At 35.5% G+C, this 1,153,433-nt stretch overlaps 1 protein-coding gene and 1 long non-coding RNA gene across 2 annotated transcripts; one reads left to right on the forward strand and one right to left on the reverse strand.

Moving 5' to 3' along the window:
* Positions 1-56,275: 56,275 nt before the first annotated feature.
* On the reverse strand, positions 56,276-868,621 carry NEGR1 (neuronal growth regulator 1). Its single transcript, XM_045802019.2, has 7 exons — positions 867,905-868,621; positions 530,476-530,708; positions 393,366-393,491; positions 326,615-326,746; positions 241,411-241,531; positions 225,798-225,949; positions 56,276-60,017 (listed from the first exon to the last, which is right to left on the reverse strand). The coding sequence occupies exons 1-7, from the start codon at positions 868,078-868,080 to the stop codon at positions 59,893-59,895; spliced, it is 1,065 nt and encodes a 354-aa protein (XP_045657975.1). The 5' UTR covers positions 868,081-868,621; the 3' UTR covers positions 56,276-59,892.
* A 365-nt stretch (positions 868,622-868,986) lies between these two features.
* Positions 868,987-936,521, forward strand: LOC148109160 (uncharacterized). The gene is made up of 3 exons (XR_015726199.1): positions 868,987-869,129; positions 882,033-882,207; positions 936,060-936,521. It is a non-coding gene; the product is annotated as an uncharacterized LOC148109160 (long non-coding RNA).
* Positions 936,522-1,153,433: the final 216,912 nt, after the last annotated feature.

The raw sequence follows: 1,153,433 nt of genomic DNA on the forward strand, positions 1-1,153,433 counted from the left end.
CTCCAGTGTACAAATTTTAGAATCACTTTGGGATTTTGACTGTAATTGTTTTAAGTTTATATATTATTTCTATATCTTCATGGTATTGAGCCATTTGATATATAAACATGATGTACTTTACAAATATTTAGTCTTTCTTTAATGCTTTCAATAAAGTTTTGTAATTTTCTCCTTTAAATTCATGTCATATTTATTCCTAAATATTTTTTAAATGCCGTTTCTGTTGAGATAATATCTTTCAAAACAGTATTTTAAAAAGTTTTTCATGATCTATAGAAATGCAATTGATTTTTTGTGTATCGATCTCATATCTAGAAACTTTTCTGAGCTTTTTATTAATTATTATAATTTATCTATAGACTTCCTTGGTTTTTTTTGTTGTTGGTTTTTGTTGTTGTTGTTGTTGTTTTTAGAGGGGGGGGTAGACGGACAGAGGGAGAGGGAGAGGGAGAGAATCTTAAGCAGGCTCCATGCCCAGCACAGAGCCCAACACAGGGCTCCATCTCACAACCCTGAGATCACGACCTGAGCAGAAATCAAGAGTTGGATGCTCAACCTACTGAGCCAGCCAGGACCCCTCTTTGGTTTCCTATATAAAGCTAACACATCTGAAATAAAGGCTGTCTTGCTTCTTCTGTAAATTATTATTTTTATAATAAAAATAAATTATAATAAATATATTTATATTCTAAAATATATATTACACATCATACATAAATGTAAATAAAAATAAATATTATTCTTCTCTCTTTACATACCCCAGCCTTCGGTATAATGTTAAATAGAAGTTTTGATGTTTACATCAATGTTTGACAAGAACTGGCTTTGTATTTACAACAATTCGCTTGTGGTCATGATTAAAAAATCCTACCTGTAATCTATTTTGCACAGTTGCCTGATGTTTTTAAAGGGTAATATTTTAAACCAATACAGCTACAATATTTTTTGTGTGAAAGACACAAATTTTTATACATTGGATAGTTGTCATTTTTTGCAGCTATGAAGATTTACATTTACAAAATATATTTTCTCTCTTGATAAATATAATTTTTTCTTTGATGTATTTTATCTCATATATGATAAGAAACATTTTTCAAACAATTTAGGACAGAGTCCATCCCTACTGCACCTACTGAAAGTATCACACTGATGTGAAAATCAGTAATATTTTGCGAGTTTGCAAATGTTACATTATTTGCAACCAAAAATACCACATGTTTTATATAAAACTATATGATGCTTGAAGCTTAGGCTTGTTAAATTGTTCATGGTTCACACAGTACTTCCTTTTAAGTTTTAAGCATCGCTTTGAAAATATGGCATGCTGACCCTCTTTGTATCTAGAGATGCAATTAAAAATAATGGCCTAAATATTCAAGTAGTAGAGAATGTTGGCAATATGACACTCAGGCTATTCATTTGACCTTCTTTTGTGGCTTGGAGGCATGCAGTTTGTTTTTAAATGGATGGCATGTTAAAGATCTGTAGTCATGTCATTTTTTTCCCTGACAATTAGTAAGATATAGAAGGAGAAAACTTTTATGAAGAGAGATTCCAACTAGGCTACTACCCACAGATCAATAACATCAAGCGTTTCCATAATATAAATATGCTCCCAGCCTATCTCTGGGGATTGGAGAGACATCAGCTTTGTATAAACAGGTTTTTTATTTGATGAGTAGACAATAGATGAAGAAAAAAAAATGTGCTGTGGTTCTTCATGGAGCGTCTCTGGGATTTGGAAATGATTCACAGATACAACCAATTAAAAGACAAGCTAGTTAAGCATCCCATAATCTGTGCCTGGAAAATTCTGTATTGCAACTCAATTTGAAAATGAAATTACGTACCCTAATTTTTACTCTCATAATATTTTTCTTTTCTAGAGTTTATCATAGTTTTAATTGAAATGAAATATGATTTTTTGGTTTAATTTTTGATCATCTGGATCATTATTAGCTCTATGAGGGCAGAAACATATCTATCCTTTTAACTAATGTGGTCTCAGGGACTAGCACAGTGGTTATTTAATAAATATAATGACAATGAATAAGTGGTGAAAAACCAGCTACTGTTATTTCTTGAGAAAGAAATATTATCTAACTGCTTTCAATTGCAACAACACAGGTTTTTGGACTAACATAGGTACAAAAAGAAAATCTTGAACGGATACTGGGCAGCTTACAGAATCAGAAGAAATAGTGAGCAACAATCGGAGCAGTTCAGGATTCTGGGATGTGGACTCGGACAGTCTCCAAAAGGTGATGCTGTCAAAATGAATCAAACGTTTTTAGTTTTCATGTCATTTTGAAGAGGATTAAAATTCTAGGGAAAAAATAGAAAAAATTTTCTTTCTTTGAGAAACTAAGAGAATCAAAGAGAAATTCACTCTCTGTCTCTGTTTCTCCTCTCTCTCTCCTCTCTGCTGTGTGTGTGTGTGTGTGTGTGTGTCTGACTCCCTTCTTCTCCTTTCTTTATTTTATATGTACTCACATACTTAAGATTTTCCCTGCTTTTTGATTCCTTCTTTTTGATTTATCATCTGTTGAAATTTCCTTTCAGCCTGAAGGACTTTCGTTAGTTTAGGTTTGTTTTGTATTGCTTTGCTATGGTTTAGATCAGATTTGCCAGTAACAAATTCTCTCAGTTTTGTTTATAAGGGAATGGTCATTGTTTTAGTTTCATTTGTAATGACAATTTCGCCAGATCTAGAATTCTCAGTACTTGTTTTATCCCCCAGTACTTTAAATTATACCACTGTCTTCCAGTCTCCATTGTTTCCGAGGAAGACTGAGCTTCTAATTATGTTGCTGCTTCCCTGTATATGAGATTTCTCTTTTTGCGCTTAAACTATTTTCTTTGTCTTTGTTTTTCAACAGTTCGGCTATAATCTGTGTAGGTGTATATCTCTTTGTGTTTATTAAACTTGGGATTCAGAGTACTCCTAAAATTAATAAAAAATGATAGCAAGATTGAAGGATACAGAGGTAATATACAGAAGTCAATTGCTTTCCAATCTACTAACGACAAACAAATGGAATTTGAAATTAAAAATACAGTACCGTTTACATTAGTACCACCAAAAATGAAATACGTATAAATCTAACAAAATCTGTACAAAATCTATATACAGAAAACTATAAAACACAATAAATGAAATCAAAGAGCTTAAGTAAGTGAAATGTTCAATGTTCATGGACAAGAAGACTCAATATTATCAAGGTGTCAGTTCTTTCTGACTTGATCTGGAGAATCAACACAAACTCAATCAAAATTACAGCAGGTGACTTTGTGGACGTTTACAAATTGATTTTAAACTTTGTATGGTGGGGCGCCTGGGTGGTGCAGTCGTTAAGTGTCTGCCTTCAGGACGTGATCACAGCGTTCTGGGATCGAGCGCCACATCAGGCTCCTCCGCTGGGAGCCTGCTTCTTCCTCTCCCACTCCCCCTGCTTGTGTTCCTTCTCTTGCTGGCTGTCTCTGTCAAATAAATAAATAAAATCTTTAAAAATAAATAAATAAATAAATAAATAAATAAATAAATAAATAAATAAATAAATAAACTTTGTATGGAGAGGCAAAAGACCTAAAATAGCCAATAAAATATTGAAGGGGAAGAACAAAATTGGAGAACTGATACTACCCAGCTCTAAGACTGGAAAGAAAACTCTGTTTCTCCCTCCTCATGACTCATCACCACCAACCGATTCTCCAATTCCTTATAGACATGAACCGGATGTCCTACAATTCAATTCAATTCAATTCAATTCAATTCAATTCAATTCTAACACTATCTACCTGAAAGAAGCACCATATCCCACAGTTTAAGAGCTCAGTCTCACAAGACGGGCCCCTCCCTCAACTTCAGATGTCCATCACGAGTCCAGGTGTGATCACCTGCGCTTCTATTAACCACCTAGAAACAGGTTCCCATGACCCCCTCCTCAGGGCTGATATTATGCTGGAATGGCTCATAGAACTCAGGAAACAGCTTACTTACCAATTACTGGTTTATTATAAAACGATACAACTCAGGAACAGTCGATGGAAAAGATGGATGCACAGGGCAGGTATGTGTGTGGGGGGTGGGGGGTGAAGCTTCCATGCCCTCTTCAGGCACGCTATCCTTTCAGTGACTCCACATGTTCACAAACCTGGAAGCTCTCTGAACCTTGTACTTCAGGGATTTTTATAGAGGCTTTATTCCGTAGGCATGATTGATTACAAGCATACCTCAGTGATATTGAGGGTCTGGTTACAGACCACCACAACCACCACAATAAAGCGAATACTGTCATAAAGTAAGTCAAATGATTTTTTTGTGGTTTCCCAGTACCTATAAAAGTTATGTTTACACTATACTGTAGTCCATCAAGTGTGCAACATTATGTCCTAAAAATGTACATAATTTAAAAATACTTTATTGCTAACAAATGTTAACCATCATCTGAACTTGCAGTAAGCCATAATCACTGACTGTAAATCACCGTAAGAAATATAATGATAATAGGACGTCTGGATGGCTCAGCTGTTCAAGCGTCCAAATGACTTTTGGTTTCAGCTCAGCTCATGATCTCAGGGTTGTGAGATTGAGCCCCACATTGGGCTCCATGTTCAGTGCGGAGTCTGCTTGGGATTCTTTCCCTCTTCTTCTCCCTGGCCCTCTGCCCAAACCTCCACCCCTCTACCCTTCCCACCTCCTTGCTCACGCATGCATTTGTGCGTGCACAAGCTGTCTCTCTCTCAAATAAATAAATAAAATCTTTAAAAAAAGGAAATATAATGATAATGAAAAAACTGGTATATTATGAGAATTACCAAAATATGACACAGAGACATGAAGTGAGCAAATGCTGTTGGAAAGAGGATGCTGATAGACTTGTTCAAAGCAGGGTTGCCACAAACCTTTAATTTGTAAATTGCAGTGTCTGTAAAGTGCAATAAAGCTAAGCCCAATAAAATGAGATATGCCTGTAAATCATTGGGCCCCGGGAATTAATTCAGTCTCCAGCCTCTTCTCCCCAACCTCCTCAGATGGGGAGTTGGGGCTGGAAATCCCAACTTTTGAATCACAGATATTGTTCCCCTAGATATCAGCTCCTTATCCTTAGGGGCTTTCCAAAAGTCATCTCTTTAACATAAACTCAGGTATGGTTGAAAGGGACTTGGTATGAATAACAAAAGACATTCCTCTCACCTTATTGCTCTTATCACTTGGGAAATTCCGAGGATTTTAGAAACTCTGGGAGAGGAACAGGGATGAAGACAACATATGTTTATTATAAATCACACACACACACACAATTAAAAAAAAAATCACACTATCACAGAGATTTACTACAAAACTATAGTAATTAATATAGTATGGTATTTGTGAAGACAACATATGTTTATTATAAATCACACACACACACAATTAAAAAAGAATCACACTATCACAAAGATTTACTACAAAACTATAGTAATTAATATAGTATGGTATTTGTGAAAGAACAGACAAGGAATCAATGGGACAGAATAGAGAGCAAAGAAAGCGACCCACATAAATACAGTCAACTGACTTTTGACAAAGAAACAAGACAACACATTGGAGAAAAGATATTCTCTTCAACAAATGGTACAACATCACATACAGAAAATGAATTTAGACACCTTTCACAAAAATTAACTCAAAGTTGATCATAGACCTGAATGTGAAATATAAAACTACAAAACTACAAAAGATAGTAGTAAAGAAAATCTGGATCACCTTGAGCTTGGCGATGACAGCTTGGTGATGACCAGAGTCAGGCAAAGATATACTGTTTACCCAGAGGAGTCGAAAACGTCTGTTCACACAGGAACGTATACACAGATATTTAAAGCAGCTTTCTTCATAATTGCCCAAACAGTAACACCTTCTGCTTATTCTTTACATTTTCTTTCCTGAGGGCACTCAGCATGTGATCCTTGTTCATAAGGCATTTTTTACATTTTAGTAGTTGGCCATCTGAAGACACTGTAAAATTTAGCTCCAACTATTAAGTCTTGGATTTTTTTTTTAAACAACACTTATCTCCTTCATCTCACATTTTACTATAAGAACCTTAAGGCAACCTGGTAGCACTTTCAACCACCCATCTTGAATTATTTTTTAACTAGATCATTTAGCAAATTAAACATATCTTTTACTTAATGTTACATTAGCACAGGCAACAGCATCGCTGACTTTTCTACCACTATGGACAAGGAACCCCCATCCCGTGGCTCCCCCTACAGAGCTTTCTCACTAGCCTCTGAGCTCTCGCCACGACCACAAAGCTATCTCACCTCCACAAACTATTTCTTCGAGGCACTTTACATCTTAACTAAAATTCTCCTCCACGTCCCCCAGCTTCCACTCTGCACAAGTACCAAAATCAGAATTTGTTGTCTAGTCCTGCATAACAAGTTGCTCCATAATTTAGCTGCTTAAAAACAACAGAAAATATACTGATGTTGTTGCATTTTTCAGCCAACATGTGCGTAGAGATGCACACTGGATCCCTGAGCTGGTGTTGTCCTATAGCTGAAAGATAATATTTAAACAGCATCTGAAGCAGCTGGATAAACGTTAGTCACAGAAATATATGTACAATGTATTATTTCTAGATCCATTTTGTCCAACTGTATTCATAGGAAGCAAGTCAGAGAAATGGACGAAGTATAATGTGTGCGGTTTTTTTTTTTCACAGAAGCTATAGAGAAATGGATTATTCATCACTGCAATTCATAATTGCAAATGGACTTTTTTTTTAAACTGGTGAATTATGTATTCTGTTAACATGGATATTAAGTGATCTGTTAATTGAGTCCTATTTATATTTGCTGGACAGCTGAAAGGAAAGCGAGACTATTTTATTAAAAATATTCTGTTGTTTACTGAAAGGAATAACAGGAATTCAACATAGCTTTTGTAATTTTGAATTTGGGTGTGATGGATGAGGGCAAGAATGGGACAGGAGGAGGAGGGAATCTCAGAAATTGCTTGAGATTTTTAGTAATATAAATGATGTGCAACTAATCTAATTAAATTTAGAATCATAACAGACCCCTTTGAAGAGCGAGTGAAATGCTTTTCTTTTGTATATCTCCTTACTGTTAAAATGCAGTACATTAAAATGAATAAGAACAATAGACAGTTTCAACCAGTCTCATCTGCAGCTCCATCTGATCGAATGAGAAGATTTTAATTAGAGCTGGACTTCGTTCAAAAAGAGGAATTATTGTAACAAACCCTAATTAAGTTGATTTTTTCCATAGTGCGTAGGTCATGCATTCATCTTCTTAAAATTGCATTTGGTTCTCTAATGCCTTTAATATTTTTATTTGTATATTCACAACAAATTATGAATTTTCAATTTTTCTATGCAGGTATTATTCACTCACCTCAGTGATGGTCTGTCCAGTTATGTTTCATTTTTAGAAACTTTTGGAGGCCTTTCCTCCCCTAACGATTCTTGTTTTTAGTCATACCAATAAATAGGAAACCATTTGTTGTAAAAATCATATTTTATAATTTCACACATCGATGTAAAACAAATAGTGCATTTTGTTTCTGTTTTATCAAAAATAAAAATAATTAACTGTGAAAAAAACTTATTAGCCTAACTTACTGAGAACGTACAGTCCACACACACATACATGTACACAAAATATAATATATGCTGCAATGGGAGCTATTTGAAGCTCTGAAGTATAAATACAGAGGAAGATATCTGATATATATTCATGCATTGCATGCATTTATGCCTGACATGTCCTAGCAAGTTCTTATAAAATAACAATGAATTTGCTCAAATGATGACTGCTAATTGAAACCGTTTTGTCCAAACACACAAATATATGACATAATAATAGCTCCTAGTGATTGAAATGACAGTGCTCTCCACCGTTACTTCGTTATGTCGTGGGTCAGTACTCCACGGTCTCACAAAGGACATTGCTAGTTGTTTACTCTTTTCTTTCTTCTATTCTTATGTTCTTTTTAAAAGCCTCAAGTCAAAAACCATTTTGTGACAACAGTTTTTTTTTTTTTATAAATGATTTTTTATTATATTATGTTAGTCACCATACAGTACATCCCCGGTTTCCGATGTAAGGCTCGATGACTCATTAGTTGTGTATAACACCCAGTGCACCATGCAATACGTGCCCTCCTTACTACCCATCACCAGCCTATCCCATTCCCCCACCCCCCTCCCCTCTGAAGCCCTCAGTTTGTTTCTCATAGTCCATAGTCTCTCATGTTTCATTCCCCCTTCTGATTACCCCCCTTTCTTTATCCCTTTCTTCCCCTACCGATCATCCTAGTTCTTATGTTCCATAGATGAGAGAAATCATATGATAGTTGTCTTTCTCTGCTTGACTTATTTCACTTAGCATTATCTCCTCCAGTGCTGTGACAACAGTTTTTATTTCAAGAACTCTGAGGTTCGTTTATTTATTTATTTATTATTTATTTATTTATTTATTTATTTATTTATTTATTTATTTATTTTCAAGTAATCTCTACACCCAGCATGGGGCTTGAACTCACAGCCCTGAGATCAAGAATCCCATGTTCTGACTGAGCCAGCCAGGTGCCCCTATTTTAAGAATGCTGAGTTTTGGGGTGCCTGGGTGGCATACTCAGTTAAGCATCTGACTCTTGGTTTTGGCTCAGGTCTAATCTCAGGGTCCTGAGATCACACCCTGCTCTGCACTCAGCAGGGTCTGCTCGAATTTCTCTCTCCCTCTCCTTCTGCCCCTCCCCCATGCTCACTCTCTCTCAAATAAATAACTAAATCTTAAAAAAAAGAACTCTGAGTTTGTAATTATTTAAATTGAATTTTGAGTCTATAAAGTAATATTCATAAAATATATGTATAAAAGACAACACATAATGTACCCATCAAATAGTTTTCAGAACAAAATATTGCCATTTACTTGACAGGCTCCTGTGTGTTCTCTCAAATCCTACTCTTTTTCCTTCACCACTGTCCTCAATTTTACATTTGTAATACTCTTTCTTTCTTTTAGTTTTATTGTATACTTGTATCCCTATATAATACACAATGTTCACTTTGGCACGACTTCTATATTATAACTTAGTTGTACTTTGTATATTTTTTTACAATTGGCTTTTTTTCTGCTCCACCTTATGTTTCAAAAATGTATCTATGTTTTCCCATGTAGCAATAATTTATGATTTTTTACTTCTTATTTTCATTGTTGCATAATCTTCTAGCATATGAATACACTAACATTTATTTGTTTATTTTACTTCAATGGATATTTTGTTTGTTTACAATTTTCTGCTACTACAATGTTGCTATTACAGTCTTGCACAGTTGCCTGGGGCATATGTGCGTAAGTTTGTTTAGGATAGAAAATGAAGTGAAACTGCTGTATCATAGCCTAGGAAAATCGTCTTTATAAAATGCTGCTTAATTATTTTCCAAAGTGGCTGTACTTTATAACTTTTGCCAATTTTCCATTATGAAATGTTAATTCACTGGAGATTTAATTTCTATTTCCCTAATTATTAATAAGGTTGAGTATGTTTTAAGCTTATTGACTGTTCAGGTTTCTTCCGCTTTGTGCCTCAAGTCCTTTTTCTTCATGCTCATCTTTTTCTATTCTCAGTGATTTAAAAATGATAGATCTTGCATACAATTTTTTTGTCAGTTATATGTTTTTAATTAGCAGCTCCTATTTATGGTTTTAATTTCCATTCTGTTTATAGTAACTTTCTTAAATAGAAGTTTTTATTTTAATTTAGTTAAATTTATCAATGCCTTGTCTTTCAAATTGAGCTTCGTGTCTTAAGAGGTACATCTCCACCCAAAAGTCAAAGGATTTTATATCTTGTTTTCCCAAAATTTTATTTTTACTTTTAATATTTAGGACTTTAATTATATAAAATTGATTTTTGCTTTGGTGTAGGCCAGGAAAGCAACCTGATTCTTTTTTCATTGATGCAGATTTGCCACAGCACTGAACAAATGAATGAACAAAAAGAATGAACAAACTATTCTTTCCCACTGATCCTCAGGGACAACTCTGTCATACTCAAGTCTATATAATTATGACTTGATTTCTTGGTTCTTTATTTTGTTCTATTGGTAATTTTCTATTCCTGAACAGTACTACAATGTTTTAATTACTATAAATACATTTATAAGTCTTATGGACTATAAACACATCAGTCTTAACATATGGAAAGACAAACATCCCTATTATCTTTACTTTTGAAGAATCTGGACTATTCTTGGCTATTTGTCCTTCATATACAAAATAATTAGCTAAATCCCATAAAATGAGCATATCACAATTCTGATTGGAATAGCATTGATTTCTTGGGTCAGTATGCAGAGAATTAACATCTGAATCTCCTCATTTATGAACAAGGCATATTTCCCTTTAACGGTCTTATTTTACATTTTTCAATATAGGTGTAACAGTCCTAAATGCTTATGCATATAACAGAACTTCAAAATACATGAAGCAGAAATTGATAGAACTGAATGAAGAAATAGGCAAGTCCACAGCAGTAGTTGGAGATATCAATACCCCTTTTTCAATTATTAATAGAGCAAGTCAACAGAAAATCAGTAAGGACAGAGAAGATTTGAACAAAGCTATCAACTAACCTGACCTAATTTTTATCCTTAGGCTATTATATTCAACACGAGCAGACTATAGACTCTTTTCAACTGTACAAAAAACATTTATTAAATTACACCACACTCTGGACCATAAAACAAGAGTTAATAAAATTTTTAAACATTCAAGTCATTCAAAATATGTTTTCTAACTACAATCAAATTAAATTTAAAATAAATAATAGAAAGATTTCTGGAAAATTCTCAAGTATTTGAAATTGAACAACACACATCTAAATAAGCAATGAAGACATAAAAAGAGAAATTAGGAATTATTTTTATCTGAATAAAAATAAAAACATGTATCTTACTTGGTGAGATGTCACTAAACAGTACTTAAGGGCAAGGTTATAACATTAAACCTAAATTTGTAAAACTTCTAGAAGAAAACATAGCAGAAAACATTTGTGTCTTTGACTTTGGCAAAGATTCTTGGATGACAACAAAAATGTGAATCACAATCTATAAAAGAACAAATTAATAAATTAGGTTTTATCCAAATTAAAATCTGAAAATTTGAAAGACTGCTAAAAATGAAAAGCCATACACTGGGGAAAATATTTACAAATCAGGTATTTCATAAAGGACTGCATCTAGAATTTATGATAATCTCTCAAAACTCCTATTAAGGAAAAAGCTCCCAAAATATGGGCAAAAGATGTGAACAGGCGCTTCACCAGAGGACATCCAGGCACACCTTGTTTTATCATGCTTCACTTTATTGCGCTTTGCAGATATTGCATTAGTGTCATTTGAAGGTTTATGGCAACCCCACACCAAGTAAGTGTATCGGCTCCACTTTTCCATTAACATTTGTTCACTTTGTGTCTCTGTGTTACAGTTGATAATTCTCGCCATATTTCAAACTTTTTCATTATTATTATATTTGTTATCATGATCTGTGATCAGTAATTACAGCTCTTGAAATGAAAGGGAGTTGTTAGCGATAAAACGTTTTTACTTTTTATTTTATTTTGTTTTGAGGGGAGCAATAAAGCACTTTTAAATTAAGGGATGTCCTTTTTTTTTTTTTTTTAGGAATGGTGCTATTTCACACTTAGTAGATGAGCGTATAGTGTAAACATAACTGGTCGATGCACTGGGAAACCAAAACATTTATTAATTTATTGCTTTATTTTGATATTCACTTTATTATGGTGGTTTGGAACTGAACCTGCAATATCTCTGAGGTGTGCCTGTATATAAATGAGAAATATAAGGAAATACCACAATGAGATGTTATATCACTATGTATATTTTAGAGTATTAAAATTTAAAAAGACTGACCATCTCAATTCTTGTCAAAATTCTAGAGCACCTGGGACATTCATCTTTTGCTGCTTGAAAAATCAATTACTGAAAAGATATCTTCCATTTTAACTGAGGATTTTTTCTTTCTTTTTTTTTCTTTATATTTATTAGGTTATATTATTGGGAGCATACACACTTAAATTTTGTTACCATGTAATGCTCCCCTTTTCTTTACTAATTTTTGTCTTAGGGTCTCCTTTACCTGATATTAATTGTTGTATCAGCTTTTAAATTTGGCATTTCTTTGTATTTTATTTTATCCTTTTACTTTGAGTGTGCATGTATTCCTATATTTGGGGTGTACTTGTAGACATCACAGAGCAGATTTTAAAAATAGATCTTGAAAATTCGTGTCTTTTTAAGGAAACATTTAGGCAATTTGCATTTTTTTCTAATTAATCATAATGTAATTTCTAACATAGTATTGTGTGCTTTTCTTTGTTCCTTTTCTAAATTTTTTTCTCCATTCTTGCCTTATAGCAAATGGATTTTTTTCTCATATCAATTTCTTTTGTATACTGGATGTTAAGTTATGTATTCCTATTCTTTAATGGTTAGTTTAGAAATTTTTAACATACAGAATTAACTTACCCAAATTGGAGAATAAATATTTTCCTTCTATCTCAAATAGTACCAGTTCCATCAAACACTTAAATTCTTAATAAATTTAACTTACTTTAAAATTAATTTTTATTTAATTTTTAAAAATTAGATGATATTTGAAATCACTTATTAGAGATGGGACAGATGCTCCCACCCATAATTTGATTTAAATGTCAAGATGGGTGACACTGCACGTAAATCAAGAGGGGAAAAAAAGTTTTTTGTTCATTTAATGAGGTTTTGTGAAGAGAGTAGGTCAAGGCTCCCAAGCTAGTTCCCAAATGTTTTGAGAGTACAGGGAAGGGAAACTGAATTGGAGTTTTGAACTGGGGTAAGGGTTTTTGTGTGCTGGCTGGGTTTCATGGGATTTGAATTTCCTGCCAGTTCCAAGGAGGAAACAAATGTGCTTCCTTAGCAGCCTGCCTGATAGAGGCAGAAGAAAGGAGAAAAGAGAAAAGAGAAAGGTGCTTGAAAGTGTGAGCAACGAAGCATCAAAAATGGACTCAGACTCTTTGTTACAATTTATCCCTGTTATTTGACTGATGACTAAAATGTGCCATGTTTCATTTAATTGAATTTGATCTCATTTAAGTAAGACATTATGGTGCTTTATGAGGCCTGTAGCCTGAAAGTTCTTGTAAGGCCTGTAGCCTGAAAGTTCTATCACATTCCTTGTAAGAGCCCAGCACTGTATATTTTGAGAAGAGAATTAAGTGCCTTCATCAGTATCAATAATGTCTGGAACTCCAAAGGGGTAAAGAGTGGAGCCTTATCTTAGCAATACTTGCACTGTGGCTTTCACATGTGCAGAGATATGTATAATCTTAATTTATATTTTGGCTGTGAGACGAGAGATACCCAGATTTCTTTATTCCAAAGGGAAACTCTCAACTAAAGAATTGTTGCTTCCATTAGACTGGGCTGGACTCTGGAGTCAGGAAAAATGTACAGACGAGGCTCACTGTTGGCCAAGGCATCCCATGTTCAGATGGCTAACTAGGGGCACCTGGGTGGCTTAGTTGGTTAAGCATCCGACTCTTGATCTCAACTCAGATCTTGATCTCAGGGTCGTGAGTTCAAGTCCTGCCCTGGACTCCATGCTGGGTGCGGCGCCAATTTAGGGGGAAAAGAAAGAAAGAAAGAAAGAAAGAAAGAAAAGTTGGCTGACTAAAGTTCAGCCAGTTTGCTGATTCTTTTGTTCCATTCTTGGAACTGTGGCTTTCACATGGAGAAGGATGTCATCAGTGTGACGGCATACCTGTGCTCCTAGAGAAATTAGATGCCACTAAGGTCATGCCTACAAAGATTTTGCATGATCACAGGGCTGCTGAAGTGGCCTGGGGGTAGCCAGGAAAGCATGTATTACTGTGTGTCTTAGAAGATAAAGACAAACATACCTGAAAAGCTATTGAAATAGACAAATCTATGACTACAAAGTATTTACCACTTGCTGGTTGGATGGAGTCAGTAATTTTAATAATATTGGGTATGGGGAGGCTGTTGAATTGGTGAAACTGTGCCATTAACATTATGTAATCCAGTATGAGGTGCCATTCATTCTTTCTAGGTTTAAAAAGGAGGCCAATTGGGCTGTTAATTAGAGAAGCAGTGGAGATAATCACCCCTTCTCTAATAGGTCTTATATAATGGGTTTCAATCTAGAAGACCCCATTTTAATTTATATTGAGCCATATGAACTATTTTATCTGAGAGAAAGATCCATAGGGTCTTATTTTATCAAGCCAATTGTGAGTGCCAAAGACTTAATTTAATTCTAATTTATTGCTCATTGGGTCAGAGCAACCATGACCACTATGGGATATTTTAGAAGATTGGGCACTATGACTACAGGGAATTTAAGCAAGGCAATGGTTCCTATGGCTAAGATAAGGCATACCTATTTATCGCCTATTTTATATTTAGGAAGTCTCCTGACATTACAGAGGTGCCTTGTTTAAATTTAGTGGGATCTCCAGGAGTAAGTATAATTGCAGCCCCTATAATGATTAAGGCCATGAAGTTTTGCTAATTGGTAATTTCAGCAGATGTTAAAGTTAATTCAGAAACTATGTTGTAGAAGAGAAATGCTAAGCAGCGCCCTTTTATCTTTTGTTGTAGAAATCTTTTTAGTGAATTTTGGGTTTTCAATTGGGTCACATTTGGGACCTCTTTTTCCATTTATTTTTTGTTTCCTCCCCCTATATTCAGGTTTTTTTGGGGGGGGGCTTGGGGGTCCTTTTTGGTTGGTTACTAGACATATTTTGATAGGGGAGGATGAACTCTGCTCTGCTCATATTTATGTTTTTCTTTCCAGAGAGCCTCAAATCAGTATTTGTTAGGGTTAAGGCCTTCCCCAAATGTTAAGTCAGTGGCTGTTCCAGGGTTGGCATGGGTGTGTTACAAGGGTCAGGATCTTTGTCGTGACATAAGCATTGCTAGCACCAGCAATGCAAAGCAGCCCAGAAATCCAGAAATCCAGGCCTGCTGTTGCCATTTTTTGAAAAAAAAAAAAGATTTATTTATTTATTTGATGAGCGAGAGAGCACATAAGTAGGGGGAGCAACAGAGGGAGAGGGAGAAGCTGAGCAGGGAGTCCCAGGGAATCCCAGGAATTCAGGGATCCCAGGAACCTGGGATTGTGTCCTGAGCTGAAGGTAGACACTTAACTGACTGAGTCACACAGGCGCCCCTGCTGTTGCCATTTTTGACCTGGACAGCCACAGCGCTGTTCAAGGCGTTTTTCTTTAAATTAAGAACATTAGTTTTTTTAGAGCAGCTTTAGCTTCACAGCAAAATTGAGCAGAATATACAGGGTCTTAGTGAGCCATTTGCTTTCAGTAGTATGACCTCAGCATGCCACACTGTAACTTCTCTCTCTCCACATGAGCCATCACCCAATGGGCCCATACTGTACAGAGTATCAGTCCTTCCTCTTCACACTCCATAGAATAGGACCAATGCCTGGTGGAGACACACGTTCAGGGGTCACAGGGAAGCATTTGTTCTCCTGATCCTAGTGTTAGTCATGGCTTATGCTGGAGTTAAGACACATACTTCATCCCGAAACACAAGGTCCAGGCCATTTAGGGACAGATGCCCTCTATCCCATAACCTTGTCCCTAAACACCAGTTATCAAATACTTCCAAATTATGTTGGTGTTATGGTATGAACTGAAAGTCTGTAGCTTCTGAAAATTCAGATGCTGTACGGGGGAGGGGGTTTCTGTCAGGCTAGAGCTTACATGGTTCTAGTTTCTTGCTGATGCCAAGGGAGAGAGCACCTGGGCTTTCTTCTCAGTTTACACAGATGTGGGACTTGAAAGTTGTCAGCAGGTGAACATCAAACATGGAGTCAGATTCTCTATGACAGATGCTTTAACCATCTACTTACCTTTCCATTAGGATCAATTTTTTCTTTAGCTTTGTTTTTCACTCCAGGTTTGACTTTGTTTTTATTTCTCTTGCTTGGGGTTCATAAAGCCTCTCGAATGTGTATAGGGGGTAGTTCACCCGCTCAGGAGCATTTCGGTCATTAGCTCTCAAAACTTGCTGCTGCCTCATTTTCTCTTTCCTCTCATTCTGAAACTCAAATTTGTCATGTATTAGACCCTTTGAGTCTTCTACCTTCTCTTTCATGTTTTTCATTGTATTACTCAGGCCTTGCCCGCACCGTCTAATAACCACTCAGTCAGTCATCCATTTTCCCATAAGCACACTGATCGTGTTTTAAAAATTCTAGCAAATACACTTTCCATTTGTAGACATTTTAATTACTACTTTTCATCCAATTAGTCATATTTTAAAGTTTCACTATCAATCTTTGCTTTTCAATTCTTTTTACTTATTCAGAATTTGATAATTATAGTATCAAAAGTCTTTCTGGGTCCTGTGCTATGTGACTTTACCATCTGCCTCTTACTCATAGGACTGTGTTTCCCTTTCCCATTTGACTGTGAAGTGATATATTTTTAGTTTATCTGTGAAAATCCTTTGAGTTCTAGGAGGAAGGTGGGGTCCTTTAGAGTGTCTTAGGTTTGCTTCTTCCAGGAACCTGGGGCACCAGTCTAGGTTACTAAGTTAGTCTAGTTACCAAATTAATTTCTTCACATGAAGTTTTTTGGATTACCCACATAGTATGCATTTTTATTCCAAAGCCGCTTTGAGGAAATGTTTTGGGGTTAGAAATTCTTGAGGAAGACATTTTTCCCTTTCCATTCAGTGTGAAACTTTGAGACAGGAACTTTCTTTGTAGTATTCTTGGTTTATTTTTAATTCGCTCCTATAATGAGGTTGTAGACCCATGGGCCTTGTATGCTGTGCTTAATACCCCTTGTGGCCTTAAAAAGCAAAGCTGAAGTTCACCTCAATCATCAGATGATCTCCAGAAAAGCCAAATAGAGTGCTTGGCAACTTATCTTGAATCCTGACTTCACCTACTTTTTGGTCTCATTATACTTAAAGCTCCTTTAATTTTATTAATGCATTTAAACGCATTTATGGTTGATGCAAAGGTTTGGTAGTTTTCACTGGGTTCATCAGTCACTATGCTCAGTTTACTTTTTATTTTTATATGTATTACTATTATTTGCAGTTCTCATAGCCAACAATAAGAAGCCTTTTTTTTTTAAAGATTTTATTTATTTATGTGACAGAGAGACAGCCAGCGAGAGAGGGAACACAAGCAGGGGGAGTGGGAGAGGAAGAAGCAGGCGCCCAGAGGAGGAGCTTGATGTGGGGCTCGATCCCACAACGCCGAGACCACGCCCTGAGCCGAAGGCAGACGCTTAACGACTGAGCCACCCAAGCGCCCCCAATAAGAAGCCTTTTTGAGTGAATGAGGATTTTCAAACTCTGGCTATGTGAATTTGGGTCTTTCTTTTGTTTAAGAACTATTTCTTAGAAAAGACAGAATTCTAAGTGTCTGGAAAAATGATTCTACATAATGCACACATAGCAGTTGGTTTGGTAATTTTTGAAAATCCACTTTACCAGGTGAATTTAGACATATTCTTCTGAATTTATTAAAAAGTGACAATTGGGCATCTGTGTGGCTCATTCAGTGTTGCATCTGCCTTCCGCTCAGGTCACGATCCCAGGGTGCTGGGATCAGGTCCTGCATCGGGCTCCGCGCTCAGTGGGGAGCCTACTTCTCCCTCTGACCCTTCCCCCTACTCGAAAGTGCGTGTGCACATGTGCTCTCTCTCACAGAAATAAATAAAATCTTTTTTATATTTCTTAAAAAATGAAGTACTCTTCACCTGAAATATTTCTTATTTATGGAATTGCTTTTGTTTGAGATATAAGTGGATAACAGAATTTTTTTCTTCTTATCACAGAGTGATAAGAAATTTGCTCTCATAGATTTCATGCACACATAAGAAGACATCTCATGGGTTATTATATATTTTATGTACTTATGTGTTTGTGTAATATTTATGTATTTATTTAATATATATTATATGTATCACACTGAGACAGGGCAATGAATTTGCTCTCCTGCCCCTTGCTTATGTCTTTTATACTGCCTTCACACAACAACAATATCACAGGTTTGGTCAATGAGACATAATCGAAAGTGATGCAAGCAGAAACTTGACATGCACCTCCATACTGAGGCTTACCCTCTCAGCATTGTTTATCTGGGAGTGCAGGAGCCACCCTGTAAGTTGGTCCTAGCTTTCCAGATGGGGGGAGGTCGGGGCAAGGAGCCCCAGAGGGTGCAACCTCACAAGGAAGTAGCAACAATGAAGCTATCAGGTCTCCAGGCAGCAGTCAACTCCAAGGCCCAGGTATGCGAGAGCTCAGCCCATGTAGATAAAAACAGCCTTAGCGTGACCGTAGCGGACAAGATGCGGAGCAGAGAAAGAGCTCAGTCAACTCCAGAAACATGAAAAATAATACATGCCTGTTGTTTTAAGCCACTCAGTTTTGGAATGGTTTATTATGCAGGAATAAATAAGAATCATGTAAGATGTTAAATCAGTCCCAGGTACTGGGAAGTTTTGCTTTCTCACGTTAAAAAGTGTTACACTAAAAACTAAAATAAATATGCATTCCCTTCATTCTCTAGTATGCTCTTCATTTCCAAAGCACTTTGAAATCTTTATTAAAGTACGAATTTGAGACCTTTTCCACACCATCCCTCTTTCACCAAGATATCTTATTTGTTTGAAATCACTTAGCAAAACTCAAATAATTCTTTCTATTATTATTTTGTAAGTGAAATGTTATGCAAATGCTTGCTGTAACTGCTAAGAGTGTCACTAAAGGATTTATATTCTATACTGACTAATAATGCCAGGCTGTGTTTCATGCCCCTTAATGAAATTTTGACCTTATTTTGCTCAAAAAAAAAAAAAAATCCCTGCTCTCAAAAGCTATAATTCTGTTAAATGGTTTCTGAAATGCTCGAGGAGTCGCACTGTGTAATATTGGCTACACTTCACAGTGTGCAACATTGTATTGCATGTGTGTTTTACTATTGAGTAATTTTATTTTGTAGTCTTGCTAGTACCATCATATAATTAATTTGTAAACTCATGTGGTGTAAAGGTCAGACCCTTCAAATGTATGAAAGCAAATGCTCTGTGTATTTAGGGTTCTACTCTTTGCACAGTGAAATCAGCAAAAGGAATGAAAAGATCACGTATGTGACAATTGACATTTCTTTTTTTTTTTAAAGATTTTATTTATTTATTTGACAGAGATAGAGACAGCCAGCGAGAGAGGGAACACAAGCAGGGGGAGTGGGAGAGGAAGAAGCAGGCTCCCAGCGGAGGAGCCTGACACGGGGCTCGATCCCAGGACCCTGGGGTCATGCCCTGAGCCGAAGGCAGACACTTAACCACTGTGCCACCCAGGCGCCCCAACAATTGACATTTCTTGTCTTTGGAACAAGGTTTTATAGCATCCTGTTATTGTAAACAAAATCTCACACATATTCTTCAAAAGTATACCTCCATTTTCTTGGAATACTCATGGAGGAAACACATTTTTGTTAGATATTTTTCAACTTCCTCACGAATAAGACAATCACTGTCGTTGGTGCCTGCTTTTTTCTTCTTAACTGTTTCTTCTGTAAATACACCTTGAGTTTTTGCTTTGTCGTAGTTTTCACAGTAGAAATATATTATGCCTTTCTTTCTGATGACCAGACTTTGTAATTCAATTTTTTTGAATGGATGCAATAACTTCAGACTATTTTTAAAAGTGTTTTTTTAAAGTTCAAAGGAACATGTTTGTATATACTAACCATATTTATTCCATCTTACCCTTGTACATGGAGATTCCAGAGAAATCAAGGCTTACTCAATCTTGGGCAGTATTGTTATTAGATAGATCACCAGGATATTAATATAAATGGTTCTTAGTAAAAAAATACTCCAGTTATTCTTTGAGAACATTCTGGATTAAATTTAAATGGGCTGGGTGCTAATAAGATAATTGTATCATTCCTACCACATGCATGACCTTTCAACAATATAGAAGAGCATTTAGATGTTATTTATCCACTTATTTAGAATGTGAGAATTATCTTAGAGCAGGCATAGATCTTAAAGCTTCATTTCTTCACCTGATAAATGAAATCTTCTACCATAGGTCTTCCAAACTAATGGGTCAATGAAGAGGCTTCTTGGTTTTAAATTCTATGAATATAACCATATGTATATTCATCTGGAAAGATTGTCCAAAGCTTTCATCAGGTTCTCAGAGATTTTATAACTGCAAAATGTCATGAACTTGATTGTCCATCTCCGGCTTTCTAACCTTAATGTTTTTAATGTCTATAGGGTGTGTAGTGATGTGCTTATCTGTTTTTGTTCCTAACGCTGGTTACTTATGACTGCTCTTTCACTTCATCATTCTCGTCAAGGTTTAATCAATTTTTTTTAAGGTTTAATCAATTTTATTAGATTTTTCTACAAATAAAAGTTTGTCTTTATTGATTTTTTCTATTATATATTAATTTTTTTCTACTGATTTCTGTTATCTTTATTATTTGTTTTTCTATTTTCTCTGTGTTTCATTTGCTCTTATTTTTCAACTTTTCAAGCAGGAGACTTAGATCATTGATTTTCAGCTCTTTTAAAAATACATTTTAAGGCTACAGATTGTTCTTTAGGAACGGTTATAGCCACATATTACAAACTTTGATGTCATTTTTATTATTATCAATTGTCATACTGTATGCTTCAGTATATATGCTGTTCAAAAACTGGCATGAGTAATGTATGCTATAGAAGTCAGGATGCTTGCCTACTTTTGGGAAGGGGAGTGGTTTGTGGGATGCTACTGGGGTTCTGGTAATGTTCTATTTCTTGACCTGACTTGTGATTCTATGGGTATATATACTTCGTAGCTGTGTTTGTGACTTACTTACTTTAAAAAAAAATCCATAGCAGTTGAATAAAATTCTTTTAATGTTAAAAATAAAATAATTTCCATAAATTAAAATTTGATGTTGATAAGAGTTTAAAATACATTTTTAAAATACTAGCTTTCATTGCGGAAGGAATTGCTATGGAAATATACAATCTTTAAAGAATTAAATTCGACATAAATAAAAGTTTATCTCTCCAATTTCAATAAATATCCAATTTGAAATATCAAAATAAATACAAGTTTTACTTTTCTTTAATGCTTACGCATGTACTTTAGTCTTTCCCACTCAAAGGATATATCAGTTTTTCCATTTAGAATGGTTTTATTTGGTTAACTTCCAGATTAAGGAATACTAAAAAGCCAGGTAATTAAGTTTAAACTATTTAAGTCAAGCAAAGTTCAAAGTTAAGTATCCTAGAAATTGTCATAATTGTAAGTATTCTGGCATTATTCAGAATATTAGCAAAGTAGAGATTGTTGTTTGCAGAAACGTACCACATAATCATTGATCCACTGCATTATCCCTCTCTTACTGGAGTTCGGGCCTAGAAACACATGGCTGAACTTGATCTTCCTAGTTGTCACGTTCCATTGAAAATATGATTTAATGGACTATTTTATGCCCCAAATCTAATAGAAAAAGTTTTGTTTGTTTTACAAATGACAAAAGATCATTTTAACTTTAGCTTTGTTTTCTGACATAGATTTTATTTGCATTCTTTACTCCTTCCCTCAGCCAAGTTCTACTTACCCCCTTGACTTTTCCTTGAAGTCTCACTTCTTCAGGTAACCCCCAGCTCTACTACAGGTCACGTGAATCCGTGTGCACACGTTCCTAGCAACCTTCCCCTGCCGTTGTGTTTCTCACTCCTACATGTTTGCTCAGCGGGAACTCTCTTCTTAGACTAAACTTCCCAGAGACCGAGCCCGCGGCTATGCTGTGTGCCAGGGCATCTTTTAGCCCCTGGGGGACTGTGTGGCTTATAGTGAATTCAATAATGTATTTCTGGAATGGGTGGATTAAATGTGGGTGTTCTAAGTAATATAGGATTGTCTTAGATACTTGGTTTTCTGATTCTTGAAGGCCTGTCAAATTTTGGTTCTTCCGGAGACTCTGAGAGAATTTGGACTTTTAATTAATTTTTAATAAACTCTAATTAATTACAGTTTAAAAATTAATTATTATTTTATTTTATTTTATTTTTTGATCTTGAGAAGGCTTGCTGCAGCTGCCATAAGTCAACTGTAAGTCAACTATTTTGGGAGAATGACAATACGCAATGGTTCTTACCACATTTCTAATTCCTCTAAGATATTCAATGCTGGAAAATAAACTACTTTCTACAATCTTGATTCATAGAGGGCTTGGTGTGGGAAAGCAAAAAGGAAAAGAAAACCAACAGCAGAGATTTTTGCTCACGTGCATGGAAACTGTTCAGGAGGAGAATCTCAGTCCCTTCCATGAAGCCCAACGTCTCTCTCCTATAAGACTAAGGTCATCATTTGGTTGGAGATATTTGAAACCCTACTCAGCACATTTATTCCCTCTACACAATTTACTTTGTTACAATTGTAAACTTAGATTGCTTAATAGATAAAGCAAGGAGGATGCAGACAGATGCTAAACATTATTCAAAAAATTCAGGTTTATGTTATTTTAACTGTATTAAAACATGAAATGAATATTTGAATAGCATATACAGTAATTATTCATGTCATTCTAAAAAATGTGAAACTAGAATTACTCTTGTTTTTTTTTTTCCTTCTGAATTATCCCTGTTTTGATGTATCTTCTTGGACATAAGAAGTCCCCTCCCCCACCCAATTAGAATTAGCAAAGGGAATGTATTTGTGAGTTGTGAAGCAGATGGCCTAGAACTAAGGTTTTTTTTCTTTTCAGTGTAGCATTGTTTGTGTCAAAATCCAACCACATTAGTTTTAACACTTACTGACAAAGAATATTCTACAAAATACTTTATCTAAATGCTTATTTAAGGTATTTCATTTATATGATTATTCATAGGTGATAATTAATACAGGAAGGCATTTTAGTGTTAACCCATTAATAATTTGAGATTAACAAGATCTTGATTTATATGGAATAATATATGGGAATTTTGGCAGAGCTGTTACAAGAGAGAATTATACAAATTATAACATTTGTTTTTAGAATAGACATAATTCATTTAAATACTGGTATCTAGTTATGATCTTTCCAAAAAAAGTAAATACTCTAGACTGTTTCTTAGGAAATATCTGAGTAATCACCAGTGAATGAACAAAACTTACAGATAATTAAATTTTAAAAAATTTACCTGGAGATGTTGGAAGCATAGAAACATAAGCTGCAAAGACTTGATTTATATGTTCTGACATTGTATATCTTTCTCATTAGATGCCTTTGCTTTTCTTATTGATTTTTTTTCTTTTTATAGGTAGATATTTTAAAATGTGTCTTGTATCTCAGCTGGGTGTACAAAGAACACAAGGGTGTCTTTTCCACTGTAGGTCATTGTTCTAACTACATGTCAGAACAGGAAGGAAAAGATGAAGATATCAGCTGAAGAGGGTATGGGGAGTGGAGAGTTGACAGGAAATCTTGTCTTATAAGAGCTATATTTCCTGTAAAGTTGAAATCAAAACCTGTACATAGATACAATTCTTTCAAAATTCTTTGTACAGCATTTTAAAATTCGGGACATGATTAGAAGAAAGCTGTATTCAGTTCCTACACTATTGAAATATAGTAAGTATTTCTGTGGGACTGACAAAATCTTTCCTATTGTATTGTATGTTTGTTTAAAGATTTATTTATTTTAGAGAGAGAGAGAGAGCAAGCAAGAGGGGGAGAGAGAGAGAGAGCATGGGAGGAGGGGCAGAGGGAGAGGGAGAGAGAGAATCTCAAGTAGATTCTTGCCGAGCTCAAGCCTGGCAGGGGCTCCACCCCAGGACCCTGAGATCATGACCTCAGCTGAAACCAAGAGTTGGTTGCTTAACCCACTCTGCCACCCAGGTGCCCCAGTGTATTAAATTTTTATGGAATTTTGGAACAGATGTTTTCATTCTGTACCTGGCTAAGTATGAAGAGCTTTTTATATTATGAACACTAATTTTTTCAGAAGGAAAAAATTACTTAAATAATTTGCCATGATAATGCAGCAAACTTGGATATGTCCAATTTGACTTTAGAAAGGGCATATTTAGAGCGGCATACAAATGGTGAGTATGATAAAGTCTACCTTCTAATAACAATCTTGATTCCAACAATCTAACATCAACAGAATGCTACCGTAGACCTGGGATATTTCCTATATGAGAAAAAGGTATCATTCACAATTACAGAAGTGAGGCTTCTTCATTTTCAAAATGCATGCCTTTAAGCTTAAGACTTTCAAGATCTTCTTTACTCTTCCTGTGAATCTGGAAGATAGTCAGAATTTGCTTGGAGATTATCTTTCAATAAATTTCTAAATAATACCAGAAAATATGTTACTTTATTTGCCAATTTTGCACTTAGTCTCCTTTAATCTAGAACATTTTCCAAGGATTTTATTTGTCGATTGGTTTGTTTTGGTTTGCTTTGGTTTGGGTTTTTCATGATATTGAAGTTTTCAGATAGTCCAGACTTGCCAATATTTGACTCTAAATGTCTATTTACATACCAAAACTTGTGTCCAAAACTTCTTTAGAAGCTATAGTTTAAAATGAAACAAAGGTGAAATATTATTTTGACAAGCCATTCAGAAATCTAACTTTTAAATAGAATAACCACCTCTTCCCCATACTCATCATCCAGCTTCAACAATTTTGCCAAATTTGTTTTATTTACTCCACACTTTTTTGTTTTTTTTTAAAGATTTTATTTATTTACTTGACAGAGAGAGAGACAGCCAGCGAGAGAGGGAACACAAGCAGGGGGAGTGGGAGAGGAAAAAGCAGACTCATAGCGGGGAGCCTGATGTGGGGCTCGATCCCATAACGCCGGGATCACACCCTGAGCCGAAGGCAGACGCTTAACCGCTGTGCCACCCAGGCGCCCCCTCACTTTTGTTTTTAAACTGAAATACTTTAAGGAAAATCTCAAAAGACATTATGTTATCCTACTTATAAACAGTTCAGTCAGTATGCTTCTTAAACGATAAGGACTTCTAAGGGCAACTGGGTGGCACTGTTGGTTGAGTGTCCTGCTCTTGGTTTCAGCTCAGGTCATGATCTCAGGGTCGTGAGATCGAGTCCCGAGTCAGGCAGGGTCTGCGCTCAGTGTGGAGTCTGCTTGAGTTTCTCTCCCTCCCTCTCCCTCTGCCCGTCCCACTTGTGTTTTCTCTCGCTCTCAAAAAAATGAATCTTTAAAAACATTGATAAGGCTTTTAATTTTAACATAATTGCCATTCAATTTTCATACTTTACATAAATAAAAATAATTTTCTCAATGTTTAGATGTTGGAAAATACCAAATCTTTTGAAAAGTCGTAAGAATAGTGCAACGAACACATTTATTTACATTCAGCAATTGTTAAAATTGGCCATATTTGCTTTCTCTTTTTCTCTCTTGCTCAAAAGTGTTCTCTTTTTCTCTCTCCCCCTCTCTCTCTCACACACACATGCACACACATTTTATCTTTTGAAAAGCATTTAGGCATTAGTTACAGGCATCACAATACTTTGTCCCTGCATACATCAACCTGTATCCCCTAAGAACCAGGCATTCTCCTATATAACCTCAATACATTGACCTCAGAGAGCAAATTTAACATTAATATGATAAAATTGACTAATATACAATCCATATTTAGTATATCTCAATTGTCTGAAGACTGCCCTTTATAGCTCTTTATTTCATTCTCACTCGAGGAGCCAAGTAGCCAATCAAGGATCATACTTTGCACTTAGTCTCCTTTAATCTAGAACATTTTCCAAGGATTTTATTTGTCGATTGGTTTGTTTTGGTTTGCTTTGGTTTGGGTTTTTCATGATATTGAAGTTTGCATATAGTCCAGGACAGAAAAGGGAACTCTCCTGCACCATCGGCGGGGGTGTAAATTGGTGCAGCCATAGTGGAAAACAGTATGGAGGTTTCTCAAAAAATTGAAAATAGAAATACAATCCAGTAACTCCACTTCTGGGTATTTTTCCAAAGAAAATGAAAACACTAATTCAAAAAGAAATATGCACCCTTATGTTCATTGCAGCATTATTTACAATAGCCAAGGTATATAATGGAATATTACTCAGTCCTAAAAGATAATGAAGTCTTGAATCTTGCCATTTGCAGCAACATGGATGGACCTAAGTGAAATGAGTCAGACAGAGAAAGATAAGTACCATATGATTTCACTAGTATGTGGAATCTAAAAACCAAAACAAACAACCTAAACAAAACAGAAGTGACTTGGATACAAAGAACAATCTGGTGGTTGCCAGGGTGGGGAGAGAGGGGAGGTTGGGAGAAACAGGGGAAGGGGATCAAATATACAAACTTCCAGTTATAAAATAAATACGACAGGGGATGCAATGTACAGCGTAGAGAATATAGTTAATAATATTGTCATAACTGTGTGGTGACAGATGGTAGCTAGACTTATCATGGTGATCACTTTGTAATGTATGTAAATGTTGAATCACTAAGTTATACACCTGAAACTGGTATAATACTGTATGTCAACTACATTTCAATAAATAAAATGTGTTGCCTCATGATTTCAGTTAACACCTTATTTTTTCAGCATGCATATCATATGGATGCAACACCTCATAAGATACTTGTTGGCACTGGGAGTGAGTGTAGCATAATGTATAGACTTGTTGAATCGCTGTGTTACACACCTGAAACTAATACAGCACTATGTGCTAACTATACTTCAATTAAAAAAAATACATGATGTAAATTTGTCCCATTATTGGTGGTATTACTTTTTCTCATTTGATTAAGATTGTGTTCCCCAGAATTTCTCCATTGTAAGTTTTTCCCGTTGTAATTATAGGTAATATGTGGAATGTAACTTCAAGAATATGTCCACATCCTGCTCCCCAGCAAAGTTTCACTCAATTGTAACTGTATTTATTATATTACCTTATACCCAATCTGTGTTCCAAATTTCCCATTTGCTCATAATTATCTTGAGTTGTTTTGTTTGAGTCATGATCCAGGCAAGGTTTAGACATTCTGTTTCTTTTTAGTGTGTCTAAATTTTCTTTTATTCTTTAATAGTCCACCTTTCCACTCTCCACCCTCCATCTCCCGTCATGCTTTCCATCGCTTTGTTAGAGAGATTGGGTCAGTTGCCTTGTAGAGCGGTCATTCCCTTGTGTTGTAGTCGACTTGGTCTTCTGTTTCCCGTATCAGCCGGTAAGCTGTAAACTGGTTTTGAGATCCAGATGCTTGACTAAATTCCATTTTGGATTTTTAAAGGCACTTGCTTTAAAAGTGGTGCTGAAAACTTTTCTCTATGTCTCTTAAAGGAAGAATCTTAACTGATTTTATTCTACAATGGTCTGACCAAAACCAATATGATTCTACCTAATAACTGTGAATTCACTGCTTGTGCGGAAAACACCGTAACTTTCAGGCTGAAACCACTGTCTAAGTAAAAAGACAAGTTTTTACATCAACATTTCCTTGCCCATCCGCATTTTACCATAGCTTATGACCAAACATGGAGAGGAGACTAACAGAAAATATACCTATGTATGCAAGTTTCAAGTTAAAAATGAGAAATCCCGAGCAACAACTACCTTTGTCCTGTAAAAGTCCTATTTCCCCTTGTCTACATGCACGTGAAAGATGGAGAGGACTTTTGAGAGCAAGGCGGAGGAATGTTCTGGTTGAGCAGCTATGTAACTGTACTACTTTCATTTACATTGGTATAACACAATGGGTTTTTTAAAAATATATAGAATCATTAATTTTCAGGATGAAGGGGACAATGCTATTGGCCACTCAGCTTTTGCCTGAATATCTCCAATGTAAGTGTGCACACTCCTTTCTGAAAAACACATCTCTATTGTTAGTTTATCTCAACGGATACAATTTTTTCTTCTGGTCTCTTAGAACCTGTCTCCCTATATAGTCCACATTTAGATCCTACTTCGGCTTTCTGTGAAAACTCAGAGTGAGTTCATTTTCTCATCTCTGCGACAATCTGTAAATAATTGAAAAGTACAGCCCTAGCTCCTCCTGTCTTTTTTTTTTTTTTAAAGATTTTATTTATTTATTTTGACAGAGAGAGACAGCCAGCGAGAGAGGGAAAACAAGCAGGGGGAGTGGGAGAGGAAGAAGCAGGCTCCTAGTGGAGAAGCCTGATGTGGGGCTCTATCCTAGAACGCCGGGATCACGCCCTGAGCCACAGGCAGACGCTTAACGACTGTGCCACCCAGGCGCCCCCCTCCTGTCTTTTTAGAACACGTGCAACCAAAGCTTCACCCAGAGATCTGTCGTATCACAAACTCAAATACCTATCGAGGCCAGGTTCTAGCAGGAATGTGTGAAGTCGGCCGGGCGAAGATGAAGAATTCATACTGTATCAAAAGAGGGTAGGCAGCAGCTCCCAGCTTTAGTCGATTGTCACCAAGGTGAAAATGTGGGACTTAATGCTGCCAGAGCTTTTAATTTCCAAGAAAAACTAGAAATGTGGTTTGTATGAGAAATCTCTTGACTTCTAAGCATTAGCATACGTTCTAAACTTCAAAGCACTGTGTAGTTCAGCACTGAGCAAACCAAATAAAATACATTTGTGTGGTCAGATTCTGTTTGTCAACTGTCAGTTGTGATTTCTGTTTTAATCATTCTAAATGTGACAGATACCCAGTCTTCTGGGCTTCTTCTTTCGGAGTTACGGTAATTCACCCATCACCTTCTTAAAGTATGGTTCACGGAGCTGGAACTATGTTCCGGTGCCAAGCATAAGACTGTCACTTCCATTAACTCAGTCTGGATTTTGTTCTCTTTTTGCCCTTCGTTTTATCACTATCTCATTTCAGTGTGGTCTACTGGAGTATCCAGATCCTTCTCACATCATCTACCCCTAAGCCATCTAGCTCCTCTGCAAATAGTCTTCTTCCCAAGCCCGACACTCTATCTCTTCTTAAAATTCATCAGTCTGTTATTTTTAAACTTTCGCATGGCAGTTGCATGTTTTTCTTTAAGTAAATATGTTTACCTGTGAAGAAATAAGAGCTCATAATGAGTTAAATCTATACTATTTTTCTATGTGTAACTTAAGGAAAAAAGGTTGGGTGGATCACAACATGACAAAGATATTTGTTACATAAACATATCATTGGATAAGCAACGCTTTTCTCTTTCGGCTATTTAAAGAAGTGGAATAAACACTTTTGTAAGATAGAAACATGTTGTTGAATTTTGTATTTGGCAGAATAGACTGACTCTCAGTCTGATTATCTGATATAAGCTATTGCAATATCCATTAAAAAGTCATTCTGGTAATGGCAACAAATGTGCAAATGTTGCTTCTTTTACAAACGATGAAATACTACTATAATAGTTGTTATTATCTCATTAGCTAAGATACCAAGCGGTTTTTGTTTTGTGTTTAAAAAAAAAAAACTGTTTCTAATTTAAGATCACTCTCCTCTGGATGCCAGTAGAAATTCTGATAAAATAAGTGGTTTTCTTTTCTGTATAGTTACGATTTATCACTTTGTTTAGTATCTTCAATACGAATTTGATTTTTAAGATGGAATTAATGAAAAATAACATCATACTTCATTTATTTATTTAAAAGTTTATTTATTTAAGTAATCTCTGCACCCAACATGGGCTCGAACTTATGACCCTGAGATCAAGAGTTGTGTGCTCTTTTGACTGAGCCAGGCACCCCAACATCATACGTTTAAATATCAAAATATGATTGACACCAACACCAATTTCTAGAGTTTTCAGTAGTGATTATTCTTTACTAACAACTACATTCAAAGAAAAAAAAAAGAAGAAGCTAGAGTCCTATATTTTTTTTTAAAGTAGGCTACAGGCCTGGCACAGAGCCCAGTGTGAGGCTTGAACTCACAACCCTGAGGTGAAGACCTGAACTGAGGTCAAGAGTCGGATGTTTAACTGACTGAGCCACCCAGGCGTTCCTAGAGTCCTACATTTTTATTTCATGTTGCAATGTTCAGTTTTATTTCTAATTTTTGTTATTACATATTTGGTCCTGTATCTTATTGCAAACTAAAATCGCAACATTATTTCACATTTTTTCTCTTCCCCTGTCTTCTCTTAAAACCCATTGGTGTTTGATATTGGGATTTTAATGGACGAAAATCTGATCATCTGGAATAACGAAATGTGATAATGAAACTAGGCAACTGAAATTCTATTTAAGTTCTGAAATTTAAATTTAACGTCCATTTGTTGATATAGTCTTTGACTTATCTAGAAACACGACCAAAGAGAAAGCACGTTATTCTGAAAGAGGCACAATCATCAGCTCTATCAACGTTCACTCATGGAGGAAAAAGCCACATAGAAAGTGACTGCTATTGTACTTTCGTCCTTCTAAGTGTTCTACATTTTTAATAAAAACGATACTACGATTATGAAGATATTTTAATGTAAATCTAAATTTTATGTCAATTAGCAGTCAGGCTCATCAAAGAAGAGTGTGTGCCTTAAAATAATGTATATAATGTTATAATTGATGTGGGAGTTATTCATATCACCTAGTTCATTATGTTGTGAGTGTGTGTGTGTTTTAACGCTAATAGGAAACTGCTTGCAAGAATGGACTTTGCTAGCATATGGCCAGAACGGGGTCTGCGTGTGTGCGCTGACGGGAAGCATATATTACCTTCCTACATAGCATTTACTGTTGGTATTTTCGCCCAAATATGTGAAAGTACTTTGTTGATGATTAGAAGTGCGAACTGTTAAAGGCATAATGAGGCCAGATGCCAACTTCAAGGTAACAAGACTATAGGACGCGTTGAAAAATCTTGATTTTTAGAGGTGAATTTTAAGTCAAAGAATCATTCAATGGTTTCACTTAAAAGTAAAAACATAGGGAGTAGATTGTCCACTGCTCAAATCGGTACGGGAGAAGTTTCCTCAGAAACCGTTTAATGACTTTTTAGGGGAAGGGGGCTCACAAAGCCGAGCATGTGGCTCATTGTAACATGTTGGGCGGGGTTATTGTGAAACGACTAAAAAAAGGCAGAATGTCTCCATTTACTTTCAATCAGCAGCATTCGGGTAACTTGGTAAACTTCCCTGTTTCCAAGCATCATGCCCCAGCGCTGGGGAAGCCCTGAAATTTGCGCACCGGCTGAGTGCGCTTCCAGACAGAGGAGAAACACGACAGAGGCTCCGCCGCGCTCAGTGCCACTCACGCGGCGCTCTCCGGGCCAGTGCGCAACGAGGACTGCAGGCGAGAGCGGACATCGAAAAACTTCACAGCACTTCAACGTTGCCGCTGTTTCTCAGCGTGGGATCAGTGGACTGATGTGTGAAATCTATTCATAAAGTGATTGAGCTTGTTTTCCGTATAGCTCTCTTGCTTCATATTTTTACTTCGTTTTTGTCACTTATTTTTACTGCATTTCACAAAGTAGTGGTGTGCAACAGATTGGAAATTAAAACAACGAAAAAGATTCTTCACCACAGTGTGAGAAGCACGGAGCTAAATGCTAGCCACCTGGAGCCAGCACCCACCATTTTAGGGACAGAGATGGAAAGTGCCAAGTGGAATCTGGAACGAAATTGATCTAGGTTGGGTCTCGTCTCTATGACTCATAGCTGAGTCTCAGCTTTTTTATCTCTGTGATGTCAGTAGTCTCTCTCGCAGGGTTGTTGTGAGGATCAAGGGAGGTAGGTCACTCAGAGTACCTGGCACATGGTGGGTGCTCAACAAGGGGAGAAAGGTTGGCCTTTTACCTTCCTTTCCCCCCTGAACACGACATATAGAGCTCAAGGTTTTTTAAATGAGTGGCTGAACTGGCTCAAATAATCCTATCAATCGTTTTTTACAAAGAAGCATCTTTTGTGGGGGGAGTCTTATATTTTCTTGCTTTCATAAAACTTTTTAAAAAAGATTTTATTTATATATTTGTCAGAGAGAGACAGAGGGAGAGAGCGCACAAGAAAGGGGAGCGGCAGACAGAGGGAGAAGCAGGCTCCCCGCTGAGCAAGGAACCCAACACAGGACTTGCTCCCAGGACCCTGGGGTCATGAAGTGAGCTGAAGGTAGATGCTTAACTGACTGAGCCACCCAGGCGTCCCTATAAAACTTTTTGAGTGCAGATTGCTATGAATATATAACCAAAGGAAAGATATAAATCTGCTAGATTTTTTTCTCTACCTGCTGAGCCCTATAGGACAGCTGTGACAAGGGACAAGGGATCATATCATAAGCCATTATTATTACCGCTATCAATGAAATGATTTATAATGATCATGGAGGAAGCTGTGTGCTAATAATGAAGTCATTCTGTACAATTTGTAAAAGCCACATATGGTGATATACCACTTCCCACTGTTTTACATCTATTTATAACTCAATTATCTTGCGCTGTTGTTAAGGGAGTTGTTTTGAGATTGAACAGTAACTGAGCCAAGCTATGGCGAAGAAGAAGAAGAAGGAGAAGGAGAAGAAGAAGAAAGGAAATTTGTAAAAATGCTTTTAGTCTATTCTGTCACTCTCGGCAACGCAGTGCCCAAATCTCTTTGATTTAACAAGTAGTTTGTGTTTAGCTTCTAGATTAAATACGGTATTTACTTTCATTTTCTACTCACATGTAGAAACGTGTTTGTATCTGGCGCCATTAGAAGCATGATTGCATTGTTAGATCCAGCCGAGGAATAAATTAGGCTCACTTGAGAAGAACGTTTCTTGTCTGCTGCTAGGATACTGTTTCAGAAGTTATCATTATGGTGGGTAATGACCACAAAGGTGTTAATGCCCTTAGCAGTGTACCCCACTTACTTCCCCAATGACTCATTGGACATCTAGGTAGCCATATGCTCGATTTCTTTTTCTTGCACTTGTTTTTTAGTTTAAACACTACAATAAATACTACTTTTCCCTTAGTCTAGTGTGTGTGTGTGCGTGCATGTGTGTTGTGCAATTAAGTTGCGTCCTTTTTAATAGCAGTTTAATGACAGTTACTTTGACAGTTTGAGAATTGATTTTGTTTTTTCTAATTTGCCTTTGTTTATAGTTATTTGATAGCCTATCGAAGTATTTGGCTTTGAAGCAAAACAATTAACAATACAGTGTTTGAATGAAGTGGGAGCGCACTGGATTAATATTTATTTGGAAAACATTGTAGCAGACTGAAAAGGAATCGAGCTAATCATTGGTGTCCTGCATTCAGAATGCTGTTAGGGAATTGTGCCTCACAGTAATACATTGTGTTGTCCTGGCTTCCATACAAGTTGACTTGAGGGAATGTAACCAACTTTGTTATAAAAGGACAAATCACTGAAGATAGTATCCTCTAAGCAGAAAAGAAAAATGTCTTAGTGGAACCTTATGGCATTAACAATACTAGTTAAATAATGACAAAATTACCATTCTTTAAATTAGAAAACATCTACTAACTTTGTACTGTGGGAATGTTAAACATATTAAGTAAATCGTCTCCGATACCCTCAAAATTTGCATAGGATCCCCCAAGAAGCAAGGATGTTTAATAAGGGACAGTGTCAGTGATCTGCACCCATTATTAAAATAATTAGTTTAACTTTGTAAGGCATTTCAATACATCATATATGTGTGTGTGTGTGTGTGTGTGTGTGTGTGTGTGTGTGTGGTTTATTTAAGCTATTTCCTACCACAAACAAAGGGATAGTCATCATTCGATACAAATAAAGGACACTGGAAGTCCCATATATTTTTCTGACCCATGTGCAAAGTAACGGTCCAAACCAGGACTGTGGCCTGTGTTACCTTGGTCATAGCTCAGGTTGTCTTTAGTCATCTTCAAAGCCAGTTGGAAGCCTATTCACACAAGGGTTCTGAAATAGAGTATGGTTACCATCTTCCCAGGGAAAGGGCTTGGGCTTGATATGGAGATAGGAGTAATGAACTTGGGTCTCTCCTGCTCTTCTTCGTTGAAACTTCAGGAAGGTGTTCCGCACGCTCACTCCCACTAGGGGGAGCTTGATCGAGGGGGAGAGAACCTCCCACCTGCAAGCTGAGCCCCTCTCCCCATGGGTCCCAGTCAACAGGTCTCCCAGCTGTGGCTGGGACCAGGCAAAGCAGCCCGGAAGTCCAGATATCCAGGCCTGCTGTTGCCATTTTTTGGAAAAAAAAACCACAAAGGTTTTACTTATTTATTTGATGAGTGAGAGAGCACATAAGTAGGGGGAGCATCAGAGGGAGAGGGAGAAGCTGAGCAGGGAGTCCCAGGGAATCCCAGGAATTCAGGGATCCCAGGAACCTGGGATTGTGTCCTGAGCTGAAGGTAGACGCTTAACTGACTGAGTCACACAGGCGCCCCTGCTGTTGCCATTTTTGACCTGGACAGCCACAGCGCTGTTCAAGGCGTTTTTCTTTCAATTAAGAACATTAGTTTTTTTAGAGCAGCTTTAGCTTCACAGCAAAATTGAGCAGAATATACAGGGAGTTCCTATAAATCCCATCTCCCCCGATCACCCCCCATCTCTTTCTTTATCAATATCCTACACCACCGTGGTACATTTATTACATTTATGAACCTACCCCGGCACGTTATTATTACCCTAAGTCCATAGTTTTCGTTAAGGTTCACTCTTGGTGTATATTCTACGGATTTGAACAAATGGGTAATGACATATATCCTCCGCCATAGTATCATATAGAATAGTTTCACTGCCTCACAGATCCTCTGGGTTCTGCCTCTCCATCCTTATCTATATCCTAACCCCTGGCTGCCACTGATCCTTTTACCGTCTCTATAGTTTTGCCCTTTCCAGAATGTCATATAGTTGGAATCATACAGTATGTCACCTTTTCAGATTGGCTTCTTTCACTTAGCAATATGCATTTAAGATCCTTCCATGTCTTTTCATGGGTTGATAACTTATTTCTTTTTAGTGCTGAATAATATTCTATTGTCTGAATGGGCTCATGGTTGTTTATCCATTCATCTACTGAAGGACACCTTGGTTGCTTCCAAGTTTTGGCAACAATGAATAAAAGTCCATGTGTAGGTTTTTGTGTGGATATGTTTTCAATTTCTTTGAAAATACCAAGGAGCACAATTGCTGGATCATATGTTAAAAGTATGTTCGATTTTATATGAAACTACCAGATTGTCTTCCAAAGTGGATGTACCATTTTGCATTCCCATCAGCAATGAATGAGAGTTCCTATTGCTCCATACACTTGCTAGCCTTTGGTGTTGGATTTTGGCTGTTCTAATAGGCATATATCAGTATCCCATTGTTTCAGTGCTTTAGGCATTTTTAAAGGTTAATAATCTCAAAAGTTAACACTCCCGTAATAGAATGAACACCCGTCAAAAGATTTCCATGTCTAGAAAAGACAGCCTTTTATTACAGTAAAACTTAATTATTTTACAGGAAATTGCTCTAAATATAGAATGGTTGGAAAAGTTAGTAGAAGAAAAGGGGACTAAAAATTGTAGGCACTTATTATTATCAACCTAACTTCTTTTTAATGCTTCGTCCTGGAAAAAAAAAGGTGCTTTTGGCTTTCATTTATCTGATTGTGACCATTGTTAACTGATGTAAATTGAAATTTAGTACTGGAATAAAAAAAGTAATATAGCTTCTTAATCAGGCAACACATAATTATTAACCAGCTAGTCCTTTGGCTAGAAGCAAAACAAGTAGCATACTGAACTTATTTTTTTTCACATGAGAAAAGAGTTCAAATTGGGTTAACAAAATGCAATTACATTTTATAGCTGTAAAATTATTTCAACAGGACCATTAATTGCCCTCATGATATAACAGGTAAAGTTTACTGCTAGCAACAGCTTATTTTGTAATTATCACATGGGAGCATTTTTCCTAAATTCTAATTTCAATAGATATTGGTTTAATTTATCAGAATTTTCCATTATTGTATTTTTAGGTAATGCATTAAGTCATTACTCAAACACAATGGTGTCTGAGTTCTTATGTATTACAAACTGAGTGAGCAGACAGAAACAAAATTATATCTCATTCTAGTGAAAATGACAGCAACGTTTTTTTCTCTAATAGCATCCTAAAGGAGGCCCGAACTGATTTGCACTCTGCTCTCTATTTCTATAGTTAATTAATCCAAAAGAAGCATTTATTAACTTGAATTTTTAAAGTCTGCTTGACTTTACTTTTTCAAGTCCTCTTTAAGATTGCATATTATTTGACAGACGAAAGTGAAAGCAGTTGCTGTAAGGGACGTAAAATATACTTAGTAAGGATAGGTGTTAACATATGCCCCCCTATGAAAACTTATCGCTTCTCTTATTCTCTCTTTCCCCTCTTCTCTTTCTCTTTATATATAGATATATAAGGGTGAGAACAATAGAAAGGGAATGAAATTGGATGTTGTATTAGTATCCTATTAAGGCCGTATCAAATTACCACAAGTATAATAACACAGTTTTTAAAAAATATTTTATTTATTTATTTGTCAGAGAGACAGAACACAAGCAGGGGGAGCAGCAGGCAAAGGGAGAGGGAGAAGTAGGCTCCCTGCTGAGCAAGGAGCCCGACGCAGGACTGGATCCCAGGACCCTGGGATCATGACCTGAGTGAATGGCAGACGCTTAACAGACTGAGTCACTTAGGCGTCCCATACAAATTTATTTTCTTACAGTTCTGGAGGTCAGAAGTCCAAAATGGGTCTTACTGGGCTAACATCACAGTATTGGCAGGACTGCCATCCTTTCTGGAGGCTCTAGGGAAAAAGCTACCTTCTTCACTTTTTAAATAACATTAAAATGAAACTACGAAAAGAAATTAACTATTTGGATGATATTTTAATTCAACATCTTGCCTTAAAATTATACTTTTACCAAAGGTCATGATTAGACAAGATTAATGAGATTCAGGGGCTGGGCATTGGTACTCTGGTTTTAAATTTAGAATCATTTTAGATTTGATCCCTTAATAAAGCTTAAAATAGACATTCTCCCATCTCACGTTATTGATATTAGAGTAGAAACTCAGTGACCCTACTGAACCATATTCTTTCTGCAACCTGAAATCTTTTAAGTGGAAGTTCCTTGTTTGTATTCTCTGTAGATGTTGACCTGAAAAGTCACACATAACGAGAGCATTGCTGAAGTAGGAACCCTGTCATTTTTATAAAATTTCAGCCAATAGTTTCCTGATATCAGCAATAGATTCAAAAGATAGAGAAGAACAAGAGACTCTCCCGAAATCCTATGACCTCAATAGAGTGTGAAAGTAATGAATGCGTTCCTCAAAAGGGATGGCGTCGTAGAAGTGCAGATAGTTGCAATTTGTCTGACGGCTCTCGATACTAGGAAGTTACAATGATTCCATACCTATGTGAAATTAATTGACGTCTGTTTGTCAAATAGAGTAAATGTAATGAATTTCATATAAGTGACAATTCATACACAGATTTGACACAGACAGTTCATGCTCTCGTATATTTTAGCAAATCATATCAGTCACTGTAATGTCCTAGATTTTTAAGATTTGCAAACAGGTCGTTTTAAAAATACAGTGCAGGAAGGTAGTAAACAGTAATGGTTGAAAGCACTGACCCTGAAATCCGGCTACCTTGGTTTAAACTGAGTTCCACCCATCACTCATGGATAGGTTATTTCATTTGTCTGTGCCTTGAATTCCCCATTTGCAAAATGAGCAAAATAATAGTCCTCATATCATTGGGTTACTGTGAAAAATATATGAGAATTAAGTGTGAACTAGGTAGCAAATAGCCTACATTTAATAAACGTGCCAAAATATTAACTATTACTCTGTAGCAGTTGAACTTATTGTAGATGTTTTAATCTAGATTATATGATACTCAAATTCATGCTCAAGGAAAAAATCCATAAATTTGTCTTAGAATTAAGGAAGTCCAAGAAGAAGAAGTAGATTTTGTTATATGCTTATGTTAAGCCAACATCAACTTTTAGCCTTCAAACTATAAGAAAAAAGTATGATTTTGTTAATTGGAAATCTCACGTAAAAATACTCAAAGAAGTCAGCAAAAAGACATAAGATATTCTAAAATTTTAATAACCGTGTGTGTGTGACAGACTTTGAGAAGTTCATTTTATTAAACTGTGACTCTTATGCTAAATTTAACTGTCATTTAAAAACACGTTTGCTTATATAAATTGACTTTAAGTAGTACCATCAGTACATTCCTTCTAATGCCAGGAATAAATATTTTTAACACTTAAAACTGGATCAGAATAGGAAGTAAGAGTCACTGAGACCAGCTTCTAGAATGAATGGTTTTCCAAGTACATGTCCCCTGCCCTTCATCACATCAGGAAGTCAGTTAAAGGAGACATCTGCTGGTAGGAATTAGACACCAGTATCTGGGCACTTCAGCAGAAGGTACTGGAAGATTTGAAGTGGAGGAAATGGTCGCTTTAGTGTGAATTATTCCCAGCCATGGAATGAATTGCCCAGATGCTATCTTTGTGTCCTACTCGTCCCTTTCCAAGTCTTTTGATTGGGCTGTAAATTTTATTCCCTCATCTATCATGGGGATAGATTCTCTTTTATTGACTTATCAGTTTATGTTTTTATTTTATTTTTTTTAAAGATTTTATTTATTTACTTGAGAGAGAAAGAGAGACAGTGAGAGAGAGCATGAGTGGGGGTGGGGACAGAGGGAGAGGAGAACCAGGCTCCGTACTGAGCAGGGAGTCTGAAGTGGGGCTCAATCCCAGGACCCTGGGATCATGACCTGAACTGAAGGCAGACACTTAACTGACGGAGCCACCTGGGTGCTCCCCTAGTTTATGTTTTTAAATGTCTTTTGTTCATAATATACTTCTATGAAGGGACATATGATTAATTCCATTGCTGTTAAAGTGTGGTTTCCTTAAAACATAGGGTAAATTTACAGTCAGGAAAGAATGAAGTCATAGAACAAGTAGAATGCAGTTTATACAGGGAGCTCTGATTTTTAGCCTTTTTGGTCCATGATGACCTTGAATTAGGCTGGGCTTCTCAGACTCTTCTCCCTGTACGATAGGCAGCAATGGAGTCTGATACTTAGATGAAGAGAAAAATCAATAAAAGAATGTGGGAGAGAAGTTATGACAGAAATCCTTTTTCCTTATTATTAGCGAACCACTTTACAGAGTTGGGCTGGCCTAAACGCCAGAGAGAAAGGGTATGTTACAGAGTTATCATGATACCGCATGGGGTTGTCGATGAGTTTTTACCACAGGTTACAAGACCACATAGCATGCTTTTCCTTAAACATGGCTATTATTTCCTGTCGTCATGGGGTACAAAAGGTTGCTTTTATCTGCTGTGGCACGTCTTCACCTATGAGCTGGAAGAAGAAAATATGTTCTTTGAATTGTGCATCCTCCCGATGAAATTGTGGCTGTCAACCTAAAGTTTGTGTTGTCATTACTGGTCATTTTTAGTGACAAATGAAACCTTCCTTGGGAAAATTTAATAGTGCCTTGGGTCTAACCGGCAAATGCGATTGCGGAATGCTGGCACTGGAAGAAGTGTCTTGTACGTTAGGTTGATATTGTAAAATCAGAGTTGAATTAATTATGCAGTCTTGGGATGAAAATACTCTTGATGTGTGAGACTTCCAAAAAGACTTGGTTTCTGTTATTTATCTGTTATGTGTCTAGTACTCCAGTTTTTCGCTCACTGAACTCATGAAAAACAATTTCAGGCCTATTTGTGACAACATGGACGGACCTAGTGGGTACGATGCTAAGTGAAATAAGTCGGACAAAGAAAGACAAATACCATATGCTTTCACTTCTATGTGGAATCTAAACAAAACAAAACAAAAACCCAAAACCAAATAGACTCTTAAATACAGAGAACAAATTGATGCTTACCAGAAGGGAGTGGGTAGGGGATGGGCAAAAAAGATAAAGGGGATTAAGAAGTACAAACTTCTAGTTATAAAATAAGTCATGGAGATGAAAAACAGAGCATAGGCAATAGTGCCTATAATATTATATAATGTTGTATGGTGACACATGGTGACCACAGTCATTACAGTGAGCCATGAATAATGTATGGAATTGTTGAATCAATATGTTGTACACCTGAGACTAATAAAACATTGTATTTCAACTATACTTCAATAATAATAATAGTAATAATAATAATAATAATAAAACTTTAGGCTCTTAAACAGGACTGCTTGACCTAAGTCAGAACATAGCATTTCATGAATAATATTCTATCAACATAAAAATAGGGGGCTCGCTCAATTTAAGTCTCATTTCTCCTTCTTCTTCTGAATACCCATTCAGCTCATCTCAGACAAACCTCATTATTATCTGTTGCATGCAGTTTTCTCAACCAGTGCGTCCTTTCTTGAGCTGCTGAATTCTTTCTTTCATTTACTCAATTATGCTTTCAAATGTACACAGTGTAAGTCAGGTAACAATACATTTGATAACGCTAATTGATTGACATTTATAAGGTAAATGTTTTTTATAATGTACTTTCTCTGTAAAGCTAGGTATGTCACATGCTTTGTCAGTTTTTTTGTTTCAGTACATTTTCACCATGTATTGTATGTGGTGACCATGTAATTTCACCACGTAGGGTGACCATATAATTTATTGTCCATAACAGAATACTTTGAGTTTGAAAGAGGAAGTTATTGATAATTATGCCAGGTCAATGGACACAAACTAGGCCTGTCTTGGGAAAATATGTCCCATGGAGCAAATCCTGGCCACCACCTCTTTTTGAATAGTCCAGAGACTAAGAGTGATTTTTTCATTTCCTGATGGTTGGAAACAATCAAGAGAAGAATAACATTTCATGACATGTGAAAGTTATACAAAATAATTTGTGTCCATAAAGTTTTATTGGAACACAGTCACATCAAATCATTTCTGTATTGTGTATGGCTGTTATCATGCTGCAATGGCAGAAACACAACATATTGCCCAGAATATTTACTGTTTTAATCTTTAGAGAAAAAGTGTACTGACCCATGAGGCAGAGGAATCCTAACCATAGCCCAATTTAGACCACTCATTTCAATCGGACCAGATCTTTCTTTTCTAATAGTGCTGGTTAAATGGCATGTTTACAAATTTGGATGTATTATGATAATATGTATTATAATGCTGATGAAGACGGTGATGTGTGTGGGAATATATTTACCTGCCTTGTAATTTCCTATTGACTAGAGAATCTTCAAGGTCACATTTTTGGCTCCATCGTGTGTCTGCTAGTCTTTTAGTCCTTCGACGATACACTTTTGCATGTAATTTTTCAAGCTGTTAATTTGGTTTATGGGTTAAAATTAGGTTTTTCTTCAAGAACCAGACTGCTTTCATTTTTTTCTGACAAAAATTATCAGGCAACCTTGAAAACAACTTTGAGTTTTTGTCTGAGTGCTTTTAAAAGTGTGGGGTAGGGCAATATTTTAAAGTAACCTCATTCTGTCTCTTTGGTATCGAATTAAAGGAGTTACAGGAAGTCTAGCTCCTTGTCCAATAGGCCAGATAAATTTCTTCTTTAAAGGGAGTCAATTATTTGTTGGCTAATTAACAAGTCACGTGCTCTCATAAAAGTTGACACCGTCGGCTCATTTGCAGCATTGTTGTCGATGAAGTTCACCTGAACTGTGTGTTTCCTGAGACTATTTACCACCTTCCAGATCACGCTGGATTTGTCAGTAAGCACACATACAATATTTTTAGGAACTACACAAAATATAAAAATCATGTATATCTAGAAATTAAATTAATTGGAATTTAAATTACCGGTAGAATAACAGCAGATATATTGTTCTCGTACCTTCTGTTTACTGATTGGACGTCTACATGAGGACTCTTGTGAAACAACGGTGTGGCTAGCAGACGGCAGGCAGTGTGAGCTAGAAGCCTGTTGGGCGTGAGGTCTGAATTAGTATTCTCCTGGCACCAAAAATGTGCCATTCATATCTTCTCATTTATAACACTAATTACATATAATAATTCTAGGTTTTAGTTTTAAAAAGAACCCTTCATGTATAGGGTACTGTGGAACTATTCAGTTCATATGTCAACTCTAATTAAAACCTATCTCAGAATTCATTAAAATCTGGCTCAACTGTTTAACATCTCTTACGGCAGCGCACCTTTAGATGAAAAACCCTGCACCCTCCACTTCTCCTTTTCAGTCTTTGTTGTGTAATTAATAGAAACCATTAATTTGGAGGGATGGATTAAAAATGGAATAAATAGTATAGGCTTTGTGTAATTCTCTAAAGGTTTTCTACGCCATAATCAAGGTGAAGAAAAGAATGCTTATTGCAAATGTCCCGAGCTGACAGAACTATATATTTAGAATCATTAAGTCTGGGGTAACTAGTGAAAATAAAATGTATAATGAGGATAAAATTAAATGGATGATAGAGTCCAAGCTTTTATGACTTGAAGAAAAACAAAAAAATCCTAACTTCAGTTCCTAAGTCCATGCAAGTCAAAGGGAAATAAAACTCTTCCCTTTTTTCTGTTCTTTTTCTTTTACATTTTAGCACAGCGAATTACTGTTGATCATCTCAGTTGAGGATGTAAGATTTTATTCAATCTGTAGTGTGGCGATGGAAATTTGTTGAAGAAGTGGTTCTAGTAGGCATAAATATATATGATAAAGAATATTGAGTCTTTTGGGGCACCTGGGTGGCGCAGTCGTTAAGCGTCTGCCTTCGGCTCAGGGCCTGATCACAGGGTCCTGGGATCGAGTCCCACATCAGGCTCCATGCTCTTCTGGGAGCCTGCTTCTTCCTCTCCCACTCCCTCTGCTTGTGTTCTCTCTCTCGCTGGCTGTCTCTCTCTCTCTGTCAAATAAATAAATAAAATCTTTAAAAAAAAAAGAAGAATACTTAGTCTTTTGTTATTCAGAAAAAATCAAAAGAAAATATGATTGGCTGAGTAACTGAGAGAAAAAAAAAAACGCTTTCCGTGAGGGCAGAAGTGTGAGAAGTTCTGTGTCTTCACATCAATACCAAAGTGGTTTTTCTTGCATTCCAAAAGAAAACTTTGAGAAAATGTCCACAGACAAAATCCTGACTCCTGCGGATATCTCTTATTCCATTTAGGCAAATTATCTTAAACTGGTGGCCTAAACAAAGAACCCTTATTTCCCACATCTCTGGAGCTCGGAAGTCTACCATCGAGGTGCTGACAGATTCAGTGTCTGGTCAGAGTGGCTTCCTGTTTCATAGACTGTAGTCCTCTCGCTATGTGCTCACATGTTGAAAGGGCCGAGGGAGCTCTGTGGGGTCTTTTTTAGGGTATTAATCTCACTCATGAAGGCTCCACTCTCATAACCTAATCACCTCCCAAAGGCCTCACTTTTTGATAACACTATGGATATTAATATTTCAACATATGAATTTAGAGGGGAAGGGACACAATCTCTCGGTCCATAACGGGGTGATAATAACCCTAAGGTGGTTCACAATGAAGCTATTGTCTTAGGTCACCTTTTAGAAATTAAAACTAATAGATGAAGAGGTTACAATAATAATTACAGGTTAAAACAAGGTAATTACCTAAGTTACTCCTTTAAAAATATATGAACCAATCTTACTACTTGTTTATTTGTTCTGGGAAAACTCCATCAAGGAATTCTAGAGATAGACTTACAATATTTTAGTTCCTGCTCTTGGCTCTATATTTAGCCATCAGGAAAAGTCTATTTGTATGTGGAGCCTCCCAGTAAGCTCATATTTTTATCTTTGTCCCAAATCATCCTTCCAGCTATGATACTACTAGGAGCTGTAATCTGTGGTGTGTAGATGGGAAAACCTATCTTGGAACTCGATACAATGGATACCAACACCCTGAAAGCCTCTGTCTTCATCCTAAGCACATCCTGGGATTTCTGCTTTAAAAAATTCTAGGTACTAATAATTGATACATAATTAAAAAAAAATAATTTAACTCAACTATTTTGAATTTTCACCAAAGAAAAACTCAATAGTCATAAGAAACATGTTTCTTCTAATGCTTAAACATCTCATTAAGGACACATAGTTGATCTCAGTGATGTTATGAATTATTAGTTAATTTCTTAAAAATTCATAAAAATGTATTTATATCCTCTTCTATTTCCCTAGTCTGGACATTTACCAAGATTGGTGTGGGTTTATAACAGTGAGAATTCCCGCTCATGAGCTAAGACTGTAGTGGGGAAGACAGACAAGAAGCACGCTTTAAGTGCAGGACTCTAAACCTCTGCCCCAAAAAACCAGGGCAGGGTGAATTTTTAATTCTTCAAAATTATACCATTTGCTATTTCTCACTTTTAGAAATCTTGCTATTAATATAAGAGCAAGAGTTCTCAGAAAATAGAATTCTCATAAAAATTGTATATTTCACAGAAGTTCTGAGACTTTCTTGTCATTATTATCATCTCTGTCATGAAATCTTACAACAAAACAAAATGAAACTCAATTTCCAAATCAGAACAATCCTTCAAACTTAATAGTTTGATATTGGTTAGCTGCTAACCCAACTTGTTTTCCTTTCTGCATTGAGTCCACAGTGAGGCTTCATTTCTAAGCTTGTCCGGAAGTTGGGTGGGGCCACCTGACTGATGTCTGGTTCACCGGCCCACAGATTGTGAGTGGAAGTGATGTTTCCTACTTTGAGGCCTGGCTCGAGAAATCAAAGACAATGAAGAAAGTCCAGAGATTTGGGAGTTGAAAGGGATGAAAAAAGTGGTGGCTGCCACTACATTTCTGAAAATAAGAAATAAAATTTAAGTAGGTTGGGAGGGTCCAATGGTCCATGACAAAAATCAGATTAAGGGAGTGGCCTTCCTACTGAAGTGGGAATCATACTTCCAAGGCTTCTACAGCCCCAAAGGAAATCCTGATCTCTCACACCAACTTCAGGTATGGTGATAGTGATCAAGAAGTTTCCATAGGGTGGAGGAAGGGGCCAGGGAAAAAACTGGATAAGGGAGATGTTCAAAGAAATTAAACTCAGAGTCTAATCAAGAAATGTCCCCCTTCTTATGTGTAGGGGCCCTTCAGAATATCTTCTCTGCAGGATTTAATAATTCTTGCCACAGTTGCTTTTTTCCCCCTAAATGGAAGATTTTATTGTGGTTATCTTATTTTTCACTACCTTTGAAATGGGATATATGTTTGCATTGGAAGTAGGGAATGGAAATATGTTGCTTTATATTCACAGAGTTATGAATTTATAAGAGCCACATTTGGACTTAATAGAGAGGTTTTGCATCACCAGAAGGTACTGGACTTCATGCTGGATGCAATGACTGGGCAAAACTTTAGGGGAGTAGAAGAACGAGTTCTGTACGCGGGAGCAAAAGGAAAACAAACATTTAGCGGCTAAAAGAGAAGACTGAAGCAGAGACTAGCTGAATTGAGCAAAATCCATTTCCCTTTTCTCCTTGGCACACATTTTCCAGCCTTTCTTGACTTAGGTTAAAGCTGGAAGTCTGAGTGCTAGCTGATGGAGTGTAAATATGGTATATGCCATGTCTAAGCTTAGCCTGTAACAACTTCTTGCATGTTCCTCTACTCTTTCTCTTCCTTTCCCTTGTTGTTGGATACATAATGACTGAATTGACTGTAGAAGCCATGTTTAAGGATGGCAGAGGCTTCATCGCCTGGGTCCTGAATCCCTGCAAGGAGAATCCCCCCCACTCAATCATGCTGCTATTTGGTTAGGGCATAAATGAAAAATAATTGAGATAAGCCACCGAGATTTCAGCATTTATCTGCTATATGAAAGTTAATGTACCTAAAAATATATAGTAATAAAAATAGACAGCTTTTAAAAGTCCCACTGAAAATAGTATTTTTAAAAAAGATTTATTTATTTATTTGAGAGAGAGAGAGAGAGAGAGAAAGGGAGAGAAGGAGAGAGAGTGAGGAACGGAGTTAGGGGCAGAGGGAGACGATCTCCAGTAGACTCTGCCCAGTGGAGAGACCCATGAGATCATTATGCGAGGCAAAACCAAGAATTGGGCATTTGACCAACTGAGCCATACCCAAGCGCCCCTGAAAACAGTATTTTTAAAATTAAGAAAACCAGCATAGTTTATTGCTGATTTCAATTGAGATTGTGTTTGAAATTGTAAAAGTTTGGATTTTGTTACCATCTCAACAACTAAATATCTATTCTGTTTTCAATAACATTGCTGTGTTTGGCATGGGAAGCTAAGAGAGTTAATTTTGTTAACATTCCAATGGAAACATTTTGTATAAATTTCAGGAAAGAAATGGAACATTTGGTTGCAAAAATCACAATATTACACACAAGGTCAACTATTTGTTGTTAACAAATTCTTCAGTTGAATGAATAGTTTCAATTAGAAACATCAGGACAAATAAAATGAGTCTTTGACCAGGGTTAAAAATGGGTAAGTTTTTAGGGACAATAGATGGGAAATTGCAAGCATGCTGACATTCATTGAGGGTCAGTGGCAGAAGTGCCATCACCTTTAACTTTCCAGCTGGAGTTCTGGCCTGGGAAGAAATCAATGGAGACTTTGGGACAGGGATCCATCCCTTGATGTTTTGCTCCCCTTTTCCTCCTAGTCAAAAGGGCCTCTGATATGGCAAGAAATATGTATATTCACATCTTTTTAATAATGTCCTCAGAAAATAGGTGAGTAAATAGTACTGGTACTGATTTTAGAATCTGGAATCCTTGTGTTGTGTATTATTTATTTATTTAATAGATATTTACTGAGCATCTATGATGTGTCAGGCACCGCTTCCAAATATTAGAGAAACAGTTGTGATCAAAACTTACAAAAGTCTCCACCATCGTGGAGCACGCTCTGAGGGGGAATGACAGAAAATTAAAAAGATAAATGGGTAAATTACATAGTGTTAGGTACAAGTGCTAAAGAGAAAAAGAGAATGAAGTAGAAGGAGACAAATAAAATGGGATGGAAATTACAATTTTAGAAAGAGTAAAATTTCTAGTGAAGAGTCAAATTTCACTGCAAAGGTAAAATTTGAGGAAAGACCAAAAGGAGGTATGATCTGACCCATTCTGATACAGAGGGAAGTTCATTCCAAGCAGAAGGAAGAGCAAACATGAATACCGGAAGTGGGAGCGTGCCTGGCACGTGTGAGGAACCGGAAGGAGGCAGGTGAGACTGGAGTCAAATGAATACAAGGTGAGAGTTATAGGGGACGATGAGATATTGGATGACATAAAACTTTGTGATTCATAGCAAAAGGTTTGGTTGCACTCAGAGTGACATAGAGAAATACGAAAGGGTTTTTGTTTGTTTGTTTTTGTTTTTGTTTTTTTTTAGCAGATCTAACAGAACTACGGCTCCAGTGTTGAAAATAGAATAAAGACTAGATTAGAATCGGGGTGACCAGTCAGAAGGTTATTACACAAATTTAGACAGGGTTGATGTGGCTCAGACCTCGGCAATGAAAAGCGATGAGAAGTCCCCACAGTCTAGGTGTATCTTGCAGCTAGAGTTGACAGGATTTAATGATGGACTGGATGTGGAGTCTGAGAGAAACCTTCTCTTTCTAAGCAAAGATGACTCCAAGCTTTTGGCCCTAAACACCTGAAAGAACGGAATTACTATGTCATGAGATGGGGGTGAGAGCAGGAGGAGCTCATTTAGCAGATTTAACATATTTAAGTTTGGGATGTTTTCTAGATATTTCAGGTGGAGCTACGGAGCGTGTGTTTGGGTATTTAAGTCTTGAGTTCTGTGCGGACTTCTGGGCTGTGTGATGCCGGTAATGGAGCCGCATATCGACACTTCTTAGCGCTCAGACATTGAATGCTGTCACTTAAGGATTAAATGTAGCAGGAAAAAAGAAACAGTTTGAGGACTGTACTCTCACATTTAGGTATTTAGAAGAAAAGGAGGAAGCATCAAAAGAATCTGAAAAGGAGTAGCTAGAAAGATAGGAGAAAAACGAAGCAAACTTGGTCTTACAGAAGCCAAGTACTGAAAATCCTTCAAGGCGAAGCGAGTTATCGATAAACCAAGTCAAGTAAAACGAGGACTGAGAAATTACATTTGAACGTAAAGGTGTGGAGATCATTGATGACACAGTTTTACCAAAGTGTGGGGACAGAAACCTGATTGGAGTGGATTTGACAAGGGAATGAAATAGTTGCAGGCAGTATCAACTTTGCATTTGAAGGATACAAGTGATAAAGTTTTGGCCATAAATTGTTTCAGTATTTTGACGTACATTGCTCCAAATGAGGATTCAAGCCCCTATTTATCAAATATTTATTGCAATTTACAATTAGCTGTGAAACTTGTCATATTGCAAGATCAAGCTTTTTCTGTGGTCTTTTCTGTCTCCTTCTTACAGTTAACTGCTGTGTTTTTTGTGCTCCTGAACACTTCATAAATATATCTGCAATATTTGTGTTGTGCTGTTGTGTTGCAACGTTTGCAAAATTTGTGTTTAATCATTTATTTCTGTGTCTGTCCATCACCTTACATTAGGAGTCCCTCATCTTTATATAACAACACAGTGTTTTGGTAGAAGTATGCACTCAAGAAATGTGTTGACTGAATATTATTTTAAGTCAATCTAAATGATGTAGGGCAATGGAAACAAGAGATTTATTGGGTGTTAAGGACTATAAGCAAGTATAAGGGCTCACTCACTTTTCTCAAGATCTAAAGCGTAGTAGTTTAGGGGAAATAATGGCACCTATTTCTTGGAATATAGATACGCACTGTTCCATTTACTATGAAATAAAGGTCTTACAAAATAAGTAGTCATGAATGTGCCATTTAACTAATTATTGTGCTTTTATGTTTTTTGTTTTTTTCTCAGATTACCAAATTTTAAGTGTCTTTTTCTCATTAAAACATTATTCAAATTATTAATTTAATACCATTATAAATATCAGAATCTAGGTGAAGTTTTTTCCCCTGGGACAGAAAACTGGAATTTAGTCCACAGACTTCTTGAAAATTTCCTTGCCATCAGAGCTTATCAGTGCTCAAACTAACAATACTATAATTTCAATTTAAAAGAGAGACAGTTGATCTGATTTGGAATACTGGGCTGTTCTGTAAAGCTGCTTTCCCAAGAATGATTAGTTTTGATATTAATTTTTAATTGGGCTCTTTTATAGCTTGGTCACACACATGATCCTGCTTGAGGCATTGAATATAAAATTCTGATGAATTGCTCACTCTATTCACTTTTTTAAAAGATTTTATTTATTTATTTATTTTTAGAGCGAGTGCGTGAGAGCCTGCATGTGCATGAGTAGGGGGAGGGGCAGAGGGGGAGGGAGAGGGACAAGCAGACTCTGAGCTTTGCCTGGAACCCTACTCAGGGGCTCATCTCACTACTCTGAGACCATAGCCTGAGCTTAAGCCCAGAGTGAGATGCTCAAACCCAGCTGCCCCTCATTAGATTATTTAAATGAGCAGCTGAAGGGTTTTGATATAGAAGATCCTGTACCAAATATTCAGGCATAATTCAATTGTCTTCTGAGGTTATAGTTAAAATAGAGACTGTTTACTAAACCAGCATGACAGCAAATGTATAATGGCTTCCCACGCATGATTTTTTACGAACTCACCTGCTTACAGACATGTCTCATGGACACTTTTCATAGTTTGGTTAAACAGTATCTGAATGCTCTACCTCTTTGAAACTATCTCCCGAGAAGGGATCTTAGTGGAAGAAAGGGCTCCAACTCCTGTTTCTAAAACTCAGCAGGGCAGATTTTCCTGCATCTGGCAGCTTAGTTCCTAAGCGTATAAACTTAGGTTTGACCAACTGCTCAGGACTTTGGATCTTGAGCAAGTGAAGCACGTGTGGGAAGTTAGATATTACCCAGAACAGCAGTAGTAGAGCTGAGATCCAGTAGAGGTGACAGATGTCCATAGAGGTGGTGGCCTTACCTGTGGCACAACCGTACAGGTGTGGTTGGCTGTCTGTTGGCTGCATTGTCAGTTATGTTTCCTGTCTTGGTGTCATTATGTTTTCCAGGTTTTCCACCATTCTGAGAGCTACCCACAATTCTTCCAATGAGTTCCTTTTCTCCTCAAGTTAGCCAGTCTCTTTCTGTTGTTTGCAACCGAGACTGATAGAATATGACAAATGAATATACTGATAATACAGATTTATGAAAACTGAGACTGCTTAAAATACATTTTTATTTGCTTTTGAAAAACATTTTGCAATGTTTCTGGTAGCCTGAAATCAAAAGAGTTAAATTCTTAAGGATTTGGGGATTTGTGTGTGTGTGTGTGTGTGTGTGTGTGCAAACATCACAAAAAGCTTATACCTGGCGATCACAGATGGTCTGACTCTTTATTTTATTGTGCATATTTATAAAATGATGACCTATTCAAATTCAGATTTTACTTTCTTTTAAGCAATTTCAGCAATTGCCTGGGAGAATTCATTGTTAACTATCAAAGTCACATAACAATGGAAGTTTTATCTCTTTCATTATGTTATATGATGAAATGCAATATGGTCTTTTTTTTTGAAAGGAGGTATGATATACTAAGTTCAGAATCTATTTGCAGATGAACAAAAATTAAACTTTTAAAGAAACGAGAGAAATGACAACTTGGAAAATATAGAATAGCAACCTTTATTCACATCACTGAATTTACTAATTATAAATGGGGAAACTGAAGTCACATTGCAGAGATTTTTCTATCTATTTCATGGCAGATCCAGGCAGCAGGAAATACACACACACACACACACACACGCACACACACACACGCACACACACACGAAGGAAGCCTTCCGCAACATTTTCCTACTATTTTTCCTGGGGAAAACATAAGTACATTGTTAATTAATCCCTCTTTCTCTCTCACTGCCTTCTCCCTCCCTCTCTTCTCCCTTTTCTTTACCCTGTCCCTCTTTTTCAGATTTAAAGCCAGGTTGGCTTCTTAGAGAAAGGATTAGAGAAATAGATGCCTTTTTCTCCAGTTTGGTGATAGTCTTTAAGCATCCAGATTAATTCTACAAGACAATTCCTTTTAGATGGCTCTTTAAAAGTTGCCTAATCACACTTTCCCGTGGATGGATGGATGGGTGGATGGATGGATGTCATATGAACATTTCAAACTATCTGACAAAGGTAACTGTCTTGTCAGTCTAAACTAAATTTGATTTGTAAAATATCCCAAATCAACAGATGCCATATTCTTCTTGAAATGAGACTTCCCTGAGAATGTACCTCAACATAAAAGTGAAGATCACTATATAAATTCTATAAAAGATAAACTTGATCTTCCCTCTAATTTAGATCGAGGACTTGCTCCAGGAAGAGAGTTACTGCCATAGATAACTACACTGAAACATGAGCTAGGTGTGGCAGACGGAGAGGATCCTAGTAAGGCCTGTTTGATTAAAGTCCTCTCCATGTCCCATTGCTTCTGAAAGGCCACCAAACATTTGTTTACCAAAACATGTCTTTCCATTCTTCCTGTGAATTGCTTCCTTTCCCTTAGAAGTCCCTGACCCCCACTTCTCCTCCTTAGTCCAGGATGACATAAATACCTCATTTTGCCTGTCTTTAGAGTTTCACATCTATGTGGGTTCCCTGTACATAGGAAATTAAATTTGATTTTCTCCTGTTCATCTGTCTCATGCAATTTAATTCTTAGTTCAGTTAGAAGAACCTTGATGGTCGAGGAAATTTTTCCTCTCCTACATTTGCCATATGCTAAGCCATAGACTCTCTCTAATATATTGTTAAAATTGAATTATGAGAGAATAGGAACTTCTGAACACACTAGTTTGTCTACCTATAAACTGGAAATATACATTTCTAGGAAAAGAATGTTTTTCCAAATTAAAAAAAAACAACACTCTTTCTCTTTGTCAAAATTTAAAGTTCTTAGACAGTAAGATTTCCCAAAGCATAAATTAGTTATCTATCTATCAACAGGAAAAATGTATTTCCAGAAATAAATCTGATTCCAAATTTTAAAAAATCTGCTTTTCTCTATGTCAGCATTTAAAGCAGGTGCCATGCTCTGATTAATTAAACACAAGATGTTACTTATTTCAAAATCTTAGCAAATAAAACTTAAACAGAAACTGTTGGCTGCACTGTTGTCATTTCTTCTTCTTTTTGAATTTTCCAGGACACTACATGGCTGGCTTGCTGACATAGTTTCCAGATCACTGAGAGCAATGTGATTTTGTGTTTGTGTATGGGAGGGTGTGTATTATTTTGAAAGACACCAACTGAAGCAGTTCAAAAATCTCTGTCAACAATTTCTTAAGGAGTATGACATATATGAGCTATTGACCAGATTTCTGCCAGGTCACTTCTCAAATGGGTGGCAGGAAGATGTCAAGTTTCAGGGCAACAACACTCCGCATTTATGAAACTACTCAGAAAACTGTGTGAGAGTTCTGTGGGTCCTCTTAGGTATTTTAGCACAATCAAGAAACCGTTGTTCTTTATTATTAGCATATTAGAGTCTCCAAAGACTATTTTATAAATCCCTTTTTAAAAAATATGGTGCCCAAATTTTCTTAGGAAATTCCACGTGCTTGGAGTACTTGTTTAAGCACAATTCAAAACTGCAGGAGGTAGAAGTCTGCTGTAGTTTAGTGTAAAGTTAACTTTTTTGAATGTAAAAAAGGTCAAAATTAATGAAGAAACTAGCAAATTCAAAGTTCCACTGAGGAAAATCCCAATGCTTTCAGCAATTCACTTGAATTGAAGGAGGAAAACCACCCCCTTTAACATTTTAAAGCTTTGAAAGCCTAATGAACCATGCTACCTCCTGTAGTTTCTACCAAACCAAAATTTGTGCAAGGACTAGGCTCATTAGCAGTAAGTGGAAGCAGACCATTCGGCTCTTGCAATAGCTTCTTGCAACGTTTTCACCATTATCATTGTATTTGGTTGATAAAATATTGCTCTCTCAACCGGTACTTTGTCTTATTGTTGTTGTAAAATTCCTGTTATTCCACGAACTAAATGCCCTCTTTCCAAATGACAAAAATTTTTTTCTTTTAACAAGTGTCCAAAATATATTCATTTTCAACAAAGTAGATTCTTGAAGCAAGGTGGTTCTTGTTCTGTTTAATTGTTTACTTCACCTTCTATATGTCCCAAACTGTTAGGTAAAGATTTGCGGTATGGGAAGAAAATGAGCAATTAAGAGTATAGAGAATATAGAATATTAGATATATAGATAAAGGGCTTTTTTCTGTGTCATTACGATAGAGATTATATTATCAAACCTCAAAATTTTAGCAATTCATTTAATTCCACTGTTTCAAAGATTTTTACGTCTCATCATTTTAGGGAAAAATTTGTTGTGCGGTGAAAAACCAATGCATTGTTTAAAGCACACCTTTCGGATAGACCGGTGATGGGTAGTAAGGAGGGCACGTATTGCATGGTGCACTGGGTGTTATGCGCAACTAATGAATCATCGAACTTTATATCAGAAACCAGGGATGTACTGTATGGTGACTAACATAATATAATAAAAAAAAACATTGAAAAAAAATAAAGCACACCTTTCCAGGTTACGTGATTCTGATTCTATAGGAGTCTATCTCTCCTGCATTTGAACTATTTTACGAGTTGTAGCTAAGTGATGCTAAGGCAAACTATTCCTTGTCTGTAGACACGTAAATCAATTCTCTTGGTTAAAGATTCAATCGGATGAATTGAATTACTCTTCCTTACTCTGGAACAAGTCAGTTTTGCCTCCATTAGCATATTGATTTCAATACTCTTGATCTATCCATGTGTCTGTTCTTGGGATTGTCCTTTTATCTGGTTGTAGCATCTTACTCAGTCCCTCATTAATATTAATGTGTTTATTTTATATGTGTATGAAAGTCATGCTTCTCATTTTTTTTCTGGATTTGCATTACGTTTATATTTTGACAATAAGATACAAATGTATTCCTTAGGCTGTACATAGTTTAACATCTAAAATTAGAATCTCCCTTTTGTTCTACTGCTCCAGCACAAACAGATGTGTCTACAATTAATATTTTGATATAAATTGGCCCAAATAACATCATTCAAGATTAAAATCAGTATTCTATTGTAAATTAAAACATTTATACTCTGGTCTCCATTTTCCTATGAATTTCGGAAAATAATCTTAATGGATTATCCAAAACTTGGCAGGTCTTTTGCAAAATGCTATGTAGAAGAGATACATATGATTATGACGAGATTTTCCATTTGGTGTGATGGATCTAATATTAATCAGCCCTGTGTGTCAAAGGCAATTGTATTCTATGTTCCACGCTCCAAAAGTTTTAGATGAGATGTAAAATGCAATTTGCCTTTAAACCACCTATGCTCTGGAAGCACTGGACAATAAAAGGATGGCGTTAAAGAAAAAATGTGTAAACAAACTTACTTATTTATAAATATAAATATACATAGAGTTGTTTGTGGAGCTAGTGATATGATCACCTCCTTTCCTCTTCCGAAGAAAATCAATGGAAATAGAAACAACTTGGCAGTGTTTTGCATTGCCTATCTGATTTTTATCTGCCACTTAGTAGAAGTGTAATCTTCAGCAAGTGACTTAAGGTTTCTGAATCTTGTTTTCATCATCAACACACGACAATAGTAACACTTTAAAGTATTGTGGAAGTCAAAGTAGCAATGTCTACTAAAGTGCTTCGCCGTCGTAAAATGCATGGTAGAGATCGTTGTGACCTTTCGGGAGTAATTCTAGCTGCCACCAGTAATTCTAGCTGTCTCTGAGGTGGAGCACATTGCTTAGATTGAAGGCATTGGGTGAGTTGTGCTAACTTTAAGGTGACTGTGGGCAGAACTTTCAGGGAGAAGACTAAAAACTTTTTTCTTTTATCCTCTCCAGGAAGACTGGCAAGTACTGATGTGATTCATTTGCCAATTTTTATTCCCTCCACTACAGATGTCAATTCTTAAATCTTTTCAGTGAATTTAGAATTATTAGAAGTGCATGTGAATGGGAAGGCATATGCTTCTTGGGAAGTTCAGAAAGAGTGCATCAACTCTCTGGTGGTTGGATCAAATTCCATTATCTTGAATGAATTATTCTTAGAAATTTTTCTCTTAACATTCTTAAATGTCTGCCTAACAGGCTAAAGCAAGTGATTATTTTCCAAATACCTGGATGTCATTTTGAAGTATCTGTGTTTTGACCTATCATGTTCGGAGACAAAATAGCTCTGCTTCGTATGTTACCTTCGTAGCTTCCGGATCTGAGACTTGATGCTTCTGTTTCCACACGACTGAGTGCAGGAGAGAAGTTACACAGGGAGAAGTGATGAACCAGTGGGGAAATCAGATGTTTATTAATGCGTTTTCATTTTGGGAGAAGGGTTTAGTAGATATAGTTTTCCCAGAATAGCAATGACACCGATATTTCAAAAGAGCTTATTACACCAAGCATGGGTCTTTTTTCACGGCTTGTTGTTTTGTTTATCTACCATACCGCTCCTTTCATTCGGTTGACCATTGTAGACGGACAGATTTGGAGAAGAGGGCTTAAATCATTCACTTGGGGTGGCTTTCATTTGGATTTTATAGCAGTCACAAACTAAGAGCTCTCGTCCAACTCAGGTTTTGTTTGGGAAGCAGGGTGTTTTTAAGGAAATCATATCTGAATGCCTTGAGGTGGAAAAGGTCCTCTCTGTTTTATACCCAGCTGTTTTATGAAATTATATGCCTGACTCCTATAGGTATTTGAGTTTTTGGGTGCTTGACCTATAAAAACCAACAGGATTTTATCAGCAGTCTCTGTGGCTAACTTTGCTGCATTTCAGCAGGTGAAAGTTCTAAATAATGGATAATAAAAATCTCTCCAGAAAGTTGCTTCTTTAGGCTAGATGTAGTTCAACTTGTGAAATCTTCTGGGAATCAGCAACAGAGAGAAAGGCTACATCGTGGAGCCCTTTGAAATTGTAGCATCTCGTATTTTCACCCTGTATTGCTTTGGAGCACCTGAAAGACGTGAGTGTGGTACAGGGAATGCAGCAGGAGAGAATGAAGGGAATAGCAGAAGTATGGTTAAATTATTATTTCTTCCTTTTTCTCTTAAACTAAGAGAGTTTTTAAATGAGTCAAATACATATTTTAATTGATAAACTGACTTTATATTCACCTATTGGAAACAGTACAACATATTTTACATCAGATTATGAAATATGGATGTTTTACTAAAAGACAGGAAGGGCTTTTTCCAGTCTTTAAAGTAAATACATATTCAAAGGATCTTAAGGCATACCATTTATTCATATTCATATCTATTGAAATACTGTACATCCACATACTTCAATAAATAGTTAAAAACCTGACCTCTTTTTAAATCATTTCTGAATTTCAAAAAACAATTTTTATTGAAAAGATTAAATAGGTAACTTTTGGCTGTCACAAAGCTAAGCACAATGGATAAATTAACAATTATTCAGTAAATTTGATCAATATAGATGATTGGCTTTGATAAATTTCTCAGAGTTTTCTGAGTTCACACATTGGGGTATTTATATATGTATATGTACATACATATACATATATAAATTTCTTTTTTGTCCTGAATTACCTGGGTAATTTTCTTAGTTCTCCAGTCTACTTTCTAGATATAGCTTGAATGTTATGATGAAGCATTAATTTTTCAGTTAAGTTTTAAACACCCCCAAAAGTGGTTTTAAGTTTGACATTCTCTCTCTCGAATCTTTTAGTGTTTCCCAAAAAACACAATACTGTAATTTGGGCAGTACTTTTCATTATATAATTGCTGCATAATAGGAACTTAATGGTGTCACAGGACTTATGTTTCGAATGGGATCATTGTAAAACATAATTACACCACTTGCAGTTAAACCAAGAATGCAAATGAATTAAGTCAACTACCCTAATGTTCTGTTCTTCCCTCTCTCCCTTTCTTCCTCCCTCCCTTCCTTCCTTTTGCCCTTCCTTCCTTCCTCCTTTTTTTCCCCCTCTCTCTTTACCTCCACTCTTTTCTTTTTCTTTTCTTTCCACTCTCTTTCCTCAACTGCTCTTTATTTTTCTTCCTTTGGAAAAAAAAAAAACAAAAAACTAGGGGCAACAAAAGGAGTCCCACAAACGGAACTTGTGGAAATATAACACTGAAATGAATAGCTAGAAAAAATTGTCTTAGATCAAAAGATAAATCAATTTCATAAAATTGCTATTCTGAAATTGCAACAATCTTGTACAGTCAGGACTGATAAAATGGAGTAATCAGACATTTCATATGTCTATAAATGTAAAATCATCTACTTGAACATTATATGCATACATTCACACAAAAAAGCAAATACTGTAGCCTTATTTGAACAATATTGAACTCATAAATACTCATGGTTTCACTCTGTTCAGGGGCCTAAGGACTAGGAATGCTGCTGTGATACAGAAAAACATAGTGAATACCTCCTCTATTTAAAATGTCACTCAAGAAAGTCTCTTCTAACATAAAGGCAAATACATATAGCTACTGAGCTATGACTGTACTTCTGTCACATTCTATGGGAAAAACACCAGACTCCACAAATTCGGAATCATGACAACACTTTGAACTAATTATTTGGTTCATCCATAGTTTATATCTCGATTTACCTCACATTTACCCTACAAACCTTACAAAGAGGAGGTATTTTTAACTCTAGGAAAGCGGTCACTGTATAATATGCATTCTTGATCTGTTTCTTTCTCCCAGACAATGGTACTGATGGTTAACACTTTTGTGGTAGCACCACTATTTCTAGTAAGTAGATTATTATGGAGTGTGCCACTTTAAAGCTGCAATACAAAAAATATATATATAGTTTACTCACCAATTCCACAAAGAATATTTAAAAAAAGCAAATCAATAATAATCAAAATTAAAATGTCATGTGTGTTAAAAAAGTGTTTAATACATCAAAATAATGTAATGAATTATTATAGTGAGTAAATTTTAATAGCATTATGCCATATTATTGCCATTTTGTGGAAACACTGTATATTTATGCCTCCTCATTTAGGATTCATTTTTTCTAATTAAAAGAGATTTATGGTGTACGTCGGGGCTAAGCTTTACTTGAAAAAAATCATGATTTTCAAGCCATTTCTTTCGGGGCACAATATTAGATATCTTAAGGATGTACACCCTCCATGAAGTATCTTGTATCTAACTTTATTAGTAGTTTTTTTGGTGTTAATACGACTTGCAAAAGGGGACTATTTGCACGAATCTCTCTATGTAGTGAAACGGGTAATTTCGTCAAACTTGTAAAATGGCTTTCAAGGTTATGGTCTTCTTTAGTAAAGAGTAAAACCATCAAAATACTCTTGTAATATAATACTTTAGAATAACACCATTTTCATTCAAAAATGTGGTTTTCCTTCTTTATGACAGAAACAAGTATCCATGATAATTTCATAATTAATATATCTTAAGATATTCTAATCACTGGTGTCTTGTCTTTATTTGATCACATCTCACATATATCATGTAAGAAGAAATAAAGCATGGTAATTTTGTTGTTGTTGTTTGTTTTTTGGCCTTGCTTCTTTGAACTGACATGGCTACAGAGAAAGGTTTTATTGCAGAATTAGTTATTTCAGGCATTGATCTGCTGCATACCAGCATGGAAGATTTGATACAATATGTTTTGGAACATGTTCTTTTATACGACGTGCATTCCAAACTATCAACTGAGTGACGTCTTCAGGTGGAAGATATGCGAAGTGCCCCTGTCTGCGGGAGCACCGGATCTATCATACCAACTTACCTGCCTCAGAGACAAACGAATTTGGAGCGCTCACCAACTCGTGTAATATTAGGGGATCAGACTTTGTGTTCTTTCTGACAAACCGTCTTAAATATTTTGGCTTGGAATAGTGAAAGGAAAGGGTGCTGTATTGCTAGGCAATTTCTCAGATGGACTGTGCTGTCGTTTTAAAGGGAATTATTTCCCAAAGTGGATCCAACATTCAACTACAACTACAAGAATACATATGGTAATCAATTTACCTGCACTATATTAATTACATTGTTTTCATCACAAAACTGACTTTATGTGGGGCAAAATCCTCACACCCCACTGGTAGGAAGGGATGGGATTTTTATAGTCTAACAGCTCCTTCATTCTTTAGAGATAGGACATAGTTCAACTTTGTCTTGTGGTTTATTTTTGCTTTCAAATTGTAGGATTTGGCAAAACATTTTCATTAACTGGAGACGAAGAGAAAATTATTATTTTTCATGAAGGCACACCCATGCTGAACTTACAGGGAAGAGAAGCAGAGCTGCACAGCCAGTTATATTACAAGGCTCATTCCTGAAACCTGAATATCATGCGAGCAGAAAAATCTAGATATGTGTTAGTTCTATTTTGAAGAAATGATCTGAAGGCAATATTATTTGCTTTTTTATCAAAAAAGAAAAAAATGCATCTTTGTAAATGTGGATTGACTCCTATTGAAACAGGGAAATGAATGCTTGTATTGCAGCCTTAAAGAATCACATATTCACTGCAATATTCGTTTTTGTAAACTACAGCCTGCAACCTAGCAGACCATGACTGAATGCTTTTGAAAAGTTGTAGATTACAAACATGAAATCACAATTAATATCCTCTAAAAGTAATTTCAGAGCTTTCACGTCTTAAAAAAAGGACAATGTGTACTGCTTCACAAGGTAATGCAGCTAATCAAAAAAAGAGTAGAATTAAAGTATTTACATAATGAGCAATTCTACAGAAGGCGATCATCCCCATGTAAGCACTGCTGATTATATCCCACGCTGCTTTTAACAAACTGTACCAGATTGGATCCAGCCATCAGCACTTTCAGAGAATCCTTAAAAGCCTTTTATGGGTCTTTAAATTTATTGTAGAATGGCATTCTTCAGGTAGAATATGCTGGTGAAAGAGGACAGTGTCAACACAAGGTACCAGCAGGAGAAAAGAACGTCAGCGCTCCCGGTAATTCCATACTGGGCTGTACTTGGAGCTGGAAAGAAACGGAAAAGATTAAATCAAAATCTAATTTGTGTCTTTCAGGATCTTAACAATAATCAAAAGGCAGCTGGCTGTATTGGGGAGAGCACTGGCGTTGGAGTCAGACTTAGGTTCACATCTGGTTCTATCTGACAATGTGTAGCCTATTCAACTAACCGCTCTGAGCTTCAGTTTCTCAAGGGCAGGATAGGAATAATATAACCCACCTGGCAGGGCTGCAGTGAGAATCGGAGGTGAAGCACATACAGCACATTGCACTGGGCTGGACACGGGCTAAGGGGTCAGTAAACAGCAGCTAACAGTATTATTCCTTTCATACGCATTGTAAATATTTGGATTAGTGGATAATATGTAGCTCATGCATATATTTTTTTACATTTATTTTTATTGAGATATATAATTGACCTCCAACATCGTGTAAGTTTAAGGGGTACAGCAGCGTTGATTTGCTACATTTATGAATTGCAACACGATGACGACCACAGCATCAGCTAACGACTCTACCACATCCCGTAATGATCATTTCTCTTCCGTGATGGAAACAATTAAAATCTAGTTTTGTAGCAACTTTGGAGGTTGTAATATAGTATTGTTGTCTGCAATCATGGTGCTGTGCATTAGTTCTCCAGGAGTCATTTACCTCCTGTTTTTAAGTTTGTACACTTAAACAACAGCTCCCCGAGTCCCCTACCCCAGGCTCTGGTAACCACCATTCTGCTCTGTTTTTACAAGTTCAGCTTTTTAAAATGTCACATATAAGTGATATCATACGTAAAGACATACACGTATTTGTGGATCTTTTTTACTGGCCAAGTACTGTACTAAATGCTGGAAAAACAAGAGATTCTCTCTTCCAAAATCTTTTTTTTTTTTTTGAGGGGGATGGGGGTTAGGTGAAGAAAGATAGTCAAACAATTATAATATGATCCAAGGAATATTAGATGTAGAAACTGGAGTGATACAGAAAATTGTGCATCTAAATCTGTCTGGGCAAGGGAGGGATGAGGTAACAGAGTTTTACCAAAGGGGACGGTCATTTAGGTAGAGGAAACAATTCACTCAAAGGTACGAGGAAAAGAGAGAGCATGGCCTATATTTTAGTAGATTAGTCTTGCTGGACCATGAAGTTTGAGGCTTGGAGTCTAGGGAATTGAAACTGGAACTCTAGGCAGATAAAACATGATCTCAACTGTAAGGAAAAAGAATTTAGTTTTTTATACTGAAGGAGATTTTAAAGAATTTGGAGCTGTTGAATCATATGATTACTTTTATACATTGGAAAGATCACAGTTTCCTACATAGAAAAGCTTATGTGGTACTTGGCCAACAGTCGTGTTAAATTTTCACTGAGAGATTTCGCCTAGAGATTCACCAAAGCTTGGAACATTTTGGGAGTCTACTGAATGGATTCCACTTCATTTGACAAAAGGATCATTGCCTCTTGGAATGTGAATTATACTGTGTTCCAGAAACTGAATGTTGCAGGCATGCTCAGCTTTGCTTGAGACTGATTTTCACTTACCATCGAAAAAATAACAGTAATAATAAAAAACCCCACCAACATACTTTTAACTACCCCTTCCTAATGAAACCTGGATTTCAAGCAATGTTTCCTAATAGAAAATGAGTTGTGTAATAAAAAAAAATATATACTACTTCACCCCCAAATCCATAACTCAAATCCAGGAGCAGTTCTACTCACACAGAGTTTAAATTACCAGCAGGTAGTTTTTAATGGAACTTTCACCAATGACTATATTTCCATATTACAAGAAGAATACATGGCATTGTTTATATCTCTAAGAAATTAAAGGGGATGAAAGATGCATTAATCTATGCAGTGGGAAGTTTCCTTGACAGTACACTTGTTGATTCCAGGTGAATGAAGTTCAAGGGCTGAGACTACTACTCTTCAGTAAACACAGAGCAAAATCCACTATTTAATGCTTCTATTTGCATCACAAATGAGTCTTAAAAAAATGAGAAGAGGAGGAAGAAAAGAAGTCTATTGTTGAGCCCATAGCTTTTGAAGTTTTGATATATAAGAAGTCTAATTTAAAACCATGAAACTCCTTAAATTATTTTCTCTTGTTCAAGACCTAGAAAGGTGTTTTGTTTTTTAAAACATAAATAAATATTTAATTGGCCTGTTACCTTCTCAATGACAGCTACTTAAGAGTTATTTTGCTGTTGTTTTTTAAGAATCTTGAATGCAATAAAACCAGTACAATAGTAAAGGACTAATAATAAATAAGTGAAGCATATAAAATGATTTCATAAATAAGAAATAGATCTTAAAAGCCAAGCATACAAAGCGAAGATAAAATTTTTATTATCATGACAAATTAAATAGTGCATTAAGTGGGTAAAGTATAAAGAATCCTGAAAACTCCTTATCCATCCTTTAAAGTGCATTTTTGGGGCAATCTCTCCTGAATCCCCTCCCCTTTTCCAGCAAGCTGAGAAGATTACCCTATTGTGGCATTAGGCCACCATATATATTCCTTTTTATAGGACTGTCATGCTACATTGCAAATATTCATATACACATCTATTTTTCTCACCAGACTGTGAACTCTCCTAGGTCATGTTTTATTTATCTTTGTGTTTTCACGCACTAAGAGGGGAAAGGCTGGTGCATAGTAGATGCTCAAGAAATGTCTTTTGAATGAATGAGTTGCAGGAATTCAACTAAACAAATGAATGGGTCAGAGTTAAAAGGAGTATTTCTCTCCTACAAAATGAAATCTCTTGTCTCTATACACAAGCAAGTGACTTGTGTATAGGCAAGAGAATCTACAATTCATCATCTTTCATTCATTTAGCAAATATTTATTGAATTAGGTACCAGGCACTAAGGATATACTACCTAATAAGATAGGGATGGTCCTTTTGTTACTTAATTCCATATACCCTACGTCTCCCCCAGGGCACCTTTATCTTCTACTCAGCCTCCTATTGTCTTAGACATGACAAAGGTATGTCAATAATATATGTAAAATTAAATAATACTTTTTGATTAAGAGAGTGTATCTTTTTTTCATTGTACTCCTTAGTTTGCAGATGCAATACTCTATTAGTCCTAAAGTAAAGTAGGAGCCTCTTGTTGCATTGTTAGCCTGCAATTATTAGAGGAAATGGACTGTAGAATTGCTATTGATAATTAGTAAGCCAAAATACAAAGAGTAAAGTTAGTCAAGGGAATTTTTGGTCAGATACCCAATGCTAAGTCATGTATCATGATTCATACTCCTTAAGTATATACTGAGCATCTTTCATTTGAGACAGATGGAACACAGGCTAAGGCGAATGAAATTCAATCTTCTCTCTTAGGAAAGTTTTATTATAGTTGGAGGTATAAATAAAAAGGCATATATGGAACATTAGGATGTATATAATTAGAAGGATAATGAACAAACATGGGAGGGCTCCCCAAGGAGTCATGGCAGGTAAGTAGTCAAGAGAGCAGATACAAATAAAAGTATTTTTTACAAAATGCAATGGTATACACATGTTAGTACATATATATCTCACTTTTTAAAAGGGTGGCATAGTAGTCCTTTTACTCGGGGTATCCTATTATTGTATAACCTTAGTCTGATTGTATAACCTTGACTGATATTTATTTTTAGCGTGTGTGACTTGTTAATTCACAGCACCAGGCTAAATATACTGAAGTTGGGAGACTCAGTACTATTTGGGCAAATTTGTTTGGCATGTTAAATCTCAATCAGCTATTTAAGAAATTATAGAAAATGTTAAAAAATTAAAGAAAATAACTGCTCACTCTTAGATATTAACTTGAAGACTCAGTTTAAATATCATCTGTTTTAAAAAGAGAAAAGTTTTTATAAAGTCCCACCTGCCAAATCAGTTTGGCATATTTGATGTCATATTTACAGATCTATCACATCATGTTTATATATCGGTCTTTCCCCATTAGACCAAGAATATCTTCCAGCCAAGATTTTTTATATGTATCTTTTATCATTGTTACAGAATACAGAGTCTGGTATTTAGTAAGTGTTCAATAAATATTTGTCGAATGATGATAAGGTTCATATCCATTTCCCATACTGTTACCATAATTACATAAAGGGACACCCCACCTTGACTTCTTTTTTCATAAGAATATTGTCTTTCATCACTCCAGTTCCACTGCCTTCCTTCTCTCCCTACTTTTAGTCTTATGACCTTCTAAGACCTGTGTAGAGTCAGAAGACCTCCCTTCAGCATTTGAGCAAGAAGACATCATAAGGCTGATTACTGGGGAAGAGCATGCATCAAACTTTGTGGCACCATCCTCTTGCAGCAAACAAAAGGAGTATGGATGAACCTATGACCCCCAGATATAGTCCTGAGTTTCTTAGGAGACATGCAGTGGTGCCTCTGGGGTGGTCAGATCTGTTGTATCTTCTCTGCCATGTGTTTTGCTGCCTGTGAATATCATACTGCTACTCCTCTGAAATAAAATGAGGAGGGCTAGGGCGTACGATCTGCGGTGCAGTGGAGCTATGATGAGAATTTTTTTTGGTTCTGAGCGATATGGGAATCCATAGGAGAGTTCTGAGCAGAGGAGGCTAGCTGACATTTTTAAATGATCATTTGGCTATTCTGTGGGAAACAGCTTATGCTAGTGGAGGCAAGAGTAGAAGCCGATGTTAATCCCAGACCATCAAGCATCTCCATTGCCTATTGAGGGAAGCCAAAGTACTGTAGCTCAGCACTCAGGGACCTCTGTTATCTGGTTCTAGACAACTGATCCAGACTCATACATACGCTTAGCTCCAGTCACACAGGCCATTTTCTGAACACATAGCGTATTTTCAGTACTCTCTGTCATTTGCGTATGGCCTTCCTTCCTGTTCCCCTTCTCTACCTACCAAAGTCTTACTCATCCTTAGATATCTAAAATACCACTTACTCCATGAGGCCCCCTAATCTCTCTAAGAATTTTTAGTTACCCATTTATATCTGACTCCAGAAATAGTTTCTTTTTAACTTATAATAAATTATATATCTCTCTTCCACTGGACTATAAGCATGGTGAAGTTATGGAACATTCCTCTTTATAATGTGTGCACCTGTATCTCACAGAAAATGTGTTCAACAGACTTTAGTTGAATTAAATGAGGGAAGATATTCCTAAACATTCACTTATCTAAATCAAGACAACTTTGATAAAATACCCTATTTCAATAGTTGTTCCTATGATTTCTTGCTCTGAAGGCAAAGTATGTGAGAGGAAAACTGCTCTGTGTTTCTTTCCTACTCCCTGTTTAATTGTCTTGGGTTTTAAGGAGAAGAAAGAAGAAAGGACAAGAGGGTTGAATCGAGGAGAAAAGGACAAAGAAAAAAGAAGAAAAATGAGGAAGAAAACAAAAGACTGAAGAATTTAAAAGAGGAGAGAGAGAGAGAGAATACACAGCTTTTGAGTAATGTGTTAGATGTTTTCATGTTCACCATTTAATTCTTTGGTGTAGTTCGTAGATCAGAATTTCAGACAACAGAAAAAGTAGTTAGTTATTCTATCCACTTTCTTAGTAAAGCTAAAGGTATTCCAGTGTGTGCTACGTGCTAGGCATTCTCGGAGTCATTCTCTGAGCAAAATAGGAATCGCCCCTGTCCTCATAAAGCTTCCTCTTAAGCTTGAGATGTTTCCCATGGAACAAGAGTATTTTACCTCATTCTTAGCCTACACTTGATTAAATCAATGTTCCTCTGGTCTTACAAACTTGTCTTCCATTTTAGCTTGCAAAAATATTTATTCTCTTCATTATCTTGGCTTCTTTTGAAGGACTTTTATTTAATGCCATTTACTGCTCGGTAGTTGTCTAGTCTCCTCTGGTTTGAAGAAGGGGAGTATGACCCCTTTCTCCCCACCCCCCATGTGAGGCATGGCCTTTAGAGCGTGGTTCCATGGCTCATGTAGGGCCGAGTTTGGTTTTGCTGGGGCTCTCGGGCAGGGAGCAGAAGTGCCTGGGCTAGGTGTGGAGTCCAGGCCTTTGGGATTTCTCCCAGTTGTCAACAGGAAGATCCAATCTGGGTTTTAACACACATCTTACATCTTGTCTAATTATGATTATCACTCCCAATTACTTACAGCTGCTGCATATTATTTTCAGTCTTGGCAGTTTTCCCTTGTATTGCTCCAGTTTTTATTTTTAGGCAAAAGCAAATGTAACTGTGAAATATTTAGTTTTGGTATAATACCAATTACTTGCCTAGGCAATTTCCTTAAATTACTCAAGCTTTAAACCAGCTTTGAGTCATATTTTTAAGATTCTTGCTGAAATCTTAGGTAGAGTTACTTTAGTTACATTAACTTTGCTTCCATAAGAAAAAGCTGGCCTCAACTTATGTTTTATTGAGAAAACCTATACCTGGGAAGTGAATGATTTACACCTAAATTAGATTTCCTACAAAAGAGAGTGATTAATGTGGATTCAAAATAGATTGCACATTAGTTTACTGAGAAATTATGCATCATTGATTCTATCCAAAAAGACAGTGCAGCTCTGTTTTATTACATACTGCGGGAGGTGTTAGCTCAAAAGATATTTTAATCTTCTCGTTAGCAATACCCACCCCTTAACACCATCAGCAGGTGGAAGGGATATCCAGATTCAGAGCACGCCCAGATTTTCTGCATCATTTAATTCTGCCTAAACGCTGGGTGGAAATTAGGGGAGGAAAAGGGTACTAGAATGGGATAATGTTTTACCACTAAATGTACAACTTTGGGCTGTGGTGTCTGGAAGAAGCAGACAAGTCTCAGCACAGGTGACATCATCTCCTTATTCCTTTCGCTGCTATTTCTTGCGCAATCAAGTGGCCCAGGTCCTAAGGTGGGATGCACTGTGTTAAAGGCACAGTACAGACAAACCCTGCCTCCTCACGTACCATCTCACACCGGTGACACAGTGATTTCCAGAGGTAGGCTCTTTTGAGTGGATATTCGCTCTCCTGTACTGTAGATCCTCTAAGATCTTCTTCCCAGATGGTCTAGGGTTGAGGAACGCCTGAGTAGCAGAGGGATGATGTCGTAGGGCTCACAATGTATAGATTTTTAGACTCTTTTCACTCAATACACATTTATTGTGCCATAGACTGTTTTCCTAGACTACAGAGAGGTAAGCATACATAGCCCACTTTCCATGCCACTCTCGGTCTGATAGAGTAAGGCTTCATTCATGAGCCTCTAGCAAAGCCGGCTTCACTTGTTACTTAAGGAGAGAAAGTAGGAGTTGGGAAATGGCTTTGAATTCCTGCCTATCAGCCTTCTTTTTTTCATCTGCCCCAGAAGGAATCAGTCTAATAAGTGTGCATTGGTGCACTTTTTTTTTTCTCGAAATCAAGGCCTAAGGTTATAGAAAATCTATCTTTAGATACTTATTCTCACATTTTAGATTTTTATTTTTTCATTTGCTCAAACACTGAATGCCTATCTTCAGGAAGTTCCAACATCTTTTACAGACAAGAGCCTTCACAAACAGAAAAATGTAAAATAGTTGTTTTCACAGAAAGTATCTTTATTTTATATTATGAACAATGAGGAGAATGGCTAGAGAAATCACATGATTCCTTTCTTTTCTGACTCATGGTATTTCCCTGCCAGCTTGTTCTTAGCGACTACTAAGCTAATTCTCTGGCAGACCACCATCCTTGAATCCTTTTCTGCTTGCTGAATAGCTGTTTGGCCAAAGTTCACAGTCTACAATCCTATTTACTCGGCGTCAACTACATTAGGAATTTTAAAAATATGTTTGTCTCTGTTATTACCCATATTCAGATATCTGCAAATAGCCAGATGAAACTCTCCAAGACTATTACCTCTAATTTGAGCTAAGGAGAATAAGTAAGCAATCACCCAAATAGACACAAATTCTACGGCCTTTTTTCCATCCTTCATAGTCATTGAAAAAAGCTTCAGAGCCTGAATTGTTCATCAATATCTTCTAAATGTGTGGATTTTTTTGTTTCCTCCATTTTTAGCAGATCAGAAGTGATTTACATGACTCTATAGTAGCCCTGTTTTGAAGTATGTTGCCAAGAGAGGTAATTTTGCATAGCCCTAAATGCTTCTTTGAACTTGGGCAAAGCCTAGTTATTTATTCTTGGTTGGTTTGAAAACAGGTTTCTATATAAGTATCATTATATATTTTGGAGTATGTGTGTGTATGTGTGTGGGAGTGTGTATGTGTGTTTCCAAAGCTGGCTTTGTTGTGTGAAATGTATATACAAACATACGATACAAATTGCCTTGGCTACATAGATTTTAGTTTGGGCCTTTAAGGCATCATTTAGCGGAAGAAAAGAGGGTTTTACAGAAATAAAAATAGAAACCCAGCTGTGTTCTTAAGGTCACTAATAGTCACTGCCATCAGCTGTATCATCAATGTGACATTGCTCATGTGGTAAAAAGTGGGAGAAATTGCAAACCGGTAAAAATTTTTGCAAGTTGAATGAGTTTTTAAGATTTTTATATGTGTGGTCATGTGGGTGTAACATTATTTGAGTGTTTATATTAAGTGTTTAAACTTGGAGCTTTAGTGATTGGATTGTCTTGTTTTTTCAATTTTATTTTTTTACCTCTTTTGTGTTAGGAACATTATCCTAAAGCAGCTCCTTTTGCTATCCTACAACATGGCTCTTTCAGCATTAAGGATCAAGAATTTCATAAGGTTTGATTATCTTTTCCATTTTTTGGAATATTACATTTACCTTCCAATTTTTTCCCTTAGCTTTTCAAATGCAATAAAGGTCAGTGATTATCTGGCCCTGTAGTTCTGATTTACTAAAATTATTCCACTTGTTATGCTACAGATTGATTTTCAGTTATTCTCAATGATTCTCTAATCATTACCATTGTATTTTGGTTATTTAAAAGACTTTATTAAATCCCAATGACTTTGAATAGAATTCAAGACCCTTGGTAAACTTTCCTGAAGCTACCTTTCCAGTCCTACCCTGGCTGCTGTCTGACTTGGGCTGCGCTGGTCACACGAGGCAGGAAGTGTTCTTCATTCGCAGGCCATGTCCGCGTCTTTGCTGCCTTTGTGTATTTGCTCACACTCTGCCTTCATCTGGGATGGCTTTCTGCATCTCTGCATGTTAGGACGGTGCCCCTCTTTCAGTGCCCAGCTCAAATGCAACCCGCTCATCAAGTCAGGACCTATCAGAACTCTAAGGGATATTGGGGTATTCTTGTGCAACCCTTTAGTGGTAGAGACGAGGAGATGAGGCTGGTGGAGATGAATGATATGGTGAAGTTAGAGGTAAAAATGAGACCAAAACTGAGATAATGCTGATTCACTGTGCTTCTGTTTTCATGCAGAATCCCTGAATTACTACCTAACTGTAGTTGGAATTAATCTGTCAATTCCTTTTTCTCCAAAGGCCATTTGCTTTTACTTATACTTTATCACTTCATGTCCATCAATTTCAAAAGAGTCTAAGTCTCCTAAAAACAAGGATCATATTTAATTTCCTTTTGTGTTACAGCATTTGATCAAGTAGTTGACACTCTCAAAATATTTATTACAGAGAACTATAGATGAATTGTTCTAATTGCTGTAGTTTAAAGAGCTTTTACTATAAAGCTCAAGAAAAAGTAAGGAGCGCTATAGGGAAGATCGTATCATCGGTCAAGAATTCAGGATTTGGAAACACTGACTACCACTGCAGAGGAAGATTGGGTCTATTTTACTGAAAAGAATCGTGTATTCTTAGACCTCTCTGAAGACCTCATACCGTAAACATACAGAGTTACACACACACGCTCCAAGAGAACTGTTGAGGAATTGCTCTTGTCTGTGACTTCTAGTTAAATGTGCTAGTTTTAGATGGACACAGTATTTGCAACAATCAAGCACACCATGTATTAGCTTAGCACATCTATGCCTTGGTTTTGTCTTCCTGGTAGTGTTGTTTGGATAAAGAGATGAGCTGAGTAAAATGCTTAGCACAGTGCTCATTTAAGTGTTCGTTGAATAGTAGCCTTTAAGACGTATTAGTATTTATACAATAAGGGCCAGTGTAAGCCCTTTCCTTTGGCCCAAGAAGATATAGCCATTGCTGGAATAAGATTGTGTGTACCTCAAAATCCTATACATTTGAAACAATAACAACCACGCCAACAATATGCTCCTCCGAAAGGACAACTCAAAGAATGCAGATCAGGGGGCGCCTGGGTGGCACAGCGGTTAAGCATCTGCCTTCGGCTCAGGGTGTGATCCCAGTTACGGGATCGAGCCCCACGTCAGGCTCCTCCGCTGGAAGCCTGCTTCTTCCTCTTCCACTCCCCCTGCTTGTGTTCCCTCTCTCGCTGGCTGTCTTTCTCACTCTGTCAAATAAATAAATAAAATCTTTAAAAAAAAAAACAAAAACAAAGAATGCAGATCAGAAAATTCACTCGTTACACAAGTGACGCTTGAGTACCTACAGATACAGAGCACTTACTATACTTGATATACTGTTCTGTATGGACTACAGTCTTGGTATGTAAGTCCTCTAAGTAGATCACAGTGCTCTGAACAAAACACACTCTTGAACCCCCCTGGCTTGCGATCCATATTTCTTCTACTTGGAATCACCTTCCCCTTACTCCCAAATTTCCAGGCTCCACTTGACATACTTTTATTTCTCCTTAAGGACTTAGTTCAAAGGTTACTTCTGTGATAACATATTTGGCCCTTTTAACCAGTACTTGCTCCCTCCCTTGAGGCTCAACTGCAATTCAAACTCCTCTCTCACTGCCTTGTTCACTGACTTGCCTCCTTGCCTCAACTGTGAGTTTCTAAAGAACAGGGACCTTGATTTTTCATCTTTCTTTACTTCTCTTTTTCCCTTCCCCAGTGGCTAGCACAATGACCACACATAATAAGGGCTTAATAAATAACTGCTCTTTGTATCTCCACATGAGATAAATTTGCAAAATGTATTTGTTTCACACACCTTTTGTATCTTGCCTTCCATCCTCTCTTTGCCTTTTTACTTTGGCTGCTGCTATGACAATCAGCTGCATGCAGGGCAAACAATTCAGAGATATATTCCACATGGCTCCTCACAGGGTTCCCAGTGGGATGGAGCTTAGTGACCCATAGCAGGGACCAGCTCAATAACACATTCTTGGACTGGCTTTCCCTCTTTCTTGGTTTAACTTGTTCCAATCTCCTACCAGTGTTCCTTGAAATTCCTTTCCAAAATAATCACCTATAAGTGAGCGGCTCATTTGGGGAGGATTCACACAAAGATAACACTCTTGTATGAAGACGAGAAGAACAACAGTTTATGAATACCGTGTCTAGGGCAATTTCATACCTCCTCCCAGTGTACAGTGCTCTGCACATAGTAGGTGTATAATAAATTAGTTTTGGATAAATAAATTGATTGAAAGTAAATTATTATCCTATCTCTTTGCCTCCACTCTTCTTGGCTCTTGATAATTCCATTGCATCACTTTTATGAGGTCTGCATTAATTATATTGTTAACAGGCACATACCCTTATTAATGAAAAAAGGGTCTTAAAATCTTAATTAAATCGGATTTTTTCCTCATAGATTTTATCCCAGGAATATTACCCACTGTTTTACACTATTATCATTTTGGTTTCTGCTACACCAGCAACATTGCCTAATGAAAGTTCTGTCTCCTATTGTATTTCTTAAATATTTAAAAGCACTCATGGTTCTTATATTTTTATTATGATTTCAACTATAAAATACTCTTCTCCCTACAACCTTGAAATGCTCCTTTCTCAAAGCTCCAGCCTGCCCTACATTTTCTGCCTAAGGTGATCCAACTTGTGTGGTGAGAAAATGAGAAATACAGCTTCTATGAAAGGAACTTGGGGACATGCATGCAAAAGTCAGATGTTGGGGAATTTTAGTCCAAAGGATGGTCCCACAAAGTGAAAAGAGAAAAAGACCAATACATTTGCATAGTGAAGCTAGCACTGGACACATTATGCAATCTGGATTCATACTGATTTTTAAGGATGTTTAGTAACTTTCTTCTCCCAAAATAGAGAGAATATACTGCTCATAATTTTTCTGGACACCAGTAAAAGGAATTTTAAAAACAGCAGTGGGAATGCTTTTAACCGTTACATCGGAATGCCTTACCTCCGCCTCATTTTATGGATATTATAAATTCAGCCATTTATATTATTGTTCAAAAGAGTTTTTGACTGTAATTGAACTAAGGCTTCCTGGGACTGCATTAGTAAGTTTTTCAGTCTATCAGCTGTTAATTTTTTTTTTAAAGATTTATTGTTATTTATTTGAGAAAGACAAAGCGTGCATGCATACAGAGCGGCAGAGGGGAAGGATCTTCAAGCAGACTCCCTGCTGAGTGCAGAGCCAGCCCTGAGACTGGATCCTGTGACCCAGGAGATTATGACCTGAGCTGAAACCAAGAGGCCGATGCTTAACGGACTGAGCTACCCAGGCGCCCCGATCAGCTGATAATTTTATATTCACAGTTCTTTGATCACAAATCATGAGGAGAAGGCTTGTTATTTCATTAGACAAAACTTTAGTTTGCTAGAGATGCCTCTACTTCAGCATTATTTTCTACTATCCTTAGCCAGAATAAATACATTTAACCCTCAAGCTAGAAAATTAATCTTAGCTGAGTCAGAAAATGAATAACTTAGGAGTAACTGGTTTTTGTAACAGTAATCACATTCTTTATACAACAAATGCTTACTAGGCACCTACTATGTGTTAGACATTGTGCTTAGGGCTGAATGTATGATGAACAAGATGTAATCCTTGGCTTACAGGAACTTAATGTCAAGTAGAAACAAAACTATCTAGAAGAAAAGGGTTGATTTTCACTAACTGATATATTATTAGAATTCCAAGGTTAAAAGAAACTTTTATTCTCTTTTGTCAAAGTATAATCAAATCAGAAATCTAGTTAGAGAAAGGCATTTCAGGTTTATGCCATTTTAAAGCCAGAAGGGACTAAAGTCTGGAAAGGAAATACCTACACAGAAAATTAATTCAGTTTTCCAGACTTTGAGTTTGGTGTCCTATCCAGCGTACTGCACTGCCCACATTAATTTACTTAGTGTCTTGTTTCACATTTCTATAACTCTCTCTGCTTATTGATATTGAATGTAGCAAATACAATCTTAAAATGTTTCTAAATATAATATGATCAAAATAATTTCATAGTCTAGTAAATTATCCAACAGTTACACACCACTTTAATTAGTCATTTCAACCAATAAAATACAAAATGAGTTTTTTCTATATACTTGCTAGAAGTGATAATTATTTTTTTAAATATCAAATGTTTGAAGTAATTCCCAAGATCTATAGTCAATGTATGTTTTATGTGCATCTCATAATGTACTCACGACTTTTTTTAATGCATCAAGCACATAAAGCCCATAATATTTCTTGATTAAATATTAATGATATTTAGGGGCACCTGAGTGGCTCAGTTGGTTAAGCAGCTACCTTTGGCTCAGGTCATGATCTCAGGATCCTGGGATTGGGCCTTGCTTTGGGCTCCCTGCTCAGAGGGGAGTTTGTTTCTCCCTCTGTCCTTCCCCCTGCTCATTTTCTCTCTCTCTCAAATAACTGATCTTTATCTAAAAAAAATTAGTGATATTTGAATAATTTTCATATTAGAATCTATTATGAATGGTTAATTTTAATTTATATCAAGGAGAATGAGAATGTTGCCTAGAATCAAAACAATAGGTACCTATAGGGGCGCCTGGGTGGCACAGCGGTTAAGCGTCTGCCTTCGGCTCAGGGCGTGATCCCAGCGTTATGGGATCGAGCCCCACATCAGGCTCCTCCGCTAGGAGCCTGCTTCTTCCTCTCCCACTCCCCCTGCTTGTGTTGCCTCTCTCGCTGGCTGTCTCTATCTCTGTCAAATGAATAAATAAAATCTTAAAAAAAAAAAAAACAATAGGTACCTATAAAATTCTGCATATATCTCTAAACTGTCCTGATTCATCAGGTTCTCAAAGGTACACATGAAATCTGAAAATTAGCAAAATTAGCCTCTTTGCATAAAATGCAGTTTGTTTTTTCATGTGAAGGACCAACTTCAGTTTAATATTTATGCTTGAAGTCAGGACTTGAAAACTTAAGTGAAAAAGGAATTCAGGAAACCATACATTCTTAGAGACTGAAGCCTAGTTAAAAAACAGATGTGTCAAAAAACCCCTACAAAAATACAAATATGTCAATTTGGTTTTATTGCAGTAACATTTCTCTACCTTCCTTACAGTAATACCTAAGAGGAATTGCTAGAAATCAGAGAGCCACATTTAAATGTCTGTGTTCTAATACGCATTTTCCATTTCACACTAAACTTAATAATAATCACAATTAAAAAGGAAATTTAGCATCATTTTGACAGTCAAAAGTGAATTTCTAAAATTCCCTGTAAGTTTATGTGCAAGATTTAAGGAAAGCAACCATGAAGTCATTTTCTTTCTTATGTATTCTTAGAAAAATGTCTTACAAAAAAGTTTGGGCTATGTAACTGCACTTGGGCGTACTTCTTTTAATCTTAAAATTAGAAAAGACAGATGATTATTTTCTCCCTTCACGAAAAGAGAAAAAGATATTAAAGGTTAATATCTCATTGCTACACTTTTTCCCCCTGAAGATAAAGGGATATGAAAAGTAAGCAATAAGCACTATGCATGTTCCTACTAATCTTACCAGAGTCTCCTCCTATATTCAACTAGTTCTTGTCTATCCTATTTAAACTGTTCTTCTGATATTCTTCACATATGAACAAGATGATCCTTTGCTGAGTTTAAGCATTATGGTAGCTACCAGCTCATAAAGAGTAACAGAGCAGCTTTATCCTCATGTCTGAATTAGGAACAAGAAACTCAACAATAATACAAATAGAGTTTTTCATTAAGCAGCATTCCTGTTTATTACAGAGCAACAATAATTTTTTTTTGGATTTCAATTTAACAATGAAAACAAATCCCAATTCCCCCATCTTTTTGATGCAGCTGGTTGCACTATGCATAATGTCTGAAATACAATGGCAGTGTCTATTGTTATAGAACTGGCTTATTTGTGTATTGAAAGCTTCATTCAAATTTGTATGGTTCAGAATGTTCAATGAAATGCACAAATTGACTAGTTCAATATTCCTCAATTTGTCGTAATGGTTTTTGTGTGACTGTTTTTCTTCTTTAAGATAGCCATAATGCCATTTTTATTTCATAAGAAACAAGGTGACGATTCCTGTGAAATCTCCCAGTTCAATGCTAAGCACAGGGTCCTCAGTCAAGTTCAAAGTCACTTGTAGAACTATGAAAACCACCTCAGACTAAATCTGGCTTTAGCAGCTATAGAAAACCCACGGGAAGCCTTACTTTATTGTTTGCTGACAATGAAGTGAAATACGATGTGGACTTATTATGAAAAGAATGTTGTAAGTGAAAGGGAGTGGCTGAGAAGAAGCAAGGTGTGTTGGAAAAGATATTGAAACTAAACAATGTTGGGCGGAAAGAGTGGTCTAGGGAGACCCCATGATTAAAAATAAAAGCAAAGGGGCACCTGGGTGGCACAGCAGTTAAGCGTCTGCCTTCGGCTCAGGGCGTGATCCCGGCGTTATGGGATCGAGCCCCACATCAGGCTCCTCCGCTAGGAGCCTGCTTCTTCCTCTCCCACTCCCCCTGCTTGTGTTCCCTCTCTCACTGGCTGTCTCTGTCTCTGTCGAATAAATAAATAAAATCTTAAAAAAAAAATAAAAATAAAAGCAGAAACACAAACATACTCATTTTGGAGACTTGCAAGTGTATTTCTTCATATTGGGCATTTGGAGTCCTTTTCTATTCCAAGGTATGTTTACTGACTTATATGCGTCTAGTAATTCCAATATCCTTTGAGTATGCATCCTAAAATGCATACTCAATTAATTCATTTTCAATTCATTCATTCATGCATTCAACTTTATGCCATTGACTTGCTTCTGGGTTTAAGTTATAGAAAAGAAACCTCGAGTCAATAAACATGGTTTGATCTCCAGATCATTGAATCATGAAAAGAATAGATTGAAAAAGTTATTTTTAAATAAGGAGAAACTACAAAACCCTGGAAGGAAAATCAAATGTCACTATTTCTTAGGTGCCAACTAGAGGCATTTAATTGCATGTTGTTTGTTTGAAGATATTACCTTTTCATCATTTCACTGGTAGGTAAAGAACAGAGAGAGGTCCTTTTCCAGCTGGTTAGACAATGCTGGAAAAACTAGACTCTTCTACTTGACACAGATAACTTACTATTTTAATTCCTGAGAAGATGTATTTCCAGCGTTAAATATAGAGTAGAATAACAACTGCATTATAATTATCAAACATTTGGGCAAGGCATGTGAAGTACTGCCCAGAGTGGTTTTTTTTAATTCTTTAATTACATCATTATGACTCCTTCCCCCCCCCCCTTTTTTCAAAGTTAATTGCTTTTAGAAAATTTTTAGTACAAAGAATTAAAGACCTTCAACAAAATACTGAAGTACTGTGAGCTTTGGTTGTTTCCATCTCTAGGACAGGATTATTAATACCCATGGGTTATTGTGAGCACTAAAGGAGATAACTTTGACGACCAGGCTTTGTGATGCATAAATCAGTTTACATAAGCAATGTGGGCGCAGGGCTGATAATTGGGTCTTTAAAGAAAAACAAGGCCTCTTAAAGTTGTCATTTGTTAAACAAAGAATGAAATGTCTTCAGGTGCTCCATCAGCTCAATCATGGTTATTAGATAAAGTGTAAATGGCCCAAAATAACTTACTTTGGTGAAATAAAATTCTATTCACCTGGAAGTTCAGTTTTATCTATTCGTGATTGGCAAGGTGAGATATCGGACTTCTAAAAGTGTCTCTTTTATCATTTATTGATTCATGCATTTGTGGATTCATTTATGAAATAGTTCTGTAGTATACACTGTGGGCAGAACTGCCTGAGTGTTACGGGCACTCCCCCATCTCCCAAGATTCCCGTGCCCTAGTGGATCAGACACTAATCTAGGCATTGCTGTGAAAGAATTTTGCAGATGTAATTAAAGTCAGTTGACCTTAATATACAGATGATCTGGGTGGGCCTGACCTAGTCTCATGAGTCCCTCTGAAAGTAGGCAGTTTTCTTCACTGGTGCCAAAGAGTAAGTCAGAGATTAAGACCCAGAAGGGGACCGGCCCGCTTGAGGACAGAAGAGCCTATGTGTTGAGGAATGCAAGTGACCATTAGAAGCAGTAAGCAGCCTCTGTCCGACAGCCAGTAAGAAAATGAGGATTTCAGTCTTAAAACCACAAGGAACTGAATCCTGATAATAGCCTGAATGAACCTGAAGTGGGTTCTTCCATAGAGCTTATAGACACCTTGATTTCAGCCTCGCGAGATCATACGCAGCGAATCCCCTTAAGCCACACTGAACTTCAGACCGACAGAACTGTGAGCTAACAAGTGTTGCTCTAAACCATTTGTGGCAGTTGTTTCATAGCCATAGAAAATGACTGCAATCAGTGATTTCCTTTCATACGGGGACACATCACATAAACTGTTGGGAGCAATGCCAGGGTTAAAGAGGCACAAATGAGAGACGGAAGACCAAAGACCGGTCAAGGTGAAACGACTAAGCACCAAATGCGCAGCACGTGGAAGAGCTCTTAGTTCCAAGAGGGTGTTTCACGGCATGTTGAGTTCCTCCTGGAGCAGGGAGGCATACAGCACAGGAAGGTTTGGCAGGGCGGAATTTCTCCTATAATTTCAAATAAATCTTTTTTTGAACCTATGTGTTTGTCTTTACTTGAAGTTCTTGTTTAGATGACATTCTACAATCCTACGCTACGTCTGTTCTCCGCGTTTTATACAAACCTTTCCTCACCTTTGCAAACAATAAAAACAAAGCCTCCAATCAGAGACTCCAGGCGGTCAGCACTATTGTTCCTTTCAGTTGAAAGGAAATAATCATGAGCTACTTATAAATCCAAGATTACTCCAATTCATGCTGAGCCTTGAATGAGATAATATGTACATATGTGTAATCTCTATCCACAGTACAGAAAAAAAGCTTGACCAGAAGCCCTGCGAGCACTTCCCCCCTCCCACTGTTTAAATGTAAAATGCCTAAATCTGAACACTTATCAATGAATAACTAATCCTAGTAAGCACATAACCATGCTTATTTTCTGACTCCTTTGTGGTCAAATAATGAATACAGATGCTACAGAAAATAGGCACCGTGGCAAATTTAGACAAATAGAATTTAGAGACAGTGACGGAAAGCTTAGTCAAGCATAATGCTCACAAAACATAAAGCAAAAATCAGGATGAAAAACATCAAACATTCCCCAGAGGCTCCTGATTGCATAAGAGGGTCTGACTTCAGAGTCCTTTGGTTTAGTGTAACCTCCTCTTTCTCTAGCAATTCACACTCCTACAGCGGAAAGATGTTTGGACTAGAACACTCATCATTTCCAGTAGCTATTGAAGCTGCAAGAATACCTAAATAAATAAACAAATGAATGGATAAATAAGTGAATAAATGTGTTGAAGATAAAGAGTAAAGCCATGGGCTCATCTTATTTCCCCAGAGTTTACAATCTCATTGTTTCCAGTGGGGAAGAAGGCACACACATGCTCCCCTAAAAAAACGCTTTTTTATATACAAAAGGTAAAGGCAACATACTTTTTACCTGTGCCGTTTCTCCACTTAAGCTGCGATTTGCTACTTATCGTGTATGAATAGAAGAATGGATGGAATGAACAAAGCATGGATTTTTGTTGTTCCTGCCATGTAAAGTTACAGCAAATAAATTGCTGGGAGGAAAGAATAAATGTAGAAATAACCTAAATCTTTTTATGTAGATGAAGTGAAAAAGCAGTCTCCTTTAGAATTGCTGCTTTAGATTATAATAGCAATTTATGTTAAAAGTCACTATGACAAATCAGCCCATAATTTATTTTAAGAAGTCAAACTAGCAAGATCAAGTGTTCTGTAGGTGGTATTTCATCTTATCATATTAAAACAGTCTTCCCAAATGTAAAAGATAATCTCAACTGCTGTGTTCTGTAAGCAAGCAGAAAATTATGTAAATCTGATTTCCTTACCATGCGTTTGCTATCTCTTTAAAGCTTACTAAATCATATCCAGATTTGTAAACACAAAAGCACTGGATCCAAGATACATTTGCTTTTCAAACACTCAGAATGAAAAAAGGTATTTTGCAGGATGTAATTGAAAAATTCCTATCTGTTTTCAAAAGCTAACAAATCAACAGTTGTGTGAGATCTAAAAAAAATACAAAACATCACCTCTTAACTTATTATGGGCTTAATTGCTTCCTCATAATGGAGTGTGACAATGTGATTGCAATAAGAATAACACCTGCTTTGAAAATCACGTATCAAAGAAATGCCAGTGAGGAGCAGGAAGCAGGAGAAAGGCAGCCATGTTGAAGTTCTTCATCTAGTCCTTAGTTTGCATCAGTTCTTACCCTCTCTCCTTTAAGCCTATTTAGGTTCATTTCCTGAATAATTGGTGTATACTTTGTTTGCTCACCTAAAAACGCCTGCACCTGTATGCCCAGCTTTGAGGCTGCAAAGGCACAGAATTTGCACATGCAAGTAGGTGGGTATTTATCTGGCCGAGACTCAAAGATTGTCTTCCTCACAGACACAGAAGCCCCTGAACTGCGATGTGCTCTGCCTGTGTGTAAGAAGACAAAGCCCATGAGCCAGATGGCACAAGCATCTGAAGTCAGTGGCCAACAGAATGGACTGTCCTCATTCTTTCTTTGCTCTGAAGGAGAAAATCCTTTGATGTGAAGGTTAATGGTTAAGTTCATTCATATCGTGGATTTGCATTTAGTTGCATTCCTATCGCTTAATTTTGTGGTAAATATATGTCTAATCTTATGTAGTCTTTCATCAGTAATCTCTCACTTTGTGTCTGGAGCAAGGAAGGAAATCCTTTACTTTTTCTGTGAAGAGTTGGCCAAGGGCAATAAATCAATATGTTAAAAGATATTTAAATTGCTATGTTTTAGTCCAACTCTTGATTTTAGGTCATGAGCTCATGGTTGTGAGATTGAGCCTCATGTCAGACTCCGCGTTCAGCGTGGAGTCTGCTTGGGATTCTCTCTCCCTCTGCCCCTCCCGCTCATGCTCTCTCTCTCTCTGAAATAAATAAATAAATCTTTAAAAAAATAAATTGCTATGTCTTAGTTAATAAAAATGTACAGTATTTCCTGCACTTTTTAAAAATGAGGATAATGAAAACAAAACTCTATTTCCAGTTCTAACAGAGTTAAATGTTGAGAAAATAAGATCTATCAATAACTTCAGTAAGCAATAAAATATAAATTTTGGTTTTATATTAAGGAATTGTATTAACTATAAAATAAGTCAACACTCCATCTGAATTCGAACATTCTAGAACATTAAGTAATAAACTCAGACAATGACACGAAGAGAGTAAAGAAAGACCGAGAATGCTGCACTTGGATGTGCTAGGAGCTGTACAAACAAAATGGCCAACAAAGATGGTAGGATGAATAATGAAAGATGTGCTCAAAGGGAACCATGCAGCCATGCGTAAGAACACACAGAGAGACTGACAACACACACACACAGACACTCCTCATACATACCAACGGCTCAGAAAATCATCTAGACACTTATTGAAAGGGCAAAAGGAGACTGAGAATTTTCATTATGGGTGGGGAGGAGGGCAGCCCCACATACACGTTTGCAGGATAATGCTCCAAGGGACCCCAAGTACCCTCTTGTATTTTCAAGCTCCTGGTGCTGGCCCTTCCGCCAAGGTGACCTTGAGCAAGGTGCATGTTTAGCCAATGGGGGGCAAGTTTTCATGCTTGCTGTTGCGGCAGTCTGTGTTAGGTCCCATCCTAAAGTGCACACGTGTAGTAACAATGTTCAAACCAAAACATCCCAAAAATAAAAGACTTGTCTTAATTAAATACCTATATTGCTGCTCTAGTGTTAAGGCACTGAGTACAAGCCCTGATAATTTCAAATGCTGGGGACATCATGTCTATGTGCTACCAGCGAACGACAGAGTTAGAGGAGAAGGAATAATTTGTATGTTTGGGGACCTTGGGACTTAGAACAAAATATTAAGAAGAATAGCTGATTATTATCTAGACCTATTACTTTTAAGTATTATTCTAAAAACATTGTATATATAAATTTATTTACTCCTCATAATAGTCTATATTATTTTCCCCATTTTATATAGGGGGAAAAACTGATACATGTCAGGGTTAGAGATCTGCTTTAATCCAGTCTCTGTAGTTTAAAGATCTTTGCTCTAAACCACTTTACTATCGGGCCCTTCAGAGATAAGCAGAAATTACAAAGGTTAAAAAATTTTAGAAGATTGGCCATTAAAAACAAACAAAACATCAGGAGTTTCTCTAATAAGAAACAAAGGAAAAGCTTACTTAAAAATCTTTAGCGCCTGTAAGTGATAAAGACTTTTTTTTTTAAGATTTCCCTTTCACAAACAAGCCTGTGTGAAGTAAGGAGAAACCTTGGCACGATCAACACATAAGTTTTAGTTTTATAATTAAGGCATAACATTTGGGTAATTTTAGAATTTTTTTCATAAACCACATTGACTAGACAGCTGATACTGGCAAACATGGCCATGTTATTTTCAATGAACTTAGATTCAGTGAAAAATCTATTTCTAAAGAAGGAACAAAATACCACTCAGTATTTAAATGAATTTTTTTACAAGTCAGTAATAAACATTGTTACACACCATAGCAGTTTTTCTTATTTTTAAGGTAAAATTAAAGCCAAAAAAAGGTCCAAAAGATTAAGAAAATCCTACATTGTATTTCATTTTTAATTCAAATGCCCAGTGGATTGCACAATAAAATCCTTATTGATGAAAGACTGTCAAAGAAAAAATTCTTTTTTGTTAATAGCCTGAGCCAAATCACCCGGAGCCGGTGGCCTCTGAGGCATTCTGTCCAGAGAGCCAGCCATTGGAGATTTTTCCCATCTGTTAGGTCTACTATACAGTGCATACCATTTTGTTCTCGCTCCGGGAGCTCTCTAGTCAGTTCTAGACCCATCCATACCTCATTATTCTGCAGCCAAACAAATGGCGGCAATTATAACATCGTGGTAGGGATGACATACTATGGTATGGTTGAGAAGGCTCTTCCATTTTAAAAACCACTGTTTTGAAATACTTAAAACTTTCCCCAAATATTCTTCATATGGAAACTTTGTGTTTGCTTTCAGTCTGAAGTGATTCTGTAAGAGAAATAACTTAGAGATGTTTTTTGTTTTAAAGTGAAAATATACCTGTGGGTTACCCTTGCTTAATTTATGAAGCATTCCCTGGCGGTTGGGGGTAGGGAGAAGGATAGCTTATACTTCTTATTCTACAATGTGCGTTGAGTGCCTACTATATGTTCGAGGCTCTTTGCCAGCCTGGTCTCCTTTCCCAGGGTGCTAATTAATTACCTGGTAGGACAGGTAAAGCAAATGCGCAAGTGAATGTTCCACAAATGCCAAGTCCCCCTGTTCATGGCCTCCCACCACCGTACCTAAAGAAGACAATGTCCTTCCAAACTGCTTGGGCAACTCATCTCTAAACTGCCGTTTCTTTGGCATCTCTGGCAAACTTTGGCCATTGCAGCTTCTGATTCCAGGTTTGAAGGCATGTTTCCTCATTGCTTCTGGCTCTTTGGTCTCATTTGGACCTTAGCTCCTTTTCTGACCTGGCTCCTTCTCCTGGGTTTTGCCCTAAGATACCCTTCCTCTGTAGCTCTCTCTGTTCTTTTGTCTTAGGGATCAACTAGGTGACTGGGAAATATAATGTGCCTTCTTTTTCGTGTTTATTTAGAATTAAATTTCATGTTTTAGATTCTTAAAAATGGAATTGAATTTCTTGTAGTTAAAGCAGTCATACTGTTTTTTCACTCTAAAACGTTAGATTATCCAGATGTGCCAAAGTACTTACAGCACAGAGTTACTTATAAAACATCCAAATTGTAGCTTGGTAATACACAAAGTGTGTAATTTACACATTTTACGGAATTTTCAGAAATGGTGTGTCTTATAGTTTTTTTTATAGCTTTGACTCTCCATATAAGAATAAAAATAGGCGCGATTATTTTTTTGTGATCTGGCAATAAATACATATTCCCTGACATTGTTTAGCTGTATTCAAAACCCACAAATACTGATTTGAAAGCAAATAAAAATGCATACGAAAATATGATGCAGCCATAAATCATGAATTCAGCCTATTTAATGTTAAAATACACAAAAAGTGCAGTTTGGATTAAGTAAAAAATGGTTATAAGTTTCCAACTTTTCCAGTGAAACATGCACTGATGGAAAGAGAAGAGATGAAAGAGGGTCTATGCGGAACCTGATGGCACAACGTTGGTGATCAAGCTTCTTCATTTCTTCTAATATTTCACCTAGTGACTATAAAATGTCAGCTCTAAAACCAGGTTTATAGTTAGCTTGTCTGAATAGAAAAACTCCCTTATCTTTTGAGTCTTTCAAAGTCGTTTTTAGGTCAAAGTCAAATCAGGCATTCTTTTTACCTAACTGAATCCATCTAGGATTCTACTCATATTATACGATGTCAGAAATAATGTTAGGGCTAAAGGCTAATTTGTATCCCTAAAAACAGAGTTAATAATTTTGAATTGTACTTGGAAAAAATAAAATAGTCTATAGAAATTCCACACTTCTATTTTGGAGGTATTTTATCTGAAGGGAAGAGGATCAATATTTCTTTTCTTTCACTCATTCACCCATTCACTCAACAGACATTTATTAAATACCCACTATCATACAAGTGCTACGCAGGAACTAGGGAAACAACAGTGAACGAACAAGTTTCTTGCTCTCAGGGAACTTACATTATTAGGGCAGGGAAATGGAGGAAAAAATAAACCATCAACTGACCATCAGGTGGTCATAAGTGTCAAGAAGATAAAATAGGATAAGGGAATAGAAAGTGATGGAAGAGTAGGGTGCTCTTTTATGTACGGTTAAGGATTTGGAGACTTTTAGGGCACCTGGGTGGCTCAGCGGGTTAAATATCTGATTCTGTTTCAGCTCAGGTCGTGATCTCACGGTCCTGGGATTGAGCCCTGTGTCCAGCCCCGTGCTGAGCATGGAGCCTGCTTGGGATTCTCTCTCTCTCTCTTTCTCTCTCTGCACTCCCTGCCTGGCTTGCACTCTCTCACTCACTCTCAATCTCTCTCTCTCAAAAAAAAAAAAAAAAAAAGAGAGAAAAAAAAGAATTTGGAGACTTTTGTCTAGAGATTTGAATAAAGTAACAAAATGATCCATACAAAATTGTATTAAGCAGAGGAACCAGTTAGCACTGAGGTCCCAAGGCAGGAGCACACCTGGTATGTTGAAAAACAGCAATAAAATCAGCATGGCTGGCGTCCGGTGGGAGAGTCCCGTGAGAGAGGGACTGTAAGAGATGAGGCTATAGAACTGGGGACGATATCATACAGGCCACCGTGGGGACTTTGGATTTTATTTTTAGTGAGACAGGAAGCTATTGGATGGCTTTGAGCAGAGAAGTAACCAGTTTTAAATATATCACAGGGGCCATTTGTGGTACAGAGTAGATTACGATGAGGCAGTGTGGGAGGCTGTGGGGATAAATTAGGAGTCCATAGCAGTAGTCCAAATGGAACATATGTTTTCGCTGTTGCTTTCAAGGAATCTTCAAAGTGGACACCAATCACTGCCTAACAACTTCCCCGGGCAATAAAGAAGTATGACTCCTGGAGCCCAGTGTGCATGTGAGACAGAGAGACTGTCTTTCTCTACAAACATAATTGTTTGTTGTTACTGGTAATAAACATGGAAGTTCTCTGTATTCTAAAACAACTTCATAAGCAAAGAGAAAATATGAGAAACGTGCTTTACTAAAATAATGTGTTATTAAATAAAATCTGTTTTTTAAAAACTATAGTCATATTGAGGTTGTTGAATCTGTAATGAGCCAATAAGTAAAAAATAAGTCCTATTTCAATGGCTGGTCAAAGTGTATTTGATATATTCTTAACTATATGTTCATTTACAGAGCTTTAACCAAGCTGTAATTGTAGTACTACCAAACTGTAGGTACATGACATTGTAAATATGTGGCTCAGAAAAACAAAATAATGTTTTAGAATATGACATATATTTACCTGCATACAATTAATCAGCAAAAATAATTATAAAAACTTATGATTCCATTTATAAGAAATTTCCAGAATAGGCATATAGAGATATACAGAAAGATTAGTGGTTGCTTAGGGCTGAGAGGGATGGGAGGTTTGGGGGATGACAGGTAGAGGGTATGGGGTTTCTTTTATAGATGATAAAAATGTTCTAAAATTGATTGAGTTGATGGTTGCACAATTCCATGAATATACTCAAAACCATTAAATTTTACACTTTCAATGGGTAAACTGTATGGTATGTGAATTATATCTCAATAAAGCTGTTATCCAAAAAATGATGATAAAACTGCTGGATGAAGTCTTACCCATATAAAGCAATGGTCACATAAATCCATGTTAATAAAAAAAAGCTAACATACCAGTGAGTCAAGAAATTAAAGTGCTTTTGTGCTAAATTTCTTATGAGAATGATTACAAACTTCCTATCCACTTTGTCCATTTATGAAGTTATGGTCATCTGTGCGTTTTATGTTCTCTATTTGGGAAAATCTGGGAGAGGGACTGGTCATATTGAGCTTGAATGCTTTGGAAGAAAAAAAGTATCATTAATTAACTATAATTTATCATTAATTAACTGCTCCATGGAAATTAAGTGCCTGAACTTGTGTTTGTCTAAGACAGGTCTAGAAGATTTGTTTGAGGTATCCTTATTGCACATGGTAAATTTCGGGCAAGGGGAGAGCTCCAGGTCAGGAAGATGTATGAAAGTCGAAAGAAGGACATCTACATTGCACATGTACTTCTTAAAGCAACACTGACTTTCCGAGGCTTCTTAGAATTCTTAATATTAGTAATATTTTTTATCTGGAGAGACTTTCTCAGAGGGTCTGCACGCCCTGATGGACATGGTTCTTATATCTATTGCTATTAGCAACAGCTGCCAATCCATGGTTCAGACCAGCTACCTACCGAATTACAATGCTCACTGACAGTTACAATAGCAATTTGTTCAATCTATGTCTATGTAAACAGTTTGGGTAGATTTGAGGTTGCATAAATATTCTTTATGAGGCCTTAGTCAAAGATTGCTGAGGATGGTGTGTTCAAATGACAAAATAACAGGTGTTCTGTTATCTGAGGTTATGCTTAAATTTTGCACCAAGAATTAATGATCTTACGCAGAGGTACTTAGAACTGCTTCTTGTGAAAAATATATCTGTACTTCTATCCAAACTCCTAGAATATTTCTGCATTGTGAAGCATTTTTATCAGATTATAATGATACTTCACATGTGATGAATCCTAGCATTTGTGTATGTGTGTGGTATTGAAAAATTATTCTGCACAATAATAAGCTTTCTAAACAAACATTATTGCCTCCTCATCCCACCGAAAAGAGGAATGAAGAACTACTTTCAGGACAGTAAAGAAAAGGTTGTTGTAATTGTTTTGTTTTGTCTTTTAGGTTGAAAAAGTTCCTAGGCACAATGGTATTTTGTAGTGGCTTGGGGCACCAGACAAAAGATGGCCCTGAATTAGGGTTCTGTGATGAACTGGTCACAATCCAAGCTCATAATTTTTGTTGTCAAAGGAGTGTAGACATCTCAGACAGACTATCACAAATGAAATGGGGCCAGGCACTCTTGAGAGAGATGCTATTGTGGCCAGAACCTGAAAATGCTGATCTGGGAGATTGGCAAGTGTCCCTGGCGAGCGGTGGAGCTGTGGAAACCTGGCCTGTTCTTGGTATGCTCACAGGAATAGCAGGCTGTAAGGGCCAGGAACACATGTGGCCAGGTGCTCACTTACATGTCTGGCTACAGTATATTTCTTTTTGTCCTGCTCTGACCGGCAGGTAGCTGTTCACTATCCTTACTCTAAAATTCACAATAAAATCAAAGTTCCCCTATGGACTTTTCTAAGTGAACAAATCCCTAACTCCCATTTTCTCTGATCTTTACTCCTGATTCCATTTTCTATCACTGTTTTTATTCTTCTCCATGATCGTTTCTTTAAAATACTATTCAGGGCTATAATCAATTCTGCTTACGTCCGTGTTGTATTAGAAGATAACTCATGGGGTGTCTGGGTGGTTCAGGCAGTTAAGTGTCTGACTCTTGGTTTTGTCTCAGGTCATGATCTCAGGGTTGTGAGCTCGAGCCCTGCATGGGGCTCTGTGCTCAGTGGGGAGTCTGCTTGAGATTCTCTCTCTCTCCCTCTCTGTCCCTCCCTCTGCTCATGCTCTTTCTCTCCCTCTCTCTCTCTCTGTAAAATAGATAAATAAATCTTAAAAAAAAAGGAAGACCAACTCATTTTACAGAAGCGAAAACTGAGAAAGGTAAGTGGGAAAATTAAATGTTTAGGTGGGAGTGAAAATGTAAAGTGTGACTATAATTTATTGGTTGGGTTCTTAGGGTTCAAATGGAATTTCACCATATTTATTACCTTTTCTTTGGTAAATTTAAAAATATATCAAATACTTTCACCCAAGACTGATGCTGTATGCTTACCTTACCATCCTCCATTAGCGGTTCTAAATAGGAGTCTGGCTGAAAGATTCTTACTTTTCCCTTTATAGACATCCTTAGCACTTCTGTTCATTTCTTAAGGAAATCCATGCTTCCTGCAATGTTCTGTCATTACCTGATTATCCATATCTGTTCCCTGGTTTGTAAGCCTGTTGAGAATAGGTGTCATGTGTCATCTACTGCTGTTTCACATACAGTGCCTATCACCATGTCAGGTGCTAGCAGGTAGTTCATATTTTTGAGTAAATAAGTATCTGCATCTAAAACATATTGCACCTGATTCTACAAGTAAAGCAATGCATTTCGTTAGTTGATTAACACAACAACTGATGATTTACTATGAAGTGAGAAATAATTATCAGTAAATTCTCATGGGCATTAGTCCAATTTACTTGTCCAGGTGTAATTCTGAATTCATTGCCAACAACCAGGGCCTGTGAAAGAGCATTAAATAGTTGCTATATGATGGATATAATTTTATTTTGATTACAGATCTGTTTCTAAAATATAATTTCTATTCATTTTCAGCACACATGCAGTAGTATAGCTGGCCTCTGGCATACAAAAAAAAAAAAAAACCCAAAACCAAAAAACAAACCTTAAAATAATTTATATGTTGAGGTCACTTCTTATTGCTTTTTTAAAATGCAGTTGCTATGACTCATGGATAAGGATTTTATTCAGAAAAGGACACTACTGAATCCTTCAGACCCTTGCCATTTCAGTGTGGTTTGGGTACCAATAGCATCAACATCAGCTGGAGCTTATTAGAAATGTAGAATATCAGACCTTCCCCCAGAATACTGAATCAGAACGTGCATTTTAACAAGATCCCCGGGTGATTCAAATGCACATTAAAGTTTGAGAGGCCCTACCTTAAGTCTTTATTTCTGTCATTGGAATTAGAAATGTCTTATTTATAGAATTGAAAGAATAAAGTCTTGTTGTGTCTGTTTTTGATTGATCCCACAACCTCAATCAGCTTGGCTGATGCAGGTGAGCAGCTTAGTAAGGTTTTGAATATTAATGCTTCTATATAATCAGAATCATGGAAACATATTGGTCACACATATTTTGAAATGGGATAAAGCAGTCAGTTAAAAGGTAGCATTTATAGGATGCTCACTGCATGCAGAAATTTAGGTGAGGCTCTCTGGCTCATTAGCAATGAATGTATTTCTTGGAAGACATGTTTCAAGATACCTACAGCTGAACATAAGAGACATATGTCCAAAATTATTATCATACAAATGAGGCCAGAATATTCTTCTCCCAGGCAAAATGCATGACCACGTCTGGAAATGTGGCCAACCACATGACTGATGTCCTGTGTGACCAATAATCACTCAGAAGTAAAGTGAGGATATTAACTAGTTTGGAATCAGTGTGGCTGGGTGTAGAAAAGAGTCAAGAGGCAGAAAGACACAAAATCATAAATTTGCACATAACCTAGTGTGGTAGATTGTGCTATTAACCCCAATCCTTTAGCTCTCCCTGTGATCCACACTCTTTGCCATGTACTTTTCTGAGCCCTCCTGCTGTGGATAGTACGTACTTCCCTGCCTCATGACTTCAGTTCAGCCATAACACTCACTTTACCCAATGATATGAGATAGAAATGACACTGTGCCAGTTCTGAACCTACACATCAAAAGAACTTGGTGAACCATGATGAGCAAGAGTGCTGAAGAAATGAGCAGAAGTCAGAGCATTCAGAGTCCTGCAGACAACAGTAATAAAACCGGATTTTATTTTTAGTGATTATGTATTTTTAAAGAATTCCATTCTGCTCTGCAGTATAGCTGTCTGAATACGTGTTATTGCCTTTACTATATTTTTAGCTCCTTGAAGATGGGAATCTATATTATCTATCATTGAATACTTCCATGTAAACACAAGATGGGCATTTGGTAAGCATGTCAAGTGGTAACTGAAATGAGTACATGCAATTTGTAAGTCAATATTTAAAAAAAAATGCTAATGATGACAGTCTATAAAAGATCCTGAATCATAAAAATATATATGTTCATTTACCATGTTAGGAAACACATTTCCATGATTTATCTCAAAAAAATTACCTCCATATAAATGCATTAGCAAAGAGTAGCTCCACATGTTACATGAACATTCAAATATGAAGCATTTGAAAATACTTTTAATAGTTTAAAATTACTTTTTAGAAAACTGGATATGTGTCTTTATCTTCAATGAAAAACAGAAAGAATCCACCATTATTAAATAGATATTTTAGCTTTACGTGGCACAATCCTAGCAACCTTTTAAAATTGCAATGGCAATAAGCCAGGTATTGGGAATTAGTCACGGTTGGAAAAGCTTAAGACTGGAAGGTGGGACAGTTCTGACACAACACTAGGAATCCCTCTACTGGGCCTTCTTCTGGTAGAAGGTTATGGCTGACTTTGACCTTCTCTGAGAAAAAGTGCAATGTTACTGTGGACAATCATCTTCCAAATGTGAGAGTTTAAGTTTTCAGAGAAAATTCTATGTTCCTTTTTCTCTCCTTTCAGGACCCTACCATGTCCAGGTTAACCCATGACCCGTACACTCTAACATCCCGCCAGCAGTGGGAGATAGGGGAAGATGATGGGGCAGAATTGATGACTCCCACCACTGAGTTCTTCCCGAACGTCCTGGTGAATCTAGGAGCAGGGTCCAGAAAGTTGGCAATTTTACCTTCTTGTGTCTTTCTTTCTCTTCAGCTATGTAAATCTTAGACTTATTTATTTGTGCATCAAATATTTACTGGGTGTTTATTCACTCTTAAAACTCCTTTTTAAGTTTCTCCTCTACAAAAAGCCTTCACCACAAAAAGCCTTCACCGAACACTCTAGAACTCAATGATCCATTTCTTCCCACAAGGGTTCTAGCCTTTATTTCCTGTATTACTTATTTGGCACTTAAAAAGACTTTTCCATAGAATGCCTTTTATTTAAAATTTATATTAAAACCTTTCATTGGGTCCACTTTTATTAGTCATATGTTATTTTCCCCAATTAAAGTGTTGCTGGGGGGCAGAGACAGTTTCTCATATGTCTTTGTGTCCCCACAACACTTAGTGCAGAATAGCCATCAATGCATATTTGTTGATCAAATGCATGCATGAATGAATAAGTGGCTTTGTGATCATCATTCATGAATTCTTTCAAATTATATAGTGCCTGTTCTGATAGTTTTTAAAAGTATTTTATTTATTCATTTGTCAGAGAGAGAGAGAGAGCACAAGCAGGGGGAGCAGCAGGCAGAGGGAGTAGCAGGAGCCTGATGTGGGACTCAATCTCAGGACCCTGGAATTATGACCTGAGCCAAAGTCAGATGCTTAACCGACTGAGCCACCCAGGTGTCCCTACAGTGCCTGTCCTTAAACTCCTATTCCAACTGGAAAAGGCTCACATCCTTGTGTTTTTATCAGTTGGGTAAATGTCATCTAATGCTAACAGTTTTTTATAATTTGTGAGAAACATACATTAGCTTACTTTTTTTCTAATGGATTTAAGTAATATTCATTTGATGTTTACAATTTATAGAAGATGGTAATCTATAGTCAACTCTTGATTAATTGATGTACAGATTTTCTAGATTTTTCATTAGCACCTTCAACTGTGTTAGAGAATAAAAATGAGAAGTTGATTTCTTTTTTTTAGGCTAAGAATTCTTGTAAAGCTGATAGAGAGATGAGAAGCCTGGTCATATTGATTTTTGTGACTCTTTAACATCACCTGTGGACATCATTTATGCATTTGATTCTTTAATCAATAATTATTAGTAACTGAGAATTGTATTCTATATTTATGGATTGTCACCAACACGTGTGGAATAACATCTTATCTTTCTCTCGTATCATTACTATGTTTAAATGATAGGAAACCTGGATCCCCCATATTAAGGTTTTAATGTCTTGAAGATACGGAGATTGTTAAAATCAGAGAATGTAAGGACAAATTCCTTATCATTTCCAGCCTCTCTTTTTTAAACTGTTCTGCCGCTTAATTTAATAGTTTTAACTACTCAATGCTGCTTAGAACACCAGTGCATTTATAGACAGAATGTAAATCAATGGGCATGACTATGTTCCAATAAAACTTTATTTCTAAACACTGAAATTTTAAGTTTATATAATTTTCACGTGTCATGGTACTTTTAATATTAAAAATCATTTAAAAATTAAAAATGATTTTTAGCTCAAGGGCCTTATGAAACAGGAGGTGGCTCCCTGTCGATACGTTTCTGCGCTGTGTGCTACTATGCAGAGTTAACTTCTTATAGCACAGTTGAGTACTTGTAAGCAAGACCATAAGGCCCACAGAGCCAAAACTATGTCTGATTTGGCTCTTCAAAAAAAGTTTGACAATCCCTGGCTTAGAAAGTAATGTAATTCCATCAAAAAGCAGTATGTATTCAAATGCTGTATGAAGGACAATGAAAGACACAGTTTCTCCTAAAAGGCAACAAACATCTTAACCTATATTCATGAACTCAATTAATATGTTTTGAGCAATTATTATGTGTGGGCCCTATTCTAGGGATCAGAGATACTGCAGCCCGGGCATATCAATGGGCTAATCTCTGCCCTCATGGAGTTTATGTTTTTGGATCAGAACCATATAATAAAACATAAATAATGCATATACATGATGCATAAATATCACATACAGTCAAAATGACTCCCACAAATCCTTCTGGCCTCTGAATTAAATTGGAAATGATAGAAGTTATACCAATAATCCTCTTTTGGGGTTATTCAAAGCTTGATGCTACCAGCCTGCCCATTTAAACTCTCGTTGGGGTTAATGACATGAGGAAAAGCTTAAAATTTGTCTTCTCAGAAACTGCAATAAATCAAGGAGAAAATACAAGCTCAAGGTTAAGACAGCCTCAATGTACTTTTCAAACTAGCTTAGGCTATCAAAACTGTCTTTAAGCAAAGATTATAGTTAATGGGACAATATAATTAGAGAAATTTGGAATTCTCTATGGAGCCCTAGAGATAAAAATCTCTAAATATTGTTGCACTCGAAGTTAGTTGAGGATTTATAGCTTTAGAGGGGGAGGTTGATGGACTATAAAAACTGAATTAGAAATGATGACTGGACATAGCGTAAGTGATCTGACACGCTGACTCCTGAATGTTCTGACTCCAGCAAAGTTCTCAAAGTAAGAAACTTCGCTCTAAACTGCAGACACCTGAGAGGAATTCGATTTATGATAGTGGAAGAATAAAACCCCGGGAAATGTATATGGCTTTAACTAAAAATAGAAAGCCCCAATATGCTTATTCTGATGTTTCAGCAAGCAGTTGGCTTCCTGATGGGAACCTGCATGAGAGAGGTCTGACAGTCAGGTCCAATGTTGCAGTCACGGTTGTGTGATCTACTGGGCATCCCCAAGGGCATTTAGTAAACGCTCTATCCAGTGTGATGCTGTGGTGTGAAACTTCTGTCACTGAATTTCCTAGCTTTCTGCTATAAGATTTGAGAAGGGAAGGAAAGAAGAAAAGGGAAAGAGATCATATCGTATCTTTATTTTAAGTTCGCCATTATATTTTTACATTACTTATTAGATTATCCTTTAGTAAGGAATTGTCAAAAGAGGACTAAAATAAGCACTAATAATGTTTTCAAAATAGTCAAGACAAAGAATATAAAACTTGAATCGTATTGCTGTAAAGTTACAAGTACAGAGGACTTTATATGGTCTTTAGAGCATCTGTGACCACATTAGAAGATATTTTTCCCTTTGCTAGAAGCCAAGTTGCCTCGTTTGAGATGAACTCATTGGAAATCATTTCACGGAAAACCGTGAGGAAGAGGAAATAGGAGGCATTTCAAATCAGTTGTGTGCCAAATAGATTTCTGTTTAGTTTATTCTGAGACAACTGTCTCAGAAAACAAAGCTGGGGCAGTTTCATGTTGTTTCAGAAAGGGGGAAAAAAGCTGTATTTTCTTAAATGTCATCAAATGGTAAATTGTTTCATAAAATCAGGAGGCAAACCTTTACAATGTGCTCATTATTTTGAGAAGGTAAGATGAATTATTTTTGACAAGATTGACTTTTAAGAATCACACACAATACTATTGAGAAGGGGAAATAATTCAAAACTGACATGTTTTACATGGATTATGTCCCTTTGACCAATTTAAGTGACTACAAATTTAGGTGGCATGTTTAAATTTTAATTAAAGATGACAGTATTAGGCTGTTGTATGTTCATAATAGAATCTGGTTACTCACATTCCTTTATTCTCTCTCTTTAGTGTAAACTTTTAATTGAAATAGAACAGAACTGTGCATAAATTGTAACTGTACAGCTTGATGAATTTTCACAGAAGAAATACATCCAGGAAACTGACATTCCGATCAAGAAGCACCCCTCACGCCACTGTGGCTCCTTTTAGTTACTATCTCAGTTCTTAAAAGTAGTCACTCTGTTGACTTCTAATTGTGGCAATATTTTCACTTTAAATAAATAGAATCAAACAACATATACTTTTTTATGTTTGGCTTATTTTCATTCAATGTTATGTTTATGAAATTCCTTCACGGTGTTGTACGTAACTATAGTTCATCCATTCTCCTTGCTGTATAAGATTCTATTGTGTAGATATACCACAGCTTGCTCATCCATTCTGCTGATGGACACGTAGGTTGCTTCCAGGTGTGGGCTATTAGGAATAACTATGCTGCACAGTCTTGTTTATAACTTTTAGTGAACAGCTGCCCTCATTTCTGCGGGTATACCTAGAAGTAGAATTTGCTAGGTCATAAGGTAGGTATATATTCAGTTTAAGCTGATAATGTCTAACAATTTTTCCAATGGTTATGTCAGTTTACCCTCTCACCCAAGTGTATGGGTGATCCTAGCCAACCATTTTGTCTTTTTCATTTTAGCCATTCTGATGGGTCTAGAGAGTTTTCAAATTATGGTTTTCATTTTCATTTGCTTGATGACTAATGACATTGAATGTCTTTTCAGACATTTATTGACAATTTGTATGTACACATTTTTTTAACTTATCACCCTATTGTATGTTCTGCCTAATCTTATTTTTTATAGGATTTTTTAACGTATTCAAAATACAAGTCGGATATACGTATTACAAATATCTTCTCCAAAACTGTAGTTTACCTTTTTTGTGATGTCTTATGTCATATTATTTAATAAAGACATGGTCACTTTTTAATATTATCTTCATTATTACTTTTCTTTTACTCACCCATCGTAGTAAAGTACATTGCGTATCTGTGTCTTATGAAGCCCCAAACAGGAAGATTTATTTAATCAGCATCCTCGAGCGTAGCCCATATTCCAAAATTCCATTTAGGAATTTTGCCCCAAAGGCATAATTTGCAAAATCAGGCTAGATAACATGTGCTCTACCTTTTTAATCATCAAATTAATTTGGTCCTAGTGTTTCAGTGTGTGATTATTTAAATTCATATATTTAAAATACAACCTTTTAAAATTGTAAATATGAATAAACACACAAAAGTCTTAAAGATCATTGAAAGTAGAAATAACGACATATTCCTGGCTTTACAAGTATGCGCGCCTCATACACAGTATTTCTATGCCACAACTTCTTCATTTATCAGGTGTGACTCCTTGGAGCTTGTTATATTTTCATTATTCTCCTAACTAATACTCTTGCAGTGTCTGCTCCACTTCCATGTAATCTACCCTCTTTCTTGCTACCAGAGATATCTTTACACTGACATAAATCATTTCCTGGGTCGAAATAATCCAATGCCTTCTGATAAATTTCAAGCCCTTGGGGCAGCATATGAGGCCATCAACAAGATGGTTGCTGCTTCTCCCCCAATCACCTGGGTTTACTTGCAGTTCCTTGAACAACCAGGGAGTACAGCCCTTCTGTTCTCCTGCCCGCTAAACGCTGACTCCTCCTTTAAATCTCTGTTCATACTTTACCTTTGAAAAGCCTTCCTGACCTTCCTAACCACAGTTAATTCCACCATCTGTGCTTCCCAAATGTTTGAACATAACATGCTTATCTCCCTGTTTGTAATTTTTCTTTTCCCTAAGAGACTGTGAAGCTTCACGCAGAGACCAACATCTTACTCACTTTTGAGTTCCCAATGCCTAGAATAGACCCAAGAAGTGTCTGGGATAAGTTTATTGAGTAAATTTATGAACAGTACTTTTCTGTAAGTATTTTTTTCCTTTCCAAAATACTTTAAAAAATATCAACAAAATTTGATCACAGAAATTATGTCTCTTATAAGAAGTTATAATTTTTTAAAAAAAGAATAAGGGCATCTATTTACTATGGGGACTGAAGGAGGAAACATCAATAAACTTGCATTTTTGATACTTTTACAGTGCTGAACGATAACCCTATGGGAAAGAACAGAGTGACTCAAGAGAAGGACAGTAAAAACTTTTCCTTTTGTTGGCCTGGCCAAGAAAAGCCCTGTTTACGGGTCATTGAAAGGTTATTTAGAAATTTTAGGAGTTGGTGTCTTTGGTCAGTGTTGAAAGAGAAGGATAGAAGGGAGGCTTAACAGAGCTTAGAAGAAAGAGAGGGCTTGCAGTACCTGCTGAGAGAGATAAAAAAAAAAAAAAAGCCATTATTCCTTGTGCCCTGTTAGATAAGAGGAGTCCTTGGTAAGAACAGGCTGAGAGAGATTAGAGAAGGTGATGTAACATTCCAGAAGCAGAAAGCAGGTGGTAGGGCAAGGTCTCCCAGTAGATGGAGGGCAGGGTTACAACAAACACAGTCTGACAAAAACACAAAGAAGGTTAAGGTGATCCCCAACTTAGATGTAATTTATACAATTGGCTCCAACTGTATGGTAGTAAACATTGTAAGTTACATCACGAAAAGCTTTCTGGAATCTTTGATTACAGTGACAACTGCACAATACAAGGGCATAGGATAAAAATCTCATTACTTTTCATTTTTTTCCCCTTCCAAGAGGCTTATAATACGGTTTGATGCTATGTCTTTGTCAAATTTATATGAGTTGTCAACGACTAACGTAGGCTGTCACAGTGATAGTCTGAAAGCTTAATGTTCTCACACCTCGTCCGTGTACTATTCACACAGAAGTGTCATGCCATAATCCACATTATCCATGACATGTAGATGTTAGATACTTCATATGTTCAGTGGCTTCCCTCAATTCTGCAAACTCATTGGATCACAGCAGAATTCATATTCACTATTGCAATATTAATGCTGGGAGAGGTTTGAGAATTAATGCAAAAATTCCATCATCCATATGGAGATGTTATTGTTAGAAATTACTACCATCAGTTTATCTGACACTCTTCACATTGACTAAACCTATATTCAGTGGCTTCTACATTTAAAGTTTTACAATTTTGAACAATCACTTTTATGGGAAAAATAAAACTGCATTCAAGACTGTTATTTGGATTAATGGGATCATCCTACTGTATTCAAATCCGAGCATCAAAATCACCTGTGAATTTTTTAACTTGGAAGACAAGCCTTGTCAGTAGTATTAATTTTAAGTTAGGTTCTGTGAGCCATTATTTGATGACAGATAAAGAGAACTGTAATTCATTTTTAGGAAATAAATTCAAGAGATAACTTCAAGTTCAAAATTAGGTGCTAGTATCATCTGAGTAGCAACCTCAAGTTTATAACACAGTTCCATTTACATTATATGACTTAATTCTCCCGATAAGTTTTTAGGCAAGCTTTATTATTCCCCCCATTTTATAGGTGGTAGAACTGAGGTTCAAGGAGATTCACTGGTCATTAAGTGAACTGAGGACTTAGGCTATGACTCAGAACTCTAAATCCTGAAACACGTTGCAGAATACCATTATCTCAGCCTGGATTGTCTTTAATTTTTCTTGGTATTCCTATTGACTAATACCAGTCTGGAATGTAATTTTTTAAAAAATAAATTCATTTTTCTATTTGCTGTTTATTTTCAAAAATTTTAGGAACTTATTGAAATTTTATATATTGTATTATTTTTTTTACCAGCAAAATATCTTTCTGTTATTAATTTAGTGAAAGCAAAATCTGTGGCATATCAAGGTACGATGTGATATATCAGTTAAATTGTAAATACCGCATAGAACCAAAACAGGAGATGTTTTTTTAAGGGGAATTATTGATATATCATACTCAAAGTGAACTTAGTGTCAATACTGGTTATTTTGGGGTGTTGAAAATATGGGTGACTTTTCTTCTTGACTTTTCTAGATAATCTTTAATGACTGTGATACTCATCTTAGCACTGGAAAACACATGTTTTAAAAGAAAGTGTGTGGCTTTCTCATGGTCTTCAATGTTTTTAACTCTTTGATCTGATCTAACCTTTAGTGTATTCAGAGGAAAGTCCAATTGTTATCTCCTCTTCTCCACACAAGAAATTACCTTTCATTTCTTAATCAATTATACCAGTTGGGCACTAAAAAGATGCCCCCTCCCAGCCCCAGACTACTTCAGAGCTCCCTCAGGTAGGTCAGATCTGCCCCTTTATCATGGGAGCTTTAGTAGCAGAAGTTTTAAAACTGTTCTAGAACTGTTCTAACAAAAGTCTGAGTTTCTTTTCTTTAGCCAATTATGCAGTGAAAAAACGATCCCAGGAAAGAACAAGTGGAATCAAGAGGCACCCAGTAAGTGCTACATATTTCACAGTAAGTGGTATCACTACTCATTCTAGAACCTGACTATTGATCTTGAGGCCAATCCTACATCCATGTCTTTGTCCTTGAAGGGACTGTGTGAAAACCATGGTACTAGTTTATAAAAGCAATTATTTAAAGTCTCTTTGAAAAAGGACATTTTAAATCTGATTATGTCCATTGAAAATATTCAATAATCCCATTCTATGGTCTAGTACATAATCCTGAAAAAAATATGTTGCAAGTATGATTTTATTTTTGACCATGTTGTCTTCTCCAGATTGTGACTTCCTTTAGGGCAGGGTCCGTATCTTACCATACATTTACACCCACACCCTAATCCCCAGCATCAGTAAGCACTCAGAATTATCAGCTGAACTGGATGAATAAATTCCATTCCAACATCATGAGGCAGTCTCCCATGTTACATTGCAAACAGTTATAATTTTACTATGGGGGGGAATACTAGTTCCTGATACCGGATAGATTGTGCAACTTTATAAATCCCATATACACATGCACACACACACACATTCACACTTAAAATGAGCGTGAACCTCCTTTTCTTTTCTTCTTTTAAGTACCTATTTGGATGGCTAATTCTCATACCATTATATTTTCCAAGTGTAGAGATGGAAAGATTATTCTCAATGGTATCACTACACATAAAATGCTACAAAATGTCTTAATTTTTTAAATACTACAACAAGCTTTCTTGTTAAAGCAGCAATCTATACTGCTACAAGGTTTAAATAACGTCTGACTTTTATAACTACAGTGTTGCAGTATCTCATTGAATGTTCCAGATACAGCAGGGGCTTCCAAAGGGACAAGATAAAAGGATTGTTTGTAGGCAATGGTCAGAGTAGGAGAAAAAACTTTTTGAAGACACAATTTGTGGGGGAAATTATGGACTTGAGTGGTCATTAAATCCATGTTGTTGTCACAAAGCCAAATAGGGTCCATACTGTCTTTTTGGTCTGATTTTGAAGCCTATCTTGACTGATACCCTGCCCCGCCCCATCGCTTTTTCCTGGCCATCAGATCACAATAACACTCCCTACCATCTATCTAAATACGAAGTTTCAGAAAAATACAAGTAGTTATCAGTGAGGAAAAACTGAAGTCCATTCACTTAAAAATAAACTAAGAAAAATGCATAAAGAATAATTGCAAGGGAAATACAACGGATAATAGTGCTGGCTCCCACAATGTCACTTGTACTAACAACCTTTATAAAAACACCTATAGCAGATTTATTTCAGTAGCATAAACACTGGAAGAGTCCTTTGACTTCCAAGAAGATGAAATAATACGTAGGTCATGAATACATAAGTTTTATTTCTGTAACCGAAAGTATTTCACCACTTCAAGATGTATTTATGAGGCAAATTACTGGAATAGTACAGAATTAAATTTGGTTTTATATAGCATCTTTCATACCCCAAGTATCTCAATAGCTTTCTGAAAGTACAGAAATGCAGTGGCAATTGGAAACTGAAGAAGCTATTATGCATTTAAGGGCAGATGATATAGGCTTGGATTCAGCGACGTGCTTTATGGATTCAGGGAACAGGATATTTCCCCACTCATCCTTTACAAGTTCTGTGTCATCTTTATGCTCTATCTGCGCCACAACCAAGGACATGTAGCGGGGCCTTACTGCGAGAGCTTCTTTAGTCATCTTGTAGCCTGTCTCTAGGTTGTGGGGACCAGGTTGCAGTATTAGATAAGCTTTGGTTATAGCATTTGAAATCCTCACGTCTCTGGCCCTGTGATGAGTGAGGCATCATTCTTGGTACAGCATATTCAGTATAAAAATGCCATCCAATGCCCAGGATATGAACAAACCTGTATTTAATTTCATGGGAAGGCAACCGAGACTAGACCAAGTTTTATGCCAAGATAGTCAAAAAAATGGAAAACCTGGAGACGGATCAGTTTATCATGTGGTGGAATTACAAGTCCTACCACCACGCTGGCGAAAGATCCTGAAATAACACCAGCAGCTCTTTCAATAAGATGCGGGGAAAAAAATACAAACAAGTGGTATTGCCCTTCATGATATTTGACGTGGCAGAACTGTTTGTAGCTGGAAAGTATTGTTCATGTCAGAGAGAAGCTCCCAGGGAAATGAAAAGCTAATAAGGATCAGCATGAAATCTGGAATGGTTCTGAGCAGACTGTTCACTGACGGGGAACAGTACTAAATGGAGAAAGCCCCACACTCAGTAGTTGAAAGGTTAGAAATCAGAATTGTACACAAAAGCAGTAACCTCTGCCCTTTTCCTTTACTCTAAACTAAGCCACAATTATGCTGCAAATGTTAGTCTCACATTTACCCACAAAAACTGGTGGCTGGCTGCCCCACACTTTTCTTTTTTTTCTTCTCTTCAGCCTTCATTCATGAGCTTGCTTTCTTATTTTTGAACTTAAATCTTATTCCATAGACTTGATTTTTCCATTTCTCAAGAATGTCCAGAGTCAATTTATTTTCCACTTCCTTTAGCAGCAGCTCTCTGCCCATCAGCACTAAATGACAATTTAAATTACTCATAGTTTTCACTAACTTAAAGCATTTCCTGTGCATTTTTGCAATTAAGAAATCCTTACTAGAGTGGATTTCCCACTTTCCTTTTTCTTGAGAACTTATTCATTCTGGATCTGACCTTTTTTTCTATTTGATCAGACCTGGTTTCAGGTTTTGGCTCTGCCCCTTACCAGGTAAGCTTGGGCAAGTCACTCTGTTCTCCTGCCTTGTCCACAAAACTAAGATACTTGTCACATGGGCCCTGCCTATGCCACAGAGTGAACTGGGGACTCAAATGTGATAACAAATGCGAAGAGGCCTTATAAACGACTGTAGCGGACACTGGATGTCTTATCTTGCCCAGCATCCTTTCTTAGGTTACCACTCCTTCCCTCTCGTAACTTGAGTTCGAGTGAGGACAGCTCTACCTCCTTCAGCCCTACCTAGGGGATAGTCATGCTAGCAAAGCTTCCAATCAGTTCCCGCCTCGATTGCTTTAAGGAAAGGCACAGATGCAAGCGAGGCAATAAGACTGTCTGCAGGGGACTTAAATATAGAATGACAGTTGGCAGTGACTTACTGAACCCAATAATGCCATTCTGAAGAAGCTATCCATTATTTTCTACAGTGTAGATTCCAAGAATTGATTCTATCCTTTTACGAAGACAGGTTTTTCAATATTTCCTACAATTCCAGGAGAAAGCCAGTATTCGACTCAAAGTATCAATGGTGCCGAGGCTGAGAAACCTTGCCCTAGGGGCCAGTATAGTGCTTGGTATTCAAGATATTCATTCAGTCACGACTCACTCTCTCAGTAAGCATTGGTTGGATGACGAAATGACTGAGTAAGTGAATGTAGGTGCTCAGATGGAAGAATAATATTAATTAGCTTTTTCAGGGCACCTGGGTGGCTCAGTTAGTGGGTGAAACATACGCCTTCAGCTCAGGTCATGTTCCTGAGCTCCAGCCCTGTTCCTGCTCTCTCTCTCTCTCTTGCTCTCTCTTGCACGCTCTCTCTCTCTCAGATAAATGAAATCTTAAAATACCCTTTTAAGTTCGTCCAGTTAGCTTTCAGCGAAGGTGGGACTTGAGTTAAGGTCTCTTGACTATCAAGTTGGTGCTTTTGTTTGCACTCTGTTACGTTTTCATGTCTCCAGATTAAAGTTCTTAATTTATAATTTATCACTGCTGAATCATAAATTAATTTTATCTTTTCACCTTCTGTGACTCATAAACCCAAAGACATGAGACTTCAGGTTATGATATGTGTATGTTTTACCCTTAGATGAAGTATTGTGTGTTGCTGCCAGTTGGTTTAAAATTTCAAAAATATAGAGAAAGTTTCCTTAATTATAACAGGCATTTTTTTCAACAAAAGCATGTAACTCTGTAATTAGTGCTTAATAAATAGGAATAAAAAAAAACTAGTCATGTAAAGCAACATAGCCAAAATTCAAAACCAGAGTCAAATGAGACAACTTCTGAGATTTCGCAAAGGCTCGAAGATAGAGTTATGTATTTGCTCAAACAATACAGATAAATGTTTTAAGCCACTCGAGGCAAAGAAGCACTCTGAAAAATCTGACCCACGAAAGGGAACGACTGCTGGGCCTCAGGAAGGGTAGTAGAATGGAGGATTTGACTGCTCGGTCCCTCCCTGTTCACAGCGCAGTAGAGAGCACGCGGTCGTGCGGAATGAGGCACGTGCGCCTCTGTCCGGACTATGAAGGGCTTGACTATTTTGGAAGGTGCTAAATGTGCATTTGTCATTCCCCACAATGGCTGGCTCATGGCAAATCTTCCTCATAGATTGTGGAATAGTTCCTAGGCTGCTGATACACAAAACTGTGGGAAGTTGAGAGGCAGAGGGAATTCTGAAAACCCCGCAGACTTTGTGTAGGATGCACGAACAACGACAGGAAGCACCAACTGAACACGTCATGACAATTTTACCGTGTAGTTTTGAACTGATAAATCTCACTTCTTTCTTCTTTTCCTACATTTCTCCCTTTTCTTATGCTACTTTTCACAGTTTTTGAAATGCTTTATTTTTTGGCATGCCAAGAGTTTGAGTCCAGCTGGGTGAAATGGAATAGAGGATCAATTGTCCCAATTTGCCTGGGTTTTACTGCTTTTAGCACTAAAATCACCTGTCCTTGGAAACGCCTCTGACCCAGGCAGACCAGGACGGTTGGTCATCCCATCTTCCTTCCCTGATGGGTGTCCTCTGAGCATCTTCCCATCTGTTCCCTCAGTTACTAGGTCCTGGGACTCTTCCTTCACAAGGCCTTACATTTACCCTTTTTCCTCCTTCCATTCTCTTGGTCTAAGTCCTCCTCTCTTCTCCCTACTGCCTGGATGCCAGAATAATATTTGTAATGTGCCACCTTGCTGCATATCTCCTCTGCCTAAGGGCTCTCAATGGTACTTCACTGCATAAAAGATAAAGCTAAGATCTAAAGAACAGGATCAGTCTCCTACTTTCATGTCCAGTATTTTCTCTCGGTTCTGATGTGAACTCTGCCACACAAATAGGTCTACTTAGGACCCGGATCCACTTTTAATTTTTTCAGTCACTCATCACACATTTTTATAGTGCCTGAATGATCCAGAGATTGTGCTAGGTCCTAGGGAAAGAGGAAACAAGACAGACAGGGTGGCCACCCTTCAATAAATTGCTGTCTACAAAGCTTTCCTTATCGTAGATTCAGTGAGGAAGCTAACATTTTATGCATGCATACTTGGACTTGACTTTACATACATTATTTCCTTTAGTTCTCACAACTATGTGAAATAGAACCTCTTATTGTTTCTCCTACTTTATAAGAAAGGTAACTAAAACTCGGAGAAACTATACCACATATCACAGATCTAAAGTATTTTATCCCAGGTGTATTTGACTGCAAAGTTTGCCTCCTTTTCCTTGTACCATATTGCTACTCTGAGGAGCTCATTAATTCATTTCTAGATCATGTGAGACCCTTGGCTGGGCTGGATACAAACCCAACTGATCCATCAAGATGCAGCTTATGGCCTGCCTGCTCTAGAAATTCTTCCCTTGCTGTCACTGCCATCTCTAAACGCTTATACACTCTTATTATCTGTACTGACTGTCCTCTGCCATTAGATTAAACATTGCCTTAACTTTAGTCGGTTGCATATTTGTGCCTTGCAAACTCAGAGATTTTAGGCTCTTCGATGACTGGGATCGATGTAATGCCCACCATACTGGTACTTTACACGTATCAGGTTCTTATTAAATATTTGATTGTCAAATTGCATTGCTATGTTCTACATAATTTCATTCAGATTTTCTCTTTGCAGTTCAATTTTGATGTGGCTTTAACTGTACCAGTAAGCCAAAAGTATCTTGAAAGTTGGGACTATAGCTTTCTTAACTTTTGTGAGGCCAGTTCCTATCAGGGGATGTGGTGCACAGAACACAAAACACATATTCCTTCAATAGACGAAGAACTGAATTAGGGGCTTCCTCGTGGTAAGGAGGTCCTTTTCCAAATGTTAACCAAATACAGTAGTCCTCCCTTAATCCATGGGGATTCACATTCCAAGACCCCCAGTGGATGCCTGAAGCCACAGATAGTACTGAGCCCTATATAGACTCAATTTTTTTCTTATGCATAGCTAGGATAAATTTTAATTTGTAAATTAGGCACAGTAAGAGATGAGCAACGATAACTAATAACAAAATAGAACAATGATAACTATATACTATAACAGAAGTTATGTGAGTGTGGTCTCTCTTTGTCTCTCTCAGAAGATGTTATTGGACTGTATTCACCCTTCTTGTGATGATGTGAGGTGACAGAATGCCTACATGATGAGATGACGAGAGGTGAATGACGTAGGCGTGGTGACAAAGCGTTAGGCTAGTAGTGACTTTCTGATAGTTTGTAAGGAGGGGGACCATGGACTTCTGGACTGTGGCTGAGGGGGGTAACTGAAACCATCTAAAGCAAAACTGCGGGGTGAGGGGGTTACTGTCCATCTTTGATGTGGCGTTATTTTGGACCCAGAACTTGGCCATTTGTTTCCTAAATGAGTTTAACTTTCTCTCTAACAGCTCTCATGCCTTAGTATCTCCCAGTTTCCATCGGTCCCACGTGTCTCTGACAACGTTCTCTCTCCTCTGCCACCTTGGTCATGTCATCTCATTCCTTAAAACCCTCCCCGGGCACACAAAATGAGACCAAGTTACAGACTGCAAGCGTCAAGTTCTTTATCAGTGCTGGCGAATTTTTTGGGGTCTCATTTATCTCTTTTCGTTGCTTTAAACATCTTTTTTTTAAGTAAAAATTAAATGCTCCCTCTTCCATCTTTTAGTCCATATTTTGAAAAACACTATTGCAACTTGGGGATGACTTTTTGTCCCATTATAGATAGCCATTCTTAATTAAAAAAAAAAAACTTTAAAAGATGAGCTCTGAGATTTTTCTCTTTCATAATGTCTTCTCTGACCCTCCTCTAAGAAAAAAGAAAAAAGAGAGGAGGAAAAAAACCAAAAACAAAACCATAACATAAAGTCTCCCTATAGATAGTAAGCCTATCTCTCAAATGGTTCACTTACCTGAGATTAGAGTGATCTTATATCTTAATTTTCTTTTTTTCCTAATGTAAGTCTGCATGATGAAATTTTATAGGTCTTATTATGTCACTTTTCCACTCAATACTCTTCAAAGACTTTCTGCTGCCCATCAGATTAGGCTGGCATTTAAAGCCTCTGATGATCTAGTCCTAATTTACTCTATCCTGCACATACCATACCACATCCTGGCAAACTTTCTTTGTCCCCAGGCTAAGCTTTCTTCCCTCTGTTCCTTTGCTCTTAATACATCCTTTTGCCTAGAATGCTTCCCATTACCCCATGTCCGCATGTCCAAATCCTGCCAGTAAGTGCCGACTCTTCCATGGGGCTTCCCGGAACTAGCTCTAGCCCAAATCCCCACTGGAACACTCAGAGTGATTTCTTTGCACAATGTATCACATTCTGCATTGTATATGAATTACGTACCCCGTGTCTTTCCCTACCTGCTCCCATGCCTAGAATAACCTTATTCTCTTCCACATTAGTCATTTCTTCATCCTTTAGATATCAGCTCAATCCCCACCCTCAGACTCCTTCTAAGAATAACCTGAACAGCTCAAATATTATTAATTATATTTTATTGTCATTTGTAACACTGTGTACTTGTCCATGGCACTTGTCACAGTTGCAATTTACTTTCAGTTGTATAATTACCTCGTTAATGTCTGCCTCTCTTTCCAGGACTATTAGTGCCATAAAAGCACGTCACCAGCAAGTCTTTTGCTCCATCAATGTACATATTCTTAACGAGGTACAGTATTTGGATTGTAACAGGTACTTAATTGATATTAGTTGAATAAATGAATGAATGACACTTATCTTTTATTTCAGGCTGGGGATGATGTTTCCTAGAAGAGATAACATATTAAAGTGATTTGTTAATTGATTGATGCCAGTGATATTTCTGAGTTGGACAGTGTTCGGTGACTAGGCCAAGCACAGGTATCAGAGTTAGAAGGTGTCCGCTCTTCCAAACACTATTTGTGGGTCTATGGGCAAAAGGGCCTGGGCTAAGTTGAGGCAAGCAAGGCACCCAAACCTAGGGTATAAAATTTAAGTAGGTTTTTACTCATGGCTCAGAGAGTATATGCCACCCTAAATTTTGCATCCTAAGTACCTCAGTTTCTTCACTCCAGCATCCCAGGCTTGATGGCAATTTCCTTAACCTCTGTCAGCCCTGGTTTTCACAATTATAAAGTGAAAATTTAAAAAATTGCAACAATATATGATATGTACCTGGTGTATAGGACTACTCAACAGGTATTAGCTTTATTACCCACGGTCACTCAGCCTAGGGTAGAATCTTGAGGTGATAGACCCGGAGTAGGTTTGAATGTCCTGACAAAGCAGGGAACATTTTGAAGTTATCTGGAGAAAGAAATCAGAAAGCACTCCAGACAGTTGGAAGAAATATATACACATCAGGTATAAGGGAAAGGGGTAGAAAAGTGCCAGACTCATTTCCTTACTTCACAATTTGCCTAGGCTTGGACAATTTAATACTAACAATAAAAACAAATATTGGGGTTTTTGTTTTTGGCTTAATTCTAGTTGTATAATTTTTAAAACATTTATTGCATATCATTGCCAAATAAAATTCTTTTTGAGTCTGACTGGTATCTGAACATGAAGCAAACCTAGTTTGTCTTTCTTACGGATGATGAACTTTCCACTCAAGGCTTGTTTTCTTTATGATTAAAAAAAAAAAACAAAAAAACCCTGATGCTTTGTTTTCAATGAATGGGTGTTCATCCAACATTACCTATTTATAATACCACGTGTAAAACTCCTTAGTGTATAAAAAACATAATTGTCTATTGCTGTTTTCAAAAAAGGACAGCTGTTCCAAGTCTTTGGCTAAATTAACAAAAATATCATAAAAAATGTTTGCCAATCTATCATGTCACAAAGCTTTTTTTTCCTCCCAAATCATACATTATCCTAATGCATACTTTTTAAAATAAGACAGATCACTTCTAAATGATTGTCTTTAAGATTTGCATAATTAGCTAAACTAAATTAACATCCTGAACTTGGTCATGATTGCCAAATTTGAAGGTCTTACTTCCATTTTTGTTGAAGAAGCTTGAATTAATTTATTCTCTTATAAAGCTTGAATGCATAATCAGTTTCTAATTTGAATAAGCAAACTGGCCCAGAAAATTTTGCAAATTACTCTAATAAGTTCTCTTGGTATTTCCCACAGAAGGCTGAACAAATGTTGATAGAGGGACACACTGTTTGCTTATGTCTAATCTTCCCATCTGACTTACATAAATGTCACAGATGATCTCGGACACATGTCCAATGCCAAATATCCAGAAGATGGCCCTGGGAAGAGGCAATCTACATTTAAGACTGATTAGAGAAGACGGGTTTTTAGCTTGAAAGAAACTGATTGTTGGGATGCAGGAGATGAAGAAAGCATAAAAGTATGAGGGATGTTCTTAAAAAAGGAGTGTATTCAGAAATACTTGTAAGTGAAGATATTGTTGAGAAAATAGAGCCAATATCATTTTCTTTCTGAAGGCTATGTGCTAGTCATTGTTGTAAAGGCTCTGCATAACTTTTCTTATTTAATCTTCATAGGTCCCTTAGCCAGTGAGGAAATGGGATTCAAACCTGGTCTGTCTTCATTTCTGGGTTTATGATTTTAAGCACCAAGTCATACATGGGTTTGGCTACATTAACCTATTAATCTGCATCCTTTTAAAACCAGGTGTTCTAGAATAGTTAGCATTACTGGAGTGGTAGATGATTGCATATAAAACCTTTAAATAAAATCTACTTACAATAAAAACTATGATGTAATCTACTGTACTGGGAGGGGGGATACTCAGCAGCATTATCCTGAAACCCATAATTGTTCCTTAAATAAGAATGGCCTAAGTTTGTTACGGATGCCTTTTATCCTTCTTTCAGGATAGGACAACTCTTTTAAGATCAAGTAAAGATTTAATAGCTGGTATTTGGGAAATTCAACAGACCTTTTTTAGAAGAAGAGCCCTTTCATGATGTGTGCCAGTTAGAGGGCAATGGAGATGCAAAGAGGAAAATCAAGCACTAATATGTGCTCTCAAGGTAATTCCCTTTTGTAGTGCAAAGCAGGCCTTAGAAAGCAGGGCCGTGCCCAGCAGGATGGCCCCCTACCTGTGTGGTGACCTGAGCTGCAGGCCAATCATAGAAGAAGATACTTCAAATGATTTTACCGTGGGAGTGTAGCCAGAGGCTTTTGTATCAAAAACCAGAGATTACACTAGAAGTACAGTTAGAGGAGACGTCCAGCCACGATGAAAACAATAACCCCAATGACTCTTTTTTAAGAGAATATAAGGAGAACGTTTATTTTCATCTTTTGGGAGCAGCTTACTTAAAAAGAGTCAGTCAATGGGGCGCCTGGGTGGCACAGCGGTTAAGTGTCTGCCTTCGGCTCAGGGCGTGATCCCGGCGTTATGGGATCGAGCCCCACATCAGGCTCCTCCGCTATGAGCCTGCTTCTTCCTCTCCCACTTCCCCTGCTTTTGTTCCCTCTCTCACTGGCTGTCTCTCTCTGTCGAATAAATAAATAAATAAATCTTAAAAAAAAAAAAAGTCAGTCAATCACCTAACGGGTAAACAAGTTTTGGTACCAAATTTCATTTAGCATCGTGATTCTCAAAAGGAATGATCCGTTCATGATAACAAAATGGAGAAGACTTACAAACGTGTGTGTTTCTGTGTACGCGTGTGTGCACATATGGGTATATGCGTTTGTAGCCACATTACATAGTATGTGGGCGTATGAGGAAGTTAGAGGGGAAGCCATGGCAAGAAAATGAGATGACGCTCGGTGTATGTATGCTGTAAGGACTCGTGTAGTTAATTTATTCTTCCATTGGATCACTCATTTATTCAATTACTCATTGAGTGCCTCTTACGTACTTGACACTCCTCTAGACACAGGGTGTTTGCAGTGAACAAAAAAGATAAAAATTCCTGTCCTCATGCAAATTATAGTGCAGGGTGGATGGGGCTGTGAGGGAGGGATAAACATCATACCTCAGTAAATTGTACACATAGTATGCAAAAAGGTGACCAAAGTTATGGAAAGAAAACAGGCAGTGAAAAGGAGATTGGGGGATGCTGGGAGAGAGGCTTAACATTTTCAATAGGGCCGTGTTCAAGACGTTAAGGAGATTCACGGCAGTGTTGTTCATCTCCTTCCGGGCACCTGATAGGACTGCATTACCCCACCTTGTTGAATTTTGCCGTGGTTGTGTGACTCACTGTGTTCAGTGGAATGTGAACAGAAATCATGTGTGACACATTTGAACAGAAATCTTAAAGAAAAGTCCGTGATTCTCCAAGTTTCCTTTCCCTTCCTTGGGCAATCACGGACTAGATGGTAGAGGTTATCAAGTCCTGTGGTAAGAACACAGGAAGTAGTGCCCTCTGCTGATGCTGATGATCCTGCAACGTGATCAGGAAACAGACTTAATGGGCATTTGTTACGCACTATCACTGCCCATCCTGAGAAGTATAGAGGGTTAGAGTTAATTTTCAGTAGGTGCTAAAACCAAGCTGCCATTGTCTTTTTTTCAGGGTCTGGCAGACAATGTTAAACAATGGCATCCTTTACAGCAGCGGTCAGTAAATGAGAGGCCAAATCTCATCCACTACCTGTTTTGTATGGTCTGTGACTTAAGAATAATTTTTACATTTGTAAGTGATTACAAAAAAGCAAAAGATAAACCCTATTTTGTGACCCATGAAGATCAAATTTTAGAGCCTATAAATAAAAGTTTATTGGAACACAATCACAAGCATTCGTAATGGTATCGTTGATGGCTGCCTTCCTGCTACGACAGCAGGGCTGAGTAACTGTGATAGAGTTGAATAGTTGAGTTTAGATTGCAAACCCTAACATATAATTGGGCCCTTTACAGATAAACTTTGATGAACCCTATTTTACAGCAGTCACATGGCTCATATCATTGCCCAGAAAATGGACACTAACTCTTCCTGGGCCTGAGACCTCTAGCGTACAAATGTTTCCCAAGACCCTCTAACAGAAGAACCTGGGGGAATGTAGTGAACAAGTTCACTGGGAGATGTTCTTACCCGCATTTCTTATTGGGGCATATTGAAAGGAAATTCGTAGTTCATTAAAAGCAATTCTCCATTGGGACAATATGATGCAACTACCTATTTTGTATGTACAGGGCTCTGCGCCAGACTCTTGCCTTAACCCTCAAGGAATCTGTAATCTAAGTAGAGAGAAAAGGTCCAAAAGAATACTGAAACTAAGTAGATGGGGCTTATGCTACGTGAATGGTACAGCCAGGAATCTAAGGGAGAACTGATCTCTATCTGAGAAGTGGGGCATGTCTTCAGGAGAAAGTCAGAGTTAGACTCATCTTTCCTGGGCTGCTGCTTTTGCTTTTAAACCCTAGTTGGGTTTAAGACATCTGTAAGGGCTCCATTTGGTTAATAAAAGTGGATTAGAGTCCAGTTTTCCTCTTCTGTCGATAGTTTGCTTATTTAATCTCTTCACTAAGGAAACAAAACAAAACAGAATCTCAGGTCAAAGCTGACCCACTATTGTATCATCAGATCAAGGTTATAAAACTACCCCATACTATTACTAGGCCACATGTCTTTGATTTTGTTTAAGTATGCCTCACAGTGATTGAGGAATATGGCCGATCTGTTGGACTGACAAAGAGCGTAATGATTTTATCATCACTAGCAACGTGGTAAATTTAAAAGGGAACGCAAAATGAACTAATAAAAATAACTAAAGAGCACGAACCAAAGGAAAGGGTTAAGGAAAAGAATAGAAAAAGCAGTGAATAATATATAATCGAATTGTAGCTTCATCCACATTTGTGCCGTCCGCATTTTGATTTAACTTTGCCAAATTAACTAAACCGGTCCTTTTTTTTTTTTAAATCTGTCAGAAATGAAAAATGAAAGATTGAGTTTTTCATTACAAAGTACCATATCCTCCCAAGGATACAACTATGTTGCAGAATCAAGTCCACACAAAAACCTAGACATATATAAATTAAAGAGCTTTCTCCACAGCACAGCACAGAAAATGAAGAGCACCTGTGAGCCAGTTCATCTGGGAAAATATGCTTTCCGTAATTAAATAAAAACACGCTGCCTCAATCTTATGTATATTGTTGACTAGACAGAGCAATTCACACTGTGAACTGCAGGATCTTGGTGTTGAGGGAAGTCTACCCAATGGAGTGTAATATAATAACAAACCAAAACCTTGTCTCTAATGGTTGAAACACCAACAAAGGCAGTTCTGCAGGAGCAAATGAAGCTTGGCTATTCACTCCCTCTTATGAAAATCCAAGTCAGTTATCCTCAGAAGACAATGAGGGATTCAAGACAGAGAAAGGCACTTCAGTTCCTTCTTTCAGAGGGAAAGGACCATTTGGGAAATGTTTGGATTCCTTAGAATTTGCACCATTTATTTCATTAAAGATTTCCAAATTCCTGTGTTTCCTGCAATGTTACTGAAATTATAGTACATGTAATGGGGAAAAAAAAAAGAATGAAAAATGAGAGTTCCAATGTGAACAATAGCTTTCAAAACAATGAAGTCCTTACTGAATTTTACTCTGTGTCAGCTACCGCAATAGAGGCTGAAGACACAGCAGTGAATAGGACAGTCTCTACCCTCACGGAACTTGTAGTTCTTGAGGGGCTACTGGCAGAACCCCTAAGTTATCTACTTAATCATTTTAGGAGCAGAAAGGTATACAACCTGCTGACAACTGGTCCTTCGTCCTTTGGTCACTATGGAGGTGGTTATGATCTGGGCACTGTATTGACCCCTAGGCTTCTGTAACTCAGTTGACAGCAACCTGCAACCATGCTGACTTGGAAACAATGAGTGATAATCTTTCTGAAGACAATGATGATACTAGAGTTATTTAAAACTTGCATATTCATGAACTCATAAGTTCAGCTGTGCAGATAGATCTTTGGCACTCATTTCCATCCCAGTTTCTTCAGGGCTAGCTTTCTTACTGGGGTGGGTACTGGGGAGAAAAAGCTGCATCAGTAACAAATAAACTGAAGTCATATAATAAAAAGTATGTACTTAATGGAAACACATGGGAGGCCTCTGACAAGAATCATGGCATGATTATAGCTGTAAATTAGGTAGATTAAATTAGTAGTGTATATAAAGAATGGACTGGAGTAGAAAAAGGGGAATGTTAGTTGGGAAATTTTTATCTGAGTTCACGTGACATATAATCAGTCCTTGAATAAGAGGGTATATATAAAAGATATTCAGAAAAACTCATTATCATGACCAACGTTTATCAAATTAATACTAGGGATGAGCATTTTATGTGTTGTCTAATGATGAATAGTAAAATCTTTGGAGATTGACATGTTCTATTTCTAACTTCTACATTTCCTAGCTGTGTGACCACTTAACCTCTCTGAATCTCAGCCTTCTCGCGTGTAAGATGGTGACAATAATATGCAGGTAACAGGAGCACTGAACAGAAATACCATGATTTGTGTGAAACCGTTCATGGTGGCTGGTACACCTCATGCAGTCACTCCGTTGCTAGCCCGCGGTTAAAGAAGTCATAGCAGTAGTTGAAGTAGTAGTATTACAAAATGCTATGTCCTTATGTATCTTTAAGGTTCAGGACTTGAAGTGTATGTTTACTATTTTCAACTCATTTATTCAACAGGTATTTATTGACCACTTACTTTCTTGCCCTCATTGCTCTGGGCCCCAAGACACATTTTACTTAACAAAACACCTCTTGGAGCCCTCCTCTTGGAGCTTACATTCTATGGAAGTAGAGAGATTACAAAGTATAAACGTAACACACAGTTAAATTATAAGCAGAATGTGACATGTACTATGACAAAGTAGAGCATGGTAAGGGAGATGGAGAGTCTGGGAAGAACTGCCAGTACACAGGCCTGGTCAGGGTTGACCTCAGTGAGAGGGTAATAATTAAAGAAGGATTTGAAAGGAAAGGGAAAGAGACTCACGTGCTATCTGGGGGAAAAATCGACGAGCAGAGGGAATATGAAGACCCGAGGTGGAGCGTGTCTGGTGTGCATCAAGGACGGCAAAGAGACCAGTGTACAGCAAAGGACCGCAGTGAGCGAGAAGGGGTGGGAGGTGAGTGATGGAGAGGACAGCGCGGGTGGAACCCAAGGCGTCCACAGACCACACTTTAGCAACTGTTGCTCTAGCTCGGTAAGGCTGGGGGAGTGGAGAGTCCAAACCCAGTTCTGCGGTACGGTAGAGACTCCTACAGTCTTTCGCACAGGATTGGCCAACCTGCAGTAGAAACTGTGGGCTGCCCTTGAGCCAAGTCCGAAACAAATCTGGAAAGCTTTTTCTTGTAACGTTACTGGCTTTTCGTTTTACTTGTCATGACCAGAAGATTTAGTCCCGATCCACTGCCAACATTTAAGCAGTAATGTTAAAATCGTGTATTCATAAAATACACCTTATAAAATTAATAAATGAAAGGAAAATAAGATAAAATTGTCATGTGCCTTCTCAGACATCACGCTCTGTGGCACAAGGCTTGAGGCTGGATTATTTCATTAGGTTAATCAGTAAGTTAAATTTTGAACTGGAATTATGTGAATGAATTCTGAGGCTGTGTTGGTGTTTAAGGTGTGAGGGAAGCGTGCCTGAGGTCTGTCAGTTTGCTAAAGTCGGTGTCATGGTGTAAAAATGGAAAAGGTAATAAATGAATGCCCAGAGAATTACATAATCTGCATGGCTCTTGTTATCTGTCATTTGTGCTTGTATTTCAGAGTCAAATTTCAATAATGCTTCAGTAACGGTATGCTAAAGGACTCCTTCATTTTTCACTGCAACATTTTAGAAAGTCAGAGGTTTTAATATGAGAGGAAATTTTAACTAGTGAACTAATTATTTTGATAGAATTTTTCTCATTTGCATTTTTGACAATTATTTATGACTACTAGAGATAATTAGAGGTTATATGTTTTTCAGAATACTGTAAACAGCCTTATAAACATTAGCTGAACCATTAATTTCAATAGAGTATGAAACACTTTATACTTTTGACCTTTTATAAAATATTCTACAGTTTAAAAAAATTGTTTGTCAAAATTATAGCTATCCGTCCAACTGATATCCAGTATTGTAAACAAGCTCTTGACTTCATACAGCACATTTACATCTAAGTATTTGGTGGTAGCCATTGATAATTGTCCTCATAAATCAAAATTCATTGGCTTTGTATATTTTAAATGGAGCAATATAGCATATTGTAAATAATAAATTGTTATTACCTCCTAGTGAAAATCCCATGCTTTTCAGCATGTTTAATTATCTTTCCTCTTCACATATCTAAAGGTGAAAAACTTAGATTTCTGTGCCTCAGACAAGAAAACAAAATAGCTTCTACATATACAAATGTAACATTAACAAATAAAATTAAAATGACCCAGCAGTATCATTTGTCCTTTCCTTATGATCAAATTGAATGATTTGGGGGCCAGAAATTGTATGTATATATTCGATGATTATTTTGATGTTTCACTGACCATTTCTATCTCCTACAGTCGCTGAGACAGTGGAGCTCTCAGCTACGTCTAACACTGACTACTGATGAATTCATAGATGAGTCTTTCACATCTGATGACTCCATCAATGTTAAAAGTCCTACTACCAAAATTGAGCAAATACATTTCCTAAGACCTTATCAACCTTGGTATGGAGCAGATGAGCAAAGAGCTCAGCTGAATTGATGAAAAGTATCCTAAGTCGTTCACAACTAATGATGGAGCTTGTAAAGTACAGCATCTCTGGAGAAAGGAACTGACTTGCCTTCTATGCATATTTTTATCTGCATTTCAATACTGCTTGAATATGTACTTCATTACAGGGCACAACTAAAATAGAAGGGCACCTGCTAAGTCAGAGCCATAAAACAGATCTACAGCCTGCTGGCATGTGAAATTTCTCTAATTTATATTTTTTATGAAACTACCCTCACATTATGTGGTTGGAAGCATAAATAATAAAGCATGTTACTTAAGCAATTTTACATTTACTGTATTAGTAAGTAAATGCAATGGCCACCCTTATTCTCAAACAATAAAAACTACCCAGCCTTTTCATGAAAGATGATTGCAATTTCCATTGGCCTGTATATGCAATAAAAAACCATAACTCATCAAAATTTTAGCTATTTTCTCTTAAGATAGAAGAGCGTTTGCTTGAACATTGAACGTGATATTAAATATTCATGAAACTGAAAAGAGTTTAAGTACTAAGTAAAACTCAAATTCTTTTCAACTAGATTGAAATTCTTTTTGAACCAGGTAAAAACTGCCACTAACCTGAAGAGGTGTTCAAAAACACTGTAAAGAGATTGTACAATGTGTCCAAAGTGCTAGAGTTATTTGGAATTGATTTTTCTAAAAGGCCTGTTCCTCCTCTGAAATTGATTCATGATAACAGCCTCCATTTGGGTCAAACAGTATTTAACCGCTTGTAAATTTTAATTAAATGATTTGTCACTTTGAGCACATAGTTTGTCATCTTGCAACTAAATGATGTGTCTTTATCAGAAAATGACTCAGGGGGAAGGCATTCATCTAATTTGTCACTTGGACACCCATTAAGATAATTTGGTTGTTGCATAAGGGATAAAGTTGAAGATTTGTAAAATAGAGTACACCACTTTTAGTAAGCAGGATCACATTGTAAACTATTAAAAACACATAATTTGCCCTGTAATTAAATTCTAATAAGTACTTTATTTCTGGTCATTTTTCATTAGCAGATGTTGAACTTTCTGAGGAGAGAAAATCCTCTAGTTGAATTTAGTATCTACAGGAAAATAGGGGGCTTCAAACAAAAAGCAATAAACTGAATTAAAATGATCTGGGGGGAAAAAAACCCTTTCAGCAGAAGCACTTAACATCACTGTGGACCCAGCTGAGACCTTGTCTGCAGCCTGGTTAATATGATCAGAGATAGCCTGGGACAGAGTGAAATGGACAACGGATGAATTATTGAGGAAATAGCAGAGATTGTAAAAGCTTTCTCTCAAGAAAGGTATATCTAGAAGAAAGGATGGTATTAAATTTATTAATTTTAGTGTCCAAAAGTTATTAAAAAGTTAGTGTGTGTGTGTGTGTGTGTGTGTGTGTGTGTGTTTGCTCAAGTCAAGCATCAAACAGCATCTTACAGTGTTCTTGGTCCTTTTTCTACACTGATACAGTGGTGACATTGCCTCAGAAGAAACACATTTGTTAACCAAAACTACAACCTATGTTCAAATGTGAATTTATTTTGAAACTGAAAAGTAAAATCTTTTTAGTCCTATTACCCTCAGGTTGTCCTGAAGGGCTTAGCAATATCACAAACTTGTGTGCAATTAAAGGAATGGAATCTTACCTGCGAGGTCTTTTTCCAACTAAGAATCAAACTAACGAACTCAAACTAAGTCCCTGGAAGTCAAGGACCAAGCATGAGATGTCACCATTCCCCATCAGGGTCTATGTAATACTCACACTGCACTAAAATCATCTGGGAGGTGTTAAAAAATTCGAGGACCCTAGTCCATATATGCAGGTTCAATTGTTCTAGAGCAGGGCCCAAGCGCTGGTATTTTTACACTCCAATTTGCAGCCAAGGTTAAGACGCATTGAGCTGATGTAGGCAGTGTTTAAATAATGTGCAATAAATGGGGAAAGTCTGTTTCTGTTAGCAGAATTATCAATCCCATAGTCATTCAGATTTAAAATTTAGCACTGTCTTGAATTTTTATCCCTTCCTAACATCCTGCCCTTCAACCTTCCCTCATCCCACCACTACCAACATACCCAACTGTTTATTCTTCTTCTCTGATTTCCTTTTTCTTTCTCCTCATTTTGTTGCATATACTCAGGCATGTTTACTAATTGACATTGAAAAATGTTCCCAGCTAATGCGGTTTTCTGTCTCTCACAGGTCTTTTTATTCCATTGATAAATGCTAGAAAAATCTTGGGAAAGCACAATTCTCATCAAGTTATGCCTCCACTCAATAACTTCCAATGGCTCTGAGAACTGAAACCATCTATCCTTAACACAGTTATTAATGTGACCTTACAATTCAATTGTCTTTGTTATCAAAGTAGATTGTTGACCAATAAATAAATGAAATTAATTCTTCATTACAGAGATTTTCTGAGAGGCCCATCTACTCTTCAATAAAAAGCACCAACAGTTTATACCTTAAGACTTAAAAAATTTTTCTGAAGATTTTATTTATTTATTTGAGAGAAAGTGAGCACAAGCAGGGGGAGGGGGCAGAGGGAGAAGAAGACTCCTCGTTGAGGGGGGAAGCCCAATGCAAGGCTCAATCCTGGGACTCTGGGATCATGACCTGAGCTGAAGGCAGATGCTTAACTGACTGAGCCACCCAAGCATCCCTACCCTAAGACTTCTTCAACCTCTTACCTCAAAATCCTCAAAATCTTCTCCCTGCTGTGTCTGCCAACTCTAAGTAAGCTACTGTATTATTATCCTTACCCAATCCTAACCCTAACCAAGTTACACACTGAAAGGCTTACTTAAACCAAACATCAAGTTCTTAATAAAATCTGGCCTTGTCATCACCCTCTGAGACACGACCAAATTTCTTGAGGAAGTCTTCTTAGTTACCTACATGAACAACAAACTCGGCACTGTCTTATCAACATGTTGTGTTAGTGATCTTTGAGAAGCCAGTATTCTACATTTCTTCAATCCCAGCAGAACAGTGTCCCAGTATTCTTTCTACATCCCAGATCTTGCAGAAGCTGACCTCCAGCTATCTTTCTTACCTTATCCTTACTGTTCTATTTTATCTATCCTATGTTCCAGACCATCTGGGCAAACTTTACTCTTTGTAGACATCATAACCTTTCTTACTACATGCTGTTTCCCCATACTGAAATCCCCCTTCAGTTTGGTTTTCACTAGAACTAATATTTATGGGAAACTTATAATACAATTAAACAACTGGGATTAGATGACCTCTAAGGTCCCTTTGACTATTTTACTTAAGCTCTATCATGGAACCTCTACTAGCAGTGATATAAGGAGTGAGAGATGGAAGAAATATTGGCCGAAAGAATGGAATAGTGTTAATTAATGATACATGCACCACAAAATAACCTGACTGGCTATTATTTTTTCCTAACTTAGAGATATTTACAAACTTGGGATTTCACGTTACCTTTCTCCCACTGTTTGTTAAGTTTGCCTCAACATAGCTTTCTTGAAATCTCAGTATATGAACTTTTTGATTCTTCATCCTCTGGGATCATGATTGTGCTGTGAAAAATGAAATTCAATTGGCCTAGTGACATGTGTGCTTCATAAAGACATACTGATTCCTTCTTAGTCCTCCAAGATCTTTTAGGGACTTCAAAACTGGAAGCGACTTCATTATGTCAGATCCATTATCTTCTTAGGCAGTAGAGCCGAGCTGACTAATCTGTAGCTGACTGGTCTCTATTTGTTTAGAAAGAGTGGAACACTGGAAGCTCTTTCTTAGATTGTTTGGGAGTTGGTCATGGAAGAAAACTATTTTGTTTCATTCTTATTCATGAAAGGGAGCACATTCATATTCTCGAAGTGAGAATTCAGACCCAGGTATCATTTATACATCCATTTGGAAGAAGAAGCAAAAGGAGGACCAGGAGGAGGAGGATGAGGGAAAATTATAAAACAAAACCAAAAAAGGTTGAAAATGAAATAAAAGGTATAAATATGGAAAGAATACATTAGATGTTCTAAAAGTGAAGACTTGAAATAAAAGACTAAAGATGTGGTAAACTTTACTTTGAGACAGTGGAACAGAGAAAAAGTGAACCATGAACTAAATTCATAGCCAGAGTGATAAAGTGATTTCAAAATGTGTAGATGAATGTGTGTGTAGTTAAGGAAAATAGATGAAGGGCTCCAACAAATGTCTCAAGTGAATTCCTGCAGAAGAAAGCAGAGAATAATATGCAAAAAATATTAGATAAAAAAAAAAGATGAGACTTTTTCAGACTTAAATAAACATATGAGTACTGAGATTGAAAGTGCTCATTGAATACCAGTCAAGATAAATGAAATTCAGACAAATTATAACACTACGTTGAACCTGCAAAGAACAATAATAAGAAGAATATCTTAAACGCTAACAGAAATAGAGGATAGATTGCCTATAAAGGAACAACAATTTGACTGACCTCAAATTTCTCATTAATAACTAGTGGATGTCAGGAGATAATGAATGACAGCTTCAAAGTACTGAGGGAAGAGACAAAATCAAAAACAAAAAACCTGAAGTTAGAATTAGACATTTTATAAAACAACTGGGAGGAAAAGGGTTAATAGCAGGCCTGTGACCCACTCATTCCTGACTGGGGTCCCCGTTTGGTGGGGGGAAGAGGAGTAGTGAATGACCTTCATCTAACTTCCTTATAAACATGTCAATGACTTTGAACAGCCCTCTTTGCAGTATGATAATGGTATTTACTACAGATAGGGAGTCTTTATCTAGAAAATGTTTTTGTGTAGGAAATCCGTGGTGTAACTAGATAGCTTATTGTAAATGAGCCTGGACTTTATGGATGTACAGGGCATGGCTTGCTGGAGAGTGGGGGGTAGTCATCTAGACATTCCCTTATCTCTGTAATTATCAGAGTATAAAATGAAAGAGCTCCAAATCCCTAGTGGCTTCTTTTGTGAACAATTTAGCATATATTGCTCAACACTATTCTGTCTATCTGAAATGAAAACATCTCCTGAAGTAGGGAAAGAAACATTTTTGGAAGCTGCATATGGTGGTTTTGAGTTTCTTTAGGAAATGAATGTTTTGCCTGAGTCTAGTGCTTGTCCAGATCCTTGGACTCATTAATAAAGTTCAGTGCTGGGTAAGATCTATAATGTACAGCAATGTTCTTTGACAAGTCAACTCTTCGAGTTAACACAGCTATCATTCAAAAATCCTGAACAAATTTTCAAGCATACCAGGGTAAGAAAGTTTGCCACCAATAGACTCACACTGAATAAACTAAAAACATTTTAACAAAAATAAGAGTTAACCCACAGGGATGGACGCTACAAAAGAAATAATGGTAAACACAGAAAGTTGTATATTTTGGTAAAGTTAATGAACTGTTGAAAAAAGAAAGAAAACATAACGAAATCAGTGACTATGTGCATGTGTTTGTGTGTGATTAAACAGCAAAATAAAAACAGTAGAAGACTGTGTGTGTGTGCAGATGAGAGAAGTTTATTCAGTAAGTAAGTAAACCATATTAAGCTTCTTGTATTTTTGGGAAGAGGTTACTGAATAAATTTAAACAAGCTACAAAAATTTGTAGCTAACTCTGCGTGTTAATATGTAAGAGAACCCACTATAAGAACTGAAATATGTAATATAAACAAACATTTAACTTCCAAATCGACAGAGAAAAAAGTGTGAAAAAAGAAACAGAGGACAGGTAAGAGGGAAAAAAGAGAACATGTAAAATTTAAAAACACGATACCCCCAAACATATATTCTTTGTGGATGAATATAAACATCTTTTTTAAAAAAATTATTATTCTTAATTGAGTTAGGGAAAGAAATCCTGGCCTAAAATTTAAAATATAAAGCGTTATCACAAAGCTCAATTAACCATGTTTATCCTTCTTTCCTATCTGATAAAATTTTGATATTATCTGAGTTATTCAATTTATACTCTAATAATTTAGTGTTACATTTTATTTCCGTACTGTTTTTCTCTAGAGAGTATAATATCTTCAATTATTCTCTATTTCATTCGTGTTCACCTGTTCAAGTATTTAGCCTTTAATTTACTTCATTTAGAATCACCGCATAGTAATATCCATTTGTTGTTTATAAAACTCAATTTATCCTTTGAGAGTTCTGCCTGGAGGTTGTAGTAAGATGGTTTTTCTATTTTTTTCCAATTCTGCTTAAAGTACATTTTTCTTTAAAGAATATTAAAAACCCTTAATATCTGTCATATTTTATATACCCTCTTGTGAATTTTCCCTTATGTCAACCTGATCTATCTAGAGAAAATAGGAATTACTTGATTGGCTTATAATCGAATGACAGGAAAGAAAAAATAAAAAGGAAGACTATAGGAGCCTTTAGAGGCAATTCTTGATTCACATCTCTCTTTTCTACCATTCAATTGTCATTTTTGACAATACAGATCAAAATAAAATGAAATTAGAAAAGAATATACGTCCACTCATATTTTATCAGATGTGTAGTAAGGAATTTTAGGTTGCCCAAAGAGAGGTCTTTCCTTTGCTCCTGGCTTCTGGGAAGTAACCTCTAAGCCCTTGAAATGTCATACTTGGTAGGAAGGTCTTTGCTGGCTTGGGTGTCTTGACCCAGCCAGATAGTAACAATGTGGTATAGAAGTTTTGAGCCCCATCAATAGTGTGATTTAGGGTGGGGGCTTTGGGTCACATGGTGTCAGCTCTATCTTCTGAAGGCCTGGTAGCAGATCCATTATGTGGGCAGTCAACTGTGTATACATGATAGAGCCCCAGTAAAGGCTTTGGACACCAAGGCTCAGGTGAGCTTCCTCAGTTGGCACTACTCTGTGCGTTTTGTTACATATCAGTACCAGGAAAATGACTTGGTCTTGACCTCATGTGGAGAGGACAGTGGAAGCTCCATGTTTGGACTTTTTCCTGGACTTGGTTCTGTGTTCCTCTCTTGGCTCATTTTAATGTGTGTCCTGTGGTTGTAATAAATAGTAATCATAGGCCTAGAAGATTTCAGGGATTTTTGTGAGTCCTCCTAGCAAATTATTAAAACTGGGGGAGGTTTTGGGAATGCACTTAACTAGTACCAGGTAAAATAAAAATACTGAATGCATGCTCGTGCATGCAATTATAAATTTATTTCCTTCTCCATGACTTGTCAATAATGAGCAAGTCTTGTTGAGTATCAGCCTGATATGTACATGGAGAATTCTGTCTATGAATCAATTGTAATTCTAACCAAGGCTACTGGTGAACATTCCTTATCTTAATAAACTGCTTAATCTGTGCAGTTTTAAAGTGTTTAAAAAAACAGGCACCCTTCCTGAATGTCAACAATATGAAGGAACTCGCAGAGATTTCAAAAACTGCCTCTGTGTGTGTTTTAGCAGCAAATTTTGTTGACACTCACTGGAAACCCATCTTTAGGGCAGAAAATTTGGCAGACGCTTTTGTTCAGCAGGTTTCTTGACAACTGTGTATGAAAAGCTATTTTTTGCCTTTCACAGGGACTGGTCAAAGGCTGAGGTTTGCTTTTGGTGACATTGCGTTAATTGTCTCCCTTGAGGCTGCCAGAGCGCTGAAGGCAAGTTAGCGTTTCCTGACTCTTGCTTCCTCTTGAGTCCATGCTTCTCGCCTTCTAATAGCACTGTTTATGCCTGCAGCGTGGCTGGCTGCCACCTTCCCTGCTTTGTGGGGACTTCCTCTTTCACCTTCTACTTATGCCTGTCTTCTGAATTTATGGGAGAAAGTGTCCAGTTACTTTAGCCTAGTTAGCTGCAGTTGATACTTGATGGGCAGGGCGGTGGTTTTGAGGAGAAGCAGGGTTAGTAAAAGGTGAAGAAGCTCTTGCTCGAAACTCCGTGGCCCTCCTGCTTCAGGCCTTTTATTCCCTTAGTAGGTTATGGTGCTTCGTGATATTTCTTTTCAGTATTCATTTTTGTTTTTGAGCTCAGATGTCTCATACAGACTGAGGAGATATCCTAACAGTCAGAAAATGATATTTCACTCTGGGATTTTTTTTTTGTTTTGTTTTTGTTTTTTGATACACAAGGCTGAAGATCAGAACCTATGGGGAGCCATAAGGGAATGAGAAATGAAAAAAAAAAAAATCACGATGATCTTATACTTTTCTTGTATCATTTTATCAGTGTTTTCAAATAAACCAAAGACTGGCTCTGTTGAATTGGGTTTTTTTTTATAGGTTGCTCACAAGACAAATGTATGCCTTAACCCCTAGTTCCACTCTACTTTGTTATCTAGGGACTGCACTCATACTACTGATTTCTTTTGCTATTAAAAGACCCAATCATTGTGGCAAACTCAAGATGTGTGTGCACATGCACATGTGTCTACCATATAAAAATATTCTGAACATTCTGAAGAAGGTAAAGTCTGAATATTTCATTCCCCTGATTAAATCTCTCAAAGGTCTCAGTAGCAAGGGAAGAATCTTAAATTCCTTGGTATGGCTGTTAAAGAATTTTATGATCTGGGGGCGCCTGGGTGGCGCAGTCATTAAGCGTCTGCCTTCGGCTCAGGGTGTGATCCCAGCATTCTGGGATCGAGCCCCACATCAGGCTCCTCCGCTAAGAGCCTGCTTCTTCCTCTCCTACTCCCTCTGCTTGTGTTCCCTCTCTCGCTGGCTGTCTCTCTCTGTCAAATAAATGAATAAAATCTTAAAAAAAAAAGAATTTTATGATCTGGCCCTTGGATCCCCTATTCCAGCCTCAAGAGATACAGTTTACGGTTACAAAGATTATTTGTGAAAACACTCCACTCTAATATAAAACATTTTTAGTAGTTAATGGGTTGAGACTTTGACAAGAATTAGTTAATAAATTTGTTTATTTGGCCTTCCCAGTGTCTATCTCATTCTCCTTTGCCCACAGTAACTTGATATTTATTTGTAAACTACATTCTTCTTGTAGTCTCAGTTTGAAAAGGATTGATCCCTGGGCGCCTGGGTGGCTCAGTCGGTTGGGCTTCTGACCCCTGATTTCAGCTCAGGTTATGATCTCCAGGTTGTGGGATCAAGTCTTGAGTGGGGCTCCATCCTTAGCATGGAGTCTGCTTGTCCCTCTCCCTCTGCTTCTCCCCCCACTTGCACTCTCTCTCTCAAAATAAATGAATAAATAAAATTAAATTTAAAAAAAGGATTGATCCCCCACTTGATTTAACACACCAGTATATCCTATTCCTCTGAATGTAGTAAATAGTTAATGAAATACTTTGGGCCATGGGATAAAAGCTAGTCCTAGAATATATGTAGGAACAACGAGAAAAAATCCCTTTTTTGGCCCCCCGGATGATATTGTGTGAGAATGGGAGGTTTGTCACTTCTGTCACTTTGCTACTACAGAGAGAGAATTAAAGTTGTTGTTAGTGGAGGCCCCTGAAGGTGAAGCTGATATTATGGATGCTGGACAGATAGACAAAGGGGAAATATAATGTGTCAGTGATAGTCTCCAGCAGCTAGATCAAACCTTACCTAAAGGCTACATCTTTTCTCTTTTTCTCAGATTCACCAGGATATAACTGACATATAACATTGTATAAGTTTAAAGTGTACAACATGTTGACTTGATACACATATATGTTGCAAAATGATTGCCACCAAAGAGCAGTTTACCAGAAGCCAATCTTTTCAGTTACATGAACCAATAAATTATTTTTATTAAGCTATTTTAAGTTTTTGTCTGATACTTTCAAGCATTACAGTACTACAATACAGTCCTACAAACCACTGCTTAATCCATAAAAAATGTATAATCTAAGTATAAAGGTTTCTTTATTAATACTTCTTTTCATATGAACTAGGCAGAAATAATCCTTCTACTTTACTAATATAAAAATAATATGGAAGAACCTGACTGAGATTTATGAGTTTCCAAATCTTAACTCTATTTATCCTTGGGCTGATCAGCTGCACTGGTCAGCTGAATCTGCTCTAATGATTTTCATTGTGCTTCTTTCGTTGGCCTGGATTAGCTTCCTACCGTCTTATTCTTGCCTGCTCTTCTCTTCACCTGCCGCATCTCTCTTACTCACTTATGCACTCCAGCACTACTCTGACATGGGACGGAAAAAACAATCAGAAAACCAGCATCCCATTTTAGCTGGTTGGATGCGATCCAGATAAATTCACTATCCAGGAGAATCAATCAGTAGAAAAAAGTCATTATAAAAGTATGTCTCACTTGCTTGTTTTCTCTTCCAGACAGGCTAAATATTTAATAAGAATCCAGGTGTTATTTATTCATTTTTATTAGGTCCTTCTGACACCCAATCCTACATTGTGATGGGCAATTAAGGTAAATATACACTTACGGGAGAAAACTTTGCTTCTGGGAAACTATTTTCACACCAATCCCAGTCCAATTGAGTTATAGCTTAAATATCTCTTGCTTAAAATATTTATTTATAGGTAGTAGATATACTTTAAACAATTTGTATTCTCTCATCCATGAGGAAATTAGAGACTCTGATTGGTAGGGAATCTTTTTTCCCTGCCAATATGCAATTAATATTGTCATTGATTTTGTTATCTACAGTGGTGTTGGTGCTTATTAAAGTTTCTTAGTAGCTTTGTGATTGCTTGCATGTAAATAAATTACAACTATACACCTGTTTAGTATGCTCTGAATATTTTTACTTCTTTTACATGGTTTAACTAAATTTTCCTTGGTTATGAAATTTTTGAGGATGGCTCAGTTCACATTTTCAGGTTTTTTTGAAAGAGTGAAAATCAAATAATTAGAATGGCCTTAAAACAATGAATTTAATAGACTATATTTCAGCCAACCCATATAATTACAGTGGCCATATTTCCTTAACTCCTATTAACAACAACAGTCAATACGTACTGAGTGTTTGCTATGCGCCAGACATTTTTCTAAGTTCTTTACAGGAAACAATTCATCAAACTAATCCTATTATTTGCAATATTATTTTCCCCATTTTACAGATGAAGAAACTGAGAGGCAAACAGAAAGGTCATCTGCTTAAGGTTTTAGGATAATAAGTAACTACTGAGTAAAATTGCAAATTCCCATCTCCCTTGCTTTGTTCTTTCTACTGCCCTTGAAGGAATGAACCTTTGTTTATTTACTGCTGTATCCCAGACTGGGAACAGTGATGGAACAGTGTGTAGGCAATACAGATTTGCTAAATGAATGAATGAATGAATGAATGAATGAAGGTGTAGCACCAGTATCACTAAACAGGGAGTTTGGCATCAGAGTCCTTGCTTTAATTCCCATTACTATGCTGCCTCAGAACCAGTGGGCAGCAAGTGGAGCTGTGCCCTATGGAAAAACAAGAAAAGATGTTTAAAATAATAACTGAGGAATGCTGGCCACATCTGGAACTGTGATTAGCATTTTGCATCCCTAATCTCTAATTCTCTCAAAGAACCTTGAAGGGTAGGAATACTTATTTCTTGTTTAGAATTAATGAAACAGGGCTCAAAGAGGTCAAATGACTTACCTAAAAGTCTTATGACTATTAAGGATTGCAGCCTGAGTCTGATTTGCTCTTTTCACATCATATCCTAGGCTTCTTCTATTAAACTGTAATTCCTTCACTTTATATGATAACAGTAGCTACTGCTTAATAAAAGATATGCATCATTGCAACTGTTTTTACATACTTGTATCATGTAATAAATTTCATTTTATAACTCCGTGAGGTGGGCACTATTAAGACTTTGCCATGCAAGGAAATGGGTGTGGCACCTGCTTGAGGTCATATAGTTCATCAATAAGAAGAGAAAGACCAAACCCAGGCCTTCCCATACTATCTGAGCTCCCTTCTTCCTCAAGTCCTGCCCAGCTTGGCACAGTGGGTACTCAATCAGTGCTCACCTACTTGAAGGAATCAGAAAAGAATATGTTATAAATGTAGCCTCTATACTCAAATACTTTTCAAACTCTTATCCTTTCTTTTTACTATAATCATCCTTCTTCAAGCAATGACTTTTTGGGATCTACATCATTTTGATAACTGCAGCCCTTCTCTTGAGTTTGTCCACATATAACGAGTCTATATAGGTGAGTCATGTTGCTTCCTTTCCCAAAGAGGCAAAAATGGTAAACGTTAATTGGGTCTCTTGAATATTAAACAAAAACCTTTTGAGCTGATTGGCATTCCTTGGAGCACAGTTTTATATGAACACTATTTAGATATTTCTTTAAAAAAAGATTTATTTATTTACTTACTTGACAGAGAGAGAGGGAGAGAGAGAGAGAACACAAGCAGGGGAGTGGGAAAGGGAGAAGCAGGATCCCCACTGAGCAGGGAGTCCGATGTAGGGCTCGATCCCAGGACCCTGGGATCATGACCTGAGTCGGAGGCAGATGCTTAACAACTGAGCCACCCAGGCACCAGTTTTTAGATATTTCTACCAATAAAGATTATGGTAATTATTACAATTATTCACTGTATGTTCTTTCAAAATAAAATCACTCTGTAAATTTTATTAGTAAGAAATGATAGAGAATCTTAGGCACTGAGTGCCATGAAACTCCCTTCCCATTTTTTTTTTTTTGCCTTTTTAAAAAAAGTATTTTTTTAACTGACCATTTTTATAGTTATGAACTTTTATTTAATTGTTGCCTGATAAAGAAATGCATTTTAGTCACTTTGGAGGTAAAAGTTACATTCATGCCTCTGGTTTAATGTTTATTAATTTTCCTTTTGTTCCTCTCCTTCCTTCCACCAGCCCAGGTTTGTTTTTCTCATTCTGTCTGCCCATTTATTTTCTGGACACTAGCCTAATCCTGAAGACCAGAAGCCCAATTTCTGTAGCAAATTACAAACCATCGAGCTTTAGAACTAATGTACCATCTCATTTCCAGAACTGGGTCTTTTGATATTGATGAAACACTGAATCAGGAGCACCGGACTTGCTTAATTTTTAAAGTGCCATTAACTCTTCATACTGATAGCTCTATACACCAAATAGCCAAGAGATGGAAACAGAATCCACACCACAAATAGCCATTCATCTTCATTGGTGCCAAAGCAGAATAATATTAATATTAAGTAACTAGTTTTGGAAACAGTAGCAAAAAAGGTATTTTGGGCTGAACCACTGAGAAACATTTTGCATATACAGAATTTTTTTCAACATGGGACAAAAAAGATGCCACAGATCATCTTTCTAAACAAAATAGAATAAACTGGTGGTGTGAAACAGTGAAAAAATACATATACCTAATTCATCAAATCTCTTCTGATGAGAAACTCTTTATATTTGTTAAGAAAGCAATCACTATTTTAAACAAAATCCAGGATCAAATAACATGAGTAGGAAATTTTTATGTTCTGCCTTTCCATTTTTTATTCTCATTTCTTTAGTTTTTCATAGGAACTTGTGCCATTACAGGACTTTGAGTTTGTTTATTATGAAATAAAAATGTTTTTACTATCTATCATTCTTAAACTACACATAACAAGTCTCCAAACTGGACATGGCAAATAGAAGTTGTCTTTATCAGGATTATCTCAATACCTACTTCACATCTGCACTTCCCTGAGTCCTACGGACATTAAGTGTTATTAATTCATTGAGTCATGTAGGCATTATTCAACAAATAATGAACAGCTAACTTTGTACCATCTGCCCTAGTTGCTGGGGATAAAGTTTCAAATAAAGCATTGCCCTGATGAAATTTACATTCTAATTGAGGAGGGAAAAGACAATTAAAAAATATAAAAGTTATTTAATATAAATGAGATAAATATATGAATCACTGAAGGTTAATTGGGAATGTCGGAGTGGAGTGCAATTAGCAAAAATGTGGTCAGGGTAGGGTCCAACAAGAGGGGACATGTGAGCAAAGACTTGAAGAAGGCAACGAGAGGTCTCGTGGGTATCTGGAAGAAGTATATTCCAGGTAGAAGAACAGCCAGTGTAAAGGCCACGAGCCAGGGTCCATCTGTCAAGACATGTTCTAGAACTAGCACAGAGGTCAGTCTGATTGAAGCAGATTGGCCAAAAGAAAGAAAAATCAAGAAATGAAGTCAGAGTAAAGGAAGAGTGCCAGATCATGCAGGGTTATACAGACTAGGAGAAGATCTTGGGCTTTTACTCCAAGTGAAAGGGAAACCTATGAAGAGTTTTGTGGGGAAAAATGAGATGATAGGACTCACATTTTAAAAGTTGGCAATACGGACAACTGGTCAGCTCAGTTGGTTAAGCATCCAACCCTTGGTTTCAGTTCAGATCATGATCTCAGGGTCATGGTATCGAGCCCCACATCAGGCTCACGCTCAGGGCGGAGTCTGCTTGTCCCTTTCCCTCTGCTTCCCCCCCAAACTCATGCTCAATCTCTCTCTCTCAAGTAAATAAATAAATAAAATCTTAAAAAAATAAAAAATAAAAATAAAGGTTGGGAATAGACTGCAGTGGGGCAAGAATATAGCATAGGGAACATTTAGAAAGTTTTGCAATAATCCATAATAGAGATGATGATATCAGCATTATAGCTTAACCTCCAAGATGACAGGATTCCAACAAGTTATTTGAGTGTGAGTGTGTGTGTGTGTGTGTGTGTGTGTGTGTGTGTGTGTGAATGTATAACACCTTTAAGCTTGGCATGGCTCATAGGTTTTATCTTCAGTACCAACTCTCATCCATTGGTAGTGGCTTCCAGGTGTGTTATGATGAAAGAGAGTTCAGGGCCATGTTCCTAGAGGGAGAGTCCCAAGATTGTAAGATGTGGCAGGGCAGCAAGATATCAGGTGTGTTCCAATTCTGTTTAAAGGCAACTGTCAGTAGTGGATTTTAAACAGGTAAGACTTTCTTTTGGCTTAAAACACATAAAATAAACGAAAGAGCCTGGCATTTAACAGTAATTTCTATAATAGCAGTATCTAGAAAGGTTTGTAAAATAGCACTTTCTCTAAGAATTTCCTTCACCTAGATTTCTATTCCTTAGGACTAAAGAGCAAAAATGTGTATGTCATTTTCTATGCTCTCTGGAAAATAATTGGTTTGTTCTTGAGACATATAAACTTGAAAACCATGTGGACTTTTTTAGGTAAACTGATCAACTATTATCATATTCTCCCTAATATGACTATGGACTTGGAGCCCTGACTAAGAACTAGCTTTGTTGAAATCAGCCTTCTATCCTGTTTCAGCTTTTCAAATAGGCTTTATTTATGTACACCAGTTTTTGTGATTATTTAAGCATTTCTTCAAGTGACTCCATTCAGGCACATGGATAAAATACAAGCAAGATATTACCCTCTAGTACTATTGGGGTCCTGTTCTCCTTCACCACATAATGTTTTATTTTTCATTCCCAGGGTCAGCTAATTTTATTTATTGCTACTGCCTGTAGCCCTTAAATATATAAGAATCTCCATACACATCTGTATAAAATAAAGCCTTGAAATTATTTCTTCAGAACAGCAATCATTTGCATTTAGCAGGCAGTGCAAATTTATCTTTTTGTATAATGCTGCTACATCTTAAAATGGTAATATCATAAATGAGATTATCCCTTCAGAAAGCAATCTCAGACTAAAATAAATCAAGATATGGAAACCTTACAAATGGCCTTTAATATATTGGATAGTACCAGAAAGTATGTGCAACTTAAATGTTCTAAGACAACAATTTATTGTTGAATTCCCAATGTAGGTTTTCCTTTTAAAAATATATTACCAGCCTCTATCCAATAGTATTAATAATCTCCTATCCTTTCATAGCTGAGAAAATCGGCACAGGATTTTACAAATCTAATCTTCCAGTCCTACCCCTTCTTTATAGGGAAGGGGAAACTGAGGCCAGAGAGTGAATAATAGTGAACAACAAAGATAAGAAACTACTTCATCTAACTCACTAAGAATTTTTCTCATGGCACTACACCGATTTTATCTGTTTTCCTTATATAAAACTCTGTCTCCAAATTCCATATAATCAAATAGAACACAATAAACCTTTAATATGTGGAGGTGACAGTGCAGCTTTAATCTTTTTTGGGGGGTAATGAAAGTATTCCACAGAGTTTTTTCTAATAGCACATAAAAAATTACTATTAAAAAACTGTCCCCAAGACTGAGGTTATTCCAGCGAGATGAGCGACAGGATTCTGACCTTGGTAATTTTAGTCTTTGCTTTGTTAGGAGATAAATATGAGAGCTGATGGAGAAAGGAGAAAAGGCAAAGCAGAAGAAATGGCAAAATCATGCCACTTCTTATTCTCCTGGCCATATCAGTTATCATATAATTTTTATGGTAAAAGAAAAGAAAGCAAAATTCAACCTATTTCTTTAGGCTTGAGAAGACTAAAAAAGGATTGGGAGGTTCCTTCCTTTCTTCCTTGTTTCCTTCCTTTCTTTCTTTTTCTCTCTCTTCTTTGTTTCTTTCTTTCTTTCTAGATTTATTTGAGAGAGAGAGAGAGAGAGAGAGAGTGGGTGTGAGGCGCAGAGGCAGAGGGAGAGAGAAACTCGAGAAGACTCTGCACTCAGCGTGGAGCCCATTGACAGATTCAATCCCAGGACCCTGAGATCATGACCCGAGCCGAAACCAAGAGTCAGTCACTCAACCAACTCTGTCACCCAGGTGCCCCGGGAGGTACCTTTCTAATAAGCCAGCTGACATTTCAACTATCTTTAGCATGTTCCCAAACAAAGCGACATTCTGACTCAAACATAGCCTATGAAGCACAAAGCAGGTCTTGTCCTTTTAGCCTCTGGAACCATTCTATTGTTAGTTAGACTTCTACTGTTGGAAAGTTGGCTTTTAACGGAATATTTTTCTGACGGTGTATAAGTCCCACATAGACATTTCAGAGTCCCCTCTTTTTTCCCCCAAATGAAAACCAAGTAAGAACTAGAGATAAAATCATATAAGCCAATTTATGTAATGTGTCTAGCACAGTTCCTGGTGAAAGTAACAGGTCAGTAAATGCCATTAATAATAATATTGACAACATTTTAAATTATCATTAACAGTGTCATTGTTCCTATTTTTTATGTAAAATCGTATAGTTTCTAACTCATTTGTTTTTTTTCCCCACAATGCTCTGTACAACAGTCTTGACACATTGGTCAGGTGAAGAACTGTGTTTACTTAATTGTTCAAAACAGCAAGGTGATCTAGCAGCTGGAAATGTCTTGCCTTCTTGCACTCCACTTAGGGACAGAAAAACTAAGAGGAAGAGACAGAACACATAAAAGTTTTTGCACCTCTCAAGTTGTTTGAAAATGAAAAAAAAGGTCTATCTTAAAAACATCCAGTCTTTCCTTTATAAGACCACACTACAGTTTTAGGAAGTAATCCCTAGTTATCATTGTGAGAGCCAGCAGAACAGAATCAGGAATGTTCTTGATGAAATAATCCTACATACTAATGTTCTGTCTAATGCTGCGATAACATCTAAATATTCACAGTCCTGTCTACTGAGGGACTACTTTCTTCCCTCATTGCCTCCCTGCTGTCTCCCAGGCAGATGATTTTAGTCTAATACCTGTAAGTACTCAAGAGCTCTCTCCTGATGTGTCCTTTGTTCTCTGAACCCTTTTAAGTTGTAGCTTCTCTGATTATTTTGGTCCCAGAGCTTCATGCCTTTTACACATTGTTATCCTAAATTCCATGAGTCACTTATTGGGCTCATCATACAGGTCTTCCAAATCCCTTTGAGTTTGCACATTCTGTTCTACACTATTTGCCCCCATTTTTGTAACATTAGCCAAATTGACTAATATGAAAGCTGTCCCAGATGGTTCAAAATGAAAATAATGAGCTAGCTGAGGAGTAAACAATACTGATTTATGAATGCCAAAGTTTTGCTCACAAACTTTACTTATGGTGTAAGTAGTTTGCTATGATGACTACATACCCTCCTATACAGCAAAACAAGACGAAACCAAACAAAAAACCCCAAAATAAAAAACAATGTTAGAAATGAGTAAAAGTTTCCTTTTGTAAGCAAATATGCTTTTCCTTGAAATGTAAAAAGTCATATTTGCTCATTAACTTTCTTTAGAATGTAATAAATTTGCAGCAACCAAGTATCTATTTGAAAGACACATTTTCTAAAACATGTTAATGATGTGTTAAAAAGAACAAATTAGCTTACTTGGCATTTTTTCCAACATCTTTCTGATGTGTTTTCTTGTACTGAAGAGGCTGGAAAGCTAAAAATGACATTCTCTGACTCCTTTGGAGTTAGGTTTCCAGACGTGATTTATATTCTGAAAATCAGAGGAATAGGCTCAAGATTTAAAATTCAGAACTTTAACAGTTTAACAGGGAGACAGTGGTATGTACGTCCCTTTTGCTCATGCGAAACTTAGAGAAATGGAGCCCCTCTGGAGTTCACAGTACCGGCTACTCCTTGCTAATCTCAAGGTTCTAATTAAGGCAGGAATTTTCTAGAGATGCAATAGTGGTAATGGACTTCCTGAATTCTTCAGCTTCCGGATTTGGGTAACATAGTAGTTTCCTTGGTGGAAAGGTATGCAGTGTTGCCCTGGGAGCCCATCCTGAAGACCAGCCCATAGCCTGTTATTGGAATCTTCTCAAACAATTTTGTCAGCCTAGTCCCTCTACAAAGTCACTTTCTGTTTTTGAGTCTAGAGTGGTTTTTGCAATAGAACTCTCACTGATTCAAGTCTGAGGTCTTGAAATTAAGGTTTGAGGTACTGAATATTTTTTAATCTTCTCCAAAGTTACCATCCCACTCCATAATTTTCTGCCTACGGTGTTACTCAGTAACTCATAGAAGCAGATTCTTCATTCAACTTTTGGCTACTTTAACCAACTATCTTTGACACATTCGCTACCATGCACCATGACCTACTTGTATCCTTTCTTCCACTATGAACAGATTTTGCCTGGCTTATATACAAACCATTTAGAAAATCCATCTCAGATTCCTATCTTTGAGTGTGTGATGTCTGCAATATGGAAAGACTATATTATTCAAGATTCAATAACACAGAGGTTCTTTTTTCCCCCCACAAAGGTGACATGGCATAATAAGAATCTGGAAACAAGTGATTTAGACTTGCAAACTGGCTCTACCATTTTACTTATTATTGGTGTGACTTCGGAATAATTATTTAACTTTTTCATGTCTGTTCCTTGAAATTCAAATACCTCATACAATTCTTGTGAAGATTAAGTGAGAACTATATGCACATAAACATAGCCCATGTTTTTTCTGTTGGAGAATTACTCATTCCCCACTGTATGTAGCTTTGTATATGGAAGTCTTAAAGATAAACAAACTCTATAATATAAACCAAAGGAGTTAAGTATTTCCTTTGTCTGTCTTGGGCTACATAGGGAATAGGAAGCTCTTTCCTGAGATTTAAAATTTCCCAGGGAGATTGGAGGGTGCTCATTAAAGAGACCAAGGTAGTGCTCACTTTGGCAGCATATGTACTAAAGAGACCGAGGTAGTAGCAGTGGAGTCCTGCCCAGACAGCTTCATGCTGTATTTCCAGTTTTCTACTTCTTGGCTCTCCAGCATTCCATTGTTCCTGATCCATTCGCAGGCCTGAATCTCCAATCTCTTGCTGATATTGTTAGCTCCCAAGATATCTTTCCAGTAAGTTATTTTTTGTCTAAGTTCTTCATAGTTGGTTTCTGCTGTTTCCTATAAAGAACACTGATTGACAGAGTATAACTTTTCTACTCTGTAAAAGATGAACTAAGCCACAGAAAGGTTGTGTTACTAATCCAAGGTCACATAGCTAGTAAGTAGTAAAGCCATGATTTAAAGCAGGTCTTTCACATTGCAAAACCTCCAGTAAAAGCTGTTTTTCTGCTTAAACAGAGCTGTCTCCTAAGCCCAAATATGTCTAACTGGTCTTATGTCCCTGGAGTATACCCAGGAAGCTTTCATTCAAGCCAATCTGAGTTACTTTAAAATAGGAAGGGGAGAAAACAAAAGCCCATACAGTTGTAAAGGAGGAGGATTCGCTACATTGCTTTCAATTCATTACCTCCTGGCACCAAAATGGGATAAGACTGAAATTACTGCACTTCTGCAGAGAAAAAAACAGCCCAATCACCCCCAAATAAAGCAATAACCTTATGTTAATCCATGAACTAAATTGAATCACATTATTACTTATGTACTAATCTATATAACCCACTTAAATGTTAAATGTATGACTCAGAGTTTGAATAGATGTGTGCTATATATTGTTCTTTACATTATAAAATAATCTTGGCACTGCCAATGTGATGTCTATTGCAAACTCTTACATATTCCTTATTTTTGAATAAAGAAGTATGATTTTCTAAATTATTCTTTTGTAGGACTATGTTCTTTTTGTTTATACCAAGATTGTTTGAAATCCAAGCCAAAGGTAGCTATAACTGTCATATATTTATTTCAACTTTGAACTACAAATTTAGAACTAATATATATTGGTTACCAACCTAACTGAATAAGAAACTGCATTATTCTTACTCAAAAGTGCTATGACCACAGGATACAATGTACACGGCCAATGATATTCTTCAAAAAACATCATGGAAAACACTCAGTGTGACCTCAATGGGCATTGTTTCTCCAGCCTTCCACTGATCTGTTTTTTCTTCAAACAACACTTATACATATGTAATGTTATAGATATAACAGGTATATTTTCATTGCAACTAGTCTAGGTAATGTTGCTCCAGTCACCAATGACTGGGTTAGGAAGAAGGGACATGTGACTCAGTTTTGACAAGGATTGGGTCACATCTTAACGTCTGAAGGGAATACTGCTAAAGGATTCTGGGGAACGTTTCCTCACTGATGAAAAGAGACACAGAAGGAAAAGAACGTTCCTTTACTTCCTTTGGACATTGATGTGTCTGCATGGAAAGCCTGGAGCAGCAGCAGTCAACTTGCGCTTTTAAGAGCTATTAGCAGAACACAGAGCTGAAAAATGGGGGGGGGGGGAATGGACTCCTTGAATCACTGAATTAACTAACTCTGGAGCTGCTTTCTTGGTATGTGAAAGAATAATGTTTCTTTATTGTTTAGGCAACTTTGACTTGGGGTTTTCTGCTATGTGAAGCCCAAGGCATCATAACTGATGTACATGGCAAGTATTTCAGTAAGTGTCCCTCAGGTACAGGATAAATTTTCCTTCTAATGAGAAGTTCTCAACCATTACAACGGTATCGGTACCTCTTGAAAATGATCAATTAAACCTTTATTGAAAAAAAACATAACGGCCTTTTCTCCATTCTCATTATCAAGATCTCACAACCAAGCATTTGAGCTTGGAGCTCTCACCTTCAAGTATCCATAACAATGCACGGCCCTGATCTTTCTCCAGCTCAGACCCTGATCTTTCTCCAGCTCCCTGGCTTCTAGTACAGCAAATTTCCCCTTCCTTCTCCAAGCAGTCAGTACCCCCTATTTATTTATTTATTCTCTATATTCAGTTAGAGTTTTTATATTTATCGACTTCTCTCAGATTCCTTTTTAAAGATTTTATGTATTTATTTGGGAGAGAGAGAGGGAGATAGTGTGCGTGCGAGCTGGGGGGAGGGGCAGTGGGAGAGGGAGAAGCACAGTCCCTTGCTGAGCAGGATCCCAGGACCCTGAGATCAGGACCTGAGCCCAAGGCAGACACTTCACCGACTGAGCCACACAGGTGCCCGATTTGTCTCAGATTCTTGTCTCCAAGTAATTTAATAACAAAAATACTTACTGGAAGCTTGCAAGACACAAAACTGGTTTGGAAACATAAAAGGATGCATAAAACTTTGACCCCACTCTCAAGAATCTCAGAATCGAGTTTAGGAGACAGACACTTAAGTAGTTCTAATATAAGACACACTGTGATAAATGCCGTAACAAAGATCTTTAAGCAATGAAAATAGAAGTCACTGGCTCCCCACTGGAGTCTAGATGTCAACTGTCTCCTGCCTGCTGCTTAGTGAGCCTCTCCCTTCAGTTCAAACGCACCATGGTTAAGCAAGAATTCACCGCCTTTCCTCCAAAAATCGTTTTCCATTGTGATGACTATTTCTACTAGCCGTGTCACAGTTAGCCTGGTCACTCATGCTTGAAAGATGGGCATTCTTCGCATTTTCCTCAGACTCATGCTCCCCATCTAGCCATTCACCAAGTTCTGTTCATTTTTCTTTGGAAATGTCTCTTTTATCCTTCTGTTCTATGGTCATTACAACCTCCCTAGCCCCAAACTGGATCACTTCATACCTATATTCTGGCGATTTCCTTTTTTTTTTTTTTAAAGATTTTATTTATTTATGTGACAGAGAGACAGCCAGCGAGAGAGGGAACACAAGCAGGGGGAGTGGGAGAGGAAGAAGCAGGCTCCCAGCGGAGGAGCCCGATGGGGGACTCGATCCCCAAACGCCGGATTCACGCCCTGAGCCAAAGGCAGACACTTAACGACTGCGCTACCCAGGCGCCCTCTGGCGATTTCCCAGCAGATGTCTTTGGATCCAGCCTTCCCTCACGTAAATCATCCTGTGTACTTCAAGAAAACCCCCACCGAATTCTAAAATACGGAGAGGAATTGCCCTCCAATGCAAAAATCTGTACAAATTAATTTGGAATTTGTAGGTCAATAGCCATCTATTACCTGCATACTTATCGATGGAAACCCAGTTCCCAAAAAATTTCTTATTGAATTTATAGGTTATTTTGACTGATAGAAAAAATGTTCTTTATATTGCTAAGTCTATACATTTTTTGCTATGTTTCTCCCTTGAATTCTAGTTTTGCATATCTGAAATATGAATTCTATCAACCTATAAAGAAAGCTATTTTGTCTCTTTAAGCCCTATCTTTAAAAAAAACGGGTAAATACACACTGTTCCCATCATTGGGTCTGATATAAATTTTAGGCCTCAGCATTTTGATTGTCCTCCTGCTGGTACTTCACGATTGTCAGCACTATTTAAAATGTAGTGTCCAGAACTAAAAGGAGTACTTTGGAATTTCTCTACATTGAATTTTCATCATTCTACTCATCCCACAAATTCAAGAGTCTCAAGTACTCCCAATTTTTATTGCTCCAACACACAACTCCTGAGCTATACTTGGCAGCTCTAGCCCAACTTATTTATCTTCAGATTCTTAAAGCATCTCCTGCTTTAGCTGGACTGGGATATTCACATTAGCATTCCCTTTCATTCATTCATTCACTTACACTTCTAAGCCTTTCCTCATATTTATCCTTTTGCTTGAAATTACTTATCCCCATTCTACCTATCTGAATCTTCTCTTGCCTCTAAAATTCAGTTCCAGGCTATGTAGTAAGAAAGATGACCTCAAGACTATAAAGTAAGAAGTCTCAACTTTGTCCTTGGTACCTGGGAGGAGATCTTGAGTTGCCTAGAATATTCTGTCTGACAGGAGTGTCTGTTTGCTGAGAGCTTTGGCCATCACCAGGTGTCTAATAATGTGATGTATGACAGGGGCTTTGAGGACACACCATATCAGTTATGACCTCTGGAGGAACAGATGACTAAAGGTAGCCTGACCTTGTGAGGGGCTGGGGATGAAAAGGAAGCCACATGGGCAGTATGTGATTAAGCCCTAATAAAAACTCTGGACACCAAAGGCTCAAATGAGCTTCCCTGGTTGGCAGTACTCCGTGCGTATTATCCCACATTGTGGCCAGGAGGAGGTCACACCATCCATGACTCCACATGGAGGGGACAGCCAGAAGCTGTGCATTTGAGCTTCTGCCCGACTCTGCCCTCTGTGTCTCTTCCTTTGGCTGATTTTCTGTATTCTTTCTCTGTAATAAACCATGAGTATAACAGCTTTCAGTGTGTTCTTGAGTCCTGTGAATTATCAAACCCAAGGATGATTGTGGGGGTGTCTGAATTCGTAGCTGGCTGGTTTGAAGTGAAAGTGGTCCTGGGGACTCATGAATTTATCTTCTATCTGAAATGAGAGCAGTCTTGCAGAGACTGTTCCCTCAAACTGTACAGCTGGTTAAACTCGTTGCACAGAACCACTTCCTTCTTGAAGCATCCTCTAAGTACTATCTACCTCACTGATGTCCTCTTCTCCTAGATACCCACAGTACTTACAATGAGGATCACAGAATCTGTCACTAACATACATCATTGGAGGTAGGTTATTAGGTAGACATGATCATTACCAGCCGAGGCCTGAATTTTTGTAACCAAGAAAATTTAGTGATCTGGTAACTTCTGCTGTTAGGAAGAAGGAAAAGAACAAGAGAAAAGACTATGTATGTAATGTTGTGAAAAGGTGGAAGAAAAAGAAGATAGTGATACTGGAAAGAAGATATTAAGTAGTTTCCTAAGGAACCATTGCATTAAACAAACAGTTCAACAGTTCTGTCAACATACATTGAGCACGTGTTAGGCATTGAAAATGTGACACCAATTTTCCAGGAGGAATCCTTGATGAAGGTACCTGATAATTGTTACAACATTATGTGGGTTTTGTTTTGTCGTGTTTTGACAGAAAATTATCCCAGCCGCTTCATGCTTTGGGAGTTAATCTCTGCCTTTCCCACATCTTATAATTTCAGCTGAGTAAGACTGTCTCCATGCTCACTGCCTATGACTGGAAGTTAATCTCTTAGTGATAACTTTTCCCTATTTCTTTGCCATACAAAAGATGTGAATGGTCAGTTTGGGGCTCTTGCCCAATTTAACAGAAACGGATAATTCTACATCATGTGAGACGCTCCAGAATAGAAAAAAGGGCCACGAGAAGCACGTAAATAGAGCAATATGGAAACAGCATAAGAAACCAAAAGGGATACAGGAATTGAAGGGCCGGAAATGGGCTCACACTGGCACCTGAAACTAGTTTGGGGGAAGATATCCAGGGAAACTTAGAAAAGTCCTGAAACCAGAAATGGTGATGAACTGAATCTTGGTTTGAGTACAACAATAGGTGGTGGAAGAGGGGATGGGAAGAGTGAGGTACGCATTGGTCAGAAGTTTGATATCCTTTCTTTTTATAAGCCTTGTTGCTTTCCTGGTTTTATTTTTTACTTCTTTGAGAACTTGTGTAAGGGGACCAGAATTCACATTTCTGTGGGCTGGGATTATGACAGACTACCTTTTTTTTTATCCCAAGATAATGCTCTTCAGAGAGAAAAACATCTCAAATAGGCATCCTGGAGGGTCCTGAAGGACCTTAAATTGGGACAATTCTATACAAACAGAATGTTTGATTATCTGCTTGTTCTGTTCGAATAACACTGCAGATCCTGGCTGAGCTAGGGAGATCAATAACCAGGCAAGAATTCATTATTCACCTGCTAGAGCGCTATGATAACCTATCAACGGGGTACGTGTGTAAATCCCTACTGTATAAGCAGTCTCCGCATTCCACGAGACCCTTTCGTAGACAGCTAAACCACCTGCAACTTTGCTAACAACCACCCTCCATGCTGGAAAATTCATCAGTCGAAATAATGTACTGAATTTTCATGTGCTTAATCTGGTTTCTGTTTGAAACATTAGCATTTATGAATTAGGTAAGTAAAGAGCCACGTATCCAGTTCCCATAATTGCTGTCTGATTCCAGTATACTAGAAAGAATTGGGAGAAGAGCTTATTAATATTGAAATTTCCAAGAAGAAATGCATGTTTAATTGAAGTGGTATTAGCTAGTACTTTACATACTGGGCTGATAAGAGCTGACCAATTGGCAAATGATGTTGTTATTAAGTAAAGAGAAATGACTATTCCTGATGGAAAGAGATGCATTTATTAGCAAACAACATATATCTTTATGATTTCCTGTGTTCAAATAATTTTCTGAAATATGTGGATGTGCATTATAAATATATTTGGAACTATCAGAAGTTACCCTGTGAATTGTTTGAAATATGTATTTCTCTTTTAAACAGAAACATTTACTTTTATTCCATAGTTTTAAAAAATTCCAAATATGCTTTTCTCAAGACAATTTGAAAACCTGTTTGAAACTGAGAGTTTTCAATCTCTTTTATGAGAGCAGATGAATAAATTACTTTCAAGGTAGCTGATTCCCCAGGGTAGAATTGGTTTGTTGCTTCTCTAAATTGTGGTGGCTTAAGATCTCTTTTTTTTTTTCAATATACATTCTCTACTTCTTTAAAAAGCCATATAGAGAGGACAAAGAAAAAATATGTGATTGCAAAATGTACAGATATAAATAAATGTAGCATAGGGAAAGATGAATACGTATATCAAACATACATGCCATATGTTTGACATTTATATACCAAACAAAATATGTCAGGTAAAATAAAACCTAACACTAATGTTTCTTATGATTAGAACCTCTTTTTTCATTCGTTAATATCTATTTTATTCAGGATAGGATATTAAATTACGTAACTTCTGTGTTTCAGTCAGGAGACAATGCCAAATGAGATGAGATGTCATCTCATACCTTTTGCCATTATAGAAACAAATGTATGCTGATTAAAATTTATGAGATAATAGCCCCCATGGTCCCTAGCACAGTACTAAAAACTCAACATGAGTTCATTAATAATTATTGAATTGGATATTGTTTCTGTAAGTCTAAGCCTGGGCCTGTCTAATAAAATATACAAACAGAAAAACATGAACTGCTTTAATGACTGAGACGTAGTGTTCATCAAACATTCCCTTTCTTTGGAATGGATAAGCAGTTCTCCGTATGTATTAAGACGAAGTTTGTTGTATTCAAAATCATAACATTGTAAAATATGCCTTTATCTCTCTCAAAACACTTCCTTCTGGGTTGGGAAGTTTCCTGCAATAAGAGAGCGTGATGGACTAGTTGACTTTCCAAGGTCTATTAATCTATGAAGTGAAAATTAATATCCTTTCATCATATGAGGCTGGTATCCAATTATCGGTAGAGCAGATGTTGTGCTTTTCTGCTGGGTATAAAGAAAAGAGATGTGCATATCAAGCTTCAAGAGGTGTACCAATATAAGTAGGACATTCTCCCTGCCTTACTGCTACTCTGAAGGTAAATTGCTTGAGTGTGCGGCAACCTCCTGCAGTCCCTCCAAATACCAGAAATGAAAAGCACAGCTATGAAATGTCCAGGCTTGGCTCTCCTCAATAGTAAATTATGGGAATGTAACTCATACAGCTGCTATGGGTACCTGCTGTCTGCCAGATCCCTTGCTTCTATTTCTTCTGCCTACTGGGTATAGCCAGTCATTTCCAAAAGCTAATTTGCAGTTGATTATGCAATCTGCCAAACCCAATCAATGTGCATACTCATGACCACTCATAAGATTATTTGCCTTCATCATAGGAGACCTCTAGGTCGTTACTCTACCATAGGGAATATATTCAGTGGAGATGCTTATGGGGTTGCCCACTACGCAGCTGCCTGCCAGGTCTCTTGGCTTTTATTATTTTCATCTCTCGGATGCGGCCAGTTCTATCCAAAGACGCTTCAAAGGCAAATCCATTCCCTATCAATGAGAAACCCTCTGCTGACTACTGACTTCTGAGGCAGCAGGATAAATACAAAAACCTTGAGGATACTTCAGGATTAAGGCTTCTTTCTTTTTCTTCTTCTCTTTTTAATAGTAATGTTAGCTTTTGGCAAGAGTTTATTCTCTTCTGTGTAGCAAAATAGACTTTCTTTGGATACTAAAAAAAAAAAAAAAGGTCTTCTAAATATCAGACCTCTTGTTGGGATTTTTTGGGATTGTGATAACTCTCCATAGCTATAAATTACTGTTTGAATTTTTTTAAAGATTGTATTTATTTGTTTGAGAGAGAGAATGCAAACAGGGGGAGAGGCAGAGAGAGAAGCAGGCTCCCTGCCGAGCAAGGAGCCCGATGCAGGACTCCATCCCAGGACCCTGGGACCATGACCTGAGCCGAAGGCAGATGCTTAACCAACTTAACCTACTGTTTGAATTTTTTACATTTAAAAATTTCTTTTTAGAAGTAGATTAGATCATCATAATTCAACACATACACAGGGACTGTGTGTTGCAGAGCCTGTAGTATACAACCACTTAATGCAGAGAAGGCCAAGATGCACTATGTATGCTGCTATTGTCCTTCATATCTCTATCGATCTAGCTATATCATCTATCTATCTATCTATCTATCTATCTATCTATCTATCTATCATCTATCTATCATCTATCTATCTATCTATCTATCTATCTATCTATCATCTATCTATCTATCTATCTATCTATCTATCTATCTATCTATCTATCTATGATGTCTGTTATGTGCTGGGCACTATTATAGGCAGTCAGGATGCAGCAGAAAACAAAGAAGACAATCTTCCCACCCTCATGGTGTTTAGATTCTAGTGGGGATAGAAATATCAGTCCCCTTATCACAGAGTCATTTCTTCCTGAGCCCTGACACAGCCATGGCATTCTTCTCAACATTTGCTCCAGAGAGTCACCACCTGTCTATAAGAGTAGGCATGTAGAATAAGACCTATTGGTCATCCCTGATTTAATACAGTCTATCAGTGACAGAGAAATAGCTTAGCTACAAAAAGTGTGCACACCACATTATACTAAAACACCAGAGTCAAAATCCTTAAGCCATAATAAATGACAGATCAATGTATGGGCCATTAACTATTTAGTCTATGCTTCTCAACACTGAGTCTTATTGGACTGCCAAATAATGTGATTTTTTCCCAAGTTTTTATTTAAATTCCAGTTAGCTAACATGCAGTGTAATGTTAGTTTCAGGTTAGCATTTAGTGATTCATAACTTACATACAACATCCGGTGCTCATCACAACCAGTGCCCTCCTTAATCCCCATCATCTATTTCCCCCACAACCCCTACCTCCCTTCCAGTAACCATCAGTTTGTTCTCTATAGTTAAGAGTCTGTTTCTTGGTTTGCCTCTCTTTTTTCCCCCCTACGTTCATTTTTTTTGTTTCTTAAATTCCACAGAGGAGTGAAATCATACGGTATTTGTCTTTCTTGATTTCTTTCACTTAGCATACTACTTTCTCTGTTTAATGAATTAAACTTCAATTTTAGAAACACACCTTAAAAGTTTTATTTGTTAACAGATTATTAACAGAGGGATTTTTATGAACCGAAAAATGGAATATAATACCAAAAAAAATCAGTTGTACAATTTCTTCGTGGTTCTTCTTCTGTGTATATCAACATATTTCAAGAACATGAAATGTGATTAAATTTTGTTTAACTCACCACTTTATAAGTTAATATGGCTAAAACTGTGTTAAATATTTTATTGTCAATGACATCCTGATTTAAGCAAGTTTTAGTTCCAGCTATCAGGCTCAGGTCAGACTGAGAATGAATAAAGCCACGTATGGCCAAATTGCTGATTTATAGGATTAATCTAAATGAGAAAATGACAATAATCACTTTTTTTTTCCATCTTATCCTAGTCTGGCTCTCCACTAGGACCCTACTTTTATTTTTTTAATCAGGTTTTTAAAGTGAAAACTGAGTTTTGACCAAGGTAATGTCTTACTTTTGGAATGGGCCAATTTCTTCACAACTGTTACATAAAGAGGTCTCATCTTCTTTGCCTGTGTAAATGTTTTTGAACTTCCAAAGACCAGACGAAGTGCCACGTCATCCTCAAAGTTCTCCCTCATCTGCAATAGACTCTTCTCTAAGCTCTATCAATATTTAATGTTTACAATAATAATAATATATTTAAATATGCTGGTTTAAAAACAGTATATTGTAACTGCTATGTGGTATTTAAAAATTATTACAGATCTTGTCTTACTCCATAGTGGGATTGGCATTAGTATGCAAATGATACCAAAGAGTGAGTATCAGCTTTTCCATGTATTTGTTATTGGCCCGCATATTTATTATTACTCTATTTCCTCTCATACACACATGCCATAGTATGTACACACACATTCTTTTCTATCTGAAAACTAATAATAGATTGTGACCCAATAAAGATGTGACTTTTTAATCACTTGGTATGTATACATAATTGATTTATATCTTTAAAGCAGTGATGGTATATTTTCTTTAAAATTGTATCATTTGTGGGGCACCTGGGTGGCTTAGTCGGTTAAGTACCCAATTCTTGGTTTCGGCTCAGGACATGATCTCAGGGTCATGGGATGGAGCACGCATAGAGCTCTGTGCCTGCCACGGAGTCTGTTTAAGATTCTTTCCCCTTCTCTCTCCCTCTCCCTCCGCTCCTCCTCTGCTCACACGTGCTCTCTCTAAATAAAATCTTTAAAAAAACAATTAAAAAATAAAAATAAATAAAATTATATCATTTGTGACTCATTCTTGGTGATTCAGTGAATAAACTGAATTTTAACTTTACCACAAAGTAAATATTTTCAGCATGATTTTTAAAGTCAGTTGAGGTATAAATGATCCCACAATCTGGAATATTGCTGAAAGTCTCAACCATCAGTTTTCCACATTATGAAATAAATTTGCCCCGAGTTCAGAGAAATGTGAATTCTTTTTTTTTTTTTAAATGATTTTTTATTATATTATGTTAGTCACCATACAGTACATCCCCGGTTTCCGATGTAAGGCTCGATGATTCATTAGTTGTGTATAACACCCAGTGCACCATGCAATACGTGCCCTCCTTACTACCCATCACCGGTCTATCCCATTCCCCCACCCCCCTCCCCTCTGAAGTCCTCAGTTTGTTTCTCATAGTCCATAGTCTCTCATGTTTCATTCCCCCTTCTGATTACCCCCCCTTTCTTTATCCCTTTCTTCCCCTACCGATCATCCTAGTTCTTATGTATTCTAGGTTTTATCACCTGACTCTGCTTCTAAGAGCTGTATGACTAGAAAATTCTTTCAGTCTGACAAACCTTAGTTTATCTATCTATAAAATGAAAAGTAGGTGATCTCCATGGGCCCTTTATAAACAACCACCACCACCACCACCACCACCCAATGATTCTGTATTCATACAAAAATGTTCACTCCCTGGTAACATATCAAAGAAAGTAAAAATGTACAACATGATAGTGAAAAGACAAGGTTTATAAAAATATAAATTGGAAGAAATGGCATGAGAAGAAATATAAGGACTATATAACTCCAATAGAGTTTATTATAGTTATTGTGAGTCACACAAAAAACCTTTATTAAAATAAAACAATTACTTATTTATATATTCAAAAGGTAAACATTGATCAGCATTGTTCTATGTGTATAGAGTTCTATTGACTTCTTTGCTACACTTTCAGAAGGCAAAATACACTGAAATAATCAACAATGAATTAAAAGTGATTCTATTTAACCTTCAGGTTTATTGTAAATTTCAATATATAATTAGGTATGCCCTATGATTATTTGGCCAGAAGCCAAATCTTTTGGAAAAGAAAGATACACTCAGACCTGAAGGTTGTAACATTGAGTGTACATGTAATTCTCTCAGGCCGTGAAATGTCTCTTAAGGCATAATTTACTCAGCAAAACTCCTGTGGCCTGAAACAATGCTAAAACTCTCACCAAAAAGAAGGCTGACTTCTGAAATTGGCTTGATGACTGTGCAGATCCAGGCTACAAAGAGCTTTTGGAGTGTGACTTGAGAAGAAGGGGCAAAATGAAGACAGAGCATTTTGACTGCTTTTCAGGCACCTTCGCTGCAATTGACAGCACGCTCAGCATAATATGCTCTGCGAGGCTGAGTGTTGGTTAATAAAAAAGTATTTCATGCTTACCTAAGTTTAGGAAATCCTGAATTAAACAGTTTACCAGGTTTCTTTATTGCAGGGTTTTTCAGAATCTCTAGTGTGCTTATTGTATTAACTTGAATCTTCAAGACAATGATATGCAGAGTCATCAAATCTATTTGACCAACAGAACCATTTTGTCTCAAAATATGTCACAAGACTAGCTTTTGTGGTCAAGTATATAAATTCCCCTTTGACTCCAAAAGCCTTTGTTTCACTATCAACATATCACATTACATTTAATTGTTCATCAGAGACTCAACTAAACAAAATGGAAAGAGGTTAGCTCCCAGGAGCCTGGAGACTTCCACAAAAGTTCCACAGAGTTGAAGCATTATTTTTACTTTTTTTTTTTAAATTTTTTTAAAAGATTTTATTTATTTATTCGACAGAGATAGAGACAGCCAGCGAGAGAGGGAACACAAGCGGGGGGAGTGGGAGAGGAAGAAGCAGGCTCATAGAGGAGGAGCCTGATGTGGGGCTCGAACCCCTAACGCCAGGATCACGCCCTGAGCCGAAGGCAGACGCTTAATGCTTAACGCTTAACGACTGCGCCACCCAGGCGCCCCTATTTTTACTTATTGTTTCCATGTAGATCAATGGCAGGATGTTGTAAAATAAATCATCTGAGAGGAATTCTTTTCTGGTTGTGTTGAGATAAGCCACATCAAAGAGAGATATAGTCTTTCATTGATATTCTTAGGGTCACAAAATATCAGCATTCGTATTTGTGCTGAGATGATCGGTCAAAGATACACAGAACCAATATTAAATATAACTGATGTGAATAACCTTGTAGTGTGAACACATAACAAGGCATATCTTTCTTCCTTTATATCTAAACTTAAATTGGCCAAATTCTACATCAGGATTTTAGAAAAGGCAAAACAAAACAAAACAAAGCCTCAAGAATTCATCCAATGGAGGGTTCATATTATAATATCTACAGTATAATTATATTCTGCAAACATAGGTGGATTTGCTGGAAATGTGGTAAAATGGGGATACTGAAATTCTAGATTAAGTACATGATAAAGTATGATGCATGAGGGCCTTCATGCTAGCTTGCTTAATTGAAGTACCACTATTTTTTATTCCCAAGAAAAATCCAATATTTTCCTTTCAAAATAGAAATATTTCTTGTTTTGTAGAATCAAGTGCTATATTTTTAAATAACTGTCAATTACATTAAATGAAATCTTTTATGAGATACAATTTTTTCTGTTGGCAATATTAATCGTGAAAACACTTCTCACCACCCCCACCCCGTAGATAATATAAAGTATATAGATAGAAATGTATTTAACAGAATGCTTTACTAAGCAAAGGTGAAAGTGAAAACGCCATTTGTGATAACTGGACTGTATTTAAGGAAAAATACTCTGTACTCTTTAATGTTGAATTTTCCAAAGTTTTAAATGTTGTGGTATTTAGTTTGAGTGCAATCGATACAAGGACTAAGCACAAAATTTGTGTAACATCTGTTCACAGAAAACCTATACATGGTATCACTAAATTAAGTAGTACTTGGAAGGAAACAAATACTAAGAAAATTCTAAAAATTGTGTTAATGAAAATGCTATAAGAATAAGATGCACTGCAAACCTGGATTATCAAGAAGCTAATAGCTTTGCTATTACTATGTAATAGTTTTGCTATATAAAACATGGACAAGAAACATGATATACGTAATACACTAATAAATGTGACAGATTAAATAATTTCTCCAATAGCAGAGTTACAGATATAATTATATATACAATTTAGAAAGACTGAATTCAGATGAATCTTATAGAAACCAGTTTTATTACCTCGTAAGGAGACTTCATACAGCAATTCTAAAAAGCTAAAGTCTGGGGCATTCCTTTGTGTCAACGAGGCAGATTTAGTGTGCTAGTTTACTGAACTATTTTCCTACCTACTTTCTCTGACTCATACAGAAACCTGTCCCCACCTTCACCTCTCCCAAAAAGTAAGCTATGAGGAAAAGCACGCAGAGTGATTATTATCCTGGCCAATCTGCCAATACTTGGGTCCTGGCTCTCACGCTTGTGAGACCAGAAACTTGTTTTTCCTATGTTTTTAGTTAATAAGATTGGGAGAGGAATTCTTGCTGAATAAATTCAGAAGAAGCTAAGGAAGATATGCCAGTGTCTAAATGTATAATAAAAACTCTGGTTGATCAGCATCTTTCTCCTGAAAGCCAAAATTAAATACAATGGAGTTTATATCTATTTTTCTTTTTTTTTTTTAAAGATTTTTTATTTATTTACTCATTCGACAGAGATAGAGACAGCGAGCGAGAGAGAGAACACAAGCAGGGGGAGTGGGAGAGGAAGAAGCAGGCTCATAGCGGAAGAGCCTGATGTGGGGCTCGACCCCATAACGCCAGGATCACGCCCTGAGCTGAAGGCAGACTCTTAACCGCTGTGCCACCCAGGCGCCCCTATATATATTTTCCTAAAATATCTCAAAGTCCTAATAGGTATCTGTTTTGACCTTCATAATGAACAGAAGAAACTGAGACTCAGGGAAGTGAAGTAACCTGTTTAAGATCACACGGCTGGAAAAACACAACATCAGATTCAAACTGAGATCTTAGGCAGCTTATTTTGATACAGTGTTTTCAAACTGAGAGCTGTCTGAATTCCTTTTAAAGAGATTTTATGATCCAGTGAATTTGGGACTATGTGCATAGACCAGGGATTTTTTAAAAAAACTTGTTCACTGCATAAGGAAATGTCTTTTTAAAAAGATATATACTTGGTAAAAATGATTCTTTAAGGATTATCATAAAAAATGAAAAGATATAATTTCAAAATTCTCATAGAATTCATGGGCCTTTAAGAGGATGGGTGAGAATCTCAGTTGAGAAACTGGCTTAATTTTTAAGATCACAGGATTTGGAGTCAGTTAAAGCCTGACTGCAATCACTCACTCATTAGCTCTCTTGGCTTCAGTTTCTTCCGTAAGCTGGGATGAAAATAACCACTCTTAGGATCATCATGAAAATTAACTGAGATGATGTATTTAAAATTATTGAACACAGTGTCCACTACAGCGTAATTGCTCAATATATGGTGATGACTGTGATTTGTATTTCCATCCCAATGCTGTCCACTGAGGCACGCTGACCTTCTTCCTGGGTATCATTACTAGCTCATCAAGCCTGGAATCAGATTCAGTCCCAAGCATTCATGGCTCTCTGCTAGGCAGATCCAGTTTGCATTTGCCTGCCAGAGAAATCTCTCCTGGTCAGGGCTTAGAGGGACAACGAATAGTTTGTTTCAATGACTCCCTTGGTGGGCTACCAATTCATACCCTACATTCTTTAATTAGATAGGTTAAGATCTGTAAACCATTTATAAGGAAGTCAAAGACCTAGAACACTGTTTTGTTTGTTTATTCAAGGCAATGTTTAAGCCTTAGCTCTTTATTCTCGGAAGGCAGAACCACTTCTAAGTTCTTAAAGTAGCACTTCATTTTGGCTCCTGTGTACTACCTACTATGAAAGATAACTTGTGTGAAAAATGCGAAGTCAACTACTCCATAGCTGCTCTTTAGTGTCACAGGCTTGTATGGGACAAGGAAAGGCAACAAGGGAGAGCAGATGGAGAAAATGGGAAGGTGATTTCAAATCTGCTTAGGAAGGTACAAGGGAAGCTGCTTTTACTTGCCACCAAGAGATTTCTGTCACTCCATTCCAAAGCAGCAGGCTTTGAAGGCTGCATCCATCTATGGTTACATGAACCCACTGGAAATTTTTGCATTTGCATGAGATCCATCATTATTCGAACTTGCCAGAGTGAAGGACAAGTTAGTTGTGATTTGTCACTCTTGGGAATTTTAATTAGTAGCCTGATAATGTGAGAATTGGTAGAGTTGTTTTCTCTCATTGAGCTTAGTTCCAGGGTCTCTGACCTGGGACAGAGATTTATGTCTGAGTTGAATCTTTCTCATTCTAAATTCCTGGATTCAATGCAGATTTTTCAGAATAAACTATATTCACAAAGTGCTATGTACCCATCTGACTGGGAAACAGTCTATTTAACTAAGCTCATAAGGAACACCAAAGCAATTTCACAGCCGATTTAGACCCGTAGACCTTTTATATCCTTTTTATAGGAAAGTCATAGAATTTAAGAGTTGGAAGCAAACTTTAAGATCATCTATCCCAAGCACTCCATTTTATAGAACCTATCTTCCCAGGGTAATGAGAGAGTTCATTGAGGACAGGGGCCACATCTTAATCATCGATATTCTTTTTTTTTTTTTAAAGATTTTATTTATTTGACAGAGACAGACACAGTGAGAGAGGGAACACAAGCAGGGGGAGTGGGAGAGGCAGAAGCAGGTTTCCTGCTGAGCAGGGAACCCGACGCGGGGCTTGATTCCAGGATCGTGGGATCATGACCTGAGCTGAAGGCAGATGCTTAATGACTGAGCCACCCAGGAGCCCAATCATCAATATTCTTGAATGAGTTGAGACATGTCTAAACCCCTAAACTAGTCATTGACTTGATTTGAGGCATTTTTGGATAATTAACTGTGGCCTCCTAATCACTGTATTATATTGTTTAAATAGATTATTATCCTATATCACTCAGTCCCCAACAAATAAAATATTAAATGCAAATAGATGGTTTGGCACAGTGTGCTTCAACAACCAGGCAACAGGATTGAATTTTTCATATTTCAATGGTCAGGGGTACGAACAATTACAATATATTACTACTGAGTCTGTAGAAGCAATCTTTGCTCAAGGGCTTAAGCAAATCACATTTTGGTGAATATTACTGTAGGAAGGAAAAAGATGTAAAATTCCAACATAAATCAGTACAGATCTTTCTTGACTTACAATGGGTTTACATCCTGAATAACACAAGCTGAAAATATTGTAAGTCAAAATGCGTTTAATGCCCTCAATCTATTGAACATCATAGCTTAGCCTAGCCCATCTCAGAACTCTTACATTAGCCTACAGTTGGGCAAAATCATCTAACACAAAGCCTATTTTATACTAACGTGTTGAATATCTCACATAATTTATTGAATACCGTACTAAAGGAGAAAAGCAGAATAATTCTAAGTCTATCAGTTGTTTACCTTCATGATCCTGTGGCTGACTGGGAGCTGTGGCTCACTTCTGCTGCCCAGCACCACGAAAGAGTACTGGACTGCATATTGCTAGCCCAGGAAAAGATCAAAATTCCAAATTCAAAGTACAGTTTCTATTGAATGCATGTTGTTTTTACATCATCCTGAAGTTGAAAAATCATTAATTCGAACCATCCTAAGTCAAGGACCCTCTGTCAGTGGGAAGGACACTTAAGTCTTCAGTAGAGAAAACGGCACACAGGTGCCACCTAGTGACTGCATTCTTCTGGCTGCGAAAAGTACAGATTTGTTAGCATGGAGAATGGGATTTGTTTGTATTTCGGGTCATCTATAAATACATTATAATACAAAATGTCTGTTCACAATTTACTCTGCGCTGTCAAGTTCGAAAGATAAACTGAATAATTCCCTGCAAGCCTTTAAATAGCACAAAGGCAAAACAGTGTAAGATGTTTATCAAAGTGCTTTGCTCTTTATGGGTACACATACCATCAGTTCTAGATAAACCCAATAAGCAGAATTTCTAACATATGATGTGATCAAAGGGGTAGAACACATTCCTGCATTCATTATTATATTTTAGGGTTAACCCTATGATTTCTTTAGCACAGTGTATTGCACATAATAGATATTTGATAAAGGATGTTGGAGGAGTGCATGCATTAATGCATGGGTAACTGCAGAAATCCCTGAACTTAAGAAATTTCAAGAGAAATAATGTCATCTTGGAAAGTGGACAGGTCTGATTTCTCCTCACTACCTAGATGATCAGCAGTAAGACAACCAACTCATATCTAGGTATAAACTCATTTCGAAATTGAGAGAAATCCTGAAGTCAAAGGACTCTGGTGGCTCAAGTTGAGTAGAATGGTAAAAGAGGAGGTAAAGCCAAAAAATGGCTAAAAAACGCTATGAATGAAATATGAGGATTGGTGAGATGTACCACCATTTCTACTGGGCAGCAGAAATCACTTCTGATAGGATAGACTTATTGATGATATGAATCTAGTCAAGTTGCCATTGTTAATTATAAAACAAGTGTACAAGATGCCTCTATCCCTTTCTCTCTCTCTGTCTCTCTCTCTCCTTGTCTCTCACCACCCTCCCCACAACAATACTTTCTAAAATCAAGCCTAACTGTAAGGGCACAGGCTTACATGTTCACATGTGTGGTTGCCTAATAATTGTAATGCCCTGCTGAATTGATTGGCTCTACTTTTTTTTTTTAAGATTTTATTTATTTATTTGACAGAGACACAGGCAGCGAGAGAGGGAACACAAACGGAGGGGGGGGGGGTGGGAGAGGAAGAAGCAGGCTCCCAGTGGAGCAGGGAGCCCGATGTGGGGCTCGATCCCAGGACCCTGGGATCACGCCCCGGGCCGAAGGCAGATGCCCAACGACTGAGCCACCCAGGTGCCCCATGATTGGTTCTACTCTTATACAATAAAAAGCAATAAGTAAATGTGATGGGCGGTTCATGAATTGGGAAGATTTTGATTGCCTGGCTGCATAATTAGAAGCAGAAAGTCCATACGTGCATAAGCCAATAAATGGATTTTTAAAAACTACTAACACATCTCTTTTCAAAACCTCTAAGACACAAGATGTGATGTTAATGGAAGGCACTTTGTTTTTGTGTGTTTAGGTGAGCAAAAGAGTGTTGGTCCATTTCAGGAAGAAGACTAGTTGGCATCCTATTGGAATAAAAATGCCCAAACAGGTGTCTCCCAATATATGATGGCTCAGATTTGTGATCATTATGAAGAAGTCAATCAGCAGATGAGTTTGGGTTGTTAGACTGTTGTGAAAATGGCATGAGAATACAAATAAAACCCCTAACATAATGGAGGAAAATACAAAAAAAATATTTGCTGATTTTGTGGCTCCTTGGGTAAGTTGTTTGACAAATAATTCATAATCACAAGACTACTTTGAGAGGGAGGTGTTTGTTGAAAATACTGTAACTCACTTTGAAATAAGAGTTATAAGATTGCCATTTTCAAACAGTACAAAATAGCCTTGTCTATTCACATTTACAAAGTCTCCATTTAGTCTGCTTAAGGTAAACAGTGGAAGAAAGATGCAAAGTCGGCAAATACACCTGGCGGGGTGATCAGCAGAGGTGTAAGATTTGGATCTCTGGATTTAATGACTTATATGGCAACAGAAAGTCTCCTCTGCCCAATAATATCCACTCAATGTGCATGGTCAACTGTGAAATTTCCACTGTTAGAAAGAAATTGTTTAGGGGCGCCTGGGTGGCACAGCGGTTAAGCATCTGCCTTCGGCTCAGGGCGTGATCCCGGTGTTATGGGATCGAGCCCCACATCAGGCTCCTCCGCTATGAGCCTGCTTCTTCCTCTCCCACTCCCCCTGCTTGTGTTCCCTCTCTCGCTAGTTGTCTCTCTGTCAAATAAATAAATAAAATCTTTAAAAAAAAAAAAAAGAAAGAAAGAAATTGTTTAGGGTTAAACAGGCAGTTCCTTTCAAAACACAAATGCTCCTGGGAAGGTGCATACTTGAGGTAATTTGTCATTAAAACGATCACACGAGCATGCATTGGTTTAACAACTGATCCAGTAATAAAAACTGGCTGAAATTCATTCATTTCCGACTGTAACCATTCCAGGCACAGTGAGAATCTCTGGGCTGAGAGGAATGACTGAGGATACAGGTGTTCTACAGGAGGCAAGAAGAACTAAAATGAAAATTGTTCTCCAAAGTGGTCAAGAAAACAAACATCAGAGGGTTCACTTTCCCAGCAGTTTTACCCTATTCTCCTAAATGCAAAATCTCCATTAAAACACCTTTTCCCCTTTAGGTTTCTTTTTAGTATTTCAAAATTAAAGCCAACTTAAAATATATGCATTCCTACTTGGAATAACTACAAATAAGCATTTGCTTGTTGACTTTTACAGAATCATATGTCCAAGAACAAAGGAACTGTTTCCTACATGTATTATTGAAAGAGTAATCACTTATTACACCAAAAGTCATTAACTCCAATTGTTTCAAGATTTACTAGCATTTCTGATTCCTTCCTGTATGGATTCCTTCTCTAATTGACCATTGGGCAGTTGGGATTTATCTCTTACATTAAGATCTTTTAGTCTTTGTGTGTGTGTGTGTGTGTGTGTGTGTGTGTGTGTGTAATACCAGCTCATTTGTTTTTTTAATAAAATATTGTAATATTGTTCGTAATAATGTGGCCTAACAAATAGGACTTATTTAATGGATATTTTTACCTCTTATAGATGAAATAGGTGATTATAAACACTTAATGTAAAATTCAATGTTCAAGTAGTCAGTATTCTAAAAAATTCATGACCCGGATATTGGAAAATCCAAGGAGGTTTAGTAGGTCTTGAGGTAAAATATTAGATGTAGAGAAAAGAAATTATTTCATCATCTTATGTGATAGACAGAATAATGACCTCCCAAAGGTGTCCACTACCTAATTCCTAGGACCAATAAATTTACTACATTACATGGCAAAGGGGAATGAAGGCATCAGATAGAATTATGGTTGCTAACCAAGCAACCATAAAATAGGGAGACTATCCTAGATTATTTGGGTGGGTCCAGTGTAATTCCAGGGTTCTTAAATGTGGACGAATGAAGCAGGAGTCAGTGATGTGCTATGAGGACTTGAATGGCCATTGCTGGCTTTGAAGTTGGAAGAAGAATGTAAATGAAGGAATGTGGACAACCTCTAGAACCTGGAAAAGGCAAGAAAGCAGACTTTCCCCTAGAGCCTCAAAAAAAGAACGCAGTCCCGTGGACACCTTGATGTAAACCAGGGAGATTCATTTTAGACTTCTGACCTCCAGAACTCTAAGATAATAAATCCGTGTTGCTTTAAGCCACTATGTTTGTGGCAATTTGTTACAGCAGCAGTAAGAAACAAATATGCCAAGGAAATCATTCATTCCTCCACCCGTTCACGCATTCGATAAATGTTGCATGTCTCCTAAATGCAAGACACTGCCACATTCATCTAACCAGTGTTCAGCTAATAGAGCTGCCTTTTGTCTTCTTCCTTTCTACTGGTAAACCAGGAATGATGAGATAAGTAGTAAAGTTCCCCTTTTGTGAGGATTTTGGGAGGAAATTTTACTTCCCATCGGCTTTTGATTCTCTCCCTTTTTGAGTAGATATATGATGGTAACTCCATCCCTATGTGCATTTAAACCCTATGTTGGGCTTGGAAAGATGCATGTTTATTTCTTTTAACATATAAAGGTATGCATTTCAATTTTAATTTTTCAAGCTGCTGAAAAACTCCTCATGTCAATTCATTCATTCATTTATGCATTCATGGAATAAGATTGGATATTCCAGTCACTTTTTAAGACACTGTAGATAGATGTTTTTTTAAAGATTCAAAATAAACAGAAGGAACAAAAAACTTGCCTCCTTCTATAAAAGACCTTGCCATCTAGAGCTGTGACAGACACATACCTCCAAATATCATGAAAGGCATTAAAGTGCTTTGATGATTGTGACATAACTCCATAATTTCTTATATAGTATAATATACTAGTTTATACCTGGTAAATACTTATTAGAAACTCACATTCATAAGTCTATGTTATTTTAAGTATGTAGAGCGGTGGTAATCATTAATAATCTTAATACTTCTGCTATATATTAATCATTTGATTTAACATATTAAAAGGCTTGCTATTAGTATGTGTGGTGTTTGACTTTGAGGCATTGATCTATATTCTTAGTGGTGCTTTACTTTGAGCCGAGTAAACCAAAAGACCAAGAACCTAAAATGATATTTTGAGACAAAGCTAAAGATATGTTAAGAAAGAAAGGACTGAAAAAACAGTGAGAGTATAGAGCACCCCACTTTCTTCATCTCTATAAAAAGGGCATCATATTCTAAATTGCATCATAGATTTTCTGCTATATTTTATCTGGAAATTAATCAACTAATTATGGGTAATTATAATTAATATCTGAATTCATTATATTCAGGCATATTAATTAGAATTTGAAATATATTCTGAGCTGTCTTACACTCCTTACACTCTAACAATCAGAGAATAATGGAAGCCTGATTGTTTCGAATTAGGAAAAAAACCCCACAAACCTTAAAATAAATTTTGAAATAATACCACAAGTTCAATACTTATTTTGCTGGAATTCATCACCAGCTGCAAAGAGATTTTTGTACTCAGGTAGCCATTTTCTTTTCTTTTTTTTAAGACTTTATTCATTTACTTGCCAGAGAGAAAGAGAGAGCACAACCAGGGGAGCAGCAGAGGGAGAGGGAGAAGCAGGCTCCCCACCAAGCAGGGAGCCCAGCATAGGGCTTGATCCCAGGACCCCGGCTGGGATCATGACCTAAGCCGAAGGCAGACACTTAACCCACTGAGCCACCCAGGTGCCCCTCAGGTAGCCATTTTCTTAAAAGATGGCAACAAACTTGTAGCCAGGGATTAGGATTTCAAAGACCTCACTTGATGTCTCCTCACCTCCATTCTTACTTTTCTACTCTTACAGAATTATGTGTGCAAAATACACAGTAATATTATTCCCCTGTGTAAAATAAAACAAAACACTGAATCCTTTCCCAAACAACAGGATAAAGTCCAAACCATTTGGCAAAACATTGGTTTATTTTCCTTATCTTGGTTGGTGTCCCACCATTTGCAAAAAGAGGTGGTGGTCATCCTTGTTTGAAACCTCTCCTTGTCCTTCAAATCTAATCAGTGACCAAACCCTGATAAATCTTCCTTCTAAATAATTTTTTAACAGATCCTGTTCTCTCCTTGCTACTACCACTGTCCTGCATCAGGCTCTCATCAACTTTTCCCAGATATTATATAAGAACATTTTCTGGTGCCAGTCTTGCTCAAACCAATTATTTCTCCACCTTGAACCTCAAAATTACATAGGAAGTCTAATGATCAGCCTATGTCTACGGTTAAACAGACCAAACTTCCAAGTAATATACACAACACCCTTCATGATCTTGCTCTGTTCATCCATAGCCCCATTGAACTCTGATCAATTTACATTTCAGAGATTATTTGGAATCTCTCTCAAACACACTGTACTATTTTATGCCTCTGTTTATTTTGCCCATGCTCAGCTGTCTTAAATGGCTTTCCCCCTTTATCTCTATGCTTAAACTATTCAGAAATCACCTCCAGAAAGCCTTTTCTGACATTCCTCAGGCAGGATCAGAGTTCCCAGAGTGCATTACACATATCTGTCTTACAGTACATATTGCTTTATATTAATTTCTTCTGTTTCCATGTCTCTCTCCTCTGGTGGAATGTGAGATTCTTAAAAGACAAGCAGTGGGCCACTTTGCATCTCCAACAGATAATGCAGTGTTTGACACATTTAGTTGCTTATTAAGCTGTTCTTGGGAACTGACAGAAACTTCATAAGCTGTCTTACTTTTTCAACTTCTGCCAGTTTCCTTGTTTTTCTGACGCTGCAGTCCTATGGACCACATACGTTTGTTATCCATTCATACACCCATCCATTCACCCATTCATTTGCTTATCCATCCACCCATCCACTCATCCATCCATCCATCCATCCATCCATCCATCCATCCATCCATCCATCCATGCATCCATCCATCTATGGGTAGTGTGGTATATTTCTTTGATCCAAGCATTGAGATTTTTGAATTTTCTATTTAGTAAACAAGGGGATAAATTATCCAGTCTTTTCTTGCTATCATATAACTACTTCATTTTTTATTATTTTCATCCCTCTGTATTCATAAATAAGTTTTACTGAAGCATACTACTGTTACTTATAAGATTCTTCTTATGGTCTAACCCTGTGGACTACATATGGGTTTCTAAGCCATCCATTCATTCATTCATTGAGAAAAGATAACCCCTTGAAAAGTGGACATTTTGGGGTTTTAGTATAAAACTTGATAATGCAATTAAAAAAACTGATTTAATGCCCTTTCTCAATTGCCATAAAAATGCTAGCATAAAAAGTATTTTTAGGAACTGTTAATATCTATAAACTGATGCAAGAGAGCGAGTTTTGGTTCAAATGGTAGTAATTTGTGTTTTTTATTTTATTATCTTCCTTTTACATGAGTTTTAGAAAATGCTGGAAGTTAGATATGACCTATATAAACCAAAAGCTGGAAAGTAATTAGTTGTCAGGAAACTTCCTAACTCTTGTGTTTAATTTTTGGTTCAAATGCTTTGTTAAGTGGTTTGGTAATTTTGTTGAAACCATCTGGCAGACATAGAGGACCTGCTAAGTACCAGCACAGTAGTAGATAGTAAATATACAGAAATCAAATAAGATTTTTCTCATTTTCTGTACTTTCTACCACTTTGACTTTTTAAGCATTTCCTTTGCTTATGATGGTATCCGCATTCCTTGCCAACTATGTCTAATCTATGATCCTGTCCATACATATGAAGATTTCCTCTAGGCAGAATTGTCTGCTTTTTCTCTAGATAGAAATTATAGAATGTATTATCTTGAATAATGGTTAGTTACACATATGCCTGTCTCCTTAATAGATTATAAACCCCTTTAAAATAATAAATTTATGCTCCTAGCACTTGGTGTCTGATACAGTTGTTACTCAATAAATGTTTGCTAAATGATGAACAATATCGTTCAAACACAAAACGGGGCTTCCTAGGGTAAGCTGAATGAAAGCATTTTCCTTTGTAAGAAAACCCAGGAAACCAGAGAGGTGAAAAATTATTTGTAAGGTAGATGAATCAGGAATTATTTGATTTAAAGTGGGATTTCTTTACATAATGTGTGTCTTCTGGTGCATAGAAATGATTCAGTTTATAAACATTGTATTTTGTTTTTTCAAACATGATTTCTGTCCTTTAAGTGAGGCACATATATTTGATGATCAAGTACTGGGCATTTTAATTTTGGTTTTGCCATGTACTTGCTGAGTGACCTTGAGTGAAATACTTGTTTTGTCTTTTTACTTGGCTGTAAAATGGAGCTCTGTTTGTTTCATGGACTTAAACATGTTCTTGAAACATCAATAAATGGGGCACCTGGGTGGCTCAGTCGATTAAGCTTCTGCCTTCAGCCCAGGTCATGATCTCAAGCTCCTGGGATGGAGCCCCGTGTTGGGCTCCCTGCTCAGCTGGGGAGTCTGCTTCTCTCCCTCCCTCTGCCTGCTAGTGCTCTCTGTCTCTCTCAGTCTCTCTCAAACAAACAAATAAATAACTAACTAAATAAATAAATAAATAAATAAGACCTTTAAGAAAAATTAAAAAAACACCAATAAATACAATGTGTTTAACAATAGCCATTTTTTAAATAGTGGTTTTCGAAGTCCAACTGAAGAGTCTGCATTGACTTTGTTGTTTGTTTTCAGAAATGGAAAAATTATTTTTAAATCACATTTCCAGGGGCGCCTGGGTGGCTCAGTCAGTTAAATGTCTGCCTTCGGCTCAGGTCATGATCTCGGGGTCCTGGGATCATGCCCCTCATCTCCTTCTTCCCCTGTTCCTTCTATCTCTCACTCAAATAAATAAATAAGATACTAAAAAAAAAATAATAAACTACATTTCCAGTTGTCTAAAGATTTATAAAATGAAGCCATTTTTACTACAAATAACACTGGCATATAGTTAAAATTAAATTACTTACAAAATAAGAATTTTCAATTGATGACTGGTGAAGATTATTTCTAGGGACATAGTAAAGACAAAGGTTGGGCGGGGGCATCTGTGATACTTTAACAAATTCCAAATTTTAATCTTCTGCCTATAGACTAAACAAGGTTGGCTGAATTAATGTCCTGAAAAATTAATAAATTATTGTGAGTCTACAGGAAGCCAAATAAATGCTGGCTCGGCCAGACTTTCCACTTTTTTTGATGTCACTTTGATGCTATGTAGATAGGTATAATCCAGAAACATACAATCAGAATTAGAGCCTCATTGTGAATTTGATTCTAGACTAGGAACTTCAGCCTTCACTTGATGGGCTCAAAGTCACAGGAGAGAGTATTTGTGTATAGGGCATTCAGACGGACAGGTTGCACTAGTGAATCAATAGATAGTTGGAGGTAGATTAGTTTCTATTGAGTAGGGTAGACAGACTGCAGCCTTAGCCTCTTTCCATCCTTTAACAAAGAAAAGTCATATATTAATATTACAATATACTTCAAAAGTGATCACAAAACGTAATTTTAAAAAATGAATGTATGAAAATGTTTAAGTTGCTCTAAGAGATGGTGTTGTTATTGGCCTAATGGTAGTCATTTTTTAAGCCAGATGACCATTCTCCAGAATAGCATAGGGTCTATTGTGGCAATTACAATAACGGTAGTCCAAATTTTCTAATTCACTGCATATCTCATTCACCATGAAAAGTGTCCCTTATCTTTCAAACTTTGAGACTCTGAGACTGATCAAAGGAGAGTTTGCTTTTGTTCTTGTTACTTACTATATTTCATGGCCTTTTCTTGAATAATGATGTTAATAATTCAATTTTCATTCCCTTCAATTGAAACAGAATCTGACTTGTCAAGAATATATAAAAAATATAAGTTATGACTCCAGGACCTTCATTTCTTTAGAACTTATGGACATAAGTGATATAAATCCATTTTCTTCAATATATTCTCAATCTATCCAATATTTTCATAACTATATCCACTTTATCTCTGCTTTAACTCTCTGACAGTAATATTACAAAATATGAAATCTGTCTTGAGTTATTTTACATTCTCTTTTTCCACTTCTGTAGAAGCAGTAAATGGACTAGTTTGAAAATCTGATATTTCTTATCCCCTGAATACTTTTGTGAGAATTTTCATTTACTATTTTTTATTGAGTAAAATGTTTTTAAAGCTTTGTTTTAAATGACTGGGGCTTTTAACAGTTTGGCTTTATTCATAGGGTAAATTATTTTCTCATCTACCTTTAATGATCTTTTGCATAGAGTTATATATTGCCAAATTCTTCTCTTTCGTATCTTGCACAGCTTTTAAAAGCTTTTGTTTATCATTTATACCACTCTTTAAATCCTGCTATAACCACATGCTCTTCAAATCCTTGACTAACCAAACCATTCTCTGGAGGCCTTTAACAAATTCACAATTAATGAAGGATGAGTCTCATCGAAAGCTCTGTTTTTCTACTTTTCAATTCCATTCAATTCAACATATATTTACTAATCTTTCTACAATAATCCTTTTTCTTAAAAAAACCTCGCATTATTTTTTCCCTAAAATTGCAGTGCTAATTCAATTTTAAACTATTTTTCATGTGTTCATTGTTTTGAAACTTTGATCCTAGCAATGAATTGACCAATTTGGGGTTAATGACTATTTGACCATTTGAATGACCATCGCCTTAGGCATTTCATAGACAGTGGCAAAAAGTATAAGGTCTCAGAGTACTTGAGAGACTACACAGTCCAAATGATATGTAGTCCAATATATCTATATTTATATAAGCTATATATATATACTTTATATACCAATATGTTATATACGTGTATATTTTTCCTCACATTTTAACCTACACTTTTATCATACTTCCTCCATAGTAGGCACTTTTATAGGCATTTTACCGGTTTTTACTTACTCAATTTTCATAATAACTCTACATGGTAGTTACTATTATTATTTCACCTTCATCCCATTTATCAAATGACGACTCTGAGGCAGAGAGAGGTTAAGTAAACTTGATGAAGCTTACGCAGCTAACAGGAGCAGAGCTAGGATTCTAATCCAGGCAGTTGGCCATGTTCTTAACTCTTATGCTCTGCATTGTTTAAAGACATATGAATCTTGGTAGAGGTAAGAACAATTCATTTGTTTGTTTTCTGACTTTTGATTTTTTTTTGTAAGAGTCTCTTCTATTGAAAGAACTTTTGATACAGATAGCCTATTGAAAAAGAGTCTTTTTTTTAATTCATAATGATATTTTTATTATATTATGTTACTCACCATACAGTACATCCCTGGTTTTTGATGTAAAGTTCGATGATTCATTAGAAAAAGCGTCTTTTTATGCTTATCTTCAATAACACTTTCTCCAAAAATATAAAGTCAGCAGTACTATTACTGAATGCTACCAGACACTACTTCTTAAAATACTTTGATTTCACTCTTTATTTGAATAGATAGAGAAGGTAATCTGCCCTTCTAATTTATGAAAACTTCATCCAATAACTAGGGCATGGCCTAAGAAGAAAAGTAAGTACTTATCTAATATTTACTTCAATCCACTAGGTGACAGTGATATAGAAGTTATTTAATATCCTCTTTAAAATTGATGGAAAAAAGATTAAAAAGTTTACTAACAAGATTAATAACTCTAGGATCTCATATGAACCTGAGATTATATATCTCTGTGAAGGCCCTAGGTATTCACAGGAATCATATTTAGTGAGTCTTTTTATAAGTTAAGAGAAAAATCAGATTCAAATGATTAATAGCTCTAATGATATTGACATGGCACTCAAACTTGGGAGGCTATTAACCCTATCTGTGAAATGGAGAGATTTTTTTTAATCATAAACTTAAACCTTGTATGTATAAACTGTGAAATAACTTAAAACAGACTACTCAAGTATGCTTTGGTTTGAGAGGTTATGAAAACGTATTCTATAATTTGACCAGAAAGTGTTATAATATGAGATTCTTTAAATACATAATCATAGACTTGCTCAAACTTGTTTCATTCAGGGGGTGGGGATAATTCATAATCATCTAAAGTAATTTTAAGCATTTTTGATTGATTACAATTTGAGATAGAATTTTTTTTTTTCATTTCTAAAACACTTAGTTTCTCAGATCAGCAAATCCTGTTTTAGACTAAAATTTAGAGCCATTTCTGGAATGAGAGGAGAAACAACTATTTAACCAACTTATACCTCTTTATGGGTCGGCAGCATCAACAAATCCTTTAACTCAGCAGTTACAAGAAATCCCTATGAACTTTTCAAAGCTAAATAACTTTAGCAGCTCCACTTTCTTCTTTAAATAGCCAGCAGCCAACATTCAAAATGAACTGCTAAATTCCTATATAACAAGATAAAGGTTGTTTCTAATATCAATAGCTTTTATCTCAATTTCATGTCACCCAGAAATGCTCACAGTTAAAAACAACACTTAAAAACACACTTATAGCAATGGGCTATCTTTTCAGACTGAGTGTTTGTAGTTGAATTAGGAACAATTCGAAAATAAAACACAACTGAAATAAGTCCTTTGATTCGACAGTTCCAGGAGACCAAAATCTCCCACAATCATATTCCAAGAGTGGAAGTATAGGTTTTCCCTCAACTATTCTCTTCAGAAGCACTAAATGCTGTCCTGTTTCATAATGATTTTATAACAATGAAATACCAAACCAAAGTATATAGTTTTTTAATAGTCACTCAGAAAATCTCGTAAACTCTCTACAGCTCTGTTTGTAAAGATATTGCAGCTAATCACCTTGCAACTATTACACAACGTGACACAGAGTTAGTCCATAAGCCCTGCAGAATGAAGTCAAAGATACTGGCCTCAAATCAGGGTCAGATCACAAAATCTAAAGGGAGGACAAATCACAGATAGACGAGGACAAGTAACAGACATTAGAGTGGTACCGCAAGCATGCGGCCCATATTCAAATCGGTTTATTTCTATGACAATGCAGAGGTCTTGTTTAATGGAGAAAGTACCCAAACATACTTTGCGAATGTATGTGGATACTGACCTGGACTTGTGACAGGACTAGAGGTAGTAGGCTCAATAATTTCTACAAAAAGGGAAAAGGAAAGAAAAGAAAACATTTTGTGTATTAATCATACATAAAAGACAAACACTCATGAGACAATCAACAGTCATGCAACATTTACACAGGTGATCTTTTATTTGAAGCCTTCCCTGACCATGGAAACCACTGAACAGAATCCAATCTCTGAGGCTTACACAACACCCCATCACTGTCTTTGATATTAAGTCATCTTTCACTCTGAGCCAACGTGTCGGAGTCCTTTCCACATTCTGGTCCAGAGCATCAAGTTAGGCTGTGGGAAGGTTAAGGACCAGCCTTAGAGTCCTTGAGCAAGTTTTCAAGGCTTCCTTCTAGAAAAATACTAAAACCCACACATAAAATGCGTTCTTCTAAGAAAGCTGATTCCAGTTCCTATAAACTCATTCGTTTCTTAATATGTATTAAAAATAAAAATCATGGGTAAAATTACTATATCTCAAAATGCCTTTTTGAAGATAAATTTCCTATTTTACAAGTATACCTACAGAATATGGCCATTTAAGGACCAATTATGTCTGCTTTTATATCTCTTTGTAAAAAGTAAACACACACATACACACATACCACACATATACACAAACATGTACATGTACACATTTTGAATTACCTGCAATATATTTGCATATCTACAAGACACTGCGGGCTATAGTGTAAGCATAATTAAAGAGTAACTATATCATTGGTGTAGCAATATAATTTTCTAGCAAGTATCTAATAAATAATAATCTCTATGGCATTTTAAATAATGTATGTACTTTTAAGATTTCCTTTTAACTTATTCTTTAATAGGATTATTTCTTTTTAAGTATTAAATAGTGGTGCTCATAAAAATAATAATAATACAAAAACTAAATACCATCATTGGCAATCCTGACATATGTGAATAATTTTCAGTACGGAAGAATGCAAATATCAGGAAAACATGGCATTTTGAGAAACTCTAATAACACAGTGGTCTGAGAGACTTATTTCAGTACTAATCACACACAGGTAACCTACTCCTTTTATCCTAATAAGTATGTCCTGTAATAGTAGGAAAAAAATCCAGATTCTTATAAATAAGCACAGTGAGTGCGGCTGTGAGAGGTAAAAGCAGAGACCTTCATACAGAATAATATCTCTGAGCAAGAATTCCTACCTTGCTCAGCTATGTTCCCAAAACCTTCCAGAGATTTTATAGATCCAAAAACATTTTTTTTTGTTTTATTTTTAATGTGCTAACCTCACTGGGGATCTTGCTGTCTTTCACTGATTCTTCCACAGATAAGGCTATGGCAATTTTCAATTCCATTTAATAGTGAACTCACTAACCATCTAGCTCAGCTACTGGTTTGAAAAATAAAACCATAGTTTAACAAGAGTTATGAAATGGAACCTCCAAAAAACATTTTTGGCGGTCCATTATTTGCGGGACTAAAGACTGCGTGTGTCTTAGTCTGCAGAGCTGATTTCTTGGGCCCTTTCCAGAGTGTTCTGAGCTAATGGACCAGGCAAGTTGTTTAGGACAGCTGACGAGGATTATGGCTTAGGTTACAAAAGATTTGGGATGGGGGAATGTTACTTTTGAAAAGAGATGTTCTCAAGTGGTCAAATAATTACTCAGGTAACAAGCGACAGTTGAAAATTCAAAAGTCCAGTCATCCTTCTGGCGGTGTGATTTGGTGTTGCTGAGAAGTGGAAACTTTCTACAAGAACTGTGCATGAGATTTACTTAAAAATGTGGAAATTTTCCTGTTTCCTTCTCTAAGGAAAATTATAAATATATTCACCATTAATATTTCAATTCTTTCTATATGTTATGCAATATTCTAGGTATTGAGATTATAGCAGTTAATAAAACCATTAGAAATGCCTGGTCTCAGGAAGCCTATGGATTATATAATATAGGGCTTTAAAATATTAGAGCATGCAATCCTGTCAAAATGCCATTATTTCTAGAAAATTAAAATTTGAAATAAAAAATCATAGAGAAACACGGCTCTAATTTAAAAACTATTCTTTTGTTAGGCTGGTATAAACCCTCAAACATTTTATGCTATTGTGCTTTTAAATTACAAAAAAAAAACCCACTCCTTCAAAAATAATGAAAATTTATATTAAACTTATTTTAATTCTATATAGCAAATCTCATTAATATACATCAGGAGTGTATACCCAAATGAAAGGATTTTATAATTCAAAAGAGAAATGAAAGCATAAAATGGCTTGTGAGGTAGAAGTTTAATCAGAATGTGTATTCACAGGAAAACTAAATTCAGTAGGACAGTGAACAGAGTTTTCTATGTTCAGTAATTTGGACAACTGAACTTCAATTTCTTCAACTGTTTGGCTTCCATTGTTTTGAATTTCTAATGTGGACTTCAGAGTCATTGAAAAGGATGGCATGGCATACAACTACAACTTCATCTCAATGTAAGGACGGTAGAAACAAATAACTATCCTATTGAACCAAGCTCTTCATTGTGCTTGCTTATGTAGAGCTAAATTACTTACGTAAAGCCACATTGTGTCCTAGAAAGGGTTTTTAAAAGAATACAGGAATTTAGTGCATGACAAATTATGCTGCGTGTAGAATCTACTCCATAATTTAGTTTAGTTTCATAGTCAATACATAATTTAATTTCAGAGTCAATACAAGATATTTTCCCCACACAGGCCATGATATAGGAGAAGCCCTAGGGAGGTAATTTTATGTAAAACAAGAATCAAGACCAGAGAAGTTGACTGAGTTGGAGATTCCTGTTACAAAAAACAAGAAGTCACACATAGGGCCAGATGGGTAGGAAGCAGAAAAAGCGGAGGAAGTGAGGTCAAAGCACCAAGGTTGGGACAAGCTGGTGCTGACAGCTGAAGATAGCGAGAGTCAGCTAGCTGTCTTGATGTGAGGCTGTTTGGTAAGTTATAAAGGAGTCTGAGAAAACTGGGGTTAATCTCAAACCTGCCATTATTCAGCTGCATGATGGTGAGCATGCTAATGAATCTCTCCAACCCCCCAGTGTCCTCATTTATTGAATTTAGATAATAGCTCCTACTTTGTAGGGTTGTTGGTAGGATTAAAGATCCTTTATATAAACAACCAAGTAAGAGTGAGTAGCAGCAGTAGTTTCTGTTATTACTTATAGAAGTGAATGGAAAAATTAGTATCTGAATCACTGAAGAGAAAATTAAGTAGAGTGTTGGGATTTGAGGAGGTTTAACTTTACGAAGTAGAAGCAAAGATGGAGAATATCATGAGTAGTTGATATATGTAAGCAACAAAAGTCCACCTAGAATGTGGACACTGATTTTTTTTTTTCCCAATTCAAAAGGTTAATAGGTCATGCTTTAGGGGTAATTATTTGGGAGTCATACTGGCTCTTAGAAGATAACTATAGAATCCAAAGTATTTTTTAACAGTTCTGGTTTAAGCAAGAGTAGAAATTTATAGATCCTACAGTTTTGGTGAGGGATGAACACACTTTAATTTCAAAATGGGGCCAAATTATAAGCATATAGTATTAACATATTCAGAGGTATTTAAAAATACACTTTTCCTCCTTATATCTTTAAACAAATTAGAATGACCCCATTAACTCAATATAGCCAGGTTCTTTTTCTATAAAATAATGGTATTTTATTACTTAAAAATACAGTTTGGGTAACAGTTGAAACTTACTAGAGCCAATAAATCTGCTATAGATTTGTCTTATACGCTTCAGATACTGATTTAATCTTTCAGGAATGACTTTGTGAACAGTTGCTATAATAACAATAGTTATTATTATCATATTATCGTATCAATTACAATTGCTGACATTTATTGAACTCTTGCTATGTGCCAGGCATAGTTACATGTACTAACTTATTTTCTACTCTCCAAAACTCCGTGAGGTGCATACTATTATTAATTCCCCTTTACAGGTGAGATAATGAAGTACAGAGAAGTTAACTACTTTGTTCCTAACCACACAGCTAACAAGGAGTAGAAATGGGAAAGACTTTGTGCTAGGATGTCTTAGCATTCCATTTTCTTACCTTCCAGAAGAAATAGCCTGTTCACTTCCACTATTTCTGTAATTACTTAAATAGGACACTCCTATGTGAGGGATCTTAAACTCTTTACTACCACTAGCTATCCCAATAGTAGGGTCTTTCTATTAGAGGCAGCTAATAAGTGAACGGCTTCTGTCACCAAAAATGGAAGAGAGGCAAATTCAATGTTAATTCCTGGAGGCTTCTATAATATAGGGCTTTGCATGGGAAAAAAAACAGTTTATAACACACGATTTTCCAATCTTGTTCTCATATTTTAGACCAATACCAAATATAGTTGTTTGCTTCTGTATAAGCCTTGATGCCATAGAGGAACGGTTCTTCAAATAGCTCAGAGGACATTATCATAACTGGATTACACAATCAAATAAGAATCTTGAACTCATAAACTCCCACTCTGTTAACACAGGGTTTGACCAGATACTGCTTAACTTTAAGAACGCTGGTTGTTTTTATATGGATCGGACTTGAGCTGTTGTTCCATCGCATTAGTAATCAACTTGTAAGCAGGGAAATTTTCCTCAGGAGGTGCCAAGTGGGCTCTCCTGATGAACAACAGTAAAAGTTCTCAGTGAGACTTTCTTATGTGTCTCATTATGTGGAGAATCAGAGTGAGCGCTCCAGGGTTAATGGTAGAATATATCACTGTGGGCAATTGTATTACTGTAGGGAATAGCCTCGGCAAAGAGATGGTTTTAATTGTACATAAAACAGAGGTGAAGGGAAGTTCACCAAGACAGACATTTTCAACAGTTATGTGAAAAAATGAGGTGTCGTGTAAAACAAGATTTTACTTGGTTAGTAAATGTGACTTTGGCTAGGACAGGAAGAAATGCTATTAAAACCAGCTACTGAGCAAAAAGAGTATATTATAAGAAGGAGCCATTTGTAACAACCCTTTCTATAGACCTCATTAATTATTGTTTTATAACTCCACACACATAATATGTTGTTAGAATTGTCAAGTATCAAACCCCTTCATTTCTATGTATTTTGGAAGTTCATATTTGGTTTCTGGATTATTTTATCTGTACGTTATTACACCGCCGTGACGTGTGTGAGTTATCTTTTGGACTGTCGAGAGATAACACGATTGTGTGTTGAGACACGGCAGAAATTAATCCTTCTGGTTGCCATGGTTTCCTCTGAAAGCTCGGATTCCCAATCATTGTGGAGTGGAAGCAATGTCATTTTCACGGTAGAATGAAGAAGATGTGGCCCTGGAATGACCAAGGTTAGGGATGATGGAAGCCACAGAAGACAGACTGTGAGCTAGACTGGACACAAAAGGCAAAAAAGGTGACCCTTTCCTTTTGCCTTTATGGGGGAGGCCCATAAAGTGTGTGTCAGGCTGTGAGGGCACTGGAATAGCAGAGACTTTGTGCAGAGAAGACAACGTAGGCATCACACTTTTGCCTCCAGAGAAGAAACGCATGATCTGTGAACATTCATGGGGTTGCAGCTGACATCAGTGACCACAGGGTATTACTGTCTAATACAGACAGCACTATCTTGGCAGTCAGAAACCTTAGGTGTTACTCCATCCGCCAGCCTTACGTGTATGACTCTAACCCGAGTTCTGGGTTTCATTTTTCTAGCATATAATTAAGAAGTTATAATGATTTGCCCACATATTTCACTGGATTATTTTTATTTCCATCACTTGGTTGTTGTTAAAAAGATGGTTTAGCACAATGATCAATGACAGAGTTTCTGAGGAAACCTACCTAGGACCAAATCCTGGGTGCAATACTTAGAAGCCACTCACCCTCTCTGTTTGTGGATTTAATACACAGGAGATAGCGATGATATCTACCAGTCCACATTGTAGTGAGGGCAGAGATAAATCACTTCACACAGTAACTGCCTGGCAAATAAATAAACGTGGCTCTATAAAAGTTAACTTACTTTTTAATTGAAATTATGATAAATGACCTTTAAAACCATTACAGCACTCTCAACACTTCGTGTTATTATAAGAGACTATCGTATAATTCAACCTTAAAAGTAAAATATGTTCCTCTTAAGAAAAACCATTTCCATTAATGGAAAAGTTGCAACAGTATTTCCAAATGTTTACAAGGAGAAGCCTACACATTAACGTTAGCTGCACTCAATGACCAAAAATTCACTGTAACTTTACAAATGCACAGAATTATTCTGCATTTATTTTGGAGAAGAAGCTTTGTGCCTAGTGAAAGGAATATTCTATGTGGAGTTACTGTTTGCAAATGTTTGAGTGTGTGTATGTGAGATGTGATAGGATAAAGGAGGATTCACAGAGGCATAAGAATTAGAGGGTTGATGTATCTCTATATGTTTGTGTATCTCCAGGATCCATGTGAACACAAAGCCCATTCAAAACTAAAAAAAAAAAAAAATGGGGTGCCTGAGTGGCTCAGTCATTAAGCATCTGCCTTTGGCTCAGGTCATGATCCCAGGGTCCTAGGATCGAGCCCCGCATCAGGCTCCCTGCCTAGTGTGAAGCCCGCTTCTCCCTCTCCCACTCCCCCTGCTTGTGCTCCCTCTCTCGCTGTCTCTCTCTCTGTCAAATAAATAAAATCTTAAAAAAAAAACCCACCTAGAAAAAGATGCATGTCTGTTATCATCCTGGTAAGTAGCCCAAGGCAGTATCGATGTTGCTATATAGATCTGCTTTGACTTACGATGGGGCTATGTCCTGATAAACCCACCACAATCTGAAGAAAAGTAAAAAAAATGCATTTAATGCCCCTAAGTTACAAAACATCAAAGCTTAGCCTAGCCTACTCTACCAAAACATGCAAGAACGCCTCCGTTAGCCTACAATCGGGCAACTCATCTAACACAAAGCCTATTTTATAATCAAGCATTGACTATCTCATGTAATTTATTGAATACTGTCTGAAAGTGAAAACAGAATGGCTGCATAGGTACAGAATGGTTGTAAGTTTATCGGTGTTCACACTTGGGATCCCATGGCTGACTGTAAGCTGCGGCTCATGCCACTGCCCAGCATCACGAGAAAGCGTCCTAACCTGGGAAAAGATCAAAATTTAAAATTCGAAGTAAGGTTTCTACTGCATGCATATTGCTTTTGCACCATCAGAAAGGAAAAAAAAAATCATTAAGTTGAACCATCAAAATTAGAGATGGTCTGTACTTAACTTTGTCAAAACTAGCTCTTTGACTATCAGTCCACCCAGAGCCAGCTCTGAGTGAGGAAAATGTTTTCTGTATTTAAAAAAGGAACATTAATAACAAATAGTGCATTCATATGCTTGATAATATTAATAAAATAACTTTCTAGACTAATAGTCACAGTTCCTCCAAAATAGCTCTCTACTGGATGAGATTTTGAGAGAATAATTTTGGAAGAATTTTGGTCCATGCTATGGATTACCATGGATTGAAATGTCTGTCCCAGACTTCTTCGGCATGAACTACCAGCTTTCAGCAAATATAATATTGACTCAGAAGTCCATTGCAGAACGTTGGGTTTTAGTGAATATTTCATATGGCACTCTGATGCCAGAGACTGTGTGACTTTCATCATTATATGGATAATCTCCGGAAACGATCTGATGAGAGTGCGATGTTATTTCTGAAACATGCTTCCCAGAATCACAGAATAATAAATGTCTCAGCTTTCAGCAGACATACTTGGTTTCCTCTCATACAAATTAGAATGAAAATCAAAGTAAAGGGAATGTAGTTAAGGATACAACAAGGATCCAAAAGAGGACTATTAACCGCTGGCGTATTTATAAACCACTGATATATTTATAGAAGTCCATAGTACTGATGTCATACAATGAAATGCAGGGCCTAGGCACCTAAACCTACAAAATCTTGATGACTTCCAAGACTGAACTGCAACCTGTGAGCACTTTCCAATTCTTCCCCACATATGACTGTACAGAGGAATGGCTTCTCCTGATTGCCTCCAGATTTTTTTTGGCACAGGGATCTTCAAGTAGTTGGCAAATGACCAGATACTTTGAGATACCTATTTTGCTGCATTAGCATATTACTCATCAGTTTGAATTGTTAAATCTAAAAGGGAGTTTGATGAATTCGAATTGACACTGTTACTAAGATCTAGCCACGTGAGGTATGTCTTTCATATTGTTGAAGTCATACAGAAATGGATTCAAATGTCTGCCATATATTAACTTCAAGATCTTTTACAAGTTAACTATTATAGATAAGATGGGTTTTTCAAGCGGAAGAACCAAGATGAGATGCCTTGCATAGTGACTGGCAGATAGGAGGAAGATAACAATTTTGTATCCTTTCTCCCTGATCAAGATCTAACATTTCCATGGAAGAAATCGCTTAATCTCTAGCTATTCATAAGCCTTATTTAGTCAATATATTTGTAAACAACTGAGGAATATAAAAAATAATCCCTGAAAACTAGTTATAAAAAGGCTGCTTGAGGCTAAGTATTGGCTCCACTGAAGATATGTTAAATGAGCCCACCTGTTGGCCAGCAAGACATGGCCTACAATGACAAACTTTTATAAAGAAGGATGCTATGGGATATCCATTACAGGCACTGAAGTAAGTTACAGTCACCTGTGGCTTCTTTGAGTCAGGTGATAAGGATGAGTTTTACATGGAATAGCAGGATCAGAATAGGCTGGCAGAATATTTGTTACAATAGTCACACCGATGCTCTATTTGAAACCATGTGGTAATGATACAACTTTCTGGGGTACCAGTGCTAGCAGAAAACCAGGCCTGCCAAGGAGGAGTTCAGGTAAAATACCAAAGTCCAAGGGCAAAGCCTTGAGAGGTGACCACAGAGTCTGTCCTAGAGAAGTGCTACCCGATCGTTGCCACACTGACACATCAGATTCTTTGGGCGTTATTAATTTCCTTTCAACACACCTTTTGAAAGCATTCTGTTTTCTTGACATTATGCAAGGTGTACTGATACAGTGGCGAATAAGACGAATTCTCTTCTCTGTAAATATATTGTAAGACAGATTGGCAATAAATAAAAACAAAATAATTACATAAGTTACACTATAGTAAGAGCCACCGATAAATACAGGGTACTTTAGGAGTCTATAGCAAGGGAATCTATCATGTAACTATGACACACTGTTAGGGAAAAAGTCTCTGAGCTCCAACATACTAAACTTTAGTTTCCATATTCGAATTATGTGCCTTGTCCAAGCTGGTGACAGAAAGCAACAGAAGGGGATGTCATACGGGTTCATTGTTAGCGTGAGCCTGCCAACAACAAATTTGCTACAGCGTAGTCTACACTGAGCAATGTTCTTCGGAATACGAGATGTCAAGAGGGTATGATATGATGTGCTCTCTGAATGGCAAGGTAATAAGGTAAATGATTCTAGTTGGAAGCAGAGGGTGTTACAGGCTGAAGACATCTTAGAGGTCATTCTGATAACACTAGTTCATCTAAGAGATGAGGAAAATGAGGACCAGACAGACACATTGATGTTTGTACAGCCAGTAAATTACAGAGGTGGAATTAGAAACCCAGTCCTTCCACTCCCAACCCAGTGTCAATGAAGAAGAGAGAAATCTGCAATGCTCTACCCAACGTTAGTTAAAAGTGGCAAATCAAAGAGAGCCAAATCTTCTTAGTAATGCCCCAGGGTATGTGTTATCATAATTTCATTCCTGTCATGACAACTGGCCTTCATAACAACAACCTAAGGCAAGGAGAGCAAGTGACTGAAGATCAAGGACTCCACAGCACTTTACTTGGTGTCAAAGTCTGACCCGATGAATTCTGGAGCACATTCACCTTTGGAAAATTTTTTGACTTTGTCTTAAATCAACTTAAAGTGCAAATGTGTATATATGCATACAACAGAGTGTAAGGTGTCAGGTGAGTATGTGTGTGTATGCATATATGTACAGATATGTATTTATGGATGTGTTCCTGTGTGTTATATGATATGAACATTTGTGATATGATAAACATTTTTCCTTTTCTAGGCAGAATATAAACATCACAAAGGCTGGAGCTTTACCGTTTTGCTAACATATTCTCAGTGCCTAGAATACCACTTGGCATGCAGTACATCCTCATTAAATGCTTCCTAAATGAATGAAAGGATATGTGTACAACTGCATATGTGTGGGTACCTCTGCTCACGTGTGACATTTATACTAGGTACATGTTATGCACATGTGACAACCCCATAAAATCTGCTGGAACAGGAGGATTTGTGAAGAGTAGTGACTCACAGACTCCAACCAAACATCTTAAGGTTTCACTTTAAATATGCCCTCAAGATGAGAGGAGTTCTGGGTGCCTGGGTGGCTCAGTTGGTTGGGTGTCTTCCTTTGGCTTAGGTCATGATCCCGGGGTCCTGAGATCAAGTCCCACATCAGGCTCCCTGCTCTGTGGGGAACCTGCTTCTCCCTCTCCCCTTCCCCCCTGCTCGTGATCTCTCTCACACACTCTCTCTCTCAAATAAATAAATAAATAAAATCTTAAAAAAAAAGATGAGAGGAGTTATATTACTGAGTCCAAATGGAATTTTTAGCTTCACTTGCATTACATATTTTTGAGACTTTTAAAAAATTTGGCAGGATTGAAGTAGTTACTATTATGCAAATTGAAATAGTAAAGTCTGACCAAGATCCTTGCTGCCCTGACCATATGATAATTTTTCTATATTTTATTCTCCTGCATTTAATTACAAAATGTTTCATTATCATGAAGAAAGAAAAGACAGATAATGCAGGCAGGCATAATGAGTTGGACATAAATGTGTCCTAATTGCACAATCTACTGTATGTACATAAAAGAAATACATAGGATTTCGGTCAAGTTTGGTTTCAGAGAACAAACTGGTTTCAAGCTCAATGCACCATTCCTTGGTTCGGATCTTCTAGAAGATATTCTTAATAACCAAGACCTTTAATAGACACATAAAAAAAATTCAAGTTTAAAAATGTGAGCAGAATAGGAGTTTCGGCTGATTTTTACTCCAAGTCACATATTTCAGTGAAGCAAGTTCTTCTTCTCACCCAAGATTAAACCCTGGGAAATCCAGGGCAGAGCACCAGCTGGTTAAGTTGGGGTAGAACGTTCAGCCATCAAAACCACACGAGGTTTCAGGCGCCATATGCAGTCAGAGAAGTTGTTTAGCCCGCTTCATCTGTGTCATGTCTTGGCTTCACACAACTGTACCTGACGAAGGTAGCTCATTGGGGCCACTGTTGCTAACTGACCTCATCTATCTATCTTTCTGTTTTGTTTTGGTAAAATTCAGTAACCCCTCAGGCTTCCTCGAATGCGTAGGCTTTCCTTTCACTTCTTGCTCACTCACTGTTCCTCTCATCTGCTGAACTAGCATGTTTTAAGTGACTTATTTGCTTAGGTTCATTTATCCAAATTGCTTCCTGTTCCGTCTCACTGTGGTAACACTGGCTACATTAAATACCTTCTCTAGGCTTCAATTTACCTCGTTGTAAAATGGAGAAAATAATAACTTGCCTCATAAGGTGATTGTGAAAATTAAATAATTTATGTAAAAATTTTAGCACGGTGCCTGCTATATAACACACACTAAAAAATTAGTCATCATTATTAATTTAAATAAATTACAGACGTGTTACATATTAAGTATTACAATTATTATTACCTTCTCTCTAATGACAGCCCGGATGGAAGATTGTTAAGGAGGAGGGTGGGAGGCAGTCCAACTAGCTGTGTTTGGTGTCAATGAGTATAGTTGATAATTCCACTGAGACTCAATTTACTTTACGAACACAGCAAGATATGGTGGAAAGAATCGTAGACTAGGGAATTTTCCTGGCTCTGTGATTGTTAACTCTGCAGCCCTGGGCAAGTTATCTATACTTTCTAGGGCTGTTTCCTCAATCAAAAAGGGGAACAGAGAGCCAAGAGAAAGGAAATAGCATGTCATTTGATGCTAGTTGGGTTCAGAACTGAGATCAGAATTCAAGTCTTCTGACTTCCAGGTCAGATATCCTGTTTTTGCGACTGACTGACTGCGGGCTCCAACGGAAGCAACTTGACTCGTTAGTTCATGCGACAATGATTATTAATTATTCTATGCCAAGAGCTACGTTAGATGCCAGAGACATAACAGTGTACGAAAAGAGACAGCATCTCGGCCCTGATGAAGCCTTGTGTAGAAGGGAGAAATGATTTGGGGTGTGGGTCCTATAATGAATTTAGAGAACCTTGAATGAGCTCAAAAGCCACAGATCAGGATCTGTTTGTCTGCCTTTGACCTGTTCACGGAAGGAACAAAGAACGCTTTGTATTAATCAGGTAGGAGCACACTACACATGCTTCTCATTTTGGGGTGTTTTGCTTTGAGTTTTGCTGGTTGCCATGGCAACTGCCAAACAGGTTTCATGGAAAAGAAAATCTTTCCTGAACTGTTCTAGCTTGGAGGTGATTAGACTCCTTGAAAAGCCAAGGCCCTTCGCTGACTTCAGTGTCATATTATCACTTTTAAGTGCCCATTTTGTGGATAGTTTGTTGCCTTCTTATCTTTTTTCTTTTTCTTTTTTTCTGTCTCTTTCTTTTGCCATATTCCTGCCTTAACTTCTCCACTTTATCTTTTAATTGTATGTGGGGCGTGGCACTTGGGTAAACATGATTCATTTCATGACAAATCTCCCAGTATTTCTACCTTCTGTGAATTTGATAAACAACAGGGAGCAGGCAGCTCCAGCTGATTCCGCCACAGGAAGAGCCCAGACCTTTGAGTAGAAACTCAAGCTGTGTGTAGAGAAGTGGCCCACTGAGGCATGAAGTGAGGGTCAGTAAGGACGGGCAACTACTTTCTCTACAACTACTTTCTCATATATATTTCTACATTTTGGGTCCTGATTAGCTATGCCATGTTGACATCATTTGCTTTTTTCCTGCCTATGAAATTAGCCATCTGAATATATGATATCCATAATGCACTCCAACTTGAAAATATCATGATTCTATGGATCGAATGGTTATATATGTGAAGAGGAATTTAGTCTGATAAGCATATAAGAGTAAACCACCAAAAAGAAAAGCAATCTTTTAAAGATTTAAAAAAAAAAATTACACAACAGGTCTTCAGTCACTAGTGTTTATGCAAAGTTATTGAACCAGGGTTTGGCTAGAGTCGGTATAAAGGTAAATTGACCAGTTTTCTTTAATCCATATAAATAAAGAGTGCTCACGGCAAAAACAATTTCCAAAAATTCTCATTCATGAAATAGAGGATAAAATGAAAATCTCACAGTGAAGAATAAAATTACTTAGTTTATCTGTTAATTCATTCATCTCAAAAGTTGACTGAGTGCCTACTATGGGCCAAGTATTATACCGTGTGCTGACGGTACAAACATAAATGACAGCACTTGCTTTCAAATAGGACAAAGTAATGAAAAGAAAGTTGATATCACACATAACATAAAACATCAATTGCTACCAAATAACAAAGAAGGCATATATGTTTTTAAGGTGGTGATTTTGGTAGCATATATGTATTTGTCAGGCAGTGTTTTAAAAGCTTTAAACACATTAACCCTTTTAATCCTCCAAACAGTCCAAGATATTATTATTATCCTCATTATTAAAGAGGAGAAAACTGAGACTTTGAGTCATCTGTCCAACGTGACACAGAAAGGAAGTAGCATAGTCAGAATTTAAATTCAGTGTGTCCGGACCCTAGAGCCTATGCACTTACCACTTCAGCCTATAGTTCTGAGAATGTATTGGGTAAGGAGTGGCCTTCATTATAACTGGGTAGAAAAGACAGCCTACAGGACTGCAGGAAAGTGTAATGTGAATTAAGATCTGCATGACCTATGATCAGGTTGGTCTGTATAAAGAAATGCCCTATTGGTTGCTGCTTCTGCAAATCATTTCTAGCTACTAGTCAACCAGGCCACAGATTTAGATTGACCAGAATGAAGTGAAAAACTAGAGGGAGGTTGGCAAGTTGGTCTGACACTCTAATCACGGTTAAAGTTGCTTTTATTTTTAAAACAAATATTCTATTATGACCAACAACTGTGTCTGCCAACTTCCTTTCTTCCAGAATGTTTCGATGTTTTTGATGTTTTTATATAGCTAAAGTAAGAGGTGGAAAAATCTTTTTTGAATAGCTCTCCTATTCTTTTCATCTAAGTTTCTTTGTTTAAATCTTCATTTCACTGCCAGTTCAAAGCAACAACCCCTTCTCTTGTTGTCTGATACTGTCCATCTAAATTGTTCATTTGTCAAGAGACAGAGACAATAGGCTGGGAAATATCTGTTTGGGGATAATTAATTGGAAATGAGAGGATGTGTATTTTGCAATTTAGTAGTCACTGGAGTGGAAAGGGGGTAAGTCGTCTCTGCCACTCACGGTCTATTCTTGTTTCTCTCTTGTTTGGGAAGAAGAGGTCTTCTAAAAACTGGATTCGTAGCTCTGCAGTGTTAGTATCTCTCAGAGAGGAATCAAAATAAGGATGGTCCATCACAAAAAATGAATATAAAGTGAAAGATACTTAGATATATACAAAAAATTTAAAAAGAAACATGAAGGATTAATAAACAGAATATCATTCATATTAGTGTGGTCCCAAATAGCAGTGAGGACTGCATGCACATCTCAGGAGATCAGCCCAGCAGAAGAAAAGGGGGGGGGGGGGCGGGGAAGAAGTCTATTTTCCCACTTCGGCTACAGCTATGGCCTCTGTGGGAGGCAGCCTTCAAGATGGCCTCCGGTGATGCTGACCTTTTGGTCATCACATCACTGCACCAGAGTTGGTGTGTTTTACCAATAGCATGGGGCGGAAGTAATGGAATGTCACTTTGCCATAGATTAAAAAAGCCACTGAAGCTTTTGTCTTGAGCCCCTCATCCACTGCTCACCCACTCTGATTAGTAGCTTGGAGGAAAGACATGGAAAAGCCACACGGCAAGTCACTGAGTTATCCTGCCAACAACCACCCTGAGTGACCTTGGAGGCAAATCCTCCACATTCATCAAACCTCACATGACTCGAGCCTCCTCTGTCAGCCTTATGAGAGACTCTGAGCTAGAACCACCTAGCTAAACCACTCCTGGAATCCTAACCCACAGAAACTGAGATAATAAATGTGTTTTGTTAACCTAATAAATTTAGGGCAATTTATTATGCAGAAAAACATAACCAAAACAGTCCTCTGGTTCTGTACTCATGGTGAATCTTTCCAAAACTGATGGCTTTTCTGAGCAGGAATATTCCTGCTCCTTTGGGCACAGCACTGTCTGACGTAGCTTCACACTAAGTGAGGCCCACTCCATGCTGCCCTCAAATGCAAAGGATGGTAATAATGGATTTCATGGAGATTCATCACCCAAGGCCAAAACTGTACTGTCCAAATTTCTCAACTTTCAGAAAAGAGGAGACAAGATCCTTGCAGGCATTGGGTTCCAGTCTGGATTTGACTTTAGCTTCTTGTCACTGTTTCAAAGACATCTTACATTCTTGGATATTCTTGACGTTTGAATCATGTGTCAAGATGTTGTTGATTCTAGTGATGGCAACGTTTCATCTCATATGCATAGCAGATTGTTAAAACATGCCGAGGCTGTGGTGCTCCTTTCCATTCTGCTGTTCCCAATTTTATTGTCACTTCAGAAATAAACTACAACATATAAAGGAGCACTGAGAAGGCGGCTTTAAGAGCCCTGGGGTAGAGCTAAAAGCAGCTCCCTTGATTTTATGTTTGAGCCATCTGGTGCTTACATCAGCTACCACTTGTTTTCAAATATATATTATTTGCGACTTTGTAGAGCTGAAGAACATGAGCCCCTTTGGTACAGCAAATATTGTCAACGTACAGTGATTTAAATAAAAGAAGAAGCTAGTCATTTCATATGAGTCTGTGTGGAGAGAGGTTGATAGCTTCCCTGTACTGAGAACAGAAGAATTCCTAAACTAAGACACATGTCTAAAAACTTCATCCTCCTGGACACCAGAAAAATAAACTAAACCTCTATAGAAAAACCATCTGTATCTAGAGCAAACACCAGCATTTATTGAGTACTTACTATATCACAGGCTGGGCTAAACACCTGAAATGCTTTATCTAATCTGAACACTTCAAATGTTCTGGCTAATCCAAAATAAATTAGACAATGTTGCAGTAATATGCAACCTTAAAAATCTCAAGGAATTAGCATAACAAATACTTATTCATTGCCTTGCTACATGCATATCTGTATATTCATCAGAGATCAGGGTAATCATCTTGCTATTGTACCATTTGGAAAGAGCAAAAGTTCAATTTGGGAGGGAAAGAGACAGTGTCATTCACTGCCTCTCCTATGTGTTAGCTCCACGTAACAAGATTGCTCAAAATCTCACTGGTTGAAATAAGCTGCATGATCTTGCCTAAAATCTTCCTCTATACCTAGCAGGAAAGAAGAACCAGATCCAGGTTCTCTTACTAGAAGTCTCTAAAATACTTACTCTTAACAGACCTGTTTTGCATTCAGAAACATTGACTCAGAGCGGTAAGGTGATTTTTCAAGGGCATTTACCTGATAGGTAGTAGAACGGTGTGCATTGGCATCCAGGTCTGTTAAAACTCAAAACCCCTGCTCAGAAGCACTACATATGGAGAAGAGAATTCCTGGCCTAGAGCAGCACCGATTAGAAGGAGGCAGAGGCTCCTCTGGTACCTATTCTGTCTGCAAAGCATTCTTTCATGGATTATTTCAAATATTTATTCCAATACCCTAAGTGAATGAGAGCAGGGACCATGTCAGTTTTGACTGTCTTTGAAAGCTCAAGTTCTAGTACAGTGCCAAGCACACAGCAAATATTCCGTAAATTTTGGTTGAAATTTATTGAAAGGATGCCTAACTTGTGACACAGGTTTTGTGACACAAGATTCAGAGAGCACACTTAGCTGCTTTAGAAATCATATGGATACTTCCAATGATCTATACTTTCTTCCTCATTTATATCGTAAAATGGTAAATCAAACTATATTATATATTGTCTGCTCTTCCACGAATGTAGCAGTATTGTGGGACAATCACTTCTTCTCTCCAAGGCCAGATGGTGGAGTAGTCAGTTAGTTTTTGAATTTTTTTTTTGGCTACCCATGTGTATTGTCTGGAGCTCCCAAGCTTGGCACATGTTAATTTCTCCATCTATCATTGTTTTTATTCTCATTCTCATTGCCATGTTACCTTCCTAGTCTTTCACTGATATTTTTCGCTAGTGTTTATTTATAAATGTCATAGCACTTTAAAAGTAAAACTGTCTGGACCTTGCTATACTACGTCCTTAAAAGCTCTTTTCTCTCCTAGGACCTGAAGTTGCTATTTCCTAGAAAAACCATTGCTTTAAAAGACCTTTCCGGGCTCTATCTCACACTTGGTCCTATAAGGATCCCAAAGCTGACTCTTTGCTACTGACCCAATTTCTCTGTCTACTGCTGTGGATGGGACGTTTTTGAATCTAGCCCTTCATGTAGAAACATGGTGACCACAGATAATGGGACATCTACATTCTCATCTAAGGCTGAGGCACTTGCTCACAAAGTTTTACTCCTTTCTGTGTAATACTCTGTACCCCTGGGTCAGCCTCTGTTCTAGTTCCTTCGACCATAGCCTGGACTACCATAAGCCCCTTACCATCCACTTTTTGCTTCTTATCCAAATCACCTGGTAGGAAAAATTGGACCATACTTTTCTATGGTATAGGAAAATCTATCTGCAGTATTAAGTGCAACAATCAGCATGTGGGAAAGAATTTAGGGAATTCTATTCCCTTTCTAGGATCCTGAAATATGCCACCTAGGAAAGCCATGAAATCTGCCTTACCTATGTGCTTACTGTTTTAAGTGTACAATACATCTCATAGAATGCCTACATTATGGGCATTATGTTGTCGCAGAGCCCAGCATTATAAAAGGAATTTACTGTACCATAGTGTGGTACTCTGCATTTTATCCCCTTAAGAAGAATTTTTATAGATATTGTTTATAAGTAATTTATAAGTAATAATTAAATGATATTGCATACGCTATCAGGATTGTCAATGGGATTTTTCCTACCTCAACATAAAAGTGTAAGCATTACTCTTTTATAATTTGTAACATTATTCTTTCACAGCGATCTTGACTTCTTCAAAAATCTGAACATTGAAAGTATCTGAGAATAGATCAGATTCCATTACAATTATGAAGGGGAAAAATCATGATTTAATTTACTGAGGAAATTTCAAACATATTTTGCCTACTTCCAAATAAATAATGAAAAAGAGAAACTGAGAAATACATTGCCTGATGGGCCACTCACATGGTTGAGTGTTTTAAAGGTATCTTCAGACAGCCATACACATATGTACATACACACACAGAAGTTTACAAGCTAAGTACACAAGGAATATATTCAGGTATACTCAGTATAATATACAAAAGAAAGATTAGAAAGCCAGAGACCTGAGGTCTTGTCCTTTTCTGCACTTAGCCATGTTTAAGATCTTAGACAAATTAGTTAACTTTGTTTAGCTAGCAAGCAAGTGAGGAAAGGGACAGAGGGATAGGGAGAGAGAGAATCTCAAGCAGTTTCCACGAACACGGAGCCTGACACGGGGCTTGATCTCATGACCCTGAGATCATGACCTGAGTCAAAATGGAGTTAGTTGCTTAAATGATTGAGCCGCCCAGGCTCATAAATAAAACTTTAAATCAGGACAAAGAACATATATGTTAGTTTCCCTTTTCCCGCACATGATAGACATTGCTAATTGACCCGGATATTCATTTCTCTTAGCCAGGGTGGCGGTCTCAAAACTTTTCAGTACTAGGCTCCAGGCAACACCTCCAATTGATTTGATTTTATACCTGATATAAAGCCCACTGGTGATCCCAGGCATCTGACCACAAATATTCCTTCTGTAAGATCATTAAAAAATACATACCTTCTTTCATATTGAAAAAATTTGGAGCCTGAAAAGAACTCATTCACATTCATGTACATAAAAGCAAAATAAGAGCTGAAAGTATGAGAACTTGTATATCTTTAATCACAGATATTCTTTCTTCCTCTCCTTCTTCTTTTAGAATACATTGCATATAAATAGGCAAAAATGCATTTGATTTTGCAGCACATTCTCAGGAGAATTCAGCAATGGAAACTCCCCTGATGCCTTGACAACACAGAAAACTGGCATTGTCAGGAAAAGATGTTTCTTCGCATTTGACCTAAATATAGGGACACACACTAATTCTATTCTTATCTTTTTGCCACACAGATTTTATTTATGTTCGATATCCTTCCAGAAAAGAATTGAGTCAGCTTGTAAAAATTACATATACTTATGATGCAATTTCCTGCTTTTCTTTTCTTTCCCCTATTAGTAAAAATTCTACTGAGTATATTTACTTTCTAGAAATAAGATTACATTTAGAACTACATTCCTTCCCATAGGAAGGGTATGTTTTTTAAGAGCATATACCATAGTGTCTTATATTTTACACTTACCCTCTTTTTGAGTGACCAGTCTCATCTCTAAATTTTCCTATATCTTTAAATAATGAGGTTATTTCAAGAATTTCAAAATGAGTAATTAATTGCGTAGCCTGAAATCTGCCTGGTATCAAAGTATTAATGCCTGAATTAATTTTCAACTTATAACTGTTTTCATTTACACCTACTTCCTCCGTAGTTATTTAAGGCAATTTCATCTTCCCTGTCTGTGGCTTATATGTTAATGTATTTCATTTTAATGAACACTCTTTAAGCTGCGAAAGTAGGCCAGACGCTATCAGAATGTGTCATAAGTGAAGAAATCTGACTCAAAGATAAAACTTTCGGATGAGAAGGTTGAAAAAAAAATGGTACAATGGAGATATTTTTAAGTCATAGCTGAGACGTAAGTCATCTGAAATACATTGCTGTAACAGGTTCGATCCTTTTCTAGGAACTGAACAGAGATGAACACATCTGTTTGTGCATAGTTTTTAAAAATGTTACTTAAGACTGTGGTTGTACACACAAGCTAATCTGTCAAAAAAAGTTTGATAGCTGATGGTTTTCAAAATTACTTGTTACTTGACTGAACTCAAATTTGAGTATGTAGATATAGCCCAAGTGTCCTTATACTATTAGCATACTCTTAATAATTACATTTAATTTGGTGCCAAATTGCTTTCCTTATTTAACACATTTCCTTTTGTGAGTATTGAATATCTTCATCACAGGACATTTTAAAAGTAAGATTTAATAGTAAATTAGGCTTGAAAAGAGGACTTTTTATTGCAATAGCCAAGTCAGCATCCTAAATGAGGATTCATTGCTTTAATTAATACTTGTGAGAATTAATAAAAATAATTTCGTTGTTTAGCTTTCATCTTTATGCCTTTCAGACATATTAGATGCTAGAGTAGGCAAATAAAAATGTTTTATCATTATATAAATTACTTAAGTTTTGAGCCCTAAAAAGGCTACCTTTTTAGAATATTAATTTTTTTTCTATTCTTGAAAAACTGGGCATTAATCAAGTATAAATGAGGCAGGTGTCAATCAAGTGTTGGTTGTAGACCATATTATTTTGCTAATTAAACAATATTATGTTGCTAATTAGAGAAAACATTTTTAAAGAATGGAATACTAATATAAAATCAAACAACTGTATTATTCTCTAAGTACTTCAGTTACCAGAGGCCACTTAATTATCCACGAGGCAGTGTCCTGTTTAGCCTGGCAGGGGTTCTTTAGTTTTCAAGATAAAGAATTTGTGTGTTAAGGAAGAATGAGTCACTTAACTGTTCAAAAGGTGAAAAGTTTGCAGTCAGAAAATCATCTGTTATTCAGAGTTTCTCACCCTCCTTGCATACTATTATTGTTCTTAAGTTCCAAGAAATACAACACAGGGTGTTAAATCTCTATTCTGGGATGGGATTCCTTCACAGACACCATTATCCTCCTTGTCCTGGTAAAAGTATTTAGACAATCTAGAAGAAAAGTCTGTAGCCTCATTTATCATTTCTCTTAATTAGAGAGTGTATTTTGAGCATTGAGCTCCCGGATTTCACCAAGTTGGATGCCAGAATCAAAGATGTCCTGCATGTAGAGCCTGCTAGAAGACTGGAATGAGATCAGGTCAGGCATTTAAAGGGGACACTTCGGAGCCCCGAAGTCCCAAGAAACCAAGACTCTTAAGCTCTTTTCAGTGCCTCTGGTGAAAAACGCCAAGAAGTTACCCCAAAAGTTCTCAGCAGTTTTGTTTTACGATGGCTTCTGAAAGTGTACTCTTGCAAAGGAATCCATTTTTCTTCCAACAGATGAGGAAGAGCCACTTGGAATTCAGTTCGAGACAAAGAGTGACCAGCCTTTTGAGAAGTGGATTGAGAAGCCCTACTGGAACATCTCAGCTCTGCATCCCCTTCACCCTCAAATTACAAATGACATTTATTTTACATCATACCCCAGTTTAAACAGTAGCTACTCTCTAATATCTCTCAGCAAATATGTTATTTCTTGCATGCTAACTCGGACGATTGGTGGTGTTTGGAGGCTACGATTGGTGGTGTTTGGAGGCTACGATTGGTGGTGTTTGGAGGCTGCGATTGGTGGTGTTTGGAGGCTACGATTGGTGGTGTTTGGAGGCTGCGATTGGTTAAACAGCAAAGAGGGCCAACGTTGATTAGCAGCATCTGCCAGGGGAGAAGAGAGGAAAGGACAGGACCACGTGCTAAGTTACCCTTCCTGCCTCAGAGAGAGAGAATTTCCTTTCTGAATCTGGGTTCATGATATCACTTGCTACATAAGAATAAAGATTTTTAGAATGTCTGCTTCTTACAAAGGATATATAGGTAAAGATGACATGTATTTGTTCTCTGCCCACAAGGAAGGAGAAAAGTAACCTGTTGCTCTACACAGTGACCAGGAGTAAGAGTTTGACAGGAGTACTACTGAGTATGCACAGAGCATAGGAACAGTCAGTCTCAATGTTCGAAGTTTAATATGTTGCCAAATTCTATTCCTTTCATAGGTAACTTAAGAAAATGAAGTCAACAAAGATCCCTTAAAGGAAAGCAAAGACTATCTACTAAGACCGTATGCACTCTCTTTGAATGCATGGAAATCATTTCTGGTGCTCCTTTGTTGCTCTGACCCTATGAGTTGAGAATATCTTTAAATGTCCTTTAACCTCAATGGACTAATTCAGGAAAGACTGTCCCCGCTGCAGACACCTAAATGCTGTGAAGCCTGATACATAGGTTTGAGGAAGGTATCTTTGAGACATTCTTCCAGATTTTTGTTGGATTTCTACTTGATAATGTTCTTATGTATCAGCCAATAAACTTATTAGAAAAAGTATTTTCTACGATGTTATGTAATCCAAGAAAATGTAAATATAGATCATCTCCTACTTGATATGCTTAGATCATAAAAGATGGCACAAAGTTCTGAACTTGGCATACCTAGTTAGATAATATTATTTAATGTACTCTAAGACGTCACTTACTAGACCTTTTCCCTTTCAATGAAAATAAAATACTTTTTAGATGAACCATGAAAGCCCAGATTTATCAATCTTTAATGCAGGAGAGCAGTCTCTATATTGCATTGAAACCAGGGGTTCCCCTGCTGGATTTTAGCTTTTGAAACAAAGAGTTTATATTTCCATGTGATATGTCTGAAAATGTTCCTGCCTTATATGTCTGAGACAATCTGCTCATTGCCTACTCAAGAGAATGACCAGACAGCAAGTGGGAAGTGTTTGCGGAAGAAAGAGTCCCACATAGCTCTATTAGTTAATAGAAGAGAATTTCTCGACTCTCTGAAGAATTACTACGACGTGGCCATGATGTCAAATTGAATGTTATGGTTTACTTAGCAATTCCAGAAGCATTTACTACGATAATGTATGAATCTTGGTGCACACATTATCTTGGATATACACAAAATTCTAAGAAAAAAATCATTAATGTGCAACAATTTATCATTCTACCTTAGTGACAATGTTTTAAAATGAAGTTTTATCCATTTCCTAATTATACAGACAAGTGAATAGACACACACAAACTCACACTAACAAAACCCACACTCAGGGGAAATGAAACATAAAGAAAGAGTGGGAGAGTTGAAAACAAACATGGAGGGGAGGGATATATATCCTCTTTTGAAAGTAGACATAAATGTTCAATTAACCTATTTCTCATGTCCTTTTTTATGACTACACATGGTGACAAATCTTCCTAATACGAAGAGGTACAGAACAACAGATGTGTAAAATAGCTAAATAAAAACACCTCAGCAGATGTACGATTTTTATTTTGCATGAAATGAATAGGAATGTGGAAGTGCATTTTTCAAAGCATGAAAAGCCCTTCAATTAGGGAAGCTATGAGTTAGAATGGTTTTAGAAACATTCTACGGATTGATTTGAAGAATTCAGGAAAGACTGTCCCCGCTGCAGACTCCTAAATGCTGCGAAGCCTGATCGTAAAGAATTAGTTCTTTAAGGCAGATAGAGTCGTCTCCCAAATTGCTTTTGGAAAAACACAAATACCTTTGGGAAGGCACATGTGAGAGACAACCATTTTGACGACTGCACAAAAAACTGGAGAAATCATAGAAAGAATGGAAGGAAACAGAGTCTTAAATACTGATATGTGAGGGCTTGGAATTATGGATTCCCAAGTATGGTGAAATCAGGGAAATTTGGGCCTATTCCAGACAAATGTTACCTGGAGGTGGTATGTCAAGTTCAAAAAGTTTTGAAAGTTATGTCAAATACTTGGAAGACATCAGTCAAATGAGAAAGAAAGGAAATATTGGTAAGGTATTTCTAGTCTAATTGTTTAATTCCATTAAACAGATTAAGTTGCTCATGACTTTAATAAGGTAGTCTTTATTTTGACATACATTTTTAAACTTTTTAATTTGACGTAATTTTAGACTTAGTGAGAAGTTGGAATGATAGATCACAGAATCCACATATACCCCTTAGCCAGCTCCCACTAAGGTTAAAATCTTATGTAGCCATGAGACAACAATCAGTATCAATTACCAGTCATCACTACAATTATTAATACTAAAAAATTAACATTAATAAAATACCATTAACTAAACCATACACTTTATTCAGATGTTCCCAGTTCTTCCTTTAATGTTCTTTTTCCGTACCAAGATCTAATTCACAGGACAATGTTGCATTTAGTGCCCCCGCCCACTTTGGCTTCTCCAGCCTCTAATATTTTTTCAGTGTCTTTCATCCCTTGACACTTTGAAGAGTACTGGTTGATACTCTGCAGAAGGTCCTTCAATTTGGATTTCTCTGATGTTTTCTCATGATTAGATTAAACATCTATTTTTTGGGGGGAAAATACCACAGAGCTGATGCACCTTTCTCTTCCTAGCATTATGTCACTGGGTCTTATTATTTGTGATATTAACCTTAACAACAATAGTTTTTGTCCTACTTTCCCACTGTAAAGTTATTATTTTTCTTTTTATATGCTCTATTCATTAGCAGGGAGTCACTAAATCCAGTCCATACTGAAGGGAAGAAGAATTAAGCTCCACCTCTGGAGGGTAGAGTATGTATGTTCAGATCACCACTGTAATTAATACATATTTTGTGGTAGATAATTTGAGGCTATGAAATATCCTGTTTCTATTTAAAAGCGTTCCACTTATTTTAAGATCTATCAGATTTTGCCTGCAGCAAGAATTACTGTGGTGTTCTGATGGTGGCTCTCTCTTTCCCTCATTCCTACATTTAATAATTGGAATACTATAAGGAAGGATTGTCTTCCCCCTTGTATATCTATTAAACAATTTATTTATATCAGTATGGACTCATGGATATTTATTTATTCTTTGAATTATAGTCCAATCTATCAATATTTATTTTGCAGCTCAAACTATTCCATTTTTGGTCATTTGGAGCTCTTTTGGGTAGTTCCTGTATCCTTTTGGCATGCCCCTCGTCTTTTTTTGTTTTTTTTCTTTCTCCCACTTCCTTACATCTTGGCATCACAAGATGTTCTAGGCTTATCTTGTATTTTTCCTGCCCAGTCCTAGAATCAACCATTTCTCCAAGGATACCTGCTTTCTTTTATTGAAGAATGGTATTAAAAAAAAAAAAGATCCGGGTTTTAGAAGTGCTTGTTGCTACTGGGGTGTCAGTACATCTAGGCTTCCTAGGAGGCAGTATTAAAGAACGTGTGTATGTATATTAACCCATATACACACACACATCTAATTTTATTTCTGTATCTATCTGTATATACATTAAAATCAGCATGAGGTCATATCGATATTCTCAACTTCAATCACGCACCAATGGTTAATTCTAGCATTTTACTTTTGCTTATTTGTAATTTCTTTCTTAGACAATGGGAAAGTTGACTCTCATTATCCATAATACATCTACTTATGTGCTCAACCCTAGGATACATGCAATATTAGTTTCAGAATTGGTAACCATAATCTTATGAGAGATGAAGTTACCAACTGGAGGATAGTTCGTTTTTATCTTTAGCCTCATAGTATCAAATCAAAACACAATTTTACAAAGTTCCTTAAATCAGCTCCTTTCTTCTTCACTCGTTTCACTGTGGTTATGTGATTCACTTGTTACACAGGCAGATTCATTTCTCACAGCCTGCATTCCATGCTGGGATTCCCCGATATCCTGTTTGTTTTTTTTTTAAATTTGCATACAATAAAGTTTGTTTTTTAATGTGTACATTTTTGTAGGTTTTGATAAAGGCATTGAGTTGTGTATCTGCTACCACAGTACCACATCATCCCAAAAGTTTCGAGCAAAGTATTTTGACACAAACAAACGAACAAAACAATACTAGCAACAAAAACGGCACTTCACACTTTCAGTTGAATTCCTCAAATATGTATACGAGGTACCTGACAGGTGGAATTGTGATTGGCTCCGGACAGATCCCACTATTGTCAGAGAACCTAATACTCAAAAGAATACGACAAAATACCCACACTTTTCCACAGTGATCTCTCTCTCTTTCTTAAAAGATTTATTTATTTATTTTAGAGACAGAGAGAGAGAGGGAGAGCACGCGCGTGCACACGCATGAGTTGGGGGAGGGGCAGAGGGAGAGGGAGAGAAGCTCAAACAGACTCCTTGCTGAGCTCTAGGCAGGCCTGATCTCACAACCCTGAGATCTGGACCTGAATGGAAACCAGGGGTTGGATGCTTAGCTAACTGAGCCACCCAGGCATCCCACCACACTATCTCTTAAATCACAAAATAGTTCAGATCTTCAGGGATTCCAAACGCGGTACATATTTCTCAGTCTGCAAAAGACTCCCAAGATCTCAGCTTGGACCTTCTTTTCAATCTTTAATCCTACCATTTCTCTCTTTGCTTTTATATGCTATCCAGTATTTTCTCAAAGTATTGTCTGAAGCTGCATCACCTTTGCTTCAAGTTCAGTGTCCTTGGTTATCACCTACACATTCATTGCCCCAGTCATGAAGATGCTGTGTTGGTTGTGGTGGGTGGTGTTGATAACGATGATAATTATATTTAGAAGTTATCATTTATAAATAATTTTTACATGTACTTTTTAAAAAAAGATTTATTTATTTGAGAGAGAGCGAGAATGGGGGGAGGGGCAGACGGGGAGAGAAAATCCTGAAGCAGACACCCCGCCAATCATAGAGCCTGACATGGGGCTTGATTCCAGGACCCTGAGATCATCAGCTGAGCTGAAACCAAGAGTCAGCCACTTACCCAACTGCGCCAACCAGGCACCCCCTAAATGCAGTTTTATAAAGAACTTTCATATGTAACTTACAATGATCTTGAGAGATATTATAGTAGCTACTTAAAGATGAGGAAATTGAATCTCAGAGATTATCTCCAGGCTATAATGCTGACAAATAGCAGAGCTAGGACTTGAAACCAGATCTTCTTTTTTATATTTCTTACCCTTCCCATTATCTAGGTTGAAGCCCTTTGGTGCTATCAAGGGGGAGAAGTAACAAAATCAACGCTCATTACATATGATCTTAATTTGTGCCAGGCATTGCATAATATTCCATCTTATCCAATTTACTGCCATTCTTTCAATACTGTAAGGTAAATACTATCAAATGAAGACACTAGTACTCTAAGAACAATTTTCCCAAAGTCACCTACCAGTTTCAATCTCAAAATGCTTGAGCACAAATTCCATCTTCTTTCCACAAGATCACACTAGACTTTTGTTAGAGTGACTAGAATTACCCTTAGCCATCAAACCCAATGTCTTGTGTCTCATGAAGGTAAACATTTTGGGTCTCATGAAGGACCAGACAAGATTCAAATAGCCACTAAATGAGAAAGGATTTGATACTATATAAAAGGGTGAGCTTGATATCCATTCTCTTCTATGAAATAGGAAAGATTCTCCTGATTTTAGTCTCCTAGCTCTCTGAAGCCTGGATCTAAGCCAAGAGACTTAAGAAAGCATGTAGCTTTTACTAGCTAGCTAGAACTGGATTTGAATCAGAGCCCACTTTGCACTAGCAATATGGAGTTGAACAAGCTATTTAATGTCTCTGAGACTCAATTTTGTGTTCTGTAAAATTGGAAACTATGTCGTAATGTTGCAGGAGGGATTAAATACTATGTTGTACAAAAAGTCCTTAGCACATCCTGGCTATGATTATGAGATCAAGTTTTAGGACAGGCAACTTTCAATCTCACTAGTCCATCTCAACAGGCCCACCTTTCTGTTAGCCAATAAAGTGATCAAGCAAGTTTAAGAAGTTTATCATGAATATAATCAAAGCAAGCCTCTAACAAGGATCAATGGTCCTATTACTTTTGATTCAGCATTTACATTCCAAACGTTTCCATAACCACTGTGATTATACATCCTGGTTTGCTTGCGACAATGCTTATGTAATTTTTAATAGGGCCTTCCTTTACTCTCAGAAGGTTCCCAATTTGGATGATAAGCTAAATGATCACACTGTTTAAAAGGGTAGTTTTCTTCTGTATTCACTAGTTCCTCTATCTTTTACTCCTTAAACAGAAGAGACTTACCAAACTGGATAAAATTATGTGCCCACTTGAACTTATAAATGCAAACCTACAAGCCACATTTGAATGGATAATTCTAGACATTTTATACAATGACAATAGAGCAGCTATTTTTTTTTTAAAGATGTATTTATTTATTTGAGAGAGGAGAGAGAGAGACAGAGAGAGAGAGAGTGGGGACAGGGACAGAGGGAGAGAATCTTCAAGCAGACTCCCCGCTGAGCACGGAGCCCCAGGCAGGGCTTGATCCTGTGACCCATGAGATCACGACCTGAGCTGAAACCAAGAGCTGGAAGCTTAACTGCCTGAGCCACCCAGGCGCCCCTAGAGAAGCTATTAACACAGTCATTTTAAATGTAAATGTTTAAGATCCCACATTTTCAATATCATTGTTTCTCTGTATAGTTTCGTGTTCAAATAGCTAAGGGCAACCATGAATCCTGGAAACACAGATACTTAAGAGTCCTGTGTGACCAATCATGTTGAATTCTAGAGTTTTCAGAGTTGAACAGATGGTTTAGGTGTCATTTTAGTATCTGTTCTGCCTCTATCAAAAAGAGAAAAAAAAAAGTGACAAAGTATTCTTTTTAGATCTTTCTTTCATGAATATGCATAAATATAGCATTCATGAATCACTGAGATGTAGGAGACTGTTAAATTGCATTTTTGCTAGAGTTTAAAAAAACATATGATTAACCATACTTCTGACTCTGAGTAATTACACTTCCTTACTTAGGGGTCATTTTCTGAATCTGTTCCATTGCGGGCTTGTGGGCTGAAGTGAAATGGAAGCACAAAGATATCCTAATGATGAATTATTAAAGTTCCTTTTATTCCCTTGTGGTAAAAAATCTTTCTAGTTGCAATATAGGTGCCAAAGGTTTGATTCAGATGAGCATGAATAAATCATATAGATTATTTAGCAAAATTTAAAAAATAGTAATGAGAGCGTAAAAAGAGCAAACTTTCTCATTAGAAGTTATTCTGCATTGTTAACTTTTCTGCTATTATGTTGACATCTATTTGAAGGAACGAATTTTCCCTAGACTCTAGAAAAATCTTATTTCCTTCTTTAAAATGCTGCATATATATCCTCAGGTTTACTTTGGTATTTTTCCTGGTTCTAGGATAAGGATAGCAAATATATTGCAGCGCTTACCATTACTCCCCTCGTACACCTGCAAATATTAATAATCTGGATTTTTTTCCCCATGTACCTCACGGTCAATTTGCATTCCAGTATTCAAAGGATGCACTCCCAATTAAGCAGGACTAGAATCCAGATGGAATCCAAATACCTTCCCCAGTTACAGATTTACTCAAGCACAAGGCCTTTTGAGTTCTCCCTTACCTTTAAGAACTACTGTAGAAAATTACTTGGATATTCAGTCTACTTTTTACTGTCTAGTTGAGGGACTTCATTCCCCTCTCCTTTAAATCACTGGAATAACAGCATCTTTGCTAGGCTATCCTGTGGCAGTAGTCTTAAAATCTCAGTGACTCCAACAACATTTACTTCTTGCCCACGTATTTTGCTGACTGTAGGTCAGCCGCAATACTGCTCTTCGTCCGTGTGTCTTCTTTGTTATAAGGCAAGCTCCAAGGCCTATGTCTTACCCGGCTCAGGCCTTCGCACGGCTGAGGGACAGTCTGAGAAAGAACTATTAATGGTTCTTGGGATTTCTGTCTACCACTTCTGCTATTTCATTAGCCAGAGCAAGTCACATAGCCACAGATGTCAATAGTAGGGAGGGCTAGCACATCATTTAGAAATTGGGAGAGTTGGGTAATTGTCTTACAGGAAGGAAGTGAATATTTATGAAAAATAATAGTATCTTCCACAGGCATATACTTCTTTGTTTGCTTGTTTTTCAGAGAGCTATTGTTCCGTCCAACATACTGGGGCAGGAATAACAGGACTACCTTCTTCTTAAGTGCAGCAAAAGAAGATTTCAGGTTTCCTGCTGACTCTGGAAGATACTTAATCTTCTGGAAAGACATATCTACGGCTTTTGCCTGGGAGCTGGTAGATAAATGGACAGTTCATGAACCCAAGATATGGTTGATTTTTCCCTCAATGTTTTTATGCTGCTTTGCACCTGGACCCTATGAGCTAGATCAGAGAAAGCCCACAGAGCATTTTTGCAGAATAATGTCCTAAATGCCCATGTAATTTTAATTACAGACCAAGCTTAAATGGATAATTTAAAATATGCTCCAATCATACAGAGGGAGAGTAAATTATCTTCTATTATTTACTGAAAGAACTAGAAAGACAAGTAAATGGTTGCTAAGCCTTTTGCTATCACTTGGAGAAATAAGTATCAAAAATAGTAAAACCATGAGCCTGAAGGAACGTAGGAGTGAGATTTATTTATTTTTTGTGACATATTCATAATAGAGGGAAGTTTGAAATAAGCACAGGGATAGAATTTTACAGGGAACACTGCCTTTCTCGTGTAAAGAAGGGTGACAACTTTAATCAATAATTTTTAGCATTTGAAATCTGGCAATGGTTGCTGAAAGAAAGAAAGAATCACAGTGCTGAGTGAAAGTGTGGGGGACTTGTCCCAGCAGGTTGACTTGAGATGACTTGAAAATGATACACTGTTGGTGTCCTTTGTTCTGACTGTAGGTGATAGATGACTTTGATACAGAATGGGCATGCTGATCAGAAAAACAAAACAAAACAAAACAAGAAAAACAAAACCGACCTCCCGATCTATCACTGCAAAGTAAATATGCACTTATGTTTGTAGGGGAAAAAATGAAGGGCAAAGGCACTCCACATTTATTAAAACCTCTACTCTTGCCACTGAAAACCTTTGTCATTACCTGGAAGCTTCTTAGAAATGCAGAATCTTAGGCCCATTTCAGGCCTAGTGAATCAGAATCTGCATTTTAACAAGATTCCCAGGTGATTTGGATGGACTTGACAGTCTGAGAAATACTGCTCTAGGATGACCAGCTCCATGCGGGAGAATGTATGTGTATCATTTTACATAATCATCACCACACAGTCATGCTTTCGATTCCAAAATTTAAGAATTAGGACATTTAGTATCAGGTCTCATAAATTTGGCAAGATCTTCTACATGGTAACTCGTGAATCTACTAGCTTTTATTTCCCTCACTCTGCATATTCCCTTATTTTAATTTTTTTCTCTAAAAACTGAGAAAAATAAAAACTCTTGTTTCTTTAGCACCTCAATTTCTACAATCAAAACTCAGTGCTTCCTTTACTCTTGTTTTCTCTCATCGTCCTCTCCTCCCTTAGCGCTCACAAGTACAGAGATGGACTCCGGGCACTAAAAACTTAAAAAAAAAAGTTAAAAATTTGATCATAATTTTCTTTTGTAGTGCAAAGAATTAAGAAAAAATTTTTTATGAATAACTATGTTTTATCAGTTCTGGATACCAATAGATTTCATAAAATTGCCAAGGCAACAAATAATACGTGGGTACTATAGACCACTTATTAATCAGTCTCACAAGGATGAAACTGGAACTCACAGGTCATATAATCACTGACTCAGAGCCAGAAGAAGATTTCGAGATAACTTTCTCCCAGGCCCTGAGACCTCAGGTGACTTCCCATGCTCTCTTACTGCAGAGCTGTGGTTAAAACTCAGGTCTTCTGATTCCTAGTCCGGAGTTCACTTACTTCTACGACATATCCCACTACCTCTAAAGAGAAGCTGGGAGTACCTGCCAATCAGAAATGATTAGGAAAGCACATAGATTTTGCATGGTATTTTCAGGTGAAGAACCAGCACCGATATCCTCTCTTTATTGCCCATTTATTCAGCGGTAACCAGGTAGAATAAAATGGTAGTAAGGAAAACACTCCCTGATGCTTCCTGGGAGGAAGCCATGCTTCTGCTGCTTTGAGCCTTTCTATGAATTCTATCCAGAAACAGGGTTGGATCAGATTCCCACTGAGATCCTACTTGACTTAATCCTTGGCTTGAGGTTACTAAAGAATTACGACATATTCAAAAGAAAAGAAAAGGAAAAAATAAACAGCTGGAGTTTCTGTGCTTGTGCATGCTTCTATGTATATATATATATACACACAATAGTTTAAGCCTGACTAAGACTTTTATGATTCATGTCATTTCTTGTATACAGACTTCATCACGGTTCTTAGTGGTTTTCGGTAATAAGCTATTTGCTTAGCGGGGAAAATAAGTCTCTCCCTATGATTGCCAACATTGTACTGGTCTCTGTGCAGAGCATATTTCCTCATCAAGAACTCAGGCCCTCTAAATAGGACAGAGCAACAAGTATTGGCATGCAGACAGGAACACACAGAGAGTGCCAGCTGACTCTTGAGTTTCTTCACCAGGTACACAGAGAGACAGAAAAAGGAAATGGCAAGAAACTTGGGGGGAAAAGGAATGTGAAACAAATGTGATGGAACAAGTGAAGTCAGAGATACTGAGAGAGGCATAATACTATTGGGGGCAGTGGGGGAGCGGATTAGGCTGGAGAAGATAATGTTCTTAGGAACATTTCAGGTAGGAGTACCCTCTTGAACAGACTTCGGTAATTCTTTAAAATTTTCTAAATTTGTTTTTTAGATTCTGCTTATTTTGATAAATCTTCCTGTTGATCTATGTCCACATCTATGTCAAATCATAAAAAATATATGGCATGAGTTAATATAAAGTCTGGCACACAGAGAAGGAGGTCATTGGAGACAGAGGCAGAGATCGGGTGATGCTGCCACCGGCCAAGGGACACCAAGGACTGCTGGCAACCACCAAAAGTTAGAAATGAGGCACAGAACAGATTCTTGGAGTCTCTGGAAAGAACCAGTCATGCCAACACCATGACCTTGGACCTCCAGAACTGCGAGAGAATAAATTTCTGTTGTTTTAAGCCAACCGGTTTGTGGTAATTCATTATGACAGCTCTAGGAAACGAATATAGATATTTAAGTGAATGGATTACTAATATTACCTTTAACTTTTCTAAGTATTTGAATTTCTAATATCTTGATTTTGTCATTAGAAAAATGCATCCACAAGGTGCAACAAAATAACTTAGAGTATTTTCTGTACTTTATAGGTAAGGAAACTAAAGCACAGAGAAGGCAGCAAGTAGTAATAAAATCGTTAGCCAACTTTTTTTAAAAGCATGTGTTTAACATTATCTACATCAGGCAATTGGCTGTGATAGTCTTTGTGCATCCTTTCATTTATTCCTAGAGACAGTACTCTCTGTCGGACGGGTATTATATCCTCCAGATGAAGTAACATGCTGGTAAGTAACAGAATTGGATTTGAACCCAAATCTCTCTAGTCTAACTGAGTTCGTGCTCTTAAACAGGAGTCAGCAAACTTTGTCTCTAAAGGGCCAGAGAGCAAATACTTTTGGCTATGTAGGCCGAATGATCTCCTTAGCAACTTCTCAGCTCTGGTTGTGAGTAGCCATACACAGTACATAAGCAAATGTGCAAGGCTATATGCCAACAAAACTTTATTGACAATGAAATTTGAATTCATACGATTTTCATATGTCAATGCAATATCATTCCATTGACTTCTCCAACCATTTATAAAGATCGAAGCCATTCTTAGTTCACAGGTTATACAAACATGGGTAGTGGCTGGATTTGGTCCATGGGCAGTAGTTTGCAGACCTCTTTTTTAACAATAACAAGATAGTAGGAGCCAACCATGAAAACGTCCTGGGAAGTTAAACCAAAAATATACTCTAGTAGGATACACCAATCTTACTTATTTGAATTAAGAAACAAATATTTGGTTTCAAATTACTTTGTTGCATTTCAAAAATTCAAAGAAATTAAGGAGAGTATCTCTCTTATAGTACAGGATGCAAAGATGTCCCCTCTTCTCCACTCTCTCAGGTCAAGTTTAATTGGCCAGTAAGGTCTTCAGTGAAAGAAAAGGAACTAAACTTCTTGTGTAGAAGGATAAAACAGGTGTGGATAGAGGCCAGAATGGGGAAGGATTCGCTCATATTGAGGAGAAACAAGGGACAATATTACATTTTAGGCCTCTGTTACCGGGACCTTGATCCAGAGGGAGTTGTCAAAGAATTGACGTGAGGGATAGAGGGGAAGTGGGTTAGGAACTGTCAGGGGAGTGGACCCTGGGAGACAAAAGTAGAGGGCCGTTTTGGAGGGACCTGGAGGCAAACTTGAGCTTTCTTCTTGCCAGTGGAGAGGACTGACTTCAGAATACCTTTTCCCTAGGCAAAAGCCAGTTGATCTCCCCTTCTGCCTGGAGGAGGGCTCTCTACATTGCCTTTCCCAAGGCTTGCATTACACGACTAATGTTAGATGGAGCAAGAGATGTTTATGTCCCTCCTTGACTCCTTTCATTGCCATGTAGATACCACATCACCACACTGACAGGCCATCTGGTAAGGTCATAAGAAGCCATGTCCCCAGTCTCATCCATTTGAGGCTATGGGAGGTGGAATGAAGAAACATGACCCCCTGAGATGAGGAAATGTTTTGTATGCCCCTTGTTAATATCCTAAATTTGTGGTTTAGCCCTCTCCTCTTTCTCTCTAATCACATTTCAAATTTTAAATGTAAGGTAATCAATCTACTCTCACTTAAAATCTTGTCACTAACACAGAAATAGAGAATACAGTAATGTATTGAATCAAAGAATTAAGCATTAGGAGTCTCAACAAAACTTTCTGATTCCTTGAGGATAATTTGAGACTAAAATGGAGACAAGAAGGAGATGTCTCAATTTTATTTAGAGAAATGCGGACCCACAACATTATTTCCTTTGCTCTTTCATTGTGATTTTCCCGCTCTCATCCCCATTTCCATCATATTCCAAAACTATGTACTTGAGATAAAATTTATTAAGTATTGCAGAGTTCAGTGCAGTTTCAAAAGTGTATTTTCTATATAGAGGCTGCTATGAATGCAGTAGCTGAGTATTAGAAAAATGACTTGAGGGAAGATTGTTCTAAAAATAATATTTCCAGCAAAAAGCAGAAATGATACAGGAATTGATAAGCATTTGCTATTACCTATACTTTAGTCTAATCGTCTGTGCTTTTTCGAACAGTTACTCACATTTTCTAGTAATGTTTGTTTATATGCAGCTACTTTTCTGCTTTCTTGATACTTAGAATAAAATTCAGGTAAACTGCAATTGCTCTACTATTGCTTGATTTCCACATAATGGAGACATGTAAGAATTCAGTTTTCTGTTACTCATCCTGGATTTCGTACTGTAATTGATTTCTGTCATTGTTCAGCTCACAATGAAGTATATCAGCATATGCAATGTATAAGTTCAAAGATTCATAAAATGATAGCACTTCCATCCCACTCATCCAATCAACACTGTGTATCAAGAGAGAAGGCACCGTTCCTTATTGTCGGTTAGATTCTGGATTTCCTTGGTTGTTTTAGGGAAGTCATTTCATTCACTTGTTTATGAAGTGAGCAGGTTAGAGACCAATTCAAGCTTCCTTGATGGGGAATATGCATTCCATATCCAAGAGCCCTAAGACTTTAGAGTATGATGAGCTTCTATGATGAGCTTCTAGTGAAGAATCATTTCTGCTAAATGTTTAGTCCTTGCACCACTAATTCTAATCTTTTACCCCTGAGATACTGTCTAGAGACCCCAGGGAGAAAACCTGGGAGAACAGAAACAGGGCTGGGCTTCCAGGAGTCTCCCAAAGAACTCAGGTCGTTTGGATATTTCAGATGAGCAAACCCAGAGAACAAGTAATTTGTTCATTATTAGTCAGTTAAACATTTATTGAAGTTACTATGTGATGAGTCCAGTGCTGGGAATTGGTTTTCCAATGGTAAATAAAAGAACATATAAGTGGGGATGCGAATAAACACCCTAAAATAAGAGGGTAAGAATCTGTTTCTCTGTATACGTATCTATATATGTGTGTGTATATGTAGTATATAAAATAAAATTATAAGAATTACATACATTTCATATGTGTATATGTATACATACATATGTGTGTGTATTTGTATGTGTATGTGTATATATATTTCTTGATGGTAAGAATCCCTTGTTATCTGTTGTTAAAAGTAATGCATGGATTGTAAAATCTAAGATAAAAAAATCATTTCTCACAAGAAAGGAACTGACTGAGAAAGAAAAATTAATAACCTGGGGGTAGAAGGAGGGGTTGAGACCAAGGAAAGGAGGGGGGAAAGAATGCAAGCCAGCACAGTTTGAGCTTGGAAGAGAGACAGAAAAAACAGAACAAAACAAAACAACCCTATATTTGAACACTTAACACAAGGGTTAGTGCATTTTGAAGAGAAATAAAGAGATTGATCTTTATTGCTGTTGGAGTAATTTGGTGACTGTCCTGAATCCTTAAGAAAATTTTCAGCAGTGAGCTAAATTATTGTTTTAAGGTTTTTGAAGTCACATTTACTTATTTATTTTAAAACAAGATAACCCAGTTTTATTGGGGTTACACATGGCTCTTGCCCTCACTGAGCACAGGGTTGAGATGATAAATATCTGACGCTTAGATTTTATTTGGGTTACTTTGAGAGAAAGCTGCAGTGTGTCTCCTTGGCAAAAGGAGACAAAAAGCACCATTATATGTGAGGTCATTGAGGATTTCTCTTCCCAGCTGAGCTGTAAATTGGTGACTTGAGTCATATTTCAGGTGACCCTCGAAACAGTTCAGACGCGCATGTGGCTCCCCAGTGGGGTCCGTCCACCTTCCCCATTCTTGCTGAAACACTACTTCTTCTCTCGCGGTTCTGGTTGCAGCGTAACAGGTACTACAAAACTGTGTAAAACAAAGTAAAACTCCCACTATGTCTGTGACTTTGGGTTACTTCCTTAATCTTTTGCTGCTTCAGTGTCCTAAAAAATCAGAGAAAAACATCCAACTTCCTACGCAAAGTAATTTTGAAGACCGGATAAAGCCTTTTAAATAATTACTGTAATTTGGACAGTGCTATCTACTGATTTTCATAATCATTTGAAACACATAGGAGTTTTCCAAAGGGAGCCCATGATTTAAAGGGAGAGAATAGCTTAGTAATTTTCAAAACAAGAAGTTGTTTCTAATTTGTTGTTATAGGCTTGGATTTTTTTATACATGGTATTTTCTTTGATAAGTGGCACATAGTTACATTTGTATCCCGGTACCACAGACACTCTCACAGAACTTCCTATTTGTCCTCCCTGCCTAAGACTATATATAGCTCATTGGGGGTCTTGAATATATCTTTCTTCCCACTAGCTCTGGGACATTAACTTGAGTAATATACTGGATCTGTATGGCTTTACAAGTAATAGAATTACCTACACTTATAAATTGGAAAGTGACATATTACCACAACCCAGTAGTTAAATGTACCTTTCAGCTAAAAGATAGAATATGAAATCTTTGTATTATAAATACTTTCCTTACTTGTAAATGCATACTTCCAGTGGTCAAATTATTTTATGCTGCACAGTAAAATTTTTCCTTAATGGTACTTATAAACCTTGTTTATACTGGGTAATTATTATTATTATTATTATTACTTTTTAAGGAAAATATTCTGAAATATTACTATATGACTCTAGCCACCTCTTTCTGTTTAACACATGAAGGCATGATGATTAAATTTTATAGAACAAATCATCATAGTCCCCAGAGGAAAACGAGTTAAAATGTTTATAAGCTTTAACGAAACTGAAAGGCTGGATAGTTAATAAAGCATTTAGTTTGTAGCTGAAAGCTTAGTTTAGAGCTTTTGTAATTGTTTGATGCTGTTTTTGTTGTACTTGTGTGGCTTTTGCTTGCTTGTTTGCCTTACATTCATGGAAAAAGATAGTTTTAGTGATGTCTATCTGTGATTCTAGGTATGTCAGCTAATCGCCAAATTAAACTGATGATCGGTCAAGATGTGAAAGGAGTTTTCATTTTGAGCCTTGAATTAAACAAACAAACACATTAATGAGTGAAGAGCTCATATATATGTGAACATTCATATTAGAAATTGGGACACATTTTAGCCAAGAATAGCACTTTGTTATTACTTCCTTCTTAGTCATGAATATATTTTGGGACAGACTTATCTGAAGTTTTCTGAAAGTCAAGACAGAGGAGTCACCATGTGTTTAGTTGCCTCGCAAAGCATATTTAGGAAAGATGCCATTACATTATTTAATCAATACAATATTATTCTCATAATTCCCCAAAGCACAAATCTATCTATTGTTAATCATAGTCTGAGTCAGCATCATGAATTTACCATTTTTAAAAATAAATAGTAGTTTTCTGTATGATTGATCAAATCGATTTTGCCAAGATCCAGGTCAAACAAAATAATTGGCTGAACATACAAAACTAATAGCAACAAAAATAATAAAAAAGATTTTTAAAATCTGAAATGTGAGGTGATTGTACATCAAGCTGATATCTTCAAAGTATACTTTTTAGAGCATATATTTGTCAAAAGTCAAGGGTGTAAAACTGGCACAAACTAATATGCCTTGCCTAGAACCCCGCTAATTTTCAGATAATATCCAGTATGAGGCTGGATTGGGGCAGGGGTGACAGACAATTTTCTGTACTGTAAATTCATGCCATATTTAGACCATACGTAGGAGCTTTAATTTCTCAAAATAACTCTGGGCATCAGCCGTTGTCTCCTATATTAGAATACTGATGATTTCTGGGTTTAAAATAAGCCTTATTTAGCTCTGTTGCAAGTTGTTCATTAGAGTTTAAAACTCTAACAAACCATCGAAGCCTTTGTGACCTCCCTGATCTCCATTTCTTATTCTTAATCACAACTACTGAAAATGCCCATTAGGCTTGCGACATACAGCAAGTCTAAACAAAGGCAGAAAGCAGGATGTTGAGGTTCTGGGAAATTCTAATTGCTCCTAAGGAAAAGAACAAGTAAACAACTGAAAAGCAAGGCTCTGTTCGGACCAAGACCATTTCATTATCATTGCTGTTTCAAAGGGTTTTTTTTTTGTTTGAGGGGAGCACAAGCTCATAATCCACACTTTTTTTCAGTATTCTGAACAGGAGCTAATACACTCAATACCAGTAACCTGCACATTAACTCCTCTCTCACTATTGAGAAAAGCAAAGCATCTGTTGCTGCTAATTGACAGGCATTTTATACCACTGTTGCAAACTCTTGCTTAAACATCGATTTCCAACACAGGGTCCAGACTTATACGTCTGAGGTCTAGAGGCTTTAAATATCAAACTTACAAGTATATGTTCATTTGAATACATCTCTCTGTGTTCAACTTTATTTTTGCAAATGTCTAAGTGTATTAACCTCCTCGAGGTTGGAGTCATTGCTATGGAAACAACACTACTTAATAAATGTCTGGCTGCCCATATCATTGTGCTAGACACTAATAAATGGACAGACATGGCACCTTGGCTTCTGGTTTGTTACATCCCCAAAGGGACCGCTAAAGGAGTAATCAATGAACACTTGAAAAAGGATGGCCATTTAGATTGGTTTGCTAATATCATCTTAAAAGCAATTTTCAGTTCCTGAGATGACTGGCAAAGAAAGTGTCCCTGGAGGAGCCTAAGGCTGAAGGAAAGCTCCAGAGGCCGAGTTCTTGTAGCAGGTAAGAGTTTTGTGGAGAGTTCTCATTTGCTGGAGGCCTCCGCCTCCCACATGTGAAGTCTCACGGTGACACTGCTCCGGTTTTGGAATACTGTGGGTTTGTTGAATATGGGTATGGATTATGGTGTGTTAAGAATAGAAATCATTTGTGATTGAAATTAGCAAGTTTGTTGAACTAGACCAACATATAAGAAATAAAATATGAGTTTGCCTTTGCATGCCACCTAAGAAGACTGTAAAGAGCGTTCTATCTAGAAATAAACAACTGTCTGCATTAAAGTAAGACCCAAACAGATCATGATTACAGGAACAGAAAGAACTGCTGAAGGAAGAGAAAGAGCTCGGACACTGGGATATTCATGATCCATATCGTCCAGATAGCAATTTGAAAGGTTAAAAATCTGGTTGAGCCCTGTGCAGTTACCCGTTCATCAGCCAATGACATCCAAAGCTGTGAGATGCATTGTGGAAACTAGCAAGCTTGCCAGACCGATCTGCTTTTATCTGCCTCTGTGTCTCTGCCCTACGCCTTGCTGTCTTACTGTCTCTCCTGGGTAAAGGTGCAAGAGGTACAGAAGAGAGCAAAGTACCCACTGAGGGACCTGAACTTACTTTTTCTGTTCCCTTCTTCCTGGCCAATCTCTGGGAAAAATGGCCAGCTACAATATAAAAGATCAGAGGAACCCAGTTTCTTAGAATTTGCTAAACTAAATATATTACTCAATCCCACTCCATTTCATGAATCAGGAGAATGAATTTCACAGACATGGCGTGACTTGCTTGAAGTCACAGATCAAGGAAATGGCTAAACCAGGAAAAGCAGCAACTTCTTCTGAGTCCCAGGACAGATTTCTGATTTAGATGTGAAGAGCAGATCATGTTGGGGCATCGATCGGCCCTTAAAGCACCTATATGTTCTCGCCTTCCTTACATATGTGGTCATGTGGCACATTTCAGGCAAAGTAGTAAAGGTAGAAGTCACTGGGTGAAGTTTCTGGGAAAGTTCCTCAAAAGATAGCCAATTCAGCCATCCTGTGCCACTCCCTTCTTCTCGCTTGGAATATGGTTGTGATGTTTGAGTGCTATCTGTCCTCCTGTGCGAATGAGACAACAAGAACATGCAAGGGGGAAAAAAAGGACTGTTTGGTTCCCGTCAACACCGTGTTTCCAACCTTTGGGACAATCTAACTATTTCTAGACTTTTAGTTACACAAGGAAAACAAAACTACTAATTTGTTTAAGACTCTGTTTATCAGACATCTTTAAGTGCTATGGAGCTTAATCCCTACTGCTATACACGAAGGTGTGCTCACATTAGAATGTGCTAATTAAAGTCTGAGTCTAATGGATAATATTAGGAATTCATGTAACTTTAAATTAGAACTCTGAATACAATTGCACAAATCATGCCTAACACATTAGGCATGTGTGCTTAATTCTATCCTTGAGGCAGTGATTGCAGGGAGCATCAGGTGATGTGGGCTCCACCACTAACTCTCAGGTAAATATGTTAGGCTAGTTATTGGGCTTCAGTTTCCCCTACCAAAATACTACGGATTAGATAATATGAACTTTTTAAGACTCTTATTCCCTTTAGACCTAAGATTCAACAACTAGATCTTTTCTCTTTCCCTTATCTCAAGTAATCTGTGATTCCACTTTCAGTATATTATGGGTTAAACAGAACTTGTCAGGGAAACAGTCTCTTTTGCCTTGGGAATTGATATATACTCTTCCATTCAAAATCTTCTAACTTCTCCTTTTTTGCCTGGCTAACATTCACTCATTCTTCAAGTCTCAGACTCAGTATCAATTTCTTTAGAAAGTTATGCTTCACACTTGTATATTATATTTGTCTGATAACATGCTGATATCTACCATAGATTATACATTTCTGGAAGATTGGGGTTATGTCTGCCCTATTGCCATTGTATTCCAGCAACTGAGGTAGATCCTGGCACTGAGTCCATATTCAGTAATGAAAAGATGAATGAATGCATGAAGAAACATTGTTTCTGTAGGGAAAAGGTACTCCAGTTTTCAAAGAATCAGCTAATAAAGTAATACTTGTCAATGGAACATGATTTATTTGTGTGTGGAAGTAGTTTGGCTATAGCTTTTATGTATGTATATAAGACTGAAGCCTTTTCATGATATTAGGCATTAGATAAATTTGCTAAGTATGTATAGGCTCTGACTGTATTATTCATAGAAATTAATAGGAATACTGCACAATATTTAACGTGGTTTGAACATTGATAGGATAATTCATATATGTGGTCTTCAATGGAAACTTTCTAAAAGTATTTCAAGAAGAGGGAAAAGCTCATTTAAAAATTTTTATTTCAGAATACTTTTCTTATTTTTGCAGGGTATCAAATAATCAGTTGAAGAAATAAGCAATGAGATAATTGGCTGGAATTTGAATGAATTGCCGTTTTGGATGGGCTATGCCCCCATCTCACTTGCAGAATTGAAAATGAGGGAAATTAGCTTGCCTTCTGAGAGTTAAATTATGACAGCAACAGATCAGAACAGATATATGCAAAATTACCTTTTAAAGACAAAAGAAATTATACAGCAAACAGAACTTGACAGAAACCTGATTGAATATATTAACACATCTAAACAAAGAATATGTTACTCTAAGAGGACGGAAGTAGAGATCCAGGATTTGGTCAGCTGCAGGCACAGCAAAGTCAGGGGCAAATCAGGATGTAGGGGGTAGTTTAGAGATGGATGGATGTACCACTCAGAGAAAAGGGAGCCAGAATTACTGAACTTCATGCATATTTTTTCCCCTGCTAAAATTGCCATTTTTTGGTGAGATGAATGAAGGGATGTTGATTTCAGACTAATGCCATTTACTGTTTGATTTATTTTTCTCCCCTTGTCAGATTCCATGATCACAAAGCAATCTGCTGATTGCGATTTGGTGTCTGATGCAGGTCTGGCTACAGGGAGAGAATGGCTGATCCTATAGACTTCAAGTATTTTCTGACCTCAGACAGCGATTTCTTAGGAAGAATTAATAAAAGATTTCTGATTATGATGTGGCTTTTCATGTTGCTTCACTTTAGGAACAGAATGAGCTGATCATGCCAATATGAACGTTATAATCCAAACCAATTTCTTATTGTACATTAATCAATAATTATTTGAGGATCCACTCAGAATATGTCATGGTCTCGTATAGCTTTTAGTCAGTGTCAGTCTCTCACAGTTGCTAAGTCTTAGGCAATGGACTAGAAAGACCCTGCATCTTTGAGATAGATGTCCAGAGTCTAGTATATGGTGACCTTTAAGCCATTCTCAGACCGAACCAGACTTCCCCTAGAGCCATACTATTTAATGAAGAGTGGGCCTTGGTCTCATAGCATTAGTATCCCTGGTTACTTGAAGAAATTCAGAAGTTTAGCCTCTGGTCCAAAATCACTGAATCAGTCTGTATTTTGCCAAGGTTTTCAGTATATTTCAGTGTATAATATAATTTGAGAAGTGCCGCTTTAGGGGACACACCCACAATTTTTATCGCTCTATGTCTACAAGTTATTGGGAGACATTCCTTCACGGGCATTTCACACTGCTACATGTTTTGTTGGGAATGCCAACAATGGAAGGCCTTGGTAAAGAATAAAGAGTAAATGCTCTTTATTACCTCTCCTCTCTGGAATAATTTCTTCACGTACAAAGTAAAGGGAGCAGGGAAAGGGATGAAGTAGTTGATGAGAGTTTATAGGTGGTGAGTTCCTTGAGGGCAAGGTCCATGTCATAAGAATTCTTTGTTATTGTTCTCCCCTATAAGAATCAGCACATTTGTTGAATGTTGGTGATTTCACTAAGTGCATATTCAATTTTAGTCATAGGAACTTGATAATCTTTTAGAAAACCTTAATAAGTTATTTTCTGCACCCACTCTAATTCTACATTAAAGGATGTGCACGTGAAGATAATTAATTTTTCATTGAACTCAAAATATACAAATTGGTTTCATTATTTCTGGTTCAGTGTAATCTTGATAAATCTTGGTAAATTTCAGGTCCCCACTCACTTGGGACATTGTAGCATCTTTGGAAGAACAACTGTTTGTTCAATATATAATATTAAATTCTTCTGGCACTGAACTTCCAAATATGGTTTTCAAGGAAGAAAGAATAATAGGAGAATTCAGGGGGTTCATGTGTGTTGCCTATATTTGCCATTTTTGGAGTCCTGAATTCAATTTAGTCCTGGGTGGTCTATAGAGATGGGAAGGAATACACCTTTGCTAAAGGAGGATCTGCCTGCACCCTACTGTCTAAAGTGATGGAGAGTCTGGTAACTTATACCTTGCAGCACTGAAAAAGCCAATTGCTTCTGTCTCCAATTAAAGCACTAAAGAAGTAGCTACAAAGCATCGACCTCAACATGAAACAAGATGGTCACAGAAAGTCTGTGGGCTTTAGGGCACAGACAAACTAAGAGTATTGTCTTTACAACCAAGCCCACCATTTTTGATCTCCGTAATGTAGCTGTGTTTGACTGAGAGAGAACAAAGATGAGAGTACGTAAAAGATTGAAGCCACCAGTATTCAAAATTCTTTCTACCAAAAATATTTTCCTAAGGTTGCTAACAAATTAAATTAACTAGACTGGAAACCAACTAAGTTTTTGAGCAAATCGTTTTGTCAAAGTAAACCACACACCTGGTGTACTAACTCTTTAAGAGAGTTCTGTGTTCTCAATCTGCATCAGTACAAAGTGGGCCACCCAGGCTGTTCAGTCCCCAGTGCTTTCCTCAAATGGAGTCATGGAGCCTAGTGTCTAGACCTTTGTCTTAGAAATTTCTCAAAGGTCATATTAAATAATGAATGTTAGAATTGTATAGCTTTAAAGGTTCACCTATGAAGAAGCCTACAACACAGTGGCCAACACCAATAAGCTATCAACAATGCTGGGGGAATAACCAAGCTCCTATAAGATGACAAATATAAACAAGTACTTAAGTGACTATGTATCTGATGGTCTTCTAGAATGGATAGGTTATAAATGGTACATGTAGCGATGGTCATGAAGAACTAAAATCAATATTAAGTGATTTTTAATTTAGCCTTAAACACCAACACATTCACGCTCACACTCACATGCATAGTTAAAATAATCATTTTCAATCACTATAACAGATTCCAGATTTTTTTCTGTTTTCCATCTCTTGGCACCATTTCCAGTCTGAAATTGTCCTCTGTGTAAGCTTGTCACTTTGCTGCACTTTCTTCCATAAACAACGACAATAACAACAGCAACAGAATACAGTATTTTTCAAAACTGTTAAAAGTTAGGCCTATCTCACATTGAATTCAGCAATTGTAAATCACAAAGGATAATAATGTTGTTTTTGTATTTGAAGATAATGATTCTGAATCTCCATCAGCAGAATACTGGCTTGGAGTTATTTTTTCCAGTACCTTGCTACTCCCTGTTTCTGAACTCCCGAAGCCATAATTATCTTATCTAGATAGAGCACTGCATTACATTTTGCCTTTCCTCATTCTCTAATTGAACCTAGACACTAAGTCTGATCTCATACCAGCTGTACCAAACGGAGGCTGCAATACTTTTCTCCTTATACTTCCCTTTCCTCGCATCCTTACCTTCCAGCCATTAGTAGAGTGTGGCGCACACTGGCATTTGTATCGACTTGCTGATTAACAGAGGGGCTGGATTTGTGCTAAACCGTCTCAGCTCTCTCACCCAGTTCCTATCATTACCAATTGAAAGATAAGACTGGAGATATCGGTTATGAAAAACTAAAGCAAAACAAAACAAAATACAAAGAAAAACAAAGGCAAATCTTCTAGAGAGCTTACTCCTCCTTGTTCTGGGACTGGAGAAAGTACATACTATGCCGGCTATTGCATCGCATATCATAGACTGTAACTAAATTGGTAAAACTATCTTTATGGGCTATTTTCCAGGACATGGAAATAATTTTTAATGTTTAGCTATCAACTGTTATTGTGACCTTACCAATCAGGTGATTTTCTAATCAGGAAACAGTGTATTATAGGTCTATATAGGATAGTTCTTCATAGGTTCATCAGGGGCAAGAGTATTTAACTTTATTACAGTAGTCAGAGATGAAAGATTTTGCTCCAGAGTTTCTTTGGGGAGCGTCTTCTTCTTCTTCTTTTTTTTTTTTTTTTTAAGATTTTTATTTATTTGACAGAGCGAGAACAGCGAGAGAGGGAACACAAGCTGAGGGAGAAGGAGAAGCAGGCTTCCCGCTGAGCAGGGAGCCCGACCCCGGGGCTAGATCTCAGGACCCTGGGATCATGACCGGAGCTGAAGGCAGATGCCTAACAGCTGAGCTACCCAGGCGCTCCCCTCTTTGGGGAGCTTCTTGCAACATCCTATGTATTTCAAGGAAAAAGAGATTAGACCAAACAATTATAATATGTATTAATGAAGAGATTAACAGTGTCCTAGAAAAAAGTTAGGGAAGACTGTACTAGAAAAAGTTTAAACATCTCATCTAATAGTTCAGTACTAATTATTTTACTATCTGATCAGCATAATTGGTCAAGAGAGTGAAGTAACTGCTCTTCATTTAAATGAAAGTTGGCACAAGTATATATGATTTTCTAGAAATATATGAGGAAGTGATAAATAAGTATGTGTCTGAGGACTGCCAAACATGGCAGAGGAATTAAAGCTCAGACCAAAAGTAGTCTTTATCTTAGTAACTGGGGTTGTTTCACATGCATGGTGAGACATCTTAAGAACCAAAATATCACAATATTTCAGTAATAAGTATTTGGTTCTTCTGTCACTCACATTTTCAAAGCTATCAATAGTATATAAAAAATGTTTTTGGCTGATGACATTTGTATAACACATTAAAAGATGTGTTACGAGCTAATACCTGCCTTTCTTTCCTTCCTTGTGTCTGCTCTCTTTTCCCTTCATTGTCTTCTGTGCTCCAGCCATATGAAATTTCTTTCATTTATTCATATTTGCCATTCTGTCTCTCACCTCTAGGAATTCACCACATTTTGTGGTAACTGCTTCTGTCTCCAACCTTCCCTTCGAAAACAGTAGTCTTTAAAAGGTTAGGCATCAAGTCTTATCAGCTCCCCTTTGTATTCTCAACATATCATGGACTAGGTATTCAGATAGTCAATACATTGACTAAGCAAACAGATACTCAAGTTTTAAAATTATGACATTACTGGTTAAGTTCACGTCCCAAAGTATGCAGCCTACAAACTATAATTTTCTTGCCTTAAACAGGTAAGAAGAATAAGGAAACAAAACACTTTAAGATATTTTTTGGGGGTAAAAGGAAACAGATCCCCCCTACTTCAAAACAACTCAAAACATGTGTTCCTCTTCCCCTGACTCCGGCCAGGTACTAGGAGAGACAGCACCGAGTCTGGAATCTGTGGTGATGTTAATACGATACACTGAAAATTTTTTATGACCACGTAATGTATTTTTCTCTTTGGCTTCACAGGATTAAACCATCACAAGATAAGCATCCCCCGAGGCCTCACAATTTTGGCCTAAAATGTTGCTTAAGACCTAGTGTAAAGCGGAATGAGGCAGAGTGATAGAGTCAATTTTAAGAGGGAAATGTTTTGCACTGCCGCAAATGTAAACAAGAAACGCTGCATGCAGAGGTGGGCACTTGGGTATGCACGCGCTTATCACAGAGAAAAAATCACAACTCTGTCAGGGCTCATTATATCGATTTGGAGATACTCTATCAAATTATCCCTACCTCACAGTAAAGGAAATCAGAGATGTAACGAGGGGGATTGGAGTTATATAAGAGGTAAAGGAAAGACAACAATGGATGAATTCCTATCAGGCACCAAGGGCATATAAATATATATCTTGTTTAATATAGAAGATCCTCCCACCTCCATGTGAGCAAATATGATTAACCCATTTTACATGAATACACTGAAGATAGAGAGGTTATGTCGTTTGCTTAGAATCTTGTAGTCTGCATAGGCAGAAGCCAAGTTTTCCTTTGTATCCACTCGGGTAAATAGAGGCATGTTGAAATTGGCTTGTCTCAGGTCAGGAGAGCCAGCTGTTAAACCTGAAGGATTGTGAGCAGTTTGCTAAACATTGCTTTTGTTTAAAATTAAGTTACATAGCTTACAATTAAATAAATTATATTAAAAACACGTCATAACTTCTCAAAACTCATTATTTCAAAATTATTTTATGATATTTTTACTATTATCTATGATCTTCAGGTTTTTTACATGATATCTGTACTGTGGAACTATCATACCACGGTGTGATACTGTACATACTTTCCCAACTCTGCACTCAGTGACATCGCTTGGTAGCTTGAAATCTGCATAATGGGGATATCTGCACCATGGAAATGGGCAAACGCTCCAAATTAGGGGTTGATTTTTTGTTATTGTTGTTGATGGTTATACTTAAGAGAATGACGATGAAAATGTTAATGGAAATTAAACATAAACATAAACATAAATATTAAACATAACCATTGTATGTAGCCATTACATCCCAAGTAGAACAAAAAGTTGAGAGAATTTTCTCTCAGGATCTAAAACTGTTATTTGTTTCAGCAAAGAGGTTCTCATTATCATAAATAAAAACAGCAACAGACATTCATGTCAGAATAGCACTCATAGTTGGGATACAACTGCACTTGTCAAATCATGATTGAACTGCAGCCATAGCTGGCTACCGATACATGACTTTGGCAAAAATCAATGAAAGGATTCTATGAAAGGGAACTGACTATATGGAATTTACCGTAAAGTGTATAGCATATTTTATTATCATTTGTAAATTTTGTGACACACATTCTTTTCTACCAACGCACCACTGAATATATAATAGTAAAGCCATAAAATTTTTATGAAAAGACTGAAAAGAAATATGGGGAAGTTTTTGCAAGGTATAAAATTCAATCTATGTTATAATTATAAATATATAAAATAAATACATAAAGATAGGAAGGTTTATGTGAAAATAAAAAGAGTGTTGTGAGGAGGATAGATGATATACAATTAATTTACAGTACAAGGGGGTAAATATGAAAAATAAAAATGCATAACAATAGTCTGCTATGACCTAGAAGGGTACTTATAATTTTTTTGTGCTAATGTTATAAAATATTTTGGAAGGGAAGGGTGGGATGTGTTGTCATAGAATACAATTCTATAGATACCTGTAGAAGGTTCTTTTCTTATATCACAGTAAACATGTTTTGCTTTTTTCTTTAACTGCTGCATCTCGAACTATAAAATACAATGCGTATATGACCTTTCCCTTTAATAGTAGAATATTATACTGCCTTATTTTTCATCAATTTTCATTTTCTCTCAATTTTAGTACACATATCTTAAGATTTGAACTCATCTTTTCAGTCAGAAGAGATTCTCTGAATGAAGCAGTTTTCTCACATCAAAACAAACATAAAAAACAAACAAACAAAAGAGGCTTTGGGCAGCCAATTCCGTGACTGAGACTATTTTTAAAAAGTAAGCCTGCCTTTTCCCAGGAATGTAGGAGAAAATCTTCCTGCAAATTTCAGGCACAACCAGGTTGCTTCCCAAATTGGCCATTTGCACTCCGGGGCTAGAGCTGAAAGTGCACAGAATTGCAGAGTAATTCAATTGCGGGCAGAATCGATGCAAGTGCGAACGCTGCCCTGGTCAGAGGTTGGCCCTTAGGCTGCAACTTAAATCAATTTTGGGTAAGCTAAGTTTGATTACATTTTCGGTGATGAAGCTTTCAAAAGCAATTTTTGAGCTGCCTATTCTGAGGCTGTTTGGTTCTATCCCGAATCTCTATTCCTGGTTAGAGAAGCATCTACTTATCTGTGCTGCTGCTGATAAAGTCCTGGAGTTGAGGAAAAATGAGAGAAAGAAAAAGAAAAAGAAAAAAAAAAAAGAAAAAGAAAAAGAAAAAGAAAAAAAAAGAGGGCATGATCCAGAAAGCATGTGAATCTATAACTAATAATATGTGAATAATAATGCCTTTTATCTTTTCAAGATATGTAATAACAAGAGTAAGAAGGAGAAAGGATTGGGGAATATGCTAACAAAGGGAAAAAAAGTAAGTAACAGACAGAAGATTATGACGATGGTGATGTGTGGCAGTCTAAGAATCTTTTGGCATGTGAGACCTGTTCTTTCAGGTGCTGCTGGCAGGAGGGATGTTGGAGAGATACAGGTGTTTCTGGAGTATGAAGCAAAATGGGTGTAAGCAAGGATGTCACATATGGACTCCAACAGCAATATGCTAACTTGAGAGAAATAAACACTTCCCATTTATCTTTCTCCAGCAGAGTCAAGCCTGCAGAGTTGTACATTCATAGCTTGTGCGTCTTCCTAAAAAATGTGTTTGCCTAGTTAAATAGTTTGATTATAGATATTAGCTACATTTGGGTAAGCATATTATTATAACATAAACTACGGTGCTCCAAAGAAATTATTATTTTTTTGAGAAAATATGAATTTTCCTACAGGTATGACCACTAATTCTTAAAACATGGACTATAATCCTGCCAGTTTTAGAAAAATACTTTGCTAAATCTTGTCTTATGAAGTATTTTAGAAAACTAAAAGTGGACTGAGTGGTGACTCTAATGGTTTTTTGACAAGAATTATGATCTGCCTCACTAATTAGGCTGTTCCACATATGCACTAATTGGATTGATTTAAAAAATCAAAGAAAGGAAACTGAAGAGCATGCAAGTATCTAATACCACATTTTAGAGCTGGGTTACTCGAGTTATTTCTTTACTTTAAAATCATTGAAAGAGAAAGCTGGTTTAAAAAAAAGATAAAATTGGAAAAATTCAACTAACTAAAAATTTCCGGCCATGCCATAGGTGAAATAACATTTCCACGCAAGCAAGTCTTGCTTGATTTATTCAAATCTTACTTAAGTATATACTGGGCAGATATCTAATTTGTGTCTCTGGAGAGAAATCTCAATTGAATTATATTTAGAAGTAAGGAAATCCAGTCCATGCTGAATAGACACATTCAATGAGGACGTGCCATTTCGACTCTCTTCCCCAGCAGCTTTATGGCTACTAAACAGAATTTACAGTTCTTTAGAGAAAGTGTGGCCCATTGAAATATCATTGCTTTCACAATTAATTCTCCCTCTTTTTTCCTTTGTTTGGAACATCAAAACAGAAAAAAAATCCAGTTTCACTTTACTTTTTCTTTTGGTGATGTGCTCTATTAATTATGCTTCGCGTTGCCTGAGGAGAAATGGGAAGTTTAATAATAATGGCACTCAGCACCTCATAATAATCATTTTCTTCACTTATATCTCTGAATCTTATACGAGAGGCCACACTTAACATTTTTCAGAAAAAGAAATCACAGCACCAAAGTGGAGGTGGGGGAGTAGCTCAGACTGCTACCTTGTCATGTGCTCAAACTATCGGATCATGCTTCAAATCTGGTCACCGCTACAGGGAAAGTAATGCATGCTGGGTAAGTATTCTCTAAGAGACTTACTTAGAAATCATTGGGAGGGGAATCACTCACAGCACCTCCAATATGCTTTGTCAGGGAAAAGACTGGGAAAGGCACTACTGAAGGTAGAGGCTGGTAATACCTTTTCTTCAAGCTGGAAATGTTGGCATGTTTCATTTTTACAAAATCTTAATAGCCACAACTCCCATATATACAGGGTCACATTTTGGCCTAATTTGTTATAAGGGTTAGAGTTTTGTGAAATAGCAAGCAAGAAGATCTATTCTAGTGCCTTTTCATAGGTTATTGGCCCACAGAATTGAAACTGTGAACATAAAGGAAATTTCCCTGGAGAGTAAAATTCTTTGTAGAGATGACAAAATGATTAGGCCAGCAGTGCTATTGAGCTAAACTTTATGGAAACTCACCACAGAGCAAAACACATTAAAATACTTTTTTTTTCTGTCAATAAAAAATAATTTCGGGTTCAATGACAAAAATGTACAGAAGGGGAAAATATTGGCAGCCTTTCTACTTTGTTAAGGAGTAAGTATAACTGTTTTTGATAACAGCCAATACATAAATACTACTTCTTTTAAATGTATATAGATTTTTTTAGAATCTTAAAGCATTACAGCTGAAAGAGAATTTGATTATTTATTTTACCCTCCTCATTTTATAGATGAGGAAACTGAGGCCAGAGAGTTAAGTGCTTTACTTAAGGACTTCTCCAAGCAAAGGCAAGAACCTAAATTGCTTGTCTCTTAGGCTAGGACCCCTAATCAAATTTTATGGTTAATTTTGAAACTCCTTTTGATTTTTCAATATCTTTTTGGTAGCTAATTCCCACAAACCTGCTACATTTCAAGGCTGATCAATGACAGCAGCAAATACCAAAGCTGCATTCTCCCTTTGGCATTTACTGACCCTTTGTCAACCATGGGGATGTATGTGTAGCCTTAGTAGCTCGAGGATGCAGCTGTCAAATTGCCTCTTAACCTGAGAGAAACACATCAGTAGAGTAATTAATCTTGTACAACCCTCTCTATCAACCTGACCACTTTTTTTCATCATTACAAGTGAATGCTTATGTGCATGGCTGATTTAATTAATAATTCTAATAAAAAAGACAGTATCATAGTGATATACAGAAGTACATGAATAAATGAATTAAAGAAGCAGTGTGGTTCTCGAATATCCAGTGAGATAAAGTTACACGGTTACTGGGGTTACAGAGACTGAGCTTCACTGGTTACCCTTCAATGCTTCGACCATCCATATCGGAGAGGAAAGAAAAGGAAACTGACATTTAATGAGGCACCGTATTAACTGTTTCACACATCCCGTATCGTTTGATCTTCACCATGACTGGATAAAAAGAAGTTATCTCCCCTATTTTATAGATGAGACAACTGAAGTTTAAAGATTGGGATTGTGAGAACTGTTCAACATCCCAAACGGGGGACGACAGCTTCGACTCAGGTCTGTTTGCTTCCAAAGCTTTTGGTAGTTGGCGTGTGTAGTGGAAAGAGCACTGGAACAAGGGTAGGAAAACCTAAGCCAGTTCTAGTTTTAGATCTGCTGTGGCAATATACAAATTTGAGTTCCCTCATCTATAACATGAAAGAACTGGTCTAGACGGAAAGTTTTCAAACCTAATCTTGGGAAACCCTGTGGCTTTTTGACGGGCCTCAGGGTCACTGTGCAGTGTGATATGGAGGAAAAAGACAGGACTTTCCACATTTGCCTCCAAGTCAACCAAATGAACTCCAGTTTTATCTTTGTTATATATTAAGGGCTTGTATCAGGTTTTATCTGGGGAAAGAAAGGAATCCACTGCTTTAAAAACTTGGGGAAAGGGGCGCCTGGGTGGCACAGCGGTTAAGCGTCTGCCTTCAGCTCAGGGCGTGATCCCGGCGTTATGGGATCGAGCCCCACATCAGGCTCCTCCGCTATGAGCCTACTTCTTCCTCTCCTACTCCCCCTGCTTGTGTTCCCTCTCTCGCCGGCTGTCTCTATCTCTGTCGAATAAATAAATAAAGTCTTAAAAAAAAAATAAAAATAAAAATAAAATAAAAACTTGGGGAAAAACCAACTAGGTAACATCTGAGACTACTCTAGCTTTCACGTTCTGTCATTTGACATGGCTAACTAAAGCACCGTTAGCATTCGTATTTGGCTCTTGTGAATGGTGGTTTGGTGAACTGGGGCACCACAGCTTCCAACAGCTACTCTGACTACTTCAACCTGTTGGAGTCGTCTCTCATGTATGGCACTGAATGACTATTTTGTGTCTAGCTTCTTGAGAACACTCAAAGCTTCTAGGAATGAGGCCAGGGAGGAAAAACTCTTCTTGCTTCACTCATACTGCACTTCAGCAAATTTGTGTACATCCATTATGTGCATGACGATTATGCATGTGTGTCTTTCCGTTTAGCAGAGTGCCGTTCAGTAGGTTGATGTAGCAATATCAAAGTCTACCTACAACTGAAAACCTAATTTTTGCCAAATATTTATTACTGGAACATCCAGGAAAGGCTTTCCATTAACGTCTTCAAGCTGTGAGGATAAAGCTAGTTGGCTCACGTAGCACACTGTCTTCAATAATCACCAAGTCTAAATTTATTACTGCCTCTTTCAACCAAAATGAAATTCCTATCTCTTTTAAGCTCCAGGAGGGGAGATCAATTTCAATCTAAAATATGAATCATTCAAATTTGTGGTATCACCTTTCACATGGAATCAGGGTTCATTATAATACACAAAAGTAACAGAGAGTCCATATGGTTGCTTACTGGCATGTGGGGACATTTGAAGCAAGCAGAGAGCCGAAATATTACTTGCAAGGGCACAGCTGGCTCCATATTCAACAAATCAGTCAAAAAATAACGTTTGCCTGCCTCAGTCGGATCTAAACAAGGAAAAACTGTTATGCCAGCCACATTCTTACTTTCTCCAATAGCCTCTTCCATTTTCCTCTTGGATACCAGCTACTGACTTTTTCTTTAATCTCAAAAAGAAGGTGTCCATCAAATTAAACAGACTGGTAAGAAATATCCTCTAACATGAAAGGAGATTTTCCAGAAACTTAAATAGCACTGATTGTATAAAACATTTGAAATTGGAACTTCATTATTGTCTCCGCAGGGTTGCTAAGGCAGGGAAAAGACAAAGTTTTGGTGAGTTCTTTGAATATTTTATGTGTAATATTTCTGAGGCAAATGCTTTGTTATTGGAATAAATGTGTATGCGTGTGTATATGTGTGCACACACACACAGACACACACACACAAGAAAAGGAGGGAAGTCCTTATTGCATCAATTGGACCTATATTCCAGCAATAGATTTGACACCCCACTTTTGGAAACACATGAAAGAGGAACTTGGCACCCACACACTGCAGCAGTATTACTGCTATCTATGTAGGCCTGTACTCAAAGACTCTATTAATATTAAAACTTGACTTGTCCCAAATATTTTCATATATTAGGTCTCAGGACAAAAGTGTATTAAACCAAAGCTGTGTGAATTTTAAGCACTTTATGTGGCTAAGATATTTTCCTTCTCTTCTCTTATTTCCCTTTAGATTGTGATTCTCTGTGTCTTATAATGAATATCTTTTTTTTAAAGAAGGGGGAAACAAAGCATATACAACATATTTTACCTATAGAAATGATTTCTATTGGTTACTAAATTACAATCAACTAATGGTGTAAATTTGATGAATTGGACCCATAGATGGCAGGATGGGATCATTCAGTTCACATTCTTTAAGGGGAAGACTTAAAGGAATCATCTCTTTCAGTTGCTCATGTTTAGGAAACAAAAAACGCAACTGAAAAATATAAAATCCCAAATAATTCTGAATCCCAAATTTTGTACTCAATAAGGAATTTTTGCTATGAATAGTTGGCATGCTGTCATCTTTATTAATTTTGTTAAAGCACTTGTTCCCTGAGGCTGATCTATATTGATCTACAGATATTTTCTCTCTCTCTCTCTCTCTCTCTCTCTCTCTCACACACACACACACACACACACACACACACACACACACACTAAGAGACGTTTTCAATGCAGGCATGTTCAACGCAGGTTATATTTCAGAAATTTCTGGACAGATCTGCATAAATTTTGTTTTCCCCTAACTTGAGAAGTTATATATTCTTTACCTAAAGTAATTCTACTGATGAAGTTACTAACATCTCTGCTTAGAATTAGAGTCCTCTTACCATTACAGTCGAAAGCCTTCAGGCCATGGAAGGCAAAGGGGTTTAAGGTGACTTCATTTTAAATCAGTCCTTTCTTATTTCTCTGGGACTGAAGAATGATGTGAGAAAAGAGGCTAACAAACTGAGAATGAGGGAGGCTTGCAGAAGAGCAAGAAGCATGGGAAGGATGATTCACCAAAGAGCTACTGAATCTTTGCTGGTCGGGAAGTGGTTGACATACACATGGCCGTTGGACCTGTTAATCATAAAGCAAGCCCCGAAAATTCAGACCAGCTGCTATAGCGTCAAGGCAGATCATCAGCCTGTGTTCTTCCTTTCAGTGGTTGGTTTTCAGACTTTTCCTATCTGCTGTAGCATTGGACACTGACAACTATCCTCTTCTTGAAGGAGTCTCCTCCTGCAGCTTCTGTGACACTGATCCGCCTCTGACATCTCTGTCCACACTGAATCCACAAGCTCCTACAGGATGTTTCAACTCTTCTGCTCATTCCTCAATGCTGATTTTACTTGGATTTTGGTCCTTGCTCATCTTTTTGCTATACATGACTGACATGACCACCTCCATTCTGATAACTTCCAAATCATATCTTCATTCTGGACTTTACATGCAGCTACCTACTGGACATTGCCTCCGGCTGAGGCACTTTTCTTCTTTCAATCTCTACCTTCTCCCCAAATCTGAAAATGTTAATCCTCTTCTCATGTTCTATCCTGGTTAATCTTACCCAACTAAATGTTGGGAATTACTTAGATTCCTACAGTTCCTTTTGTATTCTCTCCACATTTGGCCATTAACTCCTCTCTCCTAATTTCTCTCCACTCTTTCACCCCTGCCCCTCTTTTTGTGCAATTATCCTCTTGTAAGTCTAATACCTGGGTTTAGCCCTCATGTTACCTAAGAATGTCTTTCAGAAAGAAAATCTGTTCATATTCTTCCTTTATTAAAAATCCTTCAGTGGCTCTCCAAAACCAGAAGGATAAAGTCCAAGCTCATTTGCAGCCCTTCCTGTCCTTATTCTACCAACTTGTCCAGCCATCTCTCAATACTCTCTTCTCCCACCTTTTACTCTAACCATATAAAGATACTATCATGTCTTCAAATGTATCAGATTGTTTCATACTGCCATGTCTTTATAGTAGTTGCTTCATATAGAGTATTCCCACTCCCAGCCCCCTGAGCATTTCACTCTCAGGCTCAATCCTATCACGTCTTTTGTTCAAGGGTTATCTCTACAGCTCACATCAGTCACTGAGACTGAGTTGATCATTCTCTCATTTGTGCCACTGTACACTGTGCTCATGATTGTTCTTGAATGAACTCTGCAAACTTCTGCCTTTCCAAATGACACAATGGTGGCTAAAATGGTATTTTTAGTTGTATCTTAGTTATAATTCTCATAGTGATATTACCTACTCTGGGCGACGGTCCTTTCAAGGCCCTCAAAACCAGATTAAGAGCCTCTTCTCTGCCCTAGTACACTACCGTTTCTGCACTGCATTACAGTTGTCTGTTTCTTATCCCTCTCCTCTCATTCATCTGAGAATCTCTGAGGATCGTTTCCAGATCTATTAATTCTTTTCTTTTCAACATTGAGCACAGTGCTTTGTACACTGTAGGCAGTCAATATAGATAGATAGATAGATAGATAGATAGATAGATAGATATAGATATAGACATTGCTATTGAATAAATCATTTGAGCCTGAAAATAGAACAGTTGTTTTAGTTTTGCCTTACTCTTTGAATCTCCTAGATGTTTGAACTTCTATGCAGTAAACATCATATTTAATCTGGAATTAGTGCCACAAAGTCTGGTTCATGCACTGACCAAGCACAAGGTTAAGTTACAAGCTAGATTTGGGACATTATTTCAGATTTGCATGCCTTCTCCCTGGCTTGCCAGGGACAGTTTACTATCTAAACCCTTGGTAAAGTGTTGGGCACTGGGTTAACAAATAAGGTCAGCCATCTATATCTTGCTTTGGAACTGAGTGCTCTTAAGGGATACACACACACACACACACACACACACTGGCTAACATTTATTGCTTACTTTGTTCCAGGCTGAGTAATAAATGCTCTACATGCATCATCCCATCTAATTTTTATCCTATAGGTGGGAGCTAGTATTGCCCTCATTTTATCAATGAATTAACGGAGGCTTTGGCATTTGCTTACTCAAAGTCACACATAACTAATATGTAATAAAACTGGGATTCAAACCAACGCCTGCTTGACTCATTTTATGTGAAACACACACACACACACACACCGAAGAATGTTGCATTCTTTTTTTTTTTTTTTTTTGATGGTCTTAGTTATAGCAAAGCTCTAAATTATTCTTGCCTTCTTGCCTTCTGTCTTCTTGGTGATCTAGGAAATGCAGGTTGTTACAAACCAGGAGTAGACTGTATCAGTCCAAGATTTACCCTAAACAGTTATGGATGGGGAGCTGATTCCTGGTGGCTAAAGCACTGTTAGAAAGCTATTATCAATCAGTTTGAGGGTTTGCTATGTATAAATACTATACTAGGCAACTCACATTTCTGATAACCCTGTCTTTGAGTGTATGAACTATCAGGGATACAAACCATGAAAACTGGAAATTTTCTTATTCAGGCATGTTCCAAATACCACCATGTACACAAGTGGCAGACTTTTTGGAGCCTATTTCTTTTCTTTTGGATAAGAAAATGGGCAAGCTAGTTTTACACACTCCCTTAAGTATAGGAAGGGCTGATATCCAGCAATAGATTTTTAACAGCTGGTCATAGGCCAATACTAGATCAGCTTAGGACTGGATTCTAGTCTCGGATCAATTTAGAGCTTGAAGACTCTCCCATGCACAGACCTTGTGAAGATCTGAAGAAGCTCTTCTCAAGTGATGTAGTGCACTTTTCAGCTAGTATCAGGTGGACTTCAAGAAAGCTGCCTTTCCCCATAACATAGTTTGTAGATTCACAATGCCTGTGTTGGATAACTGTACCATCCAGAGAGATTTAAAATGCCATAAAAATGTGTGTTTAAATGTCCCTGACTCTCACTTTTATACGTTTTCAGTCAAACATTGAGTCCATTCATCTTTCACATACTTAAATTTCATATCTGGTGTATGTTGTTTACATCTAAACACTTGTTTTAAAAAGTTTTATATGTTGAAGAATAGCACCCTAAATTATTAAAGAAAAGTTGATAAAAAAACACAAGAAGGACACATATGTTACATGTAGAGGTTTAGCTTTGGAAGAGTATGTTGCAAAAGATGCAATTTATCTTTCACTCCGTTGATGCTTTTATGTTCATAGCAAGAGACAGGGAAATGTTAAGAGTTAAAAACTTGGGCTCTAGAGCAAGACACTTAGGGATTCAGGGTTTTGTTCTGTCACTTATCAACCATTTGACTTTGGCCAAACTTTTAATCTCTCTTCATCTTAGCTTCCTCATTTGTAAGGAGGAAATTAAAGAATTTACCTCTTTGGATCACATGAGAATTAAATGAACAATTCATATAATGAGATTAGAATGGTATCTGGTCTACAGTAAGCTCACAATAAGTGTTACTTGTAATCCTCCTGCTATTGCCTTGCATATCTAGAGATCACAAATATACGTTTCATTCATTCATTTATTCATTAGCCATTTAATCACTTATTCAATGTCTAACAAATTCATTTATTCCCCAAAGATTTATTGATTACCTATTAAGTAGCAAGCACCATGCTTGGTGATATGGGAGATAACATCATGAATCAGGTATTGATCTTATATTCTTAACAAACATGATTTGGTGGAGAGAGATGAAAAGCATATAAAAATAATTATTGTACAAAGTAGAGATACTCAGTGCAGTAAGAGCTTCAGATGAGGCCATACAAGAGTTCTGAATATACAGACATTCCTTCTGACTTCTAGGGCTACGCTCATAATTACAGATAAGATTTGCATATTATGTCTTTGTTGACAAATTAATCAGACTGTGCTAGTATTTCACAGCACCTCTACATCCAGGAAGCCAGTGGCAAAGGGAGATGATTAGAGTCCATTCTAAAGACACCATGCTTAGAAGCCCTTTCAGCGGTGCATATTTCCAAATGATTGCGTTAAGGTTGCCAGAGCACTACAAACACTTAAGCAAGTGACATTTGTTTCTAATTTGTCACATTCATTAATGTTTCAGTTTCAAAAATGAGAATGTGATTTAGAAATTTAAATAGCAAAAAGTTAATGTGTTGTTCAGCCTTAAATTTTTCTTTACTTTGCCTTTTTAATTCATTTATTCTTTCAGGTTCTTGAATATTTAAATCATTTAAAATATTAATTGTATATCAAAGAAGTATCAATATTTACATTAAATTGGAATTCACACTGCTCTGTAATATTTTTAATGGTTTATATTATTCATAATTACACTAAATAAATCATCCTCATGGAAGAAATTTAAACAAGTTTATTATTCTATGGCTACTGCATGGCAAGCAGTGTTTTTCAGAGTGGGGGGTATTAAGAAATATTAAGTAATATTAAGCTGAAGGTAATAAGTGATGTGTTGTTTTTAAGGTGAGCAAATCCTTTTCAAGTGATTATTTTCTACTAACAACTACTATATTTTATTTGACATCAGAGGTACTTAAATTGTGGTAATTCCAAGTTCATAAATCATGAAACTTCTTATAGTATATTTTTTAGTAGTAGAAGTATTATATATCCCATCCTCACTTCTGCAAAATGGAAGTGATCGTGTCTGTGGTGAATTACACAATATCCTCATTTTTCAGAGACAGCATATTATCACAGGATGATAACATAAATATATGTATGTCAGCTTACTATAAAAATATTAACTATAAAAGATAAGGATAATTCAGATAACTTTGTGGAACTGAAAAGACAGTATATTCTGTCTAATCTTTTTTGAACATTTTGAGAAATACTCCACTTAAAAATTAGGACTTTTTTATGGTTATGAAAATGTGTTGTTTATTCAGCTCTTAAAAAGCTCTACAAGTAATTATAGAAGAAAACATCAGCTTAGGTTTCTCTCCCTTCAACTAATCCTCATGTTTGTTCTTCCTTTTTCACTTCCAGTCCTTAGGAACCAAGGTACATTAGAAATACAGTATTTATTTTAGCAAAACCTTAAGTTGTATTTCAAATACAGTTTTGAGTAAAAACATGATCTATATGGATAAAATACTCTGTCCAAGATCATTTACTTACTCTTTCATTTTATATATGGCATGTGAAATTCTCACTATTCCAAGATGAATGTCTAAAGAAAACCAACCAAGAGTAAATTCAACCGAAATTAACCTATGCTTAAGGATAATGTAACATATTTTAAAAACAAAGCAAAACGAAAACAAACAAAAGCCCACCAAACCATCTTCCGTCAGAAGACATTTTTCAGTGGGTCCTATTATTTACATAATTCTTCCCTTTTCTGCGCTCTAAGACATTTTTCTAAACACATGTAGACTTCAATAGGGATTCAAAAATTCTCAAACACCCATACCATTTAGGGGCCACGTTTCCTCTGTGTAGGCATGTGTCACATCAGGCTGAGTTCTAAAATCAACATACACCATTCTCAGGTTTTATCTCTGCTGATGGACAGGAGCCAAGGGGCCCTCCCCGGAGCATTTTGGCAACACTGTGTTACTTACGGTTGAGAGGCAGGCTCGCATTGGTTGTGCCTAGCTTGTTGGCAGCCACGCAAGTATAGTTGCCGAAGTGCTCCTGTGTCACATTGGTAACAGTGAGAATGGATCTTGTGCTAAAGTTTTGAATAATGATTCCTTGTTGGCCATTGAAGAGCCTAGAAGACAAAATAAACTCTAGGTAAATAGGCATCGTGAATACCATTTTTAGTTTTAGCTTCATTGTGGTTGTCATGGCAACCCATAGTCAGTTTTGTCCACATTCGTGTTAGCATAGAATGTAATAATGGTGCAATTATATTTTCCTTACATTAGTAGATATCGGGGAGGAGGAGCCGTTTGACAGCCGTAGATTGTTACTATGGGATGATTTGTGCTCTACAGCACACTGAATTTATATTTCCTCATGTCCTATTCATACATTGATTCGTATTTTAGAAAACTAAACACACCACAGCAATGGCATCTCATCTGTTAGTCGAGAAAGAGTAAAACAAATTAAATATGATTTTATTAAAAACACAAACTGATGGTTTCTAAAACCATCAGGACATTAAGATGGTTCTGAGTCTAGGGTCATACCACTTTGCTGCAGCTGTACATGACCCAGACAGGCGACTTGCTGTTAAACCTAGAAAAAAAGCAGCAGTCTAGCATTGAGAAGAGTATTTCAAATTGAGTCTCATCTTGGCCACATACTAGGAATGTGGCTGGGAAAGTCCTCTAACATTTCTGGGCCTCGATATGTTTCAAATTTTCCCCGATTCCACACTGACTACCCAAAAATCTCTCTCCAGGCTTACCAGCAGAGGTCTCACTCTCCAGTAGGCAGAGCTACTTCTGTTCTCAGGGCTTGCCATGCCCACTCCTGCTTCATTCTTTTCCTGATCTGCGTCCAATGGTCACCAGCCCCTTGTATATCTGCCAGCTGGATCCTTCCCTCCTCACTCAGGTCTGATCTGTGTCTTATCTTTCCTACTCTAATGCACCTTAAGTGACTCTTCCCTCTCTCTCTCTCTGCATGTTTCTCTCAAAATTGCTGTGGGATTTTTAAAAGTCACATTCTTGCATTGTTCTCTGTAGCAGTTTCTGGGCACACAGGTCTTTTCAACCCAAATAAATTGAATTGCTTTAAATTCCTCAAAAGGCAGGGCCATATGGACATACTTAATTTTATATTTGAGTCCTGTATACACTTAATAGTACAAAAAAATAGTTCAGGGCGCCTGGGTGGCTCAGTCAGTTATGTGTCTGCCTTCGGCTCAAGTTGTGATCTCGGAGTCCTGGGATTGAGCCCCGCGTCATGTCGGGCTTTCTGTTCAGTGGGGAGTCTGCTTCTCCCTCTCCCTCTGCCTCTCCTTTACTGTGCTCTCTCTCTTGCTCTCTCTCCCAAATAAATAAAATCTTAAAAAAAAAAAAAAAAGCAAATAGTTCATAGATCAACAGAGTTGGGGTGACATCCCCAAAACACAGGGATTGGTAAACCCCCTCAAGAAATTCTCTTTCTAAATAAGAATTCTGAAATAATGAGGATGCCAACCAGATGATAACGTCTCCCTAACTAACCCCAAAGTTTACGATGAAAAGATGTGCTGATCACAATATGGGCTACGTAAGCTCATAGCCCAAATGGCATGGTATTTTTTCCTCCTTAATATGTTCAAGTTTTAGTACTAAATATTTCTTTAATCATGAAGATGCTAATACATGGCATTCCCCTGAGAGTTTAGGTTGAACTCCTTTGCATTACGTTATGTGACTTGCATCTGAATTAAGATAAAATATCCTGCAGTTACATGCAGATTAAAATAAGCAGCCATGCTTGATTACTCTGGGAATTGCTTATATTTCATGTAATAGCTGAATTTGACTTATCCAAAACTCAAACTTTAATCAGATTAATAAAACTTTGAGTTAAATAAACATTGAAAAACTTTAACTTGAGCAATAAACCTAATGATCTGCAACTCTGACACAAGAAAATAGGGCATAAAATATCAAGGATATGGCAGTTTTTACTCTCCTGTCTCGTATTGCAAATCTATCAACATTTATGCCGAAATACCATCGTGATTATTGCATATTTTCCTACATCACATTAGTAACTTTATTTTGAACCAACTAGTATACACTATGTATAAAAATTCACAGCTTCGTTGTCCAGAGAGCTTTGGCATTATGGCTCAAATCTATCTGCCCATGTCTACACTATGGACACATTCTCCGGAGGACTCAGCAACTCCCTGGACTATGAAATCCCCATTGTGCCCCACCTACCAAAACTGAGATTCATTTTGTTGCTAAAGAACTAAGAAGAAATTAGTCAGGGTCTTCATTTGGCTAGACTCTGGGGAGAAAAATCTCAAGAGAGTAGAGTCAGTAACATGCCAGCATTGTTTACTTATGTTCTTTCAGGCTGTCTTTCTGAGTTGCCTTCTAATTTTCTGCCCTTCAATGTGCCTGAAGGCAAAGCCCCAGATGTTGCTAAATCATGCAGCATATCCACACTCGTGTGTGTAGACCTATTCTTGGCCTCTGGCCAGCGCTGCTGTGTGCATCCTTACACACAGAGGGGCACGTCAATGGCACAGCAGCGGCAGCAACTCCTGCTGCTCCCTCAGCCTGGCAAGTGGTGATGGCCAATAAAAAAGAAAAGTTATCTTCCCTGGGGGGATGTACTTCCCTCTAGAGGAAGCTAGCTTTCTGAGATTACTGGAGAAGTCCAAAACTTACTTTATTCTAGAGTGGGGAGTTTTAGAAATGCTGACTCCTCAAATACCCTGTAAGAACCTATCTTTACCCAGTAGATGGCTGAGACAGACTTTCCAAAGCTGACCTTGAGGGAGAATGACTTCTGAGATGGTATGTATCTCTGGAGGTGTACTTCTGTGATTTTCCTGCAGGAATCCTGAGGGTCCATGGGGTGAGGGGCTTTCTCAGTTATTCAAAATAATTCTGAAAATTGTCACTGCTACAAAGATGAGTCCTATGCTTAAGTGCTTAGTGACTTGGCTGGGCAACCAACACATGTTTTTGAAGATCTTTGGAGGCCCTTCAGAAGGTCAAAGCTGAAGAGAAGAATCAATCAGACAAATAGGTGTTTATAACTGAGTTTATGTTGGTCACAATGAGGACCCTGTTAAGATGAATACTTCTACCCTTAGTTACTGGATATAGAAATTTGAACCAAACTTATAAGTCTCACACTTATCATGTCCCTCCCTAATGTAATTTCAATCTTTGGCTAAAAACAAATAAAAAGAAGAGCTCTTTAATTGATGATTTTTTTTTCTTTATGAAGTTTTATTAGAAAATGGTTGGATATGGTTATATTTTCTGTAAACAGAATCATTTTTTATCAATAAAAACATATATTTGACAAATTAAATTGTTATTCTGTGTTAAAGAAAATTCTTGATAGCTTTCAAACATGCACATATCAGCTTATTAATAGAATGACCCTGGCCCCACTGAATTTTTCATATCCATCCCAGACTTGTTTGAAACCAGACTTCCTTAAATCAGTGATGTGAAATCTTGAAGTGACAACTCAAGCAATAGTTCACAATACACCTTGCAATAAAACCAGAGAACTAAATCCAGAATATTGCCTTATTTGGAGTTCTCTCCTTTCCCCTAAATACTTAAGTCTTTCAAGTCCTAAAAGAATCATTCTTGTATTGACTTAGATTACAGAATAAGAGATATTTTCTTAGAGTCCCTCCCCACAAAACAAGACAAAACAATTTTGTTGAACTAATAGTTAAATACAGTATTCCTTCCCTTGGAAGTAGATCAGCAGCATTTGGTGCTTGCTTAGGAATTCCTGAGCATTTTTATTTTTTGCATTTTTACCTTCCAGTGGACCCCACGGCTATGAGAACCTTCTATTACTATGGACCTAGAGGTCCTCTACCCTCTACCCCAAACTACCTCTAAGGTAGTTTGTTCTATCCCACTTGGATCAGAATGTTTGTGTCCTCCCCAAATTCATCTGTTGAAAACCTAAGCCCCAAAGGTGATGGTATTAGTGGGTGGGGCCTTTGGAAGGTGTTTAAAAATCATGAAGGTGAAACCATGATGAATGGAATTAGTGCTCCAGAGAGCTCCCATAGCCTCTTCTGTCACGTGAAGATGCAATACGGTTTGTGTGACCCAGAAGAGGACCCTCCCCAGACTATGCTTGCTCCCTGATCTTGGACTGTTAGCCTCCAGAATTGTGAGAGAACTTTCTGTTGTTTATAAGCCAACTAATCCATGGTAATTTGTTATAGCAGGCCTAGATGGACAAAGACACATACTGAGGACCATTGCCCTCACTCTTCTTCCTTCTGCCTTTCCTTAATGCCTCATAAATCTGTGAATGGCAGGCTATCTGCCCCACCAGCAGATGATGTAGGCAACTCATAAATAGCACAGCCTGACCAACTGACTAGTTCTGAATTAGAATAGACCCTTACATTTTCAAGTGTCAGGCAGAAAGAAGTACCACATAGAAAGCATGCTAATAACTAAGGATATTTTTATAGTGGACTCATGAAATGTTCACGAAATTTACAATCACAGCCTCTCTCAGGCAGTAACTAGGATGGACAGAAGAGTCCACTGCAACACCCAACAGTGAAACTGACCACAAAGCCACTGGCACTGATTGTTAAGATTGCAAAAATAAATAGCACAGCTATACCAGACCTCATTCATTTTATATATGAATCGTGCCTCATGGCACATTTTGTTTACTATCTGTTTGTTACTATCTGTTTACTATCTGCCTTTCCAGATCAGGAGCAACAATAAATACTCTGGAGAAACAAGCTTTCACGTGCAAATAGTCACTGAAATACTTCATTGCTAATATAGGATACATACATAAGTGTATCAGGCAACAATATTTAAAATATTAAAGTCATCTGATATAAGAGTGGGAGAGGTGTTCTCAAATGATAATCTTTTATCAGACTAGACTTACAAGGAAATGTGATAACATTATATCATGTTATATAACTGGATAAGATTATTATGGTCTTATCAATTGATCTTAGGGTGGCAGTATAGCAGAGACAGAAGACAGTAGGGGACAAAAGGGAGTTCTTGAATCATAAGAATTATAAGTACAAAGAAAAGGAATGTTACTTCCAACAATGGATCACAGGCTTTTGAGTTCCAAGGGGTGGTATGAGATAAGGATAAAACTCAAAAAAAAAGAGCTTCAGAAAGAGTCATTGTTGATAGTAAAAATGTCACAGGTACTACGATCTTAATGGAAATAAGTTTTATTTGGTCATCAAATGATGATTAAATACTTCCTATGGTGAAGGCATTGACTTAAGAACCAAAAGGGGGGAAAAAGACAAAGAGGACACTCTATCTAAGGACCTTGGCTACACTTAAATATGTGAAGATGACACTGAGATGGCATACAGGTCATTGCACAACATATCTCAATGACAGAATTCTAGCTTACATATATTTTGGCTCTGAATCACGGCTGTATTTCTCATCTTTTTAATGTAAGCCGGAATGCTTTATGTATGTGGAAAATGTTAGTTGTTCTCATCTTTATGACTGAAGTAACCTAACATTAAAGAATTTCAACATCGTACAAAAAATGTTTGGTGTGAGGTGTGTGGGAAACTGACATTCAGAAAACATTTAAGCATTTTCAAATGTATGTCAACTAATCTTCATAGCAACCCTAGGAGGTAAGCTTTACTAGTCCCATTTTACAGACGAAAAGAAAAAAGTTTAGAAAGACTAAGTTAACTTGTCCTCTATCATCGGGTAAGTGGTAGAACCAACATTCAAACCCAGATCTTCTGACTCTTGGTATTGTCCCAGAGTAGCAACTGGTATTCAAATCATTAAATGGAAACCAGTATTTGAGTTTGGAAAGACAAGGCAGAAATCATGAGTGGTATAAGAAAATTAAGTCAAGCCAGGGAATAGAAAGAGTGGAGCTAAACAACCAAGTAATAATATGGTATCTGCACCAGAAAAGACAGATCCAATCCATGGGGTGAATATAATGGGACAGAAAAATTTTAAAAATGTAGGGTTCAGTTCAGCTAGCTATTTGCAGATTCCCTGGACCAGAGGCCTCTTAACTACCTATATGGGGGCTTAGCCATGCCCATTAGTCTCTTATGGCAGCTGTCTTTTGCTCCCAATGGAGTCACCCTTTCAGGCTACTCACTGTCCCAAGATGAGAGGCACGAAATGGTCTCTTGCCCTCTTTCCTCCTCAAACTGCCTGCCTGACAACACACGCCTTCAGCATTGATTAGTGTTTGTTTTTCTTCCCCTAGGTTCATTAAATATTCAGGTTGTCGTAAATCTCTCTCTATAGTGTATATATGGAATATAGTCAAGGATGGCAGGAAAAAAAAACAATCTAGACAAGTGGCAAGAATGCAATAATTTTAAGGAAGTTCAAAATTGTCTCTAAAGTTCAAGTCCTAGCGATGCTATGAATTTACTGTGTCCTTTCTGAGTTGGTCAAATCATCATCACATCAAAAACTCCTCTCTATCACACCATTTCAGGTGCAAGTTTTCATATATTTGCATGACTTTTGACTACTGTCCATATTCCCCATCAGCGTGCAACTCCATTAGGGCAAGCTTCCTCGTTTTTCCTATTCATTGTCTTCTACGCATGGAGCATAATGTTGGGTACTTAATAGGTGTACGCTAAGTAGTTACTGTAAGCTTGACTGAATGAATGATGCTTTTACATTTTTGTATTGCTTAGTTTTTTCATCTGGGAAATGGAAAAAATGAAGCCAATCTCAAAGTGTTGACATAAGACTGGTTTTTAAATGTATACAATGTAATATCTATACACACATACGCACACATATCTACATCAAATGCAGTAGGCCCCAGAAAGAGGATAGGTGCTATTATCATACAATGATAGGGTCTGTTTCTCAGACACAACAGATACATTTCCTCTCAGATGGCAGCAAAATATTAAATATTGAAAATACAGGAAATTATTTTTAAAGGAAAGATCTACGAGAGTGACTGAAAAGATCATAGCATCATGATTTCAAGATGTGCCAAACTCAGTCTCAATTACATGTGTATTATCAGTTTCATCTAGGTTTTTCACAGATGTGCAGGGTAGATAAAAAAAATAAAAGTAAAAAGGAGGAGGAGTAAGAACTGCTAAATACCAGAGAGAAATGAAAATTGATGTGAACGTGCTGCTATAGCAACCTATTGGTTTACTGTGTCGCTTGGTACTTAAGGCTTGAATACAATATGATATCATCTATTCCTAGGAACGGACTGAAGAATATCATGCATCAATGTCTCAGCCCCAAGGGGTATCTATCTTTAGTTGCACATTTGAATAAATTAATGTATTATAATATATTAGGACATTTTAATGATTTTAGACTTTATTAGGCTATTTAAAATGTATGTCTTGTTTACTTTATCAACTTTAATGAAATTAATAATTTTAGATTAGAGATCTTTGGGCTGCCTTACTTGTGACAATTTGATTCACACAGGGAGGATATTGCCTTTGACTTTACATCAAGTAAACAAAGGCTATAGTGCAGGTGTCAATCCTCCTCTGACTGCAGTGAGCCTTGTATCCCTGACAACCTGGCCTATGACTAGATTTTTCCCCTCTGCTTGAACTGCTTTTCTAATATCAATGTGCCCATGATTAATGTCAAATTTCATCCCACAATATACCAACACAACCATTGTGCAGAGATCACATTCACAAAAAAGAAATCCTGGGAAGTCAGAACTGAGCAGCAGAAACCGGCTTCTTTTCTGCAATCACGTATTGGGTTTCCTGTGTCCTGCAATCTAAGGCGACAGATGAATTTTGTATTAATATTCTCTTCTCAATTTGAAAATGTATTAAAATGAGAATGGCTCTCCTTCATCATGATTGAAAAGCCACAACTCGTTCTTGCCACAGAGTGTATTTCAAACACCACGTTAGATGCTGGGAACACAACGGCAAACAGGGCAAAGCCCTCACTCTCAGGTAGATAGAGTATAGATTAGGAGGAGAGAGAGCAGTAAACAAGTTGAGTATCATTTAAAAAGTGCTTTGATAGAGGTAAGCACATGGGAGCACATCTGGAGAGACTCCTTTCCAAGCAGAATGGGGTCCGGGTAGTTTTCTGAGAGAAGGTGATATCTGAATTGAGGCGAAAGGACCAGTGGAAGGCAGCCAGCCAAAGGTAGCCAGGATGGGTGTGTGGGTGGAAGGGGTTTATAAGCAAAATGGCCAACATATGAAAAGGCCTTAAAGATAGAGACCATGTCACAGTTTGTGAACTAAAATATTTTAGGACAGTTACAACCTTATTGTGAGATGGTAGAATGGCAAGATAGCCAGAGAGGTAAACAGGGGCAGGAACATGAAGGCCTCCCATGCCATATTGTGATGTTAGGACTTTCATCTGGGGACATTCAAGAATCCTTGAAGGGATTTAAGTAGAAAGTGATAAGATCAGATATTTATTTTGGAAACACTGCTATGAATTTTAAGAACACAACCGAGATCTAGCTGTCTATTGGTGGACCGTGTATGCAGTATCAATACCTCGATTTCAGTATGTTCTAAACCAAGCTCAGTGCAATCTCTCCCAAATCTCTTTTCCTATGTTCCCAGTTTCAGTTAATGACTTCACCATTCACCTTATTACTGAGTTGGAAAACTTATAATTATCCTCAAATGGTCCTTTCTTTGTACGTAATCAATCACTGAAATATACAAATACTAACTTTTTCCTCTCTTGCTTTTTTAAAAAATATTTATTTGAGAGAGAGAGAGAGATTGTATGAGTGGAAGGGGCAGGGGGAGAGGGAGAGAGACTCTGAAGTAGACTGAGCACTGAGCGCTCAGAGCCTGACACACAGCTGGATCTCACGACCCTGAGATCAGGACCTGAGCTGAAATCAAGAGTCGGATGCTTAACTGACTGAACCATCCAGGTGCCCCTCCTCTCTTGCTTTTTAATTGCATAACTAATACCCTAGTTTAAACCAGATTTTGTATCTTTCCCATCCCAACTGCTCAGAAACATTTTGTGAAGACAAGGAATACATACTTTTACTACTCTTGAAACGTTCTTTGGTGGCTTTCAAAGCCTATGGAATCAAGTCTAAATGTATTATCATGGTATTTAAAATGCTCCAAGTCTTGTCCTAACATGCATTTCTAACCCTACCTCCTGTTATGCCTGATTTCACATCCTGTACCTCAAGGCATAAAAAAAAAACCCTCTCCACACAATGCTTACATTACATTGACCATGTTCTTTCCTTGCTTATGATTATTCTTGACTCCTTGCAATGTTTGGAAATACTATTCATTGGTATCAAGCAGAAAATCTACCTTTTCCCTGAAGCATTTGTTAATGCTCTGATTTGCATTGAATGGACCCCTCCTATCCACTTTCAAGGACTTGACTTAGGGCTCCCTTAGGATCTTCTTACTTGGTCCTTATTTCATTTTGATTTTTATGACAAACTATAAGCTCTAAGTCAGGCAATGCAAACTAGACTAGCCCACTTTTAATTTTGTTTGACTGGCCCAAAGTTTTAAATATAATATTTTGTATATATGTCTTACATGGACTTGGGTCTTCCATTTTCCGGTAGTTGAAATGTTCTTGCTTATTTCATATATTTATCCTTTACCTCTTCCCTGGCCTGGGATGATTAAGTCATCACAGGGGTAACAAAACCGTATGGACAAGACTTAGGTTATAAAAAAGAAAAAGTGAAATATCATCAAAATAAAATTATAGATAGATAGTGAAATAACATTAGAAACAGAAGTTTCTTCAATGCAGGAACTTAATTTGTTTTCAATCTTTTCCAATTATGTCACAGTTAAATGCCCAATGCATACTTTTCGAATGAACACATAAAATCTCAGGTCAGCAAGGAAGATTATTTTTAACATGGGATGGTAATGGGTTATTTCCAGTGTCCTTCTAAATCAAAATATGTAACTGCTTAATCTTATAAGAATGGCCTTACGAATGAGAAGATAAAAGAGAGAGAAAAAAGGGGGTAGAGAAAGAGAGAGAGAGAAAGAGAGGGAGAGAGAGAATGAATTAACTTATTTCTAGTCTCTTCTGAATAATCAAAGTTGTATAAAATCTAGAAGAGGGATATCTTGACACAAGGCTCAGGAAATTGGGGTTTGGTTTTAGTTTTGTTTTTAAAAATCACTTTGTTGAGGTATAATATATACAACTCAATGAGTCTGGGGTAACTATACACCTGTGAAACCATCACTACCAAGTCCATAAATATATCCATCACCTACCAAGGTTACCTTGAAATTAGATTTTACTTCCCATTCTGTACTTCCCTTCAATAAGTCATTTTACCTTTATGAAATATAGTGGTTTTTTTCCCCCTCAGGTATAATCTAGTTAGAATTGTATGGGGTGCCTGGGTGGCTCTGTCAGTTAGGCATCCGACTCTTGATTTCATCTCAGGTCATGATCTCAGGGTGATGAGATCGAGCCCCACGTTGGGTTCTGCCCTGAGCAGGGTACTGCTTAAGATTCTCTCTCTCTTTCTCTCCCTCTGCCACTCCACCCCCTACTCATGCATGTGTTCTCTCTTTCTCTCTCTTGCCCTACAATAAAATTAAATTTAAAAAAATCTAGTTAGAATTGTGTGAGGAATGGGTAAGATAGTATACAGTGAGTTATATGTGTTATAAAATTACAAAGTCAGCAGGTGGGTAAAATTAGCATGTCATTAGAATTGCCCTTGAAAATTCCTTAAAAGTCCTTATTTTAATCTAACGTACTTTACAAGAGTCTCCAAAATGGAGGGCAAGTACTCCGAATGGGGTACAAAGTGATCTGTTGGAGTGTGAAAAGAAAATAATAGAATGCCCATTTATGTTTTAATTGTATCTCATCTTTCAAATTTTATCTGCTACAGGTCATTTAATGTTTGGAAAATATTTGTTCAAAAGTGGATATACACAGTTTACAAATAAGTATTCATATACTGATAGTTTTTCCTAAGTTTTAAATTTTATTCATGGGGATACATATTTCAAAAATGTTGTGGACCATTGCTTTACATCACTGATCTACCTACCAAGTACGTACCATTACAAGATGGTAGTGCCATCTTCACAAAATGATACAAAACCCATGTTTTTGCAATACCTATTTAAACATTAGTTCATTAAAATTTAATTTATGTTTTTGGTCTTAATCCTAAATAAATATACTCTTCTCAAGCCATAGATTAACTTAATTTCATGTCATCAAAGATATTACTTGCTTAATAGTACTTTGTGCCCTTCACTGGATAGAGGAGTCTATTTTTTTCCATTATCAAGAAAAAAAAAAGCTTAAATTTTTGGCTTTCTATATAATTGAACTCTGAACTCTGATTTTCCCAATACTAAAATGCATATGGAGTAAAATTAAGTCTGTGAGTACTGTCCCTACCAGGTATGCTAAAAGAGTCTGTAGTGTTAAAAAAATAACCATTTTAAACCAAAGGATAATATCTTAATAATAAGTATATAACTTCAGTCATTCTCATGGTGCTTATCTAAACAGTGTAATAAACTAAAGGTCAAATGGCTAATATTTCTAATGTAAAAAAAAATAGGGTTTTTTTTTATTGTCATCCTTGTCATCCATGAGAGAGATAGTGTAGAAGCTTATCTTTGAAGATAGTATCTGATGATTCTTAACTCTTGATAATCATGTCCCAATTTTGCCCCTTCCACATTGAATAGCATCATCCTGTGTAACCAATAAGATATTACAGAAATAACAGAGCATATACTAGGTCATACATAGTTTCTACCTTGCTCTCTCTTGGATTACTAGTTCTGGGAAAGTCAACCACCATGTCAAGAAGACAGTCAAGCAGCCCTATGAAGAGGCAATTAACTGAGACCTTCTGCCTATAGCAAGAACTAACTTGCCAGGAATTGGAATGAGCGACCCTGGAAGCAGATCCTCCAGCCCTAGTCAAGCCCTTAGATGACCAGATGAGACTTGACTGCGACCTGATGAGAGACCCTGTGCCATACCTATTCAGCTAACCTGCTCATCCTGACCCACAGAAACTGTGATAGTAAATGCTTACTGGTTTCAGCGGCTAAGTTTTGGGTTCATTTGTTATTTAGCAGTAGGTAACTAAGAATGGTGGTGTATGCAAGAGAAAGAAAGTGGACTGAGAGGTTAACAATAAAATGTGTCTTGATGGCATCTTTGAAGTTGAGAGCTGTTGGACAGGTTAAGTCTCTTGTGTCTCAGTTCTGTCATCAGTAAATTGAGGACAATAAATTGTGTCTCACAGAAGTCTGAACAATAGGGGAGATAAAAGAATTTAAAGAACCTGGAAAGTGATTTGTCCTCAGTAAGCATTTGCTTCTTTCTTTTCTTTTAAATTTTGCTTTATTTTGCAGGATTTTTTTAAAAAGGTTTTTTAGATTATTCTCAGTACACAGATACGGATTTTATAGGATGTGAAAGAACTATGGGCAGATATGAGACGAAGGATGTTCAGCTACTGCTTCTTTTTTTATTTGTTTATGTTTATTTGTTCATATTTATTTGAATGAAGATCCAGCTTTGAAGATCTTAATTTAAAAGAGATGAGTTTTTATAAACATTCTCTTAAATAGAAGTGAAGACAGTAAGTTATTTCTGAATATTTTTGTAAGCTTAAAGTATAAAATATCTCTAGGAAATAAAACTTCTCCAGATCTTGTAAAAACTCTGCTACACTTTGACAGGGTCTCTGACAGCTTCATGTTTCTGTTAGTGACCTTGAGGTCAAGAAAACAGCTTGGAAACGTGCTGTATCTGTTTCTTCTCTGTGTGTCTACCTTGATTCCATTATTTCTGTCTTTGACTAAGTAAATTCAGAAAGTGTGTTTGTATGTGCAGTCTTTTATTTTGCTAATTCATAAATGACCTGCAATGCCCTTACTCTTGCCATTTAACATTGACATTTCAAATTATTTTTGATAGTCTCTGAAGTGCCATGACCTACACTAGGTGCATGGTCTCTGCATGAAGATTTGCAAGACTTCTTGAGTTCAAATCCTAGCTCTGCCACTAACTGTATGAACCTGTGAAAATTACTTAAAAACACTCTGTGCTTTGGTTTCCCCCAAGCAAAAGGTGACAATAATAATAGTATCTATCTCATAAGTTTGTGTGAAAATAAAATAAAATGGGTTAATGTCTGTCAAACAACAGGTGCTTTTTACATAGATAGGTTTTCATTTTAATGAGGTAAATATCTGAAGAGCCCAGAAGGTAGCATGGTAAATCCACTCAGTGAGTGTAACAACCACCATTCAGCAACCAGAACCCTTCTCTTTCCTACTCCTCGCACATACTTAAATTTGCTTCACTGTAATTTTGAGAGGACTTTATATACTCTTGTGGTATTTGATAGTTTAAGTATTTCCTCAAATATAACCTTAATGAATGACAGATGTGTACTTCACTCTGAAATGAAAGTATGTTTGCCTTTGACGAGTGCATTTGATTTTCACAGCTCCCAGATTTTCTCTAGGTGTGTCAGTGTGTTGGGAAAGGGCACTGATTGGGGAGAATCAATCCACCTTTTTTAGCAGTGGCTCTAAACTACTTTGAAAATGTAATAAAAGCTATAGTCCATCTCTCCAGTAGGAAAAAAGTCACTGAAGCTATGACTATGGACACCAATGGGTCCTTTGCTATTTTTGCTATAGGCCAAGAAAATTGAGTAAGGATTATTGTAGCCTTTTCTGACAATGGTTGCTGAATTTAGGAAAAGAAAAGAGAGAGAAATAGAAAAAAAAAATCAGGACATTATTTCACAAAATACTGGAAACCAAAAGCACTTTAACGAAGGAGCTCTCACTTCTACTACCAGAGATAATTCTGATAGCTTGTAAGAAGGTATGATGCAGATCAAAAGGGACTTTGAGAAAAATGTAAAATAGTTTGTCATTATTTCAACTGTGCTTTGTGGAAGAACCGGGGATTTGGGGGGCTCTTGCAAGGGAGGGTTCTGAGACCATGGAACTGAAGCTTCATTCACCCCACATCTACCAGAGAAGTCCTGCTTTCATAGGTACTACTTACTGGGCTTCCGCATAAGATTGTATTTGAAAAAAGGGTTTTGTAACTTACAGAGGATTGGAAACCACTAGGTGTTTGTCCATATAGATAATCAATCACAAGCTGAACTTCTGAATCTGGATTATCAGAATCTGAAAAAGGTTATTGGCTGATATACAATATTGTACCATAGGACAAGGGTGACCGCAGACTAGTTCATCTAATTCTAAGTGTATAAAAAATGGGGCTTCTACGAAACCCCTAAAGAGGTAGATTTAGAAGTAGTAAAATGAATTAAAAATTGAGTACTCCAAATTACAGAAGCGGTTGCATAAAAATAGCTGCAAATAATTGTCGATAAAAGCAGAGTCGGTTATTCAGATCAAATGAGATAGTTATGGGGATGGTCTTTATTGTTAAGGCTGATGATGAAGAGGGAGGAGGCCTTCTACAAATCTTCTTTGGTTACGGTTTAAGAAAAAAAGTACCTCCTTATGTCCCATCCACTGTCATCCACTATGGCAACATCCAAGCTCTTATGTCACTTCACTAGTTTTCAGTTCAGACATTTAGCTGTCATTAGTCATGAGCCATGGTATAAATAAGTAAACCTCATACATATATATGTTGAACAATATGGAATTGCCAATATTTAGCTTTTTTTGGACTAAAAATGGCAGTTTCATATGGCCCAACCTAGCATTTTGTTGAACACATTCTTCCAACTAGTTTTGAGGCAAAAAATATATATTATAGATAATATCCTCCCCTCTGCATTACATCTTCCAGTTAACCCACAGGGGTCCCACTCTTCTTTGATAGCTTGGTAAGAGCAGCTGAAGAGGTCTGAATGAGCCTACTGGTTGAAAGTAAAGAGAAAGTAGTCAAGTCCTGTCTTCTCTTGTTCAACAGCTCTTGTCAAGGCTTTTCCTGGGGCTCCTCAAGGGGACAATCATATACAGCTAAAGTTACAGTAGCCCTAAAATCCCCTTGGTTAGTCCTTTAACCATGTATTTTATCTCTTCTACAGGCCCTTTAGTGAGAGAATATCTAAAACACAGTGTTCTATAAAATGAAATGTTAAAATGCCTTGCAGGAGAGTAAGGCAGGTGAAAGGGCTGAGACTTCCCAAGGAAGCCAGGCAGAGACAGCAGCTCCGATTGCTTTTGGAGTGCACTCACGAAAGCTGTGCCCAAGTCCTTTAAAAACTGGTTTACTTCCCAAGTAAACATGGTTGCCAGCAAGAGCAATGGTGTGCTGGTTCAGAAAGGAGGGGAAGAAATGAAACGTATCAGCGACGTGGGATTTGCAGGCATTTCTGTGATCACATAAAACCAAAGTGGACATTTCTCCTAGATGCTATTAGCTACTCATCCCTCCCATGTGGGCCCCTTCCGTTTGCCTGCCTGCAAGGAGGCTGCTGAGAATCATTCAAGCCAGTTAAAGAAATGGCTTCAAGTAAGTATCTGAAACACAAACACATTAGCTCAAAGTGCTTGAAACACAGTAATAATCACAAAGTCCTTACTTCTTCTCTCCTTTGTACCATTCAAAGGCCGGAGGCGGCACACCTGCACCTTCGCATCTTATCAATCCACTGCGTCCCGGGGCCACGGTGCCAGATTTAATTTCCTGAATTGTAGGAGCGACTGAAAAAGAAACAAACAAAGAAACTGGTGGGTAAGTAAAACTAATCTTCAGCAGAAATATAACACACATATATTTTTATTCCTTCTATATTCAAAGCAATCTTATGCCTGATAGGCCCAATGCATCACATTTTCAGTGTTTTATGCTTCTAATACAAGACTAGTCATTTTCAGCTTCATTTTTCAAGTTGGACAATAGATGAATGTTCCCAAGGAGTGCAGAGTAAATGCAATACATTTTGGCCTTGCTTCCTGTTGGAAAAATGGCATTGTTGAGGGGAACACTTCATCTGTACTCCAGTCAAGCTACACTCCCATAATAGCTCTCATTTATTGAGTGATCACTGGGAGCCAGTCCCTGGGCTAGGTGCTTTATGTTCATGATTTCCTCACGGTAATACTCTAAGCTAGATGGGATTACCCCAATATCATAAATGTGAAAACTGAAGCTCAGAGAGGTTAAATAATTTATCTAAGGTCACACAGCTACTTAGCTGCAGAATTCGGGCTTAATATTGGCATATTGACTTAGGCATATTGACTCAAAGCCTGAACTTCATTATTCTGGGTTTTCTTCTGCCTGTTCCCTGTGCTTTAGCATATTAGGGGTTTGTTTGGTTGTTTCCTCTATCTGAAATGCTATTCTTTTCCATTTCTACAGATGCGGCCTCCATTAGGTGTCTCCATCCTCTTTCCTGTTGCTCTCGTTGAAAATAGCTTTCCCTTGATGAATAGTTTCTCTAAATCTCTCTCATACTGTGTACTTTCTATCTGGTATTGTAATTATTTATGGGTGTGCCGGGCTTGCTTGTTAGCTGCCTGAAGGCAGGGTGAGTATCTCGTCTATCTTTGCCTGTTCAGAGATCAAAGCAGATAACACGCTGCTTAAAAACCTTTGTAGCATAGCCACTCCTTTACTCATCAAACAGTCGTTGAGCCATCAGTATATGCCAGACACTTCTTAAGGCACAAAGCAGTCCAACTCCCTGATGTGATGAAGTTTATGTTCCAGATGGAGGGAGGAATATGGAGACAGACTATAAGCAGTCAATAAAATAAATAAGTAATTTATATAAAATATTACAAGTTGATAGGAAAGATGGTAAAAAAAATTAGAGCAAGATAAGACAAATATGAACAAGTTATAGATTGCAATTTTATGTAGGGTAATCTGAGGAAGATTCATTGAGAAGGTGAGATTTATGTAAAGACTAGGTGTAGATCAGTGAGTTTGCTCTGTGGCTATCTCGAGAAAGAGACTTCCAGGAAGAGGGAACAGCTTGCAGGAAGGCTTTGAGGCTGAGGCAAGCCTGTTTGCTTGAAAAATACCAAAGATAACCATGTGGTTGAAGCAAAGAGAAAGAAGGGAGATTATCAGGAGATAGAGTGTGAGGGTTAATTTTTTTTAAATAATTTTTTATTTTGTTATATTAGTCACCATACAGCACATCCCCAGTTTCTGATGCAATGTTCCATGATTCATTATCTGCGTATAACACCCAGTGCACCATGCAATATGTGCCTTCCTTAATACCCATCACTGGCCTATCCCAATCCCCCACCCCCCTCCCCTCGGAAGCCCTCAGTTTGTTTCCCAGAGTCCATAGTCTCTCATGGTTAATTTTGTGTCAACTTGACTGCATTGCAGTGTCCAGGTATTTGCTAAACATTTTTTCTGGGTTCGTCTGGTTTCGTATGGAAATAACATTCAAATCAGTGACTCAGTGAAGTGTATGGCCCTCTCCCATGTGGGTGCACACCATAGAGCCCATTGAAGGCCTGAATAGAACAAAATAGAACAAAAGGCAGAGCAAGCCTGACTGCGTGAGGTAAAACACTGGTCTTCTGCCCTCGGACTGAGGTTTATATCATTGGCTCCCCTGGTTCTCACTGGCCTTCAGACTTGGACAGAGCTATACAACTGACTTTCCTAGGTTTTCACTTGCATGCAGCAATTCAGGGGCCTTCTCAGCTTGCATAATCATGTGAGCTAGTCCTCATAATACAATCTCTTTGTGTGTGTGTATGTGTGTCTGTATGTAGATACGTATAAATATGTATGTGTGTATTTATCTATCTAGACATCTATAGATTTATATATAAGTGTGTATATATCCATATAGAAATATATCTATATAGAAATGTAGATATATATACACACATATATATTATTGGTTCTGTTTCTCTGGAGAACCCTGACTAATACATAGGGCCAAAGGATACAAGACCAGAAAGGACCTTGAGGGCCATTTTAAGGACTTGGCTTTACTCTGAGCGAAATGGTGAACTACCATAGAAGAGAGATATAATCCGACTTTGGTTTCAAAGGTATTTTGGCTGCTGTGCTGAGAAAAGACCATAGTGAGGCCAGGAGGGAAGCTGAGAACTTGTAGGAAGCTGGTGCAGTAAGCAAAGCAAGTAATACTGGCAGCTCAGGTTAGGGTGGCCGCACTAGAGGTAGTGAAAGTAATTGGCTTTGGAGTCTGTTGTGAAATTGAAGCCCATAGGATTTTCCTAACAGATGTGAAAAAAAAAGAGAGTCCAGGGTGACTTCATCTGGCTTAACTGGAAGGTTAGAATACCCATGGCCTGAGATGGGTAAGACAATAAATCAATGAGTTTTAGAGAGAAACATTAAGAGTTGTATGCATGTGTCATTTTCTTTTGATAGATTTTATTTTTTAGAGTAATTTCCGTTCACACAAAACAGAGTGGAAGGTATAGAAATCTCCATATACTCCTTGCCCCAACACATGCATAGCCTCTCTGTTATCAACACTCCCCACCATAGCAGTACATTTGTTACAGGGGATGAACCTCCATCGACACATCGTCATCACATAAAATCCATAGTTTACATTAGGTTTCACTCTTGGTGTTGTATAACCTATGGGTTTAGACGGAAGCATAATGACATATAACTATCATTATAATATCTTACAAGTTATTTTCACTGTCCTAAAAATATTCTGTGCTCTGCCTCTTAACCTCCACCACCCTTCCACCCCTGAAAACCACTATCTTTTGTACTGTTTCCAAAGTTTTGCATTTTCCAGACTGTTACATAGCTGTAATCATAGAGCATGTAACCTTTTCAGATTGGCTTCTTTCCCTTAGTGTTATGCATTTACGGTTCCTCCATATCCTTTCATGGCTTGATAGATCAATTCTTTTTAGCACGGAATAATATTCCATCATCTGGAAGTACCGCAGATTATTCATCCATTCACTTACTAAAAAATATCTTGGTTGCTTCCAAGCATTGGCAATTGTAAATGAAGCAGTTGTAAACATCCACATGCAAGCTTTTGTGTACGTCAGTTTTAAGTTCCTTTGGGTAAATATGAAGGCGTGCAATTGTTGGATCACATGACAAAGGCATGTTTAGTTCTGTAAGAAACTACCAAACAGTTTTCCAAAGTAGCTCTATCATTTTGCATTCCCGCCAGCAATGTATGAGATCGCTTGTTGCTCCACACCCTTGCCGGCATTTGGGGCTGCCAGTGTTCCAGATTGTGGTTGTTCTATTTGGTGTGTAGAGGTATCTCATTGTTTTTAATTTGCACTTCATTGCTGACAGATGACATGGAGCATCTTTTCATATACTTAATTGCTAACTGTATGTCTTTGGCAAAGTTTCTGTTAAGGTCTTTGGCCCATTTTTTAACTGGGTTGTTTATATTCTTATTGAGTTTTAAGAGTTCTTTGCATATTTTGGATAACCAATCTTTATCAGATGTGCCTTTTATGAATACTTTTCCCCAATGTGTGTCTTGTCTTTTCAAACTCTTAACACTGTGTTTCACAGAGCCAAAATTTCTAATTGTAATGAACCCCAGCTTATCAATAATTTCTTCCATGGATGGTGTGTTCCTTTTGGTGTTGCAACTATGTCTATCTTCTATCATATCTATCTTCTAGATATGCATATCTATTTTCATAAATATTTTCTTTTCTATCAACCTTTTTAACATACTACATATTTGAAATAACACTATGGGAAAGTGTTCAACACAACAGGAACCTTGAAAATGCAAATACTAATTCATTCAGACAAATGACCTGAGTAAGTGTGCACTCTGGATATATTTTAGGTTTCTTTAGAAAGCAATAAAAAAGTACAGAGTTTAATGATTTTTCAGTATGCAGTGAATATGAAAACTGTAAACACCCTTACAACAGAACATTGCCTTTCCTTTAAAAAAGACCCTAGGAAATTCATCATTTTCTGTTAAGGGTGATACTTCACTTTGAAATTATAGCACCTCTATTTCTCTGTGGTATTTTTATTCTTAATAGTAAAAGTTCAATTTTTAGTTCTGGAAAGAAAATTGAAAAGAAATATTATTTTTTTTAAAGTGCTTGCTAATAACTTGGTGAAAAATAATAAAAAAGTGTTACCAAAAATATTTGAAGAAGAAAATGTTACAAGATAATACACATGCACGTGTATATATGTATATACATAGTATATATGTAAATATATATTATATATGTGTGTATATATCTATGTGTGTATATGTCTATGTATTTGTGTGTGTATACCTACGTATACACACACAAATATATATATACCCACTCTTTCATACAATATAAGAAATCATTTAATAAATTTAATTATCTTTGTAAAGCAAAATTCACATCTCCCCATAAAAGGCAATAAAATATATAAAAGATATCTATAAATAAAACCCCCACTTATTTGTCAATTATTATGATACTTTTTAGCTTGTGAGAGGCATAGGTAGGACTGTATTTCCACTCTTGTTCTCAGAGGCTTTAATCTCTCTTTCTCTCCCTGTCACACTAAGAGGCCATAATCTTTTATAATATCTAACTATTATTGAAGATGAAACAACCATATGCAACAGGAGATCCATCACAAGCTTCTATTGATAACCTGGTTAGTTTAATTACTCTCTTGTTTGTCAAGGGGGCCATGACTCATTATAAACAAAACCATGAAATCCGGAACATTGCCTGAAAACCCATGCGTAATGAACCGAAATAAAATCTAATTTGTCATTAAAAGGCTTTTATGCAGTTCTTTGTGCATATGGCTCAACACTAGGTGTTTTACCACACAAGTTAAAGGGACATGATCCTGTTGTCTAGAGGTTCACAGGCTATTGTGATGGACACCAAAAATGGAAAGATACCTAAAATGTCATATGGAAGCACAGATGAAGAATGAGTCAAAATTAACATTGTACATAAGAAAAAGTCCTAAGAACACTTTGTGTGTTAGAGAATTAAAGGGCTATGGTCTACGGGTAACCAATATGGAGAGGGGAGTCTGATATAGATTTTATTTTGAGGTTAAAATTATACACTTGAACTTGAAGGCTCTACTGATTTTTCTTGGGGACATGAATGAGTCCTTCTTCATATTATTCTCCCTCTCTTAAAAATGACTGTTCAAGAAGTGGATTCATGTACTTACCTATTCTTCATTCCTTTATCAATTAAATATTTTTATTAGGGACCATGTTAATGAAAAAAAATGGTATTCCTGGCCTCGTAGGGCTAACATTTTTGAGGGGTGTGTGGGTGTGTGTGTGTGTGTGGGTGTGTGGGTGTGTGTTTTTGCATATCCATGCACGTCCAAAAGTAAGTAAGTAAATAAATAAATAAATAAATAAATAGCAAGAAAGTTGTATTAACTGAGATGGGAATTGAGCACAGTAAAAGAAAAAGGAATGCCGAGATGTGTTGTTTTCTGTGGTGCAGTCATGGAGTCCCTTATGGATAAGGCAATATTTGAGCAGAAAATTGAATGATGAGGGAAAAAGAATCATGTGGTCATCTGTAGTAAATTATTACAATAAAAGAAAACATAAAAGGGAAAGGCCTTGAGTTGAGAGCATGCTTGAGGTGGAAACATGCTTAAAAGGTTTAAGTAGCAGCAAAGTGATCATCATGGCCTGAGCAGATAAGTGAGAGGAAGAATCCAGAAGAGAAGATTGGGCAGGCAGCTGGGGCTCTGATTCTGTAAAGTCTGGTAGCCCCATGGTAAAGCCTTTGAATTTTGTTCTAAGGAGATGAGGTTTTGGAGATTTTCAGCAGAGTGACATGGCTTTATTTACTTTTTGTAAATATCCTGTGGCTGCTGAGTAGATCATGATCTGCCGAAGGGCAGGAGGGGAAACACGCAGAACTGCTAGGAGGATGCTGTAGTAATTTTTAGGATAATGAGAAAGTCATTGGCCAATCCATAAAAAACGAAAGAATTGAGAGGAAATTTAATTAAATAGATCATTGGTCACATTGGACCTGAGTCAACTCATTTTAGTTAACTGGCAGTGACAGGACATTTTTAGTGAAATTCCAAGTTTATGTCATTCTGAACTCTATTATTTTGTGTAAATAAAATAGTTATATGGCCACCAAAATGTCTGATCATACCTAGAAGGTTTCTTTTCTAGAGCACATCTCAGAGACCGTGGTGTGCATGTATGCCTAATGAATATTTTATAGAATGAAGCTTTTTCCAAACTTATGAGACCATGGAATTGTAGAAGGTTTTATATTGAAGTCCCGTGGGCCTAATTTTTCTTGGGATTTATTCTGGGTAGTATGTTGGACAGTGGGACTAGTAGATGTCTAAGGTCTAGTCCACATCCTATGTTATGTGATTCATGACTTTTCAGGTCAACAATCACCCCTGGTTCAATAGGCTTCTATGTGCTCATAAGCTATAATGCACTCATGAATTTTATGTGAGGAAAAGGCCATGGTTATTTGCATCATAAGGAATAGTTGCTTATTTGCCAGAAATATATATACCTCACAATAATTATGATTAAGTCTCAAACTGGAGCTATTAACAAGGAATTACAAGTATGTTTAGTGAAGTTGTACAAAACACTCATTTTCCACTAAAAAAAATGTTCCGTGTTTTAAGAAATCATATTGAGCCCTTCCTAGAAGAGATAACCAAGTGGTAAAATCTGAATGATCGCTCCCAGAACCTAATTCTTTTACCATCATACTCCATTGATCTGTGAATTTTGGCCCTGACCCAGTAGTGTAAGGTGCTTTTACAGGGAATGGGAGTGTAAAGATGGGCGTCTACATGTGTTTGTGTTTCTGGAACTGGTTTTTTTCCCCCCCATAAAGACAGTTTTTGTTTTGCTCAGATGTAACTTCTTCCAATTACACCAAAGAAGCAAAGACAGTGATTACTTGAGCCTCTCAAATTCATAAGTACAATGGCATCCTTTGGAATAGACTGATTCGTGTGCACTGCTGAAATTTAGGAATACTGCCCTGATATCAAATTGTATATGGCCGTGAGCTGAAGCAATTGCATACTGAAATAAATAAATTTTAGAGAAATTTTACTAGACAGATGTGGGGAACAGCAAAGAGCAGATGCTGGGAAAAGCCAGCAGTGAAAGGGTCAAGAAGGGGTATTTAACACCTGTGTGATTAGATGCTCATAAAAGAGGAGTCTTCCCTTTTCATTTACTCAGTGGGATTATTTCCATTCATTGTTTAGCCAGTCATTTCAGGATGAAGATAATTAAAGGTTCTTCATCCAAAACTCCAGGCTCTGCAGGTGCAAGAAACGGAACCTCTGCACTTGGCACCCAATAAGCCTAATCAAGATTCAAGTTTTCTTAGTTACATGACAATAGCCACAAAGACCTTCTTCCTCTCTTGTCATTCTCAGTGGGAGCTTTGATTTTGTACAAAGTCCTATTATCAAAAAGATGAGTGAATCCAAGAATTATTTCAATAGCCTTAGTGAATTTAGGTAGTTCAAATGAAACTCTGTAGCTCCAAAGGCAAACAGATTTGACACCATTCTTCTCCCTCAAAATGATGGACAATGGGGAAGGTGTCATATTAAATAGTTACAACAATAAGGAAGAGTGAGGAATAGTAAAGAGAAGCAAATCATGAGGAAATCTGTCTTACAGATGCTATGTAGGAAAACACTGTGTTGACCAGCCTCAAATAAACAGTCTTTGAAAAAAATTTAAGGTTTCCTGTACCTACCAGAAAACACATCATATAAGAAGTGATCAATACACAATTGTTACAGATGAGGATGAATGATAGCTGAAAAATTTCTTCCTTGAAGATAGGTTGCACCTTAGGGTAAGGAATAATGACAATCTTTTCAAAGGATGTCATGGATCTCACCTCACTGGATCACAAGGTCAATAAACCCTTTCCATGAAGCAAATATGTCCTTGCCTTATGGACTAATTTGATCTTAAAGAAAGCTGAAAACTCCATGATATTGCTAAGAGAAAATTTTTAAAAATAATTTACCTAGTCAGATTAAAAAAAAAAATCAAACTATTGGAATATAGTGGAAAAATAATCTTCATCACCTAAAGGACTTTCACACTGAATAACACCTCTGCTCTGTTTCCACAGGGGATGAAAAAAAAAATATTTGTAATGTACCTCCAGCTTCTCCAAGACCTTAAACATTTACACAGTCAGAAAATAGTGCAGTGAAAAGGCTTTTCTTTGCAGCCAAAAAAAAAGTGGTTGTAACATTCACTATCTGAGTTCCTTAACCCTTCTAAACCCCAGTTTTCTCAACCATAAAATAAATAATACAGCCTACTTCATAGGATTGCTGTATGGAAAACATAAAAAACTTTATGGAGGCCCAGAAATAAACCCACAATATAGGGTCAATTAATCTTCAAAAAGAAGGCAAGAATATGCACTGGGAAAAAGATAGTCTCTTCAAAGTGTTGGGAAAACTGGACAGCTACACGCAAAACAATGAAACTGGACCACTTTCTCACACCATAAACAAAAATAAACTCAAAATGGATTAAGAACCTAAATGTGAGACCTGAAAGCATAAAAATCCTAGAAGAGAACACAGGCAGTAATTTCTCTGACATTGGCCATAACAACATCTTCTACATATGTCTACCAAGGCAAGGGAAACAAAAGCAAAAATAAACTATTGGGATTTCATCAAAATAAAAAGCTTCTGAACAGCAAAGGAAATGACCAAGAAAACTAAAAGACAACATACTGAATGGGAGAAGATATTTGCAAATGACATCTGATAAAGGGTCAGTATCCAAAATATATAAAGAACTTATATAACTCAACATCCCAAACCCAAATAGTCCAATTAAAAATAGGCAGAAGACATGAACAGACATTTCTACGAAGAAGACATACAGATGGCCAACAGACACATGAAGTGACGCTCAACATTACTCATCAGGGAAATGCAAATCAAAACCACAATGACATACCACCTGTCAGAATGGTTAAAATCAAAAGCTCAAGGGACAAGTGTTGAGGATGTGGAGAAAAAGGAATCCCCCTGCACTGTTGGTAGGAATGCAAACTAGCGCAGCCTAGTAGAAGACTGCATGGAAGCTCAAAAAATTAAAAATAGAACTACCCTGTGATCCAAGTATCACGCTACTGGGTATTTACCCAAAGAACACCAATACACTAATTCAAAGGGATACAGTCACCCCAATGATTATTGCAGCATTATTTACAATAGCCAAATTATGGAAGCAGCCCAAGTGTCCACAGATAGATGAATGGATAAAGAAGATGTGGTATATATATCATGGAATATTATTCAGCCAAAACAAAGAATGAAATATTGCCATTTGCAACAACATGAATGGAGCTAGAGAGTATAATGCTAAGCGAAATAAGCCAGTTCAGGAAAGACAAAAACTATATGATTTCACTCACATGTGGAATTTAAGAAACCAAACAAATGAACAAAAGAAAAAAAAAAGAAAGAAAGACAAACCAAAAAACAGACTTTTAATTATAAAGAACAAATAGAGGGTTCCCAGAGGGGAGGTGGGTGGGAGTGGGTGAAATAGGTGACGGGGATTAAGAGTACACTTAACTTGATGAGCACTGAGTAATACATGGAATTGTAGAATCATTATATTGTACATCTGAAACTAATATAACACTATAAATTAACTACACTGGAATTAAAAACAAAAACAAACTTCATGAAAAGTGCTACCTTAGTGCTTTGCACTAATTAGCAGCCAATAAAAATATTAGCTATTATTAAACAGGTATTATTACTAGTGAATAGGACATCACAGCTATTCTACCTTTAAGAACATGAGATCATGATAAGATATGGATAGAAAAGGAACTGATTTTTAAAAAATTAATTGTCTTGGTATGGCAAGCATGTGATTAATTTAATTAAAGGCTGTACCAGTATCACTTTTTACTCTCCCAGAATTCCATCCATACCCTGCTCTTTAATTGTAGTTAACCAAAAAAAATCTTCTCTGAAAGACATTTGTGGTAGACCTTGTCTAATTTCTCAATGACCAAAAAGTAAGAGGCTTGGGTTCAATAATGTGATAGGACATCCAAAGCGTATGGAACACAAAGGAGTTCTTTCTAGAAAGATATGCAATTGCGGACATTATGTGTTAGGGCATATAAAAGATCAATGTATCGATTCAGTTAAGCTTATGATTAGATCATTTTCTCTTTCACATGAAAGACAAAGAAAAGTGGAATTTCACATTAAATTCACATGAATTTCACATGAAATTGTCTTCAGTTGTTTTATTAAAGGCTCAATATCCATCTTAGAGTACCAAGCTGTGATGTCTGATTCCCTTATGTTTGCACAGGTGCATAAAAAGCAAAATATTTTGTAAAAAAAATCCAGAGCTAAGATATATAACTGCATAGTAAGTCTGATTTTAGGGGCATTGGTGAAGGCCCTTGCACTGTCCCCCTAAACACTCAAAGAAAAATCTGTGCATTGTTTAAAACGACAACATAAGGGATTCTTTTCCTAAACTCACGGTTTAATGCTATTATAATATTTAACTCCTTCAAGGAGGTTAAATATATTGATGCTTTCACTAGTCATTTATATTGTGGTGTGAATGATCAGATATTGTCTTGATTATGAGTGTACATCTGTTAGAGTCCATTGAAGGATGGATGGTTGGGTTGTCTGTGACTCATGAAGTAGATAAAAGAACAGTAAGGAGATAAAGGGTTATATATATAATGAGGAGTTTGTTGGTGCTTAGGCAGAATTCATTCACATCATGCTTTTGGCAAGGGTCAGCAGTAGGGAAATTACAGCTTGAAGTAGCTGTCCCCTTATAGTCAGCAATGCTCACTTCAGTGATGCATCCACTGTAAAATATGTCTGAGATTTATTGGGCCACCAGCTGTATCAACAGGAATTAAATGGTTCACTGTTTTCCTAGCTGTTCACCAAACTTTCTTTCTTTAGACTTTATTCATGATTTGATCTTGTCTCTGTTGTCAGTCATGCTGAAATTATAGCTGAATGTGATTGATTTGGATACAGTGGACAAGTTTGCAAGAATTTTGAAGCTGGGACTCTCCAAAGGCATCTCTAGTCTCAGCACGTACGATCTTGCAACACAAGGTGCTCATCAGTACATACTTTCTGCGTCCCTAAATGTTTGCATGCATTGTTTTCATGTTGAAGTGATTATGAATTTCCTGATATAAAAATTATTTCTTCATGAATCCCTCCAAAATAAAGATTAGAAGAGTTCAGATGCTCTCTTTAGATTACTTATAAAACATGAAAATATTCTTGGGAAACTTTTTCTCATGGGGAAAATCTTCTAGCTATGTTAATCAGTCAAGATATGTTATTTAAGCTTCTATTATGTTTATTGTTATGTTTTAAGTCATAGTACATTTTCAAAGGTTAGAACTGATCTGTCAGAATAGAAATAAACTAGACATAGAAATTTAAGATTTTTGCCATCAATGTAAACAATGACACCAATAAAGATGTACTTGGTAATAGATGGGGAAAACATTGGTGGAAGTTTTCCTCAGGCTCATTCTCACCAGATCAAATTTCCCTCTGACATCAGGGCCAGCTTCCTCCAAGGACCTACTAGGAAACCCAAAGGTACCAGGGAGCCTTGGGCTGGTATGACTCTGCCCTCTGTGAATACTCACTGAATCAGATTTCTTAGTTGACTAAATGGTTTATTATTTTTTCTTGTTTCTGTGGCCTTCAATAATCTTAAAATAGCACATTTAAAAAGTTGATTAAAATTCAGTTATTAAAATTATTTAATTCTGAAAAATGAATAATTCATATTGCTAATATATTCCAAAGAATTACTTTCCAAACACACTGTCTTGGAGGAAGAGAAAAGAAAGGCTTTGAGTAGCTAGAAAAAAAAAAAAAAAGGGAAATTAAGAAAAAAAATTTATATTATAGAAATATAGTTGTAAACTACCTTTTCTTTTTGCCCACTGCCCTCAAACGCATAAATGTTAGAAGTCTAGCAAGACTATAGGAAATGTGCTAAGTGAACGACATTTTTCAAAACTATATGCACAGATTCCCTAGTAAGAAAATGAACATTAAATGGAACCACTTCTACCTCTCCATTTATTTTGAGGTGGCAATCAGCTGTGTGCTCATACCTGCATCCTGGAGTTTGTACTGTTATAGAATTTCTGTATGGTTCAAAGAGTAAAGAAACAGAGGTCATGACTGTGGAACAAGACATGCTTTATCCATCGACTTGTTCTGAACTTATGAACAAGGAGAAAAACAACATAGCAAGAAGTGATTCTAGTTGTAGAATTGAAAGGTAATTTTTCTTCCCATCTGAAAAACACAGTTTTAGCTACTTCTATCTATGGAGAAAGAGAGCTAGATCAGAGCAAACACAGTAAGTAGTAACTAAGAGCTAAAGAATACGAAGACATAAAGTAGGAGAGACATTTACCTACAAATAAGGTATCTTAGAGAAATAAAAAGATGTGGGAGGAGGGATGGCAGAAAAACTGTAATTTTCAGAAACAATAGTATAGGTGTATTTGAAACTAAGAATGTTTAACAAGGGAAAAAATGTCACCCTTCCTAAAATGATTAAATAAAACGTGGTATGAGAAAACTCTGCCTAACAGCAAAAGTAATTTGACAACTGAAGGGTGTGTCAGGAAAGGGAAAATCTGACAGACAAATAAGAATTTCTATGTCAGCAAGAGTAGCGCATAAATAAATTATTAGAGAAAATGTTTAGGCTCTTTCCTCTTCTGCTCAGAAATATATATATGCCTAAAATGCAGCTGATACCCTTCTTATAATCTCAATCTTATTTACTGCCTCTTACGTCAAAATCACTAGATTTCTCACTATTTATTGCTCTCATCCTGCAAAGCTTATCTGTGCATTTGATGAACAGTTACTATTGCCATTTCATCAATGTCATTACAAAACATTTCCAAGTCTTGAGAGACTGTAATCTTGTAGATTCTGCCTTTAAAATGCATTTTATCACTCCTTACCACCTCATAGCTATCATGCTGGTGCAAGCCAGCATTACCTCTGGCTTGAAATATTGGAAGTTTCCTAACTGGTACCCCTGCTTCTGCCCTTGTTCTCTAGACTGGCCATTCTCAATATAGCAGCCATAGTGTTTCTATTAAAACAAGTCAAATCCTCATTCTTGCTACTACACAACCACAGCCTGGCTTCCCCTTCCATTCAGCATACAAGTCAAATTCATTACAGTGATCCACAAAACCCTAAACGATCTGGCTCTCCTGCCTTCCCTCTGGCCACATTTCTGTTCTTTCTTCCATAATCTTCTCTGGCCACACTGAACTACCTGATATTCATGGAACATACACCAAGAATGTCCCTACTCCAGGCTCTTTATACTTGGTACTTCCTCAGTCTGAAATACTCAGCCTTCCGACATCTTCATTTCTTGCTTGCATCCACATTGCCTCTAGTTTGTGCTCCAATTCCACCACATTGAAGAGGACTTTCCTGTCCCTCTATATAAAATACTACTACTATTCCCTTATCCAACAACTCCTTTCTTAGCCATCCTCACTGTTCTCTGTACCAACAATTTCCATCTGACATAGTATGTATTTACTTTTTTATTTGCTGATTGTCTCTTTTCCTTCCCTGGAAAGTACAATCCACGAAGAAACAGTATTGTTTTGTTCAACGATGTATCCTAGACTAGTGCCTGGAACATAGTAGGCACCCAATAAAAAGTAAAAGATATATTATTACTGTTGAATGAATAAAAATTAAAACAACCATTCAACTCTCTGTTACAAAAATATGGCATATCTTGATGTAAGCCAAGGCAGATGTCATAGTGTCATTTCTCTTTGCTGAATAGAAAATTTCTGTACATTATCATTTGTATGTTTAAAATTTCTAATAGTGTGTGCCTATAAAACGAATAATGCAATGTCTGCAAATATATCACCTTAGTGTTTTTGGTAAGTTTTGCTATATAATAATACCTTATGTTTTTTCACCCCTTCATACTGAATTAGATTAATATATATCTATGTGTGTATATATGTTTTTAATATATAATAAATATGTTTTATATATTTCTATAGTATATATATAAATATGTTCTATATTATATATGTAATTAAATTTAATGTATTCCTTAGAGTACTTAGATATGACTTATAATAAATCATCTGAAATTAAATGGTTAATTTTAGTGTTTCATTTTTATATATTATACAGTATCACATGTAACACTATATAACTCAGCCTAAAATACAATATAGATGGGTGCTGAGTTGTAGAAAAAATTCAAGCAGTATTTCTATCACACCACCCAATATACTTTAGTTCAGAAAGCAATCACAGATAAACTTTAGGCTTATTTCCTGTTTTACTTAGCCATTGTCACAATAATACCATGTAAGAAATAACCACTACGACTTAGTGACAGGTATCAATATCGATTTCTCATTCATGTGTCTTAGTCTCTGTCATATCTGTAATGCCCATTAGTCAAAGCAGTCATATAGTCAAGTCTGTCATCAATGGGGCTAAGAAATATCCTATGTACATTTGGAGGGGGTGGGAGATAATTTTGCCAAGGAATTATCCAGACCATTACTTGTAGGTAGACTTTTCCAAAGTCATTCAGGCTCAAAGTCGCTTCCATACCAAAGCCAAAGAGAGCTCGGTGGGTGTGCCTTGAAAAGGAAAGTTTGTTTCATTTTCTGCTAAGGAAATGGAGTGTCTGAAATGAATTGTGAATTTTAGAGTGATGTAATGCGAGTGATTCTGACTGGAGATCTACTGCAGAGAACAGAACTGCCATGGAAACCAAAAGGACAGCAGGTGCTAGGCAGACCCAGTGCTGTGGAAAGGTAGCATGTCAGGAAGGTGTTATTAGAGCACCCAGAAAGGTTGATATGAGGACCCATCCTAGGAAGACTCCCTACTTTTTCAGCTGCCATAAATGAAATGCATTTGAAAACTGGAAGATATTTTTCCATGTTCATATGCCATCTACAGATTCAATATTTATTCTGAGTTATTGTCTCTTCTCTTATTCATTAATTTACTCAGTGCTATTGGTCAAGGATATATTAAAATGGTTCTTAGAGAAGCTCAGGGCTCTAGTGAAATTAGGAACTGGCTAATAATGTGTCCTAAACTTTTGTGTTTCTCTAAGGCCTAGCCCAGTATGAGGAAAATGGCAGACACTTCAAAAACATTCATTGAATAAATGAATGTGATGAATGAATGAACTATAAAATATTGGGATCCTATGATCTTACTAAAATTTATACTCCAGCTTTTTTCAACTTCATATGGTTAAATTCTAATGAGTTACAGTGTTAATGGGTTTATTAGGTTCATGTAATACATAAGTGATACTTAATGGCATTCATACTATATGACCAAATGTTGATATCAATGGCATTTCCTAATAATGTACATTTCTCAAATAATTTCTTTAATAAATTAATTTTTAGTGAGAAAGGATATAGAAATAGAATTTCTGGGCATAGTTCACCTAAAATTTAATCTAAAGCTAATAATTTCTCTGGAAAAGTCATACACGCTAGACATAAAGGGCTCTATTTTGATTAAAAAAATGGATATGCTTGCTAAGGAAAGGAGTATTTATTTTAACTAGAAATCTTTGTTATTAGTTGAATCTGAAACATACATATGAGTCCAAACAATTATTTACTTTGTGTGTAAGTTGCAAGATTTGAGTATAGTCCCTCCTTATTCACATTTCACAACCTCCAGTGGATGTCTGAAATCTTGGATGGTATAGAACCCCAAGTAGATTACGTTTTTCCCATACATAGATACCTACGATAATAATTTAAGAATTAAGCACAGTAAAGGATTAATGACAATACCTAATAATAAAATAGAACAATTTTAATGATATACTATAATAAAAGCTACATGGATTTGGTCTCTTTCTCTCAAAATATCTTATCATACTATACTCACCGTTATTCTTCCTGTAATGATGTAAGATGATAAAGGACCTATGTGATGACAGGAAGTGAGGTGAATGATGTAGGTAATGTGATCTAATGTTAGGGTTCTTTTTTTTTTTTTTTAAGATTTTATTTATTTATTTGACAGAGAGAGAGACAGCCAGCCAGAGAGGGAACACAAGCAGGGGGAGTGGGAGAGGAAGAAGCAGGCTCCCAGCGTAGAAGCCTGATGTGGGGCTGGATCCCAGAACGCCGGGATCATGCCTTGAGCCGAAGGCAGACACTTAACGACTGAGCCACCCAGGCGCCCCTAGCATTAGGGTTCTAAGACCTTCTGATCACACGTCAGAAGGAGGATCATGTACTTCCAGACCATAATTGGCCATGGGTAACTGAAATCCTGGAAAGGGAAACTGCAGATAAAAGGGGACTATTGTATAAGCTAGAAAGTTGATCTGTGTATACTGGGCATACTGGAAACTGTTTATGGGTTTGTTTATAAAAGACACAGGGCAGATTTTTTTCAGAACAATGTTAGAAGTGATAATATGTGCTGCTTCTTTGTCATTTTGGCTAAATGCTCAGTTTAGTATTTCTGCCTAAATTTGAGTTCACCGTTTTTTAAAATGGAAATTCACAGTTGGAGGAGAGTATGATTATAGTGTAAAAAGTATAAAGACTGGTCAAGATAATGCTCCCCATTGAGTCTATTATCTTCAAGCTCTTTCCAGTGTGTTCCACTATGTGCCCCATGAAATAATGGTCCATCATGGTTTTTATGATTTTCTTACTCAAGTAATCCTATGAGGTGGCTTTGTAATAGCATCCAATAAAACTATTTTAATGTGGTTTTGTGGTGTGTGTGGTGTGTGTGGTGTGCTTTAGCTCTGTTTCTTCTAAAATGGAAATAAGTCTGCATTTGGTAACTGAACCAAATGTTTCCAGGGCATTTTAAATGCATAATTCATAAAGACCAAAAATGGCAAAACAATGCACAGACTCTACTAGCATTCATTTCGCTATGGAAAATATGCAAAAACACTAGGTAGAGCAGGTTTTGTCTTTTAACATTTTAATGAGCTTTGGGACTTTCATGCATATTAGTTATGTTGCCCTAATTACTCATTATAATTCTAATGTGCATTTTATATTTAATTACATTGCTTATAAAGATTTGGTATGGACAGTAAATTATTATAACTAGCATGTGCATAATGATTATGAACTGAATTTATTAACTTTTATACCAGCATTTAGTGTTGGTAACTTTCATTTTCACCTTGGTGATTAACCACATTGTCTGATTAAACAAATATTTGTGTGGAATTAATTGTAAATGACAAAGAACCATGCCCAGTTTTTTGCTTTTTGCCAATTCTCATCAAACTTTATTTTTAGTTTTCTTAGCTTATTTCATTGCTAGACAAGCTCATTTCAAAATGTTAAAGTAAATATTATTATTTTTTCTTAGTTATTTAAAAGATTTTAAGCCTGTTAAGACATTTCATCAGGGAGCTCAATGTCAGATGTTTAGAAGCTTTCTGTTAGGATAGGTAAAGTTAAGTGGTTTTTCTGAGATGTTAGCTCATACACATCCTAAATGTAAAGGTATGCATTTAAAAAATAATAATTCTCACATTTTGTAAACATTGAGAATAGCTGTCTTCTATCAACAAGATTTTCTCTTCCCATTTGGCATTTCCACAGTCTTAGATGTTAATTCTTTGCCAGATTGTTCATATTAAAAAAAAAAACACACATACACGCAACAGCTTCAGATTCATTTTCCATCCTTGAAATTTAGTACAGGGCTCTGTATCAAGTGGGCAATCAATACATGTTAATTGATAATTAGGATGATAATAAGGTTTTCTGGTAAAAATTCACATTCACTTAGAGGGAAATAAAAATTACAAGAACCTGAATGTGAATGAAATTATAACTTTATCAGATGAAGTCTGTATTTTAGGACTCTAGTTAGTCTTATTCCTAACCCAGGTAATATTTACTTTCAAAAAACAAAGGAGGGTAGGAAAGACAAAGATGAGACAAGAATTAGTGAGGAGGGTTTTTTTGTTTTTGTTTTTTTTTTAAGATTTTATTTATTTATTTGACAGAGATAGAGACAGCCAGCGAGAGAGGGAACACAAGCAGGGGGAGTGGGAGAGGAAGAAGCAGGCTCCTAGTGGAGGAGCCTGATGTGGGGCTCGATCCCAGAATGCTGGGATCACACCCTGAGCCGAAGGCAGACGCTTAACCGCTGTGCCACCCAGGTGCCCCTAGTGAGGAGGTTTTTAACTGAAAAATTCCTTTATATGGTATAGCAGTTAAGACCTTTGTTTATTTTGCAGAGCAATGTACGTAGCTAACATTCATCTTCTTGAATGTCCTCCAGTATCATCTATCCACTGATAAACGTGGTATTTATGTATGTACATATATAATTATGTAGGCACAGATGCATTCGATATTCATTTATATATAGGTACATTAGTATATATGTATACATTTGCATAGATTTTTAAATTAAAAACCATTAATTTGTTATCTGTTGACCACTTAGGATATAGATATAATAATCTCATATGCCATCCCATTGTTTACTATGTACTGAAATTACTAGTTCACTCTTTGAATTACTGTTATAAAAACAATCATCTATAGATTGTATGACACTTATTTATATATATATATATTAATTGATATCATTGAATTTCTATAAGTATTATTAATAATAAAGTCATTGGATTATTTTATGCAAATTATAATATACAATTATATACAGAAGAATATACATACAGCTATGTAGTAATACAGTGTATCATTATTTAAAAAGTAATGCTATTATCTCCTTTAGTACATTGTAGTCTCTAAGGTAGAATTTATTCCTTAGTTACTTTTTTTCCCCTGCATATAGCAAATATTTACTGAGTATTTATTGCATGTCAGATACTATGCTATGGCTTTAGCAACTAGAACTATGCCTTACACATAATAAATTTTGTAATCTGAGAGAATAGATGAGTGAGTTATAGTTTGTCTACTGTATAGTCTAATGACTTATGGGAAAGCTTTTTCAAGATTATTTTTCGTTTAGTAGGCTGTTCTAAGAGGGGAACATAATGAACTGATAGGTGAAACTTCCTATCAATCCATTAAATATTTTCATTGCAAGATTCTCTGAATATTTATATAATTTCATAAATTAATTAATAAGGTATTTCGTTAAGAAATAAACATAACCACATACCTTTTTTAAAGTATTTCCAACAAGATTTAATTCTAAAATCTTAAATTACTTTGAAATTGAGCTTCTGCCAAATTGTACATTGTGTGTGGTAACATGGCCATACTAGAGTCAATACAAATGCTTCCTGTTTTTTACCGATATTTTTGTCATCCATGTGTTTCATCCAACATGCCCCTGGTCTAGAAATGAAATATTAACACTAGGAGCTCTCCAGATCACCTACCCAGTGATGCTATGGGGGAAACAAAATGAACTACACTGGAAAGACTCCAAGTGCTGCCACCAACATCCCACATATGAACTTGGAAGAAAAGTAGAGTGTGAGAGACAGTTGCAAAGAGTATCAAACTCACATTCAAGAGCCATTCAGTTCTGCCTCCAGTGATGGTACACCTATGGTCCCTGACAAGTCTATTGTTATTACCAATCTCCTATTTGGTTAAGACAATTTGTGTCTTTTTTGTTAAAAATTAACGACTGAAGTCTATGTAAAGAAAACTTTTTATTGTTTTTTTCTCATCTTATTTTTTCAGTCTTAAAAAAATATGCTGCCTTTAAAGACTCCTCAAATAGAACAACACACAACCCCCTCCCCCAAAAAGGAGGCTGGAAGTGCCTTTTTGATACCTGGAGTTCCCTGTCACTGGTGGATGTCACAGAAATTCTTTATCATCACTTCAGTAAATATATACTAAAGTCCCTTGGCAGTCACTGATCTAATATTTACACTTCTAACTTTTACTTAGTGATTTCAAAGGCCCATTACTTGTACTGTTGGCAATTTCTCTATGGTGCAAGTTGAATCTTGTGTGATTATATTGCAGGTAAGGTGGACTGGAGGAATTTGAGTCTAAAATTGTGAAAATTGGCTCAGTTCATTTAGCAGTCAAGGGTTGAACTATGGAAGTTTCAAGAGGAATGGAAGGTCCTAAGGGAAGGGATTAACTCTACTGCGAATTGGGAAGAAATGTTCATTCCCAAAGGAAGGCTCTTGATTTAATATATTTGGTTTCTTTCTACCCACATGCTCACTCCTACTCAAAGAAGAAAGAACAGGGATGCCTGGATGGCTCAGTCCATTAAGTGTATGCCTTTGGCTCAGGTCATGATCCCAGGTCCAGTTCCCTGTTGGGCTCCCTGCTAAGCAGGAGCCCGCTTCTCCCTCTGCCTGCTGCTCCCCCTGCCTGTGCTCTCTCAATCTCTCTGACAAATAAATAAATAAAATCTTAAAAAAAAAAAAGAACAACTGAAATTTGTAAGTGTAGAAGAGCAATGATTATTACACATGGACGCTTCTTTCTCTCTACCCTTGGGTAGCTGTATTCTGCTCAGTAACCCCACGAAGGAGCTGTCCAAAAGCAGGCAGCCTGTGTGGAGAGGTCTATGATTTTCCAGGTGTGTCTATAAGTGGAAGGTAAGTTCACTTCTTGGAGTGTTACAAGCCAGTGCATTGGGCCAGAAACCTTGAGAAAAAGACAAGGAGATGGATTTAAAGAGCATTCAGAGAAAGAAGGTTTTGGAGGGGCCAGGCTATTTTGGACTTGGAATTATAGGTACTCTGTGGGTAATTTTTAATAATTTTGTGGTTGTCTTTGAACTGCTCTGACCAAAAATGCAGACTTAGGTTTTAGGTGTGGGTCCTATGGGATGTTCAATTAGCTTGTGGGTCTTTGTCCTGGATCCATGTCCTGGGAAAATGACTTTTATGATACAGGTAAGCAGAAATATTATATAGAAATGAGGTCATTTCTAACAGGAGTGGCCTGAGTATGCAGGCAGACCATGCCTGAATTAAAGCAAAGAACAGGTGGGCCCAGTGGGTGGTCTCAGCAAAATGTCAGAGCAATACACCAGGCCAACTATGGCAAACACAGGCCGCGCTAGGGGGCCTTGGAAGGCACCAGCCAAGCTGGCTACGATGTGTAGGCTTAACTTTGAACTCTACTGGCACAAGTAGCCTGGTTATGTAGATGATGTGGGATCTCCCATACTTCTTTTTTTAAGATTTTATTTATTCATTTGACACCGAGAGAGAGCACATATATGCAGAGCGCAGGCAGAGGGAAAGGGAGAAGCAGGCTCCCTGCTGAGCAGAGAGCCCTAAGCGCAACTTGAATCCATGACCCTGAAATCATGACCTGAGCCTAAGGCAGACGCTTAACCAACTGAGCCACTTAGGAGCCCCGGGATCTTGCATACTTCTAATGTGATTTTCAGCCAGGTACAAGGTGAAAGGCCAGATCTTTTTCATTGCAAAGAACCTGAATTCTCAAATAGGTAGAAAGTGCCAGTTCAGCTGTCACAAATTTTGTTTCTCTTTTACGTTTTGAATTTATGGCAGGACTGAAAGAGGAGACTCCGAAGGGGCTAACCTTGGAAACACAAGGTTTGTCCACAGGTCCTTAAGAGTCATTCCCCACTATTGTCTCACATTGAGTCTGGACTTATTAATTACACAACCACAGGAAATGGCTTTTGATTGCTGAGATCCAAATTATGACTTTATTCAGGGAAGAGTCCTAGATTTTATCGATATATAAAAAGGAACTGGAACCCTTAATATAAAGAGAATATTCTATCTTCTTGGATGGAAGTAGAGAAATAATTCAATAACACTGATGCATTTTAAAAGGGGGTTTTAAAAAGGCCTGGGCAGAAATAAGGGATCAGGTTTGCTCAGGAAGTTAAGGAAAAAATGGAAGGATACAAAATACTTGCTTCAATCATAATGGAGGAGCAATGGATGAATGGAAACAGGAAAAAAAAAAGGAATCCAGACTAATTAAATGGTAGAGCCAGTCCAAATAGATCTTAAGGGGGGACATGGCATACTAAAAGCCTAAAGACAGTGATATATAGGAGAAAAGTATATCTGGTTTCAACTGCTTTCAGTCCGGGTTTCACAGAGGGGAGATTTGTTTAATTATTACTAGCTCAAAACAAAACAAGCACCTCTCCTGTTCCCCCTTCAAAAAAACAAAACAAATTATCATTTTGGCTGTGGGGTGAATCTAATATTGGAGGAGAGAGAGAGAGGATGGGAGAGAACAGTAAGAAAATATTATAGTAATCAAGGTCAAGGTACAGAAGTAGATTTCCAGTGGTAGGGATGCAAAATAAGAAAGGACTTAAGAAAATTATTTGAGAGGCAAAATTGATGGTTTTAGTTATAGATTAGATATGAGGAGAGAGGAAGATGGGGATGTTAAAAATTACTCCTGGGTTTTTGGCTAGCACAATTGGATGGATGATCATGACAGCAGAAAATAATGCAAATGGGTTGATGACAGAAGGAGGATAGGAATCCTAAGTTCAGTTTGGGAGTATACTAAGTTTAAGATGCTCTTGAAGCATAAGGATCAATATCAGATGAAGAGATGGGTAGAAAGGTCTAGGGCCCAGAGAAAGCTGGCCTGGGTATGAATGTTTGAGTCATCTGTGCACAGGTGCAAATTAATGTCATGGGAAGGCATCAAATTGCAGGATTGAGAAAGAGCTTTTAAAAAAGTGGTGTCTCGAGGCGCCTGGGTGGCACAGCGGTTAAGCGTCTGCCTTCGGCTCAGGGCGTGATCCCGGCAATCTGGGATCGAGCCCCATATCAGGCTCTTCTGCTATGAGCCTGCTTCTTCCTCTCACACTCCCCCTGCTTGTGTTCCCTCTCTCGCTGGCTGTCTCTCTGTCGAATAAATAAATAAAATATTAAAAAAAAAAAAGTGGTGTCTCCTACTTTGTTACAATGCACTTTAAGAATCCTTCATATTGTCTAGTCGTGCTACTCAAATACTATATTGATTACCAACAAATATTTTATGTTCTTGACCTGAGAAAAATAAAATTGTATAAAAGTGGAGAATGTTTAAAAAAAAGAAAAAGCAAACAAACACTTGAAGACAAACTAAATCAAAGATAGAAGCAATTGGTGGGGTGCCTGGGTGGCCCAGTTGGTTAAACACTTGACTTCTGCTCAGGTCATGAACTCGGGGTCCTGGGATTGAGCCCCATATTGGGCTCCCTGCTCAGCGGGGTGTCTGCTTGTCCCTCTCCCTCTGCCCTTTCTCCTGCTTGTGTTCTCACTGTCGTTCTCTCAAGTAAATAAATAAAATAAAAAACATAAAGTAACAGGTATCTTAAAAGTGTCTTAATCTTTCTCATGTACATATAATAATCTGTATTATACAAATATAGATGAATTATTCATGCCCTTTAAATATTTTCTGAATAGAAATTCTTAGAGTGGTAGTGTTACGGTAGACCTGGAAACAATGAAATATTTTGTTTAAAATGTATTACATTAAGTTCTGTAAATGATTATTTTTAGTTTCGTCAAAAGAGAAACTAAGTAATAGAAGAAATAAAAAATTCAAGAGACGTAAAGAAAATAATTTCTATTTCTAATTCGTTTCAGGGAAATTAATAATCTGGAAGTTCCCTATGTATATTTCATACCTTCATAGTCTTTATTAAACCATTTCCTTTTTATATCTTTTAGTTTTTATTTTTATTATCAAAATGTTGGAAATATTTTTTTTTGAAAGGCAAAGGTAAATAGACTTCCATGTGAGGAGTGAAACTCTGGGAGATTAGAATTACTGTTAAGACTAGGTTTATCCTGGAATGATGGATTGACAGGAAATAGCACTGAATCATTGTCATCAAAAGGCAAGCTTCTCTACTTTGAGAGAAGATTCCATAAGATTCTATCAGATTTCAATGTCTAAGAGACAGCATCAAAAAATACTTTCCAGACATTCACAATATATTTGTATCTGATTTTATAGAATGCCTATACTATTTTGAGTTGCTACTATATTGTTTGTCATTTAAAAAAAATTACAAAAATGGTTATGTTCTTAACTGAATGTTATGGAGACTTTGGCAACAAACATAAAATATGTGTTCTATTCAGCAACAAGCTGGGTAGTATTTATATGCTTAGAGCTCTTTAGTGATCTTTTATCATATACTCAAGGTCCTGTTTCTATAGTAGCCCGTAAACATGAATACAGGTCCTTACAAGCATTTATGTGGGGAACAGGAGCAGAGTGAATAAGAAAACATTTATCACATGATATGAGGAGTACCAACAATTTGTTCTAGGTCTCCCCTTGACAGAGAGGGGAAAAAAAAGTTTTTACAATATTTCCCAAAGTCATGGGTGCTAGTAATAGACTGATGAGTCTCAACACATCCCATTTATGTGAACTGCTTTGCTGTGGGCTCCCCCTCATAAGCATACGTCTAAACCAACAAATATGCCAGCACATTATTACATAGTGTCAAGCTCCAAGTTTTTTTAGAAACAAATATTCATTAAGTAACTTATATATCACAGAACTTTAGAGCATTTACAGATTTAATAGAACAAATTCTGCTCATTTCAGAAAGTTGGGCTTTTCCCATATTATTATTGCTTGACTACATGTTCAGCTACACATGATCATCCAAAAGTAAAATATCCCAATATAAAATTAAAGGAGTGCTTAGTTTAATAGAGATGGACTTCAGAATGAGGATAGTCTTTAGGTATATAATTTGGTTTTATGCATTCTGATTTCTATAGATAGTATCCTAGTAAAAATAGAAGAAAAATCTAAATGTTCACTGTTCATAGAAATTACATAAACAATCTATATAAAAATTTTTAATTATAATAGTAATTAAGGTAGAATAAGGAACCAGCCCCATTCATGTCAATATAGTTAATCAATATTTAATATGTATATCTTTGTCTAGGGGAAAGAGAAGAAGAGAAGAAGAAAAGGAAGAAGAGGAAGAGGATAAAGGGAAGAGAAAAAAAGAGGAATCATCTGAATAATAAGGTTGGTAGAGACATATAGACGTCACTGTCTCCAAGCCTCATAAATCCAATCTCTCCTCACTCATACAGACCCCAGACAAATACTAATAATGATAATTAATCTAAATTAAACATAAACTGTGTGTCAGAAACAACAAAGTTCCTCAAATGCTTTATCTTACTTAAGAACCACATTGTCTGGTGCTATTTTATTTTCATCTTAGAGATGAAAAAGCTGCAGTTAGAGAGGTTAAGTAACCTTCCTAAGTTCACTTAGCTGACAAATTAGATTCAAATCCAGATCTGTCCGACTCAGACATTTTCATTATATAGATAAACATAGATCATTCTACAAACAGTTTGGACATGGCTATCTCTGCTCAATTAATTTCATCATGAGAGAATATTCTTTTCATCTCAATTAAGTTACCGCTTCTTCTTTGAAGCCCAGCTAAATCCTCCCAGAAAGGCATCATGCCTCCCTCCCCTGTGTTCTCATCTTGTGGATCACTTGGGACCTGTTAGCATGGCAGCACAGTGCCGCTTTGGAATAGATTTAAATTCTTTATGAGTCTTTGAGCAAATTCCCTAACCTCCATAATCCTGTTTACTCATTGGTAAAATGGGAATAACACCTTCACTGTAGAGCTGCTGTGAAAATCAGATTATGAAAATAAAGCATTTAGCAAGTGCCTGGCTTAAGAAAGGAACTCAAAAAACAAGAATATCGGTTCGATGTTTGATTCTCTGAGTAGGATGTAAGCTACACAGTGATAAGAACAGAGTCATTCTTCATTTTCTCACATTAACTAGACGAGCGAGCATATATGAATACAGAAAATTAAAAAGTAGGATATAATATTCTAATTATATCCTACCCCAATGAAAGACAACATATATGACCAGCACTAGCATCGATTGTGCACTTATTCCATGCCAGGAACTATTCTAAGCACTTTTCATATGTCAACTCATTTAACTTTCACAAGTCTATAACTACTATCATGATTTCCGTTTCATACCTGAGACAGAGAGGTAAGGTGTCTGAGGTCACACCCTTAATGGCTACTGTCTTACGGATCCTAAACCTTTGCATTTAATAACACTTTGTGTTCTCAGAGAGAGCCATTATTAATATACTAGAGCATTTCCCATGGCGTTTTCACATGCAGCCATAATGCTGGCTGTTAGTATTTTCTGGAACCTTTAAGAATCCCTTTGTTCCCCATATTCAGAATCTTTCACTGGATAATAATACCACAGTGCTCAAAGACTGAGAGAAAAAATGACTTCTAACTTTTAACAGCTGTACTCATCCTCATTGCACCTGTTACAGGTGGAAGGAATAAGATATACTAGGAGTTAAAATAAGCTATACCCCAAATTCACACCCTCACATGAGAGCTGAAGCCTCCTGTATGCAGGTAGCAGTGTGTCAAAGGGAACGCACATTCTTCTTCTTTTTTTTTTTTGGTTGCCACATGTGCCTGTGCTCAGAGTACTGTGTGAGTAAATAGAAAAACAGACCGTCTTTGCATGGAATGCTAATGCATATTTGAAGATGAATATATGTGCATGGGGGGGGAGTGGAACAGGGAATAGAGCAGTTCTCCATGCCCAATCACAGGCTTTGTCAACTAGGTGAGTTTATGCTTTACGATTTTCATCAGCAGATAGAAAGAGTTGCAATTACTGAGGATTTTCACAATTCTTCAATGCACAGCTACAAAGGACTGGCTCAACAAAGCCCCTTTTCATCACAAAGGTTCGTACTCCTATTTCTTTTCTTGCTGCTTTTGCTGAAAACATTTTGTCAATATTTTCTCAAACTCTGTTTCAGGTAGTATGTGGGTTAGTGTGTATGGTGGTCTGTGGTACGGTAGAAGAATGGATGTGTGTGTGTGTGTAAGTGTGTGTGTGTAAGTGTGTGTGTGTAGGAAGTTGAAAGGTGAGGCATAGTCCTTGGACACTATTATTTTAAAACCCTAAAAAATAAATAAATTAAAAAACCTTTACTCAGAGCAAATACTGCACTGCTGGTGAAGTGGAAAATCAGAGTCACCAACCATTACTCACTTGTGTTTGGGCTCCAGGCATTTGTGGTCACAACTTTGTGGTCACATTTGTGGCCAACTAATACGGTGTGGGCCCAATAAGCACGTGTCACTAAGGCACCTGAGTACCAGAGGCAGCATGAATGGAGATGTGCATGTCATCTGTAGTGTCTTCGTGATATATTAGTAGAGGGATGGAGGAAGGGGACGGGAGAACATGAAACAAATCAAGACTATCCAAGGAGAGAAATGAGGTCACTTGTCTTAGCACACATTTCCTCATTGCAGTCCTAAGGATGATAGCTAAGTCTTTTTGCAAACCGACATTCATGGATCAAGGCAGAACTGCTTTGCTTCTTTTCTGGAATGGTCAATTCCAGCTTTATGTATTACCTGCCCTCACAAGTCATATTTTCCTTACCACAATTATGGGCCTACTATGTAGCCTCTATTATTACTCTCTAAGAGCAAGTCATATTTGTAATGTGAACAAACTGCTGTCCAGTCAACAGTTTATACAGTATGGGTTACCTGGTGCAGGAAGAGATTATGTGTTAAATGCAATTCAACTTGGGATTCTCTCTTGGATGATTTGTGGCCACGCTGCTATCACAATGAAAGCAGAAACCTTGGCTGTAGAGAGAGCTGTGTGGTATGCAAAATTTGGCTCTGTAGAGACTCATGGAGTCAGACCACTAATCTGTCTGGAACATTGAGCCCCCTTGAAACTGAAATGATGCTCTTGGCTTCAAAAGGTACATTGCAGAGGAGAAAATGTCTCAGAGTGTCAAAGTGAATTATTCCCCTTCACATTCTTCTGTAGTCTCCCCTAGTGATTCAAGCCAGGCGAACAACATGAATGAAATATCTTGGCTCCTATTAATGATAGTAAGTTCTTCTCTTAACAAAAGTGATAGAACATAATAAGCGGTTGGTAAATCTAAGTCTTTGGAATCAAATATCCCCACCAATCCAAATCACTCCCAAGGAGACGATAATCACTTGAAAAATAAAGTTCTTCCTTAATAATTCAGTATCACCTAGAAAACATTATTTCAAGAAGTGAATATACAAGAGCTTACATATTCGACCTTAGATTGAAAAATCAAGAAGCCACTTATTATTTACTAAAAATCAAGAACTTCTGACTAGAACACAATGTCTAACTACTCTAACCTGGAGTGACCACATATCTGTTTTATTCATAGACTGAAAAGAATCGGTGATAACAGACATTATTCTTATTTCTTTTTACATTTCTAATACTTAAGAGTGCCAGACACGGTAAAAACTCAATAGATACTTCTGGGATGCATAGTGGATGACTCCTCACCATTGGACAATTAACCAAAACTTCTGAAACAAAAAAGCTTCTCCAAAGTCTTTGTGGAAAACCAGCTGCTAATTCTTCTGGTGTTGATTTTGCAGAACCCGTACAACAAAGTATGGAAATCCACTAATTCAGACTGTGTTTCTGAGGACACTGCTCATTACGACTGTATAATAAATGAGAGTGCACAAGTCACCATTAGCACAGAACAGATTGTTTGGGTAGCAAAGACAGCAGCTGTCACAGCTTGACAGCTTTCTTGTTAGTGAATCAGCTTTACTGACAGCCTGTTTGATTGAAAACCACTGTTCACTGACAGTGTGTTACAGTTGATATACATATGTATCTCATGAAAAATGAGACAGTTGCTGAATACCCATGAAAGGTTGAGAAGCTACAGCTTTATGAACTGCATTAAAAAAGAATGAAGTTCTTTTAAAGCAGGGCTATTAGTATATAAACACATTTTGCTTACAGAACCCCCACCCCATACTAACAAAAGTGCATGTGAAAGCATGATGGGTGTTCTGTGCATTGTTTTAAATTAGTCTTCCTGTCATAGGACTTTTATTTGCAACCGAATAAGGCCAATGTGAAGGCAGAACTTTTGGGAGAAGCACATTCATTTCACTTCTTAAATCTCGGAACTGTCACAGGATGAATGTGTGTGTGGGAAATCCCTTCTCACATTTGAACTTGGGGTAGAAGTACCATGAGCAGAGTGGGGATGACATCAGTAAGCAGAACCAGTCATGCATAACCAGGCAAGTGTGATATATGCAACCCAGCATAGACTTGACATCGTACTTCAATGCTGAAAACCCCCTGTTTCAGCAGCGCAGGGCCTCTGCCTGAGTAGAAATGTGGGGATAAGAATAGTTCAGATATTCTGGGGTTACTTGAAAAGTGACAAGAATGACATTTCGCTGGAACAGGAAGTGCCAGATTCACTCATTTGGACTTTTCTGCGAGGTTCACTAATTTATGTTCCCTAAGCTCTTCCTCAGAATGATCCATATGCTTGGGGCCTGAGGAAGTACGGTGAGTTAATGCATTTACCTGATAGCTTTGTCCAAGTTCCCATTTGTCATCATCACATAATTTGGCAGAGTTTCTAGCCTCCATACAAGTGAGAGACAGGATCAGAATAACCAACGTGGCTGCAGGTCAGGGGAGCAGCGCAGTTACACTCAGACACCGATTGGGGTAGGCCGGCAGGGCTGTGCCTCTTGCTACTGGCAAACCCAACTGCTCTTGGTGCAGGTGCTGCTATAATGAGTGGCAACAGGGTTGGACAGTAAGCATTTGAACCAACGATGAAATGTTTAGATCATAGAATAAAGATAAATTATAAAGCTGATCATGGTGTTTTTGTTTTTGTTTTTTTAAAGACAGAGAGGAACGGTTAAGTATAATTTGGTGAATGTGAAGAAAGAAAGGGAGAGAGGGGAGAGAGGAAGAAACAGGGAGGGAGAAAATCACAAGGGAGAAAGAATAAGAAGGAAAGAGATCATCTGTGTGTAAATGAAATATATTTAAAATAGTAGAAAGATCACAAATCAATTAAGGCAGCATTTTTTTTTTTGTTGTTTAATTTGTTCATTTATTCACCAGAACTAATAAAATAAATTGTTCTTGCTTCATTAATTAGTATGCAGTGGGAAATCTATAAATGTTTATTATAGCTTACAGTAGACAATTTATAAAATATCTGTCCTATAAAGTTCAATGTGTTTCCCCCTCTTCTCTTTTGGTATTTCTTTTTCTGAGTGTCTGTAGCTGCAAGAGTCCCAGGCAGATAGATAGCCAGTGTTCTATCTAGGATTGGGCTTGTAAGTATCACTGGGACTTATTTTATTTATTTTATTATGATTTTTTTTTCCACCGGGACTTTTAGGCAGGGCTAAATATACTCAGGAGTGAATAAGAAAAGTTAGAAATAAAGAAAGGAAGTAAAAGAGGCCAGATAAAAGAGTAAAACCATGAACTTGGTGTGGCCAGTCTCTTCAAATGGCGACAATTCCTATTCTGTTGCAGGCAAACAGGTCAGCTTGAAGAAGTAGGCGGTCTCTGCTTTAGTGTGATCTACGGTAATGTGAAAGGACACATACCCCCAAATATTTGCCCTTCCTTGCCCTCCCCTTGACTTGACCTGAAGTCTCCTCCATTCTTCCCATGATGTTAAGCTTGTCAACAAGTGTACTGAACATAATTGCCATGGTACGTCAATGCAACCTTTTAGGCAGAAGAGACTTCATGGGTCAGGCAACATGTCTTTTGAGTGACGATGGTGTATTGTTGATAGAGTAGCTGTAGGAATACCCCCAGCTAGAGAACAGGTGGGCAGTTGGAAACTGGTGGTTAAAACTGGGAATATACCGCAAAGTCAAGCAGCAAAGGTTGCACTGGATACCTATCTTATTGACTGATCAACTGTACTGGGCTAAACTTAACCTGAAAGAAATACATCTGCCTATTATGTTACGTCTGTAAGTTTCTAAGACCCACACTGAGGAAGCAGGGTAGGTAGAAGAGAGAGTCAGTATTTTGGAAAGAGAGAGGAGGATATTCATATTCGTAAAACTGCCGCTACTCCAATCATGATCCAAACACAATGCTTATGCATGTGGGTGGTCGCTACAATTTGTAAACTCCAAGCTTCTTCAAATTCTGGCTCAGAAATATAGTAATTTTCCTAAATCGAATAGGACCTCAGAAACAATCCAGACTCATTTAGTGGTAAATAGAATGCCTTCAGGACTGGTATTTGATATGATTTGGAATTGTAAACAGTCAATAGAAATCATTAATTAGCTTTCCTCATGGATTTTGCAAAACTGAATCAAGTTTAAATGAGCAATAAACAATTGATGGCAGTTTTTATTACTGACAGAAAATATGTTATGTTTACTGTGGAAAAACCTCAAACTACCACAGTGAAGCGACCACAAAGTAATGGAGTATTCTTTCTTGCCCAGTTTAGAGCTTCCTCTGTATGGCTGAAAATGACAGAGATCCTAGCAGCCCAAGGGAGCTCCACTTTCCACTCAGAGCAAAAGCCCAAACTGCAACATTGGCCCATATCGCCCGTCATTGTGGTCCTTGTGACCCTGACTGCCTCTTCCATGCTTTCTCTGATTTCATTCCTCTCTGGCTCTATTGGTCTCGCCTCAGGCTTCAGCATGAGTTTCTCCCTGGGGCTGGAATGCTCATCCCTAGATAGCTACCTGGCCAATTTCCTCACTTCCTTCAAGTCCTTGCTTAAATGTCACCTCCTCAAAGAGGACTACCCTTAGAGCGTCATTAAAATTACAATTCCCAACCCCCACCCAATCTCTCTTTCCCTTCTCTACTTCTTTTCATTTTTTTTGCATTGTACTATCGCATTCTAATATACGCTTTACATTTTGTTATTTTATTTTTAATGCCAATTGTTTATCACCTGTCTTCTTTTGCTGAAGTGAAAGCTCCATGAAATCAGGTTCTGTTTTATTTACTCATGTATCCCAAGTCTCTAAGACAGTGTCGGCCATGTGACAAGAACTCGATACATAATTGTTAAATTAATATAATAGGTATGACATCTTGGGAAGGGACTTAAAACATGCCTCAATTTCTACATCTTTTTTTTTTTAAGACTTTATTTATTTATTTGACAGAAATAGAGACAGCCAGCGAGAGAGGGAACACAAGCAGGGGGAGTGGGAGAGGAAGAAGCAGGCTTCCAGCAGAGGAGCCTGATGTGGGGCTCCATCCCAGAACGCCAGGATCATGCCCTGAGCGGAAGGCAGACACTTAACGACTGAGCCACCCAGGCACCCCACAATTTCTACATCTTTTAAATGACAATGGTATCTACTGTGGTGAGGATTAAGCAGGGGAGGTATTAAAGTGCTCACCATCAAGCCTGGCACAACAACTATAAAAGGTAACAACGTTATTGTTTACACTAAAAGGACCTTCTACATCTTCCTGTGTTACTTCCAGTACCACAGTTTTCTTTATCCAGGGACTTATTCTGATAACTTTCTGAGACTAGTGTCTGTTCATATATTGTTAATGAAGGTTTCTGAAGTCTGTTAGAAAGAACTATTCTGTTCCCCTCACACGATTTCCCTCTTTAGTCATTTTCCTACTGGTTTTTCTTACCGGCTGTTCTCATACCATTTATACATTTATACAACTCTACATCTTATGCAATTTTGCTACCTTGATAAGCTATATTAAGACATTATGCACCTCACCCCTCAAACCCAAATTGGGAACCAACCCATGTAACAAGTCAGGTTTGCATCATGCTCTTTCAGTTTTGCTTTTTTTCAATTCTAGCAGAAATCTTAGATTACGTTCCAGTTTGGAGTTATTTTTAGAGCAACAGCACATTTTTCTGACTTTTGAAAAATGCAAGCACTTGTAGAGTGCCGTGCACATAGTATGCATTGAATGCATATTTGTTGAACACTATGTAAATAAAACTTTGTGATACATTTTGAGCGTAACGCTCAATATACTAAATATTCAGGACAGCAGTGTACCCTCAAACAGTTTAATCCTTGTATGCAGAAAAAAATCGAATACTCAGTAATAGTGCCATTTATCATATATTAAGTTTTATTTACATTACATAGTTTTAGGACTACAACATGTTCCTGACTTAAGTGGTTTTTCTCATTCCCACAGTAGCAAACAATAGCAGTCTCTCAATAATTATTTTTATAATGAAGTAACAAATGAGTGAAATAAATCATTACCTTAGGACTTTTTATGCTTTTTAAATATTCAGTAGAACCATTTTTGAAGCCCTCGGTAAGGTTTAATTTCTTTCAGAGGAAATGACTAAGCCTGAAGTTTCTGGACATTTGAAGGATATACCGGAAGTAAGAGGCTAACATTTATCTCCACGTTGTCTGCAGTTCTTTGACAGGTTAGGTAGAATAGGAAACATGGGTATTAAATTTCAATCAGGGTTAATCAGCAGACACATATTGGGCTGGTGAGAGGTTGAGTAATGATTGGGAAGTTCCATATTTAATCACTGGCTGGCTGCCTTGCCCTGTATAGGTCATGAACTCTAGGCAGGTATTTTTGGATTGTAACATTCTTAGGAAAGAAAAATTACTTCTCAGAATGCTATCCTGCTCCTCTACTGCTCCCACTAACTTACAGAAATGGAAATAGTATTGGCACTTTGCCCCCAAATGTGAAAGTTTACCATCAGAATATTTTGGTCTTTGCAGAGGATGGATTCTTTGCCATTTCCAACAGTGTGTGTGTGTCTGTGTGTCTGTGTGTGTGTTAACATACACATGTATAATTATAGGTATGAATATATATATATATATATATATATATATATATATATATATATAGTTGTAAATTAATCTTTTCAGCAGCATTTCATTTTCTTCTCTGTGATCTCCTAAGGGATACTAGTTCTAAACTGGTAGGTGGCTCTGAACTGGCTTAGTATCTCTTCTGGAAGAGGGTCATATACTAGAAATTTAACTGTAATATAATTGACCTCAACCCTCATTACTTAAGAATATCTGCCAAAAGTATCAAGAAATTAACTGATTTTTTTCCCTGAGAACTATGGAACGATGATGATTAAGAGAAGGATTGATTTTAGGTCAGACCTAACACATTGTTTCATCCTGGCTCTGTGAAGTTAGAATGTGTACCAGAGAGCAAGGCAATCTGTTCATGGGATGATAGTATAATTAACGGGCACTACTCATTTGAAAAATGGCTTATCTTTTTATGTTTAAAAATACATATATTTTTTCAAAGTGAAGCTTAATGGAGTCTGTTTGTCCTTGACCAGAGGTAATATCTGAATCTCAGAAAAAAGCTGATCTTCTGTGCAGCTGCGATACTGAGAAAAATCTTCAGGGACTTTCCAACAGAAATATTGAAAGGTTGTGAGTGAGACCAAAACAGAACAACTTATATCCTATTGAATTGATGTTTCTTTACTTTTCTTTTCTAACCCAGGTGTTCATTAACCTAGACTTTAAAAACGACTTTCAAAAATTCCAGCCAAAATTCCACAAAACCCACAGAATTTTCAAGGCTTCATCACATCCCTGATATGGAAGGGGAGCTGTACATCTTTCTCACAATCTTACTTGTATCATAATTGGTGAAGAAATAGTGATTTGTTCACCATAAACATTTGAGGTCACATATAAGTACTCTGGTTCTGTGCTAATAGATGAACTACCTATGAGCCATTTTCCTTTTTCCTTCCTCCTTCCCCCCGACAAGCTCCAATGACCATTCAATGACCCATGTGTGAGCTTTTGTTCATTTGTTAGTTTCCCTGTGGTAGAGATAGATTTATATTGAGTCTTCCACACTTTCTCCTTTATTCATCTTTACGACTAATATTACTACTTGCAGCCAGGGGTGAAAGAGAACCAAAGAACAGGAATTGAATATATGACCTCAGCCTTATTAAAACCACACACTGATCTATGGCAGTCATGTCATACCTACAAACATCAAACAACCTGGCTTGTGACAGTAGCTACACTTAGTACTCTATGCATGTGGCCATGCCACCGATATATTTCCATGAAAATCAAATTGTTATGTCATGGCTGCTTCAAATGTTATCCATAAAAGCATATGCAGGAAGGAAAGAAGGGAAAAAAAAAATATATATATATATATATATGAGGGAAAGCAGTGCAGAACTCTTTCAATTCCAATGAAAAATAATATTTAATATATCCTACTAGTTTTTTTTGAGCCAGAAAAATATGTAGTCAACTGGCACTGTCCCCATTCACAGTTGTTTATAACTTTCTTAAAATAATGCTTTGGGGGCTAAAATACCTTATAAATCATCTTGGCCAAGAAACAATTTTGTTCAGAAAATTCAATTTAAAACAAAAACCAGAAGACTTTCTGAATTACCTGACCACAGGGAAGAAGAAAGGAGTTCAGCTATCTAAAAGTGTATATGCAAGGAATCAAAGAATAAAGAATAAGATTAGCATTGCCTAGAAAACATAGAACTTGAGTGTCAAGCAGGTGGAATCCAATAATTTTGATAATAGCAAATAATGTTCAAGCTAATTGGATCCTGCCTTCTCACTTTAAAGATGAGGAAACTGAGTTTCCGAGAAGTTAAAGGATTCATTTAAGGGACAAACATAACATTACAACTCTGTTTGCTCGAAGATGGTTTAGTCCTGTGAAATTGTGCAGAGAGCATTAAACTGGGAATTAGGAGGCCTGAGTGCTATTTCTGGCTCTTTTAATAAGATTAGACCCCAGAAAAAACACATAACTACTCAGTTTCTTCATGTGGAAACTGTACAGTTGACCTAGAACATCTCCAGAGGTCCTTTTCAACTCTGAAGAGCCATGTCAATCACAGAAATGCTACATTGTTTCTCTTTCTTTTGGTTTGTTTTTCTGGAGCCTTTACTGGTGCCCTGGCCACAACCCATTCTGTCAATTACTCAGAGGACTGCATACCCAAAACTGGTACTTGTCTTTCTCTGGTTTCTTCAGTATATACCTCCACCATGTTCAATTTTCACCATTACCTTTCCTTGATGACACTACACTCTTCTTTCACTTCTTCAATTTATTTTTTCCATTCAGTTCCACACCTCAAAGGATTTTCCAATGACGCTTTCTAGACTCAAACTACATGCTTTTTCTGATCCTCTCAGCTGAAACTGATCATTCCTTTCCTTGTCCATGTTTCTTAATTTTATCATTCTCAGCAGTTATTTTTATATCTGTAGAAATATCTAAGAAGCATGTGAAAAATGTCCAATTTCACTTTTAATCAATGTAAATTAGAATTGTATGCTATATTTTACCTACCAAACCTTCAATTAGTAGGAAATGACAACATACACTGTTAGTTGTGTGCGCAGAAAAACAAAACTTTCACATTCTGAGAGTATAATTGTAAACTGGTACAGCCTTTTCAGAAGGCTAATTTGGCAACACCTATCAGAAGGCTTAAAATGCATATCTTATAACCCAAGAATTCCAATTCAAACAATTTATCCTAAGGACATAAACAAAGATGTACAGAAGAGCAATGTGCAGGGATTATCATCATAGTATTATTACGTAACCAAATTAGAAACAACCTATTGAACACTAACACTTGGTTTTAAATTGTGGTACACCTACATAAGATACCATTTGGCTATTAAAAAGCATGTTCATGAAGACTGATTAATTACCTGGGAACAGGATAAGATATACGAAGATGGGAATGGCACAAAACTATATGCACAAAATGTATGGAAATACAAAATTCAAAATGTTGACAGTGATTGTTTTTGGATGAGTTTTCTTATTCCCTTTATATTCTGATTCGTAAAACCCATGATGAACACGTATTACACAATAAGAGGAAGCCAGACTATAAATGTGGAGACATGTTATGTTTTCCCTGGGGGGGTTTCCTAGTCTAGTCAGTTTGAATACTGAGATGGATACTAGGTGGGAACTCAGAAGTCTGTGGCTTCACTCGTCTGTCCCCTGTGTGTGAAGAGAAGTCAGACACAATTTTTGACCTTCAGTCTCCACATTTCTAAAATGATGTGTTTGGGAAAAGATGATCTCTTTTATATTCTTAATATCTGTTTATTCCATAAGTCCCTTAAATACTTCATAAATGAGAAACAAGAGGGACAACACAGGGACTATTTTGCTCTTATATATGAAACAGGAAACAAAAATGAATGCCTTATGAAAGCATACAACGAGCAAAGGGTGACAATAGAGAATATTTTAATACTAAAGTCTGCCACTTCAGATTTTTAAGTACCTCCAAATTAAAATAAATGAATAGACGTGTGGCAGAAAAAGAAAACTTATTTCTCCCTTACTCATTTATTGGTGGAAAAGTTCTAAATGATTAAGTCAGCCCATATGGAAATGCCGTGATGTTAAACAGAAATTTCAGTGACCCCTGCGTAACGGGAGCTGTGATTGCCAGTTCCTTTCTGGCTTGAACTGGAAGTTTTTTAGCTTGCACTATTTATGGTGTAATGACTCCATACAGATGGGGAAATCAGATCAAGTGGAATCAGAACTTTGGTTTCTAATTAGATCCAGCTGTTCTGTGGAAGCGGAATCTTTATCTCTAGGACTTAAAACTAGTTTGCACAAGTTTCACATTTTAAAGAGCATTGTGAACCTGTGAAGAATAAATGCAGAAGTAACAAATTTTGAAATGTAAACCCGTGTCTGTCTTATCATAAGTGAAGCCTGTGTCTTTATTGCAGCTATTGAGAAAAGATCATGCAGGCTTTCTCCCTGCTGTTTGTTTAGGAGAGTACTTCTTTTCTTTCCGGACTTCAATATTCTTTTTAAAGATGTTATTTATGTATTTGAGACAGAGAGAGAGAGCACAAGGGGTGGGGACGGGCAAAGGGAGCAGGGAAAAGCAGACTCCCCACTGAGCCCTGAGCCCACATGGGGCTCAGTGTGGGGCTCCATCCCAGGACTCTGAGATCATGACCTGAGCTGAAGGCAGATGCTTAACCAACTGAGCCACCCAGGCGCCCCGAGGCCGTCAATATTTTTCCAGAAAGAAAACTTTCTACCAATAAAGTTTTATTCTTTCAGTTGTATTTTCTAAATTTTGATTAAGATAAATATAATATCATTACTAGGTTCTTTAAAAGAGTTGTAATTTTTAGTGTTAAAAAACAAATTTAAAAATAGCTAATATCAACCATATGGAGATCGCATTTTGCTTTCTAAGGACATTGAGACATCAGTTTTTTAATACCTTTATTGAGGAGAATAGAATGATAATTAGGTAACAAATGAATTTGTATTTTTCTCTGAGGGAAATATTAACAGTGTTTTGATAATAAATTCTTCCCTCAATCGGAGAAATAATTTTCAAAAAGTAAAAACAAACCAACAAACAAAACCCCATAACTATGTAACAAATCCCTTTCTCTGTTTTCTTTACTGATGTATGCCTTCCCCTAGAATAGTGCCTGGCACAGGATAGGTATTCAAAAGATATTTTTTGAAGGAAGAAGGAAGTGAAATTTAAAGATATAAATATTTATGGTTAATGAATGAAATGTGAAATACAAAAATATTTACTGCATCAAGAATAACAATTGACTACATGAATGGGAGGAAGCTGCTTGTTTTCAGAGAGTTTGTATAGCAGAGTGATAATAGCATTGACTGGGTGTGGGGGAGAAATGGTATGAGTTCAATTCTAGGATGAACATATTACTTGTGTGACCTTAAGAAAGTCATTAAATCATTTGAATCCAGATTGCTTTTCTACAAATTATATATAATAATGTCCAGCGCACGGGGTTGCTTTGAGGTCTGAATAAGAAATGTGTAGATTCTATTAACAGTACCATATTGTTACTGCTTACTGCACATGCCTATCAAATCCCTGCTTTTCTTCCTTACTCTCATCCTTTGTTTTATCTTTAGTATCTTTCAGCTCTTTTACCTGAAATACAATTCATTCTACCCAGACAGCTCAAATGAATCTTTTTCTGATTACCCCAATCAGATTGAACTTCTATATCTCTGTTACAGCATTTATCACATTCTATCCTGCACATCTTGAACCCACTTATGAATGTATATATCTTTTACATTACTGTATTTAATAGTAACGACAGCAGCAGCTAATATTAATTGAATGCTTACTAGATCCCAAGCACTGTGCTGTTTAAATGTTTTTACACATTATCTCATTTAACCCTCATGATTTCACATAATGTACTATTATTATTTTTTTCTCAACTTTCTTTATTGAAGTTCATTCCCAACCAGTAAATAATTACCTGCAAATTCCTTGAGTACATGTAGTACATTCCAGGTATAGTATTATGTGCTTTATACAAGCTCTTTTTCTTATATATAATAATTTTATGATGTAGGATTTATTCATATTTTACAAATAGGGAAACTAAGGGGCAAAAAAAGTTAAGTAAAATAACCAAAGTCATATAACCAATAAATTATAATTAATATTAAAAATCAAGTTATGTCCAATTCCAATTCTAAAACCTGAATTCTTCCATAGCATTCTTTCAACAAACAACAGTGTATTATTTCTACCAAATCCTCAAGAAATACTTCGTTACACATATAATTATTCATTATTTGCATTGTGTCATAATATGAATCTGTATCATTCTTTACATAATCTGTCAGTTTTTGGTAAAAAAAAAATAGTTTGATTAGTCATTTCAGTGTGTAATCCGAATAAAATGTATTCATGCTAATTCCACTCTTTTTCTCACTTTCTAACCCGGAAGTCAGCGAACTATGGTCAAATTCAAACATCCAATGATATTTATGAATAAAGTTTTATTGAAATATACCATAGCCATCTGTATCTGCGTGTATGTATAGTATACATGTTTTTGTGGCTACTTACACATTACAGTATCATTTCGAGTAGTTGCAATAGAGACCATAGGCCCATAGGGCCTAAAATACTTACTATTTGGTGATTTGCAGAAAGTCTGTCAGCACCTGTTCTAAATCATCACGGGTTCTATCTTATGGTCTTATCTTTGGTAAATTATCTCCTTCTCTCTAAACTCAGTATTTTAAATCATCTTGGCAGACGTGGAAATTCACTGACTCATCGACACCTATCCCCCCCTGCCCCAATCAAATTCATTGATGCCACGGGTTGGAATTCAAGGCTCTGTCTTAGGTACTTCAAAAACAAAGCATAATCAATACTAATGCTAAGAATAATTTGCTTTCTCCAGTTTTTCTGTTTTCAGGCTCATAATTTATTATAATCTTAATAAAAGGCTGAAAGAATAAAGAGGGACGATAGTGACTATATATATAATTTGTGAATCTGTAACTCTTGATTCTCCTTTTAATCCACAGTCTTTGATTTAATTAAGACATTCTTTGGAATGTTTATAAAGCCGTCTTATTTACATATACTTTGTAACTATAAGGTAACTTTAAAATATTTCAGAAGCTAATATTCATGTGTACCAACTTTTCCTTCTTGAAACTGAAAATTACACTGACAACTTAAAAAAAAAAACAAGCAACTTTCCATTTCAGAAATTCCTCTCCAACTAGGTGTAGTAAATAGAAATTCTTTTCCCATCTTATTCTCCCTTTATTTTGCTGTCCATTTCTTTGTATTAGAATGAAGCCCCTTATTTTTCATTTATTGTATTTTTTGTCAACTGACTATCCATCTTGTCTGATTGCTAATCATTATTGTACTAGTCCATCTGTATTTAGGAAACAAGTGATATTTATCAAAGTTGACATTTATCAAAGTTGGCTGGAAAGACCATGTTCCTGCATGTTGGTTGCTACTGCTTCTGTGACCACCATAGCCGCCACCTCCCTTGTTGCCAGTATCACCAGGTATTGTGCGAAGGCTGTGCATTCTACTTTCTTATCAAGGCGGTATCAAGGTAAATAATACTTTCATTTAAGAGATGTCAAAACTGCATTCTGAGATCTTTAGTAAACTGCCCAAGCTCATACCTAAAACATGGCAGAACCACTTTTAAAACCCATGGCTATAAAGCTCCAAAGTCCTATTCCTCCTACTACATGACACCGCAGATAACTCCCTTTGTTAATGGAAAACAATCCTTTTATAAATATGTCTGTGTATTATTTAGCACTTGAGAGAGGTGAGCTCTCAAGACATGAAAGGACATGAGGCAACATTATACACATATTGCTAAGTGAAAGAAGTCAGTCTGAAAAGACTACATACGGCATGAATTCAATTATAAGAGATTATTGAAAAGGCAAAACTATGGAGATAGTAGAAAAAAACAGTGGTTGCCAAGGGTTCGGAGGAAGGGATGAATAGGTGGAGCACACGGCATTTTTAGGGCAGTGAGACTATTCTGTATTACACTGTAATCGTAGAAACATGACATTATGCATTTGCCCAAGTCCATAATATGTATAATATCAAGAGTAATGATAATGTACCCCCAATGTAAACTATAGACTTTGCTAATATGAATGTATTGATATTGGTTCCTCAATTGTCAATAGTTATCTATGTATTACACTAATGCAAGATGTTGATAATAGAGGAAACTGGTAGTAGGAGGGGTAGAGGAGATATATGGGGACTTGCAATAATTTCTGCACAGGTTTTCTCTAAACCTAACACTGGCCCTAAAAAACAAAAGTCTAAGACTTCTTGTTTCCTGTTCCGCATGTAAGGAGCTTGGAAGTCACCATTCAGTCCTGAAAGTGAGTGAAACGATGAACAGACTGAAAAATGACTCATTTTGGATCCTAAAATGGGGGACGACACAGGGAAAACTGCTTTGCCCAAGACTGGTGAGACAGACAACTACAGGAGCACAGACTTGTGAGCAGAAATCACACAGAGGACCAGGGACACAGGTAGGAAAACCTAAACTGTAATTGACGAATTGTTGGAGGTTCAACGGGGACAACTCTAAGGGATAAAAACTTCAGAGGCAGACATAGTCATGGGGGGGGCGGTTCACAATATTGCGAGACTTACCTCCAGGAGCTCAACCGGATTCCCGGGGTAAGTACTTGCGAAAAATCTCTTTGGGCTTCCAGTAGAGGGAGGGAAAAAGGAACCATTTTGAAATATGCCGGAGCACTCATTCTCAATAAGGCCTGCCCTCAGGGGAAACTAGTTAATCAGAACCTAACCTGCTGGGATATTATGAGAGCCTAATTTACCTGGACAAGGGAAATATCCCATTCCAGCACACTTTAGCCATCCTGTCCCAGCAAAGGGGGGATTAAAAAACTTGTAAATTTCACAGTCCAGCAGCATAGACTCACTAAAAACTGAGACCGAATCATAAGGCTATAGGGCACTTCCCCTCTGCCCTCACCTCACCACCATATTATTGCCTTTTTACAGCAGTTCCTTTTTTTAAAAAAAGATTTTACTTATTTATTTTTATTTTATTTATTTTTGAGAGAGAGGGAGAGAGAGAGAGATAGAGAGAAAGAGCAAGTACAAGCAGTGGGGAGAGGTAGAGGGAGAAGCAGACTCCTCGCTGTGCAGGGAGCCCTGCATGGGGCTCAATCCTAGGACCCTGGGTTCATGACCTGAGGGGAAGGCAGATGCTTAACCGACTGCCCTTACAGCGTTCCTTTGTTCCATCATGCACAGCTAGCAAAACAAACAAAACGAAACAAAAACACACCAAAAGGCAGCAACATAATTAGAAGAGACAGGGCAAGCATTAGAACCAGACATTGGAAACAGGGTGGAATTATCTGATTGGGTTAAGACAACTATGATTAATATACTGAGAGCTCTAGTGGGTAAAGTAGACAGCATGGAAGAACAGATGGGCAATATAAGCAGAGAAATGGAAATCCTAAGAAAGAACCACAGAGTAGAGGAAAGAATTTTTGAGGTAGAAGATATCAACAGGGGCGCCTGGGTAGCGCAGTCGTTAAAGCGTCTGCCTTCGGCTCAGGGCATGATCCCGGCGTACCGGGATCGAGTCCCACATCGGGCTCCTCTGCTATGAGCCTGCTTCTTCCTCTCCCACTCCCCCTGCTGTGTTCCCTCTCTCGCTGGCTGTCTCTCTGTCACATAAATAAATAAAATCTTTAAAAAAAAAAAAAAAAAAAAAAAAGAAGATATCAACAGAATTCTGGAAAACAAAGAGAACAAAGACAGAAAAAAAAATGCAACAGAATATCCAAAGATGTGGGACAACTACAAAAGGTGTAATATACGCATAATGGAAGTATCAGAAGAAGAAAGAGAGAAAGGGACGAAGAAATTTTTGGAAACAATAATAACTGAGAACTCCACAAAGTAATGTCAGACACCAAATCATAGATCTAGGAAGCTTGAAAAACAATAAACATGATAAATACCAAAAAAAAAAACCCCAAACAATAAAAAACCCCTACATTTAGCCATATCATTTTCAAATTACAGAAAATCAAACATAAAGAAAAAATCCTGCAAGAAGCCAGAGGGGGGAAAATCTTACTTACAGAGAAACAAAGATAAAGACTATGTCTGACTTCTCCTAAGAAAAGCATGCACACAAGGAGAGAAGAGAATAAAATACCTGAAGTGTTAAAAACAAACAAACAAAAAACTCCAAAAAAACCCCCAATACCTAAGATTCTGTACTTTACAAAATTATTCTTCAAAACTGAAGGAGAAATAGACTTTCTCAGATAAACAAAAATTGAAGGAATCTGTTGCCAGTAGACCTGCCTTATAATAAATGTTAAAATAAGTGTTTTAGAATAAATACATGTAAATAAAATAATACAGTTTTTTGAATTTGGATCTGCATAGGGAAAGGAAGATTACCAAAGAAGAAATAAGTGAAAGTAAGATGAAAACTTAATTTTCTTATTCTTAATTGATCTAACAGATAATTTGTTTAAATTGATGTCAACAATGTATTAAATTATTTAAGCTCATGTATATTATACATGTATATGCTTATGTATGCATATATATAAATGACATGAATGACAGCAATGATACAAGGGACAAGAGGAAGCAATTAGGATTGTTACCGTATGGTACTCATACTACCTACCAAGTGCCAACTATATCAATATATACTTTGAATTTCAAAGGTCTAAATGCAGCAATTGAAAGACAAAGATTGTCATAGTAGATTACAAAACACAACTCTTTCTACAATAAGAAACCCACTTTAAGTGTAAAAGCCCATAGAGTTAAATAAGCACATGAAAAGATGTGCACATCATGGATCATCAGGGACATTCAAGTTAAAACAAGAGGGAGATACCACTATACTCCCATTAGAATGGCCAAAATCTAGACCGCTGACATCGACAGCATCAAACGCTATTGAGGATGTAGAGAAACAGCAACTCTTATATAGGTACTGGTGGGAATGCATAATCAATCACACAGCCACTTTGGAAGGCACTTTGGTGGCTTCTTTCAAAACTAAACGTACTCTTACCATGAGTTCCAGCAATCATGTTCCTTGTTACTTACCTAAAGGAATTCAAAACTTATATCCACACAAAAACCTGCATATGGATGTTTATAGCAGCTTTATTCACAATTGCTAATATTTGGAAGCAACCAAGAAGCTCTGAAATAGGTGAACAGATAAACTGCATATATCCAGAAGATGGAATATTATTCAATGCTAAAAATAAACGAGCTATCAAGCCAGGAAAAGACATGGAGGAAACTTACATACGTATTACTAAGTATAGGAAGCCTATCTAAAAGGCTACATACTTTATGATTCCAACTTTAGGTCATTTTATACAAGCAAAACTGTAGAAACAAATAAAAAGATCAGTGGTTTCTGGGGTGGGGTGGGAGGGTAGACATGAACAGAGGGCACAGAGGATTTTTAGAACAGTGAAAGTACTTTGTATGATATTATAATAATGGATATATGTCCTTAGACTTTTGTCCAAATCAATAGAACTCTACCAAGAGTGAACTCTAAGATAAACCGTAGTTTGGGTGATTATGACGTATTAATATGAATTAATGTAATGTACCTTAATTAATGTAAAGTTCATCCTTGGTAACAAATATACTATTCTGGTGAGTGATGTTGATAATGGGGGATGATATGCATGTGTTGGGGCAGAGGGTATATAAGAAATCTCTCTACCTTCCTCTCAATTATGTTGTAAACCTAAAACTTCTCTAAAAAAAAATGAAGTCTTTAAAAAAATAAGGTCTACTAAAAAATAAAATAAATCACAAATACAGTTGTGACTTTAGTCATAATTAATTCCATTCCTTTGCCCAGTATCTGTTTTGGAAAGTCCCTATTCTGTACCCTGAACATTTTCAGTGGGGTGTGGAAAGGCAGTGCCAGCTATGAGATAGGATGCAAGATTTATTGTAGGTTAATATCAAATAGGTCAAGTGATAGATAATTTCTGAACCCATTCTGACAGACATGACAAGTGATAGTTTTAACACAAGTGGATACATTCTGAGCATAAATAAAGTTTTGACATTATGGGGTGCTGGTTTTCAATGAATACATAAATTTGGGAGGGGATTTTCTAACACATCAGTTCAATGATAGAATACTAAGTATTTTCCCACTGTCAAATAAAATTCCTTAGCTGCATGGTGATGGAGAAATGAACACATTTTATATCATGAGTTTCAGTACTGGAGTTCTAGTAAGATGGCCCAACACAGCTACTCTATATTCATTTGAATCTGCATATTTGTCAGTTGAATTTTCAGTTCTGTTATGGCTGTGTCCAACTGAAACTCCTCCTATGGAGTCAAAACTACACACTTTTTTTTTTTTTTGTATTATGTGTGCTTATATTCATTTATTCAAGAAGCATTTATTGTCTTCATTTTGGCAGAGTCCAGAACTAATTGCTGAAGTGGGAGGTTTAAAAGAAATTATAGTGATGTTCTGAACGATTAAGGAGCTTACAAAAAGTTGAAGAAATATTTTAAGCAAAGGAAATTACAGTATACACAGGAAAGTTTCTTTTTAGGGTCCCGTGTATGGATGTATTTGAAACACAGTGGTGATCGGACCAAAGGTACTAAACAGGGTTGAATATGGAAATGACACCATCTATAGCCTAAAGCCTTATGCTTAACTTTAAAATGATAGATTCCTTGAATGAAAATTGCGTAAAAACATTTAAACAAATATATTTGCATCTGTATTTAGGGAAAATGTAGACTCCCATTCTTCCTAAAGTGAATGATTCTTCAGGAATGGGAGTCTCCTAGCAAATGCATACAAACATAGAATATACATTTTGCAGAGACCACAAGCAGAGTAGCTGTATCACAAAGCAGGTCTTGCAGCCCTAATGTATATGAGTACCTGGTGAGATACTGATTCTTGCTTTTTCAGGGGCTTGGGAAGGTCGCACAGAAACTCATTCAAATTCCCCGCCACTACCTGCCTTGGGAGTGGCTTTGCAGTTATGATCCAGGGCATGGACTCCCAAAGACGCTCTTCCTCCCATCCACTCTTCCTCTGCCATTTCAGAGTTTGAAAAACAGGATAATAATACCCGTAGGTATTTGTTTGCCAGGCACTGTGCTAGTTACTTGGGGAGTAGAAGGGTAAACAAGACCAAGAAATCCTTGTCCTTCTGTATGTGTAGAAGGCACTGAGGAAATTATTAACCAAATGATTAAGTACAGTTGTGAGAGATACCACAAAGGAAAAGTAAAAACTGCCATAGTGGTCATTGCAAAGCACTGTGACTTAATTCTTTCCCTATGGTCTCCTGAGCAGCTACTCTACCAAACTCGATTTAGTAACATCAAGTGCCACTAGTATTACACATATTAACATTATCATGTTTTTGCAGTGCCTACCCTACACTGAATTCTGAGCTAGGAGCACTATGCATAGTATCTCACTTAACACTACATACAACCCCAGGGATTTCCCCCAATTTAAAAGTGAAGGAAGTAAATGAAGCTTGCCTAACTTCAGAGTATTTAAGAACCACAACTGAGTTCTCACTCGGGCCTGATTGATCCCGAAGTCTATCCCCACGCCCCACCCTCCCAATTAGGTGCATTGCCTGTTTAAAGTACATCAACATAAAATGGAATTATTATCGTTAACCCTCATGGTGTAGTGAAGAGGAAGAATTTCCCATTAAAAGGCAAAGCAGTGCTCCTCACCTCTCCACCCCTTTTGGCATAGGAAAGCATCTCTTAACCTCTCTGAGTTTATCTATAAAATGAGAGGTTGGACTAAAGCTCTCTTAGGCTTTTTCTATCACAAATTATGAAAGTTTTTTTTTTTTTTAATTAGCTTCTATAGCTCTGACATAAGGGGAGTTTTCCTCATAAAGGAGAAAATTTGGTGGTTTAAATCTATTGATGATTTAAGGAAAACCTTCTGAGTCTTAATTATCTAGACATCTGGTTAGGTTCTTGAGTACGATTTTGACCTGGATTTTCCAAACAATTGCAACATGTCTCTAATTCATTTATTAACACACGAAATGGGTGTCCCCAAATTGGCCCCAAGGTCATAATATTGCTACATAGATATCTAATAATACTGTTCACTTCAAAAATAATAGCTAGGATTTGTCACACAGAATATAGAAAGATGCAAGAGTATTGAGCAAGGAACCCCATGGGCCACTGTAGTTTGATAAAGGAGATCTGAAACAGCAGTCCACAAAGAATGTCTTGAAATAGCTTTACACTCAGACAGTGAATCACAATAGTATAAAGAACTAGTGAATTCTTTAAAAGGCAAACAAAACCTCATGTTTCTTCACAGGAACCATCTCCGGGAATGGGCTCTAACAATGGTTCAAAGGGATTCTAACTCGACCTTTACAAAAACTGTAATAAGTGTTGGAAAAAGTCTGGAGATCAAGAATAAAATAAAATTCTCTGCCAACCATCTGCTCTTTGGTGAATTAAATACTCACATTAGCTCTAAACATTACACTAATAAATAACATTAATATATACACTGATTTATGTTACTTTAAAACCAAATCACAAGTCACAAAGATGCCTGGTTTTGCTACTATATTCGGAAAATAACAGTCGGTTTTGTTCTGGTGAGAAATGTCCAACATGAAGAAACTAATTTAGAAACAAGAAGATCTTTCAGGAAAGAGGATTTTAATAATGGCAGAGATAAAAAAGAAAGGCAACGTTAGGGTCTGGCAGGAGAAGGGAGCAGATGCCAACAAGTAGGAAAACAAGCTTACAAAAAGCAGGCTGGGGAGACTGGGCATGAACTTTACATATGCCAGCTTTGATGGTTTGATGTCCCTGGTGGTTTGCCTCCTTTGGTCATAGATAATGAGGAGGAAGTTTGCTACAACAAACTATTTGGAATGCTTAACAAGTGCTTTCACAAAAGAGCAAAGAAATGTTGTTTTCAAACTCTGTAGCTAGATTTAGAACTAAATTAATAACTACACCAGTATGGTCGAAAACAATATATTCTTGGACTCCTGTGTAGTAACATTAACCAGAACAGGTTCAGGGAACTGTCCAAAGTCCCATGGATAGACATTCTTTTTTCCACCAAATGTCTAATCATTTCAGTCACAATTCAAATGTCATTTCCTTCCATGGTCCCTGCACAGCCTCATCCAAAGCATAATTGCTTCCTACTCTCTGCATACATAGTATCATATACTCTGATTGTATTGTAAGTTCTTTGTATGTATTTTACTTTATATTAGAGAGTGAGCTCCTTGGGGGCAGGAATTGATCCACAGTACTCAGCATAGTGCTTGATGCACAGGGACTGATATACGTTAAGTTTTATTTTTAAGAGAAAAATGAGTATATAATTAAATTCTTAATTAAATGAACTTTGTGATGCCTACTTGCTTTACGATTTATTTGTTCATTAATCTGGCAATACTTATCATTTTATGTGGGTAGGAATAAGCTACATTTCTTTTTTCTTTTCCTTTCTTTTTTTTTTCACCGAAGAATTCAGAAACCTGCATTTTCAAAACTGTGCCAAATGCCTCTGAAAATGTGCCAGACTTCTCAACTGCTTAATATGGGCCATGTGTTAAAGAGCTGCTGAATTGTTTATTATGGCAAATGGTGGCTATTTTACCTTTGTCTCATACATGTAATCTTTTTTTCTTCTGGGCAGAACATGTTTAAGATGAGGACTCTAATTAGATGCAGATGTATTAGATCTATTTAATAACAAAATAATAAGGAATTAGAAAATATAAAATTAACCAGGGTATCTAAAAAATAAACATTTATTTGAGGAATTTCAAAAGAACTTTGAAAACTAAAATCTTTAGAGAACTATAGGCTTCTGGATATATTCTATTTTGATTAGTTTTATACTTGACAGTTAATGTGAAAATATTATTGTAGGCCACAAAATTATGACTCAAACTAGCTGTTCAACAAAACCAAAATGTGAAGTAAGAAGTCTTACTTAATAAGGAGAGATTTAAAGGTTTAGATGTGTATTTTCGTCTCACAACCGTGCGGGCTAATAAATCTTTTATTTGATGTGACAGGCTGGGCCCAATCTGATGAAGTGGGGGAAGTGACTTCCTGGAAAGCTCACTGAATTTGAATTTGGAAGGTCTTTACTGGCCTGCAACTTTCTTACTTACTAGTCATTGGACCCAATTTAAGTACTTAACTTTTCTAAGTTCAGTTTAGAAGAAGACAAAGAAGATTTTTTAATTCTCATTTTTTAAATAATATTTTCTTTATTTACAAGTTAGAATCAACCGACAAAGAAAGACAATCCAGGGGACCAAATGGGGAGATGACTGAAACCCCCAGGGGTCCCAAATTGAGAAGGAAAAGGGTAAACAGTAGAAAAAAAAAAAAGTCAACGTAAAAAAAAAGCTCCCCCTTCTTCCCTCCCCTTGGAGGTTGAGTGGACATGGCCCCCACACCACTCAGCCTTACCTAGCTTAAAATAAATTAGAACAAACAGCGCAAAACAGGGCCTTTACAAGTGTACAGGGCAGCTATGACCTCAGGTAACCCCATATCAGGGCCTGTGCCCACTCCCACCCTGTACCCTGCCCCACCCCAGTAATTTTGAATGGGGGCTCTACGCCCAAGAGGTCACTCTCAGTGGGGCTGGGACTCAACCTTATTTTGTGCATTTAAGTCCCTCCTTCAATAAATGTCCCTTCACCCCTCCCCCCTGCAGAGCCAGCTCTCCTACAGTGGGGTGGGGGGTGGGGATGAGATGAGGAAGTGTCTCAGTGTTATTTGAGCAGGGCAACCACAGTCAGTTGGATAGTTTGAGTGTTGCACGAAGGCATCCATACAAGAGAACAAGTGGGCATAAAATCCATTCTGTTCTTCAACAACCGAACTGTGAGTCCTGGAGTTCGGTTCTCTCCATTAGGAAAGAGGACACTGTTTGTATCAGAATATTCTTCTGCTTACTGAACATAATATCCTCAGGGCTGCACTTGCCCAGAGAAGGCAGTTTTTTCTAGTTCACTCAAAGTTGCCATACAGGCTAGCTGAGGCCCCGATTGTGGAAAAACAAACCAAAAACCATAGCTATAAAATCCACATATATAGAAAATATTATTAATTGTAAGCAGCTTTGACTTCTTGATGTGCTTTTTTATAATGCATGCTATAGGAGATGGATTACCAAACTATGGACCAATTAATTATGCTTTAAATTTATATCATATAATGTAAGTGATAAATATTTTATGGGTAATGCAAACTTTTTTTTCCCATTACGTAAATCACTAAATGAATTCTAGTAGAGATGTTTATCCAAAGGTTGGATAAGTGAAAATATAATAAAAATTGCTACCATTTATGGGTCATCTACCAAATGTCACATATATCACATAGTCTCTAATCCTCATGACAGTTCTGCCATATAATTATTATTATGTCCATTTCAGAAGAGAACTAAACTCAGAGAAAAGAAATAAATGTTCAAAGTCAAGACAGCTAGTAGGTGAAAAAATGAAAATCAGAACATAAATCTACTGATGTTAAGCTCTACGTCTTTTCTTTTCATCCTACCATCTTGCCTATATTAATAGAGTTAAAAAAATATTTCTCTCTCTTCTGCTTCTTATAAACTCTATGGCTTCGGGCTAATGGCTTAGAAGAAATTCAGCATGAAGATTAAGATGTTAGGTTCAGGAATCAAAGACATGGGTCTAAAATAAACTCTGCCACTAAGCAACTCTGTGACATTGTGAAAATTATTTATTCTTTCTTTGTAAAACAAGGATGATAGTAATACCTATGTCTTAGAGTTGCTGTGAAGATTAAATGAAATAATATATGTAGAGTTGTTAGCGTAATGCCTGGCACATAATAACTGGTCAGTGAACTTTTTATGGGAAGCAATACAGTCTAGTGCTTAGGTACACAGATTCTGGAGTCTGAAAGAATTTGTAGTTTGAATATAAGTTTGGCCACTGACTCTGTGCAAGACCACAAGTAAGTCATTCAACCACTTTAAGCCTCCATTTTCCTTGTCAGTAAATGGGACTACTATCAGTACCTATCTCGTAGTGATTGGGAAAGAATTAAATAATCAAATTTCATCAACACAGTGCCAGTATCATTCTAAACTATCAATAAAGCGTGCATGTTTCTGCTATTATCATTCCCAAATCCAATAGCATCTAAGGGAAACTAGAGACGATTCTGTGTGAATCATGGGATTGAAAAGCAGCTATTAAGTACAGTTCACTCCTTTTATTGGAAAGTAGCATATAATGAGAGATATTTAGCTACTACCATGTCCCAGATTTATAGACTGAATCTTCGTTATACTACTAACAAGACATTTAAGTTTTTTGAGTCTGTTTTTTCATCTGAAACATTAGATTATTAATAATGGATATATCACATAGTTACTATGTACATCAGAACTTTGCATAGGGTAAATTACAATACAAATGTGATTATCATTATAACCTCAGAAAATATTCATTGAGAATATGTAACTATTATATTAGAAAGTAGAAATGGAAAACACATTTAAGACATTTCTATGAAAAATTTTCTTCATCTGAAATTTCTCAATATCTCATAGCTTACTTTTTAAAAAGAATTAAAACTGGTTCCATTTTTAATGTAATATCTGCACATGACAAAATTTTCATCTATGAGAAATACCTCAAAAAATATCCAAGGATCGCTATCTAGTACTATCTACCTTCTCTCTGGAATTAATTACTTTTAGCGGTTTTGATTTTCAGTTTTTGTAGTGGCTGCTCTTATAACTTAAAATAGTACATTATTTTTGCTGACCATATTTAAATTATACATATTCAGTCCCGAGCATGAAAGATGAATAGATTAGAAATTAATCCTTATTTCTTCTCCTCACATTCCTACATCTTAATTCTTGTCATGTTATCATTTTATATTGTCAATGTTTGTAACATGCCTATTATTTTATTATCTCTAATTGTCTTCTTTGCCTATATGCTGAGTGTAGTAATTTCAACTCAACAAAATCAATCCTTGCAATTTTAGGAATAGATAAATATTCTTAATTACAAAAGGAAATTGTGTTTTTGCTCTCATTAAACCCTTATTCCTAGAAGAAATTCCAAAATGCCAGAGGCTACTAGGATTCCATTCAATAACTTTTGAATATTCTTTGCTTCTGCCAGTTCGCTCAGTTGTCACTTTTTAATTTATCTCATACCATCTTCTCTGTGGTAGCTTTTTACAATTTTACTGGAATACCTCATTGAGAAATTGAGCTAAACTCCGTGTATTTTTCTGTTCGAAAACATCTCTATTTTGCCTTCACACATGTAGATATTTTGGCTTGTGTGGAATTCTAGGACCCAAAGTATTGCTTTCCTATTTGTATATGCATATTACTAAAAGACTAGGTTATTTACCTGGGTAGCAATCATAGGTTTTCTCTGAAGGTGTTTAAGTCATCTCTTTCTCTATCAGACTTCTGTGTTGAAAGGGGACTACCTTTCTTGAGATAATTGTGGCATCTATACAAGTGGGTATACTGACTATATACTTACTGGCCACTTCCTTTTTAGGATACATGTTACACATGCTGAGACCCTTAATTGTCAAAATAAAAGTCCATTTTAGTTCATCAATGGAGAACTCTAGTGCATTTCCCACTTAAGTACAGGTGACCTTTTTTTTTTTTCTTGTGTTCTCTATGTCTTTGGTTAACACCTAGCATTTTCAAAAACTACTCCTCCTCTTTCTAAAATTCCTCATAAGTTCACTGGATGCAAAAAAATTCTCTTCTTAGAGTACAATAATTGGGTTTCATCCATATGCTGAATGAAAGCCAGTGGGGTGAAAGAACGGCGTCTCTCTGTCCTTGTTCTAGAAGTTCTTTCCTAATTACGTTAATGATTGTCAGAAGACTCACTTCTGAAATTGGCACATGATGGTTCTGAACTTGAAAAAGATGGCTCCTATCCTTGTATTTGCTATTTGATTCTTTTCTACTTCATTCTCAGTCTAATATTTTATCTTCTAAGATTTCCTCATAATTTCCAGTTTGCCACTGCCTCCCCTTTCTCACCAAGACTACTACGATTTTCTCAAGTTCTTTCTGATATGTATATAATTTTTTTTTTGTAATTTCAGTGGGAATTTAGAAAAGAAGGGAGGTAGATGTGTGTCAAGTCTGTTATTTTTACTAAAATAAATAATATTAAATCAATTACACTGCTTTTGAACATAATTTAAAATGAAACCTTGTGAAAACTCAACGGTCTTTTTCTCAGTATCAATCAAAACCTTGCCTTGTGTTATTTGGCCTCTTACAGAGAAAGAAAAAAGATCATATCTCCCTGGCAAGGATAGGGTATATTGTACAAAATATCTCTTTGTGTTTCTGACACTCTTTCCTCTTGATCTGTTTAAGTTGATCCTATTATTGCGACAGAATAGTAGCCTGCCATTTGGACTTACTTTATCTAGAAAAAATGTAAGTTTCTAGGATAGATAACCTTTAGTAAGAAGGTATAAACATACATTTTCTATCAAATCTTTCTTTGGAATGACTATCCAAATGTGGAAATGTCTTAAATCCAACAAGATCAGGCCAGAGTAAAATAACTGTCAAAGGTTAGGTCAGTAAAAGAAAATTTAATAACACCGTATCAAATATTTACGAAAGCTATTTGCAAAGTTAAATCATTCATGAAAATATATGAAACACTTTAAAATAAGCTAACTTTTATGTGACAAATGAGGGATACTTAGGAAGTAAAAAGTACAATATTCTGTAATAATAAAACTAATTTTTCTAAAACAATAGTTTCCTTTACACACAATTTTCATCCATCTTGGCTGTCTGGGGACAAAAATATGTATTACTGTGGTTCAGTTCTTAAGTTCAATGTACTTCCTATTGACTTCAAATTATAGGGGCTTCTGCAAACAAAACGGATGTATAGGTTAAACAGGGGGGAAATGAGCAGGACTATGATATCCCTGAGAGATTTCAATTGAGCCTGTGCTATGTTCGTTCTATAACAAAGTATTGAATTTTATCCACGTGATTAGATATGTATAGAACAAGGGATACACCATGATTCCTGCCTTGTAGGAATGCACGTTCAACGTGGCTAGAATACTTGTGGTAATGTAGCACCCACTCACTCAGTTTGTTCCAATGTCAGACAACACGAATATAAAAATATTTTCCCCCTTAAATGGAGCTCCACTGTTCTTCATTAAACCGCCATCCATAGGTTCTAATTCTTTCCTTTGCAACTACATAGATATTTATTTCCCTTTTCAGGGAATAGAACTTCATATATTCGGAGACTGATTATAGCTTCCGAATCTTTGTTTTTCTGGGCAAAATATTTCCAATTACTGCAACCGTGCCTTAGAGAACGTGCGTTCCAGACCTCTTAACACCCTAGCTGTGCTCCTCTAAGGTATCCGTTTTATTTTCTTGTATTTTATTTGAACCTCTGTGGGGTAACTTGGTGCCTACAAGATAGAGCCCAAATTCTAATAAAAGTTTCATTTATTCCTTAAAATATTAAATAAGTTCATTTTACAGATTATGACTGGGCATGTGGGGTACAACTTGGGATAAACCAGAGACAGACCCTGCCTTCAAGAAGGTAACAGTTCATCAGCCATCAGTCTCATTGCATCTTACTCTGCACTCACATTAAACACTAACACTGCTCGTCAACGTGAGCGCACAAATGAAACTAAGTGCTTCAGAGAACCTGCCTATTAAACCTCTCAGTCACTCAAGTACGTTATTTACAATCTACTTCCAAACCATGGCCTTATCTTTTATGCCATTTTCCTGTTCTGAAAATAGTTAAAATACTTCCTTAGGATTTTCCAGACCACTCCTGACGATACTCATTTGCATTAAAAGCATGGGTCTCAAACCATAAATAATTCCTTTATGGAAGCCACACGCTAAGAAAGCCTTGAGGGGGTTTTATTTGTCTACCTTTGATTGCAAAGTGTGGAAAAAAAGCCCCACCATGGAAATAGAACAGTCAGTTCTTTCAGCAGCCAAAGCTTAGGCACTCAATCGGCGTTAGAAATGAAACATACTAACATCCACTCTGGATCTGTTACTGCAGACCTTTTATTTTGATTGGGGCATGGAATAAGCAGTGTTTATCTTTGGAAATGCCATTCAAGCCTTTCACAGGCATAAGCACCGCATCCATGGTGAAATATTTCAAGCCCGAATCGCAATTATGTTGGGATTTACTACAAATCCTCCATCTAGCAATATACCTACTCAGTAGTAAAAGCTCGCTCTCCTTTTGTTCTGTAAATTTATGCCAAAGTATAGTTCTTGTTATTACTTCAAAGGTTTAACATACCAGAAAAAGTTCTGCAGACAGGGCTGAATAAGTTCTGCATTTCATCATTCTTTAAGGTGTGATTTTGAACAATTTTTTTTCTTAAGTTGCATTGTAAACCACATTCCAATCCAAGATTTATTTTGCTACTGAAGCCATTCTATTATTTCCCAACTACAAGAGCCTATAGATTAATGTCTCATGACCTCATATTTAACAAACTAATATCCAGTATTCTGAAGACATCTGTCTGCGGGCATTAACAAATATTTGGTTGGGTATTAACATTTCTAATATGATTATAGTATACCTTTCTATAGGAAAATTTTATTATGTCTGGTCATAAATTGAAGTCCATAAGGCAAAAGAAACCAGAGCTGGCATGTTCAGAGAAGGCAGCACACTTCACCAATATTAAGTGACCCTAACAGAAAAGGTGGGAACTGTAAATTGAGTAAATAGAATTTGACCAGACGCCAAAATCTAATTTATTCCTTGGTAGGTTTAAGGCTAGAATGACAAAGGTTTAGTTTTCAAATATGACTGTTGTAAGTCAGTTGAAAAGTCCATTTAGAATATTTTGAGTAATTCAATGCCAACTGCCACAGTGACAGCAAAAACTGGTTTCTAAGACACGGTAATGAATTAAGCTCTTCTGTGTGACTATGCAATAAAAGCAAAGTCTGTGAGATACACGCAACTGAGAATGTGAACAATAATTCCAGAAATATGGTGCCAGATAGAAAAATCAGTGTTACAATCTGGTGACATGGTGGCCTGGGTGGGCTCCAGGTGTCTGTCTGGCTTCTAGCTCTGGTTTTATGTTTTGGTGTGTGGTGGAGAGAGCTGTGTACATGGGAAGAAATATACTACGGAAGAATTACTGAGAAAGGCTTAAAGAACATTTTCTTTTATTTATAATTTTGTTGAGGGCAAAGAGGAAGCCAGAATAAGGTATATCAACAATGCATTGTTTAATGAAGGTTTTACTAAAACTCATCATTTACCTTTGAATTTATTACAGCAAAATGATTAAGGGCACAGCCTCCCAAACCAGACTTTCAGGGTTCAAATCTCTCCTTAAACCCACTAGCTTTGTGACTCTAGGTAAACTAGTTAACTTCTCCTGCCATTAGTTTTCATACCTGGAAAATAACTGTTACAGTAGATTGCAAAGGACTAGTAATTGTTCAGTGCTTAGAACAATGCTTCACATAGGTTAGGCACTATATGAACTTTAGGTATTATTACCATCATTATAGATACCAACCTATATGAAAAGTACCAATGGATTATACCTAATCCATCAATTTACCCTCCCCCTCTTTTGCTAAAGTACTGAATTTTTTTTTTTACTTTTTTCCTCCTTTTATTAGTTTTTAAAAAATATACTAGGCACTAATTGTTGTTTTGTTTTTTTAAAGATTTTATTTATTTATTTATTTAACAGAGAGAGAGAGAGAGAGAGAGAGAGAGAGACAGCCAGCAAGAGAGGAAACACAAGCAGGGGGAGTGGGAGAGAAAGCAGCAGGCTCCCAGAGGAAGAGCCTGACCTGGGGCTCGATCCCAGAACTCCAGGATCATGCCCTGAGCCGAAGGCAGAAGCTTAACGACTGAGCCACTCAGGCGCCCCACTAGGCACTAATTGTTAAATTCATTACTTTAGTTGGATTTAGCTAAATATTTCTTCTTGATAAGAAAATCTTTTTCGGTTGTATCATCTGGACATGTCTGAACAGCTCTCAGAGTATCACATAGAGGTTCGTTCAGCTGGTAAATTGCCCATTACCCTTGCTCCTCTTTCTCATGGGAGAAGAATGCATCCCTATCTGATCAGAGGAAACTGAAACTCTTTTTACTCTCCTTTTATCAGAGGAAGACCCCAGTAATTAAAGCCTGTGCCACTCCCAGGGTAGCAGAGGAAGCCACCATTGAGAGCTAGCGTGTCATTTTTTTGTGCCTGCTGGAGTGACAGAGGAGGAAAGAGCCCGTGGTCCTTAGCACAATGATGAGAATACGGGATGACTAAAAGTTAGAGTTGGGGCTCATTCTTGGACAGCTACTCTTTTTTCAATCAATAGACTATTTGTCTTTGAGGGATAAACATCATTAAAGATGTCATTAGTCCTGAAAAGGGCATTCATGGTTCTCACTAATGGGAAGAAAGAACTGAAATGAGAGGACCTATCCCGTAGTTCCCCTTATCCGCAGGGGATCGGCTCCCAAACCCCTCACGAATGCCTGAAAGTGCAGATAATACTGAGCCCTATACAGACTGTTTTTTCCTATAAAACATACCTACGATAAAGTAGGCAGCAATAAGAACAATAGTAAAATAGAACAATTATAACAATATACTGTACAAAAAGTCATGTGAATATGGCTTCTCAAAATATCTCACTGTGACGACGGGAGATGATAGAATGCCTGTGTGATGAGGTGAAGTAAGTGAGGTGAGTGACACACGTGTTGCGATGTAGCTTCAGGCTACTATTGACCTTCTGACGATATGTCAGAAGGAGGATCATCCGCTTCCAGACCGCCCACAACCAGGGGTAACTGAAACTGAGGGAAGTGATAAGGGGCTCTACTGTATCACTTCCGCTGGGGGCCTAGAGCCTAAAAACATCAGTCATCTGGATGACACCTGGTTTCTTGGAAACTTAACAAAGGACTAAAAGTGAGAATGCCTTGTATAGAAAAGTTACTGTTTTCTCAAGGAAGGGGGAAAGTCTCGCAGAGAAGCATCCCTGTGATTATAGGTGAGAATATGAGGATGAAAAGCCAGGCCAGGAATGGAAGGAATGTTCCTGTCAGCAGTCTATTTTGTCTGAGACAAATTTTAGGTCATGTATGTTGTCTGTGTTTTTCTCGCCTACTGTATTGTTACTTTTGGGTTTGCTTGTTCTATCAGCTGTTTATTGAGAGAGGTTCGTCAAAATCTCTCATGTAATTTGTTGATTTGCCTACATCTCTTCTTAATCATATCAATCTTTTCTTTATGTATTTTGATTTTGTGTTATGGAATGCATGCAAATTTATAATTTCTGTATATTCCTAGTAGTAAATCTCTTTATCATTGTGATATGTTCCTCTTTATCTCTAATACAGCCTCTTATCTTAAAATCTAATTTGTCTGATACCCATAAAACTATACTGACTTTCTTTGGGTTCATGTTTCACAGTATATCTCTTTCCATCTTTTTGTGTCCAATGCCATATCCTTATATTTAAAGTATGTATGAACAACCTTAGTCTTTTTTATTTTGTTTTGTTTTTTTATTTACTTAAGTAATCTCTACACCCAATGTGGGGCTTGAACTCACGACCCTGAGACTAAGAATAGGGCTTGAACTCACAAGCCCCGAGATTAAGAGTCGCATACTCTTCCAACTGAGCCAGCCAGGTGCCCCTGAACTTTAGTCTTTAATTCGGAGTATATATTCCATTTATTTTTAATGTAATTAAGAATATATTTGGGTATAGACCTACCATCTTACTAGCTGTTTTAACCTATTATTCTATGTTCCATTTTATTTTCTTTCTTCCCTTAGAATAATTATTTTATTATTTTATTTTTTCTCTATTGCTTTTTTAGTTTACAATATTTGTCTATCCTTTCAGTGTTTTTTCTAGATTTTAAAATATGCAGCTTTGAGTTACTGCTGTCTAATTTAAATGATTACTTTTACCATTTTACCTATAATCCTAAGACCTTAAAACACTATAGCTTTATTATTCCCCTCCTATATTTTGTGTTGTTGCCATCATATATTTTAATTCCAAATGCGATTTTAGCATTCTAAGACATTATTAATGTCTTGTACAGTCAGTATTCATTTAAATATACTGCATATTTACCCTTTTTGTTGCTCTACATTCCTTCCTGAAATTTTGTATTAACATTTGTAACTATTTTTCTTCTACCTGAAGAACATTTTTTTGGTTTTCTTTCAGTGCTTATTTGCCAGTGATAAATTATCTCAGCTTTAGTTTATCTGAAAGTCTTCTTATTTGCCTTCATTTTTGAATAATATTTTTTGGAGTATACTATTCTAGTTTGGAGTTATTTCCTTTCAGCATTCGGAATTACCCATCCAAGATCCTTTAGTTTTCATTATTTTTTTATTGAAAAATTAGCTGTAGTCTTGTGGATGCTTTATGAAGATATTGTCTTTATTGTCTTTTATTTTTTTTCCTGGCTGCTAATTTCTTTTTTCCTGGCTGCTTTTAAGATTCTTCTCACTGTCTTTGGTTTTTAGAAATTTGCCTATGATGTATTTAGCATAGACTTCTTTTTTATTATCCGTCTTGTGGCTCATACATTTATTGAATTATGACTTCATGTCTTTCATCAGTTTTGGAAAAATCTTAGCTGTTATTTCTTCAAATACTTCTTCTGGTCTATTATCTCTCTGTTCTCTTGGAACTCTGATTGTCTATATACAATTGGTATTGTGTCTATTGTGACTCATATTCCTTTTTCTACTTTTTGTCTTGTTTTTCTCTTTGGGTTTACTTTGAATATTTGCTATTGGCCTATCCAATTCCCTAACCCTCTCTTCTGCTGTTTGGCATGCTATTAGATCTATTGATTTCTTAATTTTAGTTATCCTGTTTTTCAGTTTTAGAATTTCCACTTGATTATTTTTTTACTGATTCTGATAAGCTGATGAGATTCTCCAACATTTCATCTATTTCTTTGAAATTATTCATTATAGTTAGCTTTTAGTCATTGTCTTTTACTCCAGTTTCTGGGTTATATGTGGGTCTGTATCTATTATCTATTTTTAATCTCTTGGGTTTTGTTATTTGTTTCTGTCTTTGGTATGCTGTTTGTGTGTGTGTGTGAGGGGGTATGCTATTTTTTAAACTGAATGACCTACGTTGTGCATTAAAAATTATAGAGGCTCTAGATCATGCCATCTTCTTGAAAAAATGTTTACCTTTCTTCTAGAAAAATAGAGTGGAGAACTGATTATTTTAATCAAATGTAACTGATCTCTTTTAGGTTTGGGTTGAGAATTTTTAAAGCCTACATATATCTCTCATTGGCCCCACTCAAGGCCATACATAGCCTTCTGTGAGTTCCAAATGAAAGCCTGGGTGCTTACCAGGGCCCTAATCCTTTGTAAGTGTGAAATACTAAATCTTTTCTCCTCAGTGTAGAAAGACTGGTAGAAACTCTACTGTGTTTTCTATTTGTTTGTTTTGTTTTTGAGGTTTTCCATTTAGCTTCCTAAATTCCTGTTGTATATATCTTAAGAACTGGCATATATGTTGAGGGAATCTGACTGTGTGTCAGGCTTAATTCTTTACCTATTTTTTTCTCAGCTGGATTTTGAGCCCTTAAATCCCCATTTTGTCTCCTCAGCTCTGTGAGATCTACAAAAATTCTTCTGGGTCCATTACACTACACTATTCCTCTGCTCAGGAAAAACTTAGGTTCTCAGTCTCCTGCCCTGAACCTTAAATCAGCAGGTGCCCGGAATAAAAAGGGCTGCAGAATGTTAACACAAATTTCCCCCCTCACAAATATTTGCCTCAGGAACTCTTTGATGCAATTCTTTAAATAATTCTTTGGTGTTTTTTAAATTTTTCTCTTGTGTTTCATCCTGAGCACAAGTCGACCTCAAAGTATTCCATCCAGTTGGAAGGAGAATTACAATAAACTGAAATTTTAATATACTAATATAAATTCTTACTCTGTTTATGTTTTGTTACTTTAACTTTGCAGTAAAATAAGTTTATATATTCATCATCATTATGTTTATTGGCCTAATTGAGGTCAATTGGTCAATATGATGGAGCAAGGTGAGGACAACTCCACATCATTTTTGGGTAGTTCCAGAGAATAATGTAGTTTATATGCTTGCTCCTGGCAATAGTAGAGTGGTCTACACATCTGGAGACACTGGGGAAGAGCTAAAAGGAAATACAGTAAAGAACAACCTTCAAATTGTCCCATTGTTAGGAAAGGTCATCTTTGGAAGGAAAAAAAAATGGAAGAATATGGCAAACCTGGCTTACAGTTACACTAATACTTTGAAAGAAGGGGAAAGTTGATAGAAAGGGATTATAAATGACAGAGTTTGAAAGACAAAAATTTAAATAAGGAAAAGGTAAAAGTAATAAAAGAAAATTATTTTATAAGGAAAAAAGATTTTAGGGTATTGTTCACAAGCAGTGAATTCTAGGATATTGTTTATAAGCCTGCCATCTTGCTAATTTCATCACAAAGGCAACTCCATCTTGGTCTTCCATCTGTTATCCTTCATTCAGTCTCAGCTCCATCATAGCGTCTCTTTACGTATGGTTTGATACTTACCATGGTCAGAGTCTTTCTCATTGTTCTCTATACTATCCAGCTCTTCTTTGCATACTTAGTTTGAAGAGCACAGCTTCCTGAGAGTACTCAGTTGACCATACATTTCAAACTCCACTTATCTAACTACTCTCACTGGATTTGTTGGTATTCTTGTTTCACATGCACATATTCTATAGTACAAAGAATATAGGAACAGAGGTTCTTGTAAAAAAAAAAATACAATACTGATAATAAGTAGTAATTTGACTTTCAGTGTGTTAATAAACTTTTATAGAAATTGGTATTCTATATGTAAAATAGGAAAAATTTTACTTGGGACCTAGAATGGTTGTGAGAGAGTTAAAATTAGATAATGCATATGAAAGTGTTTTCTAAGGACTAAATTTGGAAAAGTATCCTATTTGGAAAAAAAAGTGTTCTAAACCACTAATGACATTTTTGGGGAGCACACTGTAAATTGGGGGCCATCATTTTTCTGGAAGTTACTATTAAGAATGGTTTTCTTCCACTATACCTGAAAGGTTTTGTGGCTTTAATGACGAAAATAAGGGAGGTCAATGTCTTCTAAGTTTTATCTCTCAACTAAAGACTAATAGTAGCTAGTAAGAAAAAAAAAAATATTGGCCCCATGTCATATCTTCTCTAGCTCCGAAGATCCAATGAGATACAATAAATGCAAATACTGTGGCCTCACAATGAACTGATTGCTGTTAGACAAGGAAAAACAGTAACAATAAGCTTGGAGTGAACTTCCATGAAGTATAATATTTCTTCTCTATCAGCAGTTTCTTCAATCTTTGGGTGCCTTCCTTGGTACAAATCTCCCAGCCAGTGGTCTCCACTGCCCTGCCAACCACCATCTCTTTTCAATGTAACCCAAAGGGTGCATCACAGCATTTTTCTTATTGTTCTTTTTTTAATAATAGCTGTCTGATAAAACAGATTAAAAAGTAAGATAATTTTACTCACTATTTTCCCCTTGTAAATCATAAAGCAAAAAAAGGGAGAAGAGACTTGAAAGAATTCTGAGAGAATAAGGGCATTCCTGCAAACAACTGTTAGAATGTAAATTATAAATGTCATAACTGGCAAGCACCAAGCTCTTTAAGATTACAGGTAGCTCATTTTGTGGATTTTCACTGGAGAGTGTAAGTAGCAGTTCAAAGCTTGGGCTTTCTGATCAGAGAGGTATCACATTGTCCAATACAGTGTATGACCATGTGTGGGTTACTTAAAACCCTCAGAACTTTGTTTCCTTCTTCTGTAAAATGGAGATAATGGTATTCACTCCCATGGATTGTTGTAAAGATTAAATGAGATAATGTACGTAAAGCATTCAGCTACAGGCTGTTACATTGTTAGCTCTCTGTAATGGTGGTCATCATTCTGCCCTGCATGTTTCCGTGGCAGACCTCTGTTTCAATTTCCACCCTCCATGATTCATTGATGGTGATAGGAGCCATTTGTTCCCACAATCTGGTCCCTGAATTGGATAAGATCATAACTCACTACCACCCAGGCAGCATTATCTTTACTGCATGCTTTTTAACGATTAACAATCAATTACAATATCATCCTTTAAATCCAATCCGTAGCACTGTCAAATGATTATGTACTATAATTAAATTAATGATATTGAACTTTAATTTTAGTTGCATGGCTGCTTTTATTTGATGTCTGCAGTACTCTCATTGAGTGAACATGGGGTTCTGGGGCAAAGTGGTATTTATTTTACAGACAAAAAAGCAAATCCTTCATATAATTTTAAAAAATAACCACAAATAGAAATATTTCCACACAAGCCCATTTGGAAGCTCACATTTGCTATTCATTAATTTAGGATTTGACAATTTAACATAAATTAAAATAAAAGCCTGTTTCACGGAGCATGTGTCTCATTCTTCACTGTCTCAGCATGACCACACTGATTCTGGTACTTAGTAATGTCCTTAAACATAATTTACAAATGAGAAAGTTAGTGGGGCTGGAGTAATGTATATCTAACTTGCAGTCCAGCTTCCTATGACATTAAAATCTTGTTAATCTGAGACTCAAGTTGTGAAGGAAAAATCAAGATTATCAAGCATAAATCAGCATTTGCCTTATACAATGTAATGGAAAAATGCTAATAAGATTTACTGGTAACAGGATATTGGATTATAACTTATCTATTTTAAGTCCATTTGAAAATTGGCCTCAAAATTTGTGTCCTGATATGGACTGAGCCTCAGATTCTATTACATTTTTCCCCCCACAGCCTCATGCAGATGCTTACTGATAGCTCTGCTAAGTACAGTAATAAAAGGAAAGAACGCACACACCTCTAAAACAATTTATGTAAACAAGTGATGAAAAGTGTACACATTATTATATTTATACTATGAAGAAAGATAGGGAATTGGCTGTTTATGGCTAGTTGAAAGTAATCAAAAGGGGATAAAAGTAATTTAAACAAGATACTTTTCATATGTGTATTTGGAATGCTGAGCAGCTATGATATATGGGAAAATGAATATTCATATTAAAAGCTTTTCTTCCACCTATATTATTTTGAAGCTTAGCATCTATTTCAGTCAATTACCTGGCATGGTAAGAATGTGATTCGTTCTTTAACAAAATTGGTATAATGCAGGAACTAATGGAAGTGCTTATTCAAAAATGTATCTTCAGTGCTTAACTCTGAATGCATTCGGAGTGACTGACCATCAATTTAATAACGTCCTCTTACAAACTGCTGGTCAGGTCTACCCAGAGCAAGTCTCCTATAATGCCCGTATCAAAGAATTCAGTTCATATAACACTTATGCATGGGAATGTACTTCCACTGTGAACAGGCTGCCAAGAATGTCTTATCTGTTGAACATTTTAGTTAGTTATTGGGTTCCAGGCACAATATTAAGGACAGAGTAGAAATTGGTGCACCAGTAGGATGGCAGAGAAGAAAGCTTTCAAGATAGTGAGTTCGGACATGGTTAATTTAGGAAATTGTGAGTACCTTTGAATGGGTGACACATCACATTAAGAAGAATAAGGAATGGGGTTCTGGAAGAATACTGAGTAAGCAGGCAGAGGTCAGATCAAGAAGGAGCTAGAATGCCATGTCAAGAGACTGGCACAATCCTAAAGAAATGGTAAGCCAAGGAAGAATTTTAAGCAGGACAGTGACAATGTGAGATTTGTATTTTGTAAAAATTACTGTGGAAGCTATATAGAGAAGCTTGGAAATCAAATAGATCTGTCTGCTGCAATATTTACCCATTAGGTTGTTTCTGGACTCTCTACTCTAGTTAATGCTCTATTTTTCTTTCCTTCCATCAACACTAAACTGTCTCAATTTTATTAATTGTATACTTCTAATTTGTTTTCTTCTTTAGGACTATTTTGAGTCTTCTTGGCTTCTTGTTCCTCTATGTCAATTGTTAAAATCAGCTTATCAAGTTTGACAAATATCTGTTGGGATCTCAACTGGAATTGTATTTACTTTATAGATCTATCTGGGGACGATGAATACGTTCAATAGATTTACAATATGAAATTTTCAGGTCCAAAAATACGCTGTACCTGTCTATTCATTTTAAAGTCTCTTAGATGCCTTTCAATAAGCTTGGTAATTTTTCTTCCATGAAAGCTTTACACATCTTTCCCTAAGGTATAATTTTATATATATTTGCAATTATCAATGAATTTTTAAAAATAATTAGTTTCTGATGTTGATAGGCCATTCCTATCATTGATAAACCCTCTTATTTGAATAATTTTCACGTAGGTTCATTTGGCTTTACAATGTAGAATATGTTATCATCCACAAATAAAAGGAATTTGGTGATTTTCATTTTTTCTTTTAAGTTCATATATCTTTTATTTCTTTGTATTTTGCAATAGTAAGAACCTCTGCCGAAATGTTGAGTAGGGTTCTAACAGTCAAGCCTTTTCCTGATCTGAGACGGAAAGCATAAATTTTTCAATATTAAGATGCTTGATGTAAAAATTTTGTATTTGCCTCTCATCAGGTTAACCAAGTCCCCTTCTCTTCATAGTTAACTGATTTTATATGATAAAGATATGTTGAACTTTATTGATTTTTTCCTTGAACCCATTAAAATTATCTCATGGTTTTTCAATTATTTTTCAATAATTCTGAAAAAAATTCTAAGCTATTTTTTAAAAATATTGCCTATAACCCACTTCCCCATTTTCTGTAATATGTCCTCATGAGTTATATTTTATATCTTTTAGACATTTACATTGTACTCGTCATATCTTTTTCTTAAATTCTATCTTGGTATCTCTGAATTGTAAAATTTCTTTTATATAATTTTTTCAGAACTTTATTCCAATTCACCAATTTTCTCTTTAGCTACATGTAACCCATTTATCTTGTTGTGGTGTTTTCAATTGTAATTAGTCTAATTTTCGTATCTGGAAGTTCTGTGAGATTTTAATTCAAAATTGCTCATTCCTTACTCATACTGGAACTTTACTTTTGCTCATTTTGACTTATATTTCTGAAATTCAGTATCTGAAGCTTTTGCAAATTTATTTTCCTTATCTTTTTTTATCTTCTAGTGGTTCTCGTTTCAATTAATTTTAGGGTTCAGCATTTATTTTTGCTTTCATTCAATTACGATGATGCATTTTAAAACACACTTTTGAAATTCTATCCAGCATTCTAGCTGTTTCAGTGTAGAGGGCTGCTCTTGGCTAGCTAACCCACTTACTTCTAACAGGGAAAAATCTCCCTCAGGTTTTATTTTTTAACTTCTCATGTTGATAACTTGTTTAATTTGCTAGCATTCTTTCCTTTTTTTTTTCTTCCAAAATTAAAAGCTATTAAACTTATAAAGTTGCTTCTGAGTATAGTTTTTCTTGCATCTGGTCTGTTTTGCTATGTAATGTACTCATTCTTGCTGTTTTTTATATACGCACAAAAAAATTATTTAAGATTTTTTTTTCCAGAAGTTTGGAATCTTGTCATTGTGGCTTGAAGATTTAAACATTTGCTATTGAAGTTGGATCAGAAAATATGACGTATACAATTTGATGTGTACAATACAGTGTATAGCACTCCCTCAATTACTATTTTAAAATTGTTTTATTCCTCTTTTCATTCCTTTCAATAGCTTTAAGAAAACTTTATCCATTCTTTAATATTTTTGTTATTTTGCTTTAGATTTGCCTTATGTAAGCAATATATCATTGCTTATTATATTAGTAAATAATAAACACTAGCTTTCTTTTTTTAAGATTTATTTACTTATTTGAGAGAGAGAGAGAGAGAGAAAGCACGTGAGTGGGGGGTGAACGGGGAGAGGGAAAGGGAGCGAGAGAATCTCAAGCAGACTCCCTGCTGAGCGTGGAGCACAACACCAGGCTTAATCTCATGACCTTGGGACCATGACCTGGGCCCAAGTCAGGAGTTGGTTGCTTACCTGACTGTACCACCCAAGTGCCCTTAACATTAGTGTTTTTAAATATGAACCAAATATTATTTTCCTTTTTATAGGATAACTAATCATATTAATCACGTTAATTATTGTAACTGATGCTTTCATTTGCTCTTTTCTGTGTGTGAGTTTAAATTTTTATGCTTCAATGGTATCTTTTCTCATTTTACTATATGGAAGAGATTTTCACTCATGTTTTCTGTATGTATTTTTTATTAGGGTTTACTTTTAGTCTTAAAAATATTACTTATGTTTCTTAGATTCAATAATTAAATATCACTCTCTCTGATAAATGACAGATGGCCTTTAACATGCTTTCTTGCCTCTCTATGAATCCTCTTGCCTTCCTAACCACTCTCTCTCCATTCTTCCATTCCCCTCAACATCTCTGTCAGTTCCTGTGTTCATGGAGTATGATCACAGTTTCCATACCAGACCTTTTTCATTTAAATCCTATATTTATATTACATAGATTTGACTGCCAAACTTTTTTGAAGGAATTTATGAAATATTGTTTATAGCATAGTGTGGAATTATTACACCTGTACTTAGCTGGTTTCGAAGACAATTGTCAGAATTTTGATTCTACTGTGCTGCTAATGTTAACCTATCAATTGTGAGCTACACACACCCGTGGAGGGTATATTCACCTATGTAAACAATCACCCCTAAACCATATATTTTGTTTAGCTTATTTCTAAACTTTATATCAACAGTCTCATATTCTGTGTCTTTTTCAATTTTTTTCTTTAGTACTATATTTTTGGGATTCATTCAGACTGATTCATGTAGATATTATATATTTATTTGCATTTCTTTCTTTTTTTTTTAAGATTTTATTTATTTATTCGACAGAGATAGAGACAGCCAGCTAGAGAGGGAACACAAGCAGGGGGAGTGGGAGAGGAAGAAGCAGGCTCATAGCGGAGGAGCCTGATGTGGGGCTCAATCCCAAAGCGCCGGGATCACGCCCTGAGCCAAAGGCAGATGCTTAACCGCTGTGCCACCCAGGCGCCCCAATTTATTTGCATTTCTATAAACAAGTCTATTATAGTGTTGATGAACAGTTGAGTGTTGATGAGCATTTGGCTTGTTTTTAGTTTTTTTGCTACTGGAGAGAATGCCTCTACAAACAGTCGTGTACATAGCCTCAGATTCACATGTGTACATATGCAGGGAATGTACCTCACATAGAAACTGCCAGGTCATGGAACACGCACATGATCAACTTTAGTAGGTGATATGAAATTGTTTTCCTAAGTTATTGTTCCAATTTATGTTTTCCTCAACCATATGTGAGAGTTCTTTTTTACACTACATTCTCATAAAAACATGTTAAAAATTTAAATTTAAATTTAAAATTTATATTGTTTATATTGCTGCTAATCTGTCCACGTGAAATGATATGTGATTATGGTTTCAATTTGTATTTACATCATAACAAAAATGACATTGGACATCTTATTATATGTTTATGACCCACTAGACTTTCCTCTTCTGTGAAGAGCCTATCATGTATCTTTTCATACACTATAGGATTTCTTGATTTTTTAAATAAATGCTTCATATTTTCTACCTCTTTAATCCTTGTTGGCTTTATGTATTTCAATACCTCTCTCAGTTTGTGGCTTTTCGCTTTGTTCTCTTTCATAAAAAACTGTTAATTTTAATATGATATGAAATATGTCATTGTCTTTATAGTTTTCATTTTCTTGTTTAGGTTAATGAAAATTTCCCTACCAAGGGTCATATACATAGTCTCCTACATTGTCTTTTAGAGGTTTTTAATGATTTGCCTTTCATAATTACATCCTCAATTTATCTGGAATTGATTTTGTTTATGTTGTGAGATAGAGTTTCATTTCCTTTTGTTTTTTATTCATGAAAACTAATTGCTCCCAAGCCATTTATTTAAAGGTTTATTTTTCTCCCTACTGATCTGCAGTATCTTCTTTCGTATATCAGAATTCTATATACTCATGGATCTGTTAGGGGGCTCTCTGTTTTGCTTTAGTTGTATATTTGTCTATTGTTGCACTGTTTCATAATATCAGGTATATATAACTAAATACAGTATCATGTATATATAGTTTTACATATAATATATATAGTTATATGGTGATTATTCTGATGGTGATTATTCTATATATTGTCCACCTGATTTGATTTTTTTCTTTAGAATTTTTTTATGTTATCTATGTAAACTTTATAGTTAACTTAGAAAATTTCATGAAAAACTGAGCTTGATTTTTATTCAAATTCTAACAAATCTGTGTTTTGCTTTGAGGGTAATGACATCTTTAAAACATCTCTGAATATATTATGCCTCTCCATTTAAGTAGGTTCTCTTTAATGTATTTAAGTAATTTGTATGTATATTTTGTTAGATTTGTCCTCAATACATTTATATTTTGTTGATATTCTAAGTATTATTGTTTTTCCTAATTGGATTTACTCTTTTTGCTGGGTTACAGCAATACAATTTAATTTGGTATATTGATTTTATATCTATTAATCATGATAAACTCTTATTTATTCTATTAATTTATCTATATGTCCTTCTGGATTTGGCATATAGGTGATGACATCATCTTGGAAAAATGCCATTTTTAATTCTTCTTGTCAAATACTTTTACTGCTAATTTTTTCTTGGTCTTATTGTCTTAGTCTCGCTAGGAAAAGTAATGAAAGGGGTCATCCTTGTCTTAGCTGATTTTAAAGGAAATGTATCTACATTTCATCCATTTGTATGATACTTGTTAAGGCTTTTCATAGGTGCCCTTTGTCAGATAAATATATTTCTGGTTTGCTAAGATATTTCATTAAAAATGTTTGATCAATTTGGATAGCTTCATTTTCTTTCATAATATTTTAATTCTCTTTTCATTTCTTTAGGTATATTAACATCTTGTTACTATTCTATTTGGGATATTTCCAATATTTGTATTATCTCACATTGTAGCTTGTTTTTCTGTTAGTGGCTTGCTTTCTCTTTTGTGCACTGGATTTTTTATTGAGACTTAATGTTTCTTGAACACCACTTATAAACATTTTTGAGGCCTGTATTTAAACTGTTTTCTACAAAGAATATTGCTTTTTCTTCTGTCAGGCATCTAAGGAGCTAGTCACCCTAGATCTAAATTACACTAAATTTTCTACTTGGCATTCCTTATAGTCAAAAGGTAGTGTGAATCCAGCCCTAAATCTACATGAGAGAGCCTTATAGGCATTCTCAGAAATAATTTTCTTTCCTACAGCTGTCTGCCCTTGCTTCATTGCCCTGTGTCAAGACGGCGATAGGAATAGCAGGCTAAACTGTTTTTTTGTGTCCTGCTTCATCCCTGAGTGGGTCACCCTTCCATTGCCCCACCTTTATGACATGGGGTGTCACTAGTGTGAGTTCCCATACCAAATCGGGACCTAGCAATTGTGTCCAGACTCCTAGGATTGGCAAGTGAAAACCAGATTCTACACCTTCAGAGAGTAGCGGGTCAGGGTACCTTGCCCCACAGAATAGCAGTTTGGGGTACTTTCAGACTTCTAATTTGTGTTTCTTATATTGCTATAAGCTTAGCTATGCTGTATAGGACATATTTTCACATTCTATCTAGCTTCTAGCAATTTTAGGTGTTTAATACTAGGAGGGGTTTTTCCACACATCTGGCATGGTTGATGGTAGGAAATAACCTGTCACCAGATTTCTTTGCATCACAATTGGCCATCTTTATAATGCACCTGATTGTTTTTCCTCTTGTCTCTTTATCTCAGCCTCTTCTCTCTTTATAATTTTGTGATACCATTTTTGGGGAGGAAATCTCTTCTTGTTTCATATATATATGTTAAAAACATTTTCTAACATTTTCTCCCTTTTGCTGTAGCCAGTCATTTAAATAAAATATTCATCTTCAAGTTTTATTTTTAAATGCGCTTTTTTTTTCTTGCTCTGGTGCATATTTGAGAATTTGCTTAGCTCCCCACCCCGCCCCCCAACTGCCGATCTCTTAATGTGCAAAGTTCGGATTTGATTTGAACTGATGCTTCCTAGCAGACGGTACGTAGTTTAAATACTGCGCTCATTGTCTTCCTGATTTCTGATTGGAGGCATTTCCTAGGCCAAAGGGCAGAGCATGTCTGTAGTGGCAACTATCCTCCTTCCTGTGTCTAGCGGGATGAACCAAATATAATTTGCAAGATTTACTTTAGTCCCTCCTCTACCTCTAGTCCCTGATTCTACAGTACTTGGAGCCAGTGAAAAGCTATCCCCAATATGGCCTGGTTCTAGTACTCTTCTCATTTTTTTTCTTCCTATATATAAAGTTTTAAATTGTTAAAAACACACCCCTCGAAATGCAATAGACCTGTGGCTAAAGGAGGGTAGGGTAAAAGCAAGGGACTAATAGTCTGACTGCCTTGAAAAGTTGCAACCATACACAGAGTGGAAATTGTCCAGTTTTGCCTTTGTAGATTCTGGAAGTTTCTGAGCCAAGAAGCAGAAACTGAGGGAGAGAAAATTCTGTTTTCTTTCAGGCAGGCAGGGCTGTTTCTTCCTTGAAACTAAGCTAGGTACATCATTGTGGTTCTGTTTTGTTTGTTTGTTTGCTTGCTTGCTTTTTCCTAACTCTCTGAGCTTTTGATTTGTTGAAATTCCTTCTGAATATTGGCTTTGGGTCTGTTCTAGGCTTTGGAGGTTTTGCAGCAATTGTTTCTTTTTCTTTGTCTTCAAGTCATATTTTTTCAGGAAAGTTCGTGTCAGAGGTTGATGGCCATATGCTATTTTGAATCTAACTGTATTTTTTGAGCAAAGTGATATGAAGCCTCAAAGGCATGATATTCATAGATTATTTTTTCTCACCATGACTGACAAAATTAGCAAATATAAATTCAGTTGGCTATGCTTCACCTTGGAAGAAAGAGAGATCCATTATCTCCTTACTCTTCTCAGGGAGCTTTTAATAATTGCTTCTGGGCTAGATTTTTTTTTTTTTTTAAGAAAGATACGATTCAAAATTTCCTACTGTATACAGAGGATTTGAGCCTATAGACTTGAATGCATTAGGAGAGTCTAAAGTATAGTGACAAACAGACCGAAATTTGCAGTGAGTCAACAAAAAAGTTTAATTCTTGCTCATCTAATAGTCCATAATGTTTCAGATCGTGGAAGATTAAGAGTTAAATGAGGTAAGAGGGCAGGGTAGCCTTCTGCATACAATCCATCTGGGGCTCAAGATAATGGTGGCTTTGTACTCTTCAAAAGGAAACTTTCAAGGTCACCCTGAGGGCTACTATCCCTGTTAGCCAGAAAGTGAAACCAGCAAGAAAGCATGCCTGGGAAGTTGTTACAAACCAAGCCTGTAAGGGGCCCAGGTCACATCTGCTCATATTTCGTTTACTGGAAAGCAGTCACAGTGCCAAAACTAACCCCTTTGCAGGCTAGACACTGTAGTCCAAGCAGTGGATGCAGGAAGGATCTAAAAACACGTTTTGATAAATAGCTTGAAATTTCTATCACATGGGCCATCTAGAAAATTTTATCAGGACACTGGACTCTTGGAGTTATGTAACTTGCCTCCAAAAAAATTCATAAATCTTCAGATTCATCTATTTCCTGTTGCCCTGTGCAGAACGGCTCACGAGAGGCTTCAGCAATGACTGCATCTGCACGTGAATTGCCTTGAGCTTTGGAGAGCTTTTGACATCCACAAAGAACAATAGAAGGGTTTGCAAAACCAGTACGTTCACAAGTATGAAACAGCATTAACAAGCGAAGCATTTGTGAAATTCACCTAATTACTGATAACACCCCCTCCGCCCTATCCTGGAAATGTACACTAGTGGGTTGCACTAAATGCGGAAACATTCTCAATATCTGTTCTAGGCTACAGAATGCCGATTTGTTTAGACTAGGAAAAAAGTATGATTTATGGCAGAAAAGAATAAATATGCATTAAGCTCACATGTTTCATTATGTTACATAAAAACTTAGAGATTTTATCCGAATTCTTAACTCTTATCTCTGAAACAACTGGGAACTGGGCGTAAGATATTAATTGCCACCAAACCACTTTTAACCTTTTGCTAAACCGAATGAACTATGATCTCATGGCTATAAGAGCAGGGCAGTAAATTGTAAACATGAAACACAGAGTGTACTAAATAAAGCTTTATCATCAGTCATTTTATCTATCAAAACCAGAACTGTTTCATGTCCCCAGCATGGTGATGGGCTTCCCCTACCCACTCTTTTTTGGTTTTGTTTTTATTTGCTTGTTTTTTTGAACTGCTGTTAACCCGACTGTAACAGCAAGCAGACAGGCCACATGACACGGAGACTTCATTACATTCACTATTAAACAAAAGCTCTCATTTCAGACAATATGTGAACAAACTTATTTTGAGTGCAGCATCGTTCTTCAGGATTATTTGTTGTGATTGCTTTATCTATTCACTGAGAATCCTAATTTTCTTGGTTCTTCACTCGATCTCAGTGTCAACCATTCTGACAGCTCACACCTGTGCCTATTCCAGTTATTCAAATCTTACCCTCATTGCACACAGCGATCCTGGCTCCTTACCCTTCAGATTATACTATCTTTTGGAAAGTCTCTGGAGTTTACACAGTTTACTGAAAATAATTAAATTCCATTTTGATTTACATGGAGTCAGGAGGGTATAATGAAATAGCCTCAGAACTAAAATCAGGATTTCAGGATTCCATTCTGAGGACTTCTGTAAACTCTATGATCTAACCTCCAAAGGCATCTGAACACACATGCATAGATCCATAGGATGAGGGAATCAGGGTGATTATATAGTCATTATCAGCTACAGAATTCCACGTGTTCATTCATTCATTCATTCATTCATTCATTCATTCATTCATTCAAACAGACATTTATTCCCGGGCACTGTGCTGAGTATTGGGAGTAGTAATAATGTACACTACACCTTTTCATATATTAACTGGGGTAATCCTTATACCCCTCCACTTTTTTTTTTTTTAAGAATTTATTTATTTATTTGAAAGAAAGAGGGAGAGCAAGAGCAAGAGAGCACAAGCAGGGGGAACAGCAGAGGGAGAGGGAGAAGCAGGCTCCCCGCTGAGCACAGAGCCCTCAGGGCTGGATCCCAGGGCCCCGGGGTCATGACTGGAGCCCAAGGCAAGTGCTTAAACTGACTGAGCCACCCAGGTGCCCCTCCTCCACTTAATAATTGAAGATACTGACATACACAGAGCTTAATAATTTGACTAAGCTCATACAGCAGTGATAAGCGGCAGAGCTAGGGTTCAAAGCCAGCGTGAGCAGCTCCAGAGCCTATCCTTCTAACCACTGTGCTGTACTATCTGAGGCACAATGGTGGCCAAGAGGAGTGTCCCTCCTCAAACAGGTGACAGGCCACAGAGGCCACAGAGCAAGGTAGATATGTAGACATACAGGGTAATGTGACCATGCGAGACACAAATATTTACGGTATCGAAAGTTGTCTGTGTTGTGCTACCCACTTTATTGTTTTATGTAGAACACTTAATCCTCAGAACAAATCTTTAAGGTGGGTATAATTATCTTGTTCTTTATGTAAGCAAACTGCCCCCGAGAGGTTAACTAACTTTCCCAATACTCCAAAGTGACTGAGAGGGGATTAGAAATCATGTTTAATTCCAAATCCTATTTTCGTTAGCCTCTATCACAGTCCATTGCATAAAGAGAATCCTTTCTTTGAAATTCTCTGAAGTTTATTTCTCCATTGTTGTACTTATTCTTTCCACAAAATTAAAATTTTAAAGTAAAAGAAAAACAAGTTTGTCTGAATTTGACAATAACCTATGAGAGAACAAAATTATCATCCTTCATAACTTCTCAAAGAATTCACAAGGTAAAATAATGAGATTATCTAGAACGTTTGACACTGAAGCCAAACGGTTCCTTTTAGTCTTTACTCCCCGCCTGCTAGGAATTGAATCCATGCCGTCCCTAAAATTTGGATACTTGGATTAGAGAAATGCATTAGGATCTTGTGAGTAGGGGATGTTAAGAGATATGATTCCTTCATTTTATAGGGGGATCAACAGGTGGAAGTTTTAAATTCTCTGTCCAAAGTTGTATGATTAGTTAAGTAACTGAGTTACAAAATAGAATTCAGATCTTCTGCCTTTCTGTCTCATACTCATTACCCTGTAATCTACAAACATAAATGTAAATTAAAAAAAAGTTTTACCCACTTGCTTTTAGGTAAATATAATATAGACTGAAAAACTGAGTATGGGGAGTGGTTATTCAGGAATCTGTATATTTAAAATATTTCCGAGATGACTGAATAAGATTCATTGCTGATTCCTATTATATACGTGAGAAGTTCTTTTCAAAAACTGGTTTATTATGATTATATATACGGGCAGTAATAATGGGAAAGAGAGGGGAGGAAGCCAAAAAATAAAAATGAAGATAGTGAGCAAGAGCAGTAATGTGTGAATGACGGTGAGAAAGCAAGAAAGAAAGAATATGGAAAAGAAGAAAGGAATGAGTGGGGCATGTGGCAGAATGTGCTCCAGCGTGCAATGCAAGTTTCCCCACGATTTGCTGCCTTTTGTTCCGAATTTGTCTCCCATGACTCTACTACATACTGCCTTTTTTTTTTTTTTTAAGATTTATTTATTTATTTGAGAGAGAGAGAGAGGGCCTGCATGAGCATGGTGGAAAGGGAGAGAGAATCTCAAGCAGACTCCATGCTGAGCGCGGAGCCTGAAGACCCTGAAATCACGACCTGAGCCGAGATCAAGAGTCGAGGCTTAACCAACTGAGCCACTGAGGTGCCCCCCATAGTCCCTTTAATTATACTATTTCTACCGTAGTAATCACCCCCCTCTTACTCCCTTCACACACATAACATACATATACACAAAATATACAACTATGTTCAATAGCAGACTTAAAAATCCTTGACAATTCCTGCAAAGTTTAATCTTAATGGTAGGGAAATGACCCAAAAACCTTAATTCATTTGTTCCCATTTTACGAAAGGCTCCTGGCGTTTGGTTAAAAAGAAATGAATTACATGAGGAAATATGCTGATAATGTTGGATTTAAATAAACACAGGTCTATACACTGTAGGTTTGTGCAAGGTTTGAACTTTCACGATGAGTTTGAAGAATATATTCAGAAGAAGCCACCCTGTAGTTTTCAGAGTTTGGCCCTTTGGGGTCTTCCTAGAGCATGAATTTAGATGAGTATGCTAGAGAAGTACACATATAAGTGTGTATATATTTGTCCCCTTCCTAACTGTTACCACTTTTCATCCCTTTGTAATGGAATCATTTTCGACCTAGAGCATTTCCATCCTGTTAGAAATTGCTTTCTTGCTACTGGTTGATAATCAAACTCTATTATACCTATTATTTTATATATAAAAGTATATATTTAAACTGATAAATGCCAACTTATAAATAACTGTAAACAAAACAAAATAAACAGACTCTTGTCTAGCAAAAAGTTTTGCTCATGTATTAAAGCAAGGGCATTGCTCCATCTTTCACTTCCAGAAAAAAAAGAGGAATAATAAAAATATGCACATTTGCTTACTGCAGATGCATTTTGATTTTCCATGAACAAAACTGTAAAAGATCACTCATAGACCCTTAACACTAAAACTCTCAATACTAAGATAAAAGTATGGGAGAATACATTTAAGTTAAATTGGGAAGCACACTCATTAAGTAAAAATAGCCTCATTAAGTAAAAATAGTCTTGGCACACTAGTCATTAATTGAAGTGTATGTCTAAGATTTAAAACAAAGGACCAATTATGCCTCCTTCAATAGAAGAAATCATGTATTCCTTAACTGCATGTTTAATAACATAGTTTTACTTCAACTGAGGAATTATATAAACCACAGAATTAAACCTGAAATTTTTATGGCACGGAAGTCCCAAGGTGAAAAAAACAGGTTTAATTCTTAGATTTTTATGTTGTTCTATTGAGGAGAAATGTTTTATTTAAAAATATGTTTTCTGAAAAAAATAAAAATACATTTTCTGGGTGATCATCCATATGTTTCTCATTTTCAATGTTCCGTGCCTGTAGGGATTTTTCCTTCAAATTTTTTAGTTCCTCATATCTCTGTTGGCTAGAGTTATCATGTTAAGCCTTTGTTTTGCCCTCGCAATGACAAACCAGAAATCATCCAAGTATACTCCATATATATATATAGGAAATAAAAATATTTAAATACATTTCTTAGTATTTAAATGTATCTCTGAATAGCTCCATCATCTCATAGTTATTCTTTGATTGTGAAGCTGGATCTATATCTGCCTATGAAAATTCATGAACTCTTATCTAATGGGGCCTTGCCTTCTTCTCTCTCAGGTACCCACCCTCCTTCATATTCCCTTTTCTGGTCTCCTCCAGCTCACTGCAGCCAACAGGCCAAGCAGTGCCTTGTCCCTGACTCCAACAGGATTAAGCAAATGCTGCTGTCTCTGTGTGAGACTCCCCTTTCCTTGATTTTCTTTAAAAAAAAAAAAAAATCTGTCAAATTCAATTTTATCCTCAGATTTCATCAGGATCAGGCCTCTTAGAAGCCTTCCATGATACCCCAAGGCTGTGTCTTTCTGATAGCCTTGTGTTGTACTTAAAGAGGGGTTATCAAAGCACTTACCACACTATAATAACCATGTGTCTCTCTTATCTTTCTCCTTTCCTTCAAGACCAATATCCCCGGCCCTAAAACCTTGATAGTGTCATGGTAAGCAATAAGTAAATAGGTAAATAAATACATATATAAATACAGATTTATTGAAGTGCTTCATTATTACTCTAGAAATGGCATATTAACTAGTACTTTATTTAACAGACAACAACACGCAGTTTTTATGCTCTGCCTTGTTTCAGATAAATGTTAATTAGCTTATAATAAAACATAAAGCACAGGACAGTAGCCTAAATCATAAGCAAATGTGAAAGATGAGGTAAATGGAAAGTAAGGTAGAGGCATAAAATGGAGCCAGAAATAAAAGCTAATGTGGTAATTATGAATTCAAATAATACTCATTTTTCTTCTGGTTCCACAATAGTATTTTACCCATTCCAACTCTGAATGCTGGGATTTTCTCTTTATTTGAGGTGATATGTACTTGTCTGTCATCTGCTATTTCTTATAGTCTTAAGTCTGAGATGTCTGCCTAACTTGCAAGGTTTCGGAGAAAACTTACGAATAGAGTAAAAAAACTGGTCATTTCCCTAGAAAGCTTCCTCCTCCTCCTCCCTTTCCCCAGCGGCCCCTCATTTCAAGCTTTGATACAATTGTACTAAGTTACACTAATTGGTACATTCTTTCCCACATGTTTGGAGCTAGTTATATTGGAAGATAAAGTGCACATTTGCATAAATGAATATGTATAAGATGCAAAATAATGCACAAACATGTGCCTATGATTTATTGGATGAAAACTTAGTTCACAGTACACCCAAAAATATCTTTACTGTTTGACCATAGGAAGAATATTCAATTCTATTTTACTAGAAATTGTGTGTGAAAAACAATTTCTGACACTAAATAAAATAATCAATACAAAATCTGACTGTCATAAGTGAAAACTGAAATAATGTCTAGACCTCTTTTTGCCTTAATCTGGTTGACTCCATTTTGTTGTTGTTGTTAATTAACCTTCTTTTGTTCATCTCTGTTTTGTTCTTGAAAAAAGAGAAGTTATTAAATGTTTTAATCTCCTTGAACCTCAATTTTCTTATCTGTAAAAAAAAATGGAATTAGTGTTTCCTCTCTTTGGGTGAAAGCACTATATAAGTGTCAGGTTATCTTTATTAAATCCACCTGAAAAATTTGGTTAAAAAGTTGTATTGGAAGTAAATTACTCAACATACTATTTACTTATTGTCTTGGGAGAAAAAATGTAATCATGGAGGAAACAATATTTTTTTCTTCTGTCTGGTAGAATGGCTCACTAAGAGAACACCAATCTTTTTAATAATTCACTCAATCAACGACTATTTTTTTGGGTGCCTCCTATGGACCAGGTGCTGTTCTATGTGATAACAACACATCATTGTAAAAGGAAAGGAAAAATCCCTTACTGCATAGAGCTAACATTCTAGAGTAAATATATCCAGAGAGAGAGAGAGAGAAATTTTTTCAATTGTCTACAGTGAGCCAGACACCATATGTGCACATCATTTCATTTAATCCTTACCCAAACCTTGATGATTATGTATTATTGCCCTACATTACAGAATTCAAAATTGAGACTCAGAGGGGTAAAGTGGTTTCCCAAGGTCCGAAAACCCAGTAAATTATACAACAGGTGTTCAAATAAGTAGTATCTGACTACAGGCCACTATTTTCCAAACAGTTCCTACTAACTGAAAGAATGGATGGGACGTAGAACAAACAGCCTGTCCCAAGATCAGAGAACCCACCCCATCTACTGACACATTCATTTTGAAGGGCTAGGTCTTACAGGCTTTCCTGATTCCTAATATCTGGGATTCTGCTTCCCTACAGAGATCTACATTACTTTATTAGTCTTTGATACTTTTTTCCAGATTCTAGCTTTGGCTTCCAATGAGTCAACATTGCTGATTTTCTAAACTCTGGTCTCTCCTTTCCAAACTAGATCTTCACAGGTTTCTGTCTTTTCCAATTCAGTTGAATCTATGAGCTTTTTGGAACTCATTCCTCCTTCCATTTTTAGTTAACAATTAAAATTATGGGACTAGAATCTTCTAGGCTGCTTCTAGGAATGGAATGCAGATGCAATTGAAACAGAGAATCTGTTCAACTCTAATCCACTAGCTCCCTCTGGCTTAGCTAATCAACCAGTTTAAAATTTGTTCTTTCTTGTGTGTATGTGTTTTAATCTCTCAAGATCTGGTTATGATAAAGGTCAAAAGTCCTTTTTATTAATTTCATTTGTTTTTCAATTTGACAAGAAAATTGTACACATACTTACGTACATATGTATATAGATGCGTGTATATATATGTTTACACAAATATAAATACAAATATACATTATATGTATATATGTATATATAATATGCATATGTATATATATTACAAATATAAATTTATATGTATATATAAAAGAATAAAAGTAAATACACATAAAGACAAGGAGAATAATCACCTACAGAATCTCCCTACTCAGAAACAAGCTTTGCATAGATCTTACTATCCTATAAATTTCTTCCTATCTATGGTAAGGCTTTCTGTAAATAATTCATAATTGGCTGATTTATTTAATCAACCAACTCGCCCAATCTATATAAAATATAGTCAATTATATTAATCATTCCACTAAATTGCTGTTTAATTAAATTGAACAGAAATCCCCATCAAAGTCCTATAGGTAAAAAGTATGTGGCAAATACATTATTTATTGTATGTATGTGGTTTATGTGTGTGTGTGTTAAATACAGAAGACATTTTAGATAAATAGTAAAATATTAAACACTTCTAACTTGAAGGGAACCTAAATCTCTTTCTCAAATTAACTTACCGCATAACCGAATCTACCAGAGTTTATGAAAATTTATTACATTTCATCTTGAACCCCATTTGGGAAAAGGGACAAAGTTTCTCCTCAAATTATAACTCACAAAGCTACTGCAATTCTATATGCACATCATATTGATTAATAACAGTGAAAAGAAGCACTGCCTTCAACTTGGCACGATTCTATCATCAGGGAATTGTCAGGTTATCAGGAGATGTGCAGTTCCGTGCTGGTAACATAGACCACTGTGCTCAATTTTGGGATTTGACAAACTCAAGTTTATTCAGTAGGCTTTGGCTAATTTCCTTTGGGAAATCAACTCAGTAAAATTCATAGATAGCGCTCGATTTTTGACTTTTAAAGGGACAAATTCATAAAATTAACACTTTCCAAACCTCTTCATCACCAAGAACATATATAGGCATACACTTACACACCCACACGGCTCAGAAATCACTGATATCTGTGTGACATAACCATTCCAAACTAAGGCAAAATTTAGGTCTTGACCAGAAGTCTGGCCAGAACTCATCACTTACATAAAATATTAATTCCACAGATGTAAATCTAATTAGTCAATCAGTATTAAACACAATTCTTCATGGCACATTTAGGCAAAGGTGAGCTAGCAGAGGCATAATTTGGGAAGGAGCAGAAGACAAAACTGATTGTTCAAAATCATTCAACAGTCCTGTTGGGTTCACTTTTTAAAAAGATGTGAGCTTTGTTAATATTATGTGGTCACTGATAATTCCATTTATGACTATACTTGATCTAACTGAAATTAATTCTTAAAAAAGATAGTCTGTGGTTGTAATTTATTTTTTTTTAAAGATTTATTTATTTATTTGAGAGAGAGAGAGAGAGAGGAGGGGGAGGGACAGCAGGAAAGGAAGAGAGAGAATCCCAAGCAGATTCTCTGCCGTGCTTGGAGCCCGCCCTGAGATCATGACCTGAGCAGAAATCAAGAGTCCTACGCTCCACCGAGTAAGCCACCCAGGTGCCCCTCTAGTTATAATTTTAAAAGCACTTCCTTAATTTTTTTTTAAACTTTTCTTCCTGTTTTCTTTCTTAAATTAAAGTTGATTAACAAAGTCTTTCCTACCTCTTCACAGGTGTTTGGCACCCTACAAAAACCACCGAAGCTTCTTTTTCAGCTAGTGGAATAGCTGTAGGCTCTGCTTCAAACTTTTATTGCTCCTGTGCTGTGTTGAAAGATAATTCGCCATACGTTTCTCCTATTTCTGCACATCTTGGAAGCAGAGACACTGAACGCTTACTTTTGTTCCAGACTTTTTGAGAATGTTTGTACAGTGAACAATCTTGAAAGACAGAAGTAGTTCTCCCCATGGAGCAAACAGCAGTTCTGTTTACAGTCCAGTATAATAAAGATAAGTTCTCCCTCTGCAGCAAAGGGCAGGTTTGCTTGCTGCCATTATTAAAACAAAAAAACAAAAAATAAAAAAAAAACCCTGAGTTTCCTAAGCTTAGGGAGCTGCAGCTATGACATAAACCCACTGTGTGTATAGGTGTCACCTAGCCTTCATCATATCACCCTGTAGTAACTGGAGCTTGGGGACCTGATGTAAAAAAATAAAAAATAAAAAATAAAAAGACAATATTCTGGCTACCGCTATCACTGTGAGTCACAAACAGCCCTTTGTCTCTGTTTTCTGCCAGCATCCATGAAACTGTGGCAGATCTTTCACAGTTCTTGACATTTCGTTTCCCCAGTTTCTGTCCTTCTGCTTTATAAGTAGGTTCTCTTCTCCACCCAGATCCTTTAGATGTTGACTAATTTGGTTGGTATATTTTTCTTTTACTTCAGTTTCTCTCCACATGTCTGCCTCCTTAGTTGACCTTTCTGTCTATGGTTCCCAGTTTTCCAGGAAAAAAAAAAAAAGGATCTGATTAAATGATAAGTGACAAGGAAGTAAAGACAGAGGGATAAAAAGGATGAAAGAGAAAGTGTGAATACAAAGGAAAGTGTGGGTTATACATGGAGCATGGGCCCATGAGAACCCATACAACAGCTGGGTTTTCTATTCTATCCCCACTAGAGACTTTTATTTATTTTTATTTATTTATTTATTTATTTTTTAAAGATTTTATTTATTTATTCGACAGCGATAGAGACAGCCAGAGAGAGAGGGAACACAAACAGGGGGAGCGGGAGAGGAAGAAGCAGGCTCACAGCTGAAGAGCCTGACATGGGGCTTGATCCCAGAACGCTGGGATCACGCCCTGAGCCGAAGGCAAACGCCTAACCGCTGTGCCACCCAGGCGCCCCGCCCACTAGAGACTTTTAGAGAAGTACTGGGGCTGGGAGCTGGAGGGGATGCATTACTGGGGGAGTGCCTTGCTTATCTGACAGTTTGACTCTACTTTTTCATTTCTTAGTGTTCACTGCTAAAAATATTACTTCTTTTTACCTTTTTCCAACCCTCCAACAATAAAATCAGTAGACTCATATTCAGATAAATACAGTTAGTGATAAAATAATCAGGAATTTTTACTTGCTTATTATCTCTATTTCTGCGAGTTCCAGAGGGATGAGCAGTAGTAGCCCCCTGAAACATGAGCCCTGACAATCAGTGGAAACTTATTATAAATGTAGATTTCCAGGTCATATACCCCATGGATTCTTAGTCAGTAGAGTTGAGTTCCATTTTTGGTGAGCTTCTTGGGTGAATCTGCTAAAATTTGTCTACAGAATATGAGAAACTCTGCCCCAGAAGCTGCCTCTTGGTCTGGTATTATGCACATTTGTTTAGTCTCAAAGAGATAGTTCAACCCCAAATACATGGATTAGTCATTGACAAATGTTAGTTGATGGCAGTGATTTGCCCTGGCAGACACTCCACTGCCAGGTGTGTTTTGATAGTTATTTTTTGGCCCATGAAATTGAAAGATTCATATTAATATGAAAAAAGAAACTACTTAGTTTAAGCATTTTGGAATATATTTGGAATGATTCCTTCTTCTAATGATATGTACATTATTAGCAATGGCCATGTACAGAAAGGTATATAAGTGGAATGAAAAAAAATCGGAAGCTGTAGCTTATAAACACCTTTGGTAAAATACTGTTATCCTAATAGTATCTTATTGAATAAGTTAAACAATGTGAAAACTTTTGAAAGACTAATAAGGGGGTATTTTTGAAAAGTACAGACTATTTCAGTCATTACTATTGGGATCATAAGATAAAATAGGATGTTAGTGAAAAATACCTTATATCAGTGTTTGAGATGCATTTAGAGAGGGTGTCACATAATGGCATCAGTAGTTCTGCAGGTATCTCTAATTATTCTAACTCCCTAATAATGATGCCCGTGGGAAAATTCTTGATTCATTTTCTCAACATTTTTTAAACTAAGTAGAATTGAATAACCTAAGCCATAGAAATATCACAACAGCTCTTCTCTTTGAGTACAGACGAGCAAATTTAATTTCCATCGGGTTTGATTGGGAGTTTCACACTTAAATTTAATCAGAATATACTCCAGGTGAAACTCAAGAGAACAAAGAAAATGCCACGTGTCTACAGTACTCTAGAGATAGAGATACAATAGTTTAGAATGCCGGGGACTACGACGCTATTGGAAACGTTTCCATCTGCACATCAATCTGAATTACTGTGGGATTACTTGGGACAACTAATGTTACATTAAACAATTTGATCGATATTCTAACATGTACACACTTTCACTATCAGTAGGTGGTCTTTATCAATAAGAGCACCTCTTAAAAAACAGCAACATAAATTCAGACAGTATATTTCAGATATTCATCTTTTCACTAAAGTTATGTTGACAAAAGGTTATAGGACTTACAGTTTACGACAACTTTTACTTTTTTCACGTCTGGGAATGACACATCATTTTCCGCACTGCATTCATATTCTCCGGCCTGGTCCCTTGTAATTCCATAAATATCCAAATATTGTCCATTTTCAAATGGTTTTGCTACAAGGAAAAAGTGCAGCATGTTTAATTGTAGCCGCCTGAGGCTTCATTCAAATAAAATAACAATCTCATGTCTTCCTATTAGATACTGCTGACAAAACAATCCCAAATGAAACTGGGGCATTATTAAACCCTTTGTTCTTCTATGTTCAGAGGAAAAGTCAGAGAAAAAAGCAGAAACTGAACAAGGGATACTAGAACAACTGTTTCCCCAGAACAGGATATACATGTGTTCTTTTTAATTGATTGTGGTCTCCTAACCTCGTCGCACATCAAACAGAGCTCTGCACATTTCTGTAATTGAGTTCAACAACCTTCTAGCAGTGTAGATGAAATTCACTAATATGGCTTGGTACATACTGACTTTTATACAGTGTAAGCTAGCAAGTTGACACTTAACCTAACTAAATGTTGCTTTTCTTTTGGGAAAATTTCATACTCATTCTCAAGGTTTCAAGCCAGATGGCTTGATAAGAGTATAGAGATACATTAAACCATCGCTGCATTTCAGTTTCCAAAATTATTAAGTTTTTAAGGGAGGCACACTATAGATAATATATATAACCTATCCAATAAACTTCAGGAAAAAAATGTGATTCTCAAACTAAAAGTTAAGTGGTGGTAAAAAAAGTAAATTATCTTTATTTTTTAATATTCCAGGGAAAACATTCTTATTTGACTAAAAATAGCACTAGAGTAAAAATATAAGGACATAATCAAAGATGAAAAAAAATACTTGCAAATGAATGAAATTTGGGAAAAAAAGACTCCTTTCTGAAATAATAGAATTTTTATTTATTTGAAAACAGAAACTCAGGCAGGAGGGATCCTGTTTATCAGAGACGCGGTAGAGGAAGAATGAGCCTATGTGAATTTCTGGGGTGGGGGGAGGCTCTTCTCCCTCCTTATACAAGTCTTGAAAAATCACATCTCAATCCATGCCAAAGAGAATTGAAAAATGATATAATAATTCCATTAAATGGTCTGTTTTCAAAAGTCAACCTTATTCTTGTTTTCATTTTACTCTCTTGGCCAAAACTACTGTAATGCTGTAGAAGTTAGAACACTGGTAAGAAGATTCAATTTCATATGAATAAAGCAAAATGAAATTTGGTCATGGTGCTCCAAATCCAAAATCTATGTCAATTAACAAAAAAATGTTTTTCCTGTGGGCTCCCTTGTCTGGGCCAATATCAGTCACTACACTGTTTGCCCTCAGGTAGCTATGAGCTTGTTAATTGAAACCTGGAGTGTTTAGAGTATATATGATTACATCACTTCTCCATTTTTATCTGGCTGCTCCTAAATTGTAGATAGGGAAGAGTTACACTTCTGAGATGATAGTTGGCTGATAAGCTATTTCAGTTACACAGAGGTGAGCTTACAAAAGCAGCAATTGCCCTCAAATCCATATTCTTAAAATCTGATTTTATTTTATAACTATTTTCTTAGTTCAACCTAATGCCCTATCTGACTCCATACACTAATATAATATTGATTTTCTATCGTTTCTTTCTTTTTATCTTATTTTCATCCCCACAATGAAGATTATCTAGGCTTAAATGTGTCTATAAAAACTATTGAAACATAGGAGGACAAAATCCTTATTCACATCCAAGAATTTTTAAAGTGTAACTTGAATTATAAAGTAAGGGGATAATAAATGAAAATTAAAGTATGGGTAAAAGTGATATATTATACCATGATTAAATAACCTAGCTGGCCAGGAAAAAACGAAGCCCATCATGTGAAAAGGTAAAAACATTGCAAAACTTTATAAAAACAAATTTATTAGGGTCTAACTTATTTTCAATATTACAATGTTACATGAACATTTCTATTTCACATCTATTGAATGTTTGTCCCTGGGAGGTGTGTGTGTGTGTGTGTGTGTGTGTGTGTGTGTGTGTATAATCACTGGTATATAGATGTAGATAATCACTGGTCTAAAACAGCAATTGAAGGATAACTTTCAGCTTTGAGTTTCTGATAGGGATCACAGGCTGAGACAGGTCCTTACAGTCCGCTTTCTCCTTACATAGTTCCTCTTTCTGCTGCCTAGATACTTTATCCTTCAGTTCACCCTGATAACTCTCATCTTTCAGTCTCTGATTAAGCAATATGTCCTCAGAGAAACCTTTCCTGATTTAGTCACTACTCAGTCTAGTAGCTTCATGTTACATACTTTCAAAAATAAAATAAAAAAGCCTGCCCTAATGTTATGTGGCGTATACATGTTTGTTTGCTATTACTTATTTAACTATTAGCAACTTTTAAAATACTTATCTTTCTGTTATACTATGAATTTTGTGATATAGGGGCTCCTAGGGGTGGCTCAGTCAGTTGAGCTTTCAACTCTTGGTTTGGGCTCAGATCATGATCTCAGGGTCCTGAGATGGAGCCTAGCCTCAAGCTCCATCCTCCGTGGGGAGACTGCTTGAGATTCTCTCCCTCTCCCTTTGCCCCCCCACCCCCCGCTTGTGCGTCCACGCTCTCTCTCTCAAATAAATAAATAAATAAATAAATCTTTTAAAAAAATTCTGTGTGGCCACCTGGTTGGCTCAGTTGGTTAAGCATCTGCCTTTGGCTCAGGTCATGATGCCAGGATACTGTGATCGAGCCCCACATCACGCTCCCTGCTCAGTGTGGGGCATGATAGAAATTTCATCCAGAAAATATGACATTTCATTAAGATTAATTTTCTTATTCAATTATTACCCATGACACTATAAATAAAAATAATATTTACCTTTTATTGATTCCTTATTATGTGTAAATTTCCATGATAAATACTTTCCTTTTTTCTTTTTTGTAAAGACTTATTTATTTATTTTAGAGAGAGTATGAGTGGGGGGAGAGGCAGAGGGAGAGAGAAGTTCAAGCAGACTCCCTGCTGAGTGCAGGGTCTAATGTGGGGCTCAGTCTCACAACCCTGACATCATGACCTGAGCTGAAATTAAGAGTTAGACGCTTAAGTGGCTGAGCCACCCAGGTACTCTGATAAATGCTTTTCATTACGAATTCCTCAGTTAACCTTAGGTAAATGCATCAGATAGGTTCTGTAATATAGAATAAGATTCTATATGGCTAAAGAAGTTAAATATCTTGTTAATGGACCCAGTGACTGATATGAAAGTCAGATCCAAAACCTGCATGCCTGAACTGTATGCCACTGAAATGTTGCATTAGTTTTCTCACTTGTAAATGGTAATAATAAAAATGCTTATTCACTGCAAGAACTAAATTAGGCCATATACATGTAATCCTTGCTCTCAGAATTATAAAGCACTATATGGATATTGATTTAATCTCTGAATTATTAGTTTTCCATAGCTGCCATAACAAATGACCACAAATTTACTGGTTTAAAACAATATAAATTTATTATCTGACAGTTCTGTAGACTGGAAGTCCAGAACAGGGCCATGGTAACTGGAATAAAGGGTCCTCCAAAGATACTCATGTTCTAATTTTTGGAGTCTGGGACTCTATTAGCTTTCACGGAAAAAGGGACTTTGCAAATGTGTTAAGTACCCTGTGATTAAGAGACTATGATGGAGAGCTCAGTCCAATCATATGAGTCTGTAAGTGTAGTATGTGGAAGAGTGGGTCAGTGAGATGTGATGTGAGAAATCACCACCGCTGACTTTGAAGATGGAGGAAGTGGAACACGAGCCAAGGAAAGCTGTGTCCTCTGGAAACTGGGAATGGCCCTCAGCTGACAGCAAAAAATTGATTCTCCTCCAGAACTAAAAAAAGAACACAGCCTGTCAATATTTTCCTTTTAATCTGGCGAGACCAGTATTAGATTTCTGAACTATAGAAGTGTAAAATAGGAGTGTTTTAAGCCACTAACTTTGTAGTGATTTGTTACAGCAACAATATAGAACTCATACAGCGCCTCCTTGGGCTAAAATCAAAGTGTCAGCACTGCAGGATTCCTTTCTGGAGGCTCATTTGCTCCTTCAGGTTGTTGGGAGAATTAAGTTTCTTGCTACTATGGTACTAAGAATATCATTTCCTTGATAGAAGGTGATTCCTAGCTTCTAGAGATCCCCTCATTCCTTGCCTCATAGCCCCTTCATCTTCCAAGCCAGCAAATGGTGGGTTCAGTCCTCTCTCACTTTGAATCTTTAGGGCCTCTTCTCCAGGTGCATCTCTCTGAACGACTCTTCTGCCTTCCTCTTCTATTTTTAAGGACTCCTGTGATCCAATTGAGACCATCTGCTTAATCCAAGATAATCTTCTCATCTCTAGTTCTTAACGTTAATCACATCTACAAAGTCTCTACCATGTAAGGTAACCTAGTCACAGTTTCCAGGGATTAGGACATGGACATCTCTGTGGGCCATTATTCTGCCGACCACACTTGTTCAGTGAACTTGCAGTTATTTTGCACATACAACTTGTGATCTGCCTATAATTTTCAAAAACAGCAGGAAAAGAAAATGTGTGGTTGAACTGATAAAGTTGCTGAGTTCATTAGTACCTCTGAAAAATATGAGTGAAGTTCCGAAAAATAAATTTAATTAAGACATTCTTTTGGAAGCAAGTGCTTTTCGGGAGAATGTACTGCAAACCTAACAGGTAATGTAATTCAGGAAAGTGTTGTTAGAGCACAGAAGTAGTGGGGTTTGATGAAGCAACGAGAGAGGGTGTATAGGCAGATAAAATCATGGAAGCCACCTACTGAAATGATTGCAACAGAGATTTCAGAAGCAAACAAAAGTCACCAGTAAATAAAAAGCTCAGCATTTTGATTTGTTTTGTTACATATATATAATAGTTTATCAGACATTAATGAAGGAAAGTTCTTAAGTCAGCTCACAATCATTTCTTTCCTGCCTGCCTGGCTCCTTTCCTTCCATTCAAATGACATTATTTGTGGCAAGATCACTGACCAGTGAATAAAACTGTTTTCATTTCAAAGAGCTTATAGTTTACAGTGGAAACAAAAATATAAGCAGGAAATTTCAGTAAAGTGATAAATATATTTGGGGTAAATATAGATACTATGCTGTCATAATTGCGCTGGTATAACTTCAAGAAAAAAGATTCAAAAAATGTGTTCGGGCCAGAGCATTCATGTAGTGGAAGACCTGGTATGCCTTTGAAGGAACATGTCTGCCCTTTAACTTAAATAATAATACACAGTGCTGTAAGCAAAAGAGTACAACAGATTTGAATATTTTAAAATACTGTATTTTAAAAAGAACTCTGGAATTCTGCCCCCAGTTACTTTTAGGAATAAAGATCAGACCTACCTCCTTGCCATAAGCCACCAGAGAAATGGATAAAATATATAAAACAACTTGTTTCAGACATTGGACAATAGGCCGCACAAGACTGTGATCCCTAAAGCAAACAAGGTGAGTCCTATAATTGATCTCCATAACTTTCTATCTAGAAGCAATTTTCACCTCCCTGTGCCCAGTGATATTGTTGACTTGAGCAAAGAAAGACTGGAATTCTGGCAGGCCACGGGGGCTGGATGTAGTGGTGCAGAGTTCTAGAGAGAAGGAACACATAGTGACCAAAAAAACTATAGAAACCTACATGTGCTTTCTTGTCTTTACTGCAGACAAGGCTGTACATGCATAGGGAGAAATCCCAAAATGTTGGGAAAAGAATAACTGGAGAATTTGTAAGCTGAACAATTCTCAGAGCTTGAACAAGTTGATGAAATGTTTGATCTCTGACCAGAATGGGCAGGCTTCTGTAATTATTCAGTGGAGACTCCAGAGGGGTTATGTCTTAGTAGTGGGACTTAAAAAAAAAAAAAAAAAAAAAAAGCTGGAGCAAAGACTCTTCTAGATCTGCTCTTTAAAGCTTAAAAACAGGGTTCAATGGACCAAAATTATCTCTAAATTATACAGCTTCATGTAAGAAAAAGGAAGGACACTTTTTAAAGGAATAAAATAGACCCTATATAACCAACAGGCTAACAATACAATGTTCAGTATCCAATTAAAAAAATTACTACATATTCAAATAAGCAGGAAACTGTGAATAACTAGGAACAAAATCAGTCAATAGAAGGAGATCTAGAAGTGATAGAGATGATAGAACCATCACACGAAGATGTTAAAATAGCCCCCATTATAACTATGTTCAAGTATTTAGGGTAAAGTGTGACTATAATGAGGAGAGGAATGGAAAATAGAAAAAAAAAATAATCCAATGACAATTCTTGACATAGAAACAAACTCAGGTGAAATATTAATTGGCTAAAATTAACAGCAGATTAGACATTGAAGAATAAAATATTAAACTTGAGAGCACAGCAAGAGTATATAGTATATATCCAACCTGAAAGAGGGAGAAAAAAGCACTCATAATTAATTAAATAGAAGAATCTCAGTGACATATGGAACAATGTAAAAATTTCTTATATATGGATATTGGGGCCCCAAAAGAGGGTAGAAAAAAATCTTTGAAGAAATAAAGGCCGAATATTTTCCAAATTTGATGCACACAATAAAATGTCAAATCTGATAAGTTAAAACTCTCCAAGCAGGATAAATACAAATAAAATCATTCAAATGCACATAATCAAGTTTCTGAAAGTCAGAGAAAGAGAGAAAATCCAAACAGCAACAGCAACCAGAGACAAAATACTTATTACATATGAAGAAAGAGAAATATGTATTTTTCAGACTTCTTATCTGAAACTATGTAATCCAGTTGACAACAGTACAACATCAGAATAAAAGTCTAAAATCGGTCCTGTAAGCTTCAACCTTAAGAAGCTAGAAAAATAACAAAACCTAAAATGAATAGAGTTGTGGAAATAATAGTGAAAATCAGCAAAGTTAAAAATGGACAATCAATAGAGAGAATCAATGAAACCAAAAGCTAGTCTCTCAAAAGATCACTGAAAGGGATAAAATTTAGACAGACTGATAAAGAATAAAAAGAAAGACCACACAAATTACCAATATCAGAAATGAAAAAGAGGACATTACTATACTTACAAGAACAACTGAATGGCTACTAAGTAAATATTAAGAAGAAAAACTACCTACCATTTAACTCAAGAATTTAGATGACATGGGCAAATTCCTTGAAAGATATGAATCTTCAAACTGATTTAGAAGAAAAGGAAAATCTAAATATTCAATATACATTCAATGAAAAGAAATTGAATTTGTAAGTTAAAAAATTACCAACAAAGAAAACTTCAGGATCATGTTTATTAAGATTTTAAGAAAGAAATAATACCACATATACAAAGTTTTTATGAAAAGGAAGGAGGGGGAAATTTCCCCAATTCATTTTATGAGGGTAGCATTAACTTTAATATCAAATTCAAGATACCAAAAGAAAAAGAAAAAATTTATAAACATAGACACAAAAATATTTTGACAAATGTTTAGTAAACAAATCCAGTAATATTTAAAATGATAATACACCATGGCCAAGTGTGGTTTATCCCAGGATTGAAAGGCTGGTTTGTACAACTAAAAAAATTAAACAATGTAATTCACTATATTAAGAAGAAAAACAAAAATATACAAATATCTCTAGATGCAGATAAATCATTGAAAAAGCTCAATATTCGTTCAAGATAATAAAAAGTTTCAGGAAACTGAGAATTGAATGGGACTTTCTCAACCTGACAAAAACTTTTCTGAAAACCCTACATCTGACCTCATATTTAATGATGTAAGGGTAAACAGTTTCCCAACCAAGATGAGGGTCAAGGCAAGACTGTCCACTCTGACCCATATCTCACATCTTATACATAAAGTAACTCAGCAATCAGCATTGACCTAAAGGTGAATCACAGAACTATAAATATTCTAGAAGAAAACAAAGGAGAGAATCTTTATGACCTTGACTTGGCCTAAGAGTTCTTAGATATGATACCATGAGCACAAGCCATACAAGAAGATATTGATAAACTGGATTTCATCAAAAGTAAACAATGTTTGCTGTGCAAAAAGCACCATTAATTAATGGCAAGCCATGTAATGGGTGAAAACTTTATAAATTACATATTAGACAGAGGACTTGTATCCAAAATATATAAGAACTCTCAAAACTCAAAAAAACATACAACCTAATAAAGAAATGGGCAAAAAATTTCAACACACTTTGTTAACTAAAAATACTTAGGTAGTAAGTAGGCATGTCAAAAGATAATGAACATGATTAGTCATTAAGAATATTAGGGAAAAAATCAAAATGAGATTCTGCTGTATATGTATTAGACTGGCTAAAACAAACAAAAACTGATGGGTGCTAGCAGGAAGGAGAGCATTGGCATCTCTCCTGCATTGCTGGTAGGGATGTGAAATGATACAGTCCTTTTGGAAAATAGTTTACTAGTTTTTCATAAAATTAAACATGCATTTACTGTGTTACCTAGCAATCTGACTCCTAGAAAAATGCACACAAAAGCCTATATACAAATGTTTATATTAACATTTTAAGCTTTTTAAAATGTATTTGAGAGAGAAAGAGAGCATGCAGGAGCGAGGAGACAGAGAATCTCAAGCAGACTCTGTGCTGAGTGCAAGGCCCAACTCGGGGCTCTATCTCACAACCCATGAGATCATGACCTGAGCTGAGACCAAGAGTCTGACACTTAATTGGCTGAATCACCCAGATGCCCCTGTTCATATTGGTTTTTATATCTCACTTTAACCAGTGAATTAGTAAACAAACTGTGGTAACTCCATATAATGCAATACCATTTGCCAATAAAATTATTCACATATACATAACTTGGATGGATCTCAAATATATTTTATTAGATGAAAGACACTAGTCTCAGAAGGCTACATGTATGGTTTCATGTATAAGACATTCTGGAAACAGCAAGGTAGAGGTAAGAGATAGAGGTAAAGAATAAATCAGGTCTTGCCAGGGGTTGGGGGATGGGAGGCTGGAGGACTACAGAAGGGCAGCATGAAGGAATTTCTTAAGAGAGATGAAACTGTTCTGTATCTTGACTGTGGTGTGGATACATGAGGACTCATTTTTCAAAACCCATAGAATTTTATACTACAAGAAGTGATTATTTTCTTTGTGTAAATTTAAAGACAAAAGCGTATTGATATACTACCGTACATCCACTAAAATGGATACATTAAAAAGATTTGCAATACCAAATATTGGTAAGGAGGTGGAGCGCGTAGCCCAGCTCCTTCTGAAGAGGGCACATCAAAATCCCTGTTTTCCAGTGCTTTTAGTCCTACGGGGAAGGAGAGAATTTTAGGAGTATTCTAATTTGGTTCTTGGTTAATCACATTTTAAAAGTTCCATAGAGGTGATGTGAATTACACCTCATTTTGCTATCTGTTGCCTTAGGATTTCAGCTGAAGGTTCCCTTTTAGCATCTTATTATATTAGCTTTGTGACCTAGGGCTTTCTGTGAATAATACTCTCTCTACTCCACGGTCTGGCCAGAGAATAGAACTTTGACTTCTTTGGTGTTTAATTATTATTACAAGTTCCAATACGGAAATAGTATTCATAAAAGATTACCTGAAGGAAATTCATTCATTTCTTTAGCTATTTAAAATTTTTCTTTTCAGAGTAAGCCGGTACATTAGAAAGCTGTACACTTGCACTACTTGATTTTGATTCCTATTGAATTTCCTTTACCAAACCTTGCTTTGGTGTTATCACACCAGTCTTCACTGACAGACAATATAAGAAAGGCCATATGAAACTTCCCATTACATTTTTATCAGAAAAGTTACTGAGGTCCTGCTGTTATAATCAATGTATCAACTTTCCTGAGGATCCATGGGAGAAATTCTTTGTGCATCTTAGTACCAGGAAAAGCTCTGCTTCTCACATCCTAATTTGCTTTGATATTATGATCCACGATCTTATAAACTGTTTCTCTTTTTTCTAGGCCTCTAGGAAATTTAAGGCCAAGATAAAGGAAAATATACTTTTGATGTCTCTATGCTTAATGGTGTTTTGAGGGTCATTAGGTAATATGTGGACAGATCAGGACATCATAAATAAGAATAGCCAACGCTATTTGGAAAATAGCTATATTACATCTAATGGAACAGAACTGTGTTAAAATCAAATAGATTAGATGATTTCCTATTGGATATTACCATGGAGCTTTTGGATCTTACTTTGTGTACAAGCAGAAATACTTGCTCAGCATACAGAAAACAAGGAAACATGGTGTCTAGTAGGAAGGCTAGAATAATTGGGACACCACCTCAAGATCATCAAGCATGACTAATCATGATGACGCTTCTAAGTCATTTAGCATTTTGAGGAAGTAGACATATACCCACAATTATTGCAAATGTATTCTTATGAATGGTCTTGTTGGGAAAAGAGAAAGAAAAAAAAAAAGAGATATTTTATAACAATAATGGAGAAGGAAGTAATGAAGACTGTGGGCTTCAGAGTAGATGCACTAGGTTTGAGTGATCTGGATCTATTTTTAACTTTTCTCAGAGTCAATTTTGTCATATAAACTAAGAAAACAATATCGACTTCACAAGGCTATTATGAGCACTGAATGTAAGAATATTTATAAAACTGGGACACTGGGTGGCTCAGTTGGTTAAACGTCAGATTCTTGATTTCAGCTTAGGTCATGATTTCAGGGTTGTGAGATCTATCCCTGCATCAGGCTCTGCCCTGGGCGTGGAGCCTGCTTAAGATTCTCTATCTTCCTCTCCTCCTGCCCCTCCCCTCACTTCTCTCTCCCCTCTTTAAATAAATAAATAAATAAATAAATAAATAAATAAATAAATAAATAAAAAACAAAAGTTAAAATAAAAAAAAAAGAATATGTATAAAGCCCTGTGCAAAATTCCAATAAAATTAAAAAATCTATATATATATATATAGATTTAATATTTTATTTTATTTATTTGAGAGAGAGAAGAGAGTGAGAGGGAGCACAGCAGGGGGAGCAGCAGAGGGAGAGGGAGAAGCAGGCTCTTTACTGAGCAGGGAACCCGACGTGGGGCTGGATCCCAGGACTCTGGGATCATGACCTGAGCTGAAGGCAGACGCTTAACCAACGGGGCCACCCAGGTACCCAAAATGAATATTTTTATTGATAAAAATTATTGATAAAAATAAAACTGAAATTATGATGTATTATTCAGTGTCTATAGTATTCGTATTTAAAAGGTAAGAATTATGTTATCAGATCTCACAACATAATTTGATTCTGTTAACCAAAGCCAGAAAAGCAGTTTAATAGTTTAAAGAAAAAGACACAACCCATGTGCCTATCCCTATCAGACAGGGATCTGATTCACTCAGCACTGTACTACCAAATCCTTTCTAACTGCCATCACGCAGTTTGGATTATGTGACTATTTTTCTGGCCTCTCTATACTTGGGGCTTTGAGATGCATTTTCCCTGGAAAACAAGTGATTCCTTTTGCAATGGCAAGTTTAGTCATTATTTTTCCTTTCAAAATTTAAATTAAAAAAAAAAGAAAAGAAAAGGAAAGGAAAGGAAAGTGAGATAACATACTTTATATTGGGGAAGAACTGCCCCTCTACCTCCTTCCCAGCCCTACCCCTAACACACACGTTATTCCAGGGTGGTAAATTACAACAAGGGAGCGCTTGCAAAGGAACTGGCTGTTACCGTTTATATGGTTGTTTGCAGCTAGGTTCTGCTCTGACCAGGTTGAATCCACGTATTAGGGATTATTTACGGCTACGTATTATTTGCTATGTATTATTTACGGGTCTATGAACGGAGCCATATGTTACTGGCCTGCACCACGTGAAACTTCTATTATGTTCCATTTGAAAGTATTGTAACTTACCTGAATGAACTCGTCAACATATGCTATAGTCTAATAAAACTATCTTCTCCAAATGACAATAGCTGTAGTTACAGAAGATTCAACTGGGTGTCAGGAAATAATGCTTACACTTCCATGGTACCTGTAACTCACTGTATGGCTTTATATAGATGTTCCTCAACATATTTGTTCCTTATTTTCAGCATTGGCAAAACAGGAATTGTTTTATTCCTAGTTATCATTCTTGTTGAGTAAACTCCAGTTACGGACACTCTTCTTTTCTGTCATGTGAAACAGCCCAGTGTCTATGTAGGTCTGTAGAGCTAATCCTAATTATGTGTCAAAACTCTCCTGTGTATATATATATATATATATATATATATATTTTTTATAATTTTCCTCAAAGCCAAAGACTCAATCTACCACCATTTTTTAAAGCTGCGCTTAATAGGAAATAGTACTGTGTTCCAGAAAAAAAAATTCTTCCAATAAATGCTTTTTAGCAAACATTTTTGCTAAAAAATGGGCTGAAAAGTATAACCCCAAAAAGCCATACATGTGTTGACATCCTAACCTGCAGTGCTTCATAACGTGACCACATTTGCAGATATGTGGCCCTATTTGCAGATAGGGTCTCTAAAGCAGTGATTAAGTTAAACTGAGGGGACTTGATTCAATATGATTGGCGTCTTATAAAATGAAGAAATTGGACACAGGCATGAAGAGAAGGAAGACACTGTGAAGGCACCATGAGAAGAGAGCCATCTACCAGGCAAGGAAAGGGGCTGGAAATAGACCCCTCCCTCAGACCCCGCTAAGGAACCACCTTTGTCAACATCTTGACCTTGCAATACACATTTCTGTTGGTTAAACCACAGGGTCTGAGGTACGGTATTATGGCAGTCCTAGCAAACGAATACAGATGGCATACGAAGGCAGTAAAGGCAGATCTTGTCTCTTCAGGGACATTAACTATATTTAAAATGCTTGAAATTTGATGTATTGCCTCTTATTACTGGTTGACTTTTCATTCCATTTTTTACAAATTCTAAATGTTTGTTTCTCTTATTTATCCTCAAACAGCACATAAAGTATCACAGGATGTATAGAAGGGCCTGTCATTTTTCAAAACACTTTGTGGCATGTTAAAAAAAAAATCAAAGCAGTAATCCTTTCATTATTCCTTTTCTGTCCCTTCATATGCTTCTAATCTATTCTTAAACTCTATTCTCTTCCCAGTAAACTAGGTACCTTTCTGTATGTTTAAGAGTCTGCCTATTTGTTCCAATCCCTTGATCTCTCTTATAGGACTTCATAAAAAAAATCCATAAGATTTTCTGTTATGAGCAAAAAATTACTGCTTACCTCATATTTGGGTTCGTATTAGGAAAAGGAATAAAATAAGAATTTGTGTGACAAGGTAGCATGGAAAAGAGTTGGAGGTAAAAAAATTGTGCCACTGTCTGGGGAAAGAGTTCTAAAATCCTCCATGGTTTTGCCTCAAACACGTCAAATCTTTGCTTTCAGCAAAAGTATTGTTTGGGCCAGCCCTTCTTGAATGTGAACCAACATGATGATATATAAGGTTTAATAAGAAGGGTCTGCTCTTAACTCCCTACACTTCCTACAGCCATTAACTTAGAAAATTAGGGAACTCAAGTGTTCTTATTTATTAATATATAAAAATGTTTATTACATTTCTTAAGTTAAAGAATGAGAGATGAATGGATGAAAGAATAATAGAATGAAGCAAGCATGACTATACAACGTAATGAATTGCCTGGCCTTTCCAGAGTTTGACCATCATTGCACCTCTCCCCCAACCCTAATACCTTCTGCCCTTTTCTTGGTGGATCTGGAATTAACACTGAAAAATAGAAGCAAAGCAATTATTATCATCATTTTCAGGGGACCTCAGGCTACCAGGGAAGGAGAAATTTTATATCAACATTGCATTCCTTTATCTTTCCAACATTTCCGGAAAGACTAGATAGATCCCGCTATTTTTGAAATGTCAAGACCAAAGTGAGAAAGGCAGAAACTTCAGAGGACTTAGGATTCAAAAAATTCTAGTTTTACAAAATATAATATCATGAACCCATAAGGGAACATGTGCTCAACATGATGACTGTATCTCACGTAGTACTTATTGGCTAAGAAGAAAGCTAAGCTGAAAAGGTCATTGTGATAAAGGTATACAATGGAATACAAACATTCTTCTTTTGATTATTAGATATTACTGTATGATTATAAGAAAAAATAGGAAGAAAATGATAACTGTATTGAAGAAAAAATGAATGCAGAGATGATAGATATCTAATAGCAATTAAATATGTGTTTTTTTTTAAATAACAAAGCAAGCGTTTCTATTGTACAACATTGGGTCAGTATATGGAGGGATATATTGGTTGGTGATTGGAATATATAGGTTCAGTATAAGTGATACAATCTATTAACTCTATCAGTGCTACCTCTATGCAAAAGGAGGAAAAGAAAACTCTTCTGAAGCCATACATTCCTATGTCTATGTGGCTAACTCAGAGAGCAGCGTATAAATGACCCATGCATATGCATGGCTGATGTGCTAATGGGCATCAAAGGCTTTGCCAACTATCAAACATATCCGCTGCTGGTTCTCCTCATGCCTCAAGTTCCCATCACTATCAATTATTCTTTTAGTTGAAGATATTTTTTCCCCTAGAAACTCTTGTTTAAATTGCAAACACTTAACTAAGAAGCAAAACATATAAACCTATCAGTACCTATTTCTTTAAGGGGCGTAAAGTTAAGTCCTCACTCTACCACTCTGTAAGTCTAAACAAATTACCTGACCTCATTTCAACAGCCATGATTTTTGTCTTTGGTATAATTGTCATACCAGCTACTAGAAAGAGAAGGAGATAATGCACAAAATAAGTGGAGGGGCGCCTGGGTGGCTCAGTTGGTTAAGTGTCTGCCTTCAGCTCAGGTCATGGTCTCAGGGTCCTGGGATCAAGCCTCATGCTGGGTTCCTTGCTCAGCGGGGAGCCTGCTTTTCCCTCTCCCTCTGTCCCCCAACCCTGCTCAGGCTCTCTGTCTCTCAAATAAATAAATAAATACAATCTTAAAAAATAATAAAGTAGAATCAGGTTTGTTTTTTTGTTTCACAAAAGCTACTAGATAGATGCTTTCATGACTCCCAAACATCCAGTTTCATAATCTGCCTAAATGTGAGCACCATTAGTCACAATCCTCGCTTCATGTGAACTCGTTCCCTGCAGGAAATCAAGAGTTAAAACTATCACCTTTACTTGGAACAGTGAGGTCAATAGTCATTTCTTCAGAGAAAACAGCCGCTAGCACTGCACTAGCCTTCCAAATGTAGCAGGTGGAAGTGAGTCAGATTAGATAAAAGTGTTCATTTATTTATAGCACAACAGAGGAGAAATCACAGATGCAACAAGTTTGCACATTTAAGCACAAATCATTGACCCTGCCAGAGATGTAGGAAAGTAGATTTATTTCACAAGCTAGGAAAAGAATTTTACTAAAAAATCATGTGTGCTTGGCAACTTTCCTTCCCTGAAGATTTCTGGTATTCACGTCACTTTTCCTTTTTTAAAACTTAGGGAAAGTTGATTCCCCTGTCTTAGAGTCTCAAAACATACTCTGGGGAAGACATGTCTTCCGCTGATGATGGACGTCATTTGCAGAAATACTCCACAAGTCATATTGAATGCTTACAAAGGAAGCATTCAGTGGCATTCAGTCATTCTGAATACTTATTACTAAATACTTATTGACAACACATTCTGTGCCAGTCATTACTCTAAGAGCTGGGAATACAAAGATGAACAAGACACCTAACATTCCTGTTTTCATTGGACTTTCAGTCTATCAAGGTATAAAAAAATGAAAGCAAAAAGTAAATACAGAAGAAAATATTAGATAATTTATATATGATGACCATGGAATTAAAATAGAGCAAGATTTCTGAAATTTGACACTATTGATATTGGGCCCATATGATTCCTTGTGTGGGAGGGTGTTGTCCTGTATACTGTTAAGATGGTTCGAGCCTCCCTGGCCTCTATCCACTAGATACCCTATCTCCAATTTTTTCTCACACATTTCCAAATGTCCCTTGGGGGGCCATGTTGTCTCTAGTTGAGAACCATGCAAGTAAAGTGACATGACAGTGACTGCCTAGTCACTGGATGAATGGGATTTAATGGTCCCAAAAGGCCATTTAAGTTGAGACTTTAATGTCATAGAGGAGTCATCCATGTAAAGACTCAGGAGAGAATGATCAGACAAAGCGAATGGTTAGTGTAACAGCTCCGACACAGGAACAAGAGGGGCAGGTGTGAGCGACAGAAAGAATACCAGTAAGGGGAAGAGAAGTGTGAGATGAGAATGCAGAGGAGAAGTTAGTTCACATATGGTTTTCCTACAGGTAAGGAGCTTTTATTTGAAGTATAGTGAGGTGCCATTGGAGGGTTTTTATCAACAAAGTGATGATATTAGCTGACTGATGCTTAAAATAATCTCTCTGGCTTCTGTCTGGAAAATGAATTGAGGAGGCATAAGTTGGAAGACTTATGGAAGATGGAAGACTACTTGGGAGGTAACAAAAGCAGAAATGAAGGTGATAATGGTTTCAATGATCTGCAAACATAATTTTTTTAACATGAGACTACTTATGGAAGCATGATTCGCATTTACACAGTTTGCGTGTTTGTTCTCGTACCCTTCTCTTGCACACAGACCATCTCTTCTCTTTCCTATCTTCCGACATACAATAAATTATCCTATTTGCATAAATATTATGCAGAATTAATTTCTATTCATTTATTTATTTATAAAACACTTATTTTATTAATTATTTACTGGATAAAATAAAGTTGCATTAAGGGATTTAAGAAGTAAAATACGATCTCTGTCATTAGCGGCTAACTTTTCACTAGTATGTTTCAATGATAATACATTATGCCCATAATTTTTGTTTCCTACAATCAGAAAGACCTTTTAGAATTTGCTTATCCTGTCTGTATGACAACAAAGAATAATGGGAATAAATGGTCATTAAGGTTAGACAGATTTTTTTTTTTTTAACTAGCCTTGGGCAAATATTTCTAACAATGCCTGATTTATTTAATCAACTATAAAACACAGGAACTATGTATTTTGCATGGTATTATACCAATTATGAGAAAAAATTTGTTCACTTTAATGCAGTTTTTTAAATTTTTAACAGCTTTATTCAGATATAACTGTCATAATAAATTGCACACATTTAAATAGAATTCTATACATTTTAACATATGAATACACCCTCTAAAACCATCACCACAATCAAGATAATGAACATAGCCATAACCATCAAAAATTGCCTCTTGAACCTTTGTAATCCATCCCTCCAGCTCCCCCATCCCCTGGAGTCCCATATCCAGGCAACCACTACTTCTCAGGTCATCGTACATTAGTCTGTATTTCCTAGTATTTTGTATAAATAAAATAATACTCTTGCTTGCATAGTTTCTGACAAAAAAAATCTGTTGTCCTTGTCTTTGTTCCTCTATTTATAGTGTATCTTTTTTCCTCTGTCTGCTGTTAAGATTTTTCTCTTTTTGCTGGCTTTTAGCTATTTTTTATGATGTGCCTTGGCGTAGTTATTTATTTTCATCTTTCTTGGGTTTGGATTTCATTGAACTTTCATCTCTAGGTGTGGCATCATAGAAAGATCTTTGCCCTCAGTTTCTAGAACAGTGCTCCTAGAACTTTGAAATTTTCTGAGTGATAGTGATAGGAGCACCTTTTGTTCTAATGAACTGACTCTTGGTGGGTCCCTGGATTTCTTCAGGATGGGAGCTGGTCATCAGAAAGTCCAAAAATCGATTAGAAGTTTGGAAATTTCATTCCATCCCCTAATCTCTATCCAGGGGAGAGGGGCTAGAAATTGAATTAATCACCAATGGCCAATGATTTAATCAATCACAGCTACATAATGGAAATTCCATGAAAACCCCTAAATGAGGGTTTCAGAGAGCTTCCAGGTTAATGAATGCGTCCATACGCTGAAAGGGTGGTATACCAACTCCATGGGAACAGAAGCTCCTGTGCTCAGGATCCTTCTGGATTAGGCTCAATGTACCTCTTTATCTGGCTTTTCATTTGTATCCTCTATAACAAACCAGTAAACATTAAGTACAGTTCCTCTCCAAATTTTGCAAGTTGTTCTAGCAAATTATTGAATCCAAGGAACAGTGCATCAGAATCCTCAATTATAGCCAGTCATCCAGAAGTACTGGTGGCCTCAGACTTGTGATTGGTGTCTACAGTGGGGCAGGGGTGGGCGGGAGAGGCAGTTTTGTGAGACTGAGCCCTTAACCGGTATGAGCTGCCCCTCACTCCAGGTCAGCAGTGTCAGAATTGCATCCCGTCAGAATTGTTGAGCATCCCGTCAGAACTGGAGAAGCGGGTTGGACAAGACACCACCTATTTGGTGTCGTGGGGAAAATAAAAACCTTCTGAGTTTAAGGTTTGCACCAAATTTGGCAAATTTTCTCTAGGGTTCTCAGTCTCTTAAAAATTATCCCTCTCTCCTCTCCTTTGGGGGAATCTAGTTACATAAAGATTGGGCTGCTCAAAGTTGTCCCATTAGCTTATTGGCCCTATTTTTAAGAATTCTCTTTTCTCTGTTTCATTTTGGATAGTTTCTATGACTGTATATTAAATTTTGTAGAAACTTTCTTATGAAATTGAATCTACTTTTAATTGCACCTAGTGTTTTTTTTTTCTTTTTCTGCATGATACATTGTCGTTTTAGTCTTTAAGAAGTTTTTTTTTTTTTTTTTTTGGTTCCTTTAAGAAATATGGATAGATAGATCGCTTTCCATGTCTTTACTTAACTTTTTACACATATGGAGTACAGAATTAAAACTGTTTTAATGCCTTATTTGGTAATTCTAACATTTGTGTCAGATCAGTTTTGATGAACTGATTTATCTCCTCATTTTGGGTTATAGTTTCCTGCTTATTTGCATGCTTGGTGATTTTTCACTGAGGAGCATATCCTGTCAATTTTACTTAATGGATTAGTGGATACTTTTGTTTTTCTATAAGTATCCTTGAACCTTGTCTTAGAAGCATTTAAGTTATTTGAAAACATTTTGATTTTTTCTAGTCTTACTTTTAAGATGTTTTAGGTGGGTCCAGCACAGGGTCAGTCTAGAGTTAACTATTGCCACTATTCCAGGCACTGTTACCTTTAATTCTTTTGGATGATTCTTTCCCCAGCCTGTACTCAAAGTCTGCTGATCTTGAGTACCCCCCCCCCCCGCCCCGTTCCTTCCCTCTCTTTCTCCCTCCCTGCCCCCTCCCCCCTTCCCTTTTTGGGTTCCTGCTCTAGGGTTGTCTGTCCTGTTGAATTTCATCATCTTGCTTTACCTGGACTCTAGTCCACCTTCTCACCTCTGTGCCTCAGTCACACTCTGCTTGGGTTTCACTTCCTTACACCGTAGCCTAGTTGCCATCTCAAAGCAGTAAGCTGGGGCAACTGCAGGGCTTTCCTCATTTATTTTTTGTCTCTGAGGAATCACCATTCTTCATTGTCTAGTCTTCAGCATTTTCCAAACTGTTGTTTCATTTATTTTGCCACTTTTTGGTACATCTTTGAGAGAGGAGATCTGGTCTCTATTACTTCTTGACTAGAAATGGAGGTCAAGATGCTTTCAAAAGATCTGGTCCACAGAAGGATCTCAACAGGAAACAAAGCTGAAATTTAGTGTGTGTCAAACTTTTATACTTGGTTTTCTAGATATACAAGGACCTATACTAGGTTCTTTATGTACATGGTATTTTCTCTCCATGACCCTCTCCCTCCCACTCATTCCATCCATTTCTATTTTATGGGAAGTTTTATGGGTATTGACCTCTCTCCTCGATATTTCTTTGAGTACAGGCTTAGGATTTACATTTCATCCCTACTGATGAAGGCTGAGGACATGAGTTAGATACATTATCACCAGTCAATTCTGTGACTCTTTTTGTTTTCTCCCTTAATCCTCGATTGTGAGCATGGAGCATCACAGTGAGGGGAGTATGCTGAACTTCAAGATTAATCATTTTCTATTTTAAGTAATTGTACCTTCAAATTAAAACAGACTGTTCAAAACACAATGTTAGTTTTCTCAGAATTTCTAGAGAATTTATTTGCCAAGTCTACTCTCAGGAAATGTCTGCAGGCAGGGTTTTGTTGCTATTGCCATTATTAGGTTTGAGAACATTCTGAGGGATCTACACTTGCCATCCTTTTCTCCTTTTTTGTTGTTTTTTTTTTTTTTTTTTTTTTTTTGTTTTTTGTTATACTTCTTCATCCGTTTTGGGTCTAGCATAGTTTCTAGTATTTAAGTTGAGGCAGGATGCTTGGGTAGGAGAATATCCCAGTGTCACTGCTGCTCCTCAGTGAGAGAAGAATTGACTTTATCTGCTCAGCATCCTTCTACTTCTATATAAGTAGCATTTGCTCCTGTGTCTCTGGCTGAAAAAACATGAAGAAATATGCTTTCTTCAGCAAGTGGACTGAAGAACCGATCAAAGAGAGCTTCTTGGTACTGATTCTTGCAAAGGGTGTTGAATGGCAAACTGCTGCTGTTGTGAGTTATTGGAGTCAGTATTTAGAAAACTTCTAGAGTACTTACATGATTCTATTGAAATACAGCTGTTACTGTCAAGTATTAGCTGGGATCTTTGTTGTTGTTATTGTTTTTCTGTGAAATCCAGACTCTGAGAGTTTCTTTTATACTTTTTGCAAGTAATCATAAAGTATGGATTTTTATCCCCATTCAGTTTTGGAGTGAGGAGGAGAAAGAGGAATTATGGTTTTTCTGATTTTCTCTTCTCATCCCACAAATACAATGATGTTTGGCTCTAAGGATGCCACTGACAACTGCACTGGTCATTATTCTTTTCTTTCAAAGTGACAGAAATTCAGTTTAAACTAAACAGAAGGGGAAATTTACTGTCTTCGGTAGTTGAAGAGTCCAAAGTTAAGGGAGCAGCAGGAACTCAGACGTTTGTCATCAGCATTCACAAGATCTACATTTCTTCGTAATGTTTTCTCTTAGGTGGTTTTTACTCTCAGTCAGGTTTCTCTGTGTGATAGTAAAGACAGCCTCCATACCCCCAGGTTTATACTGTCCTTAATGCCCTTAATCTCAGAAGCATCCAGATCCTTTTTTTCCAGTACCCAGTCATTTTGTCCCCAAAAGCTCTGATAAACCCTGGTGTCGTCACATGTCCATCTCTAGAGCAGTCAGTGTAGCAAAGGGATTTAGGTAATAGGACTGTTGAAGCTTTCCTTCCATGCTCACTCTGGAGAAGACACAGTGAAGCCAGAATACTAGAACCATCTAGAACAGTTCCTCCCAACAAATATTGACTTCTATTACCAGAGGAGAAAGAAAAAATGCTGGGCATACACATGGAACAAGTATCTACTCTTCATGCGTCAGGCATGCTTCTATGACATGTCTTAGTCTATGTCACCTAAGTCCTAGTGTACAGCCAGAGTCCTCTTAGGTTCAAGGAATATGACACTTATACTGTGGTCAGTGCAGGACTGAGGGTTACAACAACAGCAAGATGCTAGGCTTTCTGCCACCTTACTTATTTCTGTCCTTATTAATCATCAATAGCTCCAACTAGGCACCATTTGTTATCTGAAGCTAGACTTAAATTTTCTGTAGCATTATGGTGAAACTGTCATTTGTTTCTCTATACTCCTATCCACTTCCTTTCAGTTTCTTATCTAGATGTTCTTTTATTTCTTGTAACTTATTTTGTTTTGCTGTTAAAATTTCAAGGTCATTTTTAAACATTTATTTATTGGAGAGAGAGAATGAGCAAAAGAGAGAGTGGGGGAGGGACAAAGGGAAAGAATCTTCAAGCAGACTTTGTGCTGAGCAGGGAGCCCAATTCAGGGCTCAATCCTAGGACCCTGAGATCATGACCTGGGCCAAAACTAAGAGTCAGTTGTTTAACTGACTGAGCCACCCAGGCATCCATATGGTCATTACTAAGTGTATATAAGTTTAATATGTTACATGTAGAGGTAAATAAATAATAACCATTTTGAATAAACATCACTGAAATGAATTCAGGCTATGCCAAAAGATCCATGAAAATGGTAAGCTGAATGGCTAATACTTTGATAAAGGACTTTGCTAATAATCACACTATAGGCATTAAGAATTTTCTAGGGTATTAATATACTGTTAGGCAACGAAGAAAAAAATTCAAGAGAAGTGGCTAACGGTCATCTAGCTCTCCAGGACACTGCAATCTGATTCAGAAGATATACCAGCATTAGAAAAGCACAATATAAGAAAGAACGGTTATTTTTTGTGTGTTGTGGGGTAAGCATCACATTTAATAGCAATTCATACAGTGGAGCATTCAGTTAGTCTTTGAGAGAGAAGCAAGACTTGAACAGTCTGAAAAAACGATTTGCATTCATGGAGGGCATTTCCAGTTAGGGGCAAAGGAAAAAAAAGGTTCAGAGGCAAGAATGATCTTACTCTACATGGGGTAAGGAGTAGTCCCAAGTCTACTTGAGCAGTATGTTAGGTTTTATGCTAAAAAACTGAGAATGCCTGAGAACTGCTGGTGGGCATGAGGCCTTATTAGTATAAAAAGTTGGGATGCAACTCCATAGCCAGGATTAGATGTTAGAAAGAGGCAACAAAGCTTGACACAGAGCAGCTAAGCAGGGAGTCATGACTCTTAACCATTCACTGTGAAGAGAAGTGTATAAAAACCGTGCTGTCAATTCAGCTTATAGGTTCCTGGTATGAATCCCAAAGAGCATAGGGAAAGTTCCTAGCCCAAGCAGGAAGACCATGACTAGCAGTTTCTGGTCAGAAAGGAGGGTACTGACTGAAGGGGGTAGGTAGCTTCGATAGGCAAGACTCCAAGGAGGCAGTGGAAGGTAGAATATTGGTTCATTTCAATTCAATTCAACAAATACACAACCAGATTCTGGAAGGAGGAAACAGATAACTGGAGACATGGAGGGACAAACAACAGATTGGGGACCCTGGAAGAATGAGATAAAAAGATGAGAACACAAGTAGACTGTTGGTTCGTTTCAATTCAATTCAACAAATACATAATCAGCTTCTGGAAGGAGGAGATTTGGGTAAATAACTGGAGACACAGAGGGATAAAACAACAGATTGAGGCTCTGGAAGAATGAGTGAAAAAGATGAGGACACAAGAAGCAGGATTGACTTTGCAATTGAGAAAACTACTGGAGAGGTTTATGTTTCTTATTTACTGTCCCTCAGGACTAGAACTGAAATGTGGATATGAGTAAGATGGAGACCACTGACCTAACACAGGAGAGCACGTCTATATTCTGATTTTCTATCTTTTCTTACGTGTTCTTAACAAATATTTTATTGATACTCTTGCAAAGAAATCTTTCACCAGAATTAATACTGCTTTTTTCTCTGCTTGATTTGAGAGTAGACTTGACTGGCTGTGTGATTTTAGGCAACTTACTTAACCTCTCTGAACTTCATTCTACTCCTTTATAAAAATGAAAACAATAATTACTGCTTCTTAGAGTTTCTGAGATTAAATGATATAAAATATATCCTAATAAACAGCACAAAGCTATACCAAGTTCATGCTCATTAATGCAAGTTTCCTTCAGTTCTTCACCACTTCTTTTCTTCTTCTTGCCTTCATATCTTTGCTCAAATGTCTCTTTTTCAGTGAGGCTACCCTGACAACCATATTGAAATTGCAATGTCTTCCTCCCTGCTCCAGCATTCCCAATCCACTTTGATAAGCTTTACTTTATTCCCGTTTAATTTGATCACCACATGATTTAATTTAATACACTACATGATTCATGATTTATGATTTTTTGTCCATCTTCCTTACTGAAATGGAAGCTCTATGGAGAAAGACGCTTTTGACTATTTTGTTCACTACTCTATCCCAAGTTCTGGCACATGATAAGCTCATAATAAAAATTTACTGAATTAATCAAGGTTGTATTTTACAAAATAAATCTGAGAGATGTACATTAGTAACTCCACAGAACTCATTAAGAGATATGGTTGAAGAGTTTTGATAAGAAAAAAATTAATTACTTTTTTCTTTGATTGGGAGATACTTATGAGAGAGAATCCAAAGCTAACTTTGAAATAAAATTGGATAAAAATCAACCAAAGTAATTTCAAAATAGGGAAATCTTTGTTAAATCTGGTAATTGGAATGGGGATCAGGAAGATGAATTTGGTGACAGATACAAACCCTAATGTCAAGGGGTATGGGAAGCCTAAAAAATGTTTTTTTTTACAATACAGACAACCCAGGGTAATTGATTAGAAAAACAACTCATGTGTGTACAGGTTTCTGTACATAAATATTATTTATCATGTAAACAAGTATTATTTGGCCTAGTAAGGGGACAGACAATCAGAGCATCAGAGGGAGCTGCTGAAGTGCTTAATTTTCACTCTGATTGAGGAGAGAACTGATAACAGCAATAGTGAAGAAAGAGGAAATGATTTGGAAAAAGAGATGAAATTCAGAAAGTCTAGAAATAGGTCTACATGTCGAACCTGCAACTCGTGCTGACATGATAGTAATGATAACCATGATAAAATAATAAACCAAACATACAACCACAACAACTCCCAAAACCCCACAGTTATTTTGATAAAATTTATAAGTCTTTTTGCTTGACTAAGGTTTGTGAAAGACAGTTCTCAAGTCCTATATGACACACATTATCATATAATTTCCTTGCACATATATAAATCTTATCTGGAAAGTTTTTTATGACTTCCCAAACTCTGAAAACGCATTTTTGAAAAGCATTTTAAATTCACTGCCACATTTTCCAAAATAGGATCAAATAGATAATTAACATCTATAATTATTTGTGAAAAGTCACAAAATGTAATTAAAAAATTCTTTCCAATATTCACAAACATCTGTTTTAATTTAGCTTTAGTAGCCAAATTGTTTGGCATTTAACTCTGAGTCTTCTTTATCCTTCCTGACTAACAGATTTCATGGGCGCATATGCTGCTGGTATACAGAAGCATTGCTCAAGCATTGCTCTCGCTGTCTTTCTCTCAAAACGTCTGTGTGTCTGTGTGTCTCTGTGTGTGTGTGTGCTTTTTACAAAGATATGACCACGGAAAAGAAAGTGAAAGGCCAACAGCAAGTAAGAAGTGGTTTCATTTAGTTATTAGGCTTTTTATTATATTTCTTCTAGTAAACATTGAGGCTCAGAAAGCAAGAGAAGAAAGTAGTGGGATTCTGTTCTACCATGGATTAGTGATTTCAGCCATTTAATGAAGACCAAGGAGATCATTTTTATGAACAAGACGATATAAGTCAGAAAAGTAAATTCTACATGATGAATTTTATGTGGTATGTATTCTACAGCTTTCTCTTCATTTTTTAAACCAACACCTGACATATTTTGTAGAATAAGATGCATAAACTCAACTCTGAGCATTGCCCTTCAAGGAACTCCCTGCATTCAGAATGGCAGTACTATCAAATGGCCATCACTGCATGATTCCACAATGGTGGGATTCAATACTCTTGATTAGCACTTAGGGTAAGGAACACTCACTCTGATATCTCAAATCATACTTGCCAAAAAACATGTGAGTTCATTTTTTTTTAAAGTAGAGATAATGTATAATGTAGATAATGTATATTATACATTACAGTTAATGGAAGTATTGCTAATTAGAAATAATTCTTTTGGTAAAAACAATAATGCAAATGGGAAAGGATAATTTTGTCAGTAAGGACTGTAGAGACATGAGTTCTCTTTTTCTTTGTACAAATTTAATTTAAAAATTACCCTGTTTCTTTAATTTAGAAAGTACAACCAGTGAAGCAGGCAAAGTTGGACTTGCTTAAAATGATGGTGACGATTATATTCCTTTGTAGGAGAAGATACAGGATTGACATAATGTTTTCATATACAGGATCTTCTGAAGACCAGTGCTTTATTAGCACATAAGCATTACATAAAACTGGTATAAAATTGTTGAAATTTAATTTTAAGGTGTTTTAAAGTTTTGAAGTAGTACTTCTATGAAAACTTGATATCCGCCCCCATTCACAAATGACCAAAGGGAAGAAAAAGGGAAGAACCAATGAGCACAATCACTCATTAGGGTTTTATTTCCACTTAAATCGTGAAGATATTAATTAATTTAAATTAAAGCCTCCAGTTTTTATGACATTGGTACTTATCAGCAATGAATGATAAAATACTCACATTTCATAAGTATATATAATTCAAAGATAATCTTAATTTTATATCAAAGATCTAGGTTCAAAGTGTCAATTTATACTCATCAGTTACTATCTTTAATTTATTAATGACACATTCAACATACATTATTGAGTGTCCTTTTTTTTTTTCCGGCTTCCGTGTTATACACTCGAAATACAAAGCATGAAAAAAGTATTTGCTTAATTAATATGCTTGTTCTTCTGCTATATTGCAGATGTTTTGTCTTTAGCCTAATACTTGGTAATTTTAGAGAGACGTGGAAGGAAAATTTAGTGTGACATTCTTTCACCAAAAAGTAAAAATTTGGGTATCAATTGTATAAGGTTGCATTTCATAGTTCTTTCTAAAGCTATTTGCATTGGCATTGGTAAAACGGTGTCTCCTGCTAGTTAGCTGCAAAGCTCTATGAGAACACAGTGCCTTTAGATGAAATCAAGTTTACTTTTCTGACACTTTTTGAAGATTTGTGAATTTTGTATTATTAAAAATATGAATTTATATGACTAATACATAAATACTCAAGAATGCTGAATTTTCTCTATTCCTATTGTACCAGAAAGCACAGGGCAAATCAGAGACTGCAGTATTATATAAAAGGTGTTCTGGGGGATTGGTAGGAGAACACAAAACACCCACCATCAATAACAATCCATTTTATAGGACATTCTCCTGGTAGGATTATGGAGAAAATGTTTTTCTATTTTCAAATAAGCCTGGGAAATATTGGATTAAATGAAAGAAACATATTTCCATATTCCTGGACTTCTTAAAGCCTTTAATATTCTACTGTGCCTTGTGAATCTCTAAGACAGGTGTGCTCAGCTTCTCTCAAGTCACTATGGTCAAAGGACGGGCTTTGTTTGTTTATTTTTTCCTACAGATCATCTACTGGAATGATTGTTCCAAAGAAAACACTCTGAGAAAGCTGTGCAGTGTGCTGATTAGCTTCAGAGATTAGACAGAGATTTAAAAGGCAAGTGTATCTACATTTTAATACTCAAACATCTGATATATCTGCTGCTTTTTGGAAGAAAAACATTGTCTTCGTAGAAAATGATAAAAATCAGTGAGGGTCTGAGGATGGGTGGCATTCAGACTATGTTTGTGGGAAGAGTTTGCAGATGTGCATTTTAGCATCCGAGTGGTCACATTCCACCAGTGAACTGGAACTATATATATTCACCAAATGAAAAGAAACACTGTCTTAGAATTTTCAGTCCACTTTTCAACTGCAGCTTACCCTGCTCCAAATATTCTCTTATTCACCACCATGCCTCCAGTTTGTTAAAACTGTAAATGTCACTTGCCCAGATTGAGTGGAAGTTAGTAAAGTAGATCTGATGCATTATTTATATTTCAACTTCATATCACACTTTTGGCTGAAGAGCCCAAGGCTCTAAGAACTTTCAATAAAGCAAAAATAATAGAAGTTAGTCGGAGACTGGAGAAGTTAGGACAAGAAGAGTGAGCATGTAAGACGTAGGAAAACTTAAGAGTAAATACTGACAAAGTATTCAGAGCCCTGTTTATAAAGTAGCAGACTATCAAGTGATAGTAATATACTAATATACCAAAATAAAATGGCACAGAATTAGATGTGTCCTCTAATTGTATGTATAGTATCGATTTCAAAAGGGCAGGACATGTCAATGAGAGTTTTCTACAAACAAGACACTGGAGGTGTCATATGCTCTCCACCCCCCCCCAACCATAGACGACTTATTATGCATTCCTCCCCACTATGCTGAAACTTCCTAAATTGAAAAGTATTTAAACTTTCAGAATTAATATCCAGATAATCACACTACTTTTCATACTTTTCTGAGTTTTTCATAAAAGAGCCTAGGTTTTCTCCTATTACTGAGAGCTACTGATTCACTTCCTGCAGTATGGGAAGAGTGGGGCTGATGTATTCCAAAACATTACCAAGGACCCTGACGATAGGAGAGAGAGTATAGAATAGAAAAGTATTTGACTTTCCTCTCAGATTAAAAGTGGTGTTATTGCACAAAAAGAGCAGGACTGGCAACTAGCCACTGAAGAAATAAGAGATACAGACTGGTTTATTGATAGAGCTGGGGCTCTGAATGCAGATGGCTCACTTCAAGTCATCTCTCTCTCCCTCTGGCTTGGCAACTTTGGATGAGTCATATAAGTTGGGCAAGTTATGCTAAACCAAGCTTCAATGTCCTTATCCGTAAAATAGGCATAATCATAGTATCTACCCCATAGACTTGTTGGAAGAAAATACTGGCTTATTTTACATAAAGTGCTTTGACTATTGCTCAGCATATAGTAATAGCTTAATAAATAATTATTGCCATTATTTTGGTTATTACAAGCAAATTTTCTCCATTAATTATTCCCTTTCTTTCTTATGTATCAAGCTCTCCTCCGCACTGACTCCTCCCTTTTAGCTTGATTTCCCCAGTGTAAAACTAAGTGTTCCACGAATCATGCTTCCAACTTAATCTACCATCACATCTTTCTCCGTCCCTTCCTGCCACGATTCATTAAAGCCTGGCCTCCCTCATTCTTCCCAAATGCAATCTGTCCTTCAACCTCTGTCATTTGTCTCTTACTGCTAGGGTACCACTGAAGTAGCTTTCACTGAACTCACCCGTGACCACCTACTCTTAAACGCAGTGAGCCCATATATTCTTGCCACCTTTGCCTTTGATAGACTTCCATTCTTCTCCTTGTCACGGAAACCTACTCCTCTTCAGTCACTTGACTAGTGCTTCCCTCTGTTTACCACTTAATTATAATCATTCCCCTAAGCTGCTACCCTCGGCATCTTTAGGCTCAATCCACATACTTTCCACTTGGGAATCTCTTTTACTCTTTAAGTCATATTTTGCTAACTTCCAAATTTTCTTCACTAGATGTCTCCTATTTTTTGATCTTCAGCTACCAATTATATTGACACTTTCACATGGATGCCCCATCAGCACCTCTAGCTCAGCATGTGTTTTCCCGTTTCTTGATTTGCTGATTCATCCATTATAATGCTGCCAGATTTAGTGTGCATCTTTCAAACCACTCTTCAAATAGCACCTCCTTTATAGAGTCTTCTAAGAGCTCTGAGTAAAATTTTACAAGTACTCTAGTCTTTGAGTCTCTTCCTTATTTATAGTTATTTTTACCCATATATCAATTTTAACCCACCACTAACTATAAGCTGTTGAGAGCTCAACATATCACTATAATTATCAAAGTACTTCAAAAATGACAGAGTGAACAAAAAATATGATATTTAATGAATAGGTTGTTGAATTGGATGACTGAATGTAAAGCAAGACATTACCTCTTGAAATGGTAAATGAGATGTAGTGATTACATGATTTGTACAAACACATATGAGCATAGTACAATTACAGATGTTGGAGTAGAAGATTCTAATGACTATGATAAGAACAGCTAAAATGAATATTTATATATACATTTTTATATATGATGTGTATACATATAATTAAATTTATAAAATGTAAAGTATATAATTAATTATATACATATGTAATTAAATACATGCAATATATAAAATATATTTTGCATGGTATTTCAGATATGCCATCACCTGTGCTCTTTTTGTGATGATTGGTACTAGAAGGCAACAACTGAGGATGATTCATCCTAGAATAATACTATGTGCTCAAGGGCATTAGAGAAAAAAATTATTTTTAAATTGTTACATATGAATGAAAGAGCTGGGAAGGACTGAGAAAGTCATCTACTTTATACCTCTGCTGCAGGGTTTAAAGGTTTTATATTCTGTTGAAATGATCAATTAATATTCAGAGAAAGAGAGTGCCCATCGAGTTCTTGAAAATGTGCTTCACAATGTCCCTCGATTTTTATTGTTTCAATTTTTTCATCATTTTCAGTGTAAAAAGCTTCAAATTATCAGGGATATTCACCAAAGCCAGATTGGCTAATTAGATAAAATATCTGTATTATTTTTAAAAGAAAATACTACCTTCTAAGATTCAAAATTAAACTGAAAAAGTTTTTATTGGCTATCTTCTATTGGTTCAATCATGTATTTTACTATTAGATCCTTTTCACTTTTTACGTATCTATTGAAAATATTGTGATGAATTTTAAGTCCAAAATAGAGTCTGGCTTTTGACATTTAAAGATCTTGTTGAATCATATAAACATATATAAGAATCTTTACAAAAACTATTTCCTTCTTTTGTATGCATGCATTAAGAGATTATGAAAATGTAAGCAGTACATTTGGTTTTAAATATCTATTTGGCAGTTCACCATTAGGTTACCATCAAAATGCACTTTTTCTAAGGGTAAGCAGCAGCATTACTGCTTAAATCATAATGCCTTGCAATAATCAGTAATTCGTAAATTACTTTGTAATTGGCACAGAGTACAGTTTTGAGAAAAGGTACATTTCCTGCCTGAGCCTCTCAGAGTTGTTCAAGTAGTAAAGTCGTCTGATGGTTGCCTCTGGGACACAGTTTGAATGGAATCAAAAAGTCCTTCCTAGACCGAACTTTCCACAGATTATATGACAACCAGGAACCTGTGCTGTACTCAGTCCTTCAGGTTAACGCCTTCGAGTTTCTGGAATAATAGGAAAACTAAGTATTTGCCGAAGAATCAAATGCATTTTTAGACATGCTGAAGGAGAAAAAATGTGGATAACTATCTGCCTCTTTCACAATTAAGAAAAGCAAAATTCTGCAATTCTATTCCAACCAAACTAAAAATGTCAAGTGGTATTTAACAACATGAAGGCACATTTTGGATGGGCTCTGTGAGAGGAGACTGGAAGGAACACTTGAGAATTCAATGCAGTGAAGTTGGGTGCTTCCTAAAATTGTTCTCTAATATCTGGATGAGAAGAAATCAAAAACCATTCATGCATGTTTTAAGAAAAAAAAAAAAAGAAAAAAAGAAAATGTGAAAAAGTCTTTCAGCTATAATAAACTCCAAGCTAAAGTAGAGATGTAACCTGAATTTTAAAATAAATCTTTTTGATTTTTCAACTTATGAAAAAGGATATGAAACAGGCTCAACCATATAATATCCCCAAATGTCTGTTAAAGTGTGACCTTTTACTCAACTAGTTTTTCAACAGTTCTAGAATTACAAATTCAGTCTTGATTTTTCTACATATTTCATATTTAAACACCTCTGGGATGGAGGTAAGAAAATAACCTTTTTTTCTTATACAAGAACACTAATGCTATCTGAAGACCTACCTAGGCCTTAGTTCTCTCTATGCCTCAGAAAGGGAGATAAAGGTATAGAAATGTTATTGTTACCATAACAACAACAAAAAGAAGTAAGTAATGAGGTGGATAGGAGACTCTCACTATGCAGATTGGTCATTTATCTTGACATTAGTTTTCAGAATTCTTCAGTATAAACATGACAAAGAAATTCAAAAGTCAAACATATTTTATACCTTTGCACTCTTTACCCTTTCAGGAAAAAGAAAATTAAAAAAAAAAAAAAGCTAGCTAACTTTCTTACAGTGCTGTTTACTATGAAGATAAAAGTTGGATTTAATAGCTTCCTCCAAAAGTAATACCCCTCCTCATTCCTGACCCATTTTGGGGATCTCTCTGACTTTCTGGTATACTTCCCACACGGCTGTCCAAGGTTACAGTCTACTTAGGTGACCGTGCCTCTGCCCACAATGCTTGCTACTTCTATCAGATGACTGTCCCATCTATCTAAATAGCTGTGAAGGGAGGAGGCCATCCTGGAGTAAAGACTTTTTATCAACCTTCTTCCCTTTCTGGGTTATTATTATCCCATTTATTTTCCTCTAAAGTAGACTTCTGAAAACTGCCTGACTTCACTTGTGCTCCATGCAAAACCTTTTATGAACCTCAGGTTTTTTTTTTTTTTTTAATTATTGACAATTCATAGAATTGCATGATTTGAGTTCCCTGTTTTCCTTATTTAATTCAAATTATTACCTCTTTGCTCATTATTAAGGACTATAGAGAACCCAAAGACAACTTAACAAAACACACACAGATCAAAAACAAAAAAATCAAAAACCAAAACCAAAAACCCTCTTAAATCATACTTACTCCTTTCAAAAAGCTGGATATTTCCCTCATAGCCTACTTTTGTGCAATTGCATCTTTGTTCCAGTGAAATCTAAGAGTATCTCAAATAAAAGTTTACTTTTTTTTGTGACCTTCACAAAATCAGGAAATTGATTCATTCATTCAATAAAAATTTTACTGAACACATATTAAGTTCTAGGTGACAGGCATAGAGTAGTGAATGAAAAGGATAAAAATCACTGCCTTTGTGGTGTCAATAGATTTTGTCTTCCTGCTTCCATATCCCTATAGATTATATCTCTGTAAGCATGAATCCACTTATGTTATTTCATTGCTCAAAAACATTTAATGGCTTCCAATTTTTACCAAATGAAAAAATCTAAGATCCCTACCATTTGTCCTAAGTATCCTCATGCTGTTCCCCAAACAAGCCTTGCATATTAGCACTCCATGACACTCCACTCCAGACACTCTCCCTTCTCCCATGATCTCTACTACGGGGCAATTATTACCAAGTTCAAGTACTTCATGATACCAGAATTAACATGTCCCATCTAGGTATGGTCTATCTCATTTGTGATCTACCTAGAATTTTATTCATTATTTCTCTTAAGTAATTTATACCATTAATTTCTATAATACAGCTACTCATATCCTTCTTTTCCTAAAGCATTACAAACTTTTGAAGGCAGTTACTATGTGTTGTTCTATCTTTCAACCTTCTTCACAATTTGGGCCTCTAATAGAGTGTAAAATGTAAATAGCTCTCAATAATTGTGAATGAATCACTCTGTTATTGCTACATAATATTTGTATTATTCTTTAGGTTTGCTACTCTATGTCATATATGGATTTTAGATACAGAAATAAATGTAAGTATGATTTAGGAGAGGGATACACAAAAGCAATGGAATTAAATATCTAGTCCACTAAAAATTATGAAGCCTAATTTCCCTCATGAAAAATCCACATCTAGGAAAAAGGTGGGACTAAAGGAAACAAAATGAGCTTATTCATGTCTCAAAGAGGCTTCCTGGAGCAACAGTGGAGGGGCTTGCCTGGTGTACACAGGAAAATAAAATAAATGCTTGAGTGACTGAGACTTAGATTTAGTGGCAATTTATAAGATATATCACTTCACATTAGCCACGACAAGTCTCAGGGAACCACATCTTTGGTTCCTTCTAGAGCCAGGAGGCAGGCACATTTTATTATTATCCTTGCATTACCTTCATAATAAAGTGATGAGAATATTTTAAGTAATAATGCTCTTGTCAAGTTAGGCCATTGGACATTTCAGAGTTGACAAGTGAAAATCTATTTTCAGGAATTATTTGGTAAGGCCACTGCTCGACTTTAGTATGACTCAGTGTCCTAAAAGAGACACCTGCAGGGGTTACCTCAAGTGCCTGATATCCCTTCAGGAAATGGGAACTAAATTACGCACACAAAGAATCTGAACTAATGATTTCTTCCATTTACTGTGTCCCAGTTAGGTGCTCAACCACTTGATTTTATTTTCTATTTCATTTCAGGATATTCATTACTGTTCTAAGGAGGAGATACCTGGAATCCTGGGTTGGTCTGTTAACTCTCCATGTGAATCCCTTTTGGACTGGAGGTTCAATAACTGCATTTGCAGAACATGGCATAAAGTTGCACAAAAATGAGGGCTCAGGAAATATCTTTCCAATGATATGCTCTGTGCAGCTATGAGCGTGCAAAAATCATAGTAACGCCAGTATCACATTTGTGTTCGCCATCTTTTGCCACTGTGAATCAGTTTGTTTTTAAGTCATACGGTAGTTGCTTCCTCATATCACTCCAGCTTTCAAAAGTAATATCACTCAGTATTTCAAAAGTAAATAATCTAGGCTATAATTCTCATGGGTTCATTTTGTTGGGAAAACTCATTCGTCTCTCCAAATATCCATTCATCCCCCCATAAGTATTTGTTGAGTACCTACCATATTCTTTGCTTTTTTTTTTTTTTAAGATTTTATTTATTCATTTGAGAGAGAGAGAGACAGAGAGAGCACAAGCAGGGGGAGAGACAGCAGGAAAGGGAGAAGCAGGCTCCTCCCTGAGCCAGAGAGCCTGACCTGGGGCTCGACCTGGGGCTTGATCCCAGGACCTGGAGATCATGACCCGAGCCTAAGGCAGACGCTTAACCATCTGAGCCACCCAGATACGCCTATTCATTGCTTCTTAAATTAGGAACTATGGAAGATCAAATATGTAGTGAGGAATTATCTTTCTCCAGGAGAGTAAGATGTAGTTGAATGTACATAACTTCTACAGAGGTTCGAATAGTACACGTAATCCTAGTAATTGCAGTTACCTTGTTTTGTCAGTGAAATTTTGATTTGGATAGTTTTAAAATACAGTGTCATGGATTTCTTCAGCATGAGAACAACTTCAACTAAATTTTTTTATAACCAGATCAGCCTCTTTGTTAACAAAGAATGTTAATCTTGACTAATGCTTGATATATTAAATATGTTGAATATCAGTGTGGTATTATTAAAAATAATCTCACGCATGTTTAAATGGAACGTTATTTATAGACTCTCTTTAAATAGTATTGCTGTCTCAGGTGCCTTACTCAGGGGCCCCAGTAACCCGCCACATCATCTTCAATGGGTCAGATCCTTCCCAGGGTCTCTGTGTGGGCGTGTCTGAAGATCTGCCTGCAGTTGAAGAGCTCTGTTGCCTTGCTGAGCGTCTTTCTGCCCTGAATCTGAGTATCATGCTTGAGTTTCTCATTTAGCTAATTGACACTTAGGTCTTATGAATTGAATTGTCCTCCCTTAGATAATTGAAGCAGCAGAGTCTCCTCTTAGAGCCTCTTTATTCAAGCATCATCTCTACACTGAAAATTACATATAAAATAATTTTATCTTTTCTGTTGAAAATTGGAGATATGATCTGTCTAGCAATTATTTAGCCCTCCCCTCTAGTTAATTCTGCTATCCATTTTCACTGGTATCTTAGATGACTGTCGCATTCATTATTAAAAAGAGTGATGCTGATGTATCTCTGTATCTGGGGAAGCAAAGTTGTCAACTAAGCTCAGGCAGATGACATTTGGACCTTATTATTACTGTTTGAAGCCTCAGGTTATATATAAAGAATATGATCATGTATTTAATAATTATAAAGCCCAGATTCCAAGTTCTAACTGTTCTTCAGCCTTAACTTCTAAAGGAAGAATAATAATGGAATGTTTATGATAATTAAATGAGACAGGGTATACAGTGCTTGGCAAATGCAGTATATAGTAAGTGCTCCATAAATTGTAGCAATGATGATAATGGTCTATGTAGATTTAAAATACATAAGTCAACATGAACATCACATATCCATGTCCATGACATGCAGCTTCCTTAGTGTCGCACCTGCTCATCTTCCAGCTCCATTTTTTTTTAAAGTTTGTATCTATTTATTTGACAGAGAGAGACAGCGAGAGGGAACACAAGCAAGGGGAGTGTGAGAGGGAGAAGCAGGTTTCCCGCTAAGCAGGGAGCCCGATGCGGGGCTCGATCCCAGAATGCTGGGATCATGACCTGAGCTGAAGGCAGACGCTTAACGACTGAGCCACCCAGGGGCCTCTCATCTCCATTTTTTAAAACAGGGGTCAGAAAACACTTTCTATTAAGAGCCAGATAGTATTTATATTAGGTTTCATGGGACATACTGTCTCTATTGCAGCCACTGAGCTATGTTGCTGTAGCATGAAGGCAGCCATAAACAATATGTAAATGATGGGTATGTTCCTATGACACGTTACAATGACATTTTATTTACAAAAAGAGTCAGTGGGCTGGATTTGGCAAGAGAGCTGTATATAGTTCCCTGACTGCTGTGGACTGAATACTTGTGCAACCCACACATTCAAATGTTGACGTCTAAACCCCATTGTAATAGCATTTGGAAGTGGGGCCTTTGGAAAGTGATTAGGTCATGAGATTGGAGCTCTCACAAACAGACTTAGTGCCCTTATAAAAGAGACCCCATATAATACCAAAAACATGATCCATTAAACAAATAACTATTAAGATGGACTTCATTAAAATTAAAAACTTCTTCTCTGTGAAAGACAAAGTCAAGAGAATGAGAAGATAACCATGAACTGGGAGAAAATACTTGCAAAAGACACATCTAATAAAGGACTATCATCCAAAATACACAAAGAACTCTTAAAACTGAACAATATAAAAAAAAGAACAATCCAATAAAAAAAAAATGGGCCAAACACCTGAACAGAAAATTTACCAATAAGATATACAGATGGCAAATAAGCATAGGAAAAAATGTCCCATCATCTTTGGTACATCATCAAGGAAATGCAAATTAAAACAACAATGAAATACCACTACACACCTACTAGAATGGCCAAAATTTGGAATGCTGACAACACCAAATGGTAGCCAGGATATGGAACAATCTCATACATTGTTGGTACAAATTCAAAATGGTACAACCACTTTGCAAGACAGTTTGGCAGCTTCTTACAAAACTAAAAATACTATTACCATATGATCTAGCAATTGTGCCCCTTGGTAATTACCCAAAGGAGTTGAAAACTTATGTCTACACAAAAACCTGCACATGGATGTTTATAGCAACTTTATTCATAATTGCCAAAACTTGGAAGCAACAAAGATGTTCTTTAGTGGGTGAATGGATAAATAAACCGTGGTACATCCAAACAAGGGACTATTATTCAGTTCTAAAAAGAAATGAGCTATTCGAGCCATGAAAAGACATGGAGGAAACTTAAATACATATTACTAAGTGAAAGAAACTAGTCTGAAAAGGCTATCTACTGTATGATTGTAACTATAAGAATGCTTGAAAAGGCAAAACTAAGGAGACAATATAAATAATGGTGATTTTGCCAGGAGTAGCGGGGAGGGTAGAGGAATGAGTTTGCAGAGAGTAGGGAATTTTGGGGCATGGTAAACACTCTATATAATATTATAATAATGGCTATATGTCATTATACATTTGTCTAAACCTAGAGAATGTAAAAACCAAAAAGTGAACTCTAAGCTGAACTATGGAGTTTGGGTGATATGATGTCAATGTCAGTTCAACCTTGGTAACAAATATACCACTCTGGTGAATGATATTGATAACAGGTTTGGTTATGCACATGTTGGGGTATGGGGTGTATAGAAATCTCTGTATTTTTCTCTTAATTTTGTTTGAAAGTAATACTGCTCAAAAAGTAAATTATTTAAATATATTTTTAAAAAGAGACCCGGGAGAGCTCTTTCACTTTCTTTCTGCCCTGTGAGGGCACAGCAAAAAGGTAACCATTTGTGAATAACTGATTCTCACTAGATAGAGAATCTGCTGGTACCTTGACCTTGAACTTCCTGTCCTCCAAAACTGTGAGAAATTAATGCTTGTTGTTTAAGCAACCCGGTGTATGGTATTTTTGTTATAGCAGCTCAAGTGGACTGACACCCACCTGGTTCTAAATCATTGACAGTTTTTCACAAAATTCTCTAGTTCACATATCTCCAAAATAATGTTCCTAAATCCAACTGGTAAAATGATAAATGCTCATCCATGATGGAGTTTTAGTAAAGAAATGAGGGCATGTAATGATTTTTTTCAAAAGACAAGTAAAGATTGAGTTAAAGAGATTTCCTTTATACTGTCTGTCCTTTCTTCTGTGTTTAAATATTTAATTGAGGAATTGATGGTGACAGATGATGCAAGTTAATTTTTAATGATATTATTTATCAAATAAAAGCTGGCTCTATCCAATAGAAATTGCATGTGGCCAATAGAGTTAGTGCAAAATTATTATTTTAATTTCTGAAAGGAAATACTTTATTATTAGAATGTATAGGGGCACCTGGTGGCTCAGTGGGTTAAGCATCTGCCTTCAGCTCAGGTCATGATCTCAGCGTCCTGGGACAGAGCCCTGCATCCAGGCATCAGGCTCCATGCTCAGTGGGGAGTCTGCTTCTCCCTTTCCCTCTGCTCCTCCCCACTGCTCCAGTGCTCTCTCTCTCTCCTCTCAAATAAATAAATAAAATCTTCACAAAAAATAATGGAGAACTATATTTATAAAGGGACTAGGAATTTTAAGGACTTTTAGTTTAACCCTTAACCTATGCATGAATTGCCATTCTAGCCTATCTTAGATTCCAAATAAGTGAGATGAACACTTCTGATCTCACTACCTCAATGAAAGCTTGTTGTATTTTTATAGCTATAATAGAAAATGTTCTTTTTTACATAAAAGTAAAAATGACTCTTTTTTCCTGTAACTTCCAGAATATAGATATTCCTTATTTACCCTCCAGGATCACACATAAACAATTAAGTCTTATCCATATAAATATCTTTTGAAATTTGAAAACAGTTCTCATTCACAAAGTAAAATAGAACAAAATCCAAAACCTCACCCACTTACCAAGATGAATTTTTCCTAGTTTCTTCAATATTTCTTTCAATCTCCAATACCTATTTCTTATCCTCACTATTAGCTGATGATTTCCTTTGAAATTTCTTTGATAAAATGTAAGGAATCATGTGAGAAATTATCACATTATCAGCGTTTGCATGTCTATAATCATTATGTTGAAATTTTTTATCATTTCATTAAAGATGATAAATTAAGATTGTTATAAAAGAAGAAATATATCATGTTCTTAGATAGATGACAATGTTGAAAACATGCTCCCTATTTAATTCATAAATCCGTAAATTCCTGTGGGCTTTTGATGTTTTTGTCAAAGAACTTTTCAAAACTTTTACATATATTTCATACAGAAGAATAAAAATCCAAAAGGAGCTAAGTCAAGTTGATCCCCCCAAAAAAAGCAGAAGGTAATTGTGTTACCACAGTTAAGGTTTGCTATAAAGCCACTTTAATAAAAAGTGTGGCAGAAGTACAGAAAGAGATAATTATACTAATGGAAGAGAATCATTCACTTAGAATAAGGTAGCACCCCACCGATCAATAAAGAAAGAATAAATTTGTTACATGACATTGGGGAATCTCGTTCACCTTATGGAGAAAATTATTGTTGGATCCCTCACCTTATGCTATATACAAAGATCTTGATGGACTAAATACCTAAATATGATACATAAAAATATGAAGCTAATAGAAAAAAGAATAGCAGAATATATTTGTGATTTAAAAGTAAAAAACAAGAAATATAAGGTAAGAATTGAATGGTTTGGCCACATCAAAATTAAGGGCTTTTGTTCAACAAAAGAAAATTTAAGCAAAATTGAGATACAATAACAGAGTGGGAGGATTATTTAAAACGTCTAAGACAAAAGATTTTCAACAAAAGATAGCTTAAGTAAAATTAACAGACAGATTGGGAGAAATTATTAAAAATGTCTAAGACCAAGAGATTAATATTGATGATATACAAAGAATATCATTAAATCATCAATTAAAAACACTGGAATTAAAAACAGAGAGTCAAATGTATTAAAGGAAACTCTTCAAAGTGGGAAATCTGAACAGTTAATACTATATATGAATGGATGCTCAAATTCACTGGTTACCAGATAAATTCAAATTAAAAACCAATGAGATACACTTCATACCCATAATATTAGCAAAAATCACAAAGTTGTATAATACTAAGTTTCAGCAGGGATGTTGGGAGTGGAAACTTTTAAGCATGGGCACTTATATAAATTCAATCCCCCCCAAATAATTCTACATGCATTATAAGAATACATTCACATTCATGAATCTATAGTAAAGACAGTAGATTGGGTGACATAAGGGAAAAGGGGACTGAGAATAAAAGATGAAAGATAAAAGTAAAATAAAAGGGGCTGTGTGGACAAATGACCATGTGCTGTGAACTGAAGAAGAGTATTTTCTTGATGTTATGTACTGGGGTTCTAAAAATTGAATGATCATAATAAAGCCAAATGGAATTGAAGTACATTTGAATTAAACTTTAAATAGTCTAAGAATATTTCATTAGGTTTTTAAAAAGAAAGCATGTGCCAACAATTTGCAGGAAAAATGTCTAAACTACTTCCGAACCAGTAAGAAACAGATTTATTTTGAATGCTAGAAAGATATCTTATAGGACCAATGTATTTTATTAAAAACAAGAGTACTTTGAGAAAGAAAACTACTTTCAATGTATTTTGGTTTTCTAATTCACTCAGTCACCTGTGAGCCCAACACGTCATGTGAAAGGAGATACTGCTGATAGAGTATACCTGCAACAGATACTGTGATACATTCAAAGCCAGATTATGGGGAAGATGTGGTCCTTGATCTCAGGAAGTGAATGATTTAAGAGACAAGGCAGAAGACAGAACAGAGAATTAGTAAAGAATCTGGGGATAGAAAAATGAGACAAGATTAGAGTTGACTACAGGGGCAAAAAATGAACGAGAAGGCAAGCTAGCTTCCAGGAATCTGGACTTGTAGTAATTAAGGGGAAACGATGCCTATGAGGAAAGGAAAAGAAAACAGTACACTAAAAATAATGTTATCTTAGCTCATAGAGGTTGGAGTTTGGACAAAGGGGAGAAGAAACACAGCAAGCAAACTGCGGCACGTGATCTACTGGCCGTCCTGGTTTAGCCTATAATTTAGCACAATAGTCGTTGACAGGCTGTGTGTACGTACTTACTTAATACATAAAGTGATTGAAATCAAGACTACACGAGTAAAGAGCAAAAGGCTATTCGGAGGAAGTAGTGGGATTTCTAAAAGAGGATAGCAAACCTGGACGGTCTGTTTAAGTTAATTTGAAATACCCTTTTGTCTAGATCATCTGATTATACCTGAAAGCTATTAAATACCTTAAAATTCATAATTCTTTTAATGCCAATTATCTTATCTGCTTATTACTTAAATTCTTAAGCGACTACCATTTAAGAAGGTGTTTTTTTGTTTGTTTGTTTCTGTTTTTGTTTTTCTGTTAACTTTTCCTGGGAGTTAACTTTCAAATTTACAGATAAATCAATTTTCCTTAATGTATGTTCTCTGTTCCACCACTTCGGTCACAAGACTCACACAGTATCTCACCTTATCCGGAAAAAAAAAAAAAAATCTATCTATCTATCTATCTATCTATCTATCTATCTATCCACACACATACACATATATATACATGTAAGTGTGTACATATGTGTGTGTATATCTATATCTATCTATATCTATTTATCTATCTATCTGTCTATCTACATATATTTACATATTTCTAAATTTTCCAAAATGAAATTCATGGATATTTTCTGCAGTTCCATTCCCCTTTTAATTTCATGGCAGATTCCCTCTCTAAAATGCCTTTCAGTCAGCCTGGGTATTAGCCATTAACAATGGAATATTGGTTGTCTCAATTATGTAAAAAGCTTATCTGATTCTAAGGGTCACTAAAGTTTCCAACCCTCTTCCGAAAATAAAGGATATAGCTAGCGTAAATGATTCCTTTGCATTACTGGCTTTCAAATGACAATTAAATTGAGTGTAGGAGGGAGGCTATCTTCCTTAAGACTATTTCCTCTAGTGAGTAGTAAAATACATCAGCTTTTTATCATATAAAGGAGCAATTGACTTAGTGACAAATAGACACACTTGAAGAGAGCTGTTCTGAAGTAAGGCATATAAATCTCATTAAGAAAGAAAAAAACAAGATGAGGTATTTCCTCTATTGATATTTACAAGAAGGGATGAGATACCTTAGATAGGCAGATCAGTCAGCCAACTTTCTTCCATTAAATCCAGCTCAACATAGCACATAGAATCAATATTAAAACATATAAAAATAAATGTCGAAATCACTTAATGTTGCTTCTGAGTGAGAAGAGCAGCCCAGGAAAAATTTCTTTCATCATCTTTATGTAATAATAGAACCATTTAACAGAAGAGGTGGGATGGATTGATTTCTCATTTTTACAATATTATCTTTAATTCTATCCTATCTACATACCTCAACCTTCACCTTGGCTTTTTACATTTAAGTTTTATTAGTGAAATCTAGATTATAAAGTTTTAGGGGGAAAAAAAAGAGAATTGGGAAAACTGAAACTACTTCCTACCATTCACAACCCTTCAAATCCAATTTTATAGGACCCAATAAGTCTGCTAATATCTTAGGACTTCTGATTTTCAAACGCTTTCATGCTGATTATTTCACCTTGTCATTAAAATAATCAAGTTGGACAAATGTAACTTTCCTTATTCTGAAAAAAATTAAAATTCATTCTGAAAAAATTAAATTCCAAAAAAGCTAAACATCTTATTTAATGACACAAGTCACAGTAGCAGAACTTTGAGAGAAAACTATTCTTTCGACTCCCAGTCCAGTGCCCTTTCCAATTTCCTTATTCACTTTCCAGAATGAGTGACAGTGTATAATTAGCTGTTTAAGGAGAGTCCTTCTTTCCAATGTCAGTTTTATAAGTTTCTTGATAATTGATTATGATGGTTTATAACACATTTCTCCTATGGATAAATGGGAAGCTCATTCCTAATGAAAAATATAAGCAGTCTTGCATTTACTTATTGAGGATATATATCTTCACTGTTCTTCTTTTAATTAAAAGTAAACTATCTTTTGTTATGTTTCAAACCAATGCTAGTCTCCAGATAAAGAGAGAAATATGATGGTATACTGAGACCTTATCAATGACTTATTTATCTGTGTCCTGAAAAAAAAAAATAGACGAAAAGTTCAAAGGCTATGCTTTTGGTTTTGTATGTTTATCTATTTGAGTGGGTTTATTAGTTTTTACTTGACTAATACCAATGAAATGCATCTTCTGCCTTTAAAAAAATTATCATCACTTTAGGGAAAAAAATTACCTAGGGACCATTTAGTTCTTACATGATGGCATAATTTAAAACAAATGAAATTAAACAAATACAATTTCATTTTGGTATGAAAAACGAACAGCTCTCTGAAGCTCTAATACACGGAGGGACTAAGTTCTATAAAGGACGATAATATGCTTCTTATGATTCACACCAGAGGAGAAAAAACAAAACAAAACAAAACATTGAGACTGATCAAAGAAAATTATCTGATGAAAATAGAATCAAAAGATTGCACAGGGAGAATGGAAGCAAACTAGAAAAAGAGTTCACGGTAAATATTACAACAAGATCATAATATTATTGTTTTTCAGGAAACTAACTAGAGTTTTGTTAAGTTAAAATAAGATGGATGCTTTCACTATGTGCTACCAAAATATACTTATATGACCCCAAAGTAACAAAACACTTATTCAAAAAAACAGCATCCAGAATGGAATCTGATGCAATATGGAGGAAGACAATTAAAGAACAGTTTTCCATCTTATCACTATTGTGGAGAGATCACATATTCACTGAATCACCATTTGGCTAATTTCATCTTGAACAGATACTGAATGTGATATTATTTCAATGTTAGTTTGTACAGGCTAACTATACAGCAATGGTATCTTTTAATTTAGTATTTTTATTTAACTTACATAAACCTGGTTTCTTTGTGAGTAAAACACACATGATAATAATGGCAGGTCTTTCCATTGTTACAAGAATACATAATATAGCATACCAAAGCACTTAGCATAGTATCTGCCATGATATAAATACTAACAAGAGGATAGCTATTCATACTTTCAAACTCTTATCTCTGACACCTTATCTTTGACTGCCACCTGGGGCCAAGTGTGCATTCGTATTTCCTGTCCTTGGACTAGGTCAGCCTCTTCACCCTAGTGTGGCTGTCTCTCTTCCTGGGAAGAAAGTTTCTGCCTCAGCTCCAGCTCCATTTCATAGAATCCAATCAGATGGTTGCAACCTCACTTTTAAATTTTCTGAAGAACAGTTCTTGTGCAAAATCGGTTGTGTTGATCATTTTCTCCTCTAGCATTTCAATGCTGTCTCTCTGCTAAATCAGAACACTGTGAAGTAACACACTGGGACCGTAACACTTTTACCTTCTCAAATAGTTACTTATTTTTAATATTAACCAAAGATTAATTTAAAAACAGTCATTAGAGTCCTGTTGAGTTTAGTGTCCTATATTTATAGACACTACAAACACATGCAGAAATTCTTATCAAAGTTCACAAAAAATCAGTTTCTCCAGATCAAATGTTTTGCTCAATTTTTTTAGACAAGCTTGACAGATGCCATCATTGATTTTGCCCTGTGTGCCGTTAGCTCAGACTTTATTTTTTTTTACTGAGCTGCTATTTGTTTCCCCAGAAAGCATGTCTATAGCTTCATTTTTGTCTTTCATATTTTGTTAAGAAGCTTTGGTTTGATTGTATCTCAAAGGTTTTGTCTTGGTTTTTTGGTTTTTTTTTTAATAGTCAGATTATGACCCTGTATATGTGTGCTCATGCATGCAAATTTCATGTATCTGTATTTTAGGACAATGTAATGAGATGGAATGTTATATGCCCCATCTATGGAACTTAGCTTATGACTAGGTTCACTGAATTAAAGAACTTTGGAACAGAAAATATCTTAGGGATTCTCTTAAACCTTCATTTTAGGGGTGACAAAATTGTGTTCTTAAGAAGTTAAGGTCCTTGCCTAAGATCCCACAGTAAGGTGGCAAAGCTTAAATTTATGACTTTTCCTCTTTTCATAGCCATGCTACCTTGGTCTAGGAAAGCTATACTATCAAATGAGAATATAGTAAAACATTTGGTGTTTATCTCTCACTTGTTTGTTTTGTTGTTTTTGTTTTCTCTTTAGCCTGCCTCTTCCAACACAAACTAATATTCATTGTGATTGAAAAATTCAGTGATTTCAGGTTTTATCTCCTCTTTAAAAAGAGATGAACTCTTAGATAAGGTCAGTAATGAGCACCCCACGATCTGTTATTTTAATCTGCCATTTCAAATTTATTTGCAGAGTTTACTTATTTCACTTCTAAAGTGCAGAGATGGTACTTATTGTAGTATAATTTGAACACATCAAGAAATGTATTTGACTCCTGGAACAGTGAATGATCATTTAACACAACAAATCCCTGTGAAGGGCATAAGAGGCTCTCCTGAGGATGTCTCTGAAGATCAATACTATTAAATCACACATTTTCCCATTGTTTGACTTCCCAAATCCCAGACAGAGGCCTTATTGATTTTACTTGACAACTTTTTCCCCCCACTGTTTGTTTCTTGTGTTTTCTCTACCCATTGGATGTTGATCAAACAGCAACTTTTATCTTCCTAGGCGGGAGATATTCAGCCTAGAGCTGCTTCTGTGGCTGTCACTCAATGAAGGCCCACGGGCCTCCTGGGCGAACGTGCCAGCTATCAGCTCCTTCTTCCAAGAAAAAAATCCTGCCTCACTCAAACGTGGCCACATAAATTGGCTCAGAGCGGCATTCTTCCTGGAGAGAAGTCGAGAGACACATTTTCTCTGTCAATAGAACAATGCAGACAAGGATATATCCCTTCCAAATTCTGTAATAAAAATTTCTTGGCATAGATATGGAGGAAATTGTGTGAAAATAACACTATAACAACATGAGAATGTGAAATTTTAAACTCTGAGAATTTGAGAAAAATTTAGTGGTCATCTGGTTCACTGGTTGACTGAAACGTGGCAGAATAAAGAAAAAAATGAATATACTTGAAGAATTAGTTGAAGACAAAATGTAGAAATAGTCCTCTATTGGAATCACATAATGTCTAAGAAGTAACCATGAAATCAAATGTTACTGACCTTGTAAAGATAAAGCAGTAGTCCATATACAGTGTAACACTGCAAAGGAAATACTTGAGATAGGATCTTTTTATTATCTACAGCAAGGGTCAGTAAACTTTGTCCATAAAGGACCACATGGTAGATGTTTTCAGATTTGCAGGCCAAAGGTTCTCTGTTGCAGCTACTCGCTCTGCTGTTGCAACACGAAAGAAGCCATAGACAATTCATAAATAAATGGGTGTGGCTGTGTTCCAATAAAACTTTACTTACAAAAACAGACAGCAGAAGGAATCTGTTCCATAGGTTGTAGTTTGTTGATCCCTGATCTACAGGAAATTATAGCTTTGGTTTTACTGACTAGAAAGATAGACAAACTGATAAAGAGGGGAATCTAATGTAAGATTATCAACTATCTATTTTTACTGAGAACGGCCTTTCATTCTGAATGTATGCTTGGTCTTCTTTATTTATTTTTTTGCATTAACACATTTTTTAATGGAATGACAGTGAGACCAAATGGCAAAATTGCGTTTTATGTGCATATATATAAAATAAAATTTTGCCATTTGGCCTCACCATTATTTCATTTAAAAATGTATGTCTAGCCAACAGACGAATGACAAGATGTTCATCATCACTTACCATCAGGGAAATGCAACTCACAACTACAATGAGCTATCACCTCACACCTGTGAGAATGACTAAAGTCAACAACACAAGAAACAACAGGTGTTGGCGAGGATGTGGAGAAAAAGGAACCCCTGTGCACTGTTGGTGGGAATGCAAACTGTGCGGCCACTGTGGAAAACAGCATGGTGGTTCCTCAAAAAGTTAAAAATAGAACTACCCTATGATATATCTATAGCACAGTTAGGTATTTACCCAAAGAACACAAAAACACTAATTCAAAGGGATACACAGACCCCAGATGTTTATAGCAGCATTATTTACAATAGCCAAGATACAGAAGCAGCCCAAGTGTCCACTCATTGATGAATGGATAAAGAAGAAGTGGTATATATATACACAATGGAATATTATTCAGCCATAAAAAGAATAAAATCTTGCCATTTGCAACAACATGAATGGAGCTAGAGACTACTAAGCTAAGCTCAGTAAGTCAGTCAGAGAAAGACAAATACCATATGATTTTACTCATATGTGGAATTTAAGAAACAAAACAAATGAGCAAAGGGGAGAGAGAAATCAAGAGACAGAGAGAACAAACTGGTGGTTATCAGAGGGGAGAGGGGTGGGGGGATAGGCGATGGGGCTTAAGGAGTGCACTTGTCATGATGAGCACTGGGTGTTGTACGGAATTGTTGAATCAGTATGTTGTACACCTGAAACTAATATAACACTGTATGTTAACTAGAATTAAAATAAAAACTTAAATAAATAAAATAAATAAAAAATAAAATGTATATATTCACACACATATTAAACAAAATTTTATAATTTTAATGAATATATGATATATATTTTTACATATACATTAAACAAAATTTTGCCATTTGGTCTCACATTTGTTTTATAAAAATATGTTAATGCAAAATAAGAAAATGACATGCATTTAGAATAAAACACAATGCTATGTAAAAGTAGCTAGTTGATTATATATCTCTCACTATTGATTCTGTTTCTCTGGAGAACCTTAATACACTGGTCTATAATAAAATACAGGGTATTAATCATTAGTGCACCCTCTCACTTTCATAAGTGTCAGAGTTCATTTAGGTAGCATTTCTGATTAGAAATTCTGCAGTCTTTATTATTATCTCAGTAATAGGGAGTTTATTATCTAATCAATTGAGTATCAAATCTATTTTATGATACCTTTCTTTGTTGGATGGTTCCCGAAAACCGTGGCCATTTTGAGATAAACATTATTCTATAGTAGTAAACACATGAACCAGAAATTCTAATTCTACTATTAGCACCTGTACATAGCCCGACTTTACATCCTAGATCCTACTTTTAGTGATGGTTAATAGCTCGCGCTTTGGGGTCATTCAAAATTGAGTATAAATTCTAACCCTAAAACATATTAGCTGTAGTCCTTGGCAAAATTACTAAATGCTGAGTTCCAATTTCTTCAGCTCAAATATGCAAATAACAAACAGCACCTACAATATAGGGACTTTTCTGAAGTTTAATTAACAAAATAAATATAAACTGCCTGGTAAATAATAAGTGCCCACAAAAATGTACTGTTGACATCATTAGCATCTCCGGTGTTAATAGAAGAAGAGATCAAATCACTTCCCAAAGTCACCAAAAATATATTTTAGGTTTTACTAATATTTTTGAAAAATATTTTTAGGCACCTATCATATTGCAAGCACAATGATCCGGATAGAGAGTGGATTTGACTCTTGTGGATCTTATTCCCTAGCAGAGATAAAAGATGGTATTATCTGTACCCACATGAATCCTCAAAAGTGGGTCGTAGTCAGTGGGTTTGCTAAATCTCAGGAGTCTTTTGCCCATGTCTGAATACTTCCAGAATGAAATATATACATCTCTATTAGCAATCATAGAACTACATCCTGCCCTTTCCTTCATTCACGATAAGGAATCAGTGATATGGACACTGTCTTCTGCCTGTGGACTGTTAACAAGATTCCTCCCCTGATTTTCTAGTCATTATAGACACACCCTTCTCTGTATTCTGAGGATAGACTGCTACTCTATATTTAGTAGGTCCATATCTCATTTCATGGGTAGATTTCAGGTTTGTGAATGTTTTGGAGATATAAATGAAAGAATAATTTCAAAATAATGAAATTGGAAGGTGGTGTATAAGAAAACTGATGCTGAACAACTATTGGCATTGCGTATCTTAGTCCAGACATGTTTGATGTTTAGTCTAGACATCATGATTAAAGATGATTATGTCAGGGCCTTAACAAGCTCAACATGTGTCCTTCTTTGCTTTAGTGGGGTTTGGAGAAATCATATTCTACTCAACCCCCTTACATCTGATTATCCCACCATCTGTAGGAAGACATCCTAGAGAGGATAAATTTGCATACTGAAGCCAAGTAAAGGTTGAGTTCTAATTCCATTACCAAACTACCTAAATCAGAATGTTAATTCCACTTTAACCCCTTTAGATTACAGTCTTGGATGACATGGATTCAATGTATCACAGAAGCCACATTTGAGAGATCTAATACAAAGTTCAGAGTCTAACAGACTCATGGAACATATCATATAAAAAGTTTCTTTTTTGGCATATAAGCTCAAATTGTGTTTACTGAGTGTTATCCTTAATCAGAGTGAGTTAGTATACCTATTACCGTATAAATCAGATTCAACAGGTGTGTAGATAGAAGCATTTTTTTCCCTATCTAGAAACTACACCAATTCACTCTCTTCCTTCTTCCTGATTTAACTCTGTGGATCCAACATATGTTCTGTAACATTTTAGAACGGCGATAGGAACAGTTGGCAATATGTGATGGCTGCAGAGCAAGAGAACACCTGGGAAGAGAAAGGCTGACTTTTTCGAAGACTGCACCTACTGTTACAGACCACAAGGAAAGGGAAAGGATTGTGATTCCTTTGAGCAATAAACTGCCAGGTGACATTTCCAGGCTGGTGCCAGGCAGGGCAGCAGACACCTGGGGTGATGAATTGGGCATAAAGCACACACAATTTCAGGGCAAAGCAATGAAACAGAACTAAGAGACAGAGCATGTTATCAAAAAAGAGGAGAACAGTGGCTTTCTTGAAAGAGCTGGAATTGAGAAACTTTGTGTCCCTCTAAGTGACGGGAAGGTGCCAACGACAGAGCTGAGGACAGGCAGCTTGTGAGCAGCACACAATACACTCTTGAGCGCCCCCCGCCCCCAGCTCCTTGTGCACTCTCTAGTGGTCAAACAGAACCCTCTACATCGTGGGTTTAAGAATAAAACATAAAATAGAAGGGGATATTATTTTTATAATTGCTACTATTTCTGTTTTGTTTTATGATCCATTGGGGTTTAAATGTTCTGCAATTACTATTGTATGGTACTACTATGGTCTCTTAACATGAACATTTTGTGAAATAAAAAAAGAAGAAATCCTCCTTTAAGTTGGGAAAGACAGCATGGACGAACAAAGTTCGCCATGTATTGATCATTGTTGAAGCCAGCTTATAGGTATACTGGATCTGTTATATTAGTTCTTTCTCTTAAAAAAAGCATTCCTCTTTTGAACCTTACACGCAGTCCAAACATCCCAGATCTCTTCTCCCTATCACCACAAAATTTCTTGAAAGAGACAAGGTTCTCCACTCAGTCACCACCCCCACCTGCACTCCCTCCTTAACCCACCCAGTCTGGCCCAGTTTCCACAGTGTCACAAAACGGCTTTTATCAAGGTCAAAATTGATCTCTTTTTGCCAAACACAAAAGACACTTTTCTGTATGTAACTTATTCTACTTCTTACTACATTTCAGCTCATTAAGCTTTTTTCCTAATTATTAAAACAATCTCCTCTCTGTGCTATGAATTTACTTTTAATTTAAATTATTTTAAAATTCACAATTTATTCTCCTCAGTCTTCACCTGTCATACTAGCAACTACTGCTTTTACTTTTGCTCTCTTTTCTCCCAAATCCTCAGACATTGGTCGTGGACCTTCTCTGTCTATCTACTTTGTCTTCTGAGGAAAGACTCACATTCATGACCCCAGGTCTCACTTCTTGTCCTGGCCTCTTCCATGAGATCACGCCTCATGTAGCCAATTATGCACTGACATTCCCATTTGGATGTCTACTATGCTTTATAACTTAGCATGGCCAAAAGAAAAATCTTGATCTTTCTTAAAAATCTGTTTCTCGCTGGGTTTGCCTCATATCAGTTAAAAACATGCCCATTCTCCAAGCTGATGAAGCTGGAAAAGTAAAAGGCATTCCCCATCTCCCATCTCAGTCTTTTGGTTTTACCTGCATAACTCAGGATTCAGCCACATCTCTCCATTCACCATCAACACCCTTGTTAAAGGCAGCAACATCCCTCATTGCGACGACTACAGTGGTCTCCTGAATGGTTCTCTGCTTCTGCTTCAGGCTCCCTGCAACTCATACTCTACCCAGTATGAAAAATATCTTTTGCACATTGAAATAAAATCATGTCACTCCCATGCTCTCGTGGCTTCCCTTTGCATTTAGAAAACAAACAAATGCAAAACAATAACAACAAAAACCCATTTTCTTACATGGCCTACAGTCTTGGGTTGATCTGACCACCCCCAGCTAACCTTCTGCAACCTCACCTGACGCTATTCTCTTCCCCTTTTTCCGGCTTGTTCCAGGCCTGCTACCTCCAGCTGTAGAAAACACACCAACTTCTCTCCTGGTGCAACGATTTGCAAATGCTGTTCTTTCTACACAGAACACACAGCACTGCCTCACGCAACAGTCTTCTTTCCTACAATTTCAAGGCTTAGTTTAAAAGATAACTTCTCAAAGATACCTTCTTGTGGTATTTGTAGTCATTATGACCTTCTCATGGTCTTCAATTAATGTGTAATTATCCCTCTTCACCTGTGTCTTCATCAAGACTGTAAACTCTTTGAAGGCAGTAGCGGTATTTTTCCCTCTTACATATGCGTACTCAACGTTTAGCCAATTGTCTGACATGTAAGTATTCAACAGATGATTTTTTTAAGAAAATAAATGTAAAATATATATTGATAATATAACCATTATATAATGACAGTTATATAAGCAATCTGTTTTTGCAAAACACATAAGCCAGACTGAACACTTGGAACATGGAATGTATTCGTACTATGACAAAATTAAGAATCTCTCTGCTTTTTAACATAGAAGAGCTATCCACAAAAATTTACCCTAGCAATAAGACTTATTGATCACTCCAGACAACCTGACCCAGTGGGAACAGCCAAGAGCTGGCTAAAAAGTCATTGGTTTTCTAGTTTCTTGCCTGTTGATCACTTTTGAGTCAGCTGCCATCTCTCTTATGTCCGAATATCTAAAAAGTGTCAACTAAGACTTTATTTTAAAGGCAAACATTCCTTTATACTTATTGCATTTTAATAAACCAATCTGTAAGTTGATTGTATACTTTAGGTTTATTATATCAAATGAATACTAATGTTTATACAACTTTCTCAAAAATCAATTAAATGCCTCACAAAAAGCCACTGGGCTTCTACTGAGTCAAACACAGAGTTGAGAAGCCATTTTATCTTTAAAGATGTGTGTTCAAAATACATAATTATTCCTTGTCATGTCACAAAAGGAAAAATGGAATATACTTCCATGAAATACCTAGTTGTAATCAACTCCACTGAGAATCTTGCTTTGAGAGTTCTCGCCTTCTCTTCAGCCGGTTCTTTTGTCCTGTAATTGAATTGAATTTGCTCCTCACCCCATTCCTTCCAGACAGCTTCTCATTTGAGGGCTCTGAAGATGTATTACACTAATATATCCTCAGAATGACAATGCTATGATGATGCATGGGTATAATACATCTTCAGAGCTGCAGCACTGTCCAGAAACAATACAGCTGCTACTGGATTAAATTCAAACCTAATGCAAAAGGAAACATTTTTAAAAATCGGCTTACAATGAAGGTGGAAAAAAAAACTAAATAAAAAAGTCATTTTAATGAATTCCATAATCCTATATATTTTATTTATTTTTTATTTTTTTAAAATCCTGTATATTTTAAAGACAAGTTTTTAAGACTTTAGTATGATTTATTATTAATTTGTAAATTTATGTAAGCATATACTTTGTAGAGTTCTGAAGATTACAATGAAACATAGCCTTGGTTCGACAAAAATACACAATAATTCTAGTTTTTTAGTCTCTCAGGCAAAGTTTACACACAAAGTGTATATGCAATAAATGTTGCATTTGGCCTCTTTTGTCAGTCTGGCAAAATTAGTCTCTCAACATTTCAGAAGACATTTTCATTATGTATTATACTAGGAGACATTTCATGAATGCTGAACCTCTTCCCTTAGAACAGAATTACTTTTGTAACATTTTCATAGAGAATGAAAGTAGTGTCTTTTGATAGAAAATATTCCATAAAATTTTTGGAAATTTTAACAGTCTGAAATTGGGTTGCACAATAAACTAGGGTTAGGGAATTTATTATTATTAGTAATAATAATAATAATAATAAACAGAAAAATAGCACACCTTAAGTCCTGGTCTCCTGGTCAGAGTATTCTTTCTATCCTTTACCTTGGCTTTGTTTAGGTTAGGAATCATGCAGAAGTCACAGAAAGACTTGCTCTTTTATGGTGAGGGGCAACTTCTTAGGAATGTATAAATATATGAAAGACTTTTGTTCTTTATTTTTATAGATTTTTTTTCCTATAGTAAAGTATAAAACTAAAGAAAACAAGTGTATTTCTCCTCCAATACAGAGTGTTTCCTGTCCTCTCCTCTCATGGCCTACCCAATACTTACGAAAATCTGAATATGTTATTCAAAACTTTTGTTTCTAGAAGTCATTGTGGTAGTTAGTCAGTAAAGCAATCCCTCTTAGGTCTTTGATATAGAAACAACTAAATACAAAATGACATCTCACAAGTTTAGAAATGCAATCATTATATTGCATTTATCTGATTTTTATCTCATAAGAACACTGTATTTATTGGTATTTATCATTGCCATCTTTTATTATCTGTCCTCAAACAACTTTTATCTGAAGATGAACTGTAAAAGAAATTTTAATAGTAGTAGATAAGAATTGGGAGTTCTTAATTTTGCCTGAGTATTCTTTTAAACTCTTTATCTGTAACATCTCCTTTAGATCACAGCCCTGTGATGATATTATTATTATTATTATTATTATTATTATTATTATTAATACTATTATCTCCATTTTGCAGAGAAGAAAATGAGGCACAGAGAGCTTAAGAAATTTGCTCAGTATAATACATGCAGTGAGTGGAAGAATAGGGATTTGAAACCAAGTCCTGTTTTAGCACTATGCTAACCAAGTACTACCAATTGAAAACAAGTACTAACCATGTCTTTTTTAGCACTATGCTATAGTGCCTTGTTTAACAGGAGTCTGATAATTATAAAAATGTTATTAACTTTTTCTATAACTTCTTTGGGGAATGATCTATGCACAAAGGTTATAAGGAAAATAGTTATTAGTCATTAATTTTAAGACATTAATCAGCAAATATAAATTTATTAATCACAAAGAATTTATAGTATGCTAAAATATTATATCCTTTTACAGATATTTATTGAGTGCCTCCTATGTAGACATATTGCCTGAATCATGGGTCATAAAGAGATAGAGAATAAAAAGTGTTTATCATAGTTTTATTGCTCTATAATCCAAGATTACTAAAATCATTTTAATTTTCCAGTAGTGATGATTATTTCTAATTATGGTCAAGTTAATCAAGAAAAAATAATTTTAGAACAAGGTGGGGTATAATTAAATTTCAATAGCAATATATTAATTTTGAGTGAAGAAAAATGAATAGAGTATTCTTTTACACTGGAAATCATAACTCCTCTAATAATTTATTTCAAGCCAACCACATGCTCATGTCTATAACCGTCAAAGATACTCAGGGTCTTGATTTAAAAAAAAATCATTATTAACATATTTTCTTTTTCTTACATATACTTTAGTAATACATTAGAAACAGCACTTACGTTCCAGTAGGGCTTGTTTGTGTACAAATATAGTCTTGATGGACGTGACCTTACAGTTATGGGAAATTAAACCAAGTTGCATCTTCACTGACAACTGGGGTTCAAATGATTAGTACAACCTGGGTTCAAATGAACACCATGCTCTTTTCCTCATGATTGTGGTACATGAAGTTATAAAACTTTGCATGTAAACTAGTTAGCACATGTTAACCTAACATATATTAGGACAGTGCCCAGGCATACCAAGTGCTCAGTAAATAATACTTAACCTAAGTGGTAGCTGGGCTTATTTTATACATTTATTTTATACTGGTAACCTTTCTGGATCCTTATAAGATCTATTTCAATATTATGGGTGAAATTTTTATCCATGGAGTCTCATCTTAGCATGAATTAGCTGGTTACAACCAAATTAAAAGCTGCATCTTCTAAGATTATAAACAAGATTATAAACAACCCCCTAACTTGTTTAAATGTAAACATTTATGTAATACCTTTCCCCAGTACATGTAATGTGACATTGAAATCACTCTGAAAAAATACTCTAGAAAAATCTAATTCCTAAAATATAAACAGCCTGACAGGATGCAATCTTGCCATTTGCCTCAACATGGATGGATCGAGAGGGCAAAATGCTAAGTGAAATAAGTCAGAGAAAGACAAATACTGTATCATTTCATTCCCATGTGGAATTTAAGAAACAAACAGAAAAACAAAGAGACAAACAAAATAACTGCCTCTTAACTATAGAGAACACACTGATGGTTATCAGAGGGGAGGTGGGTAGGGAACTCAGATGGGTGAAATAGGTGAAGGGGATTAAAAGTACACTTATCATGATGAGCACTGAGTCATGTATAGAATTGCTGAATCACTGTATTGTACATCTGAAACTAACATAACACCGTATGTTAATCATACTTAAATTTCAAAAAAATAGATTTTAAAAATATATGTAAACATAGCTATAAACCATCATTCCCAAATTCAGTCTACCAAGAGGAGACATAATCTAGATGTATATATATATATATATATATATTTTTTTTTCTAATGCCCATCTCCTTCAGAAAATCAAGTTTCATAAGAAAGAAAAGATCTTTTATAAAATGCTTTGAAAAGCTTGATGGGTTCCTGTTTTCTGTTTTATAGGGGTAAGCACTTTCCTCTGAGAATAGTGGATTATTTTTTATATTGATTCATCGTATCGTCAGACTCATTGTTTAACTTTATATATATCTTAAAATAATGAAAATTTTCTTGCTTTCTGAATTCAAATAGGAGGCATTAACAGTTCTGAATACAAGTAATTCTTCATAGCCCACTGCTAACTAAACAGAAGTAGAGAGGACTCTGGAAACAAATGAAAGTTAAAATTATAAAGAAAACTCTCAGAACAAAGAGGCGCTTTTAACTGCATATATAAATTATTGGTGTGCAATCTTATGGTAAAAGTTTAACTTGCCATCATTATGTAGATTCATTCATTATATAATTATCCATTATGTAAAGCCATTATGGAAATTCACAAAAGCTCCACATAGAGTGCAACTCTACAACGGAACTAGAACCACAGCTTGTAATCTGAAGATCTGGTATTGTTGAAATGTCATCAGCATAAATTGCTGGTTTTACTAAATTTTTCTTCCTAACATTAAAGAGTAAAGTGCAGTGTCAGGATTGCAAACCTGAAAAAAGACTCCTAAAGAATTACAATGTTTGGGTGACAGGCTGCCAGCTTGCAAGGATCACTCACACAGCCTCTTCATCGTCTCACCACTGGTGTTGGGCCAGCACTCAAGTGTTTCAAAGAAGACTTACTTTCACAAAAGGGAAATGACAACAGAATCAAGAGCACTAATAGAAAGTAATACCTTTTCGTTTGTACCTATATCGACTCAAATTATTTTCAGAATTATTTTAAACAATAGATTGAATGGTATACATGGATTTTAATTAATAATTTCCATTTTTTACAGTTTTTTATTTTTTCTGATAATTAGTAATTAATATTTCTGTCTTAAGTTTGCATTTAACTCTCTTTAAAGTTTACAGAAGTTTTAATGTGCTAAGCCTGTATGTCTTACAGCTAGGAAATAAAATTTAAAAACTAAACCTCTTTTAAAATAATCTAAGGCAGGGGTCAGCAAACTTTTTCTTAAAGGAATGGACAGTAAGTTATTTAGGCTTTGTGGGCTGTATGGTTTCTACTACTCAACTCTATATTGCAGTATGATACCAGGAATAGCCAGCAATCCCTGGACCAACCGATGAAAGATTACTCCAAACTTTGCTGTGAAAGAGAGGAGAAGGCAATGGGGTCAACACTCAGAGACGAAGACCCTTTGCTCTTCTTTGCTCCCGCTTTTATTGGTCCTTGAGGATAATCACAAATCCTTATCACTGTTCCTCAAGCACGTGATGTGTGACAAGGGGTCTTACTGAAATTAGGAGGATCTGTTTACGGGACAATACGATACGCTAATCTGCGTGGTCTAGGAGTTCGGCCAAACACAGCCTAAGGGACAATGCCCACATCTCTTAGATCACAGGGCAGAGTTTGGGCTAGGCAAGTTTCGGGAAGGCAACTCCCCATGGCATTCCCATGGCAGAGTGGTCACATAGGCCTCGGCATTCCAAAAGCCTAAGCCCTTCTCCGAAACCTTCTCTGCGTTCAGCGGCCTGTGTGTTAACATTTTAGCAAGCCAGCTATTATGGCTGATTTCATGCTCTACATTAACCCCAACAGTATGAGAAAGCAGTCATAGGGCTATATGTAAAGTTGTGAGCATGGCTATGCTCCAACAACAACAACAATTAAAACTTCATTTACAGAAATAAACAGTAAGCCAGCTAGCCCACAGGCCTTAGGTTGCTAACCCATGACCTAACGAATACTGACTTTGTTCATCCTGAAATGGCTCTCATTTGGCAATCTCAGGATCCTTAAAATCTCTTAATTTGCCAATATCTATTATACTCTTAATGCACAGTTTATGCTTTTATTTTATAGCTGGGCTCAGTCTATAGCAATACTTATGGGGAGCGTGGAAAACACTGCTTTTTAGCTTTCAAAGGCTCTACACTTTAATCCACAAGATTTCCAAATATTGCCTTATGACCATTTTAAGGCTACTTGAATGTTAAATAAATGCATGTTTTGTTAAACTCAGTATTCCACCCCAAGCAGAAACGTCCTCAAGAAAAAAGGTAAAATCAAGACATTCTCAGATGAAGACTACTGTAAAAGAATTTGTCTCCAGTGGGCCTACCACAAAAGAATGTGAACAAAGTTTTCTAAATAGACAAGAGTAGGAGTAAAAGAATAGATAAATACAAAATACTTCCCTTCTTGAGTTTTCTAATACACATTTCACAGTTGAAACAAAAACTATACCATTATCTGAGGTAGTTCTCATGTATGTAGAAAAAACCCTCAAGATTATTATACTAAAAAAGCAGGAGAACAAATGGAGGTAGAGTTTCTTTACTTCAGTGGAACTAGTAAAATGTGGATTCCTATAGAATAGGATAAGTTATGCTTATATGATGTAAATCTATGTAAAGAAACACAGTCAAAAATACTACAGATAAAACAAAGGGTAATTCAAAAAAATGCGCAAGTAACCTATAGAAAGGCAGGAAAAAGAAAACAGAGAAAACTAGAAGGAACAAATAGAAAACAACAACAAAAATAAGATGCTAGCATAAGCCCTAACAAATCAATAATTAAAATAAATGTAATGGTCTAAATACACCAAGCAAAATATAGAGATTGTCAGAGTAGATTTTTTTTAAAAGTGTCTTATCTATAAGCTGTCTACAAACAACTCACTTAAAATATAATATAACAAAATATAATAAAAGTAAAAGAATAGAAAGGAAAAAGAAAGAGAATTGTTTACAGTAGCTTTATTTGTTATAGCCAAAAATTAAAAACAATGAAAATATGCTATAATATGTTTATGGTTAAACAAATTGTGGTATATTCATATTACTAGGTATGACTCAGCAATAAAAAGGAACAAAGTATTGATAGATGCTAAAACTTGGATAAATCTCACGAGTATTATGTTGAGTAAAAAGGCCAATGTCAGACGCTCACTCATTGGATAATTCTATTTACATATATTCTTTTAATGACAGTATTATAGAGAAGAAGAGATTAGAAACAGATTGTCAGGGATTAGGGATGGTAGATGGAGAAGGAGTAGATGTGAGTTCAAAGGGTTAGCATAAGATAAATCTTTGTGCTGAGGGAACAATTCTGTACCTTGATTGTGGTGGTGGCTCCATGAATCAACTCATACGATAAAATGATATAGAACCAGAAACCTCGGTGGCTTTGTCAGTTAAGCAGCTGCCTTAGTCTCAGGTCATGATTCCAGGGTCCTGGGATTGGGTCCCGCATCGGGGTCCCTGTTCAGTGGGGACTCTGCTTCTCTCTCTTCCCCTTCCCCTCCCCCTGCTCGTTCTCTCTTTCTCTCTCTCTCGCAAAAATAAATAAACAAAATCTTTAAAAAATGATATAGAACCATATGCATATATTGCACTAATGTCCATTTGTTTTGGTGTCAGATTACAGTTACATATGATGTAACCAACCAATTAGAGAAATTGGGTGAAAGATACATGGAAGCTCTCTCTACTAACTTTGTAACTTCCTATGAGCTTATAACATTTTCAAAGTAAAAAGTAAAAAAAAAAAAAAAAATCATGTTTGTTTGGGGTAATTTATGTAAATACTCTTGAGTGCCATGTTAATTTATACAATGAGGATAATAATATCCACTTCACAGTTTAGTTTTGAGGCTTAAATGGGACATGTATGTGCAAGTACATTCCACTTTGTATATAGACAGTAATGGATAAATATTAGTGGAACCCTGCCAGCTAAAGTTACTTTCATGCAAGCTGCTCTTTATATGTTAATGTGGTTAAGGTTCAGAACCCAATTAATGTGGTGGGGGAGTTTCCCATATCAATAAGCAACTGTCCAACACCAGCTGGGTGTCCTACAATTCAACTCAGTTCTGACACTACATAGAGACAGCATCGGATTGCACTGGTTAAAAGCTCAGTTCCACAAGACTGCCCTCCTCCCTTATTTCAGATGCCAGGAGCAAGTCTAGGTTGTCACCTATGCTTGTGATCAACTGCCTATAGATTAGAGGTTCTAACAATCCCCTCCTTGGGTTCAATTAATTTGCTAGAACAGCTCAGAGAACTCAGAGAAATATTTTACTTACTAGATTACCGATTTATTTTAAAAGGCTATAACTCAGGAACAGCCGGATGGAAGAGATGGATGGGGCAAAGTATGAGGAAAGGGTGAGGGGCTTCCATGCCCTCTCAGAGTGCGCCACTCTCCCCAAATCTCTACTTGTTTACCCACACAGAAGCTCTCTGAACTCTGTCTTTTTGGGGCTTTATGGAGGCTTCATTACATACACACAATTGATTGATTCACTGGCCATTGGTGGATGATTCAACCTCTAGCCCCTCTATCTTCCCCCGTGGTCTGGGTGGGTGAGATTAAAAATTCCAACTCTGTGTTCTCATGGTTGGTTCTCCTGGCAACTCCAGTCCCATCCTTTGGTGTGTCTCCAAAGTCGCCTCTTGAACATAACAAAAGATACCTTTGCTGGTTTCATCACAGGAAATTCCAAGGGTTTTAGGAGCTCTGTGCAAGAAGTGGGACAAAGGCCAAATATATATTTCTTATGGTAAATCACAATATCATAAAGGTGCAGCCATACTAAGACTATAAGGAAAACAAAAGGCTGATTTATATTTAAGGGTATGTGTGTCTCTATATCAGGGGGAAGGCGTGGGGGGATATAAGAAAAGAAATACTTCCTTGTGTCATTACCCTGTTATCACTTTAAATTTTAATTTCTAGTTCTAACTATGTGGGAAGCAAGGACAGATGGCAGCATCCATTAAGTCTGCAATATTTATGGCCACCCTACTTTGTACCAGGCCCTATGCTAAGCCAAGGATTACAAAGATGAACAGTTTCTGGGCAGAAGGAATTCCCTGTTCCCTGAGGCCATAGACAAATATGACCAAGGACTACAATTTAGAGAATTAGGTCCACACAAATGGTGGTACAAGGGGCTATGCAACTATGGAAGAAGAAGCACCCACTTGTTCCTGGGTTGCTCAGGAACAATTTTGTAAAAAGTTGAAGGATGAGTAGGAGTTTGTCATTAGTATCAAGGGAGAAAAAATATTCCTAATAGAAGAAATAACATGCATAAAAGTAGAGAAACCAAATTTCTGCTTTGACTAACTGAATGCATAGTTTTATTGCAATGTCAAAATTCTTCACTTATTTGCTCTTTAATTCTCCACAACTGGGTTTCTGGTCCATTATGTCACTGAATTGCCACAATGGTCACCAAACTACCTAACCTAAAAGTAACTGCTTGGGTTTTATCTTACTTGACCTGATTGACATTGTTTACCACTCACCGTTCCAGAAAAACTTTTCCTCTTTTGGTCTCTTTGAAATCATGTTTTTTGGTTTTATTCCTATATCTCTGACCACTTGTTTGTGGTCTCCTTTAAAAAGGCTCAATAATTGTTGATACAAACAAAAGTGTCAAGGGATTGATGTCAGAAAAGAATAATTTGAGTTTGTGGACAGGATGGAGTCAATAGAGGGAAAGAGGTTGAAGATGCAGGGAGAGAGGGGATATTTAATGGAATAAGGAACTACAAATGGGAAGGGATGAATGGAATCCAGAACATACCAGCACAAAGGGACATAACTGAACAGTCTTTATTTTGAGTTAGGCAAGAGCCTTAACTTCTATGGATAATTAGGGTGATATATTCCATCAAACAGAACTAAGCCTATGTAAATTAGACAAAAAGGGGTTTAAGACATACAACCCAGTGTTTATGATCATATTTTAGCTCCCGATCCAAAAGAATATCTTTGCCAGCTGATAAACACCAGCAGAGTAGAGTGAGAACATGTCTGGAGATTCCAGATTATCAAGGTATAAAAATGAACTAGAAAGCAAAGATTAAGACAAGCAGCAATGAATAATAAGTGGAAATTTCATAGAGGCTTTCAAAATGCCTCCATATTTGTTATCTGTCTCTAATCTATTATTATTATATTTTGTATTTTTTTTGGTAATTTTTTTTGTAATCTATTATTTTAAAACTTATCGGTTAGATTTTCCTATTTTTTTTCCTGACTGGTTTAGATTTATTAATGCAATGATATATGATTAAGAACTTTATTTTGAATATAAAGATATTCAAAATCAGATGCCTTGTATAAATTTGTCAATGTTTTCTAGAAGTTTTAAGTTGCTTTTAGCTTTATGATACCCTCATTTGAGAGCAGCTATGAATTGCATTCAAGAGTTGCAAGTAAGCCCTTCAATTTTAGAAACAAGGTTTGAGATTCCATTTGATCAAAATTTTAAATACATATCAGTAGTAAATTAATAGCTACTATTACGGGATATTTACTGTAAGTCATGGATTCTGTTCAAAGCTCTATACTATTCCATTTAATACTCATAACAATTCTGAAATGGGGACAATTAGTATCACTATTTTATATTTAAAATTTAAAGAAGTTAACAATTTTGTCTAAGATCTTACAGTTTATAAGATGAATCTCTGGGTCTCACACCAAATTCTGACTGATATAAAGTTCATAATCTTAATCGCTGTACTACACTGGCACCATCTAATGCCTAAGAAATTACCGGTAGGTTTACATCAAAAACTAGGGATGTACTGTATGGTGACTAACATAATATAATGAAAAAAAATTATTATTAAAAAAAATAAAATAGAACAGGCCAAAAAAAAAAAAAAAAAGAACTGGTAATTGCAATAAAGGGATAAGAAGTAACAAAAGAAAAAAAAAAAAAAGAAATTACCGGTAGGAATGAAGGGAATCATGTACCTTATAGTATGAATTTTGAGATAACCTTGAAAATTTTCTAAGTATATATGAAATCAGTCATAGATTAGGTAAAAGAGTAGTATCTTTTGTAAATACAGATGTATGAACTTATCTAAATTCTCAGGATAGAAAAACTGCCTCCTTATATTTTGCTTGCTATAAATATTTTTTACTACTAATTCTAAAATCACCCTCTGTAGGTCACAGGCCCTATTTCCAGGATTGCTGTTAGATAAAACAAACAAAATAGGATTAATCCTTTGCATAAAATTATTTAAGTTCTTTTCATTAACAGGATATCATAGAAAGTAGTCTAGATGTCTGAGTTTCTGATAATTTTACTATAAAGTAGATCGACAGAGTTATATATTTTAAACCAATGTATGATTATCATAACCGCAAGTAAACAGTATCCAATCACTGAAGTAATGTAAAATGGTTGATTCCAGAGATAGGGCAGCTAAAATACAAGATGAAGCTGGCATATTTTGTCATGCCAGAAAGTACGAAAGGCTAAAACAACAACAACAACAAAAAAAACCAATGGGATCATATCACAAGGACACAGGAATCAGAATCAAGTGACTTCTACTCACCAAATAAGAACAAATTTGAGCATCAAAATAACTAAAGACAATATGAATTATAGACAGGTTTAAAAAGTTGGGAATCCATGAGCTTGTGCCACAATAAATATAGAAAGAGAAAGAAAGAAAAAGAAAGAAAGAAAGAAAGAAAGAAAGAAAGAAAGAAAGAAAGAGAGAAAGAAAAAGAAAGAAAGAGAGGTTGTTGTTTATACCAGAATGCCTCGTGCTAACTGGTAAAAGTAGGATTGCTCAAGCTAGAAAAATCATCACTTTGCAATCATCAGAGTAAAGATTAGTTCACAAAAGAATCACTGATAATGCAAAATCTGAGGGAAGGTTAACAAGTAACAGACATTTGCATTTAATGTTTTTAAAATCTCTCCCTATTGCTTATTGGTAGCATGGGAAAGGAAAAAACAAAAGGAGCTATACAATGCAGAAACCAGACACCTTGATTAGGTAATCAAAATTAACATCACAAATGGGGGACAGATGGATATCCTGTGCCTCTGGGTATCATCCCCTGAGAGGTCTACAACTTCACTTATTTAGTCCCAGATGGGCATAACCAGAAGCTAATCATGAGGAAACATGAGTCAAACCCCAAATGAGAAACATTCTATTAAGAAAAGTGGGGGTGGCATACGCATTGTTGAAAATATCAATGTTTGGAAATGACAAGAAAGACCAAGGAATTAGACCCTAGAATAAAGACGAGGAAAGTGATGTGACAACCATATAGGATACTTAGATGTTGTACGAGACGGGGGCGGGGGAAAAACTATAGAGGACGCTGTTCCATCAATTGACAAAATTGGCATATGAATAGTAATGGGGCAAAAGTATGATACCTATGTTAAATGCAAACAAGCTGAAAAAGGCACTGTGGTTATATATAAAAGAATGTCCTTATTCTTCAGAAATGCACACTGACATAATTAGGAAGAAAAGGGCACGATATATGCAGATTGTTCTCAAATGATGCAATGAAAAAATATATAAATTTCCACATACTCTACACACAGCAAATGTTGAAGCAAATGGGAAAAATGATGGACAAAACCGAGTGAAGGATGTAGGACAGAGTTTGTATTATTTCTCTACCAATTTTTACATGAATTTGAAATTAATTCCTAAATACAGAATAGAAAATACAAAAAGAAAGAAATCATCAGCATAGGTAAACTCTAAGGAAGCTAATATATCCAGAAACTTCTCAAGAAAGATGTTTTTGCAGAAGGTACGCTAAGTGGTTTGAACTAGCAAGTAGAGAGACACCTCCAGTTAGTTCAGACCATGTTTGTGGTATCCTTGAACCCACAACCTAATTTTTTTTTGTGGATTAGGGAGAAGCTCTGTGGGGCTATCATCCTGTGACCAGACATTTTTTAATTTATTTTTAAAACTGATATAGACCATGAATGAGTCAGCAAAAATTCACAAAAGTACTGGTTAAGAAAAAATCTAAACAAATCGCACATGTACAAAAACTAGCCATTATTTCTAGTACTGACAGGGAGTATATCTGGATTCGTTTCTAACACTCTCTACTGTTCATTTGGTGACCACTATTTTGAGCCACATTTTCTTTTGTGATACAGCAAAAGACGAGAGTACGGCAAAATGTGGCTATTTTTTAGGTAAAATATAGACAGATCAATGAAATTTATAATGTGGCTTTCAAATATAAACATGTAAATGGAAGAAATTTAATAGAATTATCAGACATGTTACTTAAAGCAGAAACTCCACAGGGCTCTGCATTTGAATACAGATCATTAACAAATTATAATTTGAAATTATTGGAAGCATTTATAAATATATCAGCCATGTCTAGCTATTCATTGGATAACAGTTAATATTTATGCTAATTTTACTCATTTGCTCTGTATGGCAGGATCAGAAAAATAAATCCATGCACAGTTTAACTTATAAACCCAATCTGTCTTCTTTCAGCTTCATGATGTTATCCATTATCATTATTCTAATAACTTCACTAACCAACATTCACGCTATTTAATTAAACCAAAATGTATCCAAGCACTTAAAAAAGAAGAATATGCATAATAAGCACTGCAAAGCAGGAGAGTTCAGTCCAAAATATTCATCTTAAATTATATGAAGATGGAGATTATGTGCTTCATTCTTACAAAAATTATATTGCCATATCAGATTTAAATCCCTGGAAAGATGATTAAGAATCAGCCGTACATTTGCATATCACCTTATACTTTTTAAAGCGCATTTACGCTTATTATCTTTTTTGAGTCTCACAATAGCTAGGGATTTTTATTATTCGATTTTTGGAAAGCAGACAACGAGGTGAGGGTAACTGAGGCCCTGAGATTTGCAGGATTGGCTGAACTGATGTATAAGGACCTTGAGATAAAAGCAGGGGTATCCCAAGCGAGTCCTTGTCTCCCTTAGACCTCGCGGAGAGTCCTGCCACAAATTCAGTGCTCATATCCTGGTTTTATGATCCCGTAGCTGCTCTAAGGAGGGAAGTATTGGCAGTCAAGAGCCCACTCATGCTTCAGCAATATTATAGGGGCCATAATGCATATTATATAAGTGTATACTGCTGTTATATTGATTTTTTTCTCACATTAATAGCAATACTTAGCATGTGATGGAAGTATCATTAGACCTCCTGCATAAATGAGGAAACTGAAAGACGCTTAAGGATAAGTGATATTAAAGAAACCATTAGCAGATAAAAAGGATGTGGAAATTGTACTCTTTCTACACCTACATAAAGGGTGTCTTTCTGATTTCTTTAAAAGCAATTTCATCACACTAGCCTTGTTAGAGCTGTTTCCACCAAAACTACAAAACTAAGTCAAATTTCACTTACTGGAAAGATGTGGGATCCTATTCATTAAAAGGAACACTGTTACTTCCAGGGTACAAGTCAAAGCTAGAGAGTTCAAATATTTCAACCTGACACAAAGTGGTGATTCTGTGAAGAGTGGCTGTGAAAAGTCTTGTTTTGAGGATGATTATCCCCAACTTCCTAAAGTTGACGTAATCTCTTTAGGAGCATGTGCACTGTGGCGGAACCATGAGAAGCCCTTAAAAATGGTATATCCTTTCATGTCACCTAGCTATGTGATCTTGTACAAGTAACTTAAAGTCTTGGGTTTGTAGGTCCCTCATCAGTTAAAATTTAATTCTAACTGCCAAATCCTTGATTCTGAACTGCATTTTGAAATTAGAGCTCGCAACCCCGTAATTTGTATAATTTCATTCTCTCTTGATTACCTTAGCAGTTCATGCTGGCCTATTAACATGTGAATGACGATGGAATAAAAGCCTTACACATTTAAATGAAGATATTTCTCTTGTGATATTTCCTCAAATGCTTTTTGTCTATTGATTTGTGATTATCCAGTATACTAAAATGAAAATAACCTTGACTAAGAGACATAGATTCTATTCTGGGCTCTGACAGAAACTGTTCATTTATTTAACTTTTGTGAACTACAGTGCCTTCAGTTATAAAGATTAAGTATAAAAATAAGCATCCCGCTTACCTCATGAGAAACATGTAAAAAATATAAGTAGACTCTTAGGTTCTGAACAAGTGAGGTTACAGGAAAATACTGAACAGCAGCACAAACAACACTGATATATCTCTGCTTTACCTGATGGGGAGATGTGCCGCCAAGAAATGGAAGGCTCTGGTTTCCCAGTGGCCAAGCAAGTAAGGGTGACATTGGTTCCTTCATTGATGGTCATATCACTTGAGATGTCATATATCTTCGGAGGAACTGAAATGACAAAACATGTAGTGGTCAGAAAAACACATAAAACTTCTGTTGAACTACATACGATCAACTTCATGATATTATACAATAAGGCTGTAGTGGTGAAATGTACTCACGGCTCATGGTCACCACTCAAAAGATTCTCGAGATCCTCAGGACTTTCCTAGAGTTTTCTGCTCATTGGTTGGTTTTATTTTTCTCTAATGTTTAGATACTAAGTACTTCAAGATAAATGGAATGTTTAATAACCAAAAAATCTGAATATTACTTAAATTAAAATTTTATTGTTCATGCTTATAATAAGTCAACTAGAATGTAGCCACTCTGTTCCATCTATGTATCTTCATTAAATGATGGTTTTCTTGTGGAGATGATTTAATAAAAATGGAAATCTGGAAGAAACTTAAAAGAGTAGAACAGTTATGCCTACATGCTGTTTTAAGAGCTCAGTGAGGTCAAACATGTGTAGGATTAGGAGGTATGATTTCAGGGTTACAAGAGCATTTGCAACCTCAGTTTTCTATCTGCCAGATAGTAGGGCTGGACTTTCTAACTATTTATATTTGAACGGACTCATCTCCTAAGCCCTGAAAGGTGTCTTCATTAAGAGTTTTCTTGTCAGTGATGGCTGGAAACCACTGTGAAAACAGATCTCTTCACTCTGGGATTTTTTAGAAACTCTGTCACGCTTACTGTAAATCTCCAAGAGTGAAGGGGACAAGTTTATATGGTATTTGTTTTTGTTTTTTGTTTTGTTTCTGATGTACTGGAATATGGAAGCTTTTATTCAAAAGCATTTGATAAAACTAGTGACCATGGAATGCACTTTGGGAAGGCTGGATAGCAAGATCTCTAAATGAACTTCCAATTAAAATGTCCATATTCCCTCAAATATCAAACGGTCTCACTTCATCCTCAAATGGCATGGATATGAATCCTGGATTCTCTACTAGCTGTGCTATCCAGGGCAAGGTACGTATATATCTCAGGCTCAGTGTCTTCATGTGAAAGCTGAAGACAATTACAGCACCAACCCCATATAGCTACTGTGAGGATTAAATAAGCCAGGATATTTTAAAGAACTTAGAAAAGTCCCTGGCATCAGTATTAGATATTATTATTAGATGACTTAAAATGCATACATGGTTTTTGAATTTAATTTCACTACTGCCCTTTTTCCATGCTTTCATCACTTCATCAATTTGTTAGCGTGTAAGATTGGCTTTGCCGTAAGTTTTAGTTTACTCTATACAAATTACAGTATGTTAAAGTTCCAGGTTGAAACTAATAAATGACAATTAGATATCATAATTTTTAGAAAAATATGTCTTTTACCAGAATTCTTTTAATTGTTCCATTCTTAGGCTTCCTGTATGCAAGAGATATGCATTCATAGTTATTTTTAAAAAGGTAGTTACAATTTGTTACAAGGATAAATTAAATCATCTAGACTTTGAAAATCATCTTTGATTTTTCGATGAAACCAAAACTTTGCGACAAAAAACCCTAGAATGATTTGCTTGTAAATATAAAGTATTCAGTTACATGTAACTGTTGCTAGAATTGAAACAAAAGCTTATTTCTAAGTAATATACCATTGTAACTGTTTCTAAATGACATTCTTTAATTGGCATTTAAAACATATTATCATTAAATTCTTCAGTGAGCTATTTCCAGGCAAAAATAAATAAATAAATAAATAAATAAATAAATAAATAAATAAATAAATACAAACAAACCATTCTAAATAGAAGACTCTTTTTAGCTTAACCGAAACAGAACAGAAATAAAGACATTAAGATATCCTATGAAGAAAGTAAAGAAAAGTGTGCATGACTCATTGGTGAATAGGAAAGTTAATATCAATCAACTTACATTAAACAAAACTATCATCTGGATAGGTAGATTTAGGTACAGGTTTGAAATAGTTAACTATGAAGTACATGTGTACATATGTGGATATATACATATACAAAATTACATACCAATACCACTATTTAAAAAAGTTATATAGTACTTTCCTTCATAGAGAACGCAGTACATAGAGATCAGTCTAGTTTATTTGCATATTCCAAACATATAACTAATTCAACTTTAGATAGTGGTATGTATATTTAAGAAAAATGATGGAGTGACGTAAGACCATGAATTCTATCTTCTATATTATTTTGTCAATTCCATCTGATCTCAAAATAGTTTAGTTTCATCTTTACATGTCTACTTATATTTAAAGTGGTAAACACAAGTAGTAAGCTAATATTAAGCACAATATTTGGCTTCACAGAGAAACAACCAAGTCCCTTAGCAATAAACTTAGATTTGACATTTAACTTTGGGAAAATGTTGGGGCGGGGAGGAGGAGTGTCGAATTCCAGGTGTGACATGTCATCTCAGTGATGGCAATTGCCTCCTGGGGCCTCATAATTCAGGATATACGACAGGGAAGAAACATCTGGAAAGAGGATGTTAGTAAAGGAAAATCCCTCTGGCAAGGCTCTTCTCCCCAGAATGCATCACCTGTTGGCAGCAGATGCTGTGTGTAAAGAGAACCAGTGAAATCCTTCACATGCATTGTAGCTTGTGGAGGCAAAAACAGGTGTTAGGCTGCTGACTATTCAAAGCCATTTCATATTCAGTTCAAGACTGAAAACTTCTACTGAGTATTATGGAGGGAATAATTCTGGACTCAGGAAATGCAAAATTTTCAAGGCATAATCCTTGCCCTCAAGGAACTTAAAATTAAAAGAGGGAGGCAAATAGTGAGTGAGAGCAGACAAATATTTTCCATGTCTTCCTTTTCCATTTTACATGAGTAACACATGTCTAATAGGTATGTCTTCCGGGTTCAAATCAGCAAACGTTAGTTTTATGTAAGTTTCTTTTGAAGTGAACCATGTAGGATAGTTTATGTGCAAAGTTATTCAGTGTGGTACTATTTATAATAGAGAACAACTATGAATAACCTCAATGTAGGACAACAGAAATAGAGGTATTGTTAGCTCTGCATCCAGAATAAGGTATGGTTCTGGGAAAGGGCTTGGTATGATTTGAGGGAGCAACAGACAAGGAGAAAATAGAAGAGAAAAAGGATGCTTCTACTCTGGGTGACATAAGCAGGGAAGAATGGTAGCATCTCAGGCATCTCAATCCCATCTGGTTCTAGTAGCTCTTCGTATGTTATGGTTTGTGTATAAATCATGCACGCACACAGTTCGGAGGACTCTATTGAGCTCTGTGAATGACAAAACAGCATGTCTTATGGTATTTCCAATACTCTATGCACTTGCATTGAAAGATAGCAATAAGGAGAGCTAAAATATCTTACTATGCTAGGTGTATGTTCCTTTTCCATACACCTTATATTAAACTTCCTCAAACTCTTTTCATTTAGAAATTGAGCTTAAAATTAGTTCGAAAAGGAGCAAATGTGTTTAATCACCAATTGCACAATTTTTAAATCACTAAGTAAGTACAAATTTTAGTAACATTTTGAATTGTGTGTACATATTTAAGTATTTATGACCTAGAGCAGAATAATAAAGGAATAAATTGTTCATCAAAATTAAACCTTAATTCATAGAAAGTCATTATTATAACATTATCATCACCATCATCATCATCATCATGACACCATAAGTAAAAATAATGGGGGTGGGGACTCCTGGGTGGTGCAGTTGGTTAAGCATCAGACTCTTGGTTTTGGCTCTGGTTGTGAGCTCAGGGTTGTGAGATCGAGTCCCATGTCAGGCTCCATGCTTAGCCCAAAGACTGCTTAGGACTCTCTCCCTTTGCTCCCACTCCCCTGGCCATCCTCTCTCTCTTTGTCTCTCCTCTCTCAAATTAATAAATAAATCTTTTCAAAAAACGAATGAAGGGTGGAAGTTCTAGATTTCATTACAAATCACAGAATATCTCTCTCCTAATGGGACCCCAATTGGGGATATACATGACTTTACAACTGCATTCATAATTAATTGTTCTATATCACCAGTTAGAGAGATTGAAGACAGAGAGATTGAAGACCATTGGAAACTTTCTAAACAACAGAGGTTGAAAGAGGATTTAAGGGCTGTGTTGGGGATGAATGCTTTTTAAATTCCTGTATACATTTAAAAGAATCACTCCTGGACCATCAAATTGATAATCTGTTTTGTCTTTAATTATTTGTGGGCCTCAAATTCAACTACTACGAGTACCCTGTCCTCAACGTCTTTTCGGTGGATGCCATGGTGAGGGGATGAGGCATTTTAGATGTATCTCTAGATTTCAATTCACTAAAGGTAATTTAAATTTCTTGTTCGTTTCACTTTCATTAAAAATTGTGCAGTTTAACTTGCCCCAACTGCCTTCTCTCATTTCAGCCATCTATCACAGTGTCTTCAGTCAGGGTATGGAGCAGTATCAGTAAGGAAAATCATAGAATACATATCCAAACCAAATACTAATGATTTCTTTCTTTCTTTCCTTTTTTTTTTTTTTAATTTAAGTTCTAGTTAGTTTACACTTAGGAGTAGAATTCAGTGGTTCACCAAATATGTATAACACCCAGTACTCATCATGACAAGTGCCCTCCTTAATACCCATCATCCATCTATCCCATCCCCCACCCACGTCCCTCCATCAACCCTCAGTTTGTTCTCTATAGTTAAGAGTCTCTCATGATTTGTTTCCCTCTCTCTCTCTTCTTTTCTCCCTCCTGTATATTCATCTGTTTTCTTTCTTAAATTCCATGTATAAGATAAATAAGTCAATCAGAAAAATACTAATGATTTTACACAACCAACCATTTGGGATTATTCCCCACCATTTGCATTGTGATGTGCAACTGAGTTTGTGAGTGGCTTCAATTTGGTTTTTTGTTTGTTTGTTTGTTTTGCTTTTACTGTGTAGATATTTTTTACCTACATAGATAAAATACATTTTGTGCTTGTTTGTGTAATGAGCAGCTTCCACAGATTTAACTTAAATTTCTTCTAAGAATCCATCTTGTAGTCTGGAGCACGACCAACAAATATTTGAGAAGTCAACGTAAGGGCGACTAATCTGTATATCATGGGAATCATGTGAGCACAGTGTTTTATTATACTAAATGTCTGTCCAGATGATTTCCAGAAATAATAAATACAATAGAGTTCACACCTACGTTAAGTTCCATGACACGTGTGTCACACATAACACTGAGAACCCTTAGAGGACCTATTTGATGGTTATCTTAATTTATAGGTTCAAGACATTGACTATTTGGATCTGGACAGCTGTACTGGCTCACAGAATCAAGTAAATGCCCCATGGAGTTCTTAGGTTGTAAGAGCCCAGGAAAGACCACAGTACATGCAAATCCATGTGGAAGACTTCTTTAGATTGCCCAGGTTAAAAGTGGCTCAACTATGTATCTAATCTGGCCCCAAACATTCACAGATTATTGAAAGAAACAGCAGTTCAATATTTATCATAACCATGGTATTCTGGGCATTGTGAACACCACTTGCTTCCTTAGGCAGGGTGTACAAATCACAGCAGTGTTTCATAGGCAAGTGCACTCTTTCCATCATTCTCTGAAGTTATTACTAAAATCATTTAAAAGTTTTCATGTATCTAGTTGAATTATGCACACAGTCACGAGATGTGTTCTCCAAATGTGTTCACTAGGCCAAACAGAAATAAAAATATATGTTATCCCATCTCTTTAGTGTCCTGCTGGACTCACCTTTCTCCACAGTGACTTCCTCCACTCCCAAAACTTACTACAAAGAAGAAACGCTGAAATATGGATTTCTGAGTGAATGTTAAAGGGTTAAAATTTCATCTTAAAGCACTGTGCCACTGATGGCTTTGGCCATCTTCAAGCAAGAGAGATTTTTCTGGGTATGTGCCTTTTTGAGATAACAGCTTGCACCTATAACCCTCTGTACCACCTCACTCCTCCTTTTGTAGTTTCTTTGGTAAAGCATCTTTTAAATCTGCCAGTGTCATTGATATTTACTTCTTTGTTTATTGCCTCTTCTCCTCATGGAACATAAGTAAAGATCTTGGGTAGGAAACTAGTTTACTCAATAGCCTATCACCAACATCTAGATAAGGGCCTGACACATTGAAGATATTCCACAAATATTTGTTTTATTGTTTTTGTACAGCTGAACTAATATTTCTTTGATTCATAATGAAGATTTCCCATAGAATTTCATACCCCTGCAAGAACGATATAATATAAGTTCTGAGAATATAGTGAAAATGTAATTATAGTGTCAAGGGTCCTCTGTGAATTTTTCAAGGATTTTCCAATTTTGGGGATTCAATATTCTTTTTAACTCATTTAAAAGCACAGTATTTTCCTATTTCACTGCCTACCATAGTTTTTGCCATGCAAACTCAGAGAAATAATTGGACAATAATCATATACACGTATATTCAACAGAATAGGCTGTCACATCTTATGCAGTACTGCATGTGTTGATTAGAGTTGTTTTTTTTTTTACTTAAAAAGGTATGTAAATTTGAGGCCAAAAGGATTTGACTCTAAGACTATGTACACATTATTTCTGCTTCTTTTTTTCCCTCTCCACAGACTTGGAGTCTAGGTTAGTTCGAATAAACTATATCTCTGAAGATTTTCCAAACTGCTTGAGTCAACAAGCTAGACATAACTATAAATCTTTGGAGAATTGGCTTTTTGTGCACTCCCATATCTGGTAATGGCTGGCAGCATCAAAAGAACAGTCTTCCTTTCCCTAGGCTGGCACTTCCCTTGTCAGTCTTGGCCAGCCCCCAGAAAGTGAAAGCAGATCCACGTTACATAACAAACCTCCTGGAAAAGGTGCTGTTCTCAAACTGAGAGAAGAAATTGTTTCATGAAATTTTTTTCTAAATTGGTTTGCTTGTGGGTGCCTGATGGTTTACTGGCTTGCATCTAACTAGCAACATTGTTTTCTCCAGCTCATAGACTATAACTGACTTTTTATAGTTTATGACATTTCAGAGATTTCTATGGCTTCTCCCTTCATCCCATCACTCAGATAGTGATAGGAGGAAAAAATAACCCAAGTGTGACTTGTAAATGCAAACTTGCCAGATTTGTGAATACCTACTGATGGAATATGCCAGTACTACTTTTGGGGGCAAAGAACATGTCTGAGAAAAAAAAATGTATCTTTCAGACTTTGGTTCAAACTTTGAATCATGTTGCTTAACTTAGTGTTTTTCCTTTTCTAGAAAACCTACGTATAAGTTTTTTTCAATTGACCTTGTCCTTCAGGAGGTCAGCTATATAAAATAACAGAACAGGTGGTAACCTACTTTAAGCCATCCATCCATCCACCCATCCATCCATCCATCCATCCATCCATCCAACAAACATTTATTGAGCACCGACTAGATTAGGGAGACTAATCTTAAAGTCTATGTCTAAAGAGTGAAAGAGCTAACACTATTAATTATAATATAGAGTCATAAAACCTACAAAGTGGATTTTGCAATGTAAGTTGTTTTGGAAACACAGAGCAGTAAATCTAACTCTGCCTATGGTGTCAGATTAGAGGGGCACTGATATTAGAAAAGGCTTCATGAAACAGATGGAATTTGAGTGGACTTTGAGGGTTAAAAACAGTAGTCTTTAACTGCATCCAGCTAATCATCAGGATAATCTGATGAGTGTTTTATAATCTTGGGGAGGTGGGAGGGCTGATTCAGGAGATCCAAGACCAAAAAGTGTAGCGGGTAGCTTTATAGTTTTATAGGATGACAGAAAGACCTCTCCATAAACTATTCCCTCCTAGTTATTTAAAGTCTCCAATGTGATTATAGAGGCCTTCCTTCATATCCTCAGAGCAGTTATCTGCCTTCAAGGGCTTAATATTAAAATGTAACTACCCCTAGAAGAGATGATGTCTTTATAGCTTGCATATATTTTCATACTTCTGAGAGCAGCAGGGTGGGTGTAGTGAAGGCTCCATACTGAAAATGGAAAGATGTTATGGGCAACTTTTTCCCAGTTGTAACTGTCTCTTGGGAAAACCCAGAACTGGTTCTGCATAGCAGTGAGCAAGACAATCAGCGATGGAGAGAAGAAAATAAACCTCTGTGGGGAACAAACCTCACAGGACATGGAGTTATCGAAAAAAATCAATGTGGAAATAGCTTCTCTCTCATCCCCTTCTCTCCATCTAACTTTGATTACCTAATACATGGGCTAAGCATCGGGGGATGAGAGAAAGAGGCAAGTAATCTCCAAATTTTAAGACAGATTTTCTCTTTGAAGAAAGGTGTATTTACTAAATAGATTTTCCATGGCAAAAGAGATATATATTTCTTACATGTATATAGGTTATATTAAGATGGCTTAGCATATATGAGGGTTAAACATGATAAAAGAATAAAGGGCACTGATTTAGAAAGGATAAGTTTTGGTAGCTTAACATTTATTTAATGATTTTTAAATTTTTGGTTGATGGCAACTTTCCCACCTGCTATGTAAACATTTTGAAGGCAAAAAAATACAACATTGTTATATAAGAGTTTCAATATTTTGGACCGTAAAGATTTTTATTTTTGCTTCATTTTGGCTACAGGATCAATAGCTGGCCTCTACACATGAGTGTTTATACACTAGAGTTCAAATCCCTGCTGTACCTCAGGCTAGCTTCAGCTTCACTCACTTGGATGGTGCAAAGATATAAAATATTGCTTAAACTCAGGACCATAATAGCAGCTACCCCCTCAGGCAGCAGCAGCAGGAAAGCTGGAGCACACTTACAGCAGAGTTGTATATCACAGGGAATCTACAATGCCTGCTTAATTCACCCTTTCCCTAGTAGAGAATAGTTACAGAATATACAGGAAGAACATCGCAACTGAAATTCTTTAAAGCATACAAATGTAGGTGTCCATACCTAAAGAGGCAGAATTCTTAAGGAACCAATTCCATACCTTTAAACCTGCAGTGATGGTAACATTTTATTAGGAATTAATAATGAGCTTTTTCCTGGAAACAATTTGGCAGTATACTTTAAGAACTTAAAAAAATTCCAACCCAGCTAGCTAATGATACCCCTTCCAGGAATTTTCTTAAGGAAAGTAGGTAACTTCTTTCAGTATCGTCACTATTCCCATCAACCTGGTGGCCAGCTCTACTGTTCTGTTTGAAAATGTGCCAGCAAATGCCCTCTGGAATGGCCTGGGTGAACTTTTCTTACCTCATCCTTGGCGCTGAATTATTCTCCACATAAACCAGAGGAAACAGTCCAGCTGTGCCATACTAGAACCCAGCTGCCTTCTTAGCAAATATTTCCTGTAGCTCAAAGCCTGCTTTAGTGTTTTTGAAACACAAGAAAGTCCAATGACTACCCTTGCACTCATAGAGCTATAATGTAACACCTGGCTCCTGATTTCATGAGGTGAGCCTGTTCTGGTTCAATATGAGTTTTCCTTGTTAGGCTGAGGTTTTATAAATATGTTGTAGCTGATTTTTATATGTAAAGGCTGCTATGTTGTTTTTTGTACTTGCAAAGGAGATGTGTCATTTCAGTGCAATCAGAAAAATAATGCCTTCTCTGAAGTACTCTGGTGTCTTTAGTCTTTGAATGTAATATTTCTTTTCTAATTATGAAGGTTGTACACATCTATTGGAAAGAATGTAGAAAAATATATAAGAATGGGGGGCGGGAACCCAAATCACCTATGAGGCTGAAACATCTAAAATTTTCCTTTGGTGGTTACAAACAAATGGCTGCCAGTGCTTTCATGTCACTCAGTGTAATATAATCTCACAATTTTGAGAGAATCACTACTAATAGTTTCATATGTTTCATTTAAGCCTTTTAATGCATGTATTTATGCATAGATCTCAGAGATTTCCACATGGTCCAACAAGCTCACCAAGGAACTGCGTTAACCCTTGGCAGAAAACAGTGCCCCATTCTTTAAGTCATACATCCTCTAGAAACCGAACTAGAAGGTGGTTGGAGAAGGATTAAAAAATGGACATTGCGGTTCTCTTCCCTTTCTTATTGGAAACATGTCTAACAAAAGGAAGCCTACAGCAAAGGTTAATATTTGTTGAACATTTACTATGTGTAATGTACGGAGAATTTAATGACTTTTTTGTTGTTGACAGGAGTGGGGTCTATCATGGGGCAGAGTTCTGTGCATCCATTCCTCAATTTCTTCTTCTATCCACTCACTCGCTATTTTGTTAGTTGGCTTCATGGCAGTTTTATAACATGGCCCCCAATTCTTTACCATTTCTTCCATCATGAGTGAGGTCATAATAGTGCCTTCACTATAATTTGAGTAGGTTCCTGCCCACCTCAGAAAATAGAGTTGGGGTAGAAGTAATGCTGTGTGACTTCCAAGACCGGAGCATAAAATACTATTTGTCTTTTGCCCTGTTGTCTAAGAATACTCCCTCTCAGAGGTCTGAGTTGCCTTATAATTAGACTGACCACCCGGGAGTCACCATGGTGGAGAGAACACATGGACCCCACACAGAAAAGTTTTGAGACAACAGAAACAAAAAGGGCACCTAGGAAACACGCTAACTCTTCTAGGCTCTTAACTCTTCCAGTCATTCCAGTAAGACTCCAAATATTGTGTCCAAATCACATTATTATAAGTAAAATATGTAAGTGTAGTTGTTTAAAATCACTAAGTTCAGGCATGGTTTGAAAAAAAAAAAAGAAAGTTGGAAGACTTATACTATCTGAATTCAAGACTTACTATTACAAAGCTAATGTTGTGGTGTTGCGTAGAGATACTGGAACAAAATGGAGACTTCAAAAATAGATGAGGAAACTTCCCGTGAGGATCAAACCCCTGATTACCTTTGCTAAAAACTAAGATATCTGAAACATGAGTGAGTAATGTAGCTCAAGAGAAAATGTGCACCTTTATACTGTGAGTGATAGGGCCTGGTGGGAGCACCAGTCTGAAGAGGGCAGTGATCACTGATAACTTTCATTTAGAAAATGGAAGTCCTGGCTTGCCGGATCTTTAGACTGAATTTTTCCTTTTTTTTTTTTTTTTGACCATATAAACTCATTAAAATATCTGTAAACTTCTTCTAGCATCAACCCAAATTGCACCATTATGGGAATTGGAAACATTTGACACTTACTGGAGACACTTGGTCATCACATGCTGGAAAATTGTCATGATATAGAAATCTACATGGTCTATGAAAGTAAACAGTACCATGGAGTTACATACCTAACAACATCCTGACCATACACTGCAAGCCCTGTGTGGTGTGGGTTCAGTCATGGAGTTATAATCTTGCCATTTCTGCCTTACATCCTGGCAAGCTCTGAGCCTATTCATTTGCCTGGGAGGGCCCAAGGAATCTATTTTCACATTACATCGTTTGGTTTCTCATAAAAGCTGCATATTATCACAGGAATGTGCAGTCGCTCACCTGTCATGGAATAACCATGATTAGATCTGCAGGGTGACTATAGTCTTGCCTTAGGAAAAATTCTGAGAATAGGTTTTATTTAGAAATGCAAAAAAATGAAATAATGATTCTCATTAATATTCTGCTCCCACCAAAATAATTTTCATCTACCTTTTAAAAAATTATCATGTTTCTTTAACTACTTTTCTCTATGATAATGCTTTATTTATGTTTTTAAAATGTAACAACCAAGTGTTATTATGCAACTATATACCAGGAGATCTCAGCACAGTCCTATGGTTACATGCACAGATTCTTTCTAAAATTGGGTTAAAAGGTAATTTGCCATGTTGCTGGCCTCTGGATCATTAGTCACAGTGGTCTAAGTGCATTCTCTTATAATTCAATATCAAAGAAATTGCTTTTATGGCATTAACTATATTATATTCAAAATTGTATAAATTATTGAAATACTATGCCTACTGCCAAGATATAAGATGGTTCACATGGAAAAAGTTGCATTTTAAATTATTCATTGGAAAAAAAGTCATTCTCTTGCCAGAAATTGTTTTATACTGGGGCTAGCTTCTGGGATTTACATTTAAATATGAATCACAAAAACTCTGGAAATTTCAGATACTCATAATTTTCTTGGCATTGAATAAAAGGTGTGTCTCTTTAATTCATTGATTTCCATCAAGTGTATTAAATATTACAAATTGTCTTGTACCTAGGTGTTACTCTAATGAGCATTTGTAAGGAGAGTATCCATAGGTAATTCTTTGTAAAGTCATGATAAAGTGATAGAGAGGATCCATATAAAAATACTGGAATTTGGTGACTTTCTTCCATTTACTGTTTTTGAAAACAATATAAAACCTATATAACTAACTAATGAATTATATATCTTATGTATACATATGCACATATATAAATTATACATGCATATATGCATGAATATATACATATATGTATATTGTTATATAGTTGGCATACATTATACTGGATATGTGTGTTTATATGTGTATGTATCCTGTAGCCTCATTATATGCCTTTGTTAATGCCAGAATAGGATAATAAAGAAGCAAATGTAATTGTAGGATGGCTAACCTCAACAGGTCTCTCTATACAGATTTATATATTATTCATTTGGTTAGAAGATATTTATTTATCACTTGCTATGCACCAGGGACTATGATAGGTGCTAGTGATTTAAAATTTAATAAAAGAGAATTGCTGCTTTCCAGTAGCTTATATATTATGGAAAGAAACAAATAGAGGTAAATTAAAAATATAATTATATAAAGTTATAGGAGAGACACATACATAAAATATTATGTAAATCCAAATGGAACTCACCCAACCCAGATGGAGATGGAAGGGTGGTGATGAAGATACAAAGACAATTTTTAGAATAATATGCTGTAACTATCCAGAGAAGTGCATTCCAAGTTGAATGACACATGTAGGAAGGCACAGAGCAGAGTAGACTATCATCATGGTTGCAACAGTTGATTGAACTACTTGGCTGGTCACAACTGAAACTATACCCTTTATTTGCTTTCAAACCATGAACGAATTTCTTTTATTTCTTGCGTATTTCTGGAAAAGTAATATGAATGCAGAAACTATTTTATATTGATCTCTGAGTACTGCATAGGGTCATACTTGGACACTGTCAGTGCTCAGGAAGTGCTGAATAAGAATCCTTTCATCTGGTCTAAATGTTTCTTATTTGGAGAGTTAGTCTTTGATACATTCATTAAAAAGTTATTCTCCCTCATATTAATTACTACATTCTGAGGAACAGAAATATTTTACCACTTCTCCTTTTTGAATTAAAGGACATTGTGAGTAAACTACTCCTTGGGGAATTAAGTAAAAAATAAAAAACAATAAACATTGGTTTATTTTAGCTTCTCCAAGGTACTAGGTGTGTCACATATTTTCATATCCCAGTTGAAAAGTATCATGCATTTTTATTTTGGCTTCTTAGATAATATATTATATTTTTAAGAGTTTAAAAATGCAGTTAAGACTGAAAAGTATATTCCCTTGGGCATGAGTGTTCTGAACTACCTCTCGTACCTACTGAACTTTCTTGTTTTGAACACTCCAGTCTTATCACTTGGGAAATCCTCCAAAAACAAGACAAATCCTCTCTTCTTTCTGAAACCTGGAAAACTCCAATAATCTACTTAATAAGCATTAGTTATTTCATTCTATAGTTTTGCCTATACCTATCATAACTTTTTTTTTCTTTTTCACGGATCTACTATACTGGAAGGGTAGAAAGTATACCTAAATTTTTGTTTTGAGGGTTGAGAGAAATGAAGAGCAAGCTTAGCCAGGTCAAAATAGCCAAGTTTACCACTGGATAGGTTAATTAACTGTTCATAATTCTATGAACATATTGAGTGTGTGTGCATATATTATATTCCAGGAGTCATTTGGTAATTGTTAATGATAGTTTAATAGTGATAAATAAAATGGAGAAGTGTGGACAAGGAGCTCACGTGGTCAGGAAGAATCCTATCTGGTTAAGCTCTATAACCAGTATTGATGGACAGAATCATGTCAGTATGATAAGGGGAATATTAGAGGAGTACCTATAGGAATCTGTGTTTGGCCCCTTCCTTGCCTCAATTTTAAACAATTTGGATAAAACTCTTAAAAGCATATTTATTGATAAAACTGTATCAAGGGTCATGTGTTCAGTTATGGTTTCTACAATTTAAGAGTGAAACACTGACATGTTATTTCACAATTATAGGTCTGTTAGAAAAGTAAAGTGCCCAGACATAGCACCATGTAAAGACATAACCTGAGGAGCTAAGAATGTTTACAGAAAGATAAGAAATGTAAGGAAACACAGTTTTTTTGGATTGATCTGTGAATTTATTCTAATTTTTTCTGGTAAACAGAATAATGGTAGGTTTCAGTTCCTTTCAAGAAGTATATACCAAACAAAGTGTCCTCACAATGAAAAAGATTACTTTATAAAATGTAAGCTCCCTGTCTTCATAAGAGTCTCAGAGAATGTGGAAGAACAATAGAATCAAAGAAAGGATTACTGCATGGAGTGGGTACTTGGGTCAAATATACTCGTGGGATTTTTCAACAGTTGCGTTCTTTGACTCTTTGCTGTACTGTATACAGATGAGGAAACAAATCCAAGTAAAACACCATGGACACATTAAAGGGCCTGGATAAATGGTTATTTACTATTTCCTTTCAGTGTTTAAAATGCAATAGGCCTGAGTAAATTCTTGTTCAATTCTTGTCATGGAAAGAACATTTGATTAATACCTTTGTGGGGGAAAAAAAGAGACTATTCTCTGCTATCTGAAAAGCCCATTGGCCAATTTTATATATTCCTTTGCCCCCAGATATGAATATTACATCAAGTGTTTAAACCTAAGCACACTTTTTGAGTCTGTGTGCATTACAGCACTCACAGTGTATGCATCCACATCAGTGTGTTAGTGTAAACAGATGGAAATATGTTTCTCAGTTGATGAGTAACATAAGAGCCCTTCTCATCCTGTTTCGACAAACACCTAAACCCACACACTTTCTGCCCTGGTTTCTCTTTTCTTTCAACATTTATCTTTGAATTGCTTTTAATCTCCAGAGATGGGATGACCACCTGCCTTTCAAACATATTGCAAAAACAGCAGTGACTATGGTTGGTTTTTGCCAGTCAGTATTTTATTGAAGAAAACATGTACCAAATGACAGCAGAGTTACCAGCTGATGAGAGGATTTATTAAGTATATAACATTGTGCTTTTTGGTAGGAAGTCAGCAGTAGTGTGCTAAGATTTTAACATCAAACTGTTTTTATCAGGCTGAGAGTTGTAACATTCAAATGGTACCTTAAATGACTGAGTTGTGTGCTTGCTACTGCATGATACTTTGTAGGAAGGGGAATAAAAATTTATAGGAGAAAAAAAAAACCCAACTTTTGTAGCATGGAAATATAATATGTTCCTTTGTGGGTGTGGTAAGTCCGCTAATTGATCACCAAATTGATTTCCTCTTCTTGGCACATGACTAGATTTTGTTTCCCAGTGCCCCCTGCTGTTACTCATGGCTGAATTTTAAACAATAGAATGTGAGCAGAAGTGATGTGTGATACTTCCAGACTTGGCCCACAAAAACTTCCCATTGATGGTCCTCCATGTTATTTTCCCCTACATAGCTATGCATGGGGCCTTGGGAATTGAAAATCATATATTGAAGATGACAGAAACACAAGACAGAGAACTGGTCTCTAGAGAATGTAGACTGCCTATAATGAACAACTAACTTGGATGTTCTTTAGCAAGAAATAAAAAGTACGCCCAGCTTTTTAAAAGAGATCTACCGATATTTAAGGAACTAATCTCTATGTTTTATAACTTTATGTACTTTTAAAACAAAAGCAGATTAAAGAAAGAAAATGTAAGGAAATAATTGCTATTATATAACCTATTCCTGAAAATAAAAACATCACTAATTCATTTCATTTTATTTTATTCTATTTTTTAAAGATCTGTTTATTTATTGGAGAGAGAGAGTACACGTGAATGCAAGCAGGAGGAGGGGCAGAGGGAGAGGGAAAGAATCTCAAGCAGACCCTCAGATGAGTGCAGAGCCCGATGCAGGACTCAGTCTTATGACCCTGAGGTCATGACCTGAGCCAAAATCAAGAGTCAGACACTCAACTAACTGAACCAACCAGGAGCCCCAAAACATCATCAATTAATTTTATGAAACTGATATATTGTGATATTAAACATGGACAAGAACTACACAAGAAAAGTAATCTCACTTACTAACACAGAAAAAAATATAGTGTTGAACCCATCAAGTGAAATTTATACACACACACACAAACACACACAGTGCATTACTCCTAGACTGGGGATTTTGTTCAACAATATACTAACTTTATACTTCACAGACACAGATTGAAGAAGTATATATTATGATCTTGTCAATAGATATAGACAAAACATTATATAAGAAGAAACACTATAACAAAACAGTTTCAGTACGGAAATAGAAAATTTCTTTCATACCTTGACTAAAAGGATCTACAAAGAATTCACAATGATTATTATCTGTCATTTTTAAGTGTTAGACATATTTCCTTAAAACTGGAACAGGGTAAGGAAGCCCATTTTCACTGCTTCTATTTTACATTGTACTGGAGTTCTTAACAAGTTCAATAGGATTAGGAAGTAAGTTAGAAATATTAGTATTGGAAAGAAAGGCCAGGAAGAGTCATTGATCATATATAATATAATGGTTTTCATAGAACATTCAAGAGAAATAGCATACTCCTGAAATTGATGAAATTGATGAGAATTTATCTAGACTACAAAACACATGTTAATCCTTCTCACAATAAATCGATACATTTGATTAAATTACACTAAAATTTCCATTTTTATTCACAGAATTCTACAAGATTAATTCAGTATTAATAGTGAAAGGTAAAGGACAAAGAGTAGCCAAAACAACCTTGAGTAAGAAAAATGGAGGAACTTATCCTACCATACTCTCTCCTTCTCCCTCTGCCCCTCCCCCCACTCATGTGCGTGCTCTCTATTGTTCTTTAAAAAATAAATCAATGAGTAAATCTTAAAAAAATGGAGGGATGCCTGGGTGGCTCAGTTGATTAAGTGTCTGCCTTTGGCTCAGGTCATGATCCCAGGGTCCTGGGATGGAATCCTGCACTGGGCTCTCTGCTCAGCAGGGGAGTCTGCTTCTCCAACTCCCTCTCCCTCTGCCCTTGCTCCTGTGTTCTCTCTCTCTCAAATAAATAAATAAACTCTTTAAAAAAATAATCTTAAAAATGGATAAAGGATATAAATAGGAAATTCATAAAAGAAATTCAAAAAATTCATTCAAAATAGCCACTTTGACCAGTAGAACTTCAACAATAGTTATGAAAGTTCAAATTAAAACAGCATAATTTCAAATTCATAATATTGGTAAAATTTTAAAAATTAAATACTACCAAGGTAATAAGGATATCTATAAATGCAATAGCATACAATGATGAAAACAGTATAAATCTGCAAACTATTTGAAAACAGCTAACAAAAATGAAGATGCACATATATCTTCACAATTTCATTTCTAAGTATTTACATATCCTAGAGCCTTGTTGCTTTAAAGTGTGGCTCTCCATCACCTGGAAGCTTGTTACCAATGTGGATTCTCAGGTGTGCCCAGATCTACCAAATCAAAAGTTGCAATTTAATGAGATCTTTAGGTAACTTACATGCATATTAAAGTTTGAGAAGCACTATCCTAGACAAGAGCAGTGGTTCTTAAGACTGGATGCACATTAGGAAAACCTGGGATGTTCTTTTTTTTTTTTTTAAGATTTTATTTATTTATTTATTTATTTATTTATTTATTTATTTATTTACTTAAGAGAGAGAGAGAGAGAGAGAGATAGTGAGTGAGAGCACAAGGGGTTAGGGAGGAGCTGAGGGAGAGGGAGAAGCAGGCTCCGCCCTTAGCAGGGAGCCTGATGCAGGGCTCCATCCCAGGACCCTGGGATCATGACATGAGCCAGAAGGCAGACACTTAACAGACTGAGCCACCCAGCCACCCCGGGATGTTCTTAATATATTCCAATGCCCTACTCCAGACAAACTGAATTGCCATTTACATACAGTATTCAAAAGCTTTCCAGATGATTTCACTAGGTTTACATGGTTGAGAACCTCTATGCTAGAGAAAATCTCACATATGCACAAGGAAATCTATCAAAGATAATACAGTTTGAAAAAAGCAAAAATCTGGATAAATCCTAAAAGTCCATGTATTTATAAACTGTTAGGTTATACAAGTGCTAGAGAAAAATCTCACATGTGCACAAGGAAATCTATCAAAGATAACATAGCTTGTAAAAAGCAAAAATCTGGATAAATGCTTAAAGTCCATGAGTTTATAAACCATTAAGTTTAACCATAGTATCCTGAACTATAAAATGCTTTAACTCGGCCTATATGTATTAATATAGACTACTCTAAAAAATAAAGCATTGAGTACACAAAGACAATTGGTGGCCAAAGAACAGGCAAATAGATCAGTGGAATAGAATAGAGGGCTCAGAAATAGGCCCACATAAATACAGTCAACTGATCTTTGACCAAGAAGCAAAGGCAACAAGGGAGCAAAGCCAGTCTTTTCAATGAACAACTGGACATCCACATGTTAAAAAAGTAAATAAATAAAAAGAATTTAGACACAGACCTTACACCCCGCACAAAAATTAACTCAAAATGGATCATAGACTTAAATGTAACATGCATATTTTAAAAATCCTACAATAGGACATAGGAGAAAACCTAGATGACTTTGGGTATAGTGATGGCTTTTTAGGTAAAACACGAAAAGCACAATCCATGAAAGAAATAATTGATGAGCTGGACCTCATTAAAATTAAAAACTTCTGCTGTGCAAAAGACAATGTCAAAAGAATTAGAACACAAACCACAGACTGGGAAAAATATTTGCAAAAGATACACCTGATCAAGGACTGTTACCCAAAATATACAAAGAATTCTGAAAATTCAACAATAAGTAAACAAACAACCCTATTAAAAAATGGGCCAAAGGCCTTAACAGACAACTCACCAAAGAAGATTTACATATGGCAAATAAGCATATGAAAACCTGCTTCACATTATATGTCATCAGGGAAATGTGAATTAAAACAATAATGCAATACCATTACACACCTATTAAACTGGCCAAAATCTGGAACGCTGACAATACCAAATTCTGGAGTGGATATGGAAAAATAGGAACTCTCACACATTGCTGGTAAGGATGCAAAATGGTACAGCCATTTTGAAAGGCAGTTTTTTGTTTTGTTTTGTTTTTCGGTTCATTTTGCAAATCTAAATATACTCACCATATGATACAGCAATCATACTCTTTGGTGTTTACTCAAAGGACTTGGAAACTTATGTCCATACAAATTCTTCACCCATTTATACTGGCTTTATTCATAATTGCCCAAACTTGGAAGCAACAAAGATACATTTTTTTAGTAGGTGAGTGGCTGAATAAACAGTGTACTTCCAGATGATGGAATATTATTCACTGCTAAAAAGAACTGAACTATCAAGCCATGAAAAAACATGAAGGAACCTCAAATGTATATTTCTAAGTGGAAGAAGCAAATCTTAAAATGCTACATACTGTATGATTCCACCTATATGAGATTCTACACAAGACAGAAAAAGGAGACAGTAAAAAGATAAGTGGTTACCAGGCAGCAGTTAAGAGGATGGGAAGAGGAATGAAAAGGCAGAGCACAAAGGATTTTTAGGATAGTGAAAATACTCTTATGATATTATAATGATGGCTACTTGTTATTACCCATTTTTCCAAATATAGAATATACAATACTTAGAGTAAACTTTAATGTGAACTATGGACTTCGTGTGATTATGATGTGTCAATGTAGGTTCATCAATTGTAACAAATGCCCCACTCTGGTGGGGGATGTTGATAATAGAGTAGACTGTGTACATTTGGGGGCAGGGGATGAATGAAAAATCTCTATAACTTCCCTTCAATTTTGCTGTGACTCTAAAACTGCTCTAAAAGTAAAAATACAAAAACAAAATAAGGGGAGTCCGGGTGGCATAGTGGGTTAAGCATCTGACTCTTGGTTTTGGCTCAGGTAGTGATCTGAGGGTTGTGAGATCAAGCCCTACATCAGGCTCCATGCTCAGTGCGGAGTCAGTTTGAGATTCTCTCTCCCTCTGCCCCTCCTGCTGGTGTGTTCGCTCTCTCTCTCTCTCAAAAAAATCTTTAAAAAATGCAAAATAATATAAAATAGAAAGATAAAAATATAAGATTATGTTTATTGATCTTATAAATTTTCAGCATTAACAAATGTTCAATGAAAAAAAAAACACCAACTGTGAAAGAATTATGCAATCTGAAAGTGTGACACCACTAATAAAAATACTTAGAATGTATAAAATATTCTGTAAATTATGATGGTTACATATATGTATAAACAGGTAGGGATCCCTGGGTGGCTCAGTTCATTAAGCGTCTGCCTTCGGCTTAGGTCATGATCCCAGAGTCCTGGGATCGAGTCCTATGTCGGGCTCCTTGCTCAACTGGGAGCCTGCGTCTCCCTCTGACTGCCACTCCCCCTGCTTGTGCCCTGTCCCTCTCTCACTCTCTCTGACAAATAAGTAAATAAAATCTTAAAAAAAAAAAAAAAAAACATGTATAGGTAAGATATATACTAACTTAGAGTAGATAGGAATCATGGGAGGGAAATAGAACAAATGGTGCTGTATTTATATATTATTTCCATTTTTTTAAGTCAAGTGAATCAATATTATCAAGTAGTTAAATTTGTGTGTTGGTATATTGATGTTGATATTGTTTTAAGTTATCTGTATTTTTCAAATTCAAAAAAATAATAAATTTTTAAGCAAAATCTCAATTAAAAGGGCCCCTATTTCATGAGGCTGTGGTGAATCTGTAAATGATATGTGATGCTTGAATGAAGGAACAGCTTTGTGAAGTGAATGCTGCATGGGTGTTAGCTGGCATTATTAATAAAAATTGTTTTAAAAGAAACTATGACAAAATCACAAATATTAACTTATTACTAAATGAAAATGAAATCACTATAAAATGAACCAAAAGCATTCATCATTTTCCAGCCTTATAACCAGTCTTCTCTCAAATGGTTCTTTCCCCTTTTCCCATCTTCGTGGAAATATTCAACTTTATCCTCCTTCCTATCTTCTTCCTACCTTCTTCTTCCTTTCTATTTCCTGTTTTCTTTCTCTTATAATTACTTGCTTCCTGCTTCTGCATACAATCTATTCATTTCCTGTTCCTCTCTTCTTTCTTACACTTTTCCTGTTTTTTCTCAATACATTCTAAGCATGACATGCAGCAATTATGTAAGTAAATGATCATAGAGTTTTAATAAAGAATTTCTCTATGTCAGGCATTAAATGTATTTGATCTAATGGAATGATTGATGTTATGATAAAATCGAATGCTTTAAAACCAAAACAAACACAACAAATATACAGAAAAATAGCAACATCCAATGGAAAAATATTAATTAATTATTTGTTGGCTTCATTTCTAGTTAAGTTCTATGGTGCTTGTCATCAAACATCAAATAGGACACCAAAAAGGTATACTTTCCCCAAACTATTTGGAAACTAGGACGGGAGCAGTGTTTTGTTTATTGGTACACTGTGAAAGAACAGTTATAATTTAGACCCAGACCAGCCTTTGGGGATCATTTTAAAGTCTCATTCAGTTCTAAAGAAATGGTGCATTTCTGTGTGCATGCATAGCTCTCCAATAAACCAACTTTGGTCATGAAAATCTAGCTTTTGCAGCAATACTGATGCTAACTTTGTTCTCTTGACTGCATGTTAATACAGTTCTAAGTTTTAATTGCCAAATGTTCGGCTAGCCTGAATTCCCATCCAATCTCCGGCCCCTGGCCACCACATACACCTATACACCTTTCCTTCCAAGTGTGTGGATGCCTTTTCTCTGTGTTCTCCACTGCCTCCCCCCCACTGCCCCACCACTTCTCAGGAGGTGACACAGACCCTCGGGCACATTTCAGCCAGTGCTGAGTGAGGGCTATTATTTACACATCTCCTAGGGAAGAGTGCAAGATGCTTGGGAGAAGAAGATGCTTTGCCTAAGTACAGTTTTCTCTTCAATCTTTTTCCCCCCTCTTAATTTCAGAGGTAATGATAGATAAAATTATTGCTCTTTTTTAACCCATCCCCAAACAATGCTGATTTTGTGCTTTTTCGTCATGTTTAAAGAATCTAGAAAATGAAGTGAGATTAAAAGCCAGTGATCAACTTGCTTGTTTTAATACAGTAAATAATGGCACATAACTCATTGGAAGAATTTTTCAAGATGAGTTCCAGGGTATGTTAATTTTAACCATCAGAGAGTTGGTAATTACCTGTCAGTTACAAGGCACTGTTCTCTCTCTCTCTCTTTATTTAAACTTATTTATTTATTTGAGGGAGAGCACGCGTACTTGCACATGTGGGCACACTGCTGGGGAAAGGGCAGAGGGAGAGGGAGAGAGTCTTAAGAGGACTTTTTGCTGAGTGTGGAGCCCACTTTGGGGCTGGATCTCAGGACCCTGAGATCAAGACCCGAGCCGAAACCAAAGGTGGATGCTCAACCGACCAAGCCACTCAGGCGCTCTAGCACCATTCTCTCTTAAGCAAGGCAGATGTCACATTCCCCTACAATCTCCTAATGAGCCAGGGGCCATGCAAGTACAAAGAGATATCACAAAGGGCGTAAGTAACTTGTTCAGTACAAATGATGGGATACCTATTAAATTATAAAAGAGTTGAGGAGTACTTTTGCCTGGAGTGCTAGGAAAGATTTTTTTAAAGGCCACAGGTTTTATATAGAGGCCTGATATAGATTATTAGGGGCAGAAAGGTAGGGACCATGAATTAGTAATTTTTTTACAAAAGGCACTTATATCATTGGAACTCATTATAAATATTTGTTAGATGGCAGAAGAAAGGAGTTGTATCACTAAAGGGGAGAAGAAGGAACTTTAGACCAACCTGCATTGTTTGCAAAAAGACAGATAGGGATACCAAAGAATAGAAGGAAATACTCCTCGAATACTTAAATATTCATTACCTCATTTATTTCTTATAGTCATGTCGTGAACTAGGACTTTTTAACTTAATCTTAAATTATTAAAATCTGAGAATAAATATTAATTATTAAAATCTCAAAATAAGCGGATAATAAGTGGCAATACTAGGTCTCACCTAGGGTTTGGCACACTAAAACATGCTGCCTGATATGTAAGGCCGTAAGCCAGCGAGGCGTGGAAATAAGGTTCATATACAAATGTCCCATTTGTAGTTTAAGGTCAAGGATCCTGGAGGTAGGTGCTTTGAAATTCTATCACTTACTATTTATTGGACATTGAACAAATGATTTAAATTTGATGATCCTTGGTATTTTCTTGTACAATTGGGATAATTGTAGAACCTACACAATACTGATTTTTTTTGGTTTTTGTTTTTTGGCAAGAATAGATGAGATAACATGTGTACAGAACTAGAATATTACCTGACATAAATGACATACTTGATAATGTTAGTTCTATAGAACTAGAATTAAATACTCTTGCACTGAATAACTTTAGGAGTCATATTGTAGTTATTTTCCAGGGCAATTTTATTATTTTTTTTATTTTTTTTATTTTTTTAAAGATTTTATTTATTTATTCGACAGAGATAGAGACAGCCAGCGAGAGAGGGAACACAAGCAGGGGGAGTGGGAGAGGAAGAAGGCAGGCTCCCAGCAGAGGAGCCTGATGTGGGGCTCGATCCCATAATGCCGGGATCACACCCTGAGCCGAAGGCAGACGCTTAACCGCTGTGCCACCCAGGCGCCCCTCCAGGGCAATTTTAAAAATGATTCTGAATAATATATACATCTCTCTTCATATGTCTAGTTGTCTTTGTTTCCTTTAAAAACACTTTCTGGGTACTGACTCCTCGTCTGTAATTAGGTAGCCTGCACCATAAAATTTGTCATAAATTTTCCATTTGTGCTGATCATCTATACAGAATGTCTTGAGAAAAACTAAAACAGGACTTATTTTGTTTAACCTGAATTGCTGCAGTATCTAGTTATACAACGTGCTCAAATATAAAATATCCATGCATTTTTTTCATTAGGTGTCACTCTCTGTCACTTAAAAAAAAAAAGTATATGTGTCCTTTGCATTAGCCAATCGATGGCCAATTTTTTTTGAAGATTTTATTTATTTATTTGAGAGAGAGTGAGAGCTAGAGAGAGAGGGCATACACACAGAGGCAGAGGGAGAGAGAGAAGCAGACTCTCCACTGAGCAGGGAGCCTGATGCTGGGCTCCATCCCAGGTTATGACCTGAGTCGAAGGCGGACGCTTAACTCACTGAGCCACCCAGGCACCCCACTGATGGACAATGTTAAAGGACATAAAGACCTAAACATTCACACCCTGCCAGAGCCAGGTGTTTTCTCTTCATGTAAAGCGAACAGCACAGCTGGGTGGGAGTAAGAGCTTCCCCTGAAGCTGTGACTGGCTTTTTGATAATTGCCACAGACTCTAGCCCATTTAGCAAGTAGAATCAGACTTAGTGAAGCAGAGAAGGCCCACGGTTAGCCCAAAGATAAACGGCAACAGAAAAAAAAAAAATACAGAAAGAGTTAGTCTTAAAGAGAATGTTCATGATGAGGAATCATCTTATATATGAAATAAAAGGTACAGAGAGTCAATATAAAAAAATGAACTTCTACTAAAGAGTAAGAATAAAAAAGATTATAAAGAAGAGAGATGGTGAAGAAAGCTAAGACACTGAGCGGAAAATACAAGAGAAAATGACACGCAATAAAACAACAGGCTATATATATTACACATTCCCTGTGTGCCAGGAACTCTTCTAAAGACTTCTACGTATTAAAGAACCCCACCTTCACAATATTTATGTGAGACATTATTTCCATTTTGCTGATGGGGAGACTGAGGCAACTTCATTAACTTGTTCAGATAGCTTAGCTATTAACTGGGAATCTAGGATTCAACTGAGCTGATCGTGACTGAAACCAAATTTTTGTCCCTAAGTCTATACAGGAATAAAAAAGAAAACAACAGAGATTTATTAAACAAACTGAGAAGAGAAGCATATTGCACGGAGAAAACCTAGACGCTCACAGAGCAAGGGAACATTATTGATACTCTGCCCTTATAACCCTTTTCAATCCTGGTTTTGTGAGTTTGTCCAAGAATGCATTCCTGCAAGGAACGGATGCAGTTTATGGAAGCAGCTGCATCTACTATATTAAAACATTTACCTCTCTACGTTATGAAACCTGTAGCTTCACTGGTCTGCTTTATTACACTGGGTGCCTCTTGAACATAGGGAAAAAGATCTTGTATTGATTTGTGTTCTCAATCATTGGCAGAATCTCTGATAGTTTGTAGGTGCTCAAAAATCCTAGTTCACTCCTCTCCCCATTCTTTTTCTTTATCCCCATAACACACTATTCATATCTTCATATTCCACTTTTTTTTTGTTTTTTAAGAGAGAGAGAGAGCACATGCATGCACTTGTGAGTTGTGGAGATGGGCGGAGGGATAGAGAGAGAGAATCTTAAGCAGGCTCCACGCTCAGTGGAGCCTGACATGGGGCTCAATTACATAGCCCTGAGATCATGACCTGAGCCAAAATCAAGAGCCAGACATTTAACTGATTGAGCCACCCAGGGGCCCCTTCATATTCCACTTTCAATCAAAATTATTTGTTTTCTTTCTACATGTAATCCTCTGTGCCTTATGCTCTGCTTTCTTACTTGTTACCTAAAATGTCCCTCTGTTCCTATGCAGAAACCACTGAGTATTAAACCCTATTCTTTTCAACTACTCAAGGCATTCATTACATTAATTCTCGTTTCTCTTATATCATCCAGTGTTCCACCTTTATTGGTTATCCCATAACATGTGTTGTAATTTCTGCAATCTTAAAAAGAAAAAAACACAGAAACAGAAATATAACAACAAGAAAAACCTCCTGAGACCTCTTCCCTCTCCAAATAATGCACCATTTTTACGGTAAAATTTCTGAAAATAGTGTCTATTCTCACAGTTCCAATTGTCTCAATATCCTCATTGATTTCACTCTGATTAGATTTCTGGCACCACTACTCGTGCGCACCACCTTCTCTCTCATTACTCCACAATGACCCACATGCTGCTGGTCAGTTTTCAGTCTCCATTTTACTTAATCTGCTACCCAGTATTTGACATAGCTGATCATTTTCTTCTCCTTGAAACACTTTTACTTTGCTTTCAGGATATCTTTCCTGGTTCTCTCCCTCACTGGCCTCTTTCCCCAGTTAGCTCTGCTGGTCCTTCCCTATCTCACAAACATCCTGATGTTAGAGCATCTCAGCAATGGCTCCTTGGACCTCTTCTTTTTCTACATTACTCCTATAGTGATTTCATCACATTTCATGGTTTTAAATACGAAGTCAAAAGCAGACAACTCTCCCCTGAATTATAGGCATAGATCTCTCCCATATCTTTCCACTGACTTGCAGGTACACTTACACAAATTCCTGCTCAGCATCTCCATGGTGGTGTCTAATACCTATCTCAACCTTAATGTGTCTAACAAGAACTCATTATTGCTACTCAAATGTTCTTTGTTGTCAGTCTTCCTTATTTCAATTAACGAGAACTGGTACTTCCAATTTGCTCAAACCAAAATCTTTGAAATCACACTTAGATTCTTGCTTTTTCTCACAATCCACATTCAATATAAGCAATTCTTTTTGACTTTGTCTTTAGAGCCTCTTAACTGTTTTTCCCGCTGCCATTCTTGTCCCCTGCAATCAATTCTCAACATAGCACAGTAATCCTAACAAAATAAGTCAGATTGCATTGCTATTCGGCTCAAAACATTCCAGTAGTTTTCTGTCTGTTGTGGACTGAATTGTGTTATTGGTCAAAATATGAATGTTAAAGGCAATTCTTGTGAAAGTGCAGAAAGAAAAGAGAAGAGCTATACAGAAAGCTCCTATCATATCAGAGAATATATATATCATCATGAACAGAATGCTAGTAGAAATATGAACATTAAGGGTGTTCCTGGTGAGGTCTCAGATAGAAATAAAAAACATCTGATTAGAAACTGGAGGAAAGGTGATTCTTATTATAAAGTGGGAAAGAGCACGGTTGAGTTGTGATCTATTCTTTTGTGGAAGGGAGAACTTATAAGCTATGAAATTGGATACTTAGCAGAAGAGGTTTCTAAGCAAAGTGTTGAAGGTGCAGCTAGGTTGTCTTTACTACTCATAGTAAAAAGAGAGAGGAGAGAGATGAACTAAGAAAGAAATTGTTAAGTGAGAAGGAATCAGAACTTAAATATTTGGAAAAATTCTCAACCCATCTACATTGTAAAAAATGAAAGCCTGTTCTGGAGAGAACACCAAGGATATGACTGGATAATCACTCCATAAAGAGATTACCCAGGGGTTTAATCAGCTGTCTCTTTAGGAGAAGCCAGGGATGTGACAGCAGAGTTACCCAGCTATGAATACGCTTTATCTTCCAACAAAAGGGAACCTGAAGGCTCCGGAGATCATCATGGCTGCCACTACCAGCAGAGGTCCAGAGCATACTGGTCCAGGGGGCAAGGCTATTTCCTCCAGTTTCAGAAGGTGAGGCAACTCCTGGGTTTGAGTGGGCTAGGCATCCTCTGAAAATGCCATGGTCACGGGGTCATCTCAAAGAACCTATAGATCAGTACAGAAACCTAGGGCTCTGGGGGTGTCACTGCCACCCCAGTGGGGACAGAGGGCAGAGCATACAGCCCAAGAGGATTATCCTCAAGCCTTAAGATCTAATGGAATTTGTTTTGTTAAGTTTTGGACTTGCCTGAGACCGGTTCTCTTCTATTTCTTTCCAGTGTCTTCCTTTTAGAAGGGAATTTCTTCGCCCATCTCACCACTGTATTTGGGAAACACATTATGACTGGTTTCACACGTTCACAATTGGCGAGAAATTTTGCCTCAGATGAACCATACCTGGAGTCTCAACAGCTAAATAGCTGATTTAGATGATAATTAGATGCGACTTTGGACTTGGAGTTCATGCTGAAATGGATTAAGACCTTCGGGCTTTTGGGATGGGGTGAATATATTTTGCATACAAGAATGACATAGATTTGGGGGAAGAACAGAAGACAGAAGGTTATGGGCTGAAATGTGTTCCCACAAAAGTCATATGTTGAAACCCTAAGCCCCAGTGTGACTATATTTCGAGATAGGGCCTTTAAGGAATAATTAAGGTTAAATGAGGTTATAAGGGCAGGAACTATAGGACTGCTGTCCTTGTAAGAAGAGACACCAGCGTTCTGTTTCTCTGTGCACCTATAGAGGAAAGGACATCTGACAACACCGCAAGAAGGTGGACATCTGTGAGACAGGAAGAGAGGTCTAACCAGAAACCAACGCTGATGACTTCCTCATGTTGGACTTACAGCCACCAGATCCATAAGAAGAGAAATGTCTGTTGTTTAAGTCATCTAATCTCTGGTATTTCATTATGGCAGCCCTCGAAGACCATCAGCCTCAGCGAAGAAAGTAAAGTGTTTGCAGTGGCCAACACTCACCTTCCTGTGCTCATCCTATTACTTTCCCAATATCATATTCCTTCCATTCCTTCCATTCTGCTCTAGCCCACTAGCTCCTTGCTTTCTGGTATTCTCCTGTCTCAGGGACTCCAACTTGGAGTTCCATACATCTGGACTCTTTCTTCAAATATATGCCTTATTTTCTCTCATTCTTTTTTAAGTCTTGGTCAAATTTCATGATACCATACTTTTTTTTCCTTATTCAATTTACACATTTTACCTTTTCACCTTCCCTGATAAAAATTCCTCCATAGAACTTATATCTTCTAACATACTACATAAATTACATATGCATTTTGTTTGTTTTCCCTTACTACTAAAACAAAGTTCCATGGTAACAGAGATTTTTATCATTCTTGGTCTCTGTTGAATCCTCAGTAAATAGAACAAATTCTGTCACATAGTAGCTGCCCAATAAACATTTATTAAATTAACTGAAATGTACTTAGATTTTCTTCTCTGATAGAGAATAATTACCTTCATCTTTGTATTACTAGTACCTACAGAGTAAATAAAAAATATTAAATTTTATATTAAAATATTTTCTATTTTATTAAATAGAAAATAGAATTAAAATAAAGCAATAAATCAAGCATCAGTCTTAAATGAAAGACTAAACGCTGGAGGCTATTAGGGAGAGAAATATGGAATAAAAAATCACAGCCCTACCATTTCTATCATTTCTGATAACTTATATGAACATTTCTATATAATATTTGGAAATAATTACTAAGAATATGACAGTTATTACCTACTGTGTTTGTTTATTCATGTGTTATAAACTTGATAATAAACAGCAATCACATGCCTTGTAGCCAATCTCCCTAACACTGTGAATGGTGCAAGGTGAATTAATTAGTAAGAACAGATGTAATGCAGTTCTAAGAGATCTGCTGGCTATGGTCCAGTGGCTGGCTTCACAGTACAGTGTAAATAAAGTACATATTCGTATGTAGATATCATCCAAATTAGGTTCACATGGGGAATCACAGGGATGGCTTGACACTCTTTTTGAATATCACTTTCAATGATAACACACTAGCACAATTTTAGAGATAATTGGAATGTTGTGTTTAGCTAGAGATTTCATTGCAAGCTCACTGCAGTTTGCAAACTATATTTACAATTTCTCATGTTTCTTTTTGTAAAATGCTTAACTATTTGCCTGCTGTAATGGATAACAGGGGGAGAACTGAAATCTGTGTGCACCTGGTTTATTTAAATGACAATTTTTTATGCATACACTCAGTAGTAGGCATTAGAAAGGCAAGCAGAAATTAAGTGGTTAATGAAAAAATAATAACGACAGAAAATTTGTTTTTGCAAACCTCTCAAGCTCTCATTATCAAAATTAAAATGATTGAACATAATCTCAAGGTGATACAAAAATTCATTTATGTATTTACTTTTTTTGTTTGCAGGAACCCTGTATGCAAAGTAGCTGGTACCCATTTAAAAAAAAATCGTTATTTCTGAAATTAAGGAAGATCTAATTCAAGAGTTTCAATTTGGGGATGAATGACAAGTAATCATAAGATGTGCCATGAAAAATCATATCGTAATAAACAATGGCTTTGCTATGCCCATTTGGACAGTATTATTTCCTTGGCCTAATCCTTTTAATCAGTTGTTTTTACAGTTTGGCCACGAAAATATAGTTAAGATGATATTGAGATTTTAAAGAATATACATTCTAAAACATTCACAAATCTATCTCCTGAAGCTAAGCACCATTTGAATTAAAACATCTTAAAGTTCTCTCTTTCACACTGAAGTTGGAATCCCTATGATTTGGGGCTTAAAATGGTCAGAGTAAAGCCCTAAGGTAATAAAGATTTTTAATACTGTAATATAAGAAGTATCAAATGAGTGTTATGCAATGTAAGAAATAATTGCAACTCAAAATCCTCTTGGAAATCCTACTACTTCCTCCCACCAAAAAAATAAAAAAATAAAAAATCTGGCAGGTATTTTTTCTCACCTCAGCTATAGCTTCCTCCTATCAGAGCCATAAACTGGCTCAGAAAATTGATATAATATAAATAATAGTTCATATGTAAAGATAACATTATTTTTCTAGAACTATGGTAAGCAATTGGTATGCATTATCTCATTTAACCCTCACAGTGTCCCTATAAGTGATATTTTTATTATTCCTAATTAACAGACTTTAAAAAAATGAGTAGTTAAGTAATCTGCCACAGTTATGAGACAAGTACATGGCAGAGCTGAGCTGAGAAGTCTTTTGGCACTAAAATCATTGTCCTTAATCACCACTGCATAATGCTAGTATACCACACAAATCTAAGTACTGCCCCGATATGTTCATCTAATTTTGAAATACTCTATGGAGCATTTTGAAGAGTTACCAGGAAGCAGGTAACATTGAATTTTTCATAATCTGGCACCAAAATATGACTAATAAGGACCTTAACTTAGAATGCAACATTTATGGACAGAGAGATTGAACATTTTCTGTACAGATAAGAAAATTTAAATCAATGAAACAAATAAAAAATAACAACACAATATCCTGATAGAGGACGGACTATATATAGTGGATATAAATAGAAGTAACAATGGATAAAAATAGAAATAAGGACAAAGATACTACATCACAAATCTAGATTTAATTCATTGTGAAGAGTGAAGAGAAATTTTTCATTTTTAACTACAAACAATGTCTTATATGATTCTTATTCTATGGTATAGATTTAGTCATGGTTTATGCTCCTTCTTTACATTTACAAAGTCTAAGGTAACTTACCATTTCAAAAAAAATTAAGTTTTTATTCAAATTCCAGCTAGTTAACATACAGTTTATATTACTTTCAGGTGTACGATATAGTGATTCAACACGTCCATACAAAACCTGGTGCTCATCACAACAGGTGCACAACTCAATCCCTATCACCTATTTCACCCATTCCTCCCACCCACCTCCCCTCTGGTAACCATCAGGTTGTTCTCTATAGTTAAGAGTCTGTTTCGTGGATTGCCACTCTCTCTCTCTCTTTCCCCTTTGCTCATTTGTTTTGTTTCTTAAATTCCACATATGAGTGAAATCATACGGTATTTGTCTTTCTCTGACCTATTTGGCTTAGCATAATACTTTCTAGCTCCATCCATGTCCTTGCAAGTTGCAAACCATTTCAAAATTTTTAAATCAACATTGCAACCAAGGAGACCCAACTGAGTATTGGAAATGTAATTCTGAAATTTAGAGGGGGATAATCAGGTAAGTGGTTTCGTTTAATAAGGCTTATTCTGATTCCCCACATGAATAACTTTCACACTACAGAAGCTCATCTGCAACTTAGAGAAAAACAGTGGGCACTATCAGGAATCCCTGAGAATTAAAAAAAAAAAAAAGTATTTACTTATTTGAGAGAGAGAGAGCACTAGAGAAAGAGAGCAAGCACGAGTGGGGGGCAGAGGGAGAGAGAGAAGCAGGCTCCCTGCCGAGCAGGGAGTCCAATGTGGGGCTCCATCCCAGGACCCTGGGATCATGACCTGAGCTTAACGGACTGAGCCACCCAGGCACCCCAGGAAGCCCTGAGATTTTTGAGGAGGCTCTTTTTATTTCTATTTTCATAAACAGAAAAATATAAAGAGATGGTCATATATCATAACTTGTTACGCTCTACCCAAAAATATTTTATCCTCAATTCTTACATATTATTCTTTAAAAAAATTTAAAACCTCATTTACTTACATCAAACAGAACATCTCTAAGGTAGATGACTATAAGAAAAGATCTTGGCTTGTAAAGGATAAAATTGCCAACTGCATGATACAATTTTGCACCGGGAGAAGTAAAACAACCCCTCCCCCACAAACACCATCAAACAGCAAAAAGTTAGAACACAGAAGACGGAAAACCACATGAAATAATCTAAAACAAGGACTTGAATCCAGTGAAAGGAGCAGTATATGTGTCAAAATTTTTCAAACTTTATGAAATTCAGGACTCACTTTATATTCTTCATTATCTGCTACCGAGTTTTCGAGTTTTGTTTTGAAAACTGCCCTGCCCTCCTCTCAACAGCTACATCGCGTGGAGATGAGAACGGTATTTTCTAGTGCCGACTATATGGCGCCAATTAGGTGATTTAAATGTATTATGTTATTTACTTCCAATAGTCCTTGTGCCTATTTACAGGTGAGGAAACAACTTGAGAAGAGAGGTCAGGGAGCCTGCCAGTCCCACAGCTGGCTCAGGCCTGCGGGTCTATTCCACACCACACTTCAAGTTGTACTCACGCTTTCTGCTCTAGCTGCACAATTTTCATACACACAAAACAATGTACTTCATCTCCTCTGAATCCAAGGTAGCTCTCGTTCTTAACTTCTAAAAGCATTAAAGTGAAAATGAATAGAATCTTCTGCATAATTACTTCCTCCAACTTCTTGTTACGTATTGTTATTTCAGCAAAGGAGAACAATAGGGAGAAATGAGAGATCTTTCAGAGTGGTAGTCACCCTAAAAGGATGTGTGATTTCTTCCCCTACGAGTAAATTATCTACAGCTTTTAAATCAATGCACACCAAATTAGCTCAACGCAAATAAAAATGACAACAACAATGCCCGTCTATCTGCAGCTTGTTTTCTATATATGGCAATTCATCACCGGCTAGCAAAACCTAATAAGAGTGTGTATGTGGTTTTTGCCATTTACATGATTAGATCCTTAACAGCATTGTGATTGAAGAGCATCCCTTTAAAGATCTCCACCTATTGCTTATTAAACATACATCTCCATGTGTGCAAAAGCAGCAGCAGCAGGGGGAGTGACAAGATAAGTGATGGCTATAAAGGAAAGAAAAATGACCATGCCTCCATTCGTTTTTTGTTTCCAATTTGTTGGTGTTGCAGAAGCGTGTGGGCCCTGGTGGAAAGCTGTGCTTTTTGGAGGTTTTGATTAACCTGTATCCTCACACTTCTCCCATCATCATTACACAGGCAGGTAAGGAAACAGATACAATAGTTGAGTAAAACAGATATAATAGACCGCCTTAGTCTCAGCTCTAGAACCATACTGCTGTGGAAATTCAGCTAGCTATCTCATTTACCTCACTATCCAAAGAGCGATTTATGTGCCATCCACATGGTGCAACCACAGTAACCTAAGCTGCCATAGTCACTCATTCATTCATTCATTCATTCATTCATTCATTCATTCATTCATTCACAAACCATTTCTTGTGCATCATCTATTTCATAGGCTCTGTCCTAAGCATTGGGGGTTATGATGATTAGTGAAGAAGTCCTCCAAGTCTTAGCAATGTAATGTATCTAGATGATCAAAAAATACTACTTAAACATCCCAAATCTAAAAATTGTTATCTTCATCAAAGGTGTTCATAGTAATAGTAAATAAAAATAAACAGAAATTTATTAACTATGATCCCAGTTTATATGGTAACATCCTTGTTATCTATGGCATATAATTTTCTGCCAACAGAAAGCTGATATGTCTAATTTGGTACTAAGAAGTTGTGTGTGTGTGTGTGTGTGTGTGTGTGCACAAGCGTGTATGCTCAACACTTTAAAGGGACTCCAGTGCGGCTTGGGTTACCCATACAGAAATGTAGCATATGACTTCTCAAAGGCTTTTACTCTCTTGTGATCCTAAAACACTTGTAATTTAGGAAAAATTAAATTGAGCAAGTCAAGGAAAAAATAATATATAAAATGAAGAAAAGTATGGCTGTGTACAGAAGGAAACTGAAACTGTTTCAGACAAATGGTAATTGTGTATGAAAAGATTTTCTGAAGGGTTTTACCGTCAGTGAACTGAGATAGTTGATCTAAATAAAAGTTGATTATGAGCCATGAGCTGTTTTATGTTAGAGGAAATAATATATTTTCATTTATTCAAGCTAGCAATCTATACTATTTATAGTTACTAAAACTCTGACTTGACTGGCAATGGCAGACAGAGGAGCAGCTTTTGGGGTAGGAAGAGGGTTCCTACACTGAGGCTGAGCTTTCCTTTGTGTTCTAGGACCTAATGGAAGCTCTCCTGTTCATTTTAGACTTTCAAAAATCATGTCCAATGATATTGTAATGATATATGTTAAATCACAGCTTTTGTTCCTCGTGAGACTGAAATTAACAGCATGAGCTTTCCCTCCACAATCTCTAGTATATGTTTGAGCCACTCACCTTATAGTTAATTTCACAATTTTCCAGTCAGGTAATCTAATCACTACCATGGATGTAACTAAGACAGTATTAAAACCATATCAGAAATACAGTATTGAAACACATTAAAAGCTTTTTAATGAGTTTACCGAAATAGGAATATTGTCCTAGACTTGTCCAAGTTGTTAATCCTTATTTATTAAGGTATGGACTTCTCAAACTTGCTTTTCTATAAAAGGGACATTGCTAGGCCTCAATATAAGAAAAACTTCCACTGATATTCTGGTGGTTTTTAACAACAAATACAATAGCAAAAACTTCTGCTGCAGGCTTTGTGAAACACCTTTACGGGAACTTCAGGAATGAAAGGAACGCGGGTGATCATATTCACCCTTAAATCTTTCAGAGATTTACTATCTCTGTGAGGAAATACTAGAGGCAAATCTCATTTGAATGATTACTATCTCCTAGGCTTTGTGCCATATGTTATTTATTTTTATGGTGAACTCAAAAGGAATACTATTACTATTTATTAATGAAGGAATTAAAGCTCAAAACTTGAAGTTTCTTCATTGCAGATAATAAAGCTAGCTACTTTCCCCTCTAACCAGAGTATTTCTTCTGCATGAGTGGTTCTTTCCGGCCATTCAAGTCTGAAGGCCAATTTTCACTTCCTTGGAGAGGCCTTCCTTGAAGACCTAATACAACAGTAGCTGCACAATATCCGCCCCAAGTCAGTGACTGTCTCACTGCTTCATCTGACTTTTTTTATGTAGTACTTACAATTTGAAATTACCTCATTCATTCATTCATTCATTCACTTGTGTACAGTCTTTCTACCTTCCACTAGAATGTAAGCCTATGAAAGAAAAACTTTTCAATTTGTTTATTGTTGTTTTTTAGCTTTTTGAAAAGTGTCTGGCACTTAGCAGTTGCTAAATTAATATTTGTGAATAAGTATATGCACGCACGAATAAATGAACGAATGAATGAATTGCTAACAGACACTCTAAATCTGAGGATTCCAGTGTCTCTGTTCCTTGCAGATATAAAGGAAACAATTCCCTAATCCAATGTGCTATTAGTAAAATATGTCATCAACATCCTGCTCCTGTTTTTCTATTTATCACTTTCTCTTTCCATTGAAGTCAGCCAGTGATCTTTGATAAATTGGATCATACTTACAGGCTATAAAAGACTTTACCTATTACTCTCTTATGGAATTTTGTTAGTGTTCCCTAGCAGTCAGCAAGCCTCTTATGCCCTTCATTTGCTTTTTACTCAAGTTGGATTTCAAAATGCACCAATAAGATCAATTTCTTTCACATATCCTTTTTTTTTTTTTTAAGATTTTATTTATTTATTTGACAGAGAGAGACAGCCAGCGAGAGAGGGAACACAAGCAGGGGGAGTGGGAGGGGAAGAAGCAGGCTTCCAGCGGAGGAGCCCGACGTGGGGTTCGATCCCAGAATGCCAGGATCATACCGTGAGCCAAAGGCAGACGCTTAACGACTGAGCCACACATCCTTAATCAACTCACTTCAATTCTTTTATTTTTTTTCAATTACTCTTTATTGCACTCATCTAGGAAACTCAGAAAACCCATAAAAGCAAAATATTTGCCTAGCTACTTGCTGTACAGTCTGAATTCAAATTCATGACCACAAAACTCAAATGAGACCTTAATATTTGCAATCCAAATCCCTTCTGTAGTATGCTTGTTTTCCTACATTCAACAATTTTATACCTTCTCTTTCCTTAAATCTTGTATATGATTCCCCTCCCTTTCACTCCCTTAGTGGAATATTGTTTAAATACTTAAGTAGGAAATCTCCCTTTTCCTCACCCTCGAATCTATCAATTAATCTATATCTGTATCCATACTCTCTGTTTCCTTGACTATTATTCCTGACTCTATCAAAGGAATAAATCATCCCCTGATAAAATATTTCCGACTCTATCAAAGGCCAGCTCTTCAAATAGTGCCTATATTACATCCATCACAGCTTCATAGACATTTTCCTCTTCAAATTCTCCCCTGTTTAACAACAGTATCATTTCTTATTTTCTAGAGGGTCATCTTTTGTTATTTCCTTTTTTTAAAAAAAAAAATGACAAAAGTCATCTTGATCCCCTCCATCTACACAATATCCCTTTTTTTGCCTTCATGGCAAACCAACCTGCCAAGTTTTCTATAGCTTCATTCTCTCCTTAACCCACTCCAGTTAGGTTCTTGCTTTCATCACACTAGCAGAGATTCCAGTCTGACGGTTACCAGTGGCCTCTGTACAAACATGGAGTGTGCTACCCCCACTCCTCTTCAAGAAAGGGCTTGCTGTGTAGTTGCCAGGGAGTGTGGTGAGCAGACTGTCTCTACCTGTCAGCTTCTTCATGGCTGGCATTAGCTGCAGAGATATGCCTCTTCCGAACAGCCAACATTCAGTGACTGAGCAAGGTGGGAATATAAAGTCCCAGCCATTTTGCTGACATGGGATAATTCTGATGTTCATTTTTGCTCTAGAACTTCTCCACCAGCATGGCCAAAGCTTTGTTAGACATTGTTGCAGTGTGACATCTACCTCTGCCAAGTCCTATTTCCTTCCTCCTTTTCAGAGGGGTTATTCCCTAATAAACATCTTTTACCCCAAATTCATGGATCTAAAGGATGCAAGACATGTGTTCTCATAGCATCATCATTTAATTCACTAGTCTGAAACCTAGAGAAACAAGATAAATCCTGGAAGATAACTATAAGCATAGCCCAGTAATAGTCCCTTTGCAGCTGCCATGCCAGATGTGGTATATTTGCTAGAGCAGATTAATATGGCCTCAGGAACTTGGTATGAAGCCATTTTTCTGGAACATGTATTCTTTTCTGTCTCAGTCAGAAAAGACAATTAGAAACAGTTCACATTCACATGGATTGAACAACAATATTAATTTACGGTTTTGCCCCAGGGCTAAGTTAACTCTTCTGCCCTCTGTCATAATATAGTCTGAAGAGATCTGAACCATCTGGACAACCCATAGTACTTCACATTAACCATTATATCGATGATATTATATTGATCATGCCAGATGAGCAAGAGGTAGTTGGCATTCTGGAGGCCTTCACAGAACACATGCATTCCAGCGAGAAAAAACCTAACAAGATGAAAGGTCTTGCCATGTCCAAAACAATTTGAAGGATCCTAAGTAAAGGGCAAATTATTTCATCTCGCACTTGCTAACACAAAGAAAGAAACACAATGTCCTAGTGGGTCATTTCAGGTCCTAAAATGGAATATATTCATTCCATACCTAGAAACATTTTGGCTGACACACAAGGCTGACACACATTTGAGTAAAGCCCAGTGCAGAAAAGGGCTTTGCAGCAGAGCCAGACTAAGGTGCAAATGCCCCACCACTTGGGTGATAAACCTGGTAGACCCTATGGTCTTGGAGCTATCAGTGGTGGGAAAAGATACCACATAGAAATCGTGGCAAGCCCCAGTGGGAGAATCACAACACGGGATTCTGAGGGAATGCCATGCCATCTGCATTGAAAGAACACTGTGCTCTTTGAAGAACATCTCTTGGTGCACTACTGGGTCCTGGTAGAGATAGAGCACTGAATCATGAGACACCACATGATGACTGTCAGAAATTACATTATCATGAGTTTGGTCCTTTCAGATCTACCAAGTCCTAAGGATTGTTGCTGCACCCCTCCCTGCAACCATCATAAGACGGAAGGGGTACATTTGGTATGGGACATGAGAAGGATAGAAAGACACAAGCAAGATACATGAGCTATAGTTGGAACTTCATGACTTCCAGCACTATTGTAAGAGTACCCTTATCTTTGGCCCACATCTAGTCCACATGGGGATGAGGTATGACCAACTGATAGTGGGGGAAATAGTCCCAGTTCGGTTTACAGAAGGATTCCCTTTGTATATGAGTCAAAAATATATAGTGACTGCACTATAGACTTAGGGTACTCAGGGTATCCTTAAAAGACAGTGGTGAGGGAAATTCTCTTAATAAGTGGGAGCTTCAGGCAGTGAAACTGACCATCTACTTTCTGTGGAAAGAGACATGACTCAAAAAACATTTAAGAGGTAGCCTATGCTAATGGCCTGAAAGTCAAAGTTTGGAATATTAAACGCAGGGAGTAATGAGGGAGAAGCAAGTGGATGGCCCTATGGTAGTGGGCACAAGGTGGCAAGATCTTTGTATTACATGTTAATAAACACTAGAGAAAATCCATAATGGAAGAGGCACTAAAAAAACCAAGTAGATAAAATGATCTGGCCAAGTAGATAAAATGACTCCTGTCATTGGCCACATAAGTGCTGGCACAATGGACACATAAACAAAGTAGCCATGATGGCAAATATGACACATGGGTCCAACAGCACCAGTTCCTACTTATGAAGGTTGACCTAGCTACTGTTGCTGCTTAAGGTCCAACTGCCCATAACTGGAACCAATGCTGAGCAGTGGATATGGCATCATTTCTCAAGGACAGTAGCCACTCAATGGCAAGTTGACTACATAATTTCCCTTGCATCCTGGAAAGACAAGTGTTTTGTTTTCATAGGAATAGGCATCTATTTTCCATGCAGGCTTTCTTTTCCTGCCAGTAGGGCCTCGGTCAGCCCCACTGTTCAAAGACTCACAATGCACTTGAACCACTGGCATGGAATCCCACTGACCAGAGTTCCTTTTAACAGTAAAGGAGGTACATGAATGTACCCATAACCGTGTGATCACTAGTTGTATCATCCACTTCACCTAGACTGCTGACCTTATGATATGTCACAACAGCCTGCTGAAGGCACAGCTTAAATGCCAAGTTGCAGGTACTATTCTGAAAAGAGGGGGTACCATTCTTCAGGACCCAGAATATGCACTGACTCAAAGACCTTTATGTGGTGCTATGTCCCTGACTAGAAGAACACACAGGTCCAAGAATCAAAGGCATAGAATAACTTGATCCTAACCTAACTTTATATAGACATGAAAGCTCCCCTTGACCACTGGAAGGCATGCTTCAAGTTCTGGCTCAAATATCTCAGGTTTGAAGAGTGATAGAGGTATTTCCCTCCAGAGTCCAGATTTCTGCATCATTTTTTGCCCCAGGATTAAACTCCTCTTTATAGGATGATGGACAGTGAACAAATTCATTTTCTTCTGATGAAAACCAAATCCTCACTTAATAGGGTGAAATCGTGCCCTAAAATCTAAATAAGATGATCACAAATTATTCCTAAATTGACCATAGTTTATTCCACCATCTCCACAGTAACCTTGTTTACCCTTTCTCTCATTCTGGGTAGAAGCAATTGTGACATGGGATAGAAGTTGGGAGGTAAATAAACATTAAATGTTTGAGGAATGTTTACTTTTCTCTCTAAAGAACACAACAGACTTTGCATTTCCAGGGTGATCCTTGTTGCCAAACTTATAGGAAATGAACTTGAGACCTTTGGTATATTTTATCTTCCATTTCTCTGAACACTTTTTTTCTACTTTCCAGTCTCAGACCTGAGCCTATATGTAAGGACATGGTTCCTAAATTTCAGAAAACTTATAGCATCACACTCAAGTTTCCAGTCAGTGTTTTGTTTCTTCTTCCATATTTCCAGAATTTTTATTTCCTTAGCAAAAGGCTGTACAGATAAAGTGTTGAGAAAACAGTAGCAATGATAGCAGATTTACCACCTGCCCATTTACTGCCTGCAGATTTATGGCCAACGCAGCCTATTTTGCCATCTGGGTCAAAGTCATATTTTCACTGGAAATATTTTGGTAAGTTATTGCTGGCATTTTTTACATGCAGGTGGTGATCACACAGGTTTTATGGCACTTTCATAACTGCACGTCTGACTGAAGTGCACAGAAGCTGATCTTTTGTGAATGTCTACAGAAGCGATTCCACGAAATGGAATGCACTCTATTCATTACATTTACCAGTGTAGGGGGGACTCCTTTAACATGAAATGTAATCCTGAGAAAGGCGCCAAGTCATCTTCCCTGGTCGTTTCTGGAGGTATAGGTTGTGACACTCAAGAAAAAACAACTGGTGACTTCTGGACACCGAGGCTACTGTCATCTGCAAAGACAGTTTCAGAGCTGGTGATGGGCATCTGTCCAAAAAAGCACCCAAACTAGTTAATTTTGATGCTTTAGACTTTACAATTTTCTCATCTCAACACTTTTATTATTGAAAAAAGTGTTGCTATCTGTTTGGTGTACTTTTTTTTATTAGTTATACAGATATGTTGTAAAGGAGAGATTTATGATTATACAAGAGTTATTGGCAAAAAGCATGAAGCTGAAAATAAAAAAAAGCTGGATTCTGATGTAAGTTCTATAACTTGAGAGCCTATGATCTTACCTATCTTCCCAGAGCCTCAGTGTTCTCTTCTGTCCATGGAGGAAGGGGGTAATACTAGAAAGTACATATATATTTTTTAATTGAAGTAAGCAGTAATGTATATGCACAGATATTGAGTGTTCAAAACAATGAATTTTTACATCTGTGTAACTCATCATCCAAAACAAGATATAGAATATTTCCATCACCCCAGAATATTTGATCATGCCCTTTTCCAATCTATCCCTAGCCCCCTCCACATACAAAAAAAGCACTTTCTGACCTCCATTACCATACGTTAGTTTTGCCTATTCTTGAGCTTCACAGAAACAGAATTATCTAGCTTCTTTTGCTCTCTATGTCTATTAGATTTGTCCATGATGCATACATCACTTGTTTGTTCTCTATTATTTCTGAGTAGTATTCCAGTACACGAATATGCAACACTTTGTTTATTTTCCTGATTATGGACATTTGGCTTATTTTCAATTTTTGACTTTTATGAGTTAGGTTGCTGTGGACATTCATGTACAAGTCGTTTGTACATACATTGTCATTCCTTTTGGGTCTGTGTCTAGCGGTGGAATTTCTGCATTACAGGGCAGATGTGCTTAACTGTCTAAGAAACTGCCAAGCAGTTCTCCAAAATGGTGGTACCATTTCTTTTCTGTTGTTTTTCTGTTTGATTTTTTTTGTTTGTTTTTTGGTTTTTTTGTTTGTTTGTTTGTTTTTTGGTGGTACTATTTCATGTTCCCACCAGAAGTTCTAGAGACTTCACATCTTCACCAACACTTGGTTTTATAACTTTTTAAAATTTTATTCATTTTGGAGAGTATAAAATACTATCTCATTGTTTTAAGTTTCATTTCTTAGATGACTACTAAGGATTAGCTTCTTTTCATATTAAACTGCATAGAACTTAGACATAGTTTAAATCTCCTTCAGAAAACAGTCTGATTTATAGTATCCTAGTTTTAACTTGGTATTTTATAAGTCATCTGTGTAGTTTTGAAAAATAACACATGTGAGGTGCCTGGAAATGGCTCAGTCGGTTAAGCATATGACTCTTGATTTTGGCCCAGGTCATGATCTCAGGGTCCTGGGTCAAGCCCTGCGTCAGGCTCCATGCTCAGCACAGAATCTGCTTGTCCCTCTCCCTCTGTTCCTCCCCTCAGCTCATACCTGCTCTCTTTCTCTCTCTGGCTCAAATAAATAAATAAATAAATAAATAAATAAATAAATAAATAAATAAATAAATAAATAAAATCTTTGGAAAAAACCCACACTCATGCTTTAACCCTGTTTACATACTTTTTAATTTGGAAAATCTGGCATAAGGCCTAGAAATATGATTCTAATTCACAATTGAACCACTGGATTATGCTCCAGGTATCTGACAGGTTTTGTTGTACTGCTCATCTTTGTTAGATCATAAAAAGTCAATGCAGAATAATAGTCGAGAGCATAGACTTTAAAATTAAGAAGACTAGATATTGGATCCTAGTTCCCACCTACTATCTATGTGATTTGGGGCAATTACACACTCTCTTTAAATCTCAGGTTCTTCACTTATAAATAATATTATAAATTGAGGTTAATTCTAATAGTTATCCCATAGGGCTGTGAAGAGGATCAAATACGATAATGCACGTAAAATTGTTACCATCCTGCCAAACTCACGATAAACACTCAATGCTCATTAGAAGAAAGGATCAAATGCTAAAATATTATGAAGAAGGAGCTAAGCAAATCAGTGCTTAATGCTAGTATCTTGATAGATCCCTTTTACTATTACCGTTGACTTTAATAATAAACTTGAGATACTCTTCCAAAATTTTTCTTACTTTATATCACTTTTTTTTTTTTTGACTGATAGCATTTTTGTAGATTGAAATGTTGTCTTGACATTCTCCATTTTCATCACACATAAGTGATGGGTTGGAGAAGGTTTATTTCTGTCAAGTGGTTTACTTCACCAGTGCAAAGTCTCATGGATGCCCTCTGGCTTCCTCCCGCAGTTCCCTGCTTCCATCTGACATTCCCATCTAAAACTATTGGGTCCTTGTTTCTGGATTCTCAGCTCTCTTTTCCCTTCCCTTCATACGTACACTAAAAAAATACACTATTAAGTACATTCTCTCCTTCTGTCTCAGTTCGTTTTTTCGTCTATGTACCTGTATATCTCTGCTCCATTAGCACTCCCATAATGCTACTTTTGATTATCAACATAGAGTTTACCTTTCCTACCACAGTAACCATGATTCTACCTACTAATCATTCCAGTCACTAAATCTACTCTCTCTTTTTTGATGAAAATATCGTTTTACACATTTGAGATTCTTTTTGCTTCTGTTTTTTTGTTTGTTTGCTTGGTTGTTGTTCACAGATCAGCTATAGCTCCCTGCTTAAATGGGCCTTCCTTCTTATACCCGAGTAATTTGTAATCACAAGACCTACACCTTCTAACAAGAGGGATAAGTAGATTTTCCATGTCCTTGAGATTATAGGTGAGCCTATGGAAATAATGAAAAAAGATCCTCCCATCCCCAGCCCCGCCACCTTTTCTCTGCAAAGAGTAATATGTAGTGTCTCCGTTTCAACCTCACAAGAGTCCCTGTTGTGCATCAGTATTGAAAGTACACAGCCCAGGGGTGCCTGGGGGGCTTAGTTGGTTAAGTGTCTGCCTTTGGCTCAGGTCCTGATCCCAGGGTCCTGGGATTCAGTCCCCCATCCTTGCTCAGCAGGGAGCCTGCTTCTCCCTCTGCTTTCCCCTTCCCCTGCTTGTACTCTGTCTCTCTGTTAAATAAAGAAATAAAAATCTTAAAAATAAATAGATAAATAAATAAATAAACAAATAAAAGTACACAGCCCAGAAAGGAAAATTATTTTCGAGTTGTTAAATTTTTCTGCTTATTGATAAGGACAGGGTTAGCTAGTTACCTACATAACTATATTTCTACAATGTTAAAATAAAATGATTCTCTTTACGGAATACTTTTTAATGCATCAGTGAGGCTGAGGGATAATGACAAAGGTAAAAGGAACATCCATTAAGCTAAATGGAGATTTGTCTATAAGTAACATTTTATTAATAATGACAGTAAACATTCCTTTAGTGAAGAAAGGTGAAAACAACTAACTTTTATTAATAGGGCTTTTAGCAAGCTACTGCTTTTAAGCTTACACTTTTGCTCACAGCAGTTTCCACTCTTGGCTTTTCTCCTTTGACAGTGGTTTCCGAAAACATGAGACTAATGGTGACATCCAGCTTGGTATGATTGCTCAGTAGATATCCAATAATTGTATAGAAAAGTTTTTTTAAAAGTCCTTATTTTTTATTTCCTATTTTATTTATTCAGGAAACGGAACAGAGAAAAAAAGGAAAAGTATTTTTCCTTGAGAAATACATAAAGTTTTTTACAACTGAGAGATAGAAACCATCCGAACTTTAACTTTGACGGGTAAAGTTTGATAGGCTGCTGAAAATTCTCATAAGAATGACTATCTTTCCATTTTTCAAGTAAATTGAAGGGCCTACATCTCTCCCCAACACTTATTTTTAAATGCGACCCTGTTCAATCAGTCAAGAGGATGAAAGACTGTAGATAATCATTCTTCAATTATGGATGCCGTAGAATTTCCTCTACGGTTTGTGACTCAGTGTTTTCATGGTAAATGCCAGCAGAAAGGGACCACTAGCACCAGCACTTGCTGAATCCTTTTGTCATATATATATTATATAAATATTATATATTATATACATTTATTTATATATTATATTTACTGTATATATTTATCTATATTTTTTATAGATATAGATATAGATATATTTACTGTTCTCAATTTCTCATCCAGAAAACACAGAGGTAAACAAACAAGTGATAACCCAGAACTCTTCCTAAAACATCTGTTTCCGAAGTTAACCATCTGAAGACAAAAACAAGCCACACGGAATTTGTACTTTTTTGTTTTTCCCAAACTATGCTTCCTCCTTGGATCAGAATTGTTATATAACTATACCAAGAGATAAGCATGCAAAAACAAACAAAACAGAAAGCCAGTATAACAGCTTCAAGATTTTCTCTTCATCTTAAGTGACCCAAATAAAAATACAAATCCCATGTCAACTCTAAAGATGTAAAAAAGAGAACAAAAAGTGTGGAACCAAATGCAGTCAGGTCATAAGTTCAGTAAATAAATAGTCCATTTTAACAGTTTCTATAAGAATTTAATTCCTTTCTAACACATCTGAAATCTCAGAATCAGATAGACAGCAGCAACTGCTTTTAAAGCCAGGGGAATATTCAAATTATGGAATCATACCATTAATATACTGTTAATAAGTACTCTGATAAAGATATGGACTAAATATTTTGGAGCAACTGGAATGGACTAGCTAATTGGTTGTTATTACTCTGTATTAAATTATTTATCTTTCTTACTCTCCAACTAGACTGTGAATTTCAGAGTAAGATGTGTGTTTGTGTGCATGTGAAATGTATTTAATTCACTCCTCTGCTTTTTATTAGTCCTCAATGCATGATTAAAATATTTCTGTAGCCCTGAAGTCTATTTTTTACCCCTTCATATGGAAAGCAGAGTAGGGTTGGACATAATAAAGAAAAAAGAGCAGTTGTATTTTGGGTCCTCAAGGGCACAATTCAGAAACACACCGTGTTGTTGTTACATAGACTTTTGACCTTTTCTTTTTCTCTCACTACAAAAGATAGGTTTTCTCTCCTTTCTTTCTTTCCTTTATTTTTTTTTTTTTTCAGCTGTTCACCTGTACAATCCACACAGCTCCCACAACTCCACTCGGTCTTTTCACTCTTCTAATGAGTATGTTGGTCATGTCTGTGGGATACAAGTCCACATTGCTTCCTATTTCCCAGTAACCCATGCCTATTGCCATCAGAGACCAAATTCTCGAGTTTCTAACTTTCTAGCAAGGTACACCTGCTGTCCTGGACTCCACAGGAGCTGCTGTTTGTTCTGATTCTGTGTCATTATTTATTGCCTGAGTGTGAACTGTGCTCCTTCAAGGAAAAAAGGTTTGGCTTATGTTTTCCTCCCAATCAATGCACAATGAATACTACTGACGGCTGAGCAATGAGATGAGTCCAGGGCCCATGTATAGGTTTCAGGGCGGGTTCCATTCTCTGAAAGGGAGGAGGGAAATGATCATATTTGGAAACTGTGTAACATATGTATGGGTTAGCCCTCTTTTCTCATCTCACAGTCTATTGCTATCACCTGAAGTCTGAATCCAAATTAAGTTGGAAACAAGCTTGGTGATTTTTTTTTTTAAATGATTCCTGAGTTTGGAGGATATGGGAGTTTGTCTGGATTTGGCTATTATGTAAAATCAAACGGAAATCAATTAGAATTAAATCCCCCCACTTTGTTTGTCATGGTATCAGTTCCTTTCAGTTTCTTTTCTATGAAAAATTAAACAGAAATTATTTCTTCTGAGGTTGAACAGATATTGAATCCAGCATATCTCTGGCATCACCAACCAGCAAGTTAGACTCTGTTACATTTCCAGCAATACTCCAAATCTCAATGCAATAAGCCCCTATCAACTTGATGAGGCAGACAGCTAGTCTTTTTCAGAGATACTGCACTCCAATTATTTCTGGCAGGGGATTCTGCTATATAAACCAGAGCCGCTGCCTGCAGCTCTGCAATACCTCAGCTCTGGATTCTAAGGTCCCAAACACCTCGTGATCACTTGACCTCTGTGATTTGACCCTGAATTAGGAGCTCATTTCCACCAAAATAGTAACCACTAAAGCGTTAGGGACCAAATGTTTGTGTCCTCCAAAATGCACCTGTTCAAATCATAGCCCCCAATGTGATGATTTTAGGGAGTGGGGCCATTTGGAGATAATTAGGTCATGAAAATTTAGCCCTATGAATATGATTGGTGCCCTTCCAAGAAGAAACAAGAGAGAGCTTGGTTCTTCTCTTTCTCTCTTTGCTCTTTGCCATGTGAGCATACAAGAAAGACAGCCATCTACACACCAGAAATAGAGCTCTCACCAGAATCCAACCATGCTGACACTCTGATTTGAGATGTCCAGCTTCCAGAACTGCGAGAAATAAATTTCTTCTGTTTATAAGCCACATAGCCTACGTCAGTTATAGCAGCCTGAACTGACCAAGACACAAAGATTTCCTTCCTCTCTGGCCAGCAGGGAAAAACCTCTGTTCCCTTTAACGTGTTTTTTTTTTTTTTTTCCTCAAGAAGAGGGACCTCACAGTCCAGGTTTGGGTCCAATGTGACACGTCTAGTTCGATTCTTAATATTGCAGCACAATCCTTCCCAAGTTAGTAGGGCTAGGGAAATGATATGGCCTTTCATTACCCAGAATAACCACTCTCCCCAAGTAGTTTCCCATGCAGACTACCCAACACGACCAGATGTCTTTACTAAATAGTGATTTTCTTTCGGGAACCTCATGCATCTTTCCCTCTAATCTTTCTTAAACATACCAGCCCACCAAAAAAGCCTTATACAAATCAACCCTAATTTTAAGCTAAACTCAAATTCTCCTTCCCAGGACTGTGGTCCTCCTATAGATCAGGGAATATGACTGAACATCTATTTCAGGGTCTGTAAATATTCCAAGACACGCAAAGGACCTGTGAAAGTATAGTGGGTGTTATTTGAGTTTCATTTACCACTCGTGCATTTATTATTTCATTTATTCAAATAACATTTACTGAATATCTATTGGGTGTCAGGCATTGCTCTAAGATCAAGAGTGGAAAAACTATGTCTGTAAAGGGGCTAATAGTAAATTATTTTTTTGGCTTTGAGGTCCATATAGTGCCTGTTGCAACTATTTCATTCTGCTTATTACAGCACTAAAACAGCCAAGTTACACAGTATGTAAACCAACGGGAGAGAAGACAGAAAGGAAGATGGGAAATGTTTATATGGGAAGGTATGAAATACCATTCCATTAGGATAGTTGTTTACTGTATTCCATATTGATACATACCTCTTGGGTCACTAAGTTTAGCTCTTAGTTGTTTTAATTCAGTTGTTCACTCAGCAAATATTCACTTAGTATTTACTATGTGCAGAATACCACATGTTACGGGAAAACATAATTCTATAAGCCAAATTGTCTGCCTTTAAGAAGATCGCACCATAGTTGCAAGGACAATTTGTGTACTCTTAGCATTATCTGGATCTAGGAGTTCTGAAGACATTTCAACCTGTTAAAGTAGAAAACATTTCCACATATATGTATATACATATAGACATATATACATATAAGGTATGTATATGTATAAATAGGTATATATATGTGTGTGTATATATATGTTTGATAGGTGTGTATACACACACACATATTTTTTTTTCCCTGTAAACAGAAAATCGGTATTCTGTCATTTAAAACGATTTAGCTCAGCCCTGTTGCTGTGATAGACACTGGAAGTTGTGTGTTTTGGAACCCCAAACTTTCAAATCACCAGGTTCTCAGTTATCAGCACTGTGCTAGACACTATCAAAGGATCAACAGGCTCGTAAGATGGGGTTTCCATCTAAAAAGCTTTTAGAAAAAAAACAAAGTTACAAATAAAAGATTGCTTGAGCCCATGCAAGCTCCTTTATCCTGGGGCCATGGATGTTAGTTACTACATTCTCCATCTTTAGATACCTGGCGTATTGCTAAACTTTTATTCTGGTTTGGATTAAGCATTCTGAGAAGGTAGAGATTAAACATTTTGAGAAATTTTCACTGAGAATCTACTATGAGTCGAACACTTCTGGGCACACAGGGTTACAAGGTAGAACATGAAAGGGTGCGTTCTGTCATCAGAGGGCTGATAATTGAATGTGACACATAATCCTGAGAGTGGACAGTTATGGCACATTGTAATAGGTACTGCAGCAGAGTATTAGCTAGCATTAGCTACGGAAACAGAGAATGAGAGGATGGGCTGAACTGGTTAGGGGACATGCTGGGAGAATTGTTGGTCTTTGAGGACATTATAAGACAGAGGGTGCCAAGGAAATCTGAGGTTGGGAGAAAAACATAAGAAAAACTATGCAGCAGGGATAAGCATGGTATTTCTAACTGTGGTGTCCATGGGGCGTGCTGGGACAAGTCCGAATCCTGGTTTGAAGGGAGCAAGACGTGCCCATTAGGATGTGTTTTAAAAAATGGTAAGAGAGAACAAATCTATGTTATTGAATTGGGATACCAGAGGAAGAGTAGGGCTTTAGGAACGCTGGACTGGTATAAATACCCAAGAGGGATTAGAGATAGTTGAGACTAGAATGAGAAAATCAACTGAGCACCCTTGCAGTAATGACAAGTCTAGATTAGTGTGGTGGTAATGGGAAAGGAGGGGAGGGCCGGCACTGAAAGACAGTTCAGAGGAGGAAATGGCAGGATGCAATGACAGCCTGAATACTAGGTTTGAATGAGAGGGAAGAGTAAAAGATAGTCTGGAAGAATGGTGATACCAGGGACGGAGTCAACATAGCACTGGGAACTGACAACCAGGCGATCAAAGTGACACACCACTTGTGCCATATATCTGAAAGCTCTTCATCAGAGATACAAAGCTGAAAGGAAAGTTGTCTCTGGATTTTTCTTGCTCTGGAGTATATGGGTAAATGATGAACTTTACAAAAAGAAGTCCTCTAAGGCACTAGCTGATGTGACCTCATGTGTCAAACCAAATTAAAGGCCCACAGAGTGAGGGTCAGCTCTGATGTCTATACAATTTGGAACTGCAAACAGACATCACATTCTCCTTGTGAAGTTTCATTCAGGTCACCTATAAACCATAATAAAACATCAAATAACAATACTTGGTAGGTTTTCAATAAAGATTTGTTGAACTGGACTGAGGATAAGGGGGTTAACAAGTCCGTGGGGATGAGGTCTAACTCTTCAACACTGCACACCACGCGAGCAATGCGGAGAAAAGAAGAGCTTTAATAAATTACAAAGCCAACGCCCAGTTAGGCAAAATGAGATGGCTTCTTCTAAAACTCAGGGGTTAAGTGCATTGCAATTACTACATGGAGAATTTCAATCAAGGAAGCCCATCATAGGTGGAAATTTGTTTCCTTCTGTACTTAAGTGGTCAGCTTTGACTGAGCGGTCTTGACTATAAACAATATGTTTAGAACATACAGTGTTACTAAATAAGTGAGTATATATCTCTAAAGACAAAGTGGAAAGAACCAGTTTTTCCTTGGGCTCTCAGGTCACACTGACACACAGAGATAAATCATCACGAAAAACAGATCCAGAGAAGTGATACAGAGGGAATATATTTTTATTCTTTCAACCAATAAGGAGAAATTATGTATTTTCCTCATCATCGGTTACTACATTTGAGGTAATCAGAAAACAGAATTTTTATTATTTACTATGTATTTATTCACAGTAATATAAATTTAAGTCAGATACAGTGGAACTGCTTTTTGCAACCTGAGGAAAGTAGTCCTTGCACCTGTCAGTGAAAGGTATTGGAACTTTTCTTTGTAATGGGAAAATAAAATAGATCTTGTAAAATTCTGAGTCAGACCCTATTGTTTTCTAAAGGCAAATACCATTAACTCCTCTCAATGGTTCCTTCTCAGGAGTTAGAAAGAGAAAATTATACACTGTGAGAGAAAAGAAAATTTATTTCTCCATGGTTGGTCAAGCCTAGAATTCTCCACAGAGAGAATCTTTCTGGAAGAAACCAGTGTTTTTATGAGCTGGAAGCAATGGAGAAGAAAGCAAAGCTGCATACAAAACAAATGGCAAACGCCACTTTGAGCTGGTGGCTCTAGCATGCTGGCACTTGATGTGATTCCCTAGTTTGTCTCCGGCGATATATAAAGCTAGGTCGATCTTTCAGTGTTTGACTTGGGCTTATGGCTGTGCTAGACCTGGCATTACAAAGCAGTTGCACCAAATTTATCCCGTGTTCTCTGCAGAGTGCATTGAAGAAATTTGGTCCCAAGCCCCATCCCCAACATGCTTAATTATTCTGACAAATTGTTTTAGAACTTTCTGTGCATTTCCCTTTAGATTCCTAGCACTCTCACTGCAGTGTAAGTATAGCATTTAAACCAGGACATTTCCAAATGCTCTGCATCTTTATGAATAACTTGCCTTGTTCTCCTTAAATTTTTCAGCTTAGAGTTGTTTCCGAAATCATAGATTCTTTTTAAATTAATTGCATAGTAGTTCCACGCACAGGGCCTAGCATATGGCGGGCACTTAATAAATGTTTACTGAATAAATAAACGGATTTTGCTTCATCGTGGATTTTGGCCTCTTATAATGTTAACCACAGAAACTAGCTTGTGTTGGAATGTGAAGCCACCTCCAGGGATGCTAGAATTTGCCTCATGGTTTAGAGATTCATGGTTTAGAGATTTGGATTAGAAGTGAAGAGAATTTTGTTTCTAGATTATTAAATGGGAATTACTTAATTTGTTCCCTTCTGAGCAAGACAAGACCTAGGCACAAGGTCATACAAACTTGAGAGTAAATACTGGCCCCTACCATTACTATGTTACCATAACAGAGCTTTGTTATCTCTGAAATGTTAAAAATACCTAGGAAATAGTGTTTTAAATTTTTAGAACATATATGTATCACTTATCTATTGCTGCTTAAAAAAAAACATGCGAACTTAGCAGCTTATTTTCCTTTTGCTCACAAGTTTGTGGAACAGCTGGGAAGCTCTGCTGACTTGGACCAGGCTCAGCCGGTTTCAGCAAGACTTTCTCCTGGTTTTTGCCTGATAGTTGGCTAAATGCCAGCTGGGACAATGAGGGTAACTGAGCTGTGCATTTCCACCAGCCTTTTCTTGTGGTAGGCAGAGGTTCAAGACAGAACAAAGAAATGCCCTTAGTCCACCTGAAACCAAAACTCAGAGCTGTCATAATGTTGCCCCGCCATATTCTATTGGTCAAAACAAGTCACAAGGGCTGCCAAGATTCAAAGATTGGGGAAAAGATTCTATCTCTTAATGCGAAGAACAGCAAAGTCACATTGCAAAGGGGCAAGGAGAGAGGGAACAGTAGAGACTTGTGGCCATATTTGCAATCTACCACAATGTTAAAAAAAAATGTTGCCATAGTACATGCATATATGTGTTTAATAAATAACATTTGTTGTTATTATTAACCAACAACCTATGATTCCTTGTTAGGCTTTTTCTTTCACTCTCACCTCACTCCTTTCATGTGTGAAATTCCATGGCTCTAACAAAAGAGGGTGATTGATTAAGGGAACCGCTCTGGTTATGCCCTGTCAGTCCCCCAGCCTAACCACTTCAAGAAATATGGGGCAACCAATACCCAAAAGAGACGCTCCTATAATTTTCTTTAATCCTCCGGTTCCTGAATCTTCCAATTCACTGCTGAAGCCAAGAGAGGCATAATGGTTAAACAACAGTCTCCAGTAGGCTGCTTTGTTTTCAGTCATGACTGCCGATCTATAACTATGTGGCCTTGTGCCTTTTTCTTCAGTTTTCCTATCTCTAAGATGTAGTTATTGAGTTACTGAGAAGTTTAAATGAGATTCTATCTATCATCTATCTATCTATCATCTATCTATCTCTGTGCCTGGTATATAGTGAGCCTGTATGTGTGTATTTGTGTTTGGTGTGTGCATGTGTACAGCTTACATTTAATTAATTAATTAATTAATGACCTGGGGCTCTATCCCAGGACCCTGGGATCATGACCTGAGCCAAAGGCAGACGCTTAACTGACTGAGCCACCCTGATGCCCCACTCACTTGCTATTTTTAAACAAAGAAGAAACAAAATCTGACCAGTGCCTGAGCCCTTCTCTGCCATACGTATTAGCCTACACCACACCTCTGAGAAAAGGAATATGGCAAAATCAGACCTGATGATTATATCCCCTGCAGAGGTACACAGCTATCTTTAGAAACATTTCCTCTTCTTCTTCTTCATCATCATCATCTTCTTCTTCTTCTTTTTGATTTTTTAAAAAATATTTATTTATTCAACAGAGAGAGAGAGAGAGAGAGCACAAGCAGGGGGAGAGCAGGCAGAGGGAGAGGGAGAAGCAGGCTCTTTGCTGAGCAGGGAGCCTGACCCAGGGCTTGATCCCAGGACCCCGAGATCATGACCTGAGCCAAAGGCAGCCACTTAACTGACTGAGTCCCCAGGAACCCCTTTAAAAACATTTCTAAGAAAGAAAGGAAAGAAGAAAGGAAGGAAGGGAGAGAGGAAGGAGGAGATTAGGAAGGAGAAAAAACAGAAACCAATGTTGTACCTCATTGTATTCAGCAAAACTCGAATTCTGCCAAATTTATTCGCGTATTAGTAGGTTCAATACAGAGCTGACTGATCCAGTGTCCATTATGGTCAAGCAGCCTCTTCCTCTAGTTTTCCATCCTTCCCAATACTACTACTGACCTCGTAACAAGCCACTCTACAGTCAGCATTCCACAGGGCCTCTGTGACACAGCTTTGCTGCTGCTTATGAGGAGTCTCTGATACCAACAGTAGAAATGACACCAACTATCAATTACGGAGAAACTTTCACATATGTCTGACACTATTCTAGGCATGTTACTTATATCGTCCTTATTCCTAACAAAGTAGATACTATTCCAGTTTTATATATAGGAGAGATTCAAAGTCAGCCAGCCAGTAAGAGTAGGACCTATCATTCACATACAAGTTTCTCTAATTCCAAACCATATGCCCTGCAATGTAAAAATACTTGACCACTGACATTATATTTCCCTTCAGCTTCTTGAAATACATTGTTCTTTATCTTTCCCAGAACATTCACTCATTTTTGTTGTCTTCTTGTTTAAACTCTCCACAGTCTCTCTATCTTTTAATAATGGATCCCTGATTGAACACAGCACTCTACTTACCCTATGTTAAATAAAAAGTAGATAACCTTATGTTTCCTACATGAAATGTTCTTTTAATATTCCTGAACATCCAACTGCAATTCCCCCCACCATTGGCACAGCTTTAATTAACATCCATTTAAAACAGTCAAGCAAGGTCCATGAAATAGATACTGAGTTATTGTTAATCACTCACAATTGGGCACTCATCTAATTAGAGAAATACTAAAATATATAATCCAGTTTCCTCAATTCTTTTCTGGATAAATCAATAGAAAGCACATTTTAAATGTAAAATGAGTTTGGATTCCCCTTGATGTTCTAAATATATTAATGTCAGAAAAGACTTAAATAAGACTGATAGGATTTATTTTTCCAAAAGTTCTATAATCCCTGGACATTATCCCATTTGTTCATATTTTTTGAAGTACATTTATGAAAAAAAAAATATGGTCTTATTTTTCCAGTTTCTATGGTCTCATTCTTTTTTTAAAACCAAAATAGTTTATATTTAAAATATGTACTTTGAAAAAGTTATCTGGTTAATCTATTTAAAAATTTAATCATAAGTATATACCTTTGAGAAAAATATTCACTTTGCAACAAAATTAACTTGGATAATACAAATATTCTGGAGGTTAGACACCAAAGGAAAAAATTATAATGTTTTACCACACAGCTAAAATGCATCATAAATCATTTTTAACATTGAATCATGTAAGTAAACACATGATTTTGTATACTTTGGGAGCTATGTGCCTTTTTGGGAATTAGTTATACACTATAAATGAACCTATTACATAGAAAAAATGCATTTACATATATTTATATAAAACCATTAGGGGAAAATCATTATTTTTGCAAGTGAAAAAAGCCTTAATTTTGATGAAGGTAAAATCATTGATATGTTAAGATACTGAGAATCCCTTTGGGAACTATTTAGGTCATAATAAGAGGTTGTATGTAGCTTACTGATGACCTACATGGGAAATATAAAGGCATATTATAAGTCTTTGGCAGTGAGTGAGAAGTGTTTTGTTTCATTCAGAGTAGACTTGAACTCTACTGTGTTAAACATCTTCATAAATGATCTGCAGTCGGTTGTTAATGACATTAATTAAGTTCTCAGATAAGGGAGAATATCAAGCAATGAAACATCATATAATAATATGAAAAGTCTAAAAAAAAATAGCCTGAAATTAATCAAATGAGATTTAATCTTCAATTGCAAAGGCCAGTATTTGATTAAAAAATAGATCCAATAAAAGTTGAAGTAAAATTAAAAATTGGTTTCAATAAAGAGGTATTTCCAATAGTTAATATAAAGTTGATTTGATATTCTATAATGGGCTTTGGGAAAATGCAAACTCTTTTAAAAATAGAACTGAATACGAAATCATCATCATAATGATCACCTAAAAAAGTCTAGTGGCTGACTGACTGCAACAGAAAAGTTGAAATGTTATGTATGTTTTGTCCTTAACAGAACCTTTATGAGTATCAGACATCTATCTCATGGAAGGAACTAAGGATCCCACAAAAAATCCTTGGAGAAAAAGATTGAAAAAGAAGTACAGTAGGATGAAAAGACATCAGATTTGTTGGCAATTTTCTACAAAGTTTTCAAAGGAACCAAACTTTTCTAAAGAAGTAATAAAAATCAAAATCATGGAAAACAAACTCAAGATCGATGAAAAGATACAGCTTAGAAAATACTCTGTTTCTTCATTAGCAGAACTGGGTATATCATCTGAAAATATTTCAGAGGATTTGATTTTAAGCAAGGCATTTAATAGCCTCTTCGTAAGAGAAACTTCACCCTTGTGTCTGCAAAGATTCAAGTCTGTTTTTGGAGAAAATATGTTTCACAAAAGGTTCTTCAAAGAGCTGCTTTTGCAATAGTGTTAGAGCCTTCACATTGTTATTCTTTGAAGATGTTGAATTTCGAGTTACATAATTACAGCTTTACAAAGTAAGTCCTCTATTTTGAGGTTCTTAGTGGCGATTTCTTCTTACTAGTACAGAATAATGGTAGCAGAACATAGCTGCAGGTGATGATGTAAAATAGATACCAAACAAGAATGTAATAAGGCTTTTCCATTTTTAGCAAATGTGATTATATGCATTATCTCCAGAGCGGATTTCTCTTTTTCTGTAAATATAATTCCTGGAAGAGCTTGTTTTATGGAAAGACTATAGAAGTGGGCTCAGTTTGAGTTTATCATACCTGATTTAAGTGAATTAGGAAACATTGTCCATCAACATCTGTAAGATTATGCACAGTGAGTAAAATATAGTTCAACTGCTGCAAAAATGTTTAGAGTTTTGCTACCATAATTACTCTAAAATGTTCAGAATCACCATGTCATGAGATTATGTTAAAAATCAGGTTTTTCTGTATGATTCAAAGCAATTCTTCATTTGACCTCCAGAATTTAAAAGAATAGTGGGGAGATTTCTAATAAGTAGATTCACTCTGTTATCTAATAAGTGTTATTCACTCTGTTATTCACTCTCCATTTAAGAGACTGAGTCCCTTTTCAGTGACATGAAAATGTTTCTATGTTATTTCAGTATGAAAACTGAAGCTTGAACTATTCTCTTTCTTCACTGCTATATTGAAAAGTAAGTGATCTGGTATACCTATTTTAATTTTTACTTTATTTATAATTTTTACTTCATACCTATTTTAATTTTTACTTTATAATTTTACTTTATACTTACTTTAGAGTGAATAGAGCTCACTCTAGTACATAAAGGTTATAATACTTGCAGTAATCCCAACCTGAAAAATCCCAGTGGCTGAATGACCACATTGGGACATTTGGAATGCTATAGAGAGGTTTGTGCTGCAACAAAGCCTCTGCGATGGTTCATTTTATGTGTCAGGTTGGCTGAGCCATGGTGGCCAGATATTTGGTCAAAATTATTCTAGATTTTTCTATGAGGATATTTTGGGATGAGATTAACATTTAAATTGGTGGATTTAAAGAGGTTTGTTCTCCGTAATGTGAATGGGCCCCATCCAATCAGTTGAAGGCCCAAATAGAGCAAAAGACTGACCTCCCTTAGCAAAAGGGACTTCTGCCAGCAGATGCCCTTTAGACTTGAACTACAACATAAACTTTTTCCTGGGTCTCCAGCCTGCTGGCCCACCCTTCACAGTTGGGATTTGTCAACCTCTATAATCGCATGAGCCGATTCCTTGGAAGACATCTCCAGATGTAGATAGATAGATAGATAGATAGATAGATAGATAGATAGACAGACAGACAGATAGATAGATACATAAATAGATATCCTATTAGTTCTGTTTCTCTGAAGAACCATCACTAATACACCATGCATGGCCATCAGGTACCCACTCAACAGAAGGAACAAGGACATGGGAAATCTGTGGCAAAGAGGAATATATAAAATATAAATGCTTCTTCAGTTTCTGTATACAAAATGTAAACTTCAAATGTGAATTTAAATTAAACCCTTTATTTTCAGAGGAAATGGGACGCCCTTTGGGAAAAAAGATATGAACACTTTCCATCGTTCCAGGATTCAAGAATTAGATCTTTAAATATGATCAAAAATTAGATTCCGTTTACTAGTTCAGCATACACCATGGTGTCAAATCTTAAATTTGAAAGACTGAGATAGAGAAGCACTTATCTGTGTCCCGCACCAATCATCTCCTCATTTACTCTCTTTTACAGATTGTTTGTTCATGTCTTTTCCCCTAGAGCAGTGCACTACCATGCGACTCGGTATAATAGGTTAAGAGTACCCATTCTGGGGTCACCCTGCTAGAAGGTTAGGTAATCCTCAAATCCTCAGGTCCCTCATTTATAGAACAGGGATAACAACACCTGTTTCTCGTATCCTCCAAAATACAGCACTTTTCATAGGACACTGTAGGGGTCCATTTCTTGGCTTTTAGTTTCCTTAAAGAGCATGAATGGTGTTTTATATACATTTCCACGCCCCCCCCCCCAAATCACTTGGCTAAGAGCTTTAACTTGGTCTGTCAATAACCAAAAACAATAGCAACCAATCATTGTGTATTTATGACATACCTGAATGACTCTTTTAAAAAAAAATCTCAAAAACTCTTCAAAGGAGGTACTGTTATCCCCATTTTTGGATGAGGAAGCCGAGACTCTGAGGGCAATAGCTTTGGAGATCACACACAGCTAATTTAACAGTAATCAGCATTTAACTCAGGTCTAAATCAAAAGGGCTCACTTTGCTTTGCAACTCAGTGTCGCTGCCTATTAGATGATTGGTAATAGGCATTTGTTAGTTCCAAAAATTACATGGGAAGTTGCCATTGATCACAATATTCTGTCCTTTTATTTCCTTTTTATGCTGCTTGATGGTTTGGCTCTGTCACACTTTGGGAGCTGGAAGTCTGGCTGTTATGGCTTGTTAGGCAGCAAAACAGAGTAAAAGGGAAGGTTATGAAAGGGTCTTCCCTGGTGATTCTTTTGAAGGGAAAATACACTATCTATTGAGCTTAATTTTTAGATTCATCATGCTTGGACAAGATACAAACTTCTCATGGACAGCATCTACCTTTCAATGCCTTTCCAGGAGGCTGATGATAAACTGCACATGTTCTGAAGATTCTTGAAGACCCCCTGGTCTGTGATCTTAACAAAATAAGAAACTATTAAATTTTTCTAAAACCTTTGAAAATGTTTCTCATTATAGCTAATAAAAATTACACTACTATATACACTGGAGAGATGTTTCCATGTACACTATTAAACATGTCTTTCCACTTTTCACAGGAGAATTTATTGCATGCATTTTAGTTACAGTAGTATTGCAAATTTCATTTAAAAAGAAACCGTGAAAATATTAGTCCAATTCTAAATGTTCTAAATATTATTTCCTCCATTATTAAACACCTTTAAAATTCAAGGGTAAAACATTGGACTTCTACGATGTGCCTAACAATGTTATCATTAAATTTCTGTTGTTATCCTATATCTTAACTTGGGACATTCTGTTATGGAGTCTATAGACTAATTTTTTATACCCAATAGACCTGTTATTCTCAAATACAGAATTTTGTTACCATGTTAAATAGGATATGACCCTATTATCAGTTGTGAGATAGAAGATTACGGCACTTTCTCAAATCCATGATAATATTGTTTTTCTTTAAAAACTGAACTTCTTTAGGCAATATTTCTGCCTTTTTGATTTTGTGAAATTATTTCACATTTTTAAGGGAAAGTAATCATGGCATTGCCTCAAGTGTCACATCAGGTACATCCAAATGGCAAATGAATGTCATTATAGGACCCATTAGGGAACTCACTTTGATTAAAGAGGACATCCATGCCCAAGGACAGCTGCTGTCATCAGTTTCCAGGCTGAAGCAACATCCTGTTTGTCATGTGGGCGCAAGGAAGGGCTTGAACTATTGCTCAGAAACATGGGCTCTCTAATCTTTGGAGGGAAATAGACTTAGATACGAAAATTTAGCATTAAATGAAAAAACAAACCAATAAAAACAGCCAAAAAAGCCTTGCAATCTGTTTAAAGAAATCTATAATAAGCCCTTTTCTCATTAAGCCATTAGAGAACAGAAATATGGGGGTATCGAGTACTGTGCACTGAAATGGAAGCAAACGGTGATTTTAGTAGGTGCATACGGACCAAGACAAGCCTACGAGGCCAGGGTTTGTCAAAGGCCAGTTTTGTACTTTCTATCTGCTCCTAGCATTAAAAGGGCTTTCTCTCAGAACAAAATAAATTCTGAAACTGAAGTCACATCCTATTATTAGCAGAGGCAGTCAATAACCATCAGGACTAGAGAAACAATTGTAATAATTCTAAAGGCTAAAAGAGAAGAAAGTAGTCTTATTAGTGAGACCCACAGCCAACTTGAAAGCAAAGACTTATAAATTTTAGTTCAGGGTTTGCAAAAATTTGAAATCAGCCTATTTTTACACCTCACTGTTTTTCTAATTGAAAAGACAAGTAAAGCACATGAGATGCATTATCTATTACGAACAGAATCACTCCATTAATTCAATATTCTAGTGAAACCTTCACGTGTCTAATTGACAGGAAATGTAAAGTTTAAAATTTGTGCACATGATACCCAGCACTTATGGCACTGGGGATATTTAATAGCTCTTTCCCTACCTTTGCTTCAGTTTCTCCAGAAAGCCAGGCTATCATTCTTTTAATTGAACTGGGGAGGGAGGGAAGAGAGGATGTCAGACCGCTCCCACTGATGAGTGTCACATCCAATTGCTACCCTTACCAAAGGGAATGAAACTAGGTTAAGGGGACAGGTTCTGTATTTTTAAAAATTACCTGCCATGTATTTTTTTCCCAAATGTCAGGTGGCGGCCTCTATTAGAGGTATACCATTAATCAAACTAATGAGAACTATGGACGTGGCCATCCCTTAACGAAGACATAATGCCTCAACGGGGAAAGGAGTAGAAAGGAAGAATTTTATGAAGTAGGCCTTTCCTCATAAAAACGTGGGTTCGAGTCACACCACAGTGTGCAAATCAGGTCCTCCTGATCCTTACAACACTTTAATGTTCTCTAAAGGACAGAACTGTATTAATGAATCAAAATCTGTTTTACTCATGGTTAAGCCAAAAAAAGCGAAAAAAAAAAAAAAGAAAGAAAAATCACACTTGCTTTGCAATAATATGGCATTTCCAAATCATCCTTAATTATCTAAACCCTATTGGTGATCATTCAGGCTTTGAAGAAGCTGCTAAAAAGAGACTGCTGACATGTTTTCTGGAGTATGTTTTCTGGGACAGAAAAAGTGAGCAGAGAGTAAAGCTAGCCAATGGCCACTTTCTACCTTCCTATCTGCCTCACTCACCTTTGGATGCCACTGCATCCCACAGCCCTGAGGAACAATTCTCCATGTATTACTCTCTAGCTGTCTGTCCACTCTTTTCTTCAACACCCCACACACTCAAACACCTCATTCAACATTTTCTTCTTAGTTTGTACCCTAAAAAATGAATACCTCTTCCTTCTTCTTCCCATATTTACCACTCTTCTTCACTAGTATTGCTGGGCAAAACCCCAGATCCCTTACTATGGATATTTGACCCAAGTCTGCTTCAGATCCCAAATCAGTAACACCAAGGTTAAGAACATTTACACAGTGGGAAATGAGGTCTCATTATGTCTCCTCTGGTATGTTGAGATTGACTATTTGACCTGTTACTGAGAATTTCTTAATTGTAGTACAAAATAAACTCCTACATAGCCTATTTAGGAACATTCTCTGCCATACAAATCAGAATTCCTGCTACGTGCATCTGTATATAATTAGTATCTATATGTTATTTATTCATCTTATTTATTTTGGAGCAGAATGATGGGGGATTATTTCTAGGTGCTCATGCTTTTGATTTTAGAGGGATTTTTTTTCATGTTAATATGGCAAAGAGAGCAGTGAAGTGGGAAAAATTTGGCATCATATCATACATTCAGATGCTCTAATTAAACCATAGGGCATCTAGAGAATGTAATCTAGTTTACTATCTCTGAGTACCAGAGTTATCTATAAACATCCCAACCCTGCTCCTAGGAAATTTCATTAGTGAAGTACAGTTAAAAAATAAGCCAATCCTAGAGCACTCAAGGCTGAGATTTCCCTGAGTGCTAAGGAAAGAGTTTAAGTCACTTCTGATTCAGAGTTTAGGAGAGGGTAGTCTCTTGGACTATATGACAGGCTCTGTCCTTAGCCTGACCATCCCTGGTGACTTCAAGATGAGTGTCTATTTCCTTTAGACCTTTGAAAGTGCTGAGTTGGCCTGTTTGAGTAGAAAAGGGAGTTTTCCTAACAGATAGTTTTGGCTATCTACAGGACAGCAAAGGAACATTTTGGCAGGAAACCACACAACACAGCATGACACCTTGGTTTGAACAAAATGTTTTTATGCAATGTGTTACCAGGGGAATTGGTTTGCATGTTGACATTACTGCCCACACACAAGCCCTAGTTTATTTCCTTGCTAAATGAGGTTTTTTTCCTCCTAATATTTTACAAATACATCTTATTTTCTAAGTAATCTAATAAATGGTTTTGATGACTTATCCCGAACCAAGACTTTTAGAGCATTGTCAGCAAGAGGTTCACTGAGAAATACAGATGAATTTTCTTTGAAACAGCACTTTATTTTTAATTATTATTTTTACTATATTCAGACATAGTACACTTGTATCAAGAAATGGATAAAACTCCTTAATTCACATAGTTCTAATTTCATTCAATACAATTTTATCAATCTCCAACTATGAGCAAGGGGCTGTGCGTGGTTTTAACATGTCCATCATGTTCTGTGAAAGAGGTTAAAATTTGTATGCACATTTTAACCCAAAGTAGATGAGAGAAATGCAGGTGAAGTACTATGGTAGCTCAGTGGAGAAAGAGATTACTTCTGGTGAAGAGGAACAAGGAAATCATTATAGGAAAAGTGGCATTTGAGCTGGCTTTAAAAACAAACTTTCTTCTTTGTTTATTCATTTTTCTATTAATTTAGTGTAGCATGAAGTACAATAAGAAAGGAGACTCTAGATTTAAACTGTGCAGATTCATATTCTGGCTCTTCCTAGTAGCAGTTTTGTGAATTTAGACAAGTTATGTAATTCACTTCCCTCACTTGTAAAATGAGGATAAAATTAGTTCCTTTTTCACACGTTTCTTGGGAGGACACGTGTCCTTACTGTACATGTATCTGGGAAACAGGGAAGTGTGAAGGGCATAGACTTTGGAATCAGACAATGTTATATTTGAATCAAAAACTATCAATTACTAACTATGTAGCTAATGTTAAACATTTCAACCTCTCTGTAATGTAACATTCTCATCTTTTCAATGGGCATGATAATCCCTATTTCATTAAGTTGTGTTAGGGAGCAAATGCCAGGCATAGTACCCATAAAACAGGTATACTATCAATGCTAGATAATAATTATAATAATAAAAGATGACATTTGAAAGAGACACTAGCTCTGCAGAGCTTTACAATCTGGGCAACACAAACTCATCTAACTCTATAGACTAGAGTGGACAAGCCATCAGCCTGCCTTCCATATCCAACAAGAGAGGTGTATAAAAACTACAGATACAGATATAGAATATTTTGTTTGGGCCACACAGTGTCTTAAAAATTACAAAATTTTACATGTTTTCTTCTTCCAAAAATCTTAAAAAAATAACCCCATATTCCCATACAAAAACAATCAACTAGAACTAAGTCTGTATTTGGAGCCCGTTTATGCCAGAGTCTCTACCACTCCCTATTGCCTTAATTCTACCCACTTCACTCATTTTGTTCCCTACCTGGTTTTTTAGGCACTTGATTTTGTGACTTTTATGGACAATAAGCCAATACGGATTTTATTTTAATAGAGGATGGTTTGTATAGATATTTTCAGGAGTATTATGTCTCTTCAACTTGCAGATTTGATTAGGGGAAGGACAAGATTGAAGAGGAGTAAAGAGAATGTTTTCAATAGTATAGACTAGAAGCAAATCAATGTTAAGATACAGAAATGGCCTGAAAAGAGTTGGTGTGGAGGTTATTCCAAAGGTATAATCAAAAAGACTTTGATAAGTAGTTGGGGAAAAAGGAGGGGAAAAGAAAAGATTAGTGTTACTAAAGGATGGGCGGTACATTTAATCAAAATGGAATGAATAAGAGCATGACTAGACATGACAGAGATTTCAATTTAGGGCATACTCCTGAATTTCCAATGTAAATTTAAACATAAGAAAATTTAAAGAAATTTCCAATTATCATGACTCATGGTAAAAATCTATGCTGACCCCTTAGAAATATTTGCAGATCCCAATCAATGAAAAACTGTGAACCTCCGGGCAAGGATGATTTCTATTTGTGTAATCTCAGAGTTTGGCAAAGAATATGCACTCAGTAAATATTTGTGGAATTAAATTATAGAAAATATGTATACATGTATCAATCTTTAGAATTCTGGCATATTTTCACAGACTTACTAATAGGTTTTCTACAATTAAAAGATAATACTTTGCCATTTTAAAATCTACAGCATAACAGAGTCTCAGATATAACTGTGTTCATGTTAATTGTTCCATATGAAGTAATGACACATAGGAATTCAGTGTGACTTTGCTGAGTGAGAATTATAAGAATTCAAGCTATGTTTAGAAGTCCATTAAAAGATACATGTTGGTGTGAAAGTTTTCATAGAGACAACTGTGTCATTTATAGTGGAGTACAATTCCACCAAATCGTGCCTTTTTCTTCAGAATGAGCTACATAACACACTAGGGATTTAATTTATTCAAAGTAGCTGAAAAGAGGCTGGAAGGAGGAGTTGCTATCAGAGAAGACTGAGGGCTTACTGGATGTATCTTGATCCTCTTTGGTTCATTTCTCTGTGCCTCTGAATGTACAGGCTGTCTGTTCGTAACAGCTAGATCCAAAAAAGGATCAAGAATGAGAGGAAGAAAGGCGACAGGAGAAGAAAGAAAGGAGTTTTCTGTTATCACAAACCAAAACGTCTGTGTAAAAAGTACCAAAAGTTGTCTGCGCTGTCACTGAGAGAAAATTGCATTTATGAAGTAGTACCCATTTTGGTTGTTAGCATTGCTGTATGTCTGTTTTAATGTGAATGTGTTTAATTCACAGCAAATGGAGTAGTCATGAAATTTGCAAAATGGATTACTAAACTTGAGATGAGACTTGTGGTTTTTAGCCCTCATTGCAAAGGGCAGAGTGATTCCCAGCTGATGTTGTTGATTCTGTATTCTGGTCTGTTGAGGATCTAATTTTTACTGTGAATGCTTTCTCTGAAAACTGAATCTAATAATATATCTCTTTGCCTTTATATATTTTGTTCATTCTCCTTTGCCCTATTCCTTGTCAACCTGGAAAACTCCTATTCACCCATTAAAACCCATGTCAAGCCCTACAACCTCTTTGAAACTTTCATTAAGTTCTTCCTTCAAAATTTATTTGTTACCTTTCATACACCCCTATTTCTACACTTAGCATGCTGTCTAGAAATTACTTCCCCTCTGAGCTCTAGAAATATTTGCTCTGTAAACTCTCATATTTGAAGCCCAAGTGATAGTAATCTCTATATTCCCAGAATCTAGAAGAGTTCCTAAATTACAGTAGGTTCTCAGTAAATGCATGTCGAATAAGTGAGTGAATGAATAAAAGTATATTAATATTAATAAATGAATGAAAATATATTTCTGTACCCCCAGAATCTAAAGCAGCACCTGATATTTGGAAAATATTGGATAAAAATAGATTAATCTTGGGTAGCCTGGGTGGTGCAGTCGTTAAGCGTCTGCCTTTGGCTCAGGGCGTGATCCCAGCATTCTGGGATTGAGCCCCACATCAGGCTCCTCCGCTATGAGCCTGCTTCTTCCTCTACCACTCGCCCTGCTTGTGATCCCTCTCTCGCTGGATGTCTCTCTCTGTCAAATTAATAAATAAAATCTTAAAAAAAATTGATTAATCTCAATACCATAAATCAATTGGTCAGTCAGAAAATAATAAGAATTATAATGAGAATTAAAACAAGAGTTGTAAAAGCCTCTGTCCCTTGGAATCAAGATGCAAGAATTGCGAGATTATAACAGTGCAACATCAGCCGGATTACGTCTTTGACTTTACCCTTTCCTTGACCCATGAGTTTTGATGTTTGAGTTTAAGATCTTCCACACTTTGTATTGTTAAATACTCCCCAGTGAATATCAAGTTTAGGGATGTAGAGGTTCTCTAAATCACTTTCATTGCCCAAAGTCCCTTTCGAAAAATGTAACTCAGTTGTGTATTTCCCCATATGCAGTCTGTCAGGTCAAACTGCAACCGTTTCATTTTCTTTCAATAAACTCAAATCCCTGACCTTCCAAGTTCCTTGTAAGGAAATGTGGCAATTAGAAGGCAAAACAACTTTTATTCGATCGATATGTATTTGCTGACAAATAATGTTTGTATAATCTCTCGTTTTCCCTGATGGACCTTGAAGAAACTTCATTTTTTTTTTCCACTAGTGAGGTTATTCAGAAGACCCTTAATAATATTTTTTTTCTCTCAAAATGGAATAAATGGATCTGGAGGCTCCCTCAGTCCTAGGAGGAAAGCAGTTGATTTATGAAGTGGAAATAGCCAACCCAACTCTGGAGGAAGCTGCCATAGGCATTTAACCTCTAGAAGAAAAATAAAAAGTCCTTTATAAGATATGTACATGGACATTTGGAAGATGCTAATAATTAATTGAGAAGATGCTTAAAATTGAGACCTACACTGTATTAAGAACAATAAGCTTATTATTTTGATTATGCTTAATTATCCTTATGGCAGCGTAACCACAATTTTGAATTATGCATTTTTTACAGAGTTGTAAAATTAATAATGCTGTCTTAAATTTGCATTACCCTTTTCTTTAAGGTACTCAAAACATTTTAGAAGACACAGGTAATATTTATACTATCATAAAGTCATTGTTTCAATAATTAAGGTGACAAGGTGAAATTAATTCTATTAAAAATGGATGAATTTACAGAAATACCTCCTGAGTACTTCATGCTGGAAATTTCACACCTAAAGATATGGACCATATGGACTCTGGACAATAATTCCAGTAAGCAAATATCATTGCATTCTAGTCTCCAGCTATACCACCTACACCCAAAGATGCCTTATTACAATTTTGTGTGTTGGCCTGCTGCATTTGCTCCACAGGCTATACTATACTTCGCAGTCCCATCCCTACAAGCCCTCTGGCTGAGAGTAAGGATGGGGCATTAAAAAGGCAGATACTTACAAAGTATCTATGTTCAAAATACTGAAGTCAAACTAGGAGTGGGAAATAGTGCTTATTTTCAAGGATTACTTGGTCTAAGGAGAAGACAGTTGTCTACTTAATTAAGTGCCCTATCATGCACTCATCTATCTATCTATCTATCTATCTATCTATCTATCTATCTATCTAATATAGACACAAGTTCATAAGAGCCATCCATAATGTATTGCAGGGTCACAAGGACAAAACTCTGCTTGGGGAGGTGATATCCGGGAAAATTTTATGAAAGAAGAAGTTCTGTGAGGAAGCACATGATTCCCAATAGAACTGTTGTACCCCTTAATCATTTATCCATTTGTTTCAATCATTTCATCTATTTATTGACCCATTTAACAAATATGTGTCCTCCAGGGTGTGCCACGTAGAGTAATCAGCAAAATTTCATTCCTTGTTCAAAGGAACTAACAGTCTAATAGAACTCATATTATGGAAGCACAAAGGATGTGCACAGAACGTTACTTGGCTTAGGGGAATGTAAAGAAATTCTTCAAAGGTTTCAAACATTTCAAGTAAATTTTCTTCAATAGTGAGATAAACAGAATTTCACACTTGTTACAAATATCTTCCATCTATCCATCCATTTATTCTTTTGTCCATTTTAACATTTATTATCTATCAGTATGCTAATTGTTTTATAAAAATACTCTACAAATCTCCAAGTTCTAGCTCAAATGTCAGCTATGAGAAATTCACAGTCTAAGGGAAACTTTTAATGTAATGTAGATTATTTTATTTTTATTAGTGTTGGTGTCACTAGGATCTGCAGGCATTATGGTTCACATTATCATGAGTTTTTTAAGGCAGGATACACACACACATATATGTATAAAATTATAAATATGCAATTATATATTTCATAAATTATAAATACATTATAGCTATATGTATGTAATTATATATTTTATAATTTATAAATATATTATAGTTATATGTATGTAATTATATATACATATACATAATTATATATATATATGTAATATATATATACACACACACATACATACACAATTTGTGCATGGTTTTGTGGTATAATGGGTAATAGAAGGAGCAAGAGCTCTGGAGTCAGAAGAGCCAAATTTCCATTATCATTCCTGTATTGACCTTAGGCAAGTATCTCAGACTTAGTTTCCTTATTGGGAAAATAGAAAGAGCAAATGAGATAGTACAGGAATGACTTGTAAGCAGGAAATTATAGTATAAAAGGTGGTGGCTAATTATTCTTTCCCTCCAACTTCTGGGTGATGATAAAAAGTCCAATATCACATTTGAATACAATAGAGAATTCATTGATGTCACAGAGAACATGGATATTGAAAATGTTCTATGTTAGAACTCCAAAGAACAGGGTTGGGGCGTCTGGGTGGCTCAGTCGTTAAAAGTCTGCCTTCAGCCCAGGCCATAATCCTAGAATCCTGGCATAGCATCTGCCTCTTTGCTCAGTGGGGAGCCTGCTTCCCTCTCCCTCTGCCCATCTCTCTCTCTCTTGTCAAATAAATAAATAAAATCTTAAACAAACAAACAAACAAACAAAAACAGAGTTGTAATCCTGGTTCCAAAATTCTTTGTCACTTAATTTCCCAGAGTAAGTTTTCTCCCCTGAAAAAGATTCTGACCCACAAACTTGGTTTTATGAGAGAACGTATATGAAAATGCTTCATAAGTTATAAAGATCTGTAGAAATGTGTGGTGCTATTATGTATCTCTTGACGATGATGAGTTCATTCTGCCCAGCTTGGTTTCAACAAAATACACAATTTTCTCTTATTTCAAATATTGTATAAATTCTGTGCTGCCCTATAATGTGTAAAGAATTTAATTAATGGGATAATTTCTTTTTTTTTTTTAAGAACTAAATGCTAATTTGTTTACTGCAGCTAAAGCAGTACTTGGAGAGGATTTTTTACACTTCAAGGGTCATATCAAAAAAAGTCTAAAATTTATAGACTTTATAAGAAATTAGAAATTAGAAATAAGATATAAGACGTTAATATAAGAAATTAGAAATTAGAAAAGAACAAATAAATTCAATAAAGTAAAATGGCAGAAAAGAAAAAAATAAGAACAAAGGACAGAGAATTAACAATGGCAAAAGCGTGTTTTTGTTTTTTGTTTCCTTTCTTCCTTCCTCTGTTGTTTTATTTTTTTTAAGTTTTTATTTAAATTCCAATTAGTTAACATACAGTGTAATATTAGTTTAGGTGTACAACATAGAGATTCAACACGTCCATACAACAACTGGTGCTCATCACAAGTGCCCTCCCTTAATCTCCATCACCTACTTCACCTGTGCCCCATCCCCTACCCCCTTCTGGTAACCATCAGATGATCTCTATAGTAGAAGTTTGTTTCTTGGTTTGCCTCTCTCTCTCTTTTTCTCTCTTTTTTTTCCTTTTGCTCATTTATTTTGTTTCTTAAATTCCACATATGAATGAAATCATATGGTATTTGTCTTTCTCTGTCTTATTTTGCTTAGTATAATACTTTCTAGCTCCATCCACATCATTGAAAATGGCAAGATTTCATTCTTTTTTATTGTTGAGTAATATTCCATCACACAGACACACACAGACACACAGACACACAGACACACACACACACACACACATCTCCACTTCTTTATTCGTTTGTCAGTTGATGGACACAGGCTGTTTCCATAATTTGGCTATTGTAGATAATGCTGCCATAAACATTGGGGTGCAGGATCCCTTTGAATTAGTATTTTCGTATTCTTTAGTAAATACCTAGTAGTACAATTGCTGGATAATAGGGTAGTTCTATTTTTAACTTTTTGAGGAACCTCCATACTGTCTTCCAGAGTGGCTGTACCAGTTTGCATTCCCACCAACAGTGCAAGAAGGTTCCTCTTTCTCCAAGGAAGCAATCAACAAAACTAAAAGGCAATCTGTGGAATGGGAGAAGATACTTAAAAATGACATCGGATAAAGGGTTAGTATCCAAAATATATAAAGAACTTATAAAACTCAACACCCTAAAAACAGATAATCCGATTAAAAACGGGCAGAGACATGAATAGACATTTTTCCAAGGAAGATATACAGATGGCCAACAGACACATGAGAAGGTGCTTAACATCACTGATCATTAGGGAAATAGAAAAGAAAACTACGATGAGAGACCACCTCACACCTGCCAGAATGACCAAAATTGACAACACAAGAAACAACAGGTGTTGCCAAGGATGTGGAGAAAGGAGAAAGACGGGATGCTTTTTTTCAAAAAGCCATGCTGTAGAAACTCGTTCTTTCCTTCCATGAGAAGCTAAACAATCTTGCAGGACTTCCTTTCTCTCAGAATATTCTCTAGGATATTGACTTTGGCAGACTTAGTTTTTCCCCTCCACTTTCAAAAGGCAAGTGCTGTAATTTGGCTTTCACTTTCTTTTATGCTAATTTCCATTCTTCTAACTGTTAGAAGTTTTCTGCGGAAGTGGTGACCATCAATGACCACTCTGCGGCAGCACAACCCATTTTTGACTAGTTGATCCTTTAAGTCAACAGCCTAGAAAACTACTATTGAGATGTCTTTCTCACACAACTATCCAATGCTCACAGTGGAATACGCTCTTCTTATTTTCCTCCTTCTTTCTTAATATTCCTTTCTAAAACTCAGGACTCTATTGCTCAGACTGCGGCTTCCAGCTATTCTTGCAGGTAAGTTTTAAAAGCCATGATAGCTTTTACATTAGATTAAACAGACTGCCTGCAGAGCAAAGCATTTGTGTAGCCATCTCTGAACTCATCAGGTAAACCTGAACTTCATGGATTTTAATGGGAAATTATTACAGTGGAACCTCGCTAATTCATCTTAGTGATGGAGAGCCCTATTTTAAATTGCTGAATTTCTCAGTGATAATTGAAGAAAAGTAAAAGGAAGAGAATGCAAAGGAACTTAGCTGATATTTCACCCCCTTTTCAGACTGCCTGCATGTTCACAAGGGGACATTCAAGTCACAGCTTTCTTACGGAAAACAAAGGAACAGACAAAAACACCTTTAAATCCTAATTAGTAAACATCTTATGACTAGCCCTGCATTTGTATATAAAGCAAAAGCTATACAACACAAATACATTTGCATGAAAGTAAGAGAAAATATTTTATTCTATTTCAAAATGACATCACTTTATTGCCCTAAACTAAATAAAAGTAGCATTTAATTGGAAATCAGGTCTCGATAATCATCATTGCGATTTTTTAAACTCACCTCCACTCCTATTTTCCAAGCTCCCATCTTCTCATGCATGGTTCCTTACTACATTCGTTAAAAATTCTCTGTGCTGTAGCCTTGTTCCCCATAAGTATGCTCTCCATTCAGTGACGTGAGGAAATCTTGTTAAAATGGAAGTCAAATAGTCACTTGGTCAAAATCCTCCAAAGGTTTGCAACTCATTTTGACTATGATTGCCTCAAAGGCCCTACAGGACTACTTGACACCTTCTGCCCCATTACTTGATCTCCCACCTCCCTCTCCCTTACTCTGCTCTAGCAACACTGGCCTCTTTGCTGTTTATAGAATATTCCAAGCTCTTCTATCTCAGAGCTTGTGAACTTGTTGTTCTCTCTGCCCAGCATGCTCATTCTTTAAAAGCTCTACAACATGCTCTTTCACCTCCTCAGAGCTTAACAGAAACATGACCTTCTCAGTGACTTGTCCTCTGGTCACTCTATCTAAAAGAACACCTTGTTCTTCTTCCCCTACCTGCATTAATTTCTATCCATACCACTTACTAGTATCTAATCCAGATGCCAGAGACATTTTCTGTAAAAGGACATATGCAGGCCAGATAGTCTTTGTTGCAACTTCTCAACACTGACATTGTAGCACAAAAGCAGCCACAGACACCAGGTAAATGGAGGGGCGTGCCTGTGTACTTTTTTTTTTTTTTTTTAAGATTCAGTTATTTACGAGAAAGAGAGAGAGTGAACAAGCAGGAGGGCAGATGAAGACCCAGAGAACCCCAAGCAGATCCCCCACTGAGCATGGAATCCTACGTAGGGCTTGATCCCACAACCCTGAGATCACTACCTGAGCCGAAATCAAAGAGTTGGATATTCAACCAACTGAGCCACTGAGGCGCCCCAGCATGCCTGTGTTCTAATAAAACTGTATTTCCTAAACAAGAGGTAGAGCACATTTGGTTCACAGGCCCTAATTTATTGACAGTGAATACAAATAATGTATCACGTGTTTCATTTATTTTACCTATCATCTGCTTCTTGCCACAATTTGGATATAAACTCCATGAGGGTAAGGGTTTAATTCACTGCTCTATTGCCACCACCTACATTAGTATCTGGGACATAAGCGACATTCAATAAATTAATTGTTCAATACAAGCTTTTGATTTACCCATCTAAATATCAAGGTAATAGCTTGCTTTCTTGAATGAGGACAGTAGAAGAGGAAGACTTCTCTCTACATACTACTGCTCCCACTTCTCTTGGATAAGAACATAAGAACCATCTGCCATATTTACAATGATTAATAAAGGAGGAAGAGCTGCCAACAGTCTGTTTCCAGATCCCCACTGCTCTGCAAATTCCTGCAATATGCCTAAACATTCCCTTCCAAATTCTGCCAATCCAGGTCATGCAAGACCCTGTTATCCTTAAGGGTGCACCAGGAAGCCCATAGCCCTGTGGTATATGTTCTCATGGGTGGCTGGGGTAGGGTGACAGAAATTCTACTCATGAACTATCTAGGAAGGGGAAGCTTGTGAAGGGCAATATACTCTCTTTCTTCCCTTCTAGCACTTCTGAGAACATGACTTCACAAGTCTCTTAAGAAGTGGAAGGGATCACTGCACAGGTGCAGCCATTCTTTCTATTAAAATTTCTTTACAATGCCTTACTCAGCAGCCTGCCCCATAGATCTTGTATGCCACCCGATATTGTCCAGGCATTTTCAGTTTCATTTTAGAACATTTAATGTTTCAGAGCATTATGACTTAAATTTTCTGTGTGTTGTATTAGAGTAACTCTTTAACCTCAGTGTCTAATTAAAATAGTTTTAAAAAGGTCACTATATTAGTATTTAGATCATTACAAAATATAATGAGAGACTTACTTAAAATTTAGTACATACAAAACAAAGAACTTAATTTGCTGGGATGGATAAATATCAAAAGCAAAATAATATGAGACTTCAATTACACTCTTATGAAACAACAGGACAATATCTAGAGTTGAAAAGTCTTTAGAGATTTAACTAATCCCTCTTTCTTTTATGTACAGATGGACACACTGAGCCCCAGGAAGGATACATAATCTCCCAAGTTATAAAGCATTTCTGTGCTTGGGAATGGAGAACATATGGGCATGAAAAAAATGGAGATTATTTTTATAAAATAGCAGGTCTTTATAATCAAATTAAAATAGCATAATTGGGCATCCAATGAAACCAAAAGTGAAAAGAGGCCATAGAGGGGACAAGGTAAGAAGTTACTCTATTTACCATGGTTGATTTTCATCTAAAATAGGGAAACATGATTGTCTGTAAAGTATAGAATGCTCTGTGGGTCCTATATCTTGAGAAGCCACACAGTGTAGTGTTTTGGATGACAGATTCTGGAGCCAGCAGACTGGCTTTGAATTACAGCTTTAGCATCTAATAGCTGCATGATCTTGGGCAAGTTTCTTAATCCCTTTGTGACTCAGTTTCTCCACCTATAAAATGAGGATAATAACAGCACCTACTTCCTAGAGTCACTGTAAGTATTAAGTGTAAAACACTTTGAAGAGTGCCTGGCATACAAAATGCCCTGTACACTATTACTTCAGTCTAAGGAGGTGGATTGCATAGCTCCTTGGGAGAGTCTGGAGTGCCTATGGACGATCCCCAGGGACGGTTTTGGTCCCCTCTATTGGAGATGCTAGGAGACACTAAAGTGTTTATATATATTGCAAATGGCTGAAACCAGAATCAGATTTCTAGGCCCCAAATCAAGCTGACTGCAGACCCATTCTGTTCCTTCCACGCCAAGAGCAGGAGAAATAGATCTGTCTGCATCTGCAGACTTGCTTTCATTCACACAATCCAGCAAGTAATGAGAAAGGAATAACTTTGCTAAGAAAGATGGCTAACCTTTATAAATAAACTGATTATTTGCAAGCATAAAATGGAATTAATTTTGGATTATTACAGGGGAGACATGAGTAAACTGCAGTTATTAAGGCATAATGCAGTCACATTAATTCAAGTTAGTGAGTAATTATCACGGTTTCCTTTTTTTCTTTTTAACCATTTCACAGAGTTGAACTGAATGAACCAGATTTCACTCCAAAAAAAAAAAAAAGAGAAACCATGTGTTTAGATAATGTATACTCTGCGAGGATACCATCTGAAAATCATACTAGCTCTTCAAGGACATGGTGTAGATTTTAACACAAACTGAGGTGCGAGTCCAAAGAAATAATTTAGTTATTTAAGGTAGAAGACAGAACATATCTTAACATTTTAGATATTTTTTGCACTTTTGTATGTTTTTTCCCCTGAATTATATATAGTTCATAACATTAGATTAATTTTTTCAATATGAATAACAATTAGCTTTTTTGAATACTTGTTATATGCAAGTCCTCTGCTAATCATTTAAAAAAAATCACTTCCTTTAATCCTCACAATGCCCCTGACAAATTTATTAAATACAAAAAAACCTGAAAAGAAAGAGATTAAGAATACAGCTAGAAAAGAGCAAAAGAGAGTTATCTCGATGTGCTGACTTTATAACTCACACTCCTAACTGTATTACAAATCTATGCTCAAGTTCCCATTGCATTCTCATTTCTAATATGCCATTATTCACCATTTAACATTAATCAGCATGAGGTAACTTCTCCTTCCCTCACTCTCTTCCTGGATGTTTCCTACCCAAAACTGTCCTGGCTTAGTGAATTTAAAAAAAAAAAAAATTATCGTGCTTCCTGAGGTAAATCTTAGCCTTGTATGTAGGTTCCTCTGCTCTGTACTTCTACTAAAGGGTTGGTGACTCTCACCTCTATTTTGTATACCTTGCCTTTTATTTTAGGTTACGTTGCACTGAAATCCATCTATTCACATATGTGTGTGCTTCTCAAAAGAGGAGCATACCTTTATTCATCTTTAGAGACTCAGTAGCTAGCACAATGCTGAGCACATCATACACCTTCAAAAATTTGAATAGGAAGGTGATTCAATGAAGAGAACACCAGTTACTTTTTTTTCCAATTAGAGTTCCTCCACGTGGTTGTGAAGATCCCAAAGCAGATGGACGCTCCTCAGTCAGAAAGTGCAAGTCTTCCAGAGTTCCCTCAGGGAGTATAACTTTGACTAGTCTGGCACCCACCCAAAGCGGTGATTATAGCTAATGAACAGGAAGACTGTCCATTATTAATAGGATATTAAAATACCAGTTCTTAACATTTACTATGTGCTAATCACTTTTTATATGTCATCTTATTCAATCCTCCTACAGCATTTTAAGATGATTTTTTTCTGTGTTTTTGTAGATGAGAAAACTGAAAGTCTGCAAAATAAGTAAAATGCCTTAAATCACACAGTAGAGCTCAGATACTACCTCAAATCTCTCTGACAAAAAGTTTGTTCTTACGACACTAAATTATATTCCCTCCCTGGTTTCTCCCTCAGTTATGGTGGGCTGCATGAACTGATGGATTGACCACAGGTTTGCCAGGAAGCTATCATAGCAAAAGGCCACCTGGTCCACAGGTTTAATGATATCACCTCTTGGCATTTGCTTATGCTTGGCGATTTGCAGTTGAAACTGTGCAGCTTATCCCCATTGGAGAATATCGGCAAGCAGTTCTTGGTCACAGATACACCCTGAAAGGGAGGTTTTGTCCCATTCCCCACTTTATCTCTAGGGCTGTTGTGCCTTGGCCTGAATGTTCTAGTAGTGGCTAGGGTTTAAACTTAACCATAACATGTGTGTAATTTACTGGCTTTCACTACAATTTGATTACACCTAAAAATTAGAAGGTCATCAGAGAAAAACAAGAAAATAAATTTCTTTCTGAGGAAATTGTGACTAAAGTAATTTTTCCTGATACATTGATAAATGTTGTACAGTCGGTGAAAAAGTGGCAGATGACATTTTTTATATCCTTAATTTATTGACACAAGTGCCCTCCAGCCTCCAAAGCACCTTCATCTGACAGAAATTAAACAAAATTTCAAAGAAAAGGGCAACACAAGACAGGAGCTATTTCCAGTGCTGAAATAGAACAGGAACCACACAATAAACAGAAAAATCCCTCCAACAAAGCACACAATAAATAAAACATCAAAAGCACAAACAGAAGAACTCAATTAAAGTAGAAAAGTTTCCAGTCTTCCCCTGAAGGACATAAATATTATTATTTATTATTTATACAGTGCTCTAGGTGCACATGGCTTTATATACCAGGTTGAATATCATACAAGAAACAAAAACAGTATCCTGGAGGCCTTCTGATTTAGGGATACATTGAGAACAGGAGGACTGTATAGACTATTTCATATGAAGAAATCAATATACTGAAAACAGTTCAATGGGTCACTTTTTGGAGAGGACAATTTCTAGTAGTTTTTTTAATGAGAAGAAGTTCAAGGTCAGATCCAATTTGGATGTTTATTACCCCAGCAAGTAATAACATGGTGGATAAAAAAATGGAAAGCAATAGGAGGGTAAAATGGTTATAACTTCTCAGTGGTAGCTTCCAAATTCTCCATCTTCCTTTTTTCAGCTTTAGTTCCCTAGAAGAACAGATCTGAAATATGTTTCTAGCCATTCCTGGAGGGTCCATATACAGCATCTCCAACAATTGTATAATAACTAGTCCCATGTACAAAAATCCCTTTGGGTTTTCAATATCTAGAGTAGTTTGTTTTTCCTGTACTGAAGAAAGACATACACATCTTCAATGTGTCTTCTGAATAACTACTATTATATCCTATTGTTCTTCTTTTGTGTTGAAAGTGCTATTTTTAAAATGCCAACATTTAAAATATTCCACAATTTTCCTAACCCAGGTTGAAATATCTTAATTTTCTATCATATAAGTATACACAAAAAAGGTTGCAAACAGCCTTACGTAAGTTCCTCATTTAAGGAATAGAAGATGTAGAGAAAAAAGGAGGCAAGTTAAATGCCAATGGTATTCTCTCTTGGGTTAAAAAAAATCTATTTGAATAATTAAAAAATCTCTATTAGAATAATATAAAAAAAAAAAAAACCACAGGAAGAATAGTAAAATATCTCCTAACCAGACCATTAAGTATTATTAGAAAAAGGAATTTTGGCTTCAGAAGCAATGTTGGAATTGTTTTTGACATGATGTTCCACAACATATCATATTCATCCATTATAATGTCAGTAAGAATAGGCTAATCAAATAATAATGAAGAGCAGACACTTTCCCAACCATTTAATTCTTTTAATATTTCAATATTCAAAAAATGATAAAAGGCCATAGATATTGTGAATAATGTAAGCTGTACTTTAAATAATGACACAAATATCTGACCCTACCAAGTTTTGCACATTTTAATTAAAATGACTGAGATATTAAATTGTTTCATCAAAATTTTCCTCCAATATTTTGACCCTTTAAATATGCTGCACTGTTTAGTAACTTTCAACATCATTACTGGTAGTTTATAGATTCATCCCGGGAGCACAGGGTTACTTTTATGTTTAATTTGTGGCTGATTTTACAGTTAATAAATCATGTTTATGAGAGAAAATCTAGTATATTTTAACACTGATTACATATTTTATAAATAAACGTGGTAAGGAGAGATACTATAATGGGATGCTCTCTGGATGCAATGTCAGAATATAAGTAAGTCTCTATACCTAGGATTATGAATTTGGTAAATCATTTAACCTTTCTGAACTGCAGTTTTCATCTCTGAGAAATGGGAATATACCTACTTCCTTTTATTGTTACTATTAAACAAGACAATGTAAATGCAAGTTATTTGTAAGGCATAAAGTATCAGTGTAATTGTGCTTTGGAAGTACTGAAAAGATAGGTCAATCATCCTTATCTTAAAGGGGATTTAAATCTACTGGAATGGAGAGAATGAATCTAAATTGTTTGACTATTATGCCATATAAAGAATAATGAAGGAATTGGGGTTGTTTAAATTAGAGAAAGAAATACCAAAGAGGTAGTGAAAGTGATTTTAAAATACTTAAAAATTGGAGAAATAGAAAAAGTGGTAGCCTTCCCCTTTGGTTTTCAGAGGACTAATCTGTTAATTAAGACTCTCAGGATCAGAAATGCCGTGCTATGAAATAAACACTATAACTTTGTCTCCACAGGAACAGACTGGCAGTGAGTGAGATTGCCATGCTAAAAACAGAAAAGAACTACTTTATTAGATGTGGACATTGAAGTCCCCTCCCAACTCTGAAAATGAGTGGTCTGTATTTCCCTGACGATGAGTGATGTTGAACATCTTTTCATGTGTCTGTTGGCCATCTGTATGTCTTCTTCAGAAAAAAAATGTCTATCCATGTCTTCTACCCATTTTTAAAAAATGCATTATCTGTTTTTTGGGTGTTGAGTTTTAGAAGTTCTTTATGTATTTTGGATACTCACCCTTTATCTGATATGTCATTTGCAACTATCTTCTCCCATTCTGATCCCTTTAAATATGTATATCAAGGAATACCAACACAGAAACATTTGTTCATTTTTTCATAATGGGTTTCCACATTTAATGTCAATTAGTTATTTTACATACAAGTAAATAAAGAAACACACACAGATTGATTTAAAGACACATTATTTTGGGAGCCCCATCTCTTTTAAAAACTAAAACGAAAACAAAAACAAAAATTCTACCCTCTACATAGAAGATATAGTTTCAAAAATCCGAATGAATGTCAACTTCAAATAACAAAATTCTAAATCAATGAGAGGTGGTCTTTTGGATAATGGCAAGGAGCATAAGGGTTTGAACCAAACAGTAGACAGAGTTAATGAAATATTATTATACAGTCAAATTAAAGTAAATGACTCAATTGTCAGAGTTCTGTATCGACAATGAAATGAAATGATGATATTGGTTTTTATCCGATTTTTGTAAAACATGATTTTTACTTGAAACTCAGGGTCAAGGACAAAGATACAACTATATCAACACTGAAAAAGATTAATAAGGATGAAATAACCAGAATTATGGGGCAGAGAGGAGAAGAGAACTTGGAAATAATTAGATTTATTTATTAGATTTCTTTGAAAAGTTGTAACAGTGAAGTTCAATCTGAAATTTTCCTAGATTTGGAGAATCCAGACTTGGGTTTATGAATTTGCCATTGTCAATAAATAATTACCAAGTGCAAAGTGCATCCAAACCACAATAGTCCTCAATGAGAAACTGCTATAGGTAAGTGCCAAAATTACCATAAAACTTCAGTAAGGAGAGAATATTGAACCTGAGATACTGAAGAAAGAATTAATGGACTTAGTGAATTAACCTGGTCTTCAAAAAGTAAGAGCTACCATATTTTGAGCACAACTGTTTGCCAGGTAGGGGAAGAGCCAGGATTTTGAGGGATTTTATGCAATTTCAGCACTACCCCCTCTCCGATAAGAAAAAAAAAATTAGAAGAACAAAATTCAGACAAAAATAAATTACAAATTTTTAAAACCTGACAAATATTAGAAACATCCAAAATTCAGAAAAATATAATATTTTTATTAGTTGATCTCTGATTCACCTCTGTAATGCTTTTTTTCTACAAAGTGATAAGGTACTTTTGCCTCTTACAGGACAATTACTTTGTTACATTTTCTATAGAGAAAAGAGAAAGATTATTTCCAATTTTCCCTTAGCAACACTGTTCAGGCTTGACTTTATTAGTTTAAGAAAATACATTTCAGTTAACTTTCCTTAGCTTCATGGGCAATCCACTTTTGATGCCAAACAATATTCTAGGCATTTTCCAGTATTACCTTAACCATATCAAACTGCTCCTAGTTCACCAAAAGCTAGATCCTATTTCTGAAACACATTTAATACTTTTTCCTCCCACTTTTGCTTCACTTTGCATTTCTACTGCCTTTGCTCCTACTCTAATAACACCTAGCATACACACCTGCACACTCTTCTCTCTTACACACACACATACACACACATACATACACAGGAAGGTAGCCCTTTCGTCTGATTCACTCCTCCTTAGCTTTTGTATTTTATTTTATTTTATTTATTTATTTAATTAATTAATTTATTTAAAAATTTTGTTTATTTATTTGACAGAGAGAGAGGCAGCAAGAGAAGGAACACAAGCAGGGGGAGTGGGAGAGGGAGAAGCAGGCTTCCCGCCGAGCAGGGAGCCCAATGCGGGGCTCGATCCCAGAATGCTGGGATCACACCCTGAGCCGAAGGCAGATGCTTAATGACTGAACCACCCAGGCGCCCCGAACTTTTGTATTTTAGCATAGACATCACTATCTCTTAGGAGTAGTCCCTCAACTCCAAAATCTTGGCCAGGACCCCTCCTGAGTGCTGTCAGCACAGTGCACTTTCCCAACACCATAACAAAACTCTTATTTGCTTATTTGCTTATCTGAATGCTTCACTAGGTTTTACTTCCATGTCCTGTTTATGTCCAGTATCAAGTAGAGTTCCTGGATTAAAATAGTTAAGTAAATATTTATAGAATGAGTGAATAGATGACGGAAAAGAATTCTGGATGAAATTAGGAAAACTTGTTATTTAAGACAACTGATATAAGTCCTCAAAACCTTGATTTTATGGATATATTGTGTATATATATATATATACATATATATATATATATACACATATATATATTATATATATATAATATATATATAATATATATATGTATATATATATATATATGTATATATATATATGTAGAGAGACAGAGGGAGGGAGAGAGGAACTTATAAATGTAAATATAGTGAGCCCATAAATTAAATTTATAATATTATAAGAAAAAGAAATGAATAATTGTGAAATAGAGAAGAAAAAACTTAGAATATAGTTCCATGGTATAAAATAAATCTTACTGGAAAATATAGCAGGCAAAAGTGATTACCAAAATTCTGAAGACAGACGGATAGTCCATAAGGGAAATGCAATTAGTCTTACATTTATTTATAGTGATAGATACTGATTGCTAGATAACATTGACAGTGCTATCTATATGAGGCTTGTTATTTTCAGGCAATAGAGTAGCATGGAAAAGGTAACTAAACGGAGTAGAGGGTGGAAACTTGCCTAGCCAATATTTGTGTAAAGATTAAAACATAATAAAAAGAATATAGAATATGTAGTCAGGTCAAAAGAATACAATAGTTCTAAAGAATAATTTTGATTTTATTTTGCCTCCTTTTCACTTAATAATGTAAAAATAGCATTTTTCCAATAATCTGTGATATGTAACAATAGTTTTCATATATATTAATGGATTCTCCAAACTATATGGAAGGTTTTGTGAAGTATTTATTATAAACCGATCATTCTGAATGCATTAGCACTGTAAAACACGATATTCACTCTGAGCATTTTCAGACATAGGTATTAATATTGACAAAAACCTGCTATAAAGGTTATAATTTTAAAAGATTAATTTAAATATAAGGAATTAAAATAGTTCGTGTATAATTATATTTGGGTGTTATATAATCAACAGTTAAAGATTTAATAGGTTCTTCCCTGGACTTTGGTGAAAAAGCAGATACTAGTTTAAAAAAATCACCAGTGGTCAAAGAGAAACATCTTAAAATTCAGAAACTGGCTGAAGATTTAACACACACACACACACACACACACACACACACACACTTGGCCTAAATTAAATTCATACTTTATTAACCTTATGATTAAAGCTTTGTGGAGGGGTGGGAACAATTAAGTATAGGTGCCTCATATTTTTAACTCCAGAATTTGATATTGTGCTGTCTTAAAGATTAGGTAATAAGTTTACTATTCATTCTGTTACACTGTGTGAAATTATGTTGGCCTAGAGCTAGGCCAGACCTATGAATGTGACTATTATCTGGCTCTGTAAGTGCCTTTTTATTCATTCAAATCTGTGTGCTCAAATTTGAGTTCATATCACACTCATGAGATGTTTTTTAATGAATGTGCTAACCTGAAGGGGTGAATGTTCCAAACACTGCAGAGGCAACATGTACCCAAAATGCAATAAACTAACAGGTTTTGTATGTGCCTTGCCTAAGCAGGATTTTGAAAATTCACCCTGAAGTCTAGAATATTTTGTTTGTAAGAATCTCAGCTTTCATATGAACACCTGGGGATAAGAGAGCTGTGAGAAGCAAGTCTAATAGAAGTTAAATTCTATTGCAGGATTGCATTAAGTAGAAGAGCTGTACAGAAGTTCTCTTCTTCTTAGAGCCTTTACTCCATTGTGTGTGAAGAATATCAAGTATTCTACTATTTATCATCAACGTTTCAGGGACTTGGGAGTGCAGAGTATATCTTGTAAAGTATTACTTATGTAGATAGGTGGCATACTGTGCTGACACATGAAAGACATAGCCCTAGGAGTGGCTCAGAAGTGAGTGACCTAGTCATTTGGAAGGTCTTATCTAAATCTTAGATCTCTAAAATTCCAATATTTCTTCAGACTCAAAATTGATAGAACAGTATTTCTGGTAGACTTTTTGTGTGGACTGCAATGTTTTGTGATAATTTTGCTTGTCAAGGCATCTCTAATGTCAGCATTTTAAGTATCATGAGAAAAGTTAAAATAAGAGTGACTGACAGGACTACATACCTTTTCATGTATCTTCATTATTGTGGCTGTTTTATGTTAATTCCAAGCTCAGAATGCATATTAAGCAGTCTTGTAAGTTGCACACACCTTTCACACCTTGTATATTCATTGTCAGTCATAAAACAATATCCTTTATATTGGCATGCCAATGCATGACAAGTTAAATTAATCTGTACTAGACAAATAAGAACCTAGCAGACTTTGAAACCATAAAACCAGTAATGAAGGCTTTAATCATATTACCTTATTTACTGACAACAAAATAGCTTTTATTCAGACTCAAATTTTTTCCTTTATTTGTTTTAGAAGAAATTTATTTTCTATACTACCTATCTGGATTCTGTTTCAATTAGGTTTAATTCATGAATTGAGTTTTCTATTAGCATGAGCTCAAATGATCTATTTCTATTTGAGAATAAGAAAAATATCAATTTATCCTTTCTGAGAAGAATCATGGGAAGCATTAGTCACAGTAGCCCCCCTTAATATTGTTCACATAGAAGTGAATCCTTTCAGAAACACCAGCATTAGTGTGTTTTAGGTTGTACAGTCTATAAAGTTAGTACTCTGGCCCACTAAATAATATAGTAGACACAAAAATAAACGATGGCAATCATTGGAGATGTCAAAAGACTGATCAAAATAAACCTGTAATACATGTAATTGTTACAGATTTTCTGAACTAATTTTATAAATATATAATTAAATATTGTCTAAAACTTGCTTTGAAGAGGTGTAACATACAGAAAGATGAGGATGTTTCCCTCTAGGTACACTTAAGTGGTACACTGTGATTTTGTGAGATAGTTTTGACACTTGCTGAATTAACCACTTGTATTCTTAGGCTCTGTGATTCTCCAAGACATGATTCTATGGATTATTCTAACAACTAAACTGGTATTGTGTGTTATAAACATTAGCACTGTCTACCAAATATTTCTATGTATCAAGCCAGTTACCAGGATCCCAGGAAGTATAATGAACAGAAGTGATATGTCATTTCCTGTTTGGTTTGAGACCTTCTAAAGCATTCTCTTTTCCCTCTAACACTGTATAACATTCAAGATGGTTGCTGCTATGTCTCTCTGGATCTCTTAGTGACTATGATGAACAAAGTTCCTCGATATACCATGACAGACATAAAATATGTGCAAAATATAAAACAATTTCCAGCCACTGAAAATTATAATCTTGCAGTGTAATTTTTTTAGCCCATTCTGACAGATATAGGCTGTATCTAGTTCAAATTTCAGTAGCACATTCCTGGCCACATGGCTCAGAATAGGCAACAATACATTTATGGCATATAAGATTTCTGATAAATAAACTAACATTACTACAAACATTTATTCTTATTTGTTCCCATGTGGACATTTTACCTGTCTTTTCCTACTTCATTTCTTCTTTATTTTTCCTCCTAGAAATATTTTAGTTGGTTAGTGGAAGCTGGGTTGCCCTTAGGCTTCACCAATGTTTCACACTCAAAGACAAAATGACCTGCGTTTTATGACTGAGACCTATTCTTTCTTCCCATATCTCTCAATTCTTATGCATTCCTAGATGTAGAAGAGAAAGGACAAATAGGATGTTTTGAGGTTTTTGTTTGTTTGGTGTTAATGCAAGAATTATTTACCTCCTTCTACAGAATAACATTTATATTTGTTAAATACTTTGAGTATCTTATTTGGAACAAAATATATATTTTAATACAGAAATAAATACATGAACTATATAAAGACCATGGCAAAACATTATCTCTAAGGTATTTATTTTTCTTTCCCCAATGTGGAGTAGCTGAAATATCTGTTAGCAAGAAAAAAAAATAACCACAAAATTTTTAAGAATAGAAAATTTATTTTTTATTGTAGCATGGGTTAGTAGAAAGGTCTTTGAAAAAACAAAAACAAAAAAACAAAAAACAGGCTAAGTCCCTGATGTACAACTCTTTCACTATTTGACACTGCACCACTTAATTAATGTATATGGATTATTGTTGTCTTCTCTTTAAAATACAGAAAAAATAATACCTATCCTACTAATTCATAAGATAGTTATATACAATTGAGATAATATATATCTATATCCCAAATAATCTACATATGCAAATATTATATTTTATTGTTTTGTTAATAACTTCTTCTAGTGTTCCCTCAATCTTCTCACACCCCAGTCCAATCAATGGAAAAAAAAAATGTAAGCAGAATATGATGGGTAATGCTACCAGTGAGTCAAGCTGTAGTGGGTGTTACTGTAATAGTTCATATTCATCATTGCTATGGTTGAAAATGTGCATTTAGTTGTGGTTGTTTAGTTCACATCAAAACAAAATCTCATCTGTATGATAGAAATTCTGTTGTGTTGGGCTTTGAACATAATCTAAGACACTCAAGACAGTAGCAAAATTAGGCAATTGGAAAAATCAGAGTAAGAAAGGCATTTTTCATGCTTATTTGCTTCAAAGGATGCTCTGATTTTGTTAATTGCCTCAAAGAGGGCTTCGATTTGCTATTTTCTGCAAACAGTATTCTAATCTAGTTTATCCCCTGAGTTGCAGCTGTGTTCAAGTATCCTAATAGATTTGGTGCATGCTGAACTATTCTTCTGCAATTAATTCACTTGGTTCTTCACATGAAATGATTTACACCTATTTAGAACTAAATTGGAAGCCATTCCACTCTTGCTTATGAAGTCATTAAGACAGCTTTTAGAGGACACTAATTTGCACTTAGTACCTTTCATCTAAGGATCTCAAAGCATCTATGAAAGTACATTATTTAATGGGTGAAAATAGAATTGAACACTGTACTCTGGAATGATGTGCAAGGTAGGAAATAAAATAAAAATTGATCATTATGTTTGAGTGTAAAATAGTTATGGTGCTTATTATCTTTATGCACCAATTTGTCATTTTTTTCTCCCTGTCTACCTAGGTTTGTGAGACGCCATCTTTAACCACATCCCTGGTGGCCATTCTCATACTTACAAGCCCACATTGTCTGATTCATCTACCTTACGGTGTGTCTTCTCCATTATTACTCTCTGCCGTTTAAGTACATCAACCTAATACTATAATTAGCATGCTCTGAAAAATATTGAAAGGATGTGGATTTGCTTTACTGAAATGGGCTAAACCTGCCAGGCTTGCTGCTTATGTGTGTTAGCCCCCTAGAGGTCCACGTGTCTTCAATTAAAAGATGTTTAAGACTAGAAAACTTGGGTTTTCATTCAGTATTATAACATCACAAATACATAGTCTGCATATTGATTGCCCAGGAAACTAAGGTTTCCACAGCAATTTTTCCATATAAAATATGTTTTTATTAAATCACAAAGACAAATATGAATAAGTTGGCAATCTAGTAGATACCATCTTATAATGAGTTTTAAGAAAAATAAATCCTAGGCACAATTTGTCATCCCCTTCTCTGCTGCATTTATTCGCTTTAATTGTACTAAAAGCAAGTCTCTGATTAATAAAAAACATCTTCTTAAACTAAAACTCGTAACTTGGTTACAGAATAATCCTGCTTCTCTCTGGAAAAGCAGATTTCTGGTTATTCTGAGTCTTTGGAATTTAACTAATTCATGCTGTCAGTAATGACGGTGGCAGTTGATAATGTCAAATGATTTCAACAGGGCTGCTGCAGATCAGGAAAAAGTCTTCATACAAAATAGAAAATGAACAGACCAGTGTTGGGGATTCCAGGTTGGTGGGCAGATGTGGGCTAGATTTAAGCTCCGAGCTTGTTTTTTTAGCCAGGCATCCCTGTGCAGTGAACCTTTAGAAGAGTTGAACGTTGCAGTCCTGGTTTTAGATTCTAGAGACTTGGAAACATCTGCATTTCAGAACACACAGTTAACTACTAAAACCACTAAGAACCAAGATTATTTTTTAAGGATTTATGTATTTATATGAGAGAAACAGAAAGAGAAGGGATAGAGGCAGAGGGAGAGAGAATCCTCAAGCAGACTCTCCACTGAGTGTGGAGCCTGACATAGGGTTCAATCCCAGGACCCTGAAATCATGACCTGAGCCCAAACCAAAAGTTGGCCACTTTACTGACTGAGCCACCAAGGTGCCCCTAGAAGAAGAACTAATATTTTAATAAAGGACCCACCTAAACACCTGGGCTAACTAGGACCATTCTTTGGAAAGCGATTTTCTACAAATACTGTCTTAAATTTCTTCCTATTCTAATGCACAACAAAAAAGATGGAAACACTCAGTGAAATTTGACCATTCTATATTACTTTCATGAACCTGTCCTTACCCAGAAATGTTACCCACCAAGTAAAAATAGTTGCACTGCTAAATATTTTTTCTTATTTAGACAAACCTCCACTTGGCATCCATACTCCGCTTCTTCTCTGAAGTTAGTACTACCTATGGTTCTCTTTTTTTTAGGCTAACGAAGATAACAAGAAGCTCTAGCTTCTTTAGGAGAGCATCCTAAAGCATTTTTTAAACATACCAACCCTAAAAAATAAACAGCTATTGTATACGATATAGGAATTTTTTCTTTGTGAAAGTCCAGTACAGTTCTATACTGTGATAATTCTATGATTTTAACCTAACAATATGAGAAACACAAATCAGTTCACCATCCACTATTAAGTGAATTAAAGATATTTCTTTAAATGGAGCATAGGCAACAGTAGTTAAGGAAGATCTTAGAAGGAAGGACTTGAATTAGACACTAGACCTTAAAGGGCATTGGTGTATAGCTTTATTTACTATACTTGGTAGAGATAACCATTCATTCACAGCTAGCAATCTGAGGATCCTATATGTTCCTGAAAATAACCTTGAAAGACAATAGAAATGAGGAGTGTATTCTAGTTGCAAGGGAAAGCTCATAGATTTGAATTGCCTGAGCATAAGTAATATGCAGGGGAATGGGAAAAAATAAGTTGTCATAGGTCATGATTCCATATTAGAGCATTGGGGCTTATCATGTAATCAATGGGGGATAACACATTGCTTTTAAACTAAACAAAGTCTAAAATAGTAAGGGTGAGTGATTGAATAAGGTAAATCAGACCTCTGCTTTAGAAACCCATCCTACCTGCATTTTGGAGGCCAGGCTAGAATGAGAAGAGATTTAGAGAAAGTATACCCTAAAGGAAGATTCTTGCAATAGTCCAGAGAAGAGATGATGAGCTATAGTAGTCACAGTGAGGATGGAAACTCTAGTATGACTGTAGGTGAAGGGGTAGAAGACGAAGGTAGCAAGTGAGAAAAGAATCAAAAAGTTTTTAAAACAGTGGTAGCAGGACAGAAAGACACAAACAAACATTCTGAGAGTAAGAGAGGCAGCTCTCCCTGGAGAAAAATCCGGCAGGGAACCAGAAATAGCTGCTATGCATGACCTTCAAAGAAAAAGCAGTAACTACAGTAACCAATAGTGACTGTATTAATTTGATAGGGCTTCCATAACCAATTACCACCAACTGCATGGCTTAAACAATAGAAATTAACTTTCTCAGAGTCCTGGAGGGTAGAATTCGGAGATCAAGATGTCTGAGGGTTTGATTTCTTCTGAGGTCTCTCCTTGGCTTGCAGATAGCCTTTTCTTTTTTCTTTTTTTTTTTTTTTTAAGATTTTATTTATTTATTCGACAGGATAGAGACAGCCAGCGAGAGAGGGAACACAAGCAGGGGGAGTGGGAGAGGAAGAAGCAGGCTCATAGCGGAGGAGCCTGATGTGGGGCTCCATCCCAGAACGCCGGGATCACGCCCTGAACCGAAGGCAGACGCTTAACCGCTGTGCCACCCAGGCGCCCCTTAGATAGCCTTTTCTATCTCTGCCTTCATATGGTCTTTCCTTGGTGCTTGTGCCTGTCATAATTATCTCCTCTTCTAAGGACACCAGTCATAGGGGATTAGGGTCCACCCTCATGACTTCATTTAATCTTAATTACCTCTTTAAAGACTCTAACCCTAAATATAGTCACATTCTGAGGAACTGGGGGGTTGGTATTTCAACATATAATGGAGGGGCACAATTCACTGTTAATGACCAAGAAAGTTGACTAGACAAAGAGTGGTTTTAGTTTAAGATATATACTTTTTATAATAATACACATTATTTTTTAAAAAGATTTTATCCATTTATTTGAGAGAGGGACAGAGAGAGAACATGAGCAGGGGCAGAAGGAGCAGCAGACTCCCCACTGAGCAGGGAGCCCAATGCTGGGCTCAATCTCAGGACCGGGGGATCATGACCTGAGCTGAAGGCAGAGGCTTAACCGACTGAGCCACCCAGACATCCCTACACATTATTTTTATAAGATGAAAACAATAAAAATTTATCTAGGGATTGTCACTGCAGATAGTCCCTATCCAATGTGAACATTTTGTTGAGCTGCCCCAGTGTGAAAGACTGACTCCTTAGTCCTTGATGGAGATGGTCTTCCATGTTTTACATTGTAATTTAAGGATTACAACAAAATACACCATGGCCTGTCATGGCCTGAGCTTCCTTTAAACTACATGTAGGGATGTCAGGGTAATAAGTTACTGTTTTTGGTCTTCCTAATTCAAATTTGAAATGACCTCAAAATCATCCTCTCCTGACAATAATTTCAAGCACTAGAAAAAAGTCTACTCTTACTAATTATTTATTTATTTTTGGTGGGTGGAGAGTAGAGAAATACCCTGAGTGATTTTAACTCAATAAATAATCCCAAATAAATTTTGGCCAATTTCAGTAGTCAATGTATTCTTTAACTTAAAAAAATTCAAACATACAAGTTTAAATTTGGTTCTCTCATAAAGCTGTTTAGCAAAATTATCCATTTCTGGTAACGTGTTTTCATTATCCTTCCCAGCAGCGTTCTTCCACTTTTGACATAAATAAGAATCACCGGGAGGGCTCGGTAAACCACAGACTGTTGGGCCCCACCCTAAGTTTCTTATTCATCGTCTGGGGTGGAGCCTGAGAATTTGCCTTTTTAACCAGTTCTCAGTAATGTTGGTATTGCTGGTCCAGGGACCACTCTGGAAACCTCTGCCCTAGTGTTTATAACTATAACATCAAATTATGCCATTCTATTTTGAAAAAGTATTTTCCATCATGAAAATGTATAGTTTTATTTAAATAAATTCATTTAAGTCACCATTATGAATGATGAAAAATATCTGGAAACAATTATTAAATGCATGGTATCTTAGAAGATATGAAATTAATTGCAGTATCACCACCAAGAACCAATTCAAGGGATTAATAACTCTATGAAGTCAGTGTGTTCATAAAAGATTTGTTGCTTGACCATGTGACACCCTGGTCTTAGCCACATTACTGTGAGGACAATAAAGAGGAATATAGATCAATATCATATCTACCAATGAATTCCTCAAATAACATATATATATATCAATGAAATAAATATCTCTATTACTATATACCAATGTTTGAGATAGGGAACACAATATTGAAACCTTAAAAAACAGCAACAAGTAGGGGTGTCTTGGTGGCTGGGTCAGTTGAGCGTCGGACTCTTGATTTCTGCTCAGGTCATGATCTCAGGGTTGTGAGATCGAGCCTGGTATCAGGCTCTGCACTCAGTGGGGGGCAGGGGGTTGGGGGGGGGAGTCTGCTTGAGATTCTTTCTCTCCCTCTCCCTCTGCTCTTCCCCCCCAGTTCATGTTCTCTCTCTCATTTATCCAAATAAATAAATAAATCTTAAAAAAAAACCTAAAACCAAACCCCCCCCAAAACAAAAACCCAGCAACAAGTATAACATAGGCACATCCTAACTATTAGCCATCACGTCAATTATAAAAATGTGTAAAGAAATGTGTAAAGAAATGTTTCTTGTTGTCCTGGAATTGAGGCTAAGGAACAAAGTGAGGATAAAAGATGTTCCTTCCACCTCCACTCAGCCATATAAAAAGAACAGTAAAGGGAACAAGGTTGGTAGCCTTTAAGAAGCTCAGTATCTAAGACAAGAGAATTGTTTTTAAAGACTAAGGGTGCCTTCAAGAAGATAAACAAGTTGGCTCAAGCACAACTATTATTAGTGAAACCAATCAGCCGCAGGAGACATTTATGGATGTGTAAACTTTTGTGATGACCCTTATGCTGACATTATAGGTGGGAAGATAATTACGTGCACTATGATAATTACACAACAAACCCCTTTGTCCAGAGTTTTTAATTGATACATAGTCATTCTTTATTTGCTAAAGTTGATAGAATAAACTTATGTCTGAGTGTTTTATTAAAAAAAATCTCTAAACATGCAAAATGTTCCAGTTTATCACGTTAGAAAGTATTTCTTTGTTCTCTATGAAAAATATCTTAAGATAACTTTCTTGCTCTTTGCTAAAGCATTTCACAAAAATCTTAGAAATGCCAAGATTTTAACATGGCATTCACAACATTTCTTGGGGCTATATAATTTTTTCCCCTATCTTTAGATGGAGTATTGAGCAAAATTCCAGATTTTTTTAAGTGAAAATCTTTTATTTAAAAACAGTGTAAAAGGACTAACAATCTTTTTTTTTGACAGCCCAATTTAGAAACTTTAAACAGACTAATGCAAAACCTCAGTAAAATGTTATCTCCAATGCTTACTTCAGAAATTGAAGTATTCGTGTGAGTTCTATAAGAATATATACCTTTTCACAGCAGCCAAACAAGGTAACTTTAGTATGACTTGTCTTGAAATATTTCAAGATTATCAAGATAGCTAATAATATAAAAACAATTTACAGTAATAATTTTAGAAGTATATAATTTTAACTTTAAACCTTAGGATTTTATAATGGAGAGATGGAAGTTGTATATTTCAAAACTTCCCCAGGTATCATGGTAGAAAGATTCAAGGATATTTTTTCATAATAATAAAAAAATTTAACAACTTTATATAGAGTATCTTATAATCTTTCAACTTTTTATTGATATCCTTCCTAATAAACTATTCTTATTGTTCATATTTCAAAGAAGAATGGCTGTATTTTGAATGGCTTTTTGTGCCATCTTCCTAGGGTTAATAAAACGATCATTTTAATTCATTTAAAGGTATATTTTTGGAGACAAAAATGGTGATGTTTCCAATTACTTAACCAAATGAATCCTTTAAGAATATCTGCAAGCTAGTGTTGGCTGAACAAAGATTCCTTGCTGATTTTTTCCTTTACTGTTCTCTGTTCAAATTTAAGACAACCTTTGGTTCCAGATGAATATTCTTTTTGTAAACTTTTTTTTTAAAAACTCCTTTGAAATGAGCTCTAAGCATTTGATACAGATAGTTTCAATGAAGCTTGTCAAAGTACTCTTTTACCCTGTGGTAAAAAAGTATTTTGCAGCTTCCTACCAAGATAACCTACTGCCTTCAATTCTGACTGTATGCATAATTATTTTCCTTCTCCCTATCCATAAATGCATCACCTCAAAAAAAGGTTAAGACCTACGGACAAAGGCTCTAGTTTAGGGCTGCTAGTGTTTCTCTTAAGACCTCACATCTTGGCACAATAAAAAATTAATAGTGGAGGAGGATTAATATTTATTTAATTATTAATATTGTTGAATATTTAGATTGGATTTTCAGCCTGAAATTAAACTTCTCGGAACTCCATGAGAATGACAGGCAACTTATCCAGTAATTATAATAACAATGGTAAATACTAAAATGACAAAAGATGGGTACTATTTTTATATACAAGAAATTTATTTTATGGCCCCACCTGGTCTTGGTATCTCACGCTTTTTACCTATAAAGGATTCTCAAGAGAATTCTGTTCAATTACACTCCTTCCTACAACGCAGCATGTTTCAAGTTTGAAGGAAATTGCTCTTCTAAAGATTATGTAAATAACAGGATCCCCAAATACGCAGATGTTTTATGAGAGGCTTTTATTTGGGACAATAGGGGTCTGATGAAGAAAGGAATCAGAAAAAAAAAAGGAAGATGATAAGGAGGATGAGTAGAAGAGGAAACTATCTGCTTCACAGCAAATTCAGCTTTTAATAAGAATACAATTGCTAGTTTCTTCCTTACAGTGCTGGTGACATCACCAAGCCTCTGGCGTTGGCATGCAAGTTCCCCAAAGTCTTAAATCTTAGTCTAAAATTAATCGTAACTGTTAATTGTTTGGCAAGGTTCACCTCAATTAGGTCTTTGCACAGATTTCTACATTTACATTTTCCTAATTTGCTAATATGCAAGTGTATTTTAAAATACACAAACTATTTAAGTATGAAGCTACAAAGAAACCATTTTAAACAAAGATTCTGCAAGGTGCACACGTGTGCTCTATTTATTTCCATTTGATTATCAACTACTAAATTTTCACGGATATGTTTTTATTATAAAAATGTATGTGGAAAAGATTAGTATAAATGTTTCTTGAATATAATGAGTATCATGTGACTTTCCTTTATTAAAATGTGGCAGACTACAAGTGGGTCCCCAACTGAATTATTTTAGTACTAATATGTTCTTTTTGAAAGTCTTTCCCTTTCACCCAACTGCTTTTTGCTTGTGGTTTTAAGGGTATGCACTTAATCTTGCTATTTCAGCTATATCTGTGTACTGTAGAAAGCAGCCAGTTCTTAGAAAGGCTGATAAACTAGTTGACCTCTGTAATCTACATTTTAGAGAAATACATTTCAGCTGCAGATGTTTCCAAAGGTGGAAAATCTGTGAAGAAAATTAATCTGTAACTGACAGATGTTTTCCTATTAACACAGCTTGGGAATATTCTCTTCCAAACATGTTGCCTTCCCGTGGAATTCAGGAGCACTGTTATCTCACTTTCCTAGACTCTTGGATCCTAAAGCATGGCACTAAGATGGACTGTCATCTAAATAAACAGATGCAAACGTTGCTTTGTGGTTAGAGGGTGCAATTTAAATCTGTTGACTTTCACATTTGCTCCTTTCCATTTAATTCAGTTAGTTGTATAACTGCTGATAAAATTTTCCTAAGTCGTGTGGAAGGCACAGTTAGTTGCTTATATCAAAACTCAGAGTCAGTATAAACCTTGGCAGAAGATTTCATTCTATTTGGGCATTTTATAGCATCTCAGGGAATTATTTTTTCTCCTAAGGGCTTTATTATTAATGGAAACTGCCCACGTGCTTTGAGGGAAGAATGGACTTCCTCAATTAGAAGACCTTTCAAGAGAGTTAACAGAGAATTTATTTTTTCATTTAGAGAAGAGAATGTTTCCCATAAGAACACTGAATCTTTCATGGCTGACTTTCTTGCAAACACAATGTGTAAAATTTTTAGTTCCTTAAAAATTAAAGAGACACTGAAATTTAGTAAGGCTTAAAAGGGACCTATCTTTAGTAGCCTTGTTTTTTTCACTACCCAGGACTCGTGATAACAGGTTATCAGCTCCATCTACTAAAAAAATCATCTTCAAGACATTAAGAACAAAACAAAAAACAAAACAAAACAAAAAACCCATGCTGAGGTCTTCCCAAGGATTCAGTTTCAGTGGTTCTCAATCTAGATCTGGAGGAGGTTACAGGAATACTTTTTCCTAACAACAATTATTAACTATGTGGTTATGGATAATTTTCTTTGCCTTCAGGGGTTCTGTTATTTCATTGAGAATCATATTATCCATTTTCCTGGTTATAAATATTGGAGAAAATTTGTGTAAAATATCTACCATAAGGGTAAGCACTTAAATGATACCACATCATCATTTGTTAAATGCCACAGTATTTACTTCTGTTTAGCTCAATTCAATATATGTGAACTCAGACAGTATAACTTCAGGTTTGTTACTGCTCGGACTTGGAACGTCAGTCTCTCTGAGCCTGTTTCTTCTATGTATAAAGCACTACTTTAGCAGATGTAAATCACATACCTTATTAACTCACCTCATCAGCACCACTACTGTAGGATTAATTCATGCAAAAGTATATGTGTTCAATTATATTCCTTTCAGAACACAAAAGTGCCACCTTGATTTTATAATGTTATACATTACATGAAATAATAAAACATGATTTCCATAACTTTGTCTAGATTAAAATACTTGATTTGCTATATAATCATCACATACATTAAATTTCTAATGTTGTTTGATATGCTGTCATGTTGGCTAATTTTGGAATTTTTGTTAAATAAATAGAAAACTCAAAGGCATGATCTTTTTGTTCAACTAAAATCATATCACAGATAATTCAACACAGGACTTTATTTGATAAACTCCCCAGAAGAGATACAGTTTGTCTAGTTATTGCACTGAAATACACTTTTCAGTGAAACAAAGTGGCTATTTTTCCTAAAGTTAAAATTAACTCAACTTGATAAACACACATAACACAAATTGTTTGCTATTATTGTTAGAAACAATACCAAATATTTAATAAGATACAGGTTTTGAAAAGAAAAAAGAAGAGTTAACAACAGCTATTTCAAATTACTTTCTTTACTCTGGGATATTATGACTCTTTTGCGTCCTTAAGTATAATGCTAGTCTGTCTTTACGCTTTACTTAAATCAATGAAAATCAAATGTTTCAATTTCTCCATAGGGCTTCCTAAAGTCTACTGGAAGCAATTGTATTTACCCCTTATTCTGTACCTTCCCTAACACTGTCTTTAATTGGCTACTCTCTCCTCCACCTTGGTTGTGAGCAGCTTATATCTTGCTTTTCATTATGTTGGCTTTCTTTCTTTCTTTCTTTTTTTTTTTTTTAAAGATTTTATTTATTTATTCGACAGAGATAGAGACAGCCAGTGAGAGAGGGAACACAAGCAGGGGGAGTGGGAGAGGAAGAAGCAGGCTCACAGCGGAAGAGCCTGATGTGGGGCTCGATCCAATAACGCCGGGATCACGCCCTGAGCCGAAGGCAGACGCTCAACCGCTGTGCCACCCAGGCGCCCCTCATTATGTTGGCTTTCTTGTAAGAATGATATTTTACCTCATTTCTTGGGAGAAGAGGGTCTAAAAATTGTTCAAAGAATTGCCAAATGTTCTGCAAGTCATCTATTTTTCATTGTAACTGGACCACACCCACACATATGGATCCACAGTTTAAACTCATACTGTAACTGAACACTGTATATGTGAAACATTCAAATATTAGTGCATTTGATCGATAAGTTCTTCCATTCGATAATTTTATGATTTGATAAGTGAATCAACAAAACCAAATCAACGAATGATTAAAATCACAGGATCTGAAAACTGAAAGTTGTCTAAAAATTCATCCAAATTAAAATCAAATTTCATGCTCCCTCCCCCCGATAAAAGGACCGAATTTCTTATTCTGTATCTATAGTATGCAAAAACCTATAGTTGGCATGTGGGAAACTGAGAACCAGATGACACACTCACTCACCACTTTCATGAAATGAGTCCACCAAACAAAAGTTGCATTAAAAAAAAAAAATGTAGTGATTGTTCAGAATAAGCCCGGCACACCTGTCAATAGGCAATCAAATCCAACAAATCAAAACAGATGCCTGGTTGTTGGTTTAAATTCACATAGAAAATAGTTAGGTTTGTCCTTGATCTTATTTCTTCCTGGAAACATTCTTCTCTATATATTTGGCCAGGAATACGAAAGAATCTAAAACAATTTACTGAGGGTTCCACTTTTATAAACTAAGACCAGTGTCAAAGGCTTTCTTAATCTTGTTCATAAAACTCACAGTGGCTTTTGAATCCCTCAGCCTTGGCCAAAATGCAGTTAAACTGTGGAAGGATGAGTTTGTCTTCGCACAGATACTGGTAATTTTAGTCTAACATCTCCCCACCTGGGTGATTCTAAGATTGTCGCAGAATAATGAGCACAATAAACAATTAGCATCATCCAAGAAACAGCCCTCAAATAGTCTGTGGCATCTGTTTGTCCCTAGCTCTAAAGCTAATAAGAGCCAGGACTCTCCACGGTACCTTCCTTTTCAGCTTCAAGTCTAATTACAATTTCTGCATTTCAAACCGGTGAGGTACTTACAGCTAGGGAGAAGATTCACAGTATTTTATAGTAGAACAAATTAAGAAACCCTGCATAAGTGGGCAGAATGCCAGCTTGCAATACTCCCAGAAGACCTGACTCACACAGCATGTTTCTTGCAAGATTTCTACTTGTAGATTTTTTAAGATTTTTTATTATAAAGAAAAATTTTCACATTAGCACTTTTTAAAACCTCTGTAGTAAAGCATAAAATTAGCAACACAACTATAAATAAGAGGATCTGAATGAACAGAAAACACATGAAGTTTACACACTGAAGCTGAAATATGCAATAAAATCTCCAAACTTCCTAGAAAATGGTTCACGAGACATTAATTAATCACACCGAACATGATTTTTAATATGCATAGAAACACTTGAGAATAAGGAAGTACTTAATATTGTAGGGAATCTTTCCTTGATTATACATATTAGCATTATTATGACTTACCCAAAAATCTAGTAAAATATGTTTCTCTTCAACTTTCATCTGTTCTGTATTTACCTGGATATTTTTCTTAACAATTTATATGGGTCTTTACATTCAGCATAAAAATTTACAAAATATGTTCTTCACAGAAATATCTTTATACTCTAAAATGAGTAAGATATAAACATGCTTTTAATAAGCAGACAGATTTAGTTGAAAAGACTTAAAATGCTAACTAAATCTCATGATGAAGTTTCTATATCAAAAGACAGCTTTTTCACTTATGTGCTTCTGAGAAAAGACTATCAACAATTAGTAGTCCTTATGACAAACCTGAACTCTAATGTTTGCAGGCTTTCAAAGGAGCTGCTAATTATACACAAAGGAACAAAAGGTGTTGGAAACATTAACAAAAGGGCTTGGACAAGTCCAGGGAAGTTTCTTGAAGTCAAAACCTGCTAAATGTATTCTTTTGAGAATTATGATTATTAGTTATGTCCTAATAAGGATAGTAAATGAAAATGCTAGTGTTTACTTTAGTATTGATAATCTGAGAACAATAAGACCTAAAGTTTGCATTGCATTTTTCTTCCATAGCATTAACCAGGGGATTCCATGGGAACGGTCACTTTATATTGTATTATTTGTCTCTATGGCCACCGATTATACTACAATGGCCTGTACAGAGTATATGCTTAGTCAAGGGTTATGGGGAAAAAATAAAGAAGGAAGGGAGAGAAGGAAGGTGAAATTGGGGGTGGGACAGATAAATGAGTCCATAGTTCTTCACACCTCATCCAGTAAATTATTTATTTTGGGTACAAGACTCATCTTCACTTTTCAACATCAGTCAGCTTCTGAAATGATATGATGGGTTGTGTGAGCCTCACTACACCTTCTGTATCATTTCAGCTACTCCCCAGTTTGCCTTAAACAGAGAGCAATATTTTCAGAGAAGATAAATCAGATATAACACTACTTGAGAGCTATTTGTTAGATTTATATTTTTATATTCAGTATGAGGACTAGTTTTCTGAAATAGGAAAGAGAGAGATACTAACAAGTGAGAAAACAGGCAGAGCTAAGTCTTGTCACTTACTTCTTTTACACTGACCAGTGCTAAGAGCAAGATTCCACTTGGGACACAAAATACTGATGTATCTATGTATCTATGTATCTATCTATCTATCTATCATCATCTATTTTAGATGCATTTATTTGTTTGAGAGAGAGAGAAGGGGGGAGGGCCAGGGAGAGGGAGAGAAAAACTTAAGCAGCCTCTGCTCAGAGCACACTGAGCAAAGAGCCAAACACCCTGCTGAATCTCAGGACCCTGAGATCACAACCTGAGGCAAAACCAAGAGTTGGCCAATTAACTGACTGTGCCACCCAGGCGCCCCCTTAACAGCTTTTTAAAATTCAAGTCTATTATTTACCTTTTTCCCCTCCTTAATTTTCATCCCACTCATGAGGTCAGGAGCGAATATCTAGTCCCATTCCTTGTGCCAGGATTTTTTTCTTTTTTTAATTTTATCGCCATGGTTCTTGCTCCCCTGTATTGTGCTTTTCTTTGTTTCCTAAGGATAAGAACTATGTAGTCTCTTGGAAATTCTGGTGGAAAGAAACTTTCTCTATGTAAATTCCTACAGTCTAATCACCTTCACACACCATACCCTGAATACTGTTCACATGTCCTTTGTTGTAATCTTCCTGCCAGGGCTAGTAAGAGAGAAAGCCAGGGGAGCTCAAACTTCTGAAAGGCCACACATTTCCATGTCTTTAGAATGACAAGCATATGTTTGAACAGCCGGACAGTCCCATAATTTATTCTTCATTTTGTTACTCTCCCAGAGTAGAGGTTAGCCAATGTACTATATCATTTTAAATTCTGAGTTATCTCTGAATAGAAAAAGAAACTGATTTAGAATAGGAGAAGTACAGAACACAAGGTCCTTTGGTATTCTCTTGAGTCTTACAATTAATTCTAAAACAAAATATCCTTAATAGTTCAACAATAAAAGGAGGTAAATTCAAGCAGAAGTAGGGGCCCTGAGAAGCATCCTGCCAGAATTAATAACAATTAAAAATGACAATATTTCCATTTATTTAGCAGTTACCATGGAACAAGTACTATACTAAATGCTTTAAATGCATGATATCACTCCCCCTTAAAACAACACTGAGATATATGAATGATTATCCCCAATTTACAGTTTATAAGTAAGGAAAATAAAACCAAAGAAATTAAGTAACTGGGATACTGTTTGGCATTTAATCAGGACTAGAGGATCTTGATTACTAACGTTAGCTAACTTGTTAAAGACAAATATCTTTCCTTAATAAAACCTGAAGTCCTTCAATGAGTTTTAGGAAGGAAGGAAGGAAGGAAGGAAGGAAGGAAGGAAGGAAGGAAGGAAGGAAGGAAGGAAGGAAGGGAGGGAGGAGGAAAGGAAAAAAAAGAGAAGAAAAGGAAAGAAAAGAAAAAGGAAAAGAAAAGAAGGAAGGATGAATGGAAGAATGAACTCTAGGAAAGAGATCATACACATACTACTAAAATATATAAAACACATCTATAAATAGTCTCCAGGCATACTCATGGCATGATTCTGGTGTTAGCTACCATTTTGCCTTTATAAGGACTTTTCTGGAACCTTGTACAGAGTGACCAAGGAAACAGATATATTAGGTTTTAGGTTAGGTCCTAGTGTGTATCTTTCTTATATGCCTCAGCTGGTCCAAGATTTTGTTATTACCATCATCACTATTACATAACCTAATGAGTACTTACTATTTACTAGGTACAGTGCTTCCCTTTTAATTTATTATTTTATATTATTCTCACAACAACTCTTTAAGGTAGATGATTATTTTTCATTTTTATTGAGATATAATCTAAATTTGACAAAAGTCACCCTTTTGTTTGCACAATTCAATGATTTTTAGTATATTCACAAAATTATGCAACCATCACCATATTTTCATCACCCCCCAAAAAAATGTCATATCCACTAGCATTCACTCTTTATTCTCCACTCCCTCTGGCCCCTGGCAACCACTAATTTATTTTCCAGCCTTACAGATTTTTCTATTCTAAACATTTCATATATATAGCTACATAAATTATGTGGCTGTTTGTGGCTGTCTTCTTTCACTTAATATAATGTTTGAAAATTCAACCATATCGTAGCATATCAGCACATTATTCCTTTTATTGGCCAAATACTATTCTATTCTCACATATATCACATTTGCTTATCTCTTTATCAATTAATGAACATTTGGGTTGTTTCCATTTCTTGACTATTGTCAATAATGCTGTTAGAACATTCACATGCAAGTTTTTATGTGGACATATATTTTTGGTTCAACTGCATATATACCTAGGAGTAGAAATGCTGAGCCATCTGGTAAACTCTTTAAGTTTTTGAGGAATAACCACCATACTGTTTTTCATAACAGCCACACATTTTTACATTCCCTCATTAATGTATGAGGGTTGTAGCTTCTCCACATCCTTGCCAATGTTTGTTATCATTCATCATTTTTGTTATAGCCATCTCAGTGTGTGAATTGTCATCTTATTATGGTTTTGATTTGCATTTCCCTATTGAATGATGTTAAACATATTTTTATGTGCTTATTGTCCCATTGTATATTTTCTTTAGAGAGATATCTATTCAAAAATTTTTGAATATTTTCTAATTGTATTGTCATTTCATTGTTTAATTATAAGAATCCTTTATATATTTTAGATACTAGTGCTTTATCTGAGACATGATTTGCAAATTTCTCCCACTCTGAAGTTGTTTCAATTTCTTGATGAGATCCTTTGAAGCACAGACATTTTAAATTTTGATTAAGTATAATTTTTCTATTTTTTTTCCTTTTGATGCTTGTACTTTGGTGCCACATACAAGAAACCACTGCCTAGCCTAAGGTCCTGAAGATTTACTCAAGAGTTTTATAGTTGCAGCTTTGACTTTCAAGTTTTTAATCCATTTGAGTTAATTTTTGGGGGATGTAACCTGAAGTAGGGGTTCAACTTCATTCTTTTGCATGTGGATATCCAGTTGCTCCAGCACCATTCATTGAAAAGGCTATTGTTTTCCCATTGAACTGTCTTGCCATCCTTGTGAAAAATCAGTTGACCATAAATGTAAAGGTTTATTTCTGTATTCTCAATTTAGATTATCTCCATTTTAGAAATGAGAAAATTGAGGCATGGAGAGATTAAAGCCAAAAATAACAATCTAGTAAACTGGGATTCAAAGTTGGCTGGACTCATTGCAAATGCTTGTCCTTAAGCACTGTGTTCTGAAGTCATGTTACACATATAATCTACACTGCTCCATCCTGGACTGACTCCCTTTTTAATTTCTCAGTTGATAAAATAATTGCTGAGCATTTTTCTTTGTGCAGATTTAAAGCACAGACATCACTATATATATTCTATAACTCAAAGTATTATGCCCCTGTTTTCCATTTCAAAAACATGTATAAATGCAAAAAACATCAGACTTCCCCCCACACCCCAGTATGAATAGTTCACCATAACAAAAAATCAGATAAGCAGGGACAAAAAGGTGATGGTCTACATCGGATTTAAAATCAAAAGGATAGTTCTTACATCCCAGCTATGAAGCTAGTTACTTGTCCCTTGATAAATCCTGCAGCTGCTTGTTGTAACCCTTTTCACCTGCAAAAGGAGAAATCTGAAATAGTAGTCAAAAAGATCTAAAATCATTTCTATATTTATTTGAGAGGTGTTCTTCAGGACTAGTAACAAATAAAGCTTATAAGTTCATATTTGAGGGGCGCCTGGTTGGCTGAATCAGTAGAGCATGTGACTTGATCTTAGGGTTGTAAGTTCAAGTCCCATGTTGGGTGTAGAGATTACTTAAAAATAAAATCTTTAAACAAAAAGTTTATATTTGATATTTATACACAAGGAAGAAAAAAGCATAGGAACTCTACAATCTTAAAAGTTTTAACTCATATTTTAAAATTTAGAGTAGATTTATTTCCTACTATAAAAACTTGCTAATGGTATAAAAATCAAAGAAATTCTACAGTAAACAGTCATAAAAAGTATGTAAAAACTTTAGGGTTTTTACATTCTTTTCACCTCAAATTTGGTCAATCTCTATGGTATTAGGTCACTATTAAAAATTGAGGAACACTAATCTAGAATTTTCTGTTCAACGGTATATTCACCTAATAATTTTGATCTGAAGAATGAGACATAGCATATTCATGAATTCAGAAGAAGAAAAGAATTTTCAATTTTGAAATTTTAAGATAATAGTTTTGACTCCTTACAAAGTCAAAAGAGGATTCTGGCCTAGAGATAGAATTTTTTTGAAGGAACTGATAAGTTTTAAGTTCTCAATATCACAATAACTAGAGTGTCATGGCTAATAATGTAGGAAGACTCATTAACTAGGAATGACTGGGAGTCTGTAAATAGTAAATAATTTTTCTTCCCAAATTTGACTAAAGGTACTCAATGAGATTTTGAAATCAGTCTGGTTGGTATTTATATCAGTAACTAGGGAGGCTAATTCTTTCTCCGTGGTGTGTGTCTTTTTATTTTTTCTCATTTTTAAAAAATTTATTTTATTTTTAAAAGACTTTTATTTATTTATTTGAGAGAGAGACAGAGAGATAGAGAGAGACAGAGACAGAGCATGAGCAGTGGGGGAGGAAGGGAGAGGGAGAAGCAGACTCCCCACTGAGCAGGGAGCTCTCCACAGGACTCCATCCCAGGACCCTGGGATCATGACCTGAGCCGAAGGCAAACACTTAACCAACTGAGCCACCCAGGCATCCCATTTTTTTTTTCTCCTTAATATATGTTTATCCTCCCTATCTAGGAAAGATTTACCCTATAAAATGTTTACAGACATCACAATCAACAGGGTTTGTTTTTTTTTTTTTTTAATGAGAAATTTGCTTATGCAATTTATTTGTTTCCCTAAATGTTTAAATAAACTTTGGAAGTTTAAAACATACCTTGAAATAATTGATATCTGAAAGTTCTGCTTCAGTGAAGAAAAAAAGAGCAATCTTTTACATACGTGCCTAGGACTACCATGGAAAAAATGTGTGCAAAGTTAAAATTCCATGGGGAAGAAGTCCATTTTTGAAATCTCTTTCAGAATACTGAGAAATCAAATCCTTGTCTCCTGCATGGATGCCTGCTAAACAGTTACACCAAGGTATTTGTCATTGGTTTCTGAACTGCTTACATAAATATATAAAAGTTTATAATGTAGATCTTAAAATAAGAACCGGGGAAAGGGAAAGGTTTCATGTTGGGTCAGTACTGACCTCTGAATTTCAGAAATGCAGGATAATCCAAGAGTGAATAGGAGGACAGTGCAAGCAAAGCCATTCTAGTGGAGCTGACCTGCTGATAGGATCAGTTAAGTAGTAGACCCAGATTCCTGGACCAGACCCAGACAAGATGGCTGGGAAAAGAAAATAGGGATTTAAGCCTTGAAAGAGTCCTTGAGCTGGGATATTTTTACAATGGAAAGGAAGAAATACTGAGGAAGAAACTGTTGAGAGCACAAATGTACTAGGAGCCCTAACGTGAAATAGTTAAAAAGTTACATTCAGTTTTACGGTATCTGCATCAGTCCCTAATACACAAATTAAAACCAATATTTATTATTCTAATTAAATATGATCTAATTTCATGTGTAAAAACTTTTTTGATTAGTGTTAAAAGGTCTTTAATCCAAGGTCATATTATTTGTAGTTAGGAACTACTCTAATTAGATCAGAAACCATTTTATTTCTTTTCAAAGCAGGTTTGTCTGAAATTTTCCCTATTTGCCTTTTAGTCTCATCCCGATCTCATCAAACATGAACTACTGTTTTCCTTTATCAATTATCCAGAATGTCAGTATAATTGGCTGAGGGTCCATTCTCACTGGGGCAAATTCTCCTTTGGCCCTGTAGTTCTCCTTATGTGCTTCCTATAAAATAGCCATTGGGAATACTTGGGTCTTTCAAAGGGCTACAGAGAAAACATGGCTAATGAAGGAAAATGTCTGAGTTATACACAACCAGTAAAGCCCTTGCTGAGGCACTGACTGCTTAAGTTAAGTTTTCCATTCTCTATATCCCACCAAACGATACTATATTATGCCATTGAGTGGGAAAGCCTGCTCAAGGAAAGTCTTATGCAGTTTCTTTGGTCTGATATTTGGGGATTTCATCACATGGTAAATGGGAGGGGGCTAGGGATTCTTAGAAAGGGTGGTACAGTGGAGTTAGGCCTAATTTTTTTTTTTAAGATTTTATTTATTTATTCGACAGAGATAGAGACAGCCAGCGAGAGAGGGAACACAAGCAGGGGGAGTGGGAGAGGAAGAAGCAGGCTCATAGTGGAGGAGCCTGATGTGGGGCTCGATCCCAGAACGCCGGGATCACGCCCTGAGCCGAAGGCAGACGCTTAACCGCTGTGCCACCCAGGCGCCCCAAGTTAGGCCTAATTTAATCACAGTAAAGTGTCATAACTCATGAACTAGAAGTTTAGAAGTACAATAAACCTGTGCTTTCCCCTATTAGTCTCTGTTTGGTATTTACACAATGCATTCCTTATCCTAGTCATGCAAATAAGCACATTACTTATTGTTATGAATTAAAATTATTTATTACATTCACTTTATTATATTGAATTGTCCAATTATTTTTGAGGCAATTTAACAATGTAAAAATCGCTAAGCATATTTATTTAGTTTTTTGAAACAGAAATAGTTCATTTTCATTTAATAATATTCAAATCATCTTAATTGCCTTCACTGATACATGTAATGTTTCGAATCTTAATAATTAGAGTTATTTAACTTGCAGGGTAGCCAACTATGTACTGGAAAATGAGGGCAGGGCTCCAATTAATGTGAGAAAAGAATGTTTGCATGTTTTAATAACTTTTAAGAGGAAACATAAGATTTAAGCTGTAACCACAATTATAGAAGATAGAGAGGGAAAGCACATGTATTTGCTTAACTCATCTCTCAGTACGTACAGAATTATTCCACACAAAATGTAGGTGTTTTGCCTAGTTAATATGAATTTGTACTGGGAAAGAAACATTGAAGGGAAACTGACACAGAGAAATGAGATCTGTTAAGCAGGCCCTGTTGTGTGGAGGTATAAAATAGAGAACAGTGAAAGAAGATATATAATCACTATCACCATTATCATTATCATAGCTAAGAAGTGTTAAAGAGTTTAAAAATATTTCCTTTTTAATCTTCATATAATGTATAAGCAAATGATTTGAACAGAGATCCATCAGACCTTAAAGCTCCCTTTTTCTGCACCAAAATCATCTGATGATGACATTAATCTTAGCTATATGATCTGTATTTGTGAGGTATCAATGAAGCAGGCATATGGAATTGTCCAAAGCATTTTATCAATGCATGATTGAAATCTGAAAATGAGTTTTGAATTTGAGACAGAGGAAGTAGAAACAAAACAATGTAAAAATAAAGAATGACCTTGATATTTATTTCCCTAAGAGCCTATCATTACTACTACTACTATACCATTACAACTACTACTGCTCCTCCTCCTCCTCCTCCTCCTACCACTACTAATAAGTATCATTTATTAACTACCTCTGACATTGTTGGTACTCTTATTACTATCTGATACATTTCTTATTAAGCATTTCCCTTCACTAGAATGTAAACGCCATGAGAGCAGCTTCCAAAGGTTATCTTAAAACTGCGGAATTCCTAGCTCCTACACTGTATACAGTATGATCTAAGTACTAAAAACACTATTATTTTTTTTTAAAGATTTTATTTATTTATTCGACAGAGATAGAGACAACCAGAGAGAGAGGGAACACAAGCAGGGGGAGTGGGAGAGGAAGAGCAGGCTCCCGGCAGAGGAGCCTGATGTGGGGCTTGATCCCATAACGCCGGGATCACACCCTGAGCCGAAGGCAGACGCTTAACCGCTGTGCCACCCAGGCGCCCCTAAAAACACTATTATTGAATGAACAACCAAGTTCATTGATTTATAATGTAGGCAATTGGCTTACAGAAGATGGAACAACCATCAGGATGGGACCCTGGGGTCAGAGTTGTCTCCTAACCAAGGCAGGACATTGTAATACTAGATGAGTATCTTTTCAAAGAAGCTTTTCTTAAATATGAGATATAAATGTCATATATTTGACTTTTAACCATAACATCACAAAAACGGGGAAGAAAAGATAATCATCATTGTGTTTATTTTTCTTCAAAATATCATAGATATTTATATTGTTAATTGCATACCCAGGCAAATTAAAGAAGGAAAGGTCTTACTCCTTTTACTTAGGAACTGACAGAGGCAGACATAGAGGCACATAGAAGTTTAAGGACCCAACAGTAAAGACAAGACTAGATAGCACAGCCCCAGGACCCATTGTCCCAGTACTTCTTTACTAGATGATAAAATATGAGTGCAATATGTGATCAGTGTGCTTTTAAACTTGACAAATCCTGAAGAACCCAAAGAGATGCATTCATTAAGGTTTGTTTACTTCAAAGGTATTTGCCGGTTTATGCATTTTATTGCCCCCTCAGAAAAGCTAGAAATTAATAGTACTTGAAGAATTTTCCTATGAGGGTTACTACTTAAATATATTTTAGTTCATTCTCCTTCATAGGATATCCAGAATCATTTATTCTTATGAGGAACTAACACCTATTATAGGTACTGTATTTATAGCAGCTGTGCTGGATATGATGATATGCTTGGTCAGATACTGTTTATTTTTTCTGTCCAGAAATTCAGTGCCATTTAGGATCCACCCAATTTTTCAACTCAAGTTTAAACTGAACATCTTATAATCTGTTATTTTATCTCAAAGATAAATCCATCACTTCTGAACTTAATCAATTTTACCTTTTCATACTCTAACCCAATATTTGCAAGGTCAGCACCAATACCATGACAATCCTTAAAATACTCATTGCTAACTGCCGTGCTAGAGTACATACAATTTATAAATTATTTTTTAAAAGATTTATTTATTTGAGAGAGAGAGAGAGAGCCCAAGTGGGGGAAGAGGCAGATGGAGAGAGAATCTCAAGCAGACTCCTTGGTGAGTGTGGAGCCCAATATGGGGCTCCATCCCACAACCCTGAGATCATGACCTGACCCAAAATCAAGAGTTGGATGTTTCGCTGACTGAGCCACTCAGGCACTCACCCAGGCAATAAATTATTTTCATATATAAATTTATGTGGTACGATAAGTACTATATGGGAAACAAGATGTTACTGCTAATTCTAAAATATACTTCCTAATATATATTATTCATATTCATTTATGGATTATATTTTCATGTGCCCTTGTGATAATTACTCATTAGCTATATTATTGGGCCAGGATAAATTATTTGAGGCTAGACTATACCAGTGCATTATTAAAATGCTATGATTAATCCTCCTTTATCAATTTCCCATTTTTAGTTTTTAATCTATCTATGAAACTTAGTACTGTTAAGAATAGGGATATTTAGATCAAATAAAGGTGAAGAAATTTGGTCCAAAATATGTAAGCCTCCAGAAATCATGGTTGAAAGTCATAAAACTAAGTTGTCTTCATATTACTATTACTCAAACCCACATTCACTTCTCTACACCAATACAAGTCTTGCTGACTTTCGATGTCACTGTTATGGTATATAACCACTTTTTAATGTCTGCTCATACCTTTAGCATTTTTTCTAAAATAATAAATTTTATTTAACTTAAAATTCTTCTGCTCTTCAGCAAAACTAAAGCAGGAATTTTATTTTCAATGCTATTTCTATGCACTTCACTTTATAAAATATTAACCAAACTTGACAAAAGATTTTTATATGATGATAGCATTTCAACTAAGATATTTAATATGTCAGATATTGTTAGTTTTAAATCAGTCAAAGAGCCCCATTATGACCTCAATCTTTCATCTAGAGATGTCCTGGAAGTCCCATGACTAAGGTGATGCATTTAATCATGTGACAAGACTGATCATATATAAATTTTGGCATGTATTCAAATACGTTTCCGTTATACATTTTCTTTCTTTCTTTGAGATATTACATACATATATTTATGTAAATAATAATAATTTTCCTATCCATTAATCAGTCAGATATGTGGTATATACGGTATTATTTACTGACTTTAATGTTAGTGTGCAGAAACATATTTCTGGCCTTATAATTTATATCAGTCTTATTCATTCATTTAATAACAACTGATTTATCACTTTGCTTTTCTATTTACATGGTACAAGAGCTTATAGTGGTGACTTCATCACTCTATTATGTATTATATTAAAATCCTCTAGTCTATCTTTTCTCTAGCGCAAATGAAATCCAGAATAAAGCAGTGCCTCAGGGAACAAAAGCAATTGTGATGCCATTGCTAAGGGAGCAACTACATCTATCAGCCTTATACCAAGAAAAAAAAAAAAAGGGAACTTGGGCACGTTTATTAATAACATTATTTCGGTTGAGCACTGACTCTTGATTCTGACTCAGGTCATGATCTCAGGGTCGTGGGATCCTAGCCCCACATTAGGCTCTAGGCTTGGCACAGAGTCTGCTTGAGATTCTCTCTCTCTCTCTCTCTCAAATAAATAAACAAATAAAATCTTAAAAAATAACATTATTTTAAATAAATACTATGTAATAAAATTAATTTATATTATTAATAAAGTATATTATGAACGATGAAATAGCATGGTTAATAACTTTTATGTGCCAATTCTACATAACTAGACATAATTGTTTGATATCTGTGGTACGATCTCCAAGTAATAATCAAGTTAGCTTTATTTTCATTCTACAGTTGTCATGGTAGACACAAAGTCTGATAAAGTACTATAAATTTAATGTAGTAGCAATGTTCCTTAAACTTTTGAACACTGACAATCAAGATTTATCTCTACGTTTCTTCCAACATAGGACTTGGCAAGACTAGCAGTCTCTTCTTAAGAAGAGTAGTAATGCCTGTCTCCATGAAGGTGGCTGGGAACAAATTTAAATTAAAGTTTGTATAAGCCAATCCTTATACAATTTCCTGTTTCTTCGAGCAAACTCAATAAAGAATGGTCCCATTATAAGAATTTCTTCTCATTTGGCATCACCCACTCAATTTGGTGTCCAGAAAGAACTCAAATTCCAGACATCGCTGGCATCTGGCAATTTTACTACCTATATACACATTTGTGTAGAACAAGGTTGTGAGGAACAAGCAGTGTGGCTTCTACTACATATGCTATCCAACATGGAAGCTTACTACATACAAAGCTTCCAATACTTGCTTAGGAATGCAATCTATCTCCAGTACAGCTTTTGAATGAATGCTACAGCAGCCACCTTAAATATCTGCATATTTAGAATGCTCCCAAGAGATTATGACAGTTTTTTTGTTTTCTTTTTTAATCAGGGCATTTTTGTGTAATCTCATCATTCTTTCTTATTATGTAACTCTGTCTTAAGAATACAGATATTTGATCCAATATTTTGGTTGAGATATTTGAAAAAATATTTAAAGTTTCAATTTTCAACTGAGTTTTTAATGCTTCTTTGCATGCAAACAACAACAAAAAAAAGATTAACTTTTTCTAGTTATGTCTTTAGAGATCATTTGTTTACTTTAAAATCATAATATTTTTGTTGAATTAAATATTTTGATGAATTAAAATGTAAAATTCCCATCTATTCCTGTATTTTTAGATAATTGCTTTTCTTTACATTTATATATTATTCATATTAAGAAAGTTCACTATGTAGTTGTAATTTTCCTCTTATCCAGAATCAAATTCTTAGAACAATGTAAATATAATCAATAAAAATAAAAATCATGAAGATTATTTATTAAGTTAAACAATATGAGACCCATTGGTCACTAGTCTTTCAGGCTCTTGATGGAATAAAGAAAGTAAAATCTACTTTCTCAATTTAACTATAGTCTGGGATAGTCTCTCTGATTGAGGAAGAGTTAGAAAGCTAATAAAAAGAGAATATGTTTAAAACAGGATCCAATAATAATTGCTTTCTGAAGAAATGAATCCATATATAATAAGAGGTTTAACACATTATCCTCACAAGCAAATTGCAGAAGCACATTAAATACACTTATAATTTAATACAATGACGTTTTGAAGGCTCATTAGAAATATATGGCCGATTAACTCTTTCTCTCTGCCAAAACCATTCAATCAAACAAACAAACTAAATAACAAAATACAGTATAAGGTGAAGTGTGTACTTTGTATCCTGATAACCTGGATTTCAGAGGGTGTTCCTAGAGCCCCTAATCTCTCAGCTACACTTAACTCTTACCTAGCACCAAGAAGCAATTAGTAAAGACAGTCTTTAGGAAGTCGGCTAGAAATCAGGAAGATTCTCCCTTTACTTTCACCTCTAGGATTTTCTTATTTTAATTATTTTTATTCTTTAATTACCAGACCACGAGGTAATTCCAATTGTCTCTAGGGAAAAACATGACAGAGAATAATTTTCTCTTGGCTCTGTCACCATTTGTTATTTCATTCTCTATTAGCACTTTATTTGAAAAAGTTTAAACCAAGAGTGACAATCAATATTTATAGGAGAATATACTATTTCTAATTTAATACAGATGAAACACATAGAAAGAGCATTTTCATAAAGATTTAAAAGCAATTTCTAGGTCTGGTCTCTGTGTTCATTACTGTATCTCCAAAGCAGTTATCAAGAAACTACATAGCACTAACTGACTCCAATTTAATGTGGTAATATAACTGGCCAAAACATTGACTTAACCATTGTTAAAAACATCAAATAATTTATTTGGAAGAGATAAAAAAGTATCAGAGAAAGATTGTGAAAAGACACCAGTTAAGTCCATATGAAATAGTCACTGGGTCTCTTCTCTATAATATGCCGCTAAATCTTCTCCAGCACAGCTTTCAGCCTAATTTAAGGCAAACATTTCCAAAAGTTTAACCACAGTTACAAGTCTGAATTATGACAATTTTAATTCAAACACTGAACCAATTCTAGCAAATGTGCTATAGTTGAAAGAACTCCAGACAAAGAGAAGAGCAGAAAGAGGAAGAAGGGAACATGAGTTGAATGCTTCATGTGTGACAGGAACCCAGTCAGATGCTTCAGTGCTATATAACCTCTTCAGAACTTAGACAACTCACTTCAAAAGGATGAAGAAAGGAGGCTCTGAGAGGTCCTCCAACTAGGCAAGGAACAGATTTTAAACTTAGGTCTACCTGATTCCTTCCATCACTACCTTTGTGACCTATCAAATCACTCAACTCCAGTGGGTCTTTGGACCCTTATTGTAATTTCAGTTTGATGCCTGAAACGTCTTCTGTGTATAAAATCTATTGTTTTACATCTATGTAACCAGTTGTCATAGTTACTAATCCCTTAGAGCAGCATCTAACTCATTATGTCTCTCTATTCCAAATTAATTTGTGTATTATTTATTGTTACCAAGGTAGACATTAAAGCACTTTCCTTCTTTTCTCAAGCCTAAGAAAATGAGCTGAATTATCTTTCCTTATTTCTTAAATACACGTGTAGTTTTAAAACAGGGTAAAGTTTAACACTTTGACATTGGGCAAATCATTTGAAAGCACTCAGGCTTTTAAACATGGAATTCCCAAAAGTATTAGTTGAAGTTTAAGGACTCCTGCGGTGGAGATACTTGGAGAATTCCCTTTGGATTGCTTATGAGGCATTCAAAACAATTAAGTCTTTGCTACAATGCTCTGTGGGCACAATCCTAAAGATGAAAGATGTAATGGTCAATTCACAGAGATGACGCTTTGGAGAAGGGATTGCTTCATGCTGCCACATAGTAGGGCACATCGGCAGGAGCCCGTTTGAAATGGCTTGTGGTTTTTCTCTCATAAAGTAGTCCAAAACTCAGGCAAAATAGGTCTGAAAATGAGAGAGTGTTTCTCTACTGGGCATGATTCTGAAAGTTCAATTTTATGTTTCCTCAAAGATATACCCTGGAATAAAACATAGCCTTTTAATGTTCCTTGTGTTTGTTGAACATGATTGCTTTGTTATTGTTTGGCTAATCTGCCCAAACCACTTCTAAATTCAAAAGAAATTTCTTCTATCTTGCTCTTTTTGTTCTGAGCTAGGACAAGATGATAACAGTGGCTGGCAAGAGTGAGTTAATTTTATAACCAAAACTGACATTCCACTCAAGTACCCACAACTTAAAAGAGTAATGAATTGTCAGTTTTAACTGGAAAGGGGTTTTTATGTGATTTTAGAAGTCTTTTGAATATTTATTTTATTCCAGTTTACACAAATCTGTATGAGATTTATCTTGTTAGTTCTAAATGTAAGTCTCTCTTGGCTAGATATGGAAAATAAATTAGACTTCGCAAACATTATGAATACTGAATCAATGTATTAATATTGAGGAGATGTTTGAAAGATTTATTAACCACAAAAAGATAGCAAATTTTACATCAGAAATGTTAAACATGTTTAATCAAAGTCATCAATTGTAGTTATGCATAGACTCTATAAATAGTACAGAAATTTACTTAAATATGTTACAGATTCAAATGAGACTACCATATGATTGGATAACAGAAAGAACAGGAAAAAGTTAAAATTGACAGATGGAAGAGGAAAGTGTATCTTATTTTTTGTTTTAAGCTGTTTTTTCTCTTCACCACTGATTTTTAAAAATGACTCCACAAAGTCAGACATTTTGAGCAGCCAATTAATATTCAGTGAAGACTCTCATTCATTCAACAAATATTTAATGAATGTCTCTTGGAGGACAGACCACATGCTAGATGCTGATGATAAACCTTAAATAAGACATCATCTCAACCTTCGAGACACTCAGAATCCAGTGGATAAATAGGCAAACAAAGAGCTACAATCGCAGTGTGAACATTTAAGTATTGGAATACTTTGCAAAGGTTCTTAGTCTAAACCGATTTTAGAGGTGTGTGGGTAATGAAATGAAATACTTACATACCTATTAGGTGCAAACAACCCTCAAAGACAGGCCTGATTATCCTCATTTTACAGATGATTAAACTGACCCTGATTGATTATATAACTTGAATTTTTCGCAAAAGGAAATGATGCTAATCACAGTAGAGTGGGAATTGAAATCTAGGTAATTTCACTTAAAAATCCATTCTATTTCTGTTTTACAGCTCTGCCTACATTCTTGTCAATTAATAAGTAAAATTACATTCAAAGTTACATTCAGTTTATTTGTCAAAATCCTAAGCTTCCAGAGTAGGTTAAGTGACCACATTTAAGGCTATTCTAGAGCCTTGGCTTTTAATCAGAATATCTTGTAGAGCTTTAAAAAATATTTCTAACTATTGGCACTACCCTAGTAAGAGTAATATTATTCTATTGGTTTTCTTTTATTGGAAAATCTCCAGATGTAGATATATTAAACATTTTACAAAGGAAAGCTAAGACAGCATGTTGTTAGTCAGTGACATTTCTTCAGTGGGTTTGATGAAAGTATACATTGGTTGGAAGTATATTAATTTTATCAGTTTCTACATTGTTATAGAGAGTAAAGAATTTGGTAAGAATTTTGTATTGCAATGTCTACTAAAATATGACTAAATGGATTACAGTGGATAAAGCTTTGGTTAGGAGACAGATGACAACCTGGCTCTGGTATTTACTATCTTTTTGATCTGCAGTAAGAAATTCAACTTCCCTGCACTTCAATTTTTCATATTTTTAAAGTGTGAATAATGTACCTATTCATTGGTCCTCAGGGAATTGTAAATAATGCAAATAAGTTGATAGATGCAAGATACTTTTAACCGTAGGTGTAAATAAAGCCAAGGAAGGGACTATAAGTCCTATGAGAACAGGGAGTGTTTTGGGGCCATCAATACCTGAAGAAATTGAGGCCAAGAAGTATAAGATTACTTAGCCAAAGTTATATGGGTATTTAATATTAAATTTGGAATTAGGATCTTTGTCTCTTAAATATAGTCTCTTTCTACTTATAGTAGTATTTCCCAAAATAAAAAGGCTTACTGGGGAGAAATGAAAAGGTTTAGTGTCAAGTATGTTTGAAAAAGTTGAATCCAACAATAAGAAATGTAAAGCACCAGTTCTGTAGTTGGTTTTTAATTTGAGCCCCAGCTCTGATATTTCTGATTTGTGTTATTTTGTATAATTTGCCAAATGTACATGAGCTCCCCTCCCCCAATTTCCTTGTTCATAAAATAGGAATAATTATAATATTTACATTTTATTGTCTTTGAGGTTGATTACATATAATATAATAAGCACTTAGCACATACTCATGTGTCAGTTGTTTATGGCTGCTGTAACAAATTACCAGAAACTCCCTGGCTTAAAAGAACAAAAAACTTATTGTATTATAGTTCTGTAGGTTAGAAATCCAACAGTGGCCTTATGGGGTTAAAATCAAGGTGTAGGCAGGTCTGCATTCCTTTCTGAATGTTCTAGAAGTGATGTTTTTCCTTGTTTTTTTTTTTTTTTCCATTCTAAAGGTTGTTCACCCTCAGTGGTCGATGGCTCCTTCCTCCATCTTCAAAGCTAGGTTAGTCTTCACATCACATCATGATCTATTTTTCTATCCTTCTTCTTCCACTTACATGGATACTTGTGATTACGATGAGCCTACCCAGAAAATCTAGGATAATCTTTCTATTTTAAATTCAGTTAATAAGCAATCTTAATTTCATATTCAAGTCTAATTACTCCTTACCAGTAAGGTAACATATTTACATGCTTCAGGGATTAGGACATGAACACCTTTGGAGGACATTATTCTGACTACCACAGATGCTATGATGAAAAATTGCTCTTAGAGCATCTTGTATACATTTACTATGTGTATGTGCTAAAGGGGAGTATAGTAATCACAGTTTTTTAAAAAAATATTTCATTTATTTATTTACCAGATAGAGAGAGAGAGAGAGAGAGAGAGAGAGAGAGAAAGCACAAGCAGGAGAGTGGCAGGCAGAGAGAGAGGCAGAGTCCCTGCTGAGCAAGGAGCCCTATGTGGGACTCAATCCCAGGACCCCGAGATCATGACCTGAGCCGAAGGCAGACACTTAACCAACTGAGCCACCCAGGCATCCCAGTAATCACAGTTTTTAAGCTTATTTGAGACCTTTTATTGCAGACCACACTCTGGAACTATTGCTCCAAAAAATATACTTTAGAATCTACCATACTTCTACCATACTCTCTCCAATGTATTTATTAGTAATGGACTATGATTTTATATATGAGTATGTGTGTATGCATTTACATGCATGTGTGTATATGTATATATCTGTATATAAATTTACCATTAGACTGAATATTTTAATATGCTTTTAATAATTTCCAATTTTACTCTTTGAAGTAATTTTATCTTTTTTTCTGACATATCTTTTGCACTAATTATAATTGTCTGATACATATGTTTCAGTGCAGTTCTGTACAGGAAATCCTCATCAGTTTGAATAGGTTTAAAGGTACGCAATAGACCCTAAATTCAAATATTTCTAACCACATATATTTATAAAATATAGAAGCAACCCTTTTTAGCATTACATTTTCCAGTCTTACTTAGAACAAAGAAACAAACAAAAAAGGAAGCCTGCATGATGTCACTTCTAAATTCCTAGTTTTTGTGTGATATTCCTGTTTTTCTTATTTTTGGATTTCTCAATCTTAGAGATTAGATTTTGAAGAACAAGACAATATGTTAAAACTGAAAGAAGACCCAATGCCAAATGACACGCTTTCATCAACTGATTAGAATTTTTTTGTATTCATTTTACCCTGATTCCATTTCCAATTATTTTCTTTCTAGTTGTTCAGTACTTTCTAATCTCTTATAACAAAGGAATGGATGGCACATACACACAAAAGAAAAAAAAATAGAGCTGCCATTCCTGAATTTCATTATTTTACAGTCATTAACACATGGTTACAAACTCAGACACAAAATGTTTCTTCTGAAGAAAAGGAGAGAAGAAACACTGATAGCTAAGTATACCCCTTGGTATATGCAAGACAAATAATATATTTCTGGGCATGTCTCTAATCCCTCAGTTGGTATAAACTTCTCTGTGAAGAGTTGATCACAATAGGAACATTTTCTCCCATTAACATAACAAATGATAAATTTAAAACAAAGGCATTCTAATTTCAACAATAGGAGAAGCTTGTGAGGTATTTCTGGCCCTTGAGATCAGAGTTTATGGTCAACCTAAGATATGACTCATAGACAACAAACCTGAGTGAGAATTAACCCTTTATGAACAAATCCATACTACTATATGCGTCCTTTAAGAAGATGCTGACAGGGCATTCATGAATGCTGGCCCCTGAGGCCAGTCTCACCATAGACAGACTTCATCCATGCCTTCAACAATCAAAATGTCAGTGACTGTTAAGTCAATGCATGCTCAACCTTACCCCTTTTGTTTTTTCTTCCACTCATATTTTTTTCCACCTATATTTCACAGAAAAGGTAAATGAGGCACAACATTGTTGCTGTAAATTCCACTTGCCTCTGGACTTCCAAAGTATGCCGACAAAGAGTCTGTAGACTACCTCTCAATAGATATGGGAATGTAAAAATAAGATTCATAAGGAGATCAGACAACAAAAGAAGAAACTAAACCAAGTGCATAAAAATAGGCATATAGTTTATCCCCACTAAACAGAACTTTTGGAAATTCATGAAAAATGAACCTATGGAGGTATACGATCGTTATGCATTAAGTAAACATGTGCTTGTAAAATACTATATATAGTTTTATGCCCCCCATCCCCCTCACCTCTATTAACTTCTTCAGAGTGTGAGACATCTGCCGATGATATGGTACAAGTCCAAGAGATGGAAACCAGATGCTCTAAATTATTGCCATTCACCTATCTGATCATCCTACCTTTCACGTGCTTTTAAGTTTGGTGCTGTCGCTCCCATGTACCATTAAACGTAAGCCCCCTCCATCTTTCCTAAGAAATACAGGTGTGCTTCTTTATTCTTCCCAGAATTTTACACAACATCTAAGTACTATCGCACTACCATATTTGGTCATATGGAAAGATATGGTTCCTTCTTGAGAATAACTTTTGCATAGCCTCCTAATGGAGGAAACTACGGTAGTCTGTCTCTCTCACTCTCTCTCTCTCTTTCTCTGTATTTCTTATTTATGTCATAATATCAAAAAAGTAAGGAAATGCTTTTGCTTCCCTTTTGAGTAGTCCCACATAGAGACTCATGCTACCATCATTTTACTATGAAATCAATGCCTATTACTATCCATTTTAACTGGCGGGTTTTTTTGTTCTTGTGTTTTTATTTTGGGTTTTGGTAATGACTACCATTTTGTATATAAAAGTCTTTGGATTTCTGTTAAGTATTTTCTCTTCCTTTAGTTGACACCAAAAGTTTTCCCAACAATACGGTCTATAATTAGTATGCCATTATGCAAATAAGAGGCCACACAATGAAATGTCTATATATATTTAAATAGGTTTATTTGTCAGACTGGGAGATGACTGGTCTAAAATAAAAAGGATGGCAAGAATCTCATTAATTCTGGGGGACCTGGGTATCTCAGTCTGTTAAGGGTCTGCCTTTGGTTCAGATTATGATCCTGGAGGCTTGGGATTGAGCCCAGGGATGGAGCCCCATCGACCCCCATCGAGCCCTGGGTCAGGCTCTGCGCTCAGCCTGGAGCCTGCTTCTCCCTCTCCCTCTGCCCCTCCCCCAGCTCATGCTCTCACTCTCTCTCAAATAAATAAACAAAACCTTAGAAAGAGGGAAAGAAAGAAAGAAAGAAAGAAAGAAAGAAAGAAAGAAAGAAAGAAAGAAAGAATCTCATTAATTTTAACAAAGTGGCTGGGTGGCATCTGACAAGAAGCCTTTTTGTCATTGCAAAGTTGAAAAGTGTCTTCGTATATGTATTTTTCTATGTTGAGTGGTCATCATACCCTCCAAAAGAAAAGAAAGGAAAAAAGAAAAAGAAAAAGAAAAGAAAAGGAAAGGAAAGGAAAGGAAAGGAAAGGAAAGGAAAGGAAAGGAAAGAAAAGACTTAAAAAATTGGAAGTTGGAGAAACAGGCAGCTAATATTTATAAAGATTCTGTTTGATACCTCTATCAAATAAGAAGTTAGAGCAACACAGAAGAGGAGAAATTGAGGAGTTTATATGAATCACTGATCCTTTCAACTGACTATAAATACACATTAAAATCTTTTAGAAGACCTTCACTACAAATAGTAATAGCATTTATTGAGTACTGACTCTGCATCCAGTACTTAACATATTTCATCTTCTAATTCTTAAATTAATTCTATAACATAGATTTCATTATTCACAAAGCCCCAAAGGGATTAAGTGTCTTAAACCTAAATTCACACAGTTACTAAGATGAGAGCTAAGACGCACGCTCAGGTCAGTTTCCAACACATTAGCCGTTTCCGCTGTCTAAGCCCTGTAATAGCATCATAACTCTGGAGAAGCTGTTTTCTTTACAAAGCATGGTTCTAGTGGCAGACACACATCAGTTCTGACAGCATGAATTCATTATAAAAATATTTATTAAGTATATATAAAACATATTTCCTGTCCTCATGTGGTTTACATTTTAGCCAGAAACACAAGTTACATTAATCAATAATGGACTGTGACAGAACTGTGAAGAGGGTCAAGGAGAAATGAGAGAAGGGGTAATTAATTCTAATTGGAGGTAAGGAAAAAGGTCCCAGAAAGAACAAAGACACAGTGCTATGAAACACCAGAGTTCTTTAAGAGGACGCTCACAGGGTGAGGGTGGGCAAAGAAAAGAAGAGGAAGACAGAAGGGATTGTTTCATTGGGGGAAGCAGGTAGTGAAGGGTTCGCTTGCCATTCTGGCTATACTACTTAAACAGAGAGAGCTTCAAACTCTAATCATTTACTTAAAAGGCTATTATCTACTATTTTCTATTCAAATAAATCTTTATTAATTTTGTAATTTAAAAAAATCAAAGTAGATAGTGAAAAACCATAATGAATCTTATCGGAAGCCAAGAGCCTTCTATTCTTCCTTATAGTCTTCAGGATTGTACACAATAGCTAATTTGGTGGCAAAGTGCCAGGTGGTATGGAGATCCTTAAAATATACCCATTCATCATGAAACACTGAAAATATAAAGAAGATATGTAGGATCATCAGCTCAAAATATTAAAACACAGAGATTTTCAATCCCAAATATGGAGTATCATTTTCAACACAGACACTACTCCAAATGGTAAGTCTAGTGTTTTATCCAGCCACATGCAAAGTTTTCATGCTAGACTCAAACAATGGGGTCCTCTGGGGCTGTACATGATGGAAATTTTTTTATTATTTCATTGAGGATAGGAGTTCAGGAAAAAGAGAAAAGTAGAGGTTGGTGTAACACTTTCTTCTTGGTGTTTCACATGTATGTGTATGCCCTCTATGTCTCTAGCCATGTGAATGTTCTTGGTTGCATGTAATACTCAGAGAGGACTGAGGCCACACTTGGCAGAGTGCATTGCACAGGACTTGGCATTTATGGCTACTCATAAGTATCACTCTGGTGATGATATGGAATGGTAAGTACTGCAGTGGGACAAGGAGAGGACTCAAAAATTATGCAGCATATTAAATCAAACTGGTATATTTAGTTATATTTGAATAGTAACATAACATTTTAATAACAAGTATAAAAATAACCCCTATTCTTTCAGAAAGTGATGAACTCCCTACCCTTATCTTAAAGGAACAAGGCAGGGGACAATTTTGCTTCTGAAATATCAACCATATTTTAAGCCTTAGCATGTTCCAAGAAGTTCCTGTGAACTCAAAATGTCCAGGGATTTCATACATTCCTTCCCTTGATCTTGATAAGGCCACACCAATTTTTTTTTTTTACTATATGCAAATGCAAAAAAGTAAGTCATATCACACTCCGGCAGCAACCAAAGTGGATAACAAACCACACTTCAGAAAGCACAGATTGAGTTAAGTTGCCTTTAAGGGAGATCTCACTGCTGTGTACTGTGAAGTTAAAAGAGGAACACATCATACTGTCAAAGACAAGTGGGCTGTGTGAACTGCAAGCTCAAAAGCCTCACAGTAATCCCAACCACATGCCAACTCTCAGAAAGTGGAGCAGTGTCTCCTTTGGAGATGGGGGAAAAAAAACAACAAAACACTCCAAGGTACGTAAAGCTGACAACTCTCCACAAGAGATGGAAGAGCCACATGGAATGTTTTCTGTCTTCAAATAATCGTTCAAATGCTCTGCAAGGCATCTTCATTAGCTAAATAAATACCTTGAGAGCAATTTTTATTTGTCCAGATGAAACTTAAAGTAACTATTTCTAAGAGTCTGTAGGAGGTCAGGAGTTTCTAGGGTAAATTTACTTTTGAAAAATACACTTAGCTTTCCTGTTAAAAATCCCCCTTTTAAAAAGGGTATGGTATGTTGCACCTTAAAAAAAAAAAAAAAGAAAGAAAGAAAAGTGAGTATGCCAAACCAAAAAAAAAAAAAAAAAAAAAAAAAAATTGAGTTTTCTCCTTGGTGTTGTTACTCTGACATTCCGTTCCTGGTCCTTCAAACCCCAATTCACTAATATACTCAAAACCTGACTCACCTCACTTCATTTTGTTGTTTGCCCTGTACAGATTGTATAATGGGCAAAAGACTGAAGGTCAAGTTTATTGATTAAAACCCAGAGCAATGAAGTATCTATTAAGTCAGGGTAACTGACTCTCACATGGCTTAATCCACATGGAATTTTTCTAGATGAATCGATTTAGACAGAAATCAGCAACATTATAGTTTTAAACAAAACAAAAATATTACTAGATCCATTACATTTTAAAATTAAAATGCTCACATTCATAAGTTAAACATCTCTACCTCCATACTGTTCCTTCCATTTCCACAGCATCCATACTAATATTCGGGGCCTCTTTAACTGTGGACCATCACAGTAGTTTTCCAACTGGATTTTCTTTCTCAAGTCCTTACACCATAATTTTCTTTTACTCAAATAAAAAAATGAAAAGTCTGTTGTTCTGCTTTTATTTACCCCATTTAACTGAGTCTCTACTGGCCCCAAAAGATGCACAATGAATCACTAACGCCTCAAGGTATATTATCCCACGCCAAATTTAAAAAGGATAGTCTCATAGTAATGCTAGATAGTGTTAACATGATTATTACATAAATTCATCAAACAACAGTGCCTTCTGTGGATAAGCTAGTGACGGATGTAACCACGTTCTCCATGGTTGACCTTCTTTTCTGGCTTCCTAATGCAAATGTCTAACCCACTTCAGTGTCAGGAACTTTAAGAACAGGATAAAAATGACTGTTACTCTTCCCAGGGGGAAAATATTAAAAAGTACAAAATTTTAGATATATCCTCATGGGTCTTATGGTTAAAGAACCCCTGGATTTAAAGTTGTGTCACTTCGTTTAAGTCAGCGTAACAGCTGTTCTTCAGGGTAAAAAATGTTCCTTTATAAACAAACAAAAACAAAATGTCCTAGGACGTCAGTCAAGGAGTTCCTGTGTCAGAGTTTGAGCAAATCTGTTATTTAAAAGTCTCAAACCCATTTTGTCAATCTTGTGAATCATTCATTCATTTCTTTATATACCTAAGACTGTGTTTCAATCTTCGCCAACTGCCGTGATGGTGGAACTGGATGGAGAACTCTAAAGTTTCCACAGGATGACGCTCATGACTGCTGCTTCCCGTGGCAGCTTCTTAATCTGGGGAAGCTCCCAGTGGCGGCTCCCCAGGGCCCCCTGCTTAAACTCTCAGCAGCTGCTCCTCGCAGCAATGAATGGCTCCAGTCAGCAGTGGAGCCCAGCAATTACAGCCTCCTACAGCTGCTCCCCAAGAGTCCCATCGCTTCTCACAAGCTCAACCCCCGACAGCATCTTGATCTCCCAGCAGCTGCACATTTGAGCGTTTCTTTGTCAGCACCACTTTTTTTTTTTTTTTTTTTTTTAAGATTTTATTTGACAGAGAGAGAGACAGCCAGCCAGAGAGGGAACACAGCAGGGGGAGTGGGAGAGGAAGAAGCAGGCCCATAGCGGAGGAGCCTGATGTGGGGCTCGATCCCAGAATGCCAGGATCACGCCCTGAGCCAAAGGCAGACGCTTAACCGCTGTGCCACCCAGGCGCCCCCGTCAGCACCACTTCTAAAGGATATCTCATGGCAATGCTCTAATGGAGCCATTCCCCCAATCTGAAGAGCTGGTCCTGTTCCCAAACAGCCCATCCCCCAACCCTCATTCCACTTTATGGAACAGGACAATGTGGTGTCATACATTGAACTGCTTCTTTAGCCCTTGCTGGGTCCTGAATAGCTTCTCGTTCAGTTCTGAATGATTTATTATGCACACAAAGAGGACGTTCCACGCACTTTCCTATAGCTGACCATCGCTTCCTGCATTGTAATTCAACCTCAAGACTCTCTATCTACCAACTACTTCATTCCAAAAGTTAGATATGACCTCCCTAGAAAGAGGATCACTTTCTTGATATGCACCCTGGGTATACGTCTGTCCTAGCCCTTATCTAACTTCAGTGCACTCATTTGTCTCATGACAGTATTGTTCCACTGATTCTTAAATGCCTTGAAGGGAAAAACTAATTCTTATTTATGGATATTTGTTTTCCTAACACCTAGAACAATGCTTAGCATATGGCGGATGCTTAAAGAATGTGCCAAGTTTGCATTAGAAATAGTGTCCAAAGTCAGGTTTACTAGAGAAGAGTCCCAAACTGCTTTTCACTGGTTTCCCCACAAGGCACAGGTGCAGCAGTAAAAATCAAGACCCTGAATATTGTTGCACAGCTCATAGCTCCCAGGGTAAATATACAACCACAGCTCTACAGCCTCTCTTTAGGTTATTTTTCTTAAAGTTACAATCTGTGTGAATAATGAAAGACTGCCGTTTCCACTCATGCCATTGTGTATTCGTAGCTCTAATATTCATTAAAGATGCAACTGAAATGTTAATGATAATTGCACCCAAAAAGCTAATAAAGAGGAGCCCAAGGCTCACATAAATGCCAGCATTTAATAATTATGCATACTTTTATCTTTTCTCCTTAATTTATCTTACTTTCTGATAATTAGTTTAGTAAATCTGAGATCCCAATGTATGTGTAATTAATTTTAAAATTTGTTTTTAAATTTGTTTTTTATATTCAGGAATGAGATATAATTTTTTCCAGAATATAAAGAGATAATCATCATTATACAAAATGGTTACCTATATAGATGAGAGAACTTAAAACATACCTCTTGAGAATATTAACAAGTAGGAAACGCTTGACATTTTAGGGAAAAAAAATTGTCAAGATCCAGACAGGATAAAAGAAGCCAATTTAAGTATTTCAAATAAAAGGGGTTTAATACAGGGAGTTGTTTACACAGGTGATAAAGGGCTAAGAAACTAAAACGTGTAAGAGCAAAGAAACTCAGATTTGTAACCGGAAGAAGCCACTAATAATTCCTACAAGCGAGAATCATTATAAGGACCCAAGGGTTGGGAGCGCTCATCAGGAGTGAGATCCACAGCATGGGACTGCCTTGCATGAGCTGTGCCAACGGGGCTGTCCAGTGGATGCTGCAGGCCCGGAGGAGAAAGGCTTGCAGGACTCACTGCCTGCGGCAATGAAAGAGGGGGTAGAGCCTCCCTTCCTGATCTTTTGCCAGTGTCTCCTACCGGATGAATCCTGTCAGAAACCAGAGACCATAACAGCCTGGGAGCATACCCATAGGGGTCAGCCAACTCTATTATACAAGGCATCACAAAAGAGGTACAGACAATGGCTCTGAAATCAATAAGGCAAAAATGACTGCCACCAGATCTTTTCTTTAATTTTAGGTAGGAATTAGCTTCCCCCCCAAAATGTAGAATTCTTTCTAATTATTGTAGCTCAAAACCTTAACGCTGGTGTACATTGATTATATCTTTTCACACGAAATTTGTCCACTGGAAGGAAAATTAATTAATCCTATTAATATTTTACAACTATTATCTTTAAAATAAAAGTCACTGGGAATCAATAATGAGAGCAATTCCAATTATGTCTTTATTCAAAAAAGGAAGGAGGAAACCCTATACATTATTAGCTCATTGGAATAGGAAGATGGTAAAAATCTATTAAATATCTACTCTGAATCAGACACTTAAAGGATTTTCTCATATGCCTAGTTGTGTTTTTAAAAAATTTTCACAGCAATCCAGAGAGCTGTGTATTATTTTTTATTTCTCAGAGAATGGGAATGAGTCTGAAAAGGATGGAAACACTTAATCAAATTCATATACTTTATAAATATCAGACCTGGCTGTCACCTGAGATCAATCTAATACGTATGCCACACTAAACTACTTAGGAGAACACTGGTCTTAACTAGTTTCAAAGGGAAAAATAGCCCAAACAATTATTGAATGAGAAAAAAAAAAGTCGGTTGGAGTTTTTTCTGGTCACTGTCTAGCTTGTACTTCTAAGGAACTTCACTCACTCATTCTATTGTGCATTCAGTATTTATTTTAGACCCAATTACTTGCCAGCCACTGTTCCATTCACTAAAGGTAGGGCAGTCAGATGGATAAGATATATACTTCATGGAGCTTATCACAACCTGCCATGCATTGGAGAATTACAGCACGTCTCTCTCTTTTCTCCTAATTTAGTAGTATCTCATTCTGGGGTGATTTTTTACCCCAGCCGTCATTTGGCAATGTCCTGAGATATTTTGGGGTGTCACAATCAGGAAATGCTACTGGTGTCTATGGTGTTAAGGCCAATGTTTTAAGCCCATTCAGGCTACTATCAAAATATCACAAATTGAGTGGTATATAAACAGCAGACATTTATTACTCATAGTTCTGGGGCTGAGAATTCCAAGATTATGACATCAGCAGATTCGATCTCTGATGCGGACCCATTTCCTAGATGGCCAAACTTTCATTTTTATTTTTTATTTTTATTTATTTATTTATTTATTTTTAAGATTTTATTTATTTATGTGACAGAGAGACAGCCAGCGAGAGAGGGAACACAGCAGGGGGAGTGAGAGAGGAAGAAGCAGGCTCCCAGCGGAGGAGCCTGATGTGGGACTCGATCCCGGAATGCCGGGATCACGCCCTGAGCCGAAGGCAGGCGCTTAACGACTGCGCCACCCAGGCGCCCCCAAACTTTCATTTTTATAACCTCATATGGTGAAAAGAATGAGCGATCTCTGTGGGGTCTCTTCTGTAAGAGCACTAATCCCTTTCATGAGGTTTTCACCCTCATGACCTAAGCTCCTCCCAAAGGTCCCACCTCTAAATACCATCACAATGGGCATTAGCTTTAGGGGGACATAATCTCTACCATCCAGGGCTCCTCCTAAACATACTACAATGTACAGCCATTTCCACTCCTCCGAACACATGTGCGCACACACACATACACACACACATACACACACACACACAAATTATATGGTCCAAAGTGTCAACAGCACCACAGTTGAGAAACCCTGTTCTAAGATTTTTGAGCGTGTGTGTGTGTGTGTGTGTGTGTGCATGCACCAGTTTTCTATTTGCTGACATAAATTACTACAAACTTAGTAGCTTAAAACAAATTTATCTTTTTTTTTTTTGGAAGACTTTATTTGTTTGAAAGAGAGAGAGCGAAAGAGACAGAGAGAGCAAGCAGAGGAGCAAGGTGGGGGGGGTAGCTGGAGAGGGAGAGGGAGAAGCAGACTCCCCGCTGAGCTGGGAGCCTCACAAGGGGCTCCATCCCGGGACCCTGGAATCATGACCTAAGCCGAAGGCAGATGCTTAACTGAATGAGCCATCCAGGCACCCCTTAAAACAAATTTATCTTTAAAAAATTTATCTTACAGGGGTGACTGGGTGGCTCAGTTGGTTAGTGTCTACCTTCGGCACAGGTCATGATCCCAGGGTCCTGGGATGGAGCCCCGCATCGGGCTCCCTGCTCTGCAGGAAGTCTGCTTCTCCCTCTCCCCCTGCCCCTCTCCCTGCTTATACTCGCTCTGTCAAATAAATAAATAAATTTTAAAAAATGTATCTTACAATTCTGTATGTTAGATGTTACAAGTCTCTCTCAGCAAAAATCAAGATATTGCCAGGCCTGCCTTCTCTTCTAGAGCCTCTAGTGGAGAATCCATTTCCTAACCTTTTTCTGATTCTAGAAGCTACCCATATTCCTTGATTCATGATCCTCTTATCTTTGAAGCCAGCAAAGGCAGGTCAAGTCCTTCTTATATCACATTTCTCTGACCTACTTCCACAGTCATATATCCCTCTGATTCTCTTCTGTCTTCTTCTCCCACTGTTAAGGAACCTTGTGGCTTCACTGGACCCACCTGGATAACCCAAAATACTATTCCCATTTTAAGGTTAGGTGATTTGCAATCATAATTCTCCTCTGCCATGTAATCTAGCATATTCACAGGTTCCAGAAATTAGGTCATGGTCATCTCTGGGGACCATTCTGCTTAGCATAAGGAAGAACACATGTGCAACTTTTAGCAAAGTTATTTGCACACAGTAGGTATTGAATTAAAGTATTCACAAGTATTTTTTGAATTAAACTGAATTAATCCTACATGTCCTTTTAAAAGGGGCTACCTTTAAATGAAAGGGTCATAAGCAGAGGGAAAACAACATACATGTCTTGCCTAATTCTGCACTGATAAATAGCTCTGAAATCTGCCTATCCTCAACTCTTCAATATGCCATTTTAAAATGTGTGCATCCACCAACTTGCTCAAATCAAAACCTAAAATAATAAGTGAAATACCTGAGAGGAAACTCTAATTGTGTTATTCTTGGCCCTTTTAAAATGTTAACCCCTTACTTGATCTGGCATTAGGAACCCTTGGCTATAATCTTTGTAGCTAACTCTGTCCCATTTCTCAAAATAACATTGCGATATATATTTTTTTTTCATAAAATGCTGGTATGCCATTTATTATTTTTTCACTACAAACTGCAATCACTATTCTGCACTTGTAAAAACATGGGGATTAGCAGAGGATAAAGATGCTATGACCTGGAATGGAAATAAGCAACCTAAGTCATGAATGCCTAACTAATCCTTTTAATTTAAAAGTTTTCCTGTTATGTCAGCATTCCTGATGTTATGCCCTAAAGATAGCATCAATACATTAAGTCACAGCTTAAGAAAAGTGACTGGCATGAAGCCAGGGAGAAAGAAGCATGTACATATGTACAACCAATAAATCTCTACTGAGTTCCTAACATTTGTCAGGCACTTTCCTGGATGTTTGGGAGTCAAAAAAAAAAAAAAAAAAAAAAGGATTAAGATTCAGTCCTCACCTACAAGGAGTTCACTGGGGTTCTTATTGGGAGTCCACACATAGATTGAGGGGTTCATGAGAATCCTGCTCGCATAAAGAAGTTTGTAAAATATTAACAGTATGTATATTTCTCTACCAGGTGTACAGTTTTCATCAGATTTTCAAATGGGTTCATGACCACAAAATGTTTAAGAACCACTGGTCCAGATGCAAAGCAAGTGTGGGTGAGAAAGTTCGGACAGCTTAGTGTGGGTGCTACCTTTCCCGAGTCTCTACTGCTCCCACTAGATCACTACCAACCAGAGGACACTGAAGGGATGGAAGTGAAGAGCTGTGGGGCAGGGGGACACAAGGACATAGAGTCACTCTAGGATTCTGCAAACCGAACTCTGCCACCAGCCTTCATTGTGCCCATTCTCCTCTTGACACTACACATAATGAATTCTTATGTTCTGCTACAAATCGTAAGATAAACAATATCATTAGCAGATTCAACTTTTCTCCTCTGCTAACTTTTACACGTATAAGGGTTATAAAGGGGTATGCCATTTAGAATTTAGTTAATGAAAATAGCAAAATCCTAATTGTCTTGGCAGTAATTTCTAAACTATCCACATAATTTGGGGAAGTAAACAGTAAAATTATTTCATAGATCAAATTGTATTGCAATGACTTCCAAGAAGACAAATTATTTCACCAGACTCTTATTTTATTTGCAGAGTTTCTCAAAATAAGCAGACCAGCTAAAGCTTGGTAATCTTTTATTTATAGAGAGATTTTTATACTGATAGTGTACATTGCATTGGGATTTGACATGTATTACTTATATAGTTATTTTCTTTGTTTTTTAGGAAAAAAAATAAAGATACTCCAAGATAGGCAACAAGTACAACTATTCTGAAATGCAACACACAAAACAACTGAGAATTACAACCAAGAAAATATAAATGTCATCAGTCTGAGCTTTAAGATACTTACAAACCATGTGTTTCAAGAACTAGAATAAATATCCATTAATTGTTGAAGGGACTTTTAAAGTGCAGCAGATCTTGCTTAAAGGGTTAGTTACTTTAAAATATGGTCAAATTGCATTTTGAACTGTGTGTTACAAAAAAAAAAAAAGCAAGTACTGCTCTACTCAGTCTCCAAATGAGTGATAAATATCATTCTACTTCTTACACATTCCATTCTTAAATATCCTTTTATTTAATACTTGCCAATATGATTCAAAACTTAAAAACAAGGACAAAGCATGGCAGAATTACTTTTCTTTCTTTCTTTTTTTTAAAGATTTTACTTATTTATTTGACAGAGAGAGATACAGCCAGTGAGAGAGGGAACACAAGCAGGGGGAGTGGGAGAGGAAGAAGCAGGCTCCTAGTGGAGGAGCCTGATGTGGGGCTCGATCCCATAATGCCGGATCACACCCTGAGCCGAAGGAAGACGCTTAACGACTGCGCCACCCAGGCGCCCCCAGAATTACTTTTCAACATGGACCACAAACTATACAACCCTTTGATTTCATTGCCCCTATCCTGCCACACCTCAAAAAATTATCCAACTCATGAGTAAATCAGAAGTACTAAAGAAGAACCCTCATTGCCGTCACAATTCACTAGTTAGCAAAGATGCTTATTTAAATTCCAATATTGTCGCCCTTGCTCCAATTATGAAGCTCAGCAGTTTCCATAAAGTTCCTTCTATAGAAAAAGGGATGACTCAGATGGAAGCCAACAGCATGCAATATCTATCAGTATTATTTTTTGCTCTTTCTCACTTCTCTCTCATTTGCCAATGACAGCATATTAAAAGTTTATCAGAAAATACCACCAACTTATTCACTCCTTCTGTGTATAGGAAGCAGTATATTATGGATTTTTGCACCACTTTGATCTAAGATACTGTTCTAATATAAGATCCTGTAATGACGGTACATAAAACTTTATGTACTAATTTTTGGCTAGGAAAATATGATAACTCACTGAGAAAATCTTTTTCAAAGACAAATATTATTCATTGAATTTACCTTCTCTTTCTACTACTTCTTTTACTTCAACTGCAGAAAAATAAGGCAATAACCTTTTCTAAAGACTATAAAAAAAAGGAGATTATTTAGGAGAGAAGAAAAATCTATTCTGGAAGAAGTGCCAATATTCAAATGAGGATTTCACTAAAAATGAGCTCAATTATTCTTATTTTTAATGGATCCTAGTAGTTAAACCAATAACCTAATCAATGTCAATACACTCACAGGTAAAAGCAAGGTAATGGTTTCCTAGAAGTTGGCCTGATAGACACTGCCAACGGAACCGCAGTGATTCTAGCTGGATGGGAATTTCTGAAAATAAAACTGAAAATATCCACCAGAAAAATGCATTATTTTAAAAAATTACTATGTAATATGCACTGCCTCAAAAAGTCTATTCCACATAAGTCCAACTGAGTGGCCCGGAGTTTGTCTGTGAAGTTACACCTGAGGGAAAGGATTTTACTGAAGTCTATATCACAAATGACACCTGAAGGAGTTAAGTTTCACAAATTAGGCATAATTGTTATAACTGTTTATATTCCAGATCATTAGCTTTCTGGACATCAATAATACTACCTCATATATTTCAAGAGTAAATAGTTCCCATTGCATAATGCACCGAGGGGATACAATGACAGTCCTATTACTTAATAATGCATATGCTCCAAAACGCTTATAAGTTCTTTTTTCATAAATTGCAAATCTGGACATTTCAAACCAATAGAAATAGATAAATGGGATGTTTTTAGGTATGGTTCGATCATCACAACTACCACAGTCTGGGGAAAATCTGTAAGGACTAAGAGAACCTTTTTTACATCATTTATTCACCTTACTGGTTTTTGACCCAGTGATCAGTAATCAGATATTCATTAATCTGTGTAAGCTCTGTATATTTTGGCTCCTATTGGCTCTCACCATAATGAGAATGGGGGTAAACAAAGAATGATGTATGGTAGAATAAATAGGAATTCCCTGTAGAGGGAATGAGAATGAGTATGTACACCCCATCCATGTAACTTTTAACTATTTGATATTAATTTTTTTAGAGATTTTACTTATTTATTTGGCAGAGGGAGATAGCAAGAGTGAGAGAGAGCACAAGCAGGGGTAGCAGCAGGCAGAGGGAGAGGCAGGCTCCCTGCTGAGCAAGGAACCTGATGTGGGACTCCATCCTAGGACCCCAGTTCACGACGTTAGCCAAAGGCAGACACTTAACCACCTGAGCCACCCAGGTGCCCCTATTCGATATTAATTATCACCTCATTTTAGAGAGTAAATGATGAGTGTTTTCTTAAAAGCAGATAATATATATTTATTATCACATATAAGGCGAACTTAGAAATGTGTCTCTATTGTATAGTTAATACGATAAAGATATGGATCATGTACAAAAACTAAGGTCACTTTTGGGAAATATTTAATTTTCCCTTAAAAAACCAAAACCAAAAAAATGAGCTCATGGATGCAGAGATGATAATTTGTGGTTGCAAACAGCAAGAAGATGGGGGATTGGCAAATTGGGTGAAGGGGGTTAAAAGGTACAAATGTCCAGCCACAAAACAAATTAAGTCATGGGGATATAATGAACAGCATGATGACTACAGTAAATAATATTGTATTGCATTTCTGAAAGTTGCTAAAATAATAGATCTTAAAAGTTCTCATCACCATAAAAAATGTGTAACTATGTGTAGTGATGGATGTTTACTAGACTTATTGTGGTGATCACATCATAATATATACAAATACTGACTCATTATATACTGTGCACATGAAAATAACATAATGTTGTATGTCAATTATAATTAATATTTTTAATTTAAAAAGATTATATTTTATAACTATTTTATCTTAGAAGTATACTATGAAGTTACACTCTCTAAAGCTAAAGGTTCTACAGATGGGATAATGAAACATCATTATTAAGGACTATTTTTATTTCAGGTGGTTTATTTTTCGTTTCTATGCTAAAAATATTAAGGATATATATTTTGGGTCTTTGTCACTTCTTTGCATCTGACAGCATGTCCAAAGTCAGGTTCCTGTATATCATCTTAATCTCCCCAACAAGTATATAAAGACTTTAAATAAAACAGAGTGGGAGCCAGTCTGAGGGTCTTATTCTGAACCATCACTGCATTCAAGCAATGACTATTTTGACATGTGTGGGTTTTGTAAAACTTTTCTTAGTGCTGCTAATTTTTCTTTGGTTTCATTTTGTAGCTTATTGAAAATTTTGAAGTGTTTTCTCTTGCAGAACACCAACTTGAATTTTCTAATGCATACGGTATCTTGACATGCTTTTTTGACCATCTTAGTTTTTTTCTCCTTTGGGTCTTTCAAGGAAGGCAGGTCTATGATTTGTGATGCTGTGTTATTGCCCATCAGGTCAACTTGGGGCAGAAGTGTGGTGTCCTTGTCTTCCACTACATACCTTGTTGAGGCTTTAATATTCATAAAAAGAATGTTAACATTATATTAAGATGTGCTGGTCTTTACAGAATACGGCTCTATGCTTGTGGCCACATGGAATAATTGCTCTCCAGATACTCATTGGCAAGTCTAATTTTGAAATATCTGTACCTGAATTCCTATTCAAAGACCCACTGAGAGAAATAATATTTGTGGAGGTTTGACTCAGAAAGGGTAGATCCTAAAATTTACTTACAGATTAAGGTAATCAAAAAGCTATCTTCCTGTTATTGAACTGGCATCTTACTGAATTTACTTTCAGATTTTTAATTTTTTCTTGACTTCTCTGCACTTCAGGTTATATTGAGAGGTGTCATAAGGAACAATTCTCTGAGTGAGCGCTGCGAGTACTGTACAGTTACTGTTGAGATGTTCCTTACAGCTCACAGTGGTGCTCTGGGCTGATTCACAGTAGAAATGCTGCTCCACGCTGAGTAACAGGGTCAGGATACTAAGACATGTAAGTGTTAATTAACTATGTGGACCATGGAATGAATAACAAATCCTATTTCTCTCTGAGTATTGGCTGTTACAAATCTTAGAACTAAATTTTTACTGAGCTCTAAAATTACTTAGAAATGAGGACATAAATTTTATGTTCTAACCCCACCACGGACTGCATCCCACTCCACTTACCCTATCATTTGCCTCCAATTTCTTCTATCTATCTTGGTGTACTAACTACTTCTTTATAAGCCTCTTTAAATCCTTTTCAATGTAAAACAGAATGTTAATAATAAATGGTGTTTGAATATGTTGTCTTTCCATTTTGTAAAGGCTTTCTCCAAACAATGACTAAGCCAGAGACAAGGGGCTAACACTGTCATAGTTTGGGATCTTTGGGACGCAGACACTGAAATGAGAAGGACTTTATAGTGCAGGATATTTATTAGGGAATACCCCTGTGATAAATCCCCAGAAAAGGAAGAGGAATGAAGTAGGATTGAACAAAGCAAGACATTCATTGGTAGAGCCAGTCAACAGCTTCCACTGTTGGGGAGCCAAAATGGCTCATCAGAGCCATCTTACTTTGGGCTGAAAGGGAGGGGCCTTTCAATCAGTCATCAGATATTGCTTGCTTTAGGAAAAGTTTGACTTCAGGTAAAGTGGCTCTCTGCAGCTGAGGTGATTCCTGAAAGGTCTGATCACTCAATGCTGCTCTCTGCTGAAAACACTCCCAACAGCTAGAAAAGCAAATCCATCCCTGGAAAGGGAAGTGTGCCACCCCATCTATCACAGATATCACAGATATCCCAGGTAAGCCAGATACCCTGAGAAAATCAGAACACCCTAGAGAAGTTAAATACCCTTGAGAAGTTATTTTGGTCATGGAGCTATGTGCTAGTCAAATCTTCTACTCTGCCTAGAGAAAATCTATAGTATATCTCCCTGAAAGTTGAGGGATAAGAATTTCACACATATATAATGTGTGTGGGTGTATGCACACATGAGTGAGCAGGGCTTAAAACAACATACATCTATTATCTCAATTTCTGTCCAGGTACATCTTAGTGGATCTTCTGTCCATAGTCTCACAAGGCTGTAATCAAGGTATTGTCAGGGGCTACTGTGTGTACATATGTTTAATATACAGTATCTGTGAGTGTCTATGTTGTACTATACACAACCTAGACTTCAGACGTGGACTCAGAGTAGAAGCTGTCTCTATCATATAGTCAAGGGTGCAGCATTTACATTTTATGATCCCTGTCATTACAGGATTATAACAGGGAGCTCTGGCTTCATAGCAAGTCCTCCAGGCTTGTACACTTTTACACTCGTGAACAAGAAATGCTACTCTTAGTAAATGCTGTACCACATGATGTAAAACAGTGGACATCTAAGTAACTTTATTTATCAGTGGTGTATTATATATAGGTAATGAAAACTTTATTTTCTTAATAGGTCTATTTCTAAGTCCTTAAAGCAAAACTCCAATTCACCACATTCTTCACATTTCATGAGTATATACATTGTTCAGCTAAGTTGGTGAAAGCAAAACATGGAGATAAATAGAACACACTTGCAGCGTATATACTCAGAGGTACTGCTATGTAACACTTAGCTTGCATTGTGTTTATTCCAAGTGTTACACACAAGTATTATGGCATATTTTTTTCATTTGTCATTTTTATTCATTAATTTTTTAAAAGATTTTATTCATTTATTTGAGATCGAGAGAGAGACAGAGATAGTGAGAGAGAGCACGAGCAGGGAGGAGAGGGAGAAGCAGACTCCCTGCTGAGCAGGGAGCCCAACGTGGGGCTGGATTCCAGGACCCTGAGATCATGACCTGAGCCAAAGGCAGACACTTAACCGACTGAGCCACCCAGGCGCCCCTGTTTTTCATTTTTTTAACCTAAATACCATTTTTTCCCTTGCAAATCATCCGTGGTTTGTTGTTTGTTCATTTGTGTGTTTTTGTTTGGTTTGGTTGGTTGGTTGGGTTTTTTTGTTTTGTTTTGGTCATCTTTTTGTTTTTCATTGGCATGCACCTTAAGATCTTCTGGCCTGAGTCCTCCTCTTTCAGATGAGAAAACTAGAGTTTAGAGAGGCTTGATAATTACCCATTTCCTGAGAGAAAATTCAGGATTGGAATCCAGGTTTTCCAACTCTTACTCCAGTATATTTTCTCCCCCATTGTTCCATTCATTGGTATTAATAGCTCTAAGAAATCAAGGGCACCCACAAATTTCCCATGCACAATGTCTGTGTTGGCAAGATACCCCTTCCATTATCCCCTTTCTCAAATGATTTTTTTTTTTAAATAGCTCCCTTGAGCACATAGTTGCAACAATTAAAGATGAGCTTTGTTTTTACTACCAATGCGTGTGTTTGACATCAGTGATTAATACAGTCTTCTCTCAGTTGCTGAGTTTCTTTATCTTGGTGAATAAAGACTTGACAAATTGTTAGGCAAAGAGCATACACTTCAAAACTATTGAGATATACCTGAGTATCAGACAACCTAGGAAATACAAAGACCGAAGAGATGTGCACATCAGCTTATTTTCATTCATCAAGAGGAAATGTAGCTTAAGTAGGGTTGACTTTTTGTGACATTTATTTAGTTCTTGAATTGACTGACAAGCCTATTAATGTATTCCCTGAACTTTATTAATGTAATTGGAAAACTGCCCACATGTCAATCAACTTCTAATGAGTAATTATGTTCATAAATACTGTAAAATTATTAGCTTTTAATTTGACCCAAACACATACTTTCAAAACAGTAACATGAATTTTTTTTTCTAGAAGAACAAAATACTATACTAATAAAATGTTCGATAAATGCGTTCCTACAATGCGCTTCCTAAAATGGAGTTCAAAAGTTCACCATCACCAAATGGCCAACACAAAGGAATGCTGTAGTAAGGCATGTAACAGTTTTAAAAATCTGTACAGTGTCAAGCCATCTATGCAGCATAAAGTTATAAAGACATCCTATGAAAATCAAACATGTCCCTGGGCAGAGCTCATATCTCCACATATCCATAGTCTGATTTAAAAACATAAGCCTACTATGGAACAAGATAGAATGGAAAAAAGGAAAGAGGGGTATATTTAGTGTCCAGAAATACATCATTTAACCTATAAGAAGCAAAATGTCTATATCTCCAGTGACTTGAATATAATTATTATCCAAGTGTACTTTTTCTCTCATGTAATAAAAAATCTTTTCTGGTTTTTGAGCTAGAAATGCAAGTCAAAGGGCACAGAACTAAACAAGAGAACAAGATTAGGCTTGGATAACAGAAGAAATGTGTTTTTGACTCATAATCCCGTTCCAGTTTCAGAAGCTGGACAAACTCCTGCCCTCTAGAATCTCTGGATAATCTCTGAATAAAGATAGACTTCAGTGAAAACTTTATTATATTTTCATATAGTTTTAAATAAAGAACATTGTGCAATGGTCTGTAATAAGAAAAACCACTGGGGAAATTTCTGGGCTTCTTATTTATCTTACACTTTCCTCCTTAATTACTTAATTAATACATTTAAACTTTATCATGAAGTGAAAATATGTACTAACTGAGGCTGTATTTGACTTCAGGCTTACCTTTATATAAGGGAGTAAAACTCCAGATGTAAGTTAATAAAATTCCAGATGTAAGCCATGTACCTAAATTAATACTTAGAGTTGAATTTTTGAAGGGTAAACTCAAAGATAATACGACTAACTTGCTCCCTCAGCTTTCTTATGAGGAATAAAACATGCACTCACTGGCACCACATTATCATGTAATTTGTTATTAATTTTACTTAGAAATGCTGTAATGTCATTTTAAGATCCACAGCAAAATACTTTTATGCAACCAACACATGATTAATCTATAAGCACAAGGAAATAATGTAAAAGGGCAAGAATATGCATTTTCTATTTGACTAGCATTATAATTGCATTTTTCTTGAAAAGCATTTATATCGGGGATACATATGCTCTTACATTTTAGTATGCACGAAAAATAAAATTACTTGATGATTCTGTTTGTATTTGGAGATTGTAAACTAGCTAGAATGATTTATGAGCTACTGAAAGTAAATCAAAGTATAAAGCATTGTGTACCATATTTTTCCAATTACTCTGTGTTTAAATAAAGTAATTCTAGAAGGCTGTTTCTTTCCATTGTGACTTGAATCGAAGTAAGCAGAATTTGGATTGAGACAGAGTGTTGGAAGTCTGGAAGATTACTTTTAAAGAGTTACTATAGATATTTCAAAAAGTTCTAATATTTTACTGTATCCACCATGGGTTATCAAACATTAATTTTAATGTATCACTCATGGGTTCTCAAAGATGTATTGAAGGGGGGACTCAAAGAAAGATACTAAGTGAAGCATACACACAAAAAAATCATAATGTGGTGTTAATGGATAATTTTTTATCTTGGTAAGTGGGGATTTATATGTCTATAATAGCCGTTACACTTAATGGAATCTAGGAACATAAATCCCTGAAGATAATGACTATGTAGCTTTCAACATCGTCAGTTACTTCTGAGTCATTCTGGTACCTAAATATTGAACATCGTTAAATATAGTCCCTCACAATATAGCAGTTATAGAAATGCATACCTTGCACAGTTAGATGCACCTGCATTGTTCTCGGTGTATGTTGAGTCTGAACAGAACACGTGTATGGGCCATCGTCTGTCACATCCACATTCTGTATCTGGAGGCTGTAGTCCCTTTTATTCAATGTTGAAATTGAAACTCGAGGATCCACTGACCACTTATCACCTCCCGCAAAAATAATACTTGACCGGTTCAGCCAGGCACCCTTTGAAGCTCCATCTTCCAAATAACACCTACAAATTACCAGAGACAGAACACTATTAATCAAAATGAAAATGAAAGAAAACATTATCTTTCTCTGAATATGCTGAATTATAGCGCTGCATCAAATGCAAACATCAGACATAAATGCAGAAAATATGAACATATGAACACACTGGTACGTCTTCCATTCCCAGGGCAAATGTGAAACAATGCCTGCATACAGTTTTGTTTTGTTTTAAATGTGTGTGTGTGTGTGTGTGTGTGTGTGTGTGTGTGTGTAACTTGAAGCCAGTCAAAATCCTTTCTTGTTCTGTCTGGATGACAAGTAAATTTAAATAAAGTTAACTTCCTTCAAAAAATAATTTCAACATTAAAACATTTTTCTTTGAAATTATCAGTAGAAAAGGTCCATGAGTTAGCTGTTTTAATCAAATCCAATTCTAATATAATGTACTAGATACTAGATAGAAAGCACAGAATAGTACCATATCATGTTTATTTTTGGAATTATGCATTTAAAGAGTGATAAGCCTGTACACTGAAACTATAAACTGCATTTTACTGATAATATTGCTGTTGTAAGTGAAGGAGACAAGGCTTATATAGTATCTTTAGTAATAAATACTTGCTGTCTTTTCAATAAGTCAACCGATAGTCTTTCCAGGAAGCATTCATTTATCCAACAAACATTTATGAAGCTTCTACTATTTATGGATTTAAAAATGGTATTGCCCTTGCTCTTCAAAACTTTTAGTCTAGTAAGGAAGACAATCAAGCAAACCAATCAATATTAGACAGAAGGAAGATTACTTGATTAAATCAGGAACAAGGTAGAAAAAACAGCTACCTGACTCAGAAGGGGTCTTGGGGGTATAGAATAGGCTTTATGACATAGGAAATGCCTTGAATAAAGAGGCAAGGAGTGGGGGACATGACATTTAGATGGAGGTGCCGTATTGGGTAACACCAGGGAAAAGTGTGAGAGAGAAAGCCACACATTTTAAGGACAAACAGGCATGGAGTATAGGGTGGGAGGAGTGAGAGATGAAATTGGAAAGATAAACTAAAGCCAGATGATAACAGAAGAGTGATGACAATTAGTAGATTTTAAGGCCAATTTTGAAGCCGTTTATTCATAGTTGTATAACAAGATTAAAAAATATAGCTTTGTATCCAATAGAAGTCAGACATGATTTAGAGCAGAAGAAGGCTATCGTCATATGTCAGTGATTTTGCTGAGGCCTGGAATTCTATGTTTCATCCTGAAAGCATTCTGATACAAATTAAAGGCTAGTTTTCTTAAATGAGTACAAAGCACAGCTACAGAATGAAAATACACATACATCGAAATAGTTTGACAGCATTTCCACAGAACACCTTGGGGGATTGAACACAGAGTTTGAGATTGCTACAAAATTGCAAGCTGAATGCAACAGGGTAGGCTGCTGCCAACTGTATAAAACTAATCAGTGGGTGAAAAAATAAGGAACAAGGTACACCGCAGAATCTAATTTGCAGTCAGCTTCGCCATCTACAGAAACCAAACTAGTAAAGTCATAAAGGTCATTGTTAATTGAAAAGCTTTTCCTTATGTAATTAATGAAGAAAATAAAACCCACTTTAATGACATAATTAAACAATTATAGTATATTGTCATACTTAATGATATGCAGAAAGAAGATAGAGGGGACATATTTCCCATTTCACAAAACCACGTGTCTACTGGTATAGGATAGAACACTGAATTACCACTACTAGGACTCTGGTCATTACAATGCTTGTATGTAATATATGGGTTCATCAAGTGTTGATTGTGTGACCTCTGCATTCGTGGCCTTCACACGTTATCCTATCTGGTGCTCATTACAACCCTCTGGGGTATGGATTGCTATGCCCAATTCATCACTAGAAAATAAATGGAATGTTTAGATTAAATGACTTGCCCAAGCCACACTATTAGTGGTGACAAAGTGAAATTCATAGTCAAGTCTTGTATTTCTATATTCAGTGTCCTTTCCTCCATAACGTAGATCAAAGACTTTTAAAATAGGCTTCAGAAATGGAAAGATGATCAGAATGTTGCAGAAATTACTGCAAGTAATTTCTTATTTACTAAATGTGACCAACTGTTTAACCTGTCCTATTCTAAAGGAAGCAGAAAATTAATTATTAATGCATGTTTTACCATGAAAGTTTGATTTAACACACTCTGCCGGGCATTTTCCTTTCCCTAGAGGCAGGAATTTACCTGTATTTGGGGAGGTATCAGGAAGACCACAGAGATTGACTAGCCTTTAGATACTAGAGCTTTCATAGACCAAATCTGGGTTATAACTCCTGGTCTTAGCATAAGCACTATTCCTCTGTTCTAGTATATCAGGGATCATCAGGGAAGAACAGAATTTAACTTCTTCCCTGTGAAAAATGAAAAGGGAGCTTTTTATATCTCCTTGCTTGGATAAGAATATTTCACAATTGTTATTGGTCCTGATCCAAAGCTTTTCAAGACATAGATTAGGAAGACCCTTGAATGAAATTCAATTAAAAAACAAAAATAAAAAACTTTTTTTGGTATTACCTCCTTGGATTTCTGTAGCATTATTCTCAAATTACACTATTGAGTTACAATTTAAATAACTCAAATTACCATAATGGAATTTTACAAATTCGGAATAGCAAGATCTAGGAATGGCTTTCTATTTTACAAAATCATAAGATACTTACAGACATACAGTTTTAAGGTGAAGCATGAGACGATTATATCAAATATATGAAATAGGTCAAACACTCACATAAGTTTCCTTAATTGTAAGGACCACATCTTCTACCTTTCTACCTCCTGTTTGTTCTTTACATCCACCCTAGTTTTGTTTTTTTGGTTTTTTTTTTTTTCCCCTTTACAGTAGAAAGAGATACTGCCTGTCATGTATATAATATATTAAGAAGGAATTCTGGAAGGAAGGAATATATTCAGGGTATGGCAGAGTAGAGCAGGTGTGTGGGAAGGGGTGAAAAAATATGAGAAGTGGTGATAATTCAGTTTTGCACTCTTTAGGAACCAAAAAAACCATTTTTCTGGGTTTAAGAGTTCTAATATGTCTAAAAACATAAATATGTTGGAATCCTGGCCCATACAAAATTCATAATTTAGGAAGGATGATAAAGTATACTCATGAATAGCCATCATGCAGAATAGGAAGTGAAAATATAATAAATTGTTATTATAATTGGATTATTGCAATTGCCTCAGCGTTTCATGTTTCTGCCCTTGACATCTGTAGCATAGTTTATTCTTTCTACAATAAACATTTTAAACTTTTTAGAGTTTAAGTCAGATCATCAACACACCTTCTTATTTCATTTCCTATTTCACTCATAAGAAAAACTCTAATCCTGATAGTGGTCAATAACCTTATGTAATATTGTCCCTTGAAGCCTTTCTGACCTTACCAGCTGCCACTCTTCTCCAGTTGATTCTGTTCTAGACTATGGTCCTCTAGCTGTGCTTCCAACAAGTCCTGCATGCCCTTGCCCTAGGAAGTTTGCATTTGCTGTTTCTTCTGCCTGGACCTCTCATCCCCCAGAGATCTGCATAACTTATTCCTTATCTTCCTGAGGTCTTTACTGAAGTTCCTAATGTACTAAATAGCAAAAATAACACCACTGCCACACCCCCATGAAATGCATTACCTGTTTAGTTGATGGGTTATTTTCTGTCTCTCCTTGCTATAAGTAACATTCAGTACCTTTGTCTGGTCACTGCTGTGTATTCCAGGGGCCCACATATAATTGAAAATAAATATGAATATCTGTTGACTGGATGAATGAAGGCAAAAATTAAGACAGTTTTAGAAGAAGGAATAATACAGTAAAGTTAATCAATATTTCCAAAGTGCAACCTACTTGGGAAAGCAAAATCATGCCCATGTTAATGTATGATAACATATGATTAAGTGCAAATATCTGTGGTACAAACAGGAACTGCTTTATGATACATAGGATGAACTAAACAATCTGAGACCATTGGCGGGGAACCAACTCAGGGAAGAGAGCAAAGTGGTAGTATGGGGCAGAGGTGAACTGTGCTCATAACTACTTGAAATAAGAAGGAACTACATTTGACCCTATACTTCAGGAACCACTTTAAACCATTGAATATTCTGCTTAGTATGTGCTAGGCAGTTTGTTAGGCACTTACAATTATTATCCTATTTAATCCTCACATAACCCTAATAAAGACAGATACTATTATCTTCATTTTAATAATGGAGAAACAAAGGTACTGAGAGATTGTATCTTGAATGAAGCCAGTTGGCCTGCACTCAAGCATGGTGACAGACTACGTTACACATTCCTAGAGTCAGACAGCAGCAAGGGTGAGGGATTGTCCCACTATATATAGGACAGAGGAATTAATGAGTGAGGGAGAGGTTGGTGAGGTAAAGTCAGTCAGATCATTAATGGGGGCAGGATGGAGCAACAATTCTGGGGTCACAAACTCGGATCTTCTTTCCTCTCTGGACTCCAAAATGGAACATTTTAACAGTTAGTGATCTTAGGATCCCTTTGAAATACAGATAATGAGATAATCTGAATAAAAACTGTTTGATAATGAATATATCCCTTTAATTGAGTATGACATGGCTTTGCTTGAAAGGTTTTTTTTTTTCTTTTCCACTTAAAAAATCTGCTAGACTACCTCCTTTATTGGGAGATGAGTGAAGCAGTTCCAAAAATACATTTTTCCCCAGAAGCTGTGCTAACACCATGCCAAATATCAGGACAAATACTTAAATTTTGAGTCAATCATCTGGATGTTTTGTAATCATAGTTCCAAACATCTGGTTGCTGGAAAATGTATAGCAAATAACCTGAATGCTTAATTTTGTTTCATGGCTGTTAATTATATAAACTCAGGCTTAAGATAGTTAGTGCTTTTCTAATAAGAATGGCATTGATGTTTTTGAACTCTTTCGAGGAGTTCTCTTATAAATGATACGACTACACACTGTTAGACAGGTCCTGATCTGGGGGGTATAAAGTCCCATTTGGTTAACCTCTAGGTGATCAAAAAGATGTTGGAATAATTCTAACAGACTCTGTGATAATACTCTTGTGATGATGAAATCTGAAAGGTGGGTATCAGAAAATCTGGTGGAAATTCGCATATTTTGGGCTATTTATTATTTTTTAAATCCCTGTTAAGAAAAAAAAAGCCTATGCCTGCTGAGGATTGATTTTTTTTCTTTCATATCTCTAATTCTCTGTAACACATTCCAAAAACATAAGACTTAGCGCCATTACCAGTACTCCACACAGCAGGATTTATTCAGCTCTATGGAAAAAGGTCAGCTTTTCATAAGACATGTTGATTAATGAAAGCTCCTATTAAAGGTACTAATTAATAAAAGAAGAAAAGTGCTATTTCCCTTGGATTCAAAGCTAAACCATGTGAAAATGATATTCCTGTGAAGGAGCTGGCCAGCTACCTTCACAGCTGTCTTTTCATTGTATCACAAAGTTCTAAATTTGACAGGAGAGCTTTCAAAAGCATAAAGAAAAAAAATTCACAACCCCATACAATCACCATGCTAATTCCTCATACAAAGAGTTTTGATATCTTGGCTTCCAGGCCAAAATGAAGCAAGGGAAGTAAAGCAGAGATTAAACAGACCAGAGCAAATTCTATCACCTCTCCTACTTGCCTTTGTTTTTAAGGCACTTCCTTCTTAATGTCTTTGATGATAGTTATTCGCTAGAAACTATTACAGATATGGATATGAACAGACATATATGTACACGTATATGTATATACATGTAAATTATATAATATATATAATGTTCGCTAGATAATAATATTATATATAACATTAGGTTGATTTAATATTTCCAGATCTCCTTTACTACTACTATAGCAGAAACTGCTTGTGGGCAGAAACAAATCCTATTATCTTTCTATTTTGGCATGTGCAGGGAATGTGAGATTTTGTCACGGGAAATCCACAAAATCAGCAAATTGTCCAATGAGTTTTAGTGATTTAATGAAGTACTCACCCCTACAGATGATGAGAATTATACTTTTAAATATTTTTCAGAGATACGTTAGTGAAAATGCACTTCCGCGGGTAATGGTTTGGTAATGTTGCATGTTATCTATAATAACATATTAATATTACTACTCCCAGATATTGTTGTAAGCCCATTTTATACATTTATTCACAAATAACTTTTAAAGTAGCTACTGTCAAGTACTATCATAATGCCCACTTTACAACGAGAAAGTGAGGTATAGAGAGGGTAAGTAACTTACAAATGACTTGCTTATTGAAATTTGTAATGCATGGTAATAAACTTTATTATGAAGTAATTGCATTAAATCTCCAGGCAATTATTACCTAACTAATATTACCTTAGTAATATTAATAACACATGTACATTTATTTTTGAATGGAAATTATGTCATGTTGGGCATATGTCACTTATAGTAGCAAAAAAGAAAAACAAATACCAAATAACACTGATTGCTTATTTTGCAAGAGAAATAAATCTCTTTTCTATATATTTCGTTCTAGCACTTCTTTTCATTAATACAGCTATATTAAAAATACCTTGGATAAGAGAGTAGACTTTATCAGCTACTATCTAATTATAAGACCAAATTCTCAAACTACTTGTATATTTTTAATATTGTAAATCAGAGGGGGAAACCTGAAAATAATACTTTTTGAGTTTTCTTTGCCTTTTTCATACAAAACTACACCTAATTCCTAAAAGATGGGAACTTTAGTATGATCAAGCAAGAGTGTAAAATCATACATTTTATTGTTATTTTAATGCACTATTTAGATTATTTAAGTCTATATTTAAAAACACATTTATAATCCAACATTTTCAATGCTTAGAAAATCATTAACATTTGGTTTTGGATTAATCACCAAATTCCAAACATTAACATTAATTATTTTAACTTATAACTAAACCATGCTTTTCTATAATACTACTTTATCTTATTCTTTCTATTGACTCATTTAAGTCAAGCTTCCATGTAAGTATATATGTCTGTGTTTAGAAGGGTCAATGCTGAGAAATGTCTACACTTAGAGTTCTTCAGGGCATTATTTGTAAATCACTCAACATATAAAGTAACATATATTACATAAAATAAGCATGGATGGAGTGAAAAAGAGCCTGTACATTATAACTAAAGAAAATAGGGAAGTCCTTACTGAGGTCTAATTATCATCTTCTGATTACAAAAATAAATCCCACTTGCTGAATGATGACTATGGGTTGAGAGGTATAGAAAATATTTTAATATATGATCTCATGTAAAACTAACAAAAGCATTTTGAGAGGTAGGTAGGTCTTACTATCCCTGCAGGAAGAATGGTGAATGCACAAATGCAGGCTTGAGGAATGAGGCAGAGAATGTAAACAGGAAAAGGTGCTACATATTCGAAAAGTTCCTTTAGGACTAGCTTTGCTCATATGGCTTTAATCATGAATCAAATTGGAAATTGCTTCGTCTTTTCTACTTTTTTTAGTTTTTGAATTCAACTAAACCAGCTTGCTTTCTCCCACATGGACCTGAATGTGAGATATTTGGATCTGGAAGGACTTCAAATTTTCTGTTAACTGGCAGGTGCTCCGAACCGCTGTGGGGAGAATTTGTCTGCAGTACTGTCTCCCCAGCAGCTGCTTCCTGGAGAAGTTGGACTTTCACCTCAGGAGCTATAAAGGGAATGAATGCTACATTCAAAATGCATGCAGGAGATGTTGAAAATAGCAGTATCGAGAGGGCGAATGCAATCAGGCCCGGAGAAGTGACTGAGCTAAAGCTCTGGGGTCTATGACATCCTCTTTGGGGTGGAGCCAGGTAGAGACACCTCGTTCTCAAAACAAGAGGAAAAATAAAATGGAATTCTATACTAAAAACAGTATCAGCAACTCTACTCCCTTCCATCAACCATCTTTCTGTTTAAGTCATTTAGAAAGTATTCTATTTGCACATAAATACGGATGATAAAATAAGAAGTATACCAAATGGATATACAGAAAAGTTCTAAACTTATCTCTTCTGTCAAACTAATTAAGTACATGCTTTTATACAGCATCAGTGAATAAACAAATTTAGAAAACAAAAAGAATTATAAAAATTATTCTGTCTCTTTCTCTCTCTCTTTCTCTCTGCTTGTGTTGGTCTTCAAACATTCTGCTGGTCACTGTTGGATTTTTCTTCTTGCATTTTTTTTTCTAATAAAAACATTCTGAGCACAAATTTTATTTTATGAATAAAGAATGGCTACATAGCACAATTAATTAAAGCCAGCCTTGCAATCATTAACTAAAGTAGCCATTAATCCATATTTATCTGTCCTCTCTTGAGAAAATTGACTAAACCATATTTCAGTATGAGCCATGCCTTAAAATATAAATTAGGAAATGTGCCCCAGAGGGGAAAAAAAAACATAGCTGCCTTTTTTTTTCTCTCTGTGTCCTGCAAACAAATTTAAACTGATTATATTTCCTCAAAAGATGTAAAAAGTAGTCTGAAATTTAAGTCTTTGCTAGATCACATGGACAAGTAATTCGTCCTTGAGAGGAAGCACAGCGTAGTGATTAATTATAGTTTATGTTGCAGTTCAAATGCCAGCTTACTTGTGTACTAGCTGGGGAACGTCAAACAAATTATTTACCTCAATTTTCTCACCAGTAAAAGGGGGTTAGTAAAATTATTGATCTGACAAGATTGTTATGATGATCATATTAGTTTGTTTAAGGTGTTCAGGATGGAGACAGTAATGTGGTAAGTGTGTAATTAAGAGCAACTATTATTAACCTACCTTCCTGTGGTTAACTTTGTTTAAAAACAAAACAAACTACTACCACCATCACCACCAACAAAAAGACCCTGTCATATGAAGCGTAAGAGAAAGAAAGGAAAAAGTGGCATTTGTAGAGTCTGGCTTGATAGAGCAAAACATTTTTTATCTACGTACTCACAGCAAAGGGTGGGATAACAAGAAATAATTTTACAGATAAAGGAGTCAGACCTTAAAGCACTTCTCCTATTTTACCATCCTTGAACTTCCAGAAAGACTTTTTTTTTTTCTTTCTACTTCTCCATCTTACAAGCAGAACGTACAGAAAAAGAGACCTTTGGTGATTGATATATATATATTTTAATTATTTTGAGACTGAACACTTATGTTTAGAAACCAGCTCCCTAGTTTACTAGCTATTGTTTTGGGCAAGTAATTCAACCTCTATTAAAGCCGTATTTATTTGCAAAATGGAAACAGTACCACCTGTACGAAGATCTCCAATTTTGGTATAAGATCAAATGAGACTGTGCATGAGAGATAGATTTATAAAGATAAAGCAAAATATAACTGTAAATATTTTATAATTATTACACTGTTTTATGAGTTAACTTTCCTCATAACTTGAGAACACGGTTATATGAATCTGTATTTGGAAATTGTATGAGCACAATGATGCTCCCAAACTCAGTGAGATGAAAAAAATGTTGCCAACTTTTTCTTTTCGCCTTTATGGTCCATAAAATGATTTTCTATCCTACGTAAACTCTTTCACTTTTTTAAGTTGCCAACTAAAATTTTTAACATAATCTGATGTCTTTGCAAAAAATTATAATTTCTGGTTATTATAAATATGGCTATTTTATAATAAACTTGTTATTTCTCATTTTTAAACGTGTCCAAGGAAATCTAAATAGCATAGTGATTTGATATTAATATAATCCATTTAAAAAATGAACAAGTTCTATTTTAAAAAAGAAATGCTATATATTTTTTTATTTTCAAATTCATATTTCCATACTACTTCTGCCATGTAATTTGATCCTAAGCCAATTTTTAAAATTTTAAGAAATTTTATCGATACCTTATCTTCTCTGCAATAAAACTGAAGATATAAAAAATGGCTATAAAAAGCTCTTGTGACTATAAGAATCTAAGTGCAAAAAATACTCTGGATGAATTTATTTTCACAATTGTCAATAGTGTATAATTGGTCAAATTGTATATATCACATTTTATTTTATTTTATTTATTTATTTATTTTAAAGATTTTATTTATTTATGTGACAGACAGACAGCGAGAGAGGGAACACAGCAGGGGGAGTGGGAGAGGAAGAAGCAGGCTCACAGCGGAGGAGCCTGATGTGGGGCTCGATCCCGGAATGCCGGGATCACGCCCTGAGCCAAAGGCAGACGCTTTAACGACTGCGCTACTCAGGCGCCCCCTATATATCACATTTTAATATATATTTTTAAACTTTTCTTTTTTTCCTTTATATAATTAATAATGGATGTCTTAATGAGGTGGTTTATTTAGATATACGAACAAACATTCTTGCTCAAATGAGCATACTATTTGCTTACATGAAACAGGTCTAGAATCAATTCTGAGAAACCTTGCTTTCTTAAATAACACTGTAAGAATGGAAAGAGTCATGGAACAAAAACTAATGATGTACTGTATGGTGACTAACATAGCATAATAAAAAATTTAAAAAAAAAAGAATGGAAAGGGTCCTGTTATAGTGACGCCGCTCAAATCCCTAACTCTACTGGAGTGATGTAATTCTGGTATAATTCTTAATGCTCTATCGGTGTACAGCTTTTAGATCTTTCTATAGATATGTTGGAAGCAAACTAGGAATTGCAACTTAACTTCTGCGACATGATACCCAAATCCCTTGTGTAGACCTCGTTTGGATCCCGATTCAACAAACCAACTAAACAGGACATTGGTGAACCAGCTAGGAAAACTTGGCTATGAACCAGATAAAATACCAAATAATTACTATTTTTTTTTAGATGTGATAATGGCATGATGTCCATTTTTTTAAACAGATATATGTTGAAATAAAGAAGAACAAAATGATAAAATGTCTATGATTTGTTTTAAATTAAATCAGCTTCAGCTAAGAAAATAAGGAAAAGGAAAAAAACCCAGATAAAGCAAATGCAGTAAAATCTTGATAATCATTGAAGCTGGGTGATGGGTGTTTGCTTCTACTCTTGTGTATGCATGATATCTCCCCCACTTGCATAAAATGTTTTATTAAAATTTGTCATTTTTCACTTGAAAAAGAAAAAGAAAATTATCATAAACCCTAAGGATATTTTTAAATACAGTTTAAAGCTTCTGGTACCTGGAATGTTGTATTTTCTTTCTTTCTTTATTTTTTTTAATGTTTTTTTAATTTTTTTTTTTAAAGATTTTATTTATTTATTTGACAGAGATAGAGACAGCCAGCGAGAGAGGGAACACAAGCAGGGGGAGTGGGAGAGGAAGAAGCAGGCTCACAACGGAGGAGCCTGATGTGGGACTCGATCCCAGAACGCCAGGATCACGCCCTGAGCCAAAGGCAGACGCTTAACCGCTGTGCCACCCAGGCGCCCCTCTTTTTTTTTTTTTAATTGTTAAGCTATTTAACTCCTTTTTAAAAAAAAATGTTGTCAGCATATTTGCCTCTAATTTTTCTCCCTTTTAACCCTCAGTTTCTGTCTACATAGGGTTAGGGGAAACAGAATTTGTGTGAGAATTATTGGAATATTAGCTTACAGATCAAGTAGTGTCCCAAAGACATTCTTTATAAAGAACATTCACGTTTCAAGTATAGCTGCTTTAAAATGTCTTTTCTCTTCCTTCTGTGTTAGTTTTATCTTTAAAATTGCTAGAAATATGTTAAAAACAAAACTTGGGTAAAACAAACTGTATTGTAATTGTCCATGCATGTATCAGTAAACTAAAAAATATCCTGTCTCTTAATACTAATAATAATGTGTTAATTTTGGTAAATCCCATAAGCTTGATTAATTTTTTTGTTGCTGTTGTTTACCCAATATTTTTAAATATACGTGTTGGTAACCTCTTGGGTTTCTTTTCCTTTTGAGAAATCTAAATATACTTACTTTTTCTCTATGATCAACTCTTCTGTTATTCTTAAACCTTTGCTGCTTTAAGAGATATGTATATGCTTCAAGAAGTGTGTGTGTGTGTGTGTGTGAGAGAGAGAGAGAGAGAGACATTTGGGGCTAAATAAATAAGAAATGAAAATGAATATTTATAATTACAAGAATAGTAAATGATGGCGAAATTTGAATATGTAACCAACATATAATTTATATTCATTTCTGAACTCTTTCCTAAAGAAAGTACCAGAACCTCCCCAAATATCAATGCATTTCTTGCTTGAGAATCCATCCAGCAGTAGCATCTAGTGGACAGCTGGACCCGTCATATCTCAGTGCCTGGCTGGCTCAGAAAAGCAAGTGCCTCCAAGGGATGTAAAACTTCACTGTGACTTATGCAAAACTGAAATTTTAGCCATGAATTTCTGGCTGGACTTTTCCTTACTGGATAGCTGCATATTTTCTTATCTCCATGAATAAATCATTTCTCAAGGTCAGAATTCTGTGATTTTGCCATTACTTCCTCAAGTCACTCTGAAAAGTAAACCCGGAGAGCAAAGAAGAAAACCACCACTACACTGTTGTCTAAAAACGGGTGAACTGGAATCTGGGGAAATGCTAATGTGGTTTCTCCAAGGATAATTGTACCTGAATTTAGAACAACATGGGGTTGAATTGCAATTCTTCCTGACACTTACTAGCCTTAGAAATTTGGGCACTATTCAATTTTTTTAAACCTTCACATTTGATTCTTTGAAATTGGGATAGTAATTCATACTTGAAAGGACTATTTTATGAGGATTAACTGAAATGTCCCAGGTGACAAGACCTAACACTGAACCTTAGATGTTATTTCTTTGGGAAGTTCTTCCTGACATCTCTGTTTCATGCCCTTAGACAAGTTTAATGGAACTCTCTTAAAGACTGCATTGTCCCCAGCACATTAACTATCTTGCTTTATTAACCCACACTGTAAAACTGCTTGTTTAAACCATTTATTGACCCTGCTAAACTATAAAGGACCCTGGTTGACTTATTCATTGTGAGGCCCAGAAATGAGTGCAGTATCTGTCACGTAGTGCTTTAAACAACAACAAAATTGTGTGTGTGTGTGTGTGTGTGTTGAATACTATGAGAACCCTATATAAAATACTGTGTGAATGGTGCATAAAAAAGGAGAAGTCAGAAACTGCCAGAAACAGGAATGGGGTGGGAATAGGTCAGGGAATAAGGTCAGGGCTTAGTACTAGAGGTAGCACTGACATTCACGTTACTCCTGTTGTACTTTAATTCCTTTGCTCCTGGGTATCCTAAATTGAAACACACATAGAAATATCTGGATTTTCTCTATGGTTCCAAATGGAATATATCATTTGGAACAAATGGGCATGCCCACTGTCTACAGAGTTTACTGCTTGTCCATTCTATCACAAAAATAAGAGGAATACAACATTTTAGCTTTCATGCACTGAAAGTAGAAATGCCATTTGTCTCAGCCAAACAAATGGAAGCCACTCGTATGGTGATATTTTCTTTCCTAAATTTCTGGAGCATGTGAGAAAAACTCAGGGGCCAGGTTGAATAAAAACCTGGGTGAGAAGTAGTTATAAAGAAGATGTACTTAATAAATGAACAAATATTTTGTCTAAACATGGGAAAACCTTACTCATTTGGTTTTCATTTGATCAGAATACAACATTTTTAATTATTATCCAAAAAATAGGTTTTTAAATTTTTATTTGATGATCTACAAACATATTCTTGGTTAAATATTATTATTGTTTGTCATTTAGTTCACAGTTTCTAGTTTGAGACAGTAAGTCTTCCATTTCTTAGCAAAATATAACCATGTCATTCACTATCCTTAAATTTATCTGTCTTTTCTTGCTGAACACCCTAGTAATTGCTTTTTCTTTTTTTTAAGATTTTATTTATTTATTTGACAGCCAGTGAGAGAGGGAACACAAGCAGGGGGAGTGGGAGAGGAAGAAGCAGGCTCCCAGCAGAGCAGGGAGCCCTATGCGGGGCTCAATCCCAGGACCCTGGGATCACGCCCTGAGCCGAAGGCAGACGCTTAACGACTGAGCCACCCACGTGCCCCTAGTAATTGCTTTTAGTATAATTTGTAGTTAACATAATACGTATTTGGGGAACATCATTATACATAATAAATGTATGGCAATAATAAATTAGAGAAAGAAAAGAATGGACATTGAGTGCTTTTTAAAAATAGAAATATAAATTTAAGTGCACCTTAACATTTTAAGGGTTACTACACTTGAAATTCTTTGTATTTCAAATATTTTCACCCTCAAAGACTCTGTTTAACTCTTGAACTGGTTTCTTATGTAAGGATCTCCTTACCTTTATTCTATGATTCTATGGCTACCTTAGCCATTAATCTCTTACATGAAGCTGTCAAAACCTTTTATGAAAATCGGAGTATACTGTGTCCACTTTTCTTATCTTTCAGACTGCCTTATTTTCAAGCAGCCCAGCAAGTTAGTTAAGCACAAACTGCCTTGTAAAAATCATGTTTGAAATACAGCCACACTTTCCTCAGCTTTTATTCTGTTACCAATATTTCACAATTGTCTTTGCAATCGATACTGAGCACATGGGGCTATTGTTTCCTGGCTTGCTTGTCTCCTGAGCTCCTTAATCTATGACTGTCTTCTGAATCAAAGGGACTTCATATATGTCAGACTGTATATGCACACACATCTTTTTTTCTCTCTCTAATTGGTCTTTAATAATGAGCCCTTGAAAGAAGCTATCGTATTTTTCTCTTTGTTTTCTGTAAAGCATCAGTTTATCATATGCATGTTTTCAGGATTTCAAATCAGCACCAAGCAGTTCTTTAAAGACCTACTTTATTTTTCAAAAGAATTTTTTTTTCTTTTTACAAAAGAGAAAAAGATTATTTATAAAATAAATATAGTACTTTATGGAGACTTAATAGATTTTAAAGTGATATCCTATTAAGTCATAAGTAAATGAATGTATTAATTTTCCTTTGAAACATACATTGGTCCAATAATTAAACGAAACCATTTTCGACAAAGTATACTTTTGATTTTGCTAAACCACAAATTTTCTTATAAATAATGGGAAATATTTGTCTTTCATTTTCAGTAATGGTTGAAAGTCACCACTACCTAACAAATGCTCAGTGACCCTTGTGAAATGAGTTAGTCATCCCAATTAGCTCTTTCTAGGCGGGCAACTATAGTAAGCAAATCACCAATAGTACTACTAATTAAATTCCACTTTGTATTTAAATACAGAAAATAAGGTGAGTCTCAGATATACCTTATTTTCTCTATTTGTCTAATCTTATTGGGAAATAACCACACTTCAAAATTAATTCAAGACTGCTATTTTGAGGCAGAGCCTGAGTTAATTCCCATTTCAACTCCCTCAACAAATTTTCTTATAAATTCTGTCTATGCAAGTATATGAGAAAATTAGAAGACAAATAAAAGGAATATTTCCTTGCTTTCAATAAGTTTACATAATGAATGGAGGATATGCAAAATATTTACACCATGAGAGATGGAGCAGAAGTACCACAATAAATTCAATGGTTTATAGAACTTCAAGAAGGGACAGATTGCTCTCACTACAATAAATTAATTAGGGAAACTACCTAGAAGATCAGGATGCAAGATGGCTTTTTATAGAAAGGAATCATTTAGAAAGTTAGAAAGGGGAAAGACAAGAGCTGTCAACAGAACAGTCCTCAACAGAAGAGAACAACAGAAGCACAGGTAAAGAGTAGAAAATAGGGAGTGAGGTTATTATAATCTGATGTGACTGAATAGGAGTATAAGAGACAAGTGGGGAATAAGTTTCCAAAATTCACGTGGAGGTGAATGACAGGTGACTCCAAATACCAACCTATAGATTTTAGAACACTTTCTATAGGCAACAAAGATGCTTTAGAGTAGATAAGGGATATTCTTGAAAAAGAAGTTTGTTTGTTTGTTTGTATATCCTATGAACTGGATAATAAGCTAAGTGATTTCACATATCCTATGTTATGTAATTTTCAAAATGGCCTTCTGAAATACATATTATTATCTCCTGGAAATACTGAAAAAATGCAAGCTCCATAGCTATTAATAATTTTCCCAAGATAGGAGAATCAGAAAACAGCAGTACGTTAAATGCTTCCTTTATTCATTTGTCCATTCATCCGCACAATTATTACTTTCACCAAGAAGTTACTGAGCTTCTTATTTGTTTCCAGTATTGCACTGTTGACTAGGAATATGAATTGAACATATATGGTCCCAGACGTTCCAAGAATTCCCAGAATACTAGGAGATATATGGGTAAACAGATCATAAAGATATACTGTGATAGGTAGTATAATGTAGGTAGGTAAAAAGCTTAAAGAGAGGGTAAAAGAGGGAACATATTAAGTCTTCCTGTGCGGTCTTGTGCTGAAATGAAAATTCTTAAAAACAGAATATACAGTTAGAAGCTATTATCTTAGCCAGAACTTATGACAGACTAGACTGGTTTGTTAATAGAGAAAATTAAAAGAATATAGATGAGTAAGTGGAATTGTTAATCTTTAAAGAGATGAGGGGTTTAGTATAAAATCAGAGGGAGTAGGTGACATTATTTTTAATTGTTTGAACTTAGGTATCTGCAAAAATACAAGTACTATTTAAATGTAGTGAAATTGGAAAGAGGACCTGCTTTAAGGGTGGAGATAATAAGTACTTTCTTTTTAACATATTGCCTTTGAGTTACGGGAGCATCATCAGGAGAAGGTGGTCAGCAACTGAGTATAAATGCAGCCATTAGGAAAAAGACATACTTAGAAATCATTCATAGTAGAATTAAGTGTGGTCATGCTATAGGATATTATGAATAAAGAGTCTGAAGTACAGAAATTTGGATATCCTGCATATCCGTCATATGTTGAGGAAAGTAGGGAAAAAACCCGCCTATTTTAACATGAAAGCCAAAGAAAGGTTTTAACAAAAAGGGGCATTCCCAAGTGTCTAACACTACATAAGAGTCAAACAAGGACTGAAAACATGCCATCAACTAGATTATTTTTCAGTGACGTCATAGAGAGCAGCCTGAGTGGAGCGGTGGTAACACAAGAAAGGAAGCGTTTAAGACGTTTATTGGAGAGACTGAGGATCAACAGAAACTACAGTTTCATCAGTGCTCAATCATACTCTTTTTATAAGAGCTAGATTTATGTAAAAATAAAGCTTTCAGTAGCTTTCTCAATCTTCCTGTTTTTTTAATCTCAGTGCATTTAATGTCCCTAAGTATTCTTCCTAGCTTACTACTTATATATATCAGGCTTTAATTAGAGATAAAACTGACCAATTGGATCATCTTGTACATCCCTGCCCTGTAGCCTTTGAAACTATAAATCACAAATTCCCTATCTGGTCATTGCTGAATTGGAAATCATCATTTAATTGCCAACAATTTTGTTTTAAAAACTGAATTCAAAGTCTGTCTTCAGCCAATATTTTTGTACTAAAGTTTCTTTATAGTCTAATCAATATTTTTGTCCACAAAATAATATAATTACTAGATCCTTTATTTCCATCTCATTTAACTTATTTGGATAATTTTAAATGTATGAATTCAGAACAGTATCTGACGCCCTTATTACACACTGAGAACCTTAGAAAATAAAACTGCTTAGAGTGTTTTATTTTCTTCTCACCATTACATTTTCAATTAGTGTGTGTGGAGGGGTATTTTTTTTTAAGATTTATTTATTTATTTATTTGAAAGCGAGAGAGAGCGTGAGAGGGTGAGGGTAAGAGGGAGAGGGAGAAAAAGAGAATCCCAAGCAGATACTCCACTGGGGCTCAATCTCACCACCCTGTGAATGCGACCGGAGCTGAAATCAAGAGTTGGATGCTTACAAGACTGAGCCACCCAGGCGTTCCTGGAGGGTTGTTTGTAATTTTTAAACATGTATGTCCTTGTTTCTTGTTAATATCAAAAATGACTACCTTATAGCCAGCTATATTTAGATAGCAAAGACAAACCAAGGAAGAGAGAAATTACTTTAAGGAAAAGGACTTTCAGATAAATTGATTTGCTGTATACTGATTAACATGGATCCAACTTCCTTCTCTACTTTCTGCAAGACTGTGCACCACAGTTCATAAATTTAGGCTTTGAAAATCTGAATGACAATATTTTAAATTTAGTTGGATATAAACCTAAATAAAATAGAAGACTCTTTAAAAAATCTTGCTGACCTAAGCAATTATCAGGATAATCATCTATTATCATAGATAATACCTCAGAATTAAATGAACATTAAATTGAGGATGAGGGAAGTGTTGGAATAATCATAATTATTTTCAATAATCCATGCTTTTCTGATTTCCAAAAAGAAATTAGAGGAATTAAGATCTTAAAAACAAAAATCCATATAAGCACATTGTTGAAAATACAAAGTTCAATAATACAATGAATCCTAATAAAAACTATTGCAGTCTTGTAGCTGTGAACCACACATTGTAAATAATGATTACCATCATTTCATCATTAATGATATACTATACATTAATCAAATATGCAAAAGTACTTTATAAAATTGCTGCTGTTGCTATATTTTACAGGAAAATGAGATGAATCACAAGGAAATGAATAGCCCAAAGCTACAAACTAGGAACAGTTAGAACTGGGTTTTGAACTCAAGGATCCAACTGAATCCAAATTCCTGGCCCTTTCGACCATATTCTCCAGACTATTACAAAACTAGTTAACTCATATACCACTGAGCAACCCTTTTTTATCCTGGAATGTTAGAGAGAATTATGTAAATGAGTCCAGGAAATAAATAATATTTTTTAGTAGGCCATGGTCAGATCTTACATGGGCCTAATGACACATTTAGTAACTGAACAGGGAAGCAAATGGTATCGTTTAGAAAGTAATTCTTTTACATGGTAGGGGATAAATTCTTGAATGCTAATATTCTTCCTTTTCCTAGCCTACAGATATAAAAGGCAATGAAATCGGGGCTCTGGGATCCTCTGACACAATAGATTGCAAATTCCCTGAAGGCAGCTTTGACCACCAAAGGTCAAGCAGGCCTCCTTGTAGAAGAAAGAAATAGCTAGCAGAATGCTTCTATTCACTGTATCACTCATACACTTATGTCTTATATAAAGTTGTTTGCTCATTTGTTGGTACTCCAGGGACCATGAATGAAGTTCAAGTCCTAATTCTCCTTGGTGAACCAGTACAAGCCATTCGTCATTTGCTTTAGATCAGTCTTCTGCTTTAGCATTAAATGAGAAAATTTTATTAATTTGTTTGTACTTTTGCATTTACTTTTCCCAAGAGTTTACCATTGGGAATTGCTAGGGCAATGTTTGTAACTAAACTTCAGTTATAGGTCAGCAGTGGCATGGGTCATGATACACATCTTTGATGTTAGTCCTGTTTGTGCTTTTGTGCCTGAGAGCATGAAATGTAGTTTCCACAGAACCTTCAGCCTGTGGAAATTAAACCTAACTGAACCTAAGTGGTTCAGTTAACCAGTTAACTATGCTGTTGTTGAGGAAAGAATGGGCTTATAAACAAATCACATTTCAGTGTGGAGGCTTCTGTTCACACATTGTCTATAGAGAACATTTGCTCTGATTTAAAAATGAAGAGGTGCTGAAGACAGCATCAAAATGGACAAATTCAATTTCTATTCATTTGTCCTTACCAATAAACCAGGTGTAGAATGTAAGTGAATATTTTAAGAAGTCAGAGCTAATATTGAGTAGTTTGGGCCACCAAACAATACTGTAGCAAAGTGATTTTTTTTTTTCTGATTTACTTCAATAACAAATCTCCAATAATCTAAACTTGATTACCAACTCCTTCAGTACAAGGATATTTTTGCTGTCAATATATATTCACAGAGCCTAGCATGGTGTCTGACACCTACCAAGTGCTCGACAATTATTGATTGAATAAATTATTAAATGAATAAGTCATCTTTCAGAATTACAATAACCTAAATCACAAATATATCCAAGTTCATTAAAGGGGATTAAAAAACACATCAACCCAAGAAATAATGATGTCATATCCTCTTACAGAACTAAATTCTCACCTTTCACTTTGCTCTCTGAAATACATTTATTACTAAAGCGGCAGGTAGTATGGGGGAAGGAGAACTCTTTCCATACATGGGAAAAAGAATGAGAAATAAGTAACCTGACCCTTGATTAGTAAAAATTTATTATTAAAGTCCAAGTGAGAAATGAAAACCAATGTTTTTAACACTGATACTTTAAAAGCTATGCAATGTTTGTGATTTTTTTGTCAATACATTTCAGTCATATCAGCAGGGAATATTCCTATTTTCCTTTCTGTGAATTTTAATGGTCATGTAAGTACACTTGGTTTAAATTCTGACTGCAGAGCATGTGGGATTCTTGGTAACACAACCTAGTATAAAGGGCTTGAAAATAGAATCTGAAGACCTGGACTCCAGTTTTTATTCTGCTAACAACTAACTGACTGTTATTTGGGACCTAGTCTTTGCAGTCCGAAGTTGCCTTATCTGTGAAGTCAGATCAGTATTTTTCAAAGTGGGTTCCATGGAACTATTTCCTTGGGATGTTAACATACGTATCTTTGAAATAAAGTCCCATATACATATAAATGATTTAAAATAATCAGGTTTCCTTATTGCAAGAATTCTCAGAGCATTTAGTATATTAATTTTCATGAAGACTCTCCAAGAAAGAGAGATAATACACAGGTATCCCCAAGCTGATTTGTCTCTAAACACCATGTCCAAGATTAATCTTGCAGAATTAATATGCCACAGAGAGAAAAAAAGGACGACAAACTGAAAACCAGGCCTATATCACAGTGAGTATTTCAGTGAACTTCACTTTGTTCACTTTGGTTCATTTACAAACTTGGTCTATAGAGCAGAAAACTAAATGTACTTATTCATTTTTATGAATAAATACAAAATCAATATAGTGATTCATGCATAGTAAATATAAAATTGTTAAAATGTATAGCAAGAAAATGCTTAAGTTTCTGTAGCTGAGAAGAAAAAAGCATTGCTAATTTCTTTCTAAAACATTATTTTTGTATGTGACCAAAGTATTTCTCAATAATCACTCTTCAATAATAATCATATTAAGGTGTCATTTGGGTTTTGGAATCAATTCAACATATCTGTCCATCTCATTGGTATTTTAAAATTGTTTAACATAGACCAAATGTCCAGATGAATAAAAACTTATTGCTGGCAAATCAATAAACGTAAAAAAAATATGTAATTCACTCTATCAAGTGCAAGGGATACTCAGTGAACAAGACAAAATTTGCTGCCATCAGAGAATTTATAGAATAACCTTACCACCTTACCACGATTCTACCTACTTTTATTTAATTAATTGTTCTCAAATTCTACTTTGATTATGCAATTTTCTGCTTAATACCATCAAATAACTCTTAATTGCCCACAGAATTAAGTCCAAGGACATTATCCTGGAATCAAAGATATTTTATAATATGACCTCTATCTACTTTCCAGCCATTTCTCCTATAACCTTGAAACATGACCATGGTGTAATAGGCACCTTGGTTCCTTTTTTCTTTCACAAATAATTTTATTACACTAAGCCACTAATGATGAATTTGTCTGAAAATGTCCTCATTGCATTTCCCACATTGTAGAACCTCATCCATCCTTTAATGTCCATTGTAAATTCCCTCTTTGAAGTTCTCCTTTCTTATTATCCCCCATGAATAGAGTTTTCACTCAAGTGTGTACAATTAACGTAGGTCATGAAGGACCTTTTTAAATTTTTTCTATTTGTCCCCACCTCCAGAGTAGAACTATAGCATTTTCATGACAAAAGTGTAAGGTTCAATTTAATGCCTCTAGACATCCCTTTCTCCTACATTCCCCCTTAGACATCCTTTCCCTTAGCATCCACATCTTTTTATTTTCTAACCCCTTTCCCAAAGTAGGAAAGAACATATTTCAAAATGTGTATCTATTCATATCAATTTTGCCTTAATCAGACATTTACATGTTTAAACCTAATTTATAACTGAAAAATTAAATTTTTGTCTCTCTATTAAAGAATCAAGATTAAAAACTATGAAATAAAGGAGATCAAGAAAGGACTAAGAGGAGACTTTCTCATGGTCCAAGGTATCATACTATTCCTAAGACTGACTCTGAATATAATACCGATTTATCATTTTCAAAATTTTGATGAGTAGAATACTTATTTAGTATACAGTAAGAGTACTTACCTCTTCGTCTTCATGTTGTCCTCTATGTGAAATCTTCCTTAACTCCTCCCAGACAGATTAAACTAATCTTTTATTGATATTATCTCAGTATTTTTGTTAATACCATTAAAATTTCACTCATTATACCAATGCAAAAGGCCATTCAAAGGACAAATATCTTATTTCCCCACTGTAAGTGATCTAATTCACTTTCACTGTTCTATTATCACTTTTAGAACATGATGATTCCCAAATCTAAAACTAGCCAAGATCTCTCTCCTGAATTCCAGAACTTTGGAGCCAAGCATCTACATCTCAAATTGAATTGTTTAAAATTGAACTAATCATTCTTTCATATGCCATATCTCTTCCTATTTTCACTATTTTTGCAAAATGGTACCACCATCCACTTACTTAAATAATACTTTCTTCCTCCCCCCTCTCTCCTCACCTCAGTACACACCAAAATAAATTACAAACTTCACTCAATGTAAACTTTTAAAATATCTCCTTTCCAACGATATTTCCTTTGATAATGTTCCTTACTGGTTGGAGAAATGTGTTAGGTAAGTTCTTTTACAAATATGCATGGTAAAGTATTTTCAATACAATATTCATTTTTGGATCTGCTAGATACAGTTTTCCATGTCTTTGGAATCTATTTGGGGTATAAATAAACTTAAGCAACTATTTAATTTAGTCATCCTCTTCTTAACATACATGTTTCCTAATAGTTTAATTGAGGATAGTTAATTTTTCAGGTTGCCTCAGTGCTTCTATATCTCATATCTATTTCTTCATACTAATTTTTATTATAATTATTTTCATAACAAAAGTCCATCAAGCCACCTAATACTATTTTTACTGACACTTTGCAAACTGAAAACCTTTACACATATGAGAACATTTTTTCTCAACGTGTTCCACAGACAATTTTGATAAATAATATAAGAGAACCCCAAAACAGGGCATCATCAAAAGCCAAAAGTTCAGTACAGATTATATTACATTATATATCTTCTCTACCAGCTGTGCTAAAAATTGTACATCACAGAAGTGATAACAATGTAAATTCACACAGACATTCCTTTGTTACCAACTCTCAAATTAATAACTTTCATAGGTAAGCACTCTGAAAGGCATCAACAGATGGCATTAGACTTCATGTATGGTACCCTTTTAGATGAACAGAATGGACTTTAAAATATTTTTCATGCATAGTCTATGGGTATTTTTATGCTTATATAGATGTTAAAAAATCTCACAGATCTTGTTTAATCAAATTAACTCAGTGACATTTACTGACCACCTCCTATGTAAAAGACATTGTATTTGCCCTAAGAAACTTCTTTTGGACTTGGTTCTTGAATAAAAATATTCTTCTAATTGTCCTATTGTAAATAATATTACTAGTTTCTTTGTACCTTTTTTTTTTTTTACATTTTATGTTCAAAGTTACAAGAAGGCATTTGTTAATAAAGTCGGTCCTTTAAAGAAAGGTTTATTGCCACACAAATTTGAATCTGATAAAAAGCAACTACATATAATTTTATAGGGATTTTATACCGAACAGGAAATTATCACAACATAAAATGAAAATGTAAGTTTCCATTATTTCCTATTAAAGTTGGATTTTTAATGGCTAGAGCAGATTCTCAAATTAATTATTTTACTGTTATTAGGCTTTCATTTCTTGTATCCATCCTAAACTCTGTCCAGCATTCCCATGAACATTAGTGGCTCATTAGAAGCCTCCGAGTTAATCCGCAGGGCTAAACATTTGTTCCATCATTAAGGTCTGCTTTTCCCAGACTTAGAGATAAGCAGAAATCTAATTTTGGTTAATTTTATTGCCTAGGTCATAGTAGTAAATTCAACTCAGTCTGGAAACAGCTCTTATAAAATTACCTTTTATTAAAATGAACTATATGTTTTGTAGAAATGCAAAAATGTCCCCATTGTAGAAATGCAAAAATGTCCCCTTTGAGGCAAAATTCCTTAAATGCCAGAATACAAAATAAAATTATGCTTATTTTCCTCAGGCATCATTTAGTATACTATTAACTCCATGGCTTGTATAATTTGATGACTCCTAACTTTTACATAAACAAATTACAATAATGCCCAAATATCAAACTTTTGTCAAACACACACAGGGGAGGATTTTATCATATTCTCACATTGCCTAAGCAATTCCCTGATCATACTTTAGGCTCACTAAGAAGCATCACTCATGTATTACTACAGACTGAATGCTTACATCTCCCTGAAATTCATATGTTGAAACGTAATCCCCCAGTGTTATGGTTTTAGATGAGGGCTCTGGGAGGTAGAATGAATGCCCTCCGAAAACAGTCCCTAGAGAGCTCGCTCACCCCTTCTGCCAGGTGAAGACACAGCAAAATACAATTGTCTATGGACCAGGAAGTAGGTCCTTATCAAACACCAAATCTGCCAGTGCCTTGATCTTGGACCTCCCAACCTTCAGCACTATGAAAAATTACTTTCTATAAGCAACCCAATCTAAGGCATTTTTGTTACAGCAGTCCAATGGACTAAGATACTTATTAAGTCCACAATTTGTGCTGAACTTTAGTTATAGGTGAGCAGATGGCTACGCTCAATTCCAATAAGTATTCATTATTCAGTACTTTCATCCCCAACATTCATGTATGATTCTAAGTCAAGCATTTCCCCTTCCCATCTCTTGAGCTAGAATGCTGGAATTAACTATGACACATATTCTATTAAACATTATTTGTCTCTGGCTTAAAAGCAGAATTACAAACTGAAATTCTACTTTATAGATGACACTAATTTTGTTCCCTGTGTAAAATGCCAAGCGGATAAGGGTTAAATAAGAGGCATTCTTGTGAGAAGTGATTTTGGAGGTTGTCATTGTGAGATGCAGCCCCTGGCACTGCCACTTACTATTTCTAGTCACTTAACCTCCCAGAACATCAGGTTTTCTCAGCCATAAAATTAAGATTACAAATTCACCAACCATGCAGGTGGTAGTGAGGATTAAATTAGGTGATATATTGGGTATAAAAATCATTAAGGCATGTGAAGCATGATGGAAAGAGTCAGGGGAATTAAGAGGCCAGAGTTCAAGTTCCAGGTCTGTCATTTATTAATTCTGTCATCTTGAGCATCTCGCCTTATTTCTCAATCCTTTACTTTATACTTCTGCAAAATCTCAACATTAACAACAAGCTTTAGAGCTTATGACTGAATGAGATGATGTCTATAAAAATACTTGTAAACTGTAAAGAACATTGCAAAGATATTATCTTTAATAAGTAAAATGTGGTTAAGTACAGAGATGTGGAGTCAAACAGACCCAGTTTGGAATCCCATTTTGCCACTTATTAGTTTTGTGAGCTGGGAAAGTGACATAACTTCTCTGAGCTCTGAATTTTTTTTTCACTTGTAAAACTGGAATAATAAATCTGACATCAATTTTCATAAGAATTAATGAAATAATCTTAAATTGGGGAGCAATATCTAAATATGTTATTTTTATTAATATCCATGTTCTTATTATTCTTAAGAAATTCTTGGAAATGGGAGGAAATGACAAACTTGACAGTAGGCAAGTATAAAGTTATGTTTAAAAAAATGTATAAAGTCTATGCTTTCATGAAAAAAAAAATCCAATACAATCTTAAAAAGTGATGAATGCCAAAATGTCAGATGAGACAGAAGGAAAGGATCTATTACTACAACCTATTTCCTGAAGACAACAGTCCAATGTGCTCTTGTCAACAGTAAAGGGCTGTAAAGGTCAATACAATCGTGGGCATCATTTAAAAGGTTATTGGAAACAAATCAGAAAACATGATTTCTTTTTGGTTTTACACAGATATGTCAGGGACTGATGGTAAAAGGAAGTGTATAATTATTGTGACAAAATCCACAGCATTTGCTTTTACATTTAAATCATTTAAAATCATTTAAAAATGATTTCTTCCCTTGTTAAACTACCATTTTAGTTGCTCTCAAGTAAAATGAACAAGGAATGAACATTTATAAAGGAAATTAAACCCTCTTGATCTAGCATGGTCAGTGGTCAGATTGTATAAGTGGGGAATTAGCCTGCAATCATTGGTATAATGATATCACTTTATAATGAAAATCTGCCCTAGTTGGCTCTATTCAATATACTTAAAAATCCTTTACAAATCAAGATGCACCTATCTCCTGGATAATGATATGTTAAAGCATATCTCATTATTGCATTTACAAATGCTAATTTAGAAGAATAAAAAATGTCTCCTATTGATTTCCCTCACAGAATACACTGTTAAAAAATCTTGGACTTTTATTCTATTCCTTCTAAATTTCCCAAGTATTTTTCTGTAAGTATACTTTTTCTTTTCCTTATTCTCATCCCTCCCCCCCTCCAAAAACACCCTGAATCATGTAAGTGACAGTTGTTCTCAACCATAGACAGACATCAGAATCATTTCTGTAGCATTTTAAACACAAGAACAAAAATATAATATCCTTTTGTTTTTAAAAACAGTGCGTGCCCAGGCTGCCCGGGTGGCTCCATTGGTTAAGTGTCTGCCTTCAGCTCAGGTCATGATTCCAGGGTACTGGGATCAAGTCCCTGCACTGGGCTCCCTGCTTAGTGGGGAGCCTGTTTCTCCTTTCCCCTCTGCCTGCCACTTCCCCTGCTTGTGTGCTCTCTGTCTCTAATAAATAAATAAAATCTTAAGAAAAAAAACAATGAATGCCCATGATTTAAAAAAAAATCATACAGAAATAGTTATTCCTTATTCCAAAACCCCCAGTATCAGTACCCCACGTTATTCCTAACTATTTATTGCATGTTTTTCCAGAAATTATATAAGCAAGAATATTTTTCTATACCTATATCTATTTACAAATTTCTGTCAACATAAGTAAGATCATCCTATACATACCATACTATGATTAGCTTACTTAGCCTTACAAAATATCTATCTTTCTATAATGCATGTATGTAGATACATCCTCCTTCTTTTAAATGCTTGAAGATTTACCCATGGATTAATTACAAAAGAAGCCCTAGATGATTCATTCATCAGACTGAGGGGTGTACTAAAGGGAAAACAGCCTACTAGCTCTGAGAGTCCATCGGCAATCATTCTAATTTTACAGAGACAATGCAGAGCACTGTTCACCTTCATGTCTTTTAGGTGGCGATTGGTTAGTTATCTCCAGGAGATGTTTTGCTAATCCAATGCTGCGATAGCCTTTGAATGCTAACAGTGTAGGTACAGTTAAAGCATAAATTCATATAAGTGGAATTACTAAGTCAAAGGCTATGTGCGTCTTTAATTTTGCCAAACTGCTTTCTCAGATGTTGTCTTAGTTAATACTCCCACCATCCCTGTGTTGGTAGAAATATTTTATGTATGAGTTGGGAATATTTTGTATATATTTATTGTGTATATATATAATATATATTACAAATATTTATACTAAAAATATAAATATACAAAATGTAGAGAGAAAGGCCGTATTGTAAACCAATATAATTAGAGCTTCTGTGACTGCGTCTGGAGATACAATTTTTTTTTTCTGAAAACCTCCCAAAGATAATCCTATTTCTTAAGAATACTTAGTAATCACTTCTTTTTTGAACCATACTAGATTTGTTACACAAACATTATTTGTGGAAATTTATTACCAGAATTTGTGACGCAGTAGTATGGATTGAATCCACAAAACAATATAATGTTTGGTGATTTATACAGCTGTGTTGTTCAGGACGGATGGTTCCGCATTACATCAGATTCCTTCCTACACGCAGATTCATTAAACATCAACACGACAAGGGGTAGCATTCTATTATTCTCTCCTTAAAATATACCTTGAATCGGAAGTTCAAGTTGTGCAAAGGTTGCCCCTGAAAAATTTTAAATATGATCAATCATAATGTCATTACCAATTCTACTTCAATATTTTTGGCAGACTGTATTTTACAAAAAAGGCCAAAACAGCTTGCAGCCCTCACAGTCTTCTGCATCAAGAACTCGCCGCTTCTTGATTGGACCATGGAGTCCACGTTCCCTTATCTTAAATCTTGGCTAGCCTTAGTGATTAGCCTCTAACCAATAGAATGTGGTGAAAATGATGAGACAAGAAATCTGAGGCTAGATCAAAGAAAGCCATATGGATTCTACTTTGTTCTTTTATAATGCTCATTTTCCAAATTATTTCTCTTAGGCTTTTTTTTTTTTTAACCCAGTTGTCAGGGGAAGATCATGTATAGATGATCTTAATCAACAGTCCTAGCTGAGCTCAGCCTTTGAATCCTACCAACAGAGGGACCAGATAGGAGAGGCCTCAGATAATTCTAGCTTCCAGTCATTCAAGTCACCACAGGCCATTCAATTCTTCCCAGTTGAGGCCCCAGACATTTCTGAACAGACATAAGCCAACCTCATTATGCCTTGCCTGAATTCATAATCCACAGAATCTTTTGGCAAAATAAAATGGCTGCTATTTCATGCCACTATGTTTGGGTGGTTTGTAATGCAGTAACTGATGGCTACATCACTGAAAGACGGTTTTATATTTATAAAAATAAGAAATGATATTTATCTGTTGCATTTACACATAATCCCAAGAAAACGAAATATTCTATAAAGTGTGTTTAGTAATTGGGAGTTTTTGAAAGAGGATTCAATTTGAGGAAATACCGGATGGAGTGGACATTGTTAGTCGTCCACCCAACAGCCATAGATGGTGATCAATAACTGGTATAAAGCAAGCATGGTAATTCTATTCTTTTGCTAGTTATTTAACAGTAGACTTGTATCTAAGTTCTGGCCGATAAAATCAGACTCAGACCCAAAGGAGAAGTTCTGGTAAATACTTTCTGTCCCTGATAAAATAATCAAGGGTCACACAGAGAGTTATTTCCCAATGTTCTGATCATCACTGCCTTGTCCTTTTAAAATTTGCATATGAAGACTTGAGGCTTGATGCTGGAAGTAGTGGTGGCTATCTTGTGAACAAAAACCTAGGACCAAAGGAATTTTAGAAACTCTGAACTGAAGCACAGGTATGGCATCACTGATCCACTGAAAAAACCTAGAATCACATATTTCCTATCTTAAGCAAGACACTGTATGTCTGTATGATTTAATCAAGTTTAGTAAGGTTTTCTGCTGCCTACAGCTGAATGTATTATAAATGCTTCTCTTTAGACAAAGTTACTCTCCACATAAGGCCATGTAGTCAATTCTTCATAATCTATGATGTGAATATTACTGGACTTGTGTAATGTAGTGGCCTTGTTTATGAGCATTCTAAATCTTCCACGGGGAATAAAGAATTACAGGGTTTCCAAAACTAATTTAATTGTAGAACTGCCCCAACATTTTTTTTGGAGACACATTTTGATCTAAAAATATCCTTTGGGAATGTGCTTTGGAGTCTCTTTCTTAACGTCTAAAGGAATGTCTGATTTCCCTTAAGCTTCATGATGGATTATACATCCTAGACCTAGGATCTCTGCTTTGACTGAAGTTTGGTGAGGATCAGAGTGATGAACTTTATTTATGCATGGAGAAGTATTAAAGAAAACACACGTTGTCCATATATCCATTCTCTCTCGTAACTTGGGACTTTACATCTCATTTCCTATGTTTAATGTAAAGATTCATTTTTGATTAAGAATATATTAACCTTCCAAATAGAATCCAATATAATAAATTAGCATTTAGAAAGCTACATTTGGGACATAAATATTGAACTCAGATCCAAATCACCTGGAAACTGTTTTGAGAGGTTAATTTTTCTCACCCGCATAGACATCAGGTTCATTTGATCCTGATAATACATAAAGAAAAAAAAAAGCAATATTCATTTGGCATGGTTAGAGAGTAAGAGGTTGTAACAGCATCAATGTTTTCCTGAGCTTCTGCAGTATGCATGTGATAAAAATGGCATAAAAAATCTAGGAATACTTATATTACCACATCTGTTGATTCATTTATTAATTGCAAAATATTGATGTAGAATGCGAATAACTATGCCATCAAAAGTTCAGTAATTCTCCTCATGCATTCAACTAATATTGGATATTAGTAGATTCCAGAAACAATGTTACAGTCTCAAATTTAAAAATATGTGTCCAGGCTTTTTTAGTTTAAAAATAATTGTGCCTCATGATTGTTAGTACCTCATCAAAAGTAGATACCTTTCACTTCATTACAGCAAAACTGCCTCTTCAAATGATGGCTAGTTAACCTGGGAAGCTTACTCACATTAAGGCTTTAAATATTAAGTAACTATCACCTGCCCTTTGTCTAAAGAAACCATTTCCTTTCAATATGTGCATGGATGAAAAAAATGCCTTAAGTATTAACATTTCACACACTTGACAAAAAGGGGAATAAATCCAAGTGTTCCTTCAACCAAACTGAGTAGATAGCTACTTAAGGCTGACCGTATATATTTGAGCTATATTCTCCTTTTCCTACACCTACTCTGCAAAATTCCTCAAAAGCTGGTTTTAAGATATGCCTTATACTTGGTTTTCCAAGAGGTTTTGCAAATGATAAACTTCTATTTGTTAGGAATTTATTTAAAAGAATTAAATGGCTTTTCGAAGAGTTGAAGTGCATACAAGATCTCACATACTGAGTTTTCAGTGAAACAAAAGCATCTGCAAATCAACCCCGCCTCAATCACTTCAGCAGACAAGTCAAAAATTCCTGCAGGTGATGACAGCCAGTGCAGATGGTAACTTCTCCCCTCTGATTTTCTGCTCTGTGGCAGAGAAACAGATATTAAAGGAGTTAAAAGCAACATACGGTTTGAGACCATAGAAAAGTAGTCGATCATATCTAAGGAACAAAAAAATAAGTAGCTTTTAAAATTCTTCCTAATATTTAACATGCTCACAACTTGGAAGAAGGGTGCAAGTCAATTTTATTATAATTCTATATTCAGTAGGCTAAATTTGGGCTCCACCAGCTGGGTTGTTAATACAGGTCAAGGAATAATTAGCTGCATTTTCAGTTTTAGAAAACCTAAATGAGCTCTGAGTATGTTCAAAGCTAAGAAAAAAAAAACAAAACAAAGATTTCTTTACTGATGTAATAGGTTCTGACAAAAACATGAGAGCAGAGAGCAGAGGATTATTACACTAGGATGCACTTATGAAAAAATAATGAATGAAGAACTGATATTATACTTGCAAAATTCAAATAAATGCCACAACTCTGTAATAAATGGATTATGACGGTGAGAAGAGTTCATGTTGGGTGTTCCTACTCATAGTGAGCAGACCAGGAAAGAAAACAGAGCAATTCAATTCAACCATCATCCAAAAGCACCGATCATTTTTCTTCTACGGTACTCCCAGACAATGGTGCATATAAATTCTATATCACCACAGCCTTTGTGGGGAGGGGGAAATCATTAAGTTTGAATTTTAAAGAAATATGATCATATCTTACTACAGAGTCTTTTAATGACATGGATAAGTTGAATAACTGGATATCATACATTATTATAATTTTTAAATTTAGAGTTTTATCTCAAAGCAAGTTCATCTGCCATCATAAATATACATATAAAACAGGAAGAGTATATCCATATGATCAACAACTCTGGCTTGATCAACTCCAAAAGAGACAAAAAATAAAATACATAAATCCATCCATACGTACATCCACAGTATAGTACTAGCCCTTATTTCTTCTTCCTTTACATCTTTTACTTAAATGTAAATAATCCATAGGTGGCTACATTTCTTCATAAAGCAGATGAAGCAAATATTTGCAGGTACATTATATTATTTTCTTAAAAATCATGTGACGGAAGAGAAGTGGTTGCAAAGGGTTATGCTCAATGATGTGTGCAATATCCTCTAAAATACATACTAATTTTGTATTTTACTCAAAGATTCATGTGCTGAAGTAGGAAACCACTTTGTAGTAATGTATGTGATTGGCAGCAGAGAAGACTTGAAAAATAGCCAGATTACACATCTTTGTAACTATCAAAAACATTAAGGAAGCCAAGCTAATTTCTCAGATTGTCATGTTTTATTTATTTATTTTAAATATTTTATTTATTTGAGAGAGAGAAAGTGAGAGCGAGAGTAGGGTGAAGGGCAGAGGGAGAAGCAGACTCCCCGCTGAGCAGGGAGCCCTATTCGGGACTCAGTCCCTCAACCATGACCTGAGCTGAAGGCAGAAGCTTAACTGACTGAACCACCCAGGCACCCCTCAGATTGTTATGTTTTAAACAAGTATGCTTTGAAGGATACCACTTTCACTCTTCAGCCTGCCAACAATCACTTCAACTATCTGCTCTAACAACTCTGCAACTTTTATCAACTTTCCCTTTAGAAACTAAATTTGTATAAGAAAATATACAAGTTGTACTAGGAGAAGGAAACTAGGATGTGTCACTTAGACCTTGCATTTCTGTCCTTCACTGAAACAAAAACTTCTGAAGTGACTCAATCCTCAATTAATGTGTGACAAAACACCCCAATAATATATATGTTAGGTTTGAATGGTAAATAATAGATTCTGAAGTTGATATGAAAAATGAAGAATTTTTAAAAAAGGACATTGGGATATTTGATTTGTGGTGGTCAGTAAATGAGTTAAAGCCATAATACTTTTCTTCTCTATATATGTGTATTTATTTAAATATTTATTGAGTACCTTTTATAGATTCGTTTTAGACATAGGATATACCAATGAACAGAACACATAAAAATCTTATGGAACTAACATTCAGTTCATAAATTCCCAATATTCATTAGAGGTGGAATAATCCTTATTGTGCTTAACAATGCAATTAGGAAGAAAGATTTACCAATTTTGGCATAGAAAAAGTTTGCCGAGTAAACTGCTAAATAAAGACTGAATTTTCTAAATGAATTTTTTTGGAAAGAGTAGGTTGACCCTCTCTAAATCTGATGTATTTTCTAATTGGAAACATCTAGGTTGCATTACACACAAAATTGCACATTAGATCTTCAGATACTCTAGATGATGGCAATTATTATTATTATTGGCAAGAAATAAATTAATCAGAGCCCCTGTTGTGAGTGGTAATGTTTTTCTCATGGAAAACTGCTTTCTGAGCTGCGTATATCACGTTGTTTCAAAATGGTGCACTGTGCTGTAGGAAAGGTGGTTTCCTGGTAAAATGCTTTCCATGAATTCTAAATGAGAGCTGCCATGCTCAGTGACTGCATCACGCGTCTAATACCGGAGGTGGTATACATACGTTATCATATTCTAACATTTGAGATTCTTCAGTTGAAATACTGTTACATAGCATTGCCCTGCCTCTGTCACCACGTGATTTTGGTGAAGCATTAGGAAGCACGTGGTTCAGTTTAGGTTTTGTGAATCCCCAGGATGCAGGCAGGGCTATGGGTAAGCAACTATCTCAATTGCCTTTTCAGTCATGACTCTCCTGTCATTAAAATCATTACTTGTCTCCACACTTTTGTCACTGTATTTCAACACTTACCACTGAAGTGGGGGCAAATGGAATAAGAAATGTAAGTATTCTATCTGAATTCTTAGAAGATGATTAGGAAGTCCTAGACCCATGAAGAAAGAGCAGGAGTAAATGACAGTACAGACACATTGTTTGATAGTCAGCTGCTCACTGGAAACCCAGATGTGTTTCCTTCTTGAGGAGCAGTGTACCAAGAAATCAGAATAAACCTTTTTGGAACAAGATGAAGACATTGAGTCATGAATTACTAGGCAGTTTTCTGCCCCTGCTTTATTCCATGCATAAAGATATTCTGCCTTCACTTTTTCATTCATTACACTCATGTATTCTTTCAACATACTTTTGAGTGTCAGTTACTGAGATACTGAAAATGCAGCTGAGAATATACAGTTGGGCTTTGCTCTCAGAAACTTCCACACCCTTTAACAAGCAATCATAGCAAGGCACAACGGCTGGTAGGGTAGGTGACTACAGAAGCCCACAGGAGGTTCACCAACCCCACTTCAGGTGATCGGAAGGCACAGCCCAACAGAAATGGCAAAGTGAGACCAACTGAATAGGCAGAAGCAAAAGGGTGGAAGAAAGTTTTATATGTGAGAAAATAATGCTGGAGAAAGTTTGGAAGCCAGGATGAGTAGTGTTTAGGAGGGGAGAGGCAGACATGAGCTGAAGAAGGCAGGGGCTAGATCCCAGTGGAGCCTAAAAATTACTTCAAGGAATTTGTTTTTTATTCTAAAGATTACAGGGATGCATAACCACATGTTTAAGCAGGGTAACAGCGCAATTTTGTTTCAGAAAATTCACTCTCAATTTAAATGATGCTGCTCTGCGACACATGACCTTGGGCATTCTTACATGTAAAAGAGAGAGAACATCACCCAGATGTTTGGAATGGTTATTAAATGAAATGTTTTAAGTACAGAACTGGGAACAATCACACATATTTAAGGGAACAGACTCTAGAGTATGTTTGTATTTGAATACACCCTCCAGTTTCACCACTGAAGTGGAGTAAATAGAGACCCCCCCCAACATACACACAATTCAATTCCACTCAGAACTTCAGAATGTGACCTTATTTCTAAGTAGAGTCTCGGCAGATACCATTAGTTAAGGATCTTAAGATGAAATCCTTCTGGACTTTGGTGGTGGGGAGCTATATCCAATAACTGGTGTCCTTATAAAGAAAGGAGAGAACACAGAGAGACACATAAGGAAGGACATGTGAAGGAGGAGGTAGAGATTTGAATATGCTGCCACATGCCAAGGAGTGCCTGGGGCCACCAGAAGCTGGAGAGGCAAAGAAGGATTCTTGCCTAGAGCCCTCAGAGGTAGCTTGACCCTATCAGCGCTTAGAATTCGGACTTCTAACATCCATAGCTTTAACAGAATAATAAATTTCTGGATTTGTTTGTTTCCAAGAAACCCAGCGTGTGGTACTTTGTTATGGCAGCCCTAGAAAATGAATACAACCACGCACTCTTGGTGTGCTTCTGGGTAAGCAGCCCGACTTTCTTGTGTCTCATCTCCTTTGTAAAGTTAGGATAGTAATAATTAGCTTACAGGCTGCTATGTGAATTACGTGAGATTATATCTATGCAATACTTAAGGCAGTAGTTTGCTTGACACAGAGTAAATAATCAATGATAGCTCTTAATGACTACTGTGAAAATACTAGATACAAAACAAAATTAAAGTGTTCAAAAGATTCAAGATATTTTAATCTGTAAAGCATTATACCCAAGTTAATACTTTGTGATTTCTTTTCAATTATCCATTAGTACACTCCATGAGTTTTAATATTAAAATGTTTAATTTTATTGTAGAATTACTAAATACATTTGCCAGTCTTTAATCAAAATATGATCATATTCTTTTAAGGGAAACAATAAACTTTTGTCCTTAAAGTTGCATATTTCATTTTTATTAGACTATTGTCAAATGAATTTGTTAAAACTAAGTCTGCTTCCTTCCCTAAATGCAGTTCTCCCTTCTTTGTGTAGGAACGGCATTGACCCAATAATCCTACTTTAAGAAGGTACTCACATTTCAATATCATTCTCTTGAGATTGTTTTAAGGAAAATAATAGAGTAAATGACAAAAATGAACTATCCATTGCAGTACAATTTATCATGGAGTGTTGCACGCCATTATCTGAAAACCAGGCAGTGTAGTAATCACTTGGAGTAGTGCTAGCACATAATTGTATGCTAGTCATAAATTATAGGTGAATGGCAGTTTCAGCTAATGAGTGCCAAATAGCAGTACAGGCACTGTAGTGATTAGAGAAGATGTGGTTATGAATGCATGTATTATAAAGCTTTTCAAATTAGAAATGGCAGGTATATAAATAGACACCAAGCTGGAACACCTACGTCTACACAGTAAAATACCTAAAAGATACAGGTATTTCACCATCCCCACCTCCCATGTGTGTGTGTGTGTGTGTGTGTGTGTGCGCGCACATGTGTGTAGAAAGAAAGACAGAAACAGAGATAGAGACAGAGGTGAATGAAAAGCAGAATCTAAGAACAAAATAAACCCTTCTGCTTATATGCTGTTTCTTCACAAATACTTCTGCCATATTATATTCATTTTATATCTCTTTAGGAAGAACTTGGGCATACTTAACTTCAACTGAATTTTTTTCTCTCTTTTTATAACTTAAATTTTATTTATGTTGCTTTTTTGATACGTGAAAAAGTTCACTCTCCACTGGCTGGCAGTATTAGTATTTGTCCCTTTAGAGCAGATTTCAAAATATACAAAACAACAATAATTTTATGCCTCATCCCATAGATACTATATATTTAGCTAGTCTCTATTTATGCTTGGATGGTATGAAATTTCTATTTTTTTTGATACAACAGATCCCAAGGTTAATTTATGAAGTAGAATTGAATATAGAAGATTTCAGTAATATTTCTTACCCAATTAATTATTCATTTTAAGATATATTGTATACTTGGGGCATCTGAGTAGCTCAGTCCATTAAATGTCTGCCTTCGGCTCAGGTCATGATCCCAGGATCCTGGGATGGTGCCCTGTGTGGGGTTCATTGCTCAAAGGGGAGCCTGCTTCTCCCTCTCCCTCTGCCCCCACCCCCTGCTTTGCTTGCTCTCTCTCTCTCTCTCTCTCTCTCTCATGCTCCCTCTTTCTCTCAAATAAGTAAATAAAATCTTTAAAAAAAAAAGATATATTGTATACTTGGGTTTGTTGCTGCTTTTTAGTTAGAAAATGGAAACACAATAAACACAATTTTAAATTATAATACTAAACAATGGTGTTTCCCACAAAATCTCATCTCAAGAGTTATTACAAGATTCACTTGCAGAGGTGAGTGAACAGATCAAACAATATAGGAAAGGGTAAGTTTTTAAAACATAAATTATATCATTTTCTCTCAAATTATAATAAAATAAGAAAATGCACAAAGCTAACATTTTAGTCATTTTTCTTACTCTGCTTTTGCCCTACAATCCTTATGTAGTTTCTCATAAACTGCCATTCTATTAGATTTCTCTGAGCAGGTTTGCTTATTATTTGGACACAAATAAATAGGTACATGCCAAAATAAAAACGGCTTTTGCTGAGGAAAATTTTATTTTTGAAAATTAATTTTAAAACTTCTTTTCAAGAAATTAACTATTGACACAAAAGTTATTATGTTTTAAATTTTTTTCCAAAAGTACTTTTTTGTGATCCTTATTTTTAATTAAAATAGCATGTAGATGCATTCTCTTGCTAAATTCAATATCTCCTTGCTCAAAAATACAAATGTTATGATAGAACCTCTCATCTCTAGTTCCACATCTAAGGAACTTCAAAGTTGCCACTCCCTTGCAACAAGTAGTAAAAAACTGAACAGACTGAAAAATCAACAATTTTCCTTGCATCTGTAAGAGTGTGAGAACAAAGGGCAAACCACTACCCCCAAAGTTGGAGAGACATATAGGTAAATACAAAGAATCACAGCTCAGCAGAGCAGGAACCCAAGGAAGGAAACCACTGGGGAAACCTATACCAAGGTGGGAAAACTGAAACTGCAGCTGACAAATTGCTGGAGGCTCGGTGTGGACAGTCTGAGAGTAAAAAAATTGAGGAGTCATAATAATGCCCCCATATTTTTGTGAGCTTTATCTCCATGTGCTCAACCAGATTCTTCTAGTAATAGTGAAGAAAATCCCCCTGTGATTCTAACAGGGAGAGAGGAAAAGGAACCATCGTGAAACATACCAGAGCACTTTGCTGTTCTTAACAATGTCTTCCCTTAAGAGAAATTTTATTTAACCAGAGCCTAACCTCTCTGGGGTTTTATCAGAGCCTAAATGATCTGGGGAAATGGAAATGCTAACCAATCAGCCCTAGGCTTTGATGAAGGAGAAGGGAAATAGTCTATCCCAGCCCACTCCAGCCTTCTATGCAGGAGAAAGTAAAAACTCAATCTCACATCACTCTAGATATCCTATACCACCTAATTGATGGTGGGAAGGAGACACTGAGAAGTATTTGTGAAGTTCACAGTCCAGAGACATAGAATCAATAAAAAACTGAGGCCTAATCAAAGGGCTATAGAACACACCCCTCTTCCCCCACACCTTACCACCACACTTTTAAAAGCCTATTTAGAGCAGTTCCTTTTAGTTATTACATCATGTTTGGCTATGAAGAAAAAAAAATATGAGAAATACTAAAAGACAAACAAATAAACAAAAAACACAAAACAAAACAAAACAAAACAAAACAAAAACTATTTATAGAGACAGACCAAGCATTAGACCCAAATATAGCAGGGATATTGGAATTAGCAGAGGGAGGATTTAAAACAACACCAATTAATATGCTCAGGGCCATAATGGATAAAGGAGATAATATGCAAGATCAGATAGGAAACATAAGCAGAGAGAAAGAAATCCTAAGAAAGAACTAAATAGAAATTCTAGAGATTAAGAAAAATAAATAAATAACAACAAAACTATAACAGAAATGAAGAAAAATTTTAATCGAGTCATCAGTAAACTGGACATGGTTGAGGGAAGAATATCTGAGTCTGAAGACATAGTAACAGAAAAATCTAAAAATGAAAATCAAAGAGAACAAAACTGATGAAAACAGAGCAGAATATCCAAGCACCTGTAAGAAAACTACAAAAGGTATAACATAAATCATGGGCATACCAAAAGGAGAATAAAGAGAGAAAGAAAGAAGTATTTGAAATATAATAACTGAGATTTCCTCAAATCAATGTCAGGCACCAAACCACCAATCCAGGGACTTTAGAGAACACCAAACAGGATAATGCAAAAACGAAAAGAAAAACAATACAAAACCAAAACAAACCAAAAACAACAAAACAAAACAAACCTATAGTTTGGCATATCATCTTCATACTGCAGAAAATCAAAGATAAAGAAAATGTCCTGAAAGAAGCCAGAGGAGGAAAACAAACAAAACTAACAAAAACACCCTATGAATAGAGAAATAATAATAAGAGCACAGCCGACTTTTTCTCAGAAGCCATGCAACTAAGAAAAAAGTGGAGTGAAATATTTGAAGTGTTGAGAGGAAAAAAATCACCAACCTAGAATTCTTTAGCCTGTAAAACTGACCTTCAAAAGTGAAGAAGAAATAGATTTCCCACAACAACAAAATCAAGTTTGTTTGTTGTCAGACCTACCTTGTAATAATTGTTAAAATAAAAAGGTCTTTACAGAGAAAGAAAATGAGGGTCAGGTGTGAATTTTCATAAAGAAAGAGCACAAAAGAAGGACTGTATAAAGGTAAGAAAATACTTTTATTTATCTTACTATTCATTAATCTAACACATAACAGTTTGGTCAAAATAATAGCAACAATGTTATATATATACTTATGCATATATATCAATAATGTTATATATATATTCATATATAGGTGAATAACATCAATGATACAAGGGATAGGAGGAAGGAGTTAGCATTATTTTATTATATGGTACACAATCTGAAAAGTGGTACAGTGTTATTTGAATGTGGACTGGAATTAACTGAAAATGTGCATGTCAAATTCTAAGGCAGCCTAAAAAATAAAATAAGAAGTACAACTAATATACTAAGAAAGGAGAGGAACATAAAATTTTTAGTTAAAGCCACAAACGAAAGAAAAATAGTAGAAGACAAAGCTAGGAACAAAGAACAGGGCAACAGATAGGAAACAGTAATGAATATGGTAAATACCAATCCAACTACATCAGTTACATTCCCTTTGAATACCAATGGCTTAATGCACCAATTAAAACACAGAGATGTCAGAATTAATTTCAAAAGTAAGCTTCAACAAAACACTGTCTAACAAGAAACCCATTTTACATATGAAGGCATAGAGATTAAAAGTAAGTAAAGAAAATATACCAAGCTAACATTAATTGAAAGAAAGCGGAGTAGTTGTATTAATTTCAGACAAGAGAGACTTCAAAGTAAGGGACATTATCAGGGATAAAGAGGGGCATTGCATAATGATAAGGGGGTCAATTCTCCGAGGAGATATTATAAGAAGAACCTTAACAACAGAAGGATAAAAAATATGAGGCAAAAATGGACAGAACTACAAAGAGGAAGAGATGAATCCACTATAGTAGTTGGGGACTTCAACACCCCTCTCTCACAAATGGACAGATTCAGCAGGCAAAAAATCAGTAATGACGTAGTTAAACTCAACAGGAACATCAATCATTTGGATAAAACTGGCATCTATAGACTAATCCAACATGAGCAAAATACACATTTTTCACAAGCTCACATGGAATATCCACCAAAACAGACTATATTTAGCCATAAAGCACACCTCAATGAATTTAAAAGAATCAAAATCATACAATGTCTGTTCTCAGGCCATATGGTATTAATCTACAAATCAATAACATAAAGATAATAGGAAACATCCCAAAATACAGAGAGATTAAACAACACATTTCTAAATAACATGAGTCAAAAAAGAAATCTCTGGAGAAATTTAAAAATATTTTAAACTAAATGAAAGTGAAAACAAAACTTTCCAAATGTGTGGGACGCAATGAGAACAACGCTCTGAGGAAAACTTAGCACTGAATGCCTATATTAGGGAAGGAGAAAGATCCAAAATCAATAATCTAAGTTTCCACCTTAGCAAACTAGAAAACGAAGAGAAAATTAAACACAAAGTAAGCAGAAAAAAAAAAATAATAAGAGCAGAAATCAATGAAATTGAAAACAGCAAATCAATAGGGAAAATCAATAAAACCAAAAGCTGGTTCTTTTAAAAGAGCATTAAATTAATAAGCCTCTAGCCAGGATAACTAAGAAAAAAAGAGAAAGGAAACAAATTACTAATATCAGAGGAAAGAGGGTCCATTACTAGAAATCCCACAAAAATTAAAAGAATAATAAAGGATAACAGAACAATTCTATGCCCACAAATTTGAAACCTAGATGAAATGGACTAATTGCCTGAAAAACATAAATTGTCAAAACTCACACAGAGAGAAATAGATCGTCTGAATAAACTTATGTCTATTAAATAAAATGAATCAATAATTAATAATCTTTCAAAACAGAAACAGGCCCAGATGGATTCACTAGTGAATTCTACCAAACATTTAAGGAAGAAGTTACAGTAATTCTCTACAGTCTCTTTTAGAAGATAGACGCACAAGGAATATTTTCTGACTCATTCTATGAGGTCAGCATTACCCTAATACCCTAACCAGTCAAAGACAAACACAAACAAACGTACAAAATACAATTACAAAAACAAACATGCAAACAAACAAAAACGAAGAAAAAAGCTAAGTAACTGTGTCTTTCAAGAACACATATGCAAAAATCCTCAACCAAATATTAGCTAATTGAGTTCAACAATGATAAAAAGAATTAATACACTGTAACCAAGTGGAATTTATGCCAGGTATTTGGATAATTGATTATCCAGAATCAATTAATGTAATCTATCACATTAATGGCTAAACATGAAAAATCACAATGATAATATCAGTAAATGCACAAAAAACATTTGATGAAATCTACTACACATTCATGATAAAAACTCTTAGTAAAATAGGAATCAAGGGGAACGTCCTTAACTGGACAAAAAATAACTACAAAACTCCTACAGCTAACATCACAGTTAATGGTGAGAAATTTGACATTTCCCACAAGATCAGGTACAAGGCAAGTCTGTCCCCTCTCATCACTGTTTTTCAACATTGTACAGAAAGTCCTATACAATAAACTAATGCAGTAATACAAGAAAAGGAAATAAAATACATGCAGATTGGGAAAGAAGAAATAAAGCTGTTTTTGTTTGCAAATGACATGGTTGTCTAAGTATAAAACCTAAAAGAATTGATATGAGAATTCCTGAAACTAGTAAGTGATAATAACAAGGTTGCAAGACATAAGGGTAATATACAGAAATCAATCACTTTCTAATATACAAGCAATGAACAAGTGTATTTTGAAATTAAAAACACAACATTAATATCAACAACTCATTAAAGAAATGCTTTGGTGTAAATCTAACAAAATATGTGTAAGCTCTATAAGAGGCAAACTACAACACTCTGATGAAAGTAGTCAAATAAGAACCAAATCAATGGAGAGATGCTACAGGCTCAATATTTTCAAGATCTCAGTTCTTTACATTTTGATCTATAGATTCAATGTGATCTCTATAAAATATTTCAGCAAATTATTGGCAAATTGATTTATATGGAGAGGCAAAAGACCCAGAATAGCCAATATGTTATTGAAGGAAAAGAACACAGTTGGAATCCTGATGTTACTTCACTTCAAAGCTACAGTAATCAGGATGGTGTGGTATTGGTGAAAGAATAAAATGGATCAACAGAACCAAATGAAGAGCACCAAAACAGACAATTATAAATTGGCTAATTTTTGACTAAGGAACACAGGCAATGCAATGGAGCAAAGATAATTTCTTCAACAAATGGTGCTGGCAGAACTGGACAACCAACACACACACACACACACACACACACACACACACACACACACACAATCTACACACAGACCTTACACTCTTCACAAAAATTAACTCAAAATAGATCATAGACCTAAATACAAAACACAAAAACATAAAACTCCTAGATTACATAGAAAGAAAACCTAGACATGGAGGAACTTTGAATTCATGTTACTAAGTGAAAGAAGCCAAGCTGAAAAGGCTACATAGCATATAATTCCAACTATATGACATTCTGGAAAAGGGGAAACTATGGAGAAGATGTGAAAGATTAGACATTAGTTGGGTTTGTAATGGGGGACAAAAGCATAAGCATAGCAGAGAGGATTTTAGGCAGTGAAAATATTCTGTATGATACCACAGCGACGAATACATGTCATTATACCTTTGTCCAAACCATAAAATGTTCAACACCAAGAGTGAACTCTAATGTAACTACTGACTTTGGGAGATAGTGATGTCAATGTAGGTTCATCCATTGTAAAAAATGTATCACTCTGGTTGGGGATGTTGATAATGGGAGGTGGTTAGCATGTCTTGGGCATAGAGTAAGTATATGGGAAATCTCAGTACCTTCCTCTCAGTTTTGCTGTGAAGCTGTACTGCTCAAAGAAGATAAAGGCTTAAAAAGTAATAAACCATAACACTCAAAAGTCAAAAAGTGCTATAGTACTTTAAGTAATTTTTAAATATTTTCATTTTTATAAATATAAAAAATATAAAAATTTCATCATATTCAATTTTATAAAATTATAAAATAATTTTCTTTGTGATTTTAAGTACGTAGTACTTCTGTTACTGATCACATTTTACTTTGCTCTGTCTATATTAATGCATCTATCTTTCTTTTTTTTTTTTTTAATTTAAGTAGGATCCATGCCCAGTGTGGAGCCCAACTTGGGGCTTGAACTCAATGACCATGAGATCAAGACCTGCCTGAGCTGAGATCAAGAGTCATGTGCTTAATCAATTGAGCCACTCAGGCGCCCCAATGCATCTTATCTTTTATAAGCTCCTTGAGTGTAGGGACTATGTCTCATTTTGTGTCTTTCATTTTTAAGCAGTCTCTTGAATAGCAGATGTCCCATAAATATTTATAGAACAAATAATTAAATATATATTTAACACCTAACAAATAGAGCTCTGGCAACTCCAACATTTTGAGAGATAGAAATCGGTATTTTTTTCTGCACTTCCCAATTGATTGTGTTGATGTTCTTAAAATTTTAAATTTCTGATCAACAAAAACTGATAATTTTCTAATTACAAAAGTATGGGAGAATACAAATATGTATGTCATGCCAGGATCATACACTCAGATTAGGCATTAAGCTATTTTGAACAGGTCAATAAAAAAATGTTAATACTAATGTGTTTTAAGTACTATGAAATTGCCATAAGTGTATTTTTCAGACCATTTTTAGTGTCTAGACATGGTACTAGGAATTTTAGGTTATCTTATTTTAATTTTCACCATAATTCTGTGAGATAGAAACTGGAACCAGCCCAAACACAGGCCTATTCTCCATCAGATCACTTTTAGGAAATAATACACATGAAAATTTAAGAACAAGAAATTGTTTGAAACTATATGTGCCCACATAGCCCTTAGAACATCATGTGCTCTAAAGGTTTTTGTACCATATTTGAAGTCTTGGGACTACTGTGATGGCACCTGGGATACTGTATTTTATATCTTTTTCTACTGTTGAAATTATGTACCCTAATCCCACATAGCTACTAAGTGATAGACACTGTAATTCAAATCTAGGTCCATCTCATTCTGAAATTGATGTTTTCAGTACTTTTGCTCTGAAGCTTCTAATGGTTATGCTGATTACATCTCATTCAAGTGCATACAAAACGAAAGATTTTTAAACAACCTAAACAAAATCTAGCTTCCAAAAGATGTGTTCTAATTCTAATTTCTGGAACCTAGTAATGTTCCCTTATTTAGAAAAAAAGTTATTTGCAGATATAATTAAGTTACAGACTTTGAGATGAAGAGATCATCCTAAACTGTCCAGGTGGGCCCTAAATCCAATGATGACTGTTGTTATAAGAGACATATAGGGAAGATTTGACAGACAGAAGAGGAGACGCAAAGTGATAAATGAGATAGAGATTGGAGTAATGCTTCCAAAAGCCAAGAAATAGCTGATCTGAAAGAGGTAAAGGACATTATCTCCCTTAGAGACTTGGAAGGAAGCACCACCTTACTCTACCTTGATTTTGAACTTTTGGGCTCCAGGCTGTGGGAGAATACATTTCTACTGTTTTAAGCCACCACATTTGGAAATTAATATACATTTTCATTTTAATCCAGAAACCACTGGGATTTTAATATGCCATGCAGAAAGACAGGACAAAAAAAAATCTTATTTGAAACATTAATCCTTAAGCAGTATTTGAAAATTACTTGAGGGAAAAAAGTGAATGATCGATTATTATCTTTTCTCCCCATTACTTAGCAAAATATATATCACAGGAGATGATTAAAGCAGATGCCAAGTTTGTGATAAATATGAATGAGACAATTCTCACCTTTATTAGGAAGGATATGCAGAGAACATAACAACAGGGGAGCAGAGATTAAAAGGATGCCCAGAAGAGACTTCCTGGTTCCAATGTTGATGCCTGGTCTATGGCATCCTGTGTCTGCACTGTTAACAGGATGATCTTTCTCCTTCCTTTCTTTTCCTTTCCTCCCTCCCTCCCTCCTTCCTTCCTTCCTTCCTTCCTTCCTTCCTTCCTTCCTTCCTTCCTTCCTTCCTTCCTTCCTTCCTTCCTTCCTTCCCCTCTTCTTCCTTCCTCCTTCTCTCCATCCCTCCCTCCATCTCTTTCTTCCTTCTTTTCTTGAGTGTCTTGGGAGCCCATTCTCATGTTCATCCTGTATTTTTATTTGATTCATTCATTGTGCAAAAGAAATTTTACCAGGGGAATTTAGTTATTTACAGAGTGCAGTCAAGAAAGTAGATTACGTAGCAAAACCATCATCTCCACTCACCTGGAGCTCTTTATCTTCTCACTGCAGACACTCACACCACTGCCTCAGCAATCTAGTCTAAAGAATATGTCCCATGAACATTAAACAGGTTTCCTTAGGATATTCATAACTATTGATTCTGACATGTTGATTTTCCCTATAAAATTGTTCACTGTTTTGACATTAAAAGAGACTTGAGATTTTCCTATCCTAACAATATTTCAGCCAAATTAGATTAGGCCCTAATTAATAACAGATATTATTATCTGAGTAAATAAAGAGAATAAAATAATAATCACGCTTCTACATTTTGAATTTTTGTAGTTTTTAAACTATATTATTAAATCTGGGGTTTCTTTCTTTGAACTTTTTAAAGATTATTAAATTAAACTATTTTAATTATCAAACTAAAAATATTCCACAAATTTATATTATAAAGTTATAATTAAACATACCATTTATTAGCTTTGAATATAGCACTAATGAAATAATAATTAAAATCAATGAAAGTAATAAACATATGTCCTGACTCACTAGCAACATTTAAAAAATTATTTAATTATGTAATTAGTCTCCTTTATTGCTGATAATATATTATTTTTACAAATGTGTACATGTGAATTTATTTACTTAACCTCAGAGATCAGTATCTTTTGTTTATTCCATAAATATGACAGAATAATACAGGCTATCTATTAAAAGGTGTATAACTGAATCATGGTGTTCCACCATCTTTTAATCAAGTTCAACTAAAATTATTGGAAGCTTTAACTAGCTCAAAAGACCAAGAATGAATGTTTTCCCCTTTGTGTCAATGATTCCTTCACTAATGTAATTCATAGTCAGTTTGGTGCTCATAGAAAGGCTTCATGCTAATAGGAGTCTAGTGCAAAAACCTAACAACTGATGTATCAACTCTTTAGTCATTATTCTCAATTCCAGAAAGCGTTATTTCCTACTGGGTACATGTTAAATCACTTATTGAACAAGCATTACAAACGTAAAAGAGGAATTCAAAATTTTCTTAGGAATCATATAAAGAATTTTAAATGTATTCCTGTGGCAAGGCAGAATATAGTCAACATAATTTTAGAAGCAGAAAAACAATGTAAGCTTATATTTTGGGAGGTGTGGAGGCGTGGACAGTGGCTATTTCTTTTCTTTCTTTTGCCTTCTTATATTTATTTTCCCATTATTCACAGTTCTGTGAAGTGTGCTAATATGCCAAGGCTATGTCTTAGGACCTTAAAAATATTACAACTTAAATAGATGAGGAAAATTGGGTAAGAATGATGTGATACTGTGGAATAGGAGAGTATGGAATTAACCTAAATCTCTGTCACTTCTATGAACTATTCTTTTTTGTCCATTTCTCATGCAAAATTTGGAAATAAACAGTATTTTTGAAGTAAGGTCTTACATGACTTTCACAAGACCTCCTAGATCTGTACAATGGAATCAACACAGGCATCATCTAATATTAGGTCAGAATCCATAATTTTCCTCAAAACATATTCTCTGCAAAAGAAAAAAATGCCTGACCCCAAACTTCACATCCTCTCACTTATACTAAACTGTTTCCTACTTGTAGATTCCTATTAGCCATGTGACTGAAGCCAAGTATCTTCAGTTCTCCGTGACTTTTTCTTGTCTATTAAACAAAGACTTCCACTGAAATAGATAATCTCTAAAATCCTAATTAGAAACTTTCAAGTATTAGATTTATTTTACCATGCAGCCAAATTCACTTATTTGAGGAAGAGACTATCATTGAATTTAATGACCCAACATTTGGAAAGAGAAAACTACTTATTTTCAGTTTCTCCCAAGTGCAGAGCTTTTGACTATTTTCAGGGTCATCATCAAGCAGAATGCTCAACGTACAGTAGGTTTTCAACAAATATGTTCTTAACAAATTGAGTCCTTATTAGTGTTCCAGTATTGGGCTCCATAATTATATTTAGTCATTATAAAATTAGACCAATTTACATTTATATGGTACAGGTGTAAACACAAAAACTAGAATTAATTCATCTAAAACTCCCAAAAGGAAAGTTTATATTTTCATGGGTTTTGTTTTGTTTATTCTTTACTTCAAAAACTCACAACACCACATCATAACCTTGAAACACAGTTATGAGATTCCATCCAAATGTAGATCATTGATGCAATGCGGATCCCATCATCTTAAATAATATGTACATGAACCAAGAGATAAAAGAGTAATGAGGCAAGTGCCTTTAACGGTATTCTGAAATTTCAGTGTTATTGTTTTATTTTATGATTTACTGGAAGATTTCCTGTCGATATGCATACTTGGAATACATTGAATCCAGCCAGAGGATTTCCATTCCATTTATTTTTAACACTTGATAAGTGAATCTGATTGAGGGAGACTGGCTGGTGGCTATAAGAGTTGGTGGAATTTTTTTGAGCTATCTCAACTGTAGACAATTATCTCTTTTTCACTATTTGGGATTTAGTACAGGTTTTTTTGCTTTGTTTTGTTTTGTTTTGTTTCTAAGTTAGTTTGAAAACAAATGCTTTCTGAGTTTGTAAGTAAAAGAAAAAAATTTATCGTGCAAATTTCTTTTTACAACTTGCATTTGTCTTTGGACTAAGACTTTTTGGGCAGAAATCTTTCTTTTCAAACACTTTACTCTCACTGCCTTTAAAAAGATTTATTTATTTACTTCGGAGACAGCGAATGAGCATGGGGTGGGGAGGGAGAGGGAGAATGAGAGAGAATCCCAGGCTCACTCATGCTGAGAGCAGAGCCTGACACAGGATTAAATCTCATGACCCTGAGATTATGACTCTGAGGTCATGACCTGAGCCAAAAGCAAGAGAAGTACACTTAACTGATTGTGCCACACAGGTGCCCCAATCTCACTGCCTTTAAAAGCAACAGATACGTTTTGAATGAAATGTCAGCAAGGAAAAAAAAAAAAAACAACATATATTTTCAGTATATTAGTCAATGAATTTAATTGCAAAGCTCACATAAATCATTTAAAAATAGTGAGACGGGGCGCCTGGGTGGCACAGTGGTTAAGCGTCTGCCTTCGGCTCAGGGCGTGATCCCGGCGTTATGGGATCGAGCCCCACATCAGGCTCCTCCGCTGTGAGCCTGCTTCTTCCTCTCCCACTCCCCCTGCTTGTGTTCCCTCTCTCGCTGGCTGTCTCTATCTCTGTCAAATAAATAAAATCTTTAAAAAAAAAAAAATAGTGAGACAAGAGGCACCCAACTGGCTCAGTCAGTAGAGCATGCAACTCTTGATCTTGGGGTTGTGGGTTTGAGTCCCACATTAGGTATAGAGATTATGTAAAATTTTTAAAAATCTTTAAAATATAGTGAAACAACATTTAATTCAGACAGTTTTGTACCTTACTATATTTCATCTATTTGGAGATTTTTTTTCAAACACAAATTAAATCTGGAAAATTTATATAACAATTGCAGAATACTATGTATTATGCAATATAAAAAATAAAAGTGCTCTTTTGTTCTTGGATTTCAAGGATTGTAAAATATTAAAGATGCTATTCTTGAGATGCATACATTGCCTGAAGGGATATGTAGGCCATTTCCAAATGGTCAAAGACTACAGCACAAACTGATTTTCCAGCTGACCACTTTAAAGATTCCTTCCAAAAGACCTAAATCTAAACTACCTTCATTTTAAGAAAAATTAACCTCTATTAAACGTAAGATATACATTGCGATATGTGTATGTGTGTATATATATATGTATATATTTATATAATGCAGGGCATTTTATATATCATATATATTATATATAACACAGGGCACATATCAGATTGCACACTTTTACTGTCTTGTTATTATTAAAAATTTTACAAGAATATTTTTCTTTCTAAAAATCATCCTGGACAAAATACTAGAGAAAACAGTGATTAAGAAGTTAAAAAAAAAAAAAAGGAATCTCAAGAAATAGAACTAGGAAAAGCAAAAAAAAAAAAAAAAAAAGAAGAAGAAGAAGAAGAAAAAAAAAATCATCCTTAAAAGGTGTAAATCAATATCTAATTTCACTATCTACTAGAATTTATTTCTTCACAAGCAGTGTCTCCTCAGTTGCTACAGTTGTTGTTTCAAGTAAGATGGGGCAGGTTTGAGGAATGAGTTACCAATAGCACAGTCCAGGCAAGTTGCCTATACTAAACTTATTGGTAATGAGCATCTCTTAAGTTGATAACCCTACATTTTCAAAGGTGTGTTTAAGAGAAGATGAATTCTCCTTAGAGCCTTCAGGTGAACTCCAACATTTAATATAGTAGGAACCTTTTGCTTCAAAATCAGATGCTTCTTCATAACAGTGATAGAGATACAGGTCATACTAAACCCTGACAACTATGTGCTGCCAGGCATATATACGAGATTCAGCAAGAGCCAACACTTAGTTTAAATATGGAGAGTGTTTTGTCTTCTTTGAATAAAGAATAGTTAAATATAAAAATAATGTAGACGTCACTCAATATTTAAAAGATCTTTTGTTTGTGCCATGATGTTAAAGTTTATTTCTCTATTTCCTACATTTATTCCTGAGGTCCCGATAATGTGCCCACATTCTATCCTGGACTTTGTGATTTATCAAAAGGAGCACTGAAGATAAAACCACATTAAGATCCTAAAAGTGCTACATAACAACTATGAAAACCAGCTCAAGAAGCTGTTTCCACAACTTACAAAACAGAGATAATACTTACTCCATCTGTGAAACATTCCAGATGCTGTGAGAATCAAATCAGATGATCAATATAAAAGCATTTTGAAATTTTCAAATGTGGGGTTGAAGTTCCAGATAAAATGTCTACCTCTTCAATTACTCCCACAATCACACTAAAATGTCAATAAAGAATAACCCACAAGGACAATAAGAATTAAAAAAATAGACAAGACGATCGATGAGAAGAAACTTTCTAGATGCTAGGAAGCCTGTGGATGATTGGTTAGGGACTTCATAAAGTAGAAAAGGCTGGAAATTCATTTCCTTCTGAGATTATGACCAAAACCCAACAACCCAATCTGAGCCACAGAACCTTAGAAGAGTTAAAAAATTGGAAGCACTACATTTAGAAAGTGTGAGTGGGGGTGGAGTTGAATAAAAAGATAATTGCTTCAAATTTGCTATAACTTAGACACTTCTCTACTTTATGAAGCCAAGAAAATTAAACCAGAGACTCCAAACTCAAGGACACCATGCCAAAGAGTGGTTAAGACATCATAGTGAAAACAGGTATAGAAGTGGGAAGTTTACCTTTAAAACAATGAAACCCACGGTTTCTTCCCCTCTATGCATCTACCAGAAAAATGGCAAACCGGCTCTCATCCTATCCGAGGGAGGTGATAGGTATTTTTTTTTTTTTTTAACTTTGAAGAAAGCTTTCGGTCACATCCCAAAGACATGACCAAGAGATTTTGATTTTGGAGGTCCCCAAAGAAATGACCAAATTACTTACACTTAATCATTCCACAGTGAATCCAACTAGTCATACACACAGCTCTACCAGTTGCATACTCTCCTTAGTATGAATAAACAGAAGGCATCATCAAGCATGTGAGAAAAATAATGAAACTGACAAAGAAACACCAAGAAAATGAAGGTGATATAAAAAGCAGAACATTTAGGGAAAAAAATCACATCAATAATAGTTTCAGAGAAGTAAAAGAGGATAGTGTGTCCATGAAGCAACAAAGAGTTGTTGGATAAAAACAATATAAGTCTGTAAGAAAAATAAACAGAACATCTGAAATGTTAAATTAGAAAGTTTTCAGACAATTTAAACGTAGGTGTACAAAAACTGTGCAAGTGAAATAAAAAGACATTTATTAAATATACTATTAAATATACTACTGTATGTGGCATACATGTAATTCAGATGTAAACAATCTTTACAGTCATTTTGATTAGTGATTATTCATTTAACTTCAAAATGTGATACAACTACAGTTGACCCTTGAACAGTGTGGTGGTTAGGGTCACCAAACCCCTACTCGGTTGAAAAGCCTTATATAACTTTTGACTTCCCTGAAACTTAACTACTAATAGCTCACTGCTGACCAGAAGCCTTGCTAACATAAAGAGTTGATCAATACATATTTTGTGTTACATGTATTATACACTGTATTCTTAAAATAAACTAAGATAGAGGAAAAAAAATATTACTAAGACAATCATAAAGAACAGAAAATACATATAGGAATGTATTGTATTTATTTTAAAAAAAGTCCACCTAAAAGAGAACCCATACAATTCAAACCCAATATTGTTCAAGGGTCAACTGTGTAAGAGAGAGAGAAAGAAGTGGGAGAAATACATATAAGTGGGAAAGGGGTAGGAGAGCTAAAATTTCACCTTCTATATTTGTAAATCATTAGAAATGCCTCAGTTTTAAAATCTTTAAAGGCAAGGGAAACAAAAGTGGAAATGAACTTGTGGGACTTCATCAAGATAAAAAGCTTCTGCACAACAAAGGAAACAGTCAACGAAACAAAGAGGCAACCCACAGAATGGGAGAAGATACTTGCAAAAGACAGTTCAGATAGAGGGCTGGTATCTGAGATCTATAAAGAACTCTCAAACTCAACACCCAAAAAAACAAATAATCAAGTCAAAAAATGGGCTAAAGACATGAACAGACACTTCTCCAAAGAAGACATACGAAAGCCTAACAGACACATGAAAAAATGTTCAATATCATTAGCCATCAGGGAAATTCAAATCAAAACCACATTGAGATACCACCTTACACCAATTAGAATGGCAAAAATTAACAAGGCAGGAAACAACAAATGTTGGAGAGGATGCAGAGAACAGGAAACCCTCTTACACTGCTGGTGAGAATGCAAGTTGGTACAGCCATGTTGGAAAACAGTATAGAGGTTCCTCAAAAAGTTAAAAATAGAGCTACCCTATGACCCAGAAATCACACTACTGGGTATTTACCCCAAAGATACAGGTGTAGTGAAAAGAAGGGGCACAGGCACCCCAATGTTCATAGCAGCAATGTCCACAGTAGCCAAGCTGTAGAAGGAGCCGAGATGTCCTTCAACAGATGAATGGATAAAGAAGATGTAGTATATATATACAATAGAATACTTAGCCATCAGGAAGGATGAATACCCACCATTTGCATCAACATGGATGGAACTGAAAGGGATTATGCTAAGTGAAATAAGTCAAGCAGAGAAAGACAATTATCATATAGTGTCACTTATATGTGGAATATAAGGAATAGCATGGAGGACATCAGAGGGGGAGACAAACCATGAGAGACTATGGATTCTGGGAAACAAACTGAGGGTTTCAGAGGGGAGGGGGGTGGGTGTATGAGTTAGCCTGGTGATGGGTATTAAGGAGGGCATGTACTGCAAAGAGCACTGGGTGTTAAACACAAACAATGAATCATGGAACACTACATCAAAAACTAATGATGTACTGGATGATGGCTAATATTACATAACAAAAAAATAAGTGAAATCTTCAAATAATGGAATAAACATATTGTTCAGAAAAATGAAAAGATGTGCTGGAAGAAACAGCTTAAACAGTTATAAGAGGTTGCTTCTGACACAGCAGTGGGAAACCTTGCATTATTTTTTGACTTTAAAGTATGAATATGCATTACTTCAATAGAAATAAAAATCCAATCTAAAAACACAACTAAGAAAAATTCAAATGTAAGCCATTATTAGTTGGCAACACAGAGTCAACATAGGACCCCTTTTCTGATGCACAGCATTGTGGTTCGTTCACAAAGATTATTTGTGCTAAAATTTATCCTAAGCAATAGAGAAAAAAGCAATATCTAAGTAATATCCCATAGGATGCTATATCTACATTATCTCATTTAACTCTTCTAACAATGAGTCAAATATTATTCTCTATCTCTTACAGTTGAGGAACATCTCTTCACCCCCACGGGCACACAGCATGTGGCAAAGTTAGGATATAAATGTGCATCTGCTTTCAAAATCCCTTTATCATAACCAATTCCCACCTTTGATGGTTTCTTTTCATCTACGAAATGTTTAAGTCCAAGATCCTTAGCATATTACATGATATCGTCCAAGGTTCCACTCCAACATCAAAAATATGCAATATTATGATCACATATTAACTCAAGGCTCAAGCAGTCTAACTTGTTTGCATTTCCCACCCAGGTACTTAGTTCTGTTAATACCAGTCTCTATTGGAGCCTCATGCCTCAATACTCCCCTGTTTCTCTGTTATCTCCTCTGCTGAAAATATTCTTCTCATCCTCCTTTATTTGGCTTCCTCTCTTTCATTCACTTCACTCTCCATTCATTTTCATATTTCATCATATTCCAGTCTATGTGTGATCCCTTCTTAAAAGTTTTTCCAAACTCTGAGATTGAGTTAGATACCCCACTTCTGCGCTCCTATAACAACAGTATCTTCATCCCTCTCATCACTTACACACTGCAGGGCTAATATTTTGTCTGTGAGAGACTTTGTCATACTTCTCATTAGACCTCAAGAGCCATTGGCGAAAGCATGATAATGTTCCTTACCATAAAGAACTTAGCATCTAATAGTAGAGAGAAAAATTACATGAAAAGCTATGGTTCTAGACTGACATTGAAAGTTACTATGAGAAATGGGTAATACTCTCTGAGAGTTTGGACAAAGAAGATTAACACAGAGGATTTGTTGCAGGAGGAAAGCATCATTGGGCTGATTACACAATTAAAAAAAGAGGACAGATGACCCAGTGGAGGATACAACAAAGTCTTATGCAATGCCAGAAGAAAGCGTAAGTCTCCTTCCAAGGAAGATTAGCTCAGTTTTATGAATGTGTAGGGTGGGAGGTTTAGTTCCAGAACATGAAAGAATAGGGCTTGGTACTTGAAGCATTTGACAGGTGCAGACTTGATAGAAATGGAGTAGGCAGCAGAAAGGTGACTGCTTGAAAGTATCATGACAGAGCAGTGGGGAACAACAAAGAAGGATTATGAAGACCTATTAGGTAATAGGCTCTGCAAGGTTTAGTGGGAAGAATAACCTGAATAAGAAGGAGATGTCACTATGAATACAAGGTTTTGAATCTCAGTGTCTGAAGAATACAGCACTACAACAACAATATGGCTTATGTCTGATGTCTCCAGAATTTCCAGTCAGTAGGAAGTGAGATCATCTACTGAGATGTGAGAGGGTTAGAGAGATTAAAATCTTCATGGATCAGTGGGGTGGGTGTGGGAGGGAAAGAAAAGAAAAAAGAAAAAAGAAGAAACTTGCTCTGCAGTTTATATTCATGACGTGAACTGTTTTTAGAATGTGAACTGTTTTAGAAGAATTTTAAATACACACCTAGATTAGAACCATTGAGCTCTCATTGGGAAGAATAAATCATATATTGGCATTGTATATGTTGTGGAGGTAGCAATAGGCCTAATGATTTCTGTTTTTTGCATTTAATGAACAATGTCCCATAGACAAGTAATTTGTTACATTATTACTACCTGGTTCTTTCAATTTATAGAAGAAATAAGTTTCAAGATGTTTAAGTAAAAAAAATATATATATATATGTATATGTGTATATATATATATATATATATATATATATATATATGGCAGTGAATGAAAATCTAATTTTCAAAAATGCAATCTCTCTTGAATCTTTAGGTTTTACAAATTCAAACTAAGGCCCAAGTATAAATATGCATTTATTTTGAACCCTGAAACATCCAAGTTCGATATTAAACTCATGTGAGTGTATATGATTCTTTTTCTTCTGAACAACTTTCACCATATCACACACACACAAATCTCCCATTAATCCTCATTGACTCTTGCTCAAAGAGGTACGATTCCTTTATCCCATTATTTGGCATAGCACAGAAAACACAGTATCTTGACAGTTCAGTACACCCAGCCTAGATTCCCAGCTTCTTTAATTTTAGTTCGACGCTCTCTTCACACAAAAAATAACAATTTATTGATTTCAAAACATCTGACTCCTGTTTTCTGGCTGCTTTCTGAGTTGCATAAAGTTAGCAACTGTATCTATTATTTCCTCGAAACAAATCCACAACTTATTTCATTACAATGCATACAGCAGGGGTTCAATAAATGTGGACTCATTAACTTGGAGCAGGCTACATAATGTTTGGATACATTTAAAACTCCAAGTGGATTCAGGTACTCAAATAGAGGGACAAACAAAGCAAAATTATTTAATTAAACTGATTTCAATTAGAGAGTGCCTGGCACAAAGATTAATTAAGGAGGATATCAACAAGTACAAATGAAGTATAATTCACAAAAATCTATCCCTAAGGGAGAAATCCTTGAAAGGCTAAACATCTAAGATCAAGAAAATGGTGAGCGTCCTTCTAACAGCATGGATGGAAAGATAACTGCGTCCTATCTCACATATGCATATTTCACTGGGACTATTTCTTCTCCAGAACTCTCTTTGGTGTTCATGGACTCTGCATCATTGTAGTTCTGATGAATCTTGTACACAGAACAAAATCCCTGTACATGTTAGCTAGATTTGATAAGCTTAAAATAAAAACTGTTCCTTTTAAACTATGTTTAATAGTATAGTCATAGAGAAAAATAGCATGAATCATAATCATTTGCTAATCATTAAGATCATTTTGCAATTTAAATTATTTTGCCCATTGTAGGCAATATCTGCAAAAGCTAAGAAAAACTGCTTCAAAGCTAAACTTCAAATTCTTCAAACTATTAATCATGACAGAACTTAATAAATAAATTAAAGATAGCAATTTTACTTATATACGTTGGTGAAGATATAAATATTTCTACACAATGATATCAGAAAAATGAAATAATGGAAAACACATTTCTTTTCCCAAGAGAAAATTCAGATTAATTTTTTGTTTTTTTTGTTTGTTTGTTTGTTTGTTTTAATTTAATGGCAAAGACAAATAGAATAGATTTTTTAACTGACATAAGTTAATCCTTTGGAGCATGTAATGGAGGAGTGTGATGCCTACATTTGCAGAGCAGAACATCATTCACCACTTTCCAAAAATGTCTGCACCCTCCACAGGGTCTTGACTTGAGTCAGTTTTACCTTCAGCAAATAGAATCAAATTAAACACACTTCACTCCTCTCCAACTGCTCTTGTTAAGCTTTCAGAAGTTCACACAGCTTTGTGGACAACTATAGCCTCGGAAAGAAAAAACCTATAAAGAACAAATGACCGTGAGTCTCACCAAGGAGGTCAGACAAAGGGATACATACCTCTGCAAGCGATGAATATGTGTTCACAAATACGGAGTCAACTGGTCCCAACAGTAAGAATGCCTACAGATGAGACACACTGGAGTAAACTCTGCTCTTATTATAACTGGTTATTTCTTCTATCTGTAACTTTAAAATGTAATTGACATATTTTTTAACTGAAAATAATCAGCTCTTCTTTAAAGAACCGTAATTTAAAACATTTATGAAATTCTTCTATGAGTCATAGAATCATAATGTCAAAGGAGTGTCAATGCTTCCACTAACCCAACTATGATAAAACGTGTCTCTTTGAAACATTTTGTGCCATCACGTTCTGTGATGTAAATCTAGCTCTGAGTAAAAGCTTTGAGAAGTTGAAGTTTGAGAAGTTGAAGTCTGCCATTTCAGTTATCTCCCTGCTACCTTTGGTTCTCTTTTCCCTTTCCCTACTTTCTTCTTTCCTGCCTCCTACCCATCCACAAGCACATGATCCTAACTTGTTCTCATTCTACAACTTGGTCATCACCGATTGTGTATAATGCCCTCAGGGTTCTACTGCTTAACAGAAGAGTTATTCTGTTGAAATAATTTTTAACATCCATTTTTTTCTACCTGTAAAACTAACATATACTCATTATGGAAAATTTGGAAATCAGAGACAAATAATCAAATTAAAATTTGCAAATGTTATCCAGACTCTGGGTGGAGTTGAACCACTTTTGTAGGAATTCTGGAGATTTTGGGCAAATAATTTAACCTCTCATAATCTCAGTTGGATTATGTATAGAGAAGACAATATGAAGTCTTACTTAAAAAAAAATCAATGAAGTCTTACTTCATATAGTTGTGATGAAGAATAATTGAAAGAATCCATGTAAAGTTCATATAAGAATTCCTGAAATATAGTAAGAGCTCAGGCAATGCCTTATTATTATTATTCAGAGAAATTCCTAATATTCTAATAGCAACATAAATATTTTCATTCACAAGGCCAGGATTCCCGGTCTGTGTTTACTGTGCTCTAGCTATATAAATTAAGCATGCTTTTAATAATAACAATAATAACATAAAAATAATAACTAACTTTATTAGAGTACTTATTATAAACTAAGCATTTTATAAGCCTTTTACATATATTACAACTGAATTAATCCATACAACAACCATACATGACAAATACTACCATTATCCCCATTTTACAGATGAAGAACTTTAGTCTTAGAGAAGTTTATCACCTGGGACCACCCAGCATGTACGTGGCAGCATAATGCAGAACAAGGCAGTCTGTCTCCAGAATCTGGGTTCCTAACCTCTGCATCACACAGCACTAATCTTTGTGAGCTTCAGATTCCTCTTCTAAAAGGAGAATAATCTCTTCCTCACAGGCAAAATCATAATCATAAAGAGAAAGAGGCATAAATCATAATAATTTGCAAAGTATCACATATATTAAAGTGTTTGGAATACTGAAAAACGAAATGAAGATGGGTGAATTTTCCTTGAACCTCTCCCTTCAGTGTACCTTTCAAGTCATGAAAATATTTCCCTGCTATTCTATATAATAAAAACATTCAAAGCACTGTGGTAAGCACTTTATGTGTAATAGCTCATTTAATCTTCATAGGGGTGTCATATATGAGCAAACTGGAGTGCAGAGAGAGGTTAAGTTACTTGCCCAAGGTTATATCACAAATAAATCTCAGAACTGAGATTTGAAAGTGGGCAGCCTAAAACTGGAGTCCACATAATTGTATGTTGTACTTTACACAGTTTCTGGAGGAAATGGGAAGAGTATATTCATGTCCTAGATTTTTCATGTAATAACTTTGAAAATATATAGATAAATATATTAAATTACACATATATACAGTTTTACGGTTTCTAGAAATGGTAACCATGGAGTAATGCATAGAAAAGAAGCAAAATTACTTTATCTCTTTGAATCCATTAAGAATTCCATTTATTTTACATCAGTGGCTCCCCAGACTATCTAGAAAATTAGGGTATTTGACAGACTTGTTTATTCATTCTCTAATTGGTAGACAACTCACATTGCTTCACCATACTTGGAAGTGCATTATACTTGATGAAATAATTTTCTCTAACCATCAGGGTTTCTCATGTTTGAAATGAGGATAACTTTGCTCACGAGAAGGAAATTGGAAAAGAGAGCACTTGAAATGTGTTAGCTGAGAAAATATATAAGCAAATACTGTAAAAGGGAAAGGAAAGCAAAATCTTTAGTACATGAAAGTGAAAATGCTCATATATATTTATATTGATATTTATTTGTTCTCTAATCTCATCTGGAAAGACACAGCTAATTAAATTTGGTTTCAGTGTGTAAGACTTCTATACATAGTAAAGTAATTAGTTTTACCATTTCATAAAATATATCTTACCTTCTAAAAACATTTAAACCTCTAAATCCAAAATATTTATCACTGGCTTAAAATTGGGCTCTAGGCCTTCTCTACAGCTGGTCATTAATCTACCAGATATGTTCCATACAATAGTGCATTATGAAAATTTAAAGGAAACATTTGTCTTGGCTAAGTGAATGTTTAAAAGTTTCCTTTTCCACTTTTTCAGACCCTACAACTCAGTAACTCTTAGATGTCCTTCCGTATCTAGCCTGGCTCTATGAACTAGCCTTCCTCCTATGCTTCTTCTCTCTCACCTAATGCAACTTTCCTGCTTTCCACCTCAGTCCTGTTCACATACTGCCCCATCCCCTTTTATGCTCTCCTCCAAGAACATATACCATGAAGGGATTCCAAATTCCAGACACATGCAGAGAGGATCCATGATGTGGATCAATGGAATAAAGGTGGTCTGAGAGAAAGACTGATGTTCCAAAATATTTTATTAGAGTCTGGTCTCCCTGCGTCACCTATAATAGGAGAGACCCTCCTTTGATATCTTGACCTACCCTAGGTAGCTTCATCAGACTGTGTCAGATTTTCAGATTTTCAGAGCCCAGTCTCACCAGTGTCTTTAAAGTGCTGCCTTCTAGTAATTCCCCTTTTAGAGATTACTCACAGTCCTTCTGTCCTTTGACCTTGCCCCAGTACAAAGTTCTTGAGAGCAAAAAGTAAATGATAATTTTGCAGCAGGGAATTGCAGAAACTAGAGGTCATTACAACGATCTATAAAAGCCAAACACTTCAATGTCCACCTTGATATTTTAAGGCAAAAACATTTAACTCAAAGGTTCAATGCTTTAAAAGCAGAATTTTGAGTGTTTTGTGAGCAAGAGATTTCTAGGAAGGGACATTTCTTTGCTGTCTCTGGGATCAAGCTGCTTAGGTAGTAACTACCTGGTTTTTTTTTCAATAGGATGGCCTCATCACCCACACTGGAATTCCTAAAGAGTTAATGTCCAATTCTTTCCCAGACCTACTTAATCCTGTATGTTCTATAACTCTCACTACTGAATCCAGATAAAAGAAACAAGATGTAGGAATAGCAAGTGGCGAAAGAGCTACTCGAGGGTTTCAATCAAGTCCTGGTGTCAGCTTCATGTCTGGCACAAAAAAAAGAGATAAAGAGACAGGCAGGAGAGAGAGTGGGAAGCAACAGCTACCAGGGAGAAATACAAACCACTCACATAGTAGTGGTCTATGGAAAGGGTAGGCAAAGGGGGAGAGAGTACAGAAATAAGACTAAATAATGTCGACCAAACAGTACACTGCTGAGCAATGAAAGAAAGGGGCAGAAACAGAATGCAAGGCATTGACCCTTTCACCCACCATTGCTGGAACATGAATGCACCTAGTTGTATTCAGTGATCTAATTTATTCGACTACACTGGGATAGAGCACATCGGAGAAGATAGCACAGAAGCGCTTCCCCACAGCATTTCAGCTACCATAGAGCAGCAGGAAAATAAACACCCCATTTGTGGCACAAAAGAGAAAATTACCTCTATTCATGGCCTGGGGGAAAAAATTCTGGAATACTATGATGAATTAAAGAAACCGGTGGATTTTTGTAAAATCTGCTTTATCAAAGTCTTTTATTTTCTGAGTCTCTTCTTAGTTCCCTTCCTATACAATTAACTCACTAGAAGGATGTGGATGTGTGTAAAATTATCAGTTTTGCCATATGGAATTTGAAAGAGCAACCCTTCATAAAGGATGTTTTGGGGGCTATTTTAAACATCATCTGGAAATTCTTTCCAGCTCTAAGTCTGTAATAAAGAAAGATACGGGTTTTTTGTTCCCTGAGACCACTTTTCAGGGCTCCAGATGAGCATGCAGAGGGAGAGGCTCTGACTCTAATGACACGGCCCTATCCATGCCATGGGGGGTTCCTGATGCCGCTGACACAGCGTGGCAGCCGTGCCATACATCGGTCACTGAACTCCCTAGAGATGAGTCCTCCCTGCCAAACATATAAACATTAAAAAAAAAAAAATAGAGGCCAGAGACATAGAATAAGGCAGGAAGATTAAAAAAAAAAATAGTATCATGGGGATGATTTGAAGAATAAGAGAAAAAATAAGGGGGGATAGAGAATTATGTTTTCCAGATGAGGAAAACATACAGAGGAAGGAGGTATAAAAAGTGAAGAGGCTAAACTGAGAAGGGGAGCTGAGTACGGAGTTGAATACTTGTATGAATTTAACAACAGGACCCATACAAAGAAAGTCTATCCTACAGAATCACACGTCTGGAGAAATCACAAACAAAAACCTGCTATAATTTTATGTGGTTTGATAAAAAGGAAAATGGCAATGATAATGTAGCTAAATATACATGATTTGGAATGCAAGCAAAATCCACCTCTCTGTGTCTCTCTGCCAGATTATTAATGATACCTGAAATCACATCAGTCATCTTTGCGTTAAGCACTGCCCTCTTTGGAGGTCCTAAGTTAACTAATTCAGAGCCTTATAACACATTATTTCAAGGAACTAACAGTCCAGTGTGAATTAATCTGGGAGACAGAAAAAGAATTTTGGGCGTGGGAAGGGGTAGCAAGTGGCTGCCAAAACAGAAGAAAATGGTGTGCGAGGGAGTTAAAAGTCCCTAAAACCTAGAACTGCCATCCTTTGCCCCTTGACTCTCACAGATGAGGGAGTGAATATGTGGGTTGAGGATTCATAATGTCAAGGCTTCAGGCTTTATCATGCTGGGTGGGAAAAGGTTTTCCGTGTGCTGGGGAAGATTTGGAGAGATACACAAGATTTAAGAAGGGAAAAGAATGTGTGTGTGTGTGTGTGTGTGTGTGTGTGTGCACGCGCCTTGAACTCACAACCTTCAGGGTCATGAGAACCAGCCAGGCACCCAAGAGAAAGAATATTTTGTAAGAGTTGTTGGTTGTTTTTTTTTCCCCCCACCTCAAACATCCAAATTATTTCATTTCTCTGGGACTACCAACTGGTAGTAAGAGCAAAAACTAAATGCCTGGGGTGGGTGCTGAGAGAGAAGGGAGAGTGGAATGAAAAGATACGAAATGCTGAAGACCTGTTTCGCCATCTAAACTAATTTGCCTAAGCCGATCCTGCAGGAACAGAGGTCATATGAGTCCCAAAGTACATGTAAGCCTACACACATGTTTACTAGCTTCCCTCCCACAGATGTTCAATGAGAACAAAATAAATTAGATCAACATTTTTAAAGTGCATCCTGTAGCTCTTTGCCCAGGGAAAGAAGACAAGTGGCTATTTCAAAAGCTGATGTACCAGGTCAGAATACTCAATATATGATAAAAATTAATGAGCCAGTAAGTGACCCAGCTGCAGATCTGATCAATCCAGCAACTGCATTTTGTGTTCCCTAAGTAGGACAAATGAGTAATGGCATTTTATGGCATGAGCTCACATAACGGCAAATGTTATTAATGATTTCAATCCATCTTTAAAAATGACCCAAGTTCATTTAAAAAAAAAATCCTGCCAGCATGCTTGTTCTGTACATTTTGGGAAGAGAAAGCCTGTAGCTCACCACAAATTGCACGGTAAGTACATTGCTGAAATCACTACTAATTATTTCTATTACATTGTATAGGTCACTATATTTCTCACAATTTAACAACCAAAAGCCTCCATATTTTTCTTTTATAAAATGTAAAGCAGAATAAAGAAGGCACTGGAGTCATTTTCTATCACAGCTCTCACATTTGTGACTCTCTCAACCAAAACTCCTTGTCTAGATTTTCTCATTTACACACTGCAATTGTTGTTTTTCATTCACTCATCATATGTAAATCCTAATGTACTTCTAACTATCCTGACTATTTTCTCTGAACCTTTTTGATCTCTAATATATGTCTTAAAATGAAATAATCTAACTTGGACCATGTACAGCAAGGAAGCACCATTTGATATGGAGTCATTATGCCATTTTACTATAAAAGTTTTCCTTTTCTTTGTGCACAAAGCACTTCTATTATTATTAACTATTGGAATGCAATAGAAAATTGTCTTTAGTATGTGCAGAACTATTTTCCTCACAGAATCTAAATGGTTGCAATATAATAGTTTCATTAGTTTTACCTACGAAGAGTGGGTCAGATTTGTAAAAGTTGTTGATCTTACATAGAGAAGTTGAATTCCACCTGTCACAGCTACCTGATTCCCCAGAATGCTTTGGGTTTATTGAAAGATCTAAGAGTTCTAGTTTCTTCAATAGCACTATTATTTAATATCAGTAAACAAAAGCACTGCTCTTTGCTATGGTATATACCATTTTCTTTTAGATTTTGTAAGCGATAGTTACAACTGAGGGTTATACCGTTGATACCTTTCCTGTGATCCCATCCTCTCTTTGTAGTCGAGCTTATGATGCATCTTAACATCTGATGTTAGTATCAGTTATGGCATACTGAACAAATTGTGGGTCACAGCTGTAAAATGCCTGCCAAGAAATGTATTTTTTATACTTGATTTATATAATTTTGAATAGCAATATGGGTTCCCATCATTTATCACTGGTAAAATGATGATAATTTAGTGAAATTATAAAACATCTGTGTTTAGAACAGTCCTGCCCTACCAAAGTCATAGATTATATTAGTAATTTTGAAAAATGCATAATATAAATTCTCTCTGGATACATCTCTAATATCTCCTCATTTTCATCAAAAGACTTAACTAGTCCCTGGGCCTCTGTTCTTGTCACTCTGCATTTCGTTTCTGAGACAGCTCAACCCACAAACACATTAATGGAACTATTTCTTAAATAATGACTCTCCCAATCTATATCTCCAGGCTCATATATATAATTAATGACTAGAAGTTCACAGATACCTCACATTTAATGTGTTCAAAATTGAACCATGTTTCCCTATACCAATCTTGCTCCTTTCCTTGTATTTCCTATCTTTGAACGTGCTATCCTGTAATCTAAGACAGAAACCTGAGTGCTATCCTAGACGTCTATATTTTATTTATTCCCTGCCCTATTTCTTATAGACTACAAATTCCATAGCTGAAGTGGGCATAAACTCTTGCCTGGACCATGCAGTAACCTCCTAATTGACTCCCTAGCCTCTGCTCTTCTCCCCCTGAGATTTACCTTCTGGTTATCTGTCAGAGTTCGCTCACAAGCTGCAAATTTCTCCTCCTTAATACTCCTTGATATTATGTAACAGATCTCCGATTTTTAGAATCACATATATTAGCATCATCCGTCCCAATCTCAGCTCTTGCCACTACTCACTTCCCTTTAGGCCCCTACTTCTTCCCACCAATAACAAACGCACCCTTTGTTTAAGCCATAGAAAATACATTTATTTCCTAAATAGGTCACGTTTCATGCCTCTGTACCTGGGCTAATGCTGCTCCTAGAATGCTCTTACCTCTTCTTCATCTAATAAACATTAATTGGTCCATGGAGCTTTTACAACTCAGCTTCAACTCCTCGGGGAAGACTTCCCTACTCTCTGTACTCTCAACTTACATTTATTTCTGTCAAAATGCATCTCTTTACACTCTCACTGATATTCACCCATCTGTTTAATCTACTAGATTATAAATCATCTGAGTACAAGAATCTAGAATGTATACATGGGTATACATAAACATACATATTGATTTTGAAATTAAATTAGTGGTAATATTTCAGAAATATACATAAATGAATTCAAATATGGAAAATTAGAACTTAAATACAAATTACTGTAAGACTCTAAATCTTGCACCACTAAAAACTTCGTAAACATTTGAAATAATCACTAATGATTATGGTTTCTTTTTAGAAACTTAACTATATGTTCAGGCTGGTACTGTCCAATAAAAATATAATGTGAGCCGTATATGTAATTTTTAATTTTTTAGTAGCCATTTAAAAAAAACAGTAAAAAGAAACGGGTGAAATTAATATAATAAAATATTTTATTTAGTTTAATATATGAAAATATTATCATTTCAACACGTAATCAATGTAAAGTCACTAATGATATCTTATACCAACTTTTTTTATACTAAGTCTTCAAAATCTGGTGTGAATTTATAGTTATGGCACATTTCATTTCAGAATAGTCACACTTTAAGTATTTAATAACCACATGTGGCTAGTGGCTACCATATTGGGAGGTTCACAAGAATTGTTAGGTTTAAATCTACTCCATGACAGATCAGTTAAACTGCAGCTTTGAGTGAAATCTGAATTATAGCCAGAACACTTGATTTTGTTTGTTTGAGTAATAGCTATGACCAAAGTGAATCTGAAATTACTTTAAAAGAATTAACCAGGAGGGACATCTTCCATATAAAATAAGGATGACTCAGGAAGTGGTAGATGGGGTTTCCCCTCACATTATCATAAGTTAAAACCAAATGAACAAAACATACTGATTGCAGATTTGGAAGCAAATTAAGGAGGGCCAGCTTCCTCTGCTAGAGAAGTCTTGAGGCAGTTTTTAATATAGTGGATGGTTAATTCGATGAAGAAAATTCCTCAGCAGGTTGCTTCACAGCCAAACTTGTGTGGTTAACTTTGGCAGTTCATACTCTCCTCAACTGAGGATTGATAGTCCCCATGTCCTGGCCATAAACTTAAGCTGAGTTCTAAATTATTAGACTATTATATATTCCCTTAACAACTTTCTTAGAATGTCTAAGGGAACTTCGCAGGCAGTAATGCTTTTTAAGCAAGGGAACGTGATGTACCGGGGAGAGAGGGCACTTAAGAGGGCCAACTTCCGGCTGGAGCTGACCACTGACTGCCAATGTAGATAAGCCATTTTACCCTCTTTGTGTCTCACACTACACTTGATTAAACTTGGGAAAATGATGCGTCATCTATTTACCTGACAGAATTTACTTGTAAAACTAATGTAACCCGTGACGCTCAAATCTCTGAAAAGTCAAATGTTATACAAAAATGGATTGCATTATTAAGATAAGTGTGGGTAATAACTCTATGTATAAGAAAATGGAAGTTGGGGAGTGTTTAAGAAATAATAATAGTAGTAATAATAATAGTAATAATAATAGTTAACAGCCCTATGTCAAACACATTCTATGTGCCACAAAATGTGTTAAATACGTTATCTAACTTATTCTTAATAGCTATACTATAAAGCAGGCGTTAATACAGATAAATAACTGAGATAGAGGGAATAAAGAATTTCCTACATGTCTCTAACTGCAATGCCATGATCTAAACCACAATTACTATCTGAGAACCTACCCATAGAGACTGGCAGCATTTTCCAAATCCAACCATTTCTTAGAAGTCCTTCTTTTCTATCTGGGCACATCCGATCTGGCTCCTAGGACTACCCATTATAATTTCTCTGTTCTCCCTACCACCTATAATGTGGAAAAGTCTACAAGAAGTAGGAAGTCCGCATTTACATTCCTAATAGCTATTGCTAAAGAAACGTATGAACAAATGAATGAATGAGGTTAGCCGTTTAGAGTATTGTCAATCACCTCCAAAAAATGAGCCTTCAGTTTGTTAATGTAGAAAGAGCAAATGTACGAGACAGTATTCATTTCTTTCAGAATCATGAGGCTAAAGGTCATAGACATTATATGTGATAGATAAACCCCCCCCCCAAAAAAACCCCAATGCCTACATGTCTTACTCATTAAAAATCCACCATTCTCTCACTTGCTCAGAGCCAAGAAGTTGAGCAGTAAAAGATTATTATTATAAAAGTTTCAGGACCACTCTGTTTCCCAGATGGCTTCCTCCTAGAACACTTAAAGGAAAGAGAAAGATGACTTTTTCAATAAAGTCCTCCACCATGCAAACTTAGGCTGTGTGAGTATTTTAAATGCTCACTATCTAGAATAATGATATTGCTCTGTGAATTTCCTGCTGTGGCAATGTCAAAGTCCCCCAGAGCTACAAGGGATCATGATTCATTTCTTTCATCCTTACGTGGAATTCCAGAGTAGCATCCACATCTCCCACTTAAACTAACCCTTCCTGCCAGGCATCAGGAGTTACGGCAGAAGAATACAGGCACTGGGGAGTCTCTAAATCCCCCAAATTACAAGAAGAAACGGCTTTCCTACTTGAGGAATCCTCCAAAAATAGCCATCATTTTCTAAAACGAGACTACCTAAAGTCAAACGTAATTCATGAGCTCAATGTATAAGCAACAAATCCCATGCATTCCTTTACCCGCAGAGAAAACCTTCCGTGGTAACAGCTGTGTCACATCTGGATCAGAAGATTTAAGAGTAGACATCAATCTTTGGTTGGAAAAGGTAAGCATAAGGGTGCCTGGGTGGCTCAGTCGGTTAAAGCCTGCCTTTCCCCTCAGGTCATGATCCTAGCGTCCTGGGATCCAGCCCGCCCAGGCTCTCTACTCAGGAGAGAGTATGCTTCTCCCTCTCCTTCTCCCCCCACCCCCACTCGTGCATGCTCTTTCTCTCTCTCTCTCAAATAAATAAGTGAAATCTTTAAAAGAAAAAAAAAATTTAAAGCGTATGCATAGATATCAAAATTGAATAACCTCCTTTGTGTTGTCTAGTTCAGCTTTATTAGTTAGGAAATTGATGCCTTAAGCCCTTTGTATAGTGCCCCTAAGGAAGAGCCAATGAAGCTTACACGCAGACACAACTCTATGCCTTTTGAATACACCAAGTATAACATCACTATCTGACACATGCCTAGGAAGCCACTGTCACACAACTCGGGAAAAAAATCAGGATATATACAGATATGTCAGAGAAATACTCATAGGCTAAACACAAAGCTGAAGAACAGTGAAACTCTAATATTTTTAATATTTTCTCATTATCATCTTCATTGTACTTAGGAACCAATGACATTAGTCTATTCAGAGCGTATCACTACAGACTGTAAATGCATCTTGATATCTCTACTCTCTTACTTTAACACTCAAGCCTCAAACATTTTCAAGGAAATGCTGAAAAGATACAACCAGTGCTTTCTTTGTGTGCATAATTATAGCAAGAAACGTAGCTCTTTTTTTTTTAACGTCACGGACAATCAACATTTTCCTTCTTTGATCACTTCATCAGTCACTGATTATAACTCAAACATGATATTCAAGAACAATTTTCCAAATCAAATTAACTGAACTTTTGTTTTTAATGGCATTCACGAAATTCTAAAAAATCTTTGCTTTTCTTATAGCTAGCTTTGTTAAAGATGTTCAATGATTTGGCGTTATTTTAGAGAATGAATTTCCTTAAGAATTGGGGATGTGTGTACACCTGTTAATTTTGCAACTGTAAGAAGAATTAGGGATAACAATTTGATGGGAAATAATAAAAATAATAATACATACTACATTAGAAACTTCATGGAGAAAGAACTATATTCTATATAGTCCTTTGTAGGCATTTTGTACCTTTGAGTGTATAATAAAAACACAGTAACAACGACACCATTATAAAAGTATGGACGCAGTGAAAGATCAAGACAACTTGCTCACATCTTACAAAACAAAATATACTTTGTATCTCTTTATGTTGTTAAAAAGAAATAGGCCCCAAATGGAGTCACTTAGATTAAGTCCCACCAAGACTTAATACCTTACCTAATTGCAGTTTTAGTCTCTCCCAGGAGAATTTTAAACCAATCAGTCTGAAATTTCCTGATTGGCATTTACAAGAGAATCTGCATAAGACTCTGACCTGCCTCCTAAGGGAAAGTGACCTTGACTGAAAAATATCCTTCTCTTTCGCTAGTAACTTCTTTGCACCATCCTACTTCCTATAAATACCTTCCATTTTGTACAATTTCTTGGAGCTCCTTTCTACTTTCTAGATGGGATGCTGTCTAATTAATGAATTCCTGAATACAGACAATTAGATCTTTAAATTTACTCAGTTGAGTTTTGTTTTCTAAACAATATAATAATTACATATATTTATTCACCTACCTGTAGCCAAACAGAAATGCAAGAAGTCAAAAAATTATGTGTATTGAGACAAGTTATGATTATGCTATTGAAAGACTTCAGAGCAAGTCTCTCCAAATGTGCTACTTTGTAATGTGGACTATTTTGAGTTGAAGGCAATCAAGACCTTGGGGTCTCAAGAGAAACTTTTGCCCCTCCCTTAACTACCTAGAAGAATCTACATTAGGGGTATATCCCAGAATGAGAGATATTACCAGGGAAAAATTTTATCTCAATGACCCTTCTGTGTGGCAGGGCAAACATCTAATTACCAAACATCTGCTCTTCTTATTGCCCTGTGAATTGCCCTCCTCCTCTTTGAAGCTCCAGGCCCCTATCCCATTCCTTAGCTCTGGATGGCACGTCTGTTTCCCTTTACCTTTCTGTCTTTGATTATTTCCTGCGTATGAGGTTCCCCTCAGTATGAAACTCAGTTTGATTTTTCTCCTGTGAATCTTAGACCAGTTGGAAGAATCTTAGAAGGGTAGAGGAAAATTGTTCTCCCAACACACCAAAAACCAAATGTCAATCTTTGGGTCACCTATTAAATATCTAAACTTCCCTGCTATTTTATATGAGGTTTGACACTCTTAGCTGTAGTAATACCGGGTATAATTAACTTTTTTAAAGATTTTGCAGTAACATTTCTTCACATTAATAGATTTATCTTTGACTGTAAAAACTAATGATTTTGAAATGAATTCTTAATTTTTCCTTACCAAGAAGAAATTCCCAAAAGTCTTAATTGTGAATGGTAAGACTAAATAAAAGACTTAGGGATAAACTAGGACTTTTCAATCAACAACCTGTGTTTGCAATGTGCTTAAATTATCTTAATTTCTTTGAACTCATCTGTTAAATGGGGCTTATCTTAACACCTATGTCAAAGTTTTTTTTTAAGATTAAACAAAATAATGCATATAAAGTGTTTTCTATAATTTGCGGCACACAATTCAATAATTAATGTGTATTTTTATTTATTAATTTTATGTCATTCCCATTTTCTAGGCAAGAGGCTGTTTCAATGAAAATAATTTTATCATATACCTATATTATAGGCCAGTTTATAAAAATCCAATTACAAAGAATATTCCGGAATCATTCCTTTGCAATTTCTTCTGGCTTTATCATTTAAGTAAAGCCCTCATTTATAATGTGTCATTATAGCACACAAGGAGTGAAATAAGCTAGAAACATCAGAGCAATTATGTAGTTTTCTGCAAAACTATGTATTCTTGTAATTAACAAAGGTCAGTTTTTAAAAGGGTAGAGATTCTTATGAAAATTCATGAGATCTTCAATGATTGAGTTCTCAGTTCCCCATTCCTATTGCCATTACCCAGGTATAGGCTCCTATTATCTCTAACCTGGACTACAGAAATAACTTTCTGAACACTTTAATCCTACTAATTCCCATTATTGCCATAGTTATCTTTTTAGCATATAGTCCTTACTATGACTTTCTACTGCTTAGAACTTTCACATAGCTTCCCACTCTTCACAAAATAAAATCCAAAATAAATGGAATAGAATTCAGTACCTTCCATAATAGAAGGCTGATCAACCATTCCAATATTATAATGCTGTTGTTTATCTCACACACAGTACATTAAGGTCAGATAAAAGATATTTTATGCACCTTAAAGACTGATGTCTTTTCTTCTCCCTACAATGCCCTTCCTGCTCCCTATTCCTCTTCCTATACAGAGTCTCACTCATATCTCAATGATGCCTAAATGAAGATCACAGCCTCCACAATATTTTCATTTACTATACTCCCATAGACTTGAATATATGCATTTTAAAATATATGCAAACATTTATATTTTATTATATAAATGTATATAAAATAATATAGAAATATATACAAATACATAATCTCAAGTGTGTATATATATTTAGATTATATTTAAATAAGTAATACATAAAACACACCCTTGGAATTGTAATAACTCAGGTACATAACTTTCTCTTCCATTAAGTCATAAGCTCTGAGACATGTATCTTAGCACAATGTCTGGCACATATTAAATGATCAATACAGTTCTCTTAAATGTGTGAGTATGTGACTGAATGAACTGGCTTCTGTTTCATCATCTATGAAATACACAAATGCCAGGCTTACACTGGTTTTCAGTATTGCCTCACTGACAGATATCAATTTCTAAAATGTGCTTTTTGAGTTCCAATTATTTTGACATCACAAAATTATAGGACTGAAAAAGAATATAAGAATGCCCATTCTAGGATTCAATGAGGAGAAAAATATCTTCTATTTTAAGAGTTCAATTTTGAATAGGATTTCATAACCTGCCCCTTTCACGTTTAATAATGTCCACTATTAATTCCCACAAACAATTATCCCACAAATAATCTTGAGATTATTTTTCAAGATAAGTGAAGCATTACTTTTTTTTTTTTTTCTTCTCCATTTATTTTTTTTTTCTTCCTGCCTGGAAAGATGACATAACACCAAAAGATTTTAAGAAAGTTAAATATATCAGAATAAGCAAGGACTGTGACAGATGGGTCCTGGTTTCAGAACTAAAGCTCCTCATCTATTTACAAGCATCTATTTTCATTCAAGTTTGTTGATTCTGTCTTCTGAAAATGTCTGAGAAACACTGTCCCATTCCCAAGATTCTGGGGTATTTGCATTTTTTTTAAAAGATTTATTTACTTATTTTAGAGAGGGAGAGCCAGAGCACCTGGAGGAGGGGCAGAGGGAGAGGGAGTCTCAAGCAGACTCCCTGCTAAGTGCAGAGCCTGTTGGGGGCTCTGTCTCACCATCCGGAGATGCACTGGCTTTCCATGCAGTCGCTTTTGATCACTGAAAATATGTACCTTTCACTTTGTTTATGGATTGCTAATGACCCTTGCACTTTTGAAGGCATCAGCCTTAAAACCTAGTCCTGGCTAAGTGTAGCATTTTCCTTTCTTTTATTTTCTTTTTGAAATTAGGATATTAATCAAATTCTAGTCTTTTGGTGTTTCTTCTTCTTTTTTTTTTTTTTTACTTTTTGACACTGTTTCTCTAAGTTTAATATAAGCAGTTTTTTGACCATATGTGAAAATTCTTAAACTGCTTTGGAACAAAATTAATTTGGGCCTGGACTTGAGCTCAGTTCTTTCCTGCCTTTAAATCGTTTTATAATACAGTAAGAGGCACAGGGGGACAAGTTGGGAGTTTGGTAATGAAGTCACTTCTATTTTTTATTACTTACTTTAATAAAATGTTATATAAGGATGTAGGAAATTTGTTATAAAATCAGAAAAATACACAATACAAATGTTAAAGTACAGCAATGTGATAACTATTGCCTTTTTCCAATTACGTATTTTTCCTTAGTTCCTCCCACTGAATTCCTAATAGTCCCCTGACTATAGAGAATGAGTAAAGCACAACTCAAGTAGTGCTACCTGGGAAAATGATGATTCTAATGTCAACTAATTAACAGGAGCTGCTCAACACCGGTGTGTGTTAGCAATGTGATAGAATCTGCAGCCTCAAGGAGCCCATGGTCCAGTGTAGTGATAGATATGATCATTAGAGAACAATAAAAGGAAGCACGTAATTGTAGAATTTCATTTTATAGCCTATAGACTAAATGTTCAATAAGAGTTTAAAGAATTGGGTGCAAGAGTATTGGGATAATGAAACCATATAACATGAGGAAATGATATAAAAAATTTAGTATTCATATTGCTAATCAATAACGTCATATGGATTGTCTACTCTTAAAAGTAAATCAATACTAACTTTAAAAAATGCAATTCAGCAATTCATTAATTATTCTTTACAAATTACACCAAAGAGCTGACCACTGATCTCTTATGGTATCCTTAAATCAATGCAAAGGACACGTCAAATGTAAAATGCTCCATGTTTCTAAGCTTACTAAAAATAATCACTGCTAATGGGGTACAATTTAAATGCATATGAATAAAAACATTTTAAGAGGTGACACCTGTTATTAACCTGTAAAGTGGCTTGAAAGTATCACTTAAAAATAGGCAATGTTCACATGGACACTTTCAAGGTTAGTAAATCACAACTGAAATAACAGAGATTTAAAGAAAAGTTAGAAAGAAATTAAATTCTATGCTCAGATTTTTGCTTCCATAGAAATTTTTCTGATTCAGGCATGACCTAAAATATTTAGTCAAATACTTGAGATGTCCATTTAACCTTAATGCCTTTAAACCTGACCTGAAATACTGGGTCTACAGGTTAGGCTTAACAACTCAACTGTTGTTCTGCTCTGCCTGGTACAATATTGACTTTTATAGGAAGCTTTGTAAATACCAACATTTTCATACATAAACTCAAGATGAAGCAGCACAGCAAATGCAGCCTGTCAGCAAACATGTGATGACACTCTAAAAGGATCTCAACGGAATTTAATTAGAAAGTTAAACAAGCAAAGAGGAAATATTGGTGGAAAAGGAAAACACAAGAAGGAGGAGAAGAATGGCACTGCAAAAATAATGACATTAAAAAAATAAACAATATTTGGATACTTTTAAGCTGGTAGAAAAATGGGTAACTTGAAAATGGCCATGGAAGAAGCCATGAAGTTATTGGAAGATAGGATTAAATTTTGTTTTAGATCATATTAACTGAACTTGGTTATACTGATAGACTTTCCTTATCACATTGAGCTTATGTAAATAAACATGGTGCAAAATATGATATAAAGTCTTGCATGAAAACATCAAATTGAAGGAATATACACTGCATTCTCTTTTCCAGAACCAATTCAGTACAAGCAAAACCTGAAAGATCAGAATGAATAGAACTAAAATATTGTATTTCAATTCAGAATCCTTATAAAGTATATAATTTATTTATTTTTGTTATAGTGTTGTATAGTGAACCTACCAACACAAATTTATAGTTCATTTACATGAGCCATTCTTTATGTAGTAAGGGAGATATTAATGAACAGATAAATGATTTAGAGATTAATGGGTAAAAAAAATACATTTTCTTCCCGTTTGTGTGTGTGTGTGTGCGTGTGTGTGTGTGTGTGTGTGAGAGAGAGAGAGAGAGAGAAAGATTAGCATGCCTTGTTAGTTGAGGAGTAAAGAAGTTTAGAAAAAATAGATGTCTTAGTTCAGTTGTTATAATTAATACCATAGACAGGGTGGCTTAAATGACAGAAATTTATTTCTCATCATTCTGGAGGTTAAGAAGTCTGAGACAAGGGTGCCAATACAGTCAGCTTCTGGTGAGAGCTTTTTTTCTGGTTTGCTGTGTTCTCACATGGCAGAGGGAAGGAGGAAGCAACCTCTCCTGTCTCATCTTATGAGGGCACTAATACCACCATAAGGGCTTTCCTTTCCTGGTCTAATGATCTCCCAGAGGTCCCATATCCAAATGCCATCACATTAGGGAGTACAGTTTCAACATATGAATGTTTGGGGGGGCACAAACACTTAATTCATAGCAATAGGGGTGAATGAATTTCCTTTAACCAATAACTACTTCAAGCCACAATTTTATTCTTCTCTTTTCTTTTCCCTTTGCCCAATTCATTACATGTATATACATTATATGTGTGTATGTGTATATATATTTAACGTGTATATGCAAAATTGAGAAGTCAATCACTAAGATATATGCATAAGTTTAAGCCATAAGTACAAATCTTAATTGATGAAATACTCATTTGGTATTAGAAGTCACTTTCATCTATATATTCTTTGTCTTTATAAATTATACTTATTAAAGAATATGGTAAAATATCAAAACTGTTAATTTTTTAAAATTAAGCATTCATGTTTTATAATTAAACATGCCAGATTTATTATTTATTTGAAATTTATAAAATATTACTTTAAAAACTTGGAAAAAGAATGGCTTTCAAGAGTTTTACCTGAGTTATAATAAATACATGGTTATAATAAATACGTCTGTTTTTTTATAAATTCAGTTTCTTATTTCTTTCATTTAAGTACTAAGCTGATATTCCCCAGCATGTTCCCAATGACTTCAATATTTCAAAATAATCAGCAGCAGACAACCATGCACAGATTCAGGAAAGAACCACTTAGGGAAATCAACAATATTATCACCTACATTTTGATTCAATTTATCTTTCAATTCTCATGTATTAGTAATACAAATAGTAATTATCAAATATACCTTTCACTGGCCAACCTTTCCAATAAAATTTCACTCATTTTTAGAGTACCTTTTTTTTTAACCAAAAAAGTAACAAAGACTTAAATTTCTGTGAAAAGAAATATTTATGTGAGGCTACCAGATTTGCCATTGCTACGTCTGTCATTTAATCGGGGTATTTATTTAATTTCAGACCTTCTTCAGTGTAACTCACATATATCTGAAATAAAATATGCAAATAAATTCAGTCTCTGGAGAAGGGTAAATTCAACCGTGAAGCAGAATAGATTTCCATTTTCCTAATGCACTTTGGCACTTCTGTGTGTCCACTTACATTAGCCTATGAAAGTATCTCCAGCTCTGTCAGCCCCAAGAATGTGTTAAAATGACATGGTAAATTCAGAGTTCCGAGAGTAAATAAGCCTTGTGTAAAAAAAGGCCTTCCGGACTACGTAGGTAGAGCAGAAACATTCCATGCATTTTAAATGCCTATAATCGTAATTCTCCACCACAAAATGCAATATATGTTCTATCAGAATAACTATTTTCCTCTATATGTATCAGTGTCACCAAACCAACTGTCCTCCCATCCTCTCCTGGTCAGTACCCAGCCTAACACTGCTGAGGCTGTTAGGAAGGCAAGTAAGGGCTCCATTCGGGTACCTTTGACATTAAGCGCCCAGGAATTAGCCAAGTACCTAACTGCAGAATGTGATGAGGGAAAACGACGGTTCAATCAGAAGAAAAGTGTTTCCAAAAGTCCCACTAAAAATAACAATACCAGTAACCCAAATGTGGAGGGGACTCTCCATTTCTAAAGTACTGTCATGATTTACTGCAGTAAAAACTATTTGAAAAAAAAAAAAAAAAAAAAAAAACCAGTAAGGTGGCTTGCAAAGGCAAGATTAGAGTGCCTTTAACAAGTCCCTCTGCCCCAACGTCGAACAGCCTATGCAGCAGATCCTCACCTCCCTTCCAGAGCACAGCAGGGATAAGTACAGTGTCCAGCACTTTTTTATGAGTGTAAAGTGAATGACTAAGATCAAATTTAACGATGTGCATTTGTGTTTGTTTTTGTATGTTTTAATAAGCCTACATTTCTCCACATATTTCTTTACTGTTGGAGGCCTAATTCTTTTCCTTGCAAAGGTCAAAAATCTCCATGTAAAAATAAATAGCTTCTTCCTTTCATGAGAAAGGAAAATAAACATTAACATTGGGGCAATTTAAAAATAAAAAGGAAAGGGTGCCATTTAATCTGGGTGTACCCCAGAAGCAAACATACTGATAGGAATTTATTTGCAATCATAAATGTCTTTGAGCTCACAGACAAATGACCATTTCTTTCATAACTTCTCAGATATTTCTCCCAGTTTGGAGGTCTTTTGAAATCACCTTGCTGGTGTAAATTCAGGCATTAAGCCCTTTTAAAACATTTTTTTTCCTCCTTGCAAATTCAAAAAAAAAAAAAAAAAAAGGAGGAGGAAGAAGAAAAATAAAGTTTTTCCTTTCCTATCTAACCTGACCAGTCACCTGGGTCAAGCTCACTGTGAGTTCAGTGGATTGGCAGAAAGGGAAACAAGGGTGTCCCTGAAGAAGGTCATTCTCTATGCCTGCTTTGACTTTTTTTTTTTCCTGCCTCTGCTATGCTAAGGTCCCGATTGTGCTATGGCCACCCTCTGAAAAATTCATTTAAGAAATCAAGGATTGCAGCCAGTACAAAAAGAACAGAGAGGCAAAACTACAGCTTCCTATATAAAAGCGAATTGTACTAGTAAAAAAACAACATTTACTATCATTTTCTTCTGTTCAAAAACTACATGTTTTAAATTTGGAAGCTTAAAGAAAACCTACGTTAATTCTACAAAACATACTCTGAGGATAAAGGTTATTTTCTATCCTTTTTTGGTCTCTCCTATTTTTATCGTTTTCTATATAATTTTAGCTATTTCTTCATAAGTACCTTAATACTTCGTCAAGGGCCTGACTCATATTTTCTTCATTTCTCAAGAAAATATGCCAAGTGAACTGTCTTAGGCGTATGAGGACACAGGGACTCGCTCTGGACGATAAAGAACTAGAAGCGATATAATGAAATCCTGAATTTAAAAAAAGTAAGTCTACGGGTCTCAGTATTACTTGTTTCTTGAATAAATGTTTGCTTGTTTTCCTCTGGAATTTTACTTAAAGAAGACCAACATCACTTTTGTTAAGATGAGGAAATAATAGCATATATAATGTGTGCATATACAATTCATTGGTGCTTCTTTTTGGTGTCAATAATTACTTTCTATGTTTTTATAGAACGGCAAATTGAGTTTAGTAGACATGATGTACCCAAGGCCACATGGTTGATAAATAGATTAATCAAAGAAAGGTTAGAGATTTCCTTTCAGGAACCCCAATCTACTCCTATGGAGCCTCTCTCATCACTGTCACAACAAAACATTGTTTTTTCACTCTAATAAAATGCATGCACTTTTTCTGTTTGTGCTCTACCCGTTAGTACGCATTACATTTTCCTATTCTACCTTTATAGTTTCCTATACATAAAGCTAGGATACAGGGCACGTTGTTTTACTGTACTAAGCTCAAAATTTCTCATCTGCAAAGGAGAATAGAAATGGTACCTATCTCAAGTTGATCTGACCTCTAATTTTAAGAATTAAGAGATAGTCTATGTAAAGTACTTACTATAGGCCTTGACATACAGTAAATGCACATACATTTTAAATATTGTTATTCTGAATTTTCATAACCATCTCTGATAATAAATTCTCTGAAAGTCAAGCCCTAGCCTATATAATGGTCTTTGTACAACACTTTGTACAGTCATGATTAAGGCACTGCTTCATGCACCTTGCCCAGAACTGTAGGTGAAGATAACACAAAATATGAGTCAGAACATATATTTCTCCTTTATACCATCTTCATTAGAATTTCCTATGGTCTCTGTCAAATGCATACTCCTGGGTTATACCACAGATGTTTCAGAAATTACTTTAGTGAAAAGTGAAGTCAAACATATCTGCATTAAAATATGGTCCTAGCCCATATCATCACTAAGAATCACTAAATCTATCTGAACTATTTATCATCTGAATAAAGGAAGACAAGAAGGAGGGAAGGCAGGAAGGCAGAAGGGAGGAAGGGAGGGAGGGAGGAAGGGAGGGAGGGAGGGAGGGAGGGAGGAAGGAAGGAAGGAAGGAAGGAAGGAAGGAAGGAAGGAAGGAGGAAGGGAAGGAGGCCATAAGGAGTAGTGTTAATAATATCAACCTCACAGAATCGTAATATGGATTAAATGTCAAAATATTTTAAGCATTGATATTGTTTTGTAGCAGATGACTAACAAATCTAACATTTCTTTCCTGAATCCTTCTCCTTATCTTCCATAACAGGAATAATAGAGCCCAAATGTAAGGCAGTTCCTTTATTGTCAACTACAGAAACTGGCCTGGAGATTCCCCAAACCATTCTATTTTCCTCTACATTTCAGGGACAGTTCCTCTTCTAAGTTCTCCCAATCTCCGTGAAGGTTAACATATGGATCCTTATATAATATTCTAATTTTGATTTCATTTAAATCCAAAATTAGCATAGTTTCCTCAACTTATGTTTTTCTTCCTTCTTTTTTTAATCATTCTACTTTTAAATGCAGGATTTTTTGTTTGTTTATAAAAAGCACAATCTCAAGATAAAAATGTTCTTTGGACAAAGTAGTCCTCAAAGACCCTCCTGTCATCTATACACATACAAGTAGCATCCTCATGCTTGGAGCAGGAAACATTCTGTGACCATTCATGTGTAATCTGAGAGGTGATCCACTCAAGACTTCCACATTTGTCTCCCTACCTCTCTCATATTCACCCCTTTTGTATCTAACTGGCCATTACACACTGAACTAGTCAATAACAGGATCCATGTGTTATTCACATCTTTGGCCTCAATACCTGGCAACACTGGCATATGATGGACATTTACGTTCTCAAAGAATGAATGAAATCTGGGGTAGATCTTGGTAACTTCGGGGTTAGACAGTGATTCTAGGCTACTTAAATGGGGAGGTGAAAAAAAAAAATCCTAGCTACTAAACGCAGAAACTGGAATGCACAATAAAAATAACCCCAGCTGTCAAAAGCATCCATGGAGGGACTGACAGGAATAGAATACACGGGCAGCAAAGAGACAGAAATAATTTGACTGAAAACTAAGTCCCCTCTGCCACAGTCCAGCCAGCTTGTCAGTTTAATTTGCAACTGGAGAAAAGGAAGGGAGAGGAGTCAAAACAGGTGTTTGTTGTTTTGTTTTGTTTTCTTTTCCCTTTTTTCATGGGGGGGAAGCCCAGTGAAAGCACGGTACTGCCAGCTGTGAAGAGCAGCTGCCCCTGTAGACGCCACGCCCCGTGTATGCAATAGGTCAGACGCAGCCTCAGACAGCCGATAAGATGAGATGAGGATGCAAGTAGGGGAAACAGTGCTAAATACAAACAGAAGAAAAGGAAAGAACACACGGTCCCCATAAAATGTCCAATTTCGAAATGTCCATTTTTATCTCTGTTTTTCTAATTAGTATAAAGTCATACTCTTTCTTTTTCCTCCTTCTGTTCACTAAGGAAAACATGATGAAAATGGATAAAAATGAAAAGTTTGCCTTATGTGCAGTGTACAACTCGAGCTACCTGCCAGGCTCAACTAAAGCATTGCAATATTCTCCCCTGGCTATCTATATTCTATTTTTTCCCCTCATTTCCCCACAGGCCCACCCAAACCAGAACAGTGGAAAGAAAGGATTTATTCTCTGTAAGCAGAATTGTGTGGCATTCAGAGGAAACCTGACTTTGGCCACAACCCTGAGGGGTCATGTTGGCACAAGTGTAGAAGGTCATGAGCACTTATTTGCTGATGAAACCCTGCGAGAGGACTAGGTGGGTGGGAGCGGAGGAGTTTCTTTAAGCATAGGAACTAATCATGACCACAGTTTGATTTTTTAAGATAAACACATGGCAACTCACAACGATATGCGTCCTAGCCTTTACTTTGTCCTGAGACATCTTATTTAAAAGAGGCCCCAAAATAGCATTTCAGTGTAGTTGACAGTAGAAAATGGATTGGTGCTTCCATAAAAATGATTGATTTAGGCTAAAGAATAAAACAGGAGAAAAATTAAGTACATATTTAAAACTAATATTCCTTTCAAGTTCTTGTGGTTTTTGTTTTTTGATTTTAATTATCTAATATAGTACCCTCTACAGGATTTTGGTCATGTCAATGAAGATCAATTTAGGCACCATGGGGGCTGATGAACACTCTGAGACTCTACCCAGAAAGGGGGCTGAGAGAGAACATAAGAATTCAAAGCATATTACTGGGCTCAGCATGTCTGAGAAGTTCATTACCAGCAAGTGCCTGAATAAGACGCAGTTGGTATTAGAATAATTCAGAAAATCAGTGGGTGAGCTGATATCTCTGGGAAAGGCAAGCTTAGGGTTTGAAAGGACGATCTTTCAATGTTATATAATGTCCTTCACATAGGAATACTGACTTAATAGATCAAACACTCTCGGATACTGTATGGAAAACTTGGAGGGCTCACAAATTCTTAAGGTTAATCCAACTAATGGAAAGATTTCTTAATACTCAGTGAGGTTGATCACAAATAACCACAATGAGCAAGATCCCAATGAGACACTAGGAATTAACACAGCTTAATATCTGCCCTCAAAAAACTCACATTCTTAGGGACTCACCAGTTTATTAAAATACAGCATGAGCCCTGAAAATAATAGAAGCAAAATTGTGAAACAGGAACATAGTTGAATGGCATTAAACCCAGTTTTTGATTCAGGAGCTAGAGAATGCTTCTAGAACTAGTGGTGTCTAAGTGGAATCTTTAGTGATGAATTGTAGTTAGCTGCCAATAAGAACAATATACACAAAGGCTGAAGAGAGCAGACAAATAACAAAAAGAGGGCAGGGACCTATAAAATTCAAAATGGTGAGAGAGCCCAAAGTGATGAACTGCATAGTGGGAGCTCTGGTGATGGGGATGGAGAGTAGGATGTCTATAAGACCACAGAGTCTTGTGCTGCATCAAAGAGTTTTCCTGAAAGCAAAGGAAGTGAGCTTTTTTTTAAAGTGTATCCCTCTGATGCAGTGTGAAAGTGTATTTTCCAAACTGCACGTCAGCAGACCAATTAGAATAAATGTAACACAAGCTGAACGTTGTATTCGAGATTCCGAGGCTTAAATTTCAAGTTTGTATATAGCTAGCGACCCTTTCCAAAAGCCAGGTTTTATACTCAGCTATCTAAGTAATCTATGATTTTTTTTTTTTTGGAGGGCAAAATAAAAGCCATCTTAATACTTCTTAGTTTTTAAAATTATTTTCTTACAAAAATAGAAACTGTTGAAATCTAAATAGAATTATGACAGTTAATGATCTCAAGCACTATAATACTTTTGCTAACATAAAGTAACTACAAGTAAATAGATTTCCTTTATTAATAAGTTGTTAATAACAGAAGGTATGAATTGAATATTATGCTCTGGTGATTATGGGCACTTCTAGAATGGAAAGACTAATTTTGGTTCAGTTGGAAACTTTATTCTTAAAATTCTGGGTATCAGGCTGTCATGTTCATGAGAAAGTTTTTAAAACATTCACTATTCTGACATTTGACATTTAGTATTTAAATTTTTTTAAAACTTCAAGCAGTTGAAAACCTAAGTAATATTAATTTTACATGGATTATGATTAATAGGTAGGTGTTTACCTAAGAAATAATTTAAGAAAGTGTGTGGGAAGAACACTAGTCCCAAGAGATGTTCTGTGGGGGAAAAAAAGTTGCTCCATAGTTAATTAAATTTGGGAACTGTAGAAGTTTTCAAGATTCGCAAAGCACATTAGCATCTTAAAAGCTCTGAGGACCGCTAAAGAAAAAAAAAAAAAAGCTGCTCATCTTTTTTGTATGCAGCATTTCTGAAATTTATGTAACCATATAACTTTTTAAATTTTAAAGTGATACGCATTAACATTATTATCACAGTACTATTATTTATTGGCTGCTTACTCTTTGCCAAGAATGTTGCAGTACAAACATTATCTTGGTTAATAATCTTATGATATAGGGGTTATTATATCTCTTCTGATATGAGGAACCCAAAGCCTGTAGGAGGAGCTGGCTTGAAGTCCCACAAGTGTTAAGTGGCATAACAAGGATTAAAACTAGGACTGGTGAGTTCCACAAACTATAGACTTAGGCATTATGCAATACCACTTACTTACAAAGAATTTCTGTTTTTAAACTCACTTGAAAAATGCTTTCTGGGACACCTGATGTAACATTTCCCAGTTACATTATTGTTATTACTACTAGCCTCCCTTTAAAATGTAGGTTATTTAAGGCTTTTCTAAGTTATATTAATCATGTATATTTCTGTACATGGCATACTATGTAAAGGTATTTAAATATTTATGAAACCTTTAAAACAGTGATTTTTCATTAGATATATTACCAATGCCATATTTATATACCAAGATTTAGTTAAATAATGTGTTAAGTAATAATTTCCAGTTCATAAGTGCAATATTAACATCTTATATTTTTATTAAACCAGTGTGGATTCTGGGTTTTAAAAGGTAGCTCTTCATTCAACTAACATACCCATCAAGCCAGAAATGCTTACTACTTATTTATCCATTACGACAAAAGCAGTTTTCTTCCTAACAATTGTTCACAGATCTTGAGTGTGAGCAGTAATGTGACAATAAAGAGTCCTCTGAAATATGACAAATGAAGGTGTTCTTTCACCAAGGAATACACAAAAAGTTCAAGGATTTGGTTGTCATTAAAATTATATTACAGAGTATTTTCCAAGGATCTATTTTAAGAAACTCAAATAAATAAGACCATGTTCCCTATAATGTTACAGCTAACACCTTATTTGTTCCAACTATTACTAACATCCAGGTAACACAGTTTATAGAGGCACACTATTATGAGTTAAGCCAGAAAACAAAATTTTTTTAAAAGAAAATTCAATACTTTAGGAAATAAACAACCTCCCTGAATTTGAAAGGACATTGTTGTGATGTTTTTATAAGTATAATTAAAATTAGTTACTCAGTTTTGCCAGATATTTTTGTTTTTAATTTAAAGTATTTAGTGTGACATTTTATCTTTCAAGCACATTAATGAATTAAAATTTTGCAGTCACAGAAAATGTATATTTTATTGTCCAATAAGCTTGCGTATCCATCCACACTATTCTACTAAAGCTGTTATGCAGAAAAAAATAGTTAACTTATATGTCATTTAAAAATTCCTCCTTTAGATTTTTACCATGGATAAAGTGACCATTATATTTTTTAGGTAATTTGCTAGTAACTCCAGTGTCCATGACCGAAATAATCTCAAAGAATATCACAGTAAAAACAGGCCTCCAAAGTTATCTAGTCTAAACATGAATACATATTCAGGCTGACATTTTGTTCGGTCCAAAGAGAAACGAGAAGAGCAAGAATAGTGCCATGACTTTTATACAAAGTTAAATTTTCTTAATTTAAGAAATGGTCTTTTCATTCTGAGATCATGTACTCTTACCTTTTTGTGTTTCAATGCCCTTACTCATTAAATAAATTTCTTGTATCACTGATCAGTTTGAATCTTAGTTCCAATCTTAAAATAATCCAGACTGACCAACAATAACCCAGGCTGACCTGGATAAGAACAGGGAATTAAACTGGAAGTAACTAATGTAATATGCAAGAAGAAAGTAACATTTGTTATCTACCACCCTTTATAAAGAATTTCTAATGTAATCATTCAACATAATTCAGCATTTATACCTCACGACGTGTGAGGTATAAATTGTGTTCCTATTTTACAGAGAAATAGGATTAGAGTTAATTCTAAGGTGGTTCAATTGTGAGTGACAGAACCTATTTTGAAATTCAGGCCTGTATGCTTTTGGAGCCCACACTCTGTCTCCTGCACTCATCAGCCTTCCAAAATACAAAGGCCAGGAAACAATCCAAGAAAGCATAGGCAATAATTTGGAAAACTTCTGAAGTTCCTGGATTCCCCCCCACCCGCAAACACTTCCATGATAAAAGTAATAGGATTGAACCCCAAATGCTTTCCTCTTAAATATTGTTTTTGTGCACAGGGAAAATACTAATCAGTAAGCCTGGACGAAGATGCACGCAGTTTACAGCAGCCCACGGAGCAATAGCTCAGGGGCTCGGGTTCATTCTAAGAGCCACTGCTAGCCCTTATCTCAGAGGTAAGCCACGTAGTTTACCAGATTGTGCTGAATATGTAGTCACTACAATGCTATACACCATTAAGATCCTATCAGAGATTCTGGGACTGCATCTGGTTTTTTGTTTTATACCTGAGCACAGTTATTTATTTGAATTTACTTAGCTTTTTTGGAAGGCTTTGAGTCTCATATGCATTTGGATTTACTGGATTCTGTTCTAGATTTGTATGACTATAACTCTTACAGACATCTTAATTTATTCTTAATTTTAATTTGATTATATATCTCAAGTGGATTTGGTATCCAATGCAAGGTGAATACATACACATATATGATATATAATGTATAGATCAAAGTGTAATAGATACATAATATACATGTATAAGCTAAAGGGAGTTACAGGGATAGGTAGCATGAGTAGATAAATAACTAGAATAAAAGCAAACTATGTCAGTTGACATAAAGGAACAGAACGCTATAGAACATCAAAAGAAGGAGAGATTTTGTGAGCTTAATAAGGGCAGGGTCTAAGTTCAATTCTATGTGCTTCCTTCCAATGTGCAATACCTGTTTTATGTTACCTTCGTCGTGTTATTTGTAATTGTTTCTTTTTAAAGTGATTATAATAAAATGATCTTCTTAAGAGCAGAGAACATGTATTATAACCTTACGACTTGGTGAAACTCCTAGTAATTTTTAGCACCCCAGGATGCTTACTGAATAGATGGATTAAAAAAAAATAAATGAATGATCATTTTGTGCGAAACTAGAATGAACTTTTAAATGATTCCCACACTTTTGCCATCCAGGATATCTCAGAGCTATCGCTCCAGCTGGCTTTATTCTGCAGACTATGAGATTTCTTAAGACAGATGTAGTGGGTCTTGTAAATCTGTTACAATCCAATTATTTTCTTTTGCAGAAAATTGGTTTTCTTTTAATTAGGCATAGTTTAAGAAAGAAAAAATCTTCTGAAATTACTTTAGAAAGTTGTTTTAAACAGCAGCACAAAAATAACAGTTCCAATTACATCGAATTAAAGAATAATTATTTTAAATAATTTTATGACTAGTCCCAAAGAAGTTAAGTGGCTTTTTTCAAGGTAGCACACTGAATAATGAAGAATTACTTAAAAGAACTTAGGTTTTCTCATTTCTAAAGCTATAATTATCTACACATTTACCACCAGGATGAGAATGTAAGCTCCACAAGGGCACAGATATTTATTTATTTCATTCTTGATTTCTGAGAGCCTAGAATATTGTCTGGTTCATTGAATGCAAGAGTATTTCTTAAATGAGTGAACAAATCGATGAAAAATGAGAGGTATGTAGTTTACTGAATTATGTACAGCCAATGGTGCATATTTGTTTGTATATTCTAGGTGGAAAGTACTAATTATTTTTTAAATTATGAACAAATATTTATTGAAAGCTTATAATGTGGCAGGCACTATTCTGAGAGCCAGGGATAGAACAGTGAACAAAATAGAAACTGTCCTTGCCTTTATTGAGTTTATAGTCTGGAAGGAGAAAACTAAACCAAAATGAAACAAATATACAGTGGTTCTCAACTCTGGCTGTAGAGTTTTTAAAAGTTAACAATGCTTAAGGATACTCTCCTCCCCACTCCATATATATGTGACTTCTTAAGTAATTCTGATGTGTGTGTTTAATTTATAATTTATGATAACTTCTCAGATAATTCTGATATGCAGCTAGGGCAAAGAACATCCACAATAAACGAATATACATAAAATATAATGTCAGGTAACGATAAGTGTTATGAAGCAAAATTAACACAAGCCAGTGTGGCGGGGGGAAGAGGGGCTTGCAGAGGCTGTGCATATCTAGGAGAGAACATTTTAGGAACCACAAGAAGGCCAGTCTGGCTGGAATGAAGCAAAGCAGAGCATGGTACACTTTTTCAAGGGAATAGACAGAGGTTGCTATAAGGATTTTGTGCTTTCATTTACATATGATGAGAAGACACTAGGAAAATCTTAGTGAAGAATAACATGATCTGATACAGCTTTCAGAGACATCCATCAGACTGGAAATATGCTATAGAAGAGCAAGAGTAGAAGCAGTAAGACAAGTCAGGAAATGCAAGAGAGGATGGTAGCCTTGGGATAGATGGTAGCATTGGAAATCATGAAATATGGTTCAATATGTCTTTTGATGTTAGAAATGAGAATATGTCCTCATGGATTGGACATGATGTGAGGAAAAAAGGAAGTCAATGATTATTCTAGGGTTTTTAGCTCAAGCAGTAAAGTGAACGGCAGTGCTGTGCTCATAACTCTTGATAAGTTTCATGCTTATGTATTACCATCTAACTGAAAAGAGGAAAAGGCTGGGTTTGGGTGCCTTAAAATAGGATGGTAAAAGAATCTATTTAGAATCCTTTTCCTCTTTTCCATATATATATATATATATATATATATATATATATATATATATATATATAGCTCCACTCATATGGACACAGCATACAAACATATTTGCACAAGCAAATGCACTACTATAAAACAATCTTAAGTCTAAAGAGCCTTTTCTTATTCTACAGTAGAAAACCGTGACAGAAGAAAGAAAAGAGAAGACAATATTGCATTATAATGCAGATCTAGGATATCCTGGCTCCATCAGCATATACCTGAAAATTCTCTAAGAGTAATGGAAACTAGGAAGGACTAATAAAATGAAAGTACCATCAAAGACAGACATGAAACCTTGATCAGACCAATGAATATATTTCAACAGAGTAGAAGCTTTGAGACACTAAAGGCATCTTTAAAACGGGTTTGTCTTAATTTTGAGGTTGCCACTTCTTTTTTTCCTAAAAGCTGAATAATGGCTGAACATCAATACTGCACCTAATCTGCCATATAATACTGCTTTTCCTCATTTTGTTCCATGCATGGCTGTAAACTTAAAGCCATACGTTTTAATCTAAATCATTCTTCTTGTCATTAGCAGTTTGTGTTTCATCATCTCCAATTCCTTTTTAAAGGCATTCCCCACTTAAACACTATTCTTTATGAATCTTTATGAATACAATCTACAATTATGAATACAAATCTTTATGAATATTAATGATATTAATTACTGTCATTGAGTATGCGGCTATTGATGAGCCAAGAGTTTCATATATTCTAGTTTAAATAAAAGGACTAATGCTGCAAGGTAGGTATTAGAATCCCTGTTTTTCAGATGAGAAAATTGAGAGACTCAATCAATAAAAAGTGGGATAAGGCACTTCTAAAGCTTCCTTTGGACTCTAAGATTTTGAGCCTATATGTTTTATTTATTTATTTATTTATTTATTTTTAAAATTCTCCTTTTGTTTCTTTTTTAATTTTTTTAATTTTTTAAAAATATTTATTTGACAGACAGAGAGGGAACACAAGCAAGGGAAGTGTGAGAGGGAGAAGCAGGCTTCCCTCCGAGCAGGGAGCCCAGTGTGGGGCTCCATCCCCCAGACCCTGGGATCATGACCTGAGCTAAAGGCAGATGCCTAATGGCTGCGCCCCTCAGGCACCCCACCTTTTGTTTCTGGCAATAAAGCATAATAGAGCTTGAGGAAAACAGTCCCAATATTAGGTCACATATTAGATGTGCGGCTTAGATGGAAATTCAGGGAAAGGAAATCCTGAGGGGTCAAAATTACAAGAATACCTGAGGAAAGATAAATAAATCCTGAAAACTCTCTTATTCTGAGTAACTTACTTTGGATATCTCAAACCACTCTTGAAGGCAATAGATAAAACATGGGGACCAGAAAATGTGGGTGGTTGAAAGAACTAGCTTCCATAATACTAGACTTCTCAAAAGCAACAGTCCTAGTTAAGTAAACCAGGAAAAACACTCCTCCCAGACAAAGGTATAGTAGGAATACTTGCTAATTTGGGGCTTTATAAATAGATCAAACCAAATAAAAATTGTTAGACTAGATAAGAGAAAACACAGACCAGCTTTACACAATTTACAAGAAAAAAATGCCTAAAACATAAGCATATTGTAAGTTTTAAGTCAAAGGACAGAAAAAATACGTCAGACAAATTCTAGACAAAAAAAAATCAGATATAGTTATATTAATATCAAAGTAAATCATGAAATAAAATAGTAAATCAAACCAACGAAGAAAAAAGCAGTAGAGACAATGAGAATCACTACAAATTGACATAAGGTTCAATTAAGCAGAAAGACATAAAATGCTTAATTTTAGATAGACTTATAAAACAACCACAAAATATTTAAACAAAAAATTGATATTAGAATAAAATAACAAATATATCATTATAGTGACAGGTGTGAACACAACTCTTTCTATAATTGTTAGATCATGTAGACTTAAAGAAAAAAAATTAGGAAAGTATACAGAAGATGTGAACAAGTTAATTAATGAGACTGACATAATGGTCATAAATGAACTGTGTTCTCTACAATTAAAAGAACACATCTTTCTAAGAAACTTTGAACCATTTATAAAAATTAAACATACACTAAAGCCTCCACAAATTTTATAATGACTACACTCTGAAGAGAAATTAATGTAATAGGAAGTCAAATATAACATAGAAGATAATAATGTTCCAAAGAATTAAATGTTAATTCAAGAAAATTAATAAAATTAACTAACATCAAGCAAAGTTAACAAAGAAAAAAAGAGGTCATATGAACCATGCTATAAATGAAAAAGGGAACATAATTACAAATGAGACAGAAGTTGAAAAGACAATAAAATGATATTTTGAAATACTTCATGCCAATACATTTAAGAACCTAGGCACAGTGATAAAAGTCCTAGAAGAATTTATTCAAAAAATAGGACTTTGATGATATTCCCCTACCTCTTAAAGAAGTTAAATTATTAATAAAAATTGCTGTCAAGACCACGAGGCTTTCTTTTTATAGGAAAATTCTTTTAGTTATTTGAGGAACTGATAACAAAATGTTAAATTCTTTCAAAAAACAGAAGTGAGGGGAAGATTCTATACTCCTTTTTTGAGATAATTACAAACTAGTTACCAAAACAAGACAAAAGAACTATGAGGATAGAAAATTATAAACAAAACTCATTAATACAAATGTAAATGTACTAAAGCTAACTAAATCTTTATAAAAAGAAAAATGTCATTTGACCATGTTGAGTTTTGTTTATTCAAAGATTTAATTATTTTTCAATGGATTAAAGAAAAAGTACATGATCATCACAATGGATACCAGAAGTACATTCAATAAAATTCATATCTACTTACTAAAAAAGCTTAGGAAACTGAAAAAGTATATATACAAAAAAGCTTAAATGTATAAAGTATATATATTAAAGATTATAATAGATATGGTCAATAGTATAAAACCAAATGTATTTCTTTTGGAACTTGACACAAAATTTGCTACCATCCCTTCCTTCTGAAATCTAACAAATACTCTAGCCATACAATATGACAAGAAAAAGAAACAAGAGGTATAGTTTGTTAAAGACTTATTCAAATTGTTCTTATCCACAGATGATATAATTATCTACATGGAGGCACCAAAAGAATATACAAATTCATATTTAAATTCAACAATTGTTTGAGCAATTGTTTGGCAAGTTTGCTCTAACTAAAATCAACATAATACAAAAGAATTACATTTTTATGTAGTAGCAGCAAACATTTAGAACGTTTTATTTTAAAGATGCCTTATATAACAACAAAATACAAAGTATCTAAGAATAAATTTGACAAGGTAATATTTAAAAGTTAATGTTTTAAAATATTTTGAATAAAACAAAGTTCTTTTAATTTTACTGAATTTTTTTTTAAAGGTGCCAAAGACTCATAATATAAAACAGTGGAAATACTCAAAGCAGTAAAACTAAAATCTTTGCATATCCTACTTCTTTCATTAAATGTTATTTTATTTTCATAAATCATTGTATTTCAATGCAATGAAATGCCCTAAAGTAATAAAAGCACCTGTAGAAGAATAAAATCTGTATGTATCCAATCCCTTTCATTAAAGAGTATTTTGTTTCCTCTATTCCTTGCATTTCAGTGGCATCATTGTCATTTTTTGTGGCAGAAGTTTTTGAAAGGAAAGGTGACACAACTCTTCACTCCTTTTCTGTCTTTGCCCAGGCAAAGGTTATTGGGTTTTTATTATTGTTATTGCGGTGGTGGTGTTGGAACCTGAGTAGAGCCCTTGACACTTGTCTGATTCAAATTAAGCCCAAACCCTTCATACAAATAAAATTACCTCATTTTAATTGCTTACGTATCTGTAACCACTTAACTAAGTGTTTACAGTTCTTCCCCACACTTATTTGCTGGATGAATCTTAAAAGCCGATTTATCAGGAGTATATTAAAAAGGCTTAGTGCTTTAAAATGCAGATGCAAATCCCCCTCATAGAGAGGCCAGTCAGCCTGTTTTAGTGTAAATGAGAGTTATGTTGCTAAATCCCCCATAATGAGATTAGAAAATATCTTGTAAATTAAAGCTAAGAATTTTTAAAGTTAATATAATGCTTCCCTGCTAGACTACATTTCATGTTTTAAACATTTTAATGAAAAAAAAAACTTAACAAATAACACAAGAACAATAATTACTGAAATAACAAATTAAAGACTTGAGCTATGTAAAGGCTTTCATATTCACTGGGGATCAATAAACATTAAAATGAAAGAGAAAACTGTTTAATGAACTAACAAAATAACATTCTAGGAGTATTAGGGACTAGTAAATGTCATTATACTTTATTATATTCTCATATCAAATTATGCCACACTCTTCTGTCTTGATATAATGTATTGTTTAAACAAAAGAACAATCATAGGTATAGACAAAGACAGTGAACTCACTGGGTTGCTTACAACTAGGGTGCATATCACTTACCTTCATTAAACTAAGAAAAAAACTTCAAAAAGCATTATATAAACTATCATATTTCCAAAGAAAATCAACATTCATAACCCACCTCTAATTTCAAAGTTATTCTCTTTAATTCATGGAATTACCCTTGCTAAAATTTAGAATAAAATGTTTGACTTACACAGGTAATTTCTCATATACAGCCATCTGGCTACATGACTTATTACTGAAAAACATGCCAGAAATTATTTGAGACAAATTCTATATACCAAAGGTTTTAATCACTACATCATTTATTTTTCTCTGCATCTAAAATAAAAATTGAAAATTGTGTAGTAGATATTATATATGTTCTCATGTTTCTGTATTGGTTGAAGCAGGAGATCTAGCATCTTTTTGTCTGTTTACTCAATTGTAAAGGAATTCTTCATGTAAACCTTCTGATGAGCTATGAAATAAAATACATAAAAATCCTTGGTAAGTGGTGTCACAAAAGCACCACATTTCTGACCATAAACTACACACCTTAGGAAAAAAGTATGCATCCACTAGTCCACTCTATTAGACAATGGAAACAAAATGCTCTTCTGTGACGTTCTTAATGAGCAAATTTCAAAATAATTTTCCTCACATTGTTACAGATTTTACAAAAAGATGCAAAAAACCTCCCCCAGAATGTTTCCATAGTTCTGTTATACTTAATCAAGGTTATCACTATATTCAGCTCTGTATTTACTGTTAAAGGAAAGATCCAATCATTATCATGAAATGTAAGAATGCTTCAGGCTCCCTACACCTGACAATTGCTAATCTTTAAAACCTCTCTTTACACAAAACTTGAGAGCTATAAGCTTACCTCTTTAAAAAGACAATATACATTGATGCATTAGAATAGTAAATTCAAATTTCTGAGCATAATATGCACATTAGCATAACATAATTGCTTCTGCCTTTAAGGTAGCCAATCAGATTGGGCAAATGCACCTATTCTTAGAGCTCTTGAAATGATTTGCCACTTGGGAATTATAGTGAAACAATCCAATTTCACTTTTCCACAAATGATTTATGCTCCAAAAATCAAGAAACTCTATTAAACTTTTAAGGAGCACTTTTTAGGCTAGACACCAAAACATAACTCCTAAAACATATTGCTAAGTTTTTACATCTCATATAATATAACCTTCACATTGACCCCACACACATACACAAAGCCAGAAGTTGCTCAAATTCTATGTATTTACAAGATTTTAAAAATAAGAAGAACTATATAGATACTGAACTTTATACTGAACCAAAATTATCTCATAATATTCTTACTATATTGGAGACTAGGTGTTTCCATTATGCCTATTGGCCACAAAAATGGCAATTTTAACTAGCTTAGAACTACTATTCTCATTATTTTTAAAGCCCTTATTAAGTAATATAATCATTTATTGATTGATCCAGTAAATATCTAAAGAACATCTTCCAAGTTTCCAGGCATTGTGCTAATACTTGGGAATCGAAAGTTAACAAGATACCATCCAAACTTTTGAGTTCACGATCAGTCCAAAACCAGTCAGTAGCACCAAGATAGAAAACTGAAGGAGAGATAAACATGCCCAGGGCTAAATGGAGAGAATAAAGCAAAGTTTTAATTTCTGTGATCTACCTGGGATCCTGTACTGAATTCTGATTTTTCATTTAGCAGTATTTAAATATATCACTGAGGAGAGGCTGGGTAATTTTTGTCTTTCTTTATACTTTCTGCCAAAAACTAAGTTGCTGTTCTGGAGAAAAGAGCCCCACTTTCCAGAAGTGACATAATTAAAGCAGATGGTTCATTGGATCAAATAAAGTATTATCCCTGCACAACCTGTGAAGTGGTTCTCATTTCAACTGATTTACTATTAAGAGCTGAAAGGTGGGGGAAGAGAAATGAACACAGCATTCAGAACGGTTGATTTCAAGTTATTTTTCAATTCTACTGAATGGATTATTAATGACATACAAACTAAAACCTTTGTCTCTACTTCCAGTTTGTTTCTTTTCCCGAAGTGCTGGAGTCTTCTACACCAGAAAGGAGTAAAAACAATTTGTCAGCAAAATTGAAATTAAAGTATAACCTTAAAATTGAGACTTCATGATCTATTTCTCTCTCTTTTACACTATGTGCCATGAAATTCCTTAACTGACCAAACAAACAAAAACCTATTTCCCTTCATTCCTTCTAATTCCTCACCTCCCAGTTCAATCTTCAAGCCACAGGTATCTGGCTTCTTCTGACCCTCTCCCTCTACTGAACTTCCCTGGAAATGGCCATCAACTGCATAATGATAAAAATTCTAAGTACAATGAATATTGTCTGTTACCCATCTTACTTGCATCTACCGCAGCTTACAATATTGACTAATTCTTTTCTGAAGCACTCTTTTCTTTTGATTGAAATATCTTGATGAATTCCTGACTTCACTTCTCCATTTGCTTACCTGGCTCCTTTTCTCTACTTGTCTCTCAAACGTTCTCAGCCTTATTCTTCTCTTTACGTATCCTTCCTCAATTCAAGTACTACTGGTCTGAATGTTGGGTTCCCTCACCTGCCAATTTGTTTTTATCATACTTGAAGAAAGGTTTCATCTGAATTGGTGTAAGAATGAGTTCTTTCTCACTTAAAAAAGAGTTGGCCTTCTCTGGCACCATATTATTGATTCATTAGCTCATATGATTCCATGTAAAACACACACATTTTTTCCTAAACTGTAAATATGAGCTTCTCTGGTTGATAGGCTAAATGAATAAAAAGCATAATTTAATGAAAAGACTACACTTTATACAAAATCTTAAATCTGCAAGGAATAGCATAATTTCAAGTACTAGCTTAGTACTTTTATTAATCTCTCAAATTTTGGTTTTATAGGAAAGATTTTCTTTTTAAGCTGTGTAAATAGTCACTAGTCTGGCTTCAGCTGCCATCAATATGCTGAGAATTTGTGCATTTATACCTCCAGCTCATATTTTGTGTTGAGTATTAAAGCCAACTCCCTCTTAGATACGTGCTAAAGTGTGGTCCATGGTTAAACAGCATGGCTATCTCTCAGGGGCTTCTCAGAATTACAGACTCTCTAGCCCTGCCCCAGACTACTGAACTAGAACTTGTAAGTGAAGAGGACCCCTGGTGACCTGTATGTACATTAAACTTTGTGAAGCATTGTACTAGAATTTTCCATCTGAATTTGCCCTCAACACTTCGCACTTGTAATACTCTCCCTCCAACATATTCAACATTTCCCTCCCTGTCCTGTCTTCAACTTACTTTCTTCTGAAATTTCTATCCTTATGATGGGCTCCACAAATCCACTTAGCTATCCAATCGGTTATTTTGGAGGCTTCCTCACTCTACACGTCCAATCACTGAGTCCTATTTCACTGACAGCTTAAATAGTCCTCCAGCTTGTTCTTCTTTTCACTGCAGCATAGCAATAATCCAAACCTTCATCATCCCTTAACTTGGCTTTCTCAATGGCGTTCAGATTGACTCTGTGTCATCCTTATTCTAATCTGTTTTTCACACTATATGGAATATTTGCATTTTTCAAAAGCACAAATCTTATTTCTACTCTCCTGATTAAAGGCCTTCACACAAAAATATCTATTTTCAAATAAGCGTAAATAGAATCCACATGAAAATATGCTGTTGATCAGGAGATCTGACAAATGAATGAAAATAAACGTATGCAATGATTTCTCTCTGCCTATAGGATAAACTCTCTATCTCCTGGTACCTACATACCTCTTTAAACACTACACTGACAAACTGCTATTTCCTTAGCACATAACCAGGGTTCAAGGCATTAAGTCATTTCATCTCACTGTCTTTGTTTTTTGTTTTTTGTTTTTTTTATGATTCTATTTATTTATTTGACACAGAGAGAGACAGCCAGTGAGAGAGGGAACACAAGCAGGGGGAGTGGGAGAGGAAGAAGCAGGCTCCCAGCACAGCAGGGAGCCAAATGTGGGGCTTGATCTCAGGACCCTGGGACCACGCCCTGAGACGAAGGCAGATGCTTAATGACTGAGCCACCCAGGTGCCCCTTCATCTCACTGTCTTTGTAAACACTGATACCTTTACCTAAAATGCCTTAATGCCTTCTCCCACTCTTTTAATTATTTTTTTAAAGATTTATTTACTTATTTGAGAGAGAGAGCACAGCATGAGGAGCAGAAGGAAAAGGAGAAAGAATCTCAAGCTGGCTCTGAGCTGAGCACAGAGTCCAACACAGGGCTTGATTTCATGACCCTGAGATCATGACCTGAGCTGCAACCAACGGCTGGATGCTTACTGACTGCACCAAGGAGGTGCCCCTTCTCCCATCTTTTAAGTCAGAAATATGACTACTCAACCTTCAAGAGTCTGCTCAAATATTTCTGCCTTTGTCAATTATTCTGACCTTCCCCAGATAAACTTTATCACTTTCTGCTTTATATTCCCTATTGTATCCTACACGTCTTTATTGTACGGTTTGAAAATTGCAAGAGTTTCAATGTTTATTTCTCTTATTAAACTATGAGCTCTTTGAAGGCAAAAAACCATGTCTTATATTTCTAACTTAGCACCTAATGCTCAATAAAGTGTTTAACAAATGAATGAAATAAAATAAAAGGTACAAAAGAATTGAGCAATCACAAAAATGAAAATTTAAAAATATTAAATAGTATGAATATCTGTATAATGTTCAAGGACAAAGAAAATTGAGTCAAATAACTGGTTAAAGAAGACATTAGATCAATCAGTTATTTAGATTGATATGCAAAGATTAATTCTCAGAGTCCCAAAACCTAATTTGAAAATATAGAGTATATAGAAAATAGACTAGTGTAAAAGAGAAAGGGAACAAAAGGGCAAGGACATTAATTTAGAGACAGAAGGAAGAAAAGGTAGGGGACAGAGGCAAGTTCAGTATTGCTTTGTAGGCTGTCAAGAACAAGAAAAAGTAAGCTAAGGGCATGGCTGGTTAGCAACTGCAATGACTGTGTGAGCTGGCAGCTCTGGATCATTAAGTCTGTGGCACTTAAAGGATGGATCATTAACAGTCTATCAAGTACCGTGTGCCTGTAACAGAGTCATTTTGATGTGTTTATTGACAAGTAATGCTGTCTCCTATAGAATGTAAACATATGTCATTGAAAAATGTGGGCTTCTAAATAGAAAATAATGTGCCAAGTTTAAAAAAAAAAACAACAAGTTTTATGCTCTATGCCTCAAAAGCTATACACAGCAAAATGGAAGAAGTATTTGAATAAAATGGAAATATTCTAAGGATGACATCATATTTCAAGAGATCTTCAATAACATGCAGAAAATACATTTATGCATGATTAATTAAAGGAAAAATAATATGTAACAGATAAATAAGTCAGAAGGTCCAAATAGAGTATACTATTCAGTCTTCATGCCCTATCTAATTTGGAAATTGAAGTAGGTTTAAGGATAAAAAGTATGTGAATAAAATATAATTATATTCACACTGAAAATGTAAACCTGTGGTAAAAATTGTTACTGATTTTTTCTACATTCCAAAAATTCTAAGTGTTAAGAAATGTTAAAAAGGAGCTGAAATGTAGAGAATTGTTTACCGCTTTGCAAACAGTAGTAAAAAACATAAAGCCAGTCTTCATCCAACCGCAAAATATGTCAAATCCGCATTCTCTAGTGTTTACTTGAGACAAGTTCAAGTATAGATTGTAAAATTCTCACATGTAAGGTCACAACTAGGGATAGTATTGAGGTACCATCATCCGTTTAAGGTTTAAGAAATATAAACAGTAGTCTATGGGGAAGCATATTTAGGATAGAATACCACACACCAATTCCTGGTATATAAGTCTCATTAGAAGAAACAGGGTTTTATCATTTTAAAATTATAATTGTATATGATAGGTGGTTATATTTATTCATGGAGTAGTAGAGTAATCCTATCAACTATATGAACTCAGACATAGGAAGAAAACCAACTGAAAGAGGGACTCTTCACACAGCACTCTTAATTGTGTTTTGTGAAATGTCTCTTAAAATTAAGTCTTAATTTTTTCTATTACATATTGCATTTTCTCTGTTATTTACCTGGAACAACTGGAAATGGACTATCCTAAAAGGCTTTCCTATGAACTCCTGGGATAACCAGTCCTTTGAGAAGCAGAAGAGAGAAAAGTACAGCAGCCCAAGGCTGCTTGGAAATTAGACCTTTCCTGGGTCTGAAGTCTCAACAGCACAGGTAGCTTACATCAGCTGCCAGAGTGAGTAAAGAACCACCATGAGAACCACCTCTTGACTTAAAGGAGTGGTTTTAAAATGGTATTTCATGAAATTTTCAAAGTCCTAGTGTAGCTAGGAGCCATAGGTGATAAGGAAGAGGTAGCAGGTGAATAAATCTGAGGCAAGCAGGCCAAGCAGGCAGGGCTCCCCGAAAAGTCAACCCTACTTCATTTAGGAGCTATTCCAATTGTAATTGTATTAGATATTGACATTCAGCTTAAGATTTTACTTGAATATAGAATGCATTTCCTGCCTTAAACATTATCATCAGAATTACCTCCTTAAAAATTAACCCACCAAAATGACAAGTTAGGGAGAGGGAAAATAACTCACATTGTCACTAGCTTCAGAGTTTCTGAGTAGCAAAAAGGGAAGACTTAAATCTGAGGGTATACCAAAGTATAGATCGGGAGAGGCTAAAAAATGTATTATGTGAAATCCTTCCATTTTCAGGCGAGTACAGTGAGGTCCAGAAAAGTCCTGGGACTTATATCATGTTACATGAGTCAGGATCCAGAAGTGAACTAGGAAAGGGCAGAAAGGGTGTGAAGGGAGGAGGGTCGAGCCTAATACAAGGACATTCTGTGCAATGAAATGTCCCATAAAGTCACGTGCTCTCCATCACTGGGAATATTCAAGAAGGAGGGGAACATCGTTTATGGAGTATCTACCAGGTAGTAAGCACATTATTAAAATCAATCACCATAGCCCAGTGAGATAGATATTATTTCCCCCAATTTGACAGATAAGAAAACAGACTTGGATAGATGAAATAACTTACCGAAACTCACAGAACTAAAAAGTACCAGAGCTGGAAAATAAACTCAAGTTTGTCTTACTTCAAAACACTGTGCATCGATATTAACAAGAAGCATTCTGCAAGCAGATGACTCATTTCTCATCTATATTTCTCTATCCATGAGTCTCATGAGACTCATGTCTCATCTATAACTGACTCAAGAATTTTTAAAATAGCTGTATTTGATAACTCTAAAACCCCTCACATCTAGATTTTGTGGGTCTGGGCTAACTTGGGGCAAGCAATCATAAGAATTCTAAATAGCTAAGATGCAAATGGAGAAGACCAGAAGCTTGAGAACAGAGGGAGCAGGAACCAAGGAGAACTTGGTGCACAGGAGGAGGACTAGAGTGGGGAAGCTGAGAGGAACTTTGGCCAGCTTTAAATTATAGTTGATCTGTCCTTGCTTATAGTGTCTCTGATCTTGCAATGGCAGAGAGAAAACTGGTGGATAAGGACCCGAGGTCAATTCTTCAGCTTTTCTGTACTCTCCACAGCACTAACGAATCATTTCTAGACTGTAAGATGCATGTTCTAAAATAGGACACCAGGACTCAAGTTCATAATTGACTTTCATTAGTTTCCTTTAGATTATTCACACTCAAAATGAAGAGGCCATTTCACACATATAAAATGTTTTCACAAAATGTTATTATTCACACAGTAATATTTGTATATTTTCTTTTTAAAAGCATCTTGTATATTTAACATTTGTCTTCATTAAATAAATTTTAACAAATAAGAGGATAGACTATGAAATCTGACCACATTGACTAGAATCTTGGCTTCTTCACTTCCTAGCTGTGTGGCCTTGGACAGCTTCCTTAAACTCTCGAAGACTCAATTTATTCATTTGTAAAATGGGAATAATGATAGGTTTTTTACAAGGATTAAAAGATTTAATAACTCAGAGTGTTTAGAACAGAAGCTGGCATAACAGTTTCTATATAAGTGTTAGCTATTGTTATTACTGCTATTACCATTAAAGAAACATATGCTTAAAAATGTATCAGAATTTCCATAAATAAAAATGGAGTACAAAGTTCCAACAGTTAAACTATTACTCGCAGAACCAAAATTTTATTGCAATATACTAGATAAGTTCAAATATAATGGGAAGAGCATTTCTAAAGGCACAAAATTAAACTTCAGGCTTTGCCACTATTATAAATTAATATATTTACTTAACTTAAGCAACTATGAAATCGTTAATATATGTATGGAATATGCCTGGCATGATAAAAAGAACTGTACTATTCTGGTAATCACATATTTTATTGAAGAGCCTTTGGGCTATTTTAATATTCAAATCAGTTGAATATTTAGCAGTAATAATGTAAGATTAATATTTGTACAGGCACTTGCTCCTTTAGCAGAAGACATTACAGTCAAGCTATTACCCTGCAATAATGGAAAGATTCTTTTAAAGCACTCTCAAAAGGAAAGCTTTTACAGGTTAGAATTTTATTCTGATACCATGTATTTCCATAAATGATGCCATTTCTTAAAGTACGGAACATAAATCATCAACTTTCACACTAGCTCACTTTCATACACCTTAAATTGTAACCACATTAACATAGGGAATCATCTTATGATCAATTGTCTGGTTTTAATCACTTAATTGATTTTAAGAAATGCACCAAATTTTCGAGTCATCACAACTTCAGACATCTAACTGGGTTTACAAACAAAACGTTTTTGTTCCTGCGTTTTTATACTTGGTTGATGTTTTGCCATGTGTATATCGCCTAGTAAAAGCACATATCTACATGATTTCCTTTTTATGTATAAATTCTATTTCATAGTATTAAGATAATACTCCAGGCAGTACTTTTCTGGGGAATTATTCCATGTCCCTGAAGAGGACAAAGCCACTCGGACTCATGCTTTAAAATACCCCCTAAGGTGTCCTATAATCATACAGAAACACTGGCCTGCCATGATTTATTGCTTAATTTTCATATTTTACTTTAAACAAGAGAAGTAACAAAATGATCTCTTTTTGCTAAAGAATGCAAATCTCAATTACCGCAGGAGTTTCAGGAAGGTGGAACAAACCTGAGCAATATTATTTTCTTGTATCCTTTCTTATAATGAAAATAGCACAGCAGCTGTGCAGCAGAGGCACCCTTGAACACATGCAGAGTGAAATGACACTTTTTTTGATTTTTATATAAAATTAGCTTCAGAACACTCCTATTTGAAAACACTTGGCCATTTACAATACATAATGGTCCTGGCCAAAAGCACACAGGTGTGTTGCTTCCTTGTAGTATTGTTTTATTTCTTTGGCCCTTAGAAAACACCAGAAGGGGCTCTAGTGTGCATGCAGGTGTGATCACCTACTGTGGAGTATAAATTGTATCTCCTTTTAGGTGAGCAGTAAAGGAAAGGGAAGAGTTTTTTTGAGTTTTGACTTCCTAGCTTGCCATTAATGAACTCAGGGGTCCACTTTGGGAGAATCACAACCTCTATGTATATTAGTTTCTTTCTTCTGGTGAATGTATCCCACTTTCTTCTCCTCCACAAACCTTATTTCATGACACTACATTAAGTAGAATGTCAAATAGAGCAGGTAGGAATTATTTCTTGTCCATAAGGAACTGGAAGATTAGTGGGCAACTGCAATTACCTCCCTGTCTCAGAAGGCCCACGGATAGGTCAGCAAAGGTATTTTTGCCTTTTCTGAGCCTTATGTGGGATGACAATAAAAAAATCACAGAATAGTAGATGATAGTTTACAAACGATCTTCACATCATTACTAGGATCGAGACTTAACATCTCTCCCATAATCTCACTAGATTTCCTCTTCTTTATAGATATAGATGGGGCTTCGGAAGCTTGAACGTTTTTCTTAAAAGAGCTAATAAATCATGGAGTTCAGACTCAAAAGCCTATTTATTTATTTATTTATTTATTTATTTATTTATTTACTTATTTATTTATTAAACTTTATGTCTAGAGTCATTCCTATGCACCATGACTTAGAAGTGAGCATGGGTGGGTGGGGGCAGGGAAGCCAGTGGCACAGTTAGGAAAGGGCACTCAGAAAGAAAACATGTAAGGGGTTAAAGTCTTCTCTAAAAATGAAAATCACTAACATGAATTGATAAGGTCTCGGTGCCAGCTTGGCACTTTATTATTTCATTAAATCTCCACAAAAATTCTATATGAGTTTAGGTCCTTTTACAACCCTTGTTTTACATATGAGGAAAGACAGACTGGAAAGTTAGAATAATTTATGAGAGGTCATGTGGCCCTTGGGTGGTCAAATTGGGATAGTTTCCCATTTCTGCTGTCTCTCAGCAGAGTTCTTCCCAAGGCCTCATTCACTGTTTTGCAATAGTTGCACAAATCACAGATGGGCAGGTTTAGGAATAACTTTACATGTAAGGAACTGCAACATAGTTGAAATTTTTAAGGTGCATGATTCAAAAGTTATTCTCTCTGATACTGTAACTGCTTGGTTTTATCAAAAATCATGTCAACAGTTACAACTTCTAAAACAGCGCTCTGATTTAGCATAAGTACATTTTAGTGAGTCCTGATGTAATGCTGTGAGAAGAGAATTGTTTACAGCAATCTGTCTTCCTAGACTGATTACTTATATATTTTATATAAATTATTTATTTATATAGAAATGAGTTTAGTCTTGAAATAGAAAACCTCTACAGAAAAGTGTGAAGCATTCCCGGTAAGCATTTAACATTTCTTTTTTTTTTTTTTTTTTTTTTTTTTTTAAAGATTTTATTTATTTGACAGAGAGAGAGACAGCCAGCGAGAGAGGGAACACAAGCAGGGGGAGTGGGAGAGGAAGAAGCAGGCTCATAGCGGAGGAGCCTGATGTGGGGCTCGATCCCACAACGCCGGGATCACGCCCTGAGCCGAAGGCAGACGCTTAACCGCTGTGCCACCCAGGCGCCCCTTAACATTTCTGAATGTCAGAAATGCTTATATGGTTCTATGTCCTCCCAGACTATGGCAGCAAAAAATATGCACATTTACAGAGTTACAATTAAAAGCTACATTAAATTACACAGATGGAAAATTAAATATTTATGTAAAAATTGTGTTCTATTATGCTATTAGGATGTTCAAAAGCAAAGAAATATATTTCTAAACTGTTTCTCCCAGCCATATAACTAGTTATAAGAAGATGAAAATTAAGCATACTGTAAATAGGTCAAATAACTCAAAATAACCAACGTAGTTAATTTTTTTGTTTGTTCTTTAAAAAGGCAGGGTATGATTAAGTATATATTAATTTAAAGTGCATAGCACCCAAGTAGAGGAAAACACAGTAATGTAAAAGCTTTTTAAAATGGACAATGTAAACTTTATATTTTTTACTTACCAAAAATATTGCTACTTTCTCAGATATGCATTAGATCTATTTGATGGAACAAGGGTGATAGTAGTGCTTGGACTTTGTGTTCTTCTCTATGACTGTGTCCTGCCACCTCAACATATACCTCTGTTGTAAAGATATTTGTATCTGGATATTTGCCTTAAATATATAGGTTTTTAAAAATGACCTCTTACACTTTAAGCATAAAATCCAGGAAACAAACAAAGAGGGAGACTGACTTGAGTACAATAGAATTTGAACTGGATATAAGGATATTTAATAGAAATAAATTCAAAACACAATTTAAGACCAATTAGAAAAGAAATTGCTATGCTTTATTGAGCACCTACTATAATTCTGGTGTTACTAACAACTTATTTTATAATGATTTCATTGAATTTTTACAACACGATGGAGTACATATAATTGTTATTTCCACTTCTCACACAGGAGGAAACATGTATGTACTCAAGCTACATATCTAATAATGGCTAGAACCAGGATATAAACCTAGACAATTAAACAGCAGGACTAGACTTCTTTTTACTCTTTGTTAAACCAGGTATGTTGCAGCAGCTCTTTGGAAGACATTCTGCTTTTCAAACTTAACTACACTTGCCTTTGTTATCACTCTTTGCCATTTTTTACTTCCTTTATTAACACACAGTGAGGAAACAGTGGAATTAATTTTGTGTTTAGACTCAGGCCACAAACCATTTCGTGAATATCTGTGTACACAACTGATTCAATCGGTACCACTACAAACTCCTGAGCGCATTTTCATCATGCGTGGCACAGATATTATTTCACTTCTATATCATACTAAGCAATAAGTAACAATGTAACACAACTCTATTAATAAGTGTACTTTCAGGATGTAATGTTTGCCAGGTCATTTATTTTTATTTGCTCCCTGAACTTGATGCAATTAGCAAAGCACCATTTTTGGTGTTTATGATTACCACTCAAAGTTGCTGCCACCTGCTGGTGGTATTCCCTTATTACAAGAGAGCTAAGCCTGCGTTTTAGTGTTCGTAATTCTTAGCTATTTCCTAAATACTATGTCCTCATGTGTTAGACCTCAGCAAAGGTGCTCCATAACTGGTAAATAGTGGAGGAAGTTTTAAAAGGTTTAAAGTATGACTCTAGCCAAAGCTGTTAACCACTATTCTATAGGGCTTCCTCTTTAGAAAAATCTTTAAATAAGTCTGTGACATCCATATTACTGAATGTCCTGCAGCGGTAAATAAGGATGAGCTAGTTCTACAAACGCTGGTGAGGATAAAAATCCATGACGTAGTGTTAAGACCCGCCCCCCCCCAAAAAAGCGGCAAAACATTATTTACATAAATCATATGATTACACTTATTTAAATAATAAATTACAGATTTATATGTTTAAGCTAAGGTTGAAGTTGGTCTATTCCCATGGGAGGTCATATTTCTTCCACAAAACCATGATACTTCCATAAAAAAATGCAGTTTTCAAGGTCAAGGGAACGATTCAGGACACTTAGCTGAGATAATATGCTCTGCCACTGAGTAAACAAGTTTAGGCATATTTTTTAAAAATCTCTCTTATATAATATTTCTATCTGCAAATGATTTCTGCTCAAAAAACTCTGGTAAAAAGTTTTGATAAAAGATATCACTCTGTCTTCAAAAAGCCTGTGATCTTTTAAATAATCACTCATTAGTGAGCTCTGATGATAACGGAAATAAAGCATGCAAAGATCTTTGCACTCCAAGAAACATGAGAAAAAACACAGGAGAGATATTATTATGGATGCTCCATGAGTAACGTATTTTAATAAAATAAAGAGATTCCAATGTAACAACTGAATACAAGGCACTGAATGAATACAAGACACCGTTAGATTCTTGAGGGGTATGACATTGAAGTCATTAAAGATTCTACTATTGAGTAGTAGGCAAGGAGAACATTCACATATAACAATCATATGAGTCAGATTATGACAAATCATGTAACATGAATATAAACAAAATAAACTGTGCATTCATGAAAGGGAAATTTCCCCAAGGAATGAAAGCAGTAGAATCTGACCTAGACTTTGAAAAAATTATTAAGACCTTATCAGGTAACAATGTCGGGAGTGGCCATTCCAGGCAAACAGAACAGAATGAGACAAGACATGGACGTACAATAGATTGTGAAAAGTTCGGAAAATAGCAAATTATGCCATATAGTAGGTCAGGATATGTTAGGACAACAGTAGATGGTAACAGTGATTGCTTGATATTGAAGGCAGATGAATATTATGCGAAGGAGGACTGCTTCTTTCCTCTAAGGCTGGAGAAGCCACAGAGGTCTCTGATCAAGAAAGTGACAGGGACATGTCTTCATTTCAAGCAAGATAAAGAATGGATGAATGGATGTGGAGTGGCTATGTCAGATGTCCAGACATGAAATCATGCTAGCAACAAGGAGAGAATTAGCAAGAGAAAATATGAAATATTCCAGAGGTAGGCCCTTGTTAAAGCTATAAAATGAAGAATTGAATTTCTTCAGGCTTCTAATTTTCCAACATTAATCTATTTAACAGTAAGAACCATCAAATGTTAAAGAGAAAAACAACAACAACAAGAAGAAAAAACTTTGTGTTCCTGCATACTAGCTCAATATTGTGACCAAGAGGACAAAGAGGAGTTTGAATTTTCTACCACGCAGAGTCCTTGAAGGATATAAAGCATAATAAAGAAACTCTCAACAACTTGATAAGAGGAATGAATACAACATTAAGGAATAAATACTCAAGGACTATCTTCTCGGAATAAGTACACCACCAATAGCATGTCAAAAGTGTAGAGAAGAGATCTTCAGATTCATAGAAATATGGAATTCTTTTATGATCAGAGGGGTTTAAAGACTTACTCAGTGTTTGCTTCTGCTGATAATCATTGGTAATTCTGGCAATATATTTAAGAAGAGTTTCTGATGATATAAAATGCTGGTTGTGGGCATTTAACTCAGAAGTGTATTTCCTATATATCCTGAGATAAAGGAAAAATGTAGTATTCAATATACACAGCTGTGAAACATAATTGCTAAACACATATGCCGCTGAAAAGAAGTGAGATATTAGGACATATACAAAACCTTCAATAATTCCATTTCCTGAAAAATTTACTTAAACCACATATTTTTACACTTAACTATTTGTTATCTATAGATTCTGTAATACATGTTATAATTGCCAAGTCCAACATATTTTTTGAACTCCTTGCTGGTAAAGGCTTTGTCAAAGTCTTCCCCTGAATCCCACACAGTGGCTCACAAAGTGCTAGAGAAAAATACAAGCCAGAAAAACACTTGTTACATTAGAGGGAAGAAAATTCTCAGATGAATCTGCCATAGACAGGAGCATCACAGTAGCCCAGAATCACACAGAATGAACCATTCTACAGAATCATTCCCTCTGAGGACTGCATTCACAGTGCACAGAAGCCAGCACTTAAGCACCACTTAAATAAAAACACCTCCTTGAATGAATTGGCAACAATAGACCCTGAGTATAAAATGGAAATGGAATAGATGCTGATTATGATGAACTTGTCAGCCGGCTAACCCTCGGCAGTTAAATTGGCAAGTGCAGTAAGAGCACTGACAAAAAATCAGGGAACAAGTCCATCAACTCTGAACCTCATTGAAAGGAAAGAAATTGGGAGTGTGTATGTGTGTGTGTGTGTGTGTGTGTGTGTGTCTGTGTGTACGTGTGTACGTGTGTGTATGCATATGCATGCAAGAAAGAAAGAAGATCTAATGACTATTACAAGGTTCTTGTAATGAAATATGTGACTAAGTACATGCAAATTATGATGAATGTCAAAAAAAACTTCAATTGAGGTTGTGAAAAACAGCCACTTTAAATTTAGTTAAATATTAAATCCAACTCAAATTACATCTTGCAACTATTTCTAGGACATCATTTTCATAATTTTCAACATTCCTCTCCACTAACGACCATGGCTAAGGAAGCCCCAATCAAAGCAGTCTATCCCCTGTGGGGCCATCGACCTAATAATCTGGTTTCCGTTTAGGTTCCTCCATATGTCAGTACGTTTCCAGCAGCCACTGCAACTTTGGGGTTCTAATTGGAGATGTTACGAAAGGGGCATTTGCCTGAGAGTATCAATTTCCCTACAGACAAAGTAGCAATTAATTGATCTAAAAGTTAAACTAAGCATGAAATAATTATAAAAATACTACAGGTATATCAGATTAGTTTTAGCCATCAATTCGGTTTTGCACTTGTTTGTAATAGACTAAATCCCAATCCTACTGCCCCAGTCCTTTGTCCTTCATGTCCTTCCTCTGTCCCTGCAGGTACTCTTCCAGCATGTTGTACAGGGATTTAGATTTCCTCTATGTGTTTAATGCCCAGTTAATATATACCTGTAGTACTTTTCTGTCTTGATTACAAATACTCAGGATTTTGTAGTTTTTGTTTACATTACTTCTAACCCATATTTTCTCTTTTCTTCTGCGGTTTTGTTTTGTTTTGTCTCTGTTTTTTCTGGTCTTCTGAAGTTGCACATTCCATTAGTTTGGGATGGTATCCTTCTTGAATTACTTGTGTATGCAAAGACTAAGGACTAAAACATGGGTAACAAGGAACCCCAATTTTCTTTTTTTTCTTAAAGATTTTATTTACTTGAGAGAGAGAGAGAGCAAGTGAGAAAGAGAGAGAACAAGTGAGAGAGAGAGAGAAAAATTGGGGAGAGGGGCTGAGGGAGAGGGAAAAGCAGACTCCCTGCTGACCAGGGAGCCCGATGCGGGGCTCCATCCCAGGACCCTGGGACCATGACCTGAGCCGAAGGCAGATGCTTAACCGACTTGGCCACCCAGGTGTCTCGACACCCCAACGTTCTAAAGTGAGATGCTAAGTCACTTATATGCTATTGCTTCCAAGTGTGTAGTCAGATAACTGGTTTCATGACCACAGGCCTTGAAGGTGTAAAATGATTGATACCGAAGAGACTGGGAAAGGGAATTTTTGTAAAGATATGTTTGCAGGCCTGTGGGTGTACATCTCTACCTCGTGTCAGGTGAAAGGGTTTTCAACAGGCATAGTACGGGGCGGGGGTGGGGGGTGGTCTTTGAGTCACAGACACAAAGGAAAGATATTATGTCAACCTTGTTTCTCAAACAGCAGGGAGAGGTGAGAAGGCCTTGTAAGGAACTTCCCTGGAGTTCTCAGAGCAAAGGGGCATGAGTATTTCACTTGCAATATTTGTAGACCATGATGGAGAAAAAGCCAGCCTGGGATGACTTAGAGGCACTTCACCTTAGGAAACTGCTTCTTAGGTCATGGTAAACCTACAGAAATTATAGAATGAGGGGGAAATCAACAGCATTGAGCCAGAGAATGCATATCTTGTATAGCAAGTGCAGCTGGATATTCCTAGTGCAGATATGTCTAAGTAAAACATTTTAGAAAGTATTAGTTTTGAACATCTGCCAAGTAAAGAGAACACTGGGTATCAGGTTACCATAGCACAAATCAAAAAAGCTTATTTGCGTCTTATCTCTCCTCAGCCCCTCTTCTTCCTCATCAACACTGAAAAGTTCAGAAATCACATAAGCAGTAGGCAAGGAAATAGAGAAATCAAAGTCACTTGCCGATCCTCACATCCTCCTTCCCACAACAGACAGAAAGTTTAAAACACATCAAAGCCGAGAGAATAAAATTTGGAATTTTGTCTATTACACTTGTCTATAAGTAGCAGACACATCAGCTCTTAGCATATACATGATTTCTGACTAACTGTGACCAGGACACTTTTATGACTGTAGATCATCCAGAAAATTCAAAGGATCAATGCTGGGTAACATCCAATTTACCTGCTCTCTCTAGCAGTTTCAAACAAACATGAGGGACAGGGACAGAGATAAAACGGTTTTGTGCTGCACTCCATAGTTTCACTTTTTAAAACACACCTAGTCATTTACACATGACTCCTCTGGGGGCTACCTACCAAGCCACATATCCCTAAGAACAAGCACCAGCTGTCTAGGCCATATGTTACCTAACCTTTAGGACATGAAGGTTCCTCCCATCCTCCTCCCCCAATTCATTCCTGAGCTTTCCTCACTACTCCCCCCGCCCCGTAATTAGTAATCTCTGGATTATCTCATACTTTCCTTTTTTCCTCTATCAGGCTTTTCAATGCTTTCATAAATAGCTTCCTTAATCAAAACTTCTCTGTTTGAAATAACTAGCAATGCTTTTGGTTTCCTGATGTAGCCCTGCTGATATACTCACTAACTCTAGGTTACATATTATATATTGATATATTAATGTATATTAAAAATATATTCATAATTTTTAAATGACTTCAGAATGAATATCAAAAATCAATTTAGTTAAGTAAAGGAAACTAAAAGTCAAATGAACACATTCTTTAAAATAAACCGTATAGTCAATAGCAAAAAGTCAGCGTAATTGTTTTGGCGCTGCTAAGAACCACACTATTACATGTTTGTAATTACATGCTATTTGAGTTTTTCTTTCTTTTTACCTTCTCAACATAATTCTGATCTTGCTCAGCATAATATAACTGCTTTAAGACTGAAATCTATTTTTTCATAAGTAATGCAAGAACATTCTTCCAAGTTTCTCTAGTGGTTTGTGTGTATATATATATTATATATATAATATATATATATATATATATATATACACAGTAAAATATAATAATGGTCAATTGAAAGTGCATCTTAGTAGGAGAAAGAAAGTAGTATATGAGAAAATATTTAATATAGCATCAAAAAACCTATTTAAAACTAGAGGTACACCTGGGTGGCTCAGTCGGTTGAGTGTCTGCCTTCGGCTCACGTCATGATCCCAGAGTCCTGGGATGGAGACCCACGTCGGGCTCCCTGCTCAGCAGGGAGCCTGCTTTTCCCTCTCCCTCTGCCTGTTGCTCCCCCTACTTGTGGTCTCTCTCTCTCTCTCTTTGTGTCAAACAAATAAATAAAATCTTTAAAAAAATAAAAAAATAAATAAAACCTAGAAACAAGTTTGATAAGTCAGCGTCTATCCTCATGTCTACTTGTAGGGCATCCAGATATGTCACATTTCATAAGTTTCTCTATTACCAGCAATACCCAAAGTAGAAGATCCTGAAGAGAAGAGCATTAGAGAGATTTGAAGGAAATTTATGTAATTTTGTGTAGATCTATCTACACAGGTTTTGAAATAATACCTTAAAATGACATGGATTGTCCAGGTATATTTTGCCAGACTGTGAGAAAATATGATTTCATCAAATGTTGTAAATTCCTTTGGAAAATGAATGAAACCTGTTCAATCTGAAATAAGACACATGAGAGGAAAGAAAAGCATCAATGGAAAAGATAATGATCTAATAGGGAAAATAAAGACAGAAAGATTCAGCATCTTAAAAGAGAAAGATTAATGGGGAGAAAAAACTCTGTTTTGTTTTGTTTTGTTTTTTTTTACCTATATAAAGTCATTTAATGTACATTCCAGGATGGCCAACACAAACTGGCTAGGTAATTAGCCTTTGAAGAGTTGCTTTTTTTTTTCTTTTTTTTTACCATCATATAAAAAATGTTTTGCCTCGTTAAAAAAAAAGGAGAACTCTAGTCTAACAAAAAAACATATCCACCAATGGGTTTGTATCTTTTTTTTTCCACATTCAGGTTTTTTAAGATAATTAAAAAAAAAAAAAAATATATATATATATATATATATATATATATATATATATATATATATATATATATTTATCTCTGAGCATAGCACTGTCCATTAGCTAATCAGTTTTGGCAATACGCTGTACAGAGATACACCACTGTTGGTTTCTGACATTAAGATAGCTTTAAGCTTATCGGCTATTCTGACAAGTGGAGGCAGCTTGGAACGCAGTCCCTGGAAAGCATTTGCAGGATTTACCACCTGTTTGCCCAACACCTTTTCAATGGTGAGACATCTGGGCACATACTTATTAATCCAAAGATCCAAGGATAGCTGCTGCTTCTTCTTCTTCTTCTTCTTCTTCTTCTTCTTCTTCTTCTTCTTCTTCCTTTTTTTTTTTTTTAAAGTAGGCTGCATACCCAGCATGGAACCCAACACGGGGTTTGAACTCATGACCCAGAGATCAAGACCTGAGCTGAGATAAACAGTCAGATGCTTAACTGACTGAGCCACCCAAGAGCCTTGTCAAAAATATCTTAATGCTTGAGCTGGGGTCAAAGGAGCAGAGGGGTCCAAAGCAAGACACCTTTTCAAAAACTCTATAAACAAGTCATCATCACACTCCTTCAGTGCTGTCACCCAGTCTCTGCCGTCTTGGGGAAACGTGTATTTCTAACTATCAAACAAATCATTCAACCATGACATTCATTCCCACATATATAATTATTAGACTTGGTCCTATATAAATGTCCTATAATTGAACAGAAAGTGAAGTTTGAGAGAGAGTAAATTTTGAAAATCTAGGAAAGTGAATTTGACACGTAAAGGATGGAATGATAAAAATTAAATATTTTGAAGGTGCATCAAGAGGAATAAAGCCAAGAACAAATAAAGAACTGAAGTAAATGTATCAGTCTATAATTTTAAAAGATCTTTCTTATGGCAGGATGTACAAGGAACAATAAACTGGAAAGAGATGATTCTTCTATTCAGTCACATTGAGTTTAGGTCACTGCAATCCTTCAAAATGATAAACAAATCATAGGTTCTAGATTATAGTCAGATAAATGACCTGAAGCAATAGGCATCTATTTTAGAATAGATTAGAGCAGGTAAATGATTCAATTTAGTCAGCAGTAAATGAAATCTTTAGTTGTTTAAAACTTTTAACCATTAAAGAAAAAACATTAAAAATGAAAATAAGATATAAACCTTTTTCAAATAGTAAAGAAAAATCCTCTTGTACAACCTTGACAGAGTTCTACATGTAGCATCTTTATTTGACCAGGATAAAAATAGTTCAAATATCCCAGACATTCGAGAAAGGAAATATTAATTCAAAATAAGGACATTTGCCAGAAAGAAACTCAATGTATAAAAAATGAATCCTAATAAAATGGTCAGAAGGTCTACAATAAGTAACAAAGAAAAATATTGTGGACAAAAATATCAGAATGCTATATTACAGACTATCTGGGATGCAGTCTGTGACCTATAAACATTCATCCCCCTCAAATATCTATCATTTTCAAATAGGCAGAATGGTACACAGATTGTAAGAAAGATTAACCACCCTCCCACACTTACCATCAAAAAGCTCAGATTACTTTAAATTGAGCATTCTCATATTCCTGGCCTCTGCCCAAGTTCATTTTAAAGATTAGTTTTTGCAGCTCTCTCTCTTCCTTTTTTTTTTTCCATACCAGCAATCTGTTCTTAGCCTTTTAAATATCTACTCAACCATTTCAGCAAGCATTTCAGACACACAGAAGGATGAAATTTAATATTAATCAAATATCCAAAGTTAAATCCCTAGAAAAAAATTTCAACATTTATCTTTGAGTATCTCTTATAACCCAGTGTGTAAGTACATCAAATTTGGAGCAGAAATAGAGTTAAAAATCTGAAGAAAGGTCATTTGATTCTAATGAGTAATTATACTAGGTAATTCTATTTTCTAAAATTGTATCCAATCCAGGGTTTTTAAATAACATATATTGATAAATAATTAAATATTCACATTTTAATGTAAAATTAATATGACAGCTTGATATTATGCATCAGATACCAGTAAATATGAATTTCATAAATTATCAGTAAACTACTAGAACTCAAAAATTAAAAACAGCTTTCCAGTCTTTCATAATAATATATGATGTTAAAATAAATTTGTTTTTTAAAGGCTGAGTGTGATCAGTACTTATTTAAATTCACAAGGAGTATTTCTCTTATGAGCAATCATTCAATTCTTATGTATTAAAAACATTGAAAATACAGAAATCAAATTTTTCAAATTGAGAAATTTATATTTATTAACAAGGGTTATTATTAATACCCTAATAAGAATCTGATTTATCCAATGACACTCAGTATTTTTAATTTTTATTATACGCTGGTCGTCACTAAGTCTTTATTTATCCCCTCGGGTAGAGGAAATGTTCTGTATTGAAGAATATTGCACCAAATATGTAAACACTCTTCATTTTCATGGAAAGAAAATAAAATTTGCTTAGCCAGTCACTCAAGGCACTCTAGAATTGAGCCTTATCTGTCATGTATGAGGAAGCCTAAATGGACCAACTACTTATTCCTCTGACTTTTGCTGTCTGGCTGTTCTAGCCACCTGCAATGCCCTTCCCCATCTCTCATCTTACAGTTTTTTCTAAGTGTTCAAAATCTAGCCATCCGATGCATTCTTGAGAACTCTCAAGCACAAAATTCTTTTCTTAAAGCTTTTTTTTTTAATCCTTTGCCAGAAGTGATATGAACAGCACTGAATTCCCATAGGACCTTTTCTTTGTTCTAACACTTATTACAATACAGAATGTTAGGGTCAAAGCAACTTTAGAGGTAATTTCATCCCTGACACTTTTTTTTTTCTTTTTTGGCACATCAGAAAACTGAAGTCTCTATTAAATGAAATGCTTGAGAGCATACCTGCCTCCTTTTCTACCTTGTATTTTGAATATACCTGCATGTAGTTCATCACCCCTTTAAATAGATAAGCTCCTTCGAGTTTCATATTTTCTTAATATATACTTACACAGCAATTTTTTAATAGAGGGTAACCTTAAATAAATGATGAATGGGGTGGAATGGGAGGGGGCAGGCAGGAAAAAGTCTTGATTCTACTAGGGAGTAAACAATTCTCTAGGGACTGGATAAAGATGATTAATATTAAGATGCCCTTCCTCGTCTTTTCCCCCAACGGCAGTGGTTAATCCTATGACATGGTCAAAGTGAAAGCATATCCAGAAGGCTAGTTCTTTTCTGTCCTTACTGTATTCTTGAGACAATCTGAAAAACCAAATCAGACCATTGAACAACCTTAAATAAACAAAAAAGAACATCTGGGAGTAGGATTCTCCGGGTACCATCCCTACATCTTTGCTCAAAATCCCACAGACTGATTTTCCACTCTAATGATGGAGCCAGCGAAGTAATCAGAAATAAGCAAGAGAATTAAACACTGTGTAATTTCATTACAGAAATATATAGGATAATGAACTAGAAAATAATTTGGGGACTCATTTTAGATAGAGTGGTCATTAAGATTTATGTGAGAAAGTTACATTTATACTGAGAAAGGGAGATGAAAGTGAACCAGCCTTAGGAAGAATCTGAGGACGTTTATTCAAGTTTATTGCACTGAGGAAACAGTGCAAAGATACACTGACATGACCACAGGTGATAGCTTGGCCTATTGATCAGAAACTGAATTCTTCCATGCTTTAAAATGAAACAATTAACCATACACAGTTGTACAACAGAAAGTTGTTCACACACACTTTTTATCTGGATGAAGAGCACCAGTACACAGAGCACTTGGCCTCAAGCTCATTCCTCTGTGTTCCCACCATCATTAGGCACATGGCTAACGCACATAACCTTAACCAGGGAGTAGGCTGACTATGGACATGTCCATTTCCCCCTACTAAAAGGTGAACTTTTTGTGAGTAAGAACCATCTTTAAACCATCTTTGATTTCCAATGTATTGCAAGTCTCATATCCTAAAATTTTTCACTCCCTATTCCTCCAATAAGCTAAACTTTCACCCCATTAAACCACATACTTTCTATAAAATTTCATAGTCATTTCCACTTTTTGCCTTTACATGTGATGTTCCCAATGCATTTTAAGGCCTTCTCTGAATGGTTAATGTCTGCTCATTCATTGTTAAATTTCATAGAATACATAATCAGTGTAAAATATATAGCAAGATTACAGTGAAAGGAAATCTGAGGCCAACAATTTTGATGAAGCATCTTACATTTGTCCATCATGAAAGTATGCAACACAATCAAAACTATTGTCATGAGAAGGCAACTTGATACGAAAGGAATGCATTTGTACTTAACCTGGGTTTTTTTTCCAATATAGACATATTTGTTTTAAACATATTTATAAGCAAATTAAAAAACACTTCTTTTGTACTGACCATGATGATGCTATGAGCCCTGGAAATAATCTGGCTCGTCTGTGGTTTGGAGCAAAAGAAAATACTGTCAGTGACTGTATCCAAAAAAAATTGGCATTTCTATTATGATGTATTATTTTTATAGTATTACAGAAGTTTGCCTATTTTCTAGCACTCTCCTCTTTGAAAATTATAAGGGCCACCGGCATCTCAAAAGTGTGATGCATTTCTTTGCCAAGGAAAACTTAGCTTGCAAGAAAAGGCTTGGTAACTCGTAGCACAGATGGAGCACCTTTGAGGCTTGGCAACACCCATGGCTTTGCCACCTTGGTGAAGAAAGGAGCTCCACACAAAACCGTGACAATGATTTCTAAGTTGGAATATACCAACAATAAAATCACTGCCAGAAATCCTGAGAGAATTTTTGTCTACTGTCCTAAAAGTTGTCAACTTCATCAGAGCCAGGGTCTTGATTCACTGCCGTTTTAAGAAATATGGCAAAAAGTGAGAATGCAAAGTTCATCTACTACGTAGAAGTTTGCCAACCTGCCAGAGCACGTGTTCCAAAGGCCTTGACTGAACTTTGAGTAAAAAGTTCAAGAAAAAGAAAGCTCGTCCTCAGAATAATTTTATAGAGCCTCTTTGTGGCTTGACTGACGTGGTGGGTATTTCTGGCCACAGAAATGAATAAGCTTTTTCATGTGACACTATTTTCTATAGTGACACTATTTTCTACACTATTTCCTGTGACACTCTTTTCCATAGTGATGACAACCTGCAACTTACCTTGCTCAACTTCCTAACGAGGGAAAGAAGTGTAGAGGGAGGTAACTACGTGAATTCCCCAATGCTACAAAAAGCACTTCTTCAGGATTAAGTTATTAGTGACAAAACCTTGCACAATCCTTCCAGGAAATATCTTTAGACCTCTGGAATCACAACAGAACTCTCGATTAATGGTTTTGCTGAAATGACTTTTAAATTGAGCACAGACTGAAAAATTCTGACATCGACTTAAAAAAATTTAGAGAAGCATTCCTGGTCAAATCTGACCCAAACAACTTGTTCACATGAATTCAAATGAAGAACCTTGGATAACTCTGGTCTTATAGAAAATAGCTAAATCTTAACGTACAGGGCTGACTATAGAAGCCCTGATTCCTTTTGGTATCACTGGCAAAGTTTGAAACATTTCCAATCAAAAGGAAGACAACCTCAATTTATGTCAAAGATGATGTGTACATAACGATGTTTAAAAAAAATAACACACTGAAATTCTTATTCAAGCAGCTGCCTTCTCAAGGAAATTAATTCTGAACAGAGTTAAAGTTTAATTTATTTTTAATTTGCACAAGTCTATTTCTTGCTCTTTTTTTTTCCTTATTTATAGAATTGGACCATTAACTTTTGCATAAAAATAGTGAGACATTTTGTGAAGAGTTTAATTTGGTATATGGATAAAATAGATGCAAACACATTACATAAATTTTATGAACAATTTTGCATTTAAGTTATATCTGCATTTTTCCAGTGTAGGGCCTCTCTAGGTTTCATCAGGTTCTCCAAGGATGTGGTGACCACACTAATAATTAGGAGCCACACACTTCACCTCTTAGGTAGAGCATTCTTTAACTTTCCTGGGCCAAGTCAGGAAAGTTGACTCCTCCATATTCCCACCACATTCTAGCTCCTACTTTGTGCTGATCAGTCTTACAGTAGTTTTCTTTTTCACGTCACTAGATTGTGATATTACTCAGGACAGGAAGTATGTATTCATGTTTGCATTCAGTACACATATGAATTAGTAAGGCCTTGGGAATGATAGGTGCCCACAAAATGTTTCCTAAGTGAATACATGCAAATAAGCACGCCCTTTTCTTTGTTTTGATTTTATCCCCCTGGGAGCCTGTGTTTGTAGGACAAATAATTTTAGGTGGGAAGATACTTTCATCTTCACTGTTAGTAAAGGAAAGTGACCTGGTAACTGAGTAAGACCAATCATATATGAACAAATTATATGTGACAGTTCGGTTTTACCTAATACCAAGTAAACAGTCACCTTGAAATTACAAAAAGTTGACCTTACACACTATTTAAATTAGAATCAGTTGGCCATATAGGATAAAAAAATATAGCAATTAAACTCTTGCCAATAAAATTAAAAATCTATACAGCATGAAGATTTTTAAAAATCATCCTTTTAATTTTTCGTATCACGGAAGTTGTGCTTGGTTCTAGATACAAGTCACTTGATCCATTCTTTAAAATGTAGTGCCAGAAACCATGATAAGGTAATTAACATTAAATTCAAAGGCTACATATCTCCAGCCAAATTCTGTCTATAATGAGCTAAATTACTCATATAACTTAAGGAAAAATGAGAAATGTTGAATTATTTAGATGCTCCACTTGCTTTCAATCTCTTTTTGCCCTTTAGAGACTTACCTAATATATCTGATAATATACTAGTTTCATGTTTTGTATTTACAATAGAATTTCAATATCAGAAGACTTCAATTATCTCTAAAATTAACATGAACATTTTTTCTATTTTAATTTTATTTGAGAATTTTTATACCTTACACATATGAGAACTTCAACTAAATGTTTGTTGAACTTAATTTACTACTCCAAATATTCAGAATGAAACCATCTTTTTCTGACAGGAAGCATTGTTCAAGCAATTAGAAAAATATAAAACCACAGGTAAGATGATAAGGTCTAAACCTGCTGAAGTTAATTAGCTCTGGGGAATAATTTTAAAATAATAGGTACATTAGCTAGAGAAAATTACAGCAAAGTATCTTCGCATAAAAAATAGAGCATGTGGCAAAAATAAAATTGTAAAGAAAATGCCTTTTCTATCCTAGTGCAAAGGAAATCATCAGAGCCTTTTCGAAAAGTATTAAGCCAGAAACCCTTCGGCATTCAGGGAAGCCCCTTAGGAAGGTCTCTGTCACTGAGCAAATGACTGATGCATATGACTCTCTGGCTATTCACATCTATAGATCTATCATAGCACTTCCATCTGTTTGTGTTCTCTCTCTCGCTCTCTCTCTCTCTTTTTTTTTTTCTTTTGGAACTCTTTTCTGAATCTTCGGTCTTAGACCACAGAATTTTTGGAATAGTTTATTATTCAAGTTGAGTTTGCCTGGTTCAATTCTACAAGGTAAGGTGTATGATTTCAAACAACTAATTTTTGAAAATCGATTTTATTTTTAAAAATTGTCCCAAACACGTCTAATTATATCTATAAGCACTATGATTTTCTATTTGCCAGTAATTATCTATTTAATTTATTTAATGATAGGCTTATTTTGTAAAGTCAGTTTTCCAATCGTTGCAATGTCAGGGTAGTATTCATCATAAGCAAAATAGTATTTCATTATTAATTTGATGTGGGATTTCACCCAATATTTGATTTTCCATATATGTTATCTATACAAATAAAATAACATGTTTTAGTATATTGTCCTTTCTTTATCAGTACATAAAATAAAAACTTTCTCCCCAAAATCTCCCCAATATCCAGCTAAGAAAAAAAGGAGTTCTCTCTCTACATTAGCAGGTTGGAATTCTAATATAAATTTTGAGAAGTTATGATTTACAATTTAAAAGAGACCAAAAATTGCTAATTATCCCTAGAGATCAAAGAAACATTACTTCATTTGCAAACACATTTGATTTATGGAGGCTATAATAAATAATAATATTAACACATATGGCACTTCTCATCTTCAAAGACTTTTTCCAAATAATAAGTAATTAGCAAGGTTACACATTCAATAGGTGATATGTGGACCACGTGTTTAACTTTTTAAAAAATACAATTTTTTTATGCTAAACTCAGGACATATTTTTTCACTGATGATACCAAGTACTTACTACAAATTTTTATCTCTACTACTGCTCAGGTTCACAAATATTATAAGAATATTTGACAAAGATTAGAAGTTTATATTAAAGATGAAATTTACATTATCTTTGTCCTTAGTGATACAGATCAGGACTTTTGAACAAGGCATTTATAGTTAGTTTCAGTTAATGCAATGGAATGAATTTTTTTACCCTGTCCTGAGCAAATAATTACCTTCTTTAACTGTTATCTCTACCTTCAGTGCTGAATGACTTGACCAGTTCTAGAATCCTCTGTTGCTTGAATGTATTCTTTCCCTTGATTCTCTAGAGATAAAAATGTATTTTTTTAACAGTACTAAAAAAATGGTGTAAAATGAAATACGGCTGATTATGCTGATACAGAGGTTATGCCTTGATTTCAACATTTAGAAACACCAAACACCATTTACTGAATATTTTATTTGAAAATAAAGTGCTATCCTATTCTTAAATATATTGAATGCTTATAGCAAAAATATAACAATGTGCAAAAATGAATGCCAATTCAGATGTATTTGGGAAAAATAAAATATAGTTTGGCCACTTTCTTTCTGTGAAAATGCTTTGAATGCATATTTTTTTTCCTCTCCATTTATTTCCTATTTATTATTCCTATCACACTGGTAAGTTAGTAAGCTCTTTGAGAGATCTGAGTACGTATTATGTGGGATTTGAAGCCCTCTCAGCTCCAAAAGAGTAATTATGTTTAATGAGTCAATAATACTTTTTGATGTTCTGATTTTAGCTAATAATCTACTACTCTTAAGGAGTTAATAAGATTTTTCTTTTTTTCTCTTTGTGGGTCTCTCTTGGTTCAGGGGACAGATTGAGTGAAGAGAGAGACCGTAATTTTGCACGTGCCCAAAATATAACGAGAAATTTATTTACTATTCATTTATTGAAAAAATCATTTCTGGGAGTTCGAGAGGGTTACTTTGCTAATGACCACACAGCGGATCAAAAGGATATTCTTGGCTGGGCTTGCATAAGAATATAAGAGAACAGCTCTTTCTTCAAAACCTTTCAGAGTTAGTACTGTCAGTGCCCTTCCAGAGTCTATGGTGAAAATTGAAATTATAATAATCTATCTAGTTAGTGAAGTTCTTGCTGGAATTATAGTGATTTACTTTAGAAGCTCATCGAAGTGATAAGAATATTATTGCATTTTAACTAAGTTACTATTTTAAGAAACAAATGTCCCCATATGCCCATTAATAATATTATTTTCACTGATCTATGTCTTTTGATTACACTTAAAATGTAGAACAGCAGCCAGTAGTTCATTTTTATTGAATTAGTTCCTTTTCATTACACATAGCAGTGTTTTAAGTAAGAACTAATAGGATATAAAAGTTAACTTTTGTTTTGAAGTCTATTTGAACCGTATTTTCTCTATTTGCCCACTAATGTGCCCAACTAGTCACCAATTTCTACTTACTCTGCCTCTGAGCTGTTTCTCTGATTCCACACAGGTGAATCACACCCGGATCCTTCCTTGTCCATTAACTACCATTCATGCAGTTGCATTCACTGCCAACCCTCCGTGAACAGAGGCAAAGCCAGTCCTCAGGGCTTTGTGCTCCCATAGCCCTTGATACATAGTTCCTACCTCAGCAGTTTCACTCTTCTTTAAAGCCACCTCCCTACCCCAACCTCACCCGCACCACCTCCACTGCAGAGAGTTCATAAAAGTGTCTTATTAGTTCCCCGAGTGCCTGGTACATAAAATTATTATTTATTGGATGGAAGGATGAATAGATGGCTACATTACAAAAGGTACTTACCACAGTCTAAACTTTAGGAAGAAAGAATTCCTTGTTAAATTCTTGGCTACAAATTCAAATTGCACATAACTGGGATAAAATCAATTCAACTTTAATTTTTTAAAGCATTTATTAGGTTTCTACACCTAAGGTTGGTACTGATCCAGTCAGGTGGCTGGATTCTACAGAAACATTCAAACGCTCGTATCTACCATAGTTTCACAGTTTTCTTAGGTCATGGTTTCAAATAAGGGACAATTTCACAACTCAATTAACTTAGAATTTGGTAGAAGGCAAAAGAAAGATTTTCTAGTCCTCACTCCCTAGCCACTAGATATGGTTAGAAGCCTGCTGGACTTAAAGAGCACGAGGTATTGTCACAAATTCTGCACAACTCTGCAATAGAACCCTCCCTTCATCTCCCCCTATATACAATGCATTAGTCAGTTTGGTCTGCCATAGCAAAATATCAAAAAAAGTAGAGTGGGTGCCTTAAACAACAGAAATTTATTTTCTCACAGTTCTGAAGACTGGCTTCCAAGATCAAAGTGTCAGTTCAGTACCTACTGATGGCTCTGTCTTTGTGTCACAGATGGCTGCCTTCTTGCTGTGTCTCACATGGCAAATGAGAAAGTGTAAGCTCTGGTTTCTCTTCCTCCTCACATAAGGGCACCATCCCTATCATATAAGGGCCCCACCTTTATAATCTCATTTAATCTCAATTACTTCCTAGAAGTCCTATCTCCAAATACAGTCACATTGGGGATTTGGGGTTCAGGGTCTGGGACTTTAACATATGAATTTTGTGGGGCACAATTCAATCCATAGTGTAGACACACACTTTTCCCCTACATTTCTTTTCTTGATATTTCTTGACCTGACTGTACACATCTGAACACAATTGACCAAACAGGTCACAAATTCAAGTTTCACACAATACATCTGCCTTTGGAGTTCAGGGTCTGGGCATGCCCTTCACATGTAACTTCACTAAACCCAATACAAGACCCAATATGGATCTTTGCATATAAGATTCAGTCTGGTAATTTGAAAAGAAATGAAGGAGTCATCACAAATGGAGCTCACAAACTTTTTGCACTTGAAAATGCCAAAAGTAGAGGAACTTGACAAAGAGTAGCAGGAGAAAAACTTTCTTTCTAATCTCTAACGTTAGAACTCAAAGCATGTTCTTATTGGTCTCTATGGTATCTGCCATACTATCTGGTTAACAGCAAGTTGAAAGGTTTGGGACTATTGATTCTATCAAAGGTTGCTCGGGATTCAAATGCTTTCTAAATAAACATGGCAGTAAGTTTTGTAATATAACAAGGAGTCAGGAAGAAAATTTAAACAATAGTTTTGTCTACGTCTAGTTTGTTTCATGTGTTCCTTCTAAGTAACAATGATTAGGACTCATGTCATTATCAATATCATCTTGGTAAGTGAGGCATCTGCTACAGTTGTCCTTTTGGTTTTGTGTTATTAGGTAGACAAATGTTTTCTTTATGCAAGGTAAGCTTTACGCTTTAGTGCTATTGCCTATCTATTGCTCTGAAAAAAATCAATATGTATTTTAAATTACACATATAATTGTTTTGTGTTTTGGTGCCTAATTCCTCTCCTTGAAATGCATGAAAAGAATTAAAATGCTCGAATTGTTTCCTTTAATTCCTTTCATGCACTTTTGTGGGGGGAATTAACCTCCACACTCTAAAATGATTGTATGTGTAATATTAAAAATGGAACATCTCATTTCCTTTTTATTTCTGTTGTGGGGATTGTAAACACCAGAGGTATCTAATGAAGACCCTATTTTTACAACATCACAAAATGAAAAAGGCACATTGGAAATACAACTAGAAGCTTGTCTTTTCAGATTGGTCCCAAGACCTACTGCAACACATTATTTTGTTTTTGTTTTGGGGTTGTTGTTTTTTTTTACTTCCATTTTTCTTGTTGCCTTTCTTTTACTTCAAACTTCTAGTAATTGAATATGACAAAGTGTCAACAAAATAACTGCACAGAGGCTAGAATCTAGTAACTTGAGTCTTCTTTATTAGTGTCCTGGATTTCCTAGTTTTAACCCATACATCTAAAGTCACGAAGTTTTGTCTATAATGCAAGTCCACAATAAGAGGTCTAATCACCCCTAACAGTGTAGATTCTCCATACATTCACTCTTTGGGAGCCCCGGGGGTAAAAATTTCTTTGCCTTGACATGTCAAGTTATTGCTTATCAGAGCTAGACATTTTCAAATGAAATCTGATTTACTCATTTCACCTTATAATTGTTTAAAGTTTAAAATTATTTTTTTAGCATGTTGACTTTAGCTATCCAATATACAACTATAAGCACATACATAACCTTGCCAACATTTTATTTTTGGTAATAATATACAGATTTTAACAGATAGCTTGAATGATTTTATGTGTGTGTGTGTGTGTGTGTGTGTGTGTGTGTGCACATGCACAACAAAGTGAAACAGTAATTTCCTCCCTTTTGGTTGATTTTGCTCATATAATGGGCAAAATTCTCAGCTTTAGTCTACTGCAGATTGAACTATCCATGAATATTCATTCCACAAACATGTTACAATAATTATAAAATCAAATACTTCTAATACATTTATAAATCATGAATGTTAAATCTTAACTCACACTTTTACTAAAAGCTATTTTAAAAACATAAGACAAACAGCAAAAATCACATTTGGAAAACAAAATGTTCCTCCTTGACTTGTAATCTTTGTTTCACACTTAAGACCAATGCCCTTCCATAACAGTCCTGAAGCGTTTCAGATTTCAACATGATTTAGACTGAAACTCAGGCTTTAAAGAATCCATCTTATAGTCCTCTGACAAAGTAATTGGCTGGAAAAATTATAATAAAATTTTCATAAAGTTCATATTCATGAAGTGGCAAAAATTGCTTTTAGGAAATTATGATATTAATAATTTACACTCATGTCAATAGCATTTCCAAAATAACTCCAACTCTCTACCTTGAAAATTATGGACCTACTTTGATTTTTCTCCCACATACAGACAGTTAAATATGCTGAGACACATTGAGATCTAGATACAGATTATTCATTTAAGAAGATAGCTCCATGTTTAATTAGAGATTTATCATCTTAAATAGCCGTACTATTGCTCTGAATTAGTTTTCCAGGGTTTGCAGAATTAAAGATGGTAAAAATTGATGAACCTTAGCTGTATTTTCCCCCGAAGGGTACAAACTTTTATTACATTTCAGATGCAAAACACAATTAGCCTCTAACCTAACCATGTTAATCTCCTTGAGTTAAGCTTATGTGTTTCTGCTTGTCTAGAAACTTTTAATGAAAGATCTATGTCTTTCCAGCCGATTTTAATAACCTCTTTATTTGCATCTCTGCCCTTGTTTAGAGGAGGAGCTAATACAATAAGCTCTGGGATTACAGAACACTCTTCTAAAATCGAGGGTAAATAGAATTCGGTGACATTCATTTGGAGCAGCACTCAGCAGGAGATGGACATCAACAATAAACATTATTCGAGTTCCAAAAGTTTCCATGTAATTAACTAAGATGGATACATTAGTGCCATCCATTATATTCTATTCTCCAAACTCCACACTCTCAACCATTCAGTAGGGCCATTTTGACAAGACTGAATTAAAAAAAAAATTATTTACTTTATAGATAATAATTGTTTAAGGGAAGATTTTTTTTTTCCTCAGAAACAGAACGGTTGAAATTTATCTTAATGCTTTCCATAGCACATTCTCGAATGTTCACCTACTCCCAAACTGTATTTTCTGCTGAGCAAAGGTTTTGGTGGGGTAAATATACCCAGTTTCAAAATAAGAAATAAATGGTCATTTCTGGACTTCCTCACTCTGGGCTAAAACCAACAACAGAGCTACATCTTTACCCCTAATAAAATGTTGGGTAACTATTGTGGGCACTCTAGTTTTATCTTGTAGAAAGGGTTTACGTCAATTAAAAGAAAAAAAGAGTAGAGAAAGGAAAGAAAAAGAAAATCATACATTTACAGATCAAACTACAGAGGTAACATGTTTTCTGTGGTCCGGAATTATCCAAAATATAGAAACACAACCTGATTAACTTCTCACCGTACTGATGGTTTAGCACAATGTCATCTGTTTCATTACCAACAATGTGCAATTATTTCCTCAAAATGAAATAGAGACATTGTGTCCCAAAATTACATTTTAAAATAGGTTTATTAAAAATAAATGGATTTATTTTGATATCCAATGGGAATTTTCCCAAAAATATCACATACAGAACTGCGAAACATAGAACCATTATGCTATTTTTGGACATATAGCATCATTTCTTTGTGGTCACTTAACAGAGAGATGCCAATAGACAGAGGCCATATCTAATTCAACCTCTTGCACTTAGCATGGATTCTAACATATGAAAACAATCCATAAAGATTTATTGAATGTGGATTGAATACGTGATTGAATCAGCAGGCTTTTACCAACCAACCAACGAACATTTAGCTAGACTAAGAAGGAAGGGAAAATAAATTTTAAAAACTTAATTTTCATAAAAGGTCTGCACAGAAATTTCAACCTCATCCAAGTAACTTACGTAGAATTGTTTATATTGTTGATGTAAATTTTCTTGCCTCATGGAGATTCTTAAATTAATGTTCTTCAGTCAATAAAATCATATCATATGAAGCAGGAGCTGCACCACTTTGCCACTGAACTGTGAGCATGTCTATCCTCCTGTGTTCTTTTCCCAGATTACTTCATGATTCTTATAATGGACTCTGCCTGCAGTCTCCTCCTAGCCCAATCCCCAACTGCAGGCTATTTCCCACATTTTTATTGGAGGTAATTTTCGGCAACATGATGTTATCTTTGCCTTTCCCTAATGACACTTTCCAAATAGCTAGCATTTCATTGCTTCAGGAATAAAGTCCAGGCTACTTAGCACATCATTCAAGATCTTTCCCAAATGGGTTCCAACTTTATCTGCTTGAACTGCAACTCTAAACAAAATATAATTACTGTCTGCATATAAAGATATTCTCAAGAATTATAAATTTATCTTTCAGGCTTTAGTTTGTTTCTTCCATCTACAAAATGTCTTCCAATTTCCAATCCTCTGTATTCAATTAGCAAGCCCAGTTCCAGTACCATCCATTCTTTAAAGCCTTCTAGAATCCTCCAGGCATAATTAAACACTTCCTATTCTGTGATACCATAATATTTACCATGTATTTCTATGACAGCACCTACCACATCCAATATTAGTAATATTTATTAGGTACTGTATCTTGTACTTCATGAATTTATGCCTCTCCTTCTTCTGAAAGGAAAAGACTCTCCCCTTATTCATCTTAAATGCCTGGTTTCTACAATAGTGTGCAGATGCAGAATGAGTTCAATAAATATAAATAGAGCATGAAATAAAGTGGTTACAAAGGACTTTGGGGACACACATATTCTGCCTAGTGACTAGACTTATGAACTCCCAGCAGACATGTGTAACTTCTTGTAGTCCTTTTCTCCCAGTATCACGGGAGCTCATATTGCATGTGTCTCAGTAGTCTCTTGCTGGTAAATAGCTTTCTGACCTTAGGTAAACACACACTTACTGGTTCTCCATCACGTGGGACAGGAGCTGACTTGTCAACTGAGTGGACCGTGGTAGTCTCTGCCTGTCAAACCTCACGTAGGTATGTTTTACCAAGATAACTTGCACTGAAGAGGAAATCAGGGCCTGCCCACAGAGTCTCATTAACCAATTTAAAAATGAGTAGCCACCTTCAGAGAGAATTTATTTCTAACTCCATCCTTCTTTCTCTGTCAAAAGGACTGTACACATTAATATATAAGCTGAGTGTAATGCTATGAATCAATGGTACTAAAAAGTGGGAGGAAAGGCAAAGAAGGAAGTTCTTTCTATATGTTGCACTTTCAAAGATACATTTATTTTGGAAATGTATAATAGATCAGGAGACAATATTTCTTTTGAAACAAATAAGTTATGTTCAGTCCCAAATTACTCATGAGTCTAGATCAGTAAAAATTATTTATATGATAAATCTGTAAGTTTTGAAACTAAATATTCTCTCTGGATAATCTAATATCCCAATGAACTAATAGGCACTGTGTTTTACGTGTATATTCTCTAATCTTCTAAAACTCCCTAGTAGATAATACAAGGATTCTGGGACTGACATCTAATCCACTTGTTCTAGGTCATTCTTGGTAAATGACAGAGTCAAAATCTGAATCCAAGTCTCACATATTCGAAAGCCACTTTTATTTCTAGCACGTTATGAATCTAGGGCGTGGTTTCTGTTGCAATGATGCAGATTTAAATATGTAGATTAAACATTTCAGCTGCTCATAAAACTATCTAGCATGCCCTCCTAAAAGTAGCAGCCAGGGAGCAACCCACCATGTACCTATGTGCACAATTTGAATCATGACTGTTAGCCTTCAGTGCAGTAACCAGCTACAAAGCCAACATTTCAGCATTGATTACACTGGCTATTTGCTCCTCCTAAGACTTACACTCACAGACTCTAAGATGAAGTCTGCCATGTGTTAGATTTAATGTAGTTTTTTGACAGCTACTGTCCTATAAAATAATGCCCAGTGAGAGATGGTCTTACAGACTCATTTTAGCTTAAAGAACAATTCATGAGATGCATTTTATACATTGTCCTATATGGAAGCAAAAAAGAAATAGCTAAAAGGTAAAAAAGAAAAAAAAAAAGGAAGAAGAAGAAAAAAGAAAAAAAGGAAAAAAAAGAAGAAGAAATTCCTTCCATCTTGCATTAGTTTTACTCAAAATTGTGCTAGCCAAGAGAATGGGGCTTTAACCTGGACGCACAGAGTGACGGGCAATTAAATCTGCGTCATTTATTTTATAGAAAGAAGCAGACTTTATCACAAATCGTATTGCCTTTCCAGTCTCTCAGAAAAAAACATTTCACTTCGCCTTTTTCTCTTCAGTTATTAAAAATAAGCCCTCCAAACACAGATACCAGACACAGTTACCTAAAGAAAAGAAACCCTCTAATCCTCTCTCCAGGCACGTGGAGGAGCTGAGGCTCCTTTACCTCCACAGCTTTGTTAGAGCCCCAATAACTGAAGCAAGATAAACTCTGACTGAACAAGCAATATGTTGATAGTGTCTGTGCAAAAGCTCCCGTGGTTCGGCCAGCTGGGATCAAACCAGAGCACAGTGGCCCTGAGCACCGCGGCTTCCATTATGCTGGCCTCATTCTTTCATCAGCGGTGTCCAAATACAGCCACTCTTGTCAATTTATGATGCATTTAGTTTAAATTTCTGCACAGAATGGGCTTTTAATGGGATCTGTGTTTCCAAAGAATATGCTCTACAAAAAAAGCAAAATGTACACTTATCCCTTAATCATTTGGGAAGAGAATCATCATTACTATCGTTTTTATTGCCACTAACCCTAATATCTGACATTTAAATTGTTCTTTCAACACTGCAAAGAATTTTCATATTTTTCATCTTGCTTATTCCCACAGAAACCTTATGAGATAGAAGTCTGTTTTCTTGTCTCCTTTCGATAAATGAGGACAGTAAGAAACAGAGTGCACATCACTTCGCCTAGGGTCACAACTATTACTTGCCGCATCTGAATTATAAATTACTGCCAACTCCAGGTCCTATTTTATTATGTCGCTACGATGATGATGATAACACTGCATATCTAACTATATATTAAATATCAATTATCAAACATCCTGAGGAAAACAAATTCCAAAACCCACAGGTATAGATAGATATTCATCTGCATATTTTTTATACACATACACAGTGAAAACAAGCATACACATAAGTATAGTCATACAAAGCTATAAACTACCTTTTTGATTTTTTTACAGGATATCTTCATATTTACATTTTGCACACTCGCCCTATTACTTTCTAAGGATAAATGACGAGATGTGTAACTTCTGGGTTGAAGAAATGGGCACAACTGAAAGGAATCTAATAAGCCCACTGACCGGCCATTAAATCACCCAGTTCCTCCTTAAAATCTTACATTTTCTTGGAGAGCCTTCCTCTACTCGGGTATACCCATCATGTAGAGAATGGCCCTAAATGGGGTGACTTTGATTTGTTTTATCGGAATACAGGAGCTACTTAGGCATTTCTTTCCCACAGATTTAGACATGAAACACTGGCACTGCTCAGTATCTACCCAAAGTTCAAACAAAGAAACAAACAAAATCACTCTGCAGAGATTGCTTGGTGAGCTGGGCACCTTCTCCATTTGCCTACTCAAAACTGCCCCTAGAAGTGGAAGGAAAATCAAATCACAGCAGTGGCAGTTGGGGAGATTCGGGCTATTGCTCAGGTTTGGCTGAACTAAAAAAAATAAGAAGTGCGAAGCAGACATTTAGTAAACAGGAAACAGTTAAAAGTGTTCACTCTTACATTATATTTATATAAGTGAAAAATCAGAAGAGCTATAATTCTTATTTTGTGCCAAGCAATGCTCTAAGTACTTTGTCTACATTGCTGCATGTAATGGTCACAACACCCCTATGAAGTGCTATTTTTTTAAAAGATTTTGTTTATTTATTTGTCAGAGAGAGAGAGAAAAAGAGAGAGAGCACAACCAGGGGGAGCGGCAGATGTAAGGAGAAGCAGGTTCCCCGCCGAGCAAGGAGCCCGATGCAGGGCTTGATCCCAGGACCCTGAGATCATGACCGGAGCAAAGGCAGATGCTTAACCGACTGAGCTACCCAGAATTCCCTGAAGTGCTATTTTTAATTGTCATTTACCCGTAAGCAAAGTTAAGCTAAAAGAGGTCAAGCGACTTTGCAGAGGACTTCAAGATAGGGAGTGATAGAGCCAGAATATAAACCAAGGCAGCCTGACGCCAGAGTCCATATACTCCACCAACCTGCAATTAAAAACATTTTTAGAATTTTCCTTCACTTAAAAAAAAATACAAAACAGAGTATTCCTCTAAATATTCAGAATATATAGAATATCTTCAATAATAAAAATTGCTAATACTTGTAAACCATTTACTCTTCGCCAGGAGTTTTTCTAATACATCGTGAATTGCACTTAAAGCATTTAGACCAACGTTACACATAAAAAGACAGGCATAGGAGGGTAAGTAACTTTCCCCAAGGTCTCTCAGCCAATAAGGGGTAGAGCTGGGATACACATCCAGGCAGTCTGGCCTAGCTCAAAGGGCTTAGCCACTCAACTACACTGCTTCTTAGTAATATTCATCTCAGTGTAAGTATTTCCCACCAGAAAATAATTGCATAAAATACGATCTAAATACACACCATTAGTCTAATACCCATAGAGGCTACAGCTGAAACCAAATCTTAACTTTTAGGGTAACAAAAGAAAGAATATGTAATGATTGTTATGCACTGAACTGTTTCTCTTCAAAAGCCACAGGAGGAGCCTGGGTGGTTCAGTGGGTTCAGTGTCTGACTCGGTTTGGGTTGAGGTCATGATCTCAGGGTCCTCAGATCCAGCCCTGCACTTGGCTGCCCTCTCAGCAGGGAGTCTACTGGAAATTCTCTCTCCCTCTCCCCCTTCCCCTGCTCTCTTTCTTTCTCTCTCTAAAAAAATATAAAATAAATAAATCTTTAAAAAAAAAATTTCACAGGTTCAAGTCTTAGCCCTCAATGAGACTTTATTTCCACACAGGGCCTTTAAGAAGGTAATTAAGGTTAAATGAGGTTGTAAGGGTGGGGCTCTAATCCAACAGGCTCAGTGACTTATCAGAAGAGAGAGACACCAGGGACAAGTGTGAATAGAAGAAAGGCCATATGAGGACACGGTAAGAAGGAGGCTATCTGCAAGCCAAAGAGAGGCCTCAGGAAAAACCAGCTCTGCTGGAACCTTGATCTTGGACTTGCAGCCTCCAGAACTGTGAGAAAATAACTTTCTGTCATTTAAGCCATGTAATCTAGAGCATTTGGTTATGGCAGCCCTAGCTAAGACATTGGCCAATTCATATGTAAATCCGACAACTAAAGAACAGTTAGGTATGAGAGAGAGAAGGCTTGAGAAATAATTTCAAAAATTAGTTAGAATGCTAGTGAAACACTTCCAGAGAAGGAAAGGATACATTTCAGTTTCTCCCAGCACCCATTCAAGTTTTTGCCATAAATTCCCAATATGATCACACATGCATTCATTTGCCTTCCACTGATTGTGCTAACTATATTGCACCTGGTTAAAACAGTAAAGAGCTACTTTTCTAGTTGTAGCAACATTTGGTGACAAAATAGCAAGTTCTGCAAACATGGGAGAGATGGATTTGATTTGTAAACCAAATTATATACCTTTTAATTTTAAGATCCCCACTCAACTCATGAATCTTTCATGCTTGGTAATATCCTGTACATTAGAGATTTAAATTTTGTTGTGGTGTAACAGTGTCTGTATATGTTCAATTTCCATTACCCTTAATGAGTGTTCTGCTCAAACTGGTTTGTAAAAAGTTCGTGGTGTGAAATGCATTCTGATTTTATGTAAAGATGAGATTCATCTTGTCATACCTCAAGCACTGAACAGAAGATAAAATGTGTATTTTAACACCATACCCATTTCTTACTACAAAAAAAAAATTGACTAGATGTCTACTCCAATTTTAGGAAGTACAACTTATTCAATTTATAAAACTTTGAAGATGAGGTGCTATAATTTACACACAATTTGCTTGCTCTAAATCCTGCTTGAACTATAGTTTTACACTGACTGATTTTCCTAATCTACGCTCTAGCTTGTCAATTTTGTTGTCCACTCTAACAAGAAACATAGTCAGTGATGCATAATAATATCAGGTTTGTGGATTTGAATAGACATGACATTCTGAAAAAAAAAAAAACTCTCCTTAAAATATGCTATTTGAATTAAAGTGTTTAACAGATTTGTTCTACTTAAGACATGGGAATAAATAGCTGTTGTCTATTTTCAAATTTAGTTGAACTGGGTATGAAACCTATTGTTATTGAAGATTATATTTATTATAAAATATTGGATGTACATTTTCCAACTAGAATGCACCAAAGTGTTGTTCCTTTTTTCTTATATAGGCTTTGGCATTACACTGTGAAATCCTTATTGTCAAGTTTTTCTTTAGCACCACAATTAACAGGAAAACCAGTACTACAAGAGAGGTTCATCCCTTTTTAGTCACTTCACAAAGCACAATTAGAGGTTCACTAATTATTGTTTTATACTTCACATTACGTGGATGGACAAATGGATGCATAAGAGAATGAAAGAATGGGTAGTTCATGAATTTTAGCATGTACACTTCTAACCTAGGGCTTTCAAAAGGTTGCATAAGGCAACCCAGCTACCTGAAGTAAATGCAACCTTATATAATCAGAAGCTATTTTAATAGAATAGCAGTATAAGGAGACTAAAAATAATTTACTTGAATTAATAACTATTAATAGTTATTGTTAGCAATTATACAATAATCTTATTAGATGGCTCATCTCCAAACACCAGCTTGGAATTATATTTGAGGAATTTGTTAAATATAAGTATCTATTGGTGTATAAATATTTAATTATTTAAATTTAATGAAACAGATATTTACCTTTAATATTGTATCTACTTAATAGGAAGAAAAATTAGAGACATATTAAACCAGTAATATGTTGGTCAATTAATTAGTGGAAAAACAATTATTTTCCTAGAGAAATCATTATGTTTTCTGATAATATCTTGGTTAATAAAGAAACCTTCAGATTTTAGTAACTACATAATTAACCTAAAATAATTTTCTTATATCCATTTAAGTGTCAAAACTCTTTATGCCTGTGATAAGAAGGAATCTTGATTAAGATAGTTTATATCATATTGTCTATACATGTCATAAATCTTCTGTTACCTGTCAAAAGAGTATCTTTCTCTTTATCTCCCTCATGCCCCCACACATACCCTGTCTTTCTGTCTTCTTTTCTTTTTCTATTCAGCACTCCTTCCAAATATTTCCTACTAAAATAACACTCTATAGGGCTAGAAGAATAGTATCCTATTAAAATGAATTTATTTTGTATCTGTAATTGAGCCCTATTGTGTTAACACTGAAACTGTTCTACAAAGGACTTTTGAACACTCCGCCAATCACATATGCAAGAATACCTGTGGCACATTAATGATGTAATCTTTCCAGAATTGCATGATCTGTTACCTGGCAATTTTGATAACGTAATTCTCTTTCTTTATAGGATTCCAAAACCTAGAGATAATTTCAAATATTTGTCTTTATATTTTGGTTCTTTTAAAATAGGTTGTATTAATTTTTCATACAGCCACAAATGACTCTTATTAGTGAGGTGATGATTTATTTATATCATAATCTATAACCAAAGATAATTAATAGTGGACTTTATATGAGAGGGGTAATACTAAGATTAATTCCAAGGACAGCAAAAATTAATTAAGGTTTAAAAATGTATATTGCAAAATTCCATAAACTTCGATGACAGACTTTTTTATAGTGTACAAAGGAAAGATTGGTTGCATTAATAAATTGGCTTCAGGCTTTCTAGAGGTAATTTTTTTAAACTCATAGTTCAATTTTTTTTCCTTGCACTTTTAAAATTGAAATTTCTCTCCTAATGGCTATGTTTCTTGAACTTGTTCTCTATTTTCCCCAAAGAATCATAAGAGTCTCATTTGAAGTTGTGTGAATATTAGATATCAGTGGTGACTTGGTCAAGCAAGTTTTTATGTTTAATAATGCAATTTCCTCTGTTTCAATTTTATTGCTTCATGTAGCAAAAGTTTTGGATATAATAAACAGAGAGCTGCAAGAGGTAATAAAAATGTGTGGATTCTAAAATCATCAGCTAAATACTTAAATAAAAATACTAAAATATGAGGTATTGAGTTCTATAGCAATATAACACTAAAGCCCAGACTAATGCCACAGATGTGAACACTGGTATTAGTAATCCCGGACCCTACCAAAACATCAAGGACAATATCAATCATACAAACCAATCCAATTAAACTTTGGTCCTTAACAAAATAACTTTGTTACTTTGTAACTCTAATAACAAAATGACTTTGTTATTTTGTAACTTTAATAACAAAATAACTTTGTTATTTACTATTTACTAAAAATGTTAAACACAAATGTAGTTAATTTTATAGAATAGGAGGCAGCATACTGAAAAATTAAGATCTCTCAACAAGAGCTGTTCTTTTGGCCCACTTCTCAGCATTCCCATTAGAGTTTGTCTGTATGCACAGGCTGTCCATGATGATCCTTATAAAGTCTTCTTCATCAACTCAAGACCTTCGTGCCACTCCTGATTCTCCTTTCTTTCTCATCTCACTTTTTCACTATGTCAGATTATTCTCTTATTGCATTTAAATATACCCCTGAAATACCCTTCAAAAAGGTCTTTTCCTATTGCCACAATTGCTTCCTTAGTTAGAAACCTAATCTTCTCTCCACAACCAGTGTTTTAAAAGGTCTCTTTGACATTAATGTCTTCACTCTCTAGTTTTACTATCGCCATCTTTCTCTGTGCTACAAGCTTCCTGAAACAAATTTAAATATCATGCTCTCTTGCTTACAAAACTTGTGCTGGCCCCCATGGATGTTGGAATAAAGTCCAAACTCCTTATATTCTTGTCAGTTCCTTCCAAGAACCTTTAGAAGAAACCCCTTCATATGAATATATTCATATGAATATATTCTGCTTTTACTAACCTTGGTTACTCAGCATTGACAGAGTTCCTTCCTTCCTACATAGCACGTTCCTATTCTTCCCCTAAGTCCAGTTCTAATATAATCCCCTTATTTATAAGAAACCCCAATATGCCAGCCTGAGTTTACTATATCTTTATAAATCACATTGAGTTGTGTTTTCACATATCTCTCAAATATACCTTTAACGTATTGCATTGTAGGTAGAACAAATGAACTCCACCCCATATGTCTGAACACTTTGAGTACCAGACTGTCATACTTGTCATTGAATTTCCAATATCTAGAATAGTGGCTAAAACATAGAAGATTAGATAGGAAATTATTTATCTTGCCAGGATACAGCTGTTAAAATATTTATGTTAATAAAACAGTCTTTAAAAATGACAGAATATGCAATTTACAAGTAAAGTTTATTTGCACACAGACCCACATCAATCATTTGGGAGAATGATTTCACAAATAAAATTCTAGAGATAAAACTACATTCGTTTGCATATAATCTTTGCCTCAGAATACAACCTGAGAAAAAATAATGGGTTTGATCTAGTCTATAATGGCGCTGAATTCGGGCTTTCTGGATAAAACAAACACTGAGCAACTTCACTTGGTGTTTTTTAACCTGAGTACTTTATCCATCTCATTCTCAAATGCATCAGTCTTAGCTCATTTTTTAGCACTCCCTGTTCACTAGTTTATGGAAACAGAGCCTCCTTTGTGTTGCTACACACAGCCTTCTAGGACAGCCCCATTCAAATATTACTAAATAACGCTTGGGTCCTATCCCTACATACAGACAATAATCACAAAACATGCACACCTTGTGTTTTGTACCCCTGGATAAAGAAAAACCTTTATGTACTTCATTTGTACATTTTAGATCAGCTTGCCGTCCAAGCTAGGCTCCCCAAGAAGCAGATGCCTAAATGAAGATTTAAAACCAGGACATTTATTAGGGAATGCTCCTGGTAGTAAACATCTATGAGTGGGAGGAAAGATTGACCACAGAGAGAATTAGAGCAGTGATACAATCTAAACAAAGACCTCAGCCAACCCCAAGGAGAACTCTAATGATATCATAGGCCTTCATAGTTACTCCCATTTGGGTCAAAGGCAGCAGGACATTATATGCCCTGTGATGATTAATCACTGGATGCAGACTTTCACAGAAGAATGTCTGACTTTGAACAAGGCAGTTTTCTTTGACGGACCATATTTTAATGGACCATATGTTAATGGACCATATTTTAATTCCAAGGAATTAGAGGAATAACTATTATTCCTGAAAATTACTTGGGTTGTACATCAAACACAGTTACTAAATTTTGATTTGCTTTTATACTGGGACTGTTTCTCTCATTGTGTGTGTGTGTCTGTCTGTCGGCCTATCTATCTACCTATCTATCTAAGAGTATTAAAGTGAGATAAAGAGAAGTCTATAGCTAAAAAGTTAGCAAAATTATAAGAACTTTGTATTTATAATTATTACAAGTGGTATACAATTTTAAGTTATTTTTATTACTTTTTATAAGTACATTTTGGTTTTACTCTTACTCTGTCTTCCAGCCTCACTTTAGATAATATTGGACAAAGGATGGATCTTGAGATTAACATGTTTGAGTTTTTAGTTGCAGGGCTGACTTATGGTGATAACTTTTTTTTTAAGTAAACTCTACTCCCAACACGGGGATCAACCTCACGAACCTGAGATCAAGAGTCACATGCTCTACCAACTGAGCCAGCCAGGTACTCCCAACTGGTATACAAACAATTTGATATATCAATTTAAAATGACAGTTAAAAGATTGTCCAAGATGATGAAATAGGAAGATCCTGAACTCATGTCCTCCCAATGATAAGCCAAATCTACAGCTATATATGGAACAACCCCCTTTGAAAAAGATCTGAAAACTAGATGAACAGCTTCTTCACATCAGCAAAGGAGAAAAGGATCACATTGAGGTGGGTAAGAGAAGAAAAGATGTGGTCTCACCAAAAACCTCAGAGCAGATGCAGCAACCCACAATCAGGAAGGATCTCACAACTCTGGAAATCCTTCCTGGGGAACAATTAGTTTGTACCATACATCAGGCACCCCAACTTTTAAGGCCTGCACCAGAGACAAGCTCCCAAAACATCTGGCTTTGAAAACCATCAGGGTTTGTGTCCACAGTACCCAAAGAGCTGTAATGAACTGAGAAACTCTTCTGACAGGGCTACATGCAGACTCCCTTGCCTCAGGGTCCAGTGCAGAAGCAGCAGTTTGAAAAGTGCCCTGACTATATTGAAGGAGATTCATTTGATAATCTAAAAGTGTATGCTGGAGGGGCAGGGTCCTGGTGGGATTCTCTCCAGGGACATATACAAAGTGCTGAAATGAAAAACAAAACAAAACCAAACAAACAAAAAACTTCCACCCAAGAACACTCTGTCCCACAAAATTATTCAGAATTGAAGAAGGAATAAAGAGTTTTTCAGACAAGCAAAAGCTAAAGGAGTCCATCACCACTAAACTGGCCTTACAAAAAAGTGTTAAGGGTACTTCTTTAAGCTGAAAATAAAGGGCACTAGTTAGTAACAGGAAAACATATGAAAGAAAAAATCTAATGATAAAGGTAAATTTATAGTCAAGGTAATGGATTAATCACATATAAAGGTGTATGAAGGCTAAAATACAAAAGTAGTAAAAGTAACTTTAACTATAATAATTAGTTAAGGGATATACAAGGTGAAAAGGTGTAAAATGTGACATCAAAAACAACATGTGTGGTGTGGGAGAGAGTAAAATTGTAGAGCTTTACAATGTATTCAAATTTAAATTATTATCAACTTAAAATAGACTGTTATAAGTTGTTATAACTAAGCCTCATGGTAACTACCAAGCAAAAATCTAAAGTAGATACACAAAAGACAATGAGAAAAATTTAAGCATACTATTAAAGACAGTCTCAAAAGAAAAAGAAGAGAGAGAGAAAGAGAGAGAGACAGAGAGGACAGAGAAACAACAAAACATCCAGAAAACAATTGAATGGCAATAAGAATAGCTATCAATAATTACTTTAAATGTAAATGAACTAAATTCTCCAATCAAAAGACACAGAGTGGCTGAATGGATCAAAAAAAAAAAAAAAAAAAAAGAAAGAAAAGAAAAGTCTCATCTATATGTTACCTATAAGAAACTCAGAAAAAGGAAAAGAAAAAGAAAGAAAAAAAAAACTCAGTGCAGATGTGAGGACATACATGGACTAAAAGTGTAGGGGAAAAATGAAAAATAATATTCCATATAAATGGAAGCAAAAAGAAAGCTGGGGAGCTATACTTAATATCAGACAAAAATGTTTTTAAAACAAAAACTATACTAACAGACAAAGAAGGCCATTACATAATGATAAAGGGATTAATCCAACAAGAGAATACATTTGTCAATATTTAAAAACCTAACATAGAAGCATAATATATATAAAGGATATAAATATATGAAACACATAAATATATAAAGCAAAATTTAACAGACCTAAAGAGATAAATACACAGCAACACAATAATAGTAAGAACTTTAACACCTCACTTACATTAATGGATAGATCATCCAGACAGAAAATCAGTAAGAAATCACAAGCCTCAAACAATACTTTAGACCAGATAAATATAACAAATATATAAAGAACATCTTAGATTTGATGAAATATGGTATTAACCCCAAAATTGATAAAAGTGAAAATAACAGATTAACTGGGTCTGATAAATTTATGAATGACTATACCTATACCCTTATATGCAATTTGTTGGTCAGTTGATTGTAACTCAGATATAGTTTTCCATATTAGAAGTTCTATAAAATAATTGTTAGATTTTCATGTGCCCCAGATAATTTATACAGCTTGACTATCCTATTATTAATATTATTCTTTACCACCTTTTTAATGTGCAAATGTATCACATATACATAACGGGGAAAAAATATCTCCATTTACTGCTGTTCCAGGTTTTAAAAGGCATTCTTTATTAGTCTTCCCACTGGGTTTTGACAGTAAAATGGAACTTCTCCTATGTTCTTAACCCTACAGCATTGAAGAGCACCAGCTTTTTGAGGTAAGGAAAAGTCTAAACTTGACTTTTATTAGTTGAGAATGATATGATGAACTCCTATAATACCTATTCACAATTGTGAATAAACATAGATTTTATTTATTTTTATTTCATTCTATAGGTTCAAATAAGCCTTTTATATAGCACAGCATTTACAAAGGAAGAGTATCATTCTCATATTGTAAAATTTAAAAAAATGATTTCCCCAATTTTGGCTTTACTATATTGTATTCTTAATTTATGATTTTGTGACTTCAAAGAAGATTATTTTCTTCTTCTTCTCCTTCTCCTTCTTCTCCTTCTTTTTCATGTTTCTAAGTTAAGTACATGGGAATTCTTTGCACGGTCAGGTACATATAGTACATATTTTTCCTGACAATTCTAAATTCAACTTGAAGGACATATCCCCAACAGATATAATACCTGAACCACAGAAAAAAAGAGTTAATTTTTTTTCCTCTGTAAATGACTTTTAAACAATTTTGATGTTTTTGGAAACATTACAATATTTCAAGCTACCAAATAGATACAGAGAAGTTCAGCAAATATTTTACTTTTACAAATGAGAAATCCATCATATTGTAATTCAAGTTAAAAAATTATCTGGGTAGCAAATAAGGGTCACGAATTCAGATTTGAAGAATTCTTCAAGGAAGATTGTTTTCTGTCTGTTATGTTTCAAAGCATTGTTCCTTATGGTTTTACAGAAAACAGATAAGTCAGTCTGATTGAATTAGACTACTTTTACTCTATCAATTCTGAGTTATAAAAAAAAGTTGAAAACAATTGTCATTTAAATATTATGCAATGTGATTATTAAAATTATATACTGGAGTGAAAACAATTAAAATGTAAAAGCTTCTTTCTCTGTTTCAAAATAAGAAAAAACTGAGCTTTCAGGCACATTTTTTTTAAAGATCATTTCAGCAGTGTCAAGCTGTGAAGCATCTACAGCTCATCTGCATATACTAATTTTCATCCAAATTGTTATGGTGCTGACCATCTGGATGAATGAATGCTACAGATGACTAGCCAGGTCCTTTCAACAGAAGCTGAAGTTATGCCTGCTGCTATGGAAAAATATATTTTGGTTGATCCTTAGGAAGTCCATTTGTCAACACACTGGAAAATGGATATGTGCCTGGATATGTTCTACATAGATTTCTCTACTACGTATTAAGTTGTTTTACTGAAAACTCTATGAACAAGACTGTCAGTTCCTGATTACTGATAAATAGGCTAAAGAACGAAGATTAAAGTTAGAGTATTTGGTTTGAGTTAGGACTTAACACTTTCCCTAGTTTTTTTGTCTGTGGGGTTGTTGTGCGTGTGTGCACGGGTTGTTTGTGTCTATGTGTGTGGCAAATCTAAAATTCTCTGAACTCCAGAGTCTCCATCTTTGAATGGGAATAATAATATGTAGTCAAAAAATTGTTACAAAAATTGAATCAAACAATGCAAATAAAACAAAAGTTCTAGCTCTTTGTTTATAAAGACTAATAATATTAATCAACTTTTGTAAAACTGATCAAGAAAATAGAAAAGGTCAACCTGAAACCATAAAACTCCTAGAAGAAAACATAGCGGAGACATTGTGGAAATGATTTTTTTTGGATATGAATCCAAAAGCACAAGCAACAAAAGCAAAATCAACCAGTGGGACTACATCAGAGAAAAAACTTTTGCACATCAAAAGAAATGATCAACAAAATGACATGGCAACCTATGGAATGGGAGAAAATATTTGCAAACCATATATCTAAGTATTAGATATAATGGGATAATATCTAAACCAAAAAGAACTCCTACAACTCAATATCAAATAATAATAATAACAACAACTATCTGATTAAAAATGGACAAAGGACCTGAATAGACATTTTTCCGAAGAAGACATTCAGATGGCCAATGGATACATGAAAACACATTAACATCACTAATGATCAGAGAAATTCAAATCAAAGCCACAATGAAATATCATCTTGTTTGTTAGAATGGCTATCAAAAAAATATATTATCATAAATAATATATGTGCTGAAGATGTGTAGAAAAGGGAGCCCTTGTGCACTGTTGATGGAAAAGTAAATTGGCACAACCACAATGGAAAACAGTATGAAAATTCCTCAAAAAGTTAAAAATATAACTAACATATGGTCCAGCAAACCCATTTCTGGGATCTGGAGAAAATTAAATTACTCTCTCTAAGAGACATCGGTACCTCCATGTTTACATAAACATTATTTACAAGAGCCAAGACATGGAAACAATTAAATGTTCACTGAGATGAATGGATAAAGAAAATGTGGCATATATACAATGGGATATAGCCAGACATAAAAAAAAAAAAAAAAAAAAAGAGGGAAATTCTGCCATTTGTAACAATATAGATGGACCCAGAGGGCAATTATGCTAAGCAAAATAAGTCAGATAGAAAAAGACAATATCATATGACCTCAGTTATATATGGAACCTAAAAAGCCAAATTCAGAAACAGTAGAATGACGGTTGCCAGGGACTAGAGGTGGAGAATATAAGATGTTGGTCCAAGGGTACAAACTACCAATTATAAGATGAACAGATTCTGAGAATCTAATATCCAGCATTGTTACTATACTATACTAATGTATATTAGTAATTATACTATGCTAACAATACTGTATTACATACTTGAAAGTTGCTACAGGAGTAAATCTTAAATCTCTCATTATAAAAAGAACAAATTATCAGGGTGCCTGGCTGGCTCAGTCAGTGGAGCGTGTAACCCTTGATCTCAGGGTTGTCAGTTTGAGCCCCACACTGGGTGTAGAAAATACTTAAAAATAAAATATATTTTAAAAAGTAATTATCTGAAGCAATGGATATGTTAATTAACTTTATTCTGGTAACCATTTTGCAATATATATGTGTATCAAATCATCATTTTGTATACCTTAAAATTAACACAATATGTCAGTTATATTTCAATAAAGTGGGGGAAAAAAGAAAATAGAGAAGCCCAAGTAAGTGTGCACTGAAAGGGTGAATATAAATACATAAAGCAATAGCCATATTTAAACTCATAAATAACCACTAGAACTAATTTATGCAAATAAACCTGAAAATTTAGATGAATTAATCAATATTCTAGAAGAAATAAATTTCCAAAACTGACTTGTGATGAAAAAGAAAACCTGACTAGTCCTATAACTTCCCAATAATAGAAATTGGAGGAAGAAACTCAATCAGATTTCTGAAAGACTGCAGAATTTTACTGGTAATTAGGAAAATATATATTAATAAAGTTATTACTCTACAGATATTATCTTGTAATGCCAAATAATAATTAAGATTTGAGGTAATGTAAACATTTATACTGGTAAGAGGGTAAGTTTGTACAATCAATTTGGAGAAGAAATTCATTAATATTTAGTAACACCAAACATGTATGTATCTTCCAAGGCAACAATTCCACTTACAAGTATCTTTTCTGGAACAAATATTTGTACAGGAGCACAGGAGACATGTGGTAGAACATTTTATTCTAGTACTGCTAATAAAAAAAAAAATAAAGGTACAAACCTAATAGTCTCTTCGTAGGAGAATAGATAATTAACCAGCTGTTAATTCATTCAGTGCAACACTATACAGCAATAAAGTACATCTTCATATTAACGTGGGAAAAAACTAAAAAATAACATGCTGACTAAAAGAGCAAGCTGACAAAATATGCATAACTCATTACACCATTTCTCTACATTTAAATATAAAATACACCCATACATACTATTATATGTGATCCACATCAACTTCCAGATAGCCACTCTCACACATGTCTCACTCTACAGAATATAAAGCAAATAAGACAAATATTAACATTTGATTGTGAGTCATGTGTCTGCCATATTATGGCTACACTTTTGTTTAAATGGTTACATAATTTAAAAGGAAAACAATTTGTGTAGGAAAAGTATAATAGTTTTAAGACTCATTCATTCATGAGTACTTAAACTGACCAAAGATAAAATTAATCATAATGAGACCTACCCCTAGTAATTGTAGTCTCCAAATTTAATTTCCTACTGAAATGAACCAGGGTCATAAAAAAAAAGGCTTATTCCAGGATTTGGGTCAAAAAATGTTCAAGATGAAAAAAAAATGTACAAGATGAACCTACCATATCACAGTGTATGAGACTGCAAGGTAACTAAGAGAGTACTGGAGCTATGTGAAAAGAAGGCAGGATACTGCCCCTTATGATTATGGAGATAGAATAAGTTAATTAGTGGCCAACAGCTATTCATACACATTTTTTGATTACATATATTTTGTTCATTAAAGCTTTTGAAAATGGATCTTTTATTCCTTCTCTCTCCATCCATATCTCTGAATAATGTTCAAAGGAGGTCAGGAGCAAGCCTTTTGACCCACACTAAACCATGTCGGTAATTTCAAACTCCATTTATCTTATTTTTTCTTTCACTTTTCAATTGGTTAAAAACATATTTGGGCCCTTTAAATAATCTATCGGTATGTTTTAGCCAAGGCATATGAATAAAATATCATTTTCAAGACGGCAGCTAACTCTTCACCCATAACTTATCACACAACAACAGTGAAGATGCAGAGGCATCTTTCATTTGGGGATGGACATGACGGCCCAAATTCTTTCCTAACAACTGCAACTGCCACTATGGTAGCTTCTTTATTATACCAGCAAAAGTTTAAATTTGAGAAATGGTTTGTACATTTTAAAAGCCTTCCTATATTTGGAAGTAGCAACAAAAGGAATACACAGAGAAAGCAATGTGTCACTGGATAATTTAGTTTCAAAATAAGGTCATTCAAGCATACTTGGCCTAATCCCCCCCACCTGCCTTCATAGTCAGAGACCATCTTTAAATTTTACTGAAGGTTAAACTACAAACTGAATGTCCAGACTCAAAAGAATGAGTCAAAGACAGAGAAAACAGTTTCTACTCATGTCCAAGTTTTGCCTTCGTGGATATAGTTTCCTTGTCTGAAGATCAGTCTCTCACCTTCAATGAGAGTAACAACAGGGGACAATCCATTCCAGTGTGCCCCAGAAGAAATAGCTGAACCAGTGGCTTCAGTAGGAGAAGTTTAACTAGCCTCACCACTGAGCTATGCCTTGTCCTGTGAAGATCCATCCTAGTCTGAGCAAATTTGGACATTAGATTCATTTCAGTGACAATGTTGACTTTTACCCAGGCCTCTGATCTTGGTAAACAGAGAAGTTTAAGGAAATCCCCTCAACCATTTGTGTTTCAGAAAAAGGCTTAATGCAATGAAACATATTTCCCTACCTTAGATAAAGCATGTGGATGCTCCCCTTATTTACCTCGGGCAAGGCCAGACATGGACTCTTCAAGTTCTCTTTTTTTTTTTTTTTTGCCTCATAAATTATTACCTGAACTACTTTGTCCCTGCTATTCAATCACAACAAAATGTGTGTGAGCCAAACTTTCCCACATGGTGTTGTTGGACTTAGAACCGCCTTCAACCAGAGCCAGCATATAACTCCAAAGACTAGGCTGACCTCAGAATAAAACATCCCCTGACCTACTGTCCTATCACAGCATTCTTGCTCAGCCCACTTCCCCACACCTGGTTCCTTCTAGTTTTGCTGACTCCTTCCTATTAAAGAAAAGCCCTTTATCTGCCTGACTTTTGAGATGCTTGCAAATTGCATCACTGAAGCATACTTCAAAAGTCTCCATCCCCTTAATGCAAAGGTCTCCTTCACCTTTCTTAAAATAATCCTTCTGAATAAAGTCTCTTCTTACCTAAGTCTCAGTTGTTTTTTTGTTTGTTTGTTTATTTTTAATTTGACACCAGTGATAATACCATGTGGAAGAAAGTGCTGGTTCTCCCCACCCCCAGGATTAATTCTCCCCCATTTTCTATAGTAACCTTCTTTTTTTTTTTTAACTTTGAAATATAACCCATATTTCCCAGAATCCCTCACAACTAAATGTAGTCATATAACAAAGTCTGGCCAATGGGAGGTAAGCAGAACTGGTGTTCAAGTTCCAGAAACTGTGAATAAAACTATGTGCTTTTCTCATACTCTTTTTTGCTTTTTTTTTTTTTTTTTTTAGATTTTATTTATTTATTTGACAGACAGAGAGTGTGAGAGCACAAGTAGGGGGGAGCAGCAGGGAGGGGGGAAAGGCAGTCTTCCCACTGAGGAGGGAGCCAGACATAGGGCTCAATCTCAGGACCCCCAATCGTGGCCTGAACCAAAGGCAGATGCTTAACCGACTGAACCACCCAAGTGTCCCTCTTTTCTGCTTTCTGTTAGTGGAACATGAATATGATTTCTGCAAACAGAGCAGCCACATTGAAAAATGAAGTATTAGTCATGTGTTGAGGATGGTAGAACAAGCAGAAGGAGCCACTGCTTTTTGGGGGAGTTTTATCACTTCAGCCAGATCTAATATAAGCTGAACCACTTAAATTCTCCTCTCCTCCACAAAGAAACTCTACTAAAGAGTTTTTTAAAATATTGAAATCTTTGTTTCATTTAGTGAATGATAATTTTTAGAACTGTGGGGTTTTTTGTTTGTTTGTTTGTTTTTAAGTCAAGCACAAAGAATTGAAAGTAAAGTTACTAGAAATGAATAGTGAACAGTCCCTAGAAGTTAGGACAAATCAGCTATTGATTTAAGTCTTTTTCTTTATTACAGTATAGTAAATAATTAGAAATAACCAGAACACAATGGAAATGAGCAACAGCTAATGACTACCCTGCTGAAAAAATGCTTATTCCCTATTTATTAGCCTAGAACTAACAATGACTTGGTTCAAAAGAGAAGAATTCTGACATCCCATCCATTAGACAGTGAGCATTTTCACGCATGATCAACTATGGGTACTATTTTATTTATCCCTAATTCAACCCAAAGACTTACCCAAGTCACAGCAAAAATCATATGCAACAGAGATGTCAAATGCAGTTAACTGGTATGCAAACCTCAACATCAGAAAAGGCAGCCATACTACTACAACATCTCAGTGAGTTCACTTCAGTATAAGGCCACAAAAATGACTGAAACTAATCTGAACACCACTGTTATTTTTAGTGGTGTTTACCTTTGAGCTAAAAATCTCACTAAAATTCATGCAGGGTTCCTCAGAAATTCATGCATGCACACATACACACCATAACTTTGAAGACCACAGATTCTATGGATCTACTTTTGCCTCCACTGATGTCAGTAGAAAGAATATGTACTTATTTAAGTATAAAAGTTCACCAACTGTGATCATAAATTAAAATAAAAAGGATATAAATATTTCTATGTAGGTATGATTTTATTAGCACATGTACCCATAAACTTATATATTAATGTTAACCTTATTTCCCTTTCAAGATACAGCTCTTGTGTCTGAATATCATTAGTTCAAATTATAAATAAAGTTATGGTCCTTTAAAATTGGAATAAGTTCACGAAACTAACTATTTAGATCACAAACATTAGCATAGTTAATAGATATATGTCAAAGTTTACTTATTGCAAGATGTAATACTTATTGTCAAAGTTTATGATATATGTCAAAGTTTACTTATTACAAGATGTAATTACTTATTACAAGATGTGTGTGTGTATGTATATATATATATATATATATATTCAAATTAAATGAGTGTCATAGGTAATATTCACATATCCATGACAAAAATGACATAAATTCAAGTTCAAATGAGACAGTAATTTCAGCATTCCTAACACTCATTAGTTTATTTAAGAATATACTTCCTAAGTGATTTTGAGTGGCATATAGTTGCTTGATAATCAGATTTTATTTTTTGTTTTACTTTCATAAGCAACTCTACGACATTACATCAATTCCAATTTATAGTAAATCTCACCTAATTAATACACCAGTGGGAAAATAAATATACCCAATTAAGTCATTGTCCCAGTTATTAAAAGCCCTTAGGAAAATATGCTAACTCGTAATCATTTTTCCCCAAATTTTTAAAATAAAATTAGATATAAGAATAAATAAGTCCTACTTAACAATCTTAGTACATGAGCAAAGAAATAACTACAGAGAAATCTATATTTTTTCTTAGGAACTTGATAACTAAATTAATGTCAGTCATCACAACAAAGATACATTTACATATATTTCACATTTAATATTCAGTCTACACAAATATAGGTAAAATGAGCTAGGTGTGGATTATTTCAAAATTATCAGAATTTGGGCCAATCAAATTATCTTTGAAGTCAGAGCAATTAAAGACCAAAATAAAGATCTAAATACACATCTACAGTCTTCCATCTATATCAAAGAGAATCCCAAACTCTGCTTTTGAATACTGAAATATATATCCATGCACTAAAATGTGCTGTTTAATATTGTTTGATTCACATAATATTGTTTGATCTATATTTATGTATATCTCTATCTTTACCCATTTATCAATCTAAAACTTTAAACTATTAAAAAAACTGGAGACCACTGAACAAAAACCTAGGTTTTTGAATTCCATTTCACCTCTTAGATATCTTAATACAATCCAAGATTGGTATTTGTCTATTTGTCTCCAACAACTACTATGGCTTCTTTCACCAGATAGAAAACTGTTAGTTTGTTTGAGTTAATAACCCTCCAACTACTTTATTTAGCAGCCTCCCATTAAGAGATATTCTTTTTTTTTTTCTGACAATTTTTAAACTCTGTAATATTCATATTTTGGTACTTGTTGGTCTTTGCAACTGAAATTTTATGTTATAACATACCCCTTTAATATTCTTCTAGTGCTTAATATAAAGTGTTTTTGAAATTTAAATAAAATATTTAATATGACACATTGGAAGTAACCCTGGATCTTTATAAACTTTCAGTATTTCAAATGTATTAACCATTTATGTACAAATGTCTAGTTGGTTTCTTATTGAGATGAAGACTAATCCTAGAAATATGTTTTCAAAATTTTTGCACCAATTAAATATTTGTTCAGGTTTTCATACAACATACGAGATTCATTAATTTATGCATTCATAAAATATATCCCCTAGATATCTGAATTTTAGAAAGTATAATGAATTAATAAACACTAAACACTACACTGAGATAGTGAATTAAGTGTTATAAAATGAAGGAGGAGAGTGAGACAGCTAACAGTTGAGATTCTAGAACTAAAACCTTAGAACTGTATTCTGGTTTGGCTATCTAGCAGCTATGGGATGCAATTTATTCATTCGTGAAATAAGAATAATAAAAGGAAGTATCTCATAGAGTTGTTGAAGGCTTCAACAAAATGAAAGAATGAAGAGTCCTTAGCACAGACACTTGTAAATAGAAAGCATTCAATACATGCTGTTTATTATCAAATTTCCCTGTAGAGGGCTGCCTGGGCAGCTAAGCTGCTTAAGAATCTGCCTTCTGCTCATGTCATGATCCAGGGGTCCTGGGATTGAGCCCCACGTTGGGTTCCCTGCACAGTGGGGAGTTTGCTTCTCCCTCTGACACTCTACCCATCCCTCTGCTTGTACTCTCTCTCTGGAACAAGTAAATAAAATCTTAAAAAAAAAAAATTCCCTGTAGAAATCAAGGAAGGCTTCCTGCAAGTTTTAGTAGATGATCTGGGCTCTAGGACTTAGCACGGTGCCTAAAATGAGAGAGAAAGAGAAAGAGAGAGAGAGAGAGGAAGGAAGGAAGGAAGGAAGGAAGGAAGGAAGGAAGGAAGGAAGGAAGGAAGGAAGGAAGAGAGGAAGGAAGGAAGGAAGGAAGGATCTCTGACTGAGAGAGATAGTATTACAGAATAAGGGACTAGTTAAAACAAAAGGACAAAGACATGAAAATGCAGGTTCAAAGAAACAATTTACACTTTCATAAGGCTGTAACATAATATCAATGAAAAGATTCAATGTGGATAGTTCTAGCTATCCAGGTACTTCGAGTTTAACTGTCCAGAAAAACATAAGCAGGACTTGGGCTCAATTTAGAAGAGACCTGGAAGTCTCTCCTAGAAGTCTCAAAGAAAGGGCAGTGTAATCATAAGTCTTAAGTTCAGGACATTATGGAGAAACCAAATACAACTAACAGAATAATTGAGACAACATGCCTTCCTTAAACTTGCCCTACCTGAAGGCAAAAATAAGATTGCCTTTAGAATTAAATAATAGGAGCACAATGAAGTCTTCCTACCTCTCTATTCACCATGCAAAACCTCTCCCGTCTCCCAAAATCCCAATCCAGAATTCTACAATTACTATTCCAAAAAATTTTAAGTCTGAAAGATAGCTCAGAAATTACATACTCTCAAACAGCACAAAACTTTCAGTTACATATCCCTGTAATTTCTCTTCATTGCAGTTAAAATTTTAAAATTACATATCTGTGTAACTGCCTGATTAATCTCTGTCTCCCTACTATATTATGAGCATCATAAGAATAAATATGATATAGCACCCTTCTTCATCTCTTGTTACACACTTTGTTCTAAAATATAGTTTGTCTGACATAAGTATGGCTACTGTGGCTTTCTTTTGAAGTCCATTATCAGGACAGATAGTTCGCTATCCCCTTACTTTAAATTTGGAGGTGTCTTTAGGTCTAAAATGAGTTTCTTGTAGGCAGCATATATATGGGTCTTGGTTTTGTTTTGTTTTGTTTTTTAATCCATTCTGATAACCTATGTCTTTTGATTGGAGCATTTAGTCCATTTACATTCAGAGTGATTACAAATAGATATGAATTTAGTGCCACTGCATTACTTTAAAGTCCTTGTTTCTGGAGAAGTTCTCTGTTCCTTTCTAGTCTTTATTGCTTTTGGTCTTTCTTTCCTACTCAAAGAGTACCCTTTAATATTTCTTGCATGGCTGGTTTAGTGGTCACAAACTCCTTTAGCTTTTGTTTGTTTGGGAAACTCTCCCTCTATTCTGAATGACAGCCTTGCTGGGTAGAGTATTCTTGGCTGCAGATTTTTCCCATTCAGCATATTGAATATATCCTGCCACTCTCTTCTGGCCTACCAGATTTCTGTGGATAAATCTGCTGCTAACTTGATTTGTCTTCCCTTGTATGTTAGGGATTTCTTTTCCCTTTCTGTTTTCAGGATTCTTTCCTTATCTCCTTATTTTACAAATTTTACTACGATATATCTTGGTGTTGGTTGGCTGCTTTTGATTTTGGTGGGCATTCTCTATGCCTCCCAGACTTGGATGTCTATTTCTTTCCCCAGATTAGGGAAGTTTTCAGCTATAATTTGCTCAAATAAACCTTCTTCCACTTATTCCCCTCTCTTCTTCTGGGACTCATATGATACGAATGTTATTATGCTTTACGGAGTCACTGAGTTCCCTAAATCTACATTCGTGATCCAATATTTTTCTTTTCCTCTTCTTTCAGCTTCTTTCTTTCCCATAATTTTATCTTCTATATCACTTATTTGTTCCTCTGCTTCTTCCATCCTTGCGGTCATTACACCAGGCAGTTTTGCATCTCAGAACATTTTTTATTTCTTATTTTGGCCTGACTAGTTTTTAGGTCTTTTATCTCTGCAGTAAGGGTTTCTTTTGTTTCTTCATATGCTTTTGTCAAGCCTAGCCAGTATCCTTATGATTGTTGTTTTAAATTCTGATTCAGGCCTTTACTTATATCTATTTTGATTAGCAACCTGGCCATGAGCTTTTCTTGTTGGAACCCTCTTACACTGTTGGAAGGAATGCAAACTGGTGCAGCCACTCTGGAAGACAGTATGGAGGTTCCTCAAAAAGTTAAAAATAGAACTACCCTACAATAAAGCAATTGTACTACTAGGTATTTAAACAAAGGACAAAAAAATACTGACTCGACAGGGCAAATGCACCCCAATATTTATAGCAGCATTATCAACAATAGCCAAATTATGGAAAGAGCCTAAATACCCATCGACTGATGAATGAATAAAGAAGACACGGTATGGAATATTACAATGGAATATTACTCAGCCATCAAAAAGAATGAAATCTTGTCATTTGCAATGATATGGATGGAGCTAGAGTGTATTATGCTAAGCGAAACAAGTTACTCAGAAAAGACAAATACCGTACGATTTCACTCATATGTGGAATTTAAAACAGATGAACATAGGGGAAGGGGAAAAAAGAGAGGGAAAGAAACCATAAGGGACTCTTCACTATAGAGAACAAACAAAGTTCATGGAAGAGTAGTGAGTGGGGGATGGGCTCAATGGGTGATGGGTATAAGGAGGGCACTTGTGTTGAGCACTGGGTGTTGTACGTAAGTGATAAGTCACCAAATTCTATTCCTGACACCAACATAACACTACATGTTAACTAACTGGAATTTAAATAAAAATTTGAAAAAAATAAAAAGAGTAAATAATGTGTTCCTTTTTGCTTACCATATATCCCAAGAAACAAGCACAGTGCCAGACACATGGGAGGTGAAATTAATTAAATGACTGAATAAATAAATGAGTATCCTACTAGTGAGAAAATTGAGGCCAAGGAGTTTCCATGCTTTGCCCTAGCCAACATCCTTAGACAGATTCAGACATAGAAGCAACTTTGCTTTCTTTTCTTTTCTTTTCTTTTCTTTTCTTTTCTTTTCTTTTCTTTTTTCTTTTCCTTTCTTTCTTTCTCTCTCTCTCTCTTTTTTTTTTTTTTTTTTTGAGACAGAGCACATGTGGCATGCAAGAAGGGGGTGGGGGTGGCAGGGAGAGTAAGAGTTAGAATCCCAAACAGGCTCCATGTCCAGTGTGGAGCTGTACATAGGACTCGATCTCATGACCCTGACATCATGAGCCGAAATCAAGAGCTGGATGCTTAACCCACTGAGCCACCCAGGAGCCCCTAGAAGCAGCTTTCTTGATTGTATTCTACTGCCTTTTCCTAGCTGCAGTAGAGGACCATGTGTTAATCATATCCTCTCCCTGATACCTTTATAATAATAAGGACTTTTTCAAGACACCTTATTACATGTCTCTAAAACCTTCATGTGAACAAGTGTATCAACCTATTTTGCTATCTAACAAGAGACTCAGAGAAGATTAGATTTGGAGATTTTTGCAAAGAGGATAGCTATGTAAATGGCAAAAATAGGGTTAAAACTAGCTTGGTCCATTTCACAATTTTGCCTAACCTAAAACACAGATTCTTCATCCTGTGATCATGGAAATAAAATATGTGTGCCCATTTTAAAACTAAAAGTTAAATAATGAGACTCCACCTACCCTCTAGATTCTCCCAGGAGAAGAGTTCTTTCAGCAAGGAATAGAATAGCAACAGAAAGAAGGCAGTCAGGAAAGAGGAATGGAAAGATCGCCTTAATAGTCTTCCCTTGGAAATTGACAGCTATTATCATGCATACTTTTCAGTAACTATTTGATGTTTCTTAAGAAAATGACAATAAAGAATGACATTAAAATGAAAAGGGATAATAATGTTATTGTAATTCAAATGTCATTTGTATGAATATATTAACTTATGTAAAAGAAGTTACTTATTATTCCTTGTGTCCATATAAGAATCCACATTCCATCTAAAGATATTCATTATTTTCTTCAAACACAGTTCCGTCTTGGAGACAGAAAACATTGCATCATCTAAGGACACACAAAAGGAAAAAAATTGTCAAAAAAAGAATGGGCTATTCATGAAAAGAATGAACACTGATACTGTGCATGACAAAATTTTATGCTTACAAAACAACAACAACAAAACCAAAACAAAAAAACAAAAAAATGAATGGATCTTGGAGCACCTGGGTGGCTCAGTCCGTTAAGCATCTGCCTTCAGCTCAGGTCATAATCTCCAGGTCCTGGGATAGAGCCCCAAGTTGGGCTTCCTGTTCACAGGAAGCTTGCTCCTCTCCCTCTGCCTCTCCACACCCCACTCATGCTCTCTCAAATAAACAAATAAAATCCTTAAAAAAAATAAATGAATGGATCCTACCAAGGGAGACTCTAATCTTATGCAGTATCTCCTTGCTACACTGCTATATAAAATATTACTTGATTAAGTACTTTCTTAACCAATTATTGTATCCATTTCAATCTTAATTTGCTTCACTCAAAGCCAAAAGAACAGACATCTAAAATCAAGCTACAATCTAAAGACTTAAATATATACCTCAATATTGGAATATGGAATATGGACTACATGTTTTATATCAGTATAAGTGGTCATTCCTTCATTATAACCATTAATTTATTCAAAACACAAAGTATGCTCTGAATTTCTTTTTAACAAGTGAATTAAAATCAATTAAAATATCAATAGCACATGATTTTAATTTTTTGAATCAATATTTCTGTATTATAGGCACAAATTAATTATGTTAACTCTCCCAATGATATTTACTTACATTTAAAACATTTAGTATGTGTTTATAATCAAGGAAGAACAAATTAGAAAATGAGAGTCTATGTTTGTCTTTTAAAAATAAATTTAAAATTAGATGAAAGGAACTATTAGAATCAGATTGGATAAATAATTATCTGATTTTATTTTAAAAACAGTGGGCATTTGTTAACTGTCTCTCAGCAAATGTTCCCTCCCTTCTCATCAGCATTATGTTTTAGGAGAAGGGATTCTTTCTATGATTTGCTTTTTTAACAAATACACTTTACTTTTTAGAGCAATTTTAGGTTCACAGCAAAAGTGAGTGGAAAGTACAAAGTTCCCACATACCCTCTGTCCCCACGAATACATAGCCTCCCTCATTCCATACCGCCCACCACAGTGTACATTTGTTATGATTGATGAACCTACGTTGACACAGTATTACCAACCAAAGTCCATAGTTTACATTGGGGTTCATTCCTGGTGTTGTGCCTTATAGGGTTTTGACAAATATGTAACAACACACATCTACCATTTCAGTATCATATAGAATAGTTTTATTGCCCTGAAAATCCTCTGTGTTCTGTATATTCATTTCTACTTCCCCCTAATCCCTGGCAAACACTGATCTTTCTACTATCTCCATAGTTTTGCCTTTTCCAGAATGTAATATAATTGGAATCAAACAGTATGTAGACATTTCAGCATTATTTTTACTTTCCTTTGAGAAATTCACCCATTCATTTTTGGCCTTGGGCTGTAAAAATGATAATTCCTGATGTGTTAAGCCAATGAGCCCATCACATGTCCTAGACTTCTTCACAAGCTATTCACACTTCTCCTACATACCAACATGGCTCTCTCCTCAGGGCTTTATTTAAATTTTATGTTATTGTTGAGGCTTTCTCTGGAAATTCCATCCAAAATTGTAAACCGTGCTCTCTCCTGTGTCACTTTTGTCATTATCATTAGCTGAAATACTGTTTCACTTATATTTAATTTTTTTGGTCTATATTCTTATACAGGAAAGTGAGTTTTATGAGGGTTGGGATTTTGGTCTACTTTATTTGTAACTATATCCCAGAGCCTATATTACTGCCTGGAACATATTTGCTTAAGAATGATGTGCTGATTAAAAGAATAGAATATTTACAAAAAAAAAAAAAAGTGTAATGTGGGCCTAACAATTATTGAAGGAATACTAGGATTTAACAACACTTTCTAAATTAACGTCCAATTAATTTTGCATATCTTGAAAAAAAAACCTCATATTGGATTATTTGAACAGAAAAAGAAAAAACTGAACACATTAAAGCTGAAACATCTGTTAAAATTTACATATTAATAAGAGTATAAAGTGAAAATGCAGCCACATTTAGAATGAAGGGAAACAATTACAAAAGTGGGCATTAAATTTAGTGAAACCAAAACAAATACTTTAGGTCACCTTTTGTGGAATGGTCAGATTCACAGAAAAATGAAACAATGAGACACCTGTGGATTGAGCAGAATTTCAGGTTTTCATACACAGAGTTGGTTTTATGCAGCTTCCAGGTTGCCCCAAGGAGTAAGAAGATCAAAAGATTATATTAAATTATTTTGTATTAGCAACATCGCTTTAATAAGGATAAGGCATTTCATTAGATGAAATAAATGCAATGCACAATTATGAGTATATGCACAGATACACGTACATAGGTTTATATATATATAGATAGATACAAGATGGGCACTTGCTGTAACAGTAACAAGAGGGTTTGATTTTGCAGAAAAAGTCTGCATTATTTGCAGTTTCAGCCTTGAAAATCTTTTAAACAATTTGCCCAGTATTAATTTTGGCCTTGGTATGTGCTAGAAATATTTATCATAACCAATTATTAAAAACTGCTTACTTTGTAGTTTCAGTTTTGAAAAAGTTTTAAATAATTTTCTTTTATTACCCTGAGTTGCTGTCGTCAGACCAGGTATATACTGCACATTTGTTTGTTCTCTTAACCAATTACTTCCCTCAGCATTTCTACCTTTTGCTTTCTTTCCCTATTCCTTACCATATAATGCTACTGAACAATTTACATATAATACAATCATCAACTAAAAGACATTACAAATATTAATAGTTTTCCTTCAAATTTTATATTTGCCAACAAATTATACTCTTACAAATAAGAATCAGATCAAAGGCTTTCATCTCCAACACTGAACATTTAGAAGAGCAACAGCCATCACTTCTCCTAAGTCACCTACAAAAACAGTGTGCAGTTCTCACCCACACAACATTTACAGTCACTTTGATATTGAAATAAAAACATTTCCATGACCAGTTACAAGTTCTATCACTGAATCATGAGTCATTATTGCCAACACTATCAGTGTGCTTTCTATAGAGGCTGATAATATAATTTCTTCAAATGAGCACAAGACAGACTGTACTGCACTAGCCTCTCCCAGATTCATAAGGACATAAGTGGCATTGTGTTTGATCTTCTGCAAAATTTGTTGTTTTGCCATCTTTTGGTTGTCCAGAGATTTCTATTAGGAATCCTTACGGTACTTTACAAAATTAAAAATGAGAAAGAGAGGAAAGAAAAAGAAAAAAGAAAAAGAGAGCCTGATTCTTTCCTAGACCACACTTATTGTCTAAAATACTGAGCACCCAACTTTATTCATAGCATAAAACAGGTATTTTGCTTACCACATGAACTCACAAAACCTGTCAAACTTACTACTGTCACTGATCGTGTTTTTTTTTTTTTTTTTTTTTGAGTACTACTGTAACATCAAACTGCTTGGTTTCCTTTACAATTAGGGCTGTTCAGATCAACTTGATAATTTCTTGACTCTTGAATTTGTTGATAGACCTATTTAAAATTATGTGAACTATTTTTGCTGTAATATGATGTTATATTTATTATAGATGTATTTTTTATTTATTATATTTTCATTTATTCTAATCTTAATCATTTAATCAATAATAACATTATAACTTTTATTTCAACGTATATTTAATAATTTTCAAACTAAAGATAGTTAAAAAGTGTTTTATGGCAACACAAACAAGCTGTGAATTTATTCAGTACAGTAAATTACAGTATGATTAAAAACACATGGTTAGGGTTTAGGAAATTTGGGTCATAACTATTTCATTATATTTGAGTGCTATGATGAGCTGTGTGCTGGTTGGTAAGACTCCCTAGAACTTATTCATTTTTAAAATGGTCAGGGGGGCACAGGTGGTACAGTCAGTTAAGTGTCTGACTTTTGGTTTTGGCTCAGGTCATGATTTCATGGGTCATGGGATGAAGCCCTGTGGCTGGCTCCACACTCAGTGGGGAGTCTACTTGAAGATTCTCTCTCCCTCTGGCCCTCCTGCTTGTGCTTTCTCTCTCTCTCTCTCTCTCTCTCTCTCTTTCTCTAGCTCTCTAAAATAAATACATCTTTAAAAAAATAAAAAATAAAATGGTCAGAATAAATTCAAAGGGTCTCAAAATTCTATGACTCTACAAATACTTAAAATATTTTGTCTTAACTTCAGTATAACAAAAGTCATATGCACAATGCATGGTATGCATTCAAAACATTTAATAATAGAATGGCATTTACCCATCGGAATTGTATTTGCAGAAACAAGTACAGCCCTATAAGAACATTTTTGCTTAATATGGAAGAGATGCCTCTATGGCAGAATAAACAAAATGAATGACTGAAAGAAGCAGTAAATATCTATGTCCAAAATAGTAGATATTCCTCAAGTTCCTAAGAAGTTTTCACCAGGTGGGTTCTAAGTCTACTTAGTTTGGAAGAATCACTTCACTGACTAGTTTCTAGACTCAGGACTGTTTTGTGTAGAATGAGACTAGGATAGTCTATAGCCTTCCTCAATGGCTAATTAACTTTATTGGTGAAATACTGTTGGTAATCAACATAGATGAAATCAGAGAGCAAAAAAGTGACTTGTTAGTGTGGCCCCTAGACCAATAGTAAGAGCATCACCTGTGAATGTGATGGAAATGCAAATTCTCACTTCATCCCTCTCTAAAATAAATAAACCTTTAAAAAAGGGGGGTGTGTGCTCTTAGGTGCCTTAGTCAGTTAAGCATCCTACTCTTGGTTTTGGCTCAGGTCATGATCTCAGGGTCCTGAGATAGAGCTGGTTGTTGGGCTCTGTGCTCAGTGAGGAGTCTGCTTGAGATTCTCTCTCTCTCTCTCTCTCTTCCCCTGCCCTTTTGCCCCCCTCAAATAAATAATCTTAAAAAAAAAAAAAAAGAAATGTAAATTCTCAAATCTCATCCCACACTTACTAAAATCAGAAACTTTGGGGGATAAAATGGTGAGGGTGGTCAACACAATCTCCAGGGGATTCTAATAAGTACTAATTTAAAGAATTACTGGCTTAGATTATCACAGTGGGCTAGCATTATGAATAATGAAGAAAGCAGCTGCTTAGATATTATATTTCACATATATTTGGCCTGATTCATCACAAATGTTAAAGACTAGAAAATAAAGTTTAGGGAATTTGTGCTCAATCAGCAAGCAGGAAGTGAACCAGGTGAATTCAGATCTCCCTTAAATAGTCCAAATGTGTAACCATTATTCTTCCCATTAAAAAAGCATATTAAACATTAAATGGTAAAATAATAATTATTGGTTCAACAGCTGAAATCTTGGTTTTGAATTTATATATAGTTTTAAAGGTATTGATCTCTAGGAGCTTTTAAATTCCTTAAAAAAACAGAGACATATAGTTACTGGTTAAGAATATAAAACAATATGGGCACCTGGGTAGCTCAGTCGGTTATCTGCCTTCAGCTCAGGACATGATCCCAGGGTCTTAGAATCAAGTCCTGCATTGGGCTCCCTGCTCACTGGGGAGTCTGCTTCTCCCTCTCCCTCTGCCCCTCCCTGGCTTGTGCTCTCTCTCACTCTCAAATAAATAAATAAATAAATAAATAAAATCTTTTAAAAAAAGTATAAAACAACATATAGCATAGTTCTAAAAGAAGTATTTTACTAACAGGCAATATTCAATTTGTCAAAAATTTAATTTGTCAAAATTTAAAATTTGTCAAACTTTAATCAAAATTTAATTTGTTTATTTGTTAATTTTGTTTAATCAATTTTTTTGTTTTATTTGTTAATTTTGTTTATTTGTTAATTTTAATTTTGTTTGTTAATTTTGTTTAATCAAAATTAATTTTGTTTAATCAAAATTAAACAAAAATTTAATTTGTCAAAATTTAATTTTGTCAAATTTTAATCAATCATCTGGGCTACCTTTTAAAATACAGATGTTGAAGGTACCTGGGTGGCTCAGTCGGTTAAGTGATCCACTCTTAATTTCGGCTCAAGTAGTGATCTCAGGGTGTGAGAATTGTGCTCTGTGCTCAGTGCAGAGTCTACTTGGGTTTCTTTCTCCCTCTCTCTCTGCCTCTCCCCCTACTTGCACTCTCTAAATAAATAAATAATAATAAATGAAATCTTTAAAAAATAAATAAATAAATAAAAAATAAAATACAGATGTTGAATCATTAGGCCTAGGGGGAAGTTTAGAATCTGCATTTCTAAGAAGCTTCTAAAACATGTCCCTGCTGTTGTTCCATGGACGTTACTTTGTGTAGCAAGGGCATGGAGTTGAAGAGGACCAACTCTGGAATCAGATTGGAGTCACCAGCTACAATCATTTGAGTTTGAGCAATTTAGTAAATCTTTCTGGGCCCCACCTGTAAAATGGGGATAGGAGTAGTACCTACCTTTTAATGGTTGGCAGATTAAATTAGATAATATATACAAAATGCTTAATATACATAAAAAGCACACAATAATTTTTAGCTTTTAATATTTAGACCAAAAATTTACCTACCACTACAAAATGAATCATTTTTAAGGATGATTTCAAGGGATTAAGTCATATAAAGTAAAACATAAATAATGTATTTGAAGCCACAACCCCTACAGAAAAAAGTGAATAATTTTTAAATTAATAGAATAAAAAAGTTTTCTACCTTATGAAATACTGTTTGACTCTTAGATCAAATTACATATTCTTAGTGCTTACACATTTCCTCATCAATGATAATATCAGTAACTTCTATCTAAGCCCCTTTCTTTCCTGATAGTCTCTTTTTCTTTTTTTCTTTAATTCCATCTCATTAGTTATAGCCAATGTCCACTTGGGGCACTTTAAATAATCTTGTCCTGAAGGCAGAAAATTAAATTATGGATTATTAAATATATGTTTAACTAGTCTACTGATTAATTTCATATTTAGTTGAGATAAGAAATCTTTAATCATACCTAACTTTGGGGATTTATGGTTGGACATTCTCCTAATTTCTTAAATAGAAAAATGATTACTATTATATTTTATGAGTCTTTTAACCATGTAAGTGGTCAAATTGGAAATTAAAGTTGGAAGTCAGGGATTTGCCAAATGACCAACAGCTTACCATTAGATTTTAACCTCTATCAAAAAGTTGGATAAAAATGTAAAATCATTCCTGACTGCCCCAAATAACTAACTTGAATTTTCATATTAAAAGGGTGTTTTTGTTTTTGTTTTTTTAATATATGTAGGAGCAGGAGTCCCTAAAGATTTCGTCACTTCACCCAAGATGGTGTCACTTGGGAGTCCTTTAGGACAATCATTATATTAATGGAATAACCTAAGGCAAAAAGTTCATCAAAGAGCAATTATATATTTGGGTGTCTGGAGCCAGAGAAGATTTAAAAAAAAAAAAAAAAGGAAGCTAAAATAGTCCAACTTCAGTTCATAGAATTTTCTTCCTTCCATCCTGCTTCCTTCCTTCCTTCCATCCTCCTTCCTTCCTTCCTTCCTTCCTTCCTTCCTTCCTTCCTTCCTTCCATCCTCCTTCCTTCCTTCCTTCCTTCCTTCCTTCCTTCCTTCCTTCCTTCCTTCCTCCTTCCTTCCTTCCTTCCTTCCTTCCTTCCTTCCTTCCTTCCTTCCTTCTTTCCTTTCTTTCTTTTCCTTAAAAAATAGAGCTCCAACCATGGAAATAAAGGATAATGTAGTGAGGGTTTATTTTGTAATTAATATGCATGGGAATTTACACAGTTAATTTACATTCACATTTACAGGAATTACCTCTAACCTACATATTGACAGAAGAGGCTCTTTAATTTTACGAGTCCAAGGAACCTATCTAAGTGCCTAATTTTTTTCTCCATTGCCTTTAATTAAAATAACTCCAGGATCATCTACCTGATAATTTGGATAATTTTTTTAACAGGAAGCAAGTTTGCTCACTGAACACATTTGCTAAGCTTGCCTAACGACAACTTTAGATTCATGAAAATTAAAACGAGCACATTCTCAGCGGGCAATAGGCCCACTCACAGGGAGTCAGAACAGCTGCCTGCTTGCCTTGTCCTTGGGTAAACCAGAGAGCTGTGGGGCTTTGGGTAAGTCATCTAACCATCTAGTCCTAGTTTTCACATCTAAAAAATAAGGGACTGAGCTAATCTCCAAGATGCTATCAAGCTGAAATTTTAGGGATTCTCCTGGAGATTATTTTAATAGCTCTCAGTGTCCTTAAAGATGTAATTCTCAACTATGGAGTTTTTTTGAAAAACATGTGTCATTACCTTTCTCTGATATATTAGAATATTTAACATTTACTGGACAACATCCTCCCCCCAAATTGTAAAATATGATTTCAATAAGTTTTTTCCATCCTTCTAGAAATCTAGAGAAGTTTCACTAGGAGTAAGCACAAAGCTACAGCCTGCCCCAATAAGAAACTGTGAGACTTACATGTTATTTTTTTTAAAAATATGTATTTATTTATTTGAGAGAGAGAGAGCATGCACAGGGGTGGGGCAGAAGGGCAGGGGGAGAGGGAGAGAGAGTCCTAAGCAGACTCTGTTGAGCTCGGAGCCCAACCTGGGGCTTGATATCACCACCGTGAGATCACAACCTAAGCTAAAACCAAGAATTGGACGCTTAACCGATTGAGCCACCCAGAAGACCCCAGACATACATGTGTAAAATTTTTTTCTCACACCTACTAAGGCATCTGTTGTCATGGTTATTATATATGTGTATCTATGATGACAATGATATTATAGCTTTCCTGTTTACCAGATTCTGCCTTCCTTTTTTCTTCCTCCATCTGTCTTTTCTTCCCTCCCTCTCTTCTCTCCTTCCTTTTTTCCTCCTCTCTCCCTCTTTCCCTCCCTCCCTTCCTTACTTCTTTCTTTCTATCCTACATTTGGGCAAGACTCTGAGCTTGATATTTTCAAGAACAGAACAACCCCACGGAAAAGACAGGAATTAATAAATAAATACAATAATAGACACTGCAATTTCATATTACAGTTGCATGCAAGTCTCATGAGAGTACAGAGTAGGGAGGAGCCAATTTTGATTGGGTGGAGAGTAGGGAGGACTCCAGAATGCTTATAGAATTTTATCTTAGTCCTATAAAATAACCAGACTGATTATATTAGTCAGTTGGGGATGCCATAACAAAATAACATAGACTGGGTGATCAAAATAGTAGTGTTATTTTCACACAGTTCCAGAAGCTGGGGAATCCAAGATCACTGTACTGGCAAGAAGGTATCATTCTGAGGTCTCTTCTCTTTGAAGGTGGCTGTCATCTTGCTGTATGCCCTGCTGTCTCTTTTTATAAGAACACTAATCCAATCCAATAAGGGCCCCACCCTTATAACCTCATTTAACCTTAATTATCACCTCCTAGGTCCCATATGCAAATACAGTCACACTGGGGTTTAGGGTTTCAACAAATGAATTTGGGAGGACACAAACATTCAGTCCATAACACCAATGAAGAAGAAAATGAATTTTGCATCAGTTTTATGTAAGTGACAGAGGGATGAGGGCTCTACGTTCTGGGTAATGCAAACGGTTCAGTACAACTAGGGTATAGGTAGTACATCTGGAAGAGTCAGGAAAAAAGTCAAGAAAGGTAAAGACTAGCCTGAAATACTGTCCTCAGCACACTGGCATCCTGAACATAGGGAAGCACGAAATAGATTATGTGATGATGCTCCGCAAAGACTACCAGCAAATTTCAGTCTCGTCCATATCCCATCTCTACTAACCATTGAAAAGGTGTTCTGACTTGATGTGTTCCACTTCCTGTTAACAACAAACTGGAAACTAGAGTTTTAGCTAAACCAAAAATATAATTGTTCATTATATATTGAGGTTTTTTTTTTTCCTGAAAGAAACCTTCCTTAAAAACTGTATTGCCATAAATTCTCATTTATTTAGCAAGGTTTTATGTAATACAGTGGACATAACCAACAAGTGAAATGCAATTACCCTTTTTCTCATTTCCAATCCATAATGAACACATTAGAGATGAGCTCTTCCTCTTTGTTGTGCTACAATGTACAATTTCCTCAAATTCTTATCATTACTGGTGAGTCTTTAACTTTACTGTGGGTATTTTGAAAGCCTTGTACATACTACAAAAGTTCCTTAAAATGAGAGACTCAAATGTTAAAGCAAAAAGTAAAACATTTTAGGGATATGAGTGTAACCATTTCACATTATATATCTTCTTAGTAAATTTTGTCTTTGGCTTCTGACTAAATTTTGTGAAGAAAATATTTGGCAAGGCATATTCACACTCATAAGTTGTTTACAAAGGTGTAAAGGGAAGATTATTCTGTAGCCATTATGTATTTGTGATGTCAGGGGCTTATTATTCCAAATGCAAACTATATTTACATATCAAAACCTCATGAGATATAAGAACATTCTAACACTGCATTATATTGGCAATATACTTTGCTACCTAGAAAGATGTTTGTAAAATAGCAAGGCTCATTTAAGCCATTACTTATAAATCAGTATTTTACTGAAACCACAGCTTGGTTAGATCAAGTTTATCAATCTTGTCACTAAATATTCTCCACTTAATGTTCTGATTTCTTAATGAGCTCCTTACAATAGAAAAGGTTAGATAATTAGCATGCTGTTGTTCAGCCAGCATAAATTCTAGCATTTCTAGGAAGATAAATATCTAGCTTCAAAATAGAAAGGAAATCACAGATGCGATTCATTCATCTTTTTTATAGAATTGAACAATATAACAAGTTTTGTAGAATTTTGTTTCTTGAAAGTCAGTAACAATAAGGCATCCAAGTATAAAGATTTGTACTTCTCCCATTTTCCTTACTATTTAATAATTAATAGTGTCTCTCCTCACTTAAATAAAAGATCAGATGTGGCCTTATATAATTTAAAATAGTGTCAGTCCGATACTCTTATGGTGCTTAAAAATAGAGGAAACTGAAACTGAAAAATAAGCTCACAAATCCATAATTACAACGTATGGAAAGGGTTATGAAGTATCTGAGTTATGTTATAAGAGAAAATAGTGAGAGGGCACTAATTTATATTTGGTGGGGGATTATGGAGAAGTGTAGGATTACAGGGATTAATAGGCATTAACTAGGGAAAGAGTGGGAAAGGGTATGCCGGACAGAGGAATAACTTGTGCAAAGGCCCTGAGCTGAGTCAGAAACGAGGTTCCTGCTCTTTCTATCTCAATGAAACATTTAATGAGTACAGATGCTTCACATAGGCTGTAAGTTTTCATAATGTGAATTGGCAGTAACTGGACTGATTAATTATGAAGCTCAATTTTCATTATGAAACCATGTTGTGACCCTCATCTACAACAACTAAAAGCCCCAGACAATATTTATTAGGCTGGCATCACAATTACTCTGTCTGGATGGTTTGTTGTTTATCGGTGATATGAATTTTAAGAAAAGAGGGACTGGTATGATGCTGTTACCGTGGTTAGAAAGAAAGAAAGGCCATTACCCTTGAGCAAAAGCCAAATCAAATCAAAGGCTGACTTTTCTCAATGATAATTAAGTTGTCTAGCTCACATTTATAGCTACAGAATACTTTATTTCTGAAATTCTTCCAGAAAAAAAAAAAAAAACAAAAAAACCTAGTTTGCCATTGAAACTCTGAAATTCACTGGCTGTTTTCTAATCCCATTTTCCTCATTAAAAAAAAAATTGTTTCTGAAACGAATTTTAATAACCCATTTTTTTAAAAAACACAAGTATATGTATTTAGTATTGGTACTCAATACTTGAAGCTACTCTGACACAGAAAACTAACATTCTAGCATAAGAAACAAAACTCCTGCTTAAACAAACTCAATGCTTCCTCCTACATGTATCCTCATCCTTCTTCCAAAATATCTACCCTATGAACATTTAATTGTGTGGTTTTAGTTAAGTGCCTAACACTCACTCCAGGCACTTAGTTATCTGATTATTTTAGCCTCTGTTCCTTGGACTACAACCAGTCCTTCTTAGTTCTTTTTCTTCTTGTTCTAGCAAAAACGAAGAAAGTTCTCCCTCAGCCTCCATATACATATAACACACAGACATATTTACTAGTTGAGTTCAAAATACTGCACTAAGAAATTAACCCTAGGAACTACTCTTCCATACATAATTCAGTACCTGTCACCCAGATTTCTGCCCTACCCCCCTTTCACCACAGAGCCGTTTCCATGAAATGGCTCCATCATCATTCAAATTCGTTGTATTCAAATAATGTTTTCAGTACTTTCACATTATTAAAAACCATAATGGGCTTTTTCTAAAAAGGACTTAGTATTATTTTTTTTCCTTTGCGTATGCCTAAACATTGAAGAATTAAGAAACCAAACAAACCATACAGCCCAATTATTCCATACTAATGTCTCCATAGAAATCACTAATCTCATCAATTGTAACTTTGAAAGGTACCAATGCTTAAAGAAAGCTAATGTTAGAAAAGATATCAATATTAGCAGGGGATATAAACATCTGTAATCATATAGAGTGGAATAAAAGTGATGTAAGTAAATTGATGAAATAAGCAAATATTGGATTTATATACCTTAAAAATATCATAATTCACAAAGGTAAATAGCTAGTGCATCACAACTCCAATAGGTCATTTATGAGCATCATGTAATTTCATCTGGTGAGTTATCTTTTAATATAGCAAATTCCAGTATTCTCCCAACCATCAGAATATACCAAAAAAGTTATTCTACCTATGGCAATTCCTGAAAGCTAGAAAGTACAATTTAAAAATAATGAAAATTTATTATGTGATATGAAGATGAAATGCATAAGCCTCTAATTTTTCAAGCTTGCCTTTTTATATTATCTACATAAATCTCCAATAAAATTCACATTTCAGAATACATACATAGATTAATGGTGATTTTGGATTAAAATGCTACATCGCATAATTCAAAAATAATCCACATGTTTACTCTGCACTCAAGCACAAACATTACTTTGGAAATCTAAAAGAAAACCTATTAAACTAAGAGAATACAGTCATATTTTCCTTACTTTATCAATAATTTCCTGTTTGGTATTTTTTCAGGCAAAATTATACTACTCGCAAGAGTGTGAATATTTTACTGTAAGAACCAATCAAAGATTTAGGAACACTTCTGCTAATTGATTGGTATGGTAAATTTCCCTTGAATGCTTTATATTAAGGAATGAATCTCCTATCCCCTACTCACCCTTTGTAATAAAAATCCCTGTTTAGATCAAGTCCTATTCTTTTTTGAGTGCCACGTTCATTATCCTGGTTACATTTCTCAAAATCAGAGCACAACCTTCCCATTGACTTTATATTTTTTTTGTTTGGGTTTTCTTTCTTTCTTTTTTTTTTTTTAGAATTTTAAAAGAAACTATTAGTTACCTTATGTAATTATTATTTCAATTCTTTCTTAAACAAGCATTTAATAGGTTGAAAAATTTTGGAATCCACAAACTCCAAAACTGCTGCCATTTTGATAGCAATTCTCAACCCAAGCCAGTCTCTGGTTATGAATGCCTATTAGGGTTTATTTGTAATGAAAACAGAGCTGCTCTCCTTTCTGTCCAAGTTGGCTGGTACAATCTCTATTTCCAGTTCTCCCTTCCACCTCTTATCTCTGCTTCCCCTGCTCCCACATTTAATAACCAAAATAACTGATTAGAAATTTCTTTTTCTCTAAGCTGTGATCTAAAGTATGTGTTTCTTAAACTATGACTAAGCATCTTGCGAAGACTTTCAAAAGGCCTCAAACCGGGTTTGTAGTACTTTCTTCTCTCTGCGGATCACATTTCTTTACACTTCAAATACTAGTCTTATATGATCAATTTTCCAATTAATCTTGAAAAAACACCAAATAATTAGAAATGATGTTTAATGTTTCAAGGTGAACCTGAACTTCATTTCATTTTAAATGTTCTTAAAAAAGCAAATGCTTCATTTATTCCAGTCCTTGGTTTATGGAGACCCCAGACCTTGAGTAAACAAAAACTGAGCAGATAAGATAATAAAGCAAAGGATTATTTCAAATTATTTCACTATATAAAAAAACCTTAATATGGAATCTAGCCATATGAATAATCAGTTGAATTAACTGGACAATTCAGTGAAATTTGGTTTGACTCATTTAAAAGTTAGCTGTCAAATTTTGCCCAACTTTGTTTTATTTTCACATTAAAAGGAGTCAAACAAATATAAACTGATATAATATTCCACATTAAAATACAGTTTTTTAATATAGATCAAAAATTCATAATCACTAAATAACCTATTAATTACATTTTCTGACATTTTTACAGTCTTAACTCATTTAGGAAAATACATTCATATGTAAAAGGTGTATCTTCAAAAAGTCCATAATTCAGTAGTCACCCATTATCCATGGGGGATACATTCCAAGACCCCAGCAGATGCCTTGAAACTGCAGATAGGACCGAATCCTATATATACCATGTTTCTCCAAAATATACATACCTGTGGTGAAATTTAGCTTATAAATTACCACAGGAAGAGACTAACAACAATTATAACAAATTACTGTAATAAAAACTATATGAACATGCTCCCTCTCTCTCTCTCAATATCTCATTGTACCATATTCACCCTTCTTCTTATGATGTTGTGAGATGACCAAATGCCTCCGTGAGGAGATGAAATGTGGTGAATGATGTAAGCATGGTGATGATGCAGTAGCGTTAACAACTATTGACCTTCTGATGCTACATCAGGAGGATCACAGGCTTTCAGATCAAAACAGTTGATCACAAGAACTAAAACCCATGGAAAACAAAACCACTGATAAGAGGGCACTAGTGCACTAGGTAAATATTTTAAGACTTTTTATTTAAATTTTTAAGCAAAATAAAATTCTATAAAGTCCTGCCCAGTGTTGTTTAGTTTTAATTTTTATTTTCTCTTAAAATTTTACTGATTTGGGGGAATTGGTATTCTGTTTTTCAGCTTTATTGAGGTATCCTTTTTTTTTTTTTTTAAAGATTTTATTTATTTATTTGACAGAGAGAGACAGCCAGCGAGAGAGGGAACACAAGCAGGGGGAGTGGGAGAGGAAGAAGCAGGCTCCCAGCGGAGGAGCCCGATGTAGGACTCGATCCTAGAACGCCAGGATCACGCCCTGAGCTGAAGGCAGCCACCTAACGACGGCGCTACCCAGGCGCCCCTATTGAGGTATCCTCAATATATTTAATATATTTATAATATATTTAATTAATATAGTTTAATATATTTAAAATATATGATGTGATGATTTGATATACATATACATTGTAAAAGGATTCCACAATTGAGTTAATTAACACACCCATTACCTGAGAGATCATATTTTATAATGATTAAAAGTGAAGATTCCTAAGGCTGGGTTTGAAATCTACCACTACCACCATCACCATCCTCTAACTAACAGATAGTTGGAAGTTATTTTACCCATTTGTCTCAGCAAGGTGAAGATTATAACAATACCTCTCTTCAAGTTGCTGTGAGGATTAACTGAGTAAAAACGAAAAACATGTATATATCTGACACACACACAAAGTATAATACAAGTGCTAATTATTAAACTATCCAGATTATTTAACAACGTGGATTGTCAAAGGAAGAACACAAAGCTTTCTCTGCCATGTCTCATTATTTTCTTCTATGGCACAGACCTCTGATGCTTCCAGGGTCCAATTTAACCCATCAATTTCCCTTTTCAAAGGGGTCTTAAAATGTTTAATAGAAAAAGGAAGTCAACTGGGCCTTGACTGAGTTCAAAAATTTAAACCACCAAAGAGAATTGTGTACAGTTTCTACCCTCAAAGTTTTCCCATTTCATGCTTTACAAAAGGCCTGGAAAGTGGGAAGAATCTTACATGCTTTGGTTCAGAGAATAACAGGAGTTTCAGACAATTTCACTAGGACTAGAGAATGCCTTGTCTGAAAGGGTCATGAAACTGAACAAGCTACTTTACACTAAATATTGACCTCATGAGTTGACTTATTCTTAGTCCTGCCTTACAAACTCTGATTATACTCCTCTTAGTATCTGTCTGTGTTACAGGGTCATATGTGACTTCCAGAGTTTAAATGCTGCTGCAGAGCAATGCTCTTGTAAAATAGTAAACTAACCAATCTTCTGACAAGAAGAACAAAAATGTGGAATATTTATCTTCGAAAAATCTATCTATGACCATGACACAACAAACAACTGTGTAGACCTGGATTGATTATGTCCTGGGACCATAATGGTTTATTGTCCATTTTAGGCTGAAGAATGACCAAAAAGAAAAAGAGAGAGAGAGAGAGAGAGAGAGAGAGAGAGAGAGAACTGAAACAATATAATCCACTGTGCCCGTGGGAAACACTGTTAGAATCAGTCATACTCTTCTGCTCTATGTTCAACAATACAGAGGACAGTCCTACTTTTCTTTCCTTCTGCTAAATACTGGGGCCACATTAAAAAATCATAGGTTCTAGCTCTATACTTATTTCTAAGAGATAAAACAGATTGGTTATTAAGAATTACTTCAAGACTCTTTCTGTGCCTATCAATCTAAAGTCATTAGCCTCATTCATAATTCTGCTCAATCCCAACCAATTATTTACTTTGCAAGACCTACCTTGAAGTCACCCAGTCCAGACATTAAAACCTTAAATAATCTTTTCTGATTTTCCTCTTTGGAGTATCTACTAAGAATCTATGGAAGAAATGTTCTCCTTTACTAAACTAAATCTAATTATCTCAGCATTGCTTGATCAGCAAATTTTTCTAGTTGCTCTTGGGAAGTCTACAATAATATCTAATAATAACAGATAAATTCCAAGTAAACAGTTATATCAGAAGCTTTATTCTGATTGTGGCTCATTACAACAAGTCACAGAATAACTCCCTTCTCCTCCTCCTCCTCCTCCTCCTCCTCCTCCTCCTCCTCCTCCTCCTCCTTCTTCTTCTTTTCCTTCTCTGCCAGCCTAACACGTAACCTTTTATTAGGGCTATATAATTTTCACCAAATTTTACATTTGTGTAAAATTCAGCTTCTGTGGGTGAAGTGGCCCTTTCCCTTAGAAGTACACAACAAAAAATAATAAAAATAAATAAAATGAAAACCTCCCGACTTTGATCAAACTTACTAAAGGATTTCACTTTCAAATTAGCAGTAATCAAAGATTTGGAATTTAATCGTAAGATTCTTTTCAAGTCTTTCAAGTTCTTATTCATCTTAGTAACGTTACCTTTATTTAAAGAATACATTATTTTTATTAGAATTTATTCTGAACTACAAAATTCACAATTATTACAGGATGTCTTTAATTTATTTTCAATTTTATGTTTTAAAGTTTCATGGGGTAATTTTCAAGAATTTAGGACTATTTTGAATAGTGAACTTTCATAGTATTTTCTGTGCCCTGTTATTTCTCACTCTGACAGATTTTTAAACTCCTTGGTTATGCATAAGAGTGAAGATGATTTTATTTCACATAATAATTGTTTCCCCTAACTCAGCATACGCTGATTATATAGTTTAGTGTATTTTATTTCTTAAATATGGGTAAGGCACTAAAAAAACTATGTCCTGTTCATTACTTAGAAATTGCAAATTTTGGAGACTGCGATTTTTTTTTCCTTCTTAAATGGAAAATGGAAAAGAGTGAAATTGTTTCAAGAAAATAAATTAACATATTTGTAAACAGATGGTAGCCTTAAGCCTGTTGACCTCCTAGCTGGATAATATAAAAATATTATAAAATGAATAAACTATTTACACTCATGAATTTTCTTCTTTGGTGACACACATTTAAATGACTTACCATTTACACTGAGCCTGTTAAGTAAACTTCGTAAAAACTTTTCTCCTCACAGGGCTAATATTTTGTTTATTTTGGCCCTTCATTCACTTTATAACTTTGATTTCTCACCAATTTAATTCTTGCTGGTATGGTTAGCATCTAAACTGTTTTATAGATGATAAAATAAAACTTGATATTATCAGGTTTTTTTTAAAGATTTATTTTTTTAAGTGATCTCTACACCCAACATGGGGCTTGAACTCACAACCCCAAGATCAAGAGTCTCACGCTCTTTTGACTGAGCTAGTCAGGCATCCTTAGATGTTATTTTTTATATAATACATGCAAATTTATTTTTGCCTTCTGTAAGTAGTTCATAAAATAACTTTAGTTTGTTATAACTTTTTTAATATAACTTTAAATAAATAAAAATCTAAACATCTTTCTATAGGCATAATACTCTATAGAATTACATCTTAAGTGTCAAATGTTCTTATATATCATACTACTTGACCATTTAAATATAAATAAAGCAGCAATAATGATCTTGGTGTTGCCAACATGATATTTAAATACTGTGATAATAAAAGAAATGATTTTATTTTATTCTAAGTGCTACAATAACTCTTTAAAATACAGTTAAATGTCCTGTCTGATTGATTTTCTATTTCTAAGGAATAAAGAGACAAAATTGGAACTGTAGTTAACACCAAGGGCCCAAACGTGTAACTAGAAACCAAATCAATACTTAATTTTAAAACATCTACAAGGAAAGTTTTAGAAATATAACATAAACTTTCTATACTAGTCCCTGAAGAGAAAACCACATACATGGACAACCTTGCTTTTACTTAAATTTGATTTTATCTGATTTCAATACTTCTTCCTTTTTTATTACTACAATCACCCAAAATCATTAACTCATTATATCTCTGCTCATAAAAAGAAGTCAACACAAGATTTTGTTAACCACAGATTCATCCAGTGTATTACAGAGCTCAAAGTTTTGGTGCTTTCAAGACCTTAATCACTTTAGTACATAGTTAAACTTGACTTACTGTAATCACATTAATATCAAGGGCAATTTATTGATATGCTCCAGCTGTGGAGGTAGTATGGCCCGCTTTGCATCATATACATATATACAGAGTTCTAAATTATCTGTTTATTATTTAGAATTATTTGTTGTGTGTTTCACAGGATATGGAACTTCATTTAGTGAGGACAAAATAAGCTAAGATTTACACACCAAGTTTTTTCAGTTATATTCATATTGTATCCTTTTATTAGTCTGCTCAGGGTGCCACAACAAAATACTACAGAATGGATAAGTCAAACCACTGAATTTATATTTCTCATAGTTCTAGAGGCTGGAAGTCCATGATTAAGGTGCCAAAAAATTTGGTTTCTGGTGAGAGGTCTGCCTCCCAAAGGCTCTATTTCCAAATACCATCACACTGGGGAAATAGGGCTTCAATAGTGAATTCATGTTAGAGGCAATTCACTCCATCACAATACTTAAGCACAACTTATGCACTTGACTCTATCTTTCTCTCTCCTTGCCAAAAAAGCATCTTAAAGAACAAAACTCAGTAGAAGGCATCTCTGTAGTTGACTTTCAACAAAAACAACAATAAATAAAATAAAAACCTAAGATCCATCAAAAGAAAAACTTGTTGCACAATGAACATAGACACTAGAGAATTCATCATCAGGAAAAGAGGTATCCAGCTGCAATAGTTCTCTCAACATTTATGATAAAATAATTAACATGAAAAAAAGCAAACAAATACTTTTAAAATATTGCTAAATGGTAAATTTTGAACGTAATAATTATATCAAACTAAGCTTAGCACTTTAAAAATCCAAATTAGTAAATCCCTACTCGTTCTTCAGGTTAAAAGTTTGAACAAAATAAAATAAGCTCAAGCAGACTGAATTCACCAGAATTCCAGGACAGTTTTAGGGAGAATTTGTCATTTTCAAAAACTAATAAGAAAAGGAAAATACAGATTATTTTTAAAAGGTTCAAAGAGAAAGAGATATACTTAATCCAGAATGATGAACTATACAACTGAAAGCTTTGTTTTAGATTTTTCTAAAACCAGCGAAATGTTCACTTCAAATAGTAAAGAACTGGCAATGCTGACTGTGGCCACAGTAAGTAAAGAGGTTGAAGGCACTCCTAATGTTGGGATTCATTAAAATAAATGCTATACGTCAAATTAGAAATAGCTAAAATTTGTACAGTTGCTTTCCATTCTGTTTTTGTATTAATTGAGGTTTAACAACATTAGATTGCTATTTTAAATATAGGTTAGGTCTTTACATAGGTTTCCATGACGATGCCTATCTATCCAACATTCCTCCATCTCTTATCTATTCCTAAAACTCACACCTAAACTTCTGTGTTGACCCTGAAACTCTAGTAAGCAACATTTGATCCTGACAACAGTCAGGAGGAATAGGTTACCCCAGAAAAAATGAAAGACACATTTAGGTTACTCAACAACTCTCAACGAAGTGTGCCTTATAAAGAATGCTGTAGTCAATTCAGGAAAGAAGCATACCTGTAAAAAGTTTTATTAGCATTATGAAAAAAATGTTGTGTAAGTAATATGTTGAGTTAGATGACATAGCTGGTATTTCAATCTCCCCCTTCCCCATCCAGACAATTCAATTATGCTCTAAAAAATTCAGAAGCCTTATGGTAAAAAGTCTCCATGGTCTTTATGAGTGTGACCTTCAAAATTAAAATGCTAAATTGAAAAAGTGCCAATTTGCATAAGTATTACAGTCTTGCTATTTTACAAGAAACTGAGCTATAGGCAATACCCTATGCTATAACTGTGACCTTGCACCTATAAAATGGGAGAAAATAGCATTTAAGTTCAATGAACTACTCACATTTGGAAGATACTAAAAACAGCCTAAGTCTGTAAACATGGTAGCTATATAACTTTTTGCTAATGAGGTTGTAACTGAAAAGCTTTTAAAGTAAGGTTTTTGTTAGCTGAATTCTTACTAAAGCAAACCCAAGTGTCACATCTCATTATGTAACAAGGAAATAAAATATTATGTACTAATAATACATATATAAACATATATATGCACATACATATATTTTATGTATATATTTCAATATTATAGATAGATAGATATGTTTTACCTATATAGTAATTTTACCTAATTATTGCTCATTTTGTGGCTGAGGCAATATTATAGCAAGTCAAATGAATCCACATCTCAATAAATGCTGGAAAAATTTAAGAGGCAAGCCACTTCAGCAGTAGATCTCGTATATAAAATAATTTTTAAGAGAAAATTTTGCTATTTGCTGAATGGCAATTGCTTTCAATCAAAACAAAGTGTATACCTAGGGGGAAAGTTATGTAACATACAAAATCACTATAATCCTTTCTTGTTCTTGTGGAATGTTCACCATTGCTTGCATTTTTTTTAAATTTATATTTTGTGTTTCTATTAAAAGTGCTTTTATTTAAATATACAAAATTACACTGTCTTCTGTATTTGCCACAAAGTCAAATAAAGTTCTGTAAATTGTTCCATTGACCACAGACACTTAGCCATTAAAGTATTAAGACTCTATGAGCTTGTTTCTCACTTTGTATTATGCTCCACTGAGTCTCCTTGAGTAAAGAGGGAATGAAGAAAATTTTAAAACACACAGCCTTCATTTCTTCTTGGGTCCACTCCTTCTCTCCTAATATGGTATGCTGACAGAGCATATTTAATGACTTCATTAAAAAAAATTCACTATGTAAGCAAAATACAGATTTTATGTTTTGTTTCCCACCAAATCTTTTATGCTTTATTAATGGGGAAAATCTTCTGCTCATGGATGAACTAGCCAGCATGAATCCTGACTTTTCTGCTCGGTCATGGATGATAGAGAGTCATGGGTCACGCTCTCAACTTAAGAAGAATGGCAAGTCTATTATATTAATCAAGAGTTTGGACTTGATTTAGTGTTAAGTTACCAACTCCCTTGACTCAGAACTGCTTCAAGCTGGAATTTCTGCAGTGGGACATGAGAGAGTGGTTAGTTTCTCTCTCTCTCTCTCTCTCTCTCTCTCTCTTTCTTTTCTTTTCTTTTTTTTTTGGTTTATATTCTTCCTTTTCCTCCCACTTTCCCTGCCACCCTTGAGAACCTTTGTCTGACTCAGCCCTGGCACGGAGGTGGGGTGTGGAGAGGCGTGATAATGAATAGGAAACTCTTAGGGGACTATTTTTTAAGCTAGCTTACCCTCTCTACATCTAGCAGATGATTATAAGTCAATAGGGAATGGTGCTATAAGGATGAAATTGTAAGTTAATTAAAAAAAAAGAAGTTAAATCAGGAATCCTTTCTAAAAAGGTAATACATTTGATTTTAAGCTACAATATATGTGTGTTTCAGTAAAGGATTAAGGACTTTGAGACTTGTGACTGTGCTCCCAGAGTTGGAACTTGGGTCCCCCCTCCCTCTCTCCCTCTGCTCCATCACTCCTTCCCTCCCTCCCTCCCTCCCTTCCTTCTTCCTTCCTTCCTTCCTTCCTTCCTTCTTTCCTTCCTTCCTTCCTTCCCTTCTTTCCATGAAATACATCCATATTCTTCTCTTTTTATTTTAATTTGATTTCCTCCAGAGAGAACATGCAATTTTGAGTACAGAATACCTATACATTTTGGTTTTACTCCCATGGAAGACCAAATAATGGCTCCCTAGAAGATGTTCATGTACTAATTTTCAGAACCTGAGAATATTCCCTTGTATTGCAAAGGCAGTTTTGTAGATGTGGTTAAATTAAAGATCTTGAGATTGGGAGATAATCTCAGTTTATCTGATTGGTCCTTATAAGAGGGAAGTAGGAAGGTAGTGAAAGAGATGTGATCATGGAAGAAGAACTCCAAATGATGCCATTGTTGGCTTTGAAGATGGAAGAGGACCAAAAGCCAAGGAATAGTGTAAATTTTAGATGTTGAGAAAGGTGAGTAGTAGATTATACCTTTGAGCATTCTGACGGAACATGGCCCTGTTGACAACTTGATTTTATACCACTGAGACTGATTATGGTCTTCTGACCTCCAGATGCTATTTAAAGCTACTATTCTTTTAGTAATATGGTGCAGCAACAATGGGAAATTAATACATTCTTCTCCAACCACTTCTAAAATTATCATCACACCCACACCTAATTTGATAGAATCTTTTAAGAAGCTTGAATTTCTTTCTTACATCATTCCACTGAGTTTTATAAAAACAAAAATAGTTTTTTTTTTCTTTTTGCCCTTGTTATCTCATTGCTTAGGACACTATTAAATTAAATTTCCTAATTACAAAAATAAACTGTCATTTGTAAACAAACAAGCAGAAAAAATTAAAAACTCCTGGGCTTATCAGAGAGTAGTCTATGGACCAGTGGCTTTTGTTGTGCCTTGGCATCACTCGGTTTATTTTTAAAAAGGAAATGGAGATAAGACAGTCTTCCATCCAAACAAGAAATAGTTCAAATAAAGGTTTGCTATAAGACCTTATTGTAAATGCATAATAATAAGGAACATTAGAAGTTCTCTCTCTCTCTTTTTACTATTTATCATAACATCCAAAGACAACAAATTTAATCTTTCCCATCTCTAGTCTATTCTCCATACTATGGCCAGAACTATATTTGATTTTACGTCATTCCTATCCTTAAATTCTTCAAATAGTCTACTTTGCTTAAGGATGAGCCTGGATTGCTTGGTATAGGCATACACAAATTTTTAGGATGTGGCCCTTCCTTCACACTTAGACGATCTCCAGTACCCTTCCCTCCACTCTTGCGAGCACTATATGTTTAGCCTTACTGAATTTCTTGAGCTTCCTAGAATGTCTTGACTTATCTTACCCTTTTATCTTATATATTTCGATGCCTAAAGTCTTATCCATTAAAATTCACATTAGTCATCATTTATTCAGAGAACATTTCTGGTTATCCCTTCTAGAACTGTTAGCAAGTCTAGACCTAATACTTATCTCTACCATTGTCAATCATCTTCACAATATTCCTGAACTTCCTGTCATGCTGAAGGATACAGTGAATGCTTGAGGTTGGAAATCATGTGTTTTGTTTTGTTTTTACATTTTCCCTATCCAAGTGTCTTGCCCTCAATATTTTCCAGGGAATATTAAATGAATATGAATATTTTTAGATGGATCTAACCTAAATATTTGACATATTTCATTAAAATGTGTTAACCTAATAAATATACATATCTTCAGCAGGTTTATTGATGAGAATCAACATTATAGCTGCTTACATTTTAAAATTATACAGCTTCTCTATAGAAGTATATTTGATTTTTATAATCTTACATTTTCTTTCCAGTTGAGGGAAATGTATTTTTTAAACTGACAAAAAAATGATTTCTCCCTGAATCAGTATTTAATTAATTTATTTGTATACCCATAAAAATACATGCTCATTACATATCTGTAGTTACACTGGACTTAATATAGGTTATTGGAAAAATTTTAAAAATTAGGTGTAGTAGCCACTTTGCCTCAAAGATATTTACTCATCAAAATATGTTATGCACTCAAGGGAGATAAACACCATAGTCAAGGCACCTCAAGTCTCATTAGATTTGATTATGAAGTCACCACTGATAGTTGGGAGAACAATTTCAAAAAAAGGCAGGAGTCTGACTAAGGAGTGAGTGATAAGAGAACTTTGGCAGAAGACATAGATTATTTTATCGAGGATGTTTGAAGTAAGGAAAAATCAACAGAAAAATAAAGATAAAGTTAGGGACCAGCAAGTTCCCTTAGGATGTGGAAAACTTGAAGATTATTTCTAAGCATGGAGAGAGAGAGATAATTACACAGGTGATAATAACAGAAAAGGATTATGGTATGAATGAAGTTATGGATAGAAAACAAAAGAAAGATGGAGGTGGATATTTCATAGCTAAGAAAGGGGGAGGTTCATACTAAAGGGCTTTACCTTAGTAGAGCAAATTTCTTTCATAAGTGAAAAGAAAGGGTAGTGTTAAGTTTGCTGAGACTAGAAGATTTTTGTAAACGTATTTTATATAAAATAACCATATTGTAAAGACAATATGGAAGATCCGTAAAAGATGCCAGATGACAATGAGAACCTAGATACAACAATAAATATAAATTTGTCTTCGAACAAGTAGGATCTAAACTTAATTTTCTTGAACAGGAAAAAAAAATATTAGGTTACAACTTTTCTAAAGTTTTTGCATTTGGTTGAAGAAAATGTAAAGATAAGTACTAGCTGATATGCTGATTTTAAACTGTAAGAAAGCAATAATGGTAAAGTCAAAGAACATTTAAGAAAGGTAACCATAGCCTAGTCAGAAAGACTCATTACTCATAAACAACAACAGAAACTTACCACACAAAAAGAATGGGAGTTTGAGCTCACTGGTAGATTTGAAAACGCACAGTTAACATTCCCAGCTACCCTATTCTGTAGGCGGAAAAGCTGAGATGCATTGGAGCACTCCAATTCAATTTGAGAAAGCAGTGACCCAGGCATATGCAGTGTGAAAATTTCACTGCCCACTTCCCCAAAGTTCTTTGCTCATAGGCATGCCTCATTATGTAAGAAAAGTTCAGTAGATATTGCTAACTATGTTAGTTTAAGTTACTCATATTAAATTTCAGATACTAATTCTCAATCCCAACTATAAAATGGGAGGCTAGGAAAGGAAAAAAAAAATGGACTTGAATAATAAGGTTTTGATTTCTAGGAGATTGGATTTAGCCTCTAAAATGACAGGTTATAAATTTCTTTCCATTGCCTTGAATGGAAAACTAAAATAAAAATATGACTAAGGAAGACAGAAATGCATTTACAATAAGAAACTCATCAAACTTTTCGACAAAGAAGGATTGAATGACTGAGAACAATGGTAGTAGAGATTATTTTACTACTTTGAGGTTCTAAATACTGGATAAATCTTTAGACACAATTGTGAATGAAGTATCTATTAGGATTCAGTATTTTTGGTATTCCCTATTTACCAAAATCAAAAGTGTCATTAAAGTATAGCTATAAATACAGGTTTAGATATATGAAATTTTCTTGTTTCCTGTCATGGTAAGAGATATTCAGCTGCTTTGCAACAACCCAAGAAAATTCAAATTATAAAAAGTTCAATCTTGATTTATACAGCTTCTTCAAGAAACCATTTTTTCAGATAAGAAAATTTCTCTTCTTATTAAGTCTATATACAATGATTTGAATGGAATATCATTAAGGTGGGAAATAATCACACATCTTAAAAGTAGGTTACAATGAATCAACTGATTGCAGAACTGCTTTGCAATGATAACATAGGAAGGAAATTAACTCACATTAAGAATATTATAAATTTCATTACATGAAATTATCATGCTAAAGATTTGTGAAACCACACTTATAAATAGAATGATCTATTCCAAAAATTCATTAAGTCTTACATATATTTCAGCACACCTAACTATTAAAGAACAAGTCCTTGCTTTAGGGAAACAAAACAAACAAACAAAAAAAACAGTACTGAACAATATGAAAAAAAATGGGCTTGGAAAAGTTTTGGAAATGCATAAATGCAATTTTTAAAGAAACTTTTTACATTAAATTTTAAAATATGTTAAACACTTTTACCTACTTAAACCAAAGTTTGATATGTTTCCTTTGGCTGAGTTTCCAGTCTCATTTAAAGAAAAGTTAAATTTAACATTTTTTAGGCAAAAGATGTCATATCCATTGTGCTTTGGACTTAAAAATGTTTACTTATTCATAGTATCTCTAAAACGTTTTTCTCTAAAACTGATTTGTTTTGTCTATTTAAATGCATAATTATATCAACAGAATCTTCAATCACACACACATATATATTGGTTCATCTAATAAGTCTGTTTCATTCTACATACACCACTTTTCTTCAAAGCTAGCAAAATATTTTTTATATTTTTATATAAAATAGACTGAGATTTTATCCTATTTCATCTGTTTTTGAAATCTGTGGTTCAGTCTGCTAAATATGTCTAATATTATAAGTCTGATAATTTTTTTAAGGGCAGTAGAGATTTCTAGAAAAGGGAGAAGAATTTTAGGTAAAGACCAAGATGTTGAGGGACAAAAAAATGAAATTTATAGCAAACAACTGTCAGGCCATCTCAATGAGCAAGTAAAGAAAAAACTGAATCTATTACTAAAAATAATATTTTAAAAATCACCTTAAATTTCCCTGTCATGCACTCTCACACCCCTAAGATCACGCACTTGTTGCAGATTCAGAAAGATTTTATTTTTATGACTAATCATCGTGTTCATTCTTAACTATTTCCATATTGTGAACTGTTAATATTCTCTCCTCAATTCGTCAGAGGCATCCTCAGTCAGACCTTCCTTCTAGTTGTAATTTTTCATATTTTGTCTCATAGTCGATTGAGTACTTTCAGATGTATACCATTACACTGGCAAATATGACATATGTGCAACATGCTATCATCCTGAATGTAGATAAATAATACACTATTTACAATTTATGAGACTGAAGTCTGAGGATATATCAAAACAACTCAATATGATTAATTTCCACATATAAAATTTTAGTGAAAGGAGTGCATCATATCATTGCAATGATATAAGACTTGTTTATAAGAAGAAATAGATGATAATTTAGAGAAATGCTTTATGCAATTGAAGAATATATGAAGAGTAATATGCCAAGGAAAGCATAATTATAGGAGATTAGAACTAGAATCAACTTTAGAAAAAATAGATATTACAACCTCCTTAAGAATTCTGAGAGCTGTCCAAATCCTCACAGATACAGATAATGGCAAAACTGAGACTATGAACCAAGCCTCCTAATTCTTAATGAACTGCCCTTTTCTGAGCTTCCTTCTGGTTTAACGTGTTGGGTATTAATTTTAATCCAGTGCATGTTATAGTTAAAAGCTATCTAGCCTTTTTTTTAAGCTCATTTTTTTCCTCCCCCCTAAAACACAACTGAACTTAACAGATCCTTGTTAAATAAAGTCTTCTTTCTCCTGGTTTCCATGAACCAATAACGTCCCAGGTAAGCAAGCAACATTATCAGACAAGGTTATCATGCCTGGAAAACAGGTGTCATTCTATTACTTTAATCTCATTTTCACATAAGCACATTTTCAACTAAACAAAGTACAAAATAATTTAATAAACTGATTGTCTGTCCTTAATATCATAGCAGCTAGCAGCCAGCCTGGAATAACAAGTTTACAGAACAGTAGTAATGGTATTAAATATTTAAAATTGTGTAAAATATTCAAACTCAATTCCAAGAAAAAAAATTCACAATCTATGTTATTATTTCACTCTGTTTTATGTGAATCTTTCATTTTATTCCAAGGAAGATTGAAGTTAATGGTTCAGAGGAAAAGAAGGAAGGGTCATAAATAAAAATACTTGATCTAATTTTCAACATGTGAAAAGTACAATGGATTTACACTTCATTCTTTTTCCTTTAATACCTACAGATATAAGTATTGTTAACAAAAAAAAATTCCTTGCAAAGTGGCTACAGAAACATACCAACCTTCAATTGATTCTATTGAGTCTTTCTGAGACAAATATAGCCACTGTTTTTCTTGCAGATTCTTTTCATCTTCCAAAACTATGAATGTGTGTTATTACTTCTTCATCTCTCTATTTGCTTCAGAAATTTCATTGTTTTTAGTATGAAGACAGCAACTTGAGAATTGTCTTTAATCCCTTTCTAAGATTAGGACCCACTAGGAGAAAATTAAAACTCACTAACTTCAAACGTCAGCTTCTAACTAGCTTAAACAACATACCCAAAATTTGCATGGAGAAAACATATTTATTTTCATGCTTTTAAAACAAGAAACTGTGACAATTAGGACAATGGGAAAAATTTGGACTGGTTTATGCCTGTATGTAAAAGCCTAATTATATTATTAGAAATTCTTGAACTATAATCAGAATACCCTTTCTTTTCCTATCAAGCTTATAGATAACAGAATGAAAACATTAATATGACTGCTTCAGAATCCACAATATACAATTTCCATTATTTATGCTGATAGGAATCAAAGGTTTAAAATGAATACTTCTAGAACTTGTCCATTCCCTGGTTGGGGAAACATGTGAGATAATTCAACTCTAAAACACCAGGAGATTAATTTTCTGTTTGCTGTCAGGATAAAAAGGAAGTATTTTACACATGCAATTTCCACCAAGACATTTATGATCCATGTGTATAAAAATTATATACAACACACAAGAATTTTGTTTCCTGCGGTGAGAAAAATTCTACATGTCTGCTTTCATGACACTTGGGAATAATTCTTTTAATTACAGATGTGTTCATAGTTACTAAATTAAATATACTTGATAAATTGATAGGTCTAAAGTACAAACAAAAAAAATTACAAACAAAATATAAAAAGATGAAAAAGAAAAAAATCTTTCTCAGATTTAACTTTTTATTTATTATGGTAGCCATGGTAATTTAACCGTTCTTTATGGGAGAAATTCATTTTCCAGCATTAGCCACTTTCTGATGCTGAGTTCTTTTTTTTTAAATTCAGTTTGTGCACAATTAAAAAATACTGTAAGCTTTGGGGTGCCTGGGTGGCTCAGTCAGTTGGGCGGCTGCCTTTGGCTCCAGTCGTGATCCCAGAGTCCTGGGATCAAGCCCCACATTGTGGGGCTCCCTACTCAGCGGGGAGCTTGCTTCTCCCTCTACCCCTGCTCATGCCCTCTCTTGCTATCTCTTTCTCTGTCAAATAAAGAAATAAAATCTTTAAAAATAAATAAATAAATAAAAATAAATAAATAAAAATTACTGTAAACCAGCAAAATGGCTTTTTCCCCTCTCCATTCGAAAGCTATATAATCAAGTCTTAATTACTTCAAGATTTCTATTAATTCAGAAACTTAAGGGTATTGTTTAACCTATGAATAAACATACTTAGAACTAAGAAAATGTGAAGAACCCTGCATACCTGGTTTTCACATCTTTCCACCCCGTTTTTACCTTATATTGCACATATTAGATCTGTGGTTTTTCAATATGTATGTTAATTCCAATAATTCATTATTTATGAGTAGAAAGTTATTTTCATAATCAAGATATAGTAAGTAAAAAATAGGTATCATCTTTGGGAATATGAAAATAAATAGAAATACAATGTATAAATTAGGTATTCTTATCCTGTTGCATACATTATTTAGTTTTTTGGACCTAGTTTTGACTTATCAAGTAGGAGCCAATGGTAGTTACACAAACTTGGTAACCTGCATACAGGTTTCTTAGGCTCCACTGTTTACTGAACATGAGTTGTATGACCTTCGGCTGGTTATTCAATTCTCTAAGTTTTAGTTTTCTCTGTACAATGCATGCCTATCTCACTAAGTTGTGAGAATTAAGTAAGGTAACCCATGAAAAGCAGGTAGCACAGTGTCTGGCATGTAGTTAAGAATATTAGCTATTATAACTATAATTATTAAATTTATTTTGGCTTCTCATTCTGGGTTTTATAGAAATTAACTACGTGGCTTTGTTTCTTCTCTCCTCAAAGCTTAGCAGAACATGAACTTAATATCATGAGAAAAAATGATTCATTAATATAATTATACCAACATGCATAAAGTACTCTTATTAAGTCAATTTGTCTCAAATTTGAATAAGTATTAGGCACAGTGTTGAAATAGAGTGGTATGAAAAGATGAATAAGATCCAACATAGGTGCACAAAGATGTTAGATTTTAATGGCGACTGACAGACAAAGAACATTCATGACAAACAAGTAATGATAAAAATAAAAATTAAAAATCCTCACTTTCTTTTTTTTTTTTTTATTAATAATGATTTTTTATTATATTATGTTAGTCACCATACAGTACATCCCCGGTTTCCGATGTAAGGCTCGATGATTCATTAGTTGTGTATAACACCCAGTGCACCATGCAATACGTGCCCTCCTTACTACCCATCACCGGTCTATCCCATTCCCCCACCCCCCTCCCCTCTGAGGCCCTCAGTTTGTTTCTCATAGTCCATAGTCTCTCATGTTTCATTCCCCCTTCTGATTACGCCCCCTTTCTTTATCCCTTTCTTCCCCTACTGATCATTCTAGTTCTTATGTTCCATAGATGAGAGAAATCATATGATAGTTGTCTTTCTCTGCTTGACTTATTTCACTAAGCATTATCTCCTCCAGTGCCGTCCATGTTGTAGCAAATGTTGAGAACTCATTCTTTCTGATTGCTGAGTAATATTCCATTGTATATATGGACCACAACTTCTTAATCCAGTCATCTGTTAAAGGGCATCTCGGCTCCTTCCACGATTTAGCTATTGTGGACATTGCTGCTATGAACATTGGGGTGCATATGGCCCTTCTCTTCACTACGTCTGTATCTTTGGGGTAAACACCCAGTAGTGCAATGGCTGGATCATAGGGTAACTCAATTTTTAACTTTCTAAGGGACCTCCACACTGTTTTCCAGAGTGGCTGTACCAACTTGCATTCCCACCAACAATGTAGGAGGGATCCCCTTTCTCCACATCCTCTCCAACAATTGTTGTTTCTTGCCTTGTCTATTTTTGCCATTCTAACTGGCGTAAGGTGGTATCTCAGTGTGGTTTTGATTTGAATTTCCTTGATGGCTAATGATTTTGAACATTTTTTCATGTGTCTGTTAGCCATTGTATTTTTGGATGAAAGACCTCGATGTGAGACAGGAATCCATCAAAATTCTAGAGGAGAACATAGGCAGCAACCTCTACGACATCGGCCAAAGCAACCTTTTTCATGACACATCCCCAAAGGCAAGAGAAACAAAAGATAAAATGAATTTATGGGACTTCATCAAGATTAAAAGTTTCTGCACATCCAAGGAAACAGTCAGAAAAACTAAGAGGCAGCCCACGGAATGGGAGAATATATTTGCAAATGACACTACAGATAAAGGACTGGTATCCAAGATCTACAAAGAACTTCTCAAACTCAATACACGAGAAACAAATAAACAAATCAAAAAATGGGCAGAAGATATGAACAGACACTTTTCCAATGAAAAATCCTCACTTTCTTTTGTAATTCAAGTTATGGATGTTCTCATACTTTGCAGTCACAGAAACATTTTGTTCCACTAAACCCCTTACTGATATGACCAAGAGAATTACTGATTTTGCAAAAGAGCTTCTGAGACTCATGCAAAGAATTGCAGAGAATGGTAAGGATTATTGTCCAATTTCCTGAGATGTTTGTGGCAGGAATTTGCACATACATACATTCCTGTGTTTCCTCCAAGAGATAAGTAACAAGAAGATAAATCAATTTTTCCTGACCATCTACCTTGTGCTAGGTTGTTTTCATTTTGGTGATGATCAAGTCTTCATAGTAATCCACTGTAATTCTGTGAAGAGGAATTATTTTACACACAGAAAAAATGGAATTCAGAGATGTCAAATGGAGGCCACAAAGTGGCTAAGTAGCAGAGTGAAATTTTAAATTCATTTGTTTTATTCCATATCCCATGGCTATTCATAATACAAGACAGCCTATTTCATTTCTCCATTTTCATTCTCCAACTTGAACATTATTGAAATAGACCTAATTCTTTACAATTTTTCAATTTTTATCTATGGTTAGAATATTGATGGCTCTGAGTCTTATTATTTTTCTTTTTATCTACTTCATTTTTTTGAAGATTTTATTTATTTGACAGAGAGAGAGAAAGAGAGCACAAGCCGGGGGTTGCTGCAGAGGGAGAGGGAGAAGCAGGCTCCCCATTGAGCAGGGAGCCCAACATGGAGCTCAATCCCGGAACCCTGGGATCATGATCTGAGCCAAGGCAGATGCTCAACCGACTGAGCCACTCAAGCACCCCTAACTTATTTTTTTCTAATATAATTATTTGAAAATGCAAAGTGATAATCAGAGTTCTATCTTCAGTATATCTTTATTATAGTTTATATCTTCATTACCTTTTCCATAATTCACTTTTTTTCATGAAATATTCTCTTTCTGAAACTAAGATAACATATTCACTGTTTCTAATAGCCTAGTTTTTTTTCTTCTAAAGTCCCACCCAGTTTTCTAATTGTCAACTGGATCTGAGTTGACATATTATTTGGTTAATATTATGATACTTTAATAATTATTTGGTTTCTACCCCCCTTGTACTGAAGCAAATGGCTAAGTTTATGCCCTTTGATTCAAAGGAATATGGATCTTGGTCACTAACATTAAAGAGAACAATTTTTCCTGACCAAAAAATAACTTCCCCTACATTTCCAGCTACAAGGTTAATAAATTCTGGGGATCTAATATACAGCATGGTGACTGTAATTAACAGTACTATATTATATCCTTGAGAGTCATCAAGAGATCTTAAATGTTATTGTCAGACACCCACAAAAAGTAATTATTTGAAGGAAAGGAGATGTTAACTAATTTCATCATGGGTAATCATTTAGCAAAATATATGTATATCAAATCATCACACTGTACACTTTAAACTTTACATATGTTACATGTCAATAATATCTCAATAGGGATAGAGAAAAAACTACTGTAATCTACTTTTTAAAGACACTGTTATATTAAATAATTTAAAACTTGAACTAGGGTGGCGGCAAAAAGAATGAAAAAATAGTGTAGGTATAAAAGAAAGTAACAATAACACATATATATATGAATATGGCATAACAAGGGCTCAACCAGTTCAATTATACAATTTGGTCCTTCTTTTGAGCAATACCTAATCCTGTCATTTAAATGAGCAAAGGGTAGCTGCAAAAAGAACACTATGCAGAAAACATTGGATTTATAAGGTCTAATATGTATCTGTACAGAGATGATTAGTAACAATCCTGAGGGCTGCCTAGTTAATAATCCAGTAGAAATGGCCCATACACGAAATGACATACATAAATGAAGTGACATGTTGAGTAACGAAAAACAAGGAGATAAAAAGTAATAATTTCCCTAGATTGGAGAGAAGTGGGGAGAGAAGATAAAGAGAGAGTAGTTTGTAGGTTACTAAAGAGGATGGATCTACTTCATCTTCTCAGGAGTAAGAAAAATGGAAGCATGCAATGCCCCAACTGTGTGTGTGTGTGTGTGTGTGTGTGTGTGTGTGTGTGTGTGTGTGTGTGTATACACACATATATACATATATCTTATTCTCAATTTGTTGCTAATTACACTGCTGGGACCTCTGCCTTTCATCCTCCACTCCCCTGCTTCCTCTGTTCTTCACTGGAAAAAGCCCTCCAACTAGGGGTGGGGTGGTTTATTGGAAAAGATGTAAAGGTTTTAGAACTCAGCTTTTGGGAATACTTCTAGTCAGTATGGATAATATATCTGTACTCCTGTTTCTTTTTTTTTTTTAAGACGTACATGATGTCCCCAGTGAAAACCATCATCCTTTTCTTACTTTCCTCATTGACTACCATCCTTGGTAAATGCATATTTTATAATCCTTTCAGCTCCCCTCTTAAATAGGTTCTTGATGGGGAATTTGAGTTTTCTCCAAAACTCCTGTTCCCCTACTTTTCCTAGTGCTGCTTTCCTTTATTTTCCCTTTTCCCCAAGTTCCTTCTTTTGGCATGACCTCCATGGCTAGCTAACAACATTTTCTCGAATACATCCTTCTTGCTGGCAAGAAGCCATCTCAAGCAATAACTCAGAATGAGTCTCTGACCTACTTCACTTAGAGTTTTGGATTTTAATGTATTTATTCCTCAGTAACCTAGGAAGTCAGTATTGCATACTCACCTCTTGCCACATGATGCATCCAGGAAGATGGGACCCAAGAAGGCATAAAGTCAAGAGTGCCAACCTGGCACAGAGAGGCACAAAGAGACACTAGACCCAAGGGTTTCATGATGAGCAGGATTATGGACTTATTATTACTAGCAAACTGTGTGAACCAATGGCCTAAATCATGGTACTACATAAGACTCTGAAACTGTTACTCAACTAGGGAGTAGCAGAAGGCCAAACAACAACAAACAAACAAAAACAAAAACAAAAACCTGGGTTTACAGCTAACCCAAATGAATGATGTTTCAAAATCAGAAATTGAAATAAAGTAAAGAAAATAAACAAAGGTTAATTATTACACATCCGAGTTGATGGAATAGCATTTATAACTGCTATCCTTGGTAATCGGAGTTGGGAGTGGAAACAGGCTATTATTGGAAATGTGCATGTGTGTGTGTGTGTGTGTGTGTGTGTGTGTGTGTGTGTGTGTGTGTTTAGAAAAGGAAGAGTATGAGAAACAACATCAGGGCACCTGGGTGGCTCAGTCAGTTAAGCGTCTGCTTTCAACTCAGGTCATGATCCCATGGTTCTGGGATCAAGTCCCACATCAGGCTCCCTGCTCAATGGGGAATCTTCTTCTCCCTCTACCCTTCCCCCATACTTGTGATCTCTCTCACTCTCTCTCTCTCTCAAATAAATAAAATCTTTTAAAAAAAATAGAAACAACATCAAAGAAAAGGAAATCAGAAGGTAAATGAAAAAGTAGGTAAGAGCATGGGGAAAGTGTGTTAAAGGATGAGTGAAGCTGAGGAACTGTACTTACATTAGTAAAGTATTTTGAATTACTCTTTCTTAAGCAGATTCAGACTGTTATCTTTCTCTCCTTAATCCTGGATATCCTACAGAATTTGTCCTCCCAAAGTTAGGTGGCTTTCATTTTCCACAAATGCCATCAGGCTGTCAGTTTCTCAGTAAAACCTAGCCTGATACTAAAAGACTAAATTTAACTCCTGTGTATGACAGCACCACATAGGCTGCTTTATCAATCGAGGCACCGCCACTGTTATGTTATGCTTATACTTTTACCATATAGCACATTGAGCCATAGCCTCTATTTTTCTATGTGAAAACATTTGTGTAATATTATGTTATCATTACAAATCATAAAAAATTTTAAGTAATAATTTTATACTTGAAGATTTCAAAATTGATCAATTTATTGAATGTGATGGTTGGAGAGGATGTGGAGAAAGGGGATCCCTCCTACATTGTTGGTGGGAATGCAAGTTGGTACAGCCACTCTGGAAAACAGTGTGGAGGTCCCTTAAAAAGTTAAAAATTGAGCTACCCTATGATCCAGCCATTGCACTACTGGGTGTTTACCCCAAAGATACAGACGTAGTAAAGAGAAGGGCCATATGCACCCCAATGTTCATAGCAGCAATGTCCACAATAGCTAAATCGTGGAAGGAGCCGAGATGCCCTTTAACAGATGACTGGATTAAGAAGTTGTGGTCCATATATACAATGGAATATTACTCAGCTATCAGAAAGAACGAGTTCTCAACATTTGCTACAACATGGACGGCACTGGAGGAGATAATGCTAAGTGAAATAAGTCAAGCAGAGAAAGACAACTATCATATGATTTCTCTCATCTATGGAACATAAGAACTAGGATGATCAGTAGGGGAAGAAAGGGATAAAGAAAGGGGGGGTAATCAGAAGGGGGAATGAAACATGAGAGACTATGGACTATGAGAAACAAACTGAGGGCCTCAGAGGGGAGGGGGGTGGGGGAATGGGATAGGCCGGTGATGGGTAGTAAGGAGGGCACGTATTGCATGGTGCACTGGGTGTTATACACAACTAATGAATCATCGAGCCTTACATCGGAAACCGGGGATGTACTGTATGGTGACTAACATAATATAATAAAAAATCATTATAAAAAAAATTTTTAAGTAATAATTTTATACTTGAAGATTTCAAAATTGATCAATTTATTGAATGTGATGGTTAGTTTTATGTGTCAATTTGACTGGACACAGTATCCAGATACTTGCTTAAACATTATTCTAAAATTTTCTGTGAAGGTATTTTTTAGACGAGACTAACATTTAAATCAGCTGACTTTGAGTAAAACATTACCCTCCATAATGTGGGTGGACTTCATCAATAACTTGAAGGCCTTAATAGAACAAAAACCAAGAAGGAATTCTGCCACCAAACTGCTTTTGGACTCAAACTGCAACTCTTCCCTGGGCCTACCCTGGAGATGGGAGTCTTGCCAAGCCTTCACAATCATGTGAGCCAATTCCTTAAAATAAATGTCTTTCTCTTTCTCTCTCTCATTTTTTTTAACAAGAAAAAATTATTTATTTGCAATACAGTCCAGTCCTCATCAGTTAATTACAGCATAGGGATAATAAAGAGTCATTTATGCCATAGCGGGTTCCATGCCTCCCAAGACAGCAAGCCCTTCTCTCTCAGAGACTCATGCCCAGAACCAGACTGAACACAAAAAGGAGAGCCCAGGATGAAGTTCACCCCAGACTTCATCGTGTTTCACCCTTCCCCTACAGCCTTCAAGCTCTCCAACTGCAGCCTCCTATACTTTACCCCGAAGTAGCAATATGTATATATATATATATATATATATATATATATATATATATATATATATATATTATTTATATTATATATATTTATTATATTTTATTATATATTATTATATATTTATTATATATATATTTCATATATATATATATATGAAATCTATAGATATACAGAAAAAGATACAGATCTATATATCTCCTATTGGGTCTGATTCTATCCACAACCCTGATTAAGACACTGAATGTTAAAATCACTACTTGAAATGATTACATAAGCAAAAATAGATTCTTCATTGGGACAAAGACTTTTACTCCCTTGTAGTATTTCAAATTGTGAGAAATCTTTCTAGAAGACCTGGCTTTTATGTTTTTAGAGACAGGAAATAAGAAAGGTTTGAAAACAAACTTTATTCTATTTCCCACTTTCCACAGGTACAGAAGTACATATTCCTTTTGAGCAAACTGATCACAAGGGACAATAACATTTTTAGTTCACTGTACTTCCAGTTTATTAGTAAAGAGAAGTTGATGGACTTATGAAAAAATTCAGTCTTTGACCAAGTTCAGTCTTATAAAAAGACAGAGTGTCATATACGTCACTGTTGGTTTTGGTGCCAAAATGGGATCAGCACAATCTTGGAGAAGCTGGTTTTTCAAACATGGAAAATGTCAGTGAAAGACAATAGAAGTCTTTGAGAAGTGGTGAACAATGTATTGATTTGAGCCTTTTATATTTTTATATGATTTTTCCATTGAGCATGTAAAATAGTGTCAAATTGCTCTGGATTGAGATGAGTATTTCCCCGAAAAGAATGGGAAGTCCCATCATAAATCATAGATCAAAGATGAGACAGAAAAACATCATGAACAGACCCAGGGTAATGTGGCTGATATTAAGTTTCACAGTGATATGTAATATCAAGTTTTATTCATATTATAGCTCTCTTCTATTCCTCCTGTTGTATGGAAAATTTTGTTCAATGTTTCAGTCTGACCTCAACAGTCTGCAATCCTGTTAAGGCCAATGGGGCATGAGCACCAGTGAATCGGAGGATATTACTTGTTCCAGAAAATCTGGTACCAGCAAGCTTCTGGACACAGCAGACAGGAGCAGATTTCAGCCTCACAAAGGAGGCTAACCACATGGATCTCAAATGGAAGTAATACCTGGAAAGTGCATATGTCAAAATAGGGAGGGTGGTGGTTTTGACTTAGCTGGAAAGGGTTCCAGGCATTTACTGAGTGTGCCAAAGATGGAAACACTCCTGCCATATGCAGAAAGTACCCCAGATGACTAACCTGCAGTCAAGTCTGGGCAACCTACTGAAGGGCATGAAACTTCAGATTGGGAGTCTGAGTACTGAGGCACAGGTCTTACCTCTTGCCTCTTCTGCCATGCCATCCTGATGGTGGGATGGGGACAAAGAAGTTCTCATAACACACTGGGAGACCCATGAAATCAATAGAGCAATTTGAATTCAACCAATGATAGGACTTAAGAACATCTGAGTTACATTTAAACTTTAGATGCTTCCATCTATACCCTAAATTTAAAATTAAGTGTAAGTCGATCAGCCTATTTAAAACATAAGAAACATACTAGGTCAGCAAGGAAACAATCCTGGACAGAATTTTAATATGGCTCTCTGTCTGGAAGTTCAGTAGCAGAAGGATAACAGAAATTTCCATTTTCAAAACAGATACAGAAAATAAAAGCCCCACTGTAGGGAGTGCAGTGGAGGAGGGTGTTGGGGTAAGACTTTTATTTTTTATGTAAGAGCATTCTGTCCTTTTTGATTTTTTAACTTTTGCACATTAAAAGATACTTAGAAAAAAAGTAAAGCCATAGACTTTAAGTTAAAATGTATCTATCTATCCATCAAATTCCTTTAAAAAGTAACTATGATCTGTAAAGCAGCAAATGCATTAGAGCCACCATTTTAAGAGAATTGCTTTACAAAGCATAGATCCCTTTGAATTGTGAATAATAACATCCAATTTGCAACCTCAGATTTAGCAATTTGGATTTCATTAAAGTCATATTCAGCCTTAATGATTTAACTAGATAATCATTAGTACATTGTTGTACATATAGAAAGTAATCAATAAATATCTATTGAATGAAAATAGAAGTGGTTTTAATTAGTTATTTTAATTCCCACCTCAAAAAAATAAAATATCCCGACATGATTTCCACTCTCTTGCCACACATGCATGTACACACACACACACACATTTATCTGTTAGTGATGTCTATTAACAATAGAAAGTATACTTTAATTAATTTCCTTTAAGTAGACTATTTATACTGACTTTCAAATAACAGCTTAACACTTAAAAATACATTTTAATTATATGAATAGAGATTAACATTTAAATCTCCAAATGATTAGTCTGTGAAAATGTTTATTTATTTCCACTTATTTCTTTTGAAACAATTTGCTAACACTAAAATATCCTCCAATATCCACATCCCTAGAAGTGTCTAATAAAACTTTTTCACAGATCTTGGTAACAAGAACATTAATGGAAACATTTTAATGAGTGACACGCATTGAAATAGTTCAGTCATAGCTTACTGTCATTTGCCCCTGAGAATGCATTTTATCCGAGCTTACTGATGTTACGCTGAAAGCTCAAGCAAAAGCTTATACAGTTATTGGTGGGCTTTGACTCAACAACCTAGTGACAGCATTGCAAACGGTACTGGGTTAAATCTATGTCTTCCCCCTAACTTCTTAGCTTCATCTCTACTTGGTGATCTTTACTAACAAATATCAAAATACAGTGGAACAATGAAATCCTATTGTTTTCACATGCTACAATGCACATTCCTGGAACATTTTATGTTGGTTTTTAAAGATGTGTCTAATTAATTGGTTCCTTTTATTAGACCTAGAGATGTTCTGTGGCCTCTTTTTGTCCCCCGTGATCCCTTAAAAAAGGCTTAGTGGTTACTTTTGTTACTCTATTATTTATATTAGCAGCACGCTGAATAGCAGTGAGTTACCTGTTTGAGAATACAGCTTTAACATAAATCAGAATTTAGCAACAGTGACACTGATTTCTGTGCTTTAACCTGCCAGCATTCTAGGCACAAAGAAAACATCTACAAAGAGATTTCTAACCATGTTCTCCAGATGAAAAAAAAAAAAAAAAAGAAAGAAAAGAAAAAGAAAAAGAAAATCCCACGGTGCCTAGACAGATACCATTTCTACAGCAAGACAGTGGAATTTGGGACAGCCTATCCACTTACACATGCTATGTCCCTAACAGTGCTAATATTTCAGGAACTTTCTTCTGTTCCTAAGTCCCTCAAAGCCTGAAATACATTCCCAGTGGAAAAGAAATATCTCTTTTTGGTTTGTGGACAGAATGCTTCCGGGGGTGGACACCTGCTAGTTTAACATTCTTTATATAGGCCAGACTGTAAGCAGAGGGATGTTCACTTGCTTCAAGGTATTTTTGATTCTCAAGTGCCACCTGCTCTAGAAACCGAAGCCAAATGTTATCTAAGAGAAGTGGCATAAAGTATGGCAAAGAAATCCTGTGACTACAGAGAACTATATAAACACTGCAGCTACTTACTCTAGAAAGTCACCTGCATCAGTTGGCTGGAGAGGGGATGGAAGGAAGCCATGGAGCACTGCTGAGATTTCTCTTCCCATAACAAACTAGCTCCTATTTTACCAAAGCTAGATGCAACTTTTGAGAGCATGGGCTCACTCCTAGGGGTGCCCCAAGACTTGTGTCCCTACAGCACTAAGTTCAGTGACTTGTGCTTAATAGTGCATGGACTTGCTTAAGGAAAATATAGCATAGTTTTACTGGCCCTGGAATCACACTATTTGTGGTCAAATTCTGACCCTGCCACTTCCAAACTGTAGTGGATCCCGACTGGTTTCCTCAGACTTCCAATCTCCTTTTTATACCATTTTGTACTGCAGAGAATATAGACTAAAAACATTTCCCATATCCCCTTGCAGCCAAGACTCCAGCAGCGACTTAGGTTCTGCCAATCAGAATTAGGAAGTGTTAAGAGAGGTGGTGGACCATACTGTCTTCGTTTTGATAATGAGGATCAAGCAGGTATTTTGTGGCAGGTGACAATATGTCTGGCAGTGGCAAGGGTGCTGTGGTCCTGGAGTAAATGGTCAGGATAGCTGTATTCTGCTTTCCCTACTTTCTAATTCTGGTAAAGTATTAATTCTAACAATGTTGTTCTAGAAGTCTACCGGAAGCCGAGACTAGAGTCTGATACTCCAGCTCTTATAGAAACTTTACCCAGTTTCCTAAATCAAATCCATTTCTTTTTAAAACTACTACAGTGTCTTGTTACCTTAGCTGAACCCTGCAGAAATATACATATTTGTTAAAATCATAATTTATGTGTATTATAAATTTATATAAATAAATTATATATTTCATCCTATGAATTATTACATATTATAAGTTATATAGAATATATGATATATACATTACAAATAATGTATATATTCTATTATATTTAATACAACATATATTTCTATATTTCTGTTGCTATGTTGGGAGCTATTTCCAAACAAATTTTAAGTAAATGTAGTTGCAGTAATTAAATATTTTATTTCTTAGCAAGCTTTGTAAAATTTGAGCCAATGTAATACACAAAAAGGATCTTGAGTTTTTCTGGATCATGGTGAAATGTTTTAGTTCAGAGTTTATATCCTGGGATCTAACTGATTTTTATTATAGCTAATCTATTTGGATTTTCAAACAGTCTTAAGGGGAAAAAAAAAAAATCAAGGGCTGGGGCACCTGGGTGGCTCAGTCGGTTAAGCATCCGACTCTTGATTTTGGCCCAGGTCATGATCTCAGGGTTGTGAGATCGAGCCTCACATTGATCCCATACTGGTGTGGAGCCCACTTAAGATTCTCTTTTTCCCTCTCTCTCTACCCCTCCCCTGCTCATGCTCTCTGTCTCTCTCTCTCTAAAAAAAAATAATAATATAAAAAAAAATCAAGGGTTGTTTTATTTTTGTCTGATTGTCTTGTCTGTCAGGTTTACTATTTCAGATATGACACTGATATTTCTGTTAGGACAGTTGTGTTGGGCATTAAGATAGACATCTGCAATTTGAGAGTATTTAATCCTCAACTGGTGAATAAACATTAATATATGAATCAATAGATTATTAAATGGATAATAAATTGATTATGATTTATATCATTGTTGAATATAATATGTTACAGTCACCTAACAGTAAGCAATAAATTATAAAGCAGTGTAGTAAGTGCAATTATAAATACTTGAACTAAGTGCTCTAATAGTAAGATAAGGGAGATTTCCTTACCTCTGAAACTAGTTTGTGGAAGTCTTTATTAGAAGGCACAGCTCTTGGGTCTTGAAGAATGATTAGGGGTTTGACACATGGAGAAAGAAGCTATGAGTATAAATGTCAATTTAAATAAAGAGAATGACATTGTATATTATAACTTCACAGTGCAATGAATAAGAAATAAACAGAAATAGGTAAATATCAAGTAAATTTAATGCTCTCAGTAAGTCTTAATTACTTTGAAATGAAAATCATAAATATAAAAATTGTAATTTCTTGTTTTGGTAAGAATAAGATTGATCTAAATATGTTAAATAGGCAAAAATAACGAGGCTTATGCAAACAATATTTAGATTAAAATTTATGAATATCTTCCACTTCCCCCCAAAATGTAATATATATGGAAATATTGTAAGACTTGAATGTCTTAGTATTAAATAAAAAGGGGGGGCACAGTTAGAGGATAAAAAAGCACCTTGAAGTAGAAGAAAATCATGTTTGTGTGATACAAAAACTGCTCAGGTTATCATATTGAGATAAATAGGTCAAAAGCTAATTTTTGTATTGTTGTGAATATCAAAATATCTCAAGTGGTTCTCAACAGGGGATGATTTTATCCTCTCAGTCCCCCCATAGGTAACATTTTGCAATGTTTAGAGATATTTCAGGTTGTCAAACTGGCAAAGAATTGGTCTTGCCATTTAAAGGGTAGAGGACTTGGACACTACTAAATATCTTATAATACACAGCACAGCCCCCCACAAAAAAATTGACTTTTGGGGTATCCAGCCAAAATGTCAATAGAGCCAAAGTTGACAAATCCTGAAATACCTTCAAAGAGGGCTTTTCATAGTGAACACATGAAAACACATGTCTGTAGACACATGTCTCCATTCTAAAATGGTTGGATATGCTGAAGAATAGTTCACTCGACTCGGTCTTATGGAGACCAATTTATTATTCAAAATAAATTGTGTATAAATGATTAATTAAGAAGAATAATTCAAATGAATATGAAATCTTGAACCATAACCTGACAAGATGAGAACCTTTTGGGTTACACATAATTTTAAAGAAATAGGACTTTAGGTTACCTCATAGCTAACTTACTTCCAAAGTAGTACTGATGATAAACACAGAGACCAGGTTGGTGACCTTTAGCGAAATAATAAGACTTTGAAAATATTGTGACTGTATAATATATTTGGAATTTGCTAATAGAGTAGATCTTAGTTCTCATCACTGTTAGGTGATGGATATTAACTAAACTTACTGTGGTAATCATATATATACATAAAATCATTATGTTGTACACTTAAACTAATACAATGTTAATTATCACTTATATCTCAATAAAACTGGGGGGGAAGCTATTACAAAAATAAAAAGCATAAAAACACAGCTGACATGTTTAATGGTGAAATACTGAATATTCTCTCTTTGAGGTGCCAATGCAATGCTGTGGAAGAAAATATGGCTTTTTCAACATATTAGACTAGAAGTATTGTGTGTGTGTGTGTATCTATCTATCTATATGAAAAATCCCACAAACTTGACTCTTACCTTATACCATACCCAAAAATTAATTAGAGATGGCTCATGAATATAAATGTCAAATTAAAATAATCAAACTTCTAGATTAAACATAGAATACCTTTATGACCTGGGAGTAGGCAAATATTTCTTAAACGTGGTACAAAAGACCATAATCATAAAGGAATAAGAACATATTTGGACTTCACTGAAATTAATAATTTTGTTTTTAAAAATATCAGAAGGAGAGTAAACAGGCAAGTGATAGACTAAGATAGTATTTTCATTATCTACTTATCTATCAAAGGGTATCTCTATCTATCTATCTATCAGGTTATATCCAGACTATATTAAAAACTCATACAAGTCAAATAAAACAAAAAAAAAATTTAAAAAATAGTCAGAAATCTTGAACAAGTTCGACATAGAACAGGCCATCCAAATGGCCAATCAGCATATGAAAAGATGATCAACAGCATTATTTATCAGGGAAATGCAAATCAAAACCACAAGATACTATGACACATCCACCAGGAAGTCTGAATTTTAAAAGACTGAAAATAGAAAGTATTGAGAAGGATGTGAAACAACTGAATCTGTCATACAATTGCTGATGGGGATGCAATCTTGGAAACTATTAGCGGTATCCACTAAAGGTAAACATAAACTTACTCTATGACTCCACAATTCTACTTCAAGTATATGAATGAAATGAGTATATATGCCCAACAAAAGACATGTACAAGAATGTTGATAGCATTATTCAATAGGGTCAAAAACTAGAAACAATTCAGATGCCCACTCTCAGGAAAATGGATTACTAGTCTATTGTGTATTCCTATAGTGGAATACAAAGCAATCATTTAAAAAGAATAAACTACTGAAACACACAACAACATGAATGAATCCCACAGATGTTATGTTGAACAAAGGAAGACATTATAAACCTGTTTGATTTCATTTATACTGTTTTCAAGAAGAGGCAAACTGAACTGATGTCTACAGAAGTCAGAAGAGTGATGCGGTGGGTATGGGTAAAGTGGCAAGAGAGAACTTTGTGAGGTGAGGGGAATATTTTACATCTCCATCTGGATTATGTACCTCAGATTTACATATATGTAAAAAGTCATTGAGCTGTAAACTTCAAATCTGTACACTTTCCTATCTCATTTCTATTTCATACAATTTAAAAGATGCTATAATTCAAAATAAAGAAGAAAAGATATTGTACATAAATATATTATGGTAAAAAAGAATACTTAAAAAGGAAAGTTAAACATGTTTTCTTTATAACCAAAAAGGATTTTGACTTCACTGAAAAAAGGAAAAGGTCAATCTGCAACATATATTTTATGAAAAGAAAGATTTGCTAATGACGTTGAATCCTTTAGGAAAAATGTGTAAGTAATTCAAGAGTGTAACTGAAAAGATAGGAAAGTGGAATAATAGCATTTATCCTGTAAATAAGCTCAGCAATTAAGGATGAAATTAGCTACCCAATATAAATATCCTATTAATTTTTTATACATCTATGCATAATTTAATACTTCTTAAGATGCTTGTTTAACAAACCCTATTTTTTAAAGATGAAGTTAAGGTCTCTTAGAAATACATTCCATTTTTCCTTACCCTTTCAATTTGTGTGAACTCTGTATCATTTTGAAGGTGTATGATTTAAAATATTTTTACTGTTCATTTTAACATACAATATTGTCATATAAAACTTTGTTTTAAAAAATGATCAGTAATGGAGGTAACTATACTTGATGAAACATTCACTGCCGAAGGATAAAAAAAAATTTTTTACACATTTATGTATACCAAGATTGTATTTAAACTTTAAATTCTGAGGTGTACAAAGAGGTGAGGTAATTTTTCTTTCACATTACAGTTAGTCATTTTCTTATATTTCTATTATGTACTTAAATATAAACAACTTTCATTATGAAGCAGAACAGGATATATCACCCCAAAATATGCCTCTTTAGCATAAGGATTATTTTAGGCTGATTATTTTTAAGAAACAGCAGACATAGGAAAAGCTCTGGAAACTGAGTAGAAGTTATCCTTTTGTAAAAAAGCATTTACATTTTACAAGGGAAATCTCCATTTGTAAGAGCGTTTCCCTCTCTGTACCAAGAAGAGAAGGATCACTCTAAATCTCTAGAAACTCTTATCAAGAAGGCAATGACTTAAATCTTCATAAGAACCTTCCCCTTGTTTACTGTGCTCTTTCTGGTAACTTCCCATAACAGCCCCCTTCCACCTCCCAACATCTTTTTTTATCTTTAGCTAAAGATGTTATTTAAGGTGGTGGCTTGGTCATTTGGAGAAGTTACTCAGTTTTCTATACAGGAGGTATACACATTATTAAACTTCCATTTTTCTCCTGTTAATCTGTCTTTTTATTATAGGGGGTCTCAGTCAAGTAGATAGAGGGAAAATTATTATTCACCCCTCACAATTACATGCTGCTATAATTTATGTTAAATCAACTCCTTGTCTCACTTATAATTGCATCTACTTAGGCTTGTGGTGACATATCCAAAATTTTATTATTATATTGTGATACACTTCTTACATTGGCATTTGCACACATGCTTGCTTACACCCACATCCACACACACCCGAAAGGGTTAAGGACAAGTATCTCCTAAATGTACCATGATGGCATGTAGACTATTTTGAGCTAAAGGCAATCAAGACCTTTGGGTCTCAAAAGAAATTTTTTCCCCTCCCTTAACTATCTAGAAGAATCTAAATTGGAGGTTTTACCCAGAATGAAAGTTTTTACCAGGGACAAATTTTATCTCAATGACCCATCTGTGTGGCAGGGCAAACATCTAATTACCAAACATCTGCTCTTCTTATTGCCCTGTGAATTGCCCTCCTCCTTTTTGAAGCCCCTATCCCATTCCTTAGCTCAGGATGGCATATGTACCTCACTTCACCTTCTGTCTTTGGTTCTTTCCTGTGCGTGAGGTTCCCCTCAGTATGAAACTAAATTTGATTTTCTCCTGGTAATCTGTATCATGTCAGTTTAATTCTTAGACTAGCTAGAAGAACCTTAAAAAGGTAGAGGAAAACTGTTCCTCCCAGCACACAAAAGCAAAGGTCAATCTTTGGCTCACCTATCAAATATCTAAACTTCCTCTGCTATTCTTTAAGCTTGCTGAAAATATATATTAAAATAATGCATAGAGCTCTAGCTTAAATTATTAAAAAGGCAATAGTGTAAGTATAAGTATGCTGTAGCACATTTAAGCTTCTGCTTCAGCTAAGTACTAAAACTATAATAAATGTATCATATCAAGCATCTAGAGTATCTTTATGTATGAGAAGATGGAGACTTTTTAAAACTCTTTTAAACTCAACTTTTTTAAGGAGTTAGTAAATTCCTCTCAAAAAGCAGAAGTCTAGGTTAGGACTGTGAGATAAGCAAAAATGTAAAGGTAGATAAAGCAAAATAAGTGGCAGTCAATGTAGGGTGGACTTTATTTTATCCTCCCCCCTCCTTTTTTGAGGGGGGGGAATTATAATTATCTAGATATTGTTCAAAATCCATCAAGATAGATAAATAGGAATAGGGAGAGTTTACCAATTACCGATAATCATTAAACAAATTACTACTTTAGCTTCTTTTGGTGGGGCAATGCAGAGGAATTTTAAGGTTCATATGCAAATAATGTTCTTGTATTTTTATGTAAATACTGTTTACCTGGATACCAAACTGGATATCAATGGTTTTCCTAAAAGGAGGCTTGCTCTGAAATATGCATAATTACTGTATTTATGAAGTATTTGTAATTATCAATGATACCACTACAAGAACATATTTCCTATGCTTGTTCAAAAAAAAAAAACACACCATAAAAAGCCTCCCTGTACTCAATAAACTCCTAACTGGATTTTGCTACAAATATCTCAGAACATGTTGTCTTCATCTATTTCCAGAAAACATTAAACCACGGCTCTCAACAAGCTGTTCTCATTTATACTACAATGCATTTGTAGTGTTGGCAAATGGGAAATCCCAGAGTGGATGAATAAACAGGAAGCTTCATCTAGTGTTAATAATCCCCTAGGACCCTATTTGTAAAGAAATGGCCTTTGCAAGAACATGCACAAATGTGCAGTTTCATACTTGGCAGAAAACTCGTGAATTTTATTCCCAATTCATTTAGTAACTTTATGCTGTTTCACATACAAAAACATATACAAACTTGTGACCTTGGGCATATTTATGAAGACTATATACATATGTGTGTGTATGTATACATATGCATGTATTCGATTATATGTCATTTTGTATGTAGAATAAATGTATCATATGTATGATTTAACAGCAGTTCTTCTGCAATGAACTCTTTAATTACAGAAAATATTAGCATGACATACAATGGAGTGAAACTAAACTGGATAGAGTGGTCCATTCCCACTGAAGCAACTTTTAAAGGCTATCATAATTTAAAATACTGTAGTAAATACAGAACATATTTACAGTAGCAAATGTCACTAGCCCTTAACCAACTGGAGTACAGTTCTTCTCTGCAATCCCATAGCCACCTTAACACAAAGCAGGGAGGTATGGTAGTAACAGTGTTAACCTCTGATTACACTGAAACATATTATTTTCAAGATACAAAATAAGACAATTCTATATTTCATAATGGCAACTTACAGGTTCTAGACATATTCTGAATAGATCTAAATAACGCAAGGCATACCTTGAGAACATATAACATCTCTTGGGATACTCTTCACAAGATTCGTTATTTGTTGTACATGGTATGAAATAAGTTTCATGTCAGAAATTTATTTGGGAGCACTATTCAGTCTCCATGTAAAGTTCTTGAAATTGATAACCATTTCCTTAACTGGAATCATAGACCCTAAATTCTTCTGTTGTAATTGCTTCTAAACTTGATTATTCATTTCCATGCATCTACAGCTATAGTGAAAGAATGTTTTATTTTACAAGTCGATTTTGGCCATATAAGCAAAAAAATATTCATGAATAAAATCATTGCTACAATGTTTAACTTTATATTATATAATCCTGAGGTTATGTTAGCATAATTCATGTAGGTGTATATAATAAGTAGGAAGGCAAAATTCTCCTAGAAGCATGTGAGCAGGCTCAGAAATATTTTTTGCTTAATACCACATTATATAAATTGCTTTAAAAATGCTCTAGGATCATAACAATAATAAATTCTAACTATAGGTGGTCATTTCTGAGCAAAAAAGGCAAATGTTTTGGCATGGATGAAGAATTCAACACTAAACAATATATTGTTTCTGAAGTTTATGAAAAAAAGGTTTTTAAGTATAAAGAGCTTATCACAGCTTTCAAGCGGTAGGAGAAGTTCTACAAAGGGGCATGATACAGGCAAAGAAACCATGATCCTTTTGTAGAATTATCAGCCCAATAAATTATTCTTAAATGTGAACAAATTATTATCTAAAAGGAGATACCATAGTCTCTTATGTAATTGATTTAAAAGATGGAATTTTTAAAATTCTTCATTATAATAACTGGATTTGAGGTTGTGGGCATTTGAACACTTGTAGAAGCAGAAGGGAAAGATAGATTTATTTGGTATTATCTGCACATGTAAAATTACAGAAGTGAAAAGCAAACATTGGCCCAGGGGGATGATTCAGCCTCTGTTAGTACTGGTGCTACTTCAGCCACTTTAAGAAATAGATGTTCTTTTAAAGTTATGTATAAATCATCTTTTTTTCAAACTAGACACTTATCATTTATAGAGTTTATATAATCTGAGATGTAATGTTTGAGGAACTGGAAAGGGAACGAAAACATAATTTCTCCTTTACAACTGCAGAAGCGGCTGGCTTGCAAATCTGTTGCCTTGAGATTTGTGGATGATTAACAGAAAGAAAATAAGAAAAAAAGAGTATTTACAAACCATTACCAAGGTGGTTTTTAGTTCTCCCATAATCTCCAGGACCCTTCACACTCCTAAATGAACATACATTAAGTAAAAACAATGTGCTTTCTACACTAACTTCAGGTTTAATGTAAGTTCTCTAGGTTACCCCTCTTGCCATAATGGGCATCCTTCCTTCCTTACTTGCCCCTGCAGAATTCCAGGGAAACCCCTAAAGTACAGTAAGATAGAAAGGAAAAAAACAGTAGCCCAGAACAAAACCTAAGCCTTTAAGATTGGCTCACAATTTAAATTGGCTTATAAAAAACAATCAAAGAAAACAGAAAAACAACAACAACAAAACTTGAGCAATAGGGTAGATGAATAAAATTAACTGGAAATCCAGCAATACCTAGCTACAGGTAATTGGAGAGTAAAGACCAAATGGCTCACAGATTTGGGATTAATTTAACTGAAAGAAATCTGGTCACCTGTATAGATACACAAGATGACAGAAACCTAATTCTACTGTCCCAAATATGTTATATTAATAACTGCCTTTATTAGGTGATAGGTGTTAGCTCATTCTTGACACTGGGTACATTTCATTTGTAGAATTAAATCAGATTTTTACAGAAAATTACTAATAAGTGTATGAGATTTGATGTGGAATTAATCTTGAGCTAGTACATTCACTAATAAAAATACTGGTACAAATAATCTGTCTGGAAAATATAGTGTCATACAGTACAAATTAAATGGCTAAGGCACTATAATTTTCTTATTGGATAACATAAGTTAAATTTTAGAATGATTACTAATTTTTCTTTAACCAAAATACTTATTAATAATGATAAAGTATTTAAGGTTTATATTAAAGTCAGCACTTAGTTCTCACATGTCACTGAATAACAACCTCAGTAAACAAACTGATAGGTTAAAAGGAGTGACATCTGTATAAAAATTATATTGCTACTGAACTCCTATGACCACATGTCATTCAAATTTCATATTATAGCTGAAAAAAAAAACCAAGGAAAATTATGTGCAAGAAATATAATAAACCTTCATCCTTACAATGAACAACCGAATGTCCCAAATAAAGGGCCACATGAACACATAAGCAGGGGCATATGTATATTTCAGTTAACTTCACTTTTTTAACATGAAACCACTTTTCATTTTAAATTTTATTCAGTCTCTAAAATAGCAAAAATAGTAAGAAAAACACAATATTCATAGCACCATTATTACTATAGCATGCCAAGGGACATGCTAAGGTATAAAGTACAATATAAAACATAGCCAAATAAAATATTTAAATTTAGCCCATAAACTATATATTGAAATATATATATATATGATTATGAAATTCCAGGACAAAGATACAATGGCAATTTCATTATATTTTATGAAAACAGCAAGAAAATAGTATTACTACTATGAATATATGTAAAGCATATAGTGTATTAAATAGACCAAATATAGCAGCTAATGCTTACTGTGTTCAAAGGATATATGAAGTGTTACAATAGGTCAGTGAGACATTTGTTACAATTGAACGTTTTTATATTTCTTTCACAGAATCAAAAAACTTTCATCTTTGAGACGCCTGGATGCCTCAGTCGGTTCAGCATCAGACTCTTCGTTTCTGCTCTGGTCATGATCTTAGGGTCACAGTCATGAGACTGAGCCCCATATTAGGCCCCATGCTTAGTGGAGAATCTGCTTCTCTCCCTCTCCCTGTTCCCCTCCCCCTGCTTGCTCTCTCTCGCTCTCTCTCTCTAAAATAAATAAATAAATCTTAAAAAAAAAAAAAACCTTTTCACTGTTAGAAATGAGCCATTTAAAATTATTGAAATAATCAACATTGTTTTCACAGCACAACAAATTAAAAAGCAACAAAGTTAAGTGATAAGGCAATGGTCATACAGCTAGTGACACAGGTGAGAATAGAGTTCATTGTCCAGACCTTCAATCCAGAATTTCTATTACATTTTGTTGTTCCTCAAAGACAGCTTTCCCAACAATGAAATAATTCTATCTTATGACAGTAAGAATACTAAATGCTAACAAAAACTACTAGGACTACTAGAGATAGTATACTACGTGATATAATTCCCTCTTGAACACCAACAGAAAAATGCAATTGTGTGTATCTGAGTGTATTAGAGAAGGACAGAGAGGAAGAGGACGAGGGGGAGGGAAGGATGGATGGATGGAGTGGGAAAGCATTTGTGAGAAAAAGGCAGTAACAGAAATGAGAGCCTTTTATGACTATTTCCATATTATTCTCAGACCTTTGCAAATTCCAGGGACATCTTTGCAAAAATCAAATTACAACTTTAAAACTGGAGCTATAAAAATCTGAAACAATGATTACAATATTTTTTAAAAGTCCTTTCTATGTTAGATTTAACTGAATCTTAATGAATACGTATTATTTTTTATGCCTGTTTAAGTCTTCACTACCAAAATGAGCTGCCAGGAAGAGTCTTGCCTGTGTTTAGCTTCAGTTACTTCCCTTGAGAACATAAATTTAACATTGTGGGCTAAAAGTCCTCTCCCTAGACACAGCATCATATTATAACACAAGCCTAAGCCTAGAGTTCATGTTCTACCTGTCACTAATGGCTTCTACGGCCTTGATCTAGGGGTTTTTTGTTTGTTTGTTTGTTTGTTTTTGATTTTTGTTTCACTCCCTGAGCCTGAAGAACTGCCAAGATTCAGAGATTTTATCCTACTTGAAAGCTAATATGTCAACTGTCAGCCTACCACAGTTTCATGAAAGCTGGCAGCAGACACTAGACTCTTGGAGGCTGAAACAAACAATCTTATTACTCTTATATCCTTATCAGTTCTCTTCCACCCCAAGAACCATGGGGGTAAAGCTGAACAGCCATGTAGATCTGAAAAGTGGGCTTATGTCATAGTGGAGGATCCCTGAAATTAGGAAACCCCCAATCTTTTAAGATGGTTTCAAGCAAGTCTGCCCAACATTAGCCTCAGAGGGAAATCTTATCTTGATTATACTGGACTCAAACAAATCTGCCTTTTGCTTTGCAGGGAGATAATATTTTTTTTCCTCCAAGTATGTTTCCTTCAGAAACATCCTTGAAAAAAAAGGTCAAGGACAAGAGTGGACACAAGATGTATATAAACACCATGGAGAAATGGTCCCCAAAAGCTAATAACACCATCTTGTAACTATTGACAGACATAACGTATGAATACAGCACTTAAAAATGTAAAAATTACAATTTGTTATATAATATTAGCAGGTTATCAGCACTATTTTTTTTAATAAATAGCTTTTGTATACTTAAGTGTTAAAAATTGAAAGCTTCTAACGGTGGTATAAGAGTCTAGTTTGTTAAGCAATTCTCAACAAAGCCTGCCACCTTACATGCATGCATTTCATGTGCAAAATAAAGAGATCAACAAGTAGTAACTGACTGTCTTTAGCACATCCAAGTTTTTGATGTAACAGCCTCTGGAAGACACACACTTTATCACAATCAGGGAATAACTGATTCAGAATGTTTCCATATCTAAAAGTGAAAGGAAATATCTTTATATACAGCTATATATTAACAATCCTATATCATCCTTTCTGAAGTCTAAGAAAAAGTGGAACTAGATATTGTTATTTCGAAGTTGAAGGACAAAAACAAAACAAAAATAAATGTCTAATAAATTCTCACTAGAAGGGTATTATAGGAAGAAAGCAAATAGTTATGAGAACATATATTTCTATCAATCAAATAATAGAAATAATTACCCTCAAAAAATAGTGGACTTACCCACATTTAGCATAACCTTAAAGAACTATTTAATCTGACTTTAAAATTATCTGGATAAAAATCTTATCTTCCTTTCATGACCACACTAATTAAAGCATGAAATATTTTTTTTTTCATTTGCTACGGAATACAGGTTGTTAAAAGCTCAAGGAATATAACAATATAAGAAGCTAAGATTGTATTATACAATACAGTCACATTGGATCATGACAAAACATTACATTAAGGGTTTGAATGATGTTAAATTTTTTAAGAGTAACACATATTCAAAGAGAATAGGTGTGGAACATTCAGGCAATTAAGACAGAGAGTACTGAAGTCTATAATAAATCATGAAATCTGTACATCTGAAAAAAATGAATTGCTGCCCCTTGGGTGTAAAGTATAACAAACAGAGGTGCCTCAAAATAGATACAACTAACAGTAGTAATTTGAAATTGAAGCAATAATAGACAATATTCATAAGTTGTATGAAATGAGATTTTCAGAAATAAAAATATATATGACAGTCATATTTACCAACAGGTAAATGAAAGGGTGCTTGACTAATCATCATGGAAATACAAATTTTAAAAATCACAATTAGAATGGCTATCATAAAAAAAGACAAGAGATAACAAGTGTTGGTGAGGATGTGGTAAAAAGGGAACCCTTGCTCACTGTTGGTAGGAATGTAAATTGGTGCGGGCACTATATAGAGAACAGTATGAATGTTCCTCAAAAAAAAAAAAAAAAAAAAATCATGTTAATTTGTACCAAGCAGGGAAGTTTGTCTTCCACTCAGATCTCCTTACTCAAAGTTGTACCAAATATATTATTTAGATTTTGGTACTCAATTGTATTCTGCTCCCTAAAAAAATGACATTATGACTAACATTTCATTTATACTTGTAACTAAACACAGTATTCAAATAAGTTAATTTTTTAAGAGGCAAAGAAACATGGTATTAATATTTTAAGCCAAAGCTGAAAATATTTTTATAGGCAATCATTAGCACATAAATAACAGAACAAAGAATGACTTCTGCTTTGACTTTCGTAGTTAATATTTTAAAAGGACATTAACTTTAGTCACAGCATACTTAACCCATTTGAGTAAAATAACTTATGAAAGTAAATTTCATATCAATATTACAATAATTTTTAACAGTTTTAAAAAAGATTTTGTTTCTTTGACACAGAGAGAGAGCTTGAGATAGCATAAGCAGGAGGAAGGCCAGAGAGAGAGAGGGAGAAGGAGAAGCAGGCTCCCCAGTGAGCAGGGAGCCAGACATGGGGCTCAATCCCAGGACCCTGAGATCATGACCTGAGCCAAAGGAAGACGCTTAACCAATTGAGCCACTCAGGTGCCCCAAATTTTTCAAAATTATTAAGCAATGTTTACACATTGCCCCGTAATGTAGAAGAATTCTGTAATGTTTTGCCTTAATAAAAAGACCATATATCTTGGAAAACTCATTTCTTTTTTGTTATAAGAAATTCATTCAATGCCATCTTAAGAAAATCAAGATGGGGGGGCACCTGGGTGGCACATTCGGTTAGGCATCCAACTCTTGGTTTTGGCTCAGGTCATGATCTCAGGGTCATGAGATCGAGCCCCACTGGCTCCATGCTCAGCATGGAATCGGCTTGAGTTTCTCTTTCCCTTTCCCCCTGCTCCTCCTGCTCATGGTTTCTCTCTCTCAAATAAATAAATAAATCTTTTAAAGAATAAAGTAAGATGTATTATGGCACTATACGTACTAAATGGTTATTACCATAAAATTTTTAAAATTGTCTTTAAGTGCTTTCTAATTCATCACCTATTTTTCTTCACTGGTTATACTGAAGTATTACTGAAAACCATGAAAAAAAAAAAAGAGGAGAAAATCAGACCCAAAGTAATCAGAAGAAAGGAAATGATACAGATCACAGTAGAAATTGATGAGCTAGAAAACAAAAAACAGATAAGCCAAAACCTTGTTTAGTAAAAAGAGAAAGAAACTGAGAAACCTCTAGTCACACTGATCAAAAAAAAAAAAAAAAAAGAGAGAGAGAGAGAGAACGAGAGAAGAAATAATTTATCATTATCAGGAATGAATGTGGTAACATCACCACAGATTCTACATATTCAATAAGAAGATAGTATTAAGTAAAATTTCATGCCAACAAATTCAGAGAATTTAATAAACAAATTCTTTGTAAGATACAAATGGCTAGCATTTACTCACAAAGAAAAAATCTAGATATCCCTATATATATTAAAACACATACTATAAGATATCATGTATATAATACTCTACAAAATGAAAATTATTCTATACACAGAAAGCAGATCAGTGTTTGGCTGGAGACTAGGTGGGTAATAGCAGGGAAAGATGAGAGGGAAAGATTAACAGGGAGCATGAGGAAAATTTGGGGGATGAAGTATATATTTACTATCTTAATTGCAGTGATGGTTTCATTTGTATATATTCACATAAATAAAATTGTACATTTTCAAAATGAGCAGTTTATTGTGTATCAATATGCCTCAATAAAACAAAATCTTCAAAACAAAACAAATAAAAAAAGAAGAAATGACTGCCAAGTTTGATTAATATTTAAAAGCAAAGCTGAAGCATTTAGACAACCTCTAGAATATTTTACTCTAAGTATTTCACAAAGCAATTCAGATTTTTCCTAATACAATATAAAACATAATATTAAAGGAGAAAATAGAACTACGATTCATCTGTACCCTTATTTTCCAAGTCATTATTTCAGTATAATTGAGTACTTGGGAAATTTTTCTAATAGCTTATGCCTAGTCATAAAGTATCTATGTTGATAATTGATTTAATAAACGACCAAACAGAATTTGTTTAGAGGTGCCTGGGTGGCTCAGTTGGTAAAGTGTCTGCCTTTGCCTCAGGTCATGATCCCAGGGTCCTGGGATCAAACCCTGCATTGGGCTCTCTGCTCAGGGGGGAGCCTGTTTCTCCCTCTCCCTCTGCTGCCCCCCCCTGCTTGTGCTCTCTCTCTCACTCTCTCTCAAATAAATAAACTCTTTAAAACTAAAATAAAATAAAATAAAATTTGTTTAAATACCTATTGGAGGAAAGAATACTCACAATTCACCATCCTAATTAAATACCCAAAATTCACCACACGAACACATCAACACTGATGCACACATGATAATCCTTAAGGATCAGGACGGCACATGCATCATGTCCCTATTAGAGTAGCAAGAATTTCAGTCAGTGACATGGACATGATTGTAAGACTTCAGAATATAATGCAGCGCATCTGACAAAAAGCAGCCTTAGCTGATATGGAGCCCTATCCTACAACAAAAATATATAGAAATGCTAAATTTTATAAAACAATTTAGGAATAATTACATTTTGGAAGTTCCAAACATTATAAATAAAAAAAAGAATTACCTGATGCCAGAAACAGAATTTAGAGCCAAATTTAAGCAATCATGCTTAACCTGCAGAGGCTGAGGGAGTACTAGACCTGGACACAGAATTTAAGGATGGACCACAGCAGTTGAAATTACCACATGGGGATGGCAGACACGGATTCAGTAGGCATAGGACGTTAACCCTGAATGGAGATGACTTCCTTAAGAGGCAAGATTGGAGAACTATTCCATTTATGAAGAAAAGCAACAAGGAAAGCTCCTCCCATCTATACAGGGAAGAGTTCATGAAGCTTTCTTCTACTTAGGCTCTGCGAAGAAAATTACATTATAAACGTCTCTGAAGTATACTTCAAAAGTCCATGGCGCATGGTCCACACAAAGAAACAAAAAAGCAAATGGAAACAAAGCAAAACAAAACACCTAGTCAAGATGCACTTAACAAGGTAAAATTATACTGGGGCGCCTGGGTGGCACAGTCGTTAAGCGTCTGCCTTCGGCTCAGGGCGTGATCCCGCAGTTATGGGATCGAGCCCCACATCAGGCTCCTCCGCTATGAGCCTGCTTCTTCCTCTCCCACTCCCCCTGCTTGTGTTCCCTCTCTCGCTGGCTGTCTCTATCTCTGTCAAATAAATAAATAAAATCTTAAAAAAAAAAAAAAAACAAGGTAAAATTATAAATCTGATGAAGCATTGAATTAGCATGAGGAAGAGACAACAGTTATAGCAAATAGAACTGGCATCCTCTGTCGTCAACAATAGAACAATCAGTAGGAGCGATGTTTACAATGATTAAGTAGATAAAGAGGACATCTACTCTAAAAACAGAAAGGAAAAGACTTAGAAAGGAAAAGTCAGAATACCTACATAGAGGAACAACAATCAGAGGAATAGGTGGCTTTTAATCCATAACATTAATAAACAATGAAATGTAACAACATTTGCAAGGCACCTAAGGAAAATATCTGTGACTCTTGAATTCTAGATCCAACTGAACTATCATCATTCAAGAGTCAGGGAAAAGTTCAAATATTTTCTGATAAAATGGGGTGTTTTTCATAAATTGTTGTTGAATGTACCGAAACGGATGGAAAAATGAAGGAATAAACAGAATCCAGGAGGAAGGAGTAGAATGTTAAAACCAATGATAAGCAAAGAAATCGATACATTTTTGGCAAATCTACCTATGCATTATCTGTAAAAACACCACAGCGATAATTTCCATGGTGAGTTAAAACCAAGTAGAATAAAAACAATGCAGAATATTAAGTAGGATTTCACATGGGGCTAATTGGTATTCAAGCATTCTGATATCCCTGGAATATCTTGATGGAATATAAAGCTACTGACCACTTTCGTGTATTGTCAAGTTGAAAGTACTTGCTAAAAATCTAAGAATAACTACTATATTATAAAACTAGAAATATGTACAATTTAAAAAGGATAACAATTCATTAGATTGAAGGCACAACAACAAAAATAACATAAAAGATTTTGTTAAAAAAACAAAGAATGTGTAAAATCTATTCATACAATACTGTAAAGCAGAGAACATGAATAAACTAGAGCATTATGTTAAAGATGAATAAGTCACCAAAATGGTATGTTAGGGAAGTAAAGTAAATGCCAACATACTGGTACAAATTACGTATTTTTTTTAAGTATACCAAACAGTTCTCATTATATACAATATAAAAAGCTGGAAGGCACAGACACGCTCCAACCTCAGGCTACTGAAGAAATAATTCAAGTTTTGGAGAAAAGAAAATTAGATGGAGTCAAAAGTTCCTAGCTTTATTTATAAAATTGTATTCTTTATAATTTTCTCACTCCATTATAATGTTTCATTCCTTTAAAAACAAAAGGATATAAAATAAATATTGCAAAGTGTCAGTAGCTGTTAAATCTATTTGTGGGTAGAGTGTTTATATTTTCTTTAAACTTTTCATTTATTTATTTTATTATCATAAGAATATTTTAATCAGAGGCATTAAAAAATTGCAAAAGTGGTCCTAGCAGAATTATAAAACAGGAGTATTGATTTCTTTATACCCAGTCTTTCTTATATACTGCAAGTAATCTCAATTATGTTCTATTTTTGCTTAAAAATAGTAAGTTTTCTCTTGTTTAAGCAATAGATGGTTAGAACAGTTACTTTTTCTTTCAGGAAAGTCTCCTGATCTGTAGTAAAGGGAATGAGTTCAATAGTAAGATGATACTAGAAATTCATGAGAATAGCAAGATAATACTAGAAATGAGTTAGAACTGAACAAAGACTTAAAGTTTTGGGGCAGAGATCTAATTTTTAATCCAAAAAGACATTTATATTTTAGTAATAAATTTTTAGAGATAGTCTATAATATGTGTATATTTAATATAAGGGACTTAATTTTATACCAGGTAATCTGAGCAATATAAAACCTGCTTTTCATTAGATGCTTATTTTAAACTAAATTAAAATTTTTCTTCCATATAAACTAAAATATATAGTTAAATTTTATTAAAGAAACAACGCAGTCAAAAATTCTATGTATGCAATTCAAAGATACAAAATAATAATTAATTTTCGGTCATTATCAGTTGGCTATGACATTATTAATAACTAATACAGTTAGATAAGGAAAAAATTTTTGACTGTTCATTCTTTCAGTGTAACTCTCTAATGGGGACTTATATTTAGATTTGAAAGTTTTTTGTTTTATTTGAAAAATAAATTTAAAAATTTATTAATTTTTTTCAACAAAATTATAGTGAATACCTAACATGTGCTAGATAGTTTATTGCATGCTATGTATATAAAGACTAAAGATGTAGACCCTACCATTGTGTAACCAACATCATATGTAAGGTTATGTTCACCATTACCTAATGGTGAAACTGCATGAAGTGGTTGGGAGCATATTAGATTAGGAATGGTGAGTTAGAAAAGGGTAAGGGAAAAAGAATCATGTGTGTAATCCATATGTTATCCATATAATAGATTCAGGGACCCAAGAAGTAGTTCAGTATTAGAGAAACACAGGCCATGAACACCAAAGATGCAACTGAAAACACATGAGCCAATCCTTCAGCGATGTGAGAAAACATTGTGAAATAAGCAAATTTCTGTACATGTTATTTCCAAGGAATTATTAAATATAAATGTTACATTTTATCCAGATTCTCTAATACTGACACGATACAAATTTACATCAGGGAATTAGGTTAAAAGACATTTTTAAAAAATCACACATTCAACAAATACCATCATCCATTCAACCCTAGTATATATTATCTTGAACTTCTCTGGAAATTGGTTACTAAAACTTGAATAAGTTATTCTCTTGTTGAAATATTCTGCAATCAATGAGATCACCACCAAATCATTGGGACCTCTTATTAAACTCTTATTAAATTTTATTAAACTTTTTTTATTTTAGTAAATCAATGATAATAATATTAGTCAAAGGATGACAACTTAAAGCTACAGATTTCTCAAGGATTTGATTAGTGGAGCCTGTTTAAATGATGGTAACTATACCATACCAAATGATGTAACTCCTCTCTGTTTAAATGATGGTAACAATACCCTTTTGACAAAATCTGCAGGCCCTCAATAAATGGATTCCTTATAAACCTGGAAATATACACATTCTCTCAGGCTGAGGGGCACAAAAGGAGAAGGGCTTTTCTTTAGTGCACAGTGTCCCTTGGTTTATGGCTGTCTTGTACTGTAGGGGGTTAGCAAAAGTAAATCTCCATAACTGCTAGTCAAATAATGACGGTTAATAGAAGTTTTACCCAATGCTATCAAGATAAGAATTAACAATTTATAGCAAAAAGGAAAAGCATGATAATAAAAAAGTCAGAAGCTAATAAAGAAAAGGAATGAAGTTACTACATGAACATTGTACCCACGCAATCATCATAAATAAACCAATAGTGTAACTATCTCTTTAACACAGTAACACTGGATCAAAGAACCAAAGAGCAGAAAGTGAAGAGAACCCATAGTTCATCATTCATTCTACTTCACCAGACTCCAACTCCATGCCCTCCCGACGAAGGAGGTAATTGGTACTTAGAGTGCATAATTTAATTCTTCTTTAGGGAGGTCCTACTCCTTTTTTTTCTTTTCTTTTTCTTTTATTTTCTACCAAGCAAAAGGTAATTCTGAATGTTTAACAGAAATACATGGAAATAGAGATATATGGATATGAAAAATTTAAGGTTGATCTTCAACATAAGTAACCCAATTTGCATCTATTGAATATAATTTTAGGACAGAGTGAAGTTCATGCTACCAAAACATTTGGTCTACAACCTGCTACATACAATGTTGATGAATCATCATAAAAGACAGATTTTTCAAAAGAAAGAAAGAAAGAAAGAAAGAAAGAAAGAAAGAAAGAAAGAAAGAGAGATTTTTCCACTACCAGAGACACTTCAGTTAGGCAGCAAAATAAGACAATTGCTAATCAACTGTACTCTGATAGATAAATAGACAGATAGATGATACATAGACAGACAAATAGGTAAGACAGATAAGAGAGGTACACAGAGAGACACAGAGAGAGAATACATATCACTTTATGGTTTAAAAATACATAGATATATTTTGATATAAACAAAACAACCAATTTGTTGAATATCTATTTTCTTCCAGGGGACCTTACATAAACAATCTCATTTAATCCTAACAGCAGACTTAAATTAGGTTTTTTGGTTCTTGGTCCAATTATGTTTATGTGAAATCATATTCCTTTAGTTAAAACACATGATACTTAGGACAGGATCCAAGATCTCCCATTAGAATATTTCTCACCAGCACATTCAACTTAATTACATTATCTGATTAGTTTATATTTTTCCCAGATATAGGGAGTGAGTGGTTCATGATCACTGAAGCCATATGTGTGTGTGTGTGTGTGTGTGTGTGTGTGTGTGTGTATGTACGCATTTGCGTGGCAACTGTGTGTGTTGTAAAAGCAGGAAAGTAGCTGAGGGATGTCAGAGAGATCACTGGTGAACAGAGAATAAATGGGTGACAAGTGATAACAGTGACTGGTAGGGTCAGACTGGGGATATGTCTATCTTTTGTTGTCTTGTTTCATATCCACGCCTGGAACACTGACTAGAGAGTAGGTGAACCATAAATATGTATTTAATGTTTGATAAAGAATCAACATGAAGGTCACTACATCGGACAAATTCCAAAATTTTGCTATTTCTGCACCATATGGAATAAGACTGCACTTATGATATTTTATTTTAATTTTGTTTAGCCTTTAATAATATATGAGTGACTAATTCTCATGTACCTTAGCCCTTCCTCTCTCTTCAAGTAATCAAACTCAAGCACCCTTCTGGTTCTGAGTAATGCAGAGCACAGAAACTAATACACGAGGAGCACTTGGTGAATGAGATGATAAAAGTACATAAACAAATACAATCAAGAACATGAGTAATGAAACATTAAAATACCGCTCATTATTTGAAAACAAATACTTCCTCATTATCTATTAGGCAATGGCAAAAGGACCTCAAATTGACTAGGAAGTAAAACGATGGGAATCATCACTCACCCATGATCATGACCATTTATTTACAAAAGGCTTTTCAGAGAGTCAGTATTCCAATTTACTAAGATCACAGACTCCAGAGCCACACTACATTGATTCATAATCCAGCTTCAAAAAGTTTACTGCTGTGTACTATGAGGCAATTTATTAACCTCTTATGTGCTTCCATTTCTCTTGTGAACAATGGGTATTATAACACAACCCTCATAGGGTTGTAGTGAGGATTAAATTATCATTATGCAAGATTTATATTTAGCCAAATAAATAAATACTTGATCATACTACATACAAAATAAGGCAATTTATGTCCAAAACTTTCAAACTATAGAGTTCTACTTCTGGAGCTATTAATCATCAAGTGGCAAGTGATAAACTTTATATCTTGAAATGAATAAACAGAAAAATATGAAGTTAATTATGGATCTCTGTTGCTGTCAACTTTTACCGAATTCTTTTTTTGGGAAACGTTTTTAGTGACATGTAGATCGTTACCTAAATAAACTTCCTCCACACTTAAATTCAGTAATACATAAACACTGATATAGAAAATAACATAGTATTTGATAATTTTGGAATGAAAGTGAAAATGCAAAAGAAACAACTATAGCCAACTTCTATTGTCATTACTTTTAGGTTTTTCAAATTGTTAATGAGATGAATTTCTTTTCATCTCACATCCAAGTGTCTATCAAAACTTCATAATTTTAAAAATGTGTTTATTCATTCATTAATTCAATAGATGTGTATAGAAACTTTATCATGTATCTGATACATAGAAGACATCCTGTCAGCATTTGTTAAATATGCTTTGCAAAACTTTTTATCAGCTCTGCCAGACAATAACACAATGAGAATATAGTTTTCATGTAGTTTACTGTTTATGATAAAAGGACAGTGGCTTGGTGATGTATAAAGTCAGGTTATAAAAGAATTAACTTCATTTGACTGTATCAATCCAGTGATGAGCACTGAGATAGCTAGATGGGATCCTATATCTATACACAGTTTTATTTATATATTATATATATTTTTTCATATGTGTGTATTATTTTTCTTTGAAACCAAATAATAAAGTTTTATAAAAATTTGATGAAAAATGTACAAGTTTCACCAAAGAAAACTTTGCTAAAATTTGTGGGCAATGGTGTTCTGATTAAAATACTGAAATAAGAGCTTCCTTCTCCCTGTTTAAAAAGAAAATCATTCCCAACTCCCAACAAAGAGGCTGATGCTCATATGATTTCAAACATTTAAGAAGAATTAACACTAATTCTCAGACTCTTCAAAAAAATTTGAAAAGGAGAGGATTTCCTTACTCATCTTCTGAGGCTGGCATCACCCTCATACCAAAGCCAGACAAAGGCACAAGAATAGAAAACTACAAGCCCAAAACCTTGATTAAAATAGATGTACAAGTCCTCAACAAAATACTAGCAAACCAAATTTAACAGAATATTAAAAAGATCATACACCAAAATCCAGTGGAATTTATTCCTGGAAGGCAAGGATGGCTCAACATATACAAATGAATACAATAGGCCATATTCACAGAATGAAGAATAGAAATAACTCGATCATCTCAATAGCATTTAACAGAACTAGCATTTGACAAAATAAAAATTCATCAAACTTGCATGGTAAAAACTTTCAATAAACTATGTATAAAAGAACTGTACCTCAAAATGATAAAGGCCATACATGACAAGCCCACAACTAACATCACACTCAACAGTGAAAAACTGAAAGCTTTTCCTCTAAGGTCAAGAACAAGGCAAAGATGCCCACTTTCTCCACTGCTATTCACCATAATAAAGAAATTCCCAGCCAGAGTAATTAGGCAAACAAACAAATTAAAAATAAAAATAAAATAAAAGACATTAAATTGGAAAGGAAGAAGTAAAATTACCTTTCCAGATGAAATGACTATATATGTAGAAAACCCTAAAGACTCCACATACACAAAAAGTTATAACTAATAAATGAATTCAGTAAAGTTTCAGAATATAAAATCAACATACAAAAATCAGTTGCATTTCTATACACAAACTTTATAAAGAGTGATTTAATATACAACAAACTATATACAATGAGATGCCCAAAAAGGAAATTAAGAACACAATCCCATTAACAATAACATCAGAAACAATAAAATACTTAGGAATAAACTTAATCAAGGAGTTAAAAGACTTATACACTGAAAACTGTAAAATACTGATGAAAGAAAGTAAAGACATGAAAATATGGAAAGACATCTATGTTCATGCACTAGAAGGCTTAATATTGTTAAAATGTCCATACTACCCAAAACAATCTATAGATTCAATGCCATCCCCATCAAAATCCGAGTGGCATTTTTCACAGAAATAGAAAAAATAATCCCCAAATCCAAAGTCCCAAAATACTCACAACGATATAACCACAAACGTCCCAAAATAATCACAACAATCTTGAGAAAGCAGAGTGAAGCTGGAGGTATCACACTTTCTGATTTGAAAATATAATACAAAGCTAAAGTAATCAAAACAATACAGTTCTGGCATAAAGCCAGACATATAAGACCAATGGAACAGAAGAGAGCACCAAAATAAACCCATGAATATACAGTTAGGATATTTTCAATAAGGGACCCAAGAATACACAAAGGTTAAATGATAGTCTCCTCAACAAATGGTGTTGGGAAAACTGGATATCCACAAGCAAAACAATGAAATTGGACCCTCATCTTACACCATACACAAAAATCAACTTAAAATGGAGTAAAGACTTAAATGTAAGACCTAAAACTATAAACATCCTAGAAGAAAACAGGAAAAATGCTTCTCAACTTTGGTCTTAGAAATGCTTTTTTGGATATGATACTAAAAACACAGGGAACAACATCAAAAATAAACAAGTGGGACTACATCAAACTAGAAAGCTTCTGGACTGCAAAGGAGACAATCAACAAAATGAAAAGGCAACCTGCAGAATGAGAGAAACTATTTGCAAGCTCTCTACTTGATAAGAGGTTAACATCCAAAATATATAAGAAACTCTTGCAACTCAATTGCCAAAACAAAAACTCCTATTACAAAATGGCAAAGGACTGAACAGATATATTTTCAAAGAACACAGATAAATGGCTAAAAGTCTTTTCAAAAAATACAAGTAACAAAGATTGGTGGATGTATACCGTTGGTGGGAATGTTAAATGGCGCAGCTGCTATGAAGAACAGGTCCCTCCAAAAATCAAAATAGAACTATCATAGGATCCAGCAATCCCACTTCTAGGGATACATACCCCCCAAAATGAAATCAAGATCTCGAAGAGATATCTGCACTCCCATGTTCATTACAGCATTATTCACAATCGCTAAGATATGGAAACAACAGATTGATGGACACATGGATAAAGAAATTGTAGTATATATAAACAATGGAATAGTGTTCAAACTTTAAAAAAAAAAAGGGAACTCCTGCCATATGTGACAATATGGACAAACATGGAGGACATCAGACTAAGTGAAATAAGCCAGTCACAGAAGAACAAATACTACATGATTCCACTTACATGAGATAGCTAAAACAGTCAAAGTCAAAGAAGCAGAAAGTAGAAGGGTGGTTGCCAGGGTCCGGGGGAAGGGGGAAATAGGGCCTTGTTGTTCATTGGTTATGAAGTTTCAGCAACACAAAATGAGTAAGTTCTAGAGATCTGCTGTACCACACAGTACCTGTAGTTAACAATACTGTATTGTACCTTAAAACATTTGTTAGGAGATAAATCTCGTGGTAGAGTTCTTAACACAATAAACAATAGTTTCTACATTTTGGCAGAAACATTTCTGTGGAAGCTGAGGGACTCAATAGTTATTCTCTCCTGTTTCATTTCTGAACTACTGGAAAAACAAGGCAAAGAATAATGCAGGTGAACATAAACATAGTTTTAATGCTGATAATGGAGAACCTTTCTTACATATGCCATCAATTATGCTTAGTAATTCTGAACCCCAGAAGATGTCGGCTTGATGCAACCAGATTTCCCCTGAAAATTCTGGGCCATGCACTCCCAGATACTCTTTCCACATTCAGCAATCAAGGCAATCATGTTGCCCCTGAGGGAGAGTTAGTGAAAAGGTGAGGAAAAGATACAGATACATAAATCGACATACCTTTCTGCCGGAGAGAACAGCATGAGTGGGAAATAAGGAGTCAGTGTGGCTAAACATTGCAAGACCATACATTCTCTGAATATACTGAATGAAATGAAAATACTTTTCGATTCTAAAATTTGTATAATTTGCAAAAATTATATTAATGTATTTTTCTTATTAGCTTTTTATAGGATTTGAATCTCATGAGTAAATATTCATTTGTCTGATTCACAAAAGAATGTCCCTTAATGCAGCCGCTTTCCTACCAATAGTAGATATACTCTAAATAATAATTATGAGAAGCAATAGAAAAATCATGTTTCAGGTACACATTTTATTCAATATAGACAATGTTTTAGTATCTCATTATATTGTAAATTGAGGGGACTCTGGTTTAATTCCAAGAAAATGTACTGACAACAAAGAAAATGGTTTTAAATGTATATATTGATCAATTCAGTACTTTTCAAATGGGGAAGGACTTGTCAGAATGACTTGGGACTTTCTCATTGCCCATTCCCCTTTTGCATCAATTCCATTTTTGATGGAGAAGTGTTGTATTCTTCAGGTGTTCTGCAGTAGGATTTTTAAAAAAGGAAAATCACTTCCTAAATGAATAGGATTCTGAAAAACAAATGCATAACTAATTCTGAGTTGAATGTTCTAAAAATACAGGCTCTTTCTGTTCGTTTTAAATTATGCAAGCCTTATATGACTTGCAGGTACTCCAAATTATATCTCATTCATTTATTCATTCATTTTTCCTAAATATATATGGTTGGCATGTGCTAGACTATGGGGATAAGTATGGCCATAGTGGTGAGGGAAAAGACATAATCATCCAATATTACATTTTCCAATATTACTTGTATTTGAAATATTTCTTACTAATGTAAAGAGGAAATAATCACAAAACTATAAGAAACACTGTTAAAATGTATCTGTAATGAACCACATATGTGCACATAAACTGTTAATTGCTCTGGGATATGAATTAGAAATTCACAACATAGAATTTACACGTGCATGGGGCACACACTTTTGTAATCAGATATCCACATATTTCACCCATGAAAGAAGCAAAACAAAAATATTTTAGAGTTTTATTACAGTTGATACTCCTTAATAGTATTCTATTTATAACCAAACTATATAGATTCAAATACCTTTCCCCAGGTGGCTTCTCACTCTTCTCATCAGAATACCCAAATTATACAGACAAGAATACTGTTGAAAAGAGGCCTGTTGATCTCTACACTTTACAAGGAAGAAATCTGTGTGTTTTTTTAAAAATCTCTTTATACTTCTCTGACTGCTCCTCCACAATCCCTAGAACCAATACCATCTTTTTCTGCTTTCTTTATAACTTCCCTTACCTTAGAAAATTTTTAGAGAAGACTTGATCTTGGTCCTTCATTCAAAATCTAGATATGCAGCTCAACCCCAGGGCTTGTACTGTCCTTCTATAATCGGCATATACTTTGCTACAAAAAGAACTCTGGATAAAAGCATGTTAGAGTCATACAGTTGTCAGTTTTAACAAAAAACTGTATGGAAGACATTGGAATTCACAACAGTGAATCTAGGGTTTTATAAAGAGTGATTTAAAAATGCCCACATGGTCCTCAAAAACAGTGAAAAAAAAAAACTTCCTGAAAAATAACTTATGCTAAGAACTTCTTTAAATATCCAGGATAAGATAATACTAACACATCTCAAGTATTCTGAATAGTAAGTAGAAACACATGCTCAAAGATGGCATTTCAGAGCCAACTACTTAAAATTTATATGGTGTGTGTTCTTCTGCCTTCATTAAGGTATGCCCATGTAGTTTTATTTTTATTCCAGGTGCATTAATCATTGGGAGTTCATTTCAAGTGAATCGAGTTGTTGAACAGCATTTTTCTTAGCTGTGAACACTATGCATGATAGCAGAAAACAGAGTTTGCAAGGTGGTATGAAGCAGAGAGTTTTGTTTGGAGCACTGAAGCAGCCATGTGCAAACTTTAAGTTGACAGGTGAGTATGTATGTATATACCATGCTTTTCTACAATATATGTGAGGGTTTTCTTTTGCCTGCTTTATGAAGTGGGGTATGTTGGTGTTAAGTTTTGATGGGCTAGGGTGACAAAAATTTAATTTTTGCCTCTCCATAAGTAAATGGGCATTTTGGGTGGGTTTTTTTTTTCCTGTGTGATCCCATTTCAGTCTTTATTCTCCATCTTCATTACTCTCCATTTTTTCCTTACTCAGAATTTTCATAAAACAACACTGCTAAAATATCACTTTACTTCTTCTTTTAAAGGATTTTTTCCTTGGTGATTGTCACTCCAATTAGGGCTTCCTTTTACTAATTCCACCCACTTTTCATGCCTAATTTTATTTTCTACTCAATTATGAAGAATTTTATCTGCTATGACTTATATTATCATTCCAGAATTGAATTACTTTCATCTTTTTCTTAAAGTTGAAGAATATTAGTATTCAGAATACATATATATATGATGCTATGTGATTCCTGGCATTTCTTTTTTCTATTGGTTGTGGTGGTAGGGAGTGGGGTGAGATGTCTACACAAAACTATATTTTATTCATGGCAGAGCAAGTTTCTTTTACTGTGTCAATAGCAATACTATATCTGTAAAGCTGTTTTAATTTTCCATTTTAACACTGGTGGGTAGGTGGCATAAGTGCACACAGGACATGTCATTTGTGTACATTCGCATAATTCAGAGACTACATTTGTAAGTATGACAGAATTTTGAGAAAAGTGGAATTTCCTACTATACAATCATCTGCAATTTCTTTCAAATCCACAGGGACTTATACTCTCTTCACTGACCTATACTTCTGATTAATGCATTTTGGTTATGGCTGACTTAGTTAATCTCTCTTACCATTATAAACAGCACAGTGTGTGTGTGTGTCTGTGTGTGTGTGTGTGTGTGTGTGTGTGTGTATACACATGTTTATGCTTGTATGCATAAGGCATAAGCCATATTTAGGCAACAGAAAGTTCATTTTAAAAGTGTACATTCAGACACATATGGATTCTTCAAAAATAATCTTCATTGATATCATATTTCCTAAAGGATTTGTGAAATTTTCTAAGGCAAATACAGAAAGTTCTCAAAATCGTCTGGCATTCTATGCCATATGCTATTTATATACTAAATTTAAATAAACGTTCAGAAATAATATATTTTAACATAAATCTTGTTCAGAAAAAGTGACACATGAAACAATTAACCTTAACTACAAAGTTGGTATTTTAAGTCTACCAACTACTAATATCCTTATATTTTAACTATAAGACGGGTTTATAATTTGAGTATTAACACTTACATTCAAAAAGCCTGTCACACCTATCTTTGTGTTGTTGTCTTCATATATTACTACTCTGAACTCCCTCATAATTTACATAGCAGCATTTCATTTTTATGGACCTTAAAGTCCCAATGCTGAGTGTCTCAGAGAAGATTTTGCAAATTTCCTCTACCGTTCGTTTATTATTCTTCAATATTAATTTGTATCACCACCAGTCCTGACACCTGTCATGAAGCACAAGCCTTTCAAGCTACAAAAGTACTATGCATTTGTAACTGACACACATTGACTTGAGAAGAAAAGCCATTCATTATTTCATTTAAAAAGAATGTATAATAAAGGAGGATATCTGACTGAGATTTCCTCTTAGTGTGTGATGCTTAAGGGACTGTGATAGGAATTTTTGCTTCTACAATGAAAGAATATAACTATTGCAAAAACGAACTACAATAATTTGAGGAGGATCATACTTCCAGTAATTATTTGACAATTTTCATCAAAACTAAACTAAATAAATTTACTGGACACCTTAGCAAACATCAAAGACAATATATCAAATTTTACTATGCCTACTTCAAATCTTAAATTTTTGAATAGAGTTACTTTTGATGGTATTTGGTTAGCAGTCACTTTGTAAAGTGAATGGTTCTATAACATGGTTGATTAGAGTTTGTGGAAAAACTTGGAATTCTACAGCCAGAATTGGCTAGAAAACTACAAAAAGTTAAGATTAATGATGATTTTTAGTTCTTTAAAATATGCACATTCGCATTACCGTCTACACTATAAAATGAGACTATAAAAGTTGTATAAAGCCCAATATGGTAATTTTAATTATTCACATAATTTTTGCAATCCCACTCTACAAGTTGAACAACAAAAACATAATAGTACAAAGCTTACATAATCACCACTGTCATGACTCACCTATCCTTTTTTACTTGGTTTATTTCTTGATCCATCAATAACTCCTCTGACTCTTAGCAAGTGTTATTTAAAAAAAAAAAAGAATTAAAAAAAAATGAAAAGACAATAAAAACCAGCCAATTAAACAAACATGTCCCTCATAAAATACAAAGTCACATAAATAACTTGTTAAAATAAAAGCACACACCCAAAAAAACCCCAAAGAGTAATGATCAAAGATTTGTACAATGGTTCTCTCACCACTTATTCTTTAGTGAATAAACACTTCCTTCTGATGGTGTATATTTATTCATTTATTCATTTTTATTTAATAAATACTTATTTAGTATGTGCCATGTGTTAGGCATTATGTTAGCCAACGGAGACATTCTGCTTAAAAGAGGGGAAAAAAAAAGATTATCCCTGCAGGAATTTAGAACGGAAAAGGATGCTGGAGAGAAAAACAGGAAATGAAAATACAGTAGTGTATAAAACTATATGTACACACAAACAAACACACATACATATTCACATATGCATGATACTTGATATAATGTTAAAAACACTTCACCGTTAAGGTTAAACACTTTAAAAGACTAAAATCACTTACTATCGTTATTACTTTGCAAAGTGTACTTGAAGTCACAGTCTATGCGATAAGATGAGAAACAAATGGGAGATGAAACAATTATAAAAGAAAAAATAAATGACATTGCCACTATCTCAGAAAACATAAAAAATACTTCTATGGCCTCAGAGTTGATTTCTTCTTTAACTGCAGGTTTTTTCTTTTATTTATTTATTTATTTATTTATTTATTTATTTATTTATTATTATTTTAAACATATAATATATTGTTTGTTTCAGGGGTACAGGTCTGTGATTCATCAGTCTACATAATACCCAGTGCTCATTACATCACATACCCTCCCAAATGTCCATCACCCAGTTATGCCATTCCCCCACTCCCTTCCCCTCCAATAACCCCCAGTTTGTTTATTTCTTTAATAAGACAAAAATCAGGCAAATCATAAAAATCTTATGTTAGTACATCATAGGGGTGTCATTATATGATAAAAGGGTAAATTCATTCAGAATATATAATAATCCCTAAAATGTATATACCTAATAAAATAGCCAAACTTTTATGCACAGAAATTGATAGAACCAGAAGAAAATTTATATAGTAATTGCCAAAGTAGGAGATATAAGCATGTTTCTATCAATATTGATCAAGTTGACAAACAATCAAACAAAAACAGTACTGATACAGAATATTTAAAAAACACAATCAATAATAGGTTTAATGGACATAAGTGAAATGTATGGAGAATACTCATTCTTCTCAAGCTTATATAAGACATTGACAAAAATGTCCACATACTAGGACTTAAGCATAGAAATGATGTAAAGAAATGGCCAAAAAATTATATTCTATGATCATAATCCAATTAATTTTGTATTATTAAAACAATACATTTGGAAATTTTAAAACATATAAACAATGTATAATCCAAGAATAAATCATAATGAGTCAAGTTCTTAGAACTGAATAACAAATATAGTACATATCAAATGTTGAAGAATGTAGTGGAAGCAATACTTAAACGGAGATTCACAGCTTTAAAAAAATATATCGGAAAAAGAAGAAAAGCAAAGATAAGTTAGTATCCAACTTAAGAAATGAGAAAACATAGGAGTATCGACCTAAGGAAACTAGAAAGATGGGAAAAGTGAGGCTGCGGAGAAAAAATTAATGAAACTGTCAACAAAGACACAAGGACAATGCCAATATATAATCTAAAAAAGTGTAAACAGCTTTCCAGATGTATAGACAAATGTTACATAATGGCTGGGCTAGATCTGGACCAAGAGAACACTGGTGGGTGAATTTAGTTGTTTGTAATTTTTGGCAAGAGGCAAGTATGTATACCAGCCAATGAGTATGGCAATAAAGAGGGACAGGTTTAAGACACAGGAGTAAACATTTTAAGAGATGAGGTGAAGTCCCTGAGGATCCAGGAATTATTTCAACCAAATTCACGGACAAATCAGCACTCAAATAATTTTCTCCCACCTCTAGTTCACGATTGGCCCCTTGTTGTCAAAGCCAGTCTTTCTAGGGCCTCTTATGGAGTTTCTGTCCTCCAGGTAATTCAGAAAGCTCTTGTTTCATTCCGGCCACAAAGGGCTCTTTAAAATTTTAAAGCAGAAACATAATAAACATCCTCCTACAAGGAAAGATTCCAGAAATACCCAACTCAAAAAATTTACCAAATTTGAAATAGTTTTGAGCTGGTTCAAACATCAACAAAATGTTAGATACGGTGAACTTCATGGAAAATTTTACTGCACTCAGAACATGAATGTATATATAGAACTTTATAATGACATCTGAGAGTCATATCCTAAAATCATACATAACTTTAGGTTAGTATTTTTTACACATGACTCATAGGGCAAATCTGAGCCCTGCTGTTTGGCAGTTATAAGATGTCCACAGGTCACTGGGTACATTAATACATTAATAAATGATCCTTCAGAATGAATGTCAGCATGCCATGTTTCAACCAGATAGATGAAAGATGAGACTATTATTAGAGGAATGGCTATTAATAACTCTATTGTTTGAATATAGTAATAAATATAAAATATAATATACACAATGATAAATATTAGAGAATAATTCTGCAAATTTGTTCCTGAAGGGAAAAATATATATGTTAGAAAATAAGAATTCTTAAATGAACTTTATGATTTAAAATTAGATTATTTGATTATTTTAACTCTACTCTTTCTCCAATCCTTTAAAACCATTTCATAATGTACCAGAAATCCATACATCTCAATTATGAGATGAGTACTTTCTAATTGTTCTAACCTTTTCGTTATTGCTAAAACCACTATGACTCTTATCCCACTAGTGGTTCCAAGAGCATCTCTCTTTAGCAATAAAAATGCTCACAGCAAATGTTAGCAGTTAAAGGACACTGAAAAATTAACTATCAACTTCAGAGGAAGAAGCCCATCCTTCATAATATTTCCAAATCACAATATAAAGGAAGAAATGTCACGAGCAGCTCAAATCACATAACCGAGTGGCCTAGTCAATTATCCTGAGAAAAATTAGATCTCCATTTTGAAATAATTAACATATTACCAAAGAGGGTACCTTTTTATAGCTGGTCATTTTATTACAATCCACATTCTTCAAAAATTATATGTTAATTACATTGTGATTCATAAGAGAGTTGGGTATTTTCACCCACTGAGATTATTAATCGAAAACACAATGTTTACTTTCATTGCCCTTTGATATAAAATACTTTTAATACATTTGTTAGGCCAGGAATAATCGATTCCAGTATTTGTAGTGTCATTTTAGGCTTTCGAGCTCTTTACAAGTAGAATGACGTGTTAAGAGCTTGTATTGGACAAGAACTTGGACAAATACTTTAAGCTTCAGTTTCGCTATCTGCAAAATGGGGATAATAACAAATACTTCACAGACATTATATGAGATAGTGAAGGTAATGTAACATTGGTAACTGACACACAGAAAATGTTCAATAGTATGTAGCTATTAACATGAAACATCAAACATTAAATTGACAGGGAAGAAGGAGAAAAAATGAGAAAACAGGCCTAAATGAAGTGTCACATCTGATTTATCCAGGAAATAAGGAGGCCTGCAGCAAAATTTGGAAGTAGATAAAGCATACTTTTGATACTTCTGCATTTCACATTTCAGGTAGTCAAGTGATTGCTGGTCATTTTGATAACCCCTGGACACTTCACTAAAACATTCTCAGCCCCCCACTTCACCACTGTTAATAAAGACACAGGAACTTGCCCTTATTTAAAAATATACCTCAAATATTTGCTTTGTGCCAAGCCTGCAGTTCTAGTTTTAACTGAAACATACACAGCCCTTGTGTCTTTGTATCTTATAATTTTAAGTGATAAATATTTTCTCAGTGCTAAGTCATTTAAACATCCTCCCCAAACCAAATCAAGATAACCACATCAAGTGAAGCCAGACTAAGCAAATCAAAGTAAAGCAAAAGAAACAAACAAAAAGCCTTTGCAGAACGCTTACTGGATCTAAGCCTAAGGGTGGTCCTGTTTATAGAGGAGTTTCACATATAGGAAAATTATTTTGGAGAAGATCTGCTAACTCTTACAAGAAGTTAACATGAATCTTCTGGGAGGAAGGTGCTATTTATAGATGTATGTATCAATACAGGAGTGAAAGATTTTAGAAACTTTCACAGATGCTATGTATTCTGTCTCTACCTGTTAAATCATTGTTTTTATGTTTTCTATGTTATATTATAAAGAATATTTCAGGTCCTGTTGTAAATCTCTAATATAAAAATCACTCTTTAACACTTAGCACTATTTTGGGGTTTGAGAGTCATAAGACTATCTAGTACCTTTTCTCAAGGTTTCAAAAGAATTACTCAACATAGATCTTGAACAAAAAGATATTTTTGGAAGCAGAGGAAAAATTTACCATCTAATTTCTTGTAAATAAATTGTTTTACCTTTTAAACGCATTTCCTATTATGCAAACCTTTTCAACAGTGAAAGACTGACTTTTCTTGATAGAATTGTACTGTATCTATGGCAGATTCTATACATGCAGACTATTTAATAAATGCAAAAGTTACATTTGTATTGCTGTTTTTTGTCATTGCTTTATTACCATAGCCTCTTTTTCTTTTTCTTTTTTTTTTCAACCAAGGCACTATAGTGTTTCTGAGATGGTCTTGCTTTCATCTCATAAATTCTATACAATATGACCCAGTTAGCAGCATTAATAGACTAGAACAAATGGATGAGGATAAAGTTTAGCACAAATGAATAAATGCAATGACAAATATTTCCTTTTTTATTTTGAACATAAAAATTTTGTTTTGCATTTTTGTCTGCTTTTTAAAAATTTGATGCTAACAAATAAATTATCTATACCTTGTTTGATGTAAAATGCCCTACACTTGCAGATTACTTGCTGAACTCCAAATAATGCAGAGCTCATGTTTTCTTTTTTTTTATGTTGTATAGGAGATTAATAGAAATGCCTTACATTTCCAAAATAGAAAGATATTTTCATTCAACATAAAAAATAAACATTATAATAAAGATATTTAATGCAAATATTAATCCAATCCCTAATTTTAGCATTCTGATCACTTATGTTTACGATACTGAGGTCCAAATTCTGCATGTTGTGACTTTCAAGTATACTTCATATACAGGTATGTTTGTAAGTTTAACCATCATGCCCTTTACAATGACAGCTGGTGCATGATTATAAAAACACTGATACTAATATGAAGAAGGTATTTGTTAAATCTGAGCAAGGCTAGGCTAAACATTCCATCTGATGTGACCCTGGCAGCTGGGCTACCATGATGAAGATATTGACAAAAGGAACTTAGTGGGGCCCTAATCATAGCCACTGCTTGCTATGAATCCAAGGCAGCGTCACCTCATCACGTGCTATTAATTGCAAGGATTGCCATTCATCAACACTGACATGCATGCTATATGATTCTCTTTGAAGACTTTCCACTCCTTGTTCAAGCCAAGAACAGAAGCCAACCTGACAAGGTTATCACCGCCATGTACAGTGCTAACTTCAGAACAAAGCCACACACATGATGCCCTGCTTAAAAGAACAGAAAGAAGCTGTTGTCAGAGTAAACATCTGTCATTACGTCCTTGAGCAAATCTCCCATATTTTCACCATATGATCCACAGAAGTACTAGAAGACAGAGTAAGGGCTCTTCAAAGCCAGAGCGTAGGCCTAAAAAGGGGGAAAACATGTGGGGATTAGCCATGGAAAGGGTTAGGAATTCTGGAATGTTTCTCCAGGAGCACATCTGAAAAGCTCCACATTAGGGACAGGCGGTCTTTGCCACCTGACACAGTGTGTATGCTGTCATCTGTGAAAGATGGGCACTTAAAGTTTTTGAAGTGTTGGCTCATGGTCAAATGACATCCCGAGGAAGTATTCTATGAATATAATATTCTGTAATACTGGCAGGATGTAAAAGTCTCTTAGATGATGTAGTATAGGAACAGGATATTCTACAGAAAGTGTTCCCTTTAGTGCAGCTCCCAAGTGCTGGTATAGATCTTGCCCAGCTGCCCTACGGACAGGCTCAGGCAGCAGGGCCCACTTTGCTACTGATTTGGTTGAAGGGGCTAGTGCTGGAGGATAGTTTTATCTTTATGTTTTATGAGGCACTGTGGTCCAGCTCACCCCATCCGCTGATGTACAGTACACTCAGTAATTCCTGTACCTTCTGTTCCCCATTTCCCTCTTTGCCCCTGTGTGATGCATTTACTTGAAAAATTTTGGAAGCAATTTTAAATTGGAGAGAATTGAAATATAGCTGTTTATACAGAAATAAAAATGAAGCCCTTTTTCTAGGTCATCACATTCCAGATTGGAAGTCCATTCATGCAATACACTGAGCTATCATGAAAATGAATAATAAAAAACTTACGATCTACAGTATACGTTAGTTGATCAAGTTTCCCAAGGTCATTACTTTAGATGAGTTTTCAAATATGATGACCAGAACTGAAATGAGATATTTCTGGGTGTTTTAAAATCATAAATACTCTGTGGCATGAATTTACTCTAAGAATTTAGTCGATAAAGATGAGACCTAAGAGGATCTAATTCAACATGCTAAACTGAACCTGAAATGAAATCAAACACAGGTGCAAGGTTCTTATGAGGCTGGGTCATACATCTGCTGAGGCTGCAGGTGGTGAGTACTTTGCCTAGATAATGTGAAATTAGTATAATAGATCCTAAATGTCTACTAAAGGTTCGATGTGAGCATTTTCTTCTGTGCTTGTAGGTGTCTATTGCCATCTCAATTTTGATACTTTGGTCTAAAAATCTACTCAAGTTATATTCTCAGCTGTAAACTTTTATTTCTGGCACAGGATCAGAGTATTTAAGAGGAGGAAGAGTGTTTCCAATAGTCTTCTTACTTTTCTGTAACCTCTACCCGTCATAAGAAACTCTTATCTCTAAGAAAACGATAGGCCAAACCACATAGGTCTTGGTTGATTAAACACAACACCTTGAATATCACTCAGAGGTAAAAGAGGCACCGCGGAGCACAGGTGCAATATTGGGTTCACATTCGTAAAGTAAATGGGTCACCGAATTCCGCACAACACAAAACCTCCCCATGGTCTTCAAGGACAACTCCAAGTATAAAGCATTACAGGACTTGAGTAAGAAGGGCAATCTCTGGCTAACTTCAAACATGAAACACTGCAAGCAGTGTCACATACCCATTCTCCACAAATCAAATATTTGGTCTCAGTGAATTTAAACAACATGGAAGAATGAAGAGTTTTGCTTAGGCAATATGTATTTCAATATTCCTTGTGTCTGATGCTGCATAATTTGTTTGAATATATTTTAATATAAGACGCTGTGGTTATTTTCCAAAAAACTTCAAAATATTGGGGGGCGGAGATGAATCATTGTATTGTACATCTGAAACTAATATTATCCTGTATGTTAACTAACTGGAATTTAAATAAAAGCTTAAAAAATATTTGGAGGGGACATGATTATTCATATCTAAATGAGATACTGACAGAAAGACACAGATGGGCAAATGCACTAATTTTATGGATGGAATAGTATTTCAGGCTTTACATTTTATATTTTTGAATTAACATAGCTTTTGAATAAAAACAAATAAACTCACAAACTATACATATTATAAACCAAACTAAAATTAAGGTGTATTGTAACTTCCAAAAGCATTTTCTGCTTCTTTGACACTAAGATAAAGTGTAACCATGGTTAAGCTAAGTAGATTTTATACAATTTGTTCACTTAACATGTATTTTGGAAAACTTCATATTTTTTATAACTATTCATTTCTGAATGAATAATCAAAGCTTCTGTGATCAATGTCTCACTTTCCTCCAAAAGATAAGATGGATTTTCAGAAGCTGGCTTAGCTCATTATGCAGTAGTACTGAGTGTGAAACTATCAAGGTTTCATTCCTTTTTCCAACTCAAAACAGCTGCTACCATCTCGGAAGAAGCAGGTGTTGATGCGTGAACAATATTAGCACTAAAAAGAACAGACCGTTTGGTGATGACTTTTCTCACTGGAATATTATAGCAAAATACTTTTAAATTCCCTAAAGTGCCCAGGTGGGAAGGCAAATTGAACTTTAAAAAGTCTAAAAATATTTCAATAGTTTCATTAGTTCTCCTTCCCCTTACAAATCCAATATGCAATTATAAGAATTACAGCGTTAAAAAGGATATTACATTTCAGGGAGTTTTGTTGTTTATATGACTCTCTATGAAAATATTTTTAAATTTTAAAAAAGTGTATTTCAGTAGGAGAAATGCCAGAGAAGCAGCAGAAATAAATTAAATAGTCCAAGTATTAAAATACAAATTTGGGACTTTAAAACAAACCCAAATTCCCAAAATACATACAAGGATTCTATCTCGAGCACTATCATGTCACTGATAATACTAACAAAGGAGATTTTACTTGTGTTTATTTTTTTTTCCCCCTAGAAAGGTCATTAGAAAGCCTTTTATATAAATGGAGTTTTCTCAGAACGTTAAAAAAAATGCCATTATGTAATAAAGCATTCCTTTTGAGCCTGGGATTTACGACTACATGAAGATAGAATGCCATATAAAAATGTGCAAGCAGGTTCTGCCTTTGAAGGCTAAGACTTGGAGTTTTGTTTTTGTCATCGGTCCTCTGGTTCTTAGAAACAAACAAAAAAAAACACCAAGGTGAAACTATTATTTAAGTAGTCCCATAGCAAGAATCTATCCACGTTTCATGGCAGATTGAATTCTGTGAAAGAAACAGAGAACTGCTGTTTAGTAATGTTCAATTAACGTGGATACATTCATTACATGTTTAGTGAGTTGTAAGTTCTTACTCTGAGCACTTCTTTCAGGAACTCCAAAACTTGGATAGAAAGAATTACTGCCAGAGGGAATCTGTAGCTCTGAGAGTTTCTTAACCATAATCTGGGGCATATTTTGAAGAGATGGACTTGGAGAGCACAAGGATCCATGCTTTTGGAAAGAGGCCATATCTGGGGCAGCAGAGAAGATACCAGGTGACGGCCCTCAGACTGAGGACGAACCTCTCCAACATCCTTTGTGGAAGTTTGGGTCTGGCATCTTAGATATGGGATGGCTCAGAGTATTTCAAGGGTTAGAAGAAAACTGGTCCTTATCCCCAAATCAGTGGATCTCAACTGGGGGTTTTGCCCCGGTAGGCATTTGGCAATGTCTGAAGACATTTTTGATTGCTGTGACTTGGAAGTGTGCTACTGATCCCCAGGCTAGGGACGCTGCTAAATGTCCTGCAATGCATAGGGCAACCACCTATTAAAAGAATATCTAGTCCAAAAGATCAATACTATAGCTGTTTCGAAACCCAACCCCTAGATGCAAGACAGGCATTATGTCTCTCTGTTTTGTACTTACCCTGCATGATCCATAAATACTCATTCAGCTAGTGTTAAAAGTTACAACTTAGGCTTAGTTGTGCTATCAGAAATTATGGAAACGGTAGTAACTATAACCAGCTTTAGATAATTGAGTTAAATTAAACTAGATATTAATTGAGTACACAAAAAAAAAATGTAAAGAAGCAAAGGAAAGGCACTGCCCCAGTGTTCCAAGTCTAGAGTGACAGTCATCAGTGAAAACTGCTGTGTCCAGCAATGACATCTTACGTGACATGGGCAGCAAACACAGCAGTATGGCCGGGAAAATGAGAAGCCAGAAGAACATGAGAATTTTTTTTTTTCTTAGAAACACAGGAAACAAGTTGTAGGACATGCCAGAAATCACCAGGGGACAAGCTGAAGCAATTAGACCAATGGAGGCTTGAATACTAATAATTTTGGGTGCTAATAGTCATCATGATCTCACTACGTGACCTCATATAGGCTGCAAAAACTAGAAGCATTTATGTGATGCTTCATTCAATACTAAATACTTATAAACCTACATCTATAACTTAATAAGCAATGCTTGAGCCCTAGGAATACAGCAGTTTAAAACAGAAAGGTCCCTGCTCTTTTGAAGGGAACATTAAAAAGCAATTGGAATAATGTACACCTGTGTCTATCATATTGAATTAAAAGATCACCAATGAAAACTTCACACTTCTTGAGAGAGATGTAGTTTTCTGATAAAATAGGAATGCCACAGTTTAGACAATTTTCCAGGAATATTATAGGTTGCTGGTGTACAGAAAATACAGGTTTATATTATCTCTCATTTATTTTGCATTCATGAAATAAAGCCACATAAAACAATTTTATAAAAGCCAGTTTCTCTTGGAAAAAGGATCAGGAAAATATTGTGAGATACACCAGAAACGTGTACTTCAGTATTCTGTACTGGAGCCATCCTGAATTTAAGCACCCTATTTCGTTTTCCAGACTGTGTTTCTTTTACAATAAGCATATGAGGATGATTACACATATTGAGTAATCATTAAATTGTTGCTTAATCCTTGTAACAGATACTTTTTTGTTTCTGCTTTACATATAAGGAAACACAGTATATATGACCTGCCTAAGGTCATTTTGGGTAAGCGCTAAGGCCCAGACCCTAAGCTAGCCTCCGTAGCTTACACTGGTAATCTGACATGAAGTTAAGCATTAGCAGGAAAGCTGTTGGTTAATGACTATATACTTTAAAAGAATTGTTGTTGCTATTCTATGCTTATTTTTCTTTTGCTTGCTTTCTTTCTACCATGCCCTACACCATAAGCACACAGATACTATTAGAAGGGATTAGCTACTGAAAATATTCAAGCTAGAAGTCTGAAGAACACATAAACCAAACTGAGAATTTATTTTAGAACAATTTAGTTGCTAAGCTAGGCTTGGAGTGGAGGTAGTCCTCTTTATCTGATTTATTAACATATCTGAAGGTGCTACTTTATAAAAGTTAAGTCGAAAATTCTAAACATGAATTTTGTCCTTCTCTTAAACAATATCAAGGCAAATAACACACTATACTCCTTGGGTCGAATATGCGCATATCTATGCTTTTCCTTTTTTTTTTTTCTTATTTTTTAATTCTTAACATATGAAAGTGAAACTATAGTGTGTTATTTGATTATTGCGTCGTGGGTCATATTTTCTACGAGGAAATGAAAAATAAACAATTACAAAAACAAAATAAAAATAGTACCGTAGACAGTGAACATTTTCTTGTAATACAGGTTTGTGCTTGACATTCAGAGATACCACAGAAGTAAATACTCCCAGAAGACAAGGAGTATAAAATAATTCTACTTACATAAATCTCCATGCAAGCATTTTTTTTTAAATTTTAAGTAAAAGGAAAGTGATTTAAAATCAGACAGCACAAGCGTGGATGTGAAGGTAGGCTTTCATCAGTTTTAGCAAGTTTGCAGGTCCCTGAAGTGAGTGTCCCCTGAGCTTTGCTTGGAGCCTATTATTTCCTTCCAACTAAAGCTTTCCTTGTGTTAACTGCTGCTCTGAGATCCTAAATGACCATTTAGAGGACCTAATGCATTTCTAAAAGAATGAAGCTTACATTCAGAATGTAACCAGTTGACCTGAAAACTTTTTTGGTGATAGAGGCAAGGAATAACCTTGAGCGGTCTAAGGCCAGGTATTGTTACCTGTTTATCATCCCTACTTATCTCCACCTGCCGGCTTCACTCCTGCGATCAACCAGTCTCAAGTGCTGTGTCTTAAGCATCTGACACCAGCCCTGATATTTCCCCAATATTCTACTAGGTACTTTGTGTCCCCACTTCAAATTATACCTAATCTTTTTTGTCGGCTTCCAAATATCTATCATGTTACTCATGCAAATACCTTAAGATCCAATTGAAAATCTGATAAAATTTGTGCTACTTAAATATTTTCTTTTCCTTTAGAATTTACAATTTTTCTGTAAACTACTTAATGCTTACAATGTTGTACACATCAGGGTCTCAAATATTTACATTTATGGCTCGCTGTTATTGTTTTACTATTTCTCCCTTGTTTTCTTACATTTTTTTTTACCAGTATAGAAGAAATCAAGGTAGAGAAAACCAAATAAAGTACATCAAATTGGGATTTTTAAACTCATGTAGTGGTTAGACTAATGTGCATAACACTGAATATTCTGATAGGAAACTGAAAAGTTTTTTTAAATGTCATACGTTTATGCTAAGTATCACTGTAAATAACTTCCCAATCAAAAGTAAATAAGATGTTTTCTCTCTGTTCTTACAAACACCCTTTAAAATCTGACTCTCGGACATTTTTTAAGTTAACTAATATGACCACTCCCTTGTTCACAGGATAGTTGGTATACATGGTATGAGCCTTGACATAGTGCATGATGTTAGATTTTTTTATTATTGGTAATATATTAACCAACTATGATTTATCAGAAAAATATCCACTGGAAAACTACCATTTACAACTAAAAATACTGGAAAGAGAAGTATAAAGCATCAACAACGGTTGTCTCCAACTGATTTATGGATCATTGCATTAGAAGTTGCAATAGAAAGGTCACTTACATTCAGGAAGCACTCTGTGGTGAAACATATTTTGATATATAGAAGATATATATATTGTTTTGGTAAGGAACAGTGGGTCAAAACAACATATTAAATAAATATGTTAATATTAATAAAATATGAGTTCAAAAAGACGAGTGAGGAAGCGATGGTACACAGATTGCCTTGAGCAGTTTTAGAATCAGTGATTCTACTGTCGCTACGACTCCAGGTTCCCTAGGTCATGTATGCAATAGCACACCTGGGGAACTTTGGGGAGGGCAAAGCCTTATCGGCTTCCTTTAGGTGCTATCTATCCGTACTCTGTATCATGACGTGGAATATTTCTTACTCGGCTTTCTTACAATTACTACACTCTTCTCTAGTCAACTCTCCTATTCCTTTCAATCTCTGCCTCTTCTTGATCAAGCCTGACTTCTTGAAAGCCTAAAGTAGATTTTGCAACAAGGCATGATGTCCATCCTTGGTATCTAAGCAGTTATCAAACTGGCAATGGTGCTATGGTTTTCGAATAAAACGTCTTTCTTAATTTGAGAAGTATCCTCTCCACTATTCTCACATTGTAGGTGCTGCTAGTTTGTGAGACAGATAGCAAGATGGAAAGGTGGACTGTGCATAATTTCTAAATGCCTACCTCTCCTTCCAACTGTCCCGCCAGCTTTTGATTAGGTACGAGTGGAGACATGACAGTTTTGTTTGGTTAACTGTCTTATTAAGAACTGTTTTGATTTCCAGTGTCAGAAATTCAACTTAAACTACCTTAGACAAAAAAGAGTTTATGTAATTAGGAAGGGCAATGGTACAGGTAGGCTGACTAAATTAAAGACCAGGCAATTTTTTCTCTGTTTTCGCTCCTATTCACACTGTCCCTTGTTCTCTTAACAAGAAATCTCAAAATAGAGATTACCCTTTAAATTTGGAGCCAGGGAAGCCTTGGACTAACATCTTGAATTTCATCACTAAAAAGGAAAAAGACTTTTACTGCCAGGCATCAGGTTAAAAAGATAAAATCCCAGATAACAATTGAATAACCTGGGGCGCCTGGGTGGCACAGCGGTTAAGCGTCTGCCTTTGGCTCAGGGCGTGATCCCGGCGTTATGGGATCGAGCCCCACATCAGGCTCCTCCGCTATGAGCCTGCTTCTTCCTCTCCCACTCCCCCTGCTTGTGTTCCCTCTCTCGCTGGCTGTCTCTCTCTCTGTCAAATAAATAAATAAAATCTTTAAAAAAAAAAAAACACAATTGAATAACCTGGTTCAAGACTGTCCCCTGATTTAATCTTTGTGGTCAGAAATGGTCAAGTGCTATGATTGACCCACCCTGAGTCAGAATCTAATGCCTTAACCAATCCCTAGTGGGTACAGAGATGAGATTTTATAAAATCATGGCCGCTAACATGCAGACAATATTGCTAGCTTGAGGTGGGAAGCAGTTCCTCCAAGCCAAACTAGTTCAAAAGTAAGAAAGGAACTCTGGCCAAACTACAGTGTTCCCCCATATTACCTGTATCACAAACAAAGCCTCCTCTAGTCTTTTCTTTGACTTGATTACCTTAAGTTTCACCCTTAAAGGTAGAAAGGATGATAAAAATCTCACCGAATAAAGAGAACTTTTTTTGAAATTACTCAGCTATTTACAGTAGAGAGAAGTTAAAGAAAAAACAAAATATTCAGGAAATATAATTTGAAAATTACTGAACTGTGAGTAAATAAGCAATTGAGAAGTGAATAATTTCACAAAGTATTACTGTATTTTTTTAGTAGACAATTTTTTTAGTAAACCAAATAGAATAAATAGTAGAATAAATACACCATGTACACTGGTATGCAATTTACGAGAATTTACAAATTAAAATAATTAAATAAATACATCTAGAGCAAAACAGAAAAAGGTAAATGATATTTTTTTTTCTTTCTAGTTCTAGTGCTTCATCTTGCCACTGTAAAATTACCCCTCAATTGGAGGTTTCTTGCATCTTTTCAACAAAAACTTTTGTTTGGCAGAGACACAGTTTATTTTAAATGAGCTTTTCTAAAATGAAATTTAAACAAACCTTGAAAGAGTTTCACTTAATATCCTTCTACAAAATTTTAAGGATCATGTTGTCATTCTCACTTTGAATCAACTGCTCTCCTTCAAACTAATGTGTTACTCTATACTGACTGGTGTATATAAATTTATTTCTAATATATTAATTGTTCCGAATTTACAAATTAGGCTCTTTACAAATTTTGCAGTAACATCTTTACCAGAAATAGAAAAACAAGGCCATTATTTAGAAGGTGTTTACGCTTGGTCGTGGATACTGAAATGAAAGAAAATCAGTTTCTCCTTTCTTGCCCTCTTGTCCTTTCCTCTTTGTCTACATACACTAAGTAAACATACAGGAACAAATTTGAAGGGAGGAAAATAAAGATATTTTCTCTCTCTCTCTCTCTCGGACCTGCAGTGTGTTTGTCAAAAAAAAAAAAAAAAAAAGTTAAAACTAATTTAGGTAGATTTAATGAGATGATCTTTTCAGCCCAAGGGGGCAAGCAGCTGCTGTACTAGGTAGTAGCCATGGAGGTGACTTCAGTCTACAGAAACTGTGGTGGGAAAAGTAACTACAAATTCAATGAAGGTAAATGCATAGTAGCTGAAATAATCAGAGTAAAACTGAGAATAACTGGATATGCAGAAGGGAACTGAGAATAACTGAATTTGCAGAAGGGAGAAAAGAGGACATAACACCAATTTTTGGATTTTTTTTAAAAGACGATGGCTCAGATGGTTGAGCATCTGCCTTTGGCTTGGGTCATGATCTCCGGGTCCTGGGACTGAGTCCCATGTCAGGCTCCCTGCTCAGCAGGGAGTCTGCTTCTCCCTCTACCTCTGCCTCTCCCCCTGCTCATGCTCTCTCTCTCTCAAATGAATAAATAAAATCTTTTAAAAAATTAAAAAATTTAAAAAGTAAACTTAAAAGACGACCATTAGAAAAATAGATTAAATGTATCGCCCATAATAGAAAATCAAGATAATTAGTAAGAAGTTACAAGGAGTCACATATTCATACATATTCAATAGTTATAATGAAAATATATTAAGTGTTGTTGAACAAAATTTTATAATTTCTATATTAGGAAAGTGTTGAATATAAATCAGACCTTTAAAAATCACATTCATATTTTTTAATCACCATGAGACAATTTTCTCCCTGAAAATCAGCAAGATGGAACTTTCAGGACATTCTATTAAATATAGCTTTATTGGACTTTAAAAAGGCTTCAAATGTCCTTAATAAACAACTCATTATTTTATATATTAATTTAATAATGGGTATACTGGTGTACAGCATTTTAATTCTGATTTTTAAGTTAATTATCTATTCTAAGATATTTTGCCTCAGGCCTAGACTTAGCATGTAATCTTATAATTTAGGAATTAAATAAGGATATTGTCTCTACTGAATTCTTCTTTATGGTTTTAAATATTACTTTTGCTTCTGACCTTTTACACGATTCAACAGGTTAATGAAGTATAAACTCTCCAATGGTTATCTTTATGCAAATGGTATTTTTTTTTCTGCAAGGGTTTTTATGTGATCCATAGTTTAAGCCAAACCCTCCATTAAATGGATCTATACTAATGAGGCTTTCCTTCTGACCCATTGTTTTTAACACTGAATTATGTCTGACACGTCGTAATCCTTAAGAATCTTTTCCAAACTTAGTGAACTTTAACAAATGTCAGGTAAAAGTTCACTGACAAATTCCAGAAAGACAACTGGAAGGCTTTACACAAATGTTCAGTAGAAGAGAAGTAAAAGGTATCTCTTGAGACCACGACATTGAAAAATACTAAGTGTGGGGTCATTAATATTGGTTTTAGGAGTTAATAGTTAATCAGAAAATTCAAATCTGCATGTCCTCATACTTTATATAATACAAAATATTTTATTTAGACTTCTACAAAATTCCTTTGGTACCTCTTTTAAAAACCTCTGTTGCAAAATTGTAAGTATATGCCCAGAGAGGTTATATGCTCTCCAGGGTTTAGAAATCTTTCTCCTATCTTAGGCAGCTCTGTGCTCCTTCAAAGTACTCAGGGTCTCACACTTCCTAGGCACACAAATATTATTTTTTGAATTAAGTATTGAAGGTCTCATCTACGTCTTTGTTACTTTTGAATTGACATGAATCTGTATTCCAGACCTGTCTTTAAATATCACCTTTTCAAGACCTTTCTTGTCCATCTTCTTTGAAATTGCAAACTCACTCATTATTTTTACCTGAATTATTTTATAGAACTTATTTCTCTCTAGCGCACTATAAGTTTTACTTATTTATTTATTGTCTGTCTCCCCAGGTAGAATGTAAGCTCCATGAGAAGGGGAATTAGGCTGTAGTGATCTCTACAGTAATATCAATGTCTACCTCATGGTACATATTCCAAATGAAATGTGGAATGAGCAGAAAATGCTAACTTCATCGTTCTTGGAACTCAGAAACTTTTAGGGGGTTGCTAAGCCAGGAACATACTTAATCTTTTTAAGTGTGAGTCCTTGTAAGCCCTCTGTTTATTTTCAATGAGCAACGGAAAAAATTCATTTCTTTACAATTTTGCACTTAAAGTACCCAAGTTTGGTAATTTCCATACTTACTGTTTGTCATAGTTATAGGTATGGGAGGCTAACATTTCCTCTGGTGTCCTTGTTTATGTATCTCCTGTTGTCTTGGGTTTCCACAGAGACTTCTTATTGAATGAGATCTGAGATATGAACTTCTTTCAGTTCTATTCTTCTGCTATTAAACAGGAGCTCTGTTGATGTGGTGGTGAGGTATGGTGAGAAAGGAAGCCCTTTACATTCCAGTGATTAGGGCAATCTTTTAGTGAGCCTATGCCTCTAGTTTACGTCCTTAACAAGTGCCTCTTAAACCCTCTCTCCTCAATACCCATCCTTAGAGACAGGAAGACTACAGAGAACTGCAGTTGGCTAGTGCCACTTCCTAGGTAGGTTAGGCTCTGGTAAAACTCAACAAGTTAGACTCTGGGAAAACAGATCTGGGTGTATTTCAAAATGGCTACTTTCCCCTTCCCCCTGCCAGAAGGAGATTTTTCTCCAATCTCATTTGATGTGGAAGAATCAAAAATGAAAAGAAAAAGGGCACATTCAAGAAACAGAATCAAACAGTTGCTACAACTATTAATCCAGTTATGAGAATCTTAGTATAAACATATTAGTATGCTGCATTTCTCTAAATGGCAGTGTATGTCCTGAGCATCAAAAGTCTGCAGTGGTGTATAAGAAAACACAAAGTATCCTTTTGCCCTTTCTGGCATCTATCGGGGATTCTTTCAAAGAAACACTGAATAAGGTCAAGTTCACAAGCTGTTGACAAGTAGAAGTAGTATTGGTAGGTAAATGTTTGCCTATGAGAAACTTAGGCTGTGATTCTAGAGGCTTCTGAAGTTAATCGTTGCTGTCAATTCTCTATCTGCTGTTACTTTGATTTCTCTCCAAGTAGTCCTTGTGTTTTGTTTTGCTTTCTTTGCCATAGATAAAATATTGTTGTAATTTACTTTTTTTCTTTTTTTTTTTTTAAGATTTTATTTATTTATTTGACAGAGATAGAGACAGCCAGCGAGAGAGGGAACACAAGCAGGGGGAGTGGGAGAGGAAGAAGCAGGCTCATAGTGGAGGAGCCTGACGTGGGGCTCGATCCCGCAACGCCAGGATCACGCCCTGAGCCGAAGGCAGACGCTTAACCGCTGTGCCACCCAGGCGCCCCTGTTGTAATTTACTCTTGACAAATACTAGTGGTACCTTTCCTACAGAAAGGATAAAAATAAGTTACTTATGAAAACATCAACACTTGAATGTAGCCAAACTTTTACTTACAATCAACTTCGGTACTCCTAACTAATGGAAAGAAAAATCAATATATTTCCAAGAACTGTTACGGGAATATTAATGTTTTTTTGTGGACATTTTATAGGAAAATAGTTTTAAAATTATGAGAAATGCATATTAAAATATCAAGCTATACTTTCAACAGCTGGACATTTTATCAGGTCACTAAAACATTAATGTCCTTGTGAATCCAGTGTTCCTATAGTTAAACTTTTGTAATGTCAAATGACTTCTAGAAAGATGACTGAACACCATATTTGTCAGGCCATTAAAGGTGTCTTAACAGAAAACTGAAGGGAAAAATTAGTGGATTGAAGCAAAGCTATTTTGATATTGTGAAATGGTCATCAGCAGTGGATGGCTGAATAAAGTCACCAGGATTATAGCATGTTAATGATTTAGACTTTTGCTTCTATCATTAAACCAATATGATTCTTTTTCAATAAAATAATTATAAGTAGTATTCTTTCTACACCCATATTATGAAGGTATATGAAATACCTATGCTAGTTCTTTTTCTATCAAGCATTTAAATAGTTTTGTCTTTATAATCAAATACCATCATTGCACCTACTTCCATTCGCCAAAATATACTATTTTTCCAAGGAAACAAGATAGCAGTAGCATATGAGCATGAAACTTTAGAGATACTTTAAACAACTTCTTATCCAACTATATATAACTGTAATTGTTCATGTCCAAATACAAATACTGTATTAATCATAATGAAGATATGGTTCCTTCTCCATAAATAAAAGCCCCAGCAACAGATATAATCTGCACAAACAGGTCTCTACTGTGCACACAAAGCTTCAAAATGAGTTTGTCATCATAAAAAATAAAAATAAATTATAAAAAATTGAATTAAGAAAACGTTACAATCTGTCCTTGTCATACTAAGCATCCTGTGTTAGTTTGCTATTAAATTGTAACAATTTACCACACACCAAATGGCTTAAGACAACACAACCTTATTACAGTTAAGATGGTCATAAGTCTGAAGCGGATCTCACTGGGCTAAAACCCAGGTGTCAGTAGGGCTGCGTTCCTTCTGGAGGCTCTAAGTGGGGGACCCGCTTCCTTATATTTTCCAGTTTCTAGAGGCTGCTCACATTCCTTAACTCTTCGCCTCCTCCTCCATCTTCAAGGCAAGCAGTGTGGAGTTGACTCCCTCCCTGTTGCCACCTTTCGGTCTGTCTTCCACCTCCCTCTTCCACTTTTAAGGACTATTGTGATTAAAGTGGGTCTGCTGCGATAATCCAGGATAATCTCCCCACCTCATAAGAGACTATGGACTCTGGGAAACAAACTGGGACTGCAGAGGGGAGGGGGGTGGGGGATTGGGATAGGCCGGTGATGGGTATTAGGGAGGGCGCATATTGCATGGTGCGCTGGGTGTTATATGCAAATAATGAATCATGTAACATTGCATCAAATACTGGGGATGTACTGTATGGTGACTAATATAACAAAATAAAAATTATTTAAAAAAAAAAGTAACTGTTTTAGATGACTGGATTAAGAAGTTGTGGTCCATATATACAATGGAATATTACTCAGCTATCAGAAAGAACGAGTTCTCAACATTTGCTACAACATGGACGGCACTGGAGGAGATAATGCTAAGTGAAATAAGTCAAGCAGAGAAAGACAACTATCATATGATTTCTCTCATCTATGGAACATAAGAACTAGGATGATTGGTATGGGAAGAAAGGGATAAAGAAATGGGGGGTAATCAGAAGGGGGAATGAAACATGAGAGACTATGGACTATGAGAAACAAACTGAGGACCTCAGAGGGGAGGGGGGTGGGGGAATGGGATAGACCGGTGATGGGTAGTAAGGAGGGCACGTATTGCATGGTGCACTGGGTGTTATACACAACTAATGAATCATCGAGCCTTACATCGGAAACTGGGGATGTACTGTATGGTGACTAACATAATAAAATAAAAAATCATTACAAAAAAAAATAAAAAAAAAAGTAAGTGTTTTGCAATCTTAATTCGACCTGACATTTTAACTCCTTTTTGCCATGTAAATTAACTTCTCCCCATGTTCTGGGGACTAATTCATTTCACTGTAATTTCATGTAGTATTAGCAGCTTCCACAGAACTATAATAAACACATTCCCTGAAATATGATTCTAAAAATTTAATTTAAAAAAAAGAAAATTTCTACAGTAATTAATCATTTTTTTTCCCTTGGATAAAAAACAAACAAAACAAAAACAAAAAACAACCCCTGGGGGGGGATAAAAACGAAAACAAAAATACTATTTAAATGCAATTAAAGAACACATTCCTTTGTTTTGTTTTGTTTTTATCTAAGTCTTCTGAAAAGGTCATTCCATTCCTAGGTTATTTTTACAATCACTGTGGAACACCCGTAATGCACAGAGTAGGAGGAAAGCCAGCAAGGGGGAAGGGCAGGTGATGATCCTGACATGAAGCATAGCTTACTGCTTTTCATATCCTAACTGTGGGCTCTGGAAAAGTCTTGCCTTTCTAGAACCTCAGGTCCTTAAAAAAATTAAGGACAGTATGAACCTAGTTCTCAGAAGTCTTTAAAAAGATATATTTTTTAATGATATGGAAAAATGTATTTAATGCAGTGAAACTAGCAGTCAGGATATTGCACAAACATTTTCTTTTTCCTATTTTGTTTTTGTTCATCTTTTAGAGGGAGGGGTTTAGACTCAAGAGAACAATTTGTCAAGTTTAATTGAAATAATGACTACTCTTTTCTCTCTTCTTTTGTCTTCCGCAGTTAATTTTACTTTAAAATCACAGATGTGAATTTGTGATCAATGGCCAATTGTATTTTGTGACTTTTATGGTCAGTCCCTAAAGACAGAGTTTTCCATTAGCTGGTCCACTTCCCTGAACCTCACGCAGCCGCTGGCTTGCAGAATCCCAATTAGTTCTCCTCTCGGTGGCACCTTGTCACAGCACTTCCCTTGCCCTCTACCGATTCTACTTGACAGCTTGCAAGAACAAGAGGCTAAATCAGGACACAAATGACTCACAGAGGCTTGAGGCCTCTTAAGCTCTCCTTGCTTAGATTGTGTCTACCACCATTGTAAAACTTCTTTTTCTTCTATATTAAGAGAATCCCTGGCTCTAAAAATTATCTGCTTATCAGATGTGTTCATTACATTTTTTATTATCCTGCCAGGTACATTCTGTATTGAGACTGCATGGGATTTACTCAGCTACCTGAAGAAATCGAGCAAAGTATGTTGTCAAAATGAATCAGATACAGAATTTTATGAAAGTTTCCAGCATTGTATATTGTATGTTATTATTATTATTATCTCAAGTGCATTAGCTCAAAAATTAAAAAATAGAAAGTCTACACACTAATGATGCATGATCTGAGTGAAGAGCATTTCTTATTTGAAATAACCGCCAACTGCCTCAGATTCAAAATAAATGAAGAATGAAATTTAAAAAAAAAGTGTACATGAAGAGGATTTAAAGGGCACCTCTTCTGTAAGTACTGATCTATTTCAAAAATATTTTAAGTGTATGTATCCAGTGAAATAATCTGCCAAAACTTCAGTGACTTAAATTATGACCAGTATTAATTAAACAAAGTATTGTATTATTTGTGTATCTATTTGTATCTGTGTTTGTATATACATAAAACATATATTGTACATACATCATAATTACAGAGAAGTGACAGTTCATACCCAGCTTTATTTCCAGCACCTATCCCAGAACTTGACAATATTTATTGATTTAATTATGTAAAGAATTACAGAAAGGCAAACAAGTAGGGATTGCAGGATCTTTACATGAATTTTTTTTTCTGGTTATTTTAGATATAGCTTAAATAATCTTGACTTATGCCATTCTTACGATATTTACATTAAATGATCTACTGTCTGCAGTATAGTTGAAGGTTTTGATAGGATAACTAATACATGATATAAAATATAATTAAAATTAAAAATTCAGTGTTATTACTGTGATGCTATACATTGTTTCAAGGTAGCTTTTCTTTTGCAGAAGCAAATAATGAACAAAATTGGATATTGTTGACATACATGAGTGTTTATCTTCCTGCAAAGTAATGTCATGGAGGTTTAAAAGCAGGGCAGAGCTCAAATACTCCTTCTAGGACTCTCCTCCATGACTTAACGCCTTCTCCTTGCAACCAACTGCTGACCCTGCTCTCCTCGCTGACACCCACTGTGCTGCCTTTATTGCACTTTTGAATGGCCTCTTATTTTTCTTTATATCCTCTCCAGCCACTCATTTTTTTTTCTTTCAAATCAAACATCTAGAATTTATTGGAAACAGCACCTTTTTAGGTCAACAATATCCCCAAAGAGTCAAACCCAGTAAATGTGTGTAGATACATGAGTAGCATTTGAAGCAATCACACATTTAAAAAAAATCACCGACTCTTAGTTCCCATTCCCTGTCCCATCTGGCTTCTGGTGCCCTGATAAGAACACTTCTGCTCCTTTTAGAGTCATCCTTTTTTTTTTTTTTTTAAGATTTTTATTTATTTATTCGACAGAGATAGAGACAGCCAGCGAGAGAGGGAACACAAGCAGGGGGAGTGGGAGAGGAAGAAGCAGGCTCATAGCAGAAGAGCCTGATGTGGGGCTCGATCCCAGATCGCCGGGATCACGCCCTGAGCCGAAGGCAGACGCTTAACCGCTGTGCCACCCAGGCGCCCCTAGGGTCATCCTTTTAATGTGTCTCATTCTCCCTAATGCGGATGCTGCTCCAGGGTTAGTTCCTGACCCTCAGAGCTCTTTCCTACCTACCAACCCTCCGATATAATATCTCAGAGCTGGAACTCTTACCTCATGGTAAATGATGCCTAAGTCTCCACCCTTCTCTCTTTATGAATGCCAGCTCCTAATTCCTAATTCTCCGCTGGAAAATTGTATTTTCATATTACTCCATTATTATCTAAAATTCAACATATGCAAAACCAAAATCAGCATCTTTCCCCCAACCAGACCAGACCCGCCTCCTAATATTCCTGTTTCAGGGCATAGTTTCATTATGCACAGGCTCAAAACCTTGTAGTTAAATTTAACAATTCCCAGGCACTTTCCCTAGTATGGGATAAGTTAGCAAGCCTATTTACTCTTCACTCCCAATGTGTCCCACAACAGCTCTTTCATTTCTCATACCACCTAAATTTGGGCTTTGTAATATTATACTTACTCAAAATAATAACCATCGAGCTGGTTTCTCAGCATTAGGCACAGCCCACAACAATCAGTTCTTCCCAAGAGGCAAATTTAATCACTGCTCTTGATTTCTAAGCCAAATATCCTATATCTACTTTCTTGACCGTTTCATTGGCTCCAGTCTACTCCTCGCACCACAAACATGTGGACATAATGCCTGCTTGTATCCCATTATCTTCTACTTCAATGCCATCTTTCTTCCTCTGATTATTCAAATTCCAGCCATGTTTCATGGTCTGCTTCAAGTTCTACATATCACAATGTTGACTATTTTTCTATGCTACACCAGCAATGATTGAAAGTTCTATTTTCTCTTAAATCATATAATACTTGCATGCTCTATTGATGTTAAAGTTATACTTTTGTCATATCTTCAACCAGATGCAAGCTTCCTAAAAGTGGAGAAGGTTTTTAACTATTTTTTGCACCTCAGTTTCCTCATCTATGAAATGGGAATGAGAAAATTACTTGCCTCAGCATATGTGTCATACTGGATTATTGGTCTCAATAATTCGCCCCTCCCTATAGTCACACCCTCTACCCTGTAACTTTGCAGAACACTCTCACTATGGACACGGCTTCCTTCCCTGGGTCTTCATTGCTTTGGGCTTGCAGTGACCCATCAAATGAGCTTGACAGTGTGGTAGTTCTGAGCCTAGACTTTAAAAACTGCCTTCGGTGTTTTTCTTTACCCGCTTGTACTTTTGACATAACCAAGCAAAGATTGTGCCCAGGCCAGCCCACGATCCCGGAAGCGAGATGAAAGACACAAATCAGATGCATCCCCCAGACAGTCATAGCTCTGTGAAGGAGCCAAACCGAAACCAGAACAATGGCTCAGACAGAGCAACAGATTCCTCAGTCACAAATTAAACACTATTCTGGAGAGATGTAGCCCAAATAGATACTTATTTTTGAATGCTACTGAGAGTCTATAGTTATTTTTTACGCTGAGCATTTTTTGTGTGTGGCAATAACCAACACAGCATAGTTAGAAGTAAAATGCATGTCAAATGCTCAGAATAGTGCAGTCTTGCTTGCACTCTCTCTCTATATATATATATGTATGTTTTATATATATGTTTTATTAACCATATACAATTAATATAAAAAAGAGGACAAATAGGGGGATTGCTTTGTGGCCTGAAAGAATAGTCTTGTAGCACCATATTTCCTTTAAAATGTAAACAAAACATTTTCAAATACTATTATACAGAAGAAAATTCAGGCATACAAGGATATACAGTGATGCGCCAAAGTCACGCAACTAAGTACTAAAAGCAAGACCAAAATCTAGGTCTCCTGCCTCCTAATTTAGTATTACTGGCATACGATTTTAAAGGTAAGTGCCCCTTTCTCTGATAAATTTGCTTAATGAGACTGAAGTGAAATACTCCTATCAAAGCACTGCATGGAGGTGGAAAGAGTGGGCCCCTCAAACTTTCCTTTAACAGGTCCTGCGTCAGGGAGCAGAGTTGATTGACAGTCCCAGCTGTGCCACTTCAGACCCACCATGGTATTTATGCTAAGGCCAAGCTTTCTGGAGCTTCCTCCAGTCAATGAGCAAGCATGAGGGTTCTAGAGCTAGGGCATTTCTTCCTGTTGAGGGTCTCTTCTGACTGTGGCTTGGGGACTTCATATTAGCAAGGCCAACATGGTCTCAGAACTATGTTGCATTCTGAGGCTCTCCTTCCTCAGTCCTTCCTTCCATCTCCCCTTCCACAGGTGTCAGGCCTGTGTCAGAGTCTGTTGACTCTCCCTCTCTACTTCTACTTCAGCTCCTTCCTTCTCAAGTGTTACTGCAGTTAGCTTTATGCATCCAATCCTGGGTTGAGGACTGCTTCTCAGAGTACCTACACTGACATGATAAAAATGAATAACTGAAACACCTGTTGATCACCAACCACGTCTGTCAAATACGAGGGCTGAGAATATGTCAGTGAATAAGAACTGCCTTCAGTTACGGAGCTCAAAATTTAGTATCAGTGGCAGCCATCCATATTGCATTCAGTAAAATTTAATAAATTCTATAATCCAGAGGTCTACAAAATGCACAAGAAGGTGAGGAGATGTTACTTCTTCTGCCAAAAGAGAAGCTATAAGAGATTTCACAAATGAGCTGATATTTGAAACTGGCCTTCAAGTATGAATATTTTCTTAAATGGAAAACAGTGATGGGGAAGAAGGCTGCAAGAGGGCATTCCAAATAGAAGGATGGACCTGAATATAGACAAAGCTGTGTGAAAGCACATAACATGTTTAAGGGATATCCAATAACTTTAACTTTCTGTTGAGGTATAATGAAAAGCCACAGATGAGATGTTTCCAAAGGCAAATTTTTATTGATTTGCTTTCTTTAAACTTTTTTTCTTAGTTGTCCAAACAGATAAATGGTCCTTCCTTCCTCAGAGCTGGTTAGGAAAACCAACCAACCAACCAAACAAACAAACAAAAAAACAGGCTCTGTAGGCAGGGCAGGTTTTGTGCTGAGGCTGGAAGGAGCAGTGAAGGAAAAGTCGGAGTTTCACATGGCATAAGCAAAAATGAAAGAAATTAAGGGAGTGAGTTCAGCATAAAGATTCATCTCATCTCATCTCATCTCTGCTTATTTGGGTCAGTGCCACAATTGCAAAACCCACTGGCAGCAGAGAGGGTATTTAGATTGCAGGACACAGAAGATATTTGCAAGGAGGCAGCAGAAAGACATGGAGCAAAGGAGATACCAAATAAGAGAGCTTGAGAGAAAGAAGGTGAAATTGAAATAATGTGCAAAAGAGCTGAGCGAAGAGCACAGGAGAAAAAGAATTCAAGATAGTATAAACTCTATGAACTGAAACCGAGACTATGACAAATTATAGCTTGGGAAAGGAAATCACAAATGAGGAAAATAATAGTGGTTCATCTCGAGTACTGAAGAGGGAGTTGGTGAGCCTCATGCAATGCACTAAAAATGACAGAAGGAGAGGACAAGCCTGGATCAGTAGCGTTGGCTCTCCTGCTCAAGAGTTTCAATTTTCCCTTCATGTGATTTAGGCATAGCTAAATCTACATGCTGGTTACACAAAATTAACTCATAATATTTAGATCATAATATTTTAAACTTTTATCAAGCAAATTCCAGCAAGTATCCTAAAATGTTTGAATGATCTTTATGGACCATCTGGCCTGAGTACTAGTTACTGAACTCTGAATCACTGCTAAGCAATTCTACCTGTCAATTAGGGCAATTATTTAACTTCTCTATGTACACGGAAGTGTCTTCACCTGCACAGGTGGATAAAAACAATGCCGATCTCAAAGGGTTATTCTGAGAATTAAAACAGAGATAACACATGAAAAAGAGCTTAGCTCAGTTATAGCATTCGGGATGTTCTCAACAAAAGCTATTATTATTAGTTTAATTGTCTTTGGCAAGTTGTTTAACCTCTCTGAACACTGAATATCTTATTTTTAAAGTGAGGATAACAACACTTAGTGTTGTAAGGATTAGTGAAAATGAGTACAAAGCAATTGGCATAGTGCCTGGCACATGGCAGGCCTTTAATGCAGACTTTTCTTCCCTCGTTTTTCCTCTCTCTCACTCTTCCCATCTCTCTTTTAATTATTACTATTATTAGTTTGTCATCGATTACATAAATCTTAATATCTTCCCAATTATTAAAGGGAAAGACCATAAGTTAAACAGTGTCCAGAGGAAGAGCAATTACATGGTGCAGTTTTGCAGTTATATTTCCCTTTGCCTTAAAGAACTATGAGTACAGGGAAGACTGCATAATAGTTCAACAAAACATGATAGAACCCAAGAGCTGAACTCTCCAAAGCAATCAATCAAATATGAATATACCTCTTGTGACTGACTTCATAAACTTAGCAATTACTTGCGCAGACCCTGAGAAGTGAGAAACAATAAGAACTGCCTTCTCCCGGGAGAGCTGTAGAATGGCTGAGCGATAAGTAGGAGAAAAACTGAACAAATGGAAATGGAATTCATTGAGATGTTTCCATGCATTAAATAGGGCTTTCTACCATTAACACTGTATTTCCTACTTGAGGTCGCCAACATGGTGAGGGGAGGAGACCAGATGAAAAAAAATTAAAATCCAGCCTGCTATTTTATTAGGTCATATCCTGAGATGAAAAGCAGTATCTGGTGGGAATGATTCTTAAATTACTATTTGGCTGTTTCTTAATATATTCGGCTGTACAGTAAATGCAGAAGTGCTGCAGAGCTCCACTTATGGTAAGTCCTGCATCCAAAGCAACCAGTTATGCAAGATGATTCACAAAACCTTATATCACTGATCGACCTGAAGGCTACACAAACACTACATTCAACCAAATAGGGGGAAAACAAATGCTCTATTTTGGCATGACAAGTTTTCACTCTTTAGATCTGATTTAATGTGAAATACAGAAGATCATATATAATGAGGTTTTACAGTTAAAAAATTACTAAATGGTAGTTGCAACCTTCAAGAATATAAGTGGTTATTACTTACTCTATCACTGGTTAACAAAGACGGGTCTTAGTAAAGAGATCAGTAGATCTATCTCCAACCAGTGACAAAAACATCTCTCTGGTAAAAGTTGCTCTTCTCCACATCTAACTTGAAACACGTCACCTAACAAAGTTTAGCTCATTCTGCCGCCTGTTGATTTGTCCCAGGCAAGCTGAAATTTAACATGCCATTATGTCAACTTCCTACATGATTTTCAGAAACTTAAGTATAATCAAGTTCTACCAGCTTTCCTCTATTCAAAGAAGTGTATTTATTGTTTCTCAAGAAAACAGGTAATTCTTGAATATCCATTGTCTCTTTCCCACTCATTCTGTTCTCTTCCCTACTCAATTTAAGTCACTTTTATTGTAGAGTCTGTATCCTTAAGAATAGTTCACCTTGCATATTGCATTAATTCCTGACTAAGGTAGGGTATATCCTAAGCCAGTCAAGAGGGGCAACTACGGGGAAAAAAAGAGTGGGCCAGGTTGACACTCTACCAATGCTAAAGTCTCACTTTAGCTACTTATTAGACATAAAATTGGACACATTGAGGTAATTTTAACATTGTAATAGGCATTAAGATGCTACTGAGACAATTTCATTTCATTTATATAACCTCCAGAAATACAAAAGCTAATTAGTATTAAAATCCGGTCTTAATCTGAGGCTTCCCAATTCATAATGCATTACTCTTAGAATGGCATCCTATCCTGACTTAAGAGTCTGCTTCCTCATCTTTAAAGTAGGAATGATAGAACCCCACAGGGTTCTTTCAGAAGTCAATGAGATGAAACATAAAGAAGAACTTTGAAAATGATAAATGTTCTGCAAAAGACCAGCATCAGTCTTCTGAGAGTGTACTTCCAAGGTGTGCTTTATGGGACCTTGACTTGCCACTAGAGGAAAGTGATACCCGTATTGTTTTGGCGATGGTCCCCACCCACCCCCCCCTTTTGAAAGTCAAGTGCTTGCCAACTTTTCTCTTCAATAGGAAAAAAAAAAAATCTGGGTCAATTTTCTTTTTTTTTGCTGCTTCAAAGGCAACCACTATTATGGCTTAATACTTTGGACTTGGGATGCTGCCTTTTAGGTGGCCAATCTCAATGCACTGAAAATATATTTTCTCCTTTTACCAGAGAGTTGGTGTCCTGGTTCTCAGTGTTTTTCTCTTTAGCTGGACGAGGGCTTTCTTTATTTGGGGTTTATCCTTACACATAGCAATTGACCAGATGAGATTTCAACCCCTCTATAGAGTTCAGCCTTTAATGGTAAAATTTCTTAACCTTTAAAAGTTTATCAACAATCTCGATCAGTCTTTGTCACAAAGAGACACAATGATATGTACTAAGTTTTTTCTAAAAAAAATACTTATTAAGATAATATAAACCAAAGACTTGGCCTCAGGATCTTTCTGAACACAACATACAAGAGCTTATAACTGGTCATACAAACTAGTCTAGGTTTTGCTGTTTCCCTGGGTTCAGGTTGTAAGATTTTGAGATGCTTCTACTTTTTATTCTTCTTTGTTCAATGTCCATACCAAAAAAAAAAAAATACTTCGCAAACACGATTTTTTTAAACATTCCATATAACACACAATTGAAATCTAGTATATTTTAAAGGAATAATAACAATGGCAAGTAACATTTACTGAGCCACAGACAGGCGAGGAAGAGTGCTAACAGCTTTCCATGCACGATTTTGTTTATAATCTTCCCCAAGACCCTGTTAGGTCGGGTACTATTTTCAACTCATTTTGAAGAATAGGTAACTGAGACTTAAAGAAGTTGGGTGGCCATAGAGTCACTATTCAAATTCAGGCATGCCCGGCTATAATAAAAGATTTTAATTACTATGCTGTACTTCCTAACTTCCATATATGCTTCATGCAATGTTTCTTCGAACCACTCCAGCCTGGTAAATTTAATCAATGCATAAGGAAGAGTTTAATACGATCAAGCATATTCAAATCATTCAAAGCCTTAGAATAGTTTTGGTTCCTTAAGCCAAAGGAATGTTAAATTGATGTTAAATGCTGATCTCTTTACTCTCATGACATGAATATGAAGGGACTCACACTAGCTGCCCTATGCCATTCTCCAGCTATATCTGTGCTTGAAAATGGCGTAATTAAGTTTCAAAGTCAAACTATTTTAGAAAGATGAACCTTTCAAAAGGTTCAGTTTTATCAGTAAATTATGAACTTATAGAGATCAAGAAAGTTGGGATTTTTCTCAATAACTATGCACATAAATTTCTCTTTCAATATGACCACCAATGCCACATATCCTTTTAAATCTTCACATTCTTTATATTTAATACTTTAGCTGCATGGCACTTCCCTTATGGAATTGGCATTGTTTAATTCTTGGCAACAGTTCATTAATTGGAGTAAAATTAATCATATTCTTCCTTTTACTGACTGTATTTCTAAAAATGAATTTCTTCAGTGACTTTTATTCAAAATCAATGGAATTGATTTCTATTGAATATCTGAGATAGTGTTTATAGCCTTCTACTTAAATAAGAAAAGAGCCCTATACAATTATTATTATTCATCCTAGAAAATGTTTGCAAATTTACATTATTTGCACATGTTACACAAAAATCTCAGGGAACAACTGTTGGCATATTAATTTTGGCTCTCACCCTTCTGCTTCATAGTGATACTAAATTTGGAGATAAACAATTTTCTGAGCTCTACATTTCTACTATTCTAATAAGAATTAAATCATTATTTTGATTTTATTTAAACAAGAGTCAGGCCATGAAGTCAGAATTGGCACTTCAATTTTGAATGGCTTAGTGCCAGCTCTGGATAGCAATTAAAAACAAAACAAGAAAGGAATTAATTCTTAACACTACTCTTTCTTCAATATCTGCTCTTAAGTCCAGAAATACATGTTCATTAGGCACTAAGTCTTTTCCTCATTGCCTAACATGAAAATATGATATTTTATAAATGTAACACATTGGACAATTCACTTCTAATAGTCTGCCAACAGCCAGCTCAATGCCCACTACCTCATTTTTCTAGCTCCAGGAAAACAGTTTCTCTATTCAAAATGATAAATTGTACTTTTTATCACATTATAAAAATCAATTACCATATCTTCCCTTTAAGTATATAATTGTGTTTTTGACTATGTGCTCATTTTTGGAATGTTCTCTCCCCAAAGCAGTACAATGTAGCAATTCTTCCTTTCCTCTTCCTTACACTCCATTTATTATAAAATACCACAGATGTGCTTGAAATTTCACACTATTTCTCACCTCTTTCAGTTTATTCACACTAACCTCACACTCTTTCCCTCAGCATCTAGAAAATTCCACTTTATTTTTTTAAAGCGCAACTCAGGAATCTGATTTTTAAAGTTTTCTTGACGTCCCCATTCTGTGGTCTGTACCTCTGTTCTGGGCTCCCCAGATGGTCTTGCCTTATACTTCCCTCACTGCATATATGGTTTTCACGCTTGACAGTGAGCTCTAAAATGCTTAGAAGCATTTTGTTCATCTTTCTATTCTGAGCAACTAGTCTTATGGATGTTCAAAGTAGGCCTTGGATAAATGGTGTTTGTTTAATGATTGGGTTATTGAAATCATACATTATAAACTACATAAGAAGGGATATTAATATTAATTTTCATGTTTTACACATTTTTCTTCCTACAAAGCAGATAAGTATAATAATGAAAGACATATAATAAGAACTGGCATTATGTTGTTCATGACACAAGACTGTATTCCTCAAATCATTTGCTAAAATGTATATGCTTTTTAAGAATTAGAAAAAGGGGGGCACCTGGGTGGCTCAGTCGTTAAGTGTCTGCCTTCGGCTCAGGGCGTGATCCCAGAGTCCTGGGATCGAGCCCCACATCAGGCTCCTCTGCTATGAGCCTGCTTCTTTCTCTCCCACTCCCCCTGCCTGTGTTCCCTCTCTTGCTGGCTGTCTCTCTCTGTTAAATAAATAAATAAAACCTTAAAAAAAAAAAAAAAGAATTAGAAAAAGGATCAAAGACAGGTCTGCCTTAGAATTTTTGCCTCCATAAATTAAAAAGAAATGTTTAAATAAGTTACTAATAAAATAAAAACATCAGCACATTGGCCAATATAAATCACACATGAATGGGAAATTTGAATTCCATTGGTCAAATGTAGCTATGTTAAGTATAAATGGATGAGTAGAATCCAAATAAATAGATTATGTGTTGCAACTATACAAAATATCACATATATTTTCTTGGGAAAGTATATTTAACCTCCCCCACAAGCCTCAGCTCCATATGTGTCTAGGGGTGTATGTGTATGTGTTTCTACAGAACATAGTTAATGTAATAACTGTATGCAGGTTTCTGTGAGAGCCTGGGATATCATTTACATGAAATGACTTCATAAATGCTAAATATATTAAAATGCTTGCTGATAATTACTAATGAATTACCTTTAACTAAGCAGCCTAAATAGAAACATGGCTTTAGATATCTGAATATTATTCAGATATTTATTACCCCATTAAAATTGAAAAAATAGTTTTGTTAATCCATAATGCAGATAGATAATCACGTATTTTTACTTCTTGCCAACAACAAAAAAATGGTTTTCCTCAACATTCATTTCAATTTAATTTAATTTTCTATTATGTTAATACAACATAAGCAAATATTATGCCTGTAAAATTAACATTTTGGTTGAACTTTTTATAGAGACAAGAAAGTATATGTCTGTTAATGTAAACAGAAAGCTAACCAATAATGATGCATAGTGAAAATAGCTAGTCACTTAATTGTTCTTTGGAAATGAATTACCTGCCACTCCCACGATGTCGAATATTACTTAATTTTTTATATTTTCATAAAAATCATTTAAAATTTTGATACATGACAGCACATATGCTGACAATAATTAAAGCAAAGCACTTCAACCCATTAAATTATTGTTAGTTTTTATGTTATATAGATTCCGCTATGTATTTTTTGCCATTTTCATGGCTTTTGATACTCTCAACTATGTGTAAATGGCTCAATTAATTTTATATTTTTTCTCCACATTATATTTTTTCTCCACATTAGTGAATGTTTTATCTAAAGATTTACGTGATGACTCGGTACTAAGAACCCCTTTGCATACAGATCATTTGATGTGATTCCCCTAAAACTCCCAGCACACATACTAGGTCCTATATGCATAATATTTTACTAGTATTCTCCTGATAGAGATACACTGTCCCTCCAACTGATTTATAGAATATTATTATTGTGCACACATATCAGAGTGTGGACTTACATTTTAGGTTCATTTTGATCCTGTCATTGTTTCTATGTGGTCAAAATTTCCATGAATAGTTCCTAAAGTAAAGTTATTTTTTATCATTACGAGGCATTATCTGACGGATTAGGTAGAAAGCAACACACACACACACACACACACACACACACACACACGGGAAACTTATAGCATCAGATGCTTATCTCAATTGGCTTGTTTTAATGAGCATATAAATTTCTAAAATGCTTCCTTATTCTTCAGAATACGTTTCTTTATAATGAAAACCAGCTGTATGTTACATGGATATATCACAATATACATTCTCCAATACCTTTTTTCTCTTATTTATCCTTACCAAACTCACACAAATTATCATTTTTATGAATAAATTTTATCAAAATGCATATCAAAGACCACATTTAAACTGTGACTGAAAACGGGGCAGCAGGCAGCCCACATTGAGTATTGCAGGAAAGTAACTTTTTGGTAGGCCCTTCGTATCAGTGGTGGCTCTGCTGCTCTGGTCAAGCAGATAAGGAATCAGGTGGGCTGGTCCAGGACATAAAGGGACTTGTAGCACAGAGATCAGTGCCACTTCCCTCTTTCAAAAATCAAGACTCAGAAACAAATGTCTAGTCCCTAAGATAACTCAGGTAATCCTTCCTGAAGATCTTTCTGCTTATCACTGAGTATAGATATTGTTTTATCTCATTTGAAATTACAGCGTTTGCTTGTTTTATTTTAAGAAGCTGCATTTATAAAATAGTTTTGGAACATTACAAACATTTTATTTAAATTGGTGACTCAAGCATGTTGGTTTAAATTAAACCACATGCTTGGGATATTCATGGAGCTATGTAAGGACTATATTTTATGAAAATGCAGGGTGCTGAGCAGCAAAATTTAATCTGGAGGGCACTTGTCCTCAGTCATGCGAGACAAGATGTATTAGCCATGAATGGATTGCAGCAGTGCTACTTGAGTTTCTTTAATTTTCTAAACCAAGATTGTAAAAAGAATCAGTGGTATTGAATCCCACTGGCTATGGCAAAAAGGCACTGCTCAGAGATAAAGAACAATTTATCTTCTGCTGTAAAAGAGAGCAGTTTTGGCAGATAGTAAAATACATCACAGTATAATATACTCTAGGAAGAACATTACAAAATATGGATTTTTTTCTTAAAATTTTAAGAGTACTGATTCAGTATGTTTTTCTATATAAAAGGCAAGTGATAGTGTTAATTGCAAATTACAAATATTAAAAATGTAAATTATAGTCTAGGAGGGCATATGCATATGTCTTTATGAGACATATTCTTAGCAATGATTCAGTAAAAAGAATAATATTTCACTTATGTAACTAAAAAACTAATTAAGCTTTAAATATTCCACAAATTACCACTATTACATCAAATTGGGTATTGCCAAATTAGAATGGTGGGTTTTTTGGATGGCACTTTTAATTTACCAGATTATAGTTTATGGATTATAGGGTTTATCTTATCCAGATTTTTTGTAAGCGCCCAGAGACTCTAGCATTGGGTGGTAGGATAGGTTCCCCTCCGTTCAATATCCTGCTTTTTATAGTTTTTTTTTTTTCTATGTATAAGGTTATATGTGGCCTGGTTATAGTTCTCTTATTATTCCTATTTAGTACATCAATATTTAGCACATTTTTTTAAAGAAAAGAACATTCATTTCCAGTCTATGTCTTTTGGACATTACAAGAAAGGAACTCTATGAGAAGTATGATGGAAACACTAACTTTGAGCTTTAAGAATATACTTAACCTTTCTGTGCTTCACATAAAATGAGTAAATATTGTAAGACAATAGAAACACTAATTTTTTCAGATAATTGAATGTGTGTTGCTTTCATTTTGTCTCTTTCATCAAGGTAACACAGATATTAGGATGCTTCGTAATTGAAAAACAAAAGTTTTTCCTTGTATATCTTTGCAACAATTTCATAAGGAATAATCAATAAAATTCCAGTACATAAAAATTTTGGTAATCAATACATATATAATGCAACATAAAGTGTCAGTAAAACAGGCACACAATCCATTATATCTCTTTAAAGTTGATATCTTTGAGACACAAAACAGAAAATTCAGGAAATACATTATTCTGTCACTCCTTCTAAGCATCCATATTGCTGAGATTTTTGGCATCAAAGAATTGCACATACAAGATCCTTAAAAGAAGCCTGGCTAGCTCAATCGGTAGAGTATGCAATTCTTGATCTAGGGATCATGAGTTCGAGCCCCACATTGGGCATGGAACCAACTAAGAAAAAAAAAAAAGGTACAACTATATTTTAAGGCCAGAAATGTCATTTAATTCTTCTTCTAACTCACTATCAGGGATATTATTTTTTCATGTAATATGTTTGTTTATTCTTAGATTATATGATATTCTTTTCACTCTAGAAAATTGTATGTATATTTTGTTAAAATAGTTTATTTTCAATCACATATAGATTGGAATCGCAGGTCAGATTACAACCCTGAAAACATATCTACTGTACACCATTTTCATTCTTTGGAACTCAGCTCTATCCATCAACTCTAAGGGTTTACCATCATAATATGAAGGCATACTTGGGGAATACAAAATCTAGTGATAATAACAAAATTATTAATGATATTGGTCTAAGGTATTATTTCATTACTTCAATGAGCATCATCCCCATACAACATAAAGAAAATCATACCTAAGGTAAATATTTTAATATCATTATGAAAATTTGAAAAGAATGCAGAACTGGCAAATCCACTAAAATCACCAGGAAATTCAATCCATCACTCGAAATTGAAAAAGGAAGTATCTGAACACAATAAATGGCATTAATATGTGTCCAAATGTTTATCTCTCTCAGAACTTCTCTGTACATATGAAAACAGGGGCCTATTTCTTTACTAGACAAAGATAAATGTTACAGAGCCACAAAGCCTAGCCCTCTCCATATATACACACATCAGATGGCAAAGGATAGGGAGCTAGTTCTTTGTATAAAGTAGTAAAAAACAAACAAACAAACAAACAAACAAAAAACAGGATAAAAGAAAAGTTTTTATTCTTAGTGGTAACATGCTATTCTAAATAAATACTTTATTGACCATCTAACTTCAGGTCTCAAAAGTAGGGAACGTATTAGGGAGTAATCCCTGTTAGAGTCAAAGTGCAGAGCAAACATGTTCAGGGAAGTTGCCAAGATTCCCCAGCTGGTTCTCTCAAAAACATGAAAATCAATTGTCTGACTCAGAGCTAGAGGATAAGCAAGATTATACATTCAGCCTTCCAGGGAAATACTAAACAGGGAGTTGACTGTGAACTCCCCAACCTCATGGTAAAGGCTGTTTACTTCAGCACATGGGAGGGTGCTGGTATCATGAAAGCATCTGAGTGACATGAAGAACTGGTTAGGATTTGGGGACGCTCAATTTGCCTTTCACACAGGGGTTTTTAAGTTTCTCTTGCTTCTCTCTTTTGATCTGAATATTTTGGTTTCTGACCATGTACCATGTGAGTGGCAAAAAGAGCATCTCAAGGTTTCTAATTGGATTTTCATGTTTTCTCAGATGTTTTCAGCTCCTTCTCATGCACTGGAAGCCATGCGAATGAGTCCCAAATGGGGTGAATGCTTGCTATATCATCTGCTGTATGGAGTGATCAACATGCATCCAACATAGGTCGTACAGTACCTGTGTAGTATGTTGTATCTTGCACATTAGAGGGACTTCTCTCTCATGCACACATCTGATGACATCATTCTGTCAACATACCACTGTGCCATCATGACAATGAGGCACAGGGATTTATCAAGGGCACACAGCACTGCATTCAGTATCCAAGCTTAATCACTATAATAGGCTAATGGCCTAATTGAAGGAGGTTCATTATTATGATATTGTTAAACAACCACCACCAAAGTAGAAAAGTGAGTATATCACTTTGAGAGTGAAAAGTCACTGCTCTTAGTGTTATTTTCAGTATTTCCTAATAATTTCAAATTTTACCACTTTTGGCTCTAGCAACCCATTCCCAATTTCCACTACAAAGTTCAGATAAATTGGTTCCCTAGGGGGTGATAGATCTAAATTTTAGTTGCCACACATAAAATTTTTTTTTAAAGTCTATGTTGCGGCACCTGGGTGACTCAGTCGATTAAACAATCAACTCTTGATTTCAGCTCAGGTCATGATCTCCAGGTTCTAAGATCAAGCCCTGCGTCAAGCTCCATGCTAAACATGGAGCCTACTTAAGATTCTCCCTTTCCCTCTCCTCTGCCCCTCAACTCCCTGCACCTTGTGTGCTCTAAATAAATAAATATATTTTTTAAAAATCTATGTTAATTTTAATTAAAATTATTCTTCTAATAACTATATAATAACTCAGATTATTTTTCTTGCTAGATTATGTAATTTGTTAGCTTGAAAACTACCAATGCTGCAAAGAGAAACCCAAAGACTTAAATCTGAGAGATAAAAATGATGTATTTTTTATAGAAACATGGAATGGAAGACAAACTATCTGATTGTAAATTTCTGAAAAGCCCTACAAAATATAGTTACAGATTTTCTTTGGGGGTGGGTAGGGTGGGAGGTCTAACACCTACACAGCTTTATTACTCTGTATCATAATATCCAGAGAACACGTCCTATGTGAAATTCCTAGAAATACAAATAGAATTAGGAATGACCATACCTTTCATAACTGCACACATAAAATACTGCATACCTTATGTGGGCACTGAATTATAAGGCATTATATACCATGTCTTAAAGATCAAACCAAGCTGCAATTTTTCTTCTTGTTGTGATGGTGGTGAATTAAGTTTGAGGAAAACTGAGAGCAGTTGCGTAGGCATAACCCAAAGGTATTTCCAGCATTAGCTTTCAGTAAATTTGTTAGTGCCTTCTCTCTCCCTCACTCTCACCCACTCCCTGCCTTTGCCTTCCTCCAAATGATACAATCTAAAAAACTGTCTTATGCCAATGAAGGAAGCATTTTGGGGAGAGGTTAAGAGTACCAAAGGAAATTCTTAATAATGTTATTATTTGTTTTACGTTTGAGATTATTTTAACATTTATTTATTTTCACCTTACTACATGCTGAAATACTGACAAAAATATGCACTGATGTGAAAATTACAAGGAGGATGCAATTCTGTACTTCCAAAAATAATCATTGAAGGAGAGAAAATGACATACATGTAACTATAATAAAAGAGTTTCTGGCAAATTGAGATAATAAGACATAGTCCCACAGAAGTCATTTTAATAATTGAGATTAAAATTAAAATTTTAATAACCTTTTTCTCATTTTCCTGTGTTCCATATAACATTGGCAAGTAGACTTGAGACAACTTAACATATAATTTGGGACAATCAGAAAACATAGCTAACATCAAATTTCTATCACAGTAGAATACTACAAGACCTTACTTAAACTATGTAGTTAAAATTATCTGAAAATTTTAGTGATGTTACCTGGGTCACAGGAGATTGAAAAAAGTACAAAAAGCTATATAATATGGGCTTTTTATGGTCTGCCAACAGTCAATGTTTGATTGTTCCTTCGCTCAAAATGATATGATGTCAAGATAGAGGGAGTGTTCAAATTAATTTAATCATTATAGGGATAAAAATACCAACCAAAGATTAGAAAACCTTATTCTTCAGTATTTAAGAAACAATACGAAAAAAATGCATGCAATACCTTAATTTATTCAGTCTTATTTTGCAAAGCGGCATGGTTGAAAATAAAACCTTAATCAACAGAAGTACAACTTTCACTACCTTGGTTGGGAAATAGTATATTTTACATACTGAACTTTGCAATAATAATTGTTTTGATCAATCACTTAACTCAGCTATCTCTCTGGCAGAAGAAGCAGATTACTGTAGATTGAAGATTAAAAACGAGCTTCTTAAAAGTAATTATTCATATGCTGACCAACAACATGTAGTTACACACCTGCCACTCCATTCATTAGCACAAGGTCAGTGCACAGTTCAACACCAGCAGTGCGAACTTCTAAATGCTGAAACTTTCTCTACTTTCATCTGTAAGAAAAACTGTCTACTACATAATGGTCAAACAAGGAAAAGCATGTGGATTCCCAACCTACAGATCTAAGAATAAAAGACCACAGCAAAGGAGTACATTAAAATATACTGCTCAAAAGTGGAACAAGACACTTCTACATTTGGTTTATTCTATGATCTGAAAACAAAATAAGACTTTTCCATAGCTACAGGTTAATAATCAACTTAGATTATTAATAGCAAAATCAGATTTTGACGAAACCAGTTAAAAGTTGATTCAGTATTTAGATTTGCCTTTTTTTGTTTTAGAATGCCAGGACCACTGCATGAGGACCACAGCATTTAATTTAAATGGTAATCCTGTTAAAAAAACGTGGTACCTTAGGTAAAAAGCACAAAATTCATAATTAATAAATGTTTATTACATGAAACGGACATAAAGACATATAAGAAATAACTAAGCCCTGGTGGTAAATTAATATATTTATCTCCAAGATTTTAAGCAAAATAAGAAAAAAAAAAATGAGGGAGGATGAGGCTGAGGCTGCTGGCATTTCCCCAGCTAGTTCTCTCCTTAGGCTGAAAAAGTATCTCCATTTTTTGTTTTCCCCCTGAGGAATATTTATTTTTTTTCAAATTTTTATTTAAATTCTAGTTAGTGAACATACAGTACAATATTGGTTTCAGGAGCAGCATTCAGGGGTTCATCATTTACATACAACACTCAGGGCTCATCATAACAAGTATCCCCACTTTTTAGATGGCTGCCCAAAATAAGGACCACATTTCCCAAGCCTCCTTCATAGCTAGGGGCATACATATGCCTAAACTTTGGCCATAGGATGGGAGGTACAGAAAAAGGAAAAGACAATTTGTCTGGGAACACTGGAGAGCATATGACTTCCTCCTTTCCTGTCCTCTTTCCTGTTGGCTGGAACAAGGTGTGATATTGGAACTGGAGGGACTCAAGCCATGAGATGACAGCAGACAGGGAAAATGTAAACCCTACCAACAAGAAGGAACCTGGTTCTGTGATAGTCAGGAATATCACATTAGCCCTGGACCACCTACCTCTGGGGGGAAAAAATGCAGGACAAAAATCAGTTTCTATCTTGTTTCACAACTGTTATTTAGTGTTTTCTATCACTGTAGCCAAGCCTACTCCAGATATAAAAGTGAATGCTCAATTTGATTGTTCTTAATTAATACTGTATTTCTGGTTTATCATTTTCATCTTTTGTCTTTTTCTACTTTATGTTGTCTTTGACTAAAGAATAATTAAAGAATTAAACAGATCATGCCAGCTTAGAAAATCACTTGATAAATTTGGATAAATTACTGGCCAGAAAATGAAACAAAGGTGATGAATGACATCACTTCCTTATACTTACACAGGAATTTAATATAAAGTACAAAATTAAAAATCACCCCAAATATTTGGAAGTTAAAGGTGGCTGAGATTTTGTAGTGTAAGATTGAGTGGATACTACATTGAGTTACAATGATCTTTCAATCCAACTCTTCAATAAAGAATTAATTCAGCTAAAGTGAATTTTACATATTCCACCATTTCTAAGTTGTATTTAATTGTAAAACACACACGTCCTTTATGAACTAGCAATGATAAAAATTTACTCTATATACTATTATAAAATGACTTAACAATAGTTATATCTGATACATGAGTGGTTTATACCAGCTCCACATACTTTGAAATTTCTTCCATTTAGTTCAAAGGATCTGCCAATGTCTACTGCCTTCATCTACATTGTGTGGAAACGACAATTATATTACAGATATTTCAGTAACGAACAACACATCTTCAATTAATTGTATCTTCTTTTGTTGGATCAGATAAAGTACTTGGTTATAGCTTTGGAAAAAAAGTATATTAATTCCTCCAAAAGTGAACATTTGTCCCACAAACATCAAATATAAACCTTCTGCTCTTTTTCTCATGTCTTTTAGGAACATAATACTCATAATTTCACTTTAATATTGTATATTAGGGCAATAGTTGAAGACATTTTAAATGGCAAGTAAAGACAATTTTCCAATGAAGACATACAACTGGCTAACAGACACGTGAAAAAATGTTCAAAATCGCTAGCCATCAGGGAAATTCAAATCAAAACCACATTGAGATACCACCTAACGCCAGTTAGAATGGCAAAAATTGACAAAGCAGGAAACAACAAATGTTGGAGAGGATATGGAGAAAGGGAATACCTCTTACACTGTTGGTGGGAATGCAAGTTGGTACAGCCACTTTGGAAAACATGTGGAGGTCCCTTAAAAAGTTAAAAATTGAGCTACCCTATGATCCAGCAATTGCACTACTGGGTATTTACCCCAAAGATACAGACATAGTGAAGAGAAGGGCCATATGCACCCCAATGTTCATAGCAGCATTGTCCACAATAGCTAAATTGTGGAAGGAGCCGAGATGCCCTTCAATAGATGACTGGATTAAGAAGATGTGGTCCATTTATACAATGGAATATTACTCAGCCATCAGAAAGAACAATTATACAACATTTGCAGCAACATGGATGGGACTGGAGGAGATTATGCTAAGTGAAATAAGTCAAGCAGAGAAAGACAACTATCATATGGTTTCACTCATTTATGGAACATAAGAAATAGGAAGATCGGTAGGAGAAGGAAGGGAAGAATGAAGGGGGGGGTAAACAGAAGGGGGAATGAACCATGAGAAACTGTGGACTCTGGGAAACAAACTGAGGGCTTCAGAGGGGAAGGGGAAGGGGATTGGGATAGGCCGGTGATGGGTATTAAGGAGGGCACGTATTGCATGGAGCACTGGGTGTTATACGCAAATAATGAATCATGGAACACTACATTAGAAACTAAGGATATACTGTATGGTGACTAACATAACATAATAAAAAATTATTATTAAAAAAATGGCAAGTAAACTCCACACTTATACTTTTCACAATGCATATAAGTCAAGTGAAGTGAGAAAAATATGAATAGCTTGGAAGACGTTTGTACATGCACATTCAAGGACAACTATGTCATTACTACTTCCTGACTGACCACAAGTGTAAGATTCCATGGATTTTAAGATGTGTCATGATTTCAAAGATGCTAATATGTGGGAAGGGTGAACAACTGTCTTAGAATCAATGAAATGTAGGATATATGTATGTATTTACTAGTTATGTTTTGATACTTAAAGGTCAATTAAATTCATCTTAATAGACATCTAATTTTAATAGAAAAGTGTGTGAAACAAAAATCAGAAGGGTCATAATCACCAAATCATCCAACCTTAACATGACTCAGGCTTGATCCTACCAAAGATCATAGAGTGAAATTCAGGATAAGAACTAAAAATGCTAGAAGAGTAAAACTGCATAAAACAAAGTCACAGAGTGATAACTTTGTGATAGCTGGAATTATGTAAATGACTACGTAACTGTTCTTCTTAACTATAATCAAAAAGACCATCCAATAGGATCTTTGTGACAGTCTTTAGATCTTCTAAACTCCCCGTTTAATGAGAAAAATAATTCATCATTTCCTCCATCCTCACCATTTTCCTTTTTCCCCCTCTCTAGCACACAAGCTCCAAATAAGATCAAAACTGATTTTAAGAATAAAAGACTCTTTGAAGAAGTAAGCCATAAGCCAATAAATGCTAACCAGTGCAACCATTCCAGTCAATAGTCATCATATCAGTAGAACCTCTGTGTTTTTCAGTTCTTTAAGCAGTAATGTGTGAAAAGTCAACAATGTTGAGATTTAAGGGGGAAAAACTGTTGATGCTTGCTATCTTTTACAGCATTGTGGATCACTCACAGTTCACAGCATGTGAAACAATGCAATCTGTTTTTCATATATCCAAACTAATTACATGCTGACTTCTTTCCAGTATTGTTCCAGTTTGGGTTGCAAGGACAAAAAAAAAAAATTGTATAAAAATAACCAGGCAATGTCAGTGAACTATATGATTTATACATACATACACAGACAGAGTCTCATTTCTACTTTAAAGTCATTATGTAGAATAATTAAGACTGTTATGTTTAATTTCAAAATGAAAATATAATGTTATGAAATTAAAGATGTTAAATAGGCTATAGCCCTCAATTCTGATTTGTGAGAAACACTAAAAAATATTTCCAGTTTCCCTTCTACAACTTTTTATGGCAAATTTACATCAAGTCATCAGATCTGTAGGGTCATATAATAATGTTTAAAATTAAAGTTATATGCCCCTGTGGAGTATAATATAAAACAACAAGCAAATGTGAAACTGTATGAATGACAGTCAAAGCTAAGTGCCCGGAATATGAAACCTCTATTATACTGCAAACGTAGGATTTTCCTGTCACAGGATCATAACCGGGAAGAAAACAGAAACACAATTTTCTTTAGCAAAAAATTTTAAAAAATAAAACAATCACCAAATTACATTGCTAATATGTAATTTGAAACTGATGTTGAGTTAAAATACTAACACTCAAATTGCAGTGACCAGATTCTTTTACTTTCTTTTTTTTTTTTCAAGTTTTAATTTAAATTCCAGTTAGTGAACATACAGTGTAATATTACTTTCAGGTGTACAATATAGTGATTCAACACTTCCTTACATCACCCTGCGCTCATCACAGCAAGTGCACTCCTTAATCCCCATCACTTATGTTAGCCATCCCTCACCCACCTCCCCTCTGGTAACCATCAGTTTGTTCTCTATAATTAAGAGTTTTGTTTCTTGGTTTGCCTCCCTCTCTCCTTTTTTTAACCCTTTACTCATTTCTTTGACATTCTATTACTTCTCCAACCCACAGCCTGATATCAGGTCTCCTTACTCCACAGTTACAACCTACTTGAATTTCCAGGTATGGGAAAACTAGATTGGGCTGACACCCACAGCAAGACTCTAAGAGCCAGAAGAGAAAGGGACTGATTCTCTGGCCTTCATCTACTTAGAGGTTGCCTTGAAGACAACACTGGGCCACGCAAATGCTAAAACTGCATGCTCCAGCCTAGTTTTATTTCTACTGAACAGGAATTAGAATTTGAAGTTTGTTAGTCTTCTAATATTTTTTTTTTTACCTTCTCAATCCTTTACTACTTTTTTTAAACAATTTAAGCTTCATGCTCATAAGTGATACATAACAGGTGATTTTTTATTAAATTTATAAAGTACTTCCATTCATTTACTGATTGCTTATCAAAACAGTGCAGTTACTATCCTATTGAATGTCTAGTATGTGTCAGACATGATGCCAGATGTTGGGGATATAGAGATGAATGAGATTGCTCTACTCTCATGGGCCCACGGTTTGGTGAAAAAGACAAAGAGATATACATCTAACTCTAATATAGTATGATGTGATAAATGTTATACTAGAAGTATGATTAAATACAATGTGAGCACAGATGGCAAGATTAATTCTATGAAAGAGGAAGGTCAGGAAATTTTGTGATGTGTATGGGAAATGCTATTTTTAAAAGCATCAAATACACATTATTACCAGATGATTATACGAGAGTCTTGGCACAAACCAGTTTCTGAGAAATGTAGCATACTATAAGTAGAAAACAAAAATAACTTCAACATTTATGAAAGTATCTGAACCAACAGCAACACTGAATATTCAAGAAATACCAGTGTCCTAAAGTTCATTTCATGCAAGTACCCAGTGATACTAATTTTGTATGGGGTGTTAAAGTGCCTCCTAATTTGATGCTGTTATTTACATAACTTGCTATCTTTCTACATTTACAGTTCTGATCTTATTTAATGGCCACATTTCATGATGAACTAACCTTGACATTTTACTTTGTTCTCACTCTACAAATTGATTTTTTTTTTTCAGTACATGGGGATGACTAATGAGTTAAAGACCAGAGAGGCAGGGACTTCATAGTCAATACAACCATCAAAAGAGGGAAAACAAGTCATGTTACATTTTATTTCATCAAACCTCATTTTCATTTTCATCCATGGGGCCATAATACTACAGCTAGTGTTTTAAAGTGACTTATCTTTATTTTGTTGTCAGTACAAACACTTAAAAAAAAAACGCTTCTGAGTTTGTCTCCTTTTTAGTTGCTTAAAGACCTCAGGATATATCACATTAGCCCTCCTTCCTGAATATGTTCCTCACCAACTTCAAAGTACTTAAGGAGTTATGTATTGAATTAAGTGTAAAAACGTGTACATAAGTTATAATGTAAAGTAAGCTTCACACAAGTTTAAATTGAAATGCACATTATATTTACACCAAAACTATATTTATGTTCATTATTCAAAAAATGGTAAGTATATGAGAAATATATAACATAATATATTAAAATATGCTATAAATATATATAACAATATATAAGTAAAATATTTCAACAATTAACAAAAAATAACAAAAATGGATTCTTTTTATATTAGCCAGAAGTTGAAAAGCCAAGATGAAGAATTCAAAAAGTATATAACTGTATATATTTCTGAATGAATGTATCTATAAAATTCATTAGAAAAAATGTTTAAATGTTATGTCATATAAAAGGTACTAGGAGTTATGCAAAATTGTATTCATTTTTCTTATGTGAATTTAAGAAATGTTTTATATTAGTTTTAATATAAATCTTCAAGTCACTAGTAAGCAATTAAATTCTTTCATCAAGAAATCCAGACCTCTTTTTTAATAATAGCAAATGTTAGACTCACCATTTTTAATCATCTGTGGACATCTTACCTAATGTCCCAAACATCATCTTTTACATATGATGCTTCCTATGATTTTATCCATCTCTTTAAATACCTCCTATACTGTGTCTATGAGGCAGAACGGGAAGATAACATTTAGGAGAAAGTAATTTGGGACTGAGCAAAGATACAGTGATGGCTGATTTGGGCATCTGCATGTAAGATAATAGGATACCATTCTCTTGGGATTGAGCATTTGTATCCCAGAAAGATTATGGCTAGAGATAGAGATTTGCTGAAACTTCTATGTAAAACTGAACTTTACAGCGGCTAAAATTCCTGACAGGCCAGAAGAAGGCTAAGGATGGGATCTGAGGATGTATATAGTTTTATAACAGGAAGGAAACAAAATAACAACCAAAACCAAAAAAAAAAAAAATAACAACAAACACTAGAAGATTGGAGTGGAAGGAGAAATAGAAGAACCAAAAAAATGAATCATAAAGACTAACAAAGGACATATGGAGATATATTTTAAAAAGAGAGTTAGTTTTCAACGGTGTAGATGTTACAGGAATATATTAGGGTAGGAGGAATTAGTTATTCCTAGGAAGTGCCAGGTCCATGAGGAATTAAAGGCACATACTGTTAGAAGGTGTTTAGGACCAAAAGATGAAAAATCAAAGGCAAAAAACAAACAACAACAACAAAACCACACACACCACACACACAACAAAAAGCAAAGGCAATGAATGAAAAATAACATCTGATATAAAAGACTGTACAAGAATGAAAAAGATGATGTAAGTTTGAGAAGAGAGAAAGGCAAAACAATCTAAACTAAAAGCCCAAATATGGACTTCTTAAGCATGTTTATATAGTAAAGCAGGTAAGGAAACGAAATGGTTTCAAAAAGCAAGTATTAGATAAGAAAATAATATGGAATAAAGTATACAGTTATAGAGTATAATACCAAAAAATAAAAGATAGAGGCCAGAATGGATATGGAACATATAGTAAAAAGGTAGGGGGCATTTATGTGCTCTCACAGAACTTTTATCTTTTGATTAAAATAAAAAATTGAAGTCATTTTTTGGATGGAAGAAATGGAAAAAGGGCAGTTGGTGAATTAAGATTTACAAGAGTTTTGTGGATAAAACAATTAGAAATAGTAAACACGTTTTCATAAAACCAAATCACTGATACTATGCCTATTAAGAACTCATCTGGGGGCACGTAGGTGGCTCAGTTGGTTAAGCTTCTGCCTTCATTCTGGTCATGATCCCTGGATTGAGCACTGCCTAGGGCTCCCTGCTCAGCAAGCAGAGAGCCTGCTTCTCCCTCTCCCCACCCCCTTGCTCATGCTCTATCTCTTTCTCTTTCTCAATAAATAAATAAAAAATCTTAAAAAAAAGTTAAGCTCCATCTTGACTAGTTTATAAAAGAAAAAAAGAATTCATCTATATTAACTTGATATCGTATTTATAGAATTTTTACAAATACAAGTATTTTATAGATATTACAAATATGTGAAGTCTGAGTCCAACAAAATACTAATTTTATGCTTTGTTCAGGAAAGTTGGTCATTGAGAAAATGTCTAAATATAGTGGATTTGATATGCCATCCTGCTCAGTGTCTGGTTATGGTCATTTCTTGAAAAATATTTATTGAATGATTATCAACTAAAATCCCTTAGACTAAAAAAAATCTCATTTCTTGGAAAAAATAGCTAAGTACTTTTTAACTAAAAATTGATATATGCATATGTTTTAGATTAAAATATTTATTTTATTGATTTAATATACTTAAGAAAGAAAACTGAATAGTCCTCTTTATAAAAATATTTTTCAATAATTTTAATTATTATACTGTTATATCAAATGTGGAAATTCAATAATAATCAGAAGAAAGAAAACTATAAGTACCTTCAGAGAATTCCATTTGATTATAAGAATGAGTCTGTGTGATCTGGGAAAATGCTGATAAGTCTGTTCTTCGACTGTAAAATAGAGAACCTAACTCTCACCTGGGCATATATTCCACATTAAAGAATGTAGTATCTAGCTATAATAGAGTGGAATGGATATACATATAAAGAACTTGGCAAACAACGAAACACTGATATAAATTTCAAATATTACTTTATATAATTTTAAGAGTCAAAGTACAGATAAATCAAAGCAAGTATAGCTTTAGTTTTATGGCAACATATTTCTGTTACATTGTGATAAGATTTTGTTATTAACTCTCCTAATAGAAATGGGATTTTGTTTTATTTTACATTTATTCATTCAAATGATGAGCCAGAATTACATATTTTTAGCCCTCTACAGAAATCTGCAGATACTTTTTCTTCCTATGTAATTTTTATGTAGAAGGACTTGAATACCTAGAACAGAATTTCTAATAAAGCTTCTTTGGAAAGATAAGAATTGGTATTTTTTAAATGATAGGCATATTAAAAAAAAGTAGATTATAATTAATCAAAGAGCATTACCTCTGAAACATGGCTTACATCAGAAATGAAAAAAACACTCTTTTCATTACAGTCTATATCAGTCTCTTGAGGCAACCTCATTTCAAACAGAAATGTATCATTATTTTCTCTTGACAATTATGTAATGATTTAAAGGGTTTCTTTAGTTAGAATATTTTAATTGATTATATATTCTACAAAGTGCTAGTTATTTTATATGCAATGCCATTAGAAAACAATTTGATATGTATGATTACAAGATACAAAATTAAGCAGTTAAGTTCTGTCTTACTTTGATAAAGTATTCTGCCAGAATTTTAAGAACAATGGGTACTTCATCAGTTTAAAATATCCATTAGCAAAACAAAAAAACAAAAAACAAAAAACAGTGTAAGTTGCTGGTCTTGTCTCTCCCCCCACAATGTAATGAGTAATATAGTCATTTCTAAAATTTTTGAAAATTTTACTTATGCATTTATCTTTCAAAGTTATAAAAATCAAATGAAAAATAGATGTACTTATTTTAGAGTAATTGGGCACTATTTATTTCAGGCAAGTTTGTGGATATATACTTCTTCAATACCAAGAGAGATTTAGAATTATTTTTTCTTATTTATCTCTTTTTCTTTTTTCTACATTTTATTAAGTAAACATTGAAAGCGTGGACTCTGCAGTTAAAGGCAAATTTCTTAATCTCTCTGCCTCAAGTTTTCTTATCCATGAAAGGATAGATTATTGCAAGGAATCAAGGTACATCATCTATGTGTCAGACACATATGAGTACTCAGTAAACGGTAGCTATAATTATAATAATGACAATTATTATTTTAGGATATTTCCTTATACTAACAAAACCAAAGAAATTTAATACTTACTGAGTTGCATTTGATGTTTTATGTCCATTATTCACTTTTGCGCATTAAAGATTAAGTAACTGAGGCAAGCACTAGACTTTGGAAGACATTCCTAAATTTACAGTAACAAGAACATTTACTTTTTATTCTTTAGTGTAGCAGTTTTCAAACTGTGGTCCACAGACAGCTGGAAGTCCCTGAGGCTCATTTATTCCATAAGTAGAAACTATTTTCATATAATTCTGAGTTGTTTGCCTTTTTCCCTATGTTAACATTTACAATTATGTTGCAAAAGCAATGGTAGGTAAAGCACCTAAAACTAACAACGGTCAACTCAGTGACTGAGTGTGTGCCACTAATTTTGAAAAGAATAATAAAACCTTGAGAAGACACATGTTTTCATATTTTAAGTGATGAAGTGGAATGTGTGTATAAGGGGTTTCTGCTGCATTTCAAATTATAGCACTTGTCTTGAAGAAAGCACTTGGGTGATTGAGATGCGAGCTGAATTACATTGCTCATGGAACATCATACTTACTTGAAGGAATAACTAATGGACAAAATCAAAGTTATACAAAGTAAAGTTTTTGGCAGACGTGCTTGGAAATAAAACACTGTTGTGACAGTTCTGGTTGAAAATTTGCAAACCAGCAAAAATTAATACTTCTGACATCTTGATTCTACCACATTAGTTTGAGAGCTCTCCAGTTCTTATATTATTTTTTGGATGATATCAGTGGTGATATTAACAAATGTAATTCTTTTTCTAATATTATTTAGTGTAAGTGTAGGATATGTGCACAACTCAGTAAACCAATATTTTCTGTCTGACAAAGATATAATCAAAATGCAAGATATATTGATGACTTTTAAATTAACAGAGCACATAAAGTCCACTGACGAGGTTTGAGATTCTATTTTGCAATCAATCATTTTGAAAACACCACTTGTCAAGTTTTGGTGTAGTATAAAAGATGAATATCACAATTTCCCAAAAAGGCTATTAACGTACTCAGACTCTTTCAAATCTATATTGGCAAGGCAAGATTTTCTTTCTTTATGCAATCAAATATCATATTTGATACAAATTACAATGCAAAATCAGAATGAGAATTTAGCTGTTTTCGATTACGGCAGACATTAAAGAGACATATAAAGAAGGTAAGACAATGCCTTTCATCTCATTTTAAAACATATTAATTTTATAAGGACATGTTATTTATATTAACATGTAATAGGTTTGTTTTATGTTTATAAATGAATTAATAAATATTTTTAAATTCCTCAATTTTAATTTCTAATATGATAAATATTGATAGATTTAACCACATAAACAGAATCTCCTTGGTGTTCTAAGTACTTTTGTAATGATGATAATTTTATTTTATCTTAGATTTAATAAAATTTGATTATAATGAAAACTCCAAGCTAATTTCTAGAATAAACAATTTTCTGAAAAAACTGTATAACACAAATAATAACTTTATGTTTGACTTTTGCAGCAGTCATAGAGCCTTTTATTTTGAAAATACTTTTAATTTTATTAAATGATCTTTTTTTTTTCTCAAATGAAACTGAAAAAGCTTTATTTGCCTTTCGATTATGTTGTGTTTTGAAATAATTTTTTCTCAGTAATTCTTATATCCAGGGTGGCAGATGGCTCCTAGGTTAGGTGCCTGAAATGGACAGGACCAAATTAAAACATTTGGCTGGAAATTATTTCAGGAAGCCAAGCTTGGTGTTGGGCAGCTGGACACCAAGTTTATCAAAAACTCAACAACAAAGGAAGCCACGATTAATTTCTAAAGACACAAATGTTCAATTTTTGAAGAGATTCTTATAATCCAGATCACTACTTAATATTCACCCTTAATTATCACTTCTGAGCATTTAATTGTTATAAACCTTTCTGTCTAAGCAAGTGGAAAAAATATGAAAGTGACAATCAAAATAGTGTCCATATGGAAATTATGTAAAAGTTAATAAATACGGAAGTAGAAAAGATCAGATAAGAATTTTCAAATCCTTCCATCCATACAACAAAACTTAATGAATATAAGATGGAGAACCAGAACTGGTTATGAGCTAGATAAAAAGAGATATAAAATATCCCTACTTTCTGAAACTTACATTTTCATGTGAGTAAAACATATAAAGTTGTCATAAAAAGTACAAAAGGAAGAGTCTTTAAAAGAGAGACTATGCTACGTGTCAGGTGTATTGCAGGGAGTAAGTACCGATATGGAACAACAGAGAAGACTGTGTAAGACAAGACAACTGAGGTAGGCAATCAGGGAGGCAATGAAATAGTGGGAAGAAGGAAGGGCGGGACAGCATTTGAGGTACAAGGCATGAAAACAAGAATATTTCTGATGGAGAGGAATAAATCTAGTATCTTTCTGATCACACTGTTCAAGAAGTCAATGGCATATAAAAATTCCACAGCTATAAATTTCAGGTAAATATTTATATTATAATCTGATAATTTAATGGGGGAGCAGAAAACAGGGTGAGCATATTGTGAAAACAAGGTATAATTTAAAAGAATGCATAGAGACAAATTCGGTATTTATGGAGCCAGACGTATTTCTGTCCTGTTGAGTTTTTTTTAAGACGTTTGCAAAACTTACTCTGTCTTTCCATATGCTTGGACAATTTTGCTATTTTGTTCTTTCCAACAACAACAACAGAAAATACACATGGATCTGACATGGTGATAAATTATGTAGTTTATACAAATCCTTAATAAAAAGTTTCATATTAGGTATTATGAAGACTCATGGATGTAATTCACAAAAGAAATATTACTTATAATCAGATCTTCAGTTAGTACCAACTATTAAGCACCTTTCTACAAGAAAGCACCCAGCTATACCTTATTACAAGGAGAAAGGGAATATTGAAAATGAAATATTCAGATACCAATCAATGTGATCAGTCCAGAAGTTTACAAATTGCTCATATAATGGCATATTTATTTAGTGAAAATCTAAAAACATGTTTTCGTATTTTATCATGAATGTTTATTTTCAAAGAGACAATTATTTTCTAATAAAACATAATTACAAAGTAACGGGGAGCTACTTTCAAGTTACACAAACTTCCACAAATCTATCACATAACTGTCCCACTGTCCCTGGCATCACAGGGAGGGAATCCAAATGTCATGACCACCTGAATTCTCAAATGCGCATAAGCCCAAAGCGCAGGATGGGAGATGACACTCTCTATTCAGTGAAGCCTTGTATTCTCCACGCATTAGATCCTCCTTCTTCATGTTCACAGAGCACCCTGGCTTACCTCTAACACAGCAATCATTATATATATATACATATATGTATATATATATATACATATATGTATATATATATACATATATGTATATATATATATGAATTGAAGTTACCCAAGTACATGCTTTCTTATACCACGATGCACTTCAGAGTGCATTCAGATTCTGAAGCAGAATTACAACCTCCTTAAAATATTAGAGATAAAAAAACTGAGGTCCAAAAATTGTGTCTTGCACAAAATTCTGTGACTGGGTTGCTGAAAAATTTAAATTTTATACAGGAAAGAGACTTTTGAAAATCCTACCAGAAATGGACTCTTCCATAATGAATTATCAAACTATGAAATTTATGATGAGTGACAGGTAGTTCTCTTCTATATGATGCATTCCTGAAACATGCTGTGTACGTGACCATAAGAATGACTATAATTCCATTAAACAAATAAAGGTACTTCTTACTTTATAATATCATCTCTCCTTAAAAATGCAAAAATTTGAAAACAAAATTACTTGCGTACAAATTATAACACTAAGTAGCAAGTGGTGCATATATGCTAAACACTGACCCCCCAAAAAGTAGCATTACAGTAATTCTGATTATCTCCTACCACCCTTCAAAAAAACGTGATCAGCTTACCACTTAAGACTTTAATACAGTTTGGAGTTAAGATGGCGGAGGAGTAGGAGACACCGTTTTCAGACGGTCCCCCGAGTGGAGCTGGAAAGGTACCAGACCAGCCTAAACAACCACGGAACCAGCCTGAGACGCAGGAAGACGCATCTGGATCTCTACAAATGAACATCTCCAGCGCTGAGTAGTGAGGTACGAAGCGGGGAGCCATGAAACCGTGCACAGATATCGGAAGATAAACGGAAGGGGGAGGGAGCCGCCGCGTTCGGGCGCCGGGAAGCGGTAGCCACTTGCACGGGAGAGCGGGCGGGGCTCGCGGACGGCACCCGCAGAACAGCAGACTGAGACCGTGAGCCGGGTGCGCGCGCCACCAGGCATCTCGCGGGACACCGGAATCCCGGTGCGCTTACTGGATCCAGACTGAGACCGGGAGCTTCCGGAGCGCGCGCGTGCGGGGCGGCTGGCGGCTGGCGGCATTAGAAAAACAAAGGACAGAGACGCGCCGGCCCTGGAAGTGAGGGCTGGGACGCCGGGTGTGGGGCGCACATCCCGGGACGCTGCAGGGTTGAGCAGCTACAACAGAGACAGAGTTAAAGTGGCCAGAACATTAGTAGAGAACGGGCCGCAATCCCTCTGTTCCCTGACAGAGGCTGAAATTTGGCCGCTGCTGCTCTCTCAGAAGAGGCACAGCAAACCGCCAGGGAAAGCCGCCAGAGAACAAAAGCCTGGAAATACCGGCTCAGGGAGCGCCCATCCCCATCCCCCCTCGCAGGGGACGCGGAGACTCTACCCAAACAGGGTTGCCTGAGTATCGGCGTGGCAGGCCCCTCCCCCAGAACGCAGAAGGCAGGCTGAAAAATCAAGAAGCCCACAACCCGAGGCGCCAGGGTGGCACAGTCATTGAGCGCCTGCCTTCTGCTTAGGGCGTGATCCCGGCGTTCCAGAAAGGAGTCCCTCAACGGGATCCTCCGCTGGGAGCCTGCTTCTTCCTCTCTCACTCCCCTGCTTCTGTTCCCTCTCTCGCTGGTTGGCTGCCACATAAATAAATAAATAAAATCTTTAAAGAGGAAGCCCACATCCCTAAGATCCCTATAAAACAAGGGGCACGGCCTGGGACCCAGTCAATAATTTGGGCTCTGGAAACCCCGCAACCTCTCCTCATCAGAATGACAAGAAGGAGAAGCCCCCCCCAGCAAAGAAAAGACAGTGAGACTGTGGCCTCTGCCACAGAAATAATGGATATGGATGTAACCAAATTATCAGAAATGGAATTCAGAGTAACGATGGTCAAAATGATGAGTAGAATTGAAAAAAGTATAAACGAAAAGGTTACTAAGAATATAGAATCCCTAAGGACAGAAATGAGAGCGAATCTGACAGATATTAAAAATTCTATGGGCCAAATGCAGGCAAAACTAGAGGCTCTGACAGCCAGGGTCGCAGAAGCAGAGGAAAGGGTTAGTGAATTGGAGGATGGGTTAATAGAGGAAAAAATGAAAATAGAAGATGGTCTTAAAAAAATCCACGCCCACGAATGTAGGTTACGGGAGATTACTGACTCAATGAAACGATCCAATGTTAGAATCATCGGCATCCCTGAGGGGGTGGAGAAAAACAGAGGTCTAGAAGAGATATTTGAACAAATTGTAGCTGAAAACTTCCCTAATCTAGCAAGGGAAACAAACATTCGTGTCCAAGAAGCAGAGAGGACCCCTCCCAAGCTCAACCACGACAAACCTACGCCACGTCACATCATAGTGCATTTCGCAAATAATAGATGCAAGGATACAGTATTGAAAGCGGCCAGGGCAAAGAAATTTCTCACGTACCAAGGCAAAGGTATCAGAATTACGTCAGACCTGTCTACACAGACCTGGAATGAGAGAAAGGGTTGGGGGAGCATATTTAAAGCTCTTTCAGAGAAAAACATGCAGCCAAGGATCCTTTATCCAGCAAGGCTGTCATTCAGAATTGATGGAGAAATAAAGACATTTCAGAATCGCCAGTCACTAACCAATTTTGTAACTACGAAACCAGCCCTACAGGAGATATTACGGGGGGTTCTATAAAAGTAAAAAGGCCCCAAGAGTGATACAGAACAGAAAGTCACAGCCAATACAAACAAAGACTTTACTGGCAACATGGCAACATTAAAATCATATCTCTCAGTAATCAGTCTTAATGTAAATGGTTTGAACCATCCCATAAAACGCCACAGGGTTGCAGATTGGATAAAAAGAAATGACCCATCCATTTGCTGTCTACAAGAGACTCATTTCGAACCCAAAGATGCATTCAGACTGAGAGTAAGGGGATGGAGTACCATCTTTCACGCAAATGGTCCTCAAAAGAAAGCTGGGGTAGCAATTCTCATATCAGATAAATTGGATTTTAAACTACAGACTATAGTTAGAGACGCAGAAGGGCACTATATTATTCTTAAGGGAAGTATTCAACAAGTGGATATGACAATTATATATGCCCCCAACAGGGGAGCAGCAAGATACACAAGCCAACTCTTATCCAGAATAAAGAGACATATAAATGAAAATACATTAATAGTAGGGGACCTCAACACTCCACTATCAGAAATAGACAGAACACCCTGGCAAAAACTAAGCAAAGAATCAAAGGCTTCGAATGCCATACTCGACGAGTTGGACCTCATAGATATATATAGAACACTACACCCCAGAACCAAAGAATACTCATTCTATTCTAATGCCCATGGAACATTCTCAAGAATAGACCATGTTCTGGGACACAAAACAGGTCTCAACCGATACCAAAAGATTGAAATTATCCCCTGCATATTCTCAGACCACAACGCTCTGAAATTGGAACTCAACCACAAGGAAAAATTTGGAAGAAACTCAAACACTTGGAGACTAAGAGCCATACTGCTCAGGAATGACTCGATAAACCAGGAAATCAAAAATCAAATTAAACAATTTATGGAGACCAATGAGAATGAAAATACAACAGTCCAAAACCTATGGGATACTGCAAAGGCAGTCCTCAGGGGGAAATACACAGCCATCCAAGCCTCACTCAAAAGAATAGAAAAATCTAAAATGCAGTTTTTATATTCTCACCTCAAGAAGCTGGAACAGCAACAGAGGGACAGGCCTAATCCACGCACGAGGAAGCAGTTGACCAAAATTAGAGCTGAAATCAATCAAGCAGAAACCAGAAGTACAGTAGAGCAGATCAACAGGACTAGAAGCTGGTTCTTTGAGAGAATCAATAAAATTGACAGACCACTGGCAAGACTTATCCAAAAGAAAAGAGAAAGGACCCAGATTATTAAAATTATGAATGAAAAAGGAGAGGTCACGACGAGCACCATTGAAATTGGAAGGATTATTAGAAATTTTTATCAACAGCTATATGCCAATAAACTAAGCAATCTGGAAGAGATGGAATCCTTCCTGGAAACCTATAAACTAAGATTGAAACCGGAAGAAATTGATTCCTTAAACAGGCCAATTAATTATGAAGAAATTAAGTCAGTGATAAACAACCTTCCAAATAACAAAACTCCAGGCCCGGACGGTTTTCCTGGGGAATTCTACCAAACATTCAAGGAAGAAATAATACCTATTCTCCTAAAGCTATTTCAAAAAATAGAAACAGAAGGAAAGCTACCAAACTCATTCTATGAGGCCAATATTACCTTGATCCCCAAACCAGGCAAAGACCCCCTCAAAAAGGAGAATTACAGACCGATTTCCCTAATGAATATGGACGCCAAAATCCTCAACAAGATACTTGCTAATAGAATCCAACAGTACATTAAAAGGATTATCCATCACGATCAAGTGGGATTCATACCTGGGATGCAAGCATGGTTCAATATTCGCAAATCAATCAGTGTGATACATCATATCAACAAGAAAAGACTCAGGAACCATATGATCCTCTCAATCGATGCTGAAAAAGCATTTGACAAAATACAGCATCCTTTCCTGATTAAAACCCTTCAGAGTGTAGGAATAGAAGGTACATTTCTCAATCTCATAAAAGCCATCTATGAAAAGCCTACTGCAAATATTATTCTCAATGGAGAAAAGCTGGAAGCCTTTCCCTTAAGATCAGGAACTCGACAAGGATGCCCACTCTTGCCACTATTATTCAACATAGTACTAGAAGTCCTTGCAACAGCAATCAGACGACAAAAAGGGATCAAAGGTATTCAAATTGGCAAAGAAGAAGTCAAAATGTCTCTCTTTGCAGATGACATGATACTCTATATGGAAAACCCAAAAGAAGCCACTCCCAAATTATTAGAAGTTATAGAGCAATTCAGTAACGTGGCAGGATACAAAATAAATGCTCAGAAATCAGTTGCATTTCTATACACGAATAACGAGACCGAAGAAAGAGAAATTAGGGAATCCATCCCATTTACAATAGCACCAAAAACCATACGTTACCTTGGAATTAACCTAACCAGAGACGTAAAGGACCTATATTCTAGAAACTATAAATCACTCTTGAAAGACATTGAGGAAGACATAAAAAGATGGAAAGATATTCCATGCTCATGGATCGGAAGAATTAACATAGTTAAAATGTCCATGCTACCCAGAGCAATCTACACTTTCAATGCTATCCCGATCAAAATACCAAGGACATTTTTCAAAGAACTGGAACAAACAGTCCTTAAATTTGTATGGAAACAGAAAAGGCCCCAAATCTCCAAGGAACTGTTGAAAAGGAAAAACAAAGCTGGGGGCATCACAATGCCGGATTTCAAGCTGTACTACAAAGCTGTGATCACAAAGACAGCATGGTACTGGCACAAAAACAGACACATAGACCAATGGAACAGAATAGAGAGCCCAGAAATGGACCCTCGGCTCTTTGGGCAACTAATATTTGATAAAGCAGGAAAAAACATCCGGTGGGAAAAAGACAGTCTCTTCAATAAATGGTGCTGGGAAAATTGGACAGCTACATGCAAAAGAATGAAACTTGACCACTATCTCACACCATACACAAAAATAAACTCCAAATGGATGAAAGACCTCAATGTGAGACAGGAATCTATCAAAATTCTAGAGGAGAACATAGGCAACAACCTCTACGACATCGGCCAAAGCAACCTTTTTCATGACACATCCCCAAAGGCAAGAGAAACAAAAGATAAAATGAATTTATGGGACTTCATCAAGATTAAAAGTTTCTGCACAGCCAAGGAAACAGTCAGAAAAACTAAGAGGCAGCCCACGGAATGGGAGAATATATTTGCAAATGACACTACAGATAAAGGACTGGTATCCAAGATCTACAAAGAACTTCTCAAACTCAATACACGAGAAACAAATAAACAAATCAAAAAATGGGCAGAAGATATGAACAGACACTTTTCCAATGAAGACATACAAATGGCTAACAGACACATGAAAAAATGTTCAAAATCATTAGCCATCAAGGAAATTCAAATCAAAACCACATTGAGATACCACCTTACGCCAGTTAGAATGGCAAAAATAGACAAGGCAAGAAACAACAATTGTTGGAGAGGATGTGGAGAAAGGGGATCCCTCCTACATTGTTGGTGGGAATGCAAGTTGGTACAGCCACTCTGGAAAACAGTGTGGAGGTCCCTTAAAAAGTTAAAAATTGAGCTACCCTATGATCCAGCCATTGCACTACTGGGTATTTACCCCAAAGATACAGACGTAGTGAAGAGAAGGGCCATATGCACCCCAATGTTCATAGCAGCAATGTCCACAATAGCTAAATCGTGGAAGGAGCCGAGATGCCCTTCAACAGATGACTGGATTAAGAAGTTGTGGTCCATATATACAATGGAATATTACTCAGCTATCAGAAAGAACGAGTTCTCAACATTTGCTACAACACGGACAGCACTGGAGGAGATAATGCTAAGTGAAATAAGTCAAGCAGAGAAAGACAACTATCATATGATTTCTCTCATCTATGGAACATAAGAACTAGGATGATCAGTAGGGGAAGAAAGGGATAAAGAAAGGGGGGGGTAATCAGAAGGGGGAATGAAGCATGAGAGACTATGGACTATGAGAAACAAACTGAGGACTTCAGAGGGGAGGGGGGTGGGGGAATGGGATAGACCGGTGATGGGTAGTAAGGAGGGCACGTATTGCATGGTGCACTGGGTGTTATACACAACTAATGAATCATCGAGCCTTACATCGGAAACTGGGGATGTACTGTATGGTGACTAACATAATATAATAAAAAATCATTAAAAAAAAAAAAGACTTTAATACAGTTTATTAAATGAAATATCTTTTCTCCCCTTCCTGATGTATCCAGTATACAAGTTTAAAGTATCAGAGCGACACAAATTAGCAACACAAATCAGCAACATCCCCATCTCTCTGCAGCTTGACAGCTTTGTTATGGTTTCAACTCCCCAAGGAGAGTCTCAGCACCAAGATATTGATTTGCACCACTGCACTTTTCTGACTAATTATTACCAATGCAGACCCTCCAGTTAATCAGTTCATTCTCACAGCAAGAGCGGCCTTCAGTTTAAATTCATTATGCTGATAAATGACAACATTACAGCTGCATAACAATTGGTTTAATTAAAAATATTTTTGACAAAGATTAGAAGACTATCACATGCTTTTAAGTATAGCAGATTGACTACCGAAGTTACTGTCCCCCAAGAACTCAGGCTTTCATTGATGTGTGCATTCAACATTTTCTAAGTTTTGAAAAGGGGCTTCCTTTTTAATAACATTTATCCTGAGAACTATGTCAATATGAATGACCATAAGGAAAACTGGTAAGGAAAACTGTCAAATTCATTGACCTTTTCTTCTAATGTGTGGCCAGGTTATTTGAGATCTACTGACAGGAGGTGGGAAAGCGGAGGATGCTATTTAAAATGGGGTGAGGAAAATTGTCTCTGAAGAAATGCCTTGAGTATCTGCAAGAAGAGCTCCATGCAGGGGATGCAGAAATGCAAAAACACTGAATTTTGTGCTCTTTACATGTAAAATTTTATGTGATTCTCACAACTTCCCCATGAGGTAGGTCATACTATTCTTATTCTTATTCACTGTATGAATAAATTCAAGCTTACACAATTAAGTAACTTTGCAACTTGCCCATGGGTATATAGGTAGTGTATTATAATCTGAGTTAAAACATGTTTCTTTTACATAGCTCATGCTATTAACTGCTAAATGATGCTACCTCTAATACTGGAAAGAGAGAGAAAAAGAGAGATAGAGAGATACAAAGAGACAAAGGAGCACGTTCGACATACACATGATAATTTATTTTCATCTAGTGTGGTCTAAGGATGGTTTGTTTTCAGGTGTAAGATAATATATCAAAGATTAGCTAAGTAAACAGTATTATGCAAAGACATGAATGGTTCTTATCATTATATTAATTTAACCATGATTTATGTTATAGGCTACAATTTTTGTCGTGGTTTTTAAAACTATACATTCCAATTTATTTGGGATCTTCCCAACAGTCTTGAATCAGGTAGTGAATGAAGACACCTGAACATCAAAGGAAGACTTGATTACAAAGCTGAATCTTATTGCCCTAGTTTCTCCGTTAAACAGCAGAAATCTAACAAATGAGCACTGAATAACTGAATGCCATGCTTTTAAACAAATGTCAGTGATATGAGCTGAGACCTTCAGACTGGAATCTGTATTATATAGTCAAGAAAACGACTGCTTATAATTCAAATGATAACTGCATTATTTTTTCTTTTCAAGAATTTTCTATTCTGGGCCACCTGGGTGGTTCAGTCAGTTAAGCATCTGCCTTCGGCTCAGGTCAAATCCCAGGGTCCTGGGTTCAAGCCCCATGTTGGGCTCCCTGCTCAGAAGGGATCCTGCTTCTCCCTCTCCACCCTGCTCCTGCTCTCTCTATCTCTGTCTCTCTCTCTCTCCAATAAATAAATGAAATTTTAAAAAATAGAATTTTCTATTCTGTTATTGCTTATGAGCAAAATGGCAAGAATCAATAATATTCTTGGTAATAGTTCTGCGAAGAAAATTTTTAAATATTTTAATATATTCTGCTTGCTAAAAAAACAAATAGGTAATATATTTTAGAAAGTGTTCATAAAAATGATATAAAATAAAAATATCTGAGCTTTTATTAAGATAACCTTAAATTAGCTTGAAAATTTTCAAATGTTAGAATTACTGATTCAGTTTTATTCTAATTGCCAGGTGCCATGTATAAACTTCCTCATAAAATTCTCACAACAACCTTGTAGAAGTATCTATTATTATCTATTATTATTTACACATGAATGATCTGAGAACCAGAAAAGTAACTTACTAAATATCCCCTCATAAGTAAATGACAGAACTTTATCTGAACCTAGAACTTGATCTGAGTCAAGTGACTATAAAGTATTACCCATATCACACTGCTCTTCATTTCTCATCAGAGCCAGATTAAATGACATAAATTCAAGGGATATCTTTTTAAACAAAGTTAGTTTATGATTCTTACATCTAAAATGTAAAGCAAACTATTTTATTTAAATATGATTTTGTACTAGTATTATATTTGAAAAGTATCTCGTCAGTATTTACACTTCTTAAAAATCAAAACTGATTTTTAATATAGTTAAAGTTACCTCTTATGAAATATTCACTTTATGAAAATTCTTCACCAAAATTTTCCTAGTATTCATACCCTCTGCTGTGCAAATTATGTTTTTGAACATAAATAGTTAACAGAGGGCTAAAACATAAGGAAAATATATAATTAAGAAACTAAGACTATTCCTAAAATAGGAGGAAAATATGTAATTAAGAAACTAAGACTATTCCTAAATATTTGTCATTATAAATTTACATATTATGCATATATTCAATGTCATTAGTAGTCATCTAGTATTTTATTTTATTTATTCATTTTTTTTACTAAGAGGTTATGACTAAGGTTTAGTAGTCTATCTTGGTTAGTATTTTTTATTTCTTTTTCAAAACTGATTATTTCTCAAATAACCTCATGTAGTTATTGTATGACAGGAAAAAATCAAATCTTGGGCAGGACAATTACTCTTCACAATAACTAATACAAAATTGGATACAGATTACTCCTAGTTTTTATTAAAAATCATTGATGTTTGATGATTTCAAAAGTAAGTTCTTGAGGATTTATAGTTAGATTAAAATGTAAATATATATTTTGAGGAACTGACTTTGCAAGGAAAAGTATATTGTAGAATAAAAGACCAAAGAAGGTAAGGTTGAAAATAAAAAAAAAACTAATTTATGTATTAAATATACTGTAATCTAAATAGCCATCAGTATTGTTTGAGTGAAAGAATAACAAATCTTCAGAGTATCTAGTGGCTCAGTCAGGATCTAAGCTTTTGTGGAAATGGGTATTTATGTTATATATATCACTAAAATATAATTACAAACTATGTGAAATTTTTATAAGGAATTTTATTGTTAGAAAGTTGTAGATATACTACAAAATGTTATTTTACTATTATAGATCTTCTAAAAAATAAAAATATCAAAATAAATGTCTATAGAAATAAAAGATAATCAGAAACCCAAGTATCAAAAAGTTGCATTTTACAAATGACACACATACCCTCTATGTCTTCAAAGCCAATACTTCATGGTGGGCATTCACCTGCTTCTGAATCATCAGTGTCACAGGGCATAGACTTTATTGAATATCTAGAGAATAATTATCTTCTCAAATGGCAAATGTTATAACCTTCAGTTTCTAATTATCTAGGGAGATTTTACATTGGACTCCATACATAAATTCATACATTCAGAATTCTTAAGTTGCATTAGATTGATTTGACCTTTAATCATAACAACTACATCACTTACATACATCATTTACACTATTAAAAATAAATATTTACCAGTATGTACACAATATATTCTTCATGCAATTTATTTTTTGATAAAATGATGATATTCTCATTCATAATGTCTTCTGAAGTTCAGAAAATAAAGTGATTTGGAAACTAATTATCTTTTTCATGTATATCTACTTTTATATTTCTGAGCTCTATAGAAAGAAAACAAATTAAAGCATCTTTTCTGTCACACTTCTATTCTGTAACTTTAAAAACGGTACTAAGAGCTATGAGGGCTCAATTATTATTATGTTTTAGTAGGCAAAATGGCTATTCATTCTCATTTTTACAGAAAGGCTATCTTTCAAAGGAAACTGGAACCTATGTGCATGCAAACATTTAATCACAAAATACTTAGGCTAAATAATGTATTTAAGAATATTCATGACCTAAATGAGAAGACACCATTGGAAAGAGTCTGGCCTTTAGAATCTGAGCTGGGATGTACACTGTTGCCCTTAATGGTTCTGAAACCTTGGGAAAGGGCATTAATTTTCTTGGACCTTAGTTTCTTCATCTCTAAAATGAGAATGATAATACCTACCTCATGGGGCAGTAAGGAGAATGAGAAGCCATGTTATAAAACACAGTGCCTCATAATGAGTACCTAGTAAGTGATAGTGAAAGTTGTTTAAAATTCTATCATCCTGACTGCTATTCCCAGAGTCCTTAGTTAAGGGTGTGACCTGGGATAATCCCCTACAGTCAGATGGGTTGAGGTAAAAGATGCAATCTTAGGGTAAGACCATGAAGAGAAAGGTTGGAAGAGAGTGCTTTGCATGAGACAAGAAACATTTTGATCCCAAGAGGTAAGGACTGAGAAAACCAGGATGATATTACAAAATTGGAGGGGAAATCTATTGGGGAATCTGTAGGGCAATTTGTAGGGGAATCACTGTACTGCAACAGGAGCTGGTCATTGTGTTGGAATGAAGGAGCTAAAAAAACTTCTGAGAATGTGAATGCTGATGTTACATTCAAAGTGTTTGGCTTTGCTAAGCTAAATTTAGACCCTCGTTTACCATAACAAACGCTTTGTTATGAGTAGGGATTTTTTCCCTTGTGGAATCAAGTGAGAAACACTGGTTGATGTGGTAAGGGATAACTAACTGCATATCTGTAAATATGCAGAAGTGACAATTAAAATAAGAGGAAGGAAGGAAGGAAGGAAGGAAGGAAGGAAGGAAGGAAGGAAGGAAGGAAGGAAGGAGGAAGGAAGGAAGGAAGGAAGGAAGGAAGGAAGGAAGGAAGGAAGGAAGGAAGGAAGGAAGAAAGAGAAAGAAAGAAAGAAAGAAAGAAAGAAAGAAAGAAAGAAAGAAAGAAAGAAAGAAAGAAAGAAAGAAAGAAAGAAAAAAGAGCACTGTTGTGAATTCACAGAGTACTGGAGAAATACTTTGAATTTCATAGGATGTGGACCTATAATTTTAGCTTGTGTTATCCAGAGCACAAGTGAATAAAATTCTAGACAATGGAGCCAAACCACCTGAATTAGAAGAATATTGGCTTCTCTATTGTGTGTTCTTGGGCAAGTTACTTAACCTCTCTGTGTCTCACTTTTCTCACTGTAACAGCAGCAATTACAGCGGTACCTGACTTGATAAGGTCGTAGGCACTAAATGTAACACCCTTAGAAGGATGCCTGGCACATACAAAGAACTTTAAATAAAGGCTACTATTATTTTTAGGAAAGTCCCAGCTGACCTTCCATCAGTAGCTATTATTACGATGTAAAATATACTAAGTGGCCCAGAGATGTCTTAGGCATCAGAAAGGAAGTCTTGAGATACCTAGACTAAGGAATGATCAGCGATTTTTCAAGGTAAAGCTTTCATGTCTTAATTCAGCTATATTCCTTTCAGAAAAATGAAACACAGTCTAATCCTGTGGAGTTTTATAAAGTTTTGTTCCTCACAATTTAGCTTCTTAAGGTAAAGGTCATAAAGAGGGTGATGGAAAACAGAGTAAGGGAATTATCACAAAAATTCACTGTGCTGAATATACTACTGTCACCGTATTGTTAATAGGTCTCCACTACCAAAATTAAAAAAAGAAAAAAAAATCTAAAGAAGGGTCTGTGTAGTAGTGTTCAGCTTTAATCTACCCTCCTCTACACCTCTTCCTCTTCTCAAGAATAATGCAGGTGTTCATTAAATTTAATTCCCAATTTAATAAACAAATGTTCGGGTTTACATTTCCATATGTGTAGGTCATGAAATCATTTATATTTTTGAAAACCATTACAAACATTGAAAACCATTACATTCCAAAAATTATTTTCCCAACTCCACTTGTAGAATATTATATAGAGTATTGACATAAGTAGTATCGTCCCACGTTACTGTAATGGTTAAGGAAGTTGATATTGGAATCTATAGTGTTATCCATAGTATTAGCTCTTTTTGATACTTTTAGAAGTCCAGTCAGATAATTATACACATTCTATATATAAAACAATATTTTAATTATAAATGATATTTTAGTTACCAAGAGTCAACTCTATTATTTAGTTTTTAAAACAGGCCAGAATTCTGTAATAAATTTCCTATTTTTTCAACACAAATGATCTATATTTTGACACAGATAACATTTATCAATTCAGAGTTTCTAACCTTTTTGCAAAAGCAGTGCTCAAGTCTGCGAAAAGGAATTTAGAAGCTGCAAAATATACTTAAACTATTTGTTAAATACTTTGGCGTTATATTTATGTTCATTTTTAAAAAGAGGTAATGATCACAGTTTCTAATGCATTCTAAAATGCCTATCAATTAAAATTTGTTTAGAGAATTAGATTCACCCTCTGATTTCAAAGATGTTTTCCCAAATAAGAAAATCTGTTCCAACATGTAATGACAATTACATTTCTAAATTCCACATTCTTTTAAGACGTTCTGCTTTTATGAAAAAGCAGATTTTGTACAATGAACAGTACACTGTGTAATTTTTCCACTCAATCCCTTTAAGAAGTTAGTAAAATGAACAATCAATCCACATGATCTTTACACAGTTGCTCCGTACATTAGAATATATCATACAGATAATCACTAGTTCAGTGGGAGTTCTCTGATTGCAGAGGATTTAACTGTTTAAGCAACCACATTGGGTAGAATACTTAGCAGACTTCTCTGCTGGAAATATCACATGAATCGCTTGCCAAACTAATTCTAACAGAGCAAGCAGTGCAAAGTTCACACCAAAAGTTAAAATGTGCTCTTTAAGAATGGAGTTACTTATCTCCCTCACAAAATTCTCTTTGGAGTAATGATAATGATAATTGACTTCAAAAATTATTTGCATCTAATGCCTAACTTTAAAAAGTGTATTGCTGATTGGTACAAATGGCACCTATGAAGTTATTTTTATAGCTTTCCTGTTAGAAACTGATTTGCTGATATCATATAAGTGGGTTTCATATACATCTGACAAGTCATATGTAAATCAAATTATGGTGATCTTCATTAAAAAACAAAAATCTAGACGTATGCTGAATTAATATAACAAAGCAATAATGGCCTTTACCTAGTCCTTGAATCTCAGGTACTTTCTAAAATGACACTTAGCTAGTTACTTTCCATCTTTTCATCTATCTTATAACCAAAGTATACTCTGAATTGGTCCTATTCATCTCCTATAAAGCTGAATATTTCTCAAATCCGTCAAAATTAATTTAAATTGTAAACTTATAGTATCCAAGATTATTTTTTTAGCATCCAAGAGTCTATTAACTGTGTATAACTTCCTACCATCCAAAACTTAAAATGCGTGTTCCTGTTTCAGCCTCCCCAATAGTGAATTATATGAAATAATACTGATCCTGTAACTACACCCTTCCATCTAAGATTCACTATAGCCTTTAAGGTCAACACTTACTCATAAATATACATCACTAAGCTACTCTAATAACATGGGCACTTTACTGATAATATTACTATTTCTAAAACTTTTCATTGTCATCTCTAGAGGTCATGGAAGAATTCTAAAAGCGTCCAGAAGGGTCCACATCATGATTCATTCTCTGCCCAGAATAACACTGCAAGTTCAAAATAAACAAATGCATGAAACCTGTTGGCTAGAGAAGCAACCAAGGGCAGCAGAGACATTTAAAAAAAAAAAAAGTGATACATTTGTCACTGTATTTATACCCATTTCATATCCACTCCTTCGGACTAACTCTGGAAGACTGCCCTGTTAAAATCTTTCATAGCTTCTTTTCACATATGCCTTTCCATCTTTCTTTTCTTTCTTTTTGTGAAATGGTTTTTCTTTCCTTTACTACCTGCTTAAATACTGCTTCCTCCATAAATTGTTTTAACTAAAAGCACAACTTCTAAATCATGATTGCTTGGATATGATTCCTTGCTCTACCACTCAAGACTCCAATCTGGGACAAGTACATGACCTCGTTTTGTATTACATTCCTCACATGTAACATGGGGATAATAATAGTACCTATCTCAGGATTGTTTTAAAGATTAAATTAATATATAAAAAGAACTTAAAACCACAGTAAGTAGTATGTGGGTGTTTGCTATTACCATTATTATCATTGACTTTATATGAGATCTTGTCCACCATGACAGAATTTACTACTTAATTATATTTCTTCCCAAATGACTTTGTACATATATTCCAAATATATAACATTGTAATAATTTTACTTGTTAATTTGTGTGGTTCTCTACCTACATTGTGAATGGGTAAAGAGCAGGAACCATGTTACATTAATCACATGATCTTCTGAACATAGATGTTCCTTAATTACTTTTATTTTTAGGAAGAATGGCAAATAGAAGGAATGAAGGAATAAATAGGGTAGAGTTTTGTAAAGAAGTAAGATTTTGGTCTTGCCTTATAACATAAATTTGGAAAGATTCTCCAATAATTCACCAATACACAGCCTCGCTCATAAAGGTGCAGAAGGATTCTACTAAACACTGGTCCACGGGTTGCCTGCATCTGGATCACATAAAGGATGGGCATTTTTAAAACTACAAACAGGACACACTCACACCTACTGAATTAGGATCTCTTAGAGTGGCCTTAGAGTCTATATTTTAACAAGCTTTCAAGGTAATTCTAATGCAGAGCGAAACACATAAACCATGTTTGTGCTGCCTTTTAATCCATTCAGGTAAGGATATTCCTCTTCCTCCACAGAGAAAGTAAGACAAAAAAATCTCCTTAGGTAGCTAAATGACCATTACCATGGCTATAACTGCATTACAGCCTAGCCTTGAAAAACAATGTCTATAAAACCGTGTGCTGTGATAGATTTTTAAGTAATACTTTTTTCCCTTAAAATAACAGAAAATAGTTTCAATTGCAATTGCATCATAGGGCCCTATTTTTATTTATTTTTTTATTTTTTACTTTTATCAAGGGTTTTTTGTTTATCTGGAAGGATAAAGAAAATACACTCCATTCCCTAGAGGTGGGCAGAGAAGAAGCAAGGAGAAAAGAGATGACTAAAACAATATAGGTCATTAAGCACCTTAATATTCCCATGAATTTCATACTGTTACCACACTAGTATGAAGGTATCTATCCTCCTCAGAGCCTCTTTTTCACCCTTCCAAAGAAAACAACAGAAGGACATGAGACATCTAAGAGGCAGGAAGATGAAAGTGACTTAAAAGGTGTACATAGTCTTGAAAAACAGCCAGCTGGCTCTGCAGCTAGGTTTTCACTTCTCAATCCAGACAGTTACAGGTAAAGATATCTATCATGTGTTTGTTTTCACCAAATTTTATTTTATTTTTTTTAAGATTTTATTTATTTATTTGACAGAAAGACAGAGCACAAGCAGGGGGAGCAGCAGACAGAGGGAGAGGGAGAAGCAGTCTCCTGGCTGAGCAGAGTCTGATGCAGTGGGATCATGACCCAAGCCTAAGGCAGACACTCAACGAACTGAGCCACCCAGGCACCCCTTCACCAAATTTTAACAAGCATTTATAATCTGACTATATACAGAAGAATGCAGATATATTGAAATATAAAGAAATGTAATATAGCTCTATCATCAAGGAATTGAAAACCTACATGACCTCCTGTGCATATATATGCATCAAGGTAGAGTTCCTGTTAAAGTGTAAAAGCTAAGGCAGTCTTGAGGAGGAAGGAGCAATCTGTAACAGCTGCCCTTATCAGGAAAACTGTTACACAGGAGGTTATGTGTCCTTCTGGCCTAGAAGAATGTACTGAATATAAAGGGCATGGGGAGAGGATGGAAGCAGAAAGGTATCACTGTACGTTTCAGTAGATTGTAGGCGAAAGTGCAGAAATGAGAAAGCATAAGATGTCCTAGGAGTATATCAACAGAAACTGTGGCTGGAATATTGACTGCAAAGGTTGGTGTCTGAAGGATGAATTGGAGGGTAGGAAGGAGATATGAAACAAAATCACATATGAAAAAGCATTTTGTGAAATGTGAAATGCAAAGCATATGTAAAATAGCAGTATTATTTTCAGGAAGGAGCAAAAAGTAAGTGAGACCTGAAGGCAGGAAGTATAGACAGTGTTTTGAATAGTAAGGAGAATTACTTACTGAGACTAGAACAGACTTAACAAAGAATAATGAAGGAGATGATTACAGTGAGTTCTGAGGAGTCCATTGACTAATTTCATTGATGACAGGAAGCCACATTAGGTTCTGCACATGAAGTAACATGACTCAGATTATGTGTTGATTGGCCTTCGTTGTGTTGTGTTGAGAGACAACATTTGAAACAGTTAAGAACTGAGAATAATCTAAGCAGAACATAGTTACGAAAGTATGTTAGAATATACGAGACATACATGAATGGTTAAAGAAAGTTATAACATATACCTTTATTTTTCACAAATGAGACCTGCATATGAAAAACCATGATAAAATCCCGAATTATAGATCATTTAAGGCAAGTGTGATTTTATAGTTTACTGTGGGATTCACACTTTCTCTAAATAGTGAACTTTCTGTTACACGTAAAGGTTTGTTTATAGATTAGCCATATCTAATGGGGATTCTACCACCACAGAATCTTCTGGGTGGGACAAGTGCTGCATTCTTCCAGGAATCCCCCAACTATCTTAATGTTAATACCTTGCTAGAGGGGAAAACAACCTTAGCTTGACAATGGCAAGGCCTCAGGTATCTTGTAGGTTGGTCCACTTTAGCATATGAAAGTTCTTTTGAAGCCTCCCTTTTTCTTACTTACCCCAACTCCTGAGTTTATAATCACCACTCCTCAAGATCCCTGTGCCTCAGCTCTTTCTGCCCACGGGTCCTGTCCTTATGCTTTTATAAACCACCATTTTGCGCCAAAAATTGTTTTTAAACAAACAAAAAAATCCCACAGAATCTCATATTTAAAATCAATACCAATAGGGGCGCCTGGGTGGCACAGAGGTTAAGCGTCTGCCTTCGGCTCAGGGCGTGATCCTGGCGTTATGGGATTGAGCCCCACATCAGGCTCCTCCACTATGAGCCTGCTTCTTCCTCTCCCACTCCCCCTGCTTGTGTTCCCTCTCTGGCTGGCTGTCTCTATCTCTGTCAAATAAATAAATAAAATCTTTACAAAAATAAAATAAAATAAAATCAATACCAATAAATATCAATCAGACTAAATTAATGTGATTTGTATATGTTCCAGAATATTACAAAATGAGAGGCATTATTTTTCAGTTTCAAATATTAAAAGTATGAAAGTGAAATGTCTGTAATTTTACGTTAGACCCTTTCTTTCCAGAGTATTTTATTAGAGAGGCTGGGTGGTATAGATAAATTTGGAAGGCTTAAAATCCTGTGTTCTCATTTTGGTTTTGATAAACAGTAGTCACGTGGCCTCAGGCAAGTTACATACAAATAATACATATATGCAATGATAACTTCCTTATGTAGAGTTGTAAGCATTACATGAGATAATTTAAAGTTCCTGTACAACACCTGTCACACAAAAGGTGTTCAATAACTGTTTTCTTTATTTCCTTCTCCCTCTCCCACCATCTTTCATTTCTTGTCTTACTACCTAGTTAGGGTTTTTTAAAGATTCATTTATTTTTGAGAGAGAGAGTGTGCGTGCACGAGTTGTGGAGGGATGAGGGAGAGGGAGAGACTCTCAAGGGAGCCATGAGTCCAAATGCAGGGTGGGATCTCAGGACCCATGAGATCATGACCTGAGCTGAAACCAAGAGTCAGACGCTCAACCCACTGAGCCCCAGGTGAGCTCCTAGTTTGTATTTATGATTTAAATGTCTGATAATCTGGGGCACCTGGGTCGCACAGTCAGTTAAGTGTCTGCCTTCGGCTAGGGTCATGATCCCAGGGTCCCAGGATCTAGTCCCACATAGGGCTCCGTGCTAGGGGGGAGCCTGCTTCTTCCTCTCCTGCTCCCCCTGCTTGTGCGCCCTCTCTCTCTGAAATAAATAAATAAAATCTTTTTTAAAAAGTGTCTGATAATATGTACCTGGTTAATTTCCACCAGTTGCTCTGACAAATGTCAAAACCCTACCTTTGTTATGCAACCCATTCAGTAAGGATACTATGAGGAATCCCTTACATCTTCCTCTTTCCTCCTTCACCCATCAATAGCTATTTCTTTAGCACTGTGGCAAATATTAACAATGCTAAGATATGGTCCCTGCCCTTAAGAACCTCGGACTCCAATGCGAGAGACATGAAAACAAGTAATTAAAATATAATTGGATAAATGACCATTTAAACACATGCCAAATTTTAAAAACCTCTTAATTTTACAGTATACTCTATAAACCATGCTAAGTATCCATATCAAATTGGTTCAGTAAATATTTGCTTATTACCTGCTATGTGTCAAGCTGATAGAATTTTAAAAAATAGTCTCTACAAGGACATGAAGTTTCAGGAACCATAATGAAAGTCGAGCAGTACTTGGGAATGTCACTCCTCCTGAGGTACTGATGTCACCTTCCAGCAACGTGACTTAACGATGCCAACCCTTATATCCTACAGTCCTCGTTGCTTCGATGATGCAATCCCACTGCATTTCATTCAGAATAATCATTTATGGCTTTAGTTTCTCTCCTCAGTCTCTTCATAAAGAGAGAGCCTCATGCCGGTAGAGTTCAGCAAGGTACTTGTCTTCTCAAAACTTACACAAAACACAGAGTGAATAAGAGAGGGTTTTAAAGTACTGAAAATGGCTGATAAACCTGTGATGCAACAGAACCATTCAGTGGAGTCTAGTGACCAGATTAAGTTATAGGACAAACAAAACAAAACAAAACAAAACACTTTGCAGTAAAATACATTTCCTGAAACGTCTACATTGCATTCTCCCTCCTACAATGTTATGAGCCTCACTTCCCACATTAGAAAGACTTCCAACCTGTTGAGAGAAATCTTACTTCACATGAATTTTCAGGTCTAAGACATGGCTTTTCCAAGAATAATTACCCTACTTCTCAACTAAAAAAAAAAGGTAAATAAAAAACTGAAAGATGGCAATGTCAACCAATCACTATTTGATATAGGAACTTAATTCTGATGACAGAAGAATATATTCCCAGTCTTTGCTCCTTTTCCATGATAATGATCTTTTAACCCTAAGTATATCAAACCACAAATAAAGAGTCAATACTCTGTACTCAGGAAAATAAGGTCTAATATTCAATAATTAATCATTAAATAATTTTTCAGTCAAAATTCCTAAAATTTATCCTGCAAAAAAATTAACTATTGTATTTATTTTGTTTGTACTTTTGTTTTCTTTGAATTTAGAAAAAAAAATTTAGAGATACCTTTTAAGTATTTCAACAGTCATCTGTTGATCATTTTCCTTTCATGCTACTTAATTTGTTGTTCACATAAATTTCTATTGTTTTAAGTAGCTAAATACTATTCTAAAATTAAAATCTGTAAAGGCAATCTGAATTGAAGCTATATAATTTTCATTCAGTAAAAATGACAAAGTTCCTCAAATAAAATAACAAAAATATATGAAAAGAGGAAATATTAAAATTAGGATTAGAATTTATCTAAAATTTGCCCTACAGCCTCCCCTGATTTTGTGCCAGAAGGGATAACAAAAAGGGATATGAATTGACTGTTGTATCCAGTAAAATTTCTGTTGTTGTTGTATTCAGTAAAATTAAAAAAGAAAAAAATCTAATGAAAAAGTTTGACTCCTGCCCTCCATAATCCACATAAATCCTTCAACTAAAAACTGAAATGGAAATTGAACCATGATAATTTTTTTTTTTAAGATTTTTTTTATTTATTTATCCGACAGAGATAGAGACAGCCAGCGAGAGAGGGAACACAGCAGGGGGAGTGGGAGAGGAAGAAGCAGGCTCATAGCAGAGGAGCCTGATGTGGGGCTCGATCCCAGAGCACCGGGATCACGCCCTGAGCCAAAGGCAGACGCTTAACCGCTGTGCCACCCAGGCGCCCCTGAACCATGATAATTTTATGAAAGTGTTTGCTTTTTTAATATAAGAAAATTTCTATAACATGGTATCGATTTTGAAATTAGATCATATCTGATGTTATACTTTCAAAATTATCATGAATATAACTTGAGAAATGATGACTCCTCTTGCTTGTTTTAATATTAGAAAAAAACTGAGTCTAAGAGATTATGTGAATTACTTAAATTCAAATAACAAATATTCAGATAGGGCCACAACCCAGATACCTGATTTTCCCTTTCTACTGAAGTTACAAGTAGGCTAATTCAACATGAATTAATTCTATGTGAGAACTATAGATAGATAGATAGATAGATAGATAGATAGATAGATAGATAGATATCACATACATGTTTATTTGTCTGTTTTAAACTCTGAGAATGTGGACCAACTATTCATGTTCTACAAATGCATGAAAGAGAGACCACAAATATTTTTCTTCTTACACAACTAAGTGGCCAAGGGCAAGGGTGCCTAGACATGTTAAGATTGTGAAGCTGTGACTTGGTTAGAATCAATAGGCAATATCTGCACAATTACATAAAGTAGAGTGATGTATATGTCCCAGATACTCCAAATCCTTGAACTGTTTTTTTTCTTGAGCTGCTATTTCACCCAGACACCATCCAAATTAAAAATTACTTTTATAATAAATGAAGGAAAACAAAAATGACAGCACAGATCTAATATGACTTCAGGTTTTATATAAATTAATACTTGTATAGTGCTATTGAATCAACAAGTAAGCTACAAGTATGGGTATAAACCCTAAATCAACAAAATAAATCTATGTAATGCATATTATTATTAAACACTCCATGAAATGGGTTTTTACCACAATTTAAAGTTAAAACCATGTAATACCATGTTTCATCTTTCCAAATTTTGTAGGCCTTTATATAAAATGAAGAAAGAAGATAAAAGGGAGTTAAATACAAGTTTAGTGGATCCTCCTATTCCTCTATTTCTAGATCATTCAAAGTAAAGAAAGTTCATAATAGAGACAGTAAAGCATAGGTGTGGTGAGAATGGAAATTTTGGACTTAGATTTGCCTTCTAACTCTGTCACTGGACTATGAATGAGGACACATTACTTTGCTTCATTTTTTCTCAATTTGGCTATCTATTAATGTGTTTAATAATAATACCTACCTGAGAGAGATATTGTGAGAATTTAATAAGACAATATGATATGGAAAATCCTTAGAACAATACTTGGCATATACTAAGCATTTAACACACACTGGTTATTATGTAAAGAAAAACATTTTTACCTTTGGTAAACTCTTATAGTTAGGGCTTATTTTTATTTTTAGTATTAGTATTTTTATTTCCATCCCCAGATTAAAGGAGAATGGGAGGGGTGATGATGTGGTTTATAATTTAAAACATTAATATCAAGATGATGACAAATAAAATAATGGTAACTCATGGTGTCATCATCATACAGTACACTTGAAGCTAAATTATTATTCTTGATAGGCCATGCATTTATTGTTTAAAGTGAATTACAACTTAAATAATTATCCTCCTGACTATTATTCCTTTAAAAACGAGAAGTTTCTACATGTTTCTGGTTATAGTATAATGAGTTGAGGTGCTAAAATTTGTTCCATAATGGGAAAAATTAAAGTACAAAGCATTGAATAATAGTCAATTAGCACAAATGTAATAGATTTTAAATATAAATATATGCATATGCATGTATATATTTCACTTCATTTGCATAATTAGATATTAAGTACCATGATGGCAGAGATCAGATCTGTCCTGTTTCTAGCTTTAGTGCTAATGGTTACTTAGTAAATATTTCTCGACTGATTTTAGGTCAGTATGACAAGTAAGAGCTCTCATTCATTCATTCATTCACCAACTCTTTATTGAACATCTGTTGGGTTTACTAGTTTCTGCTACCATGAGCTAATAATCTGCTCATGATACTGTATGTAAAATATAATCATCTTAATAATAATTGCTAACACTTATTAGGTACTTATACGCCAGACTGTCTTAACAGATTATAAATATACTATTTAATTTAATCCCCACCAAAAAGCTGTGAAATACTTTATTTCCATTTGTCTAATGAAAAAAAAATCAAAGCACACATAGGCTAATTGTATTGCCCAAGGTTGCTAAATTAGTAAATGATAAAGCTGAGATTCAAACTCTTGTCTCATTCCTGCATCTGCCCTACATGACTACAGCATTAGAGCTACGCAGGAAGGGGGCACGAACTCTGCCTGGAGGCAAATGAAATTTTTATGTAACTATTCCTATAGCATATTGTTATTAAATTCCCAGGGTATGATGTTATGCTTCTATAAAATAATATTTCTAGAAAGACAAAAGATAGCTTTATATTAATAATGTATTTGAAAACCATTATGTAATGTGATTGGTAAAAATAATGTTAATTATACTCCTATCTTACCACTATAAGAGATAAATGTACTAAGACACAAATTAAGTATACATTAAAAATGAATAATTAAGTAAAATTTTCCCTTTTTTCATTATTTATTTACCTTAAAATAATTTTCAATAACATGCTCTATATCTATTTAAGAATAACTCTGATTTTATATTTGCAATTTTATAGAATGCTTTAGTTGTATTAATCACAATAGGTCATATAAATCAAATCAAATTGTTTGTACACCATAAAGTACACTTCTAACCTCAGTTAAAATCACTGAACATAAACTTACAAACACTAAGCTTAAAAGCGTTAAACTTTAATTCTTTAGAGGGATAAGTCTCTTAGATAAGTGTATGAATAAGCTTTAATTTAGTGGAAGAAAATAGTATCTACATCATATGGTGGTTATGAGGATGAAATAGTAAATAATCCGGAATTTCAGGAATGTATGTCTGTTTTCCCCATGGGACTTTGAAGCCGAGTCTTGTCATAGTTATGTTTCTGTGTTATTATCCAGGCATTGTTGATACTAGGTACGTTTCTTAAGAAGATTTTAAAAAGTTATTTTCCTTATAAATAATACATAAACAAAAACCACAATTTGACTATAATTAAATGATGTAGAAAAATGAGATCTGTTATATATGTAAATTCACTGGATAACATATACTATAATTATTATCTCTCATTATCTAATTATATGCATTAAGAATCTCAAATATTGCGTTACTTATAGTGCTGTTTTTGCCAATTCAAATTATTTCTAAAAATAGGTATATTAATTTCTGTATGATGGAAGTCTGGAAAAATACCATTGTGCTATTAGTATATTCTTGATCAAGGTTTTTCATTTAAATTTGAATTGGAAATTAAATTCTCTTTGTTTTAGGTTAATAAGAGATTTATAGAGAAAGCTAGATTTATCCTTTCAGATTTATCTAAGTATAGCATCTTAATCTGATTTTCCAGCACACCATATTTAGTCCCTGATCCCAAGTTAATACTATGTGTCATTAATAATTTACTTTATTCAACATTTTTGTTTTGTTTTATTTTGGTAATATGTGGTAGAGAACTTTTCTTTCCATATGTATTTGAATTCCTTATTTATTCATATTCAAAATATATATTCCAGGATGCAAAAGAGGATTACTGTATTTAGGCTGCTACAAATGCCTTAGTTTTATTGGTTATTAATTTTAGATCATTCTCTTTCTGACATAACCCACCTTATTTTCACTATCCAAGAGATTGAGAAATTTTATATCTGTTAGATCTCGTAAACCTGTCCTATCTGCTTTACATAGCATGATACACGATTCAGAAGTTTTCTGCCCAAAAATACGAAATCATACACATTTTCAATTTTGCTTAATACACACACACACACACACACACACACACACACACACATACATACATATGCATGAAAGCACATCACTGTTTGTTTATGCATCTTCTATCACAATGCCCAAGTCACCAGTTGGGAATTGTAAATACAGTCAATTTGTATTATTCACAGTAGTTATACTCTATTAAGTTGCTGCAACCACTGAATCAGCAAATCCTGAACAATTGCTCTTAGGGGAAATACAACATTAGATTCCTGGGAGATGCTAGTCACAATATTTTCATCACCTAATCAATACATAACCTTGTTTTGTACGTGTTTCTGTTTAAAGATCCTTTAACATTTTAAGACGTTGACACTCACAGCCTTAACAAGAGCTAAGGCTTCATTAACTCACTGAACTCAACAGCCATCAGCACTATAACTCTTGCCTGAATGAAAACTTACCTAACACATGTATTTCTCCATAAGACACATCACAGCCTTTTGTACTTAGGAACACTAGACAGTACTTCAGCGTTATGGTTGGGGGCCATTTTAAACAGTGAAATCACAAACAAAAAGCAAAAAAAGGTGAAAAATATGGCCCTAAATTGACTGCAAAAAGGATACTGGTTTACAGTATGGGGCAGAAACAAGAAGGCTATCGCCTTGTTTGACTTCACATGGGAATGTATGCAATGGTCAACTCAAATTCTTCATTGCTCTGTGCATGTCCACAAATGACCATGAAGGGCCCCAAGTATTGATTTGGGGGTTAGAAATAAATTATAGCAAATTCACAAATATGGAATCCCCAAATAATAAGGATCAACTGTATGTTGTCAAAATTCCCATGCTGGGTCAATAAAAAGTTTTTTCATTTTTTTAAATTTCTTGAGAAGTGATTAAACAGATTTTAAATAATTTATTCAGTAAATAAACCAGAATTTATTAAACAAATGTATAGGACTAAAAGGCTTATAATGCTATAGCTATTGGAATAATCTGAGTCCCATCAGGAAAGGAGATTCTTCCACATTACAAGTTCTACTTAACTTCTGAGTCAAAGGTACAGTCATGGCACCATTCATAATTCTTAAAAGACTGAAGCACATTTTGATGTAATACGGCATCAATTTATATTTTAATAATTCAGACAGATTCTGCAAACAAATAGCCATCAGCTATTTAATCACAGCATTTCAAAATAATACAGAGGAATGCTATTGTTTATAAGAAAATAAAATGCATTTTCCTATTCATTTATAAGATTCAAATATTAATTTTAAATATAGGAGAAATAAATTTAGATGAGAAAAACATTTTACTTAGGCATAAAAATTTTCTGCATATGCAGTAATGAAATATGACATTCACATTTCATTTTAACGAAACTGCTAAGTAGGGGCACCTGGCTGGCTCAGTCAGTTAAGCAACCAACTCTTCATTTCGGCTCAGGTCATGATCTCAGGGTTGTGAGATAGAGCCCTGCTGTTGGCCCTGTGCTGGGCATTGAGCCTCCTTGAGATTCTCTCTCTCCCCCTCTCTCTCTGCCCCTTCCCCACCCCTGAATAAATAAATAAATAAATTGCTAAGTAAATAATAAATTAATCTAAGAGCAACTCTAAATTTTAGACTTCTAATATATATAATTAAGTTTTACAACCTAACATTCTCAACCTAAGTGTCAAAAAATTATTTACATAAAATTCAATGTTATAAAACATTAAATCCTAAATGGGGGTAAATTAATATGTTATACAAATTAAATACAAGTTTTAAAACAAGAAATCAAAATATTAATTATTTACTACCTTACTAATATTCTTACCAGTATGTGTCATAAAGTGCTTATTCCCTTGAAATATTTAAATTCAATTTTTACAATGAGATGAGTTATAATTATTTTATCATAGAAAGTGCTTTATCCCATTCAGTAAAATCAAATTGACTTTATCTGCCCATTTGCCTGTTTGCAATAACCTAAACTAATACTTCTAGTCTTATGCTCTTTCTTTCCATCAATTGCTTTCCTAAAATATAATCCCAACTAGATCATTCTGATGCTTGAAACAATTCACCACCAACAAAATAAAACTCAAGCTATCACCAGTCTTAAAAATCTCTTTATGATCGTGTCCTTTTCTAGTTCTCAAGCCTCACCTCTTGTCATGCTTCCTCCACATGTTATGGCCTAACAAGAACATGGTAATTTTAATTCACCCCAAACCATGCTATTGTTTTATATCTCTATGCTTTGCATCCCTATCTTAGAGTTCCTTTTCCTTTAGCCCACCTAAAGAACTCTTAACAATCAGCTCAAGCACTGCCTTCTCTATGAAACTTTTCCTGACTGCCTTGAGAAATACGTGGATCATTTTTCACTTTGGAACTTTTCATATCCATTTGTTGTTACCTTTATCACACAGGAGTAGGTTTCCAAAAGACTTAAAATGTCATTATTTATTAATATTCTTTATTTTGTATTATTTATTTTATAATCCAAATACTAGCACAGTACTCATCAACAGATGATCAATGAACGTGTGCCGAGTGACAAAATGAAAGTAAAAGGACTCTTTCCACATTTACTGCCCATTTGGCTTAATACACAATGCAACAGTAGTGCAAGTGTCCACGCAATAAAGGTACATTAAGAATAATAGAAAATAGGGAAATATTTTCATTATACGTATTGACAAAACTCAGATTAAAAGTATTAAGCATTTGATGAGAAGTTCATCAAATATCATCACTAAAGTGAACTATCTCAATTTTTATTTTTTGTCTTAGATTTACAAACTCTCTACTTTCAAAAGACTTGCTGCATTGTGTAAGAGCAGAAATGAAATGCAATAAAATATAGGGCAGATAACAGCTAACAAAGAATGTTTTTTTCAGCTGGGCACTCTACTAAGTACTTTATTTATATTGATTCATTTAATCATCATGGCATGAAATGATATAGGTGTTACTTTCTTCATCCTCACTACAAAGAAGAAGAAGAAGAAGAAGAAGAAGAAGAAGAAGAAGAAGAAGAAGAAGAAGCAGCAGCAGCAGAGTTAAAAAAAAACAACAAACACTTGCCCCAGATTACTCATCCAGTGGGTGCAGGAGCCAGACAAAAATTGACTAGTCCCACTTCAGAGCTCTTGATCTTAGTCACTACTCAATTCACCCTCTGCCTCAGGTGAGAGAAAGATGCAGCAGATGTCAACAGACCCTTGATATGAAATAATAGCTAGACTTGAACATTAAATTACAGTCTACATTGTCTTTGACTCTTTGCAAATACAAATAATTTTTGATTACTGAGATCTGACTCTAGACCAAGTACTTTGCATATTTTTCTATAAGCCAATTCTGTAAAGTAGCATTTTAGTGCCTGGCCACGTAGTAGTATGGTAATACTCTTTGTTGACTAACTGGATAAGAGATAAGAGTACTGAGAATAGTTTAGTATTGTTTTATTTTTGAGAAAAGAAAGCAAATTTAGGTAACTTGCTCACTGTCAAACAGTAAGAGACTGAGTGGGCTAGAAATTCGGGTGTTTTCAAGACAAAACACCTTATTAGGTGTAAAAGTTACACATTAAACTGAGTTTCAGTGAGTGTTCATATTTCTGTAGGTAATTAAGCTCAGGGATGCCCCAAATACTTTGAATTCTGAGGTTCTAATTTACTACGAGAAATTCATTTTGAAGTACCTAGAAGAATGAAAAGAGAGCACATCTATTAAACCCTCTCTCAAATATCCATTCACTTCTTCAACAGATGTCTACTGCATGCTTTGTACCAGATGCCTAAGGGCCCAAAATATAGCAGGAAAGAAATCAAACAAAATTCCTTCCCTCGTGGGTTTATATCTTGCATACAATAGCAAATAAATATACATAAAAATAAATATAAAAATAAAAAAATAAGTATATCAAGTGATGATAAGCACTGGACAGAAAAGCCTAAGATGACCCTTGATTAAAAACCAAAAGAAAGTAAGGAAGCAAACCATGTGGATGACTAGGGAAACAATGTTTCAAAAATCAAGTAACATGTGCAAAGGTCCTAAGGCAGGGACATGATTGTATGCAAAAATAAGACAGAGCAGTAGGAGCTGAAATCAAAGAAAGTGTGGGCAATCAGATTATACAGGGCCTTGTCAGCAATTTGATGGTCTTTGGATTTTACTTCTGATGACATGGGAAATAATTAGAAGATTTTGGCAGAGGACTGACATTTTCTGACTTAAGCATTTAAGAAGAATTGTTCAACATTTTGCTGCTGTGTTGAAAAAAGACTTGTTAGAGGGCTGGGGGAGGGGAGCAGTAGCAAGAAAAATAGGAAGCCGATATTAGAGGTCTTAAGCAAATGTATACACCTGCTGAAAGCATTATCATGTACAGTCTATACAAAAATCACTTTTCTCTTGCTCTTCTATCTAACAAGTGTAAGTCTTTTACAGGCATATCTTCAGAATCATTTGCCCTATAATGAACTGTAAAATTTTTCATCCCGTGTATTCACTGTTTAATAAAATCTTTGGCTAAACACTGAAAAAAAGACAGTCAGGAGGACATGGTGCAAAAAATTATAAACTTTGCAGCCAAACATACAGGAACCCAATCTCCTCTACTTCCTAGTAGAAGCAGTAGTGCAGCCACTATGGAAAATAGTATGGAGGTTCCTCAAATAATTAAAAATAAACATACCATACAATCCAGTAATTCTACTAGTGGGTTTTTACCCAAAGAAAATGAAAACTAAAAAAAAAAAAAAAAAAAAAAAGAAGAGGAGAAAAGAAAGAACACTAATTTGAAAAAATATGCACCCCTATGTTTATTGCAGCATTATTTACAATAGCCAAAATATGGAAGCAGCCTAAGTATTCATCAATAGATAAATGGACAAAGATGTGGTATATTTACAATGCAATATTACTCAGCCATAAAAAAGAATAAAACTTACCATTCGTGACAACATGGATGGACCTAAAGGGTATTATGCTGAGTGAAATAAGTCAGACAGAGAAAGACAAGTATCTTATCATTGCACTTACATGTGAAATCTTAAAAACAAAAGAAATGAATAAACAAACAGAAACAGACGCATAAACACAGTGAACAAACTGGTGGCTGCCCGAGGGAAGAGGGGTAGGAAGATGAATGAAATAAGTGAAGGAGATTAAGAGAAACAAACTTCCCATTATAAAATAAGTAAGACATGAGAATGATAAGTATACTGTAGGGAATACAGTCAATAATACTGTAATAATGTGGTATGGTGGCAGATGGTAACTACACTTATTGAGGTGCAAACTGCATAATGTATAGAATTGTTGATTCACTATGTTGTACACCTGAAACTAATATAACATTGTATGATAACTATACTTCAGTTAAAAAAAAAAAGTTACCTTTGTTTGTCCCTTTTCATGCTATTTGGGAAATCTCTATTAATATTAAAGATGAGGGGTGCCTGGGTGGCTCAGCTGGTTAAGCCTCTGCCTTTGGCTTAGGTCATGATCCCAGGGTCCTGGGATGGAGCTCAGCATCAGGGTCCCCACTCAGCAGGGAGTGTGCTTCTCCCTCTCCCTGTGCCCCCTAACTCATGCACGCTCTCTCGCTCTCAAATAAATAATCTTTAAAAATATATTAGAGATGATAAAAACTTGCATTCTTGAAGCTATATTTATTAATTTTATATGTCAACTTGGCTAGGCTATGGTGCCCAGAGGTTTGATCAAACACCAGTCTGGATTTTCCCCTGAAGGCACTTTTCAGGTGTGATTAACATTTAAATAAGTACACTTTGAGAAAAGCAGATTATCCTCCATAATTTGGGTGGACGTCATCCAATCTGTTGAAGGCATCAGGAGAAAAGACTGAGGTTTCTCAAAGAATAAAGAATTCTCCTCAAGACTGTAACATACAAAACCTACCTAAGTCTCCAGTCTGCCAGCATGCGCTACAAATTTCTGACTTGCCAGCCCTCACAGCCCCTTAATACTATTTCTTAGAATAAATCAATCTGTCTCTCTCAAAAGATACATACATGCACACACACACAGGATACACACATATAGGCTATATACATAGATTCTATTTCTCTGAAGAACCCTGACTAATACACTACCTTTGAACGTAACTAATTACTTTTCTAATTAGTAAGAAGAAATTATTTTTAGTCTTTACATATACATGCATATTATGACATTCAGGCAAAAGGGAAATGATAATTTGTTAAAAAAAATGACTGTTTGGAAATGTAGCTGCTATTTTGTTTAATCAGGGACAATGAAATACAAACCCCTACCTTCAAATAATAATCAAATCTAAAAGAAATATGGAAAACAAGTAAATGAAGACTATCTACTTTCTTGTCTTCCATTGTGTCTAAAGATACAACATACATAGCATAAAATATTCTCTAGTAATCTTAGAATGTAGTACCTTCATACATTAGAGAGCTTTAATAGGAGAATGATATATTTAACTGTGAAATTCTTTTCTTTTGTCCATTTTTATCAGAACTTTTATAGTGATTACACGTACTCTTTTTGACATAGTTAATTAAAGTCTCAGCCACCAAAATATATTCAAAGCAAAATGGAAACCAAGAAGAATGTGATTCTCTCTGCCAACAGTAGTCTGCAATAGGGCCATATCTATACAGCCTAAACAGCTCACTCCCACTGGGAAATCGCAACCTCCCCATTATAGAGATAGCATTATTTTTCAAGATGATCTGCTCCATGTACTGCTACCCAGCATGCTATCCATAACTCTCCAGATAAATTGAAGGGACTGAAAGATTTATGAACTCATGAATTCTTTTCTTGTAGGGAACCCCAGCCGTATTCACCAGAGGATTTCTTATACTTATGTGAAATCCTTCGGTAAAACAGAAAATGTGTGGAAAGAGTAATGGGACATTAAAATTGACTCCTACTTACTAGAAATTCTCTTGTGAATATGTATAAGAAAGAGAAGACTAAGACCATATTATATCTTGATAGGTTGTACTATATCTTTAAAAAGGCATATTATGTTTTGCTGACCATCGTAACTTTTCTTTAAAATTCTACTTTGATTTTTTTGAAGCAAAGGATTATTTTAAACAAAAGAAGTTTTATTCATTATGTAGATCTTATTCTTTCTATGAACTATATTTGTCATAAATATTAGTTTGCAATCTATTGATAGATCAAAATAAATTAATAGATAATAATCACAAAATATTTACTTCACAAAAAGATATATATTAAAAAAGACACAAAAGTAAAGGACAAAGAAAAAGGACAAACAAAAATACACACTATTTTGAGAGATTTAATTATATCCTTACAATGAAACAATTTTCTTATATTTCTTCAAAACTGTTTTCCTTTGTATTAAAAAATACAATCCAGTTGAACTTAGTAAATTATTCCTCAAAAAGATGATTGATCAGAGATGAGAGTTTTATTTAGAAAAATCTCAGCACGGTATTTTCTATTTTGTAGATAACATAGAATTTTGGCTACAAATAATTAAGTATAAAAGCACATTTTTCTCATTAACCACATTTTATTTGAATCTTCCCAGAGTATCTCTTTGTGAATTTTTACATAAAAATGTATACAACCTAACCTCTTAGGGATTTATCTAAGGAAGGCAATTAATTTATTCAAGAATTCTATTATCATTGTGGTCTTATGTCAAGGTCCTCTCAGGGCTCAAAAACCATTTTCAATATTAATGTACCAAATCCTAGCGCCATGACTTGTTTAACAAACTCAAATCTCACTTAGCAATTCTACTGCATGTCTGTAACATATTTGTTGATATCACCTCTTCGATAACTAAGTTCTGTTACTTTATAATTCATATATGGAATGGACTCTACACTTTATGTATTAATTTATCTCTAAAAATTTTGTAGAGAGGGTACAGAATGTGTGTCTATGTGTGTGCATGAGACAGAGAGAATGGTTTTAGTATACAGTTTCTTAGGGCATTCCAAATTAATCAGGATGAATGCTCATTTGCGGGTCTACAGATAAAGCTTCCCCACAAGCCCTATAGTATATCAGTTTTCAGATCTAATAGTATGTAATGTAACCTCACACCATCTATTTCAGACCTTTGCTTATAAATGATCACATTTAGGGCAAAGTGAAAACTCTGTAAGTTTAGAATGCAATTTTTTTTTACTTTTTTCATATTTTTATTTAAATTCTAGTTAGTTAATATATAGTGTAATAGTGGTTCCAGGAGTAGAATTTAGTGATTCATCACTTACATATAATACGCAGTGCTCAACACAAGTGTCCTCCTTAATATCCATCACCCATTTAGCACATCCCCTGCTCACCCCTCCTAGAATGTAATTCAGTTGCTAAGAAAAAATGAATTGGTGATGCCTAGTCAAGAGGGCTATACATTTACAGCTTGGTCTGTTGTTACTATTGCGCTTGTCTGCGATTTTAATTAAACAATATTTTTTTACCCCAAACAATAGTTTGATAAGTATAAATACTGGGGATGTTTCATATAGTTGGAAGCACTGATTCTTATTGACCCAAAGATGTGGAGGTTTTTCAAATTATCTGCTAATGTAGCTTCAGAATTTATACTGAATTTGTTGGGTAGTGGTTTTTGTTTAAGACATTGGGTTATAATTACCCACTGCCTCATCCATCATCTCTTCCCTCTTGTCAACAAAGAATCTCTAATAGTTCCATTTTCATTCTCTCATTTGAAAATACTTGAAGAATTGAAAGTTTATGTTAGGATGCGTAGGGGACTCTCTAGGAAATCCTTCCATCTCATTAGGCTACATGCCCAGAAGTTTAGGCAGGGAAGTCATACAATGAATTTGAGATCAAGTCACAGAATCAGAATACTTCTATGGAGTGACAATAAGCCTGAAGAGGGATTAAGTAATAAATCAACACTCATCTTCACTTCAATACATTATGCTTTCTGCCATATCTTGGGACAAATCCAAGTACAGATCTTTTTCCATTCAACTACAGAAAAGAGTATGAAGACAGAAAAATAAGCTAAGAGTAAGTGCTATACAGGAAGTAATAAGTGTTCACACAGGAAGAGATAAATACCAGAACATTGTGTTATCAATAGAAATGAAAATCATGTATTTATAACAGATTTCAAAGTCATTTCTAATTGAATAGATAAAAGAAATAAGACAGGAAAAAATCCAATAACATGTATTTAACTGAAATCAATAGCAATATTATTTTGATTATCAGTATACTGGCTATAGACTCAATATCAAGCATAATAAATATGTACTGAATCCATGATACTGAGATGGAAACTTTAGTAAATTGGGACTTGACACAGATAAGTTGTTAGAAGAAAAAGTAATCAGCAAAGAGACACTAGCTGAAGCTGAAAGATTAATTCAACATGAAAGCCTTGAATGCCAGACTTTTTTAAAACTCCATCATTTTACACATGAACAACTGGAACGTTAAATGGTTACAAATGATTCTCCCACGACCAAAGAAATGAATTTCCCAAGGCAGAGTTGGATGACATTCTCGAACAGAACCAAAACTAACCCATATTCTCTCCTAACCCAAATTTCATACATACTCCAAAGTCCACCTCAAATCCCACATCATCTCAATTTCTATAGCACGTGTACTCTCTCTTCTCTGGATTTAGGTATCACATGTTGTCTTTATATTGCATTTAATATGTAGTACACTGATAAATCACTCCTACATGGGTGTGTTTCTTACAGTTGCAATCAAATGTTCCCTAATGAACAACACTTTCACAACTTTCCTTCAATACCTAGTAAAATCATATGTATTTAGGAGGCACTCAAAGAATGCTTGCAGCATGGATGAAATGAATGTAAGAGGAACACTGCTGCCTTTCAAGCCCTCATGTTAAAGTTCTAAAGGCTTCTGTGTTTTCAAAAATGATACCTTGGCTCCCACCTAATGTATACATCAAGAAAAAACATTGTATTCAACATATGGTTAAGTATGTTTCAAAGCCAGTAAAATGTTGAGACATTTTATATAAAGTGCTTTGTCTTCTTTCCATTAAATTATATTTGTTCTTTTTTAAAAAACTTATATCCTTCAATTTCTTTCAAGGCAATTTTCTAGAAACTTAACCTCCATTCCTCCTACTTCTTCAGGTAGCCTCTTGGAAGATTTACATATCCAACTCTATGGATGTACTTAAATGAATATATTTCTAACTACATTTTAATATATTTTTGTGGTTTGGGTTTTTTTTCTCATTATTCACAGGTTTTCTATTTTTCTCAAATGCTCAATCTTTCATTCTGTCAGTCTGTCAACTCAGTTTTATCACAATTAGTATGCTCTGAAATGAAGTTGAAGCCTTATGAAAAATAAATCTGTGATCAAGTCCATATTTGAGTAGAAAGTAGAGGCAAGTAAAATACTTCCCTTCTGTACTAATCCAACACAAACACCATTAATAATAAAATTTTGTTTGCTATTGAAGTAATTGATTTCACTTACAAATGATTTGAATAATAGACAGCATGAATGATAGATAATTCAGATCAAATTTGTGAAAACCAATTATTTTATTTATAGAAACATGAAGTAATAGTTAAATAGCTGGTACATGTTAGGTACCAAATAGATATTAAATGAATAAATGAATGAGACTATATCAAGAGTACGATAAAAAACATACCATCTTAAAAATCAGCAAGAAAAAAACACACACACACAAAAAAAACCCAAAAAGGACACCATCTTAGCCTACTTTGAGCATTAATGTACTCTGTCTCATGTATGGTACACAATTTTCCTTATTTCAGAATGTCTACTATGATGTGTCAAAAATATATATTAATTTTAAAACATTAAACTTTCATGGAAATATAGTAAATATTTCTCATTTTTTTCTCCAAATTAAATGATAGCTGAAGATCATACAGAAGAGCAATCTAGAAGTTTGTGTGTTGAGTTTTATATGGTAATTGCATGATAACATGAACTGCAATAAGCAGAGCTAAACTATTTGGCCCACTCATTAATAAAAATAATAGAAATTGGAATCCAATCACTGGGAAACATATATCTTACAGAACAACGCACAATAACTGTTTTGTTCACACCTAAACTATCACCAAAACATTAAGTCTTTGTAGCTTGCAGTTTAGTTAACAATTGACTTGTGCATGCACTGCACATACTGAATAGATTTTCACCTTTTCATCTGAAGAGTGTTCACCAGATGATAATTAGTGTCTGCTAAGTGCTCTTCAGACTAACATGATATCATCAAGAAATATCACAAAAGTGTTGACACAATGCTCATCCAGCTGGAGATTCCAAACAAGTCTGTTTTCACTGCCATTCACTGTAAATTTTAACTCTGCACCAGCTGGCCAGATCATTTCCCTTTACCCCACTCATAACAGAAAAGAAGAAGAATGTGCTTTTTGTTTGTGTATCTACTTTATCTGGCTTAAATTGATGAGGATGTAGAAATACATATTTGAAATTGAAATTGAATTATGAATTATAATTACTCTAACTATGTAACTTCATTACTTTATACATATCAAAGATAATTTGTTTCCTAACAACTATTTCATTACGCAGTTCACAGAAGAAAATTAATGAGCTAAAATTTATGTAAAAACTAGAATATATATTCTGTGCATAAGTAAGTTTTTTAGTTTTATTTACTGTTTTTAATCAAATTTTATTTACCTGATCAGAGAAATAATACAGCTTAACTCTGAAATTTAAATCTATTAAAGGATAAGTAAACAAAAATGGAATGTGCATACAAAATCCATGATTTGGAGTAGTTAACCAAATATGTTCTAGAGGAGTCAAACCTTGATTTAAACCCAAATTAAGTCTGCGGTTTAATTCCTTTACGTGTATTTTCTTTAGCCAAACAAATAATAGCTCCTAATAACATTTTACTTTACAAGGTTGAGTAAGTATTGAGTGAAAAAATAAATATATGTGTATTTTTGCTGGCGAATAGTAAGTTTTGCTGGCGAATAGTTCCTGGCGAATAGTAAGCTCTTAATAAAGGGGAGCTGTTACTATCATCACTGTTTTTATTGAAATATTGATATAAATACATATATGCAGCTATATTAATCTATGTATCCTGTATTCTATGTCTCTCCTCCATATATTTTGAGACTTATTTATATTCACATACTTTTTTTCTTTTTAAGTAGCAATTTTTCTGTCAGAAATAAATTGAAAAGGGCGCCTGGGTGGCTCAGTCATTAAGCGTCTGCCTTCAGCTCAGGGCATGATCCCAGGGTCCTGAGATCAAGCCCCGCAACGGGCTCCCTGCTCTGCTGGGAGCCTGCTTCTTCCTCTCCCACTCCCCCTACTTGTGTTCCCTCTCTTGCTGGCTGTCTCTCTTTCTCTGTCAAATAAATAAATAAAATCTTAAAAAAAAAGAAAAGAAAGAAAAAAGAAACAAACAAACAAATTGAAAGGTAAAAAGGGAAAGCCAACCTAATATTCACCTCTACAAAGTATCTACTGAAGTATCTCTTTCTTACTCACTGGTTTGGGGATGCACATCTGTTTCCTGTGCCCCATTTTATGTCCTTAGCACAGAGATGCTAATTGTAATCTGAGGCCACAGCAGTTACCCAGTCATCCTTCCTTTGGAACCACTGGTAGTGAAGACTAGATATCCTATATTTGTAAAGAAAAGAGAATGAAAATCTAAATGTCACTTATCTAGGAATCATTTCCCCAGATAAATTACTGAATTCTTTTTTTCAGCATGACCATGTTTAAAATTCTCTAGTTTAGAAAGAGTTTTTGTCACTGTTTTATGGCAAAGATGAGGTTAAAAAGTGTTAAGGATCCTGAGGTAAGGATCACAATAGACCACAAACAGATATCTCCTAATACTCCTAGCCATTCTCAAATCTCCATTCATGCAGATTTCTTTAACCTTGGGTCAAAGAATCAAGGGTCATTGGGCTATGACTCGGTGGTTCTCAATCAGAGGTAATTTTGCCTACCAGGGGACATCTGACAATACATGGAGACCTTTTTTGGTTGTCATAACTCAGGGGGTTGGGTGCTACTGGTATTAAATGGATAGAGGCCAAGGATACTGCTACAAATCCTCCGTGCACATGACATACCCCACAACAAAAAATTAACTAAGTAGCCCACAATATCAATAATGTCAAGATCGAGAAACTCTAAAACTGGCTTTCAGAGTTATATGATGGCCGTGCGTGTGTGTTTGAATATCTGCTCACCCCCATCCCAAGGTCCCCTGGTTTTATTAAAATTATCAAGAGCAAGTACGGCCCCAAAAGAAAGATTACTTATATACAGACATGCAATAGGCATTTATGAAATAAAATTAGCTATTACCATGAATCCCATAAGGTATTATGACTGAACTATTACATGTAATATAAGTTTGTAATGAACATGATGCAAATATATAGAATGTAGATTTTTTTTAAGATTTTATTTATTTATTTGACAGAGAGAGACAAAGCCAGAAAGAGAGGGAACACAGTGGGAGTGGGAGAGGAAGAAGCAGTCTCCCAGCAGAGCAGGGAGCCCAATGCAGGGCTCGATCCCGGGACTCCAGGATCACGCCCTGAGCCAAAGGTAGATGCTTAACGACTGAGCCACCCAGGCGCCCCTAGAATGTAGATTCTTATTTTGCAACTAAACCTTAAAAAATTTACAAAGGATAATGAATACTGAGAAAATAGCCTGTAAGTGTGATATAATCTAATATAATAAATTCTAAAAGCACTAACATAATTTTGCGTACTAAAATTCACTTGTCATTTTTTTAGTTTCATGAAAACCATAGATTAGCAGCCAGGATATCTCATTTAGGTTGTTTTCTCAATAGCTACATGACCTTGGTTATTTTATCGCTTTTAAAATTCTCCCCTCATTGAGCCTCTCTGAGGATCACAAGAAAGAATAAGCTATGGGAGTTCCCCAAAAAGTGTTTAACAATATAAAGCATGATAATGTTTTTCTGCTGACTTGTAAACTGTTTATCTTTATATATTTTTAATTTGTTTTTGTTAATTCCTATCTGGGTGGCTCAGTCAGTTAAGTGGCTTCCTTCAGCTCAGGTCATGATCCCTGGGTCCTGGGCTTGAGTCCTGCATCAGGCTCCTCGCTCAGCGGGGAGCCTGCTTCTTCCCCTGCTTGTGCTCTCTCTCTGTCTCTTTCTCTCTGACAAACAAATAAATAAAATCTTCAATAAAAAAAAAAAAAGGTATGAGTCTAGATAGCATCTAAGGGTCCTCTCCATACTACTATCTTTGCTCCTCTTCTTCTTTAATACATTGACATATATTTATTATTTGTTCCTCAAATCCCTTTTTTCCTGTGCACACTCGATCAAATCCTGAATCCTTGTAGCAAACTCAAGACAAGAATTATGGCTCATGAAGACATCACCTTAATTATAATAGTGGATTTTAGTATTTAAAGGCTACATCTCAGGGCACCTGGATGGCTCAGTCAGTTAAGCATCTGCCTTTAGCTCAGGTCATAATCTTGGGGTTCTGGGATGAAGCCCCACATCAGGCTCCCTGCTCAGCGGGAAGTCTGCTTCTTCCTCTGCCCTTGCCCCTGCTCTCACTCTCTCCCTCTCTCAAATAAATAAAATCTTTTTAAAAAATTAAAAATAATAATAATAATAAAATAAAGGCTACATCTCAAAACTAAAGGGAGAGTTTTTATCTCATCTGTAACAAGAGGCAAAATTTTTATTATATTCCACAGCAATGCAGTGCAGTTTTCCAACATATTAAACCTGGTACATAGGAAGGGAGTTCATACATAGAATATATCCCAAAGGGTAAGGATCTTGTCTATTTAATGGATCCTTACAAGAGCATGAACATAGGCAAGCCTAATAACTGTTCATTGACCACAATGAGGTACAAATAAAACTATTCTTTTTTTTTTTAATGATTTTTTATTATATTATGTTAGTCGCCATACAGTACATCCCCGGTTTCCGATGTAAGGCTCGATGACTCATTAGTTGTGTATAACACCCAGTGCACCATGCAATACGTGCCCTCCTTACTACCCATCACCGGTCTATCCCATTCCCCCACCCCCCTCCCCTCTGAGGCCCTCAGTTTGTTTCTCATAGTCCATAGTCTCTCATGTTTCATTCCCCCTTCTGATTACCCCCCCTTTCTTTATCCCTTTCTTCCCCTACCGATCATCCATATATACAATGGAATATTACTCAGCTATCAGAAAGAAGGAGTTCTCAACATTTGCTACAACATGGACGGCACTGGAGGAGATAATGCTAAGTGAAATAAGTCAAGCAGAGAAAGACAACTATCATATGATTTCTTTCATCTATGGAAAATAAAACTATTCTTGTATGTAGTTTTGTCTTAGGCAAAACTGCAATGCAGGCAAAGTTCATCTTCTGTTATCACTCACCTCTTATATTGTTCTTATTCCTCAGTTCTCAGTAGTAATTCTAATTTTTACCATATGATTTTTGTGTTTGTAGATTTTTTTCATTTAAAGTAATTTTCTGGGGGCACCTGGGTGGCTCAGTGGTTAGGCATTTGCCTTTGGCTCGGGTCATGATCCCGGGGTTCTAGGATCAAGTCCCGCATCAGGCTCCCTGCTCAGCGGGAAGTCTGCTTCTCCCTTTCCCACTCCCCCTGCTTGTGTTCCCTCTCTCACTGCCTCTCTGTCAAATACGTAAATAAAATCTTTGGGGGAAAAAAAGTGATTTTCTGAAACAATTACCTATACAACAAAGTTAAACTAATAATAATAATAGCAATAATACAAACCTATCAATCACTTACTAGGTACTGCAATGCACTAAGTGCTTTATGTAAATTTCCTCTTTTGATCCTCATAGCAACTCTATGAAGCACGGATTCATCCCCCTTTATATAGATAACAAAACCACAGCTTTGAAAGGTTAAGTAAACTGACTGAACACACAACAGCTTGGAAGTACAAGAATCAACATTGCTCTGACTTTGAAACCTGAGGGCTTAAAAACTATACTTTCCCCAAAGGGTGTTTATATATTATAGAGACATCCGTCATCCCTTGGTTTCATTTAAAACCAAGATTTGATTATCTACTGGTAAGTCTAATTGGTATGAAGAATATATCTGAACACAAACTTTCTTCTCACCCACCAAATCCTAAGAACTATAATTCACAAACAGCATGCAATAATTTACAATATTTACTAAGCATTCACTGTGAGCCAGGCACGGTTCTAAGTAATTCACAAGTTTCATATAATTAAATGTAAATATAAATAAATCCTCCTAAAACTCTATAAAATATGCATTATTATCCCAACTTTACTAATGAGGGAACAGGCACAGAAAGTATGCAATTTGTCCAAAGCTACAATTAGTAGCAAAGTTGTGATTCAAAACAAAGCAGTCTGATTCTGAAGATGACACTATACACTGCTATGATCCTCTGTTACCCTGTCAAATACTCCTCAAACTAACTTGTCCCAGTGAAATACACTATAGACGAAATATTCTTAAACAGTTGCTCAAACTGGAAAATACTTCAGATGAATTCCAATTGGCATTCAATACAACTCCACACTTGATTCAATATTTCATCATACAGTAAGGCAGCCAACATTCTTAAAAGCTGACATTTACATGCAGATTGGGTAAACACTTTTCTTTTAATAAGTTAAAATATTATTTTTAAAAGTCTAGGAGTAAAATACAATTAAAATAATTCTCGTGGACTTAAAAATAATAAATTTTAAGCACAAGTTTCAATAAGAAATGTTTGACCACGTCAGTATACTCTTTCTGAAAGATTTCAGATATAGCTATAAGATTATGACTTTTCCTTGTTTCATAGTGAGATTTATTTTAAAAGGGTCACAAATAACCATGTTATGAAAATATCATGTGAGTATTTTTACTCAAGGAAGAAAAATCATGCTTTACAGTAATGTCAAAAGTAAACAAGGAATACTAAAAATTAATATGAGCCTAAATAGATGGCTATGGAAATACATAACTTTTTCATTACTATTTTACAAATTCATATTTGTTGACATTTAAGTTCATAACCAACTTGGAGATGAATATTGTAATTTTAGCCCCTAGCATGACATGTTAAAAATATTCTCGGTTTGATCACTTTAAAAAAATAAAATTGATGGGGCGCCTGGGTGGCACAGTGGTTAAGCGTCTGCCTTCGGCTCAGGGCGTGATCCCGGTGTTACGGGATCGAGCCCCACATCAGGCTCCTCCGCTATGAGCCTGCTTCTTCCTCTCCCACTCCCCCTGCTTGTGTTCCCTCTCTCGCTGGCTATCTCTATCTCTGTTGAATAAATAAATAAAATCTTTAAAAAATAAATAAATAAATAAAATAAAATAAAATTGAATAAGCAAGCCACCTTATGTATTTGTATGTTTCCCAAATTATGCTATGTAGCACAATGATCTGAAAAGATACTTCTCAGAAAAAAAAAATCCAAGATAAAATAGTTTTGATAAAACTACATACTTGGTAAAATGAATAGTTAACATTGTCATGTTAAATAGCGAGAAGCTTTCAGTTAAAAAAAAATCTTGTTTCTAAAACTTAGTTTTTATTGTACATGAAACCTTCTTGAGCACCGACTGGGGTCAGGCACTACTTTGGCCCTGGAGATAAAGCTTGGCAGAAAGCATGCAAGGTTCCCCCCACTCTTACATAAAAGTAGCAGGAGAAAGACAACACAACATAGGAGAGATTGTATCAGACAGCGGAAATAGGCATCTCATGTCCAAAGCCAGCCACGTTTGACCAGAGGTCTACCCCAGCCTGGATGGCAGCCTCCAGAAGAGATAGATGACTCTTAAGCTGAGACGTAAATGACAGGAGAGATGATAGAATACTATTTCCCCAATCTACCAGAAAGTTGGGAAAATCAAGTGCAACACTATATGTGAAAATAATGGGGTCTATAAAGGACAAAGTGGTGAAGATTTGAGAGATGAGGCTATGACCTCCCCTAAATCCTGGCAGCACTCAAAGTTCTCCTGAAGTGAAAGCTCAAGAACAGTTACTTTTTGTGCAGCCTGAGGAGACATGCACATTGCATATCCAGGGAGAAGAACAGTAAGTGTCCATTACTTTCCTCCTTATTAGGAATGCTGTTTTCTTCTCTAGTTGTTTTCCTATCACAATTGGTTTACCTGCCATATTATAAAATCCTTGAGGATTTTTTTTTTTGTCTTAATGAATCTCAGAAACTTAGAATAATGCCGGCATATACTCGGTGCTCAAGAAATATTAGTTGTATCAGTAAATAAATCATGATTATCAGCTTTCCTCAAAGAGCAAGAGGCATATAGGTTATTTTATCCTTTATAAATATCAATTTTAAAATGTCGTTTTGATCCCTCTCCAAGAATATGGAGTAAAGGTATGTGCTTCATTTGATAGCTAGGGGCACATTATTTGAAGACATTGGCTTCTAAAATTATTCTTCACAGCAAAATCTTTAGAAACATCTTATAAAATAGGATTAAGATCATATTGATCAGTTAATCAAAAAGTAATTTATTATATGCATAACCTACATATTTTATTTTCACTTAAAATGCATATTTATATGTCAGTCTTAAAAGATTGAGTAAACTTCTATTGTTAACAAAAATGACTACTCACTAAAATATCACACTACCTCTTTATACCACATAATGTTCCAGTTAGGATTATCAGACTTTCAGTTTTTGGTTCCTCAAAGTGGAATGAGAATTTAAAGGTACTTGTGAAGCATTCTCAGTGTAGAATGCAAGTAAATTTTAATTATTTTCCTACTTACAGTTACTCCAACTACATCTAGTTAAACATAATTATTTTTAACGATTGCCTTTATCGAGTATTTTCAAAGCATTCAACATTGTTTTTGTAGAAACAAAACTCTTTTTCATCACACATATTGTAACCAATTCTGCTAATCTCAGAATTCAAATGACAGAAAGAAATGTTCAAGTACACATTAAAGAGAAGTTTATTGGATGCTGTGGGCACCAATTGGAAATTTTTAGAGGAAATAAACAGTGTTGATCATATATAGGTCAACTAAAAGAACTTCTTCTGTATCAACATTGTATAGATTAGCTTTCCCCATGACACCATTTGGGGAAATTATGATCAAAACTGATGAAAGTCCTCTATTATCTTACTATTGGAAATTATCTATGCAAATTGGATGTTTTATTTCTCCAAAAGGAATGTTCCATGTTTTCTATATTTAAGTAGTTTGGTTTTGTTTTTTAATTAAAAGGGAAAGAGTATCTATTGTTAAAGTTAAATATATGCTTAATAAAAACAACTTTAAATAATACATTTTTTTAAAAAATTTGTGATGAATATATCTAGAGAAAACAAAACAGACAAAAAACAGACCCTGTAGCATTTAAAGTTCTCTTTACCTGAAAAATCTGTTCTCTCTCTCTCTTTTTTTTTTTTTTGAAGAAAAATAGTGTTCTCTCTCTCTCTTAAACCACTGCTATGTAGGTACTTCTTTCTGCAAAGAATTTTCTCCTTCTTAGCTCTATACCCCAAATTAAGCGAGATGGTGACATAATTTCTCCATTGAGTAATTAGCTGAAGAACTGGCATTAAGAGATATTCACTACCTCCTGGTACTTTCTTTTCTTGGGGTAGAGAGTGAAGGGAAGAAGGTATCAAAACACATGGCAATGACAAAAGAGAATGGCTATCATGTAACAGTAAGAAAACATTAATTTTTCACTCCAGTATTCTTGATTTTCTTTTCTTCATGTGATTTTATTTCTTCTTTGATGTTTCCATTATTTACTCAATACACATTTATTTTGTGGGATAGGGTAAAGTGTGATGGGAAATGGAACACAAAATAGTGTAAGTTAGAGATATCAATAGTTATGATAGACATATTCAATATGGAGGCCCAAATCAAATGTTCTGGAGCCCCTGAAAAATAAGATAAAATCCATAACATTGAGTAGTTCAGGTAATCAGTAATATGAAGAAAAATGTATCAAGCAAGAACTCAGACTGAGCTTCAGTTTGAAAAGACGTCATAACTATTCATAACCAAGAAGTCTTTAAACATCTAAACCTGTGTTTATTCCTTTGTAAAACTGGAATTTTAACACTGGTTAAAACCCCCCATCCAATTATTCTTAATGACAGTAAATATAGTCCCTGAACCAGTAAAATGTTTACTAATGTATAGACTTTTGGGGACTGAAGAAATCACCATTTAAAATGTTGGTATTTTATTTCTCCTTAGAAAATTCTTATTGAACATAAAGAAATATTTGAAAAAATGTACCAAAGTCTAATTTTTCTATAAGTGGAAGACCATTAGCAAGAACTTATTTTATATATTTGTCTCTTTTAAAAGTATTTGTTAATAAAATAAATTTATAATTCATTATGTAAACTACCATGCCAAGTAAATTTTAAATACTCAATTGTCACTCCTTCATAAGATAGTTCAGTAACTGTATACAATATAACATCTTTTCTTAACCAAAATTTATATAACTACACCATTATAATTTATGTAACTTTATATGTTAAATTTTTTCTCCATGCAAAATTAAATCTAAACTCTTGGACAATCTTTTTGTTTTAGTTAATTTGACTGATGATAGCTGTTTGCCTGTTTGACTACCAACCTATGTTTATACCAATATAAAATAATTTAAAATAGATAATAAGTTGACTCTCCCATTAAGAAGATAATTTTCATTAGCCTTTAATTTTAATTCATTTTTTGGTACTAAAGGTGATCAGCTTCAATATTCCCATTTAATCTTAAAATACATCAAATCTCCTCTATTGAATTTTTTCTAAGGAATATAACTGAGATACAAATGCTACAATCTAATTTAACTATTATAAATTAATTTTTATCCAAAAGTATGTCTCTAATTTATTGGGAATAACAAGTCAGTAGTTAAGAGGAGCTCTAGAAATGTAAAACAATCAAATAAACTATTTACTGAATGTCTCACTGAATATCTGGTTATATACACTGCAGCATCAGAAACCAAAAGTTCTTTACCTTTAAAACCAAACTAAGATCTGTTTCTTAAATCTCTAAGGCATGTAATATTAAGTATACCCATTGGGAACTTCTATGATATTTGGAATACCTCCAATGAGCTTCCTTCCTAATTTTATGAATTTTAAAATTATTTTCATACCAGGCTATAGAAATCATAGGCATTATCATCATTATCATGACACACTATACTTCACAATTCTCCCACCCTTACATGTATTTGGTCCCATAAGCCTGGGACTTAATTCTTCCTCCCCACTTTGGATATCCTATTGTATGAGCCTCTACTCAAAAAAGAAAAAAAAAATTGTAGGGAAAACCACGATAGCACCCTTCAGTCTAGAATTCAAGTGATTTTACTTAATCAAATACCAAAAAAAAAAAAAAAAATCCCCCAAAATCTTATTTTTAGGTAGTGTTACATTTAAAAAGAATAACACAATGCATACTTCTTGAGATGATCTTTGTTGAAAATATTTCCCATCTATGTTACCATATCTTCATAATGTTATTGATATAAACATTTTCTGGGAGTATGGCAGTGATATTCACAGGGCAAATATGTCTCCCTACCTCACAAAATTTCTGATAAGTGATTTATATAACACTAAAATGAACGCTAAGAAATGGAGATATAGATACATATTCACCTTAACATGTACTCCAAGTGGGACTTGTGTAAAAATGTTAATTAACAGCAAATTAAAGTAAAATAACAAATTAAAATACATGTGTATTTCATATACATATAACTCCCAAACCAAACATGCAATAGCTCTATCGTGAGAAACTAATTTTTTTTAGATTCATTTACTCATTTCCACAAACACTTAGCTACTCACCAAGCCTGTTCAAGGCCCAAGGGATACAAAGGCAATTAAGGTAAGAATTCTGCCTTCCCAAGGCCTATAGTGGGGTAGAGGTATTTCATAAAACATGTATATAAAAAACTAAAATTCAAGGAAAGAGCTGCTTATTTTCACTAAACTCATTTTGTTAAATCCAACATTAATGCAAGGTAACTAGACTTACAAAATTATGAAGGAAATAAATATGCAGATACATACATATATGTATATATTTGGATACATAAATTTGGGGATATATATAAATATATCCATGTGTTTAAATTTTTGCTTTCAATACTTCAATGCTGAGCAATTAATGAAGGTTCCATGAAAAAATTAGCATTAAGCTAAGTTTAGAAAATGAATAGAATTTGGAAATTACTGAAAAGCCATTTTGGAAAATCAATTGCTAAGGAAAAGAGGAGGCAACAGCAAAAAGCCCTATCTGAAATAGAAGAGGCAACAGCAAAAAGCCCTATCTGAAATAAAGGGTAACTCATGAAGTAAGTCCCTAAAGCATGCTGGATCATATAGAAGTAGGCATATTACCAGAGCATCTTGATTTTGTCTGGTGTCAGCTAATCCCCAAAATTATTAGTGAAGGTCTATTGTTGTGGTAGTTATAAAAATCGTAATAGCTAGCATTTATTTACTGTTTATTTTGTACCACACATGGTGCTATGGAGTTTTCAAACTTTATTTAATTCTTACAACCTATAGGTTAGATACTATCATTAACCCATTTTATACAGAACCAATCTTAAGCAGTTTCCTGATTCAATTTTATTTAATGATTCAAAGAAATATGCCACTATTTTTTAAGGGCCTAACTTAAATGCAATTCTAGAGTAGCTAGAAGTAGGGGAAGGATGAGGATATTGAAAAGTTTAGAATGAATTTGAAAAAGCAAAATATTCCGGTACTGGAGAAATACCAAGGTGAATAGAGATTTTAATGTAAATGAAGGAAATTAACAAGAATTTACCTTTATAGATTTCCCCATATATTTAACCATTGTATGCTACTTTAAAGGAGGTGATATAGAAAAGTCTAGATATTCCCTGCCAGAAACGAACTGATTATGTACGTCACATATAAAGAAAATTTTTAGAATACTCCAGGAAAATTCAGAAATCAGCTCATCAATAGTTGAAATTAGAGAGAAGTGTCATGCATTCCATTAGAGGTAGGAGGCTCAGAATAATTCAGAAAATGAAGTGACAAAAGTACAGAAGTGCTATTTAAATGAAGAATCATTTGCTGAAGAATTCCAAATTGTTAATCAGAGGACTAGGTGATAATTATGAAGTGTTCCTTACATCTATTACCATTTCAACCAAGAAAAACCGTAATGAAAGTATATTGAGGAAAGTGTAGGATTTTAGAAAAAACACATAATGACAAGTAGGTGTTTATGCTAACAGAAGAAATTGTGAAGAAGAAAATATAATCTTCCTGGACATTCAAAATATGTCAAAAACTGACAATAAATTTAGGGAGAAATCCATGTATAAAAGTATTCAAAAGAGAGCACAGTGTGAAGGAGGAAAAACAACCCAGAAGAAAAAAATGAATCCAAGAAATAAAAACAAGATGAATGAGATTGTCATCGTATGTTCAGTTTAAACCTACTTTTCAAAGTAATAGAAAGATACCTGGAATTAAAAATAAGTGAGCCTCAGAAGTTACTGGGGAACAAACAGAATACAGGAAGCACAATATAACACAAAACAATTCCTTCAACTAGATAGTCCTGGCCATAAGTTATAGCTGTATTAAAGGAAGCGGGACGGAGGGAGGAAGAGTAGACATTGACACTGAGCACCAACTATGTGCAGAATACTGCTTTGGGCACATTCAGTGGCTTATTACTAGGATTTATAGTAAGTACAGGGGTAGCAATCAATATTTCCATTTTACAGACAAGAAAACTGAGTCTCAGAAACTATTAGTCTCAGAGCTAATAGTTGGTGAAGTAAAAAGTCAAACCTAAGTTCTTTACCCTGCCCAACACTGTTAAAGGATAAGGTTGAACTAGAATGTAAATTCAATGGGAGGGACCTTATCTCTTATCACGACTGTATCTCAAACTCATGGGAAGTGTCTAGTGTCTGATGGGGATGCAACAAATACATGCTCTAAAATAGGTGAATGACTACCTAAAAGAACATGCTCCTATGGAAAAAACTGTATGATGAGTGGGAAAAATTACAAAACAAATTCCTGAAAGAAGAAAAATGAAGAGTCAATGAAAGTAGATTTACTAAAAATATTCTATGCAAATAGCAATATGCAAAGTTCTGTGAAGGATTTGCAATAATATAAGTAAATGGCTGTTAAATAAGACAGCAGCTGTTATATTCCTTTGCAGACACAAACATGTAACAGTATACCATAATGTAAAACTGATGGAATAAACATTATAAAATGGAAAAGTGTAGGAATTTGGAATTCAGAGAAGGAAGAGAAAGAAGAGTCAGAATGGGTCTAGAGAGGTTAAAAATGTTCTTGAATTATATGAGACAAAAATAGGACTTTATTTTGGGAAATCTTTGGATAGACAAAAAACAAATCAACATGAAACTCTCCTTTTGGGTGCACATGTAAGATCACTAGAAGGTGGATATGTAAGCACACTAAAGAAGATACTTCAATTACACACCATCAGATTAAAAGCAAGTTTTCATCCAACTAGACTATAAACTTCCTTCTACCAGCTAGCAGAAAAAGGCAACCTATCCAGTTTCAATATGTTTCACTTTATGCACTGACTACAATTAGCCATATGATTCAATAACAGCATTGATATGTTTAATGAAATTAGAATAAAAACTTCTTTTATTGGTCCTCAATTTTTTTGATCTTCCCATCTACCCTGGGAAATAATGGTGCTCAACACCTTAGGCTGCCTAACCCTTTTCAAGGGAGGGTTTGAATTCAACTTGGTACAGCTGTTTGGAGTTATGCCAGAATTAGTATTCAAATAATTTAATTGGAAACTTGGAATAATAAAGCAAGCAACTACATTTTCTCCTTTTTGTCAAAATGCTCCAAGAAATACTACAATTTCTAAAAAAAGATGAGCATGGGCCTTGGAGACACACACACCTAGGATCAACTCCTGGTTATGCCATTTACTATCTGTATTAAAGTTAAAAATTAAATAAATACAATATAAAGTTATTCACCTATGAATTTGTTTCTTCACTTACAAAGTAGAAAAACTGTAGGCTGTCATGGGGATTCAATAAAGTGGGCAATGGATAATGCTCAACTTTAAATGATATTCAAAAACTGTTCATTTTTTTCTCTTGTATTATCAGTAGTTTCTAATCATTAGGGATGAAATCATTATTGGATGAGAGATTTTATTTCATAATATTTATAGTTTTAAGAATTCACTCTTTTCCAATCTGGTAAATGCTCGACTATGTAATAGATGCTATGTATTTAATCTCATTTAAAATAATCTCACATTTTTCCTCAAACATATAACACACCTTGATTTTTTTTTTTATCATTGTTGACTTATCAGTAGGTGAAGTGCAACTGGTGCTTAACAAAGTTTTAGTAAATGAATAAGCAATATATTTATCAATCATTTGCTCTTTTTCTTAGGGAGAGACACAAGATAGGAGAAAAGCCACGGGGCTTGGAATAAAAGGACCTAGATTTCAATTCTGGCTCAGCTACTACCCATTTTACCTGGAGCAGGTTAACTTATTTTTCTAAGCCTGAATTTACTTGGTGATAAAACTGGGAAAGCAATAACTTACTGCATATTGTTGAGGAAGTATGTCATATAGACACTCAGTGACTGTTAGTTGAATCTGAATCACAATGATGATGGCTTCGTCATGATTATGAACTTAAATCATTCTGCTGTGCATTTGGCAAATATGCAAAATTAAAGCAAGCATTCATATTTTCTGAGCTTCTCCTGAGTTTATTGTCTATGGATAATATGGTGATATATATGGGAAGTTCTTGCCCATACAGACTGCTTCTGAACTGTAATGTCTTCAGCATTACATACAGATGCCCTAAAGAATCAAAAGGGCATACCTAATCCTGAATAATTATTTGCTACCCCAACCAGAATACACAGTTGACTTTCTTTTTTATTCTCACTCTCTTATCGACTATTCCAATGTTGTCACCAGTTATCACTTCCATTCTCCTAAACTGTCACAAATGTACCCTCTACCTATTCCACTGCCATCACATTGTACTTTCTAATTTCTCAATTCTTCTTTTCTGTCTCCTTTCATTTCTTCCTCTGTTCTCAATGTTTCATGTGACCACCCAATTACAGTGATCTCTTACTTCTCTTAAGTGAGTCAAATCACCATCAGTCTGTTGACTATAAAATTTGTGGTTTCTCTGCTATTGAGAGTTCTGGGTTTGCCTCCTGATAATTGCAAAGCCTCTTTTGGTATGTTTGTACTTCCGGATTTGGAGTTACTGCATTTGCTTAGCAGGCTCAACAATAAAAACAAACACAAGTATGTGCATTAAACAGAATCTTTAAAATACAAAATGTCAAGAGTTCAGCTAAATTACTCCACACTGCCACTGCCTAAGCATCCATTTCATGTGGCCAAGCGGCACGCAGGAACCTTGAACTGACTGACTGACACTATCCCTTCACTCGCATATCTCCATTAGAGTCATAAGCAAATCCAAGTTCCTGATACCACTTTCCCAGCAGTTCTTGCAAGCAACATTCTCTCCTGCCTCCCCACGTGTATTGTTCCCTTGTGGGAGCCTAAGATAAAACTCTGCTCTTTTTGGTTAGAATTGACCAATAGGGTCTGAACGAAGGAGCCCCCTAACACTCCATCCATCGACCCTTACAAAGGCTTGTGTACTTCAGGGTGGCTGATCTCTCTGCCTGGACTTATGTGGCCCCTGGCGTGTGCCATTTGTCTCCTCCAGGACCTGTGAGTAACAAACTCCTCTATTTCAGTTTTCCTTGTGTGTGTGTGTGTGTGTGTGTGTGTGTGTGTGTGTGTGTCTGTTCAACCACAGATCACTATCTGACATTTATCTGGGTTCTATTTAACAAATGCTATTTTAACAAAATCACAGCAAAAATATACATTCAACGGATATTGTACAGTTGGTTCACAAATAATTGAAGCAATGATTTAAAAATCATATTGGTAAGTAAATAGTGCCAAAAATTTCAGATTAAGATTAGGAGAAGAAAAGCAACATAAAAGTATTAGCCAATATAAATGTAGGCTTACTATGTGACAGGTACTGTGGTAGGATTTTACATGTATTATCTCATGTAATCCATGTAGTTCTGTTAGAAACACACTAATTGAGGGTAAGGCATTTGTTCAAGGTCAAGTAACCAGTAAGTAATTAGGGAAGTAGGAACTCAAATTCTCATCACTCCCATTCTGGACACCTCAAAGCATGACAGGTTTCAATGAAACTAAACAATTACAAAAGAAGATAAACTCTGTGCATAAGCAAAAATAACTTTTTATATCTATTATTTCACATTAATGATGTATGAGAAAAAAATCGATCAGTGACATACGCTCAAGAAGACAGGGAAGCAATTATTCAAAGATTTATATATAATTTCCTGTTGTGAACATATTATGAAAAATTAGCGCCTGACCCCAGTGCAGGCCAAGTTCCAGAATTACTAGCTATCTTTTAAAGTAAACATAAATGAACTAGTAAATTGGAAGGAAGACATATACCTGAATGTAAAATATAATTTTAGAACTTCAGTTTGTATAACATACAACACTTCATCATGGGAAAGGTGTAGATTTAGGATTATTCCACTTATTAAATGAATTATATGAAATGAAATTTATTCATTTTCATGGGAATTAGTTATTATAATATATTCTTTTCATTACAAAATATTACTTTATTATTAATTCATTTTATTATAATATAGTACAAATTATGGGCTTAATTTTGTCATCCCAGTGATGTAAGTTTTAGGTAATTTGATCAGAAGTCACTCACATAACATAACACACTTCTCCTTCCCCTTCCCCCCCTTTCCCTCCTCTTGCCCCCTCCTCTTTCTCACCTTCAATTCCTTCAGTCATTCAGATTTTGAGCACTAAAAATGTGTCAAGCAATGTTAGGCAGTAGAGATGCCATCAATTCTGCTGATTAATTACCAAGACATTCATCAAAAACAGGTTACTTATAAATCAAATATATCTAAAGATGTTCTCCTATAAGAAATATGTTATCTATAAGATTAGGAAAACATTATGATTCCTTTGATTTATTCATTTAATATCCCAATACAATAGTATATAATGTTATTGCAGAGAATATACAAACAATACTCTCGCCTTCTGATTATAGCAATTCTGTTCACAATGTCTCTTAAATCCTTTTAAGATCTCTAAATTTAATTTAGTTGCATGAGAGGAAACGGGTTTCTGAAGACAACAGAACACGTTTTTCCCATGGCCCTTTTAAATCACCCAAAACCTTTCTGTACCTTATGGCAATAGCTATAGCTTTAAAGAAACCCTATCTTGTAGCATAAGCATGGGCACTAGACCAGTGTCCAAACAACTTAGTGAAATTCACTAAAGAACAATTTAGTTCTGGACCAAAAAGGGTTATAAACATCTTCCTTAAATTGAACAAATTACCAGCTATCTGGAGAGTATAAAGCTTTGGCTACTGTTCAAAAGAACAACACTTAATGCTGGTGGCACTGCCAAATTCCTCCTTTCCTATATTCCCTTTTTCCTAGAGAAAGTGATTAAAAGACCAATTCCCATGCCAGCTGGTTGCTTAAGAGCATCAAAGGTCCTCTGTCAGGATTCAGAACTTGATATGGCTTAGAAACCACTATGCTAATAGATAACCTCTTCAACATTATAAATCAAAGCCATATGACCACATTAAAATTCTACCAGCTAGTATCAATACCCTGTGGTTTATAAAGTACTGTTGACCTGCCTCTGGGAGATGGCTGGAATGATACAGAAGTTCTGCTCGGGTTTGGGGGATACAGCTACTTTTCAAATGAGAGTTATTTGTCCATAGCAAATAGCCAGTTCTCTCTACCTCTGTATCTTTATTGATTTGATTTAATTGAAACCTTGGGAAAAAGGAAGAGGCTCATGAATTGAGGTAGAAACAGAAAAAATGTTAGAGGTCACAATAGACATATTACTATTTTGAACTGTTCCTCTTATCTGATTATTAGAATTGCAAATGGCAAAAACCTTACTATATAACATAAAATATTTGATCTTCTTAAAATTATAACTACAACTTAAAATCTTACAACCATACCATTGCATTTCAAACTTTCCCTGCTGACTTGTGATATATGGATTCGATAAAAAGTATTTAATCACTATATATATGCAGATCCAACACAGTATTAAATATATTACAATTATTAAAATATGAAACAATTAATAAACTAAAGCACAAACACATTTATCCCTTCACTTATCCTGCCATGGAGTCATTAACTTAAAAAATAGTAGATGTTAGCATGATATATGTAAGGCTCTGTGTTAAGGCCCTAGAAGAGACGAACAAGAGTCATAGTGCTTACACACCCAGCTGTTTTGTCAATTAAAATGAGTACAGCAAAGAACAGAAAGTATATTTTAACAAAACACCAAAGAACTTTTTGCTACTATTAAATTTCTTCAATATCTTTGAAATGATATTACATTTTTAGATAGAGGGGACTAATTAAAATCCAATTTGATAATGATTATGACCATGTAGGAAAATCCTACATTTGACTCTCTAGTAGTATGGGAAGTTCTTGTTTCCACTGGTGCATTTGAAATACATAAAATACCTGAAAAAAGAGCATGTGACCCAATTTAAAATTCCCTCTACAAAAGCCAAAAACCAGGTAGTATGATGTTCCTAGGAAAGAAAGAGCAATAAATTTTATTTTCTCTTATACATAGAAAGCATCAATGACAATCTATAATGGATCAGCAAAACTTTGAAAAGGATGGCATGGCAGAGATCAGTAAGTCCAACTTCCTCCCAATTCAGAAATCCTCTCTTGAACATCCTTAAGAGAGGGTCATTTCATTAATAATGGTTTTAAATTACCATCTTTCTTGCAAAAGCATGGAGAAATATACCAAAAGTAGACTTTATGGTGAATGCTTATTTATATCGTAGCCAGACACCTACACAATGCCTTTAGAAAGTATTTTGAAGAAGTTAAAGGAAGGTTGCCACATGATCTAATATTCAGTTAAGAAGGGGGGGGGAAACTTGTTAATGAAGCTTCCCTTAGCTCTTCTACGTAAGGTACATGATGTGTACAGTGTCTTAATTTATGTTATTTTGATTTTGATAGAAAAGTGATTTGACTTCTAATCAAAAGACTCAAATGGCTTGAGAGACTAATTTCTACAGTGGCCAAATACTAGAATCATGGGCATTGTTATGACCATCTTTCATAAAACTGGAAATTTTGATTAGTTCCTCAGATATTAAGTTACATAAAAGAAAGGTCTTTAATTCCTATTGATTTCAATAGGCAACTCTGTAGGAATTATCTCAGCATTTTGATCCCATATCCACAAACAGAGTTTAGCCCTCCTTCTCTTTTGCTCAAAAAAAAAAAGATACAGAATTATTGAGTCTTGCCAATATTTATTCATCAACTTCATTATTTTCCCACCCTTAGCAACATTATTTACTTAAATATTATTAATCAATGGATATTTAATTAAATATTTACACATTTGGTTTATTATTCTCACCATAATCTGGGTGTAGGAAATAAATCCATCTTTCTTCTGTGTAAAATGCCCCAATGTCATTATGGTTTAACTTCCTCTCTTTCAACAACTATTATACCCAGTGCTAGTAAGCAACATTTGTGGTGCCATGGGCAAAGCAGTCATTTAATCAAATATAATTAAAATCACTGAAATTATTACCTTTCACTATATATCAATCAGGGTTCCACCAGCAAAACTTAAAACATTCTGGATATTTAAAACAGGGAATGTAATGAAAGAAATTGATTGCAAAGTGTGTAGAAAAGCTGAGAAGCCGTATAGGTAAGACAACCCGTGAATTCAAATAGCAGAAGCCACTACTATTCCTAAGAGAGAAGTAGAAAGAGATGAGAGTTAAACAGAAGCCCAAGAGCCAGTTATCTGGTAGAAGATGGAAGAAAGAGGTCCCACTGGGAGATGGGGACACAGCTGGACGCTGCCCAAAGCAACAAAGGAGGGGAGAAACACTGTAGAGCGGAACTCATCATGTCCTGCCTTCTCCCAAAACTACCCTCCACTGGGCAACCACACAACAAGAAGGCAGCTGACGAGGCCTGTCTGGGAAATACAGGCTCAGGGATTAGCTCTGCCATCTATCTCCACTAGCATCAGGTAGCAGAACCACGAAAGTTGGATTGCTTAATCAGGTCCAGACCTGTCACACACAAGGTGTGAACATTTCCCTAAGTTCTTCAGAAGTCAGGTATTGCAGAATTAACTTATTCCATGGAACTGTTTAATTGCAAAGCCAATCTATTTAAAATAAGTACTTTATTAACAAGAATGTGTTCAAAGATTTATACAATCACATAGGTTTATCAATTCTTCTAAACAAAAAAGACTACACAAAATAAATTTATCTAAAGTTTATCTAGAAAACTTTAAAATAACTACATTGTCCTTTAATATAACAGATATACCAAGTAATATGTCATGCTAATTGAACAGCTTTGCAAATCACTACAGGTAATGGTGTAGCATTTTATTTTGTATTCTAGAACACATTTTTTCCAAAATGACTCAGTAGGATAATCTATTTCCCTTTCTTTCTTGAAGAAGGAAAAAAACCTCAGAATTTTAGAAATATTTGTCCAACACTACTGAATAAGCATATAGGTCTTTAATAATGCTTTAATGTTCTAAATTGAAAATGCCTATATAGTTAAATAATGTATTTGAAATATGTATTGCATCAATGTGTAGGAATGACTCAACAAACAATGTGAGACAATCCGATGATATTCCAAAAGTACAGCACAATTGATTTCTACTGCTATAGGTAATTCTGCATTCTCATAAATAAATCCTTTACTTTCTTATATCCAGCAGCATGCATTTCGAAACAAAACTAATTAATGTAGTCTAATCAAAAGGCCAGTGTTTTGGACAAATAGTTCGAGAAGTGATAAATACTCATCATATCCACTTATAAATCTACTTGCGAAAGTTTTGTGGCTTCCAATGAAAATATCTTCTGTGGAAATGTGCTCTATGTTCTCTGTTGTAAGTAAAAACTGTCCCTCTTACTACAATATCATATTGGGATCTCATGTATAACTTCCATTCAAACCTACTGTATTAAAATGACAGAGTTGTGTTCAACTTTGCTAAGGTAAAAGAAGATATCACATTTAAGAAAAGAATCTCTCTTCCTTTCTTTGATTAAAGCATGACAAGTAGAGAATAGGATATTTTGAATTCATATCAGGAAGGCGGCTTAAAATGTACAAAATTCATACAGAAGAGCTGAAGTAGAAACAGATTGAAAGAATTAGCTTAAAAATGACATGTGTTTTAAAAAAATGTTCAGTCACTAAGAGGATATAAATGAGGATGTTCCTTGTATTGTTTCCAAAGAGTATTAAACATTTTAGACACATTAACATAACTGTGTTTGTTCATATGGTAAGAATAAAACAACTGATTCACATTAAAATGACTGCAAAACTATATTTTAAAAGTCATCTGAAATTTATGTATTGATCCAAAGCATTGTTACGTTTCCCTTGATTCTCCAGGTCTAGAAACACAGGTTCCTGAAATGTGACCAATGTGGTTCTAGTATCTTCTGTTCTTTGCTATGTCACCCCACGAAACATTAACTCCTATCTTCCGTGTACTACAAAATACAATTTGAAGATTGGAGAAAAAGTTAATTTCTCCATAGGCAGATTAACAAATTTTGTTAGGCATAAACTACTAATATGTATTAAACATAGTAGCAATTGAAGTCAAAATTTAAGAAGCTAATGAAAGCATTTATTTGTGTTTTTAGCAAATTACAATGTATTCAAAGACATACATGCATGTATTGAAATCCAAAGTTTAAGTAAAGGAGGTACCAAATGTTCTATGTTGAATAGATGCATCATTAAATACTCCATCAAGAAGGTCCAAGTGAATCCTTCAGAGATTTATCAGTGAATAACACTATTAGGAGTAAGGGAAATTTTGAGACTTTATATATTGCTTCACTAACTTTAAGAGCAAAATTAAAATGATAAAAATGCTGCAGTTATTGAAAGGAATTTCATTATAAGTCCACTGTTTAAGCTAAACAGAGAAGATCATTTGTAAAATGATAAATATTGTTAGTAGATCACAGAATGATTTCCTGTTGTATTATAACGCCACTTAAGGAAAGTTCTGTTTTTCTTGATTTTTTTTTCTCTAAAACAGACATTCTGGCATTTAGGAGATAGAAATGTATCATTTGACCTTTACACTTCTATTTCATTAATGTAACCACAAGCAACAGAGTCACTGACTGACATGTTTGCACTTTCAGGCCTTTAGCTCTTAAAGTTATTTGATAACTGTTATGCCACTATTTGCTCTTTATTAGAGACACTTTGAGGAATGTGTTACATTAAAAATAGGGCATATTGGGTAAAGCTTAATAAATGATATCATGTAATTCAGTAAAGTGTTCTCTTGAGCACCAGATTTTTGTACTTTGATGGGAGGGGGTGTATGTTTGAAGCTAAATTTTGTTTTGTTTTGTTTCCTAATGAATTAGAGTAACATCGAATATGATTCTAAGTCTCCAATGTAAAAGCATAAAATATAACTGTGACATTACTGTTGATGAAAAATGTGGCACCTGACTTACACACTCAATTAGTCCTTAAGCTCTGTCTGTATTGGTGTGAACAGAGCAAATACCAGATGCAGAAGAAGAGTCAAGAAAAACAACTGATACAATTTAACAATTTTTAACAGAGAGAGAATTTCTTATAAACACATATATTAAAATAGTTTAAAAACCTATGGACAATGTAAAAGGATAAAAAGTGGGATACTCCCTAGAGAATTATGGAATTACTATAAGCAAATTACTTCGGGTAAAAAGTAATGCAGATCAGACTTCTGTTTCATATGACAAGAAATTATTCTAGTTATTAAAAAAATAAACACTGCAATTGGTAGAAACATCACTTAGAAGAGATAGAGATTTCATTCTTTTTAAAAAGTTTAAGAGTCAAGTTCCCTAATTAAGATATTACAAAAGTCAGGATAGAGCATCTCAATGGATGTGTTACAGTGTATACAAGTAAACAAGGACTGCACCAAAGCAACAACACTGGAAAGATATTGCCCCACTAGCTAGAGAAGCTTCACTATTGTAAGCAATGAGAGAACTAAACCTAGATCTCCTAGAAGCAGAATGTGGTTCCGGATATTTTAATTAGCTACAATATGTATTAGATTCATTAGAAACAAAATACCAAGATATATCATCCAAAGACAAGTAGTGTATCCTTTAGGTTGAAAATGTTCATGCCCATTACAAATAAGCAATATGCTGCCACATACACAGATTGCAGCTCCCATGATCTGTGTTTGCAGCCTCTGAAGGTAGTGTTTCATGCTTACCACTGTTGTTCAAACTTCCAAAACAAACTTAATATAAAGAACATAAATGTGGGTTTCATATATATCCTCTACGTGACATAGAGTTCATAGCTTTTACCAGGAATGAAAAGGTATTTTACTAAGTTATAACAAATTAAATGTTACTTTTGTATACATTCAATGGCATTTTGTATTTAAAGCAGCATAGATAACATATTACGAAAGCATATTAGTTATTAGTGTATATCAGAAATTATAATAGTATTCCAAGTGAATTTGGTGTCCCAAGCATGTTTCAGAAGGTGTAAAACATATACCACACCCAGATCCCTGATCGTTAAATTTAAAATATGTTGCACAGTTCAAACAGAAACCTATCCCACTCTCTGTCACCTTAGACATGCCATGTATACTGATTTTGTGCATCCACACTTACAAGCCAACTACCACCCAGTGGAGAGAAAGAAGATCTTTCAGGGAGATTTGAAGTGTACGTCAGCTGGGGGTGTCAGGGGGAGAAGGTAGGGCGATGGGAAATGAAGGAATAAGAGTGTTTAGCCTTGTTTAGATCTAAGCACTGCTGATCATCAATTCATATTTTCACAAGAGAAAAAAAAATGTTTCCAGAAGCTCACTCTGCAGTGTTGCTTAGGGGTAAAATCAGGCTGTGGATGTTCATTAATGACAAAACATTTCAGTGCTCAAGCTTAGGGAAAAGAAGGGAGGAAGGGAGAGTGAGAAAAAGAAGTAAAAGTGAACATGGAAGGAGGGAGGAAGGAAAGGAGGAAGAAGGGATCAAGAGAGACAGAGAGAGACAGACGGGGGGGACCATGTGTACACATGTGTGAGTGACAGTGTGTGGAACAGTGAAGGAGTGTGTGCCTTTTAAACAGTGAAAGAGAATGTGAATATGAAAGTGGTTGTTAGAGCATGGAAGTGCCAGTGTGTGTGAGGATGTGAAATAGAGAGTATGTGAGTGAGTGTGTTGAAGGGAAAGAGATTTGTGAGTGTGAGAAAATGGTACTGGAAGGGTTCAGAGGGAACATGCATGTGTATGTGACAGTGATGGGAAAGGATATGGGGAGAGGGATGGGAAATGTGACTCAAAAAAGGGAAGACAAGATCACAGAATAGGGACGTGAACAAGGAAGAGAAAGAAGAAATGGTGAGAAGTGAAGAGTGAAGGAAAGGGGGCTAAATAGGATCAGAAATCAGAATGCTGAAGGTAAACAGGAGGAGAACATAGAAAAGGGAGGAAAGACTACAGAGAAAACAGAAAAAGGATGAAAAGAGGCAATAGAGAAAAAGGAGAGTAAGAGGAAGTGCGGAAATGGGAAAAGAAAAATGAGGAGGGAAAAAAGAAAGAGGGGAGAAAAGGATCAGCGGAAAGAAAGAAAGCTAAAGAGGGAGAAATTGAGCCTAAGTGTCCAAGTGAAAGGGAAAATAAATGGAGCAGGGAGCCTGCAGTTTAAAAAGTCGCTTAGGCTAGAGTAAAATAGAAACAAACCTGATAAACTTGTCAGACTCTCCGATAGTACCCCATGACAGTAAAACAGAGACCCTGTGAATTGAGTTTCAAAGTGGCACCTGCCCCTCCTAAACCTCACACTTCACTCATCCCCGGGCTACTTGGCGTTCCGGCAAAGTGCTTTAGCATCACGCGTCCAGCTTACTACCTGCCCCAGCGTAAAGGGGCCAGGATCCGGCAGAACCAGCATCTGGATTTCTTGAGATGTGTGTTTGTTTTGGGGGGTTTTTTGTGGGTTTTTTTTTTAATGGTGATCACCACCAGCATTATTAATCAGTGTTAAAAATTAAAAAAATAAAATAAAAAAGCAAGAAGGGTGGAAAGAGAGACAGAAAGAAAGACTGAGACAAGTACGAAAAGCACGCCGTTCCTCCTACCTAAGCACCGCCGTGTCCCCTTTTCTGACCATCATGTTGTCCACGGCCGCCCAGGGGAAGTCCACACTCTGTCCAGCCGGGAGGCAGGAGGGTAGCAGGCAGCACAGGCTGAGGAGCACCGCCGCCAGCCACTGGTTCGAGCAACAAGCACCCTGCACCAACAGCATCATGTCCATCCCTGCTAGGGCTGCTCACTCTCCAGCAGCTTTCAGCTCGCACTCCCCCACCCCCTGGTGCTGGCGAGTCTTCCCGGGAACCAGGCGGCGCGCCACAGGATTTTTTTTCTTTTTTTTTTTCTTTTTTTCCTTTTTTCTTTTTTTTTCTTTTTTGAGGTTTTTTTTTGGGGGGGGTGGGGTGGGGGGTGGGTTTCTTTTCTTTCTTGTTTTTCTTTCCCCTCTAGTTGTTGGCTGTTGTTTCTCTCTTGTTTTGTTTTGTTTTTGTTTTTGTTTTTTTGCCTCCCCTCCTCCTTCTCTTCGCTTTCCCTCCCTCCCTCCCCTCCCACCCCCTGGCACCACACTACACCTCCTCTCGGTTGCGTTTGGCCGAGTCCGGAGTGAGTCTAATTCTCGGGCGGCTCGCACACCATCTAGCGAGGAGGCGAGCGCGCCGGCGAGTGAGGGAGGAGGCGCGGCGGCGGCGGCGGAGGCAGGACGAGCGGCGGCGGCGGGCGGCTGCAATCGCAGCAGCAGCAGCAGAAGCAGCGCGGGGCGCAGCGGCGGCCGCTGGCCCCCGGGCTCGCGCGCGTTGCCAAGCGGCCGTTTCCTTAGCAACCCCGCCCGGGGACTGGGGATGCAGCGGGGGGGGGGGAGGGTGACGGGGGGGGGGCTAAAAAAGAAAGAAAAGACAGAAAACGGGAAAAAAAATCCAGAGGAGGAGGTATATCACAATTAATGCAAAGTGAGGGGGAAAGAGAGATGTGTCTTAGACAAAATGCTTCCCTTGTCATATGCACTAGAGTGATGTTTTGCTAGAATAGTCTCCGTGTCGGTGCTGAGGTGGAGAGCCGAGGGGCGCTTTGCTTTCCCTCTCTGGTGCGTTTTACCTCTTGAGACACCGTAACTTTAAAGTCCTCCAAGTTGTAGTCGGCGCCATCATGACGCCGGGGACTGTGAGATTTTGTTGTTTATCTAATTTTTTCCAATCTCTTCTGGGCGGCCGCGCTACAATCGACAAGTTGACTACAATAGGCCAACTAGTTCACTCTTTACCTCTTTTTCGGAAATAGGTAGGGACGGTGGCGGGGGTGCTGCTTTTTGAGGGCACATGAAGGGGTGCATGCAAGGCCTTGCGGTAGAGAAGCTGGTGTATCTATTGGGTCAGTCAATATGGATGGGAGGGCGCCCGCTACTCGCCCCCCACCCTGTGCGTGCTAACACTAAATCGTGTGTGTGTGTGTGAGGTACTGTCGAAGTGGACGGTGGGTGAGGATGTGTGTGTGTGAGTGTGTAGTACGCGCGTGCACGGGCTCGTGCGCGCGCGGCACGCAGGCGCGGTGGGAGGGACGGGGCGGGTCGCGGCTGGACGCAGTCGGGAAGAGACTGCAATCAAGTGTTTTAATTGTGTAGAGCCAGGCAGTCCTGTTATGTAAGAGGCAGTTTAACCCGTTTGAGCTTATCAGGCATAATGATCAGCGCATCCGAATCTAGGCAGGACTGAGTTTTCGGGTTTAACGAGTCACAGGGTTATATTTTTTTAACAGCCTCCAAACCAGGTTGGACAGATTTCCTCCTCAGCGGCGCAGAGAGGCTCGCCCTGCTTCCAACGCCGCAGCCTCTTAACCGCTCGCCCCGCCGCTGGGAGCCGCTGTCCTAGCCTAAGGCAGAGCCGAGCGCCGGGCTAGGGGCCGCCCCCTACCCTTTCCTACTTCTTCCCTTCTTAAACTCGTTTCCAGATTCAAGACCCTTTAGCTATTCCGGGCCATTTGCAGATCAATGCAAGAACCAAGGCTGGAGTCAATAGCAGTTACGCCAATCAGTCTTGTTCAGTGAGGAGTTTGGGAAGCAGAGCGAGGAAGTGGAGAGAAACAAGTAATTAAAAAATATGCGCACTACCACCACCACCACCACTTTCACCCCCCTAAAGCAGTCTTTGAAGATTTTCTTCGCCTTCACTCCAGTCCTTCTTCCCTTGGAGGAAATAAATAAAGCAAAACCGCACATCCCTAACTCGTTTTCCATAATGCTAGCAGGATCCTTTGGCAAAGCGCACAGAAGCGATAATCTCTGCAGGGGTCAGCATCCGGCTGCCTCCCCAGACTGAGCTCTTTACGAGGCAGGCAGGGAGTCGTTTTGCTTGGCGGTATCGGTGCTCAGGGTGATTTTTATCGCAGTGCATGAGGATATATGGGGAAAATGGGGAAAGGGAAGTGTTCCCATCACCTGTGACCACCCAGACTGACTGCTCCAAGAGCCCCTAACTAGCATCACCTCCCGCTGAACTGACACTCCAATACTAGGCAATTAACCGAGACGCTTGCGGCAGGAGTTAACTGATGTTATTAGTATTCAAGCTTAACTCTCAAACCCGGCTCAGAAACTGAGAGTGCAATAGTATTCAACCGCATTTTGAGACATCAATAAAATGTTAGTCATTTGCGGATGAATGAAAACATTTTCTTTACCGTCTGGTATGCTAGGGAAATAATTGTCAAATGACAGACTCTTGCTAATATTGATGCCAAATACCTAGATAACACTGTCATCTTGTTAACTGCGTTTTTTTTTTTTTTCTCGCGTGGTACACTGATGGATAAAGCTTAAAATTATCTAGGGCAAAAGGGAGATTAGAAGAATCAGCATGTCACATGCATGGGCAAAACTATGCTGTATTATTTAATATTTTCTCTAGAAATGATCTAGATCCCATTGAAGAGAAGCAGAAGGCACAGCTTCCGGCGTTGTGACTCAGTTTAGTGCTATTTTATGCAGAGATGGGATGCCAGCGTTTTCTAGTACAAGCTATGAAAAGCATCCTTTTGTAACTGCTGTTTCCCAGAGATCTGACATCTTGGGGGGCGTGGGGGGGGGAGAATTTCTGTGACCAGGGATGGAGCTGTGCAGCAGTTTTAATATGTACAACAACCCTTCGGGCTTGTAAAAGGAAACTGGAACCACTTCTATTTAAAGGCAAAGAGTTTATTTTATTTCTAGTTTTTATCTCAACTTACATTCACTGATCACCAAGCACTTAAGTCTCACAAAACCCATCCAAAGGAAGCAATAACTAAACCTAGTTTATAGATGCATAGACTATTGGAAAGATTATTTTCATGTACGTCAGGCAGCTCCTATTACTATGTGTACTTTTACTGTCCTTCTGACTAGGGAGGAATATGATTTTAAAAGCACCTATGACTTTCTTTCCTCTTCATTCTTTCTAGGGCATATTTCTGAGAGGATTTTACAAGGTTTCCAGCATTTGCTTTTGCGGTCCTACATTTCTTCCAAGCCGAGACTTAAATTCTGGCAGTCTTGGCTTCTTCTATGGGAAAACCAGAACAAAAACAAATAACAAAATGCAAGAAAGAAAATCTCCCAGCTCAGATAGCACGTGGTTCCCTAGAAGTATCAAGAATAAGTAACAGCATTGTTTGAGCTTCTTAGATGGGGAGGGTTGGCGTGGTTATAGTAGGATGTAGGATACTCTCTTCGTCAGAGTATATAAGACGTGACATTGGAATCATGTTCATTTATTTTGAGTGTTCATTTATTTTATTTTCAAAGCTCAGCTTCTAATATTCCAAAAAATGTGCAACTAATTTGAGTTCCTTTGGAAAGAGTAAGGCGGAGCCTGATATGTGTGATAACTGATTATGTCATTATCTAGATTAGTTTACATACCTGTTTTTCATGCCCTGAGACCTCAGAGGTATTGGAAAAGTAGTTATAAGGAAATATCTTAAGCTTTCATAGTTTAATAAGCTTTATATTTACAGTGTAAATGAGATTCATATTAGGAAAAAGAATAGAATGTAAATTCACATTTGTTCTCTGATGATGAGTGAGTAGACCCAGATACATCTTTCATGATATTACTGTCTAGGCATGAGAAATTTTAGGCAAGACAGGTCCCAGGACCTAATGAAAACTGCTAATGAAAGCACTTTGTAATTCCTGAGAGTTGGTCAGGTAGCCCTTATAAACAGGACATATGAATAATAGCTCTCTAACTTGGGCCGTAATTGATTCTCTATTTGAATTAAGCTGGTTTAAGTTTGGAACACCTTGCCAACTTAAACTCACCTATCTAGAGTAATGATTTGCAGGGCACTGAGAGAATTACAAAGCTCAAGAAATTTGTTGGGGGCAGGAAAATATTCCTTTACAGAAAAGTTTCTCAGGCTAGACACTTTTGACATTTTGGGACAGGTAATTTGCTGTAGGGATTGCCCTGTGCATTGGAAAATGTTTAGCATCATCTCAGGCCTCTACTCATCAAATGTCAATTGTACTAAGAACTAACTTAAATCTTTGTATTCTTTAAATAGTGACAGCTACAGAGTATGCACTCAGGAAATGGCTATTGAATAAAGGAAAGGAAAAGCAAAGTCATTTCACTGTTGACTCAATGTAAAAATCATATATTAATTTATTAACGTACCCATTTTTCTTTTCTTTTTTTTAAGATTTTATTTATTTATTTGACAGAGATAGAGACAGCCAGCAAGAGAGGGAACACAAGCAGGGGGAGTGGGAGAGGAAGAAGCAGGCTCCCAGCAGAGGAGCCTGATGTGGGGCTCGATCCCAGAATGCCGGGATCATACCCTGAGCCGAAGGCAGACACTTAACGACTGCGCCACCCAGGCGCCCCTAACGTACCCATTTTTCTAATGAACAACACATGTTTAACAACACACTTTCAGAAAAGTTCATGAAGTATAAAGGTGTATTTTAGTGCAGTATTATTTAAAGTTAACCTCCATTTAGTTCTACCCAGATTAAGAAACAGAAAACTGCTAGCACCCCTAGAGAACTCTTGGAAGCAATTTTTAATACCAACCCCCATTTTCTCCCATAAGAGTGAGATAATAATTTTTTCATGGTTTTCATTTCCTCATTTTCTTTATATTTTCACTACTTAGTTTTGCATAAAAAAACATAAAAAACAATAAAAGCAACCAATAAAATTATTTCATGGTTATCATATCCTTTTTTTTTTTTTTACACTTTACCACTAAGTTTTGCATCTCTTCTTAACAATGGCTTGCTTTTCTATGTACTTTTACAAAGTTGTATCAATTATACAATATGTAATTATACAATATATACTTTTTTGTGTCTGGATTCTTTTGCTGAACATCATATTTTAAAATTTCTCTGTGCTGTTGTACGGCTATTGTCACTTCAGTTTTTTTTAATCTGTGAAGCATTCCATAGTATAAATATATAGTTATATACATTTATCTGTTATAATCCATTATATTGTTGACAGACATATACGTTTTACATTTCTGTCTCATACAGACAGTGATGATTTGAACATTCTTGCACATCAGTGCTGAAAACTTTCCCCAGCTTGAATAAAGCTGGCCTGCAAGTTTGTGGGAAACATACACACACACACACAGACACACACAGACACACGGAGATTTATTTTAAGGAATTAGCTCCTACAGTCATGAAACTGGCAAGCCCAAGATCTGCAGTTAGGGAGGCAGGCTCTAGACCCAAAGATCTGATAATGCAGCTTGTATCTAAAGATAGTCTAGGGGCACCTGGGTAGCTCAGTTGGTTGAGCGTCTGCCTTTGGCTCAGGTCATGATCCCAGGGTTGCCTTTGGCTCAGGTCATGATCCCCAGGGTTCTGGGATCAAGTCCTGCAAGAGGCTCCTTGCTCAGCAGGGAGCCTGCTTTTCCCTCTGCCTGCCACTCCCCCTGCTTGTGCACTCTCTCTCTGACAAATAAATCAATACAATCTTAATAGTCTAGAGCCAGAATGAACTCTTCGCCCAGAGACCTCAGTCAATTTTTTCTTAAGGCCTTCAGCTGATTGAATGAGGCCCACCCACATAATGGAGGGTAATCTGCTTTACTCAAAGTCCACTGATTTAAACATTAATCTCATCTAAAGAATTCCTTCACAGCAACATCAAGACTAGTATTTGACCAAATATCTGGGTACAGTAGTCTAGTCAAGTTGACACATACTTCCAATTCATTGCAATGTTGATGGGTAGGCCTTCCTTGTCTCAGTTTAAAGTAAGAGAGTTTATTAAGATACCAAATCTTGACTGCCACATATTCTATTCTGATAAAATTTCAAGTTAGTGTTATAAATTCTCTTGTTGCTTATGTCAAATACATAGCATTAAGAAGTTTGTTTTTTTTCTTAAATCATATTAGATGAAGGATGTAGGAGACAACTTTTATTTTGTTGTTGATGATATTGTCTATGTTTGTTTTAATCATAGACCTTTAAAAACTTTGCTGTTTGAAATTATACCAAGACTATAATAGCAGAGAAACCAACTTTAATTGGGGCGGATGAGAATGCTGAAGCATCCCTACCTTGAACTAATAGACCCACTTCTGTTAGAACCAGTGGAATCTAAGGACTGAGTAGAATGACAAGCACTGTTTGGAAAGACTGTGTTTATATATACAGGACTCTCTTGCCCAGCAGGTTTACTAAGATCAGATTTATTTTTCAGGTGGCCTTGTTATCTTATCAACACCAGTGTCTCAGTCAGCTCTAGGATTTGAATCAACACTAATTTGTTCTCCATTGCTATTATTTTATCATTTTGAGTATGTTATATAAGGGGAATCATATGGCATGTATCCTTTTGAAGCTGACTTTTATTCATACAGCACAATGCCTCTGAGATCCATCCAACTTGTTTCTTATATCAGTAGTTTCTTCCTTTTATTGCAGAGTCATCGGCAGAATGGATGTACCACACTTTGTTTAATCATTCACTTATCTTAGGATATTTTAGTTGTTGTCAGTTTGGGGCTATTACAAATAAAGCTACTATTAAAAATCCTGTCTAGATTTTTATGCAGACTTATTTTCATTTCTCTGGAATAAAGACCCAGAGATATGATTGTGGGGTCATGTAAATGTATGTTTAGTTTTTTACAAGGAAACCTGCAACCTAATCACAGACTGGCTGTACCATTTTATGTTACAAATCCAGTGTATGACAAATCCAGTTTCTCCACATTCTCACCACATTTTCTTATTACCACTAGTTTTTATTTTAGCTTTCCTAATTTGTAGTGATATCAAATTCAAATATCTCATTCACTGTGATTTTCATTTTGGATTTCATTCATTGTGGTTTTAATTTGCATTTTCCTAATAACTAACAACGTTGGATATCTTCTCATGTGCTTATTCACCACCCTTGAATCTTCTTCAGTGAAATGCCGCCTCATGTCATTTGCCCATTTTCTTTTATTTTTTAAAGGTTTATTTCTTTATTTCAGAGAGAGAGAGAGTGCACACATGAGTAGGGGAGAAGTAAGGCTGGGGGAGCGGACCCCCGCTGAGTGGGGGCCTAACCAGCTCAGTCCCAAGACCCAGAAATCATGACCTGAGCTGAAGTCAGATACTTAACCGACCGAGCCACCTAGGCACCCCTCCTTGCCCATTTTCTAATCAAATATTTTTCTTACTAAGTCTGAGTGATTTTTAAAATATATTCTAGATAATGAGTCCTTTTGCAGATATGTGGTTTGAAAATATTTTTAGACTGTGCTTTTCATTTCTTCCTCTTAAAGTTTTTCATAAAGCAAAATTTTTAATTTTAATGAAGTTTACTTTGTCCATTTTTTAAAAATTAGTTTATGGATCCTGCTTTCTGTATTATATCTAAGAAAACTGACCAAGCATGAGGTCCTGAAGGTTTTCTACTGTGTTTTCTTCATCATTTTCCATCTAAATCTATGTTTCACTTAGAGTCAAATTTTATACAAGGTATGATGTTTAGGCCAATATTATTTTTATTTGTTTTTATTTTGCCTATGGATATTCAATTATTCCAATTCAATTACACCAATCATTTTTGAAAAGCCTATATTTCCTGCACTGAATTCTTTGTGCATGTTTCTCATAAGTCAGTTGCGTGGGGCTATTTCTGGGTTCTTTATTCTGTTCTATTGATCTATGTATCTATCCCTTACCCATTTTTGATCATTATAGCTGTAAAAGTCTTTGTTATACCTTATAAGAGTGGTTCCTCCCACTTTATTCTTGTTTATAAAAATTGTTTTATTTATTCTAGTTCCTTGGCCTCTTGATATACATGTTAGAATAATCTACATTAATTTGTATATCTACAAAAATATTTTTGGTTTTTATTGGAATTTTGTTAAAACTATATATCTATTTGGAGAAAATTGTCTCCTTCACTGTATTGAGACTTCCAGTCCATGAACAAGGCATATCACTCCTTTTCTTTAAAACTTCTTTGATTTCTTTCATCAACATTGTATAGTTTTCAACATATAAGTCCTTTTTTGTTAGATTTATACCTAAATATTTTACTTAAATTTTGAACACTTGAAAGTTGCATTGCATATTTAACTTTAGTTTTCACATATTCATCATTAATATATAGAAATACAATTAATTTTTATGTTTTTACCTTGTATCTTATGACTGAACTCACTTATTCTAAGAAGTTTATTTTTCACATTTCTTGGGATTTTCTAGATAAACCATATTTCATCAACAAATAGGAACAATTTTCAGTTTTATTTCTTTCTACCATTCTGTACATCTTTTATTTTATCTTGTTTGTTGGTTTGTTTATTTATTTATTTATTTTAGCTTATTGTGGTAGCTAGGACTTCTAGTAATAGGTTGAATAGCAGTGGGGGATGGTGGAGAGCCTTGCTTTGTTCCTGATTTTTTGGATGAAAGCATTCAGTCTTTCACGATTAAGTGTGATATTAGCTGTAAGATTTTTTGGTAAATAATCTTTATCAAGCTGAAAAAGTTCTTACTGTATTTCTCATATTCTGAAAGGTTTTTTCACAAATGGATGCTGAATTTTGTTGAATGCTTTTTTCTGCATCAGTTGATGTCATGTGATCTTTTTCTTTTGTAGTATGGAGGATTACATTAATTGATTTTTTAATATTGACCAAGCCATTTTTCTATTGTTCTATCAAATGTTATTACATGGATGGCATGGTCTCCAATTGTAATTTTAGGTTTTGTCTATTTCTCCTTTGAGATCTATCAGTTTTTGGTTCACACTTTTTACAGTTCTGTTGTTTGATGCGTGTACATTTGCAATTGCTATATTTTCGTAATGGATTACCACTTTTTTCCTTAAGTAATGTTCGTCTCTGCCTCTGTCCCTAGTGAGTTTCTTTACTCTGAACTGTACTTCATTGATGTGAATGGAGCCCCTTCTCTTTTCATTTGATTCGTGTTTGCATGGCATATCTTTCCCTATTTAACTTTCAACCTATCTATATTATTACATTTTAAGTGAATTTCTTAAACACAGTATATAGCTGGGTCATTTTTTTTTTAACCCACTCTCAATCTACATTATTAATTGATGTATTTAGACCATTTATATTTAATTTACTAATTTATAAACCAGGATAAATTCTACTATTTTCTTATTTTTGGTTTTGGTTGTTCCCTTTGTTTTTTGCTTGTTTTCCTTTCTCCTGCCTTACAGAGGGTTCAAACTTTTTAGAATTGAATTTTGATTTATGATAGTATTTTTCAGCATATCTCTTTGTATATATAGACTTTTTAATGGTTGTTTTAGGTATTACATTATATATACCAAACTTGTCATAGTCTACTAGTTTCAAAATCTTACCTCTACAAATTTAGTGTAGAAACCTTACATCCCTTTAAATCTGTTTAGCTTCTCCATTTATAGTATAATTGCCTTAAGTATTTCTTCTATATACATTGATAACAGATGGTATTATAAGTTTTGCTTCAACCATTAAAATAATTTAGAAAATTCAAGATGAAAAGGAAATTTGGTTATATTTACCCATATATTTGCTCTTTCTGTTGTTCCTTGTTCTTTCCTGATGTCTTAGTTTTTCTTCATCTGACAATGTCGATTTTTCCTCTATTCCTGAAGTATATTTCTGCTGAGTATAGAATTATGAGTTGACAGTTCTTTGCTTTTAGCACTTGAAAAATGTGGCCATTTCTTTCTGGACTTCATGGTTTGTAATAAGATATCTGCTTTTATTCACACTGTTTTTCTCCTATAGGTAAAGTGTTATTTCTCATGTGCTATTTTCAAAAGTTTTACTATGAATTTTCTGGGGTTCAGCCTGTTTTGGGGTTTTCTGAGCCTCCTGAATCTATAGATTATATCTTATGCTAAATTTGAAACATTATCAATCATTATTTCTTCAAATACTTTTTCAGTCCCACTCTTTTTATCTTTTGTTTTCAAGACTCCAATGGCATAAATATTAGATCTTCTGTTACAGTCCTACAATTTCCTAAGGATCTGTTTTTGTTTTTGTTTTTCCGGTCTATTTTCTCTCAGTTGTTCAAACTAAGTAATAACTATTCTATCTTTGAGTTTGCGAATTCTTTACTCTGTCCTCTCCATTCTACTGTTGAACCTGTTCATTGAGTTTTTAATTATTCTATTTTTCTGTTCTAAAATGTCATTTTTGGGGGTGCCTGGGTGGTGCAGTCATTAAGCGGCTGCCTTCGGCTCAGGGCATGATCCTGGCATTCTGGGATCGAGCCCCATGTCAGGCTTCCCCATTGGGAGCCTGCTTCTTCCTCTCCCACTCCCCCTGCTTGTGTTCCCTCTCTCGCTGGCTGTCTCTCTCTCTGTCAAATAAATAAATAAAATCTTTTAAAAAAATAAAATAAAATAAAATAAAATGTCATTTTAGTTTTTCTTTGTATTTTTTATTTCTTTGCTGAGACATTTCTGTTGAAATTTTTAAAAAAAAGTTGTTTCCAGCATGTTATTCCTTGTTAGTTACAGCATTTTTATGATTGCTCCTTTAAAATTCTTTTCCGATAATTCTAACATCTGTGTCATGTTGGTGTTGACATCTGTTGATTTTTTTTTCTCATACAAGTTGAAATTTTTGTGTTTCATGGTATGATAAGTGATTTTTTTTTATTGTAAATTCATTACTTGGGTATTGTCTTATGAGACTGGAAATTATTTAGTAGTCTTCCTCTGACACACTTTTGCTGGGGAAGAAAAGTACCACCTCTTTATGCCAGATCAGGGTGGAAGTTTCTCTTCCCACCCAGGGAAGAAGGGGGAGGGGTTCCATGTTATTAGTGGACTGGTATAGAAACTCAGGTTCCCACTAGGTCTTCACTGATACTACAATGTCTGGGAGGGGAACTGCACCTTGATACTGCTCTCTACATGGCCTCCACCAATACCATAGTGGGGGGAATGGCCTTACTTATGAGTGACAGTGAAATCTTTGACTCTCCACTGGGTCTCCTCTGACACCGTCATAACAGGGATGGGCAGGGGTGTGTCTTTACTGCCTGGTGGGGAAGAAAATCCTGCCCATTCAACTCAACCATTTTTATTTTATTTTATTGTATTGTATTATTTTATATTTATGTATTTATTTATTTGTTTATGTATGTATTTATATACATATCTATTTAGTTAATGAAGTATAGTTTACACACAGTGTTACATTAGGTCTGGGTATACGACATGCTGATTCCACAGCACTATACATTATGCTGTGCTTGCCACAAGTATAGCTGCTATCAGTCCACTCAACCGTTTTTAATATCACCCCTCCTCTCAAACCCCAGCACCTTTTACCTCTACCTACCTTTGCAGGAAAGGAAATTTGGTAAGTTTTGTTGCAGCCTGGGAGACTGCAATTCTCCTCATGGACCTTTGCTGGCGAAGGTGGTGTAGGGATGCAATTTTCTCAGTGGTATTTGGCAGGACTAGAGCAATTATTGTCTAAAAGCTTTCTTCTTGCTAGGCTGCCCCTTTTCTGGTACTTTGGCTAGAGAAAGGAGGCTTTTTCTGGCAGGGTTTGGTTTTGTTTTTTGTTTTGTTTTGTTTTTTGTCTATGCTCATTGGCATTTCTGTGTTGCCATCTTCTCTATCACCCAGTCTGGCATAATTCATGAGGGAAAAGGAAAATCCAAGGAATGCAGAGCCATTTTGTTCCTCAGATCCTTAGGTTCCTAGCCAGTTGGTCTTCTCTTCCCTACCTTTAAGAGTCCTCTTATGTTTGTTTTACGTGTGCCAAGTTTTTAATGTACTTAGTGGAAAGAATGCGGTAAAGTACATCTAATCCAACGTTCCTAATACATAACTGCATTCATTTTTTAAATTATAAATTTATTTTTTCTGGTTAGCTCAACCTAGGTTTTCATATCTCCTATCTCAGTATGTTTCTTGAACTGGGATTGTTCATTACCACTGTAGAATATAATGTCAGTAATGTTTACAAGGGAAACATTAACCTAAGGAGGAAAATTTAGCGTTTAATGAACTTTCTTAATTACGGAACTTTTCTGATCCAGTAAATATTTCAGAACACCCAGGCTGTGTTTATATAATACCACTGAAATGGCTGTGTCCCTATCAATCTTTACTTTTGCAATTCTGTCACTATTGTTGATTTGTCTAAGTCAATCGGAAAGACTTGATTATAATATAAATAAACATGAAGATGGCTATATACAGTGGGAAGACCTCATGGCTATAGATGAAGAAAAAGTCAAAATTTTTATGAGTGTAGCTAATTTTAATCAGTATTTTTAAGTTAAATGATAATACCTGAAATGAAAACTGAAATAGAGGACAGGAGACCTCAATTCTTACCAAATTTTAGCTACCTAGTGGTAAAGGATCAGAGACAAATCTTTTTCATTGGTTTCTATTCCAACTCTTTCCAGCCAGCAGGGTTGGAATAACATGTAACCTTTAAGGTTATTTTCAGAATAATTGGCTGGACAGTGTATCTTTACTGATTGAATAGTGTGGATTGATGCTACCTGATCACAGGTCATCCCAGTCCTTCTTGGGCATTCAATATTTACTCTCCATCTCTCAGTTCCTCTGGATATGCTGACTGGATGTGAGCTGTCCACATAATTGATTTCTGTTTTATTATAATTATTATTTTTCAAATGTCATAGTTTAAAAATACATCATTCAATATAAGAAACACACAAACTCATTTTTTTCTTGGAGTTTAAGGGAAATATTTATTTGGACTATGAAATGGAGATTTGTACACATGGATATGTTATGAATAATGAACAAAGAGTCAAAGTTGGATTTACAGGATTAAAAGAATTAAAATGTCTCTAGACTCTAATTTTGGTAGGAGAGTAAATGCTTTACTTTTTTCTTGGTACACATCCTTTCCTGTCATGTGCATGCAAATGCATGTGCACGCAAATGCATGTGCACAAACACACTTTATTAATAATGGAAGATATTTAAGGGACTGGTATTGGTTGAAAGAATATTTTATGAAACTCATGAAAATAGTTTTTTATTGAGAAATGTCTGCAGTCTAAAGGATATCTTCCCAGCCTCCACAATCTCTACATGAGGCATGTAAATGATCAGGCCTTTGAACAAATAAAATTATGCTCTATTTCTGTAATTATAATCTAGGGGCTACACTTACACTTATCTGTCAGTTTTAATTGGATTTATAAGGTAAGATTTATTTGTGATAATTCATGGATGATCTAATTATCCATATTCCAAAAAGCAGATCCAGATGCTATTAGGAACTCTTAATAATATTTAGTCCTGATTCTCTGAGAAAGGAGAGAAGGATTGTGGCCAGACAACAGCAAAATTTCTCGTAGTCTGATTAGCTCATTTTTCCAAATGCTTTTTCTGTTGGCCATATCACCATTCAGAATCCAATTTTGGCATTCCTAAATGACTCATTTATCTGGATTATTCATATATAATGAGTGTGTTATTTTGTGGTGCAGGATCACATGGCTTTTGGAGACTGAAACCAACTTTATTTCATTATGACTGATTTCCTAATGTTCCACACAATTTTCACTGCAGAATGGAGGCAGCAGCATGGAAGTGATGATGAATTAGTGTTTATTATAATTATTTCTCGGATAATTGGTATTTATATTTATCATGACTCCACCACACAAATGTATTTATTTCAAAAACATTTTTGTTCTAGATGACTAGTGATTTCTCCGAATTATCTTATGACCTGAGACACCACTGTCACTATCAAGTTTAACAAGAAAAACAGTACCAAGACAAGAAGATTTAAGACAAAATAGATATAATGTATGAAAAAACAATACAAAACCCACTACAAACATTCACTGAGAACTTATATGCCAAATGTGGTAAGTTTTTTTTTAATTAACTATTTTTATAGGTTATTATTTGATATACTTGTATATTATCTATTTTTTTACTTTGGTAAGCAAACTGAATGATAAAAACACAAGTGACTTATATTTCTTTAAAAATATTTGTTAATCATAGCTGTAATATAAAATGTTAAGTTTTAAAGCAATTTAATCAACAAAATTTTTTTGTTTAAACATAATTCTGAAACCTGTTTCTCTTTTCTCTTTAAGTATCACACATTTGTCATTATTAAGTTTTTCATCAAAGAACCTTACCATATCTCAGAATTAATATTCTAAATCTAAATATTGTTAAAAATTATTTTTAGTGAGCCTATATTAAGTTTAATTTTTTAAAGGAATAAATATTAAACAAAATTTTGTCTATTGTTTACCATGTATCAGTACCAAAATTTTGTCTATTGTTTACCATGTACCAGTAAAAAGGAATTGAAAATGCTTGATCTCTGTTCACCATAAAATGATTCCCTATTACCTAAATAACTAATTTTCAACATTCCTTTTTGCTCACCTGTTAACTAATCATTCAGATAATGTTGGTATTTTTTTAATTTATTGTATCACACACAGTCTACAGAATGGGAGAAAATTTTTGCAAACCATATATTTGGATAAGGGATTAATATTCAAAATATATAAAGAGCTCAGTCAACTCAATAACAACAATAGCAACAACAAAAACCCCAAACAATCTAATTAAAACAGGGGCAGAAGACATTTCTCCAAAGAGAACATCAAAATGGCCAACAGACACATGAAAAAATGTTCAACATCATTAATTATCAGGGAAATATAATCAAAACTACAATGATATATTACTCCAAACCTGTTAGAATGTCTATCATCAAGTCAAGCAACAATAGGTGCTGGAGAAGATGTGGTGTAGAAGGGATCCCTTATATATTGTTGGTGGGGATGTAACCTGGAACCACTATGAAAACAATATGGAGGTCCCTAAAAAATTAAAAATAAATCTACCATACAATCCAGCAATTCCACTTCTGGGTATGTACCCAAAAGAAATAAAAACAGAATTTTGACAAGATATATACATTCCCATGTTTATCACAACATTATTCATAATAGCCAAAATATGGAGACAATCGAAACACCCATCAATAGATCAATGGATAAAAAAGATGTGGTACATATACCTAATGGAATATTATTCAACCCTGGGAAAGGAAGGTACACTTCCATTTGCCTCAGATTTTTCCACTTGTAAAATGGACATATTTTCAGGGACCCTGGGTGACTCAGTTGGTTAAGCGTCTGCCTTCAGCTCAGGTCATGATCCCAGGGTCCTGGGATTGAGTCCTACATCAGGCTTCCTGCTCAGCAAAGGACTCTGCTTCTCCCTCTCCCTTGCTCTCCACTGTGCTCTCTCGTTCTCTCTCTCTCAAATAATAAAAATAAATAAATAAATAACTTATAAAAAAAAAGCGCAGATGGGGCGCCTGGGTGGCACAGCGGTTAAGCGTCTGCCTTCGGCTCAGGGCGTGATCCCTGCGTTATGGGATCGAGTCCCACATCAGGCTCTTCCACTATGAGCCTGCTTGTTCCTCTCCCACTCCCCCTGCTTGTGTTCCTTCTCTCGCTGGCTATCTCTGTCAAATAAATAAATAAAATCTTTAAAAAAAAAAAAAGCGCGGAAGAAGATGGACATATTTTCACTTACAGAATGGGAGCCCAGATATACAAAGAGGAGCTGGATATAAACAATCACTGCCCATGAGAACGACTCTTGATGAACCAATTTCCCACTCCAGTTTCTCTTCAGTGTTATCTTTGGTAGCTGTCCCAGTTTTGACCTAGACTGATCTACAGAATCCAGATCTCTTTATGAGAGGTTAGTGCAATGGTCCACCCTTTCCTATGTGGAGTGAAGTTCTGTCTCAGAACACAATATTCACACCCTTAACTCATTCAGAAATTAAAGGAACCTTTATATATACAGAGCCATCATTTTTAGAAATGGAAATTATAATTATTTTCATCTATCATCATCATCATCATCTGTCTATCCATATTATATGCTTTTCCCTGAGCTTTTTTCTGAGCGAGCAATCCAAGAGACAACACAAAATGCCTTTATGACCCAGCTTTGGAAGTCATGCATCATAATTCTGTCATGTATAAATGGTTGTACAATTTTATCTTTGATTTGATGTGGGAGGGCCCTTCTTGAATACCAGGAGGCAAGATCACTCTGAGACCCATCGTAGAGGCTAGCAACCAAATATGTTTACTTGAGTTCATAAAACTGAATATTTTATGTTTTTTTAATATTTAAAAATATTTTAATTTATCCAGATTTTCAAGTCATTAAATATTTCTAAATGTTAGGTTTAATTCTGGAATGATATTCCATTGTGTAGCTATGTGTAATTGTGTAGCTATAATTTAGTTAACACATCTATTATTGGAACACTTAGGTCATTTTATTTTTTGCCATTTTAAAACAACCAATGAGCAAATTCAGTGCTAAATCTTTACATAGAAATAAATTAATATGGATCCTTAAAATGCATTACTAGAATTAAACTCTCTGGATCCAATGGCACAAGCCAGAAGGATAAGCTTTGAATATATTGGAGAATTGTTCTCCAAAAAAGTTATTTCAATTTAATCTTTTATTAGCAAAGAATTGTGAGTTGTCTATTTTTTCTGATTTGATAAATTATCTTATTTGTATTTTAGTTAATATTTCTTTGATTACTAATTTTGCTGAAATTCATTGGTGATTCATATTTTGGAGATTGCACATATATACATACATATGTAGATAGGTAGATAGATATGCACATACGTAGATTTGTAAAATTAATGTTTTGCTTTTTAAAAATGAATTCTTAGAGTGTATTACATTTAAAACTATAAATCTTATTTTTAAATAGGCTTTATTGTTAGAACAGTTTTAGATATACAGAAAAATTGAGAAGATAATACAATTTCCCTTATATTAACGCCTTACATTAGTATGATATATTTGTTATAATTAATGAACAATGAATAATTAATGAACAATTATTGATGCATTATCGTTAAAGTCCATACTTTGTTTGGATTTCTTTACATTTTACCTAAAGTCCTTTTTTTGTTTCAGGATCCATCTAGGATATTACCTTACCTTTAGTTGTCACATATGCTAAGGTTCTTCTTGGCTGTTACAGTTTCTCAAATTTCCTTTGTTTTTGATGACCTGGCCAGTTTTAAGAAGTACTGATCCGGGTATCTTGTAGAATGCTCCTCTATTGGAATTTGTCTGATACCTTTTTCATGAATAGACTAAGGTTATAAGTTTTTAAGAAAAGGACTTTAGAGGCAAAGTACCATTTCAGTCACACCTTGTCAAGGGCACGTACTATTAAAATGATTTATCACTGTTGATAGTGACCTTGATCACCTGGCAAAAGGTATTTGTCAGGATTCTCCACTACAGTTTCAGTCTCTCTCTCTTTTACTTGTACAAGCCATATGTAAAAAATGAGGACTTAGGCTCCCATGGAATATCTACACTAAATATTTGTAATTCTGCATCAGATATTTGATTTGTGTCAAATTTTATTTTATTTTATTGCTCAAATTATTTGAGCTTTGGTAATTGACAGGTCTTTCATCAGATCCTTTGATATATCCCTATCAGTCGAGGTTGTTTTCATATTTTCTGAGAAAGTCTTTACATTTTGGCACTACTAGATGCTCTAGACGAACAGGTTCATCTTGTATATTTCTTGCATCAGTCCAGGAGGCAGGAATTCTCTATAAAAACTCTGTGTGTGTGTGTGTGTGTGTGTGTGTGTGTGTGTGTGTGTGTGTGTGTAGTTGGAGAATGATATGAGAAACCCATAAATGGTTACCAGGTGTGCTCACTTCTATCAGGGTGTCATTGCTTCTAGCCCACGTCAGCTGATGTAGCAAAGACCTACACGTGTTTATGCTAACCTGTGTATATCCACACATGTAGAAATATTTCTATATGTATTTGCATCTATATTAAGCAAAACATGACATCATATTGATATCTCCAAGTCTACTTCATTAGCATATGAGTCATTCTAAACTTTTCCTCTTAGTTTTCTGGAAATTCCCACTCCAAATAGTGAGAAACTTCCCTCCCACCTTCTGCCATCTAGTTACTTAATTGTTCAATTTCCATTTACATGTATAACAGTATCAGATTTGTTAGCCTATTCCTCCATGGGAAACTACTTTATTAACTAGAACACAGGGCTTATATGTAGTTCTCTTGACTTCAGTCTTACAATTCCACTCATTTTCAAAGTTACTTAAAAAGTCAGCACCTTTTCTTCTCACCCCCTTCGGTGACATTGTTTCATACATTTGAAATAGCAAATTATTTTGTCACCATCTGCTTTCCATCCTGGAACCTCTCCATATCTTAAAGGAGATGTTTTAAAATTTTTCATCCAAACTTTTCACTTTCTGTGCTATAAAGTTCTACAGATTTTGACGAATGCATGGTATCATATACCCACCTACTACAGCATCATTAAAAAATAGTTTTACTGCCCTAAAAAGTCCCCTTTGTTTCACCTATTCTTTCAACTCCCAAACCCCTGACAACTACTGATCTGTCTACTGTCTATAGTTTTCCTATTTCCAGAATAATATTTGATTGGAATCATACAGTATGTAGCCTTTTCAGATTGCTTCTTTCACATAGCAATGTGATTTGAAGGTTCATATGTGTCTTTTCGTGGCTTAATAGCTAATTTATTTTTATCACTGAATAATATGTCATATGGATGCACCGCAGTTTATCCATTCACCTGTTGAAGGACATCTTGGTTGCTTCTAAGTGATTTTGAATGAAGATGTATAAACTGTTATGTGCAGGTTTTTACATGGACACAGTTTTTCAGTTCTTTTGGAAAAATACCCAGAAGCACAATTGCTGACCTGCCAAACATCTCCAAAGCTGGTGTACCACTTTGCGTCTCCATCAGCAATGATTTAAGTTCCTGTGGCTCTACATCCTTGCCAGCATATGGTATTGTTAAGTTCTTTGGATTCTAGCCATTCTAATAGGTGTGAAGTGGTATCTCACTGTTGTTTAAATTTCCAATTCCCTAATTACAAATGAGATTGAACATGTTTTCATATGCTTACTGGTTATCTATTTATCTTTTTTTTTTTGGTGGAATGTTTGCTCAGATCATTTTGTCCATACTGAATTGGGTTGTTTGCTTTTTTATTGTTGAATTTTAAGTAACTTTTGTTATATTTGGATACAACTCTCTTATTATATGTGTGGTTTGTGAACAATTTCACCCAGTTTGTAGCATGCATTCTCATTCATTTTACAGCATATTTTGCAGAGCAGAAAATTTTAATTTAATAAAATCTAACTTTAATTTTTTCTTTCACGGGTCATACTTTTGATGTTGGTTCTGAAAACCTATCACTAAACCGATGCTCTCCTAGATTTTTCTATGTTATATTCTGAGTTTTTAGAGTTTTCCAGTTTATATTTAGTCTGTGATCCATTTTGAATTCATTTTTGTGACAGACATAAGGTTTGTGTCTAGTTTCTTTTGTATGTACCTAAATACATGAATATTGTGTCCTTTCTAGCATATCAGGGATCGCAAAGGCTGAAAGGAAATGTTGGCTATATATGACTTTCTTCAATGATAAAAACATTTAAAAATCTTTGTTGCCAGAATTGCTGTCCATTAGCCACATATAGTTATTGAACACTTAAAATGTGGCTAGAGCAACTGATGAACTGAATTTTTACTTTTATACATTTTACCTAAATTTAAATAGCTATAAATGGGGTGTAGCTACATATTGAACAGCAGAGAAAAGTGATTTATCAGGGGTGCTGTAATCTTTTTTTTTTTTTTTCTTTTTAAGAGAGAGAGAACCAGAGCAAGAGGGGAAGGGCAGAGGGAGAGGGTGGGAGAGGGAGAGAGAGAATCTTAAGCAGACTTGACATGGGGCTTCATCTCATGAGCTTGAGATCATGCCTGACCTGAAATCAAGAGTTGGATGCTTACCAACTAAGCCATCCAGGGGCCCCTTTGGAATCCTTTTGATTAAAATATTTCATTTTCGAAATAATCATTTACCCAGGCTTTTCCTAATTACCTACCTTATTTTGAGGTACATTTTACATATAGCAAGTACATAAATCTAATGTGTACAACTGAATAAATGCTTACATACATCAAAACCTATTTAACTGCCACCCAGATCAAGATTTAGAACACTTCCATCATTTTAGAACATTTCCTTGTGCCTTTTCCAGTTAGTATCCCCTTTGAGGAGTAATCATTATTCTGACAACTATCATCATAAATTAGTTTGGCTTGTTTCAAAGTAATATAAATTAAGCAATGATTTGTATTATTTTGTATAGAATTTCTCTCTCTCACTATGGTTAAGATGCACCTATTCTGTGTGTATTACTAGTGTAGTGTTTTCCATTGCTGTGTGGAATTTATTTTATGAATATTCCACATTTTTTTTTACCCATTCTAGGGATAGAGACATTTGGAATGCTTTCAGTGTTAGGCTATCATAAATAAATCTGTGATTACATTCTTTTACATGTTTCTACGTGTTCTTCTACATATGTGTGTATGTGTATATATGTGTGTGTATATATATATATATATATATATATATATATATATATATATATATAAACATTAGTTCAATGTTAGAAGAGCTATAGGAGAGTGTTCAAAAGTGTTTATACTAATGTACTTTCCTATCAGCAATGTAAGAGAATATATTTTAGATATTGAGTAATTGAGTCATAGAAAATTAAATAACTTGACCAATGACATAGCTGATAAATGTCAGAGCAGGAATTCAAATGAAGAAATGTAGAATTATAGACTGCCTTCTTCACTACTAAATATTGCACAAAGAACAAGTAAGCAAATAAAAAAATACCAAATAGACAAAAAAAGAAAAAGGAAAAAAGACAGAAACAGAACTTAAGTTATCCTAATAACAATAAAAAATTAAAGCAATATTTCAGGGAATGTGGTGGAGTAGGAGGATTCTAAGCTCACCTTGTCTTGCAGTTATAACTAGATAATACCCAAATCAATGTAAATGACCCAGAAAATGACCCGAAGACTGGCAGAACAGACTCTCCACAGCTAAATATAGAGAGAGGCCACATCAAAGAGGGCACAAAGGGCAGAAAAAAGATTAGGAGTTAAGAGGACCCACAGAACTATCTGAGGGAGGGAGGGAGGGATGTTGTGTGTGAAGAGAGGAAAGGAGCAAACCCAGTACCAGTTACCCCAGGCACAAGGGATGCACACAGGGAAGACAGATCCCTATAATATTTGACTTTGAAAGCCAGAGATGCCTGGCTTCATAATTCTTATAATCAGTGGGGCTTAACTCCTGGAAATTTAAAAATCAGTAGGCTTGACCCTGGGAGACGGTCATAGGCAACTGAGTCCTGCCCTTAAAGAGACAGCACAACAAAAACCCTGCAGAGGTACATCACAGAAACAGCAGTTTGAAAAATGCCTGTGGCTTATGGGAAGATTTTCTTACTAATCTCAGACCATGAGCTGGAGGGGCAGGGATCTTTGGGAGACTTCAAGTACAAAAGAGCTGGTGGGCACAACTTTCCTCCCTCACCCCTCAGCCTAGAAATACACACACCTGTGGGTACCATTGCCATGCTAACACTCTCCATCTTGTTTGATAAAAGCACACCCCACCCCCGCTGGCTTCTACAGATCTGATCCCTCTAACCCAGCCAGGTTTGGCTGGGGTTTTCCCAGATGGCTACAGGTCCCCTCCCACATCAGATCCTCACAGAACTTGCTGGCATCACGTGCCCCACCCCTGCATTCTGTAGACCTGCCCCTTCCAATACACCCTTGCTGGAGACAATCCAAAACAGTGGCAAAAGCCTGGCAGTGTGCAAGTAGCCTTGACAGAGGCCAGCAGCACTCCAAAGTGACTCCTATACTGGTGAAAGGGGAACAAACCCATACACCAGTCCAACTGTAGCCCCAGTAGTGGCCTAGAGGCAGACATCGAGTCTGAGTTCAGACCCCATCCACCAATAAAATCTTCTCAGAAGGAACATAGGGAAAACACCCTGCAGTGTGATGCTGCTGTATCCCTGGAAAGCTCCTCGTCTGACTTAAGCCCAAGGTAGCCTTAGACTAGCCCACTAACAACACAGGGCCCAAACCCTGCCACAACAGACAGAGACAACCATTGCAGATGACGGAACTGAAGGTAAAAGTGGCTCAGCTACAATAGTAAGGCTCATGCAGTACACATAGGAGACACCCATGAAGTATCAGGTTCTGATGAACAAAGGCACTTCAGGGCATTATAGGTCCTCTTCTTCATATGGCCACTACTTTCAAGAGCAGGAGACATGGATGACTTTCCTAACACATAGAGACAGACACAGGGACAAAATGAGGAGAGAGGAATGTGTCCCAAATGAAGGAACAGAACAAAATCACAGCCAGAGATTTAAATGCAACATATATGAGTTATAAGTAATATGCCTGATAGAGAATTTAAAGTAATGGTTATAAAGATATTCAGTGGACTTGAGAAACAAGTGGAAGACCTTGGTGAGACCCTCAGCAAAGAGATAGAAAACATAAAAAAGAATCAGAGATGAATAACCCAATAACTGAAATTTAAAATACACCAATGGAATATTACTCAGCCATAAAAAAGAATGAAAACTTTCCATTTGCAACAATGTGTATGAAGCTAGAGTATTATGCTAAGTGAATTCACTTAGTCAGAAGTCAGAAAAAAACAAATACCATATGATTTCACTCATGTGGAATTTAAGAAACAAAACAGATGAACATGAGGAGAAAAAAGAGAGAGGCAAACCATAAAACAGACTCTTTTAACTATAGAGAAAAAACTGAGGGTTGCTGGAGGGGGATAGGCAGGGGGATAGATTAAATAGGTGATGGGTATTAAGAAGGGCACTGCTTGTGATGAGCACTGGGTGTTGTATGTAAGTGATGAATCACTAAATTCTACACCTGAAACTAATATTACATGTATGTTAACTAACTGAAATTTAAATAAAAACTTGAAACAACAACAAAAAACACATAATAAAATAAAATGCACTATATGGAATAAATAGGGGAAGCAGGAAATGGACCAGTAATCTGGAGGACAGAGTAATGGAAAGCCATCAAGCTGAAGAGGAGAGAAAAGAATAATAAAAATGAAAATAGACTAAGGGAACTCGGCAACAACATCAAGTATAATAACATTTGCATTATAGGTATCCCAGAAGAAGAGAGAGAAAAGGGGGCAGAAATTTTATTTGAAGAAATAAATAGCTGAAAATTTCCTGAGTCTAGAAGGAGACAAATCCAGATCTGTGAGGCACAGAGAGTCTCCAACAAAATCAACCTAAGGAGGTCCACACCAAGACACATAGTAATTAAAATTGCAAGGTAGTGATAAAGAGACAAGTTTAAAAGCAGCCATAGAAAAGGGTTATATACTAGGGAAACACCATAATTCTATCATCTGGTTTTGTAGCAGAAACTTTGCAGGCCTGAGAAAAGTGGTAAGATATATTCAAAGTGCTGAAAGAAAACAAAAATCTTGCAACCAACAATACTCTATCCAGAAAAACTATCACTCAGAATAGAAGGAGAGCTAGAGAGTTTCCCAGACAAAGAAAAGTTAAATGACCACTAAACCAGTCCTATAAGAAATGTTAAAGGGGAAATTTTGAGTGGAAAGGGGGGACAATAAGTAGGAGTAAAAAGATAGGAAGCACAAAAGCTTATAAAATATGTTTTATAATATATTATAAAATTAATATATCTGTGAAAATCAGTCAAGGGATTCACAAAATAAAAGGATATAAAGTATGACACCACATACCTAAAACTTAGTGCTTTAGTCTAGGTTCAAATTTAAGAAACCATAAACTTAATAAAGACTGTGATATACATAAGATGTTATATAAAACTAATGGTAGCCAAAAATCAAAAACAAGTAATAGATATGCAAAACATAAAGAGAAAAGAATCAAAGTATATCACTGTGAGTGAAGAGAGAAAGAAAAGAAAGGAACACAGAAGAACTATACAAACAACCATAAAATAAATAACAACATGGTAATAACTATGTAACTATCTAATTCTTTGAATGTAAATGGACTAAAAGCCTCAATCAAAAGATGTAGTGTGACAGAATGGATAAAAAGGGAAGAGCCATCTATATATTGCCTAGAAAAGACTCATTTCAGACCTAAGACACCTGTAGATTGAAAGTGTCCATGTGGAAGAGCATTTATCATGCAAATGGAAGTGAAAAACTGGGGTAGCAATATTTATATTAACAAAATAGCCTTTAAAATGAAGAGTGTAACAAGATAAAGAAGGATACTATATGAACATAAAAGAGGAATCCAACAAGATATAATAATTGTAAATATTTATGCACACAGTATGGGAGGACCCACATACATAAAGCAGCTAATAATAAACTTGAAGTAACCAATACTAACACAATAATAGTAGGGGACTTTAACACCCCACTTACAGCAATGGATAGCTCATCCAAACAAAATCAACAGGGAAACAGTGGGTTGGAATAACACATTGGACCAGATGGATCTGACAGATATATTCAGAACATTCCATCCTAAAACAACAAAATACACATTCTTTTCAAGTGAATATGGAATATTCTTCAGAACAGATCACATATTGGGCCACAAAACAAGTCTCAACAAACTCAAAAAGTTTGCAGCCATATGATGCATTTTTTCCAAACACGATACCATGATACTAGAAATTAACCACAAGGGAAAATCTGGAAAAAATACAAATACTTGGAGGTTAAATAACATGTTACCAAACAACGAATGGGTCAACCAAAAAATTGAGGAGGAAATAAAAAGAATACAGAGACAAATGAAAACAATGACCCAAAATCTTTGGGATGCAATGAAAGCTATTCTATAAGAGAAGTTTATACCAGCACAGGCCTACCTCAAGAAGCAAGAAAAATCTCAAATAAACAACCTAAGCTTACACCTAAGGAGCAAGAAGAAGAAGAAGAAGAAGAAGAAGAAGAAGAAGAAGAAGAAGAATCAGAAACAAACCCAAAACTGGTAGAAGGAAGGAAATAATAAATATCAGAGCAGAAAGAAATGAAATAGAAACTAAAATTTAAAAAAATAAAATAAAAAAGAATAGTCCAGTGAAACTGGGAGCTGGTTCTTTGAAAAGATCAAAAAAATTGGTAAACCTCTAGCCAGACTCATTTAAAAAAAAAAAAAAGAGGGAGAGAGAGTTAGAGAGAGAGGACTCAAAATCAGAAATGGAAGAGGAGAAATAACAACTAACACCACAGAAATACATAGGACTCTAAGAGAATATTATGAAAAAATATATGCCAACAAATTGGACAACCTGGAACAAATGGATAAATTCTTAGAAACATATAACCTCCCAAAACTGAAGCAGGAAGAAATAGAAAATTTGAACAGACCAATTACCAGCAATTAAATTATATCAGTAATCAAAAAACTCCTAACAAACAAAAGTCCAGGATCTGACTGTTTCACAAGTAAATTCTACTAAGCCTTTGATGAAGAGTTAATACCTATTTTTTTCAAACTATTCCAAAAAATGAAAGAGGAAGGAAAGCTTCCAAATTCACTCTATGAGGCCAGCATTACCCTGATACCAAAACCAGATAAAGACACTACAAAAAAAAGAAAAGAGAGAGAGAAAGAGAGAACTACAGGCCAATATCTCTGATAAACATAGATGCAAAAATCCTCAATAAACATTAGCAAACCAAATCCAACAGTATATTAAAGAATCATTCACCACGATCAAATGGGATTTATTCCTGTGTTGCAAGGGTGATTTAATATGTGACATATCACATCAACAAGAATACAGATAAAAACCATATCATTCCAATAGATGCAGAAAAAGCTTTTGACAAAGTAAACATCCATTCATGATAAAAACCCTCAACAAAATATATTTAGATGGAACATACATCATCATCATAAAAACCATATATGAAAAACCCACAGCTAACATCATACTCGATGGTGAAAAACAGCATTTCCCCTAAGGTCAGGAAGAAGACAAAGATGTCCTTTCTCACTACTTTTATTTATCATAGTACTGCAAGTCCTGACCACAGCAATCAGAAAACAAAAAGAAAGAAAAGGCTTCCAAATTGGTAAGGGAGAAATAAAGCTTTCAGTATTTGCAGAGGATGTAACACTATGTATAGAAAACCTAAAAGACTCCACCAAAAAAAAAAAAAAAAAAAAATCCTCCTAAAACTTATAAATAGTTTAGTAAGGTTGCAGGATACAAAATCAGTATACAGAAATCCATTGCATTTCTACACACTAATAATGAAGTATCAGAAAGAGAAATTAAGAAAACAGTCCAATTACAATTGTACCAAAAATAAAATATCAAGCAGTAAACTTAACCAAGGAGGTAAAAGACCTATACTCTAAAAACTTTAAACATTGATGAAAGAAACTGAAGATGACACAAAACAAATGGAAAGACATTCCATTGACAAATATTGTCAAAATGTCTATATTACCCTAACCAATCTACATATTTAGTGCAATCCCCATCAAAATGCCAACAGCATTTTTCACAGAACTGAAACAAATAATCCTAAAATTAGTATGGAACCACAAAAGATCCCCAATCTTGAAAAAGAAGCCAAAGCAATCTTGAAAATGAAGAACAAAACTGGAGGTATCACAATCCCAGCTTTTAAGATACACTACAAAGCTGTAGTAATCAAAACAGTATGGTCCTGGCACAAAATTAGATCAATGGAACAGAATAGAGAGCCCAGAAATAAACCCATGATTATACGGTCAATTAATCTATGGCAAAGGAGGCAAGAATATGCAATGGGAAAAAGTCTTTTCAACAAATGGTGTTGGGAAAACTGGACAGCTACATGCAAAAGAATGAAACTGGACTACTTTCTTACACCATACACAAAAATAAATTCAAAATATAATGAAGACCTAAATGTGCGAGTTGGAACAATAAAAATCCTAGTAGAGAGCATAGACAGTAATTTCCCTGACATGGGCCGTAGCTGCATTTTTCTAGATATGACTCCTGAGGTAAGAGAAACGAAAGCAAAAATAGACTATTGGGACTACATCAAAATAAAAAGCTCTGCACAACAAAGGAAACAATCAACAAAACTAGAAGACAACCTACTGAATGGGGGAAGATATTTGCAAATAACATAACTGATGAAGGGTTACTTTCCAAACTTATACAACTCAACACCAAAACACACACACACACACACACACACACACACACACACACACAATCCAATTAAAAATGGGAAAAGACATGAACAGATATTTCTCTAAAGAAGACTTTCGGATGGCCAAAAGACACATGAAAGGATGCCTGACATCACTCATCATCAGGGAAATGCAAATCAAAACTACAATGAGATATCACCTGACACCTGTCAGAATGGCTAGAATAAAAAACACAAGAAACAAGTGTTGGCAAGGGTATGGAGAAAGGGGAACCCTCTTGCCCTGTTGATGGGAAAGCAAACTGCGGCAGCCACTGTGGAAAATAGTATGGAAGTTCCTCAAAAAATTAAAAATGGAACTACCTTATGATCCAGCAATCACACTACTAGGTATTTACCCAAAGAATATGAAAACACTAATTCAAAAAGGTGTACATACCCCTATGTTATTGTAGCATTATTTCCAATAGCTAAATTTGGAAGCAGCTCATGTGTCCATCAATTGGCGAATAGATAAAGAAGTTTGATCTATCTATCTGTCTGCCTATCTATCTATCTATCTATCTATCTATCTATCTATCTATCTAAGAATATTATTCAGCCTCAAAAAAGAATGAAATCTTGCCATTTGCAACAACATGGATGGATCTAGAGGGTATAATGCTAAGTGAAATAAGTCAAAGACAGATACCATATGATTTCACTCACATGTGGAACTTAAGAAAAGAAACAAACGAACAAAGAAAAAGGAGACAAACCAAAAAAATAAACTTTTACTATAGAAAACAAACTGGTGGTTACTAGAGGGGGATGGTGGGCGAGTGGGTGAAATAGGTGAAAGGCATTAAGTTTACACTTTATGTTGAGCACTGAGTGATTTATAGAATTGTTGGATCACTATACTGTATACTTGAAACTAATATAATGCTGTTAACTGTACTGAATTTTTTAAAAATTAAAACAAAAAATTCTAAAGTCAGATTTCTTCTTTGGTTATTTCTACAAATAATTAAGGAAGTAGATATTTCTAATTTTATACAAGTTTTTCCAGAAAATTGCAAAGATATACTATCCAATTCATATTATTTGCCCAGTGTAATTTTTCTAAAATGTTTAAAGGACAAAAAAGCCCAATTACACTCATGAATATACACACAAAAATGCTATTTAAATTATTGGAAACTGAAGCCCCCAATATATAGAAAAGAATATCTCAAACTCAATACCCAAGAAACAAATAATCAAATCAAAAAATGGGCAGAAGATATGAACAGACACTTTTCCAATGAAGACATACAAATAGCTAACAGACACATGAAAAAATATTCAACATCATTAGCCATCAGGGAAATTCAAATCAAAACCACATTGAGATACCACCTTATACCAGTTAGAATGGCAAAAATTGACAAGGCAAAGACAACAAATGTTGGAAAGGATGTGGAGAAAGGGGAACCCTCTTACACTGTTGGTGGGAATGCAAGTTGGAACAACCACTTTGGAAAACAGTGTGGAGGTCCCTCAAAAAGTTAAAAATAGAGCTACCCTATGACACAGCCATTGCACTACTGGGTATTTACCCCAAAGATACAGACATAGTGAAGAGAAGGGCCATATGCACCCCAATGTTCATAGCAGCATTGTCCACCATAGCCAAACTGTGGAAGGAGTCGAGATGCCCTTAGACAGATGAATGGACAAGGAAGATGTGGGCCAGTACAATGGAATATTACTCAACCATCAGAAAGAATGATTACCCAACATTTGTATCAACATAGATGGGACTGGAGGAGATTATGCTAAGTGAAATAAGTCAAGCAGAGAAAGACAATTATCATATGGTTTCACTCATTTGTGGAACATAAAGAATAGCAGGGAGATCGGTAGGAGAAGGAAGGGGAAAATGAAGGGGGGGTAAACAGAAGGGGAAATAAACCACGATAGACTTAGGACTCTGGGAAACAAACTGAGGGTTTTAGAGGGGAGCGGGGTGGGGGGAGGGACTAGCCCAGTAATGGGTATTAAGGAGGGCATGTATTGCATGGAACACTGGGTGTTATATGCAAACAATGAATCATGGAACACTACATCAAAAACTAATGATGTATTGTATGGTGACTAACATATCATAATAAAAAATAAATAAATAAACCAATTCAAAAAAAGAAAGAATATCTCATAATTACATTTTATTTATATTAGAAATGCAGAAGTCTTTAAATGTTACATAATCACTCAAGTAATTCACTGTATTAACTAATTAAAAATATAAAACCATATACTCATTTATAATTATTTCTAAAAGGTAGCAAATGCATTATAAAATCCAAAATCCATTAATGATTTTAAAAGGCTTATCAAGCTAGCAAATAGAAGATAGTTTACATACCTAATAATGATTACAAAAATTCTATGGTAAACATCTCACTTAATTGTCAAATATTGACATCGTTTCCACTGAATTCAAGAATTTAAGAATACTATTTATTGTAAATTCTATTTAACAGTTTACCCAAGCTTCTACTCCAGTGAGGGAGGAAAAAGAATAAAATTGAAAGTACTATAACTGAATTACACTATTTTAAAATGATATATACAATCTAAAAGAATCTAAGGATAAAAATTAGAATTGAGAGATTCAAGAGTTACTGGAAACAAAAAAACAAAATATACATACATGTACACATATCTGCATATATATGTGTATATACATTTTATTCCTATTGACAACATACAAACAAGAAATTTAAAAGTACTACTTACAATACAATCAAAATGTGATATGCCTATGAGTAATTCTTACAGTTATGCAAGACTTCCATGGAGAAAATACAGAAATTGCAACTCAGTAGCAACCAAGAAACTCTAGGAGGTCAACAGAAGGGTGGATCAGCCCCAACATATATAGATATTTCATAAAATGTAATGATAACATAATATGGTAATGCTTTGAGGTAAAAGTTTTTATTAAAGGCATAATAGCACTAAAAGAAAATGAGATATCAAGCCATGAAAAGACATGGAGGAACCTTAAATTTATATTACTAAGTGAAAGAAGACAATCTGAAAAGTCTATTATGATATGGCATTCTAACAAAGCTATGGAGACGATAAAATGATCAGTGATTGGGCTACCTGGATGGTGCAGCTGCTTAAGCCCCCAACTCTTGGTTTTGGCTCAAGTGATGACTTCAGGGTCCTGATCTCAGAGCCATGGGATTGAGCCCCCGGGGGAGCCCTTCATGGAGCCCTGCTTAGGGTTGTCCTCAGCAGGAAATCTGTTTATGAGTCTTTTCCCCTCTCTCTCTGCCCCTCCCCCATCTCTCTTGCTCTCTCTTTCAAACAAACAAATCTTTAAAATCTAAACATGTAAGTGGTTGCCAGAGATGGAAGGGGTGAAGATAAATAGGCATAGCACAAAGGATTTCTAGAGAAGTATGTTATTCTGTACAATGATGGCTGTGTGACATTAAACATTTGTCTAAACTCATAGAATATACAAGACAAAGTGTGAGCCTTAGGGTAAACTGTGGATTCTAGGTGATCAGGACGTGTCAGCGCAGGTTCATTTGTGGTGACAAATTTACCTCTCTGGGGAGTTAATTTTTTTTTTTAAGATTTTATTTATTTATTTGACAGAGAGAAAGAAAACACAAGTGGGGGAGTGGCAGGCAGAGGGAAAGGGAGACGCAGGCCCCTCACTGAGCAGAGAGCTGGACGTGGGGCTGGATCCCAGAACCCTGGGATCATGACCCGAGCCAAAGGCAGACGCTTAACCAACTAAAGCTGTGTGGAGACAGAAGGTATAAGGGAAATCTCAGTACTTTCCTCTCAAATTTGTTTTAAACCTAAAATAGTAGTTTTAAAAAAATTAAATGTTAGAAAGGTAAAGTACTATGTTGCCTTATACAATAAACAATTTTTAAAACAAAAAAAATGGTTCTGAAAAAGTAAGTGTATTTGAAAAAAGAAATAGTTCAGGTAGTGTGCTAATGCTGTGGGATAGACAAAATAACAGACTAAAAGTGATCCAGAGAGATATGCAAATATATATGGATGTTTGATACATGGCAGAGATATACACTTGCAGGTAATTAAAGATGTACTAGATTTTTCAACAAGTGGTGCTGGCTATTGGATGACAATTCTTTACAGGTCTCGTACTTTTCTGCATGTCTTTTGAGCAGAGGCACTGACTGCCTTTGGTTTAGACTATCTTTTCGAGTATTTTTGTATAGCAAGCAGACTTGAAAGTTAGATACTATTTCCACTCCACTCCTACCTTTTCCCCCAGTAAAAGATAGATTTCTTTATTGCCCCATATGTTAAACTTCATGTGCTCTAGGATTAAATCTAAGCATACCTGCTTCCATTATAACAAATGTAGGTTCCTTAAGCTCAGAGTTCCTCTCCTGTAATGCACCCCACTGCATGTGTGAGTGTCATCTGGCCCTCTTCAAATTTCTCTTTGGAAAAGGGGATTTGGAAAACTTGTACACATGCTAATTCTCTGGCTACTGCTATTATTGTGATTTGTAAACTATACTTTGTCTCTGACACAGAATTCATACCTTTTTCCAGCATGCATGAAACTATGGCATGCTAGCGTGTTAGCTTGCAAGGCAATATTTCAGATCATTCTCCATTTGTGGCACTATCCTTATTTATATCCATAAGGAAATAAAAATAAGGAAAAATCAACAAAGTGTCTAGCATGAAACCTCAAGATGATGGCTATCTCTGGGAGAGGAAAGTAAGAAAGATTTGATGCGGGAAATGTACTGAGAGGAGTTTCTGGTGCATGGGCAATATTCTGCTTCTTCTCCTAGGAAGTAGTTAAGTGGATATTGAATTTATAATTTTTGTTTGAATTGTGCATATGTGTTTTATGCACTTTTCTCCATGTTCTCATACTAAAATTTTTTAAAATAATAGTTTAAGAACTCAGTGTGGGTAATATATACGGAAGCATTTGGAACTTTGCATATAGCAAATGCTAGATAAATTTTAAAAAGAAACCAGCATGAACATAATTTATATTTATTATAATACTTAATGTATAAAATGTAAAGCAATAAGCCTAGAAGAAAATAAAACTGAATACTAATAGTTATGTCTGAGTGGTATGAATACAGACTGTTTCTTTTGCCTCCTACCTTTACATTTAATTTTGCACTTAAAGCAATTAGTATATAAGCAGGATGGAAGAGTTTCCTTAAATTAACAAAAACAAAACAAAAAGAATCTAAAAAAGTATCTCTAGCACATGTACTACAAAACTGCATGGACCATCTGTAAAAATATGCTGATAATATTGAAACAATTACCAACTTATAAGAAAGTAAGACACTAGGAATCTTACACAATTTTTCACAGTACAAGCATAAGGCTAGATTCAAGAACCACAGGAGAGAATTCAGTCTAGAAGTCTGAATCAGAAACGAATCCCCTCTTTTGAAACAACTAGACTGGCTAGAGGGGTTTACTAGGGGCCCTATTTAAAGCTAAGTCTATGCCTACCACAGAAGGCTTAAGGTGGTTGTTAAATGTCCTTTCACTTGCTTTAATAATAATAATGATTGATTAATAAAGTAATAATGATTTTTATATGCAGCAAAATATCAACAGGTAGCGTTTATTGGGTATTTACTTTGGGGAAAACACTGTACCAGGAATTCACATGCATCATCTCATTTAATTCACAGCAAAACTCAGTGAAAGCAGATAACTCCTAGTACCATTTTACAAACATGGAACAACTGAAATTAGAGAGTTTTAAAATTACTAGTCCCAGGTCACACAGCTAATTCGTGAGGAGCCATGGCAGAAACCCAAGCTGTCTGCATCTAAAGCCAAAACTCATCCAAATATGAAATGAAATATGATAACAGCCAGGAATACTAACATTTTTAAAAAATCATTTAAATGAAAAATATCCAGACTCTTTGGAATCATACCCTTCCATGCCTTAGCCATTCTCGACCTCTGGGGCTTGACTTCACTTTTCTTTTGTTTATTAGTTTAGGAAGACAGAATAAAAATTGAAACTCTCCTCATTAAACACTGCATGAAAACATATTGTAATAATCATATCTCCCAATTTTTCACTATTGACATATCATGCTTTCTAAAGTCAGACATTGTATAGAATCCTATTTCTGCCTCATAATTCTTGGTCAAGTTATAATAGCTCACTGATATTCAACTTCCTCATTGGTAAAGTTTTTATAATAAAATTCATAAGGTTGTTATGAATACTAAAATGGACTAATTTAAATGAAAAAATGCTTAGTTTCATAAATAATTAGTGATACTATTTTTTCTGTTTGGTAGAGAAATGACAAGATAAAGAGAAAGTAAAGGGAAGAATTCTTACTGTGCTAGAACCCCTCCATAACTGCATGTATTTTCTACCCACAAAACTCTAATGAATTCACTTCTTATTCAAAACTATGCAAAATCGATGTTTGTGAGGTTGGATTGTTTTATATGAAAATCGTAAGTGAAATTTATGTTAGTTACTGTACTCCTACATGTGTGGGTTTTTCCCACACTACCAAGTAATCTGATAGCAGCTGGGTATCCTACAATTCAACTCAATTCTGACCCTATCCACGTGGGACACTATCAACCTGTCCTACAGATTAAGGGCTCAGTCCCATAAACCTCCCACCCAACTTTAAATGCCAATCTCAAGTCCAAGTTATCACTTGTGCTTCTGACAGACTTGCCATAGATCAGAGGTTCCCACCACCCCCTCTTTGGCTTGGATTAATTTACTAGAACAGCTCACGGAACTCAGAGAAACATTTTACTTACTAGGTTACTGGTTTATATAAAAGGATATAACTCAGGGAGAGATAGATGGAACAGACGCATGTGGGAAGGGGTGCCAAGCTTCCATGCTCTCTGGGTACACCACTCTCCCCAAATCTCTATGTATTCACCAACCCAGAAACTCTCCAAACTCTGTCCTTTTGGATGTTTATGGAGGCTTCATTACATAGGCATGATTGATTTAATCATCGGCCATCAGTGGTTGATTCAGCCTCCAGCCTCTCTCCTCCCTGAAGGTCAGTAGGGTGGCAATGAAATTGCAGTCCCCTAAACAGGTTGTTGGTTCCCCTGGCAACCAGCCCCCATCCTTAGGTGCATTCCAAAAGTTACCTCATTCAAACGTACTCAGGTGTGGTTGAAAGGGGCTTATCATGAATATCAAGACACTTTAATACCTCTTATCACTTAGAAAATTTCCAAGAGTTTTAGGAGCTTTGTGCCAGAAACAGGTATAAAGATCAAATATATATTTCTTAGCATAAATCACAAGATCTCTCTCTCTCTCTCTCTCACACACACACACACACACACACAAACACTTATACATAGGTAAATTGTGTGCATATGTATGTGCATGTATGTGTTTCTAATCCTCTATGTAAACTCTCTGAGATCATTATAGAGGAAAATCTTAGCTCAAAATATCAAGTTTATGTGGCTGAAAACATGTTCCAAGGAAAAAAAGTGCAATACTGAACAAAAAATAAAAATTTGTGAAAGCAATGGATTCAGAAAATAAAGAGGAATGGTAAAAAGACTCCCAAATCTAATGGGGGCAGAACAGGATCTTTACCCTGGTTGTAGGTTTGTAAGCCTGGGATGGAGAATCTAGACTCCTGGCTGTTACATTATTTATCCAAATAAATTCAAATGATAGTTAAACACCTTGATCAATTAATTGCCAAATGGAGCAGTGTAGGGGGCAATAATCACCCCTAAATTATCCCAAGAATTCATTCATTTGGTTGACTACTTATGAGACCCACCAGATTACTCAGGCTTATGTAATAATATGCAGGGTACCATATATTTTCTCCAAGAAACAGAATTAAATATCATATATTTTCTACTTCCTGAACCATATTCTATCTTTTTTTCCCCCATCTTTCTTTTTAGTTATTCCCTTGTGAATTATGGTCATGTTTATGGAGCAATTGTATGTGTATGTGTGGGTGTGTGCTCTTCTTGTTTGTGTAAGGTGTGGGGAGTAGTGATGTTAGTGTGGAAATAAAGAAATTTTTGAAGTGCTTGACTTTTGTTTTCAGATTGACCCCAAGTAATATTGGTGTGACCCTATCTTTAGAAATGAAGTGATTCAGATTCTTAATTTGTTTTTGAAATTCAAATCCAACAACAGTAATAACAACTACAATAATTTTCTATTAGTTGTATTATTAACATAATATTAATAAATAACTCAAAAATTAACTAGTGATTTTAAAACACTTGTTAAGTAACAGCTCACAAACTTTAAACATGCTGAGTTATCTTTATTACGCGGCTTAATAAAATGCTGCTGAAACTATAGGATATGGTAATCTCTATCATGGTTTATTGCACAGGAAACACCAGAAGAGAGAGGCTTATAAATAAAAGCCTATGTGAAGCATAAAATGCTGATAAGCAAATGACTAAATGACTTAGATTTAAACCATTTTTGGAATGTTTTGAAACTTTTTCACTAGAAATCAAAGACTGAGTAAAAACAAAAGCCTACAGCAAATATCATTCTCAATGGGGAAAAGCTGGAAGCCTTTCCCTTAAGATCAGGAACACGACAAGGATGCCCACTCTCGCCACTATTATTCAACATAGTGCTAGAAGTCCTCGCAATAGCAATCAGACAACAAAAAGGGATAAAAGGTATCCAAATCAGCAAAGAAGAAGTCAAAATGTCTCTCTTCGCAGATGACATGATACTCTATATGGAAAACCCAAAAGAATCCACGCCCAAACTATTAGAAGTTATAGAGCAATTCTGGGGCGCCTGGGTAGCGCAGTGGTTAAAGCATCTGCCTTCGGCTCAGGGCGTGATCCCAGTGTTCTGGGTTCAAGCCCCACATCAGGCTCCTCCACTATGAGCCTGCTTCCTCCTCTCCTGCTCCCCCTGCATGTGTTCCCTCTCTCACTGGCTGTCTCTCTCTGTCAAGTAAATAAATAAAATCTTAAAAAAAAAAAAAGTTATAGAACAATTCAGTAATGTGGCGGGATACAAAATCAATGCTCAGAAATCAGTTGCATTTCTATACACGAATAATGAGACTGAAGAAAGAGAAATTAGGGAATCCATCCCATTTACAATAGCACCAAAAACCATACGTTACCTTGGAATTAACTTAACCAGAGACGTAAAGGATCTATATTCTAGAAACTGCAAATCACTCTTGAAAGGCATTGAGGAAGACACAAAAAGATGGAAAAATATTCCATGCTCATGGATCGGATGAATTAACATAGTTAAAATGTCCATGCTACCCAGAGCAATCTACACTTTCAATACTATGCCGATCAAAATACCGAGGACATTTTTCAAAGAACTAGAACAAATAGTCCTTAATTTGTATGGAACCAGAAAAGGCCCCGAATCGCCAAGGAACTGTTGAAAAGGAAAAACAAAGCTGGGGGCATCACAATGCTGGATTTCGAGCTGTACTACAAAGCTGTGATCACAAAGACAGCATGGTACTGGCACAAAAACAGACACATAGACCAATGGAACAGAATAAAGAACCCAGAAATGGACCCTCGGCTCTTTGGGCAACTAATCTTTGATAAAGCAGGAAAAAACCTCCAGTAGAAAAAAGACAGTCTCTTCAATAAATGGTGCTGGGAAAACTGGACAGCTACATGCAAAAGACTGAAATTTGACCACTCTCTCACACCATACACAAAGATAAACTCCAAATGGATGAAAGACCCTGATGTGAGATAGGAATCCAACAAAATCCTAGAGGAGAACATAGGCAGCAACCTCTACGACATTGGCCAAAGCAACCTTTTTCATGACACATCTCCAAAGGCAAGAGAAACAAAAGATAAAATGAACTTGTGGAACTTCATCAAGATAAAAAGCTTCTGCACAGCCAAGGAAACAGTAAAAAAAATTAAGAGGCAGCCCACAGAATGGGAGAATATATTTGCAAATGACACTGCAGATAAAAGACTGTTATCCAAGATCTACAAAGAACTTCTCAAACTCAATATGCGAGAAACAAATAAACAAATCATAAAATGGGCAGAAGATATGAAGAGACACTTTTCCAATGATGACACACAAATGGCTAACAGACACATGAAAAAATGTTCAAAATTATTAGCCATCAGGGAAATTCAAATCAAAACCACACTAAGATACCACCTTACGCCAGTTAGAATGGCAAAAATAGACAAGGCAAGAAACAACAATTGCTGGAGAGGATGTGGAGAAGGGATCCCTCCTACATTGTTGGTGGGAATGCAAGTTGGTACAGCCACTCTGGAAAACAGTGTGGAAGTCCCTTAAAAAGTTAAAAATTGAACTACCCTATGACCCAGCCATTGCACTAGTGGGTATTTACCCCAAAGATACAGATGTAGTGAAGAGAAGGGCCATATGCACCCCAATATTCATAGCAGCATTGTCCAGAATAGCTAAATCGTGGAAGGAACCGAGATGCCCTTCAACAGATGACTGGATTAAGAAGTTGTGGTCCATATATATAATGGAATATTACTCAGCTATCAGAAAGAACGAGTTCTCAACATTTGCTGGAACATGGACGGGACTGGAGGAGATAATGCTAAGTGAAATAAGTCAAGCAGAGAAAGACAATTATCATATGATTTCTCTCATCTATGGAACATAAAAACTAGGAAGATCAATAGGGGAAGAAAGGGATAAAGAAAGGGGGGGTAATTAGAAGGGGGAATGAAACATGAGAGACTATGGACTATGAGAAACAAACTGAGGACCTCAGAGGGGAGGGGGGTGGGGGAATGGGATAGACCGGTGATGGGTAGTAAGGGAGGGCACGTATTGCATGGTGCACTGGGTGTTATACGCAACTAATGAATCATCGAACTTTACATCGGAAACCAGGGATGTACTGTATGGTGACTAACATAATATAATAAAAAAACATTAAAATAAAAAAACAAACAAACAAAAAAACAAATGAAGAAAACAAAAGTTACCTCTTGGAATAAAAATACTACTGACTGTGTTCATGCACCATTGCTCAGATGGTAAATAGAAACCTGCAGCCCTTGGCTATATTTTACTTTTCTGAAAATTTAAAACACCTCAAGGTAAAACATTTTGAATTAAGAACAATGTGGTATGAGCATGAAAGATTGTAAAATAGAAAATAAGCAACGAGATTTTTTAGTGGAGTGAGGAAAATCCAGCAAAAAAAAAAAAAAATCTCACAGAAGTCTGCATAATCCTAGTAAATTGAAAGTGCTTCAGTTTACAGTTTTAGAAAATGGACTGTAAGTGTGGTAATTGATATGTAGCTTATAGGAAATGGTGAAACAACAGACAATTAGCATGTAACAGTTTGTTTTCAGGAGCAGTTTTTAATGCCAGTTTCTCTAACCAGGGCTATATTTTACAGTAAGTGGTAAGGAGGGTGCAAAGATTCAAAAAATGAAAAGAAACATAGGAAAAGAGACATTTCAATGAATAATATTTCACCAGGAAGAAGAAGAAAAAGAAAAAAAAAAACAGATGGAGACCAGTTAAGTTCTCATTGTTTACCAGCTCCTACTAAGGAAATTGTAGGAGTTATTAAAAAAAGACAATGTAGTATGGCAGTGTATTTGTTATATTTTGGTCTACATTTATATTCAAATTAAATGTTTAATCAATTGTACTCTAAGTTTCATAGAATGGCTTCAAAATTCTCATGCAGTCCTTTTGCTATATTTTAATCATTTAACAAGGAGTTAATTGCTAATGGTGCTAGCCAGTGTTCCAGATGCTGGGGTATAGTGGGAGTAAGATGAAGTCTTTGTTTTTATTGAGCTTACATTTTAGTGGGGAAGACAGACAATAAACAGATCACCAGATATGGAATATATTTTCAAATAATTAAAGACTTATGAAGAAAAATACACTAAGATAAGGGAAAAGATAGTGAATAACTTTAAAATAACTTTATTTTTTTTTAAATATTTTATTTATTTGTTTGATGGAGAGAGAGACAGCCAGCGAGAGAGGGAACACAAGCAGGGGGAGTGGGAGAGGAAGAAGCAGTCTCCTAATGGAGGAGCCTGACGTGGGGCTCGATCCCAGAACGCTGGGATCATGCCCTGAGCCGAAGACAGACGCTTAACGACTGCGCCACACAGGCGCCCCTAAAATAACTTTAAATGGGGTATTCATGCAAAGCCCTTATGAGGAAGTGCTTTGGGCAATAATATGGATTAAATGTCTTTCTAAAGTACTTATCTAATGAATTGGTTTAGGTAATGTCAGGGAGAAATGCCTATTATAGGTGGTTGACACAATCACTTCTACAAGGTTGTGTTGGTGGGTCATCTTTTTTTTTTTTTTAGAAACAATGACAATATAGACTATTGTACTCAAGATAGGGCATTGTGATTTTAACTCAAAATAATGATAACGATAATTTTTCCAGGTACCTTGACATTTGTGATTTGTCTTTGGTTGCCAGGTTTTGCCATAGATCACACTTACGCATCTTCTGAGTTGCCTTAGCACTGCACATAAAGGCAATCCTAATAGTTCTCTTCCTGTTGTGCATGGTGAGAAATGAGTATCTCTTTATCTATAGTGTAGTCTGTATGCTCTGGGAAATCCTGCTTCCCAACTTCCATGTAATCTTCAGGAAACTTGTTCGCTCTTATTAAATGATCCAGAATACTAAAAGCGGTCTCCTGACATGTATCTCTTGATATGTATATAACCTAGCAGCCTTTGGGAGGGATTGAATTCACTTTCAGTTAGGTTCCCAAAGTAACCAAAAGGATAGAGAAAGACATCAGGGGTCCTCAAAGGGCACGGTGGTAATTTTGATAGAGTAGGCCAGATTGATTAAGAGGGCTTAGAATTTAAGAGGACCAAACAGGTATGGAGCTGGCCTGATCATCCCTTGGACCCAGGCGCTATAGAGAAGTGGCATGATTTATTTTTAAACAACACTAGTCATTCCCTAACGTGATTATAGATTTGTTTATTTATTGTCTATTTCACTCTTAGGTCAGGAACTTTATCTTGATTATTACTGCATTTCCAGTATCTGGCAAAACTTGATACAAAGTAGACATTCAATAAGTATTTGCTGAATAAATGATTTAATTCCATAAACTTTCAATATTCAAATATTTGAATAAATTTTTAAGCATAATATTCAAATTCTTTCTCTAACTATATTTTTGTGATGATACAAAAATAAGAATTGTAAAGCTGTGAAAAATAATGCTAGTCCACTTAACTATTTTCTTTGCTCAATAGGTTGGAATTGTGAAAGAAAGGAAAGGAAAGGGAAGGGGAGGGGAGGGGAGGGGAGGGGAGGGGAGGGGAGGGAGAGAGGGAGGAAGGAAGGAAGAAAGAAACGAGAAAGAGAAAGGCAGGAGGGACAGAGGGTAGGAAAAACACAACATAAAAGGAATTGCTCAGCAACACATTCACAAGCTTTAAAAAACTAAATAAGCAAGATGCAAATGAAATGATTACTGGTACAATTTTGAAATTGGAAAGTATGTCACAAAATAGCATTACGATATAATAGTTGGATAAGAGTGGGTATATAAACTGCAATTTTTTTTAAATGGTGGTTGATAATGTTACCTACTTTTATCTATTACTCTCCTGGGTTTCTATCAAATTCTGACAAGTTGGGTACCATTACTTCAGTGGGCTAGATATAAAGGAGGCTGGTTACAATATTGACTTTGCAACCAAAGTTGGTTTTGAATCCCAACTCTAACACTTTCTGGCTGATGACCTTGGACAAGAACTTTAACATCTCTAAGCCTCAGATTTCATAGTTTTAAAAAAGCCTTGCAATAAGGTAACTCAGAGTCTTGTGAATACTAAATGTGATAAATCATATAGTGCTTAACTGATTACTACCCTAATTAGTGAACAATAATTGACATTTTTTATTGTTATAGGGAATGTTCTAGATAGATACATATCAAAAATTGATTGTAGAATGAATAAAATGGTTCTTCACTGGTGCTAATATCACTGAAAGACCTTTAGGGCCTATGGAACAGTAGATTAGGGGACAATAATATTTGGGGACCAGTGTTACCACCACCTTGTCTTAATAACTTGATTGTGCATTAGTATCAAATCCTAGGTTAAATCTAAGGGTTATCAAATGTAGGTGCAGGGAAAAGCAGTTAACATGCTTTAGGCACTTACTATGTACCAGACCCCATTCAAGCTACATGACAAGTGCTATCTTGATTTATTTCTCATATTGACCCATTTGCCCTGTTTTATAGAGATGAAAAATATAACTCAGAGTGATAAATCAACTAGCCCAAGATCATGCATACAGTTAATGGAGGATTTGGGATTTGAAACTACAGACATCTAGCTCAAAAATACATTCTCCTTACACTCTGACATGCTGACTTCTATGCCTTGGATTCAGTGGATTTTACTCTAATTCTGAAACATCTGTCTCAGGGATGAGAAATCAAGTGGAACTGATTGTTTGATGCCCAGAAAGCAGCAAAATGCATATGGTGAAATGCAGATGTGATCCAAATTCCCAAAGTATTTGTTTTTTATGCAAGAAATTTATTTATTTTTAATACCTTATTTTAAGAACATGTATTTATTTTCATAGTAAAGCCTTATTTTATGACCTCTACAGAGGAATATCAGGTATCTGTGACATTCTGCAAGGCTAAGAAGGATGTCTGCCAGGCATTGTCTGGTGCGCTGGGAATAATGCAATAATATCCCAAAGCCAGAGAATTATCCTTGCAAGGTTTTTAAAATGGCTGTGGACTCAAAACAATGGCCTCTTACACCCACCGTTTAAAATCATGCACGTGTTATGACTGTGCATAAATGAAAAACTTTAAGGCAGCTTAAGGATGCAATAAATTTGCTGGTTATATATTAGAGTATCTCAGAACTCAAGCACAGGAATGAAGCCAGACCTCAACCAGAAGGAATCAATTAGTATATGAAAAGTACTCAGAAATCCACTTTTTAAAAACCTCTGCTTCTGTGATATTGTGGAATAGCTTTTTCTGTTTCTGTGTTCATTTTGTGAAATATGGCTGTATAAAGTACCTAAGCATATCTTACATTTTGGAACATAATGTCTAGGCACTCAATGTCTCTGAATCCTAATTCTAAATTACTGGGAAAGAAAATCTGAGTAGTCCACTCTAGATCAAGAAGTCAGTCAACACAATTTAAGGCTCATTTGGGGGGGGGGAGTGAATGTTCTCATGGAAGGGGAGATGGTCCCTTCTATGGAAAGCAGCTATCTAACTTCTATACAGCATATATGCATATCAAATATCTTACATATAAATTCAGACAACTCACTACCCATGCATATAGACTTAGATTTTTTAAAATTATTAAAAAAAAAAAGAAAAAACCTGTTCTAGATACCAAAATCTACTCCTAGCCCTAGCCATTCTTTTCCTAGTGTGTGTGTGTGCATGTTAATGGTATAGAAATCATTTTGCCTCATTTTGTATAAGTGGAGTATGCTGCCTTAAACAGCAGCTGGTTCATTTTCTATATGTAAACATAGAGTCAATTTACTGAAGTAAAGAGAATTTGGGCTAGACGAGGGAAAAGAGAGGTAAAGAATATGTCCAGGAAGATATATTGTGTGTAATCACTTGAGCTTTCCTGGCAGATGGGGGCTCAATAAACAATAATGCTTTAATAATATTTGCACCCTGTGCAATTCTACACTGGTTCCATCTTGCCTTTGCCTTTGCTGTGGTCAGCACATATTTGCCTTTGCAATGTAATGTCAAAGGTGCCAGCAGTAGTGAAAGGAAGACTGGTGTAGATGTCTCTCTATTAAGAACCAAGCAATGACATCTACACTTTTATATATGCTTGCTGACAGGCATTTATGATAATGACTTGCAAGGTTTGCTGACCCTGGTTTGACTTGATCTGTTCATTTCTGATTTATCCATTCCCATTAGAGTACTTGTTTATGGGTACAAATATTACTATTAAAGAACACTAAAATTGTTTTGTTTTGGTTTGGTTTTGAAAAATAAAGCCCTAACAAATGCTAGATATTTTTTAAGTTGATAGGCTTTTATTTTCTTATGTAATGATTTTGTGAGCCTTAAAATCTAGATACTAAGCTACCAAAAATTAAATAGTTTTCAGATTAAAAAGCAGCAAGCCATGCTTTTTAATGGTATACCCATCTTTGGAGCAAAACTAATTTTATGGGGGAGAATGCTCTTAATTTATTCAAGTGATTAATTTTACTGACCCATAGATTTATATTAATAAGGAATATAGTATAGTTTATAACTTTGGTAAATAAAAATTAGATTTCTTATTTTTTTTTAGTTCTAAGGAAATATATGTATCTAAATATATTCAGCAAAAGATTGAAATGAGGATTTATAAAATTTATGGTAGAAATTCAGACCAATATAATGGTTAGGGTTTAGGCTTTCACTTAGCTCTACTTTGTACTGTAAGTTACTTAAATTTCTCTGCATCATTTTTCCAACTGTAAAATGACAAATAGTTTTGTGAGAACTTAAACTATTTAACACATAGCTGACAAAAATTAAGTGTCTTATATATTTTCTATTTTTAATAACATAAAAACATCTATTTAATGATGACAGTAATAATGTAAAATTAGAGTATTAACTAATAATTAGTGATAAATTAATATTTACCAGTAATAAACTAAAAAGAAAGTGATAACGCATTTTAGAAATAGAACAATATGATATTATTTCAGTAAATACATTAATTTCTAAATATATCTCATTGCCCAACTCCTATCTCCAAATTATGCAATGAATACGACTAGAATCTGAAGTAAGAACATTTATCTTTTGTTAATAACAATGTCTATAGTTTGAATAAATAGGCAACAAAATCATCACCTTTAGAACACAGTACATTTAGAAGTCCTAAAGACTTCTAATGAAATTAGCTTAGAAAGAGTGAGAATAGTAGAAGTAAATGTGGTCTTATATAAACCTAGAGATTACAGAAAATAAAAATCTTAATATTTCAACTTATGCATAAGAAAATGTTACTTTAAAATTGATTTTTACACCTGGAAGCGATTTAAGAGTCACCTAAAAAATTATGTTTTATAAAAAGTTGAAAGAAGAAAGTAAAAAGAGAAAGCTATTCTCTAGAGGAAGGATAAAAATAAACTGATTTTTGTTTTTTCCTGAAAGTGACATAAGTAAAAACATGAACTGGAAATAACTAAGACCTTAATGAAATGGAGATAAGTGATTTATTGATAAAGGGTTCAAAATAATGGTCATAAAAATGCTCACCAAGATCAGGAGAACAATAGATGAACAATTTGAGAATCTCAACAAAGAGATAGAAAATATAAGAAAATAGCAAACAGAAATCACAGAGCTGAAGAATACAATAGCTGAACTGAAATTCTAGAGAGGGCTTCAGGCACTCTAAATAAAGTAGAAGAAAGATCAGCAAACTCAGAGACAAGGCAGTGGCATTCATCCAATCAGAGGAGCAAAAAGAAAAAATAATTTAAAAAAAGAGTGAAGATAGCTTAAAGCAAATATTTACAGACCTGAATGGAGAAGTAGATAGCAGTAAATAATTGTAAGGAAATTCAATATCCCCACTTTGTACAATAGGCATATCATCCAGAAAGAAAATCAATAAGGAAACATTGGATTAATCACGTGTTAGACCCAATGGACATAACAGGTATTTACAGACCATCCAACCAACAGCAGCAGAAACTTTATTTTCAAGAGCACATGGAACACTGTCTAGTGTAAAACATATGTTAGACACAAAGCAAATCTTAACAAATTTAAGAGTATTAAAATCATATCAAGCATCTTTTTCCATCACAATTGCATGTAACTAGACATCAATTACAAGAAGAAAATTGTTAAATTCACAAATAAGTGGAGATCAACTACTGGATCAAAGAAGAAATCAAAAGAGAAGTTTTTAAAAATCTTGAGAGAAATGAAAATAGAAATGCAACATACCAAAACTTACAGGATGCAGAAAAAGTAGTACTCAGAGGGAAGTTCACTGCAATAATGCCCACATTAATAAAAAAGAAAGTTCTCAAATAATCTAACTTGAACCTCAAAGAACTAGAAAAAGAAGAACAAACTAAGTCCAACTTTAGTAAAAGGAAGGAAACAACAAAGATCAGAGTGAAAATAAATGAAATAGAGACTTAAAAGGCAATAGAAAATATCTTTAGCAATAGAAAAAGACAATAGAAAATATCAACTAAGAATTGGCATTTTGAAAAGATAAACAAAATTAACAAGCATTTAGCAAAACTCATAAAGAAAAAATGAAAGGACTCAAAATCAGAAATGTAAAAGGAGACGTTATAACTGACATCACAGAAATTCAATGTATAATAAAAGACTACTATGAATAATTATACACCAACAAACTAGATAGCCTGGAAGAAATGGATAAATTCCTGGAAACATACAACCTACCAAGAGAATTATGAGGAAATAGAAAGTCTGATCAAAAACTTCCAACAGAATTCCAGAACCAGACAGCTTCACCAGTGAATTCTTCTAAACACTTAAAAATAATTCATATCCTCTCAAACTCTTCCAAGTTTGAGGAAGAGGAAGGAACTCATTTTATGAGGCCAACATTACCCCTGATACCAAAACCAGACAAGGACATTACAAGAAAAGAAAATTACACGCCAATGTTCCTAATGAACATAGATGCAAATATCCTCAACAAAATAACAACAAACCAAATTCAACAATTAAAAGGATCAATAAAAGCATCAATTAAAGCATAAAAGGTAAAAGCTTTCAGCAAACTCATCATGTAGGGAATAAATCTCAACATAGTAAAGGCCATATATGGCAAGCCCATAGCTAATATCATCATTTTAATGGTGAAAAGCTAAAAGCTTTTCCTCTAAGAGCAGGAACGAGACGACGTGCTCACTCTTGCCACTTTTATTCAACAGAGTACTAGAGGCTCTAGCCAGAATAATTAGGCAGGAAAAAGAAATAAAAGACATCCAAATCATAAAAGAAGGCATAAAACTGTCTCTACTTGCAGATGACATGATATTATATATCAAAAACCCTAAAGTTGCCACCAAAAAAATTAAGACAATTAAACAAATTCAGCAGTTACAGGATATAAAATTAATATACAAAATTTGTTGCATTTCTATACATTAATAACAAGATATCAGAAGAATAAAATTATCCAATAAACTACCTATGAATAAATTTAACCAAGCAGATAAAAGATCTATTCACTGAAAATTATAAGATTTTTATGAAAGAAATTTAAAAAGATACAAACAAATGGAAGGATATTCAGTGCTCATGGATTGGAAGAGTTAATATTGTTAAAATGGCCATACTACCAAAAGTTATCTACAGATTCAATGCAATCTCTATCCAAATTATAATGGCATTTCTTACTCCGATAGACCAATCTTAAAATTTTTATGGAACAACAAAACACTTTACATAGTCAAAGTAATCCTGAGAAAGAACAAAGCTACAGGCCTCACATTTCCTGGTGTCCAATTACATTACAAAACTATAGTAATCAAAACAGTATGTTATTGGCATAAGAACTGACACATGCATCAATGGAACATAATAGACAGCCCAAAAATAAACCCATGCATATATGTCAATTAATTTATGAGAAAGGAACCAAGAATATATAATGGGGAAAAGGATAGTCTTTTCAGTAAATGATATTGGCAAAACTGGAGAGACACATGCCAAAGAACAAAACTGGACACCTATCCTAAACCACACACAAAAACAACTCAAAATGGATTGAAGACTTGAACATGAGACCTGAAACCATAAAGCTCCTAGAAGGAAACACAGCGGGTATGCTCCTTGACATCAGTCTTGGCGATAATTTTTGGAATTGACAGGAAAGCAAAGACAACAATGTAAAAATACACAACTGGGACTTTATCAAACTAAAAATAGATTTTAGAGAACTTTTCTTATGTTTGTAAAAACTGGTAAACCTGTAACTCTCAAAGATGTGTTTGTCCCCAGAGGAAGATCTTTTGAGAGAGTACTTAACATAGAGAACACATAGCAGAGTGACACATAGACAAATCCTGAGAACATTGCTCGAATGTTCCTTTAGCCAACTCTATCCTTCTGACATATAATTTAAAGAGTCAATAAATTCGTTCTTTTTAGCTTAAGTTGATTGAATTAAGCTTTTGTTATTTGCAACTAAGGATGGAAACTGATATAACTGTTTACCAGCTATCTCTTCCCAAGAGGGAGTTATGAAGAAACTCCTTTGTGTTTTCTTTTCCCCAGTCTTGTCCATCTAGTTTGTTCTGCAGTCATGTAGTACCCTAACATTAACTACTTACCCCTGATTTTTTTTCTTCTTTTTTTGGAAATAAATATGATTTAAGAGGGAAAATAGAGGCACTGTCTAGGAAAACGATCAAGAGGAGTTCAGTATAAACATTTATATAGTCGTGACAACTTTATTGATTATGTACAATGCTCAGGGCGTGCTTTTAGACTCTTTACACTCACCATTACTTTCCTTTAAGGAACCTGATAAACTCTGCAAGATTTGTATTAATTGAATAGATACCGGCATTCTAGAGAAAGAATTTGAAATTCACAGAGATTAAATAATATTGGCAACTCTGCATACCTAGTAAGTCACAAGGACAAGATTCAAACCAGGTCAGTCTGATTCCAAAAATAATGCTATTCCCATTAGGCTCTGTTACTAATGGGGGAAAGTCATAATTGCCTAGAAATGATGAAATTTTAGGAGAAGTATTTAAAACTGCACAGATATTAAAAGTTAGTTTTTTTTTTTTTTAAACACTGCATGTCTTCACAGATAATAGTGTGAGATTTAGCCCAGATGTAGAACAGGGCAGTTTTCCTCCGATGTTTACCCTAAGTATTAAATAGAGGCCTGGCTGTGAATATGTTTTAAATGGTTTTTCATTAAAATAGTATTTGTCATCTACATCTTCATAACAATTTTAGGTGAACTCTATACCATATGGGGGCTAACCTCACAGTGCAGAACAGGATAATTTAATAATTGCTAAATAGAATTTGCGTGTGCTAGGACTTTTACAAAGAGCATTCCTAAATTCAATGAAACTAAAATATCTCCATTCTATATTTGTGTTATATTGAGTATGATAAATACAAATAAGAATAAAGATAGGTGTTTATTTTTCAGCAGTGACTCCTGCAAAGAAAGCATATCAATCACAAATAAACTGTCAGTTCCTAATTTAGAAAGAATATTCCACTCTAAACCAGCAAATGTAAATATCAAAATAAACAAAGTTTTGGAAAACAAAACATAATGAGAACGCCCTCTATTTCTGTTGTCACTGAAGTTAAGGTTACTGTTCTCTTTATATTTATTTTGTATGTGTAACAAGTAGATCTTTTATTAGCTTCAAGAGCTTGCATGTTTCAAGCAAACCATTTTACACTGAATTTGGGCTGGAATTGTGTACTTACCTGAAAAGGTTTATGACTTCCCTCCTGGTTCAAATATAAAATTGATCCTTGAAGGAAAATTTATAGTTAATCTTGGTTATGTCCTTGAGCTGTCTTCTAGCACATAGGAGTGAACCAAGCAAATGAAAGTCACAAATACATGTATAAAATTTGACATGATACTTGTTGGATTACTCAGATTTACGGGATAACTTCCACTGGCCTAACCTTATTCAGTTTAGATAAAGCATTTGCTCCATGTAAGATTAGTAATTAGCTTACACACCACTATTTCTGTCACCCCCACAAAAAACAACCACAGAAAGAAACTATATTAAATATCCTCTTAAGAATACCTGATAAAAAGTTAGAGGATGTTGAAATTTTTTTTTCAAAGATTACTTTTCATTTGTTTATTTTTGGGTAAGTTATTGATAAAGGAAGGCAAGGCAAATGTTTATTTTTCTACATGAGAAGAATAATACAATCTTGCCTAGTGTGTTGCAATCTATTATCTTGAAAGAGGCAAGATGGGAGATATGCAGACATTGCTAAAATATTGTAAAGATTTCTCTATAAAAGGAATATATATTCATGGGCACCTTAAAATGGCAGTGTAAATTATTGAATCTTTGTATTGCATTTGGCTGGTTAGAAAAATGGATTAAACATTGTCCACAATAGCTAAATTGTAGAAGGAGCCGAGATGCCCTTCAACAGATGACTGGATAAGAAGATGTGGTCCATATATACAGTGGAATATTACTCAGCCATCAGAAAGAACGATTACACAACATTTGCAGCAACATGGATGGGACTGGAGGAAATTATGCTAAGTGAAATAAGTCAAGCAGAGAAAGACAATTATCATATGGTTTCACTCATTTATGGAACATAAGAAATAGGAAGATCGGTAGGAGAAGGAAGGGAAGAATGAAGGGGGGGTAAACAGAAGGGGGAATGAACCATGAGAGACTGTGGACTCTGGGAAACAAACTGAGGGCTTCAGAGGGGAGGGGGTAGGGGATTGGGATAGGCCAGTGATGGGTATTAAGGAGGGTACATATTGTGTGGTGCACTGGGTGTTATACGCAAATAATGAATCATGGAACATTGCATCAAAAACTGGGGATGTACCGTATGGTGACTAATATAACAAAATAAAAATTATTTAAAAAAAAGAAAAATAGAAGGATTAAAGGCAAGTAGAAGGAAATTTATGGAGACCTGAAGATTAGCCATTTGTTGAGAGCAAAATAACCCGAATCCTGAATGATCTTGATGGAGAAGTGAAGTTTAAACAGAACTGAAAAGACAAAATGGAGAATTTTGTGAGAGCCATTGGAAAATATGATGTCTTATTCCTTCTCACAACTGCCTTTCCCCTTCAAAGAGAAGGAAATGACCTGAAGATCATATTTTAAGGGTGATATGATGGAGATTAGGCCAAATTGAATTCTGTATATGACTTTTCAATATTGGGAAACAGAGGCTGAGTGTGTCTGGGTGTGGCACACGATTTCTTTTGGAATCAATGGCAACAAGAAGACATAATAAATTCTGAGCTTATCCACTATGTGGTATAAAAATATACTGACACTGCAGGGGAACATGAAAGGACAAGGACCATGAATCCAATATTTTCCAGTTGGTTTCATCCTGTGAGTTTTAATTTTTTCCACAAATTGTTAAGAATTTGGCCACCAAGACAAAGACCTTTTCAGTCTTTACAAGTTGCATTTCAACTGGTTAATCACGAACAGAATGGGAAAAGAAAAAGAATTTAAAACTATGAACTTTCTCCTTCAGTGTATCTGGCATTGATTTATTGATGTGTTAGGAAGAAAAGTATCCCATAGTTACTGTATGACACTTCCTGGGACAACATTTTTATGACAAAAGCTCAACTGGTGGATATATAAAAAATAATGATGAGAGAAATCTGTTCATGGTATAAAGATGTAAGTGTCTTCATAAATCTATGAGAAATATAAGTATCTTTGAACAGTAATCAAGGTAGCAATGTACTCTCAAAATGAGCATATAAATAAGGTCTTGTATTCATATTTCTAAATCCAGTTTGATAATCTTTAGAGTGAAGCTGTCTGAGCCTTGAAATTTTTATAGTTATACCTTCAAGAATACAAACACTCGCTTTTATATTTTATTCAGGAGACACTTACTGAACACCAACTATATATAAGAAAATGTGAAAGATTAAAAAAAATTGTCTTAATCCCTGCCATCAAAAAATTTTAGTAGCATAGAAGGAGAAATAATATGTGTACTCAAGTCATTACAGGAAGAAGGCATTGGATCTTAAGTGTCATAAGATATTAAAGTCCTGTAAGTTTAGTTCTGTGATTCTTAAAAAAAAAGTGTGGATTGGAATTCAGGAGGTTATGGGTAAAGCCCAGGCATGTGTATTTAAAAAAAAAACCTTTTCTTCTCTGCCTGACCTTAAAATATAAGCATTCTTCTGAATACTTAACTGGGCCTCCTTTCTTCTCACTGTACGAGTAGTATTATACTTTTGAAAGTTTTGCATTGTGAGGAAACACACATAAATGTGTGAAGAGGCAGTATAAAATTAATATGAAGTGATACAGCTTATGGCAAACTACAGAGATCATTCAAATTCAGTTTCAAACAATCACATTCAGATTTATAAGACTTTCTTTGTTCAGACAGAATAAGCCTGTTGACATTTGGCCCAGAGCTCAAGAGTTGTGATTTTATATTCTCTTTAAACATTACATTCTCTCCCCATTATTTTGATTGACATCTATATTTTCTAGTCTAATATAGCACTAATTATTCTACACATAGTTATTGGTACCTACTATGTATTAAGTTCTATACAAGACATTGAACAAAAGACAAGTCAAGACCAATATGGGCCCTGCACTTTTGGAGCTTGAGACCTAGCACTAAATAAGTAAATGATTACATATGAATGATATTTTGGGGTTGAGGCTGAGAACTAACGTTCTAGTAATTGACATACATGCGGAAGAATTATGTGCGGAGTGAAAGAACTTGGGTCTTCTGAAAATTAGGTGGAAGGCTGAGTTTATTTTTAAATGAGAATGAGATGGAGAGTGGAATGAGAATAACGTGGAGTGTCAGGAGCCACATTTTTCAAGGTGCAATGGAAAGCCATTGAATGTATAACCACTACCCCGTGCTCTGTGGAAGATCCTTCCTTGTCTACTACTAATAGCTTGGGTCTCAAGTAACAACACAGACTGATTTCAGGTATTGACAATGTGAGATATTTAAAAACTTCATTCTTTTTTTTTTTTTAAGATTTTATTTATTTATTTGACACAGAAAGAGACAACCAGCGAGAGAGGGAACACAAGCAGGGAGAGTGGGAGAGGTAGAAGCAGGCTCCCAGTGTAGGAGCCTGACATGGGGCTCGATCCCAGAACGCCGGGATCACGCCCTGAGCTGAAGGCAGACGCTTAACGACTGAGCCACCCAGGCACCCCTAAAAACTTCATTCTTATACCCAGTTGATTCCTCTTTTCCAGGAGAAGTTAGGCTGTTTGAGGTAATTTGAGGTTCTGTAGTCAAAAGCAGTGAGATAGGCAGAATTCTAAGATGACCCCTCAAGATTCCCAGTCCTTGAATGTTCACTAAAACATTAATCTAGACCCTGCTATGAAGGGATATTACTCATACAGTGAGAAGAAAAGGAGGCCCATCATTTTTGTGATCACGAATGCTACAAACTCCTGAGGACACATGCCAGGTTTTCCCAAGAACTTTCTTACTGTTCTGTACTCCCAGTGCCCCAGTGGAAAGAAGGCAAAGTTTACCTTTCCTTATCAGAGGAACTTCCCTTTCTATGAGTGATTCTTTTGGGTCCTCCTCATATTACCAGGGAATGGAGCATTACCCTTTCCCATGCAGAAGAGAAGAGAAAAGCCAGGACTTATTCTACATTCCTATGAAATCCTGTTAACCTCTAGCTTTCTCTTGTATAGGCTGGAGTTAGGTGGTGAATAGGGATATTGGAAAGGTCAATTTGGTACTTCTTAATATCTTGCAGGGCCATTTCTAGGTGATTGCTCTACAGACAGTTGGGGTACTTACCACCTATTGTTCTTAGATTTGGAAATTCTATTGTGAATTAAGAGTAAATTTATCTTTTAAAATCCTATACTAATTATTTTTACTGAAAGAGTAACATGATCTGATTTATGTTTTTTAAAGATCACTCTACTTGGTGGAGAATAGACTGCAGGAAGATGGTATTGAACCTTCAGTACAAGTTAGGTGACCTTGAGGGTAATCTAAGCCTTTCTATTTAATGGGTGATCCACGGAATAGCAGGATCAATTTACCTGAGACCTCATAAGAAATGGTGAATCTCAGGCCCTATGTGAACCTACTAAAGCAGAATATATATTCTAACAAGATCCCCCTGGTAAATTTGTACACTTATTAGAATTTGTGAAGAACTCGTCTAGGTAAGATATGATAGTTGCTTCAGGAAGGGTGATGGGTGTGAAAATGAGGAGGGAATTGATACAAAATATATTTTTGAGACAGAATTTTCTGATGACTTGATGTGAGGATTAAGGAAAAGGAAGAATTCTCAAGCTCCAATTTCTAGCTTGAGAAACATGATGGTGGCTCATGACATTTAGGAGAAGGAATATGCCTAGTGCAAAGGATGAGTTCACATTTGGTCAGATCAAGTTAAAATTATTAAGAAAATATATTGGGGCACCTGGGTGACTCCGTTGGTTGAGCACCTAACTCTTGATTTTAGCTCAGGTCATGATCTCATGGGTGGTGAGATCCAACCCCCTGTGGGACTCCATGCATAACGTGGAGTCTGCTTGAGATTCTCTCTTTCCCTCTCCTTCTGCCCTTCCCCCCAACTTGAGCTTTCTTTCTCTAAATAAATAAATAAAATCTATGAAAAACATTAAAAAAATTTAAAGAAAATCTCTTAATTGCTATACCCCAATTCCTGCCTACCTCCTATTGCAATTATCCTCATTATCTTTCTGCTGTGTTCTAACTTCCTAGTTGAGAAAGTACAATTAGTCTGGTCAATAACAATCCTGAGTAGACCATTCCTATGATTTTCCCATTTTTAAAAAAGAAATATAAGGTCACTTTTCCCAAAAGTGTGATTTTATTTATTTTTTCCATTATTTGCCAATTCTATCCTGATAGTCATGATTTAGTTAATAACTCTTTCCTCCATTACTTCTATCTTCCGTGAGCTAAAATTATTGTCCAAATAAGAGAAAACTGTTTCAGTTCCTCATTTTAAATAGTGTTAAAATTTTATAGGGTGCCTGGATGGCTCAGTCAGTTAAGCGTCTGCCTTCGGCTCAGGTCATGGTCCCAGGGTCATGGGATGGAGCCCCACATTGGGCTCCCTGTTTGGCGGGGAGTCTACTTCTCTCTCCCTCCACCGCGCCCCATGATTGTGCACTCTCTCGCTTGCTCTCTCTCTCAAATAAATAAAATAAAATCTTAAAAAAAATGTTAAAATTTTAAAAGGAAAACAGCCAAGTGATTGTTCAGAAAAAGAAAACAGAGCGAATACAAAAGAAATCACTTTCGTGTCTAACATAATCTTCATTTTCTTTTTGTATAGCTTTCAAAATCAATGGCAACAATACAAAATCAGTCCTATTTTTGAAAGGGTTAGTAGGCAATTTGTGAATACCCATTGGTAGGTGTGGGTAATCATCTTTAATTAGACTATATTAGACTGTACATCTTTTTAATTGCTATGTGTTTTCTGGCTTCCTGGTCAACAAAGAAGAAATACTGATCTAACACCTAAAGAACACAATACATCACCATTGCCAGGGCAACATCACTGGGAATAAACCCTGAGGCAGAACATCATAAGTATTTTGTGATTTCCATGATAGCTAAAGTAAAATTAAAAAGTGATTCTCTGAGATAGGCTATGAAAAGTCTGCAAAATGCTATAAAATACCCCTTTCAGTGTGCATTATTTTATTAATTATATGGTGTATTTAATGGGTTTTCCTCTATGGGGGTTTCTTTTTTGTTTTGAGCTGCATTAAGAGTAAAGATAGACTGGTTTAAACAACATGGTCATAGTCACTTTGTTTTTTTTTTATTTTAAAAAAATCACAAGTAAAAATACATCTTTTTAAACCTAGTGCTCTATATTGCAATATCTAACATTTATAGCACACTGTTCATATTCTAATTTAAAGATGGAGGAACAAAGGTACAGAGGGGCTAAATACTTTGCTCAAGGTCATTGTACTAGTAAGTGGCAGAGCTGCAATTTAAACCCAGGCAGTCTGTTTCCTGAACTGTATTCTTAACCTCCTGTTAAAACTGCCTCAGCTGGATAATGCAAGAAACAAACACACACATTCGGTACACAAAGCAGATACAGGATCATTTCGCTGTTGTCACAAAAATTTGTTCTCTCCTTTTGAAGTGTTCAGAGTGATTTGCATGTCACATTAGATAAATTTCCATGATTATATGTCTATCAATCTCTCTCCTTAGCAAGAAACATATAAACACATACAGTTTGCATGCTTTAAAATTATATAAATGAGTATCTTTGATCATGATTTAATGATTGTAAATAATACTTATATAGCCATTTCCTTGGAGTTTTATTTCTTGATTAGATGCAATAAAAATCTTTGCAAATATTTTTGCTGAATAATTTCCACTATGATAATTTAGTGGGACTGGGATAGCAGTGAGAAGATATAGTAATCTCCAATAGAATTTACTCTAATTTTTAAAAAATTTACATTATGTTTACAAGCACTTTTAAGGCATAAAGTACAGGCTACCTTGGGTCATATATATGATAGATATTAAACAAATCTACTTCCCAAAATATCTACTAAATTTGAGGTAATGGTTTCCTCCTCTAAAACCCTTCTAAGTATACAGTGCTTCTCAGTGGGGTCCCTATTAACACATTTGATGGGAAAATTCTTCATTCTGCACAGCTCTGACATAGATTGTAGGACATTTACCATGTATGTCCCCTGGTCACTGCAAGCCAGAGCTAACTAAAACTGCCTCCACATTTGCGTATGACCCTAAAGGAGAACAACCAAAGGAATCAGGGGAAAATAAGGGAAAACCATTTCTACCCCTTAGCTCTCCAGTCTCTTCTCCTTCCCTGTACACAACAGACAAATTTGAACACTCCATAGGTGGCACTTAAAAAAATGGGGAAACAGGCCTATTAGGTATACTTGAGAAAAAACAAAGGGAAGCAAATGATTAAACCTCCCAGACATGATGGATCCCCCTCATGACAGATGCAGCAGGATAGAGAGCATATTAATGGCCATGTCTGGACGGTGACTTGATGGCTGTAGCACCCGTTTTTCCTGTAGCTTGTTCTTACAAGTGAATTATAGGAAGGGTGAGTAGTCATGGGGCATCATCCAAATAAGCAAGCTGTACACAGCAGCATCCCCGCTCTTCGTCAAGACTTCAGGCTTTCCGCAGTCCTCTTCGCATGTCTCCCCGCATCACGTTGCTTTTGTACAGGTTGGTCACAGGCTATTTTCTTCTAGGGTTTGGGAGCATAATTCTTATTAACTGATTTGCTTCATCATAATTAGAGCATTGTGAATAGCACTTTGAGATATAAATATTTTCATTTGTATTCTGAGAAGTATAAAATTATCTCTAATTCAATGTCTCTTTAAAACTAAAACATTAAAATAGAGTCTGTAGCTCAATTTAAACTAAACTTAAGCATATTCAGTGTGATTCCCAATTTAACTTTCCTAACATGCAATCATCATGTACAGAGCACTTAATGCAATTATCATCTACGTAGGTTATATTAGTCATGGGCCAATATGTCAAATTTTCTTTTATTATCTTGAACTGTTATTGGAATTTACTTAACTTTTCATAGATTCTAAGCTCACAGTAATCAGAAACTGTGTTTTATTCTTCTTTATGTTACCCACAGCCCCTGGTACAATGCCAGAAGTTAGAATATTCAAAATATGTATTTTATTTGAAATATTCGTATTTCCCTTCAGCTTTTAGACATGATATGCAAGAATTATCTTCTGTAAAATCTCTTCACTCTTTTGCACTCATCTACAGCCAATTATTAAGACATCTATGCTCTATGTCAATAAGATGTACAGCATTATAATTCACCAGCCAACTTCATTACTAGCTTTGGTATTGTCAGGTTTTTGTTTTTGTTTTTGTTTAACAAACTGCTAACAGATGAAGTAATAAGAATATTAGAAAATACATTGCCTGTAGGTGCTGTCGTTATTGAGGGCAAAAGGGAAGGGAGTTTATGCATTTCTCAGAAATATTAATAATTAAAGTTTCCCTTAAATTAGAGTCACCTTGTAGCTGAAGCCACAAGTTAAAAAAAAGTTTTTGCCATGGCTTCTATTTGAAGCTATATTGTGCAACTTAATTGTAAGTGCTATGCCAGTTCAAGATGTTTAAAATGTATTTATTGTGGTGAGTTGACACATGGTCATTTTTCAATTATATTAATTTAGCTACGCTACTGATAATGATGATGTCAATACAACTTTTTTGTTTGTCATATATAAATCACAATTAAATCTGAAATTGCTTTAGAAACTGCTTACTTAAAAAAACAGTATCATTAAAATGCATGAGGGGGATTTTTTGGTAACATTGCCTTATTATTTTAATTTTTAAAGAATGAAAGCGATGTCCTGAATTCTGAATAAATAAACAGGAATTTATACTGATGGCTGTTAGGGCTTGCCTTAAGCAAAATTGTGAACATACTAGAAAGGTCAAAAGGCACCAGTTGCCATTATGAGAACATATACATTTGTTCTCCAATACTTCTGCTAATAGATTGTCTGCTTGGGATGGTCTCTGATTCAAGTGTCAATTTCTCAACCAATTTGCCATGTCACTATCAAAGCTACGATGTCTGTGTCATACTGCTGAGTCTTTCTTAAGAAACTAATATAATAAACGTTAGCTAATGGTTTCACTATATAAATCTGTTACCCCATTCCAGGAAACATATTTACTCATAGAGAGAATCTTAGTGGAACCCTAACCATTTGCTCTCCCTTTCCTGGTAGATTGCAAGAAAGACTCAGCGGCACACTCAATTTCCCTTCTAAAAGAGAGCGACCAGAAACAGACACCTTTTTACAGGTGGTCAGGTTTTTTGTCACCTGACTGGGCTACCATGATACAACTGCTGGACTCGAATCTGCCCCCTAGCAAAGACAACCTTTCCTAAACAGGCTTGGAATAAGAATGTTGCTTAATAGGGTTGCCTCTAGAGAGACAACTGATACAGTTAGATCATATCACTTAGGGAATTTGAATATGGAGCAGAGAAAGAGGGAACCATAGTAAGAGACGTTGGAAGGAAAGAGTAGCCACAGAAGCAGAAATGAAGAAAGGAGGAAAAGTGATTTTTTGTTGCCAAGTCCCTAGAGTAGGGCTATGAGATATTCTCTGTTGAAAGAAAAACAAGCTGATGAGGTCATTAAAGGCTGATAACCGGTGCTCCAGAACTACGGCTGCATCCTGAACAACAAATGTACTGATCAGATTTTCCTGTTATGACACTTTCTTGGGTTCCCTTCCTTCCATGTAGCTTTATAATAAAACCCCTTTATATGAGGTGACTTCTGCATCATTATTACATTGTAATCTGTAAAATCTCAGCTAATAAAGTTCTTCCAATTGCTTCTTTCACCATTCCATAGGTTTTATAGTATTACCTCTGCAAATGCATATAATTTTATACCAGAGCTCATGAGAGTCTAGCTGGATAACTGTGGTTGCCTCTACTCATTTTATCTTTAATTTATAGTTCCAAATTCCTGGTTCTTTGGACTGAGACTTGTGCTTGTTTGTTTTAACCTAATGTTAATTAACCTAGTGTATGCTTATAGAAACATTGTTTCTATTAAATGCTGCTCTAGTCTTCATTCTTGTTTCTGAATCTCCATTTGTATGAGTAATACTTAGCAAATTCTTGAGGAATATAGAATGCAATTTTTCCTTCCTTCAGAAGGAGCAACTGTCACCCATATCACTTCAGCACTCAGCTTAAGTGCGTAGCATACTTCTTTTTTTTTTTTTAAGAGTTATGTATTTATTTGAGAGAGGGAGGGGGAGGGGCAGAGGGAGAGGAAGAGAGAATCCTCACGCAAACTCCCTGCTCAGTGCAGAGAGCTGCCATGCAGGGCTCGATCCTAGAGCCCTGAGATCATGACCCAAACAAAAATCAAGAGTTGGTGGCTTAACCGGCTGAGTCACCCAGGCACCCTATGGGTGCTCTACTTTCTAAGGGCCTTCTCTGCCCTGAGGAGTATGCTCAGCCCCTCACATGGAGTATGTGGAAGTGTAAGAGACAGGATACCCAGGAGCAGCTCTCAAACAATGATGAAGGAGAATTGGAAAATAGAAACACCATCTTCTGGCCTCTTCTATACTCTTTTACGAATATATATACATATATATATATATATATATATATATATATATATATATATATATATATATATACACCCTCTCTATATATACAGTCTCCCAGTGGGATATTCCCAGTGGGACTGAGTTCTACTTGTTGAAAATGATATCTTGCTTACTAATACCCTATATTGAATTCCTTGTCTTGTCTTTCCTCATTACCCTACTGTTACTTTCTAGGATTGCCTCAAATATTTGTCTCAGGGTCTGTTTCTAGGGAACCCAACTTACGATACTTTATTCCACTTCAATGTCATTTTAGAGTTGTAGCTAATGCAAAGCTCCCATATACAAAATTTATATAATTTCCTTATTTTAAGAGTAGTAAGTACATTTCCTTCAGTCTAAAATGAAGAGATGTAGTTGGCAACTTATAGAATCTCTCTCACATATAAGCAAGCACCTTTCAACATAGTTTCACTGAAGTATAAATACATGCAAACATACATCTTAACACTTGCTTTTCTGTACTTTCTTCTAGTTGAATTAGAACATGTAATTTCTAATTTAGGTTATCATCTAGAGCAGGGACATCCTAGCAGGGTAACTGACAGCTATGCCCACTCCAATTGTCTCAATACTTTTAAAAAATATATGTATAGTTCCAAGGTCCTAGAACTTGTTATTGAGGAAGTGTAAAATGACATGTTTCTTTGTCTTAAATAAATATATACGTACAAAGAACTTACGAATCTGGAATATGTTATAATAATTTATAATGATGATCTCAAAATCATGTTGAAGTACATGGTAAGCTATTTAGTGAAAATAATTTGTAATTATATATTTTATCAAATTTATTGAGAAATAAGTATCATATAATAAGCTGCACATATTTAAATTTTTTCAATTTGATAAGTTTTGGTGTATATAACAGTGAAACCATATCCACAAGTAAGAAAGTGAACCTATCTATCACTACCAAATTTCTTTCTGTCCATGAGTCATCTCTCTCCCACTCCTCCCCTCTTCAGGAAAACACTCATCTGCTTTTTGACAATCTAGATTTCTAACAGTTTTCCAGAACTTTTTATAAGTAAAACTGCACTCTTTATGTCAGTCTTCTTTTACTTGACATAAATATATTGGGATTAATCCATGTTGTAGCATGTATTGGTAGTTTCTTACTTTTTATTGCTGAGTAGTATTACATTATACGAATATACCACAGTTTGATTATCCATTCACTTGCTGGCATGTGGGTTGTTAGCAGACTTTTGGCTAATATAAATAAGCTGTTCTGATCAGTCATGTACAGGTCTTTTATATGAACATGTGGTCTTATTTATCTTGGGTAAAAGCTAGGAAAGGAATGGCTAGATAGTATGTTAGTTTCATGTTTTTCAGATACATTATTTAAGGAACTTGCAGCTGTTTTCCAAAGAGATTGTACCATTTTATATTCTCAACATCAATGTATGAGAATTTCAGTTCTTCTTTTTTTTCTTCCTTTCTTTTATGTTTTTATTTTTAATTTTTTACCTTAAGTTTTTGTTTTAATTCCAGTTAGTTAATATACAGTATTATATTGGTTTCAGGGTTTCAGGGGTACAATATAGTGATTCGACACGTCCATACTATACCCGGTGCTCATCATGAGTGTATACCTTAATCCGCATCACCTATTTAAACAATTCCCCCATCCCCTCCCCTCTAATAACCATCAGTTTGTTCTCTATAGTTAAAAATCTAATTTCTTACTTTGTCTCTCTCTCTCATTTTCCCCTTTGCTTGTTTGTTTCTTAAATTCCACAGAAGTGGAATTGTATGGCATTTGTCTATCACTGTCTGATTTATTTTGCTTAGCACTATACTCTCTAGCTCCATCCATGTCATTGAAAATGGCAAGATTTCATTTCTTTTATGGCTGTAAAATATTTCATTCTGTGTGTGTATATATATGTATGAACATATATATCACATGTGTATATGTAGATATATGTATCACATCATCTTTTCCACTCATCAGTTAATGGACACTTGGACTGCTTCCTTATCTTGGCTATTGTAGAAATACTGCTATAAACATAAGGATGCATGTATCCCTTTGAATTCATGTTTTTGTATTCTTTTGGTAAATACCCAGTACTGCAATTGCTGGATTATGAGGTAGTTCTATTTCTAACTTTTTGAGGAAACTCTATGCTGTTTTCGAGAGTGGCTGTACCAGTTTGCATTCCCACCAAGAGTGCACAAGCATTCCTTTTTCTCCACATCGTCATCAACACCTGTTGTTTCTTGTGTTGTTGATTTACGCCATTTTGACAGATGTAAGGTGATACCTCATTATAGTTTTGATTTACATTTCCTTGATGATAAGTGATGGTGAGCATCTTTTCATATGTCTATGGACCATCTGTATGTCTTCTTTGGAGAAATGCCTGTTCATGTCTTCTGTCCATTTTTAAATTGTATTATTTGGGGGGGGGGGTGTTGAGTTTCATATATTCTTTAGATATTTTGGGTGCTAGCCCTTTATCGGATATGTCACTTGGAAAAATCATCTCCCAGGGAATTTCAGTTCCATGCCCTTATCAACATGTGGTAAGCTCAATCTTATTTATTTGTTTGTTTATATTTAGCAATTCTTATAGGTATGTAGTATTTTCTCACTACAGTTGTAATTTTCATTCAACAAATAACTAGTGATATTGCCCATCTTTCAGTCCATTTGCTGTCTATATATAATTTATCTATCTATCATCTATGTAATTTATCTGTAGGTTTTTCTGGAAGTGTCTGTTCACATTTTTTTACCCATTTTAAAAAATGGATTCTTTCCAGATTATTGAGTTTTGAGGATTTCTATATATAATATATAGAAAAATCATTTATCAATATGTTATTTGCAAATATTTCTTCCCAGTCTATGGCTTCTCTTTTCATTCTCCTAATATTTCCTTTAGAAGAGCAGAAATTTTTAATTCAATAAAGCCAAATTTTTTTTGTTTTACAGATTATACTTTTTGCCATATTTTAAAATTCTTAGCTAACGCAACATCACCAATTTCTCATATATTTACTCTATAATCTTCATAGTTTTCTATGATTCATTTTATATTGTTGTGTGTGGTATAATGTGTGTAACTTAAGTTTATTTTATTTTGCATATTCAGTTGTTCTAATACCATTTGTTGAAAAGACTATCATTTCTTCATTGAATTGCCTGTGTACTTTTGTCAAAAATCAGTTGTCTATATGTTAGACCTATGCCTGAACTAAACAATTCTCTTGATATAATTGTGATATTATTAATGACAACACCACACACTCTTGATTGTAGAATCTTTATAAAGAACCTAGAAATAGGTAGTCTTTGTTTTGCTTTTCCAAAATTGTTCTTTGTATTTCCATATGATTTTCAGAAACAGTTTTTCATTTCTAAAGAAGAAAGCCTGCTAGATTTTAAGTTGGGATTGCATTAATTCCATAGATCAATTTGGAAATCATTTTCATCTTAGTGATACTGAGTCTTCTAACCTACAACAAAGGCTTATCTCTCCATTCATTAAGTCATATTTAAGTTTTCTCAGCAATATTTTGTAGTTTTTCTGTACAGATCTATCACAATTTTGTCAGGTTTCTTTGTAGGTATTTCAAATTTCTGGTGCTATTTTAAATGGTATTGTTTTTAAATTTAATTTTCTGATTTGTTTTCTGATGGTGCTAGTATAAAATATAATTAATTTTTGCTATTGGTCTTCTATCTTGGGACCCTGTAAAACTCACTTAGCTGTAGTAGTTTATCAGATTTTCCATAGAGATGATAACATTGTCTGCAAATAAAGAATTTCACTTCTTTCATTTCAATCTGGGCACTTGGATTCATTTTTTTTCTTTCCTTATTGCATTGGCTTGGAGCTACAATACAACATTGAATAGAAGTGATGAGAATGGACATTATGGTCTTGTTACTGACTTTAGGTGGAGTACATTTATTCATTCACCATTAAGTAAGATGTTACCTGTAGGGTTTTCATAGGTACTTTTTATAAGGTTGAAGAAGTTTCTGTACAGTTTTTGTGTAATGTATGACTACTTTTGGTATCAGGATAATGCCAGCTTCATAAAAATAGTTGGAAAGTATTATTTCCTTTTCATTTCTGGTAAAAGCATATGTGGAATTGGTATTATTTTTTCTTAAATGTTTTGTAAAATTCACCAGTGAACCCATTTCGGTTTGACTTGTTTTTGTTGTTAGCAGGTTTTTTACTACAAATTCTGTTTCTTTAATAGATGTAGAGATATTCAGGATATTTCCTTCTTTTTTTTTTTTTTTTAAAGATTTTATTTATTTGACAGAGATAGAGACAGCCGGCGAGAGGGGGAACACAAGCAGGGGGAGTGGGAGAGGAAAAAGCAGGCTCACGCAGAGGAGCCTGACATGGGGCTCGATCCCACAATGCCAGGATCACGCCCTGAGCCGAAGGCAGACGCTTAACCGCTGTGCCACCCAGGCGCCCCAGGATATTTCCTTCTGAATGAGCTTTCTTTTGAGGTAGAATTTGTAATTTCATCTAAATTTTCAGACTTATTAGCATATGATTTTTCACAATACATTCTTACCATTTAATATCTGTAGGATGTCTAATGAAGTCTTCCTTTTTCCATGATCTATTTGGCTAGCTGTTTACTAATTTAATGATATTCCCAAGGACACAATTTAGGGTTTCATTGCTTCTTGTTTGTTTCCTAGTCATATATTTAATTTATTGCTGCTGTGATCTTTATAAGTTTCTTAATTCTGTATACTTTGGTATATTTTTAGTAGTTTCTATGATTATCCTTTAGGTTTTGAACAGGTGGAATATAACTGTTATAATTCTTATAATGTTTGCTAACTCTAGCACATGTGTTAGTTCTGGGTTGGCTTTTTCCTACTTTTTGCATGCTTGGTAATTGTGAATGTTCCCTCTTGAATGTTGGATATTTTTGTATTTCTATAAATACTTTTGAGCTTTCTTCTGGGATTCAGTTAAATAACTTGAACATTATTTTGTCCATTAAATTTTGCTTCTAAGATTTATTACAAAGGACTAGAGTAGGTCTCAGTCTAAGGCTAATTACTTCCCATTATTGAGCTGGCATTTGCATTTCCTTGATGATAAGTGATGGTGAGCATCTTTTCATATGTCTATGGATCATCTGTATGTCTTCTTTGGAGAAATGTCTGTTCATGTTTTCTGTCCATTTTTAAATTGTATTATTTTTTTGGGGGGATGTTGATATACACTACTGAATGTCCCATGCATTGTGAAGTTGTCTCTCCAGTAGCATGGAATCACATAGAGCTCACAACATTCATGTACCATCTCTCAAGGATCACTAGCCTTTATTTTCTGGTATTTGGTGTCTTAAAAATAAATATTTCATATATTCTACCTGATAATGGTTTGTTTCAGTGAGTAGAGTAAATCTGGTCATTGTCATTCCATCTTGACCAGAAATGGAAATCTGTGGCTTAATATTTTAAATGCTCATTTACTCAGAAAATATGAAATATTGAATATTACATTAACATTTTTACTTTAAATGCAGGTATTCCTTTAATATAATTTGTTCTTAAAAGTTTTAAATGAAGTTAAATTTTGCATGTAATTAAGATGTTGTTATTTGTTTAAGTCAGATGTCATTGTGGGGTGTTTGGGTGGCTCAATTGGTTAAGTGTCTATCTTGGGCTCCAGTTGTCATCCTAGGGTCCTGGGATAGAGCCCCAGATTGGGCTCCCTGCTCAGTAAGGAGTCTGCTTCTCCCTCTCCCTTTGCCCCTATCCTGCTTTTGTGCTCTCTCTCTTGCTCTCAAATAAATAAATAAAGTCTTTAAAAAAATTTTTTAAAACATGTCATTGTGAAAAATTTCTTTGATAGTTTTTATTTTTCTTTTATTTCTTATTTTCTTTTTGGGTTGGAGTTTCAGAGGCATAATGCATGATTAAGGAAATATAGGAAATAAATTTTCTGGGATTGTGAATCATTTTTTCCTAATAACAGTAGAATCCTATAGTAGAAATAACATTAACTATATGTTATATATGTATTAAAGCATTCATTGAATAACCTAAGAAAAAAAAGGAGCTAGAAATTCTCATTTAATAGTTTTAACAATTCATTTGCGTTTAACCCAAATCTTTGTAAAACTTGTTTTTGTAAGAGTAAAGACTTTTTTTTTTCCTGATTATTAGTTTTTTAATACATGCAGGGGAATGTTACCAGTAAGAGCTTCCTTTCAACTTCTTGTGCTGGAGGTATAGTATGAATACTTTATTACTTGTCGACAGATTGGCTTGTAGACATGTTCCTGTGTTTCCTGCTTAAAACATTATGTCTCCCAGAAATATATTTGCTAGCTAGAGGCAGTTTGACATGTGCACATCTCTTGCTGCCTACAGTAATAAGCAACACCAAATGTAGACAGGTAAGATGTGACATCACAAGAGCAGAATATGAGAATGAGCATTCTAAGGCAAATATCACATTCATTTCTCTCATTTCCAGTAACAAATAATGTCAACAAGAAGCTCAATAATTTGGCTCAAATTGGAAAACACCAAGTGAATAAATACTTTAAAAATAGTCTTATTTGGGCAAACAATATTGCCTGTAACTGAAAAACTGAAGGTATGTGTCAGATTTTGACAGCATATTTTCCAGTATACCTCTTCAAACATAAAATCTAATTATGTTCACCCTTTCCTATGCCATTTAATCCCTCTCCTTGATATATCCTGTTTCCCCAAACACTATAATGAAAACTAGAGTTCATGGCAAAACTCAAGCTTCTCCGAACTCCCTTACCTCTCATTAGTTGAATCCAGCTTTGTCAAATTTTATTCCTTCAGCCCTCTTCTGTAGCTCAAGTGAAATTCAGACATCTATTGATATAAAAAATGTAAAGGAAATAGCAGTGTAATTTCTTCCCAAAGGAAATACAGTGCAGTTTAATAATATATTGAGAACATGTGGCTAGGTCAGTCTGTTATTTATCCTTTTGGCTAGGCTATTTTATTTAGAAGTCAGCAGAAATAAAACTAATAGTGTTATATATAGAAAAATTCACTTACATTTACTAGCTTCTGTGTAAAAAGAAAAAAAAACTGAAGAAAATAATTGAGCATTTCTCCCATTTGATTTGCACTTGCTTGATATTTACCTGATAGAGGTTAGAAATAGAATGGAAAATATTTTGAAAAGTACTGAAGTCAGCTTCCATATGGGATAATGGAATATTATTTCTAATAATTAAACTTCTTCAAAAATGGAATGGACTGCCTAGTGAATCAGTGAAAAAACTTCCAAAAGAAAATTCGAAAGCGCTTGTCATTATGTACTGTAGAAGGAAGGACTTTGGTCTTTGGAAATCTCTGCCCTCTCAAAAACTTTTTCCTCTGGAACCTATCATCACATTCCTTTATTAATATTATATGGGTATATTTCTTAATTTCTTTATCAAGATGTAACTAGAGAGTTGGTTACATGTTTATTCTTTTTTTTTCATCACAGAGCCTTGCTCATATCAGACTCTCAATAAAATATATATTTAATTTAATAATAGTAATATTAGTGTATACCATTTATCAGATAATATGTTGTACATTTAGCATTGATTATTTCATTGAATATTTATGAAAAGCCTATGAGGCGAGTCCTATTCTCCCTGATTTTCATTAAAGCAAATAAACATTAAGGAGTTTAAGTGAATGCATATATGAATTAATATATAAATCAATTAAAAATAAATAGGGATAAATGAATGTATAAATGGGAAGTTGGACTAGATAATATATTAAGTATATTCTGTGTGTGAACATAAGAACTTAATATCTATGTCTATGAATATAAAAGCTATATATTAAAGTTTAATAAAATGATTATATATATTATTATTACCATCCCTTTAATTTCTCCTTTTGGAATTATTTGCGTTGCTTCTCACAGGTATCATGCATCAGTAATTTCATATTTGTTGCTATGAAAACCACGGAGAGTAGAGAGTGCAAAGATAAAGTATGTAGAAATTAATACAACATTTCATATACACTTTTACCAACAGACTTTTTGGCTTTACTCCCAATTAAATTCCTTTCAGTAAACATTTAATGGGCCTCTGCAAGGTACTGAATAATACAATGAAACATTCTTATTACTTAGAGATGTAGGTTATACACTCATTGAAATGGTCTCTCTTGGAGTTATATGTGACATCAAATAGCCCTGCTGATTTGTTTTTTATTGGATTACTAGTTGCTTGGTATTATTAAACAGCAAGAAAATGATTCTCTACTGAAGACCAGTGTGATACCCTCCGACATAATGGAAAATAATGTAACTTTATAGTAATGTTGATCCACCCCTAAGGAGACTTTAGATATTTTTATTTTTCCTGTGTTATTAAGCACGTGATATTATAGTTTTACACTTGGAGGGTAAGTTACATATTATTTTTGAAGGTTGTATTTTTCGTCTTCAAGTGTTTTTATTTCTCTTTTTCTATTTCAGGAGGAACTGGATTATTTGAAGTCAAGAAAATATTCATAAGCATTAGTTATAACTCAATGAAAGCATGAGTAGGGAAGAAATTGAAATTTGTCAGAAAATGGACTTACTAAGCAAATACCTTAATGCAATATCAATAAGATCATTAATGTTGGTTCTATCTGTCAAAACAGTTACAATCTGAAATAAATTTACAAACTCAGACTTCTGCCACCTTATAACAAACATTTGTTTCAACTCCCAATGGTATTTGGGAATGTCATAGCTTTAGATACTCTGAACTCACAATTCTGTCCCTTATTTGCTCTGTGAACTTAGTTTATTTCTTAAACTCATTGAGTCTCTGTTTTTTGTTTGTTTGTCTTGTTTCTTAATCTCCAAATTGGCAAATATTTTGCACCTAATGAGGCTGGTTTAGAATCAGATAATGAATGTAAAAGTTTACTTAGCACAGTGCTAAATATGTAGCTGATATCATAAATAGTATAAGTTTATCTTATAGCATTTTCTAATTCAACCTTCTGTGAATCATTTTTTTTAGTAAACCAGTCCACAATGATAATACTGTCTTCTTATCACTTTGATAATTTAAAATCTGTGCCAAATGTATTTACTTATTATTCTCAGTTTTCTCATGAATTATTGATAACTTTTTCATGTGCATTGAACTTTGGGTACAGAAGAGGGTGTGTAATTTTTGGACACAGAACTATTTGACCAAGATTTATTGAGTATGTGATCTCTGATAAGTTATTTAACCTCAGTATACTCATCAGTGAAGTAGGGTTATAATACTGCTCCATTGAGTTTTTGTGGTAATATTAAATGTGATAACATTAGTGAGTCTTCAAGTAAAGTGCCTGACTTAGTGTAAGTACTCAGTATTTGTTAGTTTCTTCTCCTTTTCCCCCCTCACTCAACCAGCATTTTGCTCCTTGGAAACAATAATCAGGTTTTATTTACTAAGGTACCATTTAACAAATTGATTTGTCTTTATGGAGACAATGTTTATGTTTTTCAATGTTTAATGTTTTTCAAACTTCAATGCATGTGAATCATCAGTGAATATTAGTAAGAAGCAAAGCAGACTCAACAGGTCTGAAGAAGGGCCTGAAATGATTCATTTCTAACAAGATCCCAGATGAAGCCAACGCTGCTGCTCATAGACCACACTTCCTATAATAAGCATTAGACTATGCTGAAGGAGGTCATTGAGAGGATGTGACCACTGTTTCATCTGTGCACTGGACCTGGGCAATTGGAGGTTACTTACCTTCTCCCCTGTCTTTGGAATATTAAGTTTTCCCACAGTTCCCACAGGAGGAGCCTCTTCAAGGACACAATCTTGAGAGAGCAAGGTGTTAAGATGATCTGCACTGAATATGTCACTGAACCCAATTAAGGCATCTATATAAACCTTTAAGATTCTGGTAGGCAGGTGCAGAGATCTACTCATCTTGACTGCCTAAGACAAGCCTCATGTATAAGTTACCTTGCTTACTAAGCTGCCACCTACCAATCTGGAGTGGTCTGCCTCTCTTTTTGGTCTCTCCTAACACTCTGTGTAAGGAGGCCAATTTGTAAACCAAAAATTGGTGAGCTTGCCAGGAGACCAAAAAAAAATGGGCCTTGGGAAAGAGGCATCTAAGGGGAGAAATCCCGAGTTGGCTATCAACCCCTATGTGAGGAGGGTGGCCTATATATTAGGTGCTTGTGGACAGCAGTGTGAATATGGGGACACCTCCAAAATGCCAGCTAGTCAAATGCACTTGTTTGAAGAACTGTGCATAGATCAGTGGCAGAGAAGAGAATGGGTGGCTGCTGCTGTGGGCTGGCCTCTATTGTGGGCAGTATAGCTAGTTACCAATGTCAACTAGAGGCTGAAGCTCAAGTTAGAAAGTTGGAAGAAGAGGTGAGTTTAGAAAAGGATGAGTGGTTGGTCACGACTTTTCTAGCTTTGGAGCTGGCGGACAAGGTGAGAGAGCAGGATAGTAAGTGGAGACCTTCATCTGCCATTTTACAAAGCTAAGAAGGTGCAGGCTGCTGTGGATTAAGGTCCAAGTGCTGTGACAAAGACTGATTGGAACTTCAGAGGTGGAATCCCTGGGAAAGTGAGGAAAGTGAATGGAGGATGTTGTGGTGATTGACAGTGAAACAGACAAAATCCCTGTACCATCCAGCCCCTAATACAGAGGGAAGCAAAAGCAAGCAACAACTCCAGCCAGCCAGGCAGCACCCAATTCGGGAAATGTTTTGATGAGAGAATATACTCCCACTGAGCTTGCTGATATAGCTGCGAAGTCCCAGAAAAAGGTCAGGGAAAATATCCAGGCATGGTTAGGATGGCTGGGGAGGAGGATGGCATTTCTCTGACGGGGCAGGAGGCAGAGAAAATGAGCAACACTCTGCCCTCTACCTACATGGCCTTCTGGGGGTTCAAGATACTCACTTCTTTATAGATCAGATTATTCTAGCCTGCAGGTAGTGTTGGTCCAATGAGGGGGAATCTCCCAGGGCATGTGTGAGTCTGGAAGTTTATAGAGGAAGTACAACAAAGCCTTAGGAAGTTGGGAATGAAACAGACCATCCACACTCCTGTCTTTGAAGGCCCTGATCATGCCACATTTACTGCAGAAATGAAAGTCAAATACTCCAGTCTACCCCCAGCATCTGATATGGGACATTGACATTCATGCTGTGTCCAGTCATGGAATAGATATTTATGATGTTGGGCAATCCATTAATGATCTGGGGGAAAATGACAAATCCTAGGTTTGGTTATAGGCTGTTTGAAAGACTCAAGACAGAGAGGGTGCTCAAAAATTCAAAAGGCTATCACAATTGACTGTAAGGAGTCTGGTCAAAGTAACCTGGAAGCAACTGTGGTTTGACCTCATTGCTGCCAGCACCACACCTGAACAGATAGACTGGCAACCCAACACAGTTGGTTCGCCTGTGGAAAGCCTTAAAACTGAAACAGTTTAGACGCCCCCCACCTGCCCCTTACCATCCCTGATACCCCACCTACTTCAGCAGAGGGCTCAGGGATGTGGTCTTATGTAGAACAGATGGCTCCCACACCCTGGGTATGGGATGTAGGCCAGGAATGCCTCCAGGTGAGGGCCACTGGAGGTGGTCAGAGGCCACATGTTGAGCTCACTATTTACTGGTCACCCAGAGATAAACAAAAGGTGACAGATCAGGTTGACATTGGAGTCAAATATACTCTAACACATGTTAACCCTTAGAAGTTTTCTGTCTCCCTCAGTGCCATGGATGGTTCTAGAGGGAAACAGTTATGGTCAGAAAGGTCCCTTTGATACTGCAAGTTGGATGTTCTCACTCACAAGAATCTGGGATTTGTTTTTATATCTTTAATTCCAGAGAGCATGTTGGGCATTGATATGGTATAAGGTCAAACTCTGCAAAACTCTATGCGTAAATTTTGCCTTTAGGTTAGAGTAAGCAAACCCAGAAAGGAAACTAGAAAGTCTACTATATCATTTTTGAAGTCAAGCAGAGAAAGACAATTATCATATGGTTTCATTCGTATGTGGAACATAAGGAATGGTGCAGAGGACCATAGGGAAGGGAGGGAAAACTGAATGGGAAGAACTCAGAGAGGGAGACAAACCATGAGAGACTCCGGACTCAGGGAACCAAACTGAGGGTTACAGAAGGGAGGAGGGTGGGGGGATGGGGTAACAGGGTGATGGGTATTAAGGAGGGCACGTGTGGTGATGAGCACTGGGTGTTATACACAACTAATGAATCACTGAACACTACATCAGAAACTAATGATGTACTATATGTTGGTTAATTTACGTAACAAAAATAAAATAAAATATATAAAAAAGAAACACACTAGTAAAAAAGGGGAGAAAATGAGGGTCCTGTTCTGGCATACTGTGTCCCCAGTCCATTTCCTCATGCCTGGCAGTGCTGTTTCCTCCACCCAAAATGTATGGTATATACACGATCTCAAGTTCCTAAAGCTGATAACTTCCCTCTCCTCAAGCCCAGGTGGAAATGTTCTGTTTTCCAGTAGTATGATCATTTGGCCACCTTCTTTGCTCCTGCCATTGGCCTGGAGAATGTGATATTAAATTATTAAATCCACCTTATTAAATTCACCCAACAGGCTTTAAATGATCGCTAACAAAGCCTGTCTTTACCAAACATGGAAATGTCTCTGAGGAGAACAGTTGTCCTCCAAAATAAGATGGCCTTGGATATTATTATTGCCTTGCAAGGAGGCACCTGTGTCATTATCCAAACAGAATGTTATGTGTTCCTACTTAATCAGTCTGCGAATGTATTATCTTTATTAAATCACATGAGAACAGATGAACACCAGAGTGAACTCACCTCCAGCCTAGGGGACTTAATAAATCAGTGTCTCAGATCATGAGATTCTTAACAAAAAAATTGTTACTTATTTTGGTAGTCATTATCTTAATCTATGTTTTCTCTTGCATGTTGCTATGGTATCTACCTCTAATTTAGCCAGATAGCCAACAGATGAGCTGCCTTCTTGCTAATGAAACCCCTTGTTGACAGTTCAGGGCACATTGTGGAAAAGGAGGCATATGAGATTGTAAGAGCCCTTAACAAGGTGTAGGATGTTGGAGGTCATTGACAAGCCATGACCTCCGCTTGCCCCTGCCAGCTGGATCTGGGCAATTGGAGGCTCCTCCCCACACCCTGCCCTCGGAATTTATGTTCGGCCGGCGTTGCCACAGTGGGTGCTGTTTTCAAAGTTTCAGGCTTGAGACAAGATGAGACCGTCTGGACTGAATATATAAGTGAGTTGACCCCGTTAAAGCTCGTCTATAAACTTTTAAGATTGTGGCATGCAGGGGCAGAGATTTACTCCTTTTGTGATCTCCCAAGACAAGCTTCACCTATGAGTTTCCTGCTTGTGAAAACTGCTGCTTTCCCATCTAGAGTGGTCTGCCTCTTTCTTTGGTCTCTCTTTGCCCTCTGTGTAAGAGAACCAATTTGTAAACAAACACACTTATATAAATTTGGCCAGAAATCTGTTGCAGTTTTAAAAGCCATTCTAATGATAGAATGTGTAGGAATAAAACCGAAATAGAGCACTACTAAAAATGCAAATAATTGTTTTCACGTAATTATTTTGATATGTTTCCAAAGTTTCAAAGATAATTGTTGTTACTTTTGTTATTCCAAAGACTGCAATGCCTTTTCACAGCAGGGTCCACACTTCTGTATGTGATAGTCCTTTCTTTGCCTAACTTCAGTTTTAAGTACCTAGGCTTCCCCTTTTGTGTTCCTGGACCCCCTGAACACCTTTTAGCTTGGGATCTCTCTCCTCATTTTGCTCGGAGGATCCAGTCACTGGGAAACTATTCTAGCGTGGAGTCCTTAGAAGGCTCAGTTTGGTGACAGCCTGTTTGCGAAAACACTTCCAGAAACAAAAAATTAGGGAAGAAGAAGAATGAGGCAGTGAAAGAGGGAGAATGGATAAAGAAGACTGTATTTCCAAGCTGTCCACAGCTTTGTAACAAAGCTGATCACTCAGTTGTGCGGGGTCTTCCCAGAGGCTGCATAAACTATTGTTTCTTTGAACATATCATCTCAAGAGAACAAGGAATTGTTGTTATAGCGTCTGCAGGCAGATTTCAGAAGCAACACAAGTTCAAGAACCTGAAGTGGCATGAAATGGTGAGTACGGTGTCCATTCTTGGGCTGCCCAGTATGGCTCCTGGCTTCTTCACTAATACGCGGTCTACTTTGATCTCTAAATTCACTCCTGCTTCACTCCCTAAAGTATAAAATATGACAATATACTTAATATCATAGCGGGATTTTTCTTAGATAATATATAGCAAAGTGCTTATATGCATAAATTGTCAGGTTCTGATAGCAGAAATGATTTCTCATAGGTTTTATGAGGTGGCATGGAAGTGACTTTCAATAAGTAGACTAATAGAAAAATTTGAGACTATTTCATAAATCCAAAAAAACATATAAAACCATATGGTAGATAGGAAATACATTTATCTTAGTGTTTTTAAAGAACTGCAATCACAGGCATGACAGCAACACTTTCCTAGGAGATAATAACTATATTCTATTCTTATGCGGTTGATTACAGAGTTGAATTGTTGGAATGTGAACATTTATTTAGTTAGATAATATGGTATATAGTTAGATTATTATATTAGTTTTTGATAATGATAATTCTAATGTCTCTCATTAGTGATAACTATTGGTTACCAGCAAAGCATAAAATATTCTAAGGAACTTTATATTTTATATAGCCATTCAGCTTAGTGGCTAAGCAGTGCTTGGCATGGAGCACAAAATACAAATTTCTAGAAAACTGAAAGCTTTATGTTGTTCCCTGTTTGGCTGTGGTGTAGATGGTAGTTATTTATTCATTTATTATTTATTAATATTATTTAGGAACAATCTTTTTTTCCCATCAAATCGGTGCATGCTTCTGAGCTGCTGTCTAGTCCCTCAAATATAAAAGTTTGTAACTTTTCTCTAAAGTTCCTTAAAGTTTCAGGGACGCCTGGGTAGTGCAGTCGTTAAGTGTCTGCCTTCGGGCTCAGGACGTGATCCCGGCATTCTGGGATCGAGCCCCACATCAGGCTCCTCCGCTGGGAGCCTGCTTCTTCCTCTCCCACTCCCCCTGCTGTGTTCCCTCTCTCGCTGGCTGTCTCTCTGTCACATAAATAAATAAAATCTTAAAAAAAAATTAAATAAAGTTCCTTAAAATTTCAGTAAAATTCAGTAGACAGTACACGGAATCAAGGAGATGAATTACTTCTCTACTACTTTTAGAATTATTTTGAAGAATAGAGTTTTGATGATAATAATTACAACATAAATACATCACAAAGGGTGACAAAAATTGGTTCCCAAGTAAATTGACAATAATTATTCTCTATTCCTATTTCTGAATCTGAATATTCTTATGTGCTGGCCCATGAGGTCAGTCACAGATGTAACTTAGACTATAATATTTAGAATTTGTATTTTATCCATTTTCTCATGACATTTTTAAGAATATATAATGTGGTATCAAAAAACTCTTTCTTATTTTAATGGAAAAAATTAAGTCCCTGAACAGAAAAATTACAGAAGAACTATAAATGGTCTTTAAGCAGATAGAAATTTGTTCAGGGGCTCCTGGGTGGCTCAGTCGTTAGGCATCTGCCTTCAGCTCAGGATGTGGTCCCAGAGTCCTGGCATTGAGCTCCACATCGGGCTCCTCCACTGGGAGCCTGCTTCTTCCTCTCCCACTCCCTCTGCTTGTGTTCCCTCTCTCGCTGGCTGTCTCTCTCTCTCTGTCATATAAATTTAAAAAAATGAAATCTTAAAAAAAAAAAAGAAAAGAAATTTGTTCAGTTTTACCAGTAATTGAATAACAAATGGACAAAAAGAAAATTTTCCTGTTTTCCATATTGGAAGAAGTTCAATAGTTGAGTGTGGGGAAATGAAAACTCCCAAACTGTGCTTATGGTAGTTTTAGGCTTTGTTTTAGCCTTTTTAGAGGAAAATTCACAGTGCAGATTTAAAAAATCTTAAAACTGTCTCACTTTTGATTCTAATAAAAATTAATCATAAGAAGTAGAGCTTTAATTACTAGGATGTTCCCTTTTGAAAAAACAGTAATAGCAAAAGTTTAAAAATCACCTAAATTTTGAGTAAAAAGAAATTAATAATTGGGGCTATTCCATATAATAAAATGGCTGTGGAGTAAAATATTCAGTAAAATAAAATATATTTATGCTATAATTTTAACAAAAAGAAGATTAAAATTCTAAATATTGTTATCCTTGATTTCAAAGTTACATACAAAAATGCCAGTGTCAATTAATTTGACAATTCATTAACTGAACAAATACTTACTAACCACCTATTATGTGTGAGTTATCTATTTATGATGTAATTAATAGGTTCTTATATTTTCTTTTTTCTTGTCAACATTTTCAGAATTTTCTATAGTAAACACAGGTTTTATATTGCTTTTATATTAGAGAAAAATTGTTATGAACCCAAACAATACAATTAAAAAGGATTTTGGTTTATGTTTTTAACTGTACTATTTTTTAAATTATACTTAATTGACAGTGTGTTAGCCAGTCTCTAAAAATGGCCTCCCAACGAGCCATACTTCCTGGTATCCAAGTCCATGTTCATACGTAATTCCTTACACTCACATCTAGGTATCTTGTGTAATTTGCTTTTGACCAATAAAATATTGTGGAAGTGATGATGACTTCACAGTCAAATTCATAAGAAGATGGCAGCTTATACCTGAGCCTTTTGGAACCCTTTTTCCTGGGACTTTTCCCTCATGAGATGCTCTTTTTTGGAACCTGGTTGCCCTGCTGTGAGAAGCCCAAACCACATAGGCCAGGGAGTATCCAGGTGTAGGCATATGATTAGAAGACCTAGTTCAACTTTGAGCCAAATGCCAGCATCACCTGTCAACCATGTGAGTGAATTGTGTTAAATGCCCAGTCCAAGTGAGCCTTCAAATGACATGTCTTGACCCAGCTGACATCTGGCTAAAATAGCATGTAAAACCCCAAGCAAGAACTACTTAGCTGAGAATAGTCAACCCATAAAACCATAAGAGATATGAATGCATTTTGCTTTAGACCATTAAGATTTGGGGTGGTTTGTTAGTAACCAGAACAGAACGCTTCTTGACCCAAAATATTTAATAAACCTTTTGTGGCTTAATGTGATCTGTCTTCTGAATGCCTCTTAAAATAGATCTACCATTGCTTCTCTCTTAGAGAGCACTAGTTGTGTTCCACATTGATAAGTACCCCTCCCTTACCCTCACACGGGGTATCCATACCTACTGTCAAATATTCTGTAGGTCTGAGAAATGTTCAGGAATATTTGAGTACAGTTTATGAAGAAGGACACCTTTTTAACTCCTCCTGTTCTATCTCTTTGGCTTTCTTTTTCAGTACTCTGTGAGAGAAGCTTCTCCTTCTCCCTCCTATTTTCACACTCCATCTTTTCTAGTTTCACAGACGTAAAAACCAAACCTTATAATTATGCATCTAAAAAGAGAACCTTTATTTCATTTTCCACATTGTTTTCTACCTCAGTGTGAGTTGTAGAATCAAACTGACCCTCAGAGTGAAAGTGAGAGGGCTAAGGATAAAGAAAGTACAGCCGACAATACTCAGATTAACACTTGAGATATATATCTTTCTTACTGCGGGATTGAATTCCCGAATTTCAGATTCCTCGCACTGACAACCACCACCTCAAAGTTGCTCCTCCTGCATAATTAGTAATTTTAATAAATAGCAATTCTTTTTTTCCACTTTCAGGGGCAAAACCTTAGGGATCATTTTTGACTACATTTTTATTTTGCCTCACCTACAAACATCCTAACAGATTCCTGTTGTTCCATTTCTGCCTGTACCCACACAACTCTCTCCACAAAATGTAAGAGATAATCTAACAAAAATCAGATCATCTCACTCCTCTCCTTAAACTATCCAAATTTTCCTTTAACTTAATAAATACCAATTCTTTATGATGGTCCTAAATACCAATTCTTTATGATGGTCCTAAGTCTTTCAAACTGAGATCGCCACTACCTCTTTAACATTTCTCCTCTATGCCCACCCATCCTCCACCCCCGTCCAGTACTACTGGTTCTCTTTTTTTTTTTCTTTGACCTCACTAATCAGGCTCCCACCTCAAGGACTTTGTGCTCTAGATCCCTCTGCCTGCACTGCTTTTCCCCCTGAGGGTTGCAGGGCTTTCTTTCTCATTTACTTTCAGTCTCCTTTCAAGTCCCACCTGTTCAATGATATTTTCATTTACCAACATAAATAACAATATTAATGAAAATAATCATTGGATGATGATGATAACAATAGCAACATTTTCTGAACACTAGCAACATTGTATATTACCCTCTTTTCTACATAGTTCATAAGTTTTAATGTTAAGTAACATTGCTTAGGTCACAAGTAGGCATTCCGACTTGAGTCAGCACTCTTAATCACTTTGCTGGATGACTTCCCAATTACATAACAACATACCTCTCTTCTCTGACATTCCTTATCCATTTCGCCTCATTTAACTTTTCCCTAAAGGTCATAGTACTTGATATATCATTCACTTAATTTTTATTGTCTCTTGTTCTTTCCTCTAAAGACAATGTAAGTTCTATCAGTGCTTGGACTCTGTTTTGCTCACCACTGTGTCCATATCATCTAGAACAGTAGAGTAGGCATTCAGTAAGTGTTTGCCTAGTAAATGGACACATTTTTCCAAAGACCTCAGTGTGCTTTCTCTACACTAGCACATTACCGTTTTTTTCAGTTGCTTAAACATGCTATTTTATTTTTTCAGATCTTTGATCAAGTGCTGCTTCCCCTTGCTTGAAATACTTCTCTTTAACCTTATAATACAGGAATCTTTCTTCATCTTCAGACCAACTTCACTTCTATGTACATCCCGTGCTTTGCCTGTTTATTATGTTTATTATGTGTTTATTATGCTTACGATTACCTAGTAGCTGCATTCCCCAATAAGCTACCTATGTTGTTCTTCACAACCTGGCTTCAAACACAGTGTCTTCCGTGAATAGGCACTTTGTAGATTTTAGTTAAATATATGAGTGACCCTACCAATGAATTAATTCAGAGTTTCATTATACGTGTATTATTGTTTTGCAAGTATGTCTGTTTGGCAAATTTCCAGGCTTGGTTATTGATGTATGTTTTTTAGATGGATAATTTTCCCCCACCCACCTCCCTTTTGGTGACCATAGGTTTGCTCTCTGTAAGAGTCTAGATTTTTGTTTGTCTTTTTCTCTTTGCTCATTTATTTGTTTCCAAAATTCCATATATAGTATCCAATGATATTTGTCTTTCTCTGTTTTCACTTAGCATTATACCTTCTAGATCCCTCCATGTTGTTGCAAATGTCAAGATTTCATTTTTTATGACTGAGTAATATTCCATTGCGTGTATGTGTGTGTGTGTGTGTGTGTGTGTGTGTGTGTGTGTGTGACATCTTCATTCTTTCATCTATTGTTGGATATTTGGGCCGCTTCCATAATTTGGATATTGTAAATAATGCTGCAGTAGACATAGGGGTGCATATATCTTTTTAAATTAGTGTTTTTTTATTCTTTGGGTAAATAGTCAATAGTGGAATTACTGGATCATATGGTAACTCTATTTTTAGTTTTTTGAGGAAAGTCCATACTGTTTTCTGCAGTGGATGTACCAATTTGCATTCCCACCATCGTTCATGAGGGTTCCTTTTTGTCCACATCCTCAACAGCATGTTTCTTGGTTTTGATTTTAGCTATTCTAATAGATGTGAGGTGATATCTCATTGTGATTTTGATTTGCATTTCCCTAAGGATTAGTGATTTTGAGCATCTTTTCATGTGTCTGATGGCTATCTGTATGTCTTCTTTAGAAAAATGATTGTTACTGTCTTTTGCCTACTTTTAATTGGATTATTTGTTGCTGTTGCTGCTGCTGTTGTTGTTTTGGTGTTGAATTGTATGCATTGTTTATATATTTTAGATATTAACCCTTCATTAGATATGTTATTTGTAAAAATCTTCTCCCATTCAGTACATTGTCTTCTAGGTTTTTTTTTTTAATACAAATTTTATTTGTAATGAAAGAAGAGATACAGGAAATAGAAAATTTTACTACTCTGTTCATTGCTGCTTTTGCATTATAAGTAAAAACCTGATGTTAATAAAATTGAGCGTTAAGGGACCATTAGGAAGAAACAGTATTGCCTATGACTTGATAGCTATGATATAATTTTAGTGACTGAGATTGTTCTAAGTCTTTTTTATATTAAAAATATAAACATATTGCACTTATTACTTCTAATCTTTTGAAATGTGTGAAGGGTGAAATGAAATGGCGTTACTTATGTCAAGAGATTTCAAAATGGAGCTGGGAGGCCATTAAAGAGGTAGGCCTTACACATGTCTTCACCGGGTGGAACATGAACTTTTGAACAAGGCCAAACAGTGAATATTCCAGGAGCTCTGCAGGAACACCTGCAACTTGCTTCAGTAATGGACTTTGCTCAGTGATAGCCTTAGCAACCAAATTCATTTAACGGAGATTTGTTTTCTGCCACCAACACCAATCACAATTATTTGTAAACAGTATATACAGCATTCCCTTTTGTCTTTAAAAGCCCCTAACTTTTGTTACCTAGTGGGACACAGTTTGGGTTGCTACCTGAATTTGTGCTCTCAAATTGCAACTCTAAGACCCCAAATGAATGCTTCTGTTTTATTTCAGTTCTGCCTCTTTTCTCAGTCGATAAATGGTAGTTAGTAAAGCAAGGTATTATTACATCCAAATTATAAGAAGAAATAATGACAGTTATTGGATGGTATAATAGGATGTTAACCATGTTGGAGAATTGTTACCCTTTGACATGCACCCCACTATGGGTGAGGGAAAGGGAAAATGTCTTTCTCCTTTCCAAGGATGTGCTTAGAGGTGCAGAATGGATAGGCAAATAACTTCCATGCTTCTGTGATCCAGTCAGTGTGCACATACCCTGGACTCACTGGACCCTTTATTGTCTGCTATGCCAGAGCTGGGACAGGCTGAAAATCATCCTTTTATTTTCAGGGGGATGGAATACACTTTTAAGAAAAAAAATCCTTAATTGTGTGGGGTGGGTTTTTTTTTTTTTTTTTTTTTTGGTGTAAGTGTAACTTTATTTTGTATAGCGTTAGATTAGTTTCAGGTGTACAATATAGTGATTCAATAATTCCGTACATCACCGGGAGCTCATCACATGTGCATTGGGGATTAAGGAATCCCCATCACCTATTTAACCCAACACCCCACTCCATCCCCTTTGGTAACCATCAGTTAGTTCTCTATAGGAAGAGTCTGTTTCTTGGTTTGTCTCTCTGTATCTACATAGATAGGTAGGTAGGTAGGTAGGTAGGTAAGTAGATAGATAGATAGATTCCTTTTACTCATTTGTTTTGTTCCTTAAATTACACATAAGAGTAAAAATATATGTTTTTTTCTCTGACCCATTTCACTTAACATAATACACTGTAGCTCCACATCATTGCCAAAGGCAATATTTCATTCTTTTTTATGGCTGAGTAATATTCTATTATATATAATTCTATTTATGATGTATTTATTATAACATGTAATATATATATAATTATATTTTATATATAATATATATTTCTATTTTTAACCTTTTGAGTAACAACCACACTGTTTTCCAGAGTGCCTGCGTTAGTTTGCATTCCCACCAATAGTATAAGTGGGTTCCCTTTTCTCCACATCCTCCCCAAAACCTGTTGTTTTCTGTGTTGTTCACTGTAGCCATTCTGACAGGTGTGAGGTGATATCTCATTATAGTTTTGATTTGTATTTCCCTAATGATCAGTGATGTTAAGCATCTTTTCATGTGTCTCTTAGCCATCTGTATGTCTTTGGAAGAATGTCTATTCATACCTTCTGCCCATTTCTTAACTGGATTATTTGCTTTTTAGGTGTTGAGTTTGATATCCTTTTCATAGACTTTGGATACTAACCCTTTATCAGATGTGTCATTTGCAAATATCTTCTCCCATTCTGTGGGTTGCCTTTTATTTTTGTTGATTGTTTCCTTCACTGTGCAGAAGCTTTTTATCTTGATGAAGTCCCAATAGTTCATTTTTGCTTTTGTTTCCCTTGCCTCAGGAGACATATTTAGTAAGAAGTTGCTACAGCTGATATCAAAGAGGTTGCTGCCTGTCTCCTCCAGGATTTTTATGGTTTCCTGTCTCACATTTAGGTCTTTCATCCATTTTGAGTTTATTTTTGTGTATGGTGTAAGAAAGTGGTCCAGTTTCATTCTTTCGCATGTTGCTGTCCAGTTTTCCCAACATTATTTGTTGAAGACACTGTATTTTTTCCATTGGATGTTCTTTCCTGCTTTGTCAAAGATTTGTTACCATATAGTTGTGGGTCCATTTCAGGGTACTCTATTCTATTCCATTGATCTATGGGTCTGTTTTTGTGTCAGTATCATCCTGTCTTAATCACTACAGCTTTGTAATATGACTTGAAGTCTGGAATTGTGATGTCTCCAGCTTTGCTTTTCTTTTTCAAAATTGCTTTGGCTATTTGGGGTCTTTTGTTATTCCATACAAATTTTAGAATTGTTCATTCTAGCTCTGTGAAAAATGCTGGTGGTATTTTGATAGGGATTACATTAAATGTGTTGACTGTTTTGGGTAGTATTGATATTTTTTTTTAAAGATTTTATTTATTTATTTGACAGAGATAGAGACAGCCAGCGAGAGAGGGAACACAAGCAGGGGGAGTGGGAGAGGAAGAAGCAGGCTCACAGCAGAGGAGCCTGATGTGGGGCTCGATCCCATAACGCTGGGATCACGCCCTGAGCCGAAGGCAGACGCTTAACCGCTGTGCCACCCAAGCGCCCCCGGGTAGTATTGACATTTTAACAATACTTGTTCTTCTAATCCATGAGCTTTTACCTCTTTGATTAGGTTTATTCCTCGACATCTTATGGTTTTTGGTGCAATCATAAGGTGGGATCAATTCCTTGATTTCTCTTTTTTGCTGCTTCATTATTGGTGTATTGAAATGCAACTGATTTCTGAACGATTTTGTATCCTGTGACTACGGAATTTGTGTATCACTTCTAGCAATTTTTTGGTAAAGTCTTTCAGGTTTTCTACATAGAGTATCATGTCATCTGCAAATAGTGACAGTTCTGGGAGAAAAATATCATTGGTGCTACAGAGGGGATGGTGCCCTGGTCACAGAAGCAGCAACAGTGTGAGAGAGAAAAGTGCACAGGGGATCACATAAGGAAAACACTTCCCCAAAGACATTAACTGGGAAAACAAGAAGGGGCTAATTTTTGTGGGTTTTTATAAATGGAGCTCAAAGACTGGAGTTTTAGAGGTCTGTGACCTCGTCAGTGTGGATCCCTGAGAGTGCTCAAGTGCTCCTGTGGAGAAGGAATGTAGATAGCCTGGGAGCAGATCGTGCAATCTGAGGTTCCCCTGGGACACACAGGGAGAGATGGTTCCGCCTTCTTGGAGAGCATTTAAGGGAGGTGGCATTGCCTTTCCAGGGACAATAATTGGCAGGCATCATTACCCTCAGCCTAAGTGTAGAGACACCTGCTGAGTGTGGCTAACCTGGACACCAGCTCTTTGCTGCACTTTACTCCAAAATCCACCCTCCTGCACTTTGGTATGACTGCACTTCTGGGACAAACTTCCATCAACTACATATACCAATACCCTCCCCCTGAGGAAATAGTGCAGGTCCATGCCATGCCAGGTCCCTAAAGTTTGGAGTTTTAAAACTCGGCCCCCTTGCCTGGGGTAGAACACAGGTGCACTGTGCTTCCAGGTGTACAGATGGCCTGGACACAGTCAGGGTAAAGGCAAGGATGCCTGGGACACATGATGGCAGATTGTTCACTCTTTTGGGAGGGGTTCCCTGGACAGTGGCAGGCTCCAACTCCTCTCTCTGGACAAGGGAGGGGGTAGTTGTGTCATTTCTGTTCTGCACCCCTCAGCATAAACTAACTTCAATAAGCACAGTGCCAAGAGTGGTGGCCTAAACCGCTTATACCAAGCCCTGAGCACCACCCTCCTGTGCTCTGCAGGTGCTGTTTTTCTCAAAAACTGCAAATGTACCTGGGAGAACCAGAGCAGGGCCCCTACCCCAGAAGACCACCACAACCCCCACATGCCCCACATCTACTAACCATAGAGTTCTGCAAAACTTCAGCTCTGGTGGCAATAGCATCAGGTCTCCTTTAATGAGTAGATTGGAGCACACCTAGGTAAAACTCACCAACACTCTGGCCAAGGTCCAAACACTCCCCACTGCAGGCAAAGAGAAACTGCAGAAGACTGACCTGAGGGAAAGAGCAACCAAAACACAGCAGTGGAGTGCACACAGCATACACCAGAGACACTTCTTGAAGCACCAGGCCCTGGACAGTATATGACCTCTTCTTTATAAAACTCTTAACCTAACAGGCTTTCCTAGCGCACAGAAGAAGACAGAGGCCTAGACAAAATGCCAAGATGGAGGAATTCATACCAAAAGAGAGAATAAGAAAAGGTTATGTCTAGAGATCTAATCAAAACAGATATAAATAATATGCCTGATCTAGAATTTAAAGCCACAGTCATAAGGAAACTAGCTGTAGCTGAGAAAAGCATAGAAGACACTAGGGAGTCCCTTCCTGCAGAGATGAAAGACCTAAAAACTAGTCAGCCAAAATTTTAAAAAATGCTATAACCAAGATGCAAAACTAACTGGATATAATGACTGCAAGGATGGAAGAAGCAGAGGAATGTATAAGTAATATAGAAGATAAAATTATGGAAAATAATGAAGCTGAAAAGAAGAGGAAAAGAAAAATATTGGATCACAAATGTAGACTTAGGGAACTGAGCAACTCCATAAATTGTAATAACATTCGTATCATAGGAGTCCCAGAAGAAGAAGAGAGGGAAAAAGGCACAGGTTTATTTGAGTGAATTATAGCTGTAAACTTTCCTAATCTGGGGAAGGAAATAGACATTCAAATCCAGGAGGCACAGAGAACTCCCACCAAAATCAACAAAAGCAGAACAACACTAAGACACATCATACTTACGTTTGCAAAATATAGAGATAAAGAAAAAATCCTAACAGCATCAAGACAGAAGACATCCCTAACTTACAAGAAAGACAAAAAAGGTTAGCAGCAGGTCTCTCCACAGAAACTCGGCAGGCCAAGGAAGTGGCATATTCAATGTGCCAAATGGGGAAAATCTGCAGCCAAGAATATTCTATGCAGCAAGGCTGTCATTCAGAATAGAAAGCAAAATAAAAACCTTCCCAGACAAACAAAAACTAAAGGAATTCATGACCACTAAACCAGCACTGCAAGAAATAGTAAAGGGGACTCTTTGGGAATGAAAGACCAAAAATGACAAAAACTAGAAAGGGATAGAGAAAATCCCCAGAAGCAACTGCAAAACAAGTAAGAAAATGGTACTAAATTCATATATATCAATAAATACTTTGAATGTAAATGAACTAAATGCTCCAGTCAAACAATATAGAGTATCAGAATAGATAAAAAGCAAGACCCATCTATATGCTGCCTATAAGAAGCTCATTTTAGACCTAAAGACACCTGCAGATTGAAAATGAGGGGATGGAGAACAATTTGTCATGCTAATGAACACCAGAAGAAAGCCTGAGTAGTAAAACTTATATCAGACAAAAAAAAGATTTTATTTTATTTTTTACTTTTGAGAGAGAGAGAGAGCGAGTGAGCACAGGTGTGGAGGGGCAGAGGGAGAGAGAGAATCTTAAGCAGGCTCCATAACCAGTGAAGTGCCTGACATGGGACTCAATCTCACAACACTGAGATAATGACCTGAGCTGCAATCAAGAGTCAGATTCTTAACCAACTGACACCCAGGAGCCCCAGACAAAATAGATTTTAAACTGAAGATTTTAACAAGAGATGAAGAAGGGCACTACATTATAATAAAGTAGTCTATCCAACAAGATAATTTAACAATTATACATTTTTGCCCCCAACTTGGGAGCACCCAAATATGTAAAACAACAACAGACATAAAGGAACTCATTGATAATAATACATTGGTAGTAGGGGATTTTAACACCCCAGTTAAACCAATGGACAGATCATCTAAGCAGAAAATCAACAAGGGAACAATGGCTTTGAATGACACACATGATCAATGGACTTAACAGATATATTCAGAACATATCAACCCAAAGCAGCAGAATACACATTCTTTTCGAGTGCACATGGAACATTCTCCAGAATAGATCACATACTAGGTTATAAACCAAACCTCAACAAGTAAAAAAAAGATTGAGATCATACCATGCATATTTTCCAATCACAATGCTGTGAAACTTGAAGTCAACCCCAAGAAAAAAATTGGAAAGACCACAAATACATGGAGGTTAAAGAGCATCCTATTAAAGAATAAATGGGCTAACCAGAAATTAAAGATGAAATTTTAAAATGCATGGAAACAAATGAAAATAAAAACACAAGTCTCCAAAATCTTTGAGATGCAGCAGTATGAGAAGGAAGTTTAATAGCAATACAGGTCTACTTTAAGAAGCAAGAAAAATCTCAAATACACAACCTAACCTTACACCAAAAAAGCTAAAAAAAGAAAAACAAAGACTAAAGCCAGCAAAAGAAGGGAAGTAATAAAGATTAGAGCAGAGGTAAATGATACAGAAACAAACAAACAAACAAACCCCAGTAGAACAGATCAATTAAACCAGGAGCTGGTTCTTTGAAAGAATTAATAAAATTGATAAACCCTTAGCCAAACTTATCAAAAAGAAAAGAAAAAGGACCAAAATAAAATCCCGAATGACAGGAGAGATCACAACCAACACCATATAAATCCAATTATAAGAGAATATCAAGAAAAACGGTAACCAACAAATTAGGCAATCTCAAAGAAATGGATAAATTCCTAGAAACATACAAAATACCAAAACTGAAACAGGAAGAAATAGAGAACTTGAATAGACTGATAAGCAGCAGAGAAATTGAATCAGTAATAAAAAATGTCCAACAAACAGAAGTCCAGGACCAGAAGGCTTCCCAGGGGAATTCTACCAAACATTTTAAGAAGAGTCAATACCTATTTTTCTCAAACTATTCTAGAAAATAGAAACGGGAAGAAAATTTCCAAACTCATTCTATGAGGCCAGCATTACCTTGATGCCAAAACCAGAGAAAGACCCCACTAAAAAAGAGAAACACAGGCATCTCTGATGAACATGGATGCAAAAATTCTCAACAAAATACTAGCAAATCAAATCCAACGGTACATTAAAAGAATAATTCACCACCATGACCAAGTGGGATTTATTCCTAGGTTGCAAGGGTAGTTCAGTATTTGCATATCAATCAACATGATACACCACATTAATAAAAGAAAGGGTAAGAACCATATGATCCTCTCAATAGACGCAGAAAAGCATTTGACAAAGTATAGCATGTTGATAAAAACCCTCAACATAGTAGGGATAGAGGGAACATAATTCAACACCATAAAGGCTATATATGAAAGACCCACAGCTAATATCGTCCTCAGTGGGGAAAAACTGAGAACTTTTCCTCTACAGTCAGGAAAAAAACAGGGATGTCCCTCTCACTGTTGTTATTTAACATAGTACTAGAAGTCCTAGCCTCAACAATCAGACAACAAAAAGAAATAAAAGGCATCTAAATTGGCAAACATCCATTCTTTTTTATGGCTGAATGTTATTTCATTATATAAATATACTACAACTTCTTTGTCCATTCATCAATTAATGAACACTGGGCTGCTTTCATATTTTGGCTATTGTAAATAATTCTGTTCTAAAATAAGGATGCATGTATCGCTTTTTCTATTCTTTGGAAAAATATCCAGTAGTATGATTGCCCATTGATAGGGTGGTTTTATTTTTAACTTTTTGAGGAACCTCCATATTGTTTTCCAGAGTGGCTACACCAGTTTGCATTCCCACCAACAGTGCAGGAGGTCTCCTTTTTTTCCCCACATCCTGACCAACTCTTGTCTCTTGTGTTGTTGATTTCAGCCATTATAACCGGTGTGAGGTGATATCTCATTGTAGTTTTGATTTGTATTTCCTTGATGGTAAGTGATGATGAACACGTTTTCATATGTCTGGTGGCCATTTGGATATCATCTTTGGAGAAATGTCTATTCATATCTTCTGCCTATTTTTTAGTTGGATAATTTGGGGAGGTGTTAAGTTTTATAAATTCTTTACATATTTTAGATACTAACCTTTTATGGGATATGTCATTTGCAAATATCTTCTTCCATTCCATACGTTGCTTTTTAGTTTTGTTGCTTGTTTTTCTCACTGTGCAGAACTTTTTTATTTTGATGTCATCCCAATAGTTTATTTTTGTTTTTGCTTCCCTCACCGCAGTGGACCTATCAAGTAAAAAGTTCTTATGGCCAATGTCAGAGAAATTACTGTCTGTGTCTTTATGGTTTTAGGTCTCATATTTAAGTCTTTTTCCATTTTGAGTTTATTTTTGTGTATGGTGTAAGCAAATGGTCCAGTTTCACTCTTTTCCATGTAGCTGTCCAGTTTCCCCAACACCATTTCTTGAAGAGACTGTCTTTTTCCCATTGCATATTCTTACCTCCTTTGTCATAGATTAATTAACTATATAATCCTTGGTTTATTTCTGGGCTCTCTCTTCTGTTCCATTGATCTATATCTATTTTTGTGCCAATACCATACTGTTTTGATTACTACAGCTTTGTAGTGTGTCTTGAAATCTGGGATTATGATAGATTCAGTTTTGTTTTTTCTTTTTCAGTTTTGATCTTTTTCAAGGTTGCTTTGGCTATTGGTGGTCTTTTGTGGTTCTATACCAATTTTAGAATTATTTGTTCTAGTTCTGTGAAAAATGCTGTTGGTATTTTCATAAGGATTGCATTAAATCTGTAGATTGCTTTGGGTAGTATGGACATTTTAACAATATTTTTTCTTCCAATCCAGGAGGATGGAGTGTCTTTCCATTTCTTTGTGGACTCTTCAGTTTTTTTCATCAGGGTTTTATAGTTTTCAGTGTACAAGTCTTTTATCCCTTTGGTTAGGTTTATTCCTTGGTATTTTATCATTTTTATGTAATTATAAATGGGATTGTTTTCTTAATTTCATTTTCTGCAACTTTGTTATTAGTGTATAGAAATGCAATGTATTTCTGTATCTTGATTTTGTATCCTGCAACCTTACTGAATTCATTTCTCAGTTCTAGTAGTTTTTGGTGGAATCTTTTGGGTTTCCCATATGTAGTATTATGTCATCTGCAAATAGTGAAAAGTTTACTACTTCCTCACCAGTTTGAATGCCTTTTATTTCTTTCTGTTGTCTGATTGCTGTGGCCAGGACTTCCAGTACTGTGATAAATGAAAGTGGTGAGAGAGGGCATCCTTGTCCTCTTCCTGACCTTAAGGGAAAGGGTGCTTTTCATCATCGAGTATGATGTTAGCTGTGGATTTTTCATATATGGTCTTTATGATGTTGTGTGTTCCATCTAAACCTACTTTGTTGAGGGTTTTTATCATGAATGGAAGTTGCACTCTGTCAGAAGCTTTTTATGCATCTATTGAAATGATCCTATGGCTTTTATCTTTACTCTTGTTGATGTGATGTATCACATTGATTGATTTGGTAATATTGAACTACCCTTGCATCCCAGGAATAAATACCACTTGATCATGGTGAATGACTTTTTTAAATGTACTGTTGATTCAGTTTGCTAATATTTTCTTGAAGATTTTTGCGTCTATGTTTATCAGAGATATTGGCCTGTAGTTCTCCCCCCACCCCCATTTTTATTATTTTTATCTGGTTTCGGTATCAGGGTAATGCTGGCCTCATAGAATGAATTTGGAAGCTTTCAATCTTCTTTTATCTTTTGGAATAGTTTGAGAACATAAGGTGCTAACTCTTTAAGTCTTTGCTAGAAGTCACCTGTGAAGCTATCTGGTACTGTACTTTTGTTTGTTGAGAGTTTTTTTGGTTACTGATTCAATTTCATTGCTGGTAATCAGTCCCTTCAATTTCTCTATTTCTTCCTGATTCTGTTTTCAGAGGTTATATGGTTCTAAGAATTTATCCATTTCTTCTAGGTTGTCTGATTTGTTGTCATATGTTTTTTCATAATAATCTCTTATAATCCTATCTATTTCTGTGGTGGCAGTTGTTATTTCTCCTCTTTCATTACTGATTTTGTTTATTTGAGACCCTCTCTCTCTCTCTTTTTGATTCTGGTTAGAGGTTTATTGATTTTGTTGATCTCTCAAAGAACTAGCTCCCAGTTTCACTGATCTGTTCTGTTGTTTATTTGTTTTTTGTTTTTGTTTTTAGTTTCTATTTTATTTCTTTCTGCTCTAATCTTTATTCTTTCTTTCTTTCTTTCTACTGTTTTTAGGTTTGTTTTTCTTTTTCTAGTTCCTTTAGATGTAAGTTTAAGTTGTTTATTTGAGATTTTTCTTGCTTCTTGAAGTAGTGCTTTATTACTAAAAACTTCCCTTGTAGAATAGCTTTTGCTGCACTCCAGAGACTTTGGACTGTTATGTTTTCATTTTCATTTGTCTCTGTGCATATTTTGATTTCCTTTATCTGGATTTCTGTTTCCTTCCCCAGAGGAAGTTTTCAGCTATTTATTTCTTCAAAAATTTTTTCTGCCCCTTTCTCTCTTTTCCTTCTGGAAACCCTGTAGTGTGAATATTAATACACTTGATTGTGTCTCTGAGTTGCCAAAGTCTATTTTCATCTTTTATTATTATTTTCCTCTCTCCTATTCATTAGGACAATTAACTTGCTCTCCATTACTCTATCCCCTAGGTCTCTGATCCATTCTTCTACTTCCTCTTGTCTTCTATTTATTCCATCTGGTGTGTTTTTATTTTCAGTTAATGAGTTCTTCATCTCTGTTTGGTTCTTTTTTTATGTTTCTATCTCTGTTTTGAGGGTCTCAATGAGGTCCTCCAGCTTTTTCTCAAGTTCATTGAATACCTTTATGATCATTACTTTAAACTGTCTATCAAGCATATTATCTCTCTTCATTTAGCTCTCTTGCTGTGATTTTGTTCTGTTCCTTCATTTGGGACATATTCCTTTATCTCCTCATTTTGTCTAAATCTCTGTGTCTATTTCTATGTGTAAGGAAAGTAAACTACATCTCCTGCTCTTGAAAGTAATTGCCTTATGAAGAAGAGGTCCTGTAGTGCCTTGCAGTGTAATATTCCCTGTTCACCAGAATCTGGTGCTTCAGGGGTGTCTCCAGTGTTTGTTGTGTGTTCCCTACTATTGTGGCTGAGCCACTTTTGCCTTTAGTCATCTGCAATGGCTCTCTTTACCTGTTGTGGGTAGGAATTGTTCCCTGTGTTGCTATTGAGCTAATCTGGGGCTGCTTTTAGCTTGACTTAATTCAGACGGGGCATTTGCCAGAAATGCAGTAGCACTGAACTGTGCTGTCATTCATGTCTGATGTCTGACCCCAGACTACTGCGAGGGCCACAGTAAGACTGGAGATTTCTTCCCCTGTCCTCAGATAGGAGTCATTTTGGAATGGGGCTTCCCCCTGTTAGGGCTGCTTGCACACTGTAGGTTTGTGGCATTGCTTTGTTTGGACTCCTGCTGAGGGTGTATTAGAAGGTGGGTTTCTGCAGAATATGGGACTGAGCTGTGGGGCTGAGCAAGATCCATGCTGGTTCACTGCAAGAGGGGACCTTCAGCCACCAGGAAAAACTCCAGCCAAGACTGGAATAGAGGGGGTGGATTCACAGAAGAGTGCCAAGGTGGAGCATTCTGTTAGCAAGGTAGGTAGAGAGAGTTCCTGCTGTGTTGGTACCCACTGTGCTGTTTCCACAATTGTCTGTGTATCTAGGCTGGGTGGCAGGGAAGGGAAATTATGCCCCCCAGCACTTTTATTCTTGGTGAAGTCTCCCAAAGATCCCTGTCCACCAGCACAGGCTCTGCTATTAGTAAATAAATCTCTCTCCCATAAACCCCAGGCATTTTTAAAACAACTTCTTCTATGCTATATATCAACCAGGCAGTTTGTTATGCTGTCTCTTAAAGTCAGGGACTCAGTTTCCCATCACCCTCTGCCCTCCCAGAGCCGAGTCCACAGATTTTTAAGGTTCTAGGTGTTAAGCCCCATTGATTGTAGGAATTTGCAAAGTTATCACTTTCTGGGTTTCAAAGCCACATATTATGGGGATTCTTTTTCCCCTTATGGATCCCCAATGCCTGGGGTGCCTGGGCTGGGTCTGCTCCTCTCCCCTCTCCATGCCTCCAGCATCCCTCCCTCCTGCTGATATTTCTGCAGGTTAGTTGGCTCCCAACCACATCTCTGCATCTCTTTGATGTGGCCTCTTTTCTACATTTAGCTGTGGAAAGTCTGTTCTGCCTGATTTTGGGTCATTTTCTGGGTTATTTACACTGATGTGAGTGTTATTTAGGTGTATCTGTGGGATGAGGTGAGCCCAGGATCCTCTTACTCCACCATCTTCTCCACAAACTCTGATATTTAACACTTTAAATACACATGTTCATACTCTGGAGGAAAAGCAAAATTATTTTAAAATTTATCATTTATTGCTTATATTCCATGAGAAATTATTAATGAAAATTAACATTTGCTATTTTTTTATTAAGTTTTTCTCATAAAACTAATATATAAATAAACAGATTTCTTTATTTCAACTTTGGTTTCAAAGGTGAGTAAAAATGTATTTAATGCTGGAAGGGAAAAATCAGATGCATAACATGATGGAATCTAAGTTAAGGAAAGTTGTCCATTAGAGCTCCCACTTCTAATTTCCCTACAGAGAAGTCAGTATGCTCATCTTTAATCATATTGTACAATAGTAAGTGGCTCATCATTTGTGGGGGCCATTGTTCCTGGTAAGCAGTTCTTGGGTATGGCCTCACTTTTAAATGGTCCCACGAGCCTGCCAAAGTGCTTACATAGCATGGTTTTGACCCTCCAGAGTAATTTCAGATGATTCTGTCTTTCTCTTGCTTTACTTTGCCCTTGGAGAAACTGTACCCATTATTTTTTTTCTTCATCTTCTTTTTCTCTTAACTCTGTGCCAAAGATGGCATTTGGTGGACAGATGAACTTTGCTCTGCTTTAGGCATTAGGAAAAATATATGCTGGTTGTTTTCTTCTTTCAATTATTTTCCTCTCTCACTGGTGAGTCTTCTCTGAACTTGCACTGTCTCCCATCTCTGGTAAGGTATGGGATTGGGGTATAGACTGATTATTTTGGCTCTATGAAGCATACATAAAAAGAACCATCCAGAGAATCCAGACTAGCTTGTGGGAGGATGTTCTACATTTGGGGAGAAACTCCAGGAAAAGATAAGTATTTTGATACTTATTTGTTCAAGACAAAATGTTCAAGGCAAACAAATATGTAGAAATTGATAATTGATTGAGATGAAGATTTGGTTATATTTTGTCCTTAGTCTAAATAATAGAACAGATGTTTTTATTGTTATTTACCCATGTACCTATATGAGTATTTTATTATTACCCTATTACCTGTATGTGTGTACACAATGATAGATCAATCAGTAGCATTCTCATCAAAACTGTATCTATAAAGTGTTATTTTTAATTTGTGAGATAGATGATATTGTGAAAAGAGGAAAATTGTGAAATATCCATCTAATTGGAATAGCAATGCATTGAGTATTTAGAAGATTTTGTGCTCCATGGAGAGATTTAACAGAAGAAAGGTCATGGAATGAAAGATTAATTATCAAGGTCTTCAAAGAGACTTTTATTTTAAAATATATTTAGGCTGAACTACTTTTGAATAGATGTGACTAACTTTAATATTGGAAGTTGACAAAAATTTGGAAAATAGTAATTCAAAAATCCAGCTTAATATTTGATTCATAAGCCACTTTATCTAATGTTTGTTCATCAGCTACTGGGTTTTCAGTGAACAGCTGTAAGAACATATTAAAATTCAGAAACCAAGACTACTCCCACTATGCATGATATCATGGGTGGAAACAATATGAGATAATCCAAATGAACCAGTTAAGGTGAAGCAGCAAAAACCTGCTTAGAGGGTGTTTGAATTAAATGCCACTGAATTATTATAATCATATTCTAAATAATTTCACAGAATAAATCACTGTGAATTCAGTTATTTTTGGTCCATATACAAAACAGTAAAATAAGTTTATACTAACTGTAACAAAGATTTGCTTAGAAGCTTCCACATGATCAAAATTTCAAAGTCATCATTCCCTAATAGTCCATATTTCATGTATTTGAGAAAAATTTTTACATATATACATAAACATGATACCTAGCAATATATTCGAATACAATGCACTGTACAAAATATTTTTGTATTTGATATTTTAAGTGGTATTATGATTTTGCAAAGCTTTCTTTTCTTATAAATTTATATTTTGTAAGTCTAAAAGATACTTTTAATGACTGAGATAGATTTTTTTTTGAAAAATGACCTTAGAAATGCTTTGCAAATAAATTCACTGAGGTATTGCAATGTGTTAGACATATCTACATATCAGTGGGCTTAAAGTTCAGAAAATTTTGCTCAATGGGAAAATTCAACTTTTGTAAAATGTAAGCAATAAAGTCAGCATCTGATTTTTTTCAACTCACTCTTCTATTTCTGATATTCATAAGATGGATTGTTAACTGAGACAAATAAGCATGCCCCAAAAAGGGTGGGATTTTTATACTTTATTTAAAAATATTTATTTATGAATTATATAAAATGTATTGGTGCAGATACTATTTCTTAGTTTATAAAATAAAATAAATTATTCGTGAGATATAAATCATCCACTGATGTGGTATATACTTTGAAGAGCTCTGTATCACCAGTAAGAATGACAGGACACCATGTCTAATAGAAGCCAATTATTGAGTCTGAAGTCAAACTTTCCTCAATTAACTCATTTCCTTGAAGGCCAGAGGCATAATATACTTTGTTTGGTAGAGATATATATATCCTAGTACTTAAGTCATAGTAAGCCCTTAAATATATACCTAATAAATAACTTCTCTTCATTGTAGTTTTGTATTAGAAAAGTATTTCTACAAAAATTATTATAATTTTTCTTATAATTATGAATCTCACATTACTCTTCTCAGGTTTCTATTAAGATGTTTGAAGGAAAGTTACTCTATTCTATTCCCTTTTGTATTCTTAATAGTCGCAACAAAGTCACGTGGTTTTAGGCCCTCAATATATTTAGATTGACTAGATTAAGATCCAAATGACAGATTTTTACCTCATGATTTTTACTGTCTTCTTTAGGGAAGAATTTTTTGTTGCCAAATTTACTGAGGATAGGTTAAAATAGTTTAAATTAAAGATTAATTGGGAGATATGAAACATTTAAGAATACTTGTTCAAATAGAAAGTAGAGACCACTCTGAATCAGAGCTATCTTAAGCATCAGGAAAGCAAACACTGTGCCTCTTACTCAACAATGACTTCAGAAATGCAGTTTCCATATACAGGAGATAAGTAAATTTAATTAGCCTTGTCTATCAGCCAACTGTTTCTATATAAACTCCTCAGATTATCTTGACAACCTCCTTGTGTTTAAACGTGTCTTCTTGAAATTATAAATTGGCTTAATGTATGGGTTAGTATAGATTCTATTTTTGTAAAATATGTCTACATATTAATACGAAATATGAAAAATGCTAGAACTTATCTCACAAATAAGGTAAGAAATATGGGAGGAGTTTAGAAAGTTCTGAATGAATCCAAAGTTAAATAACTTTTTTGGTAGGCCAAGCTCAATTATTAGGAAACTATTAATTGTTATTCTGCAAGGAACCCAGTATCTGCCTTCCCTTTGCTTTTTTTAAAGGCAGATAATGAACTAAACTTACTATGAAGCAAAAACTAGTACGTGTTGTTTCATTCAATGATTTTAAATCTAAACTTAGCCCTTTCTTTGACTATGTTCCCTAAGACTGAATTATATACAAAAGTGATCAGTACATAATTTTGAAATATCTGTGACCTCTCTCTCAGCTCATTTGTTAAAAATGCCCAGAACTCATGATTTTTTTTTGTTTTTCAAAGTGAAAATTGTATTTACTCATTATAAAAGCAATATTAATACAGAAAAGTAATTCAAATCCTAAAAAAGAATTAACAAGAAGGTAGCAAAAATATCACTAAAAATTCTATCATCTATCCTTTCAGATGTTTTCCTTTATAAGGTACATAGAAATTATTACATGATCATATTGTACATGATGTGTGTAGCCTGTCTATTTTTAAAATTGTGGGTGCCTTTCCATGGCTACAACCGTATATATACATTATCATGTATTGTTTAATGTCTTGTGTTCCATTTGGTGGCTATTGTATCGCTGCTTTACCCAGCCTTCAACTGATGAATATTTAGATGTTGCCAATAGTTTTAATTACGAAGGTCCTGAGAGATGCACACAACTGCCACGATCGCCCAGCTATGTGGTAAGCATCCACATCTAGTGCCCAGAAATAGTTAATTAATCAAAAGATATTCCCTTATACAATCTGTGTGTGTACTGAACTTCTAAAGAACTATCTATTTTTTTTAAAGATTTTATTTATTTATTTGAGAGAGAGAGAGAGAGCATGAGCTGAGAGAGGGAGAAGCAGACTTCCCTCTGAGCAGGGAGCCCAAAGCGGGGCTTGATCTCAGGACCCCAGGATCATGACCTAAGCTGAAGGCAGATGCTTAACCAACTGACCCACCCAGGCAACCCTAAAGGTTTATCTATTTCATTACTCTTGCCAAAAGAAACCACCCAGTTTTGTTTGCTCAATTTTTCTATTATGTTTTCTTTTCTCATTTATGAATTTCAGTTTTAAAATTCATCATTTCCTCCTCCTGGTTTGTTTTCTCCTCTTTGTAGTCTCTCCCCTGCTTTCTCAAAATTAATTTCTGTTGTTCACGGTTGTCTAGGAATCTTTTGCCTATCTCTTATTTCTAACTTGTTTTTATCACTTTATTTAAAATTTTTTTTGGTAAAGAACATATGTGTAGATTTTGTTTTTACCCATTCTAACAATTATCCTCTCTAATCACGAAATTCAGCATGTTCACATTTAGTGTTATAAATGATATAATTGTTTTTATTACTTGCATTTTATTTTATGTTGGCTATTTATTTTACTTTGCTTTTGTTTCCTTTTTCTCTTTATTATTTTGCTGGCTTTATTATACTTGCGTTATTTCCCTTTTTTGCCTTGCTAATTATGTTCTATGCTTTTCAATATGGTGATGCTTATCTTTCTATCCCTAACAATCATAATTTAATATATCTTCTTTTCTTTATTATATTAATCAAACCAAATGACAATCCAAGATAAAAGGTTTAGAAAACATTAACTTCCCCACTTCTGTTTTTTGCTTCCTGTATTATTTAGAATGAGCTAAGTTATGTTATGTAGGGGTGGGGGAAAATCTCCAAATCTCAGTTGCTTTGCACATTAAAATTTATTTCTTATTTATGCAAAGTCTTTTGAAGGGAAGCTCCCTAAGCTGTTTCCATCTTTTGACTTGACCATCTCAATACATGGCCCCCCTCAGTGGCTGTGGTAGAGGAAGTAAAGCTGAAGTTTCAAGAAAAGTGTTTATATACCTCACTTAACTCACATTTTATCATCCTGAATTAGTCACACGGTCCCACCCTACTGCAAGGAAGACTAAAAAATGTTTTCACTTGTACGCAAAGGAAATGATGTAAACAGTATTGTCTCCGTTTACTGTTCTTATGAATTTTTCATCTTTTGAGATAATTTAAAACTTTTAGTTTCAGGCTGGTATTGTTTTCTACATATCTCATTCCTAAATAGTTGTATAACATTTTCGTAAACAAATAGGCATCAGAAAGATTCCTTTTTTCTTTTTTTTAAGGAGGAAAAGTATTAGGTGTATTTATTGGAAATTAGGAGATATTAGGAAAAGCAGTAAGTGGGGAGGATGTCACATTAATTTACAAACTTTCACCTATAAAAATAGGTTGGTCAAGAACATAGAGTTTAGCCAAACAGAACAGGAAGTCCAAGTACAAATCCCAGTATCAGTGGCTTTGGTTGCATGTGCTTCCTCATGACGATGTTTTGTTAAGAAAAGTTGCATGCAAAAGGCTTCAACAGGCTGTAAGTGTGGTAAATTGATCTAACTAGCTCCATGTAAGGATAATTCCTATGAGAAACGTGGGAGAGCTTCAGACAAAGAATGAAGTTATCAGAAAGTGCTTTTGAGTTATAAACAAGAGGGATTGTTTTAAGCCGGAGAGCTCAAGAGTTTCTTGGTTATTGCAGAACTATAGCATTTCACATACTATGATTCAAGTCAGTATAAATGAACAACTGCTGGTGGACCTCTAAGAGGAGACCCTGGAAATAGGAGTAGTAGATTTTGTGATGTGACTTGCTTTATTAACCACATGCCTGCTTGCTACTTTGAATTCTTCCTTTGCTCCTGTCACCAAGGTGACTGAGTCCATCCCAAGGTGATAGGATAGTTAAAAGAGAGAGTCAAAACTTGTTGTTAAATATATGTCGCATTCGTTCACACACACGCACACACATGCACACACACACTCATGTAGTCTTATTCACATATGTACACAGATAGAGATGTTTGTGTTTATTTTTACCTTTCCCATTTTTGAGATCCATATTCTTATTCAATTTCACTGAGTTAAAAGAATGTATCAACTATGCTCTGACAGTCTCTCTGCTCTTTGCACAGAGCTATCTTTCTTTCTTTTTGATGGGAGAATGGTATCTTGTCTCGCTATGGAATTCTTGAAAGGCAGATCATTTTCTTTCAGTAGACTGTAGATGTTATTTGATCATCGTCTTGTTTTCTGTACCAGATATGAAAAGTCTGATCATCATTCCCTGATCAGAAGTTTGTTCTTTCTGTAGGGAAGTTTCTAAGATTCTCTCCTTATATTCGTTATTCAAGAATTTCAAAAGCATGTGTTTACATCTTTTTACAAATTAATCTTGCTTGAATCTCATTGAGCCCTTTCGGTCTGAAGAATCAGTCTTTTTTTCTTATAAACATAAATAATCTTTAATTACTTGCTTATTTATCACTTATTCTGTACTTTTTGCTCATGCTGGAATGTCCACATTTGGATGTTCTGAAACTATTCTCCAAGTTTTTCATCTTTGCTTTTACTAGTTCTATTTTTGTTCTTTATTTCGCCACATGTTTTGGCATTGCCCTAATTCTAATCCACTAATTCTCAATAATGATCACCCACTTTTTTTAGTTTGCTGACTGAATTTTAAATTATAAAGTTATTTTCAAAATCATTATAAACATTTTATTCTTGACTTTAAAATGTTGAGATCTCTTATTGCTTTTTACCTAAAAGTCTCAGTTTTATTTACTTGTTCTAGGTATGCATCTTGTCTTTCATTTCTTTGGTTCTTTCATGTCCTATGTTGTTATTTCCCTTTACTTGCTCATGAATTTTTGTGGCTTCACCTAGCAAGCTAGGCCATTAGTAATTGGTGGCTAGCACAGTGATTTCTATCTTTGTGACTGGTAATGAATCATGGATCATCAGTGATCCCTCTCCTGGTGTTCACAAGTAAATCATCAGAAACAGGCCTTTCTGGAATCAGATGTGAGCCTGACAGGAAAACAAGCCAGGGAAGGCCTTCTCAGTATTATTGACAGTACTTTGTTTTCTCCTGAGCATTTCAGTAAATTCATGTCCAGGGACATCATTTATGATTATGCAAGAATCACACTGCACAAGAATGACCTATGAGAGGATGAGTAGGGGCTGAAAACTCTCTCATGATTCCCAGGCTAAGCCATATACTCAGAAGAGAGGAATGTAGCTGGCTTTTTTCTATTTGCAAGAAAATTCTTCATGGAATAATAGTGGTCCGTGTTTAAAGTTTTGTCCCTGGTCCCAAAGATAGATAAGCTCTCCTCTCTGCTTCAGGACCTTTGACCCTACCAGGATTAAAAAAGAACAGCGTATCTATTGATGTCTTTATCTCCCTCAGGTAATAGTGGACTTGTTTAATTGCCCTCTCAGATTTCTGGTAGTGTGTCTATTCAGGTGCTGGTCTAACTCCCAAAAGAAGGAAAAGAGGCAGCTCGGAAGAAGAAAAATTCAGAGACATCTACATATGTTGTCATCTTGGTAGGATCTACACATTTTATTGCTTCTGGATGGCAGTTTATTAGACATAAAATCTTTGTCATATATTCTGCAAGTGTATTTATCACAATTAGTTACATTTTATTCATATGTGTATATTTTTTTCTTTTAGGGAGAGCATTTGGTGTGTATATGAGCACATTTGAATGTGTGTGTGTGTTTACTGTCATATGTAATTTCTAAATTTAAAATGTACCTGGGGTGCCTGGGTAGTGCAATCAGTTAAGCATCCAACTCTTGGTTTTGGCTCAGGTTGTGATCTGATGGGTTGTGATCTGATGGGTTGTGAGATCAAGCCCCATGTGGGGCTCTGAGCTCAGTGCAGAGTCTGCTTGGGACTTTCTCTCCCTCTCCCTCTGCTCTTCCCTTGCACTCATGCTCTCTCTCTCTCTCAAATAAATAAATAAATAAATAAATATTTTTAAAAATTTAAAAAAATGAAATGTACCAATAGTTTACTTTATGACTTCTGAATTTGACAGCAATGTGATTTTATCTTTCCACAAATGGTGTGAACAAATATTTATTGAGTATCTACCAAGTGATGTGCAGTGTTCAAGGCTCCAGGGATCAGAGTGAAGTATTTCTTCATATAAGTTCCTAAAAAGAAAGTTCTGGATGAAACTGCATATTACTTAAAATTTTCTAAAATATCAATATTCTTCATAAGTTAGTATCAACTTACATAGTTACCCACAGTATAAAATATTGCTTATTACTTTTAGTTTTGCTTATATTGGATGGTATTCCTCTTCTCAAAGTTGCCAATATAAAACATGAAAAATAACACATGATTGTTTTAATTTGATTTTTTTATTTGTGTGTGATTGAGCATCTTCTCATATGTTTAATTATTATAAATGTATGTTCTTAAGCAAATCGCTCTTTTTAACTAGAGCATTCATCTTTTGTTTATTGATTTCTAAAAGTTCTTTGTACTTTAAAAATAGCAACTCTCTGTCATGTAAATTAACTATTATTTTTCTCCGAAAAATAACTCAAAACTCAGTGGCAGGAAAGAGTCAACTGTAACTGGATAAATGACAAAGGGGTTTATGCCACGTACAGAACCATCGCCAGAGCTAAAGAGCACCACGAAGCTTCCGCTGTGCGAATGCCTCCAGATACCTACCACCAAACGGTACAGCTATAGGTGCTGCTGCTCTTGGGTAACTTGATTCGCTAGACTAGACAGCAGCCACTGCATTGCTCAGTCCAGAACTGTGCTCTCTGGGACCCCAGGCCCTTCCACATTCTACTTTTAACTGGGAGCTGAATTCACTTCTTATCTAAGTCACTTGCATAGTAAAACCCAAATCCTACCCTGGTTGCACAGAGCAACTAGGTAGACCTAAAGGCCTTGTGTACAGCAAGACATGAGAAACAGGTCGTAATGAACACCGTGATTGTAATTTGCTTAATTTCATTTTTAATGTCATTAGCCACTCAGGAAATTTAAATATTTAAATCAACAAGATTTTCCTAGTAAAAAAATTTCTGTGCCTTTTCCAGAAAGTAATCACACATTTCAGGACATATGTTTTCCTTCAGTATTATTTTTTTAAATATTTTGAAATAGATGAAAAATTTTTGTGTGTTTTGTTAGGTTTGCAAAAATGTTATAAGGAATATAATAAGTTCTTACATACTGTTCTGTTGCTCCATCAATTTACTAATATTTTCAATGGAATGGATTAAAAATTGAATCAGCTTTATTGAGGTATAATTCACATAAAATCCACTTGTTTTCAGTATACAATGTAGTATTTTTAGTAAATCTACAGAATTATGCAAGCATCACCACAGTCTAATTGTAGAATACTTGCAGTAATTCCCTGTACCTACCCCAGCTCCAAGCAACCACTAATCTAATTTCTGCCTTCAGTTTTGCTTTTTCTGGAATTTTATGTAATGAAATACAATATGTGGTCTTTTGACTCCAGCTTTTTCACTTACGATGATGTTTTTGAAGTTTATCTGTGTTTTAGTACCTGTCAATATCTTGTTCCTTTTATCCATTTATCAGTTGATGACATTGGATAGTTTCCAGTATTTGGCTATTATCAATGAACAATGCTGCTATGAACACTCAGATACAAAGTTTGTATGGACAAAGGCTTTCATTTGTCGTGAGTTGATACTAGGAGTAGAATTGCTGGATATAGGAGACAGAGAAATTGGCTCCCCAAAATGTCCATGACCAATCCATGGGAACTGTTATAATGTTACCTTTCAAAACAAAACGTATTTTATGCATGTGATTAGCCACTTTAATAAGGGAGATTATCTTGGCTTTTTCAGGTGGGCTCAATGTAAACACAGGGGTCCTTATCAGAGGGATGTAGGATGCAGGATTGTTAGAGTCAGAAAGGAAATGTGATGATGGAAGCAGAGGTCAGAGGAAGAAAGAGAGACAGTTTCAAAATGCTACACTGCTGATTTTGAAGAGGGAAGAAAGGATCATGAGCCAAGAAATGCTGGTCTTTTAAAGACTGGAAAGGTGGGAAAATGGACTCTTCCATAGAAGCTCCAGAAGGAATGGAGTGATGCTGACACTATGGGAGACCATTTGGGACACTAGAACTATAAGATAATAAATTTGTCTTTTTTTAAGTACTAAATTTTTAGTAATGTGTTATACCGGTAATAAGAAACAAATACACTGGATTATATAGTAAAGTTGTGCTTAACTATACAGTTCAAGGAATTGCCAACCTGTTTTGCGAAGTGACTGCAGCATTTATATTCTCACCAATAATGTATTAGGACTCTAGCTTTCTTTCTTTCCTTTTCTTTTTTTCTTTTTTTATACACAGAGAGAGAGAGAGTGCATGCATAGGGCAGAGGGAGAGGGAGAGAGAGAATCTTAAGCAGGCTTCATGCCCAGTGCAGAACCTGACACCGGGCTCCATCTCACAACCCTGAGATCCAGACCTGAACTGAAATCAAGAGTCCAGTGCTTAACCCTGAGCCACCCAGGCACCCCTCGTTTCTTTACATTCTTACCAAACACTTTTTATTGTCTTTTTAATTATTGTCTATCTTTTTTATTTCTTGTATATCTGTGGTAATTTCCTATTCCTAATGGTGCACATTATACACATTTCATATTTTATATTTTTCTCTAAAAACTTCATTGAAATTTTTTTATATTATTGCTCTTGTCAAAGAATGTGCACTCAGTCTTATTTATGCCATTTTTGTTTTACTTTTTATTTAATAAATTTTTGATTTATGTTTATTAGTGCCTTATTTCAACTTTATGTGGTTATGATTATCTTTTTCTAGATTATTTTTCTGAATGTCCTCATTTTTATTTTGAAAAAATCTAAGTACAAATATAACGTTTTTATTTTTATAAAATTTTATTTGCATTTCTTGGGTTTAATATTAAACATTCTCACTGTTACACATCAAAAAGTAATGCTCAATTTTATTTTTATATCTTTGTCCAAAATTTTTTTTGAATAATTTTTTAAAAGTTTCTATTTTAATTACCTGGTGCTCAGCACTAACACACTTCTTAATCCCCATCACCTATCAAACCCATCTCCCCACCCTTCTGCCCTCTGATAACCATCTCAATTCTTTCTCTATAGTTTAGACTCTAGTTCTTGATTTGTCTCTGTCTTTTTCCCCTTTGTTTGTTTTATTTCTTAAATTCCACATATGAGTGAAAATATATTGTATTTGTCTTTCTCTGACTGACTTATTTCACTTAGCATTATTCTCTTTAGCTCCATCCATGTCATTGCAAATGGCAGGATTTTGTTCTTTTTTATGAATAAAGAGTATTTCATTGTTTGTACCACTTCTTTATCCATTCATCAATTGATGGACAGTTGGGCTGCTTGCATATTTTGGCCATTGTAAAAAATGCTGTTATAAACATCATGGTGCATGTATCCCGTTGAATTAGTGTTTTTATATTCTTTGGGTAAAAATAGTTGTGTAACAGCTGTATCATAGGTTAGTTCTATTTTTAATTTTTTGAAGAAACTACATACTGTTTTCCAGAGTGGCTGCACAAGTTTGCATTCCCACCAACACCGCAAAAATGTTCCTTTTTCTCCACATCCACACCAATACCTCTTTTTGCATCTATGTTCATCAGGGATATTGTCCTGTAGTTTTCTTTTTTCTTTTCTTTTCTTTTCTTTTCTTTTCTTTTCTTTCCCTTTCTTTTCTTTCCTTTCTTTTTTCTTTTCTTTTTCTTTCTCTCTGTGTGTGTGTGTGTGTGTGTGTGTGTGTGTGTGTGTGTGTGTGTGTGGTGTCTTTATCTGGTATTGATATCAGGGTAATCCTGACCTTGTAAAATGAATTTGGAAGTTTTCCTTCTTTTTCTCTCTCTCCGTCTTTTTTTTTTTTTTTTGGAATCGTTTGAGAAGAATAGGTATTAACTCTTCTTTAAACGTTTGGTAGAATTCACTCATGAAGCCACCTGGACTATTTTTCGTTGGGAGTTTTTTGATTACTGATTCAATTTCTTTGCTGCTTATTAGTCCATTCAAATTTTCTATTTTTTCCTGTTTCAGTTTCAGTAGGTTATATGTTTGTAAGAATTTATCCAATTCTTCCAGGTTGTCGTATTTGTTGGCATATAGTTTTTCATAATATTTTCTTATAATTGTATTTCTGTGGTTTTTGTTGTTATTTCTCCTCTCTTTTGTGATTTTATTTATTTGGGTCCTTTTTCTTATTTTCTTGATGAGTCTGCCTAGAGGTTTTTCAATTTCATTGATTTTTTTCAAAGAACCAACCCTGGTTTCATTGTTTTCTTCTATTATTTTGAGGATTTTTTTGGTTTGTTTTGGTTTCTATGTCATTTATTTCTACTCCAATCTTAATTATTTCCTTTCTTCTTTTGGTTTTAGGTTTTATTTGTTCTTTTTGTAGCTCCTTTAGGTGCAGGATTAGGTTGTTTGAGATTTTACTTGCTTCTTGAGATAGGCCTGTATTGCTATAAACTTCCCTCTTGAACCACTCTTGCTGCATCCCAGAGATTTTGAACCATTGTGTTTTCATTTTCACTTGTTTTCATGCACTTTTTTATTTCCTTTTTTATTTCCTGGTTGCCCCATTCATTGTTTAGTAGCATGTATATATTGTCTTTCCAGAGTTTTTCTTGTGGTTGACTTCTAGTTTCATAGTGTTGTGGTCAGAAAAGATGCATGGTATGACTTTGATCCTTTTGAATTTGTTGAGCCCTGTTTTGTGGCCTACTATGTGATATTTTCTGGTAAATGTTTTATGTGCCCTTAAGAAAATGTGTATTCTGGGGCGCCTGGGTGGCTCAGTCGGTTAAGAGTCCACCTTCGGCTCAGGTCATGATCCCCGGGTCCTGGGATCAAGCCCCACATCGGGCTCCACGCTCAGCAGGGAGTCTGCTTCTCCCCCTCCTTCCTGTTCATGCTCTCTCTCTCACTATCTGTGTCTTCTCAAATAAATAAATAAAATATTTTAAAAAAAGAAAAGAGAAAATGTGTATTCTGCTGTTCTAGCTTTTAAATCCATCTGGTCCAGTGTGTCTTCAGGGCCAATATTTCCTTGTTGATTTTCTATTTAGATAATTTGTCCATGATAAAAGTGGGGTGCTAAATTCTCCTACTATTATTGTATTGTCATTGATTAGTTCCTTTATGCTTGTTATTAACAGTTTTATGTATTTGGTGACTCCCATTTTGGGTGCATAAATATTTACAATTATTGTATCTTTTTATTGGATTGTCCTCTTTATTTTTATATAGTGTCCTTCTTTGTGTCTTGGGACAGTCTTTGTTTTAAAGTTTATTTTGTCAAAAATAAGTACTGCTACTCCTGCTTTCTTTTGATATGCATTTGCCTGGTAAATGTTTCTCCATCCCCTCACTTTCAATCTGCAGATGTCTGTAGGTCTAAAATGAGTATCTTGTAGACTACATATTGATGGGTCTTTTTTTGTTTTTTTTTAGTATTTTATTTATTTATTTATTTGAGATAGCAGAAGTGAGAGAGAGAGAGAGAGAGAGAGTGAGAGAATGCGCACAAGTACGGGGACGGGGAGAGGGAGAGGGAGAAGCAGACTCCCTGCTGAGCGGGGAGCTGGATGGAGCTCAATCCCAGGACCCTGGTATAATGACCTGAGCTGAAGGCAGCTGCTTAACTGACTGAGCCACCCAGGTGCCCTGGGTCTTCTTTTTTTATCCATTCTGTCATCCTATGTCTTTCAATAGGAGCATTTAGTCCATTTACACTCAACGTAATTATTGATAGACATATATATATATTGCCATTTTATTACTTGTTTTGTGGTGTTTCTGAAGATATTCTCTGATCCTTCTCTTTCTCTCTTTCATGGTTTGCTGATTTTCCTTAGTGATATTTGGATTTCTTTCTCTTTATTCTTTACGTATTTATTAGTGGTTTTGATTTGTGTTTACCATTAGGTTTTTATATAACATCTCATCCATATGTCAGTCTATAATAAGTTGATAGTCATTTAAATTTGAACCCATTCTTTACTTCTCCCCTCCCCACATTTTTGTGTTATGTTTTACATCCTTTTATTTTCTGAGTTAATGGACAGATTTTGACAGAAATATTTATTTTTAGTGCTTTTGTGTTCCCTACCTTCATGCTGTCATCTTTGGTCTTTCCTTTCCACTCAAAGAGTCTCCTTTAATATTCCTCGCAGGCAGGTTTAGTGGTCATGAACTCCTTTAGTTTTCATTTTTCTGGAAACTCTTTATTTCTCCTTCTCTTCTAAATGATAGGATTGCTGGATAAAATATTCTTGGCTGCAGGTTTTTCCCTTTCAACACTTTGAATATATCACCCCACTCCTTTCTGGCTTGAAACATTGCTGCTGAAAAATCCACTGATAAGCCTAATGGGGTTTGCTTTGTATATAGTTGTCTTCTTTTGTCTTGCTGCTTTAATTTTTTTTTCTCTATCAATATATTTTCCCACTTTAATTATAATATATCTTGGTGTGGATCTCTTTTTGTTGATTTTGTTGGTGGCTCTCTGTGCCTCCTGGATCTGGATATTTGTTTCCTTCCCCACTTTAGGGAAATTTTTGGCTGTTATTTCTTCAAATAAATTCTCTGCCTCCTTGTTTTCTCTCTTCTTCTTCTGAGATGGCTATAATACAAATATTATTATGTTTGATGGACTCTCTGAGTTCCCTAAGTCTATTCTTGTTTCTCATAATTGTTGTTTTTGGTTCTTTTTCCTCTTTTGTTCAGGTTGATTACATTATTCCATCTTCTAGGTCATTAATTCATTCCTCTGCTTCTTCCAGCCTGCTGTTCATTCCATCAAGCATGGTTTATTGAGTCCTTTATCTCTGTTGTTATTCTGTATCTCTGTGTTTATGGTCTCATTGATGTATTCCACTCTTTTCTCAAGTCCAGTAGTATCCTTATGATCATTGCTTTAAATTCTTTAAATTCTCCATCAAGCATGTTACTTCTATCTGTTTCACTTAGATATCTGGCCACAGCCTTGTCCTGTTCTTTCATTTGGGACAAATTCCTCTCTTCTCATTTTGCCTAAGTCTCTGTACCAGTTTTGTGTGTGTGTGTGTGTGTTAGGAAAGTCAACTACATCTCTTGTTCTTGGGGGAAATGGCTTTATGAAGAAGAGGGCCTACAGTGACCTGAAGTGTAGTGTACCCTATTCCTTAGGGCCTGGTGCTTCTGAGAGTGTCTCCAATGCATAGTTTTCTACTATTGTGTCTTGCCTGCTTTATCCTTTGGGCCAGTTGACTGCAGAGGCTCTCTTTGCCTGTTGTGGGCAATGTTTGGTCCCTGGCCTGAATCTGTACATTTTAATTAAGTGTGCTCTAGTCCACTTGTGAAATGAGACCTGTTGCCACCACCACTGGAAACAAGGCCTCACAAAATTCCCAGGGTCAGAGACGTGGTGTTGGCAGGTGTTTGGGCTGGTCTTCTGAAGGAGGGGGCACATTGGGACTGAGGCAAACTGGACTGGGAAGGATAGTTCTTCCAGAGTGTAAGGTGCAGGGCTTTGTGTAAGTAGGTTAGCAAAGAGTGTTAGCACTGCACTGGTTCCCACCAGTAGCTCTTTGTTTATGCTGAGGGACAGGTGAGGGAAATGGTGCCTGCCCATTAATTTGTTTCCAGAGGGGTCTCTCTGAGACAGGCCTGAGATGAGCAACTAATCTCCCCACTGTTTGCCCCCGGTACTCTTTAGATTTGATCACTGTTTCCATGCTGTATGTTCATGGGCTCTTTGTTCTACCTTTTCTCCAAGAGCAGCCCCAATGTCCTACAAGGTCTCCTAGAGCAAGCATACTGACTTTTAAAACTCCAGGCTTGAAGACCCTCTGGTTGCAAGAACTCACAAAATTCAAGCCCTCTTGGTTTCCAAGCCAATTGCTATGGGGATTTATTTTCCCTGTGCACTCCCCTGTGTGCCAGTCTGTCTTTCACCCTTCTCCTTTACCATGGCTCCCTCCCCACTGCAGCAGCCATGATCCATTTCTCTCCCAAGCTGTGTCTCCACACTTTTTACCTTCTTTGATGTGGCCTCCTCTCTACCTTTGTTGTGGAGTTTGTTCTCCAGTCTTCAGATCAATTTCTGAGGTATTTAGGATGATTTGATAATTATCTAACTGTATTTATGGGATGAGGCAAACCTAGGGCCCTCCTACTCTGCTGCCATCTTCCACTTCAATCTATCCTTCAAGTCTAAATAATGTTTAAAATGATTACTAATGGTCAGATTGTTTTTCTCTGTTTTTTTTGTTGTTAGTTTCTACATATCATCCAGTATGGTCGTATACATCGTATAGAATAGGGCATAAACTGTTAGTGCTGTTGTAAATTACACAGATTTTCAGCACTTGATCAGTTCTAGACAGTGTTCAATGGAAAATGAATTGTCCAAATTTTTTATAATGTAGCTTATTTTATTTAGTCTCTGAATCTGTCAAATTCGTAGGGAGGCATATTAAATTGACTATTATAAACATCTTGCATATTTAGTAACTTTTCATTATCAATATTTCTTTGTCTATGAAATCATATGTTTGTAGTGAATTTTAGCGTTTTAAAATTAAGAACATTCAATATGAAACTAATTTTCCCCAAGTCATGTGTATGAGATTTACTTGTGTTCTTCCTAGCTACCATATGAACTTTCCTAAGACTATTTGGTCCTAGTTGTATTGTATTTAGTAAATCTTTAGGGACCATTTTCTAGTTTCAATAAAGATAAAGTGTTATTTTGTTTAAGCTCTTTTATTTTGCATTTTGTGAAGACTTTTGTAAGGGAAATGTAGAACTGTGGATATTTTGGAACAATCACTTCTGAAATTTTGGTTATGTTCTTACTGACATTCTCCGTTGTCCTTGTTATGTAGTATGAAGTCAATATATATTTAGTTTTACTAATTTGACTAACATCATTATCATGCCATATTGTTTTCTAAAGTGTCTTCACACATTTTAGAGGTTATAAATTATTCTTTTTGAAATAGTTCAGAAAATTACTAAAATAAGACACTAAATCAAATGAAAATAATAACCACTACTGTTTATTATATGCCTACTATGTGCTGGGCACTGAACTATACATTTGGCTGAATAATTCTCATTTATATCCTACAATGTCTTTTGAAGTTGTTTCTATTCATTTTTTATTTTATCAACACAAAAACTTAAAATCAGAGGCCCTAAATATCTTATCTGATTTCCACAACATTCTATTATGAATTCAAATTCATATTTTCCTTGATTCCAGAACTTAGTCATTATGTAATATAGCTGGTTAGAGAGAATTAGTTTTTTGAGTCATGCAGGTACAATCATGTATATTTTGATAATAAATTTAGAAGATAGTTTTTGAACCAGAGAGCAGCATATTATGAGATATCATGATTTAGAGAATCAATAGTGGCTGAAAATATCCTACTTACCATTACTCATTCATTTATCCATTCAACAAATAAACATACCGTGTGTCTCTTGCACTGAAAGGCAATAGTTGGAACGCTGAAATAATGGAAAAAGGAATTATACTCAGAATTTGCTTATAGCCTGTTAGTGGAACTACTATATAGCCTGATACAACTATACAACTATAATATAGTTTATGGAAGAGAGGGACATGGTTTCTTTGATTACCCAATACTTTTTCTAATAAGGAGTTTAAGTTCTACTCAAATTTTGCTACATAAGTTTCCCAAGATTGACTGATAATCTTTACCAATTTTGCAATTTCCCATCATAATTTGTATTTTTACTCCCATTTTGCGTATGCTTTATCTAACTACTTAATAATGCCTTCTCTCTCCTCATTTCTCACCACATGCCAGCATGAAAATCTTGAAAAAAATTTATATTCTTTTCAAAAATATATTATCTATAATATGTATTTTTTGATAATTAGATTCTGCTTTTTAAATAATGGGTTATTATTGGGTCTTATAGTTTCCTTTATTCAGGCAAATATACATTTTTTTCAGTTCACTGATCTTAATCTATTTGCAAAAGCTGGAGGATTCATATTGCTGAGGTATGCCATCTGTGCAAGAAGAAAATGATCTTGTGGGCAAATCATAACAGCCATTAAAGATGAAGATTCTATTCTATTTCATTTTGTAGCTTGTGATGGCACCTTCTATGTTTATGTCACTATATTCTTTAAACGGCAATATTAACCATGCCAGCCTCATTTACTTCAAAGAAATTTGAGAAAGTCTCTTGTGCTAACTTTAGGTAACAAAAGTAACTGATTAGGCCAAGCTACAAGACATACATACTAAACACAAATTAATATGCCTCCAAGTTTTCTATCTCCCAAATATGAATGTTAGATGTTAAAAATCTTATATTTTTTTCATAGGACTAATGTTGTCATGTCCAAGTTATTAATACAGATATTGTAAAGGCAAAAACAGAGATATTATATTTAATTTTACTTGAATTTGACAAAAAGAAACCAAAGAGACAGTGATGGTATTGCTGAAATTCAGAAAAACATTTCTTGAAAAGTCTTATATTTTTTATAGTCAAATTCAGCACCAGGAAAAAAGCACATGATAAAACAACATATGAGAGATGAATGGCAATTACCACTCAAAGGACCAAACATAAATTTTCAGAAAGAATATAATATACAATCAGGAAACTAGAACAAAATTGTGTTTTCATTGTAGAGAAACAATTTAAATCTTGCTACATTTACACATGTTGATGGAAAAACATGTAGCTGAATGACTGTCAGTACAGATGGATCTGTCTATAAATGGATAAATTTTGGAAAGATTTTAATGATCCACTCTACATTCCTTTTAATGAGCTACATCAACGTGTTTACCTCAACAATGTAATGAATTCAGAGAATCTTGAACTTGAATCCTTATTTTTTTATCTCTTGTGCTTATGTGTAAAATTACATAATTTATATATATTTGGAAAAGCATATATTTTACTACCAATTTTTTTGTATGAGTATAGTGAAATAAGTAAACACATGGTAAATACCATGCAAATAAGTTACGGACTATATTCATGGTCCTACTCATGACACTTCAGGTTATTAAATATTAAGACCACTGCAGTTGAAAGGATCCCATAAGCTATTTGCTTTGGGCTTTCTAAATGCATATTAGATATTTATACCACTTTGAAATTTAAAATCCGCTATCAAATATAAATAATCATCAAAAATTCTAATTGTGTTATGGATTAACTATATAAACTGCATAAAAATTTGGGACATATAAAGTTAGAATTCTCAAGTCAAGTCATAAAAAATTCCGGATGTTTCACATTTTAACAGTCTAGATTTCTGATACACAATGATGCCTGAACTACTGAATAGTTATATTTACTAATTTATTGTTTCTGTCAATGTAGTCAGGCACAACTCTAATAGTATGAACACGGTTCATTAGTGAAAACAGCAAAGTCAGAGGGAAAGAAGTTTTAGAGTTACAAAACTCATATGGTATTTTCTGTGTCTTGGGTACATGACCAATGTTGGGTGTTTCAATGTCCAATATGGTTATATAGTTTTATTAGGCATTTTGTTTCTGCAGCAATATCTGAATGGGTGAAGGTTTTAACAATGTCAAGTTATTTACCATAGATAGCAACTACTATTTTTTGAATTTTGAAAATTCAAAAATGAATTGTGAGCAATGAGTTTAAAAAGATTTCTTGTCAGAGACTGAATAAAAACTAAACTTATTTCCAGAACCTGCGAGCATGGAATCAACCCCAATTGACCTGCATCTGTATCATAGATACTATCAAATATGTCCTCAGGGTGAATGAAACAAATTATTTTATTCTCATCCAAGGTAGAGGAAATGAGTAGGTTATTGTCAACTTTCTCTTAACATTAGAATCTTTTATAGTGCGTAAATCCTGAAAAATATATCTCAAATTAAAATTCTATCATAGAGAGATAAGTAAGCAAAAAGACTAGTCAAAGCATTCAAAGTTCTTAGTTGAGGTCTCTGGAAAGGGATGATGACCATGGTAGTAACATATTCTTTCCACCTTAATCCAACTATCTCTAATAGTAGAAAATATAATAGGTATTAATCCAAAGACTTTTAGATCAGACCCCAAAACTCAAATTATAACAAACATCATATCAGCCTTAAATATGCAGTGCTGACTTATTTACACCTTCCTCTGGTGCAGAGGCAGACATTTTTTTTTTTTCTATTTTCATCCATCATGTGTGACTTCATTGCCCAAACCATCAGTTTTATTGGAGGCTTCATATAGCATATTTTCTGCAAGTCAACAAACCTGAACTGAGCAGATCTATCAATTAAAATATTACGCAATGACTCAAATTGATGATCTAGTTTAATTTGCCAAGCATCCTCATTGATCTCATCTGACTGTGAATCAATTTGTTGCCAAATGCATGTCTGTGTTTCAGTTACACTAGGAGTTAAAAAAATGACTTTTTTCAAAGAGATATGGTGTTCAACAAACCATCCTTGTTGACTTGAAGGGACTCTTCCTGAGAAATTGATGTTAATATAGATTTTGGAAAATTTTGTATTTGAAATATAGGCAGTGTCCGGTTGTTTCATGTTGAGAATTTGGAGACGTGGTACTGCAATGAAGAGTGTTTTTAACATGTTTAATTATAATCGGTTGTAGAAGTAACACAGGCCATGACATCCAACTATTTTATATAGCTGTCAGTTAAAAAAGGATATATTCAAGTATCAGGATTGCTTCTTTGGGAAATAAATATTAACATCATAATTATTACCAATTCTTTAGCCTCATAAGCTGAGGCTTTTATTAAATTTTGGAACTGATTTTATAATGATAAAGCTAAGTTCTCTATAGACTCCCAGTTCAGCAAGGATTCAGCTTTTATACCGATATTACATTTATATCTACCTTTAAACTTTCTTATTAATTATATACAGGAGTGATCTGTTTTTTTGTTGATAACTATAAACATATTTGGTTTCTTCCCTGAAATTTGAAATAAAAAAACAAATATTAAGTTAACCTATCATTTTCTGTTTGTATTGCTTTTTTAGAATTCCACGTGTGCATATCTTGTCCCTTTACACCATCTGTTTATGATGAATAGGAATCATGCCATTGGAGAATATAGTGGTTTCCTCTTAATGCTGTAAAAAACTACCATAAACTGGGTGGCTTAAAAATATGAATTCATTCACTTAGAGGTCTGGAGGCCAAAAGTCTCACTAGGCTGCAATCAAGTTGTCAGTGAAGCTGTGCTCATTCTGGAGATTCTAAGGGATTGTCCATTTCTTTGCCTTTCTAGCTTCTAGAAGCTGGTCTACATTCCTTTTTTCATGGCCTTCTTTCAGCAACTGCGTCACTCCTCCCTCTGCCTCCACTGTCATATCACCTTGTCTAAATCTAATTTTCCTGCTTCCCTCTTATAAAGACTCTTGTGGTTATATTGGGCTCACCCAGATTTTCCAGGGTAACCTTCCCATCTCAAAATCCTTAAATGAATCACATCTGGAAAGTCCCTGTTGTCATGTAATGTAACATATTCACAGGTGTCAGTATTTAGGATGTGTTTGTGTTTGAGGGGCCATTATTTTGCTTAACATAGGAAGGTAGGCACATAGAAAAGGGTTCCACATTTTTTAAAAGAATCAAATCAAAGGTCTTCAAAATCAGGCATATAATTATAATTCCTATATTATAAAATGGGTTTACAAAGTGATTTTTGAATTTCTGGTGTTTCCTGGCTTCCTTTCTTGTTTCTTTGTGTTTTTATTTTTATGTATTTGTTGGTTTTTACATTTTGTTGATCTTCTCTAGAGTCTGACATTTATCTGTTTGTGGGAGGAAATAACTTCTATTTTGACAGAGTCACAACTTTTTACAAAAGTTTACAAAAAATTATCCATAAACATTTTAGAGTTAACATTACTTTATTTACACAATTAGCTTTTGTAAACTGGGGTAAGAAATGGGAATTTATTTATATATATGTATATATAAATAAATAAATTTCAGGTGTAAAACATAGTGGTTCAACATTTATATACATTACAAAATGCTCACCAAGGTAAGTGTAGTTATCGTCACCTTACAACGTTTTACCACAATAATATTCTTTATGCTGTACTTTACATCCCCATGAGTTACTTATTTTATAACTGGAATTTTGTACATCTTATACCCATCCCCTAATCCTTTTGGCAAACACCAGTTTATTCTCTGTATTTATGTGTCTCTTTATGTTTTGTTTGTTCACTTGTTTTTCAGAATCTACAAGTAAGTGAAATCATAGTTTTTCCTTTCTTTGTCTGACTTATTTTACTTAGCATAATACTCTCTAGGTCTGTCCATGTTGTTACCACACCCTCACTAACACAGTATTTCTTGTCATTGTGATAATAGCTATCTGATAGGTGTGAGATCTCTCATTGTTTTGATTTGCATTTCCCTGATGATTAAGGATTTTCATAATCTTTTCACGTACCTCTTGGCCATCTGCATGTCTTTCGAAATGCACCTATTCAGGTCCTTTGGACATTTTTAATTGGATTGTTTGATTTTTTGGTGTTGTATGAATTCTTTATATATTTTGGATATAAACTCCTTATCAGAATGTGATTTGCAAATACCTTCTCCCATTGAATAGGTCGCTTTTTCATTTTGTTGCTTGTTTTCTTTGTTGTGCTGAAGTTTTTTTAGTTTGATGCAGTCCCAATTGTTTATATTTGCTTCTGTTGCCTTTGCCAGTTAAAAATGCAGTCTTCCATCCATTTTGAGTTGATTTTTGTATATAAGAAAATGGTCTAATTCCATTCCTCTGCATGTAGCTATTCAGTTTTCTCAGCACAATTTATTGCCAAGCCTAATTCTATCATATATTCTTGCCTCCTTCGTCATAGATTAATTGACCAGATAAGTGCTTTCTATTCTGTACCACTGATCTATGTGTCCATTTTTGTGCTAGTACCATACTATTTTGATTCTTGTAGTTTTGTGGTATAGTTTGAAATGCAGGAGTGTGACACCTCCAGCTTTGTTCTTCTTTCTCAAGACTGTTTTGGCTCTTCATGGTCTTCTGTGGTTCCAAACACATTTTAGGGTTCTTTGTTCTATTTCTATGAAAAATGCTATTGATATTTTGGTAGGGATTGCATTGAATCTGTAGGTTACTTTGGATAGTATGGACATTTTAGCAATGTTAAGTCTTCCAATCCATTTATTTTTGTGGTCTTCAATTTCTTTCATCAATGTCTTATAGTTTTATTATAACTAAATAGCATTGTTTTCTTGATTTCTCAGTTATTAGTGTACAGAAATGCAACAGATTTCTGTATATTAATTTCATATCCTGAAACTTTACTGAATTTATTTATTGGTTCTAATAGTTTTTTTGATAGATTCTTTAAGGTTTCCTATATATAGTAACTTGTCTTCTGCAGATAATTGCCATTATTGGATTGAAATAACTTTTTATTGAATAACTTTGAATAACAATTTTTATTGAATAATATTGAAAATTGAATAACTTTTTATTTTTGTCAGTCTGATTTCTGTTGCTAGGATTTCCAGTACTCTCTTGAATAAAAGGGGAGAGAATGGGCCTTCTTTTCTTCTTGATGATGTTAGAGGAAAAGCTTTCATCTTTTTACTATTGACTATGATGCTAGCTCTGGGCTTGTCATACATGGTCTTTATTATGTTGAGGTATGTTTGGTCTATACCCACTTTGTTTAGTTTTTATCATGAATGGATGATGAATTTTGTCAACTGCTGTTTTTTCATCTAATGAGATAATTACATGATTTTAATCTATCGATATGTTAATGTGGTGCCTCACATCAATTGATTTATGGATATTGAACCATCCGTCCTTGTATTCCTGGGATGTGATTGGGGCAAATGATTCTTTTAATGTATTTTTAAATTTGGTTTGCTAATATTTTGTTGAAGACTTTTTCATCTATGGCCTCTAATTTTATTTTGTTGTGTCTTTGTCTGGTTTTGGTATCAGTATAACACTAGCCTCATATAATGAATTTGGAAGCATTCCTTCTTTTCAATTTTTTGGAATAGTTTGAGAAGAATAGATATTTACCCTTTTTAAGTGTTAATTCATCTGTGAAGCTTTCTGGTCCTGAACTTTTGTTTGTTGGAAATTTTTGATTACTGATTCATTTCATACTAGTGACTTGTCTGTTCAGATTCTATTTCTTCCTCACTCTTCTTAGAAAATTGTATATTCCTAGTAATTTTTTTTTTTTAGGTTGTCCAAATTGTTAGTGCATAATTTTCTGCAGTAGTCTTTTAAGATTCTTTTTATTTCTGTGGTGTCACTTTAACTTCTCCTCTTTCATTTCTGATTTTATTTATTTGAGTTCTCTCTCTTTTTCTTGACAAGTCTAGCTAAAGATTTATCAACTCTATGTTTTCAAAGAACTAGCTCTTAGGGGCTCAGTTGATGAAGTGTCCCACTCTTGAAGCTGGCTCAGGTCATGATCCCAGGGTCCTATATCAGGCTCTGTGGTCAGCAGGGAGTCTGCTTGAGGATTCTCTCTCTCTCTCTGCCCCTCACCCACTCACACGTACTCCCTCTCTCTCTCAAATAAATAAATTAATAAATAAGTCTTTAAAAAAAAAACCCAAAACAAAGAACTCACTCTTAGATTCATTGATTTTTTCTTTTGTTTTTTAAAGTCTCTATTTTATGCATTTCCTTTCTGATCTTCATTATTTCCATCCTTTTACTAAAGTTGAGATTTGTTTTTCTTTTTCTAGGTCCTTTATGTTTAAGGCTAGAATGTTTATTTGAGATTTTTTTGTTTCTTGAGGTAGGCTTGTATCCCTATAATTGTCCCTCTTATAAAAGCATATAATAATATATTGCTTTTGCTGCACCCCAAAAATTTTGGAGTGTTGTATTTCCATTTTCATTTGTCTAAAGGTATTTTTTTTATATCCTCTTTGATTTTGCTGTTGACTCATTGGTTGGTTAGTAGCATGCTGTTTAGCTTTCACATAATTTTTTTTCCTAGTTCTTTTCTTGTAATTGATTTCTAGTTTCATACAATTCTGGTTGGAAGAGATGCTTGATATGATTTCAATCTTCCTAAATTTATTGGTTTTTTTTCTGTAGCTTAACATGCAGTCTATCTTGGAGAATGTTATGTATACACTTGAAAAAAATGTGTATTCTGCTGTTTTAAGATGGAACATTCTGTATTTATCTGTTAAGTCCATTTGGTTTAATGTGTTGTTCAAAACCACTGTCTTCTTATTGATTTTCACTCTGGATGATCTATGCATTGATGTAGGTGGGGTGATAGTCACCTACTATTGCATTGTTGTCAGTTTTTCCCTTTATGACTGTTAGTCTTTCCTCTATATATTTAGGTGCTCCTATATCGAGTACATAGATATTTAAATTGTTATATGTTCCTGTTGGATTGATCCTTTTATCATTATATAATGCACTTCTTTGTTTCTTGTTACAGTTTTTGTTTAAAAGTCTATTTTGTCCTGTATTGCCACCCCAATTTTTTAAAATTTCTATTTGCATGGAATATCTTTTCCATCCTTTCATTTTCAGTCTGTATACGTCTTTAGGTCTGAAGCATAGAGATGGGTCTTGTTTCTTATCCCATTTAGTCACCCCTATGTGTTTTGGTTAGAACATTTAGTTCATTTACATTTAAAGTAATTATTGCTAGATATGTACTTATTGCCATTTTGTTACTTGTTTTATGGTTGTTTTTGTTCCTTTTTCTCTTGCTCTCTTTCCTTGTGATTTGATGACTTTCTTCAGTGTTATGATTGCATTCCTTTTTCTTTATTTTTTGTGTATCTGTTATAGGTTTTGGTTTGTGGTTACCATGAGGTTCACATATAACACCTTATGTATATTGCAGTCTGTTTTTAGTTGATGGTTGCTTAAGTTCAAGCACATTCTAAAAGCACCACATTTTTATCCCCCTCCCAATGTCTTATGTATTTGGTGTCATAGTATACATCTTTTTGTTTTGTGTATCCCTTAACTAATTATTGTAGGTATAGTTTGTCTTACTACTTTTGTCTTTGAATCTTCTTACTAGCTTTATAAATGATTGATTACTATCTTTACTATATGTTCATTTTTACCAGTGAAATTTTTTCTTTCATAATATTCTTATTTTCTTACTTCTCATTATAGCCCCCCCCCCTTTTTTTTCTTCAAGAAATCCCTTTAACTTTTCTTGTAAGGTCACTTTACTGGTGATGAACTCCTTTAACTTCTGTTTATTTGGGAAATTCTTTATCTTTCTTTCAATTATGAATGATAATGTTATTAGGTAAAGTATTCTTGATAATAGGTTTTTTTTTCCTTTCAACACTTCAATTATATCAGAGTTATGGTCTTCTGATCTGCAAAGTTTCTGCTGAAAAAATCAACTAATATACTTATGGGTATTTCCTTGTATGTCATTACTTGTTTTTATGTTCCTGCCTGTTTTTTAAAAAAAGATTTTATTTATTTTGAGAGAGAGAGAGTGAGCATGCATTAGTGGGGGGGATGGCAGAAGTAGAGGGAGAGAGAGAATCTCAAGCACACTCCATGCTGAACATTGAGCCCAATGCAGGGCTTTTTTGCATTACTCTGAGATCATGACCTGAGCTGAAATCAAGAGTTGGACATTTAACCAACTGAGCCACCCAGGTGCCCCTATCATCCTGCTTTTAAGATTCTTTTTTATATTTAATTTTTGACATTTTATTTATTCTGTGTCTTGGTGTGGACCTCTTTAGATTAATCTTTTTGGGGCTTCTCTGTACTTCCTGGACCTGTATGCCTGTTTCCTTCTCTGGTTAGAGAAGGTTTTTGCTATTATTTCTTCAAATAATTTTCAGCAACTTCATCTCTCTTCTCCTTCTTGACCCCTAAAATGCTGTTAGTATACTTAATGTTGTCATAGAGGTTCCTTAATCTATCCTCATTAAAAAATATATATATATTTCTTTGTTTTTCTGTTTGGATGATTCCCACTACCCTGTCTTTCAGATCATTGACTAATTCTTCTGCATCCTCTCATCTGGTGATGATTCTCTCTAGTGTATGTTTTTTATTTCAATTATTGTATTCTTCAGCTCTGGTTGGTTATTTTTCTATCTCTTTGTTGCCCAAGTCCTCACTGAGTTCATCTACTTGTCTCCCAAGTTCAGTGAGCATCTTTGTGACAATTTCTTTGAACTCTTTACCAGATAGATTGCTCATCTCCATTTTGTTTAGTTCTTTTTCTGAGTATTTGTTCTGTTGTTTTTTTGGAACATACTCCTCTGTTTCCTCATTTTACCTGACTGTCTGTGTTTTTTTCCCTTTATCAGGTAGGTCAGCTATATCTCCTGGTCTTGAAGTAGTGGCCTTATGTAGAAGGCATCCAATGGGGTCTAGAAACATATCACACCTGATCACCGCATCTAGGCACTCCAGGGATATTCCCTGTATGGGCTGAGTGTGCTATCTGGTTGTGCTGGTGGGTGGGGCGAGGCCTTCTTGAGACTGGCTGTGAGTCATGGCTACAATTGTTGTAGGCATGCAGGTGGGAGGGGCAGGTCCCTCTCTCTCCCTCCCCACAGGCGTCACTTTGGAGGGGTGCCGGTGCCAGCCAAAGATTCTCATCCAGTGTGGCAGGTCAGGACCCTCTTTGCAAGGGTGACTGCTGAGGTGGCTGTTATGGCTAGGGCAGGTCCACAGGAGAATACTGGGGCAGGTTGAGCAGTGTAAGCAGAGTAGATGGGAGTGTTAGAACAGGCTTCTGCCAGTGTGGGGCCAGCTAGGCTAAAAACAGCAATAACAATGACACCCACCAGCATTTCCATTCTTAGAGGATGTTCCTACAGATTCCTGCCCCTCTGGCACATGTTCTAAAATTAATTAATAAATCTAATTCATGTATGGCCTATGCATTTTTCACACTGTTACCTCAGTGCTGCGTCTTGGAGTTAGCGAGATTATGCATGGGCCCTTTAAGAGCAAAGTCTCCGTTTTCTACAGTATTCTGGCTATCCTAGAGTTAGGACCCTTCAGTTTTCTTTCTTTTTTTTTTTTTTTTAAGATTTATTTATTTATCCAAGAAAGAGAGAGAAAGAGACAGAGAGAGAAAGCATTTGTTTGCAGGGGGAAGGGCAGAGGGAGAGGGAAAAGGAAAGAAGCAGACTCCCTGCCGAGCGGGGAGCCCAATATGGGCCAATCCCATGACTCATGAGATCATGACCTGAGCGAAAATCAAGAGTCAGATCCTCAACATTTGAGCCACCCAGGCACCCCAATGCCTGTCAATTTGCAAAGCCAGATCTTATGGAGTTTTGTCTACCATGTGCGGGTCCCCAGGACCAGAGGTGCGCAATGTGCGGCTGATCCCCTTGTTCCTCAGGGAGAATCTCTCTACCTGTGATGTCCCTCTTCTCTGTGGCTTGCTACACCAGGGGTTTGGCTCCCAATCAGACCACATCTCCGCCCTTTCTACCCTCCTTAGTGTGGCTTTTACTTTATGTCTTTAGTTGTTGAAGAGCTGTTCTGCTATCCTTCAGGTCATTCTTGGTGTTGCTCTGTGTGTATTTGTAGCCTCCATGTATTTATATGGGAGGAGAGCTCAGGAGTTTTCTACTTTTGCCACCTTCGGGAGCACTCTATAGATGATAAGGCAAGCCCACACACCAAAGTGACTACCAGGGTCACTGGTGTGGATCTCCTGAATATCTTTTTTTCTTAAGAACTTATTCTGAAGTGTATCACTTAATGTAATGATCTTCACTTTCTTTTTCTTTTGAAAGATATGGCTACTTATTAAATAGTTATTTTCCCTACACCGAAAGCCATAGAATTTTGTGAAATGTTTTATTATGCATAGTGCCATTTTTTGTGGAGGTTCCCGAAAAGGTTGGCAATAATGAACCAAAGAAAGATATTTAACCAATGTTTGCTTCACTGTTCGTATAATTGAGAAAAGTGAATAAGTTTTCACTGATTTTCTCATGAGATGAGATTTTTGCTTTTCTATGGGCTTATATCAGGCTCAGTCCATAGTATAAGCAATAAGAATTGTGAATGATCATAAGAGAAAAAAATCTACTTTCTCCTTGGGGAATTTTTCTATTTTTAAGTCTATTTATAGAGATTTTCTACATTTTTATTTTGCATACTAAGATGAAGTAAGCAAACTGACATTTATTTTATGCCTATTGTGATAACAGATAACATTTGATGAGCTCTTCCTATGTTCCGGATATTATTGCTTCATAGTATATACACATTTCATCCTCAGCGCTACCCCATGAGATAGATACCTTTGGTACTCACACTTTACAGTTGTAGAATCTGGGAGACACAAAGGTCAAACAATTTTCCCAAAGTCATTAATGGCCAGTAAATGTGAAGTTCTTATTTGAACCCAGGCCATCTGTCTTTCAAGTCCATACTCTTACCTGCTATATGAATCTGCCTTTAGAGGTCATACATGGGACCAAGTGCCTTCATCTCTATTCTGTCATTTGGGCATTAAAGTAATAAACATTACAAGGTGCTCTCAATTTCCAAAGTCTGAAATTACTATATTGTAAAATAAAAGAGAAAAAAAAAGCAGCTTGTGGTGTATTTCAGAGATGTACTAAGGAGCCTAACACCACAGGCTTTTGGTCATTTATTCAAGTTTGCAATCATTCCAGACTACTCATGGAGAAAGTTTAGAGCTAAGTACTCTGAGTGATATAAAGGTGAATTAGAGACTGCCACTGCCTCAAAGGAGCCCTATTAATAGGTCTTGTATTAGATGTTGAGAATCTCTATGCCATTGTACAAAATAATTTTAACAGCTAACTGGAACTAGCTTCAATTTTCCCAGAACCCCAATGAAGAGATAATGATTCTGATGTGTAATTATAGCCTGGCTATTGCTTGCTAACAGGGTTTGTGGATGCTGACTTCCTGCTTATTGTCCTTTCCGAGTATCATTCACTTCTCTGTTTCTTATTGACATTCTCTGAACAGCTCAGTTGAAATCATTTCAACAAAAATGTATTGAGTGTAAAGTGACTTAATATTCAATTTCTGGAGTCAGTTCTTGGCTTCATCATTTCTAGCTGTGTGTCTCTGAGGCAATGAGTAATGTTTTTAGCCCTAGTTTCCTCATCTCTAAATAATAACAATAATAATAACAACAACAATAAAAATATTTGGTCTTTCCTATGCACCAGGAATATGAGGAAAAATGAGAAAATCAATAATCTAAATGACAACATCAACATTTGTGTCAATATCCATGAGATTATACAGAAATGAAAGTTATATAGATTCATGCATCAAAACTGGGATTTTGTATTAGAGTGTCATGTCTGGCACGATACAGGATGTGGTAAGACTGAAATCAGACAGGAGTACAGAGAAGAACTGAGATAATGCTGGAATCCAAGACACATAGATGTAGGGAAAAACCATGGACAAGTGTGGTTTGATTAAGGAACTTGTCAGAAACAGAGCCAGGAACAGAAGTTGAGTTACCTAGGAAAGCAGGTGAGATGACTGAAAACTGCACCTGGGGAAGCAATCGTTAGAGCCATTTAATTATGAAGATTGACATCTCTTGCCTCCGGCTACTTTTAATGAGCCTGGAATCTGGGGTGTCTGTGACTCCTTTGGCAGCAGTGCCATGCAGGTTTTGCCCAGCACCTAACAAAAGAAGCAACATCTCTAAAACCGTGGGTCCATTGTAGTGTCGGAAAGTCACACAATCACAGAAAATTCTCTCATTTTCTTTTCACACCAGAGCACAAATTTCTATCTTGTTGAGCTACATTTTATTTTAAAAGTTTCAAATGTTTCAAAAATTCTAATGTGCAATATGGATAGAGAGGAAAAATTACCTCTTTGCTGGCCTTTCTTTGAGATATATACGCTTACCAAATTGAGTTTAATCACACATTGATCGTCATAGAGAAGAAAGGTAAATTTCTATATTTTCTGGATAAAATTAAGAAATAAATTGCTGAAACATAAATTTAGGTCATGATATTCCATATATCCTGCAGTAGCTTTGGTTGCATTTTATGGAAACAGAATCAGAAGCTTAGTTATCCCAAGGAAGATAAAAGGTTCTATTTTTCCTCAGATGAAGAGGATATCAATTTTAGACTGAGGAATCAGGGTTATCTCTTTTTTTTAGAAGGAAGGTGAAGGATATGTGAGAGCATACTGTGTGTGTGTGTGTGTGTGTGTGTGTGTGTGTGTGTGTGTGTGTGTGTGTGTTCTCTAAGGCAGTTGGGAGTATAAGGGAGAGTTGTAGAGTCCTTCTCAATTGTAATCAGTAGTAAACTCCAATGAACCAACTTTTATGTACTACTCTCACTATTCCTGAAAACTATTCTAGATTACCTGATTCAGTGAGCTTCCTTCAAGGCCATAGCTTCATCAAAAATTCAAGGAAAATTTTAATGCAGTGGCTGGATTGCTGTACATATTAGAAGTGATTAGCTGCATTCATGAATCTATAATCACACCTGCAAATGAGGAAGGAATCTATAGAAATAGGAAGCATTTCTAAAGCCATGAATATGCATTCAGTGTGGGTTGCCAGAAATATCATAATAAAAATAGTTTGTAAGTATCCAGGATCCAGCAATACTGCTTTATTTTCCAGATGTCAAAACTCAGCCATTTTGACTAAAACAGATAATACACGTGAAGTTCAATATTTAGAAGTCACTGTTCATAGTGATCATTTGAGAAAAGCCAGTTTTATGTGTGTTGGAAAAACATAGTTATTTCTGAGAAGTAGTATCAGAGGTACCAGGAAAAAGTCAGGTCACACCTCCCCTCTCCCAAAAGAAGAATGTTTATATGTTGGATGCTGGCTGGACTTTTTCATATTAAAGTTTCATTTATTAAGGCTTTGTTCATAAATATAATCGAAAAAGATGGGGAAAAAAAACATACCTACAAATTTAAAACATACACACCTTCGATCTTTTAGCCCTAAATATTTTGAGTCACGAATTCTTTTAAGGCATATTTTCAACAATGAGCATTAGAGAGACCATGAGGTATTTGAAGTGCTGGTGACGTGGGTTAAATATATATTGGAATATTGTAAATCAGTTCAGGCAAGTGTATGATGGATACTTGAACACAAATAGCACTTCCTAATTTTCAAATCCTCCACTTATAAGATTACTTTTACCTCTTCATTATGTCATTAATAATGGTAACAGAATTATGAGTGTGTGAAAATAAAGTTTATTCAGAAATAGGCGGGATCTCAAGACTTCAGGGATGGTGGGAAGTTAATTTTCTTTCCTTCTAATCACACTGTTTTTTTCTTCTCTAGATTTAGAGCTTAAATTTCCATCTTCTTTGTGAACCATATATCGATGCCATTGATACTCATTAGTGTCACAAACCTCTATGGTTGAAGGAGGGGAAGAAATGGCAGAGTCTTAGATACATGTGGTTTTGTGAAACACTGATTAACCCAATAAATATGTGCCAAAGTGGTGGATCCTTTGGAAATGGCTGTTTCATTAAAATCTATACTTTGTATTCTAATAGATCACTTTGCTATCAGGAGAAGACATACTAATTAAAACAAGAACCAGTTCTTCCCTTGAACAAGTTAGGTGTCTTTTTTGAAAAATAGATTTTCTGTGGGCAAACACTTACATTATTTTACTTAATTTAATTAGGAGAGAAATTGAGTGATAAGGAAATATGATACTTACAATGCAACTATTGAGTTATTAGTTTATTCTTGGAATCATGATGTCTTAGAATATGAGAATGAGAAACAATGTTAATTAAATAAATATTTTTAAGATCTGTTTGAGGCTAGTTGCTGGGTTAGGTGCTAATTTTCATTGATGAAGATGAAGCGTCTATGTCCTTTTAAATCCCAGAATCAAGAGAGGGAAGCCAACAAATAACCAAGCAGTGCGCAACATAATGTGATGCCTAATATTACAAAGAAATGAAAGGTACTATGATGGCATATAATGGAGACACTTGAACCAGGCTTGTGAGTAGATAGTAGTAAGAAATGATTTCCCAGAGAAAATTATTTAAGTTGAGACCTGTGGAATAAACAGAAAATAACAATAAAAAGGGAGACAGGATAGATGTTCTAAGTGAAGAAATATCACAGGCAAGACCTGAATACGTGGGAAATCATATTTAGGGAAACTCAAATGAATTCTCTGGTGAGGAAGGCAGAATCAAGTAGAGTCTGAAAGAAAGAAAAAAAAGAACCATATAATGCAGATTTTTTAAAGCCATATCAAAGGTTTTTAGATCATTTTTATATCAATGGAGAGCATTGCTGGATTTTAATCCAAAGCTAGATATGTTGTAGCAACTACTTTGAGACCAAAGGCATGACTCCTGTCTACAATTTAGAGTTTAGCAGTCAATACTCAGTAGCAAATAGAATTTTTCTTTCACTATCACTCTTTTCCTTTCTTCATCCCTTTCCTTCTTCATTGTCCTTTCTGTCTTTTGGTCTCTATCTTTTTTCTCTCGCATATAGAATTTTGACACTTTCCTAATGGGTAAGTTTTAAAGCAATAGATATATATGATTAATCATTGGATCATGATGCATGTTAATGAAATGACAAATGGGGGATGCTTTCATAGTGTAAATAGTCAGCATTACCCTAATAAATGGATTTACAAAGACATTACAAGAAAATAAAACTACAGATCAATATCCCACATGATCATAGAATATAAAAATTCTAAAGATAAGTTTTGCAAAATAAATCCAAATTATGGGAAAAAAGGATATGGCATCATGGCCAGAAACATTTATCCCAGGAATGCAAGGTTGATTCAGCCCTCAAAAAGTCAAATGATAGGAAGTACGCTTTATGGTGGCATGAAGAGCTTCATGGACCTGGTCACCATTGAAACAATCACAACTGACGAAAATCATAATAAACAATGACTTAAAATCACTTCTATTAGTATAAAAAATAAAAAACTTAGGTATGTATCTAACAAAATAGTCACAAGATCTATATGAGAAAAAATGTGAAATTCTAATGAAAGAATTCTAAGAAGGACTAAATAAATGAAAAGATATTCCATGTTCATGGATAGAAAGATTCAATATTGTTAAAATCTCAATTCTTCCCATCTTGGTCTATAGATTTAATGCAATCCAAATGAAAATTTCAACAAGTTATTTTGTGGACATAGTCAAACTGATTCTAAACTTTATATGAGAGGCAAAAGACCCAGAGTACTTAATACAATATCAAAGGAGAAGAACAAGGTTGAGGTGCTGACATGTCCCAATTCAATACTTGTTATAAGGATACAGTAATAAAGACGGTATGATATTAAAAAAAGAATAGAAAAATGGATCAATGGAACAAAATAGAGAGCTTAGAAATAGACCCACACAAATATAGTTCACTGAATTTTGACAAAGGAGCATCAATAATTCAATGGAGAAAAGATAGAGTTTCCAACAAATGGTGCTGGACAACTAGACCTCTACATGCAAAAAAGAAAAAAAAAGGGAAAAACAAAATCTAGACCCCGACCTTCGATTCTTCATAATAAATTAGAGACTTAAATGTAAAAAAGCAAACCTACAAAACTCCTAGAAAATAACAGAGGGGATAATCTTAGATTTGGCAATGACTTTTTAGGTACAAGGATGTTTGATCCATACAAAAGACCAAGAAAAAAAAAAAAAACGAACAAACAAACAAACAAAAAAACCCCCAGAAACTGCCTTTGAGAAGGCCTAGATTTTAGCCTTAATAGAACATATTTAAAAAGAGCCATTATAGGGACACCTGGTGGCTCAGTTGGTTAAGCATGATCTCATGGGTTGTGAGGTTGAGCCCAATGTTGGGCTCTGTGCTCAGTGGGGAGGGGGATCTGCTTGAAGATTCTCTCCCTCTGCCCCTCTCCCCACACATATATGTGTGCATGTGCACTCTCTCTCAAATAAATACATTTTTTTAAAAAAGAGCCATTATAAATATATTCAAAGAACTAAAGAAAACCATGGTTAAAGAAGGAAAAGAAGGTATGATAACATTGTTTCATCAAATAGAGAATATCAATAAAGAGAAATAATCTGAAAGATTCAAATGGAAATTCTGGAGTTGAAAAGTACATGAACAGTAAATAAAAATTTCACTAGAGGGTCTCAGCTGTAGATTTGAATTGGATGATAAAAGTAGTGAACTTGTAGCTAGAGATTATGTAACCTAAGGAGCAGAGAAACTAAAGAATGAAAAAATGAGCAGAGCCCATTGGAACATGGTATAGCATTAAGTATACCAATTTATGTACAGTAGGGGGACTAAAAGGAGAGAATAGAAAGGAGAAGAAAAAAAATCCAAGAAATAATGGCTGAAAACTTTCAAATTTTATGAAAAACATTAACCTATACTTTCAAGAATCTCAATAAACTCCAGGTAGGATGAAAGGAATGAGATTGACACTGAGAAACATCAGAGTAAAAATATTGAAACTCATTTATTATAAATTCTTTTTTTTTTTAGTGAATTCCTTAGGCCCATCTATTCTTGTATATAAATTATTCAAGGTTACAGGATACATGGCCTGTACACAAGATTATACAAGACTGATATATAAAAATCATTTGTATTTCTGTATACAAGAAATAAACAATCCAAAGATGAAATTAAGAAATCAAGTGGATTTATAATAGTACCAAAACGAGTAAAATACTCAGGAATAAATTTAACTAAAGAATTGCAAACTTACACTTGGAAAAAAACAAAACAATGTTGAAATATATTCTAAAACTTATAGGGAAGGTTAAAGAAATTTGGTTAGGCAAAACAGCTTTATAAAATAATAGCACATTGGGAGAACTAAAAGTACATGATTTCAAGACTTACTTTAAATGAATGACATATTAAGTGTTGGTAGAATGTAGAGGAATTATAACTCTCATGCACTGTTGGTGACAATGAAAATGATACTACCACTTTAGAAAAAAACTTGAGCAGATTCTTTAAACTTAAATATATTCCTACCACAGGACCCAGCCATTTCAATCCTAATAATCTACTTAACAGAAATGAAAACATATGTCCATAGCAGACTTGTATATTAATATTCACAGGAAATTTATTTGTAGTGGCCATTGATAATATTTCAGATGTCCAGGAACAAGGAATGGACAAATAAATCATCGTGACTTCATATAATGGACTATCACTCAGCATTAAAAGGGAATAAACTATGGATATATGCAGCAGCATGAATGTATCTCAAAATATTTTTTTGTGTAAAATTAGCACAAACATAGGAGTACAATTGTATGATGCTATTTATATAAAATTTGAGGAAATTCAAACTTATTGAGAATGACATTAAAGAGATCAGTAGTTACCATGCCTTGATGGGAAGAGGGTGAGGGCAGAAATGTACTTACTGGAGGGTAAGATTATAAAGAGGCATAAACATTTTGAGGGTGATGAATCTGTTCATGTGTTTATTGCTGAGATTTTTTCACAGATGTCAAAGTTTTTAAATTGTACACATTAAATATGTGCAGTTTATTGTATATCAGCTCTATCAATGCAGTTGTTTAAAAAGCAATTGCATTTAAAACTTTCTCACAGGTAAAAACAATGAGATCAAATATGATCATTGTAAAATTGGCAGTTTTACATATCCACTGAGTCATTTCTGAAGGGGAGGAGTGACATGATCAGAATAACACTTCAGATAACGTTTTTTTTAAAAACTTCTTTTTTTAAGGCAAGACTAGTTATAGAGAGATCACTTCAAAGCCTATTGCACTAAATTCAGGTGGGAAATGATGGTGCATTGAACTAATGATGTTTTTAGGGGTTTAGAGAGATGTGAATGATATCCAGAAATTTTTATTAGGGAAAAATAGGTAACACTGTGACTAATGTGTAAGTAATGGGTATGAAAGTCTCAAGGAACTTCCAGAATTCCCATTTGGGAAAGGCAGCAGGTGGTGGTATGCATTAAAAACACTGTTGCTTTCATAGAAAGGCACTGTTCTGTTATTCAAGGAAATGGAGAGAATTTAGTGACAAATTTGGAGGATTGATGTGATGGTGTGTGAGAATATTGGTCATTTCCATCAGTAGAAAGTTTGAAACAGATGATGATGGATAACCATAGATGTTCACAGCCTGAGTTGTGAAAAGATAACAAAGCTATGAGGTATATAGAATTTGCTTACAAGATTTCCCCAACAGTCATTCCAGAAAGCCCCAGTAGTAGTTTGGTACAGGGTCACAGATTTGGTTGTCTAGTCTCTAGGTTCTTGTACATCATCTAATATGTATCCTACCAAATGTAGACATCTAGTCTAAAATATCTCCAATAAGTGATTATTATGCTTCTGCTTGAAATACATGGGGTGACTGTGTGGCTCAGTCAATTAAGCCTCTGGCTCTTGACTTCAGTTCAGGTCATGATTTCAGGTTTGGGAGATCCAGCCCTGCATCCCTCTCTGTTTTCAGTGCAGAGTCTGCTTGGGATTATCTCTTCTTCTCCATCTGCCCCTCCCATCACTCGTGCGCTCTAAATAATAAATAAATAAATAAATAAATAAATAAATAAATAAATAAATAAATAAATAAATAAATCTTTTAAGAAAAAGGAAAAGAAAATATACAGTGACAGGAACAACTTCTCTGGAAACAATTTGTCTCAAACTGCTGCTAAAACTATTGAAAGATCCAATTTGTATATTAAATTACAAATATACCATCTCATTAATTCAGTTAGGATATTGCAGTTCTATTCTATTGAAGTACTACGTGGAGCACTATGATTAGATAGAATAAAGAATAAGAAATTGTACCTAACCTTGACTGACTCAAAGCCTATTGAATTCCTTATTAATTCTTTGTCCATCAGCCCAAAATTTAAGGTATATTTTTCTATATATTATCTCTTCAAATATTTTATAACAATTCTCAAATTCTTAATCTAAATATTTGCACTTTTTCAACTTTTCTTGAAACATGTCTTAAGTTCAACCTGATATTTATTATATAGATATGCTTCAGTTTATTAATGTTCTCCTAAAGTGTCACAAAGATATGATTACCAATTCAAATAAGACTTGCAAATATTAATGCAATCTAACATGGTTTCAGATCATGTGGCCAGCACAATCATTGTGTCACATTTGGCCCTTAAACAAATGAATATGGAGTGATGGAGAAACATTTGCTTTATTGTTTAGTGTTCTTATGGTCAACAGAATCTACTCAAATTTAAGCTTATTATTTAGGGATATATACATAAGTCACTGAATTATGGGAGGGCTGAAGAAATAAACTCTAGACTGAGCTTCCTGGGATGACTTTTAATAAGTGCTTTAGCCATCCAAAGGTGGCTACCATTACCACAATTAAGAAGCTGTAGCTCAGGAGGTTACCACAGAACTGTCACAGCTACTAGTGACAGAAATACACAACATCTGCCACAATTTAGACACTACTAAATTGGGAGCTGCTCTACCAGCTGCAAATTTCAGAATATGTTTTCACTGGTATAATAAGTATGAGAAAAATGAATGACTCTGGTTTGGCATGTAAAAGGCTGGGTATCACCCCTCCATCCTAACAAGTAGAAAGATGAACAAACCCAAAAATCAACAACTCTTCATAAATCCTTCAGACAAGTGAGGTCCAAAGGGCAAACCACTACCCCCAAAATTGGAGAGACCAACAGACGAACACAGAGAATCAAAACTCACTGTATCATCAAGACCGCATGGTATTGGCACAAAAACAGACACATAGATCAATGGAATAGAATCGAGACCCCAGAAATGGACCCTCAACTCTATGGTCAACTAATCTTTGACAAAGCAGGAAAGAACTTCCAATGGAAAAAGAAAACAGTCTCTTCAATAAATGGTGCTGGGAAAACTGGACACCCATATGCAGAAGAATGAAACTGGACCATTCTCTTACACCATAAACAAAGATAAACTCAAAACGGATGAAAGACCTCAATGTGAGACAGGAATCCATCAAAATCCTAGAGGAGACCATAGGCAGTAACCTCTTCAACATCAGCCACAGCAACTTCTTTCAATACATGAAAGGCAAGGGAAACAAAAGCAAAAATGAAGTTGTGGGACTTCATCAAGTTAAAAAGCAACTGCACAGCAAAGGAAACAGTCAACAAAACTAAGAGGCAACCCATGGAATGGGAGAAGATATTTGCAAATGACATTTCAGATAAAGGGCTGGTATGAAGATCTATAAAGAACTTCTCAAACTAAACACCCCAAACCTAAATAATCCAGTCAAGGAATAGGCAGAAGACATGAACAGACACTTCTCCAAAGAAAATATGCAAATGGCTAACAGACACATGAAAAATGCTCAACATCACTAGCCATCAGGGAAATACAAATCTAAACCACAGTGAGATACCATCTTACACCAGTTAGAATGGCAAAAATTAACAAGACAGGAAACAACAAATGTTGGTGAGGATGAGGGGAAAGGGGAACCCTCTTACACTGTTGATGGGAATGAAAGCTGGTACAGCCACTCTGGAAAACAGTATGGAGTTTCCTCAAGATATTAGAAATAGAGGTATCCTATGACTCAGCAATTGCACTACTAGGTATTTATCCCAAAGATACAGATGTAGTGAAAAGAAGGGGCACATGCACCCCGGTGTTCATAGCAGCAATGTCCACAATAGCCAAACTGTAGAAGGAGCCAAGATGCCCTTCAACAGACGAATGGTTAAAGAACATGTGGTTCATATTTATAATGGAATATTACTCAGCCATTAGAAAGGATGAATACCTACCATTTACATTGAAATGGATGGAACTGGAGGGAATTATGCTAAATGAAATAAGTCAAGCAGAGAAAGACAATTATCATATGGTTTCACACATGTGTGGAAAATAAGGAATAGCACAGAAGACGACAAGGGAAGGGAGGGAAAACTGAATGGGAAGAAATCAGAGGGAGACAAACCATGAAAGACTCTGGACTCTGGGAACCAAACTGAGGGTTAGAGAAGGGAGGGGGTGAGGAAATGGGGTAACCAGGTGATGGGGTTAAGGAGGGCACATGTTGTGATGAGCACTGGGTGTTATATGCAATTAGTGAATCATTGAACCCTACATAAAAAAACTAATGATGTACTCTATGTTGACTAACTGCACATAAAAGAAAAAAAAAAAAACTCACTGCAGCATAAACCCAGAAGCATAAATCTCAATAGGTTTTTCAGACCTGAGATAAGGAGACTTGAACTGTAATTGGTGAACTTCTAGATGCTTAGTGTAGAAAAGTCCAAAAGATAAAAATTCTGGAGGGTCTCAGTCATTAGGGGCCCCACACTTTTGTGAATTTTACATGGAGGACCTCAACCAGGTTCTCATGGGAATATCAAAGAAAAATCCCCTTGTGTTTCCAGCAGAGGGAGGGGAAATGGAACTATTTGAAATATGCCAGAACATTATGTTCTTCTTTATAATCTTTATCCACAGGAGAAACTATTTAACAAGAGTCAAACCTCCTGGGATTTTATCAGAGCCTAATAGAACTAGGTGAAGAGAAATAGCCAACTTCAGACCATTCTATTCATCCTTTCCCACCAAAAGATGTGGTCACTCTGAAGCAAATATGAAGTTCACAGTCCAGAGGCGTAGGCTCACTAAGACTGAGGCCTACTCATAGGGCTACAGAATGCTTTCCCTCCTCCAATTCTTCACCACTATATTACTAAAGATCTAATTACAGCAGTTTTGTTTACCCATAACATCATGTCCAGCTGTCATGAAAATAATGCAAGACATAATAAAAGGCAAAAACAAAGTTTGAAGAGACAGAGCAAGCATTAGAACCAGACTCAGATATGGAAGGAATTATAGAATTATCAGAGCAGAAATGTAAAGCAACTGTGATGAAGATGCTAAGGGCACTAATAGGTAAATTAGACAGCATGCTAGAACGGACAGACAGTGTTAGCAGAGAGAAGGAAATTCAAAGAATAAAAGAAAAAAGAAAAGAAAAGCAAAAAAAAAAAAAAAAGGAAAGAAAGAAAGAGCTAAAGATTAAAGAAACTGTCATAAAAATGAGGAATACCTCTGCTAAGATTATTGGTATAATGGACATAGCTACAGAATGACTCTGAACTTGAGGATATCTCAATAGAAATCCCCAATAGTGAAAAGGAGAGAGAGAGAGAGAGAATATCCAAGAACCATGGGACAACTACAAAAGGTGTAACTTCAGAAGGAGGAGAGAGAGAAAGGAACAGAAGAAATAATTGAAACAATAATGGCTGAGAATTTCTTCCAAATTAATGTCTGACACCATACTACAGATCCACGACGCTCAGAGAACACCAAACAGAAGGGTCAAAAAGCTACAACTAGACATAATCATTTTCAAACTGCAATATATCAAAGATGAAAAAATCCTGAAAGAAGTCAGAGGAAAAAGATACCTTACCTACAAAGGAACAAAAATAAGAATTATCTCTAACCTCACAGAACCCGTGTCTGATGGTTAATGTTATCTGTCAATTGGACTTGGTCATGTGGTGCCCTGGTTTTTCGGGTAGATTCAGTTTGCTCTCCCCAAGGTGGATTGGCATAATCCAACCCATTGAGGGCCTGAATAAAAAACAAACAAACAAAAAAAAGTTGGAGGAAGAATTTGAGAATCTTGTCCTTCCCACTGGCTTGCTTAAACTGGAACAATGACCTTTTCTTGCCCTCTGCACTCCTTGTTCTTAGGCCTTCAAATCTAGACTGGAATCTAAATCATCATCTCCCCTGGTTCTTAGGCATCTGGACTTATCCCACCAGCTTTCCTGGGTTTTCAGCTTGCAGTTGGCAGATCATGGGACTTTTCAGTCACCATAATTGTGTGAACCAATTCTTTATAAGACCCTCGTATGTATATAAGAGTCTCCTTTATGTAATATGTGTAGACATGTATCCTATTGGTTGTGTTTCTCTAGAAAAGCTTGATTATACACTATGTAAGCAAGAAGAGAGTGGAGTGAAATATTTAAAGTGTTGAGAGAAAAAAATCTCACCAACCTAGAATTCTGCTCTCTTTCAAAAGTGAAAGAGAAATAACTTTTTTCATACAAAAATTAAAAAAAAATTTTTTTTATTATGTTCAGTTAGCCACTGTAAGTATATCATTAGTTTTTGATGTAGTGTTCAATGATTCATTAGTTGTGTATAACACCCAGTGCTCATCAGAACATGTGCCCTCCTTAGTACCCCTCACCTGGTTTCCCCCTTCCCCCAACCCCCTCCTCTCTGAAACTGTTTGTTTCCCGGAGTCCATAGTCTCTCATGGCTCATCTCCCTGATTTCTCTCCCTTCCACTATGGTCCTCCATGCTACTGCTTATGTTCCACATATGAGTGAAACCATATAATTATCCATAATCTATAAAGAACTTCTCAAACTCAACACTCAAAAAACAAATAACCCAGTCAAAAAATGGGCAGAAGACATGAACAGACACTTCTCTAAAGAAGACATACAAATGGCTAACAGACACATGAAAAAATGCTCAACATCACTAGCCATCAGGGAAATACAAATCAAAACCATACAAATGAAATTTGAGGGAATTTGTGGCCAGTACACTGCCCTTGCCAGAAATGTTAAAAGAAGTTCCTCAAAGACAAAGAAAATTCAGAAATTTGGATCTACATAAGAAAGGGGGGGCGCCTGGGTGGCTCAGTCATTGAGCTTCTGCCTTTGGCCCAGGGTGTGATCCCGTGTTCTGGGATAGAGCCTCACATTGGGCTCCTCCGCTGGGAGCCTGCTTCTTTCTCTCCCACTCCCCCTGCTTGTGTTCCCTCTCTCGCTGGCTGTCTCTCTCTCTCTCTCTCTGTCAAAAAAATAAACAAAATCTTTAAAAAAAAAAAAAAAAAGAAAGGAAGTGCATCATTTTAACTGAAGATAAAATTAAAACTTTTATTTTTCATATTCTTATTTGATCTGACAGGTAACAGTTTGTTCAAAATAATAGTAACAATATAGTAACATTATGTATGCTTATATATAAGTGAAATGAATGACAATAATGATACAAGGGACAGGAAGGAGGAATTAGGACTATTTTATTATTATAAGGCACTCATACTACCTGTGAAGTAGTATAGTGTTATATGAAAGTGGACTTGGATTAGCTGTAGATGTATATTTACATATATTTACAGCAGGAAATATATATTGCAAACTCTTGTACAAACAAAAAAAAAGTAAAAAAAAAAAAGGAAACATAACTCACATGTTTAGAGAGAAATTGAATCATATAAAATTCTCAAGTAAAACCACAAAAGGCAGAAAAGGAGGGGAATACATCATAAGAACTAAGAATAAGGGCAATACATAAAACAGCATTAAATATGATAGTTATAATGCAATGATATCAATAATCACTTTGAATGTTAGCGGTCTAAATACACAAAGTAAAAGAGTGATTGTCAGACGGGATAAAAAAACAACTATAGGCTGTCCACAAGAAGCACATTTGGAATATAAAGACACATAAATTAAAAGTAAATGGATGGAGGGAAATATACCATGCCGACACTAATCAAAAGAAAACAGGAGTACCTATATTAGTTTTAGAAAAAGAAGCCTTCATGACAGGGAAAGTTATCAGGAAATGAGGGGCATTACATAATGAATAAATAAAGGGTCAATACACCGAGAAGATACAATCCTTAATGTATATGTACCTAATAACAGAGGACCACAGTACATGACACAAAAACTGATAGAATTGCAAGAAGAAATAGATAAATCTTCTGTTATATTTGGATACTGTAACACAGCTCTATCAGAAATGGACAGATAAGCTGGCAGGAAATCAGTAAAGACAGAGTTGATCTCAATGTCACCATCATTCAAACGGATATAACGGACATCCATAGACTACTTTATACAATACTAGCAGAATACATATTCTTCCCAAACTCACATGAAACATTCACCAAGATAGATCATATACTGGGCCATAAAACACATCTTAACAAATTTGAAGGACTAGAACTTTCATAATGTCTGCTCTTAGCCCACACTGGTATTAAATTAGATATCAATAACAGAAAGATAACTGGAAATTTCCAAAAAATACTTGGAGATTAAACAACACACTTCTGTATACCACATGGGTCAAAGGAGAAATCTTAAGGGAAATTTAAAAAATTTTGGAACCAAATGAAAATGAAAACACGACTTCTAAAAATTTATGGAATTCAGTGAAACCAGTGATTAGAGGGAAATTTGCATCATTGAATGCAAATATAAAAAAAAGAAGATCTAAAATTAGTCATCAAAACTTCTACTTAAAAAAACTAGAAAAATAAGAACAAAGTAAGTCTAAAGGAAGGAGTAGAAAAGAAATATTAAAAAATAGAACAAAAATTGATGAAGTTGGAAACAGAAAATAATAGAGAACATCAATAAAACCAAAAGCCAAGTCTTCGAAAAGATCAGTAAAATCAATAAACCTCTAGCCAGACTAACAAAGGAAAAAAGAGGGCACAAATGACTAATATCAGAGATTAGATCACTACAGATAGCATTTACAGTAAAAGGATAATAAAGGAATACTATGAACAGCTCTATGCTCCCAAATTTGATAAGCTAGATGAAATGGACCAATTCCTTGAAAGATATAATCTACCAGAACTCACACAAGAAGTAGACGATCTAAATAGGCCTGTATCTATTAGTGAAATTGAATCAGTAAGTAATACCTTCCCAAATAGATAGCACAAGGTTTCACTGGTGAATTCTACCAAGCATTTAAAGAAGAAATCACAGCAATTCTCTAGAAGCTCTTGCAGAAGATATAAGCAGAGGGAATATTCCCTAACTCATCCGCAAAGTCAAAAATTACCCTAATACCAAAAACAAAGACATTCAAAGAAAATAAAGCTACAGACCAATAACTCTCATGAATATAGATATAAAAATTTAGAACAAAATATTAGCAAGTCTAATCAAAAACATATAAAAGGAATTGTACACCAAGACCAAGTGAGTTTATCCCAGTTGTGCAAGACTGGTTCAACATTCAATAATTAATGCAATCTATCACATGAACAGACAAAAAAAAAAAAAACCGTATTATCATATTAGTCAATGCAAATAAACATTTGATGAAACCCACACCCATGCATGATAAAAGCTTTCAATGAACTAGGAATAGAGGGGTTATCCTAACCTTGATTAGGAGTATCTATAAAAACTTATAGCTAACTTCAACTTCATAGTGAGAAACTTGAAGCTTCCTATTTAGAGCAAGAATAAGGTAAGGACATCCCCTCTTACCACAGCTTTACTACAGGGAAGAGGAAGTACTAGCTAATGCAATAATTCAAAAATAAAATGAGAAATAAGAGATATAGAACTTTGGAAGGAAATCCAAAAATTCCTGAGACAAATGAAAATTGAAATATAATGTTCCAAAATCTTTGGGACACAGCAGAAGTTGTAAGAGGGAAGTTTATAGTGATTCAGGCCTACATCAAGAAACAAGAAAAATCTCAAAACAATCTAATTTTACACCTAAAGGAACTAGAAAAAGAACAAATGAAACCCAAAGTTAGTAAAAAGAAGAAAATAAAGATTACAGTGGTAATAAATGATATAGAGATTGAATACACAGCAGAAAAGATCAAGGAAACTAGAGCTGGTTCTTTGAACAGATAAACAAAATTGACAAATCTTTAACCAGACTAAGAAAAAAAAAACCTTAAAAATGTAAAATCAGAAATGGAAGAGAAGTAACAACTAATATCAAAGAAGTAGAATCTATCCTAAGTGACTACTATGAACAATTATATGCTTACAAATTGGACAGTCTAGAAGAAATGGATAAATTCCTAGTATCATACAATCTTCCAAGATTGGATCATGAAGTAATAGAAAATTTGAATAGACTTACTATTAAGGGGATTGGGTCAATAATAAAAACTCCGCAAAACTCTCTGTAGCTTTCAGGGCCAGAGCTTCACAGGTGAATTCTACCAATCATTCAAAGAAAATTTAATACTAATCCTTTTCTAAGTGTTCCAAAAATTGAAGAGGAGTGAATGCTTCCAAACTCTTTTTAGGCCAGTACTCCCCTGATAACTAACACACATAGATTCCACAGAAAAAGAAAAATTCAAGCCAGTATCCATGATGAACACAGATGTAGAAATCTTCAACAAAATATTAGCAAACCGAATTCAACATTATGCTAAAAGAATAGTACACTATGATCAAGTGGGACTTAATGCAGGGATGCAAGTGTGGTTCAATATCTGTAAATCAATCCACATGATACAGAACATTAACAAAGGAAGCATAAAAATCATCATCATAATAGATGCGAAATAGTGTTTCACAAAATTCAACATCTATTTATAATAAAAACTCTCAGAAAAAGTGGGTAGAGCTCAGATGTACCTCCACATAATAAAGGCCATATATGACAATCCCACAATTAACATACTCAAAGGTGAAAAGCTAAAAGCTTTTCCTTTAAGACCAGGAACAAGACAAGGATGCCCACTCTTGCCACTTTTGTTCAATATACTATTGGAGATCCCAGACAGAGCAAATAAACAGGAAAAAATAAAAATAAAATGCATCCCAATTGGAAAGAAAGAAATAAAATTCTCACTATTTGCAAACAGCATGATTTTATATATAGAAAATTCTAAAGACCCCACCAAAACCAAAACAAAACCAAAAAAAAAAAAAAAAACCTGTTAGAATCAATAAAGAATTCAGTAAAGTTGCAGAGTCCCAAATCAATATACCAAGATCTATTATGTTTTTATATATCAGCAACAAACTATCAAAATAAGAAATTAAGAAAATGGTCCCATTTACAATTACATCAAAAGGAATAAAATACCTAGGAATAAATTTAACCAGAGGTAAAAGACCTATAAACTGAAAACTAGAAGACATGGATGAAAGTAATTGAAAAAGACACAAATAAATGGGAAGATATTCTGTGTTCATGGATTGGAAGAATTAATATTATTAAAATGCCCATGCTTCCCAAAGCAATCTATAGATTCAATGTGATCCTTATAAAACTTAAAATGGCACTTTTTACAGAAAGAGAAAAAACAAATCCAAAAGATCCTGAATGGCCAAAACAATCTTGAGAAAGAAGAACAGAGCTGGTGGTATCACATTTTACAATTTCAAACTATATTATAAAGCAATAGTAATAAAAACAGTATGGCATTGGCATAAAAATGAACAATAGGTCAAGGGAACAAAATAGCAGAGAAATAAACCCATTCTATATGGTAAATTAATTTATGACAGGAGAGCCAAGAATATACATAGGGAAAGGACAATCTCTTCAATAAACAGTGCTGGGAAAACTGGATGCATGCAAAAGATGAAATTAGACCACCACCTTACACCACACACAAAAATTAACTCAACGTGGATTAAAGACTTGAATGTAAGACACGAAATCATACAACTTCTAGTAGAAAATGGAGGTGGTAAACTCCCTGACATCAGTCTGAGTGATAATTTTTTAGACCAGACTCCAAGTTCAAGGGCAACAAAAGCAAAAGTAAACAAATGGGATTATATCAAACTAAAAAGCTTTGTACAATGAGGGAAACCATCAACAAAAAGAAAAGGCTATGTATTGAATAGAAGATACTTGCAAATCACATATCCAATCAAGGGATAATACCTAAAATATATATGGAATTCATACAGCTCAATAACCAAAAAACAAATAATTCAATTAAAAATGAGCAGATATGAATAGACATTTTTCCAAAAAGACATAATGATTGCCAAATGGCACATGAAAAGATGTGCATTATTGCTAATCATCAGGGGAATTCAAATCAAAACCACAAAAAGATATCATCTCAGACCTATCAGAATGGCTATTATCAAAAAGACAATGAATAGCAAATATTGGCAGGGAAATAGAGAAAAGGAAACTCTCATTCACTTTTGTTGGGAATTTGAATTGGTGCAGTCACTATGGAAAACATCATGGAGTTTTCTCAAAAGAATTAAAATAGAACTAGAATTTGATCCAGTATTCTACTTAGGAATTCCTAATCGAAGAAAACACAAATACTAATTCAAAGAGATATATGTACCTCTATGTTCAGTGCAGCATTACTTACAATAGCCAAGAGATGAAAACGGCTTAAGTGTTCATCACTGGGTGTGTGGATAATGATGTGGCATATGTATAAAATGGAATACAACTCAGCCATTAATAAAGAATGAAATCTTACCACTTGAAACAATATAGATGGACCTTGAGGATATTATGCTAAGTGAAAGAAATCAGATAAGACAAATACTGTATGACTTCATTTATATATGTAATCTTAAAAAAAATAAGCCAATGAACAAATAAAACAAAACAAAACTTACAGATACAGAGAAGAGATTGGTGGTTTCCAGAGAGAGAGGGTGGGAGGTAGACAACATGGGTGAAAGGGAATGAGAGGTACAGTCTTCTAGTTACAAAAGAAATAACTCATGGGAATGTAATGTACAGCATGGTAACTATAATCAATAATATGGTATTGCATATTTGAAAATTTCTGAGAGTAGATTTTGAAAGTTCTTATCATGAAAAAAATTGTAACTTTGTATGGTGACAGATGATAACTAGTATTATTGTGGTAATCATTCCACAATGTACACAAAGATCAAATCGTTATGTTGTAGACCTGAAACTAATATAATGACATGTATCAATTATATGTCAATAAAAAAATACTTGTGTCTTTATATATAAAATTCAGTTATGCACAAGTAAATCCTGTGAATCTTCTCTCTGGTCTTGCGCAGACAGACTTATGGTCATTTACCAGTGTGACTTCCCACTGGGCAAAGGGTAGTACTCAGAACTTCCAGGATGTAAAATACTGACTCTAAATTGATGTTAATCTCTAGAGAATTGGAAAACCACTGTGTGTTCCACTGGATAGCCTGAGGACTTATAGTGTCAGGAGACAGATGGAATTAATAGTTCAATGTGTGCTTAGTGGAACGACTGGCCAGTCCTTCAGTTATATTTCCAGTCCAAGCATGTGGATTGTTTATAACTGGCAGAAGAGCACGTGAATTTCCTAACTAGTGTGAGGACATGGGAAGGGCCTAGAAAAAGTTTCTGAAATAACTCTGCCACCCTTACCATCTTCTAAAATTGTAATACTATTATAGTAGATAATCATAGATAAAAATGGAGAAAATAATCTTGCCCTCGGCTATGTCAGAGATCCTGCTCTGTTATAATGTAGATTAAAGAGATGTTGAGTTCCATAATATCTCACAGAATATCATGTCAATCCATTACATTGATAACATGTGAATAGGACCTAGTGAAAAGAAAGTAGCAAGAACTCTACATGCCTTAGGAGCCCTCCCCATAGGTAAGGTTTCAACTTGTCTAGTTATGTGGGGGTAAGTAAGACAATCTGCTTTCAAGTGTGAAATACACTGCTGTCCTTGCACCCCAGACACAAAGAAAGATATTTTGAAGATAATTTTGAAGATAACATATACCACATTTTGGAATGCTGCTGTTATTCATTTACTGGTTTATCTACAACACTCAGGAGTGGCTTGGTCTCTGAGCAAGTGAAGACCCTGGTTCAGTTCTCGACTATATTTCAAACTGCTCAATTACATGGACTTTATGACCTAGTAGACCCAATAGTATTGGAAGTATTGTAGATGGAACATTTTATGGAACTTCTAGAAAGCTGTCAGATAAGGATAACAGCATAGACCTCTAAAGTTAAATAAATCCATGCATTTATTTAGCAATAACTATTCTTCATTTGAAATGTGGCTCTGTCTTGTTACTGGGAGTTTGTAGAGTGAACACCTGTTCATGGGATACCACAACTATGCAACTGGTATTGAAAATCGTGAATTGTGTGATCTGATCCACTGAACCATAAAATTGGATGTGCACAGTAGCATTTTATTGTAAAATGAAAATGGTATATATTAAACTTGGCCACATAGATCCAGGAAGGCACAAATAAACTGTATAAACAGATGGCTCAGACTCCCCTGGCACCTGCTCCTACTGCTTCACTGCCTTTCCCTAAACTATAGATATGACCTCATGGGGAGTTCCCCATGATTAATTAATGGACTAAGAAAAAGTTTGAGTCTGGTTTCCTGTTCGATCTCCAAGATATACTGGTACTGGCTAGAAGTAGATGGCCACTGCTTATAATTGCGCTCAGTGACAGCTCTTGAAAACAATGGTAAAGAGAAGTGTTTCTAATGTTTAACTTCCTACAGAAGGAGAGATGACCCAAAATATGCATCTACAATGATTTATTAGGAGTGGCTAATAAATTGACTGCTATGTAAGTCCTGACAGACTTGGAAAAAAAATAAAATAGGAATGTTTTCCAAGGAGATCTGGAGAATAAGAATACAGATGGACATTTTAGAATGGGCATAGTGTGGAGACATGCATGTCCCATCTAACTTTGCACTAGAAAAATAATCTTGTTTGGTGTAAGCTATCAATAATCTGGAAGACAAGACGATCCATCCTGTGGATGAGTGTGTTTTTCCATAGATCAAAGGAACAAAATAGAGATCCCAGAAAAAATCCCCACACTTAAATGGTCAATTAATCTATGTCAAAGGAGGCAAGAGTATATGATGGGCTTAAAGACAGTCTCTTCAACAAATGGTTCTGGGAAAGCTAGACAGCTTCATGTGAAAGAATGAAACTGGACCACTTTTTTTACATCATACACAAAAATAAACTCAACATGGATTAAAGACCTAAATGGAGACCTGAAGCTGTAAAACTCCTAGAAGAAAACATACACAGTAATTTCTTTGACATTGGCCATAGAAATGCATTTCTACATATGTCTTCTCAGGCAAGGGAAACCAAAACAAAATTAAACTATTGGGAAGACACCAAAATAAAAAGCTTTTGCCCAGTGAAGGAAAATATCAACAAAATGACAAGGCAACCTACTAAATGAGAAGATATTTGATATATCTGATAAGAGGTTAAAATCCAAAATATATGAAGAACTTATATAACTCAACACCAGGAAAATAGATAAACCAATTAACAATGGGCAGAGAACCTGAATAAACAGTTTTCTAAAGAAGCCATACAATGGCCAAAAGACACATAGATATTCAACATCATTCATTATCAAATAAAAAAGACAAGAAATTACAAGTGTTGACAAGGATGTGGAGAAAACAGAACCCTCATGCACTGTTGGTGGGAATACAAATTGGTGCAGCCACTGTTAAAAACAGTAGGGAGGTTCTGATAAAATTAAAAATAGAATTACTATATGATTCAGTTAATCCCATTACTGGATATTCACCCAAAGAAAATGAAAACACTAGTGGAAAAGGTATGTGCAATCCTATGTTTATTGCAGTATTGTTTACAATACCGTGGTATGGAAGCAACCCAAGTGTCTATTGATAGATGAATGGATTAAGAAGATATATATATATCATATCTTGATATATAATATATATATATATCTTATGGGATATTATTCAGGCATAAAAAACAATGGGATCTTGCCATTTGGGACAACATGTATGGATCTAGAGGATATAATGCTAAGTGAAGCTAGACAGGGAAAGACAAATACCATACGATTTCATTTATGTGTGGAATTTGAGAAAGAAAACAAAGGAAAACAAAGAAGCAAACAAACAAAACCTAACATAAATACAGAGAACAAACTGTGGTTGCCAGAGGGAAGGTGGCAGCAGGGAGAGGAGGAGGATGGGTGAAATAGATAAAGATTAAGGTACACTTGACGATAAAGATTAAGGTACACTTAACATGATGAGCAATGAGTAACATATAGAATTGTTGAATCACAGTGTACTCCTGAAACTAATATAGCACTGAATGTTAATTATAGTTCAGTGAAAAAAAATGTGCTTTTTCCCAAGTCATATTTCTTGCCTACGGAGTCCATGAACAAAATGGCCATGGTGGAGACTGTGTATGTGCTTGACAATATAGATTTCTCCTCAACAAAGTTGATCTGAGTGTCTAATCAGCCAAAAGCAGAGGCTAATGATTCCTGAATATGAAATTATTCTATAGGAATTTGGACATCTACTTGGAAAAGGTTGGTTATTTTCAATCCTTTTCCTCATGGTTTAGTAGCATCTTTTACTTAATAAGAATAGCCTGAAGTACTTCTATCAATACCAACCTTCAGAGATTTAGATAATACTTTATGTGTTATGTGTTACTATTTTATCTCGCATATATCATGTCTGATTAAGGAATAGACTTTAGAAGAAAAACAGTAGACAAAGATAGTAATGCCAAGAGTACTCACTACCGTTACCACATGCCCAGTGACCCCAAAATAGTTGGCTTGATAGAATGAATCTGCTGAAGACTCAGGCATAGCACCTGATGAGAAAGGACTTCTGGTATAATATAACTTAAGCAGGTGCACAGAAGTGTTATTTCTTCCTCATTTTAGTAAAGAAAAATAAGGCTCATAGAGGCAAAGTGCTTGTTATCTTGGTATATTCATTAAGTGGCATAATTGGAATATTAATCAGTATCTATAATTTTAAACCTATGGCCTTTAATTATGTGGCATTTAAAACTTTCTTCAAATTTTATCCAATTTACCTGTTAAACTTTGACTTTCATGACTAGTTGAAAAAAAACCCTGTTTTGTATTCCCATCAAGATATTTATTCTGTAAAAAATTATTCATTGTACATGTCTATGTCACAGGTATTCTGTGAGAAGCCAGAGATTAGATATGAAATATGTAGTTCGTTAAATGTGTGGAATGTTTTGGGTAGTATAGACATTTTAATAATATTTGTTTTTCCGATCCATGAGCATGTAATATCTTTCCATTTCTTTGTGTCATCTTTAATTTCTTTCATCAGTGTTTTGTAGTTTTCAGAGTACAGGTCCTTCACCTGTTTGATTAGGTTTATTCCTAGGTATTTTATGAGTTTTGGTGCAATTATAAATGGGATTGATTCCTTAATTTCTCTTTCTGTTGCTTCATTATAAATGTATAGAAATGAAACAGATTTCTATACATTGATTTTTGTATCCTGAGATTTTACTGAATGTGTGTATCAGTTCTAGCCGTTTTTTGGTAGAGTCCTTGGGTTTTCCATGTAGAGTATCATGTCATCTGCAAATATGAAAGTTTTATTCCTTCCTTGCCAATTTGGACATCCTTGTTCTGTTCCTGAGTGTGGAGGAAAAGCTCTTAGTTTTTCCCACTGAGGATGATATTAACTGTGGATTTTTTTAATAAATGGCTTCTATTATGTTGAGGCGTGTTCCCTCTAAATGTACTTTGCTGAGGTTTTTATCATGAATGGATGTTGTACTTTGTTAAATGCTTTTTCTTCATCTATTGAAATGGTAATATGCTTCTTATCCTTTCTTTTATTAATATGGTGTATCACATTGATTGATTTATAAATATTGAACCACGCTTGCAACCCAGTAATAAATCCCACTTGATCATGGTGAATGATTTTTTAAAATATATTGTTGGATTTTGTTTGCTAGTATTTTATTGAGAATTTTTGCATCCACTTTCATCAGGGATATTGGTCTGTAATTCTCTTTATTTGTAGAGTCTTTATCTGGTTTTTGTATCAGTGTATGCTGGCCTCACAGAATGAATTTGGAAGTTTTCCTTCCTTTTTTATTTTTGGAATAGTTTGAAAAGAACAGGTATTGACTTTTCTTTAAATGTTTGGTTAGAAATGCCTGGGAAGCTATCTGGCCCTGGATTTTGTTGGGTGATTTTTGATTACTGATTCAATTTCTTTGCTGGTTATTGGTCTGTTCAATTTTTCTATTTCTCCCTATTTCGGTTTTGATAGTTTATATGTTTCTATGAATTTACCCATTTCTTCCAGGTTGTCCAGTTCGTTGGCATATAGTTTTTCATAATATTTTTTATAATTATATTTCTGTGGTATTGGTTGCAATTTCTCCTTTCTCGTTTGTTATTTTATTTATTTGGATCCTTTCTCTTTTCTTGTTGATAAGTCTGGCTAGAGTTTTTTTTTTTTTTTTTTTCCCTTCAAAAAACCAGCTTCTGGTTTCATTGATCTGTTCTATTGCTTTTATTTTCTGTTTGTTTGTTTGCTTTGTTTTGTTTTAGTTTATATACCATTTATTTCTGCTTTAATCTTATTATTTCCTTTCTTCTCCTAGCTTTATGCTTCCTTTGTTGTTCTTCATCTAACAATCCCTATCAGTATACCAACAGTGTTTTTCACAGAGTTGAACAAACAATCCTAACATTTGTGTAGAACCACAAAAGGCCCCGAATTACAAAAGCGATGCTGGAGGCATCACAGGTCCAGACTTCATGTTCTATTACAAAGCTTTAGTGATCAAAACAATATGGTAGCGGCACAAAGACAGACACATAGATATATGAAACGGAATAGAAAACCCAGAAATGAGCCCACAGCTATATGGTCAGTTAATCTTGGGCAAAGCAGGAGAGAATATCCAATGGGAAAAAGATAGTCTCTACAACAAATGGTGTTGGGAAAACTGGACATCTACATGCAAAAGAATGAAACTTCTTTCTAGATATGTCTCCTGAGGCAAGGGAAACAAAAGCAAAAACGCTATTGGGACTTCATCAAAATAAAATGCTTCTGCACAGCAAAGGAAATAATCATCAAAACTAATTGGCAACCTACAGAACAGGAGAAGATATTTGCAAATGACATATCTGATAAAGGGTTAGTATCAAAATAAATAAAGTACTTATAAAAATCAACACCCCAAAACAAATAATCCAATTAAAAATGCGTAGAAGACATGAAGAGTCATTTTTCCAAAGAAGAAATACAGATGGTCAATAGCCACGTGAATAGATGCTCACTATCACTGATCAACAGGGAAATACAAATCAAAACCACAATGAGATATCACTTCATACTGTCAGAATGGCTAAAATCATCAACACAAGAAGCAACAGGTGTCAGCAAGGATGTGGAGAAAGGGAAACCCTCTTGCACTATTGGCAGGAATGCAAACTGGTGCAGCCATTCTGGAAAACATTATGGAGGTTCCTCAAGAAGTTAAAAATAGAACTACCCTATGATCCAGGAATTGCACTATTAGGTATTTACCCAAAGAATACAAAAATACTAATTCAAAGGGATACATGCACCCTGATGTTTATAGCAGCATTACTACAATAGCCAAATTATGGAAACAGCCCAAGTATTTGTCAACTAATGAATGGCTAAAGAAGAGGCGGTATGTGTGTATATATATATCTCCATATATATCTCTCTAGATATACACACATACATATGGAATACATATAATGTATGTATGTATACATACAATGGAATACCACTCAGCCATAAAAAATGAAATTTTACCATTTGCATTGACACGGATGGAGCTAGACAGTATTTTTTTTAAAGATTTATTTATTTTAGAGAGAGAGAAAGAGTGTGTGTGGGAGGGAGGGGCAGAGGGACAGGGAGAGAGAGAGAATCTCCAGGAGACTCCCAGCTGAGTGAGAAGCCCAATACAGGGCTCAATACCACAATGCTGAGATCATGACCTGAGCGAAAATCAAGAGTCAGATGTTTAACTGAATGAGCCACCCAGGCACCCCAAGACAATATTCTTTTTTAACTTTTTTTAGAGAGAGGAGAGGGGGAGTGGGAGAGAGAGAATCTTAAACAGGCTCCACACCCAGCATGGAGCCCAACATGGGGCTTGATCTCAGAACCCTGAGATCATGACCTGAGCCGAAACTGAATTTGATGCCTAATAGATTGAATCACCCAGACACCCCATTGACAGTATTATGCTAAACAAAATAAGTCAGCCAGGGAAGGACAAATGCCATATGATTTCACTCATGTGTGGGATTTAAGAAACAAAACAAACAAACAAAGGGGGAAAAGAGAGAGAGAGAGAGGCAACCCAAGAAACAGACTCTTAACTATAGAGAAAAAACTGATGGTTACCAGAGGGGAGGTGGATGGTTTAATAGGTGATGGGGATTAAGGAGTATGCTTGTGATAAGCACTGGGTGTTGTACGGAAGTGTTGAATCACTATATTGTACACCTGAAGCTAATATTACACTGTATGTTAAGTAACCGGAATTTAAATAAAAACTTTAAAAACTAAAATAAAATATGTAGTTCCTGCCTTCGAGGTACATGCACCTTAGTGTATAAACTATCAGTCTGCATGATTATAAGCACACAATTTGCTTCACTTAACAAATCTACCAAGCATTGGCTATGAAGAAGATACTATGGTACATTCTAGGACTAAAAAAGATGAAAATAATTTGAATTATTTAATTACTTAATAACAGGAGATAGATAAGCAGGAAAATTATAATACAAGGTAGAATATGACAAATGACCAAGAGAAACACATGTGAAAATATGGAATTTATATCAAACTGTGTCACAGTTCCAGTTTCTGATTTTTCAGAATGAAATTCGTCTTTTGTGTTAAGAAAGGGCATGCTCATTTGATATGTCACGCCTATCACTTATAAATGGCAAAACACAACGGTGAAGAAGGCTGACATATCATCCTCCAATTTTAACCTGTTGTCATCTGTCAAATAACTTATAATTTAAACTAGTTTAAATATAGGGTGATTGCTTCCTTTTTTCTTTTTTTTTTTTAATTTTTAAATGGAAACAATAAGGAATGATTGATGGGTATTTTTTTCAAGTAACAGGAAATGAAGAAACTTCAGTACAACTCTCAAGTCTTAATACAACATAACAGTTTAAGTCATTAATATAGCTCAACTGGGTTCCTTTTTAAGTATTTTAAAAGTAAAATTTAATAGAGAAGATGTGGGAGAGAAAATAGAATTTCCTAATGAATTATGACCTGATGGTGGCAAAAATAATGAGCATATCCAGGCTATTGAGTCATTGTAGGTGGAGTAGTGGAGAAGGAATTGCAAACTTTTATATTTTATATAAGCTCTAAATTATAAGGATATTGATTACTCATAGTTTGGCCATTAATACCCTTGGAGTCAGAATAGAAATAAAAAAAATCCATATTGATTGGCCACAGAGCCAAGATCTTAACACTAATAACATCCTACAGAAATATTTCAAGACGAATTTTTGATTTACTGATTTTGAATTCTATTTCTCCAAATTTTTATTATTACTGAAATGGTAAAACCATAGCAGATATCTGGTTTAATATTATAAACCACTAAGTGTTTAATTCTGTGTATTAGACCAATCTATTCTTCACTGTGTATTAAACCAGTCTTATGACAGAATATCAAAGACTGTTATGCCTGTACAGGTTTCCCATAAAATATCTGAGTCGTCGGCAATGTCACTAGTAATAAGAACAATTTTTATTTGAGTATTTTGAGAATTTTAAAATAGTGTAATAGGTAATAAAATCTGACTTGACTTTTTACTACTTTCCTGAAGTTAACCTCTGTAAAAATAACATAATCATTTCTGAGAGTCTGTTTTCCAGATACTATGCTCTATGCTTAATGCTTTCGTGGACTACCTAGTTTGAGTCTCAAAACAACTTCTTTATTATCCTCATTTTATTTATTCAAGCTCAGAGCGGTTACACTACTATTATGTTGTGGAGCCTATGTTTTTCCAAAAGTAGGGGCCTTTATTTCTATTTTTACTATTTTTCTTCTGCATTTCATTATTTTATCAAAACTTTCCTCTTATCTTTGTTATTCATTTGACTAACCTAGCTTTGTTCCTATCCTCATATCCCCTACCTTCTATTCTATATTTCTGTAACAACTGTTTTATCTGTTAGGAATTTCTATTTGGGAATCATCAATATTTGAATTTCTAGCCCTTATTACATAAAGATTTGTGAATTAAAATCATGAATATTACAACATTGAAAAATAAAAGTTGAATACATAGGAAACTGAAATAATCATTTTCCTAAACAGAGTAAAAACAGACTCCTACACAGAGTAAAAAAAAAAGTTGTAAAACGATTTTTACAATTTACACCAACAACCAAAGTCAAATATTAACCTTCTAATTTTACTTTATATTCAAATATCTTTACTTATATTCTTGACCTTCAGTTACCAATGTTTTTATATTATTTATTACATTACATATAATTCTTATACACAATGTAGAATTTTTTACTAGATTATAGTTTGTAGATCGTCATTATTTCCAATGCTAATTTAATCATGACCTTTTTTATTCAGACTTATGATTTCAGATTCTCTTCCATTTAACTTATGTTGTATGTCAGATAAATCTTCATCAGATCTTAAAATATCAAACACTTACTAAAATTGCTTACATGATTCTAATTCCCTTCCTGAGCTAGGGCAAGAAAAGAATTAGCAAGGTATGTGTAATGAAAAACAATTTCATATTTTAATTCAATAATGAATTTCAGAGTCTTTGTGAGGCTTAAGCTTAATATTTGATTGAATATGATACTATTCTTAAATTCTCTATCTTAAAAGAAAAAGACAAAAAACTTCCCTGTCTTAGGAATTCCCAACTGATGCTATTTGCAAATATTTTTACTCATTTTAACTACATCTGCTGATAAAAAGAACTTTTGTTGTTGTTGTTGGTTTTTTTTTTAAGATTTAATTAATTAATTAATTAATTAATTAATTAATTTATTTATTTATTTATTTGACAGAGAGAGACAGCCAGCGAGAGAGGGAACACAGCAGCGGGAGTGGGAGAGGAAGAAGCAGGCTCCCAGCCGAGGAGCCTGATGTGGGGCTCGATCCCAGAACGCTGGGATCACGTCCTGAGCCGAAGGCAGACGCTTAATGACTAGGCTACCCCGGCGCCCCAAAAGAACTTTGTTTTTAAAGGTAATCAGACTTATGCTATTACACATCAAATTCAGAATTTTAGAAACAAATAATCTTGGTAACAACTTGGCAATATAGTTTTATATGTTAATTTCATCATTATAGGTGTGAATACTGTTTTTGTTTAACTTGGAAGTTAAATTGAATAATTCATTAATTTACCAGACAATTCTCACTGTTTATTTCACATATAAAACATGTTTAATGTGAAAAGATACAGATTAATAGATGTGCTAGTAACTGTTTTAATTTTCCAATGAAATTAACAAAGGAGGGGGAAAAAGAAGAAAATTGTTATGCATTTTAAGACTTAAATTTAATATTTGCTTGAATATGATACTATTCTTAACTTTTAGAATATGGGAAATATAAAAATATTTAAAATATTTCATTTTAACCAAAGTAACTTACATGTTGATTTATAGCATAATTTCCATTAAAAATTGATTGGGCACATGGTATTTATCTTCTCAAAACAGAGATATGAAATTTTATAAAACAGGGGGATCCTATTTATGGAGACTTTTTATGGGCTCGTGTTACACAGAACTAGTCTCAAACTTACATAAGGGTTAAATTATAAAAGTTTGTATGCATATTCTCTCTTGGAACTAGTCATGCTTTGTATGAAGAAAAGGAACTACGTTTCCCCAACTATTTTATAGAAACCAGAGATTTACATTCACCTGTAATAGGAGTCCCACAGTGGTTTGGGCAGGTGGGAGTGAAATGGAAAATGTAGTTCAGGAAATGGAATTGGTAAGAACTGTCTCACTAAGAAAATCTCATTCCCACGGTCACTCTCTGGATTTAGAGTAGCAGGATTTTTGGTTTGTTTTTTTTTTGACGTTTGCTTAGTTATGTCCTAAAAGAATTTTGAAAAACTGTGTACCTTCTCAGACATTTTAGAATTGACACATAAAAAATTCAATTAAGATTTTTTAGATTTAAATGCTGCTCTGCCAGTCCTCTAGATAGCACAGGCGATACTGAATGGGAAAACATCAGTTCAGAAACGGTGAGTTGAAATGCAACTCAGGAGAGCTGGACTATAAATGTGAAGATGATTTAGAAATTCTGTAACCAATTGCTTTTGTATATTTATACACAAGAGAGAAGGATGATGAAAATACATGTCTAAGGAGGTTTAAAGTATCTCAGTAAGTGTAAAGCAACATTCTAGGTGCTTAGAGTACATTGTATTGTCATTTAATCAGCAGCATGTTTTTCACTTCTTTGGCTCTTAATAACGAAATTGTGATTAGCGGCGCCTGGATGGCTCCGTGAGTTAAGTGGCCAACTCCGTTTCCTCTCAGGTCATGATTGAGCCCTCACATCAGGCTCTGAGGGCCGTGAGGAGTCTGCTGCAGATTTTCTTGCCCTCTACCCCCAGCTCATGTGCTCTCTTTCTCTCTCTCTCTCTCTCTCTCAAATAAATAAATTAATAAAATGTTTAAATAATAATAATAGTAAAATTGTGATTTATAATCTATGGAATTTTAGATGTTATAAGGGGCAGTCCCTCTAGCAGCTGAGCGAGGGATGGATTTGAGGGGCTGACAAACTGGAGACAAAGAAAGGTCAGAGGGAACTCCCGGTGAGAGATGATGGTGAGTCCGAATGAGGAGCCCAGGGCTTTGGGGAGGAAAAGGACAAGGTGCCCCTGAGATAGCTATGTGGGAAGTAAAATAGAAAAACTTTAGTGATAGATTCATATGTCATGGGTGAGAACAAGAAAGCTTTAAGGATAACGCCCTGGACGATTAGTAACTATTGGTATATTTTTGGGGTAATACATTATTTCAAAAATGTGAAATGTCTACAAGGACACAGTGCAAAAAGTCTATCATTGGAAAATGAAAAGAAAAGTAGAACAAGAGTAGTATCTGATGCTGATTATAGTAATGCTTGTACAAGGGTGAGCATAGGAGGGTCATAGAGATTAGTAAATCAATGTGTTTTGGAAAAGGGATTTCTTTGCATTTTGTTCATCTTTTTACTTTGAAGGAAGTTAATTATGTGCGGAAGAAGCATGTTCACCGAGGGCAATATTGGAGTGAGGATCTAGTATATGTAAAAAAAATTATCTAAATATCAATCTAACTTTATTCATCGGTGGAGCATTACTCTAATTTTTATATTTGGAAATAAATGAGTCTCCTGTTAGGTGATCTAAATAATTTCACAATACCCTACCTGTTTATAAATGTGTAAAACGTTGAAATACAAAATTTTATTAACAGAAATGCTACATTCTGTCATTGCTTCCTCATATTCTTGAGGTTCTACTTCATATTTTTAATTCTAATTTTTAATTATTTTATAATAAAAAGGCTAGTTTAATTCCAAATCCCAGTTTAATGCTCAGAGCCTTGCTTCATTGACTAGGGAGCTATGCCTCTAGCTAAAAGGACGTGCATGGTTTGTTTTGTTTGGAAGATGCTTTATTCTCCCATTGTACTGTCATATTGTTCAACTGGCTACTTTTCCAGCTGAGCGCATTGGCCATTGTTTCCTAATGAGTGGTATAAACTGCTGAGGTTCTATTCATTGCTAAGGATTTCCCAGTCCTTTGATGAAATATAATATGATTTGTTCACTGTGCACACCTGGCAAAGAGGTTTGCAGATTCTTTGGGGCTGAAACACACTCATCACTGCTTTGTTGATCTATGTAATAAGAAATCATTTTTGTCATAGAGTGTTTTACAATGTAAATTAATATATATTTACCCAAACACGTTAAGCTTTAAAGGCTAAATAACAGATATTATTTTGTGAATTAGGTATAATTAATTATTCTAAGAGAGAACATATCTAAAGTAATTGAAAATGAAAATGGAAACTCACATTAGGTACATGTTTTCCGTATGTATGACAATGTGAGGGAGGTCTGAATGACCATGACAATGGGACCGTGTAACTTTGAATAACTCTTTGATGGTGTTTCAGAGCAATTCTTTATTAGCAAATCTTTTCTCTGCTCTTGGCCTAAGCTTTTATATTAGTATTACCTTTCAGTGTTCACCTTACACTTTTTCTCTTGGGAAAAACAAAGGGATCTTTATACTACACTTTTTATCCTGTGAGAAAAATGGATAATAACCCGCACTTGTCTTGAGTTTGAGAACGTTCAAATATTTTCAACACATTGAGTTCCTATAGTGCTTGATTTACAACAAATTCAAGATAAATGTTCACCCTCACTTTCAGAGTAGATTGATCATTCTTAATAATCTCTAAAGTGTTTACAGTCACAGACAGTAAAAGTCCTTTTTATAAGTGTGCCATTTAGATAACCTTATTAACAACAATAAGACAACAGGAGGCAGAAAAATTATAAAACTTTGTTTTGCTTTGCTTTCCTTTTACATGTAAGATTGATTTTTTTATACTCCTGCATTTATAAAAGCTATTAATACATTATAATTTTCTTTAGGCAGAGGCCTTAATTTTGATTTGAAAACATAGAGAGTTTTGAACATAATATGATAATCAATTACTTTTATGGAAAATAAGACCAAAATCCAATAATTGGCATTTCAAGTGATCATTTTCCAGTGCCACCGGCAAAAGGGAATGAAGGTGACTCAAGCCGATGACTATCACAGCTCACTTTCTTTGACAGCACATCGCTAAGTGTGGAGGAATATCCTCAAAACAGGACAGTAAAAATTGGAAAATTGATTTTCTGCAAGCACGTTAAGTATTGAGTCTTTGACCCTGATGTAATGTTTCAATATTTTGAAACATTCTGTAATATTGATTATGATCAATCCATTTTTTAGCAAACTGCAAGTACATCACATGTGTTGATACCATATTGGAAAGGGTCCCAAAATACCTTCCAAAGTGTAGAAAATTAGTTTTACTCAATTTTGTTGAAAGTTTATGATTGTCTCTAACTGGTAGTCTTTGCAAATATGATATTTTCTTTTTTTTATATAATTTTTATTTTGTTATATTAGTCACCATACAGTACATCCCCAGTTTTTGATGCAATGTTCCATGACTCATTATGCAAATATGACGTTTTCTATCATGGGTTCTGACTTCTTTAAAGTTGTTCATTTCGCTTCAATTTCAAATCAAAAATATTTTTTCTTTGACATAGAAGATTATCTTCAAAAAGTATTGCTTTCTCATTTTGTTTTCATATTCTTTTTTGGTATAAAATTTGTTAACATTTTGGTAAAGTGTCATGTTTCCATTAGTGTATATGATGTTGTGAGTGTGCATGATTGTGTGTGTATAAGACTAGTGTTGGGCAGGCCTAGACAAGGATGGGCTCAATAAATTAACTGGGGAGACAATGATTAGGAAAATATTATTCAATAAATACAAATCAGAAAGAAAGATGTCAAAGAATTTTATCAAGATATAGAAATAGGGCTGTTGGATTGGGTTAGGGCAATGTAATAATTTTCATTTTGTATCTGATAAATTCCAGACGATGATAGCCTATCCAAATGGAAGCATTTTATCCAATTGAAACATCCACCGAGTAGGCATTTAGACTAGAGTGTGCGTGAAGATGCAAAATTAGAGATTCATAAAAGAATTTAGAGATTTGTAAAAAAGAGAGAATAGAAATGAAAAATTTAAGGAATGAGAATGATTGTATTATCTGAGGAAGAAAATGTGAATATAAACAAAAAGAGCATCAAGAATCAAGTTTTTTTTTTTTTTTAACTATACAGGTTATTAGGAAGAAAAAAACAGAAACAGTGATAAAAAAGTTATTGGAAAGATAGGAAAATATCCCAAATAATGTATTATTAGAATTAAAAGAGAACTCAGGTATTTTCTTACTAGTATCTCTCACTCTAATTTTTAAAATTTTAATTTATTTTTTTAAAATTAGGCTGTGAATAAGAGAATAGAGAATGTGGCCTTAATTCTCTCTCCCTCACTCTCTCTGTAGGATGAGGTTTCTCTTTCCCATTTGTGCCATGTTTTTTACAAGGGCCTAGTGCAAGCCTACAACTTAACTGCTTACAGACTTGACCTATCACCTTACTGTTCCTCATAACATTCACATCAGAAGGAGTCCTACTTCTGAATCTTTGGTTCTGTCCAGGCCTTTTCTCTCCATCCATCCAAATGCTTTTAATAATCAATGGCCATCTACCCCATACAGCTATCATTCCTGGAGATTCCAGCCCTACTGATCTTTTGATCTTTTCTTTATTCAAATTCTTATAACTTAGATTTCTTTCTTTCCCTTTGTCTTTTTTTCTTTCATTCATTCATTCATTCATTCATTCATTCATTCATTCATTCATTCATATAAGTAATCTCTATACCCAATGTGGGGCTCAAACTCACAACCCTGAGATCAAGAATCAATGCTCTTCCAGCTGAGCCAGCCAGGTGCCCCTGTTTCTAAATTTAGAAATTGCAACTCTCTTGAATGTTATTTGATCATTTATGATAGATAGATAGATAGATAGATAGATAGATAGATAGATAGATAGATGATAGATAGATAGATATAGATACGTAATCTCTCTCTCTCTATATATATATAGTTTTTAAAATCAGGTTTGTGTCCATGGCAAGGATGCATGTGTTTTGAGGAGCAACCTAGATTATACCTTTTTCTATTCTTTCATACAGTACTTATCAGAGAGTTTAATATGGAGTTGGTCCTTAGTATATGTATAAAATGATTTAGGAAGTGGCATGTCCATATTTACCAAAATATATGACCTAAATCAGTGGAATGAAATTATTTGTTCTTGTTTAAATTTACCCCATTAATATACACAAGGGTTTGTTTTTTCTTTTAAAATCTTATCTCCATTGGCTCTATTAATTTACTGGGTAAAAATGCATTCATTGGCATTTACAACCTTTCCTTTAATTTGGCTGCTTGGATACAACTATAAGGGATAAAGACTGAGACTCAAATTAAAGCAGAATTAGTGTTCTGATAAACCTTTTCTATTTTATATGATATTTTGATGCACTTGAAAAGGGAATAAATCTCAAGTTTTCTCGAATGTGGTTAATTTTAAAGATGGATATCTAAAGCTAGCTCTAAAATAGAATTATGGCAATGAAATAATAAGGCAATTATATAGTGCCTACATGCGTAAGTCTGCCTTTTCTTCACAAAAGTGTTCCTTTTGAAAAACAGGCACTTAATGAAATTCTTAGCTCAGTCCACAATAACTTAATTGACAGAGTGAAGCTGTTAGAAAGACATAAGGATAGCCATTATAAGAAAGTGGTGATTAATAATAACTTCTGATGAATACATAGCAACTCTTCATTGTGGTACTAGCAGATGATTACATACTAAGCCTATTGTGCAATGCTTCAGTATAAATTAGATGAATGGGGTTTTCTTGTAAGGAATTTTAAAGGGCAAATAACATTGACTATATTTATATAGCTAGAGGCCAATAAAACAAACATTTTCTACTACTCGAACCCAGAGCTAAAGGGATATTTTAAGTGCACTGCATTTTTAGATGGACATAGGAATTTTGGGTCAAATCTGCTTTCATTAAGGCACCAGTCAGGCTTAACTTTTCTGGCATGATGGACTTGGTCATAAACAGCATAACCCACAAAACCTCTGGATACATATTTAAAAGGTCAGGCATATGCCATACAAACCTGCAAAGTGCCTTTCAGTTTTCTTTTCAAGTGATAGTCAATGCTCATCCTCCAAGGAGGTTCTTTTAGTGCAAACTTACAATACATATGGAGAGATGTAAGCAGCCATAAGCATCGATGTTTCCTTATAAGCAAAATAACAGAGATGGTTTTCATTTGTTTTGGCAAGCTAAAGGCAGACACTTTACAGATGCTTTTATAAAAAGAAAAAGAAAAACTTTGGTTTGTTTAAAATCCATTTACCCAACCGAATGACAAGTTATCGTTAGTATTTATAGGCTCTTCCTACTCTGCATACAGTCATTTTGAAGGATGCCGATGTGCTTTAAATCTCTCCTAAATAAATCTCCCCAGCGAAAACTCCACAGGAAATGAACTCATATCCACAGAGTAAGCCCAGGCAAAATTGTGACATAGACTAAAACAAACAAACAAATCAGCCTTTGCTAGCTTCTCATTTACCAAATTCCTTCTCCCTTTTCTTGTCCTATGACTCCCTGAAGGAAGACAAGTGTTACTCTCAGTTCCCTGAAGCTCACAGCCCCGTTTGGGGCGTTTCTTCTCAGGGTTAGCCTGTCTTGAAGCGCTTCCAGCGCTACACCAATCCCTTCCCCTGGGCTCACCACATACGGTTCTAGGTTGTGCTGACTGTGCCCTGTCTCATGACATCCGGCTAAGAGGTCAATTACGAGCAGAAATCCATCCACGTTTCCAGTTGCCAAACGAGTGGTGGCCCTGCTTTCATTGTTCCTCTGCAGCCTACCTCTTTTTTCTACATAATATCGCCTGTAATTTTCTGAAATTTATTTCTGAAAAATACCCTTGTATGATGATAGCTTAACCTAATGCGTTATATCTCCTGAATGTGACAGCATTTCACAGGTGACTTCTGGAAACTTACTTTCATAATCTAAAGACTCAAAGCTACAAGTAGTGAAATTGCAATACTGAAGCAGGTCGATATGGCAAAGTTTGTAGGTCTGTGGATACAGTAGGGCTGCTGGTTATCAGTTAGCATTTTATCTATTGAAACATGTGGCTATAAACTGAATATATGTTAATTCTTTCATGTTTTTGCATAAGAAAATCAACTCTACTTTAGCTTTAAGATGAAGTGAACAAAGCCGTAAAACTTTGAGGCGAATCTGAGATGTTAGACGTCTTCCTGGGAAAATGAGTGTATCTGTGTTTATAAAGCACGACCATCCTAACTGCTTTCTTACTAATTATTGTTTTCTCTCCTTTAAACTGATAGCCAACGTGTCCAGACACAGGGAGGAGAATATAACTCCTGGGAGAGAGGTCAAGCTCCCACATTATGTGGAAATAATACAGGAATTTTATTGTGTATACAAAACAAACAAAAAATTTATCTGCTGCTTTATATTATTCTTGCCAAATTGTGTGGAACCTAATTGCTGTAACAGTAGGTAGAATTTCATTCTCACTAATGAACAATATTTAAATTGCTGAAACACCTCCCGTCATTTTCCTATTTCTTTCCAACCTCCTTTTCCTCTCTCATTCTAATTATAACATGTATTGTTTAATTGAGTCTTTATCTCACTACTTGGTTCACCTTTGCCTTGTGAGTTTCTAGGAAGGAGAGAGCACTCTATTTTTTGAACAGATGCTTCGTTATGGGAGGTGAGTAGCTCAGTTACATCACCATTTCACCTTTTCCCCCATGTCTGGCAGTTGTTGTGGGCTGTTAAACAGCTTTAATAGAAGGTGAGACTAGCCTCTTGCTCTAAGGGCATGAAAACTTTTTTTTATGTGTCTTAGTATCTTCATGGTTCGTTAAATACAATGTAGAGTCATTTTACTGCAGCTAGTGGACCCCAGAAGGACCTGACAGTTAAATGAAAGTTGTCAGTCTTCCTTCTGTTCTAGCTAGATTGGGTAATAAAAGGGCAGAACCTGGAGTAAGGACCAGAATTGAGATCAATGTGCCAAACAAATAAAAGAAATGTAATGAGTTCTTGAGAAATGCAGCAGAGAATGCATGGGTATTTAAAGTGTCTAGACAAATAGAGGCCAGTGATAATAAATCTATAATGAATGGCTTTAAGAATTACAACTGTGCTTTGCATAATAGATAAGTAGAAGGCTTGTGGTCTAAAATTTACAAAAAGGAATTCTGATCAGTTGCAATGGAAAAATAGCATTTAGGTATAGAAACTGCTAAGAAAGTATTAACAATTGTATGTCATTCTACATCAGAAATATAGAGTTAGAGATTGTTGGTAATTATTCTCACTCAAAAGAGAAGAAGAAATAGAGTTCCATTCAAATGACTTTGCATTTTTAAAAATAAAGTTCCAATGAGTAATCATTATTGTATCCACAAATAAATAAACAATGCTTCAATTAGAAAACACTTTCCTAAAAAAAAAAATAAAAATAAATAAAAAAGCTTTTGCTTATCGCTGTAAGCAAAAAAATGTATGAAGAGAGTTTAAATAGTCCAAATAGGATTTTTGCTCATGTCTTCCAAAACTTAGGCAGAGTTTATGCTACAGTTAGGAAGGGACACTGAAACTTCCCTCCCCAAATTATAATTTAGAATACAACTTGTCCTTTGTTTTTTCCTTTGTCTGAACTTGATAATTAACTCTATAAGCATTAAAGCTTTAAGGCGATACTTTCTAATATTTGCATTGCTAGAGCAAGAAAGGAAGTGAGACAGAATTGACACTAAGTTTTCATTCATTAAAATATAAGAACTATCATTATAAAGGGCAAAGACTCATCCTGTTTAAAAATTTTTGAGAAACTATCAAGAATTATTGATAACTGGCATGTATCACTTAAGTTTATATAATCTAAGTGAATATCATATTTGTAATTCTAGTATTTATTCCTTCTATCACCTTTGGTAAGCTGTTGAAAAAAAATGATGTCAACATGTGGGTAAGGAGTAACTGAGATACAAAAAAACAGTTTGATTTAAAACATTTAGGGATATTTTACTTTCTTTATATAGACATAGCAAGACAAATTTAGGGGAACTTACTCATTATTATTCAGGTTTTAAAACAAACTACATTTTCAAAGAACGCTGTTGGTGCCTATGTTCCCACTGATGATTTAGGCCAATACTGTGAAACAGAGTTTTCCACAATGTTGAATAAAATCTATTTTTTTCAGTTTACTGATGCAAATGATAACCTCATCCAGAAACAGCCTCACAGATACACCCAGAATAAAATTTAATCAAATAATAAGAACCCTGTGGGGATGCCTTTTTGGCTCAGTCGCTTAAACGTCTGCCTTCGGCTCAGGTCATGATCTTGGGGTCCTGGGATCAAGCCCCGCATCTGGGCTCCCTGCTTAGCAGGGAGTTGCTTCTCCCTCTCTCTCTGCCCCTTGCCCTGATCATGCTCTCTCTCTCTCTCTCTCATGCTCTCTGTCTCTCTCAAATAAATAAAAAAAGAATCTTAAAAAAAAAAAAAAAAGAACCCTTTGGCCCAGTCAAGTTGATACATAAAATTAATCATCACACCTGGTATTATGAAAAGGTTCCTTTTCTCTCTCCCCCAGCCCCTCTACTTTCAATCATTAATATTTAAGTTAAAAAAAAGACCCCTTTATCTAGTTAGTTAATCTGTGACTCCTCTTCAACAGTCCTAGATAGCCAGAGAGGTTTTCAACAAAAAGGGAACAGCCTACTCTACTATGAGTCCCCAGACAGTTTAATTTCATTCTCTGATTTCTAGTTCTTATCACTGTTTAATTTCATTCTCTGATTTCTAGTTCTAGAAATGTTTCTAGGACATAGTGGGTTCTGAGAAATATTTGTTGACAAAATGAATTAAAGAATAGTACCTGAAATTGGAGAACAATGGTCTCTCAGCAAGTACTTTGGCTTTTCCCTCAATTCTCTCATAGGCTTCCTGTTTGATGGGTATTCCCAAGTGTCTTTGATTGCCAAATCTATTTTGGAACAATGTTTTTCAATACTTAATGTGTGTATGAATCATCTCTATTAAAATGCAAAGTCAGTAAATATAGGGTCAAAGCTGTTTTTCTGGAATTGTAACAAGCTCCCAGATAATGTCAATGAGAGTATGAAGACCACACTCTTAATAGCAAGGATTTAGAATAGAGAATACTCTGAGGGAAGAGAAGAAACAGAACATTATTTATAAATAAAAGTCATCAGAGCAGTTAGCTTGTCTCAGATATAGGAGAATAAAGAATCTTTACAAAACAAAATTTATTCACTCACTCATTCAGTGAATATTGCTTGAGTATCTAGTATGTGGCAGGTATTATGCTAAGCCCAAGGAAGGAAAGATTTAAAACAAACATAATTCCTTCCCTTACGTTGAATATAAAGTAGTGAAGGGGAGTGCGTCAAAAGTAAACACACACACACACACACACACACACACACACACACACACAATAAGTTCTTTAAAAGGATTACGAATCAGAACAGGATTTTATGGAAATTCAAAATGGGGACAATAATTTCAAGCTTAGTACACTCCAGGGAGGTGGTATCTAACATCAGTTTTGAAGGAAGAACAGCTATGATACTAAGGAATGCATTCCAGATAAAGGTAACAGCCTTAGAATAAACATGGAAATGTCAAGGGGAAGACATAGGTAGGAAAATTCTATGGATGGAAGTGCTATAATTTCCCATGTCACGTCTCCTCTTTTTATTTGGTAAGTGAAATATTTGATAAATCGCTAAAAGTAAGGCAGAAATGAAGTGATGGTACAGGGATTTGAAAAGAATTTGGAAAGTACAATTTGAGGACTGATGAAGGAAACAGGCCATATCAAAAACCCAGCTGAGGTTTGAAGCATAAAGTTGTCCTTGGCACTAACGTTGGAAAAGAAAATGTGGTCAGTTGGACTTGTTTTAGCCTACGACTTGGCCAGAAAGATATAATAGAAGGGTAGAAGAGCAAAAGTACATGAAGTTTACTCTGCAAAGGCAAAAAGATGGAAGCAGGCTAGCGGGTCAGGCAAAGTTAAAGGAACCAGTGAATGGTAGAGGAGAAGAATGCAAAAACAAAAAATGTGTGGAATGACTGAATAAGGTACCTTGAATGCTAAATTATGGTCATAGAAAGAGAGGTTTGAAATTGAGATTTGAGAACTTGGGTAACTTAGAAAGCTTGAAAAGTATAATTTAACTGGGTTTGGCTCCCACTCTGTGTCTAGCTCTAGTGTGAACTCACACGTTCTACTGTCTCACAGATAAAGGTCTAATCGATACATATGGTGAGATGAGGGGGATTTAGTTTTGAACATGGCTGTTTTCAATTAAATTTGCTCAATAGTATTATCCTGCCTTCATGATTTAATTCTTGAAATAACTATACCTGGGTAAGTGAAGAAAATGTATCGATCTGGAATGTCGCCATTACAAAAATCTTTGTAACAAGAAGTTTCTGTAGTGACGTTACTAATATCCACTGTTTAGCAATACAGAATATGTCAAACACTGAAAAAATGGAGATAAAATACTAATTCTTTAGCCAGATATTAACAGCTCACAATATGACTGTGTACCTAGCACTATCTACCCAACTTTTACTGATTTTCTACATAAAACTTCAACCTGAAGTAGTAGTAGCTAGCGTCAATCAAGTGATTATTATCTCATTCAATCCTTGTCTCTAATCCATTTATTCTAGGTTAAGTACTACTATTTTCTCATTTTTTTCCTGATGAGTAAACTGAGGCATGGGCAAATTCAAGACCACAGAACTAGTAGAACTAGTGTTCGAAACGTGGCAATCTGTCATCAGAGCCTGAAAGCTTAAACACTATCTACAATGAACCTTGAATGTAAATTTCCATTCAGGACTCAAGCTTTCTTGTGACCATTGTGACACTTACACCTGCTTGGAAGGTTACTCTTAGCTCTCTGTGCCTTTCTGAACGTCATTCTCACTTTCAGCTTGATTTCTATTCCCTATAAGAAAACTTGCTTTGGCCTGTAATACCTGTAATAGTGATTTCTGACTACTTTTGGAGTTCTTTAGTATTCATTATGGATCCGTGGAATTTCTAGGCCACACGCACCTTAGACTTGTCTTTTTTTCTTTTTTTTCACAAATATGTGATATTTGTGTCGCCGCTCTTCTCTCTTCATTCACGGCAGCATTTATAATAGCAGCATGCTTTTGCATTTATTCTAGGGAAGGTCTTGGATTCTTCAACACAGTGCTTTGGGTACATTCCTACAGAGATTCAGAGCTAGAATTCAAGATTAAACATATTTGTCACCCTAAAGGTGGTGAAATTGAAGGTCTAGAGAGTTGTGGGAGGTCACACAAGTTGACGGCACAGTTAGGCCCTTTACTCATTTATTATTTTACCTTCAGTGAACATATTTGCTGAACCTCATATCTGGTGACTAGTGCGTTTTTATAAACAGTGAGGTAGAATGTTTGGAAGCAAAAGTATTCTAAAAACATCTGGGATCTAAGATTTTTATAATTAAAAATAATCCAGAGCTCTCTTTTTCTCTTTTACACTCTCACTCCTAATATTTTTTTAACCCTGTGCCAGACAATTCAAATGAGTTAACTTTTCATTGAAATTCCTTTTCACGTGTATCTAGATTATAAATTCATCAAAGGCAAGAAACAAACCAAAGTGCGTTCTTTATATAATGAAGCCTCAAAGATGGATCATGGAATGATTTCACATGGCTTTGATAAATAGAAAACATTAAACAAAAAGAAATTAGCACTCTTGAGGAGCACCAAAAATATACAATTTTAGCTGTGTTTTAATTAGATCAGATGCTTTCCCTATTTCTAGTCTTTCTGTATTTTTAGACCCCCACTTTGCTCTTAGATATAAATTCCTTTCCCACTAGGAAAACCTGTTTTCTAGCCGTAATATATTTACTGCAGAAATATGAGTAATAAACCCCCTGTTGATTGAAAATAATATTTACATACTAGGCAATTATCCTCACATCATTTAAAAACTTTCTGCACTATTATTTCACCTGCATTCCTCATTTTGATTATTATGCCACATTTGGGTGTTGGCAGGCTTAGCAGAAACATATATCTTTTATACTTCAATGGCTTTGAATGGCCTCTCTCTTTCCCTCTCTCTGTCTTTCTCTCTCTCCAATTTACAAACGGGAGTCATGAACAGCTTTTTAAAATGATCATTCATTTGGTAAGAAGCAAAAGACTCCAATGCATTTTATTTTTGATTGAGTTCATGTGATTTTACTTCGCAGATTCAAGTCAGTGATATGGTAAAAAAAAAAAAATAATAAAAAAAATAAAAAAAAAATTAAAAAAAATAAATAAGGATGAGAAGGCCTATTTTCCTGGTGTTAAATGTGTCATCACTTATAATTAACCTTAATATTTTCCACTTCAATTAACAAAAGAAATACATGATAAACGGCTCAATTTGTACGATGTTTTACAGTTTTAGCTTCTTTTCAAATGCCAACTTTCGGTTGGTCCTGAGCACGGTCTCACTGATTTGTTTGCCAGCCCACTCCTGCTCATTAGAAAATCGAGGACCTGAAGAGTCAAGTTGTCCAAGATTTTTCAGCTCATATTTGCCAGAGCTAGGATCTGAACCCAGATTTCCTGACAAAATTCGTTGCTGTTGCCACTGCATTACGTTTCCTTCCTATGTATAAATACAATGAGGACTAGAGCCCAGGTTTTCCTTCCCTTTGTAGTTTCTGCACAGCTGACCGCTGGAACACATTAGTTACATAATCTTCTGATTAATTTTGTTTTGAAGGAGCGTTTCTTTCAAGATCCGCATAGTTATTTGAGCAGATGCTTGGATCTGAAAAGTATTGCTAAACTTTTTGGGTATCTTAATACTGAGAAGGCTGGGGGCTTTCTATGTGGATTGTAGGAGGGAAATCCACCTTCTAAAAAAGGTTCAAATGCTAAAGGCTGGATTTTGTCAACTGCACACTGGCAGCTAGCTGAAATTTTCCCTTTGTCGGTTCTCATTTTCTATATTCCCTTTGAAGTGGTCACCCCTGGCTACATAAAGGTGAACTCTTAAAATACGTGAGAGGTTTTACATGCTCATGTATTATCAACCACTGTCCCTATAAATTACATATAAACCCAAGGAAGAGCTAGAATCGGAAAGAATGAATGATACATGTATTTTCGTTGATTTTAATGTAAAATGGATCAGCCCACATTTTAAATGCAGTCAGATGACTTCATGTAGACAAAGCTGCGTTTTCTAAAGTGAATTTCTCAGAACGTTATCTGTGGAGGACATGGGCAGGTTTTCTGTGGGAAGAAAAGAAAATGTTTTTAGATATTGGTTGTTGTTGCATTACACAAACTTAAACAGGTTTCCTTATCCCAGCGCATACTAATGCACTGATGGCCTTCGAGAGACAACAGACAGTAGACTTTCCTCAACAATATCTCGACATGTAAATTGTTTTCATGGAACATCTCTCAGGCAACTCATCTACCTTACTTATTTACATAGATTTCCCACCACCATCCCCTGCCAGAGCAATTTATCTAGTTCCATGTGACCAAGCTAATCTAAATTGGGGCTTTCTTTGCATTTGATTTTTCCAGACTTCATCCCTTCCTTACCTTTTATTTTTCAAATCAATGGAGCTTACTTGAGAATTACAAGAATAGCCAAAGACATTGGTCTTTTTAAATAAATTAAATCTTTAAAAAATTTAAAAAACTATTTACATAGTGTGTTGGTTTCCTAGATATGCTATGACGTATTACCTAGAGCTGCTATGGTGACTTAAAACAACAGAAATTTCTCCTCTTACAGCTCTGGAAGTCAGAAGTCTGCAATCAAGGCTTTAGCAGGGCCATGCTTCCTCTGAAGCTGTAGGAAAGGATCTTTTCTTGCATCTTTCAGCTTCTAGTGGTCCCAGGCATCCCTTGGCTTGTGGCAACATAACTTTAAGGGTTGTCTGGTATTAATACAGATTTCTCTATCTCACTGTGTCCATTCTTTATAAGGATGCCAGTCATTAGATTTAGGGGGCCCACTCTATAGCCGGAATGATTTTATCTGTAGATCTCTAAGTACCACTGCAAAGATCCTATTTCTAAATAAGGTCACATTCGGAGTTTCAGGTGGACGTGAATTTTGGGGAATGCTATTCAATCCACTACACAAGATATTATTGCTCTAGCCTTATCCCTTTTGTACTTCTTATATTATGGATTATATAAAGCACTAGAAGATATATATCTAGCTTGACTTTACTAGATTAGAAGTACATTTCACTTCTTCACACTTTTTAGATTGTTTTTCAATTTTTTCTAAATGAACAAATGGAAAATTTGTCACAATCCATAATTAAAAATGGAGAACCAAAAAGAACTCATGGGAGTCAGAGTGGGTCAGTAGGAAGCAGTACTAAGCAAACCATGATTTTTTCAGATTGGATGACCAAGTGATAAAACATTTACATGTTAGTAGGCATGAGAAAAAGACTTCGAACAAGGACCGCCATGATAACTCCTGCTTTAACTGTGTTGCTATGATTCAGGATTAAGAATAGGTGGCAAGGGATCAAAGACAAGGGTGGGAGCAAATCTGGAGGCTTCCTTTACAGTAATCCAGCAAGTATATATTGATATTGGTCCACAGTGGTTTCTCAAATCTTTGTGTCTTGTGTCCTGCCACTTTAGTGTTTTGTAAAAGTCCTACAGAGAAGCTATCCTTGTTCTTTATTATGTTTTTAGATAACACAAATCAGAACGGGGTAGCCATTCTATTAGGTGACATGACTAAATTTTAACATAATTTTGGTTGCCTAGAATAATGGACCAAAATTAACAGGGTAGAGTCTTGAATTTAGGTTAGAAGAAATCAATTGCATTAGCATAATTTATGGAAATGTGACTGGACTGCACTTTATGTCTTAAGAAAGGACACACACACACACACACACAGGATTTATTGGCTCACACTTTCAGTACGAGCCAACAGTGTGACACAACCACCCAAAAGAATAATTCATTCCAAGGCTGAATTTATGGAATATAGGGAACTTCTTTTTAGTGAGGTAAAAGATTTTAGAGCACCAAAAAAACCTAAAGACTCTTGTTTTTTAATAAGCAAAAAACTTGGGACATTTTACAATTTCTTCTATTCCTTTTCTCAACAAATCCAACAATGACAGGGATATGATTTGGATTATTGGATGAAAAACATATAATCGATAATTGTGTTATTTCAAATCTGTAGCTCTTTCACAGTGTTAAACACACAATAGCAGGTGTAGATCTAGATTTAATAAACTATAGTAACTGTAGTATTCTCTTTTTTGAGATTTGGAATATATAATAAATCCAGAAAGATAAATTATTGGTTTCTGTGAGCAAACAAACATCTGACATTTCTGACAGATATTTTTGGATTATACACAAATCCTGGATTCTACTAGTTCAACAAATAAAATGAAATCTCCCTCCAATGTTATTTCTAGTCCTGCCTCTTAGATAAGACATCAGATAGTTTGTCAAAAATTATATCACAAGAGGCTAAAGCAGCTGTTATTTATGCCAAACTAATCTGTGAGGCTAGTGTCAGTATAAGAAGTTCAAGTCCAAGGGACATAGGAGGCCTCCCAGTAGCTTGCCTGTCATTGCTAAGGGAAAGAAGATTAGGAAAGCAGCTGCTAAAAGCAGAGAAAATGCTGCTTCCTGAGCTTCACTGGGTTTTTAATAGTGATTGTGAATCTGACCTACTCAATGTGGGTCACTTAACAAATATAACCTCAGAGGGGAGTACATATCATTCGGTTTTCAATTTACCACAGGCAATATACGATGGAATAGTAGATGGTGGAAAGTCAGTGAGAGCTACAGCCATTTCCTTCTGTTGGAAAACCCAATACACAAAAAACAAAGCAAAACAAACAAAAAAACCCCCCAAAACACATAAGTAGAGGAGAGAGCATTATTATTTGCTTTGCCATATTAATGACAGATTTTTTTTCAAAATAATACATTTTATAGGAACGATGTTATATGATTCAGTTTAAAAAATAATGTATTTCTCAGGAATATAAAGATTCAACAATTTCACAAACATTTATTGAGTGGCTGTAAATTACTATACATGTAAGTTACTTACATAGTACATGTAAGTTACTACGTCAGGCCTTTAAAAAATATAAAAATGATAAGACATCGTTGCCAGACAAAGGAAGTGTGAATGTGTCAACAATTGTTTATTGATTGGAATGGAAAGTAAACACAATTTCATGAGGGAGAAAAATAGTGGCACAAATATTGTACCACTCGGCAGAATTTGATACGAAATCCATGACAGAAGTTCGAAAAGAGAATTTGTATAAAAATACAAGGATAAATTTTTAACTGGAGGAATCATGGACATCTTCAAAGCAAAAATACCATTCTATCATTTCTGTTGGAAATACGATTTTAGATTTTCTGTTAGAAAAACGATTTTCTGTTAGATAAATATGATATTGAGAGAAAGAAACTGAGAGCGGAAGAAATGGGCTAAAGAGTATAAAGTGGGTATAGAAAAAGGCCAACAAAATGCTTTGGCAGAGCAAGGGAATGGCTTGATGTGGTCTTCCCTAATGGGGCTTTCATTTTAATGGAGAGATCGATGACAAGCTGCTCAAAACAAATATTTAATTACAGATGGTGATATGTCTTACGAAGAAAAATAAAATCAGCCAGGCGGAGAGAGACTGAGCAAAAATAAGTAGTGAAGAGGCCATTTCACTTACAGGAACCGTTACCTTGGAGGAGGTAACAATTGAGCACAAACCTAAGTAAAACGAGAGAGCACGTCATTTACGGTCTCAGGCAAGAACTCTTCTGCAAGAGGAAGAGCAAGTGCAAAGAACCTGTTTGGGGAATAAGTTGGAATTGTGGTCAGAAGGCTAATGTTCCTGGAAACCGAATGGCGGATGAGTTCAGAGAAACCGAGGCTCTACCATGCAGATGGGAAAGAGAAATTAAGTGGGCTTAGGAGGAAACCCAAAGATCAGTTTCAGATATGTTTGCTTTTTAGGTGTGTGGGAGGCTTTCAAATGCAGATGTTGGGTAAGATGTTGGGAAAGAAGACTCTGGAGCTCCGCGGAGAAGTCAGGCCTGGAATATCCTATCCGCATAGTGTAATGACTAAAGTTAGGAGCTTGGAGTCAAATTACCAGAATTTGAATCCCTGAACTACTGTGTACTTGCTAGCTTTGTACAGTTGACCAGGATATTGTACTTCTCAGTTTGTGCTCAGTTTCATCACCATCAGAGTGAAATTAATTTTGCTCTGAGGATTAAATTAGTGATTTCCATTAGTTATAACAGTGCATGTTATTATTAATTATAATTATTATTGATAAATGATTGTTAAAGCCATGAGATTAGATGAGAGCATCTAGAAAGTAAGCATAGAAACAAAGAACTCAGGAAATCTCATATTTAAAAGTCAGGAAATTTTGAAAATGCAATGAAAGCAAAAAAAGAGAGAGAGAATTGCTCACTGTATGTTGTCTTGCCAAAGAGAAAAAAAATTGAGAAAGAAGGATTGCATTAAGAGTTGGTTGAACAGTTAGGGAATCAGGGCCGAAGGGTTGGTCAACAGGATGGATTCGTTGGCATCTTGGACAAAAGTGATTTCAGTTGAGTTGGCAGGTGAGGGGTGGGAGGGCTGGGCCTGAAAGCTGCAGTGGAGTGATCAAAGGGCCAGGTATTCAGGTAGTCGGGTTGGAGTGCAGAGGCTCCTGGCGGAATACGTTCCAAGGGGGAGCACAGAGGTTAGAATGTAGCTATAAAGTAGCATAGTATCCAGGGAGTTGCTTTTATCCTTTTAGGATGTGAGCGTGTCAGCGGACTGATAGAAATGAGACAATCAACAGCAGAAATGAGGTTTCTGAGTTGGCGACAGTAGATGCGATCCAAAGTGCAGTGGGAGGGTTGATCTTAAATAGAAACTTGGATAATTTGTGCACTGAACATGTAAGATGGCAGGGACATATGAATACAGATGGTTTTTGATAAACTTGATGGTGAGAAGATGGTAATTTTTAAAACCTGCTTGTATTTTCTTAGTAAAATAAGAAGCAAGGCCAACAATTGAGATTTGAAGGGGAAAGACTATTAAAGTTATAGCTTTTCTGGTAAAAGCAAGGCTTACCATATCCCCATAGCGCCTGAATATGTTTCTAATATTTTTGCTACAGTGTTATAAAGTATATAGGCAGGGAAAACAGAAATATTAACAGGTATATGCAGGTAGGATATTAAAACAAATGTACCTGGACTTTAACGAGAATGTGGAATAAAAAGGGTGAAGAGAGGCTAGGGGTATGATTAAAAAATAATTGCTAATCAAATCATTGATATGGATGCAATTACCCATAGAAAGAATGTAAAGAGAAGTGAAGACTATATATAACAAAAAAAATCTTAAGCAGTGCCTCTATTTAAAAACTGTTGAGGAAACAGAACAGAAAACTGAAACAGAGTGGCCAAAAGGTTAGAAGACAAAGCAGGAGAAAGTAGCAAGTGATAAATCAAGACCAAAGTTTCAAATAAGATTTGTCAATGTATCTAGTTTTCAAGGTGGTCAAAATGATAAGGAGTGTTAAAAGGACATTTGATTATTAATGGCTTAAGATAAACCCATATCTCATGAGAAAAGTCATGAAAACTAACAAAAAGAGGTCATATCAACTGTTCACTGTCTTGGAATTCACAAAACAGTCGGTAAAAATCCCAGAAGTTCAGGAGCTTCTGTTGGCATATAAGGGATTGTAGGTGCTAAGAAAGAGTAATTAATCAATATGTCTAAGGGGTTTTAAAATTTTCAGCAAATGGTCATAAAATGTATACAGCAAAAGAAAAAGTAAGTGAATGAACAAAAGCATGAAAGTTTTGGGGTCACCATGTAAATATCACATTCAAATTTGTTCAATAGTAAGATAGCTAGGAAGACAAATTTTGCATTGTTCTAAAACAAATAAAAAAGCCTTCCTATATGTCAAAAATATATTCTATACTCTACTCCAGGCTCATTACCCTGGAAAGGGTGTGTTCTCCACGTTTCTCGTTTGGTAGCTAAAAGGCTCTGTCAACAATGAAGGTTATAAAGTGTCCTGGGTGTTGGTAAGGTTAAAAGATGGGGAAAAGAGGATCATACACCTTATAAGAAAGGAGCTCATTGACATAGGGTGATTGCTGCTCAGATATAAAAGGAAAAGGACATTCTATATGTTGGGTTAAATTTACTTAGGTAGTTCAGGAAAACACAATATCATGAAAACATTAAAAAAAATGCCAGTAAATTGATAAAAAGTGCTGATTTGAGGTAGTTCAAACTTACAATTACTTCCTGAAAAACTTTTATGATAAAAGCTGCATCTTAAAATTAAATTATACATGGTCAGATGAAGCAAAAAAGGATATGTATGATTTTCAGATAGATGTTAAGTGCCTATAAGAAAGCATGATGGTTTAAAAAATTTATCCCAAAGAAAATTGTTAATGGAATGTCATAAGGTGGTTTGAGCTATTATCTACTATAAAACCCTTAGGGACTTACTGAGTCATTGTGCTGACTTCAAATTTTATGTCCTCAACTAACCCTAGTACAGATTGTATATGCATGATACAAAGTATCTTTTATTAAAAAATTCAGAATGTATACATGACTCCCTGGAGTTGTGTCAAAAAATTTTAGGGAGCAGATTTGCAACTTATAAACAGTTAGTAATATGTAATCACAGCTGGGCTATTTTTGTGTTTGTGTGGGAAAGCAATAAACAGATATATAAATAAATGTAACTCATGCAATTTCCAATGTGAATCAAAATTTAAAAAAAAATGATTTCAAGGGAAGGAATAAGATTTTGTCATTAAAGTATAGTACTTTAAATAAAATTCAATCTGTTTTGAGATTTTTAAATTAACATTTTATTAAAACTCACTCAAGTTTTGAGAAAACTTTAGCCAGGTATTCTTTACTTTCCAATCTTTTGCTTTCATCTCCATAACTTCATATTGGGTTCTGGGAGGGTCTGGAGTAAAAGAGAATGTGAAGTTCTCCCGTCAATTCTGGAACATTATTTCTTCCTAGGAGAGAAACAAAAAAAAAAAAAAAAAAAAAAGGAAAGAGAACTAGCATTTATTAAATCCATTCACCTTTACATTATTCTTCAAATCTAAAAAGTCACTAGGCCACTAAAATCTGTCACTCCATGCGCCCCACTAAAGGTCTTTTTACTACAATCGCTTTGGTTCTATAAAAGCAAGGGATACTTCATAGTGTTTATCAGATATACTCAGAATATCAGAAGAATGTAATTGTTGATTTCTCCTTTTATGTTGTTTATGATTAAATGTTGTTCACCTCTCCTTAAAATGCTCCGTTCCCCTGTCCTCCCCCTGTTGTTACATTATTGTTACAGGATTTCTATTCCTTTAGCGCCCACGGTTCTTGGTCCCATCACTTTGAAGAATGAAGCGGTAGATCAGAGGAAGAGTGGTGGGCAGAAAAGTAAACTTTAATGAGGGATAATACAAAGCTCCTGGAGAGGGAGGGGACCTGAGAGGGTTGCCTTTGGAGTTTCTAAGTTTAGGGGGGTTTATGAGCTCTTTTGTAGAACTATTGTAAGAAACCAGGGTGTGCTGAGTCATGTCAATCAGGGCTTTGATCGTGCTTTTGTCTTAGCTTAATGTTTATGTGCTGATGGTCCTTTTGGGCTGACATCTGGGGGCTTATGCCTTAACTGCCCCTTGCTCACGACAGTGACAAATGCTTTGTGGTTAATTGTTTTATCTTAGGACATTTTGCAGAAGTCATTTCTGCAAAGGCTACAAAACAGAATGATAGTGGAGTCCTGCCTAAGCTGCAGAACCGGATGTTAGTGCTGCTTTGTCTTAGCTGTTCTGACTTCATGTTTTCTTGTTGGGGACCCTGGCCCTGTCTCCCTAAGTGTCCCGCTCCTAACATTATGATGCACACACTCCTGTTACCGTCCTTCTCTACCTAGTTTTATTTTTTTTGCAGGTCCTTTCCCTCTGTCCACCCCTAAAATATACTAGATCTCCATTGTTATTTATATGCTGAACTGAAAGTTACATCTAGGGAATAGATCAGAGTTTCAGTTACTAAGCCCATTGACAGTTTCATATGGTATCTCTTGGGATCTGTTTTAAAATCAAGTCTGGGGGCGCCTGGGTGGCTCAGCAGTTAAGCGTCTGCCTTCGGCTCAGGGAGTGATCCTGGCGTTATGGGATCGAGCCCCACATCAGGCTCCTCCGCTATGAGCCTGCTTCTTCCTCTCCCACTCCCCCTGCTTGTGTTCCCTCTCTCGCTGGCTGTCTCTATCTCCGTTGAATAAATAAATAAAAATCTTAAAAAAAAAAAAAAAAAAAAACAAGTCTGTATCTTTCCCCCATCACTGCGTTGTTTGTCTCCCCTGCTCTGCAGGTCGGCATATCTAAACCAAATATGGGACCCAGAGTTAAACTTGACTCTTCATCTTCCCCTGTTCCTCTCCTATCCCTGAAATCCAATCTAACTCAAATCACCTAGATTTCATAGCAGAGGAGATATTTCTGCCTGACTGTCTGCTTACCCACTTAAGATAATTCTATCATTTCTCACTCTTCCCCGAATAGGAGGATTTATAACTCTGACAGAAGAGAGTCTAAGATATTGATTGAGCCCTATTCACTAATGGACGCAGTCCCTGAGTATGATCAGGAATGACACCTTCTGGTTTCTCTTTCTTTGTGTTAACATGATATGCCCTGATTTGTGTTCCTAAACCATCCAGACAGCTAGAAGGTGGCACAATAACACAATTTGAGTTTGGATTTAAGGGAATTTAGAACACATGTAAACAAAAATTGAATGCTCAATTTTCTTTCTCAGTTCCGTGCCTCTCCTTACGTTCTTTTTCTCCCCCTTCAGGACATGGTACCACCAATAATCCAGTTGTTCATCTGAATCTGGACAAGAATACTTTTGATTTCTGGCTTCCATCTTCTTTCCTCATATTTCATTCAATTATGGATTTCAGACTATAGGAAATCCTCCCTTCATAGATATCAAATCAATTAATTTATTTCCTCCTTTGTTTCCACTTATTCTAGGTGGTCATCTTCTCTGATCTTTATAATTGTGATTCTCTTTCAGTTGGTTCCTGTACTTCCACTCTAGCCCCCACTCCAGTTCATTCTCCTGTAGCATGAGAGTGTGATTCATTAGCAAAGGAAATAAAAACACACAACTGGTGAGAGCAGAAAGAAAAGAAGTTCAGAGAGATAAGGAGGCGAGATGGAAACATCAGTACTTCTTAGATCCCCTTTTATTTCTGCTTGCAAACTGGCCAATATTTTTCCCCCAAATTATTCTCTTTTCCCCCAAATTTTTCTAGACATGGCAAATAAAATTCAGTATGTACTGACATTTCCCTGAAGCTGGGAGGCATTTTGCTGGACTTTGAAATGATTCCAGCCTGTAGTCTTACCTGTCTCACAAGAAAATAGATGTCTGGCTTTCCAGTTTGCTCTGTCTGTTGCATCGCTGTCCTCCACAGGACTGCTGAACTGAAGTCACAAATACTAAAACATAATCTCAAAAAATTCCAAAGGATTTAAATTATAGACTGTTTTCTGAAATGTTATAGTTTTTACATATGAATAGAAAAATATACCTAGAAATTTCTTATATGTTTGGAAATTTATATTTTGAAATGATGCCCTAGATAACCCATGGGGCCGGTGCCTGGGTGGCTCAGTTGGTTAAGTGTCTGCCTTCTGCTCAGGTCATGATCCCAGGGTCCTGGGGTGGAGCCCCATGTTGGACTCTCTGCTCGGCAGGGAGTCTGCTTCTCTCTCTCTCTCTCTCTCTCAAATAAACAAATAAAATCTTAAAAATATAAATAACCCATGAGGCAATGAAATGATTATAATGGGAAGTAGAAGATATTTTGAACTTAATTAAAATAAAAACTTGCAGGATACTCTATTAACTTTATCTAATGTAATTTTTAGCCTTGAATGCATTTTAACCTTGAAAGCCTGGAAATGTAGTGAGCTAAGTGTTTTGTTCATGAAATAATAATAATAAAATCCAAGCAACATGAACCTCCAAATTCAAAGTAATGTAATACTAACATTAGGAGAGAAATCAATAAAATCAGAAAAATTCAGTCAAGAGACTCAACAAGCCAATTTGGAACGATAATGAATTGGTAAACTTGTGGCAAGACCAACAATAAAAAAGAGAAAGGAACAACTAATCACTATGTGAAATTCCAAAAAAAAAAATAGCTCCACAGATAATACAAAAAGAAAAAAAAAGGAGATATTAGGTAAAACTTTGTGTCAATAAATTAGAAACTGTCTTTCCAGATTTTATTTTACTTAATTTTTCTTTTTAGAGACAGAGGGTGAGTGAGCAAGAAAGAGAGATGGTGGGGGCAGAGGGAGAGGGAGAGAGAGAATCTTAAGCAGGTTCCATGCTCAGTGGGAGCTGGGGGCAGGGCTCGATTTCATGACCCTGAGAAAATAACCTTTGTGGAAATCGAGTGTTGGACACTTCACTGACTCAACGCCCCCTATCTTCCCAGATTTTATTGAATTAAATCTACCAAATTGACATAACAAGTGGGAAACATAAATAATCCAATTAGTATTAAAAAAATCAAATCAATAATTTAAAATATTTCCAAAAGAAAACACAAGGCTTCACTGAAGATAACTAAACTAGACAATAAATCAAGAATTAATTCTCATCTTACACAAATTCCTTCAGAACTCTTTATGAATTAATCTTCAGGATAGCATAACCTTGATACCAAAACCAAAAACTGGCAGCAAAATATATTTAAAAAAAGAAAATCATCGGCCAAACTTTGGTGTGAATATAGACGCGAAATCTTAACAAATTAGCTCATTTAACCTAATAGTTTCCTCAACTCAGTGTCATAAAGAAAAACTATGTCATGACCAAGTTATTTTCATAAAAGAAATAAAATTGTAGTTTAGCTTAGAAAATCAAAGAAATTTTCCAATTAATAGATTAAATGAGAAAAATTACATGATCTCTTTCAATAAAATTGTAGTTGATGAAATTCAAAATCCCTTTATGATTAAAAAAATGCTTAACTAGGAATAAAGAATAGAATATATTGGATAATAGAAATAGAAAATTCCTTAGCCTTATAAAAGATGACTATAGAAAACATCCACAAACATCACACTTAGTGTGGAAATACAGAATATGTATAGTTGAAAACCATTCTATTACTTCTATTACTTATCCCATTAAAGAAAGCAAGAAAATGTTATAAGGTTTAGAAAGGGAGAAACAAAATAGCCACATTTGCAGATAAAATGATTCTAAATATAGAAAATTCTAATTACTATACCAACTACCACAATTAATAAGATAGCAAAATCCTGGAAAAAATTAATCACAGTTCTTTATGCAACTAATCAAAATTAATATTTTCAAAAAGTATCTTATTATAGTTGTGTAATATTAGGTACCTTGAAATAAATGTAATAAAATCTGTGCAAGACCTTTCTGTGAAAAACAGACTATAAATCATATCCTGTCATACATCTGCTTAAAATTCTTCCATAGCTTCCTTTTATACTTATACAAAATTTAATTGTGATGCCAGTCCTAAGGGTTCCTTCATATCTGACTGCCTCCATCTATCTTATTTCTCATTCAATTCTTTCTCTTGATCGCTCTACTCCAGCTACACTGATAATTTCTAATTCTCTAATTATCCCCAGCAAATTCCTTCCTTTGGACATCTATCTATACTTATGCCATTTCCTCTGCCTCAAATGGTGACCCTTTTTGTGGCTGTCTTCTTCTCATCTTTAGGTATCAGTTGAAATGCTCCTTCTTTAAGGTTTCTTCCCTGATTTCCCTTTCTGAAACAGGTAACCTCCATTATATTTGTATTATCCTATACCGGGTTTTTCTCCCTCATAGAACGTAACACAACTTGCAACTCTATATTACTTTATTAATTTATTGTTGGTTGTACCTCCCATTACAACATGATTTCCATGAAGAGAAGCTCAGTATTTTATGCACTGTTATAGTGCCTGAAGCCTAATAAGTACTCAACAAATATTATGTAGAATAAATATATGAGACTAAAGAATACTATACCCTAGGTTTGGGAGTGCTTTGCAAACACTAATAATACATAGTGTTGTATTTTCCCCCTATTTGGGCATTGTTTCTTCTATACAACTTCTTTAGAAATTCAGGATTTGATAATTCCTGAGTCACTGTGTAATTCCATGAAATTCCTAGAAAACCCACACCTAAATTCACCATTAATTCTAACCAGATACTTACTCTTAAATTTGTTTACCTTGTCAGAGTATTCCAAATCATCCAGAACTCATTTACCTTATAATTGGAAGTTTGTACCTCGAGACCATCTTCACCCAATTTCCTTACCCCTCACCCCTCCCTCTGGCAACCACCAATCTGATCTGTTTCTTTGAGTTTGTTTCCTTAGACTCCACATATAAGGACCATAGAGTGTGTATCTTTCTCTGTCTGAGTTATTTCATTTAGCATGTATGCCCTCAAGGTCCATCATTTTGTTGCAAATAGCACGATTTTTTTCTTTCTTTCTTTCTTTCTTTCTTTCTTTCTTTCTTTCTTTCTTTCTTTCTTTCTTTCTTTCTTTCTTTCTTTCTATGAATGAGTAGTATTTCATTGTGTGTGTATATATTTTCTTTATACATTAATCTGTCAATAAGCTATTAGGTCATTTCCACAGCATGGCTATTGGAAAGAATGCAGCAATGAACGTGGGGATGCATATATTTTTCAGGATACTGATTTCATTTCCTTCAGCTGTATACTGAGAAGTGGATTGCTGTGGAAAGTCAGGTTTAAAGAATGATATATGTTTGCTTGACAAAGATACTAACTTTACTTGGGAGATCTGTTAATTTGGAGTGGTTGAAGGTGTGTAATGGCAATCATAGAGGAGATCGTGGAGGTACAAAATCTTATCTCCATTTCACTCATCTGCGCCAACACTATGTGCAATTCTAAACTAGGGTTAGAAAGATGAATCCAACAGAAATGGCCCAGTCCCACGTGGAGTTTACTGAGATGTTTTTAAGTCTCCCAGTGGGTTGACACACCTGGAAATTGTAGAATTTCCCTAATCTGAAGCTGATATTATCACCAAATTGTGGTTTTATCACTACACAATCCCCAGCCAACCTCTTGGCCTTACCCTATACACCATGACCGACCATGAGAATATCAGCTACGTATCAGCTACATTTCCTGTAAATAGTTGAGGACAAATTATAGGCAAGGTGCAATCATTTGTCCATCTCTTGCTGATCCTAGAAATATGCCCTAATACCACTCCAGTTGGGCCTTTCTAATTCACAGAACCTACACATCTTTAAGAATATTTCATGAAGATATTTTTAGAAATAAAAATCTTTCTGTACTCTGGGGGCGCCTGGGTGGCACAGCGGTTAAGCATCTGCCTTCGGCTCAGGGCATGATCCCAGCGTTCTGGGATCGAGCCCCACATCAGGCTCCTCCACTATGAGCCTGCTTCTTCCTCTCCCACTCCCCCTGCTTGTGTTCCCTCTCTCGCTGGCTGTCTCTCTCTGTCTAATAAATAAATAAATAAATCTTAAAAAAAAAAATCTTTCTGTACTCTGAAACTGATATTGAACTTTTATCTAAATAGAAGTATTCTTCACTGTATCTTAGAAGTCCACAACTAGAAGAAGGTAGTTAATTTGGAAGTCATTTTGACTTTATAAAAATTTTTGAAGATTTTATTTATTTATTTGAGAGAGAGAGAGAGTGCTCACAAGCAGGGGGAGGTGAAGAGGGAGAGAAAGAATCCAAGCAGACTCTGTGCTGAGCATGGAGCCCAATCCAGGGCACGATCTCATCACCCTTAGATCATGACCGAGTAAAAATTAAGAGTTTGATGCTGAACTGACTGACTTTAAAAATGCAGCAAGTACATTATTTTACAAATGCATACTACATTGATTCTAAATAAAAATGGGTTAAAAGAGGCTTTTATGAATCCAACTTTAATTTGGAAATCTCCGCATGTACTCAAATATTATTTTACAAGTATCTAGTGTTAAGTGAATGCCAGAATCAAAACAAAGCCTTTAATTGAAACTGTGAAGTGCAATCTGAAGTCCAAAATATTTATTATTAAAAACATCTTTAAGGGGCGCCTGGGTGGCTCAGCTGGTTAAGTGTCTGCCTTCAGGTCAGGTCACGGTCTCCAGGTCCTGGGATCGAATCCCACATTGGGCTTGCTTCTCAGTGGGGAGTCTGCTTCTCCCTCTGCCCCTTCCCCTGCTCATCCTTGCTGTCTTTCTCTCTCCCTCTCTCTCTCAAATAAATAGTTAAAATACTTACAAAATTACTTAAAGAAAGAAAAAAAATCTTTAAAATCATCTAAGGAAATGAGCTGAAGAACACAGTGAACTAAACCTGTATTTGGATGGATAGTATCCATGCACATAGTAGGAACTTGCATAATCGTCATCTTTATTTCTATCTTTGGAAAAATAATTTGGTCATTTAGTCAGTATCATTAAAAAGGAACCCTATCAATTCTGCTATAGCCAATAATAAGAACATTTATACGTTTTGGCCATAGGAAACTATTGTGGCTAAAATTTGCTTTAGACTGGCAAAACATCTCTGCCAAGGGTTGTGCACATCAGGAATATACTTTCTTTGTATATACCGAGCGACAAATTGCTAGGTGGCTTGAGTATGATCTGCATTTGCCATCCAAAGTGTTACTGAAATTATTATTATAATTATGTGTGTAGGAACTTTATACTAATAAAGGAAATGGAGGGATTTTAATTATCCTGGGATGAAAGATATCAAAAACTGCTCTTTCTTTAGCCATCTGAGAAAGCCAGGCAAAATGGAGAGGATGCAGGGTAAAAGCTTGAGCTTAATTATGTGACAAATTGCGGTTTGGTAGTTCAGCGTGTGAAGGTATATGCAACACGAGTAAAAGCATTGAAACAAGCATAGTATTTAATAGAGATGAAATGCCTTATTTTCCATATTTTCACTGAGGGATTGCTGGACTCAATTTCCATGATCTTTGTCTAGCTCAAAATATGATTGTTGTTGTACAAATTTGCCCGATAAAAAAGAAAAGCGATTAGAAAACACCTGTTTTTTGCCCCAGAGCATAGGAGAACTTCAAATGTTTACCACTGAATACATTTCTTCCCTTTCATTTCACAACTAAACAGTAGCATCAGTATTTAGTGGCGTATATTTATCGGAGAATAAATATAAGAATAAATAGTTAGAGAATAAATAGTTAAAATGCTCTTCATTTATAAGGACATTTTCACATACAGACATATTTATATCGACATCTATTTATATCACTAGTTCCAACTCTGCAAATGCCTAAATTTCACAGATATCTACAGCGTCTTTGTTTTCTCTACTATACACACATCGTATTTAATATTAAAGCCACAAGAATTAATATATAATCTACTTTCCAGGATATGTTGTTGCTACATAAGCATTTTAAAAATGCATGCTGAACTACTGTTGCCTGTCATTTGATGGGAAAGATTTCTGTCACTCTAAGTAAATGAGCTTCTTTAGGTAGAAAATTGTTATTTTTTTCTATTCATTTAGATTTAAACTGGAAAGGATTTTACATAAATACATGACTGTTTGCTCCTGAAGATCACTGTCATATTATAATTCCAAAGATATTTTTTCTCCCTGATGGATTAGTCCAGATGTGTCCCAAACCTGTCACAAATCAGAAAAAGGTTAAAGATCATAAATTTCTGTGTTGGACCCTCTGTCAAGTCATGTTTACTGTCACCAAAAGGTTAGGCTAAAGAAGAAAAGGATAAGCTTGATGAATAGTGCAGAATGTGTGTCAGTGAAATGAAAGAGATGGTGTGTACCTGTTTTCGGCAGTGATAAGCCATCTAGATTCTGCCCCGTCACTTTTAGTTTTTCAAAAGCACATTGCTTTTGGGTTGGATCCTGAGCATGCCTTAAGGCACTGGGACCGGAGAAACAAATAATTCATTAATATGTTTCCTGCCAGGTCTTTGAAGATGGGGGCTTTTCCCTTTGTTGCTATGTGTGCCTCACTTCACTGGATATCACCACCTCCCAACCTTTTGAGTGAACAGCTATAATTAGGCTGGGCGCTCTTATGAGAAAATGGTAATAAGGAAAACCAGAAACAGTGAAATTTATTATATTATTGTTCATATGTAAATGTGTTCCAGTATAGAGGACTTTAAAATACAAACCAAAATGAACGTCGCCATTCGTCTTTTCATATGTTGGTTGAGAACTTTTGCAAAACAGAAAGGTGAAAATACCCACACTATGAGAACACATTTTTGTTGTACGGTTGCATGTACGCAGTGAAATGGTGGATTTCAGGGTCTCTGACTGAGCTGAGCCCGGTCCCCATGCTGGAAAAGAAATAGAATCGTGATGCCTGTACTCCAAATGGCCTTATGTACCTTTTCGACAGTCTCAAAATAGTGACAGGCGATTTCGGCCAGAGGTAAAGTTTAATTTTTCCCAACCTTTACAAGTGATTTTTAAGTCTGTCTGAGTGACTAACAAATACAAGCAGCTAGTAGCACAGTATCGTTAGGTCCACAAGCTTCTCCCTCCTGCCTTCTAGAGAAATGTGGTTTCCTTCAAAGTGTCTGTCCTTGACTGCATTGTGCTATTATTCTCTGCACTCTTCTGGGGTGTCAGAGGCCCTCCTTATGTCAAATATCATTTTAGAGATCATACTCACGCTTATCTACTTAAGCTTTAACCTTTCTCTTGAATTCACTAGACCGTATACTGTTCAAAAAGGGGTTTTATTCACCAAAGCACTGTCCCTGGCACAGTTCCAGGGGTAACATAGCCTCTGAGCGGGGAGCAGATTCTGAGCCAGTATCATGTTCAGAGTTAAATACAAGTTGAAAAGAAAAATATGAATAAGATAAGGTCCCATTCTAGGACTGGAGGATGGTTTGAGCTGAACAGGGATGTGGGCTGACTGGGAATTATAAGCAGAACCTCTCCTTAGCTCTCAGGAATCAGGAGGACACCAGCGGAGCAACAGGGCCTTGGAAAGGTACAGCTCTTAGGAGTGGTGTGGGGGTGTGCTGTGCCATCCACTCTTAGGACCAGAGAAGGCACAGATAATTCACAGAGTTTCTGGGGGAAAAAAAGTGGATTTAATGCTGAATGGCCACTTTCTTTACCTGTAGGAAGGGAATGGCACTCTGAAGGAATTGTTAACTTGCAAAGTTTAAAGATACTACCATGTACTCTAGCAAGGATTTTAATACTAGCATATTTGACTCCAGTGTCAATTTAATTTCTTGTAATAGATAACTAGTACTCAAACTACAATCCCCAGACTAGCACTATCAGCATCGTTTAGGAAATTGTAAGAAATACAAATTCTCAGACCTCACCACAGACGTATAGGGGTGCAACTCAGGCATCTGCTTTTTGACGAGCCTTCCTGGTGACTTTGACGGATGCTAATGTCTGAGAACCCCTGCACTATACCAAGCCACATAATGAATAAACAAACAAGCAGCAGAATCAGACTTATCAATACCAAGAACAAACTGATGGCTTCTGGAGGAGGGAGGGAGGTGTGTATGAGAAGAGGGGCAGGGTGGAGCAAAATGGGTGAAGGGAAGTGGGAGATACAAGCCACCCATAGTGGAATGAGTAAGTCATAGGAATAAAAGGTGCAGCACAGAGAATATAATCAATGATATTTTAATAGTGTTGTATGTTGACAGATCATACCTACACTTGTGGGGAACATAGGTATTATGGGCATTCAAAGGAAGGAAATATAAACTAATACTTTTAAAAATCACTGCCAGTGATTGACTATGTATCAATTGTATTTGGGAAGTAATATAGTCTCATTTGATAGGGAGAAACTGAAGCGCAGTGACAAGATATAAGTTGCCCAACCTTATGTAACTGATAAGCAATCAGAACCAAAATTTTTATTCTTTCTTTTGTATTGAAATGGGCTTAGGTAGAATCTAACATCCCATCAGAGCACAATTTAAATATCTTTACTGCATGGGATAGTTTGAGGTTACACACAAAAAAGGATGTTGTACATCATAATGGGTTTGGTTTTTGTTTTTGTTTTTTTACTTTTCCCCCCTCTTGATTTTGTTCTAATCTGAAGCAATGTTTGACTTCAAAACTAAGGGTTAATGTCAAATTATACTGCTTCTGGCATTATCAACTGCTTCTGGGCTCTTTCCATAGCCAAATTATAGTTGTCCATTGACTGATGAATGGATAATGAAGATGTGGTACATACACACAATGGAATCTTACTCAGCCATCAAAAAGAATGAAATCTTGCCATTTGCGACAATGTGGACAGAGCTGGAGTGTATTATGCTAAACGAAATAAGTCAGAGAAAGACAAATACCATATGATTTCACTCATGTGTAATTTAAGAAACAAAACAGATGAACATAGGGGGAGGGGGAAAAAAGAAAGAAGCAAACCATAAGCTGCTCTTAAACATACAGAACAAATTGAAGGTTGATAGAGGGAGGTGAGTGGGGAATGGGCTAGATGGGTGGTGGGTTTTAAGTAGGTCACTTGTTCTGATGAGCTCTGGGTTTTATATGTAAGTGATAAGTTAATAAATTCTACACCTGAAACCAATTTTACCATATATGTCAACTAACTAGAATTTAAATAAAAACTAGAAATTAAAAAAATAAATTAAAAAAAATTATACTGCTTCTGGCTCGAAAGAATTTGAAGGACAATATAATGTTTGAAAAAAACCTTTTTTTCTAAGTTAGGTCTTCCAAATTTCAGCTAAGTGTCCTTTCATAATTTTCAGATTATTTCATCCATATAAAAGAAAGTCAGATTCTTTAAAAAAAAAAAAAAAAAAACCCAGCCTGAATAATCAAGCAGATTCAGGGTCAAATAAAGTAAAAAAATTAATATTATAAATTGGATTATAATAACTTCTAAGTTATTACTAATTCTAAAATGCCATTTAAAAGAAATCTATGACTTTTAAAGGATGCATTAATTTGAAAAGATAATACTAGTTTTGATTTACACTATGTAATCCATAGGTAAGTTCAATCGCATACTGCTTGTAACTACCTTGTAACTACATATCTGTTAGTTAATATCTTAAAAGATTTGGCTATCATTTTAGTTTCCCTTGCTTACATCAAACCAAAAATATTTTTAGTTATTCTTTGTAGACTCTAATACTTAGATGCAATCTAACCCTGTAAGGATCTAATTGTAACAAAATTTTAAGCTATTCTTTAATTTAGAATTTGTCATTTCACATAAAATTTATTGAGAATGGATAAAGCAATGGGATAATAAATACTGCATATATTTCTACACATAGGATTATAAAATGAATTATAATAGATGCATCCACTTCCTGTCTAAGAAACTCATAATAGTTGAGATGTATTATGAGTTTAGAAACAGTTCTGAATCTAGATCATTTCCTATATTGTATTTGTGAGTGTGATTTCTCTGGAGTATGTGACTTTCCTGGAGTATCTTCTTCTGACCTATGGCTCCCATTTCCTACTTGGTAACATGTCTTTACTTACTAATATTTCATGGAAAGTTTGGTTTTCCAGTAATACAGCTTTCAACATGCCAGCTATGGTTGTGGAATATTGCTGCCCTCTATTTCTCTAACTTAGGCATTTTACTTTGCTCTTTTTTTCTTTCTGTTCCTCTGACTAGATAACATAAAATGACCTATCTTTAAGTTCACAGATTCTTTCTTCTGCTTGATCAAGTCTTTTATTAAGCTCTCTATTGATGTTTTGTTTTGTTTCAGTTTAATTGTTATACTCTTTAGCTCTTTAATTCTGTTTGGTACTTTTTCATAGTTTGTAACTCTTCGTTGATATTCTTTTTGTTCATGTATGATTTTCCTGAGTTTGTCTTGTCTTCTGACTGTGCTTTCTGTAGCTCATTGAGCTTCATTAATATAATTATTTTGAATTCTTTGTCAGGTAGTTTATAGGTCTCCATTTCTTTAGGGTTGATGACTGTTGATTTATTTATTTATTTTTTTCCTTTGGTAGGGTCATATTTCCCTGATTCTTCATGTTTCTTACAGCTACGTGTTGATGCCTGTGCATTTGAGGAAGCAGCCATCTCTTCCAGTCTTTATGGTCTGGCTTTGGCAGGGAAAGACTTCCACTAATTAGCCTAGCTAGAGATTCTAGAAGCCTCTCAAAAAAACTTTTTTTAAAAGAATGTGCATGTTCTATACCTATGCCTCCCTTCTGAGGCATAATTCTCAGGATTATACATTTTCTCCTAATCCCACAGAGTCATGATTGGTTCTCAGAGCCACCTGCCCCTTTTTCCTTGGGCAGGGCACTGGAATGTTGAATGCAAGCCCCACTTCTCTCTCTCTCTCCTGAAGGAGAAAATTCAGTATTGTGCATCTTCTCTATATCCCAGGGAGCTTAGCCAGCTGCTTGATAACTGCTGAGGTCCACAGGCATTCTACTTTAGTGTTTCCTCCATTAGACTGTATTACTGGTGTTATGCTGATGTCCAATATGATAGGAAAAGTCTTCAAGAAGCATTCTTAGGAGTTTTCATATGTTCAGCACATGACATTTTCTTTTTTGCATTAAATATCTTCAAACATAAAAAGCTGAAGATCTAACTATTTAATCACATCATGTCACAATAGCATATGAGCTGCTCAATCAATAAGCTATTACTCCTTATTTACCTGAGACAACATTTATCCATTTCATAACATTATAGGACTTTAGTTATAGTACATATTTTAGTTGATTTTCCATTTCTACAGATCAGTGCTTATATATTCTTATCTTTCAAAAGTCTTTTTTTTTTCAAACGGTACTTCATTTATTATCAATATATAAACATTTAGTTGTTAAAATAATGACTGTTTATACATTTCTTGGAATTACCATATTCAAAGTGAAAATATATGTATTTTTAACATTAAGATGCAATTTACAAATCCAGGAGAAAAGCTCATTCTTGAGGATGATGCTACCATAGCATCATCATCATTTTGTATTAGTTTCTACATTAGCATATATCATATAGCTAAAGAAAATAATCATTCTCAAGGGAGTAAGTCAAGCTGATTCAGCTATTTGGAGTTATACCAGAATTAGCGTTCAGATGATTCTACTGGGAAATTGGAACACTATGGTGAGCTATGGCTGCTTCTCCTTTCTCTTCAGACTACAGTAGATAATAAACTCCACAAAATATCGTGGCTTTTTAAAAAATGAGCCTGGGTTTTGTAAACATTCAGGTCTGGAATCAAATTCTAGTTCTTCCATTTACTGGCTAGAGAAACTTCAGTAAGTTACTCAGCTTCTATGAATTTTATTTTCCCACTTGTCAAATAGGAAAAATTTCAAGTTTTTGAGAGGTTTCATTGAGGTAAAGAATGTGTAATGCTGACTTATAAACTGCACAGTTTCTCACAATCCCCTCTATTTCAATGGCTTCCAACAGAGATGATCCAGGAACTCTGGAGAGTGATGTCTTAAGGGCTATAGTTCTGGAATGTCTGCATCTGAATTCTAGGTTCCGTGCCAGCTGGCCCTCTGCACCTGTGCTCCTCTTCTAGGACTGTAGAAGAGTGAAGGGAGGAGCATGTAGAATAAGGTGTTTAGTGCAAAACTGACACATAGAACCATTTATTCCATGTTAGCTATTGTTGCCATTGCATTCTTTGTGTCTGGGCTGAAATGCTCCACCTGTACGTGGCTTGGGGAAATAGCTATAGTTGCTCTGTGTTTGGGTGTTTCATTAACAGTGTTGATTCTCAAAAGCAAATCCATGATGGTTATTGTTAACAAAGACAGCTACACATGTTAAGAGGATTATTTCCAAATGGAAGCATTATTTAGTGTGTCTTTTAACTTCTCCTTCTCAGAACCCATAGTTTAAAAAGTTATTAAAGTTGCTAGGTATTTGACCTGCCTGAATTCATGAAAAAAAAAAATCTTTTTTTCCCCCAGTATATTATCCATTGTAATAGATAGCATGCTTCTCTTTCTTTCCTTCCTTCCCTCCCTTTCCTTCTTTTCATCCTTCCCTTCTTCCCTCCTTCCCTATTCCCTTCCTCTCTCCTTCCCTCTTTCCTTCCCTCCCCCTTCATTCTTTTTCTTCCATCCATCCATCCATCCATCCATCCATTCATCCATCCATCCATCCCTCCTTTATTCACACATCACACAGTCATTTTTTTAATTTTTCATTTATTTGTCAGAGAGAGAGAGAGAGAGCACAAGCAGAGGGAGCAGCAGGCAGAGGGAGAGGGAGAAGCAGGCTCCCCATTGAGTGAGGAGCCCAATGCAGGACTTGATTCCAAGAGCCTGGGATCATGACCTGAGCCAAAGGCAGACGCTTAACCAACTGAGCCACACAGGCATCACCACACAGCCATGTAACAAGTTCCTTTATGAGGGCTCTGAACTGGGAAGACCAGGGTTTGAATCCTGGCACCGAATTAATTAATTTTGTGACACTGAATAAGTTATTTAAACTCTCTGAGCATCATGTCTCCATCTGCTAACTTTAGATAATAGTAGCACCTACCTCTAAAGATTGTTTTAAAAATGAAATGAGAAAATGTAAATCCCCTTACACAGTGCCAGGCATACAGGACTCAACCACATTAGCTATTATAATATTATTTTTATTATTAAATAATTTTATTATTACACCCCCGATCCTCCTTCTTCTCCCATCACTGCTGTCTCCACTACTACTTGCCAGCACTCTACCAGATCCTGAGTTTACACTTCCAGAAATAAACAAAAAATAGAAGAAAACAAAATCATTGTCTTTGTCCTTATGAAATACATATTCTGTGAGTAAACAGAGAAAAAATTAAGTGTAGGATTATAATTTTTGATAATTGAAGGACAAACACTTTTCGGGGATAATTGGGAATGACTGGAGGGACCAACTTGGGTTGTTTGGGAAGGCCCTCTGCACATTTTGTGGAAGTTGCATTTAAGCCAAGACCTGAAAAGAAGCTACAAATATGAAAAACAGAAGAGCCTGGATGTGTAAGGCAGTGAAAACAAATTTTGTAGGTGGAATGAGAGATGGAGTGTTAGATCTCAGACAATGCAGAACTCATAGGTGGGGAAAGAGTTGGATTTCATTTGAAGTGTTTATTGGAAATATTTGTCCTTATTCTTAAAAGGATTCTGTGTCTGTTGCTGATGTTATAGATTTTGCTCTTCTTTTTTATAGTCTTTAAACCTGTCGGAATGTTTATTGGGCATTCTGCTATACTGAACATGTACAAAACAGGATACCTGCCATGAGAAAAATAAATAAATAAATACGTCAAGTAGCAAATAAACAATATTAAAAGTCTTCGAATTATGCATCAGTTAAGATTTTTAATTTACTAAAGCTGTTTTCTTAATTCTGTAGGCTTTGTTCACAGATGGCAATATTTAAATCATGGAGTTAACATAAAGTGATAAAAGAAAAAGATCTTGGTGGTGTGATGTATCCAGTAAACCAGAACTGTGCAAATTCACCAATTAAATTTGACAACTCCTTAAAAGATTTAACCCCACAGATGCAATATGACAATCCCAAAGTGGGAACAGTACATGAAATACCACATCCTGCTCATTCACTTAGCTTTCTTTGTTAAGGCTGCACAATCAGAATTGCATTTAAGGAGTAGGTGCTGGAAAATTCAGTTAGTACACAGACACCATATGCAAAACCCTGTCTTTGTCACACGTAGGATGCAAATGAAAATCTCTGAATCTTAAATACTTCCTATTGGACTGATTTTATTTCTTCATGCCATTTTCTTGTTCATGCAAAGATGTAACAGCAATGAGATTCGACCCCCTCTAAATGATTTAGCAAATTTTTATGTTTTTTTCTAGAAATAATTTCCTAAAATGAAATGGAAAAAAAAACCCATAATTGTGTTTTGCTGTTCCTGGACAATAATCTCTGTATTTGAAAAGCTCTTTAATTTAGCCCTAGGGTTTAAATTAAACTTTCTAATAGCAGTGGTTTTACATTCTTTTCAGGTAGACACGTTGTTCAGTGCTGTGATTAATTGGGCAAGCCTGATTCCTTATATTTAGAGCCCACTTGTAAGTGGAAGTGAGAAATGAATTGTGCCAAGAGCCTTCAGTTCTATTTTTATTAATAGAGTAGATTACATAGATCATGAAAACAATCTTCTAATTTATAAAAGTCAATCTAATATCTTGTTAAACAAGAGTTATTATTATTGAGCTTAAACTATTGAAGTGTGTTATACCAAAGGGCCACTTCCCACATTGAAGAATACTGCCGTGAACACTAGCATATTAACCACATGCTAATGGGCTCTCAGCAGCCTGATAAGTTATTGATTATCTTAGCTGGCATAATTCGTATCAGGAAGAGACAGTGTAGTTAACTGGAATGTAAGTTCTTCCTTTTTGCAACTTGAAACAGACTCACATGCTCATCAGTCACTTTATTCAGGGCCATGGTAACAGACAGAAGGCTTTGTCCACAGGTGGATGGGTCCTTTCAGGAAGGAGCAGTGCTGAGCACCATTAAACTCTGGCCCAGAAAATTTCAACTCCTATTGTACCTATTAATCTAAACAGTAACTGAAATGCCAGATGGAAGAGCAATTCAAAGCCACTTGCCATTGTTCTCTTGCTAATGCGAATGGTAAAATTATACTGAATTTTGTATTTGGTTCATTTTTACCAAGACAGAATTGAAATGGAAAAGGATAAAGAGTATATGTGATTATAAAGGGCTATGTTAAAAAAAAAAAAAAGCATTCACATGGTAACAGTCAACCATATTATTTTAAAGCTTTTCTATAGAAAAGATTTTCCATTGTGAATAATATTTAAACATATGCAAAAAAGTAATTTTACAGAGGATTTTCTCCACACAAAGTTGTGATCAGTGTGGTTTGTTATGTTCACTGGAAATTGGAACCCTTACAACCCGTGCTTCGGCTGACACCTTTCTCCTAACATTACTGATTTTTATAATGGGAAGAGAAATGCACACTGAAAATTGTAAAGCAGCAATAAAATAGCTTTTAAATAAAGAACTATATTATTGTGAAGTAATGTAGGCATTGTAAATTGGCAAGATTTCATGACACATTGCTATGTCTATTCATTTGTGGAAATGTTTGAAATTGCTCAAAAGGGCTCAGTTTCATGTTTTGGAGGAACGGTTATGTTGAGTGTGACAGTTTGCTAAAAAGAGGAATAGTAACAGAAAAAAAGAACTATGATCTCTTGGTGAACAATTCACCTTTTAATGAGTTTTTCCCAGACAAATTACATAATATTTTGCCAAACAGAGGATCAGATTTCAGTTACAGCCATTTTTGACAGGTAGGTGAATGAAGTTTCTTCCGGCATTCCTCACTAACACCAGCCAGGAGGGGCTTGTTCAATTGTTTTGATCAGAAACTTTTTTCCTCTTTCATCTACATAATTTTACTAGCAGCCACAAAAATTCTTAAGTAATATGTCAGTGGTTAAAGTGGCAGCAGGTCTGAAACAATGAGCCACTGAAAGGATGATAGTATGTTGTTTAAGAATTTGGGCACAGCAGCCAAAAATGTATGGATTAAATACCAGCAGTGTGGCCTTAGGTAAGATAATTGAGCTCCATATGCCTCAGTTTATTCAACAACAAAGTGGGGATAAAGTACCTATGTGGTATAAATGGTGTTAAGAATTAAAGGAGACAGGGGCGCCTGGGTGGCACAGCGGTTAAGCGTCTGCCTTCGGCTCAGGGCGTGATCCCGGCGTTATGGGATCGAGCCCCACATCAGGCTTCTCTGCTATGAGCCTGCTTCTTCCTCTCCCACTCCCCCTGCTTGTGTTCCCTCTCTCGCTGGCTGTCTCTCTGTCGAATAAATAAATAAAATCTTAAAAAAAAAAAAAGAATTAAAGGAGACAGTGCATGTAAAATCCTTAACAAGACATGCAGCATGGATTAGACATATAATTATGTTAGTGTTACCTAGTCCAACTTTCCTGAGTTAACAATGGCACTGGACAAAGTACTTATAGTTAATCATCATTAACCATATAAATAAAAACAAATAATTAATAACAATATCATGACTACAAAGGAGCAGCCTCTTAAAAGTGAGTTGCATTTTAGATCATGCTACTCAGGAAATGTGAGGTCAAATTCTTCTCACTTATATGAGTATGTTGTAGAATTTTATGCCTACATACTTATTTATTAGGAGATTATATATATATATACGTATATATATATATACGTGTATGTATATATATACGTATATATATATATACTCTTACAAATTTCCTGTGGTTAATTAGTAGACTCTATCATAGTTCATAACTTTGTTATAGGCTCTCATTAACACTGCTGTATCTGCTGGTCATAAGTTTTACTCTTAACCTTTCATTGGTTACACAAGAATATAGAGTGTCTCTACTTCCACCTCAATCCCCCACTCACAAGAACACTCGTCCCTTCCACTGTCCCCTCAAACTAAGTAGTAGAGTTATGTTGATATGCCATCATCTCATTTTTATACTAACAAAGCTATCAATTCTATTTATGAAGCTTTGCTCCAAAGACTTCAGTACAGGATATGAATTTTTATTATCACACCTGCCAGTCAGCTGAAGTTACTAGTGATGAATATACTGTGGCCTTGAGCTAATATCAAACTTAAAGAAAACAAAAACCATGTAGCTTCTTTAATAGAGCTAGAAAATGATGGAATTAGTGGATTCAACTAACATTGCTATTATAATAACATTTGAACTTTAAAACTTACAGGCATCCCTCTTTCACAGATTCGGAAATCAAGATTAAGAGTAGTTAAATGAATTGTCCAAGGACCCATGCAGAGTCATAGGGTGGGATTTAAGGCTCAAAGATTTAAACGTTTGGAGACTCAGATTCAGCACTTCCAGCACTTCCAAATTCCTGGAAGATCTGTTCCCTGCTTTGAGCTACTGAGCTATTAACTCTAATACATCCTCTTTCACTTTCACAAACTGAGGGGTGCCATATCATTAGAACCGAAGTGACACGGAGTACAACTTATAATGATATGTTTAGCGGCAATTTTACTTTAATGCTGTTCAGCTTTATTCAGTGTCTCCATATTCATTGGCATAGATACATAAATCCACTTTTGTTTTTTTCATCAATCCACTCTAAAAATTCAAACCTTGCCTCTAAGATTCTTATCTCACAAATAAAACTCTCTGAACCTATATAAATTGCACTCTCTTTTCCTACATACTCATTCATCTTCCTGAATGCTACATAATATGGTTCTGTTTTGTACAAATGTAAAAGTTAAGCAATATTTATTGACTACCTATTTTCCCGCAATTGTTAAATCATTAATTTAGCTGGTGTTTTGTATTGAAAAGACCAAAAAGAAGAACAACAGGAGATACATTCAATTTTTGAATTGTTTTAAAATCTTCTTCAGACCAACACTTTACAGAAATAGCAGAAAATTTAGAAATGAGGGAGATTTCAATTTTAAAAAATCAGCACATATCAATAGTTAAGAACTTGAGGTCTTTAGTTAATGAGAGCTAAGTTTAATACTGTTTGTAGAAACTTAGGGAAATTTTGTTCTCCTGAAGATTTCTGAATTATCATAAAGGAATATGAAAGTAGATACTCCATGGTATTCTGACCCTCACTTTCCCTTCTTCCTTCTCCGTGGATGTAAGTAGATCTAGGATTTCATCACTACTAGTTCTGTGACCTTTGGACAAATTATATAATCTATTTTGGCTCATTGCTCACAAAAAGTTTTTGGTAAAATTAATGAAATAATGTAAAGAAAGTTTCTAATGCAGTGGCCCCAAAACTGTGGCCCTCTAGCCAAATCCACCTTGCTACCTATTTTTGTAGATACAGTTTTATTGGAACAAGGTGTTATTTTGTGCTACAATGACAGAGTTAAGTAGTTAGAACAGAAACCATATGGCTCACAAAGCTTAAAATATTTACTCTCTGACCTTTTAGAGGAAAAGTTGTCAACCACTGCTGTAATGTGCTGCCTACTGTAATTTTTTTCTTCTTCCCATCCTCCTATCTTTCCTTCTTTATGTTTTCCTTCCTTCCTTCCTTCCTTCCTTCCTTCCTTCCTTCCATCCATCCTTCCTTCCTCTCTCCCTCGCTCCCTCCCTCCCTCCCTCCCTCCTTTGCCCCCCTACTTTCTTCTGGAAAAATGTGTTGTGCACTATATAAGCTGAGCTCTAGGCTGAGCTGTGAAAAAATATCAACAAGATCCAAAACAATCTTGAGAAATAATAAAGCCAGATGTATCAGTTGCCCTGATTTCAAAGTGTACTGTAAAACTATAGTAATCAAAACAGTGTAATAGTGGCATAAAAACAGACACATTGATCAATGGAATAGAATAAAGAGTCCAGAAATAAATATATGCACATATAGTTGATTAATTTACTAACAAAGGAGGCAAGAATATACAATGGAGAAAAGACAGTCTCTTCAATAAATGGTGTTGGGAAACTATATACAGTATATTTAAAATCTTATGCTTCATGTAAAAATCAACTCAATATGGATTAAAGACTTGAATGTAAGACCTGAAACCATAACTTCCTAAAAGAAAATGTAGGCGGTGATCTCCTTCACCTCAGACTTAGATTTTTTTTTTTTAATCTGACTCCAAGACAAGGGAAACAAAAGCAAAAATAAACAAATGAGACTACATCAAGCTAAAGGCTTCTTCACAGTGAATGACCATTACAGAAGGAAAAGGAACCTCCTGAATGGGAGTAGATATTTACAGAAAAGGGGTTATTATCCAAAATATATAAAAGAGTCATACAACTCAATAACCAAAAAACAGTCCAATTAAAAAATAGGCAGAGGATCTGGATAGACATGTTTCCAAAGAAGGCATATAGATGGCCAACAAGCACACAAAAGGACATGCAACATCATTAATCATCAGGGAAATGCAAATTGAAGCCACAATGGGATAATATCTTACACATGTCAGGAAGGCTGCTATCAAAAAGACAAAAAATAACATGTGTTGATGAAGATGTGGAGAAGAGGGAACCCTTGTGCACTGTTGGTAGGAATGTAAATTGGTGCAGCCACTATGGAAAACAATGTGGAGTTTCCTTCAAAAATTAAAAATAGAGTTACCATATGATCTAGTGATTCCAGTACTGGCTATCCAAAGAAAATGAAAACAGCAATTTGAAAAAAAAAATGTATGCACCCTTAAGTTTATTGCAACATTATTTACAATAGCCAAGATATGGAAACAACCTAAGTGTCCATTGATGGGTGAATGGATACAGAAGATATAATGGAATACTATTCAGCCATAAAAAGAAGGAAATCTTGACATTGAAACAACATGAATGGACCTTGAGGGTATTAAGCTAAGTGAAATCAGTCAGACAGAGAAAGACAAATACTGAATGATTTTACTTATATGTGGAATATAAAAAACAAACAAAACAAAACCCAAACTCAGATACAGAAAACAGGTTGTTGGTTGCCAAAGTGAAGGCTGGCTTGGGGTTGGAAGGGGAATGGATGAAGAAGAAGTATAAAGCTCCAGTTATAAATAAATCATGGGTGTGTAAACTTTAGCATGGAGATATAGTCAATAACATTGCATTAATTTGTAAGATGACAGATAGTAACTAGACTTATTGTGGTGACCATTTTGCAGGGTTATACAAATGTTGAATCACTATGCTATATAACTAAAACTAATATACTGTTATATGTTAATTATGTCTCAATAAATTTTTAAAAAGACCCATTTTCTACAATGTAGTCGTGGATATAGACAAATAAAATGATTAGAATGCAGTGATTAAGTGCTACAATAAAATAATTGCATATAGATAGGTTTCCTAAGTAAGTCTCAGGGATTCAGGGAAGGCTTTCTAGAAGAAAAGATCTACAAGGTGAAATCTGGAAAATGAGTGGAAGTTGGTAAGAAAGGAGAGAAGGACAGAAAGAATGTTCCACCAGTGGGGATAATAATCGTAAAAGCATGATCACAGAGAGCAAGGCACTTTCCAGAACTATAAATAGTTCAGTGTATTGGGAGCTTTATGCAGAGGGATTATGCAGACAGATAAGGTTAGACAGCTGAGCAGGGCCTTAAAAGCCATGGTCCAGAAAACTGAATTTATTATACCAAAAGCTGTATGAACAGGTTGCAGACAGAGGAGGTTCTTGGCATCAAAGTAAGACAGCCAAATTAGTCATTTCAAAGATTATCTGGTTGCAGTTTTAGAAAGTGGATTGAGGTGAACAATTTAGGCATGGGGACAAGTTGGGAATGTAATGTACATCATGAGGACTATAGTTAACAACACTGTTTTGTATATTTGAAATTTGTTTACACAGTAGTTCTTAACAGTTCTCGTCACAAGCAAAAATTTTTGTAACTATGTAAGATGATGGACGTTAACTAAACTGATGGTGGTAATCATTCTGCAATATATACAGATATCAAATCATTATGGTGTACACCATTAAGTTATACAATGTTATGTGTCAACTATATCTTAAAAAGTCTGGAAAAAAAACCCCTAAGTTCTGCCTTCACAGATATTCTGAAGCTTTAAATAATGGTACAGAGTAGACATTTAAGAAATACTTGTTGATTGAATAAAAGTGTTGAGTGGGTGAAATTAGTATGTAAATACAAGGCTGAACTAAAGTTTCCTAATTTAAAATCTTAGCATTTCTCTTGTGGTTAGTGTGAGGGTAGGGCAGTAATATGCTTATAAATATTTTAACAAATGCCTGGCCTAAGTGAAAGGGAACGATTCAGTCATTTAAGCTGAATTAAGTTCTGTGAGAGGCTCTTTATGTAATGGTGAATTGATATAAATCAACATGGAATGCTCGACAAATTCGGAATTTATTTTCAGGTATGTAGCATCAACAAACAAAATTAATCAGTGTTTTCCTAAAGAAATTTCAGAAGCTTTGGCTTAGATCATTGCCTAATAGTAAATAAACAATGGGATTCTTCCCTCAGGTGGGGGAAAGAGGATTGCTGAGTTTAGGATTATAACGAAAGATAATAATATACAAAAAAGGAAGTCAATAATATCTTGTAGAAAGAAAACTCAGAATTCCTTAGTGTTTTCTGCTAATAAAAGTCTGCACAGCAAGAGGAACCAATACAATTATTGGGGACCCTAGAACTAAATCTTCTAGAAGTTGTGTCACTCTACAATTATAACTCTTAAGAGAATATACCTTGTTTGATATACCATGAAAGGACATCTAGTATCTGACCAGAATATGAATGATAAAAAAGGAAGAGGACATGCACTGATTAGGAAATCCTAAAGTGGGGGCTTATGGACCTTTGACCTAATTTAATTTACCCTTACCCAAAACTTGTTCATGTTTCATTCCCTTAGAGAAAATTCAAGGCCTGGAGATTAATTACATAAATGAAATGCAATCTCAGAAAAATTTGGCACATTATACGGCACTAGTGATAAAATTTCTCAAAGTTGATTTTGGAATTGGTTTAGAAAAATTCTAGATATGTGTAGTCTCTTAGAGATTAGAGATTTACCTTCCTAGCATATATTATATTCTTAATTATGAATTTTTGTTGGTAGAATTGAAATTTCTCTTTGGAGGCTTTATATCTCTTTCACATTAATGCTTTTAAATAAATAGATGGAAACAATGTTTGAATTTTGTATTTTAAGCTTCACAAAAGATCATCTATACATTCTAAAAGAAGGAAGTCACAAGGAAATTTTATAACCTTTAGGTCTTGATTGAGAGAAGTAGAAGAGGACTTCTATAAATCACTAATGTATAATAGACCTGGCATGTTGTTGATTTTCCTACAACAAGACAGATAAATATTAAGGCTGAGATCTCATAAGATAGTAGAAGGAAACAGCACAAGTACACAATAGTCAAGTAGATGGCTTTAGGTAATACTGAGAGCAATATTACATTTGAATTTGGGACCAGTGGGAAACAAGGGATCACATTTTATTTATAACCATAAGATCTTGCGCAAATTTGTATCGATGCATATTTGTTTGCTTTTCCTATAAGAAACACAGGAATATCTCAGGTGCTAGTACAAGAAATTAAAGGGTCACATTTTGACAAATATTCCATAACAGAACCAGTCTTTACCTTGCTTTGGGCTCCACAGGATATTGGGCAAGATTGGGTAAAGGCTTGGATGAATCATTTATTACTTAAGTGGAGTCAGTCTCTAATATTTTCAAGATTGTCAGTAGATTCCTTGGGCCGGGGGTATCGTGGACCTCAACTAATTCATCAAGCTGGCATTAAATACACAGTATTAAAAAACATCCATTTAAACTATTAGTGTAGGTTACATGCAAGAGATGTGGGGGTATTTCAGGAAACAGTCCATCCGAAAAATAGTTGATTTGATAGTTACATTTAAAAGGAATCTCTCAATAATAAATGTGTTTGTGTTTTCACAAAGGAGGAAAGTTGGCTCCAGAGAAGGCTGAAAATGATTGCTGCATACTGGGTGAGGGAGAGAGTCTGAGGGTACGTGAAAAAGCTACCACTTCAGTAGTCTGAAGATTTCTGACTGGTGTGAAAACTGTGGTAGAATTAATACTTGACAGGATAGTCCTGTTTTACTTAGAAAGTTTTGCTTCTGTCCTTCTATTGTCAGAGTAGCCAGTTGGTTAGGTTCTAACGGGATGCCTGGAGGCCAGCAAAGAGGGCGTCATGGCCAACTATGAGTAAATCAGAGGCCTGACCGAGCAGCACTCCAAAGTAAAACGACAAGAAACCAGATCAATCTGGACAGGCCCAAGATGGCTGATGAAGTAGGCTAAAGTTCATATTAGTCCTTTACTACATTAACTACTAAAATCTCTTCCCTAAGGGTGCCATGTCAGCAACCCCTGACCCAATAAGGACGAAAAAGCACTTCACCCTGCTTCCAAGAAATTCCCACCTAAAGTAATGAATATCCACCCCCTTGTTAACAACCGTCAATGAAAGGTAGAAACCCAAACCGCCGGGGGCGCAGGTCTCCCTTGTGCTCACCTGCTATCACATCTTGAGAGTGTACTTTTGCTTTAATAAACTTCCCTGTTGTGCTGCGAGTCTGCTGTGTTGTGTCTGCCCTTGAATTCTTTCCTTTGACAAGACGAAGACCCTCCCATGACATCTTTTAGACAGGCTGGGTCAAGGTCTCAGGACCTCAGGTCCCCCCAGTCCACCAAGCAACACTATTACTAGAGATGTTTCTATCTGATAGTTTAACAACATAATTGAGAAGTGGTTGCTACAGTCTCCCTTGGAGACCCTTTCTAATCCTCAGGGACCTCTAGTTCTTTTCTGTTTGTTTTTGCTGTTCTTAAGATGAGATTTTTCATAATTGAAATGATTTTCCAATTCATTTTCTATTTGACCTTTTTGTTTATGAAACCCACAAAGTTCTTGGTATACAGAATTTTTATTGTTTTTGTAGGGTGTGGTAGATCTCCTTTCATCTATATATTTTTAAATTCATGTTTTTAGTTTGAGGAGATTTTTCCCCCCTATCTAAATACTCTTCAAGGCATTCTGCCAAAAGCAGAAGTTAATACAATGTAGTGACTGCCATTCACTCTTTTTTTTTTTTTTTTTCACATACCAGATCAGCAATTTCTAGTTTTAGGTTATCTACAAAAAGGTTGGAGAGGGTAGTGGAAATGTTAGCATCCAGACCTCATGCTGAATGTTATCTAAAGGCACTAATTATCTCTGAAGTCTTCTATGAATCTACTCTTTTGCTGTTTGTAAGGTTGAACCAGCGTTCATATTACTTTAGCAAGACCTGAGATAGAGCTCCTGAAGTAGGTTGTCCTAATTTATGTACCCTTAGATATTTCATTACAGGAAGTTTATTTCATTAACTTTCAAATCCTTTTCAGGGTCCTGCAATGAGTTTTTTGAAAGCAAGTTTTTGCATTTTCTGGCTCCACCAAAAGATGCAGATGTACTAATTCATAAAAGTCGGGGAGACCTCTGTGTATACCCAGAACAAGTCGGAGTATTTTAATAAAACTTTTTTTCCTGGGTGGCTCAGTCATTGAGTGTCTGCCTTCGGCTCAGGGCGTGATCCCAGGGTCCTGGGATGGAGCCCCGCATCAGGCTCCCTGCTCCTCTGGGAGCCTGCTTCTTCCTCTCCCACTCCCCCTGCTTGTGTTCCCTCTCTCACCGGCTGTCTCTCTCTCTGTCAAATAAATAAATAAAATCTTTAAAAAAAAAAAGAAAGAAACTTTTTTCCCTTTCTGTCCTGGGATATGGGTAGTCCTTAACAACGTCACAGAGATATGCAACAATAGGGGTTTGAAGTCCATGCACAGGGATTTCCTTCATAAGCAGCTTAAATTTGTAATGCATGTTTCAGGAGAAAGGGGAAGAAAAATTAAGGAGTCCATGGGATTGGATTAAATTTGTGGTTGGAGCAAGAAGAGGTAAAGGAAAGGTGGGATACAAACAGGAAAAGTCAAACTAATTTTGCCTTTTGTCTCTTTCCAGGGAGTCTTGTAGGGAAGCAGCATTGCAGCTCAGATTGTATTTGAAAGCCTCGTTATACTATTTAAAGAAAGCAGACCATTGAGTAGTCCAGATTTCGTTCCTTTTTGTTTGAAAGCGTCTCTCAAATGAACATTCCTGTTTATATCTACAAGTTCCCAAAACCATTCACTGTAATTTGAAATTGTCTTTCACCAATGTGAAATTATCCTATTTAGTGGAGAAGCATGCATGAATTGGCAAAGCAGAATTCACAGTAGTTCTAAGACAAGATTGAGGAAAGGTCTTATAAGATTTTGCAAAGGTGACACAAGGGCTAAGTCTGTTTAAAGTACACTAGTGTAGTGAGATCGACTGAACCTGGACCTGACTTCAGGAAGAAATTTATTGGCCATTTCTGTCCTTTCACTGTTGACTCCCTTTTACAGACAAACAAAACTTGACAAACTGTACAAGCAGATAGACAATAGGAGAAATTTTAATAGTCAAATTTCTCAAGGCAAAAAATATAATCTGATCAGAATTCAAAAGCCTCAAAATAAAAAATAACTATAAAGTTGTAGGGTTGAATGGAATGTTTAGAAATCATATTCAGTACGAACTTACTTTCGTCTCAGACAATTTGGCCTTTAACAGGTGGATTCTAAGGAAGTGACAGATGCACTCACTGTTACTGGGTTGGATGCCCTAGTCTGCAGTGACAGGTGTCGATGAATTTTGGTGGAAATTCCACTTCTGTCAAATCTCAACAGCCAAAGACGACCAGGAACACATTTGTTCCAACACACAAAATTTGCTGCAGCAAGAGAAGGTGCATCCCAGAGGAGCCATGGGAGCCTCTCAAGAAGTGTAGGAGATAGCCTCATAGGTTTGGGCTGCGTCATGTTCTGAGAATTATTCCTTTTCTGTTGGAAATGTTATTATCTGATTGTCAGCAAGGGCTGTAGTCTTCACTTTCTGTGATTGTCAGAAGAGTATAATTTCAAATTCTCACACTAATGCAATCCTTCAGAGTACGCTATGGGACTACGTTACGGGTGAAGGCAATGCTTTATCCTGATTTTTCATTAACATGAGCTCTTTATGTAGTATTCAGTTTGAAGTCATGATACACCAAATTCTTATTATTTTTCATTTCCTTTGTTTTTTCTAACCATGTGCCAAGCGCTGTTCTAGTCTTTAAAAATATAATATTGTTTTAAAAAAATGTAAAATCCTTGCTGTTTTAATAGAGCTTCTCTCCTACTGTTCTAGTGGAGGGGATAGTAAACAAGCAATGTACAACTGAATATATTTGGGGCAACAATAGTGCTATTATTTGGGCAAATAAAGAAGGGTAAGGTGAAAGAGGACTCAGAGTGGGATTGGTAGTTGTGTGTTATTTTAAAGAATCAACAAGAAGACTTCTCTGAAGTGGTGACTTTGAGCAAAGATCTGAGTGAAAGAAAGGAGTAATCCTTTTGAAGATCTGAGGGAATAAATAGTGTTGCAAGTAGAGAGCCAGAAAAAGTCCACGGTGGCTAGAGCAGAATAAAATAGAAAGTGTCATGAGATGAGGTCAGAGAGGTAAGCTATAACTAGATCCCGTGGAGTCTTGTATACAGTGTGATAAAAGGTTTGGATTTCCTCCTTAGTCATGAGAGATTATGAGAAGTCTTGGGAGTTTTTGAGCAGGACATTGACATAATCTGGTCTTTTCTTTCTTTCTTTTTTTCTTTTATATATTACTCTGGTTGCTGTGTGTAACATTGGAAATAGGGAGTCTGAATGAAAGCAAGGAATAGAAGCTGGCTGCAATAACCACATGAGAAATGATAGTGACTTGACCAGTTTGATGAGAGAGTTGCCAGATGAGCTTGTTGTCAGGATATGACTTAAAGGTAGAGTCCAAAGAACTGGCCAGTGAATTTGAATCAGTGATTATAGAGTAGAATCAAGGATCATCCCTGAGTTTGGGGCCAAATTAACTGAGTAAATAGTGGAGCCATTTCAGAAAAGGAGAAACTAAGAGAGAGTGGAAGAGTTGGCAGAAAGATCCAGAGCTCTGTTTTGGGAGTGCTATCTATGTTTGATATACTTCTTGAAAGTCCATTGTTACTGTCAAATAAGCTCAGGGAAGTGGTGGAACTGGTGATATGCTGGGAGCCATTGGGGAATAGATAAGAATTAAAGCTGTGAATAGAGGAGGTCACTGAAGATTAGCGTAAAGAGACATATAAAGGGGACTGAGTTCTGGGGCACGCCACAATATAGAATTCTAGAAGAGGAAAAGTTCCCAGCAAAAGACACAAAATGGAGCAGATGGTGAGGTAAAAAATAATCCAGGGTACAGATCTTCTGGATTTATGATGGGCTTATGTCCTGATAGACCCATGCTAAACTGAAAATATCATAAATCAATAATGCATTTAATACACCCAACCCGCCAAACATCATAGCCTAGCCCAGCCTACCTTAGATATGCTCAGAACACTTTTCATTAGCCTACAGTTGAACAAAATCATCTAACACAAAGCCTACTTATACTAATAAAGTGCTGGGTATCTGATGTAATTTATTGCATACGGTACTGGAAGTGAAAAACAGAATTACCGTATAGGTGCAGAATGGTCGTCAGTGTATTGAGTGTTAACCCTGGAGATCACACAGATGACCTGGCAGCTGCAGCTCGCTGCCAGCATCAGGAGAGAGTATTGTGCAGCCTATCACCGGCCTGGGAAAAAGGGGAAAGATCAAAATTCAAAGTATGGTTTCTACTGCATGCGTATAGCTTCTGCACCATCATAAAGTCAAAAAATTCTAAGTTAAGCCATTATAAGTTGGGGACTGTCTGTACGTGATCTCCTGAAAGCAAACTGAGGACAATGGTTCTGATTGAGAGAGTGATCAATTGATCACTCCTCCAAACTGTCCTAAGGCACCTTGTAGAAGCTTTCAGAATATTTCTCTAGGTGCAAGCAAAAGAACTCATGTTATATTACTGATTTACTATGTATATTTTCTGTATATATTTTCTAATCAATTTCATTTTAGTTTGATGACACAAAAATTGAACTATTTCGTGCTTCCATAGTATTTACGATTTAGGTAAATAAGTAAGGTTGGTCAGTTAACTTAGGGAGTGATGATTCAAAATTAAGAAGAGTTTATAAAGTGAGATCTGCTTGAATCTCCTCTATGTCATCCTCCCAAACCTCCTAAGGACTATCTCTAACATACCAGATAATCTTATCCTGTCAACTTAAATAACTGAAATCGAAGTATACACACTACTGCAAGTTTTTAAATTATTTATAATATTCTGAAACCATTCTTATTAAGGTTAATTCCAATGTTTTGTTTCCTTAGCTTTTACTTATTAGTCCTAGATGTTTCCCCAAAATAAAAAAAAAATAGATTAAATTCTTGTTTATTATGTCAGTACTTCAAAAACTATGCTCATATTAAGTCTTCTCTAAGCAATCACATATTGTCATGGTTTTAACTATTATGGTAATCAGCTTTTGGTCATCATCCAATTTGTAAATTTTCTCTTTCAAATGTGACTACCAGTACGGACAATGGAGGTAATCAGTACTAACATCCCCCCGTCTCACTTTTTTCGGCAATGTACTTTTATTAATGTACCAGTCACATTATTAGTGGTAGTCATACTGGTATTAATATTATTGTTATTATTAGCAATAATAACAGTGGCTCAGATGTAGTAATACTAGCAGAGGTTATTTTCTTGTTTAATATACATAACTCCATATTTTTTTGAACTTCCCAATGACTAAAACTCTTAAGTATAGGTTCTATTCCAAGCAGAGATTACTGGACACATTTGTCCCCATGGTAGACTATTAACTTTATATGAATTATCCTTGTAATTTCCATGACTGGAATCTCTTAGTTTCACCTTTAATCACAATGGACAGGATAGCACAGGAATTAGAAATATGTTCTTTGGACTATTTTAAAATCCGGGATCCCATACTTACTGTATAATTTCAGGCAGGTCAATTTCATTTCTCTACCATATTATGTCTTCATCTATCAAATGAAGATAAGGAAATAAAAATTTGGCACTTGTTATATCATTGAAGTCCTATGTTCGTAAATTGATTTTGCAATTGTCCTGTAAACATGACTGCATCTCCAGTAACTGGCCTCTGTTGCACTCTAACACAACGTCCCTACTTTGATAAGACAAATGGTTCTCTTTTGTGCTTGCTTAGTCATTAACGCACTATTGCTGGATCCCTTTGATGTCTCACTAACTTCATCATAATTTACCCATAGAGACAACCATCAGGCTATGCCCTACGCCTGTCTGTCCTGACACCAACAATTATTCAATAAGTGAGGTATTGAGTATTGATATATGCCATCCTCGTGAGAAAATTTTGTAACCTTCTCATTTAATTTTTGTATAGAATTAGATAATTTTATTATTTTTTACAGATACAAAAAAATGGAGGTTTGGTGTTGTTAAATCAATTGCCCAAAAGTCATTGTTGGCAAGTGATAAAACAATGGCTATATTACCCCCTGATCTAAAATTTTAACTAGTTTATACCACCCCCATAAAGGGTATTGAACTTGCACAGTCTTGAACTGTATACATTTTTTTATGTTAAGAGTGTTCTGCTCACCAGGAATCTGTAGGAATCTTATGTTAACACATTTACTGCTTTTGTTGCTTTGAGAACTGTCACCATGTTCTCCAGATATCTTACTCCCATTTTACACCAAAAATGCAATACTTTATCTACATGTAGTGTTATTTCTAGGTCCTGATCCTTCTCATCTCTTCCTCCCTTGTATGAGCTGCCATCTTCTTGTCCTATTTGAGTAGGTCTAAGTAGCTAGTTAACTGGCTCTATTTTCTAGCAAAAGAGATCCACTGATTTGATCTCAGAAAGTTTTGTGACACTGTGTACCACTCACTTGCAACCAAAAATAGAATCAGGGACTTGAAACCTAAGGAAATTAAGTGGCAAGCAGTTTGTCACTGTTAAATGTAGGCTTATTTCAATAGTTCATATTTTTCTTCTGAGTCTATATTATACATAAGCTGAAAGATGCTTTTTTCTAACAAAAATGTTTCATGTCAAATTCTCCCAGCACCATTTGGGAAAGTCATTGAATAAACTAATAGTAGGCTTCCAAGCCAAGAGTAATTATGTTACATTGCTCTTTTTTGGCAGGGAGCTATTTTTTCCTGTAAATGAAGCACTTTAACATAAGCACACTTTTACACTGGAAAGTGGAGGAGGATTTGATGCAGATGTCTTTCAGGTGAGAAACAAGATCATATTTTTCCCACTTCAAGATTAATGTAATGAAGTGATCAATCAATCAATCAATTAATCAATCAACTACTTTCCCCTGATAATCACTGTAGCAGATAGTGATTAGAAATGGAAACATACACCTGTAAAAGTTAAGTCTCTTTCTTGATAGCTGAACATTATGTGACATTTTATATTCAGAAAACACTTTAAAATCATTCATATTAGTTTTTCCTTTAAGCCAAATTTTGAGGGGAGTTATTTCTCTGATTGCCATTTTTAGAGGAGCAAACTGGTTCAGGAAGGTTAAATAACTTGCCCCAAAATGGTTAGCACCTTGATGGCTAAAGTGGAACTAGCAATCAGGTTTGTAGCCCATCTATTTTAGCATAGGTCACTATAACAGATGTGTTATCTTCATTTCTCATTTTCTCCAGAAGAGAAACTTGAAGACATCATGAAAGTTTATGAAATTGGGTTTACATATTGTGAGGGTCAAGAAAAACCCATTTTATAAATTTATATCATTTTCATATTAATATATACAGTTATATCTATAGGGGAAAGAAGTAAAGCATTTAAAATACATATATCAAATAAAGAAATCTATTGAACATAGAGTTTAGTTGGAAGTCCATAAATTATTTTCAGGAAATAACAGTAATGATGGCTCACATGTATTGATAGTTTATAAGGTAATATTCAGTATGCCAAACGCTTAAATTATCTCATTTGAATCTCATTAAACATAGCAAATACTATTTTTCTTATGAAGAAAGTGAGGAAGTATGCAATCTACCCAAGATCTCAGAAAGAAAGGGTTGGAGACAGGGCAGAGGAAAGATTTATCCATTGTTCTAGAGATCAAATGCTTCAGCCCTATATGATATTGTTTTCCACTGTAGTCTACACCTTTAGGTAAGTAACAGCCTCTTTCTATTAACTCTAATTCCAATTTGTATTACTGGGAGGGTATATACCTTTACAATAGTAGAATAAATGATTCCATTATTTTGTTAATCAATGAACAAATATTTCGGAAGCCACTAAGTTCCAGAAAATATTCTATATGCTGAGTCTAAATTTGTTTCTTACACAGTTAGAAAATGCACTTGTGTACGTATATGTAATAGTATTATGACAGATATAGCATACAGTACATTAGAACTGAGGCCAAACTTAAGACAAAGGAAGGCTTTCCCAGGCGCAGAATTTGGCACACCATCAAATTATAGCAAAACATTTATTCAGTATATAATCTGCATTGAGACTGAGTGACACACAGGATCAGTTTGGGAAGGACTGCCTGGGACAGCATTTGTTCTCTGTCTTGCCCTGAGCAATTCAGTTCTGACCCCAAATTTGCATTTCCCAACAATACAGAAAAAATCGTAATTAATCAGATCCACCATTCTTACAGGTCACTTTAAGAATTTTTACTACTCGTGCGTACTGTTCATCGCTTCCCACCCACCACTCCTACCCAAAGCAGTTTAAAACAAGCAAGCAAGCAAACAAGCAAACATTTCCTTCCGCTTACATGAGTACTCTTCCTGAGAGGGTGCTTCCTTCCAATTGTGTATTTCCAATGATGCCTAGATAGCCTTTGTTGGTGAATACTCTCGTCAGAGGGTTGCTTGCTTCACGTAGTGAGATCTCCTTTGATAGAAGATGCTAAAAGAATTGCCTAAAATGGCACATGTATCAGGTAGGGCGGCACTATAGCTGCGGTGACAACAACAAAATGTATAATGACTTCACAAAATAAACACTATTTCTTGGACACGTAAAATTTAACTGGTACTTTCTGATTGGTGGGTGGCTCCCATGCAAATGAGCACCTTTTCTTCTTATGGCCTTGCGGTTTCCTAAGAGCTTGATCCCAATCCAGCCTATTGATGGGGAAGAAAGCGTAGGAGTGGCAGAGGCATATCCACTTTTAATCAAATCGCTTTATCCAAGAAGTGACACAGCCCTCGGCTCCTATTCCGTTGCTGGGAAGGAGTCACCGTGCCTCGCACAGATCCAGATGGGGCTGGGGAATGGAGAAGCTGGGGGGGCATCAGCTTCTCAACAGCAAGTCTGCACTCTGAAAAAGAACAGCATTTAAATTTTGTCGCTGCCAGAGGATACAGAGGTGGCACAGGAGGGTAAAGCTTTAGCCAAGTGAAGGGCAGAGGGGAGGGCATTCCAGGGAGAGGGAGCAGCTTGTCCAAGGATTGCGAAAGCACGATTATGCAGTATTATTATAAAAGTGGGAGATCAGAAGAGGCCTAATGCCCCCTGTGATTCGATCAGGAAATAGTGAGCACTGTCCATGTGTTCGGCGTTTTGTAATAGAAGCAGAGAATATTGAGCACTAACAAAATGTAGTCCCTAAAATAAAGACATTTCTGATTCTTCATGAGGGGCAGACACTTGGTCAATCAACTATTTTTCCTAAGATCCCTTCTACTTTTTTATTTCTAATACATTGTGAGTTACTATTCAATGTTAATTTCAACATTCTGAATTCTGGGAAAATTCGGAGCTATTAGTTAATTGATTCATTGATCTAAAACTCACTTTATAGAATGCTTGCAAAATGCTGAATTCTCTTACTGGGGCAAGAGTAAGGTGGTAAACAAGACAGATAGTATCCCATCTCTCAAGGAGTTCTCATACTTGTGGAAGCTTTATGAGTTGGGGATTATTTATAAATTGACTGACAGCTGGTTTCAGTTTGAAGTAGGCGCCTTGATAGTATAAACAGAAATGACATCTTATTAGATGAGGCCCTTCACATGTAGCTTTTCATTATTATTTTACAGGTTTCCAGAAGATGATTTTTCAGTGAACGGTATTATGAAAAATGCTATATAAAAGCAAGATTCGCATATAAAGTTATTTTAAAGATGCATTGTTTTTCTTTGTACGCCAGAATCTAAAATAAATACTAAAAATGAGATTAGAATAAACTACTAGGTGAATATTTTTAACTACTTTATTCTTAGGAGCAGGTATTTGATAACTAAATTAGGGACGGGCTAGAAACTTCATCGAGAGAATTGACCTGATACATTTGATTAGATCTAAATCTTCATATACGTGTAATCCAATGCAAATTTAAAGCCAACTCTTCAGTCCACATCTGATTTCTCTTAATTGATTCCAGTAGCTGAATTCTGAATTAGAATTCATCTTTCCACTTAAATGCAGATTCAGACTTTCTACCTGGGGGTGGTGGTGAGTCATTTCTTTTGACTGAAATACCAGTACATAGGGGAGTTTCATTTCCATGAATATTCCTTCCCAGCACAGGTTTTTCTTGTGATAGCTAGAATATTTATTGCAATAATTTTATAACCTCCTTGTATTTATTTCATCTTTTTATGCTGTAATTTCATGTGCTAAATAATGGAGACACATACACATTAAACTTCCAGTAGGCATTTGTGTGTGGGAATTTTAAAATGGAGTGGTGAATTAAACAAGTGACCAAATCAAAACTGAAATAGAAGGTACTGAAAACCTAAGCACATTAACATACTGACAGGGATATAATATGTAGAGCCATTTTATGCATTTTCTTTCATTTCCTTTTTTTAAGAAAATCTTTAAAAATTGTATCCTAGTAAGAGTGTTTTAAAATATACAGCCTTGAGTTATGTATGCCAACTCATCTAATGTATACCTGAAAAGCTGCTATACTTATCTCCAACGTGGAGATTTATAACAGAGAGGAAATCAAAGAGTGGAGATAAATCATTGTAAAAGAGTCATATTAGCATCTTACTAAATGATTTCTTATTGTACTGAATAATAGCTGAAGAGATATTTCCATTTTAGTGAGAACACAGGACAATTTTTGCCAGTTCAAATGCTATGAGAATCTCAGTCCAAATATGTATATTTAAAATAACTATCTTTTCTAGGATAATACTTACACGTGAACAAAACTTGGTTAGAAAACAATATTCACCTCAGATATTTAATAGAAAATTTTACAAAGTTATTTTTATAATGTATCACCTCCCTCAGAAGAGATTCCATCTGGAAGAATATTATTTATGGCAAATAGTACAGTTTGTTATTACCAAGGCTCGAACATTTTCATGCATTCATTAAACAACAAAAAAATTTGAGTACGTCTTATGTGCTACGTGCTGGAGACTCGGAGGATAAACAACTAGTCTACGAAGCAGGGAGCATACACCAAATTAAAAAAACAAATTTTCAGTACACTGTGTATTATGAGATTTAACTTGAACCATGTCAGGCTGAAACACCATAACCTTGGCTTCCTTGACACCATCTTCACCTGTTTTTTGTTTGTTTGTTTGTTTCTGTGATTTCTCTGGTTAGTCCTTCTAAGTTTCCTTAGGGACTCTGGTTTTGGGCGTATTCCATTTCATTCTGAACTATGTGCTCTTGTCATGGTACACTGTCCTTGAGGGATATTACCTGGTGCACCCTTCATCCATCATCCCTATCAGGGATTATCAAACTTTACTGCATGTAAGAATAATCTTGTGATAAAGTTGGATTTGGGAAGTCTGGTTGGGGCTTAGGAATTTTAACATGAACCCATGGTGATTTTGATGGAGGTCATCTAAAACTACACTTTGATGAATGTTTATCTATGAACTAACAATACCTCAGTCTATTGCTAAAGCCCAGATGTGGGCTTCACTGACAAATAACCAACTACGGAATGGACTTCTCCTCTAGGTTGTTGCAAATGCACCTCATATCCTTCCAACCTGCGCACATGGCAACGCCACTGCCTTCAGCATTTTTTTTAGACCATATTTCCTGGCTTAAAGAATTTAATCTTAATACTCCTATGTGATAAATTAGAAATCTAGGTTTTGGGACACCTGGGTGGCTCAGTCCCTTAAGCGGCTGCCTTCAGCTTAGGTCATGATCCCAGCCTCCTGGGATCAAGCCCCACGTTGGGCTCCTTCCTCAGTGGGGAGTCTGCTTCTCCCTCTGCCTGCTGCTCCACCTGCTTCTGCTCTCTCTCTCTTTCTATCTCTGTTAAATAAATAAATAAAATCTTAACAACAACAAAAAAAGAAACCTACGTTTGTTCATGAACATTTTTCCTTATTGCCCTCTTGATCGATTCCAAAGTCCTGCTGATAACTTTTAAGTGGATCCTGAGTTTGTTCCATTCTGTCCTTACTGCTACTCATCTCTCCTATTTACACAATCATCATTTCTCAGTATGTTTTATATGTTGACCCCCAAATTTTCTCAATTCTCCCACATTAAACTATACGACACACTGTGAACAAGGTAATATTTCCAGAAAACAAATCAGGAAAAAATAAAGTTAAATATGGATAAATTAAAATGTCCTTACTGTGGTTACAAGTCCATGCATGACAGAGCCCCAGTTTAACTATCCAATCTCCTCTCTTACCCCATCCTTTAACTTTTACTGAACTAAACATAGTCCTCCAAATGCACTCTTCTCTTTTAACTTTCTGGTTTTTGCATGTGCTGTCCCTCTACCTATAATTCTCATTCATCCCTTGGGTAACTCCTTCTCCAACTAGACAGCATATCCTCAGTGAGGGCTTTCTAAATAGGAAGTTCAGCTTGGATCCATTTTCCACCTGCTAAGATTGCCTGATTTAGCCTATTAGGTATATCTCCCATACAATACTTGGGACAGTTATGCTAAAAAAAACTCTTCATTGCTTATCTTAACTTAAAATTTAACTGGAAAACTTGTATTATGCCTAGCAACTCTATATATGTACCCACATAATTTATCACATCACATTTGGATTTCTTTGCCGTTTGCTTGTATCTTTTAATAAACTGTAAATTCTTCATGGCGGGAACCAAGTCTCCATTTTTCTACATTGTGTCACTACACTTTTTTGGGTAGTGCCTGGCAGTTAAAAAATATTTGAGAAAAAAAATAAAATGTACCCAAGGGGCACCTGGGTGGCTCCAAGCTTCTGCCTTCAGTTCAGGTCATGTTCTGGGTGTCCTGGGATTGAGCCCCATGTGGGGCTCCCTGCTCAGTGAGGAATCTGTTTCTAACTCTCCCTCTGCTGCTCCGCCCTGTTCATGCACACTCTTGCTCTCTCTCTCGCTCTCAAATAAATAAATAAATCTTAAAAAAATAAAAAATAAATTAAATAACGTACCCAATATTCAAACCTCACTACTTCTGTTTTTCACTATACCGTATTGCTTCTAAATCATAACAGCAGAAAGTTTGCATTCAGTAAATGTGAATACTTGTTAAACGTAAGGGGAAAAAAAGTACTGTTTAATTTTTAACAGAGGCTAGGATTTCATACCCTAACATTGATTTCAATCATTTCATGAATGGGTATACTTTGGGTCTAATTTACCCCTCTGTAACAAACATAATTGAGAGAATCATTCTGTATACCCAAAGTTCCACTAGGCCAGTTTCCTCAGACAGAAGAGAAAAGTCAAATAATGATGTGGACTGTCATTTGCAGAGCTTTCTTATTTCAGTGAGAAAGAAGAGGGTTTTTTTTTGTGAGAAAGTGTTAGAAACTGAGTAGATTTTTTCCCATTTGTATTCAACAAAAGAAAAGTCCATGGTTCTCAATTTTCAGATTTTCAAAACCTCAACAAAAAATGTTCTTTTAAAAGAGAGCCATTTAAACAGTTTTCTGGGACCAGATCAAGACTTTTCTATGTATTGTAAGTGAAAACAGCGATCGAGATAGTCTGAGTAAGTTCCAATAATAGAAAATACCAATATCAATTTTAGGTCCATTAAAACAAAGCTCTTCCTAATTGACTCTAGTAGCAATTGATCTCCAAATGTCACAAGATGCCGTGGGGCTCCTAGAATTGATGATGGATAGCAATTTTAGCAAAATCAGGCATAGATTTCACAAAGCAGACACAGCATCTGTTACATGAATAAGGAGTTATTGGTGTATGAAAATAGCTGAAAAACAATATTTTGGGACTAGATAGGAAAATGTGCATTTTCCCCCTGTTATGGTATTCAAAAGTAAAGGAATATGTAATCAAGAAATAACAGATAATGGCAAATGGTATTTATTCATTAAACGAATGCTTACTGAGGTCTGAGTGTGTGCCTGATATTAATATTCTCTGCTTTGAGTGGATATAGATAAGTAGCAAAGAGCCGAGGGACCAACACGACGTAGCAATGCCAATTATTCCCCTGTTGATGTATTGTAATTCCTTGATCTGAAGGCAACCTGAATACTGATGGGCTGAGTTTCTATTTTGTGTTTTGTGCCTTTATAAATAAAGCAAATTAGTTTATCTACATCCAAGAATGTGTGATGACACAGTCCTCATTCCAACCGTGACCCTCGTGCTATTACGAACCCAGCAACCTCACCTCCTCCATCTCTTCTCAATTATTCTCTTCATCTTGTTTCTCCTTGCCATTTCTACTGCTGTCTTTCCTGTGAAGGCTGTCTTTTGTTTTATTTTTTGTTCTGATTTCCTATCTCCTATATTTCAAGTCCACGAGACAAGTAATTTGTCCTCCTTGTTCACAGTTGTAGCCTCTAAATTATTTCACCCCCTTGAATACGTATACAGACATGACAGTCACAGTAACAATGGCGGCAAAATTCTTACCCTTTTGAAACTCCTGCCATTCACTTCAGTTACCGACTATGCTTCCTCTCTGCCCTCTTAACCCTGACCTCTTATTCATTCTTGCCATTAACTGGAGAATTTAATTTGTAAATGATAGTCTTTCTCTGTACCTTAACTCTTGTTTCCATTCTCGTGACTTCACTATTTAGCTAAGTGAAATATCCAAATTCTGTACTCTCGATTCCTTTACGTCTTTCTCTCCAGTGAACACTTCTTTCACCTCATTTCAGCCATTCACTTCCTATGATGCAAGCTCCATTTGGACCTTATCATTAGCAGAAACTGTGCCACTTCTAAGTTCTCTGTTTCAAATATTTCTATATGTAACTACATTTTTCTAATCTTTTAGCTCACCTGGTAAATTACTTTTAACAGCATAATTCTTTGGTTACCTTGACCTTGTCAATCCCTTAATCACATCTGTCTCTCACTTTCTACTAACTCCTTTTCTCTTGACCTCCTATATCCCAGTCATTATAATCAGTCCATTGCAAATACCATGAAGTCACTTGCCTCCCTCTCTCTGTGTCACTCATGAGCAATTTCCCAGGCCTGGCTGACCCATGTATCAGAAGATCTACACCGTTTTGGAGGAAATCACATGATTACTTTAAGCTGACTGGTATTACTTTAAATTTAGCAAAATCATTGTGAAATGGGCCAACATTCTTCCATGTTTTGTTCATTTATTCAATAGATATGTAATCTTTGTACCAGGAACTGTTTGAGGTGTTAGAATTATGAGTGAAAAATTCAAACGAGACCTTGCTTTCATATGGCTTATATTCCACTGGGGTCTAGAAGGAAAGGCAGAAAAAACTGAGTAAAGAAATAAGCATTCAGGAAATAGAATATTGTATATTGAACACGTACTATCTGTCAGGTATAACGTTTTAGAAATAATAAAACAGGGTAATGATATAGAAAGCTTGGGGTAAGGAAAAACTTTTTAAACTCTATGATGTCTCCTTGATGGGGAAATATTTTTGCCGAGACCGGATTGTGGAGGTTGAAAGAAGAGTATTTCATAAGGGGAAGATCAGTCTTCCAAAGCCCTGAATTAAGGAAAAACATGTCCTGTCCAAAGAAGGAAAGAAAATACGGAAAGAAAATCAGTGTGACTGGAGCTTTGTGGCCCCGTGATATAAGCTCAGGTTGAAAAGGTAGGAAGGCACTATGATAAAATGTCAGCCATTGTATGTTTTCTCCTTTGGTAGGTAACTATGAAGACAGGGAAGAAATGCCTTCTTCAAACACCTTCTCCTTTCATTTTAAGCTAATGCCTTCACTTTATAAACCATTTAGAAAATAGAATCCATCAATACAACATATCTTCCTCATTTTTCCACCCAAATGACTACCATATTTTTTTCTCCTTCTCACCTATTATAATGGATGTTGTGTTCCATCTTGTGGTTTGGACCTAACCCTGCTACACTTTCCTTCACAGTCTTCCATTCTTCAGTTATAAACTCTATATCTAATGTCATTTTTATCTTCATCTCCATCATACCGATTCAGTGTTAAAACATATACTAATGTCTTCCAACTCAAAAGAAAAATCCTTCTTTAACTTCCTCTCCATCTCGTCCTAAATAAATCCTCCCACTTGAGCTCCCACCCCAACACAACTTAATATATCCCCCTTAAAATTATCAACAGACTCCATGTTTCAATTTCAAAGGACTTGCCATCATTTCCTTCTTACTTAACCTCCCAGCAGGTATCCAGAGAAGGGAACAGCACATAATGAAGTAGCAAATAGACAATGCCTCTCTTTCAGTGCTCAGAAATACACTCTTTTCATATCTCTATCTCTCTCTATCTCTATCCCTATCTCTGCCTCTATCATCTCTATCTCTAGCTATCTCTATCATCTCTGTCTCTATCTGTAACTCTCTCTATCTCTATGTATATAATAACCTAATAACCAAGAGCTCTGAGATTTTCTTTTACTATTACTTCTCTGGGTGGTCAAGTTAGTTTCTGTATTGAAAATATAAAAGATCCTAATTATAGTATAGAATAAATGTATTTTAATCAAGAACATTATTGCATCCCACTCTCTACAATACAATAATATATATTTATTATGTGAATATATTTTTCTTCTAAGATGTTTTAAGAAATATACATATATATGATAATATAGACTGCTGTGCATAACTGATACGATTATAATGTCTATGTGTCCTAATGATCTTGATCCCTCAGCATTATATACAGAAATGTCTCTTCTACAATTTCTGAATCAAGTCTTTCCCTCACTCAACTCCCTTTTGCTACTTAGAAGGGGTCTTCTGTGGCATTCAAATTAGAATTGGGTTTTACAAAGCAAGGCAACTCTAGAAGCTGAAAAAAGAAATGTGGAAAATAAGTGACAAATATTTTAAAGCAGGAACTTCTTATGTTCATGACATTTTAAAGGACTGAATTTTTTCAGAATATCTACAATGCAAAGTAGATAATTTCTTTCAACATTTTGTTTTAAATTAAATAAATTTTCAAAGAAATCTCAGTATGTTTGTTTTTTACTGCCTCTTTCTCCATCAACTAATGCTATTTTTGTAGCCCAAAGCAGGCTTTTAAAAAGTGTAGTATAGTAATTGCTTTATTCTGACAGGAACTTCCATATGCTGAAGATGTGAACATAATTCTTTGATTGGCCTATTCAGATGTAAACATGCCCAGTGGGTAGATGAGTTCAGATTATTAATCATTTTCTGAATAGTTATGTATTTGTGAAATTGTTAATGAGCTTTTATAGTTTTCCTCTCATTCCTGTCAGAGATAACTGGTCAACACGAGGACATGTTTGAGAAGTTTGGTGGTGCTGTAAGATAAAGTAGCTTTCTGTTTTCTCTGCTGGCAACTCTAGGGCAGCAGGGTTCTTTGTCAAGTTCCTGTACTGTTTTAGTTCCTTGAGGCCACTGGCAGTTATGTGGTTTTCAGTTTCCTTGGCTTTGCATGATAGACTACTCAGATCCGGAGGCATTAGAATCAAGCTAGTGTTTATATCTAAATGGCTTCCTTCATTAAACTCCAACTTTGATTTTCAATATATTAAATTTGCGTGTTGTTCAGGGGAATAAAGTGATCTCAGGCATTTATTTAATTGGCTTTGTTTGTATAATTATTAAATTAAGATCGTCACTATTACTTCATCTGGAATGATAATTTCAAAGTTGTCATTTTACAAACAATTTCAAAAGAGTAGCAGAATTCTGAAGGCAATTTTAGTGAATAAAAGTTTTTTTCTTACTGTGTGATACAGTGAAGCTGAACAAAATAATTTAATTTGGAAGTAATGCCAAATTGAATTCACAAAATATACAAACTGTAGAACATTTTTAAGAGACTGAAATTAAATTTTAAAAATAGGTTTTTAAAGAGTTGATATCTTCTCAAGTATACACTATAACACAAGCGAATGGCTAATGGAGTGTTGTTAATTTAAGGTACTTCAAACTTATTTCATTGCATGTGTAAGAATCCTTTGAACTGAGCATTTTTTCTGTTTATAAGTAAATGATAATTCTAAGCCACCAGAAAGAAGTTTCTTCTCATAAATAGGTTTTACATTCCAAATAGTTTCTTATATATTTTAATTTACTAAATAGATATTTTATTCAAAGACAATGCAAAGGTGAATTGCATCATGGATTCTAAAAATTTTACAAAAGTTTAATTTCTACACTTCAGTGTATATTAGGTTATCTCTATAAAGAATGCATCGATCACAAAAAGGAAATGGATTCTTGGTAAAGATATTACAGCATGGTCATGTATAAATGCCTATTTAAAGGGAAACTATTTCAGATGAAAGAGAATGGAATATAGATAGATTCACCTTCCGTTATCATATGAAACGAACAGAGGAATGACCTTCAATGCTTTCTCAAATCTGAGATAAAATGGCATTTTCTGGATATGTAGGGGGAAAAAAACATAACTTGCATTTACTCTGCCAATTCATCTTCTGTAACCTGTCAGAAATGGTCAATTCGGGATTATCAAGAACTCATTTTAATCTTGGTTTCAATTTCTTTTCCCAGAAGCGTTTTGCCAGGGAAAACAAAAGGAGCAAATTTTCCTGCTCTGATTTCAATTTCCATCCCTTTCATCTTACATTCAGATTAAGGACAAAATCTGGAAGAGCTTGGAATTACTGTCAGTCTCTTCAACATTTCATATTTCCAACCCCCTCTGGATGTGAAAAAGAGAAATGGAATCACTGATTCCATCCTGGTCATTGATAATGTCCATGGTTAAATTTACTTTGAAAATGACAGTTTTCTATTTCAAAAGCAACTCCTCATTTTGCGCCTTGTGATAAAACTTATTAAAACTAGCAGATGCCTCTTATATATCTGATTTTGCATTAAAGATCAAATTTCTGATTTTTGCTTCAGAAATTTATACAACATGTCATTTGGAAAAGGCCAATATTTTGGTTCACTTGTCAATGATAATCAGTGTTTAATGAAGCGAAGTGTAGCTGTGTTGATATTTTTATTGTGGCACTTGATCATTCTTTCACTGGCAGACCCACAGATGGCCTTTTTTAATCCAGAAAATATCTGGCTAAATACATTCTATTTTTGGTCTATTTGTTTTTCACACGTTCTTTGGGAACCTCTGGTGCCTTTGCTTTTTACTATGGAAGCTTTGAGAATGAAATATGTACATTTACAGTAATTCCCAGCCTTCTTGAAAGCCCTACCCAATCTGTATCCCAACCCACCTTTCCTAACTTCATTTTACTGCTCACTTCATATTTCCTCTGCTTTAGCTAAACTGGATGGATCATCATTCTACATGAAAATCTGTCATTGTTTCTTCATTCATGAGCTTTCCTTCATTGGAATTTTCCTCATATCCGGTAACCCGCACTAACCCTTATCTAGGCAACATGGCTATCTATTAAAGTACCATACATTTAGTCCAGTCCTCAACACTCTAAGAAATGTACTGACATCCTTTGCAGATTTTTTTTTCTTTTTTGAACCCTGGAAACAATGCCTTTTCTTTTAGGATAATTTTCTATGTATAAACTGTAGACTCTTTGTTGCCTCTCTCCCTTCAGAGTACTGATTCAAGTGTCATCATTACAACCACTCTGAAATCTAATCACTGCGTTCCTTCCTTTTACTGACCCCTCTACTTTGTCTCAATCTTTTCAACTCTCCTTTCTTTTCATTAGCTTGGACTTCATAACACTCAATATTATTCATATCCCTTAAAGGTTTTGTCTTTATTTAGTTTATTTATTTTTAAAGATTTTATTTATGTATTTATTTGAGAGCGAGAGTAAGAGAGAGAGAGAGCATGAGCAAGGGGAGGGGCAGAGGGAGAGAATCTCAAGCAGCTTCCACGCTGAGCCTGGAGCCCACCATGGGGCTCAATCTCATGACTCTGAGATCAGGAACTGAGCCCAAATCAAGAGGACACTCAACTGACTGAGTCACCCGGGAGCCCCTAAAGCTTTTGTCTTTATTTAAAACCCAACCTTGGGTGAATCCTCTTCACTTTGACCATCTTCTACTTTATTAAAAAATATATCTGTATAGAAGCAATCAGATGAAGTCTCTCTCTTCCTGCACGTGTACATCCCATTCTAAGAGAGTTTTCCGCATGCTCCTGTCTGAGGAAACCCTCCTCTGTGTCTGTGGATCCCATCTCCTCCTGTGCTTACAGACACTTGGTCCTACTCTGACAAGCCTATTCTTTCCATTTCATATATTCAATTTGTCTTCATTGTCTCAGAGATTCTAAACATAGTCAAATTTGTCTAATTAAACAAGCAAACAAACAAGCAAAATCTATAAAAAAAAATCCAAACCCCAGTTACTCAGGCTAACCTGTCTTCCCTCTTTAGAGAGTCAGAGGATGGCCTAGACCCAAGGAAGGTCTCAATTTCCTTGGCTCTTACTTACTATTCAGTTCATACTACTAAGGCTTCAGTCATCGTGATTCCATGAAATAATTTTCACCAATGATACCAATGACTTCATTTTGATAAAGATAATGAATATTTGTAAAGTACTTTTTTTCATATCTTTGAAGCACTGTCTTAAAACACTGTCCCTCCCTTCATTTCTATGACATGACTCTCTCCCAGTTTTCTCCTAACCTCTGGCTACTCTTTCTCTCTCTTTATTGTAGTCTCACCCTTCACTATCTAGCCAATAAATTTAGAGTTCCTCAAGACTCAATTTAAATTCTCTTCTCTCACTTTATATTCTCTTCCCGGATAATCTCAACTACCCTCATGGATTTAATCACCCCCAATGTTCTCCTCTATCTCAGATTTATCTTCTAAACTAGACCTGCTCCTCAGAGTCTTAGCCAATCTATTTTCTACATGGTAGCTCAAGGGATATTTTCAAAATAAGCATTCGTCTTTTGAGGCCCTCAACCCCAGATACTCCCATTCCTGCTCACATTCTTGAATAATTTTCCCATTGGGATCTTCCCATGCTAAGTTCTTTCATTCAATCACCCATTATAATTCCTCCTACTACATGTAATTTTCACATGCTATTTCCTTTCTCTAGTTCAACTCATCCTTTGGATGTCAGCTAAAGTAGAACTTCCTCAAGGAAGATTGCCTTGATCTTTTTGACAAGAATAGCTCCTCATATATATATGGCATATGTCTCCTTCATACCATTTATCAGAGGTGTTAATTTATCTTTATTAGTAAGATGATTTGTTAATATATCTCTTCTTTCCCAAGGACAGTTACAAGGTCTTTCTTTTCTTGGAAATAAATCTCCAATATCTAAAATAAAGCCTAACACAAAATAGTAGTTCAATAATTGTTTGGTGGATGAATGAGTGAATACATGATGAATTCTTTTTTCAGTCTATGTTACTCATCAAAACCTAGTATCTTTCTCATGGTAAGAGTTCACAAGTAGTCATGGAATTGCATATATATTTGCATAATTGAATGATATTTGAAAGAATATAAATATAGAGTAGAATCTGTAACTTAGAACAACAGATTTACATTCAATTCGACTCTGCTCATGATTATTTTCATATTGTGTGGCATTTGAGCAAGATTCATAGCAATTGGTTTTCTTTTGGATTAAGAAATATGCAGTATTGTCCTTCAACACATTTATTAGAACATCTGATTAAGGTTGGTTACAGCAGGTTCTGTTTAAATTGAAATGTCACTTTGTTGTCCCTTTTAGACTGACATGAATTGACTAATAATTTACATTTTACATTATATTAAACCCCAAGTTCTTTGAATAAAAAAGCTAGTACTGTCACACTTTTGGACTGTGGTTTTGATGAATGTATTTTTCCCACTCCCCAGAAAAAGATGGTTATAAAAACTCAGTATAACATTATTTATTTTTCTAGTACCACACATCTTGTTTTTGAGAGCAGCACCCATAAGACAGGAACAAAAAATTTATTTCTTAGGGATGATTCATTTTAGCACATTTTAAAGTAATCATTAGTTTGTGACCTTTCATTAATAGAGGAGATGCAGAAACCACAAGCAATAACCACTAATCACTAATTAAAGTCACTGATGGGAGAAATTTGAAAGAAACACTGTTTACAATTTGCTTTGGAAGAAAATTCAGAAGTGTGGCAGAACTCTGGTTAAGGTTACATGTTTTATCTAGTCCAGGCTATCGAATACCCAAATTGCACACTCTATATTAATCACCACTTCTAATTAAAACTTGAAAACATAACATTGCCTTTTTATTAAACAAAAAGGGGTGTCAATTCCCACTAATTAAAAAGGAACTTATTATCACAGGATGGGGTTCCAGGAAAACCTAAAAAAAATTGCCAGGTTGATTTCACAATAAATATTTTAAGGCAAACGTCAATGAAATTATATTAAACAATTAAAAATGAATGAGCAAAAAGTATCTTACTCCTTATAAAATTATAGAATAGCATTTAATCTTTTGACAGGTCTTGCTGCCTCCAGTCTGGTTACATCAATGCTCTACTCCTCTCTGCAGCTGGAGTGGTCTTTCTAAATGCCAACCAGATTGTGTCTTTTTCTTTGTTTAAGTTCTTTGATTTCTCTCTTACCATTCAGAATTAAGTTCAATGTCTTCAATGAAAAATGCTGACCTCTCAGGATCTAGATAGAAGTTGCCTGTCATTCCAGCTTTAGTTAAAGCCAGAAACACACATATGCACAACCTCACCCTCCAGCCATGTGCAACTGAGTATCACTTCCCAAATGCTTCATGCTGTTTTCTTCCTCTGGTCATTCACACATTCTGTCTGTATTCCATGGTAAAACCTCTCCCCTTTTTCATCAAATTTCTGCTTTTTTTTTTCCCCAAAAAAACATTTTCCAAATTAAACTGAGTGTTATTCAGTTCAAATATCACCTCCTCCAGAATGCTGATTCTGGATGCTCCAGTTTCTTTGAGAATTCCACAGTAAACCTCAGTCACTGATTCGGTAACTGTAAGCACCCATTTATTTGTCTGCATAGGGGCAACATTGTATATACCTTGAGGATTAAATCTTCTTTAATCTAATATCCGCTGACCCCTGGCATACTGTATTCATTTGCTAAATACTAACCTATCCAGTGTTGCATGCCATTCCCTTAGCTTGCAGTTATAAAGATTAAAGACTCGCGCCCCCCCCTCAGATGAGTGGATTATCCATAGAGAGAGAAACAGCAAAGATGCAACATCTAGTTTGTAATTGAAGAAATGAGCAAATAAATCCCATTTTTGAAAACTAACTAAAAAGAAAGCTAAAAACTATAATCATGAAATGGTGATGAGAAACACTCTAAATTGATGACTATTGTGTACAACTTTAAGTTAACTTTGTGGACCAAAATTGAAACTCAAACACTTCTTCTTTGACTTATACTAATTCCTATCGCGCATGGCATATGAAGTATTTTGTTTGTTGGAATCTTTGGTTTCAAGGATCACGTCCTACCCAGTCACCTTGTTGATATCTCCTTCCTACTTTGGCAGTGGGAAGGTGAAAGAGTAAGACAGAAGCATTACACTTGGAACCTACATAGAAAATTTTAGGATTGGTGGTGGAGCCTGAGATTGGTGTTGGATGGGGACAAAAATAACTTTAAACTGCTGAGGCCAGAGGCAAATGAAACATTTGCTCCTGGCAAGTTTCCCAGTTTCCCAGTGGTAGATATTTGTTACATCTCTTAATAGTTTCAGTAGCAAAGTTTTTGTCCTGGAGTGTGCTAGTAGCAGCTCTGTCAATGGAAGGATTAACACGCAAACATCAGCTTTCTATTAGGATACCCCCAGATTGAGGATTTGTCTCCAAAACAACAAAGGTGCTCCTTCCAGACCACACTCAAAATGATATGCAATGTGCTGTATCAGGGAGAAGTGTTAAATTACTCAACTTAAACCCGATGGGGAAATTACTGTGGGCATTTTCTGTGGGTTTGGTATGGTCAATTTCCCATCAGTGACTGGAGAGGGAAACATTTTATTTTAGCCCACAAGCATTCTCCAAAAGGTTAAAGATGTAATTAACATAGCTCTTAAGAGAATGGAAACATGCAATTTGCTGTATCTTTTTCTAAATAGTACTAGTCTTACTGTGAAACCGGGATAGCTCTACCAAGTGCTGGTACCTATACAAGTCAGATTTTGGTGAAACTGGTCAGTGGTAACTGCCTTGATTTATAAATTTTACAAAAATACCTGTGAACATTTGCTTAAAAAAATGAAATTATGAGAGCCCTTGGGTGGCTCAGTCAGGTAAGCATCTGACTCTTGATTTTGGCTTAGGTCATGATCTCAGAGTCCTGAGATCAAGCCTCATGTAAGGCTCTGGACCCAGCGGGGAGTCTACTTGAGATTCTCTCTCTCTCCCTCTCCCTCTGCCCCTCCCCCCACTTTCAAGTGCTCTCTTTCTGTCTAAAATGAATCAATAAATCTTAAAAAAAAACTGAATTATAATAGAAAAAAAGATTAACTCATGTAAAGTACCATGCAGAAGGTGTTTCAGCTGAAACTTTGGGTTTTTTTCCTTTTTGCCCATTTTTGGGTGTCACGGACAGGTTACTGACAGAACATTTTTCAGAGTTATCTCATCCATTCAAAGACACCAAAGAATTCGAATCAATGTGCATATATGCTGTGTGGCAAGTGGTTCTGTGAGGATACACAGGCAAGTAACTCCACAAATTGGATAGATCTTGAAAAGAGGGAAACTCCATGATACTGAAACCTTATTTAAAGACAAAAAACAAAACAAAACAAAAAACCAAAACCTGGCATTGTTCCTAGAGCTTGTGGCTCTGTGCCACTTAATGAAACACTCATGATAGATGAACAGTCTCCCTGTCATGCCTATAAAGGAATGCTTGATGATTTTATTAACACAGGCAGTGCTGAAGCCTCTATTTGATGAACATTCTAATAAGGATGCCCTCTATGCTAGTGAAAGTTCAGGGAAGTAACAAGGAATAACAAATAGATGAAAGAAGACATAGTTTTGATCATAACATCACAACACATTGCAGGTGTCCGACTTAAATAATCATGTGCTCTGAAACATTATGCAATATATAGAATTAGGCCCAGAGAAAGAGAAAGTGTGATTTTCAACTTGCAACTGACAATGGCACAACAATACAATCACCCTTAAAAAGCAGCATCTTAATTTGATATTTTATGTTCTTTAAATCATAATCTGAATTGTTTCTTATCGTATTGTGTGGTAATTGAGAATTCCTTTGCTGGACTGAGGAGCCCAACACAAAATGATCAATTAAGTTTTACTTGTTCAATGAGAAAGCAACAAGCCAATGCAGGAATCGCTGTAGCCTAGATGTGGAAATTGTCTAAAGCCCATAAACCTGTTTAGAGGAAAACTTTAGACTTGGTGGTTAGCTGTTAAAAAGTGATATTCTGGAAATAAAGGAACTGCAAATGTGCAAATAAAATACTCTTTGTGTTTGGCCTGCCTTTTCATTGCAGAACTATTCATGTTGCTTGTCAATACCACTTCTGCCCACATCAATACCACCTACCATCTGCTAAGCCCTCACTGCTAGTAATCCCTTACGATCTAGTTTAGAAGTCATCATACATTCTTGGAAACCTCCTTTAGACCTGCAAGTGCCTCTCTGATATGCCTCTTTATGTTTACCTTCTTACATGGTATTTAAATTGCCTGTTTATTTCCTTGTCTCAATGAAATTATGACCTCCTAGAGGACAGAACTATTGACCTTTTTGAAATTTTAACAGAAGAGTTTACTACCTAACATAATATTTTTGAATGAATAAATTAATGAAGGTATAAATGAATGTCTGCGTTCATTATGCAAACCATCCTTGATTTGTAAAATCATATTCTGAAATAACACATGTATTTTGCTTATCATAGAGATGAGGTGGAACATTTTATTGACTGCAAAACAACTAATCATAATACATTCCCTGGATGTAAAAATGCAAAAGGAACAATCATTTGATCTTTCTGGGATATGAAAAAACACATATGTTGGAATAGGTTTTATGTATATGTATTTTTCCATATCTCCGATATAAACTAGTAGATATATATCTACATACCTATGTCTATATCTATATATCTACATTTATCGAGATATATAGACATATTTTCAACAACATCTCTACAACATTAGTTTTTATTACACTGCAAAAACTTATGATATATTTACTCTCTTGGACATGCACATCCAGGAAAAAATTCTAGTTAGCTCTATAAAAATGAAAATATATTGAACAATATTTTATTTTATCCTAAAACATAGAACGCTTAAAAGATACACATCTTAAGACATAAATTCTTATTGATTAAACCCAAGCAACCCTTGAAATTCAGCTTGAGCCATAATTCAAGAAATTTAATTGTTTCTTTTCTTTGGAGAGGATTGCTGTGTGAGTATACGTATTTACATATCATTCATCCCAGGGCTTACACTGAATGTCACCAAAAGGTGATTTTTTTTTTTTTAGTGAAAGTTATGAACTCAATTATAAAATATATAACATTTTGAAGAAAGTACACAGGAGATACAAGCTTATGCCACAATAAAAATTTGGTAAATGTACATGATACTAAATCATAAATTAGATTTATGGGTTAGACCATACATTTATAAATATATAATTTACAGTGCTGCCAATTACAAGAGAAAAACCAATCATCTTTGGCAATCAGTTTATGTTCATTGGCTTCTTTTGTTCTTTTTAACTATTACTTTGAATTATTCTTAGAAAATATATACTGTACTTTTGGAGAATATATATTGTTGATGTAGTGTATGTATTAAAATATTTTCAGAATAAGTATAAAACATGAATCTTAATAAATTACATATTCAGTCTTGTTACATCATTGAAAATAATATAGATTCCACTATTAAATTATATATATACACACATATGTATAAATAATCATACTACTCCAATTTATGATTTGTTATTCATTTTATGAATAAAATGCATTTCCCTCAAGATAATATGTGAAATCTGATTCAATATTCTGTGAATGTAGAAATACTTAACTATTAGGTTTCTAGAATGATTATGTTTTTAATTGAAGCATTCTTCTTTTGATGACACCTTGGTTAGCCAATTGTCCAGCATTTTTACAAAGGCTCTGTTTAAAATTTAAGTTAAAAGTGGTAGACACAAAAGTATTTAACAAGGTCATTCTTTAAATTTGAAGAGTTCCTGCACTTTGCAATGCATCAAACAGTAATTTGTAACTGACAGTTTTCTTACCTAGAGTGCTTCTCAGTCAAGAGATTGTTCTCCAAAGACAGTCAGCTGGGTAAATGTCAGGAGCTCAAAAAGTAAATTATAGTGCAAACAGCGTTGATATTTCTATGAATGGAAGAAAAGCATATTTATTTTTAAAATGTAGAATTTTATTTAAAACAAGTGAAAACCTTCTATTGTGACCTTTACAAGATTCCAAACAGTGACGAATTTGGTCATTACAAATAACCTTTTCCAGAAAGAGCTTAACCATTCGGGACTTTCCTTTGGTAATATATGTGAATTAATTTCCTTTCTACAAAATAACTCATGATATTAAATTTTTTATGAGATATTTTATCCCTGATATTACAGTTTTATACAAATTTTAGAAGAGAAAAAGGTAAGGGAGAGACTATATGATAGTTTATCGTTTTAACTTGCTGGAGGAAATCATTCAGTCATTTTCTTTTCTTCTTTCTCTACAGAATGATATTGAATCCATGTGAGCTTTGTTGGTAGTTATTTCTCCCAATATTCTTTACAGAGCTTAGTAGAATTCTGTTCAGAAGCTTCATTCTAAAGCAGTTTGCACCTTAGCAGACAGGTTGGATTCTCTGAATGCATCGTTAAGTCATTTGTTTGGAATCTGGTTCTACTTTTCACCATATAAATACTACTGTGTATAGTGGTTTAAAGGTATGTCCCAAGTTAGTCTTTACTATTTTTTTTTTTAGCTCTTAGGGACTCTAAGAGACTATATATGTATATATACTCTAGAATGTATAAGTATATAAGATTATAGAAAAATAAATACAAAATTATGAAAATAAATAAAAGAGTGGACAAATATTATAAGTCCTAAATAGACTGCATAATAACATCTCTATTGGAATATGGATTTAGACCTTTTTTCATTTATATATGAAAGACAATGAACTTTCTTAACCACTGTCTAAAATGTTAGCCACAAATTCTATTCTCTTGCCCATTTTACATTTCTTCATAACTTTTGTCATTACTGACATTATATTTGTTTATTTTCTTCTTCCACTGGAATAAAAGCTTCATTGATGCAGTTATGTTTGTTTTGTGTGAGTTTATGTGGTATCCCCAGGAGCTAGAACAGTGACTAGCATATGGTAAACACTAAATAAATATTTGTTGAACGAATGAATAAATGAATGCTAACTCAAAGGCTTAGTTGCATTGAAACATGATTCACCTTGATGGCACATGCTATATACATTTTTATCTTCCACACTGCAAATAAGAATTAACTATATCTTACTGGGAGGAAATTTTTAGACACCAACTTAGTAACTGCTTTGCAGCTAGATTTCTTGTCTGAACCAGCTTCCCCTAATCCAAGTCTCCTTCCACAGCAGTTGCTTGGCTTGCCCCCTTTCTCATTGGCCTGATTGCAAAGCCGTGACTCAAGTAGGCCACCTGTTTTCTCTGCTTCACAAATCAGCCAATACATGGTTTGAAGTTGCATAGGAAGATAATGAAGTAAAGGAGACACAGAAAGTTACCCTGAAACCCTCTGTTTGGAACCTGAAGAACTGAGTGAAATCTCCACATGCTTGACCTATGTGTGTCCAAAAGGACTATGGGAGTCACAGAGGTGATAATAAGGACTACTATCAATGGTGCTGGCCAACCATACCTCCTGGTTTCTTTGTTTCAGAGACAAGCACACTACTCATGCCTACAGAAAATGTGTCCCCTTATTAGAACACAAAAGATGCATAAACACATAAAATATTATTAATTTTTTAATGCTCTTATTTAACAGAGATGATATGGGAATTAAGCTTTACCTTGATGAATACTGACCCAGAAGTTTATTTGTTTTGAGGGTCAGTCTGTTTCCACATAGAAAATACACACACTGAATAACAATGGTGAAAGAATAATAATCAGAATTGGGCAGACTGAACTAGTGTGCAAAGACCAGAAGTTAAATATAAGTCTCAAATTTGACTGTTGAGTCACAATCCCCACAAATATCTATTAAGCACCAACTCATGCAAAGTGCAAAATAAGAAGAGTGAATAAACATGATGGAAATCCTGATTTCCATTCCACAAACTTATTTTTTGTGAGCACCTAGGATGTTCCAGGCATTACAAAAAGCACTGAGGATTCAGAGACAACTACCCTACTGAAATTTGGCATATGCCCTCCATACCAATTCTACTTCCATGTTCAAATTCATTTCCACTTTCTCCTCATTTAAATACTTTTATTTTTATATTTTAAAAACATTTTAGGCATGTAATTACCTAATATATTTCATATTGCACTGGTTAAGTATATGAAAGTCATGTATACTGTAATAGTTTTGCTTTTACTATGAATATTTACATCTTGAGTATATAAACAAATGTAAACTTAATATACATCCCAAACAATCAGGAACTTTGTGAGATTTTATGCCTAGAACCATATTCTGATGTGAAAAACATTTTCAGTGAAGATGATAGGCATATATAATCTGAAAAATGAAAATTTGAAGAGAAAATAATAAGAGTATCTGTGGAAGACATGCATGTTTTCAAAGCATTTGACTAAAAAACCAATACAATGGAGTTTAGGTCGCAGCTTAAAATAATAGTCACTATTCAGTGGGAATGTATTTTGTGGCAAGAACTATGCTAGATTCATTGGACTGTCTACCTCTAATCTTAAAAACAATTCTGACGATTCAATATTTTTCTGATTTTATATAATGTGAATTTAGTCTTAGGAAATTTAAGATTTGCTACAAATCAAGTAAAACTAGAGCAGCCAAGTTTCATTTCTCAAGATTTCCTCAAGACTTCAAAGTCTCAGTCCTTTCCATTAAAGTATGCTGACTCTCGATCTTTAATTGATTGGACTAATCAAAAATGACACTTAAAACCAAATTACTTAGAAGTACCCCTTTAAAATCCTCCTTAATAACACTGATTCCACCAATCAAATATAATCTTACTGTCTAAATACTCGAAGTTTTTAGCATTTTTACCTTTTTAGAAATTGTTTGACTTATAGCATTATTATTTACTTACCTGTTTTGACTCTATTACTAAATTATCTAGAATACTGACATCAAGTTTAAGCATATATTAGGCTAAAAAAAATGAGAAGCCTGTGTAAATCTTTATCCCCCAGCCAACTCAGCATACAAAAAGGATATTTACATATTAGCTTATCACAGCAAAACTCAATACTGATTATATAATATTAAACCGCTTCTTTTTTCCAAGCTGCCTGGATCACTAAGGTGCCTAGCTTGTACCTTTCCTAATGACATTTTATATATGTTTATCTCCTCAAATAGGAAGGGACATTCTTAGTTGGTTGTACCTATAGGTATACAAATTCCCTGCAATATGGACAGTCTTCCTGTGGTTGGTAGAATAATGATTCCCTCCTTCCCAAAGATGTCTACATCCTAATCCCTGGAATTTGTGATTGTTACGTTACCAGGCAAAGCTGAATTAAGATTGCAGATAGAATAAAGATCGCTAATCAGCTGATTTTGAGACGTTAATTTTGTATTACCCAGGTAGATCCAATGTAATCACAAGAGGGTTTCAGAGAGGGCAGAGACGATGGAAAGTATCAGAATGAATGTGAAAAACGTTGGACCGGTCATTCTTGTTTTGAAGATGGCAGAAGGGCAGCATGAACTAAGGAATACAGGCAGTCTCTAGAAGCTGGAAAGGCAAGAAAAAACTGGATTCTCCCCTGGAGCCTCCAAAAAAGAATGTAGCCCTTCCAACATTTTGATTTTAGCCCAGTGAGATTTTGTTTTGGACTTCTGAACTATAGAAAAGGAAGATAATGAACTTGTGTTGTTTTAAGCCACTACATTTATGGTAATTTATTACAGCAGCCATAAAAAATTGATACACCTCCCTTGACTGCTGTTCCTTCTAAGCCAATAGTAATTTTGGTAGATGTCAGCATATAAGGATGTGTCAAATTCAAACTTCCTTTATTATACTTCTTGTTTAGCTCTTGCCAATTGGTAATTACTATGTTGGAAGACCAGGAAAGAGATACTTTGCCACAGTGAAGTTCTGACCTTGTGCTAAGGACATAGGTCATAGGTACAGATCTTGATTATATGCTTTGAGAGGTTGTTTCATTCTTCCTGTTAATCTTGAACATACTTTTTTTGAGAGAATGAATTACTGAATGAATAAGCATGAAAGCAACCTAATGTTTATCCTCATACTAGTATATGTGTGAATTTTTCTTCCCAGGACAAAGAGTTAATTCTGATTTTTTCCAGTGGAACAAAATAATTTGCTTAGCAATATAAACATTTAAATTACTTTATCTAACCCTAAATTACTCATGTTTTCTGATCTTTAGAGGAGGGTAAAAATAAGAACATCAGAGCAAGTTTTCCAACCAAACAATATTTACAAGTTACAATGCAAATTTCAACTTCTGCATCTATTATCCCATATCCCCAAATTATATTTCCAAGCTAGATCAATATTGCTTTCATATTCCAGAAACAGATAGTGTTATATAAAAGAAAGGGGGGGGATTGAGAATGAGAGAAAAAGAATACATGTGAGTTCTAGCCCCACCAGGATGTTCTTCAGCTTGTGTAATGTCTAGGAATGTGTAAAGGAAAACTCCATTTAACTTATGCCCATTTGAGAAAAATCTACAATCTAGATTTTCATTTTTATAAATTATTTTCATATTCTTGGGAAGACATGGCGGGTGAGACACTCCCACTTCCTTGGAAATTCAGAGACGGGCCTCTTGTGTTCCATTACCCTTTGTCATTTCCATTCTCTTTCCAAGCTGAGCCAGCTTTGCTTTGACAATATTTCACCTGCTTTTTGTGTTGGTCTCCTGTCTTCACCACTAAATATGATGAAAAGGTTGGCTTCTCATCTCTCCCACTAAAAACACTATTTGTTGCAGGATAAAAGTTTAATTATTCAATTTCTTCTTTACTTTGCTTTTAAAACATAAAACATATATGTTTTAACATACTCCTTTGAGTTAGGAAGAGGTACGAAGGTAAGAGAGGAAGCCAATGACTTCTGAATGCAGTAGCACCTATCGCTTACACTAATCATCTCAGCCTTCCCCCGGGAATCGTAGTTCTCTACAGAAAGAATTTAGATGTTGGAAAGCCAGCACCTAACCCAGACCTGCAGTCCATTTCTTGTTATACCTCATGTGTGGCTCATTTTCCCTGTATTGTTCTGTGAGTCTAAACTTCAATTATTTCTCAGGGGTCTATGAATAAGACATGTAGATAAGCCAGAGAGCAAGTGTGAACCAAAATACCTGCTTTATTAATGATTAGTCAACATCCTATTGTTCCCTCATTATCTCATTCTGTTCATTATTATTTAGCAAACAATTCAATTGTAGTGGATATAACAATTTTTAAGAGTCAGGTATGGTAAGTTTTATGAAAAACTGATAAAGCAGATTAAGGAGAATAGAGAGTGATGGGAGAAGGGGGACTACACTTCTACTGAGCAATCCAAGGTTTCTTATCTTCTGAACAGAGAGGTAAAGAATGTTAATATTTGGTAAAGACTATTGAGACAGAAGAACCGGCTTTTGCTTGTTGGTGGCCAAGCCAGGAATGAAGAGATTGGGGAAATCATAAGTAATAGTCTCAGAGAGAAGGGAGGACCTAATTATTAACACCCTAAAAAGAGAGCTCTTGGGTAAAAGCTGGACTGGAGTCAGGTTTTCTACTTCCCCAGGCCAAAACTTGAGATCGGCACACTTACATGTTCCTTTGGAGTCTAATAGCTTAAGAACAATGATTAGAAGCCCAGGCATTTGGCTCATCTTAATGAGTCATGACAGACAGTGACATAGGAAGTAGCAAAGACAATCGGGCACCAGAGAAACCTAGTTCTGCCCATTAGAAATGTGGCCCAATGGCTAGTAAGCTTTGATCAGCCATTCCTTCTTGGGAAAGAGTAAGTAAATGGTGAAGATGGAGAGATCAGGTATGTATGCCTCAACCCTTATTTATCCCATGATGTAGAGAGCTGTGTGAAATCTCCTTGATGAATACTGAGTCCAGGAATAAAAATATGTCCTATTAAAATTTATCATTAGCTAGTAATGATGCAGTTCATCATTTTGAAAGTCATCTGATATATGGGAGATGCTGTGGTATAAACCTTCCAGATAGCACTGTTTTTAAGTGATTTGCCAGTGATATTTATTTTATTATTTGCTTTAGTCTGTCCATAAGAAAACAGTTGAACAGCCATTAATTGTGAAATGTTAACATAATATAGCTTTTTTTTTTGATTCCAGATAAAAATGTGATAGTTTGCTTACTGCTACTGTATTAGGACTTTTTAAAAATTAATTTTCTATAAATTTGATGAAAATCTCAGGCAGATGTAAAGACGATAAGTCTTAAAGGAAATCAATACTGGGTCAATGTTTTCTTACCTATTTTTAACTCTCTATTGAAAATGATTAATTACAATAATATTTACCTCCACATGTATAATAATAAGAACTCAAGCCCATAGATGAACTGGTCTTTTAACAAAGGTAAGATATGACATGGTAACATGACCACTCCTCTTCACATAAACGCCAACCCAGTTTTTTCAATAGATGCTGATGGCTTGAGGTGAATAGCAAATGTAATTATACGTGTTTTTTTTGTTTTGTTTTGTTTTGTTTTGAGCATAGAAACGAGAAGATGCTTATGAATGAGTCATAGAAATGATGGGGGAGGTTAATTCTTTTGTTTTTCTCCCCAATAAAAGTAGGTTAGCTTGTTGTTCCTGTTTATTGAAAAGAACCACTTGTTAATAAATTCACACCAAATAGATGAATATAGAAAAATAAACAACCCTGCTTATAATAATACCACACTCGGGGCACCTGGGTGGCTCGGTTAAGCATTTACCTTCGCCTCATGTCATGATCCTGGGGTCCTGGGATGGAGCCCTGCATCTGGTTCCCTGTTCAGTGAGGAGCCTACTTCTCCCTCTGTCCTTCCCTCTTCCCCCTTCCCCCCACCTTGCTCATGCTCTCTCTCTCTCTCTCTCGTGCTCTCTCAAGTAAATAAAATCTTAAAAATAAGTAACACCATACTCAAAAATAATTATTGTTAATGGTTCTGTGTATATTCTTCCAAATGTTCTCTTTTTTTCCTGGCATATATGGCTTTTTAGAAAAAAAGAATAATAATGTACATAGTGCTTTGAATACTTTTCTCCCCCCACAATACACTATACTGTGGTTCTATTTCCATGTCAAAAAATATACATCTACGTCAATTTGGAGCACATATTGCTAAATTTTTCTGCAGAAAATTTATATGATTTTTTCCCACTATTAATGTATGAGAGTGCTTATTACAAGACTGTTTATACTAGAAAATATTGTTAATTTCTTCATCATACAAGAAGGGCAGCTAAATGTTTTCTATAAAATAACTGGAATTGGAAATAAATCTTTCTTAAAAATTAGTTTTTATTAATGTTTTGATTATAAAAACAATTTCTCATTTTGTTTTATACATTTAGTTGTGAGTGAAGCTAAACATCTTCATATTGTTAATGTCTTTTTAAAATTTTCTACTTGAAATACCTATTTTTAAAAGGATTTTTCATGTTTACTTATTAGTACTTTTTATATTTTATGAACATTCACTATGTTAGGATTTCTTTTTACATTTTCACTACTTGACTGTGTCATTTTTGTTAAATTGTCATTCTGCATCTGAAATACACAAATTTATGATAATTCTTTTTCATTACATCTGCCTCTGTTGAGATCATATGTTGTTTGTTTGCCACGTTTTACTGTGGATGAATCTCATCAAACAACTAAAGATTTCAATTGTTCTTGTAAGTTATCCGATTTCATGGAGAAATGATTCAGTTACAATGAATACTATAGGTAATTTGTATTTGGCTTACAAATGTGTTCCCTCAAGAAAGAAAAAAGAATGCCCAATTTTCTGAATCCTACTATTCATTAAATTACTGATCTATTTCTTTCATCAGTTAATTATCAAACGTCTCCAACATGGCATCTACATTCTCTGGAGCCCAATGTCTGTTCCTATTTCTGGCTACAGTGACCTACTAGGTGAAGAATTTCTGGGCCTCTTAGCTTTTCTCATCCCACTCGAGCACTCTTCCATGTAAAACTGTATTTTATAGGTTTCCTCCCCGCCCTTGGCAGTATCTCCCTTTTATAGTCTTGGTTTACCTCCTGAACAGTCTCCTTCAGTGACTTCTCTTTGTCCTCACTCAGTTAAGTTGTACTTTCAACCCTCAGCTTGTCTCTTATAATAGGCACATCTTAAATGATGGCACAGGCTCATGTGTGCTCCACTACGACCTCTGTGTAGTTGATTCTTGGACCTGTCACCTTGACCAATGACTTGGAACTTCTTTGGAGGCCTAATAAATGTTGAATAAAATTAATGAGTGAATAATTGCAAAGGATGATAACACACAATTTGGGATTAGAAAATCTGTGGTTTATAGTGCTGTTATGGCATAATTCAACAGCTGTTTATTGAGCATTTACTGTTACTGAGGTTATGGTGATAAATTGTTAATACACAAGTCCTAGGAAAAATCACTTCCCTCAATTTTAAAATGGGATTTATAATGCTTTCTCACATTCAGGGTTTTTTGAGTCTCAAAATACATATGCATATGAAAGTAATTTGCTTAATTACATATAATGTTATTGTTAAGAGAAACAAAAGGTAGAAAAGTACACAACTTTTCTAAAATAATTTGAGAAAAAAAATTGGAATGAAGTATTCAGAGCTGAAAGCTATCCAGAAACCCACCTATTAAAATAACCAGAGTGAAATTCAAGCTAGAGAGAAGGTTCTATTAAGGTATGCAACTGCATTGCAGTTAGACAGAATATTGAAATATCTGTAATATATTGTGATCTGAATTTGAGACCAGATAAAATGGAATCCTGTTGTGTAGTTTGAGAATGCTCTTACATGAAAAGACATATGTTATTTGGTAAAATCCTCATAATAAAATAAAGGTCACCAGGAAGTCTAAGAATGAATTTCTCTTGATTGCTAAGTTAGAACCCGACTTTCAGCCACCCAGTTCAGGACCTGACATTATGCACACACACCTAGACGTTTCGTCTGAAATGGAAGTAGAGAGGGGAGAAATGCTGTACAGTAACCACATCGTAGGGGTAACCATAAGACTTCCTCTGACTTTTACGTAAGTTAAAGATGAATCAGATCAGGAAAGCTTTATGAGTCTCACACATGTGTTTCACACTCAAATTGACTAGAATGAGTCAAAGGAATTTCCAGTGTCTTCAACCCCTTGTACAATGCAGCTTTGGACTTCCATTATGGCTTTTGGAAAGACTTTTCCCAAATTTTTCCGCACATGAACAAGAATGCTCCTTCTTCTGTAAATCTCTGTTCTTGAAACAAGGTGGAGAAAATCAGAGAACATCAGAGGCAGACAGTATGTGATTACTCTTTTGTTGAATTTTTACTTTTAAATACTCTTATCACCACTAAAGATGCACTTTCTTAGAAAAAGGAAATATTTACTTTTCTGATTATAAAAGGAGTAAACGTTAATGATAAAAAATATAGAAAGTTACAGAAATTTTAAAGAAACAACAAGATGAACTCACTAGTGAAGGAGAGATTGTTCTAAAAATTTGATTTCTTATTGTTTTACATTTTTTTCTGGTTTAATAGTATGATGTAAACATTTCATTGTGTTTTGTAACACTTCTGAGTACTTGTTTTGAATACTTAAAATATTCTTAATAATGTACGATAACCTACCCTTGAATGCATCTCAATTTCTTAGATTGAACTATATGATATTGTTGTGTATCTGACCTGAATATCAATAATTACATACCACAAACCTAATATATACCTAGTTTTAAAAGACTGGTTACTGAAGTTGTTTCTAATGTTTTAATATTATACATTTTACTTTTTTGTGTTATTGGAGGTTAATTGACTAAATAGCAATAAGAAGTAATTATATAAAACTCATTCATGAGATGCTATTAAGTATTTTTATTCTATTGGCATTTGTATTAGTCCTGAAGTATCGGATTAAAACTAGAATATTTAATAATATACATTTTAGTATAATCAAATCTAAAGCAATATATAATCATAAAAAATAACTGAAATTTAACTATATGGAATTTATCTTTCATCACTGAGTATGTGAGATTCATGTTTCTTATGTATAATTAGTTGGGCTTACAAGGACTCTATGAAGATAAATTCTGCTTATATTTGGACAAATTGCTATGAAAACATATTTCTGCTTCAAAAGTATCCCTGGTTTCACAGAATTGTATCATTTAATAAAATTTTATTTTAAATTTAGGTTTGATTTTGCAGATCCTATGAGACACATGTATACAAGAAAACAATATAGGAAAAGAAAAGGCAATTAACCCTTATTAATTTCTTGTTATGTGCCAGATCTTTTCTCTCTACTTGTTTATCAAGTCATTTAATAGTCTCATGGCCACATGCTGATCGACAGGGCATAGAGTTGCCGTATTTAAGAAAAACAGAAAACAATACAAGATGTCAAATTTGAATTTCAAATAGAAAACAAATACCTTTTTGTTAGTATGAGCATGTCACATGCAGTATTGGGGATATAATTATATCAAGAGTACTCTTGCTTTTTCTGAAATTCAAATTTAACTGGGCTTACTCTATTTTATATGGCTATTTAAATAGAAGCAAGTTCAACAGTTCAACAGATTTTTCCATATGGCAGTGTGAGCCGAGGTTAGTCAGATCTAATTTTTCAATAGAATCAGAGGATTCACATTCTAACATGATTTTTCCTTACTTTCATATGTTCCCAAATAATTAAAATATTTTAAAATACAGTTTAAAGTGAATAACACATGCTCCACTGGCCATGTCTGGCCTATGGACCCTCTGTTAGTGGTTGCTGATACATGATACAATAAGAGGTCAGTGTTCCTCACATTCCAACACATATAAGAGTTATCTGAGGATTTTGTTAAAATGCAGATTCTAATTAACTATCTGAGGAGTAGCCTGGAATTCTGTATTACTAACAAACTTGCAGGGGAAACCAATAGTTGCCTGCTGCTGACTATATTTTGAGTAGTAAGAAATACATGGCAGGAAAGTAAAGGAAGGAAAAAAGAAAGAAAATGCAAAAATAGAACAATATCCAACATAGTAAAAGGAGACTCTTGAAAGAGTTGGAAGAGGTAAGGCAAAAGTTTTCATTCATCTATTCTTGTTCTTCAAACCAAAAAGCTGATCCCCTAATGTAAAGAATAAAATCAAAACAAATGCAAATAAACGATATCTGATTCACTTATCGTATAAAACATTTTTAATAAGATGATCTTAATTCTTTGGAAGAAACTAAGAAAAAAGAAAAACCAGCAACACCACCAATAATGAGGTGTTAGCTATCTGCGCACAAATGCATGAACACACACATAGCTATATGTAAATACACAGATACATCTTCACAGACTCCCACCACCTTATGATTTAGCTGCCCCTTGGGGAATACATTAAGGTGGATATCCAGAGATAAATATCAAGGTAGAGTTTTAACTGCCTCTGTTGATTGACTGCCCCAATCGTGAACGTTCAATTTACCACTATGCCTGTCAGAATCAGCGATTGGTCACTGGGAAAGGGAAAGACGAGACCAGGGTAATGAAAGAAAGCAGCGTAATGGGAAATGCAGAGAGGCGAAGAAATGTCCAGTGCAACTCTCTGCTAGGGATTAAAGCATCTGTTTATCTTCTTTTTGAGAAAGGAGGAGGTAGCATTAAAAGAGGTGAGGAGAGATGGGGAAAGATGAAAGAGAAAAGAAACTTTAAATAGGCTACCCAAAAATGAGGTTTTAGATTATAGGGAATTGTAAAATGCATTTTATTTCCTAAAATTTAGTAGGCCCCTCCAACCTGGACAGGTGTTCAGGAACTTACTGTGAATGTTGAGAATTCAACATGAGGACCAAGGTACATAGCTGTGGGAACCTCTGTCAAATCAATGAAATAATTACACCCATGCAGTTAAAAATCCTCCTAATTCCAAATAGATATTTTGAGAAGGATTAGTCCATATGCTCATGCTTAGTGTTACATAATTTTTTCTTGGCTTAAAATTATCCCACTTAGAAAGTTGAAATTGATTTTTTTTCCATTAAAAGAAGCATTTTAATCTATGTAAACAGTTTGCTAGCAATTTCCCTTGCAAAAATATCAGTTCAAAATAAGGATGAGTTTTGTAAGGGTAATTCCTACTGAAATTGTAGCAGTATATGTTAACAACCATTACCATTAAAAAATAGGATAATCACAACTACTAAGAAAAAAAGTGATCAGGTAGGTATTACCGTTATCCAGGGTTGTCTAACCCAAAAGTAATCCTATATGTATATATACCTTTCATTCACTGTGGATTATGAATTTTTGATTTTTTCTAAAATAATTTTTTTCTTTTATACTATAAATTCTGGAATAAAGTGAAGCTTAATTTGCTTAAGCCAGTGGTTCTCAAAGTGTGGTTGGGTAAAACAGCATAATATAACAGGCATAATTTGGGAACTTGTTACAAATGCAAATTACTGGGCTCCATCCCAGACCTATTTAAAGAGAAACTCTTTGGTGTGGGATCAAGAAATGTCTATTTAAATGCGTCCAGGGCATTCTCATGTTCACTAAAGTTTGAGAATCAAAGGCTCATGCAATGATTGCATTGTTTTTAAAGATTTTCTTTCCTTCGGCATGTTCCCGAAAACCCATAACCTCCAGAATTCCCTAGGGACAGAAGTGACTCTTACCATCATGGTGAACCGATGACTTGGGCAACTTGTTTATGATTGTGAAGTAATTTTGAATACTGCAACTTTTAGTAGCATTCCTAAATAGCAGTGTCCCTACTTCATGCTCACAAATATGGCTTGTGGAAACCAAGTTGTATTGTGTAAATTTGTAGCTTTTTTAAAAAGTGAAACTGATTTAAGATTTAGGAACATTTTGTTTGCAGAATTTGTTTACAAATAGCAATTCAGGGGCACCTGGGTGGCACAGTCGTTAAGCATCTGCCTTCGGCTCAGGGCGTGATCCCGGCGTTCTGGGATCAAGCCCCACATCAGGCTCCTCTGCTAAGAGCCTGCTTCTTCCTCTCCTGCTCCCCCTGCTTGTATTCCCTCTCTCACTGGCTGTCTCTCTCTGTCAAATAAATAAATAAAATCTTTATAAAAAAAAAAAACAAACAAACAAATAGCAACTTAAAAATGTATGTATGCATCATATAAAATATAAACCAGTTACACTCTTACTTCATTGAAACTATGGTTATTGTAATTCTTACTATCGTAAATCTTATCCTTGAATTACATTCAGAACTATCATACAATAAGTGAATTGACTCAGAATTTTGCAGTGTCTTAACTACCTATAGTTAAGGAATGGAGTGGTTTATTTAAGATTGCCATCAGGAGAATTAGCTCACCAAAACGGGGTTAGCACTCAGCATGGCTCTTAATGACCAATTCATGCCCACTACGAAAGTGAATCTCCTATAGTTGGTAACTAGAATGCAGTTGGTAAAGTAACTGATTATGTACATAAGGCAAGAAAAGATCACTTGAATAAGGTTATGCGAAAAGGCAAATGTTAGTGACTCAAGAAAAATGTATCTGTCTTCTTCTCAAGATGTATAATTAGAGCCTCTTGGAGAAAAATCTAAAGAGGTTTCAAACTACAAATATGTGCACATTTCCCCCCCTGTTTGACCTCACTAGTAGGTACCTAGGCCAAGGGTATTAAATTTTGCTCCTACTTACTTTTTTTTTAAAGTTTATTTATTTATCTTAGTAATCTCTACACCCAACGTGGGGCTCAAACCCATGACCCCAAGATCAAGAGTCACGTGCTCTTCCAATTGAGCCAGGCAGGCATCCCTGCTTTTTGTTACTTTAAACACATCTTACTCACCTGGCATCAGTGCATGGAGAGCTGATTAAAATACTGTTGGAGATGTTCCAATTGCTTGCAATCCCTTCAAGAAAGGGTACTGTTTTGATAGATACACATTTAATATTTATTCAGAAGCACACAGTTATTTAAATTTGGTGCATGCCATGATTTAGCATTATAGTATTTACTAATTTGATGTAAAACTTACATAAGATTTACAGTTTTCACATTTGTGGCATGTATTACCCATATGCTAATAAACTCATTATGAATTGCTGATGCAGACAACAAAAATGTATTCAGTAAGGGCACTTCAGAATATGTTTTTGTTAATGAGGATAAAATCATTTATTAAATTTCTATTATTTTTCAAACAATTTGGTGTAATTTAAAAATTAATTGAATGTGACAATAAGCTTAAGAGTGTTGTTCATCAGCAACTGTTTTGACACTGCTCCATAAGGCCACGTTCTTGTTTGTTTTATTTAGTGGGATTGGGAGGAACAGACCTGCCACTTAATTAAACTTGTAACAGAAATATGAAATATTATACCTGTTAGGTTATTGCCAATGATTATTTAATAATAGAAATAATAAAGCAAAAATTAGATTATGGTTATTGATATAATTAAATGTTATAAATTAATCAAAGTAATTAATCAATTGCACTAGTCTTTCAGACATCAAGTGTGAAGCGTTTTATGAAATTAGCATCTCAAGTATTCCAGTACTTGTTAGATCAAGAAAATGCATTTAAACTTGTGGTCACAAAGTGGAAAGTGTTAAAAGTCAAATTTTGTAGGGAATGTTGCATCAATGGGCTTCAGAGCAAAATCCTTAGAATGTAGAGTATCTAGCCCCCAGGAATTAAGAAAACATTAAAATACCACACTATTCAAGTATGAGATTACCACCACTCTCTAGCAAATTGCTGTATGATGATGGATATATAAGTAAGATGAACCATCAGTATTTAATGATGAAGGTGAAAATGGTGAGGAAATATTAAAGATATTGGTCATAAAGCACTGCCTGGAATTCACCCTGACTTTAAAATCAGCCCCAGATAAATATGTCAGTGGATAAGAAATACTATAGCAACCTTTCATCTAGCCAAATAATGAGATTGCTGTTGAAGATAAAATAAACCCATGGACAATTTCTAAGCTTTATCTTTCTCTAAGCCTAAGATTTTTCTTCCTGGAACTTATACAACTTTGGAAAATAAAATATCCTTGGGAAAAAAATAAAAATAACTTTCTCTTCTTTCAGCACTGACTTTTGCCAGTCCCTGAGTCAATTTCTCTAGAGCTAGAATCACTTGGCCTTAAGCATGTAGATTCAGCCCTGACCCATTGTACTGCCTGTCCTGATTCTTTTTTTCTCCATTTTTTGTAGGATTTCATTTTTTTTCTTCCAAAATTTTATTTAAATTCAAGTTGGTTAACATATAGTGTAGTATTAGTTTCAGTAGAATTTGGTGATTCATCACTTTCATATAATACCCAGTGCTCATCAAAATAAGTTCCTTCCGTAATGTCCATCACCCATTTAGCCTATCCCCCCACCCATCTCTCCTCTAGCAACACTGTTTTTTCTTTATAGTCAAGAATCTCTTATGGTTTGCCTCCCTCTCTGTTTTTATCTTATTTTTCCTTCCCTTCCCCTATGTTCATCTGTTTTGTTTCTTAAATTCCACATATGAGTGAAATCATATAGTATTTTTTTTTCTCTGACTGACTTACTTCAGTTAGCATAATACTCTCTAGCTCCATCCACATCATTGCAAATAGCAAGAGTTCATTCCTTTTTGATGGCTGAGTAATATTCCTGTGTGTGTTTTTGTGTGTGTGTGTGTGTGTGTGTGTGTGTGTGTGTGTACACACAGAGCACTTCTGCTTTATCCATTCATCAGTCGCTTAATATTGGGCTCTTTTCATAATTTGGCTTTTGCTGATAATGCTGCTATAAACATCAGGGTGCATGAGTCCCTTCAAATCAGTATTTTTGTATCCTTTGGATAAATATGTAGTAGTGCAATTGCTGGGTCATAGGGTAACACTATTTTTAACTTTCTGAAGAACTGTTTTCAAGAGTGGCTGTACCAACTTGCATTCCCACCAACAGTGTAAGAGGATTCCCTTTTCTCCACATCCTCGCCAACATCTTGTTTACTGACTTGTTAATTTTAGCTCTTCTGACAGGTGAGAGGTGATATCTCATTGTGGTTTTGATTTTATTTGTATTTCCCAGATGATGAGTGATGTTGAGCATTTTTACATGTGCCTTTTGGCCATTTGTATATCTTCTTTGGAGAAATGTCTGTTCATGTCTTCTGCCCATATCTTAACTGGATTATTTTTTTGGGGTATTGAGTTTGATAAGTTCTTTATAGATTTTGGATACTAGCCCTTTATCTGATATGTCATTTGCAAATATCTTCTCCCACTGGGTAAGCGGTCTTTTAGTTTTGTTGATTGTTTCCTTCACTGTTCAGAAGCTTATTATCTTGATGAAGTCCCAATAGTTCATTTTTGCTTTTGTTTCCCTTGCCTCTGGAGATATGACTAGTAAGAAGGTGCTCCAGGCAAAGCCGAAGAGGTTACGGACTGTATTCTCCTCTAGGATTTTAATGGTTTCCTGTCTCACATTTAGGTCTTATGTGAGTTTGAATTTATTTTTGTGTATGGTGTAAGAAAGTGATCCAGTTTCTTTGTTCTGCATGTTGCTGTCCAATATTCCCAACACCATTTGTTGAAGAGACTGTCTTTTGTCCATTGGATATTCTTTCCTGCTTTGCTGAAGATTAGTTGACCATATGCTTGTGGGTCCATTTCTGGGTTCTCTATTCTAGTCCATTGATCTATGTGTCCTTTTTTGTGCCAATACCATATTGTCTTGATGATTACAGCTTTGTAATACAGCTTGAAGTCCAGAATTGGGATGCCTCCAGCTTAGGTTTTCTTTTTCAACATTATTTTGGCTATTCAGGGTCTTTTCTGGTTCCATACAAATTTTAGAATTGTTTGCTCTAGCTCTATGAAAAATGCTGGTGTTATTTTGAAAGGGATTGCATTGAATGTATAGATTGGTTAGGGTGGTATAGACATTTAACAATATTTGTTCTTCCAATCCATGAATATGGAATGTTTTTCCATTTCTTTGTGTCTTCTTCAATTTTTTTTATTAGTGTTGTATAGTTTTCTGAATACAGATATTTTACCTCTTGGTTAGATTTATTTGTAGATATCTCATGGTTTTTAGTGCAATTGTAGATGGGACTGATTCCTTGATTTCTCTTTCTGCTGCTTCATTATTGGTGTATAGAAATGCAACAGATTTCCATACATTGATTTTATATCCTGTGACATTGCTGAATTCCTGTATCAGTTCTAGCAATTTTTTGGTAGAGTCTTTTGGGTTTTCTACATAGAGTATCATGTCATCTGGGAACAGTGAAAGTTTGATTTCTTCCTAGCTGAATTGGATGCCTTTTATTTCTTTTTGTTGTCTGATTGCTGAGGCTAGGACTTCCAGTACTATGTTAAGCAACAGTGATGAGAGTGGACATCCCTGTCGTGTTCCTGACCTTTGGGAAAAGCTCTCAGTTTTTCCCCATAGAGGATATTAGCTGTGGGTCTTTCATCTATGACCTTTAGGATGTTGCATTATGTTCCTTCTATCCCTACATTCTTGATGGTTTTATCAAGAAAGGATGCTGTATTTTGTCAAGTGCTTTTTCTGCATCTATTGAGAGGATCATATGGTTCTTATCCTTTCTTTTATTAATGTGGTGTATCATGTTGATTGATTTGTGGGTATTGAACCACCCTGGCAGCCCAGAAATAAATCCCACTTGATCAAGGTGAATAATCCTTTTAATGTACTGTTGGATTCGATTACCTAGTATCTTGCTGAGAATTTTTGCATCCATATTCATAAGGGATATTGGTCTATAATTCTTTTTAGTGGGTTCTTTGGTTTTGGAATTAAGGTAACACTGGCCTCATAGAATGAATTTGGAAGTTTTCCTTCCATTTTTATTTTTTTGGGACATTTTCAGAATAGGTATTAAGTCTTTAAATATTTGAAAGAATTTCCCTGGGAAGCATCCACCCCTGGACTCTTGTTTGTTGGGAGTTTTTTGATTATACGGATTCAATTTTTTGCTAGATATGGGTGTGTTCAAATTTTCTATTTCTTCCTGTTTGAGTTTTGGAAGTTTATATATTTCTAGGAATTTATCCATTTCTTCCAGACTGCCCAATTTGTTGGCATGTAATTTCTCATAATATTCTGTTATAATTGCTTGTATTTCTTTGGTGCTGGTTGTAATCTCTCCTCTTTCATTCATGATTTTATTTATTTGGGTCCTTCCTCTTTCCTTTTTGATAAGTCTGGTTAGAGATTTATCAATTTTGTTAATTCTTTCAAAGAACTAGCTCCTAGTTTCGTTGATCTGTTTTTTGATTTCTGTATCATTGATTTCTGCTCTAATCTTTTTTTTAATAACAATTTTTTATTATGTTAGTCGCCATACAGTATAGCCTTAGTTTTTGATGTACTGTACCATGATTCATTATTTTCGGCTCTATTCTTAATTATTTCCCTTCTTCTGTTGGTTTTAGACTTTATTTGCTTTTTTTTTTCCCTAGCTCCTTTAGGTGTAAGGTTAGGTTGAGTATTTGAGACTTTTCTTGCTTCTGAGGAAGGCCTGTATTGCTATATACTTCCCTTTTATGACTGCCTTTGTTGTGTCCCAAAGGTTTTGCTGTCCTGTTTTCATTTTCATTTGCTTCCATGTAATTTTTTATTTCTTTAATTTCCTAGTTAACCCATTCATTCTTTAGTAGGATGTTCTTTAACCTTCATGTATTTGTGATCTTTCCAAATTTTTTCTTGTGGTTGACTTCAAGTTTCATAGCCTTGTGGTCTAAATATGCATGGTATAATCTATCTTTTTGTACCAGTTGAGGCCTGATTTGTGACCTAGTATGTGATGTATTCTGGAGCATGTCCCATGTGCACTCAAAAAAGAATGTGTACTCTGCTGCTTTAGGATAAAATACTTTGAATATATCTGTTAAGTACTTCCTGTCCAGCGTGTCATCCAAAGCCATTGTTTCCTTGTTGATCTTCTGCTTCGATGATCTGACTTGATTCTTATTTGAGAGATATTTGAGGATCTATGCAGGCACTTATGTAATAAAGTCAGGGTATTTGATTGAATTGTGGTTTGATTCTCAGCTGGCACCCTATCCTGATAACTGAGCTTCTTCCATTGAATTCATCCCTGCCACTAAATTCCTCTGCCCCTCTTAAGACCTGAGTCTTTTAGTCACAATCTCTCTGGTCATTTCAGTGTTTAATTTGCCTTAATGTTTGTATTTTTATGATTGAAATATTATTTTCCTCTTTATGCTCTTATTTTCCCCAATTCTCACCTTCTTTTACTATTCAAAACCTAAACCAGAGGTTAAGTCCCTGCCACCTGCCATGAGATAACCTGGACACAAACTTTTTGCTTTCCTGCCCAGACTTCTGGTACTAATTCACCCGTTTTTCTCCAGAACTGTGAGTTACTTATCTGTTGGGATACTTCACTCCCCCGGGTAGACTGTTTGGCTGGGTCATTGTTTGAGTTATGTGACTCTCTAATATTCAGGCAAATGAGAAATGAAAGTGCTTTAGAGCAAGAAAGGAGAAGCCACAGACATACATCAAGTGGCAGCTGTGTTCACTACACATGGTCTCAGATGAGGGCATATTATACACCTACCATGTTAATTAAGCCACGTTATTGTTAATATCATCCACTGTGTGACTAGACTAAATTAGAAATTGTAGAGAGACACCAAAGTGTAAAATTTCCATTTTCGAGGATGTGTATTCTAGCTATGAAGGCAGAACAAAGATGAGAAACGTATAAAAATGCTCAAAAGATAGCTTTAACAATAAGAATTGAATTGCCTCCTGTTTAAAAAAAAAGATGCACAAACATTTTTGGCAACTGATGCAGGATGACAGTGGAAGTGGGGAGTGGGAAAGAATGTTTGAAATATAACCAGGCGTATAATCATTTTCATTTTTGCAACTAGTGGTATTCTATGTTCACTGCTTTAATTGTAGAGTAAAGAGATAAAGCCTTCTTTGCTCTTTCCGTACGTGGCATCCCTATTTCTAGCACTCTACTCTTGTGAGAGGTAAAGAACGATATTATCCCTGAGTAGATTACACATGCCTGATATGTAAACAAGTCAGCAATCAAAACACCCAAGGCTGACACTAACTCTTCAGTGCGTAATACCTTCAGCATTTTAAATCTGTTTTGTAATTCAAACTTATCAGCCTAAACTATAGGAAGCAAACATTGCATAAATCTTCTCATTCTGAGACCTTGGAAACTAAATACTTCTTAAATGGTAATACAGTTTTCTAAATACTGATGATATATGTTGCTCAAAAGACATAACTAGGTTATAGCAACATCTGTAGAAGCAAAGTGAAAACCATTGGTATGTGTTAACAGCACTAGCGATACCTCTCCAAAACCAGGTGCATCAATTAATAAGCATTCTGTAAAAGAACCATTCCATTTTCAGAAATGGGGAGGTGCCCATATCTGAGTATCTGCTACAATAGAAAGGAATATCAAAGACTACGTCCCTCCAAAAGCTTAGTATGATGAATTCATTAGAGGGAAAGTTTTGTGCATATTTCCATAAGGGAAGCCTCTGGGAGCCTATAAACAAAAAGCAGAGAGCGAAGAGCAAATCCCCTGGGAACAACATTACCATAATTGGGCACTTAAATGCATAAGAAACAAATTGAGACCACTTAAGTAAATAAGGAGAAAGCTATGCAAAGACAGCATCAAGATGCTACAATTGATCTTTAACTGCTACCATCTCTGGAATTAAGTAAGGCTGACACCTCTAAGAACTAGTTTCTGAGCATTGAGCTAAATGGTTATGTGCCTGAGCTTCTGCAGTGACAGCTTGGATTTGAACCCAAGCACTAGCACCTGGCAGATGTATCATCCTGGGCAAGGTTCCTATTTTCTTCAAGGCTCAGTTTCCTTATCTATGAATAGGACAAAATAATAACACTGTGTAATAGAGTGTTGTGATTTTTAAATGAGACAAATTGTTTACTATGAGGATGGTTCATAATAAATACTCTATATTTTATTATATTTATTATTATTATTACTACTACTACTATCACCAGGTATAATGGGGCATGTAAACTTCAAGTACATACTTATATAAGTAAGTGCAAAAGAGCGGATTTGTGGTTAATAGAATTTTTCTTTATATTAAAAATAAATCAACTCACAAAATAAATATTGAATCAAGACTATTTGGATCTCTATTACATTTTTACTTTCCTTACGTAAAATTGAAAGGGAATTGACTAATTTGGATTATAAATCTTGTAATATTATAACCAAGAAGGGAAAATTAAGAAGGTGAAGTTTTGCAAATTGATTTATGAACTGTAACCGACTACTCCAAAATATAGCATCAATCTTGGTTAATATAACTGGATATATGGACACAAATTATTAAAATGAACGGTGCATCAACCTTCTACAAGGTGGTTTGATCTAGTTAAGAAAAGTGATTATAGATACTTGAATACGATATTTTTGTATTACGTTATTTATTAAATAATTTTGGCAAAGTTTTTATTGAAATGCCAAATATGTATAATAAAACCATAAATCTCAAGTTTGTAGGCTGGTGACTTTTTATAAAGTGAACACACCAGGGTAACTAGTGCCAACATCATGGTAGAACATTACCAACACCCCAGATGCCTCTCTGTTTCTGTTCCTCAATCATTACACACCCCCAACGTGCCACTATCCTGACTTCTATCACCATAGATAAATTTTAACTGATTTTGTGCTTTTTACACATGAAAGCATGTAGGATGTGCCATTTTCTTGTTTGGGCTTCTTTTGCTCAGCATGAGTCTATGAGATGTGTATATTATTGCTTGAAACAGTAGTTTTTCCTATTTCATTGCTGTATAATAGTGTATTGCATGAATGTATTGTATAACATGTATTTCTTGTGTTATTATGGATGGTGGTTATTTCCAGTTTTTAGATACTGTGATTGTGCTTAATGAACATTCTTGTACATGTCTATGCTGCATATAAATTGCCTGATCACAGGGTATGCAAACATTTAGTTATAGAAGGTACTATCAACAGTTTTATACACTTGTGCCAATTTACAACACCATTAGAAATGTATGAGACCATTGTTGATCCATTTAAGTGCCCCAAATTGGTACTGTGGGTTTCTTTAGGTTGTAAACATGCTGGTGGATACATAGTGCTATCTCATTGTGGTTTTAATTTGTGTTCCCTGATGATTCATAATACCAAGCACTTTTTTGTATGGTTATTGGTCATTTGGATATCATCTTTTGTGAAAAACCTCGTTTTTCACTCATTTTTTTAAAGAAGTTTGTTGTTTGCTCATTAATTTGTAGGATTTATTGAATAAAAGTTCTTCTATGGATATACGTATGACAAATATTTTCTCCTTTTCTTGGGCTTTGTCTTTTGAATTTCTCAAAAGTATCTTTTAATAAACAGAGGTTTTCAAATCTCATAAAATCCAGTCCATCAATCTTTTCCTTTATGATCAGTGATTTTTTTATGTCCTGTTTGAGAAATCTGTGCCAGTTTCAGAGTATGAGGATTTTATATTACAATAATTTCTAGAAGTTTTATTCTATTACTTTTACCTTAATTTTAGAATCCATTTCTAATTGATTTTCTAGTGTGTTGTTTCCAGTAAGGTTCAAGGTTCATTTTTTTTTTCTGATGAATACCATTTTTAAAGATTTATTGAAGACATGTAACATCTAAGAGCAATTTCACTGCTACTCTTTTTTTTTAAAAAAATAATATTGCAAATCCTTTTGAACAATTCAAACATTTATCTGTGGCAGCAACTTTTTTTTTTTTTAATAGTCTCAACTGCTGGGATCATCAATATAGTCTATCATTTGTTTAATCTGTCTTTTAAAATAATTTCTTTCAGGTTTTATTGTACCCTTGCAGTAATATTTCAAAGCTATTGTTTTGAATCCTTTCAATTCTAATAGCATTAGATTGTTTGAACGTGTGCTTTAATAGGGATGACCTACCAAACCATTCTCCAGCAGAAGAGATACAGTTATGGGGCAGCTGGGTGGCTCAGTCGGTTAAGCGTCTGCCTTCAGCTCAGTTCATGATGCCTGGATCTTGGGATCGAGCCCCACATCAGTCTCCCTGCTTAGGGGGATCCTGCTTCTCCTTCTCCCTCTGCCATTCCCCACTTTGTGCTCTCTCTGGCTCTCTCTATCTCTCTGTCAAATAAAGAAATAAAATCTTTAAAAAAAAGAGAGAGAGAGAAAGATAGTTACGGCCTAAGTAACCAAAACTTGCTTATGTATGCCCCATTCTAAAGATTATGGAAGTCTGCTTATTGTAATAATTTACCAGTGTATTTTAATTTTCATATTAAGAAAACTGGCCTCAGGTAATGATTATTTTGTGTTATTTGAATTCATTGATACATTTACCCATATACTCATTTAACAAATATGTATAAAATACAGGTTCAGTGTTAGGTTTTGTGGATACAGTGATGTATAATAAAAAAATGTTTATATATTATAAACAATATAGTTCTCTTCTCTCAAGAGCTTGCAGCCTAGCATTAGAGTTAAGTATCATTGAGTGATTTGTTATACATAAGCTATATACTACCTTATTGTTTTTTAACTATACAAAGTTTTGTCTTATATTTTCATATAAGTTTGAGAAATTTTATAAATAATTAATGAAACATGACATGCCAAATTACATATTTTTAAAGTAAGCATGAGAATATTTTTTGAACAAATAACACCCCCATCCCCAAATTCAAGGGACATGTTAAAAGTGTGCATAATTTCTGGCTATAATTATTTTATGTATTTGAAACCCACAGTTTGTGAAATACCATAGTGTATTAAAGTGCCAAAATTCTTGAAGAAAAAAGGTTAAGTGACAGAATAAATTCAAGAATAGAGGAATTTGAGATTATTTTTTAACTGTGGTGTAAGTCTGACAAAATATGAAGTTTTGGCTTCTCACTTGTATGTAATGCTGTGGTCCAGTGATATGGCATTGTATTAATGGTGGACAAAAGCTGATTAAAAAATACCTTATTACACCAAATAAAATATATAAAGCAGAGAAATAGAAAAGAAATAATGTTTTTGAGTATTACAAAGCATGCTGAAACAAAGTAGTTAAGTCTTACCTTAATTTTAGCTTAGCCGACAATTCAGTATAGGCTTAACCAAATAAAGTAGCCTGGGGGAAATTATCGGCTTTAGATCGCATACCCGTTGTTCATGCAGCAAAAAGCATGCTTTGTTAGCATAAACTATGTGGCCGCCATCAAATTGGAATATGAGCTGCCCAACCAAATGAAGGCTGAAAGAATGGAGTCTGATCAATTCTTCAGAATAATTGTATATTAGCATAGAAACTATACTAAAGAAAACAAATTCTCAACTTGATCTAGAATGAGGTTCAAATGGAAATCCTGCAGACTATAAAAGGAGGAGATAATAGGGAAAATTTAAAGATATGTTTAGACAATCAGTGAAATTATTCTTGCACAAAACCAAACTGTCAAGATTACTTTGTGCGGCACAGAGTAGGGAATGACCTGATCTTTTCAGAAAATTGCAAGTTTAGGATAAAGAATTTTCGAAGTCTTCAACCCATCCTTACTCTCTTATGAATATTCATAAAAAGCTTAGAATTTCCCTTTTTCGATCTTTATATCCAACTCATCATCAAGCCCTTTGAAGATAATCTTTGAGATATCTCTACTCCAACTGTCATAACTTCAATTTACTCTTGTTTCACTTGTGGCTGAATTAAATGTGAAGAACTTAATGATGCCCTTGCCTCTAGTCTATTGTCTAGTCCATCTAAACTGTACACCATTGTTGGACACAGCTCTTGCCTTATACCAATTTCCCTTACAAAAATGCCCTGATTTCTAGCTCTATCAAATATGATCCCTCATCTTCCATTTTTCTGGCTTCCCTGTCCAGCCACACTCCTGCCATTTGCTGATATATGCTTTCTTCTATTAAAATGGCTGGATAGTACTTTCTCCTGCATCATTCATGAAAATGATTGAGTTAGGTATCTGCTGCTTTTAGGTAATGTTGGCAACTTATTGGCCCCTTGTAATATCATTTCCTTGTGAAGATATGGTTTGAATGCTAAAAAACCTATCTTTGCAATGAACTTTTCAAATAAAATTTTTCATAAATTTGGCACTGCAAATAATTCTTATCTTACAATTTTTTGTTCCACAAGTTATATTTTCACAGATATATTAGCTATCAGTTTTTACATTATAATAATGTAATATGAATTTCATTATTTTGTACTTATCTGATTTTCCCTCCTATATTATATCTTATTCTCCTGTTTTTAAACATTTATTTATAATTTATTTTTTAAAAGAAATAAGCTGTCTTTTTAAAAATTTTATTTGAGAGAGAGAAAGAGAGCAGGAAACTGTGTGAACAGTGGGGGAGGGAAAGGGAGAATTTGAGGCAGGCTCCATGCTGCCCAGTGCAGAGCTCTTGTGTGGAGACCTGTGTGGAGGACAACCACTACTAAAAATGAGCATACAGTTAATTAAAATAAAATATTTAAAGAAAGCTACCACCCTGCTCGTCTGGCTTTGACTGGAATAAATGGAAGAATAGAATTACTATTTACAAAAATAGGAAATACTGAGGGAAGAGTAAATTTGAAAAGTCATTAAAAATTCAAAATTGAACTTAAGCCTGAAGAGCTTATTGCACATCCAAAGGGAGAGGTCAAGTAGGCAATTGTATGTATCCATGTGGAGTTCAGGGAAGTGTCAGAAACACAGTGTAAATTTTTGGATTATCAGAATAAATGTAACATTTAAAAGCAAGCTGCTGGTTGAGAATATGGAAGAAGTCAGTGTAATCTGAATGTAAACTGAGTCCTGGGACTCGCCAACATGCATGAACCTCAAAAAAACTTGTGAGAATTCAATCAAGTTGTATAAAGTATGTATAAAATATACAATAGATAAAATTTTAATAAAATATAAAAAACCCTGTGTGTGTGTATGGTGGGTTTTCAGTGCAAATATGAAACACATGGACAGGAAATGATTCACAAAAATGTCAGGATAAGGGATGCCTCTGAGAAGAGTGGGAAAAGAATGAGATGGGGAGAAACATACAGGTGCCTTTCCATTTTGACATTAAAGTTTTATTTCTAAGAAAAACAATTTGAAACATAGGAAAATTGATTAAATGGCTGGTAGAGATTAGACAAAATGTGTGTAGAGAATTCTATTTAGAAGTTTGTCTTCAGAATAAATGGAGTAAGGAGATGGGGTCATAATTGAGAAAGGTTGTGACTTTTGAGATATTTTTCCTTTTTGGTATTATGAGTTTGTGGTTTGTTTAACCTTGTGAGAAGAGGGTAAGAACTTCGTGTTTTAGTACTGATTGACAGCTTTTGTTAGGCAAGAGATAATTTCTTTTTTCTTTTGGTTGTATTTGCTGTTTATTAAATAAGTTACTTGGAAAGTCCTTTGAGGTGCCTGCAGCAGTGAAATTATTTGTCTGTGTTCAGCAGTAAGGGACTTGAATACAGTCCTGTTTGCTCCATTACAAAATGTAAAAAACAATAAGAATTATTTTTTTTTAGACTTTCATTTGAAGACTCCTAACTTTTTAAAATTTTTAAAAAGTTTTATTTAAATTCCAGTTAGGTAGCATACAGTTTAATATTAGTTTCAGGTGTACAATATAATGATTCAATATATCCATACATCATCTGGTGCTCATCACAACAAGTGCCCTCCTTAAACCTTATCACCTATTTAAGCCATCCCCTACCCACCTCTCTCCTGGTAACCATCAGTTTGTTCTCTATAGTTGCATCTGTTTCTTGATTTGACTTTCTCTCTTTTTCCCCCTTTACTGATTTGTTTTATTTCTTTTTCTAAAAAAAATATTTTATTTATTTATTTGACAGAGAGAAAGAGAGCAAGCACAAGGGGGTGGTGGGGGCAGAGGGAGAGGGAGAAGCAGACTCCCTGCTGAGCAGGGAGCCCGACATGGGGACAGTACAAGAAGGGTCCCATTTCTCACCAAAGTGTACCGTTTCTTGCACTGTTGATTTTAGCCATTCTGACAGGTGTGAGGCGATAGTTCATTGTAGTTTTGATTTGCATTTCCCTGAAGATAAGTGATGTTGAGCATCTTTTCATGTGTCTGTTGGCAACCTGCATTGTATGTCTTCTTTGGAAAAATGTCTATTCCTGTCTTTTGCCCATTTTTAATTGGATTATTCATTTTTGGGTGTTGAGTTTTATAAGTTCTTTATGTATTTTGGATATTAACTCCTTATTGGAGATGTCATTTGCAGATATCTTCTCCCATTTCACAGGTTGTCTTTTAGCTTTTTTGATTGTTTCCTTTGCCACGCAGAAGCTTTTTATTTTGATGTAATCCCTATAGTTTATTTTTTATTTTTGTTTTTGCTTCCCTTGCCTCAGGAGACAGATCTAGAAAGATGTTACAGCCTATGTACAAGAGGTTACTGCCTGTGTTCTCCTCTAGGATTTTGATGGATTTCTATCTCACATTTAAGTCTTCCATCTATCTCGAATTTATTTTTGTGTATAGTGTAAGACAGTGGTCTAGTTTCATTCTTTTCCACATTGCTGTTCTGTTTTCCCAACACCATTTGTTGAAGAGACTGTCTTTTTCCTGTTGAATATTCTTTCCTCCTTTGTCAAAGATTAATTGACCATATGATAATGGGTTCCTTTCTGGGTTTTCCGTTCTATTGATCTAAGTGTTTATTTTTGTGCCAGTACCATGCTGTTTTTATTACTATAGCTTGGTGGTATAACTTGAAGTCCAGAATTGTGATGCCTCCAGCTTTGTTTTTGTTGTGTTTTTTGTTTTTTTATTATAATAATTATTTATTATGTTATGTGAGTCACTATAAGTATATCCTTAATTTTTGATGTAATGTTTCATGATTCATTATTTGCATATAACACCCAGTGCACCACGCAATATGTGCCTTCCTTGATACCCATCACTGGCCTATCCCAGTCGCCCACCCCCTCCCCTCTGAAGCCTTTGGTTTGTTTCCCAGAGTCCATAGTCTCTCATGGTTCATTCCCCCTTCTGTTTACCCCCCCTTCATTCTTCCCTTCCTTCTCCTACCGATCTCCCTGCTATTTCTTATGTTCCATAAATGAGTGAAACCATATGATAATTGTCTTTCTCAGCTTGACTTATTTCACTTAGCATAATCTCTTCCAGTCCTGTCCATGTTGCTACAAATGTTGGGTAATCGTTCTTTCTGATGGCTGAGTAATATTCCATTGTATATATGGATCACATCTTCTTAATCCAGTCATCCATTGAAAGGCATCTTGGCTTTTTCCACAATTTAGTTATTGTGGACAATGCTGCTATGAACATTGGGGTGCATATGGCCCTTCTCTTCACTACTTCTGTATTTTTGGGGTAAATACCCAGTAGTGCAATGGCTGTGTCATAGGGTAGCTCTATTTTTAACTTTTTAAGGGACCTCCATGCTGTTTTCCAAAGTGGCTGTACCAACATGCATTCCCACCAACAGTGTAAGAGGGTTCCCCTTTATCCACATCCTCTCCAACATTTGTTGTTTCCTGCCTTGTCCATTTTTGCCATTCTAACTGGCATAAGGTGGTATCTCAATGTGGTTTTGATTTGAATTTCCCTGATGGCTAATGATTTTGAACGTTATTGATGTGTCTGTTAGCCATTTGTAGGTCTTCATTGGAAAAGTGTCTGTTCACATCTCCTGCCCATTTTATGATTTGTTTATTTGTTTCTTGTATATTGAGTTTGAGAAGTTCTTTGTAGATCTTGGATACCAGTCTTTTATCTGTAGTGTCATTTGCAATATATTCTCCTATTCCGTGGGCTGCCTCTTAGTTTTTTTGACCATTTCCTTGGCTGTGCAGAAGCTTTTTATCTTGACGAAGTCCCACAGGTTCATTTTTTCTTTTGTTTCTCTTGCCTTGGGAGATGTGTCATGAAAAAAGTTGCTGTGGCTGATGTCAAAGAGGTTGCAGCCTATGTTCTACTCTATGATTTTGATGGCTTCGAGGTCTTTCATCAATTTGGAGTTTATCTTTGTGTATGGTGTGAGAGAGTGGTCAAGTTTCAGTCTTTTGTATATAGCTGTCCAATTTTCCCAGCACCATTTATTGAAGAGACTGTCTTTTTTCCACTGGAGGTTTTTTCCTGCTTTGTCAAAGATTAGTTGCCCAAAGAGCCAAGGGTCCATTTCTGGGTTCTCTATTCTGTTCCATTGGTCTATGTGTCTGTTTTTGTGCCAGTACCATGCTGTCTTTGTGATCACAGCTTTGTAGTATAGCTTGAAATCCGGCAAATGATGCCCCCAGCTTTGTTTTTCCTTTTCAACAATTCCTTGGCGATTCACGGCATTTTCTGGTTCCACACAAATTTAAGGACTATTTGTTCCAGTTCTTTGAAAAATGTCCTCGGTATTTTGATTGGGATGGCATTGAAAGTGTAGATTGCTCTGGGTAGCATAGGCATTTTAACTATGTTTATTCTTCCAATCCATGAGCATGGAATATTTTTCCATCTTTTTGTGTCTTCTTCAATGTCTTTCAAGAGTGATTTGTAGTTTCTAGAATACAGATCTTTTACCTCTCTGCTTAAGTTAATTCCGAGATAATGTATGATTTTTGGTGCTATTGTAAATGGGATGGATTCCCTAATTTCTCTTTCTTCAGTCTCATTGTTCGTGTATAGAAATGCAACTGATTTCTGAGCATTGATTTTGTATCCCGCCACATTACTGAATTGCTCTATAAGTTCTAGTAGTTTGGGGGTGGATTCTTTTGGGTTTTCCGTATACAGTATCATGCCATCTGTGAAGAGAGACATTTTGACTTCTTCTTTGCCGATTTGGATACCTTTTATCCCTTTTTGTTGTCTGATTGCTGTTGCAAGGACTTCTAGTACTATGTTGAATAATGGCGAGAGTGGGCATCCTTGTCGTGTTCCTGATCTTAAGGGAAAGGCTTTCAGCTTTTCCCCATTGAGAATGATATTGCTGTAGGCTTTTCATAGATGGTTTTATGAAATTGAGAAATGTACCCTCTATCCCTACACTCTGAAGGGTTTTAATCAGGAAAGCATGCTTTATTTTGTCAAATGCATTTTTCTGCATCATTTGAGAGGATCATATGGTTCTTGACTCTTTTCTTGTTGATATGATCTATCACACTGATCTATTTGTGAATGTTGAACCACCCTTGCATCCCAGGGATGAATCCCACTTGGTCGTGATGGATAATCCTTTTAATGTATTGTTGGATTCTATTAGCTAGGATCTTGTTGAGAATTTTGGCGTCCATATTCATCAGGGATATCGGTCTGTAATTCTCCTTTTTGATGGGGTCTTTGCCGGGTTTGGGGATCAAGGTAATACAGGCCTCGTAGAATGAGTTTGATAGTTTTCCTTCTGTTTCTATTTTTTGAAACAGCTTCAGGAGAATAGGTATTATTTCTTCTTTGAATGTTTGGTAGAATTCCCCGGGAAATCCATCAGGCCCTGGACTCTTGTTTTTGGGGAGGTTTTTGATCACTGCTTCAATCTCTTCATAATTAATAGGTCTGTTTAAATAATCAATTTCTTCCTGTTCCAGTCTTGGTAGTTTATAGGTTTCCAGAAAGGCATCCATTTCTTCCAGGTTGTTCAATTTTTGGCATAAAGCTGTTGATAAAAGTTTCTAATGATCCTTCCTATATCATTGGTGTTGGTTGTGATCTCTCCCCTTTCATTCAAAATTTTATTAATTTGGGTCCTTTCTCTATTCTTTTGAATAAGTCTGGCCAGCGGCTTATTGATCTTATTTATTCTTTCAAAGAACCAGCTTCTAGTTCTGTTGATTTGCCCTACTGTGCTTCTGGTTTCTAATTCATTGATCTCTGCTCTAATCTTGATCACCTGCCTTCACATGGGTGGGTTAGACCTGTTCTTCTGTTCCAGCTCTAGCTTCTTGAGGTGAGAATATAAAAACTGCATTTTAGATTTTTCTATTCTTTTGAGTGAGGCTTGGATGGCTATGTATTTTCCCCTTAAGATTGCCTTTGCAGTGTCCCATAGGTTTTGGACTGATGTGTTTTCATTTTTGTTGGTCTCCAAAAAATGTTTAGTCTCCTTCTTAATTCCCTGGTTACCCAATCATTCTTGAGCCAGATGGTTCTTAGTTTCCAAGTGTTTGATTTTCTTCCAAATTTTTCCTTGTGGTTGAGTTCCAGTTTCAAAGCATTGTGGTCTGAGAATATGCAGGGAATAATCTCAGTCTTTTGGTATCAGTTGAGACCTGTTTTGTGACCCAGTATACGGTCTATTCTGGAGAAAGTTCCATGTGTATTTGAAAAGAAAGTATTCTGTTGTTCTGAGGTGTAGTGTTCTGTATATATCTATGAGGTCCATCTGGTCCAGTATGTCATTCAAAGCTCTTGTTTCTTGGTTGATTTTCTGCTTAGGTGATCTGTCTGTTGCTGATAGTGGAGTGTTGAGCTCCCCTACTATTAATGTATTATTATCTATATGTCTCTTTATTCTGGTTAAGAGTTGGCTTGTGTACCTAGCTGCTCCCCTGTTGGGGGCATAGATATTTATAATTTTCATATCCACTTGTTGGATATGCCCTTTAAGAATAATATAGTGTCCTTCTGTATCTCTAACTACAGTCTTTAGTTGAAAATGTAATCTGTCTGATATGAGAATTGCTACCCCAGCTTTCTTTTGAGGTCCATTGGCATGAAAAATGGTTTTCCACCTCTTTACTTTCAGTCTGGATGTATCTTTAGGTTCAAAATGAGTCTCTTGTAGACAGCATATGGATCGGTCATGTCTTTTTATCCAATCTGCAACCCTGTGGCGTTTTAAGGGAGCATTTAGGCCATTCACATGGAGAGTGATTATTGAGAGAGATGATTTTAATGATGTCATGTTGCCTGTGAAGTCTTTGTTTCTATAGATTGTAAATATCTGTTCTGCATCACTCTTGGGGCCTTTTTACTTTTATAGGACCCCCCTTAATATCTCTTGTAGGGCTGACTTGATGGTCACAAATTTCTTCAGTTTCTGCTGGTCTTGGAAGGTCCTTATCTCTCCATCAATTCTGAATGACAGCCTTGCTGGATAAAGGACCCTTGGCTGCATGTTCTTCTCAGTTAGAGCTTTGAAAATACCCTGCCAACCCTTCCTAGCCTGCCAGGTCTGTGTAGACAGGTCTGACGTTATTTTTTTTTTTAAAGATTTTATTTATTTATGTGACAGAGAAACAGCCAGCGAGAGAGGGAACACAAGCAGGGGGAGTGGGAGAGGAAGAAGCAGGCTCATAGCAGAGGAGCCTGATGTGGGGCTCGATCCCATAACTCCGGGACCACGCCCTGAGCTGAAGGCAGACGCTCAATGTCTGCGCCACCCAGGCGCCCCTGACGTTATTCTGATATTCCTCCCTCTGTACTTAAGGATTTTCTTCCCCCTGGCTGCTTTCAATACTGTATCCTTGGATCTAATATTTGCGAATTGCACTACAATGAGACGTGGTGTAGGTCTGTTCTCATTGATCTTGGGAGGGGTCCTCTCTGCCTCTTGGACAAGAATGCTTGTTTCCTTTGCCAGATTAGGGAAGTTCTCAGCTACAATTTGTTCAAATATCTCTTCTAGACCTCTCTCTTTCTCCACCCCCTCAGGGATGCCGATGATTCTGACATTGGAACACTTCATTGAGTCAGTAATCTCTTGTAATCTACATTCTTGAGATTGGATTTTTTTGAGCCAAGTTTCCATTTTTACTTTCTCTTCTACTATCCCATCTTCCAATTCACTAATTTGTTCTTCTGCCTCACTTACCCTGGCCATCAGAGGATCTAGTTTAGACTGCATTTGGTTCATAGCATTTTTAATTTCTGCCAGATTCGCTCTCATTTCCACCCTTAGAGATTCTATATTCTTGTTAATATTTTTGTTAATATATTTTTTTCAAGTCTATACATCATCTTGACGTCACATTGCTACTCTGAACTCCATTTCTGACAATTTGGTTATATCCATATCCATCAGTTCTGTGGCAGAGGCCACAGTCTCTGTGTCCTTTCTTTGCTGAGGGTTTCTCCTTGTCATCATTCTGATGAGGAGAGGTTGTAGGGATGCACAGAGCCCAAATTATTGACCAGAACCCAGGCAGTGTGCATTTGTTTTATAGGTACCTTAGGGATGTGGGCTTCTTGATTTTTCAGCCTGCCTTTTGGGGGAGGGGTCTCCCCCCCGCTGTTACTCAGGGAACTCTGGGTAGAGTTGCCCCGTCCCCTGGGAGGAGGGATGTGGATGGGCACAATGTGAACAAGTATTTCCAGGCTTTTGTTCTCTGGCGGCTTTCCCTGGCAGTTTTCTGTGCCTCTTCTGAGAGTCAGAGCAGCAGTGGCTGTATCCGAGCCTCTGTCTCAGAACAGAGAGATCACAGTCAGCTCTCCACTGAGCTCTCCTGGCCACTCTAAGTCTGTTTCTGTCAGTGCTGCTAAAAATCCCTGCAGTGTCCTGGGTTGTGCGCCCCAAAGCCACTCTCCCAGCCCTTGCTTCCAGGGCTGGCACGTCTCTGTCTTTTGTGCTTCTAGCACCGCCAGCCGCCCCCGGTTCCCATGCATGATCCCGAGCTCCCTGTTTCAGTGTGGTTTGTGCGCATTCCGGAGTGCCAGTTTTCCACCTGGTTGAGCGCGCTCCCGACCTCCCAGTATCAGTCCGTTTCCAGTGTGCGCTCCGGAGGAGCGCCGGTTTTCAGTTTGAACGCGCATGCGCTCCCAAGCTCCTGGTTTTAGTCCATTTCCACTGAGCGCTCCCGAGGTCAGGTTTTCAGTCTGGTCGTGCACGTTCCCCCGGCTCACAGTCTCAGTCTGCTCTCTCGCGGGTTCTGGTCTGCGAGTCTGGCTGCCTCCCCAGTGTGGGCGGCTGCTGCTTCCTGGCGCCTGAGCGCGTCAGCTCCCTCCCCCTTCCGTTTATCTTCCGATATCTGTGCGCGGATTCGCGGCTCCCCTCTTCATACCTCAATACTCAGCAGTGGAGATGTTCGTTTGTAGAGATCCAGATGTATCTTCCTGCGTCTCAGGCTGATTTCGTGGGTGTTCAGGATGGTCTGGTAGGTATCCAGCTCTATTCAGCAGACCAGCTGAAAAAAGGGGTCCCCTACTCCTCCGCCATCTTTTCCCCCTTCCTGTTTTTCTTTTTCAAGATTGCTTTGGCTTTTAGGGATCTTTTGTGGTTTCATGAGTTTTATGTTTGTTTTTTCTAGCTCTGTGAAAAATGCTGTTGGTATTTTGATAGGATTGCATTAAATCTGTAGATTGCTTTGGGTAGGATAGACATTTTAATAATCTGTTCTTCCAGTCCATGAGCATGGAATGCCTTTCAATTTCTCTATGTCATCTTTAATTCCTTTCATTAGGGTTTTATAGTTTTCAAAATACAGGTCTTTCACCTCTTTGGTTGGGTTTATTCCTAGATATATTATTGTTTTTGGTGCCCTTGTAAATGAGATTGATTTATTAATTTCTCTTTCTATATTGGTATATAGAAATGAAGCTGATTCCTGTACATTGATTTTGTATCCTGCAACTTGACTTAATTCATTTATCAGTTCTAGCAGTTTTTTGAAGGAGTCTTTCAGCTTTTCTGTATGGAGTATCACGTCATCTGCAAGTAGTGAAAGTTTTACTTCTTTAGGCAAGAGATGATTTCATCGTTATGGTGGGAGTGGAACAAAGAGAAGATAGTGATAGGTTCAATCAGATTGGTGTGTACAGGTCGCCCCCACTTTCTCAAAGTTATGCCACTTCATTTTACAGAAGGCCTACATTAGTATGGCCGTGATACATTTCATAAAGGCAAAATCCTCTTCTGATTTCTTTCAGTTAGAGAAAACGGGTATTATTGTAAGTCTTTCACAAAAGTGAAGTGGTATAACACAAACTTCTGAAAAGTGGGAGATGGGGATTGGGGACACTCTGCCTTATGTCATTTCCAATTAGGAAAGTTTTCATATGAACACTCTACTTTCAGGTAGCGGGAGAAACTTGTATTTGGTTTTGGCAAGATTAAAAGGTCCTTGTCTTTTTGGCTTTTAATTTCTCTAAAGTATGAAGCAGAGCCAAAAGCTGGCAACAATGGAGACACTGGAAATTTTAGGTTCATGGAATGTGAAATAGTAATCGTGGACACTGGGAAAGCAAAATTATTATAGAAATATTTAAAAATTTCTATGCAGTTCTTAGAGCCTGGTTGAGATTGAGGATGTTGGTGGAATTGGCAAAAATTTATATGTAGATTTTTTCTCAGATGCTCAGTTACAAGGTAGATTGTTGGGTTGATCTAGATTTGTTATATTTCTGGGAGATTGACTGAAGAGAAAAGAGGCTATTATATGAAGAGAGAAAAGGCAGCCCCAGCCGATATTTTTGCTACTTTAAGGTGTCATTTGCAATTAGTTGAGCAGTAACATGAGTCTGATTTTGCAGGGTCTACGTGAGTACCAGATGACAGTGCATGATTTGTATACTTCCAGGAGGAATGTTAGACTATTCTCTGAAAAGTTGGAAAATTAATGTGAGATTTTGAAGCCTTGCTACCTAGTTCTGTTTGGCCAAGACTGTGTCCTCTTTCCAAACAAGTGTTCCAACTCCTTGAGTGGGATTGACCTGGTGACAATTCAGGAATTAGATGGAATCAAAAGTTTGCAGTTTTACCTTTTAACATGAACCTTGATTCATTAAAGTTTGTCCTATTCCATGACAATATATCTATGAAGAAGGCTCTTCTAAATGTTGGGTTAGGTTGAAGCAGTTTGTTGCTCATTTGTTTTTAAATCCAGTAATTAAATCTACTACCACTTAGGACTCTTTCAGAAACATGGTTATTTAAGGTGAATGACTATTGTGTACTTGTTCTTCATTTATTGTCCAATAAGCCATGTTTTGGATAAAGAGTTTTTAAGGATCATCGTGGGTTTTGTTTTTTTTTTTTCCATTGAACTATTTCACAAATGACATTATTATTATTTTTGGAACTACCTCTGCTTAAAAACAAATAATTTTAATGTGCTCAGCTTCAAACCCATGCAGTGAAAACAATTTGTAGAAATTCACTGAAATTAGTTTAGGCACGAAAGGTGTGTATAGACTCAATAATGTAGGGGAATTCAGTGCAAGTCATATTTTATGCATGTGTACAGACAGTGGTCAAATGATGTTTTTAAGACTCTTCCTCTATACCATTATTTCTTGTATCTTGACTTAGCTTGAGCTGCTGTAGGAAAATACCAAAGACTGCATGACTTAAACAACAACATTTATTTCTAAGTTTTGGAGACTAGGGAATCCAGTATCAAGGTGGCGGCTAATTTGGTTCCTGATGAAGGCCCTCTTCCTGGATTGCAGATGGCTGTGTTCTTGTTGTATCCTCACATGGTGGAGACAGAAACTTTGATATTCCTTCCTATTCTTATAAGGGCACTAATCTCACCAATGGGGCTCTACGCTTATAACCCCCTCCAAACCTATTAACTCCCAAATGCCCTACCTCTTAATACTATTACATTTGGGATTAGGGCTTCAACATATGAATTTGAGGAGAGGGAAATGAACATTCAGCCCATAACACCTCTCTGTTTTCTTTCCTTCGGACTCCTATTGTAGACAAACTTTCTTTTTTTTTTTTTTTTAATATTTTATTTATTTATTTGACAGAGAGAGAAACAGCCAGTGAGAGAGGGAACACAAGCAGGGAGAGTGAGAGAGGAAGAAGCAGGCTCTTAGTGGAGGAGCCTGATGTGGGGCTCGATCCCAGAATGCTGAGATCACATCCTGAGCTGAAGGCAGACACTTAACGACTGCACCACCCAGGCACCCCATGTAGACAAACTTTCTTAATGTGGCAAGGCATGACTCCCAAGGTCCTGGGTGTATATCTTTAGAATTTTTAAACTATCCTATAGAGATGACACTGATGTTTACTTGGCTAATGTCATATATTGTAAATGTAAAATAGGGTTAATTGAAAAAATATAGAGAGAGCATTCCCAATTTCCCGAGCTCTCATTATCTCACAGAGAAATGCACTTACACCAAGAATATCTGAGAATAAGATGGACTCCAGCAGAAGGATTCCAGCCTCCTGAATTACTCTGTATATTTAGAAGGAAAGAGAGGCAGGAAACTTCTATTAAGCATTTAACAATGGGAATTTACTGGTCAAGGAGAGCCTCTGGAACTGAGATGAGGAAATGCACCTGCTCTTTCTTTGAGATGGCCAATTGAGACTTGCTGAGCATCTTTTTTATAAACTTTCTAATCCATCTCACCACATCATTTAGAAGAAAGAGCTATATTTCCATACCAATTTTTCAGTTTTTGTCTCTCAGCAGTTCCAGTGTTACCTTTCTGTATTCTGCTTTGCGATTCTGGGGCTGAGACTGGCAAGCCACATTTTTGCTGTCAGCTGGCTCTGCCAATCATGGGCACTAGAGAGATACAGTAGGGCTACAAAAATCAAGAGGGACTTACTCTTTTCTGTTTGTTCTCTATGAGCTTCTAGACTGCTTTCTGTTCCTGTAAGCATCACCCCATCAGCACTTTCCATCAAGAGCAGGGCTTTCCCATTGCAGCCGCTGAATCCAGTGTGCAGTTTTCCCAACACTTGCAAACCGAGTCTCCTCACCCACTTCTCAAGAGACACCAACACCATCTGCTAGTATGCCATCCTTTGAGGTCCCATCTCAGACCTAAGGGCCACACCTCCAAACTCAGAGACACCAGTCCCAGTGGAGCAATGCCCCCTTTTCAGTAGTCCAAATTTCAGCTCTTGGGGCCCTTCCTCTAAGTTTCTGTTTCAACAATTCCAGTCTCTTTTGTTGCATTGGCTCTAAGGGTGTAACTGCTTTCTCTTACTTTGTGATACCTTAGAGTTATCTTTTTCACTTTACCATATATTTTTACTTAGTTAAAACTATTTTTAGTTGAAATGCTCCTTTTCAATAACTGGCACGGTAGGACTGGATCCTTCCTGCTACACTTTCCAAAATAAATTCATAAAAACTCAGGATAGGATTCTAATTGCTCAGGTTCAGGTCTGGTGTTTCTCTCTTGGCCATTTGCTATGTAGGATAAAGTAGGACTATGATTGACCCAATTGGGTCAAATGTCCAGGCTTGTTGCTAAGATGAGGGGGCACCAAGATTGATTGTCTCAGCAGGACCATATGGAGTAATAGAGAAATTTTCCAAAGAAACAGATTGCTGCCACCAAAATAATGGGAATGGGGAATGCCTCCTGCAGTGCAGTGGGGATCTTTAGCTACCACAGATGGGTAACATAGCACTGCCTATTGACTTATAAGTGTAATAGTTTATTAAGTGGTCCAAATTAATGTTTTAAACATGATGTTGTTTTATTTATTTATTTACTACAGTCATTGTTGCAACCATATTCTGCAAAATATTTGTTACTATATATATATATATTAGATTAGATAGATAGATAGATAGATAGATAGAGTGGATTTCAGAACTTCTTATCACTTTCAATTAGGACAAATCTGTGTGCTTTTAGTCTTCAAATTAATCTTCCTTTCAACATTTTTTCCCTTCTCTGCCATTTGAAAATACTATCCCTCTGCCCTCCACCTTTGGAGGTGAAAGAGAAAGACTGTCCTCAAGATACCTCCTCTCCCTATCTCCTCTGAATTCTCTGTTCTGCAGTGTATCAGGGTGATCGGAGAGGGAAAGATATATACTTCTTAATTAACAGGTTCTGCTTTTGATTTCTTTCTTGGTTGATTGTGACAGCTTTTCTGGCCACCAACGGTTTTCTCTTTGTGGTCAGTGTGCAGTGATCTGGAGCACATTATAAGGTCTTATGGAGGTGCTGTGGGTCCTCCCACTGCACAGTGCCCTGATTTGGGAGAGCTCGCACAGCATCCTTGGTAACCATTGTGCCAATTGCTGTGTTTTGTTTTTTTGTTTTTGTTTTTTGGTTTTTTTTTTACACAGTGGGTCAACTCGTGAATTTGCCAACAAATTGGCTCAAATACAACTACTTCTAATTTCCCTTGACTGGCAGGAAACTCAGACATTTATATGGAGTGAACATAGTGGATGCCACTGTTTCTTCCTCCTCATATCCCAGTGAGGACATTAGCCATACAATTCATTATCATGGTCAAATATTTGATGGTTAATGTTATGTGGTCAACTAGGCTGAACCATAGTGCCCAGATATATGGTCAAACAATATTCTGGATGTTTTTACACAAAATTTGCATTTCAATTGGTGGACTTCAAATAAAGCAGATTGCTCTCCATAATGTGAGTAGGCCTCATCCAATCAGTTAAAGGCCTGAAAAGAATAAAAGGCTTTTCCCCAGGTCTGCATCAATAGCTTCAGACTTCAACTGCAGCATCAGCTCTTGCCTGGTCTCCAGCCAGGCTGCCTATCTCTCAGACTTCGGATATGTCAGCATCCAAAATCATGTGAGCCAAACCCTTAAAACCTCTCTCTATAGTTAGATAGATGATAGAGGTGCAGATGGAGCTAGAGATATAGATATATACACACAATAAATTCTCTTTCTCTGGAGAGCCCTAATTGGTAAACACAATCTCTCCTGCAAGGCAGCAATAATGGTCTTGGTTAATTGGAGGTGGGATGGAGCTTAGGTGGGATTACTAAATGTGTCAATTCTCTTGTTTCCTCTAAGTTGGTCCCACAGCCATTTTTTTTTTTTTTTTTTTTTTTTTGTCCCCTGCTCAGGGCAGGTCAGCATATTTGGGGCATGTTTAAAAAAGGAATGAAATGTCAGCCATCTTCTCTGTTAGGCACCTTTTATCTCTACAAGTTATCCAATAATTTAGATAACTTCTCACTTGACTTAGAGATAGGCGAGCATGAACATGGCCACCCCAAGGAGTACCTACCCGGCACACACACTTCTGACAATTCCTAGCATAAAATGAGGAGCTTCCTGGTAATAGCATAGCTGGTGATGCTCTCTTTTAGTAAACCCTAAAGGAATTGTTTGCTCTCAAATGTTTGTGTTTTTTATTAGAAAGCAGAGTAGTTTATATCTCTTTGAGCACAGTTTTGATGATTTAGGCAATGGGTGAAGTTCCATCCCACCTCCTATTACCCAAAGCTGTTTTTGTCTGACAATCTTGTAGAGAGTAATTTGATTTTACTGGAGCGTCTTACCATAATGATGACATTTATTGACTGTGCCTCTCTGGACACCACACCTCTCACAATGGCTACCTGAATTCCTGCCAGTGGAACCATGCGTGCATTTACCTCATTGTGAAAGCAGAGCAGGAAAATGTGGGTGGCCACCTGACTAGAGTGCTGTCTTGGCCTTTGATATAGGAGCAAATGTTGGGAGGATTATTGGCTTGTGTGTGTCTCTGGGGGAAACCCAACCTATGTAATTTCTTCCTTTGCCATGGGGGCAGCCACTAGGAAACAGAAGGATTAGCACAATGACTGAGGTAAGCCATAAGAGCAAGCAGAGACTGTATATGAGCTTAAGAAATACGAAGTCCTTCATAGATTTTATCAGAAGATTTCTGCATCTGGGCAACACACATATATAATCCTTACTTTACAACAACTAGAGAGGATTAGGAGTCTATTCAGTGTTGTAGTTTTTAATGTCTTTAACCAATGTATTATTTTGTTTAAGGGATTTATATACTGGAATAGCTCCAATGAGCTTCTCTGATCCTTTTAAACAAATATACATTAAAAATTGTTGATAAAATATTGAGAAAATTTTAAAATAGCGAAGTTGATCCTATTTTTCTTTGTTTAGCAAATAAGTTGAGGTGTGCTCCTATGATAACTTTAATATTATATCCTGTAAGAAGTCAGATCAGGGCATGACATTTGTGAATTATGAAAAATCTAGTAAAATAGGTATAATGATGGAAGATAAAGTTATTCCTAGCATTTTTCTGAAATAGAAATGTAAATATGTCTTCATTAAAAAGTAGGAGTGCCTTTGGAACTATTATCCTTACATGTCAAATGACAGAAAACATACATTAATGGCGAAGAATTTGACAGTAGTTAAAATAGCCTGCAGCCACCATCAGAACCCTTCCTGTTAATGTGAGTGTTGCGAAGCAGTGCTCTTGAAACTCGTTTCTTTCAAAATGCACACTTTCTTCTGAAAAAAAGTACAAAGAAAAATGATGTCAATATAAACATCTGGAATTGTACATGTGGAGAACTGTGCTTACTTTAATGCTCCAGCTTTTCGTTATTCTGTAGTACATTGAAAAGGACCTGTTTTAGAACATTTTAATTGTTGGCATAATCAGACCGGGTGTCCTACAGCAAAGTAGGATAGTAAAAAAAAAAAAAAAAAAAAAAAAAAAAGGCAATTATCAAGGGGGACGTACCTAGTTAGTTACTCAATTCTTTGAACTTTCAGTGGTACATGAATTAAATGACATTGGGTTTGAACACAAACTGAGATGTGTGTCCAAACGTAAATTCCGATATCATTGTATATTGCATTATTGTTTGAAAAGGTAAATTTTTAGGTTAAATTAAATGATTTTGTAGGCTGCCAAAACATGATATAAAATTGAGAATATGGGGATATAAGAAAATCTGAGAAATAAAGAAAATGGTTTATAAATTATTTTATTTTAGATGAAAAAATCTATAAAAACAGCAATATTTAACATATTAACATTTAACATATTAAATAAATTAGTGGTATGACACGAGGGTGGACAATTTTCATTAGAAGTTTTGGAAATTCTGCATTCTCCAAAATTTAACTGAAAAAATATAGAAGCGATCAGAGGTATTTGTTGGTACCTTACTATAATTGATATTTCATATAATGTACTGAAAAGGACAGAATGTTTTTGCAAACACTTAAAAAAACCCCACAAAAGTAGGATGAGAAGTATACAGCTTTAGGAATCAGAATATTGACATCACTCTGCCTTTTGTCACTTTAAGCAAGTAGCATTTAATTCCTTGTAGACACAGTTTATTGCTCCAGAACAAATGAAATAACATATATGTATATAAAACTGCTTTGTGCAAAAAAAAAAAAAAAAAGTGCTTCATGCATTATAACATCCAATATGGGATTAAGTTAAACATAGAATTTTGGGTTTTCCTCTGTAGGCCATGCCCAACCAGGGGGATTTGTCAGAATATAGGAGGGGCCAGTGAAAAAGAGGTATGCAAATATTAGGATATGATTTGTTAGAAAAACAAAAGTACCACATTTTTAAAATAAAAATATTGGCAAGAATGTGAATTTTATGTTTTTATAAAAGGGATGAGTTTAAAACCATAAGCATCATGGATTTAGTATAAATATTTTATTCTAATTTTTTGAAAAAAAAAGTCCATTTTTTAGTGTGAAACCCATTCAGATAATGTTAAGTTAATCGACATATTATATTCTCCACAAATGATAGTCTTCTGTAGGTAAACATTTAACTTAAGAGAGAAGAACTCCGAGTGTTTGTTCATCTGATAAGTTAATGGACACATTAATTCAGTCATCTACTATAATTAACATTTTTTAAAATGTTATAATGTTAGAAAACAGGACAGTGATCCTGGGCTATCATAAACTGTCACAAGAAGGAAAAATGTATTCAGCAGAATTCTAGGCATGGGTTTTTCCTTGGGAGAGAAGCTATGACAAAAGAGATAGGGACTGAAATTTCAGAGGACGGTCTTTGGCAGGGACAGTCACTTTTCAGAACCTAGGTCTTGGCATAAGTGCAAGGAGAGGGGTGCTTGTACAAGCTGTGCTGAGAGGTCAGAGGAATACAAGCGCAGAACATTGTAGTCAATGACTGCAAAGGAAAAAAAAATGAAGATTTTAGCAGATTCCAAGACAGCTTATTTCATTGAGAGTGATATCTAAAGAAAAATTTTAAGAAGCTTTACTAGGCATTTGTAGTGGGAAATACCCATCATATCTATAAGAAACCTATTATGAAATATATATATATATATTTAAAGAATTTTGGATTTAGATTTAAGGTCATGGTTACTTGTTTTAGAAGCAGTAGAGATATCAAATTGGCCCCAAAGTGACTCACATTATATTCAAGATCAAAAAAGAAAAATAGATGCATATTTCATAGCATACTACTTCATTGTAGGATAATATAAATCTTTTTGTAGTCAACACTGTTGAAAGGGATACCATTAACTGTATATGTGCTATCCTGTAGGATAGTAAGTATTGGGCTCAATATCCAAGTTTATTCATATACATAATTTCCTTTGTTTAGTCATATCTTTCTCAGCATTGTAATATCTCACTTTAGTATTTGTTCAGTAGAAAATATATTTCATTAGAATTTCTTATTGTTTTTCAGCTTTCAGTTTATCTAGAAGTGTAAAGTCTCAATAACTCAATTTTAACTTTTTATTTACTTTTATTAACTCAATCTTTAAACTTTTATTACTGTTTATTTTTCTATAGGAACAATATTTCATGTATTTACATATATTTTTATAAACTGACTTTGCATCATGATTGGAACCTCAATATAAATACACATAATTTTCTTTTGTTTATAGCATTTTTTGATCAGCTAATCAGTATTTTTTAAAGCACCATATCTATTTTTGATATATTTTAAATTTCAATAACATTTAAATAATTCATGGTAGATTATGCAAGGAGATTAAGACAAAAACTTTTAGAGTGAACCTTAAAGATTTATGAATTAATTTTTAATCTGCATTAAAACTACAAAATTGGTTTACAACTATTATTATTATTATTTTAATAGACTATTTATTAGAGCAGTTTCAGATCCACAGAAAAATTAACCATAAGGTACAGAGATTTCTTATTTTTATGATTTTATTTATTTTAGAGATCGAGAGCATGAGCATGGGGGGGGGGGGAAGGGGAGAGCAGAGTGAGAGGGATAAGCAGACTCTGCACTGAGCACCCAACCCCATGCAGGGCTTGATCCCATGACCCTGAGATCATGACTGGAGCCGAAATAAGAGTCGGAGGCCCAACAGACCGAGCCACCCAGGAGCCCCGAGGTTCAGAGATTTCATAAAATCTCTTGTCCTCACACATGCATGGCCTTCCCAGTTATCATTATCCCCTACCAGAATGGGACATTTGTTACAATGATGAACTTACATTGACATATCATTATCAGTCGAAGTTCATAGTTTACAGTTCATTCTTGGTGTTGTACATTCTAAGGGTTTGGACAAATGGATAATGACATGTATTCACTATTATAGTATCACACAGAGTAGTTTCGTTGCTGTAAAAATCATCTATGCTGTGCCTATTTGTCCTTCTCTCTCCCTAACCCCTGTCAACCACTGATCTTTTTCCTGTTCTCAGTTTGCCTTTTCCCAAATACCATATAGTTGGACTCATAAAGTTTGTAGCCTTTTCAGATCGGCTTCCTTCATTTACTAACATGCATTTTTTCCATGTCTTTTTGTGACTTGATAGATTTGCTTCCTTTTAATGCTAAATAATATTCCGTTGTCTGGATGTACCATAATTAATTTATCCATTGCGGTACTAAAAAAATTACTGTTTGCTTTCAGTTTTGTCAAATACGAATAAAACTGCTATAAGAACCATTTTTTTTGTGTGAACATAAGTTCTCAACACCTTTGAGTAAATACCAAGGCATATTATGACTGGGTTTTATGGCAAGTGTATGTTTAATTTTGTAACGAATGCCACACTGTCTTCTCGAGGGGTCATACCACTTTAATTACAAATTCCACTTGTCCACCGCAGTACGTCAGTACAGCTGCTGGCCCAAGTGACTTAGAGGGCCTGTTGCTCTACATCACCAACTGCATTTGGTGTTGTAGTGTTCTGGGTTTTGACCATTCTAATAGATATGCGGTGGTATCTCATCGCTGTTAATTTTGAATTTCCCTGATGGCATAGGCTACAGTGCATCCTTTTGTGTGCTAATTTGCATTTGTATATCTTCTTCAGTGAGGTGTCTTTAGATCTTTCAGCCATTCTTAAATCAGATCATATGTTTTTTGCTTTTGAATTTTAACAGTTCTTTATATGTTTTGGATGACAGCCATTGTTCAGATATGACTTTTGCAAATATTATCTCTCCAAGGCTCGGGCTTGTTGTTTCATTCTCTTGACAATGACTTTCAAAAGGCAGATATTTTTAATTTCAATAAATTCCAGCTTATCAATTCTTTCTTTCATTAATTGTGCTTTTAATATTGTATCTAAAAGTCACCAGCAAACCCAAGTTCATCTAGGTTTTCTCTGCTGTTATCACCTGGAAGATTTATAGTTTTGCAATTTATATTTAGCCCCGTGATTCATTTTGTGTTAACTCTGAGGAAGGATGTATGATCTGTGACTATATTCATTTTTTTGCATGTGAATGTCCAGTGGTTACAGCACCATTTTATTGAAGAGACTATCTTTTCTCAGTGTACTGCCTTTACTCTTTTATCAAAAATCAGTTGACTTTATTTATGAGGGTCCATTTCTGGGCTCTCTATTCTTTTTTTTCAGGACATTTATCCTGCTTGATGTTCTTTGAGTTTTCTGGGTCTGTAGATTGGTATCTGACATTGATTTGGGGAAATTTTCAATTATTATTAGTTCAATTATTTCTTCTATTCCTTTCTTTCTCATCCTTTTTGTATTTCCATTTGCATGTTTTACCTTTTATAGTTGTTCCACAGTTATTGTATATTCTGCTCTGTTTATGTCAGTCTTTCTTATGTTTGCTTTTCAGATATCCTCAAACCCAGAAATTCTTCCTCAGCTATGACCAGTTACTAATAGACCCAAAAAGACATTTTTAAAATTTTTGTTATGATGTTTTGATCTCTAGCATTTCTTTTTTTTTCTTAGGATTTTCATCTCTCTGCTTACATTGCCCACCTATTTTTTTATGTTGTCTGCTTTATCAGAGCTCTTAACATATTAATCATACTTGTTTTTAAATTTTTTTTGGCGAATTCCAACATTTCTGCCATGTCTGTGTCTGGTGCTTGTTATGTCTCTCCAAACCGTGTATTTTTTGCCTAATACGCCTAGCAATTTTTTGTTGATGGTAGGCGTGGTGTACTGGGTAAAAGAAACTTCTCTAAATGGGTCTTTAGAAATGTGGTGGTAAGGTGTGTGGGCAGGAAAAGTGTTCTATAGTCCTATGATTAAGTCTCAGGCTTTCAGTACACACGTGTTTCTTAACTATAAGCTTCATTCATGCTTCTTATTCCCCCTCCTCCTTTTTATGTGGGGCAGGATGGCTAGAGTGAGCTGAGTTGGATATTTCCCTTCTCCTACGTGGAAAAAGAGAGCTGCTAGGGGTGGGTATTTGTTTTCCTCCAGCTGAGTTGGCTTCTATTTAAATAGTTTCACCTGCGGGCTGACCTTATTAAGAAGAACAGAGAGTTCTGGCATATTTCAAGATGGCTCCTTTTCCCCTCTTGCTGAATGCACAAGGGGATTTTTTTTTCTCTGATATTTACTGTAATAACTTGTTAGAACGTCAGGAGGTAAAACTCACAGAAATGTGGGGCCTCTCAAATGACTGTGTCCCCTGGAGATTGTATCTTTCAAGCTTGTCCACACTGAGCCGCCAGCAATTTATCAATTACAGTTCAAGATTTCCTACCCTAGCACTGGCTTCCACGGAGATTTCTGCTCCCAGGTTTCTGTTCCGGTAAGTTGTGATTCTCTGGGTTTATCTGTTATCGCTCCAATTTTGAGGCCAGCAATTTGCCCTGTGACCTTACTTCTCTGATGGATGTAAGAAGAGTTGTTAATTTTTCAGTTTGTTCAGCTTATTACTTGCTGTTAGGATGGAGTGGCAACTTCAAAGCTTGGTATATGCTGGGCCAGAACTCAAATCATTTTTATAGGGCAGTGTCTTGATTCTAGAAAAAAGTTATCCCTTTTTCTGCACCTGTAAAACCATACTGCCAAGCTGACATAACCATATAACTACTAATTCTTTTCCTTCCAAATTATGGTAAACATTTTAAAATAGTACTGCTTTCATAATACTGAAGACAAAATTAGTTTTCTAGTACGTTTTGAAATATTGCATACTGCCTTGAAAATAAATTTAAATAAAATGTTTAGACCTACCAATTGCATGTTTAAACAATACTGTCAGCTGATCCCTTTTGCCCATATTTTGGCACCTATTTTAAGTACTCAACAACCCTAAGCAGCTGCATTAACGATACCAAGGAATCTCATCTAATTAATTTCACAAACCTGCTTTACCTTTTTCCTTCCATTTCCATATATTTATATAATAGTAGATTTTCTGGCTGGAATAGCTTTCCGAACTATCACTGCCTGTCACCTCTCTTAATCATGCACTAAGGCTTAGTTTAAATACTACCTCCCACACGAATCATCTTTGTTATTTCAGTCTGCATTGATTACTACTCCTTTCATTATGTTATGTAGTTTTTTCAGTTATGTTCAACAGTTTCCAATTTTACCTTCTCTACTTGTTATGTGTAGGGTTTTGCATATAAGTATTGATTTTTTTTTGTTGAAAAATAAACCACATGGAGAGGCAAAGGTGAAATTTCACTAAGGTTCCAGTATAAGAAAAATTTACAATTTCCATAAACATCAGGCATATATATAGATATAGGTATCTATATATATCTATATATACCTATATATATATTTAAAAAGTTTATTTAGTTAGTTGAGAGGGAGAAAGAGAGAGTAAGAGCACATGGTGGGAGGGGTAGAGGGAGAGAAACTTCAAGGAGACTCCAGACTGAGTGTGGAGCCTGAAATGGGGCACCATCTCATGACCCATGAGATCACGGTCTGAGCTGAAACCAAGAGTTGAATGCTTAACCAACTGAGCCATCCAGGCACCCCATGTTGGGTTTATTTTGAATTCATAGACATTAGCCCTTGTAATAGATCCTGTTTTCTTTTTTATTTTGAAAGCTCAGCATCAAACTTGCACCTCATATGTTGGAATTGTAGAGAATCTTATGGCCGATCTTTTTGTATGAATCTAGTAGCTTTACTATTTTTTCATTTTTCCCTTTCTAATTTCCTCTTTGTTCTGGTAGCTTTCATTTTTTCTTTTACATTTTTATGTTTTTGCAACATCTCTAAACCACCTCAAAATATTTTTTAATCAAAGAGTAGTATAAGCAAATAAATAGAATAAACTGTGTGAAAATAATTATCTGGAAAATTACAAAGTAAGAGCATGAGAAAATAATTTAAGATTTAGAAAATGTATTTAAACTTCTATATTTATACCTTATTTTAAAAGTGAACAAAAATTAACTTTAGAAATACTTAACATGCAAATGAAAGAAGTACATGTAGTGCGATTTTAAAAATAAATGACCAACTGACCACAGAAGACTTCAGACCTCTCCTGGAATTGCCCTTACCTAAAATAGATTGCCTTGTCCAAGGCCATGCCTCCTCCTTAAGGGTAGCCTACATCCAAAAATTAGCTGATATTGGGATTTTAAAAACCTGGCTCCCTCGTGTAACTCAGCATAGCTTTGCAGTACCATCCTAGCTTCAGAGGCCCTGTGGAGTAAACTGGTACTTTTGCTAGGACTGCCTCATAATCCAGTTTCTGGGGCTGCTCAGTTCTGCTTCGTCACATCTCCTATATGTGTAAATCTTGAACTCTTCCTAACTTCCTGCATGCTAATCCCATCTCAGAGGCTGCTTCTCGGTGGGGTCAACCAGTTGGGTGGGTGGATACATAGGTGAATCATAGATAGAAATGCAGACTCACAGACATGTATAGATACTGCATTTGTTCTTGGCAAAAAGGCAGAGAAGTGATACATGCATGTGTAGATTGGTTGACAAAGAAGTCTGGCATCTGCCTAGAGTACAAGGTAAATAACCACAACTGAACGATGTGGACAAACCTCCATGACACTTGGAAATCACCTAAAAATCCCAGCCATAAACTATACGGAAGCTTTTTTTTTTTTTTTTTTTTTTTTTAAAGATTTTATTTATTTATGAGAGAGAGAGTGAGTGAGTATGGGCATGGGGGCAGGAGCAGATGGACAAGCAGACTCCTCATTGAATGGGAATCTGTTGCAGGGCTCAATCCCAGGACCCTGAGATCATGACCTGAGCTGAAGGCAGACCCTTCACCGACTGAGCCACCCAGGCGCTTCATAAACTGTTACTTCTTATTCACGCAGGAATATATTTAATTTTTTCATGTTACTTTATGGTTGAGCTCCAGTTTTCATCCAGCTGATAAAAGAACTGATCTTGCTAACGGGGAGGCAACAATTAAGGCCTCTAGAGCCAGCTACCAGCCTCAAGATTGTGACCTGAGTCGAAACCGAGTTGGATGCTTAAAGACTGTGCCACCATTTATTCATCTTAAAAGTGGGAGTTTAGGGACGCTTGGATGACTCAGTTGGTTAAGTGTCTGCCTTCAGCTCAGGTCACAACCTCTGGCTCCTGGGATCGAGCTCCGTATCAGGCACCTTGCTCAGTAGGGAGTCTGCTTCTCTCTCTTTGTCCCTCTGCTCCTCCCCCTTGCTGGTTCTCTCTCCCTCTCTCAAATAAATAAAATCTTTTTTTAAAAAAACAAAACAAAACCCCCCAAACTGGGAATTTATACCCTTTAACCACCTTCACTTATTTTCCCCACTCCCTATTCTCCACCCCTAGAAACCCCCTTTCTATTTTGTTTCTGTGAGGTTTTAAGATTTCACATAAAAGTGACATAAAGTATTTCTCTTTCTCTGGCTTATATCACTTAGCATAATACTCTCAAGGTCCATCTATGTTGTTGCAAATGACAGGATCTCCTTCTTTTATAAGGCTAATATCCCATTGTGTGTATATATAAACCATAATTTTTAAAAAAGATTTATTTATTTTAGAAAGAGAGAGAGAACACTGTGTGTCCACAAGTAGGGGGAGGGGCAGAGGGAGAGAAAGTTCAAGCAGACTCCCTGCTGAGCACAGAGCGAGATGTGGACCTTGATCTCACAACCCCTGAGATGATGATCTGAGCTGAAACCAAGAGTCAAAGGCTTAACTGACTGAGCCACCAGGTGCCCCAATATACCATAATTTTTTTAATCCATTCACCCATTAATGGATACTTAGAATATTTCCAAGTCTTGGCTATTGCAAATAATGTTGCAGTAAACACTAAGGTGCAGATACCTTTTTGAGATAGTGACTTTATGTCTTTCAGATATGTACCCAGAAGTGGGATTGCTGGATCATATGGTAGTTGTATTTTTAGTTTTTTGAGGAACCCCCCATGCCATTTTCCATAGTGGCTGTAACAATACACATTCCTATGAACAATGTATAAAGGTACTCTTGTCTCCACATCCATACTAACACTTCTCTCTTGTCTTTTGGTAATAGCCCTTTTAAAAGGTGTGAGGCATATCTCATAGTGGTTTTGATTTGTATTTCTATGAGTATTAGTGATGTTGAGCCTTTTTTTCAAGGACCAGTTGGTCACTTGACTATGCTTTTTTGGAACAAATTGGGTCCTTTGGCCACTTTTAAATTGAGTTATTTGCTTCTTAGCTACTGAGTTGAAGGAGTTCCTTCTGTATCTTGGATATTAACCCCTTATGAGACATGTGGCTTGAAAGTATTTTCTCCCATCTCATAGGATGCCTTTTCATTTTGTTTATCATTTCTTTTGCTGTGCAGAAAATTTTTAGTTTGATAGAGTCCCACATATTTACTTTTGATTTTACTGCTTATGCTTTAGGTATCATATCCATAACATCATGGCCAAGATCAATGAAAAGGAGCTCCTCCTTCTGTTTTCTCCTAGGAGTTTTATGGTTTCAGGTCTTAAATTTAAGTCCTTAACCTATTTTTAATTAATTTTTACAAGTGGTTTAAGATAGTGACCTGGTCATTCTTTTGTATGTGAATGTCCAGTTTCCCCAATACTATTTATTAAAGAGATTATCCTTTACCTGTTGAATATTCTTGGCTCCTTTCTCAAATATTAGTTGACAATATACGCAAAGGTTTATTCTGGGCTCTTTATTCTGTTCCACTGGTTTATATATCTGCTTTGGTGTCAGTACCATACTGTTTTCATTACTACGGCTTTGTATTATAGTTTGAAATCAGGAGGTGTAATCCCTCCACCTTTGTTCTTTCTCAGAATTTTTGTCCAGTTAGGGTCCTATGTGGTTTCATATGAATTTTAGCATTTTTTTCTATTTCTGTAAAAAATGCCATTGGCATCTTGATAGAGATTGCATTAAATCTACACATTGATTTGAGGAGTATGGATATTTTAACAATATCATTCTTCCAACCCATGAACATGGATATCTTTCCACTTATTTGTATCTTCTTCAATTTCTTTCATTAATATTACAGTTGCCATTGCACAGATCTTTCACTTCCTTGGTTAAATTTATCTCCAAGTATTTTATTGTTTTTAATTCATTATAAATGGGATTATTTTCTCTATTTCTCCTCTAAACACCTCATTGTTGGTGTATGGAAACGTAACTGACTTTTTGTATGTTGACTTTATATCCTGCAACCTTACAGAATATGCTTAGTAGTTCTAACAGTTTTTTGGTGGCATCTTTAGAAATTTTTTGTATATAAGATGTCCTCTGGAAAAAAATGACTGTTTTACTTCCTTCTTTCTGATTTGAAAGACTTATCTCTTTTTCTTGTCTGATTGTTCTTTCTAGGACTTCCAGTACTGTGTTTAATCGGAGTGGTGAGACTGGGGAACTTGTATTTTTCCTGATCTTTTAGGGAACATTTTCATACTTTTACCATTGAGTGTGGCGATGTTAGCTATGGGCTAGTCATGTATGGTTTTTATTATGTTGAGAGTTTTTATCATGAAGGGATGGTAAATTTTGTCCAGTAATTTTTCTGCATCTATTGAAATAATCATGTGGTTTATATCTTTTATTCTATTCATGTGATATATCACATTTATTGTTTTGCATATGTTGACCCATCCTTACAGCCTAAGGTTGAAACCCACTTGATCATGGTATATGATCCCTCTACTGTTGTTGAATTCAGTTTGATAGTATTTTGATGAGAATTTTTGCATGTATAGTCAATAGGGTGTATCAGCTTATATATAGCTCTCTCTTTTTGTATTTTCTAATCTGTCTTTGTTATTAGGGTAACTCCAGCCTCATAAAATGAGTTTGGGATGCTCCCTCCTATTCAGTTTTTTGAAATTGTTTAAGAAGGATTGGCATTGATTTTTATTTTATTTTATTTTATTTATTTTATTTTTTCCTTGTAGGATCTTTTTTTATAATAATTTTTTGTTATGTTAGTCACCATATAGTATATCCTCAGTTTTTGATGTAATGTTCCATGATTCATTATTTGTGTTTAACACCCAGCGCACCATGCAATACGTGCCCTCCTTAATACCCATCACTGGCCTATTGGCATTAATCTTTAAATGTTTGGTAGAATTCACGAGTGAAACTATGTGGTCCTGGGTGCTTTTCATTTGTTTGTTTGTTTGTTTGGTTTTGTTTTGTTAGGTTTTTGATTACTGATTCAATCTCCTTACTCATTATTGGTCTATGAAGATTTTCAGTTTATTTCTGACTCAGTCTTGGTACGCTGTATGTTTCTAGGAATTTACCCATTTCTTGTAGGTTGTCCAAGTTTTTGGCATGTAGTAGTTCATAGTAGTCTCATGATTCTTTGTATTTCTATGGTATCAGTTTTAATGTCTCCTTTTCCATTTATAATTTTGTTTATTAAGGTCCTCTCCCTTTTTCTGTTTAGTAAGCTAAAAATTTGTCTATTTTGTTTACCTCTTCAAAGAACCAAATGTCGGTTTTGTTAATCTTTTCTATTGTTTTCCTAGTCTCTATTTATTTCTGCTCTAATCTTTATTATTTCCTTTATTATGCTAACTTTGGGCTTTATTTGTTCTTTTTCTATTCCTTGAAGTATAAAGTTAGGTTGCTTATTTGAGATTTTTCACTTTTCCTCATGTGTGCATTTGTTACTATGATCTTCCCTCTTAAGACTACTTTTGTTGCATTCCATAAATTTTGATATGTTGTGTTCCCATTTTTGTTTTTTTCAACATTTTTTAAATTGTATTTTTTTTTCTTTTTCTTCAATACCTTGCTTGTTCAGGTGTTTTTAAATTCTGATATTCTTTCCCTATCAAAAAGAGGAGCTAATGTCCCCTTCCCTTGAAGATGGGCCATGCTTTGGGACAGCCGAGAGGAACAGAATGTGGTAGAAATGACAAGGTTGTTTCTATGTTAGCAGAGGGCATGCAGATTTTCCTGGTATCTCTTTGAATATTAGCTCTGGGTGTTCCTTCAATCATTGTGAAAGAAGTCCGATTACTATGTGACTATCTCGTGGAAAGACTAAAGAGAGGGAAAGAGACAGAAATGCCAGAGAAGGCTTACCTCTTCCAATTCCTCTTGGAACATTTCTAGCCCAGGTGCCAGACAAATAAGCAACTGAAGAAGCTTCAAGATGACCCCATGAGAGAACCAAAGCAAGAATTGCAAAGCCAGTCATTCCCCAGTCTTGAGGAAATCATGCTTCATATTTTAAGCCGCTCTACTATGGTGATTATTGCAAAGCATAAGATAACTACAATAGATACTACTCTTTCTACATTCCAAATTAATTAGTTGATTATCTTTTTAAGTAAAGGAATGAATACAGGAATCAAAACTCCTCTAACAGATATCAGTCAAAAAGATTTTTCATTTTTTAAATATTAAAGATACTGTTAAATATCTTAAACTTCTTCAAAGCAGTAATTAAATACAATCCTCCTTGTTGCCTGAACTACTACCACCATGGAGATTCTTTTATCTATTTAAGAAGTCTGAACAGGAGAGGACTTTCAACACTCAATGCATGTACACACACTACACACCCCACCTCACCCTAACCCACTCCTGCTTTTTGGTGGGCAAAAAAGGAAACGGTTTTCCATTATTAAGTTCGATGGCCACTGCTTGGTCAATTCTTTGCAGTGGTAAGGTGTTCTATTTTTACTTAAAATTGAGCAATTAAAACAGGAATCACCTCAAGTCACAAATTTTATTTGGGGTCATGAGAAACTCACTACCCAGTCTATGATAGAATTATTACAAAGTAGTGGGTATGCATAATATTTTAAGATAGAAATACGAGAGTTTTCTAGTATGGTCTGTTCTTTCATATTCTTCATTGTTGTAACTCATGAAAATTAACTTTTTGGAATAAAATAGTCTGTGATTCCAATGAAGCAGGAACACTACTGACAATTTATGAAACCTGTTCTTTCTCTGAGGGTGGAGGAACACACACATGGCTAATGGCCAAGAAACTTGGTGTGCAAGCTCAGAATTTCCCAAGGGGGCTTGGCTCAATAAAAGTTTCTATCTTCTAATGGAAATGTATATAGATTTTTAGATGCTAGGATAAGCATTTGAAATTATACATTATATCGATACTTTCTACAGCAATTTATAAAGCAAATGGACCTATTTATTCCTGGATAGGAAAGGCTAAACTATTGGCATATTTTCTTCCCAAATATTTCTTTGCATATATATCCTCAAAGTACTTTAGAAAGAGGCTGTTTTAATGAATGTACTATGCTTGATTGGTTGTTCCTTTAAACAGTAGGGGTTGGAAAGTGAAGGATTTAAGGGATTGCTATCTTAGTTTTAAACTGTAAGACTTGTTTTTATTGTAGGTAAGCACATCTTTATAAATGAATTCAAAAGTACAATTCTCTCAGGTATTTGAAGGCAGATACTAATGCTCTGAAGTCTCTACTGAGACTTGTTTTGTCACCTGTGGAAAACTAATTCTGAATAAGTAGCACTGAGATTAGTCATTCTGGCCTCTACTGAATTGTGGTTGTTCAAGCTTCACTAGAACCTTCCCCATCTTCTGGCACCTGAGAATTGTACATCTCACCTGTGACCAAAACTTGATACTGAACCAATAGAACTGACATGCCCAGAATGGAAATACTGATGTTCGCATTTGAGGGAGAGGACTCTCAGAGGAGGTCCAAGTTAATATGACAACTCCACTGAAGCAAATCATCACGAAAGGAAAGAGACTCTAACATATGAAAGCTGTTTTGCATTATTATGCAGAATTTGTAGAAGAGAATAATAATAATGTTTGTTTATAACATAGGATACTTTTCCCTCAGCATTTCTTCGAGTTAGCTAAAGAACCATGGTGAGGGCTCTGAAACTCCAATGGTTTTATGTCCACTCAGAAATCCTAGTATCCAGGTACATTGAAGCCCCCAAAGGGAAAAGGGAAGCAGTAGCAGCATTCCATTCAAAACCGTATCAGGTAATAATGTGCCTTGTGACCAAGAGTCAAGGTAGCAACTAAACACTCACACCCACATAGACGAACATACACAGAAGGACTAGATCTTTTAATATTAAATTTTTCCCTCTTTAGAAACAGAATTTTCATTTTCTTAAATTAAATGGAGTTTTCTATATCTTGCCCTCCTACTTTGTAGTTTCTCAATTTATTTGTGAAAGCCTTGGACCCGACGTGTTGTCAAATTAATTGTATTATGATCAAAAGTTAAATGAATTTAGGAGACAGTATTATCTATGGGGGGGATGTTAAAAAAAAAGGTCCAAGCTTTCTTTGGAATGCAGAGAAAATGAAATATCATTGGTCTTTACTTCATTCACCTCTCTATCATTCTTGAAAGTGTGTGTGTGTGTGTGTATTTATATGTCTCTAATTTTTTTTTTCCTCCATAGAAAGTTTTGGCTCAGGGATAGGCAATAAAAATAGTTTTGTTTCTTTTATATGTAAACATGTGAAGACCCATTTGGAGTCCAGGAAGGACAGTATCATGCTTCTATACTAAGGAGAAGGCAGTCATTAATACCCATAATAATGTAATACACCAAGAAAGAGGTGAAATGAAGGTATATGCCATTTAAATAGAAGTTTTGGGAATAGAACCTAGTTCTTGAACTTCAATTTATATTTCATTAAGTGGCTTTGATTTTCTAAAGCTGAGAGGATGGACCATAAAAAATGGTCTATGTCTCTACCCAGGTTCCTTTGTCTTTATGGTTACTGTAAAATTTCACCAAAAGCATTTTGGTAGAATATTTCTTATACTTCCAATAGATTCTTCAGCTGCTTTAAAAAATTGATTTTTTTAGTCATAGTAAAGAAATATTATTATCAAAACTATGGTTACACTAAAAGTATTTTGACTCCTCTGAATAAAGAATAATATATAAGTGTTGGACACCACACCTGTAATCTTATACTTCAGTGATTTTAATATAATTAATAATAGATATGTAATTTCAACTTTCAACTCTGGTAAGAGATAGATTTGTCTCTGCCACTTAGAATTTAGATTTATGTCTTTAGCTCATTCAGGAGAGTTCCCATGTAGGAGTATGTCAGTCATCAAAATGTTCAGATTTGTTTGTGATTACTTGAATCTTTTTTCCACTAGAAGTGTTTATATTCTTGATTGGACATAGTCCCAGAGAGATTCTGGGTACAAAATTATTGAGAGACAGTTCAGTTCAATACAAAAAAATAAACATTTTTCCTTAACTCTGTGAGATGATCATCATCTCCATAAGAAGTAGTTCTCGAAGTGGTCTCCAGAATGGTACAGTGACATTATTTATTGAAATAACAATTCTAAAAAAAAAATAATTCTGGGCCTTATGAAGAAATACGAATTCAAAAGCCCTGGGTGTGGGACCCAGCAATCTGTTTTAATGAGCTCATCAGATGATGCTGATGTATGATCGAGTCTGGGAGTCACTGGCTATAAGAATAAAATGAATAAGATTGAAAACAATATATATAAAAGGCCAGACAGACTTAATGATCCAATATGTAGGGCAATAATACAATAAAAGCAGTATAGGGGACATAAAGTCACCATCACATGTGCCATGTTAACTAACTTTAGGTACTTTGATGGCATAATAATAGTTTATAAATTTGTAGCACATGGAAGTAATCAAATTACTTTCAGATATCTCATCATATTGGTTTCTTGTAATAAATAACCTTCTGAGTCAGATAGAGGAAACAGAAACTTGATCCTAATCTATAAGTAAGAAACTCAAAGCTTTGTTGAAGGTCACCCAGTAGGAGACGTTTTAAAACTCCTCTTTCTTTCCCTCTGGGGCTTCTTGTAACATACCACATTACAAGAAGACCCTTATGAAAAGAGACTGATTAAAATATAGTACACTATAATCATTCTACATCAATAATATTACCAAGTTTGGTTCTTATATTAAGTTATGTATTAAAGTATATCAGAGGAAATATCTTCACTTGTTAGAACTTTCATGATCTGCGTGTTGGATTGAGAAAAATTTAACCTCTTTTATGCACTTTATTTAAAGTTCATCTATTGTATTACCGAGGTATTGTTATATCGTAAAATACAACAAAATAAAGATATATCAGGAAAGTTTTAGTCTTTAGGTTAGTTCCTGTCTCACACTAAAACTGTTGTCAAGTCCTCAATATCTTATCCACTCTTGAGGCATTTTTGAGTGTTTGCTTTGTGGCTGTCCTCTTCTAGGCATGAGGAAAATAAATACACACTATAAGTCTTGCGCTCCGGGAGCTTCTTTTATCTAGAAACGAAACAAGACTCAGGAAAGGGTAAGTAACCATCACATGGCCTACAGGATAGTAGTTACCTCCTCAGCTTTCTCCCTGCATATATTCTTTTCCCTGCTCAGCAGACAATGAACCTTTTCAAACATAAATGATATTTTATCATTTCTCTGTCTAAAACTCTCCAGAAGTGTCTCATTACATTTGAAGAATAAAATACTAAGTATTTTCCATAAGATACAAGGTTCCACATTACCTGACCCCTATGAGCCCTTCTGACGTACTGTGATTTAACTATTTATTGTCCCTTCAATATGCTGAGTATTTACCTAACCTAGGTCCTTTGTTCCAGCTGGTCATGTGGTCTGGGACACTTTTGCCCTAAAGATTGGCGTAGCTCGTTATTTTCTTTCAGTCTCATCTATATTCAAATGTTACCTCTTTAGAAAGTCCTTCTTTGACAACTTTATGTAAAATAGTCCCACATACTCCCAATCTAGTTACTTTCAAATCCCTCATCTTGCCAGATTTCTTGGTCAAAGGGTTAGCACCTTATATACCTGACACTATATCATATATTATGTATAAGTTTTATGCTGCTTACTTAACATTTTATATTATAAAGAAGGTACCAACTATTAGATATTAATTGTTTTACAATTAGTCTTTTTCACTAGTAGTTGCCTTCCGTAAAGGCAGAGATTTTTGTCATTTTGTTCATCACTTTTTTTTTTTTTTAATATTTTATTTATTTATGTGACAGAGAGACAGCCAGCGAGAGGGAACACAGCAGGGGGAGTGGGAGAGGAAGAAGCAGGCTCCTAGCAGAGGAGCCCGATGTGGGACTCGATCCCGGTACGCCGGGATCACGCCCTGAGCCGAAGGCAGATGCTTTAACGACTGCGCTACCCAGGCGCCCCTGTTCATCACTTTTGTATATCTTTGAGACTAAGATTTAAAGCTATGAACAAACACCAAATTATGCATTACTAATAATCAGGTGATTTTACAATGGAAAATTTCATTAATGATAAAGAGTAGCACATGGCACAATTATACCCTAAATAACATTACTACCAGGCATACACAAGATAAATAGATTTGAGGGAGAAAATAAAGACATCCAAAGGTAGCAGTAGAGTTCCACTATCCATTGTAAAATGCAAACTGATCTAGTAAATAGACATAATTAAAACACATGAAAATAAAATAAAAATATATAGTTAATATATATTGTGAAAATATATAAATTATATAGTGAAAATATAATAAATTATGTAGAAGTACCAAAGAACAACATAACATGATAAGAGACACCACATAACATGATAAGAGATACCCATTTTTATTTATATTTGTCGATTCCTGGTAG

Source organism: Ursus americanus, chromosome 12 (assembly GCF_024610735.1).
Source record: "Ursus americanus isolate L20-20 chromosome 12, mUrsAme1.1.p, whole genome shotgun sequence".
Classification (NCBI taxonomy): Eukaryota; Metazoa; Chordata; class Mammalia; order Carnivora; family Ursidae; genus Ursus; species Ursus americanus.

Bases quoted from the DNA above. Each gene is read 5' to 3' on its own strand.
- NEGR1 (XM_045802019.2), bottom strand. From the start codon at position 868,080: ATGGACATGATGCTGTTGGTGCAGGGTGCTTGTTGCTCGAACCAGTGG. The intron at 326,747-393,365 runs GTAAAGCAGAGA...TTTTCCTTGTAG, and splicing joins GCGGCACATCTCCCCATCAG to CAAAACCATTTGAAAATGGA. The intron at 60,018-225,797 runs GTAAGTAACACA...GTTTCTTTCCAG, and splicing joins TGCGAGCCTGCCTCTCAACC to CTCCAAGTACAGCCCAGTAT.